The 1,068,996-nt window shown below is 40.8% G+C and overlaps 3 protein-coding genes, 1 long non-coding RNA gene and 1 other non-coding gene across 10 annotated transcripts in view; 2 read left to right on the top strand and 3 right to left on the bottom strand.

The window, feature by feature from the left end:
• Positions 1 to 7,519, top strand: part of CD180 (CD180 molecule) — a 14,202-nt gene extending 6,683 nt beyond the window's left edge. The window contains exons 2-3 of one of the 2 annotated variants that reach the window (XM_043489223.1): positions 1,799 to 1,965; positions 5,747 to 7,519. In XM_043489223.1, coding sequence (XP_043345158.1) covers positions 1,799 to 1,965; positions 5,747 to 7,475 — 1,896 coding nt within the window. In that variant the 3' untranslated portion in view covers positions 7,476 to 7,519. The remainder of the gene's footprint in view (positions 1 to 1,798; positions 1,966 to 5,746) is intronic. The other variant, XM_043489224.1, reaches the window with a different exon arrangement.
• A 10,568-nt stretch (positions 7,520 to 18,087) lies between these two features.
• Positions 18,088 to 626,736, bottom strand: MAST4 (microtubule associated serine/threonine kinase family member 4). The gene is made up of 32 exons (XM_043488941.1): positions 626,107 to 626,736; positions 448,891 to 449,044; positions 423,220 to 423,344; positions 340,490 to 340,564; positions 309,630 to 309,661; positions 296,366 to 296,401; positions 137,810 to 137,898; positions 96,854 to 96,923; positions 91,452 to 91,530; positions 85,167 to 85,324; positions 82,927 to 83,002; positions 80,840 to 81,049; positions 78,739 to 78,840; positions 76,255 to 76,387; positions 72,457 to 72,524; positions 70,028 to 70,113; positions 62,574 to 62,782; positions 60,694 to 60,832; positions 59,258 to 59,390; positions 58,118 to 58,283; positions 56,176 to 56,277; positions 48,640 to 48,762; positions 48,323 to 48,435; positions 46,182 to 46,309; positions 45,301 to 45,536; positions 40,900 to 41,100; positions 38,709 to 38,938; positions 38,061 to 38,183; positions 29,435 to 29,571; positions 26,863 to 27,044; positions 22,824 to 26,531; positions 18,088 to 22,492 (listed from the first exon to the last, which is right to left on the bottom strand). Exons 1-32 carry the CDS (start codon positions 626,461 to 626,463, stop codon positions 20,628 to 20,630), a joined length of 9,645 nt encoding a protein of 3,214 aa, XP_043344876.1. The 5' UTR covers positions 626,464 to 626,736; the 3' UTR covers positions 18,088 to 20,627.
• On the top strand, positions 538,358 to 538,464 carry LOC122454685. Its single transcript, XR_006273491.1, has one exon. It is a non-coding gene; the product is annotated as a U6 spliceosomal RNA (small nuclear RNA).
• A 195,479-nt stretch (positions 626,737 to 822,215) lies between the features above and the next one.
• Positions 822,216 to 842,013, bottom strand: LOC122454637. Its single transcript, XR_006273458.1, has 4 exons — positions 842,002 to 842,013; positions 828,255 to 828,258; positions 822,945 to 822,951; positions 822,216 to 822,342 (listed from the first exon to the last, which is right to left on the bottom strand). It is a non-coding gene; the product is annotated as an uncharacterized LOC122454637 (long non-coding RNA).
• A 141,015-nt stretch (positions 842,014 to 983,028) lies between these two features.
• Positions 983,029 to 1,029,994, bottom strand: SREK1 (splicing regulatory glutamic acid and lysine rich protein 1). 5 transcript variants are annotated; one of them, XM_043488531.1, is made up of 12 exons: positions 1,029,675 to 1,029,994; positions 1,020,073 to 1,020,206; positions 1,014,334 to 1,014,449; positions 1,007,096 to 1,007,260; positions 1,006,769 to 1,006,947; positions 1,005,577 to 1,005,707; positions 1,004,587 to 1,004,701; positions 999,048 to 999,167; positions 998,296 to 998,682; positions 994,471 to 994,566; positions 988,899 to 989,040; positions 983,029 to 987,805 (listed from the first exon to the last, which is right to left on the bottom strand). In XM_043488531.1, the coding sequence occupies exons 1-12, from the start codon at positions 1,029,833 to 1,029,835 to the stop codon at positions 987,656 to 987,658; spliced, it is 1,896 nt and encodes a 631-aa protein (XP_043344466.1). In that variant the 5' UTR covers positions 1,029,836 to 1,029,994; the 3' UTR covers positions 983,029 to 987,655. The 5 variants fall into 5 exon arrangements, with proteins under 5 accessions (XP_043344466.1, XP_043344465.1, XP_043344467.1 ...); XM_043488530.1 differs by having other exon boundaries at positions 988,899 to 989,043; positions 1,029,675 to 1,029,992; XM_043488532.1 differs by lacking the exon at positions 1,029,675 to 1,029,994 and adding an exon at positions 1,014,731 to 1,017,581 and having other exon boundaries at positions 988,899 to 989,043.
• Positions 1,029,995 to 1,068,996: the final 39,002 nt, after the last annotated feature.

Raw genomic sequence — 1,068,996 nt, forward strand, 5'->3', positions numbered from 1 at the left:
TCTCACTGGGGCCTCTGGTGAGAACACCACGCGGCCAGGAGAAAGCAGGGCCTGAAAGGTGCGATGAGATCACGTGGAGCCTGCGATGATCTGAGAGCTGGTCCGTGGTTCTGGGACGTCTCTCTTCTCTGTGTCTCCAAGTTCTGCTTCTCTTGGAGAGCATGTCTTTCTTTCCCTGGAGCCTCCCCATGCAATATATATCCCACCAGACCTTCAGACCTGTCCGCCACCCTTTATCCTAAGGCATCAGCCAGATAAATTTATGAGCCCATAATTCTAAGGGCCTCTAACGAACCCCTTCACATTTTTACCTGCTTAGTTCAAGATCTGTAACTTGAGTTAGCACATTTAGCAAGCAGTAAGCAGCAGATGTGAAAACCCTTGACTCTCTCTGAGTCCCAGTGGGACCCAGCATAAGGAATCCTCTGAATTTACGTGCAGAGCTGTGCCCTCTGCTGGGTCTGGTATCAGCAGTCTGCAGTTCCAGAGATCCTAAACTGAGTCATACTTCAAGATTATAAGACCTTATGACCTAAGGTCTGTGCCATGCTGCTAGTTCTTTTCTTTTTTAAACATTAAGAAAATTTCTAAATATATACCAAAACGGTCAGTTATAAGGGAACCTTGTACGGATCACTCCACATTCAGCAACCACCAAGATTTTGGCTACTAACTTCCTCTATCCACTCTCTTCTTTTTTGCCAAAGTATTTCAAAGCAAATCTCCACCATCATGTCATTTTGCCTCTAAAACCTTCAAAAATAACTCAGAATATCTCTCCTACATAATTACAAGGTCATTATCATTCACAAAATTCACAGTTCTTTAATATTCTAAAATATCCTGTCCTCATTTGAAGTTCCCTGACAATGTTTTCTCAAATGCCTTATTTGAATCAGAATCTAAAGAAGTGAAGTGAAGAAAGTGTTAGTCACTCAATAGTGTCATTTCAGCTCCATAGACTGTAGCCTGCCAGGCTCCTCGGTCCATGGGATTCACCAGGCAAGAATACTGCAGTGGGTTGCCACGCTCTTTTCCAGGAGACCTTCCCCACCCAGGGACAGAACCCACATCTCCTTTGTCTCCTGCATTAGCAGGTGGGTTCTTTACCACTAGTGCCACCTGGAAAGCTCCATACTTCACAAAGTATGCAATATCTGATTGTCTTCTCTTGTTGATGCTAGAGTTGATTTGTTTGTTTCAAAGTGGAAAAAAAAACAAACATTTTTATGTATCCAAAAACAAACTCTAAAACAAATCATGTTCAGAAAAGGCTTGTTTTTATCACCACACCTTGATCTGCTTCCTTCCCTTCCCTTGAATATAGCCAGTTTAGGGTTCTCCCCACCCCACCCTAGTTTCTTTTTGTAAATGTAAGAAAATACACACATACTTTCCTTAGGTATCATACGGCATACTACATATTATATGCAACATATACTAATAGATGTCTACACCTTGATTTTTTCACCTTACAATTAACCTGCATATCACTCCATTATCAGTATATGGAGATTGTACTTAGTAGTTTTTTATCTACACAGGGTTCCATTTTGTGAATGTACATATTTTAACTGGCCTATATGGATAGATAATCTGGTTATTGCCAATCTTTTGCTATTGTAAAAAATACTACAATGAATAATGTTATGCATAGTCATTTTGTGCTTTTCCAAGTATTTTATTTGGTGAAGATTCCTAGAAGTGAGACCTCTGCCCAAAGGATAAAACATGTAATTTTACTAGAGAGCCAGTAAATATACTGTCTGATATTGGCTCACACTGTTTCTCTTATCAGAAAGAAGACAACAGGACTTACAACTGTGAAAATTTAGGTCTCAGAGAAATTCCTGACACTCTACCAAACACAACAGAAGTTTTGGAATTCAGCTTCAACTTCTTGCCTACAATTCAAAATACAACCTTCAGCAAGCTCATAAATCTTGTCTTTTTGGATTTGACCAGGTTTGTATCTGAGTTTTTTGTGTGTGCTTGATGTTTTACTTGGGTCAAAACATTCAAACTGTTTCCAGGACCTTCCTTTGGGGAGCAGGGACAGCCTGCTTATTCTGTGTGTTTACCCCTTCCCATGAAATATTTTTACACAGGTAAAATATAATTTAAATAAGCACCAATCAGTGGAGAGGGAAGTGGCTTATTCTCAAAATAAATTGTGTCTGCAGTCAAACTTAAGAAGTTCGAAGGAATATCAATAACACAACTGAAAATAATTTTGTACTAAATCAGATGTCACATCATACTATATTTTAGCAGAGTTGATTATGAGTGGGTGTGACATTTTAAGAAAAAAATTAGAGGAGACATACACACCATCTACTAACTTTTTTCCTGAAAATTGGTTTTAGAGGCAAGATGAAGATTCTAAATGCTGGCCCAGGGCTTCTGAGCCAGCGGGCAGAAGTGCCAGAAGAAAATAAAGGGATCGAGCAAGAGAGAAATGCAGCTGGTGTGTGTGTGTGTGTGTAAATTGGGGGAGGGCTCCATATGTGGATGGAGCCTGCTCCTCTTGCAGAAGTTCCATTTCTTCTACCTTGGTCCTTCAACCTAAGCTTCTACAGAGCAGGAGAGTATTCACATCCTTTGTTGTTGTTGTTTAGTCACTAAGTTATGTCCAACTCTTTGTGACCCCATGGACTGTAGCTCACCAGGCTCCTCTGTCCATGGGATTCTCCAGGCAAGAATACAGGAGTGGGTTGCCATTTCCTCCTCCAGGGGATCTTCCCCACCCAGGGATCGAACCCGTGTCTCCTGCCTCTTTTACATTGCAGGTGGATTCTTTAGCACTGATCCACCCAGAAAGTCCTTTCACATCCATAAGATTATACAGTCACATCTGCATGACCACCACTGGGAGGCAGGCATGGTAAATACTGCCATTCCACCTGTGTTAGATGGGAAAACAGAGGCTCAAGGAGATTTTGCAAGCTTCCTTAAATTCACACAGGAAGGAAACTGGGACTCTTGCTCTCCTGACTCCCAGCCCAGAATTTACTTTCTCTTTTAACATTTCTCATTCTCACATGAGAAGAGTTTGACTTTTTAAGAAGCATTAGGCCGGGAGAGCTTTCATAACTAGAGGACTCTCAGTTTCCTCTTCTGCTATTTTCAAAAAGCGATAAGAATGGGACCTCATGCTTTCTAAAGGCCTCCCCCCTCTGCCCCGCTCCCCACTCTGCATCTGGCTGCAATGAGGCACTGTTTTCCTGACCTTACACAGTTGCTGTTTCCTTAGCTTTACCAGTTTGCTTTGTTTGCCCTTGGCTCATTCTTCTGTCTTGCTTTTTAGAACTTCCTCTCTGCAATTCTTTTCCTTTTCAGACATTTAATTTCTTTGGTTACTGTCTGTTAGCAGTCAACTTCCTCAGTTTTTGATTTTCTGAAAATATTTTTATTTCACTCTGATTCTTGCAAGATAACATTTTCTGGCATATGTTATCATTTTCTGGCAACTGTCTAGGCTGACAGTAGTTTTTTTCTCAGCCCTTCAGGATTATCATTCCAGTCTCCCATTGTTGCTGTTGGGAGGTCATCTATCTGTCCAGTCATTGTTCATATATTGAATAGCTGTCTTTTCTTCTCTGGATATTTTCAATAGCTTCTCTTTGTCCTTGGAATTCTATAATATCACAGTGACACATTGTGTAGATTGTTAGGCTCCTTGAATCTGAGATTGGTGTCTTTCATCAGTTCTAAAATATTCTAGCCACTACCCATTTGAGCTCCAGTTTGCTCCCATTCACCCTTGTATCATCTTTGGATCTCTGATTAGACTTATATTGCATCATCTTAACTGTCCTTTATATATCTTAATATCTCTTTATTGTTTTCCAACTCATTTTTTTTAAATTTTGGCTACATTCTAGGTAATTTCCTCATATTTACTTCTAGTCCATTAATATCCTCTTCAGCTGTGTTTAATCTCTTGTATAAGCTATGCATTGGTTTTCTAATTTCAGTTATTAACTTTTCCCATTTTAATATAATTTATTTTTTATTTTACAAATATATAAGGTCAGTTTTAATATTTTTTCCTTCATCATACTTTTGGTTCTTACTATTTCCTTTAAGCATATCAAGCATATGTTTGACATAGTGTAATTATAATGATATGATAATACATATAAGCTTTATCATCTATTCTTTATACATATTATACATATATTGCATACACACACAATATGCGTATACTTTATCAGATATATCTGATAACTGTGGCATCTGCTGCCTTTTTAAATCTGATTCCGTAGAGCTTTTTTTTTTTTTGGCTGACTTTGGCTAATGTGTTTTCCTTATGTGTTTAGTTAATTCTTATTTTGAGAATTTATCATGTAGAACTTTGTATAAATCTTTGTTTAAAATGTTTCCTTGAATTAGATAATAACAATGAACTATTAATATTGGTATGTGTGACAATGGCATTATGGCTATAGAAAATAAGCCTGTTTTTTTTTTTCTTTTTTGAGATGCATACTGAAATATGTATAGGCACCTAGGATTTGACTTAATTTTAGAGAGAAAAGTAGGTATAGAAGAAGAAATAACTATGGCAAAATGGTGAGAACCGTTGCATCTGTGTGATATATACATGGAAATTCATTGTACTATTCTCTTGACTTTTATGTAAATTGGAATGGTTTTTATGTAAATCTTTTCACCTGCTAGTTACCTGAAATCACTACCATTCTAGAACTGTTTTAAGCTAAACTTTCCGTTTGGGTTTCTTTGGGGAAGTCCACAGAAGCAGTGTAAACTCAGGCTCCAGTTTTCATAGGTGGAAGCTGGTGGTGGTTAGAGACTCTCAGAGGATGTTTTTCTTGTTGTTCTTGTTTTTCTACCCAAAGGCAAGGTCAAGATAAACATATATCCTCAAAGTCTCTCTCGATGAGTTTTCTTTTTTTAAGTTCACCCACTGAAAGGATCCCTTGAGGGTCTTGGTAGTTTGCAGGTTTTTGAAAAGAGCTCCTATTCTATCCCCAAAGCTTTGTCTCCTGCCACTGGGCTATGTGGCTCATTAAAATCTGGACCCTAGGCCACCAAGGATCAGCAGATATCGACAGATATGACATAACTAGCTCCAGAATTTGGTCCTATGGTTTCAAGCTTCCTTTTGACATTACATCTCTAAACAATTCACTTACTGACCTCCAGGGGAGCTCTGTGTGTGGATGTATAGTGCAGTATTTTGAGGTATTATATCAGGATGAGTTTTCTCTGAACCTCTAGTTCCGTATGTCTATGGAGCATTTTCATATATATCATTTGAATCACAACCATTCTACAAAACAATCATTGTTTGCTATACTTTATAGAAGAGAAAAACAGAGGTTGAGAAAAGTTGTGACTTGCCCAGGATAGCATAGATAACATATTTTATATATCATGTTATACATTGTGTATTTTATGACCTATTTTATATTGCTTATAACAGTAAATAATAGTTTGATTTTGTCTACAAACTACTAATTTTTCCAAACACAAATCTCTGAGAGTTCAACTTAAAATATATAGAAAAAAATTCTAAGTCAGAGTGTTCAGATCTGAGGCTAGTCATTAACTCCAGAGGCTATCTGTGGGTAATGAAGAAAGTTTATTATCTTTTACTTTGAATAATAATGTACACTGTTTTTACTATGCACAAAAGATGGCCTTGCTATTATAAGTCACTGTGATAGAACTTTTTTCTTTTCCTTAATTAATTCTTCTTAAATACTATAATCTTTTTAAGGTGCCAGATTAACTGGGTACATGAAGACACTTTTCAAAGCCATCATCAACTGAACACCATTGTGTTGACTGGAAATCCCCTGATATTCATGGCAGAAACATCACTTAGTGGGCCCAAGTTGCTGAAGCATCTTTTCTTAACCCAAACAGGACTATCCAATCTCGAGTTTATCCCAGTGCACAACCTGGAAAATTTGGAAAGTTTGCATCTTGGAAGCAACCATATTTCCTCCATTAATTTCCCAGAAAACTTCCCAACACAGAATCTGAAAGTCCTGGATTTTCAGAATAATGCTATACACTACATCTCTAGAAAAGACACCCATGCTCTGGAACAGGCCACCAAACTTAGTCTTAATTTCAACGGCAATGACATTAAAGGCATTGAACCTGGGGCTTTCAATTCAAAGATCTTTCAAAGTTTGAAATTTGGAGGGTCTCTCAACTTATCTATTATACTTAAAGGTCTACAGAACTCTACTATTCAGTCTCTTTGGCTGGGGACTTTTGAGGACACTGATGACCAAGATCTCACTTCAGACACATTTGAGGGACTTTGTGACATGTCTGTTGAGAGCATCAACTTACAAAAGCACCGTTTCTATGACTTATCATCGTCCACATTTCGGTGCTTCACTCGACTCCAGGAGTTGGATCTGACAGCAGCTCACTTGAATGGACTGCCTTCTGGGATTGAGGGTATGAACTCTCTCAAGAAATTAGTTCTCAATGCAAATAGTTTTGATCAATTGTGTCAAATCAGTGCTGCCAGTTTCCCGTCCCTTAGGGACCTTTACATCAAAGGCAACATGAGGAAACTTGACCTCGGCACTCGGTGTTTAGAAAAACTAGAAAATCTTCAGAAACTTGATTTAAGCCACAGTGATATCGAGGCTTCTGACTGTTGCAACCTGCAACTCAAAAGCCTGCGCCGCCTGCAGTACTTAAACCTGAGCTACAACCAGCCCCTGGGTCTCGAGGATCAGGCGTTCAAAGAATGCCCCCAGCTAGAACGCCTGGATTTGGCATTTACCCACCTACTTGTTAAGGCTCCACACAGCCCTTTCCAAAACCTCCATCTCCTGCGGGTTCTGAATCTCTCTCACTGCCTCCTTGATGCCAGCAATCAGCGCCTTCTAGCAGGCCTGCGGGATCTCCGGCATCTGAATTTACAAGGGAATTCCTTTCAAGATGGGAGCATCTCAAAGACCAATCTACTTCAGACAGTAGGCAGCTTGGAGATTCTGATTTTATCCTCCTGTAATCTCCTCTCCATAGACCAGCAAGCATTCCACGGCCTTGGGAATGTGAACCACTTAGACTTGAGCCACAACAGCCTGACAGGAGACAGCATTGATGCTCTTAATCATCTTAAGGGGATCTACCTCAATCTGGCCTCCAATAACATTCGCATCATCCCACCCCATCTCCTCCCTGCCTTATCTCAGCAGAGCACCATTAATTTAAGTCACAATCCCCTGGACTGCACTTGCTCAAATATTAATTTCATAACATGGTACAAAGAAAATCTATATAAACTTGAGGACTTGGAGGAGACTATGTGTGCAAATCCCCCACCTTTAAGGGGAGTGAAACTGTCCGAGGTCAAACTGTACTGTGGGATTACGGGCGTGGGCATTTTCTTTATTGTAGTATTTGTATTCTTGCTCATCCTTCTGCTCATTTTTTCAGTTAAATTTATTCTTAGGTGGAAATACCAGCACATTTAGTGCTGAAGGTGTCTGGAGATGGAAAATAAATATGCTTAGCAAAATTGCCCTTGGTAAAGGAACTGTTGTCTGTTAGTGACCAGACTTTTCTGATTGGTTCCTGGAACTGGGTAGAGATTCACTGTACTTTTCTGAGTCCCAGAACTGATGAACCTTCCAGGAAGGTAAAGTGACTAGGGCCAGAGGGTCAGATGCAGCTATGAGAGACACAGAGCCTTTTCCTCATATGGAAGGCGGGTAGGAGTTGAGGGGGACCAGTGGTCGGGAAAGGCCAGGAGGCTATTAGGAGGTCATCACTTCCACTCAGGAGCATCCCTGGAGGCACCTCCTCTCTTGGCTCTCCCACATCTCTCTCCTGCAGCTCTGGTCGTGTGCTTGGGTCTGAGTTCTCAGCAATAGAGCCATTTGGGAAACAAGTTGGGGATAAAGTCTCAAAGTATATTTTAAAATGAAAAGAGAAAACACAATGAATTTAAAAGAAGAGGCTGAGAAATGAATCTTACCATCAAATTGACTTCATTAACCTCCTTATTCCTTAAATCTCCAAGGATTCTACAATGCCGCCATGGTACAAATAGCTCTAAGGGGGAAAAAAAAAAAAGACTCCCTCACCAAGATGCCCCTCCCCGAAGGTTGAGGTGTTTTGCACATTGACTACCCTCATTTCAGAACCAAGAAGGCTTTTTTTTTTTTTTAACCTATCTGGTGTTCTCACTCTTATTATGTTACAGATCCTAACTTAACAGGTGGGCTGTGTATTTTTCAAAAGAAAAATACTCTTTTCATTTGAATGTCTGGTCCTTGGAAGCTTCTTTCTCATAGGAACCATGAGATAAATGGTGGTTTGGTTCCCAAGCCAGCTCTCAAAAGCCTACTCACCTGGGACAGCAACTGAGACAGCACATTTACAATGAAAACCAGTGGAAGAAAGCAAGCATTCAGGCACCCTCACCACTGGGAACCCAACAAGCTGCCTCAGGGAGGACTAGTTTCTGTTGAGGCTGGAGGTATTACAAAGATGGTACCAGCAAGAGAGAGTGGACAGGGCCAGTAAATGCAGACAGAGGACTGGGAAGCCAGCAGTGTTGTACTCAGGTCTTCTTCCCAAGGCGCAAAGGGTGACACCCGTGCAGGGCTTGATCTTCTGAAGTCTGCACTGGCAGAGAAGACAGCTGAGCTCTTGTACTCACGTGTTGCATTTATAAGGCCTGGATTAAGTAGAATAATCAATTTTAGGTTAGAGATAGCAGAGTTATTAAATTTTGGTTGCATATCAAAGTAAAAATTAGTTAACATTCAATCAGAATTGATTAACCTTAGGTTGGGGGCATATTACTGGAACAGAGTAGAAACTTGGGGATCAGCTCTTCTTTACCTCTGTACCTCCAGAAAAGTAGGAAAAACAAGGGAATAGTGAAGGAAAGCCATAAACATGCATTGCAAATGCTTTACCAGTCTTAGGGTATTTGTGTGTGTGTGTGTGTGTGATACTACATAGGAGCTTAAGCCTTCCCAGAAGTTCTTGGTTAAGGACACAAGTCAGTGGCCAGGGAATGGAGGGGGTGGGGGCGGGGTGGGGAGTGAGGCATTTGCTTTGGGTGCATAATTTAAGGGGGAACCAAAAAACTCAGTAATCAAGGCAAAAAATATTCTTATTTTTAAAACTCTAAATTAACCACTACAATATTGTAAAGTAATTAGCCTCCAACTAATAAAAATAAATGTAAAAAAAAAAACCCAACTCTAAATTAATGCCAAAAATCCACAATAAGTATAAAAAAATTTTCAACATAGCCAGGATCCACACCAGTGCCATGCTGAAATGTATGAGAGCCTGAGGCAAAAGGGAAATTGTTAGTAGCCATGCTGCCTTTGTTTAAAACTTTGATATTTTGTTCATTGTTTTTTCATATTTTACATTAGTTTTGATTCTGTTAATGTTGCATAAAATACTATTTATCTTTGTTACTGAGTTTTTTGGTGCCCCCTTAAATTTGGCACCCGAGGCAGGTGCCTCACTCACCTTGCCCTGCCCCACCCTGAGGACTGGTCAGAAGTGGGGACTCCCATCTAACTCCCAGGCCACCGTCTACTGGAGGCCTATTAGCAGGCGCCGTATCTCAGTTTTCTTCCAAAATGTCCCATCTCCTTCCCCTTGGTTTCTGGGAACAGGGAGAAGTGTTCAAGATCTTATACCTTGTTCTTATCCTCAGCTGTCTCCCAGCTCTTGGGCGCAAAGATTTGCATCCTTCCTTCAAAACCAAGAGAAGTGGCAGAGCTGAATGGGTACCAAAACCCTCTGGTGAGAGAGGGCAAGCAGGGCACCGTCCTGCTAATGAAATGAAACCTCACACAATTCACTGCTTTGATTATCTGAAACACCAGCATTTGGGAAAACAGGTGCGTGGGAAAGGAATTTTCCTCGGCTTTCCTGAGGGAGTGTGGACAAGGAAGTCATTTAAGGATACATGTCAAAGGAGAAAGAAAGTGCCTGGAACTATGTGGGCCTGGGGACACCCCTCTTCAGCCGCCGTCATTTCTTCCCTGGGCCTACGATGGTGGGGCAGCCCCCCGAGAAGGCTGGCCTGGGCCCCTGCTGCGCTATCACTGTCCTGAGTCTGGCAGTGACCAGGGCCTTTTCCCCTTGAGTTTTGGGCTCAGAGGCGACCTAACGCAGAAGGGGGCATGACTGCTCCAGGCTGTGCTGAGCGGGTGCTCTTCCAGGAAGCCTCCTCGCTGTGGCCACAGGAAAGGCCCCTCATTCGAGGGACCTGAAGCCAGGCAAGCAGCCAACCCTCCAAGTCAGAGAGCACACCTCCCTCTGACCACCATCCACACAGTCCACTCTCATGGTGCAGGAAGCCTTCACTTCGGGGAACTGAGGCAGAGATATAGCTGGACACATAGTTATTTTGCCTTGTTGATTTTGTTCATGTGCTTGCAGCAAATTCGATGATCAGTTCTGGAAAGTCTGAGGGGCTTTCCTGGTGGTGACCTGAAGATGCGAAAACCACGCTCACTGCTCCTTCCCTCCCTTTCCTGTTTCTCTTTCTTTGTTGCTTCTTCCCCTCCTTCATCCATAACTCTTTCTCTCCCTCTGTACTTCCTTTCATTATTTATCTCCTGCTTTCCTTCCTCTCCTTCCCTTTTTCCTTCAATCCTACCAGGGAGGATGAAAGTCTACACTCTTCAGAATTCAGACTGATAGCACCAACCCACCAAGTTCCCTGTGTATCCTTGCAAACTCAAGCTCCTTCCTGCCTTAAGGATTTAAGCTGTGGATAGGGCCTCCCTGAAAGCTCAGTTGGTAGAGAATCCGCTTGCAATGCAGGAGACCCTGGTTCGATTCCTGGGTTGGGAAGATCTGCTGGAGAAGGGATAGGCTACCCACTCCAGGATTCTGGCCTGGAGAATTCCATGGACTGTATAGTCCAGGGGTCGCAAAGGGTCGGACATGACTGAGCAACTTTCGCTTTCAGGAAATACTAACTGCTGACCTAACCACTCCCTTGCCTTGGGAACTTGGAACGTGTAACTTGGAAAAACAAAAACATTCTGTAGAGCAGGGGGTCTCCAACTTCTGAGCTCTAATGCCTGATGATCTGAGGTGAAGATGATGTAATAATAATTACACATAATAATAAGAATTAAAGTGCACAATAAATGTAATGTGCTTGGATCATCCTCAAACCATTTCCCCCCTCCCCACCCCCAATCTGTGGAAAAACTTTTTCAGGAACCTGGTCCTTGGTGCCAAAAAGGTTGGGGACCACTGCTGCAAACTGCATCCCCGTGAAGACCTTAGGGACCCAAGCCCTAACAATCTGGAATGGCCCGGCTCCACTGTATCAGGCCCTTCTATGCGACGCCACAATCTGCTCCATAACTGGGCACTGACCTAGGGCTTTGTGACTGTTTTAAGCAATAGTAAATTCACCCTACAAAGTCAGAGAGGGAGCTTTTTGATGGCTGCTGTCAATTTTATTGCTTTATCCTAGTTACTAGGATAGACTCTGCAGCCGCAGTGTTTATTGGTTTTATGTATCGCATGTTGTTGCTGCTCTGACAAGCTACTCCTATAAAAATGTGTTATTATTGCACGTTGTAGCTCAGTGAGCTGACCGTGCATTTCAAAGTGTACTGAAGCAAATAGCGATGAAGTCCATAAAAACCGACTGGCCCCCATCACAGAGGATGCTCTGAGTGGACTGCAACTCCCACAGTCTGGAAGCAAATTATACCTTTCCCCTGTGCCAGCGGCCCTGACTGCTAATGGAACACAGCACAGACCCAAACACAGGCATTATCTATGTGTCCAAGTTAAATTTCAGGACAGGAAACTGTCATTTTACTTCTACTCATCTAATTCCCCAATAAGTGATGCTTGCAATTTTGAAGTTTATAAAAGTATGAAATAAATGGCTTTACAATACTTTCATATATTACTATAGGATGCATGAGGGGTGGCTGACATTGCTTTCCATCTGTTCTGAATGCCGAAAGGAAAATTAATTTGAATTACAGCAAGAGAGGAGGTGGTTAGTTCTAAGCAAGTCACGACTGAGGGGGGGTCCTGGGTGTCGAGCTAGAATCAATTGCCTGAGACATTAAGAATTAGGATGCCTAATACAATGGGAGTTAGTCTGGCTGCAGAGGAGTCAGCAGCCCAGTGTGACTCCCAGAGCTCCCAGACACTGGTTTATCACCAGAATCATTGGGGAAATTCTTTACAGAGCAGATTTCCATGCCCTACCCTGTATATATTGGGATTCTGTTAGACTAGGGTTGGCCTTGGACTTTTAGCCAAATTATTTCATGTAAAATCCTTCCTTTAACTTTATCAAACAGTAACAGAAATACATGTCAGACTCCATGAGCTAAAAAACTATGCCATACCCTATAAGAGGAAATGTCCCAACAAAATGGGAAGAAAAGGTTAAGGAGGCTTCCAGTCCAAGAGTGAGGCACCTGGGCAAGCAGCTCATTAGTCTCTTCTGCCATCACCACCAGGCCACAAGCCTCTGTTCCTCAACTACCCTGTTCTGCCACCTATCCATCCCCACTCCATCCCAGCTACTGACAACTGGAAATCACTTATTGAATACTGTAGGTCTTGAAAAAGGAATTTGGAATTTGGAAAACTCAGCAGTGGCCACAGGACTGGAAAAGGTCAGTTTTCATTCCAACCCCAAAGAAAGGTAATGCCAAAGAATGTTCAAACTACCACAAAATTGCACTCATTCCACACACTAGCAAAGTAATGCTCAAAATATTCCAAGGCAGACTTCAACAGTACGTGAACTGAGAACTTCTAGATTCACAAGTTGGATTTAGAAAAGGCAAAGGAACCAGAGATCAAATTGCCAACATCTGTTGGATCATAGAAAATGCAAGAGAATTTCAGAAAAACATCTACTTCTGCTTCATTGACTATGCTAAAGCCTTTGACTGTGTGGATCACAACAAACTGTGCAAAATTCTTAAAGAGATGGGAATACCAGACCACCGTATCCGCCACCTGAGAAACCTGTATGCAGATAATAAGCAACAGTTAGAACTGGACATAGAACACTGGACTGGTTCCAAATTGGGAAAGGGGTACATAAAAGCTGTATATTGTCACTCTGCTTACTTAACTTATATGCAGAGTACATCATGCAAAATGCCAGGCTGGATGAAGCTCAAGCTGGAATCAAGATTGCCAGGAGAAATATCAATAACCTTAGATACGCAGATGACACCACTCTTATGGCAGAAAGCGAAGAGGAGCTAAAGCGTCTCTTGATGAAAGTGAAAGAGATGAGTGAAAAAGCTGGCTTAAAACTCAACATTCAAAAAACTAAGATCATTTGCCATCACTTCATGGCAAATAGATGGGGAAACAATGGAAACAGTGACAGACTTTATTTTCTTGGGCTCCAAAATCACTGCAGATGGTGAGTGCAGTCATGAAATCAAAAGATGTTTGCTCCTTGGAAGAAAAGCTATGACCAACCTAGACAGCATATTGAAAAGCAGAGACATTACTTTGCCAACAAAGGTCTGTATAGTCAAAGCTATGGTTTTTCCAGTAGTCATGTATGGATGTGAAAGCTGGACAATAAAGAAAGCTGAGCACCAAAGAATTGATGCTTTTGAATTGTGGTGTTGGAGAAGACTCTTGAGAGTCCCTTGGATGGCAAGAAGATCAAACTAGTCAATCTTAAAGGAAATCAGTCCTTACTATCCAATGGAAGGACTGATGCTAAAGCCGAAACTCCAATACTTTGACCATCTGATGCAAAGAACTGACTCATTTGAAAGACCCTGATGCTGGGAAAGATTGAAGGCAGGAGGAGAAGGGGATGACAGAGGATGAGATGGTTGGATGGCATCACCGACTCGATGGACATGAGTTTGAATAAGCTCCGGGAGTTGGTGATGGACAGGGAAGCCTGGCATGCTGCTGTCCATGGGGTCACAAAGAGTTGGACACGACTGAGCAACTGCACTGAACTGAATCTACCATTTTCAAATTTGGTTTTAAAAAGCCATTATTGCTCATGAAAGATTAAACAGTGAACTACATTGAACATTGACCTCTCGCTGCCTACCTTTTCCTCCATTTTTACATAATATTCTCTAAACACTTGGCTGTTCGAGACATGATACTAGATCCTGCAAAGAGAAGCAGAGGACAGGGAACCACCTGAGCATTTCTCCATCTCCCCCTTCTCCATTCATGTCAGGTCATGGGCTTTCTAAATAGCTTGGGGCATTCTTTTTTCTCTTTCTACTCTTCTTGGAAAGGATCTAAATATCCAACAAGAGATAAAGGATTAAATAAGGTAAGGAAAGACTCTATGTTCTTGGGTGGGATAAGAGCATAAACATGCTGATACTACCAGGAAATAAAGAAACACAGATTAAAATAAGAAAAGGTTTATATCTAGTAGTCTGGCAAAAAAAAGGAGACTAGATACTAGTGTAGGTGGAAAGCGAGCTTATAGGAACTGCACACACTGCTTAGGGGTGTAGACTGGTGTAGCTATTGTAGAACCACGAGGCAAAAATTCATCAAATTAAATACATCACCCACCAATCCTGCGCTGGGTGTGTATGACAAGAAAATTTCACAATTCCACAATGGTATTCAGTGCACCATTGTTTCTTTATGGGTGAGTTCAAATCCATTTGAGGGGTCATCACTAGGGAAATGGGCATTTAAAACCTCTAAGATGCACATCATGAGGCATCATCCAGTAACTAGAAGTGGTGAGTTAGACATAGCTATAGCAATGTAGCTGAATCTTAAGCATACAGTGTGGGAGGAGGTCATGGAGAGGACATGATCACCAGTTGACCCGAAGTTGGACCCATCATTTGGAGTCTCCTCACCCCCTCCCCTGTCCTCGTAAAGTATGTGTGGTGTTCCCATAGGAGGAGTCGTTTTCAAGGACTTGGCCTTGAGAGAGCAAGGCCAATCATCTGCACGTTATACATGCCTGAATCCTGTTAAGGCCTCTATGTTAACCTTCAGGCACGTAATCTGTGGGTTTTATTTATTTTCCCTCCCAGTTAGGTTGCCCTCCGAGATTCGAAGACTTCCCCCAGACCCACCAGTGCGAGAGTTTCCTGGTGTTTGGAAACTTTCTCTATTAAGACTCCCTCCCCAGGACGGGTCTCCGTCCCTAGCTCTTTTGTCTCTCTTTTTATCTTTTATATTTTGTCCTACCTCCTTTTGAAGACAATGGGCTGCTTTTCTGGGCTCCTGATGTCCTCAGCTAGCGATCAGAAGTTGTTTTGTGAAGTTTGCCCTGCGTTCAATTGTTCTTTCGATGAATTTGTAGGGGAGAAAGTGGTCTCCCCGTCCTATTCCTCCGCCATCTTGGCTCCTCCGTCTATGTTAACCTTTAAAACCCTGGCAGGTGGGTGCGGAGATCCCCTTGTCCCGGGGCCACCGCAGAGAAGCCTCGTCGGTGAGTCCCCTGCTTATAAACCTGCCGCCTGCCAGCCTGGGGCTGCTGTCTCTTCAGTCTCCCCTTGTCTTCCATGCATGAGCCGGTTTGGGAACCAACATATAGACCTTAATGGAAAAAAACAAACACCCAAACGACTTATTAACATGATTTTCATAAATTAAAAATACATGTATACCGAACAATGATACTTACATTTTTTAAGAACACAAACAATTAACATAGTTGCCTATGGGGCAGGAGAGGAGGCTGGATGGGAGTGTAGGGGTAAGTTAAATGAATCCTGGCTCCAAGGTCGATGAGCCAAGACTTTAGAGCAGGAAGACCTCAAGCATCCAAGTCTGAGGTTCTCCACTTGTGCATATGTACAGGAGAGGAAATACTGCGTCACGTCTTTAACATGAAATGCCATGTGGTCATTACACAGTATTGCAGGATACTTAGAGACATTGAAATCTATTTTTGATTTAATACTAAGCAAAAGAAGTTACCCAACATCATGCCCACTATTATTTCTTTTTTTCTGTTAAAATAAAAATCCATATAAATTGAAGAATAAAAGTGTCTGGGGAAGGGCAGTGACTTAATCTTTTTATTGCTTTTCTGTATTTGTAATTTGCCTTCACTTGACCATGTATTGCACAATAAAGAAAAATAAGAATTTTTAAAGACTTTTTTGGTTTTCACAACAGCCCAAGAATAAAGAAATGGTGAGAATTTCCAGTACTGAAAAAGGAGGTGGAATTTTTCTAAAGCTTTGCAATTTCAAAGGCAAATGCTTAAGCCCAAGCTTCCCGGATTGCTCTTTGCTTTCCCTTGAGAACAGAAGGAGCCCTGGGTGTCCTAAGGATCCCTCTGGGAAGGGGCAGCAGCCAAGCGGCTGAGAGTCATCTTACCGGGCGGCCCTGAGCTGACAGACACGGGAGACCGTCCACAGGGACTGCCCTCAGTACCCCGCGAGAGTGAGTCTGCCTGCAGCCGCAGAAAGCCACTTCAGCACAACACTGTTTCACAGTGTCTGTATTCCAAAGAGACAGAACTTTCAGGCAAAGGGTATCTATTTAGACAGGCTACAGCTGGAGGAGATGGCGATGCCAGCTGACATGTGAAGGCTGGGTAGTGGCAACATGCTTGCTTTAGGCCTTGCAAACACCTCTTTCTTCACCTCTAGGTTCTGACAGCCGTCTCTTCAGTGCTTCAGGGAAGCAGCCAATGACTTTGGGAGATGCTTTCAGCTTTATAACATCAAGAGCCTTTTTGTAAAGCTCTGTGGGGCAGTTCTTAGAAACCGTCTGCAATGGATCTTCTTCCTTTCCCCCTACATCTGAACAGACTCGGTGGCATGTCAGAAAACATACAGGGAACTTTGGTCTTGGGAACAGAGCCCCTTTTGGGAGTGTTTGCCTGCATCCAAGTATTGGGACTGACAGCCCCATCGCAGCCTGTGATGTTACGAGGTGTCGATCTTGTCTTTCGGAATGCACGGTCCCAGCAATTCATGAGATGCTGGTGCTAAAGCCTCCAGTCCAGGGTCTACGGTGTCTGAACTGCCAGAGAACCTGAACCTGGGCCAAATGATTGACTTTCAGTATAAAGAATAGTAATGAAACCAAAGTTCAACAAAGCTGTGGTGATTTTCCAGCTTTCCTAGATATATGAGATGCATACAGTACTAACTGGGGTAGGAGGCAGAAAGAGAGGAATACACAAAATGATGACATTGAGGAAAGTGTTAAGAACATACTGGTAGGAAGGAAATTAAATTGAGTGAACTGCCCTACCATTGAGTTGCTTAATGTCCAGCCTATACTGAAGCAAGCAAATTTCCACAGTTAACAGAGCTACATTTTTTCATGTAACATTTGTGTTGTGAACCAAAAATCTAGAAGGGAAATTGCCTACTGATTAATTACAACTAATAAAGGACCCCTATTACAGAGAACGATTAGCTTCCTTGGCTCATGGCTTCCCACTGATCATCAAGTTTGTAATTTTGGATAATACGATTTTTCTGCATATAAACTTAAAAAGAGAAAATGAGGTGGCTTAGATCATTCAGAGGGGCCTGGATCTGAATTCAAGTGCAAGATACCTGGTAACGTTTAGAAAAGTCAAGAGCTTTAGAACCAGAAAAATCCACATCCTAAAGTAAGCTATCTTTATAGGGTGTGTGTTAAGCAAACCACACAGCCTGTCTGCTCAGTAAAATGGGGATGTCATCACCATCTGGTTTGAGGCTGGTTTTGGGGCTCAAATAAGATGGCAGATAAAATTCATGTTGCCCAGCACTAAGTGTACATGCAGAGTAGGCAGACACTAAATGTAAGGTGGCTTCCTTCCATCCTGATGTCTTATTGGTTTTTAATTATAAGGGAGGAGATCGGATGGAAGGAAAAGAAAGGAGAGAGAACACATGGTAACTGATGGAACAAAGCTTTGGGAGAAATGAACAGGAGTGGAGTCTACTTAAAGGCAGACAGTCTTGAAGAAAGGAACACTGTTTCAGTTTAAAAGAAATTAGCAAACCTTTCTGCCTTACACTCACCAAAAGGGTCTGCAGAAAGCCACCCTTTCCACAACAGAGTTCTATTCAGTCATGTTTTGGAGATGCTATGCATGTGTGTGGATGGGGGGGAAAAAAACCTTAATAGCCATTATCTTTTCATGCTAAATTTTTATTTCAATGTTATGCAACTGCATAAGTATAAATATTTGTTCAATATACAACAATTATGACATCCATAGGGAATTTCTTAGAGAAAATAAGACTGCACACACTTTATTGCACAGATCCTAACAAACTTGAAGCTGGTAAATCTACAGCTGGGAGTACTAGGGAGGAGCACACCGTACAATCACAGGAGACCGACCAAACAGAACACAGGAGGACTTCTACCATCTGACTGGAGAGGTTTACAACAACAAACAGTTACTACACGAATGCAATCTTAGGGACTCTGTAGCCATCCAAAATGCAAAAACATATTTGGCAAAAATGATAATACACTATACAAAATATACATTTTAAAATATCATTTGTAAACAAGCAGCTAGTTGTGCTTTAAAGAAAATTGGACAGTTAAAAAGCAAAGGCTGTAAACCATACATTACCTCCCCGACAGACCTGTCTAAATGTCTGAGTGCAGAAGGGTTAGGTTATGACAGCCGCCGAATGCAGGTATGAATTATAAATGTTGAGACCATTTTTGAAACCCATTTAAGTTCTTTCAAAATATTTGTTTCTTCTACAATTCACAACATAGTGATGGGAAACGGCTAAAATCTCATGGGAAAAAAATCAGGGGCAAGGAAGAGAGTTTTTCACCACTGTCAACTCATTTTACAATGAAGGACAACCAAGCAATTGGTTAAGTTATGCCTTTGTTTTTGGAGTGGAGTTTACAGCCTCACTAAATGATTTACAATCCACAGGGATGTAAGATGATGCTGTGCTTAGGTGAACAATTTTATAGCCTGAAGATACGAAGACATCCCTGCAGGGGAGGGGGATTGGGTGCTTGACTAGTATTTACTGGTGATTTTTTTCTCTTACAAAACAAAACAAAAATCCTGCTATGGATCCCAAGCATCTTATAAATACTTAGCTGTGTGTATTTTCTCTTAGTGCCTTAGTACTTATGTCAGCAAGTGCCGTCTCATAATACAAAACAAGCCACCAGGAAAACTGCAACAAAAAAACACGAAGACCCCCTCAGCACTAAAATGACTGGACAGATCCTACATATTCCATGGTATACAAAATTTAAATAAGGCTTAGCAAAAGTAAAAAGGACAGTCACATTCAAGCACCAAATAGCTCCAACAAGTCTTTTTGTTACAAAAATGCTGCTCTTTATTAATACAGTATATATATATTTTTTTGCATACAAATAAAGAGACCATGTTATGAAATGTATGGAGCTACTTGATGCACCAGAAATGAATGTGAAACCCAGGAACTTGCTAAAAACAGCAAGCTTCATCTACAACATAAGGCCCCAGCTATGTATTAAAATGTATCTGATGTCCTGATTATTCCTTAAAATATATGCTATGATGCCAAAATCCATACCCCCTCCACTTTTCCTCAAAAAAGCAAAGTGAAAACCTCTTCCAATGCCTAGTGCTTATTAATCAACCTAAATACGAGCAGATTTGTGTGCGGCCAGTTATTTTCTTTTTTGCTCAACAGCAGGGTGGGCGCAGAACTACTACAAAATGTGTGCTTCTCGGACTAGCGACTCATAGCATAAAGGCCTGAGTTTATTTAAGAGCATGGGAAGGAGGGAAACCAGAACAGAAATAAAAATCAACGTGTGTTTATAGCCCTCACTCTACCTATGGTGAAGAGTTGACACACACGCCCACAGACAAGGACAACTGGCCTCTGAGACAGCTGGGCCCAGGATCAAAATGGCCATTAGTGAAATGAAAATGGCTAGCTCCATCTGTTGTGACCATTCCTGATGGAGGAGCATTCCAGATGCAGTGATTCTAGTCATTCTTGCTTTAGATCTGGAAAGATAGGTAGCCAGATATAGTGCTATCAAAACTTCTGGTTAAAAATACACATACAAACTCACAATCTAGTGTATTTCAGGCTTGCTTTCACCATCAACTCGACTCAGAATGTTTTAGCTTAGAAAAAAATGTAGCCTTGCAAGAGTCTCTTCAACCACAGACCAAAACACGTGGGTGGATGTGTATATACACAAACAAGGGTGCATCTATATTTTAACAAGCACCCAGCTTTAGCCATTTCGCATCATGACTGCATCGTGATCAATGGTAGAGCAAACATTCTACTAAAAAAACCCCAAAAGTTGTAGTAAATGATGCCATCAGCAAGGTATCGACTCTACATCCCAAACCAAACACATTGCTAGATATTTACAGAGAAAGTCTTTTCCCTCAACAACCCTCAACCTCAACCAGAAAGAATTTTTTTTTGTTGTTTTATTTTGTACAAACACTATCTGGTAACAGTTTACCGGTTCCAATTTGGGAAGGCATTTGGAAGAAGGTCCCCTCTTTCTCTGTCTCTTGTCTCCTAGCTTCTTCAGTGAGGCTCCAGGCTCTGCCAATAGCAGGGGGGTGGGGGGGGGTGGTGTCCCACAATGCTGGTTTCCAAGGTAGTCAAGACGCAGTTACACACGCAGGGTGGGTTTCCCCAGTACCGCCCGAGCCTGCCCCATCACAAGGCCTTTTTGTGGGGGCTGCCGCGCAAACTCTCTTTCCCCCGCCTCTGTCGCAGCCCAGTGTCCTTCTCAGAAGGGAGAACGACGGGGCGCTCAGTGCTTGGAGCGGGGGACGGCTTGGCCGCCTCTCTGCCCACACTCTGGTTCCTGGTCTGAGCTGGCGGGGTGGGGGCTGGCTCTTTCCCTTTGGCTTCTCCCACGGCGGCGGTTACTGAGAGGGCCCAGTCCCGGTGGCTGGTGCCCGCCACCAGGCCAGGGTTGGGGTGCTGGGACTCCAGAGTGATGGCTGAGCTGCGGAAGGATGGCAAGGAGTCGCTCTTGGTCATTTGGGTTCTGCCACCCTCGCCAGGCAGGGCTTTCCGCTGGTCCCTGCTGCTCGAGGCTGGGGGTTCTGCTGCAGGCCCACCGGCCTTGGCAGAGGAGGTGTCGCTGGAGGTGGTAGAAGTCTCTGGAACTGCTGGTCTGGCCTCGGGAAAGCCACAGGAGTAGCTCAGAGACTTCTCTGGGAGGGTGGCACAGCGGAGCGAGCTCTGCACCGTGGCTGAGGGTGACCGCTTCATGCCGCTGGGCTTGCTCGCCTCGCTCAGTGGCCTCTGGGGACTGGGCCCTTGCCCCTTGGCCTCCGGCCAGCCCTTCCCAGTGGCTGCTGCCGGCTTCTCCGCACCCTTGGGCCCAGCCTCACTGTGCACCGAGGCCACGCTGGCGCCTGGCTTCTCACCACCCGCAGGGGTGTAAAGTGCTTCAGTGCGTTTCTTCCCTTCAGACTCGCCGGTGTTGGCGCTGGCGGCCAGCGGGCTCGGGCTCCTGTCTGTCTGTCTGCACAGAGGGGGACAATCTTTCACAGTGGATGGTGTGGGGGCCTTTGGAGACGGGTTTTGCCTTTCCCTGATGGTGGGAAGTTTCTGGTCCACTGACTCACTGGCCCCGAGGAGTCCTCGCATCTCCAGTGCCTCTGGGGGACACCCAGCGCTGGTGGGTCTCAGCTTTGTGTCTCGAGGACCCCCTTCCATGGGCAGGGGGACTGAGCGCCCACTGGCTCCCTGGCCAGTCACTTCACGGGCTGTATCCTGGGGACCTGGGAGGACAGGGAACTCCTCTGACGCACCCTTACTGCTCCCCACCCCCGCTCTGCCAAGGGTCTGAGCGCCAGGCTCTTTGCTCACTGCAGCCTCAGCGCCTGGCTTCTGGGAGGAGAGGGGCCGGTCTGGGAACTTAGACTTTGGAGGGCCCAGGCTGGGGTCAGACCTGGGCTTATGGCTGCTGCTGTCACCGTGCAGAGCAGCGGGCCTGAGAGCGTCCTGGAAGCTGGAGTCTGTAGCACAGGGCTTGCTCCCCGGCAGAGAGGCGGTGGGGTGGCTGGGCAGAATGTAGTGCTGACAAGCCGGGCCAGGGAGCTCTTTGGTGGGGGGTGGGGGCTGACAGCTACTGGTGAGGTGCTTTTGTGGGGGCTGTTCTTTCCTTTCCAGTTCCCTGGGACTCAGCTGAGAGCTACTGGTGACATGCTTTTGTGGAGGTTGTTCTTTCCTTTCCAGTTCCTGGGGACCCGGCTGAGAACAACTGGTGAGGTGCCTTTGCAGAGGCTGTTCTTTCGTTTCTGGTTCCTTGGGACCCACCTGAAAACTACTGGTGAGGTGCTTCTGCAAACACAGTTCTTTCCTTTCTGGTTCCTTGGGACCCACCTGAGAACTACTGGTGACATGCTTTTGCAGGGGCTGTTCTTTCCTTTCCAGTTCCTTGGGACCCACCTGAAAACTACTGGTGAGGTGCTTCTGCAAACACTGTTCTTTCCTTTCTGGTTCCTTGGGACCTGGCTGAGAACTACTGGTGAGGTGCTTCTGCGAACACTGTTCTTTCCTTTCTAGTTCCTTGGGACCCAGCTGAGAGTTACTGGTGAGGTGCTTTTGTGGGGGCTGTTCTTTCCTTTCTGGTTCCTTGGGACCCACCTGAAAACTACCGGTGAGGTGCTTTTGCAGAGGCTGTTCTTTCATTTCTGGTTCCCTGGGACTCAGCTGAGAGCTACTGGTGACATGCTTTTGTGGAGGTTGTTCTTTGCTTTCTGGTTCCTTGGGACCCAGCTGAGAACTACTGGTGAGGTGCTTCTGCAAACACTGTTCTTTCCTTTCCAGTTCCTTGGGACCCAGCTGAGAACTACTGGTGACGTGCTTTTGCAGAGGCTGTTCTTTTCCTTTCTGGTTCCTTGGGACCCAGCTGAGAGTTACTGGTGAGGTGCTTTTGTGGGGGCTGTTCTTTCCTTTCTGGTTCCTTGGGACCCACCTGAAAACTACCGGTGAGGTGCTTTTGCAGAGGCTGTTCTTTCATTTCTGGTTCCCTGGGACTCAGCTGAGAGCTACTGGTGACATGCTTTTGTGGAGGTTGTTCTTTGCTTTCTGGTTCCTTGGGACCCAGCTGAGAACTACTGGTGAGGTGCTTCTGCAAACACTGTTCTTTCCTTTCCAGTTCCTTGGGACCCAGCTGAGAACTACTGGTGACGTGCTTTTGCAGAGGCTGTTCTTTCCTTTCTGGTTCCTTGGGACCCAGCTGAGAACTACTGGTGAGGTGCTTCTGCGAACACTGTTCTTTCCTTTCTAGTTCCTTGGGACCCAGCTGAGAGTTACTGGTGAGGTGCTTTTGCAGAGGCTGTTCTTTGCTTTCCGGTTCCTTGGGACCCGGCTGAGAACTACTGGTGAGGTGCTTCTGCAAACACGGTTCTTTCCTTTCTGGTTCCTTGGGAACCGGCTGAGAACTACTGGTGACGTGCTTTTGCAGGGGCTGTTCTTTCCTTTCTGGTTCCTTGGGACCCGGCTGAGAACTACTGGTGAGGTGCTTCTGCAAACACGGTTCTTTCCTTTCTGGTTCCTTGGGAACCGGCTGAGAACTACTGGTGACGTGCTTTTGCAGGGGCTGTTCTTTCCTTTCTGGTTCCTTGGGACCCGGCTGAGAACTACTGGTGAGGTGCTTCTGCAAACACGGTTCTTTCCTTTCTGGTTCCTTGGGAACCGGCTGAGAACTACTGGTGACGTGCTTTTGCAGGGGCTGTTCTTTCCTTTCTGGTTCCTTGGGACCCGGCTGAGAACTACTGGTGAGGTGCTTCTGCAAACACGGTTCTTTCCTTTCTGGTTCCTTGGGAACCGGCTGAGAACTACTGGTGACGTGCTTTTGCAGGGGCTGTTCTTTCCTTTCTGGTTCCTTGGGACCCGGCTGAGAACTACTGGTGAGGTGCTTCTGCAAACACGGTTCTTTCCTTTCTGGTTCCTTGGGAACCGGCTGAGAACTACTGGTAAGGTGCTTTTGCAGGGGCTGTTCTTTCCTTTCCAGTTCCTTGGGACCCATCTGAGAACTACTGGTAAGGTGCTTTTGTGGGAGCTGTTCTTTCCTTTCTAGTTCTTTGGGACCTGGCTGAGAACTACTGGTGATGTGCTTTTGCAGGGGCTGTTCTTTCCTTTCTGGTTCCTTGGGACCCGGCTGAGAGTTACTGGTGAGGTGCTTTTGCGAGGGCTGTTCTTTCCTTTCTGGTTCCTTGGGACTGTCTTTCTGCACGGACTGGAAACCAGAAGGCCTTTCACTCTTCTCACTCTCTGGCCTGGGTGGCTCCAGAGACCACTTGGCAGAAGTGGGTTCCATCCTGGATTCCAGGCCACTCTCTGCACCCAGATCTCTCTCACAAGGAGCCCCCGCAGAGCGCAAAGAGTCCTCCTCTCTGGCCAGCAGCCTCACCTCCTCTCGGCCGTCTCTGGGGTTTGCTCTCCCGCAAGGCCCGCATGCTTTTTCCAAGGCCTGGGTCTGGGTGGAGATATCCGGGCGGGTCCTCCCCACCACAGGGAGGGTTTGGGAGCTGTCGCTGGGTTTAGCAGCTTCTGGGGAACACAGCTCCTTGGAGGACTCTTTGCGGATGTCGGGCCTCGCAGCTGACCGCTCGCTCCTGACTATGGAAGGGACCCTTTCGGACAACTCCCTCCCACTCGGCTTCTCCCTGGGGGGGACACTTTCAGGAGAGAGTGGGCTGCGGGATCGAGATGCGTTGGCACCTTGGAGGTTCTGCCCCGGGAAGGGAAGGAGCTTAACGTCGGGGCTGCGGTCTTGGTGCTGGCTGGGGTGGCCCTCTCCCCGCTGGGGATGGCTCTCCATGATGGTCGCTGGGGTGCGGGCTGCCTGGGAGACCTTCTTGTCCAGCTTCAGCTCTGGGTCAGGCGGGGCAGCCACCGGTGAACTCTGCAGACCCCGGCTGGATGGCGGGAACCGAGGCTCGAGCAGGTAGGCTTTGCTCACCTTGAAGCCAGCCGGGGAGGGCTCTTTCTGGCCCGCGGGGTCAGTCTTTCTCCCTGTGCTGCTGGGGACAGCCAGGGGCACGGGGGACCCCGCATCACTGCCCGGGCTGGGGCTCTGGGCAGGATCCGGGGAAGGCAGCTCTGTCTTGGAGGCCTGCGGTCCCGACAGGAGAGCGATGTCCAAGGTGCCTTCAATGGGCTTCAGGCATGACACAGACCTCCCTTCCAGCTTATACTCGGAGGGGCTTTTCCGGACAGGCGACTCTGGGGCAGCCAAGCCCGGCTTCTCCACTCCGCTGTCCACCCGGCCAGAAAGGGCCTTGAGAGGGACAAAGGCGACGGCGCTGAGCTGAGCCGCGTGGGCGCTGCCAATGAACGGCGTGCGGCCCTCGGGGGCTGGCGGGGCCTCCTGTTGCCCTCCCATGGCCCGGCCCAGGCTCCCGGGCAGGCCCTCCTGGACACCGGCCGCCACCTTGGGCTTGAGCACAGAGCAGGGGCTCTCGTCTTTGTCTTCGAGGGACATCTTCTTCCGGAGGTAATCGATGTTGGCCAACTTGCTGTCTAACTTCTCACACCGCACACCCTCCTTGGCCTGGGGGGCCTTCTCTGCGGTGTCCCCCTTCCCAGAGGTGGACCTGTGGGGGGCGTGGCAGAGGCCGTCCGGGAGGGTGCTGTGAGTCGAGGCTCGTTTGAGGTCACAGGTGCCCTGGCCGTGGTCCCCGGCTGCCGGCGCCCCCTCAGAGGCGACACCCTCGCTGGCCCGCACGCTGGCCTGCTTGTGGAGGGCGTCTTTCAAAAGGCTGCACAGGGGCTGCGCCTCCTGCCCGGCTGCTCTGCTCTCAAAATGACTTGACCTCTCTGAAGCTTTCGGATAGATTTTCTTCTCTCTCTCTTCGAGCCTAAAAGCGCAGAGGTTTTCCAAGTCACTGCCGAGTCCGTGGGGCTTCGGGCGGGATTCCTGTTTTTCCGAGAGCCCGTCAGGTTTCTTCACCACCACCTTGGCCTTCAGCTTCTCTCGGTCCAGCTCGTCCACAGACTCCTGGCGGCCCAGCTTCCGGGACACGGGGCGCTTCAGGCAGCCTTGCTCCACGGGCCTGGCCCGGCTGAGGGCAGGCGCATCGCACACGTTCTCCTCCAGGCTCTGCAAGGTCACCTCCCGCTGTTGCTGCTCCCGCGGCACCTCCTCCTGGGTGACCTCCAGGCTGTGCTTGCGGGAGCACAGGTGCTTCTTGTCGCCTCCATAGGAGGGAGAGAGCTTCTCCTCCGACTGCACGCGCTTGAGCAGCGGGGACCGAGGGGGTTCCGCACTCTTGGGCCTCACAACGTGCCTGACGATGGTGGGTGGGGAGTGCATTTTGCTGGGAAAGGCTTGGGCCATCTTGGAATTGCCAAGTGAGTGCCCCAGCAGAGGGGATGGGGACCGCTGCGGGGAGGTGGGCTGTGGGGTCGGAGAGGGTGTCCGGGCCAGCGGAGACAGGGGGATGCTGCCGGCTGACTTCCGCCTTCCTGACCGGTAGCGCTGCCCGCTGAGTTTGGGGGCCAGACCATGGAGCGTGCTGGGCCGGATGTGTCCGGACCCCGCCGGGGAGTTGGGGGCACTGGAGCTTGGGGAGCTGCTCTGGGAGGAGTTAGTACCTGTGGGTGGGAAACGGGACACTGTGAGCAAGAACCACCTTCCCCTTTCTTTCCAGGCTTTCAGACCCTGGATGTTTTAGATAAGGGCAGCCAATTGTCTCAGCATCTCAGTCTAGTGAACAAGGACTTTTCAGATAAACCTCCCCAAAGGTCAACCCAGTACTTCCTGTCTTTTCTAAGGGACCAAATTGCTATATCTTCTGACCTTCCTGTTAATCCTGTTCTCTGTCAATTACATCCCCACCTTCTTTCTTTAAGCTGGAATAAGCTTGTCTTCCAGGATCTCAGCTCGTGACCCCTCAACTCTTGCTAGGAGAGGAGGTTCACTCACCGGATGGGAAGTCGGGGGTGGAACGGTAGCTGGGTGTAGGGGATCGGGGAGACAAGCTGTGAGTGGGGGACCCTGGGAGGCTCTCCCCTGATGACAGGGATCGGTTCAAGCAGGAGAAACTTCGGCTGGTGTGGAGTAAAGGAGAAGGCTGCTTGGCTAGTTTTTTGAAAAGGGATCTCCTCCTAGAGTGAAAACAGAAGAAAACGGATCAGATTCTACATTCAAAACCACTCCCCCTTCCCCAAAGCACCAGTGTACTGATTCAGTATATCCAGAGATGGTGACATGATGGCAGGTCCTCTCAAAGAGAAGGATTCCACTTTTACCTTCAAAACTTTCCCATGACTTAGAAAGGACGAGGCTTGGAGAATACACAATGGAAACCCTCTTAATTTCAAGCACTTTAAGAAAAGTTGTGAAAAATAGGAAAAACATATCTGGTGACTCAGAATCCGCCCGCAATGCAGGAGACCCAGGGTCAGGAAGATCCCAAGAAGAAAATGGCAACCCACTCCAGTCTTCTTGCCTGGAAAATTTCAGGCACAGAGGAGCCTTGCAGGCTACAGTCCATGGGGTTGCAAAGAGCTGGACATGACTGAGTGACTAAGAATAAATGCATATTCATTTATTTGTATGTCAGGTTTTTGAGGATACTGTTTTTTGCCTGAAAGCTTCCAAGTATATAGCCCCCAACACACTGACACAATTAAATTAAGAGACAATACAAAGTAAATCCCTGGAAGAAAAACTGTCATTTGGAATATTGGATTCTTTAATGGTGATCTACTGGGTAGAGGCTTTCATCTCTGAGGGGCTGTTTGCTGTGCTTATTCCATCATGAATTCCTGAATATTCCTATGAACACTGGAGGCTGTACATTTACACAGAAAAACTGAGGGAGGTGAACTGAAGCTTTATCAAGTCAGCAGGGCAGCAGACATCATGCTTCAGCAGAGGGCAAATGTGTAGTGAGTGCCAACAAGCACGTCTTAAAGTTAAAAGCACAGCTTCAGGTGGCTTGAAAAGCAGGTGGCTGTATAGGGTTCCTTCACCTCCAGGGGCTGAGTCACACACTTTCTACTCTACTATCCCTTGAAGCAGTGTGTTCTATATGACCCAACACACACTCAAAATATAAAGCTCACATTAAAAAAAAAAAAAAGAAGGATATCAATGTATGTATGTATGTGTGTATGTGTACTTTTTATCACAGTAATAAATGTACTTGGGTCAAAAAGTTAAATAGTTTTATAAGCTTATAATGAAAAATAGCTCTATTCTGCCTTTTCCCCAACTCCGAGAAAAACTCTTTCTACTCTTTTAGCTGTATGCAAATTGCCAAGTAATGTGCTTACATTGTTTTTTCAGTTTTTCAATTCTAGAAATTATCTGTTGATTTCCCACCACAGAAGATGAAAATTTAGCCCCTATAGCAACACATTCCCCCTTCTAACCAAACACACTTCCTCCCAATTGAGCTAAACCAAATTTTTTGGTTAGGAAAAAAAGGTTGACACTTTATTTTACACAATAAATACTGTTCATAGTTTGGCCATGAAAAGCGTAATTCTATTTTCCTCTCTTGTACAAATTTGTCTTTCCTGGAGTTAATAATCATTGCTTTTTTCATTTGCGTATTTTTCTTTTCTAGCATTAAAATCCTTATAATGTGATCCAACACACCAAATTCAAGTAGGTAGAGTCAAGATGCGGTTGCATCATGCAGGGAGCATATCTAGACAATTGTTTGGAAGAAACATCCCCACCATACAGACACACACACAGACAGACACACACACACACCCCTCACCAGTGTCTGCACAGGGGACTAAGTGACACTAACGGTGCCTTTCACAGTGCAAATGTGTAATAGACTTTCAGGCAGTAAAACAAAGTCTTTTTATTTCTAGGCTTATTTGGATGCTTTGAAGATCTAGTTATCTTAGAATATCTGGCACTCAAAAATAGCAACTATATATTTTTGTATTATTTATTATTACTATTGTTTAGTTGCTAAGTCATGTCTCACTCTTTCCCGACTCCATGGACTGTAGCCTGCCAGGTTCCTCTGTCCATGGGATTCTCCAGGGAACCCAGCTGGAGTGGGTTGCCATGCCCTCCTCCAGGGGATCTTCCCAACCCAGGGATCAAACCCGCATCTCCTGCATTGCAGGTAGATTCTTTACCACTAAGCTACCAAGGCTTCCCTGGTGTTTTTAGATGGACATTATTAAATATAGATTTAATGCTAAAAGCTACTGAAGTTTTAGTTCCTCAAGTCCAACTGAAATGAAGTCTGAAAACTTAAGAAAAAGCAGAGCTTTTCATGGTTCTCACACATGAGAAAAAGTAATCTAAATTCTACAGTGTAACTATATAAATCTTTTCATTATGAAACATAATGCTGTTATGAATGAATACAAACTCTGGTGTATAAATACATTTGAACAGGGCAACATTTCTTGCAGAGACATAGATCTTCCTCACATGCAAGCATTTAAATTAAGTGAGGAGTAACTTTCCTTCAGTGTGGGAACACACCAAACCCACGAGGAGCACGGCTCTAACTCACCTTTCTAGACTTTCCTTCTTCTTAGATTTCTTGCTCCGCCTCACCATCCGGCTCTTATAGCTGTTTCTCCTGGCTGGTCCCGTTTTGATTGATGTGTTTTCAAATGGGGTGGTTGTGATTGACACCTTATTTCCACTCTATAAAAAAAATGAGGTGGTATTAAAGGGAAATGCTGTGATGAAACAAGACCAGAAAAGATATAGGAGATCCAAAGACAAATAAACATCCAAAAGGACGGACATGACCACGTGTCAATGACCCTTCAGGTAGTGAAGTCCTGATAAACTGGGTGGAAAAAAAAAAATGTGAGGTCTCCTTAAGGTGGTGGGATGTGGATTCCACGGTCACTGTTGTGCTCAGCTGCGTCCAACTCCTCGCATCCCATGAACTGCTGCCCTCCAGGTTCCTCTGTCCATGGAATTTTCCAGGCAAGAACACTGAAGTGGGTTGCAATTTCCCACTCCAGGGGATCTTCCTGACCCAGAGATTGAACCTGCATCTCTTGCGTTTCCTGCATTGACAGGTGGATTCTTTACCACTGAGCCAACTGGGAAGCCCAGCAGAGCTCAGTTTAAATCTGAGCCTGTGACCTGAGCACTTGTTTTCCTCTGAACCATCTTACAGCGGAATCACACCTGTCTCCTAGGGCTCATCTGAGGATTAAGGGGATAGAGTGTGTAAAGCCGTTAGCACCCAGAGTGGCACATGGAAAGGGCTCTATAAATAACACTTACGCTCATGCATATGTATTAAGTGTAAACGTGCCCAGAGACGCTTGCTCCTGGTTGATTTATTTTTCTTCTCTCTCCTTTCTGTGTTTTTCCTTTGACATAGAAATCATAAAGCAGCACAACTGAATCAGACTTTTATCTTTAATTATTTTTAAAGTTTTCTTTTCTATCACCAGAAAACCTGTCAGCCCAGCAGAGCTGGAAAGTTTATGCCAGCGGGTGTAAGACAGCCTCTGCTCCGTCAGGTCAGGAGTGGTAAGGTCATTCCTGGGGCTTTCTGAGCCCCTCGACTTGAACCTGGGACTGGGGCTTGCTGGACAGGCCCGAGGGATGGATTTGAGAGCAGGGTCAGAGGCCAGGGTGAGGGGTGCCCTGGACAGGCGGGCAGAACCCTACCCCTTCACTTTGGTCTCAATGATCTCTTCTTGAATTTCTTAAAAACCAAGGGAGAATCATATCCTTTCAAAGTCACAGATGGTCCTGATTACCTTAAAAAGACAAGAAGTATACACAGAAGGGCCTTTTAAAAGGCCTATGCCTGGAAGATGCCTAGCAACTCAGATCTAAGTGATGTTAAGAGACGGTGAGTTGAGTACAGTCAGGCAGGGGACTGAAAAAACAGACTGTTCAAATATCAACATCCACTTCTCCACCCAACTTGGGAAGTAATACATGCCATTATTAGAAGAAAACAATAATGTATATTTATATTTTAAAAAAATCATTGAGAAGCCTACCACTCAGCTAATGCTAGTAATATTTCTATATATTTCTTGCTGGTCTTCTATTAAACGTGTATAAATTATGCATATATATATAGACGTATTTTATAAGTAATTTTAATTAATCTAATAGTTTTTTTTTCACTTCGCATTTCATAACTTTGAAAAACTTGCACTTTATCATTGAATATTCCTTCACATAATTTTTACTGGCTATTTAAAAATATTCCATGAGATAGGTAAATCACAATTTAACTATTTCCTTATAGCTCTTATTTCTATACTCCAATTCTTGTAAAAGTTGAAATAAGTATCTTTATCTATAAATTAGTGTCCTAACCTCTGACATTTTCCTTAGATTATCTAACTAGACTCAATACACTGAACTGTAGGGTCTAGCTGAACTTTTTAAAGACTGTTGGTACACACTGATGCACTAATTTCCAGAAAGTTCATGTCAATTTAAACTCTTACCAGCAGCACATGAGTACCCATCTTAGCACACACCTGTCAGAACTGAATACTAATATTAAATAAATTACCAATTTTATAGGAAAAAGTTACATCAAGTTTTAATCTTTGTTCTTTGGGTATTAACAAAGCTGGATTTCGTTTCATTTATTTTTCATTGTTTTTATTTCTTTAGATAATGATTTGTTCATGTCTTACATCCAATTTTGTATCTAAAAATCAATAATCAACTGAAAATTAATGATTTTTGGGTTCTTTATATATTTAAGAACATATAATCCCATACTTAGTGCCATGACTGTAAAAAAAAAATATTTTAGGGAAATGGGATTTGAATTTGAACAAGGGAAAAAAAAAGTTTTTCATTCTGAAAAAATAAATTACTTGTCTTATATTTATATGCAGATGCCAAAACTTTCAAAGTAAACCTTTATCTGGTAGTGGAGACTGGCATTCAGTTTATTCTTTGAACTGAAAACTCCACTTTTAAGTATGAAAGGGCTACCAAAATTTGTTTGGAATGGGGTTTGTTCTTTACAATTTGACTGAGGCCAGCCTAAAGTTTTGGTTTTTCCTGTATGCCTTAGGGGAAGGAAAGCGGCAGCAAACATGATAGGGGTTCATCCGTCATTGGGATTCATTCCATCCTTTACTAAATCATATCGGAGAGGACAGAGTCACAGTGACCCCTGGGGCTGCTGGAGCCCATGAGCCGTCTAAGCCTGAACCACTGCTATCCCTTCTAATACAGGTCAATTTTAAAAATGGAAAAATATCGTATATGTTGCATGAGATGAATGTAATAAAATGCTTAACATTTTTCATTAGAAAAGTTACGGCTGGAGTGTCATTAAGCTTTGTACAAACGTCCCTTTCTGCAAGTAGCACTGACATATATAGACTTCCACGTGTAAAGCACTTAGGGGCAAGTTGCTAAAGACACAGGAGGCCCAGCCTGGCACTCTGATGTGATAACCTAAAGAGGTGAGGAGGGGAGGGAGGCTCCCGAGGGAACGCATACATATATAATTATTCACATTGTTGTACGGCAGAAACCAATACAAAATTGTAAAGCAATTTTCCACCAATTAAGATATAAATAAAATTTTTAAAAGTTAAAAGAAAAAACTCAAAAAAGACAAACAAACCTAGATTTTGTTTGTTTCTACAGAGGGCTATTTCAGGGGACAGTTCACTTGAGTTATGGAAATACACAAAGAGATAACCTCCCCAAGAGGAAATACAGACAGAAAAAAATGCAGAGTGCAAACATTTGGTTGAAAAAGTTAATGATGACAAAAATAGTAAGTAAATGACTGAAAAATAATTTTATGGGGAATAAGTGAGAACTGTGAAGCCTGCCACCTGGTGGATCCATCAGCTATAGCAAGTGCTGCCAGAACTGACAATTTGTTTTACTGGGTCCTTTGACCTCAACAAATTCTTTTGAAGAAGGAACAATCTCTTATTAGAGAGATTCTGTGGCACTATTTCAAAAAACAACAACAATAAAATGGGGCCAGAAGACTGTCAAATGTTCTATTAAGTTAAGCATTACTTTAAACTGCTTGTGTGATTAGTGCATGGTGGGGAGGAAATTATTTTAAGCTGGCTGAACTGAATACACAAGCAGAGGTCAGGCTACCCAGCCTGTGCTCAGTCTGACTCCGCATTAGTTTATCATGTGGCCGTGGGTATCTCCCTGAGCTACACTGCTTTCACATTTCTTCCTCTGCAAAATACCCAAGGGGAATGCATTCTTCCCATACCTGAGTCCTCGCCCCATTCACACTCTCCACCATCCAGCCATATCACCTTGCATACTGCATCCCAGACGCCATGAACTCAGGCTCCGGCCACACTGGTTTACTCAGGCACCTCAAGGACTTTGAGCTTCCTGTTCTTGTGGTTTAAAGCATCAATTTATTGTGTCTAGACCGTCCCACACTCCTTCCCTTACACTAACATCCACCCACCCTTCACAGCCCTACACAGAAAACCCCCAGCTCTCCGCCTGTCCACCGTAGTGGAAGGCTCTCTCTCCTTCAGCACTTGGGCCCTATTTACAGACTGTTCCTTTGGCTTGACACTCTGATTAGAGCCTAGCACCGCCACTGTTTCTCCTGCGAACACTGGGCTGTAAGTCTCTGGCAATCAGACCTCATGGCCGGAGCACGGGGGTATGCTACTTGAAAGCTCAGGCTCTGGAGCAGCACTGCCGGTATGCAAATCTGCTATGTCCTAGCACAGAACCTTGGCTGCTTTGCTAACTTCTCCTTGCTTTAATTTCTTCATCTGTAAAATGCGGACATTCCTATGCATAGCACCTGTGCACAGACTATGAGGATGACCTGAGTTTATTCATGTAAAGTGCTCTTGACTGCCTACTATTCATATGTGCCATCTGCTGTGTGACCCTTCCGTACCTCGCACAACTCTGCACATTCTGGGGACCCAGTTAATATGTAAGAATGGCAATAATGATGCTCTTTTAGCCCCCATTTTAGTACCCAGAGGTTCCCCAGAGTTTAGGGAAAGGAAATACTGAGGCAGTGGCTGGGGTTATTTTAGCACTTCTCCTATGACTGGGCATTTAAGCTAATGCTGTCCTAAGAAAGCAACCTGGCTGAACAGGGGGTTTCCTGCATTTGAGAGGCTCCACTAGGCAGGCAGTCATGTGAGCAGGGCGTACGACTGGGTCCACGTGGCCTCCACACTCCACCACAGCGGGGAGAGAGAGATTTCAGTGCTGTGGGAAAGGTCTTTTAGGAAGCTACTTGTCATCTGGATGGAGGTGATTAACTCCCCGTGGCAGGAGAGGTTTGAGGCAACACTGAGGAAGCACATTTTCAGGGGTTCAAAGCCGATGGGGAACTGAACCGAGTAATTATGACTTTGCTTCTCTGTGCACATAAGTTAGTGCTTTCACAGCAGGCTCACTTTGAAGTTGTGAGAGTAAGTGAGACCAAAAGTGAAGCCATGACACAGGGAATATGCTTAATGTGTTCACAATCCAAAGATAAATAAGTATTGCACACAATGTTAGTTGCTTAGTTGTGTGTCTTTGTGATCCCATGGACTACAGCCCACCAGGCTCCTCTGTCCATGGAATTCTCCAGGCAAGAATACTGGGGTCGGTTGCCCTTCCCTTCTCCAGGGGATCTTTGCCACCCAGGGATTGAACTGGGGTCTCCTGCCCTGCAGGCTGGATTCTTTACCATCCAAACCATCAGGGAAGCCCAGTATCGTACATGGATTTTTAAAAATACATACAGTGCTATGTGATGGCTCTTCCACCTTTTTCTAAGGATACCATGAGATTTTGTGAAGTAGTTTGCAAGTGTAAAACATCGTATAGACAGCATGTGAGAACACCAAAATACAGCTACTACCCTGACGGTCTGCCACTGATGGCACGTGGGCATCCAGGACTGGTACCAGTCACTTCATCCTCTGTCCAAGAATCACTGTTCACACTTAGGAGACAGACGCATGATAACGCAGTTCCTTGGGAAGATAATTAAATCCCCTGTATCCACTCTGTTTCCTGACATGGGTTGCTCTTTTGAGAGCTTCCTTTATGAGCCAGAGGCAGGATCCTCTGCTTAGATGTGAGACAGCACGCCATGGCCCAGGAGGATGCCAAAGCTCTCCATTACAGCATGTTCATGGCATTTCACGGACACAGGTCAACCAGATCCAGGAATGCAGGCACTCCGTAAGCAGATGAGGACAAAATGTTATAAATGGGATTGACTGAGTCTTTTCAGAGACCTTGCCAGAGACGATCAGGAGAAACATACATTCAAATTTCACAGAAGTAGGAAGAGACGTTTTAAAATCCAGAATCATTTGAAAATGTTTTATAAAATAAATAATGAAAGAGATCAAATATGTCTCAGCAAAATAAAAAGAAGGCATATTTCCTAAAGATATGTATATTTCAGCTTATTGTTTCTTCTTCTGATTTTATGAGCAAATGCAAGAAATATTATAAAGATATACTGTGCCAGGACCTAAGATGCATGTAGCATAATACTGCTACAAAAAACGGAAGAGGTCAAACCTACTACCATTTAAAATCCATTTGACCATCTTTGAACTGCTGATGCCAAAACTTGGAAAACTTCTAGTCAGGTGAGTGACAACGAAAAGAAACTCACATATAAAACATAATCTAAACAAAAGGGAGATCCTAGAAAAGCTCAAGGAGCACTTGAGAGAGAGAAGTACCTCTCTGCCCTACACCACTGGAAAGATATACAGGCTGGAATAGACAGAGCCTGGGCCCTTACCCACAAAGGGCCAATGTGAGCCAGCAATGGGGTATCCCTGGACCACTGGATCAGGTACTATGAGAAAAGAGACTGGTCAGACTCATAAATCTTTGATCTCTTCTTGAATTTTGTCTTGGGAAGTCTGAGGTCATTTCAGAGGACTCTCACAGGCAAGGACTCTCAAAGTCCACAATCCTGCTCTGCCTCCCATTTTGGGGGCACTTACTAGGAGACAATTGTTCCATGGCAGTTGGACAAGTAATATTATCAGAAACAGATGGTGAATGAAATGAAAAAACACTCAAGTCTTACCCATGTAGGTACCAGAAATGCTACCTGTTTTGAAATGGCAACCCGCTCCAGAATTCTTGCCTGAAAAACCCCATGGCTGGAGGAGCCTGGTGGGCTATAGTCCAAAGGGTTGCAAAGAGTCGGACACGACTGGGCGACTGAGCACACGTGCACCCCTCAGGAGGCGTACTGCAACGTGTAGAGACCCCACCATCTCAGGGATGGAACAGCGCGTACATGAAGGCGTAACACAGGCAGCGGTGTGGTGCCTGGCTCCTCCGTGGTGACTTCTGGACAGCAGGCGAGGGAGAACCCTGCTATTCACATTGTCTGAGTACCCGGCTGCAACACAGGCAGTGTGTGAACGCTGAGACAACGTGGAGCTTTAATAGCAGCTCCATGTCCCTCCTGCAGGGCTGTTGTCAGACCTGCCGTGTTTTCGGCACGGCCACGGCTGGCTTCCCATACTGCCTACGGCTCTGCAACGTCCTCTCAATATTCATCCTACTCCTCCAGTGAGCAGCACTATGCATTTGTGAGAAAGTTGACTAGAGTTAAGGGGACCACCCATAGATACAGAGGATAGCAAAGACAGTCACCTACTCCCATGGGGCCTGAAGTCAAGACCAAAATTTCATTAATGCTGTGGACTGATCAATGGCAATAACTTCCCTACAATCTGCTACTTCACAACGGACCTTTGAATGTACATACTATTACTACTCTTGGAATCTGTGCCAGACCCTGAATCTTTTGAAGAATACACTTGTGTTGGCTGGGGGATGACAAAAAGAAGGATAAAAGTCATTTATCAAAGGCTTACTTACTTATCAAAGGCTTTGTACACCCACCTACCTGCACTAATTCCAAATTCCCAAGTTTCTTTCAAGCTTCAGTTCAGTGTAACTTCTCTGTGATGACTCTCCCTATTCACAGAATATTCTCTGCAAAAGTATGGCATTCTTCCCCCTGCTATGGCCCTGGCTAATCAGGTTGAACTTCATCTGCCTGCATACATCTCCTATATCTCTCACAGTCGTCAAAGTAAGAACTGTACCTTAATTTCCAATGTCTACCGTATCTAGACATGTTACCAGTGTCTACCATGGTATCTGCCTAGCAAGTGCTCTAGAAACAATCTGAGTGGATGTTGTTTAAATGACACGCGTGTTTATGTTTTGTTTCTCAATAGGCTGCAGGCTATCTGAGGCGATGGCTCACACCTCTCTGAAAGCCCCTAGTAATCCCTCCCTGTGTTCACACACTGAGAGGTCATCTATAAATCTGCTGACATGTAAAATGACCCTACAATTAATGATTGTATTTTTTTTAATCATAGATACGATTTTTTCCTTGAAAAAACTTAAACTCAAGACTCAGATTCATCTTTGTTTTCACCAGATCCATATTTGGAGTTATAACTTTATATTCTTTAGTTAGCAGTGGCAAAGCAAACAGCCCAAAAGAAATGAGAGAATGAGTGTAGACCATTTCTCTTCATCACACTCATGCTCTTTGTGATCTTCCTACTCCATTGGCTTGAATCAGCTTAATTCTAAGTAGGGACTGATCTACATTCAGATTTATTTGTACAAGGAGGGAAAGGTCTAAAGATTGCTAGAATCCTTTCTTCCATTACCACCTACTTCTGTCATTTATAGTGTATATTATATATTTGCAGCTCTAGCTTCCAAAGAAACCCAACTCTCGAATCAAGCTTCAGGTCTGACCTCACAGTTTAATACCACTGTCTTCTGCCACAATAGAATAAAATGTACTGAAAGCTGCTAAAGAAAACCGCACTGAGGATGGATGATTTCCAAACAGATTTTACTAAGTGTGATACATGAAACAAAGAGAACGCTATTTGTAATTTAGGATAAGAAGCAAAATTAAATTAGGAAGTGACTGTGCAGATACATGGAAGTGGATTTCATGATACAAAACCAAAAAAATTCATGTTGTTCTTGCCTTTACCTTAAACAGACCACTGAACGTTTTCTCAGCAAAGAGAATGAGTGTGTATGGATAGCCCATATAGAAGAATACTAGGACTTGAGTAAAGAACTTTTGGTGCTAGTTCCTTCTGGCTACCTGTTTCATCTAGATGGCCCTGACATCAAAAAGACAGTACCTTTAGCAGGAGCTCTATAACTTCTGTGTGGACAAGTCCATGCACTGGTTCTCCATTGATGTGCGTGATCAGATCCCCAGCCTTCAGTCCTGCCTGGCAAGCCGGACTTCCTTCTTCTACATTCTAAAATTCAAGAGGAGAAGATATATTAGTGAGCAAACAAGTGACAATCCTGACACCTACTGTTCTTTTGCAGCACAATATTCTGAGTTCATCAACAAATGATCCTGCGATTCTAAGAGGAAACCAGTAAAATATGGTTCACTATTTTTGTTCTGCCATCCTCCTAAAATAGGGTAATTCCTATGGTTCCTTAAGCAATATTTCAGGTGACCTGAGAAAGTATTTTAGAAAAGAAGAAGGCCAGGTGGAAAAAACTAAGAAAAGAAGGATAAAAATAGGATTATTTTGTACTATTTCTACAAGCTTGGTATAAAGAGTGGATAATCAGATTTGAAGACTAACAAAATTATTAAAAAGAATTAACTTTTGCTAAATTCAGTCCTACCACACAGATAAAGGGCAAGAGTATGAAGCAGGCCCCAAATGCCAGCTTAACAGGAAACTCATTTGCTGTTAACTATGCCTCAGCTGATGTATTCATTCTCTAGTTTGCTGGGAATGAAAACTGGCCAGAAAGAGTCTCACCCAAACGATGTGATGCACTGTGTAAATGTCGCTGTCTCCCACGTACACCCGGATGGCTCGGATGGTGAAACCATAGTTCTTCCCCAAACTGTGGATCACAATGGGCTGGTGTGGACTGGCAGAAGCTCCTGAAGAATCTCGGCTGGGAGAGGAGTCCCTTGAGGAAGAAGGGTCCGAGGACAGGGAATGGGGAGACATTGGACTTCCCAGTGGAGAAACAGCAAACATATCTGCAACAAAGAAGCCAGTCATCAAAGCTTTACCAACTGAGCCACCTGGGAAGCCACATTATTGAAGGAGTACTGGCTGAATAATCTGAATTGGGAAAACACTGTCATGTTAACTTTCTGATAAAAGGATCATTCCTTATTACTGTGATTAGAACTGACTCTCTTCATGTATTACCTGCGGTTCTAGCAAGGTTTCTGAAAGGGTAATGCAGGTGGATAGAGAAATTTTAAGAAAAACTCACTTCATATTCTTCAACACCATTTCTATCTTGTTTTCCTTGTTTTATGAACAAACACACTTTTTATTTATAGTTCTTATCACTGTTTCATCTATGTGAATCTAAACAAATCCTAACTGGTCATATGAAATTGTGCACGCACGCCTGTCTGTGTGCTGTGCATGAAAAAGAATCATCTGCAAAACGATGCCATGGTTTAAATGTGAGCTGAGCAAGGGCCAGGCTACAAAAGGCCGGTGCTGTTGAAGACTCCCGGGGTGCAGTGAGTAACACTGTGGCCACAGCAAGCTGAAAGTATCCAGACTATCTTCTGTCGTAATTCTTGGGATGCGTGTGTGCTCAGTCGTGTCCGACTGGTTCCGACCCCATGAACTGCAGTCTGCCAGGCTCCTCTGTCCATGGGATTATCCAGGCAAGAATCTTACATCTGTCCAAAGGAGAACAATTACCTAAATGTATCACTGTCCAGGCTCCTTCACTGACTTCATGTGGCATCCTCACACTTTTGTCCTGGCTACCCTCTGTCTCATCCAAAGGCCAGGTGAACAGATCCACACTGATGGGTAGGGAACTTCAAAACATGCAAAGGTAGGAAGCAGACAGAGTGGACACACAGATCCAAACTGCTAAGAAAGCCATGCCCCTGACTCTTTTCCTCAATACAGCTTTCCTTATCTCCCCAAACAATAACTGACCCATGTTCACCACGATGTGGGCTTTCTCACCAGCTCTCAAAGTGGACTGGACCACATTCCACTTACCGACCACACTGGAACCACTGCCTTCTGGTTGTGAATAGTCATTCAGACTAGGGTGCTTGTTTTAAGGTGCTATAAGGACATCTCCCAGAAAACAGAACATGCTATAGTGAGCACTACCCCCTCAATGAACATTTCTTTCTGCACAAATTTGAAATTTCAAAAATGTAAACAATCCCTTTTATACATGGTCTGTATTCTTCCAACTGCAAGCCATCTGCAATATAATTTGACTGCCACTTCCATTCTTTTACTGTCAGCTGAGTGATAAGTCACAACCACCAGGGTGTGTATTTTCATCTCAGCCAGTGAAATTACACCAGATTTTGTGATTAGTAGAGGCAAAACTAGGTTGTGGAAAAATGCTGCAATTCAACAAAATCATAATTAAGCCAAGTTTTTTAAATATAGGGAAGAAAACGACTGGGCTACCAGTAGGAGGAAGCATAACCCAACAGACAAGGCTGGTAAGACCTGCAATTTCAGTGCTGTCTGTGATACTCTCTGCATCCCCAGAAATGAAAAACGTATGTTCTCTGTATTGATTTCCTCATTAATTAGATGAGAAAAACTATACTTAGCTTTCTGACACAGATGCTGTAAACAGCTCTGTAAAGGATATAAATGATGCATGGTCTAGGGAAGAAAAATTATTCAGAAGAGGGAAATTTATCACTTAACTTGGGGAGGGGAGAAAGGAAAAAGAAAGAAAACAAAAGAAATAAGCCTTTGTGGGAAGGGATCCTGCCTCATCTCCTGCTGCCGAAAGAAGTGTGAAGGAATAGGTCACGTTTGTCTTCTGGGAGCCCTGGAGGCCCTCCAGGGGGTCGCTCAGGAGGGCTGTGCCCGGGCACCACCCGTTACTGGGTCAAGCAGCCTTGCGTCTCAGCCAGCATGCCACACTGGGGGAAGGGGGGGCACATGCACAAGTCACACAATTTCATGCGAGTCGATGTCTCTCTACCTCCTGGGATCATGAGGGACAGAGCACTGGCAGAAAGGGACTTTGTGACTTTCCCCGAGATTTTCTTTTTCTCTGTGCTTTCTAATCGCTGCCGAGCCATGTGAGAAGCGGGTTCACTGGAGGGCTTTGAGGCATTATCTGTACTGTCCACACACTCGCTTCGTCCATTTATCTGATCCAAGTGCTCTGAAAAACTGCCAACTGTACAAAGAAGAAGGGATAAACATTTCAGGAGAATTTGGGATAGGAGAGCTGGGGAGGAGGGAGGAGAGAGAGGGAAGGATGAACACTGGGAAACAGAGGCCCACGTGGTGCATGAGTCCATGTGGTGTCAGGCAAACATGGGAATCACGCGACTGGTTCGAGAAAGGTGAGTTGGAGGAGGGAGAATGAAAGAGCTGTCCATCCAGATTTCATTCTCCTTGTACACAGGTCCACTAATTCTGAGTTGACTCCATTTAACTAGAAGAACAATTGCGCTTTAGAATCATTTACAACTCTCATAGAGACAATTCTTCCTCCTGACCCCACTGTGAAAGGCCATGAACCAAACATCACCTTACGAGCCCCATGACCACCCACAGCATACTACGATCAGCCTATGATACCAGTGATCAGCATTAGCAAGGCAGTTAATACTGGTTTTTGCTAAGTGGACATTATTTAGTCACTTCACAGAGACTTATGCCCCTGTCATCTCCTACCATCTTTCCAAGACATACCTCACACTAGGCTCAGGATGTAACTTCCATAAAAGCGTCTAAAGTGTCACCTTTGACCTCCCACACCTCCTTTCACTCTAAGCTCCTCGTAAATTTCACAAGCCAAGACAGAGTTTCTTTCACTACATGCTGCATTACCCAATGGCTTGCTACATCTTCTTGGCTTTAGTCTTGACACAGCCATATGCTGACCTGTCCTGAAATTCCTGGACCAGTGAGAAGATCTGTCCCCCTCTAAGCCAGCCAAATCTTCTTTATATTTATTACCTTGAATATAAACCAGAAGGGTTTTTTTTAAGTTAAAAAATTAGAACTTCCCTCAGCACAGTAATGTGAGAGAATATCTCACCATACAGAACAATGCAGAAATGAAATATCACTGATACCAGTCCGGTAAGTGCACACGCCCAGCGTAAAGACAGTTCTCTCTGTCAGAAGTGACATATTGAAAAAAAAGTCACATGACCATCTCTTTCCATTTCTCCTATTCTTTCTTTCACAGTCTATCAGTTTTTTGGTATTTTTTCCTTTCTTTTTTCTTATCAATGATACTACATATTTGTCTGTCCAGAAAAAGACAATGCTTATCTCTCTTGTCTTTCTACATGCTATATTAGAAGCCCCCTGTGCTTTAAAAATCATCAGCGCTATCATCACATGAAGATATGCAATCCACAGAGAGAATTTAATACCATTATAAATGATCCTTTGGAAGACCAGCCAGCACATTTTAAAGTGCTGACCATGACATTCTTTGCCTAGAAAAGAGGCTTAATTGGATTTAACTAACATTTCTGTTGCAGTGCTAGACTCACAACGGTACAGCTGAAGTTTGGTCCTAGTTCACAGAGGTGGCGCGACCCCATAGGCGTGGTCCACACTAAGGAAAGCCTAGGACCCGGGACAGTGGGGCTTGCGAACAGCACAGTTCACGGCCAGCCAGGTGCTGCAGGCACAGGAGAAGATTCGCAGTCCTCTGTGTGACCCCCATCTGACCTACCAAAGAAGATAATCTCAAGGCAAATAACAACCCTCTTTCCACTTGCATATGCTAAACTCAACCCCATTTAACAGTGTATCTATCCTATTCACTCTAAATATAAAGACATCAACTGCTGAGGGACTAGGCAAAAATTGCTTCACAAATCAAATCTCACCTCAAAAACCTTCAGCTTGCTCTGGGATAAGTTACACGCTCACTTCTTTCTCATTTGGTTTGTATGGGATCATTGACAAGTGTAAACTGGAAAGCTGAATCTCTTCACGATGAATAATTTGTTGGATGCGTTCGAGCACTACACCTAAGTTTTCAGGACTTTTGCTTCTCACTGATTCAAATACATTGTAGTCGAGAAAAGGAAACATACAAAGCTGGACTTCCCTAAACGCTGGAGTGTGAATATACACCGTTCTCTTTTATCATCCCCCCTGCTTGCCTCTGCCATCTCGTTTCATAGCACTGTATATAAACGTGTGAGTCTTTCCTGCCAAGGGTGGATGTCACTTTAATGTTCTGTAAATGTCAAGGGTTCTTTCTTTTTGATGGTGGAGCAATATAAAAATCAACAAATTTAATTTTACTACAGTCACGGTTTTCAGATTTCCTAATTACCCTTGGCTATGAGCAAATCAGCTTGTCTCTCTATTCTGTACGGCCCCCAAGGTCTTTGATTATTTTTAGTGTGTGTCTGAGGGAGACAGGGAGAAAGGTGGTTTGAATCTATTAATCAAAATGCACGGCAGGACAGAGACAGATTTTTTTTTAATTATGAAAGTAATCAATCAAATGCTTAGACACCATTCCCTTCCCTCTACCTCGTAACTTTCTGATAGTCAGTAGGCAGAAGAGTCCAAGAGATCATAAACAATTCATCATATTAAGAATAACTGAAATAGAGGCAACTCTATTCAGAGTAAATAATAAACTAAGAAACACATGAGAACTTAGTAACCAGAAATATAAAGCACTTGACATATCCACATTTGATTCAATACCAAGATGAACAGGAATCTTAGGCTACTAGCTTGTTTTTACACACTTCTTCATTGCTATTATCTTGGCTCTACCAAGTTAGGACATGTGGAATTATCCCACATGGAAATAGAACTGAGAGGAAAAGAGAGAAGGGAAAAACCCAACATTATTTTTCCCCATGATCAACTATCAGCTCACATGAAGCTCCACAGAACCAGACTTTTTAATGAGGTGGAAATAAACCCTGTTTGTAAAATTTATTATTTTGAAATGATTCAAAACAAAACAAAATTATACACTGAATATTCAGTTAGTTAAAAAAAATGTTCATGATAATCATTCATGGTTATCAATATAGCATACTGGATATGGCTTAATGAAACCATTTATTATTGCAACCTTAAGCCATACCCATATTTTTATTTTTTGAAAGCATAAATGCACATTGCTCTGTGGAAGGATGTGCTATGCATAACATTTCTATAAACCAAATAATATCTGAAATGCACCTCAAGGGCTTGCTCTGAGGGAAGCGCGAGTCCAATCATTTAATGAGGACACCTCTGTGATTAAGGCCCCAAGTATCCACGATACACACTGCTGCTGCTGCTAAGGCGTTTCAGTCGTGTCCGACTCTGTGCAACCCCATAGATGGCAGCCCACCAGGCTCCCCTGTCCCTGGGATTCTCCAGGCAAGAACACTGGGGTGGGTTGCCATTTCCTTCTCCAATGCATGAAAGGGAAAAGTGAATGTGAAGTCGCTTAGTCGTGTCCGACTCTTAGCGACCCCATGGACTGCAGCCTCCCAGGCTCCTCCATCCATGGGATTTTCCAGGCAAGAGTACTGGAGAGGGGTGCCATTGCCTTCTCCGCCACGACACATTAGGCATTCTAAAAACCTGTGGAGACACTGCTCCTCTGGTCAGGAAGGTTTATTCACACACAAGTAACATTATGAAGAATTCTCCCAGGAAAGGCCTATGCCCCTGGACTGCTTCGCACACACCAGACTATGTCTCAGAAGTGTCTTTACCAGTTACCTAGAAGCTGGAAACCTGTGTGCAGTGGAGTGGTTTCATAGGCACACAAGGTATCAGTTTGAACTGTGTTTCTGACTCCCCTCTCCCCTCTTGGCATGAGAATTTTGCTGCATTGACGGAGGGTTTAGAGTGGAGACTATTTGGTGACTGGGTATAATGTGGCCCCACAACAAAAACCAGCTCCTTCAAGGAAACAACCACCCATTTGAACACCAGAGGGAAAACTGGCTTACACTATACAGATGGTGATGTAAGACGCTATTGAGGGTCCTGTTGACCATTTGACAGGGTTGCTTACTCATCACTTTGAGTTAGATGCAACTCCACAAGACATTTGCTGTGCCTTTGCCTCCACAATGAAGAACAAGCTCCCCTACTGCATTCTGAAGACCATCCAAGGGCGCCGCTGAAACCCATCAGAGGATGTGAAGGCTTCAGGTGAAGCAAGAAAGACTGGCTGTACAGCCCTGCGCTAAGGAGAGAGCTGAGATGTCTGATCTCAGCTCTGAGGAGTCCATCGCCTAAGGAGTGGGGCTGTAAGAGAGTCTAGCAACACAAAACGCCCATCATCACTGCCTGGTCCGAAGCCAGGCCTGGGACTCCGCGCGCCGCAGTCAACCTGGCGGGCGATGCTGGGATGGCAGGGGCCAGCCCATGGCCTCACCTGACAGAGTGGAGCTGCTGATGGTGCTGGCCGGGGTGGTGACCTCTGGCTCCTCCTGAGCACTCTCTGCAGGGGGGAGGGCTGGCTTTTCCGGCTCCTCGTGCAGCTCTCTGGGGTGGGGAGCAGCCCCATCATGTTCTGCCTCTGCTGAAACAGCCAGCTTGGGAAGCAGCCCAGAACCGAGTCTATGTCTGTTGCTTTCGGTATCCGAAGAGTTGGATGTGGATAACTGTTGCCTTAATTAAACACGAAAACAAAGTCATATATCTACAGACACTAGGAAATTGTGTGCAAGGTGAATTTTAGGGGGAAAAAAAAAGCAGGTAAAAATGGAACTGATGGCGCCTAACTGACACACTTTGAGGGCAGTGACTTCTAAACGGTGCCAGACCACAGGTATCCCCAGGAACTGATCAGAAATGCATACTCTTGGGGCCTCCCTTGTGGTTCAGCAGTAGGAATCCACCTGCCAGTGCAGGGGAAACGGGTTTGATCCCTGGGAAGGTCCGATATGCTGTGGAGCAACCAAGCCCATGTGCCACGAGTACTGAGCCCATGCAGAGCCCGCGAGTCGCAACTAGTGAGCCCCCGCACGGCGACCGGAGAGCAGCCGCCTCTCATGGCAACTGGGGAAAGCCGTGCAGCAGTGAAGACCGGCTCAGTTAAAAACAAGTAAATGAGAAAAATGCAAGAGGATGTAAAACTGTATTTTTACAAAAAAGGAAAAGAGAAATATACATCCTCAGCCCCCATCTCAGACCTCCTGGGTCAGCACTTTGCTTCCACAGGCCCTCCAGGAGATTCGGATGCACGGTCGCGTGTAAGAACCACTGCCCTAGTAGCTGCTGTTTACAGTGCTTCTCAACAAGCATTTCACATACATTTCAGAATACTCTGAACTCCAGCTTAACGTTTCCGTGGATGGCAAAGTTGTGCATTTAGTTTTGTCCCCAGGGTCTTCCTTTTCTTCTCCTGAATTCTGAGTACCTCGATCCATACTGCTGAAAACCTGCAAGGCAAAGAATCAGTGCTTATTAATATCTGCTGGAAAGGGCTTGTCAGAAGGAAAAAAAAAAAAGTCCTAGGAGAACAACCTGAGAGTATGACTAAGGTTTGAATTGGGGCCATGCTATTCAGAAGGTACTTTCCAAAGCTATTTACTTGAGTCCTGAGGTGAGTGGCCAACTGTACAATTTTATTTCCTTTTGGAGTGGGGAACTACGAATTCATCACATTCTCACCATATCTCACTATGGACTTTGTATCTGCAAACAAAATCCATACATGCATTGGGGTTTCCAGGCCTGGGATCACTGCATGCATTAGATTACATTTAACCATGAAGTCAATCAGAAAAAGAAAATCACAGAGAAAAAGATTTAATGGCCCCCAGTCAGGGGCAGGACGTAGAAAAATGAATTGGCATTGAGAGGGAAGAGAAGAATATATTACATGTTTCAAGACCCATTGGGGGGAGATGCAGTGTGTACTTGGTGAGGAGTCAGAGGTATTTGTTTGGCTTATAAATCACATATACCAACAGGCAGCCTCCTATATTGATACTGGGATTTCTGAAGGGGATAATAGCTTAAGCAAACTGAGGTCTCTGCTGTACCATGCGCAAGATGGAAGCGCAAACAGAGAGCTGAGAGTCCAACCCAGGAAGCACTTGCTACACCCAAGCCTGCCACCTGCTGCTCTCATGGGGATGGCCCTTATAGCTCCTATAATCTCCTGGGATTAGGAGGAAGGTAGCAAAAGAACAGGGGACAGCAGAGAGGGAGCAGTGTAGGGGATGGCTTTGATGGGCCAGAGAACAGGTACTGGGAAAGCCTGAACTCTGTCATCAGCTTCTTTCCTGGCTCTGGCCTAGACCTGGGCCTCCCCTCCAGGGAAATCCCTACCTCTCCGTGTCATTCCTATAACCGGGGAGGGCAGTGTCGGCCAATCTGCAGAGCAATCTGGGTAGTCACTTAGGAAAAGCTACGGAACACTTTCAAATCACTCATTGCTATAGAAAAGCTACACAATAATGATGCAAAATGCCATGGCAACAGAAAATACATCTTGAGTGAAAACAGCAAAAGGAAGGTAGGGTGCCCTCTAGGTTCATTTCTATCTTCCCAGGGCCCTGTTCATCTCAGGACTATCAGGTAAGTCTTTGGTTTGTTTGTCTTTTAAATCTTCCCACTATCAGTCAAAAAGCACCTTTCTCCAACACTGATTTTATCTTCTACTATTTCTAAAATTCTAACTTGTCTGGCCTGTTGCCCCTTTAATATATCTTACACTTTCTATCACTGATTAAGAGATTGTTTCATTTCACAATCAACTGTCTCCAGGTGTCTGGGCTTATATCAAGGACTAAGCCTTCTCCTTTGTATTGTATCCGTGGGATACTAGGAGAGGGCTCTGCACACAATGAGCTCAAAATTCTTCTTATAAAAGCAACGGGAGGATGCCTCCACAGCCCAGCAAAAGCTAGACCAGGGTCAACATGGAGATCGTATCAGACACTCCCCAAAGAAAAACCGTGAGTGCAAGTCTCTGCCTCCAAGAAAAAGGATATTAATCTCTGAAGCTGGAAACAGAGAAATATACCACTGCATAGGGGTAGGAGCGCTGGTTTATCAAAATGATGGGGTCACTCTTTTCTACCCCTAAGAGACTCCAAGCTCCGAAACACCACAGGTGGTTTCCACAATCTCGTAAAGGTATTTAAGGTACCAACTATCTGACCCATGGGCTTCCCTAGTGGCTCAATGGTAAAGAATCCTCCTGCCAGTGCAAGAGACGTGGGTTCGATCCCTGGGTTGGGAAGATCCCCTGGAGGAGGAAATAGCAACCCACTCCAGTATTCCTGTCTGGGAAATTCCATGGACAGAGGAGCCTGGTGGGCTACAGTTTACGAGGTCACAAAGAGTATGACACAATTTAGCAATTAAGCAACAACAACAACAAATCTGACCCGTAGGAAGTTCTCTAAGAGAGACCCTCTATGTTTATGCCATATTTCACTCACCTTAGAAAACCTATGTGAACATGAGGAAAACTGCCTTATTTCCACATTAAAGTCTTCATCATTCGTGTCATCTTCTTCCTCAGTCTCCATATGATGGTACTTCTCTGACCGAGCTGCAGGGAAAGGTTTGGAAAGCAGTTTCAATTATTCAGAATTTCAGCTTTTAACTTAGCTATTTTAATTATGAGTTTCTCTATCAAAGCAGCATTATGTTTCAGAACTCATGGGTTTAAGACTGGAAGGCACCTATCAAAAACAGAGCTGATTTTCCACAAAGAAAAGGCCAAATAATGTTTTATGTCAGATATTGCACATACTATCAAAATAACTTGTGTCGTCTTCAGATTCCAGTTGGGGAATGAATTCTGCCTTCTGTCTCAGCAAACTGTTCCAGTCTAAGCAACGGAAGAATCGATGCTGTTTGACTTCATAGGCACCACCTTAGGGTAGGGAGTGGAGGGAAAGAATAGACGAAAAGTGTTCAGTTATCCCCCCAACAAAGGTAAGAACCAGTTTTTAAGAGCAACAGAAAAAAAAAAAGTTATATTAAGAGAGAATTAAAGAAATCAGGGAAATCTTTTTCATGCTACAACCCAAAGCTCCAAAAATTTTCCCAAAATTTATCAGCAGGGGATTTGATTTTGCTAACAGCAGTTGCTATGGCACAGTTTTTCTTTGTTAATTTTTCCATGACTTCCTCCATTTTTCAAAGGTTAATGACACGGCCACTTAAAATCCCATTATGCTGAACCTGGGGATGTGGACACACACTGGCCCAAAGCAGACCTGCTGCTTGCAACCCCCCTAAAATTCTAAGAAGGTATAAAATGTGCTCATGGCAGTAATTCCTCTGGAGGTAAGTTTTATTTATTTATTTATTTTGGGGTACCTACCACAATCGATTTCTCTTTTTTTAAATTATATATACATATATACACATATATATACCTATACATATATAGGCTATGCTGGGTCTTTGCTGTTGCACACAGGCTTTCTCTAGTTGCAGAGAGTGGGGGTTACTCTCGAGTTGTGGCCTGTGGCTTCTAGGACATGCAGGGTCAGTCACTGACCCAGGCATGTGAAATATTCCCAGACCAGGAATCAAACCCATGTCCCCTGCATTGGCAGGCAGATTCTTAACCACTGCAACTCCAAATAACTCCATCCAAAAATTTTACTTTTAATTGGAGGATAGTTGCTTTACAATATTGTGTTGGTTTCTGCCATATAGCAAGATGAATCATCCATAGGTATATGTATGAAGGTAAGATTTTAATAAAGATGATAATATATAATGGTTATCTTTCAATTTTACTGGACTGTTCATTAACATTGGTAGGAATTAGATTCTATGGCTTACAGATTCTTAAATAAGAAATTGGCAAGCTTGTTTGATAGATTTATAATACATGTGATGAAACGCAACCACAATTCCTACGTTTTAGGTTTCTTTTTGCCAAGTGAGCCTGATAGGACAATTCAGTGAATCGAACTAATATTTGTAATTCAGTTTATGATTTTACAGAGAGATTTTGAAGGGCAGACCCCATCAAAGTATTACACGGTCCCCCTTGTAAAGGGGCTTCCCTTGTGGCTCAGCTGGTAAAGAATCCACCTGCAATGTGGGAGACCTGGGTTCGATCTCTGGGTTGGGAAGACCCCCTGGAGAAGGGAAAGGCTACCCATTCTAGCATTCTGGTCTGGAGAATTCCATGGACTGTATAGTATACTTTCTTCCCTGATAGCTGAGTTGGTAAAGAATTCGCCTGCAATGCAGGAGACCCCAGTTTGATTCCTGTGTTGGGAAGATCCTCTGGAGAAGGGATAGGCTACCTACTCCAGTAATCTTGGGCTTCCTTTGTGGTTCAGCTGGTAAAGAATCTGCCTGCAGTGTGGGAGACCTGGATTCGATCCTTGGGTTGGGAAGGTCCCCTGGAGAAGGGTAAGGCTACCCACTCCAGTATTCTGGCCTAGAGAATTCCATGGACTGTATAGTCCATGGTGTTGCAAAGAGTCGGACACGACTGAACGACTTTCACTTTCCCATGTAAAGAGAAGGTACACATGTTATAAAAATCTCACCACGAGAATCACACCCCCATCCTACCACCAACATGCACACTGTTGATGGGAGAGATAAGGAAAATTCAATCTTGAAACAATTTCAGGAAGAGATACTTCTCACAAGACTAGTACCAGGATCTAATCCATCTCCCAACCAGGAGATGTCCCTCGACATGGGTTTCAAATGCCTCTTTAGTGCAGTTGTTACCCATGCTTCTCATCCTGTCCTCGGTGGGGTACAAAAGGAATAGAATGAGAAATGCAAGCCGAATGAAAAATCTTGGGGCAGGGGAGGTATCTGTGAAGTTCAAAGTCATCTTTCTGTCCTCACTGGGCCTCCCTTCAGCACAAGGAGCAGGTTGTCTCGGGCTCCAAACCAGCCAAGGGAAACCAATGTTTTGAAAATGATGGAACGAAGAGAAAAATGCTAAGTGAAAAAATCACCCTCCAAAAGGGAGAATGGGTTCTTTACAAAGTATTTGACTAGAATCTTCATCTAGAATTCAGTAGGCTTTTTCCTTGTTTTTCAGCATGATACTCAAGTCTGATGTTGAGAGCAACAGCATCAGCAGCTGGGATTTGAGGGCCAACTTTGACAAGTATTACACTAGAGACAAGAGGCAACTTGCTTCTTTTAATTAAACCACTGAAAGTAATGCCTCATTGTAGGCACTGTCCACTCCATTTTTTGGATGGGTAAAGCAAATAATCAGTAAACCGTACTGGGTTAAGATCATCCAGTGAGCAAGGGTTGGAGGGGCTGAGCTGAGGTCTGTCTAAAAACCACCGGTCCATCCTCAGCGCCACAGCACCACATGCCATGTAAGGGGAGGCCTGGTTTAGTCTGGATCCTACCCTGCCCTCTCTCTCGCATCAAGTTTCAAACAGATTCACAACTGTGGATATTGGGAAAGGAGCCATACACCCAGCTCCCCAGCATGTCTGCCTAATCCAGCTTCAGTCCTCTGCATTCTGGTTCTCATCTACCCCAACAAACATCCCCATCCACAGGCTAGGGACAGTTTCTTCCGGTGATCTTTGCTTGGAGACGATCAAAGGGCTAAAATATGCGTCAATTCAATTCCCTCACTGTGCCAGTGACACAGGTCCAAAGAGTCAGGTCCTACCTAGTGGCCTACCAAGCACTATTCAGCAACGATATGACTTCAGCTGCCACTCTTGGGGCCTCATCAAATGACAACTCTGGAACATCCAGGTCACTCAACTTTAGCCAGCAAAGCATAGTTCTCTGGACCCAAAGGCTCAAAAGACACTTGCAGACCATATCCAGAGTGTTTGCTCCCTGACCCACACCTTGGCATGCGTATTGGTGAGAGCCTTCACTTGCTCTCTATAGAGAATGACAAATGGGCCCTCCCCGGGGAGCCCAGCCCACTGCCGACCCAGGGCCCAGGTCTCACCATTGGCCTCTGTGCCCCACTGAGAGCAGCTGCTTATCACTGAGCCCTGTTTTTCATGCACTTTTGGAGAGAGGGGGAGCAAAAGAATCAAAAGGACATACCAGAGAAAAATTAACCCTGGGCTAACAACCTCAATCCTGGGGCTTCCCGGGTAGCTCAGCTGGTAAAGAATCCACCTGCAATGCAGGAGACCCCAGTTCAATTTCTGAGTCGGGAAGTCATCCCTAGAGAGGGGATGGACTACCTACTCCAGTATTCGTGGGCTTCCCTGGTGGCTCAGACAAAGAATCCGCCTGCAATGTGGGAGACCTGAGTTTGATCCCTGGGCTGGGAAGATCCCCTGGAAGAGGACATGGCAACCCACTCCAATATTCTTGCTTGGAAAAATCCCCATGGACAGAGGAGTCTGGCAGGCTACAGTCCATGGGGTTGCAGAGTTCGACAAAACTGAACGACTAAGCACACACATGGCACAACCTCAAACCTAGAGAGTGTGTTGAAAAGCAGAGATGTTACTCTGCTGACGAAGGTCCGTGTAGTCAAGGCTGTGGTCTTCTCAGTGGTCACGTACAGTTGTGAGAGCTGGACCATAAAGGCGGCAGAGTGCCAAAGAATTGATGTCTTCGAACTGTAGTGCTGGAGAAGACTCCTGAAAGTCCCTTGGACAGCAAGGAGATCAAACCAGTCAATCTTAAGGGAAATCAACCCTGAATATTCACTGGAAGGACTGACACTGAAGCTCCAGTATTTTGGTTATCTGATGCGAAAAGATGATTCATTGGAAAAGTCCCTTATGCTGGGAAAGATTGAGGGCAGAAGGAAAAGAGGGCATCAGAGGATGAGATGGCTGGATGGCATCACTGATGCAATGAACATGAACTTGGGCAAACTCCAGGAGATGGTGAGGAACAGGGAGGCCTGGCGTACTGCAGTCCATGGGATCACAGAGAGACAGACGTGACTGGGCGACTGAACAACAACCTCTTGGAATAATATAGATGGTGGCTTTATGAGCCAAATACAAATCATCAGACACAGGAACTCACACAAATGTCACTCTCACCGTAAGAATTCACCAGAAAGGTAAAGGAAGGGAAAGTGGCCGTTTCTTGCGCTCCTGTTATGCACCAGATCAGTGTAACCACATACCTCCTCCAACGTGCCTGCACTCAGTCCTGCAATAATCCTGTGAGGTGTGTAACGTGCTTATTTCCACAGATTAGGACACTGAGACTCCAGGCAATGAAGAAATGACTTACGACCTCCCAGCTGGCTCATGGGTGGGAGTCAGTCACATCTGAGCAGGTCTCAAGGCCAATGAGCCCAGCTGCACTCAATCTTCTCCAAGTTCAAAAGTCAAGTTCAAATACGACAAGGTCCCAAATTGCAAGTTAGGGTTTGGCACTAGTGTTCTCCCTTGAGCTTTTCTCTCCTTTCACAGAATTTTCTTAAACATCCATTATGCTCTTCACACTCCTTTTCTCAGCCTCTCTAGTCTCTCGGGCAAACGTGCATTTGCACATTTTCGTGCATTATTTTGCCCTCTTAATATGCATCAAATCCAAAACACTGTCATTGGAAGCAGCATGGCAGACTTGCAGGATTCTCAGACTTGCTCTCTGGGCCCTACTGGGACTTAGCACATTGGACCTGCCTGTTTGGCAAGTTCTCCTCGACAATGCTAAGAGCTTGGGCAGGGTCTTTTAAAGTCTTTTGCAAGCTTCTGCTAGAAGATTTGTTTCTCAATCTGTCAAACCCCGAAAAGACTGAAACCAGCAGTCAAGGAGAAAATGTGCAAAGAAAACTTGCAGCGTATAATGTACAGACGTGGATGTTCTGACCACCATCCATAGCCCTGTCTTGCTAAGTAAAGACCAATCGAGAGCCCACACGTTCCTAGGAGAGGGAAATGGGCAGAGAAGATAGGAAAACTCTCCAAAGTGATGTGCGAACACTGAAGAGAGCTCTTTAGCAGAAGTGTTGATATGATTCCAATACATTTTTAGCTCTCCCTTAGAACAATACTTCCCTGGACAGTTGATTAGACTATACAAACAGGTATTTGTATTGTTGCAGGGCACTCTTAAAATGCCTCTGCTTCTCATATTTGACTCCAGTGAGTAAAACCACCTCTCAAATCTCTGCACCACACAGAGCCCTGACTCTCATTCTTGGACAGCTATGCTTATCTCTTGGACCATAAAGCAAATCCGACGGTAGATCACAGACAGAGGGAAATAACCAGTTTGCTAGTCACTTCAGACAAAAGGAAATCCAAATAGGGTGACAAGAAAGATAAAGAATTCTGTTCAAAGAGTTCAATCAGCTCAAAGGTGGGAGCACCATCAACCATTCCTAAATCTCATCTGCCAAAGGGGAAAGCATGGGCTTATACATGCAGAAAAATAAAAATTGACAACACCAGCAACAGGGTCACACCTGGTCCCAGTAGACAGAGTTGGCGATCTTCTATCCTCACAGTAATCCTGGGATGTAGACCTTTTATCAGCTCCATTTTACAGATGAGGCACAGAAAGGGAAACAACCTGCTCGTCATCACAGAGTTCGGATTTAAACCCAGGCAACGTGACTCCAGAGTTTATGCCTTTAGCTTCCGTTATATCACCTTTCCTAGTGAAAGGCCCACTTATCCATGGAAGAAAGCAAAAAGCACATGGCACTCTAGCATAAAGGCTTCCCAGGTGGCACCGGTGGTAAAGAATCGGCCTGTCAGTGCAGGAGATGGAAGAGACACAGTTCAATTCCTGGGTCGGGAAGGTCCCCTGGAGAAAGGCATGGCAACCCACTCCGGTCTTCTTGCCTGGAGAATCCCATGGACAGAGGAGCCTGGCAAGTTTTGGCCCATGTGGTCACAAAATCAGACACGACTGAAGTGACTTAGCATGCAGGCAGGCACTCTAGTACAAAACTCAACTCAAATTAGTTTTCCTATTGAGTTCTGATTTTAAAACGTCTTGGGAATTCCCTGGTGGTACGGTGGTTAGGACACTGGCTTTCACTGGCATTGACCTGGGTTCAATCCCTGGTCGGGGAACTGAGATCCCACAAGCCTCATAGTGTGCGCCCCCCAAAAAAGCCATGAAAGCTTCTTGGATTCTCTAGGGCACGGTCTTCAAGGTTTTTCTGCCAAGAGCCAGACAGTAAATGTTTTAGGCCTCGTGGGCCATGAGTTGGTCATGACTACTCAACTCGGCCAAGCAGCATGAAGACAGCCATAGATAATGTGCAAGTGACCAGCACTGCTGTGATTCAGTAAAACTTTATTTACAAAACAAAGATCGGATCCGGGGGTTTTAATGCATCGTCAGAAACTCTGGGTAGCACAGCATTCCATACTTAAGCAAGAAAAAGAGCTCTCCAACTGAGGAAGCTCTGAGCAAAAGTGGAGAACAATGTAAGATATTGTTTATTTGGAGTTTTTGCAAATGATTTCTGTCTAGAAAAAACTGGGTGAATGATCTCATCAGCATTTTCTTATCTTTCTAGTAAAATGGGGTAGGATGAAACAGCTCAGAATAAACAACCCAGCAAGGCAACAATTGTCATGGATGAAAATTTTTATCAATACAGTGTGTATGTGCGATGTGTGCTGTATGTGTGTGTGCATGTGTGTACATTATGTGTATTTAATATTTAGTCTCATCTCGGTAAATTCACATACTGGAGTTGGCTAGGACTGTATTGCAATCTCTAAGTCTGTCTATTAAGAATATAAGGAAGAAAAGGAAAAGGAGTTTGGAGAAACAAAAAACTGGTAGAACAGTCACAAAAAATAATCAGCAAGAAATAAATCTACTATCTCCTTTATCTTGAAAGTTAATGTTTTTTAACCCTCTTTCTTGGGCCACGGTACCGATCACCATGATAGAATAGTATGGTTCAACCCAAGGCACTTGTTTCTAGTAATTAGTTCAAGTACTGATAATCTGTTTCAAAACTTGCAGATAGCAACTGCTGGGTCAAATCCTTCTAGGGAAAAAAAACTCTCCAAGTTCCTAATCTTCTGTTTCAAATTTTTAAGATTCATGCTTTTCAAGACAGAAGAGTTACATGTGCCCTTTGCCCTTAAAGTTTTCTTCCAGATAAATTTTATTGACTGAAACAGAGTAAGAAAAATTCCTGCTTTCCAAAAAAGAACAACAACAAAACAACAGCCACCAACCCTCATAGTGTACACACTGCTCTGAATCATGTAAATATTGTTTACTGTATTGTAGTCATATTCTGAGTCAATCAACAGATGTTTCCCATGCAAAAAAACAAAACAAAAATACAAACCTCTGAGTGCTTCACGCTGACATTATTTCCTGCATATTAGCAAAATTAAAACACACGTGCTCTAACCTGTTCCCAGTCTCTCCAGGGGATTCTGCCTGAGGAGCAAGGTAATCAGATCCTGGGCATCAGGAGGTGGTGCCTCATCCTTTTCAGGCCAGTTGATCTCATCTAGAAAGAAGAAAAATAGGTGATAGATTGTATTGCTCAAATGGTGGTCCACATCCCAACAGTATGGATAGCATCCAGGAGTCAGAAATGCAGAACTTCAAGTTCCATTCCACCAGCTTAATCGGAATCCACAGCTGATTCCTTCAGTTGATTCCTAGGATCAGTCAAGTCTGAGAAGCACTCTTGCACAAGATATGTATAGTACTGCTTTCAACAAGCCAGCATGAGAACATTTCAAATGAGTATCTCTCATTTACCTTTTTGATTCATTTTTCTTTGGTAGAACTGACACTGCAAATTAGTTCTCTTGATGTTAAGAGGGTTCAATATAGTGGAAACTCTAAACTCCTATGGTTAAGGCAATCGCCCACCCAGGGATCATGGGGAGTCAGATTTTCTCTTCTGCTATCATACTTAACTGAGAATCTGGCCACAGCTCTAGAGTTCTTTTGCTTTGAGGAGTAAAAAATAATTTTGTGAAAATAACTATTTCCAGAGACAAAGGAAAGGTTAAAATGCTAAGATTGAAGAAGAAGAAAAGAACCCAAAGAAATTGTAGTAATGGAAGTATTTAAAATCTGCCATAAATATTAAAATAGGTTCTACTCTCAAGGAGTTCGCCTGAAGATAGGTGTGCATGCTTGTGTGTATGGAAATGCAATAAAAACATGAGTTATTTCTGTGTGTGCCTGCCTCTAGCTTCCTCCGCTGCAGTTTAAATCTGATTTGGAAAATAAAACATGAATATGCAGCTGAGCCGCAAGGCACTGAGAAAGCAAAGCCAGCATTGGCTGCTTGTGTTAATTAAACAGTTGATTCCTCTTGCCGCTCAGGCCTTGGTATATCAGCAGACAGTCTAGTTATAAATCCATAAAGAGCTCAGATATTGTATAAAAGGGTTATACACTGCAGGCAACTCGCAAATCTACTTTGTTTAAGTTTACAAAGATGCCTGGCTTTCAAAGTCAGTGACAGAAAATAATGCTGTGATTAAAAGGTTCCTTATACCAAAAGGAATTATCCCCCTATTTCCACCGTTGGGCCTTCTAAGTATAGTCCAGAAGGGACCAGAGGTGGGTGAAGATGTGAGTGATGACTAACAAACTTTGAGTAAGAGAGGCCTTTCTGATCTCTGCTTCAGGAAAATTTATAAAAACAGCAGGTAGGGTAGTAATAGGCCTATTTAATTATCATTTAGTTTTGCCACAAGCCACATAACAATAGTTAGGGTCAGCTTGCAGGTTAAGATCTAAAGGTTATTGAATTTAAATGAAAGATGAACAGCTGTTAAGAAATAACATTACACCATAACAACTACCAATGAAATCATTAACAATCTGTGGATTAAATTTGCTTCCTCCCCATTCTCATTATTTATTATTTGGTAGACATTTGTTTTAGGGTTTATTACATTTTTGCTAATTTCTTCACTGTGCCAATAGCCATTTTCCCCATTTATGCAAATGTTACCCACATTAACCTTTTCTTCCCTGGTGAAACTCTCCTATTATGGAAAGGAAGACTGGACAGCAGTGAAATCATTTGCAAATCCCACACTAATTTCTTTTGCAGATAAAGCACACCATAAAAATCAGTTACATCGCTAGTACATTTCTAAATTCCACGTTAACAAAACTTCAGATCAATTTCCAACACAAATGGCTCCGTTGAGATTGTGAAAGTCAGTTTCATGCTATGATGAGTGAGTTCTTTTAATCTGTTGGCTAAAGCATTTGATAAAGGTTAACATTTTAGTAATAAAAACAGTAATACTCCCCAGAATTACATTAAAAAGCTGCTTCCCAATGGTAGCCTAGAGATAACTCCTGACAATATTTACCACTGATGACTTGTCCAAATAGCTCTTCTGGAGTGTCCCCAAAGAACGGCACGCATCCAACCAGAAATTCATAGAGGATAATCCCCATGGCCCACCAGTCCACTGGCTTCCCGTAGCCCTGCCTCAGAATCACTTCTGGTGCAATGTATTCAGGTGTGCCACAGACCTAAAAGATAATTGCAATATTAGAATAATTGGAATATTAGACACAAATTAAAATGAGCAAGATGGCTCAATATCAATTATTTTGCCTAGAGTGCACCTGCTCAACCACATGGACAAAGAACTTAAGACCAGAGATTCTAAATCATTGTCTATCATACCAAAGGCAATGAATTACTTAAATACCAAAAAAAAAAAAAAGCAAAGCTTAAAATGCTGCTTTAACAGAAAACTGTGTGTAATATCTAATTTCAAATTTGAGTACCTTTTTATTTACTTTGCAAAAACATTTGTAATCCCTGAAATTTAAAATAATACTGTATTTTTTTCATCTGTCACTCTCAGAGAGTTTTAGTATTTATACGACCGAAATACATTCACATCCTGGTTACTTCATAAAAGCCTGATGGTTGAGACATGTTCACCTTAAGTAACTGTACAATGAACAGATTGTGGGCACATGGTAATGAGGCGTGCTTAAAGAGAAATGGTCCATGGCTCGGAGTTTAGCACCCGTGATTGTACGACGCATCATGAATTTCATGAGGACTCTACTGAGACTCCAAAATTCCTTACAAAAACAGTTTTCCATTTGTCTCTCTCACACTCTCACTTGTGAGCAATTAGATCATTCATCTTACTAACAGACCATAATGCTGGGGGAGGGATGTGGAGGGACCTATAGTTCAAAGAGGTCCTGAGAGAAAAATGGGAGCAATTTGCACTTTATTAAATGTAAGGCCTACCAAGACATCTAAAGCCCCAGCGCTAAAATGAAGACAGCCTAGGCAAGTTTTGGTTCTGAATCTCATTGGCAATGCTGTACTTTGTATCAGAAATGATAACCCACTTCAGTATTCCTGCCTGGAGAATCCCATGGACAGAGAAGCCTGGTGGGCTCCGGTCCATGGGGTCACAAAGAGTCAGACCCGACCACAGGACTAACACTTACTAGAACTGAGCAACATGCAACCTTACCTGCTTGTCCAGGAACTCTCGGGCATCCTTCTCAATATGACCCTCATAAAGATTGGTAGTCATGCTCATGAGTCCCACCTTGGATAATCCAAAATCTGTCAGCTTTATGTGCCCCATGGAGGTGACCAACAAACTGTGAAGCAGAAGGACATATATGACAATACTCCTTTGAAGCTCATTTTTTTGTTTTTACTTTTCTCCCTTCCACTGACAGTTTTTAAGACTATGTAGTATATAGGTATCAGTCTTATTACAAAATCCAGCCTGCAAAGAGATGAAGTCACACAAAGATGTTAAATATATTAATATGTATCTGGCAGCTGAGTGTAATCCACAACGGAGGGCTAGAGATTGGGACCCGCTCGTCTTCCCTGGAGCATCTACATACAGGATCACTTACAAATTGCAACTCAGAAAAATTCAAGTATGGAACTCTGACATCTTTGCATTTTCAGAATAAAAAAATAACTGAGAAAGGGCTACTGATAATCCTGTGTTACACATCAACAACTAAGATAAGCTACCAATCTGTGATTCAAGTAAGATAAAGAACTTGGAAGAAAAACGTAGTGTTGTTTCAGATTTTAACTTCTGACTCAAACTTAAATTTCTATTCACTAAAGACAAGACCTACATCTCTTATACATGCAAAGAATGCACATTTGAAAGCTTTATGAATTTAGAGTTTAAATTTGTTTTCATTTTAAGTGGCATAGGAAATTTTAATAATTTAAAAAATTAAAGGAGGAGTCTAAAAAATAAAGCTATCGGAAGGATATATGCTGAAATTCTATAGTTGTGTTTGGTAATTTTGTGATTTTTTTTTTTTTTTTGTACTTCCCAAATCTTCTGGAATGAGCATGAGTTAATTTTATCATAAAGTTTTCAGCACACTGAAAAAATACTTCTAGAGGCATCTCAAATTAGTGGAGAAAGCATGAAACATTTAATAAACGGTGTCAAGAAGACTACCTAGACTTTGGTGGGAAAACAGTGTATCTGTATCTCAAATCAGACACCAAAATGAGCTCCACATAGATTAAAAATTAAATAATAAATTATGAATAAAATAGAATGGATTCTATAAGAATATCATCTTGGAGGAGAAAAGAATTATCTAAATATGATTCTAAATGCATAAACTACCCAGAAAACAACTCATGGCATTCTATGTACCTATTATTTACATAATAAAAACCTTAAAAAAATAAATTAACCCTGGTTTTATACTCTTTTGTTTGTTTCTTATAAGCTATCATTATAAACATCATAACCTTTAAAAAGATTATACAAAAATTATAAATGTTGCTAAAAATAACTTTGGGGAACATTATGGGAGAATTTTTAAACATGCAAAGCAGCATTAAAAGAAAACATTTTTTAAAGACAAAAATTTGTATTATGTGAAAAACAGACATATTGCATCAGTGACATACTTGTCTGGTTTCAAATCCCTATGTACAATTCCATAATTATGTAGATATTCCAAGGCCAGGACCGTCTCAGCAAAGTACATCCTGGCCATGTCAACAGGGAGAGGACCCATGTTCTTCATTAAGGTAGCACAGTCACCCCCTATAAAACAGAACAAAAAAGACTTAGCAAGTACTGTATCAGCTGGGATTAAAGACCACCAGTTTAGATTGCAGAATTTCAAAACAGAATGGCCTCTAACCACAAAGTCCATCATGCTCTTAAGTGGAGACTGTTAGGTAATCATGTTTCTACTTAAATGTGCTGTGAAGAAAATACAGACGTCTATTTAAGAAGCACTGCTCATGAGGGAGCAGATTTGACCTGAAGTGAAACAAAAAGTTGAAGAACTAATGACGTGTTTTAGGAACAGTGTGACCATTTAAAATATAATAAAACCCATGGCTGATTCATGTCAATGTATGGCAAAAACCACTACAATATTGTAAAGTAATTAGCCTCCAATTAAAATAAATTAATTAATTTAAAAATATATAATAAAGCATTTTGAAACATGGATTCTGGAATCAGGCTGCCTGAGTTCAAATTCCAGCTTTGATTCTTACAGGTGGGGACGTCTTAGGTAAACTGGTCTTGGTCCCTTTGTCTGTTATGCCAGGATATGAATAACGTCATCCCTTTTATTGTGAGGATTAAATGAAGTAATCTATGTAAAGAATTTAGGATGCTGTCAACACATATTAAACATGTGGAAAACATTAATGATTGTTGTTAAAATAACCACAGCAAAAGTTAATAAAGTATTGGTGTGGTGAAAAGAACATTGGGTGGAAATCATGCAAATTATGTTTTTGTCTTGTATCTACCACTAAATATCTAGTGAAACGTGGGTTTCAGTTCATTCACCTGCAAAATGAAAATGCTATTTAATGTTCCTTCAAATTGTAAAGTTTTGGGATTCTGTTCAAATAATTACAAGGGCTTAAAGCAGATACTTTGAAAAAACTGTTTTGGCCCTTGCTTACCTATTCATTTTATAGTTTTATTTATGTTAATAAGGCATGGCTACTGAAATACTCAAACATTTCATGTAAAATTGATGGAAATAACATTACTTGGAGCATTTAAAAGACAGACCATGAACTTCCAAAAGAAAAACAAGCTTTTTAAAATTAAACTGTAGTTGATTTATAATGTTAGTTTCAGGTATACAGCTTCTGATTCTTTCCATTGATAGGTTATTAAAAGATACTGAATACAGTTCCATGTGCTATACACTAAATCCTTGTTATCTATTTTATATATAGTGGTGTATATCTGTTAACCCCATAGTCCTAATTTATTCCCCCTCCTCTTTCCCCTTTGAAAGCCAGAAATTTGTTTTCTATGTCTGTGAGTATATTTTGCTTTTGTAAATAAGTTGATTTGTACTTTTTTTAGAAGCTAGATTTTCTTGAATGTGTCTTCCTTCTAACTCACTTTTAATTTAATACCATAGACTGAAAAGGACATATTTTTAATACATTCCTTAAGAGGATCCACTGTAATGAATGCTTTTATGATACGTGATAAAAATAAGTAGGAAAAATCCCATCACCTATATTCTAACTTTAATGACCAATTGAGAGGAGGTACTCAGGATGAAAGGCTATTTAAAAAGGAAAACAACCTTTTTTTTCACGTAGCACTAATTTTCCCTTTGTTATAACAGAGCTGGCACTTTACAGGCAATTATCAGAAGATAATGACTGGGAATACTGCCATCTCATTGCCCAGCCTCGGTTCCTCTGCGGGTGCAACCACCGTGAAGCACGGGTCAGTCACACACAGACAGCGGCCTTGGGTATCAGCGCTATGTTCTCTGCGTCAGAGACTGACTCACCTTCCACGTATTCCATGACCATGCACAAGTGGCGCCTGGTCTCAAAGGAGCAATACATGCTGACCACAAAAGGGTTTTCTGCAAAAGTCAGGATATCCCGTTCCACAAAGGCCTGCTGGATCTGGTTTCGGAGGATGAGGTTCTGTTTATTAATCTTCTTCATGGCAAACCTCTGCCGGGATTCCTTATGCCGAACGAAATAGACTGCCCTGGAAAGGAGCACGAGGAGTTGGGGTTCAAAGGAAGAGGGGATGTTTCTGGGTACAGTAAGCCAGGGAGGTGGATGTGATCACCCACTTTTTTTTTAAGTTCACATAACAGCTGGGATTCAGCCCACATAAACTATGCTGGCAACTATCAACATTCAATTTCAGGTCAAAGTCCTTTGGCTAGGTTGATTTTTTTTTTTTCATCCTTTCAATAAAGGTTACAGGTCACACATAAGACATCAAATTCATTTCAACTGCTGAAGGATATGGACAGTCTCCAGAGTGAGCTATTTTCCAATAGCTGGCTGTTGTTTTCAGTTTTTTCATAAACAGAACAAAATCCAATATATAAGTTAGAACAGGAAAACAATGAAAAAAGTACAAACATATTCTGAGCTAAAGCCTTTCTAGCATTAGATATATATTAGGCATTTTTTCACAACTGACTAAAGCAATAATTTTCTATATGATACACATGAGATCTACAAAAAGAGACCATAGATTATAGTTTCTTAAAGCAGCTGACTTCCAACTTGAGAGTAATTTACTTCCCATTAACTTTCATAGGGCTTCTCAGGTGGCGCTAGTGGTAAAGAACCCGCCTGCCAATGCAGGAGACAGAAGAGATGCCGGTTCAATCTCTGAGCTGGGAAGATCCCTTGGAGGAGGGCATGGCAACCCACTCCAGTATTCTTGCCTGGAGAATCCCATGGATAGAGGAGCCTGGCGGACTATAGTCCATAGGGTTGCAAAGAATTGGACATGACTGAAGTAACTTAGCATGCACACATAAACTTTCTAGATAAATATGAAGTATGTCTAGACAAACATGAAGGTCATAGGGGGCTGCCCACCCTGCTACAAAGAGAAGCATATTTCTTCACTACAGACCTCGGCATGAGTTACACCTAAGTCTGTTTGAACAGGAAATGCATTTCTCAACTGAAAAGGGGTCCAGAGTATACAGACATTTCTGGTGCATCTGACCCACAGGTGAGGTGCCCAGCAACTTTACCCTAATATGAGCAGGTTGTATGGAATTTCTGCCAGAAGCCTCACCCAAATACTCTACAGAACCAGTTCTGTCTGGGAAAAGACAATGGACTCCTTGGAGCTTCAAATGCTGTACAGAAAAGAAGTAATCAGGAGGAAGATCTTCCAAACCCCACCTGGAAATGATGAGCAACAAGGAAAATGTCTTGGACAGTCTCCTTTTCTCGTAAGTTACTCGTCACTTATCTCATTATTGAGGGAGAACAGGTCTGAACTCAGGTGAGGCAATGTGCAAATACTTAATAATTTATCTAAAGAGCCATCATCATTAGAAGTGTGTAATAGGTTATATGAGGCTGTTCTGAAACAAACGCAATGATAAACTAAGGAATAATTTACCTAAAGAGCTACCAGTCACAGTAAACTCTACCCAGTAGGATGCTTCCTAAACAAAGGGTTATCTGAGATTCATTTCCCACTAGTGATTTTCACTGTCCCTGAAAAAATGAACACAAAGGGGACTAGGACACCCTATATGTCTGCTGAACCAAAATGTCAGAGTGATCCACTGATGTAAATCTTAAGTATATTCAATCTCAGTTTAATCAATGTTCACATCTTTCTCTTAAGTGCTCGACTAGGAATTCATCTTTCTATCAAATGTGTACCTCTTTATCTTTGTCTTCTCATTATACCCACATTTTCCCTTGACTCACAAAATCACACAAGCTGTCTGAACCACACTCCACACAGCCAGCTGGAGGAATAACCTGGTGTTCCTACGTCCACTTTACAATAAGCTGGTGTGGGGGCTGGCCAGCTAGGTGCTCACCACTTTCCATGTGGGCTTGCTGTCCTCTTTAGGATGCCCAGACACTTGGGCTTCCACCAGCTGGGTTTAGTTCTACACCTGTGCTCCTCACTAGGCTTGATACCATAACTGACTAATTTAAACAAATATTTAAACTGATGGAAAGTGAGTGTGAAAAGAGAAAACATCCTTGTTTATAAGAAAAGTGAATGGAATACTTGGGAAAGTACTGATAAATGTGAGTTACTAATTAAAATTCCTATCGATTCAGTAAAGTGAAAAGATTCTAAATGTTAAGAAAATAATAAAAATCTAGACACAGATTGATTTCAGTTTTTGCTTCACCTATAAAGAAGCTAAAAATGGGAAACAAACAACATAGTACAGTCAGCCTTATGTGTCCCTGTCTTCTGTATATCCTTAGATTCAACCAACTGAGGACTGAAAACATTAAAAAAAATCCCAGGAACTCCATAAAGCAAGACGTGAATTTACCACACTGACAACTATTTACAAAGCATTTACATTGTATTGGACTTCCCTGGTGGTTCAGCTGGTAAAGAATCTGCCTGCAATGCCGGAGACTTGGGTTGGGATCCCTGGGTTGGGAAGATCCCCTGGAGAAGGGAATGGCTACCCACTCCAATATTCTGGCCTGGAGAATTCCATGGACTGTTGCATAGGGTTGCAAAGAGACACAACCGAGCGACTTTCACTACATTGTATTAGGTATTATAAGCAGTCTACAGATGATTTAAACTATTGGAGAGGATGCCATTTTATGTAACAGACTTGAGCATTTGTGGATTTTAGTATCCAATGGAGGTAATACCAAAGAATGACTATGTAACTATGGTTTATATTAGCTGTCTTATAAAGGTCTTACATCAAAAGGCTGGTCAATTTACATAAATTTAAGTTAAATTAAAATGTTTAAAGTACATATCATTTTTTGGCGATTTCCTGCTTTGACTAACTTTTTCATTAACCAACTTAACTCATTCTTTCTGAATCAAACACTTTGACAATTTCCCCCCTTTTTCCAATTACTAATTCGATAGAGCAGAACAAAAGATTCAAAAACACTCGAGCTTCTCCTAATCAGAAGCTGATAGCAGAACAGACATACTCAAAGGGAGCACAGAAAAGAACTTGGCCTCGGCTTAGATATGAGACAAGCATTGGCAGATATTGTCATGAAGAGGGATTTCTGAAATACAAAATCTGCTTTTTAAAATAAGTCTCAGAACTGAAAATGTTAAAAAGTCAGTATCTTTATATAAGCACTTACCTATTCTTGAGAGTCAACTGGAGTACAGTTCAGTTACTATCTCTTCTTTCAATGTTTAATATTAAGTAGGTTTAGTGCTAGGATTTCCAGACATATGATATTGAGAATTTCACTTTTAGACTATCAGTAAGTTGCCTTTTTTTTTCCCCCTGTTGTATCTTTCTTTTCTTTTTTGGCCATGCCACAAGGCATGTAGGATCTTAGTTCCCTGACCAGGGACTGAACTCATACCCCCTGCTGTGGAAGCACAGACCTCTAACCACTGGACTGCCAGGGAATTCCCTAGGGTGCCACTTTGATTTTCAACCACGCACCACTATTTCTTACATAAATAACTGCAAAAAAACTCAATATGTAACAGGAAGTGAAGGAAAAAAGAATAGGATTGCACATGACTTCATGAAAGAACAAAAGAGAAAGAAGCCCCAGGCTCAATTTGACCAGCACTTACACCAGGTACAGTGTTAATAAAGGCCTTCAATCTTTATCCTCAGATTTTCAGTTCATAAAATTTGATTTGACTTTCTGCTTCCCCTTGCTATTTTATTTAAAACAATCAGGTAATCCTTAGGAATTAACTGAAATTAATTTCAGTTGAAATTAATCCTATAGGTAGCTTGAGATACCATTTCCTCAGGACAAACATATCTTGTTCAAGTTGCAAAAGTCAACTTAGACTTAATTAGAATCCCCTGCAGCTGGGTTTGTTTTGTTTATGTTCTAACATTTTGGTACTGCTTTGGGAATATTATTTCTAATGCTGAAATTGGTTCATTTAGTAATAAGTATTCTCTCACATACTCCTTTCCTCCCTTCCTATAAGTCAGTGTTCAAAATCTACTCAAGTCAGCAGAGAGAGAGGAGAGAGAGAGAGGGAGGGAGAGGCTGAAAAAGAGAGAGAAATAGAGACAAACAGCAGTGGGACAGACAGACACCTAACACTGCGAGGCAGAGCTGCAAACTGCCCAAGTCTAGTTATAAAACTAGGCTGAACTGATTGGGCTCCCATTTCTCTGCTTTCTGTCCCCAAGGGTTGCTTTCTTTGAAAAGGCTTCTGTGTCTCTTTTCCTATACTGACCCCTCTGTGCAACAGGAAGACTCAACGATGGGAGGTGATGCGTTGGGAGGGGCAACCCGCTGAGCCAAGCATCACTCCACTCAAGCAGAACTGAGGTGGGGGCGGGGAGAAGCAGAATGGGAAGCAGGCAGGATCTAGAGCAGAATGAATCAGTCCTATGGGGAGGGTGAATGTCTCATGCATATACAATTACGCATGGATCTGAGAGCCTGATACACGAATCCCTGTGGGCAGAACCTCACGTGGGAAGGAGAGTGCATGTGTTGTCGAGACGCTGAGAGGAAAGGCTATCAAGAGGGGGCATCTGTCAGCTTGCACACCTGGTCTCTCAGGTAAATGACTCTGTCCTTTGAGGGTGAAAAAAAGAAAGGGCGGCAAGAAAGGCTAGAAAGGAATGTGAAGTGGAGAAGAGCTGTGCCTCTCAGATCCGGTTTACTTACTTTAAAAAATTTTAGATTAGTTTTATTCTTTCACTTTGAAAACATTCAAAATTGTTATCTAAAAATCTAGGTGGAGGGAAGTTCCCGGCCATCCAGTGACTCCATGCTCTTACTGCCAAGGGCCCGGGTTTGATTCCTGGTCGAGGAACTAGGCTCTCACAAGCCTTGTGACCAAAAATATTTAAAAATAAATAAATAAAAACAAAATCTAGGTGGATGTACTCAATGGAAGAAGGATTTCTATACCCCAATTGAGATGACTAAAAGTTATAAACAAAATATAAAGGGAGACAAGAACTCTGCTTACAGTCAGCATATGTATGATCAGGCCTGGAAGCCTCTTTCCCCACATCAACACCTCAAAGGGTCTTGTGAGGAGATGACATATATAAAGAGACTAGTCCAGTGCCTGGCACACAGTAGGTGTTCACTTCCTACAAAGGGCTAAGTTTGGCTTGAAGGAAGTTTCAGCTTCCAGGCAGGGATCTGAAACCTACTAACCAGAGAAGGAAATTCAGTGCTTATCAAGTTGGTAAAATGGCTTCATGCCATGCGAATGTGAAAGTGTTAGTCATTCAGTCTTGTCTGACTCTTTCCGACCCCATAGACCATAGCCCGCCAGGCTCCTCTGTCCATCGGATTCTCCAGGCAGAAATACTGGAATGGGTAGCCACTCTCTTCTCCAGGGGATCTTCCTGACCTAGGGATCGAACCCGGGGTCTCCTGCATTGCAGGCAGATTCTTTACCATCTGAGCCACCAGGGAAGCCCCTTCATGCCATGAACTGTCACTAAGCAGGGATGTTGAGAAAATCCTGACCTGTTACAGCTCTTTCTAAGAAAAGGGTTAGTTTCCAGTATAACCAGTTTTTGAAAAGTCAAAGAACAGGTCACTGATGTGAGCAGGGGATTCAGCTACAGGGATGCCCAAGAGAGCCTTGAACAGCTTCAATTCATGGCCCACAAGGGATCCACCTGTTCAGCCAGTTCACAGAACCCCGCCATAGCATCTTGATCGGGTGGGTCAATGGGTGTGGCTCGATTCAAACTTTAAGTTCAAAATAATTAAATCTTAGAGGAAATCTGTCAGAAACATAGTGAGAGATTAACTTGAAGTGTAAAAAAAGAAAAAAAAAAAAAGTTTTGGCTGATCAGCACAGGCTCCCGCAGGCAGCTTCTAAGCCCATTAATGACTTGGCCTGCGTCCTGGGTGTTTACGGATTCACAGCTTGTTTAACTTCTTGTATATTCCCAACCATTCCCCAAAGTGTGATATACCTCATCTACTATACAGTGGTTTAATTGCACTACAAATGAGTTTACTCAACCAATTAGAACTCCATATACAGCTAAGATATTTGCTCAAATTTTATAAAAGTGGTGCTTCACCGACAATCCTGTGCCAGAATTTCACTTCCAATAAAATCAAGCAGTGCTTATACCCACAGATTCCTTAAATCAAAGTTCAGTCTTCTTTCTAATCAAAGAAGAAATCCTCAGAGGATCCCCAGGATGAAAAAGGACTAAAAGCCAACAATATATAAACAAAATCCACAAACAACCACATGCTAAAATGATCTTCTTAGGCAGAAGAGTTTCAGTGAGGTCCTTGAAAAAAAATAAAACATTGCAAAAAAAAAAAATCAGAAAGCATTTATAAGCCACATCAGGAAATATGCCATTTGACATAATCCTGAAAACAAATCAGTGAGGCATAGAAAGGACTCACAAATGTTTAAGTTCTTCACTAAGTTAATGGTGTGGAAAATATTAGAGGTGAAAAAAATCATAAGAAGAAACATCCCTTGTGGCATAACAAAAATCGTTTCTATCTCATCTGCTCATGTGTGTGATAAATGGCAATAAATGTCTACGGGATGGTTTATTGCCCTCCACCTACAGATGGAATTGCGATTAATACTTAATTAAACTAGAGTTCTGGGCTGTCTAAAGTGGATCAGGACACAGTTTGTGCATGAATTATCCTTCCAAATTATTAGTAACTCAAGAAGGATCTTGTCAGTATTGACCTTAAGCCATGAGAAAGAAACTCTGTGTCTATAAAACTGAGTCAAGGAAGGGGCACCACTAATATAATCAGACTATAGCATAGAGGCCAATTGAAAAAAAAAAAATTCTGGTGTAACTGAAAGACAAAGAATTGTATTACTTTATATTTTCAATCAGCCTTCTTATTTAAGTTCTTCTCTTCCAAGGCTGACTGCTGGTCAGGCAGGAAATGCTGGCTAATCCTCAAGAAGAAATGCTATAAATGGAATTTATATATATTCAAATATATTTATACATAAATATACAGCCAGATGTGTATATGTATCTATATGTCTACATAGAAACAGGCATATGCAAAAATGTTCCCTTATTTTAGAAATTTTTGTTTTCTAAAGTCTTTCTCTCCAACCCTCTACAATAACTCCCACCCATGTCACTTGAAATACTTTCTGTTGAGGTATTCAATGAAAAATGATTTGGGCTTCACCTTCTACCCATTAAATGAAGGAGCAGTTATCTGAAAACTAAAGTCCCCAACAATATCTATTTGGCATTAAGATCAATGTGAAGAATATATTTCTTAGGTGTGTTAAAACACAATAGAGTTTTCTTGGATTACTCACCCATAGGCTCCATTGCTGATCAATTTAATTGTTTCAAAATCACTTTCCCGAGGTTTCCTTCGAAGTTTCAGGGAAGCATTAGAGCTCTTGGAGACGAAACACGGATGTTTTTTAAAAAAAAAAAAAAGCACAGAATTTAAGAAAATTATTTTAGCAGCAAAATAATTAATATCTGAATTACATGCTCTCTTGTTTAAAATGTTAAAGTGCAATATTACAGCCAAAGGAACCTGGGGGACAACTTTAAAGATCAATTTTCCAAAGCAGCGCTGATAAACTATTCCTCACGACAGTGGCTCAGATTCACTGAACTGAACCTAATTTCCGGGAGATAGAGGCACCAAGGTTTTGAAAATTCCTGATTTTAATTTACCTCTGTAAAGTATTTGGGTGAACCTCATCCTAGTCTTCTAAAGTTTTTTAAGTCTTTAAAGTCATCTTAAAGTTTTAAGTCCAAAATGCCAAAGCTTAATTCTGCTTTTAGTCAGTTAGAATAGAATGGGCTAGAGTGGCTCTATGCAGGCTAGTGGACCATGTGACTTGTCTGCCCGACCCAGAGCGTCTCTATTTCACTCCTATGGCAACCTTTCCCATCTGGAGAAGGTAGCTGACAATGAATGGGATGGCCAAGCAGAGCATGCCTGTCTTTCTTTACTTCCATTCATTGTAAGTCTTACCATGGTTTAGATACCAATTTTCAAAAAGACAGCCCTTTTAAAAGTTCAGCTCACAGAATAAACAGTGTTTTGTTTTTCTACAAAATTGCCGTATCTTAGCACTGAAAAGGAGTTAACAGTCATTTTGCTTCCTCTACAGAGACCAGAATCCCCTCCTCATAATTTTGGAAGAACCTCCATGACTCTGAGGAATCCTCCCCGGCTCAGACATGGCGCCCGCTGACCTGCTGCCCACCATCCTTGGAAGACTTAGACTGACCTTCACACCTTCCTGGGTGACTTCAGTATCTACACAGAGAGCTCACCAAACAACCTGGTCCGGGTCTACCTTGCCTCCTCAACTCAAACAGCTCCCTTCTCTACTTCTCCCTGGCCTCTGGCCACAGGACCTGGGTCTAGTCGTCCCCTGCGAGCACTCTACCTCAGGAAACATAATCCAAGCCTGGGACCACTTACTTGTTCAGCCACCCCAGTCTGACTGCTCTCCACAGCTCGGGCTGCAAAGACCCTGAACCAGTCTCTGTCTCCTTAATTCTTCCTCACCTGCTCCCGTGAATGCCTCCTAAGCCACCTAGACCGTCCACCAGAAACTCTCCCTCTGGGGGCTGGAAGGTCCCGCACCTTACACACGCTGCCTGCTTGATGGCTCTCCTTGGATGTCTCAACGAACTTCAGCTTTAGCGCACTCAACATTCTGGCAGTTATAATGAAACTGATTAAAAAGTTGCCTTTATTTAGCGTTTACTACGTGAGGCTGTCCTAACCATTTCACACAGACTACCTCCGTTAATTTTTCATATATATTTTATAGATGAGGAAACTGAGGTATAGAGAGACTCCGACAGCTAGTGAGAAGTGAAGCCAGGCTTGAAACCTGGCAATCTGGCTCCAGAGTCTGGGCATTTCATCCCCCAGGCTAGACAGCCGCCCCTCTCTCCTCACCCCCTGACGCTTGGGGGTGGCCCGTCCTGGTTCCTCTTCCTCTGATCACAAACAGGAAGGACGGCATCAGCACGAGGCCCTCTCAGCTGCGCTGCAGCCTTTCAGACGGCTTCCCCAGGGTCCCCCCTGCCCGCTCCCCTCACCCATCTTCTTCCTGCGCTGCGATCAGAGTGACTTTCTTCCCGCTGTACCTCTATTACGGTCATCTCCTTATCTACTCCTCCCCACCCCACCCCACGACACACACACCTTTCCTCCACAGCACCACAGCTTCCCACTGTTCTTCAAAAGAAACGATTTGACACAGATGAACAGCAAGGACGTCTGTGTGCAGTTTTAACCAGAGCTGGAGGGTTTTAACATGAAGCTGAAGGCTACACGGTCACTGTCACTCTAGAGCCCTCAGAAGCACTCTCCTATCACGTGTCTCCTGATGTTTCCTTGGCCTGGAAAGTTCCCTCTGCCCCTTCTCATCCTAGTAACCCCTCACATGTCAAGCATCCCTTCCTTAGGAGATCTTTCTGGACTGGCAAGATGAAGCTAAGTCTCTTTATGTTATGTTCCAGGAACACCTGGCCCTTTTTCTTCATCAATCTCCTTCAAGTTTCTCATTTTGATTTTTTGTGCATGATTTCCTTATATTAATTTGTTTCTCTTTGAAGAGAGGGGCTAAAGTTGTACACCTAGTGCCTCGCCTATAGAAGCACAATAAATATGTGTTGAACAAATAAAGTAATTAACACAGCCAAAATCTCCAGATGCTCATAAACAGAAAAACCAACATCATATTTCATCAAGAAAGATACTTACACTCACTGATTCATCTGTTTCTGGTGTTTCTGCTGTCCCACTATCATAGTTTCCCAGCTGAGCCATTTCTAAATTGAAAAAAAAAAAAAAAAGGCAAGATTTAAGAGAAATAGGACTATTGCAATTGGACAGCAGTACTATGCTATTAATAAAACTAAAGAAAAACTATTTTCTTCAATATTAAAAAAAAGAAAAATTTACTCTATACTCCAAGGTACACATGGGGAAATCTTAAATCCAAAATGGCAAGAACCAACAACTGATATTTTGAAACTGTTCATTACATGCCCTTTTCCCGAGAACCGCATTCCCTATGAATACTTAGACATAGTCCCACTCGGAGGTGGGCATCTGCGCACGCTAGCAGGACCCCCTGGTTGACACGATCACCGCAGCGTGGAAGGGGTTTGGAGGGCTCAACGACTATGCCTGTAAACAGATACTCAGGAGAGGCAAGTTTCCTAGGCTCTGATGCATCAGAGAGGCACTGCCTGTAGCTCAGAGCTTGAGTCTCAGGTTGTGATGAGCCACCCTTTGCTCTATCCCGTCACATGCAGCGAGAGCAAGCATTCCTAGTCCATGAGAATTCGCAATTTGTCAGAAAGGAAGCAACAGTAACTGTTAAGAAGAGTTTGGAGTTGAGATGACTTGAGCTACCCCCACGAAGAGCACTTAACTAGTGAGTTCTTAACCTTGGGCTCTTTCTCTGTAGGATGGAAACAGTACTGTTTATCTCAGTTTTTTATGAGTATGACAAGGGATATGCATATAAAGCTCTTAGCATGTTAACTAACAAAAATTAAGTGCTTATTGAATGTTGATTGTTGTTTATTACTATTAATTATACCATGTAAAGGAGTCAGTTCTGGGCTGGATGCCACATGTTGACACCAGTCTAAATTCTACCCTACTGGTCTCGTTATGAGACAAAGCATTTAATTGCTCAACCAATACTGGAATGCATCCTTGAGTCTATATAAGTAAATGAGAAAACCGAACTCATTTTCTGGTTTGTTTTGATTTTTATACTTAACAGAAAAAAACAAAACATGTTTAATTTAAAAAAAGAACCTGAAAGAATTTTCTCCAAAACTTTGATAGGGGGTTATCTCTAAGTGGCAGGATCACAAATAATTTGAATTTTCTAATTTTTAAAAATCAAACAAGTATAATAAAGAGTTACAGTATTTAGTTACGTATTTTTGTGTGTATCTAATATTACTTCCTATGTGCTCAGAATTTCATGGATTCATATTCTTATAAATATAATCATCCTTTCTTGGGAGAGATTACACAAAAAAGATATGAAGCAAAGCAACACTACAGTGTTGCCTTTAGAGAAAAATTAACTACAGAAATTAAAATAACTGGAGATTGACACTATACCAGGTTACTTACAGAGGAAATCCAGGAATTAAAAATGAGCTCAGTAAAACCTGTGTGCTTTCTTTGTGTCATTTAAATGAGTCAACATCCTCTGTGGCTAGCACTGTGAAGTCATGGACTAGGAGGTAAATTATAATGTATTCAGTTGGAGGGGCTCAAAGTATTTGTGTGTCATGTCTGACTCTTTGCAATCCTATGGACTGTATGCTGCCAGGCTCCTCTGTTTGTGGGATTCTCCAGGCAAGAATACTGGAGTGGGTGGCCATTCCCTTCTCCAGGGCATCTTCCCAACCCAGGGATCAAACCTGGGTCTCCTGCACTGCAGGCAGATTCTTTACCACCTGAGTCACCAGGGAAGCCCCAAAACAGCAACAGTAACTAACACTTATTAAGCATTATTATACATCTTGGGTGCAGACGTGAACTCATATAATCCTAAAACAACCATATGAAGAGATGCCATTATTCAGTTTTTGGGGAAAGCACTGAGGCACAGGAAGCTCATCAGTCTGATCAGGGTGACCCACCTACAGTGCTGACACTCTGGGCAGTCCCATGCCAAACCCTGACTCCGAACCCTCAAAAGTCAAGTTTTAGGTCTGCCAATGCCCATGATGACAAGAAGGCAAATACACATAGATCAGAGTTTGCAATAATCATGTTTTAAGTGATTATAGCAAACAGATTAAAAATTATCCTTGGATCTGAATTCAGAAAATTAAAAAGTTAAAAACACAACTCTTAGTGATAAATTTGTATAACTAAAACATGAAACTTGTCAAAAATCAGTGTTAAACATTTTTTAAGACTATAAAGGTATATAAATGGGCCTCAGATTATTCCCCTACCAAAGGTTCAGTCTACAGCGATATTTCCTGCCAGGTAAGAAAACTGTGAAGAGCTCACTCAGTCTACAATTCAAGGGCTGACACAACCTTAACTCTACCAGCGTGAAGAGTCACTATAATACACTTTGACAGCCTCCCCCACTCCAATTATTTTCATAAAAAAACAAATTAAAAGATGGTTCTGTTTTAAATAGAGTTGCTGCTAAATAACTATTATCTGAGAAATACATATTATTTGTAAGCAGTGGGTAGTAATGGAATGGAACCAAGAGTCAGCTTTTGAAGCAGGAAGCTAAGGCATCATTTTGTAATGCCTGAAGAGATTTTTAAAACTCATCTAAATACCATTAAACATCTGCCCTTTTTATTTCATTGATTTAAACCATTTCTGAAGACTCATGATTCAAAAAGGTAAAGATGGTAATTTAAAAGCCATGGGGAAAAATCTCTCCCCAGGGAACTTTTCAGAAAAGCAGCCACCAGTCTCCGATAAGTGATGAATCTGTTGTGGTATTGCTTTCAGTACAGTATAAATTTATCTGGCATTATCTCCCCGTAATGCATGCATCATTTCACTGGAAGCAAAGACTTGATGGCCATAAGAGCAGACAAAGCGGGGGAAATAGGAGAACAGTCAGAGAGCAGCAGGTTCCCTGGCTGTAGATGGGAACATATCTGTGCCAACAGTTAGCATCATCACAGACAATTTAGCAAGATAAACACTGTTTGCAAATTCAATTTAATGAACCAGGAAGACAATTTTGAATAAAGGAGTCTATGATTGTTTTTGAGTCTTTTCAGGCAGTATATAACCTAAGTGTTTCAAATGACAATCCCAAACAATAATGAACAGGAAAAGGTGGTGACAGGGGTGGTTTGCCAATATCAGATTTGGAAAAAAAAAAAAAAAAAAACAAAAACCAACCCACTAACAGGGTGCTTCCCCTTCTCTGCATTTAATAGCAGTGGACTTTTTTTTTATTCAAGCAGAAATCCTTGCCTAAGTTCTAGAAAGCCTTCTCTCTCCAACTGGCTCCCCAGTATATATATATATATATATATATATATATATATATATATATATATATATTACTATTTTTCATACTTTTCTGAGATAAGTAAGTAAAAATAGATTTACGAAGACTGCACCTGACTTAATCACCAGTGATCAGTTACCTTACTCCTCAGTTACATTGAAATGTCACTTTTAAATTAAATGTAGTTAATTTCTTTACCAACATTTAAAAAATGTGCACCCCTGAGAAGAATCAAGTAGCGCTTCCCAGGAGAAACAACACCCCGAGAAGGTGGAAATCTAAACCTTCCTGGAAATAAGTTTCAGGCTGAGAAGCCTTCAGGATTTCAAGGTCTCCTCCCCACGCTAGGTAAACACAAAATTCAATTTAGAGCTCTTTCCTTTGGGTCACAATTGGCCCCCAGATTTGGCCTTTTCACCAGATAGTGGTCAAAACAAGAAGAAAAAGGAAAGATTTGCCACTAAGTTCTTCAATGAGGCCATGATGAATAAGCAGGTAAAAGGTCAACCCAACCAGGTACTACTCACCTTCCAGAGGATCTTTATTGAGGCCAAGCTGGCTAATGATGTACCTGGGAATGTCAGTTTTAATACCCTGTCCTTCTTTGGCATGGCCTTCTGCTGCTTCTAATAGGTAGTAAAATTCTTCGGGATCAAATTCCTAACAGAAGACAAACACAGATGTATACTTCTTTGAGCCAAAATTGTCTAACGTTTTATTACATAAACCCTATTCACAGTGAAATTGCTGGATACATATGGTTGTAAGTTATTTATACTGAAAGAAGGCAAAAGGATTACTTCATTTAAAAAGCATATAATTTTCAGGTCATATTCAAAGCCTAATCATATTCTAAGACATTAAATCCTTGGTAACGTAAAGATAATTTCCATTTCCAATTTCCTTGTAATGTGACTTTGAAGGTACCAGGCTCCACTTAAGCTATCTATCCTACTGAAAATGAACAGGTCTGAATTTTTAACTGTGCCATTTTAGAAAAGTTTTAAAAATCCATGAATCTCTTCCAAAGAGATTCAGTTTCTCTCTCTGCCCAAAGAACCTAAGAAGAAGTAATATGAGAATGCATTTTTCTGAAAAGTTTTGAAGGAAACTCCTTTAGTGTAGAGGTGTCCAAAAATATTAGAAAGAAAAATCTCAAAATTACCACTTTTATCATTGAACTCTAAAATTATGCCACAAAATTAGTACTTCCAGTCACCTCTTTGTAAAAATTTGGTAACATTCTCTTAAGCAGTTTACCTTTGGCTGACTGTTGCTTCTAAATGAAAAAGCATGCTACAAATGGAGTAAAGCCAAACCAACGTCCACACTCAGTACCCTTTACAGAAACCTAAAAGCAGAGGCAAGGCAAGATTGGAACTACAGGCCTAAGATGAATGGTTGGGAGAAATATTCCCTAAAATTCTCAAACTCCAGTTTCATCTGAGCTTTAAACAGCTCAAAAAGCAGCACTTGTTTCTATCTTTGATAGGCTACATGGACCTTTACTGCTTCTCTTCTGATTAAGACTGATTACTGTAAAAAAGTCATTTCCTCTTTGAAGGCAACATCTCTCTTAGCATGTCTGCTGCTGTCCAGAGAAGCAAATTTCAATGCTAAATGGTATTTCCCCCCAAACTGAACAACTGCAGGAAGTACAAGCCTGTGGTGCATAATTCAAAAGGTACAACACAGAGAGCAGGGAACAAACCAGTCTTCCCTCTGCCTGTATCTGGTAGTCACATGGTTCTCCGCCCCAGAGGCATCCGGAGTATTTTGCTTTCCCTTTATTCTTCCAGAGACACTCAAATGCTGAATGGTGCTTTTGAGTCTAGGAGTCTCAGAGTCCCTGCATTGATGGAAAGACTTCCTCCACCATACGCCTACCTTTCTTCTCTAGACTTAACCTCTACCACATCTCACTATGCACTAGTATAAGTTTATGAGGCTGTAAACATTTCACTGTTATTAAAAAACCACAAATCTTAATTACAATAAGAATAAAACCAAAATAATATCACCAAGTATGTATATGTGTGTGTACATGTAAAGTTCTGAAAAGCTGTATTGTACGCAGTATTATAAATATCAATACTCTAATGGCTTGTGAACTTAAAAGTGAGTTTTGATACTACTTGAAGCCCCATGAAACTATTTTTTTGTTTGAACCCTCACCTTTGTTCACAGTGTTGACTAACATTTCAATCAAAACAACATAAAATGAAGCAAAGATTTTCAAACAGGAAAATGGTCACTGACTAAACAAAGTATAATCGATAAACTAATCGTGGAAAGTCTCATTCCCTGAGGTCTGGATAAGGCCCTACTGTATTCTCCAAATGGGCTGCTGACACGCCCTTATTTCGAACATGCCACATTTCAAAAGTAAGAGTTATAACCACAGGTTACCATTTATCCTAGCTCTGATTTCCCTTTCTCTGCATCTTGGCATCTCCAGAAAAGTGAGGCACAGTGAGTGTCTTGAACGAGCCCGAACAAAGAAATTATGCTGAGATAAAGTCAAGTGCATTATTTCATAATCAATTTTTTAGGTTTGACCAGAATGTGATAACAACCACCTCAATACAACACAAGTCCTAGAATTTTACTGAAAACCAGAGAAGGAAAGCACAGATGTTGTCATCAACATTCATGAGTTGCTGTTCCTCTTGGCTCTTTCTTGGGCTTCCCTGGTGGCTCAGACCATACAGAGTGTGCCTGCAATGCGGGAGACCTGGGTTTGATCCCTGGGTTTGGAAGATCCACTGGAGAAGGAAGTGGCAACCCACTCCAGTATTCTTGCCTGGAAAATCCACGGAAGGAGGAGCCTGGCAGGCTACAGTCCATGGGGTCTCAAAGAGTCAGACACGACTGAGCGACTTCACTTTCTCTTTCTTGACTCTTTCCTTTTAGCTCTGTCTCTGAAGCCAAATGTAACTGGGGCTTTCGGGTGGTCCCTGCTTTCCCACAGTTAACAATAAATAACAAAGTCACTTCAAGGGACAACTCACCAGGCACTCTAATAAACGAGCAGGGCGGGCGATAACAATCAGGATCTTTCGAACTAGTTGTTTAATAAATGCCAGCTCTCCACTTTCTGAACGATTGTGAGCCTATGAGGAAGCAATGAAAAGAATGATGAGAGAGTTGCTCCATTAAATGGGAAAGAAAATCAGCAAAGCATGCTAATTAGATAACTGAAAATATTCAAAAACTAAGTGACTTAGAAAATACTTTTAAAAGATTGATAAGCAGACATTATCTCTACATAAACGGACACTACTAAACGTCTAGATCTACCAAATGGCTCCATTAGCTACATTTTAATTGCAAAACGTTGATTTATTCTCTGTGTTAAAAATCAAACATTAGGGCTCTTAATGTGAGCCATGAATGAAGGAGACATTAAAGGTTTATGACACATCAAGTACATGATACAAGCAGAGTGGATAGTTGATGAGGAACCTTGATTTTCCAGATATAACTGGAGAAGCTGTATGCTGCTTATATCAAATGTTAGGTGAATAATTAAATCAAATGCAACTTTCCAAAATGTAGGTAGAGAAACTATATACAAGCAAAAACAAAACAGTTAACATTTAAAAGAAAAAATAGAGAAAATGACCATTGGGGAATGATTATAAAATAAAATGTGTTTAAAGACAACCAACTGGCAACTATAACTATAGACCCTGATGGTGCTCTTAATGTTACACATATATATATTCCCCTGCCCAAGAGAAAAATTTCCCTAAAAGTCAACAGTTAATCTATTATATGGTGCATTCACATGATTTTTTGAAACCCTAAGATTTTTTTCTAATTGCCATGAAACAGCTTGCCAAGTCTATCATATAGAAACAAAATTAAGTGGGGTATTTCAATGCAAATAGCTTCAGTTATGGATTCAAGCCTTTACAGGGAAAGCCTGTGAAGGAATGAACCACAGAACTTAACTGGTAATTATAACAATATCCTGATACAGAACTGAGAAATTAAGGAAAAAATATCTCAGAGATGTAAATACATTTTTATCGTAATTTATGGTAGCATTGGTCTATAACACATTGGAAACTGACAATAAAACCCCAGAATACAGTGTTCACACAAAGATAGTCTAAGAAAAACTGCCTCTGTGGGCTACAAAAGGTTGAAATGTGAGAAATGGGGACAGAGCACAGAACTCTGTTGGGAGGTTTAGATGGGAAAGGGAAGAAAAATAGTGGCTGCTTGTCAGAGAGGACTGTCTCATCTTGCCACAACTAAATTCAGTATGAGCAAGGACAGATGGATTCCTAGAAAACTAGGATGCCAATATTTTCATTCAGTTCCATGCAATTATTTACATAATCATCCTTAGAGAAAACCACCTACGGTTTTATTTACATGGGCATAATGTATGCCGATGGGATACAAAAATACAATCTATCCAAATATACAGGCTAAATAGGTTTTACTTGTAGGCTGTGGATGATCAATTTCAATCAGGACAGCAATATTATGCACTAATTCCATCCCAACATGCACACTCCCTTCCTGTCTTGGGTGTTATCAGGAGCTAGGCATGCAAGTGTTAGGCCTGGAAGGGGCCTGTGTTTATCTGTCATTTTAGAAATTGAATATTTTGTTAGAAGAAATATTGACACCAATGAAAATGTAAGTTGCCATTTACTACCCAGTACCACATGCAGGTTAATTAACAGGACACATGGCCTGAAAGAAGCCAGCAATTTTCCATTTAGCTTTTCCAGATATTAGAACTAGATAGCATCATCAAATAATGCACGTACATTCAGGCAATTTTTAACTTTATGGTTAAGGAGGGGGGAAAAAATCACTGCTTCAGAATCTTTCACAATCCACTTATCCAACAGCCATAGATTGCTGGGTCCCAAGGTTCCTGTAAAGGTTATTACATTAACTTTCTATTACTCTAAATGTTGACCTGAAACAATTTATAGCAAGTAGCAATCAATTTTTTTCTTCTTCTTTGCTTCTGTGTAATACGAACTCTATCTCATAGTTGAAACTTGTTAGGCAAATGCACTCATAAAATTTGTCTTTTTTCAGGGTAAAAGCAAAACAAATCAAAAAACTTTATAAGGTCCATACCTCCTGTAGCAACTTATCTAATTTGTGCTGTAATTCGAGGAAGTATCGTGAGGTGATGAGACCCTGGTGGGATTTATCCAAACAATCGCGAGCCAGTTCAATAATCTGATGGTGAGTGAAGCTGAGCACACCATCTGCAAGCGGGAGGACGTGGTCTGGAGAGTAGCTGGTGATGATATCTTTTAGGCGCTCTTCCATCTGAGCTGTAGCCTGTTCACAGAAGACATGCACACACAGACGTTATACAAGGAAACACAAATAGGTAAACAGTACAATCATCACATTTATTTAGTATTTTTGGAGACCTCTACAAGTTATCAAATAGAATTCTAGAAATTAAATTTAAAAGAAGCCTCACTTCTGTATGATACTATAAAATGCTAAATACATATATGTCATTATACATGTGTCAAAACCCACAGAATATACAATACAGGAGTGAACCCTAATGTAACCTATGGACTTGGGGTGATTACAATGTGTCAGTGTTGGTTTGCCAATGATAACAAATGGACCACTCTGGGACCAGAGGTGTGTGTAGGGGGATGTTGATAAGAGGGGATTGTGTATGTATGGGGTCAGGGAGCATTTGGAAACTCTCTGTACTTTCTGTTCAACTTTGCCATGAATCTAAAACTGCCTTATAAATATAAAGTCTATTTGAAAAAAAGAAGAAGAAGAAGAAGAAGCCTCACCAAGTGGAAAAAGAGGTATATACGAGAAACTGAATCTCCCAGGGTGATAATTACTTATTTTCTATGCCCTATCAAATGTAAAACGGTCCATGTAAGCTTCTCCAAATAACTCAGTATCTGTGAATTGCTGTGCTGTCATTTCAAATCTTGGGCTCTTTCAGATAGTTTGCCGAAAATATCAAATACTTGCAGCTCTGTTTTTACCTATTCAAAAATCAGAACTGAAGTTAGAGTTCCTTAGGGTGGGCCAACAGTTTGCTCTCTTGGCTGTATTTTAATGTACCAGGAACAAGCATCTTATACCATCAATACTCTTTCCTCAAAAAGCTACATCTTGGGCAAAAGGTCAAAGGAATTCCCTTGACAACGTAAGTCTAAAATTTCCTTCCCAATTTTTATTTCATTCTCTAGGATCCCCGATTGCCTAATCAATATTCCTTGCTTGAATTTATTGTATATGCTGGGAGATTCTCTCTGCCTCCTGTTCCTTTCTAAAATCCTAACCAGTATTAACTAGTAAAGTCAGGATCTGTTTCCCTGGTGAACAAGTGGCATGTGATAAATGGCTAAAACGACCGTAATCAATGACATCAATGTTGGGTTCATTACAAATAATAAGTACTCTACTCCTGATTTATGAAGCCGAGGATTTCCTTTTGCTCTCCTGCCTAGGGTTACAAAGGTGATAAGGGGAGGAACGGGGACAGAATGGAGCGACTGTTTCTCCCAAATGTGTAGAAACACGCTGGTGGAAAAGCCATGGAGACTAGGGCATGGGGACTGGCAGACAGCAACTCTTTGCAGCCGGGGCAAGTGGCATCAACCCGTCTCCAAAGGCTCTCTGGTTCAGTCCAAATTCTACTGGCCCGTCCAATGGGGAACACTGCAACTGGACTTTCCTTCTGAATAAAGAGGATTAGACTTATAATTGCTAAAGAGACTGGAAGCCACAGAAAAGAAAAATTAGGTGAGAAAAGTAAAAGACTTTTGTGACATAAACCCATTTACAGGCTTCTGAGGAAGCTGAACAGTCTCTGCTGGACCAAGCAGCAGGCCCAGAATGGGCAGAAGGAGCCCCAGAATCCAGCAGCCTTTCAAAGCAGATGCTCACGGAACATCTCCCAGCACCCCCACATCCAACTCGTCACAGTGGGCAGGTGAACCAATGGGATTTACTTTACAGCCATTTCAGTCCACAGAATGTGTGGCTGATTCTCAGCAGCTTTTAAAAGGGCTTAGTGATTTTATCTTTCTAAAGAAGGCTACAGTGCTATTTTATGCGAGTCATGACTGGACTGGACCATTACTTCCCTCGAAAAAACCACCTTACAGACGCTAAACCTATGTTGCCTGTTGGTTTAGGTGCTAGACATCTTCAATTCAATTCATTACCTTTGGGAATCTTTCTTTGTAGACATGGTTCATCATAATTATTTCATGGTCACAGCAGGCGGGAGAACGTCCAGGGCTGCAAGCAAAGCAAATTACCCTTTTAAACTTGCTACAGCATGAAATGAAAATAAGATTTTTATTTATAAACAATGGGTTGCAACAAAAGTACTATGCAGCCTTTGTAAGAAAAGTATATTAGGTAATAAACTACAAAATCAGTCATTAGTGCATGCGCACACACACACATACTCACAGAGAAACCCTGAATATGATTCAAAAAGAAAGCTCCAGAAGTAGAATGCTGAAAATTAACTATAGGTACAATATAAAAGTTCATAAAACATTCTTAAATTGCAGTTACATTTTGTATGTAGCATGTACTTGTGTGGTTCCAGAAACCAGTGAATGAACTGGGACATAAAAGAGTACAAACAGCAATGTCCAGGGCACGCTGCAGTGTCAATTTCACACTTTTATCATACATCTGCTCTCTGCCACGTGCCACTGAAGAGATTTAAGAGTTTCCCACAGCACAGGTGTCACCACCGAAATCCATTTTCTAGCTGGGACTGGGATGCTGGGGTAGGCACCGTGTGCAGTATGAAACAGAGGCACACAACTCTGAGGTTTTTTTTTTATTTCAATTGTAGACTCCTGCTCCTTCCTAGTGGTAACACAGTTGGGCAACTGCAGCGTGACTTTATGTATTTCTGAGACGATATAGCTGCTTGCGCTAGCTATCCTGTGAACTCCTTTCGTAATACAAAAAATGGCACCCATGTGGTAAAATACAATGGCTCTAAATGAATTCATAACATTTTATTCCATATCTCAAAATAATCTAACATGATTACACCACATGGCTATATTTACTATATGGCACTAGGAAGGTACAAAGGAAAAAAGAAAAAAAAAAAAAAAACCCTTCTCAGCAAACTCTGATGTTCAACTGAACACCTGACAAACTATGTTTTAAAATAAACCTTCCTATCAAAGCAGGCCAGTTCTATATGCCATGGAGATCTCCTATTCTGGAGGACCCAGGATGGACTCCCTGCCCCCCCTGCAGAGAAGGACCTGTTGTCCCAGCTGCTGGGGCTGGAGCAGCCTTCAGCAGTCAGGCCCCTTGGATATGGCCTCAGATGCAGAGTCCCCTCAGGCTTCCCCGGTGGCTCCGTGGTAAAGAATCCACCTGCAAGGCAGGAGCCGCGGCAGACAGGTTCGATCCCTGGGTTGGGAAGGTCCCCAAAAGAAGGGAATGACTACCCACTCCAGTATTCTTACCTGGAGAATTCCATGGACAGAGAAGCCTAGTGGGCTACAGTCCATGGGGCTGCAAAGAGTCAGACACTGCTGAAGCAACTTGGCATGCACGCAGAGCCCCCTCACCCAAGGCCAAGTCCTTCCCAGAGTACCACATCCCAGGACTGAGTGGAGATGAAAAGGAAGGGCCATTTGGTTCAGAGGGACAGCTCTGATGGGTCATTTCCTCCCCAGAACTCCCTATGGGGTTGGTTGTGGCTGCCGGGCCTACACAGAGGCAGGACTCCTCTTCTGCTCAATCCCACTACCCACTCCTTCACCCAGACAGGTGTAATTCCCAAGCACTCCTTAATAAACATCGTCATCTCTCTGTTAGAGTCACTCTCAGAGGAACCAAACAGTGACATCTATTTTTTTGTGAGACAAGGTCAAAATAAAACCAGCCCTACTCAACGTCAAATGGACTACATTTGGCTTTGACAAAATACAAGGGACACAAGCTCCTAATGGCTCGCTCATAATCCTGGAGAAATTAAGACTTGTGATGAGAAGGAAAAATTCAAGACCTGGGTGGATTTTCATAAAAAGGAATCTGAATTCCAAATGTGAACCTCAACACGCTGCCCTTCCCTTTTAGCCAAGCTTCTTTGCCAAATATTAATTGATGTAGCACCATAATTTGATGATCTTGAAATTTCCAACTAGAAGTTTCTCGGGTGGTCCTTGTCGTTCACTATGGTTTCTTTTACCACAGCAATTATCAACTTGTAAAAATTTAAAAGAAAAATAGTAAGAGGCCTTTCAATGGTAATTTACTATATCATGTGTAGATGCAAAAAAAAAAAAAATCACACTACATTTATAGTAGTTCATAAACCAATTAACACATACATGAATTAGAGGACCCAAAGTCTTTCCCTGAAATGGCTGCAAAGAGGTTATCCAACTAATAAAACATTTCACTCAGGTCTACATACCTCAGACTTCGGGAGCGGGGGCGCATGGGTGTGTTCCTGCATCTGTTCTCTGTGGTGATGCTTTCGGTGGTACAGAAATGTTTTGATAAGAAGTGTAATTCATCAGGTGTCGGTTGATATGGTAACTGATGCAACTTCTCCTGGGAGGAACAGGATGACTACAACAAACCAAAGTGAGGTTTAATGACTATCTCAAAAAGAAATGCTTTAAATGAATATTAGGTCACAGTACTAAATTTTGTTATATCACCATGTTATACTGCATCTTTTCCATGTTATAATTACATTAGCTAGCGCCTAACTGTATACCTTGATGTGGTCTCTAGAGGTCTAGATGGCTACCATATTTTATCTCATTTGTCTACAATTTCCCCAAAAATAGTTTACTCTCTGAAGAAAAACCAGGGTCTGAAAACGGATGGGACCCAGTCAAAGCCAGAGCAAGAAAGTGACAACTGTAGTGAGAATTTGGGAGCAAGAAATGACATATTAGTTCTCAGCGGAATGTGACATCCTCACTTCTAACACTTGCTATTCGGTAAGTAACATAAAATTAATTCTATGATGTATAATCATAAATGAACTCTATGATGTATAATCAAAAATAAAGTAATAAGGTAATGAGATCTGTCTTTACAAAGCATGCTGTCCTTTGATGTGATTATCATCAATATGAGTCCTGGGTAAAAAGGGGATGGGAAAAGAAAATACTTGTCTCACTTATGCCATTGTTTTAAAAACTGGGAATTGGAAATTTTTTCTGTGTTCTCAGGCTTAATGCTATTTTTTTTGAGACAGCTTCAGTGGTGTTGCGTTTTTTTAATCCCTTGAATCTAGATGTGCTCTTTGAAAATCACTCAGCACTTAGAACAAAGTAAGGTAGAAAAGGTGAATGGCTAAACAACACTGCTTTTAATCAATCTGAGAAATATAACTATTAAACAATGTGATTGCTTTTTTGTTTGTTTTTATCGAGAGGTAAACTCTTTAAGTGATTCTAACAAAAGAAATGAGAAATGTTTGAGTAATGGAAACACAGGTAGAATAAGCATATTTTGAAAGATACCACTCATTTGAATATTCCATTCGAGCAGGTGTTTTTTTTTATTTAAAAAAAACTGCCACATCAACAGCATACTTCATAAACACAGAAACACTACACTGCAGTAGTTAGAAATTAATAGACTAAAGCTTTAAAATATCCTTGTACCTTGAAATTATAAAATACTTTCTAAGTACATACAAAGATAATGAGGACTTTTTACAATGTAATGAGGTTATTTTATAAACTATAAAAATGAGAACACTACTAGAAAGACTTCTGAGGTAAACCAAAGCTCTAGTCATAAAACACAAGTAGTTTTAAATACTGTCACGATGAAAAAAGAAACAAAACCCCCAAAGTCAACTCAAGAAATCAGTAAAAGAATAATAAAAGTCAATGCCAGCAGGAGAGAAGTCGCAGCCATAAAAGCAAAGATGACGAAATCAGCAAACAGAAACCCCGAGTTAAGACTTTGTATATATGTCTCAAAGGTAAATCAACGTACACAGTCCTGTAGCCAAAATCCAAAAACCCAGATGTCTATTCATAAATTCCCAGTAATAACTTTTTGGTGGCAAGCCATCAGCTGAACTGATGGAAAGCCATTTAAAATACGCATTTAATCCACTTGATGTGAATGCTAATTCAGCTTTGCCATAGAAATATTAATGTATCTGATTCTGAGTTGCTGGGCTGTTGTGTACAGTACAGGGAGGATCATGTTAACTTTGTAAAATGTGAAAATTAATTCCAGAGCCACACCAGACTTAAGAGTTTCACATAAGGCATTATGAACCAGCGTTTGCATGAGGACACAAGTGACTTTAGGGAGTGATTCCCTCTGAGGAGAGGGGAAGAGAAAAGGACTGTGCGGGAAGGGCTTTATTTCTACTTTAATATTTTATTTATTAATCAAAATAAAAGTTCATGTCAAAATAGCTGCAGCAAATGTAAGAAAATGGTCACAGGTGCTAACTCCAACAGGAAAATTTTGTGGTTATACCATAAACATAACCATGTGACTGAACTCCACAGCAATGTGTCCAGGGCTTCCTGATGGGGATGTGTTAGAATGAAGGATGAGGTGGGAAAAGTATTAGAGAAGTGAGAGCAAAGGGCTTCTCTGGGGAGACAGCGTCTCTCCTCTCAGTTGGGACAGACGAGGTGTCAACGGGAAAAGGGTGACACTACCCCAGGGACACCGGATGAGTTTATGGAACAGGAAGCAACTGGAGGCTCTCCAAACAGCCTGGAAACTCAAAAGTATCAAACAGGGCCCCCCACAGTGAGTCACTAATGGACAGCAGAGGGTCAGTCCAGGAGTCTGTTCCAGCAAAGATCAGGGACTCAGAGAACTTGTGACAGGCTGCAGGCGCTGTCCCTAGGACCTCACAAGCTCACTGAAAAGATACCTCTGCTGGTCAGTACATCCTTGGAACAGCACTTTTATTAGAGTTTCAAGAATTAGTTTGGAATTCCTCAATAAATTAAGACCCATGACTTTATGTTTCTAGCATGCTCTCTAAACGTGGTGCCAGTAAGTCTCATCACCCAACTAGTTTGCATATATAACTTCTGACTACATCATAAATCAAATCCACTTTCAAAGAGTGAAGGTTTACAAAAAGAACTGTGCTTCTAGTTCTAAGGCACTTAGAAGAGTTTCCCCAAAATGTTGTGAGTAATGGTATCATTCAAATAAACTAGTTTCCCAAGATAAGCATTTTGTAAAGGACAGTATTCATATGTATGTGCAGTTTTCCACTTAAAGTAATGTTATTTTATAGTCAGACCTCATATTTATAAGTATTTATATTCTTATTTTTACTCTTTCCCCCAGAAAATAATTTATCTGTAAGAAATATATGGGAGATATCTTCTGACTGCTATAATTCCATATTACTTATCTTAAAATTAAAAATTATAATCTGAATATTACCTTGGAAAAGTTTCTCAAATTAATTTTAACTACAAAACTTGAAATTAAGAGAAGCAGCAATACTAAATATTCTGAGGAAGAACTTATTAACTTCATATGACCAAATCTTTTCAATTTCAGAATGAAGCATTTTAACCCTTGGGAATTTTGCAGTTTCTATAATACCCAAAGGATGTGGTATTTACATTTCAGCATTAGCAACTCTAACTCAGCTAACAACAAATGTCTGTAAAACTTAAGCTGTATTTTCAAAGTGTTTGTGATTTTATCTGTATATATTCTGTATTTTTATTTAAAAAATAACCAAAATCATTTCTAATTAACTTAATCACAACCAGTTAACCCAGACAATGAGACTGTAAAAGTGATTCAGGTTAGACTTAGAAAAGAAAAAAATGCAACTCCTGAGCAGCTTTGCACAATTTTTTGTCCTAACATTTAAAGGGCAAGAAGATAAAGAAGCTGAGGAAAATGAGAAGCAGCATTTCAAATTTTCAATTATCATTTTTATCAATAGCCAACAAGGAGAAAAAAATAACTGAACTTGTTAGAGCACCTACATTCCAAAAATCTAACAGTGCCTTATGTCTTTTGGTAAAGACAGTCATTTTGAAAGTTACAATTTGATTTTGAAGGGGAAAAGAGGAATATGAGATCCACAATTATATGAAACCACCTTCTCCAATAAAATAAACACCTAAGAGAAAAGCTGCTTTACCTCTGGGTGGAAGCTGTTAGAAACACAAAACACCTGTGTGTGACTAAAATTGTCTCAGAAAGCTTCCTCTTCAGGCATATACATAAGTCAGGGACAGCAGTGACATCATGACAGATGGTCAGGTCAGATTTATTAATTATCAAGTGTGGTTTAAGCAATACCTTGTGAATTCCTTTTTTAAAAAGTCAAGTGCCCAGGGTTGAGAAACTTACTGTATTCTTATTGCTACACACAGGGGTTAGTAAACAGCCCCTCAGTTCATTCTCTGTGCCTCAGAGCTTTGAGCCATAAAATGACGAAAACAATGGCAACTACATTATAAAGCATGTTTTTACAAATAAATGAGACAATTAAACAAGTCAATTAAATTTTACAATTTATATTTTTTTTTCATTTTTTTTCAAATTTTTCATTTACAATAAGCCAATGCATTGTAAGTAGTGAGACTAGTACCTAGCACATAAAATGTGTTTATAAAAATATTTCTAAAATACTTTGTACCAAATGGGGTCCACTTCTACATAGCTCACCCTTGCTTTTTAGATTCACTTTTAAAAATGACATATGATCTCCTAGCTAGAGACAGAAAGAACAAAGATCCTGCATCCTCCCCTGTTTTTCTTGCCAAAGAGAAACTTCTATATCCAAACTATAACAAGACTTGACTGCAGGACAAAGCAAGGTGATATAGTTAAAATTAAAAGGATTTGAAGTCAAGAAAGAAGATACAAATTTGGGGCACGGGGAGGATTCAATGAGAGTATGTATGAGAATGGGACAAGTAGTCTGTTTACTGGTGGTTGGATTCTAACTGGAGATGCTCACAAGTCTAGGGAAGAATTCCACTTAAAATCCTTATTCTTTTTTGCTTTCTGGTCAATCAGTTTCAGCAGTCATTTTCACACTGTGGTAGCCAATGCTTTCAAGATCTAAAACATGGGCTAATAATAAACAATGATGCTTACTGACAAAAAACAAGGGTGACTTTGTTTACCATTCTTTAGTGACAACTCTATCCACTGAAGCCATTCAAGAGTTTTGAATATCCTTTCCTGGATGTGAGACTAAAGTGCCACTGAAACTATTCAGGACTGTCAGGATGTTTCACAAAAATGATCTAAATGGACAATAAACTCACATACCACAACCCAATGGAATAGTGGACAAGAAAATAAATTATTGCTCCTCAATAAAATGTTATAAGAAGGTAAAAATAATCCAACAGATTTTAACAGGCCAGTGTTTTGCTCTAGGAAACCCATGTTACACTGCATCTGGAACTCTGGAAATATAAAATATAAGGCACTGGTGATATCAATTAAAGTTTATACATTTAACACAGTTTCTTTTCAATTCACCGATATTAAGTGTGAACCTATATGCTTAGCACAGTGCTGGGGTTTATGGGGGGTGGGGGAGATAGATATCCCTTTGCGATAAACCACAGATTTTGACAAAATGGAGACAGGAATGACTCAGAAGCGGCTCTAAAACCAAGTTCACATTCCTGGCTGGTACAAGAGCTTTCAGACTTCTCCATTAGGTATTTATTGATTGACCTACACCATATCCTAGGTCCTTCTAAATGACCACCAGCTTCTAAATCTCTGTAGAAGCTCTGTAGAAGGAGAGGGAGGTAGGGGAGGGATGGATAGGGAGTCTGGGGTTTAGCAGATGCAAACTATTATATAAAGAATGGATAAACAACAAGGTCCTACTGTATAGCACAGGGAACTATATTCAGTATCCTGGAATAAATTATAATGGAAAAGAATATAATAAAGAATGCATATATGTGTATGTGTATAACTGAATCACTTTGCTACACAGAAGAAAACACAATATTGTAAATTAACTGTACTTCAATAAAAAAAGTAAAGTAAAAAAATAAAGCTCTGTAGAGACAAATATCCCACAATATCACGAATTTAAATGGAGAAGGCATGTATCTAAGCCACTGAATCACTTTCAGTAATTGATAGGGCTCTTGTTGAAATGTTGTAGTTTGCGGCAATAGTATTCTTCTTCCTCTATCCTATTTCCATGGCTTCATCTTGTCTCTGTATTGATCTTAACTTACTTCTAAGTTCTTTTAATCTCTCCTTAAAAGAAAGTTTTTATCCAGAAGGTACAAATTTAAGGCTTGCCATTCTTTTTCTTTGAAAGATAAAAACTAAAAAACAAAACAAAACAGAACTCTACATCTAAGCCATACAAGAAAAAAAAATGCCATCAAAGTTTGATGGCATTTTCAGTACTAATATCACTGGCATGGAACCAAAGCAATAAAACCAGATTGTGTTCCCTCCCCTACCCCCAAACACCAAATGGTATTAAAACAAAAGCTCCCAGTCTCCTCCCAACTTGTGATCTGGGGACTCGCTCAATTTGTGCACCATAATTTAAAAGCTTGCAGCAAAGAGTATGTCTTTTTTGTGTCTGTCAGCTCATCATTTGATGTGAAGCCTACTCGGAGGGACAGACATACAGAATTCATCCTCTCCTCCCTATCAGGGAACACCCAGAGAAAGTGCTGCCCATGCAAGAGCTCTGGGGTGTATAAGAGAAAAACTGGGCACTTACAGAGACCGTAGAGCTGGGAGTGTTTGTCCCATAGCCAGAGGAGGGGAGGGAAGCCAAGGACCAGCGGCGTCCATCAGTCCTGGGGAGAAAGTGCGATTAGCTTAGGCCCACACTGGAGGAGGGTTACGTGGGAACCCCAGGGAAACCGAGTATTCTTCGTCGAACAAATGACACAAACACAGTCAGTGAGGGTGTGGAAATGTTCAGCAAGGGCCAGAGTAAACAAACATTATACAGCAGGTTGACTTTTATTTAAACTGAATCAATACACCCAAACAAGTAGAAAGTGAATGGGTTGATCCATATTATTGATCTCTCACTAATACACTTTGACAAAATGAATACCAGGGATAATTACATTGGTCAGACTCAGCAGATTCAGATGAATAAAAATAGAAAGGCAAGAGGAAAACCACTCCTATGTGGAAACTGAACACTGGGGCCACGATCTTTGGAAGGGCCTGAATTCCAGCATGGTACGAGAGCCTCTGGGGACTTCCACCACATCCTAAAGACTTTCAGCTTATTACTTTCAAGAGAACAATCCTACTCATCACACCAAAGGAAGGGAGGATCAGGGGGCTCGTGGCCGGCTCAAGCCTTAAGTGGCAAATAACTTTAGCACTAAGAAAGTGACTGCCCTTGTGTTCAGAATCTCTTAAGAGTTATTACCTTCTGACATGACCTGGCTTTATAGAGTGTTCCAGCAAATGCCTCTTTCTGAGTTTATGAGTGTGCGGCCCAGCTCTGGCCAGTGACAGGGAGCAAAGAAAGAATATTCTCCACTAGTGATAGAAGCTAATGCAGAGTAGAATGACCTGCACTAGTCACAGAGGTGAAGCTGTCAGGAGTCTTAATAGAATATGGTTTTTATCTCCAAATGGCAACAGGATGGATAGCTTCTGGGTTGAACTCTATAGTTATTAATTGGGGTCATTACAAGGGTCTCAGATGAGTTGTCAAAGCGGTGAAGACAATCCTGTTGCTAAAGTAGGATTATTTTATTAACAATAATAAAATAACTATTTTATTAGCAATTTTGAATAGGACTATGCCTTCAAAATCACATAACACGGTGAAGACAAATATACACACATTTGCCATGGGGAGAAAAGGAAAAACACACTTTTCTAAGGAGTTATACTGCATTCTTTGACCATATGTAGCCTTTTTGTAACTCATGATTTATATTAATTTACCAAGTGAGAGGTAAGAGTAGACCAAATTGACCACAGACACATTCACTATAAGGGGACATCAGGGAATTCCTCAGAATTTGACTTGAATTTGAGAAATGTCACAATCGCATGTTTATGTAGAAAAATGACATCTTAGCCTAAATTATAATCAAGGGAGAATATAATCATAGGCCACCATGGATGTTATTTTTACCTCCAATAAATGCAAATGGTCCACAAAGACAAAATGAGAAATTCAAGTGGACAAATCACAGAAGTAGTACAATGTTAAGATTTTAGTAAAATTTACCTGTCAATTCTGTGACCATGATTGGAGTACAATTGAATCAAGTATTTTTTTTTAAAAAAAAAGAAGCAAATTAAGATGCTTGTAAATGTATCAGATAAAAGGAATGAAAAGAAATGCCACAAGTTCTCTAGAAATAATTTTATACAATTTAAAATGTTAAAAGATTTAAGATGAAACTAATTCTAATAACATGTTTCCAAAGACAACTGACCATCAATTAAATGGACACAGGTTGGCCCTGGATTATTTGGCTAATTATTACAGACTTAAGAACCCATGCCTGGACTCTATTTTAAACACTTCCAGTTTTTAAAAGAATATGGTTTTCAAAGAATTATTCAGTCCATTTAATAGCAATTATCAGAAACTAGTCTTTGGAAAGAGTGAGGGACACAATTTCCCCCACCATGACTCTGCTTTGTGATTCATTAACTCTCCTTTCCCTCAGGTATCAATGAACATATTTCAGATGAATGAACAACTCCAAGAGGAGACATGTTCTTATTAGTTCTGAAGCATAAATTAACATTTGCTTACTTTGGAAAACACATGACTAGAAAGATGTTTAAACAAGAATATGCTTAGTACTTTGTACAACCATGGACCAGAAGTAATTTATGTCTCATAAAGTTCCCTAAGTTGTCTGTGTCTATTTATTCAAATGGAATACAAAGGACCACTGCATTTTCATTACCATGACAACTGCATATGAGAACTTCCTATATATGCTATATACGTGCTCTAAGAGATAGCATGCCCTTTTTTGAAGAAAGCTATCACACAAGTACAATTTGGATCCTACTAATAATGTTCTCTTTTCTTTGTAGCAGCTACCAGTAAAATGTTACCTGAAAACAAAACTACATTCTTGCCAAAGCCACAAGGCTTTTTTTGAAAAGAGTGTTTCCTTTGTGGGTGGAAATTTCAATGTTATACTAAATGAAAAAGTAACACGAGAAAAACATCTGATGGGAACACAGGCTACAAAGCAACTAGCAAAAACAACAACAAAAGCAAACAAACAAAAACAACCTGCTGAAAACCCGCCCCTCTCCCCAAACCTCCATCATTTCAATACTAGCCACAAAAAGTTAGATTACGATGGTGTATGACAAAGGAAGAAAGAAAAGTTCCAGTATCAACCTGGCTACTGTGACTGTATAAAGAGGAAGCAGATTTCATGATTTGTTTGTTGTACTCATCTGGCATGATACATTTTATGGTCTAGTTGATACTGGAACAAGATGAACTATGCCAATATAATGTAACCAGAGTAACTTCAGCCCACCTGTGCTCAGTAAGCGTCTCATGACTTGACCTCAGTAGGCAAATCTGTTCCAGTAATTTGGCTATGTAAATACATTCTGATATTTCACCTGATAAATAACAACTAGGCAGCCAGGAGACATCCCCAGCATCTATTCAGGGCTCTCTTAATATTTCTGATGAAAGTGAAAGCAATGTATGATATGTAAACCTCTACACAACTTCTAGGGAAGGCAAACCAATGTCATCACCTCCATTTTACCACCAAGGAAGACAACATTAAATAACTCCACAAGCAGGTGGATTGTAAATCAGTATCCCAGTTACTGGTTTGGTGTGCTGCAGTCAATGGGGTCGCAAAGAGTCTCACATGACAGCAACTGAAAAACAACAATCACAGCTACTAGCAAAATACAAATACGCTTCCTTGTTCCAGACAAAATCTACTACACTATGACACGCATTTTCATCCTAGTATTTTAATCCAATACTAAAAAAATTTACTTGATAATTTCACTCTCAGACACATATTAGATAGTACGGAAAGCAAGTGTGTGTTGTCTTACTTCCCAGACTTAACTGCAACTAGTTCATTACCAGCAGATGAATACTGAGGGGAAATTCTCACATGTTATAAGTAGGGTCAGAAAAGATTAATAAGTCCAACCTTTATCCCTTTATGCAAGAATAATTTTTAAAACGGGGCAATCTCTTCCATCTGTTGGACTAAATATACAAAATAATAAAATTTGGGACTCCCAAAATGGCATTACTTCCTAAGGTCTCAGAAATGCATACCAAATGGTAGGGAATGGAGACCCATGAGTGGAATTTCCATGTTTCTGGAATGAAAAATCAACTTTAAAATGGAAGAGATAGATGCCAGATGTTAAAAATAGGCCAATTTGAGTTTTCATAGCAAACACAGGTTCTGTTTACTTGCATAAAAGTTTAAAAAGATGATCACTCATGTCCTAACCTAAATTAACACTTTTTGAAGACTGTGCAGTGAGTTCCATCTGGAAATTCCTGCAAAATGAACCAGAGGTCTCCTGTGATAATTTTCTGTTACGGTTTACGGCTTATTTGTCAAAAATTAACATGCCTGGGGGTTTGTGAATTTTTTTTTTCTATATAGCACAGAAACCAGAGTCATCTGTCCTCTAGTCAGCCACTTAATTATTAGGTTCTCTTCATTTTTATAAATCTGGCAGGATTAAAAGACTGATTTTGGTCACATTTAAAAACAGGCTATGAGATGTGCATTTTCTTTTTACTTGAAGTAATTAAATGCATTCTACCACCACTTCCCCCCCCTTTTTTTTTTCAAAGAAACATATTTTAAGGACTATGCTGTGTTCTTTTTTAAACCAATTTTTATAGGATTTCCCTTTTCATTTAGAATAGTAGCACCATCGTGAATTAATATTCAGTGGACAAACACACACAGGCTTTGTGGAACCAATTAATTGTCACTTTTTCTTTACAGTGCTTACAGGCTGTAAGAGGACTAAAAGAATCAAAGTTAGTTTTCATTGGGGAAAACTAGGGTGTGGGTCTCAGAAAGTTCCTTGGAGATCACATCTCAATTACTTTTTGTCCTCCCTATGGGGAAGGCCTGGTACACATAGGCATTTACCATACGGTGGGGAATGTGTGATTTGACAAGAGAATCTTAATGATCAGGAATTGAGAATATACTGCAAGCAGATCCTTTCCTCTGGACCTAGTAACAGAAAACACATTTCACGATGACAAATGGCAGTGATGACACTGCAGGTTTGCACGTAATGTGTTAAATCTACTTTTTTAACCTACCTGTATGTCTTAATTAAATGTTACTTTAATTCATTTCAAGGTATGATTAGCTCTCTGAAGAAAATTTAATAAATAAGCAGGACATTCGGACCATAAAAGCAATTCATTCCGAATATTCAGAAACCTGGCTAAAGGGGCAATTTTGTCTTCTGTGTGTTTTCCCTGGCTGGAAGAGGAATGGAGGAAAGTGAAGATTTGAATGTGACAGGGGAAGCCCACTAATTTCACACACAGAAGAGGAGGCTGTGCAGACATCTCTGACTGGGAGAGATCACAGTAGGTGATCCCAAAATAAAAGCTTTGGTAACAGATCGTATGCCCACTATCCTCTGAGCAACCGTACTTTCTCGTGACTCACTGACCCAGATATGAGACATATAGTCTTGATACTTGATGTCCAATTCTAACTAAGAAAGGAAGAGAAAACACTCAGGGAGGTCACTAAATTGCTGGCTTGGTGCTCTCAAGGAAAGAGGCATCTTAAGGGTTTATACCTTGTGATCCCAGGGAAGGTCATTTTTATTTATTTATTTTTGAGTATTTCAGTAACAACGACAACCGCACCGGGACACATGGATGAATCAAGTCCTTATAATATAAGCTCAGAAAAGTCAGTAAAAATCTGCTGAGCATCAAAAGCAGGTATGAGACACTACACTAGGGATGGGAGAAAAGGTGAAAATGTTTTTTTCTGCCCTTAGTGGGAGCCCACCATCTGGGGGAGGACCAAAGGAGGCATCTATAACTCTAGCGGGTAGTGGAGGAACTGGGGCAGGGGGGAGGGTTTCTCCACATAACACTTTATCATTCTACACACAAAAAGTTCTTACCTCCGTGCAAATGAAAAATGGGCAGAGGCACTGGGGGAGAAATTTCTTGGACTATCTTGAGGGCTATTTCCTGTAGAGAGAAAGAAGGAAAAAAAATGACATTAAGATTTTATTCTTGTATCATTAGCTACATCCAGAACGCTCTTCTCTTTAGTAGTAAGCTTCTGTACACCTTTGTAAAATGTCCATCTCCTCAAAAAATGCTTTAGTTTTATTTGGAGCAGAGGAAGGGATTGGCTTGAGTTCCAGCACAACTTTCCAAGGGTGTAATATATGAATAAACAAACCCATGTCACCAACCAGCAGACTTTCATATATTTCATAATGTATTTCAGTCCCACAGAATAATGAATACATACATATGTCTTGGTTCCTGCTTTTCCAGATGTTAACATTTCCACAGTAGGATAGAGAAGATAAGCTTCAATTGGGAGCGTGAGGCTTTCCATTTTAGGAAGGCAGCCTCAGTATTTTTATTTACCGAAACAGAATAAAAGTCTGAGTTCTCAATAAATCCTCATTCTTCAAAGCACACATTTTAAAGGCAGAAATGTCAGAACAGGGCATAAAATACTAGGTAGAACCCCAGCAGTTCAGACCTCAAATGACCCAGCCTAGAGGCCCAGAAGTATCTTCTTCAATAGTCCCTCTGCTCCTAGGCAGCTGAGGGGGTGACTAGCCAGGCTGCCTGAAAAGCCACAGCCACACAGCAGCTCACAGAAGGCATCTTCCCCAAGTTCTTACATGGTGGGTGGAACACGGATGCTTCTGTACGGTGACAGCTCGTCTGGAGGCTTGCTACTTTCCCCATCAGAACATGCAACCTGTTGCTGATCATGGGGTAAGCTTGGCAGGCAGAGGGTGAGGGGAGGCCCCAGGCAGGCCAGACCACCCCGCTTCCCTCTGCAGGGTTCATTAGGTTGGCAGAATGGTCTGAGGACCGGATGGGACTGTAGCCGGTTTAAACAAGGAGGTTAGGAAAGGCTGCAAACAAATGCTGCATGTTCTTGAAACACAGAAAATAATTCAAGAAGACACGTTTAATCTTAACAAGAAGCCAGTGCGCCACGTTGCTGATCTCACACCGGAAGCGACAATTTGTAATTAGGTAGAAGGAACACAGAATGGCACCTGGCCACAAAGGTAAACAATTTACTACCTGTGTGCAAAAAGAACTGACTGACACATCGAAGGGGATCATTTCAGTGTTACCTTTACTTCTGGACTGGCTGTGCCTCTATTGAAATTTTTCAGTTAACTTAAAGTTGCAGATTTTGCAGTGATGGCATCAACAGATGCCATTAAGTTTATGACAGACAGCACAATTAAAGCCATTTAACTGGGAAGCGCTGAAAAGCCCCTTTCTTTATGGATAGAGAATCAAGAAGCATTTTCCCCCTGCTGCAATGAAATTTATCATGCCTTTGCATCTGTTGTTTCTTGGGCCTCTAGAGAAACGGATTGTGCTTTTGCCATCCGGTAATCCAGGACCCTTTCTGTCCTTTATCTACACAGCTAAATTAAATTCTTTGAACTTCTCCCAACAGCCTTCATTCCCCCACTCCCTCCCCTGTTAGTTTGTGCACTGCTTTTCATATTTCTTAAAAGGTCTTGATTTCAAGATGGCTAGAAATCTTGTTTCTGAAGGGAAACAGGTGAAATGCCAGAAATCTCTGGGTTGATTTTAATTTTATTTGGAAAAAAAAAAAAAACATTTGGTTTGCTCACACCCCCCACAGAGCAAACTATCAGTAACTTATGAGAAACAAAACAGTTGATTGAAGCCAAGGTATTTTGAGAACAATCCCTACTACTCTAACCACTGAGAATAAATAATAAGGCCAATAAAACTTGGCACCAAATTCTTAGCCCTGTGTTCTTTGTAAAGAGAACATTATATCTGGAGATTATATGAGATCAACCAGAACAAGTAGAGGGAGTTTATTAAATATTTTGAAGAATCTGAAGGAGGCAGAAACAGGAATTATCTTAAGAACCTTTTCACTTTTAGAGATTTTAACAAGTGGCCCCCCAGGAAACAATGTAACATCTTATAATACATGGCGGCCCATCACACTGAGGATGAATGGGCAGAGACAGAGATATAGAGGTAGGTTAATTTAACTCTGCTCTTTAAAAAAACAAGACAAAAAATCAGCACTACTCTTAACCATTTCTTATATTGGGTTTTGCCTTCTCATTCTGTGTGGTCTTTCCAGGTCCATACACTGAAAAGATTCCTCAACTCTAAGTTACATACCCATTTGTATTATCCTACTAATCACAGATCTTTCTTTTTGTTTCTGGTCACATTGAGGAGCTAGTTGAGATAGAAATACACACATCCCACATCATCACAAAGGCCCTTAAGTACAGTGGGCTATTGGAGAAAACAAAGGCAGTATGAACTAGAATACTTGGTAATTCCTTAAGGCCAAGAGACTGCAGCTTAATTTGAGGGCAGTTCAGCAAGCTCAGGATAGGAGAAGGAATGGAAGGACCTCAGGAAGGGGACAGAATCAATCCAAACACAGTTAGGTGATGCAGTAGAGAGACAGACTCTCTAGTACCAGGGAATTCAGACTGGTCAAGTCAATGAGTTGTGAACAACATGGTTTGGTACTACCTAGTGGAAGGCTTAAGAGAAATTTGAACGCAAGAGAGGCACTCGATATTTTAACCTGGGGTGAGTATGTTGAGTGGACAGGGGAGTCGCCAAGGAGAAGGAGCTGGACTAGGATGCGGAAAGCCAACAGAACGCATGTTGTGGTGAGCAAACCAAGTGTAACTGGTGATGGATCAAAAATAAGTGACGAAAAAGATTACAGACTAACTGGTACTTCCAAGGTTAGCAGACTGGGAGGATGACTGCTCCACTAACAGGGAACTTTCAGAGAGAACTGGGGTGGTAGTAATAGTAGAGGAAAAGGATAGAGTATTCTAGAGCTTTTTGTGTCATTTGTTACAGAAAATTCCTCAATTTTCCTCACGGAGAAATTACAAGATGAGTAGATTGCTACTGCTAAGTCACTTCAGTCGTGTCCGACTCTGTGCGACCCCGTCCCTGGGATTCTCCAGGCAAGAACACTGGAGTGGGTTGCCATTTCTTTCTCCAATGCATAAAAGTGAAAAGTGAAAGTGAAGTCGCTCAGTCATGACTGACTCTTCGAGACCCCATGGACTGCAGCCTACTAGGCTCCTCCGTCCATGGGATTCTCCAGGCAAGAGTAGTGGAGTGGGGTGCCATTGCCTTCTCCGATGAGTAGATTAGATAGGCACAAATCAATCTTTGAGGCCTTTGTTCTTCTTTGAGACAAACACTGATTTGTGTGTTATGTTTGAAGACTTAGGGACACTGTTCTGTGATACACAACAACGCTAATTTAGGACAGATTGAAATATAAAGCACACTTTATACATTCTTCACTTGGAGGTGAGGACCAGACTGCTGTGGGCACTCGGAGCACTTTCCCAGGACAAGAAAACAAGATGGAGTGAAACCAGAGTCCTACACTTGACCTTCACCAGGCACAGTCCTGCGCTCTGAAATCATCCACCCATCTGCAAAGCAATACCTGAGAGGCTCTCGAATGAAAACCAGTGCCAGTTAATTCTCTGCCCATATGTGCAGCACTTGCTTATAACTCAAACCCTGCTGTTCGAAGGGATTTGCTGGCTCTTGGATGTCTGAGTGCCAGGACACTTTATAGACTGCTGCTTCTGACCTGGTAAAGGAAACCTTAGTGGTGGGTGGGCAGGCGCTGGAGAGGTAATTAACTCCGTGATTCCCAGGGGGAACTGGCGTGGTGAACACACAGGCAGTACATCAAAACAGTAGTTACCTAACGGAGCTACACAGGGTGCCTCATTTTGGAGGCAGTTATTGTTAAGAAAGTGATTTCGAGATTAATTAAATTGTTTGATTGCTTTGTAATTAGGTTGGAGAAGTCCTCCATCTTCACCGCAGAGAAACAAGCTGCAAATCTTTTTAAAAGGCATATGCTATACCCACTATAGATTATTAATGTGCTTTTAATAGCTGTCTGTTTACAAAATGATAGTTTCTGGTTGCCTTGATTTTCTATCAGGACTGAGGGAATCCAAGAATTAATGATAATTGCCATTTGAAACTCCTGGTGGATCAAAGAGTAAGCCCCCACTTTAATCCTTGTTGTCATTACTTGATGATCGGCTTAAATGAGTTGTGCCTTTTTTATACCCTAACAAACAGCACTGTGTTCCTCATCGCTCTGCAGGAGATTCTCAGCAATAAATTGACAGTGCTGAAAAACCTGAAGTCCAGACTTCACAGGACCAAACCTAGGACTCCCTTGCAAAATGTGATGGCAGCAGATGAAGGGACAATTGAACAGTTATGCAGGGACCGCAGGCTGAGTGGACTTTGAAAAATAACAGTTCAAATTCACCCGAGAAGTTGACATCTATGCTATCAGATCCAGCTGACGCAAGAGGGGAGTTAAAAATCCTCCTCTCACTTAGCCATTTCAGAAACTGGCTACTCTCCAGATATAATTGTGGGATATTAATTAAACCTGGGCAGCTGTTTAGACTCTAAGTGGACAGAGAAAAACCTTGATTGGCCTTCAGCAGCACTCTCTTAGGGCAAGCTGTTAAGTGTTCACAGCAGGCCGATATAACAAAGTATAGTGTGTGCATGCTCGGTCATGTTCAACTCTTTGCGACCCCATGGACTGTAGCCTGCCAGGGTCCTTTGCCCATGGAATTTTCCGGGTAAGAATACTGGAGTGGGTTGCCTTTTCCTTCTGCAGAGGATCTTCCCAACCCAGGGACTGGACTCATGTCTTTTTGCGTCTCCAGCTTGGCAGGCAGGTTCTTTACCACCTAAACCACCAGGCATGCCTGTACAGCAGGACGATAAATAGACTTTTATGCCTGGGTTTTCAAGTAAAGAAATAATTATGGACAATAAATCAGGGCTTTCTTAAAATCTGGCTTCTCTGAACCTCCTTTGGTTTTTTCATCCTTGTCACATTGACTCTCCTTACCCAGTACCACTTCTCACTGTCATCTGATTAATTCAACAAATACTTATCAATCCTTTCCTAACAGAGAAGAGTGGTATGATTTGACTTACATTTTAGAAAGAGCCCCCATGCTGTTCCATGTCCAATGGGCTCTAAGCAGGCAATGAACAGAAGCAGGGAGATCAGAAAGGAGGCTGTCGTGTAGACAAGGTAAGAGGAGACGGTGGTTTGGAGACGCTGGAAGTAGAGCTCAGGTGTGTTCTGAGGGTAGACCCAAAAGGGTTTACTGGGAAACTAGACCAAGTGGGATAACGGGGGAAAGGGAGGAAGCAAGGAGGACTCCTAGGGAGTTCCCTGGTGGCCCAGAGCTTTCACTGCCAGAGCCTGGATTTGATCCTTGGTCAGGGGACCTTTAAGATCCCACAAGCCACAAAGTGGAAAAAAAAAAAAGATATATATATATGTGTGTGTGTGTGTGTGTGTGTATACACATATATATATGTATGTGTGTGTGTGTATGTATATATATATATGATGACTCCTAGCTCTTAGGATTGAGCGAGATAGGCAGATGGTGACTTTAACTGAGATGTAGAAGACTGAAGGAAGACTGGGTTTGGGAATGTGAGGAGGACAGATTAACAATAACCAAGACATGGAAGCAACCCAAGTGCCTATCAACAGATGACTGGCTTAAGGAATGTGGTACATTTATACAACGGAATATCGCCTAGCCATAAAGAACCAAACACTGCCATCTGTAACAACATGGACGGACCGGAGGGCCTTATGTACAGTGAACTAAGTCAGACAGAGAAAGACAAGTACCATATGGAGTCACTTATACATGGAATCTATAAAGTAATACAAACGAATTTATATAAGAAATGAAACAGACTCACAGATTTAGAAAATAAGCTTATAGTTACCGAAGGGGAGAGGAAGGGGAGGAGGGCCTAATTTGGGGAACTGGATTAAATAGATACAAACTAGGTACTATGTGTAAAATAGAAAAGCAAGAAAGGATTTACTGTGTAACACAAAGAAGTATACCCAGTACCTTGTGATAACCGAAAATGGAAATAATCTGTAAAAACAAGCAAGCAAACAAAAAACAAATCACTATGCTATATACCTGAAACACAATCTTGTAAATCAATTATACTGAGTTTAAAAAATGCAAAATAAAACCTTTGAAAATTTGAGTGGGATCTATGCTCTTTTATTTATGGAGGCACCACCTCAAATAATTTTAAATATATTAGAATGTACTTTCCAGGGGGCGCCCGTAGTAAAGAATCTACCTGCCAATGCAGGAGGTGCTAGAGGTGCAGGTTCGATCTCTGGGGTCAGGAAGGTCTCCTGGAGAAGGAAATTGCACCCCACTCCAGTATTCTTGCCTGAAATATCCCACGGGCAGAGGAGCCTGGCGGCCTACAGGTCATGGGGCCACAGAGTTGGATACAACTGAGCAACTGAATGCACACACACACAATGTACTTATGTTCCATACTGTATGCAATTAACAATGCTACACTTCTTATATGTAGCATTTATACCACTCAATTAAACATTTAAAAATCCTATTACAGTTTTTTTTATTGTACCTGAGAGCAAATAACATTTTTCCAGCTCACATTATTTAGTGCCTAATAGATTTGATAGCTTTGGTCTGTTTAATATGGCCAAACTAGACAACAGTGCTAGTTAAAGGTTGGCAGAGAAAGATAATTTTACAGGCTAACCACTGAAGTCTGAATATTGAGAATTTCAATCATTCTATGTCCTGTCACCATAGGTAAAATGGAATGGAATATAATGATGTGTACTATATTTTACTTTTCTCTACTTCTCACTAAATTATTCTAAATGCTGGTGAAGGATAAACTCTGGTTATATATACGTATAGATACACAGAAAGCATATTTTGAATTTTCAGTGCCTAACGTAGTCTGTTATACAGTAAATGAGAATTGTACTGAATTTTTTCTAATTCAACAATTATGTATTAAGTTCTTATTATATACAGCACTTTGAGCTACCTGCTAAGCAGATTAAACAGGTAAAGAAGACCCAAAGGACTAAAAATCTACTGATAGAAGATCTGTACATTACTAACTTTAGACACATCTTGTGAAATCAATTCTGGATCCTTATTCATGTGGAAAAGAAACTTTCTTAGACCAAAGCCCTTAAATGTATCAAAACTACTCATTAAAAACCGTCAATGATGAAACCACATGGAGGATGTAGTATGTCACAACAGATACTTAACAAATGGACACGCCCTGCTTTTTAAGGAATGACTGATGAGTTTATAGGGTGAAAAACATGTAGGATGTGAAAGAGAGATCCAATAACAGGTCAATTGCTATGTCATAAGACTCTCACAGATGCCTGTTGTCTCCATTTCATGAAGCCATTCCTCTGAAATTTGTGTAGTGTATTTGAAATGCTGTGGCATTGACACAAATCCCTTGGAGATGTGTTATAATGGGTTTTCAAGAATGTTTTAGCTTTTCATTGACCCTTCCTTATTACTCTGAATTGATGTCACATCTCAAGGTGATCTCGAGTAAAGACTAGTGAATGTCAAGAGTGATGAAGAAAGTTGATTTTAGTTGTATGTTTTCCTCCCATCTACAGTAATTCATCTTCCCAGCAATAGAGAAGAGATTACTTTTAGCCTTTGTGTATAAAGTTACTGAGGAGTGTCTGTAAGGTGAAGAAAGGGGAGATAAGAACATAGCTACCATAACAGACACTCCAAAGTTTCATGCAGCTTTATGAAATGTGATGTAGTCTATCAATTTTAGATAATTAATTAGTCTCTGAATGTAGATAAAAGACCAAGTCAAAGAATGTAACCTAAGGTGTGCATATTTTTTTTCTATCTTACATGAAGGGATTTTAATTCTTTAACATAATTAGATACAAAGAATTTGCATTTTTACCCAGAAAAGGGGTGGATGATATCAAGAAACTGGTTCCTCTCAGATTGTTTCCTTCAATTGCTGAATAATTTCTAGTCAAAGAGGAAGTATTTAAATGAAATGTTGCATGTCCTTATAACTTGCTAAATGTAATCTAGATGTATTCTCTATTATAAATCACCTCCTTTCAGCTCCCCTTAAAAATATAAATACTAAATTTAAGGTGGTTTAATTTAACAAATGGAAAATGTTCTTTTGGCTTCTGATAAAAAGGCATTCCATCTGAAGGAAACAAAATATGTGTTATGTATTTTTTAAATAGTTACTTAATTATGTTCAGTTTCTAACTCCAGAAATATCTCGAGATTTAAAAGAATCTAATACATTTAATTCTACTGTTTCATAATAAAATAATATGTAATGCACCAAGAATCTAATAAATCAGAATTCTGGCTTTCAGATTCCATAAACCATACTACACAAGATCTTGGAAATACTTTGGCCCTGAGACTCTCCTCTAGAATCTTTTTTTACCCCTCACTTTCTGCTTCCATGCCCTTGGATCAATAAACAGTTCTCAAGCTCAGATGCACAGGAGAATTACTTGGGAGGCTTTAGAAATGCTGATACCCAGACCCTAGTCTACCTTTTTTAAATGAAGTGGCTCTAGTAAACTGCGAGAGCTGAGAACTTTAGAATTTCCGTGTACTCTGTTAAATCAAGCTCAAGACTTCACTAGCCATTTAGATCCCTCAAGTCCTGAAGTTTTTACACTGCCCGCTTTCTATAACTTAACTTCCCTGCCTCTTATTTCAGCTATACTAATTCAATGCCCCTTTTATATATTCACTTCACTCTGACCTCCAAGTAGTCTCAGAACAGGACTAAGGCTGGAAATTTCTTCCCCATCAGCTTAAACAAACAGCATCCCACCATGTCAACACTCTAGAAATCCCACCTGTCCACAGGTGTTGTCACAGGTCAATCAAGTAAGTTATTACGCTTCTTCTACTGGCGTCCTGTTACTCTCCTCTAAACTCAATTATTTCCACAATTTCTCCTCTCTTCTAAAGAGGAACACCCCCACCCCAAATTAAGCTGTGTATCACTCCTCTGTTCCTGGGTTAAGGTTAAAAGTCTGTATAAGGAAGTCGTAGGGAAGAATACACTCATTAACCACAACTGTGTTTATACTTTTACTATCAACTCTAATTGTTTGACTGCTTAAAGCTGAAATGCCAGCTATCTTTATAATCCGTATCTAACAGTATATGAATAAGATATTAGCCTTAAAACTATACATCTTATTCTTTCATTTTTTAAACAAGCAGAATGCCTAATATATGGCCTTGGTAACATCAGAACATGTAAAATTATTAGAAAGGTTAAAACCAAGGCATGTGGCAGGGGGGACTCAATTGAACCAGTGATTATCAGAAGCAAGACTAAAATCATTCTAATTATTCTAATCATTCCTTCTTGCAGAAAACATGATTCACCCTTATCCATAATAGGGATGTGTCCATTCAGGGCCTTACTCTATTTATGATCTATGCATGTATCCATATTTTTAGCATACAATCCCAAGTAACTGATGGACAGGGTGAGGGGCACTTGTTTGCAACCCTGAGATTCTGAATGCACAGATATCAATCTTCAGTGAACCACTACCATAAGGAGCCACAGATATGAATTCTAATGTGTTGAACTTTTCAGGCATATTGGGGTGTGTTGAGGCAGGGGAAAAAGTTGTGATTATTCTTTTAAAAAGCACAACAGAGTCTTTAAGGACCTCTGAAAGAAAAATTAGTTACATACTTTGGCATAATGAATCATTTAACAAATACTTATCTTACTAAATGCAAGAGCTGATACAATAAAACTAGTAGAAAGAAACAGAGAAAAAACTAAACATTGGTTTTGGTAACAATTTTTAAAAAAAATTTTATTGGAGTATAGTTGATTTACAGTGATGCATTAGTTTCAGGTATAAGTGAATCAGTTACACATATATATAAATCCACTCTTTAAAATTCTTATCCCATGCATGAGACAAGTGCTCGGGCCTGGTGCACTGGGAAGACCCAGAGGAATCGGGTGGAGAGGGAGGTGGGAGGGGGGATCGGGATGGGGAATACGTGTAAATCTATTGCTGATTCATGTCAATGTATGATAAAACCCACTGAAAAAATAAATAAATAAATAAATTTAAAAATAAATAAATAAATAAATAAAATTCTTACCCCATGTGGGCCATTACAGAGTACTGAGAAGAGTTCCCTGTGGTGTGCAGTAGGTCTTCATTAGTTATATCTGTTCTATAAATAACAGTGTGGATGTGTCAATCCTAACCTTCCAATTTACCCCTCCTCCCTATTTACACCCTGGTAACCATAAGTTTAACCATAAGGGCTTTTCTGGTGGCCCAGACGGTAAAGCGTTTGCCTACAATGCAGGAGACGATCCCTGGGTCGGGAAGATCCTCTGGAGAAGGAAATGGCAACCCACTCCAGTACTCTTGCCTGGAAAATCCCATGAATGGAGGAGCATAGTAGGTTACAGTCCATGGGGTTGCAAAGAGTCGGACATGACTGAGCGACTTCACTTTTACTTTCAAACATAAGTTTGTTTTCTATATCTGTAACTCTGTTTTTCTTGTGTAGATAAGTTCATCTGTACCCCTTTTTAAGATGCCGCATATAAGTGATAACATATGATATTTGTCTTTCTCTGACTTATTTCACTCAGTATGACAGTGTCTAGGTCCATGCATATTGCTGCAAATGACATTATTTCATTCTTTTTATGGCTGAGTAGTGTTCCACTGTATACACAAACCACATCTTCTTTATCCATTTCTCTACTGATGGACATTTAGGTTGCTTCTATGTCCTGGTTATAGCAAGAAAACAGTGCTGCAATGAACACTGGGGTGCATGTATCTTTTCTAATTATGATTTTCTCCAGATATACGTCCAGGATTGGTATTGCTGGATCATATGATAGCTCTATTTTTCATTTGTTAAGGAACCTCCATACTGTCCTCTATAATAGCTGTACCAATTTATAGTCCCTCTGACAGCAGTGGACCATTCCCTTTTCTCCACACCCTCTCCAGTATCTATTATTTATAGATGTTTTTACATTCTGACCGGTGTGAGGCAATACCTTACCTCATTATAGTTCTGATTTGCATTTCTCTAATCATTAGTGATGTTGACATCTTTTCATGTGCTTTTTATTGGCAATAATTTTTTGACTATGACACCAAAAGAGCAAGCAACAAAAGTAAAAATAAATGAGACTAAATCAAACTAAAAAGCTTCACAACAGAAGAAACAATCAGCAAAAGGAAAAGACAATTTACTGAGTGAGATAAAATATATGCAAATGATAAGGGGTTAATATTAAAAAATAATACAATAGCAAAAAATCAATCTGATTACAAAAGGGGAAATAACTTGAATAGATATTTTCCCAAAGAAGACAATCAAATGGCCAACAGGCATATGAAAAGGTGCTCACCATCACTAAGCATCAAGGAAATGCAAACCAAAACCACAGGGAGATCTCATATCAGGACTGTCAGAAAGGTTATCTTGTTATCTCTTATCAAAAAGACAGATAACAAGTGTTGGCAATGATATGAAGAAAAGAGAATCTTTTTTTTTTTCTGTTAAACACAATTTGTTGTTTTGATTAAGACTACATTTTACTTTAAATGTTAGCATTAGTATCTCAATGTGTTGGTACAAAATACACACTAGATCTCAAAGACATGGTGAAAAAATTGATGAGTGATCTCATCAGTTTTTAAACATTGATTTAATGTTAAAATGATCATTTCTAGTAATTTTCTTAAATATACTATTTTTAAAATTATTTCACCTGTTTTGTTTTTAATGGTCTTAATATGGCTACTTGGAACTATGAAATTACATATGTGATTCTCTTGGTAGTTTTGCCTTAAACAATATGATTTTTCATCTCTCTGATAAATATATATATATAAAATTTAGAATTTCCATTAGTGAAGATTTTTAGGTAATAAACTCTCTTTTGTCTAAAATGCTTTAATTTCATTTATATTTTTCAAAGGTAGCTTTTGTGGGTATAGAATGCTATATTAATTTTTTTTCAGTATGTTGAAGATATCATTCTACTGTCTTTTGGCTCCTATCGTTACTTTCAGCAGGTAAACATTCAGCCTAATTGCCATTTCTATATTAGCTATCACTCATTAGCCTCTGAATGATTTTAAGATCTCCTTGATGTTCTCCTCTTTCACTGTTGTGGTCTCTATAGGTATGGAATTTTTTTTTTCTTTTTGTCTTGCTTGGAGTAGGTTGAATTTCTTTGATCTGGATTTTAGTGTCCTTCAGTAATTCTGGAAAATTCAAAGAAATTATCCCTCTAAAGAGATCTCTTCTCCATTCTTCCTATTATCACCTTTCAGAACTCTAATGGTCTAATCAAACCCAACAGACCATTCATTCATTGTTGGTGAGAATGTAAACTGATGCAGACACTGTGGCAAACAACGTGGAGACTCCTCAAAAAATTAACAACAGAAATGTCATATGTTCCAGCAATTCCACTTCTGGGTGTTAATCGGAAGAAAATGACATCACTATCTCAAAAAGACATCTGTACTTCCATGTTCACTGCAGCATTATTTACAATAACCAAGACACAGTTGGTGATGGACAGGGAAGGAAGCCTGGTGTGCTGCAGTCCATAGGCACGCAAAGACTTGGACACGGCTGAGCTGAACTGAAGACACATTAACAACCTAAGGGTCCCCTGATGGATGAATGGACACACTCACACACACACAATGGGATGGTATTTGGTCATAAAAAAAAGATTCTGCCTACTGTAACAACATGGGCTGGACCTTGATGACATTACAATAAGCAAAATAAGACAGAGAAAGACAAATATTGTATATTCTTTCTTATATGTGGAGTCTAAAAAACTCAGAAATAGAGAGTTTTGGTTTCCAGTTGCTAGGGGTGGAGGAAATGGGGAGATGTTTAAAAGATACAAATTTCTAGTTATAAGATAAATAAATTTGGGGATTTAATGTACAGTATGGTGACTATAATTAACAATACTGTACTATATATTTAAAAATTGTTAAGAGAGTAAAGCTTTAAGGTTATCACCATACAAATAAAAACTGTAACTATGTAAGGGGATATAGGAGTTAACTAACCTAATTGTGGTAATAATTTCACAATACATACACGTACCAAATCATCATGTCATATACCTTAAACTTGTATATGTTATATGTTATTAATGTCTCAATAAAGCTTGAGAGAGAAAAAGAGTCAATATCTGCTGGATACCCTTCTAGATCTAGTAAGCAACTGATACTGGGAGAGTCCTTCAAGTGATGTTGGTAGAGATGCCGGATGAAATGGAATGCTGGTATTCTGGAGACTGTTTAAGCTAGAGTTCTGTATCCTGGGAATACTCAAAGGGTCAAAAATGGACAATCACTTTCGGTGTCAGGTCAGCGTGAACGTAACACGGACCGGCACTTAGCAGTTGGACGGGAAGCACTGCCCTATGCTCCTCCTGTTGGCTACCATATGGTAGAGCCCAGCAGCCTTTGGAGGAAGCTCGATGAATCGCGCCATCCCGGATAATGCTCCCACCCACCAGGCAGGAAAGAAAGAGAGAACATGAGGCAGGACGGGACACTGCACTTGTGGTGATAGGTATTCAGTATACATAAAATGAGGAAGCCACAGGTTCAGAAGAGAGAAGAATGGATGGCCGCAAAGGGGCAACCTTTCATCTGACTCAGAGGAAAACTGTAGGAGAAAGGAAGTGATCCTTCTGAAGCAGAGGAAACTGAGGGAACAGAAGGACAGCATCTCAAAAGTGAAGAGCACCTTTTTACACATCTTCATTGTATTATAAAAACAATTATATACATTGAAAAAAAGTTCAAAGAGTTAAACGTGGTATTAAACAAAAGGTGGCAGAGAAAACAGGTAAAGGTGGTATGTAAAATTCTTTTCCAGCCTCTGATTCTCATTCATTGATTCAATCAAACACTTACTATGAACTCATTATGGGCCAGGTACTGCAACAAGCTATGGGCTCTATGTCACCTCCCCAGCCCCAGCTCCACTCTTCAGATGTATGGATTTATCCAGGAATACATATAGATATATAAGAATATACAATGTATATTTTTTAAAATTTCCCAAATAATGCTGTGCCGTATACGATTTCCCTTGAGCAAGCAACACAGATTTCAAGTGTGCAGGCTCACTTACATGTGGATTTTTTTCTATAGTAAATACTCTACCACCACACGTGTTCAGCAGTTGGGTTGACTCTGGATAAGGATCGCCAATCAGAAGAAATCGCCAATCAGAAGAACCTCAGATATAGAGGGCCAAGTCTAAGTTATACTTGGATTTTCAGTTGCACAGAGGGTAGGCACCTCTGTTGTGTTATTCAAGGGTCAACTGTTTATATATATATATACACATATATATGTTCTAAGCTCAGCTGGTAAAGAATCCACCTGCAATGCAGGAGATCCCCGTTCGATTCCTGGGTCAGGAAGATCTCCTAGAGAAGGGTTAGACTATGCACTCCAGTATTCTTGGGCCTCCTTGCTGGCTCAAATGGTAAAGAATACAGAAGACCTGGGTTCGAACCCTGGGTTGGGAAGGTCCCCTGGAGGAGGGCGTGGCAACCCACTTCAGTATTCTTGCCTGGAGAATCCCCGTGGATAAGAGGAGCCTGGGAGACTAGAGTCCACGGGGTTGCAAAGAGTCAGACACGACTAAGCACAGCACATTCTATAACTGATGCTTTTTTGTTAATAATCTAGCTACAACTTTCTATATCAGTTCATCTAAATCTGTCATCTCTAGTATCAAATAAAATTTCAGTATGTCACATACCATAATTTACTCAGTCTTCTATTAACAGATATTTAGACTGATTTCAGTGCTTTGCTTATTCAATGAATATCTTCTGCAAACTCAGGTGATTATACCCAGGAACTAAACTCCTAGAAGCAGGATTACATTGGCCCCCAAAGTCGGTTCACTTTTTACTTTGGTGCATATAGCTAAACTGCTCTCCAAAGACCCTGCCCTAATTTACACTCTCACTAGTGGCATCGGGAACACCGTCTCCCCTCAATCTTGTCAACACTGCATTTTTTTCGGATTTTGGTGGTATCATATTGTTTTGATATGAATTTGTTTAGGATGAGTGAAACTGAACATTTTCTAAAATGCTACCTGACCATTTGTTCCTTTTTGTCCAAATTACCTGCTTCACACTTGACTGCTCTGAGGTATTATGTCAGTCTTTTTTTGACATTAATTTGTAGTTTTTGTTTTTGTACACTGAGGAAATTCTTTGAACACACTAAACACATTTCTTCCATTTGTGCTTATCTTTTAATATTGCTAATATTAACTCTTCTGCAGAGAAATTTTTATTTAATCAGATTTAACAATCATTTTTCTTTATGGCTTATAAAGTTTTGTACCTTGTTCAAAAAGGTCTTCCTACCCTCCCAAATTATTTTCTAAATGAAACCATATTTTCTTCTAGTACTTAATTTTTTTGATACCCTCTGTATTTTATGGGATCTTAGTTCATCCATTAGCAAGCGAACCCATGAGTCCTGCAGTGGAAGCATGCAGTCCTAACAGATGGACAACCAGGGAATTCCCTATGGTTGTTCTTTTTTCTTTTTCTGTATCTACATGGGATTTATTTAAGGAGTAAGCTATAGCAATCGAGGTAACTTCTTTTCCAAATAGCTAATCAACTGATTCAAAACCACTGACTTTAGTAATCTACATTTTCCTCAATGACTTAAGTAAGGTATATTTAAGGTATGCCAAGTAACATGATGCCGTCGAGGCGGTGGTTGTAGGAAGTTACGACAGGGCAGTAAATGATGCAGAGCTTAGAAACTGCATCAAGATAAAACTAGAGAAATCTGCAGGCCAGCTGGAAAAACCTTTTAGTGCAATATTCCAGGTGATTCTTGACCTGAACAGGACCATGGGCGTCTCTGCTTTTATTAAGTCCTCCAGGTGATACTTAGGCACACTAGAGTTTCAGCATGGCTTTAGAACATTCATTCTTAATATTGGTTTTACATTCAAATAGCCTAGGGAACTTAAAAAAAAATCCAATGACCAAGTCACACTTCAGTCCAATTAAATCAGAATGGGAATTGAGGTGAGGGAAGCATCAGTCATTTTTAAAGCTTCCCAGGTGATTCCACTGTGCACTCAAGTTGGAGAAGCACTGCTTTAGATTCTGCTAAAGAAAGTGAATTGTATAGATTAAGCTGTTCTCTAACCTTTCGACGTATCTAATTCCCCTGGTGAGCCCTTAAAAAGATACATACTGATGCCAGGTCAGACAGATGAAGTTTCTGATTTAATTGGTCTGGGACCTGGGTATTTCTTTCTTTCTTTTTTTTTTTTTTAAGCTCCACAGGTTATTATAATACGCAGCAAGGACCGGCAATGCAGTCATTCTCAAACTGCAGAGTGCATCAGGATTACTTTGAGGATTTACTGGACCACATACTACTGGGCACTATCCCCGTGGTTACTCAGTGAGGATGGGTGGGAGCCTCAGAGTTTGTATTTCTAACTAGTCTTCTGGTGCCGCTGATCTGCAGATCACCTGTGGCTCATATGGTAAAAAATCCATGCAGTGCAGGAGACCTGAGTTCGATCCTTGGATTGGGAAGATCCTCTGGAGGAGGGAATGGCTACCCACTCCAGTATTCTTGTCTGGAGAATCCCCATGGACAGAGGAGCCTGGCCGGCTACAGTCCATGGGGTCGCAAAGAGTGAGAGATGACTGAGTGGCTAACATTTTTTTAAATTTCACACTCGTGTGTGTCAGGACAAACCATGGGATGTTTTTCTTTAGTTAAAAGACATAATTAAGTTCATGTCTTAAAAAATAACAGCTTCAATTAGAAGAGAGATTTGAGAGGCAATAAGAACATGCAAAAGATGGAGCCCAGTTCTCAATTCACTGCAAAAGCCCTGAGCAACTGGGTGGGGAGAGAAGCCAGGTTTAAAACATATTTCAGGGAAAACTCAGCAGGGAGGGGTTTAACAAAAGATGATGTTGAAGCTGCTAGCTTGGGTGGACCACATGGATGATGTTGCCAATATCTGAGAATAAACAGAATTGGTGATAAGAGACTTGGTATTGAATAACAGTTGGATTTAAGGTGCTGGTGGGACATATTCATAAGGAGAGAGTACTAGTAAGTACAAACAGGCATCTGTGCTCAGAGGAAAGGCCGAGATAAAAACTGCAAGAAAACTCATCACACACATGAATCAAAAGACAGTGGGCAAGAAGCGACTGTCACAAGTAGAAGGGTGACAAAGGATGCCACCCAAGGGAGCCTAAGAGTTTTTTAAAAATGAATTGAAAACTAAAAGCAGCCAACAGAAAGACAGAAATATAGAAGGAAGTATCATAGGAATCAAGGGAAGAGACATAGTCAAGAGTTAGAAAGTGCTTCCTAATATCGAAACCTGCAAGGGTGCTCACACTGAGTAATATTATTTTAAAAAGATATTGCATTCTACAAGTAGGAGGTCATGATTTTAGCAGAGCAGTAGGACAGGAGTGGTGTCATGCCTGGGTACATCCTCGGTGAATCCTGGTCAATGCTGGACCTGAACTAGCTTTCCAAGGGTACTGGAATAGGAATATTTGGCTTGTTTTATTGTGACATTAAACAAATATAACATCTACATTTGATTATTAATTTAATCAAGTTATAATTTTTTAAGACACTTCAAATGTTATAGCTCATAATTTCACAGAATGCTTTAAAACCTAATATTAAAAATGTGCTATCAGGTAGAAAATCAAATTAGGGGTTGGCTTTCACATTTTCTGATAGGAAGCTATAGCAAACCAAAATGTTTCCTCTACAGGCTAGAATATCTAATTGCTGAACCTTAGCACAGGACAATTTTACTCAGGGTATCTTTAATTAACCACAGCTCTTTCACTAGAAAATATATGAAAAAGTTCTGCTAAATAGTTTTGCGATGTCTTCCAACAGCAATTAACTCAGACCAAAGGGAAAAAAAAGAAAAGACATTTTTATTCAGCAATGTATGTCTTAAAAAACCACTCCAGTCTTCACCCAGATCAAACACTACCCTCCAGCAGCAGCAAGCTTTTCTAGGTGACGTCAGGGTAGAAAACAGGAGCATATAGCAGCATATGCCCATCACCGCCGTGGGGCTGATTAAGGATAAACTAGACTGAGGGGATAACTTCAGTAGTACTACTGACACGGGGAAGTGCTGAACATAAAACTGTTTAACTGCTTTAAACTGGAGGCAGATGGTGAGGGTGGAAGCAATATGCACATAGGATCTTGCTGGTGGAACATTTAAAATCCATAGAAAAGGAACTGCTCACTTTTAAAATAAATTACAAAAACCCAATTCTAAAACTAACACACACTCATTGTTGAGGACTTGAAAATACCTAAAATTACAAGAATGAAATTAGTAATTCTAAAAACGTAATGTGAGGTTTTTCTTTGGCCTATTTTACTATAGAATATAGTATGGAGGAAGCTCACCTCACATATTTTCATATAGATCAGTTCAGTTCAGTCACTCGGTCATGTCCGACTTTTTGTGACCCCATGAACTGCAGCACACCAGGCCACCCTGTCCATCACCAACTCCTGGAGTCCACCCAAGCTCATGTCCATAGAGTCAGTGATGCCATCCAGCCATCTCATCTTCTTTCGTCCCCTTCTCCTCCTGCCCCCAAACCCTCCCAGCATCAGGGTCTTTTCCAATGAGTCAACTCTTTGCATGAGGTGGCCAAAGTATTGGAGTTTCAGCTTCAGCATCAGTCCTTCCAATGAACACCTAGGACTGATGTCCTTGCAGTCCAAGGGACTCTCAAGAGTCTTCTCCAACACCACAGTTCAAAAGCATCAATTCTTCTGTGCTCAGCTTTCTTCACATCCAACTCTCACATCCAGACATGACCACTGGAAAAACCATAGCCTTGACTAGACGGACCTTTGTTGGCAAAGTAATGTCTCTGCTTTTTAGTATGCTATCTGGGTTGGTCATAACTTTCCTTCCAGGGAGTAAGCGTCTTTTAATTTCATGGCTGCAATCACCATCTGCAGTGATTTTGGATTCCCCCAAAATAAAGTCTGCCACTCTTTCCACTATTTCCCCATCTATTTCCCATGAAGTGATGGGACCAGATGCCATGATCTTAGTTTTCTGAATGTTGAGCTTTAAGCCAATTTTTTCACTCTCCTCCTTCACTTTCATCAAGAAGCTTTTAGTTCTTCTTCACTTTCTGCCATAAGGGTGGTGTCATCTGCATATCTGAGGTTATTGATATTTCTCCCAGCAATCTTGATTCCAACTTGTGCTTCCTCCAGCCCAGCGTTTCTCATGATGTACTCTGCATATAAGTTAAATAAGCAGGGTGACAATATATAGCCTTGATAGCCAATTTCAAATCAATTGCCAATTGAACTTTTTCTTTCTCAGTGGTGTGTGATGCTTCCCTCATCATATTATCTTCAAGCTCTGTCAATTTTTATTTCATGAGTGAACGACTGCTCGCACTGTTATTACTTTATGATGTGTATTAATCTCAGGTAGTCAGGTCTGACTCACTGAATGTACTTGGCCAACCGTATTGACTCAGTCTTCCAAATGTACTCTAGAACCATCATGCCAAGTACCACAGTGAGCATTTGTCATGTTTATAGTCACCCAGTATCTTCTGAATGGCCTCCTTACATAAGAAAAATTTCCTATATCATGAGACCTGTCTCCCCAAAGTTGGTGCCACCACCCACTTTTCCAACTTTCCTTGTATCTAGAGCACAAGTGAAGTTTAAACTCAATTTTAGCTCAAAAGAAGGCAGTATGAGGACGGAGGTGCTGGAGGAATCCATTTTGGTGGCAAAGTTGTCCCTCTTTGGGGGCGACTGTGTCAGAGTTTCTGGAATCCTAGACCAGGGGCAGCAGCAGCCATGACCAGCACGGGCACAGTGCCAGGATATGGTTGGGGGCTGCGGCCTTCAGTGCTCACTCTCCGGCCTTGCTGACAATTCTGTGAGCTACATAATGCACCTTAAGATATTTCTCTGCTTAAACCAGATAAGAGTGTATGTGGTGCCTGCAACAAAGGAAACAGTTACATACACACACATACACACACATGAAGATTTTGCTGGGAATTGCCTAAGAACTGTAATATAATTTGGGGAAATAATTTTTAGCCTTTTCTACAACAAATATGACATGTCTTTTCATTATGCAAAAATAGTTCACATTTCTAACAAAGTTTTGTTGTTTCTTCATAGAAATCTCTTTCTAGTTATTCAAAGGCATGATATTTTATGACTTTTTTGTGGGGAAAAGGGAGTATGAGAAAAGAGAGTGGAATGCTATCATGAATTGATGCCTTTCTTTCAATATCCTTTCTAACTGGTTACAACTGGCAATATACAGTAAGATTAATTTCTGTATATTCATCATGTATACAATCTATGTAATGAATGGTTTCATTAATTTTAACACATACCTAATCCTGTTGGATAGTCTAGGTTATTTATATCATCTGAATTTAACAAATTTTACCATCTTTGAGTTACAGATTTTGCTTCAGTTTTATGTTTCTGCTTGTCTGCAAAGAACCTCTAGAATAAAGTTAAATATTATTGGGGAGCGATTTTCACCGATTGCCTCTAGTATTTTCTAAAGTAAGATTAAGTTAGGTATGTCTTACTACATTACAAAATTCTTTGTTGATTCTTATTCTCTAAAGAATTTTTAGCTGAAATGGATGTTTAATTTTATAGAGTGTTCTTTCACCATCTATTCTGATGAACAGCTGACCCACTATTAAGATGTATTAGTTGTGTTCATACTATTAAAACAATCAGCATTCTTGGGATAAACCTCAGGAGTTTATAGTAAATAATTCTTACAGTGTTCTATTAAATTTTAACATTTACATTTCAAAAATGAATTGGGTTGGTGGTTTTCTTATTTTGTGCTGTATGAGTATTTTCTTAATGTACCAGGAAATCATTGTTTTTCACGCTATTAAAGATAAAGTTATCTTTAAGTGTTTAAGATAAACACCTGAATGCATATTTTAGTGATTAATAAATTCAAAAGGGATGCAGTATAACTTTTGTTTCCTAACCTACTTTCCAAAATCAATCAAGGAGCTCAGCATATATATACTTTCGCCACACCTTCATCTCTCATTTTAGTTATTAATTAGTTCCAATCTATATTGCTATTGGTGAGTTATTATTTATGCTACTACATTTTTAAAAAACCTCTTCAAACTTTTTTCTATTAATGCTCACCATTGTACACTTTTACTCCAGCCTTCCAATTCTTTAGTTCTTCATTCTAAATTAACTCTCAGTCATTTTCTACTTATCTTTAAGTAAGTTTCTCAGGAAAGTTATGGAAAGTATATTTTATGTGACCTCAAACATATGATAATGCATGAATACAAATATGTTTATATACATGAGTATATATGTGTATAATATCTGAGCAAATAGAAGTCTTTGACAACAACACCATCACAAAGCAATCTGTGGAAAGTCGGAGGACAGTATCAATTGTATTCCTTTGTAAGCAATTAGTCTTCCCCCCACCCCCACCCCCGTTCAGATGTTTTCCCTTCATTACTCAAAAATTTAAATCTTGGGACTATATTTAAGGCACAGTTTTATTTCTCTGTTTCTTTTTGTTGTGTTTTCACTCAATTTTTCTTTCAACTTGGAAAGTTTTCTTTAATAGTATCTTTCATGATTGCTTTTGTGCCATTTTATCTGGTCTCCCATCAAGAGGAGATACTGCTATAAATTAATTAATGAATCCCCAATTTATCTGGCATGGATGTTAATCCATGAAAGTACAATTAATACTTTCATGGATTAACTGTACTTTCATGGATTAACACAGAAAACAGGGAAGGACAAATGATATGATATCATTCATACGTAGAATTCATACGTAGAATCTAAGTTTTAAAAAAAGATACAAATGAACTTATTTACAAAACAGAAATACACAAATATTGAACAAACTTATGTTTACCAAAAGGAAAACATGGGTGAGGGAGGGGTAAATCAGGAGTTTGGGATTAACACACACTCCTATATATAAGATCAATAATCAACAGGGACCTAGTATATAGCACAGGAAACTCTACTCAATATGCTGTGGTAACCTGTATGGGTTAAAGAATCTGAAAAGGAATTAATACAGGTATAACTGAATCACTTTGCTATATACCTGAAACTAGCACAAACTTTTAAATCAACTATACTCCAATAAAGTTTTTTTTTTTTAACTTTTTTAATTAAAAAAAGAAAAAATTCTGAGATAGAAATATGAGGCTGTTGGGGCAAAGTAGGCAGTAGATGTCTCTGGTCAGCTCAAAAAGCAGCTTTCCTATTGTGGGAAGTGTCTGCCAGATACTTTGGTTGTTGGCCCAGGAATGAAGACTCTGCTGTAGGGGTTATAAGTAACGTAGGAGGCTGAAACTTACCTTTGTTTCTGCCTATTGAGTTATACTGTTTCTGAGATCTAGCCATGAACTGACTATTTTTGAATCATGTTGTGTTTTCCCTAAAGATGTAACCAATCATTGATATATTCTTAATCTCCAGTATTACTGCAGTTTCAGAAATTGGGGTTGGTGGACTGTTATAAATAGTCCAATGAAAAGCATGAAGAACCACCAAACACCAAATGGGTTGACCTATATGTCAACCAATCACTCTGAGGTACGTTCAAGTCAGTGACTAAAATCAGGTTTTGTAACTTCTATTTTGCTAGTTCAAATAATAACTTTTATCTTGCTATTTCAGGAAACAGAATGGTAAGTAGAAGCAGGTTACACAGAACATATTCATGACAGAAGTGGTTAAAACCTCACATCACCAGAAGAAATAAGTATCCATCATTTGTATCAACAGTAAGAATAGGAGGGATGAAATAAAAAGTTTCACAGAACTACTGACAAAGCAGACTGCTTCTGGTTATGTGAAATTCGTTGTCAGGGGAGGTGTGTACATTTCTTGATGTTAAAAGTCTGCTGGGTCTCCAGAGGAGGGAGAAGAATTTGCATTGGTCTTTTTCTTTTGAAATCAAAACTGTCAAATGAAATGACTAGTGACAAGCTTAAAAGACATTTCCTAAATTCCACTGAAATAATGGCACAAAAGAAAGAAATGTGAACTAAGTCACATATTTTTTTTTTTTCAATTTCAAGAATGCTAGAGTATGTTCATTCCTGAGCCAAGTTACTAATTCCACAAGGCAGCAGGCTATTTTTTTTTTTAACCAATTAAGGAACTTCATTTCCTGCTTTTGGCCTATTTAATATGATTTGCATCTCTTAACATTGAAATGGGGCATGTTCTTTGCCTGAAGATCTCATACACACACACACTTACTCACACTTCCCTCCCCAACCCCCCACTCCCCACCTCTCCCTCTTTCAAAACCTCCAAAACTAAATTCATTCCTTTAAATGACTGGTTGGTCACTCTGGTAACTATTGTAGAGTTCCAGAATATTCCCACATGTGCAAAAGGAGGTTTTCAAGCCTAAAAGTTCCAGTTTATAGATATATTTACCACTAACTGGGATGTAACACTATACTAATTAACCAACAGAAAAGACTTCAAGGTGGCCTGGGATGCCTAGGCAACAGGACAACCAGTTTTCCCATCCAAAGTCCAAATGGAGCATCCTTTCTCAGATGATGAAAAAAAGTGACCATATCTAGAAAACGCTTGTGGGGAGTTCAGTCATGTCCCCCTGCCTCCATTTAGATCTGCAGAGGCCAACCTACCATCCCAACCAACATTTTTCTTAATATTTTAGATGCTGAGAGAACATTTTCCTTCAGACCCTAAAGCATGACCCCAATAAAGAACATAAGACCAATATGAATCAACACCAAAAACACAGGGTGAAAACCACCCCTTTAAAACAAACAAATGAATAAAAATTTAGGAATATGGAACTAAAACCTTAAAAGAAATACTTTAAAAGATTATTAGGAAAAAAAAAAACAAACCATGTAATTCAGTCTCCTCCTTCAGGAGAAATTAAAGCCAAAAAAAAAGAGACTTAACTGACAGCAGACTACCATAAAACTTTAAGAAAATTAACCTGAAATATCACTTCTTTTTATCTAAGGAAAAAGTATGAACATAGTGCTTCTTTATCAAAGGGAAAAATAGTGCATATAATCAAATGCTGGTTTTTAGTTTACCGACATCTGATACCTTAACAGATGAACCACTCTGGAACGCTTATGCTTTAGGGGAACTCCTTTAGTATACCCGTATCAGAGACTCTCCACGAATGAGCAGGATGTTAGCATGAGGCTCAGCAGCAGTGTAATTAGGGGGTGTACAGTTTTCATTACAATGGTAGGGATTTTCTCTCTCTCAGCCCACTTGTTTACTTGGTAGGTACCATTTCCAGCTGACCATCCGGGATGATTTAGTCACGTGGAAGGTTGTTATTACACCATTATCCTGCTCATCTCCTGACTACCAGTTACTTTTTTCATGTATCAGAGCAATAGTTCATTCCTAAAGTCATCTGGCATTTTTCTCTATCCTTAAAACACAGCATGAATAACTATAACAACAAAATGCCTGTAAACCTATGTGTTTCTTTCTTTCTTTTTTTTTTTTTAAAGTGAGCTCCCCTCCTATGCTTCAGGTGTGGGTCCAGGCTCTTTGAGAGAGTAGGAGAATCAGAAATGAAGCATTGATCTACACACTGTGTCTGGCCCTAGAAAAGAGTGAATCAAAGCTTACTCTGGAAGGCAGCTATGCTCACCACCACTTGGGATTAACATACACATACCGCTGTATATCAAACAGTTAATCTACACAGACAAACTGCACAGCACAGAGAACTCACTCTATAATAACCTATATAGGAAAAGAATCTGAGAAGAATAGCTATCTGTAAAACCAAATCACTTTGCTGTACATCTGAAACTTAATTCAACATTATAAATCAAATATACTCCAATAAAGAAACAACAACAAAATGAAACGTAGGATTTAAGGTTAAAAAATATTGGGTTAGCCAAAAAGTTTATTTGGGCACCCAATAATAAAGGAATGAACCAAGGAATGAAATGAATAAATAAATAAATCTGAAACTGGGGGTGGGAGAAAAAGCTCACAATGGGGATGTCCCAGGTCTTCCCTAATCCCTCCAGAAGGTATTATATGTTGGGGGCCAGCTTCCACAGTCTCACTGGGAGGAGTCCAAGAGGCAGAGATGGTAGGCAGGGATCCAGACCTGGCTCTGACACCAACAAGCCGTGTGATTCTCGACCCTTGGCTGCCCTGCGTCTCAATGCCTGTAGAAAGTTTTCAAACCTGAATGCATGTGTAAACACGTGTACATGCTAAATCTTTCACTCAAGCAAAAGACTACTTTCTAGCCCAAAATGTGACAGAGTTTGATCTTCTCTGGCTGAAGCAAAGGTGAAGTGGGGGCCTGCAAACCCCATTCCAAATATCCCTTCCCACTCCCTAACCCCAAGGCATCTCCACAGTAACTGCTGTGGTTCTGAGCCACTGGAACTGGCTTTAAAAAAAAAAAAAAAAATTGCTGTTCATTTCCCAAGTCAGCTGTAAACCAGAGTACAGTACACAGGGGAGGGATCTTCAAAGGCTGGTATGCCAAAATGAAAATATCACAGACTACTACAACCGTGCTCCAACAGAGATTGTTACCAGGGGGCCACGTTCCACTGCCAGCAATCCACCTGGAGACTGCAACAAGCCTGTGTTCTAATTTGATGTGTCTTTACAAACTATATTATCTTAGCATTTTAACCACACAATGAATTCAAACTGGTTATAATATACTTTGATAGCTTCCTAAAACTCCACAGTGTTTGGCTCTTTATAATATCACAATACTGTCACATTTAAGCAGTCACATGAGGCTGCAAGAGGAAAGTTCTACTCTTTCCATTTTATAGATAAGGACATTCAGATTTAGAGAGTGCTTTGCCCAAATCAACACTGCTGATACACGGCAGAGCTGAGATCCAGTGTTTATTACATATACCATTTAGTACTTCTATTAATAGTTTGAGATCTCAAATTAAAAGGGTTCAGGGAGCAGGATTACTGAGTTACATAGTAGCCGGAGGTTTCTACACTAGTCTAGTCGTCAACCTCCAGGACATCAGGAACACAGTGTGAAATGGGAACAACTCTCAGCTTTGTGTAAGAGTTCCTTTTCCATTTACCCCACTAACATTACCATGTCACCGTGATGTCAGTGGGTACAAAGTTCCTGGAAGTTTATAGAGCTAGCTATTGTTCCACCTAGAGAGAACACTCTTGAGATGTACTTGGATACATGTAAGATTATTTTGGTGCCTACACAACACATTCTTGATGCTTATTAAATGTCATCTGCAGCTAGCATTAAATAGCATTTCCTGTGGATCTAATCTGTAATTCTTAAGGACTCAAAAATCTCAGACAACAATGGATGGCCCAACAACTCAAATACAAGACAATAGAAGCCAGCACTTTAATGAATACCTTCCCAGATTAGGCTGAGAAACTAATCAAAGTTGATCACAAAGATTCATGTTACAATATTGTTCACCACAATATTACTCATAAGAAAAAAAACTGGAGACAGCCAAAATACTCATTATGGGGAGATAACTATGGCACATTCAAGAAATGGAATATTTTTTACTCCTGAAAACCAAATATTTGAAACAAAGAAAAGTATTTAATGTATGTAAAAATCTCAATACCAGAAGAAAATAGACACAAGCTTATATCTGATCCCATACTTACATATATACATATATATATACACACAAACACACACACATATACACAAAGGTATGTGTGCATATGCAAAGTTAAGTTTATATGTGAAGTGAAAGTCACTCAGTCATGTCCGACTCTTTGCGACCCCATGGACTATGTAGTCCATGAATTCTCCAGGCCAGAATCCTGGAGTGGGTAGCTGTTCCCTTCTCCAGGGAATCTTCCCAACCCAGGGATAGAATTCAGGTCTCCCACATTGCAGGTGGATTCTTTACCAGCTGAGCCACCAGGGAAGCCCATGTTTGTATGTACACATTTACACATACATAAGTGTTATACACATTGTAATAGATATAGATGTGTAAAATCTACATATTTAGATAAATATCGAATTAAGTGGTTAATTTTGAGTGGTGAATAAGACTATAAATGATGATTATATTCTTCTTTATACTTTCCTATATTTTCCAAATTTTCCATAATAAACATGTACAGCTTTTGTGAAAAGGAAAAAAAGTTTTTAAAGACCTTTTTTAAAAACCTAAAATTCCATTTTTTAAGCAAAACTGATCTCCTCTTCCTAAAACTCTGTGACCCTTCTTGTATGCATGCTTTCCTAAATTATCTCCACCTCTCCCTTCCCTAGTCTACAGAAACCAAATCTGCCATCAACTCTACCATCAGAGTGTGGATGGACCCGGTTCCAACAGCTGAACCTTCCAAACTTGTGATGATTACCCATGTATGTACACCTTAACATCTATGACAAGCTCTGCAATTACCCACTGTGACTCCTAATATCGAAGCTTAGAACTTAAAAAGCCTGCAATTTGCATGGCTGTGTGGAGAAGTACTCATACATTACTGCAGTAAATACAAAAATCTGCATTAAGGCGTCATTAGGGTGGAAATTGTAATTATGCCAGACTAAGTTCAAAGACAGAGATGGCGCTGCTATACGTGATATTTAGGGAAATGTTCCTTAGTATAGGTACTTGAATTAAAAACGCAGACTTTAAGTCCCCTTTACAGGTTGCCTGAGAGGGAGCCCATAGCCTTCCACCAAGGGCCTGGGCATGTAATGAAGACAGCTGGCTGATCCCCAGGCCAACAGGACCCCCGCCTCAAGTTCTTTTTACCTCTGGGGAAGAATTAGTTTTCCTGTGATATGAATCCACATACTCTCACCAGCTAAGAGGCTGAAGAAGACCGTCTGTATTTACATATAGCTGAGAATTTCTCTCTCAAGTTCAGAGATAATTTGGGAGGAAGCTAGTGAGGATGATGCCAGAAGCATCACAGTGCCAGAAAGCTGAAGTCACTGTGATGGTCGCCAAAGCAGACTGTCCTGTCTGAGACCATCAGGCTGGGAGAGCCTCAAGGGTGAGGACAGAAGTGATTCTGCAAGAATTTTAAATGCACCTTTTCACTTTCTAGGTCATCATTTACTAATCACATATCTCAGAATAAAAGCAACCCTAGCAGGGAAGGGATAGTTAGGGAGACTGGGATGGACGTGTACACACTGCTGCATTGAAAATGGATAACGAACAAGGACCTATTATGTAGCACAGGGAACTCTGCTCAATGTTATGTGGCAGTGTGGATAATGGAGCAGCTGAAGGGAGAATGGATACATACGTATATATATGTATGGCTGAGTTGCTTTGCTATGTACCTGAAGCCATCACAACACTGTTAATCAGTTATATGCCAATACAAAATTAAAAGTGTTCTTTAAAAAGGCAACCATAAATAGAAGGCAATCCAATATTTTTTAACTAGCAGATAAAAAAGGTTACTTGGGTGGCCAATCTGAATACATAACAGAGACTTAGAAGACATAATAATACATATCATTTATATATTTTAAAACAGTGAAATACATAATCATCATACTTATGAAATTTAAATCTGAAAATGTCTAAACTCAGAGTAGACAAAGTTGATAAGGTAATCACTCTAATCTCCATAATTTGAAATTAAAAGAAGATTCTACATCTCACTAACTTTCGAGAAATTGGGCTATTTGAGACCCGAGTTTCTTAAATATTCTTACCCATCTAAAACTTATAAGAATCTCTATTCTCATAAAAAAAAAAATAGTAACTTCAAGAATTCCCAATGTCTATTCTCTATCAGAAAGAGGATAGTTTAGATCTCCTTAATTTCAGTGAAATTCTGGCTTGTTTGACTGCTCTGTGGACTTGGGAAGGGGTAAAGCACCTTAGCATCAAAACTAATGAAGAGGAAAAAAAGGCAATAGCACCCTCTCAGCTTTCAGCAATGGTGGAAACAGATTATATTATGGACAAGGTAAATGTAAGCTAAAATGACTTTTAAATATGGTTATTAAAATAATGTACTATAATGTGTAAGGCTTTGCAAGTACTCAGATTGATATTTAAGAGGATTGTCTCTTTGGGTGGGAAACAAACTTTGCCTTTGATCAGAAGTTTGGTGCATTTTTGGTCAACAAAGGAAAAAGGATCTCTGTGTATTTCTTTATAAACAGTTCATTTATATTTCAACAAACACTTGTTATGTGCCTGATAGCGATTACTGACCTCATGCTAAAACCCACCTGTCCCCCTCTGGGAGCCCTGTCTCCCTCGGCATCTGGGACACTGTCTCCTCCTTTTTCCCTCCTGTCTCTCAGGTTTCTGCTTCTCAGTTTCCTGCTGGTTTCTTGTCCTCTCAGAACATCTAAATGTTGGCCTTATAGACTCAGTTCACTGTTTCATCTTAAGAACTTCTAAAACTCTTTCCCTCAATGATTTTATCCCATCCCCAGGTTTTTAATACCATCTATAAACGCACAGTCCAAACTGTTCTCACCAGCACAGATTCTTGAGCTTCAGGCCCCATGTGACAACTGTTAATTTACATCACTTAGATGTTTCATGGGCATCTTAAATCAAATAAGCAGCAAAGTGAATTCTTAAGCGCTACCTCAAACCTATTCTTGTCTCCTGAATCTTGGGAAGCCTCCCTTTCATTGATCCATATTCTCAGCAAGGTATCTGGAAGCCACCTTTGATTAATTGCGTCTTACCCCACAAATCCATCAGTTTGTCAATGATGGATATTGTCAATTCTAACTTGAAAAATATGTAATTAAGATCCAATTGGTACTTCAGAAACCAAGCAGAAGAAAATCCACAGTAGATGCATAAACACAAAAAATATTTGGATTAAAAAAAAAAAAAAAGGAAGAGCCTTTCCCAAAGGATGGAGGAGTAAAATCTTCCTAAGTGCTGCCCAAGAGACCTATGTTCACAAACAAAGACAAAACAAGGCCACATTCATTGACACAGGGGTGTATTAAATTTAGCAGTAAGCTTCCAAAAGCTTCAATGTGTAATAAAGGAGAAACCAAAAAGCTAAATCAATGACCATTTGGGTTAAATTCTACATTTAGATTTAGGAGACTATCTAGAGATTGGGGAAAGATTGGATTGGATTGAACTGTTGTCACTCAATCATGTCTGATTCTTTGCGACGCCATGGACTGTACAGGCTTCTCTGTACATGAGATTCTCCAGGCAAGAATATCGGAGTGGGTTGCCATTTCCTTCTCCAGGGGATTTTCTTGACCCAGGGGTTGAATCTTCATCTCCTGCATTGGCAGCCTAATTCTTTACCATTGAGCCATGAGGGAAGCCCATGCCAGTCATTAAATTATTATTAAAAAAATAATATATAAACATTATACTCTTCTCAAAGAAACAAAACAATAAATGCAGGTCACAGAGCAGATGGAGCTGCATGAAGGAATTAACAAATACTAATGATGTTGGTATATACCCCTGATTAGTGACTCAACACAAAGCCATACCCCAAACTAGGAAAACACAATGACGTCAGTTCATCTGATTTTATCATCCTTTTCCTTAAGCAGGAAGGGCAAGATGGGTCATTACTCAAGCCAACAATTGGTATTTACACAAAGGCTAAGGTTTAAACAAAAAAGAAAAAAACAAAACTGTGGGTACAGTATGGAATAAAAAAGATGTATTCTCTATAATTCAGAGAAACTGATTTATGAAGTACTTGAAGTCACAGAACAAATGTACCATGAAATAGTACACTGTGGACATTCACACTAGATGAAGAAATCTGGTCTTGAGCCCATTTAAGATTTTAATAAAAGCAGACAAGCAGATGATTCCAAGGTAATGTCTACCCAAGGATTTAGCAGTATGATTTGCCAATTTGACCTAAATAAAATAAAATTGTGAGGAGGACACTACAGCACTCTCAACTGAACACAATGTTCCACAAGTTTAAGTTGATTTTGTTAAGATCTGCTTATAATTAGGAAAAAAAAAAAAATGGGTGGCCATATCAGCGATTGCTCTTGAGTAAAACAAGAAAGTTTCTATCACTTCAAAGAGAGTGGTTATATGGGGCATCAGCAAGCTTAATTTCCATTAACGCTGGCCATCAATTTGCCATGACTCTGAAGCACACAATCTTGCTTTGTCCTATTCTTCAAATATAGAGATGCAAAGGAGCCATTTGTCCACACCATCACTTCTGTGTCACCAAAGGAGGTCACTGCCCTGCTGATCAAGCACTTTTATTAAAGATCTACAAAGCATATTTAAACAACTTGGCAAATAATATTTCAAGCACAGAAAACCTGCTCAAAGCGTGAAACTCAACAAAACAAAAAAAGATTAAATAAAGGCACTCTTACGCTCAGGGCGATGTCTCTAGTCTAACCTAATCTAAAGAGAAATCTTTCACTGATACCTAAAGATCCTTCATCTCTATTGACGGGGTTGTTCCCACCAGCGAAGTAAAATTCATAGTAATAACTTTCCCTCTGTGTGCTGCATGCAAACTTGATGGGGCCACAAATACCTGAGCAGAAACATATAAGTGTACAGTCTCCTTAAGTTGACAGAAACTGACTTAACGCCTTTTTTTTTTTTTTAACTGCTATCTCCTCCCTTCATAGGCTAGCCTATAAAGTTTAGGAAGAATTCAGGAAAACTCTTGCTGCTCAAAAATTCACTCAGTGCTTGGGAAAACCCCCACCCTAAATGTCAGGCTAAGGAACACAAGGACGTGAAGAAGCACTTCACTGATAGGAAGCTTGTCAAACAAGAAAAGGCAGGGGAAACAGAGAGGTCAGAACAGCCCTGTCAGGTTCTTAGAGGAAGACCAGTTTGGTTTAAAAAAAAGAAAAGAAAAGAAACTACAACAACTAGATAAAACCAAAAAATGGAAGAAATCAGAAAGAAAAAGACAAATTAGATGACAAAATTAAAAATAAGAAAAAACTTACATTAATCAAAAAGCAACATTAGAACCAACAGCGAATCAGAAAAGAAATTCAGTGAAATGACAAAAGATTAAGAAAACATGCACACATTAAAATGACTAAGATATTCAGTTCACACGTGCTAGCTATTATCAAAGCTATTGATACTAGAATATCAAAACTATTGGTCAAAGAATAGCTATTATCAAAGATAAGAGATAACAGGCATTGGTGAAGATGTGGAGAAAAGGGAACCCTTGCGCACTATTGATGGGAATGTAAATTGGAGTAGCCACTGTGGAAAATACTATGGAGGTTCCTTAAAAAATGGAACTACCATATGATCTAGCAATTCCAGTTTAGGGTACATACTGGAAGGAAACACAATCAGTATCTTCAAAAGACATCTGCACTCCCATGATTTACAATAGCCAAGATACGGAAACAACATAAGTTATCTGTCACCAGACGGATGTATAAAGAAAACGGGGTATGTATCTACAACAGAATATTCTCCAGCCATAAAAAAAGAAATTCTGCCATTTGCAACAATGTGGATGAATCTTGAGGGCATTATGCTAAATGAAAAAAGTCAAAGAAACATAAATATTGTATGATCTCAGGAATATATAGAATCTAAAAACAAACAAAAAAAACCCAAAACAAAAAACAAACTCAGAACAACAAAATGGAAGAAATGAAAAGCCACAAGACCGGTGGTTGCCAGAAGTGGGGGGTGGGTGAAATGGGTGAAGGTGATCAAAAAGGGGATGATAGAGGATGAGATGGTTGGATGGCATCACCGACTCAATGGACATGAGTTTGGGTAAACTCCGCAAGCCGGTGATGGACAGGGAGGCCTGGTGTGCTGCATGGGGTCGCAAAGAATCAGACACGACTGAGCAACTGAACTGAACTGAGCTGATCAAAAAGCACAAGCTTCTAGTTATATGATAAATAAATAAGTTCTGGGGATGTAATGTATAACATGGTGACTATAGTTAGCAATACTGTATTGAATATCTGAAAGTTGCTGAAAGAGTAAATCTTAAAGGCTCTCCTCACAAGAAAAAAAATGTGTAACTATGAGGTGATGGATAGACTTATTGTGGCAGTCATTAAAAAAAAAGATATATAATCACTGTGTTGTATATCTTAAATACAAGCTTATATGTCAATTATACATTAATAAAACTGGTACTATGGTATTATGTTTGGCCTGTATCAATAGAACCTGAAAAACTGTAACTTAAGTGTGGGCAAGGGTGGAGTAAATAAATAGTTTCAACATAGGCGTCTCAGTCACATGGACAGATATACAGAGACACATACACACAATACATATAGGAAAAAAAAGACAAGAGATACAGTAAAATGTTAGCAGGGTTATTCTTGGATAGTGGGTTTAAGGGGGATTTATATTTCCACATAAATTTCTCATATTTTCTACCAACTATCTGCTTTGCTGTCACAATCAGAGTATCACTTTTTATATTTTAACCATATCAGCCTTGAAGATCACAGTCATGGGAACAGAGGCTGAAAATTTTCTTATGAGATTTTATCATACCTTAAAAATGGCACAGGGTCATATGGATGTTGGTAAGTGATTTAAGGACTTGGTTGGCACACAGGGCCAACATTTCAGGTTTTACTAAACCCCTTACCCCCCAGTTACATATCTTCAGAGCTTATAGTTCACATTCTCAGGGCAGCAGGTTACTATAAAGTTCCTTGCCGATATCAGGGATGTGAGATGCTCTCACGTACATCTCTGGTACCCTGGATGTTGACGAATCTTGTTCTAGCCCAGATGCTCTTCTTTGAATTTATTATTCTGCTTTGTGTGTCTTTCACTATCTCCATTTCCCTGCTAGTCTAATGACGTTCAAATCCTTGTATCAGCATGCCTGTCTGCAAAACCTGTGCCTGTTAACCCCATCCTATTCAGCGTCACATCTGGTGAATGAGTATAATTGATACGGCAGAAATACAAGGAGAGCAAGTTTTAAAGTGGCAAGACCAATGTGTGGCTCAAAAAGAGACTCCAGCACAAGTTCAAAAAAGGAAGGTCCTCGTAGTTTTCTGAAACAATACAAACTTTATTGAAAAAATGTACACAATGTCTCATAGTTTCTACTTGGAAACCACATTATACTCTGGGTTATGTTTGTTAAGCCAATGATCGAAGGGTAGAGGTGAGGAGAAGGGAAAATAAAGAAGAAACGCACATCAAGATGTTCACAGGGTGTTTTGAACAGTGAGATTTGGGGTGTTTCATTGCCTAACCTCATATGCCTACCCTAGTACTTTTCTGAGTTTTGCAAGTTTCTACTTGTAGTTGTATTGTCCACACAATCTCTCCAGTTCTCTGGTTATTTTCACCTGTATGGGGCCTCCTTTAGCTGAGTTATATCTTTGAAGAGAGGCCTGGTGAGCAGAACAGAAAATAGTGTAGGGACTAATCCTTCAGAAACGAGGTTCATATGTACAATAGAGAGACAGACAGTAATTTATGAAAGTTTTTTCCCAAGTAGATACTAACTTAATAGGTTATGAACACATAGAAGATTAAGAATATTTCTTGTCTTTAATAATTCTAGAGTAGCAATAGAAAAGTGAGACTTTTTTTTCCTATTTTTCCTTCAAAAAACACTCATATAAATGAATCTAAGTAGCCAGCTGCAAATTCCCAGTAAAATAATCTTTGAAGACACAAAAGGTTAGATATTTTGACCAATGGGGCAACATTTGATCTTGGGACTCTAAAAGTCTAATAGGTCTCATTTATTTATCTACATCTAGTCTGTGGTTCATCCTCTGTAAGTATCACTCTTAGAGATTATACTTAGCCTTTCGAATCAAAATAAAGTATTGAAGTGATACTGTGGTAGGCAGAATTCTAAAAATGATCTTTTCAAGACACCTGTCTCCCAGTTATTCAAGCAAACACTCCTCTAGGTACTACTATGATGGGATTTTGCAGATGTAAAGCTCCGTATCAGTTGACTTTAATATACAGAGATTATTTGACTTGGCCTGATCCTATCAGATATTGGAGAAGGAAATGGCAACCCACTCCAGTGTTCTTGCCTGGAGAATCCCAGGGGCGGGGGAGCCTGGTGGGCTGCCGTCTATGGGGTTGCACAGAGTCGGACACGACTGAAGCGACTTAGCAGCAGCAGCAGCAGCAGCAGACCCTATCAGATAAGCCCTTTAAAATAATTTTCTTCAATTGATAGCAGAGTAAGTTACAGATGTGAACCATGAGAATGACTGGATTGCCAATGCAAGCTTGAAGACAGAGGAGGACAGCCTCCGGCCAACAGTCAGGATAAAATGGGGATATTAATTCTCCAACCACAAGGATCTGAATCTGTTCACAACCTATATGAGCTTGAGTAGATTCCTTCTCAATCTACAGATAAGAGACCAGCCCAGTCTGACAATAAACGAAGCCTTGTTTTAAATGGAATGGGGAAGTCCTAAAGGGGGAGCTCTCACACACTACCCCTCAGACCCCAGCAGAGGGAGGTAAGAATTTCTCAGCCCAGCAACAGCTCAGCCACCAAGACTCTGGACTCTCCTCCCAACTTCTTCTCTTCCTCTGTAAAGGCAAAAGCCTCTCTCTTCTGTTTTTTGGATTTACCTTTTAAGGTAAGTTTGCTTGTGCCAAATTACAACTTTCTGCCATCCCAAAATAAACTCATTTTGCTGGTAAAATAAGTTTCTAATTTTTTTTAAGGTCAACAACCAACTGACTCTGGCTGAATAAAACTCTGAACAGAAAAAAAAAAAAAAGGTGAGGGTTCCTACAGAACTAGGAACTTATCTTTTCTATCTTTCTTTGATTTTGCCCTTGAGATACCCTGAGAGCCTGCCTGAGGTCAAACAAGTCTATACCTAGACTTGTATAGAACTATAAGGTCAATAGATGGATACTGTCTTAAGCCTCTAAATTTTTGGTAATTTGCTATATAGTAATAGAGAACTAGATCAGGCATTATTTTGTTTCATTTACCAGTTGTATTTACAGAAACTTACTTTATTATAAAAGCACCACCCACTAATTTCCCTACTTTCCTATTCTCCAAAGATTAAAAACTGTTAAATTTATCTTTCCAAAAATCCCTTATGAATATGCAAGTATGTTTATATGTGTATATGCACTCAAACACACACACACATATATAAAATTACACAATGTATTTTTTCACTGAATAGTCTATCTTGGACAGCGTTCATATATCAGAATATAAAAGCCCCCACCTCATTCTTTGTAACAAACATGAAGCCTTGGGTTATATACCTGTATTATTTCCTACTAAACCAGATGCTTAATAAATAAAAGGTTCACTAAATAAATAAAGGGTATACTTAATAAATAAAGGGTATACTAAATAAAGGGTACAATAAAATATAAAGTGGTAACAATTAATTTTCCATTTGCTAGTTATAAGCAATGCTCAGTGAAGTTGCTCAGTCATATCTGACTCTTTGCGACCCCATGGACTGCAGCCTACCAGGCTCCTCTGTCCATGGGATTTTCCAGGCAAGAGTATTAGAGTGGGTTGCTATTTCCTTCTCCAGGTGATCTTCCCGATCCAGGGATCGAACCCAGGTCTCCTGCACCGTAGGCAGACACTTTACCATCTGAGCCACCAGGGAAGCCATATAAGCAATGCTAGACTTACCCTTTTCTGTTACTGTGTGAGATATCAATAAGATAAATTCCTAGAGATGGATTTGCCAAAGGGTAAATGTAGTTGAAAGTTTAACCAATATCACAAACTAACTAAAAGTGTTGTGCCAATTCACATCAACACCTAAGTGATCTGAGAGGGGCTGTTTCTCCACAACCTTGCTATCATCAAATTCTATCAGTGTTAGGAAAGTTTTGACAGTATGCTAGGTGAACAACACCGTCTCATTATTCTGGTTCATATTTCTCTTATAATAGAAATGAATCATCATTTCACACATTTTTGTTGGCCAATTTAATTTTCTTCCTGTGACGTACCTTTTTACATCTTTTGATCATTTTCCTCCTGGTGCATTCACCACTTCCATATCAATTTACACAAGCTCTTCATATATTAAGGCAATCAGATGTCTCTCAGTTATAGGTTTAAAAATATTTTTCACACTTTGTTTTCCTTTGATTTCATTTGTTACACAAAACTTTTCAATTCAGGAGAGACATACTAGTCTTTTCCTTTGAGGCTTCTACATTAAATTTCACACTTAGCATTAGAAACTTGTGATATTTACCTCTCTTTTTTCTTTTAATGGGACTGTCCTGATCACAGTTCTTTAAGGAATCCCTGTCTGTCAACAAAGACTATTCTGTCTGCAGAGATAAGCTCCAAAACACGATGCCAGTATCTCTTCTTCCTCAGGGCATTACTGATACATCTACACAAATAAATTAATGTTTTCATTTCTACCGACTCACTTGATGGCATAAATTCGTGTGTCAGTGATGAGTGTCCTGACACATAATCCTTACCTAAGAAATATAGAAAGTGTATCTGCTGGGCGACTAGGCACTGAGAGGTGGCACTTATTTTTTCCTCGTTTTTCACGGGGACGCCCAGGAACCGGCCCCTGGTGTCTGCGGACCATACATAGCAGGGAATGCAGCAACAGGAAGAGGTGAGCAGGCATTTCACACTGTCAAGGTGTGAGGTTGGGTCCTTTACTTAACCTTTCCTTCTTTCTTTAAAGAAATAGGAACCGACCAGACTGTGATAAATGCCACTTCTCACAAAAAGTCTAACAGATTTCTCTACAGTTTCTGAGTGAATAACAACCTGTTGGCTCTGTAACATAAAGAAAAAGTCTCTTGGAACCTGAAAAACAGGATTTTCTTTGCCCATTATTCCTCTGATTAAATACAAAACTATGCTTTGAAGGGGAAAGAATTCTCCATAGAGAAAAGAAAAATAATTAAAAGGATCATTAAAGTCTTACCGCATATTCTTTAATCTCAATATCAGAACTGAAGAGAATCATGACAATAAAAGCCTAATCAACGGGCACAACAGTATCATGCAATCAATACAGAACACTATAAAGACGAGTAGGACTAAATGCTTTAAATCACAGCTGAACTATATAAAAGAAATAAAATTTATCATATACTTAGAACCTGGTATATACTGGTGGCAGTCTGACAGAGGGATGAAAAAGATAAAACAAAGGGATAATTCCAGCCCCTAAGCAAAGTATTTGATCTTGCTTGACCCTCTGGTCAGCTTTCACTAAAATGACAATACAATATCAATCTCCAAAGTATAAAAGTAACAATATAAATAGTTGTGTACTCACCATTCAGCTTTAGAAACATATTAGCAACTGCTTACTCCTCTCCACAATTATACCTCCTCACACATTCTCAGACATAACTGCTACCATGAGCTGGGTCTTTCAAATGGCCGTATTTTCCTTTAGACTCTTACTACAAATGTGTATTTGTTGCTATTGCTATTTAGTCGCTAAGTCACGTCCAACTCTTTATGACCACATGGACTGTAGCCCGCCAGGCTCCTCTGTCCATGGGATTTCCCAGGCAAGAATGCTGTAGTGGGTTGCCATTTTCTTCTCCAGGGGATCTTCCTGACCCAGGGATTGAACCCAGGTCTCCTGCACTGGCAGTCAGACTCTTTACCACTGAGCCACCTGGGAAGCCGACAAATTTATATACACATATACATATATATGTGTGTGTGTGTGTGTGTGCATGTGTACCCCTAAAGAAAACGTTGCATGTAGCATCATGGTAACCTTATAGGTATGGTTTAAGCACGATTCTTTTGCAACTAGCTTTTATGCCCAACACCATCTTTGAGTGCTAGTTCATTTGTTTACTAAGTACACAATGCTTTGTGGATAACTATGCCTCAATTCATTTATCCATTTTCTAACTGACAGACATTTGGGTTACATTCCTTTAAACGTTTAGATACAACAAGTAACATTTCTATGAGTAGTCTAGAACATGTCTTCTTGCATATACATGTAGGAGAATCTATAAAGTTTTGTCTAGGAGTAGTATTTCTGGACTTGAGTAGTTTTACTGCATACAGTATCATAATTTTATGAACTTATCTTTTGCTTTTTTAACTTTACCATCTTTTATTTATGAGGAAAATAAAACTTCATTCCAAAGGGGCATCTACCTCCCTCTTTCTCTCTCCTGTTTCATCCCCAAACATGTTTAGATAACTTCCACTCTCAACTGGAGATCCCCACTGAGCAGAAGGACTGCTTTCTAGGAGACAGTCATACCCTAGTTTAAATATAAAATCAACACTATCTGAACACCTATATGTGAGAGTTTCCACAAGAGTATATCAGAGGTAGGGCTTAATCACTTATCCTTTAAACCCAACATCCTCCATAATCTCGAGCACATCTTCCTACAGATCCTCCACAAAATCTCTGAAAGGCACTCAAAGTCAAAATTCATTCTCCTTTTTGATTCTCATATCTCTTTTCACCTTTATATTCCCATACAATCAAGCACACACATCCCACACTCTAGCCACACAGTAGGAATTCCCCTATCTCTCATCCCATTTCTACCTACCAAAGTCTTGCGCACCTTTCAACATCATGTGCAAGTGGCTCCTTCAACAGCTCCCAAACTCTCCCGCTTGGCATTAACCCTTTTGTACCACCTTGGACAGAATTTTTTAAAAAATAAAAAGCAGTCTTCATTTTATAGTTTTTTGTAATGTGGCTCTACCATCCTTCTAATCAGCTCTTGAGGCCAAAAGCCTCATCTTTTGAATCTTCTTTGTGCCGGCAATGGGTCTAGATGTAAAGGTAAGTTATATATATATACCACTGGCAGGTAAGACTTTAAACTCCTGCCCACATATAAGAGGAGACATGTTCTAGACTGCTCAGAGCGTCATTGTTTGTGATAGTTAATGTATATAACAAGTAAGTTCAACTTTAGGGAGAAAAATGCTGAATAGTTCTGACACACTTTGGGACTTGAGACCCCAAAATACGTTAACACTGGCACATTGAATATTTTAAGGTGAAGGGATATGAGGAGCAACGCATGAAGGAAGGGCTTTCTGTCTTGCCCATAAGCGGGTCATAAAACCTTCATGTGAGAGGCACACTCTCTATACCTGAAGGAAAGGAGCTTTCTTATCTCTGAAGACAAGGGACATAGAAGAATCTGAACAAACATGTCTTGCTGAGTTTTCCCCAGCTTACTAAGATTAGCCCACCTTTGTCCTAAACATCTTTGCACGACTCCCCACTCTTGATCAAAACTGTAAAAACTAATTTAACTGTTTCTTTGGATTTCCATTTCCTTATGAATGCTCCATAAAATGTATATTAAATAAATGTGCATGCTTTTCTTTTGTAATTTGTCTCTGGTTACCGAGGTTCTCAGTGGAGAAGTTAGGAGGGGAAAGAGAAAGACGTTTTTCTTTCCCTACAGTTCTTAACACTAATCCACTGCATGTGAATTATCACGGCTATATGTCCAAAAGGAAATCCTAACATTGGGAGCATGACTTGCATCATCCACAAATTTAGACACAAAAAAAAAAAAAAAAAACTGAAATAAGACCTCGTGAGGAATAAAAAGGAATTCTCACTTTCAGAGTTCACGTGCTCAAAGAGAGGATGGGCTGACTTCTCAAAAAGAACAACTTAGTGATAAAGCAATAGAGAAACCAAGATAACAAGGTGTGGAGACACATCCAAAATTCAAAATGCCCAGCTTTTAAAAACTAGCAAGAAAAAACAAACAAAACTACAAGAATAAGTAAAACAGAACTCAAAGTAATTCATTACCTGCATGAGCAGAAAGAGGTGAGTGGGGCCGAGGCAATGCTGGGGACTGTCCATTGCCTATCAAGCTTTTCCGGTTGCTGGTTCGGCAACTGTCAAAAGGAAAGGAAAAACAGTTTAAAAAACAAGAGAACCTAGCATCCATAATGTTCAAGTATGTTCAGAGTAGACATAGCTTAGACTGAACAATCTATCTGCTCATGTTACTTCTAAAATTTTTGCAATATGCAGTCACTAATATTTGAAAGGTGGTTGTTTCCTGAATAGTAGAAAACATAATATATTCATATCATATAGAACACAATCAATATTCTTCACCACCAGTGAAGTTATAATCAAATGCCTTCTTTCGGCTCTTGACTGCAAATATGTAACATGCCATACACACAAGTGATAAGGATTCAAATCAGCAAACCACAGGTAGCAGCTTTGTTGACATGAAATTTCTAATACAAAATTACATGCAATGAAGCGCAATGACATTAATCTTACAATGATGCACTAATTAAAAATCTAATTATTTAGACAAATTTCATACTTGTGCCTTTTGTCAATAAAACAGCTGATGCCTAAGATACATGTACAATATTTCACTACTCATTCATTTTTCATCTTCATACCATACTCAAAATTCCTTATTAAAATAAGTATTTTGGGAATCATAAAAACAGATTCCAGTTTGCATTAAAATAACAATGAAGGCCTTTTCTCAGAGGCACATTACCTACTGTTTTTTATCCTGGTACCCAGTGAGTAGAAATAAATTGCTACATATAGGCACAGGGCAACAACTACAGGTCCACTATTTTTTTCCTGTTTCTGATACTAGAAAGTTATAAAATGGTTAATCTGACTCCAAAGTAACGTTCCCAAGCCTTAGAGCATAACACAATAGTTGATGATGAAGTGGATATTATCTTACTTTCCTTTGCTTTTCTGCAGCACAGACTGCTACATCATAGCCATGGTTAGAAAAGGATAATAAAAACCAGCAGGTTACCTCATTGAATTCACTTATAAGGTTCACTGTAATTCCATCCTCCTACACTAGAGCTGCCCTTAACCACCATTACAGATTTACTGTAATTTCTTCTTAATTCAGAATATCTCTCTGTTACAGTACTCTTTAAACAGGAATTTTCACCTACTTCTAAATAACATATGGCGGACATATTTGAGAGTTTGTATAAAATATATGAAAGAAACTTTTCTCAATACTTCTGAATAACACATTTCAAAACCAAACCAAATTTCTTTCCACAATATTGACTTGGGGAACCAATCCTCTCTTTTAGATGTTTGCTACCTATTATCATTCGTCAACATTCTCATATTTATAATTTCTTAAGGTCAGGCTACATCATTTTACTTTCCTTACTGGAGCAATCAACAGCCCTCAGCATTATCTATGTGTTTAATTAAGATCATGTTTACTCAGCCTTAAAGAAGTTGTTGCATAAGAATAGACCCTTGATACTTAATTATGAAGGTGGAATGTGGTACTATCAACTCATCTATCAAGAATCATTATCTGACCTATTAACAAATTCATAATCAAGTCAGATCATGTGCTTGTTTTTTAAAGAAATATTTTTTACACTGTATTTTATGTCAATTCAAATTAACATCTTTCATTTTAAAATAGGGATATTAAATATATCAACTTGCTAAAGCTAATAAGAAATTATAAATGAAAGATCTATATCCTGGAACTCTCACAAAAGTTATTTGCTAATTTGAGCAAACTGGGAAAAACACAGGCTAACTTACATAAAAATGGATATGTGTTATTTTTTACATTTAGTATTTTATCTAAATCATTTATGTAAATTTTCTATTGACATTCAATTATTAATTTATACACATATAAATTAAATGAAGAAGAAATACCTATCAATTGATATCTACTGATATCAATATATCAATAGAAACAGTAATCTAATGAATATTTACATAGGGATATTAGTGAAGTATGCTGACTTAAAATTTAGAAAATGATATTTCTTAAAAACATTTAAATTAAATTTTCCTAAGACACAGAATATAACTAGTCCAGTACCACAGCAAGAAAGTAGCCAACAATTTGTATCTAAAACAAAGAAAAACACAAACAAAAATTCTCACAATTGTATCATTTACTGAAAGTCTACCAGAATAAATGGATATTGAAAAAGTACTGATTTCAAAAATGTGATTTAAAAAAAAAAGTCTCAAAAAGAAATGTCTGACTAAAATGATGCCATCTACTTGTTTCTCCTCAAACCAGTCAATACTAAGCGAAATCAACCCTGAATATTCATTGGAAGGACTGATGTTGAAGCTGAAGCTCCAGTACTTTGGTCACCTGATGCGAAGAGCTGACTCATTGGAAAAGACCCTGATGCTGGGAAAGACTGAAGGCAAATGAGAAGGGGGCAGCAGAGGATGAGATGGTTAGATAGCGTCACTGACTCAATGTATATGAATTTGAGCAAACTCTCGGAGACAGTGGAGGGCAGAGGAGCCTGGCTGGTGTGCTACATACACTCCTTGGGGTTGCAAAGAGTCAGACACGATTTAACGAGTGAACCATCCACTTGTGTGGTCAATATAAAATACAAAAATAAGAACAAAGTTTATATTACATTCATCCCATGTTTGCCCATTGTCTAAAAAGATTTGTAATCTTTACAAATCTATGATTGTGAATGTAATTAAGGATGAAGAAAAATAGGATTCTTTACCTAATAACACAAGAGCAAGTTAGAGGAAGTTAAAAACAAGCTGCCTCAGAATTTGAACAGTTCACCATGAAGACACTGGTATTGTGTTACACAAATCCTTAAATAGTTGAGGCATGTCTTATTGACAGATGTGATGAACAATCAAAACTGAAGTTGTCTTCTCTATCCTCTGTATTGATCTTTAGCATGAAGCTAGAGAGAGAAGTAAAATTTTTGAATCTCTCAAAATCAAACATGAAGCTTTTAAACATGAAAAGTTCCTCAGCAATGCAAAACTAGACTTTACAAAACATAGCTCAAGGCAGAAATTTAGATACGTACACAAATCTCTACACTCACAAAATAGGGTCTTGGCCTCTCAAATGAACTTATTTGTTGCTAATATTTTTAAGGGTAATGAGGCATATTTTACACTATATTTAACCTTAAAGCACCTAGATCTTGTATATGTATGTATATATGGATATATGTATGTATATATGTGTATATATATACACATATATATATGAAAGTATTAGTCGCTCAGTCATGTCTGACTCTTTGAGATCCCATGGACTGTAGCCCACCAGGTTTCTCTGCCCATGGAATTTTCCAGGCAAGGACACTGGAGTGGGTTGCCATTCCCTTCTCCAGATCTTCCTGACCCAGGAATCTAACCCATGTCTCCTGCACTGCAGGCAGATTATGTTCTAAGCCACTAGGGAAACCCATATATCTCAAGTATATGTATATATTAAGTGTACGTGAGTGGGGTGGTGGTTTAGTCATGTCCAACTCTTGCGACCCCACAGACTACAGCCTGCCAGGCTCCTCTGTCCATGGGATTCTCCAGGCAAGAATACTGGAGTGGGTTGCCATTTCCTTCTCCATATATTAAGTATATGTGTGTGTGTATATATACTTTAAAAATACTGAACCCTATTGAGATATTCTGTACCTAACTTTTCAAAGTTGGAGAGGAGGGTGGTCATCCAATCTCATTGCCACCTACTTCTGGTATCTCTGAGAGTCACTTATTATTCTAAGTACCTGATTCCCAATAAATGAATTAAAATCTGCCTTTAACCCCAAAACAACAGCACTCCTAGTAGACAGGACCTGAATATTTACCACCTAGACTGCCACAGCACCTGGCACTCCCTGCATTAATAATGACACTGGTGCAAAACGCTGAACTGACCTCTGTTGTCATTATTTATTTATCCAGGCATCACACTCTTTTCCTGATGAAAGGGAGGAGCTCATGGCTAGCAAGTGTGAGGCAGGCTCCCCTGGAGCTGGTGACCACATCATTCTCATTTAACCCATAAAGTGGTGAAGCAGTGGAGACATCACCACTTGAGCAAAATCAAGGTCCCTTTTCTCTCACCAGCACAACTAAGTTGAACCACGCTTGCTTTTTCTCAAGTCCTGTCAAAGGGGAAAAAGAGGTGCCATCCTACCAGGTAAAATACAAACATCATTCCTACTGTAGCAGGAATATCTTAGCTGAAAATTTACCCTCTTCTAACTGTTTGAACTTGTAAAGAGTTATCTCCAGTTCAGCCTTAGGAATCTTAAAGGTATTTGATTGCAAAAGTGAAACTAAAGAACCATTATGGGTAATGATAACCCTATATGCAAAACAGAAAAAGAGACACAGATGTACAGACTTTTGGACTCTGTGGGAGAAGGCGAGGGTGGGATGTTTCAAGAGAACAGCATCGAAACATGTATATTATCTATAGTGAAACAGATCACCAGCCCAGGTTGGATGCATGAGACAAGTGCTCGGGCCTGGTGCACTGGGAAGACTCAGAGGGATTGGGTAGAGAGGGAGGTGGGAGGGGGGATCGGGATGGGGAATACATGTAAATCCATGGCTTATTCATGTCAATGTATGACAAAACACACTACAATACTGTAAAGTAATTAGCCTCCAACTAATAAAAATAAATGAAAAAAAAAGAAAGAAAAAAAAAAAAAGAACCATTATGAATTCAAGTTCTAGCTATCCATTCCCAAAATACAATCTCTTTATTTCATTCTTTAAGAAGAAATGGAAATCATCCACCCTGACGGTACTTGGTTCTTAAAGCCAAAGCCAAGAATAGCCACTGCCCACAAAGTACCTGCCTCTCCTCACGACACCCAGCTGAAAAAACCGCATGGGGCACTGCCTATGGACAGCACGCTCAGTTTTTCCTCTCATCTGGCAAGGTGACACAATGGCACAGATTCTTGCAAAATCTGAATTTAGCCCAAGAAGACAACTGGAGACAACAGCAAAGGTAAACAGTGGACTAGAACAGGGGCTGACGGTGCCAAGTGAGCCTTCCTTATTACCTCACTCCTCTGGTTCCTCCCTGCAAAGACCCACCTACTGACAGACAACACACACAGACACACACACGCCCAAGGGACGATCACTGTTGACCATGACCCTGGGATCTGAGAAGAATGGAAGGTGGGAAGGTGGTGCCAGTCCTTCCAAGTGAGCAGGCCTGCCGAGCCCCCGCGGGCCGGGAGGCAAGGCGGGTGGGGACACCACCTCTGCGGGAAGACGGCCACAGCCGGACGGGCACCCTGGAGCGTGACGGGAGGCCACCGCCGGGAAGCGTTTCCTTGTCAGCGTGGTGTTTTGGCTCAGGCTGGTGACCTGAGGATCACACAGGCTGCCACCTGCCCCCTGAGCTCACCAGGGCAGTTTCACAAGGAGCTCCTCAACCTTCCCGCGCCTGCCAACAGCGCCTTCGTTCATCAGGAGCAGAGAGAGACACACCACGCGTTCCACCGTGGACGTCAGGCCTCGGCCAGAGTGAGGGACAAAGGGCCACGAGGGGAGGGAAGGCGCTGTAGGGACCTTCGGTCCCCAGGACCCATATTCTGTCTCTGCCCAGACTGTCCTTCTGCTCAGAGCTCCCCGTGAAGGGTTTGGAGGGACCCGTACACGTCTCACACCTGGATCTGTCGCATCTCTCCTGGCAGAGGAACCAGTTAATTATCCTCTGACAGGGCTATAAAAGCTGTGAGGCCCACCAGGCGGTGGCCTTCTGCAACAGCTCTGAGTGGCTGAAATGATGCTTAATTTTAAATTACAATCATCCGGGGACATGAATACTGATCGGGTCTAATGGCGGCGAGACAAGCCGAGAAAGCGAAGCCCCAACAGGCAGTCATTTCTAACGGTCGCCGCTGACGGGAAAGGTCAACACTCAGTAAGACAGAGGACTGACCACGGCTGCGGGGCAGGGGACCGCCTGGGAAGAGCCCCGGGAATTCCGAACAGCTAGGCTATAATTTATTAATTCATCTTGATGAAAAATTTGATAAATTTGCACAGGAGGCCAATTACAGACCAAAGCTGTACTGAATGTGAACATCTGTTAACTATACTCTGATACCCTAATAGAATCTGACACTGAATATTCCTTAAACAAAGAGGAAGGCAGAAGTAGAGGAAACTGGGTATGACCAGAAGGCAGAAATTATCCACTTAATGTGGTATTACTGAGAACATGTTATAAAACAGGCAAGCTTCTGTTTCCTTATCTTTACAATGAAGGGGCTGCACCAGATCAGAGGAGTCATTACCTATTTTTGTTTGGTTTATGAAATTTGAAAAATATCGAAAATACAAAAAAAAAAAAAACAAAACCAAACACTTCCTACCGCCTAGAATAACAATGCTATCATTTTGTGATATTTATTCCTAGTATTTAGTAAATATTACACATATATACTAAAGATACAGAAGGAAATGTACATTTTTGCCATCCAAAACATCCACATGAATTTTTCACTCCCCAACCAGGCAGTTCTAAAAGAATTGTGGCTGGTAGCTTTACCATCCATTCTTGATACTTTTATATACATATACAAATACCTATACCTAACAACATTTGTGTATGCATCTGTATTTTCACTACTGGTGCCATGTATCAGGAAAAACTGACAAAGACTTGGAATTGTGCAAAAGACATGAATGGCTTTCCTTTCAGTAGCTGGGAAGGCTTAGTGCAATGAACCCCCAAGAGATTATCTGGTTCTATCAGGTGGACACCTTTCACTGTCTTTCTCGTGACTAGGCTACCTTAAAACTCTGTAGGGGTTGGAGTTCAGTCGGAGAAAATCAGCAGTAACACAAGTGATTCTTGTCCACATTACTAGACCATAAAATGTCTAGTAAATTCATTTACTACACATAAATGAACTTTGTCTAGTACAAATACAGTTAATAACCACCCATAAAAAGTGACCTCAAACATTTAATATCATTGTCTTACAGGATATTGACTAGTTTTGTATCTGCTGTCAAATTTTATTTCATTATTTTTATTAAAATATATATATAATGTCATATATATTTTAACATACTTATTCACATATATATATATGGTTTTCAAAATCTCTTATTGTTGTCCTTATTAATAAGCAAATTAAATCTTTGACACATTTACTTTATATTTGTATGACCGTCATGTTTTTGACTTTTTGGATAAACTGTACTTTAGCACAAACTATATCTTAAAGATATTCTATAACTTAATTTTTTCACTCAACATTATATTTTTGAGATTTACCCATGGCAACATAAAGATGGGTTTAATTCATGCTTTTTTCAGATTATTCATTTGAAGCAGATTTTAGGATTCTTAAGTTCACTAAAATTATATATATCATGGACATTTCTTTTTTTCTTTGTGCAACCTGAAGTATCTAGGCCTCTATGTATTTGCAAATCTGATTGCAAAAAAGTCTTGAAAAGTATCTTTGAGACTAAATTTGAAAGAAAAATTATACATGCAACAGAAAGTAAATCTTCCTACAATTTTCTCTGGACACTTCTCCCTCATATCCTTAATTCCTTCAGATGCTGCCACACCCTTCTCTCCATGTCTGCCTTCATACTATTGCCTTCACCGGAAATAACTTTTTGTCTCTCATATGTAAATCAATCTGCCCTTCCCCTGGGCTACTTCAAGTCTACAGCTCTACCCCTTTTCCTGGACAGCACAACAAGGCCATAGCTGGTAGCCAGCTGGATAAGCTCTAGTCCCCCCGAGAAGGCAACAGGGAGCAAAGCATTAATATTCCTGACTCTGTGATAGACTCTTATTTAGGTAAAGTTAAGTGAAAGTCACTCAGACGTGTCTGACTCTTTGTGACCCCATGGACTGTAGCCGGCCAGGGTCCTCTGTCCATGGAATTCTCCAGGAAAGAATACTGGAGTGGGTAGCCATTCCCTTCTCCAGGGGATCTTCCCAATCCAGGGACTGAACCTGGGTTTCCTGCATTGCAGGTGGAATCTTTACAATCTGAGCCACCAAGGAAGCCCCAGAATACTGGAGTGGGTAGCCTATCCCTCCTCCAGGGGATCTTCCCAACCCAGGGATCGAACCAAGGTCTCCTGCATTGCAGGCTGATTCTTTCACAGCTAAGGTACCAGGGAAGCCCGAGGTAAAGTTAAGACACTGTTAAAATCTTCCCTATGCCCTGTGAAATTAAGGCTCCAACCAAGCTTCCATGAAGTCATCCAACAAATTACTTTCTGAGTCCCTAATACATGCTAGATACTATTCTTAACTATTTTGGGCTCCAAAATCACTGCAGATAGTGACTGCAACCACAAAATTAAAAGACGCTTGCTCCTTGAAAGAAAAGCTATGACAAACCTAGACAGCATATTAAAAAACAGACATACTTTTCCAACAAAGGTCTATCTAGTCAAAGCTATGGTTTTTATCCAGTAGTCATGTGTGGATGTGAGAGCTGGACCGTGAAGAAGGCTGAGTGGCAAAGAATTGATGCTTTTGAACTGTGGTGTTGGAGAAGACTCTTGAGAGTCTCTTGGACAGTGAGGAGATCAAACCAGTCAATCCTAAAGGAAACCAGTCCTGAATATTCACTGGAAGCACTGATGCTCAAGCTAAAGCTCCAATACTCTGGCCACCTGATACAAAGGGCCAATTCACTGGAAAAGACCCTGATGCTGGGAAAGATTGAGGCCAGGAAAAGAAGCGGGTGACGAGAGGATGATATGGTTGGATGGCATCACCGACTCAAGGAACATGAGTTTTAGGCAAATTCTGGGAGACGTGAAGCACAGGGAAGCCTGGCGTGCTGCAGTTCATGGGGTCACAAAGAGACGACAAGACTTAGCGACTGAGCAACATCTATTCTAAACAAACAAATATCACTCTGTCCTCTAGAGGGGAAGAAGATAATAAGCACCATAAATTAGCAAACTAGGACTGGAGACAGTGATGACACTTGTAGTATGCGAGATGGCGGTAGAGAAAAATGACGCAGACAGTAGGGCATGGAGAGTGGAGATGGGAAATCACAGTGTTAAACAGGTGGTTAGGAAAAGCTGCACTGGGAAGGTGGTATTCGAGGAAGACCAGAAGGATGAGGGAGTGAGCCTTTGGTGAGAGCAAAGGCCCTGAGGCAGCAGGGCTCCAGGACCAGCTAGCAGGCCAGAGTGAGGAGCACAGCTGGTCAGAGACGAGCAGCAAAAAGGTCAATGGACCGAGGATGGGGCCCACTGTGGCAGCTCGCAGGCCACAGGACTGAGATGGGTTTTACTCTGGGTGAAAAGGGAAGCTATTGGAAGGTTTTGAACATGACTTGATCTTTGTTTTCAGAGAATCAATCTAACCAGAGGAGGAGGGAGGGAAACCAGGGAGAAAGCAGGTGGGCACGGGTAGTAGTACATTCTCATCTCCATGACTCGACTCTAACATACAGCATTTCATTTTAAAAAGCCATGCCAAAAATCACCTCCAAGATTCAATGCAAGTATGAGAGAGGGCCATGCTCTTTCATACAGCCTCCGAAAGGCTGGAGAAAGAACAGGTAGCCAGCACTGTGTTGAGGGCAGAGCAGATAGTGTCAGGCCTCTGCATACTGGCATCAGTGCAATAACCTAGCTTATCATTTTCTGGGCTATATTATTATGAACACTTAGTACTGATGTTATCAGCTTGATACTTGAACTTAACTTTTCCATTAGTAGAAAAAGTCCTCTTTAAAGACATTAATTATCAGGGAAAGGAATGACTGCTCATACAGTTTTCAGGTAGGAGCAAAAAATTTGGGCTAATTACATACCCAGAGGAAGGTATAGGTCTTGATGCTTTCAAACATTCTTAGGAAAATCAAGAGGAATATGTATGCGTGTGTGTGTGTATTACTATATACAGTACTTCTTAGAAATATATCTCATCCATTAAGATAAGCCCTTGGTGAGATCTAGCCCAACTCTCTGTCTTTGCAGGGGAAGAGAGATGGCTGAATATACAGATATTGGCAAGATGCTATTCAATGCAACAAACATTTATGGAATGTCTATTGCTATGTACCAAGTACTATGGGAAGTAAGAAAATGAAGAAAACACTCTCAAAGTGTTTCAAGTGTAAAAGAAGAGCTAAGACTGATTCACAGATAACTGTATTCTTAGGCAGAATCTGGCAGAGATGTACAAACAAAAATATGCTGCTATCTAAAGTGTGAGAAAACCTCAATCAGCTCAGGATTTTAGAGTGTACACTCAACAGGGCAAATTGTCCCTCCATTTCATAGGTCTTCCCTAAACAACCCCTTAAACTCAGTGATCTGCCTGATACAAACTTTTTAAACCATTTTGGCCCTAATTATTCCATTTTGCGACTACAGCAAAGCAAGATCCATGAACCCAGCTAACCCTATGTGGCCGACACGGTGAGCTCTGACGTCCTATGTGAGCATGTGACAGATGGGTGGGGCTGACATGCACCATGTTGCACCAGTGACCCTGGCAAGCAGAGCATCCACTCTGTGGTCACTCATTCATTCAGTAAACATAACAGGGATTCCACCTGGAGCTTACAGTCCAGGAGATGGGGGACAAGCTCCTTGAGGTCAAAGATTGAATTTCATACATAGTAAATCTCTTTGGATACCCAGAAAAACATAGAAAATAAAAATGATTTGAATACAGATTCAGTAAATATTTTTGAATAACTAAATATAGTTCCTGCCTTTAAGAAGTTTCTAATTTAACTTGGAGGACACACATAGTCTAATCTATAAGACTAAACTGATCCAAGATGATATTACAGCTAATTCTACTAGTTTGATCAAGGCCATGTATAACCGAGAAAACACAAAGAACTGACAGGTTTATATGATGTGAAACATCTTACTGAGAAAATCTACACACATGTCACTCTGAATAAAACAAAATGGGATAATCGGTGGAGTTAAGAGAGGGGCATAATACGATGGTCAAAGTCAAGCAGGAGCTGGTAATAATGTGGGATTTATGGTAGTCATGTTAAGTCCAACTGCTAAAAATATTAGAAGTAAAAAATAATTAAAGTGAGAAGGCTCTCAATACCTGTTAGTTTTTGCAGTGCAATTTATCTGCAGCATGTGTTACAGGACATACCTAGACTCAGGTCCCCCAGGAATCCTCAGACAACAGGGCAGGTCATCTATTTGAACAATGACACTTAAAGGCTGGAACAGGCAATGGAGAGATGAATTCTGGACTTTTGAGTAGTCACACAGAGTGTAATAGCTTAAACCTCATGAAAGACACACACTGAAGACTGTACTTGAGATGAGGGTGTGGAGAAAATGCTGCATAGGTTAAGGTCGAGAGTTGAACAGCATGTGCTGTATCTTGGCAGACTGCTCCAAAGGTTGATCTGGCCAAATATTGTCTGGAGTCATTGAAAATTATGGTCTAATCTGTGCTTCTATCACCTGGCTGGGCTGACCTCTGACTGGGCTATCAAAGAAGCAACGAGAGTCAGCGAGGGGAGGGACAGAGGTGGTGGCCCCGATTTTATAACTGGGTAAAGGGTCATAGAAACAAACAGCTATAAGACTGAAACATAAGCCTCTGGCTGCTCTCAGGACAGCTTTGGCCACGGACCAAAGATAAGTCTACAGACATGTTTGAGAGTTAAGGAAAAATAAGCAAAATACAAACTAATGTTCTTTTAAACTTCTTGTGTTGTGGGGGTGGGGGATGTACATGACACATTTTTTTTTAAAGTTTCCATGTTTCATATTCAGTACGGATAAAAGTCACAACTTGATACACACTCTATTTACTAAGCAGCAGAGAGCCAAGTAGAAAAATTACTTTTAATGAATTTAATAGTATTGGATTTTTCTCAGTTGGCCAGTGTTATGCAAAGATATTAAAACAAAAAAAAAAAAAAAAAAAAAAAAAAAAAACCCACACTAAAAAAGTGGTGGCAACACCAAACCAGAGAAAATACAACAGCTTAAATCTAATGTTCCATTCTCCTTTCTGGAAATACTATAATAAAATTTTACTATTAACTTCTTTCCTCTGTACCTAGTACCTCCTGCTTCATGACTTTAAAGAAATGGTCACCAGTTCTATAAATCTGGATTGAAAGATTTTCTTATATTCAAATCTTATTTGAACATACATGTAGCAGCTGAACTGATACAACATTATTTTACCCACTCCAGGTTCTCCATATATAAATTTAATCTGTTTAACTCACTACATCTAGAAACACTGAATTTGGTGGATATGTTTCACTGTGAAAGTGTTGGTCACTCAGCATCCAACTCTTTTCCTATCCCATGGACTGGGGGGCCTGCCAGACTTCTCTGTCCATGGAATCCTCCAGACAAGCATACTGGAGTGGGTAGCTATCCCCTCCCCAGATCTTCCTGACCCAGGGATCAAATCCAGGTCTCCTGCATTGCCAGCAGATTCTTTACCATCTGAGCCATCAGGGAAGCCCATGCTTCACTCTCGTGGGGTAATTTAGCCACAAAGCTAAACATGACCTATACAATCAGTTCCCTCTTTTTGGTTCAGAGGATTCTGAGGCCACTCCAATCTGACTCACACAAAGGGAGGAGGAGTTGACTTCTGTAACCACTGGATTTCCTTTTATGACACTTGACAGAAATTTATGTCAAGCCCAGAATGAACAGCATGACTGCATAACGCCCTTCCAACTGGAAAGCATTTTGCATTTACAGCAATTTGGCACAATGCATTGCTCACAAGTGAACCTTCTCCGATTCCTGCGCCTCCACAGTCAGAACACAGACAGACACACATGGAAAGCCCGCATCTGAGCTCCACTTGTGCTCTTCTGCGGGGAAACGTCAAGTGGCAAAGAGCCAGCCTCTTTCTGTTCAGTGTGTTTTGTTGCTGGCTGTGCCCAACTCAGAATCTTGCAAAATGACATTCTGCTAATGACAGGAATGTCAAAGCTGTGATAATGGGCACAAGTGGAAGAAAATGTTTCCTAAATGGAAAAACAACAGGAAAACTGCCAAATGGATATTAAAATAAGTCGCGCGTTCCTTCCATCCTCAAGTGTTGAGTGCCCTACTATTCATGGCCAGCGTGAAAGGAAGAGCAGATCTCTAAGGAGGAAAGAAGAGCCCAACTTGATGAAAAGCACAGAAAAAAAACCAAGAGGTCAAGGGAATGTTTTCCCTTAATTAACTTGACAGATGTCTTTTCTTTTCCTCATTTGCATCCACTGATGTTTTCTTAGTCTCTCAACTTGCAAAGATGAAATTGGCCACAAGGAACCAATTCTGTATCTAAAGACAGGAGGGCTGGGGCGATACCAGAAGATGCTGGTCTTTAAATTGCTCAGTACTCAGTTTGGGTAATGAATGAAGTCTCCTTGCTCTTGCCATTTGTGGGCTGAGCCACAGAATTTTACCTCTGGAAGATGATGTAATGACTTCCAAGGCAGCACCACCAATTTGTGGCAAATAAGGCTTAGGAAAGGAGGTCATGTGGGCTCCCACAACCAGGGCACATTCAAAGTTAGAAATATCTACATTAGACACAGAAATACATTTAACTATGTCTTATGTGTTACACATTCCACAAAGGAAAAGGTAGTTTGGTTTAAGATTTCACTGATTGTCTATTTCTTAGGAGAGTACGGTTATAAAATACAAGGACTTACCATTGATTGGTAGAGCTGGTTTTAAATTGAGGTCATTTACTGATCTGTAGATTAGGGGTAAAAATTTGAACTACCTCTGAGGGTTAAGTAGAAACGAAATGAGACAACGCATGTGAAGAAAGTATCACACTGTTTGGCAAAATGAGTACTTCATAAATATTAGCTGTCAAAAGAAAGCATTGTGTGACATTTAAAATGGATAACCAACAAGGTCCTACTGTATAACACAGGGAACTCTGCTCAATGCTATGTGACAGCCTGAATGCGAGGGGAGTTTGGGAGGGAATGGTTACAAGTGCAGCTATGGCTGAGGCCCATCGCTGCCCACCTGCAACTATCACAACATTGGTGCTTGGCTACACTCCAATGTAAAATACAAAGTTTTAAAAGAAAAAAGAAAACATTTTGGTCTTTCTTTCTTCAATACATCCTCTCATGCATACATGCTTTCCTATATAGAATGTTACACTAAGGCTTCTCCCCCAAGGATTGGGGAACAAGATGCACAAGATTGCCCATAGAATTAACTTCTAAAATCAATACAATGAATTATGCAAGAGCTAAAGAGGCTGGTTCCAAGGCAGCAGACTTGACAATAAATGTAAATATTAACACAGTTATAGAAAGAATGTAACAATAAGAAGGGTGATTGATTAGCTTTAGAAATATAGAAAAACAAAAACTGCAGAACCACAAGTCAACTGTGCCTCCAGGGGCTTCAAATCAGCACCCTTCAGGCGAAGGGCATGCAAGGGACTGAACCCAACACATACTTCATTTCAGATCAACTCTCAAAATCACGCACATCCATCCACCTCTGCCCGACGCCAAGGGTCTTGTGAGCCAGCTAACGTGCCTTGCTCGGCTACCATATCCCCCAAGCCACCTTCTGACTACTTCAGGGAGAGGTCTGCCCAAAAGTGAATAACAAGAACAATAATGACAACTGCTAACTTAGACTAAATGTCTTTTAATACACCCCAAGCAACAGCTTAATCTGCATGAGAATCCTGAGGTAAGACTTACATTTCTCCACATCTTACAGACTTGAAAGCTGAAGAACTGAGAAGTTTAGAAACTTGCCAAAGATCACACAGCTAGTAAGTGGTAGGACAGGTATTCAAACCCAGGCAGTATGCCTTCACAGCCTGTGCTTTTAGCCATTTTGTAGAAATGTCTATAAAGCAAAGAATAAGAACTTTGAAGAGCCTAAACTCCATACCAGTTATCTGTCCTCCCTGTAAATGAATGTCTCAGCATTTCTGGTCCTATACATAAATCAGTGGGCTTACTAACCATAGACCCATGCCTACCACAGACCCAGTAACCATGGGGCTACTCTTGGGATACCAACAAACCAGGTTTTTGAGCCTGTAGCCTGGCAGTCAGATAGACGAGGTAGATCAAGTTAATAAGCTTCATACTCAGGTTGTGAAGTTTTTCTAGGAGCAGAAAGCCTGACCCAGGTGGACAGACACCCCAGTGTCACCAAGCGGGGCATGCATGTTATCCTGTGATATATTTGTACACAGGGGTTTCCCAGGTGGCTCAGTGGTAAAGGATCTGCCTGCAATTCAGGAGACACGGGTTTGATTCTTGCGTCAAGAAGATCCTCTGGAGAAGGAAATGGCAACCCACTCCAGTATTCTTGCCTGGAAAACCCCATGGACGGAGGAGCCTGGCAGCCTACAGCCCATGGGGTCACAAAGAATTGGACATGACTGAGCACACACACACACACACACATATTTGTATACACAGTTATCAGGCTTACAGAAGACAGATAAGTAAGATGTCATGATTTGGGCATTCCTTCCTCCGCAGTGTATTCTTGAGGGTCCAAATGCAGATGAATGAACTGGCACATAGATTATCCATTTCAAGCAGGCACTTCCTCCTTATCCCTTCTCAAACCAGCTGGTTTAGTCAGACACAGTTAGGGAAGAGACTTGTGTTTAAGCATGTGTGATTCATACTCTTTTGTTAAATTGTTTCTTAGTTAAGATTTTAAAATTAAATCCAAGTTTCTGGATCATATCCTCGTTAACATGGCTTGGCTTTTTATCTTTTTTTCTACGTCTAGATATCTGACTCTTTAAGGATTTTACGCTTTACCAGGGAAGCCCCTTTAAGGATTAGAGAATACAGAAATCAAGACTTTGTGGTGTGAAGCCTCTTTGTATGTACTGGTTTTAGAGGAAAGGAGGATATTATAATATACATTAGGAAGTGAATTTAGCCAACAGAAGATCTAAAACATATATATATTGACCATATTGAGATAAGCTTTTTTAAAAAAGAAGGATTTATAAATGATGTATCTCAAAATACAACAAACTCAACATTATAAAATGTACATATTTATGACTTCTATAAACCTGTGATTCCCCAATCTTAGATTCTTATATTGCACTATTCTTTCAGGATGTCTATCCTTTGGTCCAGCATCTTCCCTAATTTTTTAAAATTAAAATATAGTTGATTTATAATATTGTGTTAACTTCAGGTGTACAACAAAGTGATTCAACCCCATAACATCTTGTGGAAAAACCCAAATGAACTCTTTGGCCAACTTTATACATATATATTTTTTCAGATTCTTTGTCCTAATAGGTTATTACAAGATATTGACTACCGGTACCTGTGCTATACAGTAGGTCCTTGCTGTTTATCCATTTTACAGATAGCAGTGTGTATCTGTTAGTCCCTAATTCCTAATTGCATCTTCCTCCATGCTTGCTTCCCAAAGGCCTCCCAGACTCTGAGAGAGCATGTATGAGAATGTGACTGTGGAAAGAGGTTTCACTGAATTGTGTGAATTACATTAAAACTATGGCAGGAGTTCAGACAAGGCAGAGTGCCAGGAAAGCGTCATTTCCTAAGGAAAAGTTTACTGCTGGCTTCATCTACCTTCAAATCACCATCCTGCCTCTTATGGGCATGGCCACCTATTTCTCACAGGGCCAGCCTTGTGTTCAAAGAGGTGACCTCATCGTCCCAGCCTGGAATTTGGTCCTTATTAGTAAGTACCCTGAGCTCCAGAACAACACAGGCACTCCGCCTCTTCACCACATTCACCAGCCATCCCACTTCAACTCATTCTGCATTCCCTGCATGCAGTGACTCAGAGAATCTCTCTTCATTGTGTTCCTGGACTCCTGTTTATTAAAGTTATGGAATCCCTGACCTTCACAGGAAAACATTTCAAAGTAGAAATTCAAAGTAGAGAGAGATGGCACCCAACTATGTAACGTTTCCATATTGAAAAGGATCCAGTGTAACCTGCCCACCTGAAATTAAATCGCATATCATGAGTAGAATTAAGACACTTCAACTTACTGAAAACAAACCATTGACACTAAGAAAGAAATGAATGTGAACTCTCCCCCTGGTTACTTTTGCTTATCTTTTTTCTAAACAGACCTTCAATCCTATTGAAAGGGCAACATACATATGAAAACAACAAGCTAAACCATCCCGAAAATAAAATCTGTCTATAGCTACCAAGTGAGTCACTCCTTTGGCTTTGTGGCCACCTCATATTTCCATTTACATTATAATCATAAAATTGTAGGGTTCACTTATATAACAAAGAGTGTTTTCTGCTTGGCTGTCAGATAGTAGCTACACTGTTTAGTCCCAGAGTTTATGAACTCACCCAGTGATATGTGTGCATGTAAGTCACTTCAGGTGAGTCTGACTCTCTGCGATCCTATGGACTGTAGCCCACCAGGCTCCCCGGTCCTTTGGATTCTCCAGGCATGAATACTGGAGTGAGTTGCCGTGCCTTTCTCCAGGGGATCTTCCCGACCCAGGGATTGAACCCTAGTCTCCTAAGTTGCATTGGCAGGAGAGTTCTTTACCACTAGTGCCATTGGGAAGCCCCCACACAATTATACAGTAAGGAGCAAAAACACTGCGCTATTAGCCAATCAGCCTCAAGGACAGTACCTCAAAGCTGTATGTTTGGCAGAAATCAACACAATTCTGTAAAGCAATTATCCTTCAATTAAAAAATAAATAAAAACTGTGATGTTCTTCAAATGTCAAAAACCGCGTCTCATTTTACTTAAAAAAAAAATCACACATTCAGTTATGCCTTTTGCATCCGAAAGCATCAATACTGTAAAATAATATTTAAACGGCAGATGAGCGGTAAGCAATAGGTCCTATCACCTTTCTACAAACTGGGGACTAGCACCTGGGGATCACCAGTTTCATAAGACAAAGTTACCTCCTTCCCCTCCTCCAACAATACCGCCATCCACTTCATTTTCTTGTTTTAACTCAACTTGTTTTTCTGACGTGCAGTTTGATCACATCACCAAAACCCCCAAGAGTTTTTAGAGTTTCTGACCCAGGCCAAGGGAGGACAGTTACCAGGACCCCAAAGAAGATGTGCTTATGAGTTTGCAATCAGGAAATCTGGGGAGGGAGACATTTCCCTGAGTTTTTAAATAGCTCCATTGTTTAGCAAGGAGACATTGTGTATTTGAAAGAACCAAGAAAAAAAAAAAAAAAGACCTACCCAAGGTTTGACAGAAACTAGGCAGTCACGTTTAAAAACAAAAAGACTAAAGACCAAAATGAAATAAACATACAATCACCTAAATTAGAAACACAACTGTTAAAGAAAGCTTTCAGTTATCCAGGTAGGCAAATTATTACTTAGTTTAAGGCATTTTCTCAAGTAAGTAGAGACAGTAAAGACTATTAACACGGCCAAAATTTATCACTGAGAAATATGAAATAGGAAATGAGTGGGTAGGGGAGGTCCCAGAAAGATTATGTAATGTGTCCATAATACACTGTTAAACCAAAGCATAATTCCATTTAAAAAATCTTAATTGTTTTATTGCAGTAAAGACCTGTAGAACCAATAATTAATATTTGCGTTCTAGCTGAAAAAAATATACTGGCAATGAGTCTGGCCCCAAAGTTAGGAAGAATTACTGGTATATTAATTATAAATAACTCTATCCCCCTAATCCTCATTGTTACCACCTCGCTTCAGAGATTAGTCATTTTTCAACTGCTAAAACTTCCTTTCAGAAAAAGAACTTTGATTAGTTTTCTACCTCTTCATGTAACATATGATTTTAGCCCAACAAGATTAATCTCTAACTCAACTATGTGAAGGAGTTAATCAATTTGTAGAGAAATGAAGAAAACTACTTCCCTAACCTTTTAAAAATGTTTTTTAAAAATTGATAAGACTCAGAAATAGAAATAGGGTTGGCCGCTTTTCTTAGGACAGCTCATTTTTGGGTCATTCCATCCTCCAAACACTTTTTATGTACTAAATGAAACATGTATTTTAAAGAATCTCCCTCACAATAAGGACCTACTTCTGCCCTAGTCACAGTAGCCTGACATCGATAGACAACAAGTCCAGAATTGAGGGAAGACAAGGTGTCTCCAGGAGGTCCAATGACTGAGGCTGACAGATGCCTGGGACCTGCAACAAAGGCTGTCTGCTCACCCACTCGCTTCTCTCTTAAGATCACTAACAATCACCTAGAATTAACTGCCTCCTCTCTATGAAAGTTCCTGTTTCTAACCAAGCTAAGACACCACCTCCCCTCTCCCATCCCAGACACATATATCTTTTTAGACCTTTTCCTGAGATGGCAGAGAACAAAGGATGATGTAGAATAAGTGATCGGTCTTATTCTCCTAAAAACCCTGAATGAAGTAGCTATTAAGCTCTGCTACAACCACAAGGTGGGATATTTTTCCCAAAATGCTTGCTTACAATGGTGAAAAGTGGAGGGTCCAAAGCTTGACACCAAATATGTTTAAAATACACAGAAAGCAAAGAAAATGGACTGGAAGGAAATGTACACAAATAATAATGGTGAGTACTTCTCAGGGGTGGGAATAAGGGAAAACGTGTGTGTTCTTGCACTTTCGTTCACAAAAAAATTAACTATGAACCCTGCAACCTCTTAATCTGGAAAAAATATGTATGTGTTATAAACAACAACACAGCCTTTAAACGTACTGCTCGCCACCGTTTCCAGGAGGAATGGAGAGAGGCAGAGGGTGACGACAAAGTACCCCATAACAGGGTCATTTACTGAGATATTAATTCATGGTATTCTTTCTCCTAGAGGGGGATGAAAGGTATGCTCTCCTCATTCCAAGAAGTCTTTGTGTTCACAGTGTGGGCTCCTATGCCTTAGAAGGTCTTTACTAGGTTTTGGATTCAGTGGCGGTAGAAGTTAGGAAGAGCCAGAAGGCAGGTTTCCCCCAGGTGGCCGCTCCCTAAGGATGCGAGAGGCTGAGAGTGATGCTCCTACAGGGAGAAGGCAGGGAGGAGCTGCCCAGGCCCAGAAGACAGGGGTGGGCTTCCCTGAGACCAAGGCCAGAATGCAAGGAGGCACATGCGTCTGGGGGTGAATCTGGCCGTGTGAGTGGCCAGCACCTGCGTCCGCTCCTTTTCACAGCAGGGCTTCAAGAGGCACCTGTGATAGAGTTAGGAGCCGGAGCCACGGTAGCTTTGCCAGTGCCAGCGAGAGACGCTCTCACCCAGCACTGGCATCTCGTGCACCCATATCCCAGCTCAGACCAGGCCGCCCCACTTCGTGTGGGCTTCAACTAGAAGTGACACAGGTGCGCAGGACGTCCCTGCTGGTTTCCACTTACCATTTCAGAAAGGCCAAGAAGCTATGCTATGGCATTGAAGAAAGAAGTGAAAGTGTCAGTCACTCGGTCGTGTCCAACTTTTTGCGACTCCCATAGACTGTATAGCCCCCCAGGCTCCTCTGTCCATGAAATTCTCCAGGCAATAATACTGGAGTGGGTTGCCATGCCCTCCTCCAGGGGATCTTCCTGACCCAAGATCGAATCCAGGTCTCCTGCATTGCAGGCAGATTCCTTATCATCTAAGCCACCAGGGAAGCCCCAGCAGAAAGAATACCACAAATTAGTGTCTCAGTGAATGACACAGTCATAGGTACTTTGTCATCAACTCTCTACCACTCTCCATTAATCATGGTGAGCAGTATTTTTCAAAATCATCTGTTTTTCTTTATAACACACACATATTTTTTCCAGATTAGAGGTTGCAGGATTCATAGTTCATTTTTTTGTGGTGATGGTTTCATGGGTGCATATTTGCTGCAAACCCAGCAAACTGTATACATCAAATACGCAGTTTCTTGTATGTCAACTCCACCTCAAAAAAGTGATATAAAAAAAGAAAAGAAACAACTCAACAGTTATAGTAGAAAAAACAGCACACCAAATCCCCTTGGTTGGGAAGTACTAGCCAGTCCTAACTCATAGCAACCCAAAATATCAGTAAGGTCTCTCTTAGGAAACCATTCAGTAAATGACATTTTATTATTTTAGCAAAGGCTCAGCCCTCCTCAAAATGTGATTTAAAACATGAAGACAGAAACAAAGCACAGAATGTTGACCGTCCAGTTTCCTAAGGACAGGAACTGTTTATGCCCCTTTAATTACAATCCAATGGCTGCTGGTTGCATAGTCACAGTGGTACTAATCAAAGCTGGGCTGGACCCAACTCTAATAGTTATTAATGATGTGGGGAGGACACAGCTAAGACTTTGGCAGGCTTCGTCGGCTCAACAAATGGCAAAGCCAGAAGGAATAAGGTCTCCTTGACTTAAAATGCCAATAATAGCCCCACATATAACCCAGGAGTTGCAGAGGTTTGAAAGTGAATGCAGGTCATCACAAGGGTTCCCTCAAAATCAGCAGACCTTCTGAGGAATCTTTCTTTTGCTTATAAATTCACCCCCCTGGCATTAGAGGAATACACTCATTAATGAAGATTATTCTTTTAGATTATCCACAGTGTACACGATTTCTATAGTGGTAGACATACCCAGCTACCCTAAAACAACAAAGAACTCTATAGACATCATCTTTCCCCAGCATTTATCATTAAATCTATTCACTCCTCTTAGAGATTTCATTATTGAATTTATATTCGAGTGGAATCATTACACATTGCATTTGAATATTAAGTGTCTTATATTCAATCTGCAGAAAACCTGCAAAGCTGAAGCTGCAGTGCTGAACTAACTAGAATCATACTGTCTCATGGTAAGAAAGCATAAAGTGTAAAGCTTCTAGGAGTGGTGTTAGTGATGTGGGACATTTCGCGCGTTATTACACAGCCTGAGATCTTAGGAAGGTCACAGAACCAATGGAAGGAAAACCTAAAGTAGGAATCCAGCACCACGGGGAGGGTGGAGGGACCTGTGGTTTTGCAATCACTGTTTTGTAACCCTCGAGCCCCACCCAAATGCCCACAAGTGTCACTGGGCACTGACCACATTCACTTCCCTCCTGAGTCTCCTCCAGAGACTGCAGAAATGCCATGCTTCTGTGGTGACAGGGACCATTTTAATCAGGTTAGGAGTTCAGGGCCCAGACAGGATAATTAGATTTTCAACATCTTACACAAAAAGCAGCTTAAAGGAAAACATCTGAATAAGCTCCAAGGAATAATGCCAAATTCTCAGGTGTGGCTTCTGATGACACCACAACAAAAGATATAAGCCTTTCAGGTAAGTGGTTTTAAATGAAGAGATTGCACAAAGCCAGATAAGACATTGTATACTTAAGTCCCTGGCCAACTGAGGCTTATCTTCTAATCTCCATTGGAAACGTGTTCTGGTGTGAAGAATAAAATACCATGAAGGGTCTCCTTCATTGAGAACCAAAGAAATAAAGAGGGTACACCTATAAAGAATGGCAATAGTGTGTAAAACCCTGTTCTTAGACATCATTGTTTATGTGCATCTCCCGATGAATCTGTATGTAGATGAGGATCCACCATGTCATATTATTTGACAACAAACTGACATTTTCCTTTGAAACAAACTTGTTTTGCTTATCATAGAAAATGGCTGCAAAAGCAAAGATAAAGGTGACCGCTGTAAGGAGAAAATGAAAACAAGCAAACTGTCTTTCCACAGTAGAGTCAAAGTCAATCAATTTATCCATAGAGCAAAATCTAGACCATTCTACTGTGACAAAACTCACAGGGCACCTCACATCTTTGCTGCGGCACTAGAACACTGCTTAACCATCACTCAGTTACTGGAGAACCGACTGCCTCACTCACAACTTTGCCCAGATGCTTCTATCTCTTGGTGAAAAAGCACAGAACATTTTCTAGAATGTAACACCATGTCTAGGCTGCAATGTATCACAGCAAACTAGCTCAGCCTGATCTTGAGTTTCTTCTCTACGAGTTTTCCCCAAAAAGGAGTGGTATCTACAACAATCTGAAAAAAGCACAGAGAAATTAAGATCCAAATAAAGCAGTGCTCACAACTCCAACAGTGAGCAGAGAACAAAACTCTACTTTATTATTTTAATGTTAATAGCTGCCACTTTTTAAAAAGTGCTATCAAGTCAGCGTGAATTTCTTTTTTTAAGGGTGAGTTGTTCACAGTAAAAACTAAATAACTGCCAAGAACAAGATAGGTTTCAAAAATACTACTCTACTCGTCAAATGCTGGTTTCCATTCACTTCTCCATATTTTAACTTTAAGTAAGACTGTTCAGTCCTAACCTGAGAATATGGTTAGACTCAGGCAAAAAATATTTATATACTAAGACATACAATGATTATCTTAGATAATGCTGGACTGAAAATATATCATGTTGAAATTGTACATATGGTCTATTACTTTTAATACTTTGAAGTCTGTGCAACAGTGGACATGAAGTCAATAGCAATGAATCTGAGCTACTATATGTTGTTTGTAGTAGCTACACATATGTGTGTTTCTGTATCTGTGCTTAATAAAATATATAAGACACACTGCCTTCTTTTTCTGGAGCTTAGAATCGTATTATTCTCAATAAATTCTTTCACCATTTCCATGAAATTCGATGGTAAATACCCTATTTCACATACTAATATATGTGACTGCATAGAGTGACAGCAGTAAGACTAATGCTGAAAGCAACAAAGTCAGGTAAGAAGTAATCCTAATCTGGGTGTTGGCATGGAATATTCTGCTTCCCTGGTGGCTCAGCTGGTAAAAAATCCACCTGCAATGTGGGAGACCTGGGTTCAATCCCTGGGTTGGGAAGATCCCCTGGAAAAGGGAATGGCTACCCACTCCAGTATTCTGGCCTGGAGAATTCCATAGACTGTGTAGTTCTACATACAGTGAATGTTCAACACTTCCCCACAGTTAAAACAATGTTTAAACTGGTTTACTCTAAAATGACTACACGGAGTTCTTTTACTAGGGATTGTAAGCTTCCTGCAGGCAATCATCTTACTGTTTTTGTGACCCTAGTACAATACCTGACAGAAAAGCTGATTAAACCTTGTTGGATAAATGAGTAATCTCTAAGAATATGCTAATAAAACTGACAAAAGGAAAGTTTTGCTGAAAATGGGTGAGAAGCTTGATCCCAGCAAGCCCTGGCATAATAAACCTTCCTTTCTTAAATTAGTAAAAGTTAACCTTTTTACAGTTTCTCCTCAAAAGCCAAAAATCTTCATTAGAAAGCAGAGATCGTGGGTCAGGATGTACTGAGAGCTATACAAAGTCAGATCCTATCCCTGGCTTCTAGGGCTGAATCTAAAGCAGACTGCATATACAACAGAATAATTAACATATTTAGGTAACTGTAAATATTATGAAAGAATCTATAGGCTAAGGGGTTAAAGTTGCAATGAAGCAAGGGTTTCTGGAAGGGGTACAGATGGCTTTTGACAAATTAGCACACCTTCAACGCAAGAGACAGAAGTAGGTCACAATGAGTAAGTGAATTTTCCACTGACTCATTTCCACATGTATCATGCGCAGCAAAGGGTACCAGTGATCTGAGTCTCTACCTGGAAGAGCCGAACAAATCAGAACTCTAAGCAAAGAAGCTAGAATTAACACTGACCCTGCGGGGAGAACCGCCATCCTGACCTAGAAGCAGGTCAGTAGGCAGGAAGGCCAACAGGCCTGACGAATAATATGCACTTAATAAAAGTCCTCATGCATTCAAAAAAGCTAACAACTTAAGACTGTACGCCCAGCACAGTGACGGGATTCCTGTTCTTTCTCAAGCTAAAGATCGATTCAATCAGGTTGAATGGGATTCCACCAATGGACATATTCAGCAAATCTTCACTAAATCTGCATGCACTTTTTCAGGTTTTAACTTTGAACACAAATAACCTCTATTTTAGGTTTGATGGGAAACCAGATTGGCCAATTATTTTTAAATACAAATTCATTTATTTTAGTGCAAATGGAGCATACCACTGTAAATGTCAAATAGTCACCATCCATTATGATAATAGGGTCCAGTCAATCTTACCAACTTATTCAAAGTTCACTGCATGAATGATCAGAGCTCTCAATCCCCAGACAGACCTTAAAATATGTCCTTATTAAAAATTTTGAAAGCAATAAATCAGGTTAAAGAGGTGACAAGAGATGACCCTCATCAGCCATCTATTCCAGGAAATGCCCAGTGTCTTCTGCTGGAGCAGCCAGAAGCTGACAGCTTCCCTGGCCACGAAGAGGACGCCAGGATGGGATACAAGCACCAGGAGACTTGTGTCTCCATCCACTAGGATCTTACATCGAAATAAGTTTGTGGAAATAATGCATAGATTTTGCTCTAGTGTGAGGTTACCCACAGATGAAAGGAAATGCTTTTCTTCACGCAGGGAAAAAAAACTATCCTGGGACATTTGGAAAAATTCCACCCAACAGACATCAGTTTTATTTTTCTCCAATACAGTTAATGAGTTAGATAGCCTCATCTACACTTGAACAAAAGTAGTCAAAGATTATCAGCCAATTCTGAAACACCAGTTGCAGCTACAGGAAAATTAATCTTCACTGTAAAAGCTGACTGGCATGGAATCAACACTTATGACTGTGGCCTCTTTAGCACAATACTCTACTGAAACAAGATACTAAATTAGAATAGAGCTATTGAGACATCCAAGGTTCTACAAAATGAGACACTGTGAGCGAGTGACACAAACACCAAAGACAGGAAAACACTTAGACATTCGGTCTCCAAATACATAGAGACCATGCGGCTTTACTGTTTACAGACGAAGGCCACCTAAACTGTAAGACAGAACGGAGGAATTTAAAACTACAATCTCATCACTGTACACACAGCAGGTCTTACTCCAAGTACTATCCTGGGACTCTTATAAGATGACTCTGGAATGCAGATTTATAGAAAACATCACGTGTATTTTTTGAAGTAAAATGTCACTCAAATGATGTGCTTCTGCTCCCAGGGCTATGATTACCTCATCAAGAAGCAAATGGACAAACACGGCATTTTATAACCGCCATCCATAACCAGGTGGTCATCTCAGGGCTTTCAATCAGTACGAGCCTGGGTCAAGCCAAGATTCAAAAGGAAAAAATCTAAACCATCAGATACTGCCTCTAAGTTAATTGAGCTTTAATACTGAACTGCACTGGAAAATGCAGTTTTTATTTATGAAATGAAGAACTGTAAGTAAGTGAATGATCTTTACCCACATGTATACAAAACATTTAGATAAAAATACACAGTTGACCCTTGAACATCATAGGTTTGAAATGCATGAGTCCACTCACATGTGGATTTTACGAAATACTACAGTACCACATGATTCCGGTTGGCTGAATCCAGAGATGCAAAATCTTGGATACAAATGGTTGCCTCTAAGTTACAGGTAGATTTTTGACTACTCTGAAGGGCAGCACCCCTACCCCCTACCCTTGCATGGTTCAAGGGTCAGCTATACACTTAATTTGAAATTTGGATTTACAATGCTATACTATTCCTAAACATACACAGCATTTCACGATGAACTGTGAAACTTCATAAATTCCACTTTAAAGGTGTCTACATTAAAAAAAAACTAAATGCAATATGTAATTTTAAAATCTCAAAATGTATAAAAATAATGTATGTCTTATTTTCAGATTGCTGCTGCTACTAAGTCACTTCAGTCATGTCCAGCTCTTTGCAACCCTATGGATGATAGCTCGCCAGGCTCCTCTGTCCATGGATTCTCCAGGCAAGAATACTGGAGTGGGTTGCCATGCCCTTCTCCAGGGGATCTTCCTGGATTAATTTTCACATTAACTAGGAACTCTGTACAGACCCATACACAACACAAAGTGTAAGGCCATTTCAATGATGTGGTCAACATCAGATTTCAAACTTAACAAGAATAAACATGTTTTTCTTACTCCTACCCTTTTCCCCATAGGAGGAAACATGCTTTCCTTCTAAAATTTCTACCATTCTGTCCACCTCATTCTTCCTCTATGTGGACCCAGAAATCATGCTGCCAACAGAGCACTTTTCAATGAAAAATGCTTTTTGTTTCTGTCAAGAAAAATACAATGAAATAGCAAAGAAAAACTGAACAATCAAAAATCATTATCACTATGCCACAGAATTTTGCAACTTCAATTTCCTACTCAACTCCTATTATCTCTTTCCATACATTTCTTTTTCTTTAGAGGCATAATATACAGGATGGTGAGATTCCTCAAAGTAGTTTTTTCATCCAGTTTTATTGAGATATAATTTACACAAAGCTCTGTTTAAGTGTGACATGTATAGCATCATGTTTTGACTTAGACACATCATGAAGTGAGTATCACAATAAGCTTCAGTGAACATGTGAATGTCCATCATCTCATACAGATACAAATTAAAGAAATAGAAAAAAGAATATTTTTCTTGTGAGGGGAATTTTTTAGGATTTACTCTCTTAACAGTTTTCATATATAATAAACAGCAGAGTTAATTACATGTATCATGTTGTATGTTAAGTCCCTCCCTAGCACTTGTTTACCTTATATAACAGAAGGATACACATTTTGACTGCCTTCATCCAAATCACCCTCCCCCTACTCTGCACCTCTGGTAACCACAAATCTCATCTCATTTTCTGAGTTTGCTTTTGAAGTATAATTGACCTACAATACTATGTTAGTTTCTGTTATACAACATAGTGATTAGATATTTCTATATATTTCAAACTGATCACCATAATAATTTTACTTACCAGATACTTTATACCCATGACTCATTTATTTTGTAACGGGAAGTTTCTATATCTTAACCTCCCTCACCTCTTTCTTTCCTCCTGCTAGCACCCTCCTCTCCGGCAACCACCTGTTTCTTCCCTGTATCCACAACTGTTTCTTTTTTGTTCATTTCTTTTGTATTTTAGATTCAACATGTAAGTGAAATCATACACTATTTGTCTTTTTGTCTTTATCTGTCTGCCTTATTTCACTTAGCATAGGAAACTATCAAAAAAAAAAAAAGCCACCTACTGAATAGGAGAAGATATTTGCAAATGATACATCCGATAAGGGGTTTATATCCAACATACACAAATAACTCACACATCTCAACATCAAAAAGAAAAAAGCTTGATTGAAAAGTGGGCAGAGGATCTGGAGAGATATTTTTACAAGAAAGACATACAGATGGTCAACAGGCAAATGAAAAGGTGTTCAACGTCACCAATCACGAGGGAAATGCAAATCAAAACCACAATGAGACACCACCTTACCCTGTCAGAGGTAGCTATTATCAAAAAAAATCAGTAAATACTGGTGAGGATGTGGAGAAAAAGGGAAACTTCATGCACTGTTGGTAGAAAGGTAAATTGGTGCAACTGCCATGGAAAACAGTATGGAAATTCTTCAAAAAATTTTAAAAAGAACTATCATACGATCCAGCAATTCAACTCCTGGATGTTTATCCAAAGAAAACAAAAGCATTAATTTGAAAAAAATACATGCATCTCTATGTTCATTGCAGCATTATTTACAACAGTCAAGCTATGGACTGCATAGCACAGGAACTATTCCCTAGAAGGGAAAAGAATCTGAAAAAGAACATATGTATATTTGAATCACTGTACTGAACACCCATAGAAGTAACATAACATTGTAAATCAACTATACCTCAATGAAAGAAAAATATGTAGAGGCAATCTTAGTGCCCATCAATAGATGATAAAGAAGACATGATCATAAACACACACACACACACACACACACACACACACACACACGTACATATATGGAGCTTCCCAGGTAGTGCGAGTGGTAAAGAACCGGCCTACCAATGCAGAAAAACGTAAAGAGACGTGGGCTCGATCCCTGGGTTGAGAAGATCCCCTGGAGAAGGGCACAGGAATCCACTCCAGTATTCTTGCCTGGAGAATCCCACGGGCAGAGGAGCCTGGTGGGCTACAGCCCATGTGGTCACAAAGGGTTAGACATGACTGAAGTGACTTAGCATGCACACACATACATATATACACCATATTCTATATACCATAAAGAAGAATGAAATCTTGCCATCTGAGACAACAGAAATTGTTCCCAACATACTTTTTAACTATATGGAAAATTCCAGAATTACCATGAAACTTCAGTAGCTATGGCTTTTCCATGACCAGAGATACCTAGGTTGCAAACACTATTTCAAAGTGAAAGAAAACACGCATCTATGCACAGGATAAGTATACGTTTCTGCGGCTTGTCCTGCAGAGAAAACACTACCTAAACCATGTACAAAGTGTCTCCGTTCCACTTGTGAAAAGAGAAGGTCCAAAAGATTAGATTCAGTCCCTGGGTCTAGGCAGTCCTAAATACTTGAGACTCTTGGAAGAAAAATACTCAACACTAAGTAACTTGAGAGCTTGTCATTAATACTGGAGCTTCCCTGGTGGCTCAGTCGGTGAAGAATCTGCCTGCAAGGCAGGAGACTGCCTGCAAAGCAGGAAACCCAGGTTTGATCCCTGGGTCAGGAAGATGCCCTGGAGAAGGAAATAGCAACCCACTCCAGTATTCTTGCCTGGAGAATCTCATGGACAAAGGAGCCTGGCAGGCTGCAGTCCATGGGGTCACAAGAGTCAGAAATGATTTGGCAACTAAACCACCACCATTAGTCTTTGGGTGGATGACTCTTAACCCCCAACCAGGAACTCCTCCCAGGTTCCAAATGCTTGTTTCCAACAGTCAGCAGCACATCTCCATGAGGGTGTCTAAGGAAGCACCAATTCAGTGACTCTCCAACTGAAATGATCATCTTTACCCAAGATGCCCTGCTTCCTGAGTCTCCAGTTTCAGGGACTGGTACCATTACCCAACAGCCTAAAGCACTATAATCACCAGTTGGTCATCTGGTCCTATGGATCTCATCTCCCTTCACCCTCACAGCCCCTAACCTGGTTGTGGTATCATCACCACCAGCTCTGTCCTGGAAGCCTGCTGAAGCATGCTCTAACTGGAATCCTGGCCACCCCCCTGACCAGTGTCAACTCATCCTCCACTACCAGAAATCTTCCAAATGGGCAAACATGATCTTACTACTACCCTGTACAAAATCGTTCACTGGTTCCTCCCACTCGCAGAGTAAATTTCAGGTTTCTGATGATCACTCTCATCGTATTTTTCAACTCTTGCTCCAGGTCTCTTTACAGGAACCTGTCTCTTTGCCTGGAACATTCTCTTCCATCTTAAACTGAAAAGCCAACCTGCTTAAATTTTCTGAAAGCCCACTTTCTGTTATAAATCCCTGGGATGCTCTCAAAACATTTTATGTTCCCCCCACCACAACATGGCTAACAGTGGGTAAGCACAGACATATAATCACACACAGGGTTGTAAATTCTTGTTAATTCTTTGTGTCTTCCTCTCCCCCTGTCTCCCACCACTGCACTCCCCATGAAACCACAGGCTTTCAGGAGGGCTGGAACCACCTGTCTCCTTCACCACTGCCTCCTCAGCACAATCCCTGACATAAAGAAGGTGCTCAACTAATTTCGACTGAATTCATGAACCAAGAGATGCAGAGGATGGGGAGCAGACTGCCCCCACCACCACCGTCCAAGCCTCATCTCCCAAGTGAGATCTCCCTTGCTTTCAAGCACATTTTAAACTCAGAAGTGGCCATGACAACAGATCAATGCTAAGGAATGGCTTCCATGAAGTAAGGATGTATCTGAACTGTTTAAAACAAACTGGGAGTCAAACAACTCCTTCATCCAACTCTTCTCGGTGACAATCCACAAACCTTCTTTAGCCTGAAAACTCTCAAGCAGAAAAGGCTTATCCTTCTTTGGGAGGATATAGCTTCTATTTTCCATTTCGACAAGCCAAGTTTTTATTTGGAATGATCCAAAGAAAACTAGAAAAAGGTTCCCCATCTTTTATATGCAGGTCCATAAGTAGAGGCAACTCTGCATCCAGGCACCATATCTGAGGCCTCTATTACTGAACAGGGTTTCCTTTTGGAGTTGTATCCTCAGCCCAGCCAGACTGTGTTATGTACACAATACATCTGCATTCACCTGTGGGTAGGCACAGGGATATGGTTACCACTAAAGTTGACTTTGCTTCCACGGCATAGTTGGAACTCTGATGAGACTAAAGCATACATGACACGTATGAGTTATAGGTCAAGACAGATATATTTTACATTGCTTTTGTCATAACTACATATTTTAATGAGTTCAATACTACAAATAAATGTAAACAGTACAAGCTATCTATCTTAGTACAACATTAAAGTAAAAAAATTGCTGTCTTCTGCACTAATTATCTGAATTGTATCATTAAATATGTAGATAAATATCCTTATACATCTTCAGGCAATAACTCTGATAATTTACAATAATTACATAAACATGCCATCCTGATGAAGATAACTTTTAATAATCTTATGTACAAACATTAAAATAGGATATATTATAGTTATTCTGCCTTCCATATTTAACATGATGTATTTGCATTTTCACAAATAAAGGTAACTGGCTAATTTAAACCTGATTTCTTTTCACAGCGAGTTTCATTTGCACTGGCATTCAGAATTAAAATATAAAGTGAAGTCCAAATATAAGGACGGAAGGAGTCCTTACCATCCACATCTGCATCAACTTCATGAGTCACTGAAAAATGATGGATTGTTTTTCTCATCTCTTTTGAACATAATTCTGCGGTCTCAAGTATTACAGGAGAGAAAAATGTGCCTAAGGGGCTATGATTTACAATTATTCTGTTTCATGCTGATTAGCATAAATGACTATGATAGAAAATTGCATGAAAACCCTAGAAGAGTCAATAACAGATATTGATCCACAGCAGCACCTTCGGGAGGAAAAATTGCTTGCTGCCTATGCTTCAAGCTTCCAGTCTAATTTGGCGGAGGATCTTTTAACCTGAAAATGAGTCCACGTTTACAAAGCATTCTTATGGTTACATGAACTACCTTTCACAAGCAAATGGACAAATCAAATCTCACCACTCCACTCCCAGATTTATCAGACTAAGAATTTGTACCCAGATTAACATGGAGGCATTTATAATGCAACTGCAAAGCTAAAAGGAATCTTGCTTTCTATTTGCAATGAATATTGTGAAGTGATGCTGAATTAGGCAAGTGGTGTGACACTTAAAAGTATTTACAGTTCTCTTCAAGAAAAAAAATTTCTTTCTCTCCAAAATGCAAAGTTGAAGGGGGTAGGGAGGTAATGAGAAGAAATGGCTTCCATTTTCCGAAAGAATTAGGATAAATTTAGCTTGCCACTCCTCTCACATAGAACATACTTAGATCTCCATAATTAAAACACTCATAATGTATAGGAGAGAAAACAACTTTAAGTAAATGAGAAGTGCTTTATCACTAATATTCCTTAACTTCTTTTTATTTCAAAGATCTTACTTTCCAGTGAGGCAATACAATTCTAGTCTGGTAAGTAGGTGGGTGCAGCACACGATCTCTGTGTAAAAGATGTGGTTATGACAAAGACGCGGTGATGCTCTGACGGCAAGATGCCGAAAGATACAGGCTCCTCTAATGCAAGCAAAGGACATGGCTTAATACGCATAGAACAGGGACACAGTCACATTCCCCTTAGCTCTGATTTTTGGGTCCCTCCAAAGGGAAATGACCAGGGTTACAATTGTTCCTACCGTGTTACTATTTCCTGAGCTTCCTATGTGTGTGTTAAGTTGTTTCAGTCATGTCTGACTCTTCGAGACCCACGGACCGTAGCCCTCCAGGCTCCTCTGTCCATGGGATTCTCCAGGCAAAAATACTGGAGTGGGTTGCCATTTCCTCCTCCAGGGACTCTTCCTGATCCAGGGATCAAAACCACATCCCCATGTCTCTTGCATCGGCAAACAGGTTCTTTACCACCGGTGCCACCTATGAAGCCCTGCTGCTGCCAAGTCACTTCAGTCGTGTCCGACCCTGTGCGACCCCATAGACAGCAGCCCACCAGGCTCCTCTGTCCCTGGGATTCCCCAGGCAAGCCCTAGTTACATGCTAAATAAAAGCAACAGATGAAACCCAGGGAATTTCTCACTACTAACTGCCCAGGTAACTTCCCAGGTGAATCAAATGTTACTTTCCTGGCAAAACAGTCCCTTAATTATTCCAGTGCCCCAAATCAGTGTTTTGATAAACTCAAGAGGCCATCTGGGTCAGCCTTTCTCTATACTACTAGAATCTGAGCTGCCAGGGATCGCAGTGAACTTCTGGATCCAGCTATTCCTGACTTCCATAGAGTCCAGAGACATGTGAGGAGTCTATGACTAGAATTTAATGAGTCTACAAGCTGGACTCTTTTGTGGTTTTCACTAACCAATAACTGAACAATATCATTTCCTCTGTGCGCACACATAGCATTAGCATTCCCTGTGATTTTGTCACCAATAGAAATCACATACATTTTCATATCATGGTATAGTTGCTGCATTAAAAAGTCACATACCCATAATCACTTCCAAATTATGGAATTAATAGTTAACTAGACACACCTCTAACTCCTGCTATCTTGTGTACTAGCAAAGAATCACAAAAATCATCACTTTTTAATGTTTTATGATTTCAATATAACTGGCTTTCTTTATAATTCTATATATTTATTTCATTTACACTAAAAGATACTATTCTGAAAAGTGGTTCATAGGTTTCACCATACTGTCAATAGAATCCAGGATTTTAAAAACTGGTTAGCAGTAGAGAGCCTAGGAAATCTTGCTAATGTCACACAGCTTGTTAGTGGCAGAAACGTGACTAAAAACAAGATCATCTGACTTTATTGCTCATAGAGTCCTTAACAGTTGCAGTTTGGAATGACCCAAGTGTGGTCACATGCTACCATGTAATTACTGGCTTCTCAGAGATCCTCCTACATATGTCTAACTAGATCAAGGCCCAGAGGCTCTAGTTTGCTGGGAAAGATGAGGGATATTCCCTGAAAGTCAGATCCAGCATACGGGAAGTTTTTCTAACTCCTTCATCTCATTCTCAGAGATTGAAGTCACAGGTCTGAGTATGAACGGATTGATGCTGAGCTGGAAGAGAATATATGCACAATGGAATATTGAACACAGAATATTCACAAACTCTTTAAAATATCTGTTAAACCATTGTACTCATGAGAATCCTCAATCTAAACACAGGATATTTCTAATTGAACGATGCCCTTGGTATATTCAGGACTTCCCTGGTATCTCAGCTAGTAAAGAATCCACCAGCAATGCAGGAAACCCTGGTTCAACTCCTGGGTCAGGAAGATCCCCTGGAGAAGGGAATGGCTACCCACTCCAGCATTCTTGGACTTCCCATGAGGCACAGCTGGTAAAGAATCCACCTGCAATGCAGGGGACTTGGGTTCAATCCCAGGGTTGGGAAGATCCCCTGGAGAAGGAAACGGCTACCCACTTCAGTATTCTGGCCTGGAGAATTTCATGGACTGTATAGTTCACGGGGTCACAAAGAGTCAGACACAACTGAGCGACTTTCACTTCACACTTGCTGTATTCAGCTTATCCCCCATAAACTTCGTATGCCATCTATGAAGTGGCATTTACGTGACTCCAGGTGTGAACCAATAGCATACTTGTACCAAAAGGTAGAATGGTTATTTATCAGTGCTCATTTATGAGCCTGCCAAGTACTAGACGAGGAAGGGGAAATTCAAACTCAAAAAAGGCTAGCACTGCCCAAGGTCACAGCGTGGAGACTCAATCTTATTTCACACACACAAATCAGATCAATTGAAGATGGAAATGCATAATACATTAGACAAACAATTTCAAACCTTGATAAAAGCAGATCTTGGAATGTGCATTAATAGCACTTTGCATTTAGTAATGTTTCACTTTTGAACATTAAATGTGCTGAGGGTGAAGAACAAATAAAAGAAATAGCCAATTGCTTTCATGAAATATTGATGACAGTACAGTAAAAGTTCAGAGCAGCAGTAAAACTCCAGGAGTTATTTGCTCCCATAACAGTGTCCTTAACCCCACATCTTGCCCCTGCTGCTTGCCTCCCTCTATTTCCCACGTTCCACAAGAGGAATTTTCATTCTTTTAGAAGCTTTTCATCCTAAAGCATATGCAATGTTCCTTCCAGACTTGAATCTGGCAATGAGGTACCCTCCTGTCATTTTTTTTTTTTTTTTTTGCTAGAGAAAATATGGAACCACCAGGCTGCCAATCTAGCAATAACATAACATGTGATATAAGAGTCACAAACTTGGAAGGAACCTCAAGTAGACACAAAAGCTACCCGGCACGATGTATCAAAATTCATAAACATGTTCATGTCACTTTGGCCTAGAAATCTCTATACTGGGAATTTATCCTAACAAAATAGCTCCAAAAGACAGGAAAAGCTATATGCACAGATACGCTCACTGTGGAGTACTTTCATTCAATAAACCTTTATTAAGTGCCTATTATGTGCCAGGCACTACGCTGGCACAAAGTCTCCACTTCAAGGCAGTCACAATCAGCTGGGAATTCAGAGAAGTATATACAGAATCACAGCATGTTGGGATAAATGCTAACAAGCCTGTGCAGAATCACCAGAAACACTAAAATGTGCTGGAACAGAAAGGCAGAGAGTCAAGGAGGACCTTACAAAATTTTAGGTAATGCTTTTAATAATTTCGTCCCAGTTTTATTTTTAAAGACACAATGTAATGCTGAAATGTTTAAAAAAAAAAAAAAACAACTTTATTACTCTGAAAAAAATTCCTCAATACATTCTTTAAAATAAAAAATAGCAAGCAAATCTAAATAGCCCTTAAGAGCTCTTAAAGGCCCTCCATCTCTCTCTCCACCACGTGTGGGAGGTGGGGTGTAGTCATGTATCACGCCGGCAGTCTATATTCCCTGTCTTAGTTTTCTACTACACACCAGGGTGTCCCTCATCAAAACCGTGAAAGAACTCTGAGTTCATTTTGCTTAAAACCCAAAACAAAATAAACAAACCAAAAAATGTTATTGCTCCTTTGAGAACTTTCTCTTTCAAATGGCCCACAACTGCTGCAGAAAAATCCTGCTGTAAGATTTCAGAAGGTCCTTTACTAAAGACAGTATTTATTATGTGTTATGATTTTTGAGTGTAGAAATGAAAAACATTCCACAGTTTGAGGAGTTGTGTTGGGAAGCTTTTGAAGAAGTATAGGTTGGACCCACCTACTAATTCACTGTTAGAAAAAGTACGAACTAAATTGGACATGCTACAAAACAGCACTGCCTTTATTTACACTCGGATTGGAGCAAACTCTATTCCTGTCACGTGGATGACACCCAGCGCAAGTTCAGACACGCTCCATCCACATCAGGCGGTGGGAGCCACGGAGACACCTCTCTCAGCGCGTTCCGGCCTGCGTCATGGCTCAAGGCTTTGGTCATACCCCAGAAGTGGGCAGGGGCTTTAGAAGAATCACTAGAGAAGGCCGTCCCGCAGCATCTTTTTTTTTAAGAGTGCCTACAGGGAAAGACTGTGCTTGAAATAATCTATGGGAAGAAAGTAAAAGTAATATTTACTGAGCATCTATATTTGTGAGGCATTGCCCTAGCTCCTGGTTTGGCAAATATTTTCTGTAGAAGACCAGAGAGTACATGTTTTTGACTTTGCAAACCAGAGTCTCATGTTACAACTACAGTAAGGACCCTACACGAGAACATTCAAGTAGGAAACTTTCAAAGCTCTGAACGTGCCCTGTAGGCCAGCTGTTGTACTGTACTGTAAGATTTAAAATGTTTTATCTTTTGTGTCTATTTTTAAAGCAGTATTTGTGTGAAAAGTATTATAAACCTATTACAGTATAGTACCACATAGCTGATCACATTAGTTGGGTATCTAGACTAACTTTGTTGGACATACAAACAAACTGGACTTTTGAACATAGTCTTGGAACAAGACTAGTTCACATGTGGATTTCTGCACTGGATTATGCTACTGTAATACCAGAAGCCATAGATAATATCTAATTGAATGGTGTGGCTGAGTTCTAATAAAGCTTTATGTATAAAAACAGGGAATAGAGTGGATTTGGTCTAGACTGTATCTTGTCTGCCCCTGATCTAAATGTTTCACAATTTATCTTATTTAAGGCACAAAAAAAAGATTTTTTGGCTATTCTTCCTATGTAAGATGAGGAAACCAAACATCAGAGGTAAGGTCACCTGCCAAAATCACACATCTAGGTTGTCACTGAGTCAGGATTCCAGCCAAGGTCTCCCTGACCCAAAGTCTGAACTTTTCCTACTATATGAACAGAGTCTATTAGGTTAAATGCAGATAAGGAAGGAGAGCTACCTTGAAAGAAAGAAAATGAAAGGCAAGTCTAAATCTTTTCTTTCATTCACTATTACCCAATCTATGCCCAACTATGACAGCAAAAGTGCCTGCAAACAGAGTTATAAGTAAAACATTCCTCCCAAGAGAAGCTTCTGGAATACCCAATACTGAACACCTTCATAACCACAAGGGAAAAAGAACCAAACTCTGTATTAGAACGTGCCAGATTATGGCAAAGCTCTAGGATGGTCACACTCCTAGAATTCCAACACGCCCTGAAAGGATTTTGTAAAATAACCCTACTGATATTCACATACTCGGTAATTCATTCATTCCATGCCCGGATAGCACACTTTATAAGTGCTTTAAAAAAAAAACAGACATGGTACTCAGTCCTTCAGGAACTTTAACAGAGTTGGAGGGAACACACAGACACTAAATAGTTAATTACTGGTTGATATCAATTGCCACTTGTGTATGAAAAGAAACTATAAGGGTGATGCACATAGCTCAGTGTCTAAAACTCAAGAAAAATTAGGCAATAAATATGAATTTGCTTCTTCTCCTGGTTGAATCTTATTCAAGGTTCTCTCTCCTTTTATTCCCCTTGAGAAATGAAAGATTTTGTTTTCAACATCATTGTCCTAATTTGGAATCTGGAGACTAGCTTGAAACTTTGGTACCTAAGCATCAACTTCCTCATCTTACAATGAGGGGGTTTGACTAGATGTTCCAAAGCTGTTTCCAAGTTAAGGCTTCTATAAATTAGCTTTTAAATATACGATTCTGTAATGTCCAACTTATAAAAAGAAAGTATCCTGGATGAAACTTAAATGTCCAGATATTTTAATCCATGACATAGGGTTGTTACATCCTTACAGTAAGAAAAAGTTTCAATTCTTAAAACCATCTCCCTTAAAAAGCAGAAAGCATCACTTAGAGAGTTGCACAATTTATTTCTGAAAATTAAATGATGATTTCCCCCAAAGGACAGAGGGGAAAGGAAGATGTGGAGCAGATGGATTCATTGTTCCCCTATGGAGAAAAAACATTTCTACACCTTGCAAAAATATATTAATTGGCCTGCCATCTGGCAAGCCTGCTCACACACATAAGGGATAAAGTTTAGATCTTGAGGTTTAACATTTAAGCCTGTGGGGAGATGGTAATTGGAATCTTTCTGAGTTAGCAGGAGGATTTTTAAAGGGAACATTTCAAAAGAGATCTGAATACAGGTGGAGAAAAACAGAAACTAAACTGTGAGACCATCCAAGGTGACATCATGGGCATCCATGGCCTCGCCCCAACTCTGCAGACCAGTGAGATGCGTGGACACTCCCATGTCAGGTGACACTGTTCATTAGCAGGGCAGCTCTCACAGCATGAGTTTGAATGTTTCCCCTCAATTTTACAGATAACCTCCTGCCCATGCTTTCTTGCACATTTTTGGAAATCTTACCATTGTAAAGGTGGGTGTTTAAAGGAACCTCTTTAAAAGGTCGGGAAGTACTTCATCAAACAGGAAGCTAAATAAAATATAAGTTTTGTGATATGTATGTGCTCTTGTGCACACACATGCCCAGAACAAATACATGGAAGGATAACACCATATTTTTCACAGTGGTTATATTTGAGCACTAGAATTTGGGGTGATTTTAACAGTTGTTCATATTTTCTCCATTTTCTGTCTTAGGCATAAGTTTACATTTTCTTCTCAAAGTTACATACATTCCACTGAAATTAAAATATAATAAAAATCATGAAGAGACACGGTATATTATTTTACAAAGCAAATAAAGTATCTTGACTTTATCTTTCTCAAGATGTATGTTTTGGTCTGTCTTTACTGGCATGGAAAAACTCCGTGCTTCCTTCTGGGTCTCTGTATTTTCTAACGCCATAATCTATGTCTTAAATTACACACCTTCCAGTCTTCCACCTCACGGCTTTGTCTCCTTCCCCAGTAAACACCACCAAATTATCTACAACCATTTTCTGCTAGTAGAATTTGTTTATCTGGTTTCTTAAAACTTCCTCACCTATGTAGCACCAAAGCATCATTATACACTAATAATGGACCACACAATTTAGGTAGTTTAAGCTTCTCTTTCGAGTATCTCATTCTGATGCATTTTCCTGGGACCTACTTGACATTACCAACCATGTAATCAATGTTTAAGTACTGTTAACCATCTTCATCAAAATGGTTGTTTAAAAGGATGACAATGTAACACGGTATCCCAGCTAGGACTCTGGAATAGAAAAAGGACACTGGGGCATAGCTAGGCAAGACATAATAAAATATGGAGCTAATTTTTTAAAGGGGGTTGGGAAGGAAGAGCAAAGCCTGCTATTCTAAACCTTTATTAGCACCACCAAACAACTAAAAAGTACCTACAACTTTTTGGAGTGATGGAAATATTCTCTATCTTCATTGTGATAATTACATGAATGTATTTGTCAAAATTCAAAGAGCCGCATACCTAAAAAGGATAGTTGCACTACATGTAAATTATATCTCAGTAAACAGTGTTACCTGGCTGCCTGGACATTCTTTTTCTAGAGTGAGTAAATGAGAGTCGTAAACCCTGTGTCAGCAGGGATCTGGATTGGTGGCAGTGAAAAACACCTTCTTTAACATTAAAAAAAAAAAAAAAAATGACTTCTTTCCCCTCCATCCTTGGTAAGGGACAGCTATTTCTCAAAAGCCGTTCACACACTGCACCACTGAGAACGAAGACACGGCCACTGAAGGATTTTTGTGGTTCAGAGAACTCTGGACACAATATTTGTGCCTTTTGTATGTCGCAGATCATTCATACTTTATTCTTACACAATTGCTTTAAGCATAGCAAAGCAGTTACACCCTAGTTCTCTAAATACAATGATTTTCTCAAAGGGAAAAATATGCATTTAAGTGTCATCAATTTATCTCCTTAGGAGTTAGCATTAGCATACTTAAGAGAAATTACTATGTTTTTAAAAAGTGAAGAAGAAGCCTGTAAGCAATTCATCTCTAAAACCCTAACAGATCTTTCCTGGCATTCACAACATATTGCCATGTAAGAGGTTAGAATTTTCATTCCTTCTATGAAATGAACTACACGCTCTATTATCAGACTGGCAAAGATTTTGAGGTAAGTCCATAATATATACACTCATGTTAATGCACAGGATTTTATAATACCTAGAAATCTCAGCAAAACAAGCAGGGGTGTCGTAGAGTGTTATTCATTCAAAAGGCCTGTAAGACAGCAGCTGTTCAGAGCTTCACTATAAAGTAAAACCTCAATTTCAAAAGCACAAGCCCACTCAAATACCATTATAAACTGTGATACTTACGATGGGGAAATTACAGGAGAATACATATACAATTTTCATTAACGGGAAAGAGAATCAGCAGGTGGCATTTTAAAACAAAGTAAAACCTACTTCTATTTTTTATTCTCTTCCCTTAGACAGCAGGTGGCATTTCTATAGCAAAGATCAAAATTTTCAGCACTCAGTATTCCACAAATATCTTTGAATTACCAGGAGGCTGCTGTACAGTAAAAATTAAGTGACTAAAATCTTTCTTTACAAATACTATTTTCAATAATTAGAACATTGTTGGATCTGTATTTCCTTTGGAGCCAGTATAGCCACTTATGTTTTTATCTGGATTTACCCTGTACTATTAATAACTTAGGGACAATTAATTAACTTCTATAAGCCTCAGTTTTTTCATCTGTATAAGAGATATTATAGGTGGACTTAAAGGAGACAACATACATCAACAGATACTCTTCCTCTCCCTCCTCCCGAGCTGATGTTGGTGGCTTTCCTACTGGCTATTATAGGTTACCGTAGTTATCTATCCACATCACTTTTTAACCCCACTAGATTGAGCTACTTGAACAAAAGGACCATGCCATGCCACCTTTGTTTCCCAGGTGATAAGCATAGTCCTGGTCATATGAAAGATATTCAATAAACATTTGGTACACAAATGAATAAATAAGACAATGCGATAAATCCCCAGACTTGCCCACAGAAGTCAGACAGAGTCAAACTAGGTTACTAGGGTATCAGCTTTCAGAAGGTGATTCAGCCTCATCCATGAGCCCCAAAGCAGAAAAAAGGATCATACCGAGATACATAACTCATAAATAAGTTCCTCCAAGTATCTTTAAATGTAATTAACTTACCATCTTTCAGAGGTTAATCACCTTTGGCTTCTGGTTTCTCTATTTTTTTGGCCCAGTTTACAAACACGTGAGTTTTCTTTAGTGCTTTTAAGGCAGCCAAAGACAAGAAATTGACAGAGGAGCTACATGGCCATAAGGACGGGGGGCTGCCTTCTCCCAATCAAATCCCTAAGACTTCCTTATGACTAGAAGGCAAACACCAAACCAAACCAAGCAAGCCAAAATCATTTCAGTCTCACATGCGTTAACATAGAGTTTAAGATATATACACACCTGGAACTTCCCAACAGAATCCATAATTGTTGGGCCATGAATCCCCTCCAAACATGTTAGTTTCTTATTAAATAGATTTGAAATCAAACCTGTTAAGAGGCTGAAGGAGCAGCTACAAGCCACTGCCTGTAGGACACGCCTAAAAGAATGGAAGGTTTGAAAAGCGAAGCTTGTTTTCTCGGCTGGGCATTTCATTTACATGGGAACTAGAAAACTGGCTTAAAGTGAGAACTATAATCTTTCTGGAACAATAGGTCATGACGAGCTTCCTTAATGCCAAAATAAGTGTTCAGAAGCGACTTCTGCTAACCAAAAGAAAGTGTAAAGGGCATATATGTTTACTCTGGCTTGAATACAACACTTCTGAATATGTCTATCTGTGCCAAAAGTCAGAACCCTATTCTTCATGGATTTCAAACCTGGGATCCATGAAATGAAAAGTTTGTATGCCATCAAAAAGTTGCAGTATATCTAGCCAGTTCAAGTAACTTGTATCTTTTGATCCTAATATTACCCTAGGTCTGATGTGAGAAGGTAGAATAATTATAACATTAAATCTCGAAAGGTAAATAAACTACAATTTCTTCTGTGTGAGAAGGTTTTTTTTTTCTCTTTTTTTTAAAGAAGCCATCAAATGATCAGTAATCAATAACAATTTTAGAGAAAAACTTAAGTCAACCTATCAGGAGGGTATCTTGGCCAGAGTAATGCTGGTAAAAAATAACATCCAAAAATCACTAAGATCTAAGGACTACATTGAAGCAAGCAGAGGTCTGATCTTGAGTTTGGATTACCATGTTAAGGAGGTTTATAAAAACCACTATTGACTTTTTACCTTAAAAATCCTATATTTCCAAGGTTAGTTTTTTTTTTTTTAATTGACATGAGAAAAGTCATCTATTGAGGAAAAACGCTACATACAAAGTTTACAGGTCATATAATAAAAATGGCGCAACTTTTATTCCTTACTAGCTCTGTGGTCCAAACATCTAACCCTAAACATCAAATCCTAAAGCACACAGGAAATTATAATTCATAAACATATTAGCTCATTTTGCAGAATCCTCACCAACAACTATGACCTTAAGCACCCCTGAACTATCCTATATGCTACCTGTCCCACCATGACCATTTGAATCATAAATTAAAATTTTCCTTTACTTAGGGACCTATCTTTTATGGGCGCTTCCCTTCTGACTTAGCTGGTAAAGAATCCGCCTGCAATGCAGGAGACCTGGGTTCAATCCCTGGGTTGGGAAGATCCCCTGGAGAAGGGAAAGGCTACCCACTCCAGTATTCTGGCCTGGAGAATTCCATGGACTGTAGTGTCCATGGGGTCGCAAAGAGTCAGACACGACTGAGCAACTTTCACTTCACTATGTTTTATGGAAAATGCAAATTCATAGTCATTCATTCAACCTGCCAAGTCAGGTGAGTGGGCCTATCAGTTGTCCTGCCACCTGTTTGCCCTTTGGAGCAGTTAAGCAAGAGTAGGCTAATTTTACAGTGAACTCTTTTTTGGATTAGCAAATAATTTGTGTTTATCTAGATGGGTCTAGAATGGAGAATATGTAAGCCTGTGCATATGCTCAGTCATGTCCCACTTTTTGCAGCCCCATTGACTAAAGCCCACCAAACTCCCGTATCCATGGGATTATTCCAGCCAGGGATCAAACCCGCATCTCCTGAGGGTCCTACATGGGCAGGCGGACTCTTTACCACTGAACCACAAGGGATGCCTGGAATGGAGAGTACAAAGACGATAAAACTAACCTTCACTTAGAAAAGTAATGCATTCGACATGGATTCTGTACCTTCATGCTCAGTGTCTGACGTAGACAACCTACAGGGAAAAGTCTTCAATTTTGCTTCAAAAATCTTGAGATTAGCCAAGTGAAAGTAATATTTGTACAGGAACTCTATCCCAAGTTCCAAAGGCAACAAGCCATTCCAGATCAGACTTAAGAAATAACATTACATAATAGTCACTTAATGGCCATTGTTTTATAGTAACAAAGGTTTCATTTACCGTATTTCCTAGAGTGTTTTATTCAGCTAGCAGTTTTTCCCATGACAAACATACTTTTTTCCCCTTAACCCCTTCATCTATCTGTAAAAGTAAAACATTCAATAATTGTAGCTTCTAATTAAAAGATATCCATCATATTGCACTTTAAAAGATAGGTATATTAAAGGGACATAGGTGATTTTTATGCCAGCCACAGGTTCAGATTCTTCAGATCTAGTGGCTAAGAAATCTGACAGTGGCTAGATGATATAATAGTTACTCTCAAGAGAAATGTTGTAAGGTCAAAGTCAGGGTCCTGAGACATCAACACACACTGTAATGTTTAAAATTAGACAGAATAAAGCACAGCAAAGACAGCTTCAGCAAACACTCATATGGCAAAATGAGCCTAGTGGATCCAGCAGTGTTCCTCCCTCTCTGATTCTATGACCCAAGTTTCACTAGTTCCTTCTTCCCTCGAGCCAAGTGATTCACTCTGAAACTAATACATTATCTGAAAAAGCTATTTCCTATATGAATGTCCACATTAGATTAGAAAGTTTCCAGAGATATGTAGCTCCTTCTTTCCTGTGAAAAGATAAAAGTGTATTTGAGAAGTACTCAGAAAAACATCTACTACTACTTCATTGACTACGCTAAAGCCTTTTACTGTGTGGATCACAACAAACTGTGGAAAATTCTTAAAGAGATGGGAATACCAGACCACCTTATCTGCCTCCTGATAAATCTGTATACAGGTCAAGAAGCAACAGTTAGAACCAGACATGGAAAGACAGGCTGGTTCAAAATTGGGAAAGGAGTACGTCAAGGCTGTATATCGTCACCCTGCTTATTTAACTTATATGCAGAGTACATCATGTGAAATGCCAGGGTGGATGAAGCACAAGCTGAAATCAAGATTGAAAATCAAGATTGAAATCAAGAAATATCATAACCTCAGATATGAAGATTACACCACCCTTATGGCAGGAAGCGAAGAGGAACTACAGAGCCTCTTGATGAAGGTGAAAGAGGACAGTGAAAAAGTTGGCTTAAAACTCAACTTTCAAAAAATGAAGATCATGGCATCTGGTCCCATCACTTTATGGCAAATAGATGAGGAAACAATGGAAACAGTGACAGACTTTATTTCGGGGGGCTCTAAAATCACCACAGATGGTGACTGCAGTCATGAAATTAAAAGACGCTTGCTCCTTGGAAGAAAAGCTATGACAAACATAGACAGTGTACTAAAAAGCAGAGACATTACTTTGACCACAAAGGTACAAATAGTCAAAGCTATGGTTTTTCCAGTAGTCATGTAAGAATGTGAGAGGTGGACCATAAAGAAGGCTGAATGCCAATGAATTAATGCTTTTGAACTGTGGTCTTAGAGAAGACTCTTGGGGAGTCCCTTGGACTGCAAAGAGATCAAACCAGTCAATCCTAAAGGAAATCATCCTGAATATTCATTAGAAGGACTGATGCTGAAGCTCCAATACTTGGGCCACCTGATGCGAAGAGCCGACTCATTAGAAAAGACCCCGATGCTGGGAAAGATCGAAGGCAGGAGGAGCAGGGGACGACAGAGGACAAGGTGGCTGGATGGCATCACCGACTCAATGGACATGAGTCTGAGCAAGCTCCAGGAGATGGTGAAGGACAGGGAGGCCTGGCGTTCTGTAGTCCATGGGGTCGCAAAGAGTCAGACACAACTAAGCGGCTGAACAATAACAAAATATTTGGGCTCCTCGGGTGGCTCAGACAGTAAAGAATCTGCCTGCAATGCAGGAGACCTGGGTTCGCTCCCCGGGAGGGGAAGATCCCCTAGCAGAGGGGATGGCAACCCACTCTAGTATTCTTGCCTGGAGAATCCCCATGGACAGAGGAGCCTGGTGGGCTACAATCCATAGGGTCACACAGAGGAGGACATGACTGAGCAACTAAGCATACACACACACACAAACACACATATACATGTGTGTGTGAATTTTGCCTGCAATTAGTTTCCCAAAACACTCTGAACTCTAACAAAATAGAAATCACTGATAAATGTAAATTCCAAAGTCAGCAGAATGTATAAAGTCCTAAAACGGGCAATGAAGATGCTTAGGATAAAATAAACATTGACTGTCTATTCTTTTCACCAATCTATTTTACCTTCAAATGCTAATCAAAGCCTAAATGCTCTGCTTGAGCCTTTTTTCTTTAAAACAAAACAACAAGATGTTTCAGTTTGATATTGCTATAATTACCTCCCTAACAAGCATATCCAATAACCATTAGTGTAGCTAAAACTCCCACTGGTCTTCTCATGCTATTAATAAGATTTAAGGTCAATATTTTCAGAATTTATAACCAAATTCACAAGGGAACTTTCCTAATTACCAAGATAGAGGAAAGAAAATAAAGTATCAGAACAAGTACTAATAACCACATGAACTTTTACTTAGAGATAGTCCTCTAGTTACAAAATGTGCCATGGGTCACAAAAACCCAGCGTGTTGCTAGATATCCAAGGCTTCTACATAGAGCTTGGGCCTGCTTTTAATAAATGGTTTTACACACACACCCTGTACCTACTTTCATCCAAGTAGCCCCAGGACCATTCTACTATCTTGGATCTCTGATAAACTTTCAAAGGGATTACTCAGTTACCATGATGTCACTCCCAAATGACTAGGTTACATGTAGTGAAGACAGCTCCGATTAAAAATAGCTTTGTGCGTGCTTACTCACACTGAGAGATGGGAGTGCTGGGGAGGTGAGCTGGGGGTTCAGAGCCTCAAGTCCTGAGATCCCTGAGAAACCAGCCTATTTCCATTGAACCAATACAAGGAGGACTCTCCCAAATTATTCAGAATAAAGCCCTACCCCAAGCCTTCTCCTCTATGAGTCACCTTCACACTATTGTGAGAAGGGACAATCTCTCAACCCCAACATTTGTCAGTTTTTAGCCCACAAGGCAGATGGTCTCTTACTTGAGGCTTATGAGCCCCCTGTTTTAAAGATATCATTTGGGCTTCTGATAACAGGATCTATACATAAGGAGAAGCAAACAGAGTCATAAAAGCATGTAACATTCTCTCTCCTCACTGTGAACTTACCAGCACAAGTATACCCCTTCCAGAGTCGACTCATTACAGCAACCAACAGTCCACACCTCCCCCGGGAACATATGCTCCATATTCTAAAGCTTTGTTTTTAATGAACTTCTGAAATCTACTTTTTGCCTGTCTCACACACTGCTCCCGCTCATTCCTCTCCTCCTCCCTCTTACTCCTTCCCTCTCCCCTCACAAAAGACCTACACATTCAAGGGGGAAAACAAATGATCGGTCATCTCCTGTTGTAAACTTCCCACTGGAAGTTTAGAGCAATATTTCTGAGATGTGTATATTCTGGCCCACATCCCTTGTGTCTGGTCAGCTTGAAGACCAGAGAACACGCTGCTCTAGTATGGGGCAGCCGGACGCTTCACCCAAGTCACTTCGAGGAGCTCCTGGCCTGGGCTCCCCATGGTCCCCGCTTCCCCAGGGGTCCCCCCAATCAGACTGGGGGAGGGGTGCAGGCGTGACTGCCTCACAGACCAGCGTCCGTGTCAGAACTCACTAGAGGCAAGATGAGAGGACAGAAGGGCAAGCCCTGCAGTGAGGGGCAGGCCTGTCCTGCCGGCGGAAAATGCAGTCAGGAGCATGAAGAAAGAAGGATGAAAGGAAGCAGTTATGAAACAGGCCTGGGCAAAGCCAGGAGTGGGAGGGAATGGGTGCAGAGACGCAGGGAGGGGCAGGCAGGTGAGGCTGGAGAGGACAAGAGCAGGGACGTGCGCACCAGGTTTCAGCCGTCCGGAGCAGGCTGGGGGCTGGGGAGGAGGCCGCACACCCTCCCTCTGCACCCTCAGCTCAGGGGCAGGCTCTGGCACAATCAGTGAGGGGGCCGAGCGGAGCTAGAGACACTCGGAACAGCTCCAACTGAAAACACGTCAGAAAGGAGACAACTCAGGAGGCTGGGGAGAGAACTTGAGCTTCCAGAGGAGAGGGGAGAGGAAGCTGTCATTGCCTATTTGGGTGATGAAGCAGACAGTAAAGTGAGCAACAGTGAGTAAGGGGATATGATTCAGGGAAGAGGACTGACAGGCCAGCTGTGAGCACGCAGAGGCTGGGACGCGGGGACGTGCCGCTGCTGGACTTGGCTTCCCACAGAGAGTGGTTGCCACCCACAGTCGCCGACGCCTCACTTCACTTCCATTTCCCAACCCCCACCCCACCCCTCTGTGGCCGGGGTTCAGGGTGAAGTCACCCAGGCCTCCCCAGTCTTCAGACACACGCACACCTCGGGTCATCTCTGTGGAGCAGCGGCTGGCCACTCCCTTGGGATCTCTGTGAGAACACTCTGCTGGCTCCCTTCCCTCTCCTCCGCATCTCCTTTCCATTTCCTATCTCCATCTCTGCCCTTTCCTTCAATGGGACATCTTCAGCTTTCCCACAGATTCATCTAGCACATTTTGCATGGTCCTAATGAGGACTTCCAAGCCTATTATTTTTGGTCCAGCCTCCCCAACAGCCCCGGACCTACAACCCAACTTGGCCTGCCTAGGGCTCTGTCTTTTCAGCCGCCAAGCCTTGACTGTTCCCACAGGCCTACTCCCGAAGTCTTCCCGCCCACATCTCTTTCTCATCCTTTAGATCTTCTCTTAAACATTATCTCTTCAAAGACCTGCCCTGACCACATTATCTACAGTAGCCTCCTCACCGTCACTCTCTCTTCTCAGCTCTTGCTTACGGCCTCCAGGACACGGTGACCACCGTGTGGCACTTGACTTACGTAGATGCTGGTCTATTTCTGAGGCCCAAGCCCTCTGTCTGGTTCACGCTCCATCCCTGGCCCAACACAGACCACTGGTTCTGTCTGAATGACCGAATGGCTGCCCCACAGTACATCACGGGAAAGGTGCTCACTCAATGTGGATGAACGGTCCCCTCTGGGGACCCCAGGGGACACTGCGAGTCCCAGCTCTTGTGTCTTCTATGTACAAGTGAGTCTCCATTTCCCTAGTTCCCCAAGTTAAAACCCCCAGGGCCATTGTGGTACCCTTCTTCATTCCTCAGAGCCAACAACTCATCAGCTTCTCCCAACTTTATACCCTCAATAGCTCTCAAGGTCTAATCTCACCACATTCTTTGCTCAGACCTGCAAAACCCTTTAGAAAGGCTACTGCCATAACTCATCCATTGGTTTTGAGGTCTCACTCTCCTTTCTCAGACCTAAAACTGCCCAGCATTGCTAGATGTGCCTCTCTCCCCAGGCTCCCACAAATACCTAGAGCCTCAACTCTCTCCTCAGTCATCACCCACTATTCATCCCCTCGTTGTGATGACAGTAACCATAACAAGAGTTAGGGCTTATTGAAAGTTTTCATATGTGAGTCACTGCAGTCAGCATTTTACACATATGGATATATTTTAATCTTACAACAATCCTATGAAATAAGTAATGTACTTATCCCTATCTTGTAGATAGAGCAACAGAATTCCAAATAAGTTAACTAATTCAATAGACAATATCACAGAATTAAGATTCAAACTCAGGTAAACTGGCTTCAGATCAACCCTCTTAACCATTGGGCTCTATTATATAGCCTCTTTAAACTTCATGCTTCAGCAGTACCAAGTTATGCTTCTGGTTCTTTATGCTCCAGCAATACTAAGCTATGTATAATCCCTCGAACTCTGTGTTGCTGAGGCTACCACGCCTTCATACACACCATTTCTCTTGCTCCTTGGGAAGGCCTTGTCTTTCTGTCTGATAAATGCCAACCTACCCTTTAAAACCTCCCCACGATTTTCTGTATGGTACATCTCTCAGCTCCTATGTACCTGGTAAATACTTCTTGATCGCCCTGATTTGCAATGATTCACCTGCACCCCTTCACTGAAGGCATGCCTGTGACTTTCAGCTTTGAGTCATGGTGCCCAGGCACACAATAGATGCACAATAAATGTGGATTAAACCGGGCTTTCTGAAAAAGGGGTAAGCACGGGATAACCAATACCTGACATGCCAGGGCAGGAAGGAAGCATATTCTATCCTGCTAAAAGACATATATTCATGCTCAAAACAAAAGAAAAACTCACCAAACACCCCATATGTTTCTGGAGAGGAGACACAGAGTGCATAAAAGTTCAATGCATTCTGACAACTACAGCAGTTAGTTTAAGATCCCTGAATGTACCTGCTGCTCATTGCAACTGCTGAGTAATGTGAATTCAGCAAAAATAAAGCAAAACTGAAATAACCTTTTATCCCAAGGGTTCTCAGAAAAATACATTTGGAGCCTCTGTCAAAATGATGAACTGAGTCACAAACTACCCAATGGCCTGCGTAGGATTATACTGACTGAGGTGTCACTGAGGTTTGGAGATTATCATTTAAGCCCAAAGAAAACATGACAGATTTCTTACCATTAAGGTTAAAATTCAAGCATCGTCTAGAGTCACTACACTTCAACAAAACTAAGGGTGCACTGTAAAACCAAGCAGCAACATTTATAAATAGATGGTGTGTGTTTTTTTACAGTGACATATAGAAGATAGAAGTCAAAGAGACGCTTGATCTCGCCTCCCTCAAAATTTTTAATTCAACCAGAAAGGAAAATATGTCACAAAGAAATAGTAACACAAAGCAGGCAAACTAATTCCCATTCTAAGTTGTAAGGGGATCCTCCAGTGAATGGAGAATCCAAAGATCTATGAAATTCACAGCCTCTAAAAAGTGCAATTCTTACTTCAGTTTAAAACAACACATTTTGGTTGAAATACCCTGTTTATTCAGCCTAGATTTCTGTCCCTCAAAGCAGCAGGTGAATGGCTGTATTAAGACCACCTTGAGGAAATGAGGAGGGGGAGGACAGGTAGGCAAAGCCAGTCATAAAAAAAGGAACCATTACCAATGGAAATGTGAGGTTTACAGCAAAACAGCAAACAAAATCAGCTTGCATCCAGACAACTCAGTGTCTGCCACATGCCAGTTCAAAAGGAATGAAGAGAACAAAATATCATCATTGGGACATAGCACAGGGAAGTTAGGCTTTCAGTGCATCAGGACCCGTTCAAGAGTTCAGGCCTGAGGGTCAGTTTGTAAGCGCCTTTCCCCAAGAATTCAGGAGTTACGAGCCAGGCAGAGCTTTGAGCTGGAAGAGAAACCTTAAAAGCATCCCCATGACAGCACAAACCAACAAAGCAGAGCCATGCCGAACAGCAAAGCAGACGCGATCCGGCAAAAACCCTAAGGCCTCCATGATGACAGTTTCTACCACGATGTACACTGAGATGAGTCGGAAACCATTCAGCTTCTCTTTCTTTTGTCTAAGTGGTCAACATTCTATCCTGAGGTGCTCCAAGACACTCATTCACAAGTTCAAAGCTGGATTTTATCCTTTGATAGATGTAAGAGGCTGATACTGAAGAAAAGGTTATCATCAAGTCCTCTGGATTACAACATAATCAGAAGAAACAGTGGAAATAAAATATGCAAGCAAATGTACAGAGAAGCAGCCAGGCTTGGGCAGGAGAGCTGTCCCAAGGGCTCAGGCACATCCAGCTGAGGATGAAGGTAAGGCATCACCACCCGGACACGGGGCACACCCTCAGCGAGGCTGGCGAAAGGGGCAGGCAACCTGGGAACGGACAGGTCGTTTTCAAAGGGCAGACTTAGGGAAGCCGATCACTGCGATAAGAAGGACTGACGTGGCACATAGAGGAGTAGGACTGGGAGCCGATAAGGGTGGTCACAGAAGGGGAAGAGTCATCCTACAAGCAGAGGTTTCGTGTCCTTACGAAAGCAAAAAGAACACAGAGCTAGAGTTGATCGCCGTATAATAAGAGAAGGCAACAGCCACATACACTGACCCGGAGAGCGGGACACCTGCCCTTCATCTTCCCGAATCTACATGATAAACAGAAAGCAGCTGGGGCCCCGGGAAACCTGTAAGTAGGTGTATCTAGAGCTGGTCTCCAGGATACAAGTTCCCAAACTCTGTGAATCCTGGAAATCCCCAGTTAACAAACAGGCTGTGACAACCTGTATTCTGAGAAGGGAGGGAAGAAATTCCACCTCTCTCTCTGTACCACGAAACTGAAGGGACGGGCCCATGACTTGGGGAATGGACACAGCCCTCCCACACTCTCATCTGGCTGGGAAGAACCCAAGTTTCTTTAGAACCGAGGCTCTCTGCCAGGGCGAGCTGTCTCAAATGGAGTGTTCCAGGCTGAGTAGGAACTGCCCTAAGGCCGTGGTCGGACCAGCCTGAGAGTCCTTGATGTGTCTGCCTCAAGAACACCATCAAACATGTAAGTACGGGAAGGAAACACTCCGGTTACTCCTCAGTTTCAGACACACAGGCATGATGCCAGGGCAGACTCCTCTCGCCCAGAAGTGGCTCCAGGTGAGAGGAGCAGCTATATCACAGCCCAGGCTACATCACTCAGACACGGTTAAGACTCCTGACACACACGTCAGAGAATTCACTGCCATGAGGAGCACAGGCCCGGTTCCGGTACAGTAGGTATCTCTTCAACTGATCCACTGTTTGGGGGCGTCTGGTGTGTGGATGACACAGCCTGTACACAAATGACCAACACCGCTAGAGTCTCTTTCTCTCTGAACACTGTAGCAGAATGTGAAAAGCACAGCCATCCTATTTAAAAGGGACAGCTTTAGATCATCACATGGTTTAGTGGTACCAGCATCGTTCAAGTTACATGAAAAGCTATGATTTACAAATTGATGCAATCCCTTTCTCTCGCACACATACACACACACACATATTTTTCTATATGTATATATGCATGTATATATAAACAGCATATGCCAGTGTATTCCAGGACACTTCTGAAATTTAAGAAATACCATGAGAGAGGTCAAAAGGAAAAACTACTAAGTTTTCCAAAGCATCACATATCTGCACTAACGCTGCAAAAAGTTACTGGTACAACCAAACAGAATGAACCACTTTCCTGTGTTCTTTAAACACTGGAGGACAGAGATTATGAATCTCCAATCTGATAGCCAAGCATCCTGTTTGTTTGACTGTACCGCGGCCTCGTGTGTGTTCACGTGTATGTTCAAGGCAAGTTCTGAAGAAAAACAAAGAATCTGTACTTACACAACTCAGAGGGTGTGCCCTCTAAAACCACAATCATGCCACCTGCCTGTGCTGGACACAAATGCAGAGAGAGGAGGCACACCTCCTTTAAAATCATTTTCTTTCACCCAACTGTCAGCAACTAACTCTCAACTGCCTTTCACTTGTGGCTTGAGCTTCTCCTTGATTCAAAAAATCTTTTTTCTTTTCACCTACTCTAACAGATATATGTTACAAAATGAAAAGGCCAGTCCTGTACTAGAAATACATGTCAGCAAATCAATTTAAAAAATAAAATGCAAAGTTATGCAGACTTATCTCTTTAAGCAGACAATTTGAAACAGGCAAACTTGAGCTATCTTTGCGCTGGACATGTCCATTGTATAAAGGTTAAATATTTAATAGAGCAGAGAGAGCATCTGAAAGGCTCTACTCAGAGAAGCAGACGCTCCCATCATGGAGTGAATGAAATGGACAAGCGATCAGATCAAAAAGAGTGAGCAAGGATCTCTTCCCGCTTCCCTGCTCTTCCCACCACTCACAACTCCAGGTCCCGATTCTCCACATTTCAGAAAGAGAATTCCGAAAAACCACATTTATCAGGATGAGCCAGGAAATCCGCGAGGAGGAGGGAACACCTGAGCCAGGGCGCCCCTGGCAGAGCATAAACTTCTCAAACTGTTACCCAATCAACAACACCCCAGTTGCTAGGGGGGGCCCAGGCCGTAGGGCAGCCTCTGAAGCCAAAGCGTTCATTCCCTCTCCAAGGCAAAAAGGAACCCCCGCGTTTTTACCTTTGTGTTCGCCGAAGCCTGTTCCCACTCCTCAAATGAGGCAAAGTAAAGTTTGAGAGCACAGTCCAAAAATTGGGGTCAGACATATCCATTTCTTTCTCGCTTCAATTCACCGCGGGTTCGAGGCCATAAGACCAAAACGGAGAGGAGGAGAGAAAAAGGAGAGCGGGGAAAAAAAAAGACAAAAAGATCCCAATTATCTACTCACTCCCTCCAGAGGAACCGTGCTGCGAACTGTGATCTCAAGAACAACTTGGTGCGTGAGTGAGAAGTACCCGTCCTAGCCTTTAATTAACACACAGCCATTTCTCCAAGGTTCAAGAAACTTATTTCCTCTTGGGTTTGCCCTCTCCTGGTCAGCCTCGGCCAGCTATAAACAGTAATTACACGAGTTTGGCCGAGCGTCCGGCTCAAAACGCTGTCTGTGTGTGATTCAGTCCAAGGTACTCTGTCATCTGTTTGGCAGATACCATTTGCAGCTCCTGCGGGGGGGTGGGGACGGGAGGGGTGACGACTATTTTAAGTCTTTGGTTCCGGGAGGGCTGGTTGCTTATCAGCAAAACCATTCAACATCCGAACATGCCCAGTGCTGAGTTTCCTCTCGGTATCTACATACAAGGAAAGGAATGTAAATGGAAAAAGCTCCTCTTCTTCGCCCCTCCTCAAAAAAAAAAAAAAAAAGGAAACTTAAAAGCACTTTGAGAAAGCTGGCCTGTTGGCGGACGGCAGCCGGACACCTTTGTGCAGCCTCCGCGGGAAGGGGCCGGGCGGCGGGGACCGGTCCGGGCGCAGACACTCCCCTGCGGAGCGGGGCCTCATGGGAAAGGCGGCGGGCGAGCCGGTGCGTGAGCCCCGCAGACCGCGACCCCCCAGCATCTCCCGCGGCCCCCGCAGCCCCAGCGCCGAGCCCCTGGCGGGTCCTCCCCTCGGCATGAATAAACCAGCGCAATCCGGAACCGGGTGGAGAATGCCGCGCACACCTGGAGGCTGGTCCGTGATTCACTGCAGACTGGATCGTCAGGAAAACGCTCCGAGGAAGTCAGTAATGACTCTTTGCCAAGAGACGCTGTTGGTTGCGTAGAAAAAGCACGCCAAGGGGATGCCACACTCACCTAAAACCTCAGTAAACTGAATTTACGAGTTTACATCCATTTGATGAATTGCCACAGCGCGCATATGTGTGGCTTCACCCAGTCTCGGGACTGGTCAACCACTACCTGTGAAGACACTGCCTGGCTTTCAGTAAACCAATGCTAGAATCATTTTCCTGCCAGGAGTGTTAAGAGTTTGAAAGGAAGGAATGAAGGGGAGGTTGGATCAGTGTTGTCATTCACTTCCAAGAAAGCCACAGTATTCAAATTACTCCCCAAACCCACCAATGGTTATGATTTTCTTATATAAAGAAAACATTAGAGTTTAAATTAGCTGCCTCAAATCTGGTGTAATATGGCAAGAAATACCAATTTTTTTTAATGTCTAAGCAAAAATAACACTTAAAAAGATGGTTTACGTCATCCAGTAAATATTGAAACAAACTTGCTTACAGAAATATATGTTGTTGTTCAGTCCAGTCGCTAAATCTTGTCCAACTCTTAGAAAGGTGAAGAAAAAGGCAATGGGAGTGGTCAGCTGACAAGGGAGCCGGGTAAACAAAACAGGAATCTGGTTTAGGATGTACTCTTTATCTGATTCTGGTTACCCACAGATATATTATCACCCCAAGAACTCTAAGAATTTCTGATAATTCTCGTCCAGGGCTATCTTATGCATTATCTCCCCAAACTCTTAGGGCCTCCTCAGATCCTTGAAATCTATACAAGTAGACAAAGATGACAATATTTTCTCAATTTTATGTGGCAAAATACACTTCATCAGATGCTTAGGAACTTGGTCCAATATTTATTGCCCCATACTAAGTCATATCTTCTTTAAAAAAAAATGGTTTTAAATATTCAAAAAAGTATCTTTTAAAGGCTTAGACAGAGATGGTACCATACTCCAAAGCAGTTTCCCAACCTCAGCACTACTGATATTTTAGGCTAGTTTTTTGGTCTGGGACGGCGGGGGGGGGGGGGGGGGGGGGGGGGGGGGGGGGGGGCGCTGTCTTGTGCATTGGAGGACATTTAGCAGCCTCCTTGTTTGCTACCCACTAGATAGCAGCTATGATGTTCAATGATATCTGCAGACATTGCCTTAAGTTCCTTGGAGGACAAAATGGCTCCTGGTTGAGAACCACCACTCTAGATAAAAGCTTTCTCTAATAAAGTAGTATAGAATATTGGTTAAGAGCAAAATTCCTGGGCTTGAGTTCTGGATCCAACACTTACTATGACCCTAAGCAAGTCAGTTAATGTCTGCCCACTTTCCCTATTTGTATGGGGTCCATGACAGGACCAACCTCTAACAGGTTCACACATATAAATGAGAAGACATACATAAAGCCCTTCATGCAGTGTCTAGAACACAATGCACAGAAATGTTGGCAATATGCAGGCGCTAAAAGAATACCATGCTGGACAGATGCAAGTCTGGAGCAGAGGGCATACCACAGCATCCTCTCTGCTTTCACGGTGCTCTGAACATGCTTCGACGGGGGTGCTGGTCACACTGTATTACAATTGACTGTTTACTGCTGTCTTTCCTATTAGTCTGTGAGCTTCCTCAAGGCTAAAGTCATGTTTTATTGATCTCTGTATTTCTACAGTCTGACAGTTCCTGATTTATATAAGCATTCAAGACATGCTTTTTGAATGGGGATACTTCAGATGTTCAGGTATCTATTCTTTCTCTTAAGATGCCCTGAAATTTATCAGTTTTAGCAGGTCTATTGATTTACTCAAAGAATCTTGAATTTTAAAGAAGCCCATGAGGATATTTTTAAATTCTAAAGACTTTCTCTTATTGACTCATTTTTATCTATATTCTGTAACTGGAAACAGTAGTTAGGGTAACATTCTTCGGGTCTTAACATGGCTCTAAGAAATGTCGCAATCAAATCCAGGATTAACTCTCTTTGAATCCTACCCCCCACCCATCCCCAAAGATAAGCCCCCAAAATGTTTTGTGCTCACTTTTTAGGTATCTGGATAATTACATATCAGAGGCTGCCCAGGGAAGAATAATGAAGCTGGTGAAGGGACTTGAAACTGTGCTATATAAATTACGGGGTTGAAGGACCCTGATGAAGGTGGAAAAGACTTAAGAAACTAGCAACAGCTGTCCTTGAACACTGAAATAATTACCGTTTGGAAGGATCTTCAAGTGCAAAGATGAAAAAGGCTGAAACAACAAGGCCTTGCTATGTGGGTGTTAGACGGGAGGTAAATTGAAGGAGATGCAGTGGGTGAGATTCAAAATCTGAATGACTTAACGCTGGGGCAACTCTGTACCACCAACTCTCAGATCCTCCGTGGTCCTTCTAGAAAAGTCTGCACATATGGGCAACACCACAAAGATGACAGCAATAAGTTGGATAAATCAGTGATATAAAACATTAATTCCTTCCTTTGACTGACTGACACACATTCTGGTCTGTGGGCAGCAGCAGATGTCGTAACTATCTCCACCTTGTACATTTTGGGGACTCCACCATGCAGATTCTCAAAGGAATAGGTAAAGATCTGAATATTTTTAATGTTTACTTTAAATGTTTAAAGTATACTTTAATGTTTTTTGCACTTCAAAGTCTTTAAGAATTGGGGTTGTATCCAAGATGGAAAGTTAAAATTGGTAAAGTGTGTGAAGAGCCGGAAATGAACTAGTTAGTACAGTGAAAGTGGCTAATATATTCCCACACTCCTTTAAGAGTAGGAGTAGGTGTGACACTGAAGTGTAGCTTGTCTCCTAACCTGTTTGACTTGATTTGGGAACCTATGATTCAGAAGGTAATGCAGTCAGTAAATACAAGAATTAAAATTGTCAGAACTACTGACATTTTTATTCAGACAAAATAACTACATGTGTAGAAACTAAAGTATATTTTAGTTCCAAAGGCAGTCAAACTCTGGCTACAGAACTAAGAGGAAACTGAGATTATTGGAAATTCTTAAGACTACAGCTGGTCTATGGTCACTACACAAATATTCAGTAAGATTTTCTACTTATTGCACAATAACTAAGCCTATATGGCAGTGGACAAGCTTTGTGATTCAGAATACTCATTCATTTAATCAGGTTGATATTATCAGTCATTGTTTTTATGAGAAAGGTGAATGAAACTGAAAAATAAGCTTGTCACGCTCCTGAAATGTTAGTTTAAGATGAAATAAGTATTTAAAGAAGGGTCAAATTCTTCACTATTCACCATCTCCTAATATAAAAAATTCCAGATCCTTTTTGCAGACTTAATTCTTCTGTCTAAACCCCACCCTCTGATCCATGTTTGTTCAGTAGGGTTTCCACCACTTTACATAGAACAGCATTAAGGATAATATCCCTGGGACTTCGCCTTGAACTTAGACCCTGCAGGAGGTTGAGTTTTCTAGTGTAGGTGTGAGGCGAGGAAGCTGTTAGCTCCCTGCACGGTCACCCTTGCGACAGGCCATGTCCAGTGAAAAGACGCTAAGGCAAGTGGAGTCCCTGATGAGTTTCCAAATGTATTCTGATCTTGGCCTGGTCTGGGAATTCTGCTACACATTAACTTTGATCTCTGTCCAACATTATCAGAGTACACAGAAGTGACTGCATCCCCAAGGCTGTCCATACCTACAGGTGTACTTTGGTCATCTTCTAAATGCTGTCTTGAAGAGTTTGAGTCTAGGAGTATGAAGAGCAAATTGCCCATCCTGAACGAACCATCCTTGTGATCACTGTACCTCTTAAGAAAAAAATTAAAAACTGGGCCAGAAATGTGAAGAAAGTTGAATCAATGGGAACGAGTTGTAAGAAAGCTCTTCTAGAACTACTAAGCAAAGGTTTTTGCTTCCATTGCTAAAATATGAAGGAAGATAAAAGGATCAATGAAAACTAACCTGTAAGGATAGATCTGAATGCTGCAAAGCCACAAGATGAATAATAATCAGGGTTACAGAGTGCCATGAATATTAAAAAAAAAAAAAACATGTTTAAACAATATCACAAGGTAAGAGAGATTCAGATTTCTAAAAGGAATAGATGAAACAATAGATAAACCAAATAAAACTGATTTCTCTTTCCTGATAGGTTAAGTAGAGAACTACATAATCCCCAAGGGCAGGTCAAAGGACAAGGTCCAGGAGGGGAAAGACAGAAAGAAAGATAGGCAGACTGGGAAGAGAATGTGATATTTTCCTCAGGTATTCCCTGGAATCCAGAAGAATTAAAGGCTCAGAAAATGTGGCAAATAACCAATACCTTCACAAAGTCAAAGCGGAGAGAACAAATAGACATGGGAAACGCACTTTTCTCCCAAATTAGTGACTCCTTGATTTGTGTGAAAGATAAGGAGATTAGAACATGCAGGACCAAAATCACTGATTCTAAGCATGTTACTCCAGCACTGTCTACCCTGTCATCGACTCTCAAGCCAGGGAAGGTTCTGGGTTCTGGGAGAAGGCCCATAGCTTAATGTGCCTCTGGGAGAGGAGTTAGGCTGCTAGAAAATGTGTCATCTTTACAGAGCTGGAGGGGTTCATCCTGTAGGAGGGAGACTACTGGGAGAAAACCAGAAAAGAGTGTGTCTCTCCACTCAAAATCACTGGCCTCTAACAGAGCTAAGCAATCCAATTTTGGAACCAAGAGTAGTGCTTAGAGACCAAGGCCATCATCTGACAAATAGGAAGGCTAACTCCTTGACCGCTTTATGACCAATCTTCCTTGCCACTTACTCCAGACAACCTTCCTGTAAGCCTCCTTACCCATACTGGGTTAGGTATCCCTCTACGGGGCTCTGCTCCTGAGAGCTCGTGCAGAAAATGTGTTCCCCCACCACATCAGTATCTGCACGTTTGCAGATGGGTTCCCTTAGAGTAAGAACTCCATGAGGGCAGAGGCTGTATTGCTATCTTTTAATCCTGGATACAACCATTAGAATGAATGTTAAGGGAGGAAGGGGAGAAGGATTTGCTCAGGGTAAGAAAGATACTTGATAGCAAAGTTAGGTCTAGAATCCTGATATTTTGAAGACTGACCGCATCTATGGTGGCTCAGAGGTTAAAGCGTCTGCCTGCAATGCGGGAGACCTGGGTTCGATCCCTGGGTCGGGAAGATCCCCTGGAGAAGGAAATGGCAACCCACTCCAGTATTCTTGCCTGGAGAATCCCATGGACAGAAGAGCCTGGGGGGCTACAGTCCACTGGGTCGCAAAGAGTCGGACATGACTGAGCGACTTCACTTCACTTTACTTCATGTTTTAAAAAACATTTTTTGTCTACTATTCTTTGAATTTCATGAGCCCATAATATTATCCACATATGCTGTACCTGTTAAGAAGGTCTACTGTCTCAGATTTCAAAATCTCTGAAAAGAGACCATGCATATGTGGTTGTGAGTTTCCCTGGTAGCTCAGATGGTAAAAATTTGCCTGCGATGCAGGAAACCTGGGTTTGATCCCTGGGTCCAGAAGATCCTCTGGAGAAGGGAATGGCTACCCACTCCAGTATTCTTGCCTAGAGAATTCCATGGACAGAGAAGCCTGGCTGGCTACACTCCATGGGGTCACAAAGAGCTGAACACAACTAAGTGACTAACATATATGTAGTTGTATATATGTGGACACATGTAAATATGTGTGTAACTAGTTTGTATGAAATGCAAAATGCTTTTTGAGTAACAGTGAACCTTAGATACTAATCATTGCATTAGACTCTCGATCTGGAGTTAACTTCAAGGACACAGTGTTTCTTGATCCAGAAGCTTGGTCTAAGGTACATCATTTCTCATCCAGCTCCTAAGCATGAATTACAGTGCAATTATAAGAAGTGTCAATTAAGTGGGTCACTGTGGTTATATTTAGCCCTTTAGTAGCTGACACTAAGACCTTTCTGTAATATAAGATTAAGGTTAATTTATCAGGCCTTCTTTTCTTGAACATTTTTCCAGGTCAGACATCTAAAGTTATGGAAAATTATCCCATTAAAATCAGAGATACGAATTTCCCATTCAAGTACCATATAGGGAGCATATACAGACAGAGGTAGAAACCATGAACTTCTGCAGCAATCAGAATTTTGTTCCATTGTTAAAGCTGACTCAAATTATTCCACAAATGAGAGGATAGTATGTTAGTGAAGATACAGAATTTTAAAGAAATATTAATTCATCAGAGAATAAATATGGGGTTAAGCATAAAAAGTAGTAACCTCTTCACTTTTCATAAATCATAGAAATGCAATTAAAACATCAATCAGATACTTTTCACCTGCTTATAACAGGAAAAGACTAAAAAAAGATAATAATAGTGAATGCTGGTGAAAGCACAAGGAGATAAATATGCTTTACCAACTTTCTGGAAAGTAATCTGGAGAATGAAAACACACACACTACACATATGAACGTGCATTTATATATGTGCACATATACACAGATACATATAAATGTATATATATGTACACATAGACACATAAATGATATACACACATATATTTGAACTAATTCCACATCTAGAAATTATACAATAAAATTGAACACACAAAAATCTATGCATATGAAAATTAATCTTAGAATCCCTCATAATAGTATAACACCGGAAAAAACCCAAAGGTACAAGACAAGGGCAACTATTAATAAATATTGAAACAGTCATAAGATGAAATGCTATAAAGCCAATAAAGACCACTATGGTAGAAAGAGTAATGCCTTCCAAAGATAGAAGGTTCTAATTCCTTAATCTGTGAATATGTTACCTTAATAGAAATTTTGCAGATGTGATTAAATTAAGGATATTGCAACAAGGAGATTATCCTGTATTATCCAGGTAGGCCCTAAATGTAATCACAAATGTCTTATAAAAGAGAGGCAGGAGATTTGATTACAGAAGAATGTAATATGACACTGAAGCTAGATGCTACGCTGATAGTTTTGAAGACAGAGGAAGGAGCAAAGAAAACAAGGAATTCAGTTCTAGTAACTGGAAAAGGCACAGGAACAAATTGACCTCCTTGTTTCTAGTGGGATATCAGCCCTGCTAACACCTTGATTTCAGCCTAGTGAAAGTGATTTTAGACTTACGATCTACAGAATTCTAAGAGAATAAATATATGTTGTCCTAAGCCACTTTGTTGGAATTTGTCACAATGGCCATAGGAAGCTAAAACAATGCTTTTAAAAAATATGTAACAAATGGGAAATGCTCTTGAAACAGGTCTATTTTAAAAAAAGGAAAAAAAAAGAGTTCTATGAGCTAAGTTATTTACAACATAGTAAATATGAATGTACATGAAGAGATGGAAATAAAGCATTTTTAGTGGACACTTATGAGTATGGGATTATGGTTGATTTTATTCCTCTTTATACTTTTTAGTAAAAAGTATATATTATTTTTTTAATTGCCATTTTTAATAGGAACTGAAAGTTCAAGTTACTGAGAATTTACAAATATTTTGAGGTTTTACAAATTTAAGAAACACACACTTTCACTCTGAAATTTCATAAAATTTGATTGCTATTTTTGACAAACAAAATTAATGCATTATGTAAAAGCTCTACAAGCCTTATAAATAAATACCAAAATTGCTCTTAAAAAAAAAGTCTACTCTCAGGAATTTTATAAATAAAAATGAAAAATATCTCTTTTCCAGATATAAATCCTTACCTGTCTATGGCAACTGGGCAAATGGGTATTTGCAAAGCTGACTGGGTTATAAATCCATACAGAGCTTTGTTTTGGGTTGAATATATATGTTATTACTTGCAGATTCATTAGGCTGTGCATTTTATGTGAACAGTTTTGAATTCCAGAGCTGCTTCACTCCACTGGGCTGTAGATAAAACCTTTCTTCTTTCATGGCTCAGAAAAATCATATACTCTTGAAAGCAAGCTCAGTTTTAATATTAGCCAAATATGTGTACCATAAAAAATGATGTTCATAATTTTGAAGAATTATATTAGCTATAATTTGGGATCACCTCTCACCAACACATACAAACATTATTTTTAATGAGGCTTAGATAATTCAGATTTTACTGTCTTTACTTAGCTAGAGTCTAAAGACTGAAAGGCTACGACCAGGTTTCTGATGCCAACCATGGAAATATTCTTTGAACCAATGTATTGTCATACATGTCATAGAAGACAACCATATTAATGTTCATAGGGATCAACAAACTTTCAAAAATAAGTTATTCCGCTTAATAAGAGCTATAACAAAAACCCATCATGTCATCCATTATAGTGATAGATGAGAGATGGATGAACATCTATCAACATGAAACAAGAATTATCTCTACCAGTGACTCTTAGAACACAGACTTCTAAAGAATGTTAATATATCAAGGTTAAAGGGGGAAAAAAGGCCAGATGACATGTACATGGCAGGAATAGAAAATTAAAGAGAAAAGAGCAAGTCCTACTTAAAATGGCAGAAATATAGACTAGTTTGGAAAATTAGAAAATGGGGGAAAAGTATGCATACATATAACTGATTCACGTCATTGCGCAGCAGAAACACAGCGTTGTAAAGGAAATGCGCATATGTGTGCTCAGTCACTCAGTCGTGTCTGACTCTTTGCGACCCCATGGACTGTAGCCCACCAGGCTCCTCTGTCCATGGGCTTCTCCAGGCAAGAATACTGGAGTAAGTTGCCATGCCCATCTCCAGGGGATCTTCCCAACTCAGGGATTGAACCTGTGTTTCTTGCCTCTCCTGCATTGCAGGTGGATTCTTTACCCACTGACCCACCTGGGAACCTGTAAAGCAATTATACTCCAACCAACAAACTAACTAATTAAAAAAAAGGGAAATGGGAGAAAAATAAATTGGGAAGGTTTTACTATATACAAAGTGATGAAGAATAATGGATGTTCCTGTTTTCTCCCTACTGGTCACACCCTGGTCGTGCCCTTTGTTACTTCCTGCTTGGATTAATACCCTTCTCTTCCTGCTCCCCCTCCAAATTATTCTTCCAAAGCTGCCCAGCTCCAGTGGATGCACACAATCATTTCACTCCCTGTGCAACAAGGTTCAATGGCTCCTCACTCACATAGCAACATTTCTTCAAGTCTGGTTCCTGTGCTACCTACCATCCTTGAATTACCTCGAGAGCTTGTTAGAAATTCACATTCATGAGGCATCTTCAAACCCACTGACTCAAGATTTCAGAGCATGAAGCCCAGGAATGTGCATCCTATCAAAGTGCCCAGGGGATTCTCACATACACTGAGGTTTTAGAGGTTTTTCCTAAGAAAATCAAAACCTCTTTAAATGAAAGACTTTATGGTGCAGTCCCTTGTCATCTCTTCTGCCTCATCCTTTGATGTGTGCCTCTTCGTGGTTTATGCTCCAATAAGACTAAAATATGTACCTGTCAGAAATATTGAATTACTTTAAGCTCCCCAGACACAGTAGCTCTGCCATACCTCATTGCCTTGGCACATCCTGTTCCCTGTTTCTAGAATTTCCACCTCCTCTGCCTGGAAAACTTGTGCTCATCTTTCAAGTGTGAGCTATAAGGTCACCTCTCCAGCATAGCCTGCCTAACTTTCTCCCGCAGGCCTAAGTGTTTTTCCTCCTGAATCGCCAATGAATTTTATGCATATACATGCCTCTTTTACAGCATTCATTCTACTGCGCACCATTGTCTGTATATAGGTCCAGCTCTCCACTAGGCTTTAAGCTCTCCAAGTACAAGGTCAGTTTCTATTCATCTGTGTATAACTCCAAGTACACAGTAGATATTCAGCAGAACGAATGAATGCATATATATTATTTTCTAAAGTTAGCTTAAAAAAAAAAAAACTAGACTGATTATTTTTCTTTTTCCCTAATAGAAAGAGCTCATCGGCTTCTACCCACAAGCCCTAGGGGGATGCTTCTAAAACCATCTTGACTTTTGTCAACTGGTTGGATGCTTTTTTCTTTTAAGTCACTGCCATTATTGACAGCCTTCATGATGATTAATGAAAAGAACAATAGAAATTTAAATCTCTGATTTTTAGGCATATTTTAATAACTCATTAAGAAATGAATCAAAAAACACTAGTTGCTTTTTTAGTTCAGTTCAGTTGCTCAGTTGTGTCTGACTCTTTGTGACCCCATGAACCACAGCATGCCAGGCCTCCCTGTCCATCACCAACTCCCGGAGTTTACTCACACTCATGTCCATTGAGTCGGTGATGCCATCCAACCATCTCATCCTCTGTCGTCCCCTTCTCCTGCCTGCCTTCAATCTTTCCCAGCATCAAAGTCTTTTCCAATGAGTCAGTTCTTTGCATCAGGTGGCCAATGTATTGGAGTTTCAGCTTCAACATCAGTCCTTTCAAAGAATATTCAGTACTGATTTCCTTTAGGATGGACTGGTTGGATCTCCTTGCAGTCCAAGGGACTCTCAAGAGTCTTCTCCAACATCATAGTTCAAAAGCATCAGTTCTTCAGTGCTCAGCTTTCTTTATAGTCCAACTCTCACATCCATACATGACCACTGCAAAAACCATAGCTTTGACTAGACGGACCTTTGTTGGCAAAGTGGTGTCTCTACTTTTTAATATGCTGTCTAGGTTGGTCATAACTTTCCTTCCAAGGAGTAAGTGTCTTAATTTCATGGCTGCAGTCACCATCTGCAGTGATTTTGGAGTCCCCCAAAATAAAGTCTGTCCAACAAGTAAAAAGTAGGTTTTTACTTCACAACAAATATGCCTGAAATAAAGAGTTACTTTGTCTTTCTTGAAAAAAGTGATTAAAAACTGGAACTTGGGCAGGGTGACCTTTACCTGAGGGTGGAAATTCAGTCTTACTGGGGACATGATCAGCATAAACAACCCGCTGCTGTGATCAGAGAACTGAAAGTGCCAGAGCAGTCGTGCTCACGATGAGCAGCCTGCCGATGACCACTGCACAGCCTGGGGCTCCCAGCTCAGCTACGTCTACTTCCACAGCCAAATCTTCCATCCTGTTTAGGAGGAGCTGGAAGGGTGAACGGACACATCTGTGCAACATTTGACCATCAGCCTCCTCTGTCCATCTCCCGTCCTTGCACCTCTCTTCCTCTTTGGCAAATGGCCATCCCTACATCTCAGTCCTGCTCTTCTTCCACAGTCAACCAATCCCTTCCGAGGGTTTAGCTAAGAAGAAATGTTTCAGTTGATGTTTTAGTGCTGAAGATGTGACTATTTAGTTGGGTTTATAAGCATTGGTGATTTATAATATTTTAGGTGTAGAGCAAAGTGAATCAGTTATACAGACATGTGTATATATAAATATTCTTTTTCAGGTTCTTTTCCATTACAGGTTATTACAAGATATTCAGTGTGGTTCCCTGAGCTATACAGTAGGTCCTTGCTGTTTATCTAGTTTATATATCATAGTATATATCTGTTAATTCCAAATTCTTAATTTATCCCTACCCCCGCCCTTATGGTTACAGTTTTTTTCCTATGTCTGTGGGTCGATTTCTGTTTTTCATTTGTATCATTTTTTTAGATTTCACATATAAGTGATATCATATGATATTTGTCTTTCTCTGACTTACCTCACTTAGTATGATAATCTCTAGGTCCATCCATATTCCTACAAATGGCATTATTTCATTGTTTTTAATGACTAATATTCTATTGTGTGTATATATACATATATATGTGTCTGTGTGTATCCATATGTGTACATATAAATATGGATCTCACATATTCTTTATCCATTCATCTACTGATGAACATTTAAGTTGCTTCCATGTCTCTGGCTAGTGCTTCTATGGACACTGGGGTGCATATATCTTTTTGAATTAGCATCTTCATTTTTTCTGTATGCATGCCCAGGAGTGGCGCTGCTGGACCATATAGAAAGTCTACTTTTAGTTTTTTAAGGAATCACTATAGTGTTTTTCCATAGTGACTATACCAGTTTACAATCCTATCAACAGTGTAGCAGGGCTCTCTTTTCTCCATAGAGCTGGGTTTACATTTTAAAGAGGATTCAAATTTTTAGAGTAAGGAACAAGGAGTAGGGGTGGGGCAGAGTCTACCCCTGAGACTGCAGGGGTCTGAGTTCAGTGGATTATGCTACCAGTCAGAACCCAGAGACAAGGATCCTAAAGAGCGGCAGCCATCATCGCATCTCCCCACTGCCTTTCATTGGAGAAAACCAGACATGAGGATGCAAAACCTTGCCCTGAAAGGGTTAGCAATCTCTGATGTAGATTCTACTCTCTTAGTTTCCACACAAGCATCAGGGGTAGAAGACTTAAGTGTAATAATTATGCCACCACCAAAAATGGTCATTATAGATTATAGAAAAGCATGGCTATATGTAACTTGAAAAAGACAAGAGAAGAAGTTTAACTATGATTATAATCATATAAAATCATATATGTATATAGAAAAAAGATTTATAGGCATCATAGAAAACTGAACATAGTTCATCCTAAGCAACTTATCTTAGTTTTTTATTTCTGCTGTTGTGGTTTTAATACATATGAAAGCACAGTGTAAATTTTAACAGTTATTTCCTGGTCTTTAGTAACTTGCTCCATGATTGTATCAACTCTGCCTTGCTGCCAACTCATCTTCCCCAAAGCAACACCAACCACCTTTAAATAACACTGCCAGAGACAAAACACAAGAAAAAGCAGGAGCACTTGGGCAGTCTCCGATGGGGGATCAGGGAGGGACAACCTGTTCTTCACAGACACTAAACAAAGCTAAAACTGAACTAAAACTAAACATCTAAAACTGACATCTAAAACTGGACATCTCAACATCTTGAGTGACATCTGACATTATCAAAGTCCTTCCTCTCCTCTTCAAAATAATCGTTTCCTCTAACAGGATAAATAGCTTTATCCACAGCTTTAAAAACATCACTGCAGAATTCAAAGATCCATCCATTGACTCTGTCCCAGAAATGGGATCAGATACAGCTAGCCCTCCGTAACCACTGGCTCCCCATCCACTGATACAGAGGGCCCACTGTCCTATGCCATTTAATACGAGGAACATGAGTGTCTAGATTGTGGTACCCACGGGGGATCCTGGACCCAATGCCCTGTGGATACTGAGGAATGACTATATGTAACTCAGTGAGTGACCAGGTATCTGTGGAGTATCAAGCATGAGGTATTGTTTGTCACTTTCAGCTTTTCTGGGAAGCAAAGCCTGCTGCATGTAATTTTCATAAATGGAAAGCTCTGGCCCAGCCCTGCAAATCACAAAGGGCTTTTGTGTTTTGAAAGTACAAGTCAAGGAACGGAAGTTCTGGATGGATCAAATACCCACCAAACAGGTGATTCATGGGTTGAGCCCACTGGTTAACATAAGTATCCAAACAAGGACAATTTTGGAAAGGAAGAGAGAAAGAAGACTTTGTGAGGTCTCATAAGTGAGTGCCATGCCATAGGCTGCTGAATTTTTCAGTGTGTTCCTTCCAAAGGAAGCAAATGAAAGAACAAGTGGGAAACAATGAACAGATCCGAGTATGCAAACCAGACAGCCAGATTTTAGAAACGCATGCTAAGTCCCACAAGAATGTGTCATGCTTGCAGTCTGTAACGTCCCTCTCCTGTGCCACTGGCTACCTCAGAGGATATTAGCGTATAACTGCTTTTTTGAGTGAAGCAGGAATTTAAGGTCCTATATTTTAGAGTCACTGTGCCTCAAGAAGCTTTCACTGCAACAATTCTGAATCTTGTTTATTTTTACTTTTCATTCAAAGACTCAGCATTTCTGAAGGGAATAACTAAAATCATAACATGTTATTTTCCTACAAATAGCCCAGTAAATAAAACAATGACACCTTCTTTCCCAGTGAAATCACATCTAATCTACCTGTCAGATTCCTGGAACTTCTAGAATAGATTCGTATCTCGAAGTTTCCAAGAGTAGTTAAGTAACTTAAAAAAAAAAAAAATCTCATAGAGAAATATGACCAAATAAATATACCATCACCTGAGAGATAAAAGAATATAGCATAGTTCTGGTCATATGGTTCTTTAAAGTTGAGGATGAAAACTGAATTCATAAATATAATACACTTCTAATTAAAGTTTATTATAATCTCAAAACAAAACTAATAGTGTTTCCAAGGTGATATAAAGCTTTATTTTTCTTTGTTTGATTAAACAGAATAAGCAAAACATGAAAGACAGAAACTCACTAATGATCCATAAATTTCACCTTATGAAATTATTTTAATTTCTTGCCACAATGGACCTTCCAAAATGGCAACCCACTACAGTATTCTTGCCTGGAGAATCACATGGACAGAGGAGCCTGGCGGGCTACAGTCCATGGGGTCACAAGAGTCGGACATGACTTAGCAACTAAACCACCACCACGGAGTGGTCAGCAACTGGCAAACTAATAAAATTATTTTAACTTCTTGCCACAGTGGACCTTCCATAGAGTGGTCAGCAACTAGCAAGCTCTAAGTCTGAACTTCACTTCTTCTACTTCTCCCTATGAAACCTATGTAGGCTTGCCAGAGAACAGAGAAATACCCTAAGGTAGAGATCTAGAAAAAAACAGTGAAAGCAAAATTCTCAGCTACTTTGTCTGTGTGTGTGTGTGTGTGTGTGTGTGTGAGACAGAGAGAGAGAGAGAGGGAGGGAGAGAGAGAGTCGGTGTGACTATTCTGGCACTGACTACAGATTAAAAAAAATTAATGAAAAGGAGACATGGAATACAATCATCATTTAAAACAGATTTAAGGTAAATGGTATAAAAGCTATTTTATGGTTTAAGCAAAAAATATTGATCATATTTTACTTATTCTAGAAAAACACTTTTTTCTTTCTTGGTTGAAAAAACTTCTACTTAGGGTGAATGTGTATGTAATTGCACACACACTCTTGGGAACTCCCTTAAAAAATTTATCTGAAACTGTATTTTTTCCTTAAAGAAGCTGGTTTCAATATGTCAGTGGGGGAAAACAAGTAACACTTCACCACATAGTACAGCATTTTCACAGGGATGTGCTTGTGTACCAATGAGTTTTAACCAAACCCACACACCTGCACTGCTATCATGGACCCATTCCGAAATATCAAAGACTCTGCCCAGTCTACTTGAATAATTCTGGGCTGACACATACTTCAGCGGGGTGGTGAGACCCTCAAGTGATCAATGACGGCACAGTCCCTCTGAAGACAAACAGTTTCCCCAGACACTCTATACTGTTACTGTCGTTGAAGCCTAGATGAGCTGGCTGCCTAAAGCAAAAATAAGTAGACTTCACCAGATTGTGTACAAATAAGGGTGGAGAGAAAGACGTGGTTAAAAGGTGCTTCTGAGAATCTAAGAAGAGGTCAAATTCAGGGCCATTTAAAATACGTCAAGGTTCTAACAACTCTCACCCTTGGAAGCTCCATCTGACATACTATCAAACATATTAAAATACACCCAAATCATGAATCGAATCTTTATTTTCTCCCCTGTGAGATATGTTTTAACTATTTCACATTTTTGCTTTATAAGCTAAACAATCATCACACAGTTGAGAATTCATGAAGTGCGAAGATCTAAAATAGAAATTGCTTTCAAAAATTATATTTTTATGACCTGTTAAATTTAACAATTAATAAAGTCGATATGCTATGTTACAAGTATTCCTCTAATAAAGCTGTAAGCGCAAGTTGACTTCAGATGTTAAAATGTGAAAAAAAAATCTATGTTTTCATAGATAAAATATGGTATAAATTTTTATTCTTCACTTTTCTTTTTGTGCCCTTTGAACAACACTTTCCCCTTCGCAACAAACTTGACCTAATTCTACAAATGTCTGTGCTCGGCAAACTGGGCATGTATGGAGAGGCGATCTCCCATAAAGGTGGAGAATGCAGATTCTTGAGCCACTGTCTGGGTTTCTAATTACAGCATCAATACTTACTAGCTCTGTGATGTTGGGTAAGCGCCTTGGTTTTCTATTCTATAATGAGAATAAGAGTACTTACCTTCCAGGATTGTTGCCAGGATTATGTTAGTATTTTTTGAGCATTGAGAACAGTGCCTGATATTCTAGAAGTATTAGTCATGTTACTATTATTTCGAACCTAATGCATGAAATGGTTCTGAAAGAATCATTCACTTTCCCCCAACAAAGCTGCTCATCTATGGGAACTATGTTGAAGGAAGTGGATAGACCACAAACTTCAGGCAGATATATATCCATATGCCAGGTCTTAGACCAATGTCTTCACCTTCCTTTTCCTTCCCAGAGATTCTTCGCTGGGCTAGGAACTGGGGTGATCCCAAGTTATGATAAGGATAATTATAGGATAATTATGATAAGGATAATTCTTTCCAGGTTAAAGGTCAAGACACAGGCTCAGGATCAGAGAAGTTAAACACCTTGTCTCTCCAGAATAAATACTAGAGTCAGCTCCCTCTAGCGGCTGAGATATTCAATTACAACTCCCTCCAGCCAGGTGTAATTCTAGGTCTGCTGTCAAGAAAATAATCGAGAAGATGGTAAACCTAAGTGAGGAGCTTCCCTAGTGGCTTAGGGCATAAAGAATCCACCTGCACTGCAGGAGACCCAGGTTCTGTCCCTGGGTCAGGGAGATCCCCTGGAGAAGGGAATGGCAACCCCCTCCAGTATTCTTGCCTGGAAAGTCCCATGGACAGAGGAGCCTGGCGAGTCACTGAACAAGCATGCACGCAAACTTAACTGAAAAGTTCATTCTAAGCCATTAAAGAGCAAGGTGCAAAATAATAAAGCAAGTTCATGCAGAACTATTGAACATTTGTACAATGTCATAACTATTAACCTTAGCATCATGAAAAGAGCAACTTTAATTAAATGTAACCCCATTGTAGGTATTTAACACCTACTTCAGGGTCCTCTAAGTATAGTCAGCATAAGCTACATGATAAATAGCTTTTTCTTTCCTAAGTTTTTTTTAATGGACGGGGCTCATTAGTTTACATAATCACCCCTAAAACTAGGACAGTGCCCCCCCTGTTGCTCTGTAGTAAAATATTAATCCTACCAAACCAAATATTTGACATGATCTGTTGGGCTTGGAGTGTTTTCCTTAAACCATTAACTTCTCAGGGGTATGAGGAGGCAGGGAAAAAAAGAAAAATACCACATCTTTCACTACAGCTGTGTTACATAAGGACTATATAGCAAAAAGATCCAGATTTTCTTTACAAGTACTGAAATTCTTTTTTAGCAATTTATGTCCTAAACCATATCAGCCACTCAAACCAGCTCTTCTGAAAGGGTCTGATTTTAAAAACACATTGCCCATGGTTCGTCAGCATATGCTATGTGCTATATGCCGATGAAGGAAGGTTATAGCAAATAAAATGTAAAAGTGTGACTACTTTTTCATTTATAAATTCACTTAAGAAGGCTAAAAACTGTCAACCCACCAGAAAAAGATCTTTCTAAATCAAAGCTCTCCTGTTTTTTCATATAAACTTTATACAGACATTTGATTTTTAAAAACCTTATATAAAATACACCCAGTTAAAGAGAGTATTTTATTTATTTTTGTTTCCTTCCAACTCCAAAAAGTATATTTTTTCTTTCATGCTATTAAATACACCAACATCAAGGAATATTTTTTAGTATGTACAGTACCATGTAAATCTACATAATTTCATACTCCCCTAAGATAATGAGAAGTGTGTAAGAATACATATATGTGCATGCATACCTGTGTGAAGCAAAATACTGCGTTAGAGAAAGAAGTTACGATTTTTAGACATTTTTATTTGCTATGTTGGCAATTCGTCTAAGTAGCAATATTCTCTCAGCATTTGGACCCACAGGGCTAGAAATGAGCCGTGGAAAAGAAAAATTGATATGCACATTTATGTATTGTCCTTCTTTCTATAATAAAGATCAATTATCTCTCTGTTTAAAAACCAGTGATCCAGAATTTTTAGGACAATGAAAATATCATACTCTGTATGATACCATAATGATGGATACATGTTATTATACATTTGTTCAAATCCATAGACTCTACAACACCAAGAGTCAATCATAATGTAAACTGAGGACTATAAGTGATAATGATGTATCCACAGAAGTTCATCTGTGGTAACAAATTCATCACTTTGGTGATGTAATTCCTAAAAGATGATGCTGTGAAAAAGTGCTGCATTCAACATGCCAGCAAATTTGGAAAACTCAGCAGTGGCCACAGGACTGGAAAATGTCAATGTTCATTCCAATCCCAAAGAATGTTCAAACTATCATACACTTGTGCTCATTTCACATGTTAGTAAGGTTATACTCAAAATCCTTCAAGCTAGGCTTCAGTAGTGTGTGAACCAAGAACTTCCAGATGTACAAGTTGGGTTTAGAAAAGGCAGAGGAACTAGAGATCAAATTGCTAACATTCGTTGGATCACAGAGAAAGACAGGGAATTCCAGAAAAACATCTACTTCTACACTAAAGCCTTTGACTGTGTGGATTACAACAAACTGTTTAAAATTCTTAAAGAGATAGAAATACCAGACCATCCTACCTGTCTTCAGAGAAATCTGTATGCAGGTCAAGAAGCAACAGTTAGAACAGGACATGGAAGAATTGACTGGTTCAAAATTGGGAAAGGAGTATGTCAGTGCTATATATTGTCACCTTGTTTAACTTTTATACAGAGTTCAGGTCTGTTCAGTTGCTCAGTCGTGTCTGACTCTTTGCGACCCCATGGACTGTAGCATGCCAGGCTTCCCTGTCCATCACCAACTCCCAGAGCTTGCTCAAACTCATGTCCATCAAGCCGGTGATGCCATCCAACCATCTCATCCTCTGTTGTCCCCTTCTCCTCCTGCCCCCAATCTTTCCCAGCATCAGGGTCTTTTCAAATGAGTCAGTTCTTCACATCAGGTGGCCAAAGTATTTATTGGAATTTCAGCTTCAGCATCAGTCCTTCCAATGGATATTCAGGACTGATCTCCTTTAGGATGGACTGGCTGGATCTCCTTGCAGTCCAAGGGACTCTCAAGAGTCTTCTCCAACACCACAGCTCAAAAGCATCAGTTCTTCAGTGCTCAGCTTTTTTTATAGTCCAATCCTCATACTGGAAAAACCATAGTCTTGACTAGACAGACCTTTGCTGGCAAAGTAATGTCTCTGCTTTCTAATATGCTATCTAGGTTGGTCATAGCTTTTCTTCCAAGGAGAAATCATCTCTTAATTTCACGGCTGCAGTCACCATCTGCAGTGATTTTGGAGCCCCCCAAAATAAAGTCTCATTGTTTCCCCAACTATTTGCCATGAAGTGATGGGACTGAATGCCATGATCTTAGTTTTCTGAATGTTGCATTTTAAGCCAACTTTTTCATTCTCCTCTTTTACTTTCATCAAGAAGCTCTTTAGTTCTTCTTCACTTTCTGCCATAAGGGTGGTATCACCTGCATATCTGAGGTTATCAATATTTCTCCCAGCAATCTTGATTCCAGCTTGTGCTTCATGCAGCCCAGCATTTCACATGATGTACTCTGTATATAAGTTAAATAAGCAGGGTGACAATATACAACCTTGACATACTCCTTTTCCAATTTGGAATCAGTCCATTGTTCCATGTGCAGTTCTAACTGTTGCTTCTTGACCTGCATACAGATTTCTCAGGAGGCAGGTCAGGTGGTCTGGTATTCCCATTTCTTTAAGAATTTTCCACATGGATGTGAGAGTTGAACCATAAAGAAGGCTGAATACTAAAGAATTGATGCTTTTGAACTGTGGTGTTGGAGAGGACTTCTGAGAATCCCTTGGACAGCAAGGAATTCAAACCAGTCGATCCTAAAAGAAATCAACCCTGAATATTCACTGGAAGGACTGACGCTGAAGCGCCAATACTTTGGCCACCTGATGCTATGAGCCAACTTGTTGGGAAAGACCCTGATGAAAGATTAAAGGCGATGGAAGAAGGGAGCAGCAGAGGATGAGATGGTTGGACAGCATCACGGACTCAATGGACATGAAATCGAAGCAAACTGCCGGAGAAGACACGGAAGGACAGAGAAACCTGGTATGCTGCAGTCCATGGGGTCGAAAGAGTCAGACACCACTGAGCAACTGAACAACAACAATAATTCATGTATAGCAAGGGGCATGTGGTATATGGGAAATGTCTGTACTGTCTTAATTTTGCTGTGAGCCTAAAACTGTTCTGTTTTTTTTTTTAAGTCAAAAATTAAAAAAAAAAAATCTTGCCCTCTATTTTAGGCCAAAGAACTAAAATAAAACCCCCCAAAAAACACCCTATAATCCCTATCTACCCTTATCTTATCCCTACAGCCCAGAAAAATAAAGCCCAGCCTGGTCCAGGCTCTCTCTCCAGGCTCAGCACTTAACACATCTTCTGTCTTCGCTTCTGTCTTGTTCCCCACACTGCGCTCACCAGGAACCACGCTCCCGGCGTTGTAACCACAACACAGGCTCTCATCCCACTCCATCTGCCCCTGCCGTGCCCTCTGCCCAGGTGGGCCCCCCCTGCCAACTCCTCTTCTCTTCCTGATTGATATCTTTTCATCCTTCTACAGCCAAAGAGCATCTCCTCCGGGAGCTCCCCTGCTGAAATCAAGTCAGACAGAATTAATCCTCTCTCCCCTTGTCTGTTACTATTTGACAGTCAACGGTTTTCATGTTGGTCTTCCCTGAGGGAAGGTCATGGGTCACCCATCCTGGAAGCCCAGCCTCTGTTGTGGGGTTATTCCTGGCAATCAATACGTGTTTGCCGGGTGAATGACAGGTTCTACAGTGTATGTCTACACGTCGGTGGCTTCAAATCTCTTTGAGCAGTAGGAGGTACACAAGCAAAAAGCGAGGCTCACGCCCCCCTTTCTGCTGCACTCCTTCCTGGAGTTTTCATTACCCTGTTGATACAGTGCTGAGTTTGTTTCCTACCTGGATTGTTTCTACTCCCCTCCCCATCTGCCATACCCTTATTCCATCTACCCAAATCTTGTCCTTCCTCCAAGACTGGCCTCCTATCTCACTCACCCTGAAGGCCTTTCTCAGTTACACAGACATGCCCAGACAGGCTCCAGGCTGAAGGAAAAGAAATAGTTTACGTTGTAAAATCACTCCAGGCCCTACCGCTCACGTAAGCCTGGCCCTAAAGAAGCCTGATTTGGTTAACAGGGAAGGGAAAGGTCTCAAAACTGTGCATAGGATCTCGCCTTGACCAAGAGCCTGATCTTCCCAAGAGCAGACTCTCGTGCCCCTTGTCAACTACAAATTGGCTCTTGCCAAGAGCATTGCCAACAACTGAACAAGGGCATTTGCCATCTGCCTCTGCAGAGACCGAACCCTGTGCTATTGCAGCTGCTCACCTTCAACACCCCCTGAGGGGGTTCAGCATGAAGTGAGGCGCTCTGTGCTCCAGGGAATCTGGTGGGACAGGTCTTTAGGAGCAGATTTTATGATTTCAATCCTTGCATCTCCTCATATCTAGAAAAGCACTAAATCTCTTCATAGTGACATCAGATCCTCCTGACTAGCAAAAGAAACCTTTTGTAAAATGAATGCCTAATAGTATTGAACTCCACCTTCCCCCAAACCTTATATATTGACCTTCCTCCCATTGCCTCTTTGGAGCAGTCTCTCTGAGCTATCTGAGGTGCTGCCTCCCTGGCTGCAGTCCTCATTTTGGCCCAAATAAAACTTAACTCGCAAGTCTCAAGTTGTGCATCTTTTTTTAGCCGACACCCTCAAGCTGATGGAATCACAAAGGCCTTTGTCATTTGTCAAGCATTTCTTCTGGCCCCTGTCTTCCACTTCCCATCCACGTGCCCTCACCCCAAACCCCTTAATTCCATGGTCTCTGCCCAGATCAGTGTGGACCCACCAGCTTGACTACACAGGGGACCGGCCACTCTGCTACTTGAAACTGTCTCGCTTTGCTGCTGTGAAACTGCTCACCTGGTTTCCCTCCTAACCCCTGGGCACATCCCCTCTAGCTCCTCTGCTTTGATCTCAGGATCTGCAGCCTCACAGGGTCTGTCCTGGAGTCTGTCTGACCTCATCACCTCCCATGGCCTTATGTAACGCCCCCTGGCCTGGAAGTCCCCAACCAGCTTCTCCAACAGAACCGAACCTTTCTTCAGAATTCAGACCCCACATGGGTATCACACAGACTTCTCAAATTTCACATAAAATCAAACTCTTGTTTTGCCATAAGCTGCTCCTCCTCAAGCCTTCCTTCCCTTAGTAACCAGAACCACCTTTCACTCTCTTAGTCCGGCCAACAGTCCAGAAGCTGTCCTTGACTTTCCCTTGACCTGCCTCTTCCAACTCATCTGCCAGCAAGTCCTACACACCGTCCTGCAGAACTAGGCCTGACTTCAGTCACTTTTCTCCAACCTCACCACTCACCCTCTGGGCCAGCCACCATCATCTGCCCCCCATACCTCCCCTCAACCCTCCTCCCCCACCCTCCCCCCTACCTTCCCCTACGTCCTCTTTCCCTCACACACTCCCCTCCTCACCCATGTGGCTCTTCCTTAGGTTGCTCTTGCCCTAGCTGGAGGAGGTTCTCTCTACTTGGAATTCTGGTCATTCTAGTCCAACCAGCATGTTACACCCACAGAGAAAAAGAAGCCATCAGATCACCCTATTTAATTTCTTGGCAAATCACTTGTTATTCTCCAATGGTTTCTTGGCTTGTATGTTTATGCTCAGTGTTCTTCCCTGCCCCCCACCACCCCATCCCCATGTGCATGCATGCTCAGTTGCTTAGTCGTGTCTGATTCTATGTGACTCCACAGACTGTAGCCTGCTAGAAAACAAAACAAAACAAAAAATCCCATGGAATTTTCTAGGCAAGAATGCTGGAGTGGGTTGCCAGTTCCTGCTCCAGGGGCTCTTCCTGACCCAGAGATCAGCACTGAGTCTCTCACGTCTCCTGCACTGGCAGGCGGATTCCTTACCACTGCGCCACCCGGGGAACCCTGGCCCCATTGTTAGCTCTGTGTGAGCAGAAACCTTCTCCACGCTGTTCCATGATGTGTTTGTTCTCAGAGCTAGAACACAGCCAGGTCAGTAACTGATGCTCAGACTGCAGGAGCGCTGTATGAATGAAGGTCAGTCCGTGCCAGCACTCATGTCTCCCACGTCACCTCTCAATACTTTCGGCCAAAAGACTTTGGGATGCATAGTCCAAGATGCCTCTGTCTTCTCTCCATTTACATTTGATGATAATCTATACTCCTTAATATATAATATATACTCCATATACTCTATGTTCCATAATCTGATGCCATGAGTTAATTTTTGTACTTCTCCAGAATTTCTATCTTTAATAAGATTTTGCGGAAGGTATGCCACTGGAATAGACCATCCGTCAATAAGTTGCCAGTTACATTAAAAAAATTACTCTAAGCCAGCCTTCCCCTCATCAGCTTGGTAACTATTACTTGCTAATCATCTTCTCTGTGCCTGGTACTTAATCATCCCCATCATTGAAAGATAAGCATTGACTTCTGTATTACACAGATGAAGAACCTGGGCTCAGAAATACTATATAAGTAGAACTGAGTCCTTTAAAGCAAATGACAGAGCTGCATGAGCCTTGAAAATGGTAGGTTAAAACATCTCAGAGGGAGGTCTAGATACATCAAACAATGTATGTGTGTGTGTTAGTCACTTAGTTGTGTCACTCTTTGCGACCCCGTGAACTGTAGCCCACCAGGCTCCTCTGTCCTTGGGATTTTCCAGGCAAGCGTACAAGAGTGGGTTGCCATTTCTTCCTCCAGGCGGGGGTCTTCCTGTTCCAGGGATCAAACCCAGGTCTCTTGCATTGCAGGCAGATTTCTTACCATCTGAGCCACCGTATTAAACAAAATAACTACCTATGCACCTTTAAATCAGCAGCCCAAATCCCAGCTTCTGTCATAATCATGAGAAGGATCAGATCCAGAGTCACACATTCAGATTTCTGGAACAAAGCTAAGCGGGGCCATCTGTGATCAAGAAGAGGCAGCACCACAGAAAACAAGGAACATTAACTCGCGTCTCCGGAGCTAAACCCACACACTGGCTTCACCTCGGGTCTCACCCACCAACGCTGCAGTTTGTGACAGCCCTGGGGATGTTTCAGATCCTCCTAATGAAGAAGCTGCACACAGCTGTCGGGAACGCGGGCAGCAAAAGGTTAGAACTTTAAACTGTGTCTCTACCCCTCCTCTGAAATGAAGTCAGCCACATGGCCACAGCAATGCACACCACTGAACTCCCTACGTAAAAATGCTAAGTCAGAGCCCTAACTCGTTGATGAATGGGGGAGCATTCCTTGATACACATTCCCGTGTCCTGCAGATTGACTGTAAAACTAAATCTAACTAGACAATGAACCCTGTGTCGCTGGGGAAATTAATCACCAGCAAAAGGGCACTGCAGCCCAACAGTGGTCGTAGGCTGGCAACCTCCTTCCAGCAAACTGCACATAGGCGCTTTAATGAGGGAGAAAATATGAGCTAAGAGAACTGTAGTCAAATCATTTCCTACAGAAGGGGAAGCACATGAACTGACGTGGTGATATCTGGCGCCAAAAGATGAGCTAGGGAGAATAAAAGGCTGTCAAAGTCAGGTGTCATCACTAAAGCTGAGACAGCCCAGGGCGTGGGCTCAAGCTGCAATATGACATTCTCAAAGGGAGCACGAGTTTTGTTCCTAATGTCAGCCCTTTTAGTGATTTTTATTGATGTCATTTTTCTTCAGGACTCGCTGGTTCTCCCAGACCAGCAACAGGAGATTCCAACAGAATGTCATGATGTCATCAGAAACACACACTTTGATAAATAATAAAAATTTCCTGTCATCCTTAAATGCTCTTTTTTTGGACATGATTTTCCTACCTATGCAGGTAATGATGTCCAGCACATTCATATCACTCTACGGCCTCTCTAATTGACCCTCACACCAAACCCTGGTTAGAATCAACTTCAAGCCTCCTTAAGACACATGGAAATCCTTAAGGTAAGTACACATGGGGACATGCACACACAGACACATACACAGTGACATCCTGGTACAGAATGGGGTAAAGAAGATGTCGTGAAGGGAAGAAGAACATTTCACCTACAGAAAGGTGAGATGTACTAGGCCATCACAGAAAGAGAAATAGGTCCCACTGCCATCTTTTCAGATTCAGACACTCTGGATGGTAACTTCAATCCTATAAAGTTAGGGATGATCTCCTCACCTATGAAGTGGGCACACCACCACCAAAGAATTCCACCTACTCTGCCTATTTCCCACAAAGTTGCAGCCTCAAACATTACAAAGAACTACATGATGGGATAAAGTTCAGACAAATAAACAGTAAGAGTGACCTCACTGGGCTTTTATGAGGAACCAATTAGAATTTGTATGTGAGAAGTGTCCTTAAATTGGAGAGCTCTGTACAATTACTGAGCCAAATTGATCTTGGCAGAGACACAGAGTTTTGAATGCTTCTCCAGAAGCAATATCGCTCTACAACCCTCAGACCCAAAGTGGGTCAGAGAGTCCCTTGAAAAATGGAATTCCAAAATTAACTGGGGCAAAAAATAAGGCTGCCCTAGCCTCCATTATCCTTCAACAACCCAAATCAATTCAGAGGGTGATGGAATGCACGTTCCCCTAAATACAAGTTAGGAGTGTTGTTTTTGTTTTGTTTTTAAGAAGCATCTAAGGCTTCTGGCCAATTTCTATCAAAATAAATCCAATGCAACTATGACAATTTCACAACACAATTCCCATTGGCCGGTGCTGCTGCCGCAGTTGCTCCTACCATTTGACTGATTCCTTAGTGTTTAGCCACTAGGATCGCAACTGATCCTCAGAATCCATCTTAACATGGAGTTGTGAGTGCCTCTTACACAAGAGTAGTGAAAAGTGTTTACTATTAGCCATCTCTAGAAGAGCGAAATGAGCAAATGACTGACAGTCAAATGGCTTTGCAAAATGAAATTTGCTACTTTGGGCTGATAATTTCCAACAAATAAAAGTATTAATACCAAATAATAATTTCATTCATCTAAACCATCTGGTCAGCTATTCTGGGTAACATTTTGCAAACCCCTCACACTGGAAGGCTGAAAATGCACAGTGCTCCTTGAGTCACACATTGTGTTATTGTATTATGTGAAAAAGGCAGCAGGTTACAAAATTCTCCCTTTAAAGTTTCTGTGCCTAAATGACATCTCCCCTACTGAACTGTACAGAACTTCACAGTCCAACACTCATTTTTATTTAGTATAGTTCTTGTTCTTTCTTGAGAAAAGAACAGCTAACAGCCACTCCTACAGTCCAACTCCTTAAGTAAGACAGAAAGAGAGAAAGAGACTTCTGTCACTGCTAGAATTTCTCAGGTCTTCACTGAATCACAAAAGGAGCTTTTCCGCCTGGCTTCTGGGGGCATCTCTAGGGGACATAGAGGCTAATGACCCAAATTCAGGCTATTCAGGTGTTTCTCCATTCAGAGCATTAGGCTCATGATCCAGTTAGATGGACTCAAGAAATCTCAGCTGCAGGCTGCAGCTGAACACACTTCTCAAGGTCAGCGCCTGTACTCTGAGGTACGCACAAGTCACTGTATTTCTCTCATTAAGACCCAAACCACAGGAGCACAAGCCAAGGCGGATTCTGCAGAGCATCTGCCTCCCACCCGCAGCCTAACAGAGAGGCCTCAGCGTCTCTGCTGCTCCTGCCTCCCTCATCTCCACCCCATCACATCAAAGCCCTGGAAACAACGCTGAGCTCCGGGACGCTGCACCTCCAGCAACAGGTGGGATGTCCCACTTGGCCGTGATGCCCTCATTTTCAGATCTGACATCACTAAACACAATTAAAAGTGATATTATTATCTCCCCAGCTGATTTCTCTCCTAATTCCCTATTTCCTTCTGAGCTATGACAGTGCCGCTGGTCTGCATCCTGCCTCCCATCTTTCACCTTGTCCTGTTGACTCTTCTTCCATAGCACCTGCCGCATGCTTCCTTTCCCTTCTCAATCTCATCTTTCTAGATCTATGGTTTTTCTTCCTTTTCTATACTTTGCGTTCTCCATTCTATTCATACCATGTTTCTCCAGTGCAGAAATCTTACTGAAGATTTTCCTGGTTAAAAACCTCAGACACGCCCCACTCTGAGGAGATAAAACCCAAATCTCATAGACTGGCATGTGACAGACACTACAGTCTGTGCCCGACCACTCTTTCCATGAAGTGCCCTCTGCCCACACTCGAGGTTACTCAAGCTCTCAGACAAGCTGGCTCATTTCCATTTCTGATCACATTTTCATCATCCCTTCCACCCCTACTCACCCCTGGTGACCTTCTATTCACTTACTTCCCCCCAATCGGCCTTCAGGGTCCAGTTCAAGTCATGCTCCTACATTTCTAAATCCTCTGGCTGTGCTACTAATGTGGCCTCTGTAACATAACCCATTCCATTTTATTTTTTCAGGTGTCCAGGCTTACCTAAATTGTTACTCAAAACAAAAATAAGTTCAAGGAAAATCAGAACTCCTCTTCTTGATATGTCTTATAGTGAGTAAAGTGAAATCGCCCAGTCGTGTCCGACTCTTTGTGACCCCATGGACTGTAGCCCACCAGGCTCCTCCATCCATGGAGTTTTCTAGGCAAGAGTACTGGAGTGGGTTGCCATTTCCTTCTCCAGGGGATCTTACCAACCCGGGGATGGAAGCCGGGTCTCCCACATTGCAGGCAGATGCTTTACCGTCTGAGACACCAGGGAGCCTGACGTCTTATAGTATCAGCAGAGCAAACCAACCAAAGTTGGTTCTATTTGCTTATTCACTGATATGCTACAACTTACAAATAGTGAGATGACTTCCTAAGGACTGATTTTAGAACACAGAAAAACTAGAATGGGTGCATTTTAGGTTTTGCCTTCCTTTAATAAATTTTATTCTCATTACCACAACTCACCCAATGGCTATCCAACCTTGGAAGCTCTTAAGAAACTTCCATTTGGGGAGGGAAGAGGAAAATAGATAAGTTTATTTTCTATAAAAACAAAAGGAAAAATTATACCTGGTTTTAATAATGTGTTAAATTGATGACAGCAATTTCAAAGTATATCCTCTCTCATGTTCATTCATAACCACACTAACAAACTTGTACATATCATACAATAACACAGTGTCTCAGAATAAGCAAACAATAAAAATATGGGTATGCTTTTCAGCCACCTATATAGTGGACTCCAGAGTGAAAAATAAAATCACCTGGAAGCTCCAAAGAAGCAGGGAATAGAAGTGAAAATGTCTTTGGAGACGGGACAACCACAGAGTTCAAAGTGCAGAGCTCCAATCCACTGCAGCCACTGCTGCTTCACTGGAACACACACAGTTAAGCAAAAATTGACCAAATGATTACACCACCCAAAGCAATCTACAGATTCAATGCAAGCCCTATCAAACTACCAATGGCATTTTTCACAAAACTGGGAAAAAATCACAATTTGTACGAAAACACAAAGAACCTCAAATAGCCAAAGCAATCTTGAGAAAGAAAAACAGAGATGGGGGAATCAACCTTCCTGACTTCAGACTATACTACAAAGCTACAGTCATCAAGACAGTATGGACAAAACAATAAAATACATTTTTTGTCAAATTCTTTCAGTTCTGTTTTCACAAAAAATATAACATCAAATGGACTCTTACTTATTCAATAGCTGTAATAATTTATTATTACATTACATATTACATATTAATAATTTATTACAGCTATATAATAATACTTATTATCTTTCTTCCTTTAGGAAAGAGACAATGGCCATTGTAAGCTTGCGGTATAACCTGATTGGTCATTAAGGTGGAGGCCAATGACTCATGACTGTGAAGCTATTATGAGACCTGTGAGTCCAAATACTGCCAACAACCTGAAAAAACAAAGCCACGCACAGAGGCCCTAGTATTTTTCCCCCACATGTCTTTAGCTATTGTTGTGATCAATAAATTAGAAAATATTAAATGTACTGATTTCACAGTCACTTTCTGCTTTCTGCCTTTCTGCTTAATCAAGAGATAATGTTCAATCAGGGGATTGTACGGGATGTTCTACACAAAGCCTGACATTAAAAAGGATTCCCAGAATGACAAAGGTGAGACCAGCTATCCCAGATCCCTGATGCTGACCCCATATGTCACCCAATGTCACACAGATCTGGGGCTTTTCAAGCTCTCCAGCTACTGCTGGGCTCCACACAATGACTATTAAGTTCAGCTTCTTTTATAACTCCCATCACTGATAGAAGGCAATAAACGAAAATGAGTGGAGGATGGTGGTCAATGGATGCTAAAAGGATAAATAAGTCACTAATGCATCCATACGCTATCTCACACTGAGCTAAACCAAAAGCCCATACATTCAAGGTTTCAAGACCATGCTCTAAGTTATAGAAAGGAAACAATGAATGGATAAACCAAAGCACATTATAAATCATCACACACAAAATATCTGGATCTACATTGTGGGGCTATGAACCATCCAGATGCCCACGCTGGATCCCCCTGGACTCAGGAGTGAGCCCACAGAGCCCCCTTTATTAAACACACGGCACACTTGCCTGGGAGGGGAGTGGGAGGAGCAGCGTGGGATTTTCATCACCCCATCAGTGTCATCACACTTCAGTCAAACTGTTTCCTTGCTTGTTTCCTACACGGCTGGGAGCTCCCTGAGGGGAGGGATGGAGTCCCATTCATTGTCTTCTCCTCCAGACTACGCCTGGCTCTCAGAAGCAAAATGACTGGGGAGTGAAGTGGGGCACACGGAGCCCCATCAGCGGGGCAAGTGGCAGGAACAGCAGTGCACGCCAAGAGGCCTAGAGCACAGTCCACAGCAGGGCCTCCGACAAGGGAACTGTAAAAGCTGCCAGGGAGCCAAAGCAAGCACTCTGCAGTGGGCTGTAACTGCAAGTCATTCTGTGGCTTTTACCTGGAGCCTTGCTCAAGCTTGCCCAGATCCCACTGCCTGTAACGTGTCAGGAAGCCATCACATACATGAAAACTGGAGGCAAAGATTCCATGAGGTGGGGCTGAAACGTACCATCAACCAGACAGCAAGGGGTTCTCTCCTCCAAGCAGATACAGACAGATGGACACACACACTCAAAGGCATCCAGAGTCTGGAAGGTTAAATCAGCACTTGATGAGGGAGTAAGTCCCCTGGGCCACGGGAAAGAGGCTGGGCAACTTCCAACTCTCGAGTATCTTTACCCTTAAGGATGCCCTTGGGCTTGTACCTCTCTCCCTGTCTCCCTATCTGGCCCTGACAGCTCCAGCCACACTGGTCTGTCTCTTTCATGAACTATCTTGACTAGTGGTCCGTGCTGTTCCCTGGCTTTCGTTCCTGGGAGGAGTCAGGGTGCCGGAGTGAATGGAGCACTGGATTAAGAATCAGAAAAGCTGGTTCGAGTCATATGACTCCTTCAGCCCTTGGTCCTCCTTCTGTGACACAGAGGTAAAGGGGCCCACATAGAGGGTCAAGTGAGGATCACAATAAAAGTGGGAGAATATAGTTCACCATTCTATTTGGCTTCGATGGTTGCTGTACTGTTAACACAGACTTGGTAGTTTTAAACAGTGGAAATGGATTCTCTCAAATTCGGTAGTCAGAAATCCAAAATCAGTATCAATTGGCCCCAATCAAGGGATCGGCAGACCATGCTCCCTCGGGAGGCACCGGGGAGAACCTGTTCCTTGCCTCTTCCAGTTTCTCTGTCAAACCTCCCTCTTAGTACATTTGTTGATAGGATTTATGACCCACAGGATAATCTAGCATGATCTCTTCATCTCAAAATCATTAAAATGAACCACAACTGCCAAGGCTCTTTTTCCAATTAGATAACATTTGTTGGTTCCAGAGATTAGGATCTGATATCTTTAGGGCCACCATTCAGGCCTCTCCACCCATCAACTACATTCAGTGTTAAAGTACAATTCTTGCCACACATTCTTTCATTTATTTATTTAAAATTAATTAATTTTAATTGGAGGATAATTGCAATATTGTGGTGGCTTTTGGCATACATCAATATGAATTGGTCACAGGTACACATGTGCCCCCCTTCCTGAGTCCCCCTCCCACCTCCCTCCCCACCCCATCCCTCTGGGTTGTCCCAGAGCATCGGCTTTGGGTGCTCTGCTTCATGCATCAAACTTGCACTGGTCATCTATTTTACATATGGTAACGTACATGTTTCAATGCTATTCTCTCAATTCACCCCACTCTCAGCTTCTCCCATTGAGTCCAAAAGTCTGTTCTTTACATCTGTAAAGATGCCCTGCACATAGGATCGCTGGTACTGTCTTTCTAAATTCCATGTACATGTGTAATATACAGTATTTGTCTTTCTCTTTCTGACTTACTTCACTCTGTATAATAGGCTCCAGGTTCATCTTACTCATCAGAACGGATTCAAGTGCATTCTTTTTCTTTTATAGCTGAGTAATATTCCATTATGGATATGTACCACAACTTCTTTATCCATTCATCTGCTGATGGACACCTAGGTTGCTTCCATGTCCTGGCTATTATAAACAGTGCTGCAATGAACACTGGGGTACACGTGTCTCTTTCAATTCTGGTTTCCTCAGGGTATATGCCAGCAGTAGGATTGCCTTAGACACCCCTGGGACAATGTTAAACACCCCACCATTCAAATCATAGGCATCCCAGAAGGAGAAGACAAAAGGAGAGGGCATGAGAAAATACTTGAGGAGATAATAGTTGAAAACTTCCATACTCTGTTCTTAATTCTCATCATCACAACTAGGACTGAGATCCTTTGAGGCTAAGAACAGCTCTTAGACTTTGCAAGTCCCATGATGGTTTTTAAGGTGTTATTTGTTCATATAGAAAATAAAGCCCTATTCCACTTAATTTTTAGTTCCCAGCATTGGATCCCATGTAAAAATTCTAACTTAGTGTCAAGTGTTTCATTTTTTATTTCTAAAATACCCAGACTTTCTGTTGAGAGAATCTAGGGAAGGAGGAACTGCATGGTAGATGCCTCCACTGTTACAGCCAATTGCCTTGCACTGAGGGTCATGCCATGCATTGTCAGTGAAAACTGTTCCAAACTATCACCTGAATACACACAGGCAGGAGAACTACGAGAAGTAAAATTGCCATATACGCCAGACAAGAGAGTGTGAACTCCATGCAGCCTGAGTCATCTCAAAGCAAAGGAAAGAAAAGCAGCAGCTAATTGGGAAGAGCTTGATGAAGCCTTAAGATGGGGTGGTAAATCCATTCACGCATTTTTTTCCTGCAACTATTTGCTGAGGACACACTATGGGCCAGATACTAGGGACCCAGTCGTGAGCAAAATAGGCGAACTATTGTCAATTTTAAAATTTCATGCTAGTTGGGAAAATAAACTACAAGTAAACAAACAAATATTGAATGGGGATATGCTTCTCCGGTGGCTCAGACCATGAAGAATCTGCCTGCCACGCGGGAGCCCTTGGTTCGATCCCTGGGTTGGGAAGATCCCCTGGAGAAGGAAATGGCAACCCACTCCAGTATTCTTGCCTGGAGAATCCCATGGACAGAGGAGCCTGGCAGACTACAGTCCACGGTATCACGAAGAGTCGGACAGGACTGAGCGACTAACTAACATAGGGTTTCCCTGGTGGCTCAGACAGTAAAGCGACTGCCTCCAAGGCGGGAGACCTGGGTTCAATCCCTGGGTTGGGAAGATCCCCTGGAGAAGGAAACGGCAACCCACCCTAGTACTCTTGCTTGGGAAATTCCATGGATGGAGGAGACTGGTAAACTCTGGTCCATGGGGTCACAAAGAGCTGGACACGACTGAGCAACTTCTCTTCTCTGAGAAACTAACATTCACCAAAGGAAACATCATGAAGCAGGTCTGGATGGGGGGGAGGTTGGGGACACACTTCTCCTAGAGGGGCAGGGAAGGCCTGCCCCAGTGACAGGAGCAGCAGACAATGTCTGCTGCAGTGACATTTAGTTCAGACGTTGAGTGAAAGAGATCAGGTGATTGAGGAACAGGAAGGAGAGTCTCCTCTAGCTGTCCTGATCAGCTAGAATAAGTTGATGTGCCAGAAAATGCAGTGCTCAGTAAGATGATGTTAAAAGGACCTAGGAGTCAGCTAGAAAGACCGCCCACTGATGGATTTTGGGACAACGTGACCAACAAAAAGAGGAATACTGGTCATGGATCCTTATGCACCAAATATAGGTTATCTATTTTATTCTTTAAAAATATGCATGAATCAATAATAACATTCCTAAAAATGGGGAGAGAGAAAGGAGGAAAACTTCCTCTGTAACAGAAAAACACTGGAGAAGGCAGTAGCACCCCACTCCAGTACTCTTGCCTGGAAAATCCCATGGACAGAGGAGCCTGGTAGGCTGCAGTCCATGCGGTCGCTGAGAGTCGGAAATGACTGAGTGACTTCACTTTCACTTTTCAGTTTCATGCATTGGAGAAGGAAATGGCAAGCCACTCCAGTGTTCTTGCCTGGAGAATCCCAGGGATGGGGGAGCCTGGTGGGCTGCCGTCTATGGAGTTGCACAGAGTCAGACAGGAAGGGACTTAGCAGCAGCAGCAGTAACAGAATTAGAAAACTGCCACTTGAAAAATAGCAACAAAATAACTGATTCAAGCCAGGTCATCAAAGAATGCAAAAACCACTGGGTAAAATTTTATTGAGAAAAGGATATTCATATGATCTCAAAACAGTACTCTGGAGATTACTTAATAAAGCAAAAAGCATAAAACTGCATGGGAAAACTTTGGCAGGCACCAGATTTGGGGCTTTGCAGTATGATGCTATGAGTAAGACATTTTCATCTGTTCTTCTCAAGTATGTTTAACCCGAATCTAATGATCAAGAAACCATCAGATAAATTGAGATTGTGGGATAGTCAACAAAACAGTTTTCCTATATTCCTGAAAAATGTCAGTGTTATGAAAAGATGGAAGAAAAATCTAAAACTGTTCTAAAGGAGACTAAAGAGACACGGCAACTAAAGGAAACATGTACTTTTAAACTAGATTCTGGAGTTTAAAAATGCAACTCTAAAGAACTTTGGAGGGGATAATTGGAGAAATTTGAGATGGACTGCATATGAGATATTACTATAATCAGGTTCAACTTGGGAGTATAATGATGTTACGATTATGAAAGAGAAAGCACATGTCCTCAGGAGATAAATGTTGGAGTATTTTGGGGTGAAATGTCTGAATGTTTGCAAATTACTCTCAAATGGTTCAACAAACAAACAAAAGCAGTCATTTAATATTTATACGGGCTAAAAAGGAAGGAGGCAGGAAGACAAAGCAAATGTGAAAAGTGTTAATCGGTGAATCAAGGTGAACATGGGTGTTGGCCGTACTATTCTTTCAACTTTTTTTGTAGATGTGGATTTTTTTTTTTTTTTGTTAAGGTGAAAGGGTAGGCGAGAATATTTCAGGTACAGGAGACAAAAAGGTTGCGACACAAACATTCTTCGAGTGGTCAAGAAAAATCAGAATCCAATGGGACCAGAAGGAAAGGAGTGAGAGACAGCAGGAACGGGTCGTGGAACATGGGAGGCAGCCCCTGGCAGGCTCTGAGCAGAGGAAGGACGGACACAGCAAAGACCACTCTGAGAGCCCAGACTGGGCGCAGGAGGGCAGGGGTTGAATGGAAGTGAGGAGGGGAGGTAAGTGAGGAGGCTTAGAAATCCAGGGATATGACTTCTGACTCTGAACTTAAGATAGAGCCAAGTTGATATTTTATATAAAGAGGAGAAGAAAAACAATTCCAATACCACTGCAGGAAAATAAATGTTCTCTCACTTTGGAGTATCCCCATACTGTTTTATTAAATGGATCCAGTAATAGTTCACCTGAGCATACTGTCATGGAAAGAGTGGTAGAAAAGCATACGAGTCCATGAAATTTAGCTCATTTCCTCTTCACCTGAGATCATGAGTACAGCTGTCCCGTTTTCATAATGTCTCATCATCGTCACGTTCCATTAGCATATGCAACATCCTCGATAACAAAGGTCGGGTTTTGAAGTTCATTTTGAATGCTGGGTTTCTAAGAACAGTACAAAGCTAATAATAATAATAAAACAGAATGCCCAGGTTGGAACTCTTCACAAATGATATCTAATTAATTCTTATAACACCTCCAAGAGGTATTATTAGCCCCATGTTACTGCTGGAGAAACTTGATAGCTTTTTTTTTTTTTTTAATTCTGCATTTGTATCACTCTTCTTGCTGAGACACCTCTAAGCTTTACATTGTCATTGCCATCTTTTGCTTTCAAAGAATATCACAACTTAATTCTCTTTTCAATAGGGTGGGTGTTAATGGCCGTAGCCACATTTTAAGTGTAGGAAATAAGTTTTTTAAGTGATGTGAGATGTTTTTTTCCTAGTCTTGAAGTGATGCAGTAACAAAATGGAATATATGGTAGAACTCTATGCCGCCCTATCCCACCTACACACAGTAAAGTATTTTTTTTTTCATTTGCCCCAAGATGATCTAATAACTGGGAGACAACTGCTAAAAGTGACACAGAATAATTTTAAGATGTTCCAGAACCAAAAATCAAAATTTGGTTAAGTGAAGAAGTCATAATATTTGATACAGAAAAACTGTGTAACAATAAATACTCCTGATTGATGAAAGCCAAATGAGTCTCTCAGTGTGGGTGGTACGAAGGAAGTTTCCAGGCTCCTTGGACTTTGGGTGGAGCTCCTACTTCAGGTCTGAGGAGGCAGGTCTTCTAATAGGCTCAAAAAGTGTGAGACCATCACAGCAGTGTTGAGACACTCTCACCCCAGGGCTGCAGCAAGCCAGCCCTGGCCGAGGGAACGATGCAGACTGCTGAGGATAGGGCAGCAGGAGCTATCAGTGCCTTGGGGGCCTATGGCCTGATTTCCAAATGAAATCAATTTAACCTTCATTGTGTCACTTGGGCTCTGTCTAAAATAAAACTTTTTTAAAAAGAGAAATATAGGGCACCACAATTCGAAACTCGTTCCCCAGCCCCATAACCACACTCTCAACAGAGGACTAAAGAATTCACTTGTATGGTGACCCAAAACACCAGGGAAGCCCACGTTAGTTGCTCAGTCTTGACTCTTTGCAACCCTACAGACTTTAGGCCAGCCAGGCTCCTCTATCCATGGCATTCTCCAGGCAAGAATACTGGAGTGGGTAGCCATTCCCTTTTCCAGGGGATCTTCCCTACCCAGGGATCAAACCCAGGTCTCCTGCATTGCAGGCAGATTTTTTTTTTTTTTTTTTTTTTACCATCTGAGCCACCAGGGAAGCCCTGAAGTCCAGACAGAGTAACAAAATCACCTCCCTGTAAACATCATATTCTGTTCAGAATGCAAAATTTGAAATGACTAAGAACTGAAGTGTGTTCAAGTGTAGACACTTCACTTTATGCCACAGAATAAGAGGGCGGGCTCTTCCCCCAGAGGCCTGAGTTTTAATGGGATCAAGCCACTTTCCAGACATTGTGGGTATAATTTACTGTTCAAACTTGGGGGGTGTTAAAGTGAAAGGGGGGCGCTTTTAAGAATGACAATGGGACAGCAGGCATCAACCGAACGGCACATAGGCAGACCGACGTGTGTGGTCACTATAGATAGGTAAGTTTGTTTCTCTGAGTCTGTTTTCACTTCTGTCAAACTGTCTTCCTGGCCTCACAGGCCTGGTGTGAGGACTACAGGAGTTAATGCATGGGGAGCACTAAGAATATTCACATATGGGGCAGGTAGCAAGCTCTCAGTGAAACTAAGCCACCCCACATGCAGATACCTAAGTGATTTTAGTCTCCTGCTCAAAACCATAAGCCAAAGAGAAAAGTTAGCATGAACAAGTGAACGCATAATGAAAAAAGAAGAATCATTATGTCAGAAACCAAGGCCCCTGAGAGGCTCTCAGGGCCTGGCCACAGGGGCTCCTAAGCCTGCAGGGGCAAAGGCTTTGAGAGGGTGACATGTTCCAGGGACCCAGAGGGATGTGAAAGCTCTGCTTGCCATCTGACCTCATAAAACCTCATTCCCTGGGCTCGGTAGCTGCAATAAGTTTATTCCATTCTCCCGTCCCCATTACGGTCTACTCTCTGCCCCCTCACCCACCCCTCACCTGGAGTACCACACACACATCCTCTCATTCTCCCTTCTTACAGGAAACAGAAGCCGCCGGCTGGCAGCACCTGCAGAAACCACAGTAGCCGAGTGAAGCACTAACTGGCCTGTCCACGCCTCACCCGCCACCGTTCCAGTGACACCCGAGACCCCAACCTTCCCACTTCTGCCTGGACCACACCCACAGGGCCAGCCAAGTGTTCACAGTCATGCTCATCTCTGCTTCGCAGAGCCATTCCGTATGGTGCTGGTACTAAACAGACCTGGGCCTACACAGCAATTCAGAAATAAAACTCAGGGATGCATAAGGTGGTTCATTAAACCATCACATTCACAAAAGTACTGGAAGTGGTGTCTGCAGACTATGAAAAAATTGCCATCTGGTACCAGCTTCTTCAGATTTTTTTTTCAATATTCTTCAGAAAGTGAAGTGGCGGGGCGGCCGGGGGGGGGGGGGCAGGCACAGAAGAAACAATGGAAAAGACAAATGGTCCTACTCATCCTACAAAGTCAGTGAAACTAAATGGGTATATCAGTCAGGTGACTTTCCCACACTTACAGGTGTCCCATGAAAAGGAGACACAAATAAGTTTGTTTGTATCCTATTTTAGATTCTACATATTAGTGATATCATATGATGCTTGTCTTTCTCTGTTTGGTTTACTTCATTTAGTATGAAAATCTCTAGGTCTATCCATGTTGCTGCAAATGGTATTGATTCATTATTTTTATAGCTGAGTAATATTCCATCCCATATATGTACCACATCTTCTTTATCCATTCATCTATTGATGGACACTTAGGTTGCTTCCATACTTTGGCTATTGTAAATAGTGCTGCTATGAACACTGGGGCGCATGTATCTTTTCAAGTTATGTTTTTCTCCAGATATATGTCCAGGAGTGGGATTGCTAGATCATATGGTAGTTCTATTTTTAATTTTTTAAAGAACCTCCATACTGTTCTCCAGGCTTCTCAGGTGGCACTAGTGATAAAGAATCTGCCTGTCACTGCAGGAGATACAAGAGACACGGGTTAGATCACTGGGTCGGGAAGATCCTCTGGAGAGGAAATGGTACCCGTCTCCAGTATTCCTGTGAGGAAAATTCCACAGGCATAAGAGCCTGGTGGGCTACAGTCCATGGAGCTGCAAAGAGCTGGACATGACTGAGCGACTGAGTACACACATGCACACACATACTGTTCTCCAGAGCAGCTACACTAATTTATATTCCCAGCAACACTGTAGGCAGGATTCCTTTTCTTTACAGACATAGAAAACAAAGGGGAGCAGGGGAGAGGGATAACTTAGATGTTTGGGATTAAAATGTATAGACTACTATATATAAAATAGATAATCAACGAGGACCTACAGTATAGCACAGGATAGAGTATAGCACTATACTCAATACGTTGTAATAACCTATAATGGTAGAGAATGTAAAAATATATATATATATATCCTAAGCATTTTAGTACATATCTGAAACTAACACATTGTAAATCAACTATATTTCAATAAAAATTCAAAAAGAAGACATTAAAAAAAGGAGGCATATTCACAGCATACTACCATGTATTTAGTGAATGCTTATTATGCCTGCCCCTCACCATGGCAACAAGTGGAGTGATGGGGGATTCAGGGAGCTGTGGACACCTGGTCACCTTTCTAGCAGCAGCAGGACGAATGGACAAGCTCTTGCACGGGAAGAGGGCAGCAGGGGCCCAGCTTGAGGCTAGACCAGACTCACGCCACAAGGGAACACTAACTCACTGGCGGGCTTTTGTTTTTAAAAAGCTGCCCCCAAAGTCCCCTGTTAGAACTCTTTTGCTGCTTCAAAGTACCTTCCACGACAAAAGCCAATTGATTTTAGGGCTTCCCTGGTGGTTCAGACGATAAAGAATCTGCCTGCAACACAGGAGAATCAGGTTCGATCCCTGGGTCAGGAAGATACCCCGGAGAAGGGCATGGCAACCCACTCTAGTGTTCTTGCCTACAGAATCCCATGGACAGGGGAGCCTGGGCGGCTACAGTCCACGGGGTCACAAGAGCCAGACACAACTGAGCGACTAATGCTTTCACACTAACACTCACACAGATTGACTTTATGAAGTATCTGCCCTATAATAAGTGCTCTTACAGGTGCCAGGGAGATGGCAGGAGCAAATCAGACAGGCCTCCATTCCATGGAGCTTACACTGAACTCCCTTTCATCAAACTGACTTAGCCTCTTCACTATGTCATCTGTTGTGACCTCTAGACCATTTTCTCTGCCCTTCACCATAGCCAGGCACTGTCACTAATATACGCTGATGTTAACTTTCCTGTAATAAGCCCTTTCTACTCCCGCCTTGAACCTTACTTTATGTATCATTAATACCTGGTCAGTTTTTAAATTTTGAAGGTTATAATTTAATATTTATGGAATCATCAAAATGCATGCCCTACCTCTCAAAGTGTCAGTACCAATTGCAAAGCACACACAAGAGTGCGCCCTGCTGTGAGCACAGGTAAAAACATCGGAGCAGGCTGGATTCCCCGGGAGTCACATCCACTCCATCCATACATATTTATGGAGCCTCTACTATATACGTCAGGTGCTATTTTAGGTTCCCTGGATACATCTGTGGGGGAAAAACATTCCTCGTCCTCATGAAGTTGAGGCACACTGGCAATAGTTTTCTCTGAAACTAGCACTGAATCCTACCAGCCATGGGGCATGTGTGGCTTCAGTCCCAGCTGAAACAGGGAGAGAGATTTGGGAGAGATGAGAAGAACTGGAACAGCCACACCATCGCCATCTCCAGCTGAGCTGTGTGTCCACCACCACCATGAGACTCCAGGAACCAAATGGGGAGGTGAACAGAAGGATGGAAGAAGTGAAATAGGAGGGATGTAGGAAGTGCAAGAGATGCCCTAAGGGCTGCCATCCACTCAGAAGTTGGACCACGCGATTAAAATGCAAAACAATATTTTCCTATCAATAGCAATGTGGTCCCTGAGTTACAGTAGCCAGCCTCCAGCTATTTACTAGTCACTATTGAGGGTGAGGCCTACCAGGAGCCATGAAAGATCCTGAAAAGGTAAAATGAGGAAACCCTGGAATCTTGCTATCTAATAATCAGGGTCCAGATTATGAGCTGGCCTAGGTCACATTCACATTACTCATGAGGCACTGGTGTCCTCATTATATGAACTGCCACTAAATTAACGTAAGTGTGCTAAGTCTTGGGGATTGCAGAAATTCTGAGCAGCTATAGTTGCCACAGAAGAGGGAAGTAAAGGCATAAATAAATTCCACTTTAGATTTTTTAAATGTTTTCTATCAATTGGTATAGATAAACAGATATTTGGGCCATTTTTTTTTTTTAAAGCTTGTGGACAAATTGTGTCGTTTGCCTATTTCTCTCCAGCCCTGTTGTAAGACAATAAGAGCACCAGAATTTCAAGATGAAAGGGCCTTTGGGAATAATGTGCTTGAATTCTCTGTTCTACATCTTTCCAAGTAAGTGGGAACTTGGCCTTCTGGGAGATTTCCAACAGCGTGAAACTGATGGTGTGATGAGAAGATCCATTCTACACTCTGAAGCTTTCTTGGAAAATTCTTCCCCTCATAGAGAGCCAAAGTGTGCCATGTTATAGCCTCCTGCAGCAATGTGAGGTTACATCCCCAAGACGTACTCAGCTAAACTTACATTTCATTTAGCAGCTCAGCTGCCCCGGAAGCTGCAGTTCTCTCATTTCCGGGCAACTCTCAAGAAGCCCATGGAGACTAAGGCTAATTCCCCTCCCAACATAGCCTGCCTCCGGGGCTCCACCATGAAAGAAACAGCATCTTCCACCACAGCATTTAGAAACTGTGTGTGTCAGCACCTCCAAAGGGCACAGAAACAGACAGTGCTCATCACCACTGCTCTCCCTGGACCTTTGATGCCCACTCATTAAAAAGGAACAAAGAAGAAATCTGATCCATCACAACCAACGGAAGAAAAAACAATTCTATGCACAGATACAATAAATGCTTTTCTGTGGTAATAGCATGAATCTATTTGGAATCCCAGAGATTTCAGTTCCGTTCAGTCACTCTGTCATGTCCAATTCTTTGAGACCCCATGGACTGCAGCACGCCAGGCCTCCCTGTCCATCACCAACTCCTGGAGCTCGCTCAAACTCATGTCCATTGAGTTGGTGATGCCATCCAACCATCTCATCCTCTGTTGTCCCCTTCTCCTCCTGCCTTCAATCTTTCCCAGTATTAGGGTTTTTTCCAATGAGTCAGTTCTTCACATCAGGTGGCCAAAGTATTGGAGCTTCAGCTTTAGCATCAGTCCCTCCAATGAATATTCAGGACTGATTTCCTTTAGGATGGGCTGGTTGGATCTCCTTGCAGTCCAAGGGACTCTCAAGAGTCTTCTCTAACACCACAGTTCAAAAGCATCAACTCTTTGGCACTCAGCTTTCTTTATGGTCCATCTCTCACATCCATACATGACTACTGGAAAGATCACAGCTTTGACTAGACAGACTCTGTGATTTACATTAGACCATAATCTGGGGGCACATTATTAGGGACAGTCAACTCCAAGCAATCAACCAGAAATCTCTACTTAAGAGATGACTCAGTGTGTTCAGGACCAAACTCAATCCTGACTAATTTTCCTCCAACTCTGCTCTCTTAGGTTCTGCTCAATTAATGCTAAAAATCTCCGTGTAAATTCATTCAAAACTATCTATTGAACACCTATTGTGGGCACCTTTCCTTCATTACCTTCTGCGGCCAAGATTGCTATTTCCCAAACTCATTTCCTGTTTCCTGGATGCAAGGAAGCTGTATTTTCCAGTCATCCTTGTCATTAGGCGTAGTAGAACTCCAAATTCTAGGCATGGAATGGGAGTGAGAGCAATGCCTGCCACTCTCAGGTCTGGCATCGCACCATCTCCTGGGATCTTTTCATTTTCCATCACCTGGAATGATACCCAGAGCAACTCTAAAGGCCATGTGTTGAAGAACCCTCTGGATTACTAAATGACTGTGTAGAGTGGGTCCTCTCCACACTCTTGGTCTGTGAGTGAAAAATACAATTCCATTTTATCTAAACCAATTGTCTGGTGGTTGATTTGTGAGCAGTACCATAACCAATACATCTTCTATTTCCAGTTCACTCATTCATTCTTTAATAAACATTTTGCAAATGCTTACTACATTCCATGAATTGAGAAAGGCACTGGGGAAATAAAAATCACTAAAGGAGGTCACAAAGTCCACATAAACGGATAATTAAAACCCCATATAAATGAGCCCATGGCAATGTGTATGTCTTAAGTTAGTCACAGTGGAAAGATTTGAGACTTCATTTTGAATCCAAGGCTAGTTAAGCCACTTAAATATCTAAATGTGTTAACATCTTCATCTGCAAACAGAAGCAAAATTCCTTTCTGCCTAGTGTCAGGTGGGTTAAATTGAAAGAGATAGAAAGCATTCTGTCAAGTATCAAGTACTCTGCAAATTTTAATTCAATTCACTGCAATTGTCCTAATCCAGGACCTATTATCATACCAGCACCCTCACTGGAGCTACTAACTAAAGTCCTATCTATTCTTAAAGAATAGATTGGTAAACAGATTGGGAGATGGGTAAATGTAAATTTTCTCAGTCATTTTTTTATTCAGAAAAAATCTTCTAATACCCTGAAATAATTGCAAAATGAAAGTCAAACATTTCAGCTGAGTATTTAAGATCTTACATAGCATAGTCCCAAATTAATGTTTAAGTCCATATCAATCTCTGTATAAGTCCATGCTTTTTTTTCTACTTCATCCACCCTATCTTCTAGTCATAAACCCATTTCTACAATGTGCCACACTCTCTTACCTCCTTACTGTTTTATTCTCTGTTTAGTTTTGACCTTCACTGCTAACTCTACTCATTGAAACCTTCCAGTTTTTCATGGTCCAGCTCAAATATCAACAGTTCCAAAGACATCTCTACATCTCTCTCCAAAAACAGTTTTCAGAACCTCATCTTCCTCTGTACTACCACGGTGTTTTATTAGGAGTTTCTCTTCTCCACTATTGATAGCAACTTTATTTCAAGTAGCCTATTGTTTATAGGAAGGAAAAGGACATGTGGGTATTTAATAAAGGCGTGTTACATTGAGGGAAAAAAGTTCAGAAGACAGACCAGTTACTTGTGGTTAGATCATCAAAATAGACAAATTACAAGAGCAATGGAATTCTTTGGATTGTGAGAAAATCATTCCTATGCTTTAGGACCTACTATATTCAGGGGATACTTTATAAAAGTTATTACATGAAACTTTCATGTTGAAAGTCACTTTGACAATAATAAATATAATCCCATCAGCAGAAGAGTAGAGCCAAAGTTCAAAGTCTTTCACTCATTTCTGCAGTCAATTCTTCAAATTTTGGTTCAGTCTTATTTTAGAAAAATGAGAGAAACACATTAAATTGTCCCACTAATGGGTCTTCCCTGGAGGCTCAGAAGGTAAAGAATCTGCCCGCAATGCAGGAGACCCGGGTTTGATTCCTGGGTCAGGAAGATCCCTTGGAGAAGGGAATGGCTACCCCCTCCAGTATTCTTGCCTGGAGAATCCCATGGAGGAGCCTGGCAGGCTACAGTCCATGGGGTAACAAAAAGTAGTATTTTTAAGGAAATGGCAATGCATGGCAAATTTTTCATTCATTTGCATATAAGAAATAAAAAGTACTCATTAATAGAAAATAATTTAAGTCACTCTTTGCATCAACTGAGAATGTGCTTCTACCTTCTACTTTAGGATTAAAAAAATGGGTGCGAGGGTTGAGGGGCGACTTCTCTGGTGATCCAGTGGTTAAGACTTCATGATCCCAACAAAGCAGGCACAGGTTCAATACCCAGTCAGAGAACTAAGATCCCACATGCTGCATGGAAAGAAAATTATTAAAAAAAAAAAAAATGGATAAGGGGAAGTTGGGTTGTGATTAGATCCAGCGAGACAAATTCTATTCACAGACACTGAATACTCGGAAATCCTAATAGATTGTATGTACTATACATACAATACTAACAACATTTTCTATTATGTACTCTCATGATAAGATGGGCTAAAATGCAAGTAGAGTTCCTTGAAGATGTTTCTCTCTAGAGAAGAGAAGAATGAATTTATATCAGCCTATGAGTGAGAGGGTGGGGTATATAAGTGGGGATTCTAAAAATTCAAAAATACTAATGGTTTTAGACAAGTCAAGTACTTTGTCCTGGAAATAACATGACATAATTTAGAGCATACATAAAATAATTTCTAATGTGAATTAGAAAGTATTTCCTAGAAACTGTAATAAATAGCATTATTATAAAAGATGAATCAAAATTCATGACTTTCAGTGCAGACCATTCTCTAAGGAAAGCCACATGTAACATACACACAGGAGTCAAACAAACTACTAATCGCTGGACACTAAGGGAAACATGAGTAAGATATGCTCAGTGGAATAAGCAAGGTACATTTTCTCAGTGCTCCTGTAAAGTCATCAGGTAAATAACTCAACCAGTTTCCTCATTTCATATGTTAACATGAAGACAATAGTTAAGGGGAAAAAAAAAACCCAAAACTTTATTTTTATGCAATAAAATTATTGCATATTGTGGCCCACAGTGTTCAGATACTCATGGTGGGATACGGGGGATGGGAAGGCAAGACAAGGCAGCCCCGGGTAGGCACCGGAGCGCGCTTACCTCCAGAAGTGAAAAGCGAAGAGAGGACTACAGGGACTGCCTGGGCTGGATGGGGTTGGACTCAGGCTCCTTGGAGTGAGACTGAAAGTTAAAATAATGTCATTCCAAGTGGGAGAAATGGTGGCAGAAAAAATAGCACAGCTCAGTGAAGGGACTTTGTTCCCTTTAGGCCAGAATCATCACGGCACGCCTATCAGTACCACTAGGTAATCATCTAATCACGTGTCCCTTCTCAGCTCTAAATCAGAGAACAAGCACAATGCTGCCTGCTGCAATTTACATTCTCAAAACTACTGCTGCCATTTTTATTTGTGCCTTTTGTCACACAGCAACTTGGCAGATATGTTCGACATGTGATTTTTTTGCAAAGAAAAGTCGGTGATTTTTTTATATTGTGTGTATTCTACTTCCAAGTCAGAATTAATGGTAAATCTGTATCAAAACCATCTAGAAGTAGTCATCAGAATAGAAATGAGAATTCAGGTTAAATATTGTCATTTTTAAAAAAACAAAGTAACAAATATTTCCATATAGGAAGTTATATTTTTAAGCACTTTTTAGTGAAAAATACTCAGCAATATGTTGTCTAAGTCTCATGGTAAAAAGTGTTCTTATGCTTATGTTCATAATAAGGAACTTCAAATTTTCTCATATATGGTTATAAAGTATTTTATTCTCCAAGAGGTTTTTTTTTTTTTTTCTTCAAATTCATCTATCAATGGACCATTGTAACTCCTACTCCCATCAACCCATCCAAGCCCCCAAGCACATTCAGCAGCCAATTCTCAAATATTTAGCATGGGGTCCCAAGCTTAGAGTCCCTTTTCCTTTTTTTTTTCTTTTAGCCTCATGGCTCTTCTCTTTTAGAGAGGAAAAGGAACAAATTAGTCATTTTGTTTACTTGCAACAATTCTGCCAAGAGATCTATCAAGATATGAAGTAAATACCAGTCGATTTCCAATTACTTTCACATGGCAAAATCAAAATAAGAACTAGCTAAATATTCTAGCACCAACTCTTAAGCTGAAGTGAGCCCTGAAAACTTCTGCTACAAGTTTCTTCAAGAACATTCTTCTGCCTGTCCTTTGGTCCACGACTCTACACTGTACATGTTCTTACCTCAGGCAAAGAGTTCTTGGAGCTGAGCTGCATACTGGCTAATTCAAGCTGGCTGTACTCTTCACTGAACAGAGAAGGGGCAGCCGTGGCTAGCATCAGACTCAGGCGTACCAAATTCTTAACGCCATCCTTGTTCCCCATTATGTGGATAATTGAGACTTGGCTGTATTTGATTCAAACCAAAATGTGAGTTGTTGCTCACAATACTCCAATTTGTTTAATGAAATGCTTCAAAGGAGTAATTTTTTATATCTTCTAAAACCACCCTTGGGCTTGGTGTCAGTACTCCGTAAACTAAGGAATCGATTTCCCTATACATTCAGAGGACATTCAGAATCTGCTGCTTCAACATACTGTACTCAAACTTAGCAGCTCATTGGAAAGCTCTCATGAGTGCCCACTGATAGAGCCGTCCTCTAGTCTAAGTACAGTCTTATCTTTTCCTTCTGGTCCTAAAATAGGCATGAAAAGACAGTGAAGCCACTCAGTGCCTCCAAGCAGAGACATGTTATCATACGTGCTATAAAGTGTCTATGAACCTAATTCTACAGTAAAATTGGGGGGAAAAAAAAAGGAATGAAAAAAACCACTCAATTTCTCAGAAATCAGAAAGCCATGCATAGGCTCTCGACATATGAGAAATTTCTGAATAAATTAATAACCATTAATTTCTGAAATATTACTATATTTGCTGTCTCACATCCAGGATTTCAATTTCTGGAACAGGAATCAGAAACGCCTCATGTTATTGATAAATCAGATGGGAAATTTTTGAATTGCCTCTACAGTGTGTAAAATATTCTAAAAAATATTCTAGTGTAAGAGTCCATGCTGCAGTATCTATGGGATAAACTTTCCTGAAGAAAACAGAAATGTCTCATGAGAGAACATTCAAAAGCTGTTCTGCACAGTTTGTCTTATAAGGTCCCCAAATAAATAAAATTATATACATTAAATGTGCCCTTAATAAAATCAATGATAAGACTTTTCATTATAACCATTCTCTGGAGTGGTAAGAAACTGAATTTACTCAAAGACTGCAGAACTAGCTTTCTCCATGAATGAATATGAAATCAGCTCTGTCTACCTAAGAGTAGTTTTACATTTCAAGGTAAACAAAATGTTCAAAGTGAATTTCTATTGTCATTGTCAATGACATTGAAGAGTGATCCTCTTTTCCACTGCCTCAAGCTCCTCAGGTAAAAAATAAGCTATTTCAGATCCACAGTGTCATGTACCAGGGTGGAGGCTAGACTGAGGGGTTATGGCCCTGGGATCAAAACAAAATGCAGGGAACCCCTGTGTTGAGCTGATCTGTAGGTCACCATCATCACTGGCAATGTCCTAAAATTGGTGGCACAGCTCAGCCTTTCAAATTATAGACGGAACAGTAGATACAACTGAGTTTGTACTTTAGAAAGTAACTTTGAAGTATCTCCTGTTAATGTGGATGAGATATCAAAAATGGAAGAAAGAAAAACTGTAATGTGAAACCATACGTGTCAAAGCCGAAAGAGACAACAAGGAAGCAGCGCAACCAGAAGGAAAGGTGAAGAAAAGTTGGGGGTTAAAACTAAGTTTCTGGGCCTGGAGCACACAGCCACAGGCATCTGAGCTGTGCAGTTCCAGAATGCTAGAGGGAGGAGGATTAAGGAGAAAAACGTGTGGATGCCACTAAAATATTCCACACAGATGAGGGGGGCTGAATGCCAGGGTGGAGATGGGGACAAATCAGTAGCATTGGGCAAATACTCTTTGTATCTCTGTTGTATAAAAAGCCTTGTCTAGCAAGAAGGTTGTAGCAGCCCTCTAAGTTTTCTAAGTGAGCACTTGTTAGTTAAAAAATCAGTGTAATTTTAGAGCAAGAACTGATGGAGAAAGTACTCAAATCGCTTCAGAAATGTCATGTTTTCACTCATTTATCAACTGAGGGAACAGTTCCCCTTGTGTGACGCACCGACAGGATTCAAGGGGAAGAGTGACTCCTCAGAACTAGGCACAGGTCTCCCCTGCAGTCTCATCCTGGAAGGAGTCCAGCATGAATGAGATGATCAAGGTTGTGCAGATTTCAATGAAAGTGCAATTTTATATCTGTATGGCAAGTGAGACAACATATTTATATTTTTCTACCAGAAATCTATTGTGCTATTTATTATTTTAAGTGCCAGCACAGACTAACTCACAGCTTCTGCATCTTTGACAAACAGATTTAAAATAAAAATTTGCTGACACTTCCTGCATCACAGATGTTTAACTTCTGCGCCACAAATTAGATGTGGGCATTTTACGTGGCTGCATCAAATCAGAAGGCAAGTCAGATGTGTTAATGGGTTAAAAAAAAAAAAAAGGTAAGCAAACACAGAGCTCAACTAGGTAAACACACCGCGTGAGGCGGCCGGAGACTCTGCAGAAGGACGCAAAATGTACTACAGTTCATTAATATTCTGCTGCACAGATAAAGCATGGATCACATCTAATGAGTGTGACAAATAACCCTTCTCCTGCACTCTTATCCATTGTAATGTCTTCTGGTATCCAAGCCAAACAGAGGCCCTTCTTTAGAACAAGGCAGCATGGGGATAAACAAACAGTAAGAGAGAAGAAAAAAAAAAAAAAGACACACCACGGCCTGCTGATACATTCTTTCACAATGAGCTGTTAAGATGTTTCCAGCACTGAGGTTTAGTAACTTTAAATATGCAGCAGCGTTTTTCCTCTGACTGCAATGCAAAATGCTGGGTCGGGGCTTCCACATAGGCTGAAATCAAATGCCATACATTTAAGACAGGTTCCTTCCAGCTCACACTGCAGTGCTCTGAGGCTGTCAGTACAAACAAATGCTAAAGAGCTATTGGTCGCAGGAAAGCGAGTGCCATGCAGAAAGCATTAAAATATTAAAGAGAGACAATACTTACTCCAAGGTCAGCCCCGGAATCTGTAGCCTTTCCCGCTGGGCTTTCATGGTTGTTATATGTTACCACACTCTATTGTAACCATGACACACATTCCCTGCCAGCGTCCCGGCGATGACAGAGAGCCGAAATGAACCTCTAGAAAGGGCTGGACTAACCTTCTCTCGAGGGGGAGGGGGATCCTGCAAGTTTCGGTCCTTCCACCTCCAGCGGTAATCAAGAGATGTCAGCCGCTTTCCTCAGGTTAACGACAGTGCGCACTGCACTGATTTCGTTAAGGGAATGAGGCTTTTGGCTCTGCATATCAAGTAATTGGTTTCTGATTTTTTTTTTTTTTCAAAGAAAGTCGCTCCTCTCACAGACCCAGTTTTCACCTCAGTGAAATGAAAAGTCCTCTTCACCATGCAGACTGGAAAAAATAATAACAAAGCAACAGCATCATGCTTATAAAAGAGTTTATTTCAGCAAACCTCAACTATTCCCTGCCTCCTGGGGATGCTCCTGAATAGAATTTGGCCACCCGCAGGAAGTTCTGCTTATTCTTCCCCTGGTGGAGTTAACAAAATCAGTCATGTTCCACAAGAAAGACACGGGGAATGGTTGCCCAATGAAAATAATTAGATTTTTTTCTATATATGGCAATCATCAGAAAGAGGAATAAACTAACTGCCTTAATTTGGGGGAAGTTGAACTCTGCTGTGAGGCAAAGACTTGTGCGAACAGGCAAACCCTACAACTGGGAAAATACCAACTGGAGACAGAAGAGATGGGAGCCTGGATTTTCATTTTGGAAAGCTGATTTTTAAGAACAGCGCAGTGCTAAGTACGTTAACAAGAGCAATCAAATACGAATAAGGAAAGAAACAACATATATTCTGGAAACCTGGAAGTTTCATCCTGTATTTATTCAAGGAGCAGAATTTTTCACAGTATTCATAACTTAGGACTAAGTGTACCTCCATTGCTGTGGATGAAGAACATCTCACTCACTTTCTCTAATACAAATTTTAAAATGTTTTACAAACTGGCAACCATTGGTTTGTTGAGTAGAAATACTAGGACAAATCAGGATTTTACTTTAGCAAGTCTGGGTATTTTACTTTAGCAAGTCATGGCTGTTTCACCACTGTGGGAAAACAACTGTGCTCAAGTGGTTACATTTTAAAGGCCATGAAGTCAAGCTCCATCTTTTAACAGATGAGGAAGCTGAGGGCTCACAGTTGGTGGTGGAACTGGGATGAGATTCCAGTGTGTTTATTCCTGTCCCAGGGGCCTTCAGAGTAGGGGTGTCATGTGCAGCTGTTCTGGTTGTGCCCTGCACAAGGGTGCTGGGCAGGAAGGGAAGTCAAGGCTGAAATCCAGCCTGCTTCTCACTTTGCCACTCTCAGGCTCTGGGCTGCTTCCCACCTCTTTTTTCCCCTCACTTTTACAATGTTACACCCGGCTATGCACCATCTAGAGGATCATCTGTTTACAAGCCTACTAAAGTGCACGTGGACTAGAGAAAAGTCCACATAATCTTCCCCAAACCTTTCTCTACATCCTAATCTGCCAACTTGCTCTGGGGGCATTTGTTAATGTTACTTCTCCTTTGTGAGCTCACAGAACTAACCAAGCCTCCGCCCTGTTAGAGGCAACATATCCACACAGAGAATACTCACTGGTTAGTACTGCAAGGAGGCACATAAAAGTGTAAACTAATAACCATAAGTAGCATAAAAGCATAAAGCAACAAGAAATAATGAAAATACAATGGAATACAAAAGAGGAAGGATCAACTTTGCTCCCCATTCTATCCTCAGGATACTTTTTTGCAATGTAAAATATCCAGAATCTCACCATTCTTTCCACCCAAAACACCTTGATTCAAGATATACTGTGTCCAGGTTGGATGCATGAGACAAGTGCTCGGGGCTGGTGCACTGGGATGACCCAGAGGGATGGGATGGGGAGGGAGGTGGGAGGGGGGTTCAGGATGGGGAACACATGTAAATCCATGGCTGATTCATGTCAATGTATGGCAAAACCCACTACAATATTGTAAAGTAATTAGCCTCCAACTAATAAAAATAAACGGGGAAGAAAAAAAAGATATACTGTGTCCTGACTAGGTCACTGTCATTTCCTTCTAACTGAATTCTCTACTTTCTCCCTGCCACCCTCCTACACTTCATTGGCCACACAGACTCCAAGATGCTCATTTTCAGAATGCATCATTCCTCTGCTCAAAATTCTTCACTAGTTTCCTTCTTATTCCAAGTAAAAGCCCCAAACCTGGCAAACTTGGCAAAAGAATGGGACAACTGAGCATCAGGAGGAGTGACAATAGCAATATGTTAAAATGTATCCAAAGCTTGAAACTATGAGTTCAAGGAGATAGAAGAGGAAGGAAGAAAGGAAGGAAGCCAGCCAGCCAGGGTCATCTTTGGAAGATGTTAGAACACTATCCCATTACTTTTAAAAACTGATAAAGGGGAAAAATCAAGCACTTATCCTGCTTTCCTTATGAATAGAACCTCACAGATGCAAAATGATTCTCTACATAGACATATTCCAAGTGGTAAATACGGAATGAATGGCAACATGAGATTACTGCCATTTTTCAAACCCCAACAAATCAACAGATCTAGGTCATAATCAATGATAACTGCTGACATCACTAAGAGATAGCTGGATACTACGTGCTGCTTGATATAACACATCTGAAGTCTTCTCATCAAACAAAGCCACGTCACTCCTGGATACAACCGAGCCTCTACATCAAAATGCCATTTTACAGGAAACATAGTGACAAAGGAACATAATAATATCACAGAAATATGATCAGCATAAGCTAAACTGTGAAAGCTAGAACAAATGATCTGATCCCTTAAACATTTTCAAAGCAATAGTGGGAAAAAAAAAAAAATGGAAAAAGAATCTCAACCTTAAAAAAGACTTGAGACATATTGACTAATTGCAACATATAAACACTTTGGGGTCCTAATATCAAACATATAATCAAATATTTAGAAAATAATTACTGTAACAGACTCCCCCCCACAAATATGTACACACATAGTGGGTATTTGTTAATACTAATAATTTGTCTTTAAATATAATATTGGAATCAATCATTTTTTCATTTCTCACCTTCTAGAGATATACCCCCAAATATTCATAGATAAAATGTCTAGGCTTTGCTTCAGGTTAACCTAGAGAGAGAGTAAAATATATGAGAGAAAAGTAGGAACTTCCCTGGTGGTCTAATGGTTAAGGACCTGCCTTCCAACACAGAGGATGTGGGCTCAATTCCTGGTCAGGAAACTAAGATCCTACATGCTATGGGGCAACTAACCCCACATGCTACAACCAAGAACTGACACAGCCAAATAAATAAAGAAAAAAGTGTTTTTAAAAAAAGAAGAAAAAAAGAAAAGTGACCCTGAGTAAATATTTGATAGGCCTGGGTGATAGGTAGATAGGGGCTTCATTATACTCTTCTGTTTAGCATATGCCTGAAATTTTCTGTAACAAAAATTGAAGAAGAGTTTGTATGAGGACTGCAAAGATCCATGTGACATGTACAGGCCCATCTCCCTGGCCTCCTCTCCTACCACTCCCATGCTCATTCCTGGCTGCTCTTCACATGCACCAGGAACACTCCTACCCCAAGACCTTTGCACTATTTCCACTGCCTGAACTCTTTCCTCTGAGATGTCCAGATATCCTGCCTATTTGAAACAAGATGCCTTCCCCGCACCTAGTGCTTCCTTATCATCCTGATGTCTTTTTCTCCTCTGCACTTACCATCATTTGATGTTATTGGTACTTATTGACTGACTGACTGTCTTCCCCCATGCAGGGAGGCGCCAAGAAGGTAAGTAGGTTGTGTGTATCTCCAGCGCCAAGAACATCTCACACAGGTTTCCAATACCTATCTCCTGAAGGCTGAATAAATGTCCCTCCCTATACAGCTGCAACCACCAACCAAAGAGACTTGGCCTCTTCTTTCTCATAATTATAGATTTCTACAACATTAATTGTTGGAACTTACATGTCAGAATGAAGACCTCAGAGAGTTGTCTTTAAGAGACTAGAGAACTGGAACATGTTCATTTATCACATGAAGACCCAGAAAAGCCCCTACTGACCGGAAGGCACACATCAAAGACCAGCTGCTCACACGCGGGTGTGGAGAAAACCAAGGTCACACGAGACTAGTGTGCTGCGTTTTGACGGGAGGTGCATAGGTGGGGAAACACTGGTTTAAACTACTTCGGGATCACTGGGAAGACATGCACAGAGGCTGGAGTTAAGCGCCCTCCTTTTCTGATGAGACAAAATCACTGTGCAGTCACATTAATGGTGGCAATACGGATTTGAACAAACCCAGTGGCATGGCTTAAGTCAGGGTTCTTCTATGTATTCTCTAGAGTAATAGTTCTCAACCAGGGCCAGCAAAGTCTGGAGACATTTTCAGTTGTCATACCTGGGCAGAGATCAGGGATATTGCTGAGCACCCCACAATGCACTAGACAGCCCCCACAACAAAGAACTACCCACCCCAAATCAACAATGCTACTCTAGGAACCCAGCTGTAAAATCAAGTGTCAGTTTTTGCAGGACCCTCAGCATCCTTAACCAGTTTCAAATATTTTGCTTCTGATTTCATTGCACTAAGCTTGGGGGTGTGGGGGGAAGAGAGGAGTCTTATTGTTTCATTTCTCAGTCAATATTTCCTCTCTCAGCAATAATACTAACCTAAGCGTATGTAATTCTCCCATCCTGCTTACCGGAGCAGTAACCTAGACACCAAAATCTGCAAACAAGACAACCCAAACAACAGGCAAATGAGCTCTATGGGGGCACCGGGGCCATGAGTGAAGGGGAGCACACGCACCCAGCCAGGCACGTTGACCTGAGGCACACAGGCAGACAGGATTGACACAGAAGGGTTTGACTTCGTAGACGAAATTCAAGGTGCAGATCTCCCCAATCCAATATTTTCTCATTTTTTGTCTCTCTAGACTCAAGGCTTCCACAAGAAAGATACAAAACCCCAAGGCAAGAGTGAAAATCAGCATCACTCTTCCTGAATGTTCAATTATTTATATATTCTTAAAAGGTGGGCATGGTTGAGGGAAATGTTCCAAAAAGGGGTGCGTGTGTGTATGTGTGTGTGTCTGATCTCTTCTTTTGGAACCCATAATCCAAAAATAGTTAGACCACACTACTAACATTTTCACCCTCTCATTAGCTGATATCATTTATAATCACTTTACTGTGCACCTGAAACATTGTAAATCAACTACATTTCAATAAAAAATAAAAATTAAAAACCTTAAAATTTCTTTTCAGCCGTCCTTGTTCTAGGTATGAGAGATGTAGGAGTGGATGAGACAGAAAGATCCGCCTATGGAGTCCATTTAAGTTGGGGAAACTGAATAAGGATATAACTAAGATCATTTCCGATAAGGACGGGTACTGTGTAGGGGCCCTCACAGGTAACACGATGATCAGGGACTCGGGGAGCAGACACTGCTTTCAGACTGGGACCAGGAAGACTCAGTGATGTACAAGCTTCATTTGCAGGAGGACAAGGAACGAGCTCTTGAGGAGTCAGGAAAAGAGTACCACAGGCAGAGAGAATAGCAATCGCAAAGTCTCTGAAGCTGGGACAGGCTGGCTCATTTAATAGCCTTAAAGAGGGCCATGTGCCTGATTGTAGTAACACCATAAACATTCGTTGAGCATTTATATAAAACATGGCACTGTGTGGGATGTAAGGATGAATCATATACAAGCTTGATTCTTAAGGATTTTATCATTTAGCAAAACAGGATGAAGGATAGAATATAAATTAAAGGAGGAATCTTTAGATAGATGGATGGAATGGAATGCTATTCAGTCTTAAATTCAGTTTTATGTTGTATACACCATGAAGATGAAGAACCGGGTTTTAATTTTAGTGATATCTTTAATGATGAGTATTGGCTTTTCAAGCAGGCCTTTTTGAGAAGTCAGTAAATGATTTCAAAGCGATTCTCCATCACTTCATAAACCAGGTAACACGGAACTGCCACGCATCCATTCCCTGAAGGACATATATCATGTGCGTCCTATGGGCAAGACTCTCAAGAAGTAAGGTGGCTGAGATAGGACCCCTCCTAGGGGCACAAGATGAGGAAAGATCAAACAGAAGCATCTTCCCCTCTTCCTCCCTTCCCCTTCTCGTGCCCTCTCCTGTTCCTCTTCCTTCCCCAAATAAAATGAAACCCTTTCTTAATAGAGAAGGCTTAGAACCAACACCTACATAGTTTGCTAAAGATATCTTAAGACATTTAAGGTATCAAATTAACCACCAGTACACCTTTTCTCAAGAAACTACTAGGGGATATGCTCCACCTAAATAATGAAGTAAGCCACTTACGAGAAATGCATGAGACCAAGGAAAGTACAGCACATGGAAAGAAGTAAAGTGAATTACCAGGAGGAGGGTAATGACGATAAGGGGGAACCCCAAGAAAATAGTCTTGCAGCAGACCTACAGAGCATACAGACCAGTCTGCGGCAGAAAGATGGAGGTGTCCATTAATGGACGAACAGATAAGCCAAATACGATAGATGGATGGAATGGAATACTACTGAGTCTTAAAAGAGAAGGATATTTTGATATATGCTATAACATGGATAAACCCTGAAGATACGATGCCAAGTGACATAAGACAGTCACAAACGGACAAAAAAGTTGCATCTCCTGTTAAAACAAAAATCTTTCTCAGTTTTCTCACACACTTCTCTTTTGGGCTTCCCTAGTAGCTTAGTCGGTAAAGAATCTGCTTGCAGTGCGGGAGACCTGGGTTTGATCCCTGGGTCAGGAAGATCCCCTGGAGAAGAAAATGGCAATCCAATCCAGTATTCTCGCCTGGAAAATCCTATGGACAGGGGAGCCTGGCCGGCTACAGCCCATGGGGTCGCAAGAGACAGACACAACTTATCAACTAAACCACCACCACCACACACTTCTTTAACACACTCCCTCTTTTCCAAAAAGTTATTCATACTCTTCATCATTCCATGCAGGATTGGGGGCAATATATAAGAATATACTACTCACTATTTAGTAAATTACAAATGAAGCAAAGTAAAAAAGTGTACACACACAAGTAAAAGTACATTAAGTCAGAACCAAAGAAAATAGAAAACAGAATAAAAGGACAAATCCATGGGAAAATATGAAACCAAATACTCAGAAAATACAGAATGATAAAGTAAAGGGGGCAAATTTGATGGCATTATCTGGAACCAAATTAATTAATTACTCACCCAACATTATATAGTTAGTAAGTGACTGAGTCAGGATTCTAAATTGGATTTTTCTGACTCCAACCACTGTGTTCTTTTTTACTAAAGTACACAACACTTTTCCAGATCATAAAGTATAAATATTGAGTCACTTGACAAAATAATTCCAGACATGTTTCTACGTAAGATATTCAACATATTTAATTCACATAAAAAATTGATTTTCAACAGAATTTTGAAAAATATATTGCATAAAATCAGATATACTCTGGATAGGTAACCCAAAAGGCAAGCTAATAAACTCTACTTTTGGACAGATAAACTGTCAAAAATGATCAGCAAACAAAAATATTAAATGACACAGGGTTTGGGGAAAAGAGTCACAAAGTACTTTCTGGAGGTGATAACTGAGAAAAGACCTCTTCGGTCTCCACACTCAGCAATGCCATGGTTATCTCCTGTTGGGCTAGATTATCAGGGATATGGAGTAGACAGCACTATTCTTACTATTTTCTATTTTTGTGAACTGCTTAATCACTTGTGGCCTGACCCATTAATAGCCACACCAACATTTTTCAAGAGCTCATCTCACATTAGCAGAGTTCCTCATTAGAGAAAGGCCTTCTTCAATAGCTTACCCTAATGGTGTCTAATTTTTAATATTAAAAAAAAAAATTCACACTGTGAATTACGCAACTGATTTTCCACAGCTGGAGCTTTGTGAAAACTTTTATAAATAATAGATGCAAAATCTAGAGAGACCTAAAACAGGTAACATGAAGACTGACAAATCAAAGAAAAATCTTACTTTTTAAATAAAAGAGGGGGAATGGTAAATTCAAAACCATTTAAAAGAAAGAAGTGAAAATTCAGATGTTCATCAGTAAATTTTAAAGACAATGGGCCATATATAATAGTTAAGCTCTTTTAGGGGAATGTTATCATTTACATTTATGGACACCAGGTTCTGAAACCTGGGGAACACAATGTATAAAGAAGAGACACAAATATTTGCATTGTCACTGAAGATGTACAGTCTTCTTTAAAAATGCTCCTCTCTCTGAAATTTTTGCTCCCAACATATCTTGCATAATTCCAAGTCAAGCATATCCTTTAGTTATTATGAAATGTTATGATGATCTGACAATGCGTAACAGATGACCCAAATGCATGTGTTGCTCTGCAGTTTGAAGTCATGGTAACAAAAACACCAAAATTACATGTCTCCATCACAGTGCACACAATGGAGACAAGTAGAGCAATGGAAAAACAAATGCCATTTCTTTATATTGCATGTTTGACGGCTATCATTCCTTTGACAAACATATACTGAATACCTATTATATGTGCAATACTGGAAACAATAAAGAAAATTAGTAGTTCATAGTTTTATTATAAAGTGTATACTTGGTTTAAAAATAGAATTTTATGGAAAAGGTTCTGTTGGCTACATTTTAGGGGAAGAAGGGAATGAAAACGGAAGCGGGGAAGGTAGGACAAGCTGGCTCAAACTTGCTTGCCCTAACAACAGCGGTTATACTGATTGTCATTCTGATATTCCAAGTTCTACTAAATAATACAAGAGGTGAAATTAAAGCCTGGAAAGACTAATGTTGGCTTTGTGGTCACAATATCTGCTTGGACTTCAAGCATCTTATTTGAGCAAGATAGACAATATCTGTTTCAATTGGGCAAGCAACATAAAGAGAATTATATGTTGTTAATGTGATATTTTCCATTCTCAATCGATGTGTATTTTACAAAGTTTTTAAAAGAGTATATCCTATCTTATCTCCTTTACAGTCAGTTTTTCTTTTCTTCTTTTAGCTTGTAAGAGCTGTCCACAGGGACAAATAAGCTGGGTCTGCATGGTATCATGAATCCAAAGAAGAAAACCAAACAGAGAATACAGGCTGAAACACAAATATCACCTTTTTTTAATCTGAAAATCCTTCTTCAATTCCCATTTCTTCCATTGAAAATTATAATCTTTCAATGCAAATATGGCACCTGCTTTAGAACACTAGGAATTGTTGAAATATGCATCTTATAAAAGCAAAGATTAATGTATTTTGCAAGAATATATTGCTGAGGTATAGACATGAAGATGAGTTACCCAAAAACACAAAATACATTCTATAGAAATATGGAGAGAAACATTTCAAACTATTGATTTTCTCTTGAGCAGAACTTGAATTTTTAAATTTGCAATATTTTGGTTGATCATTACTATTATCCTCTAAAGAATTTCTAATTGTACTTTTTATGTTTTTCTTTTAGTCAAATTTTATTTGTTGTTGTTCAGTCGCTAAGTCACGTCCAACTCTGCAATGTGGACTGCAGCACACCAGGCTTCCCTGTCCTTCACTATCTCCCTGAGTTTGCTCAAACTCATATCCATTAAATCGGTGATGCTGTCCAGCCATCTCATTCTCTGTCATCCGCTTCTCCTCCTGCCCTCAATCTTGCCCAGAATCAGGGTGTTTCCCATTGGCTCTTTCCCTCAGGCGGCCAAAATACTGGAGCTTCAGTTTCAGCATCAGTCCTTCCAAAGAATATTGAGGGTTAATTTCCTTTAGGATTGAATGGTTTGATCACCTTGCCGTCCAAAGGACTCTCAAAAGTCTTCTCCAGCACCATAATTCAAAAGCATCAATTCTTTCAGTACTGAGCCTTCTTTATGCTCCAACACCATACATGACTACTGGAAAGACAGTAGCTTTGACTATATGAGCGTTATCAGCAAAGTGATATCTTTTCTTTTTAACATGCTGTCAAGGTCTGTCATAGCTTTCTTTCCAAGATGCAAGTGTCTTCTAATTTCATGGCTCCAGTCACCATCTACAGTGATTTTAGAGCCCAAGAAGAGGAAATATGTCACTGTTTCCACCTTTTCCCCTTTTATTTGCCATGAAGTGATAGGACCAAATGCCATGATTTTACTTTTTTGAATGCTAGGTTTTAAGCTAGCTTTTCCACTCTCCTCTTTAACTCTCATCTAGAGGCTCTTTAGTTCCTCTTAGCTTTCTGCCATTACAGTGGTATCATCTGCATATCTGAAGTTATTGATATTTCTCCTTGCCATCTTAATTCTAGCTTGTGCTTCATCTAGCCTGGCATTTTGCATGATGTACTCTGTATATGCATTAAATAGCAAGGTGACAACATACAGCCTTGACGTACTCTTTCCCCAATTTTGAACCAATTTGTTGTTCTAACTGTTGCTTCTTGACCTGTATACAGGTTTCTTAGGAGGCAGGTAAAGTGGTCTGCTATTTCCAACTCTTTAAGAATTTTCCGCAGTTCTTGAGGTGCTAGCCTACTGTGTTCTCGCTTTGCTTGGCAAAGCAAGAAAGCTGCTCTTTCCTTCTCCAAGTTTTATTTTGGAGAACATTATTCTCAAAATCTTCAAAAAATGTTGTGAATTTCTAATATTATACTACAAAGTTATCTAACATGTAGTGCTCATGTCAATTTCATAAACTTGAACCTATAGGCATTCTTACCCCCATTTTATGAATGAAGAAAGGAGGCCAAGAAGTAATAATTAACTTGTCCAAGGTCACCCAGCTAGGAAGAAAAGGACCTTTAACAGTCCGCTTTGCATAATTTATTGAGATTGCTTTCTGTAGCCTAATGAAGGATCGATTTGATGAATGTTCCTTAAGTATTGCAGAGTGCAGTGGGAAGACAGAGTCTACATTTATAGCATATAACATTTAACAGAGATCCATTCAAATCCCAACTAACTTCTTATTTTCTTGACCTAATATTAACAATATTGTGTTAAAACATCTGCTCCCTCTCCAAAAGCAAGTGCCTCTTAGACCAGTGTATTGAACGTTTTTGGTTTTTAGGATTACTTTAGGACATTGTTTCTGAACTAAATGATTTATTTGTGCAGTTTGACAAAGTATCTTGTCTCCCAGCACACATTCTGACACATCATAGTTACTGAAATTTGTTGTCTGAACTCAGACCTTTCCTATTTCCAAAATAAGTAATTATCTCCAGTCCCAACCCTCATTATTTCCACGTTTAACTATTTTATCACAGTATTTATTGTTTGTCCCCAATATTCTTTCCCTTCATTGGATTATTATTTATAAACATTTTATACATTTTGAATTATCTTATTCATTTTTTGGTGACATCGTAAGTGTATTACTTGGTTAGTACTGTAAGATTAAATATATATGAAGGATCTATGATTTCAACTGCTTTAAGAACCCTATGGTAAGAGAAAATTGGTTACAATGAAACTGTTTTTCTCTTAGAAATGGTAAAGCTGGTTCTTAAGAGAAAATTGGTTACAAAGAACCCTATGGTAAAAAAAAAAAAGAAAAAACAACTCAAATTTATTGTAGAAAAAAATGCCTTTCTGCTAATGTGCTAAGTTAAAATAGTCACCTCAACTTAAGTTAAACTACTTGATCAAAAAGGTCTCCCCTGCCCTTTTGATCTAAATTAGATCCACAAATATCTTCACCTAGGTCATTCTGTTCTTTTCCTTCTGAACACTTATTACAGAGTAAAATTTAAATAATAAATATTAATGTAAACCCCATAAGGGCAGGGGTCATGCCTTTTCTGTCCACTATTTCATACTAAGTATTTATTTAGCACAGTGTTCACATATAGAAGGCACTCAATAAATATTTGACAAAGCATAGTTAACAAAGATAACTGAAAGTATAGTCACAGGCATTAAAACATCAAATTCAACCAGGAGATTATTTCTAGAAGGCTTAGCTATCATTCTTGACTAGAAATATCAGAATCACTCTGGGGCTATTTTGAGAAATCTAGCATGCCAACTTGAACTAACCATTCAAGTTCATTCAAGCCAGTGATACAGATGGCATCAACTACAAACAGCAATAATAGTCATATAACCTGGAATCTGCACTGGAGCCTGAGGTGGCTAGCCCGGACAGGCAGCAGTGATGGATGGAGGGAACAAAAAGGACCTGGGTATCAGAAGGTGAGAAAGTGAAAGTGAAAGCCACTCAGTCATGTCCAACTCTTTGTGACCTCATGGACTATACAGTCCATGGAATTCTCCAGGCCAGAATACTGGAGTGGGTAGCCTTTCTCTTCTCCAGGAGATCTTCCCAGCCTAGGAATTGAACCCAAGTCTCCCACATTGCAGGCAGAGTCTTTACCAGCTGAGCCATCAGGGAAGCCCAAGAATACTGGAGTGGGTAAGGAAAAGTATAAAGCCACAAATTTTTAATAATTCTGTAATACCAAAGGAAATCAGCAGAGGAATCTCTGCTTATGTGACAGAATTTTTATGTGACTATCACTAATGCCTTACCCCTTTCCAGGTAACCCCAAACTTGGAATCAGATTACATACCTCTCTTATGCTCACATTCTAACAGAGCTCAGTCTTTGGTTCTGAGACAAATAATCCAAATCAGACACTGACATGGGTTTTCATCTTTACCTTTCCTTTTCTATCTGCTCAGCCAACTTGGGAACTCAGTCTCTGAGCAGGTTTAAGTCCTACAAGCCAACAGACCCCTTCATCACCCCAACCCCTTCTTTACAAATGAGGTGCTCAGAACGGATGACACCTGTGACACCTGCCTTGTGGGTGAGAGGGACAGTCACTTCATGTGAGAAGTCTGTCATCTAGATGCTCTATTTTCCTACATATCTTGCATGGGAGAAAAAAATTTTAAGTCCCCAAATAGCACAACACGGACTTACCAGGTGGCACTAGCTGTAAAGAATCTGCCTGCCAATGCAGGAGATGCAAAAGACGTGGGTTCGATCCCTGGGTCAGGAAGATCCCCTGGAGGAGGAATTGGCCCCCCCACTCCAGTGTTCTTGACTGGAAAACTGCATGGGCAGAGGAGTCTAGCGGGCTACAGTCCATGGGGCCGCAGAGTGGGACATGAGTGAGCACACATCGAGCACAACATAATGAAATAAATGTTAATGTATCTTTGCCAATTTCAGTCCGAGCTGCCTCCTCACATCACAGGCTGTTGCCTCTAAAAGAGCTGAATTCTTGAGAACCAATACAAAGACACAAAATGTACCCATGAGAGACTTCCCGGGTGGTTCAGTGGCTAAGACTCTGTACTCCCAATGCAGGGGGCCTGGGTTTGATCCCTGGTCAGGGCACTAGACCCTATATGCCACAACTAAGAGTTCACATGCCACAACTAAAGACTCTGCATGTGACAAATAAGCCCTGGCACAGCCAAATAAAGAAATAAATATTTTGTTATAAACGTACCCATCATCTCAAATCCAAATTAAAATTCAATTTTCCTTTCCTGTGGGGTATGAGCCTGGTTGGTACAATCTTTATGGGTTATTCTCTTTCCTGACAGAGAAAACGCTGTGCAGAATGGACAAGCATTACAGGAGGGAAGAGACGGTCCCATTCTTCTAGAAAGAAAAGACTGCAGTGAAAATGATCCTGAGAGTAAAGTGAGATGGAGGTTTGCTTCTAGTAATCTAGATGGCAAAGGAGAAAACTTAAAATACGTGAAATCTCTAAGTAAACAGAGAATAGTGTTAGCCCATTCCTTTGTGATTTCCATGAACGTATAGACTGAAGTTTTATGTGTTAAAAGGCAGAAAAAAGAATTGCTCGTGCATTTTCCCCCCCTCATGTGGAGACGGAATATGGTACAGGAATTAAAAAGAAAAGCTGTGTTCCCTTATTTTAATGTTCCTTTGACAGATCAGGATCAGGCTGAAACTCAGGTCTGGTTCAAGCCCTACAGGGACCATAATAAAAGTCATCAAGAAAAAAAAAATATGTCCATTTTCCAGGGTCCTACTTCTTCTAAAGCAGAAACAACAATAAAGAAATCAGAGGTGAAAAGAATTAGTACATCGTAAAAAACAGGAAGGAAAAATACTCTCATGTTGACTGTCCCTGAGAGAATTTACTCACATACTTAAATTTATGCAGCAAGTTACTATACCAGGAGCCTCATAAATACTGGCCCCATAATCAAGCTGCAATCATTCATTTTATTTACATTTCATTAGGGGCACTAAGGTAATGATCTGCGGAAGGTTTCACTACAGCCAACGCCAAAGCAAATGGACATCTTAAAGGGAGAGAGCATAAAAAGGGACTGTCATTTGTCCCAACGGCATGGAATTATTAAAGAAACAATCTGCTTAAAAAGTTACTGTGTGCTTTTATGTGTTTCCTACTTGTAACTGCATTCTAAATTATTTTTACTCCACACATTACATGTGAGACAAGACCTGAATCTAACTAAAGAATGTAGACTGAACTTTGCATATTACATGGAAAACAAACAAACTTCCATGAAAGCGATGCTGCAACCATAATTTCCAATACACCTAGAACATTGGCCATATATGTTATAACTTGTTATTTACCGCTGGCAAAATCCATGACAACCTTTCAGGCACTTCCTTAGCAATTTGAATAGCTGCACCAAAGGGCAGAGCGGCAATACACTGAATAAAACATCCAATGCCTGCATTATTCCTTTGAAGGCTGTCAGCCATACATTTTGAATAACCTGAAATGAAGATCAAAAGGGAATAGAATTCATTTATTTATTTATTTTACCTGAGGCAGTGAATGAAAAGAAAGCAAAATTTAGGATAAAAAAAAAAGTTTAAATGTAGGCAAATATCAACACTTTGTTCTGAAGATCCATAAAGCCCAATAATTTCCTCTAAGTCACAAAACATGACATTGAGCCATAAAACTAAAGGCAAGGCAACAAAAAGAGCTATAGAAAAATAAAACCAGATATTCCTTCCTCTCACTCCACTTTTGAGTCACCTTTGAGCTGACCTTCACTCACACAGTTCCTCCTGTATTCTGGTCATGGGCCTCACTTCAGTTCTCTTCAATAATTTCAGCCTGAGAATGGTTCCTCCTTCCTGTGGGGATTCCCTGGGAATCATTCATGTTTCTCTCTCTTTCCTCAAATATGTTTTAAAGACAGGAAGAACGTGATAGAACTCAAGATGGGAAGGAGAAAGAGAGGGTGCATTATTTTGAAATGATTCTAACATGCAAATATCAGTTTAGTATCAGTATCCTAAGCCATCTTTCTATATAGATCCAAAACAAGACGGCTAATGAAAAACAAACGGTAGAAATGACTGTCAAGCAGTTTCACACATAAGCTATTGCACAAGTTTAATGGCCCCATTTAAAACCCTGACATCACTCAGTAACTGATTCTATGCAAAAGATAATTCAACTAACAAGATTCTATGTAGAGTATAACATAATTGTGTGTGTGCAGTTGTGTCTGACTCTTTGCAAACCCACGGACTGTAGCCTGCTAGGCTCCTCTGTCCACGGAATTTTCCAGGCAATAATACTGGAGTGGGTTGCCATTTCCTACACTAGGGGATCTTCCTCACCCAAGGATCAAACTCGCATTTCTTTTGTCTCCTGCATGGCAGGCAGATTCTTTACCTCTGAGCCACCTGGGAAGCAAAACATAATTACCAAATTGAAAAGCTAAATATGGCTCCAATACTCAATACTGGAGGCTTTTCCTATGACAACAGAAGCAGCTATTACTGCTGTCCCCACCTACCTGCCAGTAGACACAGAGAGAGCTGATGGGCAGCATTTTCTCCTGCCCTACCCTGGGGGCTCAGGCCTTGGGGACCCTCATCACATAAGGCAGGGACACCAGCTGCACTGTGCCAGGACCTTGGGGCCCCACGGGACTTGGTGGCCTCCATGGGGCTCAAGGATTAGGATCCGAGGGGTTCTGGACTACTAAGACAATTTGCCTGAGTGTATGAGCTGGGTCAGACTGTGTGGAACAGCCTAAGAACTCACCCACCATTTCTGGCATAGCTTCCCTGGGGAAGTTTGTTCAGAGGTCTCAAATGAGTGATCTCAATGTGAACTGTTAAAAAAGAGCTCACTTGAAAACTTGTGGCTGTTGAAGAAAAAGCAACTTAAAATGGAGATTCTGACTCTAAGGGTTTTTATTTGGGCCTTTAAGTCAGTGAGTTTTTCTTGAGTCCAAGTTTTACTTGTTCATAAAACGGAAGTCATAACACTGCCTCAATACCAGGAAGTAGTCATGTTCATGTATTTCTTTCTTCAGAGAAAAGTTTTAAAATCCAAGGATATGGCAGCAGAACTCTCAGAAGCCAGTAACTTACACTCATGTATACTATTCCTCCCTCCCCTGTTCACTGCGGCCAGACCTGTCAAGATGATGGAATATCATCCCCATGATCTGATTACCCATCGGCTGGCTCTGAGTTCATCAAAACGAAATGATCATGTGTGGGCCTGACCTAATCAGGTATATCCTTCAAAAGAAAGTAAAGCAGCAGAGAGTGGCTTCACTGGCCCAGCCCAGAGAAGACGGAAAACAGGGCGAGCTTGACAGTTGTAAGGAGCTGAATTCTGCTGACAACATGAGCTGGGAGAACAGAGCTGAGCCCTTCCCACACTTCTGATGTCCAGAACTAGGAGATAATAAACAAGTGTTGTCTTAAGTCACTAAGTTTATGGTAATTTATTACACAGCAATAGAAAACTGGCACAGAGCAGATCTGTAAATTCATGGTTTTTTTTCCATAACTACTGGGAAAAGAGGCATCAGAACTAACACAGTACACACGCAATACACACAATGAAAAAGGGAGAGAGCGGGGAGAGATTTGAGATGTCTTGGGCCAGACATTCTGGTAGCTGCTTAACAAATGTCTCTTGTAAAGAAACAGTTTTATTTAGAAAGAAGTTATAGTGTCTTCTATTACTCTAAAATAAAGTTTCAAATTAAAGCCAAATTACTACCAACTTAACACAAGTTTTAACCTTCTTATCATGATACAGATCTTGTAACTAGCCAAAGGATATAATCCAAAGTTGGCTTTGAACATTTTTATTTTAAAGACTCTCAGAGCAACCAATGGGTAGGTGATTGCAACCTTGAAAACAACTATATAAAATAAAGTTATGCTTATCATATTGGTCATTCAGAAATAATTTTCTCTCTTAATGGGCAAACTAATCCATTATTTTAGAAACAGATGCAACATAACATACACAGCAATACAAAAAAAACAATTACACCAAAGCTATTCAGAATAAAGTATGAATTGTGACCTTTTTTAAACAGAAAAATCAGAAAATACCTCACAATGTTTTGAAAATAGGAATCATGCACAACCACAGAGCAGAAAGTAGAAAGAGGGCTATCTGTACCTTAAAAAAATCTCAACATCTATGCAAGATCTGTAAAGTTAACACCACCAGAACCCTTCAGGCTCCTCGAAAACTGAAACTGACTTATCAGACAAGACTGGTGAATGCAAAGCATACCTTTGCTGCTTTAGAATCATTTTGACATTTCTACCATTCATCATGCTCTAACTTTAATTCTTTAAAAAGAAAAAAAAGGTGTTTCCCTCATGGTCCAGTGGTGAAGACTCAGTGCTCCCAATGCAGGGGGCTCAGGTTCGATCCCTGGTCAGGGAACTAGATCCCACACGCCCCAATTAAGAATGTGCGTGCCTCAACTAAAGATCCTGAATGCCTCACTGATGTGGCCAAATAAATAAATAAATATTAAAAAGAGAAAAAGAAGAAAAACATAAGAACTAAGCGTAGCCTCAAAATATTTCAGAATGCAACCACAGGGAAAAGACAGCACTGTTCTTCAGTAAGGACACTGTTCTCTGTATTTCAATTGTTCCGGAAGAAAGAATGGAAATATTCAAACAAGTACTAAAAAGTTTTAAGTACTATTAGTAGTAATTTTTGCTTAAAGACAGAACTTGACAAAGTGAATTCACCATGCCATCCTATTAAGCCAATATGCTTCTCGGAATTCGTTACTATCTTAATTTTCAGTTCAGTTCAGTTGCTCATTTGTGTCCGACTCTTTGTGACCCCAAAGACTGCAGCACGCCAGGCCTTCCTGTCCATCACCAACTCCCGGAGTTTACTCAAACTCATGTCCCTTGAGTCAGTGATGCCATCCAACCATATCATCTTCTGTCATCCCCTTAATTTTATATAAAATTTATATAAAATTTCTTAATTTTATAGAAATATATTTTAGCTGTTGTTTTACAGCTTGCAAGAGATAATGACACCAAGAACTATTTGGACATGTGGAACTTCCCTGCAGTCACTACTCATTTTTTAGAAGTGGTAACAACTTTAGAACATAAGGAAGAATCTTTAAACATTCTTTAATCTCAGAGAGTGATTTTTATATCTCAACCAAAAAGTGAACAGGCAGGTTTTACCAGAAATGCTAACTACAGTTTCCATTCATAAGTGCTTGCTCTGGGTAAGTTCTTGACATGCATTGTGTGTGTTAGTCGCTTAGTTGTGTCCAACTCTTCAAGCCCATGGACTTGTAGCCTGCTAGGCTCCTCTGTCCACTGAATTCTCCAGGTATCTCTGGAGTGAGGTGCCATTTTCTTCTCTAGGGGAATCTTCCCAACCCAGCGATCAAACCTGAGTCTCCTGCATTGAAAACAGATTAAGTTCTGAGCCACCAGGGAAGCCTCTGCCATGCATCATCACATTTAATTCCATGGGGTGATACTTTCATCAACCTTATTTCATTGGTAATGAAATTAAAACCTGGAAAGGTTACTTAACTTATTTAAAGTTAAGTGGAGTGGTAAGTGGTAGAACTAGGATGGCCAGTCTGCACAGCCAAAATAAGCAAGCAATCCCCAGATGAACCATCTTTGATGACACGGTTCCCCTCAATGAAACAATAGAGGTGTGACACCTATTGCAGCTCCTCTACCAAAACAGGAGAAATCGATGGAAAATTTTTCTATAATCCAACAATGTGAGATCTATATGAGAAAAACAACACACTTACGCTCCCCCTACTCTCACACAGACACACTTTCACGCCGGAATCAATAACTGAGTGTCATCTCAAATTGCATGAAAGTTACTAGCTATTTAATTACACCTAAATAAATGTGTAATGTGCAAATTAGACAGATTGCATTCATTTCTAAACAAAGAGTAAGCTGATATAATTAATCCAAGACCAAAAAGAAAATCATTAAGAAACTTAACTGAGAATACAAAGTTATCTCCAACAGCTTTTATCACACAAGCTAAATTACAAGGGCAGTTATAAAGTACGTGCACACACAAACTTGTATATATGACAGTCTGGAATTTAGAAAATAACGACTCTGTACTTAAGAATGTAGTATAGAATCATGTTGTGAAAGCTATTTTCTTAGTAAAGGTACAGCTGATTTACAATGTTGTGTTAGCTTCCATTGTACAGCACAGTGATTCAGATATTCACATATATAGTATTCTCCTTCAGACTCTTTTCTGTTATAACTTATTACAATATATTGAGCATAGTTCCCTGTGCTATACAGTAGCTCCTCGTTGTTTACCTGTTTTACATATAGTAGTGTGTATATGTTAATCCCAAACTCCTGATTAATCCCCAACCCCTCTACTATCCCCTTTGGTAACTATAAGATTGTTTTCTATGTCTGTGAAGCTATTTCTATTTTGTAAATAAGTTCATTTGTAAGTTCACTTGCCTCTAAAGCATTCAATTTTTTAAGATTCTACATATATGTGATATCATGATATTTGTCTTTCTCTGAAGACTGAAAAAGAAAATTTTTATCATGTTATATACTCTTTTAATATAATTGTCAGTATTCGAATCCAGAAGTTTTGCTGTAAATTAAAATACCATATTAATCACAAGTATTTTATATACATAAAAAATATGTTTGTAATGGAGACACTGAAAAGTTATCTCTCCTATACAAGAAAATACACAAATTGATAAGATTAGTATACACTCTCAGAGACATATAACAAATATATGAATAGATATTTCTCAGAAAATAACACATAAGGAGGAAAATAAAATTAAGCATAAAATGTTTTGATAGTAAATTAAATGCAAATTAAAGTAACAATAAAATATCACTTTACACACAAAATGGCAAAATATAAGCAGTGTTAAAACACCTATTCCTATAGAACTGCCATATGACCCAGCAATCCCACTTCTGGGCATACACACCGAGGAAACCAGAACTGAAAGAGACATGTGTACCCCAATGTTCATCGCAGCACTGTTTATAATAGCCAGGACATGGAAGCAACCTAGATGTCCATAGCAGACAAATGGATAAGAAAGCTATGGTATATATACACAATGGAATACTACTCAGCCATTAAAAAAGAATACATTTGAATCAGTTCTAATGAGATGGATAAAACTGGAGCCCATTAGACAGAGTGAAGTAAGCCAGAAAGAAAAACACCAATACAGTATACTAATGCATATATATGGAATTTAGAAAGATGGTAACGATAACCCTATATGCAAGACAGAAAAAGAGACACAGATGTATAGAACAGACTTTTGGACTCTATGGGAGAAGACAAGGGTGAAATGATCTGAGAGAACAGCATCAAAACATGTATATTATCAAGTGTGAAACAGATCGCCAGTCCAGGTTGGATGCATGAGACAAGTGCTTGGGGCTGGTGCACTGGGATGACTCAGAGGGATCGGATGGGGAGGGAGGGGGGTTCAGGATGGGGAACACATGTAAATCCATGGCTGATTCATGTCAATGTATGGCAAAAACCACTACAATATTGTAAAGCAATTAGCCTCCAACTAATAAAAATAAATGAAAAAAAAAATAATAATAAAACACCTATTTCTGATTGGGATAAAGAAAAAGATGGTTCTCATCAAATCACTAGCTAGTAGAAATACATATACATATTATTTCTCCTCTTTAGTTCAGTATGGATATTTTCCATTAACCTGTTTTCTAGTTCATGAATACTGTCTTCTACTGTATCTAATCTGGTTTCAAACCTATTTACATAGTTCCTAATTTGGTTACTGTATTTTTCAGTCATAACATTTTCTAATTGCCTTTATTGCCACAAATTTCAATTCCCTAGTGAAACTTTCCAATTTTTCTTTTCTTTAAAAAAAAAAAAAATTAGTCATGTTATTTTAAGTCCCTACATTGTAACCTCAATCTCTGGGGCAAAATTCCAAAATTATGTTCTCTTTATTTTCTCTTCTATTTTGGTCATATGGTTTTGTCTCTTAGTATACCTATAACTTTTAATTATTAGGTTTTGTGTGAAAAAAAATGAAGAATCTAAGTCAGTGTTTCCCTCACCCCACCCAGGGTATTATAATGACACAGATAAACTGTCTATCATTTTTATATGTTGTAACCTTTAAATCCACAAACAACTGCAATAGGCAATACTTTTTTACCACTTAAAAACCAAGGTTTAACCCCTCGGGAGAGAGATTACCTACCTCAAGAACACATACTCTAAATAATGTTATCTTTTACCAAAAAAGGTTATTCTTCCTCTTCTAGAGAAAGGATGAATCACAGCCTGAGCTAATTCCAAGTTGTTGCACTTTTCATATGACTTAGCCTACTTCTGACTTGCCTCTGTTTCTACAGAGCAGGCCCTCTAGGGTATTCAACTGATAGTATGGTGGATTTTAACCCAACTCCTCTCTAAACTCATGACTAGAACACAGAAGTGAGCATCCTGACTGTAGAACCAAATAAGAAAAAATTCTTCTGATTAAAAGGGATCAGTCTGCTAAATTCAGGCAACTTACTCATTTCATGAAGCTCTTTTTCTTCCTGGATCACAAGCAATTCTTAACTATATATGAATAGAACACATAGAAAATTTCTATGCAACTTAAGAAGAACATTCAGTTTTATATCCCTTTTAATTGTAGTGTTTCTTACACTAGAGAGTATATTTCACACTAACAGTCTTTCACTTTACAAGGCACTAGACGCATTCCAGGAGCAAGCCATCTACCATGATTGCTATGTAATGCTTATTTGAGAATAGGGTTCATAGTGATATGACAGTTAAAAAAGAGGTAAAGATACTGAAGAATAAAAATTATTATTTGTACATGATATAATGTTATGTCAAAAAAGCCAAACAGAATCAATTGAAAAACTATCAGTTAATGAAAGAGTTAAGTAACTTGGACAGATCCCATATAAATATACAAAATCCAACACTTTTGCTACCAATAACAGAGAGAAAATGTGATTTCAAAAATTCTATATAAACATAAAAATAGTTTAAAATACTTCAAGGTATCTTATAGAGAAAACTATGATCTACAAGAAAAAGGAAAAAAAACACTTTACAAAGAGAAACTATTATTATTATTGTTAAATTGAAAATAATAAATGCTACTAGAATGAAAAAAAGATACCATAAGATGACAATTCCTTCTAAATGAAATATTTTTAATATTCCACTTAGGGAAAACTGACATGGTGACTGAACCACAAACAGAATTCTAACATTTACCTAGAAAAAAAGATGAATGAATGAAAAATGAATAGATTAAAAAAAAAATAAGAGATGGGCCTATCACATAAAAACCTGAAGAAAAATAAACATGAAAATACTTGTCTACAGTTTTTAAAAACAGTGTGTTACTGGTTAAAGAGCACAGAAACAAGCAAGAAATTACAGGCATATATTAAATATGATGAAGTATAACAAATCAGCAGGGAGAGAGTTATTTACTAGTGGGAGAAGGGAACAACTGCTTAGCAAAATGGGAGGAAAATGTCATCCTACTATGTACAGAACAGATTACAAATCCATTTAGAGAAGCATTTTGTGACTGTTGGTATGAGACACGACGGTATTAGAGATTAAAAAATGAAGACAGTCTAGGAGTACAATAAACAAAGGAGCACACACAAAAGTGCACTGTCCCTAACCCCTTCTAGTGGGAAATATTATGCTAACTTGAATAAGGTCTGATAAACCTTGGCAGGTGCTAAGTGAGACATTCACTGCATGTCTCAATGCCTTCTCACCCAAACATCCAGTCCTGACATACAGTAGATGCTCAAGTGTTTATGGAATAACAAACTACAGTAAGTATTTTAAAATAATGTGAGTACTCTCCTATGTGTGGTGCTCATAGAAGAACCTGGGCTCTCCTCATCCTTCTACTTCCAAAGAGGGAAAGTTCATTGCAATTTGTCCCTGGTAGAATGATTAGAGGGAAAGAGAGCAAGGGGGAAGAGTTTATTAAAGAAAGACATTTTTTAAGTTTTTCACTTTATGCCAGGCACTGTACTCAGGAGAGAGAGATTCCAAGCAAAAGGATAAAATAAAAAATGGAAGAAAGTATCTCTGAGTATCAAAGAAGATATTGCTAAAGATCACAAGCATAAGACCAAAGACCCAACACCAGTTTTATGACTTTCTAAAAGCAAAGACAGGTAGCTTAAGAACTCAGAGATGAAGATTACATGAGAAAAAGACATTTCTATGAAAAGAAAAAACCTTTATCATTAGCTTATATTATGAAGTCATTTTATTTTATTTGTTTAACACATTTACACCACATTTCATATATACCAGAAACTCTTCTAGGCGTTTACAAATTTTATTTCATTTCATATTTCACTATAAGGCACTGATAAAAGACAACGAAAATACCAACAACTGGAAAGATATACTGTGCTCACAGACTGGAAGAATTAATATTGTTAAAATGATCATCCCACTTAAGACAATCAATAAAATACCTATCAAAAAAAGGCCAGTGACATTTTTCACAGAACTAGGACAAATAATTCTATTTTTTTTATGGAAACATGGAAGACCTTTAATAGCCAAAACAACCTGGAGAAAGAAGAACAAAGCTAGAGGTATCATGAGCCCTGGTTTCAAACTATACTACAAAGCTACAATAATCAAAACAGCATGGTACTGGCACACACACACACACACACACACACACACACACACACACACACACAAAGACACATAGATCAATAGAATAGAAAGACGAAGAGACCAGAAATGAACACACTTATATCGTCAATTAATCTACAACAAAGGAGACAAGAAAATACAATGGAAAAAAGACAGCCTCTTTAATAAATGATGCTGGGAAAACAGGATAGCTATATGCAAAAGAATAAAAACAGACTAGTTTTTCACACCACATACAAAAGTAAACTCAAAATTCATTAAAGACTTAAATGCAAGACTTGAAACCAAAAGACTTCTAAAAAAAAAACAAAACATAAGCAATATGCTTTCTGACATAGGTCTTAGCAATTTTTTTTTAAATGTATCTCCTTAGGCAAAGGAATCAAAAGCAAAAATAAACAAATGGGACTACTCACACTAAAAAGCTTTTGCACAGCAAAGAAAACCATCAACAAAATGAAAAACTATGACATCTGCAAGCAATATATTGAATAAGGGGTTACTATACAAAAATATCAAGTGGGCCTTAGAAAGCATCACTACGAACAAAGTTAGTGGATGTGATAGAATTCCAGTTGAGCTATTTAAAATCCTGAAAGATGATGCTGTGAAAGTGCTGCACTCAATATGCCAGCAAATTTGGAAAACTCAGCAGTGGCCACAGGACTGGAAAAGGTCAGTTTTCATTCCAGTCTCTAAGAAAGGCAATCCCAAAGGATGCTCAAACTACCGCACAATTGCACTCATCTCACACGTTAGTAAAGTAATTCTCAAAATTCTCCAAGCCAGGCTTCAGCCAATACGTGAACCATGAACTTCCAGATGTTCAAGCTGGTTTTAGAAAGGGCAGAGGAACCAGAGATCAAATTGCCAACATCTGCTGGATCATCGAAAAAGCAAGAGAGTTCCAGAAAAACATCTGTTTCTGCTTTATTGACTACGCCAAAGCCTTCGACTGTGTGGATCACAATAAACTGTGGAAAATTCTGAAAGTGATGGGAATACCAGACCACCTGACCTGCCTCCTGAGAAACCTGTATGCAGGTCAGGAAGCAACAGTTAGAACTGGACATGGAACAACAGACTGGTTCCAAATAGGAAAAGGAGTACATCAAGGCTGTATATTGTCACCCTGCTTATTTAACTTATATGCAGAGTACATCATGAGAAACGCTGGGCTGGAAGAAGCACAAGCTGGAATCAAGATTGCCGGGAGAAATATCAGTAACCTCAGATATGCAGACGATACCACCCTTACGGCAGAAAAGTGAAGAAGGAACTAAAAAGCCTCTTGATGAAAGTGAAGAGGAGAGTGAAAAAGTTGGCTTAAAGCTCAACATTCAGAAAACTAAGATCATGCATCCTGGTCCCATCACTTCATGGCAGATAGATGGGAAACAGTGGAAACAGTGGCTGACTTTATTTTTTGGGCTCCAAAATCACTGCAGATGGTGATTGCAGCCATGAAATTAAAAGACTTTACTCCTTGGAAGGAAAGTTATGACCAACCTAGATAGCATATTAAAAAGCAGAGACATTACTTTGCCAACAAAGGTCTGTCTGGTCAAGGCTATGGTTTTTCCAGTGGTCATGTATGGATGTGAGAGTTGGACTGTGAAGAAAGCTGAGCGCCACAAAATTGATGTTTTTGAATTGTGGTGTTGTAGAAGATTCTTTCTTGAGAGTCCCTTGGACTGCAAGGAGATCCAACCAGTCCATCCTAAAGGAGATCAGTCCTGGGTGTTCACTGGAAGGACTGATGCTGAAGCTGAAACTCCAATACTTTGGCCACCTCATGTGAAGAGTTGACTCATTGGAAAAGACCCGGATGCTGGGAGGGATTGGGGGCAGGAGGAGAAGGGGACGACAGAGGATGAGATGGCTGGATGGCATCACTGACTCAATGGGCATGAGTTTAAGTAAACTCCGGGAGTTTGTGATGGACAGGGAGGCCTGGCGTGCTGCGATTCATGCGGTCGCAGAGTCGGACGCAACTGAGCAACTGAACTCAACTGAAATGAACTGATACAAAAATATATAAAGAATTCATAAAACTCAACATGAAAATAACCCAATCAATCAAATTAAAAACTGGGCAGAAGACTTGAATCAACATTTTCCAAATAAGACATACAGATGGTTAACAGGCACATGAAAATATGATCAACATCACTAATAATCATGGGAATGCAGACCAAATACAATGAGATATTACCTCACACCTGTCAGAGTGGGTATTATCAAAAAAACAAAAAATAATTTGTTGGCAAGCATGTGGAGAAATGGGAACCCTTACGCATGTTTGCTGGGAATGTAAACTGATACAGCTGCTGTGGAAAACAATATGGAGATTCCTCAAAAAATTAAAAACAAAACCATCATATGGTTCAGCAAATCCACTCTTGGGTTGTTCCAAAGGGAAAAACACACACGCACCCACGCTAATTTGAAGAAAAGAAAGTATGCCCTGTATGTTCCTTGCAGCATTATTTACAATAGCTAAGATATGAAAGTAACCTAAGCTTCCATTGGCAGATGAATGGGTAAAGAAATGTGGTTTGTATACACAATGGAATACTATTTAGCAGTAAAATAAAGAATGAAATCTTGCCATTGATGACAACATGGACAGACCTAGAAAGTCTTACACTAAGTTAAACAAATCAGAAAAAGAGAAATACTCTATGAGTTCACTTATATGTGGAATCTAAAAACTAAATGAACAGACATCACAAAACAGAAACACAGTTGTCAGTACGAAGAAAATAACACGTGGTTGCTGTGGTGGGAGGCAAGGAGTAAGGAGAAGTAAGTGAGGAAGATTAAATGGTGCAAACTTCTAGTTACAGAATAAATGAGTCACGGGTATAAAATGTACAGTGTGGGGAATATAATTGATAATAATGTCATGTGTTTATATGGTGACAGATGGCAACTAAACCTACTGTGGTGATCATTTTGAAATGTATTGAAATGTACAGAAATACTGAATCACTATGTTGTACACCAGGAACTAACATATTGCTATAGGTCAATTATACTTCAAAAACAAGCAAACAACTCATCAAAATAAAGATTAGATATGTGGTTACCAGAGGTGAGAGGGTGGGGAGAAAGGGACTAGGATGAAAGTAGCCAAGAGGCACAAACTTTCAGTTATAAAGTAATGACTATTCACTAAACTTATCTTGGTAATCATTTCCTGATGTATATGATGCAAATCACCATGCTATACACCTTAAATTTATATAATGCTGTATGTCAATTAAATCTTAATGAAACTGGAAGGAAAAAATAAAACATCTCTCATAAAGAAAAAAAAGAACTTCTGGAGGATAAATACAGTAAAAAGTTTCACAAAAATGTAAGCTCATAAGATGTATTTAATTGAAGGACAGGACAATGTAATAATATAAAAACAAATTTCATTTATACAACACACAAAAAAATCACTACATATTATATATTTTAATCTTTACAGTAACTCATGATTTGGATGCCATTATGACCATGTCTGCTCAACCAAGACTATGGACCTACTAAGTGGTAAAAACAGGATTTGAATTCAGGCTACTATTAATAATTTCCCACTGATAAAGTTTATCTGAAATGCATGATCCTCAGACGAACACTTTCTCTTTTTAAGATGAGAATAACAGAAAAACAAGAAATAAAGGGAGCAGTCAAAGGACAGATGAAGACCAATATTTCAATCCTCTTTCTATCAGTGACCAGATACGAGACCGGGGGCAAGTAAAAGAAACTTTTTGGGTCTTGGTTTTCACACCAATTAAATGGAGATGATACAATTTAGCTTCAGAATGAGGGATTGAGGGGAAAAAAAATGTCTATGGAGAAGCACCTGGCAACCAAGGAGCACAAAGTTGGCACAAGGGCGGCAAACACAGCTAAGGTTGCATCAGTATTGAGCATCATGCTAAGTAGGGACGGGGCAGGGCATGCTGGGGCGGGGGTCCCCCAGGACAGAGCTGGGAAGAGAGGACAGAACTGACAGAACTGACAGAGGAGAACTTAAAGCAGTTGAGGGATAACTAGGTTGGAAAAGGGCAAAAGGGCAGATTCAATGGGCAGTAAAATGGTTACAAGGTTACAATATAATTGGCTCCATAGGCACCTTGGAAGATGGCACTTGCCCTCCTAAAAGAAATAAGAGTACACCAACTTTGACTCCAAAAACACTGCAGAGTATTGAAATCTAAGGAGTAAGTTGAAAAATGGAGAAGCCTTTTCTGACATTTACTTGTGTAAAATGAGTCAGAAATTAGCTAGTTTGAATACTTCCTTCTCATACTCGTCTCCTATTAGGTGTCAACAAACATTCACTGCTGCCTTGCACAAGCCACACTCTATGCAGAGGAGTTCTGATGCACTATCTCACGGAATCCTCATTTCCATCATTCCCACTGTAACAGAGGCAAAGTCACAGAGCTGTGAGATGCCAGAACTATACTGGAAGACACACCTATGTCCTGAAAAAAGCATATGATCTTAAATATAGCAGTTATTGCTTTCAAATGCAGACTTTGGGGGGTAAATCTCTAGAGAAAACAGGAAATTGCCAAGTCAAGCATGCCTTGTTTCCACTCACTACAGATGGCCACTTCCTTTTAACTCATTAACTCCTGGTTTGCAGATATTTTTCCCTTCTCCACCATTGGGACCCCTCCTGAGCTGTCAAGTTAGTTTAACTATAGTACCTGAGACAACTCAAAGCAAGGCTGGATTTTGAATAAGAGATGACCGAAGCCAAATACAAAATACAACATCAGCAACCACAAAGCTTAGGTTCAAATAATTATTTCAGTAAAGTGCATAAAGACAAGGGTTAATTAAATGTGGGGTCACCCATTTTAATTAGAAATATTCAATTAGACTACTAAATCAAGTTATATCCATTAATGTACTAAAAGTATTTTGCACCAATTCTGGCCCTACATATATTGCATGCCAGTGTTCCTCAAAGCACAGTTTAAAAGTGATTCTTAGGGAAATATGAATACACACTACAGTAAAAACTTTATTGACATTTCATTGATGCTATATAATGACTATCTTTTAATTTTAGACTGCTCAAAATTAATTAAATATGGTTTCAGTGCCATATTTCCATTTGTGTTAAGGATCAAGTTGGCCAAATATTACTATTTCAGTTGCCCTGAGCTAATGAGAAAATAACAGAGGCCCAAGTACACAAGTGAAATGAGGGCCAAATAATATCATGGAGTGACACGGACCCATCACTAAAGGATTTTTATCAGAAGAGTCACAGAACTGAGCTTTACACTACATATGACAAACATGTCAACTCAAAACACAAACGAAGGAAGCAGGTGCCATAGTAGTCAATAGCATATTGGTATTACTAAGAATGATCTAGTTTTGACAAATCATTATACCTTTCTATCCTATATATTATATATCATGTAAATCATTAATATACAGCATTGATACAGTTATGTTAAATGGTGCTCTGCAGTTTAGTCATATTTGTTTTAATATGTTCTAGTTGTGGTAAAAACCATTAGATACAAGTTTATACCTGACTTCTGTCTTTGTTCACAATTATCATTAAAATAAACATACTGAAGTCGATATTGCAGGTATGAAATGTTTCCCTTTTAAAAGAAGTTCTGGCATCATTCAATTTAGAGGAACCCATCTAAATGCATGATCACAAATTACATTGGTCTGGGAAGCACTGAAGTAGTCAACATTCTCCACAAGCTGCCACTCTGCTGTCTGGCTCCTCACAGAACAAGTGAGAGAACAAGTATAAATGCCTTCCCACTGGAAGCTTAAAATTTAGGTGGAGAAAAAAGGTCTCTTTGAAGAAAAAAAATAAACTAAACTTTCTTCTTTTCTTTTTTTGACCATGCTGCATAGCATGTAGGATCTTAGTTCCCTGACATGAAAGCACAGAGTCCTAACCATTGAATCACCAGAGAATTTCCAAAATAAGCCTTCTTAAGGCGGTTTCTGAGACTCGGATGAAAGCTTTAGAAAACACATACATGCACACACGTTTATGGCAGTTGATACATTACACAATGCTGTTCACAGCCCCCCAAGATGAGAATATTTAAATAATCAGAGGATAAGAATAATTTATAAAAGCCAAATTATTCCATTTAATAAGTGGAAAAGAGATGATGACATGCAACCAGAAAAGAAAATAAGTGTGGGCCAAAAAAGTTGAAAATAATTTGCTAGATCATGAAACAATTAGGAAAAACTGTTAGTAGGTTTGGTGGGGGAAATTCTGCTCAAACATAAGTATATACAATTCCAAATCACATGATCTCACTTTCAAGGAGTCAAAATCTCATCATCACTGAAATACTTTATCAGAAGTTTTGCTACATAAGAGGGGCATATAAGTACTATATAGGTAGAAGGAGTTACCAGAAATATAAGTACTTTGTTTACTCTAATTAAAGAACTATGGAAAGAATCTATGGATGGTTAAATGTAGTAATTGTTGTTTAGTTGTTAAGTTGTGTCTGACTCTTTGCAACCCCCATTGACTGTAGCCCTTCAGGCTCCTCTGTTCAAGAGATTATCCATTATACTGTAGTAGGGTGCCATTTCCTTCTCCAAAATGTAGTACTATATGATAATAAATTTGAGATATGCAAAGGATTGGTCATATTAAGCTCTGAAAGGCCAAAGAAATCTCTGGCTTCCCAATTTAAATGATTCCTGTTTAGATGAGAATTAAAGAATGAAACTATCAGATTAGAAATGATTATGAAAAGATACACTTTCTGGTTGGAAAAGAACCACAAAGTAACATTTTGAAAACCCCAACACAATGCTTTGTGGAAATTTATTTTAACTAAGTGCTGACTTTGAATAAATAAAAGGATTTAATTACTAAATTTCATGGTTTGTCATAGAGAAAACATCAAATTTCACTCCATCAAAGATTAACAGAAAAATCGTAATAAAAACTGTGCAAATTATTTACATAGCTTAAGTAGATATCAAAGATTGCAGACATGCTCTGAGGAACAGAACTAATTGTCAACCCATGACCTGCACATAGCTAATTATCAGCCCCAAAACAGAGAAAGCCTTCGTTGCCTATTCAGTTTGTACTACCACTTTCAGATCAAGGTTTCATCATTTCTGGTCATAAATAAAAACCAGCCATGCAGAGAATTTAATTCAAAGTGCAAGCACAATTTCAACACAAGTTTATTTCATCTCTTTTTTTCTTCCACATTTTCATTTTTATTTTTATGAGAAAACAAACTATTATTTCCTGAAATACACAACCTGCAGGGTGGCCTAGAGTTCTCGGTCACCTCCACTTTTGAAATCATACTATTCAACTACCAGAAGATAATAAAGTCTATGAAAATGCATCTTATGAAATTAATGAGTGAGCAAACTAGAGGTTAAAACAAGGCATTCATTTCCAGACCTGCATTCCTCTCTCAAGCCCAAGAATTCCCAGTGAAAAGGCCAATCTCTTATAAAACTGATGGTTTCATCATCTTTCCCAGTGAAGGTGACAGAGCTTCTCCTAATGAAGACTTCTTACTTACTCATCTCCAGAAACCTCTCAGATAATTCACATTGAAGTGTGACACAAGACCATCTATAAAAAAAACCCTCATTGATTAAGATTTTATGTACAGCAATTCAGAAGTGATTGTTAATCCACAGCCGTCAGTATGTTCTATTTCTCACCATATAGGTTATTATTTGAAGATAGCATTCATACCATCACCACCACTGAGAAAAGAATGCTGGATACTAATCTCATTTGATAGTGCTTTCATAGTTTTCTGAAGATACCATGGATTCATGGGCTCCCTCCAAGATGTCCTTTAAATACCAGTAATACCATCTAGCAGGGTCACCAGGTGTCAGAATTCCCATACTGGCTGGATTTCAGTGGGAAGTCACTAGAGTCCTGCATATGAGAAACTGGATGAGTCCCTTTTTAACAGTATCTGCATATATGCATGCCTTCTCAGCAGCAACACTGCCTTCAATATGATCTGAATATTTTTGGTGATGGAGGCCAAGGAAAATATGAATATATAAAACACAAATAATTTTCAAACTTTCTAGATTGCTTCAGATTGACAGCCAGAAGTTAATAAACGACATCCAGCATAATGTCATGCCCAATCCTATTTTATTTACAAGTGATAACTATCACTTCATTGGGAATGTGTTAGAGAAAACTGTGTCGGAGTTAGTGGGGTTCCTTTCATGAACTTCATCATTTCCCCATCTTCACTAGCTAGCTAAAGAAATAAAAAAATAATAATACTTATTCAAAAACAATGCTGAAATTCATCTCTCACCTCAAGAATTAGGGTCCTGATAAACACCAAGAAAGGTGAACCCACAAGTGATAAAATCAATAGTTTGGGGAGAAATATTGCAATGGGAATTGAGGTTAGGAGTGAACCTTTAAAAGCCTTGGTAAATTTTTGAAACCCCATAAAAATAAAATAAGGAAAAACATACTCCGTGAGAAAATACATTTTATACATTTAAAATAAGCCATAAATGGATGGCTTTAACTGCTTTCTAAGTTCCTCAAGCAGCAGATACTTTTTAGAATCTCACACCACTGTGACATTACATGAGACACTTAGAAAACGATGTCCCCTTGCCACAGATAAAGTAAGTCCTAAGAAACTATGATTCCCCTAAGTCTGGACCTCCATGAAAATCTTTATCTCTAGAGGGTAGCTGTGAATTTGGAAATGCAGAGACTCAAAATAATTCAAGATGGATAAAGAAACCTTTGGGCTGACTTTTCTTTATCCTACACAGCTGTGTGGAGTGGGCTCCCTGCTCAACATAAAATATATAGGCTCAGTCCAGCCCCAGCAGTTTTATAAATCTCAGCTTCTCCTTCCTTCAGGTCCACAAGTACAGTTCCAAAGCAAGCCCACTCATCCCCCTTTCCTCCCAATTCCCTGCATCATATCAGAGAATCAATGCTGAACAGATAGTGGATCCAGGTAGAAAGGCAATTTTCTTTCCTGCCTCATGCTGCTGCTGCTGCTGCTAAGTCATTTCAGTCATGTCCAACTCTGTGCGACCCCACAGACAGCAGCTCACCAGGCTCCGCCGTCCTTGGGATTCTCCAGGCAAGAATACTGGAGTGGGTTGCCATTTCCTTCTCCAACGCATGAAAGTGAAAAATTCAATTGAAGTCGCTCAGTCATGTCCGACTCAGCAAATCCATGGACTGCAGCCTACCAGACTCCTCCGTCCATGGGATTTTCCAGGCAAGAGTACTGGAGTGGGGTGCCACTGCCTTCTCCTTCCTGCCTCATACATTCCTGAAAACATGCTACAGAGCCAAATATATAATCAGCATTTTTTAATCTAAATTTCTTAATGATTCTTCATCAATACATGTTAAAGCTGTCCACATTCTTTAATTTTGTTCTTTTCACTCACAAATACATATACCATTGACCAAAGAACAATGGGTGTCTGATGGAAGCTAAGTATTAGTCTTTTTGGGAAAGAAATAATTTCCTTCTGGTGTCAGCTGCATTAAATCTATGAGCGCTATACATCTTATCACTGATATCAGCATGTTCCTTGCTCTATTTTCTAGTCAACTTTCTGAAACAATGGTAAAAAGCAATGAAGCACTCAAAATAGGGTCCTGCTACCATGATGGTGATGCTGCTGAAACTATAAGCTAGTTGGTAGAAAATGGTAATGACTGACACTATCTGTGGAATTAGGAAAGAGAGCTGTGAAGGAATAAGGGAGCAGTTAGAAGGGGCATAGTTTCAGAGTCTTCTCCAGTTCACATAAAAAATACTTTGAGGAAAAGATGTCATGGGGCCTAGCAGGCTAGTTCTTCTTAAAGTCTGAGGGGGAAATTCTCCTGTCTTTATTCTCCTTGGACCAACCTTTCCTCTCTGATACACTCTAAACAGCAGTGATGGGTGTTCCTGGGAGAGGATTTCTGTCTCACTTAGGATTAGGGGTCATAGCCTCAGCTGCACCCAAACATGTGGTTTAAGCAAAAGAGCTTATAGCTTTCTCACGTGAAAAAGGTTCAGAAGCAGGAAATCCACGGCTGATATGATGGCTACCAAATCATCTGATTAAAGTACTTCTACCTTTCAGTTCTATCATCCTTCTGGTAATCTACCCTCATGTTCTACCTCAGGGACCAGTGTGGCTGCCTGATCTCTGGCCAACATAAATACATTACATACAGAAAGACAAAAACAGAAAAAAAGGAAAAGGATCCTCACCAGCTGTCTATTCCCCAAGAAACTTCTGCTTAGATCTCACTGGCCAAAACACAATACCATAACTACATCTAGCTGTGAGGGCAAGCAGCTCTTAGGCATAGTCTTTTAATTGAGCACATTACCAACCCCTGACAAAAATAGTTATATCCATAAAGCAGAAGGGGACCATGGATATTGGGGATACAGCTGAATGTCTCTGCAGGTGCCCCAGTGGTGTTAGTTCTGGGCATGAGCCCAGCTCCCAGGGGAAATCCTTGAGGCACATGAAGGTCAGCCTTGTTGACCAAAGGGACACCAAGTAGGTGCTCATCTTCCAGCAGGGAGGAGCAATATTGCTCAGAGTGCCCTTCTGCATCCCCTAAGCACCCTGATGTGGGAGGGAGAAAACTGCCATGATGTCTCAATCTGGGCAGCCCTATTTCCCCAGCTCATTTCAACAACATGCTGGACTGTGCTCAGTAGGTGCATCTGCCAGGCTAAGGCATCAGACTGCATTCTCAGAAAAACAACATTATAAACAGTGGGGGAGGTTTCCAGGTTTAGCCACAAAGGCCTATTTCACAGGTAACGTAGTAGAAACATATTCATTGGCCATCATCTAAAGTGGAATTGATTGGATTTTGATAGATTAGTCTTTGCTCTAATGAGGTGTGCAGAAGAGTCTGGATAGAAGGAAAAAGGAAACGGTAGCAAGGAGTAATTCATATTTCTTCCTTGCGTTGTTCTCTTGCAAATGCTCCTCTCAACTGCTCTCTCCCTAACAGGTATCTTGTCTTATCTCTGTGTTTTCCCCACAGTTCTTTCTCTCTCTGTCAGTAGGACGATGGAGCCCATTCAGAGGAATTCTTGAGAAAACAAGAAGACATTTCATAGACCAGTACAAGCTTAAGCTGACAGGTAAAATTTCCCTTTCAGATATAAGCAGTGAGGATGAGAAATGGAGGGGGTGTTACAGAGTAAACTGTGTCCTTCAAAAGATGCTGAGGTCCACACACCCAGCCCCTGTGAATGCGATCTGGGAACAGAATCTTTGCCGATGATCATGTTAAAATGAGGTCATTGTGGGGTCCTATTCTGTGCAACTGTGTCCACACAGAAGGGAGAAATTTGGATGCAGGAGGAGGCATGCACACAGGAGAATATGAGGATGCAGGTAGATATGGGAGCCACATGTGTGCAAGCCAAGTTAGGCGACTGGGTCAGCAAATCACAGAAGCTAGGACAGAAGACTGGGACAGATCTTCCCTCACAGCTCTCATGAGAAGCCAAACCTGTCAACACCTTGATCTTGGACTCCTAGCTTTCAAACCTAGAAGTTCCTGCTGTTTAAACCACCCAGAGCTTGTGGCACTTTGTTACAACAGCCTTGGCAGGCTAATTTTGTGGGGTGAGTGGAGCCTCTTCACCCACCTTGCCAGGCTGCACACGATGCTCTTTTTCTCTCAAGTGTCCACCTCCTTTGTGGGCTTTGAGTGGCCTCTTGAGGCTCTTAGTTTCTCAGCCACCATCATTACATACTTGGGGCTCCAGCCATGTGGGTTCCAGGAACACTCACTAATGGCCGGGGTGAGGGTGAGTGCTTCCCTCTAACAAGACCTCCCCCATTAACAAGGATTATCCATCACTATGTAAGATAAGGAGAAATCAGGCCCTGTCAAATGGGGTACCTACATTTCAGAATCTGTACACAGGACCGAACTGCATGCATATGCAGCTGCCCCAGGCTTATGTAGAAACAACTGAATAAAAGCAGAGAAGAGTAAAGGGTTGTGCAGAAAGAGGCAATGTAATCACTCATTTCTCTCACACACATTTCCCTGTGTCCACAACATCTTCCCATTTTTTCCCTCTCCTGGCCTTTTTAGCCACAGGATCTGTCTGAAAGACGCTGAGAATGGCAAAGGCTGAAAAAGCTGTTAAAGAAAGCTAAATCTTTCAAAGATACAAGCGGTCTGGGGGAAATCTCCCTTTCATGCACAGCCACTCTCCATCTTTTATTGTTTTTAATAAAAAATCTAGGAAAGAAATAATGGAATGATCATCTATCTATACCTGAATATCAGTTACTCACCCTGATAAATCACACACCATTGAAACCTGCAGCAACCATCCTGATCTTAGCTCCCCTCTGTCCTCCCAGAGGTAATCACCAACATGAATTTGGTGTTTCTTACTCTCATTCAAACATTTTTAAAAAATCTTTCTTAGAAAAGTACAACCTTTCAAAATTGAACCAGGAAGAAATAGAAAATCTTAGACCCATCACAAGCACAGAAATTGAAACTAATCAGAAATCTTCCAACAAACAAAAGCCCAGGACCAAACAGCTTCACAGCTGAATTTTAACAAAAATTTGGAGAAGAACTAATACCTATCTTACTCAAACTCTTCCAGAAAATTGCAGAAGAAGGTAAACTTCCAAACTCATTCTATGAGGCCACCATCACCCTAATACCAAAACCTGACAAAGACGCCACAAAAAAAGAAAACTACAGGCCAATATCACTGGTGAACATAGATGCAAAAATCCTTAACAAAATTCTAGCAAACAGAATCCAACAACATATTAAAAAGATCATACATCATGATCAAGTGGGCTTTATCCCAGGGATGCAAGGATTCTTCAATATCCACAAATCAATCAACGTAATACACCACATTAACACATTGAAAAATAAAAACCATATGATTATCTCAATAGATGCAGAGAAAGCCTTTGACAAAATTCAACATTCATTTATGATAAAAACCCTCCAGAAAGCAGGACTAGAAGGAACATACCTCAACATAATAAAAGCTATATATGACAAACCCTCAGCAAACATTATCCTCAATGGTGAAACAAACCCTCAGCAAACATTATCCTCAATGGTGAAAAATTGAAAGCATTTCCCCTAAAGTCAGGAACAAGACAAGGGTGCCCACTCTCACCACTACTATTCAACATAGTGTTGGAAGTTTTGGCCACAGCAACCAGAGCAGAAAAAGAAATAAAAGGAATCCAAACTGGAAAAGAAGAAGTAAAACTCTCACTGTTTGCAGATGACATGATCCTCTACATAGAAAACCCTAAAGACTCTACCAGAAAATTACTAGAGCTAATCAATGAATATAGTAAAGTTGCAGGATAGAAAATTAATACACAGAAATCCCTTGCATTCCTATACACTAACAATGAGAAAACAGAAAGAGAACTTAAGGAAACAATACCATTCACCATTGCAACGAAAAGAATATAATATTTAGGAATAAATTTACCTAAAGAAACAAAAGACCTATATATAGAAAACTATAAACCACTGATGAAAGAAATCAAAGATGACACAGATAGATGAAGAAATATACCATGTTCACAGATAGGAAGAATCAATACAGTGAAAATGAGTATACCATCCAAAGCAATCTATAGATTCAATGCAATCCTTATAAGCTACCAACGGTATTTTTCACAGGACTAGAACAAATAATTTCACAATTTGTATGGAAACACAAAAAAACTCACATAGCCAAAGCAATCTTAAGAAACAAGAATGGAACTGGAGGAATCAACCTGCCTGACTTCAGTCTCTATTACAAAGCCACAGTCATCAAGACAGTATGGTACTGGCACAAAGACAGAAATATAGATCAATGGAACAAAATAGAAAGCCCAGAGATAAATCCACACACCTATGGACATCTTATCTTTGACAAAGGAGGCAAGAATATACAATGGAGAAAAGACAATCTCTTTAACAAGTGGTGCTGGGAAAACTGGTCAACCACTTGTAAAACAATGAAACTAGAACACTTTCTAACACCATATACAAAAACAAACTCAAAATGGATTAAAGATCTAAATGTAAGACCAGAAACTATTAAACTCCTAAAGGAAAACATAGGCAAAACACTCTCGGACATAAACCATAGCAGGATCCTCGATGACCCACCTCCCAGAATATTGGAAATAAAAGCAAAAATAAACAAAATGTACCTAATTAAAATTAAAAGCTTCTGCACAACAAAGGAAACAATAAGCAAGGTGAAAAGACAGCCTTCAGAATGGGAGAAAATAATAGCAAATGAAGCAATGGACAAAGAATTAATCTCAAAAATATACAAGCAACTCCTGCAGCCCAAGTCCAGAAAAATAAAAGACCCATTTAAAAAGTGGGCCAAAGAACTAAACAGACATTTCTCCAAAGAAGACATATAGATGGCTAAAAAACACATGAAAAGATGCTCAACATCACTCATTATCAGAGAAATGCAAATCAAAACCACAATGAGGTACCACTTCACGCCAGTCAGAATGGCTGCTATCCAAAAGTCTACAAGCAATAAATGCTGGAGAAGGTGTGGAGAAAAGGGAACCCTCTTACACTGTTGGTGGGAATGTAAACTAGTACAGCCACTGTGGAGAACAGTGTGGAGATTCCTTAAAAAACTGGAAATAGAACTGCCATATGACCCAGCAATCCCACTTCTGGGCATACACACTGAGGAAACCAGAATTGAAAGAGACACATGTACCCCAATGTTCATCACAGCACTGTTTATAATAGCCAGGACATGGAAGCAACCTAGACGTCCATCAGCAGACAAATGGATAAGAAAGCTGTGGTACATATACACCATGGAATATTACTCAGCCATTAAAAAGAATACATTTGAATCAGTTCTAATGAGGTGGATGAAACTGGAGCCTATTATACAGAGTGAAATAAGCCAGAAAGAAAAACACCAATACAGTATACTAATGCATATATATGGAATTTAGAAAGATTGTAATGATAACCCTGTATGCGAGAAAGCAAAAGAGACACAGATGTATTGAACAGTCTTTTGGACTCTGCGGGAGAGGGTGAGGGTGGGATGATATGGGAGAATGGCATTGAACCATGTAAATTATCATATGTGAAACGAATCGCCAATCCAGGTTCAATGCATGATACAGGGTGCTTGGGGCTGGTGCACTGGGATGACCCAGAGGGATGGGATGGGGAGGGAGGTGGGAGGGGTTTCAGGATGGGGAACACATGTACACCCGTGGAGGATTCAAGTCAGTGTATGGCAAAACCAATACAATATTGTAAAGTAAAATTAATCAATTAAAAAAATGAATAAATAAAATAAACAAATATTCTTTGTGTAAAAAAATAAAATAAAATAAAATAAAATAATCTTTATTTATTTGTCTGGGTCGAGTCTTAGTTGTGGTACATGGGATCTTTAGTTGTAGCATGTGGGATCTTAGTTCCCTGACCAGGGATGAAACCTGTGTCCCCTGCATTGGGAGTACAGTCTCATCCACTGGACCACCAGGAAAGTCCCCTTCATGCAAGTCATATACCTTGATTAAAAAAAAACAACAACAACGCACCTAAAGTCAGAGTGCTCCTTGGTCACAGTCCCACTGATAACTTTTTTTTTTTTAACCTCTTTTCCTTTTTTTCCCTCATCTAGCAAAAGAATAATTATCAGATAAATGTATTCAAACCATGGGAATTGTAACTGCAAAAAGCTTCATCTGATTCCAATCAACTAATATCCATTTTATGTACTGCATTACCTGCTCCCTACCCTCCATGAAACTGTGATGTAGGAAATTCAAGCCAGACCAAGAGGAAATATGCTTTGAATAGTTATCTATGTCTGGCACTCTTCAATGCCTATTGGTAAATGAAAGCCTCTGTCACCTACGCTTAAAATTCTCTGACAATAAACCAAAACAAATAAATTAGAATTTAGGATAAGGTTAAATTTAAATTACACTTCTTTATACAGAGGACTGGAAAAACATAAAAACATTAACCAGTAACAAATCCATCACTGTTTCCTGTTTTCATAAAAGATGTAAATGCAAACAACAAGATAAAATCGCACTAGACTCAAATACATCAAGGGGAGGGCCCAACATCTACATTCATATTTGAAGCACAGCATATTCCTACTGGAAGTTAGAATAACTTAACAGAGGAATACAATAACTTCTCAGTCAACTTAACTAATGTGTTAGTCCATGAGAGGACATATGTATACTTATGGCTGATTCATGTTGATATTTGACAGAAACCAACAAAATTCTATAAAGCAATTACCCTTCAATTAAAAAACAAACAAATTTTTAAAAAACAGTAAGGGAGATACATGATTTTAAAACACACATAGACCATATTTATAGAACAACTGTTATATGATTCTAGACAGAGGGGACACAGCAGGGACCGAAACTCCCTGGCTCAAGGGAACCTCTACTCCAGCATGTGCAAAGTTATACTAATGACACATCCTGAGGAATTCTGGGAAACCCTCCCTGATCGATAAATCACTCTGCAAATCACAACTTGGCTAAGAATGGCCGCAGTGCTGGTTTCTGGGGAAATCTTACAAAGCCCCAAGTGTTAAAGCCAAACAAAGGAAAATCTGTTCTATTCCCTAAATGAAAATAGCATCTCTCTGCTGACCAGTGGAACCTATTAAAATGTGTTGTTCAGAGTGATTTCCCACACATAAAAAGTAACAGCCTTTCTGAACCTAAACAAATATTGCCAACAGCTGTAGAAAAAAAAAAAGTTATCATTTGGAACTTTATAAAATGAGTTACTGAAAATAAGGAAATGGGTCAGGAACCTAAATGATGATATGTGACCATTAGAAACAGCCCAGAACTCTGCTCTCCTGGTTGTTTCTGTTGGAAGACACAGAAAATTCTATGGGCAAGTAGGTCACTCAGCTCATATATGAATGGTGGGCTTCAGAAAATACTTCCCAACTGGAAAGAAAATGGACTCCAAGAATCAATAAGCATCAAAGAATGAGGATTTAGAAGAAAACCTGAAAAGTAATACACTAAAATGCTAGTGGGGACTGTCTCTACAAGGTGGGATTATGGATGAAAACATTTCTTTATACTTCTCCATTTTTCTACAATGGAAGTAATTGTGAAAAATGATCAACACTTTATGATCTAAGAATTTTCACAGCAAAATAAAATGCTACCCGATTTCTTAAAAGCTATATGACTACAACACCAAAAATAACCAAAGGAGAAATTATCTAATGCATCAAAAGACACAAGGAAAAAGTAAATGCTCTGCTTTTTAAATTATCTTTTCTTTAAGTGGTAAGATATAGGGAAATTTTGAATGCATTTTTCCTATTTCCTAGTTCTGTAATGACCCCTGTGTGACTGTTAGAAGTATTGTTTAAATTATTATTTTCTACAAAGACCAATTAGCCTTAACCTACTAAGATGCTATAAATTCTACATTATTACTAAAAAAACAGACCACAATAAGAAACCACATATCAATTCATTCTCTAATAACAAGTCTTGGAAATGCCTCTAGGATTGAATTATTTTCCTCTTTGAAAGGAGTCTTATAAATTCAGAGAGACAGAAAGTATAAACTTTTTGGAAGTGAGCTATTTCAATGGGACACAGGTCCCTGGTTCTCCACTGCTGCTACTCTGTGAGCAAACCAGCACTACATCTGATGAGTCGGTAAGAGGACACGGCCACAGGGAGAAAAGCAGGAGTGAGGTGGTTTGGTTTCCAAACACTGCCTATGACTAACACTACAGGACTAAAATATTTCCTGATGACAGGAACAGAACTGAACCCAGGCCAGCTACCTCTTTTACAACAGGGTTTTAAAGCTTGTCTTAAGATGAGTTTTTCCTTTCTCTGCCCCAAACGCCATTTCCCAATGATCAAATAGTAGGTTACAGAGCCAGAGAACAATTTGTTACATCTATGAATTCCTCTACCTGAAGGCCAGATTTCATCAGTGCCCCTTCCTTTCCCCTCTGCCCTAAACAACTTGAAATATATGACTGTATTCTTACATTAAGGTCAGTGCTCTGGGTTACAAACACGGGCTGAACGATTTTTATACGGGCAACAACAAAAGCAAGAGCTTGACTATCCTCAAAAGAGTCATTTACACTCTACAGAGAAGATGAATGAGTGAGGGTCGCCCCTAGGTATGAGGCGTTGGAAGTTTTGGGGTGCTCAGGAGGATGCAGATGTAGGACCACAACCAAAAGAAGCCAAGAATGAGAGGATAACTTGAAACATGTGAGTCATAACTTCAGGAAGTACTTACAACCCTCAAAGCACTTATTCCCCTCAGTTGGTGTTGTTCAGTCACTCAGTCATGTTTGCATGCCAAGCATCCCTGTCCTTCACTATCTCCCAGAGTATGCTAAAATTCATGTTCATTGAGTCAGTGATACCATCTGATTATCTCATCCTCTGTCACCCCCTTCTCTTCCTACGCTCAATCTTTCCCAGCATCAAGGTATTTTCCAATGAGTCAGCTCTCCACATCAGGTGGCCAAAGTATTGGAGCTTCAGCATCAGTCCTTCCAATGAATGTTCAGGGTTGATTTCCTTTTACGATTGACTGGTTTGATTATCTTGCTATCCAAGGGACCCTCAAGAGTCTTCTCTAGCACCACAATTTGAAAGCATCAATTCTTCAGCACTTAGCCTTCTTTATGGTCCAACTCTCATATCCATACATGACTATTGGGAAAGCCACAGCTTTGATTAGATGGGCCTTTGTTGGCAAAGTGATGTCTCTGCTTTTTAATATACTGTCTAGGTTTGTCATAGCTTTTTTTTTCCCAAGAAGCAAGTGTTTTTTAATTTCATGGCTGCAGTCACCATCCATCGTGATTTTGGGGGCCAAGAAAATAAAATCTGCCACTCCCATCAGTGGCCAGCTTCATTTCTTTTCGAGGAAGTTCTCCTGGTGGCTGACTAGAGAGACTTTTTCAGCCTTCATTTGGGAGGCTTCTGCTGCCAACACCTGCCTCAGTTGTCACTGGCTGACCCCTAAAGATGGAGAGTGCGATTCCCCAATATTAATGGACCCCAAGAGAACAATTCTATCTGCGAGGCTCACAATGGATAGGAAAGCCTTCAACTACATGGCATTTCTTTTAATCAGTTATACTGCTTGGGGCTCATTTTACAAAGCCATCTGGCTTTGCAGACATCAATGCAAGGATCATGAAAAACCCCACTTTTTACTATGGTCCCACAAAGCGGGGAAATTTACTTCAAAGTGTGTTATGCTCCCAGGGTTCTGGTGTAGAAATTTCTTGCTCCGATTCTTCATTGTTCAGACATCCAAGGATCCTAGCCATCTAGGACATAAAAGGATTCTTCTGAAAGCACCATGTAAAAGAAAGTGTTTGTTCAGTCCCAGTGTCCCTACAAATGTGATCTCATGCTACATGGTGGGGTGTCTAAGAAGATGAAAATGAAGGGGCCTCAACAGAGCAGTTGGGAATCTGGTCAGATAAATGGGAGGTTGGGGGTCATGAGCCGTGCTAAATTGGAGAACGCCGAGATGCCCTCCTTCCTGTGAATATTCTACTCATTCTCACAAAATGTTCCATGCCTCAGTGTGGCATTAAGAAGAAATGCTTTGACTCTTTTTCTCTCACTACTGAATAAAACTGCAATTATATTTAAAATATTTTTCCTTTGTATTGCTTTGACAGGTTCTCTTTTGAAGTTTTCTATTCATACATTTCAATAATCCTATCCCTCGCTAAGAGACAGTGAGCTGGCTTTTAACAAATTCAGTATTAGCAGAAGGGACCAATGGTATTTTTTCTTTTTTTGCAAAGAGCTCTTTCATTCATCAGAATCTGAATGTTAGAAGATATTACAAAACTCAAGAAGACTGACAGATCGACATTTAGGTGTAGAAAAATACTATAGGGATTAATAACTGGTCCCCACATTTAATGTACCATTTTAAAAAGCCATCTTCTGACATTAACTAACCTGGAAATTAAATGCAGCTGGAGGCTCATATGACCAGCTCACAATAGGTTTCTCAAAAGAGTGGTTATTCTTCTTTAAGGCACCCAGTATAAGGATCATTGACTACCGACCCAGTGGCTTCGTGCAAACAAATGGAGCAGTCTCAACACATTTCTTAATGGGCAGAAGACCTGGCAGCAGAAAGGACAAGTGCTTAGGTCACAATTACAGTTGATTCATAATTTCTGCAAGGAGCCCAGGGACAGGGTTGGACCGTCACTCCAAAGGAACCTTATCTTCCCTGGTGATAACACACTTGAACTTCTGATGCATGCTCAGTCACTTCAGTCATGTTCAACACTTTGCAACGCTATGGACTGTCCATGGGATTCTCTAGGCAAGAATACTGGAGTGGGTTGCCATTTCCTCCTCCAGGGGATCTTCCCAACCCATGGTGGAACCAGCATCGCTAATGTCTCCTGCATAGGCAGGCGAGTTCTTTACCACTAGTGTCACCAGGTCTCTATGTGAAGCAATATGGAAGCCTCATCCTTGCCTTGGATCTACTGCATCAGTATTTTGTACTCTCTCCTATGTGTATGAGGCTTAACATTTCTAACGTGGATTAAGGCAAAATAAAGATGGGAAGCTGGTGATATTTTACAGATGACCATTATATCTACTACTGAGGGCAAGAATCCCCTAGAAGAAATGCAGTAGCTGTCATAGTCAACAAAAGAGTCCAAAATGCAGTACTTGGATGCAATCTCAAAAATGACAGAATGATCTCTGTTCGTTTCCAAAGCAAACCACTCAATATAACAGTAATTCAAGTCTGTGCCCCAACCAGTAATGCTGAAGAAGCTGAAGTTCAATGGTTCTATGAAGACCTACAAGAAATTCTAGAACTACCACTCAAAAGAGATGTCCTCTTCATTATAGGGGACTGGAAAGCCAAAGTAGGAAGTCAAGAGCTACCTGGAGTAACAAGCAAATTTGGCCTTGCAGAACAAAATGAAGCAGTTCAAAGGCTAATAGAGTTTTGCCAAGAGAACACACTGGTCATAGCAAACACCCTCTTCCAACAATATAAGAGAAGACCCTACACATGGACATCACCAGATGGCCAATACTGAAAGCAGATTGATTATATTATTTACAGCCAAAGATGGAGAAGCTCTATACATGACTGGGAGCTGACTGTGGCTCAGATCATGAACTCCTTATTGCCAAATTCAGACTTAAATTGAAGAAAGTAGGGAAAACCACTAGACCATTCAGGTATGACCTAAATCAAATCCCTTATGATTATATAGTGGAAGTAACAAATAGATTCAAGGGATTAGATCTGATAGAGTGTCTGAATAACTATGGAAGGAGGTTTGTGACATTGCATAGGAGGCAGTGATCAAGACCATCCCCAAGAAAAAGAAAGGCAAAATGGTTGTCTGAGGAGGCCTTACAAATATCTGAGAAGAGAAGAGAAGCTAAAGGCAAAGGAAAAAAGGAAAGATATACCCATTTGAATGCAGAGTTCCAAAGAATAGCAAGGAGAGAAAAGAAACCCTTCTTCAGTGATCAATGCAAAGATATAGAGGAAAACAATAGAATGGGAAAGACTAGAGATCTCTTCAAGAAAATTAGAGGTACCAAGGGAACATTTCATGCAAAGATGAGCATAATAAAGGAGAGAAATGGTATGGACCTAACAGAAGCAGAAGATATTAAAAAGAGGTGGCAAGAATACACAGAAAAACTACACAAAAAAGATATTCATGACCCAGATAACCACAATGGTATGATCACTCACCTAGAACCAGACATCCTGGAATGTAAAGTCAAGTGGGCCTTAGGAAGCATCGCTACAAACAAATATAGTGGAGGTGATGGAATTCCAGTTGAGCTATTTCAAATCCTGAAAGATGATGCTGTGAAAGTACTGCACTCAATATGCCAGCAAATTTGGAAAACTCAGCATTGCCCACAGGACTGGAAAAAGTCAGTTTTCATTCCAATACCAAAGAAAGGCAATGCCAAAGAATGCTCTAACTACAGCACAATTACACTCATCTCACACACTAGCAAAGTAAAGCTCAAAATTCTCCAAGCTAGGCTTCAACAGTATGTGAACTGTGAACTTCCAGATGTTCAAGCTGGATTTAGAAAAGGCAGAGGAACCAGAGAACAAATTGCCAACATCCATTGGATCATCAAAAAGCAAGAGAGTTTAAAAAAAAATGTACTTTATTGACTATGCCAAAGACTTTGACTATGTGGATCACAATAAACTGTGGAAAATTCTGAAGGAGATGGGAATATCAGACCACCTGATCTGCCTCCTGAGAAATCTGTATGCAGGTCAAGAAGCAACAACAGGACATGGAACAACAAACTGGTTCCAAATTGGGAAAGGAGTACATAAAGGCTGTATATTGTCATCCTGCTTATTTAACTTCTATGCAGAGTACATCACGCGAAATGCCAGGCTGGATGAGGCACAAGCTGGAATCAAGATTTCCAGGAGAAATATCAATAACCTCAGATATGCAGATGACACCATCCTTCTGGCAGAAAGTGAAGAAGAACTAAAGAGCCTCTTGATGAAAGTGAAAGAGGAGAGTGGAAAAAGTTGGCTTAAAACTCAGCATTCAGAAAACTAAGATCATGGAATTCAGTCCCATCACTTTATGGCAAATAGATGGGGAAACAATGGAAACAGTGACAGACTTTATTTTCTTGGGCTCGAAAATCACTGCAGATGGTGACTGCAGCCATGAAATTAAAAGATGCTTGCTCCTTGGAAGAAAAGCTATGACCAACACAAACAACATATTAAAAAACAGACATTACTTTGCCAAAAAAGGTCCATCTAGTCAAAGCTATGGTTTTTCCAGTAGTCATGTATGGATATGAGAGTTGGACTATAAAGAAAGCTGAGCACTGAAGAATTGACGCTTTTGAACTGTGGTGTTGGACAAAACTCTTCAAAGTCCCTTGGACTACAAGGAGATCCAACCTGTCAATCCTAAAGGAAATCAATCCTGAATATTCATTGGAAGGATTGTTGCTGAAGCTGAAATTCCAATACTTTGGCCACCTGATGCAAAGAATAGACTCCTTGGAAAAGACCCTAATGCTGGGAAAGATTGAAGGCAGGAGGAGAAGGGGATGACAGAGGATGAGATGGTTGGATGGCATCACCGACACAATGGACATGAGTTGAGTAGGCTCCAGGAGTTGGTGATGGACAGGGAAGCCTGGCCTGCTCAAGTCCATGGAGTCTCAAAGAGTCAGACATGACTGAGTGACTGAACCTAACTGAAGACAGTACCAAACACATGAAGGTAGTATTTAATGAAGGTAATTTAAACAAGAAAAAGAGAGTAGTATTGCATTAGAACAGTGTTACTGCCCTAATTTACTGTGATCATTTGTAGGCAACCCTTACAAGTCTTAAATTGATAACTAATGTGAGCAAAATATTTACCTTGATTCAGTTTTAATTTTGAGTTGTAAGTTGTAAGATTTTTTTCATCTTTTAAAAGTACAATGCCACATAACTTGTTGTTGTTGTTGTTTTTACTTCAGTTTGATCTAGATTAAGAACACCTATGAATTAAGGAGGGTTCTGGCCCTAAGGAACATTGCTTTGAACATAATACCTGAAATATTTTTGGAGGTACATTATTGTTTTTTGGTCAACACCATAATATCACCTGCTTTGTATCTTCATGTAAGGCAGAGATGCTGAATATAACCTGAACTGATTAATTTAAATCAATATATGTGACTATTTGTACCCAAGGTTGCAGTTTTGGGGGCATTTCTTTCCTTACTCTTTAGGTTCTCTGAGCACTATTTTAATTATTCTACTGCTTATATCTTTCTAGTCTATCATTTCACATCCTCTAAATCAATGTTTTGGGGTTTTTTGGGGGTGCTATGATGGCACATTGCAGCAGCTAGAGTTCTCCTAGCTTCAAACATAAACAACTCTGTTTCTTGCCCATGGACTCTACTACAATCATTCCAACACCCAGTCACAAATGATTATGTATATTGGTTCTACAAAGAAAGATAGGTTCTCCATCCTAATTTAAGAATTCTATCTTTCAGAGTCTAAGCTTAGGTAGCCCTGAAGCAAATTAAAGTCTTAAATACTTGGTATATTATAAAAGAAACATTCCTTTATTATTAATCTTATGATATGCTTATTCATTGCTTATTTACTGTGATTTTAAGATCCTGTGATAGTCTACATACACTTAAAAATAAGTTTATAATTAACAGTATTTACACACATGCATAATTATATTTAAAATTTATTCTTTTCTAAAAACTTGAAGTATAGTTTATTTATCAATTTTGTTTATCTTCTCAAAGAACCAGCTTTTTTTTTTAAATCTTTACTATTGTTTCTTTCATTTCTTTTTCATTTATTTCTGCTTAGATCTTTATGATTTGTTTCCTTCTACTCATTTTGGGGTTTTTTTTTTGTTCTTCTTTTTCCATTTTAGGTGTAAAGTTAGGTTGTCTATTCAATGCTTTTCTTGTTTCTTGAGGTAGGATTGTATTGCTATAAACTTCCCTCTTAGAACTGCTTTTGCTGTATTCCACAGGTTTTGAGTTGTGTTTTCATTGTCATTTATATCTAGAAATTTTTTTATTTCTTCAGTAACCTATTGTTTACTTAGAAACTTGTTGTGTTTGTGTTTCTTACAGTTTTTTTCTGGTAATTGATATCTAGTCTCATAGCCTTGTGGTCGGAGAAGATTCTTGATATGATTTCAATTTTCTTAAATTTTCTGAGGTTTGATTTGTGATCCAAGATGTGGTCTATCCTGGAGAATGTTCTATGCGTACTTGAGAAGAAGGTGTATTCTTCTGCATTTGGATAGAATGTACTGAAGATATCAATGAGATCCATCTCATCTAATGTATCATTTAAGACTTGTGTTTCCTTATTAATTTTCTGTTCTGATGATTTGTCCATTGGTGTGAGTGGGGTGTTAAAGTCTTCTATTATTTGTTACTGCCAATTTCTCCTTTTATGTGTGTTAGTGTTTGTCTTATGTATTGAGGTACTTCTATGTTGCATGCATAGATATTTACAATTGCTATGTCTTCCTCTTGGATTGATCCCTTGATCATTATGTAGTGTCCTTCCTTATCTCTTGTAATCTTCTTTATTTTAAGGTCTATTTTGTCTAATATGAGGATTGCTACTCTGGCTTCCTTTTGCTTCCCATCTGCATGGAATATATTTTTCCATCCTCTCAGTTTCAGTCTATACGTGTCTTTAGGTCTGATGTGGGTTTCTTTTAGACAGTATATATATGGGTCTTGTTTTTGTATCCTTTCAGCCAATCTGTGTCTTTTGGTTGGAGCATTTAATCCATTTACATTTAAAGTAATTATTGATATATATGTTCCTATTGCCATTTTCTTAATTGTTTGGGGTTGATTTTGTAGATCTTTTCTCTTCTCTTGTATTCCTTGACCACATAAGTTCCTTTAGCATTTGTTGTAAAGCTGGTTTGGTAGTACTGAATTCTCTTAACTTTTGCTTTCCTGACAAGCCTTTTATTTCTCCATCAATTTTGAATGAGATTCTTGCCGAGTACAGTAATCTTGGTTGTAGAATTTTCCCTTTCAGCACTTTAAATATATCCTCCATCCCCTTCTGGCCTGCAGAGTTTCTGCTGAAAGATCAGCTGTTAAGCCTATGGGGTTTCCCTTGTATGTTACTTGTTGCTTCTCTCTTGCTGCTTTTAATATTCTTTCTTTGTGCTTAGTCTTTGTTAGTTTGATTAGTATGTGCCTTGGCGTGTTTCTCCTTGGGTTTATCCTGTATGGGACTGTTTGTGCCTCTTGGACTTGTTTGACTATTTCCTTTTCCATGTTGGGGAAATTTTCAACTATAATCTCTTCAAAAATTTTCTCATACCCTTTCTTTTTCTCTTCTTCTGTGACCCCAATAATTCGAATGTTGGTGCATTTGATATTGTCCCAGAGGTCTCTGAGACTATGCTCAGTTCTTTTCATTCTTTTTACTTTATTCTGCTCTTCAGAAGTGGTTTCCACCATTTTACCTTCCAACTTACTGATTCATTCTTTTGCTTCAGATATTCTGCTATTGATTTCTTCTAGAGTATTTTTAATTTCAGTAATTGTGTTGTCTCTGTGTGTTTATTCATTAATTTTTCTAGGTCTTTGTTAATTAATTGATTCTTGCATTTTCTCCATTTTGTTTTCAAGGTTTTTGATCATCTTTACTATCATTATTCTGAATTCTTTTTCAGGTAGTTTGCCTATATCCTCTTCATTTATTTGGACTTCTGTATTTCTAGTCTGTTCCTTCATCTGTGCAGTATTTCTCTGCCTTTTCATTATTTTATTAACTTATTGTGTTTGAGGTCTTCTTTTCCCAGACTTCAAGGTTGAATTCTTTCTTCCTTTTGGTTTCTGCCCTCCTAAGGTTGGTCCAGTGGTCTGTGTAAGCTTCATATAGGGTGAGATTTGTGTGGAGTTTTTGTTTGCTTGTTTGTTTTTCCTCTGATGGGCAAGGCTGAGTGAGGTGGTAATCCTGTCTGCTGATGACTGGGTTTGTATTTTTGTTTTATTTGTTGTTTAGATGAGGTATCCTGCACAGGGTGCTACTGGTGGTTGGGTGATGCCAGGTCTTGTATTCGAGTTGTTTCCTTGGTGTGAGTTCTCACTATTTGATACTCCCTACAGTTAGTTCTCTGGGTCTAGGGTCTTGGAGTCAGTGCTCCTACTCCAAAGGCTCAAGGCTTGATCTCTGGTCTCTCAGTCACCTTCCTGGATGAACGCACCATGTCACTACTGGACTGTTAACTTGTAAGACATGATATGGAACATACAAGCCACATCGACACCCTGGAAGTCGTTCTCTACATCAGAGAGACAGCGGATGTCTCCTGGTATAAACCGGATGCCTTCTGGAATGGTCTGAGCCGGGTGGCTGATGTCAAACAGAATCACAAGGACTCCCTTCTGGTCCAGAGCACAGCCAAGGCTCCTCCCATAATGAGGACTGATTCCTTCGGAGATTCGTGGGAATCCATATGTGGTAGTCAAAGATAACTGGACAGTGGCAGAGGATGATGACGCCGGGACTGCTCAAGGTGGGGCGACCCAGGCCCCTCCTGTGAAGTGAGGTTTATTTATGATACACTGTTAGTTTCAGGTGTATAGTAGTACAGTGATTCAGTATCACACATATATGTGTATATGTGTATTATAAATATGTAAATTCTTTTTCAGATTCTTTTCCATTATAGGTTACTATAAGATATCAAATATAGTTCCCTGTGCTATACAGTAAATCTTTGTTAATTTATATATTGTAGTGTATCTCTGTTAATCTCATACTCCTACTTTATCCCTCCCCTTTGGTAATCATAATTTTGTTTTCTATGTCTGTGAGTCTATTTCTCTTTTTTAAATAAGCTCATTTGTATTATTGTTCAGATTCCACATAAAAGTGATATTATATTTGATAACACAAATATCTTTTTATATTTATGTTTATCATCTTTGTCTGTTTTGATGATGATTAAAACTTAAGTGCTATAAAGAAGGCTCAAAGTGAAAGGGAAAGTCGCTCAGTCCTGTCCGACTCTTTGTGACTAGGCCAGAATATTGGAGTGGGTAGCCTTTCCCTTTTCCAGGTGATCTTCCTAACCCAGGGATCGAACCCAGGTCTCTTGCATTGCCAGCTGATTCTTTACCAGCTGAGCCACAAGGGAAGCCCAAGAATATTGGAGTGGGTAGCCTATCCCTTCTCCAGCAGATCTTCCCGACACAGGAATTGAACCAGGGTCTCCTGCATTGCAGGTAGTAAAGAAGGCTGAGCACTGAAGAACTGATGCTCTCAAATCGTGGTGCTGAAGAAGACTCTTGAGAGTCCCTTGGATGGCAAGGAGATCAAAACATTCAATCCTAAAGGAAATCAACCCTGAATATTCATTGGAAGGACTGGTGCAAAGGACTGGCCACCTGATGCAAAGAACTGACTCATTGGAAAAGATCCTGATGCTGGAAAAGATTGAGCACAGGAGGAGAAGGGGATGACAGAGGATGAGATGGTTGAATGGCATTACTGATTCAATGGACATGAGTCTGAGCAATCTCTGGGAGATAGTGAAGGACAGGGAAGTGTGGCTTGCTGCAGTCCATGGGGTCACAGAGAGTCAGACATGACTTAGCAATTAAACAACAAGAACAACAAAACCCAAGTGCAGGAAACACAGTTTGAGCTGGTTAAAATACAGCTTATTAGGAAATATGAGAAATGTGATATACCTTTAATACAGTACAGTTTATATCATTTGTCAACCTTTGATAAAACATGATTGCTCTCAGCTCTCAGTAGGCTCAGCTTGTTCAATGGCTTAAAATTACCATTTGCTCTGTCACCTAAATTTCCACTGTTGGCCAGCATAAGTTACTTCAGTTGGGCTAATCTCTGTATAGCTCCACACACTACTGAAAGCATTCCTGCTCTTTGGTTAAAAAAAAAAAAACAACTGTTCTGAAAGCAACAAAGTGTTCCCTTATCCCAGCTGTAGCAACCACATATGTTTCAGAATCTTAGAATAGTGGAAAGTAGTTTTAGTGATAAAACTGGGGTCCGTGGGGTGCCTACTAGCTGATTTCATATGAGTAGTGGGTGGAAGCCAGGCAGTGATTATTAATTACCTAGTTTAGAACACAGCAGTAAAATTATATTTGATTTTGACCTAATAAAATTATAAATTCATATAGAAAGTTCAAAGTGAACTCTTAATTTTACTAAGTCCTTTTGTGGTTTTCATGTAAATAATTTAAATTAGTTTCTACCTCTAAATTATCATCTTTAATATTTATACACATGTAAAAAATTGCCATACCTATCTATTTATTTGAACTATATTTTCAGTGAAAGTACTAAAACTATCATTTTTAAAAACACAATTATAATTTGTCAAGTATTTATATCACTCAATAATAATCACAATGTGTTACTTCACCATTTCCTTTTATGGCTATAGAAGAAACTAATGGTTTTTTCCTAATTAACCAAATAAAAATGGGCAGGGACAAACATTAGGACTTTTATTCACTTTCATAAGCAAAATACAGATCTCATGTGTATCTGCATATGTGTTCAATTTGTAAGAAAATGTAACCATTATTTTAAATCACAGGCAGCTTTAGAATTTCAGATGCCTTCAGAGAAATGCAGAAGTATTTATTACCTTAATACTATAACTAAAGTTTCCAAAAAATCTATCAAGAATTTCAGTGAACAAAATTAATATCACATTAGTAAAAACTTAATGTAAGAATTGTCAAAAACATAAAATATTAAAAACAACTTTACCTCAAACTTCAAATGTGATAACTTCTTAAGTCAACATTGTTTAACTTTTAGAAAAACCAAAGCAAAAGGACTGAAAACCCATAGTTTATCATAAACTTCAGCTATAGGTCTTTGTCATATTATCAAATTTACACACCCCTCAACCAATCCAGGTACAGGTATAACTTCTAGTTCGTTATATAAATAGAAATACAAATTATTTACAAGGTCACTTTAGCTTTATTATAATCTGATAATCTGATTTTTAGACAGATTAAAACATATCATGCCTGCATCCCCATTTTTGCATCTTAGGATAATTATACAATTATCACAGGAACAAAGTCACATTTAGAGAAATGAAATTCACAGAAAATCCTTTAAGTTATCAGTAAATATTTTCCAATTAGTAACATCAAGTAAAGAGATTCCCAAACTGCAAAGTAATTTTGCAGTTTTATTTATCATATATTATTATATTAAATTTTAAAACTTAAAGGTTGGGAATTTTATCTTAAATGTTTTAAATATAAAACTCCCCACCTTTAAGTTTTAAAATTTAATATAGCTAGATCAATATGAAACAAAAAATAAATGGCTAAAAGCAACCATGAAAAGTATGAAAACAGACCAGTGATGGAGGACTTACCAGACAGCACAACTCACTAGAAAGCCACTGTATTGAAAACAAAATGGTGTTGGCACAGAAGCAGACAGACAGGGATCAGAATGAAGAGGCCAGAGACTGATACAAAGGTATGTGGCATCTTTATATGTGACAAGGGTAACATTTCCATCCCATGAAAAATAAAGTTTCTTATAGTAACGATATTGGGGAGAAAAAAGAAAGATAGCATCCTACTTCATATCATGTACAAAACGTAAAACTGGAGTAAGATTTGAATGTTTTTAAAGAAAGAATAGGGAAGAAAAGGGAAGAATATTTATAAGGATGTTTGTATGACCATGGGATGGACAATGCCATCCTGAGTAAAACAGATAACTCAGAAGCAATAAAGAAAATGATAGATACGTCGGATTAAATAATAACTAATAATTTTCTTTTAGTAAAAGACATCATACACATAGGCAAGAATCAAAAAGCTATATTTGCACATATATAACACTGGTATAACACTGGATTAACATTTCTAAAACAATACATAGCTCCCAGAAATTGTGACAGAAAAACACTAGAAAAATGGGTAGTGGAAATGAATAGGAAATGAAGAAAAGAAATTCAAATGGATAATAAACATATGAAAATATATTCTACATCAGTGACAGTCAGTGAAGAAATGTAAATTAATGCTCAGAGGTTTAAGACTGGCAAGAATGAAAAGAAAGAGTGGCATCCAATGCTGGTGAAATGTAGAAAATGGGCATTCTTATGTGCAAATGTGATTTGCTATTTCTTTGGGGAAAGAATCTAGAAATATCTATTAAAATTAAAAATACACATACCGTTTGACCAAGCAATTCCACTTCTGGGAATCTATCCTATAGGGAAAAAAAAAGGACCAGTACGTAAGGATACAGGTACAATGATATTTATTGCAGCATTGTTTGTTGTGGGGCGCAGGAAGATGGAGGAGTGGAAATAACATTAATGTCCATTAGTGAGGAAATGGTTAATGAAATGTGGAATATCCATAATATAGAATATTATATATTATTCAAAACAATAGGATAAAGCTGTAGAGTGTGACTTGGTAAGGTGAGAAAAACAAATTGAAAAGCTATAATTCCACTATGACAGTAGCAACAAACACAGCAAAACAATGGCCATGCAGGCACCCCCGTGTACATGGAACAAGGACTGAGGAACACAGACCAGATGGACAAGGGCCACCCCGGGTTAGGAGTGGAAACAAGGACTGAGAGGAATGGGGATTATTTCCTTCCTCCTAGTGTATCTCTCTGCTGCTTCACTGGTTACTATGAGCCATATGTTTGCTCTAGAACTTTCAAAAATATATTTAAGAAAAAATATTAACTTTTTAGTGGTAGTAGAGCAGAAGCATTTCCAGACATTCACCTGCAGTAAAATAGCAGCAATTCAACAAATATTCCCTTTTATGCATATGCCAGTCACAGCAGTGTTCATTTCTGATTGCTTGCCCAATATCCATTCCATCTCTCTCCCCTAAGTGTATCTGCCATGTGATTTGGATGGAGTTGACTCCACTCTACTTGAAGGGACTCCTGAGTGGTCTTAGCCAGTTTGGCCTGCCAAAAATACAGTTTGGAGCCACTAATACAATTTTAAATTTTCTAGTAGTCACATTAAAAGCAAATGTAAAAGAAACAAGTGAAGGCAATTTTAATAATGGTTTTGTATTCTAACCCAACATACCCCAAAATATTACCCTTTCACCATGCAATTAGTACACAAATTATTAAATATTTCACATTTTTTTTCACGTCTCAATTTGGACTAGTTACATTTCAAGAGCTCAACAGCCACATGTGGCCAGTGGTTACCATACTGAACAGTCTAAGTTAATGAGGGCAATGCTATAAATATTGTCATATTCAAGGATGGATACATAATTTAAGATGGCCCAATCAAAGAGAAACCCATAATGGCAGGAGAAGAAAAATCCACTCCTGGTGAGGACAGATAAGAAAAAACAAACCATGAAAACTGTTGGCAGTCATCTACGAGCTAGGAAGGAAGCATGCCCTGGAATGAAGGAGAAACTGGGTCCCTGGGTCAACACTGAAACTCTTGATTAACTCTTGCCAGAAGCCAGGACTTTTTAGTTACATTAGCTGGGAAATTTTTTTTTTTCAGCCATTTTCAGTTAGGTTTTCTCCTATTACTTGCAATCAAAAATATCCCAATTGATAAACTCATCTGTGGACAATGCCATGTCTAAACAAATACTTTCTTCTCAAGTCAATTAACTCAAATGTTCAACATTTCTTCCCTTGTAGTTAAGGCGTGCTTTGTTAAACTATTCTTATTTGATAACACTTTCAGACATCTTCCAAAAATACTCACAAAAAAGATTTCCAGAGACTAATTTCTGAGCAAGCACGGTCACCACACGAGAGTATTTTCCTCAAGACAGTATAGACAGTAGGCATCAGAGCAGTCAATCCCTTCATTCTCACTTCACCCTCTTTTCTGGCCCTTCCTCTCTAGACCAGTGGTCCCCACCTCCAGCACTAGGAACATGCTGGGTTGACAAGTCTTTGTTGAGGCAGGTGTTTTCCCATACACTGCAGAATGTTTAGCAACAACTCTGTCCTCTCTATAGCCACTAAAGGAGAGGAGACATCCACCTCCCAGCAATTGTGACAATCAAAAATCTCTCCAGACACTGTCACATGTCCCCGAGGGGACAATATCACCTCTGGTTGAGAACCACTGTTCTAGACCAATAGCTAGTCCTAATGTACAGCTGACCTGCATTGTTCTATGACAAACGCCTCCCCTCTCTAAGCGTTTTCTGGATCACACTCTTTCCAGGCCTTGTGGCCCTCTCCCAGACCAGACATGGACATGTGAACGCTGTCTGGTCATGCCCTCCCTCCCCCATTCCCTGCCTATGCTGGGCCTGAGCTCTCCGCTGCACCTCTTCTTTCCAGAAGAAAGGCACCTAGTCCTCTCTGACCTCAGCTTGAAATCATTACTTGAGCTGCTCTCTGAACCACCCACCCAACCATTTCTCTTGAGCTTCTCTGAGGGGATGTTTGCTTATCTGTGGTCACTTATTCCACAACTCAGCCTCCCACAGCTGGGTTACCCATCTCCTCCATCAGTATATCATTGGTGACAGTTCCATCACAGTCTCTCCACATTGCATCGACTAACACACTGCTCTCCCTAATCTATCCTTAAGACTTATAACGACTGGAAATTTTTTCATAGCTTCTCAAATTGCTCTAAAGATTTAATGTATTCCAATAAAAATCTCACCTGGATTTTGGGGGCAGAAAAATGATAAGCTGATTCCAAACCTAAAGAATTTAGAATGGTCCAAACAATTTTGAAAATAAAAAATATAGCTGGATGACTAACACTATCCGATATCTGAACTTACTATACAGCTACAACAATTCAATCAGTGCAGACACTGATATAAGACAAACAAGACATGAAACAGAATAGAAAGTCTGTAGACAGACACCCATATATGGACAACCAATTTTCAACCAAACTGCAAAGAAATTCAGTGGAGAGGGGACAGAGAATGGTCTGTTTAACAAATGGTGCTAGAACAGTTAGATACCTGTATGCAAGAACTTAAAACTTCAATCCAGACTTCACCCACACACAAAAATTATCTCAAAATGGATCATAGACATAAACATCTAAAATTTTAAATCTAAAATTATAAATTTTATGGAAAAAGAGGAGAAAACTTTTGTGACCCTGAAACAGTCAAAGATGACTTAGATGCAACACCAAAACCATAACCACTTAAAGAACAAACTGATAAATTTGACTTCATGAAAACTAAAATATTTTGCTCTTTAATAGATGCTGTAAAGCAACTGAAACCAGGAGAAAATCTACCAATCATGTATAGCAGCTTTATTTATAGTGGCCCAAAACTATATGTGACCCAAATGTCTATCAGCAAGTGGATGGATAATCAAACTATGCTGTACCCACCAATAGGATATTACTTAGAAATAAAAAGCAATGGACTATTAACATACACTGCAAAAGAACTGAATCGCAAGATAATTACATGGAGTGAAAGAAACCAGACAAAAAAAGAGTAAAAGCAGTTTTGTTCCATTTATTTAAAAGTTTAGGAAATGCAAACGAATCTTTAGGAATGGAAAATATTAGTAACTGTCTGATTAGGCATGTTGGCGGGGGGGGGGGAGGGGGGAGCAATTACAAACCTGTAAGAGGAAACTTCTGGAGGAGATGGATATTTCATTACCTTGACTGTGGAGCTGGTTTCACAGGAGTGTCTGTATATATGTGTGCATGTCAATTTATGAGATTGTGTACTTTAAGTATAATTTATGATATGTCAATTATGGGTCAATGAAGCTTTGTTTTTAAGGGGAAGGGGAAGCACTGTTAGCTGTTAGGGAAATATTAACCCACAATTATGGGTCAATGAAGTTTTGTTTTTTTTTTTTTTAAGGGGAGGGGGAAGCATGCTACGTACTGTGAGCATGTAGGGTTATGCTGCTCTTGCTGCTTAGTCACTAAGTCATGTCTGAATCTCTTGTAACCTCGTGGACTGTAGTCCGCCGGGCTCATTCTGCCCATGGAATTTCCCAGGCAGGTATACTGGAGTGGGTTGCCATTGCCTTCTCCAGGGGGTCATCATGATCCAGGGATCAAACCCATGTCTCTTCCTTGGCCATGGATTCTTCACCACTGAGCCACCAGGGAAGCCAGGGAAGCCTAAATTGGCTCATGCTACAAGGGATTTCATGACAGGATGTGGTTCTGTCTCATTGTGTTGTTTTAAATTCTGCTGTGGTTTAATACAATTATAATTTACAATTCCTGGTACTTAACATAAAACAGCCGAGGTGATGTTAAACAGTAAATAAAAGGTCCATGGATGAAAAGAAACTACACAGAGCCTTGAGGAGTAACAATCTAAACTATGTTTGCTTTAATTCCCCTTTTAAGTATTTTCCCAGATCACCACCATCATCACCACCCTCTGCTGTGGTCTTAAGGATGTGGTCTAACCAACACCTTCCAGCCAAAAAAGAAAAAAAGTGGGATAGAGCTAAGTGACTTGAATTCTCAAAGATAAAAATTAAGTAACATGCTTTTTGATGACAGTATTTTTCCCTGTGATTCTACCAGAATCAACTTCATTTACATACAAATTGGTAATACCTTAGAATCTCACTAAAAAAACCACCAATGTTCCCCTAAGACTTAAAACCATATACTGATCTATTAATTTCATTTCAGTATATGATGTCAAGTGTATTTTCAAAATATACTCCAGGGCTTCCAAAGGCTTCTTTAATCCACTAGGACTGGTTTAAGCGTTTAATTTATCCTACACTTAAAAAAACTTCTGCTTATTCTCCAAGATAATTGATTCTTGATTTGTTAAGATACTAAACACTATGCCTTACAACCTGAAATATCAAACCCCTGGTGAACTCACTCATGTGCCATGCACAGAGCAAATCCTCTCAGCAAGAGGCCAAGGGGAGCCCAGGAGAGCAGACCGTGCCCTCCCCTAGAGCTGATGTCAGCCCAGGGGGACGGTCCACACTGACTCTGCAGTGAACAACATTTGTCCCACAGCAGTGACACAAGGATGCAGAGGGTGCCATGAAAACGCTCTCCTCAGTTTTTGAAAAACACCAGTAAATGCAAAAGACCTCTTCCTAAGTAAAAGCACATACACCACCACCAATAACAGTAGAGTCAGCATTGGAAAAATCAGGGTTTAGTAAGAGTTAAGCAATCAGAGCTAATGTCACCCCAAGGTTAATCTCACTGATCTGTAGGACACAGCAGAAATTAAAAATAATTTCTTCCCACACAATAAAAAGCATAATGCCTAGGCCAAATTAATACGTTCTAATAGAGGAAGAACATTTTCACCTAAGCATCTACAAAATAGGCAAATATTTCTTAAAAGATTATAGTTCTAGGAAAGAAGCATTTAAAAATCCTTTCCTTCAATATATTAGGCCTATTTAAATTTATTATCATTAGAATTTTTATGCTTTAAAAAAAACATCAAAATTTACCCTTCCAGACTAGGCACCCATTTCCACATGCCAATAAAATTTACAGAATAAATCTTTCCTCTCATGCAATTGCATTTGTGGAACTCTATGCATACAATTTCCTTATGGAAGGAATCAAAAGCTACCTGGGTGATGTCAGAGGTAAAGCAGAGCCCAGAAGGCCACTGGAAAGACAGGTGTACAGGTTCTGGGATGTTCTGTGGGCATGTCTTAGGTTCCAACACAGAAGCATGGAAAAGTCCTCATCCTTATCCCAGAAGAGATGGCTTTATATAAAAGCATGTTCAAAGACAAGGCCTGTGTATTCAGATGAAAGAAATGACCCCCAGAAGCTCAGAGGTTGAGGCCTTTACTGCAGAAAAGCAGAGAGGGAAATCCTAAGCTATTTCTCACCCAGCCGCTTACGTCTGACAGTCATTTGCCACAAAGAGTCAAAGAGCAGGAAGTCTAATTCCCACGAGTCAGAATGGCAGAGGAAAATGCAGTGATTCTAAAGAGAAATGCTATACGCGCAAATGGATACGACCAATAGTTCCCCACAGAGGGCCTGACTTACTACAGCAACGGGGTCAGGAGAACAATACGGAATTCAGCTGCCCCATTCACACAACTCCTTGGATGATGGACATTTGGGAACTGCCACACCCCACCAGTGTAGCATCACTAGTCTGAGTTAACTCCGTATCCTGGTAGTGCTGGTATGTGACTTAACATTTTCCTTTCCGTTGCAGTTTTAGGTGTAAACTCTCTTCTTTTTAATGGAGTATAACTGCTTCACCACTTTGTGTTAGGGTCTGCTTTACAACAGAGCGAATCAGCTATATGTGCACATATTTAAGAACAGTTTGAGGCTACACGCTCCACAATGTTCAAAGAAACCATGACAAGCACAGTGAAGTCAAGTGTACTCTGTCAAAAATCTGCCTTTGATGTGACCCGCACTGTGGATGAAGACTGTAATTCACATCTTCACAGAACAGAGTGCATCCACACCCTTGCTCATCATCTCTTTTTAACTCAAATGTATTTCCCTAAAGAAGGAAAGGTTGCTTTCCAGTCCGGGGTGGGTGGGAACCCTAAATTCTGGCCATGGTCAAGAAGCAACCTCAACACGCAAATCTCATGTCCTCTGAGTTGCTGGTCCCTCACTTATCAAACAATGGTATTTAAAAGCAGTTTTCTGTTAAGGTGTCTTCCAGCTCCGAAATCCTATGATTAAACTTTTCTGCATGTACATCTACAATATCCCACTTCATTTTCCTCAATATCTGTCTCAAAACACAGTTAGGAGAAGTAACCTGAATACCACGCTGAGAAGGATGGGCAGGTGTCAAGTGATGGATTATTCCGGAACACAGGCCACCCCCTGAGCACAGGGAGTTCCCTCACAGCTTGATGCTACAGAGCCAGAACATGTGTGGGGACTGTCTCCTTCACACAACTAGAAATCTCCTGATATGAGGGGTAGACCATGGAGGGAAACAAGGGAAAAATCTACCCAAGAGTACATGGCCGGCTGCCCTCTCTAATACCCTCTGTTGACAGAAGTGTTGGTATACACTGTCACCCTCTAGAAAGTGCTACTCAAATGATCTGGCTTCAAGGGAACTTCTTCAGTTTACTTGGCAGTCCTTTGTTTAACTCAACAGGACAGAAAGAAGTGATGGGAGGGCTGGGGTAGAAGGTTTCATTCCCTTTATGTTTAACGAAACACACAGAGCTTACTGCGTGTCAGGTACTGTTACGAACATTTTACAAATGTTTATTAATTTAATCCTCAAAACGTTCCAGGATACTTGGATACAGGATACATGCTTTTACAAATGAGGAAATAAAGACACACAGAGATGAAATAACCTTCTGCAGGTCATAGGCTGGTTAAATGGCAGAGGTAGGATTGAATCCAGGCAGTGTGGCTCTGAAATGCCTACTGAATAAAAGACCCAAAAAGGTGGCTTTTAGGAAGGGACCACAGCCACGCATCCACCAATGGGCCACCTTCTTCAGTAAGGCTTGCTAAAAAGTAAAGCGAAGTGAAAGTTGCGCAGTCGTATCCCACTCTTTACAACCCCATGGACTATGTATATATATAGTCCATGGACTTCTCCAGGCCAGAATACTGCAGTGGATAGTCTTTCCCTTCTCCAGGGGATCTTCCCAACCCAGGGATCAAACCTAGGTCTCCTGTATTGCAGGAGGATTCTTTACCAGCTGAGCCACAAGGGAAGCCCACGCTGAAAAGAAATGTTCACCAAAAAGTCTCCAAATTCCTGTCTGATTCAGGCTTGCTAAAAAATCATCCTAGTAAATTTGAAAGAGAACTCACCTTCATGCCTTTGGACATCCAGAAGCTCACTCTGCATGCCGCGTACCCTGCAGCTCCCCTAAGAACAGCAGTTCTTAGCCAAGGGTGGCATTTTAGATTGACCCAGAGAATGGGCTGAAAGGTCACAAGTCCCCCACTCTCCCTTTCTCAGCACCCAACACACATACACACAGGTTTCAATTTGCACCCCCAAGTGTGTTTGGAAATGTGCACATGTATTTTGATAAACCTCCCTAGATGACCCAACTCTCCCTCTCCTGGAGCAAAGCTAAGGTTTTCCTAATAATTTTGCAAAGGTGGGAAAATCAATCCTGCATTGTTTCTATCTCCCAAGTCTCGTCCCCCAACCCCCTCACAGAAGATAAATGCAGGCGTGATAAGGGATGCTGCAAATACATACCAAATACCAAAACTGGCTATTCGATGAATACATAAATGCAATTGACATTCTTTCACAGTCTGAAATCCTCTCTTTACTCTCAGGATATATTACACCATTCTCTTTTTATATAAACATGCCACTTTAAATGCTAATTCAGATGCAACACTCAATTTTTTCTTCATTTTGTTTCTGGGTTTCTAACATTCAAAATGACTCTGGACTTCCAATCGGCTTCAACAATAGTTATTTTGAATTTTTGCTTCCATATTTGTGGGGGTGGGAGGGAAGAAAGTACTAAGAGGAAAACTAAATTCATTTTAAAACTTATCCAAATACTGTTTACATGCCCTTCATTTTGCTTGAATTAAGCCCTTTTCCTCTCAGAAAATCTTGCCTTCACCTTGTTGAAAATCTCATAAATCTAATTCAACTCAGTTGTAGAATCAGGGTGATTCCCTCTCCTTGCATTCTAGAAATAACCTCATTTTACTCAAACTACTTTTCCTAACAGCTCGTCAGGGCAGTATGTTCTGGCTGAAATACAACTGGCCTGAATATAAGTCTTCTTTTTAAAAAATACACAGACCTACATATGCCAATGACATCAACCTGAGTCTATCCAATTATATAGAAGGGCACTTCAAAATAAGGAATTTCAATCTAAGAAATAAAGCAAGTGCCCTAAACATGAACCTTTAATTTGTGAACTTTCAAAAATGTGAAAGTGCCCCTGTGTGTCAGCTGTTGTACTTTTCAAGGTAGTATACTGTAAAATTAAAAATGTATTCTTTATTTTTGTGTGTTTGTTTTTTCATGTATTATTTGTGTGAAAACTATTATAAACCTATTCCAGTGTGGTACTATATGGCCAAATGTGTTAGTTGGGTACCTAGGCTAATTTTGTTGGACTTAGGAACAAACAAACTTACGAACATGCTCTCAGACTAGAATTCATTCATATGTAGGGGACTTACTGTGTCCTAATCCAGTGCACCCAGTTCAACCTATCTACTGTGGGACAAGCTGTCTTCTAAGTCCAATAGGCCCAGCTCCATCCAGAAGCTTCCAATAACTTTCAGGGTCTTTTGCCTCTGTTGTCCTAACCTCTCTAATAACACTCTCTCTCTCTGCTGCTCACTCTGGTCTTCTATCTCTAAACATCCTTTCCTGCCCCTGCCCAAGAGATACAACATGGGAAAAACGTGAAATAAGCTTATCACCTTTTTCACGTACTTTTTAACATGTTGCAAAATGGTTCTTGACAGTACCTCCCCTATCTAGTTTTGTCCCTCATCAGGCCACCAGAAGCATCCCATTAATGACTCATCTTCTGCTGTGCTAAACGCAGCTCAGAGACACCCTGCCCAAAGGAATGTTCATTTCAGTGAGACCCCTCCAGAGAGAAAACACCTTTAAGATCCAACTGAATGAATTTCAGTTTTTTCAGATCCAACTGGATGGATGTCTGGCACTATGATAAGTGTGTTTAAGACGCCTGTCTTCTTTGTGGACAGGAAAATGAATTTCCTAGCAGACCTGAAATGATATTATGCCAACAGCACCTTGCCCTATTTATTCCACGACCAATCCTACTAGACTTCAGCCATCTCAGAATAACAATGAAAGGAGAGGAGGAATGGAGAAGGGACAAAACTCTATGGAGAGAATAGTGTCGTTGCTAGATCAAGAAATTAAAACTAAGCCAAGAAGACACTTCAGTTGCTTTCAGTAATTTCAATCCTCCCAGCAATTCCTCAGCATGCAGGAAACATACTATTCCAGGTCTTGTGTGCACAGGAGGAGCTGCTTTCTGCTTTGAGTTTCTACTGCTAGATGTGTGGGGCCAAAAGAACATAAAGCCAAGAAACTAACTCACCAAGTGTCAGTTGCTGTTTCAACAAAAATAAAGTGGTAACTGCAGAGAGCCTGCTCCTCTCTCCAGGGAATTCCATGAAAAAAAGAAGCCCTTTATCCTGTAGGGCTATTTATTTGATCAATTAACAAAATATGATGGGTCCTTTACAATTAAAGGGGACCGTGATTTTGCCCTGAACTACCCATCAGCTCACACCTTGGACTTTTACCCTTTTCCCACTTTCCTTGTCTGAAAACAAACACCACACAGGGAGTTTTATCACTCAGCATTGTCGTTTTAGGACTCACATTCAAAAGACTAGTTAAGGGACCCACCAGACTATTAACCTTTTAATAAATATGGACAGTTTAGATTCGCTGTTTTTGGAAATTTTACAACTTAAATGCTGTTAACATCTTGAATCTGGAATTTGCTCTAGTTTAGTCATCCTGTTGGGTGTATAGTATTTCATTGCATGACTATCTCATGATAGGATATATAGCTTTTGATAAATAGCTAAGAGGAAAGGGAGCAGAGAGTATGGCAACTTCTGTTCCAAGGACAAAGAGAAGGAACGATCTAGAAGAATCTGGGGAAATGGCTACTCCTTGTAAGAAGAAGACAACTAGCTAAAGTCTACCCTACAGGGAGCCAGAATAGAGAGGGGATTTGGGGTCTTGAAGTCAGTAAAGGGCTGGAAGAACTTCTGGAAAACTGGTCTGGGCTCACTTGGCTATTAAGTAACATCAGGTCTAGAAATAATTTCCCTTAACCTCTCTTTCTGATGACATTTGCACTGTTAAAAACAGAAAAGTCCCAATCATTGTCTTCACAATCTTTTAAAACACATGAGAAACACAGACTTCAAGTTAGTCCTGGAGAAAATGTGAATTACACATTATTGGCAATCTGTATTCCTTTTTTTCTAGACAATATAGTTTGCTTTTTTGTCCTTTTCAATTAGTAATAAAAAGAAAAGCCTACTTTCTATGTTCTTTTATTTGTAAAAGCTTTAGCTTTTATATTATATATACATATATATGCTTTATATCACACATATGTTTTGATCACTTGATTCCAGACAAGCAATATCTATAAGCTTACTTAAAACAATACTAAACTTTTAAAAATCTGATAAATCTATGTGTCTGAATGATGGAAATGCATTTTAAAAATATTATCCTTCCATGCACACAAATTAGAAGTTGCAGATGTAACAAAACCAAGTGCCTTCTTTCAAAAGACAGCTTTTCTGAAGGTACATGCCCTCTGAAAAGTTCAATCACATGCTCAGGGACCACAGACAACATGGAATACATCCCATTGCATAGTTGCTCGCTGTTGACACAGAAAGACAACTCAACAGAAGAGCAGGATGAAATCCTCAATCTTTCTGGGAGAAGTAATAAAAGACTTGAAAGCATTTGTGCAGTAAATTGTACAGTAAATAAACTGAGGAAATGTTAACAGGTTTAATGATCAAGTACCATGATGTGGGCTAGCACCAATACCTAAGAAAAACACACATGTACTTGTCTTCATTAGATTTGTATTGAAAACTCAGAGTGGCATTATATCCCAGAACATCTATGTCATAAGTCATTAATTTTTGAGGAACACTTGTATTTAATAGAAAATAAAAAAATAGAATGTTTATTTCTTATTTGCTTTACTTGCAAGTGTTAATTTTTTCAAAGTTCACTAAAAAAAAACGGTAGATTTATGTTGATATACATACGATGCTTTATTCACATAATTTGATCAATAGACCAGCTGATTTTTATTAGGAGGGGATTTTTAATTGACTTATATATAATTTTATCTTTCTCTTACTAAGTATTCAAAGCATGTAATCCAAACAAACTAATGTCATCATTCTTTTTTTTTTTTTCTGTTAAAGATTCCGTTCTCTTAAGCAAAGAAATTTAAATATTTTCCTATGTATTTCTCCCACCATCTGATGGCTATCAGCTAATATAATCAGATTTGAGATTTATACAAGTGCTAAAGGAGATATGGCCTTTCAATAAGCATGAAGAATCTACTTTGTTAATTAACATTATCATCATAATAATTTATAGGAAACGTACTAACAGAAAAAAAAAGTACCACCTTTATAAAGGCTAAAAGGAAGATTTGACTAGATTTCTAAAGTTTTTAAATAAAGTATAAAAGACAAGCCTAAGATACTTTAAGGGTTAAAAAAATTATGACAGAAAGAGATTTTTATCTATAAATATATTTTATGTAGATATTTCTGTTTTTCTAGTTCTTTATTTCTCATTATGATGGAAAATATCAAAAAGTTTGAACTTCTACCAGTCTAGGCAGAAGAGTCCTAATCATTATGCAGAAGAATGGAGATTTTTGATTCTAAGGACATTTCTTATGATAAACTATTAGGCCATCAACCTGTAGCATCCAGAGATATAAGCTGGGAGCCAGTGAAAATTTATTCAGGCATATTCTCCAAGAATAATGATCCAGTATCCTCCTGGCAACTAAAAAAGTAGAGATCAAAATGGATAGTATTGAAAAGTTCTCAATTGATGAAGTTTTGGTTCCTAGATGCAAAGACTGAAATTTTCAAAACTTAGTCAAAAGAATGAACTCTTTTAACAGTCACTACATACATTTCTAATTCTCCAAGTTGGGATTTGCATAAATTTATCTTAAATGTTATACTTATTTTTTTTTTAAAGGACACTGCCCCATCCACTAAATTCAACATAAATCAGACACCAAATCCAAATACTTCTAGACCAGCCCTTACACAGTACTAGTTGAGAGTAAATCAACCTTAGTGCATTATTAAAGGCAATTAATTTTATTCCACAACTCGTTAATGAAAAAAACTATGATTTGTACAAATATACAATTAGCCTTAAAAAGAAAAGGCTGAAATACATAATAAAGAAATCAAGTCAATGTTTTTGCAAATTTGCTATTTTAATATAAGAGCATTACAGGAATCAACTCAGTTAAGCTCTAGATCTAGTAGAAAGGTTAGCGAATGCAAAGTCTTCATCAATTCAAAGGCAAAAGTATATCATTTACTCTGCAAAAAGTCATAGTATAAAGAACAATCATGGAATTCTAGATCATGTAGAAAAGCACTAATTCTTTAGTCAGATCAATTTAAACTATCTGCAGGCCAAATAATGTTTTTGCTTGATTACATAATAGAATTTTTAATTCAAGATTATCCCAGAAATAATGCATTTTGGCTGACAGTATGCGTGAGGAACAAACCCTGGAAATTTTCTTCAAGTTATTTTGAAATCATTAATTCTGACATTTGTAAATAAGTGCAAAGTTTTATCTTTTCCTAATTCAGTTGATTATCACTAATCTTTTGATTGCCATTGAAAATCTAACAAGTCAGAGAATAATGACATTACACACTGTATCCCAAAATACCAATGAATCAATAAGGAAACTAAATTATTCTACTTACAGACTTCCTCTTCTGGGGAGACTCAGCTCCTTCTGCAAAAGAAAAAACAAAACATGTATATGAGATGCTGCCTTAACCTTAGACTATTAGGACACCAAACAGGTAACATAAAATATATCTTCCTTGTTATGCTTGATTTTGCATTTTCTATACTGAAGAGATTTTAGTGCAATTATTTTATACTGAATCCCTTCTTACATTATTCCTTTTACACACTGTGTTTAAGGTTCAAACACAGATTACCTAAATTCCAGAGTAGAAAAGACATCAATCCTTCCAAAGCAATGACAGTCAAATACTGAGTTGAGCTACGTGACACTATAATTGAGGGTAAGGGAAATCTGAGAAAACAAAGAACTTAACCAAAGAGGAAATAGAAGGAGGAGGGGAAATTCTGCAGGATTATAATTAAGTGAAAGGTGAAATGAAAAGGGAGGTAAATCAGACTATTTGCCCCCAACAGAAATAAACTCAGGCAAAACATTGTGTCTACCAAAGATCATAATTTTAAAAAGAAACACAGCAAAAGGCTTCCTGCTGGTGTTATTTCTTAAAGCAAATGTGACTTATGATTTAGGGTATTTTTTAAAGTAAGTTAATGAACCTCTAAAAAGGTAACCAGACAGTAACAACAATTAATAGATTGCTTTATAGTTTCAAAGGATGCTCTCACACTTATCTCAAATTAAGATCATTATCTACATTTCTATGGAGTGTCTATGGGAAAACAAAACAAAACAACCCAGCAAACAAGCCAAACAAACCAATAAAAAGGGATACAGAAATACTTCCACCCACTAATGGAGCTTTCAGAGGCCTGGGCATTCGAGAGTGATTATTTGATGACGATAACTAAAGAATAGGAAGCAATGAGTCATCTGGCTATTTTAACTCAAAATTTGAAAGGCTTGCCTAAATTTGGGCCTCCATTCCCATAATTATCATTTATTTTTTTGCCCACCTGGAGTTCAAACATCATTTTCTGAAAGGTGCTTCCCCTTCAGCTTCAAACTCACCTTTCCTGCTCCCTGTTTTTATTGGATCCTTAAATGTTTGTCATGGCCTGTGGCCTCCCATCTTACTTCTAAACCATGCAATTTACTTCAACACAGCTTACCAAAAAAAAAAAAACAGACTTGAGAGTAGCAGCCCAGAGGAGGATCCTGCCTTAAAAAGAACTTAATCAAAGTTATTACTTTACTCTCTTATTAACAGGGAAATATATTTTGATATAGAGTTATAATAATCAGATGATTAATTGCAAGAAAAAAAAACTTCTTAGGGACAGAGTATTTTCTCCCTTTTCCCAATAGCTAACCATTTTCTTTTCGAGCGCTGCAGGGTTCAGCGGTGGAATGCTTTTTGTTGCTTTGAGTTTTTCTTTAATCCTTCATTAGCCCCAAGAAATTACAGTGTTTGCTGAACTTAGCCCCCTGATTCCAAAATATAAATGCACCTTTATTTACTAAAGCCTCTAATGAGGAGAGAAACATCTCTGACCAAGACAGTTTTCTTTGGAACCTGAAATGTAAATAGAACAACCAATGAATAATTTTCTATACATGTGTCGGGTTATGACAAGCACTGAGAAATCTGTTCTGTATTTAGGTTAAAAAGAGAAAGAAAAAAGAACTCCCTGGAAGTAATCATTCACCAGAGAGTTTCTTTTAAAAAGAAATTACTGATCTGAAAAGGAATACATATACATAACTGAATCACTGTGCAGTACACCTAAAGTCGACACACTATGGCAAAGCAACTATGCTTCCATAAATAAAGAGAAAGAAATCCCTGAGACCTACTTACAGCAAAAGGCCTAGAGCTTAATTAAACAAATAAATACTTCTGTTTAGTAAGCTCATCTGACAGCAGCTTTAAAAGAAAAGGAGGGGTACCTGAGGTGTTATCATTAATAACAGAAAAGAAGTCAGATGTTGTTTCAAGTCTGTAGGTAAACAGATCACTCAGAAGATAAGAGGGGAAGGGCCAAATAAATGATCCCCAAATAGTTCAATCAATCATATTCCACCAAATGACCCAACCGAAAGCTGGCTGCTTTGCTCTGAGGAAAAAAAAAAAACTGCTGAAATCGCAAGATAAGGGATACAAAGCCAATTCTGCTTTTAATCAGAAAGTCTTTCCAACAGCTCTAGAATTATGAGTTCTAAACAAGAAGAAAGGTCACAGTGGGAAGCCCCGCACTGCCGCTCCCGGGACGGCAGCCGAGGTTGCAGGCAGAGGGGCAGGGGACATTTAATAGGCCACTGTCCACTGACCCTCAGGGTCCACGCTAACCAAGCTGAGGAGCTAATCCACCTGACGACTTGAATGTCAGGCACGGAACTGGAAACTCAATTTGGTAGCAAATTGGAATCAGATGTGACAGTAATAAAGTGAGAGAAATGAATGTGCTGTGGCCAAGGCCTTGTGAACAATGGCTGCAAAAGCTGCAAATACCAGGAAGACTGAGATATTGCAGATGGAGTCAGGAGGGGCTGTGGCCCTGCCTCGCGGGACCATACGCTGATGAACCTGAACTGGTTGGATGCAAATGAGCAACAATAGGCACTTACTGCTCCAACCCCCGTGAGACTGCGTGTGTGTCCTCATCTTATTCTCCTAGTGTCAGGACAAGGTCACTAACACACACTTTTTATAATTAAGGTAATTATAGGTAAGACATATGGTATTGGGCTTCCCCGGTGGCTCAGACAGTAAAGAATCTGCCTGCAATGCAGGAGACCCAGGTTGATCCCTGGGTTGGGAAGACCCCCTGGAGAAGGAAATGGCAACCCACTCCAGTATCCTTGCCTGGAGAAGGACAGTATTAGTGCAATGCACATGTGTGTGTGTGCTCAGTCTTTTCTGACTCTTGGTGACTCAGTGGACTGTAGCCCACCAGGCTCGTCTGTCCATGGAATTTTTCAGGCATGAATACTGGAGTGAGTAACCATTTCCTACTCCAGGGGATCTTCTAATTCTAGAGATGGAAACTGCATCTCTTGCAGTGGCAGGCAGATTCTTTACCATTATGCTATCTTTTAGTACCAGCCATAAACCAAAGCTTGTGCTGAGTATATGGGGAACCTGTGTTAAAAATTTAGCATAAGAACAGAGAAGGGAGGAGGGCAGAGAGAGAAAAGAGGGCAAGAAACATCCATCTGAACTAAAAAGTGTGATTATTAATCATCATAGGTTAAAGAAATGCATATGAGTATACTTAAGAATATTAGAATTTTAAAATTATTTTCATCAATGTTGATTTTTCAGTGACTTCTAATATTTTTTAGAATAACTTTATATCATTATTTGCTTAATATTATGATCTTCTTTGCCTCCTTTTCTATAAATTTTAACTGGCAAAAATATTTTCAGTGTACATACACTAAAAATAAAGATGAAGAAAAGTTAATCGGCCTAAGTGCTTTGTTGTTCATTTTGTGATCTCTTGATAAGACTGAGGACACACAGGTTCCTCAGGTTCATGAAAAGAATTTCTGTGAGTCCAGAAAGAAGAGAAAGCATAATAGGTGATTCTTTTTTTTTTTTTAATTTTTATTTTTAAAATTTATTTATTTATTTTTTTTCAGTGGGTTTTGTCATACATTGATATGAATCAGCCATAGATTTATACGTATTCCCCATCCTGATCCCCCCTCCCACCTCCCTCTCCACCCAATTCCTCTGGGTCTTCCCAGTGCACCAGGCCCGAGCACTTGTCTCATGCATCCCACCTGGGCTGGTGATCTGTTTCACCATAGATAATATACATGCTGTTCTTTCGAAACATCCCACCCTCACCTTCTCCCACAGAGTTCAAAAGTCTGTTCTGTACTTCTGTGTCTCTTTTTCTGTTTTGCATATAGGGTTATCATTACCATCTTTCTAAATTCCATATATATGTGTTAGTATGCTGTAATGTTCTTTATCTTTCTGGCTTACTTCACTCTGTATAATGGGCTCCAGTTTTATCCATCTCATTAGAACTGGTTCAAATGAATTCTTTTTAACAGCTGAGTAATATTCCATGGTGTATATGTACCACAGCTTTCTTATCCATTTGTCTGCTGATGGACGTCTAGGTTGCTTCCATGTCCTGGCTATTATAAACAGTGCTGTGATGAACATTGGGGTACATGTGTCTCTTTCAATTCTGGTTTCCTCAGTGTGTATGCCCAGAAGTGGGATTGCTGGGTCATATGGGAGTTCTATTTCCAGTTTTTTAAGAAATCTCCACACTGTTTTCCATAGCAGCTGTACTAGTTTGCATTCCCACCAACAGTGTAAGAGGGTTCCCTTTTCTCCACACCCTCTCCAGCATTTATTGCTTGCAGACTTTTGGATAGGTGATTCTTTTCCTTTCCTTTTCCTTTCGGCCAACCTTGGCCTCAAACAGAGAAAACAACTTGTCTTATTCATAAAGACAACTGAGAAATAGCTGCAATGTTTAATATGTATGCAATATCCACAATGGCAACTTTAAAAATATGTACTATTTCTGAAGTGTTTAATAGCTCTTCATACACAAATAAAATAACATGGTTATATCTGCCATGAAATCTTTGAACTATTCTTTTTAACTGATAGGCCAGCTATGATTTTAAAAAGAAAGGAGATGTCTATAGATAGTGTTACAAATAAGATATCCCCTCCTTCAAGAGGTGGGGCTTCATTCTCTTCCCCTGGAAAGGGGCTGTACTTAGCGCATGCCTGCTAAGTCACTCAGTCGAGTCTGACTCTTTGGGACCCCATGGACTGTAGCCCACCAGGCTCCTCTGTCCATGGGGATTCTCCAGGCAAGAATACTGGAGTGGGTTGCCATGCCCTCCTCCAGGGGATCTTCCTGACCCAGGGATCAAACTAGTGTTAGTGTCTCTGACATCTCCTGCACTGGCAGGTGGGTTCTTTGACCACCACTAGCACCACCTGGGAAGCCCTGGACTTGGTGATTCCCTTCCAAGCAGAAAGGAGGGAAAGGGAAAAGCAGCAACTCCTCAGTGGAGAAACCTGGCAAACACCATCTGAACCAACCAACGGTAATGATACCAACGACAAGCATGGATATCATGTGCCCCTGCTATGATGTGATGGGAAGGACTTCACCTCTGTGGCATTCTCGCCCAAAATTCTGAGTTACAGTTTTCATTCTGGGAAAAAAAAAAGCACCAGGGAAACCCAAACTTAGGGTCATCTATAGACACCTTCAAAACTGTCAGGGTTGTGAAAAATAAGGAACTGGGAAACTGTCACAGATCAGAGAAGACGCAGGAGAAACAATGACTAAATGCAATGTTGGATCCTAGACTGGATTTTGACTCATTAAAAAGAACACTAGTGGAAAACCTGGTGATAGTCAAATAAAGTGTGTAGTTTAGTTAATAGTAATGTATAAATGTCAATTTCATAATTTTGACAAGTGCATTATGGTTATATGTTAACACTAGTGGAAACTGGGGGAAGGGTATCCCAAAATTCAACCTTCTTGCAACTTTTCTACAAATCTCAAATAATTTAAAAAAAATTTTTAAAGTTCTCTAAAAGAAGGAGAGAGAAGTAGAGAGAAAGAAAAACTGTATGTGTGTATGTGTGTATTTTAGAGCAGTGGTCCCTACCCTTTTTGGCACCAGCAACTGATTTTGTGGAAGATAATTTTTCCATGGACTGGGTGTCAGAGGGGATGGTTTTGGATGATTCAAGTGCATTACATTTACTGTGCACTTTATTTCTAACCTAATGCTGCAGCTGATTTAACAGGAGGTACCAGTCTCTGGAAGTTAGGGACATCTAAGTTAGAGCATGGAAGGTATGAATTAATAAATACCAAAATAGTCTAAGCTTACTATAAGGTCATATTTAATCCAGTACTTTAGAAGGTTATAGAATAGTCTAAATGAGAGAAGATTGTGACTTGGACCATCAGTGAAGATGGTCAGAGCCAGGTTTGAGATATGTTTTTATAGACGTTACGAAAGAACTGGCCTGTGGAAGATGGAAGAGAAGGCCAGAAAAGGTCAAAGTTCTTGGCCTGATCAAGTAGAGTTTGAGGGAGGAATACTTCAGTCTGGATATGTCACATTCAAGATGTCTGTGAGAACAACAAGGAGAAACTTCCAAACAGGTGGTTGGACAAATGAACCTGGGGTTCAGGAAAGAGATCAGGGCTGGAAATAGACTTTGAATTGATTAATGTATAAGATGGTATGTAAAACCATGGCCCGGAGGAGATAGGAGCAGAGAGGACAGACAGAAAAAGAAGTGGCACATACACAAATAAGTATTCATACAGGGCTACTTCAAATCTACAAGTGGGGAGAAGTTTGCTCCAGTGGTACATGCTGTGAAATGATGTGCTAACCTATGCAAACCCTCAAACCACACAAACTGAAAGAAGCTAGCAAGCAAAAACACTACTGGGTAGATACCAGGTCTCACACAAGACGGCTTCACAGACAAGGTCCGAAAATGGGCAGGAACTAGGAAATGAACCCCCAGAGAACATGACAACCTCTGGGGAACAGCCCCCTTAGGACACCTCCGCTGCTCAAAGCTCAGCTCAGCTTCCCTCTGGGAAGGATTCGACAGGTCCCAGCACCTTCCCCTCAGCACTGGGGCAGGCACTCCCCATGAGTGTCCCATTCTTGGTGGGTATCAGCGTGATACACCTGGAGCCCTGCCCTAACTGCCCAGGGGGCAGGAACAAGGAAACACCTGCTCCCTTCCTGAGCACAGTAGGAGGTGGGGCCAGCTCCACCAGGCTTCACACCCCAGGAGGTCCTCCAAAAGAAAGGGAAGAGGATTTGGAATTCGGTAACCCACCCTCCCCCCCCCCCACCCCTAACAGAAAAGCAAAATCCTGCAGACAAATAGAACCCTGATAGCCAGCAGGCACGACTTCCTCACTATTTTCCAGAAACCATTAGATTTAAAGCTCCCATACTCCTCCATATCATCTTCCCTTAATTAGTCATCAGTGGCCTCACCCTGCCATCAAGGGTGACTTCCACTACTCAGCACTGACAGACAAACCATTAATTTAGGGAGAGAGTTTAAAGAGCCAAGATGTGCAAGGCAGTGTATCAGGCGCTGTTAGGGACACCTACGGAGAAAACAAAACAGATTCAAAAGCTACTTGGGGAAACACACAGAGACAGGACAAAAGAGATATCACTAGGTGCAAGAGCATGCAGTATAATTTGAATGAGTAAATGGTAACAGGGGGAGAGAAAATAAAAGGGGATGAGATAACTCAGCTCAAGCAGTGGTTCTGAATGCAGCCTGGCTACCCATCAGTGTCACCCAGGGAGTTCTGACAAATATCGATGTCTGAACACCACCCTGCAGATGGAGAGAGAGTTGTTTGTATATGTTGTTTCATGCGGTTGGCACTTCTAAGTACCCTTAAGGGCACATTAGTTGGATTTTTTTTTTTAATGGAATACTACTTTTCTAGCTGTCATTATAGTAGGGAAGTTTGAGGGGTTTATTGTTATTTCCCTTCCAAGTGGGAAGCAAGAGTTGGGCAAGGAAGGTGCCCCAAGTGGAACTTTTCCTACTCAATGGGGTGTAAATTTAACTAGGGGTATAGGCTCAGCCAGGGATTGGCTCTTTTAAAGGAAGGTTTTCAGCCCCATTTTTCTGACGTCCATTTCTGAGAATTACTTGTGAAGGCAGAAGCAGGGGACAGAAGAATACACACCACACCACAGAACCAGATCTTACATGAAAGGCTTGGTTCTGAAACTGAGCTCTATTCAGAAGTGGCTCACGTTCAAACCACCCTTGAAAAATCCAGTGAATTGCTCATAAAGTACACAGCTCTCTGCAAACAAACTGTAGAATAAAGCTGGAAAAGCAGCAGGTAGAAATCTACAGAGATGCCTGGACTTTTAAACCATCCAACCTGTAAAATACCACTGAAATCTCTCTCACAGTGAGAATGGGAGTTGGGTGGAGAATCTTCAAGGATTTCGCTTTCTTGCAGGTTTTACTTCATTCTATTTCTGTATCTATAACCATAGTGCACTTTAACATATTTATTTGTGGCAGTAAAGTTCAACAAAATAAACCATAAAAGGCACACTAAAATGCTTGCTTGGTTTTCGTGTAAATTTTACTTGATCACAACCACATGCTCACTTTCTCTGACAAAACACATGTAGCTATTGCCTTCCTTTCTGAGTTAGCTTTTTCTGCCTTGAACTGAAATCAACATGGTCCTCAAGACTTGGCATTCACCTCCTACACCTTTCCATATACAAGTTCCTCAGTCACAATATGGGTGTCTGGCTCTTTGGGTTTTGTAAGATACTATAAAAAATGGAGTCTACAAATTTCCTAACAAATTCACTTGGCTGCTTGATGCAACACTCCAGCCTTCCCATGAAGTGTCCAGAGATGAGTGATTGCCCAGGACTGCAAAGCCAGGAGATGGTGGACACAAAATCTGAACCTGCATTATTAGCCACAGTTTTCTCCTACATTCCAAGGGGAAAGTGCCAGAAAGCAGGTCAAAGTGGTAATGTGAGCAATGGGGGGGGGGGGGGGGTTTGAATGAGTACATAAACAGAGAGGGTTGGCTTTAATAAAAAATAAATAAATAAAATGTTTTTTAAAAAGAGGGCAGTTTTTCCTTTTAAAAGGAAGAAAAGTATAGGTAAGAACAGATACCTTTTAAACAACAAAGGAAAACTGAAGCAATTTACTTAGAGTTCTGTAATTTCGGAAACAGAAGGCAAAATCTTCTGCCAAAGGTGAAAACAAGGGACACATGTGGGGATTAAAGCAAGCAAAATATTTTTTGGTTTTTCTTTTATCCATTGAACACTTTTTAGTAAAGGCTGATGAGGCAAGTGCGGGGGTTAAAGGACTTGGCTTGCTTTAGAATATAGTGTGGAAAAACCTGGAACAGAGTTTTTTTTTTCCAAATATGCAGTAGTACCAAGGGAGGGGGGTGATCAGTTTTCTTTAAGGAGATTCAAGATGGTTTCTTGCCCAGTAATGTTTCCCATCATTAATAAAAACAAAATCTGGTAGAACTGACACTATTCTCGACCGCCAGGCTTAGCTCAGGTTAGGTTAAACTGATGGCAAAGTTCAGCATTTGGGCCAAAGTAATTGGTTCAAAGATAGCATCTGATTCAATCTGGGAAAATAAGATGCCAAATAATGTGTGCTCTGGGCTCCTGGGAAAGAACTCCTTCCCTTTTCCAAGAGAGCTAGCAAGAAAGGAGGAGCGCTAATCCCAAGACTCTAATGGCAGCTGCAGGGTAGAAGTGACAGAGAAGAAAGACAGGTAGAAACTGGGTCTTGGGTGATTTCTTTGAATTAATGCATCCAGTCTTGCCTCTACCTGAATTTCTCAGTTACGGGAGCCAGTCAAGTCCCTTCATTGTTTAAACCAGTTTAACTTGCTGTTTCTGCTCCTTGCGAATCAAATATTCCCAAGTGATGCAATACTTAAGCCTGGCCTTTCTTCAGAGGCATCTGGGAGTTGGCTAGGCAGCCTCAGGAGTGGGCGAGGAAAGGGGCATTCCAGAAGAGCGAATGAATGGATGCAGCAAAGCAGGGTGGAGTGAAACAGCATATAGCTCTCAGTAAACTTGGAAAGGCCAGAACAGAAGGTAGAAAGAAAAAAATAACAGGACACGCGTATGGAGGCAGGCACAGGGAAAACCATGGGATTTTAGGAGAGTCTGTCTTTACCCTATAGGCAACGGGGAATTCACAGAACATTTTAAGTAGAATAAGATGGTTAAATTTACATGTCTAAAAGGATGGCTCTGGTAACAGGGGGTAAATGAGTTACACAGGAAAGTAACTCAGAGGCTTATTCATTTATCCAGGAAGCAAAGCTCAGTGTCAGGACCAAGAAAGAGACAGTGGGGAAAGAGAGGAGGGGCAGATTCAAGAGAGAAATGTGTGTCTAGGATCTATGGGAGCTGAAAAGAAGTGCTTAACTTCTGGGAAGGTTTAGAACATTTAGGAGCTAAGTGAGTTAGAGAATCCATCTTCAGTGTAGGAGACGCAGGAGATGCGGGTTCGATCTGTGGATAGAAAAGATACCTTGGAGTAGGAAATGACAACACACTCCAGTATTCCTGCCTGGGAAATCCCATGCACAGAGAAGCCTGATGGGCTACAGTCCATGGGGCCTCAAAGAGTCAGATAGGTCTGGGCAACTAAACCACTACCAAGGGCAGGGCACCATCCAGAGGTGAAAGAAGAGGGCCATTCAAAAGTTAAATCATGAAATCTGAATGTGGATAAGGGGATGCAAAACCATTTTATTTAGACCAGAGGGTCCCTGATGGGAGAGAATGTGAGAGAGATTTGCAAGTAAAATTAGAGCAAAGGTCAGGTCTTCAAAAAAAAATTTTTTTTAACGTGGACCATTTTTTAAGTCTTTATTGAATTAGTTACAATATAGCTTCTGTATTATGCTTTGACCTTTTGGCCACGAGGCATATGGGATCTTAGTTTGAACCCTCACCCCCTGCATTGGAAGAAAAGTTTTAACCACTGGACTACAAAGGAAGTCCCCTCAAGTTTTTCTTGCATGAAAGTTAAATATCATTAATCACAACCCCCTTTTCCACTTTAAATTTTTTACACAATTGGTGGGAATTGTATTTCTTTACTAAGCCCATCTTTATCCATCTAATCACAGTTCCTAATGTTGACTGCATGGTGACATACATTATCTTCTTTAATTTTCACTATTATTTTCATTTTGCAGAACTAAGGCACGGACCAATAAGTAGTGACACAGGTCAGAGAGCTGGTAAATGGCTTAGCTTGTCTTTGAATCCACATCAGTCTGAGTCCAGAACAGTTTTAATTACTTTTCATCACCAAGTAAGATTTGGTCTATTTGTATTAGGGACACACCTGTCCGCCGCCCCCCACCAAGCAGGCTATACTGAGTTGCATTCAGAGTTGATAACACAGTGGCAATTACTCTTAGAAAGGAGTATTACAACACAGCTTTGCAGCTCTTTCTAAGCAAACTTCACACTTAAAGTATTTTTATAGACTCTGGTTTTATTTGAAGCAAAGCTTTGCAAACGTTACTTTTAACACAGACCTTTTAAAATAGAAAAGCATAACAAGTCAAATTATTGGTTAACCCCAAGTAAACGAGCAAATGAAACAACCTTCCTTTCCAGCCAATTACTAGGGTTTTGATGCTTCCTAACATGTTACACCCTTGCTATCAAAAAATCAAGCTTGAGAATCTCCCATTTATATACATACCTCCTTCCAATTCAGTATGATATAAGGGAAATCTGCCTCTTGAGTTTCCACATTTCTGCAAAGTTTCCTGAGTAGCAGGGATCAAACCCTAGGAGTAGCTCGTATTAATGATATCTCCAGTTGATTGAGTGCTTACTATACACTAAGTGAGGTGAGTTTATTTCCTCAAGGTTAGGAGCTTCCAGCCCACAGTCATACAGTATTTTCTGTGCTCATTTTCTTAAGGAACAAAATACTGTCTCTTTCAAGCAATAGTGTGCCATCTTTGAAATGAAAGAAATTTGTTTTGATCAAATTAGAGGAGCCACAGCCCTTTGCAACAAAAGAAGTAAAACAAGAAAACGGATATTAGATCAACCAAACTTTGTGTTAAACAGAAATTCTTATTTAAGCTCATTGTATACTTCATAGTGATTAAATGAACAGGACTGAGATTCAGATATATCTAATAAAAGTCAATGCTGGAAAACATCCTTGAAAAATCTCTTTAACATCTCTAAGACTCAGTCTTCTAAGTTATAAAATGAGGCTATTATAACTTATGTCATGGGTGTGGAGAAGGCTGAGAACACACGTGAAGCCCGTAGCACAGTTCTGAATACACCAACATCCCAGATGTCAGCCACGACTAGTGGCTGAAGTGTGACACTCACATCAGATGTGCCACCTGGGGCACAAGTGAGAAACGGGTAAGACCAAGGAGCAAGTGCTCAGGATGCCGCTCTCCTCCGCTCTGACTGTAGAACCTGGGCACAGTTCTGTCAAACAGTTGGAAGATTCCAGGCAAAGCAGGCTTCAGTGAAAACACACACCCTGTTACTAATCAGGACAAAAAATTCCTTTAGCAGAAGGAGATCATATACAAATGTTGGATATTTAACATTTGAATTGCCTTTAAGACAGTACACTTTAGAGGTCCTTCAGGACTAGAAAATTAAGGTCACTGTGGACAAGTTTTGTGATTCTCCCTTTTCCTTCCAAAGAGACTGATGAAGGCTTGTGATAAATATATGCGTCGGCCCTGCCACTTAACTATGTTTCTTGTTACTTGGGAAAGCCTGTGACCTACAGTGAGCTTGGATAAAAAGGCCACACTGCACAGCTGTGCCCTGCAAGGCTCCACAATTTTTTCAGGTCTTCCATCCATTACCAGAAAATTACAGTAAATTCAAAATATTGATCTGCACACCCCTATATGGGAAGAAAGTTACCATCGACTTTTATTGCTTATTGTTGGGTACAATTCCCTGGAATCAATAAAAGCTACAATGTTCATAAGCTTCTAAAAGGCTAGTTAATATAGTGGATATGAGACACCTCTTAGGATCACTATAAATCTATAGGATTCTTCAAGAGAACAGTGCAAACATCTTCACTGTTCAAAAGCCTTATTTGACTTTAGAATCTTCTCATTACCCAGGAAAACACCCTGGGAAAGAAATGAATATCAATGGCAGGCAATAAAAATTAAGCAACTAGGAAGGACTGTGCTTAACAGTTTTTCTCTTTTACCTGTTGGTTCCCCCTGTATTTCCAAAGCAATGTTACTGTCCAATCCAGAGACAGTCTCTAAGAGTTGTGACTTTTTTTTAAAGGGTGTCTTAACACAGATTTAAGATGAGTTTTCTTGACCGAGGGTTCTAGGTTTCGGCAAAGGAGACTGCTTGCCCATAAACAACATTTCAACCACTCCTACTTTAAAGAATCAATATCCTTTTATGAACCAATTTTTAAAAATCAGATAATAACTCAAAGGCTCCATTAAAATTACAGACAATTTTAACACAAAAAGAAAAAGGCTTTTTATAGAACGAAGAAACGGAATTGGATGACACTATTTGGCCAGTGATAGTGAATTTATTCAGCTGAGATTAATCATTTTTATTTACTAAAGACACTCTGTAGTTTATCTAACAGTCACTATTCTGAAAGCCCATTTTAGTGTAGAAATTTACAGGCAAATCAGCTCAAGGGAGCTCTTGAAGTGCTATATGAAGCTAATACCCCCAAGTCTGCTTTCTTCTGAACCACTCTTCTCCATCTAAATGCAAAAGACGACACTTAAAATGTACATATAAAATGTATGAGAGCAAAGGAAGATTAATGACACACATATTAAAATAATCAATAATGTGTCTTAAGCCTTTAATGGTATTGAAATTTACTGTAAAGAGGTCACAGAATAAAATAAACAATTGCCTTATAAAGGATATATTTTACTTAGTAAGTAATAGATTCTATTTGTTAAAGGGATACTGGATCTTTTTTGAAGTTAATTTGTCCAACGTGTTATTTCAAATAACATCAGTTGAAAGAATGCTGGAATAGGGAACCCTAAGATGGAACATAGAGGAAGGTAGGATCCCCTATTTCGTGCTTAACACCTTCCCCTCCATCACACTATGAAAGCTAGTGCTGTGGGGCTGAAGCTCTGGTACAAGTAATCAAGTGGGCTCCAGACTCTGTGCTACACATATTTTCCTACAGTATTTCATTTGAGCCTTACCCTACCCTGCAATTACAGGAAGGGTGACCACCATTTTTTTCTGATGGGGAAATTGAACCCTGGAAAAGTAACCCTGTGATTTTGCCAAGGTCAGATGTCTCATGTTAAGGATAGCAGAACAAAGACAATGCAGCCTTGATGACCCTTTCCCATACCACACCAGCCCTGGACACCCTACCAACCAACATTTTTATATGAGAAATAATAAATCCTTATTTATTTAAGCTGCAATTTGCTGTGTTTTTGGTCGTTGGCAGCTAAACATGTTCCTGATATGCTCCAAAAGTAGTAGTGAACTTTGCAAGTCAGCTTTGGAGCAGTGTATCCAAAAGCATACCTGGCGTCAAGACAACCCTGACACCATCTCTGAGCATCAGAAGGGCCGGTGCTCGGCACCCAGAGGAAATGACCAAATGTTGCTTAAATTGGGAGTAAGTTATGTGCTGTGCTGTGCTTAGTCGCTCAGTCATGTCCGACTCTTTGGGACCCCAAGGACTGTAGCCCACCAGGCTCCTCTGTCCATGAGGATTCTCCAGGCCAGAACACTGGAATGGGTTGCCATCCCTCCTCCAGGGGATCTTCCCAACCTAGGGATCGAACTCAGGTCTCCCGCATTGCAGGCGGATTCTTTACCAGCTGAGCCATCAAGGAAGCCCCATATTAGGATCAGGTTCTATGAGAAGCAAAATCCTTGGAAACACTGATTACAGGCCTGTCAATGAGGTTCCCTTTTCCAAAACCAATTTGGGAGGTCCACACAGTGTGTGTTAATAACTTTGGAGTTAACCGCAGTGACTTTAAACTTAATGGTATCACATTTGTGACAGTTAATTAGCAGAAAATATTATAGTGTAGCCATTTTTGCCTTTTTTTAAGCATCAAAAGCAATGAAAGGCTTGGGGTTTTGATTGTTTCTTCCCTAAGACTGAATTCTATTCTCATTGCAAAGATAGAATCCTTTCTCTTCAAGTCAGGATGACCTCTTGTGTGGTTTTCGGATCACAAGGACTACAATATGGGTGGACATTTAAACTGAAGACCTAAGAAAGTTCTCATAAAGTGGTATCTTATTTTTATTAACTGAAAAAATTAAGTAATTTCCAAGCAAGAAGGTTTCCCCCTTATCACATGTGAATGCTGCCATTTGTAATTCAGGACCAAGCTTAGGTGGTTTCAACTTTGGTTTCTATTTACACTAATTAAGTTCTTTCTTTTAAAAATAAAAAGCATACTAGACTTACCGTACTGACATGATTACTATATTACACAGATGCTATGTGTTCACATACTGAATTACGCAGTTATTACCTTGGAAACCTAAAACTGATAGTTAAATCTGGACTCACAGTCTGTAAGATTAAAAAAAAAAAAAAAACCAGTATAAACTACCTATACCATAACATAGTTTAACAAAGGAGGGAAATAATCAACCCTAGCACACTGAAGAACACAAAATTATAAGCAGCCTAAACTATCTTTTAAAGTCACACAATTTAGACAAGTTGCTGAATTTGCACTAACACTTTTAAATGATTCTGTCACTTTAAATGGTAGTAAAAAAAAAAAAAGAGAGAGGAAACTAAACAACAGAATTATATACCAATCAGGGAAAAAGTATTAATAGTTAAGTAAAATAGATTGTCAAAGAACTACATGTCTCTTTTTCTTCAGATATAATTGACATAACATTATATAAGTTCAAGGTATACAACATTGATTTGACACATTTGTATTGCAATATAATTGTCATTGTAGCGTCAGCCAACAGCTCTATCACCTCATATAAATATCATTTCCTCTAGTGATGGAAAAAATTAACATCTAGTCTCTTAGCAAGCTTAATGCTTACAATATAGTTTGTGGTCTATAATCACTGTACTGTGTATTAGGTCTCCAGGACTTACATGTGCTAGTGGCACATGCATGCACGTGTGCTAAGTCACTTCAGTCATGCCGCCTCTTTTTGACCCTATGGACCGTAACCTGCCAGGCTCCTCTCTCCATGGTGTTCTCCAGGCAAGAATACTGGAGTGGGTTGGCGTGCCTTCCTCCAAGGATCTTCCCGACCCAGGGATCGAACCTGCATCTCTTACCTCTCCTGCATCGGCAGGCACATTCTATGCACCCTTAAACTTCTCTCCCATTTCTCTACCCGGAGCCCCTGGTAACAGATGGCCCTGGAGAAATGACATGCCCTCACTGGAAGCGATCAGTCATAAGAGCTCACAGTGTCACTGTGCGGATTAAATGAAAGAATACACATGAAGTATCCAGAAAACTGACTGGCACACACTGAGCACACTAGTCTTAGGTTATTATTCTATCTTAAATATTCATTCACAAATCTGACATAGCAACCCTAAGGTTTTGCAATTTGAAAGTATAAAGTGTTCATCTACATAATAGGTAGTTATGCTGACGTATCTTCTGTGCACCAAAGCACAGATGAATGAAAACTAGTAATATATTTAAATATTCTACTTGATTGAAAACTTACAGAATCTGTCCTTGAATTTCTTATTGATTCTCTCAGATGCTTTCCAAATGAGTTCTGCTGCATTAAAACTAAGCCAAAATAGATTACCTGGGCCTTTTAACTACGCTTTGTCAAGCACAAAGTCCATCTCAATGAAAAACAAAGCTTCTTAAAAAGCCAGATTGCATTTTACCCACACACACGCTAAACAAGTTGGCATATATTCCAAGTATTCCATAGTGTATCTTTTAAGCAGACCCTTTTTATCTCATATAGCTTTCATTAAATTACAAGAGAAAAAGTATTTCCTGCTATGACCAGGAATAATGCTAGATTTGTCATCCACTCCACTTTCATTCTGTATTTCTCTCAGTCTACCTTTCATCAATAAACAACAGTGTTGCTTTAACTAAAAAGTGTGGAAAATTCTGATTGAATTTTCCACTTCAGAGTACACAAAATCATTCCATCTAACATGCCGTGTTAGAAAATCTATGCCCCATTCTGACCTCCTGTTGCAGCCTATTTCAAGTATCAGTGATGCACCGTACCACACTGCATGGCTGGTGAAGGAGAGTAAACTTATTGACTGAGAAATGTTTTGAAAAAACCTTATTACACCTAGATCCTGGGTACTGTCAAAAATCACAAACATGCTTGCATTCTGTCTGTGCAAGAGCATGACAGGGTTCTTGGAGAAATTCCCACAGTACGTGACACCAGCTACTTGCCTAACTCGCCATCTAAGCAGGACCATGCAGGGCGGGGCTGGGGGAAGGGAGAGTAAGAGCCAGCCCAAATAATATACTCAGAGGTGTAGGAGAGAAGATGTTATTAACTGGGCCCTTCCTTTCACCTATTTGCAAGGTTAAAATAAAATTTAGCAGAAGAGATTACCACCTCGAGTGAGAAGGCACAACTCAGCCAGCAGGCAAGGAACACATGGAAGAAAAGGTAATATATTGATTGACCTTTCCTTCCAATTGCAGTCCAGGCAGCTAGCTGTCTTTTTTCATTTAGGGGGATATGACAGCTGACCTAGCTTATTTTCTTGAACTAGCAAACTAGCAGAGTCCTTGGGCCAGTGAGGTAGTGGAGGCCAGTATACATCTACAAAGGCAGAACTCAACAACATTACCACTGTCCTAAGTAGGAGACCCTAAGTATAATCCTGTAACCTGACAGGCTGCAGGATTAGAGCTCCTCCTCCTTCCAAAAGTGCTAGTTATCTTACCAGAAAACATTGGGGAAGAATGTTTTCCAGGTATAGACAGTGTCAGCCAAAATGAATTATTCACGTTCCTTGAAATAAAGAGGAACAAGTCCCATTTAACTCAACATTACCCAATGAACTTTGCTAATGGGCACTGACAACAAAAACTTAAAAGTTTCTTGGTAAAAGTTCCTGTACTCAAATAAGTTTGAGAAATAAATACAGCTCAGAAAATTTACTTACTGCCAGATTTCCCCAAGACTTTTTAAAATTACTAACATTTTATTTAACAAGATCAAAGGGTATGATCTGCAGTGTTCCTCAAATTAATGGGACCATGAAACACTTTGGCAGAACCATCCCTGAGGCATGTACACAGAGTATGGCTTTGAGAAATGCACATTTCACAGAGCCTTTACTTTGGTACAATGATAGGATGGCCATAAGAAAAGCAGACACTAAATTACTGCCATGTGATACACCAGCAACTGCATTTAGTAACTGAATTTCACAGTCTGGTATTGCACTCTGATGAAAAAGGTAGGTGCCCTACACTGTAATTCAATCAAGTGTCCTCTAGTACACCTTGGAAGACTGCATGACAGATCCAAGAGGAGCTGGAAAACAACAGCTACATAAACAAAGCCCTTGTGCCCAACAGGGACCAAATCATTAAAGAAATGAACCCAAAGTATAAGAAAACATGACCAGCATGCCACAGGTCTATAGTTTATGTGAAAGATACACCCAGGATCTAAGACTATTACCATGGCCATGTGTTTCTAACAGTGACATAATGACACAACTAAGCCCGGATTTATGAATGGCTAGGCTTATTGTTATGGTTTCCTGGGTGGCTCAGATGTAAAGTGTCTGCCTGCGATGTGGAGACTCAGGTTCGATCCCTGGGTTGGGAAGATTCCCTGGAGAAGGAAAAGGCAACCCATTCCAGTACTCTTGCCTGGGAAATCCCATGGATGGAGGAGCCTGGTAGGCTATAGTCCATGGGGTCACAAAGAGTCGGACACGAATGAGCAACTTCAGTTTCAGTTTAAAGGCTTATCTTTATTCTCTTTTCCCTGTTCACAAATTCCCTGATCTCCTTGGACAAATCTCCTATTTCTGAGACTTTCTCTTCCATTCAAGAAACAGACATTCACAAGAGACCATTACTTTTAATAACAGGAGTGAAGATGTGAAGAAAAACTAGGAATGAAAAGTATGTTTTCACTTGGTCTGATTCCTCTGTTACTGATCTATGGCAGATTTCTCCTCCTGCTGTCATTTCACCATGATAACCATGGGCCTTTCCCTTCATGAATTTATCACTCAGAAATTCACTTTATTAAGGCTTACTTGTGCATGCATGCGAGGTCACTACAGTTGTGCCCGATTCTTTGTGACCCCCATCAACTGTGGGGCACAAAGCTCCTCTGTCCCTGGGATTCTCCAGGCAAGAATCCTGGAGTGGATTGCCATTTCCTTCTCCACAGGATCTTCCTGACCCAGGGATTGAACATGCATCTCTTGCATCTCCTGCATTGGCAGGTGGGTTCTTTATCACTAGCACCACCTGGGAAGCCCCAGGTTTACTTCTGCTCTTAGCTTTTTAAGTTATTTTTTAAAGTATGGTTTTGTAGCTTACATACCTCGTTTTGATTGTGAAGGTAACAACAATGGTCTCTTGTAATTGTCTACATTCTAAGTGGAAAACCAAGCCTGAGAAATAGATGTTGCTTTATTGTGTGTTAATATAAAAATTTTAAATGAGAGAACAGTAGAAATTGAGGTAAATAATATTTAGCTCCAGAAAAAGATGTGTCTCTTCTATGTCATACCACTTCAGTCAGAGTACTGAGTCATTCTGCTGTCTACTTGAACTGTGCGGGGTACTGTTGGGATCCATACTCAATAAAAGAAATAGGCAATACAAACAGATGCAGAGATAACCAAGATTTTGATATTGTCAGACAAAGACTCAAAAATAACTATGGAAAGGGATACAGTGGCAAAGATATCTGACATGAACAAATACATGGAAAATTTCACTAGAGAGATAGAAACTATAATAATAATAAAGAACAACAGGAAAAGCTGGAATGAAAGATATCAGAATGAAAAAGACTTACCAGCTGACTGAGCAAAGCAGAAGAAGGAATAAGTAGAGTTTAAATCAGAATGATAGAAATTATCCAAAATGAATCACCAGGAGAATAAAGCAAAAACAAAAAAACAGTGTCTAAGATCTGTGCAACAATAGTCAACCGCCTAATACAGGTACAAATAGAGTACCACAAGGAGGGGAGAGAAAATGAGGTAGAAGATATATTTGAATAGATAATGCCTAAGGGCCTTCCAAAAAATTGATAAAAGGCATACTCAAGATGCTCAGTGAACTCCAAGCATAATGAATACAAGGAAAATTGTACTTGGGCATATCATAGTCAAATCTCTCTTTCAGGAAAGAAGCAGAAAATTGTGTGTGAGATAAAGGGAAAGGAGAACTTATCCTACCGCACCTTGAGGAAAAAAGAAACATCAAGTTATAAAAATATTAAAGGAGGCAATGAAGTTAAAGATAATCAGGTCAGTTACAAAAAGATATCATGATCTCCAAGCACTGGCCAGCAAGCGTGTCTGAGGTGCTCAGCCTGCTCTTCTCAACTACTGCCAGCAAGAGGCTCCTTCCAAAACCTATCAGACTCCTCAGAACACCCTGGGCTAGATAAGGATTGCCTGGCTAAATGTTTAATCTTTCAGAGTTGCTGGCTATGTTTTGATTTGTTTTTCTTTTTGCCTTAGGGCAGAGGATTATAAGGGGTAAACAGGATACAGGGCTCCTTGAAGGCAAAGAAATGATTTCAGTAAGTCTTCATAAATAAATCCAAAGCTAAACTGGATAACCTGTACTTGTCCATTGTTGCTGTTTAGTCTCTAAGTTGTGTCTGACTTTTTGGGATCCTCAGGTGCTATTTAACCATCTTATCCTCTGCCGCTTCCTTCTCCTTTTGCCTTCAATCTTTCCCATCATCAGAGTCCTAACCCAACTGATGATCTTTTAACCTCTAAATTAAAAACATTTCCTACACCCTTCCTCCAAATAAAATACTAGTCTCATCTTGGCCAACTGCCTGTTACTCAAGTCTTTGGTAAGCATTACCCTGAGGACTATGAGAAAAGTCAACAAAAGTAATTCACCAGTTCTTTAAACTCCTTGGGAAAAAAAATCCACCCAAGGATAAGATAGGTTAGGCTGTAACAATTTAGCTATGCCTACTTAACCGCTGTCAGTTAAAACAAACAAAAAAACAAAGAAAGAACAGAAAAAGATAACTACTACAAAAAAAAAGTCTGTGTTAGGAAAGACAAACAGGTCAAACAGTTCTTCCCCCTCAATGTTTTCAGTCACAACATTTAAATGGGCTTAAAATAGAAATTCCATGTGAAGTAATTAGCCTCCAACTAATAAAAAAATAAAAAAAAAATAAAAGATAACTGAACAAAATAAAAAAAAAAAAAAAAAAGAAATTCCAGCAACTAAAATATTAAGTCAAAATGGTTTTCACACATTCTTTACTTCCATTTTGAAACCCAGTCCCATTCTTTTCTTAAAGACAAACATCATTTTACTAGACAATCAATTGGGATATTGACAAGCATCAGGAAAGAAATGGAACTCTGAAAACAAAAATGGAAATTTAAAACATTCTGAAAACTGCTACAAGGGTAGGACAAGGGGTCTGCTAGGGTGCCGGTAATGGACTGTATTTTAAACCTTGGAATTGTTACCTAGGCATAGTCAGTGTGTGAAAGCTCATTGAAATCTGCAGTTTTTGGATATGTTACTATTACGGAAAAAAAAAAAAAAAATCAGTTACTAAGATCTTTGGGACAATAGCAAGCTTAAGATATCCGTACTTTTCTGTATATATGTTATACCTCAATGAAAAGATTATTTTGTTGAAGATTAGGGAGTGATTCTTCAAAAGCAGCAGGCTATACTCACCTTCAAGTCTACAAAATAAATCCTGTAATGCTCGGTCACAAGACCCAAATCATTCAGTATGAACTACAGGAGCTGAATTCCAAAAGCATGTTGCAGCCCTGTAATTTTGAATGCTTCAATACTGTGTTTATGTCATACATTATAGACAGAATCATGGAAAATAAATAATTGGAACCCACTTTCTGTAGAATTTCTTGTATGTGTCTGGGTAGAGAGATGTTAGGCTGAAAAAACTGGGGTGCCCTTTGCCCATTTTTTCAGCTGAATTGTTAGGGCTCTAGAATTCTGTTAATGCTAACAGAGAAATAAATCCAGTAAACTGGGATAGTCACACACAGGAAGGGTAAGGAAAATGAAAGCTTTTCAGATAGTTTTGCACATTATGTAGGTCAATAGTACTGTGGAGTCAGGTGGCAGGGGAGCAGGCTATGGGTCAAAGGAGGAACCTGGCTCTGGAGGCAGAAAACACATCTCCGTGGGAACTGTGGTTGCCTTCCTTTTGAAGCTTGAGAAATGCCACTCGGGACAGGGTGTCCCCTAGGAAAGAGAGGCGCCCCTCCAAGATGGCGCACCAAGGGCATGGCGTGGGGGCTACAGACAGGGACTGAGTGGGCTTCACCTGTACTAGCTCTAGGCCTCCTGCAAGGAATTTCACTTCTCTGTGCTGTCTGCCAAAGGCAGCAAAAATGCACACGGAGTATCAGGGGGACAGATCACATTGTGAATGTAACCACAAAACACAACCTCAGACTCAGTCTGAACCTAAGCCAACTGTCTGGATTTGGGGAAAGCGTTGGCCTTAGAGCGCGATGCTGACAAATGCAGCCCATAGGAACCGAGGCTGAACATCAAAGACAGGTGCCGGGAAGTTAAAGAACCACCAGGGGAGACGTGAAAATTCACTTACCTGTGTATAAGATCAAAGCTATCTTATGATCCACACCATGCAGGTGTTTATCTGTTTATTTCTGTCTAAGGCCTGCAGCTCAATCTGTTTTATCCTTTGATAATGTGAGGCGACCTTAAACTCATTGGAAAACCTTCCACTTTCCTTCAGGAATGGTCTGTGTCCTCCACTATTTGTAACAGAAGCAACTGTGGTAAAAATCGAGAAAAGGTGGAAGGTTTTTCCTACACCTTCAGTTCAGTCGCTCAGTCATGTCCGACTCTTTGCGACCCCATGAATGGCAGCATGCCAGGCCTCCCTGTCCATCACCAGCTCCTGGAGTTTACTCAAACTCATGTCCATCGAGTTGGTGATGCCATCTCATCTTCTGTAGTCCCCTTCTCCTCCTGCCCCCAATCCCTCCCAGCATCAGGGTCTTTTCCAATGAGTCAACTCTTCGCATGAGGTGGCCAAAGTATTGGAGTTTCAGCTTCAGCATCAGTCCTTCCAATGAACACCCAGGACTGATCTCCTTTAGGATGGACTGCTTGGATCTCCTTGCAGTCCAAGGGACTCTCAAGAGTCTTCTCCAACACCATAGTTCAAATGCATCAATTTTTTGGCACTCGGCTTTCTTCACAGTCCAACTCTCACATCCATACATGACCACTGGAAAAACCATAGCCTTGACCAGACAGACCTTTGTTGGCAAAGTAATGTCTCTGCTTTTTAATATGCTGTCTAGGTTGGTCATAACTTTCCTTCCAAGGAGTAAGCGTCTTTTAATTTCATGGCTGCAGTCACCATCTGCAGTTGTTTTGGAGCTCCCAAAAATAAAGTCTGACACTGTTTCCACTGTCTCCCCATCTATTTCCCTTGAGGTGATGGGACCAGATGCCATGATCTTAGTTTTCTGAATGTTAAGCTTTAAGCCAACTTTTTCACTCTCCTCTTTCACTTTCATCAAGAGGCTTTTTAGTTCCTCTTCACTTTCTGCCATAAGTGTGGTGTCGTCTGCATATCTGAGGTTATTGATATTTCTCCCAGCAATCTTGATTCCAGCTTGTGCTTCTTCCAGTCCAGTGTTTCTCATGATGTACTCTGCATATAAGTTAAATAAGCAGGGTGACAATATACAGCCTTGACGTACTCCTTTTCCTATTTGGAACCAGTCTGTTGTTTCATGTCCAATTCTAACTGTTGCTTCCTGACCTGCATACAGGTTTCTCAAGAGGCAGGTCAGGTGGTCTGGTATTCCCATCTCCTTCAGAATTTTCCACAGTTTATTGTGATCCACACAGTTGAAGGCTTTGGCGTAGTCAGTAAAGCAGAAACAGATGTTTTTCTGGAACTCTCTTGCTTTTTCGATGATCCAGCGGATATTGGCAATTTGATCTCTGGTTCCTCTGCCTTTTCTGAAACCAGCTTGAACATCTGGAAGTTCTCGGTTCATGAAACACCCAAAACCTGCAGCCATTTCCAGGATCTTTGATATTTCTCTCGTTGTTTGCTTTTAAAGGCTTAGGTTTTTCACGATGTTGCTTTCTAGCAATTGTAACTTCACGCCCAGTAAAAGTGACAGAAGTTTTGGTTTTCCAGGGTTGCCCAACATCTTCTGTTCTGGGTGCTGGTCCCATGGGATTGTCCAGTTTGTGTAAATTCATAAAGCTGTATACTTGTGAATGTGTATAAAAAGTTGTATACACATGCATACACATACAAGTACACACACAATTGGCAGTTTCCACAAAAAGAAGGTAGTCGCAACTGCTAGGCATGGTCCAGGGACACCATGGGAGAAAAGGGTCTGGTTCTCCCTCACCACTTCAGTTACAGCCATTGTACACAGGACGGTTAAGAAGAGGGATCCCAAGAGCCCAAGAACTGTCCAGGTTCGAATCCCAGCTCCCATTTTAGTAGCTGTGTGATCTCATGCAAGCTTCTGTGGCTTCATCTGCCAAAGGAGAAGGCAATGGCAACCCACTCCAGTGTTCTTGCCTGGAGAATCCCAGGGACGGAGGAGCCTGGTGGGCTGCTGTCTATGGGGTCGCACAGAGTCGGACACGACTGAAGCGACTTAGCAGCAGCAGCAGCAGCATCTGCCAAAATGATCAACAGTACCACCCTCCTGGGGATGCTGTGAGGACTCAAGTTGTTAGTCCCAGGTGTACACAGCCTAGAAGCAGGCGGATACGCTTCGGGGCTGCCTAAGTGTCAGCTGCTCCACGATGCGTAGGAGCATTGCTTTCACCTCGGAGACTTCTTTAAGTCTCCCTTACATCTTATTTCTTGGCCTATCTACTTTCTCATGGGGAAATCCAAGGGTACAGGAGAGGGTAAGCATACGCCTCAGACAGAGAATATCATTCCCACCCATCAGTTTATTTGGACAGGACCTTCCCACACCTCTTATTTGCCTCCAGCCTACCCTTGCAATGTGCCCAATGGACAATCATCTATTTGTATGAGCTCCTGGAAACTGTAAGTTGTATGATGTATGTGCATTTTTAATCGACATTACAAGCATGGTAGTAAAGAACTGAATTTTCTTAAGCTTGGTTTCACAGAGTAACACGTTTTCAGTTCCATCCACATTGCTGCATGTCCTTTCAAGGCTGCTGCTTCTAACTGCTGGGGATTGTGGGATGCCCTCTGATTTCCCAATCACTCCTGCAGGGCACTCACAATATCCCCAAATGTTCTGGTGGAACAACAAGGCTGCAAGAAGCATCTGTGTCCTTGGACAGAGGCCACTTCTTTTCTATTGGGATTGCTGGGTCATAGGGCAGACTGTCTAATTTAGCTAAAAACTGTCATTTTTGTCCCTAAAATAGCACAATCACTCTATGGAATGGTGACACCAGACCATTTCATTGTAACAACATTCTCAATGAGGTAGATATTGTTCTTCCTGAGCTGTAGGGATGAGGAAACAAAAGACTTTTCCTCGGCAACACAACTAGTACACAGAACTTGAGAACAACCCGCCGGAGGCAAAGCCCGCCTGCATCCCCCCCAGGAGCAGCCATTCAGGAACGTGTCACCTCGTTCACTCCATTCAAGTCTGGCCCAACACATCACCTCATGCATTCTCGTAATGTTCATGCCCACTCATAAGGTTTAAAAAGTCCTTTGCTTCTTTCAGGACCCAGATGAAAACCTACAAGCTTCAGGAAGACTTTTCTGACTGTGGCCACAGAGGGCCTCTGGTTTGAAATTAATGCAGCTCGGGTATGTTGACCAAACAATTGATTATGGTCTCTGCATTATTTCTTTGCCAATTACATTATATTCTTAAAGGTAAGATCTAAATACTACAAGCTATAGTCCTCTATGCCTACCACATAGCTGAGTACACACCAGACATTCAAACATAAGGAGAACTCTACATACTTTTAACAATGCAGACATTCTTCCTCAACCCCTTATTTTACATGAGGGAAAAAAAATCTTAGAGAAGTTAGATAATGATTACCTGATATCCATAATAAGAATAATCATAATTTAAAGGATAGCTACAATTTTTTGGTTCTCATTAAGTGCCTTGGAGCTTCCCTGATAGCTCAGTTGGTAAAGAATCCGCCTGCAATGCAGGAGACCTGGGTTCAATCCCTGGGTTGTGAAGATTCCCTGGAGAAGGGAAAGGCTACCCACTCTAGTATTCTGGCCTGGAGAATTCCATGGACTGTATAGTTCAAGGGGTCGCAAAGAGCTGGACACGACAGAGTGACTTTCACTTAAGTCCCTACCTGTGCAGTAAAAACTTTTTATACATTCTCCCATTTAATCCTCAAAACAATCCCATGAGATGGATATTATTTTGTTCTCAGATAAAGAAACTGAGGCTTTCTTAGGGTAATTAAGTAACTGCCCCAATGTCACAGCTATTAAGTTTCAGATATGAGATCAACACCCATTTTAGCCAGGACCAAAAGCAATTCGTAGACAGCTGATGTACAAACAAAAACTATAAACTGCCTCAAAATTTTCTATCAGCAATGTACTACCCCTAAAATCTTTTGTAAAAACCAATAAAAAGTTTACATTGTAACAGCATTTTATATAACTAAAATATTCCCAGAATAATTATGGCAACCAATCTTCCCAGCCCCTTCCCCATCTTTCTATTAATATCTCCTTAAATATAGTAACAAGTATCACATCCTCCAAAAAAGCAGATATAATCCTTTAACACTTGAAACTCTTGGGACTAGGAAGGTGTTAATTACCATCCAAAAATTCGATCCATAATAAGGCTCTAAAATGTAGATATTCAATATTTTAAAACCTATCCCCTTAGTGCTTAAAAAAAAAATCAACCTATTTCTTTTGTCATTAAAGAAAGAAACACATTGATTTCCATGGTTTTATTCTACATCATGTTTGCAACTATGACCCCTGGTCAATGCAGCCTTTTGCCTCCTCCAAACAATGGGTTTCTAAGGTCCCAGAGACATTTACTCTTCAGAGAGATAAAATGAAAAAAAGGATCAATCCTAAAAGGTTTATATTAGTGAGAAAAGAAGACGGTCTGCCCTGAGATAGCTCAGGGCTGATTTTCCCAGCAGGAGAGCCCAGGTTTTATAAACCTTATTCTCATTAGAAAAAGGCAGAGAACTCGTTGAGAATTAGTATAAAGGATTTTCAAGCCCTATGGCATACTGAAATGATGTATCTTAGAATCATACGCAGGGTTTTGGTTAGCTGGAATATCTGTCCATTTAGGGAGGCTTTTTTTTTTTTTTAAGAGGATAGAATATTACAACACTTTATGGTTTTGAAACTTATTAGATGCTATGCCCAGCACTACTTATTGTTACATGCTCAAACTTTCAATACGATCTCTATGAACCTATTTATTCTGGACCAGCAAAGCTTTCAATGAAAAATGACAGCTCATCTAGAATAAATCTTCATCATTCTTTTGTGCTCAAATGCCAGGAGATTTGAAAACTAATCCTCTGTACACTCTTGTGTTCTTTTCTGTCCACCTCCTGCCTCCCCAGATCATGTCCCTGATGCTCCCATATCAAACTGATTTTTATTTAACAGAATTCTTTACCAGCTCCACAAATAACTGTTCGGTGGTCTTTGAACTATTATTCCTGCTGCCTGTTTTCTTCTTTGTTCATTTACTGTGTGAAGGGTTCATACTGGGGGATAGACAGGTGAGCATATTCTCCAAATGAAATATATTTTAGAAATTCCCAGTGGACAAGTTTAGCCAATCAGAGCTACATTACTTACCTTTGATTTCTCCTTCACTCTAACTCTTATTCAAATAAAACAGATTCAAGAGCTTGTTTTCCTATACTCAAACCACTTTCAAAAGCTTTCGAAGACTAAGATTTAAAAATTCAGGCTTAAAAAAAAAAGCCAACTCCCTGAGTAGAAAATGAGCCTCTTGTTTCTGGTCCATATTTTCCCCCACAACTTTAAAGCAATTCTGTTTAAAAAACTAGCATACATTGAAGACACTGATACAAGACTGCCCACAAATAATGCTTTGGAATTCATGAGGAAAAACGCTGTTTCTAAAGGATTTTTAGGACTGAGAAACGTCATTCAAAAATCTCAGATTAAATGGCAAAGTATCTAGCTATGAAAAGCCTTGATGAAAAAGAAACATAATTCCATAATTTGGTTAAGAGAGTATTTAATAAACTCTCATTTAATAGAGGGCTTCCCTTGTGGCTCATCTGGTGAAGAATTCGCCTGCAATGTGGAAGACCTGGGTTGAAAAGATCCCCTGGGGAAGGGAAAGGCTACCCACTCCAGTATTCTGTCATGGAGAATTCCATGGACTATACAGCCTATGGCGTCACAAAGAGTCAGACACGACTGAGTGACTTTCACTTTATGGGCTTCCCAAGTGGCGCTAGTGGTAAAGAACCTGCCTGCCAGTGCAGGAGATATAAAAGATGCAGGTTCGATCCCTGGGTTGGGAAGATCCCCTGGAAAAGGAAATGGCAACCCACTCTAGTATTCCTGCCTGGAGAATCCCGTGGACCGAGAAGCCTGGCAGGCTACAGTCCATAGGGGCGCAAAGAGTCAGACACGACTAAAGCGACTTAGCACACACACACACTTCATAGAGGAGAGAGCCTTGAGCCACGGGGGCTCGATGTTACGTGGCGGCCCACAGTCACGGAGCTGGTTTATGACAAAGCCTAATGCACATCGCAGTCCTTCCTCACCACTCCATGCTGCTAATGGGAAGCCAAGTGCCTCTGCTTGATCACACTTCTCCCCAGATTGCGATGCTGACTCAACAGAATCCACATTCTCAGAAACTTTAGTAGCTGGTTTACTGTAAGTTATTACTGACCCCAGAATCTGCCAGGGTTCTTTATAGCAACTCAGGTTACTGAGCTGAAGGTAATGCGGTGTAGAGTCTAAGCACCAATGTGCTTATAACGAAAGGTCACTGGCCACACTAATGCACTTTTCCACTTTATATTCATTACCCAAGTAACCAATCCACACGGCAAATGTGTTTCCCCTCATCAGTTCCTAAGGTTAGAAAAAAATTTTAGGCCTTTCTTAAATTTCTAGTATTTGGGGGAAGAAAGGATTTGACCTTTAAAGCCTATTTGTGAATATTGGCTGAACCTATTCACACAGCACGTTAAGGCACCAGACATCATCTTTTTAGCAGTTTAATGAGCTCTTCTTAGAGCGTGTCTAGAAAAAGAAGCCACGATTTTCACTCAAGACAAAACGGAACAACAAAGACTCAATAGAAGAAACCTGTCTAATTTATAGTATAACAGACAACACTTTGCATGGTGAGGCACAGTAGTATTTCTGAAAATGCCAAGGCAGAATGAAACAAACATAGGAAAAAAGAAAGAGGAGGAGCAAAAGCATGTGCCAAGTTGAGTCCTTAACACACCACTGACCAAGAAGAACACGCTGGGTATAACAGGGGATACACTTAATCACAGGATGTTTTACTGCCTCATTGATGAAAACTCTTAGGCTGGGTCTGAGAAGGACCTGGTCTCTGAGCTAGGTAAGATTCACCTGAGCAATCTGAGCTAGGCAATTCACCTTAGCAAGATTCACCTCTTACATGATGGAACCATCCAACTTATTCAGAGCTAGTTTATTTTTTCTCCTCACAAACTTTCATGACTTCATCATAAGGATCCTGAGTCAAACTGAGTTGTTTAGAACTTGGGAGGGTGGAGGAGACACCCCAGGTACTAGCTAAATGTCACAAAGTGCTATGACATTTGGGGGCCACTTCCAAATACTTCCACATAGGCAATGTAATATTATATATTGATTAAAAATTATATCCTAATCACTGGCTCCCCAGGGGGGTCAACTAGCATTACATCAGAGGTATCTGTGTCGCAGTCACACCAGTGTGCGCGTGTGCTCATACTGAAATGGGTTTTCATTGCTGAAATCAAAATCAGTGGTCTCCTGGTCAATAAAATGGATGTTAGAAACAGGCTTTCATTGTTGACACTAGTGGTATTTAAGGTAAGGGAACTGGCAAAGTCAGTGTACAGATATTTTCTACCCTTGCATGAACAGAGCCTAAGAATCTACAAAGGTCTGTAAATCGGACCCTGAGGTCTGACACCCCGCTGTGCCATGGCCTTATGTTCAGCAGCTGGGGCAGATGGGCTCCAGTGAATGATGCCCACCATAGAAACAAGAGCATCCTGTCTCCAGAGTGTTGTCAGGTCCTCCACCCTAAGTGGAACCTTCCAAGGAGATCTGGCTGGAGCACCTAAAAGGCTTGAGCGCAGAGCCCTCCACTGAGTTTACAGGACAGGCTGCAGAAATATTCTGTGCCTGTTTGCCAGCAAATGTCTCTTTAATAAAAGTCTGTGTGCAGCAGAACAGACTTGCAACTTACTCAAGCTGTGTAGGAAGAGCAAATCCTTGCTCAAAACCTCAGCCACTTTCCTGTAGACCATAAGAGCTGAACATGATGAAAGTGGCTTGAGACTATTCTCAACAAATATATCACATGTGGAACTGCTCTACTAGAGTCCACATACACCAACTTGGTAAAATTTTCAGTAATTTTACAAGCTGGTTGTTAAAAACAGTCATTACTGTTGATTAAAACTATCTAAACCTTCCAATGAAATACATTATATTGAAAATAAAGATAAGAGATACCCAAAACAGTTCACTTCCTAATTATTTTGCTATATTTTAACGTGGAAGTGTGTCAATTGTGTCTGGATATAACAGAGCTCTATGGGCACCTCTGCCCAGCCCTGAGGCCACCTTTGTCACACGCTGCTTGAAACTGGCCGTGGGGGGAGTATTTACAATCACAGAAACCAGCGGGGGCCGCTCATCAGGGTTTTGCTGGTTTCCAGGACTGGCGGCTCCACACCACCGCTCCTCTGATGTGGACGGTCCCCAATCAGTAGAGAAGACCTTGCCTCCTCTAAGGCCATCAAAGGCACCAGCATAAACAAAGGCCCACAGCCCCCTCTTCCTCACAGGGACCACACCGCCACGCGCCATGCGCCAGGGCACACTCACTTTTGAAGCAGCGGGGTCCACTAGTCTCTGGCGATGTCGGGCTGAGTTGAAATGACTCTTCGGAGGCTGCCCTTCCTGACAGGGAATGGAAGATGGGGATGAACGAGGTGGGAGAGGAGAAGGCGGGGCGTGGGATGATGGGGAAATGGTCAGAAAAGGGAGAAGGACAGCGTTTAACAGCACTGTACTTGTCTGTTTCAGCTAAAATCCAGCAATAAAAACACACGACACGACTCCCCCTCACCCCACACACACACAGATAGGTGCATGCCATGTGCAAGTCATTTTATTAAAAATGGCCTTGCATATGTATGTGTGTGATAGTCACAAACACAGGCCAGTATCACATTTCCCATCGAGTCTGCATTTTCCTGTTACCTGATATTGTCTCTAACTGTATCAAGGATATTAAGGAAAACTGAAGCATGATTTTGTTGAACATGAAGTCATTCTTCCTAGAGTAGCAGAATACATTCTTAAACCTGCCACTCATGTGGTTCACACCAAAAAGATACAGAAATTACAATCTTTCCCCAAATCATGAAAACTCTCTTGGCTTAGAAGCTCCTCTCTTCATCATCCTGGCAGAATTCCTGGTATCTGGCAGCCTCCACAAGCTCTATCCCTGCAATTAAGTTTTATTGGCTCAGAGATTGAGAATTAAGTTTATAACCTAACCTGTGTAGAAGGGCGGTCTTTTCCTTAGATCAACCCTTGTAAACACACACACACATACACACACACACATGACAAATGGACCACAGAGAAAGACTTAACACCTCCCACTGTTCATTCCATGTCAAACACACACACCAAAGGAAACCCAAGCAACTGTATTTTAAAGGAAAAGTTTGGAATAGGGGCCCCCATGAATGGAATAGAGTTTCACTTCTCCTTTTTTCAAAGTTGGGCAACAGTAAACAAGAATTTAAGAAGCAAGCACAATCCACTGTGGGCAGTGACTTCAGGGACAGGGAGATGAAAGCAACAGAGAGACGGGCTCAGTAAACCCCTGGAAGTAAAGCCCTTGGCCCAAGTGAGCATCTAGACAGGGAGTGAAATATCTGTCAGATGAGTGTTAGCATCTGCTCACAAAAGAGAGAGAAAAGACTCTCCATTAGTAAAAACGCAGGGTCTGTATTACCATACTTGAGAGTTCTTTCCTTTTTTTCTTCTAAGAATAACAGTGCTATTACTTTAAAGACATGGATCAATCACACCCACTTGAATTGCCAACCATCACTGCTTCAGCATCCAAAGCGTAACGCTTACCTTTCAAAAAGGAAATGTCATAAGTAGCAGATTGCAAGTCAGGAGTACGTTTTTCCTACTAACTGTCCTGCCAACATGCATTCTTTCCCTACCCTCTTCCGGAAAAAAAAAATGCAAGGCAATATTTTTAAATCTTAGTTGACCTAGAAAAGATACTGAAAGCTTTGACAGCAGAAATTGTTCTCATTAAGTCACTGAATATTTGGAAAAACAAACAAACAAAAATTGAGTATGACTTTCTATTCAATAGAATCAATAGATTTTTACATGAGAAATAGTTTTTTTTTTAAATCACAGATTATTTATTTAACCTGAAGTCTCCTTTAAATTTAATGGTTTATCAGAAAGTGATTTTAAGGTTTTTTCTCCTTAAAAAAGTTACCAGATGTAAATAAATAATTATCCTCATTAATATATCTATAGAATTATCTGCCCTTATCAAGCTCCCTATGGAATGATTATAACTGATTCAAGAGTTCCAGTGTGCAGTGCCAGGCTCCCACTCATCAGGAAAAAAAAAGTTAATAATCTTGGAGTTAAATACACAATTACAGTCAATGTGCAAATTAACTAAATCCTAAGTCTGTGGTTTATTGCTCTTCTTCTGACTTCAAGGTGAAAAATCTTATTTTTTTTTTTTAATTAGCTAATTGCACCATGAACTCAGCAGGGGGCAGATGTTGATATTAAACTGAGAACCTCAATCTTAAACTCCCAGTTAGTGAAAGGCTGGTTTAAAGAGCACAAGCACATCCTTTAAGGGGGATGGAGGGGGCCAGTGGGTTTTTAAAACCTGGTCTCCATTTTGTCTCATTTATTATCAGGTACACCGACTCTGTTACAATAGTCTGCTTGTGGTGAACAAATAGGCCTATGAGATAATCAATATATTTACACAGATTCCAGTAATACATCTTTTTCTCTTTTTCAGTAATACATCTTAATAGAAACCAAAGAACAGCCTGGAGTATTAATGTCATTTTAATGAATTGCATATGGAATATAAATAAGGGAATTCTGAACAGCTCACAGTGAGTTTTTCTCCATATGACTCATGTTTTAACCTAATCTTAATTTTCAAAAACAGTCACACTGTATTCTATTGTTGACAAAAAAGTTGGTCATGGTCAGTGGCTCATGTATTGAGTTACTAGGGCCTTGTAGAAAGGTGGCCATAGCTATGCCCTAGATAGGAACCTTTGAGAAGAACTCAATTCATTACAGACTGAACATGCTGCTTTCTTCACTTTAGGGAGACCTTAATTTAAAAGTTTTCCTTTCTTATTTTAAGCCAGATTCCCACATTCAAGACAGGTACATTCATGTCAATGTATGGCAAAAACCACTACAATATTGTAAAGTAATTAGCCTCCAACTAATAAAAATAAATGAAAAAAAAAAAGAAGGTACAAACAACACATATCTGAGAAAAGTCAACTTCATGAGTTCAATTATGAAATATTTTACATTCTTTAAATAGGAAACAGGGCTCTCAAAAATAGGATGTCATGAAACCAACATCCTTATACAGCATATTCATTTTTATAGCTGGCCACGTTCAAGAGAAACATTAAATTCTATCACTCAGGCCAACATTCAAGACAAAATTTATTTCTTTATTTTCTTTTCCTAAATTCTTAGTCCCAAGAATCCACTTCTCCTCTTAAAAGAGAGCCTTTGGTCTCTGGTATCGGTCATTCCAGGCTGAGACTTCAGTCTCTTGGTACCCTTTAGTGAAGTGAAGTCGCTCAGTGGTGTCCGACTCTGCGACCCCGTGGACTGCAGGCTACCAGGCTCTTCCGTCAATAGGATTCTCCAGGCAAGAATACTGGAGTGGGTTGCCATTTCTGCTAATGTCATCAACATCAGCAAAATAACAGATTGGACCTTGGATCCAAAGGGACTCTCAACTGAATGACTTATTTACATATGTAAAAAGGGGCTCTTAACTGCCAAGGTAGCGGGCCAAGGAGGAGGGTTCTAGAAGCAGAAGCATCTTCTATCACGTAGGTCAACTTACCAAATCATTTTGCTGTGATAACCATCACTAATAAAAGTAGCAGCCCTCAGTTATGTAAATAAACTACTGAAAGATGACTAAAGAAGGGTTGACATGTGCATAATCTGGAAACTTAATGAGACATCTATCAGCTCCACGCTAAATACTTTTATCAAGGCTTCTCCTGTTAAGTAAGTCATTTTAGAAATACAAATATCCCTGAGCACTGCAAACCATACTTTTAGAGAAATTATTGTTCCCTAAACATTGCAGATCTGATAGGGTAGTACTTTAGCCTAATTTGCATCACATAAACAAATTTACAAGAATGCCCTGAGGAAAACAGTATATCAGGTGTGAATTAATGGGTGCCCAATGAATTCAGTGGCTGACATCAGATTATTTAAACGCCTAAGTCTTTAAATCAGGTATAAGCTACTCTATCTCAAAATTAGAGCCACAGGGAAAATTTAAAACTAAGTGTATGTACAATTTTGGCATTATTTTTTAAAGAAATATATCATTAGACATCTCCAGCCTAGATATTTTATCATAAGGAAAAAAAAAAGAAATATCACACAGTTGCTGCAAGGGCTCCTAGAGGACTTCTTAAAAACCCATTCAAAGGAGTTTTAATCCTGAAAAGAATCACATGCACTCTTGTATAAGAATACGCATTTTCACACAACCCTAAGACATCCTTTCGTTTGAATAAATATATTTCACTTCCAATCAAAGTTCTTACTCAACATTTTACTTAAGTATGTACAACAAAGCTATTGCAAACAGGTCCTGGTAAAGGCACATCAATAAAGCAATCTAGGACCACGAAGTCAAAAAACACTATGCAAATAAATCGATTGGAAGAATTCACAAGCTGAGGAGCTCTAGCAATTACCAGGTGTATCAAAAGAGGGATCAGAAACCCAAATGAACATGGAAGAAACGGGCTATATAATACATTTTCAATAATGATATCATAGGCTTCTAAAACCCATGGAACTAATCTCACAGTAATTTATGAAAACCTCCTATGAAATAGTTATGAAAACTATTCATGACCTTGTAAAGATGAAAGTACATCATTTTTTCTTGTCTCCTTACAAACCCAAGTTTTCCAAGTTGGCTCAAGAGGAGAGTTAGCAAAACAGGACAGGGGAAGTGATACTTGCAACTATGAAAGCAAACCCAGAGACTTTCTAACTTCTCACTGCGATGTTCGTTGAGAAAGATATTTTGCATCATGAAATTATGCCTCCAAATACCACCAGCAGTATGCTCTACTTTCTGATCTAGTTTAACTCTTTTTTAAACAAATGCTGGTCTCTACTACTAAGTCTATTGATTTGACCTGCAGTCAAAACAAAATAAAAAACAAAACAGAACAAAGCAGTTAAGACCCTGCTCTTCCACTGCAGGGGCTCAGGTTTGATCCCTGGTCTAGGAACTAAGATCCCTGCATGGTATGTGGCCAAAAAACAAACAAAAACTGTCATGAGATAGGAATCATGACAGGAACTCCTTACAAATGCTTTAGACTGGGTCCCAAACTTTAGTCGTTTATCTTTTTCCCCCATACCCAGATATAATGTATACTATTACACCTGCTACATATGTAATACTACTCATTTCTTAATTATTTTCTTTAAAAAGATGACTCTGGTTATTAAAAACTTATATATTCAAATTTTAATGATGGCCTAAGTAATAACATCTTGAAATCATGGCTTGGTTGTGCTAGTTACATTTTTTTTCTAGCATATATTAAGAAAATAAGGACTTCCCGGGTGATGCAGTGGTAAAGAATCCACCTGGCAATGCAGGAGACACAGGAAACGTGGGTTTAATCCCTGGTTCAGGAAGATCTCCTGGAGGAGGAAAAGGCACCTCACTCCAGTATTCTTGCCTGGGAAATCCCATGGACAGAGGAGCCTGGTGGGCTACAGTTCATGGGGTCACAAAGAGTTGGACATGACTGGGCATACAAACATTAAGAAAAATACATTAAACATCATATAAAGCATCTGTGTGCTGACAGAATCATCTCTGGGCACCCGCGGAGTCCACGGCACCGGGAGTCGCAGCTCACGGGCGTGAACAGGCCAGGCCCTGCAGTGTTTGTGGGGGGCGGGAGTGGTCACCATTCATGACTCTGCTATGACATCTCCCCCACTCTATAACTGCACACTCTGGGATGTCAGGCAGGGACTGCAAACTCACAAGTCCCTGACCCAATTCTGGACTTCTGTCATCCTCAGTGTTCCTAATCTCCAGGAAAGGGCACCACCACTCACCCAATGAACTAGGGGTCACTGGCCATCCCACCCTTAAACTCAGTTCCCACGGGCCCAACACCAACCCCACAACTCCTCTTCAATCCAGCCAATCCTCCTGGTGTTAACTTCAGAGTGTATCTCACATTCCACCCTTCTGACCATTATCAATCTCTTCCAAGTCATTTCTCTGTATTTGGTTCCTAGGGCTGCTATGACAAAATTCCACAAATGGGGTGGCTTAAACAACAGGATTCTACCATCTCACAGTTCTAGAGGCTAGAAATCTAAAATCAAGGTGTCAGCAAGGCTGGCTTCTCCTGAGGGCGGTGAGGGGAGACTGTTCCAGCCTCTCTCCTTGGCCTCTAGACGGCCATCTTTGTCCCATGTCTCTTAACCTTTCCTTTCTGCGCATCTGTCGCTACATCCAAACATCTCCTTAACTGTAAGGACATTAGTTATACTAGATTAGAGATCACGCAAAAAATTCTTACTGACTTGATCACTGACTGTTAAGGCCCTATGTCCAAATAAGGACAAATTCTCAAGAAGAAGGAGTATGACTTCAACATATCTGGAGGGAGATGCAATTGTACCCGATAATACCACCCAGCTCATCCAGATGCCAGCAATAGGCTCCTATCTGTGTTCTGCTACTTTGGGCCTCTGAAGAGTTTGTCCTCCCAATAGCAGACAAAGTCACCCTAATAAAATATATAAATAACATCACTATTCTCCAGATTCTCCATACCTTTCCTTTCCAGTCGCCCCAAGTCCTTCTGGATCGTATAAGGCATCAGGCAACCCACCCTGCATGTTTTCTGAGTTCCAGGGGCTCCCCCTCACTCACTCCAGTCACACTGGTCTTTGTGCTATTCCTAGAGCCCTCTAAGCACCTTCCCAGCTCAGGGTCCTAGAGATGCCCCTTACTGAGAAAAAGCTCCTTTTTTTTTTTTTTTTTTTTTTTAAATTTTTGCAAATTACCGCCTATTCACTCCATTCTGGAAACTTTTCCTATCCCCTCTTCTAAGGGGATAGGAAACTACACCTTGGCACTTGCCATCTACCTCTACAAGGGATTAAATCATGTGCTGCTACAGCTGCTGATTTTCAACACCCCAGGAAAGGAGCTCAGAGTGGAGATCAGAAATGAGGTACTCTACGCTCAGGGAGGGCTTCCTTGGTGACTCGGGTGGTAAAGAATCCACCTGCAATGAAGGAGACCTGGGTTCGATCCCTGGGTTGGGAAGAAGATCCTCTGGAGGAGGGCATGGCAACCCACTCCAGTATTCTTACCTGAAGATTCCCCACGGACAAAGGAGCCTGGTGGGCTACAGTCCATGGGGTCGCAAAGAGTCAGACAGGACTGAGCAACTAAGCATGCAAGCAGGTGCTGAGGGAAAAACTGTCAGGACAGGTCTTCAGCCAGTTAGATACTTCAAGGAGCCAATTATGAGCCCGTTTCTTGTATCTCCTTATATCTGGAAAAGCACTAAAATCCTTCATGGTGATGACTGCTGTTTGTGACTAGCAGAAACCTGAAAAAAATATGTGCTTGATTGCATGTATTCCCCCTTCACCAAAATCACTTATATGCTGATCTCCCACCCCGCCTCTTTGGAGCAGGTTCTCAGAGCTACCTGAGGTGCCGACTCCCAGGTTGCAGTCCTCATTCTGCCTCAAATAAAACTTAACTCGCAACTCTCACGTTGTGTATTTTTTTAAGTCGACAACTCCCTTTCCCCTGTCCTCCTTTACTTCCTAACAGTTATTACTGATTGATGGTAACTTGTACGTGTTTGTCTTTTTTTCTGTAAGCTCTGTGATGCCAGGAACTTTGTCTTAATAGTTCTGCCCCTTGGTAGATGCTGGATAAGTAATTTTAAACAATTATCAAAATGATAAATGAAGCACATGTATTTAAATGAAGCATCAGCTCACCCATACCCCGCGTTTCAGTCAGTTTCTGCAGGAAATAGAGGGCACCCTTAGGAGGTGGTCTGAGAAAATCAGATACAGGAATTACTTAGCAGGAGGGTTCCTTCACCTCCCCTAGGTCAGAAGACAAAAGGGAGAGATCTGCTTCCAAGACCTGAAAAGGAGAGCTAGGTTTGGAAGGTCATCTTAAGAAGAGAATCCCTCCAGAGAACAGTGACTTCCATCACCTTTTCTATTTCTGCCTCCTTTCCTCCAATCACCGCTCCTCCACTGGGCCAAACCCAACTAGACACCCCAAAGACAAAAGGGAGAGGCAGGTGTCCCCTTAAGTAGGGGGATAGAGGTAGAGAGGAAGGGAGCAAGGAGGAAGGTGGATGGAGACGAGGAGAGGGGACACGAGAGGAAGAGGAAGTGGGGGAAAGGAGAGGGAGAGAGTGGTGGGAAAGGATGGGAGAGAGTCAGGGGAGGGGGAAAAGGGGAGGGGATGGGGGGAGAGAGAGAGAGGTGCAAACTGATTGGCGGCCAAGGAAAAGACAAAAGGGGCAGCTTCCCCTCCGCTCCTCTCCCAGGTCCCAGTTTACTCCCCAGCATGTGTTGTTCCACCTTCAAACTGGCCCTGGCTGCACCGAACCTGGGCTGTGCATTAGCACTGTGCACGGTGGACACGCCCCTCTGAAGTCACGTGGCACCTTTCTTCTCTGGGTTTCGATTCGCAGAAATGCTGAAAGGGTGAACTAGATACTATCTGTGAAGCACCACGTATCTAATGACGGGGATTTTTCTTTTGTCAAGGTTTCACATTAAGGTAATTTTGGTAGGTCTGCAGTGTCAAATCAAAAGAAAACCCTGGGATTGGATTTCTGATGAAACTCTTGCTTTGAATTCAAATTTACTTCCCAACCCTGGCACATTTCCATTTGCCTTTTAAAGTTATTTCACATTAGGAAAGTAGAAAAGCTAGTCTGCATCTAATGCGCTAAGATTCCAAGGAGAAGGGCATTCTGGCACTCTCTGAGGGGCAGTGGGAAAAGACAAGCTGGGGGCTGATCTCCTCCCAGTCAGTCACTCAGCCTCCCTGGACCAGCATCCCCATCTGTCAGGAGGCATGATGCATCTGAACGCTTGAAATTCCAAGACCTTCTCTGAAAGTTAGCTCTATGTTGTAAAGATCAAAAATATCCAGGACATCCTGTTTTAAAAACAAGTGAATTCAATTACTGGCATCATGTCATAGTTCAGATTTCTTTCAGACTTCATAATGTGTGTGTTTTGGGAATCACACTACTGACCTGCTATTTAGAGAATGTTTACATTTACCGCCATTCACAGAGAAATGTTTGGGTCTGAGACCGTATTATATCTGTCAACGACCCTTTGTTAGAGCATTTCAGAACATTACATATTGATTCAAATTAATGAATTTTGTGTCGAAGACCAGTTAACATATTCTACCAGTGACAATAAGTTTATGGCTGTAATTACTGACTTGAGCTCCAAAAACACAGCACAATTATGCTGCGGCACATATGTCAACCCACTTAAGTCACTTCAATTTAGAAAAAAAAAATTTAATGATATCACATGCCATACTTTTTTTAATGAGAAAAATTACAAGATACCTAAATTAAGAGGACCAATTTTCCGCAGGGAAATCTGGGGGGTGAAATTTAAAAGTAAACCAATTTTCTGAAGGCAAAATAAAATTTTCAACTCAGCTCTGAGTTGTACCCAAAGCGAATTATTGCCGGCAAGTAATATGGTTCTGATAATTAGGCTTGATTGGGGTTTAAATTAAGCAGAGGGAAGCACCAGACTCCTCAAAGGCATTTTGATTTGTTTCATCTGTTCTAGCAGCCATGGGGAGAATGGTCAGGGGCCCGGGAAGGAGGAAGCAGCAACCTGGCTTTGTAGATGAAGGTAGGAGAGAGTTTAACTGCTCTCTCCCCTTCATCTTGTTGCTTATCGCAGATTCCTGTGTGAAAGAGATTAAATGCCTACATAGACAGCTGATCATAATGACAACACCGAACACCTGATATAACACTGCTAACACAATGACAAGCCTGTGTTTTTGTTTTTTTTTAAACCATAAGATGAATCACTATAAATTCTTGGGGGACAGTATATGGATGAAAGTTTATCTTGTCACTCATTAATAAGGTCCTGGATGCTTAGAACACATGAACTTTTAAAACAAAAACAAAAAAAGCAAGATCCTCATGTTCAGGTCACATTGCTGTAATTCCATTTATTGAACTCTTGAACCAAAACCCACTTTTATCTGGAGAATGTAAAATATCGAATTTTGGTTTCTCCACTAGAGTTTCCACATATTAGGCTTTGCTCTTTCAGGGCATATAGCAAGTGTGGAAGGCACCCAATCATAGTGGAAAGAGTCCCCCAAGACCCGCAGATGTTTGCATTTATAAAATGGGCGTAACAGCTGCCTCCACAAGACTGAAGTCTTTAGACCATGCAACAATTTTCCAAAGGGTATCTTTATCTTACCATCTATTTTTATCAAATTCAAAGATAATTGAAAAGTAGTGCTACTTCAGTTCAGTTCAGTTTCTCACTTGTGTCCGACTCTTTGTGATCGCATGAACCGCAGCACGCCAGGACTCCCTGTCCATCACCAACTCCCAGAATCCACCCAAACCCATGTTCATCGAGTCAGTGATGCCATCCAACCAACTCATCCTCTGTGGTCCCCTTCTCCTCCTGCCCTCAATCTTTCCCAGCATCAGGGTGTTTTCAAATGAGTCAGCCTTCGCATCAGGTGGCCAAAGTATTGGAGTTTCAGCTTCAACATCAGTCCTTCCAACGAATATTCAGGATTGATTTCCTTTAGGATGGACTGGTTTGGTTGAGTGAATTAAATGTAGCCACTGGTTTTGGGGAAGTCGGGTGAAAGCTTGTCACTGACTGAAATATCACATGAAATGAATGATGTAAGTGCAAGTGGAAGAACATCTAATGGGGACAGGATGGTCCTTGAGCTTCTCGAAGGCTGCCCTGCTGTGTAAGGGCTCTTTCTCCTGGAAGCCAGGACATGACTGAGACTGTAGGTCACATGTTTATAGCTCTCTTAGACTTGTACTAATACAGGATAAGGTTTTGGTTTTAGTATTTACACATCCTTTATGGAATATCTCAGCATACCTGAGGTCACAGAACTTAAAAAGCCAAACTGATAAATCAGTGCTACCTTCAGTACATGGTTCAATATATTTTACTGATGGATTACAACCAGTGAGAGATCCTTTGGCGGTAGTGGATAAAAGGAAACTGTGACCAATCTGCTCGGATCTGAATTTCAACTTCACGTCTTACCAGCTCTGTGATGTCAGCCACATTTCAAACCTCTGTATACCTTTATTTTCTCATCTGTAAAATAGGGATAGTAAAAATGCCCACTTCATAAAGCTGTTAAGAGGCTGAAAGTAGTTAATTTATGTAATATGCAAGAGAATTAGGTCACAGGAAGCGCCCCATATAACTGTTAACTATTTAAAAATGTGTATTCACAAAAATACTTCCTCTCCTCTAAGGACCTTGCAATTTGATATAGACAGTAAAATATGTTACCCTGGTTTTCTGTTGTTGCACAAGAAGACAGATTCACACTTAAAGAAGTGCTGTTCTTAATGGAAATCACAGAGGACCCCTGATTCCTCTAGGAGTGCCTTAGATCACATATTTTTTTCAAGATTAAGTATTAAGGCCTGCGAGGTCAGTGGCCCAGTCGTGTCTGACTCTGTGTCCCCATGGACTGTAGCCTGCTAGGCTCCTCTGTCCATGGGATTCTTCAGGCAAGAATACTGGAGTGGGTTGCCATTTCCTCCTCCAGGAGATCTTCCCAACCCAAGGATCAAACCAGTGTCTCCTGTGTCTGCTGCATTGGCAGGCGGATTTTTTTTTTTTTAACCACTGAGCCACCTGGGAAGCCCTAAGTATTAAGGAGTTAAAGACAAAAGTCTTACAATGTTTCTTTAAATATCTGTTTCAGCTGCATAAGATTAGCACATTTTCCTTGGCAAGGAGCACCTCTTCCTTCTTCTGCTGGAGTATTTTTTCGTCAGCAGCCTTTCTTGTTTTTCTTCCCCAAAGCTTCCTCTGCTGCTGTCTTTCTGTCGTCTGCAGGCATTCTCCCCCCGCTTCAGCACTTCCCTCCTACCACTTCCCATCCTCTCACTTAAAAAAAAAAACAACTTTGTTCATTGATTGTTTAGCATGTTTCCTTCCTATTTTGCATTCCCCTGGGCGACTAGGACAATCAGGCTGGAAGTACCCTGACAGCATGGGAAAGTCGCTGTGTCACCAGGGGTGGACAGGGCTGTGTATAACACAGTCAGGACACACGGTGTAACAGGCAGCAAGACACGGGGCCAGGTCTGCTCAGGTCAGCCATGAGGCCTTCTGCTTCTGGGGCGCAGTCACTGCTCCGTTACTTCCGGAGGTCAGCCTAGGATTCGCCTTGGACTGCAGTAACTGCTAGCACCTATTGTGCGCGTCTGTTAAAGGTGGTTTCTTTCTGTGCAGACAGAGGATCTGAGTCATTGCTGATCCCACAAAGCCTGGAACTCTGGGGTCTAGGCTCTAGGGCTGTGTTCATTCACAAACGCTCACAATTCTCACACAATCAACTACATGGAGTTTAAAGCCGGAAGCGAAGTGGGTGGACGTTAGATATGCAATAAACAAGCAATTCCTGAGAGACAGCTTGATACCATTAATAACTAATACCTATTGTTTTCCCATTCCAGGCATATGCTGAATTTGGGGAGGAATTTCTGGACCTTCATGTTCATTTCAGCATCATTTACAATTGCTGACATGGAAGAAATCCAAGTGTCTACCAATGGATAAATGGATAAAGAAAATGTGGTATATATCTACAATGGAATAGTATTCAGCCATAAAAAGAATATCTTACCATCTATAATAACACAGATGGACCTGGAGGCATTATTCTACCTGAAATAAGACAGAGGAAGACAAATACTGTATAATCTCACTTCCATGTGGAATCTAAAAAAATGGGACCCATAGAAACAGAACAGCTTGGTGGTTGCCAGTGGCAGAGCATGAAGGGGTGGGTAAAATGGGTGAAAGTGGTCAGATGTGCTAATTTCTAGCTGTAAATCAGTCCTGGAGATATAATGCACAGCATGGTGACCACAGTTAATAACACTGTATTGAATATTTGCAAGTGGCTAAGAGATTAAATCTTAAAAGTTCTCAGCACAGGGGAAAGAAATGTGTAACTGTGTGAGGTGACAAATGTTAACTAAATTTTTGGTGGCAATTATTTCACAACATACACATATATCAAATTATTATGCTGTACTACTTAAACTAATGCAATGTATATGCTAATTAAAAAGAGAATAAATGTGCAAAAAACACAGTGGGAAAAAAAAGGATGAATGAGATCTGTACAGTGAAAATTGTAAAATACTTTAATGGGCACAAGTGAATATCAGAATTATAGGAGACATATACCATACACAGATGGGAAGACTCAAATGCTTCCCAAATTTATCTGAAGAGCCATCAGAATTCTAATAGAAATTCTAAGTATATTTGGTCTGGGGGACTTACACAAATTATTTCTAAAAGCCATTCAGAAGTCTAAATAGTCAAAAATACGCATATCAACTCCGAATAAAAGAAGAACAGGAAGAGGGGACTTGCCCTCCAGAAGTCAAGATTTATCATAAAATTGTAGTAATTAAATCATGTGGTATTCACTGGAGAATAAACACACTGGGGTAGCTAGAGAACCCCAAACAGACTCTTAACACAGATGGGAAGGGAGCAAAAAAACAACACGAGGAAAAGATACATTAACCCAGTATGGTGAAAAATCACTTTCCACCTGGAAAAATTAATTTAATTCATGCTACACACCACACTAAGAAATAAATAAGAAGGATGAGAAACAATGTCAAAACAGAACTTTAAAAATTTTAGAAGAAAAAATGAAGTATGAGATATTTTTATAACCTGTTTTTAGCAACCTATTTCCTACATAGGTACGAAAAGCAAAACTCTCACAAAAAGATTGATAAACTAGACTGTATCAGAACTTAAGCCTTCTGAATGATGTCATAAATTTTCAAGGAAGGGCTAGACTGAAATTGGGCTTCCCCGGTGGCTCATGTGGTAAAGAATCTGCCGGCAATGCAGGAGACCCACCCTGAATCAGGAATATCTCCTAGAGAAGGGAATGGCTACTCACTCCAGTATTCTTGCCTGGAGAATTCCATGGACAGAGGGGTCTGGGGTGCTACAAACCATGGGGCCGCAAAGAGTTACACACAACTGACCAACTTTAACTTTCAGACTGAAATTAGATATTCCTAACATGTAAAATATATAAATAGAAAAAAGGAAATAAAAACAATGGGCATAAGGTAAGACCCAACAGATTAGAGAAGATGAGACCTAATGGCCACTAGACATAAAAAGATACACAACCTCTTTAGTATAGTTCAAAATAAAAGAGCACAATAGTCACTTTACACCAATCAGAACAGCAAAAATTTTTCAAGTTTCAAAATACCAGGTACTGGTGGGTGTGAAGGAGAACAGCAATCTGTTGTAGAAGTGTACATTGATTAAAACACTTTAGCAAAAATGTTAGCAATATCTATTAGGTTTAAAACGTGTATACCATATAACCCAGCAATTTTGCTTCTTGGCATATATCCTAAACTTCTTATACACAGGCAGCAAGAAATCCATACATGAATATCCACTGAAGTATTCTTTTTTTTTTTTTTTGAAGCATTCTTATACTAATAAAAGCAAACGAAAAACCAGCAACAGCTAACATCTATGAAGGGAAAGAATAAAGGAAACTGTGGTACATCCATAAGATGAAATACTAGTCAGGATTTTAAATGAATGAATTAAATCTACTTGAATCAAGATAAATATAAATTAAAAAAAATAATTCTGGGGGTGGGGGAGCCACACAATATTTATGACAACAAAAACAAACGGGAAACATACACACTAAAATGATGATGGGAGTTGCTTCTGGGAAGTGGGATAAGGGAACAGAGCCTGGAGAGGAGTTTTCAGTCATGCTTCTTTTATATTCTAAGTTTTTTGCTTGTTAAAATGTTCGATTGCTTTCATTAAAAACACTAAAGGAAAATGACAAAAGGAAAACATTTTTTAATTCTAGATGTCAGGTATAGAGGTATTTGCTATGTCAGTCTCTATCCTTTTAGGTATTTTATGAACATTTCAGATTTTTTTAAAAGATCACATTTAACAGCTGGCCATGTAACCGTGTAACCACAACTCTTGTCTAGGTGAATGCTTCAAACAAAGACATTTCAATTTCATAAAAAGCACAATCAAAAGATCTCGCTACAGCAATGTGGGCAGAAGGGCTCTCCTTGTGCAAACACACAGTGCTGGATACAAAATTAGATAAAAAGTAAATCAGATTTAAAATCAGGAAGACAATCAGGCAGTATGTGTCTTCCTGATAAAGACAACACACAGGAACTTCTAATCTCTTCCTCCGGACAGCACTGACATTGACTGGCATATGTGAGGGCAATTAATAACTCTTCAAAACTTAGATCAACATCTCAGTTGTCCTTTTGTTCAAGCGGAAACAGTAAAGTAACATAGCATAAATCTTCCAGAAGCCCCTGTACAAAGAGATTTATCCATTTATATCCCAGGTAGGGGCCAAAGAGGTCTTTGAGCTCCCTCCTTTTCCCACTGTGACCATCAAGGTCTATAGTCCCCATGTGTGATCAGGCCTCTGACCAGTGTAACGGACCCAGTCGCCCTCTGCCATTGTAAGGGGCCCCAAGGGTGACCTGTAACTCCTTCCTCAGGGCCCACTCTGATCCCCTCCAGCATCAGCTTCAGCTGCAGTGGGGACCCAGAGAAAACTCAAACCTGCTGCTAATAAGGTCGTCCCATCTCAAACACATCCATTAGGCATTTTTCCATTTCTGTCCCAGGCATTCTCCAAGACCAGGGGAGCCTGGGAGGCCCAGAGTAAGGAGGAATTAATTCTTCTGAGACACAACTTTCAACAGAGGCAGGGGACAGAAGCCAGCGATGGATACCTCCAGCTTCCAGTAGGAGTCCTTCCAACGGAGGACTCTGGGGGGCACTCTTTCCATGTGTGTCTCAGGAGGTCCTATTGTAGGGATCAGGCTTTCCTTCCACATCCTGAGATCACCTCTCAAACAACCTGCCTTTAACTTTCCACATTTCCAGCTCCGCTTTCCTGTGCTAGGTGCTCAGTCACGTCCTACTCTTTGAGACCCCATGGACTGTAGCCCGCCAGGATCCTCTGTCCATGGGGTTTCCCAGGCAAGAATCCTGGAGTGGGTTGCCATTTCCTTCTCCAGGGGATCTTCCTGACCCAGGGATCAAACCCACGTCTCTTAACGTCTGCTGCACTGGCAGGCGGATTCTTTACCACTAGTCCCACCAGTGAACCCAAATTAAGAGAACAAATACCACCTAGTCCAGCTCTGAAGACAAGTGTTCTAATTCATGGGTTCCATTATTCTTTAAATATTTAAGGGTCAAACAGCTTGTGTACTACAGTCACAAAATTAAACAGGACAAGGCCCCTGTCATTAAGGAACTCAGTCTCATAAGGGAGAATTCACACAGACACACTTGGAAGAAGTGTGACATGAGCTGATATCAGATGTGTAAAAGGTAACCATGTTGTGAAGTATAGGGGCTCCTGCTTCCGCCTGTGGAGGTGTTCCCAGCACACCACCCGTTCCCTCTTCTGACTGCAGACAGCATCTAAAATGACCTACAGTGATCCTCAGCTCCTGGCATTCATTCTTTTTGTAATCTCCTCCCCTTCAGAGTGGGGGGCAGTGATTTAATGTGAATGACTAGAATATGACCAAAGTAAAGAGGCGTCACTTCCGAGACTGGGTCTCAGAAGGCTGCTGTTTCCGACTGGCTCTCACTTGCTCCTTCTGATGGAGGCGAGTTGCCATTGTGAGCTGACCTACAGTGAGGCCAGCGTACCAAGGAACAGAAGAGGGGCTCCAGACAGCACTCAGTGAGGAACAGAGGCCCTTGTTCCAATGACCTGCAAGGAGCTGACTCTTACCAACAACCACTTGAGTGACCTTGGAAGCAGTCCCTCTCCCAATCCAGCCTTGAGATGATGGCTCCAGCTGATACCTTAATAGCCTGACTTTAGCCTTGGCAGAGATCAAGAGCTAGATCACCCTGCCAAGCTGCTCGTGGACTCCTGACCCATGAAAACTGACATAATAAATGTTTGTTGTTCGAAACAGCTATATTTGGGACTGTTTCACAGCCATGCTAACATACCAGTGCACACACTAACCATGATTAAAAATTACCATTGAGATGGATATAGTCTCAACACACATCTGATGCCTAATTGTTGTTCTTTCTCATACTCATTCAATAAGCATGTACTATGTCCTGGGCAGTGCAGACACAAAAGTTAACTTAAAAAAAAAGACACTGTCAATGCATTCTTGGAAAAGGCAAGCTTGCAAGATTTGTGGCAAACCTCTTTATGCAACTTCACTAACTTGCTAAACTATGACTTTTCACAAACATTTCACTTCTGCTGACTATAATTTACTAAATATACAATTAAATGTCTTTTTTGTGTTAATGCACTTTGTGTTTGACGCAAGATACCCAAAGGTATGTCACATCTGCTCAGAACATAAGCTATATATTTAGAAAAGACTTCTGATTTTCTTCTGCACAAAAGTCCTTAACAGGAATTAGGCCTTTTCCTTCCATTCATTCAAAAACACTATTCCCACAGGCAGAAAACCCACAAAGCAGTGTGCTGGGAAGCTTTGTATCCAAACATTCTGTAATGTTTTCCAAATCAGCTACTTGGAGGCCTACATTCTGTGACTCTCTGATGAGGCTCGGTAGCCACTGAGCAAACGCAGTGAAACACTTAAACATTACTGAACAATATTACTTCTCTGAGACTTCCATCTTTCCTAACAGAACTTTTCCTTCACACGTGATACTAACTAGGAAAAAACAAACTGATTAAAAAAAAGAAAAAAACAGGAATGTTCTCTCTCTCTCATTCATAAAATATTTCTTTAGTCCTGTTTGTTTATTTTCTACAAAAATACCATTGGCTTTCCCACAGCATCACAAACAGCTCTGGGAATCAGCAGAAAACGATAAGGGGAAGTGACTTTTCAGTGAAGAATTTAAACACACATAGACACACTTGGACCCATCAAACACATACAACTGAATAATTCCAGGTAGATCTTTTAGAGAGCTAACTAATGATCACACAGGTTGTGCAGCCTTTTCCAACATGCTCTATTTCTCTTCCCATTCCTACAATCCTCTTTAGCCAGCCATGGCCTGAGCAAGTTTTAACTTTCATTAGAAGCAGTTCGTTGACTCTCCACCAACGGGATAAGGCCATAAACCAAGGAATTTAAAAATAGAAAACAGCAAGGGGAGGAAGGTCACAAAAGGACTCAAGATTTACTAACCACCCTCTCTTAGACTAGCTTAGGGCTTCAACCAGAGGCTGCCCCCACTATGACAGTCTTAAGGAGAGTATGTCATCCAATTTCATTTCCCAGTTTCAGAAGATACTGTAATCTTTCTTTTCATCTTATCATGTTTTCCACACACCTCTTTGCTTACTCATCAAAAGGAATACAATAGGAAGTCTATTTACACAGGGAAAATAGTTTACACTTTGTTGGGGTATCTTGTGAAAAGAATAGTCAACCTGTATCTCCGCAACTTTTGTAAATTTGCCACACATAATTGAGTGCTATGAATCTTCACTGCAATATTTTCCATATAAAAGAAAATTCCTGTGTTTCTGATGTTGGAGGAAAAAAAGAGAGTACAAATTAATGTATTTCAGCTATGCAAAATATCTTGCAGACCAGCCCCTCTCCCCAAATCACTTTGAAGTAAAAAATAAAAGACCAGACCATGGTTTAGGGGATAAGTATAAATTATGAAGCCAAAGAAATACAGGTTTGTACCCACAAAAACAAGCCTGATTATGTCAGCACAATGTATTGAACATCTGAACCTCACTTTCCTCTTCTAGAAAATAAGGTCAATAATGCCTCAACAGGTCCTCTCAAGGATCATAGCCAATACACATGAAATGTCCAGCACGGCAGCTAGTACTGAGTAGCATTCACTATACAATGGAAGGTTATTATTGTGTATTTTCAAAATATTTCACATTGAGGATATTGCTTGAAATGTTAATGGAAATTATCATTATTATTATTGGTTAAAAAACAGGAGACGTGTAGTTCAAGTCAGATCACCTCACTGGGCTACCCAGGAATCAGAATAGGTGGTCCTCCAGGACCTCTCCAGCCCTAAAATAAACAATGCAATGAAATCAGGTACCACTTAGCAAGTTTGAAAATAGTCAAAGGAAAGTAGAGATATGAACTGTTCTTAAAAAGAATTATTTCTTTTTAAGTTATTAATGCCGACCTTCAGAAGGAAATCTGCACCAAAGTAAGACGGATGCAAAGAGATGCTCAACAGAGAAAGGGTGGACACATTATAATAATCCAGTGATATGTGAAGCTAATAAAAACAAAAAGGGTTTTAGATATGTAGCCCCGGTTTCTAAAACATTAAGAAAATGGTGACTCTAAAGAGTCATTTCCCCAGGAATGAAGGAGACAGCAAGCTGGAACAGTATCTTACACAAATTAAACTGTCCTTTAAGAGCAATGGCCAGCACAAAAAAGAATGCATCTGAAGCTACTTGCAGCCTCCTTATGGCCCGGCCATGGGGTGTTAAATTTTGCGTAACAAAAATTTGTAACTAACGGGTTGGTTCAAATTGCCTGGCAGCCTCATCAATTAGACTGCCGCCCCTGCCCCCTCTCCTATTAAACCCTAGTTAAGGAGATGCTTTACTGGGTTCTTTTTCTCTCCTCCAAGCCTTTCTGCCAAGTCTTTATGTAGATACATATAAATAGATAGATAAATAAATAGACAGACAAGATTATGGTTCTTACACAAAAAAAAGTGGGGCCAAGATGGAATACTGAGCTAAAATCCCATTTGTTTTTAGAATGATTCTACATCATTCTAAATTACAAAAGACTGAGGTTACCATCTACGGGGAAATGTTCAGCATGCGCTGAGTATAAATACTGCCTAAGCAGCCTCTACTGGCAAGAGAAACTCTTTCCCCATTCCAAAAGAAGATTCTTCCCACTGGACGCAATTCTGTGATGTGTTTAAGAGAGACAAAATAAAAACGCTTATATTAGGTTCTTTGTAAAAAAATTTTTGAGGCCTTAGATTTGATAGAAACCACAAACAAAAGATTCTAAGGTTAGTTCTGGTCTACAGATATGCTCTATTTAGGGTTTTTAAATAACAATGGAATCTGAACGCCTTTCAGTAAGGAATAAGCTCTGCATGTTGACCACAGGCCCCATCACTCCCCAGTGGCCTTTACATATGGATCTTCTGTGTCTAGTGCCTAAGGGCATTTTAGTTTGCCTTTATTCTCCTAAAATATAAACAGCTAAGAAATCATACATATTTGAAGTCTAGTAAATGAGGGGTGGCAACAACTTGGGACAGATTTTCGTTATTAAGTTAAATCAGAAACCTCACTCAAGGATATTAATAAACTTTCTGAAATGGAATCATTTCTGTTAGGCAAGGACTAGTTTTTTATTTAAAATGTTATTATCTAGTCCATCACCAGAGGAAAGGATAAAGAAGAAGTGGTATAAACATACAATGGAATATTGGTGGTGGTGGTGGTTTAGTTGCTCAGTCGTGTCCGAGTCTTGCAACCCCATGGACTGTAGCCCGCCAGGCTCCTCTGTCCACGGGATTCTCCAGGCAAGAATCCTGGAGTGGGTCGCCATTTCCTTCTTAGCCATTAAAAAGAATGGAATAATGCCATCTTCAGCAATATGGATGAATCTAGAGATTATCATGTTGAGTGAAGTCAGACAGAGAAAGACAAATATCATATGATATTGCTTATGTGTGGAATCTAAAAAGATGATACAAAATGAACTTATTTACAAAAGAAAAATATATCCATAGACATAGAAAAGAAACTTATGGTTACCAAAGGGGAAAGTAGGGGATAAATTAGGAATTTGGGATTAATATATACACACCATATACTATGTATATAATAGATACCCAACAAGGACCCACCCACTGTATAGCACTGGGAACTACATTCAATATTCATAATAAACTACAAGGGAAAAGAATCTGAAAAGGAATATATCACTTTGCTGAACACCTGAAGCTAACACAACACTGTAAATAAACTATTCTTCCAACAAAAAAGATATTATTTAAAAGTCCAAGGAGACCACACAAAAGAACTCAAGCATCTGCTATGCACAGCATACTAGAATGAAGACTATACATGAAAACACCTTGATTCTGATATTCACTATTTTGGTAACTTCAGTTCAGTCACTTTACTTCTTTGAAAGTCAATATTACTAGCCAGAAGATGAAGAAATTAAGCTAGACTAAATCTAAGCTTTCTCTCTTGGACTTGAAATTCTATGATCCTCTAATTCAAAGCACCTCATGCATTATCTGTTGAACAAAAAGAAACATTTTTTTTTTTTTTAACAGAAAAGCTCTAAACCTGGACCCTGGTAAAGTGTCAGAGGCAGTGAAAGGCAAATCAGGCAAATTATTTACTTGGAATCCTGCAGTGAGAACAGAGACAGAAATCTAGAATTTATCATTTTTACTCAGGCTGATGTAACCACTATAAATAATTGCCTCATGCCTGTGAGGTAATATGCTTTCTGCCAAGGACCCCATTAACATCAGAACAGACCTTGAAAGATTCTCCTTTATTTCACACATAACTTTTATCAAATTATATTTCTTTTTTTAAACTTCCCATTCTGATGGTAAACATGGATCAAATAGGTTCACAAAAGAATGACACAAAAACACGAAGAGTTAAAATCATGTGCAACCCTTGGAGATAACAGACGCGATTGATCATTTACCACAGTCTGACCACGTCCTGGGCATCTAAGAGGACCAAGACAATTCTCTTAATCTCAAGAAGTTTAGGGCTTCCCTGGTGGCTCAGTGGTAGAGAATCTGCCTGCCAGTGCAAGAGACACAGGTTCGATCCCTGGTCAGGAAAGATCCCACAGGCCACAAAGCCATGGGACATAACTATTGAGCCTGTGCTCTGGAGCCCAGGAGCTGCAACTCCTGAGCCCACACGCTGCAACTCCTGAAGCCTGCGCACCCCAGAGCCTGTGCTCCGAAACAAGAGGAGCCACTGCGATGAGGAGCCCACGTGCTACAGAGAAGGGATCCCCTCCTTGCCCCCAGAGAGAAGCCTGCACGGCAACAAAGACCCAGCAAAGCCAACAAACAAATACAAATTAATATGTATATATATTTTAAAAAAGAAGTTTACAGACACTTGGGAGGGAGAGAGACAATAAGGGTCGGAAGTATGTTGAGGTCCGACAAGAGCAGATGGAGGTGATAGGGACTTGCAGAGCCACAGGTACCATGGGCTTGGGCATTTAGAAAGGAAAGTTGCTGCTGTGGGGGGAAAAAACTGAGTAAGTCTGAGTAAACTAGAAAAACAAAGAGGTAGATTAAATGAGAAAGAGTGAAGGGAGGTAGGGCAGGGAGGAGGGAGGAGAGGAACTGAGAAGAGAGGGAGGTGCAGGAAAGGGAAGGTGGGGGAAGCAGGATGCTGGAGGAGAGAGAGGCAATCAAGGCAGGGGGAGGCTGGCTGCTCCAGGCAGAGGGCAGAGGGCAGAGGGCAGAGGGGATTCCCTGCTGAAGCTCTGATAAAAGATCTGGGCTTCTGCTGCTCCCTAAGCCTCCCCCTGCAGGCTAGGAAGCAGAATGGAGTAAACTGCGCAAAGTTAAACAGAACCCTCAAGATCTCCATCACCTCTGCTTTCGGGTCAAGCTGTAGGCCACAGAGGCCCTGTCTGGCTACATCACAAGTCAAAGCTGCCCAAAAGAACCAAATGGGAACCCGGAACAGAAACACTCCTATCTACCCCAATGACTTTCCCTCAGTCACAGAGGTTTCTTAGTTTGCTGGGGCTCTTGACCCTCCTCCAAATCTCACCACATCAAGTCATGATGTGAAAAGACCACAAAGCTGGGGTGGGCAGAATGAACCTCAACCGCCTCTCCTCTGCATGTCTGATGCAGCTTTCTGCTAGGAACGTGCCAACCACCCCAGCGGCCTGCACTGTGTGTATAAAGGCTGCAGCCACAGACATATACGTGGCTTGGCAAGAGCATCTGTGGAGTTGGATCTTCCATCATGAGCACAAATCTGAGAATATTTCATTAAGTCTGTGCACTAACGAAAAGAGGAAAACTGGGAAGAAATGATGGAAAAGAAATGGAGAATAAAAAACCATCATTAGGCAGGATTTCCTGTTCCACACATCCTAATCCCCTCATAACTGCATCTAATAGCCAACAGATGTGAACAATTATTTAGAGCAGAAATGATAAAAGGCAACAAACCTTTATGCTGACGTGCCACATCAGCTATCTATCATTGTCAAATCATTTAGGGTAAAAATTAAAATAACTTTTAGGTTAACTGATCATTGGTGAAGTCATGCCTAATAATTCTTTACTTGTTAAACAACTACAAATACCTGCCTACTTTTAAGAGGTTATCACAGTAAGAACACAAACATACTAATCCTTCAAAGAAGAAAGTATTTCATTTTCACGGCAAAAGTCACTGAAATACATTTTCATTTCTTAAGTATCATCTCTCGTGCATTTTCAAATATCTTCATAAAGAAATTATGTACTAAACCACATATACATTGTAAAATAACAGAAGTAAGATATCTTTGCAGAAGAAAGCAAGCAAGATATTTCAGGGGAGAAACAATAAATTTACTTTGGCATCAAAATAAAAGTTTCAAAATATTGACAAGGAAAAACTGCTATCTAAAGCAAATGGCAACTAAAACTCACCAAGTAATGATGATGCTTTTAATTCCAAGTAACAAACTACTCAATTCAAAGCAGCGAAAGTAATATAAAAGGGCTACCCACTGGTGTGACTGAAAAGTCCAGTGAGAGATTTTGCTTCAGACCATGTTTGATTCAGCAGCCTGACTCAAACTGTTAAGGTCCTGGTTTCTTTGCATCTTTTGGTCCTACTTGGAACGGTACAGCTGATTTCCTAAAGCATGCTTTGTACACCCCAAATAGTTTTAAGCTACTCCTCTGGCTATGAGTTTCCTAATTAATGCCCACAAGAAGGAGCATCTTTGCCTCACCATTAACCAATAAACGAAGAGAAGTTCACTCTGCTGGACTCAGTTTAGGTCTCATGTCATTGCTGAATACACTATGGTCCATGCAACAGAATATGCTGATGGGCCCAATCCACATGACATGCTTTCCTAGGCAGGGACCCATGTCAGCTATTCCAAACCAACTGCAAATCAGGGGATGCTAAGAAGAAGCAAGTGAGGAACGAATGTCAGAGAGGTATTCAGTATCAGGGTTCTTCTAACTCAAGAAGACCTCAATTTGGTTAAGTCATACAAAGCTATAGGTTCCAGCTCAAAAGTATTTCTGTAATAATATTAATAACTGTTCTTAAATACCCTTTTACCTCCATGAGCTCATTGGATGTCTTTCATACTATCTTCCAAGAACTAAAATGACCTCACATAGCAACTAAAATTTTAACCCATCATTTTGCCTTATCCACCTCTCCCTATTTACAAACAGATTTTTCATACATCAACTAGTTTAAGAAATCTTTCTAGGATTCCAAAGAATGTTCTGGGGGTTTTAAACCAACGTATACCTTTCTGATACAATCATACAGTTTGTAATTATGGATTACCTCTATTTTAAGACCCAATTCACTAATCCCTAGCAACAATTTCATGGACCAAGATAGCCTGCCTCTTAGAACAATGGACATTATTTCACCCAGCCTCTCATGAATAAAATGCCCAGAACTGCTATCTAAGCCTAGAGTTACAAAAATACAACATAGTGTTAGCCGCTCACAGTCACTGGAGAGTATGGATGAATGGAACTTATTACTATGTCTATCCAGCAAAGCACCTTAACATGGACACCCGTCTCTGGGCTTCCATATTATCATGTTATTCAGTACAATTTCTACTGAACTTGTCACAGTAGATGATAATTATACTGGGCTATCTTGCCCACCTCAGAGAAGCAAAAAAAAAAAAAAAAGTCATAATCCATTAAGAGTGTGGTTGAACCACCTAGATTGAATCTAGACATTTAGATTTGAAGCCAGGTTCTGCAACTTAGTAACTTTTAGAGCCAGAAAGGTTAGTTAACCAACCAGTGCTCCCCTCTGAGAATGGAGGATAACAGTACCTTTCTCAAGAGGGCGAAGTAGAGGTGAAATGAATCGACACATACAAAGCACTTAGAAGCTAGTAAACGTGTATAACAGTTATCATAACTCTTTTGCAGCTGTGCCATGCACAGTCACGTCTGACTCTGTGACCCCATGGACTGTAGCCCACAGGCTTCTCTGTGCATGGGATTTTCCTGGCAAGAATACTGGAGTGGGTTGCCCTAGCTTTGCTCAAATTAAAAGTACATAGTAAATATCTTTGGAGAAAGAAATCTAAAGAAACTTTCTCAAATTAAATCAGTATTCTTATACTATATCCAAAGCGATGCTGTTTTTAAGGAAACAGGAAAGAAGACTGAGTGTGTGCCTGAAGGTTTAAAAGGTCATAGTCCCTAACTGGGAAAACCTAGGGAGGAAACTGCAAAAAGCAGAAACCAACAACCCATCACCAACACACACACACACACACACACACACACACACACACAGAGGACTGACTGAGACCGGTTGTTAGAGATGAATGTCAGACTTCACACCAGTTTTCAGTTTAGAACAACTTAAGGAAAGCATCTGACAATGACGGGAAGGACTATTATAATGAAAGACACTCCGCTGGTGCGGAGGCAGGAAATGACGCAGCCCCTGTTCACCATCAGCTCTGCTCACCCCAGCATATCCACTGAAACGGATCTGAGGGCCTGGGGGAAAGGGCTGAAAACTGAGATAACCCATCAAAGAAATAGAGTATCCAATCACAGTAATGTGTGCCACACTTTTCTGGGCTAAGTGTGGACACTGACAGACCCTGGCTGGATTTTGTGTCAAAATTCTCGTGAACATTTGCTGTTTTCCCAGAACTGACCCTCCTTGCTTGGAAATTACAGAACCTCCAAGGGTGCTAAGAGAACAAATAAAGAACTACTAAAGTCCATTTTCCTATGGCTCCCAAAAAGTGGTAGCTTAATTCTAACCACCACCAATATTCCTCCACAAGGACACGGGCTTAATGAGGATTGCAAGTAAGCCTATGAGCTTTCTTCCAAACACAGTGCGAGGTAGTCAGCCTTTCACACACTGATATCAGAAAAAGTTGGAGCCAGCATCCAAAGGCAGCAGGCAGGAAGCTGGGTAGGAGGGCTGTGGATCTGCCCACAAAAATCATTCTCTCCAGTGTCATCGGTGAAGTGACCACACCTTAGGGGGAAAATAAAGGACTACTGAAAGTATTAACTGTTCCAGGAAGGCTAAGATGCAGAGCAGATCAAATGACAGAGTAACTGCCTTGCTGACACATTATATTCTTTCAAAGTACCAGACAAATGGAAAGTAGTGGATGACTGCTTTGAAAATACAGGTGAACGGACAGCACAGAAAAGAGTCTCGTTTTCAGGACCACCAGTGTGACAACTATCAAACAAAGAAAAAATGCTTTGACATCAGTGCTGTATCTCAGGGAAGCTTTGTAGGCAGCAAATACTAAAGATTCAGGCTTCTGGGGGCCAAAACACCAGAAGGAGCTTGTGAGTTCTTAACCCATTTACACAGAGTAGATTTGAATAAAAACAGCTGTAGATAAGGCAATGACATAGGTGTATATATATAAATGCATATACACAGACACACACAAGAACTCATTTTAAGTGTTGCATTTCGAATTATTTTGATTGGGTAAAGTTGTCCAGGCTAGTGTGGCACTGGAGATGTAAAGTTTCATTCATGAAATTTTAAATAATGGTGATAAGATTTATCTAGGCCCACCAGCAGAACCTAAATATATAGCACATGAATAATAGAATGTGCATGAATTTTGAATGCTTATTTTTCAGAAGAAAACAAAGAACTGCATGTGTGAATTCTTAGAGCCTCTAAGTTTAGCCTGTATTTGCATTTCAATAGCTTGCAAGGTAAGCTCTGTGAAATTGGTCAAATGTATAGACTCTCATCTCGCCTCCACCCCAAATCAGTCAATTAGCTTCTAGAGAAAGAAGCACACAGAAGCTAATACCCAGCAGCTCAAAACCTATTCCAGCTGATACAGATCAAAATAGATTCAAAGCGAGTATGTCGAGGACACAGGCTTTCTATGGAACAAATTCTGGGTAAGAAGCATACAGTGCCAGGAGCTAAGAGCCGCTGTGGTCCGAGCACACACACAGAAATGAAACAGACAAGGCAGCATGCAGCAAGCGGGGAAACAGGCACATCTTAGACGATTTACAACCGACACGCCAGAACGTTTTCCAGAAGGCAAAAAAGTTAAGTTTAGCAAATTTTGTCCATTTAAAACAAAGGCATTTTTGAAGCCAGCTCTGCTACACTGATTAATACAGACATGCTGTAAATGAGCCGCCCCTGTCATTCCACATTCCACCCCAATCCATGCAGTCTAATCCTCCCAGCCAAAGTCTTCACTGACTCCACATTAGCTACTCCTTCACCTTTATAAATTTTCTTAAAGGAGCTATTTTTATTAATGCCCACAAGAACAAAAGTATAAAACACAGATATTATATACGTGAATGATGTTATCAATATAAGTCTTTTGAATTGCAGCACTTTGGTTCCTTCATTTTCTGAAAAGCTACTTGTACTAAGTCCCGATTCGCCAAGCCATGATTGGTGCCATGGACTGTGTGTCCCCAACCCCCACCCCGCACAAACTCATATGTTGAATGTTGAAGCCCTAAAGTGACTGTATTTGGAGGTGGAGCATTTAGGAGGTAATTAGGGTGAGACGGGGTCACGATGGTGGGGTCCTCAAGACGGGATTATTATCCTTATAAAAAGAGGAAGAGACATGAGATCTCTACACCAGGATGAGGGCTCTCATCAGATATGGAACTCATGACACTTTGACCTTGGACTGCCCCCCTCCAGAGCCAGAAGAAACACACGTCCACTGTCTCAGTCACCCCGTCTATCACTTTGTTGGAGCGGCCTCAACTGACAGAGGATTGCCTCACTTTGCTGCAGTCCTTGTAATAATTCCACCAGGTAGGTGTCAATATCTGCATGTAGTAGGAAAGGAAACTAAGCCTCAGAAAAAATTTAACCTGCTCCGGAGTCACATGGGCTTCCCAGGTGGTGTTAGTGGTAAAGAACCCACCTGGCAATGCAGGAGACATAAGAGATGCAAGGTCAGTCCTTGGGTCGGGAAGATCCCCTGGAGGAGGGCATGGAGACCCACTCCAGTATTCTTGCCTGGAGAATCCCCTGGAGAGAGAATCTGGTGGGCTACAGTCCATGGCGTCACAAAGAGTCGGACAAGACTGAAGTGACTTAGTACACAGAGGATCGAACCCAGGTCTTCCGCATTGCAGGCAGACACGTTAACCTCTGGGCCACCAGGGAAGCCCGAGTCCATAGCTAGGATGTGGTAAAGTCACATGGAGCAAGGCAGACAGAGGAGGAGGAACGCTCACCTATCTAGAAACACAGTAACTACTACCTGCTTGAAGCCACTCAAAGTAACTGACATGCGTACATCTTATTTTTATAATATTCCTGGGAGTTAAGTGATACTCTCATTTTACTGAGACAAACCTAAAATTTAGAAGTGAGAAGCATGCCCAGGAGAGTCAAGCCAGCAGGTGGTGGGTCAACATTCACACAGCACTCTAAAATGCCTCCACTTTTCACCCCACAACACAAGCCTGTCCCCTGTAAGAGTCGTCATTGCCACACGTGCTCGGAACAAGTCCCCACACACCTAGCGACGAGCAACAGTGACCAGCTGCAGGTCTGCAGGTAGACTCTGGGGCTGCTGCACTTGGCTTCTGGCTGCAGGTTTATGTAGGTCAACTCTACCAGAGTGCATTCGGGGACCCAGGCTAAGTGGGCAGTGGCTACCCAGGGCAAGGCCTCTCCTGATAGATCACCAAACAACAGTATGTTTCAACCTCTGCTTGGGACACATTCCTGAAGCTCAGTAAGCCACAGAGCTGAGCCCAAAGTTAAAAGAGAGAAAGCATCTCTGCGGGCCATGAGGCCATGAGACTGGGGAAAGGGAGTTAATGTATCCTTCTGTTCCAGAGGAGTGAAAAGTTAAGAGCTTAATTGAATCTATCACACTATCCCAATTCAATTTGTATTTATCATAAAGCCTTTTGGTTTGGATTGCTAAACAGTTAATGGAAAACGAACCTATGAGCATAAAAATTTATATTTCAAATAAAGTTTTAATGAAAAAGTGTAAATAGCCAAATCAATATTATTATTCCATCTTTACCTTTATGACAATGCTAAAATTGAGAGAAGAGGCAATTAGAAAATAAAAAGCTATCAATATCTCATAACGAAAAAATCACTAAGATGAAAATCCTATAAAATGAAATATTTCTAGACCAAGCTGTTATCTCACTAACTTTGAGCAATAAGCTAAAACAAATCCATTAAAAAATACCTAACATCTTCTACAGGGGAAGGAAATGGCAACCCACTCCAGTACTCTTGCCAAGAAAACCCCATGAACAGAGGGAGCCTGGTGGGCTACAATCCATGGGGTCACAAAGAGTCAGACACAACTTAGCGACTAAACAGCAGCAGCAGAAAGACTATAATGGGCCCTACTCCCCTTACCCAAGCAAGTATGAGGATCTGGTCTGCCCAGCCCACGCCTTTGAAGCAGCACTTGCCCTTCAGACATTCGCTTGACCCTGTGTTCTTTCTCATCCCTCTGGCCTGTTTCTTTACCCAACCAGTAAGTTGGCTAATTCTGCTTTAAAAAATACTGTTCCTCCTTAGAATGAACCTCTCAAGCAAAGAGCTAGCTGGAATGCCTAAAGACTGCGAGGGACTTTTCCCCCACTCACAAGAAACCACTGTGTGATCATTTTTATACCTGCTTGTTAATAAACAGACACCCTTAGCAGAAAAAAAAAAAAAAAAAATACCTAACATCTTCTACAATCATTTTGAGCTCATCATAATACATTCTACTCTAACTCTAACTCCCCACCACTTTGCTGAGAGTTTCCATGTCCTCAGTATACTAAATCACCAGGCAGGAACTCATAAAGTGCTGCAGTTAATAAAGTTAAGCTTGGATTTTCATTTGTCGCCAAAATGAAAAAAACAAAAGTTCAGTTTTTAATCAATGTGATTTAATTTGTTTGTGTATACATACACAAACTGAAAACAGTGTGGCAGAAAATTGATAAAATTGTACATTTGCCATGTGTCTTTCTTGGTTGAACCCTCATCTTCAATTACAGATATTTCATTCAAATGGAACAAAAATCTTGCTTGGATTTGATGTAATCTCACTCAGGTTTTAAATTCACTCGCCGTTTCAAGCAATATGGCACCAACCTCATCATCTTCATTTAAGAATGAATTGCGTTTTCCATTACAGCCTCCAGTTTGAGATATTTCATTTTGCCTTTTCAAAATTGTATTGGAATGAGACTGGTAGGCAAGTTGTCAAAGTTGAAAGCAATTTGAAAAAAAAAACATACAAAAAAAGCACACACATCTTCAAAATTGGATACATTATTTTCAAGGCCTGACACTAAACCATAAAACTACTTTGCTCTCTATGTAATTTTAACCGGTCCTGCAAAATAAGTGTTAAAATACACATTATGGTAATTCTTGAAAACTAGTCTAACAGAAACCCATGACTCTGAGAGAAACTGGCTTCTCTCTTTATTCACAGCCTAGTTCAATTAATTATTTAAAGGGGATGAATTTAGAATCTATATCTAGACCTGACCTCTCCAGAAGTTTCAGCCCATACATCCATCTGCTTTCTGAGCCTCTCTACCTAAAAGCTTCCACAGATGCTGCAAACTCAAGATGCACAGAACCAGCTAACCACCTTCTCACCATCCACATCATTTGCTTCTAGTTATGCCTGAAACCTGGGAGCCACCTCCAGCTCCTTGCATTTTTTTCCTCAACCAGGTCATCAAGTCCTGTTAATGATACCTTCAGTTGCCTTGTCTCTACATCCACTGCCAACATCTCAGCCCAGCAGCAGCATCGCTCACCTCCCATTTTTAACTTCCTAACTGTTCTTGGCTTCTTTCCAAGCATTCTTCATTAATGCTTACAGTTGGTAAAATACTTCTGTGCCCTACTTGAAATCTCTTAGTGGCTTCCTACTGTTAGGCTAAAGTCCAAATCCTTCAATATGGCATCATTTTGGGGACTCTGCTCACCACTTTCTGCTTCTCACATGCACTATTTGCAGCACCTTGAAAAGGATGCACCCTGTATGACCACCACACCTTTGCACACGCTGCCGTTTACCCTGCTTGGAATGCCCTTCTTGCCCAGTTGGTACCTGCTCACCCTACATCATCTGGCAGAAACAGCCCCATAGACATATAGCCTTCACAGCTTCCTGCAGCAGTGGGGGCACCAGCTACCTCCAGTGTCCATGCACTGCAACCGACACTGGTTACGGTACTTGCTGTTACAGAAATTGCTCTCTCTCTCCCACCACACTATACACCCCTCACAGGTCAGTAGCATACTCCACTCACTTCTGGACTGGTAGAGCCTGGTGATAAAGGTGCAACTGTGTACATTTAAGACACAGCACTCAGTTCTCTGACACAAACCTGTTCAATATATGCTGCAGCTGCTGTTATGATAAATACTGTCATACATTAATTTAAAGGAAGGCAGAAAATGGAGTTTTTCTTGACTGCTCAAAACAAAAGCATTCACATTCACAATCTAAGTAAAATAGCAAATATTTTGAGAACTCAAGCATGTACCTTAAGGAAGAGTATCTACGATAAGGCCTATGATAAATCACAAGTGCTTGCTATCTCTACATTAGAACACTTCAAGGGGCAATGCAACTGTCTTACCATGCCCTGGAGGTAGTTTCCTATTGCAAAACCATGGAGCATGTGCCAGCAATCTAAAAAAAAAAAGTCAAACTGCACCTGGATACCACGAGTGCCCTGGATCCTTTAGGGGTAATGATCTGGGGCTGCCTCCAGCCACACCACTGTAAGAATTGTCCCCCAAGGTGGGTTAGTTAATAATTTGGGCTCTCACATGACTACCTTTGCCGTTATTTGAGAAGTCAAGAGACAAATACAATGAGTGCACACCCGCTTTATGCACCTCTCCATAAAAATAAAACCCAGCCTCACTGGAAGAAAGAAGGCAAGGCCCCGACATCTTGAAGGTTGTCAAACCTTACATTTGGGGATACAGAAGTGGTATATGCCATGACTTAGAAGTTCCTTGAACACACGACCCCTTAGGAGCAGTGAGTCTCAAGCCTGGCTGCACACCTTCAAGAGATGCTCATTCAACTGATGTAGATTGCGCCGAGATCCCAGGCTTCAGAAAGTTCTCCGGGTGATTCAAAAGTACAGCCTCATTGAACCATGGTCCTAAGTTTTGGAGCAAAGGAACACACAGAACTGATATACTTTTCTCAATTTCAAAAGGATGCACAAGATACAAAACAGCCTTTAAGAGCTTTTCATTGATGGTACTGAGTGGAATAAAGTTTTTTTCTTAGACAATAAAGCAAGAAAATTAAAGTGACCCCTAAATCCACTTTTTAAACTGATTATAAAAGCAATACATGCTTACTACAGAAGAGTTAAAGGTAAAAAAATTCTTACGGTGTCACCATCAATATATAATGAGCTGACATTTTAGTATACTTTCTTACTACTATTTTAGGTGATGACAATGAGGAAAAAATAGGTTCTTAATAAATGTGAGATATTATAGACATATTTTAGCCTTTTCATACCTCATTTTAATTCACTCTCAACAATTCCACAAATAAGTGTATTTTACTGGTAAAGAATTAACTAGCCTGGCTCATACAGTGAAGTGGCAAAGATGGTCTTAAATACTCCAAAACCCACACATGTGCTTTCCTTCCATCCCATAGGGCTATCCTACACACACACACACAGACATGTTTATAGAATTGTACATACACTATCTGCTTTGGCCCAGAGGATAATGTATGTCAATACTCATCCCAATCCCCAAGAAGGGTAGTACCAAAGAATGTGCTAACCATCGGACAATTGCACTCATCTTCCATGCTAATAAGGTCATGCTTAAAATCTTGCATGCTAGGCTTCAGCATTATGCGAACCAAGAACTTCCAGATGTTCGAGCTGAGTTTAGAAAAGGAAGAGGAATTACAAATCAAATTACCAACATTCGCTGGATTATAGAGAAAGGAAGGGAATTTCAGAAAAACATCCATCTCTGTTTCATCAACTAAGCTCTTACAGCAATGGGAATACCAGACCATCTTACCGGTCTCCTGAGAACCCTCTATGCGGGTCAAGAAGCAACAGTTAAAACCCTGTATGGAACAACTGATTGGTTCAAGATCGAGAAAGGAGTACAACAGGGCTGTCTGCTGTCACCCTGTTTGTTTAACCTATATGTGGAGCACATACGTGGGCTGGATGAGTTACAAGCTGGGAATCAAGATAGGTGGGAAAAATAACAACCTCAGATATGAGGATGATACCACTCTAATGGTAGAAAGCAAAGAGGAATTAAAGAGACTCTTGATGAGGGTGAAGTAGGAGAATGAAAGAGTCAGCTTATGATTAAATATAAAAAACTAAGATCATGGCATCCGGCCTCATTGTTCTTGTACTTAGTCCCCATTACTTCATGGCATATACAGGGGACAAAGGTGGAAGTAGTGACAGATCTCTTCCTTGGCTCCAAAATCACTGCAGACGGTGACTGCAGCCATGTAATCAGAAGACGACTGCTTCTTGACAGGAAAGTGATGACAAACCAAGACAGTGTGTTGAAAAGCAGAGACATTTACTCTGTCAACAAAGGTCCATATAGTCAAAGCCATGGCTATAGTCAAGACCACAAAGCTTCCCAGTGGTCACGTACGGTTGTGAGAGTCGGACTGTAGAATGCCAAAGAATGATGCCTTCAAACTATGGGGCTGGAGAAGACGCCTGAAAGTCCCTTGGACAGCAGGGAGATCAACCCTAAAGGAAATCCTAAAGGAAGTCAATCCTGAATATTCACTGGAAGGACTGATGCTGAAGCTGAAGCTCCAGTATTTTGGTCATCTGATGTGAACAGATGACTCACTGGCAAACTCCCTGATGCTGGGAAAGATTGAGGGCAGAAGGAGAAGCAAGTGTCAGAGGATGAGATGGCTGGCCAGCATCACCAATGCAGTGAACATGGACTTGGGCAAACTCCAGGAGACGGTGAAGGAAAGGGAAGACTGGTGTGCTGCAGCCCATGGGGTCGCAAAGAGCTGGACACGATTGGGCGGGCGACTGAACAATAAGAACAACATACATTATGTATGTTACAATACATAGTATAGTAACCAGTTCTTTTCCTTGACATTATTGTTAACCTTTTGCCCATATTATTAAATATTTGTCAAAAGCATGATTTTAATGGCAAAGTTGTCTTCTAACCTGTGTATTTCACAAATTAGATGCCAATCTCCATGCTTTCGGTTGCTTTCAAGGCAAATGTATGATTACCAAGACACTTTAAAAATCTATCATTACACATAATTTATTTCAAATGTAAGCTTCAAGTAAATTCCAACACCATATTTGACTCTGGTACCAACAATAAAATGATCTCTACTTGCATACTGATATTTGTAAGTTTGTGTAATTCTCAATTTTAGTATTTTATCTAGCTTATTGATAATTTGGTCTTTTAGTCTTTTTTGTCTTCTAAAATTATTCATTATTCATTGTGTTTTACATGCAATGTTATTATACTTTGTGAAATCTTTTCAGGCAACTTAATATTTTCAAAAGATATGATAAATAAAACCACATAATTCTTGAAAAGAAGGAACTAAGATCTAGACAGTGAAGAAGTGGTGGTTCATGAGTATCTACAAAACTATTGCAACTGAGTATGAAACCCTGTCCTGACCAGCTAAGACAAAAATGAAGACCAAGCCAGTTATTATTGATTAAAAGAAGCTAACTGGTCTACCTAGAGAGGAAGAAACTTTCTGACTATTGAACTCGAAGACAGTGGATCATGTGGGCCTCATATAACAGACAACACATAACATAATCGGTGAGGCTTCAAGGGGAATTTTTTTTTTTTTTAAGTACAAAGATGTTCTCTCACAATCATTTCTTTCAGCAACCCTCCATAAAAGTCAAGGACAAAACGTGAAGCTGTATTTCTGTAAAGGGATTTGGAGAGGAGCAGAGATGGACAGTCTACGTGTGCTAGGGTCTGCCAGAGGGCAGAGCTCAGGGAATCCAAGAGATGAATGGTAAGAAGTCTCTGGGGCTACTGTTCTCCCCCATCACTTCTCAGCCAGGTACTGCAGAGGAGAGCGATTCAAAATTGAGACAGCAGGACCTGAAGTGCAGGCACACTGCGTGACTGATTCCAAGGAAACCCGTGTGTATCCGACACTAAAGTGGAGAGGGGAGGACTAACATTTTCCCAGGAGGATTGGAGCCTGATAGGAAAGACATCACTGTTCAAAAGTGGGAAACAGTTGGGGGCCATGACTTTTTGCAGAAAAAAAGCAGCTCTGAATCTGTTCAAATGCTTGAACTCAGCTCAGGCTCCAGGGACCTGTGGCTGTGAAACTTGAACATTGCCTTTGACGGGCAAGTGCTAAGAGCAAGGGGCAGTGGAACATGGGCTCACTGGAAGGACGCTGCATGTACTTCGATTGTCAACTCAGACCATCTACCCTATACTGGGCTGTGGGGTTAGATACATGGACCACAGCCAGGGGCTCCTGTGCCCTTCTGGTTTGTCTTGGGTTTTGCTAATAAGGAGCATCAGAAAACATTCAGAAGGATGGAGGCAAATAAGGTTGAGATGTCTACCTCCCTGCAGAGTCACCATGGGCTGTGTCCCTTCACCCAAGGTACCTGTCACATTCCTTCTCTCTCTCTCTCCAGGTTCTATAACTGCTCCCTCCCTCATTCCTTCAGATCTAGTGAAGCTAGTGGCTTCCTATTGCTCCCAGTCCCTTAAACTTTCTTTATACCCCACCCACACCTTTTATATTAATAACTAATATGATCATATTATAAGCATCCCTTTTTATAAACTCTCCTCAAATTATCTAATTCATGCTCCCGATCTTTTTATTGCCTAAGCCCCACCTGATACTCCCATAGTTAATTATTTAAAATTACACTATGCCAGGCTCTGTGCCAACCCAGAGGGCAGTGAACTAAGGTGAAGTGAGTAAGTGCTACAAGTCAGATGCTGTGCTAGAGATTTACAACCATCTTCCATCTTTAAGCATGTATTATCTCCATCTTACAGATGGGGACACAGAGGGGTGGAGAAGCTGGTCCAAAGTTACAGAGCTACTCATGGTCACTGGATACTAGTCCTCGCTGGGTTTGCAGTTTTGATGTAAGATACAGATAATCTTAAAATAATGCAACAGAATCAGGTGTGCAAATAAATAAAACAATGACAATGATAAGATTCAGAATGGAACACAGTAATTATGGAAAATTTCACGCCAGAATTATAATTCACTTTGGCCCCTAATGAGCTGGGAGAGTTGGAGGACAGGATATTGTAGGTAAAGGAGATACATCAAGTCTGGACAGTGGGTGATGGGACAGGACTTTGAAGGCAAAGAGTTAAGAAAACAATTCTTAGGGTACAAAATAGAACTTTGAGTGGACATAAGATTTTCAGGGCACTCCATCCTTACTCCCTGTGAATCAGGAAACCAAAACTGTAGTGTTCTACCTCTATTTCAGAGGGAGAACTTCAGCTGCTTCAGTGGATAAGAAACACCATTCAGACATGCCACAACTGGTCTCACTGATTAGGGACCCATCCCTACCAAAAGTTCATTTATAGTTTTGATTCTTTCTGTCTCAAAGTCATCTCTGTGCCTTACTGGAACTTATGGATATCAAAAGTACCTTATCCCAAAGTGTAACTATCATAGGTATTTCTATTATAATCCTCTAACTAGACTTCTTTCCTGTAACCACCTAGAGTCTTCAGATGAATAAGGACAGAGCAGCACTCCCACGTAACGATCCTCTGTTAAAGTTCGGGTAGAGTGTAAACACATCCGCAACCACATTAACGCTGACACAGACGAGACACTCAGACACTCTGACTTGAACAACCTATATTCTAGCAACAGGGGGAGTTGGATACCCAGTCAGAATGTGAGCCCACTTGCTTCTAATGTTGAATTCCGGACAAAGGCCAGGGGAAAATCAGAACCGAGGCCAAGGTAAGAATATTAGGTTTTTGTTGTTTCAAATAAGGCTGAGGGATGGGGCAAGGCATAGGGAAAAGAAAAGCAAACAAAACAAAAACCTCAACACAAATCTGGATGTCTATAAACATTTAGTTGGTGACCACACCATATTTGAAAGAAAAATTTTAATATTCCAGCTACGTGTGACAGTGGATGGAAGTGGTCAGATTTAATTGGGGATGGGGTAAATCAACAAGACGTTACCAAGCAAAGCAAAGCACAAGAGAATGGAAGGAATGGGCTCCCAGGAAGCCTTTCTGCGATACTCCTCCCCCAGAGTGCCTCCTTCCTGCTTTAATGATGCTCGTTGTTCATTTTCCTCCAGCCTTGGGATCTATCACATTAGGGATAGGGACACTTTCATTAAAACAAATAAAAGGGAAACACATAACAGAAATCACTGAAACAATTAATTTCCCTGACAGTTAAAAAATATGACCCATGTTTGAGGGATATTAGGACCGAAAGGAGCCAGTTATCTTTTGACGAATTAGACCTGTCTAGAAATTCAAACTGCCCCAAGTCCAAGGTCTGCCCAAGCCCATCCATCCATCAGAATTTCCCATGTTTGGAGATGCAATCTGAAAAGTTTCCCAGATTCTAACCAGGGAAACCACTGGGGCCTCTCTCTCTCATTCTCATTTCAAAGGCAGTGATTGAAGTGCTATCAACAGTACTGGAAATATTAATACAGTCCACAGAAAAGATGGGAATGTGCAGTCACTAAAGATGAACAACTAAGTTTTGTTACCATTTTATGAAGTAGTCATGCCTTGAGAAATTATATGTTCTGACTAAAAATAATTTTTCAGAGTCCAAATTTTATAAACACCTTAGTAGGCCTGTGTTTTAAGAGCTAGAGGTACTGAACTTCTAAAAACAGGTTCTAAACATATACTATATTATTCTATACTAAACACATTCTACATTTTTGCAAAATCAAATTTTAGAAAATTAGAATATTCGTATACTCCAGATTTCTGACACTAGACTTTAAGTTATTTAAAGAATGAATCTTCCAATTCTAAGTATCTAACACTAAGCATCTATTCATCTCTTATTATTAGATAATATATTCTGTCATATGATCCCTATAAATAGTAATAACTATTACAGGTAATTCTTCTAAATCAAAAATAGATTCAAACAACAAATTATGGAATAAAAATATAATTGTTTCATCTCACTAGTAATGATGTGGAATGTTACAAAGAATGGAATTCATCTTTGCTTTCAACAGCATAATACTTATTCAGGACCTACTATATGATAGTATATTTATTACACAGCCTCTGACTTAAAAAAATTCAGTTATGCTTATCTCCTGTCTAGTACACTCAAAATTCATGTTATAGCATGCCTGTTACAGAAGAATAAGCAGACACCAAGAGGGTTTGTGACTTGCTCAAGATCACCTAGCAACACAGTCAGAATCAAGCATACTAAAGAGTAGGTTTCAGACTAGCTTCACTACAGGTGTACCTCATTTGTGTGTTGAAATGTTTCATATAGTGTGTATTTGAAAATTAACTTAATTCCTAAATTCACTAGGTGGCGTTGCTCATAAGAACTCTACAGTGACATCTTTTGTAATACAAATGTATACTTACATCTGATATTCTGTAAGAAGTTTCCTAATATTGGAATTTCTTAAAACAGCTACCCTATATGTGCTATGTCTTTCAAAATAAATACTGAGTATAATGGGAGTAAAAGATTAACAGTCTTTCTTTTAAACCAAAATAAAGTTGTAACTACGAGATGGCAGAACTTTTAAGTACTTTTATATTACTATTTCTCACAATGTGGAGAAAGCAGACATTCTTTAACTATTATATAGTAGAGTATGGCAGGCATAGTAAAAGAATGTTAAGTACCATGAAGATCTAACAGTCTAAGTACTATATTAACAAGCAAGGTTTCCTTTATTTTGTTGCAAATCTTAGGTAGAAAATAGCTTGGTTATTTTAAAGAGACACAAAAATGTCTGAAATGAAAAGTTCTACAAAGTCTATACCCTTAAAAGCACCATATATCTCAATATCATCCTCTGAAATTGTGATAATCCATGTTACAGAAATTAATCACAAAAAGGAGTTTCCTATCAAAAACACACTTTGAATGATCTAAAATGAATTAAAGGAGGGAGAAAACTCTCAGGAGAATTGCCATCAACATACTAATAATCTGACCATTAGGAGTTTGATAGAGTTTACCACCTTCTTAAGAAAGAGCCTTTCCATATTTAACTAGCAACTCCAAAAAGGCCATGGCCCCACACAAACAGCTGTGCATTACCAGAACTTTATAGATGTGATGCAGACAAAGAAAAGGAAATCCACAGCAGGGACTAACCACACTGTACATTCAAAACAATGACCACACTGAAAATCATTAGAGGCAGTCTGTTTACTTAGGTCTGGAACAATAGATGACATTTAACCCCAACTTTTTTAATCCCTCTTTTGTTTACCTACAAATAATCCTTTAGTTTATCTATAATATTATTATGGTATTAGAGTAATATGAATAATATTAGTATTAGCAATTGACATTTAAGACAAAAAGCAGACAGCTACACCGGCCATGAGTCAAAGACCATTAAGGAATATTGAAAGGCATTTCTACATGTAAGGTATAGTGGGTTTTCCCAAGCACTTTTTGTTTTAGCTTCAAAAATAATGAATGAGAGTTTATCAATGGCTAATGATTAGATTCTTTCACAGAGAAAACTACCCCTTCTATACAGGGGAGAAAAAAAGAGTTAACAAGGAGTTAAACAAACTAATTTTGAACGTACTCATATTTTGGCTTCCTGAAACTTACAAACTGCCAAGCAGATGTTTTTTCCAAGTTTTCTGATCTGCCAAGTTTAAACTTGGAATACATTTGTATACTAAAGTCAAAGTAATTTAATTAGAGCAACTTGGGCACAAAGAATCAAGGCGATAGGATACATATCTTTCCTCATCTCAACATAAACAAATTACAGGGAACTCTGATTGAACTGCTAGTAGAAACTTTCATCTCACTGACAGGAGAAACCTCTCAACAGATGCACACATCTGCAAGGCAATCAGACAGATGCTGCTGCCGCAAGGGCTGAGTCTGACACAAACCTGAGTCCTGTGTTCCCAGAACTGAACAGAGTTGCTACCCTCAACAGACTTCCCAGACTCTTGACAGAAAGCCCAACCGGCTCATCAGCTGTCACTGCCAGCCACAATTTAACTATTCTTGAACAACCAGCAGGGAAAAAAAAAAAACAACAACAACAACACAACAAACAAGCAACAAAGTCTCAAACTAAAAGTCCGATCTATTGTCTCTGACAATAGAGCCTTTCTCATTGAACCCTGCGATGGGTCACTGAGTTCTGTAAAGAGAGACTTAGCGTATCACGTTGCCAAGTGGATACTAAGAACTGTGCACATATTTGTGCCCAGAAAAAGAATGAAAAGGGAACTTTGAAATCCTCCGCGGCTGGCCACCGGCAAGGCTACATTTCAAGAACGGAAGGATCTCCTACCTGGAGCCCTCTTCGTCTTAGAATGCTGGACTCATCCATCTCCCCCTCCGCTTTCTCTGAGCCTCTCACAACAGTCTAGCCATGCTGTACTACTGCTACTTCGGCACGCTAATTCAGAGCCCGGCAGCTGCTAAACACTTACATCACGCTCTAGCTGATTGGAGCCCTGAGTCAGCTGGTCCCGCTTAGCTATTCACTCCAGCAACTTCGGGGATCACGGATGCTTGCAGTTCGGTGGGAAAGCGCAGCAAGTGGGCTTAGACACCTAAAGCATCCACCCAGGCAGAGGAGGCTCTTGCTAGTAGATAAGAAACCGTGGGAGCCCGGCTTTCGCTACTCCTTCAGAATACTGGCCCTGGCATTCCAGACGACCAGAAAATAGCTTTTGGCAGTGGTCGCGGGTGAAGTCCCTTCGGAAGCAACTATAAGGTCAAAGTAGCTAAGTCAATCAGCGGTGACAGACACCTCTGCAAACAGCAGCTGCTGATTGGGACGGTGAGAAACTAGGGCACAGCTGGCCAGCCAAGCAGCACCACCTTCCTGCCGCTCATCTTTTCTGATGGCATCAAAGGAGAAAAAAAAAAATGTAATAGAACACACAGGCAGCCGGAAAACCTGAAAACAGAGGGCTCAGGGCGGCGGCTCTCCAGTTACAGGGGGGAGGAACCCTTACCCCTCCCAGCGCCAAAGCCAATTTATTTACATAAATACCTCACCGCCCATTCCTAGCCCAAAGATACAGTTCAGATTTTAATCTCCCTCATGATAACAACTTTCTCTGTTCATACCGACCCAAACGTAAAAAGGGAGAAGAAATTTTAAGACCCATCATTAGTTGGAATATTAACCTATTTCTAGTCCATAAACAACTAAAAAGAAAAAGATACCCATCACGTGCAATTTCACAGTCTGTTTCAGCTTGTTTACTCCGCTCATCCTCATCTTATTTCAATTCAAAGCAACCAAGAGATGCATATTAAGTTTTCATTACTGGCCTAGCACAGGAGTAACAATATCTGATATTACCAATTTATAATAAATTATTCCCCCTTGATTTCTTTTCTAAAGACTTTTAAACTGGGAGCACAGTATAGTCCTGAAAAGCAAATACTAGGGCTATATTGTAGTTTGTAGTTTGTCTCAGCACTACCTCCTTCTCCACTTTATCCATTAGATAGTCTTTTTTTCTTGAAAGAAAGATAGTCAAGAAGGCAGGCATAATGCATAATTTATTTTCAAAAAATCAGTAATTTCTGGTTTTTACCTAATGCAGGTATCTAGCAATTTCTAAGCATGGGGGTGGGGAAGAAATGACAAGTGGTTCCTACCCAGACACCTGCTATTACACTAGCTTTCTGTCTCTTTCTGGTTGTCAACACACTGGTAGGCTTGCTATCAATTGATTAGATTATGTCATTAAAAATAGCTCAGGGATTTATGAATCTAACCACTGAAGAAAATTGATTGCATTTTATGTTCCCAAACCATCTTTGCAGACATCTCTAGACATACAAACAGAAACTCTGTCAAGAAACGCTGGCCTCCCACCCACCCACCCCTCACAGAAGCATCCACGGAGAAAGGTGTCAGGGTGTTTTACCACTGAGGCATGTTCAGTGGAGACCACTTAAAGGAATCAAACCCCAGAGACTTTTTAGCTCTTGCTCTTGGGTGGAGTAAGGCCATCTCTAAAAGAAAAGGCACCAACCTGGTCATTGCTCAAACCAAAATATACCCCCAACCTTCTAGCACAATTTTTTTTTTATAGATTTTTAAAAATACTATGCATTTTTGTTTAAACTGAAGGACAAAAAAAAGGCAGAGAAGAAATGAAAAAGTCTAGGGTCTGGAATGGAGGAATCGGTGAGCTGTCTGTGGGAGAAATCTGCAAAGGGGTTGGAAACAGATTCCCATCCTTGACAGGCCCACCTGTACTTTAATCTTTTCCTGCAAAAGGAAGACCTTTCTGCTCAATGAAAACAAAAGGAATGACAGTTGTTGCCCTTTCTCCCTCAACTCACCCTCCTGAGAGAAGAGCTTAAGCAGCTCCCTGAATTTAAGTGCCGACTTCGACAAAGTACCTTGGCAGCAGGTCAGAATATATTTACCAACTCTGATGTCATTTTTATCTGCCCACAGAGGCATAAGAAAGTCCTAACTGAATTTAAAAGAAAAAAAAAATCATGACCCAAGAAGCTGAACTTGGAAGAGCAAAAGCCGAGCATGGTGTCCTTATATGTGCTTGTGATCTGAGAGCTGTGATCTTCATTGTGCTGGTCCTTCTAGAGAAAGTGGGGTCTGATAGAGGACATCAAGTTCCCACTAAAGAAAAGGAAGGGAAAAGACTTTTCCCCTTCAAGCAGAGATCATAGGATGTCGGGAGGGGAAAAAAAATTATATATAAACCCCAGAAGTATCTTTTCTGTGACCAATCGAGTAAGATGGTTGGAAGTGCTATCAGAAGACATTTCGAGGACATACTGACAGAAAGTCAGGTATGTGTATCTCAGATAAGTGGGCTCTGGGCATCGCAGGCACTCAGCAGCTAGACCTGTTTGGTGGCTGGGGTTGATAAAAAGGGATCTTGGCTAAAGGTGAGAAGTATGTTTCTTAACAAAGGAATATTCTGAGATAAAAATCTAGGATAGTATTCAACCATTAACTAAGTCTACGATGAAGATTATGACCATTGCACCATCAAATCTAGTATGAAAAAATATCGATTACCTGTCAAAATGTATCACTTTGAGAAGTGATACACGTACATTTTAAAGAAATAAAACAAGCCAGAGGCAAAAACATTTAGGACAAAAATGAAAGGCTGCTGAAAAATAACATCAAGCAATAATGGCTTAGCAGAGGGAATAGTAAAAGGAAAATTGCTACATTTACCCTTTGCTATATATTTTCTCATCAAGATAAGCCATGTGTTAAAATGCAATAAAAACTTCAAATGATGACACTATTCACAGGTAATAATTAGGAGCGAGCCTAATTTCCATTAATAAACTCATTTTTCCTGTGATTTTATACCTTCGTGGAATCTGTTCATATTATTATGAGTCAGTTCACAGAGTACCAAACTCAATGTGTAGAGCTTTTACATGTGTATTCAAATAAAATTTGGCAGGCTCAGTCATTAATTATCATCTGAAGCCAGAGGCTTTGTGGTGCTTGATTTTTAAAAAAAATTATTTGTATGTGTACACCTCATGTACACATAGGCATAATTTACTTCATAGAATACTCAAAATCTGTGGATACTGTAATAAGGACCAAATCTAAATTTTATTTATTGTTATAATAAATGGCTCACAGAAAGAAAAACAAGACCAAATCCCAGTGGAGAAAAATCAGGGGGAGGGGTGGGAAGAGTTTGGTTGTACAAATTTTCAGAAAGAGTGAGATTTTGTGATCAATGACACCCATAGCGATGTCACCTGGTGCTAGGACACAGATGTGTCGCGTGATTTACAGTCACATATTTCTCACAAATTTAAAACCAAGGTACAGCTCTCTCCTCCTGACACATTGGTTTCTCTAGAGTAAATGCAGCTTCTGACTTTACCCACTCTTCAGCAACTGACCTTGCACCCAGAAACCTTGGTGAAGAACACTGTGAGCAATTTTTTAAAAACCAAAGCTGGGGGATATTTCCAAACCTAACTTGACCCACTCTACTCCACCAGCTAAATCCACTCTCTGCCAGCAGCTCTCAGCCTCTGACTCCTGGACCACTTACCCAAAAGCCAAGGAGGTGATGAGGGAGGGGAGTAGAGGATCTCTTCCTGGTGGAGTAGGAGGCTTCTCCCTCCAGACCAGCCTGAGGGAGCAGAGTACCCCTTCCTCATCTCACCAGAGTTCCCGGTGTGCTCAGGATGTGATTTCTAGTACCATCGCCACAATCTGCTGTGAGATTTGTCCTTAATGTTTGCTTTTGTGTGTGTTTGTAGCCATTACTACTTCTTAGCAAGGTAGACAAACACCCCACAAAATGCATTAGCCACAACATCTTGTTACTTTGAGACAACCTACCAAGGGTTTGTAGCCTCTGCTCACTCATGAGGAAATCCAATATAGCCAGGGGATAAATTCCTTCATTCATTCATTGATTATTTTTTCTACTCGTAGATAAATGCCAGTGGCCAATGCGTATGTCATATTTTAAAAAGGTAACATAAAGGTCATAAAAAGTTGCAAATAAGAAACAGGTCATTCATGACAATGCATATAAAATATCTATTATTGTGATGATTATTATTCCTCTGGCAGGTTAAGTGGTAAAGAGAACCCTGAACACCAGTAAGGAATGCAGCTGTGAGATTTACTCAAAACATACATTTCAGTGTTGACATTTATAATCCTTCTTAATTTTAGCACTTTATTTTCCTCCATGTTTTATTTCTAATAACAGCCAACAAATACTGATCACACAGTATGTGACAATCACTGCTCGAAGTACTTTATACAAGTCATCTGATCTAATTCTTTCAACAGCCCTATGAATTAGGTATATTATCATCCCCATTATACAGATAAGGGAACTGACCAGAGAGGTTAAGTAACTTTCCAAAGATTACACAGTCAAGGAAGGGCAGAACTAGGGTACCAATCCTGACAGGCTGACTCTGGAATTTGGGTTCCTAACAACCCTACTACCTCTTAATGTTTAAACATAGAAGAAAAACCTGTTTTCAAGGTGAAAAGAACGCATGAGGGGTGTCAAATTTTTTAGCTTCAAGGTGAAAATGACCACATTCTAAGCTATTCATGGTCAGCACACACCAGAAAGAGCTTGTGGAATCCCAGATTCATGGCCACAGGTCTCTAAAACTCAAAAGGAGGAGGTGCGAAGAGCCAACTCATTAGAAAAGACCCTGACGCTGGTAAAGACTAAAGGCAAAAGGAGAAGGGGACAACAGAGGAGGAGATGATTGGATGGCATCACTGACTCAATGGACATGAGCTTGAGCAAGCTCCAGGAGTTGGTGACAGACAGGCAGGCCTGGCGTGCTGCAGTCCATGGGATTGCAAAAAGCTGGACACGACTGAGCGACTTAACAACACCTCAGCTACTTTAGGGCTGAAGAGAGAGTGATGCCCCTCGGCAAGAGCTGGGTGGAGGAAGAAAGCAGCCAGGGGATAGTGCTGGGGTGTGGCCTCTGTTTCTCCTCAATGCACCTGGGCCTTCAAAGGTCCCACTCTTACAACTCTTCACCCTTCTGGCTCCCAAAGTATACAGCTCTAAATATAGCATATATTTGTTTACAAAGAGTCAATTCTACAGAACCAAGGCTCCCTTTGCAGTTGTAGAGTGCCAGCGTGCTACACATTCCCATGAACTTGGGGGCTTTTCAAAGCTCTTCAGTCTGCAGACTGACACACTTCCATTTTCTGGAATCTGCCATCGAAGGCACTTGATAAATCAGTCTTTCCTTTCAGGTGAAATGACTCAGGGCAAGGCTGTCCTGAGCAATGATGAGAAGCTGAAAGGGAGGGGAAATTCCAACCCTGGCTTTTCCTTCCATTTTCCGGGAGGCATGACTTCCCAGCATCCTTGGAAGAAAGTGCCCTGCCTGAGAGCCAGTGGTCCAGGGCACGTTCCCCAACAAGACAGCCTGGAAGCCAGGGAAGGTCCCTCCACTTCTTGAACTTCAGTTTGTGAAATTAAGATGTTACCACAGGCTTAGCAGTGGGAACTGCAAAGAGGAGGAGGCCACCTGCTGGGAAGCTGGGAAACTGCTGGGGAACTGGGTCCCAGTGCCCCCCCAGCAGGAGCAGTCCATGCCCCTTACACTGGGCACCTGGTCCCTCCTCTGTTGACTCCACAACCATGACTCCAAACTCCCCCTTCCTCCTCCAGGCTATGAGCATCTCATCAAGCATCTGCTTCACATGCCACTCAGCTACCTGCCTGGTTTCAGGCTCCTTCGATTGGCCAAGTATGCACAAGAGGTTGAGGGGGGAACTCAGCTTCCCAGCAGTGCCTCCTCCTCAGGACTCTCCCAAGTGAGAAAGCAGTGCTCTGACACCAGGGATGTGCTGAAGCGTGGGGGCTGAAAAGCATGCTGCGGACTTCCTGTTAACTGTTAAATGCTTGGCTACAGTTGACACTCATCTTCACCCATGTCCAATACTGGAATATTACAGCATTAGTCTAATCTTCAGAAACATGAAAGTAACATACAAGTGATACAGATCACCAGTGTCATCAATGCCCAAAAGATACCCAGAAATAGGTTCCCTTCTACAAAGTCCCAGGAGCTATTATGCTCAGGAATAAACACTGAAACTACAAATTACCTTGCTCTGTATTTTAAATTGGTCATGTAAAACTGGAAAATAAAGTTTTCATCTCAAAAGTTGAAAAAATGCTGTTCATACTGTATGTCTTTTTCTCCCCAAAGGGGAAAAAAAAAAAAGTAAACCTGTCAAGGAGACTGAAACAAAAGGGCTTGATGCCTTCTAGGGGGAGGAGGAATTTTCTCACTTTCAAACGAAAGAGAGGATCCACATCTTCCCACTGATAATACACAAAAGTCTGAATTTATCCAAAGAGTGGCATTTTCCAAAACACATGTTTCATTTAGCGAAAATTGCAGGTAGGGTCAGTAGCAAGCATATGCCTCTGAAATATGCTGCATCCCACGCTTCCTGCATATAGCTCCATCTTCCATCCTGCCTGTAACCCTGAAGACTGTTACAATGTATGCAATCAGTGACTTCCACAATGTAACAGGCATGAAGAAAAGCTATATCGTCTTGACGTCCGCATCACCTTTTAAAATCTAATTATTTCTGGCATATTAGCCATCAAATCACCACTGACAATATGACGGGAATCATGGTATTGAAAAAATTACATCCTAGGAGGGAATAATAAAATATAAATCACATACGTAATTTTCTTTTGAACATTTTAACAATGACACCCTCATATACATATGAAATATAGCAGACTATCCTCATAAATGACCCAACATCAATCACGGCAGGACAATATTCTCTACTTTGCGAACACACGGATCCAACAAAATATAGCATTTCTAATAAAGTTGGGTAATACAACTTCATTTTTTTTATCGAGGGGCATTTATGAAGATCTGACAATGGGAAATGGCTCCAATTTTTTTTTTCCAACTATGTCCCTTCATCTCTAAATGACACACAGCTAACACTGGGACCATAAACTAATATTTAGCAAACTCCTATATGTCACATTAATATATAGATGGAGACGGGAGTAGATGAGGGAGTGATCCTGGCTGTATTGCCACCACAGGCTACCTACCCACCGTATGAGCTTCAGACATGTGTGCGTCAATGTGTTTATATGCATGATAATATTCCTGGCATCAACTAAGTATTTTATGAGCTTCTGAAACAGAGATTTCTAAAATTATTCCTAAAGTGATGAGATCTACCTAGAGATAAAAGATGAAGATTATTTTCAAATTTTGAGCTCTATTCTCGGTTTAATGGAATCAGAGATTATATATACTGAATCAGAGATTATAAATGCACTTTTAGGCTACACATGCATTGAAATTTTCTTTTTTAGTCCTACAATGACAAGAAGCTAAGTTCTAGGTTAAATGTACTGTTACCTATCTAAACTACTCCAAAAAAGTAAATACAAGCGAAGGACAGTTACGGAGAATCTTCTAAGAAGAAAAACTAAGCCTAGTCATCTCGGAATTCAAAAGCTGATTGACCAAAGACAGCATGCTAAACAAAATTAGGGTGGGAATTCATGCATGAAGTAACCAGTCTTTCTTCGTCTCTGTGTTTGTATCCACATGAATTACGATATAGATCTGAAGAGCCTCGAGCAAACTGTTTTAAATCCAGTGATCACGTCTGGAACCTTATTCTACCTTGAGGCTCCAGGTTCGATTAATTTCTGAGGTTTTGCTGGGAACCTCATTCTGACCTTTTTTGGATTATGTTCATAGAGTCAAACAATTTTGGTGGCTCTTCTGCAAAATGCTGAGGAGAGGTACAGATAGCAATGATTAACAAACAAGTTGCTTTCCTTCAGGCAAGCAGGTGGCAGTCAGACATCTGTCCTGAATCCTGTTTGTCATTCCACTGCTCCTCAAATTGGTTTGCCTTTCCTTCCATCATCCTCTACTAACATGGCATCCGATTTAGAAGTGAGCCGAAATGGAGCTGTGCCCACAACCCATCTTCAGTTGACAGACAGTAAGCACTCCTTGGGACTCTGTCATCTAACACAGTAAGCAATGTGAGTTCCACTTCTCTACGATATTGACTCTGTCTTCCAGCTTCCCTGAAATGTACTCTTCGGAGAAACACAAAATGTGCTCCAGATTCTACCTCATTAATCCTCATCAGCTTCTTTCAAAGGAGAAAAGGAAGAGACTGGCCCAATTTACCCATGAGGAAAGCGAGGCAATGAGCTTAAAAGAAGAGCTCAAGGTCAAGGAAACAGCAAAAAGGCAGAGCCAACGAAAGCACTCCGGCTTCTCAGGCTGCATCCCGGTGCCCATGCAGCAGCCGCTTTCCCAAAATACCTTTCCTCCCTGCCTCACTTTTCTAGTCCACTTCTGCGGTCCCAAATTGCTTCAATTGCAATTCAAGGGCAAGGGCTGCCCTGCAAAACTTTAAAATAGACAGACAAATGAAGAAAAAGAAAGAAAGAAAACCAAACGAACACAAGCAGAGAGGGAGAAACAGCAGCATTAGCTGAAGGTCAGACCAAGGAGACGAACTTACACGTTAAGCTTCACCTGATGACACAGTACCTCTCTGTATCTGGTTCAGTAAGAGGATTCTGCAAACACAGGGCTTAAATTACAAGTACATGGGCCACAGATACATTGGGGTTATGTTTTTGTCTTGCAGTGGCAGAGTTGCTCTCTACCCTACAAGAACAGAGAGTCACGCAACAGCACTCAAAATACCATGATTCTTGGGGTCACGTTATTATACATTTAGTCCTTGACTCTCATCTAAAACTTTGACGGGTAGTCTCTCCCAGTTTTTCCTTTCTTCATCTGTTTGCTCAAGAAAAATGCTTAACTTGTCTGGGTTTCTTAATAATATTTTAAATATAAATGCAATAGATGTCTATTGGGGAACATCTGGAATAGACACCACCACACTGTCATCTCTAATTTAATGAACAATGATTTATTACCCTGATTTTCTTAAACACCAGTGTGTGTGTGTATATATGTACACACACACACAGGACATATAAGTTTCTAAAAAATGGTCTTGAAAATAATTCTTAAAGTAAAATTAAGAGGTAGCTTTCCCGGACTGAAATCAGTATACAACAGTCTTCCTATAAAATATTTTAAAATTTTGATTTGCCTGGGTAGCTGATTTAATTTCTCTCTAGTCTATATGAAAATGCAGCAGGGGCTCTGGCATATTCTCCTCAAAAAATCAAGGAAACCTATCTCAAGTTTTACAGACTGATAGAAAGTCACTCAGTTCTATTTGAAACCCCTAGTTCATTCATTTATATTCATTAATCTTAATGACATCATTAATGCACAATGTGTTTCACAGAAACTAATTGTATTTTGCCAGAATCAAACATTAACAATTATGCTTCCCATTATCACCTAATAAAATAAAATAAAATGTTAAAAGTCTCAGGCACATCACTGAATATTTTGGCATGGTAACTGATTTTCATTTTTAATGCTGCAATAAATTGACCAGATTATCATCAATTAGATAAATTAATATTCTTTAAGTAAGGAAGGCAGCAGGAAATTCTCCTGCTAGAAGCTGACAACACTCTACACTTACTTCCTTGAGTTTCATTGAACACTGGCTTAGCCTTCTTTTGTCCCCTTATCTAAAGCTGGATTTTGTGACACAAGCTAATACCACACAAGAGAACATATTCCTTTTTAATTTTATGTACTTATCATTGCTTTAAGAAAAGATAGATTAGGAAATCTCGACTCTTCAAGTAAAGGAGAAGTATCTACCTGAGCAGTAAAAATGCCCTGAGTCAGAGGTACATGAATCAACTTGTTTAAATTGTTGTATTACTATATATACATACATACACACACATACAATTTTATGCACTTGATTCAAAAACCAATCTCTAAACAGCTGCTAGGGATTAGGCATTAAGATGGATGTCGAGAATAGAAAGAGGGAAGAGACTCTGTTCCACTGGAACATGGTCATGGTATCTCACACCTGAAAACAAAACAAAACAACAAAGGGATTGGTGGAATCTCAAGGACAAATATTTACTCAAGGTGCTGGTGCTGCAAGCACAGAAGGGTGGGCAGAGAATGAGGGAGGTTTGGGAAGAGGATGTAAATGATGGTTCTCAAATTGATCTCCACATCGGATTCCCTGGAAGAGCCCTCATAATTTCCAAACACTAAAGCTACGCCCAGACCAATTAAATCCCAATCTTAGGCGGAGGTGGGGGCGGGAGGCAAATATGAGTAATTTCTGAATCTCCCCAGGCAATCCACTGTGCAGACAAGCTTTGGTGACCACTGGTCTGAAAGAAGTGAAACTACTGAGTGGGGTAGATGGGGAAGATAACAGGAGCCCAGTGGTCAGAAGGTCTCCACTACTTACCACTAATTCCCCGTTGTCTACTTGGTAAGTGATTATTCAGCTTGAGAAAAGGGCGAGGCGACAGAGGTGATGGGAAATAGTAAGGAAAGGAAGGGCTGATTCCCATAGCTGTGAAAGAACATGCCTTTTAGTCTCTTCATCAAAGATGAGTATTTCCATGGAAAGACAATGCATTTTTGTACAATCTTTCTCTAAAATTGAAGCTCAGTGAACTGAGTAAGTCCTATCTGTCTTGGTCTTACTAAACACATTACAATGACTCAATTATGAAAAGCAAATAGGATCCTTCATCGTGTCCTTCTGCAGGTTTCCCCAGTGCCGCCCGAGCTCGGGTGACGGTTTTATACCTCACCTGCCAACCCTGAGTGGCTGCCACCAGTCTCCTCTGAGACAGATGGGAAAGGACATTTGTGAGGCGCCTATTAATTGTGTTCTTTAACTGTCCTCTGAAGAAAGCTAAACACAATAGGACTTGTGTACCCTGGCCACTTTATCTACAGAAAATATAAATAGATTAGCTCTGATTTCATTTTGTAAAACATTACACAGAGATTCCTTACGTCATCAGGAAAGATATAGACTTCCTTAGGGAAAAATATACAATGCAATTCTAACACTTGACTGGAAAGCAGGATTTTAAAAAAACTTCTTACTTGCCTTCTGAAGTGCATGTTTTAGAAATAAGTTACTAATTTCACTACTCAGTTTTCAGAGGGGACACTTGTATTTATGGAGTGAAAATGCTGCTTCCTTTGCATGTTTCTGAAGAAGCATCTTTCTTTGCGTTATAAAGTTGTGTTTCTTTATGTATTAAAAACCATCACAGATTCTTAACATGAGGCTGCTGATTTGGTGTGGTGTTTAACTGCACATGCATTAAAAGTTTCTAACAATGCATTCTAGAAACATGAAATCTATTCTTTCAAGAATTACACCTAACATGATGCACTAAAATGTCCTTTAAAATATTAGTGGAAGGAATTTCTCCAGCTCAAGTATTCAATATTTTCTCAACATAATTCAAATATACAAACCTGATACCAAAACAGTGATCATATATTATTCTCTAAAGCTCAAAAGGCTATCAAGATTAACAGCACTGTCTAATAGCAGTAATCTGCAGCCCAAATGTTGTGAAAAATCTCCATGTGATGTGACAAAGTATTTTAATTTCAAACAGACACTAGCTTTTTATAAGCTCTTCCTGACAGTTTTCTTACAGTGAGAGAGTTATTTTTACAAAGTCCAACTGGTTTTTTTTTCCCCCAGTTGACTTCATGAACCCCCCTGTGCCCAGGGCATACCTTCCACTCACATGCAATATGAATGTGTCTTTAAAAAATCCTCTCAACATGTTTACTTCTATCAGCTACAAATGAGATTTGCTGAGGTGCCACCTACTGGACACAACACCATTAGCATCAGTGCACTTCACTTGATTTCCTTTTTTCAGCTTTTAAAACTCTTGATTCTGAGTTAATGCAGATGAAGTGAATGTATGCTTCAAATGAAGGTGATCTAACAGAAATCACAGAGTCTGTCCCATCAAGGGTGCCCCTAGGTGATGATGTCTTGAATGCTCCGATGGAAGTACTGGCTTCTTACCTATCATCACGGCTGCTCATCATGCTCGATCAGGCACAAGGGAGGCAACCAAAGGTCATGACAGACCTGTGAGAGACGATGCTTTCTTGAGACCAGGATGAGACTGACTGCCTCCCACCCAAGCTGATGATCCACCCAGAGCTCCTAGCACCGACTACACAGAATACTGATGCTCAGCTTTTTACAAATGCTATCATGTCAGCGAGGTGTGCACCCAGCAGACACAGATATTCTGATTTCACAGTTTGTTACTAAGGGCTTCCCAGGTGGCGCAGTGATAAAAGACCCTCCTGCCAAGGTGGGAGAAGCAAAAGACGTGGGTTCAATCCCTGGGTCAGGAAGAGCCCCTGGAGAAAGAAATGGCAAACTGCTTCGGTTTTCTTGCCTGGAAAATTCCATGGACAGAGGAGCCCGGGCTACAGTCCACGGGGCTGCAAAGAGTCGGACATGACTGAGCAATTAAGCACATGCTATACATGAGATGGGGGAAAGTGCCAGGCAAATGCCACTTTCTGTTCAGGTAAAGCTGTCCCTGGAGACTCACCTCTCCTTCCTCTTAAGCCATGTGAGCCTGGGGTGTGTTCAACATTTCTCTCCTGAATTGCCCTAAGCTAAAGAAAGAGGGCAAGGATCTTCTCAGACTCCACTGGTCACAATGCACTTCCAAGGAAAACAGTGAAGAAATATACTGTGCGGTTTTGACTTTGTCTCCCCTCCTATCAGATATGCACCTAACATCCCTTCCTTCACTACCAAGTACTGCTGCCCATGGAATTCTTTTCTGTTTAAAGCTGTCAGTAATGAAAATCCCAGGCTCAGAATTACAGCCACCCATTTCTTCTCAATGGGTGAACTTATTTATCTAATGCCATTCATTGAGCACTTTTATAGAGCTGACAGGTCCTTATCGCCTGCTTTGCCCATTTGGGTAATTTGTACACAGAAATACAAATGCTGCTAGACTCAGAGACATTTCCTTCAGAAGCAGTAGCCTGGAGGAAATTCCTTCCTATACCTGTCTTTCCCTTAGGGAGGAGCTAGGGCCCAGGAAGCACTAGAATGGCAGCTGAGCCACTGAAACCCATTCCAGGTCCTCCCACTTAACCCTTGATTGCCCCTGGGAAAGTCATTTAATAAATTGCTTTATTTGATTTGTCTCAGTTGCCCATTTTTACCCTCCAATATTTCATTCTGAAAGTTTTCAAGCCTACACAAAAGTTGAAAGAATACAACATTCCTCATAGTCTCCAATTTGATTCACCAATTGTAAACAGTTCCCCTAATGTTTCTTGCTATCCATATTTGTGAAAATACAATGCTGTCAAAAACTGTTCTTATTCTCAACTTAATAAGAAAATCGAAAGATGAAAAACCCCACAAGAATGTGGTAAGTGGTCCTTAACTATATACTGAGCAAGACTTCCCAAGAACAATTTTATCAGGAATTAGACTTCTTGAAAAACTTAGGACTACAAAAGAGTTGTCATTAACATTTTTCAGGAAATGCTTCAATAAGGATGGTCAGCCTAAGGTGAAGCCCAGAATCATCCCACCCCAAAGCAGGAAGCCACCTTTTAGAGACATTAAACCATTCCTTTTAGAGACATGAAAACTGAGACCTAGGGAGACTGCTTCTTATCACCTACCACCCCCTATACATTATAAATAATAGACTCACAAGAGAAGTGGGAATGTGAGAAGGAAGATGAGAGAAGCAGGGAGACGGGATGGAGGGAGTAAGAGGAGGAAGCCAGGTGTGGTCAAGGCCAGCAGCTCCCCCAAACCACTGTTATTCATCTGCAGCAGCACCGCCCTCCCAGGGTGCTGGAGGGGGAGCTTCTATTCCCAAACGCCCAGAATTCCCCTTTCCTCTTCAGCCTCACACCCCCTCCTTCAAAGGTCTGACCCTGCATCACACATTCCAGGCATTTCTATTTTTCCTCTTAGTTTCACCATGCTGTTACTGTCTCTCTTAACAACATCACTAAATATAGGTACTCTGGGAGCTTCCCTGGGGACTTCCCTGGTGGCTCAGATGGTAAAGAATCTGCCTGCAATGCAGGAGACCAGGGTTCAACCCCTAAGTCAGGAAGATCCCCTGGAGAAGGGAATGGCAACCCACTCCAGTATTCTTCCCTGGAGAATTCCATGAATAGAAGAGCCTGGAGGGCTACAGTTCATGACAGCTGGACATAATTGAACAACAAACAAAAGACAAATGGGAACAAAGATTCAACCAGTGCCAATGAAGCTTCAAAGATGTTTCACAGGCCAACCACCTCTCTAAGCCAACACAGGCAGGGGCCTCCGGAGGATGAACAGGGAAAGTTTTATGTTTGCTGAATCAGGTTTCTGGGTTCGGTGTCAGAGGTGGAATTTCCTTGTTATTCTGGCCTTCTCGAAAAGTTCATATGCTTTTGTTTCTTAAAATTATCTGTGGCTACTTTCAGAATCCCTGAATCAATAAGATTCAGTAGTAGAATATTAATTTTCAGAAATACATCTTCTATTGATTGTTTCTTGGCATCCTTCCTGGTCCAGTGTGGCTCCACGGTCAGCTCAGTACCACTGGCTATGCCATAAAGATGCTTATTGATGGTGCACTAACGCAGAAGTTCATACCATTACCCCGCTGACCCTCTCTGATCTTTTATTCTGCTGTTTGCACTTCTCTGACTCCAGACTCAAAACAGACCTAGACTTGGAAATGTTTACGGTCGTCCATGAATTGCTTCATTTGTAAAATTAGAGCACTCCTGAACGCCTTCATAAAATACTTTGAGCAGCTTTGATAAATTACAGCTCATGTACACAATTACAGTATCGATCTCTAAAGTCACCAGGTTTTCTGTCAGTCCCTGTTGCATTCACAGCTATCTTTTTAATATCTGTTCTCCTTTCTTAGAAAAATGTCCGAAAACCTGACAGGTATCATCATTTAAGCAGTATGCAATGCCGTCATCAGTCGAGAGGAACAAAACAGGTCTTTCTATTCCTTTTAGCATAACCTTTTGCCTCCTTTACAAACTACTGTGCTAGGACCAAAGCGAAAGTGGTTCAGTCATGCCGGACCCTTCGCAACCCCATGGACTGTAGTCTGCCAGGCTTCTCTGTCCAGTGGAACTCTCCAGGCAAGAATACTGGAGTGGGTTGTCATTTCCTTCTCCAGGGAATCTTCCCAACCCAGGAAATCTTCCCAACACAGGAATCAAACAGGTCTCCTGCCTTGCAGGCAGATTCTTTACCATCTGAGTCACCAGGGAAGCTAGGGTCACTAGGACTAAATACGAAACTAAATCAAGATGCTGACCAGATTATCCTTTCCTGACATGACTGACTAGTAAGATGCTTAAGGTAACAGATGTTAACTGACTCAGAAAGTCCTGTATGTTCTATGAAGACACCAGAAATATGCTGAGGCTTTTTCCAAGCTCTGACATGCATCCAACTTACTTGAATGAACACCAGAAAAAATGACAAAAGAGAGGGGTACAGAAGGACAAAGCACCAGTTTTGAACATTTTCTGAAACAAAGTTTCTTCAGTTAAAGTTCAAACATGTTTAGATGAGTCTGTGATTTGAGTCTTCATTTTTTTACTTTGAAAACAGGACCCACATACCAATGGGTCATGTTTTTTTAAATTTTTCACTCTCATCCTAAAATGATATCATTAAAAAGAAAAAATAAGTGTTGATACAGAGAAATTTATGATTAAGCTGTGTGCGGCCATAAACCACTGACTCCGATGCAGCTGAGCTGGGAACCCTCAGCAGCAGAGGCAAGGGACAGCAGAGCATCCCTGCCCCCTCTCTCCGAGCATTCAGGGACCATCTGGCAAGGAGCCCGGGGTAGGGAAGAGAGAAACCAACGTGAGCCACCTCTGCCCAAGTCCTGCACCCTCACGCATGCGTGCTCAGTCACTTCCGCCGTGTCCGACTCACTGCGACCCCGCGGACTGTAGCCTGCTGGGCTGCTCTGTCCATGGGATTCTGCAGGCAAGAATACTGGAGAGCGCTGCCATGCTCTCCTCCAGAGGATCTTCCCAACCCATGGATAGAACCCGAGTTTCCTGCGGCTCTTGCATTGCAGGCGGATTCTTTGCTGCTGAGCCACCAGAGAAGCCCTGCCTGGTCCTCCTCTATTCCAGAAAATCATCACTGAAGAAGCTCCCAGTGACGTTTATCAGGAAAAGACACTCAAAGTTCCGAGGGAATGGACACAAGGCTGTTCTGCGGAGTAACAGCAGCATCCCCATAACTTCCGCTTTCACAGCAACGTCTTTCCGGGGACTCAGTGAAAACCTTCGCATCCCATTTTGCATCTTCTCTTCAAGTTCAGTTACACATCTGAAAATTAAGATCTTGGCACACAGCCAGAAATACTACATTCATGGTCATCAAAGAACTGTGTAGGTCTTGAGGGTGAATGTCAGAAAGCATTACAGAGCAGAGGAGAAAGTACCTCTTCTGAATTCACTGGCCAGTAGACACAATACTTGGAGGAGGGCATGAAAACCCACTCTAGTAATCTCATGGGCAGAGGAGCCTGGAGGGCTCCAGTCCATAGGGTCGCACAGAGTCAGACATGACTGAAGCCACTCAGCTCACAAGAAGACTCAATACCAGGAACTTCAAGGGAGAAGATAGGTAGCCAGACACACCATTTGTGGTGACAACTGATGCTTAGGTATATCATCCCATTCACAAGGTTTTGGCCATGTTAACTGGCTATTTACTTGTTCAAACTATTTCCTTTTGTTCCTGGGTACAAAGCTACAATATATCTCCCAGCCTCTCATGCACTTGGGTGTGGCCATAAGACCAAGTTCCAGACAATGGGTGAAGGTGTAGATGTGCGCCGTTCTTTCAGATTTGTCCACGAAGGGACGTCCCTGGTGGTCCAGTGGTTAAGAATCTACCTTGCAATGCAGGGGATGCAGGTTTGATTCCCGGTTGGGGAACTAAGATCCCATAGGTACTGCAACTTCTGAGCCCACGTACCACAGCCAGAGAGTCCACATGCCACGACAAAAGATCCTGCATGGTGCAATGAAGACTGCATGACACAACTAAGACCCAACGCAGCTAAATAAATACTTGTTTTTAAAAAAGAGTTGTCCATGAACACTTCCCATACAAGTCCTGCCCTTATATGATTTACAATCTGGGTGTCAACAGGCTTCCCTGGTGGCTCAGATGGTAAGGAATCTGCCTGCAATGAGGGAAAGCTGGCTTTGATCCCTGGGTCAGAAGATCCTCTGGAGGAGGGCATGGCAACCCACTCCAGTATTCCTGCCTGGAGAATCCCAGTCCGCGGGGTCGCAATGGGTCGGACACCACTGAGTGACTAAGGACATCTGGGTGTCAACACCCAAGGTGATCTTGGAAAGGACATAAAGGTGGCAGGACGTCTGTCAGCCTGAATGATCTCGCGGAGCAGAGCGTATCTCTGCCAAATGGCCTGCAGGCAAGGAAGAAAAACTACTGTTTGTAGAAATGAACAATAATAATAGTAAATAAACTTCCAAGTCATTTCTTCTATACGACGTGATACATCCCATGCCACTCTGATTAAACGCCGGGAGAAAACTTACCTCACCAACAACTACAAATCATCCTACAACTAAAAAGAATTGTGGGCAAGCATTCACACAGCAGGTGTCACATAGGTCAAAGCTGGAGGGCTTTTCAACTTGTTTGAGAGTTGACCAAGGGACTGCTCGGGTAATTTATACGATGATGTAGCCGTGTGATGAAATGCCATGCCACCATTAAAAGGGACACAGTAGAGATGTATGCGCTAATATGAGAGATCTTCATATTATTAATAAATCAAAAAGCAAGTCTCCAACAGTATGTACAGTGTTTTAATTGCTTTATTTATAGAGATATACACAAAAAATTTTTTTTTCTGCAACAAGTAACAAGAAACAATTACCAATGGGTTATTTTTGGGGAAAAGGACAAGAAGGAGAAGTGAATTTATATCATTTTAAGATTGTGTCTGTATTAGTTTTATAAAAATGTCAGCAGGGATAGCAACACACTGGGTTACTTTTCTTTTTCATGCATTCTTGTATTAACAAAAGGTTACCATTAAAATGTCAATCAGGGCATTGAAGGAAGGATTTTATCAATAAAATGGAATGAGCTCTCTTCCTTCCTGCAAGGCAGATTATCCCCCAAATGAGGACACTGAGAGGAGGCTGCTGATCAATAGCCCAGCAAAACCACACAGCTGTGAATTTGCACTGATGCCATGAATGACCGTAAGGCTTTCCTATTTGTTTATTTGGGACTTAGGGCTCCCTATTTGTTTACTAGGAAAGTGACATGTGCAACGGCATTTCCGATTAGTGATCACTAGGAAAGGCCTCAAGAGCCAGCCCCATGTAAATTCTCTCCCAAATGCGTTCATACGCTTTTCCTCTGAGTCTAGTGATATTCGTCCAAATGGCACATTCTGTGGGGCAGGAAAAGCACTCAAACTCTGGAGAAATGCGCCAGGAGAGAAAAACACAGGATGAAGGGGGCATTAGCTGGTGCACAAGCAGTGTCTGGTGGGTCTGGAGTTAGGAATGTTCTCTCCTAGCCCTGGGGAAATTCTGGGTGTTTTTAAAAAATTTCTTCAGAAGAGGAGGCTATCTTCAACCCATACATTTCCCAATAAAGTACAAAAATGCAGCTTTATGACCCTGGGCTCGTCTCTTTTGCCTGGGTTGGATTTTTGTAGCAGCAGAGAAAAGGCTGACCCAGGACACAGGTTCCACATCTAACATAAAGTAGGTGATCGCTGAGCTGTTTGATATTTCGTTTACATCAACTGAATGCAGTTCCACCGGAACAGAGAAGCTCTGGCAGAGAGAATGCATGGTTAAATATTCTGAGATAAATGGGTTATGCTATGGTCTCAGGTACCACGACCAAATGTAGGGCAGAGACAATGCTATTAGTCTAAGTGAGGATCCCAGAGCAACTTGTGTGTGCTAGCCCTGACCTAGGACAATGAGGGAACACAAAGACACAGGCTTCCGAGAGTCCAAAGTTCATAGGGGAGACGGGTGAGTGAAAAAAATTACAACCAGCCAAACATTCCTACACAATACATATTTTTAAAAATATCTGAACACTCCTGAATTTGATTTCAACTCTGCATTATCTTCCTCTTTATAGTATTCTGTACCAGGAAACATAATTAATTTGATTTGGGGCTGTATATTCAACATTACGTCAAACTGAGTTGCTCAAAAACAAACTGAGCTTCGCAAGCCAGAGGGTCTGCCAAGAACTAGGAGAACAGGGCCCAGCATCTAGCGTTTCAGTTCCTGCGTCATGCCAGCAGCACTTCCCACCAGCTCTTCTGAGCCCTCCTTGGAAAAATTACTAACAGAAAACCCCAGGCTACATTTCGAAGCAATGCTCCTCAACAACAAAATTACTGGACAAAACACGGCTGAGTAATTGGATTCCTGTCTCTGGCTTAGCAAGGTGGAGACAGTTGATGAGCCTAGTGTAAGGATGTATCTGATATTCCCACTTCATGACTGTCTGCAGTTGAAAAAGGACTTGACACAGAAGAAAGGGCAAGGGGAGGCAGGGCTGAAAAGACCAGGGTGATGCACTAAACATCACCCTTGGGGCTCCAGTCAACTGTTCTGTTCTAGTCTAGCCTCAAGGCAGAGGGCGGGACATGCTGCCATCTAGAGGCAGTTAGGGGTATTGGCTTTGGTAGCCACGCAGCCAATACAAAAGCGTGGAGGATGCTGGAAGTGGAGGACCTCACAGTCTTAAGGAAGCAGCTGCCCGAGGGATGTACTTGTCCAGGGACAGCTCCTCTGCTTGTGTGAGGAGGGGGTGTACAAGGAGGAAATGCCCAGCCAGACAGAGCCGCTTCAGCTCCACAATTCTCTAGAGAGTAAGAACGGAAACTCCTGTGACAGGGAAAGTGGGCACAAGGGGTTAGAAGAATTAGAGAGAAGGGATCACCTGCATAAAAGATGCATCAGACATGGCACCTGGGACAAAGGGCTGGCACCTCCTGAGACACAGAAACATTTAGAGTTCCAGTGCCAGGGCTAAGATCTACAGGTAAGGGGAAAGAGCAGAAAGAAAGCCAGAGGGAGACCTTAAAATCCAGCAGGTAATCAGCTCAAGACTGGCTTCTTGGAAAGAAACAAGATGTGAGCGATGAGAAACACACGTGTGCTGTCATAAATTACTGGGATGCACAGAAAAAAAAAAATCTACACTTAGAGAAACGATGTTAAGATTGGTTGTATGTTATACATGATTTCTGTCCCAACCTTCTAAGAACATTTTCTAAAATTCCTATGGGAACCTACCAGCTTACGATGGAAATATAAATTTACTTTTTAAAATGTAATAAAACAGAATTTATCAAATCCCGAATTTCCTAAATGATTGGCTGGATCCAAGATTCCTGAGATAGAAAGCTAAATAAAGTTCTACGTGGTCAAAGATGTGGTTGTGCCTGTCCTGGTGGCAGGTTCCCAATCTCTCCCTCTTAATGAAGAGCTTTCTGTGCTGACAGGTTCAGGGCATGGTTACACTTCAGATGAGAGTTTGACGCATCCTTCAGCCATGTGGGACAGGTTATAAGCTTAGGACTTCAGTGAGAACTGTTGCCACCAACAACTTCAGTGGCATCTAGTTAATTTCACACCAAATTCAGATTTGCTTCAAACGCCAGACGAGTGGGGACCATTCAGTCCTGTTCAAGCTTCTCCCTGCTCTGACAGGACAAGGAATCCAAGGGTTGTCAGGCTTGATGGATGAAGAAAATCATTCCTGTGCACTGTCAGTGCCCATCTCCTTGTGAGCACATGCTATTCATCAGCACAGGAGGTGGAGGATGTTCTGAATAACGTGCCAGCAAACTGTTAGGGTCGTTAACACTTCACTTCTTTCTGGGCTCCCGTGACACTGCCATAAAAAAAAATTTCTACAGCAGAGGATATCTCAAGAGCTAGTGTGGCGGCTGGTGCAGCTTTCACATCTGCAAGTGATAAGCAAGCCTGGTCACTCCTCTCATGAACAAAGAAGGAGCCCCTGAGACTGACTAAGGAGGCTAATCTCCACGTGGAGAGGGGGTCCTGGATCTGATGCTGCCAATTCCCCATCTCTGAAAACATCCCCAGCCCTTGGAGACCCACTATCAGCAAGGTCCAGGTTCTCAGGCTAGTACGGGCAGGAAGCAGTGAGTCCGCTCCAGGGGGCAGAGAGGTCCAGGGTTAAGTGTTACACAACTCCAGGAGAACAACCCACATTAAAGCCGGGGTGAGCGGTGCCTTGACATTGAGCAGTGCACAGCCCAGGAGGCTGAACACAGAACCCTGACAAAAGAAGAAATGACAATCCGAAGCGCCTGTGATTTTATAAAAGTCGCAGATGTTTAATAACTTCAAAAGGGATGACTTTTTCCCTTCCCCTCACTAGTTCTCAAAGAAAGTGAGGAAGTTATTTCTCACTGATAGAAAAATGTGAAAGTGAGAGGCAGTCTTTTAAATGTAACTGAAGATACATTTAACTTCAAAAGTTATGAGGTTCCCCTACCAGCCCCACTGGATATTAAAAACAGCATGAAATTATAGAAATTAGATTATACATACTATAAATACAGAAAGACAAATCAAAGGAACAAAATAGAGTCAAGGAATAGACCCAAAATACACTTGGGAATTTAGTATATGCTAAAAGTGGTATTAGACATTGCAGGAAGGAGAAGCTGTTTGGTAATAGTGTTGGAATAACAGTCTAGCCACTTAGGAAAAAGAATAATAAACTGAACTGTTCTTTTACTACTTAACAAAAATAAGCTCCAAGTAGACTAGAGGTTTAAATATTAAAAACTAACCCATAAAGAGAGAAGAAAATATGAAATAATATTGCTAGAATCTGAGAAGAAGAAAAATCTTTCTAAGCATGACACAAAATCCAGGAGCCACTCAAAATTAATAGGCAAGCATCTGTCAAAATTAAGCAAGAAAATGAAGGATAAGGAGGAGAAGACACAACTAATAAACAATATTAAGAACAGGAAAGGAGTCAAAGCTGCAGATGCCACACAGAATGAACATAATTTTCAAATTTAGATTAGTAAACAAGGTCATGCAAAATTACAAAATACCAAACTGCCTCAAGAAGAAATAAATAATCTGAATATTCTGGTAAACATTAAACAATTAGGTCAAGAATATCACCACAAAGAAATTATCAGATGCAGATGACTTTATAGGCAAAACTCAGAAGAGCCAAGAAGGAGATCCATCCATTCCTATAGATACTCTTTCAGAGATGAGAAAAGGAAGGAACTTTCCCTGTGGTGGTAAAATCATTGTTTAGCAAATACTCCTTCCTTCACACTCCCTACCTCCCTGATGCTGGATTTAACCATCCAGTTTTCACCAGTGGTCAGAAGTGATGCTGGCTCAGTTCCAAGCCTGACCCTTAAGAAATAGTCAGTGTTCCTGCTTTCCCTTATAGGATTTCCCAATCTCCACCATCGGACAACCACACCCCAGGTAAGTGCTGCTCTTCACCCTGGGCCCCAGCGTAAGATACAGAGAGTAGAGAACTCAGACCTCCAGTCTGGATGGAAGCCAAGCCAATTCACAGATCCATGCCCCAGGGCAGCCACCCCAAGCCAACCCGCAGATACACAGCAAGAGACAAATACTACTGAAGACTGCGGTGGGGAACTCTGCTTTAACATGCAGCATTAAGGGATGACTGAAACATTCCTATTCATTTTGTTGAACCACCATAACTTAACAAAGGCCATACAGAAGAGAGAAGCTATGAGCTACTACCATTTATAAACACAGAAGGTAAAATTCTAACAAAAATGCTAGTAAGCTGGATGCAAGAATGTACTTTTTTTTCATGTTATTTGCTGTGACAATGTATTTTTTTTTTTAATGTAACATCAAAAAGCACCACCAAAAAGCTGGGAAAACTGGACAGATACATGTCAAAGAATGAACACTCCCTAATACCATGCACAAAAATAAACTCAAAATGAATTAAAGACCTAAATATAAGGCCAGCCACTATAAAATTCTTAGAGGAAAACACAGGCAGGACATTCTTTGACATAAATTACAGCAAGATCTTTTTTGATCCACCTCCTAGAGTAATGAAAACAAAAAACAAACAAACAAACAAAAACAAATGGGATCAAATTAAACTGAAAAGCTTTTGCACCACAAAGGAGCCCCTAAGCAAAACAAAAAGGCAACCCTCAGAATGGAAAAAAACACTTGCAGAATGAAGCAACTGGCAAGGGATTAATCTCCAAAATACACAAACAGCTCATGCAGCTCAATATTAAAAAAAAAACAAAAAAAAACCCCAATCCAAAAAAAAAGGGGGGGGGGTGGAATATCTAAAGAAGACATACAGATGGCCAAAAAGCACATGAGAAGATGCTCAACATCACTAATTATAAAAGAAATGAAAACAAAAACTATAAAAAGGTATCACCTCACACTGGTCAGTATGTCCACCATCAAAAAGTCTACAAACCAAAAATGCTGAAGAGGGTGTGGAGAAAAGGGAACCCTCCGACAGTCAGTGGGAATGTAACTTGGTATAGCCATTACAGAGAAGAGTGTGGAAACTCCTTAAAAAGCTAAAAACAGAACTACCATATGACCTAACAATCTACGCTTGGGTATATACCCAGAGAAAACCATAATTCAAAAGATACATGCACCCAGGGTTCACTACTGCACTGTTTACAACAGCCAAGTCAAGGAAGCAACCTAAATGTCCTTCCGCAGAGGACTAGATAAGGAAGATGTGCTACATGTGTACAATGGAACCTGACTCAGCCTAAGAAAGAAAAAAATAATGTCATTTGCAGCAACATGGGATGCACCTAGAGACTGTCCTTCTAAGTAAGTCAAACACAGAAAGAGAAATACCATATGACATTGCCTACATGTGACTAAAACAAGGGTGCGATCAAACTTTCAAAACAGAAGTATAGTCATGGATATATAGAAAACAAACTTAGGGTTTCCAGGGGATAAGAGGGGGAGGGATAAACTTGGAGACTGGGATTGACATATATACACAATTACATATAAAATAGATAACTAGTAAGGACCTACTGCCCTAGAGAAGGAAATGGCAACCCACTCCAGTGTTCTCGCCTGGGAAATCCCATGGACAGAGGAGCCTAGAGGGCTACAGTCTATAGGGTCGCAAAGAGTGGGACACGACTAAGCAGCTGAACAAGGACCTACCGCATAGCATAGGGAACTCTACTCATTACTCTGCAATGAGCTGCGTGGGAAAAGAATTAAAAAACAATAGTGGGGATGTATATAAATACAAAACGGATATACTTTGCTGTACACCTGAAACTAACACAACATTGTAAATCAACTATACTCAAGACCCAGAGGAATCGGGTGGAGAGGGAGGTGGGAGGGGGGATCGGGATGGGGAATACGTGTAAATCTATTGCTGATTCATGTCAATGTATGACAAAACCCACTGAAAAAAAAAATTTATAAATAATAAAACAAAACACCAACACCAAATATAGAAAAAGGATTTTTCTATAAAAATGCAAAAAGAAATTTTTCACCACCTGATGTAGAGCTCCCCCTTCAAAAAAAAAACAAACAGTATTCATTATATTTAACATGAAATGTTCAAAATTTTCTCTCTGTGCTTAAGGACAATATGAATGCATGGTATCATAATTTCTATTCAACATAATCCTAGAAGCCATGGTAAATAAAGAAAGGTTTTTTTAAAAGTAAAGTTAAAAAGATTGGAAAAGGAAGAAATAAAGCTGCATTTATTTCAAGATCATCACTGTCTATATTTTCTACAAAAAATTCCCATCCCTCAAATCTAAAGAAGAGAAAGAATCAGTAAGAATTAACTAGGCTGATGAATTTAAAAATATACAAAACCTAATTCAATTTCCAGACATTAGCAAATAGGTACACATGTTTACTTTATTAAGAATAAATCTAAAAAGGATATACAAATTGTTTCAGGAAAAAAATAATAAAGTTATTTAAAAACGTTAAGAAGTCCTAAGTAAATGGAGCAATATACTATGGTCTAGAATAGTAAAACCCCATAAAAATGTCAATTTCCCAAACTCATATCTAGATTTAACATAATTCTGGTTAAAATCTCAATCAGCTTTCAGAATGTCACAAGTGATTTTACAGAAAAGATAAACAAGCCTGAAATAGCCAACAATCAAAGAACAAGAATGGCATATGGGAGCTCTCTTGTCCACTTATTAATAAGACATCTTGTGAAGTTACAGTAATTAATAAAGTATGATACTGGCACGGGAATAGCGAAATTGGTCAATTCCAGGATTGAGAGCCCAGAAAGAGAGAAACACACAAAGAATGCCTAATACTCAGCCTCTGATATGTGTTATGTTCTTTAACCTAATGACAATGATGTCAGCATTAACCATTCCCATTCTACAACCTCAACAAGGTTCAAAACTCCTTAGCCAAGAAATGTCAGTACTAAAATAATTCAGTCCTAAGTTTCCCAAACCCAAACGTGCCAGTCCTTTTCATCATCTGCTATGTTTAGAAAAACAGTTTGCAAATAAAGCAAGACAAAGGGCCCATGTGCTAAGGATGATGGGAGCCCCACAAATACTGAACAAAATTCTTGGCAGAAAAATGGGCAGCACACAGCAGCTGCCAGCAGAATTAGGCCGTGATCGTGGGAAGAGGGGTTAAGAAAAAACGCTCTGCCCTTCCGAGCACATCACACTGGAGCCAGACCGTGAGTCCACTTAATTGAGAAAGGTATATTGCAAGTCCTAGAGAATTAAGGCCATGGCACTGAAAGACCTGGGCTGATTTATGTGGGTCACAATTGGGGGAAAAAGAGACACACACACACTCAAATGAAAAGACAGCACTCACTCTCAACTGGGAAAAAAAACAACTCAAAACTCTACAAGAAACTACAGAGAGCAAAACTCTGTCTTTAGGTAGTTATGGCCCCTAAATCATCAGGCAGAGGCATATATTTAGCACTCTACATATATAAGAAGTGGTTAGGATTTAAAATTAATTAACAGAAATGCTATTTTTAAAGAACTATAACAGAGGGTAAATTAGGAACACCATGTCCCATAAAGTTTGTTTGTGATGAGCCATAATTCTCTGGTTGGGCTCTCAAAAACTTATTTGGTTACTCCTACTGAAATTCCTATTAAAATGTTTTATGCTCTCAGCTCACTTAAAAGCTTGATATTTCTAGGAGTTTGTTTATGCCTAACTTCCATGAATACAGAGGGAATCATGCTTTAAATAAAAATGAAACACACAAAAAAAATGGCATTTTAAAGGATGAAAATCAAATTAAAATCTAAATTGCAAATCATCTAACATGTATAAGAAAGCTAAATTAGAACTCCAAGAAGTACTGAAAGCAAATATATTTTTAAGGATCATAAACAAAACTATAATATTAATTGCAATAAGAAGGCTTATTTAAAGGAAAAGCCCCCAAAGTAAGGATTTCATAAGCAATGTTTCTAATTTATATGATTCACATGCTAACATTTGTTTCTGTCTTTTACACAGCTAACCAATTAAAGCATATTTCTTAAGAATTAATTTTATTTGCCAGCAATTATTTGTTATCTTAGCTATAATTCTGCAGCTTTTCAAGTAACAAATAAATGAATGTCTTACATCTGGAGGAGAAAACACAAAAAGTGATGGTATAATATTTGAATACATACAATTACTGGTATGTAACATTCTAATTAACATAATTAGCTTTGAAGCAGTTCACACAATAACTGTCAACATTTGTGTCAATTTAGTAGCAGTTAATGACATGTGTCACAAAGAACTGCTACTCCTTTCATTTATAAGTGAAATGTAAAAAACCTTTCCAAAAAAGAAAAGGCAACCTCAATGAATACTCAAAACTCTTTAATCAATAAAGCGCCACCCTGGCAGGCTTAGAGGGCAGACCTTGTAGTTTATTCCAAGAATCTACAAACTGGAATATGGGTACTTCAGGGGGAACACAATATAATCAAATGGGGTTTAGGAAAAAAATTAGAGTACCCGTTTCTGTTTTCTATGTCTCTTCTTTTTTGTTGGTTTTAGTCCATAAGTTGGCAATCAGGCTGACACTCAGCTGATATGCACCAGTGCTGGTGGCTAAAATACTTCCTTGAAAGTGTAAGTGTTAGATGCTCAGTGGTGACCAATTCTTTGCGACCCCATGGACTGTAGCCCATCAGGCTCCTCTGTGCATGGGATTCTCCAAGCAAAAATACTGGAGTGGGTAGCCATTCCCTCCTCCAGGGGATTTTCCTAACCCAAGGATCAAACCCAGGTCTCCTGCACTGCAGGCAGATTATTTACTATATGAGCCACCAAGCAAGCCCCAAAATACTTCCTTACAGGATGCCAAATAGCCATTGCCTCAAGCACTCCAAGTACATCCCACCTCTCCCATCACCTACCCCAAGACTCCCTGGACCTCTCCATGATGTGGCAGCTACATGATTAACACCTGAGAAAGGGAGCTGCCTCCAGGCCCCTGCTGAAACCTACAGTAAATGTTCTAATGATTTCCCAGTGAAGACTCACAGGTCTGGTAAATTATTTTTTAGTACCTCTTCTACCTACATGTAATTCATTTTAAAACATAGTCACACATTAGGGGATGCATACTCAAAATGTTTTATTGATGGTGTGAGCCAGCAAAAATATTAGAGGCCCAGCAGGCATCCTCTGACTTTGTTACATGTGGACAAACAATAGCAAAATTTGGCAATGGCAAATAAATTATTGCAACATTAGTCATATTTTCTGTAAAGCAGTTAGTACCCTAAAGGTCCAAACATACAGGCACATTGCTACACGGGACATAAAATGTCAACCCAAAAGGATGCAAACTGTATACCTGATATAAAAAGATGACTCATGAATTTTTTGTATAATCCAATGAGAAAAATGAAAGGGAAGTTTCTTTTACTGGATGCTTTCTTTTTTATTATTTAGTGACATCATTCCTAAAAGAATACTTCACGTTGAAAACACACTATCCTTTCCCTACAACTTTACATTTCAAACAAGCTTCGTGCCTTTCAAATTATCCTGCATAAAACATAGTAGACCTGCAGTTATCTGAAAACAATCAGAGAAACTTATCTTTATGAGTCCAGCTTCATCAACTCCTTCAACCATAAACTGCAGATATGTATTCAATAAAACTCAAATTTCCTGGTTTAGTAAATACATCAGTTTTCTACTCTTGGACAAGATGGCAACATTGTTGTTCAGTTGGCAACTGAAAACAGTTAACACTGTTTTTCTATTCCTGTGTGTTCCAAGGACCTTAACATGTACCATCTCACTTGATTCTAGCAACAACCACATCTTAAGATAGGTATCACTAATATTCCTTTTTTTCAGAGGCACAGAAAAGTTGCGTTCCATGGTCAAGATGGTACAGTCCAGATGCCAGCCCAGGCAGCCTGGCTTCTGAAGTCCACGCTCTTAAACATGACTCTAAACTGCCTACAGTAATTAAGTTCTAAATCAAGTGCATGTAAAAACTGATCACAATTTAGATAAAGGCCACCGAAGTGCACAGTCTCTTTGGGCAAGGGGAAAGGGCTGACCCAAGGTCTATTGCATCCATAAAATTCTCCAGTTTCAGGATTTATTTTCAGAAGCAAGGCTCTCAAAGGTCAATTAAAATGTAGAGTGGTCCTTTGGGCAAAACCTAATATAAATACATGATATTTTACCTAGTGTCATTTTTAATAGCCCATCGAATGAAATATTTTAGGCTTACATCTTTATCAGCTATAGATCATTTTCCTGGGCTCTTTAGGCAATCAGACCATTTGGAGATGAGGAGGGAAGTGGGAGAAGGCAAGCAGAGAGACCCCTACAGTTTCAAGTGATAAATGCTTTGGTTTGGACATCCACAATTCAAAGGGGAATTAATGTGAGGATGTGGAGAGACATCAGGGAAGGCTCCCTGGAAGAGGAAGTGCATATGGTAAGGTACAGACAGGTATTGGCCTGGCAGAAAGAAGGGAGGTGCATAGAGAGGTGTTTTCTTTATAGAGTAAGGAAGGGCATGAGATGAGGAATCTAATACCTTTGGGGAATGAGTGATAGGTAGTTGACGGCTGCCCTAGTTATCTTGCCAAACTTTAGAAGCACTTGAAGATGAGAAATCCCCTGACCCTCCATCAAGTGAATCTCTCAAGGGGATGGATGTTCCAGCAAATGGGGAAAGTGTAGAAGTTTCTTAATGGTTTTTTGATCAGAGCTATGTACAAAGGGAGAAAAAATGATATGATTGGTTCATATTATTTACAGACTAAAACATCACTGCTTGTGTATAGGAACAAAAAAGAAAATAAAAAGCAAATGAATTACACTTAAACTAAGAAAGAAACATACTTAACTGAGCACCTATATGTGTTAAGCAGGAGGTATAGATAATAAAAGAAAAGCAAATAGATGTAATGAAGAGATTTCACAGGAGTTCTAGAAGCATATATATGTACCAAAAATTTCCTATACACACTAAATTTTTATACACATACTAAAAATTTCCTATTAAAGAAATATTTTGTTAATATATTAAAGAGGAAAGAACACAGGTAAAAGAAAGAAGAAACAGAAGTTAGGGATCTAAGGAAGCCAAATTGCAGAAGCACTAGGGCTTAGAATGACAATCAGTCCTACTATGAGGTCAGGATTACCAAAACTGAAGCTAGAGCTTTTTTGTCTTTTCAGAGGTTTGTAGAAATGCTCTCTGCTACCCAGAATCCATTCTTTCTTCAGTTGAAGTATAGGCTGATTGCAATGTTGTATCAATCTCCGCTGTGCAGCAAAATGACTCAGTTATATACACACACACATTCTTTTTTATATTCGTTTCCATTATGATCTATCATGGGGTATTGAATACAGTTCCCTGTGCTAGCCACAGTAGGACCTGGTTGTTTATCCATTCTAAATGTAATAGCTTGCATCTATCAACACCAAACTCCCAGTTTATTCCTCTCCCAGCCTCCTTAGCAACTATAGGTCTGTCCTCTGTGTCTATGAATCTGTTTCTGTTTTGTAGATAGGTTCACTTGAGCCATATTTTAGATTACACATGCAGGTGACATCATATGGCATTTGTCTTTCTCTGTCTGACTTACTTCACTTAGTATGATGATCTCTGCTGTTGTTGTTCAGTCACTAAGTCATGTCCGACTCTTTGCAACCCCACGGACTGCAACATGCCAGGCTTCCCTGTCCTTTACTGTTCCCCAGAGTTTGCTCAAATTCATGTTCAATGAATAGTCAAGTTCAATGCCATCCAACCATCTCATCCTCTGTCCCTCTCTTCTCCTCCAGTCCTCAATCCTCCCCAGCATCAGGGTCTTTTCGAATGAGTCAGCTCTTCATATCAGGTGGCCAAAGCGTTGGGGTTTCATCTTCAGCCTCAGTCCTTCCAGTGAATATTCAGGACTGATTTCCTTTAGGATGGACTGGTTTTGATCTTGTTGCAGTGTAAGCTTGATTAGGTAACATTAGCTTAGTTTTGTTTTTATTTCTATTGCCTTGGGAGGCCGACCTAAGAAAACACTGGTATATTTTATATTAGAGAATGTTTTGCCTATGCACTCTTCTAGGTTTTTATGGTGTCATGTCTTATGCTTACAGTTTTAAGCCATTTTGAGTTTATTTTTGTGCATGGTGTGAAGTGTGTTCTAACTGCACTGATTTAATGTGATTGTCCAACTTCCCCATCATCATTTGTTGAAGAGACCATCTTTTTCTCACTGTATATTATTGCCTCCATTGTCATAGATAAATTGACCATGGACAGAGGAGCCTGGCAGGCCACAGTCCATGGGGTCGCAAAGAGTCACACACGACTGAGCGACTAACACTACTAATCGACCATAGGTGTGTGGGTTTCTTTCTGGGCTGTCTACTCTGTTCCATTGATTCATATGCCTGATTTTGTACCAGTACCACACTGTTTTGATAACTGTAGCTTTGTAGTATTGTTTGATGTCTTGGAGAGTTTTATCTCCTGTTTCCCCTCACCCCCCAGATTGCTCTGGCAAATATGGATCTCTTTTTTTTAAATTAATTTCTTTTAATTGGAGGCTAATTACTTTACAATATGATAGTGGTTTTTGCCATACACTGACATGAATCAGTCATGGGTGTACATGTGTTCCCCATCCTGAACCCCCCCCTCACTTCCCTCCCCATCCCATCCATCCCTCAAGGTCATCCCAGTGCACCAGCCCTGAGCACCCTATCTCACACATTGAACCTGGACTGGCGATCTATTTCACATATGGTAACGTACATGTTTCAATGCTATTCTCTCAGATCATCTCACCCTTGCAAATATGGATCTCTTAGGGCTCCATGTAAATTTTTGGATTATTTGTTCTAGTTCTGTGAAAAATGTCATGGGTAATTTGATTGGGATCACATTAAATCTATGGGTTGCTTTGGGTAGTACTGCTATTTTAACAACATTTATTCTTCCAACCCAAGAGCATGGGATATCTTTCCATTTCATTGAATCCTGTTTTATTTCCTTTATTAATGTTTTATAGTTCTCAGTATGTCAGTATTTCAGTTTCTTGGTCAGGTTTGTTCCTAGTTTGTTTTTTTTTTTTCAGCTCAATTTATTGGCACCTGTTCTTTAGGTGTTTTCTTTAAATGGAGGTTGATCTGCCCTGAACAATAAAATAATGTATTTATTATATCATAAATAGCTAAGCTGGACCTGTCATGTGGCTCTACTCTTAAAAATGAAATCCCCAATAGTATGTCAAATCACAAAGAAAAAAATCTCATAATCCCTTAAGCTATTATTAACATCCAGTCAATGAATCTACCAAATACAAAGACTACTTCCTTAGGACTAAAGTGCTTGAAGGTAACAGCTTTTCCACCCAAGAAACTTCCTAAGGAAAAAGGCATCACTTGATGGGATCTTTGAAGGCTCCCCAGCTACTTCATGCAGACATTTTTCTCACTAAAAGATGGTGCAAATCCTGGTGATCTCCTACAGTTCAGATTAAATTAGAAATCCTTCTATCACAGATATCCATGAGTTTCCAGGTTTTCATGTGGTCCTTTGCCTCCCTACCCATGCTAGAAACATCACATTAAGAAGAAACTGCCCATGTTAAAAATCACTGTCCATGTCACATTGTTCACTCTATCTACACTCCTCACCCCATTCTACTATGTACATAGTTCCACTATGCCTTGAAGCTTGCCCAACCAAAACCTTCCAGAACCTGCAGCCTATATTATTCCTAAAAGCCTAGGAATACACTGCAAACTCTCCAGCCTGTAATCATCTTCTACTTTGTTCTCTAATTTCTCAGAAGCCTCATTTCAACTATATTAGAAGCTGCTTAAAACTCAAGACCATGTGTGACATCTTTCTACATGGGTTTTAATACCAGCTGTATACTCAAGACTCCACTAATAATCAATTAACTGATTAATGAGCATAATAAAGAATACACCGATTCAGAATCCAGTACCACAGATTGATACTGTGGGTGCTAATAATCTAGGAATAAGTATAATTACCAATACTGCTAATTCTTAACTAACCAGCCAAGTATTACAGAAAAATAAAGAAGGAAAGATACTGAAGTATGTTAGATTTTCCAAAGCCACAATAACCAGGACCTTCCTAAGAAGTCCATGAATTAAAATAATAATTTTTCACTTCTCCCAAGAAAGGAAATGTTACATCCCAATACCGTCCCTCCCCCAAAGCACTGTCTAATTACTATGAGTTTCTTGGTTTCTAATGGTAGAATTCATTCAACACACTAAGATAGCAAAAAGTTAACTGCTGTAATTTTACCACAGGGGCAAAAGGACAGCAGAAAAGTCAAGGCAAGGGGTCCACCAGAGAGGTACCTGTCCACCAGTGTACCAAGGGACACTTCTAAGATGGCAGCTATGAATACTTCACCACCTTTACCTTCACCATCATCTCCCCAGACACACAACCCAATCAAATTCTTGACAGCCCAACCATTCAACTAGTCTGGGCTTCAAGAAGCAGAACAGGAGCATCAGTTCAGTTCAGTCCAGTCACTCAGTCATGTCCAACTCTTCATGACCCCATTGACTGCAGCACGCCAGGCCTCCCTGTCCATCACCAATTCCCGGAGTCTACCCAAACTCATGTCCATTGAGTCGGTGATGCCATCCAACCATCTCCTCCTCTCATCCCCTTCTCCTCCTGCCTTCAATCTTTCCCAGCATCAGAAACTATCAAAAGTTGAATTAAGAACTCCTTATGGGAGCTTCCTGGTCGCTCAATGGTTAGGATTCTGGGCTTTCACTGCCATGGCCTGGGTTCATTTCTGGTCAGGGAACTAAGATCCTGCAAGCCATGTGGTGCATCCAAAAAAAAAAAAAAAAAACAGAGAGAAGACCTCCTCAACATTTCTTAAAAAACTACCATTATCTAAGTACTAAACAGTACATACCAGGAACTACCCTTGGTGCTAAAGATACGTAAGGATAAGAAAGCTGGGCTGCCAGCACTCTCCATTCTCTGGATCATCTCATCATGCGTAATAGGCAGGTTGGTCAAGTACTGAAATAGGTATAGCAGTTGGGAAAGTGGGCAGTAAGCAAAGCCTGTGATCTCTCTCTCTCCCTCTTTCACACACACAAGGTATTGCTGTTATCAATCTGCTTTGCTCCCCTCTATGATGGTCAGCAATTAATATATTGAGACCATGCATTTCCATGCTGTAAATCCCATAGAATATTTATTGGTGCCATCCATCTCACGGACTCTCAAACACCTTTGATAAGAAGCCCACACTTGACCAGTCTGTTCAGGCACACCCAAGCAGAAAGCCGCTCCAACAGGCATTCTGTCCTTCCCAGGAAGTAATACATAAAGGAATGAAGTTTTTTTTAACCTCTGCAAAATGTAAAGAAGAGCAAACTGGGGCTGAAAGTTTTAAGTGACTACTTCTGACTGTAATTCAATTTCAGAAAAAACTCTTCCCCCACCAAATAATTAGTAGCTCTTCATTCATTCATTCACTGAATCACAATACACTTCACCTGTTTCCTGCTAATTACTCTCATGGCACCCAGGCATGTTTAGAGTAAGGATGCACATTTAGAGTATCTTTTCACAGAAGCAAGAGTTGGATTACAGCAAGGATTTTACAGTTCATTTTTAAGCCGATCTTTGATTAACAGACTCCTGATAAACCAGTTACTCTGTGGATAGGCCCAGGTGAGCCCACAATGAGATTTATCTTCATGGATTAGGCCTGACCTATAAGAACCTGCTCAGGGGTCCCTACTGCTATTTCAGCCCCAAGTTACAAAAATTCATCCCTTTACTATCAATAGAGCCTAGCTCAGAGGGCAATAACTAGGAGATGTATTACTCCCGGAATACAAGCACTCCTGAGACTTTGATTACAATGTCCACAGCTGAAGGCACTATTTCACAATTGAGATTACTATTTTCCAGATGAAAAAAACTCTGAGCTGTGGAATAATGCCTTCAGCTACGTACATTGTAATCACACTCAGCAGTTCTTGTATCCCAAGAGCAATACAGGTTACCAGTAGTTAGGCTGGTGAGCTGATTTAGGGAATGGAAGGAAGAAGTTGGAGGAGAAAACATAGATAACCCTAATTTCATATTTGCTTTATCTGGGGGACTTTGGCGTAAGAGTTCATCATGTACAAAAACTATATCAACTTCACTAAAAAGAAAAAAATACATTTAAAAAAGTAATTATTTTTCACCTAACAAACCAGCAAACTTGGTTTTTTGGGAAGTTCAGAGTGGGTTTTTTTTTGGGAAATATTGACTGCTGGCCAGAATATAAAGAGATGTAATGTCTCAGTCAGTTGCTATAATGTCTATGCTCAGTCGTGTCCGACTTTGCAACCCCATGGACTGTAGCCCACCATGCTCCTTTGTCCATGAGATTTTTCAGGCAAAAAACTGTAGTGGGTTGCCATTTCCTCTTCCAGGGGATCTTTCCGACCCAGGGATCGAACCCACATCACCTGCTTGGCAGGTGTATTCCTTACCACTGAGCCCCCTGGGAAGCCGTATATCGATTTCTCAATATACGGAAGCACAAAGTTGTACGGTATTCCTAGGAACAATTTAGCAAGAGTATGGAAAACCTATATCATGTTCATATCCTCTGCCACATTAATCCCCTCCAAGAATCTACCCTGACAAAACAACCAGAGGTGAACAAAGACTTATTAAAAGCCTGCTTATTACCATTATTTTCAATGGGTAAAACTTGGAAATAACCTAAAGGGGGAAATAGTATAATAAATTGTGAGAAATCCATACACTGGAATATTATGCAGCCTTTAAATTGAGTCATAATGGCTAAGGAGAAATGCTAATTCACGTTGTATTCTACACCTTTTGTTAAGCAATTTATCCAAGGGCATTCAAATAGTTCCTACATCAATATTTAACAGACACTCTCTCAGAGTTAACTAATTGGACTTCAGCTCAGGTTTTTGTTTTTGAGTTATAAGGCCAATGAAGTATTGATATAATATTAAATGACTGCAAATAAAGTCTGTACCCTAAATAAATGCTGACATTATGTCGGTACATTCTGCATGAATTTAAAAGGAAAAATGCACTTTTGCATACGTTTAGTGAATTTTCCCTGACTCTTCATAATGCACTTTTGCAAATGGAAAAGATGAATATTCATTAAGGCTTTCTGAATATATTACAGTTTAAATAGTTTGGTTTTAATATTTATAATACATCATGAAACATAATTTTTCCATTACAAGAAATGGATATAGTGTCAAAAGAGGGCCACTGAAGAAACATAAAATTATACTACTTAACCTAATATTAAAAATTGAAAAACAATATTTGAAAGTACTTCCACCCCTCAAAACAGTTAACTGTTCTTCAAAAAAAGAAAAAAAACTTTCAGTTTGTGGGGTTGGTGAATTTAGAGTGAAAATGAGGAAGAAAGAAACTACAAGCTGGTCTGTAGTGTCCTGTGCTAACTTGCTTCAGTCATGTCCAACTCTTTGAAACCCAATGGCTGTTGCCTGCCCATCTCCTCTGTTCATGGGATTCTCCAGGCAAGAATACTGGAGCAGGTTGCCGTGTCTTTTTCCAGGGGATCTCCCTAACCCAGGGATCGAACCCACATCTCTTCTGTCTCTTGCACTGGCGGGTGGGTTCTTAACCACTAGCATCCACAGGCATGCAAAAAGCTAAGGACCAAAAGGTGAAACTCCTATTCAAAGTAAAGGATCTGATTTCCTCCCTTCTGAGAATGCCACTTCAGCTAAGTCCAACTGACAACCCCCAAGAAATATTTTTTTCTACCAACCCCAGGAATGCTGGCATTAGCACTTCTTGAGTCACAGATGCTGTGCATAGCAGCACACAAGAATTTGCTCATTTATTTCTCATTATAAACTTATGAGGCAACTAGATCCACTAACCCTACCTCACAGATGAAGACACTGAGGCTCATACAGCCAATAAGTGGTAGAAACTGGAGTTGATCTCTAAAACACTCCGCTTCCCCCCCCTCATTCTCATTGCCCAACTGAATAATTATAGTTTAATTCCTGAACAGAGTTTCCAAAATTAACTACTCTCTGGCTTGAGGAATATCTTCTTGATTAGGTTAAACAATATAAACCTAAAAGGTAAAATACAGATTAAAAACAAAAAATAAACAAGAGTCTGTTCTAGGGCACTTAAAAGGTAAAGAAAGGAAATATATTTACTTTTACATTCAACAAGCCTTCACTGAGCACCTATTATGTGCCAAGGACTGTTCTAGGCCCCAGGGAAACACTAGGTAAAACAGAAAAAAGTAGCTGTCCTCAAGAATTTTTCATCAGAATAATAGGAGATATATAATAAGCAAATTATGTGGTGTATTGGAAGGAGATAAAGCTATTGAGAAAAGTGGGGTGTGTGGCATGCAGTGAGGAAAAGATTTTCAAACAGAATGGTCAAGGAAGCACTCAATAAGAAAAAATATGACAGGGATGCTCACAAAAATCAAAACAGATGAGCCACATGATTCAAATCCAAAAGAAAACTGTTGAAAATACTGGAAACTAATCTTCACTGTGTTTCTGCCATCCATCTACCACTCCAAACAACAAAAGAAGTGATTATTTCTTATGATGGTTACATATACCATTTCTAAACTTTAATCACCAAGGCTTACAACCTTATTTTCCTATGGACAAAATTACCCCGGGTCCTGCTTTGCCTCCTGAAATTTCCATCTTTCTTACCAGAAAGCAGCATCAGTACAAATCCCCTGCTTTTGACGACTATGACTTCTTTGATAAACTACCCATGTGTGTGGGGACGGACAGAAAGATGGAGGAAGCAAATGGGGAAATGAGTTTTCCCCTCTTCAGATTAATGTATACGAGGTATACATCTGACACTTCATCAGCGCTCCCGGCTGGTGCCCCAGCAGGCGGACACTGGCTGAGCGTGTATTCTGCCAGCTACCAGGCTGCCTAGGATGAATTGGCAATGTGCCATTTATCAGAAATGCCCAAAGTGTCTGGGAGAAGGAACACAACTACATTTAGCATTGCCAAGGAAAACTAGATACTTCCGGCTAGGAATTAATCTCCTCCTTGAGAAGGTAGTTAGCATTACCTTGAAGCTTGCCTATGGCATTTAAATCACACTAGGTCATGCATTTACTGAAACTCCTACCGCCCCAACCACGGCCTTCATTTATATCTTACTAACACATGACTGCCTCTCAGACTGAGGGTCTAACTTTCTCCACATGTTCTATTGTTGTGTTGAACATAAAACTGTGATATCAAGTGTAATCCTGTCATTTAGACATAAACCACATTGATTCTGATTTTACCAACTTTTCCACACTTGAACATATGTGTCGCCTCAACTTTCCTCTTCAAAGAATCAACAAAATACTTAAACCAATGTGACTGCATGACTACTCACAAGCAAGTTAAGGGAACTTCCTTGAATATGGACTGTGATAATTTCTTCATTTTGTCACCGTATTTTGTCAGCAGCTGATATGGAACTTTCAATAGCGCACCTGTATACTTCAGTTGTGTCTGACCCTCTACAACTCTATGGACTGCAGCCCTCCGGGCTCCTCTGTCCGTGGAATTCTCCAGGCAAGAACACTGGAGTGGGTTGCCATGCCCTACTCCAGGGGATCTTCCCAACCCAGGGATTGAACGCATGTCCCTTATGTCTCCTACATTGGCAGGCGTGTTCTTTACAACTGAATGGGATTTGGTCCATTACATAGACTTTGAGGCTAATCACAATTATAAGATGCACTAGACAGCAAAACCAAAAATACTTCAGATAGATGGTCTTAATTAGACACCCATTATAGCATACAGGATCACATCATCACTCTAGCCTTGCAACTAAAGGAATCTGTCACTTCCCACCAATGATTATCCCTTCCATCAATATTATTTACTGAATGTCTCCTATATGCAAGGTGTTGTGCTAGGAACAGTGAGGAGCAGAATGTCAGATCAGACAGGAATTCTGCCCTCAAGGAACGTGCAATCTAGCAGGGGGATATCAGGCATAAACACAAAGAACTAAAACAAAGGTGGGCCTTGATAAACGCTAAGAGTCAGAAGGAAGGTCAACTTACAGGTCTAAGATGGGGGCAAAGGGGCTTATCGCGGCCAGGAGAGAGGATGAGAATGAAGCATGTTCTACTGGTGACTCAGACAGTAAAAACGCCTCTTGCAATGCAGGAGACTTGGTTTCAACCCCAGGGAATGGCTACCCAGGCCAGAATTCTTGCCTGGAGAATTCTAAGGACAGAGGAGCCTGGCGGGCTACATACAGTCCGTGGGGTTGCAAAGAGTCGGACACGAATGAGCAACTAACAACTCTCATATTCTACTGTGCAATGCACTTCCAGTAACATAAGGCTTATTTTTTTTTTTTTTTCATAAGGCTTATTTTGAAGACAAGAAAAAGGGAGCTAGAAAGGAAAAAGAAAAAGGTCCAATAGATATACATTAATACTCCTTCAGCATCATTCTCTACCAAGTCTGTTAGGTATAATCGGCATAATTTAGATATAATCCAATCCAAGAAACATAGACTAACCTGAATGACTTTGCAACGGGCACAAAAAGACAGGCAAAGTCATGAAAGCATACTGAGTCACATACTGAAATAAGTGACACGGCAGAGAGACCTGAGCATGCTGCTGGACAACAAGGAAATCAAGGCGGGGCTCTGCCGGGCAGCTCTCCTCCGGCTGCTCCTGCTCATGATGCGCCAGAAGGTGGGGGACAGAGGACATGGGCAAACAGCCTGCAAGTGGTTTTCCTTAGACAACAATCAGGAAGCAAGGAAACCTCTGAAGAAAAGATATGATGAGGTTGACATTTTAAACCTTCACTGTCCAGTAGTAAATGGTTAGTCACCATCTGGCTTTGGTGCCACACATGATTTTTACTCTGGCTAATATTTGAGGCTTGCTTGGTGCCAGGTACTATTTTAAGTTTGCTTTTTATGGTATTTTAGCGTTTTTCTCTAGTCTTGCTCCTAAGCCCTATAAATACTTGCAGGGTAAATAAGCTGATAAGGGACTCTCTGATAAGAATGCTATTCTCCTTGGTTTTGTATCTTATTTCCAAATATCTTAGGTCACCTGACATGTGTTTTATCAATGAATCAATCAGTTTCTATCCTGAGTACATAACTACCAGTATTAGACACATTACTTTGTGGCAGTGTTGTTTTAATTAGGACGATTACTTGGCAATAAACATACATATCTATTTACATGTAAGAATAATATTGTAGTGGCCCCCAAAGCACTTCTGTTTAAAAAAAAATAAAATCACTGATTGTGAGGAATTTTCTTCTTTCCTTAAAAAGTAAATGCTTACAGTAAAATAAGCTTTTAATAAAATTTCTCAAGAAGGAAAAGTAACTTTGAACTTGGGGATGGGATGGGAAAAATGCTAAAATGCATCATTTAACTGAACTTTATTTAAAAATAAGTCCCCAAATTTTCCTGAGAAGATACATTTTGATTTAAAGATCATAGTCAATTTTGAAGTCATAAAATATCCTCAAAGAAACTTTTCAGGGATAATTATCCAGTATGTTCTGAATCTTTGTGATTCTGAAACTAGAAACAGTGAATTTCAATGCTGAATTCCAGAGACTGTTTAATAGGTTGTTTCGTCTTGCAGTTTGCCAATGAGCTAATAAAATCTAAGAAACTTAGCAACATGCTTAAATGTATATAGCTACCTAACGACAAAAGCAGGATTAGAGGTTAGACCTAAATCAGATCTCTCTACATTACTGAATGATTTCCAAATATCTCACATAATTTATTATCAATGTATAAAATTATAAGGCACTGACATATCATTTGCATCACCATCAGTAAAAGATATTTCAAAATCTATTCCTATACCATAAAACCCCAGCACTAATGCAAAAGCAACCTGTATAGACCTCTAGGCTGTGCTAAAGGTTAAAGTTGAAAAGTAATGGTACCACTGGAAAACAAAATTCTAGTAAGCATCATGGTTAAAAATAAAAGTCTATATTACTTTTTTTTTAAAAGGAGTGTAGGAGCCCATGCTGCTAACAAATGCATAAATATTTATGCCATGTGCTAACCTGTAGGTGTAGAGAATGTGCTGGAGCTGAAAATAATAACCATTTTCAATGATTCTAGAAGAGAAGGATCCAGGCAAGAATCACCAACGAATATGGAATCCAAAGGAAATTTTCGATGAGAAGAAACATGCTTGGATGGCCTCAAAGTGTCCCCCTGCCAAAGGCTTATTAACTGTAAGAGAAAAGTTCTAACTATGTGGAGAAACTGGCCAATGCCTTGTCTGGGTGAAAAAAACTAACATCATAATGATGGGCAGATGGACATACCATCACCTGCCCATGGCATGACCTGAAAGGATACAACATCACCAATGTCACATTCTGGGCTGGAATGCAAAACCCAAAGCTCACTGTAAGGAAATATCAGACACACCAGACATTGTAATATGAGGAATATTCCTTTAAGAAATGGGGTGGGGATGTCACATAGTCTTCAAAACTGTCAGTGTCATAAAAGGCAGACAAACACTGGGGAGAGTTTCCAGATTAAAGGATAATTCAGTACAGTACATGACCCCAGACTGGATCCTCTACTGAAGGAGGGAAAATACTGTATAGGGACAATTGATAAAAATGAAATACAGATGGCAGAGCAGATAAAAGACTTCTTTCATGCATAAAGTTAATGAAGTTACCTGTGATAACAAAAGGCCATGATATATATAACCTACTCTCAAAGAGTTCAAAACAGTTTATGTGAGTGTGTATACATATTCACGGGGAGAGAAAACAAACAGTAGAGCAAATAGGCAAGAGTTAATACTTAAACCCAAGCAAAGGATCGGCTGGCACTGTATTTGTCTTATTCTTGCAACTTTCCTGTAAGTTTGAAATTATTTTCAAATAAGTTTTTTTTTTTTTTTTTTAAAAAGCTTAGAACCATTTTCATTTCTTTCAAGGGAAAAGTTCAGACAGAGTTAAGTTTACAAAATATTCCAACTTAGGTTGAGGGGGAGGATCTGGTAAAAACCAGCACGCCGGAAATCAAAAATTTCAGTGTTAAATCTGTGCTTAATATTAAATATAGGTTTAAGTTCATATCTAGAACAATAAACTCAATAAATTTAGACGTCCCTACTTTGGTGGTGAGACGGAGCAAACCTAACCAACCGCAGACAGAGCCCGGGGACACTCACCAGGCTGGCGGTGAGCGAGGGCGCCGACTGGCCCAGGGCCTGGCTGCGCATGCGCACGAGGTTGGACGTCTCCGCAGAGGTTGCCCAGGCTTGCCCCGCAGCCGGGTTTGGAAGGAGATACCTGCCTGTCAGGGATAAAAAGAAGGCAGTATGAGAAGTGGGCAGAAAGGCAGTGCTTCTGTAGAAATCCTTATATACCATTTCAGCCGTACATTACAATTATACTGCACAGCAGCCGGAAGCAGATTGTTTCAAGTCGGGAGATCCAGTTTTAAGTTTAGACCCGAAGTCACCACATAAACCCAGGTAAGTCTCTTCATCTCCGCAATTTGTAGGGCAAGACGAAGGGTCTTGTTACTATGTGGAGGAGTTGAGAATATATATATATAAACACACACATACAAAGCCTCAGCATTGTAGAAATAAACATGTGCATTGAGAAATGTACTTTTAAAACATCTAATATGGAAAGTGAGATAGGAGTGCACTAGAAAAGTGTCTACGAAGATCATGACGGACAGAAGGAGGAGCTGGGAGCCTTTCAAGGTGAAATGGGGCTGGTGCCCTTTTCTCCCAGCTTCTCTGTCTCTGAAGCTACTGGTGCTCATCCAGCTGTGTCCACAGGACAGATGATGGTACCTATTTGCATAAAGCAGGCCATTAATGTCATTGTAGGCTCACTGAGCAATCTACATCAGCCTTAAACTCGCATATATATGTGTATGTCTTTAAAAGTGAAACAGCTAAACCAACTCACATTGTATTACTTCTTCAGTACACAGATTAGACAAGTTATCAACACATAAGATATACACCTTCATGTTAGGATGGGCATGAATATTCATATAGTAATGAAGCTCAGTAGAAATAGAGACCCTGTTTGATATTTTGCTGTAGCACAGTAATTGGTCATAGCAGGTACTCATTAAATATTTGTTGAATGATGAAAGAACAAGTGGGCACTTCTTTCCCAAAAACACATGAAGACAATGAAAAGACAGTAACCAATCCATAGATTTTCCTCTACAGGCCGCATGTGTGGGGCCTCCAGCTTCATCCCTCCCAGATTCGTGAGGACTGTGGCCTGTGTGCCTGGTGACCCTGCAGCAGAAGGGACATTGTGCCCAGTTTCTCCCCAGCAGGTGTGTTCCTTATAAAAGAAACCCCATATCTTTCCTTAGGCACGCACTTCACAAGCACCCACTGGTTAATAACTATTGATATATAATAACAATTGAAATATGTATTAATATATTGAAATATATTAACTATTGAAATAAATTGAAATATATTAACATATTAAATGGGCTTCTCAGGTGGTACAGTGGTGAAGAATCCACCTGCCAACGCAGGAGACACAGGAGACGCAGGTTTGATCCCTGGGTCAGGAAGATCCTCTACAGGAGGAAATGGCAACCCACTCCAGTATTCTTTCCTGAAAAATTCCAGGGACAGAGGATCTTGGTGGGCTTCAACCCATGGGGTCGCAAAGAGTAGGTCACAACTGAGCATGCATGCACATACCATATTAAATGTGAAAATTCATATTTTATGGCAAGACGATAGTCTTTTACATACAAAAATGCTGACTGCCCATTCTGACCCCCCAGACTAATTCCATCACTTATTCATGACCTTCTCCAAGCCTCAGGTTCCTCAGCTGTAAAACAGGGGTAAACAGGGTGGTGCTAAAATCAAAAAAAGAAAATACATCATATAATGAACATTCAATAAATATAAACTTAAAAAAATAAACACAAAGAGCTATGCAACACATGAGCGATGGCAAGGTGAGCAAGAAATAAAATTTTGTTAAGCCACTGGAACAAATAATTAAATTAGGAAGCATTTACATAATGTTTATTATCCTGTCATAGGTTAGATTTTAGATGTTGTTATTCCTAGTCTCATCCTAGGAATCATATGAATGTTACAAATTGGAGGGTCTGATAGCACAACACATGGGATATTTTATTCCTGCCTGGACCCCCATTAGTGTTAATAGGGAAAAGAGGACAACAGATGGATTTAAGGCAGTCATTAGAAGGCATCAACATTGTGCCATAGTTGGTAGTGATTACATCAAACTTTATACAAATTTTCTTTCTGATGACTACCAAGAGCCTCTGAAAAGTGTGTTGCTGCTGTATTCATGCATCATTTGCTGCCTACGATTTAAGAAAATTAGCATCTGTCAATGCATTATTCAGCTGCACAGGGTGGAAAATTAATGGATAATACCATTCCCACTCTGTTGTAGGAGAGGTGAGCTTGCCTAGCAATCTGGCTGCTCTGTTTGAATGCTGCATCAAGCTTGTTGTTACAACTGGAACTTTGATCAGCTTTATGTTTTTTGTAAACACACTGCTAAAATTCCAATATGCTTACTAAAACCTTTATTAGGTACTGTCTACTGACATAACTAGAAATTTAGAGGCAATAAAGAGAGGTCCATTTTAAAGCTGAAATCTGTTGGCCAGACTGAAACAAGAATTTGTCAAGCTTCAACCACAGAGGTGTGGGTTATTGGAATGGACTTTTTATACTGGTTATTGTCACTGTTTTGGTCACAGGGTCTTTACTCAACAGAGAGTAGAAAGATGTGCGACCTTTTAAGGTTATGTACAAAAATAAGTACATTACTAAGACTCAGATTGTACCTTGGTTCCATCTAGGTTACATATGGTCTTTTTCTTGGCATGAGTTTTCCTTTGTTTTCATCCTGAATTTCAAAAAAAAAAAAAAAAAACAAGAAGCAAGACCTCCATAAACACATGTCCTCAAACATGAGATGTATGCTTTCAAAGATGAATGCTTGAAGTATCCCTCTGAAGTAGGAAAATATCAGGTCAGCAACAAATTCAGCAGAATGTCTATATAAAGAATTAAATATAGCCTCTGGAGACCTACTTTGGCATCAGAGAATAATGGTACCTGCCTAGATTTAAAAGCTTCCAGTAAGTTCCGTATCACCTGAAATGCAATACAGATTTAGCAGTCAGGCCATGGTCTTACATTTTGGGTTACTTCTCTTGACTACAAATAGGACAGTAAAGGGAAAATAGACCTAGGAACTCTATATAACAAAGCAGTCTTGAGAAATGGCTTCTGGTGCTCAGTTATACATAAGAATGCTGGCAAAGTTTGTTGATAATTTCTAAGGTTATAACCTGTAAGGTAGCCACCAGGAAGAAAGGGAAGATCAGGTGGCCCAGGTGTTGCTCTCGAGGGTTTTGGTGAGGGGCAGGGGAGCCATAGAAGGGAGGAAAGGAGGATGCGGTGAGCATTACAGAGGCAAGAGCTGGGACCAAAAGAACAGTGGGGAGCTGGCGCTGTGCTGGTGCCACAGGCAGGCAGATGGGGCCACAGGCTCACATCTCTCATCCGTCAGCTTTCGTCTGGGGCTGTCACCAGGCTGCTGCTGACCTGAGCATCTACTGAAGCTCCACAGTAGCCCCCAGAAAGTTCACATCTACCACTTCACCCTCCCGCTGCCTACTAAAACCGCCCTTGGTAATTCCACTTTTGGGTATATACACACAAAAAGTGAAAGCCAGGACCCAAAACAGATGTTTGTAGCCCATGTTCAAAGCAGCATTATTCACAGTAGCTCAAAGGTGAAAACAACCCTAGTGTCTATGGATGGATGAATGGAAGGATAGGAACCAAATGTGGCATATACAAACAATGGATTATGACTTAGCCTTTGAAAGGAGAGAAACTGACACATTCTCCAACATGGAGGAAACTTAAGGCATGCTAAGTAAAATAGGCCAGATACAAAAGAACACGTATTGTAACATATCATATGATTCCACTTATTGGAGGTCCCTGGAATAGTCAAATTCATTGAGATACAAAGTTTAACACTGGTTACTGGAGGGCTGGAGGGGGCGGTGCAGCGGAGGGGAATGAGACAGTATTGTTTAATGAGTACAGAGCTTCAATTTGATGAAAAACTTCTGGAGATGGATAGTGGTGATGGTTGCACAACAATACGAAAGTACTTAATAATGCCACTGAACTGTATACTTAATATACTATAAAGTCTAAAAGGTTAAAATAACAAATTTTGTTATGTATATTTTCATACACATACACACCCTCCCTTGCCTAGCTAAAGCTATCATACCGTATATAGGAAGACATGAGGGAGTCCTTGTGTTGTCCAAAAGAAGGTATCTACAGTGAACTCCATCAGCACCTGCTTTCACAAATTATACTGTTTTTCAAGACCTCTCCAAACTTTCAAAATGGAGAGAGCTTAAAGACTGTGCTAAGACACTGACAGTACCTGGACAGAGTCCATGAGTCAGCAGCCATCGCCCTACAGTGCACTCCATCATCATCATCAAGATATTCCTCTTTTATGCCCCATTGCTCAGCCCTAAACATCGGTTCCCGCATTATAGTGACTGCCGTTCTCACAGGCAATTACAGGCTCCCTTTATTCATCTTCAGCTGGGCTGCTGCAACACAGAGACACGGTCTCTTTCATCTTCTCTCTCACATGGGTGACTGACTTCCAATTTCTTGTCCCCACTGCAAAAGAATAACTATACCTAGACAGCATTGACAATGCTGCTAAATCATTCTTCTTAATGGCATAAATAAATATAATTTGAGAAACCAACAGACTTGTGACCAGGGAGGGCTGAAGTTCACTGACTCCTATATTGAGCTGCTATTCTAGCCTTAAAAAGAAAAAAAAAAGTGTGTGTTGATTCACACAAGAAAAGTCCAAAGCATAGGCATGACCCCAAGTCCTTGAAGACCTTACTGCCTACTAGCCAGGGATCTCCATTGACAGGAACTGAAAGCTGAATGAAGAGAGAACACACACTTTTGGGAAGGTTGGTTGTCACAGCACCATGATGCCAATGGAGTATCAAGGTCTGCTTCATATTGATCTCCCAATGCAGCAGTCAACTCCTGTTTTGCTACTAAGACTCAACCCCACCAGAGATGCCCAGTTTCACTTCTTAGAATATTATCAGAAGCATTCTATATTAAACTCAGAATGGCAAGGCAACATTACTAACCACACGGACCTGATGAGGTGACAAGGTGCATGCACGCCAAGTTGCTTCACTCACGTCTGACTCTTTGGGATGCTATGGACTGTAGCCCGCCAGGCTCCTCTGTCCATGGGATTCTCCAGGCAAGAATACTGGAGTAGATTAGCCATGCCCTCCTCCAGGGGATCTTCCCGACCCAGGGCTAGAACCTGCGTCCTTTATGTCTCCTGCATCAGCAGGCGGGTTCTTTACCACTAGCGCCACCTGGGAAACCCGACAAAGTTAGGGGGACACTTCAAAAGGAAGCTTGTAGCAAGCAGAGCAAGTAGCAGATACTAACTGATACAGCAAGCCCAGACTGAATAGGTCCATGACAAATATGTCAAGGAGTCTCTAAAGCCTATTTCCATACCATGAGAGAGCCAGGGACTGCAGAAAAATACCAGAACAATACACATCTACAGAAATCAAAGCCCCTGGACAAACCACAAGGCTATGCAGCAGCAACTCAAGCTGCCACTGCCGACTGCAGTTTTTAATCAAAAGTAACTTTGGAAAATGTGTCAAGATGACTCAACAGTACAGTAGTCTTTTCACCCCCAGTCACAAAGAGACACCCTGTTACCCTCACCGTTGAATGACAAAAGGGCAAAAATGCCAACACAGGGTCTATTTTTAAATGGAAACAATTCAGATCTACATTTAAAGAGAAATACACTTGGCCTCTTTTCTTTTCCCTTAACTTGTTCTGAAAGGAGAAATATTTCTTCTCATCTCCTGAGACTACCAAATTCTAATAAGGGAAGATATTAGGATCATATGAGTTAATACACAAAAAAGAGCTTAGTAAGCTTCGGGGTTCCTCTTGTCTTTAGTACTTGACTGCTGCCTCTTGATGGACCAACACCCAGCAAATTCTCCCATCCTGCAGTGACAGCCAGCCCTTGCCAGCGACTCCCGCTTGCACCTTTCACGGGGTGGTTGTCTGGATATAAAACTCCTATCAAAAAATACATAATGGTTTGACTGTAAGCTCTAGCTGTACAGACCAAAGGCTAACATGACAACTTCAAATTGATTTTTAAGGAAGTATTAAGTAGAGCTACCCTGATGAGAACATGGTAATAAGAATCTGACAGCAAGCAGCATGGCCTGCAGTGTCGGTGTGAGTGAGGGCACCCGGGAGCCGGGAGGGCATGGTGTCTGAGTGACTCCAGGCACGGGTCAGAGTGAACATCTGCAGTCTCGCCTCCCTCCATCCTCGTATTGAAATATAATTCAGCAGAATGAATTGCTAGACATGTCTAAACCCCCTGGGAAATGACAGATATTGATGAATGCTGTTGGGAAGATATATGGAAGGAAACGGCAAATAAATAGAACCATTTTTTCTCAGAGTCATTTTGCGGATATGTGGAGCAGCTGTTAAAACTACTTGTCAGCTCCCCGTGCTCTCTTCGTCTTTCTCCTTCCTCACCCTCCTCTGCATTCTCTCCACCTTTCTAAACCCCCCCTGGAGGACCAGCATCCTGCTCTTTTTAAAATAATAATCACATTCATAAGAGCCATCTCCTTCTCCCCTATCATACTCTGGCTTCTCAACCAGCTAGTCCAACCCTTTCCAAAATTTCACTCCATTCGAACATGTTGGCTGCCCGCTCTGGTTCCTGGAAAGACAGCTGATTCTTGAACAACACAGGCTGGAATGGCACAGTTCCACTTCCTTGTGGATTTTTTTTCAATGATCAACATTACAGTTCTGCCCAAACTCTGAAGGGTTCAATCTGCAGATATGGAACCATGGCTGGAGGGAACCATGGTTACAGAGGGTTGGCTTTAAGTTGCATGAGGATTTTTGACTTTGCAGAAGGTTGGCATCCTCAACCACTTCATTGTTTGAGGGTCAACTGTACTTTTAATTTTTAAACTCATGAAATGAAATGGCTGAATTCAAATCCACTAGCCTTTGGCTCCAGTCATAAAGCTCAAATCTAAAATTCAAAGCCTAATTACTACCATGCAGTAGATGCATGACCTTGTTAACTTTGTAAGCCTCAATTTCCCATAAATGCTCTGTAAAATGGACATGACTGACCAACATCTTGGGGTGACTGTGAGGACATAGAATGTAAATTGAGAGCCTGTTAGACCATCTGGCAAACAGAAGGCCCACAATAAACAATGGCTTATTACCCTCTCTACTTTCCATTGCTAAACAACTCTTCCTGCAAAGGGCACTCCTCCTCAGTGTCATCCTCAAACTGGATCAGATTTTCTGCAGCTCAGGGCCCTTTGGGGTATCTGGCTCTTATTTCATTCACCAAGTGAGCTCAAGAGCACAGAGTGGGAAACCAATCAGGCAGGGATTTGCACCCGGGTTTCACCATTTATTCACTGGAAACCCTTGATAAATGACTCCCTCTCTGAGCTTCCATGCCCAGCCCTCAGGTGGGGATGCTTGTAGGTAACACATGTCAAGTGCCCAGTGTGGTGTTGAAGACACACACTATGTGTTCAGTGCTGGCTCAGGTCCCCTCCAAGATGCTTTACCCATTTTGGTATCGTTGGCATTGAATCCATAGCCAGGGCACTTCTAGCCTTACCTTCCCCCATCAACCACCTGCTTCTATGGTCTGCCTGTGTATAGAGTGCCATTTATTTCTGTACACAGTGTGCTTTCCTGCACTGGAAACTCAGTCAGCTGGAACCGTATCTCATCTGTCTTTGTAGTCCCACATTGCACCTAGTACACAGAACCTACTGAAGTTTTTACAGGATCACATACTTATGTCTGTGCATATTAACTCTCCATTCTGTCTCTCATTTATATTTCTCCCAAGGATCAGATTTTTCCATCTTTGTTTAAATCCCTGTTGCCTCAAATAGGAAAAGACCCTGATGCTGGGAAAGACAGAAGGCAGGAAGAGAAGGGGACGATAAAGGATGGCATCACTAATTCAATGGATGCGAGTTTGGGCAAACTCCAGGAGATGGTGAAGGATAGGGAAGCCTGGTGTGCTGCAGTCCATGGGGTTGCAAAGAATCAGATGCAACTGAACAACATTACCTCACATATTCAAATGGGGTTCAGCTGTTTGTTTTGTAACCATAACAATAGTGAAAAGGCTCAGCAGCATTAAAACGATACAAAAACATCATGTCACTTCTCCTGGCTTTGATTTTCTCTTCTAAAACCCTTCTCCAAAAGGATCTGACACCACTACAAAATACTGTCTGTTTCCAAAGCAAACTGATGAACGTGAGTACACATGAGAACAATTTGTACTCAGTAACTTACTTTTTGGAGAAATTAAGAATCCTACTCAGTAACATTCCTTTGCATGCTAAGATGCTTTGATTGACACACCCAAATGTCACTGGCATCCTGAGATGGTAAACATTCTGACAACTGCCCTATATCTAAACAGTTATGAGAGAGGCCAAGGAGGAATTGGGGATCGAGAGCTTTCCAAGAGAAACAAAAAGAACAAAGGCAGCCACAGAGACAAAATAAACTCCATATGACAATCTAAGCAAAAACTTCCAGACAAGTCCAAATTTCCTAACAAGTTTTATATTTTTACAAGGAAACATTTATATTCAATCTAATTCACTTACCAGTGTATTTCCAAATATATTTCTTTGGAACAGTTTCTAGTTTTATGTTGGTTTTTGTTCCAAACAGAATTCAAATTCTTCCTCCTGAATGTCTATGCATGCTTCCTAAAGAATATACTATTCTTGTCTTAAAAAATCTTTGTTGATACTAGTTAATGAATAAACAGAAAATCTAAGACACAACTGTAAAATTTCCCTCCAAATACTGCATAGTAGATCTCCTCCAGCACTTTCAAATGACAGTTTATTAAAATGCCCTATTTCTGGGATGGGAGATCTCAATCAAGGACTAATCAGTCTTCCCCAAACTTTTTGGCACCAGGGACTGGTCTCGAGGATGACAACTTTCCCATAGACTGGTGTGAGGTAGGGGGAGATGATTTCGAGATGATTCAAGTGCATTATATTTACTGTGTACTTCATTTCTGTTATTATCACATTAGCTCCACCTCAGATCATCAGGCATTAGATCCTGGAGGTTGGGGACCCCTGGACTCTATAACCCTTACTGGGAAAGTTGATGTCTATTCTAGCTGGTTTAAAAGCAATAGGATTTAGGAAACACTGTCATCCAAACTATAGCCCTACACCCCAAATTAAATTCTAACAAGTCACTTAGTGCCTTGCGAAACATAGCATTGCCCTTGTTTTTAAGAAGAGAGAAATTTAAGCCAGGATTAGCCTCATGAATGCTTCAAGCACTGCTTGGAAATTAATGACCAGTGTAGGGTTGGAATTCAGCCTTTCTATTTCTAGTCAATTATTTAGCCCCTGACTTCTTCTGAAAGTTCAGGTGACATTACGTAGCCCTGAATTCCCGGGTCAGTGCTTCATGTCTTAAAGTAACAGTATCACTAGCCTATTTAACATTCCTTTTTAGGGAATTCAGTCATGCATGCTTATGAGGAAATCTGTGCTCTGGGGCTCAGGTTGGGGGCAGGTAGCCATTTGGTTGTTCCAATCATCCTCCAAACTGTCATCTCTCAAGACTGAGAGCCTGATCGTTTCCTTCCAGTCATTCATTAAATGCATTTAATTTCCTACTGTTTGAGTTCACAGAGAACAGTGTGACTGCTGAAAGATCGGCAGTGGGCATATACACACAGACTTTCACACACTGATACATCAGATCCACTTATGGTTGTCTACAAAGATGGTCCTGTCTGCAAGTGACCTGTCTCCAAATAAAGGAAGGGAAGTGGGACATGAGAAAGGATAGTGTACTAATGTCCATGTGTAAGGCCTCAGCCTCTTGCCTCTTCTACCATGCATGTACCTATGAGACAACATCTCTCATAAAAGCCTCAGGACAGACCCTTGCTGTAGTTACTGATAGAGTTACCAGATTTTAGAAAAATATAGGATGCCCAAGTAAACTGAAATGCAAATAAATCTGAATATACATACTCCAAACGTTACACCGGCCACCTCTGTGCTAAAAATATTATTCCTTATCTCTCTGAAATTAAAATTTAACTTAATGTCATGTATTTTATCTGGTGACCCTATTTCCTGAACACTTAGGATTAGCAATGCAGGAGGATTTTTATGAGGGTACAGAAAAAGGAAATCTATTAAGTAGTAAAAGGGACGATAGGTACACCAATAATAGAAAATTAAAAGTAATCCACCCTGGAAGAAAAGAACAATGTTAGATGGTAACAGGAAAGATAGAGTGAAAGTGTGGCTGTGAAACTGATGGTTCGAAATGGAATGTGAATGCAACAAAGAATTGTGAACTTCATCTCCCTGTTTTGTACACTGGAGATGGGGGACTCATTGCTCCGAGTCTGTGCAAGTATCACCTACCATTATTTTTCTATTATTTCTACATACCAGTGCAGACAAAAGCTAGCAAAGTGGTGTGAAAACAAAACAATAAAAATACTTTGCACTGAGATTCCTGGCAACCAAAACAAAGACAGAAGCACAGTAAGAAACCCAACTCTCACTACTCAGCAAAAGAAATAATTCAAATTTATCAGACCAAGTTAACCCCCCTTTCCTTGTTCTGAGCTTAGAGCAATTTGTTTCTGAGGTTTTCATAAAAAGGCAATGACATACGTAATGCTCACTGTTGTCTAGAGTACTTTAGGGCAAAAATGCAGGTGCATCTTACATTATGCAACACTAAATAAAAACTAAGGATGCAATGTTGTGTGTACACGTGTGCATGTGAGTGCATAAGTCTCCTTCACAGGGACTTGTAAACTGGGAGGCCTGGTGCGCTGCGATTCACGGGGTTGCAAAGAGTTGGACACAACTGAGCGACTGAACTGAACTGAACTGAAGGTACCTTAAACGAATTCTTCAAAAAATTCTTCTTCAAGCCTAAATTGGTGCAGTGATAATGATTTACACAGTGGTCATGACTCCACCTGTGTTCTTATTCAGAAAAAGAGAAACAGACTTTTAAATGGTACTGTTTTTCTCTTTTCAAAAGTTTTACCCCCCAGGGATCAGGTCAGCAAGGAGTTAAAAAACAAGGAAGAGGCTTACTTTCAGCTCTCCCTTCAGGCCTGAATGGGATGCAGGGGCCTGAGACAGTACTGTCAAAAAACAGAGAAATGATCTGGCTAGGCAGACACAAGAAAATAAATTTAGCCCTGACAATATGCATTGATTAAGTACTTGAATGACAACACAACATGACAATGACAAATGCAGGCTACCACCACCAGGGTCATTAACACATCAGAAACACTAATTTTTATCAATCTTTAAACATCCCGGTTGGTGGCATTTGCATTTCTTTGCCTACTCTTGTTCCTGTGGAGATGACAAAAAGTCAGCTTCATTTTCAGTTTCCATCCAGGAAGTTAAAAATAAGTCTACATTCCTGATCTTTGATTAGCCGGTGAAAATGAGTTTTAAACAGGAGATGGATGGCCTCGTGTGCTCAGTCTCAGAGGACTGAATGACTGCCACCAGGGAAGGAGGTGGGCTTCCCCACTCAACAGTGGGGCCAGGATCTAAGTGTGACGTGAGAAAATGAAGCAAACCAGTGTCTGCAAAGACTCCCACTATTCCTCCTCTTGGGAGCTAAAAGCATTTACTACTTAAACTCCAAGGGACCTTGAAAGTGTCTGGTTCAATGCACTTATTTTACAAAGGAGAAGACTGAGAACCAGAAATGAAGGCACAGCTATGAGCAATTGATGTGGGACCAGAATCTAAGCCTCAGATCCCCATTGCAGGCCCTTCTCGTCACACCCTGAAAAATCAGTGCAGATGCTGAGACACTCTCCCCAGCCAGACAAGTCCCTTGCTTCCCCATCTTTACACCCCATCAGTGTGAGTCATTCCATTCTCCTTCATATCTGTGTTTCCCCTGTCACTATGTATTACAGCCAACTGCCATGTCTGTGTCTTCCAGAGGACTGATGTGTGGCCTGACTTACTGATTCCAGCACATGTGCGGTTAGCGCCCACACGCACCTTCCTGCAGTGGCACTGCAGTTAGATTGTGTACAAGAAGTTAGTTAGTTAGTGCCACTGTATAAGAAGTTAGTTAGTTAGTGCCACTGTATAAGAAGACATCACCGCAAGAGCTGGCTACCTATGTCCAACTTCACACCTGGGTACCAGTGTGGTGGGAAATGGCAGCCCCCACCATTTTCATTGCCTTCCCCAACCTTACCTTCCCCTGACTAATAACTCAAAGAGTGCTATATGTGGGATTTAATAATCAATACTAATTTTCCATTGTTTAAATTCGTAACTTCATATTCTCAACTGTGATACAATTCATTCAACTTCTGTGACTTTCTCATATATGCTAAAGAGTCACAGGGGTCTAAAATTGCTTCACCTCCTAAAAACAACATACATACAAAACAAAACTGTATATATATCCAAGTTATGTGTGTGTGTGTTTATATATATATATATATTCCAACTGCATATATTCAAAACTTGGAATCAGCATGCTTCTCAGAACCTACAAGTACGCAAAGCATGAAGGAGAGGAAAACCATGTCCAGCCATGCTCAGGCCTCAGTCTGCCCTATCAGTTAAACAGATTCTCAGGGATGTACTGAAAAAAAAGGAAAAAAAAAAAAAAAAAAAACTGGAGAGAAAACAGAGAATATGATTATGCCCCTTCAAAAAATTCAATCCCTCAATAAAAAACCTGAAATCAATTTTCTATTCTAAAAATATTTTTAGGAAAAAGCAACTTAAGTTTTTTATATATGGATTCAATAAATTCATTTTTTTCAATTGGGAATAACCCAAAGTCCATCATTTACAGAATCACACTTGACTATAAGAAATAAGGGGGAAAGACCGAGAAAACTGGGAGAGGAATCGGGAGAGAGATAAACAGCTTGGGGACCTAGTTCATGCATCTGTGGTTAGTTCTGTTAAGCTTCTTCATTAGTCTAATTGGTACAGAGAACTTCCTAATATAAATACATTTGGACACACACAACCTTTAAAATAATGCCAGCAAAAACTTTAAAGGACCACTAGGCACTCTCTTCTTTGGGGTTACTTTGAAGAATTTCAGTCACTGTTTTTGATCACATCCGACATACCCAGTAAGGTCCAGAATGACATTTTGCAGGTGATCACAATTTAGCTCTATCTCAGTATGCAACTGATGTTCCTACGCTAGCAGTCTTGGAATTCTATGTCACAATGATTTAAGGCCCAAGCTACTTTTTGCCTCACAGAAGGCACTCCAAGAAACTTAAGAGAAATCAGATCTTCTGGCAACAATCTGTTCTTAACACTTGGGACTAATTTTAAGTCCTTCAAACTCTATCTGGTACAGAACTGGACAAAGGACTGCTGAAGAGCTGGATTTGCTGATGGAGCAGAGCTGCCAGTCCTCTCTGGAGTTCCTGCACACAAAAAAAAGCAAATAGCTCAGCCTCTCATCTGACTCTTGGTATACAAGCAACACATTCGAGTCCTCAAGTCCTCACGCAGGCTCTTCCTTTGGTTCTCCTCTCATCCCTGACATCACTTCCTCTGATGCCATCAGTGGTGCAAAATGTCTGAAGGAGAGAACTGAGCCTCAAATAGGACTCTGCAGCCTGGCTCTGAACAAGGAGGCCGCTTGGCAATCCCCAAGTAGCAGGAATAACCAAAGTCCATTGTTTATAGAATCACACTTGAACACAAGAAGGAATGGGGAGAGAGAGGGAGAAAAAGAAACAGATAACTGGGAGAGAGACTGGAAGAGAGAGAAATTGCTATGGGGACCCTAGCAGGACTTGGGACCCGCCATGTGATGCTTCCCCCCACCCCCGTCACTAGGAGCCATGGCTCATGGGTAGGCCATCTGCATGGATGATGAGCTGCAGCAGAAGGCCCCTGACAGCCAGCCACGGGGAGGCAGCATCTGCCAAAGGAGTGGGCTAACAGCTGTGAGCCCCATTAAGTAGGAGTCTCAGGAGAGCTTCCTACTCCGATATGGAGAGACTGCAAACACAGCATACACCGAAATCACCATCTTCCATTTAGAACACCTAGATAGAAAATAAAATATCCAGACAAACTGACAATGGGCAGTGAAGACAGCAAGTGATTTGGGGTTTGTTTGTTTTTTAAAAAGAGTATAGTTGCTTTACAATGCTGTGTTAATTTCTGCTATACAACACAGTGAATCAGCTACATGTACACAGCTGTATGTAATCAACTATGTGTATACACACCCCCTCTGTCTTAGACCTCCCCCCTCCTACCCACCCCCCATCCCACTATACAGGACAGAATGAAGGTTCCTTCAGAAACCAAAAATAGAACTACCAGCAAGTGATTTTTTTTTTAATTTTTATTTATTTATTTTTTTTCCAGCAAGTGATTTTTAAAGGCTACTGAAAATCACGCACCCTCACCAAAAAGAAGATGCTAATGGATTTGCCTTTTGATTGTTCAGTGACTCAGAAAAATAGTTAGAGATACTCTCCAGCCTCATAAACCATTGTTGATGAAGTACACAACGTTACAATCTCTAAAACAGAACACTAAAGCAACTGAAAAGAATTCCAGCCCCCAGTTATATGCCCTCTAAGTAGAAAATTTGTAAGTATTGAGAAGTAGTAAAACAAATAGAAGCAGGATGCTTTTAAGCCACTATAAGCTTAAGTATGAATGATCTAGGTTCCTTTTCCTGTTGGCCAACGGCCAAGAGCGCAAATCAAGAGCATCATGAGAACATCATTCACAACAACTGTAAAGACTTTTGCCCTTTGAACATTTTAAACTGGCCAGATTTCATCATGTTAACGTACAAGTCATCCTTCACAGGCTGGCTAAGTTGAACAGCCTACCCACTGCTCAGGCTACAACACCATCACACTTCCAAGCTCCCATGGGCTTTGGCTCTACCCCTGGGAAATCCCACGCTGGGCAGCAAAACTCCCCTCCCCGACTTTTACACAGCTCAGCTCCCTCCCCTCTCCCCATGGCTCTCCTGGGTGACCACGCCCCAGGCCTCTCTGCTATGTTCTGTGGGACTATGTTCCCAGTTCAAAAATTTCCCTGGTGCCTTAAACTTTCCCTCAAACACGTACACAGACTTCACTTTCATGATTGAAGACCTTATATGGGCTGCCAGTGCTTCCAAGAAATCCTACTTCATTTATAGCTCCCCTTCCTATTCTCTAAGACCATTTCAGACTTGCTTCTCTTGTCAGTTCCCATATAACCCTCCCCAAACCCACCCAGATATCTCATCAGGCACTGAGAAGTGAAGGCGCTAAATCAACTAAACTACCTGCTTTTTATGAAAAGAAAATTTATTAAAATCACTTATCTGAAAAGGACATATTTTAAAATTAAACCTATTTTGAAGTAACTGTAGGTTCACATGCAATTGTGAGAAATAATGCAGAGAGACGCCAGATAGTCTTTACCCAGTTTCCCTCAGTAGTAACATCTCTATGCCTGCCCTGCAAATATGTGAAATAGATAGTAGTAAGAAGTTACTGTAATCCCAGAGAGCTCAGCTCCATGCTCTGGGATGACCTAAAGGGCTGGGAGGGAGGTCCAGTGAGGGATATATGTATACACATAGCTGATTCACTTCCTTGTACAGCAGAAATTAACACATTGTATGTAAAGCAACTATACCCCAATTTAAAAAATGATAACATCTTAAAAAACTGTAGTGTACAATCACAGCCAGGATAATGACATTGATACAGTCAAGATCTAGAACATCTTCACCACTGCAGAATTCCTCATGTTGCCAGTTCATAGCCACACCTACTTCCCTCCCATGACCTCCTCAAGTCTCAGCAACCTCTAATTGGTAATTGGTCCTCTACTTCTACAATTTTGCAATTTCAAGAATATTGTATAGAAATGAAATTACATAGCATGTAACCTCTTTTTTTTTTTTTTTAGTTCTACCAACCCTTCTTCCCCCACCCCTCTCACTCGTGTGTGCTCAGTCATGTGACCCCATGGGCTGCAGAACCTCCAGGCTCTTCTGTTCATGGTATCTTCCAGGCAAGAATACTAGAGTGGACTGCCATTTCCTTCTTCTATTTCTTTCTTTCTTTCTTTTTTTTTTTTATTTTAACTCAGCATGACTCTCTGGAGATTCACCCAGGTTGTCACATGCATGATGTGGATGAAGAATGTCACCTTCCATATCAGTAAACGAAGGATGTTACAGACATCGAGCCAGCTGCCACGGCAGCTGCCGCCCAACTGTGCTCCCTGAGGGAATTCAGGGTGGAGAAGAGGACACTGGCCCTAGAGAGTTAAGGTGCATATCAAAGGAATAATTTCAATGAGCCCAGAATCTTGCATCTTCCCACAGACAAGTGCCAAATGCATTAACTTGAGATGCGTGTTTTTCTGGAATTAACACTAATCGTTTGATGTCCCTGCTACCAGTTTTTGTTGTTGTTTCCAAAAACTCCTCAATATCCTGGCTTCTTCCTTACCTCTTCCGAGCAGTCTGAGAGGCTGGTTTAAGTCCTCAGCAAGTCCACTGAATAAAATATCATTCTCAACTTTCAGGTTGTGTGTTTTTTCCAGTAAACAATTGGTAGTTTGTTCCTTTTTATTACTGAGTAGTATTTCATGGTGCGTGTGCTGTGCTTAGTCGTTCAGTCGCATAGGATTCTTTTTGACCCCATGGACTGTAGCCTGCTAGGCTCTTCCGTCCATGGGGATTCTCTAGGCAAGAATACTGGAGTGGGTCACCATGCCCTCCTCCAGGGGATCTTCCCAACCCAGGGATTGAACCCACGTCTCTTATATTGCAGTCAGACTCTTTACCATCTGAGCCATCAGGGAGGCCCATTTCATGGTATGGCTGTCCCTAAACTACCTGCTTTTGCATCCATTTTCTCCTCCTTCCTCCTATGATGACGAAGGAAGCACCTCTCTCTCTACAAAGGCCAACCGTTTTACATGTGCTCTGGACACCCTGCCGGGTGCTTTCAAATCACTTCACCTCTCTGGCTGTCATCTCTTCTGAACCATTCTCAACACCTTACAAACATACTTGCCTGGTTCCCACATCAAGATGGCCCCCTCTGTCCCCTCATATCCTTCCAGGTCATACCCATTCTCTCTAGTCTCTTACACTGCACAACTTCTCAAAAGAGCTATCTGCACTCTCATCAACACGTTGGTTACCCCGAGGTCCTTCATTGCCATTTGCTCCTAAGCTCGTTCGCTCTAAGTTTTATCCACACTTCATCAAAATATGACTCTCCACTTCTGTTACTGCACAGTCCTCTCCAGACATTCCAATTTAACGTGCCTCATAGGCATTTCAGAACTAATGTACTGAAAACTAAGTTAATCACACTCAATTTCTTTATTAAAATCCATTTCTCAGTCTCTCCTGCCTCTTGTTTAGCTGGCCTCAGAGACAACAATTCCAGCAGGGTCCACATAGCACTCCCCCAATTCCGGTACTAGCCTTAAATAGCCCAGGCTTCCCTGGTGGTTCAGACCATAAAGAATCTGTCTGCAATGCAGGAGACCGGGGTTCAATCCCTGGGTGGGGAAGATCCCCTTGAGGAGGGAATGACAACCCACTCCAGAATTCTTACCTGGAGAATTCCATGAGCAAGGAGCCTGGCAGGCTACAGTCCATGGAGTCACACAGAGTCAGATATGAATCAGTGACTAACACTTAACCTGGAGAAGGAAATGGCAACCCACTCCAGTATTCTTGCCTGGAAAATCCCATGGACGGAGGAGCCTGGTAGGGCTACAGTCCATGGGGTTGCAAAGAGTTGGACATGACTGAGCAACTTCACTTTTCTTTTCCTATGCAAGGGGAAAGTGAAAGTCGCTCAGTTGTGTCCGACTCTTTGTGACCCCATGAACTCTACAGTCCATGGAATTCTCCAGACCAGGATACTGGAGTGGGTAGCCTTTCCCTTCTCCAGGGGATCTTCCCAACCCAGGGATTGAACCCAGGTCTCCCACATTGCAAGTGGATTCTTTACCATGCCTCTTGAGAAACTTATATGCAGGTCAGGAAGCAACAGTTAGAACTGGACATGGACCAACAGACTGGTTCCAAATAGGAAAAGGAGTATATCAAGGCTGTATATTGTCACTCTGCTTATTTAACTTATATACAGAGTACATCATGAGAAACGTTGAGCTGGAAGAAGCACAAGCTGGAATCAAGATTGCCAGGAGAAATATCAATAACCTCAGATATGCAGACGACACCACCCTTATGACAGAAAGTGGAGAGGAACTAAAAAGCCTTTTGATGAAAGTGAAAGAGGAGAGTGAAAGAGTTGGCTTAAAGCTCAACATTCAGAAAACTAAGATCATGACATCTGGTCCCATCACTTCATAGGAAATAGATGGAGAAACAGTGGAAACCATGTCAGACTTTATTTTTCTGGGCTCCAAAATCACTGCAGATGGTGATTGCAGCCATGAAATTAAAAGACGCTTGCTCCTTGGAAGGAAAGTTATGACCAACCTAGATAACATATTAAAAAGCAGAGACATTACGTTGCCAGCAAATGTCCATCTGGTCAAGGCTATGGTTTTTCCAGTGGTCATGTATGGATGTGAGAGTAGGACTATAAAGAAAGCTGAGTGTCAAAAAATTGATGCTTCTGAACTGTGGTGTTGGAGAAGACTCTTGAGAGTCCCTTGGACTGCAAGGGGATCCAACCAGTCCATCCTGAAGTCCTGGGTGTTCATTGGAAGGACTGATGCTGAAGTTGAAACTCCAGTACTTTGGCCACCTCATGCAAAGAGTTGATTCATTGGAAAAGACCCTGATGCTGGGAGGGATTGGGGACAGGAGGTGAAGGGGATGACAGAGGATGTGATGGCTGAATGGCATCACCGACTTGATGGACATGAGTTTGAGTGGACGCCGGGAGTTGGTGATGGACAGGGAGGCCTGGCGTGCTTCAATTCATGGGGTAGCAAAGAGTCAGACACGACTGAGCAACCGAACTGAACTGAACTGAGTGCAAGGGGATCTTGTTAAATGAATGGGAATAGAAATACAGCGTGTCTCTTCCAGGATGGGACTTCTAGCAAGAAAGGTTTTTCTTCTCCCTCATTCCACTTCCACCAGCTAGAAACAGAGTATCTCAAGGCCATAAAAGAAGAAACAAAGCAGAAGGTGGAAGGCATGTGGGACCCTGACTCTTCAGGTGCTTCCCAGGTGGCACCGTGGTAAAGAATCCACTTGCCAATGCAGGAGATGCAAAAGACATGGGTTCAATCCCCGGGTCAGGAAGATGCCCTGGAAGAGGAAATAGCAACCCACTCTAGTATTCTTGCCTAGAAAATCCCAAGGTCAGAGGAGCTTGGCGGGCTACAATCCAGAGGGGTTGTACAGAGTCAGACACAACTGAGCATGAACTTATCAAGAGGAGAGAGCAGCCTGATAACCCAAAAAACTTATATGAGCTAGAAATATGTGACTACTGTGTTAAGCCCCAGAAATACCTTGGTTTGCTTGCTGTAGCATGTGGTATTATCCTAATATACACCATTTGTACATAGGGATTCTTTTGATGGCATTACAAATATGAAGAAATTCAGAGCACATAGGAGAGTATTCAGATGCAATACTTACTGAATACCAAGGCTACCTGGGCTTCCTTGATGGCTGAGAAGTAATGAATTGGCTGCCAATGCAGGAGATGTAGTTTCGATCCCTGGGTCAGGAAGATCCCCTGGAGAAGGAAATGGCAACCCACTCCAGTATTCTTGCCTGGGAAAATCCCACAGAGGAATCTGGTACAGTCCATGGGGCCGGAAGAGTTGGACTGGACTTAGTGACTGAACAACAACTGCAAGGCTACATACAACATAGCTATATTGTATGTAAATGTGCTTTTATCTAAATTTTTTCAGACTTGCCCACTAAGCTCAGGAGGCCTTTAGGATGAGAAACCCGTTAAACTCTGCTGCTGCTAAGTCGCTTCAGTCGTGTCCGACTCTGTGCGACCCCATAGACAGCAGCCCACCAGGCTCCACCATCCCTGGGATTCTCCAGGCAAGAACACTGGGGTGGATTGCCTATGCAGCACTTAAAAGAGAATATCCTTCAAGTTAATTTTACAGGAAAGAATGTTTTCTGGGATTGTATGATTTGTTTCTCCCTTCCCTCTTAAAGTAAAACTCATTCTGAAGTGGCTTTTTAAAAAAATTTTTAGATGTTACCTTCAACTGATTTCCACAGTCCACGCAGGAAAAATCTCTCAGTTTTCCCCTCAGATAGAATACAATGATGCTAACAGTTTTAGAAGTTCTCATTTATACTGTCTACAAAGTTGATCTTATTATAACATGCACATGATGCACATGCACAGATTCCTCTTGGTTTTCTATTCCAAACAACCCAAGTTATGTTTTGAAAAACACAACTCTGCATAAGAGAGAGAAATCTTTCCTCCTTTTCTGACTGTTAAGGCTGTAACACACAGACATCTCACGTATGGAATGCAGGACTAGGACTCAGGGCAATTATTTGCATAGCAAAAAGCCAGGAGTCAAGATTCTGAGGTTCTGCCCTTCACTCTGCGGCTTCCTTGCTGTGAACTGTCAGGCACATTACCACTTAGTCATGCTCAGATTTAAGAACCTGTATAACGATTTGAATAATGCTTCTTTTCCTCATCAGGGGGCTCCAAAGCTCAGTCAATGTTTACACGATGCTTCTGGGTGCCTAGTTAGCAAGCTGTGGGCCATGAAGATATAAAACATCAGCAGACTCAAAAAAAAAAAAAAAAGCAGGCAGTGATGGGCATGGTAAACTCTAGGTCTGTTGTTGAAATGCCAGCCCTGCATAAAAGGTACTGGTTGTTTTTTCTTCTGATCTACTACTCAAGCCATTCAAAGCTTTAGCTGGGGCAGAAAATGTCAAAAGTTCAATCAAGGGTGTCTGCATGGTAGCATTATGGTCTTACAGTTTTTCCCTTTATGTTGCTCTGTATTTTCTAAACTGTCCACAATGAACACGGATACTTTCTTAACTGAAAAATAGGTAAATGTAAACATTCTAAAAGATGGTGTTTAAAAAGAGAGGAAGGCTAATATGTCAGACTGAATTACTGGTGCCGATTCTTCATTTCTCCCCAACTGTGTTATATATCTACATCTTTGCGAGGTGTCATGGTGGGGAGGGCATGCTTGTGACCCGTGATCCAGGGCTTGATCATGTGACTTGCTTTGGCCAATACAAAGTTAGCAGACATGGCGCCAGAAGAGACTTGAAATCTGCCTGTGCAGGTGGATATACATGTCCTTGCTCTCATCTTTTAGAAGGGGAACATAGTATTTTGGGTAGCTGCCGGTTCAAGGAAGAGGTGAGACACGTGGAGCAGATTTTGACCTAGGCTAGACCCAGGAAGCCATCACAGCAGAGACCAGGCTAAATCACCCCAAACTCAGCTGACCTGCAGTCAGGGGAGAAAGGAAGGAATGTGTACTGTTGTTTTACAGTGAAATTTTGTGGTTATGTAGCATGATCGTTGTCTACCAGTATACCACCTGATGCCACAGAAAACCTCAGGGGCAAAAGTAAGTCATGGATTGAACTTCAGTTTGAGAAAACTTTTTAGAAGATAGGAATTATTTTCCTCCCTCTCATTAAAAATATAATTATTTAATTACAATTATAGTAAGCCCTATGAAAAGTTAATGAGTCCATTCAATATGGAGATTTCACATGAAAAATATATTGAGTCTTTTTCAATGTTAATATTTTTTGCAACATGATTTAATGTTTATGGCTGTTTTCCACTTTATGTGTATACCATATTATGTTTCACCAACATTCTTTTGCCAGATATCTAGATTTTAGATAGTTTGCCATCTTTATTATTATTAATGGTGCTCTCTAAACATAACTAAGGCGAATTCTCTACACATATTCATGACTATTTCCTTGTGATGAAATCTGAGGAACAGAATGGCTGGGCTAAGGAATATGTAAATTTTAAAGCTTTAATATGGGTGTTAATTGCCTACTTTTAATTTCCTTTTGTAATTAATAAACCAGGATCTGTACAATTGAGTCAGCTCCGGATATAAACTGAGCAAAAATTGTCCAATTAATTGGAAAAAATTACTCCAATCAATCCTGCTGGAACATATTAAAGACCTATTGGGTACCAGCTATGCGAGGCCCAGAGTAGTGGCCACAAGCATGGACTGTGAGCCACAAAACCTGGGTTCACATCTTGGCATCATCCAGTTCATGATCTTGTGCAATTTACTCAGCTTGTCTGTGCCTCAGTGTTCTCACCTGTAAAGTGGAGATAAGAGTGCCTCCCTCATAAGAGCACAGAGATGTAAGTCAATAAATGTAATTCCCTAAACACTGTGCCTGCCACATAGTAAATCCTTCATGTTAGCTGTCATTAGGGATGAACAGATGAGGGAGATCACAGATCTTCTTCTCAACAACCTAAGAGTTTAGTGAAACTCATAAAGGATAATTGGGTAGCAAATTTTCAACCTAAATTTTCAGACTCAGTGAAAGTTAGCTTTTCATAAAGTCTTTGCTTCAAAGAAAGCAGTAGAAAACTCATAAAAGAAAACAAACCTTGGAATAAAACAAAGGTAAACAATAAGGTAAACAAAATAAAGGTAAACAATAGGAAGGTGACTGGTCTTTAAGCTACAGAAACTGATAGTGCAAATATCTAATACCACAAATTTATGATGGCAAAACTGGTTTGACTAATTTAAGTTTACCAACAAGATCTATCCTAAGGGGAGATCGTATGTGACTATTTACAGTTGCCTAAAACTAGTGGAAACCACTTTTCTTAGTGATCAGAGATGATCTTTCTTCTCTCCTCTCTACTACCTGACACTGGAAAGTGCCTGACACAAAGTAGAAACTCAGGTGATGAAGGTTTCAAACTGATGTTCAAAGCCCAAGTTACCCATCAACTGCAAAAATTCTAAATTCAGTACATTCTGCACACAACACTAATAGCCACCATCCCTAGGCTACGTGCTCTGCATATGTTATTTCATTAAATCCTCAACGAAGCTATCTAAAAGACCAAGTAAGAGTGTTTTCTCTTCATATTCTGAAATAATTTCCAAGTGACTGTTTTTTTAAAATGGGCTGATGTTCAAGAGATTTTTTTTTTTCAAAGCTCTCCCAAGGATCACTAAACATTTTTTTTCCCACTAAACATTTTTGAAAATTATCTTACCAAAGATTTAATTACCTAAAATAATTTTATACCAAGCAAAATTACATAAGAAGGCTAGAATTGTTGGAGCTTTTGAGGTTTGTTATTTTAAAATTGGAATCAAGTTCAGTATTTTTTTGAAGCCCAAAGGCCAAATTTCATGTTTCAGGTCATGTATTTATAATACTTTTGCATTATTTGAAAGTTTTAAGCAAACTGCTTTGGCAAAAATTGGAGAGAACCCTTACTCCTTCCCTCCTGTTGGTCAAAAGTAGTTTAACTAAAGTTAAGTAAATTTTCTAAGTGAAATTAGTAAGCAAGGGGTGAGTCTTTTAAGCTCTAAGATTCCATATCCTCCCCTAAGAAACTAAGAGTTATACTTAAACCTTTAGGATATCCTACTTTTAAAAAAATCTGCATTTATAGAAATGAAAGTCAAGAAAAATGTCCTAATATGCATTAGAAGAACATCAGTAAAACTCCAGTGTGAACATTTTCTTAATGTTAGTGAGGTACAGCAATTTTTTGAATTTTTTCCCCTTGGTCTGAGGTCAGTTTCACCCTCGATCCCAGCAGTGTGCCCATACTATGTCACATGTTCTAGACTGATCATGGTATAGAAGCATTTTTGTTTCCAGAAATTTCATCTCCAAAACTCAAAATCCATAATGTTACAAAAAAACAACTCAACTTATTTTTGAGGTCACTTATGAACCGGCAAGCAAGACTGTCACTCATAGAGAAAACTTTGTGTGAGGGTTTCAAAAACAATAAAGTTTCCCCCAAAATATTTATATTTAGGAGGAAAAGCACTCAGAATGAATAGAAATCTAACCTTCAGTGATTTAAAATTAAGTTTAATAACATGAATATTTATATGGCAAGTTATTTTTTAAAAACATAAAGTTATTTTAATTTTTAAAATTTTAATTTATCTTTCAAGTTAATAAAAGTTATTTATAGATTTAGGGATTTTTAGCTTTTCAATTAATTTAACAACACAAGTTAAAAACAGGGGAAAGAAAAAAATGGGTGAAAGATCTGAACAGGCACTTCACCAAAGGAAAAATACAAATGTCCAATCAGCACATGAAAAGATGTTTGACATCATTTAGTCATCAAGAAAATATAAGTTAAAACCAGAATGTGATAGAACTACTTTCCCACTAAAATGGCTAAAACTAAAAAGCCTAGCAATACCACAGGTGGTTAAGAATGCAGAGTAATTAGCTCACCTATTGGTGGTGGGAAAGTAAAAATAAATCATTTTGGAAACAGTTTGGCAGTTTCTTATAAAATTCAACATATGCTACAGATACAGCTAATAACATGTACGTGAGTGCATCCTCAGTCATTTCAGTCATGTCTGACTCTTTGCAACTCTATGGACTATAGCCTGCCAGGATCCTCTGTCCATGGGATTCTCCAAGCAAGAAGACTGGAAAGGGTTGCCATTTCTTTTTCCACTAACAACGTGGATGAATGTTAAAAACCCACTGAACAAAAGCAGGCACAAAAAAACATGTACCACATGATTCCATTAATATGGACAAAAGCAGAGAGTTGCCTGGGCGCAGGGAAGGGATGCAGGGAACGTTTTATATCTTGATTTTGGTTGTAGTTCCAAAATCAAGATATTTTGGTAAATAACTTTGCTAAACCCAACCACATGTGCACTTAGAATGAATATATCTAATATGTAAATTACACTTCAGTCAAGATTACTAATCTAATCCTCAATTTAACTGCTCTCCGAATTGGATTAGATTTTACCACATGGTCTGTGGAGGGGCAGGCACCCCCTCAAGGGACTGATGCTCACACATGGAACTCTGCTGTCATCAGGGACCCTCTACACTCGTCTCTACCTCTCCACGGGGACTGGTTCCAGGGCTCCCACAGATACCCAATCCACAGATGCTCAAGTCCCTTATATAAAATGGTATAGTATTTGTTTATCAACTATGCACATCCTACTGGATAATGTAAGCCACATATTACTCATAATACCTGATACAATGTAAATATAATGTAAATAGTCGTCAGCAGACAGCAAGCTCAAGTTTTGCTTTAGGGAACTTTCTAGAATTTAAAATATATATATTTTTCATCTGCAGGTGGTTGAATCTGTGGGTTCAGAACCCAACGATATGGAGGGTTGACTGTACTAGAAAGTTGTTTAGTTGTTCGGTCGTGTCCGACTCTCCGCCAGGCTGCTCTATCCATGGGATTCTCCAGGCAAGAATACTGGAGTGGGTTGCCATTCCCTTTTCCAAGGAGTCTTCCTGACCCAGGGATCAAACCCAGGTCTGCCACATTTCAGGCAGATTCTTTACCATAAGGGCCACCAGCGAAGCCCGTACTGTCTAAACACAATTTCATCTCTTAAGCAGGTCACTCACGCAACTCACCAGTCAGAGCACCTCCCAGACTCCCCCGTCGCAGCTGCCTTCCATCCTCACTCAGCTGTCTTTTAAACTTCAGCGACTTCCCAGGGCCAGGAGCCACGTCTGGGTTGCTGCATTTCCGAAATGGCATGGGCGGAGGGGATAATATGTGATCAAGCTGCAGAGGAGAGGACAGTGGCATCACTTGCTGGGAATGAATGAAAGACCCCTGCCGCCAGCACACTTCCTTCTTTGCCTTCTCTAAATCCCTCTCCCCCAGCCCTGGTTTAGAGACTCCGGGGCTCCACTGTTGAGTCTTCCCTCTGAAAGAGTATCTGGTTGGCTGCAAAATCTCCACCACAGTGTTTTTCAAGCTGCGGGCCATGGTATATTAGTGGGTTATGAAATTAAGTTAGTAGGTTGTGACTAGTATTTTTTAGTGCAACAGAACAGAAATGATCAGAGTCCAAGGAAGGAAGGAAAAGAATTGTTACATGAAATGTATACATTATACATGGGTGTGTGTGTATCCAGAGTCGTTATGTAAAATATGTCCTTTCATGTGCCAAGGACTGCATGCTGAAGCTCCAATACTTTGGCCACCTGATGTGAAGAACCAACTCACAGGAAAAGACTGTGATGCTAGGAAAGATTGAAGGCAGGAGGAGAAGGGGATGAAAGAGGATGAGATGGTTGAATGGCATCACTGACTCAAGGGACATGAGTTTGAGCAAACTCCAGGAGATAGGGAAGGACAGGGAAGTCTGGCATGCTGCAGTCCAGGGGGTCACAAAGAGTTGGACATGACTTAGTGATTGAACATCAACAACATGGGCCATGATCCCCTGTAAAAAATGAAGAATATTGCTCTATAGATTCTAGGGAGAATCCACAGGTCACTTCTCTGGTTGTTCACAAAAAAATTCACAGGCTTTTGGTGCCCACAAATGTATGTAGGGAAGGGAAATTTCTAAGCACCACAGCCCTTAGCGGAAATCAATACATCCCTAGATCACTTTATAGTTTCTTAAAAGAAAATCTGTCACAAGAGTCAGAGAAACCAAAGTTACTTCAAAAGACAGTTTTCTACAAAAGAATCCCTTGTGTCACAACACTTATTTCAAGATCTGTCCTGCTTTCACAAAAAAACCTTTCATACTTGAATAGTGCCCTATGTTTTTAAATGGTTTCCTCCAAGTAAGTACATATGCATATATGTGTGTCTGGATAGTTATTAAAAATATTCCTGAGCCCTAAATATTCCCGAGTCCCATAGACTCAGAGAGTTATTAAGAATGAAAATGAATTAAAAAGATATTCATGGATATTCCAACTACCACAGAAAAGAGTCAACTTCATAGAAATTTAAAAACAAGAAGAGTTGGGTAGCATTGCTCAAAGCCAGGCATTTTAAGGGCCTCTTCACTAAGATGGATAAGGATAAGAGGCTTATGAAAGCTTCCTGAGAAGACTGACAGAGGGGGAAACTGGGTCTTGTTCTGATGGGCGGGGCCATGCTCAGTAAATCTTTAATCCCATTTTCTGTTGATGGGCAGGGCTGTGTTTCCTCCCTGTTGTTTGGCCCGAGGCCAAACTTTGGTGGAGGTGATGAAGATGATGGTGACCTCCTTCAAAAGGGCACACACCACATTCAGTGCCTTGGACCCTGCAGCAGGCCACTGCCAACCCACGAGTCTGCTGGAGACTCCTGGACACTCACGGGCAAGTCTGGGTCAGTCTCTTGTGGGGCCACAATTATGAAATTAAAAGATGCTTGTTCCTTGGAGGGAAAGCTATAATCAACCTAGACAGCATATGAAAAAGCAGAGACATTACTTTGCCAACAAAGGTCCATCTAGTCAAAGCTATGGTTTTTCCAGTGGTCATGTACGGATGTGAGAGCTGGACTATAAAGAAAGCTGAGCGCCAAAGAACTGATGCTTTTTAACTATGGTGTTGGAGAAGACTCTTGAGAGTCCCTTGGACTGCAAGGAGATCCAACCAGTCCATCCTAAAGGAAATCAGTCCTGAATATTCATTGGAAGGACTGATGCTGAAGCTGAAACTCCAATACACTGGCCACCTGACGCGAAGAAATGACTCACTAGAAAAGACCCTGATGCTGGGAAAGAATGAAGGCAGGAGAAGAAGGGGCCAACAGACGATAAGATGATTGGATGGCATCACTGACTTGATGGACATGAGTTTGAGCAAGCTCCGGGAGTTGGTGATGGACAGGGAAGCCTGGTGTGCTGTAGTCCATGGGATCACAAAGAGTTAGACACGAATAAGCAACTGAACTGAACTGAACTGAACTAAGATATGTCTTGTTTTCTTGGGTAGAAAGAAGGTCATCTGCTTATACCTGTCAGAGATTTTCAGATTAAGACTCTCATGGATGTATTCATAGGAAAAATAAATCAGGGATGAAGTCATTTATGTGTCTGACTACACAATGCAGCATATTCAAAACCATGGCAAAAACAAAAACTGACCTTGCCTATGAGTTACTCCTCTCAAGCTGGTTAAGATGAAGTAGATTCAATTCAGTTCAGTTGCTCAGTCGTGTCCAACCCTTTGCGACCCCATGGACTGTAGCATGCCAGGCCTCCCTGTCCATCGCCAACTCCCGAAATTTACTCAAACTCATGTCGATTGAGTCGGTGATGCCATCGAACCATAGATTACGCTCACTCAACTATTATATGATGTCAACTCTCCCCCAAGCTCGGCTGTACTCATTGATAACACAGAACAACTGGATTTCAAGCACTTGCCAATAAGTACCATCTGAAATTCACTGCCAATCAGTATTTTAGTACATTTCATTGCTACCTAGTAATTCAGTGAGAGGTCCTCAAACTAGTGGTGCATCCACTCCAGGATCTGCCCTGAGCAGCAGGGAAAAGGAACTACAGATTATATTTCTGGGAATATTTGTTCCTGTGCTGTTCATTTCATTGGTGTCCTACTTAGGAGGGCCTCCAAGGATACTCCAATTTCTGTCTAGTCTTAGACACTTTGCCCTTAAACCTTATGGACAATGAAATGTAGCAAGGGCACCTTAGACAGTGAGACATCAGCTACTAGAAAATGCAGAATGCAGTCTGGGTTCCAAATGCAGTCAGTCCATTACACAATGCAGAGGTTGATTCTGCCTCCTTCTTAGCTCCATCTATAGCCTTATCCCAGTTGTTTTTTCTTTTTTTCTGTCAATAGTTTGGGGAAATTTAAGCAAATCTACAACAGAAAAGTTTAATACAATGAACACCATATTCCCTTGACGAGTGGTGAATTGCTAACCTTGTTCTCCCTCTCTCTCCCTTTCTCTTTCATGCACCAATCCCACAGTAGAGTTAGTTGCAGACATTGTGAATTTCTACCCCTCAATACTTCAGCCTGCCTCTTCTAAGAACAGAAGAGGCCATTCTCTTAAATTCTCTTGCCTTGTATTGTATGTATTCGTATGTCATGAGTCTTTCCTTTTCTAAGGGAAGTTTAAATACTAGGAATAAGACAAAATATCATGCAGACTTAATATTAAGAAATCTGCTTTTACACTGAAAGCAAAGCTTGCAGCCACAAGGTGGCAATGTGTCATAGACATTCAACAAAATGCTCCATAATCCCTACTATCTGTATAAATGCCCCAGTAACCCCTCAGAATAAGTTAGGGTTCCTCCCATTTTGTCATTTTCTCTTAATTACTAGTGGTAGCTGCATAAAATACACATATTTATTGTTTAAGGTTCATCAACTTCTGCTACTTATTTTTCACCTGAAGTTAAATTTTTCAGCTTGTGGAATTATAATTAATTTCTCTGGGGAAGACTGTTATATCGCCAATTAACAGAGGGTGAAAAAATAGCAGAAGAAAGAAGATAATTCCTAAGGAGGAATTATGTGATTTCCTTACATGTTTCCAACAAAGCCATAAAAGACACGAAAAAATGAAGAAGAAAGAGAAGGAAATCAAGGTGAAAGTGTAGGTAAATAAAATCCATTTCATCACATATAGAATCATAAGCTATTAGTCCATAAGCCCGAGTTTTTCATCAGAATCACAACCCCAAGAGGAGGGTATTATTTTTTAAATCTGGCAAAATCGAGGCGGTGAACAGTGAGAACTGCAAATGTTTCCAACACAGTAAAAGCAGAAAAACCTATAAGCATTGTGCCATATTCCAGGATCCCATTTCCTTCCTCACCTCAAATCACACTCCCAAGAGGGCTCTCTCTAAATACATCATTTTTCCAAACTTGCTGTGCTGTTAGTGGCTCTAGTTTTCTTTCTACAATTAGTCAAAGCTTCTCAAAATGGTCCACTACAGCCTTGCAATATATTTTTCATTTTCGTCCTGTTTCAAACACTCATGATCCCTTTAAAAACAATTCATCAGACCCTGGAGCTTACGGCAGACATTCAACATATCACTTCGGACATTGCCCTCTGAATGATTTCAGTTTAATGTTTTCCAAAGTCTCCATACTATAAGGAATTCAACTGAAAACAGAGGGTGTCTTTTCAACTTTCACTCATGTTCAAGGACATCTAAGCCTGCACTTGTCACACTTGCTCCAAACATTGCTAATTTCCCTCTCCAAGTAGTCAGTGGACTCCTAGAAAGCCAGCCCCTTCTTTCTTGTCACATACTCACCTAACACGCTGCTAGCCACAAAGTATCCCGGATTTTTGAAGTGCATTCTCCAGGAACAGGTTCCATTCATCTGTCAAGGGACACTTAGGTTGCTTCCATGTTTTGGCTATTGTAAGTAGTGCTGCCATGAATGTTGGGGTGCATGTATCTTTTCAACGTAAGAGTATTTTTCTTTTCTGTATATAGGCCAAGGAGTAGGACAGCTGGATCATATGATAAATATTTTGTTTCTTTAAGGAACCTCTGTACTGTTTCCCATGGTGGCTGCACTAATTTACATTCCACCGGCAGTGCAGGAATCTTTTTTTCCCACACCTTCTCCAGTATTTATATTATTTGTAGTCTTTTTGATGATGGCCATTCTGACTGGTGTGAGGTGATAGATACCTCATTGTAGTTTTGATTTGCATATCATTAATAATTTTGCTAATAGTCTATCATGGGACACATGTGTTTTAGAGAACAAATACACAACTACTGCAAGTCTGATACAGACTTGGGGGAAAGTTTCCAAAATTACCAGTCCTACAGAAGCACTAATCACCAAAAATCTACATCAATTTTCTATATTGATCATCTCCACCCATTGCTTGCGGTTTTACAAGTATTAGGCTGAGTAAAACAGAAGAGTCCACCACAATTACACTATGGCTTCTGCCATCAGCAAAGATGAATTAAAGGCCAATTATTTACAAGATTCCGTCTTACCACTTTATTTAGTGTCTCTGCCATCACCATCACCACCATCTCCAAACACAAACCATGGATTTATTCTTCTATGGCTATATACTATAGTTTTTCATCCATTTCTTTCTCAAAAGGCATGTTACAATTTTTGATGAACATTGAATTTGCAGCCTTCTTAACTGACAGTTTTCTCCAAACTCATCTCCAGACACTTTCCTGCCCAAACATACAGGTTCTCTCATTTACACATGTTCACATAGCCATCATTATTTAGAAAGTAAAGATTTTTCCAACTTTAGTAAATGGCAACTCCTTTTGTCTAGCTTCTTAAGTCACAAACCTTACACTTGCTCTAAACTTCTCTTTCTTACTCCATAGCCAATGAGCAAATCCCCTAACTCAACCTCTGAGATATATCCAGAACCCAATCACATCACCATTTCTACTGCTGCCACTCCTATCTCTGCCTTCCAGATCTCTCTTGTGATAGCCTCCCAATAAATCTGCTTCCATCCTACTTTCGGCACAGCCGCCAGTGACCCTTGTAAAACGTAAGCCAGATGTTCCAGATCCTCTTTTTGGAGTCCTTTCCTGACGTCCCCTCTACCCAAAACGAAATCCTAAGTCTTGACAATGCCCTCCAAGGTCCTGCCACCTCTACCCTCATCTCTCTGATCCCAGCTCCTACTCCTCCACTCACTCCACTTCCGTTTGTTGCTGGACCTGAAAAGCCCCAGGCATCTTTCCATTCATGACCTTTACACCCATCACTTCCAATATCTGGGATGCACTGCAGATACTAGCCACCATGCACCCCCAATCCTCCAGGTCTCTATTCAAAGGTTACTCTTTTTTTGGAGGGGGGAAGGCTTTCTAATTGCCCTATGTAAATGTGTTACTGAATGCAAGTTTGAGTGCCCCACGTATGGTGAAGTCAAACAAATGGAAACATCAGAGTTTGGAGCAGAGAGAGGTTTGTTGTGGGGCCAAACTAGGAGAATGGGTGGCCTGCGTTCAAAAAACCCGAACTCACTGAAGGGTTTCAGCAAAGCATTTTTAAAGAGAAGGTGAGGGCGGGGCATCCCAGGGTTTATCATCTGCCCATGCACAAGTGTCTGACTGGTCGATGATGATCAATCCTTAGGCAGCAGAAGGTTGGGGGCTAGGTGCTCGTGATCATTAAGCAAGACTTTCTTCCCTTTCCTGCAGAAAAAGTCAGGAATATACATCGGATACTACTATCTAGGTGGGGCTTCCCTGGTGGCTCAGTGGTAAAGAATCCACCTGCAATACAGGAGATGTGAGTTCAACCCTTGGGTCAGGAAGATCCCCTGGAGAAGGAAATGGCAACCCATTCCAGTATTCTTGCCTGGAAAACCTCCTGGACAGAGGAACCGGCAGGCTACAGTCCACAGGGTCACAAAAGAGCCGAACACGACTAAAGCAACTGAGCATACTATATAGGTACTTCAGAGGGGAGCTAAAGCAGAGAATATGGGGGAGATGTCTGTCCCAGGAAGGCCCCATAGGGTTCTGTCCCAGGAAAGTCCCACAGGATCTTGCTTGGTTACAAAAGGGCAGGCCCACCACTTTTTGCCCTTTTCAATTTTTCCTCCATAGCATCTATTGCCACGTGGCATGTTAGACCTCTCATATTTATTCTTCTTCTCCCACTCGGAAGTAAGTTACATCAAATTATATACTACTCTTTTGTCCTCTCTTTGTCCACTGTTCTACATAAAAGGCATCTTGTAAAAATGGTTGAAGGAACAAATTGCAAATCTCTGGTATTTGGTTTAAACAACAACAACAACAAAAAAAAACATACACAATAAAGGGTTTCAATTACTGGGATAAAAACTGGATCAGCTTCAAATATTAAATGTTACTCTGTGAAAATACTAAAGGGAGTCTTTAACATTTTGACAAAGTTGACCACTATATGCATGAAGACCCTCAGGCTTGAGCAAATGGCATCTTTTCAAAGAATCTTTTCTATATACAAACTAATATGCTAATTTTTGAGCTCTGCTACCTCCGGTGGCTCAGACGGTAAAAGCGTCTGTCTGCAACGCTGGAGACCCGGGTTAGATCCCTGGGTCGGGAAGATCCCCTGGAGAAGGAAATGGCAACCCACTCTAGTACTCTTGCCTGGAAAATTCCATGGACAGAGGAGCCTGGTAGGCTATAGTCCATGGGGTCACAAAGAGTCGGATACGACTGAGCGACTTTACTTTACTTGACTTTACCTCTGAAGGTAATTCCTAATAATGAATTAGTAGACCTGTTAACTCTATCCTAACTAGCATATCACTTGTTTCTATCAGGTCCTCCTTTTGGTAATTCTTCACTGATTCTCAAGATGTGGCACCTGCATTTTAAAGACCCATCCAGAATGCATGTGTCCCAAGGCCAAAGTTCATTAGTTCAAAGGGATCACCAATGTCACTGCATACATAATGGATGGGATCTCATAGTAAAGAGTGACTAGTAACATAGAGTTATGAAGACACTGTTCATTTACTCTGTTTCTAGATTTTAAATATTCTAAGAATCCATAGATATGAAAATAAATGAATAATTGTACCACTGCATAGACTATACTTGTAACCTTAATTAACTGCTCTGTTGCTTCCATCCAGAAAGGAATCAAAGGAGAAACCTGAAATGACTTTATTGCAAAATTGGGTTTTATTTACATTTAAACCAAAGCCTACAAACAACATTTTAAAATTTGATAAGGTTCTATAGTTAAGACAGTCATTGTTGTTTTCATACTAATTCTTTGGTGTCTAGGAATGCTAATATTTACTATCCTATTTAGGACATTTAGCTGTTACTACACTTGTTTCCTCATCTACAAAATGTTAATAAGAATACTACCTATCTCCTGAGGTGGTTATGAAGTTTAAAAGAATTCTTAAAAAAATAAAAATAAAAGAACCATATATGCACTTAAAACAATTTAGCTGTGGTGGTTATTAACATGCCCATGTAGCAAGTCACTTCATTCGGAAACATCTCTGCATGTATGCTTCAGCATAAATGGTTTGCGAGGAAATTAAACCAATTACAGTTTTACTGAATTGTCTTTTCTTTTTCTTTATGACTCAGAGAGAACTTGGTTTGAATGAACCACTTTAAAATTATTTCAGGCCAAAAAAGAAATAGCTAAATAAATAAATAAAAATCATTTCAAGCTGTAGTTTTCATGCTGGGCCCCAGAGCACAACTCCCGGGTCTTGATCATGAGGTTCTCAGCATGTGTGAGGCAAGGAACCTACTCCAAATTTGAATTCTCAGGCACAGAATCCCACTGGCATGCTACTTAACTCCTCTCTGAAGAGTGGACCTCGTGAACCTCAGAGGTAGTTAGGATGCAGAGGGAGGATGGATGCAAAGGACTTGACACAGTGCTTGGCACATGTAAGCGTTAAGTAGTAATATACAACCTCGCTTCCCCCAGCATCCTAAATTCTCACTACAGACTGAGTTAGACACTGAGAGAGGTATACTCTTGGATCACATTTTTCTGGGGCCCATTGAACTGAATTTGATGGCATTCATTTTGGATTGTGCCACCCAGAATGAATGCTTCCATTTAATAATATTGTAAGAAACAGCCCTCTGTAAATCCTGCCACTTTGTTCTATAAACATAACAGCCTATATTGAACAGTATCCTCCTTGTCAAGATGCATCTCTATGAAAATATTAAGCAGCTGTGAACCAGATATTCCTCTGAGCACAAGAGTAGACAGAAAAATTCCTGCCCACTAGGAGCTTCATTCCAGTTGGAGAGACAGAACCCAGGAGAAAATGTTGTCAATTCTCTGCCCTAGAAACCATTCTGCTTCTGCTGGGCTATAGTCTTATTTTATCCTAGGAAGCCCATGAACCAGAAAATGAATCATATTCCTCTAAGTCAGCCACTAGAAATCACAGGGTAAAGCTGGCAGTCCATCATCAGCAGGGGTGGCTGTCCAGTTTCTATCAAGACATCATGGATTTGGCTGCTGCATAACCATACTGGATTTCACCTTACCCTCTGCTGGACTGAATGCTTGTGTCCCCATTGCAAATTCATATGTTGACCCCTAACCCCTCAAAGTGATTGTATTTGGAGGTAGGACCTCTGGGATGTGATTAGCTCATGAGGGCAGAGTTGTCACAAACGAGAAATCCCATAGAGTTCCCTTGCGCCTTCTACCATGTGACAACATAGCTAGAAGACGTGTGACTATGAATTAGGAAACAGGCTCTCATCAGACTGTGACTGTGATCTCATCTGCCAGTGGCTCCATCTTGGACTTCTCACCCTCCAGAACTATAAGAAATAAACTGTGCTTTCAAGGTACCCAGTCTATGGTATTTTGTTACAGTGGCTCAAACTAAGACACTCTCTACACCAGTGGTCTCAAGTCATGGTAATCTTGAGATTACCGTAATGCCGCGGTAATGCCGCGTGGGGGACATTTGGCAATGTCTGTCTGGAACCATTTTTGGTTTGTCCAACATGAGGGTGTAGGGCATGTGCTGGGATCTACTGGCGAGGGACCAGGGATGCTGCTAAACACTCTGGGATGCACAGGACAACCCCCAACAACAGAGTTATTTCAGCATAAAACATCCGTAATACCACTGGTAAGACACTGCTCTACACTCACCTTTGTCTGTCTCCACTTATTTTTAAGTTATTCATCTGGCTGAGTTATGTGTTACTGTAGGTCATCTTGAAACCTTCTGAGAACAAGAATGCAGTGGGCAAAAAACAGACAGCAGAGACAGAATCTTACCAAGAATTGTTCATGTCAACAAAATTTGTTAGGCAAACCATTTTGTGAGCTACACGAATTTAACCAACCTATTTAGCTGTTTATTGCATTTCACTTTCTCAATGAACATTCATGTTTTGAAAGCTACTTCAATAGAACATATTTAAACTGAAAGATGTACTAGATACCAATATCATTTTCCATCTTCAGTTTTGTAATTAATTCTTTGAATCACAAACTTCAATTAGCAATATAAAAGTGTTTCAGAAACATCCTAACATACATTAGTAGATCAAACTACAATGGCATTCACCTAAACAGAGCTGCACCACTAGTTCCATCTCTCAAGAGAATTGATTTTCTTTCTTCCCTCCCGAGAGAAATATGTAAATTAGCACTTTGATACCACAATCTCGCTGTTGTCTGTCAACTCAACCTCAAGAAAGTTAATTCCTTTGCTTATGAACATCCCCCCGCCCCCTAAACACACACACACACACACACCCCGCCAGCAATATCATCAGTCCCAAGGACAAAGCACCACACAGCAGGCACTTAATTGTGATCTGAACATGAAGCAATAAATTCAACTGTCTACAGATGAAAAAACAGAGCTAATATTATATTACAGTTTTTTGAAACATAGCACTTTTCTAAGTTTAGTTTAGAAACGACAACACTAGAGAAGTACAAGGAATATACTGATTTGACTTTGCATACACACCACCTATTTTCCTGTCTCTTTAATATTCAGGGTGTGTCCTTGACCTTTAGTTAGGGATCTGATCCATGCCTGAAGTTGTTTACATATCTGAAGACATTAAATTCCCCCAGGACCATCATGTCCCCATTGGCAACATAACTCAAGATTCTGACCGCAGTTAACAAAGCAGGCAGAGAATATGCTCCTCACCAGTCATTGTCTCTGCATTTAAAGTCAGAGGGGAAAATCCCCACAATGCCACAAAACTTGACATTCTGTGCCTGCTTCCCCTCTGGTAAAGATAGTAGACCCCCAGGCAGGTAGTAGTATTATTCCCACTTTACCAATAGGCAAACACTTTGGGAAAGAGTAACCCCTGCAAAGTTATCAGCTCAGGAGGTACAAAAGGAATCAAGCTCAAGATTCCTAACTCCAAAGCCCATGTTGCTTCCACTGTTTCAAACAGCCTCCTTAAGAGGGGTCACTGCCATGGAGCACATGGAGCCCCAGAAAGTAGACTTTCATTTCCTCTTCCATCCCTGGTCTGGGCAAGCTCCCCAGAGAAAATGGAGTCTTACACCCTGGTGTCAGTCAGTGTGAATGACCTAGTTCAGTCCTAACTGGCCATCTACAGAAGCAGTTTTTAGGGGTTCTTAGCCGAAATCCTCAAGTCAGAATTACAGAATTACAAAATAAAACCACCTGTAGTCTAATTCTTAGCTTTTCAGAAGACAGAGGCCCAGCTAAGTCAACCACCAAGCTTTGCAGAGATAGCTGGTGCATGAATCCAGCCCAGAACCCAGATTTCTAGACCTACCATCTATTTATTACCTTTCACACCTTTCTCCCTTACCTACTCCTGCAATCCCACTGGTATCCATCACTCCGTTATAATTGGCTTGTGTGATTTTCTGTGGGTTTTGTTCATACATCCTTTATCAGCCAATGGTTATTTTAACAACTTGACATTGTGCTATGGGCTGAGGATGGAAAACAGAAGGAACATAGGCATCTTCCTCAGGGCATTCTACCACAGTGCAGGAGACAGACACAAAAGCAGAGTCATGAGATGACAAGGCAAAGGTAACAACAGAGTTAGGTATGAGGGACTACAATCACCTTAAGCAGAGTAGTGGTCCAGCATCTAATTAATTTCCAGTCCTCACTGTTTTGCCTGAGCCATGCTGACATCACTTAATGCCTAAAATGCAGGAAGGGGTTGACTAGCCTCTACTCACAGAGATCAGGGTCTTTTCAGGGACCCTGAAGCCAGCGCAGAAAGCAGCTCAGTGTGGTATGTTCAATGCAGTTGCTAGTTGTGTCTGACTCTTTGCGACCCCATGGACTGCAGCACGCCAGGCTTCCCTGTCCATCACCAACTCCCGGAGCTTACTCAAACTCATGTCCATCAAGCTGGTGGGTGATGCCATCCAGCCATCTCATCCTCTGTCGTCCCCTTCTCCTCCCACCTTCAATCTTTCCCAGCATCAGGGTCTTTTCCAATGAGTTGGCTCTTTGCCTCAGGTGGCCAAAGTATTGGAGTTTCAGCTTCAGCATCAGTCCTTCCAATGAATATTCAGGACTGATTTCCTTTAGGATTGACAACATTGGTAATTTTCCTTCTACCTTGGGCTTTTCAAACTTGTCTTTAATGGAGTACAGAAAACAAAATCTGTTTTCTAAGCAAGGTGGTCTAAGGACTTAGGGAAATCTCTTTGTTGAGAAGCTGCTGTGATAAACATTATATGGGGGAAATACCTGAGTCTACAGGGTTTAAGACTGAGCAGGACTATTTTGTGCTATGGCAGGAGGAAGGATTTGCTTGCTGCTCCAGAGATGGAAAGAGAAAGAACATAAAAATGTGAGGATGGGGGGAAAGGGTGGTTAGGGAGTTTGGGATGGTCATGTACACACTGCTATAGTTAAAATGGATAACCAATAAGGAACTACTGTATGGCTCATGGAACTCTCCTCAATGTTATGTGGCAGCCTGGATAGGAGGGGAGTTTGGGGAGAATGGATACGTGTATATGCATGGCTGAGTCCTTTCACTGTCCACCTGAACCTATCACAACATTGTTATAATTGGCTAGACCCCAACATACAATAAAACGTTTTTTAAAATACAAAATAAGCACTGAAAGACAAGGTGTTTTTTCAACTAAATGAAAACCAATGGAGGAGAAAAACTGGCAGCTAAACCATCACTATGCCGACAAAGGTCTGTATAGTCAAAGCTATGGTTTTTCCAGTAGCCATGTATGAAGGTGAGAGTTGGACCATAAAGAAGGCTGAGTACCAACGAATTGATGCTTTTGAACTGTGGAGTTGGAGAAGACTCTTGGGAGTCCCTTGGACTGCAAGGAGATCAAACCAGTCAATCCTAAAGGAAATCAACCCTGGATATTCATTGGAAGGACTGATGCTGAAGCTGAAGCTCCAGTACTTTGGCCACCTGATGTTAAGAGCTGACTCACTGGAAAAGACCCTGGTGCTGGGAAAGAGTGAGGGCAAGAGAAGGGGGTGACAGAGGATGAGATGGTTGGATGGCATCATCAACATAATGGACATGAGTTTGAGCAAACTCCAGGAGATAATGAAGTAAAGTGAAGCCTGGCTTGCAAAGACTCAGACTCTACTTAGTGTCTTAGTGACAGGAAAACAACAAACCTCTGAAATGAGGTATGAGAAGTAAGATCAGGATTTCTCACACCATTGGCACTGTCACACAGCCTGGCAGATGCCCTGGGGTCAGTGTAAGCATCACACCTGATTTCCCAAGGGGAGATGCCCTGGGATCAGTGTGAGCATCACACCTCATTTCCTGAGGGGAGCAGTGGGCAGAGGTCTGAGGCAAGCCTACAGCTGGGATAGCATTCAGACACTTAAAGGGGGCAAATCATAATTTCACCTATAAAACAGGGGTAATTACATCCTCCTTACAGGATTCTTGGATTAAGTTAACTGGTCAATATCAAGTTCCTAGCAAGAGATAGCACTCATCTGTTTCTTCTCTTCCCCCTTCCATTTCCTCTTAGCCTGGTTCATTTGGACAGAACCATAAAAGAAAATAATCAATTACAGGCTTACATCAAGAAACAAGAAAAAAACCAAATAAATAACCTAACTCTACACCTAAAGCAACTAGAGAAGGAAGAAATGAAGAACCCCAGGGTTAGCAGAAGGAAAGAAATCTTAAAAATCAGGGCAGAAATAAATGCAAAAGAAACTAAAGAGACCATGGCAAAAATCAACAAAGCTAAAAGCTGGTTTTTTGAAAAAATAAACAAAATTGACAAGCCATTAGCAAGACTCATTAAGAAACAAAGAGAGAAGAACCAAATTAACAAAATTAGAAATGAAAATGGAGAGATCACAACAGACAACACTGAAATACAAAGGATCATAAGAGACTACTACCAGCAGCTCTATGCCAATAAAATGGACAACTTGGATGAAATGGACAAATTCTTAGAAAAGTATAACTTTTCAAAACTGAACCAGGAAGAAATAAAAGATCTTAATAGACCCATCACAAGCAAGGAAATCGGAACTGTAATCAGAAATCTTCCAGCAAACAAAAGCCCAGGACCAGATGGCTTCACAGCCTGAATTCTACCAAAATTTTAGAGAAGAGCTAACACCTATCTTACTCAAACTCTTCCAGAAAATTGCAGAGGAAGGTAAGCTTCCAAACTCATTCTATGAGGCCACCATCACCCTAATTCCAAAACCAGACAAAGATGCCACAAAAAAAGAAAACTACAGGCCAATATCACTGATGAACATAGATGCAAAAATCCTTAACAAAATTCTAGCAAACAGAATCCAACAACATATTAAAAAAATCATACACCATGACCAAGTGGGCTTTATCCCAGGAATGCAAGGATTCTTTAATATCCACAAATCAATCAATGTAATACACCACATTAACAAATTGAAAGATAAAAACCATATGATTATCTCAATAGATGCAGAGAAAGCCTTTGACAAAATTCAACACTCATTTATGATTAAAACTCTCCAAAAAGCAGGAATAGAAGGAACATACCTCAACATAATAAAAGCTATATATGACAAACCCACAGCAAGCATCACCCTCAATGGTGAAAAATTGAAAGCATTTCCCCTGAAATCAGGAACAAGACAAGGGTGCCCACTCTCACCACTACTATTCAACATAGTGTTGGAAGTTTTGGCCACAGCAATCAGAGCAGAAAAAGAAGTAAAAGGAATCCAGATAGGAAAAGAAGAAGTGAAACTCTCACTGTTTGCAGATGACATGATCCTCTACATAGAAAACCCTAAAGACTCTACCAGAAAATTACTAGAGCTAATCAATGAATATAGTAAAGTTGCAGGATATAAAATTAACACACAGAAATCCCTTGCATTCCTATACACTAACAATGAGAAAACAGAAAGAAAATTAAGGAAACAATACCATTCACCATTGCAACAAAAAGAATAAAATACTTAGGAGTATATCTACCTAAAGAAACAAAGGACCTATACATAGAAAACTATAAAACACTGATGAAAGAAATCAAAGAGGACACAAACAGATGGAGAACATACCGTGTTCATGGATTGGAAGAATCAATATTGTCAAAATGGCTATTCTACCCAAAGCAATCTATAGATTCAATGCAATCCCTATCAAGCTACCAACGGTATTTTTCACAGAACTAGAACAAATAATTTCACAATTTGTATGGAAATACAAAAAACCTCGAATAGCCAAAGTAATCTTGAGAAAGAAGAATGGAACTGGAGGAATCAACCTGCCTGACTTCAGACTCTACTACAAAGCCACAGTCATCAAGACAGTATGGTACTGGCACAAAGACAGAAATATAGATCAATGGAACAGAATAGAAAGCCCAGAGATAAATCCACGAACCTATGGACACCTTATCTTTGACAAAGGAGGCAAGGATATACAATGGAAAAAAGACAACCTCTTTAACAAGTGGTGCTGGGAAAACTGGTCAACCACTTGTAAAAGAATGAAACTAGAACACTTTCTAACACCATACACAAAAATAAACTCAAAATGGATTAAAGATCTAAATGTAAGACCAGAAACTATAAAACTCCTAGAGGAGAACATAGGCAAAACACTCTCCGACATAAATCACAGCAAGATCCTCTATGACCCACCTCCCAGAATATTGGAAATAAAAGCAAAACTAAACAAATGGGACCTAATGAAACTTAAAAGCTTTTGCACTACAAAGGAAACTATAAGTAAGGTGAAAAGACAGCCCTCAGATTGGGAGAAAATAATAGCAAATGAAGAAACAGACAAAGGATTAATCTCAAAAATATACAAGCAACTCCTGAAGCTCAATTCCAGAAAAATAAATGACCCAATCAAAAAATGGGCCAAAGAACTAAACAGACATTTCTCCAAAGAAGACATACAGATGGCTAACAAACACATGAAAAGATGCTCAACATCACTCATTATCAGAGAAATGCAAATCAAAACCACAATGAGGTACCATTACACGCCAGTCAGGATGGCTGCTATCCAAAAGTCTACAAGCAATAAATGCTGGAGAGGGTGTGGAGAAAAGGAACCCTCTTACACTGTTGGTGGGAATGCAAACTAGTACAGCCGCTATGGAAAACAGTGTGGAGATTTCTTAAAAAACTGGAAATAGAACTGCCATATGACCCAGCAATCCCACTTCTGGGCATACACACTGAGGAAACCAGATCTGAAAGAGACACGTGCACCCCAATGTTCATCGCAGCACTGTTTATAATAGCCAGGACATGGAAGCAACCTAGATGCCCATCAGCAGATGAATGGATAAGGAAGCTGTGGTACATATACACCATGGAATATTACTCAGCCATTAAAAAGAATTCATTTGAATCAGTCCTAATGAGATGGATGAAACTGGAGCCCCTTATACAGAGTGAAGTAAGCCAGAAAGATAAAGAACATTACAGCATACTAAACATATATATGGAATTTAGAAGATGGTAACGATAACCCTATATGCAAAACAGAAAAAGAGACACAGAAATACAGAACAGACTTTTGAACTCTGTGGGAGAATGTGAGGGTGGGATGTTTCAAAAGAACAGCATGTATACTATCTATGGTGAAACAGATCACCAGCCAGGTGGGATGCATGAGACAAGTGCTCGGGCCTGGTGCACTGGGAAGACCCAGAGGAATCGGGTGGAGAGGGAGGTGGGAGGGGGGATCAGGATGGGGAATACGTGTAAATCTATGGCTGATTCATATCAATGTATGACCAAAAAAAATAAATTAAAAAAAAAAATAGAGATAATAACGCCTCTAAGGCCCACATCATGGAGCCAATATGAGGGTTCAGTTCAAGAAGAGGATATAAAAATGTTCTTTTTAAAAAGGATGAAATAATCTCAGTATAAGTATAAAAAATATTAAATAATGTTTTGGTGTGTAAAAAAAAAAAAAGAAAATAATCAAGCACTAGAACTTCTGATCAGTAACATCTCTTGAACCTAAAAATAAACTTTCCACAAGTGTCTAGGAAAAAAACTGAAATCTGCCCTTCTTGTAAAAATAATGCGTAAGCTCTTTAACTGGAAAAACATATAAATTAATATTCATTTCGTGATTTTACATTAAGAGGGAAAAAGGGCTGTTGAGCAAGTCCGCTGTGGGCCACGATAGCAAACTGAACCCTGACCCCAGGGGTAAACACACTGTTCGGAAAAGCATTCCTGAGAAGCATGAGTCACGCGTTCTCAGCAGCTGAGGGGCCTCACCTGGTTAAAATGGAAATATTTCAGAAGGACAGGAAAAACAGTCACTGAGAAGTTGGCAAACAGCAAGAGAACTCAAAGGCGTGCTCTGGGGGTCAGAGGTAGTGCCAGCCCATGCAAACTATTTTCATCAGCTTCATTTCTTCTTTAAGAGGGAAAACATAACAGAATGTGAAGGGAATGGAGAAGAAAGAGAAGAAAATTACTGAGGGAGAAAGGGGAGGAAGATGGGAAGAGGAGGACAGTCTAACAAGAGCTGTTCAGGACATAAATGCCCTGTGGCCACCCCCCTTCCCCAGCTCCTGCTCTACCCACCTCCTCTGACGTGACCTCACACTTTCACTCTGGTTGTGTCCACCCCTACCACAGAGCCTAAAAACCTTCTCTCTCAGCAAAACTGAAAAGTATGACAGTGCTAGCTGCTCAGTCGTGTCTGACTCTTTGTGACCCCATGAACTATGTGTAGCCCGCCAGGCTCCTCTGTCCATGGGATTCTCCAGACAAGAATTCTGAAGTGGGTTGCCACGCCCTCCTCCAGGGGATCTTCCCGACCCAGGGATCGAACGTTGCATTGCAGGCAGGTTGTTTACCGTCTGAGCCACCAGGGACGCCTTCGCAAAATTAACACATAATAAAGAAACAAATATATTAAATCTATTAAATATTTATAAATGAATACAGTCCATAATTCTAAATAAATAATGAGATCTTCAATCAGTATTTCCGTTGCTCAGCACCACATCTTTCTTACCACTTTGTCTCTCTCTGACCAGAATCTGCCCAGCTGTCTCCCCTGTATCCGCGGGCTGAGTCTCTGCTCCTTAGTTACTAGAATCCCTGGCCTGGGCCCCCAGAACTCAAGGTCAGGCCTTGTGTCCAGGGTCTGGCACCAACTGACTCTTGCCTCTGAAAGGCAGCCTGCTGAGGACTAGATCCGTACATGGTGTGGGGCTTCTGTGCCTGTCTGCCCACTGCCACACATCTGCCCCACCTCTACTAGGAGCCGCACCCACGTTTTAAGGCTTGCTTTGGGCTTTCCTGGTGGCTCAGACAGTAAAGAATCTGCCTGCAATACAGGAGACGTGGGTTTGATTCTTGGGTTGGGAAGATCCTCCATAGAAGGGAATGGCTACCCACTCCAGTATTCTTGCCCAGAGAATTCCATGGACAGAGGACCTTGGAGGGCTACAGTCCAAAGGGTTGCAAAGAGTCGGACATGACTGAGCAACCTACACCTAGAACTTTAGGTTATAGTGCTAACATCCCAGCTTTCCTTTGTTCGGTCACAACACCCCAAGGCAGCTTCCCAAGCCATCTTCCACCCACATGGACTCCCAGTCCTCAAGAGTCAGGTGAGTCCTAACCTATGAGCCCCCAGTGAAATATGAACCAGAGAAAAATGGGAAGGAGAAAATGGCTCAGAAAGACTTAAGAGGAGGAAGGGAGAGGGTGGGAAATGCATTGAGAAAAACAAGAAAAAGGAGAAAGACAGGCAATGAATAGCTTGATAAGACTCTCAGAAAATGAATCCACCTTAACTTTTCTTCATAGTCTAATTTTCATTTGGGTCATGAGTGCATGAGTAACTTGATCCCTCTGATCTTCTGATTACCAATTATACTGTTCTTGAAAAGTCTGATTGGATGGCCAACCATTACTGGGAGCTCATATATTTTTATGTATTCTCCACAAAAGGGTCTGGCCCCCAAACAGGAGCCCTCTGTTCTGAACCCCCGTCCCCACCAGTCCACACCTTCCAGGAAGAAAACTCTTCTCAAAGTTTCAGGAGTGAAGGATAAGTCAAGATGTTCCCAGCAACCATCTGAAATCAGGCCAGGAAAAGACTTTGCCTTTGGGTATAGGTTCATAATTCTGCTAAAATAAGCATTCACCAGAAGCCACAGAGTAGTAAAAACAGACAGAAGATAATTCACTGTCAAGAATCCCTTGAGTTCTCAAAGCAGCCCCCAAGGACTGAGTAGAGTTGCATAAATAAGACCAACACAGCAACAAAAAGAGTTGAAGAGGATTGAGTTTGATCCTATTCTTTTCTAACCGTTATCTATAAACAAGAACTCTAAAACTACTATTAAAGATATACTCACTTTAGCCAAGAAGAAATAACAACTCTGTTTCCTTTCCATGAAAGAGCAAAACCAACCCAATACACAGGAATGCCAAGGAAACTCTTGACAAGGTATGGAGCCAGCCAGTCCTTACCTCAGAAAGCGTGAACACACTGACATCTGCCAACATCTGAAAGAGATGACCCACACCTGCGGACGTTTCAACAGTCAGCATTTGATCCAGCTCTGGCTCCCATGCTCAGGTCTTTATTTTTCATTTTTTGCCTGAGACTTGCTGCTGGAAGAGGCTCTGTGTTGGATACGTGTGAGTGCCAAGCTGCTTTAGTTGTGTCCGATGCTTTGTGATCCTGTGGCCCGTAGCCTGCCAGGCTCCACTGTCCATGGGATTCTCCAGGGAAGAATACTGGAGTGGGTTGCCATGCCCTCCTCCAGGGGATCTTCCCAACCCAGGGATCAAACCTTCATCTCTTATATCTCCTGCATTATCAGGTGGGTTCTTCACCACTACTGCCAGACTGGAATCAAGAAACACACTAAATTAGGGAAAGCTCCAAATCTGAGCTTGACGTAGGCTGAGAACAGAACACTCCACTCTACATGTATAGTCTTCCTTTCACTAAATCTAGGGTTCACATATATAAAACTTAAAAGTAGGATGAATTAGATGTCTTCTCCTTTGTGGGGATTTTAAACAATGAATTTCTCTGCCATTTAAATGTTTATTTAAGGTTTAAGAAAAGCCCATTCACCAAATGTGAGAGCAGAGCTCCCATCTCCAAGGCTGCGCCTGCAGGACTGGTCTGGCTGGCGAAGTACACGATCCCCGTCCATTTATAGCATCACAGCGACCAGAAACCAGGCCGCCTCCCCATCAGGGCTATGGGTTTTCTTTGTCCCCCAACTGCTGCCATGGTTATAGTCACCCCCTACTGCTGAGATACCCCATTCCCATAAGCTCAAACCACCACAGCCACTAAATGTTCATTCCTGACCTTCACCATTCATTGCCATTGCCAAGACCAGTCAGCTGCAGCCCACACACCAAATAAGAATGTACTGGACCACAGCCATACTCGTTTGTTCACACACCTTCCACTCTGCCCATGTGGGCAGGGCTGAGCAGTTGTCCCAGAGACGGTATGGCTTGTGAAGCCCAAAATATTTACTATCTGGCCCCCTTGCCTGAACTGATTTCTTCTGTAAATTTACTGAACATCACCTACGTGCCAAGTGCTGTCTGGGCTCTGTGGAGGAAGCCACAGGCAAAACCCAGCCCCTTTCTTTGGGTGCTAATCAGGGCTATGAAGCAGGAGCAGGATGTGGGTGGTTAAAGATCATTTCTCCGACAGGGAGCCATTTGAGCAGAGACCTGGAGGGAGGAGGAGTGAAGGACGAAGAGCCTTCCAAGCCAAGAGAAAGGCAAGTTTGAGGGCCTGAAAGTGAGAGTGAGCGAAACAGCATCACATGAGAAACAGCATCCTGGTGTCTGGGCCACACCTGCTTTCCCTGGTCTCAGCCCACCCATCCTTCCCTCTCTCACTAGGTGCAGCCTCACTGCGTGCCAAGCACCATCCAAAGTGCTTTAGGCAAGTGATCTCATTTAATCTTTAAAACAACTCTCTGACATGGTATTATTGTCATCCCCGTTTTAAAGATAAGGAAAGTGAGGTCTAGGGTGTTCAAGAGACTTGCCCCTGGCATCAGAACTAGTGACCAACAAAGACTGAGCCCACGGCTAGTTGTCAGGCTCATCCTCTTCCTCTATGCCATCTCTGTGCGGGCAGCACCAGCCCTGCCCCCCAGCTATGGACCTGCAGCTTTTTGTGACTGGTGTACCTGGGGTAACTGGTGGAAGGTGTGGGCAACCTGGACTGATGGAAGAGGCTTCCCTGAGCCTGCTTCCTTCTCCACTCTCTGTTTTTGGACCAGATTCTCACTGATCACTCCTTCCTCCATCCCCGATTCACATAGGTCTCCTCAGATTACTTCCAAAACAAAATCACCAAGCTAGGGAAGCCTCACCGACATATGGAAATGACTTGCAAAAGAAGCAAAGAGGAAGGGAACTAATATTTACAGAAGGCCCTCTGTGGGCCAGGCACTGATATAAACTTTGTGGACTTTATTTCTGGGAGATGATGCTTGGTGAGAAAATCGAAGTAGAAAAACACAACATCTTCCATTTAGATTTCTGCATTCCACAGTGCAGGAGTCACCAGCGCGGGATCCAGCACAGACACACTGTGACTTTTAGGGACCTCAAGGACTACTACGCTATGCTCCTCATGGCCGCTCATTGTCCAGTGTCCTGAGACAAGACATACAGCAACATCCTATCCTTTCTTATCTCAGCCCATGTTCTCTGATGCCCTACTCTGTCTCCCCCCTCTCCTTTAAGAGCTTATGTCAGCCTTTATGCTTTGCTCACAAGTGTGATGATGGTGTCCTGGGCACAACTGATTAGTCCTAAAGCAACCATTTATGCATATACACATTTACCTCTTCCTAGAGGCGCAGGAGCCCATGGACAGTTAGGACATTTGGTGATTTACCATGATTTCCCAAGCATTCCCAAGACAGGTATGTAGACTAACGCCCCAGGGCAGCCTTCAGTTTATGCTACTACTAGGAAACCAAGAATCACTGATGATAGTGTTCCAAGACAAATTGTACTAGGAGAGCAAGGAACACACCTCAATAAATGCTACTTATAGAAAATGGAACAGGGCAGGGAGGCTTCCCTGATGGCTCAATGGTAAAGAATCTGCCTGTCAATGTAGGAGAATCGTATTCAATTTCTGATCTGGGAAGATCCACATGACGCAGAGCAACTAAGCCCATGCACCATAACTACTGAGCCAGCACTCTAAGGCCCAGGAGCTGCGACTACTGACCCCACATGTCGCAACTGATGAAGCCTAAGCACCCGAGAACCCATGCTCCGCAGCAGGAGAGGCCACCACAATGAGAAGCCTGCCCACCACAACGAAGGAACGGCCCCGCGCGTCACAGCTAGAGAAAACCAGTGCAGCAATGAAGACTGGGTACAGCCAAAACTACACAGATAAAACACGGAATGGGTAGTGCCAATGATGAAAAATGACTTTCCCTGCTCGGTAGAAAAAAACTAGAAAAATGCTTTGTCAGTTCCTCCACTTTAGCCTAATATGCAGGAAAACACAATCTTCTTGGTTAGTATGTCTGCGGCCCCCTATGAATCCTAATCGCTTATCTGTGCCTCCCACAACCTAGCAAAAGGCCTGAATAGTCAACATTTAGCACATGCATTGTATGAATAAACGTCTACTTTGGACCTGAGAGCATTATTAGATGACAACTACCCGGAGGAGTTAAAAGATGCACCATTGAGAAGGAATGAAAAGAAGACTGAAATAAGGTTAAAAAGTCTCCGTATGTGTAAAAGCAGAGGGGGATTCGCTACCCACACACACAGTTTCCACAGGTGGGTTAGGAAGGGGCCCAGTCACTCCTTACACCTGACTGCTACTCTTCTCTGATTGAGGCAAACCAGTCTTACCCGTATCCTCTTTTTTCTCCCCAGAATTCCTGCCACGGGGGTTAGCAAGGTCAAGGAAAATAAATAAGATGACCTCTCCTCCAACAACCGGGGAAAGGTGTGGCTAAACAGGCAAGTGTCTTCTGTCTGGGGAGGAAGCCAGTAACAGCAGGATTATCTGCAAGTGTAAATTTATTTTACATTTTATGTTCCACAAATAAATACTAAAAATGTGGAACTATGCAATATTTCCATACTTCCCAAATGAATATGAACAAAGGAAAAAGCTGGAAAGTCAACTCTGAGAATTATTTTTGAAAACTTAGAAACGACTTTACACAAATCACATAATCAAGGACGATTTTTACTTAATAAATCACTCTTCACACCACAGTTAAAAATCAAGAAAAAGAAAATCTACAGGAAAATGACAATAGAGGTATCAATAACCCAAGACTTTAATAACTGATCTAAAAGAGAGAAATGATCTACCTAAAATCTTTAAAGAATTCTTGCATTTCAGAATCTTACACAGTCACAATATCTTACTAGAAGAACTTATTCATTAATAATTGTCATAATCAAGATGAAATAAAAGCGCAAAGGGGCTATTTGAAAGGATGAAATATAGCCCCTCCAGGGCTGACTTTAGACTTGAGAAGAGTCTAGAAGTAGAAGCAGGTCTAAGAAATCAAAGTGTAGGAATGAGTACTAAGCCAGGAAGGACTCTCAGTTGCTCAGATGTGGTGGTTTTATTCCATGCCCAGGAATTCTTTGGTACTCCTTTAAGAGGTAGACCTTGGTCAAGCTCCCTGCTTCAGAGCAGACTGTACTTAATGACCCTTTTCTAACTAAGACAACAGGACAGAAATGATGGTGTCTATCTTCTAAAACTTGGCCATAAAAGGCATTGTGAGTTTCTCCTTGTTCTCCCATTCTCCGCCCATCCCCACCCCCAACCCCAGCCCCTGTCCATCCAACTGCTTTTCTCCTTCCATACATCAACTATTTCATGTGGGAGAAGCCAGCTGTCCACGTCATGGGGACATTCAAGCATCACCATGGAGAAATCTGTGTGGTAAGGAACTGAGGCGTTCTGACAACAGCCAGCAACAATGGGCCAGCAGTGTGAGGGAAACATCTTGAAAGTGGGTCTCCTTGCCACAGTCAAGTCTTCAGCTGACTATAGTCCTGGATGCAACCTCATGAATGTGCCCAGATGAGCTGCTCCTGAATTACTAACTAAAAAACTTTGGTGTATTAACTCACTGAGTTTGGTTTTGTGTTGTTTTGTTTTTAAAGTGCTAAACTTGGGGGATAATTTCTTTTTATAAGTATAGCTGATTTACAATGCTGTGTTAGTTCCTGGTGGATGGCAAAGTGATTCTCTTATACATATATGTGTATATTCTTTTTCAGATTCTCTTCCATTAGAGGTTATTACAAGATATTGACTATAGTTTCCTGTGCTATACAGTAGGATCTTGTTTATCTATTTGATATTTAGTGCTGTTTATCTTGGCGCAAAGAGTCGGACACGACTGAGCGACTGAACTGACTGACTGACTGACTGATCTTGGGGCTTCCCTGGTGGCTTAACTGGTAAAGAACCTGCCTGCTAATGCAGGAGATGTACGAGTCATGGGTTTGATCCCTGGGTTGGAAAGAGCCCCTGGAGAAGGAAATGGCAACCCACTCCAGTATTCTTGCCTGGAAAATTCCATGGATAGAAGGGCCCGGCCAGCTACAGTCCACGGGGTCACAAAAAGTTGGACACGACTGAGTGTGCACGCACACCTACACACTGTATATCTATTAATCCCAAGCTCCTAATTTCTTCTCCTCCCTTTCCACTTTGGTAAACATAAGTTTGTTTCCTATGGTGTGAGTCTGTTTCTGTTTTGTAAACAATTTCCTTGAACTGATAACTTTTTTAGATTCCACATACAACTAGTATCATAGGATATTCGTCTTTCTCTGAATTACTTCACTTAATATGAAGTCAATCCATGTTACTGTAAATGGCATTATTTCATTCTTTTTTATGGCCAAGCAATAGTCCATCCACATCTTTATTTATTCATCTGTCGGTGGACACTTAGGTAGGTTTCATATCTTGGCTATCATAAATAGTGCTCCTATGAACACTGGAACACATGTATCTTTTCGAATTAGTTTTTGTCTTTTCAGGATATATGCCCAGGAGTAGGATTGCTGTTTCATATGGTAACTCTATTTTTGGCTTTTTAAGGAACCTCCATACTGTTTCTCATAGTGGCTTTACCAATTTACATTTCCACAGGCATTGTAGGAATTCCTTTTTCCATACCCTCTCCACCACTTATTATTGATGATAGCCATTCTGACTGGTGTGAGGTAATACTTCACTATAATGTTGATATGCATTTCTCTGATAATTAGTAATATTGAACATCTTTTCATGTGCCTGTTGGTCATTTGTCTTCTTTGGAAAAATGTCTAAGTCTTCTGTCCATTTTTTGATATGGAGTTGTATGAGGCTGTTGATACATTTTGGAAATTTATCCCATGTCGGTAACATTGCTGGCAAATTTTTTTTCCCATTCTGTAGGTTTTCTTTTCATCTTGTTTATGGTTTCTTTTGCTGTGCCTAAGCTTCCAAGTTTGATTAGGTCCCACTGGCTTATTTTTGCTTTCATTTCTTCTGTCTTGGGAGACAGACCTAAGAAAACATTGCTGCAATTTATGTCAGAGAGTATTTTGCCTATATTCTCTTAGGAGTTTTATGGTGCCATGTCTTATATTTAAGTCTTTAAGCCATTGTAAATTTATTTTTTGTGTATGAAGTGAGGAAGTGTTCTAACTTAATTGATTTATATGCACTGTCCAGCTCTCCAAGCACCACTTGCTGAAGAAATTTTCTTTTCTCCTTTATATATTCTTGCCTCCTTTATTGAAAAGTAATTGTCTATAGGTTTATTTTTGGGCTCTCTATTTTGCACCATTTTGCCAATACTGTGCTGTTTCGATTACAGTAGCTTCATAGTATTATCTGTAGTCTGGGGAGGGTTATGCCTCCAGCTTTGTTCTTTTTCCTCAGAATTGCTTGGGGTCTTTTGTTCCAAATAAATTTTAGGATTATTTGCTCTAGTTCTGTGAAAAATATTACAGGTAATTTGATAGGGATTGCATTAAATCTATAGATTGATTTGGGTAGTATGGCCATTTTAACAATATTAATTCTGCCAATCTAACAGCATGGGGTATCTTTCCATTTCTTTGAATTATCTTCCATTTCTTTTATCAATATTATATATTAATAGTTCTCAGGGTATAAGTCTTCCACCTCCTTGATCAGATTTATTCCAAAGTATTTTATTTTTAAGGTAATTTTAAAAGAAATTTTTTGTTTTGCTTTTTCTTTCTGATATCTCATTTTACTATAAAGAAATGCAACAGATTTCTGTATGGTTAAGCTTGTATTCTGCTGCCCTGCTGAATTCATTTAACTGTTTTAATAGTTTTTGTATGGAGTCTTTAGGGTTTCAATATAGAATATCTTGTCATCTGCATATAATTATAATTTTGCCTCTTTCCTTCCAATTTGGATACCTTTTATTTCTTTTTCTTATGTGATTGCTGTGGCTAGTACTTTTAGTACCACACTGAATAGGCTGTACGGCAGGAACACAATACTGTAAACCACCTATATGTCAAGAGAAAAAAAAAAAAACTACTGTGCTGAATTGGTGAGAGTGAGCATCCTTGTACTCTTCCAGATTTTAGCAGCAAGGCTTTCAGCTTTTCACCATTGAGTATTATGTTAGATGTGGGTTTTGTCGTAAAGAGCTTTTATTATGCTGACATATGCTTCCTTGATACCCATTTTGGTAAGAGGTTATTTTTTTTTTTATCACTAATAGGTGTTGAATTCATTCAAATGCCTTTTCTGAATCTATTGATATGATCATGTAGTTTTCATCTTTTCTTTTGTCTTTGTGATGTACCACATTAATTAATTTGCATATAATGAAGCATCCTTATGACCCTGGGATGAATCATGGTGTATAAGTCTTTTTATGCATTGTTAGATTCAGTTTGCAGGGGATAGTATCTTACACAGCAAAAGTAAGTAATATATCAAGTGTCCTCTGGCTTTGATGTGAGCTTGTGTGTTTATTTTGTATGAATGACATGTTCACAGTGATTTTATAGAATAGAAAACACACTGACCCCAATAGCCCAGATATAGCTGAGAGGATGCAAACATGTTCTATCAAGGATAGTTCTCCCTGTGGTCCCTAATCCTAATCCTTTGTCATATTCAAGCACAGAATAGTACTTTCCTTCATTGATATCAAGATCTTCTCTGTGTGTGTATATATATATCACGCCATCTATCATCATGACGGACCTGTCACTTCACCATGACTCAAAAACTACTGAAGAACAGAGGGGAAAAAAAGGAATGGGCCACTGCTGACAGTATGTGAATGTAAGACCATGAAACCAATTACTCATATCTTTTTTCCTATTCTAACTTTTTCCCAAGAAGTCAAATAATTTGACAGAATAACTCCAGTAGGAGTCTCTTCCTTTGACACTAACCAAGTGCCATCTTCTGTTATCTAATAGTTGTTACAGCCTTCCTACCTCTGCTTGGAACTTATATTTGATTCTCCAGTTTACTTACCATCATATTAAACAGTACTTCGGTGAGTGGTACAGAGTAAAAATATGGCTCAAATCACGTGTGTGTCAGCAGGTTGGGAAGCACACATAAGCCAAGGCACACACACATTGAAGAACAGAAAGAAACAACATATGGTACTGAAGTATCTTCCATCTTCTGGCATTTTGCATCTTGTGCCTCTGTCCTAATTGCAGATATAAGTAATAGCAGTGCATGCGTAGTTGCTCAGTTGTGTCCAACTCTTTGTGACCCCATGGGCTGTAGCCCTCCAGGCTCCTCTGTGCATGGGATTTCCCAGGCAAGAATACTGTACTGGGTAGCAATTCCCTTCTCCAGGGGAACTTCCTGACCCAGCAATCGAACTCAGGTCTCCTGCATTGCTCGCAGATTCTTTACCCTCTGAGCCACCTGGCAAGCCCAGAGAGATGCTCATTAAACAGTCTGAGGTTTAGTTTCTGAAAAAAATAGTTAACTGAGTGAGTAGCCCACCCTGGATGAAGACAGGAAAGAGACACGGGTATGAGGGTCAGGTAGGGTTAAAACAGGATGGTGCTAAGGTTTGCAGTGAAACCAGTCAGTCTCCACAGAAAGAAGTGGTGGGAAACGGGGACGTTAACTTCTCCTGATCCCCCAAATGCCAGAGCTATTTCCTCTAGGATTAACTGTTCCACATCACCATATGAGGGAGAACAGTAGAAACCTTACACCAGAAGCAAAGAAAAAATAAAAGTTATTATGGATTCATTTTAACACTTGGATAAAAAGAAAGGCAATGCATCAGCTTTGAAAGAAATGGTTTCCAATTACATTCCAAAAGTGTTGATTGAATGTTAGGGTACTATAATGGAAATGGGAGGATAAACTGGTAAGTAAACATAGCCCCTGCAATCAGGAATATCTCAATCTAATAAGTGACTTGACCTTTGAAGTTCTCAGATTCTATAAAACTTATAACTCTTTTCCCCAAATAAACACAGAGGCAGAACAAATACAACATTGCTAACAGTCTCAGGCTATCTGTAAATCCTCAAGGTCCATGGATCCTATAGTAAGTACTTCTTCATCTACTGGGAGGAAAAATCATGCAGAATTTAATAAATGTATTACATAATATATAACATTAGATATTAATCTAGCCTCTCTTCCAAGCAGCTGACAATACCACCCTCATTCTTATCAAACACCAGATAAGACAAGGACAAATACATGTATTCATATAAAGGACAAATACATGTATTCATATAAAAGTAACATTTACTACCATGTCTGGCATCACTTTTTGCAGGTAATAGTAACTAAAATGAAATTAAATTTGTGTGAAACCTAAATCATTTTGAACTGCATCCTTACACTCGGTGTAATTATTCTATACAATTAATCCTGAATACAAACATTTCCTTTAGCTCCAAAATAGCAAGCTGAGCACTTCAATTGTTTCAATGGCTTAAATAATTTTTTGCTGTACTTTTGGTACAAAAATTCACTTGTATATTTGAATTCTTAGCAAAGCTCCATTTCTCTATATCACTTGTATTTATACAAGGCACAAGAGATTTTTTGAAAATCTTTTCTCATCATTTCTGCAGTGTCTCCTAAGAAACATGTTCTCAGACACAATGCTAACAGGTTGTTCAGATGGAAGGAATAAGGAGTAAGTAGAACTAAGAGAAAAAATAAAGGACAACTGGAAAACAGGAAAGACACGTGAACTGAGTTGTTTTCAAGCTTCTAGGACTGTGCTGTCTAATATGGTAGCCACCAACCACACATGGCTATTTAAGTTCAATTTAAATGAAAAATTTAGTTCCACAGTCAATTCAGCCTCATTTCAAGAGCTTAAAAGCTATGCACAGCTAATGGCTACCATATTGGACACTGCAGAGTCTGGAACATTTCCATCATCTCAGAAAGGTCTGCTGGACAGCACCATTCCATTCTGGAAAGTAAAACTCCAGAAAACATTAAGAATCTAATTAGTCTTGAACATAAAGTATATAGACTCAGAGACAAACTGTTTTCAGCTAAGTTCTATTTTAAAAGGAACAAAGGAGGTAGAAAACTGTTCAGATAGAGAATTTTGAGAGCAATGGAAAATGGTCCTACATTACACAGTACAGCACAAAGTACCTTGGACTCCATCTAAGATCCAAGTGTCTCTGGAGCTGCCAGCCAGTGGAAGATCTGTGGATTATTCCTCTTTACCAGCTAATAACAACATTTCCTGAGTTCCTAATATCTATACATGCTCTGCAGAGAAAGCAAGTGCTAAAACAATAAGACGTCTTAGCATTCAGGAATTTAGCAGGGAGGGACAGAAAAAGTTATTTATACATAAGACTTATTTATTTCAACATATTTTAGAAATGAATACATATAACCTAGACCCAATAGTAAGAAAAATGAAAGCTGTTAAAGGAAGAGAAATTGATAGAATGCCATCTCACTGGACGCTCTTGAACCAGGAATCAAGTAAACTCCCAGGAAAGGTGATGTAATTAAACTATCACGACATATTAACTGGAACAACTTGTTCCATATGCAAACGTCTGACAGATACACCCCAGTGGCTCTGCAGATAACAGCTGTTCTGATCTTTGGATATTGCTAAACTGTGCCCAATGCTGCTTTATCATAAAGCATGTCATGATGAAACTGAAGTGTTATGCACTCATGCATCTCTTTGGGAGCTCCAAAATGCCTCTAAACAACCACTTTTCGCCTGGGGGCACATCCAAGATATTTTTCCATAAATGAAAACATAACCACTCCAATAATTTTCAGAGGTGGACTAATGTCTGTTTTAAGGAGTATGTGTAATTAGGTCACACTGCTCAAGACACACTTGATTAAAGTTCCAGATCTATTTAGGTTAGAATTTGATGTGTTTCTACTGCCAATATCTTGAAAATCTTGAAAGTCAATATTCCCATTCTAGCCCCAGTTTTCATTTCCTAAAATGTGTTTTAAAGTATTTTTTTCCTTCCTGAGAATGAATTAATATACCAGTACATAAAGTAAAACAGCAAGTTGTTAACCCAGATCTTCTTTCATGAGAATTTGATTAAGTTAGGGAGAAATACAGCAGATAAGCATAAGATGTGCATATGTTCAACTGATAACCAGCTTCTAAAATCTACCTTTCACTTAGAGACTTTGACAGATCTCTGTAATTTAGGCTATCCTGATCCTAACTGATTAATGCAAGAAAAATGTTCTACCTTAACCACTGCTCAGAATCCCTTTAAATTACCACTGACCGGCAATCCGTCATCAGCAAATATGCTTATGTCAAATGTCCTTATAATGAGCCATCACACTTTCCAATATTTTCCGCCATTACCTAACCAGGAGATTAACACAATGCATACAACCTATGAAGAGGAGAGGAAATGAAATACTGGCTCTTGGTTTAAATGAGCACCACCCCCCCGCAGTACCCCCCAGTGTCCTGAACAGTAGGGGGTTGGGGGGAGGAGTGTGTAAATTGAGAAAAGAATTACCTATTCATCTTCATCAATAGTTGACACCACCATCATTTGGCCTCTAGAAAAAAAGGATGTTTTAATTTGCTGGGAAGAATACATCTCTTCAGGGAGGAGATTTGGGGATCTGACCATGAATAATAATGAAGCAAGCAGAGTTTTATTCCTGCATAAAACCTAGCTCTAGTCTTTCAATCCAAATGAGATTCTAGAAGTTGCAGGTGGAGTGCAAGGAATTTGACTTATTTATTCCAGTCCATGCAGGTATACTTCATCCATACCAACTAGATCTACATTTCTTCTCACTCAAATTAACATTAAGACAAAAGAAAAATAATAAAATATTCCCATTTGTAATGGGCAGCTTGTAGCAACAACCTGAGTTTCCGAGAACCATCACTGTTCATAAGGCTGCTCACAATGGCCCTGCCTGGAATGGTCCTCTGGTAAGGAAACAAGGAACCACTGACAGAGGCTTCTCGTTATCACCCGACTCCTTCAGGATGTGCAAAACATCCTCTTGGCATCAGCAGCTTGCAATAAATCACTCAGGTTCATGCCAAAGCTGGAAACTCAGCATTTATTCATTTTCAGTAAGTTCTGATAACCCACTATCAATTATGGACAATGACAACACTTTTCTAAGCCTATCATTGGTTCTCTGCACCTCAGAAAGCTGAAAGAGAGCGACAATACGGTTGACCTTTTGTGGCTTCCTAATCATGACTGCTTTCCACGGGAAAAAAATTTAACAGGGTCGCAAAGCATTATGCAAGTCAGGTAGAGAGAATGAGAATCCAAGTAAAGCAGAACAAGAGGCCCTCAATACGCAGCATTGAAGTGATGTATAAATCAATAGAGCATGATTAAAACACTGCTCTATGAAGGGTCTGCATAGTTAATGTACATTTCATTATGAAAAAGAATGCTATCTTCAGACCAAATGCTTGGGCATGCTGTAGACAAGCAAAGTGTGTACCACACTGCTTAAATACATTGAATTCCAGGGAATAGAGCTAATCAACACCATCATCTCTGTCATTTCTTTTAAACAAAGCCCCTTGAAATATTTCACTTGTAATTTAAATGTCCCCATTAACATATACACACACTCCAAAGACCTATTTCCTAATATACTTTGTCATTTACTAGACACACTGCCTTCAAAATCCGGCAATAAAAACCATACTATTCTTACCCAGACTGCATCCCAAAATCCATAACTAAATACCACCCCTAATTGCATGATCATTGTATTCACTCAAGTAAAACACACATTTACCTTATCTGTCCTATTAAATGGGTCAATTAAGTGCTGCTCCAACTCTTTCCTTTTTCCAAAAAGCAAATCTAACAGCTAAATATGTTTTTGCTTCAATTAACTTCATGGAAAATGTAGTATTGTGTTTATAAAACAAAGCAAAAGCTACCAAAAAGAAAACAGTACTCAAAGATGAGGTGGTTGGATAGCATCACTGACTCAGTGGATATGAATTTGAGCAAACTCTGGGAGATAACGAAGGACAGGGAAGCCTGGCATGCTGTGGTCCATGGAGCTGCAAAGAGTCAGATACAATTTGTTGACTGAACAACAACTACTCAAGGAAAGCAAGGAAACACAGAGTACTCAGTAATCCCCTCTCCTTCCCCCCCTCTTAGCTTACCCCACCAGTACCTCCAGTGGAGCCAAATATTGGGGACCAACCCCTGGGTGTTATTCCCCTAAAAAGTTACATTTAGTACCTACTGGTATAAAGACAGCCATTATGACTTTTAAGGAGCATTTTGCCAACCTCTTCCAAAAGAAAGGGTTCCTTCGGGTCTCAGTAAAATTCTTCTGATGGAGGTGTCCTCTGTTGCCTATTTCCACAGATTCTCCTTGCAGTAACATCTTTGAGCTAAACTTGTCTACTGTTCAACAGAAATCAAACCTTTTACAGCCATGACTTTTTCATCATTCAAAGAAATCTCATATTCAAGAAACTAAGCTTAGCTATCTGAAATGCACTGGAGACCTACCATGCAAAGAGTAAGAACAAGAATATTAAAATATTCAAGATCATATATATTTATATGTAATTTATGGGGCATAAAAAAGCTTTGTTTACTCCAGGGTGTGCTATCACAAAGAGCCAAGACCCTTCAGAAGCCACCTATAGAACTATCTCAACTTAGATACACTTTAATATCTTTCCTATCTGAATTCAAATGCATTTTTTATGGAGATTTATACTCTTAAAAATTTCAGCACACACCAGCATAAGAATTTTGATTTTAACTTATTCTATATATGAAACTCAGAAAGGTCCCATATCTTTCCTAGTGCTAATTAAAATGGTCAAAATGGTCTAATGCCAATAATACTTTAGTTGCATGAAGAAAGTAACAGTGGTCATTTATTCAATATGCTTCCTATACTTCACTGTACTTTCTACATGTTATCTCACTTAATCTTCACAAAACAAACCAACCAGGTAGGTGGTAATATCTCCAATTTTGTAGCTGAAAACCTGAGCTATTTGGTTGGAGAAAACCAACAATGGTTTCCAACATGGGTCCAACTTAGAGTCCCACAGAAAAAAGTGCAGCACCCCAAATTTTGCCATTCTGTATCTAATGAGGACAGGCAATTTTAGCAGCAAAGAGAATAGAGAAAGCCTTTCTCTCTCCCCCTCTCCACTCCCTCCACCAAATAAAAACCTGCATAAAAGATGTTTCCAGCACAACTAACCACCTTCTCTGCAGTGATGCATTACCTAGGTAACTGGCAGGGACATGTTGTGTATGGCTCTTCACCTGTCCTGCTGAGACATCAGCAGTTGCCTTAGCATGTTATTTCCTCAAAGGAAATGCTTCCACAGCATAGTGCACTTGGAAATAATACCATTTACTGCCTTCTCCCTCTCCCCACTCTGCTGGGTGAAGGTGTCTGGAGACTGGAGACCACAAAGAACTCAGAGGGGGATATCCTGTCTATTAGAAGATAACATGAAGAAACCTGAGCAGGTGTTTTCCACTCTGAGGGTCATGATCCAACAGCAGAATCTATTTAACAAGTCAAAGTCAACATTTTAAAGAAATAAAAATTGAGTGAATTAGAAAATATCAGAATATTGTCACAGACAATTGGGTAAAGGACTGTTCTAAGTAACTCTGCTTCAGCAACATATTCCATAATCAGTTAGTTGCATATTTATAAGCATGTGTACTGAATTGAGATATAAAATGTATTTCTTATTGTAGGTTAGAAAGATTACTTGACTTCTCTCACCTTACCCCCCGGGGCAGCTACCAAGCTCTGCTGAGACTGTTGTTGTTCAGTCACCAAGTTGTGTCCGACTCTTTGTGACCCCATGGACTGCATCATGCCAGGCCTCCCTGTTCCTCACCATCTCCCAGAGTTTGCCAAAGTTTATGTCCATTGAATTAGTGATGCCATCGACCCATTTCATCCTCTTCTGAGATTACTTCCTAAGTATATACTGACCACATTGTCTCAAGCCCCAACTGCCTGCACACCACTTCCTGGGTTAAGTCACCATCTCTCACCAGAACCACTAGAATACCCTCCAAACCAATCTGTTACACTGTCAACATCCACTGTTGTTGACATCTGTTAAATCAACATCCACTCCTTTGCCAGAATGACCTATTCAAAATGAAGATCTGACCCCATCAATCTCTTACTTATGGAAGGATTGACACATATACAGTATTGATACTCTGCATAAAACAGAAAACTAATGTGAACATACTGCATAGCACAGAGAACTCTGCTTAATGCACTGATGTGACCTGAGTGTGAAGAAGTCCAAAAGGGAGGGAACATACTGTTGATTCACTTTGCTGCACGGTATAAACGAATACAACATCACAAAGCAACAATACTCCAATAAAGACAAAAAAGCAAACAAACAAAAAAGTTCCTATGTGTTTATCTCTTCCACTAGGCAAGGTTTTTACCTACTATCTCCAGGTCTTTATTGAAATGTTATCTCCTTATTAAGACCTTCCTTGACCATCTTATACAAATTTTGAACCTATGACTGCCTTCCCATCTGCATCTTGGCTCCCTCCACTGGCTTCTTTGCTCTCTTTATCACTTACCACTAACTTGAGTGCACACATGCATGTTAGGTATATGTATACAAGCTAAATGTAAGGACATACATATACAATGTACATATTTTTAACTTAAGACCTTGTTTACTATCTGTTTCCCCAATTAGGAATGCCAACTTCACTTTTATCTGTTTTAATATAGCTATATTCCAATGCCTGACACATAATATGTTTTCAATAAATTCTTGTTTAATGAATAAATGAATGAATACCATCAAGATCAGGTATCACAACAGAGTCAACTTTGAGCCTCCAGCCGCCTACTGCAGAGCTGATACATAATAAATGCTTGCATTTTAAAAAGTACAAGCTTTTTTTTTTTTGCTTCAGACTCATATCCTTTTAGACAAGGCTAGACAGAAGACCAAAAGGGAAGCAGAAATTTTGAAATACCATCATACCTGGATAATGGGTAAGCAAGCTATCTAAGAAATGTTGAGGGATCTTGTAAGCCAACTATAAGAAGAGACATTTACTAATTTGGCATATATACATAAAGGTTAAAAGCTTTTAATATCCATATTTTCAGCATTCTTATTTGTTGATATTAAAATCATTAAAGCTCTGAAGGCATTTGAAGCAAATGAATCACCAGGCATCTTATTCTTTGGGGGGAAGGAGGATCTTACTTGGTAATAAGTCATGGGCACATCCAATATTTATAATCATTTTGAAAATCAGATTAAGAATGTAAGGAGAATGATAAAATATGCATATGTTCTTGGAGCTTAAAACTAAGTCTCACACATGTACTATAATGATTTCTGTTAAAGCACAAATTCATGAACAATACTTAAAACTAAAAAATATGAAGCCATTTTTAAAGCATCCCTTCAGATCAAATAAAAGATTAATATAGATGTTCTAGTAAGAAAAGTATATTACTTCATCCCTAAGACATAAACACAACTGGCAGAAATTTAAAAAGAAAAGGTGAAATCATAAAACCAGAAAAATAGTGGCATTTCTTAAAAATGACATAATCGTTCATTAAGAGCAAGGCAGATGTAGGTGGTAAATAAGGAAAGAACCACTTTTGAGTTTTTTTTTTTAAATGGGACATTTAAAGAGAGAAAGAAAAAAAAAAAAGAATGGTTACAGCCTATAGAAGAAGCATTTAACTTAATATTACTTGAAAAGGTTTGACATTTCATAATGTACAAAAATAATCACTAGTTACTAAGTTATGGCAAGAATGACCCCAAATCAAATCTCTAACTCATCACTAGAAGTCAGATTTCCACCTGGTTGGGGAGTTTACTGTATATGAGTTTTAAACTTGCTCTGACCGTGAAATATGCTTGGTTAACTAGGGAGACAGTTTAATACACAAAACCCTGCCCTGTGCTTCTGTGCTCCATGCCTTCTAAGTGTATTTAAAAGCAACAACTAAAATCTCAAGAATAATGATAGAACTGTAGCTAAAGGAAAGAAAAAGGAATCAACAAGAACTCTTTCCTTGGCCTAGAGGAAAAGTAATACCTTGCTTAATAAGGTGGGCCAATATGCAATCATCATATTTGCTTGGAAATAAAATGAGAGTAATTCCACTAACAGTGACAATCTCATACTTTATATCCTTGATTCAAACCTCCAAAATATGTTCCTTGTTTCCCTTCAGCTTGCCATCCCCAGAAATATCCTGGCCACGTATTGGCAAAGAGAGATGTGGGAGGTGTTCCTGAGGCTGATTTGGGAGAAAGTGCCTGGTTTAAGTTTCACCATCACAAAATGTTCTGCCTAAAGTATTAAAAAAAAAAAAATAGACAAACTAAGAGAAGTCAGTTTCGTAAAGCATCAGGTTTTAATAAAAATTTGACTTAGTTCTAAGTAATTTGGTCTCTCCTCTTAAATGACCTAGTTAAGTGACAAAAATGTATTATGCAATAATCTAACTAAAAAGGAAAAAAGAACCAATTTGAGATCATTCCTGAGAAAAACACTTGAGCACTATCTCTGAAGATTCCCCTTTTCCTAGACAGTCACAAAGAAAGCTCAAGTTTTTATAAATGAATAAGCAATTTCTAAGCAATTTCTCTTAATGTATCAAATTCTTTATACCTCTATGTGATATGAAAAATGAAAAATAATTAGCAACTTTATCACTAAGGTTTATGTCATTCTCAAGATTTCTAGAAGGACATCCTCTGAAAGGGCACATTCAGCAATGCAATAGCTAAAGCTCTTTTTAGCAATGTTAATCCACAGCAGTGCTATATAGCAGGGAAACAAACTTGGCTCTGGGCTATGTCTCAGGCCACTTAATAAACTAGGCTTAATAGGAGAGCTAGAGTCAAGAACTCTAAAATAGACTTCATTGTGTTTATAAAGGTTCATTTCAATAACCAATGGAAAGAACCATCTTTCAGGAATTGGAAATGGTCAACCAATATTCTAAACAAAGATCTCTAAAGACACATCTTAAAAGAAGAGACTTCTTATTAAAAGCGGTGTCCATCTAAGTTCCTGGTGCTGCCTCTCCTAACTTCTCAGCAAAATGTCACTGAAGACTTAAAGAGGAGTGAATATTCATAGTGCCTCCAAACATCAAGCTTGCTGAAAACACTAAGGACTGCCAGAATCTGGCGAGTAACCGCTGTAATCATAAGACAGAAATACCCCCATGCTTCTGCTCACAGCACATCCTCATTTCACTTCATTACTAGGTTCTATTTTTAAATGTGGGAATTGGCATTATAACCTTTCTACCACTTTGGGGCTTCCCTGGTGTTTCAGAGGTAAAGAATCTGCCTGCCAATACAGGAGATGTGGGTTTGAACCCTGGGTCGGGAAGAATCCCTGGAGAAGGGAATGGCAACCCACTCCGGGATTCTTGCCTAGAGAATCCCATGAACAGAGAAGCCTGGCAGGCTACAGTCCATGGGACTGCAAAGAGTTGGACACGACTGAGCGCCTAAGCAGAGCGCAGCACCACGTTGTTGACTCAAGCACATGCCTCTTCAGTGAAAATGACAGCAGGAGCTTCATTCTCCACTTCAGTGATCTGGGAATTAAGGAGAGCACTGCTTCCTGAACACATCTCCCTTGCTACTGCCCCTATGACTGCCTCCCACAGCAGTCATCTCTCTCCACTCAGAAAGAGACACAAATCCCAGAGAGCTGTTTAGAAACTAAGGACAATGAGTATGTTGAGCATCAGAGTATATGAGCTGTTGCCAATATTTCTCACAGTCAAACTGTAGACTTCACTCACATGCATCTGACACTCAATGAGATCCCTCTATTTGCCAAGCACCATTCCATGTGCTTTGGACACATTTGTGTGGAAAAAAACAAAGACAAAGATCCCTGCCCTCATAGAATTTACATTCTAATGAGGGAGGCAGATAATAAACAGATATAGAAAGTTATATAATCTCGTAGAAAATTTAAAGCACAATGTAAACCAACCAACTAAACAAACAAACAAATTAGACATCGTCAATGGAGTTGGAAGTGGATGGGAGGGGCTTCAATTTTAAATAGGGTGGCCAGTGTGAGTCTCAAGGAGAAGATGACATTTGGTAAAGACTCAAAGGAATTGAGGGAAATCACCTATTGGATATCCAGGGGAAGAATTTCTAGACAGAACCTTGAAACAGCCACGGCAGGGACCTGGAGGCAACAGCATGCCTGGCACATCCAAACAACAGCAAGGAAGCCACATGTTGGACAACAGCAAGGGAGGGGAAAACTAGCAGGTTGGCCAAGAAGTTAATTCTGATTCTTCTGTAAGTTGTTTTGGAAAAATCCAAATGAATTTTGGCCAACCCAACAGGAATTGGGAAGGTCTGAGAAGTAAATGGTAGGGACTTAACAGAAGCAGAAGATATTAAGAAGAGGTGGCAAGAATACACAGAACTGTACAAAAAAGCTCTTCACGACCCAGATAATCACAATGGTGTGATCAGTCACCTAGAGTCAGACATCCTGGGATGTGAATTCAAGTGGACCTTAGGAAGCATCATTACAAACAAAGCTAGTGGAGGTGATGGAATTCCAGTTGAGCTATTTCAAATCCTGAAAGATGATGCTGTGAAAGTGCTGCACTCAATATGCCAGCAAATTTGGAAAACAGCAGTGGCCACAGGACTGGAAAAGGTCAGTTTTCATTCCAATCCCAAAGAATGCTCAAACTACCACACAATTGCACTCATCTCACACACTAGTAAAGTAATGCTTAAAATTCTCCAAGCCAGGCTTCTGCAATACATGAACCGTGAACTTCCAGATGTTCAAGCTGGTTTTAGAAAAGGCAGAGGAACCAGAGATCAAATTGCCAATACCCGCTGGATCATCGAAAAAGCAAGACAGTTTCAGAAAAACATCTATTTCTGCTTTACTGACTATGCCAAAGCCTTTGACTGTGTGGATCACAATAAACTGTGGAAAATTCTGAAAGCGATGGGAATACCAGACCACCTGAGCTGCCTCTTGAGAAACCTGTATGCAGGTCAGGAAGCAACAGTTAGAACTGGACATGGAACAACAGACTGGTTCCAAATAGGAAAAGGAGTACATCAAGACTGTATATTGTCACCCTGCTTATTTAACTTCTATGCAGAGTACATCATGAGAAACGCTGGGCTGGAGGAAGCACAAGCTGGAATCAAGATTTCCAGGAGAAATATCAATAACCTCAGATATGCAGATGACACCACCCTTATGGCAGAAAGTGAAGAGGAACTAAAAAGCCTCTTGATGAAAGTGAAAGAGGAGAGTGAAAAAGTTGGCTTAAAGCTCAACATTCAGAAAACGGAGATCATGGCATCTGGTCCCCTCACTTCATGGGAAATAGATGGGGAAACAGTGGAAACAGTGTCAGACTTTATTTTTCTGGGCTCCAAAATCACTGCAGATGATGATTGCAGCCATGAAATTAAAAGATGCTTGCTCCTTGGAAGGGAAGTTATGATCAACCTAGATAGCATATTAAAAAGCAGAGGCATTACTTTGCCAGCAAAGGTCCGTCTAGTCAAGGCTATGGTTTTTCCAGTAGTCATGTATGGATGTGAGAGTTGGACTATAAAGAAGGCTGAGTGCCGAAGAATTGATGCTTTTGAACTGTGGTGATGGAGAAGACTCTTGAGAGTCCCTTGGACTGCAAGGAGATCCAACCAGTCCATCCTAAAGTAGATAAGTCCTGGGTGTTCACTGGAAGGACTGATGTTGAAGCTGAAACTCCAATAGTTTGACCACCTGATGCAAAGAGCTGACTCATTTGAAAAGACCCTGATGCTGGGAAAGATCGAGGGAAGGAGGAGAAGGGGATGACAGAGGATGAGATGGTTGGATGGCATCACTGACTTGATGGACATGGGTTTGTGTGGACTCCGGGAGTTGGTGATATACAGGGAGGCCTGGTTTGCTGTGGTTCATGGGGTTGCAAAGAGTCGGACACGACTGAGTGACTGAACTGAACTGAGAAGTAATGGCCCAAGTCATGTTTAAGGTCTTTGGCTTTAATCCTCTGTACTCTGGAGTAACTGCAGAGTTTTGAGCAGGCAAGCGGGTTGATACAACTCACATTTTGAAAGGATCACTTTGGCTGCTCTTTTGGATGTAGGTGGGCAGTGATGGAAGCAGGGACATGATTTAGGAGACCACAGAAGTACCAACAATGAGAAGACATAGTGACTCAGGCCAGGGTAGTAGCAAAAAGAAGACGAGAATTGACCAGATCCTGGATATGTATGAAAATAAGGCCAAGAGAACTGTTGTGGATATGGCATGAGAGAGGATCAAAAGTTAAGGATGCTTTCAACATAGCCTGAGCAAGTGGAAAGATGAAGAAGTCATTTACTAAGATGGGAAAGACTTGTCAAACAGGACTGGGAAGCAGATGAAAAGCTCAATGTGATACACATTAAGTTCGAGACACCTATATGTCATTCAATAGAGTTACACATCAGGTAGGCAGTTGGATATGCTCATCTAGAGTCTGGGAGAAAATTCAGGGCTAGAGACTTAAAGTCGGAGGCCATACATATACAGATGTGGTAGCCATCATACCAGGTAAGATCATGAAGGATAGAGTAAAAATAGACAAGAGAGGAAGACTAAGAATATACTCTGGGCCAGGGGAAAAAGGAGGAACCAGCAAAGGAGAGTGATAAGGAGCAACTAGTGATGTAGAAAGATGACTAAGATTCTGAGTTGCCCTGGAGGTCAAATAAGAACTACATATAACAAAAGAGGAAGGACTAACCATAATACAGGAGGTCTGAGAACTGACCACTGTAGTTCAGTCACCAGTGAAGGCCATCAATAACCCAGATAAAAGTAGTCTCTATGGAGTGAGGGGATGAAAGTCTATACTGACCTTAAGAGAGACTAGAGAAAGGTCAGTTTGAGACAGTGTGTATAAATAACTCTTTGCAGAAGTTTGTCCAATAGAACAATGAAATTGCAGGCATCTGGTGGGAAAGCAAGAGCAAGAGAAATTTCTTGAAAGATGGAGCTATAACAAGCAGGGTTCAGGGAAGGAAGTATCTCAGATATAAGAGAGAAGGGAGAAGTGCTAGGGTGGTTTCTTTCATTCTTGAGATATAATTGACATGTAACTTTGTGTGCATTTAAGGTATATATGGAAGGACTGATGCTGAGGCTGAAACTCCAATACTCTGGCCACCTCATGCAAAGAGTTGACTCATTGGAAAAGACCCGGATGCTAGGAGGGATTGGGGGCGGGAGGAGAAGGGGACGACAGAGGATGAGATGGCTGGATGGTGTCACCGACTCGATGGACATGAGTTTGAGTAAACTCCGGGAGTTGGTGATGGACAGGGAGGCCTGGCGTGCTTCGATTCATGGGGTCTCAAAGAGTTGGACATGACTGAGCGACTGACCTGAAGGTATATATTGCATTCATTTAATACATTTATATATTGCAGCATGATTATCATAGTAGCAAGACAGAACATCTCTATCATGCACATAATTATCATTTCCTTTTTAGACAGACAAGATTCAATCATTTAGCAACTTTGAAGATTATAATATTGCTGATTACATTCACTGTGCTGTGCACTAGACCTCTAGAACTTATTTATCCATGAGTTAAAAGTTTGTACCCTCAGACAACACTTCCCCAATCTCCCCATCCTCCTTAGGATAGTTTCATTTGCCCAGGCAAGAGGAGATAGGATGGGGGCATCGAAGAGAAATTTCCTTTACACAGGACCTTGAACAATTAATAGGACTAAAGTGAAAGTCACTCAGTCCAGTTTGACTCTTTGCAACCCTGTCGACTATACCCTGCCAGGCTCCTCTGTCGATGGAATTTTTCAGGCAAGAAATACTGGAGTGGGTTGCCATTTCCTCCTCCAGGGGATCTTCCCAACCCAGGGATTGAAACAGGGTCTCCTGCATTGCAGGTAGATTCTTTACCATCTGAGCCACCGGGGAAGCCCTATTCAGCAAGCAGGAAGGGAGTCTAGCAGAGAGGATGCTGGGTGGGGGAGGGTAAGGGAACGTCTGGAACATCTCTTCTGTCGCAATTCTCTCCAATGTAGAAATCATCAGCCTCTAGTGAAGATGGAAGGAGAGATATTTAAGGTTTGAAGAGAAACAAGGTCAGGAAATAACACACACACACACACAAAAGGCACTGTCATTTTCAAATAAGAAAAAAATTTTAATTAAATTATTCAACTCAAGCTTTGAAAAAAATCAAATAAACCTAAGGGAACCAAAAGAATCACTAAAAAGATAAAAGCAGAAATTAAGGGATTAGAATATAAACAGCAGAACAGCTGGTTCTTTGAAAAGATGAATAAAATATATAAAACTCTCGCAAAGCTCATCAAGGAAGAGAAAAAAAATACAATCACACAACCTTGGAAATAAGAAAATGGATATAGCCAAAGAGACAAAGGAGATTTAATACAAGTAAAATGGAATACATACAATTCTATGCTGAAAATTTGAAACATCAGATGAAGAAGATGATTCCTAAGGAAACATAAATTATCAAAACTGACTCAAGAAGTAGACTCTGAACAATTCAATAACTATACAGAAATAAACAATGTTGACAATGATTTAACAGGGGAGCAATACCAAACTTTTAAGACAGAATTTTTATGCTATTTAAAACATTGCATGATACAGAAGAAAGAAATCAAATTTCACACTTCACTTTCTTAAACCCAGCATAACCTTGGCATCAAAACTTCAAAAAACTCTATAAGAAACATCTAATTTATAACACATATAATATTTAAGTATATCAAAAATTCTAAAATAATTACAAGTCACATATATATATGTGATTGTGTTGTTAGATGCCAAAACTGCACTTGAAAAAAATCCAAAAAAAACTCCTAACAAAAAATTTTTAGTAAACTCACATTATCTATCACTAACCAACCTTTGAGATCCTATTTCACAATGAACTACCAAAGGCCTTCTCATAAACTGCAGAAATACATGATAAGGGCTCAATTAACATTAGCTGCTATAGTACTAGAAGCAGAAGCAGTAGATTAAAACAAGAATGTCAGTTCCTACTACTGATATTTAACATCTTATACAAGGCAACTCTTCCCAGTCCTCAATGAAGGTAATGGCCCAATGATGGCAGCCAAAGCTTAAAAACACTTGAGTATAAAATCACACGACCAAGAAGGGCTTAATTTCCAAAACATACAAACAGCTCATACAACTCAAGGACATAAATGAAACAACCCAAACAAAAAATGGGTAGAAGACCTAAGTAGACATTTCTCCAAAGAACACATATGGATGGCCAATAGACACATGAAAAGATGCTCAATATTGCTAATTATTAGAGAAATAGAAATCAAAACTACAGTGAGGTAACAGCTCACACTTGTCAGAATGGCCACCATTAAAAAGCCTACAAACAACAATGCTGGCAAAGACGTGGGAAAAAAGGAATCTTCCAACACTTCCTACACTGTTGGTAGGAATGTAAATTTGTGCAGCCACTACGGAAAACAGTAGTGAGGTTCCTCAAAAAACTAAAACTAGAGTTGTCATCGATAATGCAGTCCTACTCCTTGGCAAATGTCCAAACAAAACTCTAATTCGAAAAGACACGTGCACTCAATGTTCATAAAAGCACTATTTAAAATAAACAAGACGTGGAAACAATCTAAATGTCCATTAACAGAGTAATGGACAAAGAAGATATGGTATATATATACCATGAAATACCACTCAACCATAAAAAAGGATGAAAGCTACCATTTGCAGGAACATGAGTGGACCTAGAGATTATTACACTAAGTACAGTAAGTCAGACAGAGCAAGACAAATACCATATGGTGTCATTTAGATGCAGGGTTTCCCTGGTGGCTCACAGTGAAGAATCTGCCTGAAATGGGGGAGACCCAGGTTCGATCCCTGGGTTGGGAAGATTCCCTGGAGAAGGGAATGGCTACCCATTCCAGAATTCTTGCCCAGAGAATTCCATGGACAGAGGAACATGGCAGGGTGAGATGCATGGTGGGCTATAGTATATGGGGTTGCAAACAGTTGGACAGAACTGAGCAACTAACACATTGCTTGAATGTGGAATATAAAATATTACACAAATGAATTTATGTAAGTAGCAGACACATAGACATAGAGAACAGGCTTGTGGTTGCCAAGGTGGAAGGTGGGAGGTGGGATGGATTGAGAGTTTGGGATTAGCAGATGCAAACTAGTATACATAGAATGGATAAACAACAAGGTCCTGCTGTATATCGCAGGAAACTATATTCAATATCCTGTAATAAACCATACCTGAAAAGAATATGAAGAAAAGCCTATGTATATACACGTAAGGAAATCACTCTGCTATACAGTAGAAATTAATACAACATTGTAAATCAACTATACTTCAATATTTTTTTTAAAAAACCTGAGCATAAATCAGACAAGCTGATCACAAACCTTTCTGAAATAAAACACAAAGCACAAATACGTCAAGAAAAAAAGCCTGTTTTAATTGCATTTTGTTTTAACGTCATAGATCTTGATGTTTGCCCAAATTTCAATGAATTAAGAAAAGCAAATCTGTGAAACACTGAACAGTGAAGCAAGAATATTTTATTTCATCTCACTTTGTAAATAATTCATGATAATGTATAACCCACTAAACATTTGGTCATAATGTTTATTCAGCTGACAGTTTACAAACAGGACATTCTCGGCTTAAGGAGGAAAAGACTTTAAAAACACTTGCTTTTCCTTTCCAACTTTAATTCACTGTGATTTCCCACTGGGAAGAAGGCTTATTAGGAATTGAATTAGTTTATATTTCCTCCAAAAAGGATTAGTTACATCCTCATTTGCAACTCTTGAGGTCTGAGAAACCTTTTTAAATCATCAAGCAAAAGGAAGTAAGCAAGATGGTGCCTTCATCTTTTTAAATTTGTTTATTTTTAATTGAAGGGAAATTGCTTTACAATATTGGTTTGGTTTCTGCCACACATCAAAGTGAATTAGCCCTAGGTATATATATGTCCCCTCCCGCTAAAAGTCTCCCTCCCGCCTCCCATCCTTTCCCACCCCTCTGGGTTGTTACAGAGCCCCAGTTAGAGTTCCCTGAGTCACACAACAAATTTCTGTTGGTTATCTATTTTACATATGGTAGTGTATATGCTTCCATGCTACTTTCTGCATGCCTCTCATCCTCTCCTTCCCCTCCCCAGCTTGTGTCCATGAGTCTGTTCTCTGCGTCTGCGTCTCCATCACTTCCCTACAAATAGGTTCATCAGTAAATATGGTGTCTTCTTGCTAGTAGTCCACCTGACTGCAAAGCAACTCCATGCCATCCATTGCAATTGGATACTTTGCTTCCTAAAAGAAAATAACTTCCAAACACGTGCACTTGACTTCTGTTAACTCACTCCAACCCCTCTGTATTTGAAAGATCTACTGCTTCTCCTCCGGATGATTCAGGAAATTCAGTGTTTCTTGGAAAATGCCACACTATAATTGCACTTAACTGTTAAAGACCAAAAGAAGAAGGACTTCACAGCCAGATAGTTAAACACGTGAACATACAAAGATATAACTAAGAATAGTACAAGGTCACTCTTGCAAAATGCAAAGCTTTATTGGAGAACTCAACTGGACGCATCCAAGTAAGAGGCAAAGAAGAGAAACAAAATCACATAGAGAGTAACCAAGAGGGAAAAAGGCCTCAAATGCAGGATACATTTGCAGAAGGAAGAAGAAAAGAGTAAAAAGTATTGCACCCACAGGGCACAATCCAAGTAAATTTGAGAAGATTAGGAATTAGTGAAAAGCTCAAAACTGGTATTTCTTGATGCAGTTAAAACTGAAGCATTTTCAAACACACACAAAAACCTTGTAATTGATATCTTCAAGGTTAACCAGCAACCCCATAGCCTCCTCCTCTTGTAACAGCCCCCTGGGGGATGTGGCAGCCATGATTGTACCACGTGATCTTGCTGGAGCCTGAGGCCTGAGGCAGGTGCATGCGCAGGTGAGACCATCAGGCGTATTCTGACCAGCCTCTGCCTGGCACTTCAAGCGGATCCAGACCCTCATTGGCCCCTCAGGTTTAGTAGATATCCAAAAAACCATCACTAGGAAAAGTGTCTATAAACTAACAAAATACTAGCAGGAAAAAGAGGCCAGGTGTCTGATTTAATGAGTAAGAAGATATTATATTTTAATAACCTTACTTAAGGGCAAGCTTTAAGGCTGCTTTAAAAAAAAATACTTTCAAATATGGCCTCTTTCATTTTGCTTATGCTTTGTTTCCTTAGCAAAGCTAACAAAATAATGGTTCCAAATCGTGTGTGTGTGTGTGTGTGTGTGTGTGTGTGTATGTGTGTGACACCGTATAAACCCTCTCGATACTGGAAAGAGTCTTTGAAAAGAGGACGTTTTCTTCTGAGCACACAGGATGTAAGCTACTGTGCAGCGCCAAGAGCAACAAGGCACTGTCAGAGCTGAAGTGGAGTCCCTCATGTCCCAGGGAGAGCTTAGGGGTGGAAGAAGGCCGGCAGCTGTGCAGAGGTGGTGGGAACTGGCCTGGACTCAGTTCTCACGTGGCCTGCCCCCTTTGTTCACTCCGTTAATTGGGCTTTACTAACTGGAAATGACTATGACACCGAATACCTGAGGAGTGTCTGGAGGACAACAGGTTAAGAGATAACCTTCAAGAGAGATTCTATAAATATGAACATAAAGGCAATTGGATGCAGCCTCTACAGCATAAAACTGAGGCCAAGGGGAGAAAAAAAATCACCTAAGACTGAAATGCTAGGAAGAATTTTCTGAACATGGAGATCTATTAAATGCCTAGCAACCTCCCCAGGGAAATTGTAGCAAAGTCACTCAGAGTGGAGCGAGAAATTCATTTCTGAAAGTCTCTTTTCCAACTTGGGAAATTTAACTCTATGCCTTTGTAATCCCCAGAGACAGCTTGGCTGAGGCTGCACTGGGTGTAACCATATGTCAAAACTAATACATTGGATATGGTACTTACTCACGATTTGCAAGGAAATAGTCAAAACTCAACATGCCAAAGGAATCTTTCCTTTTCAGATAGGAGCATAAGCTATGATTCTGTACTATTAAAAATATTTTGTCCTTTGCCCAGATCATTATTTAAAGAGAAAATGTTTAAAAGAACATAGAAAAAAAATCATGGCGGGAGGAGGTGAAGAGCAGGAATGTTGGCCTTCTTTCTATCTTAATAGCAGTGTTTTTACTGGAAGTAAATCCTTCCTTTCTACCTTCCTCACCTGATGAAACAGTCCTGATCCAATCCTGGGTCTTCATCCTCCAGGACTCAACCTAGGTGGAAGTCCTAGCTCTGCTAGAAAAGCCTCCTATTAAAGACCAAAGCACCATGGAAAACTCTTGCTTCACTTTAGCTTACTGCTCCTCACCTTTATCAAATGGCCAGTCTCTCTCTACAGACCCCAGCTCCTTGACGGGGTACTCTGTCCCCTCCAGCTGTGAGACAGAGTGGGAGGCATGTGATTAATGAGTGACTGTTGACTTACCCAGGGTGGAGTCAAAACAGAAGAAAAGAACAATTGATAAAGGCAATATCAGTTCTGGTCATGGGACTCCACTAAGGTGATTAATGTGACCAAGGTGATGGGCCAGAAAAATAGAACAAGGAGGTCAAGAGCCTTACTGGCCCAAGTCAAATTCCTTGGAGAAGTGGTTTGCAAATATTTTGGTCTTCCAAACTCATCCAAGGAAATGTGAAAAGTGATATAGGTCCTAACTCAATTAAAGTTGACATCTAAGCTTGTTCAACCAAGGTTTAAATAGTGGCACAGAATCTAATTTCTAGCATTTCGTAAATATTGACATTTTTAAATGAAACTGCTTTTCTTCAAGCTTTTCAATGTGTCTATTGTTATCTAAATACCACAGGGATTTGATACCCAAGATCCATATTAAAAATACATGAACGACCTTTCTTTTGCTTCCCTCTATTTTTATAGTTTTTTTTTCCCCCTTAAACTTGTATTTCCATTTCATTTCTCCCACATAATATAATACTTCTATGGAGCTTTTTATTGATCACACTATCAATATTTCTCTGCAACAAAAACTTATTAAAATTAAATTTTTTATTTCCTGTGACCAAATGGCTCTAATTTTTAAAAACTTCATCTGGATTCAATTATTAATATTAACAGAATGCAATTTACCAAAACAAATGTCCAAATGTAATAGCTAAAAATTAAAGCACACATAAGTCATTTTTTATTGAAAATGCATTTCTTAATGAGATGAATAGTGATAGTTTATTTTTTCAAAGTAGTTCATTTATCCAGGAAAAAATATTCTTTATTACCAGAATAAAGAGAGTTTCAACAGCAATTCTATTCCCATTTTTTTGTGTTAGAAATACAAAGTAAAAAACCTTGTTCATATAAATTATTTTAGAGAATGAAAGTTTTACTATACCAGTGGTACTTAATTCTTTGAGTTCCTTCTGAGATTTATGTCTCCCAAACCATAGATAATTCAATATAATTTTATGATAATCAGTATTCCTTGACAAACTATTTTGAGCCATCCTCAATTTTGTTTAAAAAAAAAAAAATAGAAGCCACTTGATTTGCAAAAGGATTAATTTCCAAGTCAGATTCATTTGTTTTCCTCAGTAATGTCTCTTTGATACCCCGGACAAAGTAGAGGAGGTGATATCCTGTGACAATACATCATGATGCGATTTGGGAGAGGTAAAGTCAGGCAACCCATTAGTACCGGTACGGTGGGGCTTCCCAGGTGGTGGGAGTGGTAAAGAGCCTACCCGCCAATGCAGGAGACATAAGACATGCAGGTTCGATCCCTGGGTTGGGAAGATCCCCTGAAGAGGGGCATGGTAACCCACTCCAGTATTCCTTCCTGGAGAATCCCATGGACAGAGGGGCCTGGCAGGCTACAGTCCATGGGGTCACAAAGAGTTGGTCACGACTGAAGCAACTTAGCACACACACATGCACACAGGAAGGTTAAGGTCTGAATAGTTTCCTCACAACTGTGGATGGGCCCAGTGCCTCCTACAGTCTTCATGTACCCCTAGAAGTGACACGCCCGAGTCTGTTGACTCCATGGGCCAGAATGCCAGCAGTCTATCCCTAGGTAGAGAAAATAGATACAAATACCACGGGTCGGGAAGATCCCGTGGAGCAGGAAAAGGCAACCCACTCCAGTATTCTTGCCTGAAAAATTCCATGGACAGCAGAACCTGGCGGGCTACAGTCCATAGGGCTGCAAAGAGTCAGACATGGCTGAGCAACTGAGCACAAAAACCAGCAGAAGAAAGAGAGAATATGGAATAGAGAAGTCAGCTCTTTAGCGGAGCAGAAGACAAAACAAGCCCAGCAGAGACACAGGTGGGACACCCCCTCCACCGCAAAGTACAGCAAGCAAACCCCAGTGCTTCTCCTCGGGCCACACCTGAGCAGGGGCCCCCACTCAATATGTAGAAAAGGAAAAATATGCCACCTAAAAGGTTAAATTTAAAGAAGGTGGTTGGGGTGGTGGCTGTGGGCAAAGAGCAGTAAAAACATAAACACAAGAAGCAAAGGCAAAAAGCTTAGGACATTATATTTAGATACAGGGTTTAAGAAAATGCAGAGGGAAAGGAAGAAGTCATTTTCATTGGAGAAATACGATTTACCAGCAAAAGACAATGCTCTGCATGCCAAGGACAAGAAAGAACCAAGAAAACTTGGACTGGTTAGTTGTGCAGTCAGAGAGGCCATCTACTAGAAGGATTAAGAACATGGACTCTGGGGCTGGAGTTCCTGAATGTGAATCCTGGCCCCTCTACTTACCAGCTTGCTGAGTAATCTTAAGGCTCTGTGCCTTAATTTTCTGTTTGTAAAATGGGGGTATCAAAAATACGTTCCTCATGAGGTTATCATGAGGATCAGTGAATATATACTCACTCACTCATATAGGTATATGTGTGTGTGTGTGTGTGTGTGTGTGTGTGCGCGCTCAGTCATGTCCAACTCTTTGTGGCCCTTTGACTGTAGTCCACCAGGCTCCTCTGTCCATGGGATTCTCCAGGCAAGAATACTGGAGTGGCTTGAAGAAGAATACTGAAGATCCTCCTTCAGGGGATCTTCCTGACCCAGGGATTGAACCTGCACCTCCCAAGTATTTTACACTGGCAGGCAGATTCTTCACCATTGAGCCACCTAGGAAGCTTGTACACACACACATACACATACATATACACACATATATATTTATAATATATATGGCATTAGTAGTAACAGATATATGGCAATAAGTTCTACTTATCATGATTACCATCATTTCCAAGAGAGAACTAAGCCACATCAGAAAGTGACTTAAATCATTAAACTGTACACCCTAAACTTATATAGTAATGCATATCAATTATATCTCAATAAAACTGGGGAAAGAATTTCAAGATCTGCAAAAATAATAATAAGAGGCCATGTGGTCCAGGCCCCATTTCTAAGTATTCAAATCTAAAACTGAGATGACCAACCTCTAATGAGAACCTCAGTTCAAATTTTCTACTGGCCTCACCAGCCTCTGTGGGGAAAAGTAAATACAACTAAGCCACTAATAAAAGCACAACATTCCCTCAAAGGGCTATTCCTCTCATAACTGTTAGTTGCAATAAGAAATACAAAACTAAAACATAAAAAATTCTATTGAAGATCTTGATCCAAGTGAATAAGAAATGCAAAAAAAGAGGATAAGCAATTAACCCCAAACTTAATAGTCTAAATTATTATCATTCGATCAATGTACTCTGTATCATGTCTACGTTGGTAATTAGTATTTCCCAAGGCAGGAGGATGAAGGAATTATGGAGAGAATGTTCAACAAACACTGATTATTTTAAATTCCAAACTAAACTCTACCCACTATAAGTGGTTTCTTCTACTCATTTTCCATGGCCATATCAGTCTCTGTGTTTCCTCCTCCACCAGACCAATACCAGCAGGAGATTAATACCTAAGCAGTAAAAGAAAGGGGCTGTTTGAGGGAGGAGAGTTAAGTAGCTTCTAGGTGCCAAGAGCAGGAGGGAGTCTTTGTGATGATATAAAGAAGGTCACCAGGAGATGCAAACAAGGAAAAAAACCTAGAGCCAGACCAAGAGATAACTTGGATTGATAAGCTGGATTTCATTAAAATGTAAAACTTGTTTGCAAAAGATAACGTCAAGAGAATGAGAAAATCCACATAGGGAGTAAATATTTGCAAAAGGTAACAAATACTGTTCTGATAAATGTTACCCAAAATATACAGGGAATTATTAAGCTCAACAATAACAACACAACCCAATTTTAAAAACTGGGGTCCAAGACATGAGCCAGGGAAGATACATAAGTTGTACATAAGCATATGCAAGGATGCTCCACGACATATGTCATCAGGAAAATGCAAATCAAAACAAGAATGAGATGCCAGGAGAAGGGAATGGCAACCCACTCTAGTACTCTTGCTGGAGAATTCCATGGACAGCAGAGCCTGACAGGTTACAGTCCATGGGGTAACAAAGAGTCGGACACGACAGTGACCTTCACTTTCATACACCTTTTAGAATGCTAACACGGATATGGAGCCACAGGAACTCTCATTTACTGTAAGGAGGGATGCAGAATGGTACAGCCACTGTAGAAAACAATTTGGAAGTTTCTGACAAAACTAAACAACTCTTAACCATATGATCCAGCAATCAAGCTCCCTGGTATAAATATAACAAAAGAAGCTGAAAACGTACATCCACACAAAGACCCATACACAAGTATTTATAGCAGTCTTATTCATCATTGCCAGACTTGGAAACACCCTGTCCCTTAGGAGGTAAATGCATAAATAAACTGTGGTACATCCAGATAATGGAGTATTTTTCACTGCTAAAAGGAAATGTGCTATCAGGTCATGAAGACACACGGGGGAACCTGAAATGCCTATTATCAAATAAAAGAAGTCAATCACTGTGTGATTCCAACTATCTGATATTTGAGAAAAGGCAAAACTATGGAGACAGTAAAAAGATTCATGGTTGCCACAGGTTAGGAGGGAATAATGAATAGACAGAGCACCAAGGGTTTCTAGGGCAATGAAAATGCTCCATATGATACTATAATGATGAATACATGTCATTACGGGCACACCTTGCAGGTTTGGTTTCAGGCCACCGCCATAAAGAAATATTGCAATAGAATGAGTCACATGATTTCTTTGGTTTCACAGTGCATATAAAAGTTATGTCTAAACTTTAGTCTATCAAGTGTGCCATAGAAGTATGTCTAAAAAACAATGTACATACCTTAATTTAAAAAATACTTTACTGCTAAAAATGCAAACCATCATCTGAGCCTTTGGTGAGTTTTACACTTTTTGCTAGTGGAGGGTCTTGCCTCAGTGTTGATAGCTGCTGACTGATGAGGTCGGTAGTTGCTGAAGGTTGGGGTGGCTGTGGCAATTCCTTAAGATAAAACAACAATAAAGTTTGCCACATTGATGGATGCTTCCTTTCAGGAAGGATTTCTCTACAGCATGCAATGCTATTTGATAGCATTTTACCCATATTGGAAGTTCCTTCAAAACTGGAGTTAATCCTCTCAAACACTTCCACTGTTTTATTAACTAAGTTTACCTAATATTATAAAGAAATTGCCTTTTTTAGCAATAAAATAGGTCTTAGTACCACAACTCTTTAATTTGTTTAAAGAAAAAGAAGAACAAAGTGCCCGTGAAGCACTATAAGACAAGGCACGCCTGCATACCTCTGTCTAAACCCACAGAATAAACAGGCCAACAGTGAAGCCTAAGGGAAACTATGGGTTTTGAGCAACTATGATGTGTCAGAGCAGGTTCACCAGTTGTGACAAATGTACCTCCTAGTGGGCAGTGTTGACGGGTGGGGGTGAGGGTGGGGTGCTATGCATGTGTAGGGGCAGGGAGCACAGAGGAAACCTCTATCTTCCTCTCGGTTTCTCTGTGAGCCTAAAAAATATCCGTAAAGACAAATAAAATCCTCTCTTTTAAAAAGAAACCATGGTTTATTGCTGAATTTTCAAAGGGTGTTCCTTGGAACTCTTTTTCTTTGAGATCTCAATAGAAGGAAACTGAGTCGAAGTTAGACCCACTTGGAAGACTTAATTCAAACAAAGGTAAGACTAAACAGGCTTAGGACATTTCACATGTTCATCGGCAAAGTCAGTCTCCAAGTAGATTCCACTATTTCACCAATTCATTTGATAAGAGAAACATTTCTCCTACAAGGGTATCTCTCAGGGTTCTTCACATCAACACACTTGGAGAATCCTGGATTATAAATAAAAGGTCTAAAATGTAGGTCTACAACAATCCCACTACTGGGCATATATCCTGGAGAAACAATAATTTTAAAAGACACCCCAGCATTCATTGCAGCATTATTTACAGGGCTTCCCTGGTGGCTCAGAGGGTAAAGAATCTGCCTGCAAAGCAGGAGACCCAGGTTTGATCCCTGGGTTGGGAAGATCCCCTGGAGAAGGGAATGGCTACCCACTACAGTATTATTGCCTAGGGAAATCCATGGACAGAGAGAGGAGCCTGGTGGGCTACAGTCTATGGGGTGGCAAAGAGTCAGACACAATTGAGCAACTAATATGTTCACTTTCACTTTTCAGGACATGGAAACAACGTAGATATCCATCAACAGATGAATAGATAGATGTCCATCAACAGATGAATAGATAAAGAAGTTGTGGTAAACAGATACAATGGAATATTACTTAGTCATGAAAAGAAACACATTTGAGTTGGTTCTAATGAGGTAGATGAACCTAGAGCCTATTATACAGAATGAATTAAATCAAGAAAGAGAAGAAAAAATATCTTATATTAATGCATATATACAGAATCTAGAAAGATGGTACTGATGAGTCTATTTTCAGGGCAACAGTGGAGAAGCAGACATAGAGAACAGCCTTGTGGACACAGTGGGGAAAGGAAAGAGTGGAACAAACTGAGACAGTAGCATTGAAATACATACATTACCATGTGTAAAATTAGGTAGCCAGTGGGAATTTGCTGTATGATGCAGGAAGCTCAAATCCGGTGCTCTGTGACAACTTAGAGGAGTGGGATGGGGTGGGATGTGGGAGAAGGTTCAAGAGGGGGGAAACATATTTATACCTTTGGCTGATTCATGTTGATGTATAAAAGAAACCAACAAAATAAATAATTAAAAATAAATAAATTAAAAAAATAAAATGCAGGTCTATCAATAAGTTAAATTCTGAAGCACAATAGTCAGGTTCAAACTATGTTCTATTCTTTATGAAAGATATGTGGCATGCTATTACACTTTTGGATGGGTCTAAGTTGGTGCAGCCACTTTGGAAAACTGGCATTAACTTGAAGGGTTGAACTTAAACTTACCGAAGAACTGATTATTAGATACATATGCAAGGGAAATGTACTTGTGTTGTGTGTGTATTTGTGTGTGCATGTGTGCAAGGAAGAGAGAGATTTGATGATAGAAGAGGTGAGGTGGCGAGGAGGCAGATACTGCAGTGATGCACGTTGAAGGTGGAGGAGGCAGTGACAAGCCAAGGGATGCACAGGGTCACTGGAGCCGGGAAAGAGAGCGAAATGGATCCACAGAAACAAGCAGCCCTGTCAACACCTTGACAAGAGCCCTGCAAAAATGACGTCACACTCTCACTAGCAGATCTCTGAAAGACTTAAGGCGTGTTGCTTTAAGGTACTAGCTTTGTGATAATTTGTCACAAGAGCAACAGGAAACTAATGCAATACTCTATACAGAAATGAGAAAGAGTAAACTGCTACACACAATAAGAAACACCATTCTCACAGACAAAGTGTTTGGTAAGTGATACAAGATGCAATGGGACAGGACTTCCCTGGTGGTAGAGTGGAGAAGAATCCATCTGCCAATGCAGGGGACATGGGTTCAATTCCTGGTCCAGGAAGAGTCCACATGCCACTGCAGAGTAACTAAGCCTGTGAACCACAACGGCTGAGCCCACGTTCTGTAACTACTGAAGCCCATGTGCCTAGAGCCCACGCTCTGCAACTAGAGACACCACCGCACTGAGAAACCCTTGCACCGCAGGAAGAAGAGCCCCTGCTCACCGCAGGGGCGGAGTGCAAGGCTGAGAGAGGGTGCTCAGGCTGAGAGAAAGCCTGAGTGCAGCAACAAAGCTCCAGCGCAACCCCAAATAAATAAATAAAGAAAAAAGACCCAATGGGACTCACTGCACAAGAGCATTCACAGAAAGTTCAAAAAGCCCTAATTAATGCACAGGCTTAGAGGTCAGGATAGCAGTGATTGATGGAAGTAACACTGACTTGAAGGCAATTGAAGGGGCATCTGAAGTAAGAGTCTCTTTCCATGGGTGCTGGTTATACTGGCATAGGTACTCCTGGAAAGTTCAGTGTATACATATAATGTGCATGCTAAGTTGCTTCAGTTGTATCCAGCTCTTTGTGACCCTATGGACTGTAGCCTGCCAGGCTCCTCTGTCCATGGGACTCTCCAGGCAAGAATACTGGAGTGGGTAGCCATGCCCTCCTTCAGGGGATCTTCCTGACCCAGGGATCAAACCCAGATCTCCTGCACTGCAGGCAGATTCTTAACCCACTGAACCAGCTGGGAAGCCCCATATACATAAACAAAAGGGGATTTTTCCTTTAAAAAAAAAAAAAAAACAAAGTTTTCAAAAAATCATTAGGTACCAATGACTTACAAAATAAGTGCCTCTTGGGGAAGCACTGGCTGGGAGCGATCTGAGAGCTCAGCCGTTCTCACACAGCGAGGGAAAGGAACCAAGATAAGGAGGCCACAGACTAGGCTCAAACAGTCGATATGGGAACCGGAAGAACGAGGTCTCTGGCAAACAAAAATAAACCAAAGTTTCTAGCAGAAGGAAGATGATATGTTTTTGTAACTAAAAAGACTCCATACCTAAAATTCCTTTTTTCCCAAAACTTGGTCTATTACTTTATATTAAGCACAGCAGAGTAAGAATTTAGTAGAGACATTCCAGTGGATCCACCAGACTCAGGAAGATACAGAAGAATCTGTAGGCTCATGTCTAGGGAAGAAAGATGAAGAGGAATGAAAATGATCAGTGATAAAAGCCCTGTCCATCTAACAAGGTCAAGATGCTGCTACAAGGTCCCCTTCTCTTTGGTTCTTACCAAGTGAAAGAAAAATAAAGGTAGTAATATGTTGACCTTGATATGATATATATTATAAAATATAACAACACTCTATACCACAACAGAGTTTAAAACAAACTTCTTTCTGTTAAAAAAAAACCCAAAAAGACTATCATTGCTTCCTCTGGCAAATCAGATCGGAATGAGTCAGAATGGAAAGCAGCATCGTTTCCATAACTAAAATTAATAAATCTAGAGGGAGGTAGAAGAAACTAAACCAGAAGCTCTATCAGCAGGGGCAAAGCAGAGATGAATCACATCCACTCGAGGAGGCGTGACAGAAAAGGAAGGAGAGGGGCAGCAGGAAACTAGCCCGTTCTCCTTCCATTACATTCCAGGAGCCAAGGGGATCAAGTTATGTGCTGGGCGACTATTAGCAGAAAAACCAATCTTGAAAAGCTCATCAGTCACAAGGCTGAAATAGTTCACAGTCCACATACCTATACGGCACCAACTTTGGTGAAATGCTTCATTTTCTAAAGCTTAAAATCACTTTACTGCAACACCCACAGGAGCAGAAGGAGGCTCCAAGAGGTTGGGAATCACAAAGCTAGCTAGTCACCAAGTGGGGATTTTTAAACACTCTGGTGGTGGTTCTTTTCCACATTCAGCCTCCGGTGAAGCAGTGCCAGCATTAATATGTTGATGTGAGGCTAGTTTTAATATTACACTAAACTATCACACTCAGATATAATATCAACACCGTGCTGAATTCATCTGAATTTCATTGAATTTTCATTGAATTCATATAATCAAACATAAGTTTGATCATTACATCTAAATGAGAAATAAAGAGATAAAGAGCCAAAAATGTCATTTTAGCTTTAAAAATGAATTTTGAAACTTCAGTATCTCTGAAGGCAATACAGTCAAGCCCAAAACACACATTCTCTGGTTTATAAGGTAGCACAGTGAAAGATTTTTAAGCTTCAGAAAACTGAGATTTTTTTTTTTTTAATCTGAAACAAATCAAGATGTCAAAAACAGCTAAATCTGGGTAGTGTCTGTGACATTTTTGGTGCTTTTCTGGAAGTGTGGAATGTTTCACAATTTTAACAGAAAAAAGGATAAAAAGAATTTTATAGAAATTTTCTATAAACCAGCCACCTGCAAAAATGTTTTAGGTGCCTTTGGATAAAGTAACAGATATAAAAGAAGGGGAACACTAAGTTTGAAAGTCAATCAAAGCCCAAATAAGGAAAATAATATGCTTTCCATGTGCACGGCCCATAATTACCTCTCAATATAAATTCTTACTAATATCTACTCATTTTTCTCATTATTTTTAAATGTCAGCATGTTTTAATGTTGTGTTTCCCCTGACCATTTATATTTTCTGAAACACTGCCACCACCCCAGGAAATAAATTCACTTTTGGACAAAGGGAACACATGGAAACTGAAAGAACTTTTGGGGATGTTATTGCTGTTTTAAATGATTAATTGCTAATAAATGGGTTTGCAACAAACAGCCTAACTAAAACTTTAATGACAGCCAAATGTGCAGCTCACTATCACCAAGGGAAAAATGAGTGTTTCCCACTCACCAACAGAAGGCCAAGTTTACACAAAGCAGAAAGCCAACAGCAAACAGGATCCTGATAAGGAATTTGAAACACTCAACAATGGTTACCACTTGCCAGCCACTACTTCTTTTTCCTTTTTACAGAAAAGAAACTAAAGTTCAGAGTTCAAGTGGCTTCCCAGAGTCAGTTAGGTAAGATGGGTTCCAATACTATATTCTTTGTGCATTTATGCAATTCTGCCCTTACCAACAAAAATTCAACATGACCAAGAGCTTATTGAGATTGTGAGAGGTCTATTCACACTCTTCATTTCACCCTCTCAGCCATCTGGTGATAGAGATATTAACCCCCACACCACTTCACCTATCAGGAAACTGAAGGTCAAACAGAGCATGCGTGACCCAAGCTGCTCAGATTTCGGTGGTTGAGCCAAGACTCCAATTGTCTTCCATCTTCTGTACTCTTTTTACAAATAATAAAAGCAAGCAGGCTGCAAAGGCCAGGCAGTGTGATAAAATTAGGACAGGCTTTACAGAACTGGGTTTGAATCCCACTTAGTAGTTGCATGACCACAGAAGTCACTTAAATATGTATACATGTAGCTGATTCACTACGCCATACAGTGGAAACTACAGTGTTACTACAACACTGTAAAGCAACTTGACTCCAAGAAAAAAAATTTTTTTAAAGAAAAGTTGCTTCATTTCTTTGCATTTCAGTCTTCTCACCTTTAAAATAGATCTACCAGCACCACTCCCTTCCCTGGAAGAAGGGGAATCAATGTGTAAAGGGTTTGGAACCTACAGGTACTCAAATGGTAGCTGTTGATATTGTCAATAACACAGGTCCTATCCTCATAGTAAGTCTTCCATAAAGCACGCTACAAGGAATCATTTTTATGAAATCAACACAAAAGGATTCCACTGACTAAAAGAGTTTGAAAGGCCCTGTTCTTTATCATAGCACATGCCCTTGGTCTCCATTACTCCAGGATTTAAGAGCTTTCCCACTGTTGGGGACTGATTCATATCCCCCACAAATTCATTATGTTTAAGTCGTAACTCCCACTATCTCAGAATGTGACCATATTTGGAGACAGGGTCTTTAAAAAGCGAATGAAAAGCTAAATCCAATATGACTGGTGTCCTTAAAAGAAAGAGAGTTTAAAACATAGGCACAGAGCAAAGACCACGTGAAGACAATTGAAGAGGGTGCTGAGAGGTCTCAGAAAAGACCAAACCTGCTGAAACCTTGATCTTGGACTTGCAGCCTCTGAAAATGTGATAAAATTAATGTCAGCTCTGTAAGTCACCCACTCCCTGATACTCTGTTAAGGCAGCCCCAGCAGACCAACACACCCACCCAGTGCCATCCTCTCCCTGTATGCAGCTCAGCTCAAGATGAGAAATACCCAGCTGTGATTCCACTGTTACTACACAAGCTGCCAGAAAATCAGTCGGCTCACTGATGAGTGGCAACCTATTATGGAGCCATCCTGGCATTTACAGCCCACAAAGTGACCAACCTTTTTCAGCATTAGTGGCTAGTTCACAGGACTTCATGAGGAGGGACTGGAATCCAGGAACAGGAGAGCCCTGGTCTCCTCCTGGTAACTTCTTAAGAGAGATGAGGTCTACCTGAAGGGAGACAGGGGTTTCCCTGATGGTTCAGACAGTAAAGAATTTGCCTGTAATAAGGGAGACCTGGATTTGATCCCTGGGTTGGGAAGATCCCCTGAAGATGGAAGGCACAAAAAATGGAGCCTCAATGTCTGAACAACCAGGAGCACCATAAAGTTTCAAAGCAATGGTGGGTATGATCACAAGGAAAATTCACAGTAGCTTTGAAGGGCTAGCATTGCATTGGTTGTTTCTTGACTTTTATCTGATTATGATGAAATTTTATTGTTGTTATTATGATTATTAGACATTCAAATGAGGCCTTAGAGCAAAGTTTTTTGTGGCCAAAACATTTATTAGACAAGGAGTAATTCAGCTATGGCTCTTCATAAATCTAAGTCAAACTCTGCTGTCTCATCCCCAGAGAACTAAATCCCCTTTTCACATAATGGCAATTATTCAAAATGTCTGGTTTGAAGAACGAAATGGACTACCCAAAGATGAAGAATGTTTATGAATCATTAGTTTGAGAGCTTTATCTGATCATTTTAAAGAACAAAAAATTACTATTTATTTCTTCCATCATTACTCGCATATAACACACATTTCCCTGGAAAATTCTACATCTTTTCAGAGTATCATTCAGTGAAAGAAGCTATGAAGAACATTCATTATGACAAGTCATAAACATTCCTTAAAAGAACATACGGGATAACATGTCTTATTAAGCTCAAATGCCACCTCCTTTTACAATGAGTTTCAGTTAAATTTTGAGTTATAAATTGCCTTCCTATTTCACAGAGCATGGTGAATAAGAGGTAAATTTGGAGCTTGGCTTTTTCCTCCAACTCACCTTACAATGGGGAGTCCTTTGCCCTAGGCATAGAGTATAGTCACGATCACAGAGATCAGATCATGAAGGTCTCTGCATTCCCCTAATATCCTTTGTGTTGGTGAAGATGGAAAGGACTCTGGGGACAGTAGGGCAGTATTTCTGAGAGAAGTCCCTGGATCACAGCAGGAGGCTTGCTGAAAATGCAGATCCCTGGGCTACACCTAGATTTAATTTATTAATTTTAGGACCGCACCCAGGAATCTTCATATTAATCAAGCTCAATTGATTCCTATATAGAGTACAGTTTAAGATCCAAAGCAGCAGAGAGTTAACTGCTGAGACCACGGGGCTGTGGAATCAGACACAGTCACTTACAGCATGTGTGACTGTGGATAAGTTACTTCACCTTCCTCACCCTTGGTCCCTTGTCTATAACTGAGATACCCACAACAACATTATCTGCTTTGGAGAAGTGTTGGAGGATAACAGCAAACAATCTACAGAAAGCTTGCCGCACACTTCCCAACCCACTGAAATACTCAAAAATGCTAAAAATTATTATTATGGTATGCAAAAGGACTTTAAATTGATTAATTTGGGTTGGGTGATGCCTTAACCCTTCATTACAGCAAAGTGAATATTCTAAAGGAACCATGGAAACATGTCTTCTGATTAAAAATCCAAAAGCTTGGAGCACTCAGTTTAACTAATATTTAATGGTAAATGCCAGGCATATGGCTGTAAGAACACATTCTGAAAATGCAGTTCTGTCATCAGCTAGGTTCTCATCTCACAGCATCTCAAATGGAGGTGTCACAGCAGACTCGAGGGAACCTGAAACTGTTTCTGTGAAACATTATTTGACTTTGCTGTCCAATATCACACCACCACATTCGACTATATAATTATGTATTTGGCTCAGATTTTTTTTTATCATTTCTATCTTTTGTTTTTATCTTTTAAAAAAATCCCTATATACTAGTAAAGCAGAGATTAGAAACCCACCGGGGACTTCTGCAGAACTGAAGAAGCACATGTATTTAATTACGGTGAGGCTTCTGGCATTATCATTCTAAACATGCTCATGCTATCCCCATTAAGAACAGAAAAAAAGGATGCTACAGGGAAATGCAGACAGCACACAGTAAGTTTAATCTTCAGATGATCTCAAATGAATTTGTGCAAGCAGAATTCCAAATTACTGCATGTAAATAAAAAGTAGGAAATCTGCTCCTCCAATATGCACTCTCCAGAGTTAGCTTCGGGAGCATTTTTGGAATAGGTCCCCATCCAAAAACTAGGGCCCCAGAAGAACTGTAAAGATGATGGCAGGGCAGTGTCTGTGCCTAGGTGGGCACCAAACATTCACGGCGTATCCTACACCAGAACACTCCAGAGCCCTTGAGCTGGGCTGAGTGACACCCCTCCTCCAGGGTACCCAGCACCCTGAAACACATGAAACTTCCATTTCTCTGGAAGATGGGAGATTCTGAAGCATAGAAAGACAAGCCAGGAAAGGAGAAAGCAGAGGAGCAGGAGGTACACACAGGAGAGCCTTGTGGTTTAAGGCTGGATGTAACACTGCAGATGGGAGTAATGATTATTAATGACAACCTATTGCTGAAACTAGGTAGCTTGGCTGAGAAGGAGTCCACCTGCAATGCAGGAGACCCCGGTTTGATTCCTAGGTCAGGAAGATCCCCCGGAGAAGGGAGAGGCTATCCACTCCAATACTCATGGGCTTCCCTGATAGCTCAGATGGTAAACAATCTGCCTGCAATGCGAGAGACTTGGGTTGGATTCCTGGCTTGGGAAGATCCCCTGGAGGAGGGCATGGCAACCCACTCTGATACTGTTGCCTGGAGAATCATCATGGACAGAGCCTGGTGGGCTACAGTCCATGGGGTCATAAAGAGTCAGACATGACTGAGCAACTAAGCACATTGCTGAAAAGTTATTTCTTTCCTGCCATATGCGTTGCTTACACTACTTGTTAATGAATCTGTCTGCAATGCAGGAGACTGGGGTTCAATCCCTGGGTTGGGAACATCCCCTGGAGAAGGGAATGGCAATCCACTCTAGTATTCTTGCCTGGAGAATCCCATGTACAGAGGAGCCTGGCGGGCTACAGTCCACGGAGTTGCAAAGAGTAAGACATGGCTGAGCAACTAACACACACACACTTAGTAAGTCTTTTTAACAACCCTTGAGGTAGTTGTTAAGAGCCCCCTTTCACAGGTGGAATACACATGGCACTTAATAAGCACACAGTACACTGACAAAGTTGATCTAACCAAGTATACTTTCAGTAGGATAAATTTGGCACTCTAAACAGACATGGCATAATAAAATGAGATATAAATGGTTACAGGAAAAAAAAATCAGGTTTTCAAAAAGTATGTGTCTTAGTCATAAACTCTAGAACACAAACCATAATGTTGATGAAAATTAGGGTTAAGTCCATTTGAGCCTTCTGGCCTCTTCTACCATAATTCGTCACTAAAACACACCAACCAACCTCATCCACCTACAGTATTCTTGCCCTCTCTATAAAATATGGACAAGCTGACAGTGTTTGCATGTGTCCATGCTTCAGGTTCCTATAAAAGTTTGTGACTCAAAATATCATTATCTCTGTGTTTTAAGACAGCTTGTATTTTCTGTTTGCCTAAGGAGTTCAAACTAGAGTACAAACACAATTTTTCTTCATTTGATCTTTTATATACAAAATGAAAGGCCATTTCTGAACTCTGGACTTTCCTAAGAGTAACAAAACCATTCCTTTGGATGCATGGGACAGGGAAAGATTGCAAATGGTCATAAAGGATCTTTGAGAAATGATCTAAAATTAGATTATGGTGATGGCTACACAGCTCTTTAAATTTATTAAAAACCACTGAATTGTACACTAAAAATGGGTAAATTTTATGTTATATGAATTATACCCTCAATGAGACAACAATTCTCCTTTGCTACATGCCTGTAGAATTTACCCTGAGAATTACTCACTGGAAAAAAAAAAAAGTTCTGTTTCCCTACCACACTTCCCCACTCCCTCCAGGGAATCAATGTATAAAACCCACATATTACTCAAAATGTAAGGGGATTTTTTTTTTTTTATGAGAATGATTATACTTCTTTCAGAGGCTATGTAATACCTTCCAGATGAAAATGATTATGCTATGTAATACCTTCAAGATTATCCTAACTTTTTAATAACATTTTTAAGAGGTATCATTTTTAAGGTTGCTTATGCCACACATGCTGTGCAAAATGAGCTTAATATTAAGAACATCTGTCACATCAGTGCCATCTTTTTCCTGAAGATGTTTGCTGGGAATTGAACCTTCCTCAAGTCACCAAAAGAATTCTTGAAAGGCTAGGAACTTAGCCTTCACTCCCTCATGACCACCTATGAGAAGACACTCCTGAAGAGTGTGAGAAATGAGGTGATAAGTGCAATGTGACTACCCTGGGGCAGCCACAAAGCTGTGCATCTAACTCATACTGATTTCTGGCAGATCCAACCTCTGTCGAGATGCCGGTCACACGTCACTACTTCTTGGTTGAAGCCATGGCTCCTTCCCCTCTCAACTGTTGCCACAGCCTCTTTACCAACCTCTCTGCTTCCATCCATCTTCCCTCTTGTCTACTCTCAACACAGGGGCCAGGGAGAGCCTCCAAAACTTTATGCCGCACCACGCTACTCCTCTGATCAAAATCCTCCAGCTGCTTCCCATCTATTCAGAATCAGAGCCCAAATCCTGACAATAGCCTCAAAGCTATACCTCATTCAGTCCCTGACACTTCTGACTTCCTTTCCTAACATTCTGTGCCTCAGTCTATTCAGTTACCATCAACGTCTTTCCTCGCACACACACACACAGTCCCACCTTAGGGCCTTTGTACCCGCCATTCCTTTTCCTGGAGGATTCTTGCCACAGATAGCCTAGAAACCGGCCTGTTCACTTCATTCTGCCCTCCTAGACATGTCACCCTACCTGAAAGGCCTTCCCTGACCAACATACCAAATAAACAACCCCCTCCACCACACATACACACACCACCACACACACACACACACCCTTCCACCCTGCCTTATCTTAGCGCTCATCACCATCTGACCACATGTATTGCTCACGCCTTACATTCTCTACATCTGACTGTCAGTCCATGAGAAGAAAGACCATCTTCAGTTCTTCATAAATTCTTGGTGGTAGTGAGTGAATTTTTAAAAGAGTGAAACTTATGTCAGAAAGGTGATAGTCCACTTGGGATTAAGACGTTTGCTTTATACAAGCGTAGTTACAAATTCCCAGCAGCTAAACACTCCCATCTCCTATGGAAGGAGAGAGGTAGAGGGCCAAGAAGAAATTCAACATTAGGGACTTTTTTGATCATGGAAATTCTAAGTCTGCTCCTGGAAGTGGTACTCACTCAGGACCCACAGTTATCTGGGCAAAAACCATCACCCTTCAAAAAGCTTCCAGGAAAGAAATATTTTTCAGTGAGAGAAAAATAGATAAAATAAAAATACATATAAAAGTGAATGAAAATAAAATAAAAACGAATACAACAGTCTTGTATATTCTGAACTGTATGTGAATTTAATATTTTTTACATGTTTTTAACTTGAAAAGTCCATGTTTTTGGTACAGCAAAGTCCTCTGAGAGGTGAAAACTAATATCTATAAGGCATTTTTCACTTTTTGCCCCCAACAACAACCCTATGAGGTAGGTATGATCACCAATTTCCCTTTGGTAAAAGAGTGAACAGAAAGGTTAGGAAAGGTTAAGCAACTTGCTCAAGGCCATGAAATTCTAGCATCAGGACTTGACTTAGTTCTTCCATTTCATATTCACTCCCCGCCCCCATTATTTATATGTTGTTTTTATTGAAAACGGAGTTCTAAAAAAGGAAAAATGATCTTTGAAGTGAAAACCTAACTGAAGAAACATCTAAATTCAAATAGCGACCAGATCAGAAAATCAAGGTCTAACGTGCTTCAAGACACTGGAGAGGTAATGACACGGTGACTTCTCTAGCATAAGATACAGGTGCAGGAGAATCATTAAATGAAACAGAAGATTAGATCTAAGAGGTACAGACCTCTGTAAGGAGACACATAGTAACACCCCTTGCTAATTATAAAATGGAACAGAGGCAGAACAACACATAAGAAAACACACCCAGGCACCAGCAGACATCAGACAACAATGTCATCATCTTCCAAAATGCATTTAAGATACATTTAGAGAAAAGCAAGTTGTAGAATTAATCTCAAAGGCCATGTGAAGTATTGCATGCATATCAAACCAATGCAGAAATACCCAAGTTTTAGTCACTAAAATTCAAATTTAAATTAACCACCATTTGTTGAAATGTTTAAAATATGCACTAGAAGTAACTTCAATAGAATAATCATTAGTGATAATCAATAATCCTTTTAACAATTAATTACATTAATGACTATGTAATTATGATTATGATATATATGATTATGATTAATAATAATATATGATTAATAATACATTAATGATTAATAACAAACTATGATTAATAATAAATGTACACTATAGTATCAATATAAATAGCAATGAAAATAGCATTTACAATGCAATCCCCAAAATTTAAACTATATTTCCTAATCAATCTTAAATCATTCCCAAGTTCTATTTGTAAACTGTAAAGACCTAAAAGGCCATAAATTAGCCAATCCGCTTTAGAAACTAAAAATATTTGAACTTGCTATCTAGAAATTCTATACAGTGTTGCATGTATATATATGGGTATGTATATATATGTGTGTGTGTATATTGGATTGATTTTTCTGTAACATCTTACAGAAAAATACACACATATATGTGAATGTGTGTGTGAATACATTTTTTTCCCCACAGCCTTATTTTCATACAGGGAAAACACTTGCTCACAGTTTTGCTTCACATCACAACAGATGAATGCTCAAAAGCAAAAGGCCCCATGGAGAAGATACACTTTGAAGCAGGAGAATCTTTAATCCAGGACAAATCGACTAGAAAGTACACTTCTCAATGATCTAAATTGCTAAATAGTCTATACAAGAAATGCACTGAGAATTTTAAGAAGAAAAGAAATATCTTAACTATTGGCAAAGTTTTCCAATAAGCAATATTTTTTCTGCTTGTGTGCCTTTTTTGGCTTATAAAATTCCAATAGGTTGCCCAATTTTAACAAGTTCTAACAAGATTAACACAAGTCATTTATGTGTATCATATCACAATCTAAGGCTTAGAGGATTTTACGAAGATTAAAGACAATCTGAACACTAAAGAAGAGACAGAACAAAAATGTGTATGGGATTAGAATGGAGAGTGATAAACCATCAGAATTTCCCATTTTGAAACAGCAACAGACAAATTTCTATCAAATATCTAGGTGCTAAGAAACACAAAGGTAATATAATTCTGCTTTTAAACTACGATTTATATTCTCTCTACTCCCAATAAAGCAAGCACACAGAAGTATCAGTTTTCATTCAACATTCTAATACTACCTGGAAAAAAGGGAGGGAAATAGCTGTAAGGCCAACAAGTTTAAAATGAAACAAGGCTACCAGTAACACCAAAAATGACTGCAAACAGCATCCAGGCAGCATCTGTCACACTCCCATTTCACAATCACAGCTGCACGGCTAATTGATTTATTCATACAATAATATGTGTTGAACTCCTATCAGAAGATGAGCACTATGGACGGAGTGGTGATCAAGACAAAGTGCCTTCAGAACTCCTGCTCAAATAGCAACGGATGACTATCAGCAGCGGACCTGGGTCCTCCGAAGACAAGAATAGGATAACATGCTCAGGAATGCCAGGGCTTGGGGTGGGGGATGGATGTCCTGGTTCAGCTAGGGCAATCAGAACATTTTCCTATGAAAGCAAATATTTGAGAATTAAATGAGGAGAAGACACAACCACAACATCTAAGGCAGACGGCACTTAAGAGAAGAAACAGGAGTAATTTCAGAGACTGAGATGAGAACTCAGTATTAATGAGAGAAGAGTAACAGCCATTGTGGTTGAAGAGACCTTGCTGGGTTGGGGCAGGGGGTGGGGGTGGGGGCAGAGGGAGAGAAGGGGCCGGATCACACAGGGCTGCCTGGAGGTGGGAAAAAGAAATTGGGCTTTATCCTGAGGGCACTGAGAGGTCACTGCAGCAGATTTTAAGCAGAGGAGTGATGTGACTCATGTTTTGAACAAGATACGTTTTGAACAAGATACAAGCTAATAAATGGAGGATGGACTGCAGGAAGGAAGAAGCTAAAGCTGGAACATTTGTAATGTACAAGAATTCAAGTGAGGAAAAGGTGGTGTCCTGGAGATCAAGGCGGATAACAGTGGAGGAGGTGACAAGGAGGCGGGTTAAAGGTAGAGACCACAGAATGTGCAGAGCTTGGGTGCAGGCTTAAAGAACATGGGGAAATGAAGAGCCATTCACATTTTGGGGGTGGGGGCTGAAGGTACACGGTGGTGCCACTTTTGAGATGAGAAACCAAGAACTCTATCTTGTGCTTATTAATTATTAAATTTCCAAGTGGAGACAGCAGGAACATGGTTGAATTATGAATCTGGAGCTCACGAGAGACATCAGGACAGGAAACACCAACTCACAGGTGTGTTCACAATCAAGGAATTAGCTAGATCACTTAAAGTAAATATCCAGATGGAGAAGAGAGTCAAGGACAAAGCTCTGAACTATTTCAACCCTTGCAGATGGACCAAAAGAGGAGGTCCCTGTAAAACAGAGAAGAAAAACCAAGAGGACGTGGGGTTCCAATAGACAGACGAAGAGGGGTGGGTGGAAGGGATAGACGATGCAATGGAGAGTGAAAAGTTAGAGGAAAGAGAAGGGAAAGTGATGTGACATGGTCATCTCAGGGAACGGGAAGGGCAGCGAGAGCCCGAGCAGGGCCAAGGTCAGCCGGTGAGCTCGGTTGTGTGACTGTCTCCGGAACACTCAGCTGCAGGTGCTGAGGGAGCAGATGCTTGGATTCTGCAAAGTCAGAGCTGCGTTAAGGCCAGTTCACTGGGGAAGACAGAGAGAGGGGCAAGAGACTGGCGGAGAGCCCAGACCATCCCCTCTGCTCAGAAGGAAGCCAGGCCATGACAGGGCCGATGGGTTGCAAAGCAGAAAGAGAGGCAGTGAACTGGAGACTCCCAAGCAAAAATGAGGGTGTACCTATGCTAAAGGATAGGAAGTGGTGGTTTTCAGATAATGAAATATTTGAAATTCAGATTTTGGAGGTGGTATATTATTGGTTGTGGACTTGGCCTAGGATAGCAGTTCTTAAACACTTTGGTTTCAGGCTCCCTTTGTACTCTTGAAAGTTACTAAGTATCATATCTATTACAAACTATTGTGGTTCTACCTGTCATTAGTTACCGTATTAGAAATTAAACCGGACATTTAAAAACACTAATCCATGGGAATTCCCTGACAGTCCAGTGTTAAAGACTCAGTGCTTCCACTGCCAGCTGTTGGGTTCAATCCCTCTTTGGAGAACTAAGATCCCGCAAGGCACAGGGTATGGCCAAAAGAGAAAAAATAAAAATTAAATTAAAAAATACTAATTCAGTTTAAACTAAATCCACTACATGTAAACATAAATACTATTCCTATAAACAAATAACTGTATTTTCAAAAGACAATGGAAGAGTAGCATTCTTTTTACCTATTTGCAAATCTCTGATATAAAAAAAAGAAAGTTGCATTCCCATATCTGATTCTTCATTCAGTCTACTGCAATATATTATCTTGGTTGAAGTATATAAAGAAAATTTGACCTTGTACAGATATACATAGTTGAAAAAGGGAGAAATATTATAATAGCTTTTCAAATAATTGTGGATGTTATTCCTTAATATTACACACTAAGCCTCAACAAGTGTTAATCTCTTAAAGGTTAGTTATGATAGTAATATGAAACCATATTAATTAACAGTTCAGACTCTGTAACATTGCACACATTGGTCTAGCATGTACTTTGGTCCAAACTGCACTTCGAATGGATAGATCTTACGGATCTTTTGTCCATGCAGAATTTTGTTAAGTCATGTTTTAGTCACTTGGGAAGTACAGCTTCCCTACATTACATAGATATTTTTTTTAAAAAATGACACATCAGAAAAGTCTTTAAAGTATCCAAGAAGTCATCAATCTCAGGATGGTAGATGTTAAGTTTTCCAATATTCTAATTTTCACTTGAAGACTTAAATTTATCACTGGTAACAAATATAATCAGTTATTTTCCTGAAGAGGCAAGCTGACTTCTGTCAGGAAAAAGTCTGCCAAAGAACCAAGTCATGCTTTCAAACAAAAATGGTGTACCATGGAGAAAAAAAAATGACTAGTTCACCCCACAATTCAATCACTTAAGTACCTTTCCTTGAGACAGCCACCATATTTCACTCTGGAGAGATGTTTCACGCATACTTCCAATTTCAGCACACAGAGTAATAAAAAGAAGTGCTCTAAAGGGCGGAGATATAATAAAATTAATAGTATTTTACTGTTCCATCAATAACATTCCTAAGTGCAACTGGCATTATTTACTGCAAGTAATAGTGAAGAAAAAAGTAACAGCTTGTACCATTTGGTGTGAAGGTGCTAGAATTTTCACTCACCATTGCTTTTGCCCACAGATGATGCAGACATCAACACAGTAAAAGTAATATCTTAGTATTATTATGAAAACCGTGACCGTGCAGACCTTTGAAAATGTCCAGTGGACCCCAAGAAGTCCACAGACCATGGGTGAAGAACTATCATGCCAGGGTATGGCCAAGGACATGTGTGCATGGCTGAACTCGGACGGAGAAGAAGGTGTTGGACTGAGAAAGCCAAAGGCCTGAGAGACCCAAATGCCGACTTGACCATCATATGGGTGCCGATGTTACTGAGAAAGACAGGAACACTAAGGGAAAGGGGGTGGGGGGGAAATGAGGAGATGACACTAATGAATGAACAGGTGAGTCTAGGAAGACACAAAAGCCTGTAGGGGCTGCTAAAGCCTGATGACAGATGCTTCAAACAAGTGCAGATTTTCTAAGGAGAAAGAAGGAACAATAGCTTGGAAGTGGCATCAGCCACAGTGAGAGTACTTCCCCAGCTTCCAAGTTCTGACCAGGTAAGGGAAAAGGACCACTGGCTGCCATAAACCAGTGAGAGGGTAGGCCCTTGGCACACCTTCACCAGCCTCTCTTACCTATGCCATGGGTTTCAGTTCCAAACCTTACAGTCACCTGGGGAGCTTTTTAAAAACAACCAAGCTTAGGGCTCCACACCAAGAAATTCAAATACAAGAAGTCTGGGGTGGACTCTGGGCAACTTATTCTTTCAGTGATGCCCCTGATGATTCTGATGCTTAGTCCGTGTTGAAAGCCATTGGCAGGTGGTAGAAATGCCATTTGAACTTACTCTCGCCTCTAAAAAGCCTCTATTACAGCCAACTTAAAGAACTTAAGCTTTCCCCCAAGTACGTGCACACATCATCTCCTTTACCTAAAATATTCTATCCCTACCTATGTAAGCCTTATGTATACCTTCAGAGTTGGAGCAAAACCATTCCCTTGTCTATAGCTTTTTTGTAATCATCACAATCTTGGTGAAGCCCTCCTACCCTCCACTGTACTTGCTAGCTTGTTTCTCTTTCCATAGTTACACACCCATGTGTTACTGTGCTATCTCTAAATATGCCATGGCCCCATCTGGAGTGAAGGCTCCTGGTGAGTTGGGGCTGTATCTTAGGAGATTTCATAGCTTCTAGCACTGTGTTTTACAATCATGGACATATAAAATACATGATCTAAAAATCACATTTTGCTCATACTGTGACTGTGGCAAGTGCATTTCTTTCATAATCTTGTGGCAAAGTGAAAATAAAACACACATCTGGTAGTTCAGATATTTCCCTGAAATATCTGAAACCCTCAAAGGGTTTCCCTGAAATTAGGGTGTTCCTCAAAGGGTTTCACTTATTAAAACAATGTGAAACCCAATGTTCATTGCAGCACTGTTTATAATAGCCAGGACATGGAAGCAACCTAGATGCCCATCAGCAGATGAATGGATAAGGAAGCTGGGTACATATACACCATGGAATATTACTCAGCTGTCAAAAAGAATTCATTTGAATCAGTCCTAATGAGATGGATGAAACTGGAGCCCATTATACAGAGTGAAGTAAGCCAGAAAGATAAAGAACATTACAGCATACTAACACATATATATGGAATTTAGAAAGATGGTAATGATAACCCTATATGCAAAACAGAAAAAGAGACACAGAAATACAGAACAGACTTTTGAACTCTGTGGGAGAATGTGAGGATGGGATGTTTCAAAAGAACAGCATGTATACTATCTATGGTGAAACAGATCACCAGCCCAGGTGGGATGCATGAGACAAGTGCTCGGGCCTGGTGCACTGGGAAGACCCAGAGGAGTCGGGTGAAGAGGGAGGTGGGAGGGGGGATCGGGATGGGGAATAAGTGTAAATCTATGGCTGATTCATATCAATGTATGACAAAACCCACTGAAATGTTGTGAAGTAATTAGCCTCCAACTAATAAAAAAATTAAAAAAAAAAAAAAAAAAGAAATTAAAAAAAAAAAAAAAAACAATGTGAAAATGAATAATAAAGTCTTTATAACCTTCATTTCCCTGTAAAATATTCACACATTTTTAAATATTTTAATCTTGGATTGCTTTAAAATGTATTACAATTGCAAAATTACATTACAGGCATCAACATTTGTAAAACTCTTATACTTCACATGATTGCAATATTGATCTTTAAAGACTATTGAAAGCCATGCAAAGCACAGGACGTGAAATATCAGTAAGGAGGTACCATGGGAGGCTAGCTGCTACCTCCTAACAGAGGACCTTCCAACTTTCAGTTCCAAGAACATGTTCAATGGAGCAAGAGACCTACTAGTCCCCAGGGAAAAAATCTTGTGAAATCTTGTAGCCTTTACACTGTTGTGGCTTGTTTATTTGGGAGTTTTCTTAATCCAATGAAAAACAGTACAGTCAAGCTTTACAATTAAAAAAAAAATTCTGTATTCATGTGAGCTAAAGATTTTCATTTTTCAGTTTTTATACAAGACTGTCTAACCCCACCCCTTCCGTTTTTCTTCTTACCTGCCAGACATTGACCTATTTCGAAGCATATTGAGAAACTTACTGCAGAATAGTTGGGGAATCAAAAAATGAAGATTGAAATGCAAATGAGTTGATTAATTATCTTCTAGCAAAATAGTTTAATGAGCCCACTACCTGGAAGCAGTCAGTAAAAGACCCACTTGAATGTTCTGGTGGTGAACAGCTATTGCCTCTAATATACCAAAAAAGAAAAACACCTTCAGGGATGGAAGATGAACATGAGCTGTTATGCAAGCTGGATCTAGCTCATGTGATTTAAGGACAGCTCTAAAGTAAAGCCAGGAGCTTCCCTGGTGTCTCAGGGGTAAAGAATCCGCCTGCCAATGCAGGAGACATGAGTTTGATCCCTGAGTCAGGAAGATCCTCTGGCGAAGGAAATGGCAACCCACTACAATATTCTTGCCCAGAAATTCCATGGACAGAGGAGACTGGCAGGCCCTAGTCCATAGTGTCACAAAGAGTCGGACACGACTTAGTGCTAAACGACAACAAAATAAGACCAAGCAAGACACAAAGAGAGGTAGACTTGATCAAAGAATGAATATAAGCACAAAAGCATTTATATAGGAAAAAGAGGATGTGAAAAAGTTATAAGAGGAAGAAGTGTGCCTGAATCTCTGATCCAATCACAGTTAAGTTAGAATTAAGGTTGAATTTTCTTTTAATTCCTTGCAAAATTTTTTTTTTTAAATGGTGGAATTGAACTCTTAAGAATGAGACAAGGAAAAGCACCTTTTGTATATCTTATCAGAGGTTGTAGTCTAACAAGCAATTATCTTTCAAGGCTACACAAAAATAAATCAGACTCTCACTAGGGATATCCTATGTATGTCCTTGGACTCCTATCATAATTTACACACACACACACACACACACACACATAGTTTCTCCCTCAATGTAGTCAAAATAAAATTGGGTACCACTAATTAATTGTACATTATTAATAAAGCCATAATCTTGTACAAGAACGATCGTTACCATAAACAACTAAAAGATGGACATTATCTAGATCATTTTCTATGTAGTCTTTTGTTATTGTCACCCGTCTACTCTAAAAAAGGTTTTACTCAATTTAATGTTCACACATTAAAAATGGCCTTAATATTTTATGAGATATTTCTGTGGCTTTGGCAAGAAGCCTAGGGAAATTAAGCCACTTGGAAAAACCAGTAATTTAGAATTACTAAACCATCATAACCAACAGTACAAAAAGGTAATGATTTCTCAAAAAAGAATTCTCCAGCAAAGGAATCTGCAATTCCCTATTTTTGTCCCAAGGAAATTTATCTTCTTGAGTCAACATTTCTTAGTATATATGTGGGAAGAGGAAATCAATTCTATTTTAATGCTTGACAACAGTAATAATTGCAGTCCCCCCCCTTTACCAGGTTTTGGCACCTTAGGCAAGTTGCTAACCTAAATTACTATGTTACTGTGTGGAGAATAAAATAAAATTAGGCAATACTATATGTCACTTAACAAAATGGGCTCAGTAACAGTCACACAATAAGTATGTTGAAATGAAAGTGCCCGTTTCTTATTTACCAACCTAAATTGAAAGCGGCTATCAATATTCAAGTTCAAGATGTCCCCCAGGCTTCATAATGCTGGAGAGAGTAACCATCCTTCATAAAGGCATCATCTGCAAAATCACCAGTGGGCACAGTCACACTTCCAGAACTACAAGAATAAGGTTATTAGAGGCAGCAGCTTCACCAGCAGTTCTACGGCATTGGTGCTCTTCAAATTCACCTCTTCAAATTGTCAACAGTGCTAGGTGAAAAGTTCTTTAACTCTTTCGTCTCTGAAAATTCACTCAAGTACACAAAGAAGGCTCATAAAGGGTCAGCTGCTTGAATGAAGTGATCATAATTGAGGTAAGAGAAGGGAACAACCAGGTGTCTTTCCGAACATTCTAGTATTTCAAGGAAAGGGAGTTTGAAAATTTTCTGCAAATCAACAGCTAATGGCCTATGAAGTTTTAGTTCAGGACTGGAAAGCAATAAGTAGAAGAAAACTAAAGCAAAAACTAAAGCAAATACTAACCCCAGACCATGAAAGCAAACACACAATTCCTCAAGTGGTTACCGAAATATGAAAACCTTCTTCCCATACATACTTATGAAATAGCAGCCCTAAGTATATTACACTGCGAAAATATTCCACAGCTTTTCAAAGGCTCCTTCATTCATTACTTAACACTGAGATTAGCAATCCTGTGAAGTACTCAAGGTGGGTATCATGGCTCTCTAAAAATGAAGAAACTGAGAAATTAAAAGCTAAATGGTTTGTCCAAGGCCATAAGTCTAGTTAGTGAGGGAACAGGAATTGAGTTTCCCTAAATCAGAGCTATTCCTTCGCCCCACATAGATTAATTATTGCTGATGAGACTAATGTGACTGCAAGGACTAAAAAGTTTTCACATCACATGCCTATAATACACTTAAAACTTTGCAACAGAGGACGCCTCTGGAAGACCAGGTGTACCCAAGTCACATGAGAAAACTAAAACCCAAATGATCTACATTACTACTCAGTAGAATGTAGAAAATGTGAGATTCTATTGCCCTCTTGTAACACTTATGCTTTCCAGAGGGGCAGTACTACACAATGCATGATGCTACCAGGTACTGTCCATTTTAATGATTATTAGGATAGAAAGTAAACTAATCAGAACACAGAGCTAAGGCTACCTAGTCACCGGAGATGTTATTCATCAACTTGAGGGACTAACAACAAAGCTAAGCAGCACACACTGACAAGGCTTAGAATTTACAACAATTTGGAAGCCATTGGATTTTAAGATAAGGTAGACCAAATAAACAATAAGTGGGCTACCCAGGTGGTGCTAATGGTAAAGAATCCATCTGCCAATGCAGGAGACATAAAGAGATGTGGGTTCAATCCCTGGGTGGGGGAGATCCCCTGAAGGAGGGCATGGCAACCCACTCCAGTATTCTTGCCTGGAGAATCCCCATGGATAGAGGAGTCTCGTGGGCTACAGTCTATAGGGTCACAAAGAGTCGGACATGGCTGAAGTAACTTAGCATGCACTGGGCTAAACTTTCTCAGGAAGGATGGGGCAGAGGTAGGTTTAGAAAGGAAAGCAGAGAGAAAGAGTTGCCTCTGAGAAGGGAAAGTCAATTAACAGGAGAAAAGTCAGTATCCAGGAAGCAGAAGGGTAGACAGCCTGGAAGCTCAGAGTGGTCACTGGGGGTTCAGTAGACGTGAGTACTCCAAGAAGACCCATTGCCTCCTCCTTGGGACTGAAGAAACCCTGATTAGGGTACAATACAGACCAAATCTGGCCCCGGAATCTCTTCTAAGTGCTCACTAGCTGTTTCAGGGAAGACCTAAGATAAAATGATAACGCAGCATGGGATCAGATAGCCTGAAGAAAAGAATACTAAGTAGCAATTAATGGTCTCCATGAATATGAAGAATTTTTACAAAGATCAAAGTAACCAACTGTTTTCATTTTCACTAAAGCTTAAATTGTAAAGAGAGAAAGTGTTTAAGCAGAGCAGTTACTGACTCTTAAGACACTGTTACTAGGAGACCCTCAAATCCTTCTTTAACATTTTTTTTTCCTCCAAGGATAGAATAAAATGCCTGAAATAAAGTGCCTGAAATGCCTGGAAGAAGTCCTTTCGTGGTTCTGTTCTGATGAGGAGAGCATCATTTTACAGGCATAAATTCACATGTAAGCAATTTAAACCACATTTTCCCCAAATGCTCCTGGTATATCCCTGATCCCCACATACCAGAAGGGCTGCCTGGCCTTACTGGTCAGTCTTGGTCTAAGAAAGGTCCTTCCCCATCTCTCCCCACCTGTCCCCTATCCTAGCTAAAAGTTCAGAACATCACACTCATTCCCATTCTGTGAAACCACTGAACACTGAATGGGAATAATTTTTCTGTAAGTTAACTTTATACAATATAGCAGCCATGCTTCTTCTTTGTCTCATTCCAGAAGTACTAGAAAAGATACCATTCTATTTAATACCCATCTAAGAGAGTCTGTGGGAAGGCTGGTTCTTTTCTTGCCCAAGGAAACAGACTAAGGTAGGTATTAAAAGTCAGCCCCTTTTCATTCTTACCTCCCCAGAGCACAGGTCACCCCTGTAGATTCAACCTCTGTGGAATGCAGCTCTACTAAAGGGCAGCTGTGGGAGCCAGCCTGGCCAGAAAGGCTCGGCACATCCAAACCTGGTCTGTAACCATGAACAGAACTGCTTCCAGCTGGTGCTTCAAGAGGTGTGATTTCCAGAACATTCCTAAGGTTACTTCTTACCTATTTGAGTGGGCACGTCAAAGCTGCAGGCACCCTTACCAATCTGCCCTGGCACACTTATGTTGGAGCGTATAGATCACTCACCCTGATCTATTTGGCATGGATGTGAAGGTAGAAGCACCTGAGTCTAGTGGAAACTGTGCTAAGAGGACAAATCTGAAGCTACCATGACCTTACATTGAGACTGAATCATGCTGTATGGATGTCCAAACATCTGGTAAACCAAAGGCTTGCTGGACAGTGGCAAAGTTTGACAATTGTCATGGATCTAAGTTTTGGATATAAGGACAGTTCAACTATTTATGCAGCATTATCACAAGCTAATGTTCTGTACCACATGTATGCACCTGGAGAATGACTGCATCATGTTCAAATACAACAGAAAATAACTGAATTTAGGACCAATGTCTTCTTAAAAATCAATTTTCTCCTTTAAAAAAAAAAAAAGAAATCAGCTGCTGGAAAACAAAGTTGTGAAATCAAACAGTTTCAGGTAGGCAACTGAAGTTAGGATTTCCACCCAATCCACTAAAAAAGAAAAAAAAAAGTTTTGTTTTTTTTTATAAAGGAAGAACATTCTTTGCACACTTGACTTGCAGCCTTCCAAACAACAGCCAATACAAAATTCCTTGAAATAAAGTCTACTTAAGTAAGGCTCAAATATTGATATAATGGCTATGCTTTTACAATGTAAATTTTGTATAAATTTCCATGCATAACGTACCAAATTAAGTATTTGACAGTACCTAAAGTGTATGTGCTAGAAGTCCTGCCCACAGATGTCACACACTCTTACAAAGGGGTGAGGGGGTGGGGAGTGGGAAGGAAAGGGGAGAAGTTGGAGAAATGAAGTGAGGAGAAATTGGAACCCAGAAAGTAATTTTTCAAGAGCATAAAAATGTAAGGGTGAGAACAGGGAAGCAGCACAGGGAAAGAGCTGATTATGGGCTAAGGAGGAAGTAATCCAACTCGAAGCATACAATTGGAATTTTGATATTGTGAAATATGCTGCTTTTAAATTTCATTCTGGCAGAGGAGCTAATGAAGGAAAACTTTGTCCTAGTAGGGGACAGCTGAGAAAGACAAAGAGGAGCCCTTCTTTTAAATCTGATTTAAATCTAACTTCCAAGACAGATTTTTTATCTAACTTTCTCTTATCTATTATTTTTTTAATCTAATTTTCAAATCTCCAAAATAGAAGTTCAAATCTTCAGACTGCTTACTTAGAACAAGACATTTCTATAAAACCACCATATACAGCTATAATAAAAACATAATAACAGTAGGAATAGTAATAACCACTAATGGCTGTCATTTGTTGAATGCAGATTATTAGGCCAGATACTGTTTAAGTACTGAAATATATTAACTCAGTTAATCCTATAAGCACAGTCTGAGGTTAAGGAATGTTATTATCCCCATTTTACTGATAAAGAAACTAAGGCATAGAGAGGTTACTTCCACCCTAAATCACGAAACTACTGTCAGGGTTGAGACTTTAACCTAGATGGTCTGACGCTAGTGCCCACATTTCTAACCCCCATGCTCTGATGGAATTCATTGCCACACTTTCCCCTAAAGCAAACTCCAGTAGGAAATACATCCTCTTTCTGTAGTCATGCACACAGAGAGAAGATCTCTCTCCTACACATGGTTCCTGAAACAAAGGACAAAATTATGGTGAATCTACTTGTTTCCATGAAATACACAGTTAACTCAATGACTACCATTCTGAGGAGACTTATCCTTCCATATATACTCTCTTATTAATGATTTCTTTTAGAAAAAAAAATTCTCTAGAGAGGAAGAAAAGCAAAATGATCAACTACGTTTGCCTCTATTGAAACAACCTTTGCTGACAAAGGTCTGTATAGTCAAAACTATGGTTTTTCCAGTAGTCATGTATGGTTGTGAGCTTAGGATCATAAAGAAAGCTGAGTACCAAAGGTTGATGCTTTTGAACTGTGGTGTTGGGGAAGACTCTTGAGAGTCCCTTGGACTGCAAGGGGATCAAACCAGTCCATCCTAAAGGAAATCAGTCCTGAATATTCATTGGAAGGACTGATGCTGAAGCTGAAACTCCAAAACGTTGGCTACCTGATGCAAAGAACCAACTCATTGGGAAAGACCTGATGCTGAGAAAGATTGAAGGCAGGAGCAGAAGGGGATGACAGAGGATGAGATGGTTGGATGGGATCACTGACTCGATGGACATGAGGTTGAGTAAGCTCTGGGAGTTGGTGATGGGCAGCAAAGCCTGTTGTACTGAAGTCCATGGGGCTGCAGAGTTGGATACAACTGAGTGACTGAACTGAACTGATTAAAACAACTATACAAAAAAAAAAAAAAGAAAGAAACAACTATACAAATGCTTTATTTTTTAATTCTGTTGAAATAACTATGCTAATATGTTATGTCCTAATCCCTAATTCCTAGGAAATGTTTTATTTCCTAACTCCTGAAATAATTATTTCTTAATTCCTAATAACATTCCTAATTTCTAGTTTTATTTCTCTGATCCTTAAGAACTTACCAGATTACCTCTGCAGAACTCCTTTGACCATGTGTGTAGCTGTTATTTTGCTAAGTACCAAGCCCAAGCCTTTGCCCATCTGTTCCTGTCCTTACACTCTAAGAACCACTAGAAGCCTAGAGGCCAGCAGCAGGCCCTCCATCTCCCACGAGTGTGCAGAGGTGCTGACTTAGCACCAGCAAATTCTGGCTCCCTGCAGCATTTCTCAACTGTCAAGGTGACCCCTTTCCATAACCCGCCTCTCACCTACTATAAGCCCTCAAAAATGAGAGTCTTTACTCCTTCCAGGAAGTGGGATAACAATGAAAATCTCCGTGCTAATAACTGACAAAGCAACTGTTACACCATCTCGGCCTAACCACAAAGAAGGCTGAGTGCCAAAGAACTGATGATATCGAACTGTGGTGTTGGAGAATGCTCTTGAGAGTCCCTTCCAAACCAGTCAATACTAAAGAAATCAACCCTGAATATTCATTGGAAGGAATGATGTTGAAGCTCCGATACTCTGGCCAGCTGATGCGAAGAGCCAACTTATTGGAAAAGCCTCTAATGCTGGGAAAGGTTGAAAGCAAAAGGAGAAGGGGGGTGGCAGAGGATGAGATGGTTGGATGGCATTACCAACTCCATGGACATGAATTTAAGCAAAATCTGGGAGATAGTAGAGGACAGGGAAGCCTGGCATTCTGCAGTCCATGGGGTCACAAAGAGTTGGACAAGACTTAGTGACTGAACAGTAACAAGAACTAGGCCTGACTAACTAATTAGACATGTGACTGGCAACTAGCCCTTCAGGCAATTTTTTATCACGAACTTTTAGCCAAATGTATGTATAAAAAGACACATGCACCTATACCCACACTCACATTCACAGATTACACCTGAATATATATGAATATTTATATATACATACATATAAAACAAATTCCTTCCAGAACAATTTATGCACCCGATTTCCAAACACACTTAATTGGACCTATGGTCGCTTCAAATGAAATTTCTACTTAATTGGTAACTGTGTGTGAATTATTAACTAGTGCTCTTGGAGAACAGAACAGAAAAAAGAAGAGAGGAAAAGAGCTTCTAGTACAGCTGGAAGATTCAAGAAATGACTACATGTTTCCTCGATGGTTATACAATAGACTTCTTCCCATTTCCCCAGGTTCGCTGTCAGCTTCAAGTGCTGTGGGCAGGCTGGCCTGAATGGCCAGGCAGGAAAAGGGTCACTCAAATGTGTGGCCTCTTTGGAAGGCAAGATGTTGAAACGGGTTCTTCAGATCAAGCACTGCCTCAGCTTTCATCTTAAGTGTGGAATGGAACCCACAGATCTCTTTAAACATCCACTTGCCCTACTGTGCCGTTTAAATTAAGCTCCCATATTAGTACCTAAAACAGTAAAGCCTTTTCTCCAAAATCTAAGAGATTAGGCTGAAAAACACATAAGACTTGTATGCCGATACTGCAATTCCTAAGGTATAGTACCTGTCTTCCCAACTCAAGCCCCCACACTCCACTGTCTCTCAGCATGCTTGGATTCTAGGTCCACATGAACACCAGTTTCTACATCTTATGTCCGCCCCCCTCCCATTGCCAAGGGGAACACTAATATTTAACCTTGACCCACTGGTTATCTCAAAGCTATAAAGGGGAGCTGGATGACATGTCCCAGGGCTCTAGTTTATCTGGGGCAAACCAAATCTCAGTCTTAGGTCATCTTCTGAGGAGACACAACATTTAATGACTCCCCAAAGTAGTCATTTATGGATGTGAGAGTTGGACTATAAAGAAACCTGAGTGTCAAAGTATTGATGCTTTTGAAATTCTCTCAAAGGAAGACTCTTGAGAGTCCCTTGGACTGCAAGGAGATCCAACCAGTCCATCCTAAAGGAAATCAGTCCTGAATATTCATTGGAGGGATTAATGCTGAAGCTGAAACTCCAATACTTTGGCTACCTGATGCGAAGAAGTGACTCAATGGAAAAGACCCTGATGCTGGAAAAGAGTGAAGGCAGGAGGAGAAGGGGACAACAGAGGATGAGATGGTTGGATGGCATCACTGACTTGATGGACCTGAGTTTGAGTAAGCTCTGGGAGTTGGTGATGGACTGGGAAGCCTGGCATGCTGCAGTCCATGGGGTCGCAAAGAGTCAGACATGACTGAGCGACTGAATTGAACTGAAACAGGCCTTGGAACATTAATGTTACATATTCACAGATGACCAGGGAAATCTGCTCCAGAGGTGCTGGAGTGCCAGGTAAGCCAGCTTTGGGACATTCTTTCATTACTCTAAGTGATCCTTCAGCCCTGATCCTAACTGGTAGACTTGAAGACTGGTCAACTTAGAGAACAGGCTACTATATGTAAGAACAGCAGTTTGAAGACAGATGTCTATTCCATCAGGTCAGACACTAGATCTCGGTTACTGTGGGAAACACTATTACATGCACTTTTTATATGCAGGTGGTCAGCAGCCAACAGAAATCATTTAAAGGTCCAAAGAAACAAAATAACTGCAGGACAGGGGCATCCAATGTTAGTTCTTATCTTGATGAGGGTACCCTTGCTTCAATGTACATGATGCCAAAGGGCTAATATCCATAGCTAGAGCTGAGGCTGAATTAAGGTGTTTAATCTTTTAAGTGGCAGCCAAAATGATGTTGACAAGGCCCCAGAGAAAAAGGAGCTTGTGATATATAGGGCAGTGAGGGAGCTGCTCTTCCATCAGAAGGAAGTGAATACCCATTTCTAAAACTTGGGGTCTTACTTTCTAACGGAGGTGAGCCCTGGGGGCTGGGCCTCCTCTAGGGGGTACTTCTTTCTTCCAAAGACCCCACCATTCCTTTCCCATCTTTCATTCCATCTGTAGCTCCTTAATACTACCAGCCAAGGGAACAGCCAAAAAACAATGCAGAATACAACAACATAAAAACAAAGGTCAACTTTTGTGGAAGAAAACCTCAGATGGTTTTCTAGCTTACATACACAATGATCTGTCCTGCACCCCCTTCCCCTCTTCAGATAAGTAGGTTTTTACCAGTGGTACTCTCCCTCTCAGGCAGTAAGAACAATACATAACATTTACTCCCTCAGTCCTGCGCCAGGCACTGTACTGAATGCTATCATGTATTATCTAATTTAACAGTCTCAAGAGACAGGCCCCACAATTGTCCTCTTTGCCCAGATGTAATGCTGTCAAACAATACATCTAGAATTCAAACCAGTCATGACTCTAAAGCCCTAACTAAATGGAACCTGCTTTTATTTTTAGCTTATCTCTTGGTACAATTCCCTGCTCTCAGCGTCAGCAATGGCACAGCATCTTTCCGATGTGAAAACTTTTAGTGTCTAGGTGGTTCCTCACAGTGCCCTTTGGGGACTCACAAGCACATGAAGGCACTTAAGGAACGATAACTGAGATTTCTGACAATGCTGATGAAATTAACCTCCACGCCCCCGGAATTTAGGCATCAAACACGTAAGGCCAGGTGTGCCTGACACATTCTAATCCATTTCTGGGCTGTGGGTCTATCCATGACTGGTTCTTGGCTCTGCTTCAAAGGGAGGCCTTGCTACTTCTGTCCACAGGAAGTGATCGCAGACCCATCCAACCAGATGACTTCATGTAGGTCAGGGAAAGAGTGTGTTTATGATCTAAAATAAAGTCTGGATGTCTGTCTACACATTAAAGCAGTTAAAATACACACAAACACTAGACTGTCCAGCCGTCCTCTTCTCTTGTCTACTCCCAAGTTACCCGTCACCTTAACCAATGATCCATCATCTTTATCCAACCCCCAGAATGAGCCTACATTGAGGAGCTTATGATGGTGAAGCTATTTGGCGGTGTGGGGACCTGAGGAGAATGCTAGTTAAGAGAAGAGGTGCGCGGGAAAGCAGCGACAGTGGAAGGTAAGTCTGTTGTGGCTTCATGAATTGGGCAATTCAAGAGAAGACGAAGGATGACAGACAGACAAAAAGGTGGGCCAGCATTCAGTGGCCACACGGTCGCCACCACCGATGGCCCCCAGATACCCAGACCTTCCCAGAAATCTCCTCTTGCCAGCCAAGCCGTGCCCTTTAGCATCAGAAGAAGAAATATAAAGCAATTAGGGCTAAGGAAGCACATTCAGAATTAAGTCTGTGGTTGAACAAGGGAAGGATGGGGCCAAAGCTAAACCAGTACGGTCTCCTCCAGCAGTTTTCACACAACCGGGTGGTGAGTCGCCCAGGAAGTCTGTTCCAAATGCAGGTAGCTGAGACCCACCCCTCCTGGATGCTAATACAGTCCTGGAGCAGGGCCCCGGAATCTGCCTTCTCGATGGGCCCCAGCGGACCTGAGGCAGGTGCTTGGGCCACACTGGGTCAAATGCTGACTTGGCCATCCCCGCCCGGCACCTGGAAGAGTGCTTCTGGATAAAGAGCTGGAGGCCTGGGCTCAATTCCCACCTCTTGTTGCTCAGGAGTGTCAGGACCCAGGCAAAGGTGTCTGATGTCTCTGGATGTCTTTTTCTGTCAAATAAGGAGAATGGAAATGATCTCTCATGCTCCCTTCTAGCTCTGAAATACCATGACTGTGAAAAGTCATGACAGGAAGCCTGGTAGCCTGACACGTTTTGCTTCATGGACTCTCCAAGTTAACACCTTCGGTACGCACAGGGATGGGCCTGGGCGTGAGGGGTGATACCAGACTGGATTTAAAACCGTGTAGAATTGAACACGTCCTCTGCCACAGTCTCTCTTGTGACCAAAGGCACATGTCCTGTGACTGGGAGGTCAGAGGTGCAGGTGATGCAGAAGGGTGTCAACAGCAGACCAGCTGTGAGGGAGGCCTGCCCAGCCCCTCGGGCTCTTCAGATGGAGCATTTTGCTCCCACGTGTGTGTGCGCTCCAAGTCAAGGGACTGCTGCTCTCAAGAAGGTTAATCCCGTATCTGCCCAGGGAGAAGACCATCACTGCAGTCTTGATTCTTGCCTACTTTAGATCTGCCTTCTACGGGGAGACGAGGGGGAAGAATGGCACCCCAAGGGATGGAGGGAGGCCTCGGGGTCACGTCAGCAGGAGCACACCTGCACCAAGGGCTTTTCTCCGCCGAGAAGAATAGCACTCGTTCACTCTTCTCTGTGAAATCACAGCTTGTCTGCTCAGTAAATAAAGCATCTGAATTAATAGGGGATCTAAAGAAGCTGGAGGGGAAAGGCCTTGCCCTAAAATAAGCTCTGTGGGCCGTGCAGACACCGCGCAAGCAGCTGGGCTGGCACTCCCGTCCCTCTCTAATTACTAAGGGAGGGGGCCCAGCAGCAGGGACGGAGGGGACTGTCAGCGAGGACAGGAGGGACCCCGACGGGCAGTGAATGACAGCACAGGCAGGCCTCGTAACCGCTGCCTGGCTCTTCCCTATTTCCTTCTCAGACAACCAAATAAATTAGATTACCAGCCAGTGAATCCTATAAAGAAAAAAAGTCCAGGGAACTCTCCCTTGATCTGGTGTCTCTTTCCAGTATGAAAGGAGCCAGGAACTAAAAAATTGAAAGAGACTCAGGTTCACAAAGTGTATTTCCAGCCATCCCCAGCTCAACCTTCAATCTAGGAGCATTTCAAGTGGAGGCCACAGACCGGATGTAGACAATCAAGCCAGGCTCTGCTGTGGATGTCACATTCTCCTCCATTCCTCAGGGTGAACAAGCTCAGCCTTTATCCAAAGGGGAAAGCAGGAGCTAGTTACACCCAAGGAGTTTGTAAATTCAGGTGTTAAGGAACAATATTTGAGTAATAGCAACTGTAACGTGAAGAAAAAAGTCTACCCTGAGCTTCAGTTCAGTTGCTCAGTCATGTCCGACTCTTTGCGACCCCATGGACTGCAGCACGTCGGGCTTCCCCATCCATCACCAACTCTCAGTGATTCAGAATATGGGCTTTGGAGGATGACATATTCCACCATCGGCCCAAGGGCCTTGGTCAAGTGAAAGCCACGTGACAGTTCTGCACAGAGCACAGTGGAGAGTGTATATGCTCAAAAGTGCAGAGGCTCAAAAGTGCCTCTGCAACATAGGGGAAAGCTTGCAACCCCACTGAGAAGCCCACAGCTTTCATCTCATTGTTTTTCAGTCACTCAGTCACGTCTGACTCTTTGTGACCCCACGGACTGCAGCATGCCAGGCTTCCCTGTCCTCCACTAACTCCCGGACTTTGCTCTAACTCATGTCCCTTGAGCAAGTGATGCCATCCAACCATCTCCTCCTCTGTCGCCCCCTTCTCCTCCTGTCCTCAATCTTTCCCAGCATCAGGGTCTTTTCCAATGCGTTGGCTCCTCACATCAGGTGGCCAAAGTATTGGAGCTTCAGCATCAGTCCTTCCAATGAATCTTCAGGGTTGATTTCCTTCAGTGTTGACGGGTTTGATCTCCTTGCGGTCCAGGAGACTCTTCAGAACTGCTGTAATGGTGTAGCTCTGGGTGCTTTGCACACAGCTCAGTTGCTCTAGGAGTACCAAGTTTATCAAGCTTAAGCAGAAAGCAAGGAAGAGGGCTAGAAGGTTATGGCAGCTGGGAAGAAAAAAATTTCACCAGGCTCCCTCTTATGTGGGGTCTACACACAGGGCTTCTAAGTGGCTTCTCTCCTCTGTTAGGGAACCAGAGACAGCAAACACCACACAGAAAAGGGGCTTGGGGCCCATGCCGGCCACCAGCATAGCTGCCACCATGGTGCCTCTGAAACAGCTTTCCAGAGTGCCCTTGAGTTCTGCCAGAAAGGGAGGGCTTGTCCACTCAGCCACATCCAGTCATCACCACATCTGGTCAATTCTATCTCGTAAATACAACTTGGATCTGCCACCTCCTGACCAACCCCCGTGACAGCTTTAATCCCTGCCCTTCTCTCTCCTCTGAACTATCACCATATCCCATCTACTGAGTCTCACATCACTGTCATCTGTTGCCACTGTCACAGGAATCTTTCTAAAATCTAAGCAGATAAAGCACTCGCCAGCTCTCTAGTTTTCAAATGCTCTCAATTTTCACAACAGAGGGTTCTCAGACTCTATGGGACTTCACATTTGGATAAATCTGGCCCCACCTTGAGAGAATCCTAGCTGATGGGGTAGGTGGAGGGGTTGGGTCCAGGAATGTACCTTTTCAACATGTTCACCAGGTGATGGAGAGCTGGCCATGTTTACCTTCAGAGGGGCTTTCATTACCCCAGAACAATACATGAAGAGAGAGGTTAGAGATTGGGAAGAGAGATGCCTGAGGAGTGAGCCCAGGAATGAGCGCAGGCTTTTACAGCGTAGTTTCTCGTGACTGTACATTTCCATCTGGGGGATCCTTTCCAAGGCTGTAATTTTCAGATCGTGCTGCAGGCTAACTGCTTTTATGCTAATCTCTCAATAAATACCACTGCTGAAGACGCAAACACTGGCTGGTACCATAAAGGCCAAAAAACTGGAAAACATCATTTTTTCAACTTTTAACTTCCACTCTGGGGCCAGGCCCTAGGACTTGCCTCAGTTGCAATAATGAATGCAAGAGGTACTCAATAAATGTCCACTGAGGCCATGGCAATCGATGCAGCCTACACTTTGCACAAAGCCCGAAAAGCTGCTCCTCCACTAAATGACCTTCCAAAAGGAGATGTTCCAGGAACAAACTCTTTAGCCCAATTCCCAATACTGGATGATGAATCAATACGTAATTTTCTTGACAGAATCATTATTTTGCAACTTGTTTATATTTTTTAAAGTATGAAAGAGACTTCTTGAAGTCTCTGGCAAGTTAAACTCCCATAACAATTACCTTTAGAATTTACTTCATCAGCCAGGCAATTCTAACATACTGACATCTGAAGGATGAAAATAAGTTTAAAGGAAAACACCTTTAATGGGAAACCATGAGCCCCCTAAAGGGTGGCCACTTGGGTTATGGCAGCCTGATGCCAATTAAGAAAAACTTCCTTCTCAGCAAGTGCTCAGCTGATTGGTTTATGAGCACATCTTCTCAAATCAAATATTGATCATCTCACGTAGCTCCCTTTTATAAGACCTTCCCTTCCAGCTTTATGATAAATTAATATTCCCAGGTCTGAAAGTTACTCTGAGTCTTTTGCTAACCTCGTACAGATATTAAAAATGTTCAATAGCCTTCTGAGGAAAGCTTTAGGGGAAAGGAAAGCTTTCAACCATCAGGCAACTTTAAAACCTGTGACAGCAGTTTGCAAATATGCTAGTGAAATGCTTGAAATGGACCCATGACCTAGCTGGTCACAATGAGTGGTCACAAGAAACGGGCAACTTATGACACTTCCCTTCAAGGTGGACTCACCTAGCTCTTGGTGTTAGAACCCACCCCCCCACTTTTTTTTGTTTTTGTACTGGGTCTTGGTTGCTGTGTGCGGAGGCTTCCTTTAGTTACAGTAAGCAGGAGCTACTCTCTGCTTCAGTGCACGGGCTCTTAGGAGCATGGGCTTCAATAGTTGCTCCTCAGCATGTGAGATCTTTCTGGACCATGGACTGAACCCGTGACCCCTACACTGGCAGGCGGATACTTAACCACTGGACCCCCAGTGAAGTCCCTAGAAATCCCCGTCTTCAAGACTGAGATCCACTGGCTTCAGCTGCACCTCTATAGTCACACCACCTACCCCTGCTCCCGGATGCCTGCCTGTGTGTGCAGACAGCAGCCACATTCCCCAGGTCTGCAGGGGGACAACTCACCCCTTTAACTGCCCCTCACACCCATGATTTTATATCCCTTTGCATTCTTGTCAGTCTCTGGCCCCCCAAAAGCATTCTTAATTGTGGCCAGAATCAATGAATACTTCATATGTCACAGGATCCCTGGAAAGTAAAGGGGAAATCCCTCCCTTGTGATGGACATTTTATTTCCACAAACACTGTAAGATCACCTTAGGAGTTTTGTCTGTTTTTTTTTTAAAAAGACCTGAAACTATTGACTCACACAGTGCTTCCATTCAACTGGAATGTTCAAGGCACTTCCACTTGTGATGCTGTAAAGTGCTAACTTCTTTATTCATCACGTAAACACTGCTGGTTTTCCAAATATCAGAATAAGACACAGTGTTTATTCCCTATGAAACTTCATCCCGTTAGAATCAGCTCTTTGTTCCAATGTACTCACTATATCCATTCCTGCTTAACTTCAAAAGCAGGTTTGATGAGCACCCCCTAACGTTTTCAGCCAAGTCGTTAAGGAGCCCAAACTCCCCCTCCAGAGATGCCTCAAGGCATCACTCACATTACCCAACAATCTCTGAGGTCAGATGTTCCATCAGTTATGACTTGTACATGAGATGCTGGGCTGGTGCTCGCTTCGGCAGCACATATACTAAAATTGGAACGATACAGAGAAGATTAGCATGGCCCCTGCGCAAGGATGACACGCAAATTCGTGAAGCGTTCCATATTTAAAAAAAAAAAAAAAAGAAAGAGATGCTGGGCTGGTGGGGGAGTTTAGCACAGATCTTTCTAAAATTCAGACTAACCATGTTTGTGCCACTGTAACTGAAGAATCCCAACAAAAAGGATGAGTTTTATGTGTTCTGAATGGCCCATAGTTAACCCTGCTGGTTCCCAAAGGCAATCTCTTTTCCATGACTACTGTAGTGACCGCACACCATCCCTGAATGCTCTCCAATTTTTGGACACTCTTCTTACATGCGAGGGTTCTGTTAGTGAGGGAGACTTGGTGGGGATGAGGGAGCCTCACTTTCTTCTAAAGAAAGTATAAAGGAAGCTAAATGCATGCATCGCTTGCCAGGACACAGGCAGTTTGAGTATGGACAATTTACCTAAGCTCAGCAGACTGCTGTGCCTGCCTGGGACTCTGAGTTTGCAGGGAATGGCTCAAAAAAGCCAGGGCAATTCACAACGCATACTGGTGGCAGAGTCAAGAGCCCAGCAGGCAAGGCCAGTGAGAGTTTTCTAACAACTTTCCCTCAGCGTAAGCCGACTGCCTTAACTCTCTGGCCTCCTTAGTGTCTGCTATTTCCTGAGACTCGTTGTCTTGTATTTCCATCAAGATATCCAGTATCCCTCTAATAAGACCCATCTCTTTTTAAGTTAATCAGAGTTAGACTCTGCTGTTCACAGCCAAGGACTGTTAACAGTATCACAATCAATCAGCCTAGAACGCTGCCCAATGTCTACACCAACATGCAATCCACCTCTTATCTCCTTTAGAAAGCAGACAACACCATCTCCACTTCCGGTGCCGTTCTCACCCTAGGAGTTCTGACGGCTGGGTCAGCTGTAAGTTCAGCAATTTCATCCATACACTGTTCTCAGTGCACTGGGATGCAACTCGTCCAAAACAAAGACTCTGAACTCATTTAGACTGAAAGGTGCTTTGTGTCCAATCTTTTCACTCATCTTAGGTTTCTAAGATGAGTGAAAACCCTCTTCCCAAGGTTTGTTCTTATCATTCTCAATCAGCTTAACATTCTCTTTAAGGAGGAAGCCAAACAGAACCTTAGTATTTTTTAACTTCTCTGTCATTATCCAGAACTCCCAGAAATACTCTCATTATCTCTGACTTTCTTTGAATAGCTAAGTGGGCATTGTCCATGAGGTCTAGAAACTCTCTGATAGCAAAGCAAGCAGGGGGTTAACCTATGGGTGTAGTATTCAAAAGGAAGCCAGGTACTCTCCCCAAACCTATTACCTATTACCTTTCTCCTTCCCACAAAAAGTTAGTCATTATACTTTGTCCCCAGCACAAATCAATAAAAGAAATTTATTTCCAAGTCACACTTCCCAAGGTTAGACTATAAAAATTCTCACATCATATATTCATTCTTATTTTTAAGGGAATATCAGATGCTATGATTCAATGGCTAGGCACATTATTGTGAAACTTTAATTTCACATTATAGATCTAAGTTCTTTTCTGGGGAAACAAAGCTGAGATTAGTAGATTTTCCCTAACATGACGTTTCAGATTTTGTGAAATCTAGAAAGCCTTATACTACATAATGCTGTTTTTAAATTTTTACCTAAACATAAAAATGCAAAGTACAATTTCATGTAGATGATTAGTATGCTATGTTAATGAAAGATAAAGGCTCAAAAGCCATTAAAGAAGATAAATCTTCCAACTATTTCAGTGAAGTTGAAACTGGTCTGTCAACAGAGTAGTTAAAAAGTCTAGACTATTAAGAGTTCAAATAGATAAAAACAGCAATTTATGTTTCGGAAAGGCACAGCGATCTCATAGGATGCTAAGTAAAAATGATGTTCCCTCAAAATTAAGACACAATAACTACTTTCAGAAAAATATAACACCAAGAAATGAGTCAGGGTTAGTGGCCTAGAAATCTATAAATACAAACAACAGAAACACTGACTACAATATCATCAAAATTTAGAATTTCTGTATAGAGAATACATGAACAAAGTCAATAAATAGCTGAGGATTGTAGGGAGATACAATTTTACACGTTTACAGCTGTACAGATAATTCATTTCTACAATCAGGTATATAAAAAACTCGACAAATCGACTAAAGAAAGATAACTTCATTAGAAAAAACAAGGGTGTGAGCAAGCAATCTGCTGAAAAGAAAACTACACACTAAAAAATATGTAGTTGATGGCATGCTCAAACACACTGGTAATCAGAGAAAAACTATGAGAGCAAGGAGTTACTACTTGACACCATTCAGGTTGGCAAATATCAGCAACATGCATAAGTGCTAAGACACTTCAGTCACATCTGACTCTGTGCAACCCTATGGATGGTAGCCCACCAGGCTCCTCTGTCCATGGGATTCTCCAGGTGAGAACACTGGAGTGGATTACTGTGCCCTCCTACAAGGGATCTTCCCAACACAGGGATGGAACCCGCGTTTCTGACGTCTCCGGCACTGGCAGGCATGTTCTTTATCGCTAGTACCGCCAGTGGAAAATTCCTAGTGCAGGCAGGGATGTGGGGAAAGGGGAAACCTCACAGAAATGTACCTGGTGTGACCACCAGAGGGCGCACTCAGGCCCTGGGGGCATCAAACAATGTATCTGAGTACCCTGTGACCCAACAGCTCTGCTCCTGAGTGAAGGTCCACCGAAGTGCTCTCACAGAACCAGAAAGTGAAAGTCGCTCAGTTCAGTTCAGTCGCTCAGTCGTGTCCAACTCTTTGTGACCCCATGAATCGCAGCACGCCAGGCCTCCCTGTCCATCACCAACTCCCGGAGTTTACTCAAACTTATGTCCATCGAGTCGGTGATGCATCCAGCCATCACATCCTCTGTCGTCCCCTTCTCCTCCTGCCCCCAATCCCTCCCAGCATCAGGGTATCCTCCAATGAGTCAACTCTTCACATGAGGTGGCCAAAGTACTGGAGTTTCAGCTTCAGCATCAGTCCTTCCAATGAACACCCAGGACTGATCTCCTTTAGGATGGTGTCCAACTCTTTGTGACCCTATGGACTATGGGAATTCTCTAGGCCAGGATACTAGAATGGGTAGTCTTTCCCTTCTCCAGGGGATCTTCCCAACCCAGGGATCGAACCCAGGTCTCCCGCATTGCAGGTGGATTCTTTACCAGCTGAGCCACAAAGGGAGCCCAAGAATACTGGAGTGGGTAGCCTATCCCTTCTCCAGTGAATCTTCCCGACCCAGGAATCGAACTGGGGTCTCCTGCATTGCAGATGAATTCTTTACCAACTGAGCTACCAGGGAAGCCCTACAGAACCAGAGGCAGCATCGACAGGAATGCTCACTGGAGCGTCCCTTGTGTCATCCCCTCTCCCTGGGGCCTGGGAGAGGTTGCACTCTGATAAAAGTGGCCCCTTACCCTGACAGGGCTTACATTGCTGATGAGTGAACCTCTCTCATCAGGGTAAAATGAGCGAACAGGTAACTAGGTGTGAAGGTATGTCCATGAAGTGAGACCTGGGAAATGACCGCCCCCATGCCACTGTGGGGTTACAACCTAGGTGCCAACCAGTGACAAAGTGGAGAACTAAACGGGGGAGGCAGGCCCGGTGACAGCTGGATACAAGGGTTTCATGTCTGCAGAGCAACACAGAACTGATCTGAGAATCACTCTGTGGAGCAGACAAAAGCAGAAAGGCTTTACAATACTTGCTCTTAAGATACTAGGTATCCTTTCTCTTTCTTCTACCATCCCTGGGAATATAAACAATATAAAGAGAAGCAACATAAAATATACTATAGCAAAATATAAATGCATTCAAATAATACTTTGCAATAGCTCAAGTAAAAAGATGCACTTAAATTGACTGCCTATAAGGGATGGGAGGAAAGGAGAATTGACTATGGGATAAAAGGAGGAAGAAGAAAAAAGGAAGGAATGAGACTCAACTGACAAAAAAAATATTTCCCAGGTGTCAATGATGATGGGTAATTTTTCACTGGGGCCAGGAAAGGAAGCTAGGGAAGCCTAGGTCAGTATGCATAACTGGGTAAGCCCAGTTAAAGCCTATATATACATAGGTATAATTCAGTTACATTTTGTTACTTGTAACCAACACTTACATAACATGGTTTGTATTCATAGCAGCACCAGACATCATAAAACACATGGGATATTTAATTTAAACAAAATTAAGGCACTTACACAGATTTGAAGGAATTAGAATATTCATGCACATCTTTGGTAAGTTTCTAGCTCAGCTAAAAATGGGGAAAATTAACATTGGTTTGCCAACATAATACTTGACACTATAAGATGCTTTTAAAAATTACACAGCACTTTTTTCCCAAAATTTTAATGACACTTAGTACCTTGCAGACATGGTCATGCTTAACACAATCTAAACTAATGAAACACTCGATGCAGTTGGTGAATCAGTTAGATTTTTCAGAATTAAATTAGGGAAAAAATTAAGTTGGACATTGTGTAAGACCTCACTTGAAGGAGCTCAATTTGACCTCTTATAATCCTTGCTCAGTCATGATGTTATAGGGGTTTGTGGTGGTGCATGGCTAACTCTTAAAGGGAATTATCCCCAAAATCATCACTTCTACAAACAAAAGAATATCTTATAGCTGTGGCAGATGCCGTGGATTGGCTACCACTCACAGATGGTTCTTCCTAGTCCTCCTCTAACAAAGAACTTGAAAATTTCACTTGCAGCTGAGGAAGCATGGGGCCCACTTTCAACCAACATGACATTCACAGAAATTGCTAGATCCATCTTAGGGAAAAATTTCTATCAAGGGGTAGACTAAGCTGGCAAGGCCTCTTTTGCTCTTAGCCCCACCCTCCCTACCACCAACGCCTCTGCCCCCACTAAATATAAAAACAATGCCAAGAGTGAGGCAGGGGATAAAAGTCATGCCCCCAAGATGGTGAAATGGAAAGTCAGGGTCTCCATTCTTAACAACATCCTTGAGCAGCCCTAGACAACCTATTTTCAGACTGTTTGTTAAGTTAAGCAAAATCCACATTGGGAAGCCACTATTAGTTGAGTTTCAGCTAAATGCATTCCTAACTGATATAGCAGCAATGAAAAAAATACAGAAACTGTGCAACAATGCAATACATGAGTAATGTTTTTAGTTTGTTCAAAAATGTTCACCTTTATCTCACCTTTTTGATTACAAAAGAGCAAAAAAATTCATGTTTACTTCTCTAATGGACTTCCTAAACATAGCCTTTTATCTTCTTTGGAATGGACTCTGTGCTTGTTCTCATAAAGAAGTCAGCACAAAACAGTTGTGCTGTTGTATGCACACTTCCTACAATCCTCAGTGAAAAGAAAATCTTAAAAGTTATTTTTCTCAGAATTTCTCCAGGCAAAACCTCCTGGAAAATTAGCATATTTTATCCAAAATACAACTCACATTCATAAGATAACATAATTAAGTGGCTTCCAGAATCCTGATTTGTAACAAACTCTGCAAAGACTGGGCTTCCCAGGTGGCACTAGTGGTAAAGAACCCATTGGCCAATGCAGGAGACGTAAGAGACGCTGGTTCGATCCCTGGGTTGGGAAGATCCCCTGGAGGAGGGCCTGGCAACCCACTCCAGTATTCTTGCCTGGAGAATCCCATGGATGGAGGAGCCTGGTGGCCTACAGTCCATAGGGTCACACAGAGTTGGACACGACTGAAGCGACTTAGCCCACACACACTGGAAAAATAGATCAACCCAGAAACAAAGTAAATAAAAGATTAGGTAGTGGAAAATTATTTCAAATGAGTATTTTGAAAGTTAAAATATTTTAGTTACATGTTTCCTAATACTGAGACCCACAAACAACCAAGCAGACACATTGGAGCAGAATCTGCAGAGCTATGACTAATCCCAAGTAACAGTAATTCCAAGAGGCATTTATATTTGACCTTGGAGCATTTGTTCTTATACTTCCTTTTGAATAAGATCAGGACACACACGACTGTCAGCGTCTGTAACAGTCTCACAGAAATTATAACCACATAGTGCTCAAGGTTAATTGCCACACCTTCACTGGGAATTACCCCAATTCTGTGGGGTAAACCATCAAACCCTAACAGGGCTTTACAAAACCCCGCACGTCCCAGCAGTAACCTGACTTCCCAGGCTCATGTCCTGTCACTTTCCCCTACTCGCTGGACGCTGGGCAGATGTTCACACTTGGGAGATAAGCTTTGTCCTCTGACTCTGCCTCTGTCCCCTTTTCTCCTGGCAAACATCTATTTTTCATTCAAGATGCAACTCAAATGTCACTCTCTTTTCAAATGCTGACGCCAAGTGACCCAGGCCAAAAGTATAATTCCTTCCTCTACGCTCCCTGCTGAACTAGCTCACTCATTCCAGAAACAATTCCCCTAGGCTGGCAGAGCTCCCCAGGCCCTCAAGGATTTCCTCTTCTTCATTCTGGGTGCTGTGGATAATCGCTTCAAACACCCTCTGCAGCTCACAGGGTCTGGTGCACACTCTCCTTGACTGTCCGTCTTCTAAGCCCAGTGCGCTGCCAATCCTGGCTCTGTTCTGCTTTCCTGACCTCTGCTCCTTACCCGGCCCCACCACTGCTGAGTTCAGGGGAAAAAAATCTCCCAAGGGCTGCAACAGTCTACAATCCTGTGTTTGTAGGATCCTCACCAGCTCCCACCCAGAGCCCTCATTCCCCACGTCCATCTCACCCCAAACAACCCCAGACAGCTTTAGTCCTGCAAGTCTCCCAAAGAAACCGAGCTCTCTTAAGTCAGAGACCCATCACTACACCCATCACCTCTGCTCATTTTCACTAAAGAAGAAATGGTACCCCAGCCTCTACCCATCAGTGGCATCTTTTCTATAGAAACGGAGCACATTTCTAGGTGGCCAGGATGCAGGAAACATCCTAGCTCCAGAGCATCCTGAGCTAGGGATTATTTGAAAACATCTCCCTTGTATCTCTCTACAGCTAGCTTCTCTGAGACCTAAGCCTGGGATGTAATAGATGCTGGATGAAAGGCAAATTCTCTCATGTTGATTCTACAGTTATCCTTGAATTAAATTCTTACGCAGGCACTAGACTGAGATTTTAAAAAAGGAACTTGTATCATAGATGGCTCGTTCTCGCGATAGCAACTAAGGTCTTATTTTTAGAACTTTGGGCACTTCCCGACTTTTCCCATCAAGGGTAGCTTTCAGATTTCTCCTGCACAGGATTCGTCCTCTGCCTGCAACAACAGTTAATTCCCACCGTGCCTGGTCTCCAAGCAACCAGCAGCTGGAGATCAAATTCAGCCAAGGCCAGGTTTCCTCCCACCCACCAGCTTCTCTTTTCTAGGACCTCTGGTTATTAAGCAAATCATATCTTGCAAATGTGGACAGTTTTCTTGAGACATTAAGTCTGATGTCCTGAAGATTCTCTGAGACAAAATTATACAAAACCAGTAACAGTGCTGCACTTCTATGTGCCAGGCACACGGAGAACCACTTTACTTGAATTCACATTTAGATCTCACAGTCACCTTGTGGGGTGTGTACGACTGCTGTCCCATTTAACAGAGAAGGAAACTGACCCTCTTTGGGGACCTCACTAGGATGGAAGAGTAAAGCTGCTCAGCTACTCCTAAGATTACCCCCTCACCTTCAGGACCACCCCCCCCCCAAATCAGCTCAAGTCCTTTCTTAAATAGGTACAAATTACCATCCTAAGTCAAAAAAGCCATCTTTCAAACCCTTTCTAAAATGGTGAGAGCAAAGCTTGGAGACTGGATTTCAAACATCTCACACACTTGCTACAAGCAAAAAAACTAAAATGTCAAAGCAAGTAATTAAGTAGAGGTGAAGCTAATACTCAGAAGGGCTGTAATGGACACTCTGTGAGGATGAAAACTGTATATAAAATCAACTTAAAATTAGATTTAACTACTTAAGCTTTCTGACCATGGGTATTGATATACAATTACAGAATATAAAGCTAAAGATAAAAATTATAACTCTAGTTCTTCCTTTGCATCTGAAATTGTGATCATTACAAAATCAAATTGTTCCAAATTCACCCAACTTTGATTGCACTCTGGCACTCTGGCAGTAGTCTGGCAATCACTGCAAAGCCATGGGCTAACTCATTAACCCCATAGAACTATTTTCTCCTTGTTGGAATTCAAGTGGATGATTTTCCTTAATATAGAGCGAATAGGAAGTGACTCAATAAATTAATCAATCTAAAGTTCAATGCATGAGGAAAAAATTAAGTCATCAACTATTACGACAAACTCTAAAATGCAGTCCTTTTAAAAGTCAGTCTTACTACTGATAGATAGTGAAGCTGGTCCTTAACACTTTCAAATCATGATAAATAGATGAAAACAAATTGCATTTTGACAATGTGAATACCAAATTCAATTCCCATTTGCTGGAGAACAAAAACTCAATCATTTCTTGGAGATGCTATTAGCAGCAGCAGTCCCATTCCAGAGACCAAAAGCATCAGGCAAACAGTGTTACCAAGATTTCAGTTTGTGGGCAGCAAAATGAAGAACAGAACAAAATTCATTTATAGTGATAAATGGTGGAGCGGGGAGTCAACATCAACAAAGACTAACTAGGGGACAACTTGAAATAAACCATGAATTGAGGGATGGTAACTAGGGGGCTGGGCTTCCAGGGGCTCAGTGGTGAAGAATCCACCTGCCAAGCAGGAGACACAGGTTCGATCCTTGGGTTGGGAAGACCCCCTGGAGAAGGCAATGGCTGCCCACTCCTGTATTCTTACCTGGGAAATTCCATGGACAGAGGAACCTGGAGGGCTACAGCCCATGGGGGTTGCAAAGAGTCAGACACAACTTAGCAACTCAACAGCGAGAACAGCAGCCACTGGGGGTTCACTGAACCGGATAAGGCTGCCAAAAGCATTTGGCAGTCTAGTCCAGGCCACAGATGATTGTTAAAACTGAAAAGAAGAAGGTGGTACAAGGGCCAACAAAAACATGGTAAGATTACCATATATCCTAATATGGGAATGGACTTCATGAAAAAGAACGAAAGAAAATATAAAACAAGAAATCCCAACCCCCCCCACACACATCCTGAGGAATAAGACATTGGTGATAATATTACAGTATTATTTAGGACAATCCTCTATTTTACCAGGACTGATTATCTAGGTATGAACAATAAGCCATTTGAAAGGAGAGAATTTAATGAGTTAAATGCCTTTACATTTTCTTGTATCATTTCTTGGTATAAACCTTAACCATGGGTAGAGGAACTATATACATAACATTGTCCAAATCAATTCATTTTTGTGAGTACAACGGATGTTATTATTATACCTCTAATTAATAAGCATAAATATCCCATGATATTTACCATTCAGTAACCCCCACCCCCTCCTCTTCACATTTGCTCTTCCTACTCAGCCTCCCGCTTTCCGTGTAGACACGGCCTTTGTCCCTGGGTTGTTTCCCTCTACCCTTCAAGACGCTGGTGAATTGCCCTCCTAAGTGCCTGCTTGCACCCCAGCACCTGTTCTTACCCCAGCATTTGCTACATCTTATTATAAATGTCTGTTTACTCATCTGGCCACTTTACTAGCTATGCCCCAAAATTTATTCCTAAATTTCATTTGCATGCTGTGATTTTAAAATGGCCTCACATTTCTCAATTTTATTAATTTATGGAGAAATAAAATTTTAAATTATAAAGTCACAGCCACATGAGTTGTTGGGGCTTCTGTATCAATCTGCGGGCTTGTAACTTTTATGGAAAAACAGCAGTCCTTGAAAAGAAGAGACACTAAAGTGGTTTCATGTTTATTTCTATTAGGGGAGACACTGCAGCCAATTTCACCACTAAATTAGCTTTCTTTGCCATAATGGAATCAATGTGACAACAACTGTCCCAAAGGCTGTACATTCTAAGTCACATAAAAGGCAAACGCACAGGAATGAATACTCTATTTTATTTTTGGCATGCCGCACAATTCATTTGGTGTGATTTGTGCAATTTCTCCAAGACTATAAAGTTCCACATAAGGGAAGCATACAGCAGAACACAGATTAGCAGATGTGACATGGGGAACAAGAAGGATACATACTTTTTCCAGCTGGTTAGGGGTTTGTAGAGATAACACATCATTATCCTCAGAGACATTTCAAAGTCTCCCAGAACAAAAAATATAAGTCAAATTTTAAAGGCTCAACCCAAAGCACATTTGTAAACATGGTCTTGGCAAACTGAGGCTAGTACAAAGTTCCTTGAGGGCAGGGGATGCTGAATGACGGGATCAAAAACCTAGGGCAAGCACAGCCCTGGCTACAAATTGGAGTAATTGAACTATTTTTGTCTTTAAACAAAGTACTAATGATCTACAAAGTACTAATGGTCTAGGGACTTGACCCTAGGCCAATTAAATTAGAACTTCAAGGGATAAAGCCCAGCTATGGGTATTTTTTTAAGAGACCCTATAAACCTTTTCCAACCAGTGAGAACTATTCTTCTTCTAACAGGTTTCCCCTGAATCAAAGATGATAGCAAGAAACATTTACTATTTCCTATGTGATAGACACTATTCTAAGGAGGTGTACTAACTCATTCAACACTCACAATAATCATCCCACCACATTTTACCCACAAGGAAACTGAGGCTCCAACAGGTTAAATAACTTGCCCAATTTTCCCGTCTAATAAGTGAAGAAAATAGAACTCAGACCTCAGTTGTCTGCCACCCAAGTCAGCCCTCATAAGAACTCTGAAGTAGAAATATTCCCACTAAAGAACAACCCCAAAGGTCCCAAGAAGAGGCCTCCATATCTCATATGATTTGGGGAGTGGGGGCTTAGGTGGATCGCAGAGTGAGACAAGAGAAGGATTTTGTTTAAATATCTTATTAATACTAAACAAGTCAGTGATACTGAGAATTATACAATTTAAAATACTTTTTTTGCTTTCTAAGAAATATTGCAATAGCAGATCTACTTTCCTATCTACATCATTTAAAGCCAAATAGGGAGGCAGCTATGCAGACATGCTGGTAATTCTCTTGCCACTGGACCCTAGTCAGTGTTACCTACTGAAGGATGTAGTACAAGCAGTGGTCCCCACTCTTCTCTACCCACTGTCTCCCGGATCATTCCTACCAACATATAAACATGCTACAATATCTAAAATGAAACCAAAAAACCCTCGCTTTTCCCCACACCCCATTAGCCATCACCTAGTTTCCCTGTTCCCCTTGACACAAAACTCTTCAAAAGAATTCTCTACATTTATCCTATAAATGCTTCTCCCATTCTGCTTTTATCAGTTTTGAAAAATTTTCAGCCACGCTCTCTTCAAATATTGCTGTGTTCTGTTCTCCACTTTTTTTTTTTTTTTTTGGACCCCAGTGACTTGTACGTTAAACCTTTCTACCAGACCTCATGTAGCTCTTCAGTTCTTTTCTCTGCTGCAGTCTGAAGATTTTTATATGATTTATCTTTCAGTTAACTTCTTTAAAATTCTGCATAAGGCTGGCCCTACCCTTGCATTTTAGAGCAGTTGTAGGTTTCCAGGAAAATTGAGAGGAAGGTACAGAGACTCCCACGTAACCCTGCCCCTGCTCATGGACAGCCTCCCCCATTATCAGCATCCCTCACTGAAGTGGTGCATTTGTTACCATCAATGACCCTACACTGATCACATCACAACCGCCGGAGCCATAGTTCATGTTGTGCTTCAGTTTTGGTGTTATACCTTCTATGTGTGCTGTGCTTAGTCGCTTCAGCCGTGTCCGACTCTGCAACCCCATGGACTATAGCCTGCCAGGCTCCTCTGTCCATTGGATTCTCCAGGCAAGAATACTGGAGTGGGTTGCCAATTCCTCCTCCAGGGGATCTTCCTGACCCACGGATCAAACCCGCATCTTCTGTAGCTCTTGCACTGCAGGCGGAGTCTTTACCACTGAGCCACCGAGGAAGCCCTCTATGGGTTTAGACAAATGTATATTTAATGACATGTCTCTACCTTTATGGGCTTCTCCAGTGACTCAGCAGTAAAGAATCTGCCTGCCAATGCAGGAAATGTGGGTTCACTCCCTGGGTCAGGAAGATCCCCTGCAGAAGGAAATGGCAAACCACTCAAATATTCTTGCCTGGGAAATCCCATGCACAGAGGAGCCAGTACAGTCCGGGGAGTCACAAAACAGTCAGACATGACTTAGCGACTAAACAACGACATCATCCATCACTGGTATCATACAGAGTGTTTTCACTGCCCTAAAAATCCTATGCTTCACCTATTCATCTCTCCTTCCACTGTCTTTTTACTGACTCCAAACTTCTGTCCTAGCTGGAATCATACAGAACGTAACATTTTAAGATTGACTTCTTTCAGTTAGTAATGTGCATTAAAGCTTCTCCGTGTCATTTCACAGATTGATAGCTCATTTCTTTTTAATGCTGAATAATATTCCACATTCTGGATATACCACAGCTTATCTATCCATTATATACGAAAAGGCACTTTGCTTGCTTCCAAGTTTGGTAAATTACAAACAAAGCTGCTATAAGTATCTGTATACAGCTCTTTGTGTAGATGTAAGTTTTTAACTCCTTTCTATAAATACCAAGGAGTATAACTGCTTGATCACATGGTAAGAATATACTTGGTTAACTAACTTTTCAGTGGAGTTTAATCTTCCATTAAACCCATTCATTAAGTTCATTATTTTGACTATTTTCTGGTTATGCTATTTCCACTTGCTTTCCTAATTTCTAGTTCTGACAAAATTCTTCATCTCATCTTTTAATTCCTATTTTCTCCATTTCCCATGAGTCAGTTTCTATTTTTTTCTTGGACAGGTCTTAACTTTTCCTTCTTCTCTCCTCTTCTACACTGATCTCCTTCATGACCTCATCCAGCCTCTGTGTTTAAATACCTCCATTATGGTGATTACTCCAAATTGGTGTTTTTAGCCATAATCTCTCCCCTTAAATTCAAATTCTTATCTCTATTGCCTGCTGAATATCTATACTTGACAATCTCATAAACATATCATCAAAGTTAACATGTCCAAAACCTAACTTTATTTTTATCACCTCTTCTAGCAATCTTCCAGCTCTTTGGACATGGCAATTCTACTTTTTGTTCCTCGGATCAGGAACTATGGAGTCACCATTATCTCCTGTCTTCCTTACACCCCACATCCAAGCCAATTAGTCAATCCTTGGGTCTACCTTCAAGACCTAGGATGCAGCCACTTCTCAAAGCTTTGCTTCTGCCAACACCAGCAGCCTGGCCCACACACCACCCCGCACATTACTGCCTCGGCTTCCCAGATGGGTACTTCCTGCTCCTCCTCGGTTTCCCACAATCTATCAACACAAGAGCTAGCATGATCTTGGCTTGAAGACTTACGAAGTATCATTCACCCCTTTGTTCAAAGCCTTCCACTGGCCTCTCTTCTCAAGCAGTGTAAGCAGCAGAGCTCTCCAAACGGTGCTTAAGCTTCTCTGCGTTCTTCCCTGCCATCTCTCTGAGCACACCTGCTTCCTGTCACTTGCTCGCTCCACTTCAACCACAGCGGCTCCTTAATGTGCTCTGAACAGGTCAGAAGGCAGACGCCCTCTCTCTCAGGGCCTGGTGCTTCGGTTCCCTCTGTCTTCAACATTCTGGCCCCTGACAGCCATGGAAGAAGTAACTCCCTCACTTCCCTTAAGTCTTTATTCAAATAAATCACCTTCTCAAGGAGCTGTCACACAATTAACTGATTAAATAAACACATAAATAACCCCTCCCATCACTTCTTCCGTTTACCCTAACTTTATTTTTCGCCACAGAAATTTTCACTATTTAGCATTAATTGTGTGTTTTATTCCCACGGACTTCCCAGGTGGTACACGGTAAGAATCAGCCTGTCAATGCAGGAGATGCAGCTTCAAACCCTGGGTTGGAGAGATCCCCTGGAGAAGGAAATGGTATCCCACTCCAGTATTCTTGCCTAGAGAAGTCCATGGACAGAGGAGCCTAGCAGACTACAGAACAGTCCATGGGGTCGCAAAGAGTTGGACATGACTGAGCAACTAACCACGAGCATGCATGTGTTTTATTAGTTTTTTTTTAAATTTATTTATTTTAATTGGAGGCTAATTACTTTAAATATTGTAGTGGTTTTTGCCATACATTGACATGAATCAGCCATGGGTGTACATGTCCATCCTGAACCCTGTTTTATTAGTTTTAATTGCCTCTCTTCTAGATTTCAAGCTCTACGAGAGCAGGAATTTCATCTGTTTCATTCACTGCTGTGAAATCAGGGCCTTGCAGGTGGTAGGTACTCAACCAATGACAATAATGAAGAACCAAGTTAACGGATTGCTTTGTACCTGTCAGACTGCTATGAACAGATGAAGACCATTCCTAAACAGGGTATCTTTTTAAGGATTTATAACTTACTATGTACAATACTAAAAAATGCACAACAACCAAAGTAGCAAACAACACAAGTACCAATACTGAGTTCAGCAATGGAATATCAAAATTATTAAAGAATTTGTAACTGCATAAATATCTTAGAGAGACCAAATATTTCCCTTTTAAAAGCACATTCTGCAGCTAACAATCTTTAGTTTCCTAGAAGATTTTTTTCCCAGTTTCTTTTCATTATCTTTAAACAGATGGAAGCAATAAAAGGCATCCAGCAAGCTCAGTGCACTAATTACTTGACTATAGCTCTCTTAAAATGCCACTATCCCTTTAATTTTAAAATAAACTGTTTAAAATATTCTGCCCAAAGTTCAGAATATTAGGTGCTCTTGAACACATTAAGAAGTACCTAAAGAACAAAAATCCTTGACTATATTACAATATTTAATTAGGAAAAGAATTCTGTAATTAAGGTACTTTACATGATGGAAATGTGAAATGAAGAGCTTAAAATGAAATGATATGACAGACTCCAAAGAAATTTTTCTGCTCATGACTTTTGATGGTTTGTGTACTGTCTCTCTGAAATGGAAGACTATGGCTTAATTAATCAACCATCACATTTCAGTCAATAAAAGTTTCAAAAATAGAAAAACAAAATGAAAGGGCAATAATAGTCCAAACAGTGTTTTTCTTTCAGTTCAGTTCAAACCCCAATTATTAAATTATGAAGAGCTCACTCAATATGCTAGATTGTAAGTTCCATGAGGGTAAAGGTTTTCTCCTCTGTTCTTCACGGTTATATCCCAGGAGCCTAGAACACGGTCTGATCCATGTCAGGTGCTCATAAAACAAGCAAGCAAACAAAAAACTCTGGAAGAGTTATGTAGTACCCTGAGTACTGGACACAGTATAAGGCAAACCAACTTGTTTTGATTACTACCACTATCAATAAAATACCACCTCTCTTGCATGGCTCCCTTTTGGTTTGGTTAGCATCTGAAAAGCATTATTTTAGAGGGGGGGGCAGCAAGCTTATAAAATAGATTAATATTACATTCTGCTGGTTCTTTCAAAATAAAAACTTCAGTTCAGTTCAGTTCAGTCTCTCAGTCGTATCTGACTCTTTGCAACCCCATGAACTGCAGCATGCCAGGCCTCCCTGTCCATCACCAACTCCCGGAGTTTACTCAAACTCATGTCCATCAAGTCGGTGATGCCATCCAACCATCTCATCCTCTGTCATCCCCTCCTCCTCCTGCCCCCAATCCCTCCTACCATCAGGGTCTTTTCCAATGAGTCAACTCTTCACATGAGGTGGCCAAAGTACTGAAGTTTCAGCTTCAGCATCAGTCCTTCCAATGAACACCCAGAACTGATCTCCTTTAGGATGGACTGGTTGGATCTCCTTGTAGTCCAAGGGACTCTCAAGAGTCTTCTCCAACACCATACTTCAAAAGCATCAATTTTTTGGCGCTCAGCTTTCTTCAAAGTCCAACTCTCACATCCATACATGACTACTGGAAAAACCATAGCCTTGACTAGATGGACCTTTGCTGGCAAAGTAATGTCTCTGCTTTTTAATATGCTGTCTAGGTTGGTCATAACTTTCCTTCCAAGGAGTAAGTGTCTTTTAATTTCATGGCTGCAATCACCATCTGCAGTGATTTTGGAGCCCACAAAAATAAAGTCTGACACTGCTTCCACTGTTTCCCCATCTAGTTCCCATGAAATGATGGGACCAGATGCCATGATCTTAGTTTTCTGAATGTTGAGCTTTAAAGTCAACTTTTTCACTCTCCTCTTTCACTTTCATCAAGAGGCTTTTTAGTTCCTCTTCACTTTCTGCCATAAGGGTAGTGTCATCTGCATATCTGAGGTTATTGATATTTCTCCTGGCAATCTTGACTCCAGCTTGTGCTTCTTCAAGCCCAGCGTTTCTCATGATGTACTCTGCATAGAAGTTAAATAAGCAGGGTGACAATATACAGCCTTGACGTACTCCTTTTCCTATTTGGAACCAGTCTGTTTTTCCATGTCCGGTTCTAACTGTTGCTTCCTGACCTGCATATAGGTTTCTCAAGAGGCAGGTCAGGTGGTCTGGTATGCCCATCCCTTTCAGAATTTTCCACAGTTTATTGTGATCCACACAGTCAAAGGCTTTGGCATAGTCAATAAAGCAGAAATAGATGTTTTTCTGGAACTCTCTTGCTTTTTCGATGATCCAGCAGATATTGGCAATTTGATCTCTGGTTCCTCTGCTTTTTCTGAAACCAGCTTGAACATCTGGAAGTTCTCGGTTCACATATTGCTGAAGCCTGGCTTGGAGAATTTTGAGCATTACTTTACTAGCGTGTGAGATGAGTGCAATTGTGTGGTAGTTTGAGCATTCTTTGAGATTGCCTTTCTTTGGGATTGGAATGAAAACTGACTTTTTCCAGTCCTGTGGCCACGGCTGAGTTTTCCAAATTTGCTGACATATTGAGTGCAGCACTTTCACAGCATCATCTTTTAGGATTTGAAATAGCTCAACTGGAATTCCATCACCTCCACTAGCCTTGTTCGTAGTGATGCTTTCTAAGGCCCACCTGACTTCACATTCCAGGATGTCTGGCTCTAGGTGAGTGATCACACCATTGTGATTATCTGGGTCATGAAGATCTTTTTTGTACAGTTCTTCTGTGTATTCTTGCCACCTCTTCTTAATATCTTCTGCTTCTGTTAGGTCCATACCATTTTTGTCCTTTATCGAACCCATCTTTGCATGAAATGTTCCCTTGGTATCTCTACTTTTCTTGAAGAGATCTCTAGTCTTTCCCATTCTGTTGTTTTCCTCTATTTCTTTGCACTGATCGCTGAGGAAGCCTTTCTTATCTCTCCTTGCTTAGGTGGACCTAAAATTGACCCTTGGAACTCCCTCTTGCTCAATATTTGAGAATACACCCTCCAGTTAAAAATATTAAGAAATTCTTTGTGTAGCCTATTTCTCAATTTATTAGTGGCCAATACAGGTATCTACTTTGGCTCTTTTTCTTTTTCTTTTCAGTTCATCCCTAGCTGGAGTGAATATTAATTCCATCTTCAAAGTGATGGGGCAAATGCATGAGGAACCCAAGCTCTAACCAGGCATACTGAAGATCCTTACATTGGATGTGGCTTAATTACTCCGTCATTTCCAACTCTGTGACCCCATGGACTGTAGCCTGCCAGGCTCCTCTGTCCATGGGATTTTTCAGGCAAGAATACTGAAGTGGGTTGTCATTCACTTCTCCAAGAGATCTTCCTGATCCAGGAATCAAACCTGGTTCTCCTGCATTGCGTGGGGATTCGTTACCCTCTGAGCCACCAGGAAAGCTCATACACAATAGTTGTCTATCAAGTATCCTTTTCTCGTTCTTTCTCACTTGCAGAGTCCAGGTTGGTTTCCAAATAGCAATATGCCTACCTCAAATTAGAAAGTGGTTAGAGGAGAGGCAGACAGCAGGAACATGCATTTTACCTATTCCTTTCATCCTGCTGGAATGTAGATACAATACCAGAAGCACAGAAGCCATCTTAAGACCATGAGGGGACATGTACACAGCAAGGCCAGCTTACACAATAGGGAAAGAAAGGTCTAGATCCCCGAGGGAGCAGAGGAGCTACCACACCACCTATGTACTGCCTACCAGACTTTTTCCTTCACTGAAAATAGAACTTCTCACTAGGTCAAAGCCACTGTTTTCAGGTTGTATTTTGTGAGGCAGATTTGAATCCTCACTGATACAGATATTAATGGGGACTAGAAGATGGGAGGAAATGAAATGATAGCTTTTGGTACTACTTTGCCTAAACTTAACTTGACACATGTATAAAACTGAAAACAAACTACATACTAATATCTGATTTTCCACATTTTAAGCAAGGCAATGGCATTGAGAGACTAATTGTTGTCTGTTGCTAACAGAAATTAAACTTTAAGAAGGCACATTCCTTTATTAAATAAAATTAATTTAAAAAAATTCGCATAGGGGTTGGGAAATTTAAGCACCACTAATGAATGTCTGAATTATACAATTTAATTTTTTCTTTTACCTTGATAATTAAGATAATTATTTGTATATAAAGAATATTTCAAAAATATTTGCTACCATCAAAAAAACAGTTGAATCTCAAACACTAAAATCCCTCATAGCAAGCCCCAAACCATTGACTTGCAACATGAGAACAACGTTTCGTACACCACAGTCAGCAAGTCAGACCAGCCTTACTGTATTTATCACGAATTTTGAATTATGCAGACAATATATTTTGTGTTGTGCAGACAAAACAATGACATTTTACTAAACGCTCACTGATGTTCTTTAAATAAGTCTTGGCCATTGGAGGCTGGAGATGATGGAAGCCTATACAAACTCATAGCCTCTGGTTTTGGAGAAGAGAGGCTACTGACATAAACATCATGTTTCACAGTGACTCCTGAACCCTGGGCAATGCACAGTGGTGAACCCCATCCCTGTCCTCACTAATACTCCGCCATATGCCAGGAAGTCGTTTCACCACCTTCTCAGCCAGCAAACTTCTCCTCACCCTTAAAGACTCAGAACCATCCGCTCTGCGATGGTTATTCCCTCAGTCCTTTACATTCCCATCTGTACATCAGCATGTTCTCCACAGCATTATGACTGGCTCTTTGTATATCTGATGTTTCTTATTTGGCTATAAACTGCTCACCAAGACTCCACTCTCTTCCTCTTTGCATCCCTAGGAGCCATAAAACCCATGTACAAACAATCAAAGTTTGCTGAATGACAGACTGAATGATTCAATGAGTACATGATGGCATTTATACTGCCAATATCATGGGACAATGCATCAAAATTTAAGTTGTGACTTACACAGGATGTACATGGGGCTAAGCTGACTTTAGATGGAAGTTTTAAAGGAAAAGAGTTGTTCACCTTTTGGCCTAGGTATCTTTTAAACCTGGACATCAAAGGCCATCTTACATTTGAAAAGCGCTTGAGTGTTTGTTTGCCCAGAGACTGTCTGATGAAGCGACAGCACCCAAATGAGGTGGAGACTGTGGCGATGTTGTGTATCAGAGATAACACTGGAAATACGATGACTCAAGTCCAAGTCCCAGCCCAGCTACTTCCAGACAGTAACTGCTCTTCCCACCAACCCTGCAGGCTGCTGTGGGGATAAAATTTTTTCTTTGTTGCTGCTCTCCTGCCAAGCCAGAGCATGCTGTCTGGCTCCTAAGGAGCACGCACATGTCACCGAATCACTGACCCAGAGAAGACACGTGTCTGGCCTCAAAGACCACACTGTGTAGGCTCACAACGCTTCCTTACAAAAATCCCACTCCACTTCCTCTACGAGTTCACACTATGGGTTACTGGTTCTCTTCTTCGTGTTTCCTTTTCTTAAAACTTTATTTAGTTATTTACTTTCGGTTGTGCTGGGTCTTGGTTGCCGCGCGGGCTTTTCTCTGACTCCGGGGAGCCGGGGTTCCTCTCCAGCCGCGGTGCACGGGCGTCCCCCCTGTGATGGCTCTCCCGCAGCCCACGGGCTCGCGCACGGGCTTCAGCAGCTGGGGCACGTGGGCTCAGCAGTCGCGGCTCCTGGGCTCAGAACCCAGGCTCAATCGTCGTGGCGCATGGGCTCAGCTGCTCTGCGGCACGTGGGATCCTCCCAGACCAGGGAGCGAACCCGTGTCTCCTACACCGGCAGGTGGACTCTACCACTGAGCCCCCGGGGAAGCCCCTCAGTGCTTTCTTGAAAGCCTATATGCCATGTTGCCTTGACAATCCCACATGCCTGGGTTTAATTTGATATTGATCTAAAAGGAAAGAGGGCGGGGGTGGGGTGGAGGTGGGGGTAGGTACCCATAACCATTCTACAATTAACAGTTAAGCTTACATACAACTTGGTTGGAAACAGTCCTTTCTGTGACATTTTGTTTTCTCTACAACGGAAATGCATTCCTTTTCAGGCTAGACAGGCCAACCTCAATGTTCAGCTGGAGAATCAAGGGCATGTTCACAACTATGCCTAAAAACCAACTTAATCTATGTGTTTCATGATGCAAATTGAAAACGTGGAATAATGTAGCCTGTGTTCATCTATTCCTAGACTCTCTTTATATACCATACACATTCCAATTAGTGCTTCTCTTCAGAGGGGATCTGCTGTTCTGAAGCAGCAAGTAGCAGTTTACACTGGAAAAGGCAAATTGACAGTCCAAAGCTTACTAGTATCCAGAAAATAAATGTTTACCTGTGGACACTAAATTTGTATACAGTCCTTCTTTGGTCGATTCAACACACACATATTCCTCCACATAGGAGCACTAGAGAGGATTTTTAGAAAGCAAGCTTTACTTTTTACCTCCCTCCTTTATTTTCAGCTCTGCCATCTCCTGCATAGGCAGGTTTCATTGAACTGTTTTTAGTGTTTACCACATTTTACCAGAGTTAAATATCCCCACATACCCATCAGTAACCAAAGCACATTTTCCAGTCATCTTCATGGTTAACAAGGAAAATGACAAGCAGCAAAGTAGGAAGAGAGAACATACAGAAATAAGCAGAACTCAAACTGAATGGAAATTAAACTTCCCTTGCTGATAGGATTCACACACACATCTTTCAATCGGGACGATACATTTACAAAAGCACAATTCGATTAACTGGAAATGTATAGGGGGAATTATATTACAGATACCAATTTCACTTTGTTATAAGATGCTGAAGAACTAGTGCTACTGAATTGGGGGGAGATGCGGGGATGGAATATCAGTACATTAACAGAGAATACGCAATTTCTTCTCCAGCAATATTAGGGTAGTGTCCTTTCATGAGGACACAATCGGAGTTTTAAAGGGTCTCTGGTGTTGTCCAACTGTCATCAGATTGCAGATTGCTTAACTACTAGAAACTCTGAAGATATTCTCCTTGGCAATAAGGCAGTGTCTTCTGTTAAAACAATGATAATTTTTATCTGCACTTGTCACCCAGTAAACTAGATAGACTATTGATTCAGTCTGGACATCCAAATACCTGAACAACAATGAACAGTGAATAAATTCAGTCATTAAGAGAAGGAAAAGACAGATCAGTTTTATGTAGTTGATCAGCAATCAGTCTAGAAAGCAGAAATAATTTTAAAAACCTCTGTAATGAACATTTTCAGGTAAGTTTCTTCCTTCTACTGAATCTTCCCAGAAATATGGTGAACAACATCTACTCTACAACTGTAAAAGAAAATGAATATAAGAAAGAAAGATATTGGATACTACTGGGCAAAGTAAGATATATGGGCTCTCAAAACTCAATTTTGCTTGAGAAAAATGAAACCGATATAACCAATATTTGAACTTACCAGCATTATATACCTAAGAATTATGTCTTACAGGTATAAAAAGGCATTTTGCCTTTCCAAGGCACTAGAGAAGGAAAACATTTCATTTAACAATTTATAAAACATATGTGAACCTAACACTTCAGAGTACTTTAAAACGGAGAGGCATTTTTTTTCCCCATAAAGTCAAATCACAGAAGCAAAAAGATGCGCTTGCAATGCAAAAAGCATTCTTCTGGCCAATAAAGCAAGCTATCTTAGATTGTCTCTCCATTACATGGAAAACCCAGTGAACCTAATCAAGTGAGGTTATCAGAGTTTCTTTAATCGAATAGAAAGTCCCACCCACACTGTCTTCTCATCAATATTCCTCACGGCTTCCTCTTCCCCAATTACAAAAGACCAGATAACCCTGTGACTGATAGGAGATACGCACAAGCTTATTTTCCACTGTTAAACAGAGTTAACATACCCAGGGAAGCCATTTCAATTACTGAATAAATGGAAAAGGGTTAAATGTGGAATTTAATGGAATAGGATTTAACAACGTTCCCAACCTCATCAGCGAGCAAACAGGCAATTTCTGAGGAAAATATGCTAGAGAAGATAAATCTCATGAAAGATAATGGAGAGACAGACTTCACATTTCAAGGTTATTTCCAAACAACAACAACAACCTGAGCAGTATTTGATATGCAGTGGCCCATTAAGACAGACCAGAAAGTTCCTGGCTCTCACAGAGTCCCCCCTGCGGAGTTCCCACCTCCCCCAAACCCGCCTTTCCCACCTCCTCTGCCCTGTCTTAGGAGCCCCTTTCTTCATCACCAGGCTCTTGGTTCAACTCCTTCACGATGCCATCCCCAACTATCATATGCCACCCTTCAACTTTTAAAGCTATCAAGTTACTAAGGAGTTTAATTTTCGAAAATATTTTCCAAATTCAAAAGAAGGACTAAGGGTTTGTGCATTAAAACAAACACACACACACACACACACACAGTAAAAGTTCTGAATCATGCCACTCATTTGCACTCAGGACAAGGACTACCATGCTTCAGCTGGGTTGGCCTGTATATTAATGAGCCCATTTCCACCGTGCAAATGATAACACACAGGCACTGCACACTGCATTTCGACACATGAGTAAGTGCAGCACCACAGCAAAGTGATGCATCTTGTTTCCCAAGCTGGGCTGTAAACTGCTTGAGAGCAAAACTTCTCAGGGTGCTTTCTGTACGTTTTCTCAGAGCTCCTAGGTTAGAGCATTTGCTGCAGAGCAGGCTGGACCCACCTAGATTGGTTTCCTGAAGAAGAAACTTGGGACAAAGGCTACCCCACATCGTTGGGATTATCAGTCTTCAGCCAATTCGCCCTTAAAATTGACACCTCTTCACATCCGGATAACTGTTCTTTCCATTCAAGTCCTCCTTCTAAAATGGGCTCTTTGTCTTCTTATACGACTGAGTGGGAGCCAAATACCTGGGTTTTCACTCCAGCTCTGCCACCATCCAGCTGTGTAACTGGAATAAATCACTTCTACTTCTCTCCCTCAGCTTCAGAATGCTGAAGCCTAATTCCTCCATGAAAGTTCCATGATTCTACACTTTAAATGGTTTTTCAAAGCACAGCAATCTTCTAACAAAAGCATTAATATTGTAATACTCAAGTGGGTTTCAAAGCATTTAGCACCAAAGTTCTAGACTCCAGTCACAACACAACACGTCTGAGCTGATTCCATGGGCTAAAAGCAGCGTCTGCCTCACAGTGCTGCTGTTTGTAGTAAAGGTTCAGTTGAGTAATGAACATAAGTTTGCTCAATGCCTGGTGCTCAGTAAAGCACTCAACAAATGTCAGCTATCAATATCAAAACAAATACAACTGGAACTAGTTCTATAGTTTCATCAAAACTCATAATCTCAGTGTAAGTAAGTTGGCAGAACTGAGTCTGTTTAGACACTCCTTTAAAAAAAGGGGGAGGGGGTCATAATGTATTCACTTGGCCACTACACATCATATAATTAAGAGAAAGCACATCCCAGCAATGCAGAATTTCTGTGTTTTGTGTGATCTTCTCATCCTGCACATGAACCTTGTTTCATGCTAAAAAATCATCTGAACATAATTCTGAAGAAACCCATTTTATTCTATCAAACAGGTATATATATATATACCTTTTTAATATATCCAGAAAAGATAAAAACTCTAATTAGAAAAGATACATGCACTCCAAGTTCACAGCACTATTCACAAGAGCCAAGACATGGAAGCAACCTAAGTGTTCATCAAGAGATGAATGCATAAAGACGTGAGATACACACACATGCACGCACGCACACACACATGCACACATGCATGGCGCACACACACACACATGCACACACACAGAGGAATACTATGCAGCAGTAAAAAAGAAAGAAAGAACACCATTTGGAGCAACATGTGTGAACCTAGAGATTATCATGCTGAATGAAGGAAGTCAGACAAAGACAAATATCATATGGTATCACTTACATGTGGAATCTAAAACATGATACAAATGAACTTACAAAACAGAAACAAGACTCAGACATAGCAACTAAAGGGAAAAGGGAAGTGAATGATAAATTAGGAGTTGGGATTAACAGATATGCGCTACTACTTATAAAATAGATAAACAACAAGGACCTACTGTATAGCACAGGGAACTACACTCAATACCTTATAATAACCTATAATGGAAAAGAATCTGAAGAAGAATATATATGTGTAACTGAATCACTTTGCTACATACTTTAAACTAATGTAAAACACAGAAAATCAACTATATCAAAAAAGGGAAAGAAGGTATATTGACACAGTGATTATTCTTTCCTTTAAACCTCCCTTCCACCTTTGCTACATAATTTGTACTAAAAAAGGCTTTGACAACAGTTAAATGTTTTTTTTCTATCTACCCTTTTCATCTGAACTTTTCCCTCACCACTCCATCTCTTCTCTGAATCAGTCATCACAAGGCCCCAACACGCACAGCATTCTCTCTGTTCTCAAGTTCCCTTCCAGCATCTTCTCTGACTGCCCATCACCGTCTCTGGGTCCCCAGTTCTTGCATGAAGCTCCTAGAGAGACTTACCTACTTCACAGCAGGTAAGACTAAGCTATTCCACAGCAACTCCGTCAGAACCTAACCACCTGTTTGCTAACTGGTAACACTTAAGACGAGCTAAGCAAGGCTGATTCCATTCTGATTCCAAGAATCAGAATGAACCTCTGAAAATCTGTCATGGACCCAGCACAGCTCTGCCCCTGGGAACCACCACAGACTCCTAGGTGAACTGCATCCAGAATACATACAAAACAGCAGAGCCACGTGGTTGGCCTCTCCGGAAACCAGGATGCATGTTAACAAGGCAGAGTTCAAAACCACACTAATTCAAATGTTCAAGGCGGGCACTTAGAGAAGCAGACAAAGGAGGATTTGCCTCAAGTAGAACAGATACTTTGTTTTCCTTAAGTAAAACTAAAGAGAAGTTAAAAGTAATGTTATTCTATGCCCAAATCCACACATGTTTCTAAGACTCTTAAGACCTAGTAGGTTGGCCAAAAAGTTCCTTCGGTTTTTCCATTAGCTGTTAACAGAAAAACCCAAATGAACTTTTTGGCCAACTCAACACTACAACCAAAGAACTGTCCAAAAAAAGAAAAAGTAGGAAAAATATATTATTATCTCTCAGCTTGCATTTGAGATTGAATTCTGTTTCTTAGGCAACATGGGTATTTGGGGGACATCAATGGCTACTGGTACATAGTTATCATATTGTTCTCTATATCTCATTCTGAAATAAAGCCAAAATGTAACTGTAACTGCTTTGTTGATAAATTAGCTATATTATTTTAGTGGACAGCAAAGATCTTTAAACAGGTTGGAGCAGCATGAATACTCCAAGCTGAAGGATTAGCTTTTTCAAGCTTGAAAAGTATTTAAATGTGTTTTCTATATGGTATGGTATTTTTGTCTACAGTTAAGGAAATAAACACAAAGAAAACCAGAGCAATAGGAACAGCTAAGAAAGTCACACTATCATGACCGTTTCATCATTCATCCCTACACATGTGTATGGAATATTGACTACATTTCTAGCACATTGAGGGTAATACGGTACAACAAGCACCTCCTTCCTCAAGTTTATGTTCGAGCATTTGCTTTGGCCTCAGCGTTTCAAACGGTCTTCTGGGATGGAGAAGATTCCCATCTGAGGAACTAGTTACATTATATACCAGCATCTGAGCATTGGAAACAGGTAATTTAACCTCTCCAACCTCTCACTTCCGAATCTGAAAAACAGGAATTTTATAGGGCGCCAAACACAGCAGTGTAACTGTGGGAGGCAGCCACTAGACAAGACCCAACGATTGCCGCTTCCTCACCATCACGCCCTTGCATCATCCCTCCCTTTAAACATGGGCTGGACCTAGTGACTTGCTTCTCTACCACATGATGGAAAGACTGTCACTTTGGTTTTGCTCAGCCTATGGAGAAATCCAAGGTAGCAAGGAACTCTGGGAGTTCTCTGGCCAATAGCTAGTGCAAAACTGAGACCTTCAGCCCAGCGGCCATCAGGAAATGAACCCTGCCAAGTCCATGTGTGACTAGAAAATGGCCTGTTTCCCAGATGAGGACTCAGACGTGACCTCAGATCTGGATGACACATTCACTGTAGTCATATGATACTTTAACTGTAGTCTTATGACAGACCTTGAGGCCAAGGTAGGCAGTCAAGCCATATCTAGACTCCTGATCACCAGAAGCTACGAGATAATAAATAGCTGCTAATTTTGGAGGAATCTGTCCACAGCAATAGATAATAATATAAGCACAATTCATAAAATAAAGTACATTATATAAAGTTTTTTAAAAAATTATACCTGGGACAATAGCAAACACAATTTTAAAGTCCTCTTAAAATCATCCTAGTCTTGAATAAAAGCAATCTATTTTTTATTCACTATTATATAAGATGATGCTGTGAAAGTGCTACACTCAACATGCCAGCAAATTTGGAAAACTCAGCAGTGGCCACAGGACTGGAAAAAGGTCAGTTTTCACTCCAATCCCAAAGAAGGGCAATGCCAAAGAATGTCTGAACTACCACACAATTGCACTCATTTCACATGCCAGCAAGGTCATGCTCAAAATCGTTCAAACTAGTCTTCAGCAGTACGTGAAGTGAGAACTTCCAGGTGCACAAGCTGGATACAGAAAAGGCAGAGAAACGAGAGATCAAATTGCCAACATCCACTGGATCACAGAAAAAGCAAGAGAATTCCAGAAAAACATCTGCTTCCTTGACTGTATTAAAGCCTTTGATTGTGTGGATCACAACAAACTGTAGAAAATTCTTAAAGAGCTGGGAATACCAGACCACCTCATCTGCCTCCTAAGAAACCTGTATGCAGTTCAAGAAGTAACAGTAAGAACCGGTCAGGGAAGAATGGACTGGTTCCAAACTGGGAAAGGAGTACGTCAGCCTATATATTGTCACTCTGTTTATTTAACTTATATGCAGAGTACATCATGCAAAATGCTGGGCTGGATGAAGCTCAGGTTAGAATCAAGATTGCTGGGAGAAATATCAATAACCTTAGATATGCAGGAGACACCACTCTAATGGCATAAAGCGAAGGACTAAAGAGCCTCTTGATGAAAGTGAAAGAGGAGAATGAAAAAGCTGGCTTAAAAGTCAACATACAAAGAACTAAGATCATGGCATCTGGTCCCATCACTTCATGGCAAATAGATGGGGAAAAAAATGGAAAGAGTGACAGACTTTATTTTCTTGGGCTCCAAAATCACTGTGGAGGGTGCTGCACCCATGAAATTAAAAGATGTTTGGTCCTTAGAAGAAAAGCTATGACAAACCTAGACAGCGTATTCAAAAGCAGAGACATTACACTGCCGACAAAGATCCATACAGTCAAAGCTATGGTTTTTCTAGTAGTCATGTATGGATGTGAGAGTTGGACAATAAAGAAGGCCGAATGCCAAAGAACTGATGCTTTTCAATTGTGGTGCTGGTCCCTTGGACAGCAAAGATATCAAACCAGTCAATCCTAAAGGAAATCAACCCCGAATATTCATTGGAAGGACAGATTCTGCAGCTGAAGCTCCAATACTTGGCTACCTGATGCGAAGGAATGACTCATTGGAAAAGACCCTAATGCAGGAGGAGAAGGGGATGACAGAGGATGAGATGGTTGGATGATATCACCGACTCAATGGACACGAGTTTGAGCAAACTCTGGGAGACGGTGAAGGACAGGGAAGCCTGGCATGTTGCAAAGAGTCAGATAGGACTGAGTAACTGAACAATATAACATATATGAAATCTAATTAATTCATTAATGGTACTATCTCAAATTAGAGGTGAATCAGCCATCAAAATTCTATGAAAATAGCTGTGCTACTTGGGACTGCTGCTGCTAAGTCACTTCAGTCGTGTCCGACTCTGTGTGACCCCGTCCCTGGGATTCTCCAGGCAAGAACACTGGAGTGGGTTGCCATTTCCTTCTCCAATGCATAAAAGTGAAAAGTGAAAGTGAAGTCGCTCAGTCATGTCTGACTCTTCGCGACCCCATGGACTGCAGCACACGGAGCCAAAACATAAATGGAGAGTAAGAATGAACATTACTATCAGGCAAAAGTCTTTAGAGGGAAAAAAATAGCATCAAAGAATATACTAAATGACATAGGAACAGCCTACTTTACAAAAACAAAAAAACCCCTCAGCTATGGTTGCCTGTCACTGCCTCACAATATACAGAGCAGAATTTCAGACTTCATTTTTTTTTTTACCCCTAAATCTTTCCTGAATAACAGCTGTTACACTGTATGAGACATACTTTAAAAAAGAAAAGGATTACTATCTTAAGCAAATCTGCTAACTTAGAATTTATATCCAAGGCTACTTCCATAAGAAATATGATTTAAGCATTTCAGAGACAGGATTAAATGAAATTAACATAATACAGATATATTTTTTTCAGTGGTCCTGGGCATGGAGATACACTGTCTGGTATGGAATGTGTGATACACTGAATCACTGGCCATACCCTTTGCCAGCTGACCCTGCAACTCCTCCCTCTAAAGTACTCTCCCCCATCCATTCCCTTTGATCTCTGCCACAATATTTGCTTCGATCAATGGGATGTGAACAAAAGTGACAATGTGGTGGTTTTGAGCCTAGGATTTCCTGCATATCATGTATCTGTGTATCTGGGTTCACCCAGTGATGTACTTACTGCAGCCAGCTTGTACCAGGTCAGGAAAACCCCTTGTTAAAGTTACAGCAATTTACAGGCCAGTTGTTAAACACAACAAACCATTAATGAAAATTAAATTACATAAATTGAAAGATAAATATTTTAAAAGTTACTCAAAATTCACAAATGCCTGATTATTTTACTACATTTTACTATTGCAAGTGCTACTGCATGTGCTTTTGAAGTAAAATGTACACATCCATTACTCACACTTATGAAGATACATCCAAACTACCCAGCTAAAATAAGACATTTTCAATAGAAAAATAAAATGTAAAGGTATCCTGAAATTTAATTTTATAATTCAAATAGTTTCAATTAATACTAGATGATCGTGATTTCAAACCATGAAATGAAGGTTTTTACTTTTGCTTTTTACTTTAAATGAAGGTCTTACTTTAAGATTTTTACTTTAAGAATTAATTCTGCAAGCACAACCATTGTGCAAATAATGTAAAAACCATTTTAGCCACGCTGGTAAATCAAGCATACAAAAGCCATTTCACTAGATGACAATTCAAATATAGGAACACAGAAGGAAAATAAAATATTTGACAAGGCTCTCATTTAGAAAAATCTCAGGGTACAGTTCAATCGACTACCAATCTCTTCTGAAATTGTTAGCCTGCAATCAAATATTAAAATTAATAAGGACATTTTCTTCAGAGATTTGGATAAAAACACAGTAGGGATGCCACAGACAAGGATAGATTCATTTAAGAAAAAAGTTAAGGCAAATTACCAGTTCATTACTGTCTTTCTCTGCTACTACTTAAATATACACTCAAGGAATTTCCGCCATAAAAACCAAAATGTAAACTGTGGAAGAGACAGTCACCCTGATTTATTTTCCTGCTTCTGCTGGACTTTACTCCTGAGCATCCTGTACATTCTTTATTCACCAAGTATTTTTTTCTGCTCAGCTTGAATCTCTGCCATACCAAGTTAAACTTTCCCAAATCTTCTTGTTCTAATCATAGCACAGTGAACTCTGGTAAAAATAACTAAGTAAAGCTTCCTTAAAATGACTAGGATCTATAACAAAAAGCTGCTTCAGAATTAAGGTTTTTTTAAATATTATGGTCAGAGTTACCACATTGCCACAAAGTCTGAAAGAGCGTGTAAATACTAAATGCAGTTCATACACACACACGGGCTACATTAACCACTTAAGAATTTCCTTCAAACTGTATACACACAATATAAAAGTAACTCATCAGGTAAAATTAAAGTGCAGATTATTAGACTTAGGTCTCATTCCTGCCTTGACCCCTGTATTTCTAAAGTTCATTTCAAAAACTTGGTCTTTTCCCCTTTATGTTTCAGGCAGCAAAGCTCAAGGCACGAAAACTGAATGGTCCAGTCAATTCTCAAGAAGCGACTATGGCCCACCAGTGACAAAAGACACAGGCATTCAACCTGTGTGGGTATATAATGGGCCTTTACTTCCTGCACGGCACTGCAGGAGCCCAAAACCCATCACCCCGTGTCTGGTTATGTAGACACTAAGGCTTCAATCAAACTACAAAGCACTTAAACCAGAGTTAGATTAGATTTAGGACACTTTAACTTCTCATGTTTTTCCTCCTTAATAAAACAACGCAAATAATTCTAGGTACTGTTTTTCTTAAGAACTGGTTGATCTATGCAAAACATTAGATAACTTCCAGCCTTCAGGATACAGTTAACACATTACAGGCAAAAACAATAATTTTTTTACTCAATATCTAAGTCATTTGGCGGGGGGGAGTCTATTAGATATTTTGAAATGAATTATTTAGCTGTTGGAATCAAGGGTAAAAGGGTAGTCACTCAGGAGCAGGAGCAAAGAGTGACTGAAGAGGTTTAAATAATTAGTTTTGAAGAGGGCTCTTCCAACTCACCCTTTCTTTAAAGATTTAAAGTGTTGTTCCAGATATACAAAATATTTAAATGATGCCCCAGTCAATGATTCTGGAGCTAAACTTTTGAAAACTGTCACTTTTCAGAGGAGGATGGGGATACAGGTTAGGAGCCGGCAGCTTACTTGGCCAGGGATTCAGCATATGAAGGTCATTTAGAAGTCTGTATAAGAAGCACTGACATTCATAATCACAAGTCTCAGTTCTGCAATGGCAGGGACGTGCCCTGTGGAAACCAACCCATGCTCTGTTACATTTAGAGGCAGAGGGCAAATCTCCAATTGTGAAATTAACAGAAATGACTTAAACAAATATCTGAGTTGGACCACCTAATTTAAAGGTTATTTTAAAAGTCATTTAAAAGTTCAATCACATTGATAACAATGACTGTAGGAGTTGCAGGCTTTAAGCTGAGGCATTACAAAGAAACATGACATCAATCTCAAGTCTGACATTGGTTTCTATCAGCCAGGGTAGCTGCTTGGGGCTATAGCAGTCTTGAGTTATCTGGCCTATTCTTTGGTTGCGATTAATGGTTTCATAAAGTCCTCACAGCACATCATCCACTGAAGCTGAGAAATAAGTGAAACCTGACTTAGAATTAAATGGAAAATAAAGGGCACAATGATTTTCTAATACTTAGTGTTAAAACAGATTAATAAAGAAATTAATAATATCTGTATGAACTTAGATAATAACTGTTGCATTCTTCCCAAAAATAATCCTATCTTTCTGGAAAAAAGCTGTGCAAGATTTACATTTTATCACCATGTTTTTGTTATTCCTACATAAGCTAAAACGACAAGTTAAGTAGCAAGGGACTGTTACTTTCTCAAAGGTAGCAATTGAAGAGAATTTTTAGCACTTAGAGAAGCTCAAGGCTTCAGCAAGAAGTAAAGGATTAAAATCAGAGTCTCTAATTGAGATTTAAAATACGTCACTGTCACAATTCAATTTCTGATGTCTGCCTATAACCCACACCATACCGTATAAATCTGGGGCTCTAAAAGCAGTCAAAATGATTTATAACAAAACATTTTCTGTAAGTATATCCTTTATCAGTGATTAATGACCAGAAAGTTCTCTCATCCAGCTATCTGACTGAATGGCAAAATGAGGAGTTTATGACGTTTACCCATTGCATGCTGTCGAGGGAAATAATATGAAGCAATGGTGGGCGGAGGCAGAGGGTGGTGCAGGGATTGAAAGGTACAAAAAAAGGCACATGGTCTCAGTTGTTATCAAATGCCTTACAACTTCTCATGGTACCAATCTCAATTCCAGAACATGTTAACCTGTTACAGTAAAATCAGAGTCACTAGCATTACATGGAACAGAAGATACAACTATCTCACGTCTTACGTGAATAAAGAAGATACTTCTCTGCAAAATGTTTTAAAACTAAAAGCAGGGGTGGGGTGGGGGTGGGATTCAAATCTGGGAAGAATGCCCTACCAGGAGAAGGAGGAAAAGGGAGGAGAGGCGGACTGCACTGCAATTTGAAGGACAAAATAAGAAGGCTAACATAGAACGTTAAAATTCAAAGTAAAATCGCAAAGGCTGCTAGAGAATTCCAAGCAGTTTAAAGTGGTTTATTATTATAAAAGCACATAACTTTACAGCCAATATTCCTCTTTTTTAATAATAAAGGGGCAGCCAAGTAAATACTCTAAGAGTACTTTAAAGACATTTAATTACTTGGGAGAAAAAAACTCCGTCCAAGTCTCCCTTTACATGTAGACAATAAGTCAGTTAAAGCAAAAAATCAGCTTGCCTAACCATCTTCCACTGGCTGGGGATGATGGACATGTGTAGTTGAAAATCATAAAGCTGAAATAAACATTCTTTAACCCCAGACTGCCCAATACCACTCCCAGCTCCCAGAAGCCCTGGCTCTGTTGTTACATTCTCAAAATAGAATTGCCCTGGACATGGTCTTTGCCCCTCATCTTGAGAAACTAACTGATCTGTAGTTCCTTAGTACATAAAGAATCTAAGAGCTACTGATATTGTTCACACATGTATCTAATGGAATCTTAACATTTCCTTTCAAATTTGAAAAAAAGGAAAAAGTAACTCAAACTGAAGTTTTCCTCAACAGTTTATTAACCATCAAAATTTTATAGGTACCAAGAAATCAAAGGGCATAGTTCAAAACTTTAAAAAAGATTTGTAAATGAACACTTATTTATATATGATTCTATAAAACAAAACACAAACTCATACTGCAAACACTATTAAAACCCTTTGTCAAATTCATTTTCTACTTCTGAAAGCTATTTGGGTCACTTGAATATGATAAAAATCAAGTCATGCTCTTCTTTCCCTCCCAATAAATCCCTTAGAAACATCAGCAACAATTTAGGAATGTAAATGGATTTTCCGTTTGCATTTATACTTAATGATGACTTAACCAGAAGGAATATAGCTTTATTTTTTGGAGGGAGATTGAACCCAGAGGAATATGTTGTTTTGGGGGGAAAAAAAAACTAATTTAGACTAGGCAAAATAAAAAGAATGTCAAAAGAAAAAGCCTGATATTAAAAAGAAGCAGCTGAAGCCAAAAATAAATTTGAAAAAAACAGCACTCCGATGCCTGGTCTGATGGTGATGGAATATGGAGTCCCATCTTCTGCACAACATTAAGTACTGAAGAACACCTCACATTAAAAGCCTACACACACCCATCTGAATTCATTTGTTTTACATTCTTACCCCTTTTATTTCCTTTTGCTACCATGGACTTTACATGCAACTGTAACTAATGCTGAAAATCAAATTTTGATTTTAGAAGATATGTGTGGCTATTGTAATATGAGACACCATATGACACAGTGCATATCAATAGCTTCAAAAGATAATACCTCAATAATAAGGGAATTTCCACACAGACTTCCTTAAGTCAGCACTCCTGGAAGGCCCTTTCTAACGGCCCCACCTTCTGAAAAACTACACTTCCCCTGACATTTCACAGGAACCGAAAACGTATCAAGTGGATTTTGCCTAAGTCTATCCTGCAAGTACTTCTCATATTTAATTCTATAAATGTCAGATAAATGACTCAACCAAAAAACATTCCTCTCCTAAAAAAATACATCTGAGCATTAGCCTATGTCGGCTTATTAATATATATATTAACAATCACTAAGTCCATTGAAAGAGAAATTAAATGATACATGTTCAATAATTCACATTTATGGGAGAGTTTATGTTCAAAAGCTACAGATTTAATTTTAGATTAAGAACACAAGTAATAACATAAAATTCAGAGCAAATCATAATCTAAGGTATTATTAGTGCCATGTCCATCCCAGAAGAAACATTAGACAGTGTATTAGACAGTACAATACAATTAAGAACCAGTATTTGACAAAGTGTTCAGCTACTGAATTTCAGTACTCCCAGAATTGAGTATCTCAGCATGTCTAATTATGGGTAATAACACCATAATTATATCTAGTGATTCTTGATGGGTATAAGATTAAGAGACATTTTAAAAAGAAACATTTCAACTTAGACAAAAGGAGAGTAAAATGATCCAGCCCTCATCAAGTCATGGTCATTCTTGTTTCCTCTGTCCCTACCCACTTCCCCACCCTCCCAGGCATCATTTCATTGCACCCATTAAAACTTCTACCTGTATATTTAAAGGATAACTCTTTTAATCATCACCACAAAAACCACATCTAAAAAAGCCAAACAGTTAATTCCTTACTAACAAATATCTGGTCATTGCTCAGTTTCCCCAGTTGTCTCAAAATGTTTTTAGTTTGATTGAACTGATATGCATGTGGCATTCATACATTGCCATTAATATCTTTTTAAAGTATTTTTTAATCTTTAGGTTCCTACTCTGTTCTTATCCAATTCACCCCACTTGGCAAAGCCATATGGTTTGTTCTGTATATTGTTTTCTATGGTTCAGAGTTTGTTGATTGTATCCCCTGGTCTCATTTAACTGGTCTCTCTCTTCCCTGTATGTCTTGTAAGTAAGCTGACAGGTCCAGAGACTTGAACAAAAAACTTGGTTTTTTGGGGTTTTTTTTGCTAAAATATATCCTCCGTAGTGTTATCTACTTCCATTCGAAGGTACATAATATTAAGTTATCTCTGTGTGATGTTAGTGGTTATTAATGATCGTTACCTAAATCCATTATCATTGACCCTTGAACAATAGAGGGTCATGCTGCTGAAAATCTGCATATAACTTTGCAACTGGCCCTCCATAACTACAGTTCCACATCCACAAGTAGAATCAACCACAGAATTTATAGGACCATAGTATTTACTGAAAAATATCCACATATAAGTGGACCCATGCAGGTCAACCCTGGCTTGTTCAAGGGCTGCTGCTGCTGCTGCTAAGTCGCTTCAGTCGTGTCTGACTCTGTGCGACCCCATAGACGGCAGCCCACCAGGTTCCGCCGTCCCTGGGATTCTCCAGGCAAGAACACTGGAGTGGGTTGCCATTTCCTTCTCCAACGCATGAAAGTGAAAAGTCAAAGTGAAGTCCCTCAGTCATGTCCAACTCTTAGCGACCTCATGGACTGCAGCCTACCAGGCTCCTCTGTTGATTTTCCAGGCAAGAGTACTGGAGTGGGTTGCCATTGTTCAAGGGTTAACTGTATTTTATTAGTGCTTGCAAAACATCATATTCTAGATCAATTTTTCTTCATTTATTAGCAAAAAAAAAACTTCTGTAAAGAGAAACATCAATTATTTGGTTATCTTGAGGAATAATTCTAATTGGAGAGCCAGGATAAATGGGGTTTTTTTTTTTTCCTTTTTTTTCAGGATTTTTGTTGTTTACTGTAGTAAGAACATTTAACATGAGATTTATTCTTAACAAAGCTTTAAATGCATAATACATAATTATTAACTTTCTAGGCCCAATTTTTAACTTTGTTTGCTTTTTAATTATGTAAGACATTTACTTTTCCTTTTTTCCTTTTCGGTTCTTCTCTTCCACTTTTTAATGTAAGCGGCCTCTCAGCAGCAACCAGCACGCTGACCACTCTCCCCCTCTTGGTTTCTTCATCATACTCTGCAGATTGCCCTTGTCTCTCTGGTTTTCCCTTCTCAGTCTCCTATTGTTCCTTCCCTCGAACCTATCAATATACTTAATGGAGCTCCTCGGGGTTCAACCAGAATCTTTTCTCCTCTCTACACCTTCCCCCCAGCAAGTTATCTGTTCCTACGCCATTAAATATCATCTATATGCTAATGGCTGCAAATTTCTATCTCCAACCTGAAGCTCTCCTGTGAGCTCCAGACTCAGGTACCCAACCATCTATAAAACTTTGATGCTTGGGTGTCTAATAAACACCTCAAGTGCATACAAAGCAGAACCCTAAATCACTACCGTTTCCGCAACCATGGTCCTCCTGCCCCCTCAGCTCAGTAAAAGGCACCCAGTTTACTCAAACTGAAAACTCAAGCATCATCCTTGATTGCTGCCTCTGCTTCATGCTTCTTACCCAATCGTGATGTAAAGCTCTCGGTCTTCTACTTCCTGTCCCCTCTTCTCCGTCTCCCACCACGTCCCCCCACCCAGCCCCCTTCTCCCCTCAGGAACCTCTGCATTCTCCTCACAGGCCTCCAGGCTTCATGCCTCCCTCCACATGAGGCAGCATCACCCAGCATCCAGAGTGGTCCTTCTCCAGACTAACTTGAACCTACCACCTGGAAGTGTAAAATGGACCAATGCCCTTCCTTCATACTTGAATTCTAACATCTTTCTCAAAGCCTACTAGGTCCTGCATGATCGACTCTGCTTTCCTTTCCACTGCCTTTTGTTACATTCTCCTGCCCTCTGCTTGCCCCCAGGGGCCTCCTCTCAATCCTCAAGTGAAATCCTCCTCTCAATCCAGACTCTTCTCTCCGCCTCACAATCTCTGCATAGGTGGTCCGATCAGCTCGCAAGCTCTTCACTGCACTCTTCTTCCATCTTGACATGGCTGGCTCCACCTCATTCTTCTGACTCTGCTTAAATGTCACCTCCTCTAAGGAGCCCTCCCTGACAAGCCCTACGCCTATCACTTCAGCTTACGTTTAATTATGTATCACCACTCTATTAATTCTCATGGAGGAAGGGTCTGCATACCACCCCCTGCACTGGCTGATGTAATGCACTATATGTATATGTATATGTATATGTATATGTATATGTACTACTTATTGAGCATCAGCAGATTTAATCCCCAAGTATTCCTTCTCTATTTCTGGCTCACTTGGTAATGGAGTCCTTCTGCTTCTTCCTCTACTCAAGAATTACAGAACATCCAGCCCATATATTAGTTTTATCTCATTGGACTATGTGGCAGATACACAGGCCTTAAAATGAAGCCTACAGTGACTATTCTATTTATTCTGTCTTTGGTACACAGACTCCCAGTGAATCCAAAGATAGATTTCAGAGGGCCACGAACTGGGGTGAGAAAACAACTCCATGTTCTTGTTCAAAACCTTAAATTTAGCATTCCCACTCACTATGAAGGTTGACTACAAACTAGTTGCAATACCTGTAACTTTGTCACCAATGGAAACCTTCAGATGTTTTCATATCTCATAATTTAAACACTGTGAAATATTTATCATCACTACCTTGAAATTACAATTATTAAACATACTGCTAGATCTTGTCAGTCAGTGCTTTAATAAGGGAGCAAATACTTTTATGTATTATACATTTTTAATATTTTGATAACTATTTCAATATAACTGGTTTCCTTTGTAACCCTTGTGTTTTATGCATTTAAGGTTTTGCTTGGGTCCACATACTAGCGATATAATGAAGCACTAAGAGGTAAAAGAAATCCATCCTGGTGGGGACAAGTATTCATTTATTGACTTGCTCAGAACTGCCAGTGCACAATGACAATGAAAAGGAGGCTGGCTCTTTTGTCCGTTTTAGTATTGTTTTTAAGTTCTCTCCAGGCCATGCATCCCCATTTTACCCACTCCCAGAATGGATCACTCCCATCACCCTTCCCTTGGAACACAGTTGCCTAGACTACCACAGACCTCCCCAGATATCCAACAGGCTCATGACACATAGAAGGTTAAAGAATTGCTGAACTGGAACTTCCATATAGTGTAATAAGGAACACTTGACAATTAATAAAGGTGACTAGGTAGTTAATTTTTAAATCTTCAATACAGAAATGAAGTCAATGAAAATTTAACCAAGAAAACAGAAGATATGGCCAAAAAAACAAGATAAATTTTTAAGCCACAAAAAAATGGATAATTTAACCCATTCATATACCACTAAAACTGACAGGAAGGAGCCAGTACCCTGTGATTATAGAGAACTCTTACAAATCAGCAAGAAAAAGATCCAACAAAAAACGTCAAAGGACACAAATTAGTAAATTAGAGAAAAACTAAACTGTCCACAAAATATGATAATTTTCTACTTCAGTAATCAAAGAACTACAAACTGAAATAGGATATTTTCATCTATCAGACTAACAAATCTTAAAGAAAAATAATGATTAGATGACATTACCGACTTAATATACATGAATTTGAGTAAACTCCAGGAGACAACGGAGGACAGAGGAGCCTGGCGAGCTGCAGTCCATGAGGTTACAAAAAGTTGGACATGACATAAGAGACTGAACAACAACACTACTTAATATAAGCAAAAAGTTAAGATAAATATTTGTATACATTATATTGTTTATCCAAATCACAACATGGCATACACATGCAACATTTTAAAAATGTATCAACTCTTTCTTCAAGCAATTCAACTTCTAGGAATTTATCCTAAGAGGAAGATCACACAACTGTGTAAAGATTCATGTGAAAGTGTGTGATCAAAGCATGGTGTACAACTTTTTTAATGAATGAGGATAAAACACATGTGCAAAAAAAGTGAAAGTGAAACTGTCAGTCGCTCCGTCATGTCCAACTCTTTGTGACCCCATGGATGGTAGCCCGCCAGGCTTCTGAGTCCATGGCATTCTCCAGGCAACAATACTGGAGTGGGTTGCCAGTCCCTTCTCCAGGGGATCTTCCCAACCTAGGGATAGAACCCAGGTCTCCTGCATTGCAGGCAGATTCTTTACCAACTGAGCCACTAGGGAAGAAATTATGGGACATTCATACAATGTCCAATCATTTAAAACAAAAGTCTAGTTTTTCTGATATGGAAAAATATTTAACATGTATTAAGTGGAAGAGCTAGATTATGAATTTATATGTCTCTTATGAGCCACATCTTGGTTTTATTTTAATGTACATAAAACCCTGAAGGCTATCAACATTTCCAGAGTAGTGTCACCTCTAGGTTATATACAAGTGGCTTTTTATAATTTGATTTTCTGGTATTTAACAAAATAGCATATTACTTTTTTAATAAAAAAGTATCCTTTAAAAATGAAATTACCATGTTTAAAATATTCTGAGTTATAGAGTAAGATGAAAAGCAAATATCCTCTTAAACAAGAGGACTTCTAAAGACAATCGTGGTACCTTCCCCATACTTTCAAGTATCTTCAAGTCAAAGTGGATGCCCTTCTGTTTACTTCATATCCGGGCCACATATGCCTTCCTAAATATTCAACACAGGAAAGCAATACCCCAGGTACAATTAGTAATTACTCTCTTATGTCAGTACCACCAAATACTTATCAAAAGCTGGTTGAAGGGAGACAAGTTTGAGGAACCATGACCTGATGGATATGAAATCCATCTTTCTTTCCTATTCTGCATCTAGAGTGAGCCAAAATCAGCAAAGAAGCAGTTTTGACCTCATTTGTTCCAACCACCACCTCTGGGTATTAAACCTACGACTCCCAGTCTGTTATAGATTTGCTTCTACTGACCAAGTATCTATGGAATTCTATCAGTCTATATCATGGAGTGTGGTACCAAACATGCCTATGAAATTCATCATTGTGGCTATTGTAAGTGAGGGGAGAATCTGTCCCCGCTAGGAGGAATTCCTGCCTGGGATTAGCATCACAAGTCTGTAGTGTTTCTTCTGACTAAATGGTCTCTGTCTCACGGCAGCAGTTTTTAACCTTAAGTGGGGCGGGGGTATGGTCACATGTGCTCCTGAGAATCTGATGAAAGCTGTGACTCCTCTCCATATGCACACCCTACAGTTTGCAATTTCAAGGAGTGCAGAGACATCTCCCTGTCTCCAGGTTAAGAATTCACATCTTATGGGTCAAGCTTCCCTCCCACAAGCTCTCTTTTCACATGGGCTGCTAGAAAGTTTCATTTAATGCCCACCTTCAGCAAATACACAGTTTATCTTGGGATGCATTTGCAGTAGTTGCATAGCTGGTTCCAGCCCCCATCCCTGTACTAACCAACTTACTGTAAATTGGTACTAACCAATTTACTATTCTGCTGAAGTTTACCTATTCTAGAAAACTGATTTGGAGGGAACAGAGATAGGGAAAGGACGATCAACAACAACATCACGCTAATTCCAAAACCTTGTCTGAGAATCATTAGTGTGATGGCCTTGTATTTCTAGTCCTCTCCTTTTCCAAACACATAACAGCACTGTCCTTCCTAGTTGCAGACCATGTAACAAGTTCTAGCAAATAAGCTGTGAACAGAACCAACACATGTCATTTCCAGACCAGCACATTTAACTGCTGATGGAAACCCCTCAGGGCTCTTTTCCTCTGGCACTGTTCCCAGGAAGCTTAGAAACAGAGGCCGTTCAGTGACTCTGCGTCCCCAAGTGATCATGATACACCTCCACAGGTGTAGGAGAGCCTGATGCTCTCCTAGGCTAGAGAGATTTGGTGGTGTTTTTATCTGCCTATGTGAATGAATGTACCTGATGTACAAAAACAAGAAGGTATAGACCTCTCTCATTTGGGAACTTAGACCCTAAGATTTTCAGTGGAAACACAAGGAGGGAAGGGCTCACACCCAGGAGGCGGGCTCAGGTTTTCAGCAGGTCCGGTCACGTTTAGAGCACTGATGGGGCAGGACCAGCGGGGAGACAGGGAGCACTATCCTAGGACAGGGAGCAGAGGGGTCTAGGGTTTCAGCAGAGTGGGCCAGGCTGGCTTGATTGGGGTCACTGGGCAGAGCTTGGGTCCATCATTGGGCCACCCCTGGGACCTATGCCAGGGCACTCACACCCACGGTACAGTGGCTATTAACAGAGCAATGGGGCTAACACCTTCCCTCGAGCTCCGCTGACCTTTGCCAAGACTACAGTGAACGTGCTTCCACAGTCACTGGGGGTCACTTAGGGTTCTTTTGTCCCTGTCTGTGTTCAAAATTTACTAAAAGCAGTTCATCATATGTGTGAATATTTCTACAAAGGAAGAAATAAGAGTTCAAGGGGGAAAAGGTAAGATTTTTTTTGGGGGGGGGAACAGATGAGTTTAACTTTTAAAAATCAAATGAAAGCAGAAGAAGATTTCCAGCTCTGAGTACTATAACTAGGGCACAAATTAGACTTTTTATCATGTTCATCATCAGCATGAGAAAGAAACAGAATCAGTTACATGAAAAACAAGGTCCCTAAAAAAAAAAAAAGAAAAGAAAAACAAGGTCCCTAAGAACAAACAAACTAGTTACTCGGGAGCAGCACAATTCTCAGGACCAAGGTCAGGGAGAAATTTGTCCCCTGTGGCCTCATAATGAGGTGACTGTGTAATAGGATCCTTAAGGTAAATAAGGGTTTCAGGGGATTTTTCTCAGGAGTGTGCCTCAGTGTAAGCTGACAGCCTCCAACCAAGCACTATTCAAGGGATGCTGAAGAGCCAATTCCAAGGGTCTGATGCTAGGCTTTTAGGAACTCAGCTGTCTGGTGAGCTGAAGTAATGCAGCAACAAACTTTAGACTATCTAGAAGAATTCAATGCTATGTATGTATTTTAAAAATTGAAGAACACAAGCAGGCACCCTGGTTGAGGAAAAAAAAAAAAAAACACTTTAACACTTCTGAATTCTCTGAAACTGTATTTTAAAGATCTTAATTACTGAAATTTCAATCTTTTCAGCTTCAGAATGCAATAGGATGCCACAGTGATCTTGGGAACTTCTGAGACTGTTATGCAACTGGGTATGTGATACTTTGGACCAGATGATAGGCAAGTAAGGAATGGTCATAATAAAATATCTTAATTAGAGGAACACAGGATTGACAGCATATCCTCAAGGCAATTCTTCGTAACTATTATGCTCCCAACCTAGCATTAGATAATTGAAGGGCAATAGATTCTTGTTTGGACTCCTCACAAAGAACCTGGAGAAGAACAGACACTCTCACTGCCCTCCAGTGCAAATTCCAGGATGTTATGTTAACCAAGATGGTGGTGCTGGCCCAGAAGAAACTATCCCTGAGCAGAAGGCATTCCCACCTTTGCAGAGAAGTCAGCTGAGGAAACAGCAATAGGCATGGCCAGATGTCCCTCAAAAAATAACTTAAAGGCCTTCTTCCACACAAGAACTGTGGGTATCCGAGGCTCCAGAATCAGGCTTCTCAAACTATAACACCTGTACTCCAAAGTGTATGTGATATGTGATGGGCACATGGAAACCACAGAATGGACATGGGACATCTGTCTAATGCATCCCTTTTTTGGTGTTAAGTAGTCATTTTAAAGAAATTAACATGTTACATTTGTGGCAGAATGCAAAACGTACATGATTCTTAAAGTAAAAAGAGAAGAGAAGATCTGAAAGAAGAGTCTGCTGTGATGGCCAATGGGCACATGAATAGACGCTTGACGTTACTAACCATTAGAGAAAGGCAAATCAAAACCACAGTGAGGTATCACTTCACACCAGTCAGAATGGCCATCATCAAAAAGTCTACAAATAACCATTGCCGGAGAGAGTGTGGAGAAAAGGGAACCCTCAATACACTGTTCGAGGTAATGCAAATTGGTGCAGCCAATATAAAAAAAACAGTATAGAGATTCCCCAAACATCTATAAGTAGAGTTGCCACATGACCCAGTAATCCCACTTCTGGGCACATACTCAGACAAAACTATAATTCAAAAAGATATATGCACCTCTATGTTTACAACAGCACTATTTACAATAGCCAAGACATGGAAACAATCTAAATGTCCACCAACAGACAAATGGATGAAGATGTGGTATATACACACAATGGGATATTACTTAGCCATAAAAATGAAATAATGCCATTTGTAGCAACAGTAGTGAACAAATATCATATAATATCATTTATATATGGAATTTAAAATAAAATACAAGTAAATATATATACAAACCAAAACAGATAAACAGGTGTAGAGAACAGGCTTGTGGTTCACAGGAGAGAGGCGGGTAGCACAGGCAAAGACTGGGAGTTTGGGATTAGCAAATGCAAACTATTACACATAGAATGGAAAAACATTAAGGTCCTACTGTATAGTAAAGGGAATTATATCCAATATTCTGTGACAAAGCATAATGGAAAAGAATATAAAAAAGAATATATATAATTGGGTCACTTTACTGTACAGAAGAAACTAACACAATATTATAAACCATCTATACTTCAATAAAATGTTTAAAAAGTCTGCTGCTATGAAGTATACTGCCAAATACATAGGAACTAGCATTTACCACTAATTCAGGAAGTCTAAAGACACACAAAGAAAATTAGGTCAATAGAAAAAAATTCAAACTCATCTATACTAAGATATATAGTTATAAAGAAGTTTATTATTTATACAGAACATATATAACATTTATGTATATATATTATGTGTATATATATGTATATACACATATTTATATATATACATAATATAATATTATGTATATATATTTAGTACAGTTGATTTTTCACTTACCAATAATACCTGAATTATATAAGATACTCTTCTACGTCTCAAGGCCAGAATAATTTTTAGCCTAGAAAATATTTTATACTGACTATGATCAAGCACCTCTCTCAGCCATTAACACTTCACCAAGGTAAATTAGGGTAAAGAACTTTATAACAAACTCCCTGAAAAAACTTTTTAGAAAAGAGGGCTGGGCTGCAGACAATGTGCATAGGGATGGGAGGTAAATTCCAGACAGATGCAAGGGAGGGTAATAGCTAGTAACCTCTCTCTACCAAATACACACATACAAGAGAGGCCTCCCGTCCCCACTTCACGGCTCGGGATATGAGCACAGGTCTGCTGGTCCCCGACCCTCCTTGGCCACCGTGCTGCCCACCAATTATACTACCGGTATGTATTCACGATAATGGTGTCGTTAGGATTGCTCTTTAAAACTACTCCTGAGATCTCTTCCACCCCAGCAGAGCTACTTTACAGAAGAATAAATTAAAAACACAAAGGAAATAAATCTACATTCCTTCCAACAGCCTTCCTCAGAAGGCAACCAGCACACAGCTATCAATAGCAGCAGAGCTGTGCCTCAGAGCCGCCTGCAGTTTACCGTGAGCCCAGGAAGCCAGAGTTTACAACTTAAAAATACGGCAACTGTCACACACTTCCAATGGCAAAGCAAGAAAACTCTAACCGTGAGGGAGCAGGGCAGTAAATCTCCCCAGGGCAGAGGAGAGCAATGGATGGCTGTCACGTTTGACTGTCTATGTGGGTTCTAGGTGAGGAATGCAGGATAAAAATTAAAAATCAAACTAAGACACACATCCATTCAAAGCATGACGCCTTTCTAGATGGCATTTAACTGTTTCAGAAGTCATGCACACCCTCCCCCCTCCCCCGCTCAGAGACTGAGGTTGTGGATGTTTATTTTGAAGATGTTCTCCAGGTGTGCTCCACCTCTGCAAAAACAGTGTGTTGTCCACTGGAGATTCAAGACCAGCAAGTTGCCCCCAAGGCTGTTTTGCCAAGCTCCTTTCCTACTTGTTTTCTGATTTACATAATGCAACTGACCTGCTTGACCTCCAGCACTACAGTGATGGTACTAGAGATTTTAACTTCTTACGTATGGAATTCCTCATATAAAACAACCAGAAGTTATGTGTGCTCTCTGGATAAAAATTATAATTATCATCTTGGGGGAAGGAATTCTATAGATCTTCCAAGTCAAATTCTCAATTTTGCAAGATAATCATCAAGCTATTAGAATATAAATAATTTACTAGGCTACCAAGAAAGTTAATATAAATTGTTGATCAGCAAATAATTGCTGGTAAGTTTCTGTAAAAGAGTTATGCTCAAAGTTTGTAGGATGTATTGATACATCCCTTTTAGTATTTTGGTATTAGCAAAATTAGTTTGGAGCCCTAAGAATGCATCCCAATGAAAGACAAGTCTGTCAATACGGTGAGTCCTGACTCAAAACTCTCCAGAGACCAGGCTGAATTAAGGGACAGGTTCTGGAGGCTACAGAGGGACGTAGATACTATCAATCCTTCAGGCAGCCTTTTATTATGCCATTTCTCTATTTTCATCAGGGTTCATTTGACTATAAGAACTGAAACTCATAGGAATTTAATAAATGCAAATAGTGGTATCGCCCAAGTCTACATGCAATAAGGACAACTGGGCATCAAAAAAATTCAACCCCCAAACTGTAGAGCATCAGGAATCAGACAGCAGCTCTAGAATTCTCTTGCACTCTGGAGCCAAGGGTCTCTATGCTTGTCCCACTTCTGCTTCCTTCTCCTCAGTCACTGAGGCGAGCTTTCTCTGTCCACTCACTTGCTTACAACTCTTCCAAGACTGCTTCTGAATGTCCACATGACCTTGACTTTTTAATTTCTTGTGCAAGTATGGTTGATTTAAAATGTTGTGTTAACACAGAAATCCCTTGCATTCCTATATACTAACAATGAAAAAACAGAAAGAGAAATTAAGGAAACAATACCATTCACCATTGCAACAAAAAGAATAAAATACTTAGGAGTATATCTACCTAAAGAAACAAAAGACCTATACATAGAAAACTATAAAACACTGATGAAAGAAATCAAAGAGGACACAAACAGATGGAGAAACATACCGTGTTCATGGATTGGAAGAATCAATATTGTCAAAATGGCTATTCTACCCAAAGCAATCTATAGATTCAATGCAATCCCTATCAAGCTACCAACGGTATTTTTCACAGAACTAGACCAAAGAATTTCACAATTTGTATGGAAATACAAAAAACCTTGAATAGCCAAAGTAATCTTGAAAAAGAAGAATGGAACTGGAGGAATCAACCTGCCTGACTTCAGACTCTACTACAAAGCCACAGTCATCAAGACAGTGTGGTACTGGCACAAAGACAGAAATATAGACCAATGGAACAGAATAGAAAGCCCAGAGATAAATCCACGAACCTATGGACACCTTATCTTTGACAAAGGAGGCAAGGATATACAATGGAAAAAAGACAACCTCTTTAACAAGTGGTGCTGGGAAAACTGGTCAACCACTTGCAAAAGAATGAAACTAGAACACTTTCTAACACCATACACAAAAATAAACTCAAAATGGATTAAAGATCTAAATGTAAGACCAGAAACTATAAAACTCCTAGAGGAGAACATAGGCAAAACACTCTCCGACATAAATCACAGCAAGATCCTCTATGACCCACCTCCCAGAATATTGGAAATAAAAGCAAAACTAAACAAATGGGACTAATGAAACTTAAAAGCTTTTGCACTACAAAGGAAACTATAAGTAAGGTGAAAAGACAGCCCTCAGATTGGGAGAAAATAATAGCAAATGAAGAAACAGACAAAGGATTAATCTCAAAAATATACAAGCAACTCCTGCAGCTCAATTCCAGAAAAATAAATGACCCAATCAAAAAATGGGCCAAAGAACTAAACAGACATTTCTCCAAAGAAGACATACAGATGGCTAACAAACACATGAAAAGATGCTCAACATCACTCATTATCAGAGAAATGCAAATCAAAACCACAATGAGGTACCATTACACGCCAGTCAGGATGGCTGCTATCCAAAAGTCTACAAGCAATAAATGCTGGAGAGGGTGTGGAGAAAAGGGAACCCTCTTACACTGTTGGTGGGAATGCAAACTAGTACAGCCGCTATGGAAAACAGTGTGGAGATTTCTTAAAAAACTGGAAATAGAACTGCCATATGACCCAGCAATCCCACTTCTGGGCATACACACTGAGGAAACCAGATCTGAAAGAGACACGTGCACCCCAATGTTCATCGCAGCACTGTTTATAATAGCCAGGACATGGAAGCAACCTAGATGCCCATCAGCAGATGAATGGATAAGGAAGCTGTGGTACATATACACCATGGAATATTACTCAGCCTTTAAAAGAGAATTCATTTGACCCAGTCTAATGAGATGGATGAAACTGGCCCATTACAGAGTGAAGTAAGCCAAAAGAAAAACATTACAGCATACTAACACATATATATATGGAATTTAGAAAGGTGATAATGATAACCCTATATGCAAAACAGAAAAAGAGACACAGAAATACAGAACAGACTTTTGAACTCTGTGGGAGAAGAGGGGGATATTTCAAAAGAACAGCATGTATACTATCTATGGTGAAACAGATCACCAGCCCAGGTGGGATGCATGAGACAAGTGCTCCGGCCTGGTGCACTGGGAAGACCCAGAGGAATCGGGTGGAGAGGGAGGTGGGAGGGGGGATCGGGGTTGGGAATACATGTAAATCCATGGCTGATTCATATCAATGTATGACAAACCCACTGGAAAAAAAAATAATAATAAAAAAAAAATAAATAAAATCTAAAAAAAAAAAAAATGTTGTGTTAATTACTGATATACAGCAAAGTGACTCAGTAACACATCTATATACTCTCACGACTTTTACACTCAGCTCCCTAACAACGCTCTGTATCTCAATTCCTGATCATCTGAAGAGCAAATCCAATTGTTCTTCCCAGGGTCAGGTACCCAGCTTGGTCCAATCAGCTGTGGAGCAAGATCACATGTAAAGAAAGCAATGCACAGCAGACTGGGTAGGGACAGTTATCTAGAAAAGAAAGAAGCCAGGAAGAAATAACAGACATCTATGCTATCATTTCTCAGACTTTCAGAGAGTTATTGAATAGCAGTGAGTTTAAGATTACTCTCTGACCTAGGAGAACTTTTTTCCAGCAATCTATGTTAGTCTCCTGTGGTTGATGCAACAACGCTCAGACAATGAAAACGTATCATCTCACAGGTATGGAGGCTAGAAGTCTAAGGCCAAGGTGTCAGCAGAGCCATGCTCCCCTTGAAGGCACCAGGGATGGATCTATTCCAAGCCCCTTTCCCAGCTACTAGGAACTCCTTGCCTTGCAGCAGCATAACTCCAATCTTCACAAGGTATCCTTCCTGTGTGCATGTCTGTATCCAAATTTCCCCTGTTAATAAGGATGCCAGTCATACTGGATAAGGGGCCCACCCTACCTCAGTATGACCTCACCTTAACTAGTTACATCAGCTGTGACTATTTCCAAATAAGGTCACACTCTGAGGCATGAGGGAGGTAGGACTTCAACATCTGGGTTTTAAGCAGATATAATTCAACCCATAGCACCTAGGATTAAGCTTATGGGACTTTTACCCCTAGGAAGTTAACTCAAAGATGAGAATTTTATGTATGGAAGTACTCAGTACTCGTTGTTTGTGACAAAAATCAGAACTGAATATCAAACAGAAAGGACACCCCACTTCCCAGGTGGTGCTAGTGGTAAAGAACCCTCCTACAGGAGGGCCTCTCACAGGAAATGTAAGAGACGCAAATTCCATCTGTGGGTCAGGAAGATTCCCTGGAGGAGGGCATGGCAACCCACCCCAGTATTCTTGCCAGGAGAACCCCATGGACAGAGAAGCCTGGCGGGCTACATGCATAGGGTCACAAAGAGTTGGTCAGGACTGAAGTGACTAAGCATGCCTGCCAGCATCAGTAGAGCATAGCTTGTTAGGGCGTGGAGTCACGAGTCAGACCGCGGAGGTTCAACTCAAATCCAGACCCTGCCAATGACTACTAACTGAGCCACTCTGGGAGAGTTATCTACATTCTCTTTGCTTCAGCTTCCTCATCTATAAAATGGAGATGGTGGTAATACCTCACCAGATATTTCAAGAATTAATGCAACAAAATAACTGCTGGATACAAAATATTAAATCATACAAAATACAACATCTAGTCACTGTGAGGTTATGTATAAGGCAAGCTTTTGCCATTATCCTGGCTCCATAAATGTCCAACAGTCCCTGATAGCTTTATCTCCAAAATTACATTTTTTTAGAGCATATTGAGGGGTCTATTATACATGTAAAGCACTTACAGCACTGCCTACCGCACAAACGGCATTAAATAAATCCTCTCCCAACTCTGGTCTCCCACAGCTCACTGCGACACGTGTTCTTATTGCAGCTTCTTTCCTTCATGTGTATCTCATCTTACCAAGATCACACATTGAAATACAGGACTCAGACTTAGAGGTGAATGCATACATGAAACATGGAAACTTCCCTCACGGCTCAGTTGGTAAAGACTCCATCTGCAATGCAGGAGACTCCGGATTGATTCCTGGGTGGGGAAGATCCCCTGGAGAAGGGATAGGCTACCCACTCCAGTATTCTTGGGCTCCCCTTGTGGCTCAGGTGGTAAAGAATCCGCCCGCAATGCGGGAGACCTGGGTTTGATCCCTGGATTGGGAAGATCCTCTGGAGAAGGGAAAGGCTACCCACTCCAGTATTCTGGCCTGGAGAATTCCATGGACTGTATAGTGCATGGGGTCGCAAAAAGTCGGACACGAATGAGCGACTTTCACTTCCACTTTTCATTGCTTCTTTTCATAAAGTATCTCCATGCTTCCATTTAGAAGTTACTCATCCAGCTCACCTTTCTAGAAAGAGAAAGAAAGGTGAATGTGAAAGTCACTCTGTCATGTCTATTTGTGATCCCATGGACTGTAGCCTGCCAGGCTCCTCTGTTCATGGGATTCTCCAGGCAAGAATACTGGAGTGGGTAGCCATTCCCTTCTCCAGGGATCAAACCTCGGTCTCTTGCACTGCAGGCAGATTCTTTACCATCTGAGCCACCAGGGAAGCCTTTCTAGAGCATAGCTAAAGAACAGAAGTAAACCCCTAAAAGGTTTATCCACTGCAATGTACAGATTTTATTTCTTAAAAAGGTCCTTAGATCTTTACTGACAGCCTATTGATTCTTCATTTGCCCCACAATTCTAACCAATTTGATCACATGGTTTCTAAGTCTATGGCAGAAAAACAACAAATTAAAAGGGAAAAAAGTGGGAACTAGCATAGAAAACTATTGGAATAAGACAGAATACAAAGTGCAGCAGTCTCGGGGCACTCAGTTAGAAAACAAATAGCCTTATACACCTTCCCAGTTGCTTCTAAATCCAGCACCTCTATGACCCAGCATGGTTACCATGCGTGTAAGGCTACTTCTGAGTCAGCATGAAATAGTTTAATTCTTCCTCAGGAACTTAAGTAATAGTGAGGTTCCATCCCAGAAAGTCAGATTGGCCAGGGATTGTTTTTCCCCTTCAAACTCAAATGACAACCAGGATGAGAACCACTGCCCTACAATGCCCCTCTCTCATCAATAAAGATAAAATGTAATGAGCTAAAAATTGTGTTCAATCCTGCACTTTATTCTGAAAGAGCCCCTTATTCCATCTTCATTTGCAAATCAACTGTTTTAACCCAAATATTTCAAAGTTTCAAAACAAACACAAAAATTTCTACCCAAATGTGCATATTAACAACTCATAGACATCTTTCAGATTTGGCAGATGGCGCTAGTGGTAAAAAACCCGCCTGCCAAAGCAGGAGACATAAGAGATGCGGTTTCAATCCCTGGATTGGGAGGTTGCCCTGGAGAAGTGTATGGCAACCCACTCCAGTACTCTTGCCTGGAGAATCCCATGAACAGAGGAGTCTGGCAGGATAGAGTTCATGGGGTTACAAAGAGTTGGACACGGCTGAAGCAACTTAGCAACAACAACAGATATCCTTTACCATTGACTACACTTAGTAAGCACTGGCTTTGAGGTAGGTTGTTTTACTGTTAGCTTGCACATTCTCAGTCATTCCTGCACCAGCATCCAAAGCAAATGAGCAGACAATTAGTGGTCTGACAATATCTCAGAGTGTTCCACTAAATACTGAGTTACACCAAAGAAAGCCAATGAGAGACAGGGAGACAGTAGCTGCTACAAATGCTGGAAAGCACTGAAGCTTTACTTGAAAATCTTTTAGGGAGACAAATGGAGACATATATGGGCCTAGGCAGAAATGATTCATGATGTATAATATGAAATGTTCTAAAGTAATCTGCTAACACCTGAACAGTGTAAGACAGCTGGGAGGGTAAAGAAAAAGACTTTCAAAGGGAAAGGCCAGTCCACAAGTGAATCGGAGCTTGGCCAAGCTAATCCCACAGCTGGACTCACAGGTATCAGACGCAGGACCTCTCCGGAAATGTGTTTATAGCAAACCTCTTTACCTTTTCCAGTTTTCACTAAAGCCATCGGCACCAAAACCAGAATTCACACTGGACCATCTAATGGAATCTGAGGGCAGGAAAGGCATATCTTTAATTGCCAAGTATGTTTTTCGTTATCTAAAGGGATTGCAGCAAGAAAGAGGTACAGCCCTCCCTTGCCTCCTCTCCCCAGGGATGGTCAACCATGCAAGCAAACAGCCCAAAGAGGCTTAATAACCAAAGTCAGTCCCTGGCTTGCACTTCATTCTCTCAACTGTTAAAAACATGGAGATGATTTAAACTGACAACATCAATTATCAGTACAGCAAGTTTCCCTAAGAAACAATAGCATTCTGTGAAAAATGGCATTGGTAAACTGATAGAGATTACACTAAATTTGTAGACTGCCTTGGGCAGTATAGTCATTTTGACAATATTGAGTCTTCCAGTCCAAGAACATGGTATATCTTTCCATATGTCTGTGTCATCTTTGATTACTTTCATCAGCATTCTACCGTTTTCAGAGTACAGGTTTTTTGCCTCCTTAGAATAAAATACCTATGGATAAACCCACCTTTCTATGTGAGGATAAATGAGATTGTTTCTTTAATTTTTGTTTCTCCTCTTTCATTGTTACTGTATAGAAATGCATGAGATTTTTGTGCATTAATTTTGTATCCTGCAACTTTACTGAACTCATTAATGGAGATGCAGAAAACCTCAAATAGCCAAAGCAGTCTTCACAAAGAGAAACAGAGCTGGAGGAACCACTTTCCTTGATTTCACACTATACTATAAAGCTACAGTAATCAAAATAGTATGGTACTGGCACTGGCACAAAAACAGACACATAGATCAACAGAACAGAAGAGAAAGCCCAGAGATAAACCCATGCACCTATGGTCAATTAATCTATGACAAAGGAGACAATACTATACAACGGGGAAAAGACCGTCTCTAAATAAATGGTGCTGGAAAAACTGGATAGTTACATGTAAAAGAATTACAACATTATTTAATACCATACACAAAAATAAACTCCAAATGGATTAAAGATCTAAATGTAAGACCAGATCCTATAAAACTCTTAGAGGAAAAGATAGGCAGAACATGCTTTGACATAAATCACAGCAATATCTTTGTCTATCCATCTCCCAGAGGAATGGAAATAAAAGCAAAAATAAACAATTGGAACATAATGAAACTCAAAACCTTTTACACAGCAAACCATAAACAAAACAAAAAGACAGCCTGCAGAATGGGAGAAAACATTTGCAAACAATGGGACTGACATGGGATTAGTCTCCAAAATCTACAAACAACTCATGCAATTTAACATCATAAAAACAAAGCAACCCAATCAAAAAATGGGCAGAAGACCTAAAGAGACATTTCTCCAAAGAAGACATACAGATGGCCAAGAGGCATATGAAAAGATACTCAGCATTGTTAATTATCATTGTTGTTGAGTCACTAAGTTGTGCCCAACTCTTCCGCAACCCCGAGGACTGTAGACCACCAGGCTCCTCTGTCCATGGGATCTTCCAGGCAAGAATACTGGAGTGGGTTGCCATTTCCTTCTCCAAGGGATCTTCCCAACCCAGGGATCAAACCCACATCTTCTGCATTGGCAAATGGATTCTCTACCACTAAGCCACCAGGGGAGCCTCATTAATTATTAGAGAAATGCAAATCAAAATTACCTGACCATCTCACACCAGTCAGAATGGTCATCATCAAAAAAAATCTGCAAACAATAAATTTTGGAGAGCAAGTGGAGAAAAAAGAAGCCTCTTACATTGTTGGTGGGAATGTAGTTTGATGCAGCCACTATGGTGAAGAGTATGGAGGTTCCTTAAAAAACTAAAAATGGAACTACCATATGATCTTGCAATCTCATTCCTAGGCAATATATCTGGAGAAAAACACAGTTCAAAATGATATATGTGCTACAATGTTCACTGCAGCACTGTCTACAATAGCCAAGACACAGAAGCAACCGAAGTGTTTGCTCATAGAGGAATGTATAAAGAAGATATGGTACATATAGACAATGGAATATCACTTAGCCATACAAAAGAATGAAAAATTCCTTTTGCAGCCACATGGATGGACATGGAGATTCACATACTAAGTGAAGTAAGTCAGAGAGACAAATACCATATGATATTTCACATATATGGAATCTAAAAACACTGATGCAAATGAAATTATTTACAAAACAAAAACAGACTTGACTTAGAGAACCAAAACAAACTTATGTTGCCAGTGGGGAACGGTGGAAAGGGGATAAATGAGGATGGCAGGATGGACATATGCACACTACTATATTTAAAATAACCAACAAGGACCTACTGTATAGCACAGGAAACTCTGCTCAATATTCTGTAATAACCCAAATGGGAAAATAATTTTAAAAAATAGATATATGTTTATGTATAACAGTCACTTTGCAGTATACCTGAAATTAACACATTGTAAACTGACTATAATCCAATATAAAATAAAAATTTTTAAAAAGCAGAATCTTTGGATCCTTAACATAAGTATGCTTTTAGCATTATCCCTCAATGTAAGATGCAATTCTAGGTAACTTTGGAATACCTACTATGGGGACATTGAGGACACTGTATTCTCATCATTCACCATTCCCTATGCTGTGGGAAAATTTCTCAGGCCTCAAGACGGAGAAAAGCTCTCCTTCACCTGAGTAACCAGTTTGGTTTTGCCTTCTTTCACACTAAACCACATAACAATAATGTTTCTTTCTTGCCCTAAACTGCTATAATTCTATGAAAATCAGACTCAAATTTTGGCCCTTTTCCAGCAACTACATAGGATCTACTCTCATACATTCTTGTGCGCTAAACCTCTCCATGACTTTTTTCCCTCTACCCTTAATTTTCCCTTCGCTCCAATGTTCTAATCTATTAATCTTATCCTCTAAGCACAGGAAAAAGTTTCCTCTATGATTTACAAGAAGAAATTCAACCTGACCATGTTAGATGAAGCAATTATACATAATCAACATGTGATTTTGGCAAAATAGGCTACAACTTCCCTTATACCTCTGATCTGACAAGATTACTCCCTGCCCCTTGTTTCATAGTACCGTGACCTAAATTTTTTTTTAAAAAAGGAAGCACTGATAGCATTGTGCCTAAGAGGAGCTAAAGTGTATTTAATAAATACATACAAACTTTTAGAGAATCTGAAAGAAAAGGATGTGAAACTGTACTGACAACAAGCAAGATTCCAAAATCACATAGCTTAACTGAGAAAAACCAAAGAAGGTTTTGTAAAAGAATTTTGTTATAGACTTGGTTTTTCTATACCTAGTACTACCAAAATATTAATGACGATGATTGGTAAGTGGTTAGAAGAAAACTGGCAATGATTAAGAGAGGCCACAACTGCCCAAACTGTATACATACTGAGTTCATTTGCATTATTGACCTAAATGTTCCATCATAAACACACTACACTATCTATCACTGCTCTAAAGTTGCCGATGTCTTGTACCCTGGTAAAGGCTCACTTCTCAGTCCAACAGTCCTTGACCTTCCAACAGTATTCAACATAGCTAATCGCATTCTCCTCAAAACATCATCTTGACTTGACTTCCAGGACACCACTGGTCTTCCTGTTACCTCTCCCTTTTGGCCTTTCCTCCTAGTCTCCTTGCTTGTTGCTCCGAGGAATTTGGTTCTCGTCTATCTATGTCAACTCCCCCAGTGATCCCATTGGTCCCACAGCTTTGTTTACCATGAAAGACTCCCCAGATCTCTCTCTAGCCTGGTCTTTCCTCACCCCCAGACTCATTTATACTACCTTCTTCACATCTCCACCTGGATGTTCCATAGAAATCTCAACCCCCCCACCACTTAATAGGATTTACTATCTTCTTTGCATTGAATCTTAAACACTGACATACAACTCCCTAATAAGATAAAGGTAAGGCCAAAGCACCTATCTCCTTAGAAACAAGAACCACCACTTGGAGTCTTCAAATCATTATTATACTTTCACTGTCTTATATTTGGCAATGCATTTGAAAAACAGTCTGCAGATGTTTTAGCAGACAATTTATAGAATCCTCTAAACAGACATGACTTCCTGAATTGCTTTTTGGCACTGAATTCTACATGTTATTTATATGCACAGCAACCTCGGAGTGGGAGAGTATCACACCTTCTCCAAGAAGCACAGAGAACCATCAGTATTGTGTAGAATCGACAACTCATTTAAGACCCCGGCTCTTGCAGCTGTCAGATGTCAGCCTACATATCTCCCTGCGTTTGAGGGCCTACGTGGTGATACACTGGGTACCAGGATTTCTTTCAGTAACTTAATGAATTAAAATGGGAATTAAAATGGGTTCACTCAAAGAATTTGTGTGTGGAAACATCACCTGCCCCCAAAATCTCAGGAACTTCCACCAGCACAAGATACGAACCACAGCAAGAGGCTAAGACAAACCTCAGCACGGACACAAGACCTCAGCCTAGGGACACTTGGAGCCATCGTGGCACACACACATCCAGGCTTGCCTTGAGTGTCAGGCTGTGTGCTTAACCAGGGCTCTGTGCAGCGAGACTGCCGGCGGTCCTGCCCCCGTCCCCACTGGGGGAACAGCACCCTGCCCTCCCAGTTTACTTTGGAGTCATCTTGGACTCCTCCAAGAAGTAAGATAGAGTTCAGGAGGAGAAGGGGATGACAGAGGATAAGATGGTCGGATGGCATCACCGTCTCAATGGACATGGGTTTGGGTGGACTCCAGGAGTTGGTGATGGACAGAGGCCTGGTGTGCTGCAGTCCATGGGGTCACAAAGAGTCGGATACGACTGAGCAACTGAACTGAACTGAACTGGACTGGACTCCTCCAGTCCTCATACCCCATACATCCATGGTGAGCAATTCCTGTTGAGACTATGGCCAATGCACATCGTGGAGGGGCTGTTTCTCACCATGTCCGCCACCACAAGCCTATCCAAGCACCATCATCTCTAACCTGCTTACCTGAATACCTCTTGGTTCTCTGGGTTTCCACCCCAGCCCCCCTACAGTCTGTTATCCACACAGAAACCAGGGATCCTATTAAAAGTTACATTTTATCACCCTTCTACTCAAAATCCCCCAATGAGTACCCAACTGACTTGCAAAGCAAAAAAAAAAGGCTTACAAGGTGCCATGATGTGACCTCATCCTTCACCTTCAGGCTGTGCCTCTGACCTCACCTTCTACCACTCTCCCATCACTCATTCTGCTCCCAACACCCTGACCTTTTTCCCACTCTCTGAATTCCCCACTTATGTTTGACCTCAGGACCCTTGCACGTGCTGTTCCCTCCGTATGGATCATTCTTTTCCCCACATATACACAGAGCTGAACCCAATTTACCCAAATTTTTACATAAGTCACCTGCTCAGTGAGGCCTTTCCTGATCACTGTGTCAAAAACTGCAACATACCTTGTCCCACACCCCAATACTCCACATTCCCTTTCTATTTTCTCCTTAGGACATACTACCAGCTAACACAGGAGTCTGCAAACTACAGGCTGCAGGGCAAATCTAGCCCACCACCTGATTCTATAAGTAACATTCTGTTGGCACAGAGTTGTACCCACGCATGTACATAATGTCTATAGCTGCTTTCTCACTCCAAAGACAGAAGCCCCCTGGCCCACAAAACCTAGACTGTTTACTATCTGGCCCCTTATAGAAAAAGGCTGCTAACACCCCGCTCTAACATGTGGCTTAAAGTAGTGTCTGTCCTTCTCTAAAATAATGAGATCGGGGACTTTTACTTGTTTTTATTCATTACTGTATCCCCAGAGCCAGGACAGACCCTGGTGCATAGTAGGTGCTCAACAAATGTATGCTGAGTAGATGGAGGAGTGAATAATGAATTTCATATGGCTGAGGTGGAAAATATAAAAGACATGCTGATAACTTTTCCATAAGCCCTTTTTATTTTTAAATGAAGAGACAAATACCTAAAAGTATAGTGTAATAAATTATTAACACTTGCGTAACCACCACCCAAGGAGGGAAATATGGCTAATGCATTTTCAGTCAAAACATTGTGTTTCCCTAAAATCCACAGCTAAGAAAAATGCAAAGCGGAATTATACCTGACATGAAATCTCTGTTCACAGCACAGCAGAGCCCTGGTCCACTCTGCATGCCCTGGTTCTTAGACACTACTCCAGTGTTTGCTGGCTCCTTCTCAGACAATACACACTGCAAGACAGAGGAAGGACAGGAAAAATTCTGGACCCTCACTATAAAGCCACTCTGTTAAGGCTCATGTTAAGTTGCCTCCCAGTAGGGCTTATGGCATTTTAATACAACCATCCCCTCTTATCTGGGGTCCCCAAATTCAATTCTTCTCTCATATAAGCACATATCACTGAGGCTCCCAAGTATTTATGTGAGCCTCCAACTTCATTTTCCTTAAGCATTTGTGATCCCTCAGAACAAAGAATTAAGACAGTCACCCTCAACTTCTCTCCCTCTATATTTCTCTTCCATTTATTAACGAGACACTGCTGCTGGTGCCCAGAGAATTCAGGGGAAAAAAAAACAATCTATTTAGAAACAATTCTGGCTTAACCACTGTGTCAATTCCTATCCACATCTCCCTTCCCCGGAATTAGGGGGGACATTTGCATTAAAACAGTATCTCTCTTACTTCGAATGCACCTGCTCAGGCTGATGAAGCCCCAACTGGAGTCATAATCCTCCACTTTTGAGATCACTACCATTCTAGCAAAGTGAATTAACACTTCTGGTGAGATATAAGGGAAAAAAATTGGGCTCTGTAAAACCAGAATCGTCTTGAAGTGAGGTAGGAGAAAAGGATGAACAGAGTGGCAGGAGGAAAAGGAGTATTCAGTTCAGTTCAGTCGCTCAGTCACATCCGACTCTTTGTGACCCCATGAATCGCAGCACGCCAGGCCTCCCTGTCCATCACCAACTCCCGGGGTTTACTCAAACGCCCATCGAGTCGGTGATGCCATCCAGCCATCTCATCCTCTGTCGCCCCCTTCTCCTCCTGCCCCCAACCCCTCCCAGCATTAGCAGGGGGCAAAAAAAAAAGCATTTTATGTTCTCTTAAAAAACTCATCAGAATGTTCAGTCACAATTTATACATAGTTAATATTCCATAAATGAGACTACAGTCCACAGAGCTCAATTCTTCTCTACAACCAGGAATGCTACATATTGCTTTGTTTTTACAAAATAAAACATGTTTTATTTTTTCTAAAGTCCATGAAGGTTGCCTGCCCTAACAGTATCATGGATGATCTGCCCATTCTAATTTCACATGGTAACTTCTTCATTTATAATAAATGTTTTTTAAATAAAAAACACCACACCCACATGTGGTGTGCTCAGTCATTCAGTCATGTCTGACTCTTCGTGACCCCATAAATTGTAGCCTGCCATGAGATTTTTCAGTCAAGAATACTGGAGTGGGTAGCCATTTGATTCTCCAGGGGATCTTCCCGATGCAGGGATCAAACCCCTGTCTCCTGCATTGGCAGGCAGATTCTTTACCACTGTGCCACCTGGGAAGCCCATGTCCCATATAACATGCAAAATTCAAAATTGTACTGAGCCTTTGAAACAGTTGCAGGTATAATTGTATATGGTTCTGAGGTGGAAAATGATAGTCCTGTAGTTCCATATATCCGCCCACTCAGAGATACACATTCACACCATACAGTATCATCACCTCCTAATAAAAGTGCTGGCGAAAAAGGACAAGCTATGCCTTTTACTCTGTATCAAGGTTTCATCTTACAGAGCTAAGCATAATGAAGTATGACTTTCCCTAGAGAATATTTTGGAAATGATGCACTATCATTCCTGGGTAACTGTTATTTTTAAATACTAACACAAAAAGTGACCTCACTAAAAATGTTCATCATAAAAAAAAAATTAAATCCACTAATTTTATTTCTTTCTAGATACACAAGAAAGCAAAGCATCATTGTGATAATAAAATAAATAGATATGCTGAAAAGGTATCTGGAAAAATGTAGGCAAGGTTAATGAAATTTAAAATAGTCGTTGGAATGGAGTCTTTTGAGAATACGCATAAATATATCTTAGTCACATTGAACCAGTGGGGGGAAATTAGCTGATTTCCCTCAGCAAAGCCACTGTGGCATATACAGGAGCTCCTGCACAGATTCACAAGCACACATCTGTACCTGTGTGCATGAGGAGAGAGATGTATCTATTAGGAGAAAAGAGGATAAGCAGCTCAACAAAATTCTACAGGATCCTGTGGGCACTGAAATCGTAACATGAATTTTTATGAGTTTTCAGGGAGATAAAAAATATTTCTTACAAAAGGTTGGTAAGACCTGACAGCTTTGAGTAAGTGAAGTACATACCCCCACGTGTTCCCACTTGCCAAGTCGCTGCTTTGCAAGTGGCATGGTAGTTAACTCAGCACCCAGGGAGCCCCCACTGTGCTCAGGGATCCAAGGTTTAGGACAGGAACCACATCAAGACCCAAGGGTAAAATCCTCTACTCTAGAGACTCCAGTAGAAGTAACCAAATGAGGGCCAAAATCTATTAGACGAGCAAGTCGGGACTTACCTGGTGGCTCCCAGTAAAGAATCCTCCTGCAATGCAGGAGACGCAGGTTTGATCCCTGTGTTGGGAAGATCCCCTGGAGAAGGAAATGGCAACCCACTCCAGTATTCTTGTGTGGGAAATCCCACGGACAGAGGAGCCTGTGGGCTACAGTCCATGGGGTTGCAAGAGTCAGACACGACTTAGTGACTAAACCACCACCAGTCTCCTCTCTGCCACTGTTTTTACCATCCACATCACCCTCCACATGGGTTACAGGCCTGCCCTGGGGCAACAGGTTGGCACACAGAATGTTGCATGAAGACAATACTATATTCATAAATGGTGTTTCAGTTGGAACCTCCTTTTGCTGGCTTAACAACCAAATATAGACACTGGCACCCTAGAAAGGGAGAGAGATAGGCATATTTTTCCATTTCTTCTCTCTCACATTCCAAAATATCCAACAGTTCAGCAAAATTAAGTCAGGAAAAAAAAAAAACTTTCTCTTTTTGTAGAAATGTGTACTAGCAATCCTCAGACTACTAAAGGAAATGAAAAGCATGATACTCCTAATAGGAATGACACTTCCTAATAGCTGCCTTGCTATTTGAGGATCACCCAAAGATAATCAGGATAAACATCTGAAGTTGCATCTGCATCTGCAGTTAATCTGAGGCCTTTAAAGCTACCATGTTTATTGTTCCTCAATGAAAAGAAAAGTTCCTCATTAGCTCTGTAATGAGAAATTAACATTTGTCCAAAAGTTAGGTTGTAGTGAGGATATAAATTTACAAGGAGCTATGCTTTCAAACATACACACACATACCTACATACACACCCTCTTCGAGTCTTCTAAAAGTTACAAAATATTCATCAACAATGCAGTAAGTAGTGCCAAGTATGCAAAATCCTTTGCTAATCTGAGAACACAGGTTAGCGTCCTTTACATAAATCCCTCAAGTCAAAACTGGAAGTCAGGAAGGATCTCCCTGGTGGTCCAATGGTTAGAATGCCATGTTTCCACTACAGGGAGCACAAGTTCAATTCCTGGTCTAGGAACTAAGATCCTGCATGCTGCATGGTACAGCCAGAAAAAAAAAAAAAAGAAGAAGAAGAAAGGAAAAGAAAATGAAGATCAGGAGAAAATCAAGTGTAAAAATTTAGACAGCTGAAAAACAAACAGATGAGTTCCAATCATATCCCTATTACCAACTAGAAGACTGGGCAGCAATGACAGTTCTCAGACACACCTGTCCCCTCACCTATCACCTGAGGATTCTCCCCTCAGCCTAGCAGGCCTGCAGTGAGGATTGGAGAGTAACCAGCATGGCTCCTGTTCATGAAGGCCCTGGTAAATACACCTGCAGTAAACGTGACCTTTCTCCGTATGCCACTGGGAGCCAGGCCAACATTTCTACCATCCCTGGCCACTCACAGAACCACCTGGCAGCCTTTACCAGACAGGCAGGCAGAGTCACAGTCTCCCAGTTGGAATCTGGTGTGTCAAAGCTCCAAAGGGAATTTGAATACAGTCAAAGCTGAAACCAAAAACACTGTCATACCACCTATTTCTCTATTCCACCCCGGCTTCTGGAAACACAGGCTAAAATTGTAATTATGCTCCTAGTTTCCCAGGCACTATCTTTCCCCCTTTAATAGTCTGATTTGGTGAATTTTTTTTTTTTTTTTTTTTTGGTGGGGAGTGGGCACACCATGAAGCATTGCGGGATCTTTTAGTTTCCTGACCAGGGATCAAACCCAGGTCCCCTGCATTGGAAGCACAGGGTCTTAACCACTGGACCACCAGGGAAGTCCCTGGTGATTTATTTCCTTAACTGTCATTGGCCTTTCCACATTTGTGCTCCTACAATAAGCTGCTTCAAGGTGCTACTGTAAGAGAGATGGCTTATGACAGCAGAGTAAGCCTCTTCAGCCAGAGAAACCAAGAACCAAGACATGGGAGATGCTTATCTGGCATGTGGTACCTTCTATCCTGAAACTTAGAGGCTTAAACAACTGTTTCATCTTACTTCACAATTTTATGAGCCAAGAATTCAGACAGGGTTCAGCAATTCTGCTCCAAATTTTTTTACATATATATTTTTAAAAGCAACTGTTACAAAAGGTTGGTCAATCTGTTCATGAACAACTTTTTAAAAAAAATCAGCTCCTCTCTGCTTCTACTGACCAATTGTGAGAGAAGCATTGGTTTTTACACCAAATTCATGAGCTTCATTTTTCTTAACTGAGAGATGGAGATCTTCCCATCTTCCCTGTGAGATCACAAGCAGGATTAAAAAAATATATAACGTAATTCCCTGGAGGTCCTGCGGTTTAGGACTTCACCTTCCAATGCAGGGGGGTTGGGTTCAATCCCTAGTCTGAGAGCTATGATCCCATATGCCTGTCCGCCAAAAAACCACAACATAAAATAGAAGCAACATTGTAACGAATTCAAAATAGATTTTTTTAAATGGTCCACATCAAAATTCTTTAAAAAAATTTATGTACGTAAGCACAAGTGCCTAGCACATAGCAGGCTTCTAAAAAGGCCTGTGTAGAAATGCTTTAACATTTTCAAAAGCTAGGGAGCCACAGTCAATTCTAAAACACTGCATCACAAAACCCAAATATATTAATGAGATATTGCTTCCGCTTGTATCTGAAGGTAACTTAAGTGCCTCATCCTCAAATTAAGTGTTTTCTTTTACATTTTAAAAGAAATTCAGTCCATCAAATCGTTACTGACAGATCCTGTGGTTTCTTTTCAGCCCAGATGTGAACATACAAGGTGTCTATTCCCAAGGCTCAGCCTCTTCGGTTGCAATCATTTTTTTTCCTGGCTTTATATATTTTTATAGCATGTTATTACACAGATAATTGAGCTTTGCAATTCAGCAACTGATTGTGGCGAAGAGCTACCAGCAAGGCTGTCAGGGAAATTAATTAGCAAAAGGAAAAAAAAAAAGGAGCAGGACTTACCAAGTATCTGCATGAGGAAGTCCTGGACTTCTCTCTAGAATTTGCTTTTGCAAACATTTTTAAATGTTTGCCTGTTCAGAGGATGGAGCACCCACACCCACTCACACAGATGCCCCTGCCAGCTGCTTACCCTCGGGGCTTGAGAAAGCAAAACCCTGGTTTCCCCAGGGCCACACAGAACTTGTCAATTCAGAACAGAAGCCCTTCACCTACAAGGGGGCCGGCCTTGGGCTTCACCAGCTCTCAGCAGTCATGGGAAGAAGACCAGGAGCCCTGAGCTGTCCACTCGGATGTCCAGGCAGGTCTGCCTGACTGCTGACAGCTGGCCAGCCAGCACTGCCAGCCTTCTAGAAACTGATTCTTACATATAACTTCAACACGTACTCCTAAAAAAAATTTTAAAGCCTTAAGATCTTCACAGATGCAGAGAACGGACTTGCAGACACAGTGGGGGAAATAGAGAGTGGGACGAACAGAGAAAGCATCATCGACATATACACACGCTCGTGAGTAAAACAGACAGCTGGGGGGAACCTGCTACATAACACAGGGAGCCCAGCCTGGTACCCTGTGATGACCCAGAGGGGAGGGGTGCAGCAAGAGGAGGGAGGCTCAGGGGGGAGACGGTGTGTGTAGAACTAGGGCTGATTCTCACTGTTGCACAGCGGAAACCAACACAACATTATAATGGGAAAAAAAATGTTTAATAAAAAAAACTTATCTGCTTTGAGCCCCATTCTGAATCGCTCCCCTTTGACAAGAGGACATGGAATGAATGTGAAAACCTTATGCTCTGTACCCACCTACAGTCATCCAGCTAAAGTGAGGGGGTTCTATCCTGGAGTTCTTTTTGGATTAATCTTTCAGGGCCAGCACCCATTTCAGAGCTTCCCTTAAGCTGCAAAGTTTTCTCCATGTGTTTATTTATTCAAAGACTTATTGCACACGGGAGGCAGCTGCGGCGGCTGTGAGGATGAATAAGGCAGGGTCTCTGCTCTCCTGGAACTCAAAGTGTGAGTGACACCCAGAGCCAGAAGCCACGCACGTGCCAAGAGGGCAAAGGGGATGCACGAAGGGAGCTCTCAGGGCCCTATCTGATCTGTCTGCACAAATCTCACACTTTTGTAGTAAAATCATACAGAAGGGCAGGACCAAGAAGCACCTGGGGTAGCAGCTTCCCGGTGGCTCATCAGGCTCCGCGGTGGTTCAGGGGTAAAGAATTTGCCTGCAATGCAGGAGGCACGGGAGAGGGAGGTTCATTCACTGGGTTGGGAAGATCCCCTGGAGGAGGGCATGGCAACCCACTCCAGTATTCTTGCCTGGAGAATCCCATGGACAGAGGAGCCTGGTGGGCTACAGTCCATAGGGTCGCAAAGGGTCGGACACGACTGAATCAGCTTAGCACACATGCAGCATTTCATCCAGGGACCTAACGTTTGGATCACGGGTACAGGGGGTCTGAGACCTCAATTTACAAAGTTAAACGTGCCAAAACAAGCAAACAAAGCCACCACTCTTTTCTTTTCTTTTTTTTTTTTTAAATTTTTTTTATTAGTTGGAGGCTAATTACTTCACAACATTTCAGTGGGTTTTGTCATACATTGATATGAATCAGCCATAGATTTACACTTATTCCCCATCCCGATCCCCCCTCCCATCTCCCTCTCCACCCGATTCCTCTGGGTCTTCCCAGTGCACCAGGCCGAGCACTTGTCTCATGCATCCCACCTGGGCTGGTGATCTGTTTCACCATAGATAGTATGCTGTTCTTTTGAAACATCCCACCCTCACCTTCTCCCACAGAGTTCAAAAGTCTGTTCTGTATTTCTGTGTCTCTTTTTCTGTTTTGCATATAGGGTTATCGTTACCATCTTTCTAAATTCCATATATATGTGTTAGTATGCTGTAATGTTCTTTATCTTTCTGACTTACTTCACTCTGTATAAGGGGCTCCAGTTTCATCCATCTCATTAGGACTGGTTCAAATGAATTCTTTTGACGGCTAAGTAATATTCCATGGTGTATATGTACCACAGCTTCCTTATCCATTCATTCTTGCTGATGGCATCTAGGTTGCTTCCATGTCCTGGCTATTATAACAGTGCTGCGATGAACATTGGGTGCATGTGTCTCTTTCAGATCTGGTTTCCTCAGTGTGTATGCCCAGAAGTGGTATTGCTGGGTCATATGGCAGTTCTATTTCCAGTTTTTTAAGGAATCTCCACGCTGTTCTCCATAGTGGCTGTACTAGTTTGCATTCCCACCAACAGTGTAAGAGGGTTCCCTTTTCTCCACACCCTCTCCAGCATTTATTGCTTGTAGACTTTTGGATAGCAGCCATCCTGACTGGCGTGTAATGGTACCTCATTGTGGTTTTGATTTGCATTTCTCTGATAATGAGTGATGTTGAGCATCTTTTCATGTGTTTGTTAGCCATCTGTATGTCTTCTTTGGAGAAATGTCTGTTTAGTTCTTTGGCCCATTTTTTGATTGGGTCATTTATTTTTCTGGAATTGAGCTGCAGGAGTTGCTTGTATATTTTTGAGATTAATCCTTTGTCTGTTTCTTCATTTGCTATTATTTTCTCCCAATCTGAGGGCTGTCTTTTCACCTTACTTATAGTTTCTTTTGTAGTGCAAAAGCTTTTAAGTTTCATTAGGTCCCATTTGTTTATTTTTGCTTTTATTTCCAATATTCTGGGAGGTGGGTCATAGAGGATCTTGCTGTGATTTATGTCGGAGAGTGTTTTGCCTATGTTCTCCTCTAGGAGTTTTATAGTTTCTGGTCTTACATTTAGATCTTTAATCCATTTTTGAGTTTATTTTTGTGTATGGTGTTAGAAAGTGTTCTAGTTTCATTCTTTTACAAGTGGTTGACCAGTTTTCCCAGCACCACTTGTTAAAGAGGTTGTCTTTTTTCCATTGTATATCCTTGCCTCCTTTGTCAAAGATAAGGTGTCCATAGGTTCGTGGATTTATCTCTGGGCTTTCTATTCTGTTCCATTGATCTATATTTCTGTCTTTGTGCCAGTACCACACTGTCTTGATGATGTGGCTTTGTAGTAGAGTCTGAAGTCAGGCAGGTTGATTCCTCCAGTTCCATTCTTCTTTCTCAAGATTACTTTGGCTATTCGAGGTTTTTGTATTTCCATACAAATCGTGAATTCTTTGGTCTAGTTCTGTGAAAATACCGTTGGTAGCTTGATAGGGATTGCATTGAATCTATAGATTGCTTTGGGTAGAATAGCCATTTTGACAATATTGATTCTTCCAATCCATGAACACGGTATGTTTCTCCATCTGTTTGTGTCCTCTTTGATTTCTTCATCAGTGTTTTAATAGTTTTCTATGTATAGGTCTTTTGTTTCTTTAGGTAGATATACTCCTAAGTATTTTATTCTTTTTGTTGCAATGGTGAATGGTATTGTTTCCTTAATTTCTCTTTCTGTTTTCTCATTGTTAGTGTATAGGAATGCAAGGGATTTCTGTGTGTTAATTTTATATCCTGCAACTTTACTATATTCATTGATTAGCTCTAGTAATTTTCTGGTAGAGTCTTTAGGGTTTTCTATGTAGAGGATCATGTCATCTGCAAACAGTGAGAGTTTCACTTCTTCTTTTCCTATCTGGATTCCTTTTACTTCTTTTTCTGCTCTGATTGCTGTGGCCAAAACTTCCAACACTATGTTGAACAGTAGTGGTGAGAGTGGGCACCCTTGTCTTGTTCCTGATTTCAGGGGAAATGCTTTCAATTTTTCACCATTGAGGGTGATGCTTGCTGTGGGTTTGTCATATATAGCTTTTATTATGTTGAGGTATGTTCCTCCTATTCCTGCTTTTTGGAGAGTTTTAATCATAAATGAGTGTTGAATTTTGTCAAAGGCTTTCTCTGCATCTATTGAGATAATCATATGGTTTTTATCTTTCAATTTGTTAATGTGGAACCACTCTTTTCTTAAAGTCAAATTAATTCCGATTCCAAAGCTCATGGTAAAGAAACTGACCCTTCAGAGCGGTTCCTGCAACGTGGCACCATGGGGAGCCTGCCACGCTCAGTGCTGGTGCCCGGCCAACACCCAAGGGCCCTGGAAATCCAGCCTGCCCATATTGCCATGCCCACAGGTGCCCCAGGATCTTTGCCAAAGCAGGAAGCTCAGGCGTCTAAGTTGTAGAGCTCCCAGGCCCCACCTAAGGGCCAGGGGGTCAGGCCGCCACCAAAGATCATGAACCCCAACCCTGGCACCCCACCCACCCTGACCCCTTTTCCCAGTTCAGGCAATCTGCTTCCTGTCTCCCTGTCCTCGCCGGAAAACCATCCTCCAGGCCAGGACACACAGTGTTCTCTATTTCTTGGGCACAGACTGAGAAGAACCTGTTCTTCCAACTGTTTCAGTTTTCTATCCCCAAGGCAATGAATTACCACTGTCCCAGTTTCCACTTAAAACATCAGAGAAGAAGAAAAGCAAAGAGCAAAACAGAGGTTTAAAAGCTTAAAAAAAAAAAAAAAGATTTCCCTGTCATAGGTGACCCCCTCTAACAGAGCATCACAAAGGATGACTTGTCTTCAGCTGTATAGATGCACCTCCCACAAGACAGGTCCCCACGCCTCTTTCTACCTGTGGATCATGAGAGGTTCCTCTCTCCCCAGATCACCGTTCCAGCAGCCCCTTCCTGCTTGGAGGTATGCGAAGTACCATGTCTTTTCAGCACAAAAGAAGTCTGCCAGCTCAAAGAACAGGAGGAACTGCCTCTAAGAATAAGAAAGTTGGGGTCCCTTGCATGGTCTTCCTTCTGCAGCACAGAAACCCTCCAACAAGGTTTGCTTCATAGCTTAATTCAAGATTGGGATCTCACTGCCCTCCTCAAGAGTCAAAGAAATCTAGACACCCAGACACCTTTCCATTAGGGCAAACCAATTCCTTGATTTCACCGGCCAGACGACGCAAGGTTTACAGGAATAGCTGCTACCCTCTCAATCATCTCATGCATCACCCAGGCTGTCTGCAAGCTCCGGGTGAAGAGTGAATATTTAGTTTTCAGAGTTAAGATTAATAGCATAGTTGTAACTATAAATTTCAGAAGTCCAGAGCACACACACGCTGTGGTCAGAATAAAAATAACTGGGACAGAGAATCTTTGAAGAAGTCGTGGAACTGGCCAGACAGGCACCCGGGCTCACAGGCTGCTTTCTTCGTTATTTTTCCTGAGGGAAAAGTGAAGGGGAAGATGTTGCTGGGCCAGCAAAGAGGGTGTAGGGCTAAAAGCTGCTTCATCTGGGAGCTTCAAGTTAGTTATAAAGGCAGAACTCCCCCTCCCCCTTTTGCTCGGCCATACGTAACACCACCTGTAAGTTCTCCCCACTAATGCCATAAACTCATTTTCCCCAGCTCCCCGGCTGTGCAATTTTGCAGCTTTTGCCAGCAGCCCCCATGTCACACACAGCCCCCACACTGGTAGACCATGACTAGCACCCATTAACTCGCAGGTGAAGGAATTTTCCCCTATGCCTGCAGATTCCTGAAGGAGACAGATAAAGTCCCAAGGGACTTTGCAACAAAGTCTCTTTTAACCTTGGTAGGTTCACTTCCCTGCTGCTGCTGCTAAGTCGCTTCAGTCGTGTTGGACTCTGTGCGACCCCACAGACGGCAGCCCACCAGGCTCCCCCGTCCCTGGATTCTCCAGGCAAGAACACTGGGGTGGGTTGCCATCTCCTTCTCCAATGCATGCATGCCTGCGAAGTTGCTTCAGTCGTGTCTAACTCTGTGTGAGCCCATGACAGCAGCCCACCAGGCTCCTCTGTCCACGGGATTCTTCAGGCAAGAATACTGGAGTGGGTTGCCATTTCCTTCTCCATTCACTTCCCTCCGCACCTGCAAACAGGGGGAACTAGTTACCCTGGCAGCACCCAAGGGCCCTGGAGACCCAGCATGTCTGTGTTGTCATGCCCACAGGTGCGTGAGGCGTGGAGACACCACCTTTTATAAAAATCACAGGCTCTGCCTCATAAGACCAGTTGGTCTGTGGATACCTGAGGATCTCAAGCAAGTCCACATGGCTCCAAGGATTCAGGAAGCCGCCAGGGCACAGGCTGCCATGGCCGTCAGGCAAGTCCTCCGCTGTGCAGGGGGCTCTGGTCCAATTAAGGCCACGATTCCTGCCAAAGACCCAGAGGCTGAGAGCTTATCCTTCAAGATTTTCAAGTGTACTTTGAAGAAAAGGAGAAGAAAGAATATTGAAGGAGTGTTTGAAATTCCAGCTGGGCTCAAAACACCATTGCTCTCAAAACTTGGTAAATTTCAACTACAGAGTAACCAAAAGATATCCAAGCAAAGAAGGTGCTGTTTTCAAGAGACAGCACCAAAAATGGCTTACCTGGTAAATTCGCACCCAACATGCCTTCTCCCTAAACTGCCTTCACAACAAACAAGTTTGTTAAAACAGTTATTAAAAAAGTATTAGTTGGAAATATTGCTTAGTTATCTAGGGAAATATTAAGCTTAAAGAAGTACTCATTTTTTTTTTTAGCACTCTTGATTAGAAAGTTATGAAGCCATAAATAAGCTGATATTAGAGAAAAATACTACAACCCCAGTAGTATATGTTCACCAGTAATTTTAAATTACAGCAAGAGTAAACCATAAACAAACGGGAAAAAAAATCAACTGCCAATTACCACTGCTTCTAAATATTACCATTTTTAAAGAGACAAGACTTTCCTAAGACTACAACTGTATCGAATGAACATACTGAACAGGGCAAATCATTTAATTTGACACAAGCACTTTTTCTTTCCGACGTTTACATCTTCAAGGGCACCAGGAAAAACCGCTCCCAGATACATCCCATCACGTTGCTGATTCTGTGCTGGGTGCCCTTCCCACTCCCACCGTCAGCCCGCACACATTTTCACTTGTTGAAATGTGCACCGTGCACATTCAGGCAACTCACCCTGCATGCGCTTGGCCTCCTAACCCGACTGCCTGCGGCTTCAGGCACCGACCAGATTTCTTAGAGCTTCCAGAACAGCAGGGCTCCCTAAAACCTCTGGATTCGGCCAAGGAAAACCTGCATTTTCACACCAGCTCTACCCCACAGCAGGGAGGGTTTAGCCGCAGCCTGGATACCAGGAAGGAGTCCTCACCATCAACAAGAGCATCTTCACCAGCACCTGCTGTTGCCACATCATGCTAACATAGCACCCTTACTTCTTCTAGGACTTGCGTCCACCCACCCGATACTTTAACAAGTCCTCTTTCCCTGCTTCTCACACGTGCAGGCCAACATGCAAGGGAAAGAAAGAAACACTGCCAAAAAAAAAAAAAGCGCAAGAGAGAGAGAGCCAAGAAGAAGTGGTCTTGGCTCAGACCCCTTGCCACTCTGGACTTTAATAACACCAGATCTATAGCTCCACTGCAGGTTTGGATTAAAAGGAGACCCACACAGAAAACATACCGTATTCAAGCTCTACTCTTCTAGAATATCCTAAGTGAGCAGCTGTTTGAACCACATCAAACTGAAAGCTGCCCCCCTCCAAGTCAAATGAGTGTGATTGCCCAAGAAGGCCCTGTTAATGCTTTGAAAGTCATCCATCCATATTGCAAGTTTAGAAAATTTTAAGCCCCCATGAAACTAAAAGAAAAAAACAACTACATCTTAGTGGCAATTTCAGTATATAATCTGCCACTTTTCATTCAAGCCCACAGAGAAAGCAGCAGCAGCAGTAATTAAATTTACATCCTTAGATGTCCTTAAGTGTCAAAATAAATTTCTACAAACTGCAGGTAACGGTATGTGAACAATTTCACAACAGTGCCCATCTGATTATAGGTTTCTCGGGAGTATAAAGTGAGTACCCAGGACGCTTCTCAGCAGGGCTTCCATCTAGCATCATGAAATCACCTGGTAAACCTGTATTTATCATTTTTCAAAAATCTGTGTTTCACTTTCCTTTTAATTACCACAAACGATCTCTAAAGGGACATTTAGAGAGGCTCTGTTGACATCATCTTCATTGCTGGAACCTGGCTATAAATTATTTGGAGGGGGCCTTCACCCCCACTTTTTTAAAAATTGCACTAATTCTATAACTCAGCCTTAACCTTCACGTGAAGGGAGGGGAGAAAAACAGGGGAGAGAAAAGCAAAGAAAAACAGCAGCTTGTGGCACAATGAAGAAAACCATCATACAGGTGCCATGAAACAGCCATCACTCCTCAGCTCTGGATTCGAGTTCTGGGTAAAACAGCCTTAAAATACACATTCAAGTGTAAAGCCCCAATGGAACAAGGATACGTGGCAATTATTTAGAGCCTCATCTACAGGATGTGTCAATCCTATCATCTGAGTTAAACTAAAAGAACATGCATGGGAGAATGCCCACACTTGTCTTTTTGATAACAGCCATCCTAACAGGCCTAAGATGATATCTACCACCTTCAGCCTTAAATTCTGAGACTTCACAGGCTTTCTCCATTAGAATTGAGCTGAAAAGTGGCAGGAGATAATGCTTTGGGTTAAAAGAATCTGCCCCAATATGGGAAGGAGTCTTGGGCATCCATATGGGTGTCCTAAAGACAAAGAGAAGTCATCACCATACCTTCAGGACGACAGCCAGAGCCGCCACGTGGCTGCAGTGGAGGCTGAGACCATGGACACTCCTTCCCCCAGCTCACCTTTCAGGGACACAGAAGGGAGTCAGTGAGGGCAGGGCAGGGCCCCCATCCAGGCAATCAGATGTTGAGAACTAACGTTCACTCACTAAGTCATGTCTGACTCTGTGACCCCATGGACTGTAGCCCACCAGGCTCCTCTGTCCATGGAATTCTCCAGGCTAGAATACTGGAGTGGGTTGCCATTCCCTTCTCCAGGGGATCTTCCCAACCCAGGGATCAAACCTGCGTCTCCTGCATTGCAGGCAGACTCTTTACCGCCTAAGTCACTAGGGAAGCCCTGGAAACCAAATCACCATTTAAAACATCTCTATGGGACTTTACACTCCAAGCTCCAACTAATCCCAAAAGCTCAGGCTAACAGCTTAGATTAGAAGTGCCAGCCTCTGGTTTGGGAAAAAAAAAAAAACACTGGTAAATGTAATTTTTCTTGATAGATTCTAACTTACCTTTGCAAACAAACTTTAGTCCACTACACGGGGTGGGTGGCTAAGATCCAGAACAGTACAGGAGGGCCCTGGCTGGCCTGGGGGAGCTGTGCTTAGCTGCTCAGTCGAGTCTGACTCCTTGTGACCCCATGGTCTCCTCTGTCCATGGGTATTCTCCAGGCAAGAATATTGGAGTGGATTGCCATGCCCTCCTCCAGGGGATCTTCCCAACCCAGGGACTGAACACAAGTCTCCTGCATTGCAGGCAGATTCTTCACCATCTGAGCCACCAGGGAAGCCCCAAAACACTGGAGTGGGTAGCCTATCTGTTCTCCAGGGAATCTTCCTGACCCAGGAATTGAACCAGGGTGTCCTGCGTTGCAGGTAAATTCTTTACCAGCTGAGCTACCAGGGAAGCCCAATGGTGAAGCTAAGACCATATAAATCTTTTAAATTTAAGAAGTATTGTTTTAAAAACCAAAGATTTCTGGTCTAGATAGGCTTGTGACAGGATGTATGGCCTAGAGGAATTCCAGACAGGAAACCCAAGTCTTTTCTGTTTGGAGCCTATTGTAATAAGCAGATTCTGCCACTGAACTAAGAATCTGCAGATGCTCTTCTGCAATCAGCCTCTGAAAGTCAGCACTAAAAACCATCATTTCACCTACAACAGTAATTCCTGGTGCACACAACAGTATGCTACTTAGTGCATCAAGAAAAATACAAGACTGGCCCTGTTATCCAGAGTCCAATTCCTCTGCAGGGCTTGGGAGGTAAGAGCACCCTCAACATGTATCTGACCAACAAAAACATACCAAATAATTTTAAAAGATGGGCAAAAGCAGATTTGTCAAAAGACAAATGTGAATGAACAGTTCTGTAACAAATTATATACTGATGACAACTTTAAAATGTTAAATCAAAGTTTCTGTAGTAAGAGGAAACAACAACAACAAAAAAATCAGAGCTGGAAAGGACCACCGTTCATTCCATGTGAACTCCACGGGGTTAATACCTTGCCCAGCCAGGAGCAGAGACACAGTTCAGAACGCCTAACTTCTCCACCAACACTCATTCAGTCCTGACAAAGTTGCCAGAATTTCTGACATTTCTACTGACAGCCGTTTATCCTGAGCACCAATGAGTACAGCCCAGTATCACTGTTAAAATTTTAAGGCTAGTTGTCAAAATGTCAACAGCAATTAAAATAATTCCTTGAAACATCTGGCCAAAAATGGCTCAGAGTTACAAGTGTGGTTGTAATGAACAACTTGGCAGAATACAGTTTCCCAATGCTAACAGTAAAATAAGAATTGGTTTAATCTCAAAAACTTTTCATTTGTTGAAACCCACTCAGCAAATTAAACCTATGATCTTGGGTTTTAGGCCACCAGTTAAACCTTCACATAGCATGGCTCATAGTTTCATTGAGTTAGACAAGGCTGTGGTCCATGTGATCAGATTGGTTAGTTTTTTGTGATTGTGGTTTTCATTTTGTCTGCCCTCTGATGGAGAAGGATAAGAGGCTTAAACTGGAAGCTTCCAGATGGGAGAGACTGACTGAGGGGGAAAATCGGTCTTGTTCTGATGGGTAGGGCCATGCTCAGTAAACCTTTAATCCAGTTTTCTGCTGAAGGGCAGGGCTGTGTTCCCTCCCTTTTGTTTGACCTGGGGCCACACTATGGTGGAGGTAATGAAGACAATGGTGACCTTCTGAAGGTCCCACGCATGCACTGCTGTGCTCAGTGCCCCCAACCTTGCAGCAGGCCACTGCCAACCCACACCTCTGCCAGGGACTCCTGGACACTCACGGCCAAGTCTGGGTCAGTCTCTTGTGGGATCACAGATCCTTTCTCCTGGGTCCTGGTGCATACAAGGTTTTGTTTGTGCCCTCCAAGAGTCTGTTTCCCCAGTCCTGTGTAGGTTCTGGTGGCTCTATGGTGAGGTTAATGGCGACCCCCTCAAAGAGGGCTTATGCCACACCCAGGTCTACTGCACCCAGAGCACCTGCCCCTGCAGCAGTCCCCCGCTGACCCGTACCTCCACAAGAGACACTCAAACACAGTTCTGGCTCAGGCTCTGGGTCCTGGTGAGCACAGAGTTTGTTTGAGTCCTCCAAGCATCTCTGGCAGGTATGGGGTTTGATTCTAAACACAATTTCACCCCTCCTACCATCTTGCTGGGGCTTCTCCTTTGCCCTTGGATGTGAAGTATCTTTTTTTGGTGGGATCAAACATTCTCCTATTGATGGTTGTTCAGCAGCAAGTTGTAATTTTGGAGTCATTTCAGGAGAGGATGAACACATGTTCTTCTACTCCGCCATCTTTACCCTTTGCCTAACTCAATGAAACTGTAAGCCACACTGTGCATGGTCACCCAAGACGGACGGGTCATGATGGAGAGTTCTGACAAAATGTGGTCCACTGGAGAAGGGAATGGCAAACCACTTCACTATTCTTGCCTTGAGAACCTCATGAACAGCATGAAAAGGCAAAAAGATAGGACACTGAAAGATGAACTTGCCAGGTTGGTAGGTGCCTGATATGCTACTGGAGATCAGTGGAGAAATAACTCCAGAAAAAATGAAGAGATGGACCAAGAGCAAAAACACCACCCAGTTGTGGATGTGACTAGTAATGGAAGTAAAGTCTGATGCTGTAAAGAACAATATTGCATAGGAACCTGGAATGTTAGATCCACAAATCAAGGCAAATTGGAAGTGGTCAAACAGGAGATGGCAAGAGTGAACATCGCATCTTAAGAATCAGTAAACTAAAACGAACTGGAATGGGTGAATTTAACTCAAATGACCATTATATCTACTACTGTGGGAAAGAATCCCTTAGAGAAATGGGGTAGCTATCACGGTCAACAAAAGAATCCAAAATGCGGTACTTGGATGCAATCTCAAAAACGACAGAAAGATCTCTGTTCATTTCCAAGGCAAACCATTCAATATCACAGTAATCCAAGTCTATGCCCCAACCAGTAATGCCGAAGAAGCTGAGGTTGAATGGTTCTATGAAGACCTACAAGACCTTCTAGAACTAACACCAATAAAGGATGTCCTTTGCATTACAGGGGACTGGAATACAAAAGTAGGAAGTGAAGAGATACCTGGAATAACAGGCAAATTTGGCATTGGAGTACAAAATGAAACAGGGCAAAGGCTAACAGAATTTTGCCAAGAGAACGCACTGGTCATAGCAAACACCCTCTTCCAACAACACAAGAGAATACTCTACACATGGACATCACCAGATGGTCAACACTGAAATCATATTGATTTTATATTCTTTGCAGCCAAAGATGGAGAAGCTCTATATAGTCAACAAAAACAAAACTGGGAGCTGACTGTGGCTCAGATCATGAATGCCTTATTGCCAAATTCAGACTCAAATTGAAAAGAAGGGAAAACCACTAGACCATTCAGGTATGACCTAAATCAAATCCCTTATGATTATACAGTGGAAGTGACAAGCACATTCAAGGGATTAGATCTGATAGACAGAGTGCCTGAAGAACTATGGATGGAGGTTCATGACATTGTACAGGAGGCAGTGATCAAAACCATCCCAAGGGGGGAAAATTGCAAAAAGGCAAAATGGTTGTCTGAGGAGGCCTTACAAATAGCTGAGAAAAGAACAGACGTGAAAGGCAAAGGAAAAAAGGAAAGATATTCCCATTTGAATGCAGAGTTCCAAAGAATAGCCAGGGGAGATAAAAAAAGCCTTTTTCAGTGATCTGTGCAAAAAATTGAGGAAAATAACAGAATGGGAAAGACTAGGGATCTCTTCAAGAAAAGTAGAGATACCAAGGGAACATTTCATGCAAAGATGAGCACAATAAAGCACAGAAATGGTAGGGACCTAACAAAACCATAAGTTACTAAGAACAGGTGGCAAGAATACACAGAAGAACTATACAAAAAAGATCTTCATGATCCAGATAACCACAATAGTGTGATCACTCACCTAGAGCCAGACATCCTGGAATGCAAAGTCAAGTGGGCCTCAGGAAGCATCACTATGAACAAAGCTAATGGAGGTGATGGAATTCCAGTTGAGCTATTTCAAATCCTAAAAGATGATGCTGTGAAAGTGCTGCACTCAACATGCCATCAAATTTGGAAAACTCAGCAGTGGCCACAGGTCTGGAAAAGGCCTGTTTTCATTTCAAGCCCAAAGAAAGGCAATGCCAAAGAATGCTCAAACTACTGCACAATTGCACTCATCTTACACACTATTAAAGTAACGCTCAAAATTCTCCAAGTCTGTCTTCAACAGTATATGAACCTTGAAATTCCAGATGTTCAAGCTGGATTTAGAAAAGGCAGAGGAACCAGAAATCAAATTGCCAACATCCGTTGGATCATCAAAAAAGCAAGGGAGTTCCAGAAAAAAACATCTATTTCTGCTTTACTGACTATGCCAAAGCGTTTGACTGTGTGGATCACAACAAACTGTGGAAAATTCTTCAAGAGATGGGAATACCAGACCATCTGACCTGCCTCCTGAGAAATCTGTTTGCAGGTTAAGAAGCAACAGTTAGAACTGGACATGGAACAACAGACTAGTGCCAAATCAGAAAAGAAGTTCGTCAAGGCTATATACTGTCACCCTGCTTATTTAACTTATATGCAGAATACGTCATGCTAAATGCTGGGCTGGATGAAGCACAAGCTGGCATCAAGATTGCCGGGAGAAATATCAATAACCTCAGATATGCAACTGACACTACTCTTGTGGCAGAAAGTGAAGAACTAAAGAGCCTCTTAATGAAAGTGAAAGAGGAGAGTGAAAAAGTTGGCTTAAAACTCAACATTCAGAAAACTAAGATCATGGCATCTGGTCCCATCACTTCACGGCAAATAGATGGGGAAGCAAAGGAAACAGTGAGACTTTATTTGGGGGGGGGGGCCTCCAAAATCACTGCAGATGGTGATTGCAGCCATGAAATTAAAAGATGCTTGCTCCTTACAAGAAAACCTCTGACCAACCTAGATAGCATATTAATAAGCAGAGACATCACTTTGCCAACAAAGGCTCATCTAGTCAAAGATATGGTTTTTCCAGTAGTCATGTATAGATGTGAGAGTTGGACTATAAAGAAAGCTGAGCACCAAAGAACTGATGCTTTTGAATTGTGGTGTTGGAAAAGACCCTTGAGAGTCCCTTGGACTGCAAGGGGATCAAACCAGTCAATCCTAAAGGAAATTAGTCCTGAAATGAATATTAATTGGAAGGACTGATGCTGAAGCTGAAACTCCAATATTTTGGCCACCTAATGCAAAGAACTGACTCATTGGAAAAGATCCTGATGCTGGGAAAGCTGAAGGCAGGAGGAGAAGGGGACGACAGAGGAGGAGATGGTTGGATGGCATCACTCACTCTATGAACATGAGTTTGAGTAAGCTCTGGGAGTTGGTGATGGACAGGGAAGCCTGGCATGCTGTAGTCCATTGGGTCGCAAAGAGTTGGACATGACTGAGTGACTGAACTGAACTATATCTTCACCCTGATCTTTAAAGTTCTTCAGACACTTAAACTCGTAATGCCAAATGCATAGGACATATAGTGGGTAATAATAAAGCACTGCTCCCAAATTTCCACTGAGGCATTTTGTGTGTCAAGACATCATTCTGAGTGTTTTACATGCATTTACTCAATGTTTGCAAAAGTCTTTTAAAGCTTAATTGGCAATTCAATTGGCCCACACTACCACACTTTGGCTAAGTGACACTCTCAACATCATAGAGTCTAGTGGGATAGAGACAGAGAAACTATTAACTACACGACAAGAAGATGTGTGTGCAAAATGAGAATGAGAGAACAGTTGAAATAGTATCAGGAAAGGCAGTGAAAACTGCTAAGTTCTGTACAAATATTAACAATATATACATGATCTGGCATAACCCAGGAGCAAAGATAATGAGGCAAAGTTCTCAGAAAAAAAGGTACTTTGCTAACTCCAATTTCTAAAGTTAAAGAAATCAAGATCATCTACTTTTGTTAATAGCATACTCAATTTTATACTTTCTACTTCTTCTTATGCACTTTTCCCATCTTCAGTAGGCTTTGAAGATGACTGATAGCCAAAGTGAGATCCCTCAAGCATTATAATATGTCTAATCACTAAAAAGAAAAGCTAGCTTGTTCATCACAAAATAAGGCAGAAAATCCACATCTAGGAATTATAAGACAAAAGGTAAACAGCAAAGTGAGAACAGAAGAGCTTTTCAGTTAATTATTAGTGAATCATAAGATTGAGTAACCAAAAAAAGTCTCTCCCCCAAATATTCTGTTTAAACAAAGGTTTTACTACAGTCTTCCAGCCAAAGTGATTTGTGCTGTTCTTTTTAAAATTCTGATGACTAAGCTATAGGTAGGAAGGGGCTGAAAGAAACAGGGATGAATTAGAACACAGAATGACAGGTAACCTAACACACAGAAAGTGATGACTCAAATACTTTTAAAGGAATTTAAAACAGCACGATAGTAGCAGGTTACACAACTGTCACATTGTCACTCTGCTAATCTAACTCTTCCCAACAGGACTTGTTCCATAACGTTAAAACTATTGCCGTCAGCTTTCTCCAGGTAGAAATGTTTTAATTTAAAAAATGGAATTCTTGAAAAGTCAAAGTGACACTGACATTATAATAAAGAAAAGTAGGAGAGTTCACAGTTAGAATCTCCATGTTTTCTTTTGTCCTAATAGAGACTCTGCATCAGGGCTGGGACCCACTATCACCAGGGATTAAAGTGAGTCCTAAAAGGTCTCAAGAGGCCATTTTGAACCAGACTCCTCTTCCCAGCCAACAATGAACTGGGGTAGCTTACAGGCAAACAGTGTTTGTAGAACAACAAAAACAACAACAACAAAAAAACATTTCCAAAGTGGTACATGAAATAAAATATAGAGAAGTAAAATTTCAACAATACATAAAGGGCCAAAGCGTAGCAGGGAAAGAAGAGAAGTATTTCCTTACTTGACCAGCAGTTTCTCTCTCGTTGTCCTTCACTCTCTCATACTCACACACGCTCACTGAGTCTTTAAGGCCACGCTGGCTTAACCTAGCAATCTGACTTACGCGTCTCATAAGAGCCAGAAGAATAGGAAGGTGGGCATCTTCTTCGGTCTTCCTGATTTGTACTCTACTGATTTGAGATGAGTCAGAAGTTCTCCTTAAGTAAAACTTCTCAGTGGTCCTTTCCCTCCAAACAAACGTTTGGCATTGCCCTTTTTTCTAGAGCTGCTCTCCCTAACTCTTCCTGGCTGCATCTAGGTGAGGAGCCTGGGAGCTGCCCTTTTAAACAGAGAAGCCTGGGCTGATGACGACTTTAGTTACGACTCAGGTGCTTTCAATTAAGTGCTCTCGCTCCATTCTAGCTACATTTTTTTAAATTAAAAAATTAAAACTAGGCAAATAAAACTAAAGGAGTGGCAAAGCAAATTCTGTGAGTTTGAGTGTCCAGTAGCTGGACACGTTCCTATGGAGCCAATTTTTTCATCAAGAACCTCTTTGTGAAATTAATCATTTAACCTTCATACCTAAAATGAATTTCATCACAACTGCATTCCATTTCAATATCTTAATGCAGTTTACCTAGCAATGATTGCCCTAAGAAGCAATTGTGATTTTGTAATTTCTGAGAATATAAGTCTCAAGGGCAGTGTACAGCAGCATAGGATTTTAACCACCGACTTTAACCCGATTTTACTTTATTTCCCTATCACTGGTGAGGCACTGGGACCCATCCTGCATTTTGAAGGTACACCCATCTGTGCATAAAGAAATGCCTGAAAAAAACAAATTTTAACACTGGAACCCCAAGATATGATGATCTTGTTATTTTTTGTTTGTTTTTAAAACAAACTTGGAAAGGCATAAAATCATCTACCAGGAGCTAGCTACCTACCTAACTTTTCGGCTTATTAAAAAAGTAGCTGAGCAAGTCTTAAGGCAGAGGCCAAAATACCCACACCTGAGATGAGTGTCAAATGTATATTCTGCTACCCACACTAAAGTGGGCATGCCTGTGAGTCGCTGGCCACTGAAAACACCTCCCAGATACAAAGTCAAGAACATTATAATTAAGTTTTCATTTTCCACACCATAGCCTATGAAATTAGTTAAGAAAAGAAAGCCAATTTGTCAGTATCCCCAGCCTCCCCTCTACCAACCCCTGCCCCCAATATCAGTACAAAGCATTAGGGCTGAAATGTTCAGTGGAAGTAGTATCATAATCAAAAGTATATGGCCTGTGTCCAACAGGAAAATTGATGGGCCAGCAAAAGAGTGCAGGCATAGGGTACAAATTTATCAGCTGTTTCAGAGACACATGTACCTGGTTATGAATTAAAATCATTAAATAAGGAGTGAACTTTTTCATTAAAAGAAGTTGGAGAAGCAACCAGAAATTTCACACAAGTTCTATACACTTAAATGTATGTGTATGTGTACCGCTGACCACGGTCCTGAACTGACGTTTCACATTTAAGGAAGGGTGTTCTTTCCTAGGGGCTTCCTCAGAGGCTCAGCAGTAAAGAAGCCAGTCTGCAACACAAGAGACCCAGGTTCGATCCTTGGGTTGGAAAGATCCCCTGGAGAAGGGAACAGCTACCCACACTAGTATTCTTGCCTGGAGAATCCCATGGACAGAGGAGCCTGGCAGGCTGCAGCCCACAGGCTGTTGGACGCGACTAAAGCAAACTGTGCATGCATTTCTCTCCTAAACCTGACTTGGGAGAGGAATGCATTGACACGTGACTACTGTCCAATCCTTTCCAGGAATCCTGAAGGGGTGAGAGAAGGACAAAAGGGGGGAAAGAAAGAAGTGTCCACAAGCTGCTGGAGAAAGAGATTTCTGCTTGACTGTATCTGATCTTATGCTCTACCCCAAAATAATAGGACCCAATAAGAAATATCTGATTAATACCAGACTAAATAGAGGCACAAAGGGCACAGACAGCCTTGGACTGAGGGATGGAAGGCTGTGTGAATGTCAACCTAAACGGGACACGGGGCAGAGCACCAGGCTGGCGGAAGGGAAGCCACCTGCAGTCACTGCACCGGTATTTATCTGAGTTATAGCAGAAGTGGATCCGAGGCTTTCGCAATTTTGCCTTAAAAAATTGAACTGTTTATACGACCCCCAAAGGGATAAAAGAGACTTTTTGCTGGGCAATTCACATACATGAGTTCTTGCATTTTTAAAAGTTCTATCTCATTTCCAACAGATTCCCCTCTGTGAAGCTGGGGGTGGGGGTAGCTCCTGGACCACCACCCAATTCCTTTATGAACCAAAGTTGGTTTCCAGAAGATCATTTCATTTCCTTGTCACTCTCTTCTCAGCCTCCAATCATCACGAAGCACTGGGTCATGTCACCAGCCTCACCACATGTCTGACATGGTGCCTTCTGACTAACTTCCTGGGCTCAGTTAGTAATCTGCATGTTCACAGAGTCTTTGAGGACATCATTTAATAAGTGATCACTCACAGCAGATTCCAGGAGCAAAAGAGAGATCGTGTCTTACAGAAGAGTTAACGAACCATAGTCCATAAAGCTTTGCTATTAGTATACTGTAAGAAATGCTGTGTCCATGAAATTAAAAATGATCACTCTGTTACACATCTACCTGCTCATGAATGAAAGGGCCTCCCAGAACCATCAGCAGACTATGCTGGTAGCATAATCCATCAGGGAAGGGACGTCCAGGTGCTGATTATTCCTGGCTATGGCGCTGATATTCTGCATAAACCAGCTTTTCCGCACTCAGTCATACTAGCAAACACCATCACGGAAGGCATGTGTATGCCAGGAATCATGCTGGGACCTCTATATAAAACTCTCATAACAACCCTCTGCAGTAAATGCTAGCCTGTCCATTTTACAGAGAAGGACACAGTCTCGGTATTAATAACTGTTCCAAAGGCACACAGCCTAGAAGTGGCTGAACCGGGGTCATTAGTCTATACTCTTAGGCCCTACAGACCCTGACCCCAGGGCAGGGAACACTGGCTGCTGGTCTGAAGTGATGGTGAAGAGGAGCACAAGGCCTTCCCGGGCATCACCATAAAATGTGTGACCTTGCTCATAAATGACCCGGGGTATCTTTCATCTCAAAAGGACAATTATTTCTTCTTAGATATACAAGGGCATGTACACCAACACACACACAAACGCGTGCATGTGTGCGCGCACACACACACACAACCTCATTCAGTTTTCTCTAACACCAAGCCACCTGGTTATGGATCCTTCTCATTGTGAGAACTTTTCTCCCAGGATTCTCCCCGTAGTTTACCATCTTCACAGCCTGCACTCCAATGTACATTCACACCCTTCTTCCCAGGGGCAAAAACACAAACAGCTGGGCTTAAACACTGTATCCAGTCAGTGTCAGGAGACAGATAGTCAGCCTTTGTCACTGGCTCCAAAACACTGGTGGACTGACATTTCCTAGAACACCCCAGACCCGGGGTGGAAACGGTAGAAGCCTTGTTTCCTTGACGCTGACCATTCCTTCTCTAGGAACACGCAGGCGAACAAGCCAGACTCTCAGAACGTGTGTTATTAGCTCACAGACCCCGCACGTCCCAAGGCCAGAGAATCACGCCACCTCTGGGCAATCACCCCTTATTCTCACCCCAGGTTGATGGCCCCTGCAACCGACTGTGGAAACGAGCGTTTGCACGTCCCTCTTCTCAGTCTCCATTCATCACTGAAGGTTTTCCTTCAAGAAAATCCTAGTCTTAAGGCAACACTGCAGTGAGAAGCAGCATCAACAGTCACACGAAGGTGTTCTCTCGAATAGACCTACACTCATTTCCCGATCCATTTCCTGTGTGTTTACATGGATTCCTAAGCTCCACTTTCCAGCAACATGCCGTTTACTGAGGTGCCATCTTCTTGGGTCATCAGCTCCCAGCTAACCTGGGACATTCCAACCAGCTACACTGCAGCATCAACAGGCGGGCTCCACACCACCTGGCCTCCGGGAACACCAGTCTGACAGAGTCATTTCCTTGCTTCAAACCCTCCAGTGCGCTCCCAGGGCCTCAGAATAAAGTCCAAAGGCCATGCATGACCCAACCACTGATTCCCTCTCCCACATCCCCCGACGCCAGGCCCTCCTCTGCTTCATGCACACAACGCAGATGTCTCTTAGCCCCTAGACCCACAAACTCTCTCTGCTACCCACATCGCTCTATCCCTTCCCTTCTCCAAAAACTCCCCAGGAAGGCAGTTCCCACCTCCCACGTGAGAAGAGGTATATACTCCCTCACTGCCTGTTCCCCATCTACCACCTCAGAAATCAATTAGTGAAGAGTCATGTGTTTCGGGAGTATCTCCCCGCTACACTAGAAGCTTCGAGAGGTCAAGACTATCTCTGTCTTGCCCACCTTCATGATCTCAGCACCCAGGGTGCTGCTTCTCAGGCATCAGACTCAACATACATTGACTGTCTGCTGTCTGACATTGTGAACCTGTGACTCTTATTGAATCAGGGAGTCAAAGACAAAACTCAATGATACATGTGCCAAGATTTACGTGCTACTTTTTTTTTTAAATTATGTAGCTGCTGTGATTCATAAAATATCAATTCACGGAAAAGCTTCACTCTATTCATGGCTGCTATTTTGCTAGTTATTCTCTTCACCGGTGAAGTCTAGACATTCATCTATGCATGATATTAAAATCAGTCTTCAAGCTCACATCATTAATAGAACACTTAAAAGACAACCCTAATTGTGCCTATTGTTAATAAGGGCAATTGTTTTCCCCCTCCTGCCAGTAAAGTAAATCCTTTAGGGTAGCAAAGTATGAATGAAACGCTTTATATTGAGTTGAAAATCCTTTTAGCTACTAAGCCTTTATTCTACCATGCCTTTCTACAATCCCTGAAAGTTTCAAGTTCTAACACACAGAGTGAAAAGCAGAGTTAATGCACAAGTCCTTGCACAGGCATTGTGACTGGATCCTCACTGATTTGACTTTCTTAAAAATTTACCTGGAAAACTGCTTATAATATTTTCACTGGGATCCATGAGGCTTTTTTTTTTTTTTTTGGATAAGAGATCTAGAGGCTTAAGCATAATTCACAACAAAAGAAGACTCATATGGTCACTCTTCAGTCAAATGTGCAACTGTTTTCAAAGACATATTTTCCTCTTTCATTCAAAATATATGTACTGAGCTTCCACTAATGTATGAGAAACACTGGGTCAACACACAAAGACAAAATTCCTGCCCTCAGGAGTTGATCGACAGACAACAGACAGCACTGAGTTCTTTATGAGGGTCAGCACAGGTGCTCTGAGAAGGGACGGGGCCGAGATGTGCCTGGGAGCAAATCTCAGAAACACTGTTAGAGGGACACTCCAATTTAGTTTATCATGACTATTCTAAACACAGCCTGTTACCCTCAACTTGCAGAGACCCCAACGTCCACAGGTTTGGGGAATCAGGGGGAAAGTCAAATGCACTTTATTCAAACAAAAAACCAAACACCATCTCTCTCATGTGTCTGATTATTAAGTACATGAAAATAACAACCATTGTCATGTTAAACTATTGTTTTTTAGACACCAAAAGCTTAAAGGGTTGATGTAAGTCTATGAGACTGTAAGTTTACACAAATACTGACAATAAGATAAAATATGAAGTAGGTCAAACACTGTTGATATTACTAGTGTTTGCTGCTGCTGCTAAGTCGCTTCAGTCGCGTCTGACTCTTGGCGACCCCATGGACTGCAGCCCACCAGGCTCCTCCGTCCATGGGATTTTCCAGGCAAGAGTACTGGAGTGGGTTGCCAGTGCCTTCTCTGCTAGTGTATGCAAGCAGCTTTAATAAAGGTGCATCAAAAATTAGCACTGCAATCATACACTAGGAAGTTGAGTTTTGCTGCTTTTTAAAAATTGATGCAATAAGTAACTGAAAAAAAATTTTGGAAAACAGTGATTATCCCAAGCTAGACACACAATTTTTAAATCTAAATGAATCTTTTTCCATTTTATGGGTTTCACTTAAGGCTTTTAAAGGCTTTGTACTCGGTATCTTGCTATTGCATAACTAACACTACACTAACAGTGCTTTGCCATAATACATCTGATACAAATAAAAACTGTTTTCCAGCTTGTACTAATACAATGGTAATAAACAGAATAGCCACAGCCTTCAGTTCTCTGAAAGTAGGGAGCAGATTAATTTTGCATAAATAAAATAAGCCAGCCCAAACTTGTACCTCCTTTCACAACATTTTTAATCACAAATGAATCTGAAAAATTGATATTCAATTCTAGATACTATACTAGGATTAAATTAGGTGGCATGTATAAAATGCCTAATGATTCTATTATTATTATTCCCATTTAAGAGGGGAAAAATCAGGCCTTACATCAATGGAGTAGTCCACAACCCACATACAGCTAAGGTGGCAGAGCTGGACATCAAACCCACATCTTTCCACCAAACTGAGACTGTGTGACCCAGTATTCCTCACTCAACCCGCTAAAATGGTATTTATAATGATACCTATTTTCTGAGGAGAGGATGGAGAGCTTTCATTAGGTTCTCAGAGAGACCCACTGCACCCCCCTCGAAGGTTAGGAACCCCTCCCTGCACCAGTGTAAGAGCCAGAAAATGTGCACTGGAATTCAACCCCTGCCACAAAGACTATCATTCTCTACTCCACAGTTTCAGTCTTGCTTTAAAATTCTCAGAGCAAGTCAAGATTTCCACTCCTGGACAATTTCCAGCATCCCCTGCCACAGGTTAAGTTACACAATAAACTGCAATACTGTATCACTTTACATCCAATTCTGAGATTTCACAAATACTGACCAATGTTATTTAGTCATTCCACTTTTCAAAATGTGTTTCAATCAACCAATCCTCACTGCAGTGCCTGTGAAATAAGCTATCATTATATCCACTTCCAAGAAAATAAAACACTGTCACCCTGAGGCCAAGCAATAAACCAGCTACAGGATCCTGAACAAAAGTGAGAAGTTCCTGTCTTCCTCGGCCTGGGATCTGCAAGACCATGTTATGTATCATGAAGCATACGCCCAGCTTCCCAGAAAACACAGGGCAACTAACTGTACCACCTTCTGTACCAATGGCAGCACTATATTGGAATCTAATAGTATTAATAAATCATTAAGTTGGGTCATATCCCCAGGTAGCTCTGTGATAAGTGTGGTGCTCAGCTTAACTCTTGGTACTCTGTTCCTAGGATCAATCTGAAGTTTGGATTCATCCTAAATTCCTGATAAAAAAAAGGAGTGTTCGTGGGACAATAAACTTTACCTTGAAGTTCACTGGTCATACCCCTCACTTCACAGATTATTAAACTGACCTCAGAGGAATCAACTCATTTGAGGTCTCCCAGTTCAGGAGCACAGGCAGTTCTGGAAAGCAGATCTCCAGACACCTGTCCAGGATGCCCACCCTCCACCAGGCATTGGGGAATGGGTCCTGATTACTGCCAGAGGGTTCACCAACCACTAGGGTTTACTCCATCTCTGCCAGCCTAGGAGTTGACTCTCCTCATTCTGTACCAGATCCAGTCTTTACCTGCAGGCTGGGGTCCCCAGGGGGCTACTGTCAGAACACTGGCCTCAGCCTGCAACTTCTGAGGGGCAAAGACAATTACTTACTAAAGCTAACCCCATCAGAGAGGAGGAAAATACAACTCTGGCACTGAGGAACTAACTTCACAAGGAGGCGGTTCTGTTAGGGTAATTTATTTATGGCCCTGCGTGATCAAGATGACCTCCCAAGAAACGTCCAAAGCAAACAATCAAAGACACCAAGAACCTTAAGCTTCTTTAACTGTCCTCCAAAGACAGGAAAAAGCCAGAGAAAACAGACGGGAGGACACCAAGTCACAGTCTCGATGTATCAGGACGCGACCCACAAGTTTCACACAAATATTCTTCCAAGAAACCAAGGTGGACGAATAAACCAGGATGGACACAGTCTCCCAAAGGAGGAGCTACATTCCCTGTTCAGTCTGGCGACCGGAACGCATCTGGACACCCTGGAACGAGTCCAAATGGGAGATGCAGAAGCTCAGTTCAGCGCTGCCAGCCGAGCTAGGAGTCCTCCTCTCTCGAAGAACCGACGCCGGGGGAACAGCCAAAACCACCCTCCCGCGATCCTGGGGCGGATGCTACGGAAACCCGCCGCGCAACTTCGCGGGTACTGCCGCCAACTGCCCCCCACCCCCTCACACCCATCCCTTCACCCCATCCCCCTGTGCACAGGCGCCACGGCGCGAAGCAACGCCCACTTCGGAGAAGGAAGTCTTAGTTGTGGGGACAAACCAGGTGGTCAGTGTCACATCCATTCACACACCCAGCGGAGCAAATCCAGACCTGGAGGAGTTTGCGGCTTTGATACTGTATAAGCCCACTGTCAGGCAGCACATGTACACGAACACGAACACACACACACACGTGACAATCACGGGGAAACCAACGACCCACAGCGAGGCTCCTAACTGTCATTACCCGGGGCACGGCGCACAGCACCTGGGGTCCCTTCCCCGCTCCATGCCCCAGTGCGCACTGCCCACCACTCGCGTGCTGGGTAGAGAGCTGGGGTCGCCTGGCAGCCCGGACCAGAGGGGTCGAGGTGGGGAAGGCGGGGCCCACCTCCTCGTCCTGCTCCTCCTGGGACGCGCTGCTGCCCCGGGGCGCGGGTGGCGCGGCTCCTCCCGGGCGCGGCGGCGGCGGCGGCGCTGAGACTCCACGCTCCGGCACCAAGAGCGCGGGAGCCCACGCAGCGGCCGGCCGAGCTCCACCCGGCGGCGGCGGCGGCGGCGGCGGCGGCTGCTCGCGGGAGAAGCCAGGCTCCCCTTCCTCCGACAGAGTTTCCGAGCCCGAGGAGGACTCCGCCGAGGAAGCGCCGGGCGAGGACTCGGCATTCACCGCAGGGGCGGGAGTCGAAGCACTGTGACTGCTGCAGCCGCGGGGCACCGGCTCAGGCGACTCCGAAACTTTCTCCCCCATTTCCCTCTAGGACCCAAAGTGCGGCCCGAGGGGCGGCGGGGGCGAGGCGCGCACTCAGCGCCTCCCGGGGAAGCCGCGAGCTGCTGGGCTCCGGCTCGCTCTCGCTGCTGCTCCCGGGCTGCGGGGAGCCCCGCCGGCGACTACATGGCCGCGGCCGGACCGCCGGAGCCTGCAGCCAAGTTAGCAGCCGCCCGGGCCTGGCGGCTGACGGGAGCTCCCTGGCGAGGAGGCATGCCAGTGCCGGTCGGCGCTCCGCTCCACAGTCCTCCGGCTCTGCGCCCGAGCCGCCGGGACTGCGGCTTCTCCGGCAAAACCTGCCTCTGGGACCGAACGGGGCCGGCGAAAGAGACGGGCAGCAGGGGGAGCCAATGGCAGGGCAGGCGCGCCGGTGGGCGGAGGCTACGGCGCCCCAGGCGCACCGGCGTCAGGTAGGGGAGGCGGGGCCGAGGCGCGGGCTGCGGGGTCCCGCCTGAGATCCCCGGGCCCAGGGGACGCGAGGGAGCCACCCGGCCCTGGAGGGTCGGAGTGGAGCCCGGAATCCGAGCCGAAGGCTGGGACTCTGAATTTAGCCAAGGAGTGGCTGGCGGTCCTGGGAACCCCAGGAGGAGAGGAGATGGCCGAGGCGGGCAGTGCAACCCTGGAGAACTGGACTTCGTTTCGAAAAAGTGGAATCCAGGAAACTGACCAGAGGAGAAGTAGCGGGGCTATAAGGGTAAAAGGAAACACAAACAGTCAGGCACACGCACGCACCCACCTGCGTGCTGGAGGAGAAAGGGGGAAACTTCGTGGTATGGTGAGTGCGTCCAAACCCAGCTGATCTCCGATCCCGGATTCCCCACTTGAGCTTCATGGGCTTCAGGATCCTCAGCTGGAAGTGAAGACGTTCACACCTGTCTTGTCTCCCTATGAGCAGAGTTAGAGCAAAAATATACACAGCTCCAGCAGACTGCCTGGCTTAGACACATGGAGAGTTTTCAAAAGACTATTTTCTCTCTTTATTTCTGTTTGTCAATTGAATAAAGATGTGTGTACATTTTAAAGGGGAGGGAAATGACAAATTATGCCGCTATGGCGCCTCAGTGGTAAAGAATCCACCTGCAATGCAGGAGGCCAGGGTTCCTGGGTCGGAAAGAGCCCCTGGAGAGGAAATGGCAACCCACTCCAGTATTCGTGCCTGGAAAAGTCCATGGACAGAGGAGCCTTGTGGGCTACAGTCCCTGGGGTCGCAAAAGAGTCCGACACGAATGAGCAACTAAACAACAATTTAATTAGGGACAAGAATATGCCCAGCTCTGTACCAGATACTAGACAAAGCTAAATTAGAGAGGAGTACTGGCCCACCATTGCCTGTCTTTCCACATCAGCCAAGCAGAGGATGAAGAGAGATCACATTTCCACTTTAAGCTCTCCTAGCTCTGGCTTGCAAACCAACAAAATGCAGGACTAGTTGCTTCATTTTCTTTACCTCTAAGAACCAGGAGAAAGAACTTCCACGAAGGATACCAATAGAATCACCTTAACAGCCTCCCCCTGGGTGGCCTTCAGCGTGATGGGGTGACTTGAATTTCTCAGAAGCCAGCAGGCAGCTCAGCAGTGGGAAAAAAATGATTCCTCACTCGCCTTTAGCTCCATTCCTATTCTGAGCTCTAGCACTGCAACCTGGGAGATAAATTCAACCAGATTCAATTCCACAGATGTTGATTGAGATGTGTGCCCAGTGCTTGCAGGGGATACAAAGATGGATAAGGCAGGTCCCCTGCCCTTGAGGAGCTTACGGTCAAGCAAGAGATTGATGCTGCATAATGTAGCTCCGATATTAATTTTCCAAAGCTATGGTAGTGCTGCAGGAACAATGTGCCATGGAAGAAGAGGGGAGAGTGACAGAAAAACAGTTTAGGTCCTCAAGCTCGGGAGTCCTCAAGCATCTTAGATTTCTCTTTGTCAGGACAGCCTTGCCAAAGGTCCTTAAGAACTGGAGGAGTCAAGCTGAAAGCCCCTTCAGCTAATGAGCCCTTTTATGCTATCATCGTATTTAGAAGTGATACATCATACAAAGTGCTTCATCACGTTGGACAGCAAGCTTTGTCTGAATCAGTTTCCTCCCCCAAGATGAAGGGGCAGGAAATATGATGTGACCCCACCGCCACAGACAGCCATACTGAAAAACACCTCGGGCTGTCAGGCTTCCACTGTGACCCTTCAGAATTATCTGAGGGGCTGTGAAGACCCGCTGAGGCAAAAGAACAGTTCTAGGGCCTTGACTAGCTGTGAGAGCAAGGCTAAAGAGAGAGCACAGTGGGGCAATCTGAATCCGACCCCGGGCCTCACAATTGCTTTTCTCCTCAGGAGGATTGGTCTTTATCTGAGCCCCTATGTGGTTGATTCACCACAGCTGAAGTAAAATGATGACTTAAGCAAGCCATTCACATGAAAGAGGAGGAGGGCTACTCTTCAGTGCATCAGAATAGAGGCAAAGACATGACCTGAATCGTCAATGGGAAGGATGCTAATAGCTATTATCGCGCCTTCCCAAGCATCCGTGGATAGTCTCGAGCAATCCTGGCAACAACCTTATGAGACAGTCTGTTAACCCCACTTTATAGATTAAGAAACTGAGGATCTGCAAGGTCAAATAACTTACCAAAGGTTCCACAGCAAGTCAGTAGCAGAACAGTGATTTGACAACAGCAATCTGGTCCAAGGTCCGTTCTTAAATATTCCAACATATTGCACTCAGAAGGGGACTTGTTCAAGTACACATATATATTAAACTACAAATATCCATAGGGCAGGGACTCTACTGTCTTGATTTAAAACATAAAAGGTTATAAAAGGATACTTGCAGATTTTTCCTCCACAACCCTCCTATATAAGGCGCTTAGCATGTGCCAGGCAAGGTTTCAAGCACTTGACAAGTATTAATTTTCTTAATCCCCATATCAACCCTATAAGGTAGCCACTATTATTCTCATATTTCATATGTGATATATGTGAAAACTATGGCACAGAGAAGTCAGGTTATTTTCCTAAAGCCACACAGCTAGAAAGTAATGGAGCCAGGGTTCATGCTAGAGAAATTGGACCCCAGCATTCATGTTCTTAACCCTTACAGATCAAAATCAAGTACCAGATCAATATTTCCTAAACTTTTTAAGCTCAAATAAGAAATATACTTTATATTGCAACTCATGATACATGTACATGCATACAAATAAAAATAAAATTTCATGAAACAATACTTACCCTTCCTATGGGCACTGTAATTTTTTTATTATATTTTATTGAAAATAAAAATGCTAGTTGTGATCAGCAAAATGGATTCCACTTTGACACATGCAGTTGCAGGCCGTGTACTTAATCATCTCCACAGCTGACCTATAAGGGAAATACGACTCAGATGCAGGCAGAGAGTTTCCACACCAGAACCATGCAAACTCAAAGGATGACTCTATAAATAGAAGATGATCAGAAGGTCAGGATAGTTCCCCAAAGTCAACCCAATTGACCTATAGACAAATGTTAGGGTACAACGAAACCACTTGACCAGTTCTGATTTAAATCCTACAGCTCACCTTTCTTATTAATTAAATTAGAAACACCTTCCTCCGTGGCCAGGAAAGCACCTCTCCAAGAGAACATCTCATAAAATGTCCCTAACGTTGGCAACTTTAGGACCAGAGATAGTTATAAAAGCGTGGCTTTTTTTCTGCTGTGTCACCGTCAGCAAGGGCAAGAAAGATAAAAACAACTTAGTCATTACTCCTGAGAAGCCGATAGTGTAGCTTGAAAGGCAGAGCCAGATTAGCCTATTGAGTGGGAAGGACAGGGTCAGGCTACTCCAAGGTAATCAGGATTCGCACGTTCTACTGGACATGTTCCCAAGTGTCTGGACCTGGAACAAGTACCCCGGGCACTGAGTGTTCATTTTGCTTTGTGACTGGACACCGGCGTCAGTTTTCTGTGTTGTCCTCCCAGGTTATGGGAGATATTGCCTCTGAGAGCCTCTGTTGTCTGCCAATCTCTGCAGTGTTGGTGGGGCCAAGTGTGACTGTCAGTGTCAAGTCCTATCTGTAAGAGATGGAGGATTTTTGAGGACAAGACATCACACACTTAGTCTATTCTGTGTCATGACTTTTCCCCCACATTGAGGGCTTGATAAACTTGAAGTCAGTTGTTCCTTTTCCTTACATACATAAAATGAGAACATTATGAATTCAGAACAGATATTTTTGCAAAGTTACATACTCATATTCAATACTCCCCAAATCTTAAATACCATATGATCTTTGGATTATAAACATGAAATATCATCTTTACCTTTGGTAGGTTTTTAAGATTTCACCTTTGGTAGGTAGGTTTTTCGGAGAAGGCAATGGCACCCCACTCCAGTACTCTTGCCTGGAAAATCCCAAGGATGGAGGAGCCTGGTAGGCTGCAGTCCATGGGGTCGCTAAGAGTCAGACACGGCTGAGCGACTTCACTTTCACTTTTCACTTTCATGCATTGGAGAAGGAAATGGCAACCCACTCCAGTGTTCTTGCCTGGAGAATCCCAGAGATGGGGGAGCCTGGTGGGCTGCCATCTATGGCGTCGCACAAAGTCGGACACGACTGAAGCAACTTAGCAGCAGCAGCAGCAGGTAGGTTTTTAAGTTTTAATTATTAATAATAGATTTGCCTGCTGCCCTGTGACCAATAAAGTACAATTTTGTGACAAAGTAAACATCTATAAAAATGTGGCCACTGAGGTGGCCTCGACTGGGGTTTTTGATTTATACCAGAGGGTGTATCATGATATGGACCATGATGGTTTCTGACCAAACAGCTGGAATAAAAAGCTCTCATAGCATCTCAACTTTCTATTTGTGTTTGAGAAGCTAGGAAAGGAAAGGTTATAGTATACAGGTTTCAGAAGAGGAGTAGAGAATTTCTTAAGTGATAGTTGAAAAGGACAGGGGAGGACCAGTAATATCATGATTTGCTCTGTTGGAGTCTCTGACCTAGAGATCGAGAAGGGTGGGAAGCTGTTATATTAGCAAATTAAAATAAGCCTGTGTGTGTGCTATTCTCAGTCATGTCCGACTCTTTTGTGAGCCCATGGACTGTAGCCTCTGTCCACGTAATTTTCCAGGCAAGAATACTGGAGTGGGTTGCCATTCCCTTTGCTAGGAGATCTTCCCAACCCAGGGATCAAACCTGGGTCTCCCACATTGTAGGCAGATTCTTTACCATCTGAGACACCAATGGACCAAACAAGAGAATGCTGCAATCTGTTCTCTTAGGTCAATGCTTCTCCATATGCTGTATGTGGAGTACTTGCTTCGTATGGCCAGGATACAGACAGGAGAACAAGGTGTTTGTTTCATGACTCCAGCCAAAGGTTTGGGGATCTGCATTTTTAAGGAACGTCCCAAGCATGTGTCAAGAGTATTGAAGCTTGAGGATTACTGATGATGATCCTAATTTGAAGGTCAGAGAGCTGCTTTGTCGCACACGTGTGCACGGCTCTGTAGAAAGTGACTAGAACGAGCTTGACGGATTGCAGTCTGTGTCTCTCTGGACCTTTTTGTTCTTGGAGGACAACTACCTTGGGGAGACAAAGGCAGCTTAGCAGCTGGACAGGAATATGCATATTCTGAAAACAGCTGGGAAAACTGAGCTAATACAGAAAGAGAACCCTTGAGAATTCTGTTTAAATAAAATTCAAAATGGTGACCTATTTCTCACAGAAGACTCCAGTCTTTGGCATCTGTCTTTCCAAGATAGATAAGATGGATATTCATATCTGGGATTTTTTTGTTGTTGTTGTTATGCTTTCAGCATGAAGTGTTCTTTTATTATCATTCTTCATTTTTCAAAAAGATTTATTCAGGACTCTTCGCCTGTTTAAGAAATAGAAGAAAAGCGAACACATTTACTCATTTTTATTCATTGTAGTGGTTTACTTTCAGAATCAAAAACTTCCATTTTCAATTCATACAGCAACCTCCTTGATCCTGTCTACACTGCATGGCAAGTAGTTCCTTCTACCACTCACCCCAACTGATTAGAAGATAAAACAATGCTGAATAGTAACCTACCAAGTAACAACTTTCCTCAATCATAAGCCAGCTTGCAGCCCTAGAGGTAATGTTTGAGGGTTTTTGTACTTGAAGAAAAAAGCCTTCCAGTCCCTTTCCCCTCAAAGTGTGGTTTGCCACTAAACCAACCCAAGAACTTGTTAGAAATGCAGACTTATAGTCCCTGCCTCAGACCCACTCTATCAGAATCTTAACAAGATTCCTAAGGACTTCATATCCACATGACAGAAAATCATCACTTTAGTTTGGTTCTCACATGTGGTTGTATGTTAGAACCACCTGTGGAACTTTAGAAATGACTGACCCTTTGGTCCCACCCCTCAAGATCTTCTGATTTAACTGGTCTGGGTTGTTGTCTGGACACCAGGATTTAACAGGGTCACCAGGTGGGAAGTAGTTTATCTTAGGGCCAAAGTGGCGAAATACAAGATAAGCCTACAACAATTCATGGTACTGCAAACTAAGAAATTGCTCAAAAAAAAAAGATAAGACCTTGTCAGCAGAACACAGGTAGCAGCCTAAAGGAGTTCTCAATAGCCAAAGCCAGTATTCTGAGCAACAAAATAAATCATGATGATGTGGGTTTTAAACCATAGAATAAAATCAGTATTTGTGAATCCAAACTCATATAAATAATGAAATAAGAAGGTAAATGGGTGAGCAGAGATAATTCTTCCTCACAATAGAATTCCAGTTAACAGATGTAGAAAGAAAGAGGTTGAAATAAGAATCACCCTTAGGCAAACACCACTATTTATTGTGCATAAGAATAAATGTAGCAGCTTCTGCTGCTGCTGCTTAGCTACTTAGTCATGTCTGTTTTACAAGACCATGGACTGTAGTCGGCCAGGCTTCTCTTTCCATGGGATTTTCCAGGCAAGATTACTAGAGTGGGTTGCCATTTCCTTCTCCAGGGAATCTTCCTGACCCAGGGATCAAACCCACGTCTCCTGCTTGGCAAGAGGATTCCTCACCACTGAGCCACTGGGAAAGCCTCAAATGCAACAGACAAGATCCCAAAATATGTGCTCAAATTAGCAAGGCAAAAGTTTGAGAAAAAGGTTTTGTGTAGACTTGAAGTACTTCCCCCACAATACTTACAAATATGAAATCTACCACCACGAAGCTAAAGCCACTTTACAGTACAGAAACACAACAAACACCAACCTAACCATACAAATATCACTGGTAATAGGAAATGTCAGCATCCTGAACCCCCTGAGATGAGGTACATCATTAATTTTCTGGCATTCTTGACCAAAAAATGTATGACTCACTCCAGTCATAAGAAAACATGACAAATCCAAATGGAGAGACATTGTTCAGTTAGTGACTAGGACTCTTCAAACATATCAAGGTCATGAAAGACAAGGAAAGTGCGAGGAACCATTAAGAGAAACTACACAGTAATAACTAAATAAAATGTGGGCTCTTGGGTAGAATTCTGGAACCACAGAAAGGATACTAGAGGGGAAAATGGTGAAATTTGAGTCTGCAGTTTGGTTAATAATATTTTATCAATATTAATGCCTTGACAATTATACTATGGTTATGTCATATCAGAGGAATCAGAGTAAGCGGTATTAGGGAACTCTCAGTACTATTTTGCAACTTTTCTGTAAATCTTAAATTAGTTCAAAATAAAAAGTTAAAAAGCAAAAGTCCCTAGGTGAATATAATAATAGCCAAAGTTGAGAATTCCACCTTCAATGGCTCAAGTCCTCCCTCCCTGCTTTCTCCTTACAGAAGAAAAATAATTTTTTCCTATCTTGCCCTCATCAAGTAGACTAGCCCGGGATGGTTGCGGCAGGGGGCAACACTGTCAGTAACAGCATCAATACTATACCCAGAGACACACTTGCGGCATAAACATAATGACAGACACACATGGTACCTGGCGGCCCTGTACCTGTTCTGTCTCCTTCTGATAAGAGCACTCCAGTTCATTTTTAAGGTATTGCCTATTTCCCTTTGATGGTCTTGTTCTTTCAGGAGTAGGCCATCCTTGGATTCTGAATCTTGAGAAGAGTAATACAAGGACACTGATATCTAGACAAAGCTATCAATTAACTCCTGTTAACAATATCTAGAGCTGCTGTGATTCCAGTACTTTTTCAGTCTTAGTCTCTGACTTTTCCTTCCATTCAATGAGTTACCAATAGCACTTCCTTCTGGTTGAATTATCTAAAATCAGCTATTGCTTCAGACCAGGAAACTAAGAAATACAGGTCTGTTGACCTAAATCTTCTCGTTACCCAATCCAGATGGGAAGCAGACATCTGAATGCCATCCGAAAGCTCCTACTGGTCCTAAATTTAGAGATGTACTCCTGACCGCAATAAGGGTCAAATTTAAAGAAATTGTTAATGTTTCAGGTAGAAGAAAGGATCTGTCTTACTGGAGATTCAAATACTTGTGAAAAAAGAATGCACTTACAGATAAAAAGACATTTCAAGTTATGGCAGAAATAGATCTTAGCACATACTGTGGCAGAATTGTCTGTCTTTCTACTAGGTTATGAGAAGTCTTGGGGGCAAAAGCAAACCAAATATTATTTATTTAGCACCTAGCACAATGTCTGACACAAAATAGCTCATAATAAATAACTATTGAATGAATGGATAAAGTGATTGCTACCACATGACTTTAAATCAACTTTATTAAAACTACATTAATCTAAATTTTGCTCAGGCTAAGACTTATATAGGTCAATTAGAAGACCCCCCAAAATTGTATAGGATGAAAAAATCTGTTAATGAATTTTAGCCTCATTCCCAAACAGTTCCTTACTTTAGTAAAAATAATAATTACATGAAAAGCTTCAGCTCAAACTACCACTGTTACTGTCTTGCTCACCAAAGTTCCGTCCCAACTATTTGCCTTCCTAAAACAGCCAAACTAATAAGAACTGCCTGCGTGTGAAGCGAATAAGGTAGAAGGAACACTTGAGAAGCATTTAACCTATTGGCAAGACAGCTTCCTGCCAGCAGCCCAAGGGCACCACTCAGGATGGGAATTCAGGGTGGGAACAGTCTGTGCCCTTACTTACAGAAAGCCTCATTTGTACAGAAACTCCATTCTTAGAATATTAAGACCCGTTATTACACTTCGCCAATGTTTCACAGGGGCTTCCCTGGTGGCTCAGTTGCTAAAGAATCTGCAATGCAGAGGACCCAGATTCTATCCCTGGATTGGGAAGATGCCCTGGAGAAGGAAATGGCAACCCACTCCAGTATTCTTACCTGGGAAATCCCATGGACAGAGGAGCCTGACAGGCTACAGTTCATGGGGTCACAAGAGTCTGACATGGCTTAGTGACTATATCAGTGTTGCATAATTAAAGCAAGGAAATGGTGGTGGCAGGGAGGAAGATGAAATGAAATAATGGGATGTTTCAGCGTTGTACAACTCAAGAGTTCTTGGTTGCCAACCACAGAATCTACTCTAAAGTGGTTAAAATAGAAAGTGATTTATGAAAAAATATTAGAATCCTCACAAAGTTTTTGGCAGAAATAAAGAAATAGTCTGTGGAGTGAGCTTCCAGAAACAGTCCCCAGAACCCCAGAGCAGAACTGGCTGAGGAAGGAATTGCTGGTCCTGATGATTCTAGAACCACATTGCCTCTCCCACCATCTGTGCCTGCAAAATAGATGCCCTGCCCCCCACCTGCTTCCTCACATAAATCACTTCTGTATCCACATCTCTGTATGTGCATCTCATTAGCAGGATCTCAGTCACATGATGCTCCCTGGAGGCAAAGGAAACTCAGAAATGTGGGGGCTTTGCTTTCTATACTGGGAAGGTTGGAATTCACACCATAGGGAACCATCATAATGTAGGAGTGTCAAAAGATTTGGCTAACAGGGTAAACTAGAATGATTTAGAATTTAAAAGGCTCCAGTTCTTGATTAATTGTACTGATCTGCCCCCTGGCGTAATGTTTTCAGCCATCAGCTTGAGGTGGGCCTGAATATCAGCTTCAAGATGCTTGCTCGAAACGCCAGTCATTTCCCTGCTAAATATCTCAACAGGGGAAAGAACTGACATATACTGGACATAGTCTATGTGACAGAAAGCGAAGTTGCTCAGTCGTGTCCGACTCTTTGTGACCCCATGAACTGTAGCATGCCAGTCTCCTCTCTGTCCATGGAATTCTCCAGGCAAGAATCCTGGAGTGGGTTGCCATTTCCTTCTCCCGGGGATCTTCCCAACCCAGGGATTGAACCCAGGTCTCCCGCACTGCAGGCAGACGCTTTACCATCTGAGCCACGAGGTGTGTGACTCTGTGCCAAATGCTTTATATGCATTGTGTATTTAATCTCCTCCATAACCCAGTCCAATAGTACGGTCCTCATTTTATAGATTAAAAATTTGGTGTTGAGAAAGTAAATAGTTTTTCTCAAAGTCCCTCAGTAACGTAGGGCTAGGATTTAATCTAAGGTCTCTCTCTCTCAAGTTATATTCTTTGTAATACAGATGGTCGTCTGCTTACAATGGTTTGACTTACAATTTTTCAATTTCATGATGGTGCAAAAGCCGTACATGCTCAGTAGAAACCATACTTCAATTTTTGATCTTTTCCCACGCTATACTCTCTGATGAGCCTGGGTGCCTCGCTCCCAATCAGCCACACCATCACCAGTGGAAACCACTGATGTATTCACAACCATTCTGATCTCATACAACATTGCTGTTTTTTACTTTCAGAACAATATTCAATAAACTGCTTAAGATATTTAACACTTTATTATAAGATAGGTTTCCTGTTAGATGATTTTGCCCAACTACTAATATAAGTGTTCTGAGCATGTCTAAGGTGGGCTAGGCTAAGCTCTGATGTTCAGTAGGTTAAGTGTATGAAATGCACTTTCCACTTAGGATGGGTTTATCAGGACACAACCCCCCTGTAGTTCAAGGAAGATCTGTATGTTGGACTCTTACGTAGGCCATTCATGAACCCAGTGAAGGAGGTAGTGGGTTCAGAAGCCCTTATAACTTTCTTTCTTGCATCTTTCTGGGGGGAGGCATCTTTAGCTTTTATCAGATTCCCCAAGGGGCACATGACCTTCAAACAGTAATGAACCACTGTACTACCCAAAGATATAGTTCATCTGTTTGTGATCATGAAGCTCTGTTGGGGGCGGGGGTACATCCAGCTAATTTTTTGATCTTATCATTTATTGACTAGGATATCATTTTGTAATATGAGATCAAAATTTTAAGTTTTAATCAAGAGCCTTATTTCTTGGGGGAGGTGAGGAGGAATACATATCTATGTAGGAATGAGCAAGGGTTAAAACTGAAAAGTTCTTTGTGCAAGATGAGAAAGGGCTGAGCAAAACAGAAACATATTTTTCATTTAACTACTGAAGTCCTAGCTGTACATCAGAAGGCCTAGCATCTATTTGTGACTTTGTCACCAACTCCATTTATCATGGCCTCCATCTCCTGTATGAAGAGGGTAATATAAAACCTGCCATCATTTCCCCCATCACAATGTTATGAGATTGTTTTGAAAGTACTTTCATTTCCCCAACAGGAAGGCATTATAGATCTCTATATATACCTGTTATGACTTCTTTGGGGGTGGGGAGAAAAGCACCTTGGAGAAGGTTTGGCTTACAACTTCTAGGACTGAATGATTTCTGAGCCTCACAGGCATACATTGCAGGAAGTTCTTTGTGAAGAACGACTTGTTTACTTCTTAGTTTTTCATTTCTAGGGGGTTGCCTCTTCTCCTCTTTCCATTTGTTGTGTTTAAAAAAATTCCAATATAAATAAGCCTCTCAAGTTGTGTTAGCTAGCTAGAATGTTGCTTTAGATGGTTCATTATTTATGTCTTGCTGTCAATATGTGTATTATTTTTACAGAACCCAAAAGCTTTATTCCAGAAATAACATAACAATTGTTTTAAAGCAGAAAGATGCAAAGGAGCCCAGGAGATTTAGCCTGGCCCACTTGTAGAAGTAGCAATAAACCCTATAAATATAGAAGACTGTCTAAATGTGGTATTTTATGAACAGGGTCAACCATCTGGGTGTGAAATGGCCCCTTCTTTGCCATCTAGTCCCCAAGCAATCCGTTTTTTAAATGGCATTTTAGAAAGGTAATGAATATCTACTAACACCAGATGTAAACTTAATTTCAAGGCTGTGGAATAGGCCATAAATAAAAAACAATGAGTGATTTCCATAGCTCAGCCTGTTCATACTCATGGAAATATGGATGATCCCATGGAAAGTCAAGAGCGCGTCTCAAACAGGGTAAAATGGCAGGTAGTAGGAAGTTCCATTGGTGGTTCTGGCTGTTCTTGCTGTTATTGTCCTGTTGGCTTTTTTTTTCCTTGAGTAGCTTTCATAAAGACAAAATATAAATAAATTAAGTTATTTGTGGTATCTAATGTAAGGATTCAGCATATGACATTCATGAAGCAGGTGGCAGGGAAAAGAGACAAAGGGTAAATTTTGAAAACAGAGTACTTTTGATGTTTTCTTTCAACTACGCTATGGTAGGCTATGGTAAGTTGCTTCAGTTGTGCCCGACTCTGAGATTCCATGGACTGTAGCCCGCCAGGCTCCTGTGTCCATGGGATTCTCCAGACAAGAATACTTGAGTGGGTTGCCATGCCCTTCTCCAGGGGATCTTCCTGACCCAGGGATCGAACCCTCGTCTCTTATGTCTCCTGCAATGGTAAGCGGGTTCTTTACCACTAGTGCCACCTGGGAAGCCCTTTCTTCCAACTATTGTGGCTCATAACTTCAAACCACACTATTACACACTATATCACTTGGATGAAGCTTAATTGTACTTATTCATCTAGTTGCCCAGTGCAGGAGCGGGAGGCAAGGAATTCTTCAGATCCCCACTGGCACAGGAAGGCTGAGCCACATTGTTTTGCCTTGGTAGGAAACGGATAATGCCCCAGTTCTCAGGATTCCCTCCACAGCCAATTGATTATCAGGTCTTGTTGATTTTTTCCTTCATATAAATTTCTCATTCAGGGCCTCTTTTCCATGTTAAATTCAGCTTCCCTGCCACAGGTTTCTGTCACCGGTAAGATTACAGCCCGAGCCCTCTGAATGATTTTCTAGCTTAGAGTAGTCCAGCTCTTCCAATTTATCTTATATCCCCATGCCAGGTTAGTCTTCCAGAAATACTGCTTTGATCATGCCACTCTCTTACAAATCAGCAAGATGAAGGCCAGCATTCTTAGCCTAGCATGCAAGACCCCATATCTTTCCAGGTTCACCTTCCAAGTTCCACTCCACAGACCTTACACTCATGCCAAACTGGATAATTCATCATTTGTGACTCAGACTCTGCTCCAATCTTCTCCCCCATAAGTTTCAGTGCACCTAGAAGCCTATTTAGCCCTTTTTGCCACCCAATCACTTTCACTTTTCACTTTCATGCATTGGAGAAGGAAATGGCAACCCACTCCAGTGTTCTTGCCTGGAGAATCCCAAGGATGGAGGAGCCTGGTAGGCTGCCCCAATCCATGGGGTCGCACAGAGTCGGACACGGCTGAAGTGACTTAGCAGCAGCAGCAGCCACCCAGTCAAATCCAGCAACTACTTAAATTCTATTTTTCTGCCAAAACTCAACTAAAATCCAGTTCCATTGGTGGCAGTTTTAAAACATGTCCTCCAATTCTTTGACACTTCTCCCACTGAGAAGTAGAGTCTAGGTCCCCTTCTTTAAGTGTGGGTTGATCTTTAGGGATTCTCTTTTATAGAAAGCAGCAGAAGGGAGGCTGCATAATTTTCAAGGCTCCATCAGAAATGTCCACGTGCCTGATGCCTGCTTGTCTTGGAATGCCTGCTCTAGGGACAATCAGGAACCATGATGGAAGGACCTGATCTAAATACTCTGATAACAGCCTGACTGAGCTCTAGCATAAGTGCTCATCAAGGAAGGAGACATCTTTGATGTCCAGCTCACAAAGCCTTCAGGTGACTCACTGTCAACATCCCAGCAATGAATTGCTCCACCAAGCCTTAGCCAAATTCCTGACCCCCAAATCAAATTTTAAAAAAATGGTTGTTTTAAGCCACTAAGTTTGGAGGGTAATTTGCTATGCAACAATGGTAATCAGAACATTCCTATGAATCCTCTCCCTTGCCTCCCAATTCTAGAGTCATCTCTCTTTTAAATTCCATAGCAATTATTCTCTATTCTCATTCATTCTGGAAATATTAATTAAAGCATCTACTAAGTCATATAGACCCACGTGCTGGATACTGGGCAAGCAATAGATTTTGAGGAAGACACTAATTCCTGCTCACAGATATTTAGAGTCTGATGGAGAAAGATGAGAAAACAGGCAGTAATACATTATGCCTATGATAAATATCTGAGCATCTATTTTGTGCAGAGCAGTGTGCCACAAAGAGATGAGTTTGAAAATGCTAATTTTTATAGGCTATGAGACATTGATGCAGGATTATCCTGGAAATAACTGAGTATGTGAATCTGAGGTTCTTCAGAGAGAAGTGGGCTAGAGAGTTAGATTTGGGAGTCACCAGCACTTGATGATAGTGAAAGCATAAGCGTGGATGAGATTCCCCAGAAAATGGGGTGGGAAGCCCCACTGAGGCAAGAACTTTAATGCAAAGGAAGAGTGTCCTTCAAAGGAAAAGAAGGATCAGAGAAAAGGCAAGGGAACTGAAGTCTGTGGGTCCCTCAGATCAAGGTCAATGGGTATTTCAAGGATCGGCGTGGAAGGGGAGGGTGGTCAACTATACGAAATGCTGTGAGGACCAGATAAATCAGGCCCGAAAAGCGTAATGTTGATGTAGACAATCAGAAGGTCTCTAACATTCATTTAATTGTGGTCTAGGATAATTACATGAAAACCCTTTCAGGTATTATGGTCTCTCTTTTGGACTGTGAAGAAAGCTGAGTGTCAAAAAATTGATGCTTTTGAGTTGTGGTGTTGGAGAAGACTCTTGAGAGTCCCTTGGACTGCAAGGAGATCCCACCAGTCCATCCTAAAGGAGATCAGTCCTGGGTGTTCATTGGAAGGACTGATGCTGAAGCTGAAACTCCAATACTTTGGCCACCTCATGCAAAGAGTTGACTCATTGAAAAAGACCCTGATGCTGGGAGGGATTGGGGGCAGGAGGAGAAGGGGACGACAGAGGATGAGATGGCTGGATGGCATCACTGACTCGATGGACATGAGTTTGAGTAAACTCCAGGAGTTGGTGATGGACAGGGAGGCCTGGCGTGCTGCGATTCATGGGGTCATAGAGAGTCGGACACGACTGAGTGACTGAACTGAACTGAACTGAAAGCTTCATGGTCTCTGCGGACAAGTAGTGGGTTTTTTTTGCAAATTTCACATGGTTACAAGACTCAGATGTATAAAATGAAAACAATTTTTTTGTTAACCGAAAGGAACTATCTGGTTCCCTTTCCCGCTGATGGCAGATTTAATCTTGCCATCATTCATGCAATGTATTTATTTCTATTTTGAAACACATTCCTTTTTCTTAGTGCATGTTCAAATCCAAGATTATCTGGGTTCCCAGGGGTACTAATGTTTGGTCCTGGCAGAGAGCCCATTTCCCATTAGCATCCACTGCATGCGCCGGCCTCTGCTTGGGTGGCACTCCTTCGCTCAGATTTTGAACATCAACCTATATCTTCATTTGGGGCTTTCCTGAGGCTCAGTGGTCGAGAATCTGCCTGCCAGTGCAGGAGATATGGGTTCAGTCCCTGGTCCGAGAAGTTCCCACACGCTGTGGAACAACTAAGCCTGTGTGCCACAGCTACTGAGCCTGTGTTCTGGAGCCCCGGAGCCACAGCTACTGAGCCATGGCTCTGCAGCCGCTGAAGACTGCAAACCCTACAGCCCGTGCTCCACAACAAGAGAAGCCACTTCAATGAGAAGCCCTTGCACCGCATCTAGAGAGTAGCCCCTGCTTGCTGCAACTACATAAAAAGCCCACTCAGAAACAAAGACCCAGCAGAGCCAAAAATAAAAATAAAAAACATTATTAAAAAAAAAAAACATGTCTTCACTGTATCCACTGCTAACGTCTGAGGCCCCATCACAGCCTACTTCTGTTGATCTAGGCAACTTGAATCAGCTCTGTTCTCTCTCAAGTCTGCTGCTTACCAACTACCTTATCCTCCACTACAGTGACCCCAGTCCTGGGAGCCCTGGATATCGCCCTCAGTCATTCCTCCTCTACCTCCTGAGAACCCATGAACATGGAGCTTCCTGAGAGTTCATGGTAGACATCCTTTAAAATTTACACCTATAAAAAAAAAAACCCACTTCTCTTATATATTTCTAATTAATATTATGTCACAATATCAATTTAGGGCATAGAATTTCATATATGAAGCCAAGTTTTCAAAATATCTCTCAAAACCTATTCTCTCTTAAGATCCTGAAGAGCTCTTGAAAATCAAAACTGTTTTGGCTATCAGATGACTTTCTCTGCTTTGGATTTTAATACCCTTTTTGAAAGTCAGCATTGCTTTATTCTAGACTGTATTATTCTCCATTTCTTGACTGATAAATGTCATTGATACAATAGAGAGAATAAATAGGACAACTAAGATTCTTCCAGGAACAAAAAAATACATCATATATTTTTTTCAAGTATTATCCAATTCTATTGATTATGCAAATAGTAAGTGACTAAATTATGTAATTTAAAATATTTGTTGATGGTTATTTGTCATAAGAAAGGCAACTGAATTGGCCTAACATTTGCTGTCTTTATAAATTTGGTATTTCATGGTCAATCTCTAAAGGATCCTATTCCATTACTAGGACTTAAATGATAAACATTTAATATATAAATAGTATCAACTATCATAGTGTTGCTGGTGGCTATGTCTTTGCTGTCCCCAAAAATGATGTCCCATAGGCATTATTAAATAAGAAATAAAGATTAGTGTGTTTTCCCCTGTAACCCTGTAATTATCCTTCTTTGCATGAAAGTACAACTCTTTATTAAAACAGACAAACACAAATACTTATTAATATTCCTACATAATTGCTCTGCTTAAATGGGACATATAATTAGGAGGTAATTTAAATAAATATAAGACTAAATAAATATAAAACTACATCCTCCTTTCTCATAATCTCTGTTGTTAATCATTGCTTAATTTAATCCTGGATTTATCCTGAATTTAAAGAGAAATAACACACCCTTCATCATCCCCCAAATCAAACTTCAATTTTCTGGACGACTCTCCCCAACTGACACCCCTTTGACTATTTTTGATTAACGAGTGTTTCTGTAACTGTTTGTTTTTCCAGGGTACTATTCAAGCAGTTTCCCATAAATTCTAATTCTCTTCTTTTAAGAGCATATCCTCATCCTTTTTCTCTTTTTTTCTGGAATCTTAACAGAAATTGAGAGAGAGAAATGTGTATAGAGACATGTAGTACCTGAGGAAACCTAACTGTTTCATCTAGTAATCAATCCTGAATCATGACTTCATATGTAAAACTACTTTCAAAATAGGCTAGGTTTACAAAGCAAAGCTTATCAAAAGTTACTTTTTCTAGTTAGAGTCTTGGATTTTTAAAAAAGAGATAAAAAATAATGTTACCCTAGTTGGGCTAACTTTCCACTAGCAAAAAAGCAAGGCAATAATTTTAGGGGTGAATACACGCCCTTGACAGTGTTTTTGTTTTTGCTTAACACAAGGAAGAGAAGATAAAGAGGTGAATTAGGAGGTAAGAGTCAATCAAATCTTAGGTGGTGACCTGTAAATATAGCAAAGTTGGGGAAATAAAGTTATTGAAAATAAAACAATGGTGGGAGAAAATAATAAGAAAACAAAATGTTGTTAAAGAAAAAAGAGAAGAAAAAAAGGCTGAATCAGATTGCTTTAAGGAGAGGTTGAAATGTTAATGTCATTAAAGGGGTTGGAGGGAAGGGATAAATTGAGAGATTGGGACTGACATATACATGCTACTATATATAACACAGATAACTAATTAGGACCTACTGTATAGCACAGGGAACTCTACTCCATACTCTGTAATGACCTATGGGGAAAAGAACCTAAAAGTAAGTGGATATATTTATTTGTATAACAGATTCACTTTGCTGTACACTTGAAACTAATGCAATATTGCAAATCAACTATGTTTCAATAAAATTTATTTTAAAAATCTGGTCACACTACTGAGCCCACGTGCCACAGCTGTTGAAGCCTCAGCACCTAAAGCCCATGCTCCGCAACAAGAAAAGCCATCACAGTGAGAAGCCCACACTCTGCAACCAGAGAGCAGCCCTTCCTTGCTGCAACTACAGAAAGCCCGTACAAAGCAATGAAGGCCCAGTTCAGTTCAGTCACTCATTCGTGTCCTACTCTTTGCGACCCCATGGACTGCAGCACGCCCGGCTTCCCTGTCCATCACCAACTCCCGGAGCCTACTTAAACTCATGTCCATTGCATCAGTGATGCCATCCAACCGTCTGATCCTCTGTCGTCCCCTTCTCCTCCCGCCTTCAGTCTTTACCACCATCAGGGTCTTTTTGAACAAGTCGGTTCTTCGCATCAGGTGGCCAAATTATTGGAATTTCAGCTTCAACATCAGTCCTTCCAATGAAAATTCATGACTTATTTCCTTTAAGGATGGACTGGTTAGATCTCCTTGCAGTCCAAAGGACTCTCAAGTGTCTTCTCCAACACCACAGTTCAAAAGCATCAATTCTTCGGTGCTTAGCTTTCTTTCTAACCCAACTCTCACATCCATACATGACTACTGGAAAAACCGTAGCTTTGACTAGACAGACCTGTGTTGCTAAAGTAATGTCTCTGCTTAGGGCAACCAAAAAAAAATGTTTTAATAAATGAATAAAATTAATTTTTTAAAAATCTGGGAACATAAATCCTAATAAAATTCTTAACTATCTCCTCAAAAAAATAAAGTCAATCAGCGAAAAGGAGGAAACATACGGATGATTTCCAAAGCAGAATGAAGGAAATATTGGTCCTATGGTTGGGAAAAAAAATATTTTTGTTGTAGTATTTACAGTGAGTAAAGCAATTTAAAAGTAGTGCCTAATACCTCATTTGGTCCCCTTCAAGTTGTTTGTACATACTTGCTTGACACAAGCTAGGGTAAGAGGTTCATGGAGGAAGCTGGGGTGTGTGAGTGAGAAAGTGGCTGACAATTTTCTGTGCAGAGAAAATTCAGCTGGATTGCAAAACGGGGAACATCTGCTGCTGGTACCTGATCTATGATGTACTTAAATATTTTAGTGATGTGTTTATCACTGTGGCCTCCTTCCCATGGCTCACAGTGGGTGGGTAAGTAGTGCACCACACTCTAAAAAGCCCCTTCACTGACTTCAGAAGGACCACACTGAACAATCTATCCCTCATATGAACCATCACCTGTTTGCTTTCTAGCTTCAGTGCTAAAGGCACAAATAAAGTTACAGAAAATTGTATATGATTTATAAAGTAAACATGTCTCCTAGTTATTTTCAACGTTTTCTGTCTTTACCATTTGTGGAGACTAGAGGTGACATTTGTTTATCCAGGAAGGGTGGCACCTACTTCCTCTATTTCAGAGAGTCTTTGGCCAGAGAGTACCAGTGATGACTACTTGTTCTCAGACAGCCAGGCATAACCTAAGCTTTTCTTAATTTTAACTAATTTATTTAATGTTACTAATGAAAAATGATGTGTTTGAGAACCACATTTTCAACACTGTTCTTTTCTATTTCTTATGAATCTTTGAATATTTTTTCTAATAAATTACTAAGCTAAAAATGTCAGATATGTCCAACAAAAAAACCATGAAACAATATCTGCCTCACAATGGTCATTTTCTTATGTCTTATGAGACAAAAAATGTTCTGGGCTATTTGCTTCAAAATAATCCTCTGGGGAATGGAGATTTTGAGGTTATAAGCAAAACAAGATTGGCATCTGTTGATAATTGTTGACATAGGATAATAGGATGAGGAAGTTCATTATTCTATTCTGGTTTTGTAATTAAATGTGTACATAAAGATGTTCATGGTAACAATATTTATAACACCAAAAAGGTAGAAATAACTGGATTATTTAAGAGAATGACTAAAAAATGATAGATGATAATATATTTTTGTAAAAATTAAATTATCATAAAATTAACATATAGCCACTAAAGAAAAATCATGTTTTCAATGAATATTTAATGACAGGGAATAATGCTTACAATCTGCTAAGTGAAAAATCTGAGTGGAAATCCATATGTACAGTATGATATCCATTTTTTAACATATAAATGCTTGGGATGAAATTCCCCAGGCTGACCCAATTCTAACTTTCATCTTAAAAAGGTAATAAGAAATTCATTAAAAAAAAGCTGTGCATATCGGTGCTCATTATAGAGTTTATTATAATTTTTAAAATAATAGATAATTTAGAAACTGGTCAATTTAATGTTATATGCCTGTTTCAAACATTAGCTTCCCTGGTGACTCAGTGGTAAAGAATCTGCCTGCCAATACAGGAGACATGGGTTTGATCCCTGGGTTGGGAAGATCCCCTGGAGAAGAAAACGCAACCCATTCCAGTATTCTTTCCTGGGAAATTCCATGGACAGAAGAGCCTGGTAGGCTACAATTCATGGGGTCGAAAAAGAGTCAGACATGACTCAGCGACTAAACAACAACAATGTACAGTCATTAAATGACGTTTTTGAAGATATTTAATGAAACTGGAAAATGATGTCAAGTTAAATAGCACAATACCAAACTCTATGTAGATAGCATTATTCACATTTATTGAAAAAGAAGTAAAATCAATTTATAGCTTGCTAATAAGGAATTTTAAATATTTGAGTATAGGACCAACAATTGAAGCAAAAGGTAATTTTCTGGGTTAGACTTAGCCCTAGGTTAGAACTAAGTCACAGATAAAAACAGCACTCCTACAGATTTCCAAGTTCTTTTCTAAAACACATGAGACCAATCAAATTAGACTGTCTGGTACAGGTTTTACAGCAAACTCTCTCTTGGGCAATAAGGTAGATGAAGCATTTCTGATAAAAGCTCTTTTGTCCCTAAAAGCTTTCAAGCCTAGGCTGAAGCTTCATGTCTTGTGATAGATATTTTGATGACCAATGAAACATCCACTTCTTTCTTGAGCCCCACAGCAACTCCTCCCAGGTAAGGTACTTTCCCAACCTTCATCTCTAGGGTTGATACGAGAGACCTACAGATGTGGCCCTGGGTCTTAACTCCCACACCTCTCCTCCACTGGAGAGGGGAGCTACTCTCAGCGGGCATTTCCTTTTCCTGGCTTTGTGTAGTTAGGAAATAGACCTAAACGAGTCAGTACATCAAGAGTTACTTCATCTTAAATCCCCATCTGCCTTCATATTTGTCCAGCACAAGACTTTTGACATTCTTTTTAGAGTGCTTCCCATGCTCATTCATTTGGAACAGGAGAACCTAGAGCAAGATTATGCCCTGAATGCTTGCCCTTTTATCAACATTGCTCAGCATCTATGCTCACTCAGTAACCTTCCATTCTTGTTCATAGCAAGGAATGGTGACAGGAAACAAATTCAAGTTATGTGATACTTCTAGAGGGAAAATCATTCCTAAAACCACCCTTCTAAACACACACACACACACACACACACACAAACATACACACCCCTCAAATAAGCCCTAATATAAAAATAGCTCTTAAAAATCATTTCACAAAAAGTCCATTAACTTCCAAAAGAAAATTGGGTAAGGGGCATAAAGCGGTAACTTGGATGTAGCCCACTAGGCTCCTCTGCTATGAAATTTTCCAGGCAAGAATACTGGAGTGAACTGCCATTTCCTTTTCCAGGGGATCTTTCCAACTCAGGGATTGAACCTGGGTCTCCTGCATTGCAGGCAGATTCTTTACCATCTGAGCCACCAGGGAAGCCCTTAATTATACTAAAGAAGAACCCCAAAGACCAATACATGCAAAAAAGAATATTCAGTCTCTCTGGTAATTAAATACAGATCAATTAAACCACAGTTAAATATATTGCTTTCTTGTAATTTTGGTATCTTTTATTAAATGATAATATTTAATAGCAAGAGAGTAGCATTATGGGTACCATCATGTTCTCTGGTATTGGTTTAAAGTTGATGTAACTGGAAAGTAATTCAGCAATATGTATCAAGAAATATCGAGGTTTTTTTTTCTTTCACCTAGTGGTTTATCAATAATTTCTAGGAATCTGATACAAGTATCAGCAATGTTGACAAAGATTTTGGTATAATTTTGTTAATTACAATAGTATTTATAGTGGTAAGGAATCAGAGACACTCTTCCTGCTCAATAATGAGACTAGTTAAATAGGGCACACTTATATTATAAAATATTATATAGCCATAAAAACAATCATATTTTTAGGCTAGCCTCTACTACTAATCTTTTGACTATATGCGCACTTCTAGAAAATCCCTTCAGATAGGTGCTACTCTCTCATTTTCTATTCCATGTTATACTACTTACCTCATTTCATTGTAGTTGCTTTTTAATTGCATGTCTTCCTAATCAACTACAGACTCCAAGAGGACACGGGCCATGTCTGGTTTTTAATTAAATATATCCCAAGTGCCTGGAAAAATACCTGACACATTGTAAGCACTAAAACAAATAGTTGCTAAGTAAATATTAACAATTTGAGGAAATTGTCATGATAAAACTTCTGCTACAGGAAACAAAATACAAAAATATGTAGAAAATCTGGTCCAGACTCAGAAGAAGATAAAGAAGAGATATTATGTGTGTGTATATAATCATATGAAAGGCTTCCCAGGTGGCTCAGTGGTAAAGAATCTGCCTGCCAATGCAAGAGACCTGGCTTTGATCCCTGGGTCAGAAAGAGCCCCTAGAGAAGGAAATGGCAGCCCACTCCAGTATTCTTGCCTGGGAAGGCTCATGGACAGAGGAGCCTGGAGACTTAGTGGCTAAACAGCAACAATATAATCATATATATATATATATACATATATATATATATATATATGTATATATATGTATATACACACATACATACATATGTATATATACTGAAGAAGAAACAAAACTGCTTAAATCTGAGTGCTATCTGGATGGTAAGAATTTAAGTCAATGTTATTCCCCTTTATAAACTTTCATATATACATTTTCTTCAATGGGCATATATATATCACTTTTGTAAACAAAGAAAAAAATTACAAATTCCCTATACAAAACTGAGTGAAAAATTTCCAGAACTTAGTTTTAGTACACTTCTAATTTCCCCATCATTTGTAGTTTTTTTTTTCCTACCCTTAAATTCTGTAACTCTTCTTTTTGAATAAAAAGAAAAAAAAATTTCTATTAACATCATCTTAGAAAACAAATTACATGTGAAAATTGTACTTTTTACTAGTCTCCTGGAAGATATATGTGTGTGTGCATACATGTATGTGTTTGCCAACAGGATTTTCTAGGTCTGAAACTAAACTGTTATTACTGATAATGACTGTTCATGGCACCTACTCAGACTGGGTGTGTTTGGAAACTTGCCCTGCAAATCGGATAAGCTAACAGTTTCCCATCATGTTTTCTCATTCACTGTGCATTCCTACATGCAGAGGTAGTTGTCCTAGTTACTCTGGTTACCAGTTTTTAAAATGCAACAACAAAACCTTTTATGAGAAGAATTAAACCTTTGAAGATGGAATCACAAAATATTCATGCTATTATTTGAAAATTAAATAGAGACATCTTCTCTAAAATGCTTATTTTCCTCCAAAATGATTCTGTGATGTTTAGTTTCCTACTTTTTATAGATACTGTTACTTATGATATAGGATACTATTAACTGTGACTTATTTGTTCCAGGATCTGGTGGGCTACAGTCCATGGGGTCACAAAGAGTTGGACACGACTTAGCGACTGAACAACAATGACAATTTATACACAGCACCAAATACTTGTTCAAGTGCCACAGATGACAAAGGAAACATTCTGAAGGTAGAAAAGTACTTCAAGGATAAAGAAAGCAATGGAATGGGATGAGAGAGGAGCCTTGGGGGTGGATAGAGCAAGCGCATTTAGGTATAAGAGGAAGTCAGTAACTGAAAACTCATCACATTCACTCTCAGCAACACCCCACCTTGCCCCTCCTCTGGAGAACTGCAGCGTCCTCCTCCAGACTTCACCAGCCCTCTAGCCCCCAGTCTCCCAAGCTCTGCAGACCTGCAGGTAACCTCAGAGATGAACCAGTATAAGGGAACCGAGGGCCTGCAAAATCTGTCCACACACGCCCAGCGTGTCCTGGGAAGTCCAGGGAAGAGCGCGTGGTGCCTCCCAAGAGCTGACTGTCAAGGCCGCTGGAGCCGTGGGGCATTTTGTCTGTCGAATAAAGAAAACCCCTGTGAGCGTATCTGGCCTCACTGCACAGGCCCGAGTGCCAACTTCTGAATTCGATGATGCAGTTTTGAATTGTAATGGTCTCCATAGTCAAGATATATAATATTATGAGTTAAGAAAAGACAGTATGTGGGTGGAAAATAGTTCAGGCTCTTCACTCAGAGTAGTGATCCTAACAATTTATGGAGCTTTCTGTGTCACTCTCTTTAAAATTTAGTGCATATATTGTCAATACCTTTTGGAAGACATTATCAAAACTCTTGAAATGAAAATGAAGATTTAGAAATTTGACTCAGCATTTATTCTAGAAAATTACTCTAAGGAAATAATCAGTTCTCTAATACTTACACACAAGGTTATTCATCAAAGTGTTATTATAATACCAAACTATGAGAAACAATCTATGAAGCTTGATTAAATAAATGATGGTATATACACACACACACACACACACAATAAAATATTATTGATCTGTTAGATACTATAATGTAGTCATCTTTATTATTAACTTAGAAAGAGGTCTATACTTCATCAAATGAAAAGTTTAGGCTAAAAATGGTATGCATGGTATGATCCTGTTAAACTTAAACATATACATAGAAAACAGTCTAGAGGGTTCTAAACCAAAATATTCACAATATTTATCTCAGAAGTATTGTCAGTAAATATCAGTCTCTTGTTTCTATACTCTTTCTATGCTTACTGAATGTAAAATAAAGCAAGTAAAAAAAATAATCCACCCCTACTTTCTGGGACACAGAAAGATTTTTATTAGAATGATCATTTGAATAGCTTAATATCCCATTTTTCTGTGTAACATCAATGTTTGTGTCTGTATGAGGATGCATTGTGATCCTGGCTTGAGTTTGAACCAAGCAGTAGGTATACAGATATGACATATTTTACCCTTCAACTTAAAAGCGTTGGGGTGTCAGGAAATCATCCTGACTATAAGTTGAACAAAATTAGTAAAACAGCATTAGCATCTTATCTCCATGCTGTCAGAAGATGCCCATAATCTTCCAACTGCAATCTGGCAACCTCATGGATGAATAGTTCTATTCATCAGAAGATTCTTATTCGGGTATTAAAAATACATGGCATGGCTACCACCACCACCATACCCTCTCACAACCTTGGCAGACATCATTAATCACACTTTGTCCTGTGAACCCAGATGTGGCCTCAAAATCCTTTCCAACACAGCTGTGCTCCAGGCAGACCCTATCAATCATTTATTTCAACTCAAGTTGAAACCTATTAGCCATATCTGCTCTGATTACTCTGGCTGAAACATTATTATTCCTTTGACTGGTTCCCAGACTACAGAGTTGAGAAGCATGACCACTTTCTTTCTCTAATGATCTTTCTTCCCTTCAAATGTCTAGAACTTATAAAGGGGTTACTGACATAAGGTTAATTCACCAAGCAGCATGTTTTAAAAAGCCCTCTACCTCCAGCCCTGAACCACATAAAAGAACTATCTCTTCTAAAGAATTACAGGACAAAAGTTTCCTTTCTTCCCTGTGATGACTACATTTATATTCCATATAGAATAATACAGTATTAAGAACAATCACAAATATTAACAGAAAGTAGAATATAATAAGTTAGAATGGACAAGGTTGACTTATATGGAATGAGAGCAATAATGGAATAATTTTTGTTTTTCACATCCACAATTCAGACTTAAATTGAAGAAAGTAGAGAAAACCACTAGACCATTCAGGTATGACCTAAATCAAACCCCTTATGATTATACAGTAGAAGTGACAGATAGATTCAAGGGATTAGATCCGATAGACATGATGCCTAAAAAACTATGGATGGAGGTTCGTGACATTGTACAGGAGGCGGCAATCAAAACCATCCTCAAGAAAAAGAAATGCAAACAGGCAAAATGGCTGTCTGAGGAGGCCTTACAAATAGCTGAGAAAAGAAGAGAAGCAAAAGGCAAAGGAGATAAGGAAAGATACACCCATCTGAATGCAGAGTTCCAAACAATAGCCAGGAGAGATAAGAAAGCCTTCCTCAATGATCAATGCAAAGAAATAGAGGAAAACAATAGAATGGGAAAGACTAGAGATCTCATAAAAAAAAAATTAGAGATACTAGGAGAATATTTCATGCAAAGATGGGCACAATAAAGGACAGAAACAGTATGGATCTAACAGAAGCAGAAGATATGAAGAAGAGATGGCAAGAATACACAGAACTATAAAAAAAAAGATCTTCATGACCCAGATCACTCACCTAGAGCCAGACATCTTGGAGTGCAAAGTCAAGTGGGCTTTAAGAAGCATCACTATGAGCAAAGCTAATGGAGGTGATGGAATTCCAGCTAAGCTATTTCAAATCCTAAATGATGGTGCTGTGAAAGTGCTGCACTCAATATGCCAGCAAATTTGGAAAACTCAGCAGTGGCCACAGGACTGGAAAAGATCAGTTTCAATTCCAATCCCAAAGAAGGGCAATGCAAAGAATGTTCAAGCATACATGAACCAAAAACTTCCAGATGTTCAAGCTGGATTTAGAAAAGGCAGAGGAACCAGAGATCAAATGGCCAAACCATAGAAATTCAACATCCTAGAATTCAGCATCATAGACAAATCAAGAGAATTCCAGAAAAAACATCTATTTCTGCTTTATTGACTGTGCTAAAGCCTTTGACCATGTGGATCACAACAAACTGGAAAATTCTTAAAGAGATGGGAATACCAGACCACCTTACCTGCCTCCTGAGAAACCTGTGTGCAGGTCAAGAAGCAACAGTTAGAACTGGACATGCAACAACAGATTGGTTCCAACTTGGGAAAGGAGTATATCAAGGCTGTATACTGTCACTCTGCTTATTTAACTTATATGAAGAATACATCATGCGAAATGCCAGGCTGGCCAGAGCACAAGCTGGAATCAAGATTGCCAGGAGAAATATCAGTAACCTCAGATATGCAGATGACACCACCCTTATGGCAGAAAGTGAAGAGGAACTAAAGAGTCTTTTGATGAAGGTGAAAGGGAAAGTGGAAAAAGCTGGCTTATAACTCAACATTCAAAAAACTAAGATCATGGCATCCACTCCCATCACTTCACGGCAAACAGATGAGTAAAAAATGGAAACAGTGACAGACTTTATGTTTTTGGGCTCCAAAATCATTGCAAATGGTGACTGCAGTCACGAAATTAAAAGACGTTTTCTCCTTGGAAGAAAAGCTATGACAAATATAGACGGCATATTAAAAAGCAGAGACATTACTTTGCTGACAAAGGTCCGTATTGTCAAAGCTATGGTTTTTCCAGTAGTCATGTATGGATGTGAGAATTGGACCATAAAGAAGGCTGAGCACTGAAGAATTGATGCTTTTGAACTGTGGTGTTGGAGAAGACTCTTGAGAGTCCCTTGCACTTCAAGGACATCAACCAGTCAATCCTAGAGGAAATCAATCCTGAATATTCATTAGAAGGACTGATTATGAAACTGAAGCTCCAATACTTTGGCCACCTGATGTGAAAAGCCGATGCATTGGAAAAGACCCTAATTCTGGGAAAGAGTGAAGGCAGAAGGGGAAAGGGACAACAGAGGATGAGATGGTTGGATGGCATAATTAACTCATTGGACATGAGTTTGAGCCAGCTCTGGGAGATGGTGAAGGACAGAAAAGCCTGGCGTGCTGCAGTCCATGGGGTTGCAAATAGTCAGACATAACTGAATGACTGGACAACAACAACATCCACAAAAAACATTTTTCTTCCAAAAGTTTGTCTGAGGAAGGCATTATGAAATCCCAGACTAGGAACCTCTACATGTAATATAAGCAGGATCCAGTCTCATAGAAATGATCATGTGATAGCCTGGATCAATATGGTAAATTCATAACAGATTTTTAACTCCAAGCCTCAGACCCCAAGAAAACAAACTAACACACATAAAATGTTAGCCCTAGAAAAGTAGAATTGCATGTTACCATCAATCCAGGAATTTTGAAGAAATCCTAAAAAATTAAGGATAATATAATCATACTGGGTACAGGAAACCATGACCAAATCATGTAGAAAAATAACTAAGGGAGTGGGAATAGTTTAATAGGAACTTCAGAATGGAAGAATACTAAAACTCACAGAATAAGAAAAAAATCAAAGAAATTTCCCCAAACTCAACAGTGACACTAGTTTTTAGATTTAAAGCTGCCATAGAATGCTAAGTGGATTTAAATAGACACATTTTGATGAAATTTCCTAATACCAGGAGAAAGAGAAAGTTCCCAAAGAGAGAGACAGAAAGAAAAGATTACTTGGAACAAGAATCAAAATGGTATCACACTTCTCAGGAGAAACACTGGTTGCTAACTGACATTAGGAAATCTACTCAAATTTTTTAGAGAAACGTATTCTAACAGAATATTTTATCCTGGAAAAACTAACATTCAGATTAAAGAGCAACAACAACAAAAAATGACAACTTTAAGTATGAGAAACGTTGCAATAAAGAATTTATAAGGGGATTAAAGTTTTAAAATGATAAGGCAGTGGGGAAATTGTATTTCTTTTTTTGAGAGGAAGCAGGATTTTGATAGCTTTTAAAATAACTCCCAAGAATATCCAGCAAAAGTTGTAAAGATGTACACTGAAAGAAGGAAAAGAATGAAGCGAAGGTAGTCTTCTCAGCAAATGGTGTGAGTACAACCGGACATCTGCATGCAAGAAAATGAATCTGAAAGAGAAGAAAAGTTTTCAAAAAAGAAAGTGAATCTACCCATAGACCTTATTCCCTTCACAAAAATGAACTCAAAATGGATCACAGACCTAAATGTAAAATCTAAAATTGAAACACAGGAAAAAACCTAGATGACCTTGGATATGGTGATGATTTTTAAGGTACATCAAAGACATGATTCATGAAAGAAAATTAATAGGCTCAACCTCGTTAAAATTAAATTTATTGCTCCTCAAAATATGGTATCGAGAAATTAGAAGATAGGCCACAAACTGGGGGGAAAGAGACACAAGTAATAAAGGACTATTACCCACAACATACAAATAACTCAACACTCAACAACAAGAAAAAAACAACCGAAACAAAAACTGGGCCAAAGATGCCTCACTAATGAAGACACACAGATGCAAATAAGCATTTGAAAAGATGCTACATCTCATATGTCATCAGGGAAACACAAATAAAAATAACAATAAGGCACCACTACACACATACTAAGCATGTATTAGAATGGCCAAAATCTGGAGCACCAACACCACCAATTGCTGGTGGGAATGTGGAGGCACAGGAATGCTTCTTCATTGCCAGGAGGAGTGCACAATGGTATGGCCAACTTGCAAGACAGTCTGGCAATTTCTTACAAAATTAAGCATACTCCTACCATATGACCCAGTCCTCATGCTCTTTGATATTCATCCAAAGGAGCTGAAAACTTATGTCCAGATAAAAACCTACATAAATGTGTATAAAAGTTTTATTCATAATTGCCAATACCTGGAAACAACCAACACTTCCTTCAGTATCCTGATGAATGGGTAAATAAACCTTGGTACATTCAGACAATGGAGTATTATTCACTGCTAAAAAGAAAGACCTATCAACCATGAAGAGACATGGAAGAACCTTAAATACATATGACTAAGAAGCCAATCTGAAAAGACTACATATATCATGGTTCCAGCTATATGACACTCTGGAAAAGGCAAATCTATGGAGACAGTGAAAAGATCAGGATCAGAGGGGATGAATAGGCAGAGCATAGAGGATTTTTAGGGAAGTGAAAATGCTCGGTATGATACTATAAAGATGTTACACGTCAGTATACATTTGTCCAAACCTATAGAATGTACACCAAGAGTAATGTAAACTGTGGACTTTGGATGATAATGATGTGCTAATGTAGCTTCATCAGTTGTAACAAAAAATAGCACTGGGTAGGAGGAGGGGGGAGGCTATGCATGAGTGGGAACAGTGAGGGGAGTATATGAGAACTCTCTGAAAGTGAAAGTCACTCAGTCATGTCCGACTCTTGGTGATCCCATGGACTATACAGTCCATGGAATTCTGTAGGCCAGAATACTGGAGTGGGTAGCTTTTCCCTTCTCCAGGGGATCTTCCCTACCCAGGGATCGAACCCAGGTCTCCCACATTGCAGGAAGAATCTTTACCAGCTGAGCTACAAGGGAAGCCCAAGAATATTGGAGTGTGCAGCCTATCCCTTCTCCAGAGGATCTTCCCGACCCAGGAATCAAACTGGGGTCTCCTGCATTGCAGGCAGATTCTTTATCAACTGAGAACTCTCTGAACCTTCTTTTTAATCTTGTTGTCAACCTAAAACTACTCTTTAAAAAATCAAGTGTTAAAAGAAAGATTACTGCAAATGAAAGGAAGAAAGGGGGGAGAGAGGCAAAAGAAAGAGGACAGGAGGGAAGGAGGGAAGAAAGACGGGGAAGGCTGGAAACAACTTTCTTCAGCAGTTTAGATAAACAGCCATGAAAAGTCATTACCCTCCAACATCCATTTAGTGACTCATGTGAAATGAGCTTGTTCTGAAGTTCAATTTCCTATATTTGGAATTTGGGGTTTTACACTCTCAGCAGACATGCCAAGTGCTCTCTTCTTGTCCCCTTTCCATGGCAAGGAAAAGGGCACAAAGATCTACTTCCATATAGATTCCTCATCGTCACGGAAAGAATAGTTGGCTTCCTACAAGGCTGCATGAGATCCTCTTTTACTTGTGGAATTAGGTGCCCGGAAAGAGCATTGCTTGCCCTGCATAGCAGTAGAGCAGTTTCCTCAAATAACCACATAGATAGACTGGCTGTTTATAAAATGTCTCCCTTAGCCTGGTGTATGTAAGGTGTCATTCGCTTACAGCATTTTCCTGACCCCAAAATACATAAACAGGAGGGTGGTCCAAGGGAATCACGAGGTAAACCTCTCGTAAAACAATAAGAGCTAGGTTTGTGTCCAAAGGGCTCTTGCATAATCCTGCTTCAACCCTCACAAAGAGCCCTGTAAGGTGGGAAGGACAGATACAATTAATATCTGTTGTTTTAGAGAAGGATAATTTTCAGCCCAGAGCATTTAATGAAACGTCAAAGAGCATTCAGTAAGTCAGTCAGGCTGGCTTCATAAGTACCTCCTATGTGTTGGCAATTACTGTTCTGAACATGGGCCAAAAGCTGGAAAGTCTTTCAACAGGGAACCTGGGGGCTAGCAGGGGGAGGCAGGTAGCAAACTTGTGTCTTTTTAAAGTATAGCAGTGTGTACATGCCCATCTCAAATTCCCTGGCTATCCCTTCCCCTCTTCCTTCCCCCACTACCCACCCCCGGCAATCATAGGTTTGTTCTAAGTCTGTGAGTCTCTATTTTGTAAGTTCCTTTGTATCATGTCTTTTTAGGTTCCGCATATAGCTTATGGATTTCTGTTCAATGTGATGCAGCAGCCAGGATTGGAGAGGAGTTTGGGGGAGAATGGATACATGTATATGTATGGCTGAGTTCCTTTGTTGTTCACCTGAAGCTATCACAACATTGTTAATGGGCTATATCTCAATACAAGATAAAGATACATAAGTAAAAAACAAACACTTGTCCTAAGTGCTGTGTCTTAGTCCTTCTGGGCTTCTATAATGAAATACCACAGACAGAGTGGCTTACAAACCACAGAGATGGATTTCTCACAGTTCTGGGGGCTGGAAGTTTGAGGTCAGGGTACCAGCATGGTTGGGTAAGGGAACCTCCTCCAGGTCGCTGATTCCTCTCTGAATCTTCTCATAGTGGAAGGGGTGAGGGATCTCTCTGCAGCCTCTTTTGTAAAGACACTAGTAACTTTCACCTCCCAAAGTTACCATTTCTTCATACCATCACCTTTAGGGGTCAGGATTTTAACATATACATTTGGGAAACGGGCACAAACGTTCAGACCACAGTGCATATAATTTCAAGGTGCTGGTAATTGCCACAAGGATGATAAACTAGTTGCAAAAGATGACGTGGGCTATGACAGGTAGGGGATCTCTGCTTTTGCTCTGATGGAGTTGGGGAAGTTCTCTGGACTGAATTTCCAAAGTTGAGAAGGAGACAGGTATGTAAGGATCTGAGAAAACAGTATCCCTAGCAGAGGAACAAACATCTTAAGACAGTAATGAACTTGGCAAGTTAGAGGGATAAAGCCAGGACCAATGGGGTTGAGATACTGTGAGCCAAGAGGGGACCAGTAAGAGACAAGGTCTGAAAGGTAGGTAGTGGTGTAGAGCTTTGTGTACTATGGGAAGGAGTTTGGGTTTTATTCCAACTTCAATAGGAAGCTATTTTTAAAACATTGTTATTAAGCTACATTTTATATATTGTAGAATTCACCTATTTCAGGTGTGCAATTCAATTTTTTTTAAGTAGTTCAACTAAAGGGTGCAACCATTACCATCAATCAGTTTTAGGTTACTTTTATCCTCTCAGTGAAACCTCTCATGCCCACTTACAGTTATCACCTGTTCCCACTTAGCCCCATGCAGCTGCTCATCTAATATCTGCTTTTTGAAATGTGCCTTTTCTAGCATTTCATGTAAATGGAATCATATATTACATAGTATATTCTTGTGTCCAGCTTCTTTCACTTGGCATGATGTTTGTAAGTTTCCATGTCATATGTCAATAGTTAATGCCTTTTGATTGCTGAACATGTTCCACTGTTTGGATACACCAGGGTTTGTTTATCCACTTACCTGCTGATGAACACGCGGGTTGTTCCAGTTTGGGGCTGATATGAATGATGTTGCTATAAATAGTTGCATGCAAGTCTTTGTGTGGACAGATGTTTTCATTCCACTTGCATAGATACCTAAAAGCGGAATTGCTGGTTTGTAGGATGGTTTTATAGTTAACATTTTGAGAAACTGCCAAATTGGTTTCCAAAGTGGCTGCACCATCTTACATTCCCACCAGCAATGTACGAGGTTCCCATTTCTCAGCATATTCACCAACATTTGTTGTTGTATGTCTTCTTTATGACAGTCATTCTAAGTGAAAATGAAATGATATCTCACTGGGGACTTAATTTGCATTTCCTTAATGACTAATGAATCTGAGAATTTTTTCTGTCCTTATTACCAATGGACAGGTTGTAAGCAAGAAGGAGATATGATGTAGTTTATGCATTACAGCTCAATCTGATCACTAAACGGCAGTTCAGCTATAGATAGGAGACTAGTTAGGGGACAGCAGCAGTGATCCAGAGGTGGATGACTGGACTCAGCTTATAATAGTCAAAGTAAAGAGGAGCTAGAATACAGATACATTATGGAGGCAGAGACAACAGAGTTGGCTGTCAGATTGGATGTAGGTTGTAAGTGTGTGGGAAAGAGAAGAATTTAGCTGAACCCCTGTATAGGCAGTGGTACCATTTATTGCCTTGAGAAAGGTTTATGGGAGAACAAATATGGTGATTATACTGGGGGTTGGTAATCAGTACTTATTTTGGTCATGTTATATTTTCTGTGTTAATTATACATCCTAGAGGAAATGTTGAATATATAGTTGGATATGACTGTCTGCAGCTCAGAGGAGAGGTCTGGGCTGGAGACAAATTTGAGAGTCATCAGCATAAGGCTGGTATTTAAAGTCACAGGGCCTAAGGAGAAAAAGGGGAAAAAAGGAGAATAGATTGGAGAATGAAATCCCAGGGGCATTTCAGAGTTGCTTATAGAGATCAGAGAGTAAGCCTAACAATTTGAAAATTGGGATTAGGGGGAAGGCAGGCTAAGGGAAGCATCTGGAAGTATATTCAGTGGATTAGTGAGTCTATACCTACCTGTCCTGTCCTACACTGTCGTCACCTAACACCTGTGGCTGGTGGAGCACTTGAAATTTGGCTTATCAAATTGAGATATATATAAGTATAAAAGGCACAGCGGATTTCAAAAAATTAATACAAGGAAGAATGTAAATTCTCATAATTTTTATATGATCACATATTAAAAATATTTGGATATACTGGGTTAAATAAAACTATTATTAAAATTAATTTCATCTGTTTCTTTGTACTTTTTAAATGGTGTCTAGAAAATTTCAAATTGCATATGTGGTTCATATTCCATTTCTATTTCTATTGGGCTGGTTTTTTATATTCTGCCCACAGTCTCATCCTGATTTTCCTTAAATACCATTGTAGCATATATATGTACCTATGAATTTATATGAGAATTCCATACTTATTTGCTACAAGTCTTTCTAAAGGCATAGACCATGGCCACAACTTAAAAGTGCCAATCAATGTCTTGGGTATTTTGGATACATGCTTACATTGTGCAATAGACCTACATCTTCGTTAAGACAATGCCATGTGGGTCATCTGATCCTTGTTGAACTGTGGAAGTGTTAAAATTCAGGTATTCTACCCTAGATGATTATAAGACTTAAGATGTTCTTGCTGACTATGAAAAAAATTTCATCAAATAAATCCCTTCTTCCATCTGGTGAAAGGCAACTTGATTAAATGAAGAGAAACTTAATTATTTAAGTAAGGTCACAGTATGAGTTAGAAACTACTTGATTTTTTCTTTATCATCTCTGAGATTCTAACATACCACAAAAATCAGTTATATCAAATTCTGTTCCCATTGGTATTTTGATAAGAGTTTCTCTTTCAGAATAGAAAAAATTCCCTTTGATTTGAGATCATAAACTGTGTGGATGCAATTTGGTGTAATTTCCCCACATTCTTCCCTGCCCCCAATGAATAAGATCTTTTGAACAAGGTAATACCCCCACAGGGGTAGAGCTACACAGCTTTTTTACATTTTATAAGGCAGATACTGAGCAGATTTTTATACAGAATTCTGTAAGAACTTCTGTAATCTCAATATAGAGTTCTCCCTAATGCTTATTATTAAAATAGCCAACCCTATAGTAATAGATTATTCATCTAGGTCATTGAAGCGCTGGTTGGCTGTTTCACAGAGATGAATTTTCTTAGTGGCTAAGCTTTGCATGGGCTTCCCTGGTGGCTCAGTGGTGAAGAACTTGCCTGCCAATGCAGGAGATGCAAGTTCGATCCTTGGGTCGGGAAGATCCCCTGGAGAAATAAAAAGCAACCCACTCCAGTATTCTTGCCTGGGAAATCTCATGACAGAGGAGCCTGGCAGGCTGCAGTTCATGGGATCTCAAAAGAGTCATACAGACTTAGCGACTAAACAACAGTAACAGGTTTGCACATGTTACTTCTCATAGCACTAAATTTTCCTCCCCAGGCACACCACCCATTGCTGGCCTGGCTACAGTGGCAGGACATGCTAAATACACTTTTCATCCTCACTGCATACCTCAGAGAAACTACTTGTTGTATAAAGACTACTGAAATTGCCTAGAGTCTAGGGAGTCTGGTCCTGATATGCCGTTAGCTTCTCATGTGATTTAGGGAGTGAAACCCAACCTCTGGGCTTCAGCATCCTCACCTGCAGAATGAAGACATCATTCTAAATCAGTAGTTCTTAAGTAAAATTCAGCATGCATCAGAGGACTTGTTAAAACACGAATTGCCCAGCGTAACCCCCAGAGATTCGGATGCAGTAGGACTAAGTGGGCCCTGAGAATGTGCACTTCTGATCATCTCCAATGGGATGCTGACACTGCTGGTTTGCGGACCACTCTGAGAACTGCTGATCATCTCTGCTGTGCCCCTCATAGCTCAGCCTTCTATAATTTTGTACATGTTAAGTGGAAGTTTGTTTGTTGGTTGTCTCACTTGACACCAAAATTCCCTAAAGATCTCAGACAGTGTGATAACTCTAAAATAGGTTTTCATACAAAAAACCAGTCATCAGAAATGTCAACATCTCTAATTTTGATAAATGGAAACTAGATTCTTTTATTAGCATTCTGAGGTGGTATATAAAAAATACACTTTGCAGTTTGGAAAAAGATAAGTCAGTATTAATTTCTTTTCTCAATGTACCAATTACTGCTTCTCCACCTAACCATTACATTTCAGCTGAAATATAAATCTGGGAAAACATGCAGCAGACAACCTAATCACTCCCTACACAACATCCTCTGGCGTGACAGCTTTTCTCCTTGGGCCACTTCCATGAAACAATCATATTTTATCTTTTTATTTCTATTGCAATAAAGCTGAGAATCAAAAAGATTATTTAAAATAGTGTTCAATGAAACTATCCTTATTAATTTAAATCTTTGCAGTAGGAATTAGCCAGTGCTTTAGTGTTTAAACACTAAATCAAAGATCATTCCTTTCCTATATCTGACACACAATCTAGTTTTTGTTCCAATAACTACAAGACTTTGAAATGTCTTAAATCATGAAAACTTTAGGAATATAAATACTAATTGTGACTCAGCTAAAGACTTGCCAGCTATAGTTGGAGATGTCATTTGCTTTCCTATTATTTCTGCTTCTTTATTTGTGAAACAAGAATGACAGTTTCCTTTGTACACAGTGTTTACTGAGTACATGTTTCATTTTAAGTAAGATATTCCCCCAAGTCATTGACTGAAAAATGCTGGATTCCCTATTAGAACAGGTTTCCCCTTTCCCATGAGTGCAGCTTCTGAAGGTACAAACGTCCATGGAGCAGGAGGGAGGAAGGTGTCTCCAGCCCAACCAACCAGTCGGACATGTGTGTTGCAGCCTGCTCAGCTCACATCCAAATCTCAAGCAATAATGATCACCAGCATTAGAAAAGGTCGAGAAATGCCTCACTGAAAGGACTGAAAACACAGTATTCACTGCAGGCAAAGGCCCGGTGTTAGTAGGAAAGAAAGTTGATACATCATTTCTGGAAAGCAGTTTGGCAGGAATCACCATGATCTGTAGAAATTTATTTCCTTTAACTCAGTAACCCTCTTTCTAGGAATCCATTCCCAAGAAATGTCAGAGAGATACCGACAAAGATTTACATGCACAGTTACTGCAGTGCTGTTTGTAATATAGAGAAACATAAAACATTCTAAGTTACCAATAACACAGGGACAGTGAAATAAATAATGGTTTATCAGAATTTCTTACAAATTAGTTTAAGAGGAGTGTTCAGTGATATCGGACAATGCTCTTGCTATGTTAAGTGGGAGGAGGGGGGAAGCCAGACAAAAACCTATAAACTCTATGATCCTGGGTTGGAATATGCTGTGTGGACTTAGTTAAGCTGGGAACCACGGGTCCTTGAACTCTGAATTCTGTTCCCTACATGAGTCAGAGCTGGCCCAGAGAGAAACTCATGTGAGATTTAGAAGGCAAAAGTGACAAAGCCACAATTGCTTTCCGAAGGCATTTGTGGCCAGATGGAGTGAAGGATAGACCAAGAGGTGACCAGGATGGTTCCAGCTCTTCTCTGCTCTGTGTCCAGTATGTCTTGCTTCTGATCTTGCTGACCAACCAACAGTGGTCTCAGGCCCAGCACTGGATGCATCTGCGGGTCCATAGAAGACACAGCTACGCAGAGCCAACAGCTTTGAACAGCTTTCTTTAGACCCATTCCCTTAGTGATCTCACTTTATGACTGAATGTGTGCATTTGTGTCCTCTTGCTCCTGTAATGAACCACAAACTTAGGGGCTTAAGACAACACAACTTTACTTTCTCGCAATTCTGGAAGCCAGATGTCCAAAATCTGTTTCACTCAACTGAAGCCACAGTGTCAGCAGGACTGGTTCCTTCCGGAAGCTCAAGGGGAGAATCTGTTTCCTTGCCTTCTCTAGCTTCTGGAGGCCACCTGCTTTCCTTGGCTCAGGACCCTTCCTCACACGGCTCCAACTGTCATCACATTTCCGATTGCTGTGGTTAAATCTCATACTTCCCCTTTTATAAGGACACATGATATTGGGCCCACCTGGATAGTAAGGATAATGTGTTTGGCTTCTTCGTCTTCTGGTTAACAACTCTGCTGCCTCTCCAACATCCCCATCATGGACTTTTACTTCTTTCCTCCTTACAACTGTGGAAGGTCCAACTCATATAATAAATCCCATAGCATGGTGATTGTGCTCCCCTGTTTGAACTGTAACAGAGAAAAATCCCAATGATGTATAAAATGTATGCTTATATATGTATAAAGAGACTAAAAGGAAATATAGCAATATGTTAACAGTGTAATTTCTGGGTGGTAGGAATATACTGGGTTCGCCAAAAGGTTCATTCCATGGCTCCAGTAGCATTTAGTTTCCTTAAACTTCATTAAAAGCAATTTTGTTGGATTGTAACTGTGACAGCTCTCATAAAAAAAAAGTATCAAAATTGGTGAATTTTTGTGTAGCCATTTTAATATTGGAGATAGAAGAAAAAAGCAACATTTGGGGCATATTATGCTTTAGTATTTCAAGAAAGGTAAAAATGTAACTGAAATGCTAGAAAAGATTAATGCAGTATATGGGAAGGTGCTGTGACCAGTCAAACATGTCAAAAGTAGTTTGCAAAGTTTTGTGCAGGATATTTCTCACTGGACAATGCTCAATAGTTGGGTAGACCAGTTGAAGTTGATAGTGATCAAATTGAGACATTAACTAGAACAATCAGTATTATACCACACAGGAAATAGCCAACATACCCCAAATACCCAGTCAAGCTTTGAAAATCATTTGCACCAGCTTGGTTATGTTAATTGCTTTTATGTTTGGGTTCTATATAATTTAAGTGAAAATAAAACCTTGACCATATTTCCGCATGTGATTCTCTACATAAATGCAATGAAACCATTCTGTTTTTAAAACAAATTGTGACTGGCAATGGAAAGTGGATGCTGTACAATAATGTGGAACAGAAGGGATCGTGGAACAAGTGAAATGAACCACCAGCAACCACACCAAAGGCCAGTCTTCATCCAAAGAAGGTAATACTGTATATATGGTAGATTGGAAGGGAGTCCTCTATTATGAGCTCCTTCTGGAAAACCAGATTATTAATTCCAACACGTACTGCTCCCAAACAGACCAACTGAAAGACATACTTGATGAAAAGCATCCAGAATTAGTCAATAGAGAACAAATGCATACCCTTTCATCAGGATAATGAAAGACTACAAGTCTCTTTGCTGACCAGACAAAAACTTACAGCTTGGCTAGGAAGTTCTGATTCATCCACTGTCTTCACCAGACATTGTACCTTCAGATTTCCATTTATTTCTGTCTTTCCAAGATTCTCTTAATGGAAAATTTTCAATTCCCTGAAAGACTGTAAAATACACCTGAAATAGTTCTTTGCTCAAAAAGATTAAAACTTTTGGGAAGACGGAATTATGAAGTTGCCTGAAAAATGGCAGAAGGTAGTGGAACAAAACAGTGAATATGTTGTTCAATAAAGTTCTCAGTGAAAGTGAAAAATGTATTTTATTTTACTTAAAAACAAAAGGAATGTTTTGGCCAACCCAATAATGGCAGAGAGGAAGGGGTTGAGAAGAGATGGAGGAGATGAGGGAAGCATTGAGGAATGAGAGGCAGAGCATCTGGGAAGGTCCTGGCTTAGCTAGGAGAGACAACGCAATAGAAGGAAGCGGATGTGGAAAGAGGTGCATCTGTAGGTTTGGTGGTGGGTTTCTCATGGCTTCTACTTTATCTGTGAATTGGAAAGTCAGTTCATAAGTTAAGATGTGGGGGAAGAGGCTGGGTCTGAAGTTTGAGGAAAGAGAAGAACGTTTGGGACTGTCCTTGTGCAGAATGAGACAGTGAGCTGTCTGGAGAGGCACGGTGGGATTTGCAGGGTTGAGAGCTTGGTTGAGCAGGGTTGATTGGCCTAAGTCCCTGGTTTTCCCTAGTCACACTCAACAGCCAGAATGCAGGGAAGAGGAGCCAGATAGTAGCGCCATCTGGAGTTGGAGTTTTCCAGCCAGGCAAGAAGGAAAGACAAGGGGACAAGTGAGTTTACGTTAAGTAGGCTTCCTTGGTGGCTCAGATGGTAAAGAACCCACCTGCAATGTGGGAGACCTGGGTTCAATTCCTAGGTTGGGAAGATCCTTTGGAGAAGGGCATGGCAATCCATTCCAGTATTCTTGCCTGGAGAATCCCCATGGACAGAGGACCCTGGAGGGCTACAGTTCATGGGGTCGCAGAGAGGAGGACGCAGCTGAGTGACTAAGCACACAGAATTCTCTCTGCTCTCACGGGCTTTAGAGAAGGAAACAGAAGCACTGACAGTTAGAGCGGCTTATTTGAAGCCGGGCCAGGGACTGCTGCGGGAGGGTGGGCAGAGCTGAAACTAACACCACCCCCTTCCCTGGCAGCCCTCCCCTGAGATGAGTAGCACAGGGCTGTTCAAAGAGTCATCTCCTCACCAAGTCAGATTCACCTAGGGTGGGAGATGGAGCCTGCTGGTTAAAATGCAGATTCCCAAGTTCAGAAACACAGGACAAGTGACCCGGGATTTTAACAAATACCCCCAGAGATTCTGAAGCACAGCAGGGTTTAAGAACTGTAGGGACAGGGCAGAGTCTGTCTCTTGCAGAATTATGGCGGGGAGAAAAAGGGAGGGAGGAACAGTCTCAGTCCAAAGTTGAGAGACCAGATACAGGAACATCTGGGGAAGGCAGTTTGGGCATAATGAAGGTTGATGGATACCAGATGCTGGCTGGGTGTGTAGGAGTGGGCGGGCTTACGTTACAAACGGAGGAAAAGCCAAGACAACCCCACCCTTTTACCATAACATTTTCTTTTTTTTCTCTTGCTGAAGGCTTAAGGGTATTCAAGATCTAAGCAGTATCTCTGCCTCACAGTAAGACTTGGAGAAATTCAATATCATCTCAACTTCCTTACTGACAAAATCTTAAACGCAAATGGAACTACAACAGACTCAATGGGCTCTACCTGCAGACCCAGAGTTAGCATAGGGAGGACTCCCTGACTCCCAGAGTGCCAGAAATGAAATATCATGTGCTCCCAGGTGGCAGGGGGGCTGTAAATGTTTCACAAGTTGCCAATGTCCAAAGCCCACACCCCTGGATAGGAAGAATAGATGTGCCTCCATGGGGAGTAAGCCTCTTGGAATTTGTATTGTCAGCTCTAAGCTAGAAGCTGGTTTCTTGCAGCAGAGATTTAAAGGGAAAAGCTGTCTTGTTTCTACTGCAAATTTACCTGAAACAAGTACAATTGGACACATTTATCTAAAACTCAGTTCTACCTTTAAAACAGCCCAGATCCAAGAAAGACTTGTTTGTTTGTTCTGATCAACACCTGATTTTAAAAGTACGAGCATAGACAGTCTTGCGATATTAAACACGTAATAAATTTATCTCCTCTTGCTTGCCCATGACCTGCTAGCATCAAGGATCAGTCATCTCTTAGGAAGATGGGTGATTTAAGAAATATGAGGAGAAAAATTATAAGATGATCACTTAAATTTCCTATTTATTGTTACTAACAAATAGAGGCTCAGTGACTCAAAGCCTTACTTTTGTGGCGCTCTGGAAGTTATCTTCTCAGGTAGCACAAAAATATCAGCATATCACAGCTGCTACTTTAAAGGTTAACACAACTGAATAATAATAGGGTGATACCATGCCAAATCAGATCATATTTTAATATGTAAACCCAAAGTATCTTCAGGAAAATTTCCTGAGTAGAGTGATCAATTTTTAAAACATACTGCTATGTATCAAACTTATAAATATTTTTCCTTTTGATATGTCAAAAATATTTTGACAGATACACATGCCCACATACAAAATGATGAAAATATAAGATGCCTATCTGAAGCATTTTTAAAATAATACCAACAAACTGGAAAGAATCTAAGTGAGGAACCAGTTTAATAAACTCCAGTATATCCACACCATGGAATATTATGCAGCTGTAAGCAAAACAAAAGGAAGCCACTCTCTATAAATAATGCAAAGAAACAGAGGAAAACAATAGAATGGGAAAGACTAGCGATCTCTTCAAGAAAATTAGAGATACCAAGGGAATATTTCATGCAAAGATGGGCACAATAAAGGACAGAAATGTTATGGACCTAAGAGAATCAGAAGATATTAAGAAGAGGTGGCAAGAATACACAGAAGAACTATACAAAAAAGATCTTCATGACCCAGATAACCATGATGGTGTGATCACTCACCTAGAGCCAGACATCTGGAATGTTAAGTCAAGTGGGCCTTATGAAGCATCACTATGAACAAAGCTAGTGGAGGTGACGGAATTCCAGCTGAGCTATTTCAAATCCTAAAAGATGATGCTGTGAAAGTGCTGCACTCAATATGCCAGCAAATTTGGAAAACTCAGCAGTGGCCACAGGACTGGAAAAGGTCAGTTTTCATTCCAATCCCAAGGAAAGGCAATCCCAAAGAATGCTCAAACTACCACACAATTGCACTCATCTCACACACTACCAAAGTAATGCTCAAAATTCCCCAAGCCAGGCTCCAATAGTACATGAACTGTGAACTTCCAAATATTCAAGCTGGATTTAGAAAAGGCAGAGGAACAAGAGATCAAATTGCCAAAATCCACTGGAACATCGAAAAAGCAAGAGAGTTCCAGAAAAATATCTACTTCTGCTTTATTGACTATGCCAAAGCCTTTGATTGTGTGGATCGCAACGAACTGTGGGAAATTCTGAAAGAGATGGGAATACCAGACCACCTTACCTGCCTCCTGAGAAATCTGTATGCAGGTCAAGAAGCAACAGTTAGAACCAGACATGGAACAACAGACTGGTTCCAAATTGGGAAAGGAGTATGTCAAGGCTGTATATTGTCACCCTGTTTATTTAACTTCTATGCAGAGATTATCATGCAAAATGTCAGGCTGGATGAAGCACAAGATGAAATCAAGATTGCCAGGAGAAATATCAATAACCTCAGATATGCAGATGACACCACCCTTATGGTAGAAAGCGAAGAGGAACTGAAGAGCCTCTTGATGAAAGTGAAAGAGGAGAGTGAAAAAGTTGGCTTAAAACTCAACTCAAAAAACTAAGATCATGGTATCTGGTCCCATTATCTCGTGGCAAATAGATGGGGAAACAATAAAAACAGTGAGAGACTTAATTTTTTGGAGGGATCCAAAATCACTGCAGATGGTGACTGCAGCCATGAAATTAAAAGACACTTGCTCGTTGGAAGAAAAGCTATGACCAACCTAGAGAGCATGTTAAAAAGCAGAGACATTACTTTGCCAACAAAGGTCTGTTTAGTCAAAGCTATGGTTTTTCCAGTATTCATGTATGGATGTGAGAGTTGGACTATAAAGAAAGCTGAGGGCTGATGAATTGATTAATTTGAACTGTGGTGTTGGAGAAGATTCTTGAGAATACTTTGGACTGTAAGGAGAACAAACCAGTCAATCCTAAGGAAATCAGTCCTGAATATTCACTGGAAGGACTGATGCTGAAGGTGAAACTCCAATACTTTGGCCACCTGATGCAAAGAACTGACTCATTGGGAAAGACGCAGATGCTGAGAAAGATTGAGGGCAGGAGGAGAAGGGGACGACAGAGGATGAGATGGTTGGATGGCATCACTGACTCAATGTACATGAGTTTGAGCAAGGTTCAGGAGCTGATGATGGACAGGGAAGCTTGGCACGCTGCAGTCCATGGGGTCGCAAAGAGTCAGACATGACTGAGCAACTGAACTGAACTGATATTGATATGGAAAGTTATGCAGGATTAACTATTAGGTTGAAAAAACAAAATAAAGCAAAACAAAACAAAAGACCAAGGTAAAGGTCACAGTATCAAGTAGGCTCCTGCCTTTTGCGGAAGAAAGGTATAATAGGTATCTGTATTTGCTGGTATCTGCACAAAGACCCCCGCAAGGAAACATAAGAAATAAGTAGATGAGAGGGAAAGAGACTGTTTGATGTTTACTTTGTTAAGATGTTTTTGAATTTTGAAACATATGAATGTATTTCTTATTCAAAACAAATAGTAAAAATTAGAAGACAGAAAATAACATAAAAATACTTAAAATATGGTGTTGATGATAAAGGAAGGGAATAATCTATTTATTTGGTTTGTTATAGTTTCTTTCCCTTCACTGAACACTTACTATTGGTTGAGACAGATTCGGTACCCACTGGCTGATGCCCAGGCTGAATAGGGTTCCCCCATCCCTGCAATTATCCCTTCCTCACCAAATCCGGTCCAAGTAATAACCTATCTAATCCATTGTTTCTTTCTATCCTCCAGTCTTCCTTGCCTAAGTTCAGGCTACCAGCTTACCTTCCCTAATTTATTGCCTCAGCCTTTCCCGGGTCTTCTGTGTCTCCAGCCTCATCCCTCCAGTTCATGATCCAAGTACAGCCATAGTGTTCTATTTAAAATACAAATCTGATTTTGTCCCATTCCTGTTCAAAGGCTTTAGTTATCTCCCTTTCATCCACTGCCTTCCTTCAAGATAAGCTTTAACTTACTCATTATTCAGCACCTAAGGTTCTCCATGATCATACCCCTGCTGACACTTTCAGCATCATTCCTTTGTGGTCCTAGGCACCCCTCCCCACTGCCATGTCACCCTGTTTATTTAACTTCTATGCAGAGATTATCATGCAAAATGTCAGGCTGGATGAAGCACAAGATGAAATCAAGATTGCCAGGAGAAATATCAATAACCTCAGATATGCAGATGACACCACCCTAGCTCTCCTAACCCACTGCCTTTTGTTGTCAGACCTTTCTGAGCACTATTTCCTCTGCAAAGAAGACTGTTCCCCTTCTTGATTTTCTCTGACTTACTGTCATTTGACTTTAAACCCTAGCTCTGGTAGCATCTTTGTGGAAAATCTACCCTGACCACTCCTTAATACATCTCACAATTTAAGAGTTGATAAAATTGAACAGCAACAGAACCTTGACAAACATTGTACAGGATTTACCAGTTTATATTTTCACATAGAAGTACAAAAGTCTTGGAAAAAGTTCCCAGGTTGTTTTGGAGTGATCAATATTCTAAAAATTGTGATACTTAGCAAAGTTGTAAATGCCTTTACACTTTCTGGGTTAAGTCACCTTTCTGGATAATCCTACATCACGTTGCCCTCTGCCCACCCCGCCCCACACACCTACACTCTTCTATCATGGCACTGATGACACCATTTTACAATTGTGTGAGTCCCTCACCAGACTCTGAGCTCCGTGGGGACAGGGCCACTGCTCTTCAATTGTTGCATCTCCTGTGCCAAGCAGTGTTGACTGTAACCTACACGTTACAGCAATAAGAGATTTAAGGGAAACACCCCTAAGCTACTCCTTACCTACTTCTACCAGGGAGGGTGTCAAATGGAGTTGCACAGCAATTGGTCACGATTCCCTAATTCTGAGCTATGACAAAGTTCTTTACAGTTAGACCTCCAAGCAGGAAATGACTCTTTTTGCTTCCAAGCGTCTTTTAAAGGCCCTACCCAAAGCCATAGGGCTGAGAAACAAAATCCCACAGAGAGAACACTTGGAGAGCTCTTGTAAACAGACCTAGAGTAGTCCTTGCCAATGTTAAGCAACAAAGTCTAATTAATCACTCTCTAGGGCTAGGAATGAGAGACCTGTGGCAAGGAAGGTATCTCTAAACTCATCACAGGAGGACATCACACAGATACACAGCTACACTGGAAGAAAACAACCCAGCTCGGGACCAGAACTTTTCTCTTTGTTGTGATAGTTTAAAAAGGATTACCAATCTTTCTGGTGAAGAAAAATTAGAGGCTTGTATCAGACTCACTGTTGGAACATTTATTGCCTGTATACTACACGGTGAATTAGTAAAGATATAGTTCTCATATCTAGATTCACTGATCCTTAACAAAGCTTTGTCTTAAACAATCTCTAGTTATCAATTTTATAGACACCTAGATCCAGGAGCTCTTGCCAACTAATCAGAATTAAAATTCTGGTCTTCAGAATGGACAAAACCAGGAAAGTAACTCCCCCTTCTCCTGCCCCCGGGCACCCTTCCTGTCCAGCATCCCTTTCAGATTAGGTCTAATGAAGGCTTATTTTTTTAGCTCAGTGAATGGAATGCACACATAACTGATGCTTAAGATTTGTTGAATGAATAAGTGAATGAATGGATAAAATATACATGCCACCTGCCAATATTTCAGGTTCTACATCTTAACATTTTATACCTTATACCACTTTCTCCATCACAAGCATAAATCTAATAAATGGGTTTCATGTACTTCTGCTATGTTATATTAACAGCTAGATGTAGCTCTAATGCCAAAGACCATATTTCCTTCTACCATTAATCTTTCTCCAGCTTGAGAGCTCGAAAAGTCATAATGATGAGAGTTGTCATAATGAACCCAAACAGTAATTGTAATAAGAAAACGGAGGAAGAAAATTGAAAAAGAAAATGTCTCTCCCACAGCACCACAGATAAATGACCCTATTCTCTCCTGATTCCAAATCCACACGGTTGTATTTGTTCTTGTCAAGATCATTAGGTACCAAAAGTCCATTTGACATTAGTGGAATGATATTTTTAATAGGAGTAATATATCGATGGAAAAAAAGAGCATACCTCTTATTTCTGCAGGTTCTTGTCTAATTTGCAAAACTTTAAAAGTTAAAATGTATTAAAAATATTTAATATAAAGTTTGTATGAATGAGACATGAAAACGAGTAACCTGCCCTAGCCAATCCTCTTAAACCAAAGTAAGCAATTACTTCTAATAAAGCAATCAAGGACTTGAATGAGAACAGGTTTCATTCTAACTTAAATATTAACTTGGGGGTTTAAAAGATTCTTTCCATAACTCTCTTCTCTTTAAAAAAAAAAAGATGTTTTTAAAATCATTTTGATAAGTTACATCTTCCTGTCATTCCAAAGCATGTAACATACAATGAGAACCACAAAAGAATATAAAGAAATTTATAAGACTGCTAAATCATTCTGACACCCTCTGGGCCCTGATGGATTTAATAATGAGTTTCACAATAAGATCCCAGACAAATTAAGTAATGAATTGCTTGATCCTGGGGAAAAAGTGTGGTTTATTCCAAAGTGCCAAGAACTTAGTTTGGAATGATGGCTGGAAGAACTCAGGTCATTCAGCAGTGAGGCCATAAGAAGGAGGGCTTCCTAGGTGGTGCTAGTAGTAAAGAAATTGCCTGCCAAAGCAGGAAATGTAAAAGACATGAAATCAATCCCTGGGTTGGGAAGATCCTCTAGAGGAGGTCATGGCAACCCACTCCCATATTCTTGCCTGGAGAATCCCCATGGACCTGGCAGGCTGCAGTGCGTAGCGTCACAAAGAGTCAGGCACGACTGAAGTGACCTAGCACACACACACACACGCCATAGGAAGATGCTACTTATGTTAAACCAATATTAATTCCATGTTGTCTCCTTTCACACTGCCCATGGTCTTGCCCTGATGCTGACCTCCTTCCAGGTCAGTTAAGGTCAGAGAACAATAATCCTGTCCCAGTATTTATGCATTATTTCAGGAGACTGGGCATCCCTGGAGGCTCAGACAGTAAAGAATCTGCCTGCTATGTGGGAGACCCAGGTTTGATCCCTGGGTTGGGAAGATTCCCCTGGAGAAGGGAATGACTATCCACTCCAATATTCTTGCCTGGAGAATTCTATGGACAGAGGAGCCTGGTGTCACAAAGAGTTGGACACCACTGAATGGCTAGCACTTTCTTTGGAGAGTGGGACATTCTTAAAATAGAGAAATTACTTCTCTAATCTCTTTTTCTCCAGCTTCCTTAAAATGACTACTTTCCATTCAACTCAACTCTTAGACAAAAATAAGAAACCAGAGAAGGACTGGGTTAAATCCAGATTTTTAATCCTGGCTGCACATTGGAAACACAAGGGAGCTCTTAAAATAGTCTCATGCCCAGTCGCCACCCCAGGCCAATTATGTCAGAAGATCTGGGGCTGTCTATGGGACTGGATCCAGAGATCTGTTTCTAAAGATCTCCAGGAGATTCCAGTGTGTTGCCACTGTTGAAAATCTTTAGGAGAGTTGAGTCAAATTGATGAGGTGTGCCTCAAATCATCAAAAAGGCAGTCAGTTTAGTACTCTGCTGACATGTAACATTGGGCCTGGAAATGTTCTAGCAACCAATGGCATAAAATAACCTGAAGGATGATTTATATCTAGGAAACTATCTATGAAAAGACTTTTACTTGGCTTAATTTAAAAGACTTCAAATTCATGCATTATGCTAATATAGGAACCTTTAGCAACCTACCATAAAAGGAGGCAAAAGCATTGCTATGTACTTAAGTTTCCCAACACCAACTTTTTTAAGTTAGCTTCTCTTTGCAGAGAGATCTGTAAAGACCTTACTGACTTCTAAAGATAGTCAGTGCAAGAACACAAGAACTTCCTGGGAAAATTAAGCCAATGTCTTCTTTGAAAGGAAAAAAAGGGAAAAGAAATTGTACCCAATTTGAAGGAGATGATATTTCACTGTTATTTCACCCAAGGCTGTAGCTCCCACCCAGGGTGACCTCCTGGCATCTTAATATTTTAGGGTTAGAGGTCTAGTGGCAGATGACCAGGAGCAAGACAGCGCTTTCAGGTATCTGGAACTGATTTCATGGATCGATTTCTAGATTACTTTTTCAAGATTTCTCCCTTACACTGATGACCATTAAACACATAATCCCAGTGCCCAGGGGGCCAAATATATGATCATGGTGGCAGACAAAGCTACACTGTGTGGTTGGGTTGAATCTTCTTTTACAGCAATGCCTGTGGAAGTGCCCACAGTATTAAGGCCAGTTTAACTCTTGTGGCTTCCTACTATTGAGGTCGCTTTGACTCTTGTGTCTTCCTACTTCAAGAGTATTTGCTTTCTTAGTCCTATTCTAAGCTCACTTTATAGGCATGAACAAGAGTTTCTCCACATTTATTTATCTCTCTCTGTTTTATTTTTACTGTAAAATATAAGCTTTTTGAGGATAGGGTCTTTGCTTTGAAATTCTCTGCAAGTATTAAAGAATAGAATTCTTTGGGTGGGGGGGTGGGAGATCTTGTCTCTTTTTCTCTATTAAGTTAATAGGATCTGGTATAGGTTCTAAATTTTATAGTTTTGCTATTAACCAACACACTTGGCCAGGATTTTACTTTTAATGAAAATACTCAGGGTTAGCCGGTTAATTTGTACAGACTTTCTGAAAGACAACTTTTGCAACATTGATTAAAAAAAAAAAACAGACTCTTAAAATAGGCATACCCTTTGACCCAGATTTTCTATTTCTAAAAAAAAGTATCCAAGGAAATAAATAAATATATAAATAAGCATATGTACCAAGATGAACTATAAAGATGTTCACTGCAGTACTGCTTATAGTAGGAAGCCTTTGGAAATAACCTAAATGAAGAGAGATTGGCTAAATACATTATGACATATTTCTAATGACTCCTGGGTCCACGGATGCCTTGCTCATGCCTTAGGGTCCACAGGATGGAGGGTAGGTATGGAAGGAAGGAAGCCAGTGGGAGCCTGAGTGAGTGGGGCCCTGGATCGCCCATTCCTGTCTTGCCCTCAAAAGCCTGAATTTTATGTTCCATGTAGGGTGGCGCCTTCTGCAAAATTAGTTCTGCTGCCAAAAATAGTTGAATATGATGATCTGAATATGACTGAAATACAAAGATATCTATAATATTTCAGAAACTGAAATATACTGTAAAACTTGTTTCATCTCATTTTTATTACTATGCATGTATAAGATATATATATGAGAATATATAAAAATGTGTGTATATATATACATATACATGTATATACATACATATATATGTGTATACACACATACATGTATATACATACATATATATGTGTATACACACATACACACGTATACACATACACATGTATATATGTATATACATATGCATATTGTGTATATACATGTATATGTATACATATATGCAATCACACACACATACACATGCATGTATACATGTGTGTATACATATATGTGTATACATGTGTGTATATGTGTGTACATATATGTATATGTGTCTTCCTTCTTGGCTTAGACGATAAAGTGTCTGCCTACAATGCGGGAGGACCGCGTTTGTTCCCTGGGTCAGGAAGATCCCCTGGAGAAGGAAATGGCAAGCCACTCTAGCACTCTTGCCTGGAAAATCCCACGGACAGGGGAGCCTGGTAGGCTACAGTCCATAGGGTTGCAAAGAGTCAGACATGACTGAGAGACTTCACATATGTATATACAATTGTATGTATATGTATGTGTATACATGTGTGTATATGTATACATATGTACACATGTATACATAGATAGACATATGTGTATACATACGTATGTATATGTGTGTCTACAGAGACATGTACATATACACATATACATGTGCGTATACATACATACATATACACATACATATATATACATACATACACCCCCTGGAGAAGGGAAAGGCTACCCATTCCAATATTCTGGCCTAGAGAATTCCATGGACTGTATAGTCCATGGAGTCGCAAAGAGTCAGACATGACTGAGCGACTTTCACTTCACTTCACTTCATATATATATATATGTATATATATATACATACACACATCTTTTATATATATACTAGATAGGCCTTCCTTGGTGGCTCAGATGGTAAACAATCGGCAGATTGCAGGCAGCAATGCAGGAGAGCTGGGTTCGATCCCTGGGCCAGGAAGATCCCTTGGAGAAGAGAATGGTACCCATGCCAGTATTCTTAAGAATGGAACTGGAAGAATCAACCTGCCTGACTTCAGTCTCTACTACAAAGCTACAGTCATCAAGACAGTATGGTACTGGCACAAAGACAGAAATATAGATCAATGGAACAAAACATAAAGCCCAGAGACAAATCCACGCACCTATGGACACCTTATCTTTGACAAAGGAGGCAAGAATATACAATGGAAAAAAGACAATCTCTAACAAGTGGTGCTGGGAAAACTGGTCAACCACTTGTAAAAGAATGAAACTAGAACACTTTCTAACACCATACACAAAAATAAACTCAAAATGGATTAAAGATCTAAATGTAAGACCAGAAACTATAAAACTCCTAGAGGAAAACATAGGCAAAACACTCTCCAACATAATTCACAGCAGGAACCTCTATGACCTGCCTCCCAGAGTAATGGAAATAAAAGCAAAAATAAACAAATGGAACCTAACTAAGCTTAAAAGCTTTTGCACAACAAAGGAAACTGTAAGCAAGGTGAAAAGACAGCCTTCAGAATGGGAGAAAATAATAGCAAATGAAGCAACTGACAAAGAATTAATCTCAAAACTATACAAGCAACTCCTGCAGCTCAATTTCAGAAAAATAAATAACCCAATCAAAATATGGGCCAAAGAACTAAACAGACATTTCTCCAAGGAAGACATACAGATGGCTAACAAACACATGAAAAGTTGCTCAACATCACTCATTATCAGAGAAATGAAAATCAAAACCACAAGGAGGTACCATCTCACGCTGGTCAGAATGACTGCTATTCAAAAGTCTACAAGCAATAAATGCTGGAGAGGGTATGGAGAAAAGGGAACCCTCTTACACTGTTGGTGGGAATGCAAACTAGTACAGCCGCTATGGAGAACAGTGTGAAGATTCCTTAAAAAACTGGAAATAGAACTGCCATATGACCCAGCAATCCCACTCCTGGGCATACACACCAAGGAAACCAGAACTGAAAGAGACATGTGTACCCCAATGTTCATCACTGCACTATTTTTATAATAGCCAGGACATGGAAGCAACCTAGATGTCCATCATCAGATGAATGGATAAGAAAGCTGTGGCACATATACACAATGGAATATCACTCAGCCATTAAAAAGAATACATTTGAATCAGTTCTAATGAGATGGATGAAACTGGAGCCTATTATACAGAGTGAAGTAAGTCAGAAAGAAAAACACCAATACAGTATACTAATGCATATATATGAAATTTAGAAAGACAGTAACAATAACCCTATATGAAGGACAGCGAAGGAGACACAGATATATAGAACAGTCTATTGGCCTCTGTGGGAGAGGGCAAGGGTGGGATGATCTGAGAGAATAGCATTGAAACATGTATATTATCATATGTGAAATAGATCGCCAGTCCAGGTTCGATACATGAGACAGGGTGCTCAGGGCTGGTGCACTGGGATGACCCTGAGGGGTGGGATGGGGAGGGAGGTGGGAGGGGGGTTCAGGATGGGGGACACATGTACACCCATAGCTGATTCATGTCAATGTATGGCAAAACCCACTACAATATTGTAAAGTAATTAGCCTCCAATTAAAATAAATAAATTTTAAAAAAAAAGAACACACCAGGAATTTATACAGCAATGAACATGTTACTCTTTCTGGTAATAGAGAAGAAATTATTTTTAACTTTAAAAGTATGCTTGCTAGCCATCTGTATGTCTTCTTTGGAGAAATGTCTGTTTAGTTCTTTGGCCCATTTTTTGATTGGGTCATTGATTTTTCTGGAATTGAGCTGCAGGAGTTGCTTGTATATTTTTGAGATTAATCCTTTGTCTGTTTCTTCATTTGCTATTATTTTCTCCCAATCTGAAGGCTGTCTTTTCACCTTACTTATAGTTTCCTTTGTAGTGCAAAAGCTTTTAAGTTTCATTAGGCCCCATTTGTTTATTTTTGCTTTTATTTCCAATATTCTGGGAGGTGGGTCATAGAGGATCTTGCTGTGATTTATGTCGGAGAGTGTTTTGCCTATGTTCTCCTCTAGGAGTTTTATAGTTTCTGGTCTTACATTTGATCTTTAATCATTTTGAGTTTTATTTTTTGTGTATGGTGTTAGAAGTGTTCTAGTTCATGAAAGATGCTCAACATCACTCATTATCAGAGAAATGCAAATCAAAACCACAATGAGGTACCATTACACGCCAGTCAGGATGGCTGCTATCCAAAAGTCTACAAGCAATAAATGCTGGAGAGGGTGTGGAGAAAAGGGAACCCTCTTACACTGTTGGTGGGAATGCAAACTAGTACAGCCACTATGGAGAACAGTGTGGAGATTTCTTAAAAACTGGAAATAGAACTGCCATATGACCCAGCAATCCCACTCCTGGGCATACACACCGAGGAAACCAGATCTGAAAGAGACACGTGCACCCCAATGTTCATCGCAGTGCTGTTTATAATAGCCAGGACATGGAAGCAACCTAGATGCCCATCAGCAGACGAATGGATAAGGGCCGTGGTACATATACACCATGAATATTACTTCAGCCATTAAAACGAATTATTTGATATCAGTCTTATGAGTGGATGAAACTGGAGCCCATATACAAGAGTGAAGTAAGCCAGAAAGATAAAGAACATTACAGCATACTAACACATATATATGGAATTTTAAGAAAGATGGTAAGTGATAAACCCTATATGCAAAACAGAAAAAGAGACACAGAAGTAAGAACAGACTTTTGAACTCTGTGGGAGAAGGTGAGGGTGGGATGTTTTGAAAGAACAGCATGTATATTATCTATAGTGAAACAGATCACCAGCCCAGGTGGGATGCATGAGACAAGTGCTCGGGCCTGGTGCACTGGGAAGACACAGAGGAATTGGGTGGAGAGGGAGGCGGGAGGGGGGATCGGGATGGGGAATACATGTAACTCTATGGCTGATTCATATCAGTGTATGACAAAACCCACTGAAATGTTGTGAAGTAATTACCCTCCAACTAATAAAAAAAAAAATATATCAAAAAAATAAATAAATAAAAATAAAAGTATGCTTGCTACATGATTCTCAACATTTTAAAATTTTCAACCATTATGATGCCTAAATCAAGTTAACTACCAATCCTTCATCTTAAGACTAAACTTTAATAAGAATCTCAAAACTAGCTGTTAGCTATCCCTTCAGAGGTAGAGAAACTGAGGGATGAAATGATACTGTGAATTACTGGAAAATTGAGAAACTACTACCGATGCTTTAAACAGTTTCCTTTTCAAATTATGTTTCAAATGTTACCGCAGAGCCCTTTAGTTTTTCAAAGCTGGGTAAATGAGTTGGTAGCCAGAGGAAAAACATGTGTGTAGATGTGAAAACAAAATTTTTTTACATGTTTTGTACTCATTGAAATTATAACAGCAAAGAGATGTTAATAAAAGGTAATATAGGGGACTTCTCTGGGGATCCACTGGTTAAGATGTCATGCTTCCACTGCAAGGGGTGCAGGTTCAATTCCTGATTCCATAGGGAACTAAGATTCCACATAAAATTAATATAACCAGAGGCAGATGGCAAGGCAAGAAGATAAGGTGTAGTCATTGTGGATGTGCCAGCTGAGGATGACAGAGAGCAGCCAGGATCATAACTTCTTCAGGCACCATGGGCACTGGAGGCACTTAATTCAACTCTAAATTGATGGTGATGCTAACACTAACATTTACTGAGAGATTACAACGTACCGAGGACTGTTTCAAGCACTTTATGTGTATTGGCTCTTAATCCTCACCACACCTTTAAGGGGTAGAAACTATTAACCTTCCCATTTTTCTGAAGAGGAGACTGAGGAACAGAAAGAATACACAATGAGTGTGGATGCCATTTGAAGTGCTTCATTCATTTTATTATCAGCACTCTAAATCTAGAAATACAAAGGAGATTGTTGTCAGCGGTTTTGTTTCCAAACACACATAATGGTCAGTCAGTTAGTTCAGTCGCTCAGTCGTGTCCAACTCTTTGCAACCCCATGAACCACAGCATACCAGGCCTCCCTGTCCATCACCAACTCCCAGAGTCCACCCAAACCCATGTCCATTTAGTCAGTGTTGCCATCTAACCATCTCATCCTCTGTCGTCCCCTTCTTCTCCTGCCCTCAATCTTTCCCAGCGTCAGGGTCTTTTCCAATGAGTCAGCTCTTTGCATCAGGTGGCCAAAATATTGGAGTTTCAGCTTCAGCATCAGTCCTTCCAATGAATATTTAGGACTGATCTCCTTTAGGATGGACTGGTTGGATCTCCTTGCAGTCCAAGGGACTCTCAAGAGTCTTTTCCAACACGACAGTTTAAAAGCATCAATTCTTCTGTGCTCAGTTTTCTTTATAGTCCAACTCTCACATCCATACATGACTACTGGAAAAATCATAGCCTTGACTAGATGGACCTTTGTTGGCAAAGTAATGTCTCTGATTTTTAATATGCTGTCTAGATTGGTCATAACTTTCCTTCCAAGGAGTAAGCGTCTTTTAATTTCATGGCTGCAATCACCATCTGCAGCGATTTTGGAGCCCCCAAAAATAAAGTCTGACACTGTTTCCACTGTTTCCCCATCTATTTGCCATAAATAATGGTAAATAATGATAATAATGACAAGCAACTTTTGATGCCAACAGACCTACATTCAAGTTCTGGCTTTGATTTTCCTCTCAGAGCCTCCATTTTCTCATCTGTCAAGAGAACTAATGCTACTCACTGTGTCAAGGGGCTGAGGATAAGATTTCACATATAAAACTTTGGCCCAGAATGTGCCACAAGTGGGTACAGAATAAATGGAAGCTAATAATGTTATTTAGGCAAGAAAATGAAGCAAGTAAAGGGACTTAACTGGATAATGTTATAAGCTACTTTACTACTTTCAAAAGTAAATGAATACATGAATCCAGGAATAAATTTGCTTTTATGGTGACTATATAATTCATTATCTAAATTAGGAGACTTTCGAGAGGAAAGGGGTTCTATTAGCAATTATTCTGAAATAACATGTATAAGCAGACTCTGTCCTGGGAAAACCAGGATGAGGGCTCATATGTTGGTGAACTGGGTTCTGAATCCACAGCTGGAGGACCTTTCCTGGTTCTGCACCTGGCCCGCCAGCCCCTACTTCAGGATGGTCACAAGGACGAGGAGGGAGGAGCTCCAAAGAGGAGAGTCTTTAGCCCGTACATTAGCCAGTGAAGGAGACTGTGTGTTTATACTGCCTTCTGTTTAGATGAACTCTGTTCTTAAGGATTATCTTATTTATTAGCTATTGGGAAAACCAACCCTAGAACTCAGTCTCCAGTACCACCTCTCCTCTTATGATCACCCACCCCTCTGTGGTCTTTGAAAGGAAAGACTATACATACAAGCTCGTAGGTAGAAATGTAAAAACAAAACCTCACACATGCGCCCTCCTTCAAGAGGTTCTGCTACCAACAGCTGTGATTTCACTGCAACTGCAATGTTCTTTCTGAACGTACATAGCTCTTGAAATGACACAGTACTCAGCTTGCGAATAGCATTTCTCATCCACAGGGTCACAGAATAGCAGAGCTTGCAGGGATTCTTTAGTCTAATCCCTTCATTTCAGGCCCTGAGATCTCAAGTGACTTAACTTAGTCAAACCACACGCCTAGCTAGAAGAAGAACCCAAGCCCAGGATGGGGCTCAGAGCACGGTGTTCTTTCCATCGCCTTACAGCTGCTTCCCTGAAAAATAGCCCTAACAGCTCAGAGAGCAATATAGGAATTCCAAAAATAACACATGATTTCAGATGTGTCAAGGTTATCAGTAGGAACTGAATATTCTCTCATTGTAGTATGTAGCATTCTTATAATTAGACATATTTTTCAGTTCTTATTGGGAGAAAATTAAAATTAGATTTATGTTTAAATTCTCTGCATTGGCCAGGTAATCAGGAGGCTAAATAGCACATGTTCAGCAAAGGCCAGATAATACACATAGTCTCTAAGTTGGGATGTTTATTCCCCAACACCGACATAGATGGGAATATTAAAAAAAAAAAAAAAATCAGATATCCCAAGCCAGGGTAAGGAAGCCAGGAAAGGAAAACTGATAGTCACTAATCTGGTTATTTGAGGGTGCCTGTCCAGGTATATAAATGAAAAGTAAACTTTGTTTCTATTGTTTAAAGTTTACATTTCCCAACCTTTGTATCCAGTATGGTGGTAAAAGATAATACAGAAGGTTGGGGTGAAAGAGAACTAGATGAATGCTATTTTCTGGAACACTGGAGAATATCAAAGGACACAGTTTTATAAAGGAAAAAAAACATACTCTGCTTCAAATACATATTCTTTTCTAAATAGGGGATCAGAGAAGAATCTCTCTAGATGGCTTAATTGGGAATGAGGAAAAAAGAAAACCAACAAATGGATTTATTTGCAAGATACTGGATTCCTAGATACGCTTGGGCCTAGCCCTTCTGAACTTTTTCTCTTCTGACAAAAGAAATTCTAAAATCTCCTACTCAACTCAAATTGGATTTAAAATACAAAATGAGTCAGGGCAATCCAGCAATAAAAAGAAATAAAAGACATCCATCCAGATTGGAAAGGAAGAAGTATATCTATTTCTCTTGGCAGATAACATGATCTTATCTATGGACAATCCTGAAGAATCCACTAAAAACATGATTAGAACTTATAAACAAGTTCAACAAGGTTGTAATGTTAAATATTGATATTCAAAAGTCAATTGTATTTATATATATTAGCAGTGAACTATCCAGAAATGAAATTAAGATCACAACTGTAGCTATAATAGCATCAAAATGAATTAATATACTTAGAAATAAACTTAACAAACAGGCTTCCCTGGTGCCTCAGATGGTAAAGAATCTACCTGCAATGCAGGAGACCCAATTTCAATCCCTGGGTCAGGAAGATCCTTGGAGAAGAGACTAGCTACCCACTCCAGTATTCTTGCCTGGAGAATTCCAAGGACAGGGGAGCCTAGAGGGCTTCAGTTCATGGAGTCGCAAAGAGTCAGACATGATTGAGCAACCAACACACACACACAAACTTGACAAAAGAAAATGTATAAAACGATGCTGAAAAAGTTAAAGAAGACCTCAATAAACAGAAAGGTACTGTATTTATAAATCTAAAGACTTAATGTTATTAAGGAAGTCAATACCATCTAAACTGATTTACAGATTCAATGCAATCCTTGTCAAAAATCTCAACAGACTTTTTGCAGAAATTGGCATGCTATGATAAAATTAATGGGAAATGCAAGGAACCCAGAAGGACCAAAGCAATCTTTAAAAAACGGACACGGTTGGAAGACTCATGCTTCCCAATTTCAAAACTTACTGGAGCTGCAGTAATTAAGACAATGTAGTACTGGCATAAGGACAGATATATAGATCAATGGAATAGATGTAAATGTTCATCTATGGTCAACTAAGTTTTTATAATGTGCCAGACAACTCCGTGGGGGAAAAGAGTCTTTTCAACAAATGATGCTGGGACAGCAGGACATTCACCAGGAAGAATGAAGATAGATCCCTATTTTACACCATATAGAAAAAAGTAACAGAAAATCAGAGACTAAATGTAAGAACTAAAACTATACAATAATGAGAAGAAAATATAGAGGCAAATCTTTGTGATCTTGGATTAGGCAATGGTTTTTTAGATATAACATCAAAAACACAAACAACAAAAGAAAAAGTAGGTAAATGAGACAATCAAAATTTTAAACTTCTGTGCTTTCTTCAAGAAAGCAAAAGACATTCCACAGAATCAGAGAAAATATTTGCAAGTTATACATCTAATAGTGGACTTGTATCCAGGAAATACAAATAGCTTTATAACTCAATGATAAAAAGACAATCCAATTTAAAAACAGGCAAAGGATTTGAACAGAAGGTTTCAAAGGCTTTCAAAGAAGACATACACATGGCCAAAAAGCATATGAAAAGATGCTCAGCCATTAGAAAAACATTAGCCATCAGAAAACCACAAATCCAAACCACAATTAAGAAAGAGAAGGGGAGTCGTGAGTTATTGTTTAATAGGGAGTTTGGGATGATGAAAAACTTCTGGAAGTGGATGGTGATGATGATTGCCCAATATGCAAATATCCTTAATGTCACTGAATTATACGCTTAAGGTGGTTAAAATGGTAAATGTCATCTTATTTATATTTTACATGATAAAATTAGAAACTATACAGAAGTGCTATTTTATGCCCACTGGATAGCTTGGATACCTATAGTCAACATGACAAATAATAACAAGTGTTGGGAAGGACTTGGAAGAATCAGAACCCTCCTATACTGTTGGTAGAAGTGTAAAACTGTGCAGCCACTTTGGAAAACAGGCTAGTAATTTCTCAAACAGCCAAACATAGAGTTACCACATAATCCAAAAGTTTAAACCCAGGAGAATTTACAACCCATTTCCACACAAAAATCTGTATGTGAATGTTCAATGAACCATGATTCATAATAGCCGAAAAGTGGAAACAATTCAAATGTACACCAACTGATGAACTGATAAACAAAATGTTGTAAATTCATGTGATGGAATATTATTCAGCCATGAAAAGTAATGCATACTACATTGGTACGTACTACAGAATGGACAAACTTTGAAAATGTTGTGCTAAGTAAAAGAAGCCAGACACAGAGAGTCACACACTGTATGATTCTGTTTGTATGGAATGTCCAGATCAGGCAAATCCATAGAGACAAAAAGTGGATTAGCATTTCCCAGGGGCTAGGGGAGGGAGGAATAGGAAACAAAAGCAAATAGGTGCACAGTCTCTCATCAGGTATGAAAGTGTTCTGAAATTAGATATTGGTGATGATGGTAGCATGCTTTGTACATGCACAAACTGCATTTCAATAAAGCTGCTTTTTTTTTTTAATGATCAAATATACTGCTGCGTAGGCACAGTACTTTGAAGAGTTTAACATCCTATAATTATAACCCTGCTAAGTGCATTGGAAGCAAATATTTTAGGGTTGGCAAAACCACATACCTGACATACACTTTTCTCTGCCTGAGGCCATTGTTCATCATTTCCAGTGATTCATATCCCTTTGCTCTGATCTCTGTCTCTACATAAGAAGAATCAGCTGAAAGAATGAAAACATACAAGTGTCTGTAGGTTCCCTTGTAAAATACTGAGAATACAGTGATGATCGTGCGTGTGACCTACTGCTTCACTCATCTTTGGTTTGGCGAGGACAGAGAGCTACATTCTTGGGGAAATGAAGCCAAGCAAGACATAGTTATAGGTGAGTCCACTTTGGCCAGAGAGAAGCAGTTCACTCTCATACTTTGAACAGAGCATTCGTGCTCAGCATCCCCAGAACCAACTACAGAGAACTCAGTGAAATGAATCCTTCCAAAAGAAACGTCAACAGTTCTAGAGAGACTTCAGGTGGAAGTAACACGGCGCTCGAGAAAGCCTCCACTACACACCAAGATGTAACTGTGGTCTGCTGTGTGTACAAAAGACTCAAACCTTAGCTTATTACACTAAGCAAAACTTTGTGCAATATGAAGTAAAAAGAAGAGATGAAGACGCTCTGCCACTTTGGTAGAAATTGTGATATTCTTAACGTTAAATACAATGTGGGGCATATTTTCTTAATAATATCTTAAACAGAATCCAAAACTGATTTTAGGTTATTGGAGAGAGGTAATATAATGTACTAGTCAAGTTCAAGAAATGTTTTTTTTTGTTTTTTTTTAACTCTAGCACCTCTTTTTCCTAGTTATAAGTTTGAGAAAATTACTTAAACCCTTTAAGCATTGATTTCCTTATTTATAATATGAGGATAAAATAGCATTGACATCACAGAGTTGCTGAGAAAATTAAAGAAGGTGCAGTGTAGCTAAAATGCTTCACATGGAGCCTGACAAACAGTAAGAGCTCTATAGATGAGCGCTCCCCAAAAACCCCATCTATAGAGCTATGTCTTTATAGAGTCACTGCTTCATCCCACCATAACCCCTGATAGCCGGACTGACATTTTCTGCTTAACTGGGAAGCCAGCTCTTTGGGGTGACAGTTCTCCTGTGGTGGAATAGGGAATATGAAGGTCTGGGGATTGCCTCCGCCCAATACTTCCTATGTACCAGGAAGTCCGGTCTTCCTCCCATGCTTCCTCCATCTCCTCGGGGGTACCTTGTGCTTACTGGGAATTTCCTTTCATTCTTCCCACAATCATCTTCCCCTTCCAGTCTCACCATTTCTCTCAGCCTCATTGTTCCTCTGTCAGATTTGAAATCCTGAAATTATCTTCGACTCTCTCCACTCCCTGTATCCAAAAAAATATTATATCTCTTGTCAACTCTTCCTTCAATCTGTCTTGGCTCTCTGACTTTCACTGTATGTATTACTATTGCCATCCCTGTATCAATAATTTACACCCACTCTTATCCTTGATTGATCTCCTAACCTGCCTGTCATTGTAAGGCAACACACTGTTATGCATTGAATCAAAGCTAAATACCAATCCTAATTTAAGGCCTAATATTTTGCCAGTTCACTTTTATCTGCCATCATTTCCCAATAAGAATTATTTGCTCTATTTTATTTTAAAAATTATATTAATATTATGCAAGTAAAAGGTTTAATCCTTTATTTTCATCAAATTAATTTTTTATAGTCTGTCACAAATACCAAACAATTTGTCTGGCCCTAGTTTTTCTTTTACAGAAATTTTATTTTTTAAAATACAGTAAAATTTACATTTTTCTTTTCATGTGTAGTTGTACAATCCATGTCAATACATGTATAGATTCATGCAACCACCACCATAATCAAAATATAGAACAATCAAAAATAAAATATGGATGAAAAAGACAGATGAAATTGAGGAGCCTCAAGGCTCAGACTCAGAGTTACGGTCCCATTGCTACTGATACAAAAGAAGATATAGAACAATTCCACTTTCCCCAAAAGCTCCACTACAGAGCTCTGGCTTTAGTCACCCCTTCATCCCACCATAACCCCTGACAGACGTTTTCTGCTGATTTCACTACCTTGAGTGTCCCCCACTCCTCTGCTCTTTCAAGAAAACTACAAAACTCATCTGTCAAGATATCATGCAAACTCCATGCCTCTGTCCAGATATTCGCCCATTTATTTCTTCATACTTGTAGTTAAGAAACGTTATGAAGCAGCGGTTATATGACAGAAACAATATGAGGTGCAGGGAATATAAAGATGGATCAGAACAGCCTCCTGACCTGAGGACACCCACAGAGGGAAGTAATAGTGAGTTCTGATCACTGTGCGATGGGCAACAGGAAAGGCACCTGCAGGAAGCTCAGTGACAGTCCAGGAGAGGGGATGTCAGTTCTGTCCCAGGGGACACCATTTACATTGTGTTGTCAGAGGAAATGAACATCCAGTGAGGAGGGAGCCTTGTGTGCTGTGGGGAAAGATTCATTTTATGGGGCCTGGAGCAAATGCCACTGGGGGCTTTTGCCCTAGATGGGGTAGGAGGAGATGGGAGGGGATTTCAAGAGGGAGGGGACATATGTATACCTGTGGCTAATTCATGTTGATGTATGGCAGAAGCCAACACAATATTAAAAAGCAATTATCCTCCAATTAAAAAAAATTTAAAAAAAAGGATTTAAAAAAGCATACCATTTTAGGACTTCCACAGTGCTCCAGTGGTTAAGACTCCATGCTTCTACTGAAGGGGGTGCAGGTTCAATCCCTGGTTGGAGTACTAAGATATCACGTACTGAGTGGCACAGCACCCCCCCAAAAAACTACAGTGCAATGATAAAAGTATGTCAGGTGAAATTACAGATTTTCTAAAGTTTATAAACACAAGGTTCACAAATTCCACAAGAACAACACATTCTTGTTATTTTTGTTAGTTAATTAACTGCTCAAAATATTTCCATGATATTTTCCCCCTATACTTCAGCCTCCTCCCGGGATTGATTTTTTATTATCTTTTTCAACAGAAAAACCGGGAAGACAATTCAATCTCTCCAGTGGCAAGGCATGGAGAAATCAGGTTCTTGTTGCCGATGGTTTTAGAAATTTCTCCTGGCTTTATCACTGTGTTATCAGCCATGCCTCATCTGTTACTTCCTCTGCAGTATCTTTCTGGGGGCAGAGGAAAGCCTCCAAGGTTCTCCATCCCTGAGATGGAGGTGGAAGTGTGAGATGGTTCTGGAGCCTGAGGCATGTTGGCCCCCAAGCAGGAGCAGAACGGCTTCCAGTTCAGATGTCTTTGACCCTTGGAGGTCAAAGACAGGCAAATGCTCTGTGAGGTGGCCAGGGGCAGGCTGTCATTGAAATCTGGGCAGCTGGGGAGAAATGCAAGCAGTCCATTAGGCCCACCCATCACCCCAGGACTACCCCCCAGGATGTGGCTGTGCTCCTTGGCTCAGGACCCCACCCCAGGCTGCTGCTTTCTCCTTGAGTCCTGAGAACATGCCAAGCCTTGGAAAGTACAGGTACAAATGATGGGCCCTGAGCATAACGTTCATGAGCATTATCGTTCATCTACATCTGTGCAAAACAAGGATCTTTAAAACAGGTGGGCATATTCAGGGGGACTGACCATTGTCTAGTATCACTAGGGGATTGTTAGGAAGTTTGAACTTGATTCATGAGCTAAAGGGAAGCCAGAGACGGTTTCAAGGCATCTAAAGGAAGTGGTGAGCATTGTCCTGTAAGAAAGGCAATCAGGTGAACGTTGTAGGATGGATGGGGGGTGAAAGTATTGAGAAAGTGATTATAATAGTCCAGGAAAGGAATAACAAGGACTGGAATGAAAGCAGGAGGTGTAGCATTGGATATGTAATGGTGTTAGTGATATTAGGAACATCAATTGAAACTAACATTTACTAATCACAGTGCCGAGTGCTTGTAAGTATCTTAACTTACTTAATCTTCAGAGAACCTCAGAAAAAAGATGAGGAAACTGAGACTTTCAGAGGTTAAGTGATTTGTATAAGGTCAGTAGGTGATGTGGTATGCCCATGTGCGTTAGTCACTCAGTCATGTCCAACTCTTTGCAATCCCATGGACTATAGCCCACCAGGCTCCTTTGTCCATGGAATTCTCTAGCCAAGAATACTGGAGTGGGTTGCCATGCCCTTCTCCAGGGGATCTTCCCAACCCAGGGATCAAACCTGTGTCTCCTGCACTGCAGGTCAATTCTTTACCTTCTGAGCCACCAGGGAAGCCCAGGTGATGTGGATCAGGACCCCATGCATCTGTTTCCAGAGCCATGGAAAAAGATGTCAGATTACATTTAGGGGTAGAGGGAGACAGAAATGTTGGAAAGGAGAGAATTTAAGGTGAATTAGATATTGTAAACTGAATTAGGAAATACTTTTACCTGCTCCTGTTTCATATAGCAAATAATTTATATTATTGCCTAGATGTTTCACAGGTGAGTATACTATTTCTACAACCAAACCACAAACTACCTGAATATAGCATTACTTATGCTATGCGTCATATACCCAGTCAACAACGATTAGGCCTCCCCGTTGGAGCCAGAGCCTGGGCTGCTGCTGCTGCTGCTGCTAAGTTGCTTCAGTCGTGTCCATCTCTGTGCGATCCCATAGATGGCTAGTCACCTGGAATGCAAAGACCGAAGAAGACAAATTGCCTTCCCTGAATTTCTAAGATTTATAGGCCAGCATGAGAGATAGACAAAATATTTTGATGCAATATTACAGGGCAACCCTAGAGTTATGAACACTGTGATCTAAGACTGCAAGGATGCGAGCTCACTTAGACCCACCTGAGCAGGTCACGAAAGCATTCAATTGCAATAATATTTAAGCTTGGGATCAGCATATATGGAGGAGTTCATTAGATAAATAAATTAATAATATGTTAATAAATATATTAATAATATATTAACAAATATACTGTAGGTGGGCCCTCTAGCCTGACGCAACTACACATATAGAGGCTAGAGATGTGAGGTATGTTTGGTAAGAGACAGAGTAACTTAAGTGAAATAAAAACCTAAAGGTGACTGGCTGGTAGTAAGACTGATAGTAAGTAATTTTGAAAATTACTATCGGCAACCAGTCTTGATTTACTTGACTGCCTGGAATAACTGATGCATGGGATGATTTAACCAGGGTGTTGACAGCAGGAGAAGAAAGATGTGGCTGCCTATGATAGACTGCCATTCCTTACATCCACACCCTTTTCAATGTGACTTCACTACTCTTCCCATCAAGAGATGGGTCTATTTCTTCATTCCTTGAATTTGGGCATGGCCAGGTAACTCATTCTGACAAATGGGTCATCAACAACCATGACACAAGCAGAAGCTTGAGAAGTGCTTACACAGTGACCAGCTCCTGCTGTGCTCTGGGAATTCTTTCACTGTCATGTGAACAAGCCCAGGCGAGCCTCCTGGAGGATGAGAGGCCTAATGGACAGAGGCTCTGTTCCTGCCTTTCCTACATCACGTATACATGTGAGTGACACCAACCTAAATAATCACTCCTCAGCTAAGTTGGCCTAAAGAAGAAGTGCCCAGATGCAGGAATAGAGATGCAGATGTAGAGAATGGACATGTGGACACGGGTGGGGGAAGGGGAGGGTGGGACAACCTGGGTGAGTAGCACTGCCGTTTATACACCCCTGTGTGTAAAACAGATACTAGTGGGAACCTCCTGCAGCACACAGGGAGTTCAGTTCTGTGCTCTGTGACAACCTTGAGGGATGGGACGTGAGGGAAGGAGCGAGGCTCAAGGAGGAGGGGGTATATGTATGCATACATCTGATTCACACTGTTGTACAGCAGAAACTAACACTAACATTGTAAAGCAATTATACTCCAATAAAAAATAAAAACAAAAACCCCCAAAGAATAAGCAGAAAGTATAAGCATTTATTGCTTTAAAGCCATGGGCTTCCCTAGTGGCTTAAATGGTAAAGAATCTGCCTGCAATGCAGGAGACCTGGGTTCAATCTCTAGGTGTCTTGGAGTAAGAAATGGCAACACACTCCAGTATTCTTGCCTGCAGAATTCCTAGGACAGAGGAGCCTGGTGGGCTACAGTCCATGGGGTCACAAACAGTCGGACACAACTGAGTGACTAACACTTTCATTACACTAGGTTTTAGAGCCGTGTGTTACACAGCAAAAGTAACTGACACTATGGCAGTGTGCCATACTCTCACACTTGATCACATCTTGTGTGATCACTCCTTAACTTACTCTCATCTTGATCACAATCAGGATTATGGACCCCAAACGGCAGTTATACACTTGGGTTCTTTCCTTAGATTTTTGAAGGTAAATCACTGAGTCCTCGTGACTAGAAGAAAATATATCTTCCACTGGATGCTATTACTACTTGATTCTAGGATCCTAATGCTCTTATAATCTGTGAACTTGTACAAGGACTTTGCTGAACTACTTACCAGCAACATCATCTCCCTAACCACACCTTTTCCGGAGATGCTAAGTTGGGTTTAGGTTCGGGGTAATAACAGCTAAAGGTCTTTATGTTCCATGGGGAAGATTGAGTCGTGCTCATCCCTTGAGCTTTGTTGAAAAATTGTGGAGAGCGAGTAAGTGGCTGATTTTTCCACCTCAAGGGGAAAAACATTGGGTTATTGTCATTTCATAAGCCTGCACTGCACTAGCTGTTCTACAAAAGAAACAGTCTCTTACTTATGATCCCGGTGGAGTAAAGCTTAAAAATTTCTGCTTTGTTTTCTACATAGTTAAATTCATTGGTTACTTTCATTAGTTAATCTGAAATATTTTGGAAGATTGCTGAAAAGGGTTTTACAGCAACAAATAAGTCTCCTAGAGGGAAATGTCAGGAACTCAGTCACAGATAAAAAAAATTATGGAATATGCCATGTCTATCTACTCCACCCCTCATTCCATCCTCTGAGAAATGAGCAGAGATAAAAATGAAAGATAGTCATTTTTGATATCTGAACCTTCCCTATAGTAAAACTAACTTGAGGCTAAAAATAAAAAGATATTTCTTAAATACATTTGCTTAAACACAGAGGGTGAAGATTGCCAGAGCTGCAGAAGAAGGAACCTAATCTACATACCCATCTCAGGGTTCTGAGACTTTAGGGCAGAACACCAGGAGTCCAATTTGCATGAGAGCAAAGACACCAACACTAAGACTCTTAAGAAAAGAGAGGAAGCATAGTTAATATTCCAGGATTCATTCTCTCAGAAAGCAGTTCTCCAATTTATCCACTGGAGAGGCCATTCATATCTCCAAATATTCTTTGGTACAGACTAATGAATTTGTTCCAAGTTCCTTAGTAATTGGGATAAAAAGAAAGCACTCAATAACCTAAGTCCTTGCTATCCAAAGCATGGTCCACAAGCCAGCAGCATCAGCATGATCTGAAAGCTTGTTGCAAATGCAGAATCCCAGGTCCACTCTAGAACTGCTGAATCAGAACCTTGATTCTAACAAGATCCTTCAGTGATTCACACGTGCATTAATGACTGAAGTGAAAGTGAAAGTAGCTCAGTTGTGTCCGACTATTTGTGACCCCATGGACTATACAGGCCATGGAATTCTCCAGGCCAGAATATTGGAGTGGGTAGGATCTTCCCAACCCAGGGATCAAACCCAGGTCTTCCACATTGCAGGCGGATTCTTCACCAGCTGAACCACAAGGGAAGACCAAGAATACTGGAGTGGGTAACCTATCCCTTCTCCAGGGGATCTTCCCAACCCCGGAATTAAACCAGAATCTCCTGCATTAATGGCTGAGAATCACTGATCTAAGATAATGGTTTTCATAGTTACCTGTATATTGGAATTACCTGGAAAGTCTTACAAAACACTGATATCTGGGTCTCACCTCCATAAGCTGTAATTTGAATGGTCTGGGACTTCTTTCTCATCAAGCTTGAGTCACAGAGATCTAATTCATCCTTCCTGCCTTAAACAACGGAACAAAAATAGCAGACTATGATCTTCAGACTTTATTCACTATCTATTGCTGAGTAACAAGTTTCCCCCAAATTTAGCAGCTTAAAAAAACACACTCTTATTTTCTCACAGTTTTTGTGGTTCAGGAAGCCAGGCATGCTTTAAGTAGTATGAAATTGTCACAAATTTTCAAGAATGATGTTTTAGCTCAGAGTCTCTCCCAAGGCTGCCGCTGAAGTGTTGGCCAGTGCCACGGTCTCACGTTTATGCTAGACTGAAAAGGAATCCACTTCTAAGCTCACTCATGCAGTCTTTGGCAAGACTCAGGTGCCCTTGGTGGTTGGACTGAGGGCCTCCATTACTCTCTGGCTGTTGACCAGACGCTACTCTTAGTTCCTTGGCATGTAGGCCTCCCTAACGTGATAGCATGCCTCATCAAAGCAAGCAAGAGAGAGAGTCTGCCAGCAAGATGGAAGTCAGAGTATTCTGTAACCTTCTGTAATCCCAGAAGTGACATCTACTACACTTGCTATGTATCTGTTACTTATTGGATCCTATCTTCACTCAAAGTATGAATACCAGAAGGTGGGTATCATTGGGGGCCACTTTAGAAGCTGCCTACCACAGATATTAAACAACAGATATCAAGGGTCTGTGATTTCTAACAGAAGAGTAACAGTCAAAGCCAGTGGAACAACCATACCAGCTTACTGTCAGAAGGCAGTTCTGAGCTGTGGTGCATGAAAGGGGAAATCAGAGTTCTCTGTCTACGAAGTGAAGATACAGAGAGGCCAAGGCAGTAAGAATTTATGAGTCAGAGTGCTCTCTGCAGAGAGTGACCTCAGGAAGTCTACTGAGGGGTCCCCTTGAGTCTCTGGTTGGGTGCTAATCTGTATATGTCTGAGAAAAAACTACCTGAATACAGTGAAATAACCATCAGGAATGAGTAAACAGAACAATTTCCAGAGTTCACACAGGGCAAGAATGGAAGTGATCATAATCCACAAGACATGGAGTGGAATCCTCTGATATTCTTCAGCCTGTACTAAAGGTTGCTCTGGACTTGTCCTAACAAAATTTAAGAGGAAGCTTATAAAGTTTCAACTGATTCCAAGTAAATTAATTGTGTACCAGAGCAAAATCCAACACTAGTTGAAAATATACCACAAAATCCAACAAACAATAATGCAAAATTCACAATGTCTAACTTTCATTAAGAAATTAGTAGGCAGGCAAAGTAGCAGCAAATAAGGGCCAAAACCAATCAATATAACTCAATCAATAGAAACAGATCCAAAAGATGGAGAGAATGGAACTAGTACCTAAGAATCCAAAAAAAAAAAAAAAAAAAAAAAGTTAGAACAGCTATTGTAAAAGTTCTTAAAGTGCTAAAGAAATAAAGAAAAACATGACCATAATGTAGAGAAAAGTAAAGATATAAAAATTACCCAAATGAATGACCAAAAAAAAAAAAATTCAACATGTGAAATGAACAATGCACTGGGATTAAGAGAAGACTAAATGTTAAAAAATTCAATGACTTTGAAGGCATAATAATAAAAATATTCAAAATGAAACTGGAAAACAACTGAAAAGATAAGAGACAAGCCATGACCTGTGGGGTACCATCAGGTGGGTTAATAAATGTGCAACTGAAGTTTCAGGAAAACAGGGGTAAAGGTAATAAAAAATATTTAAGGAAATGATGGTTAAATTTTTTCAAATTTGATGAAATCCATAAACTCACAGATTTGAGAAGCTCAATAAATTTGAGCAGAAAAAGCAAAAATTAAAAAGTCACTTTATAATTAAATGACTAAAGCCAATGATAAAGAGAAAAAAAATGTAAAGTGGTCAGAAGAAAAAGATATTATATACACAGAGGAAGAATGACAAGAATTATAGTAAGTGCCTTATCAGAAACTATGCAAGTCAGAATATGATGAATGATAAATATGATACTTTAAAGTCATCTTTAACGCATGAAAAGAATAAAATAGAAATTTAAAATTCTTTTCCCATAAAAAAAGAACTTTCATACTTAAAGGCAAACTAAAGGTATTTCAGGCAAAGCAAATACATTGCCAGCTTACATGAATTATAAGCAACGTTAAAGAAAGTTCATTAGGCAGAAGGAAAAGGAAATCTTCAGGTAGATGGAAATGCATAAAGGAATAGAGCCAGAAATGGTAAATACATGAATAAATAGAAAAGATTTTTTCTCTTTTAAAAAATCTTTTTTAAAGTAATTTCTAAAAAATAAGAATAATGAAAATGCATTCTGAAAATGCAATATATAGCATATGGAGAAGTAAAATTTATAACAATATCACAAAAGATGAGCAGGCAGAAATGGAAATACCAGTTGTAAGATTCACAGGCTGCATGCTGATCTAAGTGTAATTTGCAAGGAGAGATCTCTTCTTCATCCTGTCCTACCATAACTAGAATAACAAAAAGATAGTAATGCTATCAAAGGTTTGAGCCACATAGAACCCACTGGAAGAAAAGAACTGGAAAGCCCTCAGGTCACAAAATGTAACAGGGTTGTGGAGGATTAGGACAAAGAACGCTGCAATTATTGTCTATAACTTGATTTTCCCCTGGCGAGAGCCTAGAGTAACAGGTTTCTCACAACTTAAAAAATTAGGTATTTTTATCACATACCCATGAGAGTTATCTTAACTTTTATTTCTGTAAAAAAAAATTTTTTTTAATTCTGCCTTAAGAGTGAACTCCAAATAAATATGAACTCAATGGTTTGCATTCACTTATTTAACCCAATGTCAATTTCACTTTACTGTGAACTGAGTCAATTTATATAAATCTAATGGCTTCTTTGAATTCATATGTTAAAAAAATAATTATTAGACACAAAATTCTGCAACATTACCATATTCTTCAAACTTGATGAGACTGGCTGTGAGACTTTCCCACTTCACAGGATGGAGGCATGGCAAAACAAGGCTGGGGAATCCAGGGATCACAGGCTTAGGAGCTTGCATTGCTCAGGGCCCAGGTGATAAGGGTACACCCCTTAGGAGCAGGGAGTCACAGTTTTGGTCTGGGCTTTAAAAGAAGAGCCCAGGGCTTCCCTGGTGGCTCAGTGGTAAAGAGTCCCCCTGCCAATGCAGGGGACACAGGTTCGACACCTGGTCTGGGAAGATGCCACATACCACCATGTGGCATCTCCACAAGAGGTTTCTCTCCAACAAGAGAAACCACTGCAATGAGAAGCCTTTGCTCTGCAAATAAAGAGTAGTCCCTACTCACCACAACTAGAGAAAAGCTCACACAGCAACAAAGACCCAGCGCAGCCAAAAATAAATAATAAATAAAATTATTTTTTAAAAACTAAATAAAAATAAAAGAAGGGCCTGTAAAAAACTGGGTCGATAAGGACAGTTATGAACAAATTAAAGAGACTTAAATTAGGATCTATGAAGGAAGCTTTAAAAAGGGTTGGAGGTAATTTTGCATGAAAAAGAAAAAGATAAAGAGTGACTAGCTACCTTCAAATAAATTAAGAGTAATTACCAATAGATAATTAACAGTATTGCTCATTCCTACTACCCAAGATAGAAACAAGAAGAAATGAGTCTAAATTTCAACAATGAAATGTGGTCACTGAAGGTAGAATTTTTTAACCAGGAGGGTGATTAAGCACAGAGAAAAATCTAGGTTCTCCCAACATTTCAAGTGAAGCTATGTTTTCATGACAGCAAAACATCTGGTGATATTAAAAATCTCATCCAGCTGACCTTTCAGAGTTATGTAGATAAAACATCTGTAAGGTAACTGGATTTTTTAATGGATTGATTGAACTGAGTAAATGTTTTGAGGCTTTGGGGAAATTTCACCCAAATAATAAAAAGCAAAGGAGTCATATTCTGTCTGACCTTTTGGAGGGAATAATTTATATTATATAATTAGAATAACAATCTCCATCTGGCAGTGGACCCGTTCCTCTGGGCTCATACGTACAGCAGACAGAGCTCCACCTAATTAGTCAAGTGTTTTCAGTGAGATTACAGTGAGATTTACTAAAATTACTCAGTGTCCTGACTCTCCAGTGATTCACTGCTCTCTGCCACCTATAAACCAAGCTGTTCAAAAGCTTATAAAAACCCTAAACAAACTGATAATTTTTTTAATAGAAAAATGAAGGTATAGAGAATTCTCATCATGTTCCAAAATTATCTTCTTGGATTCAGGCAGGAAAGGTCTTTATTGACGAAAGTTTTAGAGCAAGTAAAAACTAAGATGAAGTTGGAGGACTGTCATGCATCCATGAGCTCTTTTTCCAGAAAGCTAGTCACCAGATGATCAAAGCAGTGATTCTCCAAGTGTGTCTTTAGATCAGCACCAGCATCCTCTGGGAACTCTTCAGAAGTGCAGATCCTTGGGTCCCACCCAAGACCTACTGAATCAGAAACATTGTAGGTGGAGCCCAGCAATCTATGTTTTAATAAACCCTCCAGGTTATTCTGATATACACTGAGGACTAACAACCTCCAGGTTCAGGAGTGACTACTCCCAACTGAGCCAAAGCTAGGTTTCAGAATCTGGCTACTTGTGTAACCAGTGATCCTCATAGGTCTCTTGCCATGAACTGAGATGCACAGGAGTTTCAGGTTTCCTGGATGAAGGAAAGGGACATGGAAGGTGGGAGTCCAGCAAGATGTCTGGATATTAAAGATGATGGTGTATATTAAGTATCTAGTTGTGGCTCAGCAGTAAAGAATCCACCTGCAAAGCAGGAGATGCGGGAGACACAGGTTCAATCCCTGCGTGGGGAAGATCCCCTGGAGGAGGACATGGCAACACACTCCGGTATTCTTGCCAAGAAAATCCTATGGACAGAGGAGCCTAGCAGGCTACAGTCCATGGGGTTGCAAAGAGTCAAACATGACTGAGCCCACACACATTCATTTTGAAAAATAAAATCTTTACACATAATAGAATCCATAATTATTTGTTGATTATCTAATTCAGCTTAATCCTTCTGCCTAGTGAACTAAGTTTGATCCCCAAAGGAATGGGGAGAGACAGAAGCTGAAAGATTAGTGTTCTTTGAAACAAAGCAGAACCTATAATGGGACTCAGAGCATAAGAGACTTGATTCAGGGCCCAGGAAGAAAAGAGGTCAACCCTAGAACCCTAGAAGCCTGCGCCCTTGAGGGGTTTGGAGTAGCCCCAAGGAAAAGCCAGCTGTGCCTAGTGCATGTTCTCTTACAAGACAGTAGCAGTAGAAACAGCAGTAAAAACGCCGAAGAAACCTAGAGAGGGCCTAAAGTACTATAGCTGTTGTAATCTGAATATTAGCATGACCATATTTCTTTATCCACAGGTTGGTAAGGCCTGGCACAGTCAAGTTACAAATATAATATAAAACAATGCTCAATTCAACTGGGAGAATGAAAAAGCATGTTACCTAAGTTCCCTTTGGAATGTTACAGAGATGGTTAAGTTGAAGCTCTGGCAAATTTGGCCTAGGTGCTTTCAGATTCAGAGCCGTACAGTGACGGTCCAGCTCAATAGCCAGCTGTCAGTTGATGTCAATGGTTTTGGAATTATGCACCCCTAGAAAATCAATTCCTATAAAGTTTTTTATATGGAGTAAGCTGCAGTAGTGTCTATATATGATCTACAGAACAAAAATATTGAAGTTATGGAGGCTTCAGGTCTATCTTGAACCAGTGATCAACTCACATTTATTGCTTTTATAATGTATGTCATTCATTTACTCTAGAAATATTTATTGAGTGCCTCTTATGCGTCAGGAATGGTGCTGGACTCTGTGAGGCACTGGAATCAGACAGACAGTGGTCAGGTGCTCCACACAGTGGTCAATATAGCAGCCATTAGTCACAGGTGACTATTGCAATTCAATTCCTTTGTCACATTTGCCACATTTCACGTATGTAACAGCCACATGTGGCTAGTGGCCACAAGACAAGACAGATGGTAGGTAACAGCAGAGTTTCCCATTGTCTGTCCTCCCAGATCTTAACACTCAGTTTTTCCTTGCCCACTTCCATCTCCTCCAGGTGATCAAAGCCCTCCTCATTTTTTCCAGGTTGATGCTGCCATGACCATCCTGGACCAGGACATTGGCAGAATGTGTTTATGGGGAATATTTGGATTAAGTCTCAGAAAAATCTTGAGGCAGATGCAGGCCTCCATCAGCTGAGTGGACCATGGCCAGTATGCCACATTCTCTTTCCAATTGCATGGCTATGGCATAAACCTTGGGGATGTTGCAAAGTCTTCAGACTTCCCTTCTTAAATTTCCAAAAACTCTGTTTCGAAAGTTAAGGAAAAAGGAAATCTGGAACATTAACAGTTTCCTGCTTTTTTCTCTTATTCCTGTTTTTCTCCCCAAGGCAGTATAGAGGCCTCTGCCTAAGAGGGGGAAAGTCACTTGCAAGGACAAGAGGGAAACAAAAGCACAAAGATTAATATTTCAAGATGTTATCTTGTGACATCAAAATAGTAAAAAACAGGATTCTTGCCTCCAAGCTGCCTATATAACTGAGGAAACATGAAAAATGGGGAAATAGATGAAACATTAATAACCATAAAGAGTAAAGTAACAATATTAAACAGAGGAGATGTCACCCAGATCTACATGATTCATCACTGGGGACTGGTACAGACCCTAAGTGTGGCTGTTCACTGAAAGGTGAGATCTGAGCTACACAACTTCTGATGGATAGAGGTGAGAAGAGGCAGAATTTCAGGCGGGGACACACAGTAAACAGACTTGTGAATGTTGAGTGCAAGTGTCGTTTAATGTACAAGAAGGTAAAGTTTGTCATGCAGAGTAAAGGGAACTGAGACTGCAAGAGAAGGCTGAGGAAATACCATGGAAGACTTTACCCATCAGGCTGAAGGATTTAGTCCTTATCCCACAATGAGATGGGGATGTCATTGATGATTTGAATATAGAAGTGATGTAGCAAAAGCAGCATTGTGACGATGAATCTGACATTGAACTCTTGCAGTAATATTTGAATATACTGAAGCAGAGACAGGATGGAGCACAGAGGGTGGTTAGGAGGCTATTGTAGAGGGCTTTCCTGGTAGCTCAGATGGTAAAAGAATTCGCTTTCAATACAGGAAGCCCAGTTCAATCCCTGGTTTGGGAAGATTTCCTGGAGAAGGGAATGACTGCCCACTCCACTATTTGCCTGGAGAATCCCATAGACAGAGGAGCCTTGTGGGTTGTACTCCATGGGGTCCCAAAGAGGCAGACACGACTGAGTAACTAACACTTTTCGCACTTTCAGGCATGAAATGCTACAGGCCTAGAACAGGATAGGTAGCAATAGAATGACAAGAATGCAAGGAGTGAGTAGCATGTTGAAGGAAAATCAACAAGGCTTTGATTTTCAGAGCTGAGGGAGAGAAAGAAGTCAAATATACTATTAACTTAGGCAAATTACTTAGCATCTATAAAATAGTGATAATGGCTATGTTTTACAGGCTTGCCATGTGAATTAATAAAAAGACCTTTCTAAAATGTAAGACATCTCTGGCATACAAATGCAACTGAAATCCACCATTTCGAACTCAGATAGCCTGGAGCCGCACCCCCTAACCTTCTCCCATCCCAGCAGCAGGACCTCAGACAAGTAGATCCAGCATCAAGGGCAAGACCAGCGGACTCTCTTTTCTCACGGCTTAGAAGTCATCGAGCTTGCCCACAGACCCACAATTCTGAACACTTCTTCCTTGTATAGGGTTTACATCCTCTTAGAACAACCCTCAGTGACCATCTCAGGCCAGAATCCACTGGAATATAATGGGCTTCCCTGGTGGCTCAGATGGTAAAGAACCTGCCTGCAATGTAGGAGACCTTCGTTCAACCCCTGGGTCGGGAAGATCTCCTCCAGTGTTCTTGCCTGGGAAATCCCATGGACGGAGGAGCCTGGCATGTCCGTGGGGTGGCTCAGAGTCAGACATGACTGAGTGACTAACACCTTCACTATTTTTTTTTTTTGCCAGAACACACTGGATCCTTCTGCTCTATTTTCAATCACATACCAGGTTTCCCATTTCTCTTAAAGATTTCTGAGTCTCCTCCCCTAACAAATAAAAGTTGCAGCTCAAAAGCCTGATGTGCTTTTGTGTTTTATTGTCTCAAACATGTAGTCTCCTTCCATAAACCGCCTCACCACCTGCTTTCCCTCGGTTTCTAGTCATTCCTAGTAAATAGTGCTTATATTTCCACATAGTCCACAAAACCCTCTTCAACACACAATATTGTTGCATATGCCTTAGATTTACAATGAAAACTAGAAAAGGGTGCTATTATGTTAGCTATAATTTTTTTTTAAGTAAAAGAAAAAAAATGGTAGGAAATTATTTTCTTCTATTTGTGCTGAATACTAGTACTTAAGGAAAGCTGTTTAAATTAGTGGACCGTAGAGGGGCAGACAGAGATTTTGGTAAAAATTTTAAAGGAAATCTTCTGAGCACTTTCAAATTATCTAGAAGTTGAAGGTAAGGGTCCTGAGTCTGTATTATGTTTAATGTAAAATCTCTGTCCTTTTTACTTCAAATAGGTATATATCAGCAAACTATTAAGATATAGATGAAGGGTGTGTGTGTGTGTACATGTCCAAAGGTGTACACACACATATATATTAATATATGAATGTATATATCCATACAAGGGACACAGGAAGGACAAGAAAGGATAAAATGTCAGAAGAAAGATTTTCCTGAGGTACTTCTAAATAAGGGGAAAGAGGGAAGGAAGTTTAAAGAAAAGAGCACGTGCATATAGAAAAAGGAATGATCTATGAAAAGCAAAGCAGAAGGAAAAAAGAAGATAGACATAAGTCTGGTACCAGGAGCTGTTTGGGGGAGGTCTAATGAATGAGACCCAAATGCAGAGGCCGCGCATCTGTGCAGCGACAAGAGGAAAATCAGTGTCTGGTGAGTCACATGGGTGTTCAAGGTCTGAGGTGGTAGCATGGAGAGTGTCTACTCTGGAAAGTAAGTGAAGGCACAAATCAAAAGTTGGATTATAAATAATTGGTACTTTCTTCCAATGGACATAGAGCCTCTTACTGCTCTGGTTAGACAGGAAGTGCCACCAAGGTGCTCACTAGAGCACCACGCCTAGATTTCTTTATTGCCCTGGCCCTGCTGAAACATTCCAATCTGCTGTCCTCTAAAACGCTATTCTAAGTTATGGTGTGTTAAACTTACCCATACATAACTGAATGGGAATGCTAATTAATCTGCAGGGGCACTTATGATTTTCTAGATGATTCTAGATTTTCTAGATGGTTCTAGATGATTTTCTAAAAATATCCAGTTAGGTTGCAAAGCTGTCTTGGTCAGTTGACAGGTCTGTAGGGAAGCCCAGTTTGGATAGTGGAGTTACGACGGGCATAGCTTCTTAGGTCACATTGTGTAGAACAGTGTCTCTCCTCCCCAGCCCCTCTCCCCAGACATTTGTTGATTTGTAGCAGCAGCAAAGGCAAGTTCTGCTGCCTTGTAGCATCAGTGCAAATTAAGAGGGCAAGTCTGAGGGATTGGCATTCCAGTGGTTAGGACCCCACGCTTTCACTGCCACAGGTGTGGTTGGGTTCAATCCCTGGTCAGGGAACTAAGATTGGGGTGTCCCTCCCCAAAAAAGGCCAAGACTGAAATTATAGAAGGTCACAAAGCATCCCATACAATAGTCTGAGTTTATAAAGCCTAAGACTGGCCCCTGGAAAAAGTATAATATTCCTATTTTGGGTGTCTCAAGTCCATTACCATCTTCTCTCAGACAGGACTGGAGTGCATCATGCCCTTTCTTCCTCGTAGTAAAACCTGTGCCCAGGGAACTATCTAATACCAGCAATTTACTTGTTAGTGTGAATGAAGTGGTATCTCCCCCAGGCTGAATTAAATTGTTAAGTCCTATCTTTAATTATATTCTTTCATTCCTTCTCCTAAGAAGTATTCACTGAGAGCCTTCCATGACTAAGTTGGAATATGATAAGAGAAAGCAAAGCAGAGCTGCCCCCAAGGAACTGAGAAACTTTGGCCTCCGTTAATTACAGGCATCAGCTCACCAGCAAGAAAGGAGTAGTCTGGGGCGGGGCTGCATTTCCTAACTGCCCCAAACAGGAACTCTCAGGCTGGCACGGAGAGAGGTTGTTCTGCCAGGGCGAGAGGGTTACAAACTCGCTGGAGGTATTAATATGGATATTAAAGCTTAAAGTCTCACAATCTTATTTTTCTATTATGTGTATTCAGAATTGAAAGATGATGTGAAGAGCAGAAGGGAGGAAGATAGGGGAAGTGGCCCCACAAAAGTCTAGACACGGATGACAACAAAAATGGAGAAAATTTTAAATAAAGAAACATAAAATCTTCATTGTGGCCCAAAACATAATTTGATTTCAGGACTACATTAAAATCACCCCCAAAGCAACCGATTTCTGTACAATGATAGAACCACCTCAACGTCTGAGACAGAGAGTAGATAAGTAAATATAGTACATCTTACTATGGAATTAATGTAGCTATATTAAAGTATAATTGTAAAAAATAATACAGTAGCTTGGGAAAATGTTGTTTTGTTAGCCCTCAAAGTCAGAATATGAAAAATTATCTCGGCTATGCTGAAATGTATGTAAAATTTATGCAAGCTTATGAGCAAGGGCTAGAAAAAAACTTGGACAGTTGAAAATTGCCAAAGTGGGCCTAATGAGATTCTAGGTCATTTATTTCATTTTTATATATCTTTTCATGATATTGTTTGTACAATGAAAGTTATCATGAATCAGCTGGACAAATAAGAACAAGGGGAAGACAAAAGCTTGTTTGCAAAGCACCTGGTGATTTGATTGACTGCCAGCTCAGAATAAGCCAAATGACAGTGTTATGAGGCTACTTTTTAAAAAAACTGATGAAATCAGACTTCATTGATGAAAATATAATCCAGACTCAACAGAAAATATAAGCTCCAGCATATGTACACTAATCTGACCATATCTGGGATAATTCTCTTCAGCGTTGGGTGACTCATTCTACAGGAGGCATTGATAAACTGGAGCACAGTGAGAAAAGACAACCAGAAGATTTGGCAAGACTCAAAAAGAAAAGCAAGTGATAAACGGTTTTAGAAGAAACTTTGGAATTCTAACTTGGAAAAGAAAAGACTCAGAGCGGGTGCCTCTGTAGGATTGTTATGGTAAAAATTGTATCAGGTTTTTTTAAGTTTAGAGGGCACAATTAGAATCAAAAGATGGAACATTTAGGGAAGCAGTTTCCTGGCTAAAAATAAGGAATAACTTTCTAATAAAAGCTAGACAAAAATGCAATGACCTATTTCAAAAAGTAGGGACCCTCCACCATTACACACCAGTCAGGATGGCTGCTATCCAAAAGTCTACAAGCAATAAATGCTGGAGAGGCTGTGGAGAAAAGGGAACCCTCTAGTACAGCCACTATGGAGAACAGTGTGGAGATTCCTTAAAAAACTGGAAATAGAACTGCCATATGACCCAGCAATACCACTTCTGGGCATACACACTGAGGAAACCAGATCTGAAAGAGACACGTGCACCCCAATGTTCATCGCAGCACTGTTTATAATAGCCAGGACATGGAAGCAACCTAGATGCCCATCAGCAGATGAATGGATAAGGAAGCTGTGGTACATATACACCATGGAATATTACTCAGCCATTAAAAAGAATTCATTTGAACCAGTTCTAATGAGATGGATGAAACTGGAGCCCATTATACAGAGTGAAGTAAGCCAGAAAGATAAAGAACATTACAGCATACTAACACATATATATGGAATTTAGAAAGATGGTAACATAACCCTATATGCAAAACAGAAAAAGAGACACAGAAATACAGAACAGACTTTTGAACTCTGTGGGAGAAGGTGAGGGTGGGATGTTTCAAAAGAACAGCATGTATACTATCTATGGTGAAACAGATCACCAGCCCAGGTGGGATGCATGAGACAAGTGCTTGGGCCTGGTGCACTGGGAAGACCCAGAGGAATCGGGTGGAGAGGGAGATGGGAGGGGGGATCGGGATGGGGAATAAGTGTAAATCTATGGCTGATTCATATCAATGTATGACAAAACCCACTGAAATGTTGTGAAGTAATTAGCCTCCAACTAATAAAAAAATTAAAAAAAAAAAAAAAAAAGTAGGGACCCTCCCATTGTGGTAAGTGTTTAAGACAAGGTGCTGACATCTGTTAGGAGGCTGTCCTAGATGGTACCTAAAGATCCACTGAATCCTCATGGTATGTTTCTGTCAAATTTAGGAATGAGAGAAATTCTGTTATTTTTCTCAATTCCTTAGATATAGATGTGAGACAGGTCAAGTCTTCCCTTCCACATCTTCCTTCAATTTAGAAGACATAAAATGTAATTAGACTGAAGCCAGATTAGAAGAAACAGTTCTGTCAGTTCCCATTGGATTGTGTGGGTGTATCCTCTGATTTTAAAATTCCATTGCTCAACATCCATTTGATTACTCTCAGCCTAATTACTTTTGGCCACATTATAATTACATTCTTGACCTTTTATCTAATCACAGAGGAAAGAGTTAAAAGCAATAACTTTAATGAAGCATCCTCTATATGTCAGGAACCATACTAGGTATATTATATACATAATTTAATTTAGTCCTCCAATCTCATAAGGAAAGAATTATCATTCCTATTTTACAGTTAAGCAAATGCATCCAAGATCTCACAGCAAATGCCAGAGCTGGACTTCAAACCCTGAGTCCAGTTTGTTTCAAAGATCTCCTTGCCCATGGACTTACCTGGTGGTTTAGTGGTTAAGACTCTGTGCAGCCAAAAATAATGATATCAATAAATGATTATCCTAGTAGACCCAACATAATCACACCCTTATAAGAAGAGGGTCAGAGAAGGACAAGTGATGGTAGGAGCAGAGGAGGGGGGCATTTGAAGATGCTATGCTACTGGCCTTGAGGATAAATGAAAGGACCATGACCAATAAATGCTGGTGGCCTCTAGAAGCTGGAAAAGGCAAAGTTACAGATTCTCCAGGACAACTCAGTTCTGCAGACACCTTGAATTTTTAGGACTGCTTTATTTCCAGAAATAAGATAGTAAATTTGTGTTGTTTTAAACCACTGGGTTTGTGGTCATTTGTTACAACAGCAAAGGAAGCCACAGCCTTAAATATTCCATTTAAATAAAGAGAAATTACCATATTTAAGAACATCCTAGGGCTTCTTTGTGGCTCAGCTGGTAAAGAATCTGCCTGCAATGTGGGAGTCCTGGGTTCAATCCCTGCATTGGGAAGATCCCCTGGAGAAGGGAAAGGCTACCCACTCCAGTATTCTGGCCTGGAGTATTCCATGGATTGTATAGTCCATGGGGTCGAAAAAAGTCGGACACAACTGAGCGACTTTCGCTTTCACTTTCAAGAACATCTTGACAATTGTGGAGAGGCTGGGAACTTCTTTCTGTCTCTTTTCAGTCCTGTCTGCTGATGAGAGAATGAAGATGACTGTAGAGTCCCTGGCAGGCTAAAGACCTGGGCAGGAGAGAAGAGAAAAGGAGAGAGGAAGAGAGAGGAGGAGGAGGAGGCCAGGAGGAAGGTGGGATCAACAGGAAAGGATGGATAAAAGAGTGAGGGTAGAGAAGAGAGAAACAGCGACATAAAGGCAACAACACGCTATGTCTCACCACTTTGTGCACTTTTTTAAAATTAGAGGATAATTACTTTACAATATTGTGATGGTTTCCACCATACATGAACATGAATCAGCCATAGGTATATAAATGTTCCATCCCTTTTTTTTTTTTTAATTCATTCATTTATTTTAGTTGGAGGTTAATTACTTTATAATATTGTAGTGGGTTTTGCCATACATTGACATGAATCAGCCATGGGTGTACATGTGTTCCCCATCCTGAAACCCTGTCCCACCTCCCTCCCCATCCCATCCCTCAGGGTCATCCCAGTGCCCCAGCCCTGAGCACCCTGTCTCATGTTCCATCCCTCTTGAAACCCCTCCTATCCCTCCCCATCCCACCCCTCTATGCTGCCACAGAGCATCAGCTTTCAGTTCCCTATGTACCATTAACTTTTGTTCCACTAAGAACAATATATTTCTAAGCAGTCTATTCCTGAGTGAACTTACAATATCAAAGTTAGTATTACCATAATACAGGTACTGTGTTAATACAGAGAGCATCAACTTGCTTCAAATTGTTGCAATGGTTTTAATTTGTCTCTAAACCTCTTGGAATCACTCCAGCATTATTCTCTGTCCACAAGCACAGCCAAAGAGGAGAGGCAGTCAGAAAGCTATGCTATGGGCAAGGATCGCCAGGAGCACTGAGTTGAGAAGTATTACCCCTCTTTCAGGGCCTACTCCAGTGAAGTGCACTGCAATTCTGCCCTGCTCCGGATCAAAAAGCAGCACTCGAGACTTCCCTGGTGGCCCAGTGGTTTAGACTTCATCTTCCAATGCAGGCGGTACAGGTTCAATCCCTGCTGGAGAGCTAAGAGTCCACACGCCTTGTGGCCAAAAAACCAAAGCAGAAAACAGAACCAGTATCATAAAACTTCAATTAAAAACTTTGAAAATGGTCCACATTAAAAAAACAAAATCTTAAAAAGCAGCACTCAAGCTGTCAGCCGGGTAGCAAGTCCCTGAGTCTAACTCTGCTCAGCTTTTCAAAAGACAGCCACCAAGTGTGGGTACTCAAGAGCCTTCCTTCCGCTCCCCACCCCTACACCAAGGGTGATGACTTGCAAACTCACAAGGCAGTAGGCAACTCTAATTCTCCTGAAGCAGACGGATTAGGAACTCTTGTCTTCCTGTAAGGTTTGTCTCACTTATCTCAACCAAGCCATTAGCTGATTTGAGCTGATATAACCACAATCTGTACAAAAGGCTGCATTTGATTCCACATGATCACTGATTGTAAAACTAGCTAAGTAACTTTTGGGATTTCCAGAAACCTTGGAAGCTTACTCTGCATTCAAATGGGAACATCTTTCCTTTTCTCCTTTGCTTTTCGCTTCTCTTCTTCTCACAGCTATTTGTAAGGCCACCTCAGACAACCATTTTGGCTTTTTGCATTTCTTTTCCATGGGGATGGTCTTGATCCCTCTCTTCTGTACAATGTCATGAACCTCCATCCAAGGTTCATCAGGCTCTCTGTCTATCAGATCTAGTCCCTTAAATCTATTTCTCACTTCCACTGTATAGTCATAAGGGATTTGATTTAGATCATACCTGAATGGTCTAGTGGTTTTCCCTACTTTCTTCAGTTTAAGTCTGAATTTGGCAATAAGGAGTTCATGATCTGAGCCACAGTCAGCTCCTGGTCTTGTTTTTGCTGACTGTATAGAGCTTCTCCATCTTTGGCTGAAAAGAATATAATCAATCTGATTTTGGTGTTGACCATCTGGTGATGTCCATGTGTAGTCTTCTCTTGTGTTGTTGGAAGAGGGTGTTTTGCTAAATGAACAGTGCGTTCTCTTGCAAAACTCTAATTAGCCTTTTGCCCTGCTTCATTCTGGTACTCCAAGGCCGAAATTTGCCTGTAATTGCCAAGAGAGGATAAGAAGTCTTTTTTCCTTAGTGATCAGCAAAGAAAATAGAGGAAACACAGAATGGGAAAGACTAGAAGATTCTCTTAAGAAAAATTAGAGATACTAAAGGGAACATTTCAGGCAAAAGATGGGTTCCGATAAAAGGACAGAAAGGGTATGGACCTAACAGAAGCAGAGGATATTAAGAAGAGGTGGCAAAAATACACAGAAGAACTGTACAAAAAAGATTTTCATGACCCAGATAATCACGATGGTGTGATCACTCACCTAGAGCCAGACATCCTGGAATGTGAAGTCAAGTGGGGCTTAGAAAGCATCACTACGATCAAAGCTAGTGGAGGTGATGGAATTCCAGTTGAGCTATTCAAATCCTGAAAGATGATGCTGTGAAAGTGCTGCACTCAATATGCCAGCAAAATTGGAGAACCAGCAGTGGCCACAGGAACCTGAAAAAGTCAGTTTTTTCATTCCAATCCCTAAGAAAGGCAATCCCAAAGAGTGCTCAAACTACTGCACAATTGCACCCATCTCACACGCTAGTAAAGTAATGCTCAAAATTCTCCAAGCCAGGCTTCAGCAATATGTGAACCGAGAACTTCCAGATGTTCAAGCTGGTTTTAGAAAAGGCAGAGGAACCAGAGATCAAATTGCCAACATCCGCTGGATCATCGAAAAAGCAAAGAGAGTTCCAGAAAAACATCTATTTCTGCTTTATTGACTACGTCAAAGCCTGTGTGGATCACAATAAACTGTGGAAAATTTGGAAGGAGATGGGAATGCCAGACCACCTGACCTGCCTCTTGAGAAACCGGTATGCAGGTCAGGAAGCAACAGTTAGAACTGGACATGGAACAACAGACTGGTTCCAAATAGGAAAAGGAGTATGTCAAGGCTGCATATTGTCACCCTGCTTATTTAACTTATATGCAGAGTACATCATGAGAAACGCTGGGCTGGAAGAAGCACAAGCTGGAATCAAAGTTGCCGGGAGAAATATCAATAACCTTCAAGATTACTGCAGATGGACACCACCTTAAAGTGGAGAGTGAAGAGGAACTAAGAAAGCCTCTTGATGAAATTTTAAAGAGGAAGTGAAAGTTTTTGGGCTTAAAGCTCAATTTTCAGAAAAACTAAAGAATCATGCATCTGGTCCATCACCTCATGGGAAATAGATTGGGAGACAGTGGAAACAGTGTCAGACTTTATTTTTCGGGCTCCAAAATTCACTGCAAGAGCAGATGGTGATTGCAGCCATGAAATTAAAAGACGCTTACTCCTTGGAAGGAAAGTTATGTCCAACCTAGACAGCATATTAAAAAGCAGAGACATTAGTTTGTCAACAAAGGTCCGTCTAGTCAAGGCTATGGTTTTTCCAGTGGTCATGTATGGATGTGAGAGTTGGACGGTGAAGAAAGCTGAGCGCCGATAAATTGATGCTTTTGAGCTGTGGTGTTGGAGAAGACTCTTGAGAGTCCCTTGGACTGCAAGGAGATCCAACCAATCCATCCTAAAGGAGATCAGTCCTGGGTGTTCATTGGAAGGACTGATGTTGAAGCTGAAACTCCAATACTTTGGCCACCTCATGCGAAGAGTGGACTCATTGGAAAAGACCCTGATGCTGGGAGGGGTTGGGGGCAGGAGCAGGAGGGGACGACAGAGGATAAGATGGCTGGATGGCATCACCGACTCGATGGGCATGAGTTTGAGTCAACTCTGGGAGTTGGTAATGGACAGGGAGGCCTGACGTGCTGCAATTCATGGGGTCGCAAAGAGTCGGACATGAATGAGCGGCTGAACTGAACTGAACTGACTGGAAGCTTACTAGTAGTGAAGTCCCAGTAGATGTATGTTTAAGTAAATACTTCTTAAATAGCATTTAGCATATTGCATTGACAAAAGTCAGCTCTGATATTATTTTGCTGTGCTACTTGGGAGTAAATTACTTCATCTCTCTGCACCTCTGTTTCCTCACCTAGGGTTCAGCTTGTGTTGGAATTCTGTGAGTCTAAGAAAAGGCACCAGGAGCTTCCCTGGTAGTTTAGCTGGTAAAGAATACACCTGCAATGCAGGAGACCCCGGTTCAATTCCTGGGTTGGGAACATCCCCTGGAGAAGGGCAGAGCAACCCACTCCAGTATTCTTGCCTGGAGAATCCCCATGGACAGAGGAGCCTGGTGGGCTACAGTCCATGGGGTCACAAAGAGTTAGACACGACTGAGCGACTAAGTACACAGCACACAAGGAAAGGTAAAGTGCTATATTCCTATTTGCATCTCGGTGACACTCTCCCTGGCCCCTCAATTAGATGGTGCATTTTTTTTCTAAGTCATTCGCTATGAAATGCTCTCTTCAATGCCAGGAAATATATCTTCTCTAAATATGAAATTCAGCTGTTTCTCTGCTCTCCTTCATCTATTCTCCATTTAAAATGGGCTCATCATCTGTGTAAACTTAAAAGTCATCAATTGTGATATTTTGGTTGGTCACTTTGAATGCAGAAAAAAAGAAAAAGATTTTCCAAGCAGAACAACTGAAGTACCAGCCTCCAATAATTAATAACAAAAATATATAACCTTACTGAGCTCCTCCTATAAATATTAGTTCTTTCATTCAATGAATACTTATTGAGGGCCTCCAGTGTGCCAGGTTACTTGGGAGGCAGCAATGAACAACATAGAAAAAGTTTCTGCCTTTAAGGAAGTTACATTCTAGTGGGAGAAAACACACACTAAACAGTAAGCACAAATCACAAAAATAATGCCTGGTGAAGGGGTAGAAAGGGGTGAGGTAGGCGGAGGTGGGTAAGGCATTGCATTGGGCTAGGAAGGAGCTGTGAGTAATGGCAGAAATCATAAAATATCACCCCTGTGATAAAAAGTTGACAGTCTGGATAAAGAGATCAAACACCACAGCTTGACCTTTAGGGGACCAAACAAGAAAGTTTGTGTATTGATATTTTGAGCTAAATTCAAAACAGGCTTTTGGATATGCCGAAGAATTAAACAAATTGGGAGGGAAGAGAATGCCAACAAATAGAACTCCCCCCAGAAGGCCCCCTGGATCTACTGTGTGGAGTAGAAACAGGGGGTACGCTGAGTTAGAGGAACATCTCTCCTGCTGGTTTCCCAGCTACAGAAGCCCCATCATGGGCTCAGGAGCCCCTGTCCGTTTTGGAACCAGGACCCACACCTCTGAGCTGAGCTCCTAAGAGACAAGTCTGATTTCTGCTTTCTCTTCCCCAGCACGTGTGACCCATCTCTCCCAAAGGACCACGGGGAGGACTGATGAGGTAATGTCTCCACAGGGGTGGGTGAGTGCTCTGCTGACTCTTTCACTAAAACTCAAATTATAACCAGGTGAAGTCACTCAGTCTAGAATGGAAATCCTGGAGTTCCAATATTCTAAACATAACACTGAATAATCTCTCCCTAATCAGACAGTTGAGAGTACATATGATGTGGCAGTTTTCCTGTCTTTCCTTACCAATTAGAACAATCTAAACTTTGGCCGGTAGCATGTGGGTTTGGGATGCAATATGGAAAAAGTACAACTGACTTTTTATGAGCTGTGGAAGAACGTTCCAAAGTAAATCAGGACACACATATATCAGGCATGTTCATTTCCTTGGCTCTGTGTTTGGCCAGATGATGTCAATACTTAGTTCGCTAACTCTAGTTCCAGCTGGCAAGCCATGCTTGCGAGTTATAGGATTTTGAGGACTGAAGGCAGCAGCATAACCCAGAAGATGAAGCACAGGATGGTAAAACAGAAAAACGTCACTTTCAGAGACACCACAAATCAGCATATCCTAAAACTTCAATTCACCGTCTAAGTGAATGCCTCTTACAGAGCTATGAAGAGTCTGATCAGTAGCTACTTTCAAAATACATCTCAGATATGAACTCCACGGCTTTACTGAAGGATAATAAAATTATATCCTTTAGCTCTCCTATTTGAAGATGTTGCCTCAAGAATCTAAAGTGCTGTTGAAAGTGATAGGCTTATACATGGAAAAGTGACCAAAATGTGTTGTTGTTTTCTAATAACATATTTTCATTTTTTTAAATTTAGGGTATATAAAAATACATATAAAAGCAAATTAGTATCATCCATAATTCCGCTGCTCTGAGATAATTGTAGAAATAATTTGGAAAATAATTTCCCATATTTTTGAAGGTACATGTTTTTAGTAAACTTAGGATCATATCTTCAATGTTTTGCAACTGGATTTTTAAAAATAATTTTGAATCAGAATAGAAATTATGTCATGTGACTGGTTCCTTGAAAAGCCAAAGTTCGACCTTCTCAAATATGTTTTCCAACGTTCTTTTAATGAATGCCAAGGAGAAGCAATGGAAGTCCCAAGATAGCCACAGAACTATAATATAGAACTTTCTTCTGTATAATACAGGACTGTGTGTGCTTAGTCACTCAGTCATGTCCGACTCTCTGTGACCCCATGGACTGTAGCCCACCAGGCTCCCCAGTCCATGGGATTCTCCAGGCAAGAATACTAGAGTGGGTACGAATGAAGAAAATGTGTTTTTGGAGTGACAAACATCACCGTGTCTTTCTGCCCTTTCCTGTGATGGTTCAGTGAGGTTTGCCATGGCCTGCTTCCTCCATATACTTACCAGACTTCCTAATTGGGTTGTGGGGAGTTGAATTAACCCTAAGAATACATAGGTCTCCCACTGCAGATAACAATACTCACTGGAAAAGACCCTGACGCTGGTAAAGATTGGAGGCAAAAAAGGAAGGGGGCGGAAGAGGATGAGATGGTTAGATAGCATCATCAGCTCAATGGACATGAATTGAGCAAACTCCAGAGATAGTGAAAGACAGGGAACCCTAGCATGCTGCAGTCTGTGGGTTCACAAAGAGTGGAACACGGTTTAGTGACTGAACAGCAACATAGGCATTTCTTTTTCAATCAGAGTAGTTCACAGGTATTTACTAACCTGTATTTCAATCTAATTTATTATCATAAAATGCTGTGGAACTTGTGAGGTGAGGTGGATGAAAGCTATTTTAACTCTTATTTTACAAGTTATCAAAGTGTGGGGGAAAATATATAGAACTTGTCTAAAGCCACTGGATAAGCTGATTCAGTTCAGCTCAATTCAGTTGCTCAGTCGTGTCTGACTCTTTGCAACCCCGTGAACTGCAGCACGCCAGGCCTCCCTGTCCATCACCAACTCCCGGAGTCCACCCAAACCCACATCCATCAAGTCAGTAATGCCATCCAACCATCTCATCCTCTGTCGTCCCCTCCTCCTCCTGCCTTCAATCTTTCCCAACATCAGGGTCTTTTCAAATGAGTCAGCTCTTCACATCAGGTGGCCAAAGTATTGGAGTTTCAGCTTCAGTATCAGTCCTTCCAATGAACACCCAGGACTGATCTCCTTTAGGATGGGCTGGTTGGATCTCCTTGCAGTCCAAGGGACTCTCAAGAGTCTTCTCCAACACCACAGTTCAAAAGCATCACTTCTTCGGTGCTCAGCTTTCTTTTCTTTGTAGTGCAACTCTCACATCCATACATGACCACTGGAAAAACCATAGCCTTGACTAGATGGCAGATAAGCTGATTAGTAGTATTTTAATAGGAACTCAACTCCCCAATTAATGCACTGATTCCTCTGTGCTCCTAGCAAACACTAAAGATTCACTAATTCTTTAAGGAAATTATTCTTGTTCTAAATAATTTATTTTCTCTATTTTTTCCTTCCCTGAATTTAATTTCTATGAATACTTAAAATAATGTATTTGTTTTCAAGAGTTCATCAGCTTCTGCTACAGACACCTCACTGCAGCCATAGATCTATCGTTGTTGGCCTATGTATGATTAGAATGAGGACCACGGATAGAGAAGAAACTGGACTTTATTTTAAAGCCCTATTTCCTGTTTTCTTATGTAATTTCTTCGTTTTCTCTGCCATATGCTTTTATTTTTTAATTTATTTTTAATTGAAGGATAAATGCTTTACAGTATTGTGTTGGTTTCTGCCAAACGTCAACATGAATCAGCCACAGGTATACATGTGTCCCCTCCTCTTCAACCTCCCTTCCATCTCCTACTCCATTCCACCCCTGTAGGATGTTACAGAGCCTGGTTTGAGTTCCCTAAGTCATATAACAAATTGCCATTGGCTATCGACTTTACATATGGTAATTGCCATGCCCTTTTAGATGGGCCAGTCGCTATGAGATGCCTCTGGAAATGACTCCTATCCCAGCCAGAAACCATGGCAGAAACTTCTTGTTCCCACCCCTGGGTCACACAAGGGGATCTGTGTGGTCTCCTCACTGAACACTATGGTCAGAGTGGTGTACCAGTAAACTGGCTCTTTGTGGGAAAAAGCCTTGAATTGCAGCATTTGCCCATTTCTGTGGTGTCAATACCTTGAAATCAAAGGTGATTTCAAGCTACCATTATGTCACTAAGCATGGAGTTGAGATGAGACACATGCACACAGCTCAAGCATAAGTCGGAGTTGGTACATCATTGCACAAAGCTCTGTGGGGAATGTGTTTGCCTTTCTCTAGGGTGGCTTTGGGGGAGCAAGCCCTTGTATTGTCTCACAGTGCAGTCCTCCTAAATACCCATCACCAGCAATCTTTTGCTGAATGTACATAAATTCAGGGATTGTTCTGGACCTACAGTGAGCTTTCAGAGATCCTAAAATAGCCCCTTCCACAAGGTGATCCTGGTGAGGCTTATACCCAGAGTGTGGTCTGAGGACCCCAAATTTTGGCCACACACCAGAGCTTGTCAGAAATGCAGAATCTTAGGTCCTCCTAGACCTACTGAATCTGAATCCACATTTTAACAAGATTTCCAATTGAAGAGGCCTTCACCTAGAAATTTCATCCAATCTCAAAGCTATGAAGCAGGTGAAGACCCAGGAACAATACTAGATATCCCATAGGTCATTCCCCCAAGGTTAGCATTTAGAATCAATGACAGACAAGAGACTGCAGATGAAACGATCCTCTGAAATGTACGTTAAGTATATTAGTAAACTTATTAGGGCAGGTGGATTTTAGGATCCCAAAATTGCCAAGGGGAGAAAGCCTTTATTAGAGTTTGAGGATCTTTTATTAACCAAGAGCCACAGACTCATAGGAAATAGATAATTGACAGTTACTTATCTCATTTTGCTTATCTGTTTTTAGGTTAGTTTTGAAATACTCCATTGCTTAATTTTGGGCTTCCCTACTGGCTCAGATGGTAAAAAATCTGCCTGCAATGTGGGAGATCCAGGTACAATCCCTGGGCCAGGAAGATACCCTGGAGAAGGGAATGCTACCCACTCCAGTATTCTTGCCCAGAGAATCCATCCCATGGACAGAGGAGCCTGGCAGGCTACAGTCCATGGGGGTGCAAAGAGTCGGACATAACTGAGCAGCTAACACTTTCACTTTTTTTGTTGCTTTATTTCAACGAGTTAAAAAGGAACTAAAAGCTCTGCATGCTGCTGCACATAAATTTAGTTTATTTCATATGACTGCCACATAATATTCCTTTGTAAGCATATAACATTATAGTGCTCAAGGTCTTTGGTAAAGGACATGCAGAGTGCTTCCTGCTCTGCTACTATGAAAAAAATTCTTCTGTGGACAACTGCATACATTTCTCTTTTGGGATCAATGTGAGAGTTATTCTAGGTAGACACATAGAAATGGGATCATTGGAGTTGCAGAATATATACACACTTAATTCTATTGACTTCTTTCAGATGGCTCTCCAGGATGGCTGCGTCAATTTACACTCCCACCAGCAGTGCTTGGGGGTTTCCACTGCTCTACTTTCTTTTTATCATCTGACTTTTGAACTTTTGCCAATTTGATGGACATAGAACATTATATCATACTTCTTTTTATTTGCATTTTTCTGATATGAGATTAACCATCTTTTCATATATTACTGGCCATTAAGACTTTCCTTCTGGTAATTGCCTACTCATCTCTTTTCTATGGGATTCTGCTCTTTTTCATGTCTATTTGCAGGAATCTGTTCACTGATTTACTTAGATCTTTACTGAGCATCTACTGCATGTCAGGGGTTGCAAACAGGGTAGGGCTGAGTGAACAGAGTAGAAAAAGTTCTGACATGACTGAGCTTAGAATTTATAGGGGAAAAAAAAACAATGAATGAATGGGTTTTGATAGGTGTTATGAAGAAAAATAAAGTTACGGGGATTAAAGTAAGAAAGCGGCTTCCCTGGTGCTCCAGTTGTTGAGAATCCACCTTGCAATGCTGGGGGCACAGGTTCAATCCCTGGTCCAGGAAGATCCCACATGCTGTGGTCCAACTAAGCCTAAGAGCCACAGCTACTGAAGCTTGCTGGACTCTAGAACCCATGTTCAGCAACAAGAGAGGCCACCGCAACGTGAAGCCCGCACACCACAATAAACTGTAGCCTGACTTGCCGTAACTAGAGAAAGCCCAAGCACAGCAACAAAGACCCAGCACAGCCAAAAAATAATTTTAAAATAAATAAATAACTTTTTTTAAAAAAAGTAAGGAGGGAGTAGTATTTTGGATAGAAAGTCAAGGAAGTCCTTTCTGAGACTGTAAAGTCTGACCAGAGATCTGAAGGAGGAATTTCTTATGTATGGTATATACTACTTCCATTGGGATCATCTGTCCATTTTTAAATGCTCTGTTTATCTTTTCCCAGAAGGATACTCATATGTTAACTTTATCCATGGTTCCCTTTGTTACTCAGAAATCTTTAACATTGATTCAGTCAAACTCATCATTTTTTCCTTTTATGGTTTGTGCTTTTTTTTGAGTCTTGTTTAAGAGACTGTTACTCAAAGTCACAAGAATATTCTCCTCTACTTTCTGCCAGTAGCTTTATAATTTTACCTTTTACACATAGGTATTTATTTCACTTGATAGGGAGGATCAGTTTTATTTTCTCAGACAGAAAGCCGTTTGTCCCAGGATGATTTATTAACTAGCCTCTTATTTCAACATTGATTTGGTTTGCCATCTCATTATATTCACCAAGTCTTCAGGTACTTGTGAGTCTTTTAATGAGATTTCTTGTTTGTTTCACTGGGGCATCATCTGCCTGCTTCTGACGAGCACCACACTTTTGTCTTATTGAACTATGGCTTTGTAATGTGTATCTTGATATTAGATGGCAATCTGTTCTTAATAATAGATAACTGAAAATTTCTGGAAAAAAAAAAAGAAAAGTTATCAAAAGTTCTGTTCTCAGTAGAACATAGCATTCTGTCTTATTACCAGGTATTGCTTAAATATTATTTTTAAATTACATAGAGATAAACTTGTTCTTCAGGTGTTGCTATTCACTTGGGCTTTGAACATCATAAACAGTTATCAACTACTGTCCTATCCATTTGTGGCACTAAATTTATTTACTTTTTCTGGATTGATAAATTGATTTTCTGCTTCTATCTTAGCATAAAAGTATATCTAGAATAACAGGCTTATTTAATGATGTAAGTCAGAAGACTTCACATGGGTGAGTGACAATGGTATAGGAACTTAAAATGAATATGTCCATTTATGATTTAATAGCTTTTGCTTACCATGAATTTGTGAAAAATTAAGACCCACATATTCTATCATATTTAAAAAGTAACATGAAACTGGCATATATTTCATTATTCTTAGCATTTTTTTCTGAATCAGTTCTAACTCTAGTGAGGATAAGATAAAATTCAGTTTCTTTTATAAATATTAAATTAAGTACTTTGAGAATAGGACTCCTGCTTCAATTAATATTAGATTGGGTAATGCAGAACAGCCCCCCTTTTGAGAAATATTGAGACCATAGGAGAACTACTAAGATAGTGAAGAATTGTGAGGCAAAGATACAAGAAAAGAAAGAAATACCAGAGAGTTATGCTCAGCATTTAAATCAGATTTCCTCATAGGAGCATCTGGCAATTAAAAGAGTCATCCAAGAGATTAAGTTAAACACTAATCTTTGTCAGCGTCACCAGGGGAATGAAAGTGAGAGTCCAGGACCCACCAGGGAAGAGGAGACATCCCATGCTTTTGGTTAGAATTCCTAAGGGTGGCACCTTAAGGGAAAAAAAGTGAACTAGAGTAGCCTGCCCCTCACTTAGACTGAAGCCTATCTTAAAATAACCCCAATCCCTATCTTAGGATTATCTGGGTCCTTGCTGTCTACTAAAAACAAATATAAATCCTCTTATGCTTCAAATTATTTTCACATTTTAAAAAAGATTATGTCCAGTAAATAATAAAAATTTATCAGGCACATGAACAGACAAGATGATGTAATTTAAAAACAAGATAAACAACAAACATTATAAGTAAGTCCATTTGGAATTTGTACACTATACTTTAAAAGAACAAGAAAATTCTAGAACTGAAAAAATATAATAATTGAAATGAAGAACTCATTGTGGGTTTAATTGCATATTCACTTCAGTCCAGTTCGGTCGCTCAGTCGTGTCTGACTCTGTGACCCCATGAATCACAGCACACCAGGCCTCCCTGTCCATCACCAACTCCCAGAGTTTACTCAAACTCATGTCCATCGAGTTGGTGATGCCATCCAGCCATCTCATCCTCTGTCATCCCCTTCTCCTCCTGCCCCCAATCCCTCCCACCATCAGGGTCTTTTCCAATGAGTCAACTCTTTGCATGAGGTAGCCAAAGTATTGGAGTTTCAGCTTCAGCATCAGTCCTTCCAAAGGACTGATCTCCTTTAGGATGGACTGGTTGGATCTCCTTGCAGTCTAAGGGTCTCTCAAGAGTCTTCTCCAACACCACAGTTCAACAACAAACATAAGTAAGTCCATTTGGAATTTGTACACTATACTTTAAAAGAACAAAAAAATTCTAGAACTGAAAAAATATAGTAATTAAAATGAAGAACTCATTGCAGGTTTAATTGCATATTAGATACACCTAAAGAAATAATTTATGAACTAGAAGGGAAAATACCCAAAATAAAATACAAAAACAAAAAAAGAATGGAAAAAAAAATAGGAATGAGTATAAGAGACACGGGGCTTCCCTGATAGCTCAGTTGGTAAAGAATCTGCCTGCAATGCAGGAGACCCTGGTCCACCTCCTGGGTTGGGAAGATCCGCTGGAGAAGAGATAGGCTACCCACTCTAGTATTCTTGAGCTTCCCTTGTGGCTCAGCTGGTAAAGAATCTGCCTGCAATGCAAGAGACCTGGGATTGATTCCTGGGTTGGAAAGATAGATCCCTTGGGGAAGGGGAAGGCTACCCACTCTGGTATTCTGGCCAAGAGAATTGCATAGACTGTATAGTCCATGGGGTTGCAAAGAGTCAAAAATGACTGAGCGATCTTCACGATAAGATACAAAGAGGTTTAGTGAAAAAGGTCTAATATGCATGTAATGGAAGTACTAAAAGGTAAAATAGAAATAAAGGCATAGCAGTATTTAGAGAGATAAGGATTGAGAATTTTCTCCCCAAATAACGAAATAATGAAAATCACTGAGACTCATTCTCAAGGAGCTCTACAAATGTCAAGCATTATAATTCTGTATAAAATCACAGAGTATATCATAATGAAACTGCTGAAAGCAAGCAAATATCCATAAAACAGAAATGAAGATCTTGAAAGCAACCAAAAGAATAATATGAACTTTAAAGAAGCAATAATTAGATTGACATCACACTTCATTCCAGAAACAATGAAAGTTAAGACAGGATAGACTGACATCCTCAAAGAAAATACCTGAAAACTAAAATTCTATATATGGGGAAAAACACCCTTCAAGAATAAAAGTGGAATATAGATAATTTAGAGCTTCCCTGATGGCTCAGAAGGAAACAGCAACCCACTCCAGTATTCTTATCTGGAAAATCCCATGGACAGAGGAGCCTGGCAGGCTACAGTTCATGGGGTTGCAAAGAGTTGGATACGACTGAGCACACATGCAACGATGACTCAGACAGTAAAGAATCTGCCTGCAATGCAGGAGACCCAAGTTCGATCCTTGGGTGGGGAAGATCCCCTGGAGAAGGGGATGGAAACCTACTCTGGTATTCTTGCTTGGAGAATTCCATGGACAGAGGGGCTGGGAGGCTACAGTCTGTAGGGTTGCAAAGAGTCTGACACAACTGAGCAGCTTTCACTCACTCACTCTCATAGATAATTTGATCGGGATGAGGAGTACATGTAAATCCATGGCTGATTCATGTCAATGTATGACAAAAACCACTACAATATAAATGGAATCAAAATGCAAAAATAAAGAAATAATTTTTTAAAAAATCTACTGCAAAATAAAAAATAAATAAATAAAAAATAAAAAGATAGATTGGGAGTAGGGGGAATTTGTTGCTGGCAGACACATATTATAAGGCATACAATGAAAGTGATCCTAGCTAGAAGCCCAAGGATACAGGGAAGAGTAACAAGCAACCAAGGGGTAAACATGGCAAAATATCAATGAATACTATTTAAAATGGTAATAATAATTTCTTATGTGATTTAAACTAGATATAGAATTAAAATACATGACAACAATAGCATATATGTAAGAAGGGAGGTATTTAAAGTGTTCACCGAGTTATCACCTCATACCTGTTAGAATGGCTATTATTAAAACAAGAAGACAAGAAATAACAAGTGTTGGTGAGGATGTGGAGAACAGGGAACCACCCTACACTGTTGGTGGGAATGCAAATTGGTGCAACCACTGTGGAAAACAGTATGGAGCTTCCTTAAAAAATTAAAAACAGATACCACAGCAAAGGAAACAATAAACAAAATGAAAAGACAGCCCACACATTTGGAGAAAATATTTGCAAATGATGTGACCGATAAGCGATTAATCTCCAAAATTTATAAACAGCCCATGACGCTTCAGTCAGTTCAGTTGCTTAATGATGTCCAACTCTTTGTAACCCCATGGGATGCAGCACACCAGTCTTCCCTGTCCATTACCAACTCCCGGAGGTTGCTCAAACTCATGTCCATCAAGTCAGTGATGCCATCCAACCATCTCATCCTCTGTCGTCCCCTTCTCCTCCTGCCCCCAACCCCTCCCAGCATCAGAGTCTTTTCCAATGAGTCAGCTCTTTGCATCAGGTGGCAAAAGTATTGGAGTTTCAGCTTCAGCATCAGTCCTTCCAATGAACACCCAGGATGATCTCCTTTAGGATGGATTGATTGGATCTCCTTGCAGTCCAAGGGACTCTCAAGAGTCTTCTCCAACACCACAGTTCAAAAGCATCAATTTATCGGCGCTCAGCTTTCTTTATAGTCCAACTCTCACATCCATACATGACCACTGGAAAAACCATAGCCTTGACTAGATGGACCTTTGTTGACAAACTAATGTCTCTGCTTTTTAATATGCTGTCTAGGTTGGACATAACTTTCCTTCCAAGGAGTAAGCGTCTTTTAATTTCATGGCTGCAGTCACCATCTGCAGTGGTTTTGGAGCCCAGAAAAGTAAAGTCAGCCACCATTTCCACTGTTTCTCCATCTATTTGCCATGAAGTGATGGGACAGGATACCATGATCTTAGTTTTCTGAATGTTGAGCTTTAAGCCAACTTTTTCACTCTCCTCCTTCACTTTCATCAAGAGGCTTTTTAGTTCCTCTTCACTTTCTGCCATAAGGGTGGTATCATCTGCATATCTGAGGTTATTGATATTTCTCCCGGTAATCTTGATTCCAGCCTGTGCTTCTTCAAGCCCAGCATTTCTCATGATGTACTCTGCATATAAGTTAAATAAGCAGGGTGACAATATACAGCCTTGACATACTCCTTTTCCTATTTGGAACCAGTCTGTTGTTCCATGCCCAGTTCTAACTGTTGCTTCCTGACCTGCATACAGGTTTCTCAAGAGGCAGGTCAGGTGGTCTGGTATGCCCATCTCTTTTAGAATTTTCCACAGTTTATTGTGATCCACACAGTCAAGGGCTTTGGCATAGTCAAAAAAGCAGAAATAGATGTTTTTCTGGAACTCTCTTGCTTTTTCAATGATCCAGCAGATGTTGGCAATTTGATCTCTGGTTCCTCTGCCTTTTCTAAGACCAGCAAAGTAGAGAGACTCTACAAAATGGCACGTTTGGAAAGAGAGAGAAAAAAGAGAAAGAGAGGCCAAGGAGCACCATACATCAGACGTGAAAGTAAAGAAGCCATCCAAGAAGTTAATCCTGCAGCTGTGCCATGTGAGTCAGAAATGAGCTACTCAAATAAGTCCTTCCTGAGTCTCTGACTTACAAAATCATGATAAAACTAAAGTGATTATTATAAGCTCTTAAATTTTAAGGTGGTTTTTTATGCAACAATAGATAACCAGAACAGCTACCAAGCTAGGAAGTAGGATGAGGAATGAAATAATAACTACTTGTATGAAGCTAAAGAGCATATTGATGAGGGTTAAAGAGGAGAGTTAAAAAGCTGGTTTAAAACTCAACATTCAAAAAATGAAGATCATGGCATCTGGCCCCATCACTTCGTGGCAAATAGGTGGGGAAAAAGTAGGAATAGTCACAGGTTTTTTTTCTTGGTTTCCAAAATCACTGTGGACAGTGACTGCAGCCATGAAATTAAAAGACACTTGCTCCTTGGAAGAAAAGCTATGACAAACCTAGACAGCATATTACAAAACAGAGACATCACTTTGCTGACACGTCTGTCTAGTCAAAGCTATGGTTTTTCCAGTAGTCATGTACAGATTTGAGAGTTGGACCATAAAGAAGCCTGAGCACTGAAGAATTGATGTTTTTGAACAGTCATGCTGGAGAAGACTTTTGAGAGTCCCTTGGACAGCAAGGAGATCACACTTGCTAATAATCCTAATCCTAAAGGATTATTAGCAATAATCAATCCTAAAGGGAATCAATCCTGAATATTCATTGGAAGGACTGATGCTGAAGCTGAAACTCCAATATTTTGGCCACCTGATGCAAAGAACTGACTTATTGGAGGGGACCCTGATGCTGGAAAGACTGAAAGCAGAGAATAAGAGGGCAACAGAGGATAAGATGGTTTGATGGCATCACTGACTCAATGGACATGACTTTGAGCAAACTCTGGGAGATAGTGAAGGACAGGGAAACCTGGCATGCTGCAGTTCATGCGGTCACAAAGAGCTGGACATAACTTAGCGACTGAACAGCAACAAATCAACCTGAAGAGTGATAAGAAAGATGGAAACAGAAACAGTAAAGTAAGAGGGTAGATTTAAATCTATTGAGATTTAAATCATGAGATACATGAAGTGAACCAAATGTCCCAGTTAAAAGACAAAAAAAAGGTAACCAGCCAATATTTACAAAAAACAAAAATATGATGCTTAAAAGAGATAATATAAAAAATAAGCATATATTAAGATTGAAAGCAAAACAATGGAAAAATATATAGCATCCAAACACTAACAAAATTAAAATACTGTGACTATTTTAATATCTGAGAAAGTAAAACTTAAGACAAAAAGCATTATTAGACTAAAGAGGAATAGTTTATAATGATAAAATATTCATCATAAAGAAAAATTATTTTATAGTTTTAAGCATATAATAATATAGTATTTAACTATATAAAGCAAAAATTTAAAGCACTTTAAAGAACAATGGATGAATCCACAATCCGATTGAGAGGTTTGAAAATACTTTGAGAATAAATTAGCTAACTCATTTGTTCATTTAATCTCTCTTTTGGATCCTCATTCACAAGTGAGAACTGTTTTAGATGGTTGCTGTGGGTGTTATATATTTTCTACTGAAGAAATTATTCTAAGTGATGATTCACCATCCTCTCTTTATTCCAGCCAAAGAAACTAAGATAAAGCCCAAGTTTCATCTGAAATCTTAAGGTTTCTGCTTAGGCTTCATTAACTGACAGATTTTTGGAAGGCCTGAGAAAGGACTAGCTGTCTAGAGTCTCAAGGAGATAATTTTCCACATCAACTTTTTATGGACTGATAGGACTATCTCAGTAAAAAAAAAAAAAAAAAAGTCCTAATATGTATTTTTTAAATTTTATTGGAGTACAGTTGTTTTACAATTTGTTGGTTTCAGATGCACAGCAAGTTGATTCCATTATACCTTAATATGTATCTAGCAGGAGTCAGGTACTATGTTATAATGAGCTAACCAACAGATCAGAAACTGAATGATCATTCAAAATACATCTACCCATTCTGTAGAGCAGATGGGCTAATCTTACTCCTCTGTGGGTTAGTTTTCTCCATTACCCTATGGTGATAATAATTTACTTCCCAATAATGATCATTACAGAGCTTATACAGATATTCAATTAATAGCCAAACTATCCCATTTTCCTCTATTTGCTTGTTGATAATCAAGATATAACAGTTCTATTGCATTTGAGTCATCTGTTTAATCACACTTGTTCACAATGCTTTAGCTCTGTTTACACCACTCTGTTCCTTAGGAATCACAGATTATTTTACTACTGACTGTGCACCATCAGGAATATGGTCCCTTGTCTTATCTTGATAAGAGAGCACTGTTTCTTATCTTAAGCAAAAAGATAAACATTCAGAAGACTTCAATGTTACAGTCCTACTTGGTACAATTTTTGCTTATCTAGGTATGCATATCACTTGCACTGCATGAACAGTATGGTTCATTTTGAGCCTTGTTTTCAATGTTTCAGTATTGAGATGAATATAGGGTTCTGGCAGCTAGAAAGTACTGGCAGTCTATCACCCTCCATCTCATGCAGGTCTCTAAATAGAGTCTGGACAAATCTGTGCGGTTGCTCCTGCCAAGTCTTTCTACCATGACTGTTACCGTCACTCCATGGTCCTGATTCTCAGCCAACAATACATTTATTTAAGTCTGCTCAATTAAAATGGAGGAACAGGTTTTTGCTTATCTGCCAGAGAAGCACTAAGGGTTACTCACGGAAGCAGTCAGAAGGAATCTTCCTGCAAAATACCTGTCAATGAGATCTAGATTCTGTTTAGGCAGAACAGTTCCTTTAATAAAGATGATGAACTCTAGCCTCTAAAATCTCTAGGGTCTAAACTCTCTAGAACATCTTTTACAGGGCTAATATGCTTTTTCCTCAGTTTCTAATCCCAATCTATGAGTAAATGTATCTGTTTTGCTCAGTTTGGTTATCTTTACTCAAAAGTCAGCTTGATCCCAGTAGAGAAGAAAAGTGTCTATTTCACTCTAGTAAGTAGGATGTGTCTCCCCTGATGATAGTTAATACTCTTCATTAGGCTGGGTCTTGCCTTTGATCTGCTGACACAATTGATCTTGAATTTCTATTGGTTCTGATGCATCTTGTTTTGCGATTTCTCTCTCTAGGCTTTGTTTAATTCTCTCTTGCTTGTAGTTTTATGTCTGAACTTTGAACCCCCTGGGGGGCTAGATTTCCACTCCCCATCTCTTTTTCTCTTTTTTCTTATTTTTTAAGCTGATTTAGCAAGATCGTCATGTAGTGTTTTAGAAATAATATGTGTGATGGGGGTGGGGCGTGGCAGGAGAGAGGCATTGGGATCTTGGCAGTGATGTGTTCACAACTAGGTTACATTTTTTAATGCCTATCATATCCTCAGGGAATCTTTGGAGGGCTTCTGCTTAGGGCAATTGTATATTTTCCACGTCTTAAGAGCAAGCTAAATAAACAGTCGTTTAATATTGTGGCTTAGTTTTGCTGTCTTTATTGTAGTTTCCTAAGATCCAAAGACATTTGTAGTCCACACATGGTGCTACCAAAATTTTAGTTCTATGGAGTAAAACAATGCCTTAACTTTATATACCACTTTAAAACCAAAAATCTACATTAACACTCAAATGATTTTCAGTGCACCCTTGTATATTGGCAGAACAGGAATAGACATAGAAACACTGATAAACCAGAGGGGTCCACAGGAATCTCTTGATCAGGCTAAGCCCTCCTCCTTTTCTCTCCTCCCCAGAGAAATGGATAATAAACTGGATTCTTTGCCTAAAAGGATCTAAGACCAACTGAAATGCAGAATCCAAAATGAAAAAATGCCTGCTGGAGCATCATACACACAATCTTCAGTTTACAAACTACCCTTCCTTAATGGGGAGCAGAAAGGTGAGCTGCCTCCTTTGCTTCAGTAAACAAATAATGAGGAGGAAGCTGTGGTTAGATGCACATTTCCAGGGCCTTGATGGATAATTATCCAAGTGACTAATCATTAAGGTTAATGGACTTCCCTTGGTTAAATTCCATTCCATTGTATACTATTGGAAATAGATCCTTTGGGTCATTGAAGCTCTTTTAGGGTCTCTGCTCTTTGCCAAAAGGTACAATCTCAGAACCCATCTCTGGTTTGGCTGAACTGATGAATTAACAACAGCTTCTAAATTACTCAGGGAGAGTCTGTTCGCTGGACCAGACTGTGGAAATGAAGCACCAAGGAGAGTTCATCACAAGCTAAGTAGATAGCCTGCCCCCGTGGTGGTGCACAGACGAACACAGCTTCTGGGAACAGCAGGTAAGAAAACGGAGCCAGCCATGGAGGGGGAAACAACTCGCGAAGGTGCCATGAAAAATCACCTGTCTACTAAAATTACAGCAAAACAGCATGCTAGGGAATTTAAGAAAGATTTTTATGCAGATGGGGATTTACTCTTTTTTTTTTGTTGCACCTGCTGTCAGTAAGCATTAGACCATAAACATCAGCAAACATTGATTAAGCATATTGCCTTGATGAAACTTCAAGTGAAAGAAGAAAGTGGTTCAGCAGCTCCAAAGCCCAGAAGACAAATCACTCTTGGTATAGCAATTAGAATGGGGAAAACTACTGTACCGTTTTGAAAAAGCACTCTGAACTTGATTCCGTAGACAATCTAATACTAGCTGATATGACTTTAGAGAAAGTACTAGCACTCCTACTATGGATTGTAATTTTTGAAACGTATTTCAGCTTTATAAAATTCCACATGACCAAAACTATAAAGGTCAGTCTATTTCTAAGATATACCTCAGGCTGGATGTTTTAAACTAGCTTGCTTCAAGAAATATGGGGTATATTAAGTGAAATGTGAAAGACTTTAGGGACCCAGAATTCCTGGACTTCCTGGAGTTATGTCCATTTTGAGCTGAGTTTTCTGTCAATTTCCATCCAGCAGGTCGATAACATGAATGTTTCACAAGCAACTTTAAAATGCATTAGTCATTTTGGGATTCATTTCTTCAGTGTTCTCGCTACTTCTTTTGATCATGCAAGCTGCAGTTGGGCTGTGAGCACAAAATAATAACATTCTCAACTGAGAGGACCTACGTATGCAGTGAACATAAGTAAATTCTAGTTTACTTCTAATTGGAACACACCAAGTCAAATATGAGTGTAAACAAAAGTAAGGCTGTATAAGTTTGTGTGTTTGTGTGTATGTGTTGTGCACTTCGCCAAAAACTGGACACATTTATTCTTAAGTCCATACCGCTTCTTTCGTTGAAGTGGAAGGAAAATAAAATTCATGTTTATTGTGCATTTATTATGTGTCAGGCTTTGTGCTGGTCCTAATCAGAGCAGCCTAGAGCTTAGGCACGTGGTCTATGAAGTCAGGCTGCCTAGGTTGAAAGCCCAACTCTGCCATTACTGGCCATGAAACATCAAAGAGGTACTTAACCTCTCTAAGCTTCTTTTTTTTTAATCACTTGAGAAACATGGAAATTAATAGAACTTATATCATAGGATTATTGAGGTGATTCAATGAGTTAAGTTACGTGAAGTGTTTAGCACAGGGTCTGACACATGTCAATGCTCAATAAATGATACTACAATGTCTCATTAAGAATGACAGTAATCCTATGAAGTATATATCATTAGTCCCATTTTATAGATGTGACAACTGAGACTAAGGAAAATAAATTGATATATCCACAATTTCAAAACAAGCAATGATCTCATCTATGAAAAAAATTAAATGAATTTTCAAATGAATGAATGACTATATTCTTTAGGAGAATGCTAGCTGCTATAACAAATAAACCTCGAGTTTTTGAAAGCTCAAATACAAAAGATATATATTACTTCCAGGTAACTTTTACAATGGTTGTTCCTAGTTGCAAATGATCCTCCTCCTCACCATAATTCAGACATGCACATTTCTCCCATCTGGGAGTTCTACCAGCCCCAGGATCTAGTCATTTATATCCACCTGGCACAAGGGGAGAGAGACAGCATAGAAAAGGCCTAATGACTTCTGAAAAGCCTTGGCTCATCAGACATCACCTTCTACTTTCCCGCTGGTAAGAACTAGCCACATGGCCACACCTAGTTGTAGAAGATGCTGGGAAACAAAAGCCCTGGCCAGTCAGCTGCTTTCCAATGACAACTCCATTCTATCTATATAAGGGGAATATAATATCACTGTTACACAGCATTTAGTCCATGCTGTCAGTGGGTCAAATGATAGCATCTTTAAATATGATGGGCATTATTTATTTTTCTCTTAGTGCATAAAATTTCTCCAAATTAAAATTTAATTCCTCTTCTATTTATCATTTTATTTACTTCTTCCCAAAGGAATTTCAGACCAATGTATTTCAGGTCTTGAGCAACTATCTTCATGAGTCAAGGTAATTGTGCTACACTAAGTCTGATGGAGGAAAGAGCAGGAAGAATCTTGTCAATTAAATTTATAGCCCGAAGCTTGTGAGTTTGTTATGTGTGTGTTTTTCTGGGCTTCAAATATTGATAAGGGCCATCATGTGAGTCCATCTTTAAAAAACAAAGTCAAAGCCTTGTCCTGATGGTGAACTAGAGGGATTCGGCATTGAATAGTTAATATAACCCATAGAAAAACATACTAAATGCCTGGAAGTAAAGTTCACCTAAATGAATAATTAAACAGGACCACACATATAATCAATGATCCCTGTTTTCAGTTATCTATTGCTGTGTAAGAAACCACTTCCAAACCGTGACTTTAAACAAAAACCATGCATTACTCTTATAATTAAGCACATTGATTGGGCTCATCTGGGAAGTTCTTCTCTACATGATATCAGCTGAGGCTGTGGTCCTCTGCAGACTTAACTGAACTGGAACATCCATGGTGGCTGTCTCCTGTGACTGATGCCTTGGTGGAGACAACTGGAAGCTTGGGTACAGCTGGGACATAGGACAGTTGGGACTCCCTGTCTCCCAATGTAATTTCCAGGCTTCCCCATCTCCATATGGCCTCTCTAGCAAATATCTCCATGTAATTTCTCCAGCAAAGTAGCTGCACTTCCAATATGGCAGCTCAGGATGCCCCAAAGCACATAAGTGAAATCTGCCAAGTCTTCCCAAGACTTAGGACCAACATAAGGTCATTTCTCCCAAATGCTATTGGTTAAACAGAGGTGTAGGTGTAGCCTAGGTTCAATATTCTGGAAATATAAAAGAATATAGGAAGCTATATTCACCATCTAGGAAGCTATTACTACAACCTGAGCTCAACAATGAGAATAAGCACCATGTTATAATCAAAGTCCAGAGCAGATAACAAAGTTGATATACTTGGCCTCTCATTTTTTCCCTTCAGTTTACTCTTTCCTAAGAGTCAATTTTACAAAGGAGCATTCTTGATCTCAGAGTGAGAAAATGCAGACAGTGGTAATCTAAACTGTCATGATACAACTTAATTCCGTTTATCTAGAGATGGTTCTCTCATTGTTCTACCTTTAGATGGATGAAAAGATGAGATTAACAAAGCTGAAGAAAGTAGAATTAGAAAATAAGAAGAGGCAGTCAAATAATCCCATAAAAAATGGGATGGCAACTCTAACGAGGGCCATGGAGTGGTGTCAGAGCTGTGAGAATAGTTAGGGAGCACCTGGGTAATTTAGACAAGAAATGATGAATTTTGAATTTGCTGTAAGGATCTGCTGAAAGCCCTGTGGAGGGCTTTCAGAAAATGAGATGCACTGCAGAGAGAAGATGGCAGAGGAGTAGGTGAACGTGGAGCACATTTCTCTCCTTGAATGCCTCAGTAATATACCTTCAGATGCAGAAGATCTCATAGAATACCAGCTAAGATTGGGCAGGAGTCCCTGACCTCTGGAAAGGAATATACAGATGCACACAAATCTTGGTAGGATGAAGGAAGGGGAAAAGGAGAGTGACTAGGACTGGACCTGAACCCAGGGGGTGGGGGAACTGAAGCAAGGGTCAGACCCCTACATCACAGCAACTGCTTGGGACAAAGGGGAAGAGTGTGGGGCTGTTATAGAGTGCAGCAGCTGATCTGTGACAGTTTGAATGGAGTAAGAACCACAAAGACAATCCTTGCTGCAGCCCCACATAGCCCAGACAGGGCGCAAGTTCCCTGGAACATATGGCGTCTGGGAGCTGGCGCTTAGGGATTGGAGAGCAATTCCAGGGTGAGGCCTGTTGTTGACTGTGGGGAGATGGCTGCAAGGGATGTGAGAGAGAAGACTGCGGTGCCGAATGCCTTTGGAAGAAAGCTGGGCCGCCATGGAAGCAAGGCAGTACTGCTGAGTCATGCGTAGGGGTGGAGCCATCACTGTAGGCTCTCCCTCGCCACATGCCAGCACCAGCAGCTGAACAATAAAGACCCCAGAGAGGGTGGCCCTTTAAGTGTCTGACGTGCCGAGCATTAGAAAAGGACCCCAGCCAGGGAGGCCCTTTGGACTCCAGCTGCCAGAGGCTAGAAGAAGCCCACCAGCGCCCTGGCTCCTGCACCTGAGGCTGCTGCCATCTTGCACACTTGGGACCACCAAGGTCCCCATGATCCAAGCAGCTGCCCCACCTCCTTGCTCAATCTTCACTGGACCAGAGCTGCCAGTGGCTAGGGAAAAGCACCCTAATAGCCCCATGGCTCCTGCTCCCACGGCCACCAGCTCCCCCGTGTACCCGGCACTACCAGGGTCCCTGCAATCCAAGCCGCTGCACCGTGTCCACACATGGCCCTCGCTGGGGCAGACCCAAGTCTCCAGGGCAGCCTCAGGAGGAAACACCCGTGGATGACCCACGTGCAGAAGTGGAGATAAAACCACAGTTGAACTCCAGGGGCAGTGTGGGTAAGGAAGAAGATCAAAAACCTGTCCACCAGTTGTATGAGCTACAGTTTAAATCCACACAACCAACTAGGCAGACTGTGTCTACAGAATATATAAATAGGATGATGCGCGTTCCCACAAAAGAAAATGCACTAGATCTGGTGGTTGTGGACACTGAAGGCAAGGACACGCTGTAGCAGGGCCACATTAGAGTCTGAGCTGTCCCCACAGCAGGCCCAGAGACCAGCCCAGTGTTGGAGGATATCCTAGGAGGCAGAGGTAGACTGTGGCTTACAGCTAGGGAAAGAATGCTGACAACTGAGATCTGAGAGAAACATTTATTATTATTCTTACATTTTGACTTGTTGGTTCTGGATTATTTTTTCTTTTCTCTGTTGTTGTAGTTGTTGAATTTATTTTTACTGTTAACTCTATTTAAACTTTTGAGAACATTTTTTTTTAATCACACTTTTAATTTCCTTTATATACTTCTATCTCTGCTGGCTTTTTGTGGTTCTGTGGAATTTTTCTTTTTTAAATTTTGTTTTTGTTCAATTTATTTATTTGCTTTTCTTGTGGTTCTTTTCCTGCTGTAGTTATCCTTCAATAGACATAAATCTTTTTTTATATACTTCTATTTAACTTTACTTTTCTATTTCTTTTTTCTTTTCTTCCTTTTCTTTCTTTACTTCTCCACATTTTGTTTTCCTCCTTTGCTTTATTCTTCACTTGGGACTCTGCTTTCGTTTTGTTTTAGGTTTGTGTTTTAGTTTTGGTTTTAATTGGTTGATATCATTTTGGTTTCCTTTGCTTGTTGGGTCACTCTGTTGTACTTTCTTTTCCTTGGACTGTTTGGTTGTTTGTGTGTATGTGCATGTGTGTGTGTGTGTTCCTTTGTCTTTATTTGTCTGATTTTGTATTTACCATTTGTCGGGGTTTGCCTTGCTTCTCGTTTTGTTTTGTTTTGTTTTTGAGTGTTTGTTTTAATCCTCTTTAATGCCATTAACACGTGGATTGTGGAATCTTGGTTACCTGGCTTGAGATCTGGCCTGAGCCTTTCAAGTGGAAGCTCTGAGTCCAGGACACGAGACTGCCAGAGAACTCCTGACTCCAAAGAGTATTAATCAGTGAGAACTCCCCTGAGGACCTCCGCCTGTAAGACCCAGCCTCACCCTACTCCCAGCAGCACCCAGTGCAGGATGCCTCACCCAAATAACAAGCAAGGCCAAACACAATCCCAATCACCAGCAGACAGGCTTCCCACAGACGCTCCAAAACATACCATCTCACACAACCCTGCTGATCAGAGGGAAAAAAAACAAAACACCTCGTCCCACCAGAACACAGGCACAAGTCCCTCCCAATACAAAGCTTACTCAAACCACTGGCAACCTCACCCACCAAGGGCAGAAACCAAAAGGAAGAAGGAATACAACCCTAAAGCTGGGGGAAAGGAAACCTCAAACACAGTAAGTTAGGAAAAAATGTAAAGACAGAAATATTGTGCAAATGAATAAGGGAAAACCCACAAGACCAAATAAATGAAGAGGAAATAAGCAAACTACCTAAAAAAGAATTTAGAATAATGATGGTAAAGATGATCTAAAACCTCAAAAATAGAATGGAGAAAATGCAAGAATCAATGAAAACATTTAACAAGGACCTAGAAGAAATAAAGACTAGATAGAGATGAGCAACACAATTACTGAAATTAAAAATACTCTAGTAATGCACAACTGCTAAAGTTAAAAAATAGCAGAATAACTAAGGCAGAAGAATGGATAAGTGAGCTGGAAGATAGAATGGTGGAAATAACTGCTAAAGAGCAGAATAAAGGAAAAAGAATGAAAAAAGTTGAGGATAGTCTCAGAGACCTTTGGGACAATATTAAACATACCAACATTCAAATTATAGGGGTCCCAGAAGAAGAAGTGAAAAAGAAAGGGTCTGAGAAAATTTGTGAAGAGGCTATCAAACATCTCCCAAAAAACAAAAGCCCAGGGCCAGATGGCTTCATAGGTGAATTCTATCAAACATTTAGAAAAGAGCTAATGCCTATTCTTCTGAAACTCTTCCAAAAAAATTGCAGAGGAAAGAACATTTCTAAATTCAATCTACGAGGCCACCATTACCTTGATACCAAAACCAGATAAAGACAGCACAAAAAAAGAAAGTTATAGGCCCTTATCATTAATGAACATAAACACACAAATCCTCAATAAATTCTAGCAAACAATTTAACAACACATTAAAAAGATCATACACTATGATCAAGTCAGGTTTATCTCAGGAATGCAAGGATTCTTCAATAAATGCAAATCAATCAATGTGATTAAAAACTGTATGATAATCTCAATAGATGCAGAAAAATCTTTTGACAAAATTCAGCACCCATTTATGGAAAAAAAAAAAAAAAGCTCTTCAAAAATGGGCTTAGAAGGAACCTACCTCAACATAAAAAGGCCTTATATGATAAACCCACAGCAAACATTATTCTCAATGGTGAAAATCTGAAAACATTTCCTCTAATATCAGGAATAAGACATGGGTATCCACTGTCTTCACTATTATTCAAAATAGTTTTGGAAGTCCTAGCTATGGTAATCAGAGAAGAAAATGAAATAAAAGGAATCTAAATGGGAAAAGAAGAAGTAAAACTATCATGTTTGCAGATGACAATGATACTATACATAGAAAACCCTAAAGATACTTTCAGAAAATTACTAGAGCTAATCAATGAATTTAGTAAAGTCATAGGATACAAAATTAATACACAGAAACCACTTGCATTCCTATACACTAACAATGAAATATCAGAAGGAGAAATTAAGGAATCAATCTCATTTACCATTGTAACAAAAAGAATAAAATACCTAGGAATAAAGGAGACAGGAGAGCTGCCTAAGGATAAAAGAACTGTATACAGAAGACAATAGGACACTGATGAAAGAAGTCAAAGACAGCATAGACAGATGGAAAGATACTCCATGTTCCTGGGTTGAAAGAATCAATATTGTGGAAGTGACTATTCTACCAAATGCAATATACAGATCCAATGTGATCCCTATCAAATTACCAATGCTATTTTTCACAGAATTCGAACAAAAAATTTCATAATTCATACAGAAACACAAAAGACCCCAATTAGCCAAAGCAATCATGAGAAAGAAGAATGGAGCTGGAGGAATCACCCTCAGACTGTACTACAAAGCTAGAGTCATCAAGCCACTAACTCACTGGCACAAAAACAGAAATATAGACTAATGGAGCAAGATGGAAAGCCCAGAGACAAACCCACACACCTATGGGTACCTTATCTTTGACAAAGGAGGCAAGAATATACAATGGAGAAAAGATAGTCTCTTCAATAAGTGGTGCTTGGAAAACTAGACAGCTGCAGCTAAAAGAAAGAAACTAGAACATTTCCTAACACCATACATAAAGATAAACTCAAAATGGATTAAAGACCTGAATGTAAGACCAGAAACTATAAAAACTCTTAAAGAAAAACATATGCAGAACACTGTTTGACATAAATCACACAAGGTCTTCTATGACCCACTTTCTAGAGTAATGGAAATAAAAACAAAACTAAGGGGGCCTTAATTAAACCTAAAAGCTTTTGCACAGCAAAGGAAACTATAAACAAGGTTAAAAAACAACCCTCAGAATGGGAGAAAATAATAGCAAATGAAATAACTGACAAAGGATTAATCTCCCAAACATACAAGCAGCTCATGTAACTCAATACCAGAAAAAACAAAAAAACCCAATCAAAAAGTGGACAGAGTAACCTAAACAGCCATTTCTTCAAGGTGAACATACAGATGGCTAATAAATACTTGAAAAGATGCTCAACATTGCTCATTATTAGAGAAATGCAAATCAAAACTACAATGAGATATCATTTCACACTGGGCAGAAAGAATCTACAAACAATAAATGCTGGAGAAGGTGTAGAGAAAATGGAACCCTCTTGCACTGTTGGTGGGAATGTAAATTGATGCTGCCACTATGAAAACAGTTATGGAGAGTCCTTAAAAAACTAGGAATAAAATTATCATATGACTCAATAATCCCCCTACTGGACATACACCCTGATGAAACCATAATTGAAAAAGACACGCATCCCAATGTTCATTGCAGCACTATTAACAATAGCTGGGACAGGGAAGCAACCTAGATGTCCATCAACAGATGAATGGATAAAGAAGCTATGGTACATATATACAATGGAATATTACTTGGCCATAAAAAGGAATGCACTTAAGTCAGTTCTAATGAGGTGGATGAACCTAGAGGCTATTATACAGAATGAAGAAAGACAGAAAGAGAAAAATAAATATCATATACTAACACATGTATATGGACTCTAGAAAGATGGTACTGATGAACCGCTTTTCAGGGCAGCAATGGAGACACAGACATAGAGAACAGAGCTGTAGACACAGTGGTGGCAGGGAGGAGAGGGTGGGATGAATGGAGAGAGTAGCATGGGAATACATAAACTACCACATGTAAAATAGAGAGTCAGGGGGAATTTGCCGTATGACTCAAGGAGCTCAAACCAGGGCTCTGTGACAACCTAGAGGAGTGAGATGTGGTGGGAGGTAAGAGGGAAGGGACATATGCATGCTGAGGTATGTCAGAAACCAACACAACATTGTAAAGCAATTATCCTTCAATCAAAAATAAAATTTTTAAATAAAATTAAATTAAAAGGAGATGCATTAAGAAACATTTATAACGCATAATCCATAGGATTTGATGACCAGTGACTTTAAGGAGGGAGGGAGAGTAACTCTGGCTTCCCTTTCTCCCAGTCCATTTTCTGAGTCTTGTTATTCAGTTTTCCAACAATTCTGAGAGCTATTAATATACAATATTTCTTTGATATTAATAATTCACATTTCTGCTCAAACCAGCCTCTGTGGATTACAACTGGGATCCCTGAGCAGCCCAAATTCAGAAACCTGGAGGACGAACTGGGGGTTCATCAGAGAAAACAGAGATGTGGAATCCAGAGGTGTGAATGAGGCTGTCCAGGGAGTGTACGGAGGGTGAGAATGAAGTGAGATGAGGACAGGAGTCTGAGGAAAAGCCACAGGTAAAGGCGGAGCAGAGCCGAGCAGAACGCTAACACTGGGCCCCTGAGAACAGTCACTTAAAAGAGTTTCTTCCTTTGCCACTTATCGCAGTGCAGTAACCCAGGATATAGTGGATTCAGGTGTCAGTGGTGTTTAGAACTCAGAGTCCCAGCAACACAAAAGACCTGTTGGTATCTCGGGACAGAGGCAGTACGGAGTCCATCAAGGGGAGGAGACAGAATTGGAAGCAGGAGGCCAGCCTCCTCCACGTGGAGGAGAGGAGAGGCAGAACGGACGAGGCTCGGTCGAAAGGTGTAGGCACGGGGACGTCTGAGTCCAGAGCTGGGGAACAGCACCATAAAGGGGGCCCACCAAGTTTAGTGCTGCACCCAGAATGAGCCACCCTGTCCCATCACACTTCACATGACCAGGAGGCGCCTGGTCAGGGCCCTATAGGTGTGCGCTTAGACCAGAGAAAGAAGCCTGCACAGGCATGGAATTTATAATTGAAGCAGGACAGGTGTGCTAGGCTTCCTTGGAAGGTCTTATTCCAGGCAACATAAACAACTGAGTGGTTGGAATAATAAAAAGATTTCATCCAAATTGGAACCAAGTAATATATAATAGTTCCAGATGTGAGTTCATCCCTGATGTCCATAGCTAATATTAATTGTTGGCACTGCATGGATAATTCTTGTAAAACCCACTGTCTTGGGCTCTAATTGTAGTATGTCTAGGTTTTTTCACCTTGGCAGAAGCATCTCATAGCATTTAATATCTCTTTTGTCCTTCCCCAGAGTAGCTGGCAAAGCGCTAGCATGTGTAAGTATTCAGCAGGTACTTGACCTAGCTGGCTTATATATATAGAACAAGTTTTTATGCCAAAACTTCAGATCAATTCTTACCACAGGTCATGGCATATTTTTCTTACTATAGCTTTTCCTTTTATTTGCTTTAATACTTCTCAGAAAAAAAAAAACAGGACTCTGAAACATGAGGACTTAATGAAGCTTGGAGACTTCAGTTATCTGATGTCTATGAAGCCTGACCAGGCTCCTTCTAGTCAGTAAGATCATATGGGAGCTTCCGTGACAAGCTTCTACTTTGCTAATGATTTTACAATCCTGTTACCCACTGTAATTGCTTAAATGGCGCTCTAATTAGCTGCCTTAAATGACTTTCCTTTTTTCCTAAAAGTAGTATGCGTTTTAGTTTAAAATATGAGCCACTGGTGTTTCCTTTTCCAAGATGCTTGTTTAGTACAAGAGGAAAGTGAAAGTGTTAGTCACGCAGTTTTGCCCAATTTTTTCTGACCCCGTGGACTATATAGCCTGCCAGGCTTCTCTGTCCATGGGATTTTCCAGGACAAGAATACTGGAGTGGGTTGCCATTCCCTTCTCCAGGGATCTTCCCAATCCAGGGATCGAATCCCAGTCTCCTGCACTGCAGGCAGATTCTTTACCATCTGAGGCACCAGGGAAGCCCCTGAGTATATATTTGCAGAGGTCTTACTCAAGCATTTCTATAGCCCAGGTTGATTTATGGCATATAAATGCTTCAGTACTTTTGTGGGTTCAGTGATGTTATATAAAGATCTCTTACATTTTTCCTGGTTTTTAAATACTGTTAATTCATTCATGAGCTTCCCACAGTTCCAGTTTATTTCTGGTACCTGCAACAAGTCAGTCAGCTATGTTTATGATTATACACAATTTTAGAAAGGAGAAGTGACAGGAGAGCATGTGCCAGGGGAAAAAAAGTTGAGACACTTATTATGGATACAGATTTGTCTTCCCTGCATTCATTGTTTCCTTTGAAACTACCATCCATGGACTCATCTATTGTTATGGTACTGGTAAATGACTCCATAGCAGATAAAGTACAGCAATGGACCTATACTCATGGACTTCACTGGTCTTAATATGGTCCCCACCAGCCTGAAGCAACTGGCTTGATAAAACAATGGGACCACCTTTTGAAGACTCGATAACAGCCCCATTTAGATGGCAGTATCTCAAACTGGAACAGGTTCTCTAGGAGGCTGTCTATGCTTTGCATCTGTCTCCAATATATGGTGCTTTCTCTCCTACAGCCAGGATTTGTGGGTCAGGGGATCAAGGGGTAGAAACAAGAAGGACACTTCTATTACCCCCTAGTGACTGAATAGTAAATTATTTGCTTCCTCTCTCTGCAACCTTATGATCTAATGCCCTAGAGTTTTTAGTTCCTCAATGAGGAATGCTTCTACCAGGAGACACAATAGTGATTCCACTGAGCTAGAAGTTAGGGCTGCCACCCGGTCACTTTGGGCTCCTTATGTCTCTAAATCAACAGTTCAGAAAGGGAGTCCCTGAGCTGGCTGGGGAGAGTGATGCTGACTACCTAGGAGAAATCGGACTGCTGCGCAACGGTGGAGGTAAGGAAGGGTGTCTGGAATGCAGGAGATCCCTTAGGACATCTCTTAGGATTGCCATGTCCTGTGATTAAAATCAACAGAAGACTATATCAGCCCAATCCAAAAAGGACTACTAGTGACTGAGACCCTTCAGGAATGAAGCTTTGGGTCACCCCACCAGACTAAGAACCATGAGCAGATGAGGTGCTTGCTGAGAGCAAAAGGAATACAGAACGAGTTTTGGAAGACATTAGTTATAAACACCAGTTACAACCACAACACCAGTCACAGAAACAAGGACTGTAATTGTCATGAATATGTCTTCTTTATTTTGTTTTGAATATCAGTCAGTTCAGTCACTCAGTCATGTCCGACTCTTTGTGAACCCATGGACTGCAGCATGCCAGGCTTCCCTGTCCATCACCAACTTCCAGAGCTTGCTCAAACTCATGTCCATCGAGTCAGTGATGCCAGTCAACCATCTCATCCTCTGTCATCCCCACCTCCTCCTGCCTTCAATCTTTCCCAGCACCAGGGTCTTTTCCAATCAGTCAGTTCTTCACATCAGTGGCCAAAGTATTGGAGTTTCAGCTTCCACATCAGTCCTTCCAATGAATATATTTATGAATATATCTGTGTGTATATGTATATATAGCAAATCTCTTTGTCTTTCCCCCCTCTTTTACCCCCTTATCATATAACATAAAATGTATTTACTTTATATCATAGTATTTAAGTATTTTTAACTTCACATCATAGTATTTCAGTTACAGGATATCAAGGAGAAAAGTAAAAATTACCAAGGATTTGACATCCTTTTCTGAGAGGAGAGTTAGTGTATTTTCAATTGGATATAGGATAGTTGTATAATTGTTAGGCATAAGTATGACCTTACAGCTATCTTTATTTAGAGATTAAGCATGGTTTAAGATGAAAGTGGGTGCCAAGTTGCCAGGGGGTGGATTTGTGATGGTTAAGATTGTGTCACCTTGGTTGGACCACAGTGCCCAGATTTTTGTCAATTATTATTCTGGTTGATTCTGTGGGTATGGTTTTGGATGAGATTAACTCTAAACTGGCGGACTTTGAGTAAGGCAAATTGCAAACTATAATAGGGGTAGGTCTCATCCAATGAGTTAAAGGACTGAATAGAGCGAAAGATGCCTGCACAAGAGTGAATTCTCCAGCAGACGGCCTTTGCACTTGAACTGCAACACTGCCTCTTCCTGAAGTCTCCACTTCTGGCCCACCCTGCAGATTCTGGATTTGCCAACCTGCATAATTCTGTTAGTCAATTCCTTAGACTAAATCTCTTTCTATATATATATATTCTCTTTCTCTGATTTCTATTTATATGCAGAAACCTGATACACAAGATGATAGCTGTCATGAGTGTTTTGGTTAGGATGATGTATTAAAAGCTAGACAAATTTCTGGTTTCAAAAATATGCCAGACTGACTAACCAGTTTTTACATAGAAGTGATATACAAAATTAAGCAGAAAATTGCCAAACTAAAAAAATTTAAATTACCCAGAATGCAGCAAAAAATAAAATTATTCCAACCTGAGATTATTATTAATATAATAAATTCAAGATGTCCACTTATGTCTAATAGTTCTAGAATTAAGGTGAAGAGCAGAGATTGACAATTTTTTTTTTTCTGTAGAGAATCAAACAATAAATTGTTTAGGCCTCATGGGCCATATAATTCCTTTTACAACTACCCTACTTTGAAGTTGTAATGAAAAAGCAGTCATAGACAAATATGTAAACAAATGGGCATGGCTGTGTTCCAATAAAATTTTATAAAAACAGGCAATGGCAAGATTTTGCCCCAGGTCATAGTTTACTGACCTTTGGCCAGAGATAAGAGATGAAAGTCAATATTTGATCAAAGAGTAGAGAATTTTCCTGAATTTTTAAATGCTTGACCTTTAGGTTGAGGAAGCATACAATGTCCAAAGTGAAATAAATAAAAATAAAGCACACTCAGTCACACTGTAATGAAGCTCCTGAATAAAAGCATCAAGAGAAAAATTTTATCCACAGCCAGAAAAAAAACTAGAGTATCTATAAAGGACTGGCTGTTAGCATATTTCTCATCAGTAAGAAATAAAATCCAAAACAAAGGGATCAAATCTTCACAGAATTGGGGAAAATAGTAGTCAATCTATAATTATATACCATGAAAAACTACCATTAAAGAATGAGGGCAAAATAAAGACATTTTGAAACAAATTCTGAAACAGTTTACAAGTCACACACCCTTACTGAAAGGACTAGTAGAAGACACACTTCAAATGGAAGGAAACTGACCCAAAAGGAAGGAATTGAGAGCCGTGCTGAGAAGAGACTCATTTTCTGTGGGTAATTTAAATATGCTTTAATGATAATAAGTGATGTCCAAGATCTTAAAAATAAGACAGAACCATAATACTAGGCAACAATAATTTAGATTTTAAGTCAAGTGGTACAAGTTAAAGGAAGAAACAAACAAAAAAAAAGGAATGCTTAACTTCCAAAACCAATAAAAGGATTAAAACTTAATTTTAAAAAAGATTAAATCCAATAGGAGTTGGAAAAGGAAAAGAAAGAGAGATTCATAGGAAAACACAAAATAATAGGCAGAAATCAATTCAGATACACCAGAAACTGCATCAAGTGGGTTTAAAACACAGAAGTTCTCAGGTTATTTTTTTAAATATAACAACAAAATCAAATTAGGAACTATTTAAGGGTCACACATAGAACTTAACACAATAAGTTTAAAAGATGGAAATAACAGACTAAGGAAATACTAATAAAATAGATTTGTGACAATATTATTTTTAGACAAACTTTAAGACAATAATATTAGAAATAAAAGAGATCATTATGCTTTGATAAAAGGAAAAAACTTAAATGTTTTTAAAAATTTTTGAATAGGCATCTAACAATATAGTCTTAATATGTACAAAGCAAATTTAGGCAGAATTACCAGGAGCTGGTGCTGTGAATGGAATGTTGTGTTCCCTCCTTCCCTAAAGTCATCTGTTGAAACTTAGCCCTTGATGGTCATTAGGTCAGGATGAGGTCATGAGTCCTGAATATTCATTGGAAGGACTGATGCTAAAGCTGAAGCTCCAATACTTCAGCCACCTGATGTGAAGAACTGAATCATTGGAGAAGACCCTGATACTGGGAAAGACTGAAGGCAGGAGGAGAAGGGGATGACAGAGGATGAGATGGTTGGATGGCATCACTGACTCGATGGATATGAGTTGAGCAAGCTCTGGTAGTTGGTGATAGACAGGGAAGCCTGGCATGCTGCAGTCCATGGGGTCGCAAAGAGATGGACATGACTGAGCTGAACTGAACTGAGGTCATGAGGGTGGAGTCTTAATGATATGATCAATGCCCTTACAGGGAGAGACCAGAGTACCATCTAACCTCCCTCCCCTCTCCACCAGGTGACATCATAACAAAAGGCAGCCATCTGCAAACCAGGAAAAGGGCCGTCACCAGCCCCTGAAGCTTATGGCATCTCTTTTAGCCTCCAGAGTTGTGAGAAATAAGTATATGTTGCTTAAACCATCCAGTCTATGGTATTTTATAATAGCAGCCTGAACTAAGACAGATGGGAAGAGCTAATTATTTCAAAAATATTTCACCAGTTGGTAGGATCTTTGTGGAATCACTGTTTGCCAAGAGTTTAATTTTCTTCAGTTCAAGAAACATGCTAGGAAACTGATTAACTAATAATGTACAAGCAACAAAAAATGCATTGCTATTCTGTGATTTGTATAGGTGTATTTGCTTTCATACAATCACCATCTGATTACCCTATATTTGGTTTTTATTTATATGCAAAGGGAAACTGGATAACAAAAATGGAAAAGGCCTAGATTCATGAGTAAGGAATTGATTAAAGAAGAAAATGCCACGAGGAGTCAAGGACGGAAAATGTCTCAGGCATCAAGGTTAGTCTTGAACGGGTAATGGGACAGCTTCTCCATTAACATGTGGAAAAAGGTGTATGTGGATACAGAGGAGTGTATTTATGGAATGGGTTGGGGCAATTAAGTGAGTGTTTTCCCCATGCCAACCTGCATTTGCATGTAAGTTATTCAGAGGATATAAACTCTAAAAAGGCGAATATTTGCCTATCTTGTTGCCATTAATCTTCATATGTAAGACAGGCTACATGTACACGTAAATGTACAAATATATTTGCTAATGTACTAATGAGTTGTTCAATGCTGTGCTGTGAAGGGGGTTAGGAGAGATTAGAGCAGAGAGCTTGGGGAAGTAAGCCAGTTAGCCCTCGGAGGATAATAAAAGTCAAAGTCAAGTCGCTCAGTCGTGTCCAACTCTTTGCGACCCCACAGACTGTAGCCTACCAGTGTCCTCTGTCCATGAGATTTTCCAGGCAAGAGTACTGGAGTAGGTTGCCATTTCCTTCTCCAGGGGATCTTCCTGACCCAGGGATTGAACCCGGGTCTCCAGCATTGCAGACAGACGCTTTACCGTCTGAGCCACCAGGGATAATAGGGCTTTGCAAATGTGTCTGGGACTGAATGCATCTGTCACATTAAAATTTTGTGTCAGGGTTGGAAGGAGGGTTTGATCCCTGTGTACAATAGGAATCACAATCTTTGAGACAAGAAGTGCTAGAAGGCACTTTCAAGGATCACTTCAGAAGTGTCATCTCAGAAAAAAAAAGGGGGAAGTAATAACTCTTTACCTGAAAGTGGAACCACCTCAAACACCAGTTAATACAATTAGCTTATAAAGCCAAAGAAACATGAAGTAGCAGCTTAGTGGATCCTGAGGAGGTCTAAAGAGGTGTATTAAGCCAGTCATGGGAACCTGGGATTTTAGGCTTAGGTAGTATCTTCATTGCAGGTACAAGTCTGGATTAGTACTCAACAACCTTCTTTTCGAAATATTCTGTATTGAATTGTTAAGACTTGTCTTTATACCTCCCTGTTTGGAAGATTATAGAGTATCTATAGACTACAGTAGTTGTGTTTAAGTCGACGGCTTCCTTGTAAGGTCATCGCCTAAACCCTCAGAAAGAGGGTTAGCCCTCTTAGCTGTAGCCCTAACGGATCATTTCCTAGGTGGGCTGCTGCTGAGATGATTTTCCCAGGTGTTTGTCGGTACCTATCTTCAATGAGTAATTTCAGACAGTGACATTCTTATAACTTATTAAAAAGACATATGCTGTTTGGGACTGCAGTTTAAGATCTAAAGCATCTTCACTTTCCCTTTTTCTCAGACTCTGAAAAATCCGGTTCAGTGTTGCTCTACACTGATTATATTTTAATTATTTTCCTTTAACTCAGCTCACCTTGTTACAAAATTTAGGTATTTCCCAGACAGAACACCCTAATTATATGTCAGAATAAGTTATTATGGAATGTAGACAAATCTAAAGGAAGTTGCCATTTTGGACTCACATACAAGATAATAATTGGTTTCCTGTTAAGAAAATTTGAATAACCAGTATTAGGCCATCCCTATTAGAAACAGATGTTCTTATCTTTCAAAATATCACATTAGTTTTTGATTAGCAGCTGAAAACTTCCCAGAGGCACTATCAGTTTTACCACTAGGATAAATGTGGGCAACCGGTATTATATTAGTCAAAATACACAGACAGTCAATAGTACAGATCCAAATCAAAATAGCTCAAGAAAACAAAAAAGGATGTTTCCCTTATGTTAACGTGTCCTCAAATGATACCATCACAATGACTTCAGCCTCAAACAGACTCCAAATGGCGGAAAACATGCCCCAATTAGCTCCAGGTTTATACCATCTTTTGGCTTCCAACCCCAGCTAGAAGAAAGAGAACCCCTCTTGCCAGCATCTGTATCAATCTATGAAAATACCCTGGCCCCCTTGGTTCAGATGCTCTCCCACATAATTCACTAAGCCCAGGGATACCGAGCAATCTGATTGGCCAGCCCTGCTACTCCCTCTCATCATCCACGTCATGGGGAAGGGAAAGCTACATGATTGACAGACCATTTCCAGACGCCAAAGATGCTGAGCAGACAGAAGAAAAGTAGTCAATCTTCATCTCATTCTTTCCAGGGACATCTCAGTGTAAGGGATCTGTACTCAGACATACCTACACCATTCACTTGCTAAAGCAAGTTACCTAACTCCCTCTTTTGAAGTCATCTATGTCAAGCACTGTTCAGATACTTCCATTCCTCCCTTAGGTTCATCCCTGTTCTTGGCTGATAACTGTGTCCTCAGCCTGTAGAGAGGAGACGGAGCTCATCTGCTCCACCCACCCCCTACAAGCCCAGCTCCCAGAGTGTCCCTGGCTGCAATTCTCCCCAAATGTGTGCTCACAACTTTCTCTGACCCTCATTAAATTTCTGGCTATAAAGAGTGATCGGCTACATAGAATGACCCATTCCAAAAGGGTACTAGAAAGCTAAGACTTTACTCTTCCACAAATTGCATGCAAGAGATCACCATGAAAACTATTCAAAAGTGAACTTTCTTTTATAAATATAGCTAACACTTGCTGGTTAACTCTTGATAGTTAATTGCCTTCAAACTGTGAAAGCACTTTCTCGGTGTCTTCTCCCTCTGCCAAGTAGCATTCCAGTTTCAGTTGACCTTGGCTAGGACATTGAACAGTTTTCATTTGTAAAAGCCCTGTTGACCTGAGCATCTGATCCTCTATTTGTTATTCACACCATATCCTCCCTGCCTTTGTGTGAAGAGTTAATATACATACGAGGACAGCAAGGTCCAAACCTCACTCATTACAATGAGCAAGCCAGAATTACTACAGGGACCAGTACCAAAAGCATCACATGCACAAAAATAGTCCCTAGTCACTTTCTCTTGTTTATATTTAAGAGAGTTTGACAGCCTTTTTCATGGGAAAGTGTTGTTCAAGAAATGCAGCTTCCACCGGTGCCAGGGGAAGGGCAGGCGGAGAAGCCAAGTGCTTGGCTAATAAGGACAGAGACATCTGCATTAGCTGTTTGAAGAAGACATAGGGGATTGGGAACATATTTGTTTAGCCATATTCCTTATTGCTTTATTATTATTCCAGCTTAAAGTCTGCCTGTACTTGTGTACGTTCAGCTCTGGAATCCACAGTTTGAGATGTTTAACTCCTTACTCCAAAACAAACATGTGCAACTGAGGAACTGGGGGATGTGATCTGAAACTCAACATCCAACCTGTACAATGCAGAGATTATTGATAAGAGAGAAAGGCATGGGGTTTTTATGCACTTTTTTTCTGCCCTAGAACCATATTGATCCTCACCTTAAAATGCAGACTGAAGAATTAATTAATACACTTTAAGCCAAGCAATCTAAACTTAAGCTACCCAAGCAAGTGGTGGCAGTTTAGTCGCTCAGTTGTATCCAACTCTTGTGACCCCATGGACTGTAGCCCACCAGGCCCCTCTGTCCATGGGATTTCCCAGGTAAGAATATTGGAGTGGGTTGCCATTTCCTTCTCCAAAAGGATAATTCTTCCATGGGATCTTCCCAACCCAGGGTTCGGACCCAGGTCTCCCACATTGTGGGCAGATTCTTTTACCAACTGAGACAACCAGGGATGCCCAAGAATACTGGAGTGAGTAGTCTATCCCTTCTCCACGGAACCTTCATGACCCAAGAATCAAACTGGGGTCTCCTGCATTGCAGGCAGATTCTTTACCAGCTGAACTACCAGTGAAGCCCCTACCCAAAAGTAGGATGCAAAGACCTGAGTCCTTCTGGTCAGGGGAACCTGTGGTCATGGGTGTTGTATTCATTGGTTTTTTTATATAAGCTGCTGCTGTAGGAAAGGCAACTTGTGGAAGCTAGTGGTTCACAAATTAGAGCACATTGTGCCTTCAGCTCCCAAGCTCTGAACAGCCAGGGTGACACCAAGCTGATCTTTGCCATCGTCAGCGTGTTTGGGCTTCCCTGTCATCAACACTCCAGTTCACCTCACTTGGGATGGTGCTGGGGTGGATGTCGGCAAGATCTCTTCTACACATAATATCCAGCTCTGCATGAAAGTCAGTTCACTCTTGGAAAAGTGTCACTCGTTCCTTTATTTTTAAAACTTTCCTTCAGAAATTCAGACAATTTCACCAAACAAATGTACAGCTTAAGAAAATGATTAGGGCAAGCTAACGATTAGGGCAAACTTTTCTAACTACGATTCAAGTCAATAAATAGAACATTGCCCCATCATGTGCCCCCATCATAATCATACTTCCTCCTGAAGTAATTACCACTCTGATTTTTATTGTTGCCTTTCTGATGCTCTGGTGTAGTTTTTCACTCAAGTGGTTAAGATGTACTTTAAGTCTCCTTGAACCTCCCCCCGCCCAAATTCTTCTCTTTTCCTTATAACTTACCTGTTGAAGACTTCAGGCGGTTGGATGGGTAGATTCTGCCATTGTCTGGACATTGTCAATGGCGCACTGAACTAGAAGATGGAGTCATTACGTTGCTTGGCTTTAACAAGCCTGGTGACCAAAATTTCCTCTTCTCCCTGTTGCCCCCATCTCCCCTGATAAAGGAAGGGGACTTTCCTCCTCAGTGCAGATGCAGCCTCTTTGGACACATTGCGCTGTCATGCTTTCTGCCCAGCTTCTCCCACGATCTGAAGTGCCCTCCCTGCTTTTCTACCTGAAAATCAATGACTCAGTTTTCAGGGCCTGAGTCAATGTTGCTCAAAACTCTGTAACATCTTCACACATTCCCTCAGCAGAATATATCACTGGGAAACTTCCCTGGAAGTCCAGTGGCTAAGACTCTGTGCTCCCAATGCAGAGGGTCCAGGTTCAATCCCTGGTCAGGGAACTAGATCCCACATGCAGCAGCTAAAGATGCCACATGCTACAACAAAGGTCTAAGATCCCATCTGTCATAGCTGAGACCCAGCACAACCAAGTAAATAAAAATAAATGTTTTTTTTAAAAATATATTGCTTCGTTCCTACTGCATTCTCACTCCCCTCAATCATAGTATTTGCCCACCCTGAACTCATCACTTTTCCAACCCCCTGTCTCCACCCCTTTCCCATCCTTGACAGAGGTGACCATCTTATCTGAGTAGAAGCAGATATTTAGCCACACCCTTCCACCAAACCTCTAGGAAACATCTAGATACCTATCAAGCCCTCACCAACCGCCCCCAGGGGTCCATCGAGGACCACTCTCCTCCAAGGGCCCTCCTTCCTTTCCCTGTGACTCCAAGGTGCCTCTGCTCTTAAGCTACTCTTTTGTTTCAAAAAGCACAGCATGCTTTCCTGTCCTCAATTGCCTCTTGTTTTCTTAAGAAGGATCTGTACCCTCATTTGATCTGAAGTTGGCTTGAAACCTGGCACTCAAAGAGAGGGATCATAGAATAGTGCCCCATGCCTGTTCTGTAGCTTAGCACAACAGCAGTGTCATGAGGCCTGGCTTCATTCATACCATTAACCAGTGCAGCAATGAAAGACAAGCCCCAAATTATAACCATCCGCAAAGGGAGCTGGTCAAGCAAAAAGGGAGGTATTTTCTCATACCATTCCATTAAAGTCTCTCTTACCTTTCAAATCTGGCTTCAAAATCACTTCCTAAGAACTTTTCCTGATTAACTTGACCTAATTCTCGTACTCAATGAGCCTTCATTAATTATGTACCTAGAGATTTTCCACTATTCATATGCTCTATGTATTAGTCTATGAATATGCTTTTCATATGCAGTTTCTCACATGCAGAGAGGAAAATCTGATCTTGCAATTCTTTTGAATCTCCCCCATGCCGTCAGTTCACATTTGGCATAGAGTACAAACCCAATTAATGTCACTGACGAACAAACATATATGAATATTCGTATTCCTGGACACTTGGAAATTTCTGGTACGAGAACTGAAAGAGCTAGAAAAGAAAAGATGATAGCATTTCTAGCCCCTCTGAAGAACATTTTATCCAAAATGTCTTTTTCTTTTTCCTGAATGATTCTTTTTTTTTTCCCTCACTAATCTGCTGAAATTTGCTTAAGTGCCAATCTTTTGAGCTCTTGAAATAAAGACTTGTTGAACAGATTTTTTACTTTTGAGAGAAGGGTTTCAGATCCGATTTAAAGTCCTCAATATATTAAAGCATATTACTCTGAGTATTGCTATAGCTATTTGTGTTAGTTGTAAATAAATAGCATTGAGTTTTTTTTTTTTTTTTCATCAACCTTTATACAGCATCTTCACACAGTTCCCTATAATAGTCAACAATTTTTCTGAGGCAATGAACCCTGGTAAGAGTATTCTGAGTCAAATCTAAGTTATTTAAATTTTTTATTACTTATTACTTTCCAAAGAGTATTTTTCTGGTCCTCCAGATCCACAATAGTTTGGAGTAAATGTTGACATTTCCCTGAAGACAGAAGACATTTGGCCAAATATGGACTGGAGAAACTTGACACTTCTTCTGAGAGAAAGTAAAGCCTCAGAAGACTGGTTATCTATTCATTTATCCACAGGTTTATGAAAAATTAAGGAGACATGTATGTGTTGTGCGTATGCATGAAAAAGAGACATGTGCAAGTTCTATAATGCAGGTCAGGGCCCTACTGCCAAGTTGAGGGAAGGAAATCATACATTCTAGAGCAGTGACAGGAAATTCCTTTGGATCTCTGCTCATGTTTTTTCAGTCAATAAATTAGGGAAACACCTAGATCATTTATAGAAAAGATGTAAGATAAGATTTTCAGTATATGTGCACACATGTACCATCGTGCACTTTCTGGTGTTCAAATTGTTAGTGAATGTTCACATTAGACTTCATCTATTAATTTTTTAAAAAATCACTGCCTTGATTATGCTAACCAAAGTGAAACACATTTTGCTTATTCATGGTAATTTCAAGTATTTAAATTGGAAGATATTATTTAAAAGAAATGAGCAGTTAATTTTGAAAAATGAATGAAAGAAGTGAGTTCACGCTATTTGCAGTGTGATCTCCCAGGCTGGGCTCCCCTAGCAACAGGCCGGCTGAGCCCCCAGACTCAGTCATTCATCCCTGACAGGATTTCTAAACTTCTTTCCTTCCTCCTGCTCTTCATCTTCTACCAAAACTAGTCGATATCAATACTTATGCCTTTCTTATTTTTAGCTGCTCCCACAGTCTTCCCTTGAGGTTATTTCATTCCCTAAGGCTCTATTTTCCCTCTTTCCCTTCTCCCTGAAATAATTAATCTAATCCTTGTAGTTCTAGGTTATTATTTGTCCCTAAAGGAGAGGAAATAATGGGTTCAGAAAACCCTAAGAAGTTGTAAACATAACTTACTGAAACAGAAACACTGACAACTTCTTTCTAGACCTGCATTGTTCAATATGGTAGCCACTAGCCAAGAATGGCTATTTAAATATAAATTTAAGTGAACTAAAGCTAAATGAAATGAAAATTCCAGTTCCTTGTTCTCATTCACTATCAAGTACTTAATAGCCACAGCTAAGTTATTAGATGACCCAGAATATTTTCACCATAACAGAAAGTTCTATGGGACAAAGCACTATGCTAGATTCCCTTCTCTGAAAGGAGAGGCCTAATGTTGTTTGTTTTTTTTTTTCTAATGTTTTATTCTATAATCTTTTCCTTTCAGCAAATGTTCTACATTCTTCTTAAGGAGGTCATTCACCTTCAGGCCTAACCAGACCTCCCAGTGGTGTGTGGAAGCAGGACAGCCATCCAATTTCTGAATTAAGTGGTTCACTTATGCCTCAGTGCAGGGGTCCATCTTGAGGGCTCCACATGAATCAATCTTAGAAGGACTGATACCCAGAGAGCCCCAACGAAATCAGCAAGCCCTATGGAACTTAGTGTTCTGCCAGAACATAAGCATAGAGCAGAGAAGGGACAGTGAAGTATATTTAAGGTTCAAAGACACAGGATTCTCTCTCTCACAGGATAGGAAATTTAGGATTCCAGTGATACCTCTCTTTATGCATCACTTAATGGTATGTAAACAAATAAGGAAAGAATGCAGAAGTAAAGTGAAAGTTGCTTAGTCATGTCCAACTCTTTGGGACCCCATGGACTATACAGTCCATGGAATTCTCCAGGCTAGAATACTGGAGTGGGTAGTCTTTCCTTCCAGGGGATCTTCCCAACCCAGGTATCAAACCCAGGTCTCCCATATTGCAGGCAGATTCTTTACCAGCTGAGCCACTTGGGAAGCCCAAGAATAATGGAGTAGGTAGCCTATCCCTTCTCCAGCAGATCTTCTTGACCCAGGACTCGAACCAAGGTCTCCCACATTGCAGATGAATTCTTTACTAGCTGAGCTACCTGGGAAGACTGAGCTCACAATAAAAACAAAACTGCAGTGAAAACATCACAAATTTAAGTAATCCTTTTCAAGTGTAAATTGTTGTCCATTTAAAGGGATAGTCTTTCACAAAGGAATAGGGTACATCTGTACCAAGGACTCAGGGAACCTGCCCCCAGGGCCCCAGGCTGCCAGGTCAGTTTTCTTGGGGCTTCTCTTTTCAAGGCCCTTCTGGGACCTGTTAACTGGACTCTTGTCCTTTCCTGTCTAGATCTACTGTCTTGTTTTGCTAGAGAACATCTTCTAGTTGTTTCTTGGGACAGTGCTTGGAAAGAATGTAAGTATCTGAAAATATCATTATTCAACCCTCATATTTGATGGATCATTTGACTGGGTTAAGAAGTCATTTTTACTCAGATTTTGAAGGTCTTGTTCCATTGTCGTCAAGCTTTCTGTGGTGCCAGCAAGAAGCCTGCTATCATTCTGATTCCTGGTCTGTAGTGTTTGACCTGAGATAAAGTTAACTTGCATGTCAGAAACCACAAAATGGAGGACTCCACAGTGGTCTGGCCCAAGTCATAAATCTAAACATAAGACATCCTACACTTATAGGAAATGCCTGACAAGAAAACCAAATGCCAATCCGAATCCTCCACCTCAGCTGGCTCATCTTATCCTAGAAAATAAGACCTGCTGGCTTAGAACTAGTCAATCATGCTCTACTTCCTCAGTGTGTGTGTGTGTGTGTGTGTGTGTGTGTGTGTGTGTGTGTGTGTGTGTGTGTGTGTGTGTGTGTGTGTGTGTGTGTGTGTGTGTGTGTGTGTGTGTGTGTGTGTGTGTGTGTGTGTGTGTGTGTGTGTGTGTGTGTGTGTGTGTGTGTGTGTGTGTGTAGCTCAGTTGTGTTTGACCCTTCATGACCCCATGGCCTGTAGCCCACCAGGCTCCTCTGCAGAATTTTCCAAGCAGGAATACTGGAGTGGGTTGCCATTTCCTACTCCAGGGAAACTACCCGACCCAGGGATTGAACCCCAACTCCTGCACTGGCAGGCGGATTCTTTACCACTGTGCCACCTGGGAAGCCCTAAAGGATATCACACATGTGATTAAATTGTTTTAGCTTTGTCATTTGACACTAGCTTTTTTCCCCTCTTTAATGTGCATTCATGTGGATTTCTAAAAATTATTATTATTCTTTGGGCAGGAAATTTGATGTAGTCTTTATGAGTGGAGATGCTAATCCTTCATTCCTAAGAATTACTGCATATTTTTGACAATAATTTTCTCTCCATTTTATTTGTTTTAATTTTCTAAGATTCTTCTTACCTAGGTGTAAGATCTCTTTAATTGAAATGTGTAGATATTTGAGCACTGTATTTTCACATGTACTACCTTTTTGCCTCTATTCAGAGTAATTTTGTTTTATAACTAACTTTACAGGATAAAACTTGCCAAATACTCAGTCTCTGTTGATCTTTAAATGCTGTTTTCTGAATAAAATGCAACCAAAACTTAAAGAACTCATTTACAAAATAATATAATACCATTGTAGATCACTTTGGTGGATTTATGGTTCTTCAAAGATTCAAAATTTTCTGAATTCCATTTGATAATGAACAATGAGGGGAGAAAACAATTGTGGCTAGGATGAAATAACTTTATGAATTCAGCATCAGCTTTGTCACCAAAATTTTTATGATTCAGTTACTCTATGCAGATACAAAAATATTTGTAAATCTTAACAACTACAATTTTTATTTTTATTGGTAGGATACTACAGCTTGCTTGAACACACAATTGTGAATTATACATGCATACAACCAGTTCCAAATACATTTCTGCTCCATAGTTTCCTAATTTAGTAAGAACATAGTTATTACTATGGTTCTGTGCCTTCCCAAAATTTGTTTGTATTATGACTACAAAAACAAATTATTTTATCTTCAATGTTAAACTTTTGAACTGTATTCACACTGAAATTCACTATAATGTCAAATATTTCAAATTCAATACAATGAGCTTTCAAAAGATACTCTGACTCTATCAATTCGATTTTTAAAAATGAATCATTATTGATATTAACCCAACTGATTTCTGTCTGAAGCATTTGATGTCACAGATATGAAACAGGCATCAGTTGTTTACAAATTCTTTCTTTACCAATGGAGGCAACATACTGACAGCTTTCACTTCATTTTTTCTGGTACATGTGCAAGAAAATTTAGAATTAAAAATGAGACAAATGAATTTAGAACAAGAGTCAACCTTCAAAAAAAGTGATTTCACAGAGTGATGCATAAACACACTTTCTGCAGCTGTACTTGTTATTATCTTAAACATGGTATTCTTAGAATAAATACCAATGTTTCAAGTAAATGAGGATAGTTCTTCAGCAAATGTCTACCCCCTGTTTTCAGCGGTCAGAGCTATCATTGCTGACTCAATGGTGAATGTAAAATGGAAGTGATTTTGCTCAGATTTCATAATTACCATTGACTTTCTTGAGAAGTCAAAATTCAGTTCTTAACTTTTCAAAATAGGGGAATAAGGAATGCTGAAATCTTGCCCCTCCATAAGAGCAATGAAAAAACTGATTAAAAAAAAAATCAACAACTTTTTGAACTTTGGAAACTAACTATAAGTATGCAGCAACCCAGGGAGAACTTATTCAAGAAAAATGACTGAATCTCAGTAAGAACAATGAGCGCTGTGGCATCTTACTTTAATTTATTCCAGTCCCCAAGCTCTACAGTAGCCTTGAAAATAGCAGCCTGCATTCCTGCTACTGGTAGAGGAGAGAAAACAGATGACCTTTGAAAATTGTGCTTAGTTGTTCTGTCTGGCTTTCTGGAGGAGCTTCTCAAAAGGCTGTCTTTTATACACATGGCCAACAGACACATGAAAAGATGTTCAACACAACTAATTATTAGAGAAATGCAAATCAAAGCCACAATGAGATACCACCTCACACCAGTCAGAATGGCCATCAATAAAAAGCTCACAAATAACAAATGCTGAAGAGAATGTGGAGAGAAAGGAACCCTCCTACACTGTTTGTGGGAATGTAAATTGGTGTAGCCACTATGGAAAACCATATGGAGTTTCCTCAAAAAAACTACAAATAGAGTTGCCTTATGATCCAACAATCCCACTCCTGGGCATACATCTGGAGAAAACAATAGTTCAAGAAGATACATACACCCCGGTGTTCACTGCAGCACTATTTACAATAGCCAAGACATGGAAACGATGTAAAAGTCCATTGACAAATTAATGGATAAAGAAGATGTGGTATATATACACAATGGAATACTACTTAGCCATAAAAAAGAAGGAAACATCCATTTGCAGCAATATGGATGGACCTGGAGATTATCATACTAAATGAAGTAAGTCAGAAAAAGAAAGACAAATACCATGATGTTACTTATATGTGGAATCTAAACTATGACACAAATGAGCTTATCTACAAACTAGAAACAGATTCACAGACAGAGATCAGATTTGTAGTTGCCAAGGGGCAGGAGGACAGATGAATTGGGAGCTGGGGATTAGCAGATGCAAACTATTACATATAAAATGGGTAAACAACAGGGTCTCACTGTATCACACAGGGAACTAACTGTATGTGATAAACCATAATGGTTTAAGTTCATAGTTAAGCTCAAGCTCATATTTAGCTGTCTTCATGCTCATAAAAGACCTGAGAAGGCCCTACACCTACCTCAACCTCTGGCTGACTTTGAGACTCTGAAGAAGCAGAAAGTGAAGGTGAAGGCAGGGTTGTCAGTCTCCTGGCTGAGGGTTGAAGGCATGTCCCAGTACACACATAAAAATCCCTCTGTAATGGTTCTAGGCATTTCCTATTCAGTCATTAGCTGAACACTAAGCCAGGCTATTCAGGAAACTTGAACAACTAAAACAATCATGAAAAGAAGAGCAAAGTTGGAGGACACACACTTTCTGATTTCAAAACTTACTACAAAGCTACAGCAATCAAAATAGTGTGGTACTGGCGTAAGGACAGATATACAGAACAATGGAATACAACTAAGAGTCCAGAATAAACTCATATAACTGTGGTCAACTGCTTTTCAAAAAGGATGCCAAGACCATTCACTGGGAAAGAATATTTTCAACAAATAGTGCTGAGACAACTGGAAAGCCACGTGCAAAAGAATGAAGATGGATCCTTACCACATACCATATATAAAAATGAAGTCAAACTGGATAAAAAGGTCTAAATGTAAAACTGAAAATGCTTAGAAGTAAATATAAGGTTAAGTCTTCACAACCTTAAAATAGGCAGTGATTTCTTTAATAAGACTCCAAAGTCACAAGCAGCAAAAGAAAACAGATAAAATTAGACATCACCCAAATTAAAAGCATTTGTACATCAAAGGACACTACCAAGTGAGTGCAAAGACAGCCAACACCATGGCAGAAAATATTTGTCAATCATGTATCTGTTGCTGGGCTTGTATCCAGACATATAATGAACACTTACAACTCAATAATAAAAAGACACACAACTGAAAAATGTGCAAGGAATTTGAATACACATTTCTCCAAAGAAGATTTGTAAATGGCCACTATAAACAAGAGAAGTTGCTCAACATCATCCATCATTAGGCAAATGTAAATTAGAGCCAGAATAAGATAACAACTCACATGCAGTAGGATGGCTCTAATCAAATAACAGATAGTAACCAGTGTTGGTTAGGAAGTAGAGAAGTTGGAACTCTCATGCTTTCCTGGTGGGAATGTAAAATGATATAGCTACTTTGGAAAACAGTTTGGTAGTCTTTCAAAAAATTACCATATGATCCAACAATTCCAGTCTCAGGTATATAATCCAAGAAAATGGAAAACTTATGTCCACAGATATTCATAGCTACATTATTCATAGTAGCCAAAACCTGGAAACAACACAAATGTCCATTAAATGAATGGAAAACAAAATGTGGTATATTTATTTACACAACAGAATATAATTCAAAAATAAAAAGGAATGAATTACTGATATACGTTACAATGTGGATGAACCTAAGTAAAAGAATCCAGATACAAAAGCCTTCATATTCTGTGGCTCTATTTAAAATATCCAGAATAGGCAAAACCCTGGAGACCCAACAAAGCAGACTGACAGTTGCCAGAAGAGAAGGAGAGGGAAGTTGGGAGTGGCTCCAAACAGGTACAGATTGGGGGCGGGGGATTCTGGAAATGTTCTAGAATTTGATAGTGGTTATGATTGCACAACACTGTGAACATACTAAAAGCCACTGAATTAGACACTTTTTACTGGTTGAAATGGTGAATTTTATGCTATGTGGATTTAATCTCATCCATAATAATATAGCTCATGCTGACGACAGGAATATTTTTTGTAAAATAAAAAGTGCTGCCAAGCAATAAAATGAATCAGTGTTGGTTTGCACCATATGATAAATGAGAGAGCTGTTGCAACAAAAGCATTTCAACAGTCTTCTCTGTACACACTATGGCAGAACTGTTCAGCCTCTGTTTACTGGACATATTCCATGATACAACCTGTAATTTCCCCAGTTTCCCACTGATCCTCATGCCAAGTGGCCTGGAGACCTTGCTTCATGCTCCTAGAGGTCCTGGCACAACTAGCTAGATGATCAGTATCCAGCTGGAGTGACAGAGTCAGTCACTTCCCCTGCCACTGTGGGCTGGCATGAGCGAGCTGTCCTTTACTGCTTCTGTTTCCAGCACTTGTTTTTATCAGTGAGTGTCCTGCTTGCTGTCCTTGAGATGGAAATATTAGCTGACACTGTATCTTTAAAAGGTCAGGAAAAGAGACAGGTTACTGCTGGTCATCTTTAATTTATGTGTTAAAGTGAGAACTTTGCTCAGTGTACATGTGCCTTGCACACTCCTAGATGCAACATTGGAAGAAGAAAGAAGTGCACAATGGAGGTCCATCCAGCCCATCCTGGTTATTACAACGTCATTGTTAATAATAAGACTTTGCTTAAAACCAAACCCCAAAATCTGAGGCAAACACTACATAAGAAAGGATGCTAGGAAAGAGGTTAATCTGGACTTCGTGGTCAAATCAGGACATGTTGTGCTAACTCTACTGCAAGCCATTGAAAGATAAGTGTCAAATGCCTGGCACAGAAATTAAGTCTACAGAGATCAGAGGTAGAAATCATGTCTGGCCCCTTCAAGGCTTGTGTTTTGTGCTGTAATAACATCATGTAATATTAACAGGTAAAGACAAGGCGGGGGTGGAGGGGGAAGGACAATCTAGGAGGAATGGAAAAGGGGCAGAAGGTCAAAAGTTTCATTTAGAAGGGAACAGAGATGTTTCCCATGGGTTCATCTGTTACTGAGTATTGACAGAAGTCATGTTTTAATTTGATTACCTATATTTTCCAGCTGTCTGTATACAAACTATGCCTAATGCTGCTCACATTATCTAACTTCTGGTTCAATGCCTCTTATTCAAAATAGCAAGGAGGAAAACAGGAAAAACAATGAATCAGCTTGCAAAATCAGGGGTGTTTTCTCTATCTCCTAGTAAACATGTAAAGTCCTCAAAATACTACATGAATGAATAACCACCATTGGTATGGATAACCCTTACAATTACTCTTAAAACATTTGAGTTTTATTTCTACAAGACTTCCTTCCATTAGGTTTAAAAACTCAGCACCCACCAAGGTGAAACACAATAATGCAAGAGGCTCAGACTGAGCATATGTCATGCACTTTCCACTCTGCCCAAGCTGCCAGCTGCTTCTGGCTTTCTAAGCCCCTGCGCAGAGCCATGACTTCTTCCCGGAAAGCACTAAGTGCCCAGAGCCTTTCGTCTCCAATCCCACAGATTGTTCCAGAGCCTTTGCTGCCACAGACACCATATGTAGCTTGCTATTTACCAGTACACTTGACACTCTTTTCGGTCTACAGTGTGGGAGTTCTTGCTGCTGTAATTTGGTGTTTCCAAAGTTTTCTAGACATTTGCGCCAACAGCTACTTTTTGTAATTTAGGTAAATATACTACAGTTTCCTGGGTAAGACTAATCACACAAAAGAGTTTTCCAGTAGACATTCAATTGACCTTTTGTCCTCTAAATCATCTCCCATCCTTCTCACCCTATTAGGTGTAGATTTTTGAGAAAGGCACTTTCCTGGAGATATCAAAGTGTTTCAGCAACCACCAGACTTACAGGAAAAAGTTAATTGGGTACAAAGGTGTTGTTTGTTTGTATTTCAATTTGTTGTTTGTATTCCCTGGAGCAGGGAACTATTATGAGTCCAAAATGTATTTTCATCTACTATTCAGTTGGATTTTCATGGGGCTTCCCAGGTGGCATTAGTGGTTAAAAAAAAAAAAATCCCCCTGCCAATGCAGGAGATCCAAGAGATGCGATTTCGATCCCCGGGTCAGAAAGATTTCCTGGAGTAGGAAATGGTACCCAACTCCAGTATTCTTGCCTGGAAAATTCCAAGGGCAGAGGAACCTGGTGGGCTACAGTCCATGGGGGTGCAAAGAGCATGGCTGATCTACTGAGCACATTATAAATCTTTGGAAGATAAATTTAGAATATAGCCTGGGTTTCATAATTAGAAAATCTGAGCTGAAATCTTTAAAATTTATTAGGCATCAAAATGAGGTTTTTCAAGTATGAAAAAAGTAGAACTATATGCTTTATCTACACAATCTTGAAACACCCATTTAAGCCATTTCTGAGGAAAAATATTTTTTAAAATTTTTTTTATATTCGGCCACATAGCATAGCAGGATCTTAGTTTCCCCAACCAGAGATCAAATCGATGCCCAATGCAGTGGAAGTACCAAGTCTTGACCACTGGACCATCAGGGAAGTCTCAAAAATTCTATTAAATCAACTGCTGAGGTGCCTTAGATCAGAACATGAGAGATTCTTGTCCCAGAGTGATAAGACTTGAAGTTCTGTTGTCAGAAAAATTCAGATGTGTCAACAATTAAATAAATGAAAAGTCAGATATCCATTTTAAAAGTTTAGATTTAGTAAAACTTCCTGTCTAGCTTTAGCCACTTAGGACATCATGTGAGGCCTTTGCCCCATGGAGAGGCAGGCAGCTGGCTAAAGGGAAGTAGGAAACCAGTCAGCTCACAGAGCAAGAACTTTTCCATTGTTTTAAGAAAAATCGAATTTAAAAATTAGATTTATGAGAAATAGTTGTGAAAAGTTGAACAGTTTCTTCCAAAAAGAGACAAAACAGCTGTTATAAGAATAGGACTTGGTATTCTCAAGGACGGTAACCTGAAATTATGCTCAAGGTCACGGCCACAGCTGGCTGTGGGCTGAGTAACTGAGCTGTCTTGAGTCAGGGTCAGGCTGAGCAGAAGCACTCGGGATCACGGCAGGAGTTAGAGCCCTTCATCTAACTGAGAGAAAGCAGATTGAAAAGTAGCAAGGTCCAGGGGGAGGGACATTTTTCCCAAGCGTTAAGTCCAAAGGAAATATTACCCTTTATTATCTGAGGTATATTGGATATCAATAGGCCTCTCTGCTAGCGTACTTTTGGTTTTCTATTCTGTGAGCTCTTAGGAGCAGAGTGATGAGGTCCAACACCTGGTGCTTACAGGGCTGCGCTGGGATTAAAGATGCCTAGGGACGAGTGTGGGCTTCCCTGGTGGTTCAGTGGTAAAAAATCTGCCTGCCATGCAGAAGACCTGGGTTCGATCCCTGGGTCAGGAAGATTCCCTGGGGGAGGGAATGGCAACCCACTCTAGCACTCTTGCCTAGAGAATCCCATGGACAGAGGAGCCTACTGAATCAGACATGACTGAAGTAACAAAGCAAGACCAGGGACCAAGGTACTACCAAAGTGTAAGGGAGAAGAGATGCTGCTGGCCCTCTTCTTCACCACTGAAAGGAAGGTTCATTTGATGCCACCAACTTTGAGAGAGATGTTTAGTGCTCTATGGCTTCCTTAAAGCCAAATAGAGCAAACTTCCTTTGGGTATGGAGACACAGGCCTAAAAAATTCTATCCGTTTGTGCTTTGCCAAAGTTAGGTTTTTGGTTTTGCATTAGAAATGAGGAGAAGTTAAGCCTCAGTTAAACCTTTGAAGTGCTCTGCCTTCAACGTCTTGAGTGGGATTTCTAACCAAGGCCCTTAGACTTAATGCCATCCCATTTTGGGGTTTGCAGCTATGACTATGGATGAATTAGAGCCAGAAACACTCACTTGCCTCAAGTCCCTGTATTAATACTGAACACCCGTTCTTACAGAAAAGGCCAGGAAGAAAATGATTCTCACTCTTGCTCTCCTGTTCTCCACTGGTACCCAGAACAGCCCATCCTGAGACGGGCACGCCCATTTGGAGAGGTGAGATTACACAGGCATAATCACAAATTAGTGCCGTATGTTGAGGAGCCTTTGTTATTTATGCCTGAACCAGATGCTTCTCTCCCCTACATTACATTTGCAATCAACCATTTTTAGCTCGTTTTCCTGATGCAATGTCAATTTAATAAAAGAATGGTGCTTCCTTTTTCCTTCATGACTATGAATACTCTCATGACCAAATAACCTCACTATTTCATCTCAGAAAGGGTCCCCTTGGAATTAATTACTTTGAAATCAAAGTATCTACAGCTCCTTTTAAAGACATCATTGGCACTTCTCCCCAACAGATTATCCACCATAATTGAATCAAATTTTCACCATGATGTCACAGAGAATTAGAATGATAAAAATACATGGTGAACCATTACAATTAACCCAACTACTCCATGGCAGTTTTCAAATGATATTACTTTATATTGTAAAATGGATTTTTAAATGTCCTGCTATTGAATTAAGCTTGAAATTTAAATATAGACACATGGGATCCATGAAATTCTGCCTTGAGTGCAACATATATCATCAGCATTGTGCCAATGTTTTACTAGTTTCTTAAAAGTACTAATTGAATTATATACTTATATAGCTCTTTTCAAAGTTTACAGAAAGTTGACTTTTAAATGAGGTGACTCTCAAATATTGATTCCCATTCCCCAAGCTACCCAAGAACAATTTTCCTATTATTTTGTTTTCTGTTTCTTAGTTCTTCCTTTCTCCACACAATATCCCAGTACCTGCCTCTTTCACTATTTCCTGATGAAAACCTGTATCAATTTTCTTGATGCTGTGCTAATTCAGACTGACAACCCACTCAGCTCAGGTTTTTTCCCCTATAGACCCACTATTCATTTCATTCTCATCTGTTACTGAAAAATGGATATGGGGCTACAAGAGATGGGGATACAAGGCTGGATTCAGGTACAATTAGATTCAGAGATCAAATAACTCACTGTGACTATTTTTCACCATCCTATGGCACAGTCTCCTGCTATACTAGTTTAATGCTTAGACTCCATGATGAACTCCTGACAGCTTGAGCTCTCTCTTTGTGGTAGTTAAAACCAGCCACATAGTGGCTAAAACCTCTCAAGTGGGCAAAATAGCAAATGTTTTCGTAAAGTTCTCTTACAAGTCTGAGGCTCACTCTGATTGGACTAGGTTAAGTCACATGCGTCTCTTGAATCAGTCATTGTGGTCATGAAAATACGATCCAGTAGTTGGCTTAAACCACGATGATATGTTGCCTCTGAATTTTGGAGGTAAATTCCCCCAGACTACATCGATCCAGCATGGAGGGTTGATTCCTCATTCCCAAAGTCAGAGACCATAAGCAGAAAAAGAATTGAGTTGGGGAGGGAAATGAGGAGTACAGTCTTTCTACCTAGTCTCTATAGCCTGAGCACCTAGCACAATGCCTGGCACAGTGTAGACTGTTCACGGAAAGAGTAAATGTCTAGTACATGTATGTTACTGTACCCTCCAGATTTTTTTCCCTTGCTCCAGTCTAACAACTTTTCTGGCTCAGAAAAGCATCTGGTGAATTCTTAGCTGACATTCACTGAGAAGTCCTTTAACTACACGTCTTTCCTTTTTTATACAGCTGAGCTCTGCCCAAGAAGGTGAGAATCATTTGAATTACTCTGGAGCAATTCAATCGTTTCTGAAGAAATCGGATGCAATTGAGTTGCTTGTTGATACATCTTCAGGAGCAACTGAACAGTGTCTGATAGAGTTGGGAGCAATTCAATTGCATCTGAAAACTTCTCACTATTCAATTGGGTTTAAAAATTATTTTGACATAACTCTATGACATGCAACATGCGACAGTTGTTCCAGGACATGTAACAATTGTTCTCTGCATGAAAGCCACCCTAGGAGTAAACCTTTTAAACAATTTTTGACCCGTAATATTAATCTAATTTTAGTCATCAAAAAATAAGTCTGAATGTTCTTCTAATGGTTATAAAGAAAGCTAGAGAGAGCTTTTCTAAACAAATAGCTATTTTAATAAGTGGCAGTAGTGGCCAAAAACATAAATCCAGTAGAAGGTACAAATCGCAATTCTAACATTAGAGAAAGATGCCTTCTAGAAGAGAAATGAGGACCTTACAGACGGCTTGCTCCAAGAGGCTTTTTCCCAAGGATTTAATTAGGAATAAGGAATGTGCTGTTCAAGACCTCTCCTCAAATACAGTTTAATGCAGAGAATTTTACTTTGATTTATTATGAGGTTGAGAATGAATGTGATATAACCAACTAGGGTAATTCACATAAGTGGATTTTTAATCCTTTGGGCTCACCTACTTTAACTTTGAAGCCCTCCTGAGTTTCATCCCAACTTTTGTATTTTCAACAAATAATTGAATAAAAGGAATAGAACACTGAGGGAAAGAGACTCTTTTTACCCTATTTAGTTACATAGGAGCCTGTCCTTCGAGCAACTATCAAGCAGACAGTTTGCCTTTGGGAGTCAAGGTCAGTAGCCCCAGCCATGTCTCTCAGAACTCTCCACCCCTTGGTGGAAACAATTTTTAATCTCTCAATTCCCCAGTGGCCCTGCCTTTCCTCCCCACATTTACCAAACTGTGTTATTAAATCATTCACACACACTTAGTAATACCTGACAATAACCTAAAATGCTGCACCACTGTGGATATTTGAGTTTTGAGACATATTAGAGCTTTAAAGTCATTAAATATCAACAGGGGAATTTCAGACCCCGTCATGGAGGAGATAAGACTCCAAGTGACACTGTACTTCTTGACCTGAGTGTGGGTCACATGGGTGTGGTCCGTTGTACACTAGGATGGGTGTACTCTTCTGTATGCATATTATACTTCAACTCAGAATTTTAAAATATCCAGGAGAGAGATAAGGAAGCCTGAATTAAAGTAAGAGTGGAGAGAAGTAGTCACAATTGAGATACTTCAGCGGTAAAATCAATAGGGTTTGACAATTAATAGAATGTGAGGAAGGGAGCCGGAGTCATAGTGTTTGGGATGCCAGGTTGACAACATTGGCGTTAACAAAGATGGGGATGATGGATGAAGAATATAGGAGAAGAGTAGGTTGTTGGGGAAGATAAGAGATTTTATTTTTGGATATGTTGAGCTTGAGCCACTGAGGCTTTGAAATAAAGGTCAGTATCTTGGGAGAGAAGAGGAGCCCAGAAATAGATGTAGATCATTGATGTGTCAGTGGTAAATGAAGCAACTGTCGGTTAAAAGTTAACCAGGAGAATGTATTTGAATGTATTCTTTGGGAAGTAGATTGAACTTGGACCCCTGGAGAGCACCAATATATTATACATTCTCTCTCTCAGTAGATTGATAGGTAGAGATATAGGCATATATATTACATGTGTGTACATGTGTGTATCTAGATAGAGAAAGAAAGGAAATGAGGCCACACAGAAGACCAGGGAGGGGAGATCAGTAAGACCAGGTAGAATCAACTATTTTGGCATTATCGCTTTGGCAGATGCTTTGATGGAAGATGCTTTGGATACCATGTGTGAAAAATTTCTCTCCTCCTCATATAGAGAATGAAGGAAATGTATTAAAACCATCAGAGAGTCAAAATTTTTAACAATCAATATAGTATGGGCACCCACCAATCAGAATGAACCTTCAACCAATCAGGAGGGATGCTGGCACATAAACCAAGTAGGTCTCACCTATGCCTGTGGCTGAGTGTGCACCTCCCAAGACGCTCACTGATTACTACTGAGGCACAGTGTAAGGTGGAAGTTAAGAGAGTGGGCTTCAGATTCAGACTCTCTGGCTTTTATTTCTGGTTTGGCCACCTGGCATGTAGAAAGCACTAGAAAAATGTTAGTTGTTAGTATCGTTTCTGAAGAATAACCTAGACCTTGGGGGAAATCTGCCTTCCTAAACCCACAGAGCTGAGCCTTGCTCTTTCAGATGTGTTGAATCCATATGGGCAATGATGCATTTGTACAGCCATGATCTCCTTTTGGACAAACTCTTAAATTCAATTAGCATCTTCAGTTCAACTAAACAAAATGTGGGAAAAAATCCCAACTGCTTCAGATACTTCAGTTAGATGAAATCAGTAAGGGAGAAAAAAACATTTGAAATGAAACCAAAAACTCACTACAGACATTTCATGGTTGGAACTCCAAGAATTTAAAAGGCATTTGCTTTTTTGGAGCAAGGTTTGGGACTTTTGACTAAAATGCTATTTAAGAAGTGGAATTTGGAAGGAAGAGACACTCTGTGGTACAACTGTTTCATGTCTATATCCTGAAATGGACTTTCGCCAGAGTTCTTGCTTAAGTTCTGTTTACAGTGGCCATTATTTTGTGGGAAAATAAAAAGAACTCTTAAATCACAAATCAAAGAAAAAAATTGAAAAAGACGTGTTTGTGGCTTTTGGAAAAATCTGCTCATCGGTACCATCTCCTACAATTTGTAAAAACCTGCAAAATCAAAAGCTCTGAGAAACCACAGTGGTGGGCCAGTTTAGGAGTAGTTTCTTGCAAACTGTAGGGAAATTGATTAAAAATGAAAATTTTCAGGCTTCCTCCCAAAACAGTGGGAAAAGCCTGAGAGAAGGGAGAGCATGGTGGGTTCACCACAGATAAAGGAGGTGACTCAGATGCCACCTGTGCAGGCTGGCTCACCCAAATCATTCAGTCACATGATCCCCTTTGCTGTTCTCCGATCTCTCGCTTTCATTTTCTTTAGAGCACTTCCGTTAAGTCAGTTGCTTAAGTAGATTGCACGCTTTCTTGTTTATTGTCTATTTCGCTTCTAGACTGTTCTGTCCCTCATTGTATTTCCAGTTACCAGAACTCTGAGAACACAGAAGGATGCTCAGGCATTTGTGCTGAATGAATGAGTAAATGAATGAGTGAATGCAGTTGCTGTAGAGACCATTTTGGATAAGCAGCTGTATAAACTCTGTGCCAGATATGGTATCAGTCCCACTGACACCTGATCAATTTGATAGGGATTTTGACTAAATTAAACCAGTTTTAAAAAAATGATTAGCCCCAGAATTTCATTCAGAGCCTTAATCTAGACCCATTCTGACTGCAACTCTAATTAGGACAGAGGTTGAAAATTGTCCTCCTGGTATACCTCTTTCATAATTTTCCTTTCTACTTGGTTGTTTCACAGCCATAATAATAACGAATAATAGAAAACAAATAATACAGTACATTGCAGAAGAGTTAGGCTGTTGAGGCAAAATGATCAATCTAGGCAAGTCAAATCAAACCAGGGGTTTAATGATTAAGGGCAATTGACCTGCACGTAGTCAGTATACTGACAACTGCTGCTGCTGCTAAGTCGCTTCAGGCGTGTCCGACTCTGTGTGACCCCATAGACAGCAGTCCACCAGGCTCCCCCATCCCTGGGATTCTCCAGGCAAGAGTACTGGAGTGGGTGGCCATTTCCTTCTCCAATGTATGAAAGTGAAAAGCGAAAGTGAAGTCACTCAGTCGTGTCTGACTCCTAGCAACCCCATGGACTGTAGCCCACCAGGCTCCTCCATCCATGGGATTTTCCAGGCAAGAGCACTGGAGTGGGGTGCCATTGCCTTCTCCACTACTGACAACTGAATCACCTGATTTAGAGCCTGGTGGCTCAGACCGTAAAGAATCTGCCCACAGTGTTAGAGACCTGGGTTCAATCCCTGGGTTGGGAAGATGCAACCCACTCCAGTATTCTTGCCTGGAGAATCCCCACGGACAGAGGAGCCTGGCAGGCTACAGGCCATGGGGTGGTGAAGAGTCGGACACAACTAAGCAACTAAGCACACAGCATAGACCACGCTCACTGCATCCTTACTTTAAATAACTAAAAAGAACTTTCTAGTGCCTAATAGGATCTGAATCTTACTATTATCCTTGAAAAGCATATAGATGTCATTCATTTGTTTGGGAAAAGAAGTCTTAGGAAAAGAGATAAAAAGGAGGAAAGGAGGGAGGGATACTAGCAGGCAGTAACACACACACACGCCTCTAAGATAAATTCAAACAAAACTCAATTCCTTAAAATCCAAAGCACTTAAAATGAAAGTGAAATGGTGCCCCTTAAGCATATTACCAGAAGGAACATGTAAATGAGGGATCCGCATGGTGTCCTGGATGTTTTTACTGGGAAGAAATATAAAATATCTAGTAGCTGGCTCCACTACTGGAAAAATTGTCTCAAAAATATATTTTATCAAAGGCACTGAATTGTAAGTGAGTGAAGGTCACTTTATATGAAGAAAATGTGAACTATTTTGTTTGCTTGATATCAATGCTTTGTGACTGTAAGTGTAAAAATAGAGCATTCTAAAACCACATAGAAAAAAAAAAACACCACATAGATAAAGAAAGCCCTCTCCAAAATCCATAAAGGAGCTTTTGTTTACATAATAATGATAACTATTATGGTTCTTCACTGGGAGAAAAAAATTCCGCTGAGGAAAAAGGTATTTTCTTCTAGGGGTTAAGTTGTATAGAATGGATTCCATCTCTATCCAGGCTGGGCCATGTCAGTATTCAGGGCCAAAAATAAAGGTTGAGAAAAGGAGAACTGATTTGGAAATTGACAGGGTTCAAAGAGTTCAGTATAAAGTGATGAAGAACGGTGCAGGGAAGACAAAGTTCTTAAGAAGTACTTTCGCATTATAAATGGAAAGACTTTCCACGTTTTGTAGGTATTTGATGACTGCAGGAATTAACTATCATTTTCATAATATATGCCAGGCCCCATACTAAGTGTTTTACTTAAGTTTTTTGTTTGTTTTAGCCTCATAATCATCCCATGTGCTACATACTATCATTCCTGTTTTACAGGTGGGGATACAAAGCTCAAGATCAAACAGCTGTTGGGAAGTAGAACCAGCTAGTGGTGAAACCCATGCTCCCATGTGGCAGCCAAACAGCCTGAGAATACTTCACCAAGAGCTCAGTTCTGGCCTACCATCAAGACTGGGCTATCCTGGCTTCTCTAGTGGTCCATTGGTTTAAGACTCTATGCTTCCATTGTGTGAGTGTGGGTTTAATCCCTGGTCAGAGCAGTTCCACATGCCATGAGGTGTGGCCAAAGGAAAACAAAAAAACAAAAAAAGATTGGGCTATTCTGCATACGTTGTAACATGGAAGTATGTAGAGATTATTATACTAAGTGAAGTAAGCCAGACAGAGAAAGACAAATATCACATCACTTATATGTGGAATCTCAAAAAAAATACAAATGAACTTATTTACAAGACAGAAACAGACCCACAGACACAGAAAACAAATATAGTTACCAAAAGGGAAAGGGGGAGGGATAAATTAGGAGTTTGGGATTAACGTATATACACATTACTATATATAAAATAAACAGCAACAATCTACTGCTTAGCACAGGGAACTACACTCAGTATACTCAATAGCCTTTAATAGAGAATATAAAGAACATATATATACTTACATACATATATACATGTACGGGTTTTCCAGGTGGTACTAGTGGTAAAGAATCCACCTGACAGTGCAGGAGATACGAGAGACTCAGCTTTGACCCCTGGGTCAGAAAGATTACCCTGGAGGAGGAAATGGCAACCCATTCCAGTATTCTTGCCTGGAAAATTCCATGGACAGAGGAATCTGGCAGGCTACAGCCCACGGGGCCGCAGAGAGTTGGACACGACTGAGTGAGCGTGCGCGCACACACACACATATATATATGTACGACTGAATCCCTTTGTTGTACACCTGAAACTAACACAACATTGTAAATCAACTATATTTCAACATGAAAATTTTAAATTAAAAAGATAGAAAATCATAGATCTAAATAAAAAGCCCTCAGTGTTCCATTAAAAGAGAGAATGGGCTATCCTGAAATTTGGGATAATCCATTTCCCCCTAGAACCTAAATTATTTCACTCCCATTGCCATGGTCTGTCAGGCAGAACCAGAAAACACCCTGAGTACAGATGATACTTGGGCAGCGGGTGAGGGCTGGGGTGTTGTTCCCATAGCATCTGAGGGAGATTTTCATACTTCTGCCACTATGATGGATTCAAACCTACCCAGAAAGGTGATAGTCAATTCTGACATTTAAAGATATAATTGAAAACTAGAGAGGAGAGGGGAATTGAGGGGGTCATGCTGCGATTATAGAATGGATTACATCTAGGTTTGCTTGGGGAGCTTTATTAGAGGAAAACAATTTGGAAACCAGAGTCTTACATAAGGCGGCAAGGAAAATAGGACATGGTCCCAGAGACAGAGTAAAGACTTGCAAGAAGAAGAAAAAGAGGAAAGTGGGGAGAAGGGAAGCCAAGGAGACCTAGAGGAAGGGAGCATAATTTGAACTACCAATGAGGGAGGTGGACCAGAGCAACCAGCCTTGGGAGACAGTCTGTGAGAGGTGCGAAGAATTAGAATGAGGGGCACTTGGAGAACTGTGGACTCCATTTGCCATTTCATCTCTTTACATGAAAATGAAAGATAATTTATTTGGCAGGAAATAAACAAAAACAAACCCTCTGGGTCTCTGAGTGCACTTGGATTTGTGCGGCCCTGTCCCAGCTGCTTAGAAATAATTTCTGAGTCCGCAGTCTTGTCACCAGCAATGAGAACCCCTAGCCTCCTAATGCATGCAGTGGAAGAACAAATGAAAATCAAATGGAAAAAGGCAGGAGAACTCCACCCTGCTTGTCAAGAGACGGGGGAAGCAGAAACATAACCTTGTAATGAAGTGATTGAGAGATTGTTAAGACATCCCAGGTACAAGATAAATCATCATCTCAATGACGTGATTGCCTGATTCCCTGGCAGACAATACACCAGGTGAACTTCCCCCTTTCCGAATAAAGCAATCTCGCCCTGAGACAAGAACAATTTCCCTGCATATTGCAGAGGAAGTGCGAAGTGGCACTTTGGATAAGGGATTGAAAGTGCCTGTCAGACGCATTCTCAGAGCCTGCCATCCATCCCAAGCTCTGGACACCCGCCGAGAGAATTCTCTCTTGCTGTTCCAACTAATCCAGCCCCTCGCCCACCCCACCCCCCAAACTGGTAATGGGAATATGAACTTGTCGAATTCATCAATGGACTGACTGTTCTTAAGGAAGCAAAGCAACGGTTTGGGCTGCACTGTAGCCCATCTGCATGTCTGTATCAAGTATGTTCTATGGAGCTACCTCACTTTTTTACTGTTTGTGTACAGAAGCCCAGCCATGCATGGCTCCAGCCTAGGTCAGAAATAAGGAATTCACTCTCTAGTAATGCAGTGTCTTGGCACTTCAATGGGGTTTGACTGATGGTGAAATTGAATGTGAATTTCAAGCAGGCCATTTCCTTTGACTACTTCAGGGAAAGGTTGTCATGAAGAGAGGTTTTTAAAACCGAAGAGGAGAGCTGGTCATTAAGCCTCGGGAGTGGCTGAATGCCAGAGAAGGCATTCACAGACTTTGGCCATAATGATATTATTATTTATACATTTCCATAATAAGCACTTAGTTCCGAGGGAGCTCAAATAGTTTTTACACACACAAGTTTCTTAATCTTTGGAGTATTCCTCAACTACAGAATGAGGATTAGTTTTATTAACTCCGTTTACAGATAGAGAAAAGGACAGCTTAGAAAGGTTAAGTTTCTAGCTTCCGGTCACTGAGCAGATCAAGATGTAAGCCGTGGATGGAACTCCTGTTCCTGCCTTCCAGTCCAGGGCTGTTTTCCATCCCACTAGATACACACAAGAGATGCGCACAAGGCTTTCTTGCTCAGAATACAAGAATGGGGCCGAGGGTAGGGGTGACAGAGGGGAAGCCACAGCTCCGAACAGCACGGCTCGTGTTCTCGCTGCTGCACACCCTGCCCCCGGGAGCCCTGCAAACAGGAGGGAGGAGGGTGCAGGGGTGGGGGTTCACAGGCCTTCTCAGCAGCCTAGGGATGAGCATAACAGTGGAAATCCCAGAAATCACTTCCCCATCTCCCTCCTGGATTAATAAGGAGAGGATGGTGGCCAGGGCAGGTGCACCATGGGAAGCGTGTTGTCTGGAGATGGGAGACCCGGCCCTGGGCTCCTAGTCAAATCATTTGCTTCCTGCCTGGAGGTGGCCATAAGCCCGGAACAGCTCACCAGTGGCAGCAGCAACTGGGAGCCTGTGAAAAACACAGACTTCCAGGTCTCACCTCAGACCAATGAAATCAGTTCCTGCTCCTCACAAGATCTCTCCATGATTCATAGGTTCATTAAACTTTGAGACTCATTTTTCCAGTGATTCAGCATAGACACCAGATTTATAGCATCTGAATTAGCACCCCTGATTCTCCACTCAAACCATCCGTGTGACCCCAGACATGTTCCTTAACCCTCATTCACTCATCTGTGAAATTAGGGACAATAAGACTGTCTACATCAGAGGTTATTATGAGGATTAAATGAAAGAATCCACTGCATTAAGGTCGATGAGAGACAATTCATACCACATATTATGAACAATGCCCACCACATCGCAAGGACTCCCAATACATGTTACCTTCAGTCTGTCTCTTCTAATTCATTTCAGTGTGACTACACATGGTAAGATATTTGGAGGGGAACACATCGATTTGTTCTGGGGCCCCCATTTTAAAAACAGCTCTGTTTTATAACCCATATATCCTGCTGGATCTTTCCTCCAACCAATTTCCTGTCAATCCCCGCCCCCCCTCAAATTTTTGTTTCCATGTCAAGGATGCCTGTCGGGGCACAAGACCCCCCATGAGCTTGAATTAGTCCCTGCCCCACGATTGAGCTACAATCTCATCCATACCAGATCCCACAAGGATCCTGAATGCTATTCAGAACAATGAGCGTAAACAGAGCAGCCAGACAGCCCTCTCACCCACAGCCACCTGCAAAGCCTTGCATTGTCAGGAAGGTTTGGAGGCTAAACTGGTTTGTGACATGGGAAGGAAATAATGGGATGAAGCAGGCTGCCTACTGTTCCCTTGACCTTTATTTAGCACACATAGCTTTGTATAAAAATATGCGTGCTTTCAGAATGAATTCTGCCAACCAAGTAAAGGCTAACCCAGGTTGGTCTATTCACACAAGATCACCATTTCTTTAACTACTAGAGAGAGGTTTATAAGGAGATGCCCACTGCTGTCCATGAACCCAGAATAACTTTATACAGGCCTTAATGAAGCAGTGGGACCAGGGCCAGTTCCTCATTTGGCCCCCAGCACCCACAGCCAGGAAAATAGAGTGGGGACGCACAAGGGAGCCTCCCTGACTGCTTGCTGGCCAGAGGGAACCATGTCTCACATTTTAAAAGTTAATTTTCCAATGAGGACGTCTTCAGGAACTAGTGATCAGAATTTCTGATCATAATACCTAAATATTTTACCCTTCCCTTCCCTCTTTCCTTCCTTCAGACCACAAGGAAAAGAGCCAAGATCTCAGGGTTAAGGGCTGAAATCGGTTGGCATCAATGAAAAGAGAAACAGACTTCATTAAGCAGTTAACCATCTGTTCACCAGAGCACCACCTGGAAATCTGAACCTTCAGAGCTGACAGATATTATGTTTTTTAAGCAGGTAAGACCCAGAAGTGTTAGTGATATGTTCCCAAACCATCCACTCAATTACGAGGTGTTGTTGCTACACAGGACTGCTGATGCGAATTCAGATCTTTCTCCTCTCCCACTCTTTCCTCCCAGCAGTTTATTTACCCTGTTTATCAACCCCATAAACACACTATGAGTTTAAATAAAGAGTGGGTGGGATCAAGTCCTGCCATGGAAGGTCCACTGGGGTTTTTCATTCAGGCCTCCCGAACCCTGGGGGCTCTTCCTGGAATGCGGACAACCTCTTAGCTTCCAGGTGTGGATGCTGCAAATGTTGCTTGCCATGAGTGGGCACAAACATTTACAGCAGGGTAGGATGTAACAGGAAGACACAGGCTTCCTGCTGTTCTCCTGACATGGATTCACTTGGAGTGGGGTGCATGTTTATATCAATCTAAAACAGCTCTCACATAAACACAGCCTGCCCTAAAGAAGCAAAACAAGAACCAAGTGACTAAGCAGGGGAGAGAAATAACTGGATTGAAGTATTTACTGGGTGAACAACACACACATACACAAACAAAGAATTTGTTACTTTAGTTATTAAACATTTAATTTGGTAAAGGTCTCGTCCTAAAAGATGAATCCTATACATGGTTGGGCTTTGGCTTTCTCAAGTAAAACTGGAGCTGGCGAAAGTGCTGTGTTGACAGCCTCGCAGGTAGAAATGTGCAGAAAGCAGCTGGTTTGGGGGTCTCGGCACGATTTGTGCAAACAGCCTCCCTGTTCATGGGTGTGCTGACATCTCTATTTTTCATTTATGAAAAATCCGGGTGCCACTTAAACCTTGGCAAGGCCTCAGAAAGCCAAACAGAAAGCGTCTCAAGCGTTTTCTACTTACTGCTCTGTCTTCCAAGAAATCCCAGCATAACCTGTAGATTCTGGATGCAGAGATGACATGGGTCAGTGTTGGCTTCCATGAGCTCTCTCCTCTGCAGGGGAGAAGGAGGCTGGGAAGTCAAGGCTGGACTTTGAACCAACCATTAACCCCAAGCCACTCTTCCCGCTCCTAAATATCTTCTCTCGGTCCTCAGTCTCCAGCACCCTCAGTATCACCAGCAGGGCTTGTTAAAACACTAATTGCTAAGACCCCGCCTACCCTCAGGGTTTCCCAGGTGGGTAAAGAATCTGCCTGCAAAGCAGCAGACACAGGTGACGCAGGTTCAATCCCTGGGTCGGGAAGATCCCCTGGAGGAGGAAATGGCAACCTACTCTAGTATTCTTGCCTGGAGAATCCCATGAACAGAGGAGCCTGGTGGGCTACAGTCTACAGGGTCACAGAGTCAGACATGGCTGAAGCATCTGAGCATGCACACATGCTCCCACCCCCAGAGTTTGGAAATCTGCATTTCTAACAAGTTCCAGCTGGTAGATCTAGTAAGTACTACCAAGGGATGCAGATGCTGCTGGTCCAGAGATTGCACTCTGAGAACTCCTATGTTAGGAAAACTTGGGGGACTGAGGCATTCCCTGAAAGACCTGTTCTGTCTTCAGGATTCAAATCTATTGATATCCTGGGGAAAGGTGAGAGTGGTTATCTCTGAAACAATGCTCTCAGGCCTAGAGCTGACAGAAATAGGACTATTCCTTGAAAAGGAAGGCATGGACATCTTTGACTCGGTGGCTATACTGGGGGACTGTATTTGGTCTTCCATCAGCCTGGAACATCTGAGTCACATAGAGCCAGGCCCTCCCCCAGCCCGCCTGGAAGTCACAGGACAGACAATGTGCAATTCCTTGCCTGAATAATAAGATTCATTATGGATCCTCTCTCTGTCTCCTTCCTCATGACCAAAGTCGTTCAAGTGATTTAGAGCAAAAGATCAAGGGAGACTGTGGAATATAATGGAATGAATACAGAATACCCTTGTTCTTCTTGAACATTTTCCCAACACTTCTGTGGCACATTGCCAAAATCGTGGAACATTCTGTGAAACAATTCACCATCTCTGATCTGCGTCACCTCCCAACTTCACATGCCAGGACACTCAAGTTTATCTGAAATTTCACTTCTGATAGGAACCTTCACTTTCTAGGTTATCTCTGTATTTTTGCTCATTACTTTTTTTTTTTTTTGCTCATTTGCCCATTAACTACTTTCCATCATGAGAAAGAAGTTGTAATATATCACCAGAATGACTGTGTCCTCTACAAGCAGAGAACTTCAAAGTCTGTTGGAGATGTGAGTATTTGCTTGCGAGCTCAGGGACTCACTCCCACATGCTAGCCTTGGAGCATGTGTTTCATCAAAATTATAAATTACGACAACCATAGAGCTTTGAGGCTGAAAGAACAAAGTTAAATCATTGCATGCCAAGGGTTGACTGGCTTGGGCTGACTTGAATTCTGGGTGCCAAGCCAGACCCCCTACACTAACCGGCACTTTTATCCAGGTCATTTCATCTTTCTGGGCCCCATCTTCCTTATCTTTGCTTTGGCCGTTCCCTTGACTGGCCGGAAGATCACTGTTTTGCAAGGCAGTACATTCCATTGCTGGGCAGCTCATTCCAAAGTCAAGAATTCGTCTGTAATTCATGCCCAAGTCTGACACCCTTTATCATCGACTCATGTTCCCTACTTGTGCCCTCTGGAAAAACACAGATAAGCCTCCTCCCTCGTCATACCCTTGAAAATAGCTGTCATGGTCCCTTTAAATCTTCTCTTTTGGTGGTACAGCCGAAGTTCCCTCAGCTGTTTCTCAGAGCAGAAAATCCCAAAATGTACTGTTGGTGAATTAAATCAAACAAATAAGTGAAAAGATAGATTAATGCAGGGGTGGACACAGAGGTTAACCTTCCCATGCTCTCAAGTCAGTGAACAAATCCTCTCTAAGTAAGGTTCCTAGACCTGGACTCAGTACAGTTGACTTTTCACAATAACCAAGATAACCTATATTAGTGCTATTTGGCTATGGCAAAAAAGAAATCCAAATTGATGCCACCAGGTTGATGTGATAGTTAAGTCATTTAGCTAGTGAGGGTACATAGCTGATGCTTCAACATCTAAATCCCAATTTGACTTTTATTATGCATGTGTTTTATAGTACAAATGATATTCTATTGTGATATCAGAAATTCTGGGAGTTTGCAAGATTCTGAGATCAGATTCCTCTCAAATTATAAAGGTGAAATACTTTCCAAATGGACTAAAGGGATCCAGTGGGTTGACGATTACCTGGTCCCCCTGATAATCATGGAAGCTGAGTTTTCATCAGCCTTCTTCTCTTAGCTGGGTCAGCATCAGATCACACAGGGCTTTTTCACAGGGACTACTCTGCAGTAAGCTCTCCCTTATGCTTTGTTTGTGCTTATCACGAATGAAAAGAGGACACAAAAGAGATTGGCTGGCTACTCCACTGGCTTCAGAAGATGGGATGCTACTCCTCTGTTTTTTGTGCCAAGAGACTCATCATACCACAGTAGTCATTGCTATTCAGGCTTTTGGACCTGAGTCATGCAAATCTAACTCCAAAAAGACTGATATATAAACTAAAGTGCCCTTTCAAAATTTCTAATGGGGGCTGTGGTTTTACAGCGACTGCAATATATGTGTTTAATATGAAAGGGATTGCTTGTAAAAACTTAGGGAAGCCCAATTAGTAATCGCTGAATTGAGTACAGAATCTAAACCAAGAGAACTGAATGCTCTTGTGTTACATAAAATATTCCCTCCTAATAGGAAAGTACTCATCATGTCTGCTAACCACTGCCTTTCTTCCTTGGTTTGGGTAAATAATGACAAATCCATCCTATCTAATTTCTCCTTTTCTAGACTCTAAACAGACCACTCACCTCTTGTAAATCTATTCTTTCTCTAAACAGGAGAAAATACAATGGTTTAGGTAATAGTCTTCTTAAGTTATGTTCCAAGCATGAAGGCATTGCAGTTATCATGATTGCAGTAAAAGGTTTACCAGTTCACTATCAGCTACACATTTAGAAACTCTCTCTTCACATGGATGACCTTTCATCTATTTTAGCTTCCCAATTACTGACATTTTTGAATATGTAATGCATGCACATGGTGTAAGAAATTTCTTTCAAAAGATATCCAAAAAAAGATATATAGTGAAAAAGTTCTCACCCACTCCTGATCCCCAATCTCCTCCCCAATCTGTTATCAGTCTCTGTGCATTCATCCAAAGATAATCTATACATATTATTTTTTTTTTGCATTACATAAATCATAGTATATTATCCACATTATTTTGTTACTTGTTCACAGAATGATATTATTTGTTAACAACTGTATAGAATTCCACTGTGTAGGTGTATCATATTTAATTAACTAGTACTGACATTTAACTTATATACAGAGTACAACATATGAAATGCCAGACTGGCTGAAGCACAAGCTGGAATCAAGATTGCCAGGAGAAATAGCAATAATCTCAGATATGCAGATGACACCACTCTTATGGTAGAAAGTGAAGAGGGACTAAAGAGCCTCTTGATGGTGAAAGAGGAAGAGTGAAAAAGCTGGCTTAAAACTCAACATGCCAAAAATGAAGATCATGCCATCTAGTCACATCATTTCATGGCAAATAGATGGGGAGGAAAATGGAAACAGTGACAGACTTTATTTTCTTGGGCTCCAAAATCACTACAGACAATGACTACAGCCAGGAAATTAAAAGACACTTGCTCCTTGGAAGAAAAGCTATGACAAACCTAGACAGCATATTAAAAAGCAGAGACATCACTTTGCCAACAAAGGTCCATATAGTCAAAGCTATGGTTTTTCAAGTAGTCACATATGAATGTGAGAATTGGACCATAAAGAAGGCTGAGAGCCGAAGAATTGATGCTTTTGAACTGTGGTGCTGGAGAAGACTCTTGAGAGTCCCTTGGACTGCAAGGAGATCCAAACAGTCAATCCTAAAGGAAATCAGTCCTGAATATTCATTGAAAGGACTGATGCTGAAGCTGAAGCTCCAACACTTTGGCCACCTGATGTGAAGAGACACACTGGAAAAGACCCTAATGCTGGGAAAGACTGAGGGCAGGAGAAGAAGGGGGTGCCTAGAGGATGAGCTGGTTGGATGGCATCATTGACTCAATCAATGGACATGAGCTTGAGCAAACTCTGGGAGATAGTGAAGGACAGGGAAGCCTGGCATGCTGCAGTCCATGGGGTCATAAAAAGTCAGACACAACTGAGCAACTGAACAACAATAACAATACACATTTAGATTGTTGCCAGTCTGCTAGTGCAAACAATACTGCAATAAACAGGGTTGTTTAATTAACATTTCACAATGTGCAAGTATATCTTTGGAAGTATTTATAGATGTGGAATTACATTTTTACTGTAATAGATATCACCTAACATGTCTCCATGGCACTGATCCAATGTATACCCTACCAGCAATTTTTGAGGGTGCCTCTTCCCACATACCTACCACAGAGCAAGTTCATTAGTTATCTATTCCTGTGTAACAAATAACCACAACACTAAATAGCCAAAGACAACATGCATTATCTCACAGTTTCTGCAAGACAGGAATTTAAGAGGAGCATAGCTAGACAGCCCTGCTTCAGTGTCTCTGTTGGTTAACCAATGCAGCAGTCATCCACAGGCTTACCCGGGGCTGGGTGATCCACTTCCAAAATGTCGCACTCACAGGACTAGTAGCAGAAGATCTCAGCTCCTTGCCGACTGTTGGCAGGATGGCTCAGTTTCTCTCAGCACATGGAGTTCTCCTCAGGGCTCCCTGAGGATATTCATGACATAGGAATTGGCTTTCCCCGGAGCAAGGGATCCAAAAGAGAGCAAGTAGGAAACAGCAGGGCTTCCCTGGTGGCTCAGCTGGAAAAAAATCTGCTTGCAATGCAGGAGACCTGGGTTTGATCCCTACGTTGAAAAGACCCCCTGGAGAGGGAATGGCTACCCACTCCAGTATTCTGGCCTGGATAGTTCCATGGACTGTATAGTCCATGGGGTTACTAAGAGTTGGACACAACTGAGTGATTTTCACCTCATTTCACTTCAGGAAACAGCAGTGCTTGTCATGATCATTCCTGACCTAGTCTCAGAAGTCACACACCATCACATCTACTATATTTTATTCACTAAAAGTGAGCCTCGAAGTCCAGTCCACACTCAGAGAAAAGTTATTTTCTCTCTTAAAGAGGTAAAGTGTCAAAGAATTTGTGGATTTTTTTTTTTTTTACCAGTCTGGTAAGTAGAAATGGTATCTATTGTGAATTTTTATGAATATATTATAATTTATTTGTGCATTCTATTATTGATATCTATCCTTTTTATAACTGAAGTATTACTGATTTACAATATTGTGTTAGTTCCAGTGTACAGCAAAGTGACTGAGTTACAGACAGGTAAGTAGGTAGATAGGGTTTTCATGTGCATTTCCTTATGATGAGTGAGACTGAGTATTTGTAACAGCTTCACGGTATATTAAGTATGTGCACAAAGACTGCACATACTTAATATACACAATTTGATCAGTTTGGACAAAGTGTAAAACACTCATGACACCATCACCACAATCAAGATAACAGACATATCCAACACTTCCAAAATAAACAAGATTGACAAAACTTTAGCTAGAATAACTAAGAAAAAAGAAAATTAACAAAACTAGAAATGAAAGAGAAGACATTAGAACTAATACCAGAGAAATAAAAAGGATCATAGGAGACTAAACAATTACATGCCAAGAAATTGGATAACATGGAAGAAAGAAAGAAATTCCTAGGTACATACAACTTACTAAAACTGAATCATGAAATGGAAAATCTCAACAGACTGACAAGTATGGAGATTCAATCAGTAATCAGAACCTCCCAGCAAAGAAAAATCCATGACCTGATGGTTTCACTAATGAATTCTGAGTATATTTTTTAAAAGAATCATTTATATATTCTTTCTGTCTGGGATCTTTGTTGATTTTTCTGTTGGGGTTTTGGATGGACATTGTAAATATTTTTCCTGTTGATTTTATACATGCTGGATTTTTTGTTGTTATGCCAACATTTTTATGGGATTAAATTCTTCTAATGTTTCTTATCTGGAACATCTCTGAGATTTTTTTCTTAATCCACCATGTTTTCTTCAGTATTTTTATGGTTTATTTCTCTTACATTCAAATCTTTGAGTCATATGAAATGTATTTTGGTATAAAGTGTAAGGGAGAGAACCAAACCTTATTTCCACTCCCCCACATGCTGAATTACCTAGTTTCACCAATTAGCATTTATTGAATAATTGTTATTTTCTCCTTATATTAGTTAGTGTCCTGTCAGGAAATGTGAAAACACTCTAAATATTTCAAGAGAGGGCAATTCAATGATCTGAATTAGCGACAAAGACATTGAACCAAAGTAACAGGGGAAAGGGATATTATTCAGTGATCGGGAAGCCCCTAGTACCCCCAACTGGCAACCACCAGATGGTGCCCACTGGTGAGCTGCTAGCAGGATGGCCATTGGTTTTCTTTCTTTCTTTCTTTCTTTTTTTTGGGGGGGGCGGGTCTCACTGTAAACACTGACAGACATTTAGGAACTTAAGCTTTAATGATGCTGGGCTTCCCTGACAACTCAGCTGGTGAAGAATCCGCCTGCAATGCAGGAGACCCCAGTTGGATTAGGATAGGTTAGGATACACATCCTGGGTTAGGATGATCCACTGGAGAAGGGATAGGCTACCCACTCCAGTATCCTGGCCTGGAGAATTCCATGGACTGTACATGGGGTCACAAAGAGTCGGGCACGACTGAGCGACATTCATTTTCAAAACCTCCACCTTTCTCACTAATGCTAGTGGAGCCCAAATTAGCAGCCATTACTATTACTACTGCAAGAAGAGGCACAAAAATGGCTCTTTCTTACTTCTTACTCCTCAACCCCAACCAATGCCTTCCATTCAAAAGAGTTAGTTGCTCATTCAGTCGTGTCCAACTCTTTGTGACCCCATGGACAGTAGCCCACCAGGCTCCTCTGTCCATGGGATTCTCCAGGAAAGAATACTGGAGTGGGTAACCATTCTCTTCTCCAAGGGATCTTCTCAACCCAGGGATTGAACCCAGGTGTCCTGCACTGCAGGCAGATTCTTTAACCATTTGAGCTACCAGGGAAGCCCAACCCTAACAAAACCTTCCCATTCACAGAACCTAATCAGAGCAAGCTGATAAGGGAATCTAGAAATATAGCATACTGGCTTTCAGCCAGCACCTTTGTAACACATGCGAGCACAGAAGTTTAAGATCAGAGCTGAGTGCTAACAAAAAAATTAGCTCACCTGCTGATTTGAAAAGCCATGTTTACCACACAATAAATTTCCCCATGTGTGAGGGTCTGCTTCCAGACAATTTTTTTTCTCATTAGTCTATTTAAGTTTTAGGGTTAACATTGTTTTGAATATTATGTTTTTGTATCTAGTAAAGACAATCTCTTCTCATTTTATTCTCTTAGAAATTTCCTAGGTTTCCTGGATTATTTTTCCAAATAAATTTCAGAATTAGCTTGCATACTTCCAAAAAACTTCAGTCTGCAGTTTATTGAAAGTGTATTATAATTTTAGTATATCTTAGGGAGAAGTATTATAATATCTTGATGAAAATAAAATTACCTGTCTATGAATTCAGTATACATTTGTTCATTTCCCTTTGTGATCCTCGCTAGTATTTATTTATTTATTTTTATTTTTTTTGTTTCCTCGCTAGTATTTAAAATGTTCTTTCTATAGACTTTGCACATTTCCTGTTAAGTTTACTTATAACTATTCCATGCATTTTGTATTTATTCTGGGGGTCTCTTGCTCTGATTGATTATAGCTTGCATATATGAAAGATATTGATTTCCATATATGAATTTAATGAATTCCCTGACTATAACAGTACTTCAATTTACTCTCCTTTTCATTTTTGAGGCAAAAAGTTATATTATCTGATAATAATTAGAATTTTATGTCCTCTACTTCAGCTTTTAAACCATTATTTTCTTTCTCTTCTCTAATTGTACTAAAGAACACCACCAGACCATGACAATTAGTAGTAATAGTGTGTCCATTCCTTGTTCTGATTTAAATAGGAATGCTCCTACTCTTTCCCTATTTTATATAATGCTGGGCTTGGCACAAAAGAATAATATCTGATTTCCATTCTGTTAAAACTTCTCAAAAAATAAAGAATAGGCATTGAATTTTCTCAAAAACCTTTACAACATTCATAGAAATGATCACATGATTTTTCTATTTACATCTATTAATGGGAACCACATTAATAAATATACAAATACTGAAACACCCTTGCATTTATGGAATAAATTCCTTTGGTCATGTAATATTAATCTTTTAATATGCTATCTGTTTGCATATATTTTCTTTAGGATTTCTGCATTGATTATCATGAGTGAAATTGGTCTGTAGGCTAATGCATGTACGTGGGTACTCTTTGTCCACATTCATTTTAAATCCATTTTTACCAGCTTCACTCTCGATAGTGACCTTGCTACCAGTTTCCTCAGGGTTCCTTACAATGACCTCCTATATGCGGATTACAGTGAAACTGATCTTTTAAACATAAACATTAGGTTTGATATTTATTCCTGATAATTTCATCTCCTGTTTTTATTTTATTGCAGCAATCTATCAATATCTTTTTGGTTACTTACTTCCCTTCATATATGCTATTCTGTGATGAAAAGAAACAGTTGGCAGATGGGTCAAAATCCAGTAGTTAGACTGGCCTATAACCTCTCACTTAACTTGTGAGGAAATATAGAAAGAATGAGAATCAGGTAATGCCTCTCCACGCAGTAAAGAAAGGAAACTAGAAGCACTCCTAGTGGCCGGTCAGACGAAGAGCCGCCCACCGGGGCTTCCTGCAGCCGGTAAGAAGCAGGCAGTGGAGACCCGGAGCTCAGAGAGTTTCTAAGGCCATTGCTTTGGTTTCTAGATGTGTGCTTTTCATTAAATTGAAAAGCAGCATGCTGCAAACTGGGATGGAGGGCAATAAGTGTGGGGTCATTTATGATTGCTCACTCCAGGCTTGAGTTATAGCTTCCAACACTCATACCTTTTAGGGTCAGAAATCAGGAGTCAGCCTGTCAGAAGGCATTTGCCACATTTGCTCAGGATTCCTACCCTTTATGATGGCAGAAGAATACACACTTCCAAGGGATGTTTCCTTGACTGAGAAACAACTAAGAATTCATTTTAGAAACTACTGCAGGAAACAATAAATGTGACTTTATATTTCTGATATATACTAAACTCATTTTTTAGGCTCTCCCAAGGCTGTTCCCCACCCCATCCCCCCAAAAAACTAAACAACTCACTATTTTGTCAAACTGCCACAAATCCTGAATACACAATTAGAATTATTACATCTTCTTGGTGAATTGATAATTTTATCATTGTATACTTGCCTCTTTACTGCTGGTAACAGTCCTTGTTCTCAAGTCTGCTTTGTCTGATATTAACATAGTCACTCCAGCTCTCTTCTGATTTTTGTTTGCATGACATATCTTTCTCTATACTTTTATCTACATCTTTATATTTAAAGCAGCCTTCTTCATGTGTCTAGATAACTTACACTTTATCTAATTATTGACATGGCTGGATTTAGAGCTATTATTTTCTTATTTGTTCTCTTGAATTGTTTCAATATTTTTGTATTCCATTTTAATTTACGTATTGGCTATTTGGACATCATGTTTTTTTAATGTTTATAGTTTACATTTACATCCATGAACCATTTTGAGTTAAGCTTTATATTAAGATGTGAGATTTGGGTCTTCTTTCCTCCTCCCTTCTTCCCTCTATTTCTTCCTTTTTTTTTTTTTTTTTGGCCTGTCAATGTCCAACTTCCAGTGCCATTTGTTGGGAAGGTTATATTGTTCTCTATTATGTTCCACTGATTTATGGGTCTGTCCTCCCCGAAAGCCACACAAATATAGTTATATAAATAGTGAAACCATGAAGACAGATTCCTCCCGCTTTATTCTTTCCCAGAATTGTTTTAGCTAGTCCAGTCTCCTTTCCGTTCCACATAAATTTTAGAATAATCTTATCTATATCTGTAAAACAAATTTCTGAGATTTTAATGGGAATTGTGTAAAACCTGTCAATCATTTTAAGGAGAACTGACATCTTTATTGTGTTGTTTCTTCCAATCCACAAACATTTTATGTTTCTCCATCCATTTAGAATCACAATGTTATGTATATGCTCAGTTTTAGTAGAAACTGCCTGTTTTCAGTGGTGAGTATACCAATTTACCCTTGAAGAAAGGAATGGCTACCTACTCCAGTATTCTTGCCTGGAGAATTCCACGGACAGAGGAGCCTGGAAGGCTACAGTCCATGGAGTCACAAAGAGTCAGACATAACTGAGCAACTAACACACACACACACACACACACACACACACACACCAATTTATGCTCCCATCAGTAACATATGAGAGTCCCAGTTCCTCCACATCCTTATCAACACTTTTTCATTCTGGTTATTCTGGTGGGTGTGTAGTGGTGGTGTTGCATTTTGGTTTTGCATTTCCTTGATGACTGTCCTTAGTCACTCAGTTGTGTCTGACTCTTTGTGAGCCCATGGGCTGTAGCCCAAGACTCCTCTGTCCATGGGGACTCTCCAGGCAAGAATAGTGGAGTGGGTTGCCACACCCTTTTCCAGGGGATATTCCCAAATACAAGGATCCCAGGTCTCCCACATTGCAGGTGGATTCTTTACTGTCTGAGCCATCAGGGAAGCCCTACTTGATGACTAATTACACATTATGTTTCATGTATACTGTTATATTTTATGGTTATTTTTATTATTTTCTTTCTTCTAATTTTATTGAAATTGAAATAAATTTTATTTTTAATAAAATACATTATTTTATTAATTTATAAATAAGTTTTATTAATTTTAAATAAAATTTGAAAATTATATGATGTTTTATAATTTTAATGTATATAAATGTGATGATTTGATATATGTGTGTATACTGTGAAATGATTACTCAATAAGTGTAGTTGACATCCATCACCTCACAGTTACAATTTTTTTTTTCTTGAAATGAGCACTTTTACATGGAACGTTCTTCAGAATAGATCATATCCTAGGCCATAAATCTAGCCTTGGTAAATTCAAAAAAATTGAAATCATTCCAGTCATCTTTTCTGACCACAATGCAGGAAGATTAGATCTCAACTACAGGAAAAAAAACTATTAAAAACTCCAACATATGGAGGCTAAATAACACGCTTCTGAATAACGAACAAATCATAGAAAAAATCAAAAAAGAAATCAAAATATGCATAGAAACGAATGAAAATGAAAACACAACAATCCAAAACCTATGGGACACTGTAAAAGCAGTGCTGAGGGGAAGGTTCATAGCATTACAGGCTTACATCAAGAAACAAGAAAAAAGTCAAATAAATAACCTAACTCTACACCTAAAGCAACTAGAGAAGGAAGAAATGAAGAACCCCAGGGTTAGTAGAAGGAAAGAAATCCTAAAAATTAGGGCAGAAATAAATGCAAAAGAAACAAAAGAGACCATAGCAAAAATCAACAAAGCTAAAAGTTGGTTTTTTGAAAAGGTAAATAAAATTGACAAGCCGTTAGCCAGACTCACCAAGAAACAAAGGGAGAAGAACCAAATCAACAAAATTAGAAATGAAAATGGAGAGATCACAACAGACAACTCTGAAATACAAAGGATCATAAGAGACTACTACCAGCAGCTCTATGCCAATAAAATGGACAACTTGGAAGAAATGGACAAATTCTTAGAAAAGTATAACTTTCCAACACTGAACCAGGAAGAAATAGGAGATCTTAACAGACCCATCACAAGCACGGAAATCGAAACTGTAATCAGAAATCTTCCAGCAAACAAAAGCCCAGGACCAGATGGCTTCACAGCTGAATTCTACCAAAAATTTAGAGAAGAGCTAACACCTATTTTACTCAAACTCTTCTAGAAAATTGCAGAAGAAGGCAAACTTCCAAACTCATCTTATGAGGCCACCATTACCTTAATACCAAATCCAGACAAGGATGCCACAAAAAAAGAAAACTACAGGCCAATATCACTGATGAACATAGATGCAAAAACCCTTAACAAAATACTAGCAAACAGAATCCAACAACATATTAAAAAGATCATACATCATGACCAAGTGGGCTTTATCCCAGGAATGCAAGGATTCTTTAATATCTGCAAATCAATCAATGTACTACACCACATTAACAAATTGAAAGATAAAAACCATATGATTATCTCAATAGATGCAGAAAAAGCCTTTGACAAAATTCAACATCCATTTATGATAAAAAAAAAAAAAAAACTCTCCAGAAAGCAGGCATAGAAGGAACATACCTCAACATAGTAAAAGGTAGATATGACAAACCCACAGCAAACATTATCCTCAATGGTGAAAAATTGAAAGCATTTCCCTTAAAGTCAGGAACAAGACAAGAGTGTCCACTCTCACCACTACTATTCAACATAGCTTTGGAAGTGTTGGCCACAGCAATCAGAGCAGAAAAAGAAGTAAAAGGAATTCAGATAGGAAAAGAAGAAGTAAAACTCTCACTGTTTGCAGATGACATGATCCTCTACATAGAAAACCCTAAAGACTCTACCAGAAAATTACTACAGCTAATCAATGAATACAGTAATGTTGCAGGATATAAAATTAACACACAGAAATCCCTTGCATTCCTATATGCTAACAATGAGAAAACAGAAAGAAAAATTAAGGAAACAATACCATTCTCCATTGCAACAAAAAGAATAAAATACTTAGGAGTATATCTACCTAAAGAAATGAAAGACCTATACATAGAAAACTATAAAACACTGATGAAAGAAATCAAAGAGGACACAAACAGATGGAGAAACATACCGTGTTCATGGATTGGAAGAATCAATATTGTCAAAATGGCTATTCTACCCAAAGCAATCTATAGATTCAATGCAATCCCTATCAAGCTACCAATGGTATTCTTCACAGAACTAGAACAAATAATTTCACAATTTGTATGGAAATACAAAAAACCTCGAATAGCCAAAGCAATCTTGAGAAAGAAGAATGGAACTGGAGGAATCAACCTGCTTGACTTCAGGCTCTACTACAAAGCCACAGTCATCAAGACAGTATGGTACTGGCACAAAGACAGAAATATAGATCAATGGAACAGAATAGAAAGCCCAGAGATAAATCCACACACCTATGGACACCTTATCTTCAACAAAGGAGGCAAGGATATACAATGGAAAAAAGACAACCTCTTTAACAAGTGGTGCTGGGAAAACTGGTCAACCACTTGTAAAAGAATGAAACTAGAACACCTTCTAACACCATACACAAAAATAAACTCAAAATGGATTAAAGATCTAAATGTAAGACCAGAAACTATAAAACTCCTAGAGGAGAACATAGGCAAAATACTCTCCGACATAAATCACAGCAGGATCCTCTATGACCCACCACCCAGAATATTGGAAATAAAAGCAAAAATAAACAAATGGGACCTAATGAAACTTAAAAGCTTTTGCACAACAAAGGAAACTATAAGCAAGGTGAAAAGACAGCCCTCAGAATGGGAGAAAATAATAGCAAATGAAGAAACAGACAAAGGATTAATCTCAAAAATATACAAGCAGCTCCTGCAGCCTAATTCCAGAAAAATAAATGACCCAATCAAAAAATGGGCCAAAGAATTAAACAGACATTTCTCCAAAGAAGACATACAGATGGCTAACAAACACATGAAAAGATGCTCCACACCACTCATTATCAGAGAAATGCAAATCAAAACCACAATGAGGTACCATCACACGCCAGTCAGGATGGCTGCTATCCAAAAGTCTACAAGAAATAAATGCTGGAGAGGAGGTGGAGAAAAAGGAACCCTCTTACACTGTTGGTGGGAATGCAAACTAGTACAGCCACTATGGAGAACAGTGTGGAGATTCCTTAAAAAACTGGAAATAGAACTGCCATATGACCCAGCAATACCACTCCTGGGCATACACACCGAGGAAACCAGATCTGAAAGAGACACGTGCACCCCAATGTTCATTGCAAGACTGTTTATAATTTCCAGGACATGGAAGCAACCTAGATGCCCATCAGCAGACAAATGGATAAGGAAGCTATGGTACATATACACAATGGAATATTACTCAGCCATTAAAAAAAATTCATTTGAATCAGTCCTAATGAGATGGATGAAACTGCAGCCCATTATACAGAGGTAAGCCAGAAAGATAAAGACCAATACAGTAAACTAACGCATATGGAATTTAGAAAGATGGTAACGATAACCCTATATGCAAAACAGAAAAAGAGACACAGAAATACAGAACAGACTTTTGGACTCTGTGGGAGAAGGCGAGGGTGGGATGTTTCAAGAGAACAGCATCAAAACATGTATGTTATCTAGGGTGAAACAGACCACCAGCCCAGGTTGGATGCATGAGACAAGTGCTCAGGGCTGGTGCACTGGGAAGACCCAGAGGGATGGAATGGGGAACACATGTATATCCATGGCTGATTCATGTCAATGTGTGGCAAAAACCACCACAATACTGTAAAGTAATTAGCCTCCAACTAATAAAAATAAATGAACAACAAAAAAAGGAATGAGCACTTTTAAGATCTACTCTCTTAGCAACTTTTAAATATATAATACAGTTTGGTTAACTGTATATAGTATATAGTTATGTACATCATCAGGATTTCCCTGTAGCTCCAATGATAAAGAATCTGCCTACAGTGCAGGAGACCTGGGTTCGATCCTTGGGTTGGGAAGATCCTCTGGAGAAGGGAGTGGCAATCCACTCCAGTATTCTTGCCTGGAGAATCCCATGGACAGAGGAACCTGGCAGGCTATAATCCATGGGGTTGCAAAGAGTCAGAGACAACTGAGCAGCTAACACTATTACTATCATGTACATCACATTCCAGAACTTATTTATGTTATTAATGGAAGTTTATACCTTTTTATCACCTTCTAATTCCTCCAGCCCCAATCCCACAAATCTGATCTCTTTCTATGAATTTTTTTAGATTCTACATATAAGTGAAATCAGAGTATTGTCTTCCTCTGACTTATTTAACTTAGCATAACACTCTCAAGCTCCATCCATTTTGTCACAAATGGTCAGATTTCCTTTTTTTTTTAATGGATGAATACTGTTCCACTGTATACATAAATACTACATTTTCTTTATCCATTCACCCTTTGATAGACACTAAGTTTGTTTCCATATCTTGACCATTGTTGATAATGCTGCAAGGAACATGGAAGTACAGATATCTCTTTGAGAGAGTGATTTCATTTCCTTTGGAAAAATACCCAGAAGTAGAATTGCTGGATCATAAGGTAGTTTTATTTTTAATTTTTTGAAGAATCTCCATACTGTTTTCTGTAGTAACTGTACCAATTTACATTCCCACCAACAGTGGAAAAGGGTTCCCTTTTCTGCACCTCCTTGCTGTACTTGTCATTTCTTGTCTTTTTGATAATAGCCATTCTAATAAGTGTGAGATAACACCTCATTATGGTTTTGCTAAGTGATGTTTGTCCAGGGATTTTTGTTGTAATCATGTGAGAGAAAAGGGAAAAGTATGTCCATTCTATCTCCTTGAAAGTAGAAGTTCTTGTTTGGGTATTTTTAGTTTGTTTTAGGCTTTGCACAGTTATATTCATGTTTCTGCCACTGAGCAGAGAAAGCATTAATGAAACTTTCTGGTGATAATTTATATAAACTGGCAATAGTTTTGAAAACATTAGCATCAATGATTCTTTTCCACATTTATTCTGACTTTATCAGAGAACAAAAATGCATTCATACATTTCTCAATTGCTTACTGAATGTTTACTATGTACCAGCCACTGTGTTTTACTCTGGATGTAGAATAAAGCATTATCCTTGCTCTCAAGAAGTTTATGGTCTAAAAGGAGAAACAGAGAAGTGGCATTTTAATACTCTGTACAGTAGTAACTACCATTAATAAGAATATACCCATTGGATACATGTATATGTGTGGCTGATTCACTTTGCTGTCCTACAGAAACTGACACAGCAGTGTAAACAACTGCACTATAAAAGAAGAAACAAAATAAAAGAATATTGAGTATAGCATTCATGGTTTCAGATATCTGCAAATCAATAAAAAGCAGCTAAGGGAAACCTTAAAATATAAATCTAGAAGCCTCAGATGGGCTGAGACTCATGCTTGAGAATAGCAAAGGAAAAGTGAGTTTGAGGGAAAAAACATGAAAAAGAATGAATATAGGTATATGTATAAATGAATCACTTTGCTATACACCTGAAACTGACACAGTATTGTAAATCAACTATACTCCAAAAATGTAATAAAATTAATTAAAAATTTAAAAAAATAACTTGCTTTAACTAGGCAAACTTTAACTTAGATCACATTAAATTAATTTAATTAATTTAATTAAAGCATCTAACCTAACTTGTTTTAGGTTCAATGATAACACATAGGAGGGCTAGGGAGCGATGGAATACTTTGTATATGAAAAAAGAGTAGAAACCAACTCTTTCTAACTCAAAGATAAAGAAATTTAGGGATTTCCCTGGTGGTCCAGTGCTCAGGAGTGGAGGGGATGCAGGTGCTATCCCAGGCTGGGGAAATAAGATCCCACATGTGGTGGGGCAGCTGAGTCAGCATACCACAACTAAGGGACCCAAGTGCCTCAACAAAAGATCCTGTGCACTGCAACTAAGACCTGATGCGGTCAGGAAGAAATAAAGAAAGTTGTGAAAGGATATTGGTCCAAGTAGAATCAACAGAACAGATGGAGAAGTAGGCTTATAAAAAGACAGAAATCATGGCGGATTTGAAAGGTTGCAAAATAGGAACCCAGGCAGGGTCTCTGAGCCAGAACAGTCCAGTCAGAACCCTGCCCCTGGCAAGGAGGAATCCCAATTTCTCTCCTCCTGGCACTGTTTATTCAAGATTCAAGTTTTAGAAAAAGGCCTCTGATTGATCAGTTTAGATCACAGTTCATCTACCCAATTGTACCAAGGCCAGGAGAGAAAGGAACTAACTCGCTTTAGGTTCAGTGATGACAGACAAGACACTTGAGTTTACCATCTAGCCAAGGATACACAAAAAAAGGGTTCATTCTCCAGAAGACATTCAAGATGCTAAAGGAAGGGTGAACACAGCTCAAAAAATGACCCAAGTCCGTGACAACAGCTAAGCAGAGACTGAGGCCTGGGGAAGACTTAGCTAATCTCAGGTGAGAAACATGTATGTTGAGGAAGAGCATGAGCAAAAGCCTGGGACAAGAGGAGGTGTGGTGAATTTAGATGACTAAAGTAATTCATAATGGATGGGGCCCAGGGTTGGGTTGGGGGAGGCAGGGGATAAAGAGGCGGAGCATGGGAGGAGATGATGTCAGACAGGAAAACAGGAACAAAGTGGCACTGCTTCTAGAAGACAAGTGAAAAGCTTAGAGTTTATTCCTGAGGAGGAGGGAGATGACAAAGTGTTTTATGTAGTTATGACATTTTTATTTTTATGAAGTGGCTTTGGCCAATCACAATAATTCAGGGAGAGATAAAAGTAGCCTGAACCAGGATGGTATTGAATAGATAAAGAGACATGATTAGTTACACCTAGGAGAGGAGGAGGTGAGCGAGCAGGAGGAGACAGGATGAGTCCCAGGTTTCTGACTTCAGTTACGGCATGGACATACAGAGGAAGAGGATTAAGGTGGGGAAATGAACTTAAAGTGGCTGGACATGTTGAGTTTGAAGTAGATTGTTGAATGCATGGTTTTGAAAGTTAGGGAAGATAATTGAGGTTAGGTATCCATCACCATATAGAAGCCAAAGTGATAGATGAGACATCCCAAGAATACCACACAGGCAAGAAGAGATCAGACCCTAGGATCAAACCCTCACAGCACTGACACTCAAGAATGAGCTGAAGAAAAGCAGTAGCCGAGAGAATCACAAAGATAATCAGGAGGTAGGAGGGAAAACAGATGAGTGGTATCTGGGAAGCCAAAGAAAGGAGCTGCTTCAGCATGAGGAAATGGCCCAGTGGCATCAAACATGGAGCAACGTAAGTAGGGCGTAGTGTCCACTCAATTTGTCAACAAGAGGTGGCTGGTGTGTAAGAAGAGTCCAGATATTACTGGAATAGGGGCCAGATTGCAGTGGACCAAGGGGGCAAGTAGGTGTGAGGAAATGGACACGGCACAGCCCATGGGCACTCAAACCTGCTGTACAAAATCACCTGCAGAGCCGTCTCTCCAAAGGCAAGTTTACACGATGTGTTTGCTCCCTCTTGCTGCTGGAACAAATGGCCACAAACTTAGTGGCTTAAAGCAATACAAATATCTCACAGTGCTGTAGGTCGGACATCCTCCAGGGTCTCACTGGACCAAACCAAAGGCGTCAAAAGAGCTCCGTTTCTTCTAGAGACTCCGGGGAAAATCTGTTTTCTTACCTTTTGCAGTTTTTAAAGGCCCCCTTCATCCACCTTCAAAGCCAGCAATGCTGCTTCTCTCTGTTTCTTCCAGAGTAACATCTCCTTTTTACCCTCTTCTTCTGAGACCTTTTCCCACTTTTAAAGACCCCTGTCATTACCTGGATAATTCAGGACAACTCCATACCATGAGATCTTAACTTAATCACAGGGAAGGTAACGGGTCCTAGGGATTTGGACATGGACATCCCTGGAAGGTGGTTATTCTGATGTCACATATGGGTCAAATTAAACCCCCGGTGATTCTTCTGAGCAGCCAGGATTAAGCAACCCTAGATAGAGGAAGAGGATGATAACGGAATTGATAGAGTTTTTATCTTTGTTTTGCCTTTTAAAATGAGGTGTGCTTAGCAGAAATAAAAAAGACAATCATTTCAACTCCTCGCTTTGTTTTTTTCCAATGGGGTCTTAATAGTGAAATCATGTTAGAGAAGAATAGTTTTTACCTGACACTTTTTAAAGTCTGCCCAGAGCTCTTTGCTCCTTCTCCCCTTACTCAAAAACATGACATATTGTGTGAAGATTCCAAACCCATAGTTATAATTAAAAAGATGAGCAAAAGATATGCAGTTGCACACTCAAGGTGAGCCTGCAGATACCCAAACCTAAACTTACAGAAAAGGAGCTTTTCAGAGACAGAAACTGAAGAGGCTAATCTGAAATGAAACTCAATTTTCTCCAAGTCAGCGGCCTGAGGTTACTTGAGACCCGCCTTTTGTCAGCACTGGGGACTCAGAAATGAAAGTGTGCGGAGATGATCAAATGCCAAGATTGCCATATTGCACAGGGAACGCGACCATGTGTTTTGGTTGGAAGGGGGAAGAGTGTTCAATTAATCCTGAAATGTTTGCAAAAACAAATGATGGGCAAAAAGGAAACTCAACTTGAAAGGGGTGTGATTCTTTATGAAAGCGCCATCTCCGCCAGTCTGGAAGCCGCAAAATAAACACGTCGGCCAGCCAGGCCGGAGCAGATAATTAGGAATGAGCTGCAGCGCATGGACAGTTTTCATTAAAACCAAGGCGGGGTGGCAGATGGGCAGGCCTCAGTGGCCAGCCTCGGTAGCCTAGCACCGTGGGCTTGGAGGAGGCTGGACCATGACTCCCCTGTTCTTCCCGGGGCCTGAGGACCAGCCACTCCTCCTCTAAACCTGAGGCTGGCACGGGAAGGCACACCTCCTGCCCGTGCAAGCGTCTGCACTCACCTCAGCTCCTGGCCAGCAACAGGGGAGAACTGGGCCAGAATACTAATAACGAAGCCCCTGGAGCGATCCCACAGGCCTGTCAGAGTGAAGGGACTCCTTCCTGCTCTTCAGACCCTGCCCTGTCGTGGGCACTCCCAGGATTGCAAAGTACTTGAAGGTTGCCTTGCCCTTGACCCCTTACAGGCAGCAGACAAAGAGCCACCAAAAAACTATGTATTCTGTTTAAGCAATTGCCTCATCGTTATATAAAAACATGAATATTTACGTAATTCAGTGAAGGCAGAGTGCTGATCCATGCAGAACGAAGGCTGGCGATTACAAGGGCACAGTTGCCACTGTCCTCATAGTCGAGTCTGGGTCACGAAATAACTGAGCCTTTGTGGCCAGCCTTGTGCCTACTTGACAGCGAAGCACCAGTTTGACAACAGTGATGCCCCCAGTTCTCCGAGCAGGGCCCCTTCATGACTGCTCTGCATCGACCCAATAGAATATTTGATTCGTGTTACTGGAAAAAGCACTGTTGACTGCCAGATTGAGGTGAACGTGTTGGAACTGACAGAGTCAAATATAAAGGGAGCCAAAATATTCTGAGGCTTCCAGACTCCCACCCCGCCTCCCCGCTGTCTGGCTCCTCCTGAGGATTTGACACAGTAACAGGGGCAGGTCTGTATTCAGCCGACTCACTCCCCGCCCCTTCCAGCCTGTGCTCCCAAAAAAAACCCACTCACCATTCAGCACAGCCGCCTTCCCCTTCTGCTTCGGGCTTTGCCAGCATGGCCCCTGCTCCTCCTGACTGAAAGACAGCATCAGGAGGATCACAGAAGACAGTGTCACGACCATTTGCCTGGAGGGACCAGACCCTCTCATGGTTTGCTGTGGGCTGACTGCATCTCTCTGCTCAGAGCTGCCTCTGCTCCTGGCCCACAGCGCGGCCTCTCCTCAAAGGCAGGAGGTGCTCCAGGCGAGAGGCTGTCTGGAAGTGGCTGCACCCTCCTGAGAGATGCAGTCTGCTTTGTTATTGGACTCTACATTTCCAGATTTCTCTTTCCTTTATACATATCTGCAAAGAGACCTGTGTGCAGGTCAGCTGCCTATTTGTCTTCCTCTGCTCTGCTCCTGTATCTGTGGTCAGCTCTGCCAGTGAAGGTCCTGGTGGAAGGCTGGAGGGGAGGAGGCAGGAGTAAGCTTTCCTCAGCTTCCTATGGCATCTCCTCCATAGGGGACCAGGCCCCCCAGGTTCAGCTCTGGAGTGTGACCCTGACTCTGGAGGCCTGTCCAGCTGTCTTCTCCCCTTGTTCCTCTAGCAGAGGGATGGTGGCAGCTTCCTGCTCTTGCTCATCCCTGGATGATCTCAAGATCTTCTATTGGCTTCTCCATTCTTCCCTCTCCTGAAACCAATTCGCTGTACCAGATTCACTCATAACATCATCTTAACCATTTCTGAGTGTGCAGTTCAATAACATTAAGCATATTCACCATACTATAGATTCAGTCTATTTTAAGTTCTAGAGAAGTTTCTCATTCTCCTGGTTGGTATAGCTCTTGGATTGGTTTTTAAAAAAAAACAAAACAAAACAGGTTTTCAAAGTAGAATTCTGGTTTGGATTGTTCACCTGTTATAGCATTAATATAATGATAATCTCCTGGCAAATGGAAGTCATATCTGGCATGCAGTGGCAATATCTTCACTTAAATTATCAGCTGAAGATTGCCTGGGGTCATGTGCCAGTTAAGACAAGGCTTTGGGAAATCAAATGACTCCTGCACTCAACTGGTGTAAGCTGTTAGGTGGCCAGCTGCTTCTAAAGGTGCGGAGAGCTTTCAGAAAGGAAACTATAAGGTCAGGCACAGAACCACTGAGATGCTCTGATGTCTTTAGAAATGTCTCTTATTTCTAGTAGTCACTGGGTTCAGTTCAGTTCAGTCGCTCAGTCATATCCCATTCTTTGCGACCCCATGGACTGCAGCAAACCAGGCCTCACTGTCCATCACCAACTCCCAGAGTTTACTCAAACTCATGTCCATTGAGTCGGTGATGCCATCCAACCATCTCATTCACTGTTGACCCCTTCTCCTCCCACCTTCAATCTTTCCCAGCATCAGGGTCTTTTCCAATGTGTCAGCTCTTCACATCAGGTGCCCAAAGTACTGGAGTTTCAGCTTCAGCATCAGTCCTTCCAATGAATATTCAGGACTGATTTCCTTTAGAATGGACTGGTTGGATCTCCTTGCAGTTCAAGGGACTCTCAAGAGTCTTCTCCAACACCACAGTTCAAAAGCATCAATTCTTCAGTGCTCAGCTTTCTTTATAGTCCAACTCTCACATCCGTACATGACTACTGGAATAACCATAGCTTTGACTAGACAGACCTTTCTTGGCAAAGAAATGTCTCTGCTTTTTAATACACTGTCTAGGTTGGTCATAGCTTTTCTTCCAAGGAGCAAGTGTCTTTTAATTTCATGGCTACAGTCACCATCTACAGTGATTTTGGAGCCAAAAAAAAATAAAGTCTGCCACTATTTCCACTGTTTCCCCATCTATTTGCCATGAAGAGATGGGACTAGACGCCATGATCTTAGTTTTCTGGATACTGAGCTTTAAGCCAACTTTTTCACTCTTCACTTTCACTTTCATCAAGAGGCTCTTAAGTTCTTCTTCACTTTCTGTCATAAGGGTGGTGTCATCTGCATATCTAAGGTTATTGATATTTCTCCCGGCAAACTTGATTCCAGCTTGTGCTTCATCCAGCCCAGTGTTTCTCATGGTGTACTCTGCATATAAGTTAAATAAGCAGTGTGACAATATACAGCCTTGACGTACTCCTTTCCTGATTTGAAACCAGTCTGTTGTTCCATGTCCAGTTCTAACTGTTGCTTCCTGACCTGCATACAGATTTCTCAAGAGGCAGATCAGGTGGTCTGGTATTCCCATCTCTTGAAGAATTTTCCATAGTTTATTGTGATCCACACAGTCAAAGACTTTGGCATAGTCAATAAAGCAGAAGTAGATGTTTTTCTGGAACTCTCTTGCTTTTTTGATGATCCAGTAGATGTTGGCAATTTGATCTCTGGTTCCTCTGCCTTTTCTAAAACCAGCTTGAACGTCTGGAAGTTCATGGTTCATGTATTGTTGAAGCTGGCTTGGAGAATTTTGAGCATTACTTTACTAGCATGTGAAATGCGTGCAATTGTGCAGTAGTTTGAGCATTCCTTGGCATTGCCTTTCTTCACTGGGTAGATTTGTCTGAAAATTTGGTCCCAAAACACATAGTACATGTCACAAAATAACACTGTAAGCTCAGAATGGCTGCTATCCAAAAGTCTACAAGCAATAAATGCTGGAGAGGGTGTGGAGAAAAGGGAACACTCTTACACTGTTGGTGGGAATGCAAACTAGTACAGCCGCTATGGAGAACAATGTGGAAATTCCTTAAAAAACTGGAAATGGAACTGCCATATGACCCAGCAATCCCACTCCTGGGCATACACACCAAGGAAACCAGAACTGAAAGAGACACATGTACCCCAATGTTCATCGCAGCACTGTTTATAATAGCCAGGACATGGAAGCAACCTAGATGCCCATCAGCAGACAATAAGAAAGCTATGGTACATATACACAGTGGAATATTACTCAGCCATTAAAAAGAACACATTTGAATCAGTTCTAATGAGATGGATGAAACTGCAGCCCATTATACAGAGTGAAGTAATCCAGAAAGATAAACACCAATACAGTATACTAATGCATATATATGGAATTTAGAAACAGGATAATGATAACCCTATATGCAAGACAGAGAAAGAGACACAGATATATAGAACAGACTTTTGGACTCTATGGGAGAAGGTGAGGGTGGGATGATTTGAGAGAATAGCATTGAAACATATATATTATCAAGTGTGAAACAGATCGCCAGTCCAGGTTGGATGCATGAGACAAGTGCTCAGGGCTGGTACAATAGGATGACCCAGAGGGATGGGATGGGGAGGGATGTGGGAGGAGGTTCAGGATGGGGAACACATGTAAATCCATGGCTGATTCATGTCAATGTATGGCAAAAACCACTACAATATTGTAAAGTAATTAGCCTCCAACTAATAAAAATAAATGAAAAAAACAAAACAAAACATAGCCATGTCTCATACATTAATGTCAGAACATTAATTGTAAAGGAGTAAGTAGTATCCTGAGCCTTGAGAGGAGGACATTTGAATATTAAATAGTTTGACAATGGTTAGAACCTTGCAGGCAGTCCATCTTCCCTTATCTCTAGAAACTATCCTTCCCTTGCTTAAAGTCACCGTAATGTAAAATATTGATCTTACCTTAAGCAACTTTTGCAATGGAATACTATTCTCAAGACCCATTCCTACTAGTTCTTACTGCCTCTGGACCCAAAAGGAGAATCTGATCCCATTGTAAGGGGTGAACTGCAAGGTGTGCTCTGGGAAAGGCATCCTATACACCAAGGGAATTATTAGTTATTAATCTTGCTAATTCTTAAGAGCAGAAACCTGGAGAACAACTGTGCAGTCAGATTCTAAGGCTAACAGCCTAAGAATAGAAAATAAAATTATATGAGGCCAAATTTGTCAATAAGGATACCCTTACTCAAGATTCCAGATAATGTTCTAGCTCCTGCAGCTAGAAACAGCTCCAACAGTGTCCTTGATTGGTTGACTGAACCTTGGATTCAACTGCTTACATTCAATTACATCAAGATACTAAAACTTCCCTAGTATAATGAGCTTTGCATGTTTCTGTCAGTACCACAGTCCATGGATTTAGGGAATGCCTCATTTATCATAAGGGTATCTCACTCGACATTCTGAACAAGGAATACATTTTATAGTGAAGGGGGTGCAGCAGTGGCTTCACACACATGGAATTCACTGGCCTTGACACATCTCTCAAATGCCCTGAAGGAGCTGGCCTGATAGAATGGGTTGTTACAGACTCAGTCACAGGGTCAGGTAGGAGACCATACCCTATGAGGTGGGATACTGTCCCAGAGGATGCAATATATGCTTTAAATGGAAATAAATGGTCATTGCTCTTTCTTCTATAATCAGAACCTACAGACCTGAGAAGCAAGAGATGAGGACTGGCTCCATTCACTAGTATACCCATTCTCAGAGATTTGCTTACTGTCTCTGCCATCTTGCATCTTGGAGGTGTTCCAAGGAGTAACTGCTTCCACAAGGAAGATGAGGAGACTGCCAGCTAGCTAGTAGGATTTTTGCATGTTTCTGGATCAATGGAAAATGGGGTTGATTTCAATTATCAGGGGGATATTGGGTTGCTTCCACACAGTGAAGGCAAAGAGGCCATCACAGAAGCCCAGGGATAATCTTAGATGCTGCTTATTACTTCCAAATAGAAGAATAGAGCAATCCACGAAAGGCACAGTCACTAAAGACTCAGAACCTCCAAGAGTTGTGATTTTAGTCAGCCCAGCAGGTCAAGAACCCCAACCAAGTGGAGTGCTGATTAACAGCAAGGTAAAAGGGAATGGGTGGAAGAAAGAGGAAGATATAAACACCAACTATGCTCCCATGACCAGTCACAGAGATGATGGCTTTGTGAAATGAAATGAAAGTCACTCAGTTGTGTCCAACTCTTCACGACCCCTTAGACTATATTCTCCAGGCCAGAATACTGGAGTGTGTAGCCTTTCCCTGCTCTGGGGGATCTTCCCAACCCAGGGATTGAACCCAGGTCTCCTGCCTTGCAGGCAGATTCTTTATCAGCTGAGCCACAAAGGAAACCCAAGAATAGTGGCAGCCTGTCCCTTCCTCAGTGGATCTTCCTGGCCCAGGTATCAAATTGGGGTCTCCTGCATTGCAGGTGGATTCCTTACCATCTGAGCTTCCAGGGAAGCCCAATGATGGCTTTAGCAGCTATGAATATTTTATTCATATTTCTATGAATTACATTTCTATCTAGTTACATTTCTATCATTCAATTCTTTTTTTTTTTTTCTGTTCTCTTATTTTTACACCAAGTGTCAGAGATTTTTACTTTACAGTCAGCAGACCACCAGACTATGAGAACCCACACCCAGACCTTTGGGAAGGATGCTATCAACCGGAAGCTATGCGCTTGAAGCAGGTGATGACAGTGAAGTGACTTTGGGTCTCCCCTTGTTGAGAGGGTGAGAACATTCTGGCTTATACGACACGTCTCAAGTCAGGCAGGTGAGAATGGACACCAGATTGCAAAAGAGATACAGTGTGGAGGTCCACGGCCTGGTTGCTTTCATAGGCACTCCTCATTCCTCTTCTGCTCTATTCTGTACTTCAGGGAACTGCATTTCTCAGGCTCTCTTTCCCCCGGCTTCTGAGTAGATGTGACCACTAGGCTATGATAGGGGAAGACTGGACAGTAGGAGGAGGGGAGAAGAAAAGGGTATTTCTCCCCCTCATCCTGCTTCCTGTGGCTTCTCTATAGCGGCTGCAACTCCTCATGGGTTCAGCGCCCATGAGACAGGCCCGCCATGTACATGAGTAACTCTGGCAAGAATACAGTCTCCTCACTCTGCCTCTCCAGTGTCAGGATGTTTTTCACCTTTGTAATCAATTCCCTGTGCAAAATTTTCTTGCTTTTAAATATTTATAGGACTTTTTATTTTTCCGGTTGGACCCAAACTGGTAAAAGTGTGTTTTGTTGTAGTAAAAATAAGCTATAAAGATCCACAGACATAGAAAACAAACTAATGGAGAAATGGGGACTAGGGGAGGGATAAATTAGGAGTTTGAGATTAACACATACACACTACCGTATATAAAATAGATAATAACAAGGACCTACTGTATAGCACAGGGAACTATACTCAATATTTTTTAATAACCTATAAGGGAAAAGAGTCTAGAAAAGAATATACAGAGAGATATATCTGAAGCATTTCCCTGTATACCTGAAACTAATACAACATTGTAAACCAACTATATTGCAGTAAAAAAATAACCTATATATTGTTTAACACCTTGTTCCTGAAACCTACAATGTATCAGGGACACCGCTTTATTTCAGACAAACAGAATTTCTCTCTTTTTTGTTTTTGAGATACAGTTCACATACCATAAAATTCACCCTTTTAAAGTTTATAACTCAGTGGTTTTAGTATATATTGTTCACAAAGTTGTGTTACCATCACCACTATCTAATCCTAGAATATTTTCATCACTGCCCTAAGAAACCCTATCTGTATTCATTAGCAGTCACCTGCTATTACTTCCCTCTCCCCAGTCCCTGGAAGCTATCAACATATTTTTCATCTCTATGAACTTGCCTCTTTTTTGACATTTGATAGGAATAGAATCATATAATCAATCCATGAACTTGTATGTCCGGCTTCTTATACTTAGCATAATGTTTCCAAAGCTCAACCACATTATAGCAAGAATCAGTACATCATTTCTGTTTACACCTATTTACACCATCCATTGTGTGGATATACCACCTTTTGCTTACCCATTCATTAGCTGATGGACATTTGAGTTGTTTCCACTTGTGCATGCTCAGGTGCTTCTGTCATGTCCAACTCTTTATGACCCTATGGACCATAGCCCGCAGGCTCCTTTGTCCGTGGGATTCTCCAGGCAAGAATACCAGAGTGGGTTGTCATGCCTTCTTCCAGGGGATTTTCCCAACCCAGGGATCGAACCCGTGTTTCCTACAGAGTCTTTACCCACTGAGCCACCTGGGAAGCCCAGTTTCACCTTGTTGGCTATTATGAATAATGCTGCCACAAACATTTGTGTACAAGTTTCGTGTGGACATAGGCTTTCAGTATTATTGGTTATGTCCTGCTGGGTCATATGATAATTCTTTAACTTTTTGAGGAATTGCCAAGTGCTTCCCAAAACAGCTGTATCATTTTACATTTCTAATTCATTCTTTTTAAAAGCTATGCAAAATTCCACAAAATAGCAACATAGATTTTCCATAATTAATTCAACATTTCCTCTATTGAAATACATTCATGTTTTCTCCACTTTTCTTTTATAATCACAATTAATCACAATCATTCATGAACATCTAATTTTGTGCACCTCCATAAATATAGGGATTCTTGCCCTTGAAATTACTGTGTCCCTTTAAGTTTTGCTTTTAATATTTTGCTATTTTTTTTGCCTTTTACATTGCTTTTTAATTTTTTTATTATTTCAAGTTTTGCTTTGAAATGTGTTAGAGTGCCCCCCAAAAGTTGTTATCAATCCATACTCATCCAACAGTGTAGGAGAGAGACAATTTGTCCACCTTTCTGGTAACACTGGGTATGGTTCTGTTTTTGCCAACCTGACAGAGGAAAACTTTGTTTTCTTACTTTAATTGCACTGCTCTGCTCACTAGTGGGAGTAAGTATCTTTTCAAGTACTCAAATATTTATTACCCAAACATAAATAGCTAGATTGGGTGATTTCTAAAAGCCTTTGAAGCTCTAAAATCTGACTTGTGTGATTCATGCTCTAGCAAGAGGAGATGGTTACATCAATGCTGGCTGAAGCCAGGACTGGCTTTATGGAGCACGGGATTGTTTGATCGTGTTTCACAGGTGCTGCCACAGGCGCTCATGCTCACCAATTGTCTCCCACAGGGTGTCTCTGGTAGAGCCACATCTCTTTCTGTTTAGCCTAGAAAAAGATGCCAGTACCTCCAGGACAGGCACAAGTCAGCACAACCAAGGAGATCAGAGCAAGTCTGATTGAAGTTAGGAACCAAGAGGGCAAAAGTTCTTAGAAAAATGAACCTGGAAGACTGAAGGACAGAACTGACCTTCTCTTTACCTAAAGCCCGCTGTTGCCCAGAGGCGAGACGGCATTGTAATGCATTGGGCCTTGAATCTAGAGTCAGAGGATTAAGGGTCTATTCCTGGCTTATTCACGAGAGAGCTTGGGGCATTTCCATGACTCAGTTTTCCAGCCTGTTAAGTGATAATATTCTCTATTATACCAAATTATTCTAAGATCAAATAAGGGAACAAGTGAAAATCCAACAACAACAAGAAAGAAGCATTCTACCTAAAGCCAGTGCTGTGAGTTCTCGCCCACGTCCAGTAGTTGGGGAAGCAGCATAAACTGGCCAGCAGTCCAGATGGAAGGGACTGGCCAGAATCCCAAAGCGACTCTTAGAAGCACACAGATTATGTAACATCCTAAATGGGAACAGAACCTGAAAAAGAACACACGCATGAACAACTGTATCATTTTGCAGTACACCTGAAATTAACACAGCGTTGCTAGTCAGCTCTACTCCACATAAAATAAAAACGTTACAAATTTTAAATAAAACAAAACACAAAGATTTAAAGACATATTCACATAGTCAAAATAAAAAAAAGTTGCCCTGCACCCACGCTTCCCCTTTCCAGAAGCCAGCATACCTGAATTCCAGCATCTGTGCCAGTCTCTCTCCGTCTCCTAAAAAGATGAAGACAGTGGTTTAGGGACCCAGATGGGCTTTGTTTCCATTTCGCTTATTTCTCGGGTTATCTTATTCCACCGTTTTCCTCTATTGTTCCAATTATTTCTCAAGCTCTTCCACATTTCCTTGTAAATGTCAAATTAAGTGGTGGCTAAACTTGGAAGGCAGCTGGCGGGCTGACCCAGCTGTGTGCCAGAAACAATCAACCATCCAAGAAGGGTTCACACTCTCCAATCCATAATTTCACAAAGGGATGACATTCTCCTGGCCCCTTGACATCTAGATGTGACCACATGACCAGTTTTCATCCATGGGCTTCAAGTTAGAATCATGAATCTCATTTTCTATGAGAGTTTTTTAAAAGTGGGAGTACCTGCTTCACATTCCCTTTCATCTTCTGCCAGTTGGGTGCAGATGACAACAGGTCTTAGAGAATGGCTGAGCCATATGACGAAAGGAGCCTGGATACCTGTGTTAAGGAAAGCTGACTTTCCTTGACTATTATATAAGTGGGAAATCAAATCCTATTATTTAATTTTGAAGTCTACTTACTTTAGCAGCTACCATTACTTTAACATCTTGCCTGAAAACATTTCAACAACATGACCATTATAATAAACCAGGTAACAGCAAACCTCATGTAATTCCCAATAGACACCTTCCTTAGAGCCTAGAAGTTTCATCAAACAGAAAGCTCATTAAATTATCCTCATGTCATAGGACAGCTCAATTCCATCATATCTTGCAATTCTTGGCTTGTACTTTGAAAAGCTCTGAAGCATGAGAAACAGATGTCTTACAACAAAAAATTACAACATATTGATTGTGTGTTACTGAAAATTATCAGGAAGTATGAAAGATTAAAAAAAATATTGTAAGAATAAGATTAGTCTTATCCAGTAGCTTAGAATTTAAATGGGAAGAAAAGATGCTCACAGAAATGACTTTAGGATTGTATGTCTGGTTAGTACCAGGAATAGGTGGTCTAGGGCTTTTCAAGAGGGTGAGATCACTTTTATTGGGGTGAGGGACAATAAGGTAAAGCTTCATGGAAGATGAAATTTGAGGTGCGGCTGACAAATTGAGTGGAATTAAGTTGTGGAATCATACACAACGGCCAATAGAAATTAAACAAATAAGTTAAATTACTGTTAGATGCTAGAAATCTAGAGGGTTTTGAATGCCAGGCCAAGGAATTTGGACATCATTATAAAGGCAGCAAGGAGCTGATAATTTTAGGTCCCCCTTAATTTCTAGAATTTTCTAGCTAAATATATGACTTCCCACAGCAAAAGCCATGACACCTCTCTATTCTTTTCAGATATATTCCAAGTCTCCTTGATTTTCCTATGGCCTATTTTCCTGACCCCTAAATTTTAGTTATTGCCACCTCCACATTTTTATTCCATCCCTATGTACCACTTGTATATTTCTTATTTAAATTTTTCCTAAGTCTACTTTTAACTGACTCCTAAGCAAAAATTATGAAATTACAGGGTAGACATTGATGTTGGGTAAATTTTTTTCTACTACATAGTCAAATTAACACCTACCCATTAAAATTTTTAAAGTTTGCCATCTACATATGCTCAGTTACCATTAATGGTTTACAGATAACACTTGGAAAAACATGGTTCCTCTCTGAACCCTCACACATCTTCTCTCCTGGTTTCCAACGTATCACTTATCTTTCCATATTCACGTCCCCCAAAGCAGATTTTTTTGTCCATTTTGGATTTAATAACTGATAAGTAATGTTGCCATAGACAACCCTAAAATCATAGTGGTTCAGCAAAATGAGAGTTTATTCCTTGCTCAGAACACATATGGGACAGCCCTCCTCCACCTTGTAGCTAAGTCATCTGGGAAAATGGACTGCAGGGTCACCATGGGCAGGAAAAGAGAAAGAGATCAGATGGATTCATTGAAGGACCAGGCCTGGAAGTAGCCTATATCACTTTTGTCTACATCCCACTGGCCATGTAGCCCCGACCCAACTTCAAGGGAGACTGAGAAAAACAGTCAATCTCACAGATTATTGGGGAGCACTGAGGTTCTCCACCACCTAGTCTCCAAACTAGGTGTTCAGTTCAGTTCCTCAGTCATGCCCGACTCTTTGCAACCCTATGGACTGCAGCATGCCAGGCCTCGCTGTCCATCACCAACTCCCAGAGTTTACTCAGACTCATGTCCATTGAGTTGGTGATGCTGTCTAACCATCTCATTCACTGTTGACCCCTTCTCCTCCCACCTTCAATCTTTCCCAGCATCAGGGTCTTTTCAAATGAGTCAGCTCTTCACATCAGGTGGCCAAAGGATTGGAGTTTCAGCTTCAGCATCAGTCCTTCCAATGAATATTCAGGACTGATTTCCTTTAGAATGGACTGGTTGGATCTCCTTGAAGTCCAAGGGACTCTCAAGAGTCTTCTCCAACACCACAGTTCAAAAGTATCAATTCTTCAGTGCTCAGCTTTCTTTGTAGTGCAACTCTCATATCCAGACATGACTACTGGAAAATCCACAGCCTTGAATAGAGGGACATTCGCTGGCAAAGTAATGTCTCTGCTTTTTAATACATTGTCTAGGTTGGTCATAACTTTTCTTCCAAGGAGTAGGCGTCTTTTAATTTTATGGCTACAGTCACCATCTACAGTGATTTTGGAGCCCAAAATAATAAAGTCTGCCACTGTTACCACTCTTTACCCATCTATTTGCCATGAAGAGATGGGATCAGATGCCATGATCTTAGTTTTCTGAATGCTGAGCTTTAAGCCAACTTTTTCACTCTCCTCTTTCACTTTCATCAAGAGGCTCTTAAGTTCTTCACTTTCTGCCAAAAGGGTGGTGTCATCTGCATTTCTCCCAGCAATCTTGATTCCAGCTTGTGCTTCATCCAGCCCAGTGTTTCTCATGATGTACTCTGCATATAAGTTAAATAAGCAGGGTGATGATATACAGCCATGACATATTCCTTTTCCTATTTGGAACCAGTCTGTTTTTCCATGTCCAGTTCTAACTGTTGCTTCCTGACCTGCACACAGATTTCTTAAGAGGCAGGTCAGGTGGTCTGGTATCCCCATCTCTTTCAGAATTTTCCACAGTTAACTGTGACCCACACAGTCAAAGTTTTTGGCATAGGTGTATTAACCTAGAAAACCCCTGGATCACTGCTCCAAAACTGTCCCCAGGACAGGCCAGAGTATCTCAGAATTAAAAGATCAAATGCATTTGCTTAACTGGGCAGATATTTTTTCATCAAAATAGTCACTGAGGAATTCAAGGAACCAAGCCTAGCATTCATTCTCTCTGTCCTTCCCTCATTATGATGAAGGGCAAATAGACGACCACAGCATTTCTCCATTTTGACTAGACTTGCCTTTCATTCTTCTTATTGGAGTTTGAAAATAGAGGCTGTATTGGTTTTCTTTTGCTGCTGTAACAAATTACAAGTTTGGTGGTTTAAAGAACACAGACTTATCACCTTACACTTCTGTAGCTGAGGTTACATCTCACATCTCACATCTAACATGGGTTAGATATGCTAAAATCAAGGTTTTATTGAATCATGGGTTTTAATAAATCATGGGTTTATTGGACTAAAATCAAGGATCAGCAGAACTGATTCCCTTTCCATAAGGTCTACAGGAGGATCTGTTTCCTTGACCTTTCCACCTTCCAGCAGCCACCACACTCCTTGGCTCGTGGTCTCCTTCCAACTTCAAAGCAGCAACACTGCACTGACTCATTCTCATATCTTATCACTCTGACATGGACTCTTTAGCCTCCTCTGTCCACTTTTAAGGACAATTGTGATTGTGTTGAGAACATGAGGATAATTCAAGCTAATCTCCCCATTTTAAAGTCAGCTGATTTGCAGTTTAATTCCATCTGTATCTCCTTTGTGGTGGTGCTCAGTTGTGTCCAATTCTTTGTGGCCCCACAGACTATAGCCCATCAGGCTCATCTGCCCATGGAATTTTCCAAGCAAGAATATCGGAGTGGAGTACCGTTTCCTGTTCCAGGTTATCTTCCCAACCCAGGGATTGAACCTGAGTCTCTTGCGTCTCCTGCATTGACAGGCAGATTTTTTACTACTAGCACCACCTGGGAAGCCCATTTGCCATGTAACAAAGCACATTCAGAGGTCCTGGGAATTAAGACTCAGACATCTTTGTTGAGGGGATTATTCTACTTACCAGAGAGACTCACAAGCCATGGGTTTTATCAGTCTACTGTTTTCCTTTTTTTTTTCTCTTTAAAAAAATGTTTTTAGAAATTTAGGTTAAATATTTTAAGTTGAGAGGTTTTGTGTATTTTTAACCTATCCACATCTAGAAACCTCAGGGGCTTTCCAGGTGGAGCTAGTGGTCAAGAACCCACCTGCCAATGCAGGAGACACAAGAGATGTGGGTTTGATCCCTGGATTGAGAAGATCTCCTAAAGGAGGGAATGGCAACCCGCTCTAGTATTCTTGCCTGGAGAATCCCTGGAGAGGAGCCTGGCTCCTGGATTCTTGCCTGGAGAATCCCTGGCTACAGTCCATGGGGTCACAAAGAGTGGGACATGACAGAAGCGACTCAGCAGGCATATGTGCAGAGACTTCAGCCATCTAGAAACAAGAACCTGGATTTCCTCATCAAAACAAAGGCTGGTGCCCAGAGTGGCTTCCCCTATAAATGGGACACGAAGCTCCCAGGCTGCCGTCATTGCCACCTCTTCCCAGCGCCACCTACTCCTGGCCCACTTCAGGCGATGTGACTAGCCTCCCACCTTAAATTTGCAAATTCTGACCAGTGGATCACAGACTATCATTTTACCCTCTGTTCTGGACTTCAGGGACCCTCATCAGCTGTTGGCAGCAGGTTCTCCCATTCAGAATTCTTCCATCTGCACAAAGGTGTCATGGCAGCCCTCTCTTCTGACTCCAGAAAGTAAAAAGGCCTGTGGCATGGGAGGGGGTGTGGTATGGCTGGATGATCACAGGCATTTGAAAGCCCCTCTCGTGGGCTACTACATCATAAATCCCCTCAAGAAGCAGGGACCGAAGTGCATATTGGAGCAAGGGACAAAGTTTTAATTCGCTGTCACTCCATCAACACCCACCCCCTCTTCCTTTTTCTCTTCAGTCCTTGCTACAAGCTCTCCTCTAATGAATTTCTTTACTCTGACTGCAGGCCGGCTTCTGGCTCCCAGCCAAGCGGCACACTGGCTTTCATTGTCCTCGTGGGCTTAAGTGAAGGGCATCTCACTCAGTTTCACTTGCAGATGCTCATGGATGCGGTGCTGGCGTTAATAACACTGCCGGGCCGACCATTCCATCTTCATCAGTGGCCAAGCATCAGGCACAGATGATAAGCTGCCTGGGCTGCTGGGGAGATGAACTCTATTACCCGGGTCAGGCTGCAGGGCCTCTGCACCAAATACCTGAAAATCACGTTAGCCCAGCAAAATCTCTTGCGTCACACCAACAGTGGGTAGAAGAAAGAGACCTTAAAGATCTAAATTGTGTTGAAATTCTTACAGCGGTCTTGACAACAAGAGACAAAGGCAGTAACTTTGTCACTGAGTCCAGTCAGTGTTTTCCCAATCTGTCATCTGAGCTCCTCTTTTGCAGTTTTTGCCATTGCTGCATAATACCCGTAATTTTATTCATTTAATATTTCCCTTAAATCAACTCTATTGATTTGTTTTTCTTTAGCCCTATCCTAAGTAATAGGATAAAATTAGAGCTTAGATGTGCTGGTTTTACCTCTCTAAAATACACATTAATGTTGGACTGTTTATTTAATTCATTAAAATTAGGATATTAATATTAAAATAAGAAATGTTGACCCACATATCATCTAAAGTTATCTTACATGCTCTTGTCTGGATGCAAACCATACCATGTTTCAGGAACCACAAATCTAATTCATCCTTCTAGCTCAGAACAGAATCTCACCTGAGTTAAATGATCAGGTTACCCCTGTACTATTCTCTAGGTTCTCCAGGTAAAGTTCCCAAAATCCTGACAGTACTGATGCCTGAAGGTACCAATATCACTGGGAAGTTCTTTCTTACATCTCACCTAAGTATTTCCATCTGCAGTTGATAGTGGCAGAACCTGGAAATCTAGTGAAACTTAGTCGCTCAGTGGCGTCCAACTCTTTGCAACCCCATGAACCATAGCCCGCCAGGCTCCTCTGTCCATGGAATTCTCCAGGCAAGAATACTGGAGTGGGTTGCCATTCCCTTCTCCAGGGGACCTTCCCCACCCAGGGATCAAACCTCGTCTCCTGCACTGAAGGCAGATTCTTTACAGTCTGAGCCACCAGGGAAGCACCAAATCTAGACCACTCAGCAAATGGCTCTAGAACAGTCCATCTCCTTAAATGAAGCAATTCCTAGATGGCATGGCAGGAAACCAGCTTGGAGCTAAAGCCTCCAAGTTCAGAGATGGACATGGCCCACATTTTAGAGGTGGACAATTAAGAAAAGAAGCAAATTAAGAAAAGTGGTGTGAGTAGGTGAGGTGGACTGAACAACTATATCCTAGAGCAGAGGTCAGCAAACATTTTCCTGAAAAAGTTAGAAATCAAGTATTTTGCACTTTGCAGGACAGATGGTCTCTGCCATAACCGGCTCACCTCCATCAATGTAGTGTGAAGGCAGCTATGGACAGTATATAAACAAGTGGGTGTGGCTGTGTTCCAGTAAAACTTTATTTACAAAAACAGACAGGGGCCATAGTTTACTGACTCTAATTTTAGTGGATTGATTGATGAGATTCATGCAACACAGATGGAAACTTCTCCTGGAGTATTAATCAAGTTTTTTCAGAGTAACCAATAGTGCACATGTTTTTTTATACTTACTTTATTATAAATTTCATAGGTATAATTATAAATCTAATTATATATATATACATACATATTATTTATATATGTATGCAAATATGTATAATTATAAATCTAATTATATATATATACATACATATTATTTATATATGTATGCAAATATGTATAATTTGGGCTTCCCTGGTGGCTCAGATGGTAAAGAATTCACCTGCAATGTGGGAGACCTGGGTTCGATCCCTGGGTTGGGAAAATCCCTTGAGGAGGGCATAGCAACCCACTCCAGTATTCTTGCCTGGAGAATCCCCATGGACAGAGGAGCCTGGCAGGCTACAGTCCATGGGGTGGCAAAGAGTTGGACATGAATTTATATATAATATATATATAATCATATATATATGATTTAGATGTATAAAAATGTATAATTTATGCATATAGAAAAATAAAATGTATATATGTATAAGCCATAGAAAGTGAAAGAAAGAAAATGAAGTTGCTTAGTTGTGTCCGACTCTTTGCGACCTCATGGACTGTAGCCTACCAGGTTCCTCCATCCATGGGATTTTCCAGACAAGAATACTGGAGTGGATTGCCATTTCCTTCTCCAGATCTTTCCGATCCAGGGACTGAACCCAGGTCTCCCGCATTGTAGGTAGATGCTTACCATCTGAGCCACTATGTATGTATAAATTAGAGAGAGAATTATTATAAGGAATTAACCCACATGATTATGGAAACAAGTCCCAAGATCTGCAAAGTGTCAGCAAGCTGGTGACCTAGGAGAACTGTCAGTTTAGTTCTATCAGGGTCTGAAGGCCTAAGAACCAGAAGAGCCAATGGTTTTCAGCCTAAAAACTGGCAGATGGAGACCCAGGAAGAACTAATGCTCCAATTTTAGTCCAAAGACTGGGGGTGGGGGGGCAGTGAATTTCCAATATCTGAGCCCAAAGACAATTAGGCAAGAGGAATTCTTTGTTATTCAGAGGAGGTCAGCCTTTTTTTTTAAAATTCAGACCTTGAACTAATTGGATAATGTTCACTTACATTGGTTAGGACAATCTGCTTTACTTAGTCTGCAGATTTTAATGTTAGTCTCATCCAAAACCACCCTGACAATCACACCCAGAATAACATTTGACCAAATATCTGGGTACCCACCATCCAATCAAGTTGACATATAAAATTAACTATCACCCTGGCAAGGTTCTGTCCTTGGCCCTAGGGCTGAAAGTTGTCAGACAAGGATGAAGGCCCAGATTTGCAGCGAAAGCAGAGCTGAGAAACAAGTTAGATGTGAGATATTTGTCAAACTACTGAAAGAGTCTAAGGAGGGACACAACTTATGAAATACAAGGCTGTCAGAGTTGGACAAAACCTTCAAGATCACAAAGCCCAAATCCTTCAGTTTTCAGATAAGAAAGCTATGCTTTAGACAGGTCTAAAACAAAATGACATACAGGTTGAATAAGAAATTATACACCACAAGTTTTTTAATTAATTGCAGAAGTAGAGAACAGAAGAGATTTGACTAAACTATATGTGGTTCACAAGCAATAATAAAACCAGGAGTTTAGTTACAACAGCCCAGTGACAGTTAACAGAATGATGCAAGTCCCAACAATGATTTTGCAGCTTCAACATGGTTCAGTGGAAGAAAGATGCTCCGATTAAGGGAAACAATGCTTCTGAATTGCTTTGCCCTGGCAAACTGCTTCTGAAGTGTTGCTTCCAACTGGGGACCACACACTTTACCTTTCACAGGATTACTACTAGGGAGGATCAAGACCCTCACTCATTGAGCATCCTCCATGGCCAAGCCCAGACGAGAGCCGGGCATTTCTGGTTGTTGTCGTTGTTTAGTCACTAAATTGTGCTCAATTCTTTGCAACCCCATGGACTGTAGCCCACCAGGCTCCTCTGTCTATGGGATTTCCAAGGCAAGAATATCAGAGTACATTGCTGTTTCCTTCTCCAGGGGATATTCCCAACCCAGGGATCGAACCTACATGTCCTGCATTGGCAGGTGGATTCTTTTCCGCTGAGCCACCAGGGAAGCCCAGGCATTTCTAGTACCCTCATAATAATAACCTGCTAAGACTATTTTAATATAGAAATACAGCCATTTTGTTTTTCTTCCTTTTCTTCATTGAACCAGGTAGTACAAGTTTAAGCCCCGCTTCACGTCACTCTTTGAGAAAAGGTGAGCTAGTTCCATTGACTGGAGCTCTTGTACCCAGGAGTCTGGGAGCAAATTGAAGAGAAGTTGTGCAAGAAGACAGAGGGGTCTCTACCCAGCAATCACAGGTGGACAGGGCACCATGAGTGGGTACTACTTGAGGATCCACGTGGGAGCCTCCATTCAAGTGAGCAGCATCCATCACCATCCTCAGAGACTATGTTGACCAGTCCCCGAGAAAGAGTCAAAGGGAACTTCACTTCACTGAAGACCACCCAGCATGTGGTCAAGATTTTTCTTGGTTTTCTTCTGATTTTCACCAGCCATCATAGGACTGGGGTAGGGCCCACACATGCCTGCACCCATGGGGAACAATCTGAACCAGTGGAGAATGCCCAAGCTTGCCCAATAATAACTCCCCCATTATAGCACTTTATCCCCATTTTCAGATGATGATGCTGATCCAAAGTTAATGTGCCAGTAGATTAGAACCCTCATTTGACTCAAAGCCTATGCTTTGTCCACTATATGATACTCTCTTGATAGATGGAGTAAGTCCACACAAAAGCATCTAAGACACATTTGAAAATGCAGAGCCTTGAGGAGACTTCAGGGTAGAGGCAGACACGGAAGAAACTGGTATCTCCCTGAATATTTAAAGTGTTACTATCGGAAAAATAAACTGTTCTCTGTTATTCCATGAGTGGACCTTGAACCAGCCGGAAGTCACAAGGAGATAAAGTTCAGCTGATGGCAGTAGAGGGACCCAATAGGCAATAGACTTCCTCCCGGAGCAGACAGACATCTGTCACTGGATATATACAAGCAGGTGCGGAGTGAGCAGGTCAGGGATGTAGAACATTGAGTAGGAGATTGGGTCTTGCTCTCTGTAGTCTTGCCTTACGGTAAGATTCTACGAAGCCAAGAAGGCAAGAATTTGGCAGAAACTCTGAACTGTGACCTTATTCCTGGCTCATGGTCCATGCTTCTGCTCACCCAAAGCCGCCATAGTTCCTCATCACCCAGCTATCCTTGGGAGACGCCGCCTGTCTTCACTCTCTGGATTAGTGCATCAGCCCCAATCCCCACTGCTCCAAGAGCTCATAAGAATGTGTCTAACCCAGGCTTCCACTTGAAACTTCTGCTGCCTGACCCACATACTTCAGGTGGCCCTTCAATACCAGAGCCTGAGGGAAAGCAGATGTCATGGGGTAGAAGGTCAAGGCATATCCAGCAGGAAATTTCTGGCCCCAGAAGGTCAGGCTAATGGTATTGATTCTTCATCAGACCTCATTGTCCTTTTCAAGTATGACTTGTGTGTTCCTTGAAGCAAGTCAGGGAGCGAGGACACACACATGAAATCTACCCGCCTGTTGAGTCCGAGCGTGGAGAGCGGCTCGGGAGTGGTGGAGGCTGGAGGGGATGGTCGGAGGGGCTGTGGGGAGAGGGAGGTTCCACCTCAGGGGGGTGAGGCATGTGGGGGCAAGAGTGGAGGAGGGTGTTAGTGGCTGCAGGCTCTGGGAAATGACCACCCTGGGGTCAGAGGGTGACGGAATGTCCACAACATCAACGTGTGGAGAGACTTAAGCTCCTTGGGCCTGACACTTCCAGGGCTCTAAAGTCACTTCAGAATGGGAGAAACTGCAAAGGAGGGCCTCTCCCCTTTCCCTGGAAAAGCAGCCTCCCACACACCACATCACTGCGTCCATGTAATACTGGAATCAAGAGAAACGGCTGCGGGGATAGCTGTGGGGGATGGGACGCCCAGCTGTGCCACCTCGGAAGGCACTTTACAGCTCTGGAGCTCGGGCCCAAACGTGCAGGGGGTGGGGCTGGGCCTCCGTGGTCCATCACAGCGTGACAAGCTGATTCTGAGATCCTAGCCCTCCTTGGATCTAGGATCCCGAGGCCCACGGTACCTAACACACATCAGCCTTCCTGAGGGTTGGTGAGAATGTCTGAACAGGAAACACAGATCAATATTTTCACTTGAGGATTTTACTTTTTAAAACAAAATTAGAAAGGAAAGAAGATTCAGGAATGGGCCAGGCTAAGGCAGAGGTGGCTAGGCATTCCTCTAGCTGTGTTAGGGCCATATCCCCCCAGTACCTGTTCTCCGGGAACGGAAAACTGCTTCCCAGTGGTGAAGGACCACGCAGGATGGAGTGAGTTCCTGAAGGTGCAAGATGAGGAGAGGAAGACAGCAGGGTTCGTGGTGGTTTCATCCCCAGGAGAGGGGAGACCAAAGACCTGATTGTGCAGTCACTGCAACTCTGGGAACCACATGGAACCGAACACTGGATCGTGTGGGTTTTTACAATTTGTTCCTGGAAAGGGACCACCAACATCCCAGATGCTGTTTCAAAAGGTGCCATTTAATGACCATAAATGAAACTGTTCCAAACAGCCCATCTGTCACCCAGTTTTTACAAATATCTAATTCTGTTCACAAGCTATTCCCAAGGGGAATGGTGACACAGAGCTGTTTGCCCACCACGAATCTGTCCATTTGAATGATTAATGAATTTCTCACGTCAAGTACATAGAGATGGCTGGGATCATGGAGATCCCTGGGAGATCTGCCTTCAGAGAAGCTGCCTAGTTCTCTCCTTCCCCTCTTCCTTCAGCAAATCCTCTCCAATGTGGGTGATAGAGCAGAACTTCTCCATGGGGAGTTTTCCCCACGGACAGACGACAAGGAAGTTAGAAAGAAAGGCTGCTCCCCACCTACCCTCCAGAGCACAGAATCTCTGTCTCCTGGCCTTCCACTGCCCCTCCCTGCTCCCTGTCCCCTTCCTCACTTTGGTTTCCAAATTTTAACCTCCCTCTGCTTTCCCCAGACCTCTTCCTGCCTCATCTGAGGAACAGCAAAGGCAACATATGGCAGCCACCCCATCGCCTCTCTGACTGCTGATCTAAGGTCCTGCTTAGCTCAGCCATGTCATGAGCATAAAACCTTTCAGCCAAACATAAATATCTATATTATTAAAAAAAACCAGCTGTCTCTTAGACTCACACTCAGGGCATACTACACAATTTCAGGCTTTCTCACTTAGCACATGCTTTTCAGTAATTATGAGGATGAAATGTTTTCTTCCACTTTTGGTTTCCTGTGTAATTTTTTCCACCCACTGGGCCACTACTGAAATAGTACCATTGAATTCATACTTCTGTTCCTTGAATTTTCTTACTTAACGATATATGCTAGAATTGTTCCCTGTAAGATCAATAGAAGTAGATCAACAGTTCTGGCCCATCTTGTTCCTAGCTGCAGAGTATTCCACTTTATACTAGAATTTATTCCATCAGTTTCATATACCTGTCTATTTAGGTTGTTTCCAGGTTTTTGTTATTTGACACAGTGCTACTCTTAATATGTATATATATTTCAGCATGTGTTCAAGTATATCCATAAGGATACATTCCTAGAAGTGGAATTGCTCCATCAAAGGCATGTTCATCTAACATTTGTATACATGCAATTCAGGAGAGCCAGATTTGATTCCTGGGTCAAGAAGATCCCCTGGAGAAGGGAATGGCTACCTTTTCTAGTATTCTTGCCTGGAGAATCCCGTGGACAGAGGAGCCTGGCAGGGCTACAGTCCATGGGGTCATAAAGAGTCAGACAGAACTGAGCAAACTAACCCTTTCTTTCATAGGTAGAGTACATCATAAATATAAATCTCATTCAATAGCTTACAGAACTAAACTTTAGACGTTAACAAGTAAAAAGTATCATTCCTTTGGGAGGAGCTGCATATACACTCTACACATCTTTTTACCTACCCCAGACATTTTAGTTAAAAGGTGTTTGTGTTACAGAATGGCAGCTGAAGCTCCAGCCATTTTGTCCAGCTTGAAAGCAATAGCAAGAAGGATAGGGAGTGTTTCTCTGATGGGTCAGCTTCCTTTAAGGAGCCACTCCAGTTCTATTCAAATTTTTGCTTACATTTCATTGTCCATAATTTAGTTCTACAGTCATATCTAGCTATAATGTAGTCTTTCAACTGGGTGAGTTTCTGTCCCCAAAATAGGTTTCTCTTATGTTAGAAGACAAATGAGTGAAAATTTGGGAAATAGCCAGCCATCACTGCTGACCTATAGGAACTTGTGCATCTATTTCATCCCATTCAGGTTCTAGAGTCCTTGCCCAGGCTTTCTTACTGCCTCATAGCCTGACAGCCCCAGATTGTGGTTCATTCTGCAAGATAGCTTCACCGTGAGTCCCAAGATCTCTTCTACTCTGAACTTGTACCTCCACCTAACAGTGCTCCCTCTCCCATAAACACACATTTTCACATCTCCCTGGACTCCAGCCAGAGCAAGCAAGGCCAGGCTCCACATGCTGCCAGCACACCTTCCCCGTGTTTCATCCCCTTCTTCTTCCCACAACCCCAGGAGCAGGATTTCCACTTCCTCTCCCCTTCCATCCTTGACCTTCCCATATACCCACAGTGCACATCCCACAGCACTGCTTCCCTTTCCCAGATCCTACAGGGGAGGCAGCGGCCACCAGGCACTAGGCAGGTGAAAATGTAAATGTACCGCCTCAATATTTTAAAAATAGTATCCCTGTGTGCTCAGGCGCTCAGTTGTGTCTGACTCATCTGAAACTCCATGGATTATAGTCCTCCAGGCCCCTCTGTCTTTGGGATTATCCTGGCAAAAATACTGGAGTGGGTTGCCATTTCCTTCTCCAAATATTATCCCCACCACACCTATATTCTTTTTTAATTTATTGAGCACATGGTAAGCATATAGGCCTTTTGATGAAGAATAGCACTGTCATGGGACTCAAAATGAGATAAAATAGAGAAATCTTGCCATGATGCATAGCATATTGTATACGCTTAGTAAATGGTAGCCATTATTGTTATTAGTATTATTTAAATAATACAACACACTCTGCCTTTGTCTTCTCTCTCCCAAACAAACATGCTACCATGCACGGCTCCAGTTCACAGAGACACTGTTAGGCTCAATCATGGCATTTTCTGTTTTGCTTGGTTTCAAACTCCATTTTCTGGTAACAGGAGGAATTTTTTCCCAGGGAAAGGCGATACTACTTAGAGACCTAACTCTTAATTAACTTTGTTACTGGATGCCCTGTAACTGTGAGCATGTCACTTTCTTTAGGGAAGGGGGCTAATTGGAAGAGGGAAGATTGATGAAGGTCAGTGTGGATGGCGATGCGAAGTTATGGCTGGAGGCTGGGTCAGCTGAAGTCAGGCCTTTCCAAACTGCACCCTGTCGGGGACTCTAAATTATTTCTAACCCCCCTGACCTCCCCCACTTTGTGTTTGTGTAACAGCAGCTTGAGAGCGCCTATGAGTTAAACAAGGCAAGATGAGAATTGATCTATCAACGGTCAATCAGGGGGTTGGCTCAAGGAGACTGGGAGGGAGTTGCCAGAGGCTCTGGACTGGAATTGCATTTAAATAGATTTGAAACGGGGCTGGGAGGAAAACAAGGATGTACACTCAGTTGTGTTTGGGCCTCAGAGTCCACCAGGCATATCGGATTTCCTAAGGTGGAGCAGGAAATCCCCAGAGATTTACTACTGTAACTAGGAGGCTGTTTTAATGTACGGAAAATATGAATGAGCGAATTTGTAAAGAGTTATAGTTCAGTCATGTCCAAGGACTGCATATAGACATCCAACAAAAATGTCAACAAATGCTTTAACTAACCTCAGAACATGTCATCACCAGGGCCCAGTCCTGACACAGCAGGGACTCCTCAAACCCACAAAATTTCTAGGTTGTAGAGGATGAGCAGGACAGTTGAGGTTGGAGGTGATGGGCAGAGTTTGGGAGGACAGGAAAGAGACTTTTAGGGGTTCAGCTTAGGAATGGGTTCGCTGAAGAGTCTTGATTCATCTAGTCTCCTATACAAACAAGCTGAATTAAGTGTTGTTATCCAAATCTGGAAATACTTATGTTGATTTTACGTTACACAGGAGGGCAGTGCTCCGGGTGGGAAAGGACTTTCATAGTAATATCTGAAATTCACCTACCATTGAGGGAAAGCAGAGGAGGGCATGAAGGTTGATGGATCTGAAACCAGCCCTCAGGACAGGTCAGGAAATGTATTGGGGAAATGTCAGATGAAGGCTTGGGTTTCCTAGCTGACACTAATGTATATTTATTATTAGCTGACATAGAATGACCCCTTACACACATCACCTCATTTAATTCACATAGCAAAAAAGAGGAAACAGGTAATATTATTATTTCCATTTTATAGGTAAAGAACTTGAGGCACAGAAATGTCAAGGAGTTTACCTAAAATTACAGGTTTTTGCAGATGGTGAAGTTAAGAGCTGAATGCACGGAGTCTGACTCCAGAGACCTGTGTTATCACAGGAATATGTGATAAAACCAATATTTGCTAAACCAAAAATCCCAACAGTAAAATTTATAAATTAAGGGAACTGATCCTTTTAACATTAGCGGTAAAGTACTAGATTAGCATAAATTTCCGTAAGGTAATTTTCAGTTAATTACTTCACAGAATTTTTACTTCCACTCAGAGCTGTCCTTCAATAAGTGAGTTCGTTTTTTCCTGCATTTTAAAATAATTGCCTCTGATTTGTATCTTTAGCTAAGATCTATCTTTTCATTTAAAGAGCCAGTGTCCAGGAAATAAATTCAGACCAACCAAAGGGTGACGAGTTACCCTAAAGTTGCATTTTGAGCTCCAACTGTGTTTTGAGATTTCCCTTTGACAGCCTGGCCTGAGGCCCCATATAGGCCCAAGCATGGAGCCTGGCACCTTCCCAGTAACTGAGAACTAAAAGACAGAAGAGAATCTGAGGGAATTTCAGACTCGTATTTTCATTCATTGATTCTGAGAACTACCTTCTAGTACCTGTCACTTTCTTCAAGATATTTTAACTTTATTGTCAGAAATAAAAATTGCCTAAGCTGTTTTGTGTTCATATTTTACAGCTCATTTTGAGAATTAATATTTTATCAGAAAATTATTTTGATTCAAACAGTGACTTTTAAAAGGTTTATGATATTCTTAAGTGTAACTTTTATTATGCCTTGGGGCCAATAGCTTTTCTAGAGAAACACAGTGTAGTTATTGATGTATGGAACCCCTTGTGAATTTCCCTTCATGTTCTGAGACTGAAACAGGAGAAATTATTTTCTGTACATAATTTACTACCTTCTTTCCACCTCTACCCCTCCTTTTCCCTGGCTGCCTCTTTTTCTCTCCTTTCAGTGCAAAATAAATTTAAAAAACCATTATTACCCATGAAAGGGGGAAAAAAGCTTAACAGTCATATTTGAACCAAGCCAAGCCAAAGTTAAATTAAAATAACTGGAAGATACTCATTAAGACCTGGGAAGGTAGATGTGAAAAACCATACTCTGAGTTCTTCCCCAGTCTAATAACCTTCCCTGTTGACCATTATCTCCCTTCTCTTTTCTCTGGTTTATGTTGAAATGATTGATCTCCTTTTCCATCTTCCCATAACAGACAAGCAGGAATCAACCTTCAGCTTAATCCTCTAGCATTCTAGAGGATCTAGAATGCTAAAGCTCTGAAACTAAAACTGGAGATGCTCAAATCCTTGGATCAGTTAGTCAGTGATGTGTAAGAAACCATCCTTAAATATGGTGGCTCTTAAAAAGAAAATCTATTTATTTCTCATGGTCGATGGATTGGGTTGGTCGACTGGCTAACCTGAGCCAGGTTTGGCTGATCTTAGCTGGCTGGTCTCTCTCATGCATCTGTGGTCAACTAATGGCTAGCTGGTCTAAATGGCCTTGTATGAGACAATTCTCTGCTCTCTTCCATGTATCTCCCACTCCCTTCTTGTCAGCTATGTTCTCATGGTGGTGGCAGGGGTCCAAATGGAAAGGAGGAAATGCACAGGTACTTCTAAAGCTTTTACCTGCACCAGATTTGTTAACATTCCATTGGCCAAGCCAAGTCACATGCCCAAGTCTGGATTTAATGTAGGAGGGGACCAAGAGTTACAAGACAGACAGCCTGATACTGGGAGACCAATATGGTGGCCATAAATGCAATTAATCTCTCATAGTTCCCAAATTAAAACCTGAAAAGGAGCAACAAAGGACATTTTGAAAGCAAAATACAGTAGTCCCTCATTATCTGAAGATTCCGTATATGAGAATTTGCTTCCTTGCTAAAATGTGTTTGTAACCTCACCCTCATTAGTTGGGGACACTTTGACAATCATTGCTATATGTGCACAGAGCAGTGGAAATTTACAGGTGCTCTGGACTGAGGTTGAACAAGGAGATGCTCTGCTCTTTTGTTTCAGCTCTCATACTACAAGCAAGTGTTCTTTTAACAGTATGCATAATACCAACATTTTTGCATTTTTTGCCCTTTTTACTGGTGATTTCACTGTTTAAAATGGCCCCCAAGTGCAGTGCTGAAGTGCTATCTGGTATTCCCAAGCACAAGAAGGCTGAGATGTGCCTTAAGGAAAAAAAACAAAACAAAAACGTGGTATATAAGCTTTCTTCAAGGCATGAGTTACAGTACTGTTGACCATGAGTTCAATGTTAATGAGTCAACAATATATATTTTAAAAGGTGTTTTTAAGCAGACAGGCACATAAAACAAAGTTATATATTGATAAGCTGAAATATTTTGACCAGAAGTTCACTCCTGCAAACCTAACCTTGCATTTCCCCTATGAGCAATGGGTCAATACTCACTCATTCAGTGTTTGTAATATATTCTGGAGGAGGGGATGGCAAACCACCCCTGTATACTTGCTGTGAGAACCTCATGAACTATATAAAATGACAAAAAGATTTGACACTGAAAGATGAGTCCCCCAGATCTGAAGATGTCCGATATGCTACTGGGGAAGAGCAGAGGACAACTATTAATAGCCCCAGAAAGAATGAAGTGGCTGGGCCAAAATGGAAATGATGCTCAATTATGGATGTGTCTGGTGATGAAAGTAAAATCCGATGCTTCAAAGAACAGTATTGCATAGGAACCTGGAATGTTAGGTTCATGAATCAAGGTAAACTGGATGTGGTCAAGCAGGAGATGGCAAGAAGAAACACTGACACCTTAGGAATCAGTGAACTAAAATGAACAGGAATGGGCAGATTTAATTCAGATGATCATTATATCTACTACTTTGGGCAAGAATCCCTTAGAAGAAATGGAGTAGCCCTCATAGTCAACAAAAGAGTACGAAATGCAGTACTTGGGTGCAATCTCAAAAATGACACAATGATCTCAGTTGGTTTCCAAGGCCAGCCATTTAACATCACAGTAATTCAAGTCTATGCCTCTACGGCTGACACCAAAGAGACTGAAGTTGATCATTTCTACGAAGACCTAGAAGACCTCCTAGAACTAACACCAAAAAAAGATGTTCTATTCATCATTGGGGATTAGAATGCAAAAGTAGGAAGTCAAGAGATACCTAGAGTAAAAGGCAAGTTTGTCCTTGGCAAACAAAATGAAGCAGGGCAAAGGCTAACTGATTCTGTCAAGAAAATGAATTGGTCATAGCATATATCCTTTTTCAACAAGACAAGAAATGACTTTACACATGGTCATCACCAAATGGCCAATACCAAAATCAAACATTACATTCTTTGTAGCCAAATATGGAGAAGATGTATACAGTCAGCAAAAACAAAACCTGGAGCTGACTGTGGCTCAGATCATCAGCTTCTCATAGCAAAATTCAGGCCTAAACTAAAGAAAGTGGGGAAAACCACTAGGTCGGGTATGATTTAAATCAAATCACCTAAGAATATGCAGTGGAAGTAACAAATAGATTCAAGGGGTTAGAACTTGTAAACAGTGTGCCTGAAGAACTATGGACTGAGGTTATAATATTGTACAGGAGGAAGCAAGCAAAGCCATCCCAAAGAGGGAAAAAAGCAAGAAGGCAAAGTGGTTATCTGAGGAGGCCTTACAAATAGCTAAAGATAGAAGAGAAGTGAAAAGCAATGGAAAAAGGGAAAGGTATATCCAACTAAATGCATATTACCAAAGAATAAAAAGGAGAGACAAGAAGACCTTCTTCAATGAACAGTGTATAAAAATAGAGGAAAATGACAGAAGGGGAAAGACTAGAGCTCTCTTCAGGAAAACTGGAGATATCGAGGGAACATTTTGCCCAAAGATGATGGGCACAGTAAAGGACATAAATGGTAGAGATCTAGTAGACGCTGAAGAGATGAAGAAGAAATGGAAAGAATACACAGAAGAACTGTATAAAAAAGATCCAAATGAAAAAAAAAAAAAAAAGATCCAAATGAACTGGATGACTACAATGGTGTGGTCAGCCACCTAGAGTCAGACATTCTAAAGAGCAAAGTCAAGTGGGTCTTAGGAAGCACTGCTGTTAATAAAGCTAGTGGATGCAACAGAATTCCAATAGGAATTATTCAAAATCCTAAAAGATGATGCCATCAAGGTGTTACCTTCAATATGTTAGCAAATCTGGAAGACCCAGAAGCGGCCACAGGACTGGAAAAAGTCAATCCTCCTCCCCATTTCCAAGAAGAGTAATACGAAAGAATGTGCTAACCATCAGACAATTGCTTTCATCTCCCATACTAGCAAGGTCATGCTTAAAATCTTGCATGCTAGATTCATGCTAGATTGCATTCTAGGCTTCAGCATTATGTGAACCAAGAACTTCCAGATAACCAAGAGGGATTTATAAAAGGAAGAGGAACCAGAGATCAAATTGTCAACATTCTCTGGATCATAGGGAAAACTAGGGAATTCCAGAAAAACATCTACTTCTGTTTCATCGACTATGCAAAAGCTTTTGACGATGGTGTTGTTGTGTAGTCCTGTCTAACTCTTTGTGACCCCATGAACTGCAGCATGCCAGGCTTCCCTGTCCTTCACCATCTCCCAGAGCTTGCTCAGACTCACGTCCATTGAATCAGCGATGCCATCCAACCATCCTCTTCTGCCGTCCCCTTCTCCTGCCTTCAATCTTTCCTAGAATCAGGGTCTTTTCTAATGAGTCAGCTCTTTGCATCAGGTGGCCAAAGTATTAGAGTTTCAGCTTCAGCATCAGTCCTTCCAATGAATATTCAGGATTGATTTCCTTTAGGATGGACTGGTTGGATCTCCTTGCAGTTCAAGGGACTCTCAAGAGTCTTCTCCAACACCACAGTTCAAAAGCATCAATTCTTTGGCACTCAGCGTTCTTTATAGTCCAACTCACACATCCATACATGACTACTGGAAAAACCATAGCTTTGGCTAGATGGATCTCTGTTGGTAAAGTAATGTCTCTGCTTTTTAATATGCAGTCTAGGTTGCTCATAACTTTTCTTCCAAGGAGTAAGCATCCTTTAATTTCATGGTTGCAGTCACCATCTGCAGTGATTTTGGAGCCCAAAAAAACTAAATCTGTCACTGTTTCCACTGTTTCCCCATCTATTTGCCATGAAGTGATGGGACAAGATGCCATGATCTTCGTGTTTTAAATGTTGAGTTTTAAGCCAGAATTTTTACTCTCCTCTTTCACCTTCATCAAGAGGCTCTTTAGTTCCTCTTCACTTTCTGCCATAAGGGTGGTGTCATCTGTATATCTGAGGTTATTGATATTTCTCCAGGCAATCTTGATTTCAGCTTGTGTTTTATCCATCCTGGCATTTCACATGATGTACTCTGCATATACAGTAAACAAACTGTGTGGACCATAATAAACTATGGAAAGCTTTTAAAGAGATGGGAATACCAGACCATCTTACCTGTCTCCTGAGAAACCCATATGCTCATCAAGAAGCGACAGTCATAACCCTATATGGAACATGTAACAACTGATTGGCTCAAGATTAAGAAAGGAGTATGACAGGGTGGTCTGCTGTCACCCTGTTTGTTTAATCTATACACTGAGCACATCATGAAAAATGCTGGGCTGGATGAGCTATAAGCTGGAATCAAGATTGCCAGGATCAGGAAACATAAACAGCCTCAGATATGTGGATGATACCACTCTAATGGCAGAAAGAAAAGAGGAAATAAAGAGCCCCTTGATGAGGGTGAAGGAGGAGAGTGAAAAAGTTGGCTTAAAACTAAATATTAAAAAAAACTAAGATCATGGCATCCAGCCCCATTACTTCATGCCAAATACAGGGGAAAAGGTGGAAGTAGTGACAGATTTCCTCTTCTTGGGCTCTAAAATCACTGCAGATGGCGACTGCAGTCATGAAATTTGAAGATGTTTGCTTCTTGGCAGGAAAGCTATGACAAACCTATACAGTGTGTTGAAAAGCAGAGACATTACTCTGCCAACAAAGGTCCGTATATTCAAGGCTATGGTTTTCCCTGTGGTCACGTACGGTTGTGAGAGCTGGACCGTAAAGAAGGCAGAACACCAAAGAATTGATACCTCCAAATTGTAGTACTGGATAAGACTCCTGAGAGTCCCTTAGACAGCAGGGAGATTAAACCAGTCAATCCTAGGGGAAATCAACCCTGAATACTCACTGGAAGGACTGATGCTGAAGCTGAAACTCTAATATTTTGGTCATCTGATATGAACAGCTGATTCATTGGAAAAAGTTCCTGAGGCTGGGAAAGATTGAAGGCAGAAGTAGAAGCAGGTGTCAGAGGATGAGATAGCTGGATGACATCACCAATGCAATGGACATGAACTTGGGCAAACTCTGGGAGATGGTGAGGGACAGGGAGACCTGATGTGCTGCAGTTCATGGGGTTGCAAAGAGTCAGACACAACTGGGCAAGTGAGCAGCAACAACTAAAAAATATTCATAGAATATATTGAGTAGTCCAAAAAGTTCATTCATAGACTATATTGAGTTGTCAAAAAGTTCATTCGGGTTTTCTAAACGAGGTTTAAGCCAACCCAATAATTACCACAAATAATAAGAAACAACAGCACTTCCATTTGTTTTTAAGCTTCTAAAAAAAGATTTTATCTTCTAAAGAAGATTTTTAAATAACAAAACCTATATTTTTATCTCCACATATAATGTCACACTTCTGAAAAGCATAACAAAAATAACTTTCACATATGAATACCTACCTGGACTTACACAAAACAATCTTTTGTTCTAAGCAGAATATTTTAGGAATGCACTCACTCATTGATGAAGGGACATATTAGTGAGATTCCTAATGGCATTCAACAAAGGGTTATTGAGCTAGTCCTATGAATAACTCTTACTGGAGCTTCATTTTTTAGTAAACGGATGAAAACTCAAAAAAAAATAAAATAAAGATTCCAGAGAGTAAACTAGGATTCAGATGTGTTTATGCGTCTCTGAGTGAAAATATTGAGCAAGAAAGGCACAATCATAAAATTATTCATGTAATGAAAGCCAAAGAAAAACAGGATTCAACACGAATATAATTTTTCAGAACACACCTATTATATATGGAAGTTCAAAGGCATTTTGTCTTGTTAGAGTACCTGACATCCCCAAAGAGCTCTGAGCCCCACATCTGAGCTTCAGGGTTGGGTGTGATGAATAGACCAGAGAGCTTCACGTTTAAAATCCGAGTCTCTACAATGGGACAGACCCAGGTCTGGATCTTGGCTCCATGTTATTGGCTGGGTGACAAGGCAAAAACACTCCCTCTGTGGACCCCAGTTTCTTCATTTGTAAAATGCGAGTACTGAGAGTAATTGTACGGATATAATCAGACATTCAGTGAATGCTGACCAGGTCCCTGGCACCCTGCTTGGACCTGTCCTTGCATTATACCTCATTTAATTCATTTTATGAAAAATGGGGAGACAGAGGAGTTAAATGATCTCACCAAGAATTAGAACTGGCAGAGTTAGAATTTGATCCTAGGAAGATGACTCCACCTTCATGATGCTGTTTGTGAAAATTAAATGAGATAATGCCCATAAAATGCTCCGTATGGTGCCAGGCACGTAATAAGCACATATAATAAATTTTTCAAGAATCTTTTTAACTAAAAATGCCCTGCCCTTTCTCCAGTCTCACTGCAACCAATAGATATGAAGGGTTGTACAGAGGGTTTATGTGGGGACTCTGTTTATGCTGAATTCTCCTCTGGTTGAAAGAACCACAGGAAAGAGTCTTACCTCACCAGGCAAAGCACTCCAAATAACCCCCTGGAGAAATTCCTATTTGTCTTAGTGGAGGATAATAAATACAAGTTTGGAGATCAGATCCAAGATTCGTGTTTGAACAATCTCTCTCACTGAGGTTAAAACTTCCAGCGGTTTATCTCAACCTTTCTTGAATCTGTTTGTTTAATCTATCTGATATTGTTAACTTATTTTTTGTCCCTATCTCAGATATAACTATATTGTTTTTAGGGAAAACATTTAAAGTATAGAGTGAAGTCAGCTGTGCAAGCCAAACTTCTGACTGGCCAAAACTAAACACACTTTGTATCTTCTGGGTTTTCATTCCTTGCAGAAAGGGGAGCTAGAGAGAAAATGAAGATTCTTTCAAATACCATGTTCACTTACATAACTTTCTTTCTTATTTTAATGTCTGTATAACCAAGTTGCCACCATCCTGTTTCCCCTAGTCCTGTACTTTAAGGTTGGGCAGATGTAGGTATAAGCAGAAATTAATGATCGTCCTTTCATCTCCAACAAGATCCCTCCTGGCTCTGTCCCCTGTCCTAAGTAGGCCTTCAGGGGATCCTGACAACTCAGGCAACCCGTGAGGTGACAGAACCCATGGAAGAAACAAAGAGGAAGGAAAATACTCCCTCATCATTATCAGAAATTATGTGCTGGCTGAGAAAGCCTGAATTATTCAGTATGCCCTGAGTGTGAGTTTGAAAGAACACTCTGCAGTTATTAACAAGACTGAAGTTGAAAGATATCTGCTAATATGGAACAACTGCCAGCATTTATTATTAAGTAAGAAAATTCAAGCCTTGTGTATACCATTTTACCAAGTTGTGTACACACAGGCTCTCGGTCCAGAAGACATAGAAAACCAGTAAGAGTGGTTATCTCAGAGGAAAGGGTTAAGTGTGGGGTAGACTTGTTTTTCAACCTACATCTTGTTGTGCTGTTTGAATTCTTTATAAAGAATGTTTGAACACTCAAATCATGAGCTGGAGGCTCTACGTGGAGCCACAGTGACCTCCTGTTCAGGTGATCTACTCTCCCCAGATGGAGAAGAACAAGAAACTGAGGCAAGATGGGCCCTCAAGGCAGAAGAAGAGACATCTGGAAAGAGTTCTGTGAAGATGTTACCCAGATTGACATTCGTGACTTTCCCTATTACTCTCCTCCTGTGTAGACTTGTCTCCTTTACATATTACCACAAAGAAAGCAAAGGGGGACCCATGTAAAGATAGTGCCTAACACGTAAGACATGAATGACAGCAGGTTTTTAAAAAAACTTTTCAGAAAGAGAATTACTTCAGAAAAGAGGAGACATTTTCATATACTTGTCTCTACTTTGGAGGCTTCCCAAGTGGCACTAGTGGTATAAAGAATCTGCCTGCCAATGCAGGAGCTCCAAGAGATGCAAGTTCAATCCCTGGGTTGGGAAGATCTCCTGGAAAAGGAAATGGCAACCCACTCCAGTATTCTTGCCTGGAGAATCCCATGGAGAGAGGAGCCTGGCAGACTACAGTCCATGGGATCACAAAGAGTCAGATATAACTGAGCACACACAAACATCTCTCTTTTTAAAGAAAGAGAACTTAGGCTCTTTAGGGAGAGATAGGAAAGAAATCAGACAATCAAAGATTAGAGTATGAAATATCAAAAGGAAATAAAATATAACCTGAAGTAGCATTTGAAAAAAGTTTAAGATAATAAAAGCATAAGAATGAAAGTCATATCAGAAGCAGCAAGAATAGATAACACAGCTAGGTATATGGACGTAGTGAAAGTGAAGCGAAAGTCGCTCAGTCATGTCTGACTCTGCAACCCCATGGACTACACAGTCCATGGAATTCTCCAGGCCAGAATACTGGAGTCAGTAGCCTTTCTCTTCTCCAGGGGATCTTCCCAACCCAGGGATCGAACCCAGGTCTCCCGCATTGCAGGCGGATTCTTTACCAGCTGAGCCACTAGGCAAGCCATATGGAGGTAGCTGCTGCTGCTGCTAAGTCGCTTCAGTCGTGTCCGACTCTGTGCGACCCTATAGACGGCAGCCCACCAGGCTCCCCCGTCCCTGGGATTCTCCAGGCAAGAACACTGGAGTGGATTGCCATTTCCTTCTCCAATGCATGAAAGTGAAAGTGAAAGTGAAGTCGCTCAGTCATGTCCGACTCTTATCGACCTCATGGACTGCAGCCTACCAGGCTCCTCTGTCCATGGGATTTTCCAGGCAAGAGTACTGGAGTGAGGTGCCATTGCCTTCTCCGATATGGAGGTAGAGGTATACCTTAAGAAATTTGTATAACAAAAAATGAAAAAGAATTCTAAAAAATAAAAGAGAGTATAGAGAAGATGACAGATGGGTGAAGAGGCTCATTGTATGTGTAGCTAATATTCCTAAAGTGGAAAACAGAACAAATATTCAATATAATAAGGAAGAAATGTTTTCTTAAATAACAAAAAAAATATGAATCCACTGATTAAAATCTACAGAAAATAGACTTTTTGATCAAGGAAAAATACAGTCTCAAATTTGAACCATATCTTAGTGGAAACCATGAAGTTTGAGAATTAAAAAAGATTCCTAAGGACATTCAGAAATTAAATAAAGCATGTTTCCCAAAGAGAGAAAATGGCTGACCTCAGCCTTCTCCATATCAACATCCAATGCCAGCAGTAGGTGAACAATATCTACAGAATTCTGATGGAGAAAAACGCGTGACCTGAGAATTATATGTTTTATGTCTAAAGACAGTTTTAATAATGCAAAGAATCTGATAACATAGCATTTATGAGCCCTTCTTTAAAAAAAAAACGACACAACAAATTCAGCCAACCCAAAGATAAGTAAAAAAATGTTTGAAGTCATGTCATGATCAGGAAAGCCATGGATGAAAGGACTATTGGTGACCACTGAGTGTGTAATTACATTCTCAGAGCTCAGTTCTATGTAAGTTGTAAATCTTGGTAATACAAAAAATAATAATAATAAAAAGTGAGATGAGTGAAAGAAGCTGAGAGGAAGTGTAAAATATAAATCTTCCTCTTCTTTCATCCTGAGTTATAAATCTGCCCAACATTGATAAAACAAGAAAGAGAGGTTTAACTATCAAAGTTTCAAATATTATTATGAGAAACGGGAAGACAAAGCAAAGCAAAGAAGTCACAGGCAGAACAAAATAACCAAAATAAATTTTGTGACAACAATATAAACAGAAAATATAGATATACTATCACCAAACAAATATTGTAATAAAATTAAGTGTAATAAATACATGTTATAAAAAAATAAATGTAAACGAGGCAGCTGTACATAACAAAAGAAAAAGACTATCAGTCTGGATTAGTAAAACTCATCTACTTACCATGCTAATAGCAAAACAATGAAGGCTTGGATAAAAAATTTATGATACGTTCATATCACAGAAAATTTGGCAATCATTCAGAAGGAACTGGGCTTCCCTGGTAGCTCAGTTGGTAAAGAATCTGCCTGCAAATGCAGGAGACCCCAGTTGAATTCCTGGGTTGGGAAGATCCCCTGGAGAAGGGAACAGCAATGCAGTCCAGTATCCTTGCCTGGAGAATCCCCATGGACAGAGGAGCCTGGCGGACCACAGTCCATGGGGTCGCAAAGAGTCAGACATGACCGAGTGACTAAGAACAGCACAGGAGAAAGAACTGGATGTGTAAGAAATGATGTAGAAAGAAGTCCAAAATAAATTAATAGAAAAATATTATAAGAATAATGCCTGTTAACCCATTTGTATTTTACAAAAGATATATGTTGTACAAGTACATATTTGTACACCTGTCTGCATATATAGGTGTATCCATATGCAATTGCTATGTGCGTATGTATGTCCAGAGTTACAGTCCTGGAGAAGGTGAACTGATGAAAGCAGTCCACCCATAAGGAGTATTTTATCCCTGACATTGTTTAGAATTGCTGGTATATGGTGCTAATAAAAAACAGACTGACTTTTAGGAGTCTTCATTATTTTTTACAGTTCTTTCCTAACAATACACCTCTGTCTGCACTTGGGGTGGATCATTCCAATCTCCTTGCTCTTGCTCAGTGTGTGTGTGTGTGTGTGTGTGTGTGCGCTCACATGCATGCTTTGTAGCCAGATGGTAACAACACATAGGTAATAGTGGTCACACCTAGGAGTGGAATTGGAGGATGTTTGAAGAACAGATATGAAGAGCAGACAACTTATGAACTTCTCTGTCTTATAAAAAAATTTTAAAGGAGAATATATCTCTTTATAATACAGCTTTAATTAATAATAAAAATGAGAAGAATATAAAAGAGTTCTACTTGGAAAGAAGGAGTCAATGTATTTGAAAACTCAGTTGAGTTTGGTGCTCCTGCCAGATCTAGAAAAACTGCGTACACCTTGGGTGACTTAGTGCTTATATCAAATATAAGAAAACATCCTGGTTCATCTATGTTCCGATACCTACCCCAGTGCCTGGCACAAAACAGACATTCCATAAAGATTTGTTGGGAGAATTAATAAATTAATCTGGTCAAAAAAGCTTTTTCCTAGCAATGAATTTCAGGAAATGTTGCGTGAATTGTGTAATGAATGACACTTTCAGAAAGAGATGTACAAAAGATACAAAAACACTTGCAAAAAGGATCCTTTGCTGTACTAACTCTCAGGACTTACAAAGACATAACTAACACTCAGCCATCTCTCCTGCTAGACCTTTCTTTAAGGGACTCAAAAGCATTTGTGTGCTGTTTCCTGGAAACCTGAACTAATATACAGATGGTGCTTAGAGGATGGAGTGAAGGTGACATGGAGCAAGTCCCTTAGACGGTCTCTTTCAAGTGACAGATGTTTCAAGTGGCCTCATCAATTGCTAGGTTGCAGATACCTTCCAGTGGAGTCTCTCTCAAGGGTATGAAGTGCCATGTGTTGCTGCTGTTGCCTAAAGAGTCATCCACTCTCTTTAGACACCTGGTGATCTAAATTCTGGTGGCAGAATCGATGTTGCATTCAGCTGCTAAAAACTAATTTGCTCATTTCTGTGGTAGAAATAAAGCAGGTTCTTTTTCTTCTATGCTGTATTAGCAGTTTGCACAGACAGCCAGACCCACAGAATGGCTAAGACCCAAGATGGCTTTCCTTCTGCCTCCCATTCACCCCAGATCCAGTGAGGAAGAAAAGGAATGGTCCCTGAATAAAGTGGAGAGCTCAGGGTTATAATTTCTCACCCCTCTAGGCAGAATTATGCTCATCCTGATGGTCAGAAGGGGCACTGGTGCCATCTCGACATGTTATAGCATCCCAGTGGGAGGAAGAGCAGTGGCGGGCACCCAGGGCAGCTCCTGTTCCTTCAGCTGACCCCATGGAGGGGCATGGGGCTTCTTCTCAAACGTGACCAGTTTGGTCCTGCCTCTTGTGGAGGGCTGCTTTCAAACATGGGCCTTACAAAAACAGGTACACGACTAAAAGACAATCACACAGCAAAATGTCCATCATTGCCCTGACACTTCTATTCTAAATGCAGTATCCCAACCCATGTGCAACAGCAAGGCACGTACCTAAGGCTATATGCTTTTCCTACTCTCTAGGACAAGCTGGCAACCACAAAAAGCTTCTTTCATAAAGGGGCATTTTCTTGGAGAGACCTAGGACCTCAGGGAGGTTCCAGGGATTCCTATCATAATAATTTCCTATCATGGATAATTACAGATTTAATTCATATTTGGATACAGAATGGAGGTTGGCCATGGAGGTGATGGCAGAAAGAACCAACATTTCTGTCTCCAAATGGAACTTTAAATCTACAAACGCACTTGAAGACACTCTTACTCTTGGGAGATCTATCTTGATGCCATGGGTCCCCCTTCCTGTTCCCCATGCAGGGATCACAGAGGGCCCTGACCTGGAGATTCCAGGATGTGACTAGATAGTGTTTACAAAGGATGAGGTTGCAGTGTGGTCAGAGTTCCTAGTCATGGATGGTTTTCTCTCCACACGGCAGGTCCAAAAGTGCACAAAGAAGTCTGGCCGCCCAGCTCTCTCTCGTTTCTCCTTCCCCAAGCTCTCTCATCGGCTCCGTTTTCTGTCCCCTGATGTGACTGATGAGTGATCAAATGGTCTGGGTTTCAGAGGAGGGAGAGTTTCCTTTCAGGCCTCCAGCCCCAGCCACAGACTTCCTCACTGGGGTTTCTGGCACATTATGTCATAGCCCACGGAACTTTGCATGCCTTTGCCATCATCCTCTGAAACTTCACAGGGAAGGGGAGCTGCGAAATGCAGGGCCAGGAGTGCCCCACCCACAGTGCCTCACAGGCACTGCTGCTGCTGCTGCTAAGTCACTTCAGTCGTGTCCGACTCTGTGCGACCCCATAGACGGCAGCCCACCAGGCTCCCCCGTCCCTGGGATTCTCCAGGCAAGAACACTGGAGTGGGTTGCCATTTCCTTCTCCAATGCATGAAAGTGAAAAGTGAAAGTGAAGTCGCTCAGTCGTGTCCGACTCTTCGCGACCCCATGGACTGCAGCCTACCAGCCTTCTCCGTCCATGGGGTTTTTCAGGCAAGAGTACTGGAGTGGGGTGCCATTGCCTTCTCTGTCACAGGCACTAGGCAGGCTCAAATATTTGTTGAATTAAGAGAGCTTAGAATCTTAGTCACTGTGAAAAATTAAAGTTCCTGGTGAAAGTGACCTTGATCTCCACGATAATAAAGCATCCGGAATAGCTGCATCAAGGAGAATCCTCTGGAAATCCTATCTTGAGAGAAGGTGGATGAATTAGATAGAATGGATTCTCCCAGTGTAAAGGATCTAGTCACTTAAAGCTCCTTCTATCCTTTACAAAGTGTGATACAGGGGTCCATGCAGGTGTATAAAAGGATTTCATTTGTATGCAAGCAAATATTTTATAATAATTATTCTGAATTTGCTTATATGTTAATTAGGAAAATATAAGTAGTAAACCAAAAATATGATTTCACGGATACTTGTTTAGGACAAGATTAAGATATTTATGTTTAATTGTTTGAGCTGATTTACAGAAAGAATTAAATAAATAATAGTTTAAGTAACAAAGTCAAAATGATGAAGATGAGTATATGAAAGATTAAAATTAGAGAAACACTGACTACACCCAAATGCATATATATATATACATATATATATATATGCTCCCTGGCAGATCTGGCAAGAGCAGAAAGCGAGAGACCTATTAAGGTCAATAAATACGCTAACACATACCCTGAAAGGGGCTGCCCAGGTGGGGCTAGTGGTAAAGAACCTACCTGCCAATGCCAGAGATGTAAGAGATGTGGGTTTGATCCCTGGGTCAGGAAGATCCCCTGGAGGAGGGCATGGCAACCCACTGCAGTATTCTTTCCTGGAGAATCCCAAGGACAAAGGAGCCTGGTGGACTACAGTCCATGGGGCAACAAGGAGTTGGACATGGCTGAAGCGACTTGCACAACACAGAAGCACATACCCTGAATGATCTCATAAACATCACCAATATCTAATAGCTCTACTGGGCTATTTTGAGGCTGAATTTATAGTCCCCTAGATGGAATCCTCCTTCTTCCACTCTGTAGAGTGTCCAAAGGAACATCACTGCATGTGGGGCAATTGTGGACCTTCTCCGGAAGGCCAGCTTTGCAACCTCGGAGGCTTTCCAGGCATCATCTGGGAGATGCTCCAGGGCATCAGAACGCTTATGGAGTTGGACTGCCTTGTTTGAACCTGGTCTGGACCCCTAACCCAGAGCTTCTTGTCCTCCATTTTAAAAAAGAAGAACTGGTGATAAGACACAAAAGAAACACTTTTTAAAGCAATATAATTACAGCTATAACAAGTAGAGCAATAGGAATAAAAGGAAGTCTGCTGAGGCAAAAGAAAGAACTAAACAGCCAGTCAGTGCCCTGGACACCCAAGCAGGCAGAGCTGAGCTCAGGCACCTACAGACCACAAGTCTTTGCAGCAGGGTGGTCACTCCACAAACCCAGAAAATTAGCCCTCATGGTCCATCCTAAGGCATGACAGTGTTGTTTTATTTTTTATTATTTTTTTAATTAGAGGAAAATTACAATGTTGTGTTGGTTTCTGCTTACAACCACACAAATCAGCCATAATTGTACATATATTGCTCCCTCTTGAGCCTCCAACAACATTGTTTTAAAGCAGTAATAGTTTGAGATGGTAAAATGCTGTGATGTCACCGTGAGGGGTGGGATCAGAATTGGGAGCACCAGGTAGATTCTTGTAGGAACCCTAGTGCCAGGCTAGACCCTGGAGCTAAGATCAGAATGCTTGGGAGCTTAGGTCTAAGTGCATGGTCAGGAATGGAAACTCACCCCCTTGCCCGCCAGTCGGTGGAGACCTATGTCTCTGTCATGCCCAGGTAAAGCAGACACCGAGTGGCTCCTGGCACACACACTGTCATATCTGTGTCAAGAACAGGACCTGCCCCCCAAAATGCCAACTAAACCCAAAATTGGGGAAGAAGTGTCTTGAAGAGGCTTAAATGCAAGGGGGGATGCAGGGGGGAAGAAGCAGCAGGCGAGATCATCAGCAGGAGGGGCAGTAGACAACCCAGAGACGGCAGAGGCTGAACGTCCTGCACAACAGGGTCGCTTGAACTGGGAGACTCTGTCATAGCCCGTGATAGATGGAGGCCTATCCCAGAACCATGGTCTAGAGCCTCTGGAGGCCTGGCTGCACACCTGATGAGATATATTCGCCTTCTATTTCCAGTGACCTTCACAAGTCATCCCCACTCTGGAGCATGCATTCATCCTCACACCTGGGGAAGCCTGACTGCTTACACTGGGACCCAGGACAGCAAGGCTGGGGAGCGAACCAGATAACCAGGGTCAGCTGCCACAGCTGGACCACCATGGGTGAGGAAGTGGGTAGGAGCCAAAGAGACTGTGCATACGGAGGGTAGTGCCAATGGACAGGGAAGGCTGGGGTCAAAAGTGAAGGGCTAGAAGGGAAGTTTCCAAGAAGAGAGTGAAATAAAAAGAACAGACTTGAAGCATTAACTCCAAGGAAGACATTGACAGCCACAAGCAAATAATTAACTCATTCCAGACAGTATGGTCTCTCTGGTGACCTTCCTCCAGGCTGGGGTACATGACCCTTTGGTGTGTCCCATTCTGAATCCTCTCTTACCACACTGCACTGTCCTGCCGACTTACTCCTCTCTCTCTTATAAGGACAAAGGCTATCTCTTTTTCATCTGAGTACTTTTTTTTTTTAAGATTTTTTTTGATGGGGACCATTTTAAAGCCTTTATTGAATCTGTTACAATATTGTTTCTGCTTTATGTTTTGGGTTTTTGGCCATGAGGCGCGTGGGATCTCAGCTCCCAGACCAATACACCACCTGCCTTGGAAGGCAAAGTCTTAACCACCTGACCTCCAAGGAAGTCCTCATCTGAGTATTACTAATACCTAGTAGAGGGGAAAAGACAGAGATGGGGCAGGGGGCGGGGGCAGTTGGGGAGGGAGGGAGAGGTGGGTCGGGAAGAAGGGAGAAGAGAGGGAGAAGGAAAGAGAGCAAGACAGACAGATGAAGTGAATTTGAACTGAGCTGGCAAAGCTCCACCACAGCCAAATCACTTGGAGCTCCTGAGGGTGCATTATCACAGGGTTTCAGCTACATTTCAAAAGTCAGCTCAGGCTTGCTGATGCTTGAGAGTAACTCATGGTGCAAGCAGGGTGCCTTTGCCAAATCCAGTTGCACCCCCTCAACAGCATCAGCCTGCCACTTTTTCCTCTTTCTGTGCAGCCCCACCCACCCTCTTCTTTGGAACCATTGACTGCTTGACACGAAAAATGTCCTGTAGAAAATGCAACCACTAATTATACCAATGAAAGAAATCCTTGTCTCAGATACGGAAAGATGAACCACAGAAAAACAATTCTTCAATAATAATTTTCCAGTCCTTTATTTTCAGCTAGAGTTGATTTTCTGCCTGTGCACTGGGTTTCCCCAGAGTTCCTGAATACTTTCACCCACCATAAATTCACAGGGAAAAAAAAAAAAAAAAACCTCTCGCAAAGTTGGCATTCTGTATTAGAAAAAGTATGAATTGCCCCTCACCTAACTGAATTGCTTGCCTTGGTTTCTCTTCCAAGGAAGTACATAACTTCAAAGACCATTTGCTTTAAGCTCCTGAGTTTTCTTGATTTCTAAACTCTCCCTAGATTTTCCTCACACCCCATCCTTGAATTCTCTTATCTCTGTGCTTCTACTTCCCCAGCCACCGGCAGACATCTGCTCACCTGCATGTCAGTCATGAGTCAGGGCTCATCACCTCTCCATCCCCCAGACAGGTAGGGGACCCCTGCCAGGAGCCCTGCCCTGTGCTTAGGCTGGGAGGCGGGCAAAGACCAATTAGGTGTAGCTCATCAAGCCTCTCGGTCTCTACCGGGCAAATGCCCTTCCATTTCAAGTCCCAGCTCCAAAGTCATCTCCTCGGTGAAGGTGTTCCTGTTCAGACCTGCCTCTTGGGCCTCACAGTCCCCTCTTCATATTTCTGTGATCATGCTTATCCTGTGTTAGGACTTAAGAAAAACAACAAATTATACCCCTGCCCTCTGGTTTTAGAATCGATTGAGAAATATACACGAGTCAAAGAGATGCAGCTCATGATATCAGCTACTTCACATGTTGGGAGGAAGCTGGTAGGAGACAGCAAAGAGCCTACAGCCAAAGGAGATCCTAATATACCACACACCCTATACACACACCCGCTAGCAAGCCTGACCATTTACTTGGCCAGACTGAGCCGCCGGAGAACTTTGGACCTGCTGCCACAGAGCATAAATTTGAACCTCAGCTCTGACACGTATGAGCTACACGTTATGGACACTTGACTTAACTTTTTACCTCTTTACCCCCTGAGCTACAAGGCGGAGCTGCAGCGGCACCTGACTTCTGCCTTGTGGGAAGCAATGTATGAGGGAAGGTTTGTGTAGCCCCTGGCACAGTGCTTGGCACAGACGCGGGGATCAGTAACCACAAACATGCCCATTCCTTTCATGCTGCCCTGCGCAGCCACTGGGTTGTAACTGAGAACTTCTGGTCTGTAACAGCGCAGGCCCTGCGGCCGGAGCCCGAGTTCAATCCCAGGTTCAGCCCTAGCTCTGCGGCTCAGGGCCCATCACTTAACCTCTCTGTGAAAAGTAAAAGTATTAGTCACTCAGTCACGTCTGACTCTTTGTGATCCCATGGACTGTAACCCTCCAGGCTCCTCTGTCTATCGAATTCCCCAGGCAGGAATACTGGAGTGGCTTGCCATTCTTTTCTCCAGGGGATCTTCCCAACCCGGGTCTCCCCACTGCAGGCAGATTCTGTACTATCTGAGCTACCAGGGAAGCCCCAACCTCTGTGATATAGTTTTATTATCAGTAAAAAGTGTTATTCTCAGCCTCCCTGGTCTGTTGGGGCCTGGTGTTCAGTAACGCAGGCAAAGCACTCGGAACAGCTTTGACGCAGAGTTTGCAGGTTGGGCTAAATGTGTTAGGGTATAAATAAATATTTGTCTACACCCTGTTTAAGAAGAGAGGGAAAGAGATGTGTGTGGAAGGCCTTCATCAAATGGCTAACATTAGATTTAGACCCTTACAGTGTACACATCCCTTATCAAAAAATGCACTTTTCTACCATCACTTCATTTTGTTCCTAGCAAAGGACCACCTTGCACTGCTCACTAGCAGCCTGTGAAGGGCTTCAAGTTCAAGGTCAGAAGACAGCATGGATAGGACCAGGCAGACCTGGTCAGACCTCTTGGGCCCCATCCTGGTCCTGCCCTTGGCTGCACAAACTTGGGCAAATTTTGGAACTTCTCTTTGCCTTGGTTTCCTACATCACACTAAAAAAAATGACATCAATTCTTACCATGGGCGCTTAATAGTAATCTAGGCTTCCCTGCTGGTTCAGCTGGTAAAGAATCTGCCTGCAATGCAGGAGACCCAAGTTCAATCCCTGGGTGGGGAAGATCTCCTGGAGAAGGGAATGGCAACCCACTCCAGTATTCTTGCTGGAGAATTCCATGGACAAAGAAGCCTGGCAGGCTATAGTCCATGGGGTTGCAAAGAGTCAGACATGACTTCCCTTGGCCTCGGTTTCCTCCATCTATAACAGCACCCAGCACATCATGCTGAAAAATGCCATCAGTTCTTACTAGCAGGAGCTTAGTTAACTGCCAGTGATTTCATTGGGTTTGCTATTGTTGTCCCTATTTTACAAACAAGTGAACCAAGGCAGCCAGTTGTTGCTGGAGCCACCTCTGGAACTCAGCCTTCTGTTTCATTGCTTATTCCATTAAATTCCACTCTGAACGTTAGAATGATTTTTGGTGTGTAGGTACTACTTGTGTGTTGTTTTATTTTCCCCTGGTGCATTTTAGAAACAAGGAGGCCAGTATTTCTGGCCAACTCACCTACATTTCAGACTCGCTAGACTTCGTTCGGTTTCCCCCGTAAAAATAAAAGCGCAGGGCTCAAAATATTTAGAACGGCACATTGGAAAATTTCCGCAACAAAGAGGGACCTCATTGTGGAAAACAGGAGCAGGCCTTCAAGTTGGCACCTACTCAGACCTAGAGACAGAAACCAGTGATGTCACCACTTCCCTACCTCTCTAACACAACTAGTGAAATAAAGAACAGACAGACGAGAAGGCAGCAAGATCCCGCTGTTTCATGACTATAACGAGAGCACATGACCAATGTTCGTGGAGCAGCTTTCACCAAATCCCAAAGGGAACTCTGGCCAGGAAAATACATCCCTTTCTTGCCCCAAGTCTAGAATTTCCTGATCCATCTCTGCTTCTGGAACTTGAAGTTCAACTCCATTATCTGGTCCCTTCTAAGGAAAAAGAAGTGGTTTTCATGTTTCAACCACAGTAAATTTCATCCCTCTATCTAAGCATATCAACAGCTGCCACTGTCATGCAACCTTCCAGCTGACACTCGCGAGTCAAACCCAGGATGATCATAGCTCTGAGTGAGAGTCGGAAGTGGAGGCTTCAGTCCTGATTGCTCTCACATCCTCCTTTCCAGAGCTTTGAAAACTCAACCCACCCTCAGCCAAGTAAAGATCTGAGGCTAAGCAGGATGGGTCCCTCCTTCAAAGCTCACAGAAAGCACTCTAACTGCAAGTTTTGAGGGGCTCACAGGAGCTAAAGAAAGCACAGTGATAATAAAAAGCCATTCATGGTGCACTTACTTAAGCAGCAGGAGGTAGGCTAAGTGCTTTAATATACATTATCTAATTTATACCCAATCTCAACCTGTGAAGTAGTTTCCCACCTATGTCTGAGAAAGCTCAGACTTATAGAGAAAAAGTCACTTGCCCAAGGTGGCCTAAGCAGCAAGGAGCATGGCTGGGATCTGAAGGGGGGTCTGCTCTGCCTCCAAAGCCCACCCTTTTCCCATTGCATTGGAAGTCCTAAGGTGTGTCAGCCACCAGAGGTGCCAGACAGCTGGAGAATCATTTACCCAGCAGACACTCTACTGAGCATCTACACCATGTTAGACACTGTGCTAACTCCAAGGGATACAAAGGTGACAGGAGGCTTCTATTCTACTAAAGACACACAAGGAAATCAGACTCCAATGATTGCGCATTCCTTGAAAACAATGGAACCCTCAAACAGGTTTCGGGAAATCCAGGAATAAGAGAGGCTGGTGCTGACTTGCTACCTGAAGTTCTAGAACCCTGGAAAACCATGCAGATGAATCCATGGATGACCAATCACTGTGCAAGATGTCTAGACCACTGGTCCTGGGGTCAGCCTTCTGGAGTTCCGTAGATCCCAGCAGCTACAGGGACAGCAGACAAATCCTTCCAGGTTCCAGGGGAGGAGCCTGATGAGAACCACGGTCAGGAAGATGAGATGCAGCTAGAGACGGCAGCATGGCCCTGAGACATGAGCCCAGGCTGCTGCAGCACATCCCGGGTCAGGTCTTCACTAAGAGCCAACAGTCAAGACCAGACAGCGCTGTGGAATGCAGATGCCAGCTCAGAGTGACCACAAATCCTGCCCCATTAATGCCACATCACTATGATGTCCCCCCAACAGGAACAGTCTTGCCTTGCCAAGGAGAGGGAGGGAGAGAGAAATACTTGATCTGATTGAGCATAAACTCAAGAAAACTGAGAAATCACTGAAGTTCCCTGAGTTGACCTGGGCGTAACTAGACAGAGCTTGTGCATCAGTCACTATGGTGACTGGAGGTAGAAACTCAGTAAAACTAAAGGAAAACACATCTCTGCACATGTAAGTGTGACTCCAACTCCCTGGGCTAGAGCAGGAGTCTGAGTGAGTGTTGGTGGCAGCCTGGATTAAAGAGCAGAAGAAGAGCTGGAGAGAAGTGGGTGGCTTGAAGTCATACTTCACAAGCAGTACTCTGGGGACACCATGATGTGTTGAATTTCAAAAAGATGGGTGTTATGAGTTGAACTGTGACCCCCAAAAGTTCATATGCTCAAGTCCTAACCCCCAGTACTTTAGAATGGGACTTGACTTGGAAATAGGATTACAGCAGATGTATTTAGTAAGATGAAGTCATACTGGTATAGGGTGACCCCTTACCCAGTATGACTAGTATCTTTAAAAGAAAACAACTTTGTGTAGACAGACACAGGAAGAGCACATTGAACATGAAGGCAGAGATCTGGGTGACGTACCTACACGTCAATGAACAGCAAACATTGCTGGCAAATCTCCACGAGTTACGAGAAGTGTGCACGACAGATTCTCCCTCACAGTCCTCATAGGGAGCCAACCCAATGGACATCTTGATCTCGGACTTCTAGCCTCCAGAACTATGAGACACCATGTTGTTATTTAAGCCACCCAGTGCTCAGCAGTAAAGAATCCACCTGCAATGCAGGAGACACAGGTTCGATCCTGAGGTCAGGAAGACCCCCTGGAGAAGGAAATGGCAACCCACTCCAGTATTCTCGCCTGGGAAATCCCACGGACAGAGGAGCCTGCTGCGCTATAGTCCATGGGTCACAAAAGAGTCAGACACAACTTAGCAACTAAATAGCAACAGCAAAGTCACCCAGAATGGCAGTCCTATCAAACCAAAACAACACAGAATCACATTTGTATTTATTCATTACATGTTTTCTAGGTACCTAGTATTGACTGGATAAAGCAGAAGGTACTCTGAGGGATTCAAAGTTTGACACTGCCTGTGATCGTTGTCCTTATTCTGGGGGCCACAGTCTCATAAATGTTCCTTTAGTCACAAGAAGCTGCTGGTAGGAATCCCTGGTTCTCTGACCAGGGCTCCATCAGGAAACCTGAGTCCTTCTTCCTTCCAGCTCCTGAAGATGGAAGCCTCATGGCCACACAAACCCACTGAGCCTCACAGTTCTGTAGCCTGGTCCTTACCCAAGATGCAAGTGATTAGCTGATTATCTTATCTACCACCTTTAGGCCTCATTTCTCCTAACCTTATCTCCTTTCACAGGACTGACACCCAAGTTTTCCTAGAACACACATAACACACATTCTGTGAAAAACAAATTCCCCAAGCCTCACCCTTTTCACTAAATGGTTGCTCTGCCTCTTGAATTAACTGAAACCTCACTCTGGCCTCTTCCATTTTACCCTGGATTGTGTCCTTGCCCCCCACCCTGGTACTTCAGGGTGTAAGGCTACACAAAGAGAATCATTTCCTGTGATGGAAAACTAGGCTTTATTCATTAACTCTGTCTCTCACTTTCTTCTGGAAGCTAATGACACCATATTCTGTAGTGGACACCAGTCCATTCTTCACTTCTGCTCTTCTAACGTGGGAAACATCTCTGGGAACAGAGAGAGCTCGTTGACCCACCTTCTTTGCCCCTTGGTTAGTCCAGGATCTTAGCTCATAAGTGTTCAAAACATCTTTTTCTCTCTAGATATTGACACTGTCTTGATAAGCAGGATCTTTTTTTGGTACTCCACGGTGGAAGCTAGGCAACTTCTTTCTCTTTGCACTCCTAGTATAATGTCCTTATCACCTTGATGCAATGGAAACCACTGAGGCACATTTTCCTGAAAAGAACAGATCCACAAAAAGAATATCTTCTCTAGTGTTCTGCCCCAGCTCCCTGCTACAGACAATGAGGTGGGGGGAGGTGACTGCAAAAGGGCGTAAGAAGCTATTCAAAGCTTTACTAGATGAAAAAGGAAAGAGAGAAAATTTGGATCTATCAGCCTGCTTTTTCTTACTGCATCTGTGCCACGCCTCTCTTTGTCCTCCAAACCCGGTACCCAGAGAACCAAGAGCACTCACTCACTGCTCTGACCAGGGGACATTCACACCAGTGAAAGGAGAGGGTAGAATTCAACTGAGGTTTCTAAGCAGATATTTTTTTATTTCATGAGAGAGTTGGTAGTCTCAATAGCCAAGATGTTTTTGATTGGCAAGAACCTGACAAGAGTGGGAAAAGATGGTAAAAGTCCAAGAGGGGCTAGTCATCTCAAGAGAGCCACTGGGTACAGAGGATGATGAGACCCATGGAGCAGAATCCAATCGGTCAGGGACAGGACAGCATGGAAATTGACCCTAGAATTGACCCCCGGGGGAAAAAGGAGGAAAAAAAGGAGGGGCAGAATCCTAAAATGACAAAGGAAACATTGAAGTGACTGTGTTTATCTTGAATTGTCTAGACAAAACTAGACTCTAGGCAAAAGTTTCCGCTACCTAGAAGAATGGAAATTTGAAAGCTGAACTGTATAGAAAAAAAAAGATTTTAAGCTGCATTTCTGCAATAGCATGTTTGAGGTTTCAGCCATACCCACTATACTAGTAATGGGCATAGTGTCTCCCTATTCCATGCTTGAGACTCTATTCATAGCATATTCCAGGCACACTGCCTCCCCTGCCCTTCTATGACCTTTTTTTAAAAAATTGAAGTATAGTTGATTTACAATGTTGTGTTAGTTTTGGGTGTACAGCTTCAGTGACCTTTTATTGCAGTTAAAACAAAATCCTAGTTCCTTACCACGACTTCAGGAGGGCAGCCAGGCCATGGTCCCAGCCTTCCTGCATCGTCCAGGCTCTGCCTCCCGCTCCATCTGTGCCTTGCCCCTTCCTTCCTGGGCTAACACTCTCCAGCCGCAACAGCATCCTTTCAATTCTCATGCTTGCAGACCCCTTCCCACACAGTGCTTTCCGACACTCTGCTCTGTGGGGGCTCACACGCTCTCCCTAAGGCTTCTTATGGATAAGACAGGCTGCCGTCTGTCCCAGAGAAAGCTCCTTGACTCTTATGAGTTTCCTTACCATCTCCTGGGCTTCCCTGGACGCTCAGATGGTAAAGAATCTGCCTGCAAAGCAGGAGACCAGGTTTGATCCCTGGGTCGGGAAGATCCCCTGGAGAAGGGAATGGCAAGCCACTCCAGTATTCTTTCCTGGAGAATTCCTTGGACAGAGGAGCCTGGCGAGCTACAGTCCATGGAGTCGCAAAGAGTTGGACATGACTGAGCAACTAACACACACACACACACACACACACACCTTCTATCCCCCAGCTCCCTGCCTCCACGCTGAGAACTCCTAGCCTGGACTCATCCTACCTGTAGTGGTTCCATTTGCTGGTGGTTATTGTTGTCTTTCACTCCAGTTAGTATGTAAACTCCATGAAGGTAAATCCTTCATTGCTCGTGTTTTATCTTTCATTTCCAAATACTAGCCAAGTATCCAGCACTCAATAAGTATTTGTTAAATGAAGGAATATTGTCCAGCTTATTGCCCATGTAACTTCTTTGATGGAGCAAAAAGAAGAGTGAAGCTTCCTCTGTTGATGTGGGTAATGCCTCCACAACATCTGTTTAGAGTACCCTAGGGAGCATTTTGCTTTAACAAGCCTAAGAATTTACATTGGCAAAAAACACATGTGGTTACTAGTGACATTAAACCAGTGGTGAGCAACCTTTTCTGCTTGAGAGCCAACTTAGGAAAAATACAAATGTTTATGATCAGCATTTAAAAATTTAATATGAAAATAACTTTACTGACTCCTATGGGGAGGAAGAAATGGTGCGTATTTTTACCACTGCAATGATGTACTTGATCAGACATATATCAGTGGGCAATAGGCATTACTTTTGAACCACTAAAATGCTAATAGGAACAGTGATTCATAGATGTCTGTGACATAATAAGAAATACGTATTTGGTCTTTGCCCCTGGTTCCTGACAGAGTTTCTAAAACCCTCAGAATTTCCTGAGGGGTAGAGGTAATAGGAGTGTCTTTTGTTATTCATAACAAGCCGTTTTCAGCCTTACCAGAGTTTTACGATAATGAGGTGACTCTTGATGGGCCCCTAGATAGCTTCAGGATGGGGCTGGTTGCCAAAAGAACCAGCCGTGTGATCAGAGGGTTGGAACTTTGGATTGCTGTGCATGCCCCATTCCCACCACCTCTGGAGATGGAAAGTGGCTGGAGACTGAATTTAATAACCAGTGGCCAGTGATACAATAAATCATGCCTATGTAAAGAAACCTCCATTAAAAACCCCTATACAATGGACTTTGGAGATTTTCCAGGTTGGTGAACACGTCAAGGTGCTAGGAAGTTGTCATGCCTGAAGACAGCATGGGGGTTCTGTGCCCCTTCCCCCATACCTCGACCTCTGCAGCTCCTCCATTTGGCTATTCTTGAATTATCCTTTATAATCAACTAGTAACAGTTAAGTGGGCTTCCCTAGAGGCTCATACAGTAAAGAATCTGCCTGCAATGCAGGAGACACGGGTTCAATCCCTGGGTCGGGAAGATCCCCTGGAGAAGGGAATGGCAACCCATTCCAGTATGCTTGCCTGGAGACTTCCATGAACAAAGGAGCCTGGTGGGTTACAGTCCATGGGGTGGCAGAGAGTCAGACCCAACTGAGCAACTAACACAGACACACACAGTAATAGCAAATAAAGCACTTGCCTGAGTTCTGTGAGTCATTTCAACAAATCATCAAACCTAAGGAGGGGGTTGTAAGAACACTTGAATTTATAGCTGATTGGTCAGAAGCGACGGTCTGGGATTTGTGACTGGTATCTAAAGTGGGGGCTGGCTTGTGGGACTAAGCCCTTAACTCCTAGGATCTAACACCAATTCCAAGTAGATAGTTTCAAAATGTAATGGAATTGTGGGATACCCAGCTGGTGTCAGTGGGTTGAAGCAGTGTTGAAAAAGATCCCATGCATTTAATGTCAGAAGTGTTGTGAATAAGAGCAGTTCAGGAGCTATCTCTTCCTCCTTAAGGAGATATATATATATCAGATTTTAAAGTCATGCCATCCAAAGAAGATAAACACACCCCAAGGTTTCATAAGATTATTCATTAGGTTACAGGAAGAATATATTAGAAAATCTGTTTATTTTTTGTTTCACCCATTAAAAACACATACTATGTAAATATGTAGCAGAACATGTGTGTCATTTATATGTATTTATAAAATCTAACAGGATGCATATTTAAAACTTCCTATGAATATGAGGTCATGCTGAAAAAACATTGGAGGCTACTGATGTCGCAGGCCCAAATGCATTACATTACTTTTTCCTTGAAACAACAAAATGAAAATACTATGATCCACATTGAACAGATGGGAAAATTGAGGCTCAGAGGTGAACCTACTAATTCAATGTCACATAGGGTGTGAGGGACACAGATTGGGCTGGTATGTGTCCATGCCACTCCATAGCATCTCCTGACTGATAACCTGTTTATGGCAGGCTCCGCGGCAGATGTTGGGGATAAGAAGACAAACAAGTTGTGTTCCCCCGCAACACATGCTCACACTCTTCATAGCTGGGCCAAGCACTCCCACTGGGATAGAATCTTCTCTCCAGTCAGGGTGTGGGACCTAGAGCAACACTGGCTCCTGCTAGTTTCCTGGGACTTTCCTCTCTGCTTCTCTCCTGCCTTCCTATCCCTCCATCTTCGTAGAACATAAGGATCTGGGCATCGGTGGTTCTGCCTGCAGTGACTCTAAGGACATCCTAGATGGTGGCTGGGTCCCTCCAGGGCTCAGCAGCATGTGAAAGCAGGCACTTGCATGGGGAAGAGTGAGTGGACTCAGAGACGACACGAGTGGGGTAGGGCGGCTCACTGCCAGGCCCCAGCAATAAGGATGAGGGCAGGGCATCAGGGAGATGGGGTTCAGGCTGCACAGAGAAGTCCGTAGGTTGAGGGCAGAACTGCCTCTTGGGCATGTGGTGAGGGCGGCAGGGAAACAGTCAAGGACCAAGGCTCATTGCAGGGTATGTGTTCTCTGGCGCTGGGGCAGGGATCTGTTTATTGGAGCTGAAATCAAAAGCAGAAGCTTATCAACTAGGAATGAAATAAGAACCAGTTACTAGAACTGAAAACATGGTCACAGTGGGCTTGTCAACAATGCTGGCTTATTAAATCACCAATTGCCCATCTAAATTCCCTCATCTTAAAACAGGACTCTCCTAAAAGCCAAGGGAAGACAGAAACTAGAAAAGAAATATAAGTATGGAACTATTGGGTTTGTAAAAATGTTCATCTGTGTTCTTCCATAAGTGCTTATGGAAAAATCTTCACGAATGTTTTGGGTAACCTAATATATCACCTTTCTTCTTTCCTTAGATCAATACTGATTGAGGGCATACTATGTGCTGGTCAGGAGACTAGACGCCAGGTGCAACAGTGAGGCAGCTAACCTGGCTCCTGCAGGGCTTTCTAGGCAGAGGGAGACAAACGACTGAGAACTGGCAGGACATCCTGAGCGCTGAGAGGGGATATGGCAGTGGGCAAAGGGGCTTTTGTGCTTCTTCAATCAAAATGCAAAGGTGCAAGCATATCCACGCAAACTCAAGAATTCAAGCCTAACCACTAATGGAAAGGAGCCTAGAAGAGGCAGAGGTAGAAGATGTAGGGGAGTGGAGGGTAACTAGTGGTTTGAGGACCTCAGGGATTCAGGAAGGGAGCAAGATCTAGAGCCTTCTAACTCCGTTTGGTATCCTGTTTACCAGTAGGTATAATAGCCATGTCTCCAGAGCTGAGATAGCAGGAATAATCGATGATTAAGAGCTGATGTCTTCATATGGAATGATATATTTCTAGAGATGTTGTGAACTGGCTGTACCACACCGTCTAATGGAAAACCTTGGCATTTGGAATTGGATGAACCATTTTTGAGTTCTAGTTATACCACTTTTCTAGCCAAGTGAGCTTGGGCAAATCATTTAACTTCTTTTAGCACTGGGTTGGTTGGTTTGTTTTTCCCTAGGACCTCCAACAGACAGAATTCAGTTCATCACAATCCTTGGTTCATGACACCTTCTCATCATTAATCCATCATATTGCAATGATTCATTCACATTGTTGCATATAGGTGGCATATTTTAAACTGCCATGTGACACCTCATTATGGGAATGCCTATGTGGATCACCCATATATGTCAGATTTAGTAACGCATATCAGTGGGGAAAAGAGAAACTCAGCTACACAGAGATAGAAAAGAAAATAATTTTCCACAGGGACTAAGATAAAACAGACTCCTTAAATGATCCCACATGTAAAAATCAACTCCAGATAGTCTTACATGTCAAAAACAAAACTTTAAAACTTATAGAAGAAAATTTAGATGAATACATTTTAGGCCTTCTAATAGGGAAAGATTTCTTAAAGAAGACACATTGTTTATAAATAAAAGATTAATTAATTTAAATATTTTAAAGTTAGGAATATTTTCATTAGAATATAAGAACAGTTACAGTTTCAATTTTCTCACTGATAAAATGAGGATAATAATACATTATAGAACTCTAGCAAGATGAAATGAAATAACATGTGTAACACTTAACACAGATCCTAGCACTTAGCAAACAATAAATGGTAACAATTAGTAATCTTCTCAAACAATGATATTATTTATCAAATAATACTAAGTAACATGATAAGACATATTTAAGCCATATGAGAATAAGTGCTTAATTTCATGGTGATAGTTTCAAGAAAGAAATGGTAATGTAATCTACATTAGTAGTCAACAAATACTTACTGAACCTATAGGGAGACAGTGGACAAATATTTATTGAGCTTTCATGCCAGGCACCAGGCCAGGGGCTGGTTAATTTATGTCAGCCACCATGACTTTTATGCCACAGTCTAACACACACACTACTTTCATACATTTGTCTGTGACCAGAGCAGAGAAAGGACCTCCACACACTTTGACAACTTGTACATAGCACTGTGGAACTTTGGCCCTGTCCAAACCAGAAATCCTAGAACCGGCCAACTCTCAGTTATTTGTACTAACAGGAGAGTAAAGAAAAACAGACAATCCGAAACCATAGATAAGTTTTCTCTCATTCGTTCTGAGTTTTATGCAAATAATCAAAAGCCTCAAATCAATCCGACCCAACAATAAGGACCAGAAGTAAGGCAGTTTTCGGGAACTGTTTGATCAGCAGCTCAATAATGACACAAAGATGCTCTCCATTTCTCTGCGCTGTGGCTCTGGATACAGAAGTACATGCCCAGATACTTCACTGCGGCTGATGGCTGCTCTGGAATGTATGGAGCCTCATACACAGGAAATGAAACTGGGCTGTGGAATCCTGGTTTGGAAAGTGCTGAAAAGCAGCTCAGGGTCTGCCCTGCTGCTGCTGTTTTCTAGGATTCTACCCCCCTGAGGGCTTTGTACATTCATGTAACATAGCTTCCTTTTGGGTGTCTCCTACCAGGAACAGCCAACATAAGCTTTTAAAAATAATAAATTGTGCCTAAATATATTTTATCACATAATTTGCCAAATGAGAATTCAATAAACATTTATTGAGCTTTGGGGATGTCAACAATTATTCAGCTCTCACAAGTAACATTTGCTTAAAAATCTACCTGAGAACAGGATAACAACCTTCTCAAAATAAGAATTCATGTCTAGCTAACCCAAAAGAAACCTAATCTAAACATCTTTTAGAGAACAAACAGTTCTCCTGAAAATCACCCTGGTATGATTTATGGGACTGACATAGATTTGGACACTGACTTTTAAGAGAAAAAAGAAAGCTACTCCCTATCACAATATATTCTTTTTCCCACAACCTAGTGAGTTTCCTCCATTCCTGGAACCAATCCAATCATCTTCAGAATACTTCCTTTTTCTGGGAATGTGCTTCAAGTGGGAGTGATGCACCCAGTGTGGGTGTAGGAAGTAGGAGGGGAACGGACCAGGAAATAAAGCCCGATTCTGGTCTATCGCTTACTAGCTGTGCAAGTCTGGACTTAATATCACCAAGCTGTTGTTCTGTCATTCTTCACATCAGATCATCACCCCCCTTCCCTACTTCACAGGTATTGTAGGATAATGTTTTCAGAAGCATGTTAAAGATAATAGCATACTCTATACTTATCTTCTACTAGATCATGATTTCCTTAAGGGCAGGAAGCATGTATTTTTTTATTATTCCTTTCATTTATTTATCTTTTGGCCATGCTACACAGCTTGTGGAATCTTAGTTCTCCAACCAGGGATTGAACCCATGCCTCCTGCAGTGGAAGCTCAGAGTCCTAACCACTGGATAGCCAGAGAATTCCCAGGAAGCATGTTTTAATTATATTTGTATATTCCATCTCTCAATAAATATTGATAATAAATGACAGCTGTCATGAAATAAGAGGAAAACAAAAGTCAACAGTAAAATTTCAAATAAATAAATATTAGGGCTTTAATCTGATGACTCGGATGGTAAAGAATCTGCCGGCAATGAAAGAGACCTGGCTTTGATCCCTGGGTAAGGAAAATCCCCTGGTGAAGTGCATGGCAACCCGCTCCAGTATTCTTGCCTGGAGAATTCCATGGACAGAGGAGCTTGGTGGGCTATAATCCACGGAGTCCCAAAGAGTCGGACACAACTGAGTGACTAGCATTTTCAAGGATATAATGTACAACATGATAAATATAACTAACAGCACTGTATGGTATATGTGAAAGTTATTAATAAAGTAAATCCTAAGAGTTCTCATCACAAGGAAATTTTTTTCTATTTTTTTTGATTTAAATTTTTTTTAATTTTATCCCATATAGATAATATGGGATGATAAATATTCACTAATCTCATTATGATGATCATTTCATGATATAAGACAAATCATTATGCAGTATACCTTAAACTTATATAGTGCTATATATCAACTATATATCTTAATACAACTAGAAGAAAAGATAATTATAGGAAGCAGGAAAAAATTAAAAAACCCATAAATGTTCAAGATGTCTTCTGGTCAGCACATGATACATTGAATCTAAAGAAGGATGGTGGCAGTTAAACAGCAGAAAGAAGACATGCTGAAGCTTTCTAAGCAGTGAAGCACTGAAAACCACAGGCTCTTTGGCCATTGTTTTATGTTCAGAGACGAAAGTTAGTCAGGCCAGGCTGAGAACAGACAATGAGAAACTAACAAGTTTCAACAGGCTGAGGATCACTTCCAAGATGAGATTGTATCCTGGGCTCTTCCCACCTGGGTTCTAAGCCCTCCTCTTGGGAGTTTCTCTTCCCCAATGCATCCCACGATTGAAAAGTTTCAGGAGAATAACTGGGGTAACTCAGCTCAGTGTCTCCTCTTCTTTTTCTCGGGCATGGGTTTCCAAAGGTGATCTGCTAGGGAAGGTGATCTACTAGGTTTCCAATGGTAAAGCAAATGGGAAGAGGGAAAAGAGAGAGAGATCAGGAAGGAAAAAGAATGAGGAAGACCAAAGAAGACCACACTAACAAGCACAGCCAGTGAGTCTGAGGATGTTCCAACAGCAGGGGTGTCTACTATCCCATTTTTCCTTTTGATTTTGTGAAAATCGTCTGTTAAGTGTTACAGCAATGTAACCAGCTTCAGTACCTACGGTCTTTCAATAAAGTCATGGCCTTATGTGCACGGTTGCCCTGGAGAATTGAAAGAAAGGGGGCAGTGTCCATGTGGGGGAAATGATGTGCAGAAAGGATAGTGTGTACAGGAGGAAAGACGAGAAGAGATCAAGAAAGAATTCACCGGAAACAAGAACTTGGAGCTAGAGACGAAACAAGGACTGTCTACAATTCCTGGAGATACAGGGAAACACTGGGCTTCCCAAGTAGAAAGAGGCGCAAATCATTTTTATGGGGCCACCAACTGGAGGCGTGGCCCCAAAACACCGAATAATAACAGACAGATAGCATCTGGGTTATAGGTCTCTAAAGTCTTATTGTTCTCAGCTGAGAGTACGAACAACACTGGGGAAGAGGGGAAAGGGAAGGAAAGAGGAGTGAGGCAGGCGCAGAAAAGAGGTTCCTTCTTTTCTTCTCCTATTTCAGGGTCAGAAGGTAAAGCCAGAGAGCTGGCTATTTCTGCTCACTGGAGATGATACAGCCCATAACAGACTGAGGAGCCAACAGTCAAACCATTCCTCCTTCAAATTAAAGCAGAGAATGAGGCAATTTCCCAGAAATTTGGATTTTTTTAAAAATCACCTTGGACTAAATTAATTGTCCCACCTCTCTGATTCACCTGGGGATTCATGCTGCAGAATAATTCCCAAGTCCAGTTCCAAGATGCTTACCTAATGTGGGTCAGGGAATATTTGATAAGTAATAGCATCTTTAATTTGTGTGAAAAATATCTCCATGGCTTGAAAATCTTAACATCTTAAACACCAGTGAGGCAGGCCTTGTCTAGCACAATCCCATGACTCCTGTTGCTAACCTGAGCCTTCCAGGGCCACCCTTCCACCTGCAGGAAGGAAAAGCTGACCTGGGCAGCTCTGCTTTCTCCAAGGTCCAAGTAGAGGAGATGGTCAGGTGAGAACCTCACCTGCTATAGCCGCCAGGTCCACAGGGGCTTGAGAGAGAGTGAAGCTGCCCGTCCCAGCCTGAGTCTCAGCCTGGCCACCCCGTCTGACAGGTGGTGTAGACTGCCAGCTACCACGGCACCTTTACTCTCCCTTGACATGAGGACGGCCTGAGAATCACAAGTGGCTTCTTACTCAGATTCCCTGAGCTGCTTTTTCTGGCCTATCTCATCTTCTTCTGCTGGTTTTGTTCAATTTTCTGCAAGCTTTTCTATCTGGCTCACTTGCTTCCCTTCGTCCCTCACAGTCATCTCCCATCACTCCACTGACCGGAGAGGACAGGTTTCCCCCAGAAAGCAGAGCTGAGCCCCCCAGCCCCCCTGCAGCCTGCAGTCTCCCTGACCTCGGGGGACCCACTGCCTGGCTTTTGAGGTCAGTAGGGACTTTCCCAGATGGTACTTCATTCTCCTTTAGCTTTTTCATTTCTGGCTGTCAGGCTTCCTCTTCTTAATCACGTGTGGGACCACATTTCACACAACAAAGCCAACCTAGGCCTTGGGTGAACGGCGGTTATAGAGGGGAATCCCATCATTTCCATTCCCTCATCAAAGCAGAGCTAAACAGAACCCACTGCAAACACAAGAATGAGAAGGGCTGATGAGTGCGGTGCTGGGAAAGGTGCTCAACCAGGCACCTGGGGCTCCGACACAGGGCCAGACCCCACTGTTTATTCCACCCCATGATCAAGTCACCTAACCGCCTAGACGTCAGAAGATCATGCTCTGAGCCCTTCTCATGATGGATGTGGCTAATACATGCATCGCTTTAACATACCTGAGAAATGTAAAGCAATGTATTGAAGACCCCCATCAAGGGCAGTGAATGAATACATCAAAGCCTTCAGAGTGAAGGCCGGGTGGCTCTCTCACTATTTACTCCCAATGCTCAGGACAGGGAAGGGAGGAGGGGTGGGAGGAAGGAGACCACGCACCCAAGAGGTATGAGATTTTAGGTCCTCCCCATGTCTGTGATACCTGTTACCTGCTGGCAAGAGGAAGAACACCTGAACCACCACCCAGGCCTCTCCTGAACTTGCATCTCTGAATTAAGTCCCGTCTGTGTGAAAAGTGAGAAAGTCTAGCACTAAACCAGAGATGCTTTTGTTTGAAGGTCAACAGTCAAAGTCCTGAGCCGGCACAACCTCAGGGAGAATGTTCATATAGGGAAGCCAGGGTTACAACAGCAATATCTACATGTTTACAGTGCTTTATAGTTTATTAAGCATTTTCCAGGACCTGACCTTGTTCTGATCTTCAAAATACCATGCAGACAGAGAGGAGAGCTTAGGCCTATTTTCCAGATGAGGAGACTGCGACTCACAGGAATGCAGAAACTCACAGCAAATCACAAGGCCAGTAAATGGCAGAGCTGGGATTTGGACACTGTTTCCTGACCCTCTGGACCTGTCAGTCACTGGTGAGGATATTCATGAGGGTGGATCAGTAGTAAGCTGACTGCCTCTGTAGCAACCAAAACTAATATGATTTCCTCTTTATTTCAACAGAATGACTTTTATTCTGAATCTCTGGACAGAATTTAGAGAGGAAATCCCATCCTGCTAAAATAAGGAAAAAACCTCCTTTCAAGCAACACATGCAATTAGTAAATAAGCAATTGTAAATAGTTGACCTCTGTAGTAGTCAGCTGATTGCCAGCAACAACAGTGGTGCACCATTCCCCTCATTAGAAACAGTAGAATTGAAGTTGATAAGGACGCAGTAAAACTGGTGTTTATGCTCCACACTGGTGGCCCCGTCTGCTGCTACCACCATTTACAAGCTGTGGACCCACAGATATCAGTAGCCATGAAATTGTTCACACTCCCTGAATCAGTAATTTTACATCTGGGAATTTATCCTAAGGAAATAATACGAAATACAGAGAGAAAAAAATACCTCTCCTGACCTCTGGTTGTTGAATTCTCCCTTGTGTAGCAATGAGATAGCATGATATCTTTTCAATATATTTCCTTTGTTTAATTTATTTCACATTAGGTCCTGTTACCTGGCTCTGGAACCATCATTATTATGAACACATACAAAGATAGCCAATATAAATATTATTATCCTCCCCTTCTTTCCTTCATAGTTGATCCCAATTAACCTTTTCAAGTGCATTGCCTGTTACCCCATCTCTCCATCCCACGCCCCCATCAAACTCAGAGCTCTGATCAAGTACATCTTTTCAGAGTGGATCAGAGGGACCATGAATATATACCATTCTTAACTTCCACAAGCAACAGAATCACCTGGAAAGAAGGTTACAACACATCCTGACACACGCACTCTCCTGCCACTCTGACTCAGCAGGTCCTGTGGGAGGCCCAGGAAGGCGCATTTCCAACAAGCTCTAGGTGATGCTGCTGCTGCTGGTAGGGGTTACAGTTCAAGAACCACTGGGGTAAACAACTGTCTGCCTCAGAGGACTTCCTTCTCCCGGCAAAATCTCTCCAGTCCTTCCAGCCCCAGCTCCTCCCTTCTTTTTTTGCAGCCATCTCCAATCCCACCAAGCTGAACTAATTACTTGTCCCTTGTGCTTCTTTGGGGAGAGAAGAGCGCCTATTCCACTGTATAATTAGAGTGAGTTGTATAATCGGTGTCAGCTCCCTGCTAACTGGGAGCGTCTGGAGGGCTGGCCCACAGCCTCCCCATCCCTGAACCCCCAGAGCAAGCACAATGCCTGGCACACAGCGGCCATACACACACATACGGCTGTGCCCTTCCTCACTGCCTCCCTCAACAGGAAGGGATGGTCAACTCCTGTTCCCACAGGACCCATTCTCACATTGAATGGCTGTTCAAAAAAAAAAAAAACCACCACCACCACAATTAGCTATGACAGCAAAAGAAGAAACATGAGCAGAGTTTATTAGTTTGCCAGGCTAATAAATATCATCTTGCTTTGCTCTCTAAACTCCCTAATGAAGATAGCAGCTCTCAGCCAAATAAATAAAACATTAGGTTGACAACACACAGCACATCACAAGCATAGTTCACTAATTCGCTCATTGCCGAAGAACATCAGCCACCTTTGGGATAATCTCCATAAACACACTGCCCAGACTCCCTTTCTACTAGATAAACAGTGTCACGCTAAGGCTTTAACATTTTTCAATGTCTTATATGTATTTTATTTCAATAACTATCTGTTAATAGCAAGATACCTGTCTGAATCAAATGAAAGCTATTTTTCAGTAATTGTCCTAAAAGCCAATTCCTTTTCTGGAAAAACATCCTTTTTGAATCACAAGTGGTTGGGCTAAACTGTGTTCTCAGAATATTAATGTGAGCTTAAGCTATTAAAATGTCATGGTTAACCTTTTTAAAACCTAATTAAATTAAAATAATAATATGTGGAACAGTTTTACTGGAGGAAAAGGCTCTTTTTCAAAGAACCTGTTCCAAGTCTCAGGACTAACACCTTGACGCCATGGTGGGAAAGAGGTTTCGCATGCAGACAAAAGAGAGCCCAGCTTGGCACGTGCTGTGATTACCTTTTGGTTATTAGTGTTAGAGTTAATTATTGCAGCATGCTGGAGGGCAGGGACAATTTACTTGCCTGATCACACCTAATAAGATATGTTTGCAGATGCCAGCATCTCCTGGACTTAATCAACAAACTATCGAGATAATCAATGCTGTTGGGCCCCATGTCCTTGTGATATTTTTTCCAAACAAAAAGATAAAAATCCAAGGACAGAGGGCTAAGGATATAGGCAAGTTGTTCAGAAGACATGAGGCTTATCTCCCTCCTGTTTGGCTGAAGCCACTGTGCGGAAGGACTGGTTCACCCCAAGGCCTGATTCTATCAAAAGCAAAGTTCAAGCCAGCCAACACGAGGAAACTAACATCTGAAAACGCCCACACTTCTTGGTAACTGGTTCTGGAAATCTCTTCTACTGACTTTATCCTGTGTGGGAAAAGGCACTGGCTCAGATCAAGTCTTTTTCATACAGAGTATGAATTTGAGGAGAAAATTATATTTACATTCCCAAAGCTCAGTGCATCATTTTCCACAAAACAATGTGTGGTGAAAGACTTGAGTAACATTCCCAATTCAACTGGTAAGATTTCATATTCAGTATGAGCCATTCTCTGCCTGTTGTATTCTTGCCCGGAACATATTTCTGCAAGCCTTGGGTAATCTGCCCTGGTTTTTGCTTAGTGTTATACAACAAGTCTCCTCAAATCTGAGAAAGTATTAAAGAAAAACTTGGAGACGAGAGGAAAGCCATGACATTGGAAGAGGAAATCTTACTGCACACAGAGAAGTTACTTGTCAACAACCACACTAATAGCCTGGGATTAGGAAGGAATGTTTTAAGCATCTTACATCCTAATAGGAGAGTCTTTTAGTTCCATGTAGGTGTTATACTAGGGACTTCCCAGGTGGCGCTAGTGGTGTCTGACAGTGCAGGAGATATAAGAGATGTGGGTTCAATTCCTGGGTTGGGAAGATCCCCTGGAGGAAGGCATGGCAACCCACTCCAGTATTCTTGCCTGGAGAATTCCATGGACAGATGAGCCTGGCAGGCTACAGTCCATAGGGTCACACAGAGTTGGATGTGACTGAAGCGACTTAGCATGCATGCATGTTTTATGCTTCTGTTATGTTTTAGGAAATTGTGTGGAAACTTAGAATTGATGTGTAACAGTGTAATTTTTACCACTTCAAATAATAAGAAATAGGCTCTGGCTGGCATTTTTCATGTAGACCATCTGACTCTTAGAAGCAGATTACTGGTGTTATGTGGGAGGAGACGGTATTTTAGAAACTGGATAGGAAGTGATGCCCTGTGCCTCTGTATTACTCCCCACCCATTCAGGAACACTGAGTACTATAAGCCCAGTACTGTGTCGTGGGCTGTGGACACAACAGTGAAGGAGCCAGCATCTGCGTCTTGAAGAGCCCTGGGATGGGGTCAGAGGGCCAGCAGAGGAAGTGGGGTGTAGGCGGAGGAGCAGGTGGTGGGACCCTCATCCAGCTCCCAGAGCCAAGGAGGCATGAGCAGAGGAGGAGAGGGGATGAAGAGGCCATGCTAAAGCCCAGAGCGGAGCAAAAGGCAGCTGAGCCTGGGTGCATCACTGGGCCCAAAAGGGCAGGTCCTCCCACACTGCAGCACCCTCGCTGCATCCCAGGAAGGAAGAGTTCCAGCTCCTCTCAGTGGCTCTGCCCACAGGCTTCTGCACCATCTTCCGGGTAAGTTACTTCAGGGACAAACTGTGAATGGGCTCTAAGACTTCGTTTCCTCATCTAAATATGGGATAAATCTCTTCCTTCTAGAGTTATTGTGATAATTGAATGAGTTAATATATGAAAAGTTCTTAGACCAGTGCCTAGCAATATGTCAGTGATTATTTTATTTACCTATTTTTCAGTGCAATATATTAGCTATTATTATTAGCTTGCTGTTGTTGTTCAGTTGATCAGTTGTGTCCAATTCTGAGACCCCATGAGCTACAGCACACCAGGCCTCCCTGTCCATCACCACCTCCTAGAGCTTGCTCAAACTCATGTCCATCGAGTCAGTGATGCCATCCAACCATCTCGTTCTCTGTTGCCCCCTTTTCCTCCTGCTGTCAATCTTTCCCAGCATCAGGGTCTTTTCTAATGAGTCAGCTCTTCCAATCAGGTGGCCAAAGTATTAGAACTTCAGTTTCAGCATCAGTCCTTCCAATGAATATTCAGGGTTGATTTCCTTTAGGATTGACTGGTTTGATCTCCTTGCAGTCCAAGGGACTCGAGAGCTAGAGGCCCTATAAACGTGTCACCGAGAAACCTAAGGGTCCCTGAGCTCAGGCTGGGGCTTTTAACACCTGCGTTCCCAATCTTTCTCTCTCTCTTCTTTTCACTTGCCTTCTCTTTTCTTCCACACAGGCAAATGCATATTTTTGGACCACTCGTTGCTGCCATGAACCTGCATATGACATGGATTTAACTTAAGAAAATCCAAGAATGCCCACCTGGCTGGATGAGGTAGGGGAGAACAATTTCAATATTGCAAGCCCTCCTTGCCTTCTATTGGGGAGTGCAAGGTGAGCTCCAGAAGAGGGGGTGACATGAGCCTGTCCCACCAACAGGGCCACTTTCCCAGCCTCAACTGTCCTGAACATCTTGCCACATACATGCAGGCGAGTTAGGGGAACTTCAGGCATAAATCTGACTATACGCAATTTTCACCCTCCATACTGCCTTTGGTAGCCAAACTTCTCTTAAAAAAGAGATACCCCAGCACCTCTGTCTGTCAAGCACTGAGTAAATTCTAATTGAATCAAAAATGTTGAAGGCTTTCTGAGAGCTGTTTTTTACTTTGGAAGGTTTACATCCTCCCCCAAGGGTAGCCTGAACAATGGAACAAATGCCTCCCAGATGTGAAAACAAAAGAAGGGGCTGGGGTCTACTACCTGAGTCACCAGGCCGTCCCCTCCCCCATACAACCTGAGCCACCACGCCTTCCCCTCCCCCACATGCTCCCATGGTAAAATCAGCATCCTCTCCACCTAAAGTAGGGCTAAAAATTGAAATTTGTCACATAGCAGCTACAGCAGGGCAGACACAGAGCTCCAGAGCTTGAAAAATAGATGGTCTCAGCTCACATGCCCACAAGCCCCATGCTGCTCCCGACCTTAGGCAGGTATGTTCTCCCCGCTGGGTTTTGAAGGAGGAAACAGACAGAACAGGCTCCATCTTGAAAGCAGGACTCCATCTTGGGCCGGACCGTGGACTTTGAGCTCTATGCCCAGGATCTATGGAAACGACACACCAACTGGAAAACCAGGCCCCCTGGATGGAAGAGCCCTGGGGCTCGTACCTAGACTCTCTGTCACCTAAAAGAATACCGTAATTATCTGTGTAACCAAATAGAATCATAAATTCTATTATGCTTATTGGTGTATGACCACAGGCCTATTGATTATTGTCCACTGTTAACTACCTAGGCTTAAGGCATATGAATCACAAGTTAACTTTGATTGTATCTTTCTTTTCCTTTGTTCAGACTAGTTTCAGGGAATTTGGGGAGGTGGGTTTGGGCATGTATACTTAGGGTACATAAGGTTTTCAGGAAAACTGGTCAGGGTCCCTGGCTAGGAGGAGACTCTGCCTTGGGCCCGCCGGTGTAATGAGCTGCACTCCACTGTCTGCATTGTCCTTGTGAGTGAGTTTGTTTCCCGGAACACGTGGCTACGTTTAGTGCATTGACTGGGAAACTCCTCACTTTGAGGAGACAAGTCCCATTTGGGACTACTCCGAGGCCTTGTGGCTCAAATCTTCTAGAGGGGGGAAGGTGTCTTGCCCTTCTGGAAGGATTCTGCTTCTCAATGCCTGGACCTTTCAGGTTAGCAGGTGGTGGACGGCAGCAGGGGAACTGAGCGCTCAGGTGAGGAGGAACCCGCCTGGCAGGGTGGAAGAGGGGGCCTGATCACCCCCCGGGAGGGATTAGAAGGCGCACAGACCACAGGAGCCTGGACTAGGCAGGTGGCAACGATTGCTTGGTACACAGGTTGACGAGCGTGTTAGGGCTTAGGAAGGAAATTTGTGAAGGTCATTTAGGAGGTGGTGTCCATGCCGTCTTGGGGAAAATTATTACCAAGCAATTGCCAGGGGATTTTTAGGAGAAGAAACTTGGTTTTTGTGTGCTCATATTCTGCCCTCCCCAAGGAGGTGTCCCATCTACTATGAAATTCTTGACCCCCTCGGAATTGTCAGGCTAGAAGGAGGGGGATACATAAGTGAGTACAAATTGGCTTCTCCAGAGACAGCCTGGGATGTGGGATATTTAACCCATCTGTATTTTCATCCGCACCTGATCAAGCCCACCAAGGCAGAATGGACTTTAAAAGTTAAGGGAAAAACAGTCTTGGACTACATGGTGTTCTGTTTCGCCTGTGCTGACCGGCAGGTGAAGACATGCCGATCCCCCTTCTCCCTCTAGGATCTGGCAGGTAAGGCTCTTCTCACCCCAATTAGGAAGGAGGCAGAATGGCAATTTAAGTGTCATTGAGTGGAAATACCAGAAGTACATAGAGTACTGAGAACTTCACAGACAGAACGAAAAGGAAAAGTAGAAGAAGGTCCGAGAAGGTAAGCAAGATGCGGGGAAGTGAATCTAAGGCAACTGTATTGGAGTGCATGATTAAAAATTTAAAGAAGGGATTTGTAGGAGACTATGGGGTGGACATGACTGAAGCGACTTAGCAGCAGCGGCATGGGGTGAAGATGAAGCCTAACCGCCTCCACATACTCTGTGAGGTCAAATGGCCCCCATGGAAGTAGGATGGCCACCAGAGAACACCATGAACTTAAAAATAGTGGAAGCAGTCTATACAGTAGTCAGAGGAGAGCCAGGACACGTGGATCAACATCCATATATTGACTCATGGCTAGGGTTAGCTCAAGACCCTCCTACTTGAACAAGGTTCTGTATCCAGAAGGGAAAGGGAAAAATATTAATGGCACAAAAATTGACTGATGATAAAAAAGGAAATTCTACAGGATTCGGACGGGGATGACCTGATCCCTCCCCCATACTGGATAATGACTCGCCCGCTGCCCTGTGTTCCACCAGGACCAGAGGCCACCTTAATGCCCAATCCGGGGCCAGGTGAAGTTCCTGCAGCAGCCGCTGCTCTTCCACCAGCTCTCCCGGAGTTTGTAGAGCCGCCGTTTCACCAGGCTCCAATCCCAGCAATGGAGACCTCTGGTCAACGTCCCCAGAATTCCACCTCAGCTGGACCTCTAGATTGTATCCACCTCTCCCGGTGAGTACTGATGGGAAGGGGGGAGAAAATACAGCAATTAGACAGAGGCTGCACTCCGCCAGGGAACAGGGGGAAAGAACCCCACTACAGATGCCCCTCAGAGAGCTACAGCAGCCTCCGGGTCAGGACACATGCGGGTACTACCATCAGGCCCCCTGTAGCCTATTATTACCAGCCATTTTCCTCTACGGATGTATTAAACTGGCAGAGACACGCTCCACGGTACTCGGGGGAGCCACAAGCCATGATTAGGCTAATGGAGACTATTTTTCGGACCCACTGCCTTACATAGCATGACATAATCCAACTGCTAGTCTCCCTTTTCAGCACTGAGGAAGGACACAGGATCCTAATCGAGGCCAGAAAATTGTTCAGAGAAATGGCCCCTGAGGGTACTGCAAACCCGCAGTGGTGGGAGAACCAGCCACCCCCGATGAGGGGCCCTATTGGGACTGTGACCCAGAGGGAGGGAGGGCTCACCTGGAGATATCGGGTGACTATTTTACGAGGTCTCAAGAGGGGGGCCCAAAAAGCTATGGGTATCGCAAAACCCTCCGAAGTGATTCAAAGGGAAAGCGAATCACCCTCTGAATTCTGCGAAAGACTGTGCGAGGCCTAGAGGGTTTATACGCCAATAGGCCCAGCCAGAGGCTGCTGGGTCTCAGATGGTGATAAATGCAGCCTTTGTGTCTCTAGCCTACCCTGAAAATGTCAGATGGGGGGACACCAAGTGACTCATGAATTTTTATACATCCCTGAATGCCCAGTACCTTTGTTAGGAAGAGACTTGCTGTCTAAATTGGGGGCACAAGTGACCTTTCCCCCCACGAAAGACCCACTGTTCGAGTGGGCTCAACCACCTATTTACTCTTCCTCTCAGTAGCCCTTCAAGATGAATGGAGGTTGTGCAATCTCCCGGCAAGGAAACCTGACAGGCTAAACAGTCAAGAGAGAGAGAGTTAACTCAACAATTTCCTGAGGTCTGGGCAGAAGACAACATCCCCAAGGCTTGCAAAACAAGCCCCACTGGTAATAGAACTCAAACCCAGTACAATTACGTCAGCACCCGCCTTGGGCCTGCCAGACCTTGCTAAGCCGTTTACTCTTTAGGACAAGGTGGCTATGAGAGTGCTGTCCCAGATTATGGGGACATGGGACAGACCAGGGACTTATCTCTCGAATCAGATGGACAATGTTGCCACTGGGTGGCTGGGATGCTTACGGGCAGTTGCTGCAGTTGCCTTACTGGTCCGGGAGGCAATCAAGCTGACTTTGGGCCAAGATTTGTTCGTAAAAGTCCCGCATGAGGTCAGCACTCTCCTGTGAGGGGACCCCCATAAATGGCTGTCAACATCCCGGATTACTCAGTACCAGGGACTGTTATGTGAGAACCCCCATGTTGCTACTGAGCCTTGTCAGGCCCTGAATCTGGCCACTCTCTTTCTTGTGGGAGAAAGTGGACCCTCACATGATTGCAAGAAAATATGCAGCAGACCTGACTTGAGAGACCAGCCAGTCCTGGACCCAGATTTGGTCCTGTACACCAGTGGCACCAGCCTGGTGAAACAAGGACAATGACTGTCGGGATACACAGTAGTCATGGGAGAAACCATCGTTGAGGCTAGCTCTCTGCCATCACACTGGTCCGCTCAACAGGCCGAACTATACGCTCTGATCCAGGCCCTCCAGCTGTCAAAAGGTAAGAAGACAAACATTTACACAGACTCCACGTATGCTTTTGCCACACTACAGGGCTCTGTATAAGGAGAGAGGCCTTTGACAACTAGTGAAAAAGATACTAAAAATAAGAAAGAAATCAAGACCCTATTAGATGCTGCCTGGGAACCAGAAAGGGTCGCAGTCATACACTGCTGAGGACGTCAAAAACAGGATACCCGCCCTGGGCTCAGGGAACAGACTGGCAGATAAGACCGCTAAACAAGCAGTCGAGGGCTTGGGGGTGACAAATGAAGCCCCTATTGGTGGAGCTGCCTGAGCTAACACTAGACTCTCCAAAATACACTGAAGCCCAAAACCAACTAGCCAAAGTGGAAGGGGCCATCAAGACTGAAAAGGGATGGTGGGAACTGCCCAGTGGCAAATTATTGGTACCGGAGGAGCTGGCACCCACTCTGGTAAGCCAAACACACCAAGCGACCCGTCTAGGCCATGATAAACTGGAAGAGCTAATTTGAAAATATTTCTTGGTTCCCCACCTCTCTTCCCTATGCAGGACAAAATCTCAGAACTGCACTGCCTGCTCATGGATCAATGCTGCCCCTCGGCACAGACAGAAATCTCCGGGGATTCAGCTAAAAGGCACGCTGCCCTTTGAGCACCTGGAAGTGGACTTCACTGAAATGAAACCTCACCGACACTACCATTACCTGCTGGTCATAGTATGTACATTCTTGGGATTGGTAGAAGCTTTTCCTACCCAGACTAAAAGAGCCTCAAAAGTAGCCGGTTCAAAAAAAAAAAAAAAAAAGTAGCCGGTTCCTACTTAGGGAGATAGTTCCCAGATTTGGATTTCCTACCAGCATTGGATCGGACAATGGCCTGGCTTTCGTAGCTGATTTAGTATAACAAGTAAGCAAAACTTTAAACATCAAGTGGAAATTACATACAGCATATAGGCCCCAGAGTTCTGGGATGGTGGAAGGAACCAACCGGACACTTAAAGAGACACTCTCCAAGTGGATCTTAGAGACTGACTGCTCCTGGGGGGACTTGTCTGACGGCTCTGCTCAGACTCAGGATGACCCCACGGTCCCACGGCTCTTCATACAAAACTGTGTATGGGAGGCCCCCTCCCATAATAAAACAGGTGCCAACAAATTTGCCTCAGGTAAGGGGAGATGAGATTTCACAGCAGATGAAACAACTGGGTAAGGTAATGGATCAGGTAACTAAGTTGGTACAAGAAAGGGTGCCGTTCCCCCTTGGGGAACAGATTCACGAATCTGTGCCGGGGATCAGGTGTGGTCAAGGACTGGAAACACAACTCCTTGGCCCCACATTGGAAGGGTCCGTACACTGTCGTTCTAACCAGCCCTACTGCAGTTAAATTTGCAGGTGTCACCCCTGGATCCACCACAGGAAGGTGGAGAGAGCATAGCACGCAGACCTGGAGGACGCCAAGTGGACTACACAAAAGGACCCCACTGATCCCCGGGAAACCAAGATCATCTTACAGAAGAAAAAGAGAGGAAGCTCTACAGTCAACTGCTGCTACAAGGACTTGCTGGTATCATCCTGAGACTAACCATAGTTTCAGAACAAAGAGGGACCTGTGCTCTAATTAAAGTTGAATGTTGTGTATATATTCCTGATTTATCTGGCTATATATCAGCCACCCTAAATGACATGAGAAGTCAGGTAAAAGTTATGTCTGATGATAATCTTCCTTTTTGGACTTCAGTCCTATCTTGGGTGAAGAGTGACTGGAGGAAAACTATATTTACCATTGTTATAGTTGCCTTGATAGTTCTGCTTTGTGGACCCTTTATTTTACAATGTATTATGAACTTTGTAACCCAAAGGTTGATGTCGTTCTCCCAAATTGGAGGTCTGAGAGTCAGGGTGCAATATTTCCCTATGAATGATGCTCATACTATGAGTTAAGAGCATCAAGAGGAGGGAATGAAGGAGGAAACAGACAGAGCAGGCTCCATCTTGAAAGCAGGACTCCATCTTGGGCCGGACCGTGGACTTTGAGCTAGACACCCAGGATCTATGGAAACGACATGCGAACTGGAAAACCAGGCCCCCTGGATGGAAGAGCCCCAGGGTTCATACCTAGACTCTCTGTCACCTAAAAGAATACCCTAATTATCTGTGTAACTGAATAGAATCATAAATTCTTTTATGCTTATTGGTGTATGACCACAGGCCTATTGATTATTGTCCACTGTTAACTACCTAGGCTTAAGGCATATGAATCACGAGTTAACTTTAATTGTATCTTTCTTTTCCTTTGTTCAGACTAGTTTCAGGGAATTTGGGGAGGTGGGTTTGGACACATACACTTAGGGTATATAAGGTTTTCAGAAAAACTGGTCAGGGTCCCTGGCTAGGAGGAGACTCTGCCTTGGGCCCGCCGGTGTAATGAGCTGCACTCCACTGTCTGCACCGTCCTTCTGAGTGAGTTTGTTTCCCAGAATGCGTGGCTACAACAGTTTAATTTCAAAATCCAGTGCAGTCACTGAAAAAAAAAAGAGTAACTCGCTCTTTCCGATATGCACAATTTTCATCAGCATTAGTCTCTGGTGGCTAGAGTCTCGTGCAGTCTCTTACCACCTCTCCTCGTCTTCCCTATTCTAGGAAAATGGTTTTTCTAAGTGTCTGTGGATGCCTGCCTGGATTTTGAGGCACGGTCCACACCCCAAGTCAGGAGACAGAATCCTCTCCCCCCAGTCTGACATTTATAGAGTGCTGTGATCTCAGATTCCAACTTCCTTCTCCCGCCTGAAATCTAATCATGCCTTTTGTCTTTCAACCACAATTATACATCAAAAGAGAAACATGATGATGCAACAGTTTGCCCGGACCTGTGTAACTGATTCACAGAGGTAAACAGAAGGTGTAATTACAGCTGAAAGGCGGCACCTTCTGCAAGGAGAAGAAAAAAAGGAAAATGTTCTTTATAAAATACTCTTGCTTTTATTTTAAGCTTGGTGCTCACATCTAATTCTCTAACACACAGAAGCAAGTGAATAACCATGTCCACATAAAAACACTCCCATTCACCCCATACAACTAGTAATATTTGAGAGACCCTTTCAGCAAATGGACAATTCATCTCAATAGTCAAATAAACATTAGAAGAGGTTTTAGTCTTCCTCCACTGCTACAAAATCTGAACAGAGATGAGCGAAACAGCATGAAAGCCAAACCAGCTCACACGGAAGACTCCAGAGATCAAGATCTTCCAAATGGAAACTCCAGTTAGCTCAGCTTCTCAGAATCTCATCGCTTAAACTGTGATTTCAAAGAGGAAATCCCTGAGGGCCCAGCAGGTACATATCATCAATTGTCCACATTAGTTATGTAAAAACCCATCCTGCTGAATATTCTAGACCGAGAAGTGACAGCTTCCAAATGAGATCTGCCAGCACAAGCCCCTTTCCCCAAACAGCAAGAATCAGCAGAACACACCTAGGAGTCCTCTCAATTTATTCTTCATTGTAAGCCAGAGGGAAAGGAAGTGAGATCGGCTAAGTGAGATCCCAAGCCACACAAAGTGAAGTTGCTCAGTCATGTCTGACTCTTTGCGACCCCATGGACTGTAGCCTACCAGGCTCCTCCATCCATGGGATTTTCCAAAGCAAGAGTACTGAAGTGGGTTGCCATTTCCTTCTCCAGGGGATCTTCCCGACCCAGGGATTGAACCCAGGTCTCCCACATTGTAGGCAGATGCTTTACCGTCTGAGCCACTATTCACAAGCCGCACAAAGGCACTAACCTAATCCCATCCAGAGGAAAACAAGACGAAGACTCTTAGTGGGCAAACTCAGAGACTCAGAGGAACCTAGTGAGGCAGGACACCAAATAGATCTAAGTCACAAAGAGCTGGGCTAACGAGGCTTCAGGCTATGAGGCCTGCCGGGGGAGACAACAGTGTCCCGGAGCAAAAGCCACACCACCTGTCCACAGTGGGTCTGTGTGTCAAGTCCTGTCATGGGTGCATATGAGTCTTGCTTTTGAAAGCAGGAGGGCAACAAGGCTTTATTGTACATGAGCCGTATGCTGCTGCTGCTGCTGCTAAGTCACCTCAGTCGTGTCTGACTCTGTGATCCCATAGACGGCAGCCCACCAGGCTCCCCTGTCCCTGGGATTCTCCAGGCGAGGACACTGGAGTGGGTTGCCATTTCCATCTCCAGTGTGTGAAAGTGAAAAGTGAAAGTGAAGTCGCTCAGTCATGTCTGACTCTTAGCGACCCCATGGACTGCAGCCTTCCAGGCTCCTCCATCCATGGGATTTTCCAGGCAAGAGTACTGGAGTGGGGTGCCATTGCCTTCTCCACATGAGTCGTATAGTGTTGGCCAAAGGCGCCCTTCCAATTGAAAGGGCTGTCTAAACATAAGATGAGGCCTCAGCCACACACAACGGCCTTGTCTGGAATGTTACTCACCTCCTATGCCCCTCCTGCCTGAGGTGAGAAGCGGAATCACAGTAAAAACCTCTTTGCTCACATGTTCATTCGCTCTTTCCTCTCTTTCCTGAAAAAAATTATTGTGACTGGGCGTGTCCTCTGCTCGGAAAGGCTTCTGTTTGGAGGGCCTTCTGGAAGGTGGAGTGGAGTCAGAGTGAAGCCCAGGGGAAGAGAGCAAAAAGTAGCTGTTCCAATCCCACGCTGGCCGAGTCTTTGGGAAATGAGGGGAATTGCTTAACTTCCACATTATCAGCCCACGTCCCTGCTGGAGAAGAGATAAGGTGTAGGCAGATGACCCAGGAGAAAGATGCACTCGGCTAGAATAGACTCAGTGCCTGTGAGAGGCAGAAAGACGTGCAAGTCAGGGAAGCCCTAACGTCAATGGAGTCCAGAATCCAGAAGGCCCCCGTGTACCACAGCAACTTCCACTGCCCGGGTCTCTTCTGCCATGCTCAGACCAGGACAGGAGGGCACGGAGGTGTGGGAAGCAGAGAACTGCCTGGAGTTGAGACCCCTAATTCACCCTAGTTCCACATGTGACTGCTTCTCCTACCACACCACATACCCTGGCACTCAAAAAACAAAGCAAAAAATTGAGGGCCTGCAATCTACAAGGCCCTGTTGTCGCTGTTTAGTTGCTCAGTCATGACTGACTCTTTTGCGACCTCGTAGACTGTAGCCCACCATGCTCCTCTGTCCATGGGATTTCCCAGGCAAGATTACCGGAGTGGGTTGTCATTTGCTTCTCCAGGGGATCTTCCTAACCCAGGGAGAGAACCCATGTCGCTTTCATTGGCAGCCAGATTCTTTACCGCTGAGCCACCGGGGAACCACAAGGCCCCAAAGATGAACAAAATTAACAAGAGACAACTGTGCCAAGACCAAGTGGTGAAAGGAAAGAGCCTGGGTTTCTAAGCCATCCTGGTCTCGGTTCGGTCTTTTGTAAATTGTGTGGCCTTGGCCAAGTCACTCTGTGTCTCTGTTAAGGGGGATAAAACTGCTTACCACCAAGTCTTTCTGAATAGATTAAGATAAGGTATACAAAGCACTCCTGCCAGAGGCATGGTGACCTTACGAAATGGCAACAGCATTACTAGCTGTGGAGAACCTCAGACTTGTAAGCAGCTAAAAACAAGATGGAACAAATACAGTGGATCCAGAACAAGAGCAAAGTGGACTTGATGGGACTGGGTCCAGGAGAGAGGGAAAAGGGATGCCTTGCAGAGGAGCTGACTCAGCTGCTTCTGAAACAACGAGAAGCGATGCCTCCCAGCCCCGGAGGCCTCACGGTGCCCACACAGGGCTCTGCACTTAGAAGAGCCTGTGCTTAGTTTAGTGCCCCGCTGTCGTCATCTTGAAATTCTAAATAATTTTTGAACAGAGACTTTGCCTTTGTAGAAGGCCCTGCAAACTGCATGGCCAGCCCTGTTCCTATTGCTTGATGGAGTTTTAACTGACCATCTCTGAGGCAGGCCACCTCCTTCTCAGGGCCTCCAGAGCTGGACAAACATTACTGCCCCTCTGATTCCCAGTGTGTGGGCACACCAAGGCCGCTAGGTTCTCCTTCTCAGCTCCAGACTTCCAAATCCATATAACCCACCCCAGTTTCTCTGCAGGTAACAGAGTGGGTAAAGATCTGTACCAGGTCCAGGTCATCACTTTCAAAATACAAGGAAACATTCCCCTCCATGAAAACCCTTTCCAGAATTCAAGACTTCAACCTGGCAGAAACCATCCCTTGTCCAGCCCCATCAGCCTTCCATTCAACCAACCTCTCTTGAGTGCCTACCACAGGCTTCCTGGTGGCTCAGATGGTAAAGAATCCACCTGCAATGCGGAAGGTCTGGGTTCAATCCCTGGGTTGGGAAGATCCCCTAGAGGAGGGCATGGCAACCCACTCCAGTGTTCTTGCCTGGAGAATCCCCATGGACAGAGGAGCTGGGCAGGCTGCAGTCCATGGGGTCACAAAGAGCTGGACAGGACTGAGCGGCTAAGCGTGGCACACACCAGGGCCCAGGCACACACCAGCTGGGCCCCACTGAACCCTGTCTTCCTGGCCACATGCACATCCCACCTACAGCGGACAGGTGCTTAGCTAAGGGAACAACGTTCTGCAGAACCTGGAGTAAGATATGGCTTTGGGCAATGTGACCCAGAGGCTGTCGCCAGGGAGAAAGTGTACGTTTTGGAATGGGGATGAGAACCCAGAAGCAGGGCTATGTTTGCTCCAACTCCAGCAGCCGGGAGAGGCGTTTGGATGAGATGCTGTAAACCCTGTCATATTCCCCTACCTGCTGTTAAGAGGTGTCCTGCCTAATTCAGTATCTTACAATAACCTAAAATGGAAAAAAATCTGAGAAAGTATGTATATATGTATATATACATATACATAAACTGAATCACTTTGCTTTACACCTGAAACTAACACAGCATTGTAGATCAACTATTCTTCAATTTAAAAAAAAAAAAATTGAGGTGTCCTGCCCTCTATGAATTGCATTATTGTCTGGTGTTCTGCATCCCTAGATGTGATTCTCTGGGATCTCAGATTGGTGGGAAAGTAATCTGTCACCTTTGACCTAGACTAGCTTCCCCAGTGGGAAAGTGTTGGGGTGGCCAGAGATCCCCGGCTACAGAGGCAGCAAGATTTTGGGATATCCTGGAGAAAGTGGTCTGCAAAGCAGCCAGATAGTGGATAGAGGGCACAGAGGCAAGATGCAGGCTCCTGATGACTAACCTCTCTTCTCTTTCTCTGTGAGAGTCTCTCCTCTGAGCAGCCAGAGACCCGAAGGAGAGAAGATCCGAGAAGTTGATCTATAGGATGTGCCAAGAAAAGATTCCCCATTCATCACAACCAGTGAACTGTAAGCCACAAGCAGTGAGAGTAAAAATAGCTATATCCATCTCAGGAGAAAGGGAGAAAACAGAATAACAGAAGAGCCCACCCTTCTAAATCTGAGACAGGAGCTCTTGGCATGATCTAAACTCCAGGCCCCATTGTATTAAATATGAAAACCTCTCACCCTCTTTCACAGTTGTATAAATTTCAAGTAAATTAGTATATTGACTTCAATTAAGTGAAAGGCATACTGGTGATATAAGCATATGCTTTCTGAACTAAGTTTGCTACTTCTCTCTCTTGCCAATTTCCCTACCCCCATTCCCACCCCCACTGCCTGGTATTCTAATACACCCTTAATTGAGAAACATTTTTTGTCCCCCATTTGGAAATACTCAATTTAAAGTTATTTGAGATTGTGACCCTTTTGAGGCACTGTGTTAATCTGCTTGAATTGTCTTAAATCTTTTTTGGATCTCTGGCTGCTCAGAGAAGTGGGGTTCAAGAAGACGAAAAAGATTAGTTGGCAGAAACCCACATCTCACAGGTGCTATCACCAAGCCTAGTAAATGGCCTGAAATAGTGCAAGGTATATACTGACAAAAGATTACATATGTGAGCGGATGGGAGGATGGAGGTAAGGGATGTCAGATCATTATCCATTCTTTAGGGCCAAAGTTAATTTTGTGCTGTAACCTTTGGCTTTAGGAGACCATAGTCTGGGGGGAAATGAGGAAAAATCTGGGGCATGTGCAGATCCTCAAAGAGAACAGGCAAGTCTTTATCAACCTACTTTTCCCATGCTTGTTGGGAACATCCAGTTTCCCAGCTCTCAATATTCCCACATGAGCAAAACCGCTTGCCTTTGGGCTGCCATACATGGTCAGTAGGCACAGAGCAAGCCAAACTACACCAGAAAATCTCTTGGAGAGGCTCAAAAGACCCCCAGACTCCACACACAAGAAAGCCTGGGGTTATGATCCTCCTGGATTGCAGAGAGAAGAAAGGAGGTAGGTCATAGTTCACACTGACAAACCAGAGGACACTAGGTGAAACGGGAAGGGGTCTAGAGTTGTGTCCTTTATGATCAACAATTGAATGAACTGAAGATCGTCAGCCACTTGGTTGTCATTGTTTAGTCACCAAGTTGTACCTGACTCTCTTGTGACCCCATGGACTGTAACCCAACAAAGTTCCATCTAGTCAAAGCTATGGTTTTTCCAGTAGTCGTGTATAGATGTGAGAGTTGGACTATAAAGAAAGCTGAGCACAGAAGAGTTGATGCTTTTGAACTATGGTGTTGGAGAAGACTCTTGAGAATCCCTTGGATAGCAAGGAGATCCAACCAGTCCATCCTAAAGGAGATCAGTCCTAAATATTCATTGGAAGGACTAATGCTGAAGCTGAAACTCCAATACTTTGGCCACCTGATGTGAAGAACTGACTCATTTGAAAACACCCAGATGCTGGGAAAGATTGAAGGCAGGAGGAGAAGGGGATGACAGAGGATGAGATGGTTGGATGACATCACCGACTCAATGGACAAGGGTTTGGGTGGACTCTGGGAGTTGGTGATGGACAAGGAGGCCTGGCGTGCTGAAGTCCATGGGGTCTCAAAGAGTTGGACACGACTGAGCAACTGAACTGAACTGAACTGGACTGTAGACCTGTCAGGCTCCTCTGGGTGGGATTTTCTAGGCAAGAATACTGGAGTGGGTTGCTATATATCATTCTCTAGGAGATCATCCCAGCCCAGGGATTGAACCCATGTCTCCTGCGTTGGCAGGCAGATTCTTTACTCTGGAAGCACCAGGGAAGCCCCAGCCATTCGGTGAGGGAAGAATAAAGGTGGCTGCAGAGAGCTAAAACCCGCCCTTCAGGGATTTCAACGAAAATACTTTGAAAGTCAATATACTTGAATATTTAGATCTAGAGGACAAAACTATGACCAAGGGGAGGCTTAATTAATTTCATACAAGGAAGCAGCTTTTAATAATTAAGCCTGTCCCACCATGGAATATTCAAGTCTATCATTGGTAAGAGATATGATGAGTAAGTTTCCTTTCAGTGGAAGAACTGAAACAGAAGTTGTATGCTCATCTGACTGAGCTGTCATGTGAGGGATTTCTGTGGTGGAAGCGAGGCAGGGCTGGATGATTTAAGCTCTTTTCCATGATTCATTTGTTCAGGTGAGACACCCAAGCCATTCTCAATCCTCACCCCACCCATTCCCACTCAGACTGTGATATCAAGTTTTATTTCAAGGGTTTGACTAAGAATTCACTTCCCCACTTAGAATTTAGGAGGTTCCTAGGTTTATTGGTGGAAAACTCTGTATTTCCCCAGACATGTGCTAGCCTACTTCCCTCTTAAAGGAGTATCCCTTAAGAGAGTTGGTATGTCCCCCATACCAACAAAGGGATGGTGGAAAGCTTCACTTAGAAATGTCTCCTCAAACTTGGTCTCTGGGTTTTGGCTTCTCTATTTTTCTCTCCCTCTCTCCCCACACACCCACACCCAAAAGGGATTCCCACCAAGTGCTTTGGAAATCATCTCCCTCGGGTCCCTGTACTGTAACTCCATCCTGGTAAGCCAGCTAAGTATTCTTTCAGCTCATCTCTGGAAGACAGTTCACATCAGTGTCCCTGCCTAGAGGCCACCAGACTCTTTTAAGGAAGTGGTCCACAGCCCTTTAAAGTGAATGACACCAGGAGGCACGCTAAGGATCGAATATCCTCCTATCACCAAGCTGGTGTCACACTCCCCATCCCCCTCCATCTCCACCACACTGTGATCTGAGCAGGGCATCTGTGTCCCCTGCCACCCCCTCCCCACTGAGCAGTGCAGTCTTGAACCCCTTACCCTGTCCTCTGATATACAAGAAACTTGGAACTCTAAAAAAATTTTAATTCCCCTTTACACCTCCACTCCACCTACACAGGACACAAGGAATGCATGCAAAGTAGGTGCCAGAAACTGTCCAAAGTCGACCTTTAAACTAAACCCTGAAACTGGCTCTGGGTTGCCAACATGGTCAAAGCTGAGGATGGGTAGTCTGGCCAGGGCCACCAAGCCTGGAAGGTGCTCAGGATGCCGTCATGGGGACTCTGGCTCAGGAAGTGATCACGGGGATGCTGGCTGCACTGCTGAGGGACTCTGGGCACAGATCTGGGAGTTGGGAGAAGTGGCCGGGCTCTGTTTCTTCATCCATCAGTAAGGAAATTGGTCTTGTGTTTTAGAGCTTCCCTGGTGGCTCAGTTGGAAAAGAATCTGCCTGCAGCACACGAGACGTGGGTTTGATCCCTGGGTTGGGAAGATCCCCTGGAGAAGGGACTGGATACCCACTCCAGTATTCTTGCCTGGAGAATTCCATGAACAGAGGAGCTTGGTGGGCTACAGTTCATGGGGTTACAAAGAGTCAGACACAACTGAGCGACTAACACTTTCTAGAGCTAGAACTTGTCTAAAAGGACACAATTTGCTGATTGAACGGGACATTTTCCATCCATCTCTTCTGTTTCAGATAAGGAAATCTATGTCCTGGGATGCACACTGACTTGGCCAAGCTCACACTGGTCTTTAGAGCCTGGTCTTCTGCCTCAGAGCCCAGCTCCACTGAACCCTTCCAGACTACCTGTCCTGGACCCTAGGAGACTGAAGCCTCTGGGAATGAGGGAAAGGAATGCAGAGAGCACACAGCAAGGGGTGAAAGGAGGCTGCAGTCTTCTCCTTGGCTCCCTTTGGCAAAAGGCAATGCTATTAGCATAAGGCCCTTAAGAAAATATTAATTTTTCACAATCCTTCCTCTTCCACCCCATCCCCCATGAAGAGTTCAAAGTACAGATCAAAGCAAAACAATCTCCTGAGGAGGTCTCTGCCCCAGACTGTACTCAGATCTAGCAACAAGCTCCAGAGGACCACTTACTTCTGAATTCATTGTTCCTATAACCTCAGGTAAGCATGTGTGTTTCAGGGGACACTGTGGGCTGGCTTAGAGCCCTACTGGAGGTGTGGCAAGTGCCTTCTAAGTGTTTCCTAAGCAGCTCTCATAGAAACTTTTGGGAATAATTATTATCTTCCATTGATAACTCAGACTGTACAGCCACGTGAGTGCTGAGTCCCCTGTTATGCTAACAAGGTGAAGTCAGTAGACAAGAGAGCAGTCAGGTCTTTAGTTTCAGGCCAAAACCCACATGTCCAATAGATAAGTTTAATGAGGTTTCCTAAATGAAAGCAACTCATGGCTACTTGACAACAGTCGCGTGATACAGTTCTGGCAGACGTTGGTAACTTGTATGTGCATAAGAGCAAGACACTGTATGGTTAGAACAGCAATACAGGAGCTGTAAGAATTTTAATTTGGGGGAAGATACTTTCTTTTGCAGGGTTGTTTGTGCTATTAACTCGGATGATCTAATTCACCTTCAGTTTTTCCATGACCCAAGCCAAGACTGACAACAGTCGATAACATCATTGTGTACAACTAACATTTTCTAGATACAAATAATTTGGAACACAGCCTGCCTGTTTCTCTCAGTGCTCTACATATTACTCACTGGAGACAGCATGGTACTTTAAAATGTCTGCATGGCTGTCACCAGGCACCAAGTTGGGCTGGTATCAGTGACTGCCCGGGTCTACATTCCAGGAACCTGGGACCCTGAAATGTCCGCATGGCTCAGCAACTCAAGAACTGCATGTGAAAATAGCATCCAAGCTGATGAAAACACTCCATGGTGGTCACCCCCGGATCTTCTCCAGATCCTGTTGCCAGAGGCCCAAAGTAAGTGCTGCGATCTAATTGGCTAAGACATCCCTTAGGCTAAGTCAATTATCTTACAAGCTACACAGAAACACAACCATTCCAGTTTTATCAATCACTTCAGTTCAGTTCAGTCACTCAATCGTGTCCTACTCTTTGCAACCCAATGGACTGCAGCACGCCAGGCATCCCTATCCATCACCAACTCCCGGAGCTGGCTCAGACTCATGCCCATTGAGTCAGTGATGCCATCCAACCATCTCACCCTCTGTCATCCCTTTCTCCTCACACCTTCAATCTTTCCCAGCATAAGGGCGTTTTCAAATGAGTCAGTTCTTTACATCAGGTGGCCAAAATATTGGAGTTTCAGCTTGAGTCATTCCAATGAATATCTAGGGCTTATTTCCTTTAGGATGGACTGGTTGGATCTCCTTGCAGTTCAAGGGATTCTCAAGAGTCTTCTCCAAACCACAGTTCAAAAGCATCATTTCTTCAGAGTTCAGTTTTCTTTATTGTCCAACTATCACTTTCATACATGACTGCTGGAAAAACCATAGCTTTGACTAGATGGACCTTTGTCGGCAAAGTAATATCTCTGCTTTTTAATATGCTGTCTAGGTTGGTTATAGATTTTCTTTCAAGGAGCAAGCATCTTTTAATCTCATGGCTGCAATCACCATCTGCAGTGATTTTGGAGCCCCCAAAAATAAACTCTTTCACCGTGTCCATTGTTTCCCCACCTATTTGCCATGAAGTAATTGGGACCAGGTGCCATTATCTTTGTTTTCTGAATGCTGAAATTTAAGACAAATATTTCACTCTCCTCTTTCACTGTCATCAAGAGGCTCTTTAGCTCTTCTTCACTTTATGCCCTAAGAGGTTGTAATCTGCATATCTGAGGTTATTGATATTTCTCCCAGAAGTCTTAATTCCAGCTTGTGCTTCATCCAGTCCAGCATTTCTCATGATGTACTCTGCATATAAGTTAAATAAGCAGGGTGACAATATACAGCCTTGACATACTCCTTTCCTGATTTGGAACCAGTCTGTTGTTCCATGTCCAGTTCTAACTGTTGCTTCTTGATCTGCATACAGATTTCTCAGGAGGCAGGTCAGGTAGTCTGATATTCCCATCTCTTGAAGAATTTTCCACAGTTTATTGTGATCCACACAGTCAAAGGCTTTGGCATAGTCAATAAAGCAGAAGTAGTTGTTTTTCTGGAACTCTCTTGCTTTTTCAATGACCCAACAGATGTTGGCAATTTGATCTGTGGTTCCTCTGCCTTTTCTAAACCCAGCTTGAACATCTGGAACCTCACAGTTCATGTACTGTTGAACCTGGCTTGGAGAATTTTGAGCATTACTTTACTAGCGTGTGAGACGTGTACAATTGTGAGGTAGTTTGAACATTCTTTGTCATTGTCTTTCTTTGGAATTGGAATGAAAACTGACCTTTTCCAGTCTTGTGGCCACTGCTGAGTTTTCCAAATTTGCTGGCATATCAAGTGTAGCATTTTCACAACATCATCTTTTAGGATTTGAAATAGCTCAGCTGGAATTCCATCATCTCTACTAGCTTTGTTCGTAGTGATACTTCCTAAGGCCCACTTGACTTCGAATTCCAGGATGTCTGGCTCTAGGTGAGTGATCACAACATTGTGATTATCTGGGTCATGAAGATCTTTTTTGCATAGTACTTTACACCTTTTCTTAATATCTTCTGATTCTGTTAGGTCCATACCATTTCTGTCCTTTACTGTGCCCATCTTTGCATGAAATGTTCCGTTAGTATCTCTAATTTTCTTGAAGAGATCTCTAGTCTTTCCCATTATATTGTGTTCCTCCATTTCTTTGCATTGATCACTGAGGAAGGCTTTCTTATCTCTCCTTGCTATTTTTTGGAACTCTGCATTCAAATGGGTATATCTTTCCTTTTCTCCTTTGCCTTTAGCTTCCTTCTTTTCTCAGGTATTTTTAAGGCCTCATCAGACAACCATTTTGCCTTTTTGCATTTCTTTTTCTTGGGGATGGTCTTGATCACTGCCTCCTGTACAGTGTTACGAACCTCCATCCATAGTTCTTCAGCCACGCTGTCTATCAGATCTAATTCCTTGAATCTATCTGTCCCTTCCACTGTAAAATGGTAAGGGATTTGATTTAGGTCATACCTGAATGGTCTAGTGGTTTTCCCTACTTTCTTCAATTTAAGTCTGAATTTGGCAGTAAGGAGCTCATGATCTGAGCCACAGTCAGCTCCCAGTCTTGTTTTTGCTGACTGTATAGAGTTTCCCCATCTTTGGCTGCAAAGAATACAATCAATCTGATTTCAGTATTGATCATCTGCTGATGTCCATGTGTAGAGTCTTCTCTTGTGTTGTTGGAAGAGGGTGTTTACTATGACCAGTGTGTTCTCTTGGCAAAACTCTATTAGCTTTTGCCCTGCTTCATTTTGTATTCCAAGGCCAAATTTGCCTGTTACTCCAGATATCTCTTGACTTCCTACTTTTGCATTCCAGTCACCTATGATGAAAAATACATCTTTTTGGGTATTGGTTCTAGAAGGTCTTGTAGGTCTTCATAAAACCATTCAACTTCAGCTTCTTTAGCATTACTGGTTGGGGCATAGCCTTGGATTATTGTGATATTGAATGGTTTGCCTTGGAAACAAACAGAGATCATTCTCTCATTTTTGAGATTGCATCCAAGTACCACATTTCAGACTCTTTTGTTGACTATGAGGGCTATTCAATTTCTTCTAAGGGGTTCCTGCCCACAGTAGTAGATATAATGGTCATTTGAGTTAAATTCACCCATTCCAGTCCATTTTAGTTCACTGATTCCTAAAATGTCGATGTTCACTCTTCCCATGTGCTGTTTGACCACTAGTTTTCTTCTAAGCCTTGTCTTTTTGGGAGATAGAAGTGAGACAATGCACAGGAAAAGCACCAAGGGTTATCAGAGCAGGAAGAGACTTCAGAGCTCATTAGCCCAGCTTCCTACTTCACTTTGCAGAGAAGTAAACTGAGTTCCTGCCTAAAGCATGTTCCCTAAAAGCAGAGCTTGAAACAAGGATTCCAGCACACATGGTTTACTGAGGGAGTGTTCTTCAGGAAAAACCTATGAGGGAGCAAGTGAAGAAAAGTACAGAAAAGAGGAAAGTGCTGAGAAAAGTTGTGACCTCAGAAAAAGTCTAGTCTTGACCTGGAGAGCTGGCTACACGTCTCCCCTGGGATGGTAGGGTCTGCCTTCCTATCTGTAGTCGAGAGATAACGCTCCAGGGAAAGGAGCAGCTGGGAGCTTTAGCAGGCAATGCTCAAGGCAGCTGGGGGACGGGCCCACCGGCCCAGCAATGGGGATCTGGGCAGGGCGCAGTGGTAGTGCCCACTACAGCACCAGAGAAATGTCTGCATTGAACATCTGTATGAATATTTTTATTTCTATAAATACATAAATAAATGTCTACATATGTCTCTCTAAAGATATACAGAGGTGGAGAGACAGATACACAGAGACAGAAAGAGAGACACAGAGAGGGAGAGGGGAGACACACAGGCTAAGTGGGCCCTGCAGAAGCAGAAGTTCTAAGGGCGTATATACTGCGAGGAATGGAGACACTTGGTAGAGAATGCATATTAAGTGGTGGATGAGAAGTCTAATCCACGAGAGATTGGAGCAGATGTTCCGAGAGGGTGTGTCTGTGTTGTGTTAATGGCAACGCTCTAAAAGGAAAAGCCAGGAATTCCCTGACTAGGGTAGAGTTTTACAGGTGAGACTAGGGGTTGGTAACCTGGGGAGCACAGCCATCCAGGAGGCTAGGTCAGATACTGAGGCCTGGGCACAGCTCAGGCTGTCGGAGGACACCCAGCAGTCACCAGATGGTGTGCGCAGAAACTGGGGACTGACATGGGGCTGACCCCAGAACTACAGCCCAGGGTCGTGAGTGGGATCCTGCCCAGCGGCAGGGCTCTTGTCAGGGGATGGGACCAGTTTATACGGGGGCTTGGAGACAGCCTTAAGGAAGTCGGAGGCAGGGGTCATGATGTGGGCACAACGCAAATCCCACAGAGACTTGGTGAATGCACAGCCCTGAGCTGACGGCAGGGGGCCCGAGGGGAGGTGTGATGGCCGAGGGAAGGCCAGGACCAGGCAGAAGCACTGGTTCCCAGTGGGACCAGCAGCTGATCACATCTCGGGAGAGTTTCTTTAATTTCTCCTCATTCATCCCCTGGGCTTCCCCAGTGACTCAGATGGTAAAGAGCTTGCTTGCAATGCAGGAGACCCAGGTTCAATCCCTGGGTTGGGAAAATCCCCTGGAGGAGGACATGGCAACCCACTCCAGTATCCTCGCCTGAAAAATTCCACGGACAGAGAAGCCTGATGGGCTACAGTCCATTGGGTCACAAAGAGTCGGACACAACTGAATGACTAACACCTTCATTCTCTCATTGGTCCCAGAATGAAGGGCACCCTGCGCCTGCAGACATCTGGGTGGAGTGGGAGAACTGGGGAATTGGGAGGGGTGGTGGGCAGTTAACTACCCACTGAAGATAGAGGCAAGATCTCAGCAGTGGTCTGGGGCAAGAAACCTATTTAGGAAACCAAGCTCTGCAGGCAGCAGAAATCTCTGGATAGGAATTTGTACCTGAATCTCTAGGGGTCAAGGCAGCCACTCTCGTTATCCAAGCCTGTGTTTGCTGAATGTGCAAACATTCCTGAGTACGGATCTTAAAAAATGATTAAAAAGAGTTTCCCCCATAGGGAAAATACACTATTAATCTTGAAAGTTCCTTTCCTTTTTTTTTTTTTCCCCACTGCTGCTCTTCTCCAATAAAACATCACATCACGGTTTTGTTTATTTTAGCATATTACAGTTTTGATAAAGCCACAAATCCTTACATCAAATATATTCTTCAGTGTCAAAAGGGCACGCAAAGAAATGTTTCCTAATGAAAGATTTATCTTCTATCTGACAGTGATGATTTAGCTGGTACTGATCTCTTCATCCTCTTTTCCATTTAAAAAAAAAAAAAGTTGAACAAAATTACCTTTCTTCGAATAACAGCTCCTTTTAAAACCTGACTGCTTTGTCATTACCTTTGTAATCTCCCTTGGAGATCATGGGCTATTCATTTTCTCCCTGACTCCAATTTGCCTTTTGATATTTTTCTTTGGTCTGTTCAAACGGTCCTCCAATCGCCCAGCTCATCAGAGCAAGGCCTTGCACAAGCAAGAGCCCACTGCCATGGCGCGTCACCCAGGGCGCGTCACCCAGCTCTCCACCAGCTCTGGGGCCTCTCTGTGTACCATGGTGGTGCTTTGAAAATGGCTGAAGCTCCTCTCATTAAAGCTTTCTCTAGCTCTTACCCCTGTGACATCTTTTATCTATATATCATGTCAGAGGCCGCAGCCTCACAGTCCTAAAAAAATAAAGTAGCTCCTGAATCTTTTTCTTTTTTTTTTAAAGAAAAATCTTACAAAAGGAAAGTCTGGAAATATGACATGATTACCTGTAGGCCCTCAGGGCCCCGTGCACAGCTACAAGGGGGGTCCCCTGTACAAGGGGGCCTGGATGAGAGGTGAGTGGACCTGAAATTCAGCCCATGTAGAGCTGTGTGTGCCTAGAGGGGGTCCCTTTCACACTTGGCACCAAGAGCCGTCTGAATTGGCAGCTTCTCTGGGTTCCTAGTGGGCAGCCTCTTCTACATGATGAATTGAGCCAAAGGGCACATTAGGTTGCTGTTTCATCTCATCATGTTGAATTGTTGCTCTTTTCTTCTTTGGTTATTTGTTTTCCAGATCTTTCTTTTTTAATTTTTCTTTTTAAAAATTTTATTTTATATTGGAATATAGTTGATTGATAAAGTCATGTTAGTTTCAGGAGTACAGCAAAGTGATTCAGTTGTACACACACATGCATCGATCCTTTTTTAAAATTCTTTTCCCATTTAGGGTATTACAGAGTATTGAGTAGAGTTGCCTGTGCTATATGTTGATTATCCATTTTAAATATAGCCAGGTGTACATGTCAGTACCAAACTCCCAATCTATCCCTCCCCCCCAACTTTCCCCCCCGGTATTTGGTTATTTTTTTTCTTTAATTTCATCTATGTGATTTGACCTCTGCTGTCCCCTGTGGAAAGCTGAGCAGCTCCTAGCATAGCCATGGTTCAGAGGAAGCATTGCACACACAAGAAGCCTCTGCCTCTCTTCTTACACGTCCCCTTGAAAAGAAATTTCTTTTCACCTATGTTTAATCAGCATTGTGGATCCAAGTGCACTGGCTTCGTCCTTACTAGATTTGGAATGCACAATCACATCCCAACTCATTAGTGACAAGATAGCTGAGCTGTCAAGCATGGCTTCCTAAACGCTAGGAAAGGGGTCTGAATTAGAGCAAGGTCCAGGATCCAGACACAAGCTGAGCTGGCTTTTTTCTTCTCTTTTAAGCTTTATTGATCTCAGGAAGAACTGAAGGCCTGTTGAAAAAAGGTGGCAATCAGCTCAACATACTAATTTATGTATTATTTATGGACTTAAAGAAGCCTAGACTCAGAACAATAAAGAAAAATGAAATCATGTGATAGAACTGCCATTGTATTCAATTCTAAAATTAGGGGTATACTCACAAGGACTGAGAGAGACTGCATGGGGCAGGGAATGGGGGAGTGGAAGCAATGTGGAATTTTAGATCAGACAGCGGCACCGCCCCGTGAGACCTGGAGCAAGCTCCAACATCTCCCTAGGATTCTGTTTTCTCGTCGGTAAAACGGACAGAAATATCGATGCTCAGGGTTGTTGTGATAACTGTGTGGCAGAAGTCGTGGATGAAACTCAAAGTGGGTACAAATTCCTGCTGTGGGTATCCTGTGTGAGGAGAGGCACGGGTCCAGCTTGTAGCCTCTTGTCTCAGAGTAGTCACCTTTCCTGACCTAAGCCCATGGAAAAAGTCAACTCTGGCAGTAGTAAAGGACTCCCCCACTTTTCCTCCAAAAAGACAGAAAAGGAAAGACCTGCCCCACTGATTCAGGAAACAGCTCCCCGCCCCCCACTGCCGGCCCTCCTTCTTTCCCTCTCTCCCTCCCTTTCTCTCCCTTGCTCTCTCTCTCCTCCCTCCCTCAATCTCTTTTCTGAAATAAATCCTGAACTGGCTCCATCACCCACCCGCCACACAGCACTATGTCCAGTATTTGTTCTCACTATGCCCTCCAAGCCAAGGCCAGCCTGCCTTCCACACTGACCATGGAGAACCCCAGTCTCTGGTGGGCCCTTCCACCAGGCTTCTTGCTGCCACCAGAGAGGCTGTTGAAATCTGATTGTCCATCCACCGTGTGCTGATCCAGTACCCTTGGTCCTCCCAGAGGGGACAGTGGCCTTCAACATCAAGTTCAGCAAAGGATGCCCCCCCTAACGTGGGCTCCCAGGACAGCAGTTCTTAGCTGATGTTCCCCACTCCCTCCCGACCTGTTCTCCAGATGTCAGAGTTCTCAGGAGCTCTCTATCAGAACTCACTCCTGTGGCTAGAGCCCGCTATCCCTTTCAGTTCCCTGCATCTAGACCTCTGATGGCAAGCTGCGCTTTCCTTTCAGCTTTGAAATTCAGTAGATCTCAAAACAATCAAGGAGGGCCGTCCTAACTGTCTTCAGCCCTCCCCTACTCTGCCAGCTCCCTTTCCCTCTCCTCTGTTCCCTCACCTTCCCCACCCCTTCCTCTTCCCGGTGCCAACTCCATCTTCTTTCCTCCCTGCCCATCCTCACCCACAAAAGAACAAAGCTACCCCCTGAGTTTCACCCCAGGAATTTCACCTCTCACAGAGAACACAAGCTAAAACTTTGACTGAGACATTTTACTACCAACATAACATGCGCTGAAAGATTACTATGCGTGATAAACACTGCTGATATTTTACATCCTTTATCTCCTTTCATTCTCACCACCACCTGGTACAGGTGTTATATTCTCCAAGATACATACAAGAAACCTAAACTTTAAGAGGCTGAACAACTCCTCCAGGGACACAGAGCCTGTAGATGGCAGAGTTCACTCTGAACCCCTTCTCTGTGATTCCCCCGCTCCTCAGAGCCCCACCTTCCCGCATTCCATATAGTTGACAGGTATACACCGTGCCAGGAATTCTTAGTACTTCTTAGCCATCATCGTAAAATAACTCATTTTCTTCTCACAGAAATTCTGTGAGGCAGCATTGTTATCCCCATTTCACAGACGTGGAAACTGAGACAGCGTGAGCTTAACTAACCTGCCTGCGATCCTGAGCTGGTGATGAGCAGGACAGGGACGCAAACCCAAGTAGTCTAAGGCCCTTCAGGCTGTATGGCTCCTACCCAGCCTAGGTCCTCCCAGAAGCCTCCTCCCAACAGGAATGACAAGTGTCGATGGGACAGGCGAGGGGCCAGTGGGGACCCTTGCGCCTACATTGTCTGAGAACAGACTTTCCTTAATTGTCCTGAATACACTTGAAGGCCCAACATTGTGGGATGAGCTAAAAGTTCTAGTCACTGTGGGGTGTGCTGGGGCAGGGACCCCAGGAAGGGCAGACAAAGATAGGGTACAGCAGAGAGTGACAAGAGCAACGCTGGACCTTATGAGAAAGTGATTCAAGGGGGTTGAAGTTCCCAGAAATCAAATATGTCTGCATTTAGAGACAAACCTGTACCTATAAGCATTAATTGAGCATCTGTTATGAGCTTGATACAATGATTAAAACACTTGGTCCTAGCTCCTGAAGTGCTCAGCCTATGTGCCTTGCACCCAAGTCTTTGTCTCCCAGCAGCTACACTTAAATTGATCCAAAGCTGCAACATGCATTTTCTTGTTTTAAGACTTAGTTTTTTAAACAACACCAAAAAAGTCTGTATTCCCACCATGCAGAATTAATTATTTTGTTTGCTATCTCTTTTGTCACAAGCCTCATCCCCCCATCTTTACTCTCCTGCCAGCCTTCATCCCCAGAAAATCATTACCAGGAAGTTTAGCAGATATCTTTCCATCCATTTTTTCCTACAATTTTACATTCATAAACCTTTATTTTTCATTCCTGATCTCACTTTCCAGTTCTATTTTTCAATGGTCACCCTTAAGATTTTAAAATACATACCTATCTTCCTATTTTTGCAGCTAAATCTAGAGTTTTTGATACCTGCATTCCACCTTCCAAATTTTTGCTTGCTTTAACTTCCCTCCCAAACTAACCCAGTGTCAAACCTTTGTTGTTTTATAACCAAGAGTTTTAGTTATATTTTGCTTTTAAACAAGTACATAAATCGCTTTGCCTTTGCATCCCATACCTTCCTTCCAGGTTTATTTACATTCATGCTTTTTTTTTTCAGATGTATTTGTTTAGGTGGGTCTTCATTGCTGCACACAGGCTTTCTCTAATTGCAGTGAGCAGCTTAGGGGAAATGGCTACTCTTTGTTGCGAGGTGTGGGCGCTAGCGTCTCAGGCTTCAGTATTTGCAGCACATGGGCTCACTAGTTGCAGCACACAGGCTTAGTTGCTCTGTGGCATGTGGGATCTTCCTGGACCTGAGGCTGAACCAGTGTCCCTTGCATTGCAAAGTGAATTCTTCACCACTGGAGCACCAGAGAAGCCCCTAGGACATTCTTTATGAGTTCTCTCTATCTGTAAGTAGTAAACTATTCTAGTTCTTTTATGTTTAAAAATTTTGCCCTCACTCCTAGAAATATTATTTGGCTGATATTATATAGCCTATCATTTACTTTTAAATATTTCAGCAGAGATAGCATGACATACATCTACGAAAATGTATGCTAGTTTTAATCTACAGTCGTGGTTGGTTAAGACTGGGAGTACCCTAATTAATAATAAACACTCTAAGTGTGGTTAGTTACAATTTGAATTTAAAAGATTCCATTCAAGACTCCCCAGAGGCAACTTCTGCAAGCCTCGTAAAGACTGCTATCCAAAACCACAGAGAGAGCATGTTAATTATCACAGTTTTATAGAAATATTTCTCATTGTTGAAATAATTGGTGGTCAGGCTACATGGATTGGTTAGAAATATTCAGTATACACCTTCTCTGCTCCTGTAGAAATAGGGTACAGAACTAGGTCAGCTCAACCACTTACCTCCCTGCAGAGCAGGAAGCTCCCTTTTGACCAGCATTCCACCATTTAAAGAAGGACTCCGTCATTTGATCCAGCAAGAATATCCTTCTTTTAGAATAATGTCACATCTGCCTCTATGAAATATTTTATGCAAGGCATTGGCAGAAATGCCTAAATGATGCCAAACTGGTATTTCCTTGACCTTATAAGGACAGGAATGATTGTTATTTGTGCCTGCTTACCAAAAATATTTGGGAGTGGGGCAGAATTCTATATAAGACTTGTTTTCATTATAACATTCTACCTGGTGGCAAAATTGTGCAGAAGGGGACTTCACTCACTCCCAATTACTGGAAGCCACCAAAATTTATCAAAAGAATAAAGCAGCGATTGAATAGACTTAGTTGAGTTCTCAACAGCTGGATAGTGTTCCAGAATAAAAGCTATTGTCTTCTGGCATCTACTGATAAGAAGTCTTCCGTCAGTCTGATGGCCACCGCCTTGTAGGTGGTTCTGGTGGATATTATAATTTTGTATTCTGCCATTCTACTACAATTGGAACCTACAGAAGGATTTTTTTTTTCTTTTTTAATCCTTCTTGGCATTCTGACTTTTTCTTTCTAAAATGTTATCTCTTCATATTCAGAAAATATGCGGCCATTGCTTCTGTGAATCTTGGCTTTCCATCATTGTCATATTCTTTTTTTATGGAGTTCCTATTCAATATAAGTTGGCGGTTCTCATCATACCCTTAATTTCTCAATTTCTGTCAATCACTCTCTGCTACATAGGGAAAACTATGTCAGTTCTGTCTTCCAAATACTAATTCTCTCTTTACCTGTGTCTAAACTATCCTATAATTCATCTACTGAGCTTTTTAGGTCAATGACTCTGTTTCTCATTTTCAAGATTTCTTCTTGGCTTCTTTTGACTTTGAATAATTTTTTCTGGCCATTTCTATATGTTTGATGTGCGAATAGGGCCCTTAGCATGTGTTCAGTTTGACTCTTTGATTCAGACTTCATCACATTAATTCTTCAGTGTAACTGAGAATAAGATACAAGGCAGCTTGGTTTTAGAAAAGTGTGAGAGTATGAGTAAGGCACCCCCCTAGTATCTGTTTGCCATTGGAAAGACCAGAACCAGGAGCGGGACCACAGCGAAGCAGGGATGCGAAAGATTTCATCTGCATGGAAAATCCTCCTTACAGCCACTTCACAATTATATTGTGTTCTCTAAAATTGATTTGCAACATCATGGATAGAACTTGGCTTTATTTAAGTCCAAACTCTTGAGAGAAAACCATGCCAAAATGCAGAAGTATTCAGTCCTGTGAGACACAGTTATTAGGGGACTATGTGATGCAAACAAATCAACAAACACCAAGCAGTGGATATCTGACACCAGGGCAAGCCGGGAAAGACTTAGCAGCCGGCCAGCAGGGAGACTGCTAATTGGAAATAGACAGTCATGGGGTATTTAAGCACACCAGTGACATCACGTTGCTACTTCATTTTTTCTTCCTTTTTTGTAACAGAATTGAGGAAAGATACAAGGGATCTTGTAGCTGATCAGGAATGCCAGAAAGGTTAAATCAGGCAATCCCTGTCATCAGCAAACAGCCTACACAGATAAATACTTAATGGTTCTGACAGAGACGTGATGAAGGGCTACAGGGCTAGAAGCCTTGCCATTTCAGAAACAAAACAAAATAAAACACTATAAGTACTAAGACTTACTAATGCCCTCAGGACAAACAGTGTTAATATTCATTAAAACCTGTTAAGTATTGCTGCAGTCTCTCACCAAGAACCCCTGAACGGCTGCCACGATGCAGATTCTTGGGCTTCCACCCAGAGTGCTCCATTCCGTAGGTCTGGAATGGAGCCCAGAAACCTGCATGCTAACAAATACCCTATATTCTGACAGAGCTTCCCAGGCAACTCAGTGGTGACTCAGAATCCGCCTGCTAGTGCAGGAGACAGGTTCAATCCCTGGGTAGGGGAGATCCCCTGCAGAAGGAAATGGCTACCTACTGCAGTATTTTTGCCTGGAGAATCCGCATGGACAGAGGAGCTTGGTGAGCCCCAGTCCTTGGAGGTCACAAAAAATCAAGATATGACTGAGCACACACACACGCGCGCATATTGTAATGTGAGTGATCCAAAAAAAAGTTTGAAAAACACTAGATTATATTGTAGAACAAATTCTAACTAGGAGCTGATATATATATTTCAATTCAGCACTTAAATGTGATTGAACTTTTAAATAAATAAAGTAATTACTGATTAGTATACAAAGTTTCTTTCACTCAAACAAACAAAAAGAATTGGAGAGCTATGCTAACCAGAATTCTCAGTTACCTACCACGAGACAAGTGTCCTATATGCTCTAACACAGTGCTTCTCATCCCCGACTGCAGAGTACAATCATTTGGGGCACTTATTAAAAATACCAGCACCTGGACTCAACCTCAACCAATTAAATCTGAACATCTAGGCATGGAGCCCAGGCATCAGCAATTTTTAAAAGCTCACCAAGCAATGTTCATGGGCAGCCAAGGTCAAGAACCACCAGTTCTAATGAGAACTGAGGGGCTAGTCTTGCAAAACCAACCTTGGAAAGTGAAAGCAAACACTGCTGCCTTCAAAGAGCACTCAGGCTGGACCTTAGAAATAACTAGGCATCTGGTGGGAAGGCCAGTATTTCAGAATGTAACCTGAAAGCAAGCTGCTTTGGAATTCACAAATGGATTTTGCAGGTAGGACCTCTCTCTGAAATAATACCAGGTAGGTGCCTTTTGCTCCAGCATCCTATGGCTTTATTATAAGTAGGACATTACAGCTGCACTCTTTAGTCAATTATCAGCTGCATTTGAAAATTAGCCCAGTCGTCATCATTGATTAAACAGTATATTTCAAAGTCTCTATTCATCAGGAGAGGGATCCCACCATTCAACAGATTGACAGATTATTTTAGTGATTTAGTTCAGTCAGTTCAGTCGTTTAGTCATATCTGACTCTTTGTGACCCCATGGACTTCAGCACGCCAGGCTTCCCTGTCCATCACCAACTCCTAGAGCCTACTCAAACTCATGTCCATTGCATCAGTGATGCCATCCAACCACCTCATCCTCTGTCGTCCCCTTCTCCTCCCACCTTCAATCTTTCCCAGCATCAAAGTCTTTTCAAATGAGTCAGTTCGAATCAGGTGGCCAAAGTATTGGAGTTTCAACTTCACCATCAGTACTTTCCAATGAATATTCAGAACTGATCTCCTTTAGGATTGACTGGTTGGATCTCCTTGCAGTCCAAGGGATTCTCAAGAGTCTTCTCCCATACCACAGTTCAAAAGCATCAGTTCCTCGGTACTCAGCTTTCTTTACGGTCCAACTCTCACATCCATACATGACTACTGGAAAAACCATGGCTTTGACTAGACAGATCTCTGTTGGTAAAGTAATGTCTCTGCTTCTTAATATGCTGTCTAGGTTGGTCATAGCTTTTCTTGCAGGGAGCAAGCGTCTTTTAATTTCATGGCTGCAATCACCATCTGCAGTGATATGGAGCCTAAAAAAATACAGTCTGCCACTGTTTCCATTGTTTCCCCATCTATTTGCCATGAAATGATGGGACCAGGTGTCATGATCTTAGTTTTCTGAATGCTGAGTTTTAAGACAATTTTTTCACTCTCTTCTTTCAGTTTCATCAAGAGGCTCTTTAGTTCTTCTTTGCTTTCTGCCATAAGGATGGTGTCATCTGCATATCTGAGGTTGTTGATATTTCTCCCAGAAATCTTGATTTCTAGCTTGTGCTTCATCCAGTCCAGCATTTCTCATGATGTACTCTGTATGTAAGTTAAATAAGCAGGGTGACAATATACAGCCTTAACACACTCCTTTCCTGATTTGGAACCAGTCTGTTGTTCCATGTCCAGTTCTAACTGTTGCTTCTTGACCTGCATACAGATTTCTCAGGAGGCAGGTCAGGTGGTCTGATATTCCCATCTCTTGAAGAATTTTCCACAGTTTGTCGTGATCCACACAGTCACACCACACTACTTTGGCGTAGTCAATAAAGCAAAAAGTAGATGTTTTTCTGGAACTCCCTTGCTTTTTCAATGATCCAACGGATATTAGCAACTTGATCTCTGGTTCCTCTGCCTTTTCTAAACCCAGCTTGAACATCTGGAACCTCACAGTTCATGTACTATTGAAGCCTGGCTTGGAGAATTTTGAGCATTACTTTGCTAGTGTGTGAGATGAGTGCAATTGTGTGGTAGTTTGAACATTCTTTGGCATTGCCTTTCTTTGGGATTGGAATGAAAACTGACCTTTTCCAGTCCTGTGGCCACTGCTGAGTTTTCCAAATTTGCTGGCGTATCAAGTGTAGCACTTTCACAGCATCATCTTTCAGGATTTGTAATAGCTCAACTGGAGCTCCATGACCTCCACTAGCTTTGTTCATAGTGATGCTTCCTAAGGCCCACTTGGCTTCACTTTCCAGGATGTCTGGCTCTAGGTGAGTGATCATACCTTCATGATTATCTGGGTTGTGAAGATATTTTTTGTACAGTTCTTCTGTGTATTCTTGCTACCTCTTCTTAATATGTTATGCTTCTGTTAGGTCCATACAATTTCTGTCCTTTCTGAGCCCATCTTTGCATGAAATTTTCCCTTGGTATGTCTAATTTTCTTGAAGAGATCTCTAGTCTTTCCCATTCTATTGTGTTCCTCTATTTCTTTGCATTGATTACTGAGGAAGGTTTTCTTATTTCTCCTTGCTATTCTTTGGAACTCTGCATTCACATGGGTATATCTTTCCTTTTCTCCTTTGCCTTTAGCTTCTCTTCTTTTCTCAGCTAGCTAGTATTTTTCATTGGGCTAGCAAAATGCTTATAGATAAATTTTGGTCAAGCAGTAGCCCCTGCAGCCTGGATAGGAAGGGAGTTTGGGAGAGAATGGATACAGGTGTACGTATGGCTTAGTCCCTTTGCTGTCCATCTAAAACTATCTCAACACGTTAATTGGCTATACTCCAATATAAAATTTTACAAGTTTTTAGAAAAGTTAAAATTGTATAATTGTAAAAAAATTTTTAAATGCAGTACTGCTTTTTCCCAGTTCAATCCCTGGGTCAGGAAGATTCCCTGGAGAAGGGAATGGCTACCCACTCCAGTATCCTTGCCTAGAGAATTCCATGGACAGAGGAGCCTGGCGGGTTACCGTCCACAGGGTCAAAAAGAGTCAGATGCAACTGAGCAACTAACACAGCCCCTGATACTGACAAAAAAGTTTACCAAAGCCTCCCTAAACCCACTCCTGACCCTCTGGGTCCGGGAAAGCTGGAAACTCATCCCACAGGCCCTGGTATCATTTCCATCACCTCCACCTACTGCACCCTTTCTACTTCCTCTTACACTGCAAGGAGAAGATAAGTTTGGGGTTTTGACCTGAAAACAATGTTCAACTTCTCTTTTCAATTTTGCTTTTCTAAATGAAATAAGCTCCATATCTTGAACCCTTTTTTCCCCAAAGTACCCTGCAGTCATGAAAGTATTTTTAATAGCTTCTTGTGTGCTCTCCATCTTTTTCACATCTCTTAAATAGCAGCGTCATCAAGCAGCACCAGCCATGAGTTCGGCCAGATGATGGTGTGCCTTCGATAGGTGCCCTGGGAAGGGGGCAGTTGGCAGCAGAAGGATGAGGACTACTCTGCCCTTGCCCTGAAGTCTCCAGCCCCTGATTTTTGATTCTCTGCCAGCTTTGTGGAAGCAGCCTGGCTAGAACTGCATTCTCTTGTTGCCCCTAACAATTCCACTGCAGGGAACAGCTTGGTGTGAGGGGGTGGGGGAGGAGGTGGAAATGCAAGTGAGTGTTACAACTCTGCCTTATATCTGGACGACCTTAGGCAAGCCATTTAACCTCTCTGAGTTTCTGCTTCCTTTTCTGTGAAACAGAAATAAAAACACCCATCCTGCCTTGCTTAGCAGATGGTTGTGAGAATAAAGTGAGATGATAGATGTGAAAGTGCTCCGGAAATTGTAAAGCCTGATATAGCTCCAAAGTTTTATCATTAGACAGTGTGATCCATGTACCCCTGATTCCATTCTTCATGACAAAGAGAGCTGTCAACATCAAATGCACAACTGAAGCGTCCCCTGGGGACACGCACAAGTTCTCCTTCCTTCTGTCTGAATTACTGATGGGGATAGATATTCCCAAGGCATAGAAAATTCTGCTGGCCTTGGTCCCCTGAGAGCTGTCACAGAAAATATGACAAGGAAGCCTAGAGAGAGATAAAGGGATTAAGGGGCATCAAAGGAAGGGGTTTTGTTTTAGCAGAGACCTTTTCTATAGAGTCTTTAAGGCAGAACTGACTCTTCACTCTCCACAGATGGTTTCCACGGGGGCCCTGTCGGAAGGCCACAGATGGACACCGTGATATCTATGAGAGCCTCACACTTCCCGAGCAGTCTAAATTACACGCAAGCAATCAAGCTTCCGGTTTTTTCACACTGTGCTTGAGCAGCCAAAACGCATCAGAGAACAAGTACTCTGCCGATGTCAAAAACAGAGCCATGCACATTTTACCATAATGTTTTAATAACAAGTGAAACCTGAATCCACTTGCCCACACGGAGGATGGGCTGGAGGAGTTAACTCCATCTGAAGAATAAGCTGGCTTACTGTCAAATAGGATGAAATTGTGTTCCTAGGAATGCATGTCACATTAAACGTAAAAGATGCAGAAAGAAATAATGATGTGGAAAATGTATACAGTACAAATAGAGTTTTAAAATATTAATAGAACTCAGCGAGCGACGGTTGGGAAATCCTCCAGCTCAACTGTTCTGAGAAGCTTAATATTTAGCGACACCTAGTGGTGTCTGATATGAAAACCTTTATGGGGGTTCTTTTGAGGATGGTAAAACAATGAATTCACCAAACTTGCCTACTGGCTGGCACATAGAGCTTGGGGGTTGGTTTTTTTTAAGTGAACTCTCATTCACTTGCCCAATCCCCATGGACCAGGATCTGAAGAATCACATGCGATGGCAGAATATGGTAACAAGAGTCACGGAGAACAGACTGCCTTCAGGCCTGTTGTATTTTTCATTTTTATTTAAATTGGTGCTAACATAAGCCTGCTTTCTTAAAACACAGTAAATGGCTGCAGCAGCAAAAACACGGCATTTGCACGCCAACAATCTAAGACGCCGCCTGGTATAGGCCGGATGTTAAAGAGACAGTGGCACCAAAGAATAACCTCATTCAAAGAATGAAAAGCATATTCCATTTTAAAATAATGACTTTTAAAAGATGCTTTTATCCCAAACTAGTAGCCTTTCTCCCTTTTATCCAAGGACTGACTGTGCTTTTATATTATATCATCCAAACCTGGCTGGCGAAAACTCTTACAGTGAAGTAGCAAGACAATACCTTTCCAATGTGCCTTCGAAAGCTCCAGGAGTCCATATGACCACACACTTCAGTTTCTGAGACACTCTTTCTGAGGAGGCTTTTATTATTAAAGAGGCAGTAAAGATCTCTGAGTAAACTGTTAGTAAAGGAACGAAGGTCATGGAGTAGACAGAGAATAACACTCAGATGGGACTTGCTTCAAGTGCAAGAAAATAGCAATTTCTTACTTCCTATCTTTACCTCCATTTGAAATTTCCCTGGAATTTTGCCTAAGTATTCATTCTTTTTCACTCAGCAAATAATTCAAGACCAAGATCAGTAAAGTAGAGAAATGAGACCTTTATGAGACTTTGTTTTAATCATTGAAATTATTGGATGAGGTGTCTTTTGATCCTAAATTAAAATTATAACTTGAGCTTGAATAAGCGGATAATGCTGCAGTCCCTTCCTTGCATCACACCCAATTCGATGTGGACACCTCAGAAGATGCCTTGTCCTAGATGTCATCCAGGTTGATTCAGGTTCTCAAGAGAGTCCCCTGGTGTTCAGAAGCGGTATCTGCATCAAGTGGAGCTCCCTGCTGATAGATGCAGACTACAGCCAAGCTCTAAGAAAGACCTGGAAGATTCCGTGCCAGGAGCATGAGTGGAAGGGAAGAGAAGTCATGGCAGGAGGCACACTCAGATGGGGGCCAGTCTCCAGCACACTCCCCACCAGGGCCAGCAGCCTCACCAGAACTCACGGATGGATAGATTGCTACCCACAGAGTTCGGGAGGACAAACGAAATTATGTCTTTACCTGTCAGTGAGCATCTTCCTCCCAAACTGGGCTCCATGGCTCTTATAGCTATTAGGAAAAGCAGCCTAAGAAATGGCCAGCTATTGTATGAAATATTTACATGCCTTGCTCCATGAGTCCATTCATGTATGGGCTTGAATGCTTCCTCCTCAAAATGGCCTTTCCTGACTATCTATCTCAAATACACCACCCTGTTCTGCTTATTGCTGGAGCCCTCTCCCACTCATATTCCTGGCTGCCACTGGACTTCCCACTCCCTCTCCTTCCATCCCCTCTGCATCCAAGCCATCAGCAGGACCTGACGATTCTTCCTTCTGAATCTCCCTCCGCTGTGTCCTCTCTGCTACGGACCCTCCATCCACTCCTTAGTTCAGGCTCACATTGCCTTTTATTCCCCACTTGGCTACTGAGAGAACCTCCCTTTTATGGCTAAGTACTATTTCATTTTATAAAGGTATCACATCTTCTTTATCCACTCCTCTATCAATGGACATTTAGGTTGTTTTTATGCCCTGACTGTTATAAACCGTGCTGCAGTGGACATACATGTATCTTTCTGAATTGTGGTTTTCTCAGGGTACACGGACAGAGGAGCCTGGCGGGCTACAGTCCACGGAGTCACCAAGCGTTAGACATAACTTAGCAACTAAACAACAACAAATACCCTGTAGTGGGATTGCTGGGTCATATGGTAGTTTAAGGAACCTCCACACTGTTCTCCATAGCGACTTATCAATGTATATTCCTCCCAACAGTGTAGATGTTGTTGTTGTGACTAAACAACAAGATGGGTGGGGCGGGGGTGGGGTGGGAGAGAGGTCCAAGATGGAAGGGATGTACGTGTACACTCAGCTGGTTCACTTTGTTGTACAACAGAAACTAACCGGCACTCTAAAGCAGTTATACGCCAGTGTTTAAAAATTAAACAGACAAACGAACCTCCCTGCCTTCAAGGTCGCCTCCTCCAGTTTGTCCTCCATACCAAGTCAGAAGAGACTTTCTACTCCTCCCCCCGTGGCCCGCCTACCTACTTCACTTCCTAAGTCCTGACATGGACAGGAAGACGTCCAAATTCCCCTAGGACCTGAATCCTTGGCCCTCATCCCTTGCCATCCCCCAAATGTACGCCATTTCATGCACACACAGGTCGTGGAACGTTCCACCACCTTCCATGGCTCTGTACCATTTCCCATGCTGCTCCTTCTACTAGGACGCCCCATCTTCCCAGATAGCGACCCTGCTCCTCAGCCTCCTTCCCTACAGATTTAGTTGTTCCCTCCTTTGAGTCATCATAGAACTTTGCTTCATCTCTTCAATAACTCACTCGTATGTTTCTCACAACAGTTTTGTTCACCTATAGGTCTCCTCCAGTAGACTGTGAGATCCTCAAGAGATAGGGCACTATTTGTATTATTCTTTGTATCTCCAGCATTTAGCATAGTGCCAGACACAGATTTGATGGTCAAAAAGTGTTGGTTGAATGGATAAAAATTGTAAGGTATCAATTAAATCAACAATATGGAGAGATTTTTTTCAGCACCAGAGCATCTAAGAACTGTCTCTCCTCTTTGCTGCCCCACAGTCTTCACTATTTGCTGCAGTTCGTCGGGTCAGAAAGAGTCAGACATGACCTAGTGGCTGAACAACAACAAGTCTTCACTGTTCAAGTGTCTCTTCCCTATTTGCCTTTCTCCCTCAGAGAATTCTGATTTCCCTCAAGGAAATACTTTCTCCTCCAGATAGCCCATAAGGGAAATTTGATCTCATTCCCAGGTTCACAATGTCCCAAAGGTAATCTCATTTCCATCCTTTTCCGGTGATTGGTTCCACAAGAGCATATCACCAAATTCAGACCTAGGAAACATAAGAAAAGACTTGCGGGGGCTGGGTGCAGCTTCTCAAGCTTCCAGAAGCAGCTATTGCTATCTTTCTCTAGACATAGATGAGTGCTACATGCCCAAGAAGAAGACTACCCACAGAGGCCAGCAAAGCCAAGAGTATCTCAGGAAATGGGGCAAGAGCCCCTAGATTAAGCCAGCACTGAAGCCTGCTCTATCTCTGGACTTCCAGTCATGTAGTCCAATAAACATAAACATCCATTTGACCACAGTGTGGTAGAAAGGATTTTCCAGGGAAATAGAACCCATTGGAGATGTGTGAGTGTTTAGATATACTGGTTTATAGATAGATAATTAGGTAGGTAGATAGATGGATAGATTAATTTTAAGGAATTGGCTCACACAATTATGGAGATTCAAATCCAAAATCTACAGGGTAGATTAGCAGGCTGGAGACCCAGGAAAGAGTTGATGTTGCAGCTCAGATCCAAAGGCAGCCTGGAGCACAATTCTTTCTTCCTCTGGGAACAGTGCATGTGTACATGCCCATTAGTGAGAAAATGAGAAAATACATTAGTGAAGTCACTCAGTCGTGTCCGACTCTTTGCGACCCCATGGACTGTAGCCCACCAGACTCCTTGGTCCATGGGATTTTCCAGGCATGAATACTGGAGTGGGTTGCCATGCCCTTCTCCAGGGGATCTTCCCAACCCAGGGATCGAACCTGGGTCTCCCGCATTGTAGACAGATGCTTTACTGTCTGAGCTACCAGGGAAGCCCCAGTGGTGTCCAAATTTTTGCGACCTTATGTAATGTAGCCCACCAGGCTCCTCTGTCAATGGGATTCTCCAGGTGAGAATATTGTAGATGTTTGCCAAGCCCTCCTCTGGGGGTTTTCTCAACCCAAGGATTGAACCAGAGTCTCTTATGTCCCCTGCATTGGCAGATGAATTCTTTACCACTAGCACCACCTGGGAAGTCCCTGGGAAGAGCAGTCTTTTCCTTAAGTTGTTTAACTGATAGGATGAGGCCCACCCACATTATGGAGGGTAATCTGCTTTACTCAAAGTGTACTGATTTAAATGTCTGTCTCATCCAGGAAATACCTTCACAGCAACATCCACATATGTTTGACCAAACCTCTGGGTACCAAGACCTAGACAAGTTGACACATAAAATTAACCATCACACAGTCTCTGTCCTGTGTATTATAAGTCTGACGATGGCTTCCCTGGTGGGTCAGATGGTAAAGAATCTACTTGCAATGCAGGAGAAGTAGGTTCAATCCCTGTGTTGGGAAGATCCCCTGGAGAAGGTAATGGCTACCCACTCCAGTATTGCTGCCTGGAAAATTCCCTGGACAGCAGAGCCTGGCAGGCTACAGTCCACAAGGTCACAAAGAGTTGGACACAAATGAGCAACTAACACTTTCACTTGTCCTTAATTTATTTATTTTCTGCAGTGGTGCTATGCCTATGTTGTTATTCAGTCGCTCAGTCATGTCTGACTCTTTGCAGGCCTGTGGAATGCACATGCCAGGTTTTCCTGTTGTTCACTATCTCCCAGAGTTTGCTCAGATTCGTGTTCACTGAGTCAGTGATGCTATCTAACCAACTCTTCCTCTGCCACCCTCATATCTCACAGATTACCTAACAATGTGTCTGTATGTCACAGTGTGTGAATTCTCACTTGGAGGAAGCAGAAACGAGGTTGGAGTGAGAACTCCAGAGGGAGAGCGATCATGAGCCATTGACCATGACTGGTGGCGTGAATGCATTGACTGAGTAGAAACTCTCCACACTTCATCCTGGAGATCAGCTTCTCACAACCCACAAAGTAATAATGATGAAGCTCTGTCTCCTTGGGAAACTCGGACACCTGAACATATATTTTCAGCTCTTTATCATTTTATATCCTTTCCAAAGTGAAAAAGGAATAAAAACATAAATGGAGTAAGAGAAAATATGGAGAGTCAAAATCATGAGAGTTAATAACTTGCTTTCCTGATGCATTTGGAAATACCATTATCTTTAAAGCTTTTATAAATTTTTCATCTAATTCAAAATTAGCCTCCACACTGAAGTTCTCCAAGCAGGAACGCCTTAATTTAAATGGTCACCCATGTAGTAGAACAGACACCTTACCCATTACCACCCCATCCCCATGCTGGATCTGAAGCGTGCTCATTACTCAAGCACGCTTTTGGCCAACATTACTCGAGTTTCATTTGGAAGCTGGCAGAATGCTAGAGCTGCCTAGTATATGGAGAGTTCAGAACAAGGGGCTTTCTAATTTCAAAATGCTTCTCATTTAATTTCAAAGCACCATCCACATACTTGTCATCACTAATTTTATGTGACTTGGCTAGGCCACAGTGTCCATCTATTTGGTCAACCACTATGCTGGCTGTTTCTATGAGGGTATTTGAATGGGGAGGGGATGATTTTAACGTTTAAACAGGTAGACATTGAGTAAAGCAGGTTGCTCTCCCTGGTGTGGGTGGGCCTTATCTGTTCCATTGAAGGCTTGAATAAAACAAAAGGACTGACCTCTTCCCAACAAGAGGGAATTCTGCCAGCAGTCAGCCTTTGGACTTTATCAGCAACTTGGCCTTTCCTCCTGGTCTCCAGCCCTCTGGCCCATGCTACAGATTCTGGGCTTGCCAGCCTTCTTAATTGTGGAATACAGACACACACCTTATTGGTTCTATTTCTATAGAGTTTTACTACAACACTCAAGGTGATTCTTGAAGCATAAAATGTCACAGGTCTCATTAAAAATAACATGAGGCACAGAAGAAGAGGCTGGCAGATAGAACGGAAGAGGGTTTTCAGAAATCATGGATCAGAGCTCAGCCTCAGATAAGAGAGAGAATTGAAAGAGGCCAAGAAAAAGAGAAACGGCATGGGGAAAAGAGAAGAGGCACTCAAAAATAGTCAACAACAGCTTCTAGATACCGAGCTCTGCCTCTCTACCAGACTCGGCCTGTTTCAGCCTCTTTGCTGCTCTCAACCACACCCTATCCTGGTCTGCGGAGGAGAGAACAGAAGGACCCTGAGCCCCAGCAGAACATGCCCCCCACTTGCTCCCTCACTTCCGGGCCCCTGTGGAATGCTCTCCACCCCGCTCACGTCCTCCCACTCAGACCCTTGTCCAGCAGCTTCAGCTCCTTCAGGTCTCAACCTGCATGTCATGAACCCCCTCGTTTGTAACCATCTGCTTATTTCTGTCTCTGCTGGCCATGCTGGGTGGGGGGCACATAGCGCCCAGCACCAGATGTTTGCTGAATGAATGAATGGGAAAGACCCAAGGGAGGAAGTAGTCCTGGGAGGGGAAGCAAAGGGGCACAGAGCGCAAGCTGGCCGGTCCAGCCCCTGCACGCGGCAGGTGAGCACACTTACAGAGGCAGCCTCGTCACCCTCGCCCCTTCCCACTGCCCCCAGGGATGCGAGAATCTCGACATCTGCAGACAGGCACCAGCCCTTTGGCAAATTATACCAAAGCCAGGCCTCTGTGCTTTTGCTGAGTCGTGCTCACACCAAAACCAGAAAATATCCTTGCCTCGTCAGGCACGGATACACCCAGGGGCTGTCAAGGCACCTGAGTGCCTGAGACGGCTGGCTCTGTCCTGGAGGGTGGGGGGGAGAGGGGCAAGCAAGCGAAGCAAGCGGCTGCCCTTGCCCCTCACCTACAGGGGTCATCCATGTACGACTGCCTTGGATCCTATCAACTCCTCCCCAACCTTCGAACACAGACCTCTTCATTCACTATCCATGGTTTTGCATGTTTCTAGAGCAAAGAAGTGGAGAAGGCAATGGCAACCCACTCCAGTACTCTTGCCTGGAAAAATCCTATGGATGAAGGAGCCTGGTAGGCTGCAGTCCATGGGGTCGCTAGGAGTCAGACACGGCTGAGCGACTTCACTTTCACTTTTCACTTTCATGCACTGGAGAAGGAAATGGCAACCCACTCCAGTGTTCTTGCCTGGAGAATCCCAGCGGCAGCGGAGCCTGATGGGCTGCCGTCTATGGGGTAGCGCAGAGTCGGACACGGCTGAAGTGACTTAGCAGCAGCAGCAGAGCAAAGAAGAGGTTATATAAATCCAAAATCCTTCACACCATAAACTAACAAGCATTGACTAGGTAGCACCTACAGAGTCTGCAGAAACATGGGGACCGTACAGCACAAAAAAATGATCCAGGGCCATCTCTCAGTGTGTATACTCACTCCAGCAAAGGCCCATTTCTTGCCTTGATTTTCTTATGGTTCATCTGTCACTTAATTCTGATGCCCACCCAGGCATTAAATGGATTTTAGGCGTTTTAACCTAAATCCCTCTGCCATCTCATTCATTAGACCCAGAAACCAGAAGCAGAGTGGGGCTTGGTAAATATTTTCCACAAAGGGCATGGGCTGCCACCTGCATACCTGTGGGGGATGCTGAGGCCCGCCTGGTCTGCAGGAGGTGGGAACCTTGGCCCTCCTGCTGGGCATCCCCATGACTCCTCGCCTTTCCAAGGTGAAAAAAGCTGAGCGTGGGCTTTTTAGCAATTAGGGTTTGCTGCCCTTCTTGTTGGAGAGTGCCATGTTTGAACTGACTGCCTGGCACATGTAGGAGTGGACAAGGAGAGGAAGGTGGAGCCTTGCTCCTCTCACTTCTGCGTGAACCTGACGGCGGCCCTGGGCGGGCTGGGTGCTCAAGCCAACGTGGGGAGGCCTCCTGCACATCATCCTAACGATCAATATCTCCAGGATTTCAGCTCACCTATTGATGAAATGGATTTTTTTCACTTTAAAAAAAAAAAAGCCAGGCTTGACTTAGAAGCATGAATCATTTTCTTTCCAAAGAGCTCAAAGAAGATGGGTGTTAACTCTTACTGAGTCATCACTATTAGCATCTGGGGTTGTAACAGACACTTTGGTGCATGTTTGCCTCCTTCAGCTTTCACAGTAACTTTACAAGGTAGACCATAGGTGTGAGGCAGAAAACGGGACTCAAGGTAGGTAACTAACTCATTCAAGGATCCACAGGAGGGCGGCCTGGATATGCCCCAGCAAGCCCAGCAAAGAACCAGTTTGGAACCTTGAAATACGAACCTTCTAAAGAGGTGTGTGTGTGTGTGTGTGTGTGTGTGTGTGTGTGTGTACACATGTACACATACACATACATAGTATGTATATACATATACACATATCTACATATATAAACACATGGATACACATATCTACATATATAAACACATACAGACTTATAGACAGTCAGCCCTCCATATCCTGGAGGATTGACATCCACAAATTCAAACAACCTCAGTGAAAAATATTCAGGGGAGGGGGAGGAAGTCCAGAAAATTCCAAAAACTAAACTTGAGGGCAGCTATTTACACAATATTTTCATCATATTTACAACTATTTACATAACATTTGGACAAACGTGGACAAAATGTGGTCCACTGGACAAGGGAACAACAAACCACTTCAGTATTCTTGCCTTCAGAACCCCATGAACAGTATGAAAAAGCAAAAAGATAGGATACTGAAAGAGGAACTCCCCAGGTTGGTTGGTGCCCAATATGCTACTGGAGATCAGTGGAGATATAACTCCAGAAAGAAAGAAGGGACGGAGCCAAAGCAAAAACAACACCCAGATGTGGACATGACTGGTGATGGAAGCAAGGTCCGATGCTGTAAAGAGCAATATTGCATAGGAACCTGGAATGTTAGGTCCATGAATCATGGCAATTTGGAAGTGGTCAAACAGGAGATCGCGAGAGTGAATGTCGACATTCTAGGAATCAGTGAATGAGAATGGACTGGAATGAGTGAATTTAACTCAGATGACCATTATATCTACTACTGTGGGCAGGAACCCCTTAGAAGAAATGGAGTAGCCATCATAGTCAACAAAAGAGTCCGAAATGCAGTACTTGGATGCAATCTCAAAAAGGACAGAATGATCTCTGTTTGTTTCCAAGGCAAACCATTCAATATCACAGTAATCCAAATCTATGCCCCAACCAGTAATGCTGAAAAAGCTGAAGTTGAATGGTTCTATGAAGACCTACAAGACCTTTCAGAACCAACACCCAAAACAGATGTCCCTTTCATTATAGGGGACTGGAATGCAAAAGTAGGAAATCAAGAAACACCTGGAGTAACAGGCAAAGTTGGTCTTGGAGTATGGAATGAAGCAGGGCAAAGACTAATAGAGTTTTGCCAAGAGAATGCACTGGTCATAGCAAACACCCTCTTCCAACAACACAAGAGAAGACTCTACACATGGACATCACCAGATGGCCAATACCGAAATCAGATTGATTTATTCTTTGCAGCCAAAGATAGGAAAGCTCTATACAGTCAGCAAAAACAAGACCAGGAGCTGACTGTGGCTCAGATCATGAACTCCTTATTGCCAAATTCAGACTTAAATTGAAGAAAGTGGAAAAACTGGTCATACCATTCAGGTATGACCTAAATCAAATTCCTTATGATTATACGATTATAGTGGAAGTGAGAAATAGATTTAAGGGACTAGATCTGATAGACAGAGTGCCTGATGAACTATGGACAGAGGTTCATGACATTGTACAGGAGACAGGAATCAAGACCACCCCCAAGAAAAAGAAATGCAAAAACGCAACATGGCTGTCTGAGGAGGCCTTACAAATAGCTGTGAAAAGAAGAGAAGCTTAAGTCAAAGGAGAAAAGGAAAGATATACCCATTTGAATGCAGAGTTCCAAAGAATAGCAAGGAGAGATAAGAAAGCCATCCTCAGTAATCAATGCAAAGAAACAGAGGAAAACAATAGAATGGGAAAAACTAGAGATCTCTTCAAGAAAATTAGACATACCAAGGGAAAATTTCATGCAAAGATGGGCTCAGAAAGGACAGAAATGGTATGGACCTAACAGAATCAGAAGATATTAAGAGGTGGCTAGAATACACAGAAGAACTGTACAAAAAATATCTTCATGACCCAGATAATCACAATGGTGTGATCACTCACCTAGAGCCAGACATCCTGGAATGTGAAGTCAAGTGGGCCTTAGGAAGCATCACTATGAACAAAGCTAGTGGAGGTGATGGAATTCCCGTTGAGCTATGTCAAATCCTAAAAGATGATGCTGTGAAAGTGCTGCACTCAATATGCCAGCAAATTAGGAAAACTCAGCAGTGGCCACAGGACTGGAAAAGGTCAGTTTTCACTCCAATCCCAAAGAAAGGTAATGCCAAAGAATGCTCAAACTACCACACAATTGCACTCATCTCACATGCTAGTAAAGTAATGCTCAAAATTCTCCAAGCCAGGCTTCAACAGTACATGAACCGTGAACTTCCAAATGTTCAAGCTGGATTTAGAAAAGGCAGAGGAACCAGAGATCAAATTGCCAACATCTGCTGGATCATTGAAAAAGCAAGTGAGTTCCAGAAAAACATCTATTTCTGCTTTATTGACTATGCCAAACCCTTTGACTGTGTGGACCACAGCAAACTCTGGAAAATTCTTAATGAGATGGAAATACCAGACCACCTGACCTGCCTCTTGAGAAATCTGTATGCAGGTCAAGAAGCAACAGTTAGAGAAACACTGGGCTAGATGAAGCACAAGCTGGAATCAAGATTGCCGGGAGAAATATCAATAACCTCAGACATGCAGATGACATCACTCTTACGGCAGAAAGTGAAGAAGAACTAAAGAGCCTCTTGATGAAAGTGAAAGAGGAATTTAGAAAAGTTGGCTTAAAGCTCAACATTCAGAAAACTAAGATCATGGCATCTGGTCCCATCACTTCATGGGAAATAAATGGGGAAACAGTGGAAACAGTGGCTGACTTTACTTTTCGGGGCTCCAGAATCACTGCAGGTGGTGACTACAGCTATGAAATTAAAAGACGCTTACTCCTTGGAAGGAAAGTTATGACCAAACTAGACAGCATGTTAAAAATCAGAGACATTACTTTGCTAACCAAGGTCCATCTATTCAAGGCTATAGTTTTTCCAGTAGTCATGTATGGATGTGAGAGTTGGACTTTGAAGAGAGCTGAGCACCAAAGAATTGATGCTTTTGAACTGTGGTGTTGAAGAAGACTCTTGAGAGTCCCTTGGACTGCAAGGAGATCCAACCACTCCATCCTAAAGGAGATCAGTCCTGAATATTCATTGGAAGGACTGATGCTGAAGCTGAAACTCCAGTACTTTGGCCACCTCATGCGAAGAGTTGACTCTTTGGAAAAGACCCTGATGCTGGGAGGGATTGGGGGCAGGAGGAGAAGGGGACGACAGAGGATGAGATGGCTGGATGGCATCACTGACTTGATGGACATAAGTTTGAGTAAACTCTGGGAGTTGGTAATGGACAGGGAGGTCTGGTGTGCCGCGATTCATGGGGTCACAAAGAGTCAGACACGACTGAGCGACTGAACTGAATTGAACTGATACCCCAAAGTCAGTCCTTTGTGGTCCTTTTTGAATTTGTCAAAATCAGTCCCCTGCAAGCTACAGAGCGGCTGCTTTTTATGCACTTTTCTTTCTCAAAAGATAAGGAAGGAAACAGGAAAGCCTGTAGAACAAGAGATTGTGGCCCCGTCTATCTCTTTTCTCCGATGCGTCATCCTCCTCATACCACTTCTGTCTGAAGATTTCCAAAGCTCTTTGGAACAATTTGTGTAGGGCTCAGAGGTCGAAATCCCTCCTCACCTGTGGCCAGCATGACAAATCCACTGCTGACAAGGATGAACGCCAGCACAGCCGTGCCCTGCCTGCTCGCCTTCGTGCTAAAGTCAGTCTGGTCCTCACACTCTGAGTCTGGAGAACAGCAAACAATTTCACACTTCCTTGCAACACTGGCTGGAATGATGCCAAACATAAGATCCCTGAGTGCTCCAATGTGGCTTCTATTTTAGAAATAGAAATTTAGACCCAAGAGGATCCCTTTTATCACCTGACAGTAACGGGACAACTCAGGAGAAGAATATTGAATAGATAGCAAAGGAACAAACCTCCCTTCGTCTTGTACAGCCGGTGGATGCAACGTCTTGAGTCCAATCCTAAAACTTTCTGTCTTCTCCTTGTGGCACAAGTGCCCCTCCTCACCGTCCCACCCTATCATGGACATGCCACTGCCCACAGGAATAGGCAGGCACTCCACCAAGAAGAAGAGGGCTTTTTAGTGCCTGAAAGTTGAGTAATGGACTGTAATGGACTTTCCTGAGAAGGAAGACACCATTAGGAGCTTAACACCTTCCTAAGAAAGTCGCATAGACAGGTTCCTAGAACTTCCACACCACGTGCCTATGTTAACCTACCTTCCCAGAGTCTGCTTCCTAACTTTTGAAAAAAACAAGATGCCTAAGAGTGAAGAAGTTTTCAGTCTGCAGGCTTCCCCTTCCTCTCATAGAAAGAAAGGACAAAGGAAGGTGATGTGTGCCTACCACAAGGGAAGGTAAAAATTCCAGTTTGGCAGAGAAGAACTGATGAGAAGGTCCATGGAATTGGCTTGAGGTCTAATTACAAGTGGACTGAATGCATACAGATGACAAATGACAAGTATGCACCATTTTAGGGGAAAACCCATCCAATAAATATTTTATTATGAGTCTAAATATATCACATTAGGATGGTTTCTGCCATTAGGGTGATATCATCTGCACATCCGAGGTTGTTGATATTTCTCCCAGCAATCTTGATTCCAGCTTGTGATTCATCCATCCCACCATTTCGAATGATGCACTCTGCATATAAGTCAGAAAATCTGGGAGATTATATACAGCCTTGATGTACTCCTTTCCCAATTTGGGACCAGTCCATTGTTCCATGTCCAGTTCTAACTGTTGTTTCTTGACCTGTATACAGGTTTCTCAGGAGGCAAGTAAGGTGGTTGGGTATTCCTATCTCTTTAAGAATTTTCCACAGTTTGTTGTGATCCACACAGTCAAAGACTTTAATATAGTCAATGAAGCAGATGTTTTCCTGGCATTCCTTTGCTTTTTCTATGATCCAACAGATGTTGACAAATTGATCTCTGGTTCGTCTGCCCTTTATAAATCCAGCTTGTACATCTGGAACTAGGACTAGGCTGGTGGTAATAGCTGATCAATGGTTTGAAGAGAAAGGCAGCTTACCTAGGCAGTTTATCTAAGCAAGTCACAGGCTGAGTCCCATAGAAATCCAACTTATTGTTTTATAGACATATTGCACTTATTTTACACTGAAAATAAAATTTTATTACAAATGAAGTGTTGATAATATTTTCCAATTTATAGGCTCTGATATGCAATTTTGAAACATGACTTAAAATAAATACAAACACCTATTTTAAATAGATATATACACTGTTTGTATTTAAAATAAATGATAGAATTGTCCATCATGGCAAGAAGGAGTATTTTATCACTGATATTGTTTAGGATACTGGTGTAAATATAATAAAAACCAGACTGGCTTTTAGCCAGTTTTACTATTGATCTCAATGCTATGGTTTTTCCAGTAGTCATGTATGGATGTGAGAATTGGACTATAAAGAAAGCTGAGTGCCGAAAAATTGATGCTTTTGAACTGTGGTGTTGGAGAAGACTCTTGAGAGTCCCTTGGACTGCAAGGAGATCCAAGCAGTCCATCCTAAAGGAGATCAGTCCTGGGTGTTCATTGGAGGGACTGATCTTGAAGGTGAAACTCCAATACTTTGGCCACCTAATAAGGAGTCCTGACTCATTTGAAAAGACCCTGATGTCGGGAAAGATTGAGGGCAGGAGGAGAAGGGGACGACAGAGGATGGGATGGTTGGATGGCATCACCGACTCGATGGTCATGGGTTTGGGTGGACTCCGGGAGTTGGTGATGGACAGGGAGGCCTGGCGTGCTGCGGTTCATGGGGTCGCAGAGTCGGACATGACTGAGCGACTGAACTGAACTGACTACTGATCTCAAGCCTCTCTTCTGCTTGTCTCTGGAGCAGAGAGTTTCCCACCCTTGGGGTATCACAGTCTTAGTAACTGCCTCAAGTCCTTTTCAGAATGAAGCAAGGATGAATACTAATATACCTAGGAACTAAATATACCTAGAAGATATATTTAGAAATTTCAGAATACCATTGCCTTTAGAAAATCCCATTAAAACCATGTAACAACTGTTACAATCACTGCTTGATCATCTTTCCATTTCTTAATTTGCTTTAGGAAGATGTAGTTAACTCGCCTCTAACTCAAGATCAAACATCTAAGCTTTCTTAGAAATCTGACAGAGCCCCCCTGCAGCCTTTCACTTTACACTTTGGGAGATTGCCCCATCCCAGCCCCCAACAGATTCTGTGAGTATAAAGACCTGTGTAATAGATTTTAACCCCAACAAAGATAGTAAGAACCTCTCACTAATCTTTAGGCCCTTATCAAAGGCTGCAAATTCAAATGTACAGGGCCAGACAAGTAACGCAAATAAGTAAAACAATCAGGGACTGCTGGGACCACATAAACTGGAGACCTGGAGAAGGTATGCAATTCAAAACGTTCTGCACCAGGCCAGATCACAAGCACATTGGGGGGGGGGGGGGCGATGGTGTTTTGGAGTTTCTTTTTGGAAACTTTATTTACTTTTAAGATTTATTTTAGGTCATTTTAATAATATTTCCATGGAGGCTGGAAAAAAGATACATAGATATAGATTAGATATAGATATCAGAGTAACCTTTATTACTGATGTTGTTCAGATTCTCTTTCTACTTCAGACATTATTTGCTTTGTATATTTTGAAACAATGTTATTTGGTTCATAAGAGTTTATAATGATTATATAGTTTTGAAAATTATTCATTTTACCAACATAAAGGTCCCATAATCTTACTTAATGTGTTCCTTATTCTACCTTTTCATATTTACATTATCCCTTTTTATTCATTTTCTAATATACTGACACCTTTTACTTTAAACATTTGCTTCACTTTGTTTTGGGTCTACTCCTTTTCAACAACATAAAATTGGATTCTGTTTCTTGACTCCATGTGAGACTCTACTTCTTTTAATAAGGATGATATTTTATCCCTTTTTATATTTATTGCAACTGATCTGGTTGTTTGTAGTTTTATCACAGCATTCTATGCTTTCTTGATGCTAATTTAGTTTTATGTTTTTTACTATGTGGATTCTTTTTGTTTTATGTTTGTTTAGGTGATTTTGATTTATTTTCTTTAGGGTTCTTGAAATTCATTTGCTTTTTATTATGCTAAATAATTCTTCTGTATATAATACTTTAGCTTCTATTTCCCTGTCAGAACCAAGAAAATATTATAGTTCTTAGTCGCCCCATTTGACGTAAGAAATTAAACACATTTCTTCTTCTTCTCTGTTCACTCTCAGGTTTTTTGTTCATAAAATTCAGATTACTATTAATTTCATATTACATATTCTCTTTAAGGAGGACCATGGGGCATTTGCACTCAGCTTTTTTCACATCAGTTCTGCTTTTCCTGGCTTCAATGTAGTAATTGTTAATTCCACAATTGTGTTCTTGCTGTGAGCAATCCTCTCTCAATTCATTTAACTTCCTTTTTATCTTAACCAACTGCCTTTTCAGTTCAGCTCTTTTTTACTTCTGGCTTTCTCTCCTGATAGAGGTCATGTCTTCTTGAATGTCAAAAAGTCCTGTGAAATTTTCTTCTGGGTTCTGTGGGAGATGATATTTAAAGGTATGCTTTTCCCTCTCAGTTGCCCAGATCCTTTCCTTCCCTTTGCTCTGCACAATCTTTTCACATGCCCCATGTTACTGTTTTCTCTTCTTTGAATGAAGCATCCAGCTAGCCTCAGAGTTTGTCAACAAAGAGTGTGATATGCAGTCTCCCGGGGTAATACATTCCCTGTTTTGTGTGGGTTTCCATAATGATCTTTGATTTGCTGCAGAGGTATCTACTTCCTATCTCTTTTTTCTTTTTCTCTCTCCCTTGAACCAAGGGAATACAAGAGAGACTGGAATTCCTAGCATGTGCTGCTGCTAAACTAGTGCTTTATTCATGAAACTACATCTCCCAAAATATATAGTGCTATTGCACACAAGTGTGTGCATGCACACACACACACACACACACACACACACACACACACGCACCTCATGCCCAGTTCACTTCTGAGATTTTAAGTTTCTTCCTAGATGGAGAAAATTGGAAAAACAATACACTCTTCTGGCCTCCAAGAGGGGGACCCAAGAAGTACAACTGATTATTTTCAAATTATAAGTTCTTGTATTAAGAGGACAAATGTGGTGGGATATGCAATATCTCTTGACTTTTTTCAGGAAGTCTGCTTTGAAAATAAATCTGAAGCTTGACTAGTTCTCCTAGTTCAACTCCATCTGCTTCATAATTATTGTCAGTCCATCCCAGATTGTCATTGGGATGGTGATATGACTGGTCATCTCATACTGGATCTTTGTGGATATTTTAGTAAGGAATAAACCAGAATTCTAACTATTTATACACCTCCTGCCAGCCTCTGCTCCTGAAAGGTAGGGGGGCTGTCTTCCTTTCAATATCAAGAGCCAAGGCTTTTCACACACACACTCATACAAGCACACACATACATGCATACACACACAAAAAAACATACCATGGCTGCCAAACTGTTTAAGATTCTCTTCCATCTAATTTTGATGTCAATGATGCAAAAAATCTCTGGAAATCCATCAAAGATGCTCCTGCCAAAAAAAGAAACAAGCAAACTCTGGAAATCACTAAAGCAGTATCTGCCATCCGGTGCTTAAATTTACTCTTATATCAGTTAATTGATAAAAGAAAAAAGGATGATTCAATGTCTATTTTGCTTCCATCCTTTGCATAAAAGAAATCACCTTCATGTTGGAAAGGAGAGGAAAGCGTGATTACCAACCTGAATTTTAATAGACATAAACACTTAAGACAGTGCCTGCAACATAATAAATACTCAACACATGTCAAAATTTCCCCTTTTTTGAAATAGAAATTTTAAAAGGTGCTGGATGACTGAAATGGGAAAATCACCAATTTTCAAAAAAGGGAATAAGATGTAGTATGAAAAAGAATACTTCAATGGATGTGACATCAATTCCTGGTCAAATACAGGAACAAAATATTTAGAGATTGATTGTGAGTGGTTTGGAAAGGAAGATGAAATTATTGAAAATAATGAGTTCCAAATGATGAAGTCTGGCTAAACTTACCTGATTTCCTTTGTTTTAGTCACTGAATGGTTTTTGTTATAGGAATACAGTTGATGGAAAATATCCATATTTTGGTAAAACATTGGAAAAATAGAAAAAAAACTTCTATATCACAGCTGCCATCCATATGTTGGGAAGTTCACAGAGCAATGCCTAATTTAGAGTTCAGTCTACAGGGCAAGGAAATACAGCCGCTGAAACTTGCATTCCGTGTACTATTCTGCTCCTTCTGTCGGCACAGGATATGGATGTTGGCAGATGGTCTTTCCCACAGGCCAAGTCATGGTCTTGGTATATTAAAAACTCATCCCTACACCTCCCTTGAGGATGGTAGACTGCCATCAAATGTTGTGTGCTCCAGAACACGAGATCATATGGTTACCACCATAGCCAGATGCTTAGTAAGTGGTGCTAAAATGCAGACAGTTGAAAGAGATGCCTCGCTTGCTGCTGAGGGCTTCATCTTGCCAAAAATCACTGCTTGCCCTAGAAAGCCCAGAGAAAGATGGCAAAGCCAGGGCAGGGACTAACACTGATAGCAGAGGGAAGGGGTGAGCTGAGAAGCCATCAGAGTCAAACTCAGCTGAGCCATCAGCCGTGGAGATCCAAATTACCCTGAGGTCCATGTGTGTTCAGTGACTCATTGTGGGGAGGGGAAAGCAACAGGAAAAATCTAATTAAAAGCCCCAGAGCCTGCCTAACCTCGACATCCTCCCAGGAACCACTGAAGGTCTCACGAGCCCTTCTCTCAGGGCTGTGGGTTCCGTGGCCCAGACAGGAGCAGCGCACCCCCTGCAGCTCTTGTCTTGTTCCTCAGGCCCCTGCCTCCTCCTCAAGCAGCAGCAGTGACACGCCCTGGCCTGGTGGTTCGTCCAGCCTCTGTCACAGATGGCTAATTCTGTCATCCTTCCTTCCCTCCCTCCTTCCTCCCTTCTTTTCCTTTATTTTACTCAATTTTAGGGGTAGAGAAGGGAAACAGATGCCCAGCCATTTGGCCAACTGAACAATCTAAGTTGTGGCATATCTTTAAGTACTGCTAATAAAAAAGAATCCAAAGAATTACAGCCTCCTTTATGACAGGTATGATTAAACTGCCTGGGCATGATTTGTCTCTATTATATAACAGCATGAGGAGGGGGAAAAAAAAAAGATTAAACCATCATTATTACTTTTGGGTGAAAAAAAAAAAAAAAACCTTTCCTTGCATACTGAAGACTGCACCTTTGCTCAGAAAAAAATTTGAAATCCATTCATTGTTATGAACAATCAAGGAGCTGGCCACAAAAAGACCATTTAAAAAAGAGTTAATAATTGTGTCTGAAAAAAAGATGATCACTTGCCCTAATGTAGCCTAGGAATCTCTACCACCTGTCAAAACAGCTAAAATGAAACATGGAACTGAGATAAAAGGTCCTTCTGAGGACAGGAAGCCCACAGCAGGGCTCACGGGTTGAGTCAGTGCTGAGTGTCACATGGGAAGGGATACGAGCAGGGCTGTGCAAACACTGTCTTGTTCCAGTTTAGTGTATGTAGCAGGTTGATGCCTGCAGGCTTTATGAAAGCGCGCTCTAGGGCATGGTGCTTCTTGCAATGGAGTCCAGCATGCTATGGCTTCACACTCAGTTCTTGGGGGTGTTGAAATTCTCCCTACCAGTATGCTTTCTTCAGTTAGGAAGAAGGCAGCAGCAGAGCTAATATTCAAGAAGTTTCAAATACTCTGGGTTCTCCGAGGGAGGATGCCCCCATCATCCATTACAAGTGAAGGAGGAGGCATGACTTGCTCATTGAGAAGTTCTCACAGTTCTTTCCCTCCCTCACTCCCCTGAAATACATGACGTATCCTCTCCCCACGTCCTCTCACTCTCTCTGCCTCCCTCCCTCTTTTACTTTGCCTTCAGGTATATATGATATCAGACGTACTCCTAGTGTGTGACATTTCATATGAAAGAAACTAGAGCACTTGGAATTCAGAGAGTATTTTGGTTTGGGCTGGCTGATAAGTTGTTTTAATCAATCTGATTTTATTAGTAATTTATTTCTAATTTCTTATCCATCTATGGAATACAGGTTTAAGAAGACATAACACTACATCATCAACTCCATAAAAATTGAAACTAAGCCCGCTTTCTTAGTGTTCCAGGAAAAGCCTGTACTAGAAGCCTGAGACCTAGTTTCTACTCCTGGTTCTGTAGCTACACAGTTTTGTGAGCCTGGATGAGTTATTTTGACATCCTGGCCATTGTTTTTCTCATCAGTGATACTTGTTTAACCTTTGGGGTCAGGGACCCCCTGAGAATTTGATGAAGATATAGACCCTCTTCCCAGGTACACATGAACACAGAGCTTTGCACAGAATTTCAAGGTTTTGGGGCTCCCCACAATAGCCCAGCTAGGACTTTACCTGTGCAAGTGAACCTAAGGTCAGAAACTCATGGACAGGAGGATCACTATAGCATCTTTCAGCTCTAATGGGCTCAGCTTTGTGAATCTGCAAGCAAGAGACAGTGCTGAGGAATTTATTTGAGAAGAAAGAGGGAAAAGAAAAAAGAGGAGAAAAGGCAAAGGAAAAAAGAAAAAAGAGGAAAAAAGAGAGGCTCTAGTTCTAGTAACTCAAAAAATACTTAAAAATCCAGTTGTCGGATGAACACTTACATGAATTAAATGCAATATAATTAAATTTTATGTTATAAAGGAAACTGTAATGTAACATGTCAACTCATTTTAAAGTTATACCCTCTTGGGAACAATAAAATAACTCATAGTGAATAAAACAAAGAAAGGGAAATGAAAGAAAAGAAGCATTTGCCGTAACTAAACAATTATCTCAAAATGTGATTAAATACTTAAAATTCTGTGATAATTGAATAAATCTTTACATTTTTTAATCATCTGGTTTCTGTAACTTGACTCTTAAATCTTTTGGGAAAATAAACCTACACTGCAGATTTTTAGTTCTGTAAGAACACATCACTACCCCCATTTTTTAAAAATGCAATTTAAGCAACTCAGCAGAGATATTCAGTCTAAGAGATTTAATTAACTTTAGATGAATGTCCTGAGCCAGTCCCCAAGGAGAATACGATCTCTTACAAACATGTCAACACCAAGTTAGAGAAGCCATGGGCTCAAGAGAGGTGGTACTGGATTCCAGTACTGGACATGGGGCACTAGGAAAGTCCCTCGCTCTATCTGGGACTCAGCTGTTTCCTCTACAAAGTACAGGTACTGGGGCTGATTATCTCTAGAATCCTCTCCTGAGCTACTTTTACAATGAGTCTCTCTTCATCATACTCCCCAAAGCATTATCATAAATCAACCAAAGGGGCTAAAACCAGTTTTCTCTCCAATACAGGTCCTTGTGCGTTTGTGGCTCTAAATATATAAAAGTCCAAATTGAGCAGGGAAAGTAACGGTAATGTCAAATCTAACCTTATGAACATTCCCAAACATGCTTTCTAACTGCTATAGGTTTTCCCAGAAAGTAGAGAGGCAAGGAGAGGAAAGAGGGTCTATGTTTGTATTCTTGAATATTATCAACTAGTAATTCTGAATTACTAATTTGCCCTGAACAAATTACAAGGGAAAAGTTAACTAGTTGCCTGACTCTAAGAACTTGTAACCTAGAGAGAACAACAACAAATGAAGCAAACACAAATGTACTTATTTTACCAAGATTTATAGCCGAGACTACACAACTAGAGGGAACAGGCTAGTGATGTAGAAATGTAAAGCAAGTTGTGTCTGATGCAATAGGGAGCAGTGGGGACTGTGGAAAATGAAATATTGTGTTAGCCAAAATCAACATGTCAGCAGGTAAAACTGATGCACTGATCAGATCTAGTTTGAAATCTGGATTTAAGGCTCAAGAGAAGTGAGACTTGAGGTTATCCAGCTAGTTAAAGGCAGAACAAGAATTCCAATGTAGGCCTTTTCATTCTTAGAACAGTGTTTTCTCCACTTATACCAGAGCTTCCTTTTGTCAAAAGTCAGAGCAAATTCCCGTCACAATGGATGCTGGTATCATTCTCTCCCATAGCTCCCATTGCTATACCTCAGACCATGCTCCACACTCACCATCATCAGACTCGCCCTCTAAAATACCACTGTTATAATGTCTCTTCCCTGCTCAAGAAGCCACCAGGCCCCACCTGTCTCTTCATGCCCCTGGGGACCTCTCTAATCAGGCCCTGCTTAACCCAAATCAAGGTGACTTATGCCAGGATAGGTAGAGTCTTGGTGCTCACTTAGCCTCATCATTTATTCACTACATTTCCCCCTCCTGGAAAGTTTTCCACACTCATTTGTCAAATCTTTTGGAAAAAAAAAAAAGAATCAGTATCAGTCTCAGTTCTTTAAGATGTGTGGGTACTAAGTCGCTCAGTCATGTCCACTTCTTTGTGACCACATGGAGAGTAGTCCACCAGGCTCCTCTGCCCACGGGCTTCTCCAGGCAAGAATACTGGAGTGGGTTGCCATGTCTGTCTCCAGGGGGTCTTCCCAACCCAGGTATCGAACCCGCATCTCTTACATCTCCTGAGCCAGCAGGCAAGTTCTTTACCACTAGCATCATCTGGGAAGCCCATTCTTTAAGATGAGGGACACACAAAGGGGCTTCCTCAAATTCCTCCCACCTTCTCATCTTGACCTAAGATGATGCTAACCTTAAGGAGGGTCTTCCTTTAGTGACAGAATAACCAGGGAATCCATGAGAGGAGCAGGTGCTCAACTGCAGAGACATGTTATTCACAAACAGGGAGCAGTTGATCCTATTGAGCATATACTCATTTTTCTGACTCATATCAATGTTCTCTCGAGGACAGTGATGCCAGCCACAGATATGGGAATGTCCAGAAAGAGAAAAAGCAAGTAATGTAGTTGATAGATAGAGCATCCTCCCATCGTCTGAATCTAGCACCTTTTTGTGGGTGCAGAGAGAAGGTTCTGGGAAGAAAACCCAAAGATGTTGAAAGAGAAGTGCTGCTGGGGTCATCGTTTTTGACTCCACTGAAGCAAGCAGGACATGCTCCATGCTTTAACATCCAAAATGTCACACTGCTGTTAACCCTCAAGGCTTATTCTCCTTTTTAATACTTCTATTTTATGATATTTCATTTCTCTAATTTTCAGGCTGGCTCACGTGCAATAAATGAGATTCTAGGTCAGGGATAATTTTTATACATGATTAACAAGCTAAAAGAACAGTGCCTTTCCAAAAAAATGAATTGTTCACCTGAGGTAATTAGCCAGTGGTTCCTAGTTTCTAAATATCCTCATTATAACCCATCTCTTCCTGCCAAAATAGGACTCACTGTGGAATCTGGACCTTCACGTGGGCACTATTCCCATTTGTGGGTTTTGGAATGAGCAGAGGTGCTGCTGCCTTTCATCTGCCGTGAATGAGACTCAGTCGTTGGACTGAGGCTTTCATCAGCCAGCCCTGCTGGAAACCTTTCTGTGTGAGCAGGAGCCTGCCAGACATTCATATCAAAAATCCACAGGCTTTATTTAACTCTCCCTGGAAGGAGGTATAAAGGTTACAAAATAATGAGGAAGAGCTCTGTTGAGCAGGAACCCAAGAGTCACAACCTTTTTGTTAAAACTGACAAAAGAGGTGGGAGATAAACTCTATGAGGGACAGAATCTGGGCTATTTAACCTGCCGTAGGGGATGCTGGAAGGGAACAAAATCACAGGATTCATACATATGAAAGGATATTATAATAGGGGATACTGAGCAGCTGTTCCTGATTCCTCTGAGCACAGGTAGGAAATGGGCTTTAATAGCAGCAAAAGCCTTTGCAAGTATTTCAGTATGTTGGAAAGAATATATATGAAGACAGAAAATCTGAGTTCTAAACCTTTTCTCCCTTAGCTGGTTAACTAGCCTCGGTATTTCTGCTTTCTGGGAAATTAGAACAGGATAGCCACCTGCCCACCTAATAATAATTGATGGCACTAGCAGTAAAGAATCCACCTGCCAATGCAGGAGACGTAAGAGATGCAGGTTCAATCCTTGGATTCAGAAGATCCCCTGGAGGAGGGTATGGCAATCCACTCCAGTATTCTTGTCTGGAGAATCCCACAGACAGAGAAGCCTGGTGTGCTAGAGTCCATAGGGTCACAAAGAGTTGGACACAACTGAAATAACTTAGCATGCACACAAAAAAGCAATGAGGGGCATTTAAATGCACAAAATTACACATTAAATGTGAAGCGTGTACATGTGGCTGATTCATGTTGATATATGGCAAAAAACATCACAATGTTGTAGTTATCCTCCAACTGGGCTTCCCTTGTGGCTCAGCTGGTAAGGAATCTGCCTGCAATGCGGGAGACCTGGGTTTGATCCCTGGGTTGGGAAGATTCCCTGGAGAAGGGAAAGGTTACCCAATCCAGTATCATGGCCTGAAAAATTCCACGGACTGTTCAGTCCATGGGGTTGCAAAGAGTCGGACACAACTGAGTGACTTTCATTTCACTTCATTTATCCTCCAATTAAAATAAATTAATTAATTTTTAAAAAGTAAAGCTAAGGAATTACCTCAGCTTTAATAAAAAATAGATGAGGGGTCTGATGTTCTTTTCACCAGTCCTGCACTAACTTACCTGGTGACCTTATCAGGTAGAATCTAGTCAGCCCTGTAAATATGTCTATTTCTCAAGAACAAAAGAGGTGGAGTATTTATGTGTATGAGTGTATACATAGCGAGTTTGTAGACACAAAGGGTCTTGCTAATGTCACTTTTTTTCTTTTTAATTTATTTTTTTATTGAAGGATAATTGCTTTACAGAATTTTGTTGTTTTGTGTCAAACCTCAACATGAATCAGCCATAGGTATACATATACCCCCTCCCTTATGAACCTCCCTCCCATCTCCCTCCCATCCCACCCCTCTAGGTTGATACACAGCCCCTGTTTGAGTTTCCTGAGCCATACAGCAAGTTCCCGTTGGCTATCTATTTTACATATGGTAATGTAAGTTTCCATGTTACTCTTCCCATACATCTCACCCTCTCCTCCCCTCTCCCCATATCCATAAGTCTATTCTCCATGTCTGTTTCTCCATTGCTGCCCTGTAAATAAATTCTTCAGTACCATTCTTCTAGGTTCCGCATATATGTGTTAGAATATGATATTTATCTTTCTCTTTCTGATTCACTTCACTCTGTATAATAGGTTCTAGGTTCATCCACCTCATCAGAACTGACTCAAATGTGTTCCTTTTCTAATGCTGAGTAATATTCCATTGTGTATGTACCACAACTTCTTTATCCATTCATCTGTCAATGGACATCTATATTGTTTCCACATTCTAGCCACTGTAAATAGTGCTGCAATGTACAATGGGATGTATGTGTCTTTTTCAATTTTGGTATCCTCAGGGTATATGCCTAGGAGTGGGATTGCTGGGTCATATGGTGGTTTTATTCCTAGTTTTTTAAGGAATCTCCATACCATCTTCCATAGTGGCTGTATCAATTTATATTCCCACCAACAGTGCAAGAACGTTCCCTTTTCTCCACACCCTCTCCAGCATTTATCGTTTGTAGACTTTTTGATGATGGCCATTCTGACTGGTGTGAGGTGATATCTCATTGTAGTTTTGATTTGCATTTCTCTAATAATGAACAATGTTGAGCATCTTTTCATGTGCTTATTAGCCATCTGTATGTCTTCTTTGGAGAAATGTCTGTTTAGGTCTTTTTCCCACTTTTTGATTGGGTTGTTTGTTTTTCTGGCATTGAGTTGTATGAGTTGCTTGTATATTTTGGAGATTAATCCTTTGTCAGTTGTTTCATTTTCTGTTATTTTCTTCCATTCTGAGGGTTGTCTTTTCACCTTGCTTATAGGTTCCCTTGCTGTGCAAAAACTTTTAAGTTTATTCAGGCCTCACTTGTTTACTTTGTTTTTATTTCCATTACTCTAGGAGGTGGGTCATAGAGGATCTTGCTTTGATTTATGGCATTGAGTGTTGTGCCTATGTTTTCCTCTAAGAGTTTTATAGTTTCTGTTCTTGCATTTAGGTCTTTAATCCATTTTGAGTTTATCTTTTGTATGGTCAAGAAGTGTTCTAATTTCATTCTTTTACATGTAGCTGTCCACTTTTCCCAGCACCATTTATTGAAGAGGCTGTCTTTGTCCCACTGTATATTATTGACTCCTTTGTCAAAAATAAGGTACCCATAGGTGCATGGGTTTATTCCTGGACTTTCTATCTTGTTCCATTGATCTATATTTCTGTTTTTGCACCAGTACCATACTGCCTTGATGATTGTAGCTTTGTAGTATAACCTGAAGTCAGGAAGGTTGATTCCTCCAGCTCCATTCTTCTTTCTCAAGGCTGCTTTGGCTATTCAAGGTCTTTTATGTTTCCATATGAATTGTGAAATTTTTTGTTCTAGTTCTGTGAAAAATGCCATTGGTAATTTGATAGGGATCACACTGAATCTGTAGATTGCATTTCATAGTATAGCCATTTTCACAATGTTGATTCTTCCTATCCAGGAACATGGGATATCTCTCCATCTGTTTATGTCATCTTTATGACACTTCATCAGTGTCATAATTCTGTGCACAGTTCTTTGTCTCCTTCAGTTCAGTTCATTCGCTCAGTCGTGTTCGACTCTGCGACCCCATGGATTTCAGCACACCAGGCCTCCCTGTCCATCACCAACTTCCGGAGTTTACTCAAAATCATGTCCATTGAGTCAATGATGCCATCCAACCATCTCATCCTCTATCATCCTCTTCTCCTGCCTTCAATCTTTCCCAGCATCAGGGTCTTTTCTAATGAGTCAGTTCTTCACATCAGGTGGCCAAAGTATTGGAGTTTCAGCTTCAGCATCAGTCCTTCCAATGAATATTCAGGACTGATTTCCTTTAGGATGGACTGGTTGGATCTCCTTCCAGTCCAAGGGACTCTCAAGAGTCTTCGCCAACACCACAGTTCAAAAGCATCAATTCTTCAGCGCTCAGCTTTCTTTGTAGTCCATTCTTACATCCATACATGACTACTGGAGAAACCATAGCTTTGACTAGATGGACCTTTGTTGGCAAAGTAATGTCTCTGCTTTTTAATAAGCTGTCTAGGTTTGTCATAACTTTTCTTCCAAGGAGTAAGCATCTTTAATTTCATGGCTGCAGTCACCATCTGCAGTGATTTTGGACCCCCAAAAAATAAAGTCTGTCACTGTTTCACCATCTAAGTTTCCCCATCTAAGTCCCCATGAAGTGATGGGACCAGATGCCATGATCTTAGTTTTCTGAATGTTGAATTTTAAGCCAACTTTTTCACTCTCCTCTTTTACTTTCATCAAGAAGCTCTTTAGTTCTTCTTTGCTTTCTGCCATAAGGGTGGTGTCATCTGTATATCTGAGGTTATTGATATCTTTCCTGGTGATCTTGATTCAAGCTTGTGCTTCATCCAGTCCAGCATTTCTCATGATGTACTCTGCATATAAGTTAAATAACCAGGGTGACAATATACAGCCTTAACACACTCCTTTCCTGATTTGGAACCAGTCTGTTGTTCCATGTCCAGTTCTAACTGTTGCTTCTTGACCTGCATACAGATTCTCAAGAGGCAGGTCAGGTGGTCTGGTACTCCCATCTCCTGAAGAATTTTCCACAGTTTGTTGTGATCCACACAGTCAAAGACTTTGGCATAGTCAATAAAGCAGAAATAGATGTTTTTCTGGAACTCTCTTGCTTTTTAAATGATCCAGTAGATGTTGGCAATTTGATCTCTGGTTCCTCTGCCTTTTCTAAAACCAGCTTGAACATCTGGAAGTTCATGGTTCACATATTGCTGAAGCCTGGCTTGGAGACTTTTGAGCATTACTTTACTAGTGTGTGAGATGAGTGCAATTGTGTGGTAGTTTGAGCATTCTTTGGCATTACCTTGCTTTGGGATTGGAATGAAAACTGACATTTTCCAGTTCTGTGGCCACTGATGAGTTTTCCAAATTTGCTGGCATATTGACTGCAGCACTTTCACAGCATCATCTGTCAGGATTTGAAATAGTTCAATGGGAATTCCATCACCTCCACTAGCTTTGTTCATAGTGATGCTCCCTAATGCCCACTTGACTTCACATTCCAGGATGTCTGGCTCTAGTGAGTGATCACACCATTGTGATTATCTGGGTCATGAAGATCTTTTTTGTATAGTTCTTCTGTGTATTCTTGCCACCTCTTCTTACTATCCTCTGCTTCTGTTAGGTCCATACCATTTGAGCCCATTTTTGCATGAAATGTTCCCTTGGTATCTCTAATATTCTTGAAGAGATCTCTAGTTTTTCCCATTCTATTGTTTTCCTCTATTTCTTTGCATTGATCACTGAGGAAGGCTTTCTTATCTCTCCTTATGTAAGTTTATTCCTAGATATTTAATTCTTTTTGTTGCAATGGTGAAGGGGATTGATTCCTTAATTTCTCTTTCTGACTTCGTTGTTAGTATATAGAAATGCAAATGACTTCTGTGTATTGATTTTGTATCCTGCAACTTTGCTAAATTCACTGATTAACTCTATTAATTTTCAGATACTATCTTTAGGGTTTTCTATGTACAGCATCACGTCATCTGCAAATAGTAAGAGCTTTACTTCTTCTTTTCTGATCTGGATTCCTTTTATTTCTTTTTCTTCTCTGATTGCTGTAGCTAGGACTTCCAAACTATGTTGAATAATAGGGGTGAAAGTGGACACCCTTGTCTTGTTCCTGATCTTAGGGGAAATCTTTCAGTTTTTCACCATTGAGAATAATGTTTGCTGTAGGCTTATCATTAATGTCACCTTTTAAATTCTCTTTTAGAGGCTGATTTAGGCCTAAAACCAAAGTAACATCATAAGAAATGCTGAGGTATATAACAGAATAACTTGGCTTTGGGGTCGATTGCTTATTATGTGGTTTCACAGTTTTTCCAAAAACCACCAAAATAAAATATTCCAGAAGCTGACATTACTTTTGAAAACTCACAAGAGCCCATGGGAAAACTACTACAGATAAGAATAAAACAATATATTATACAACTAATGTATAGCTGTAGGTTTTATATATACAAACAAAAACCAATTGGAATGGAAGAGAATGCCCCATCTGTGGTATCAAAATATGAAATAAAATTCTTAGGAACAAACTTAAAAAGATATGCCCAAAAGCTATATGAGGAAACCTATAAAGCATACTTTTAAGTCTCAAAAGTAGACGTGAAAGAAAAAAGAGATATATCATGTTTTGGCATATCAGTTATCATGAAGGTAATATATAAATTAAACACAATCCCAATTAAAATTTTATCAAATTTTTTTCTGGCATATAGCAATTTACAACAAGTTTCATTTGGAAGGACAAATAAACAGTAATAGCCATGAAAGTATCTTTTAAAAAGAAAAACAATAGAGGAATATAGGGAACTAGCTTATATAAAATAAAATAGCTATAATTAAAAATACTGTGGCATTGGCACATGACTAGAGAAGCAGTGGAACAGAATAGAAAATTCAGGCATAGACCCAATTGCACACAGAAATTTAGTATACAGTAAAGAAGGTTTCTCAAGTTGGTGAGAAAAGATTGTAAATGCTGAAAGTATAAACGGCTAGCTATATGAAAAAAATTAAATTGAATCCATTTCTCACACCATATACTATATAAAATCCAGATGGGTTAGTGATTTAAACTTAGTGCTTTTAAATGTAATAAATAAATAAATATTCTCCAACTACCAAAAACAGTAAAACATAAAGCTCTACAAATACCATATGAAAATACAGGTAAATTGCTCTAGAATTAGAATGAGGGAAATTTTTTTGTCACTATGGCTCAATATCCAGAAGTAAGAGAAAAGATTAATAAATCTGATACCAATCAAAAATATTTGAATAAGTCACAGCACCATGAACAAAGTAACATACCAAATGATGAACTAGGGCAAAACAGTTTGCAACTAATCACAAAGTGTTAATATCTCTAACAAATAAAAAACTTCTAAGAATACAAGAACAAGGCCCAAGATTCCTGTGAGAAAAAATAGGCAAGATGATATCAATATAATGGTCAGAGTAAGAAACTGCAAAAGGCCTCCCCTCTATAGAAACAACTAAAACTCTGGCAAAAACTGTCAGAATCAAACTTTTTTTTGGAACACTGGAGACAAACCAAAAGCTTGTTGCAATTTTGGAAGCACTAAATCAGCAAAAAGGGCTGAATCTCTGTAAGAACACTGACCTTTGTGGCATTTTAGTCCCATCACCTGTTACTCAGCTTAACAGTAGCCTTGAAAGAAACAGCTCCCTTTCCCAGTAACAGAGCTGATACCAGAGGGAGCAGAACAGAACGCATTTGGACAGAGTTATGCTTGGTTGATCTGCCCAGTGACTCCATGGAAGACAAGCTCAAAAGGCATGTTTTTTCTCACCTGGAACTCAGCCAGAACTATGACCACTACCCAGGGGTGTTTGTCAAAAACATTTACAGGCAACTATTTTAATAGGTACTGTATGCAGCAATGGGTAATGGTTATTTAAAAAAACAATAGATTAACTAAAAAACTTGGAGGAAAGGCTGAGAAATGGTACACAATGGGGACTAAGGACTTTGAAAGGCTCCAACATATTCCTGACCATCTAGAAGGTCTTACACATAAACAGGATGGTGCACATGCTCAGGATTCACCTTCGAAGGCTTTACACTCCCAGTTCTGGCTGACCTTGACTCTGCACAAACAGGAAATGAACAGTAAGGCAGAGCTGTGACCTGCCTGGCTGAGTACTGGGAGTGTGCCCCAACACAGAGAGCCCAAGTGCAAAAAACAGGGAGCTACTTTGTCCCTAAACATTGAAGGAAATCCACATCCAAGCATTAATGGACCACTGCACCAACAGAACAGAAACTTCAGCGGTCACAAATGACCAAAAGATGTGCTTTTTAAAACCGGTTCAGAAAAGTCCTTAGGAAATCAACAACTAAAACAAGTAGAAACAACAAATCTGAAGGAAGATAGGGAATCTTATTTCTACAGTCACTACATTCTAGTATTCAAAATGCTGTTTTCGTTTAAAAATTATGAGGCAAGGAAAGAAACAGGAAAAGGTGGTCCATACACAGCAGGAAAGAAACAATCAATAGAAAATGTCCCTGAGGTAACCCAGACATTGAGATACTAGAAAAACAGTTTGAATCAGCTGTTTTAAATATGTTCTAATTTCTAAAGGAAAGAACAATGTCTTACCAAGAGAATATCAAAAAAGATAGAAACTGTTAAAAGGAACCAAAAAGAAATTCTGGAGTTGAAATGTACAATGAATGAAATTAGAATTTTACTACAGGAGCTCAGCAACAAATTATTGCAGACAAAAAAAGAACCAGCAACCCTGAAGATAGGTCAGCTGAGATTATCTAATGAGAGAAACAGAAAAGAAAAAAGAATGAAGGAAAATGAAAGAATCTAAGGAACCTATTGAATTCCATCAATCATCCCAACATACATATAATGGGAGTCACAAAAGGAAGAAGAAACAGAAAGGAAAAGAAAGAATATTCAAAGAAATAATGGCAAAAATAATTGGTAAATCTCTCCAAAATCTCTTAGTATCAAGCAAAATATTTACATTTAATGCCTTTTGTTACTTAAAAAGATTTGGTCTGTTAGTTGCTCAGTCTTGTCCGACTCTGCAACCCCATAGACTGTAGCCCGCCAGGCTCCTCTGTCCATGGGATTTTCCAGGCAAGAATACTGGAGTGGGTTGTTATTTCCTTCTCCATGGGATCTTCCCAACCCAGGGATCAAACCCAGAACTTCCACATCACAGGCAGATTCTTTACTGTCTGAACCACCAGGGAAAGTGAAAGTGAAAGTCACTCAGTTGCATCCGACTCTTTGCGATCCCATGGACTATAGTCCATGGAATTCTCCGAGCCAGAATACTGGAGTGGGTAGCCTTTCCCTTCGCCAGGGAATCTTCCCAGCCCAGGGATCAAACCCAGGTCTCCCACATTGCAGGTAGATTCTTCATCAGCTAAGCCACAAGGGAAGCCCAATTAAAAAGATTAATTGTGACTATTTCTTCACAATTAGGAAGGTATGTTTAGGAAGAAGTCAGCAAAGAATTATTCCTTTGCAAAAACCACGTTGGAACCTGAGCCTTTTCTTCTAGAGATAAGTGTAGAATCACTGCCAATAGCTCATTAAGCTGCTTCCTTTTGGCATCATCTTCTGTCCTTGCTGACAAAAAAAAAAAAAAAAAACTCCTGCCATGCTTCAGACTGGTGTGGAAAAATGCCACCAGAAGAATTCAGCTCTCAGAGTGAATGGTTTAGCTGATCACCAAAGCATAATATCAACAAAGACAGAAAACAAACCAGGGGCTGTTTCTACATGACATTAAAACAAATGGCTGGGTACATCAGTCTAAGGCCTTCTCTCAGTCTCATGAAACCTGTGGGGTTTTCACTGTACTGATTTCTTCTCTGAACTGATAGAGCTGATAAGGGACTTTGTATCATGTACAGCTGATAGAGCTGTAGCCAGAATGCACATTTATTAAGAATTTCAAACTGTTGGTCATATGATTCAGGTTCCTATGCTTTCTCTCAGTTCTTAAAAAATCAGCTCAAGGAGACCTGGCATCAAATTGCATCCAAAGAACTGCCAGAGCTAGCACAATGGTAGGAGGTGAAATTGAGCAGATACCACAGTGTGAAGAACAGCTTTGCTGGTTCCAGTCTCTTCTTTCTGTGTCTGCAGAAGTCCTACTTCCAGACATGAGGAATCATGCTCCAGATGCCTTGTCTTTTCTATTTTGAATAGGTCTCCTGAGCATTCTTTTGCAATCACAAATCCTTCTAACCCATTCTAATTCATCACTAGACCATTTCTCCAGGAATAGGGTTGAGTTTTGTGGGAAAGACTGGAGACATAAATTTAAAAATCACACAAACCCTAATGCTGAACTTTTTTTTTCCATTTTAGATGAATAACTTCTTTGTTGTATTGCTACTGTGTTCCTGTTAGTTGGAGTAGCCCTCATAGTCAACAGAATCTGAAATGCAGTACTTGGGTGCACTCTCAAAAATGACAGAATGATCACAGTTCATTTCCAAGGCAAACCATTCAACATCACAGTAATCCAAGTTCCTGTTAGTTTCTCTTAAAAACCCTTTTTAAAATTTTATGATGCCTGGAAAATCCTAGAATTAGGCAGGGGCACTAGTATGCAACCAAGGTAGGTTTGAATCCCACCTGACTCCTTAGCGTACCCCCGAACAGGGGGCTCCCCCGCATCACTGGGTTACTCCATGATACAGTAATTGTCTATTCACCTGTCTAACCATGTGAAAATGAGCAACCAAACCTCACTGTGTCTTTATTTTCTGACCTGTAAAGTAAGGAATAATAAAAAATATTTACCTCATGATATTGAGGAATGGTACATACTAAGCATTCTATATTTTCTGCTATTATTATTATTATTATTTTACTATTATTACCATTATTATTAGGCTGTGAGCATCTTGAATAGGAGCCTTTGGTCTAATTCTCCATGTCGTGGTACCTGGCACATACTAGCTGCTCAATAAATATTGGGTGAGTGACTGAATGAATGGAGAGACAACTGTTTAAATGAGCAAGCAGCTGTGAGAACAAGAATGCAATGCACAGTCCCGCTGAATTTGGGGTTGGGACTTGCTAGATCTTTCTGACAAGAGATTCACTGGTGTTTCTATGTCCAATGCAAAAGGAGTGGGTGTGAATAGGAACTGGGCTGATGGTGGGACTCCATGTTTTATCTGTTGATGTAGTTTATTAAAAGAATGTATTCATCTGTATATTTGATACTGAAAGAGTGATGATGGCTGCCCAGCCACCGAGAGACTTAGCACCTGGAGACACAGGAGAGATCCCAGGCACCCAAAGAAGGTTCTGGAAGCAATAGTTACTGTAACTGAAGCCACAGCTACTGATCATGTTGCCACGAAGGGTTTCCTCAGAAAGATGTCAGAAACCACTGGGGACCAGGGAAGAAACTGCTGGGACACACTTTCATCGGGAGAGCTGAGGGCCACCCGAGGCTCCACACTGGAGTCACACAAGCAGAGACAGGTAGGAAGACCCCTGTGCTTCTGACTCCAGGCCTCTGTGCCTCGTAACCATTGACTTTTTGGTAGTGGGTAGAGATTATGAGGGTTTTGGTGTCTTCTTCTGAGGAGAGAAAATGGTGGGGATCTGGGCCAGCCCACTCACAGAGAGTCAGAGCCTTGGTGAAGGATATGGGTCCCTGCCTCTCTCCTTTTTCACTCCATTGTAGGTGAGGGAAATTTCCCAATTACCAACCACTACTTAATTCATTCCTTGCTTGCTTTTTTTCCCCCTTAGGGATTAAAATGATGGTAATACTTTAAAGCATAAATCATGAAAGTTCATCATAAGATATTTATTCATTTTTTGCTAGAAGCTTACTCAGTAAGCCTGGGCAAGTTATTGAACTTGGTCTTCGTCTAATGTGGTTTTCCCATCTGTGAACTCAGGCTCCCTTCTCATTAAATATGGATAGTGTTGATCTCTACCTGCTGACTCTCCCCTTTGTGCTGGTGTTTTATATTCATGGAAGCTCAGCAAGGAACAAAATATAGAATTCAGTACAGAGCTTCTGTCCATTGGGTTTTCATTCAAAATTCAACAGGTAGACAGAACTCCCTGCATAAGAAAAGGACGAGGTGACTAAGAGAAGACAAGTAATGATGCTTGGAAGTGGGCTGCCAGAGCTCTGAGGGCTAAAGGAGGATCTTTTCAAAGAAAGTGAGTCTGGAGATGTGAACAGTGTATGTCAAGGTCATACTGAGTGAGTTTTGCAACCCCCAACGTCAGTGGAGTCTGAGCTATGCAAACACAACAAACTCCCATTTGCCTGGAATCAGACTTGCATCTCTATGCTCATCTTTATGAGATGGGGACAACTGTGTATTATACAAATGTAATGTTAATTTATCCAAAGAAGCAAGAAACTCAACAGCATAATATCTAGTACCTCATGTGTGAAGATGATGCTGATACTGTCAGAAAGTACAAAGATGACTATGCAAGCTCTGTGCCCTCACAGATTTGACCATATCATTGACGAAACAGATCAGCTAAAAACAGAAGATAAACCTGAGCAGTAGTATAAGATAGATTTTAAAGACTAGATCAACTGAAAGGATTGAAGGAATTAAGGAAAGTAAGATGTGATTTGGAGAAGGAAATGGCAACCCACTCCAGTAATCTTGCCTGGAGAATTGCATGAACAGAGGAGCCTGGCATGACTGAGCAACTAGCACTCACAAGATGTGATAGGTACTTGGAAGGTTTTGCAGCAAGTTGGAGTTTTGACTGAACCTTGAAGCTTGGATTGAATTTGAGTCAGTGGAGAGGAAAAGGAGAACGAATGGCCTACAGGAGCAAGTACCCACTGTCTCGTGAGAAGTGGCTCTTATATTTTTCAGGAATAATATTTACCAGTTGCCAAAGCAGCTTGCCTGGAGAATCCTAGGGACAGAGGAGCCTGGTGGGCTGCTGCCTTCGGGGTCGCACAGAGTCGGACACGACTGAAGCGACTTAGCAGCAGCAGCAAAGCAGCCATTATTAAAAATTAAATTATACAAGCTTACAACTAACTAAATTATATTGTATTTATAAATAAATTTATATGTATAATATATGAGTACATGCTAACTCGTTTCAGTCATGTCCAACTCTTTGCAACCCTATGGACTGTAGCCCACCAGGCTCCTCTGTCCATGGGATTCTCCAGGCAAGAATACTGGAGTGGGTTGCCATTTCCTGCTCCAGGGGATTGTCCTGACTGAGGGATTGAATCTGCCTCTCTGATGTCTCCTGCATTGGCAGCCAGGTTCTTTACCACTAGCGCCACCTGCGAAGCCCTGTATAATTTAGCATTATACAGTATTATCTAAATAAATACTCAGAACTCATCACTTCCTAATTATTTTACTGCATTTTACTATTATTTATGCTCTTGAGGTTATTTACATCTATCGCATCTGTAAAGTAGCAATGCTGTGTAATAACGTGCTCCTGAGCACCTCTTCCCAACTCCTTGCTGGGAGCACTTACAAAACAGAAGTCTGCAACTGCTATAAATCAGGGCTTGATCTATTGTTCTGTTGGTTGTTTATACTTCAGTAATATAAAAATATTAATAATGCAGATTAAAATGTAAAATATATCATGTTGGCAGTTGTCACAGTGTGAATGACACCAAAAATATTGAAGGAATCTTGAACAAGGAAGATTCTTTCTCATAACTGGGAAGACACCAATCCTGCCCATACCTCAGTCTTGGACTTCCAGCCTCTAGAGTTCTGAATCAATAAAATTCTGTTGTCCAAGCCACCTTGGTTTGTGGAGTTTTATTACGGCAGCCCTAGCAAACTAATACACCTCCCAAGTCAGCTTCTTGATCTGACTCCTGCCTGTCTCTCTAGCCACATGCTACCTTCCACTCCCCCGACTTTACAATCCCACCATATCCATCTGCTTCAAATCCCCCAAATGTGCTATGTTCGTTCATGCCTCTGGGCTTGTGCCCTGATTGCTCTGTCTACATGAAATATCCACTCCCCTGCCCGCTTCCACCTGGGGGGACCCATGAACCCTAGAAGATTCGGCTCAATCCCCCTGCTTCTGTTTCCCTAGTCACTGCACCCTGCTGCCTCCCAGCCAGACTTCCACAGAACCCACCCTTCCGCCGTAGATGTTCCTCATCTGTTGTGTCAGTCTGGTCTCTCACTCCAGCCACTGCCCCCAGCAGAGCCCCAGGCCCACTTCAACCAGCGTCACATTCGTGTGACGTGACGGCACCTCTCCTCAGCCTACCGGCTTGCCTCCCACCTCCTGGCCCAGGCCTTCTCTGATGCCGAGACTGGAACATCCACAGAAACCCACTGGTCACAGCCATGGGCCAATCGATGACACGCGGGGGAAGTGACCCCTCAGAGACTGCTCACAGATGAAGTTTCCGCTTTGTCCCTGTGCAGGCAGTTCTGACTCACATTTCACAAAGCTCCTCAGAAGTTCCAGCAGATTGACCACCAGCGGAAGGGACAGGGGCCAACTCCAAAGGCATCCCATGTATTCATCTTTCCTCCTTCCCTGTTTTACTCCCATGGTCGCTCCCCTACTTCTGATCCCTGGAATCAGTAAGACACTGTGTTTATTTTGTATTGGGTTGGACTAAACCATATGAAATTGCCAATACTGATCATTCTTGGCCTACAAAAACGCCAGTTACATACGATCTAATGATTATTTGTTTGCACTTTTCCAACAGAACGTAAACTTCTTTTTCTTCCATTTATTTATTTTTTTTCCATTTATTTATTTTAATTGAAGTATAGTTGATAGAATGTAAGCTTCCTGGGGCTTCCCAGGTGGCATGAGTGGTAAAAAATGTAGGAGATTAAGAGATTCGGGTTCAATTCCTGGGTCGGGAAGATCCCCTGGAGGAGTGCATGGCAACCCATTCCAGTGTTCTTGCCTGGAGAATCCCATGGACAGAAGAGCCTGGTGGGCTACAGTCCACAGGGTCACAAAGAGTCAGACACAACTAAAGCAACTTAGCAGGCATCATGCAGGCAAGCTTCTTGAGGTCAGGAGCAGCATCATTCATTTCTCATTCCTGGCATCAGCAAGGCTGGTACTTAGCAGTCCCTCAACAAACAGTGGATGAGTATAGAATGATTTTCTCAGGACAGGTAAGGAAAAGATAAGGGAAGAATTCTTCTGTAAATATTAGGACAATAAAATGAGATCCTTACCTCACATTCTACCCAAAAAGTCAACATGAATTAGAGATTTAAATATGGAAAAGAAATCATTTTTTAAATACAAAGAAAATAGTTTATAGCCCACTGGTGGAAGCAGTTCTACAAACCAAATCTCCAGTGCTGAGTGGGAAGGGCTCCCCCAGCAGAAGCATGGATGTGCAAGCAGCATGTAAGGCAAACCTGGGGGCTCCTGGGGGAGTGACATCAAGCTACGTTCTGAGAGACAAATAGAAGTTAGGCAGGAGAGGGGCTAGGGAGGAGTGTTCCAGGCAGAGGGAAGAGCCTATTCAAAGGGATGGAGTGAGAGAATCAACTGGAGGCAACAAAAGCAATTGTCTTAAAGCTCTCCGTGGAGGCACTACCCAACCCTTGGCTTTGGAGAAGGCATGCCAAGTCTCAAACAATGGTAGCTGTGTTTCTTGGGGCAGAAGCTCAGAGTTAGACTTGGAGTCAATGCTGTCTTCTTGAGGTGAACTGGGATCTCCGTGTTGGCCCAGTGGTTGCTGAGTCCTAGGGGTAAGTACAGCCTTAGTCTGTACACTGGCACCAGCTTTGACAGGTAAAGATGAAACCTGGCCTGGTCCTCTCACGATGGGGCATCCTGAACCCAGGATTGGATCATGGACCAAATATACATTGATAAACACGGTCCATTCTTGAATATGACTTGACCTTTAAAAGGAACAAAAATGAATCATCTGTAGAGATGTGAATGGACCTTGAGACTGCTTTACAGAGTGAAGTAAGTCAGAAAGAGAAAAACAAATATTGTATATTAACACACATATGTGGAATCTAGAAATATGGTACAGATGAAACTATTCAAAGTAGAAATAAAGATACAGTCATAGAGAACAGACTTGTGGACGCAGCAGGGGAAGGGGAAGGTGGGACAAATTCGGAGAGTAGCACTGACGTATACACACTGCCACATGTGAAACAGATCTTAGTGGGAGGCTGCTGAGTAGCATGGGGAACTCAGCTCGGTGCTCTGTGATGACCTAGAGAGGGGGGATGGAGGATGCAGGTGGAAGGGGGCCCAAGAGGAAGGGGACATATGTATACTGAGAGCTAATTCACATTGTTGTACAGCAGAAACTAACACATTATAAAGCAATCATACTCCAATTAAAACAATAATAAGACTGTCCATCCTCTTTTAACAGCTTGTGAAAAAGCTGCTTAGTAAGTCACCCCACTATGGCCCTGGAGTGTTTGAATTGCCATGGCTCAGCGTGACCGAGAACCAGGATCCAACACAGGACCAGAAAACAGGGAATAAAGCAGGCTGGCTCTTTATTTTTCAGCCTAGAGTTAACTGGAGACTGTGGATGCTATATTCTATGGTCTGTAACAATCAAAATCTTTCCCCCTACACAAAGTTCAATACATATATCATGTTTCCCCCAGTGAATTGCTCTACGTAATAAAAAGATGGTTCTTTGCAATTCAAATTGATAATTTAAGATAACGTTATAAATTTTCCTGTTCCAAGAACTGGGCAAACTGAATCAACATACTTCATTTTACAATAACAACCATGCGATATTTCACCAAGTGTCTTTAAAATCTGCTTAAAGTAATAAAGTACGTGTTCTGCCATGAAATCCTTTAAAACAAGAGAGAGTGAAGTAACAAAACACCATGATATTCTAAAGAGGATGAACCAGTATATTCCATGCCCCTTCAAGAGCAGTGGTGATGGAACATGGGTCCTGATAAGAGCTTTTATGGTAGGTTCATCATTTATCATTTTTAATAATGAAGAAAAGTAACCTGGCTTCAGAAACTTGGTCTGTCAGTAGAGGATAGGCATAAAAATTCTAATATTTTTAAATCATCTGTTTTAAAACACCTGTCTTCAGTCGCTTATCTACTTTATTCAGACATCTGATAGGATAAATTGGAAGAAACTGATCAAAAGTATCATCGGTAACATATGCAAAGAGTTTCTATAGTCATATATTTCCCAAGTTACAACTGTGTGTTATTTATGACTCATGTCAAAAATGCCCTGGGGCTTTTGTTTCTCAATTCCATAACAGTTTATTTTCCCTAAACTGTGCCCATGTTTTACAGCAAGGTCCACAGCAATAAAGCAAGAAATCAGAAAAATCAGCATTTGATATCCACAGTTTAGCATTTTCTGCTACCTGGGACAATCCAGAGATCATAGAAGGGGTCTTGGTGACCTTGCAGCAGCTGCAAATCACTGTGACCTGAATTATAATAGGCTCCTCTTCAATAATACATTACTGACTCAGTACACTTAGGTGTCCTTGGGGCTTCTCAGTAGGAACCAAAATGATTCCAGCACACACCACATTTTTCTTATCACACAGCTTCCATCAATACATTTATGATCTCTTTAAGACACACAATAGAGGGCACATCTATGCATCGTGCCCACGTTTATCCACAAGTGCTCAGATAGACACATAAGTCAATACATTCTAAATGAAAGGACTAACTAAAAATTCTTATCCAAGGGGCGAATGCATGGCTGCTCACCTTCAAGGTCTGTCCTAATAGAAACTGACTTAGAAACCAGACCAAAGCAAGCCAGTAGAGGTCAGCTGTGAAGGTCAAGGAGATGCAGGAGCTGCCGCAGCAGGCAGAGAAGGAGGCCCACCGAGACCCTTGGCATTAGCTGAGAATGAGTCCTCAGACAGTCAGGAGTCCCTGTATGCAAGCAAGCCTCTCTAAGATAGGATTCCACAAAAAAAAGCAATAAAATACAAATAGAAATGCAATGTCCCTTCAGACCCAAGTAAAGGACAACAAAGCCTCACTGAAATGTCAATGCCCATTGCTGGTCCCGGGGGGGGGCCAACCAGACCCCAGTGTCCCCCTGCTGTCCAGCACACACATGCCCCCTCCCCAGCTTCCTCATGAACCCAGTGGTTCACACTCAGCAGGAACAAATCAAATGCGTCCCTCTGTATGATGACAAATTACTAGATGCCATGATTATAAAAATAAAATTTGATATGTAGGGGGTACCAACTGGGTAAGATATACTGTGCTAAAAGTTGTCTATCTATGACCTCATTAAATCTTCACCTCAACTGAATGTGGTAAATATTATTAAATGACTCCTCATTTAATGCATGAGAATCTTCAGTTTAGTGAATTAGACATCTCAGCTTGGGTCTGTCCAGTTTAAAATCATTTTCCCATCTCTTTAATTTCCCCTCTCTTCATCCCACAATCCAGAGAGGTGGCCTCCCAGGAAACATGTTTGTACCACCTCTTTCTGCCAGTTGAGCCGTTCAAAAGCTCAAGTCTCAGTGAAGAGCAAGAGAGATGAAAGCCGGTTGATGAGTCTTAACAGCAAAGACTGAAAAGGGGAGCCACGAACTTGAGCTGCTCATTTCCAGGCAGCCCTTGGAGCCCATGCGAGACCTTCCAGCAAGCACTCTTTTTCCTAAGCTGGATTGAGTTCTTTCTGTTCCTTGCTGTGGCCACCATGCCCTTGACGACAGGAGACAAGAGGGAGCTCCCTGCCCCACTGCAGGAACTGAGAGGGAGCTCCACACCCCAGGAAGACCTTATCTCCCCCAGCTTCTGCACTTCCACTAGCAGGAATCAAGACGAAGCCCCAGAACCGCCTGTCCTGGCAAGACCCCACGCCCTCCCTCCCCCACTCCCTCCACTACTCACATCTTAGCCACCACCCTCCTCCTCATGACCACCGGATTTTTCATTCCTGTTAATCCGCTACCAAAAAAATTCCAGGGCCCCAAACCATGTGGACATCTCCTTTTCCGACCCTTGTCCTCTGCCAACATCCACTCCTAGCTTCTGAGATCCACTACTATACCTGTCAGAGCACACACCCAATCCTCAGCAAAATCTCTGCTATGCTCAGCCTCCTCGGAATGATGCCCTTCGCCTGTCACTGTAACTAAATCTGAGGACGCCACTTTGGCATCCCCTTTAAATGGTGGCCGTTTTGCCCCCTCATGCCCCTTAAACAGTCAGACTGGAGATGGGATAATGCTCCTCACTACCTTTTCAGACCTTTCTTCTTCCCAGATCCGCACCCCAGAGCTTTGTATCTTACATCATCACACTGCTCCCCTCAGCCCTCTTTGTCGCGGTCATCCCCACTGAGCCCCCGTCCTCACATTTCTACCCTCATTCTTCTAAGACTTCTGCTCTTGGCTCACTGCCACTCTAGCAGCACCCTTATCAAAATTCTTGGTACTTTTAATATCCACATGGATGATCCTGCCAATATTCTGTCTTTTCAGGTCCTTAAGATCTTGTCCTCTGTGCATCTCAGCCACCCACTCCCACAGTCGCACCCTGGACTTTGTCATTTATCAAAATGGCAACTTTCAGGTTCACTCCTTTATCCAACTGCCTATTTAATATCCCCATTGTCCTGTGGCTATCTCAAACTTAGTCCATCCAAAACCAAACTCAATCCTCCGCTCAGACCTACTCCAACTGCTATTTTCCTGTCTCAGTTAAGACTCTTAACTGAACCCCATCCTTTCAGGCCCGTGGACCAAAGTCTTTACTTTTCCTCAAAGCCTATATCCACGGCTTCCCTGGTGGCTCAGTGGTAAAGATTCCACCTTGCCAGTGCAGGAGACATGGATATGATCCCTGATCCAGGAAGATGCTACATGCCACAGAGCAACTAAGCCCACCCATACACCGCAACAAGTGAACTTGGGCTCTAGAGCCCAGCAACCGCAACTATCGAGGCTGCATTGTGCAACTACTGAAACAGGCGTGCCCTAGAGACCATGGTCCGCAATAAGAGAGGCCACCGCAATGGGAAGCCTGCACACTGCAACAAAGAGGAGCCCCCGCCTGCTGCAACTAGAGAAAAGTAGCAGTGAAGACCCAGCACAGCCAAAAATAAACGAACAATTTTTTATTTTTTTTTATTTTTTTTTATTTTTTTATTAGTTGGAGGCTAATTACTTCACAACATTTCAGTGGGTTTTGTCATACACTGATATGAATCAGCCATAGATTTACACGTATTCCCCATCCCGATCCCCCCCGCCCCACCTCCCTCTCCACCCGATTCCTCTGAGTCTTCCCAGTGCACCAGGCCCGAGCACTTGTCTCATGCATCCCACCTGGGCTGGTGATCTGTTTCACCATAGATAGTATACATGCTGTTCTTTTGAAATATCCCACCCTCACCTTCTCCCACAGAGTTCAAAAGTCTGTTCTGTATTTCTGTGTCTCTTTTTCTGTTTTGCATATAGGGTTATCATTACCATAAAAGCCTACATCCAGTCTGTCAAGATCCAAGATTTAGATCTACCTTCAAAATACCTCCAGAATCCAACCACATCTCACCAGCTCACTACAGCCACCCTGATCTGAGCCAGCATCATCTCTTACTCAGATTACTGCAGTCGTCTTCTTTAACTGATCCCACTGCTCCTACCCTTGGCCACTCTTCCCAACCCAGTAACCAAAGTGGACCATCTAAGGCATAAATCAAGTTACGTCCATCAGTGTTCAAAAGCTCCCCATTGGCCTTCCATCACATCCAAAGTAAAAACCAAACTGCTTATGATAACTTACAAGACATTAGATGTGCAAGTCCCAAGCGCCACCTGGACCTCCTTTCCTGCTACATCACTGTCCATTCTGTTTCAGGCCCTCTGGCCACCCTGCCATTTCTTTTTTTTTTTTTCCTGCCATTTCTTTAATAGGCTCAACATGCTTCTGCCTCAGGGCCTTTCACTCTCTTACCTCAACCCGGAACATTCTTTTCTGCAGACTTTTACTACCTTACTCTCTTCTCTCCTTCTGGTCTTTACTCAGATATCACCTTCCCACTGAGAGCGTCCCTGACCACCCAACTTAAAACTGCAGCCCTCTGGGTGGATGAACTAGAGATCTGGACTGATGTATACACACTACTGATACTCTGCATAAAATGGACAACAAGTGAGAATCTACCATATAGCTCAAGGAACCTACTCGGTGCTCTATGGTGACCTAAGTGGGGAAGAAATCAAAAGAGAGGGGCTATATGTACGCATATAGCTGATTCACTTTGCTGTAGTAAAAGCAGCAACATTGTAAAGCAGCTATAGTCCAATAAAATAGTTTCTTAAAAAACTGCAGTCCCTCTGCATCCTCTCTTCTTCCTACCCTGAAACTATCTGTTCCCCCTTTCTTTATTTTTCTTCATGACACTTAATTGTCATCTTCACGCTATAAACATTTTCTGTTTAGTGTCTGCCTCTACCTGGTGGAATGCCAACTCCACCAAAGCAGGGATTTTTCTGCTTTGTTCACAGCTATATCCTCAACACAGCATTGCCTGGTACATAGTAGGCACTCAATAAATACTTTTGAATGAGTAAATGAGAATGAACAGAGTTAAGTAGATTAATCAATTTCTCAAAGGCCACAGAGCAAGTAAGGTCCAGAAACAGGCCTCCAGCTCACATTTATCTGAGGCTGCACTGTGCTTTCCGCTCACAAATTCCCTGTGTCACGTGACTGTATATCCTTGGGACAGCTCACAAAAAGACACAACCAGAAATGTTAACTTCTCAAGTGATGAGTTTCTTATGCTCATATTTGAAAGATGAAGGATAAAAAGGAATCTGCCTGGAATTATTCAAATCAGGGAAAACTCTGTAAACGGCCAATTGGCAAATATTTTATGCTTTACAGGCTATTTGGCCTCTGTCTTAACTACTCAACTCTGTTATTATAGCATAAGAGCAGCCACAGATAATAGGGAAACAAACAGACATGGCTGTACTCCAGTAAAGCTATATGTACAACGAGATGATGGACTAGATTCCACCCACGGGCCATAATTTACTAACCCCTGGTTTAAATCTGTAAAATTGCAATTAGGATGACTGTGTTCTTATATTTCAAATCTTGGGCAATTATAGGAAGCAGTAGGATAAAACGCAAAGAGTATCAACTTTGATTGTAGCCAGTTCTGTATTCAAGTTCCAGCCTTGCCATGGGCTAGCTATGACATTATGTAGGAAAATTACACAGTCCTCTGAAATAGTTTGCTCACCCAACAAAAGGGATGAAAAAAGAAAGTGAAAGTGAAAGTCACTCAGTCATGTCCAACTCTTTGAGACCCCATGGGCTATACAGTCCATGGAATTCTCCAGGCCAGAATACTGGAATGGGTAGCCTTTCCCTTCTCCAGGGAATCTTCCTGACCAAGGGATCAAACCCAGGTCTCCCGCATTGGGGGCAGATTCTTTACCAGCTGAGCCACAAGAGAAGCCCAAGAATACTGGAGTGGGGTAGCCTATCCCTTCTCCAGGGGATCTTCCTGACCCAGGAACTGAACTGGGGTCTCCTGCATTGCAGGCAGATTCTTTGCCAACTGAGTTATTCGGGAAAGCCCTGATAAACAAAAGGGATAAACAACCCTTATCAGGCAGGGCTGTTCTGAGGCACAAATGAGACAGTGTATGTACGCAACCACTGAACTATACATAATAATTACTCTATAATGATGATTTTGGTAGTGATAATAGCATTATTAGGTGGCTCTGATGAGACCCCCGTGAACTTCAAATTCCTTGGAATCCAGGTCTCTCTCTTTTTTCATTTTGAGGTCCCCTTAGCACATTGTCCTGGGCTGGAGATTTTGGTACCAAGCATCTTACAAAAGACAAGGGAAAGGACACATCACTGTATATAATGCCTGCTAAACTACTGAATGCAAGGTATAACGTAGACTTTTTTTTTTAAATGAGCTCTGGAAGAGTTTATGCCCATGCAGATTATGGACTTAGTAGCTGTGAATTATGATCCCAGCATTGAGGGAAATAAACCAACACATTTTCACTCACGTGTTATCTAGTCCTCCGCTGTCCTGTGGTTGACGTTTGTTCTCAGATTGTCTCAGGCTTTTCCATTCCACCCCCTCCCTAGTAGCCTTGCTGCACACACTAGGGGCAGGAAAACAAGACTGTGCTTCCCTGATGTGCTTAGATCTCAGGCTCCTCTGACATCAAGCAGACAGCCCACAAGAGATCTGCAAATCCTCAGCGAGGTGACTTCTTCGCTGGTGGAACACAGGGCACGTATTTTGCTGGTGTGGATGCTGGCTGAGGCTGTAGTAGGCCTGCTGTGGGTACAGAGGTTTCCTTTCCTGATTTCCCGACAGAGGCAGCAGCACCCTTCGGGGCTAATTCTGCAGTGTTGTTCTGGGAGTCACTTCCAGAAGCTAAGTCTGGAGCCGTCTCCTCTGGCCTTTGAACACAATGTATTCAATCTGTCTGTGTTAAAAACAATTAAGGGCTTCCCTGGTGGCTCTGTGGTAAATAATTCACCTGCCAAGGCAGGAGACGCAGGGTTCGAACCCTGATCGGCAGAGATCCCACGGACTCTAGAGCAACTAAGCCTGTGAGCCACAACTACTGAGCCTGTGCTCTAGAGCCCAGAAGCCACAAATACTGAACCCACGTGCCGCGACTACTGAAGCCCATGCGCCTAGAGCTTGTGCTCCAGAACAAGAGAAGCCACAGCAATGAGAAGTCCGCACACGGCAACTAGAGAATAGACCCCACTCACCACAACTAGAGAAAGCCTGCACACAGCAATGGAGACCCAGGGCAGCCAAAAATAAATAAATAATTTTTTAAAATCTAACAAGTAATTGCTGCCAGCTGGAGCTCAACCCAGACTGATACTGCTCCTTTATTAAGAGCTCAGCTCCACTCCAAATCACCAAGTCTCTTTCAGAATACAAAAAACACTGAAGATATGACCCCAGACTGGTGCCTGAAACACGAAGGAGGGACCAGCCTGCCCCTTCCAACCAAGTTGGGTGTGGGAAGAAGGACAGGGAGAAGGACAAAAGAAGGGAGAAGAAGCAGGCGTTGAGGCACACGCATCTAACCTGCCTTCTCTGCAGTAACACCCATGGGAGAAGGTGTATTAGAGAGCAGCCAGCCAAAGCAGTGGGGAGCTCCCGGCCCTGCTTCCTCCTGGGAGCTCCCTGTGGGCAAAGCCTTGGCGCGGTACCCCCACATCAGCACGGGGTGATCACAGAGCTGGGCCCACTATGGCCCTGAGGTTCCAGAAACTTCTACATACCTGTGGAAGAAGGTGAGGTGCAGTGAACAAATTAGAAACAATACACAAGACATTATAATTTTTGTACTTAAAAACGAGCTGTCTATGGTGTATTTGTGTACAAGCCTTTTGCAAAAAAAGAAATCTAATGTCAAATATCAAATTGTGGGCAGTGGTTACTTCCCACACAAAATGGGAAAGAATCATGGGAAGAGGGGAACACCCACTTTTTCAGTTATAATGTTCAATATTGTGTGAATTTTTTTAAGTTAACATGGACTTCCTTTGAGGTTAAAATTTTTTCTCTTTTTGCCTCTTCCTTCTTCACAGCTGTTAGCCAAATGGAAGCAGCCAGGTGTGGACAGCTAATGTCAAGAGTTGTTAAACATGATCTGCTCAAGGGAATTTCTATTCAAACTTGGCTGTTACACAGACACCTTAATGTTCTAAGAGTTTTCCTTCTTCTATTTTGGTAAAAAATGTAAATTGGTGATATCGAAATGGTCAAGTTTGTCTGTATCCTTGACCAGTGGTTCTCAAACTTGAACAAACATCAGAATCACCTCGCAGACTTGTTAAGACACAGATTTCAACACATCCACAGGCTCTGTCTCAGTATATCTGGGTCAAGCCCAAGAACACGCATTTCTAGCCGGTCCCCAGGGGTGCTAATGCTACTGATGGGCAGACCACCCTCCGAGACCCTCTGATCTAGACCCTCACTACTGGAACTGTAGTCCCAGACCGGCCACCGCATCATCTGAGAGCTTATTAGAAATACAGAATGCTGGGTCTGAGCCCAGGCCTCCTGAGGCAGAAGCTGCGCTGTAATAAGACCCCCATGTGGGGGTTCACACGGACACAACAGCCAGAGAATCTGCTCTAGACGTTCAGAGCCTTTGGCCCCGTGGTCCGAGATACTCTCACTAAACACTAAGCCATCCCTGAGCGCTCCCTCCACTGCTGAGACGGGATAGTGCCCTCTCGGTGACCTCGGGGACAGAGGCTAGGAGCAAAGAAGAGCCCATCCATAACAGAAGAGGCCTCGAGCAGAGCCTCCCAGGGACACAGAGAAGGGACACTCTTTCTCTCCTTGGGCACATTCCCACAGCCCCCGTGGAGCTGTCTTCTCAACGCTGTTGCTGGGTTACATCCTCCTGGGCTCACAGAGAGCTAGCGGCTGGACCCTGGCAGAGCCTCCCCACAGCACAGCTGGAGACCACCCAAGGTGCTTCTCCCACCCTGGTCAGGCCCTCTCATGTTCCATCTGTAAAGCCAGCACTCAAGCAGAATACAACCCAGCCAAACAGAAGGCCCTCTGGACATTTCAGAGACAAAGCAAGCATGATTTTCACCACTTAATTCATCCCGGAGCCTCCCCCATCGAGAGAGATTATGCAGGCCACATGCCAAACCCAGTTTCACCGCCTTATGGTGGTCAAGCTGGCTATGTCTAGATATTTAAGACCATCCGATTAGGCCCACCAGCCTCCTGACAAACACACTTGGTTCCTACAGCCCAGGGAGCCTCCGAGGGGAGGACCTGCTGCCCTCCCACCCCTGCCCAGGCTCTGAGCCCTTCCTGCTTCAGGGAGCACCACGCAGAGGACCCCCCCACGACCCACAGGACGCGGTCACATCACGTCTGAGTTCTCTCCCCGGAAGCCACACCAGGACAGGAACATAGAAACTGTGAACAAATAAGCAAAAAGGTTTTCAGCTGATTGCACAGGCTGTTTTTCTCTATTAATCTACAAATATGTGTTTACATAACCCATTGGAAAGTCTCAACCTCTCCCACAGAGTAACAGAGTGGCGCTGATTGGTCTCCAAACCACAGTGTCAAAAACTGGATGGTGTACTGAATAGCTGAATAAAAAAGTCATCTTTAAAACTGGAGGGGTTAAGTGAAACAATAATTTTCACGTAAATAAATAAGCAGGTATTGTTTTAATTGTGGTTAAAAAACAATCCGAACCTTCTCAACACTACCACTTGTTGAGGTTTATTGAAGGTTGGTCCCATGCTAGACCTTTCAGGATTACCTTATTTATTTTCATAACAATCCTCTGTGATGGTAGGAGCTATTTAGATTCACAGCACCTCAGACACCAAATGGGTGGGCTTTTTTCACACCAACAACCAGTCCTCCAAGCCTCCAACATCACCTGGGTGTCTCACAATTGAATTTGCTTCTGAAACTAAAGACATGGGGTTAGCATCAGACCACACGGGTTAAAGGACTGGGTCCCACAAGGCTGCCCTCACCAGAAACCAGTTGCAAGTCCTGGGTGCCCAGGGGACCCACACTTCTGTCTGACTTGGCTGCAAAATCAAGGATTCCCACAGCCACCCCCACTCAGGTTCGATCATTTACGAAGGGGTTCACAGAACTCAAGAGTATACTCACTTAGCATTACAAATTTATTCTGGAGGATGTAAGTGAACAGCCAGATGGCGAGGTGTACCGGGAAAGGTCCAGAAGTATCCCAAGCACGGAGCTCCCGTCCCTACAGCACCATCCTGACACAGATGTGTTCACCAACTCCAAAGCTCTCTGAACCCCTCTGTTTAGAGACTGAACGGAGGTCTGAATACATAGGCAGGATTAAATCACTGGCCATTGATGACTGAACTCAACCGGCAGCCCCTCTCCTCTTCCTAGAGGCTGAGTGGTGGGCATGAAATTTCCAAGCCTCTAATCAAGCCTTCTTCTTTCCTGGCCCCCATCCTGAGCTATCCACAGACCCATTTGTGGAATCCTGCTCCAAGGCCACAGGTGCAAGGCCTTGCACCAAGGCTACAGAATCAGAGCCCAGATCCAAGGTCGCCTGTGAAACTGACTGAGCCCCTTTGTAGCCATTGCCAAAAGCCCCCTTGACCATCACCAGCAGGTTTCCTGACCCCAAATTAGACAAAAAATTGCCACCCTGGCAGTCACCCTGTAGCGCCCTACTGTTAGTCACTCAGTCGTGTCTGACTGTTTGCAACATCATGGACTGTAACCCACCAGGCTCCTCTGTCTGCAGTTCTCCAGGCAAGAATACTGGAGTGGGTAGCTATTCCCTTCTACAGAGGATCTTCCCAACCCAGGATCAAACTTGGATCTCCTGCTTTGCAGGAAGATTCCTTACCATCTGAGCCACCAGGGAAGACAATAGTGCCCTAACCAAATCACCTAATGCCAACCTTCCTGCAATAATTTTGAGACTATAAAAATTGTCTACTAACCCATGAAAAGCGTTGACTTTCCCTGGTCTGCCAGGAGGTCGGCCTGCTGCACTCACAGTTCCCACATTCTCCCTGTTCTTTGTTCTTAATAAACTCACTCCTTTCTGCAATACTCTGTCTGGAAATTCTTTTCCAACCTGCATTTGAACTGCCACGACACCACTAAGAATTTGCTTCAGTGGAATAAAAGACACTCCAGTATCTTTATCCCTTAGGAAATTGAAAGGGTTTTAAGAGCTCTGTCCTTCCTTCCTATGCCAGGAACCTGAGTCAAAGATCAAAGAGCTTCCTATGATAGCCACGTGGGTACTATTCACTCTTCTGTACAGACGGGAACACTGAAATTTAAAGAGGTTAATTAACTTGTATGAGATCATACAGCAAGGAACTTGAGTAGACCAATTTGAGCCTCTATGCTTAATCATTATTCTTTACAGCCTTCCAGTTTTCTAGTCTTAAGGGTCACCCCCCCATGAAAACAAATAGTAATAATGAACATCCAAATGCTTTGGGAAATATTGGAGGGGTCAACTTGACTTTGTATCAAGGTAACCTCCAAGTAATATCATTACATATGTCTATGGTGTGTTGTGTTTGAGGGTGTGTTCAGAAGGCCCAGATGGCTCCCGTATTGTTTTGATAAATGGAGAGCAGTCACTCCCATCATTGGCAGGGAAAGCAAAATTATGTCTCACCTCCAGACCAACTCATCACAGCACCAGCTGAAGAAACACTTTATTTGGTCATGACCCAAGCATGAGTGCTGACTGCTTTGAGGCGTAAAGAGGCCCCAGGTCATCAGCCCAGATTGACGGCACAAGGAGACTGCCTGCTTCTCCGTCCTCCTGTCTCCGAGCCTCATTCCTCTTTGCCAGGATGACAGATTGTCTAGTGTCATGCTAGGGAATGGACACACACAAGCACACACACAAACAGGTGATGCCTGAAAGGAGCTCAGCTTCACTTGGTAAGCATGAGGTAACAGAAATTAAAAGAACTCTGCTTATGTTAGTTGCAAATGGGAATGGGCAGTTGGTTTTTATTATTAAATCAAAGGGTGATTTAACATGCACTGGAGAGCTGGCTACTTGCTCACAGATGGAATCATCTTTTTGTAAATGCTAACCCTCAAAATTTTGTCAGATCTAATTCATGGGGGGTCAGGGGGTCAACGCCACTCTTGTGTAAAGTGCATCAAACACCCAAACTCAGAAGCATGTAAGAGAAATAGAAGGGCAGAGGAAAGGCAAATGGGAGTGTTATGGAAAGAAAAGCCAGGTCTGTGTTTGAACCCTGCTGCCCAGTAAATAATATATAGCACAGTCAATCCCAAATTGACTTAAATGTCTTGTTGAGACAAAATAGAGCTAAGGAAATGAAAATTATGAGTTGACTTATGAGTGGTCATAATAATAAACAGCAGTTATTGAGGATCTTCTATGTATCAAACAACACAGATATTATTCCCATTTTATATATGGGAAAACTGAGGCTTAAAGGGGCTAAATAACCTAACCTACAGGAGATGCCACAAGTGATAAAGAGCAGAGCCTGGATCCAAATTGAGGTTGAGTTGAATCCAAAGCCCCAGTTTTTTTTAGAATACATGGTAAATGACTATGATTTTTTGGAAATTGGAAAATGGCATACAATTGGAGGTGTGCCTAGAAGGGCCTGGGGCGACCATCACTGATGACCTGTTCAACATCCTTTCCCCCTTTCATCTTTATTGTTCAAACCTCAGTTATGCTGTGTAATTGTCCAATTTATAATTCCCAAAGAGAATCCCAACTGAACTAACAGAACCCTTGATTGGCCTTCTCCTAGTCACTGTTACTGATCTAGTGGTAGGCACATGACCTTAGATGGCAGTTATACTAAAGACAGAAACATGTGTTCCAATCTTGAGAGATACTCTTGTCTTTTCTCTGAATAGAACAAGGAAATGTATCACCCTTTGGATAACTGGCAGACATACTGTGATCATGAGGAGAACCACATGAAGACAAAGGCAACACCCAACAGTGCAAAGCAATGCGAAGATGCAAAAAGCACAAGTCTATAAGAAAAAAACCCACTGAGCTGATGACTTAGCCAGTTATTGAAACTATCGTACCTCTGAATTTCTCATAATATAAAATGTATATTTTTAACTAGTTTGAGGCAGTTTTTCACTGATATACAAAAGCATCCTAATGTAATTTGTTCCCTGCCCAAATAATCTCCTTTAATAAGCAAGTCCCCATGTTCCACAATTAGAGATTTATTCCTTTGAATATTTGTGTTCTTTAAAAGGTAATAGGTAAATAACTATATAACCTTAGAGAATGGATGTTTTCTTCGTATTGCAAAAAGGAAATGGTTTATAAAGGAAAATATTAATGCATTTAACTACATAAAGTTAAAATTTTAATGTAGAAATAACTTATTAAACTCTAAAGGGAAACAGTAAACTGGAGAACAATTTTTCTGCATATAATACTGAGAGTTAATATTGTTTCTATATAAAAAGCTCTGAAAATAGGTGAATACCTCAAGAAAAAAATATGCAAAGAATACAAACAAGCAATGGCCATTAAATGTATTTTTAATATTTAATTTTACTACTAATAAAGAAGTACAAGTTAAAATACCATGTTCATCTACCAAATTTGGCTATTTTGTCCTTTAGGGAATAAAGACTGCCTTATCAGGAAAGAACTGACTTGGTTAACCTGGCTACCAGCTGAGGTTGCTCAGCCCTCCTCAGTCTTCATCAGACCAGCCTGGCTTTGTTACTACGGCAGACTCAGGGGTAAAGCAAGACAGAGGGAGCAAACACACAGGCCTCTGGAGGCCTGGGCTCAGAACTGGTAAACCATCACTCTTACCGCATTTTATTAGCCAAAGCAAGTCACCAGCCCAGCATAGGTTTGGGGGAAGATGGACTCTGCTTTTTGATGGGAGGATTTGTAAACTCATATTGCAAAGTTTCTGAATATAGGAAGAGGAAGAGAATCGGGTCCATTTTCAATCAGTCACAAGCATGTACTGCATTGTTCCAATTATGCTTTAAAAATTGTGTGTATCTATCTAAAATATATATACATAAATATATGTCATATGTAGATACATAGACCAGCCATAAAAATATACTCTCAACTTAAAAAATACCACACAAAAGAGAATACCCAGATGACCAATGAGTCTATGAAAAGATCCTCAGTAGCACTAGTCACCATGGAAATTAAATGCAAATTAAAGCTACAAAGAGACACCATTATCTACTCACAAGTGAAGTGAAGTGAAGTCACTCAGTCGTGTCCGACTCTTCACGACCCCGTGGACTGTAGCCCACCAGGCTCCTCCGTCCATGGGATTCTCCAGGCAAGAATACTGGAGTGGGTTGCCATTTCCTTCTCCAGGGGATCTTCCCGACCCAGGGATCAAACCCAGGTCTCCCGCATTGTGGGCAGACGCTTTAACCTCTGAGCCACCAAGGAAGCCCACTCACAAGAATGGCTAAAATTAAAACAAACAAATTCTTTAAAAAAAACTGACAATACCACATATTGGTGAGATAGGGAATTACTGGGACTCAGATATTCCTGGTAGGAATGCAAATTGGTAGAACTTGATGAAACTTGTCCATATCTACTCAACTGAACATATGTATACTCTATCACCCAACAATTTTACTCCTAGGTATATACCCAAAATAAATGCACATATATACATAAAAAGACATGATTAAGAATATTCATAGATGTGTATTTATGATAGCCAAAATCAACCAAAACACTGGAATGGATAAAACATTCCATCAACATTGGAATGGATAAAATGTGAGATTTTTCACAAAGTGGAATACCACATAGCAAGGAAAAAGGACAAATACTTTTACTAGCAACAAAGTTGGTAACTCTAACAGACACAATGTTGAGGAAACACACCCAGAGCCCAAAAAGGTACACACCACACAGTGTAATTGCACGTGTGTAAAGCTAACCTGTGATCATAGAAATCGGAATGGCAGTTACCTTTGACGACACGGTGATCCAGGTATGGCCCGAGGTGCTGCTGACTTACTGGTCTTGATCTAGGTTTCAACTACACTGTACCGGTTCAAGATGTGTCCCTAAAACTTCCACACTTTGCTGTCTGTGTGTTTCACTTCAGTAACAATATTTACAAAATAATACAAAGAATTTGATTTCTTTTAAAGTTTTCTCAATTAAAAGGCAAATATCTCTTGGGTAGAGTCTTCATTTGAACCCAACATGGAGCTCCCAGGACTGGCTGGGGCCAGCTGAAGGCCAGGAAAGAGCCAGTAGGAGTGTCAGGTGTGAGAGGCCCAGCCTTGTGGGGGCGGGTTCCAGAGGCACTCAGCAGACTGCAATAATCACCACAACTTGACTGCACCCCCAGTGAATATGTGTGCAAACAGCAGGCCCTGAAGAGGTCTTATGTCTTCAGTTGTGTCTGACTCTGCAACCTATGGACTATAGCCCACCAGCCTACTCTGTCCATGGAAATTTCCAGGCAAGAATACTGGAGTGGGTTGCCATTTCCTCCTCCAGGGGATCTTCCCCACCCAGGGATCAAACCTGCGTCTTCTGGGTCTCCTGCATTGCGGGCAGATTCTTTACCGCTGAGCCACCGGAGAACACCACAGCAGGGCGTGTTTTACAGTAAAACCAGCCTCAGTGGCCGTGGCTCTGCCGGCTCTTCGTTACCCAGCTCCTTCCTGCCCTGCTTCCCCCACTGCACCCCCTGTGTCTGAGCACATGGTTCTGCTCTATTTTATGCTCTTCCTGGCCCTTTAAATCACCAGCACGCCGCACAGCAGAATCCACAATGCTTATTTTAGTGAGTGGCTGCGAAAAGGTCAGGAGAAGTGACAGCGAGTTTGGAGAGACCCAGATGTCCCCAGCTGAAAGGGCTCTTTCTCGCGGCTCATTTCCACTTCCCTCTCCCTCTTCAACTTCAATTTTCTCCATCTAATCCCTCACCACCAACACATTTAGGATTTTCTTTCTGATAAAAATGAGATCCGTGTTCCCGAGGCTTGGGGCCCGCTAACGGATGTTCAGGACAGGCTGCCTGTATATAAGGAAGGATGTGAGTGAGAGGACAGAGCTCACTCAGTAGGACGCTGCAGACAGATGACCATCTCAGGAGAGAAACATGCAAAGAACAGGAACGGGCAATGGCCAGTAAGTATATTTTTAATGCTCAGTTTTAATAGTCATCAATGAAATCCAAGTTAAAATATACTATGTTCATCTACCAGATTTGGTTATTTTTTTCCTTTGTGGAATAAAGACTACATTATTAAGGAAAGAACTGCTCTATTAACTCACTACCAGCTGAGGTTCCTCAGCCCTCCTCAGTCATCAGAACATCCGGGCTTGTTATCATGGCAGGGGTGGGGGTAGGGGTGAGGCACGCAGGCCTCCTCCTGAGGCCTGGGTTAAGATCTGACAAACCATCACTTCCACTGCACTCTATTAGCCAAAACAAGTCACAAGGCCAGCATACATGGGGGTAACGAACTCTGCTTCTTGGTGGGAAGGTTTGCAAACTCATACTGTAAAGATTCTAAATAGAGAGAAGTGGAGAACTGGGGCCCTTTTCTAAGCAATCTGTGACAAGTATATATACTACATTGTCCCAATTATATTTTTTTTAAATTATGTGTATCTATCTAAAATACAGGCCTCCCTGATGGTTCACCTCGTAAAGAACTCAGCTGCCGATGCAGGAGATGCAAGAGACATGGATTTGATCCTTGGGTTGGGAAGAGCCTCTGGAGAGGGAAATGGCAACCCACTCCAGTATTCCTGCCTTGAAAATTCCTTGGACTACAGTCCATGGGGTTGCAAAGAGTCAGACATGATTGAGTGCACATGCACGCACACATCTAAACTATATAACATACATAAATATAAAAATACAGTTTATATAGAACAATATATTTTTATAGATGTGGATAGCCAAAACAGATAGCTGGATTGAGCAGATTATTAACACAAATCACTGCATTTCCATAACAGTGAGGGATATCTGTCATCCAATTTATTCAGGCTTTGTTCAAGAATTTTACAATGTGCACAGTTTGCCCCCATAGGGGTTTCAAAATGCATGATTTTAATCAGCGTAATGTTTGAGTGTGTCTGGCCTGTACCAAGATAGGTCAATAACAAATTTGACTTACTAACTACAGCAAAGTAGGACACACTGTTGTCTGCAAAAATCACAGTAATCAAATGAACACAGAGAGAAAATGTTGGGAAACAGTCATTTTCAAGATGGAAAATCAAACACTGTACCTTTTCTGGGCAGATACAATCCACCACAGAAGCACAACACTGATCTGCTCTTCAGCCGTGGGGACCCATTCTTCTTAGAGCCATACATAATGAAGCCCTAGGATAAAGTAAATAAAAGCAGAAACCTTTTGAAAGTAGAATCTTGAGAGGTGATTCTGACCTCATTGCATGTTGGGCCATGTAAGCCAAGCAATGCCCCAGCGAAGCCCTAACCCAAGTACACAGGGATTGCACAAATTTTTAAAAGCCCAAGTCACAGGAACTTCCAAGTACCCTGATGGCTGGCCTACCTGCCTCCTGATCAATGCCATGACCACACATAGCAAAGGAAGGAGCATTGTTAGGAGGTCCTGCTACCCTCACCTGTCATCCTCCTGATAGATCCAATGTCCCAGACAGACAGCAGGTTCAATCTCTTTAGCAGCCAGCTAATCTCAAAGATATAACTCTAGCTGTTATATACCAATTAAAGGAAAACAGTGATTCTTCTGTCCAACTACAGCTATGTTTACCAAGGGCTGTAATTGGGCCCAAATCTAAAGGGACTGGGTTTATTTAATGGAGATATTTTAATACAATAGCTGGACACTGAAAGAAAACAGGAATGAGACAGAAAACCAGAGTGCAGATGTCTGAGGAATCCAATCCTATTTTAATTTTTCTAAGACTGGGACTTCCCTGGTGGCCCAGTGGCTAAGAGTCCACACTCCCAATGCAGGGGGTCCAGGTTTGACCCCTGGTCAGGGAACTAGCTCTCATATGTTGCAACTAAGAGTTCGCACACTGCAACTGAGTTCATATGCAGAAATTAAAGATCCCTTGTGCTACCGCTAAGACCCTGCACAGTCAAATAAATAATTTTCTTTAATTTTTCCTATGATTATTAACTCCCAGTAGCACATAGCAGTTACAAACTCTACTTCCTGAATCTTCATTATTTACCCAATGTATCAATGTGCTCTGACCATCAGTTATGAAACTGTGCTGGGGGCTCGGGGTTTAAGGCAGGATGGGGGAAGGAAGATGAATTATTTATAAAATATAATCCATGGCCTTGAGAAGCTCAGTTTAGAGGAAAGGCCTGAGCAAGTGTACAAGCGCTCCAAATGGGACTGAGCCCTGTGCTAGAACACACATTTCCCAGGGCCTCTAAAAATCATAGTAGGCTGGCTAAAGGCCACCTGAAGATGCCAGGTCCGAATCCCTGGTACCTGTTATCCTGTAACGAACAAGGATCCTTGCAGACATGATTAGGATCTTGACATGCGGAAATTGTCCTGGAGTACCCTGGTGGGCCTGGACAATCTGATCACAAGCCTCATCATAAGAGAAAGACAGAGAGAGATGTGACACACACACACGGAAGGGAACTTGCCGTGAAGACAGAGGCAGAGTCTGCAGTGATGCAGCCACAAGCCAAAGAATGCCAGAAGCCACCAGAAGCTGGGGAAAGTCAAGGAAGGGATCCTCCCATAACCTCCGAAGGTCACACAGCCCCAGGGACACCTCGACTTGGACCCTGACCTCCACAGTTGTGAAAAAATAAGCTTCTGTTGTTTGGGGCCACCAGGTTTATGACAATATGGTGTTCAACAAGCATAGGAAACTATTGTATGATGAGCTGAGTGTAGAGAGGGTGTGGGGATGGAAACAACACATGAGCTGAGTGTAGAGAGGGTGTGGGGATGGAAGGTGAGATGTCAACAGCTTGATTATGGCTCACATGTAAAATGCAAAAGGGTAAGCAATGAAACTAGCCATGGAGAGCCCAGTATGTTTTTGTTAAAGTTGTATTTCACTTAATATTTATTCATGCTGACTGAGGGGGAGCTATCGCAGGGTTTAAGTCATTTATATCTTAGAAAGTCCTCTATTCACAATGTGGAGCCTTTCTCTCAACACTCACCCCCATATCCAGTCTATCAGGAAATCCTATGGACTCAATATTCCAAATGTCTCTAAGTTGTTACTCCCAGGAATACACTGAAGGTCCAGTGGATAGGACCCCTCGTTTTCACTGCTGTGGCCAAGATTCAATGCCTGATCAGGGAACTAAGATCCTGCAGGCTGCATGGCACGGCCAAAAAAAAAAATCTTATGTCCCTTCTTCCAATCACTGCAACCATTCTGATTCAAGCCAATGTCATCTTGATTTGAAGTGTCCACACGGTGGTCAGTGTGGTCCTTATAAATGTTCAGTCAGATCATGACTCCTCTTCTTCCCCATTTAACTCGTGTTCTTCACCGTAGTCTTGCTTTACACTCCCACCTACCCTGCTGCAGCCACTGTGGGCTCCTTGCCTTCAACACACTAACACATCAACCTTCAACACAACACAACCTTCAACAATCTTCAACACACCCTTCAACATACCAATATACCAACCTAAACACAACATGACTTTCAACAACTTTCAACACACAAACACACCAACCTTCAACACAACACAACCTTCAACACACTAACACACCAACCTTCAACACAACACAACCTTCAACAACCTTCAACACACCAACACAGCAACCTTTAACACAACCTTCAACATACCAACATACCAACCTTCAACACAACACAACTTTCAACAATCTTCAACACACAAACACACCAACCCTCAACACAATGCAAACTTCAACACAACCTTCAACAGCCTAACACACCAGCCTTCAACACAACACAACCTGTAACCTTCAACACACCAACACACCAACCTTCAACACAACCTTCAGTTGCCTTCGTCACACCAACACAGCCCTGCCTCGAGGCTCCTCACAGCCATTCCCTCTTCTGCAACAATCCATCCCCAGACATCCTTACCTCCTTCAAGTCTTTGCCTGATTGTCATGCTCTCCAGGAGGCCTACCCTGACCACTGTATTCTTCTTACCTCCCAGGGTACTTCATATTCCTCTTCCACTTCTTTTCTCTTTTTTCCATATCTTTTAACATAGCTATAATTTACTTATTGTGTTTATTGTTTAATATCGATCCCCTCCACTAAAATAAGATCCATGGGGAAAAGAATCTCTGGTTTATCCTCTGCCATAACCCAAACACTAGCACATAGTAGGTACTGACACATAGGAGGTGCTGGATAAATATCTGCTGAACGATTAAATGAACAAATGAATGGGGACTGGATTGGAGCAGACGTCAGCCTGAGGTTGAGAATCCAGATGAACTCAGAACAGCAGACTAGTCTTGACTCTGAAATGATGTATCATAAAATTATGGGATCAATGACAAGCCCTTGAACAATGATTTGGAAGGACCCAGAAAAGAAATCTCTGGTTCTGAAGGTAAACTGACCCGAGGAAGATTTGTTTACACAGAACCAAGTTGTGTCAAAGTTCAAATCAATTTTGGTAAATATTCTGAGCATTGGGATTAGAAGTCATTAAATATTTATCAAGTTGTTGTGGTGCTCAAGGACAGTCAAACATTAAATCTCAAACCTTTATAGTTTGATAAAGGAAATAAGATACCTAACAGGCTGTAACAGCCTAGAGGGTTTTTTTAAGTAGGCTGTTCCAAGAATACCCATAAGACTACAGTAACTATAAACAAACAATGCAAAGAAAATCATTCTCATATATTGCTTGCTTGAGTACAAAGCAAGATTATTGACAGGCATCTTGGTAATTCATACCAGTTGCCTTAAAAAATATTCATTCCCTGATCTAAAAAGAAAAAAATGCATAGATTTTTTAAAAACCTGAGAAAAAATACACCAAAATGTTAACCATGATTGTTTCTGAAGAATAAATTACGAAATTTCAGTGTCTTAACCTAACAGTACATCCTACCCATGTAAGAGTATAACCCAGCATTCCTAATGGACAGGTGGCTATCCTCCATGCAATGATTAAGGGATGCAGATGGGGAAAAGATTATGGAGAAAGCACACCTGATTCTTCAGTCATGGCCCAAAAGTCATATATATGCAAAAGGAAAAGAGTTAATAATCTTTGACCCAGTGACCCCATCCTACAAATCTACAGTAAAGAAATAGTTGCAGGAAAAGTTATGTCAGACAAATGATTGATAGACAGTTACATGGATACATAGATACCCACAGAGATATATAACAGTAGACAAAGATAGACTGGCAGAATTAAGAAAAAAAAGCACAAAAAAAATTCCACCAATAAAGGAGTGTTCCATATACATTGTGAAGTATTATTTAATCATAAAATATTTTCAATAATATACACAAAAGAGTAATTACATGAAATTTTTACTGACCTATGTAAGTCTATCCAATTAGAATATATATTATCAATAAAGATACCTAATTTGGGTTAAGGGATATGTTAACAATCTAAATAGGTAAAATCTTTTTCAAAGGCAACAAGTATAAAGTTGAAATAAGTATAAAATGTCTTTGTTCCAGCAATTGTATGCTAGCATTTATCATAAGAATAAAAGTAGAGATGTACCAAAAGTGCCACTCTTCTATGAATGCTAAAAATGTTGATTAGATTTTCCCTTGCAAAAAGAAAGATTATGAGCAACTTAAATTTACAACAATTTCTGATTTTTTTAAAATACATTTTGATATATCCTAGTACATTCATATGATGGATTAAAATGTAGCCTTTTAACAAGTGGTGCTGGGAAAATTGGTCAACTACCTGTAAAAGAATGAAACTAGAACACTTTCTAAGACCATACACAAAAATAAACTCAAAATGGATTAAAGATCTAAATGTAAGACCAGAAACTATAAACTCCTAGAAGAAAACATAGGCAGAACACTCTCTGACATAAATCACAGCAGGATCCTCTATGACCCACCTCCCAGAATATTGGAAATAAAAGCAAAAATAAACAAATGGGACCTAATGAAACTTAAAAGCTTTCGCACAACAAAGGAAACTGTAAGCAAGGTGAAAAGACAGCCCTCAGATTGGGAGAAAATAATAGCAAATGAAGCAATAGACAAAGGATTAATCTCAAAAATATACAAGCAACTCCTGCAGCTCAATTCCAGAAAAATAAATGACCCAATCAAAAAATGGGCCAAAGAACTAAACAGACATTTCTCCAAAGAAGACATACAGATGGTTAACAAACACATGAAAAGATGCTCAACATCACTCATTATCAGAGAAATGCAAATCAAAACATCAATTAGGTACTATTACACGCCAGTCAGGATGGCTGCTATCCAAAAGTCTACAAGAAATAAATGCTGGAGAGGGCGTGGAGAAAAGGGAACACTCTTACACTCTTGGTGGGAATGCAAACTAGTACAGCCGCTATGGAGAACAGTGTGGAGATTCCTTAAAAAACTGGAAATAGAACTGCCATATGACCCAGCAATCCCACTTCTGGGCATACACACTGAGGAAACCAGATCTGAAAGAGACACGTGCACCCCAATGTTCATCACAGCACTGTTCATCACAGCCAGGACACGGAAGCAACCTAGATGCCCATCAGCAGATGAATGGATAAGGAAGCTGTGGTACATATACACCATGGAATATTACTCAGCCATTAAAAAGAATTCATTTGAATCAGTTCCAATGAGATGGGTGAACCTGGAGCCCATTATACAAAGTGAAGTAAGCCAGAAAGATAAAGACCAATACAGTATACTAACGCAATATATATGGAATTTAGAAAGATGGTAACAATAACCCTATATGCAAAACAGAAAAAGAGACACAGATGTACAGAACAGACTTTTGGACTCTGTGGGAGAAGACAAGGGTGGGATGTTTCCAAGAGAACAGCATCGAAACATGTATATTATCTAGGGTGAAACAGATCACCAGCCCAGGTTGTCTCACCAGCATGAGACAAGTGCTCGGGGCTGGTGCACTGGGAAGACCCAGAGGGATGGGGTGGAGAGGGAGGTGGGAGGGGGGATCAGGATGGGGAACACATGTACACCCATGGCTGATTCATGTCAATGTACAGCAAAAACCACTACAATATTGTAAAGTAATTAGCCTGCAATTAAAATAAATAAATTTTTAAATATAAATAAAATGTGCTCTGGAAGATTATTAAATAGTTTGGAAAATATTCTCATTGTATCAAGTTGTTAAAAAAAACAAACTTCAAAGTAGTATGCACAGTAATTTATATGCATAAATATTCAGAAAACTGGAAATGTATACATCAAAATTTTGAGTTATTTCTGAGAGGTATAACTACACATCTTTTTTGTTTTATTGTTTGTGAGGTTTTTCCTTTTACAACGTTTCAGTAATAAATATATAATACTTTAAAATCAGGTTTTAAATATTTTACTCATATTCTAATAGTATTGGGGAAAATTCTCATAATAATACTGAAAAAAGTAAACTGCCAATCTGTGGACATGGTATGATTCCAGTTTTTTGTATATGTTCACAAAAATGTATATATTGGAAGAAAAGATATCAAAATGTTAACAATGTTTATTTCTTAGTTGTAGGGTTCCAGTCCAAGTAAAAGTGGAGTAAGCAGGTCCACCCATGTCTCCTCCAACTAAATGCAATTATAAAATCTGGGCTGAATGCAAGGAGCAGTGATTTAAGCATTCTAAACATAAAGTAGAAGGTGGTTTGGGGGATCAGCATTTGAAGTACCCATGAGCCAGTGGAGAGTATACCATTTTTTAAACTCCAGTGTTTAAATGGAGTGTTTAAAGTGCTTCTTGATGAGAGTGAAGGAGGAGAGTGGAAAGCTGGCTTAAAACTCAACATTTAAAAAAACTAAGATCATGGCATCCAATCCCATCATTTCATGGTAGATATATGGGGGAAAAGTGGAAATAGTGGCAGGTTTTACTTTCTTGGGCTCCAAAATCGCTGCAGACGGTGACTGCAGCCATGGAATTAAAAGACGCTTGCCCCTTGGAAGAAAAACTATGACTAACCTAGACAGCATATTGAAAAGCGGAAACATCACTTTGCCCAAAAGGTCCATATAATCAAAGCTGTGTCTTTTCCAATAGTCATGTATGGATGAGAAAGAAGGCTGGGCACTGAAGAATTGATGTTTTCAAACTGTGGTGCTGGAGAAGACTCTTGAGAGCCCCTTGGACTGCAAAGAGATCAAACCAGTCAATTCTAAAGGAAATCAACCCTGAATATTCATTAGAAGGACTGATGTTGAAGCTGAAGCTCCAATACTTTGGCTACCTGATGCTGGGAAAGATTGAGGGCAGGAGGAAAAGCGGCCAACAGAGGATGAGATGGTTAGATAGCATCACTGACACAATGGACATGAATTTGGGCAAACTCCGGAAGATAGTGAAAGACAGGGAAGCCTGTCATACTGAAGTTCATCGGGTTGCAAAAGTCAGACACAACTTAGCGGCTGAACAACAACCCTTGACTGTGCTTGGGTTTTTGCAGGGGAGTAGGTAGGGAGGAACCACAAGTAGGCTTCCATGCAGACAGAAAGCTCTGGGAGAAACCCTCCAGCTCTGAGGCCAGGGGCAGTAAACAGGTCTCTGGTAGTGACAGTAAGGGGCCTACAATGCCTGAAACACTGAGGGAGGGGAACTTTCTTCTCTGATCAGAGGAGCTACATTCCCAAAAGAAAGAGGCAAAACCCATTGCTCTTTTCTCTCTGCATCCTCCCAGAACTTGGTCCTGAAGCAAACACAGATGTTGGGGGGGTGGGCGGTGCAAAGCAGAGCAGGGTAAATCAAGTCACAGCTTTCTGGGGTAAGAACCAAAAAGAAGAGTCCCCAGGGACCTGAACATATAAAGAAATCACAGAGAGAAAGGAACTTGGAAAATCAGTCCCATAAAGTTGTTGATAAACCCCTGGGCTCACTGCCAAGCTACACATGAACAGGCATAATCCTAACCAGCATAACAGCTCAGAGTTCAACTAAGAGATAAACCATCTCCCAAGCATCAGCCTGATGGCACACACATGGGACAGGGCTGAGTAGCTCTGTGAGGGCTTTGGAAAAGAACTGACATTGAAACCAGAGCCCACAAAATGCTGGTTAAGAACCTGTGACCTGAACCCAAGTGGACCGATTCTCTTCTAAAAGAAAGTACCAAACAATAATAATAATAATAATAAATAAACAAAAGTACCAACAGACTCCACAGAACTTAGACAACACCCAAAGTCACGTAACATAAAAGTCAAAATGTCTAACATGCAGCCCAAAATCACTTGGAAGATAAACAACTAGGAAAGTCTCATTTTCCACAGGAAAAGATAAGGAACAGATGTTCACAGAGATGACACAGATGTTGGAATTATCTGATTAGGACTTTATGGCAGCAGTTGGATCCTTATGTTCACAGCAGCATTATTTACAATTGCCAAAATACAGAAACAACCTAAGTGTCCATCAACAGATGAAAGGACAAAAATGATGTGGCACGTATATAATGGAATACTGCTCAGCCATTGTTTTACAAATGAAATGTTGCCATTTACAGCAACTTGGATAGACTTGTAGGGTATTAGGCTGAGTGAAATAAGTCAGACCGAGAAAGACAAATATTGTATGATATCGCTTGGATGTGGAATCTTAAAAAGATAAGACAAACTAGTGAATATAACAAGAAAAAAAACAGACTTACAGAGAACAAACTCGTGGTTACCAGTGGGGAGGGGGAAGAGGGATGAAGAGGGAACTAAGAGGTACCAACAATCGTGTGTAAAATAAATAAGCTACAAGTATATATTGTACAGCACAGGGAAATATAGCCAATATTGTATAATTGTATAACCTTTAAAATCATGAATCACTATGTTGTACATCTGAAACATATAATATACATAAACTATACCTCAATTATGAAAAAAAGACTTCAAAGCAGCTATTATAAACTTTCTCCATCAAGTAAGGGTGAACATTCAAGAAATGAACAGAAAGTTAGAAAGTGTCAGCAAAGGATATAAGATAGAATAATATAAGATAGAAAGCAGAACCAAGTGGGAAATTTCAAACCAAAAAATAATAAAAATAATAACCTCATTGAAGCAGCTGAATGGTAGTATGGAGATAACAGAGGAGTAAGTGAACGTAAAGATACACCAATGAAAGGCAATTTTAGCAACACAAAGAATAAATGTAGGCACTAATTCAGGCTTCCCTGGTGGCTCAGGGGTAAGGAATCTGCCTGCCAATGCAGGTGATTTGGGTTCGAGTCCAGTACCCGTCAGGCTGAGAGGAAAGAATTATGACAATTCTACATTCAGGATAATATCCCTCGAGATGAAAGACATTCTCAGATGAAGAGCAACTACGAGAATTCACTTAGACCTGCTCTACAGAAGTGCTAAAGGATGTTCCTCAGGGAGCAGAGAAATAACATGAGAAGGAAACTTGCATCTTCAGGAACCAAGGAAAAGAAACAGAATGGCAAATATCTGGTAAGTATAATAGACTATTATTCCCCTCTTGTGTTCTTGAAAATACACACGGCGATTGAAAATAAAAATGACAGCACTGTCTGACAGGGTTCCCTTGGTGTGTAGACATTGTGAGGTCACTAAAACATAAACGGAAGAGGGTGAAGGGACCTCTGTGCTGGTGATGTTAGCATAAGACCTTGATTAATGGAAAAGACATCCATGCTCTGGAATGAACAGGGAGCAGGGAAAAGGTTCTCCAGACCAGAGCATGTCCTGTGACCACAAGGTCTGTCTCCACTTCCACCTACCACACCCAACTTACCCATCTTTCCTTCCTTCTAAATACATGAGGTCTTCATGAATTCTTTCTCACTTCCTTCTAAGACAGGGGTCCACAGTCCCCAGGCCACAAATTGGTACTGGTCTGTGGCCAGTCAGGAATTGGGCCTCACAGCAGGAGGTGAGTCGGGGTGAGCAAGAGAAGCTTCATCTGTATTTACAGCTGCTCCCCATCACTCCCGTCCTGTCAGATTAGCAGCAGTATTAGATTCTCATAGGAGCACAAACCCTTCTGTGAACTGCACATACAAGAGATCTAGGTTGCATGTTCCTTTTAAGAATCTAATGCCTGATGATCTGATTCGGCATTGTGATTAGTTGTATAATTATTTCATTATCTATCACAATGTACTAATAATAGAAATAAAGTGCTCAATAAATGTAATGCACTTGAATCATCCCTAAACCATCCCCTGACCTCAGTCTATGGAAAAAATTGTCTTCCACAAGACCAGTCCATCGTGCCAAAATGTTTGGGGACCGCTGCTCTATGGCACCCCCTTAGCATATGGTTTATAACTAGTTGAAGTGAAGTGAAGTGGAAGTTGCTCAGTTGTGTCTGACTCTTTGTGACCCCATGGACTATACAGTCCATGGAATTCTCCAGGCCAGAATACTGGAGGGGGCAGCCATTCCCTTCTCCAGGAGATCTTACCAACCCAGGGATCAAACCCAGGTCTCCCACATTGCAGGCAGATTCTTTATCGGCTGAGCCACCAGGGAAGAATAACTACCTGAGGATTCTTCTAATAAACGATAACTTGTAGTGCTAATAATAACAGCCACAACCATCTATTATGTGCCTCCTGTCTACCAGTTATAGCACTAAGTACTATACAAGTTATGTTTAAGTCTTACCCCAGACCCTGTGAGGTAGACAATATCACACCCTACTTGACAAAAGAGGAAACAGCCTCAATGTGTCACTGTGATTTTCACGCCTGCTTCATCTACAGTGGTTACACTTACCAGGTGTGGCTAAGTCATATCAATCCTGGAGCATCCTGGGTTCACAGACTCCAAGCTGGAATGACCTTAGTAATGTGCTCCTACTTTCATCCTCCAATTCTACAGCTGATAAAACTGGGCTGGTTTGGTTCAGCTTGAAATTGAGTTCAACCCATTAAATCCCAAAGAGGGACAGGCCAATGAAAGGTCAGTGAACTGGTAGATTTCCACTATGGCTCTTCAGCCTCCCCCCAAATAACACGCAAGACAAGGCTGAGATAGTTGGAGGGAGTTTCTTGCAAACTGCAGAGCCATTCTTGATCCTTGCTGAGATCAGAATGAAACAATTTATGTTTCTGAGCATCAATACCTTCGACTGACCTTGGTGCTGAATGCTTATTGTGATTTTTGTGCTGCAGCACATTCCAAGTTCAAAGTAAGATGGATATATCTTAGTAATACATGCTGGAGAAAAATCAATTTCTATGATAAATGATGTGATGCTTGTCTTGACTCGGGGCTGTGTGGGCAGCCTCCTGAAAGGCCACAGCTCCCCCCTGAGCACTACAAAGTGCTTGTTACCTTAGACTGTTTGGGACTGAGCTGCAGTGTGCAGGGAAGGAAATAGCATCTAACCATTCAATTGTAATGTCTGCCATGGTCTGCATGTGTCCCTCCAAAATTCACATATTGAAATCCTACCCCGTCCCAAGATGATGGTTTTAGGAAGTAGGGCCTTTGGGGATTGCTTAAGTCATGAGGGTGGAGTGCTCCTGAATGGGATTAGTGCCCTTATAAAAGAGGCCCCAGAGAGCTCCCTCACCCTTTCCACCGTGTGAGGACACAGTGAAATGGTATCATTGTGAACCAGGGATAAGGCTCTCATCCAACTATGCTGGCACCTTGACATTGGACTTCCAGAACTCCAGGATTATGAGCAATAAATGTCTGTTGTTAATAAGCTATCCAGTCTGTAGCATTTTGTTATAGCAGTCCATATAGACTAAGATAATATCAGAGTGGCACTTCCCTGGTGGTCCAGTGGCTAAGACCCTATGCTCCCAGTGCAGGGGGCCTGGGTTCAATCCCAGGTCGGGGAACTAGATCTCACGTGGTACAACTAAGACCTGGCGCAGCCAAATAAATAAATACATTTAAAAAAAAGATAATATCAGAGGGAAATTTGCAGAGACAAATTTTAAAAGTCTTTATTGAATTTGTTACAATATTGCTTCTGTTTTGTGTTTTGGTGTTTTAGCCACAAGACATATGTGATCTTAGCTCCCCAACTAGGGATCAAACCTGTACTCCCTGTATTGGAAAGTGAAGTCTTAATGACTGGACCACCGGGGAAGTCCCTCAGAGGGAACTTTTTATAGAGGAGGCCCATTGTGTTGAGCACTGGGGAGAAGTAGAATTTGGACTTGTAGAAATGAGACTGGAGAGGATGGTATTCCAAGCTGAAAAGGCAAGGGCAGGAAAGGGGGCCAGCTAGTGAGGAGCAGAGTTTGCCTGGAGCACAGAATATATTTTCAAAGGAGGAAAAAAAAACAGAGGTAAGAAAGATGGATGGGGCCTATGTTAGGGAGGGTTCTTCCAATGGAAGTAATTGAAACCCAATTCAAATTAGCTGAGTCAAAAAAAGAAAAGGGAATTAATTGATTGTCATAACTGGCACATCTAGAGATGGTGACTGCCTCAGGCATGACTGGATCCAAGCACTAAAAAATGTCCTCCATTTCTCTCTCTCTCCCCGTCCTTCTGCTGCTCACAAATGGGTATTGGCCTCACTTACTCCCTCTGCAGGCCCACTTCCTCCAGGTAGTCTTGGAAAACAATGATTAGCAGGTCAATCTATGGCCCTGTCTAAAGCACATGCCTCTCACTGAGCCCTCTCACTGGGCCCTGGTAAATGGACTGCAATGGTTGGCCGGGCCTGGCTTACATGCCCACCCTCTTGCCATAGACTAGGGTGCAAAATCACGAGAAAGGGGATGGGAAAGCAGAATATAAAATGCACAGTTAACACAATCCATCACAGGGCCACAAAGAGAACCAGGCTGGGACTGTATTTTTCAGACAGTGGCAGGGACAGCGGATGCTTATAAGGTGAAAAGCATAATCAGAGATGGGAGTCAGAAAGGGGAGTCTAGAGGCAGGGTGTAGGGTGAACTGCAGCGGTCAGGGGGCAGGTCCATCCAGCTATAAGGGCCCAGGTCTGAGTCTGTACTGGTGGAGGTACAGAGGACTGGTCCTTGCCATGGACGAACAGGGGAGAGCAGGGCACTGGGAGGGAGCCATTCTCACCTCTTCACCCCAGAACCAACACCAGCAAAAGGGAACAGGAGCCCTAGTAAAACAACCAGGGTTCAGTGGTTTCTTTGCAAGCCTGTGACCCCATCAGACTCACAAGACTTAACACTGGGGAAAGGGTGGGACGTGAAATGAGCTTTTCCCAATCCAACAGATGGGGGCTCTGGAGGATAATTACATGACCTTTGCAGGTGTGTGAAATAAGATCCAGAAGCATGCATCCAAAAGTCAACAGTGGTTTACAAGAGGAGAGAGGGTCTTTCTCTTTGCATCTTGAACACTTTGATGTTGTATAGAACAGTTTTTCCTTCGTAATGAAAATATACACTGCGTATGCATTGCAGAAATATATATGACAAAGGGAAGGAGTTGCAACTTTTGTTCCTTGATCTGGTCGCTTGGGGCACAGCAAGTTCAATAGGATAGGGGGATAAGCTGGAGGGGAGTGCAGAACAGGGAATTAGCTAGTTCTCCCTGGGGCCTCAAAAACATTTCATTAAGATGTTGCTCAGGCTGAGACTTGAAAGAAGAACTTTGGTCAGAGTGTTGGTCAGACCCATAAGGCAGAGAAGAAAGAGACGTAAGATGGAAATATGAGGCCAGTGGCAGTAGGGGGTGGGGTGGGGTGGGGAAGGGGCTGTCTGATGGCCCAGCGCACTGCGTGCTCCATACGCCCCTACCTCCCCACCGCCACCCCAGCCAGCTCCTGTTTTGTCTGCCACGCCCCAGGTTTGCCCAGAGGGCAATAGGAGGCCACTGGAAGATCTGATGCCAGGAAGTAGCAAGAGCAATTTTGAGTTCGGAAGTTCACCATAGGCAAAGGTTAGTGGGAGGGGATGGATGGGAGGCTCCTGGAATGACCTGAACAAGACCTGCTGGAGGCCTGAACCACTGCCCTCAGGACCGAGAAGCTTCTCACCCTGGTGAGGAACCTTCACGAGCAGAGCAAGGGCACTGGTTGTAGTGGGTCAGGGCTACTGGTCTGAGCTGCCCCCGGATGGTGGGCTGGAGGGGAGGCGAGCTTCCTTAAGGTCGGCACTGACTCCTCCCCCTTCTGTTAAGTTAGTTACCTCCGCTTTGTGGCTGCCACCCATCCAGTGATTCTGTCGTCCCAGTGGTGGCAGCACATCATCCCATCAACCACAGCTTCTCGAAAAACGCCCGCCCCCTGCTGGCTAATGCTCCCCTGGGCCTGGGTGAAGCGAGGTGCCCGCCTGCTGGTGCACAGCCAGGAGGTAGGTCCTCCCGCCTCACTGGGTAAACCCATGCTAACATACCTGGTCCCTGAGCTCCCAGCCCAGCACTCTGCCAGGAGGCGTTTGGCCACCACCCTCCCTTCCTGTCTCAGGGAGCAAATCAGTCGCCTGTCAAGACCCACGCAGATATCTCTGCCAGGATGACTCCCATATCAACAAATTCCCTGCTTCCCATCCCTACCTGCTCCCAGCCCCAAACCCTCACCATTGATCCACACGCGGCCCCCACGTCCTGCGGTCACCTGTGCCTTCTTGAGACTCGCTCAGCATATGCTCTGACTCTGCTTCTGCTCTGGAGGCAAAGATCTTGGGGAAGACAAATCCTCCGGCAAGGCCAGGGCCCCCTAAGAGCCTGGTGGGTTCCTGCAGACACCAGGGCCACCGTCCAGAGCAAGGGAGGCATCCATCACCAACAGGCCTTTGCTCAGCAATTTCAGACTCAAGGACAAGCTGAAGGTTACTCAAGAGCGCTTTAGGACACAGCCACGATGCACGGGTCTTCCCAGGTGGCTTGGTGGTAAAGAATCCACCTGCAACGCAGGAGATGCAAGAAACACAGGGTCCATCCCTGAGTTAGAAAGATCTACTGGAGAAGGAAATGCAACCCACTCCAGAATTCTTGCCTGGAAAAATTTCATGGACAGAGGAGCCCGCTGGCTGCAGTCCATGGGGTTGCAAGGAGTCAGTCTCAATGAGCTACTGAGCTCGCAAGGCCACGCTGGATGCGTGAGCACTCCCCAGGCCTCTGATCACCTCTCCCCTCCCCCTGCTCACCCTCCTTCCCGAGCTGAGGCTCCCTCTGCCTGCTCTGTGCCTCTGGATCTGAAAACTCTGCTTAGAACACGAACTGGGGGAGGCAGGATCCACAGAGCCTGACAACACACTGAGTCATTTTAAGAGCTGGTTATTTTTGAGGCCCCAAGCTCAAGAAAGGAATTCGGAGAGAAAATTTAAAAAAAATAACAAGACTGATAGCAGGAGTGCAGCCTCCACTAACATGGGCCGTCAGCTGAAACCAATTTGCACGGCTCAGCACAGTCTCAGCTCATGAACTGCACTTCACCTTAGAAAAGCCCTTCAGCACACGGACACACACACACACAGACATACACACTCACGCAGACAGAAGGCAGGCTGAGTTTCAGAGCTATATAGCATGAAAGGATCCTTTTACTTTAGCAATAATCCCTGTGGTTTTGACCTCACCAGCTCCATGTCTTCTGAAGAGGTCTTAGGGACCAGCTGCCCAGTCATCCCAGGCCTGCAAGTTGGATTTTTAGGAGCTACTTTTGGCTAGAGAACCTCAGAAGCAGAAAATCCCAGAAGGCAGCTCATGCTGCCCCACTTTACACTAGCCACTTATCCCTGAAATATCCCATCTCTCCACCCACCTTTATTTTTCAACCTCAGAAATGAATCTGAAGTTCTAAAATATGTTAAGTCCCCCATCCCACAGCTCACCAGAGAATGCCTGAATCTGAATCTCTGAAAAGTGGTTGGTCTTCTCCTTGGGAAAATCAAAGATCTTCCCTTCCACCTGGTCTCCATTACCTAGGGGCCAGGAGGAAGACAATAGAAGGCTTGATCTCTCCCCAGTTCCTTTAAGACCCCACCCAGCCAAGCTCCACCTTCTCCGTGGAACTTTCTGAAAACCAAGTCAGTCTTCTTGGATTTTAGAATCCCAAGTGAGGGCACAGCCCCACTCTCCCAGCCACTCCCACTGTCTACCCTGCAACTTGCATGATGTTTTTCTAGACGAGGAACCATTCCTTCACCTTCAGTCCATGACAGAAATGGGGTGGAGAAATGTTTTACTCCAATGTTAAGTGAAAAATACTAAGTTCAGAGCTCTGAGTATGGTAAGCTACTAATGGTATTCAAAGAAGAGAAAATGAATGTAAATTGATTTACTTGCATGTAAATAAAATATCTCTGGAAGGATACATAAGAAACTCATTACGCTGCTTGCCTCTGAGGAGGCATACAAAAGACTGTATGCTTTTGCCACCTTTGAATTTTGAAACACATGAATGTATTACTACTCAAAAGGAAGTAATGAAATCACAATTTAAAATACACATTTGTTTTTTAAACATTTTTATTAAGCAGAGCTTCAAGGTTGATTAAGTAAGGCAGGATTACTTGTGTGTAAGTGTACTTGTGGGGTAGAAAAGAAAAGAAAGTGAAGTCGCTCCGTCGTGTCTGACTATTTGCGGCCCCATGGACTGTAGCCTGCCAGGCTCCTCCATCCATGGGAATTTCCAGGCAAGAGTACTGAAGTGGGTTCCCATTTCCTTCCCCAGGGGATCTTCCAGACCCAGGGATCAAACCTGGGTCTCCCACACCGCAGGCAGATTCTTTGGAGTCCGAGCCACCAGGGAAGCCCATTTGTGGGGTTGAGTGGTGGTCTACACACTGCAGTGAAGGAAGCGAACAAGGTCAGGATGGTGGCCTTCTGGGCTACGGTGGAGCCAGAGGGGAGGCAAGACCAGTGTGGTCCTAAATGGATACGGTACTAGTATGATACTGAGTTTCCTAGGTGGCGCTAGTGGTGGAGAACCTGCCTGCCAATGTAGGAAACTCAGGGGGCACGGGTTCGATCCCTGGGTGGGGAAGATTCCCTGGCGGAGGGCATGGCAGCCCACTCCAGTATTCCTGCCTGGAGAATCCCCGTGGACAGAGGAGCCTGGCGGGCTACAGTCCATGGGGTCGCAGAGAGCCGGACAGGACTGAAGCAACTCAGCACGCACACACCAGTGTGGCGCTAGAACTCCTTAGACCCTTTTTTTTTTCCAGGCGTGCCATGTGGTTTGCAGAATCTTAGTTTCCCAACCAGGGATTGAACCCGGGCCCTGGCAGTGAAGCACTGAGTCCTAACTGCGGGACAACTCCTTAGACCGTCAACACCACCTCTAAAGTCACGAAATCATGAGTGTAACCGGACTTTCTTAAAATGGGGACAAGGACAAGGCTAGTGAACCGGCTAGTATGGGGCCAATACTGAGGCAGCACACTTAGGCAGAGAAGCTGATTACAGGCAACCTTGAGGAGGAAGGTCAGAGGTGCATGGAGGCCATAGGAAAGCAGGCGGGTACAAACAGGCTGGGGATTTGAGCCAAGTCCCCCAGAGAGCCTGCCAAACCTCAACACAGAAGTTTGTATGCGTTCCTGCTTCACTAAGACCAAGGTTACCCTTGAGGGGAAGTGGCTCTGACTCTGGAGGCAGGCCCACTGCCAGCCCATACGGACCCTTCACGAGGTCCAGAAGATGGCACTCCTTCCTCAAGCCCTTTCCTGACCTCTGCCAGAAAACTGTCACATCTACACGGACCGGCCTATGAGGGGCACCCCCTAGGGTCATGCAGTCCCCAACACGTTCTGCCACTGCCTCTGCAGGGGGCCACTCTGAAGAGGTGGGGGGGGGGGAGCCTGTGGGCCATGTCAGTGACTCATAGGGAGGCAGGACTTCCTGTCTTCTAGAAAACCTTAGAAAAACACACACACATACACATACACACTTCTGCCTTTACAAAACAAAAACCTTCATGGGTAATTCACACATTTCAAAAAATTACTTTGTGAAAAGACTGCTCTTAAAGAAGCTCTGTTTTTAGATCGAAAATGTGACTTGTTATTCCTATGTTTTATTTCTATATTTGATCATACCCTGAGATGTATTGGTACCAATTTCTCATGATCCAAAACATTTTAGAAACCTATGGTTGAAAGAGAACTCAGAGTTGAAAGCAGGAAGCAGCCTATCTCCTCATAAGATTTTCTTCACATAGAACATGCTCCACACAGCTAACTCACTTGGTGATAACAGGGGATTGAAAACGTTCTTGTGTTAGTGATCTAATATGAACAACTCTCTTTCCAGCACACAGACATGCTTCTCAAAGTCTAATGTACATAAGAATCACCAGGGAAGGTTGTTAAAATATCAGGTTCCCCCCTCCTTCCATTTCAACTACAGTTCTGCTTCTGGCTCAGGGCACCAGACCTGAGCAAGGACTCAGTTACTGTATGCACTTCCCTCTCTGATGTGAACTCAGTGGAGACCTGCCAAACAGAACAAAGACTGTGATCTATTTTATTACTGGTGGCTTTTAAATAAACATGCAAAAATCGTATGGCTCCATCAGGTACTTGAAGCAAACACACATTCCCTTGACAGAGGAGTTAAACAGGTATGAAATTAAATGCCTATACAATTTAATTTTTTATGGCTTTAAGCAAAGCACTAAATATGTTCAGGCAGTCCTGAAACATCTTTTTTCTTTTGTTCTCTCTTCTCTTCCCCAAGGTCCCAGGCCTGAAGCACACGCCCTGAAAAAAAAAGAACAGGAAACTGACACTTAATAAACCCCTATTGTGCCCATTTTGCTGATGCGGAAATAGAAGCTCAGAAAGATTCAATGTCTTGCTCAAGTGACACATGTAGGACAAATCATTTCACCTAGCACATCTGTGCTATGCACAGAAAAATAGTAACTAACACACACAAATGACCGCATGATTTGTTCTCACTTACTTAAGACTCCCTCCAATACTTTTCTTCAAATCTCATCTATTTCCATGGCTTTACATTCCATCTATCTATAGTCATCAACTTCCAAATTCATACTGTCAGCCCAGAGCTTGTCTCTGAGCTTTAGAGATACATCCACTTTTGACTTGCAGGTGTCTGAAACTGAAAATGTCAAATACTGACCTATTTATTGTCAGCCCCTCCTCCAGCAGAATCCATTTCTCACCTCAGTCTTCATCATTGCACTTTCTGGCACTACCTTCAACCCGAATGCTTGAGCCAAAATGCCAGGCAAGCATCCTGAGAGGGTGCCTCCAAACTGTAACTGAAACCTAACTACTACTGTCCACTCCCTTCTGTTTTCACCATGCAGGTATGTATATATTCATCTCCGAACCTGTTTTCCTTAGCTGTGGGGTTGCAGTCAAACATGTTTGCAAGCCACTTATTCCCCATCAGGTCAGGGCCCCTGCCACCTCTTTGATCTCATCTTCCATCACCTTCCCCTCTGTTTCCCTTAAGTGTTGAGATCTTTCCCACCTCGGGATATTTGCTGTTCCCTCCACCTGGAACATTCTTCTCCTTATCTTTCCCATGCCTGGCTCACTGTCATCTTTCAAATCTCTATAAATATCACATCCTCAAAAAGGCCTCCTCTGACTACACTTCATAAACCATGTTCTACACAGTCATTTTTTCTAACAAATACTTACCAGTTGACTTGCTTATCATCAGTTTTTCCACGAGACTATAAGCTTTGAAAGGACAAGAATGGTCAGTGTAAATGCTGATTCCCTGAACCCCACTTTCACCTAACTCAAAGAGCCCTCCCAAATGGTGGGGTAATGAATGACTGTCTGAAGGGTTTTGATATTCATAGTAGTAGCGTGAGAACTGTGTCCCCAGAAAGATATATCTGAGTCTTAACCCCTGGTACCTGTGAAAACGACCTCAGTTAGAATTAGGGTCATTGTAGATGTAATTAGTTAAGATGAGGTCATACTGGAGTAAGAAGGGGCCTTGATCCAATATAACTGATGTTCTCATGAGAATATGAGTTTCTATTGTTTTAAGTCCCCCAGTTTGTGGTATTTTGATACATACAGTAGTCCTGTTATCTGCACTTGAGTAACACGAGAAGATGATAATAAATAATTTCTAAAATGAAATTTAGCTCTAAAGTTGGTAGATTTTATGATAAGTAATTAATGACAGTGAAGTTAGGTACAACATACAATTTGGAGGACCCGGAGATGAGTTCTCGGGTAGGTTTTATTCCTTGAAGGTAAAATACCCTAACCAAAACTCTAATAGTTCCTCTGAATCAGTGTTACCCCAGCCCTTGGAGCCAAAAATGAGACAGATTTGATTCATCAAGCAATTAAATTGCTCATTAAACTTTTGCCATCTGACCTGGAAGAAAAGAAAATCATATTAATGTTGGAAGATGTGCTCATTGTTTGTTTTCCTAGATAAAATACTTTTTAAAGTCATGTACTGATAATGAAGTTACATCAGCCTTTTAGGACATCTTTGAACACAAATTACATTACCGCGGATGTCTCCGTTGGTTCATCAAGATTAATGAAATTATTACTGCCAGAAGCCATGATTCCATGGAAATTAAAATTGTATTTTTCAAGTGCTATAAATGATGATGCTTGGAAGTCTTGTAATTATTGAATAATAAAAGTCATCTTTTTATTTGTATTTTCAAGATGGGTTGTAAGCAGCACTTTAAGGGAAAAAAAACTATTCAAATTTTAATTTATAAAAACGGCAGTTAAATATTGAAAGAAAATTGCTCCTGGCCAGGCAGTGGGTCATGAAAGGAACACAACCTGGAATCACAGCGTTCAAGCCTTCTTCCGACTCTGCTCCTTAGTAGTGGTGAGATCTAGGGCTACTTACTTCACCTTTGAACCCTGTGAGCCCTCATCTGTTAAAGGGTAGGAAGGGAAGAACTAGATCATTTCCAAAATCCATCCAAGCTCTCAAATAGCCTTGTTCATGGACATTTTATTCTTATTCCCCTGCAACATGTTTACATGGGCTCAGGATTTCATGGTTAGCCTTCCACCCTTTTTTAAGCCAATAAATGTCTCACTCATCTCTCAGTCCCTCCACCGGCCAGACAGGCCAGCCAGAGGCCAGGGCTGCAGTCAGGAAATTGCTGAAGCCACCTCCTGCCACTGGTGCCCCCCAGACAACTGAGTAGTCTGTTTATTACCCAAGCATGCCCTAGTGCATGGCAGCCGTGAGGTGGCATCTGGAGACAGCACCTTTTCCTAACCCCAACGAAGGCCCCAAAGAGGCTCAAGGTTGCCGGGCTCCCACCTCCCTGGATTTCATACTTTCTTTGAAAGGCTGCAGATTCCTTCCTTATTTCAGAGAAAGCAGCTAAACAGTATACTCACTTTTTATTAGTTACTAATTTATTACTGTTTATCATCACTGTTCTTAAAAACTGATGAACAGCCTACATTCCTGTAGACCCAAGGAGCCATAGACCAGCTAAATAATTTCCAAATTCTACTTGCCCTTATAATACTCTAATCTACACATGACAACAATCTAAGTTGCTAGCTGTGATTCAGTTAAAATGTTTAAATTGTTATGTAACAAGCTAGAGGGGTGGGAAGGGGTGGGAAGTGGGAGGAAGTTTAAAGAGAGAGGGTACACATGTATACCTATAGCTGACTCATGCTGATATACGGCACAGGCCAACACAATATTGTGAAGCAATTTTCCTTCAATTAAAAATAAATAAATTTGGGAAAAAATGTTTAAATTGTTAGCTTTGTGATTTGTCCTAGAATCAGATTCTCCTGACTAGGGTGGATATTAGTTTAACCTCTAATCAAATATATGATATTAGCTTGCTCTCACATTGTGTAATTTGTAGAAGCCTGAAGTAAGGACAGCAAAGATAAGGGTATGCAATACAGATTTAACTCATGTCATACTGTAAAGTTCGATTTCTCTCATGAAGTGGACGACCTCTTGGATGGATGGCTCCTTGGAGGCAGAGGTGGATCCACTGGGTACAAGTTACTGGCTGAGCGGCTTCCCTGAATCTTTAAGAAAATGAGTTTTTATAACCTACCAAGAAATCAGCCCTTGTAAATATTACCTCCTTCACTGGTTGTCATTGGCCATATTGCACTTAGGAAGAGTCAGATCAGGCTGGACTGAAGCCTCCATCCTTCCAAAGCTTGTCCTTCTTTACCTAAGTAAGACCTAAGGAAGATAATGATGCTTAAGCTTCAATACCCATCACTTACCCCAGTCCTTTTCAAGAAATCTGGTCATTATGTGTATAGAATAACATAATATATATTATAGCAAAAACTATGTGGTCAAAAAATGTTGGTTGAAAACTAAAGATGTCCACTTTTGGCCAAGATGGAACCACAGAAACATGTTTACCATCTTACTTGAAGCACTGGAGAAATATACATAACAGTGATTTTCAGATATTGGACATCCAACAGTGAAGGACAGTGATCTCTGATCAATGAATGAGGTGAGCCCTATGACTGCCCCCATTTACAAGCTGAAGCAAAAGAAGGGGAAACCAGGGAGAATCCAGCAGTCTGAATTGAAATGTTGGGGGTGTGCTGAGGACAAGGTAGCCACGGATGACAGAGCAGAGGGCCGATTAGAGAGCCGCACGGAGGAAAAGCGCGGAAGATCTGCACCTTAAGCAGACAGAAACTGCTGGAATTCCCATGAGCCTGGGTGGGGATTGGAGGGGAGCGTAATTCACAGAGCATCAAGTACTCAAAAGAGCATCGCTTCTGTGGTAGGTAACACTGTGTGCTACGTGCTAAGTCACTCAGTCATGTCCAGCTTTTTGTGACCCCATGGACTGTAGCCCGCTAGGCTCCTCTGCCCATGGGATTCTCCAGGCAAGATTACTGGAGTGGGTTGCCCCTCCTCCAGGGGATCTTCCTGACTCGGGGGTCGAACTCACATCTCTCATGTCTTTTGCATTAGCAAGCAGGTTCTTTACCACTAGCACCACCTGGGAAGCCCTAAATGGCTAATCTGCTCCTTCTAACAGTTCCCAAGTAACTTAAGTGCATCTCAGAACAAAACTAAAGAATATCAATCAATAAGATGCAAAAATACTCAGAACCAAAAAAGGTAAAATCACAAGTTATTAATATATTTTATATGTAAAAATTACATTTTAATATGTAAAATAGAGACATGGAAGGTACAAAAATGACCAAAACTGAACTCAGAGTTGCAAAAAATAATATCTTAGATCTTTTTAAAAGATATACTGGATAAAGTGAACAGATTAGATTTTACAGAAGAAAATATTAACAAACTCAGATATAGCAAGAGAACCATCCAAAGTAAAACAAAGAAAAAAGTTGAAAAAAAAAGAACAGAGCATCAGTTAGTGAGCTGTGGGACTTCAGGTGGCAATATAAATGTAATTCAAGACTAGAAAAGTGTCAAAGAAAAAGAAAACATATTTGAAGAAATAATGGTTGCAATTTTCCAAATTTAATAGAAACTTGAAACATACAAGGCTCAAGGAAACACAAGCATATAAAACAAAAATAAAACAGCTCCAAAGCACATCATAATCAGATTGATTAACACTAGTGAATGAAGAGGAAACCTTAAAAGTGGCCACAAGAGAGGCCTCTACATTCTATGTAGAGGAACAATGATCAAAATGACTGCAGACATCTTTATGGAAACAAAGAAAACCAAAGGACAGGGGGGTCACATTTTTAAAGCACTGGGGTAAAAATAAGCCAAGGTAGAACTCTATATCCAGCAAAAATACCTTTAAAACATTAAGCTGAAATAAAATTCAGCATGCAAAAGGTGAAAGCATCCATCACTAACAGACCTGAACTATGAGAAATGTTAAAGGATGTCTTCCATCATAATGAACAGAGCACCAAGCAGAAATATGAATATACAAAAAGGAATGAAGAGCACCATGAATTGTAAATCTGTGGGGAAACTGAAGAGGCTTTTCTTCTTTTCTAAAATCTCTTTTAAACTGATTGTTTAAAGGAAAAAAGATTACACCATATTGTGGGGATTTTAATACATGTACTAAGTAAAACGTATGACAAAAGTAACACAAACCTGTCAGTGGGAAAAGAAAAGAATATCACTGCAAGGCTTTTATACCATTGTTTTTGTACTGTTTAGTCACTAAGCTGTGTCCAACTCTTTTGCAACCCTATGGACCATAGCCTGCCAGGCACCCATGTCCATGGGATTTCCCAGGCAAGAATACTGGAGTGGGGTGCCATTTCCTTCTCCAGGAGATCTTCCCAACCCAGGGATCAAACCCATGTTTCCTGCTTGGCAGATGGATTCTTTACCACTGAGCCACCAGGGAAACCCTTTTATACTAAACATGAAGTGATATATGTGAAGTGAAACTTACACATACACAGTGATGAATGAAAATATGCACGTACAATAAACCCTAAAATCATTTAAAAATTAAGGAATCCTGGCTAATAGGCCAACAAAGATGATGGAATGGAGTAAGTACTCAGTTCGAAAGAAGGCAGATCAAGAGGAAAACATGGACAAAAACAAAGGAGATAGAGAATAAATAGCAAGACAACAGATTTAAACCCAATGACGTCAATAACCACATTCAACGTAACTAGCTTAAACACTTCAACTAAGTAGGATTTTAAAAAAGCAAGACCAAACTATACAAGGCCCACAAGAAGTACTCTTTAAATATAACAACAGTGCAAGAATGAGGAAAGATAACCCCATGCTAAATTTTTTTTAATTTTAACTAGATTACTAACATAAATAAAAGAAAAATATTTCAAAGCAAAGAATGTTACCAGGAATAAAGAGTAATTTAATAATGATAGAAAGGTAAATATGCAAATTAACCCTATTTTTTAAGTTTTTAATTGGAGGATAACTGTCTTACAATATTGTGTTGGTCTCTGCCATACATCAACATGAGTCAGCCATAGGTATACATATGTCCCCTCCCTCTTGAACCTTCCACCCACCTCCCATCCCATCCCACCCCTCTAGGCTGTCACAGAACACCTGATTTAGGCTGCCTGCAACATACAACAAATTTCCACTAGCTCTATTTCCATGATCACTCAATTTGCCCCACTCCTCGCACTGTCCACACGTCTGTTCTCTACGTCCGCATATCCACTGCTCCCCTGCAAACAGGCTCATCAGCACCATCTTTCTAATTACCACCATGCTAGTCATTCAGTCACGTCTGACTTTTTGTGGCCCCATGAATCATACAGCCTGCCAGGCTCCTCTGTCCATGGAATTCTCCAGGCAAGAACGCTGGAGTGGGTAGCCATTCCCTTCTCCAGAGAATCTTCTCATCCCAGGGATTGAACCCAGGTCTCTCACGTTGCAGGTGGATTCTTGACTGTCCAAGCCACCAGGGAAGCCCCATACACACACACACACACACACACACACATATGTGTGTGTGTGTGTGTATATATATATATATATATATATATATATATATGATATTTTTCTTGTTCTGACTTACTTCATTCTGTATAACAGGTTCTAATTTCACCCACCTCATTAGGACTGATTCAAATGAGGTTTTTTATGGCTGAGCTATACTCCACTGTTTATACACATACCACAACATCCTTATCCATCATCTGTCATGATGGACATCAAGGTTGCTTCCATGTCCTAGCTATTGTAAATACTGCTGCAATGAACACTGGGGTACATGTGTCTCTTTCAATTACAGTTTTCTCAGGGTATATGCCCAATAGTGTGATTGTTGGGTCATGTTTTTGTCCAGTCGCTCAGTAGTGTCCAACTCTTTGCGAGCCCATGGACTGCAGCACGTCAGGCTTCCCTGTCCTTCACCATCTCCCAGAGTTTGCTCAAACTCATGTCCGTTGAGTCAATGATGCCATCCAACCATCTTGTCCTCTGACAGCCCCTCCTCCTCCTGCTTTCAATATTTCCCAGCATCAGGGTCTCTTCCAGTGAAGCTCTTCACATCAGGTGGCCAAAGTATTGGAGCTTCAGCCTCAGCATCAGTCCCTCCAATGAATATTCAGGACTGATTTCCTTTAGGATGGACTGGTTTGATCCCCTTACTATCCAAGGGACTCTCAAGCATCTCCTCCAACACCACAGTTCAAAAGCATCAGTTCTTTGGCACTCAGCCTTCTTTATAGTCCAATTCTCACATCCATACATGACTACCAGAAAAAACCCTAGCTTTGACTAGACAGACCTTTGTCAGCAAAGTGATGTCTCTGCTTTTTAATATTAATACACTGTCTAGGTTTGTCATAGTTTTTCTTTTTTTTTTAATTTATTTATTTTACTTTACAACATTGTATTGGTTGTGCCATACACTGACTTGAATCCACCATGGGTGTACATGTGTTCCCCATCCTGAACTCCCCTCCCTCCTCCCTCCCCATCCCATCCCTCTGGGTCATCCCAGTGCACCAGCCCCGAGCACCCTGTATCATGCATCGAACCTGGACTGGCAATTAGTTTCACATATGGTAATTTACATGTTTCAATGCCATTCTCCCATATCATCCCACCCTCACCCTCTCCCACGGAGTCCAAAAGACTGTTCAATACGTCTGTGTCTCTCTTGCTGTCTCACATACAGGGTTATCATTACCATCTTTCTAAATTCCATATATATGCGTTAGTATACTGTATTGGTGTTTTTCTTTCTGACTTCACTCTGTATAATAGGCTCCAGTTTCATCCACCTCATTAGAACTGATTCAAATGTATTCTTTTTAATAGCTGAGTAATAGTCCATCGTGTATATATACCACAACTTTCTCATCCATTCATCGGTTGTTTCCATGTCCTGGCTATTGTAAACAGTGCTACAATGAACATTAGGGTACATGTGTCTCTTTCAATTCTGGTTTCCTCAGTGTGTATGCCCAGCAGTGGGTCATATGGCAGTTCTATTTCCAGTTTTTTAAGGAATCTCCACACTGTTCTCCATAGTGGCTGTACTAGTTTGCATTCGCACCAACAGTGTAAGAGGGTTCCCTTTTCTCCACACCCTCTCCAGCATTTATTGTTTGCAGATTTTTGGATAGCAGCCATTCAAACTGGTGTGAGATGGTACCTCACTGTGGTTTTGATTTGCATTTCTCTGATAATGAGTGATGTTGAGCATCTTTCCATGCGTTTGTTAGCCATCTGTATGTCTTCTTTGGAGAAATGTCTGTTAAGTTCTTTGGCCCACTTTTTGATTGGGTCTTTTATTTTTCTGGAATTGAGCTGCAGGAGTTGCTTATATATTTTTGAGATTCTTTGTCCGTTGCTTCATCCAAGGAGCAAGTGTCTTAATTTCATGGCTGCAGTCACCATCTGCAGGTGTCACCATCTTGGAGTCCAAGAAAATAAAATCTGTCACTGTTTCCATTGCTTCCCCATCTATTTGTCATGAAGTGATGGGACCAGATGCCATGATCTTACTTTTTTTGAATGGTGAGTTTTAAGCCAGCTTTTTCACTCTCCTCTTTCACCCTCATCAAGAGGCTCTTTAGTTCCTCTTCACGTTCTGCCATTAGCATGATATTATCTGCATATCTGAGGTTATTGATGTTTCTCCTGGCAATCTTGATTCCAGCTTGTGCTTCATCCAGTCCAGCATTTCTCATGATGTATTCCGTATGTAAGTTAAATAAACAGAATGACAATAAAAAGCCTTGACGTACTCCTTTCCCAATTGTGAACCAGTCCAGTGTTCCATGTCAAGTTCTAACTGTTGCTTTTTGACCTGCATACAGGTTTCACAGGAGGCAGGTGAGGTGATCTGGTATTCCCATCTCTTTAAGAATTTTCCAGTTTGTTGTGATCCACACAGTCAAAGGCTTTAGTGTAGCCAATGAAGCAGAATTAGATGTTTTTCTGGAATTACTTTTTCTATGATTCAACAGATGTTGGCAATTTGATCTCTGGTTTTCTGCCTTTTCTAAATCCAGCTCGAACATGTGGAAGTTCTTGGCTGATGTACCATTGAAGCTTAGCTTGGAGAATTTTGAGCATTACTTTGCTAGTATGTGAGATGAGTTGCAATTGTGTGGTAGTGTGAACAGTCTTTGGCATTGCCCTTCTTTGAGATTGGAATGAAAACTGACCTTTTCAGTCCTGTGTCCACTGCTGAGTTTTCCAAATTTGCTGGCCTATTGAGTGCAACACTTTCACAGCATCTTTTAGGATCTGAAATAACTCAACTAGAATTCCATCACCTCCACCAGTCTTGTTTGTAGTGATGATTCCTAAGGCCCACTTAACTTTGCACTAATTCTCAGGTCCTTGAGAACGTCTCAGCTTTGCTAGGATCCCTGTCAAAATAATAAAAGAGGGAGAGGAGCTAAGATGGTGGAGGAATGGGACAGGGAGACCACTTTCTCCCCTACAAATTCATCGAAAGAACCTTTGAATGCTGAGCAAACTCCACAAAACAACTACTGATCGCTAGCAGAGGACATCAGGCGCCCAGAAAAGCAGCCCATCATCTTTGAAAGGAGGCAGGACAAAACATAAAAGATAAAAAGAGAGACAAAAGAGCTGGGGACGGAGACCCGTCCCGGGAAGGGAGTCATAATAGAGGAAGTTTCGAAACACCAGGAAACCCTCTCACTGGCGAGTCTTGGGGAAGTTTTCAAATCTCGGAAGGCAACCTACCTGGGAGAAAAAATAAATAAAACCCACAGATTACATGCCTAAAAGCAACTCCCAGCAGAAAAGTACCCCAGACGCCCGCATCCACCACCATCAAGTAGGGGCTGAACGGAGAGGAGCGGGCGGCATTGCTCAGTGTAAGGACCAGGCCCAAATGCCCTGAGGGCAACCAGAGGGAGCTAACATGAGATAGCAACTTAAACTGTGGGATAGCAAGAGAGAGAGAGAAAATTAACCTGCGAAAAGCCCTAACCAAAGACACTGCAGGCCTGTTCACAGAACAAAGGAAGAACTGAGTGATCCTAGAGAAGAGCTAGAAGGCGGCAGACCGGCCCATTCCCCGCCGGAGGCAGGAGGCAGGGGGCAGGGGAAAGGGGCAAACTCGGCCCCTACCAAACTGCAAACAGGTCTCCAGTTTCTAAACAAAGACTTCCTGAGATTCTGGATGGTTGACATCCACTGGGAGAGTCACAGCTAGAGACCAGCTCCCCAGAACAGACACAAGGCGCACCCGACCAGCTCCTGGCTGCCTGAGCTGCTCAGATGGGAAAGGCACAAAACGCAGGCCCAACCGAGTCTGGGCCTTTGTGGAGTACCGGAAAACCTGAACCTGAGTGGCTTAGGCCTGGGAAGTGCACGCAACTCAGGGCCCGCTCCCTGGAGAGCAGCCTGGAGCCTGAGCAGTGTAGACGGGGGAAGCACACGCTGTGAGCGGGGCAAACCCAGTGAGGCCGGAGCACTGAGCGCTCCCCACACAGGCCAGTGACATTTGTCTGCAGCGCCCCTCCCTCCCCGTAGCGGGACTGAACAAGCGAACCTAAACAAGAGACCACCTCCGCCTGCCTGTGTCAGGGCGAAAATTAGACACTGAAGAGACCTGCAAACAGAAGCCAAATAAACAAAGGGAACTGCTTCAGAAGTGACCGGTGCAACAGATTAAAATCCCTGTAGGTAACACCGACTACACCCAAAGGGGCCTATAGATATTGAGAAGTGTAAGCTGGAGCGAGGAGCTATCTGAAACTGAACTGAACCCACACTGCCCGCAACAGCTCCAGAGATTCCTAGATATATTTTTACTATTTTTCTTTAATTAAAAAAAAAATTTTTTTTTAAACTTTTAAAGTCCTCTATTACTCCTTAATTTTCATTTTCATAACCCACTATAACCTTGCAAAAAAATAATAATAAAAGAAAGCATGTAGTTCTAGTCCTAGTTTTCTAGGAATCTCCATACTGTTCTCCACAGTGGCTGTGTCATTTTAACACTAATAGTGCAAGAGGGTTTCCTTTTCTCCACACCCTCCAGCATTTAGTTTGTAGATTTTTTGATGATGACCATTTTGAGTAGTATGAGCTGATGCCTCATCATAGCTCTGATTTGCACTTCTCTAAGAGGCAACGTTGAGCATCTTTCCATGTGTTTATTAGCCAGATGTATGTCTTCTTTTGAGATACATGCCTAGTTCTTTTGCCCGTTTTTTGATTGTGCTGTTTGCTTTCCTGATGTTGAGTTGTATGAGCTGCTTATATATTCTGGAGATTAACCCTTTGTCAGTTGCTTTGTTTGTATTTATTTTCTCCCATTCTGAGGGCTGTCTTTTAATCTATTGTTTTCTTCGTTGATAACCCCATTTATGAAGTATCTTGAATGAAAATGAAGACACAACATATCAAAATTTGTGAGAATGCAGCTAAAGCAATACTTTATTGTATAATTTATAATTAGTATAATTTATAGTACTAAAATACTTCTGGGGCTTCTCTGGTGGTTCAGCCAGTAAAGAACCTGCCTGCAATGCAGGAGACCCGGGTTTGATCCCTAAGTCGGGAAGATCCCTGAGTTCGGAAGATCCCCTGAAGAAAAGAATGAAAAGAACAGAACCCACTCCAGTATTCTTGCCTGGAGAACTGCATGGACAGAGGAGCCTGGCAGGCTACAGTCTATCAGGCTACTTCTATTAGAAGAGAGGGACTCTCAATATCTTGTAGTAACTTATAATGGAGAAGAATCTAAAAAGGAGTACATATGTGTGTGTGTATATATTTATGTTTACATGTATAAAGAATCATCTTGCTGTACATGTGAAATACAACACTGTAAATTAACTTCAATTTTTTTTAATGACAGAAAACAAACAAAGGTCTGAGGTCAGTGATACCACCTCACACTTTAGGGGGGAAAAAAGAGCAAATAAGCTCAAAACAAGCAGAATAAGAAGAAATAATGAGTAGAAGTCAGTGAAATAAAAGGCAGAGAGAATATGATGAAAAAAATCTGACTGCTGGAAAAAATAAAATTGATAAATCACTAGCAAACTCAGGTAAAAAAGACATAAGCCAACTAGGAATGAGAGAGGCTTTCACTATAGATCTTACATATATACTAAGATACAAAGGTGACGTCATGAACACGTTTATGTTGACAAATTCAACAACTTAGATAAAATGGACAAATTCCTTAGACGACACACAGAACTAATGCTCACTCAAGATTAAATAACATGAATAGCCCTAATTCTATTTTTAATGTTGGATTTGTAGCATGAAAATTCCAGGCTCAAGTTGGTTTTATTGGGGAATTCTAATATTTATGGAAGAAATAGTGAACACGACACAAATTTCTTCAGAAAACTCCAAAGGGAACAACATCCAACTCATTCTATCAGGCCAGCATGACTCAGAATTTCACATAGACACACTATAATTAGAAAAGTTTTTTATAAAATTGCAGACCAATTTAAAGGAATTATAAATCCAGTAGCCAAGTTATGCTTAAAAGAATTTAGAAAAAGGCCTGAGGTTTGAAAACCAATTAGCAAGCTACAGAAACAGGCTCAAAGGAGAAGGGGCTTAATTCTAACACCATAATTACCTTTCTGCTAAAGTGGATTCTGTTTTGTGTGACTGGGAATCAAAACCGAGACAAGGGCACATTTAAAGTATTTCAGAGGAAAAGTAGGATTGAGAGGATTTAGCAAATACGATTGACAGTGAAGTCAAGACAGAAATGAACAGTGGCAATGCAGAACTAAAAAGATGTCAGTTCAGCTGAAACCAATGAACAGAGGCATAGACTTGATATTGGAAATGGAATGTTTTGTTTGGAACAGAATAAATTTACGGTGCTGGTAAGACATCCAGTATTCAGGAGTTAAGAATCAATAAGTTCTTTTGTGCCATGTGCTAATCAGAAGGCGGTTGGACTGGTGCTCAATATAAAGAAATACAGTACTAGACGTCATGTCTATATAATTGATTCCATTTACCACCTCTGATGGGGCTTCCCCCGTGGCTCAGTGGTAAAGAATTTGCCTACAATGCAGGAGCCGCAAGTTCAATCACTGTGTCAAGAAGATCCCCTGGAAAAGGGCATGGCAACTCACTCCAGTATTCTTGCCATGGACAGAGGAGTCTGGTGGGCTACCCTCTACAGGGCTACAGAATTGGACAAGACTGAAGCGACTTAGCATGCACCACCTCTGATATCATGCTGTAGCTATTACTACGTTAAGTGAGGAGCATACTTTCTAAGAGATTTTACTCTCTTGTCAGTGAATCTTAGGGTATTTTTCCCCAGGTAAGAAAATCAGCATTATAAAAACTAAATATACTCTCATTATACTCCTTAAGTAATTACTATTTAGAAATCCTTCATAATAAAAATAATACAAGAGACAGTTTGTCTGGAAGTCAAAAAGTTAAGGGTCAAATGCGTCATTCCTCTAGGAAGTCATGTGAACTTGGAAAAGTTCAAACTCACTACTGCCAAGGGTCTCTCCTCTCTCACCCCCAACCTGTCCTCACACATGTAGTTCAACATTTGGAAATCGAAGCAGCTCATGACCTTTAACCACAGAAGGACAGAAGACTTACACAGAGAAATTTGTGTGAAGAGCCTCACCACCTCTGGACCAGTTAAACCACCAGGTCATATAGGGTTGTAAATTTACATATTTGATAGCCAATTTATTTTTAAGAGACACCCCTAATAGTCTGTCTCACTTAAATGACCATCGCAAGTACACAGTTCATTCACCAAATGGAGAGTTAAACTTCTGACATATGGGAGAAGGCATTCCACTTGCTGTTACAATTAGTGGCAGTTTTCATTGTGCAAATACTAGTTCATCAACAGATGAATGGATAAAGAGAATGTGGTACATATATACGATGGAATATTACTCAGCCACAAAAAAAGCAATGAATTTGAGTCAGTTGTAGTGAGGTGGATGAACCTCTCAGAGCCTGTTATACAGAGTGAAGTAAATCAGAAAGAAATGCAAATAGAGGAAAACAACAGAAAGGGAAAGACAGAGATCTCAAGAAAGTTGGAAGTATCAAAGGAACATTTCATTCAAAGATGGGCACAATAAAGGACAGAAACAGTAAAGATCTAACAGAAGCAGAAGGATCAAGAAGAGATGGAAAGAATACACAGAAGAACTGCACAAAAAAAGATCTTAACGACCCAGATATCCACAATGGTGTGGTCACTCACCCAGAGCCAGACATTCTGAGAGCAAAGTCAAGTGGGCTTAGGAAGCACTGCTGTCAATAAAGCTAGTGGAGGCAACGGAATTCCAGTAGAACTATTTAACAATCTTAAAAGATGATGCCATCGAAGTGCTATACTCAGTATGTCAGCAAATTTGGAAAACCCAGCAGTGGCCACAGAACTGGAAAATGTCGATCCTCATCCCAATTCCCAAGAAGGCCAATACTGAAGAACATTCAAACCACCAGACAATTGCACTCATTTCCCATGCCAGTAAGGTTATACACAAAAATCTGCATGCTAGGCTTCAGGATTACGTGAACTGAGAACTTCCAGATGTCCAAGCGAGGTTCAGAAAAGGCAGAGAAACCAAATTGCAAACATTCACTGCATCAAAGAAAGCAAAGGAATTCCAGAAAAACATCCACCTCTGTTTCACTGACTATGCTAAAAGCCTTTGACTGTGTGGATCATAACACTGAAAAACTCTTAAAGAGATGGGGATACCAGACCATCTTACCTAGCTCCTGAAAAACCTATATGCTAGTCAAGAAGCAACAGTTAGAATAGAAAACAACTGACTGATTCAGGCTTGAGAAAGGAGTCTGACGAGGCTGTTTATCGTCACTCTGTTTACTTAACTTAGATGCAGAGCACATCATGCGAAATGCCGGGCTGGATGAGTTACAACCTGGAATCAAGATTCCTGGGAGAAATATCAACCACCTCAGATACGCGGCTGATACCAGTGTAATGGCAGAAAGCAAAGAGGAACTAAAGAACCTCTTGATGAGGGTGAAGGAGTAAAGTGAAAGAGCCAACTGAAAACTAAATATTAACAAAACTAAGATCATGGCATCCGGCCCCATCACTTCACAGGAAACAGAAGGGGAAAGGTGAAAATAGTGACAGATATCCTCTTCCTAGGCTCTAAAATCACTGTGGATGGTGACTGCAGCCATGCAATTAGAAGACGAATGCTTTTTGTCAGGAAAGTTATAACAATCCTAGACAGTGTATTAAAAAGCAAAGACATCACTTTGCTGACAAAAGTCTGTTTAGTCAAGGCTATGGTCTTTCCAGCAGTCACATATGGTTGTGATACCTGGACCATAAAGAGCACCAAAGAATTAACTGATGCTTTTGAACTGTGGTGAGGGAGAAGACTCTTTAGACTCCTTTGGACGGCAAGGAGATCAAACTAGCCAATCTTAAAGGAAATCAATCTTGAATACTCACTGGAGGGACTGATGCTGAAGCTTAAAGCTCCAATACTCTGGCCACCTGATGCAAAGAGCCAACTCACTGGAAAAGACCCTGATGCTGGGAAAGACTGAAGGCAGAAGAAGAGGGCGACAGAGGATGAGATGGTTGGATGGCATCACTGATGCAATGGACATGAACTTGAGCAAACTCCTGGAGATGGTGAGGGACAGGTAAGTCCAGCGTGCTGCAGTCCATGGGGTCACAAAGAGTCGGACACGACTTGGCAACTGAACAACAACAAATCAGAAAAACAAACATCGTATATAAGGCACATATATGGAATCTAGAAAAATAGTACTAATCAACCTATTTACAGGGAAGAAAGGGAGATGAAGACGTGGGAAGCATACTTGTGGACACAACAGGGGAAGGAGAGGGTAGGATGAACTGAGAAAGTAGCACCGACATATACACACCATCATGTGTAGAGCAGGTAACTAGTGGGAAGCTGCTGTGTAAACAGGGAGCCCGCCCTCGCACTCACTGACCTAGGGGGTGGGACGGGAGAGGGCAGGGAGGCTTATGAGCGAGGCGATGTATAGATATGACTGATCACCACTGTTATACAGCAGAAACCAACACAACACTGCAAAGCAATTATCCTCCAATAAATAGAGGTGGTTCTGAAAATAAAAGGGAGATTCAAAGAGCTGCTGTCACTTACTGGAACACTGCAAAACATTAGAGATGCAAAGCTTTGACTTGAGACCACCACACAACATGAAGAATACCCAATGATCGAAAACCTCTACCCTGAAGAGGCCATTGCCAACCTTTCAGTTATAAAAGTACACTGTAAATATGTAATTAAATGTCTTAGATGAAATTACTACTCAACAGTGGAGACTTTAAGATTTTCATTTTATTAAAAATAGAGCAACACAACAGCAGCAGCATCTGATAAATCTTCACTAGTACCATTTGGCAGTAGTCCTACTCACATAAATATACACCACCTATGCAGTACCCATTTTTTACATTTTAAACCCTTCCCTTGATAATCCATATAGCATTTTGTAAAAAATAGCACTACTGTATTAAACCTAGTTAAGATGGAGAAAAGTAATATCTAACTGCTAAACTGGCCTACCTATATAACTACACAGTACACCCAAATATAACCTTCTGTGGAAATTAAGAGAATTCTGTAGTTTCCCAACAGTTTTTTGCCTACCAGTAACCTTAAATGGTAGAACAATCTCCTCAACTCTAATTCTTTCAGCATGAATTTCATGAATTTGAACTTACAGATATAGTTAAGAAATTATCTACCTAGCAAATAGAAGTTAATCAAGAATGAAGGCAACTATTATTCTATTCCAATCCTCAGAAAGGAAATCTTACCAGTAAAATTTGTGAAGTTTTATAAAAGTTGGCAAGTCTCAAAATTAAAATGTTACAAAGTAAATTTAAAACTCAGACAACAGACTAAAAATCTAAGAACAGTATGTTAAGAAATGTTGCATTATATATAAACTAACAATTGTAATAAATTGATTGCTAGAAACTATAAAAGTACCTTAAAATGAAATAGAAAGAAATCTAGTTATTAGTTTCTAAATCCCACCTAGTAATAATAGCTTTAGCTTTTATTTTAAAAATTATGTACCAATCTTTGGCAGAATCACCAATAAAAGTGTGTTTAAGAAAAACAAATTCACCCACAAACCCAAGATTAAGTAGGGAAGTGAATTTTATTTTTAAAAGATTACTTTATTACATTTATACTTGACTCCTGCTTCCAGAAATATCACTTAGCCCTTCTGAGAGCACTAACCTCTGAAACTTAAAAATCAACAATTTAATTTTAAGTGACTGTTACATTACTGAATAAACATGAGAAAATACTAAGTATATATGTAGTAAAAGTTCCTTTAAAATCTTTAAAACACCCTAAGGAATGTAATTACTTTGTGGAAATGGCTCTACTTCATAAGTGACCCAATTAAAACCAGATACTCCTTTCAATAAAAATATAAGAAATATCTCATTGAAATGTTATTCAATACAACGCTCAAAAAGAATTCATTTTAACTGCTAATTCAACTACTAAAGAAAGATTTAAATCAAATCATACTAAAAGACCCTGATGCTGAGAACGACTGAAGACAAAAGGAGGAGGAGGTGGCAGAGAATGAGATGGTTAGCCAGCATAACTGACTTAACGCACATGAATCTGAGCAAACTTTGGGAGACAGTGAAGGGCAGAGCCTGGCGTGCTGCAGTCCATGGGGCTTAGTGACTGAACAACAATTGTTCCAAATTTTTAAACTTTTAAAAGTCTATTATTACATACTATATTCCTTAAATTTGAATGATAGCTTCAGTTGGGATCAAATTTGCCTCCAGATTCATTTTAAACACAGAAACCCATATAACGTATAAGAATGAATGAGGATACTGAGGATGACTAATATCACAAAAGAAATTATTTTCTTGACCAAAAAAAAAAAAAATTGGTTCTAAATGCCAGTGTTTACTTTTCAATGTCAAAATTTAACTCTCGGATACTTCTCAAGATCAATGTAGCAAATACTGAATACCTTGGAAAATAATTCTAAACAGAAAAGCACAAGCTGACTAGTGTATTTGTAACTACGTATTAATTAGACTCAATGGAAAATAATGAGACAGCTGCAGAAGTTAAGGGTTTATACTTGATTCCTCACATGAAACTGGCTAGCTTATAAAGGAACATCTTTTATTACCAGTTAAGTGTACACTGCTGAAGAACAAAAACAGAAGGACCAACAGAATTTGTCTAGAATGATGAAGAGCAACTACAATTTAAGGGACAGAACATACTCGCCATGTAATCAAGCTGAAACAGATAACTTACAGCTGGCATCAAGTATAAAATGCTGTCTTCTTGGCCTTACCTCAAGTTTTCCTGACATCTACCTGGGGTGAAAAAGACAGCTTTAAAAAAACAATGAAGTACCTTAAAAGAAAATAATAAACAAATGAAAACACATCAGCCCTTATAAGTGAACAAAGAGAAAATCTTTTTCACTCACACACACACTCTCTCTCTCTCTCTCCCCGTCACCCTCCCTTCCTTACCTCTAGACCCCTAGAAAGTTTTGCTTCCCTAGGCCTGTTTAAGAAAATGACTTCACGTTCTCTGGGCCTCTGGTATTCCTACTCATGCCCAATTTTTATAAATCAGTGTCTTTTAAGATTAGTATGGTTATCTTAAAGCTGAATAAATATCATCAGGAAGAAAAATAATTGGCATCAGGAACCAAATTACATATGTTAATTACCAACTAACCAAACATTGTACAGAGTACAGAGTACAAGAAAATACTCAAAACTTTAAATGACTGCTTTATAGACACCACACAAACATGCATACCAAAACAATCTCCATAGCTATGCCAACTAAAACAAGAACAGGAGAAACCTAAGATGCTGTTTTGAAATGCATAAACAAATATTTTCCTCTAAAATACTTAGCTTTATTAGAGAAATGGTACTAAAAATAACAAAGATTCAAACAACATTTGTTCTATTCTACTTACATATCATAAATAAGAAGCTTTGATGCAAGACACACACTCCTTCCATCTTTCCATATGCACCCAAGCATTCCTGTATCAAAATAAGCTGTTTACCAGCCAACCGTATGTGGCTGAATGATTAAAATGACCATCTATACTTTACATAGTAAAGCATTTTCAAAAATTTTAATGTACATAGTGACAAAGAGGAAAAAAAAAAACACAGTAATTGTGAACACATGAAGAGTAGTTAAGCAGCTTCATAATCAAACCAGGCTTCATTATTTGCAATAAGGGCAATTCCTTCCATTCTCCGCCAAATACTTAAGTTTCAATAGTATTAACATTAAAAGAAAACTCAAGTTGAAACCAAGTAACTGATGTGCTACTCAGCTCTTTAAATCCATAAGTAACTCTTCCCATGAGGTAAGGCAACTGAGTAATTTGATTGTATTAGACTGCATTAAAATAATTATACTTGATTTTTTTAAATAACATGCTAATTAAAAGGCATAACTTTTGGAAATATAACAATGAAAAGAGTTCTGAAATATAAGTTGTGGTTTGGGGGAAAGTATTAGCAATGTTGTCATTTCACTACTTGCATACTTTCTGCAAAAAGTGTGTCTAACAATGTAGGATGACCTATATTTTAAGCTTAAGTAAACATACTTAACACATAAAACAAATAACCGCATGTACTCTCCTTTAAGCACAATTTCAGCACATCATTTATGAGAAGATGATTGAGAGGTAATAATTAAGGCCATCCAATGTAGACAACTAAAGGGTCTTGCTTTAAGTAAAATAAGAACATGCTGCTTCATTTTCAATTATCACAGTATAAAACTGATGGTCCCGAAACTGCACTGTTGTTTTAAGCGCTGAAGTCATTCTTAAAAACAGACTTCCCTCTCATATTAGGTTAAGTAAGAAGCTCTTCTGACGTATTACTTTCACACTTTTCTATGGGAGGGAATGGAATACCCATCTAAATTCCATATGAATTGAGAATGACTTGCTCATATAAAATTCTAGAAAACAGTATACCACATTGTAGAAGGCACTAAAGCTTCAGCTTGTGCTCCCATAGCCCATTTTGAAAACCCAGCTTTCTTTTTATAAATGGCACCTTTACCACCTACAGCTGACAACACACACTGCAATATTGTTCATAATAAGCTCGGAAATGTCAAGAAAGTTCAAAAAGAAATGCTTACTATGTGGGGAGACCCAATGATTCTAAATACTGAATACTAATATGTCATTAGTATTCAACACAGTTGTTCTTCCTTTAAAAAGAGAACAGTAGCATGCATTGTCAGTTGGTTTGTAATCCACTTATTTAAGCAACTTTAATCTGTAGAATTATTTTAAAGAAAAACCACTGTCCTAAACTGTGAGCAAAAGAAAACACAATAGTGAGAATTTAACACAATCACTATAAATCCTGTGAAGTAAATGTTAAAACTTCTTACAAACTCTGCACTTACAAGGGTGTGTACATATTTGCACCGATTTCAAGCACATTATCAATCTGTATATATTGAAATTAAAAAAAAAAGTAAAATAATACAAAATCAGTTTCTAGCATTTCTTAAAAGAGCCTCCAAAGCTTATCTCCAGTCTTTATGGATAGTATAACAAATTTAGATCTTTAATGTCCCATTTATTTGTAATGGTTCTTGGCAAACACTAACAAACCACATGACACCTGTGTCAGCCACCATGGAGATGCACAGATTTTAGAAGATGAGGAGTTTGGGTCACACCTGTTATTTTCATGATGTCCATGCTTTGTTTTCTTACTCAGTAACAAGATGGCCACAAAGTCACCTAACAACTAGAAAAGCCGTTAGCTCGTATCTTTATGCTCTACCGGATGTCTTCAGTCTAACATCTTGTTGAGAGAACGAAAAGCTCTGGATTCTATCCCGGCGTGTGTTCAGGTGCGTCTGCCGGGCCTATACCGCTTCTGCCTTGGCAGAGAGGTTCTCCTCATTGGGCTGACAACTCCCATTCTGCTGCACTTTGCTCTCCTCAGTCCTTGGTGCATCCTTGTCTTCTGCTTCCTTGCCCACGCTTGAATCTGGTTCTTTATTGTGCTCCTTCTCCTACAATGAGTATTTAGGTAAACATTTAATATTTTTCTCAAGAGCTGCCAGCTGTTACGTTTAGTTCTGGCTAAAATATGTAACTTTACCTTTTGTGAATTAGTCAAACTGGGTATTTTCCCCATTTACCTTTTCAAATAAATAGTACATGCAAACATGTATTGATATGTCCTTTGTACTTCTAAAATGGGACAATCCATGGAATAAATCCATGGAATAAATCCATGGAATAAGATGGAATAAAATAGGTACACAGAAATTCTACAGAAGAACTCAACGAACATTGCTGCCTGACTTGAAAAAGTGGAAGAGATCTGCTGAAGGTAAAATAATTCCCATAGAGGCCAGGACAGACTTGTAATCTGGATACCAAATAAGCAAAAACAAGGGAATATAGAAAAGGAAGTCACTGTTCTCCCTACCGAAGACTGTTCAAGAACAGTCCAGATTCAGTCCTCAACCGAGAATTAAAGAGGACATGTGGAACGGTGTCTGGAATGTATCAAGTGTTCAGGAGATGTTATCACTGTTACTGACAATGATGATAAACTTCTAGCGTATGGGAATAAATAACACTGGAAGAGGAAAGCTCCAGAACTCACAAAACACAAATATTACTTACCAGCGTAAGGAAAATAACCTAATTCACAAGTATCTACAATATTTATCCCTCTCTCCCCCCAAAAATCCTTACTTGATGGAATTTGGTTTCCATTAATTATTCTAACTCAACAAACCTAACAATTGGTATATTATCACAAAACCAATGATAACATCATCTGTCAAATTTGCTAAAACAAACGCAGTGAGGAAAATGGCAACAAATAGAAATATTCCTGTACACTGTTAAAATTTTTATTGTATGCCATTCTGTGAATAAGATAAGGAATGCAATTGTTTACACTAGTAAACATTAATTAGTTCTTATCTTCAAAACCTAGGTGAAACAACTACTGATATAACAAATGTTAAACAAGTAGTACCAAAAACACTGTTGCCCTCAAGGAGCTTTGTCTAAAGTTACTATCTCTATGAAATAAAGAACAATCTCATATTAATTATTTAAACCCTAAACATGCAAAGACTTGCTTACTTTAAGTGAAGTATTGTTCTTCTCCACCTTGTCCTTCCCTTCTCTGTCATTAGAGCTCTTTCTTGTAGAAGCTGAGCGTTCTCTCTCTCTTCTTTCACTGATGTGGTCCCTTTCTTTTTCTCTCTTTTTATCCTTCTTATTTCTGCTATAAGAGTATTAATAATGTCAGTTAACATCTCAAAAAGTAAACACCCAGTATATTGTTAACTAAATACTCTCTAATAATAACGCATTGTAAACAAGCATATCAGTAACCTGGTAGACCAAGTAACATAAACGAGTCCTGAAACTCACCAACTCAATCCCATATCCAGTTAACTTTTTAAAGACCCACAATCATTTCTGCAGAGGCACAATTTTGTATTACCAATTTCTTAGTTTTTAAACATTCAAGGTTTATTTATCTACTGTAATTAGGATAAAACAAAATCAAATACATAATACTTTTACCCATTTTTTTCAAAGCAAAAAATGAATAACCAGAAAATAATAAAAAAGATAAAATAATCAGATAAGGCTGAATGACTTCTCAGGCAAGACTATGACTTACAAAAACCTGGAACTTCAAATAATCAATGACACCATGTGCCTTTTTCTCATTCACAAAGTCCCACCCACCAATTCAAGAGCAAAAGTTAAGCAGAAGATGGACTGAACACGTTCCATTTGCAAAAACAACATATCCTTAAAACCAGAGGGGAAAAAATGATGCACTTCATATCAGAAGCATAACAAGACATTTTCAACTCAAAATAATTAACCCTAATATAGAATTCTTTGTCTTAATTATGAATAGCTTAAAAATAAATACAAAGACCAGGTAAATGAACAAAAACACTTAAGAAACAGACCCAAGTACATATAAAAATTGAATAAAGCATCTCAATCATAGGGAAAAAGATGGTCTTTTACAAATAAAAGACCTGGGTACAATTGGATTATTATTCAGAAAGTGATAAAAGTGGGTCCATGTCTCATTCACATATATAAATCCAAATGGATTAGAGACCTAAATTTTTTAAATGAAATAATACAAGTACCACAAGAAAACATAAGTGAATTTCTAATTTAAATGAAAGGGAAGATTTTTTTAACCATAACTAAAATTCCAAGTACAATAGAAGATTCATACATATGCCTACATAAACTTTTGCAAAGCAAAGCAAAAAAACACTGCTAGCATATTCAAAAGAAAAATGACAAACCAAAAAAAAATAGATTCACAACATATTTATGTATATATGTTTATCTTTACATATAGCTCTTAAAAGTCAAGGAAACAACTGCAAAAAGAACGAGATTCCTTAGCAATATATTTAACCAAAAGGGCAAAAAACTTGCCAAAAGAAATAAATGCATAAATAAAATGGAAACACAACCCATGTTCTTGAATCAGAAGACTTAAATAGAGTTAAGGTAACAATAGTATTCAACGTGATCTACAAATTTATTGCAATCCCCATCTAAATCACATCGGCATTGTTAGCAGAAATAGAAAAAGCCCATCCTAAAAACCATATAGAATCTCCAGGGACATCAAATAGCCAAAACCATCTTTAACAACAAAATTGGAAGACAGTTCCTGATGTTAAAACTTCTTACAAAACTACAGTAAGCAGAACTTTTCTTGGTGGTACAGTGGGTAAGAATTTGCCTGCCAATGCAGGGGACATGGATTTGATCCCTCGTCCAGGAAGATCCTACAGCACTGTGAAGCACCTAAGCCCACGTGCCAGCACTGCTGAGACTGCACGCTGCAGTTACTGAAGCTGCAGACCGAGAGCTGCGCCCCGCTACGAGACGCCGCCACCACGAGAAGCCCACGCCCCGCCACTGGAGGGCAGCTGCCGCTCCCCCAGCGAGGAAGCCCAAGCAAAGCGACGAAGACCCAGAGCAGCCATCAATAAATAAACACCTGTACACAACTGTTCATAGCAGCATTATTTACAATAGCAAAAAAACGGAAATAATACTAAATGTCCATCAACTAATGAATGGTTAAATAACAAAACCTGGTTTTATCCATTCATTGGAATATTACTCATCCATTAAAAAGGAATGAAGTACTAATCATGCTATAATATGTATGAACCTTGAAAACATTACATTCAATCAAAGAAGTCAGATACAAAACCACACATTATGTGAGTCTATATGAAACGGCCATAATAGGCAATCCAGAGACAAGAAGCAGATTAGTGGCTGTCTGGAGCCATGGAGAGTAACTGCTAATGGGTACAGGCTTTCTTCTGAAGTGAAAAAGATGTTCTGGAACTAGCAGTGATGGCTACACAAAATTGTGAACTCTTGAGAAAAATGCAACAAAAATTACTAAACATCACAGAAATGCACATTTAAAAGGGTGAATTTTATGTTATGTAAATTATTTCTTAATTTAAGAAATTTTAAGTCAAAATGGAACTGAGGTTGGGTAGAGTCACTGACCACACACACACACACACACACACAGTATATATAGTGAACGCTATCTTTTGGAAGACAAGGGAAAATTCAAATACATGTATCTGCTTAATTTTGCAAAAAAGAAACACAAAGAAGGATAAAATAATTTATCACTTACAGAAAGTGGATGTTAAAGTAGAAGAAATCCTGAAGGAAGTGAAATGTTCTAAATATATCTTTTTGTCTAATTAGAGTTTACAGTTGATAAAAGTTTTTACTTTCATGAGCAAAGTATTTTTTTTTCCATTTATTTTTATTATAGCAAAGTATTTTTTAAAAATTTGCCCCACCTCCTCAATATCCTACACCTTCCTTTTATTCTCATCTAAAAATAATAACCCACAAACAAATAAACAAAAGATCTCTGCTGGGGAACATGTTCCTTCTACTCTGGGCAAAACTTTTTTTTTTTTTTGGGCAAAACTTTTTATAAATTTCTCTTTTATCTACCTGGAAAACCAACTGAAAAACTATGACCCATTAGGAAGATAGTGGGATGAAAAAATATATATACAGAAATAACTAACCTTCCTATGTATAAACCTAATCTCCAATTATATGATATAATGAAAGACTTCACTTACAAGAACAAAAAAGCAACATATATCTAAAATTAGACCTTGAAAATGCATAAAATCTGTTTGAAATAAACATTGAAACATTCATGAAAACACTAAGGATGGCCTAAATAAGCCATGTTCCTGGAGAGAAAGACTCACCTTCATAAAGTTTTATTTATTAATAAATCTATTCACCAATTTCCCCATTAATAAATTTAATCATACTGTAACACAAATTATCGGTAGGTTTTACTTCTAGAACACAGTCAAACTAACTCTTAAGCTCAAACAGAAAAATAAACACATAAGAATGATCAAGAAAGCTCAAAAAAAAGAGAAATGAGAGGTATGGAAAAGTGTGTGTGTGTGTGTGTATGCGTGCGCACACACGCGCGCTCAGTCATGCCCGAATCTTTGTGACCCCACAGACTGTAGCCCGCCAGGTTTCTCTGTCCATGGGATTCTCCAGGCAAGAATATTGGAGTGGGTTGCCATTTCCTACTCAAAGGAATTTTCCCAACCCAGGGATGGAACCCACGTCTCTTATGTCTCCTGCACTGACAGGCGGATTCTTTACCAACTGTACCACCTGGGGAAATAAAGACCTTACTAAATATTTTAAAATACTACACAATACGTATAATTAAAAGCATGAGGCACTACTGGTACGCAATCATCAGTCAATCCAATACCACATAAGGCCCAGAAACAGATGCCAACACAAGCAGGAAAGTTTAGTATATGACAAAGGAAACATGGAATAAGTGTCAAGAAAATTGGGTTTTTAATGATATTGGAAAACAAAGAAGCATTTGGAAAAATAAAATCGTATCCATGTGCCATATTGCAAACAAGGATAAACTCCTAATGGATCAAAGATGTAAATGCAAAAATTAAAAGTATAAAAGTACAAAAAAGCAATGAAGGAATTTTACTATAATCTTGGAATAGGAAAGACTTTTCTACCTGTAAGACTCAAAATGGAAAAGTCACAAAAGAAAAAAACTTGAGGAATTAAAACTATATAAATCAAAAATCTCTATAAAATTAAGTCTCATAAACAATTTCTAAGAAATGACAAACTAGGAATAATACTTGAAACCAAGTCACTGAAGAATCACCTCTGCAATACAGAATAAATTCCTGAAAACAGAAAAAATAAAAACAGACCCCATAAAAAATGGGTAATGTATACAATTCACAGAAAAGGAAATACAAATGGCCTTCAAATATATGAAGAGATGGTCACTTCACTCTTAAGAAAAATGCAATGAAAATTACTTTATACTGGTACCATTTCTCATCTATAGATGGACCAAAATCCACAGCTTTGGAAACAATCTGCAGGAGCTATAGGGAAACAAGCAACTCAAACTGCAGCTGGTTAAAGTGCAAGCTGCCACTAACCTTTATAAAGGACAATACGGAAGGATCTCAAAACTACAAAAACACTCACCCTCTGGCCCACCAATACCATTTACAGAAACTGTCTCTGCATACTGGTGTCATCCACAAATTGGCACTTGCCATGGGTGCTTGCCATCTACCTCTACAAGGATTAAATCATGTTCTGCTGCAGCTGCTGACCTCCAACACCCTCTGAGGAAGCCCAGGGTGGAGAGCAGAAATGAGGCACTCTGTGCTCTGGGAAAACTGACATGACAGATCTTCATAGAGTAAGATATTTTCAGGAGCTGATTTTATGAGCCCAGTTCTACTCATATAGCCCAATATCTACTCATATCTAGAAAAGCACTGAAGCCCTTCATGGTGACGACTGTCTCTTGTGACTAGCAGAAGTTTCACAAGACCAGCAGAAACTTTCTAAAAAAGTAAAAATAAACATGCTTGACTGCATGCATTCTCCCTTTACCAAAATCACATATATCCTGTCCTCCTCCCCGCCTCTTTGGGGCAGTCTCTCAGCGCCATCCGAGGTGCTGTCTGCCAGGCTGCGGTCCTCATGTTGCCCCAAACAAAACTTAACTCACAGCTCTCACATTGTGCATTTTTTCAAGTTGACACTGGCACACTACAAAATTATGTAAATACAAAGCTATTCATTACAGACTTACATAATTTATAAAAAGAAAATTAAGAGAACCCATTCTACTGTAGGCTGGTTTCATAACAGGCAACAGAAGACCATGCAGTTGTAAAAAGGGATGAGCAGTACTCTGATGAATACAGAAAGTTCTTCTGGTAGTTAAATGACAAAAGCAACTGTACAACAGTGTACATTTGGCACTACCTTTTGTAGAAGATGAAAAAAAACATTATATATTCTCAAAAAAAAAATTATATATTCTCATCTGCTCCTATATACAAAACTGGAAGGATATACCAAAAAAACTAATACACTGTGGACAGGATAGATGGACACATCATGGAAGTTAAGATCTATTTATAACTTTTGTATTCTCCAGATTTCTAAACCAAACTAATATATTGTTACTCATTCAAAATATAAAGTTATAAAAATAACAGACTGAAGAGAGAAAATTTTCCCCCTGCTTCCTCCTCAGTTCTAGAACACGCTTTCAACCTACCTCCTGGGGGATGGAGACCTAGAAGATTTCCTTTTTATGGTTTTTGATGTTCTTGGTGATCTGGAAGAACTCCTGCTCCTCCTCCTACGCCTTTCCCTAAAAGTAAAAAATATGCCATTTTAAAAACCAGTAATTCCAGTAATATTAATTCAAACACACAAAAGCAAAAGGGTCTGGAATGCTCTCAAGTGAAGCGTATTCTGTAAAGGTCAGTTTAAACTAATGTCTTTCATGAAAATATTCTATCACGTAATTTTAGTACAGGTCAAATGATGAACCATAAATTCAACAGACCAGTGAAAATATCTCTAAGATTTCATATCAGAAAGATGATCTCCTTTACACGTGATTTACTTGGACAGCAATTTCTAGAGCAGAGAAAATATTAATGGATGTTTCATATTCTCTCTTACGTTAAACATATTTTCTTCCTCAACACCTAAAGCACGCTGCTTTCCAGATCCCGCCATGCATCTAGCTCCTTGCTGCCCCACTGTGGATTATTTTTTTTAACAAGTTAATAGGCCCTTTTTAAGAAGTGAAAGATAAATAGGCTTGCAACATACAGACTTTCTAAACCCAAGTACGCAGAATGCCTCTTTAAGGAGTATTTACATTAGTTCACTTCACAGAGAAACTGCTTTTAACCCCTCAACCACCTATCGCTTCATTATTGTTGTTCTAGTCATTTAAAATTAAGCATACAAGTTACTTAGATATAAGGAAATTACTTAAAAACTGGGATTTAAATATGACGAAGTAAAAAATAATTATTAAATAGATTAACAAGATTAAAAACTTTATTAAAAACTGTTTTGCTTCACATATTACTGAATGACACATACTTTTAATAATAATTTTATGTGTGTTCAGTCACTAAGTCGTGTCTAATACTTCGCAACCCCACGGACTGTAGTACACCAGGCTTCCCTATCCTTCAGTATCTCCTGGAGTTTGCTCAAATTCATGTCCACTGAGTCAGTGCTACTATCTAACAAATTACTTCATTTCTAAGAGTGGTCAACTTAGAAACAATGAACTGCAAGATGTCTATTATTCGGGTGATGAGGTATGAGGATTTATTTCTTTTCTTTTTTTTTTTGAGGATTTATTTCTTAAATGACTAATGTAGCCAATGATCTATCCACAAGAAGCTTTGATGATAAGTGGCCACAGAACTGAAACAACCAAATCCTCTAGACTTCAAGTTCTCCTTATATGTCAGTAAGTTGATTCTAGGCTAATAAAATAGGCTAGTAAAATATTTTGTGTACATTTTTCATCTATAAAATAAAAAACCAGACAATGCTTATATGTGGCATACACGGTAGATGTGAAGACTGAAAGAGTTCAAGAACTTGAGTACACAAATTTCTGCTCTACCTAAGGTTCTTGCTTCCATTACCTAATTTTATCTCCAAGTCACCTAAAATTATACTTCCTACTGTGGAAATTAGATGACATTATTCCATTCAATCAATACCATTCTGTAGCAGCACCCCTCCCCCTACCTCACACACTAGGAGTAACTTTTTTCATAGCATAAGAATGTCAGTGTATCCCATTTTATATAAAATGGCTCCATCTTCATCAGTGTCTCTTTACTTGTATTTCAGGAACACTATGTATGGGTGGACTTCTAATAACTACTGGTTAGTGGTGATGAGAGACAGGCTTGATAGACAGCCATCCAGAATGTCAGTTAGTTGAAAAAGAAGCTATCAGCGCTAGTATGCAGAATTGGAGTTAAATAGGCTGACGTTTAAATTTCAGTTTCACACTTAACCAGCTGCATGACTGGGGTCATATTACTTAATCTGAGTCTTAGTTTTTCCAATGGATGAATGGAGATAATAACTCAAGTCTCACTGTGTTGTTATGAGGATTAGGATAATATCTGTAAAGTACCAAGCCTAATGTCTGATACACAGGAGGTGCTCAACAAATTTTTTCTCTTTCCCTTTGTTGGTCTAATCCTTATTGATTATAATTTCAAGCATTATTCTTAAATATCAAAATTTTTTCTTTAAAAAACATAGCTCAGAAGACAATGTTGGAAATAAAAACACCAAGTAGACTATTTTTCTGAGCAGTTAACAGGTTTCCTATTCACTAAACAAATCAGAGCAGCTGAAAGGAAGAAAAATGCTAAAAGAAATTTTAAAACTCTTCACTAAGCTCTTCTGAAAGCATGAATCATTTCAAACCACTGAACCTTTAGGAACCAACATCAGTCAGCATTTATTCTCCAGGCCCCCAGAGGTTATCTAAGAACTGAATGTGACTATCTAGACTTTCTTAAACATCAAGCATGAAAAAATTAAACATTTTGAAGTCATCAGAAAAAGTAAATTCAAATGAATTTGAAAAGAATCAGGACACTATTTGGTGTTGTGAAAGGCATAAACATAAACATCATGGAATGTGTGAAACACAACCAATAAAATAACTGCAGTGAAGACACCATAATTGATACCCACAGCAAATGAGTGAAATTATTTAGGTTTTGTTTCAATGTGCTGAATATAGCAAAGATCTACTAATTTGAAGTTCCATTTTAACATATACTGCTGCCTTCAACTTTATACTTCTGAGGCATTTTTTAAAAAGCCAGTACCAAGTACTAGTTAGAGTCTTCATTTAAACAATCACAGAAGAGAAAGAGCTACTGTACTACTATGCTTCTAACTAAAGTGCAGAGCAGATGGAAAATTTCCTCTGAGCTTTGGTTTCTTCATGTTTGAAAACCATAACAGTCTTCTCACAGGCTTACTGTGAGGATTAAATAAGATTAGTCATGAAAAACTCCGCTGAAGACACAAAATCTGGCATATGGTAAAGCACTCAATAAATGCTAGAAAATTATCTTCAATTAAGTAACCAAAGACTAGCATTAAGAATAAGCTACTAAAAAAAAAAAAAAAAAAAAAAAGAATAAGCTACTAAAACAGAAAGCAAAAACATTAGGAAATGCACATGCCAGTCTCAAATTATTCTCTATGAAAAACCTTTTAAAAATATCTTTAAAATTTGCTAAAATATGTTTTTAAGTATTTTTAAGATACAGTTTTTAACACAACTTAGGAACTTTCATTTGTTTATAGTGACAATATCATCTGGAGCAAGGGATACAGGTTGAGATGATCTTGAACTAAGGAAGGTCCTCATTTGCTGCTGTTATTATGGCAACCTGCTGCCACCTGGTGGCAGTGTGCGTGTGTGTTAGGTTGCTTCAGTCACATCTGACTCTTTGCAACCCTCTGGACAGCAGCCCACCAAGCTCCTCCGTCCATGGGATTACCCAGGCAAGAATACTGGAGTAGGCTGCCATGCTCTCCTCCAGGGGATGTTCCCAACCCAGGGATCAAACCCGTGTCTCTTATGTCGTCTGCATTGGCAGGTGGGTTCTTTACCATTAGTGCCAGCGGGGAAGCCCTGATGGCAGTGCTCCTAGAGTTAAATTTACTGCTCATTCCAAAGAAATATAGAAGCCTAATAAGCAGTCAACTTGTCCACATAAAACCAAATCCAAAATAAAGAGCTTGCCCCTGCCATCCCACCCTCCACGGAAACAACAAGCAACAGCAACAACAGTCACCGGCGCCCTGCCAGGTTACAGCAGTGGATTACAAGGGACAGTTAACCTTTCAAACAACTGTGCCCAACACCACCCCTTCCTCCTCACTGATTCAATGCTGCAGCAATCCCTCTGCTAGAGAAATGTTCTACCATTACTCTACTGGTTCCATGTATGACAACATTCTCCCTCTCCCTTATAACTGTCATCAGTGAGCCTCTTGGTAGAAAGCTGAAGCATCATCAAACCTGCTGGAACTACGAGATCTTCTTGACGCATTGTAACTTCTGGGTGGTGTTCTGGACTTTTTATCCTTCTTTCTTTTCTCATCTATCTCTTTGGATCTGTCCTTTTCTCGTTCCTTTTCTTTGTCTTGTTCCTTCTCCTTTTCTTTGTCTCGTTCCTTCTCATGGTCTTTGTCCCGCTCTCTCTCTTTGTCCTTCTCTTTTTCCTTGTCTTTATCTCGGTCCTTTTCCCGTTCTTTATCTCGGTCTTTATCTTTGTTTTTACCCCGTTCCTTTTCTTTTTCACGTTCCTTTTCCCTGTCTCTTTCTTTTTCCCTTTCCTTTTCTCTATCTTTTTCTTTCACTCTTTCCTTTTCCTTGATTTTTTCTCGGGTATCTTTTCTTTTGTCCCTTTAAAAATAAAAATAAATAAATAAATTCACAACTAAAATAATTCTACTCCCCAAAAAGGACCTCACTGTTTCCTCAACAATTGTCAATACAAAACAACTGATAACAGCTATAAGACATTACATACAAATGTCTACATAATTTCTATGTACATGAAGCTAAATGAAACAATTACCAGGCTGAATTAAGTAGTCTGGAAATCTCATGAGTCATACTAACCATCATATTCAAATCAATGACAATCGACATTAAATTATTAAACAATCAGAAAAAAAGTTTAATTTCTTTCATTAAAATTTTAAACCACAACAGATTTTTAACAAATGAGGTCATGAGAATACTACCCTTAAATTCAAAAAACTCACCGTGAACGTGAGCGACTCCTTGACTTTCGCCTCTCCCTTGATTTAGAGCGTTTTTTATGAGGGCTTTTAGATCTACGTCTATCTTTTTGTCTTGAACGTGATCTATTGTGGGATCTACTCCTAAAGAAAGACAAATTGGTAGAGTATCAAAACTTAGTCTCAGAATTTCAACTTCTAAATATTTAAGATCTTTCAAATGGGAGAATTTTAACACCAAACTTGACAGTATTTATCAGTATTTTAAAACTCTCTTTACATAACACTTCCGATAGCTTATATAATTTATTGGAAACTTTACCAGTTTATTGCCCAGAATACAAAGACAGAAATAGAGAAGGAATTTAAGTTATTTCCTACGTCAGATTTAAATTGATAGTTTCAGGTGTGACCTTCCTTTGCTAAGTATTACGTGCTTCAATTAGTACAGACGATTTCTCTCAGTCCATATTTTCATATCATAAATTGTCTTTAACTCTTTTTTTTTAATAGATTTTATTTTGACATGGACTATTTTTAAAAACTTTATTGAATTTGTTAACAATATTGCTTCTATTTTATGTTTTGGTTTTTCAGCCATGAGACATGATATTTTAGCTCCCTGACCAGGGATCAAACCCTCAGACCCTGCATTGGAAGGTGAAGTCTTAACCACTGGACCACCAGGGAAATCCCTGTCTTTAACTCTTGACTTGCATGTAATATGACTGCTTGTGGTTATAACTTATCTTGACAGGGAGTGGTGGTTATATGGTTCAATGGTTTCTATAAACAGCCGTGTGCTGTTTGTCATAACACATATTAAGAACAATGTGTAAGAAAGCACAGTACTAATGATGGTGCTAGCTAGTGTGACAGGAGACCAAACATCTTACTCATGAGTGAAAGCTAAATATAATCAAATACTGAATTTGCAAAGGCCTTGATTTTATAATTACATATACAGACCTATTAAAAGAAACCATTATTCCTAGAATTCTTGGAGGAAAAATGACTGTTCTTCCAATTTTAAAATTCTCTAGGCTCTTCTCCCAACTAAATAGCATATATAACGTGACATTTTTCATATTGAGGCATCCTAGAACTATTCATTAAAATATGACAATATTGAATGCATACAACAAGTGATGAGACTCACTGGCTTTAGAGACAAACAAACTGGCTCTGACACTCAGTTCTGCCACACAACCACAGACAGAACTCTGGTTAATCACTTAACCTCGCTAAGCCTGAGTTTCTTCATCTAAAAACTGGAGTAAAAAACATACCTACACCTCTTATGACCCTCATGATTAAAACAGATGATGTATGGAAAAATGACTAACAGTTTCTGGTGCAGAATAAATGCTTAAAACTCCTACTCTCAATATCTACATCACCAACAATTAATCTAAGTGAAAAATTATTCCAAGAAGGTAAAATGAACTTCTATAAGTGTGCCTTACATAATTAAAACTCATCTTGATAGTAATATTTTCATGAATTAGGTTAAAACAAGTTTATAAAAGAAATACATATAGTTAAATGCTGGTAGTATGTTATGAAACCAAAAAAATCTCCAAACAATCCTCAATTAATAATGAAATCTTGTTCATAAAACACTTTTCAGTTAGTTAAAATTTGTTCTCCAACAGTTAATTTTCAACTAAATCTACTACATGGCTTTAAAAATTAAACTTTTATCTTTATGCTGTTCAGTCCCTAAGTCGTGTCCAACTCCTCGTGACACAGGGAAGCACGCTGGACTTCCCTGTCCTTCACTATCTCCTGAAGTTTGCTCAAATTCATGTCAGTTGAGTCAGTGATGCTTTCTAACCAACTCGTTTCTCTTCATACCACAATCTAATCTAAGAAAATAATTATTAGTTTGTTGAAATCTTTATCACTAATAACCTATGAGACACTAGGGTCAAGTAGTAGCTACTAGGGGAAAACTGCAAAACTTACAACATTTTTAAGTCCATTTACAGACATCCACATAAGGGTAATGTTTTAAAGGGCCTCTGTGTCTATGTACTTAATAGTCCTGTTAACTTTGCTAAAAAAAAAAAAACACAATAATTTTGTTTTCCTCAAATAGTGCTTTCCAGTCTTAATTAAGAAACTTTTAATAAAAATTAACCATAGTCCTAACAAATAAAAGTTAATAATAAAAAAGCACTCACCAAAAAAACAAACAAAGAAACAAAAACAAAACACAAAACAGCGACGACCACGTGGCTCTCACTTCACACTGTGGGTGCTCAGAGTCTGAAACTCACTGCTCAAGAGTGATTACTGCATTTTAATTTTGACAATAAATATTTCATGTCTGTGTCACCCACTAGTTGCCTTTAAGTATCCCAATTAGGAAAGCTAAAAGCTTTAAGTCAAGAGCAAAACGAATCCAATCAAAGATAAAGATGTGAGCCATCATTAGCAGCTCTCATTTTAGCATAAATGTACAAAATTGCACTTACAGGTTAAATTGTAAATAAAGGGCAACTTACCATTATGTTGCATCAAAGTTCATTTGTAAGTCAGTTGCTTCCCATTAAAATATTATAAAATGTCTTACAGTTCCTATGCTGGTCTGTAAAAGTTACTTAACTTTACAATAGAGTACTATACCCACCTTTTCTAACCCTGCCCCTATGAAAAAAACACAATAAAAATTTGGACAGAGTGGAAACACATCTTCCCAGTTCTAGCCAAGATAATAACAAATAACTCCTTCCTCCCTCCTACAGAGAGAAGGGAGGGAACAGGAAAAAGATCAGGGGAAGGTTCTAGAAGTATCAGAACACTAACAAGGTAGAAAAAGATGGGCCTTTGAGAAAGGGGATCCTGCAACCTCCACTCCTGGCTAGGTCTAGTGGGTCAGAGAAAGAGCTGACGGTCTCCAAGCCCACTAGGGGTGGGGGTGGCGGGGAGCACGAAATGTCTGGCATTTCCTACAGTGGAGAGGGGGAGGGAGTTCCTTAAGTCAAATGTTCTTGGTTGAGGAACTTTTTTTCAACAAAATTCATCCTCTTTTGCATTTCTTTATGATTTTAGTAAAAGCTTCTTGTATAAGAACAGTATATGCTGATAAAAAAGGTATACAGGCATACCTCAAGAGAGATTGTGGGTCAGGTTCCAGACCACAGCAACAAAAGGAACATCACAACAAAGCAAGCCCAAGGAACTTTTTGGCTTCCCAGTGCATATACATGTTATATTTACTCTACAGTGTAGTGTATTAAGAGTGCAGCAGCACTGTGTTACAAAAAAAAAGTACATAACTCAATTTAAAATGGGTTGGCCAAAAAGTTCATTCAGGCCTTTCCCTAACATCTTACAGAAAAACCTGAATGAACTTTTTGGCCAACAACACTTAATTGCTAAAAATTGCTGATCATCATCTGACAATGCAGGACTGCCACAAACTTTCTATTTGTTAAAATCAACAATATCTGTGAAAGCACAACAAAGCTAAGTATAACAAAATGAGGTATGCCTGACTATGAGCCAGCCAAGAACAATTAATTTCTCACTCTATATCATTACACAGACCTCCATGAAACCACTCCCATGGATTATACAAATTTCTAACCCTCCACTAATCCTTGGAAGGGGAAAATATCCAAATACACTTAAAATGATAAGAGTAAAAACCTTAAAATAGATAAATTATATGTCCCAACAGAGAAAGCTTCACAGAAATTATCAAGAAAATAATGATATTAATCATTAAGTTCTGCTTTTTTCCAGTTACAGAATACCACTAACATATTAGATTTGGAGTATGGCTCTATTAACACAAACTAAGAGTCAAGTCATTGGTCTTTTCTTCCTCAGAAAGTTGTAACTCTTTCACTCACTTCTATACTTTCCTTTTACCACTCTGTTGACCTATAGAAATATCCATAACCTAGTACCACTGAGTCTATACACTTCTTCCTCTAATTCCGGTTTCTGCTACACTGCCTTCTTCCTCGTACATGAGACAATTTCCTTCTTGTAGACATGAATTTGCCTTACTGTCCAGCCTTGGATGGAGAGTAAAATCATATTCCAAAAGGAGTTTTGCAATCTAATAATAGGGAAGTATACCCCAGTACAGCTAAAAGTATAGTTTACTAGTCTAATTAAGAATATCTGCAATCAGAGATCACCATACTAAGTGAGATAAGTCAGAAAGAGAAAAACAAATACCGTAAGATAACACTTACATGTGGAATCTAAAATATGATAAAAACGAACCTATCTATGAAAAACGGAAACAAAATCAGGGCCACAGAGAACAGTATGGTGGTTGCCAAGGGGAAGGGGGTGGGAGAGGGCAGGAGCGGTAGTTTGGGATTAGCAGATGCAAACTGGTATGTCTACAACGGATAAACAGATCCTACCGTATAGCATAGGAAACTACATTCAACATCCTGTGACAAACCATATGAAAAAGAATGTATACATAACTGAGTCACTTCAGCTGTACAGAAGTAATTAACACATTGTAATTCAAAACACTTCAATAAAAAACAAATTTTAAAAAAGAATATCATATTTTCCTATCTCATTGCCTCAATCTCCTTGATTAGCACAGGAAATTAAGACTGAACTGAGCTTGTTGGTAAAGTTCAACAAAGAACATACTGGTCCTTTTTGCCCTCCCCTGAAATCCTCCTTCTCTAACCCTCCCAACAAACATGCACACACACTTTTCTCTATCTCTTCTCTTCAGAGAGTATGAATATGTATGTACATATAACATGCAATTAGGATCTACTGTATCCATTTTCACATTTCAGTAACAGCTCCCTCCTCATCTTAAAGAGGACAATAAAACTTATCTTGTTAGACCTGATTCTTAGGTTACTTTCAATCAAGATGGTGTTCCAAGTTTATATTTTGAGATCCCCTTTGCACCACAAACAACGTATTTTTAAAAGAACATTAAAATGACAGAGCCATGCTCAAAAATAAGATAAACAGAATAGAAATAAAGTTTCAGCACAATACAATAGTTGCCATTAAAACTGCAAGTTACTCCTACATTTCAGGTCCCAAAGTGGGTGGAGGCAGCTCTTATCATCAAGAGTACAAAGACTTAAAGTACTTCATTTGATGCAGAGTACTGGAGAAAAGCAACTCTACTTGAAACCTAGATCTGGGGTAGTACTTCCCAGACCTTGAGGGGAACAGTGGAGGAAAAAAAAACAAAAATGCAACTTTACCAGTACTTTCAGCACCATATGTTCCCTTTTCCCAATGTGAAGAAAGAAAAATTTCTGCCAATTCTTTATAACGAGTTAATTCTTAGAAATATCAAGAACAGAACACCTTAAGATAAAAAACCAACTTCTAAAACTAAAAATTAGTTGAAAATATGTATTTACTAGATACAACTTCATTCTTAAGTATAGTGCTATAATTAAAGCAATATCTAAGAGTAACCATACTTTCTGGTGAACACCAGTGAAATTTCTAAACTCTGAAACTTAAGACAAAAACTCAAGAAAATCTTAGTCACGGTAAATACAAAAACAAAAAACATTCAAAATATGACAGCAGGAATTCTCACCTGTGTTTTGACTGTGACCTTTTCCTTCGAGAACGGGATTTTGAGCTAGACCTGGATTTTGAACGAGTGTGGGAACGAGATCGACCGCCTTTTCTTTCATTGCTCTTTCCAGACTCTGGGAGGAAAAAACCACTTTGCAGTGTAAGCTCAGAACAATTAAAGATCCCAGTTAATAATCAGGCACAAGTGGAATGTACCACATATAGTGCAAGGGGCCTACTCTCTGTACATCCTCCTCCTGTGCAATTATCCTTCAGAAACATCCAAGAAAGTCATTGCATAAACTCGTTGAGTGCAGCCACCCTGCAGCAGTACATATAAACCAGATGATTATAAACAGCTGTTCGTAGTATTTTGTTGCTGCCATAATGTACGATTATAACATGTCTGTAATTCCTATGACAGTGATTTTAATTCCTTTTTCCATTTATTTTCCTAGAATTGAAGCTTAAGTTCTGAATGCTAATTTAGAAAATTTGCTCAAACATAAACCATCTATACATTTTTAGGTTGGATTTTTATAGTTAGCAACACAAAAGATTGAAAAGATGTTCCTTTACCTTGCTAAAATAGTCTCTATTTTTCCTAAATTGTGGTCTCTGTTGTCTATTTTTAAAATTAAAACTTTGAAGGAAAAATGAAATCTGCTTAATCATAACATTTAAAATATATTTATTCTTGTCTTTAGTCTCACAAATAGTATTTATACTTTGCTTTAAGCAAATCAGTTCTGTACACTGATTTTGCCATTAAAATATAAAGAACTGATTTAACTCAAGCTAATATACCTCAATTCAGTATCATGGAAAAAGACATTTGTGCTAAATACTTCTTCAACCTTTGATGCTAGTTAAGTCACTTACACTTTCTTGAGTTTCAGTCTTCTTATTGTAAAATGAAGGGACTTAACAGATAATTTCTAAAATTCCTTCCAGTTCTAAGAGTCTATGATCATCAACTAAGACCTATGTAACAACGCTGTGGCCTTACCTGGTTCGATAGCTGCTGAGATAAAGGACTGAGCCTCTCGTACTCGCTTCATTACTTCTTCTAACTCCTTAGCTGCAGCCTGAGGTGTCATCTCAGGGGGTTTTACTATTGCATTGTTGGAGTGATTTATTCTAAATTAAAAATATTAGCATATCACAAATACACACCATATTTTACAAAACCTGAAACAATTAACTGCTTATAAGGTACACATATTTACAAATCTGAGGACATCTCAAAAGCACATGAAGAATAATATAGCTAAATACAGAATAACCAAAACCAACCTCAAAACCATGATTCATCTCATTTCCATCTGCCATCATCTCTTGCTAACAAAGGCAAAAGCAAGGGGAAAAATAAAAAGAAAAACTGAACCCTAGCTAACCTCTTTAACAACCTGAACAGACCAGGACAACAGCTTTACCACACAGCTTAGAATTAAAATAAATTAAAATGGTAACACCAGTATTAAAATGAGTCATTTCTATTCTTAGATTATAAAAAACTCTCCCTTCATGGCTAAGAGTGGTTTCTCTGAGGCACATAAATGAATTTGGTGTGTCTCACTTTAGCATGGTGAAAAGACAAGCATTCACTAAGAACATCATTTCTTATCCTCTAATAGCAGACTCCTGACCAAACTGCATAGTTAAGATCATTATCTACAGAATTCAAATAAAACTGTCACCTCAATAATCTATATGAAATAGAATTTCTGGTCTTGAGTATCTAAAAGGCTTTATCAATTTTTCACTTTGCAAACAAGAATGCAAGCAAACCTTAAAATGTATTATTTTTAAACATTTCCGAGATTTTGGATTTACCAAAATTCTATTTCTATATTACTGTAAAGTCAATCCATATGTTAGACTACCTAAGTCTAGCATAATAATGCAAAACTAACCTGACCTGTTAAAGCCTACGGAAAAAGAGCTACAGTCAACATGTACAGTATAAATATGCTAATATTAACCTAGACGTTATGAACTAGAAAGTAACATGTCTTCAAATGCAACTTTAATTTAAAAGCTAAAATGGTAAATATCTCATGTTTCATTTATACTTAACACAGTCTTCCTTTCCACAAATTGCCAATTACTATTAAAAAGAAAAAAAAAAACTTAATTACATAAAAAACACTTAAAAATTTTCCAGCATCATTAAAATTTCTTTGTTTAGTGTTTCTTACTTCAGTGGCCTGTCTCCAAACATAACTCCATTAAAAGCAAGGGCCCTTGGTACAGAATTTTGGTCTGCAAATTCCACAAAAGCAAACCGAGTTGGCTGAGTCTCATCACCTGCCATCCGAACAAACTTCACTTCTCCAACTTGTTTAAAAAATTCAAGTAGCTGGTCAGCTGTGGTTGTCTGAAGAAACAAAGTAACAGTTTTAATAAAGTATATTCTTCTTAAAAAAAAAAAATCTTGTAAATATTACTTTACCAATTGATACGATTTTTAAGAAAGGGAAAAAGATAAAAGGCCCCAACACTCAATTTCTTCTTATATTAGTTACCTGGGAATTCAAATTGCCAACATAGACTGTTCTCCTAATTTCATCAATTTTAGAAGGATCCACATTCCCCATAAGTGGTGGCTGTGGTATCTCTCCAAGGGTTGCAATGTTGGGGTCGAGTGCTGCTGCTGGTATAGCTCCCAAACTGCTAAGGGAAACGCCCAGCTATAAAAAAATAAACACAGCATGCATTTTCTGTTAGTGTCAAAAATTACCATTCTCAAGAAATCCAAAGAGGGGATATAGGTATACATATAGCTGATTTATTTTACTGTTCAGTAGAAACACATTATAAAGAAACTACACTCCAATAAAAGTTAATTACAAAAACAAAACAAGCAAACAAACAAACAAACATTACCAGTCTCTCATCTTGAACAATACTGATCAATTCAGTAAGACTGGGAAGAGACTAGGGACTCCTAATTTAAGCCAGGTATACATCTGAACTATTCAGAGTAAGGTCACGCTGGTTTTCAATGTAACAAGAAGTACAATGTATTTCTTAACTATCTGGGTATTTTAATTCTAAACTTAACATTAAAAACAAACAGTGAATTCTTACTATTTTTTTTCCTATTAAATGGTAGTTTTAGTGATAGAGAATTCTATTCTTTTCTGTTGACCAATCAAGATACAGTGGTATTAACTGAATAACAGTTACATAGTCACAATAGTAAAAGATCTGTTTTCACAATCAATAGCCAGACAAAAAATAAAAGATAATTACAACTGCCAGCCATAATAGAAGCATGATTAACCTAACAATATAAAATAATTACATACAACTTGGGGGATTAAGGAGAGTGATGTGCTAAGTGGAAGTGCGTACATGCACATGTTCTCATCTGTCCAGCCAGTCTCTTTTGGTTGGTGCATTTAATCCATTTACATGTAAGGTAATTATCACTATGTATGATCCTATTTGGCCTTTTATAGTTTATGACATTTTCGTGGCAAGTATACTGGGTGGCTTGTCATTCCCTCCTCCATGCTGAAGCTAAAGCTACAGCACTTTGGTCATCTGACACACAGACGACCCGCTGGAAAAGTCCCTGACGCTGGGAAAGATCAAGGGCAGAAGAGGGCATCAGAGGATGAGACGGCGGGATGGCATCACTGATGCAATGAACATGAACTCGGGCAAACTCTGGGAGACGGTGAGGGACAGGGAGGCCAGGAGTGCTAAAGTCCACGGGGTCACAAAGAGTCAGACAGGACTGGGCTAGTGAACAACAACAATGATCCTATTACCATTTTTTTTTTAGCATTTTCTTAACTGTTTTGAATTTATTCTAGTAGGTTCTCTTGTGTTTCCTGCCTAGAGAATTTCCTTTAGTATTTGTTGTAAAGCTGGTTTGGTGGTGCTGAAGTCTCTTTTAACTTTTGCTTGTCTGGAAAGCTTCTCACTTCTCCATCAAATCTGAACAACAGTTTTGCTAAGTAAACTATTCTTGGTTATAGGTTCTTCCCTTTCATCACTTTCAATGTACACACCATTCCCTTCTGGCTTGAAGAGGTTTCTGTTGAGAAATTAGCTGATAACTTTACGGGAGTTCCGTTTTATCTTATTTGTCATTTTTCCTTTCTTTTATTATTTTACCTTTGTCTTTAATTTTCATCATTTTGATTACTATGTGTTTCAGTGTGTTCCTCCTTGGGTTTATCCTGCCTGAGACTCTCTGTGCTGCCTGGACTTGGTTGACTACTTCCTTTCCCATCTTAGAGAACTTTTCAGCTATTATTTCTTCAAATATTTTCTCAGGTCCTTTCTTTCTTCTTCTGGGACCCCTATAATGAGAATGTTGGTGCACTGAATGTTGTCCCAGAGGTCTCCTAGGTTGTCTTCATTTATTTTCATTTGTTTTTCTATATCCTGTTCTGTAGCAGTGATTTCCACCATTCTGTCTTTCAGGTCACTTATCCATTCTTCTGTATCAGTTATCCTAGTTCTTCTAGTTCCTTGGGAAACATTTCTTGCATCTTCTCAATCTTTTCCTCCACTCTTATCCAAGATCCTGGATCATCTTCACTCTCATTATTCTAAATTCTTTTTCTGGAAGCCTGTTTATCTCCACTTCATTTGCTTGTTTTTCTGGAGTTTTACACTGTCCATTCACGTGAGGCCAAACCCTCTGCTTTTTCATCTGGGTTAACTTTCCATGGTGTGGTTTTGGTTCTAGCCACTGACGTATTCTGTTCTTGCTTCATCTGTCTGCCCTCAAGTGGATGAGGCTAAGAGGCTTGTAGAAGCTTCCTGATGGGAAGGACTGGTGGCGGGAAAAACGGGGACTTGCTCTGGTGGGCAGAGTCATCCTCAGTAAAATTTTAATCCAATTATCTGCCGATGGGGGTGTCTGCACCCCTTCTCTGTTTGTTGTTTGGCCTGAGATGACCCAGCCAAACACAGGCTCTGTGGTTGGGTTAATCGTGACGTCCGAGAGGACTTACACCAAAGGGCCCTTTCCAGGACCGCTGCTGTCTGTCTCCCCATCCCCACGGCAAGCCACTGCCAGCCCACACCACCACGGCAGACCCTCCAACACTAGCAGGCAGATCTGGTTCAGTCTCCTGTGGGGTCACTGCTCTGTCCCACTGGGTCTTGGCATACACAGGATTTTGTTTCTGCTCAAGAGTGGAGTCTCTGTTTCCCCCAGTCCTGTGAAGGCCCGTAATCAAATCCCGCTGGCCTTCAAAGTCAGATTCCCTGGGGACTCCTAGTCCGTTTGTTGGATCCCCTAGCTGGGAAGCCTGATGTGGGACTCAGAAACTTCGCAACAGTGGGAAAACTTCTTTGCTATTAGTGTGCTCCAGTTTGTGGGATGCCCACTTGGTGGGTATGGGATTTGATTTTATCGTCATTGTGCCCCTCCTACCGTCTCATTGTGGCTTCCTGTCTTTGGACGTGGAGGATCTTTTTTTGGTGGGTTCCAGGATATGCAGGTCAGGAAGCAACAGTTAGAACTGGACATGGACCAACATGGTTCCCAATAGGAAAAGTGAGTACGTCAAGGCTGTGTATTGTCACCCTGCTTATTTAACTTATACGCAGAGTACATCATGAGAAACGCTGGGCTGGAAGAAGCACAAGCTGGAATCAAGATTGCCGGGAGAAATATCAATAACCTCAGATATGCAGATGACACCACCTTTATGGCAGAGAGTGAAGAGGAACTACAAAGCCTCTTGATGAAAGTGAAAGAGGAAAAAGTGAAAGTGAAAGAGGAAAGTGAAAGAGTGAAAAAGTTGGCTTAAAGCTCAACATTCAGAAAACTAAGATCATGGCATCTGGTCCCATCACCTCATGGGAAATAGATGGGGAGACAGTGGAAGCAGTGTCAGACTTTATTTTTTTGGGCTCCAAAATCACTGCAAATGGTGATCACAGCCATGAAATTAAAAGACTACTTACTCCTCGGAAGGAAAGTTATGACCAACCTAGACAGCATATTAAAAAGCAGAGACATTACTTTGCCAACAAAGGTCCGTCTGGTCAAGGCCATGGTCTTTTTAGCAGTCATGTATGGATGTGAGAGTTGGACTGTGAAGAGAGCTGAGCACCAAAGAATTGATGCTTTTGAACTGTGGTGTTGGAGAAGACTCTTGAGAGTCCCCTGGACTGCAAGGAGATCCAACCAGTCCATCCGAAAGGACATCAGTCCTGGGTGTTCATTGGAAGGACTGATGCTGAGGCTGAAACTCCAATACTTTGGCCACCTCATGCGAAGAGCTGACTCATCGGAAAAGACCCGGATGCTGGGAGGGACTGGGGGCAGGAGGAGAAGGGGACGACAGAGGATGAGATGGCTGGAAGGCATCACCGACTCGATGGACATGAGTTTGAGTAAACTCCAGGAGTTGGTGATGGACAGGGAAGCCTGGCGTGCTGCGATTCATGGGGTCGCAAAGAGTCAGACACGACTGAGCGACTGAACTCAACTGAACTGAACTGAACTGAACTGAGGATCCTCCAGTGGATGGCTGTCCAATAGCTAGCTGTGATTTTGGTGCTTTTGCAGGAGATGAGTGTACGTTCTTTAACTCTGCCATCTTGAACTGGAAACCCTGTCAATTCTTACTATTTGCAGTAGTTTTTAGTTCAAACGTTAAGAAACATGCTTTAGTGTGAATTTAAACTTGAAAAGATAGACCTGAGAATTTGAAAATGAAACATTCTGCAGATTCAAGAAAAGACTTTTTAAGAAACAAAAACACTGCTACTTTCATTTTCACCTGGGCAATTTAAGCCAATTAAGTTAACCAACTACATATTGTTATACTGTTGCCAATCTACTAAAATTTTAACAATACTTTCTAAAGGCAAAACTACTAGTTTATGAAATCAGTATCACTTACACTTACTTGTCATAGCAACCCATGTGTGATCTTTTTAAAACATCACATCAAGTTTTATCTCTGCTTAAAACCCTTTAGAATAAAATTCAAACTTCTTTCTGTGGCCTAAAAACCTTACATAATCAGTGCCCTACCTGCCCCTCTAATCTCAAAACAACTTCTACCCTACCTCCCTAAACCCCTACCCTGAAACCAAGCCATTCTGTACCTTGAACACACACGTTTTTCTCACTTAGGGCTTTTTACCTGGCATTCCATCTACCCTGAAAAGCTCTTACCCGAGCTTCTGCTGGCTGAATTCTTCAACCATCCGGTCAGTCAACCTCTCCAAGTTCTCCCTGACCTTATGGAGAGCCACATTTCCTCTCTACTGCATCACTGTTTTTTCCTTCATAGTTTTTATGAACATAATCTGTGGTATCTTGCTGCTAACAGACTTTAGCTTTGTTGCTATCATCAAGTTATCATAACATTGTAGAAAATATCTTTAGTTCAAAACACATGAATGATCTAGCCTTTTTCCATATGTTGCCTCTAATGACACTCCTTTTTCTATCTCACCTCTGACAGTCTAACATTCAAATGATTGAGGGTCACACCTTCAAGTTTTTTCCTACTGTACAAGAGAATTATTATATACAACTAAGCTAAATTACAATTATGAGTCTTGTTAGTTCTGCCTGGATTTAAAACAGACTTTTCCAGTTATTCCTAGCTGTCCACCCTTTGACTTAGAAATTTCTCTACTGGGACATATAATTATATATCTGGAATGGGCTTTTCCAAATCATCTAACCCAACCCCTTTGTTTCCAAAATGTAAAGATGATTCAGTCTTTTTTCTTTAGAAACTTTGTCTCTCTCTTCTTTGCCCTATACCATTCTTCAACACTTGTGCCATTTGACATGGTAACCACCAATCACATAGGGCTATCTAAATTTTAATTAAAATTCAATGCCTCAGTCACACCAGTCAAATTTCAAGTGCTCAATAGCCACATGCTGCTAATGGTTCCTATACTACATAGTATAGATTCAGACATCTCCATCATAGCAGAAAGATCTAATGGATATGGCTTCTCTGTAACAATACAACTACCCTTCTTTAGATTAGTCTCTATTCCGGCCCTGGTCCAAACCACCTAAATACTGAGTTAGCCAAAAAGTTCGTTCAGGTTTTTCCTTAAGATGTTATGAAAAACCCACACAAACTATTTGGTCAACACAATACTCAGGAGTGCCCTTTCGGTCTTTGAGGGGATAAAGATGATCTGGACTCCCAATATAAAACTTTTGCCTTCTGACATAGAAACCTCAGCCTCCCTGAAGATTTTATAGACTTAATCTTAATCTCCCTATTAAGTAGAAACCTTATAAAAGGTTTCATTCAAGAAAAAAAAAAGGTTTCATTCACTCATATCAAAAAGTGAATCTTTTTAATGTCCAGAAAAGAAATGTTCTAGGCAGAGACTAAATAAATATTCCAAGGCAGAAATATATTTGGCATATCCAAAAAAACAAGGCCAGTATGACTGAAGTAGAGGGGAACAAGCAGGGAAAAAAGGTCAGAGAAGCAGCCAGGAGCCGGATCACAATGGGCCACCTTCCCCGTGTTTTATAACTTCATGAATTAAGTTATATAACAATAGACATCTACAGCTGAATTAAAAGGAATCATTTCCCGTCAAAGCAACAAATTAAATAATAAAGACGTTATACTGTTGACAAATAAACCTAATAATGCTCATAATAGCAAGACAATATTTTCTGAGGAGAGGGGAAAAAAAGATGGTGATTCAGGAATTAATCTTCAAATATGCCAAAACATACCCAAACTCAAATTTCTAAAAAGCGCAATTCAAATGATCAGATGTTAAAGTAAAAAGCACTTTCCCCCCATGGATCATAACATAGGTCTTCAGTAGAACAATGTCATGTAAAAATCCTAAAATCTAGCACTTCCCAAGTTTCAAAAATCACTTCTAAAACTTGGATAAATTAAGTAACTAAAATCATAAAGTTTACTGGTTCACTCCTTAATAACCTGGTATCACAAAGCTAAATACAACTTTCAATTAAAGTTAGTTTTGCATTTTGTCTTGGGTTTATTTTTACAGAAAAATGACTCTTTTAAAATAAACGACCAAATAAGTAAATAAATAAATAAATGACCAGATTCTTTTATATAAACCAAGAACTCAGTAACAGCACGTCTTTTTTAACACCATTTGGAAATCACAAAGGAGGCATTAAATTACGCTTAGTTAACAAGAAACTATTTTTACCATGTTACATTTTCTCAGTATCAGAAAAAAGCTTCTCTGAGATGTTTTTTCCCCATTATCAAGACAGTAAATTATTTCATATTTTTCAAATGGATTTAGTCCCCCTGAACTGGGAAATACAGGTACCTAGACTCTCCGAATTCCTCATGCTATCTACAGTGCTGGGTTCCAGTAACTGATTTACTAATGAATAATATACTTCAGTTCTCAAATTTAAATGAATCCCCAACTACTTCATAAGCAATTCCAAACGGCATTTCAGGTCAGTGACAACATGAGGAAAAAATTAGGCAGACATTTCAATCAAATCCTCTCCATTAAAAAAACTGTATTTAAAATAGAAATAACGACTTGCCTGGTGGTCCAGTGGTTAAGACTCTACACTCCCAATGCAGGGAGTGCAGGTTCAGCCCCTGGTTGGAGAACTAAGACGCCACATGCTGGGTGACGCAACCCAAAAATAAATTAATAGAAGTAAAATAGAAATAGTTTTATAAGCTCTTTACAAAAAAAAAAAAATTTCTAAGCTCTTTACTTAGCCGATGACACAGTTTAATGTTCACCCCTCTTGGAAGAGGGCGTATCGTCTCACACTTACTGTAGTTAAGGGGTTTGGAGTCGGTATGGGAAGCAAGCCTGCACCAGGCATCAGACTTGTCATGGTTGGAGCAGGAGCCAATAAAGAGAGGGCTTTGGCTTCCTCTGGGATTTTACCTGCAGAGGCAAGTTCCAAACATTACAGAAAGCAGAAACACCACACAACTTTACACTATGATTTTACAATTACCCTTGCACTTAAAAAATAATAATAATAAATGAATCTATCAGATCCATATAAAGAAATAAATAAGAACTTAAGTCTTTCCTTTTACCCTGCTCTACTAGGAAAAATAAAAGTGAGCAAAATTTCAAAGACTAACAATCTCATTAATGGAATATTATTTTAAAAATTGAATAATGTAGACAATTATTTAACACTTTGAGCTATGGGTCACCTGTACTGGAAACTTAATGTTCATGAACCAAACGATATCAAGCATGGACGCTTTTCCAGGACGGTGTTTTCGCGGTGATCGAAAGTTGTGTTACACATGACAACCGTTCGTGTTGGCTGCATCACTAATAGCACACAGAACATCAGATACAGAAAAGAAGAACATTTTTTAAAGTTTAATCCCCAGAAATGGCAAATAACCAAATTAGTCAAAAAAAAGAAAAAGAAAAAAACAAATATGTGCGAATTGAAATTTATTCCCGAGTGTCCCTATCCTGTTAATTTAAACTACCTACTTGTGATGCAAACAATTTTGATAATCTTCTAATAGATTCCATTTAATTTCAAGTAGACAGAAAAAAACAAAAGCTACTGCATGTAACCAGCTTCAGTTGAAAAGGAAGCCTACACCCATTCAGTTAACGAGGCATCTCACCAACAATGTCAGAGATGACCAAAAGAATCCAGTTCCAAAGAATATATATACCTTGGGAAACTATCATTTTTGAAAATAAAAAAACTTTCCTGAGTCTCAGGAAACTTCTTAAATTACTGACTTTTAGAACCAATTTACGTATACTTATCTGAAGAGGGGTGGGTTAATGCCTAAATGTCTTCCTTATAATAAGCAGCGTAAGTGCCTAATAATAATAACAATAACATTAAAATAATCCTAGACACTAAGAAGAAATCCCTACAAGTAAAAAAATGAAAATTTACTCTGAATTAAGTCCATCAATTTGCCACATTTAATTACTGAATTCTAATCAATCAGTTTTGATAAGGACTATGACTTTCACACACTTTTTTCTGCTTTCTCTTAACCCTTTGAAAAATAAAATATCTAAGAAAAACTGACTATACACAGCAATTTCAGAAGAACTACTGATACATAATTATGTGTTATTTGACCAAACATTTCTATTATGAATTCTTCAAAGTAATTTAAAACACTGTACAAAGTCACACCAAATTGCAACTAGCATATGGAGTAAATTTTCAAGAAAGCGTAACACTGGGTTTCAGCGGTAAAATTCTACTTAATACAACCAGATGTGCAGGGATAAATCTCAAAAAAAAATTATTGGATGCACTTCTAAATGTGGATTGAATTCAAGATGAATTTTAAAATTTGCTTTAAATAGTGGTTATACCTTATTCATAGGAATAGAAAAATAACACTTTCTTAGCTTTAGCAAATGTCTATTTATTCTAAGTCTATATAAGCTTAATTTACTAATTTCAAAAACAAAGTCATTTTATTATTTCAGTAAATTCTGCGTAAGCACAGATTTTAACATGCATAAAGATTATTAAAAGGTGGGAGGATCTTACTTGAAAACATCGAATTATTTTGTATTTATTAGTTACTAGCATTAAGACATCTATCTGTATACTCACATATATACTATACTATTTACATTGCTATCAAACCTGTTTTATCTGTTAAAAGTAAGTATTCTTTTTTAAATATTTGTAAAACCTGAACACGTTAATAAATCAACTGAGGTCCTAAGGTACAAATCCTATGCTTTACTACCCTAATTCATGCACCTAAAAAACAAAGAATTCCAATTTAGTAATGTCCCAATTTAAGATTAATTGTTGATTAAATAAGCAAAACTATACACACAAAACAGTGCAGAAAGACTATACCAACAAAAAAGTGTATTTAACCTAGGCCAAAAGTTGATTACTTAAAGTCATTCACTCTTGGCTTAAAAACAGTTGTCAGTAAGATATCTGACTCTCACCGCCTCTCACAACATAATGAACTATTGTAAGTATTAAGTCTAACTAAAAGCACAATATTTATTATTATTACCATTAAAGGTAATCTAAAAGTCCCACTGCTTAATTTCCAAGATAAAATTCTACCAAATTTATCCTCCAAATACTATCAGAATGTATAAAAGCATAAAGCAAATTAAGTACTTGGCATTTATCCCAAACTGTACTCATCAAAGACAACTGAGAGGAAAACAATTCTCTCATGCATCCTAATCTCAGAATCTATTTAGAAACAAGTAATCTCTGAACATTTTTCAATCAAAAATTCAAGCAAAGAAATACACACGCAAGTAAATATTAAACAGTTTCTCAAGTATCCATTCCCCACATAGGCAACTAAAAGTGTTGTTTTTAAATCAATGTTATTTTCTATAATAACTAACTATCATAAAAGTGAAAAGTCTCTTCTTGTTCTCTACCCCCAGAATGTTATAAGAAATTTACTTATTTTCCTTGATGATTGTGTATGCCTAAAATTCTAAGGGACAAGGATGAAAATTAGAAGTTATCAGTTGGTCTTTATGAGAGTTGCAGACTTGGGAGAAAACTGCAAAAAAGTTACACTGAGATCAAAAACGTGCTCCTAAATAAGAATCTCACCACTGTTTTAGTGTTTCGGGAACAAAATGTACCCAATCAGTTTATAAACACCAATTGAAACTAGCACTGAGCTTCATGAAACTGTGTACAAATTTACTGTGAAAACTTATGTTAAGGATGAGTTCTACTAATCATCTCCCAATATAATTTGCAACGCAATGTTATGAACTCTTAATGGAATACCATTTACAAAGAACTGGAAAACCAGCTCACGAGTTAAAGTGAAAGAGATTTAACAAAACAAAACAAAACAAAACCAAAAAAAAAGGGACAAAATAAAGAAAAAGAAATGAAATTAAAGTAAAACAATAAAAAACAGAGACAGGGCGTCCATCTTCTGCGGTTCAGACTCCGATCTCATTTCCCCAATGAAGGTTTCACTTGACGGCAGGTTTAGTGGCATGGCAAACAATGCCTAACTCAGGCAAGTGTAACAGGTCTGCCTTGGCCAGTCTAGTCATCTAATAATGCACAAATATCACATAGAGAAAACATACAAAACCAAATTAATAGTCAAAATCCATCTACCAGAAAATGTGGACATAAACTTATGACTGATGATTAGGTTGACACCCTATCTTTGACCTTATCTTTTTCTAAGTGTTAACATTTATAAAAAGAAATCTGAGATGCACGCAACAACAAAAAGAGGTCATAGCTGGACGAATATAATGAAAGTATAACATTTTATTTTGAAGTGGCATGTTTTAATAACAATAGCTAATGCTTAATACGTATGAAACTATTACACATCCAACATTATTTAAACAGCTTAGGATCTTCTCACGATACTACCGTCTGAATTAAAAACAAACAAAAAAACCCAGCAAATTGAAAGAAACTGAAAAAAAAGTCTTACAACTTTTTTCTATGGTTCTTTCACTTCTTTCATTATGCCGTTTCTGTAGTATCAAGGAAAGAATACAATCAGTGAAGTAAATAGAAGACTGCTTACAGCAACGCAGTACATCTCCTCTTACAGAACTTACTCCACTGGAACTCTTTCCTTTGATTTACTTCAAATTTACTTCCCTATCTTTTTTAATACAATACATTATTACTTTGCTTGCAGTGCATAATCAGATCTTTTAAAAGCTCACTGTGACATTCTTCAGGTTCTATGAATTCATCTCTGTTGTACTAGTTCAATGAAAAATGTGTATCTGAATGTTTTTCCAATACCAATTATTTTATAGGTTCATGTTCTAAACTAGAATAAAAATATGAATTTTCATGTTCAAAAATAGCGAAATTTTGTCTCAAAATGTTAATACTAAAAATATTCAAGTCATTACAATAAATATGGAGTTAATTCTATCAAGTAAAACAGACAAAAAAAGGAACCTCTATATGCCCATAATCTTGAACATTTATAACAAACAATGGTCATTTTTCAAATATTTGAAAAATTCTATGGGAATATAGCAAGGTTCCAGCAGAGCCACACTAACAAAATTCTTCCTTCCAGTTCAATAATAAGCTAAAATCACACAAGATCTGTGCTACTGGTGGCATAATTTTTTGATACAATTAATACTCCCATTAATAAACCTTCTACTTATTTTCTTCCCATGCAGTTTACTCGGTATAAAATTGGTATGAACTTCGTATGCAAACTAAACCATTACCAGCTCTTTTCTCACCTTGTTCTCCAATTTTAGGGTCGTTGTACGCTTACAGATTAGTAGATAAGAATAGATTTAAGCAAATGATTAACTTCAGTTCATTTTCATTCTCCCTACCCCACTATAATCCCCAGGCATGGGAAAAACACTTTCAAATTTATCTGAAAATCTCCAGAAGGTCCTATTCTGGGACTTCAAAAATAACATCACTGTATCTGACTGTAATGTTTTTGACATCCCAGAACAGGCATTCTGAAATATGCAAAAAAACTTGAAAGTGCAGCAAACTGTTTACTACACACTATTTTAATGTTAGCCTGGTTTCTAAAAATGGTTTTAAAACATTACATACGAAAACTCATTAGACTGTTTCAGGTAAAAATTTTATGTTGTAAAACCGTTACAAGCCACCAGTGAAAATATATTTTAAAGACATTTAAATTGTAATAACCAATTATAAAATCCATGTACATATGCTACAATCAGTGCTCTGAATAAAAGTTAATTACACACCAGAACTTTCAAATTCAGCTCAGCCTATTATATGTTAGTGGCTCTGTAAACATAAATTACTAAAAAAAAAATAAGCATTAATAATAATTAGCTCTTAAAGCAGGTTAAGTCATAAATTAATGAATTACTATAAGGCCTTTGGCCTTGTTACCCCCTCAAACAACTATTTCCTTGATGGACGCTTTGGAAAATTGTTTTCCATTGTTTTTCTTTAATTGCCATCACCACCCCCAACCCTAGCTCCACCCCCAACCCACCAGCAAAAGAAGTCAGTAAAATAAATTTCAGTTGCACAGCAAACAATTACAGTGAATAAGAAATAATGGTTTCATTAAAAAGGTAAATTACCTTAAGAAGATACTATAAACCTTAAAATATGAATATTTTTCTTTAACATAATTACCACCTAACCCCCCACTTAGCAAAATGTACACTGTTTTTATTTATAAAATTTCATTAATATTGTATACACAAGGGCAAAGGATCACTTATTTACACATTTTAAATAATATCCGCTACCAACTTAATTTCAGAAAGCTTGCTTTAAACTTGCAAATTAAATACAATAAAGCAAAGTAAACCAAAGAAGGCAAGCAATTAAAAAAAATTTTAATGTCTAACTATAATATCTCAAATATACATAATAAAGTAACCATTTTAATATATTTTATTATTAGGTAAAATTCTTTCCATCTCCAAATTTCATTCTTACACACAACATACCATATCTACTTGCCAATTTCTAGGAAAGCCAATGGTAGTAATGGACAGGACAGAGATTAAAATAACTTAAAAAATCATATGAGATACCAACCTTCCGCACAAGGAACAACTATCAGAGCTCTGTCAATAAAAACCGTGTTAGTTAGATGCTGGGCCACACCAACACTTGATGGATCACGAAACTTAACATAACATACTTTGGAAGAAAAAGCAAGAGGTGCGTTGCTGCAAGATAAAAAGAAAAACAATTGGACTAATAAACATTAGGTTGGTTTTGTCATTTTCACTTACCATTTCTTTTTTAGATCTTTACATAATCTTACATAATCAAGACAGGAATTTTTGTTGCTAAGACATGAAATACCAGAACTTAGTCTTTTGATGGTGATTTGCTGAAAAGACTAAAGAGAAATCTAGACAGGCCTATAGCCCTGCTTGTTAAAAATCTGAAACTTTACACATTCTTAATTTCAGTGAAATGAGAAAATAGCTGACTTAACCCAAGGATGTTTAATTGGTACATCCACATCAATCGGCAAAATCTCTTTCATAAAAATAGCCCCAACTCTCAAGACTTCAAATTTTTAACTATTTCCAATCCTCCTTAATGTGATTCCTGACATTTAAATTATTAAAAACTTCACAAACATCTAAAAACAATCAGGTAACCTGGAACTAAAATTAAATTCTTCTACATATACTAGACCACTTCAGACTAGGCAGCATTGTGGTTTTCCAGACAAACAATTTTACAAACAAAATTTATATATTTTATAGGCAAAAGAGAAAAGATTCTTACAAGTCCTACTAGATTTAATCTAGGCAAGACTACATTAAAAAGAAGCCAGACACAGCACAGATGAAAGCAATTTTTCCATAATGTGAATCCATCATGTTAGAGTTCAAAATACACTATATCCTCATAAAGAATCATTTTCTCAATCTACCCATAACTGTGTTCAATTAAAATCTGTAATTGTCTTTAGCAAGTAAAAAAAGGCACAACCTAGATACACAGCTAATGTTTAACATAAATGTACAATCCTTGACAACATTCAATCTGTCACACTAAAAGAGTAAGATCATTTGAAAAATACCAAATATGACTTGGGCAATAACAGTAATTTACTTTAGTTGACAAAACAGGTCAAGGAAGTTGACCACAATCTAGACCTAGTAAAAGGCAAAGATGAGATTTAAAGTCTAATTATCTAATTCTAAATTTCATGTAACCTTAATCATTCAGTTAATCAAGACTTTTAAAGCCACTTTAATGTACTATCTAATTTGTAATTCCATAAATATCCATCACTTCTTAAAATTAAAAACTTAAATACAGCAAAAAATCCACCTTGATAATGGCTAAATGTAGTTACAATATTAACCAAACACTGAGATAAAATATATCTACACTTAGAACTTGAAACTGTATGTTGATATATTATTATTAATGTAACTTAATCAGGCTAATTAAAGCAGCTAAAATGAAAATAAAACTCTACCTCTTTTTCACCCAACTGAATTCAATACTTTCCGGCCTAAGGTCATCCAATCAAGCTTCAAGCCAGTCCTTTTCAGCCTCCCCCTACTGAACATGTAAGGGAAGCACTGTATGCATCTGTCATGAGATACACACACCTGCGGGCCTCCCTGGTGGTGCAGTGGTAAAAACCTGCCTGCAGATGTGGGTTGTGCCCCTGGGCTGGGAAGATCCCTGGAGAAGGAAACGACAACCTACTCCAGTATTTCTGCCTGGGAAATCCACGGGCAGAGGAACACACTGGGCTACAGTCCATGAGGTCACAGAAGAGTCAGACGTGACTTAGCGACTAAACCGCAACAACAAATACATCTGCATCCAGACTTAACTCAGCTTTCTATTATCAAATCACCAATTTAGGCCTTTCTAAGAGCTCTAAATTCCTGTATCTAAGTGCCTGCTGGAATACTTCATGGTGATGGTCACAGGGCCCACCACTGAATTTATTCTTAAATTCATCATCTTCCTTCTATACCAATCCAGCACTTTGTCCTAATTTCATATCTCAGTTAAGGATACTACCAAATCACCTGAGTCAGAAATCTGGGAGTCACTAATGTGACCATCATTACTACTGTTCACCAAATATTTCCAAATTTCCTTCTGGCTACATAATAAAATTCTATTTCTTTTTTTCCTTGAAGTTAGATATGGCTGTGCAGTTTGGTCAAGCAAATATGAGCAGAACTGAAATGTATTCCTATTCAGGAGCTTTAAGGGTCATTGCTCCCTTCTGTCCCTCTGCCACAGTGACCAGCAACATCAAAGAGATGGGTGGCTGATACATCAGCTTCATCACCAACCCCATCAATTTAGTGTAAGAAATAATCTTCTGTTTTTATTAAACTACTGAGATTTGTGGGTTGTTTCCATCCTTGATCCTTCTTCCTTCTTTTTCATCCAATTGGTCTTTATATCCTATGAAAATGGCCTCCCAAGTATTTGTCACATTAAAACTCAACATTCCAAAAACTAAGACCATGGTTTCCAGTCCCATCACTTTCTGGCAAATAGATACGGAAACAATGTAAACAGTGACAGACTATTTTCTTGGACTCCAGAATCACTCTGGACAGTGACTGCAGCCATGAAATTAAAAGACACTTGCTTCCTGGAAGAAAAGCTATGACAAATCTAGACAGCATATCAAAAAGCAGAGACATCACTTTGCTGACAAACATTCGTCTAGTCAAAACTATGGTTTTTTCCAGTAGTCGTGTACGGATGTGAGAGTTGGATCATAAAGAAGGCTGAGTGCTGAAGAACTGATGCTTTCGAACTGTGGTGCTGGAGAAGATGCTTGAGAGTCCCCTGGACAGCAAGGAGATCAAACCAGTCAATCCTAAAGGAAATTAACTCTGAACATTCTTTGGAAGGACTGATGCTGAAGTTCCAATACTTTGGCCACCTGATGCGAAGAGCCGACTCATTGGAAAAGACCCTGATGCTGGGAAAGATTGAGGGCAGGAGACAAAGGGGGGCGACAAAGGATGAGATGGTTAGATGGCATCACAGACTTAACAGACATGAATTTGAGCAAACTCCGGGAGATAGTGAAGGACAGGGAAGCCTGTTGGGCTGCAGTCCCTGGGATTGCCAAAAGTCAGACACGTCTGAGGGACAAAACAACAAATTCTTTCAGTACTCTCATTATCAAGGCCTTCATTCAAGTCCTTATCATTTCTCACTGGAATTACTGTAATGGCTCCTAACCAATCACACTGCCTCCAATCTCAACTCTTTATTTAACAATCTTCCACAAAAGCTGTTAGGATAATCTTTCTAAACCCTAAATTTCTTCATGTCATGCTTAAATTTCCTCAAAGACATCCTTCTCTTCTTGCCTCATCATTTAAAAAATCCAGGCATTAAAAATACTTGCTGTTCCCAGGACACATTCTGAACCAACAGAGCCATCTTTGTACATGTTGTTTCATTTGGCTATGATGTGCTCTTACTCCCCTTCCACTTTTCTTCAAGGCTCAAGTTTCAAAGTCTTCTGGGAAGTCATTTCAAAATATCAATGTAACTAAGTACCCTCTTACATGTGCTACCAAGACATCCTATCTACTTTCAGCAGTTCCCTCTGTGAAGCCCCGAACAGACCTAGCAAGCTTTAAGCCACAATTGATCAATCACACGGCACGGGGCCCATTCCACCGGCGAACCCAAACCTGTAACTTGGGAGGCTGACCAAAAGGACCTCAACAACCACCCTCTCCCGGGCTGGAAGGGCACTTAGAGTGAGGGTGTGGGCCAGATGCCAGATGAGTGAGCACAGAATAGGTCTGCAGAGAAACTGAGCCGATAAACAGAAACAAACCAAACTGACAATAAATCCTGACGGGAAGAAGCAGATCGCCACCTTGGATGCTGATACCTTTCTGGTTCCCAGTCCCGGTTTCCATGAGGCCTAGCCTATATTTTACTACTTAGGGAAATCTTCATCTTCTTAACAATGTCTCTTCCTGAGCTAGATTAGTAACACCTTCTGTCCTTGGCACCCCCACCCCCACAAAAAATCTATGACAAGGAGCTAAGAAGGCCCTAGCAATTGCAACAAGTATAATCTCTTTTAGCACTTGAAGAAACTTAACAAGTTACCACTGAAACTACACTTCCTAAATTGACAGATCCTTCTGTAAAAGAATGGAAACCCAAATCATCACTGTTGTAAACTACAAACATTTCCAAATACCCCTACTTGAAACTCACACCATTTCAAATTTAAAACACCCACAGGAATAAGAAATGTGGGACTGGTTAGTAAACCATATGCTATGGAGGTTTCAGAAGCCCAAACCTGGTTACAAGAGGCCAGTCTGTTCCGAGCAGCATTACCATCAAAGAATGGACCCTTGCGCTAAAAGCAATTTTCTTCACAATCTCCAACTACCTCCCTTAAATGGAGAGTAAGATCAACACAGTATCTACTTTATAAAAATGTAAACACACAAGCTTTTCAGGAGTAGTAGCAGCACTACTTTATTTTGAATATTATAAGCTAAAAAGATACAGTGTGTGTACATGCTCAATAGTTTGGAGTCATGCCTGACTCTGTGACCCTATGGACCATAGCTCACCAGGCTCCTCCGTCCATGGGATTCTCCAAGCAAGAATACTGGAGTGGGTTAACATGCACTCCTCCACGGATCTTCCCAACCCCAGGGAACGAACCTGAGTCCTCTTTGTCACCTGCATTGCAGGCAGATTTTTAACCGACCGAGCCACCTGGGAAGCCAAAAAATGATACAGTGGCAAGCCTAAATACAGATATCTCAGCAAACAACTTTGTATTTATATTTATAAATGAATATATTTCCAAACAGAGAAGGCAATGGCACCCCACTCCAGTACTCTTGCCTAGAAAATCCCATGGACGGAGGAGCCTGGTAGACTGCAGTCCATGGGGTCGCCCGAAGAGTCGGACACGACTGAGCGACTTCACTCTCACTTTTCACTTTCACGCATTGGAGAAGGCAATGGCAACCCACTCCAGTGTTCTTGCCTGGAGAATCCCAGGGACGGTGGAGCCTGGTGGGCTGCCGTCTATGGGATCGCACAGAGTCAGACACGACTGAAGTGACTTAGCAGCAGCAGCATATTTCCAAATCTCATTTAGATCTTCCTCTCTAGTATATCTATGCTGTTAAGTAAGGTTTACTTTGTAAAAAATCAAATACGATTATCATTACAAATGTAATTCTGACCTACAGTTTTAATTTTGAAAAGGGGTTACATATGATACTGGTTTAATATTTCTCTAAAGATATTTCTCTAAAGAAAGTAACAGTACTCAAATATAGTAGATTTTATATTGACCTCATTTGTTAAATCAAGTTTTGTTTTTTTAAAAAAGTTCTACAATTACTTTTCAAAAAATAATCAGAATTTTTCACTGAGAGTTTAATGCAAAAATCACAGAACCAACTTTTTGAGCATCAGTTAAATTTCTTGGACCTTAACTGGTTATCTGGGCTTCCCAGGTGGCGCAGTGGTAAAAAATCTGCTTGCCAATGCAGGAGCCACAGGAGACTCAGGTTCAATCCCTAGGTCAAGAATATCCCCTAGAGTAGGAAATGGCAACACACTCCAGTATCCTTGCCTGGAAAATTTCATGGACAGAGGTGGGGTAACAGTCCATGGGATGGACATGACTAAGCATGCACACACATAACTGGTTATCTAATTTTTCATTAAACATGGTGATAGCACTGTACAATCTTGAAAAAAAAACTCAATGTGGTAACACTATGATTTTCCAACACTTTATTATATTTCTAGACATCCTCTGAGAATCTATCAAAAAAGATATAATGCAAAGCATGGACAAAGTATGTAGTTTTATGTACGAAAATATTAACTGATACATAATAATTTCTCAACAGGTCTCCAGTGATACTTTGGATGGCACAATTCTGCTTTCTATAAGACTTCCTTATGATTTACTGACACCCACTAAATGCCAGAGGCCCTCCAATCACTGTGGACAATCAAAAATACACATTTTCAAATACTTCTAGCTAAAATCCAATGACAATTTCAAACACACACATATACACTTGAGACTTTAAATATTACAACAAATAAAACACAGCAATATGAAAAATGCGTACTATGGGCTGAGTAAAAAAAGTTGACAGTAACAGCGTATATATTCTTCTGACTATACTAGATTAAGATAAGGGCTTCCCCGATAGCTCAGTTGGTAAAGAATCCGCCTGCAATGCAAGAGACCCCGATTCAATTCCTGGGTCAGGAAGATCCGCTGAAGAAGGCATAGGCTACCCACTCCAGTGTTCCTGGGCTTCCCTTGTGGCTCAGCTGGTAAAGAATCCACCTGCAATGCGGGAGACCTGGGTTCAATCCCTGGGTTGTGAAGATCCCCTGGAGAAGGGAAAGGCTACCCACTCCAGTATTCCGGCCTGGAGAATTCCATGGACTGGGACTGTATAGTCCATGGGGTCACAAAGAGTCGGACAAGACTGAGTGACTTTCACTCAACTCATTCATATTAAGATAAATGCATATAAAAAGGACTGAAGGGAAACACATGGAAATGGAAAAAGGCTTTGATAGGGCCCTAGGGTCACTGGCAGTGTTTCATTGTCTCTATTTTTCATAATGTGACTATACAGGTTATACTTTTAGCTAACTGACAGCTTTTACCTTATCAGTGCTTTTTAAGACCAGAGATGTAAAGAAAACCCGCAAGCCAAAAAAAAATCAACACGGGGTTGATGGTAGAAATGAGGCTAGGATTACCCTACATGCATTATGCACTTGAGGGGGCACAGGAGAACTTCTAGGGCGCAGAGAATCCTATCCACATGCGGGATGTGTTCCCTTTGTGAACATTCATCAAGCTTTATACCCGTATCCATGCACTTTTCTACACATTATACCTCTATAAAGAGCTTACTGAAAAAAAGACAAAAATTTATTACCACTGTAAATAGGTTTTCAAGATGTGTGAGATTCATTTAGTACTAAACAGTACTAAACTGTACTAAAATAGAAAGTCTGGATATTTGTCATCTAGCAGCACAAATAAGAATTTTTAATATTTACAATGAATGTCTATTCCAATTCTTAAATGTTTAAATAGAAATTGAATTATGGCCCCATGCCAAAAAAAAATTAATTTAAAATCTGAATTTTCATATTAGCAATTGCATCCTTAAAATGTAAATGAGAAACTATTCTCACAATCTATTAAAGAAATTAGTTCCAAATTTAAAACAAATCAATTTCTACTCAGCTTCCAAAGATTAATCATAAAATACTGTTTCCACAACACTGAAAAAAGAATTCTGTCTTCAAAACACCTACTACTATTGCATACTTACACATTTCAGCCCAAATTTGCAAACAGAATGTAAGGACCATAGATTATGACAACTTAACTACAGAGCAAACAGAAAACACACCACTAGAAAAGCATGTTAATACTTGTGATAAACAGGAATAGGAACTGCAAATATAGAATAACTGGTCAAAGATTTTGCCTGGCCTAGATGTATTACATTTATGCTACAATTTTGCAAAATGCGTTACAGTTGGTGACACAGTAACTCTGTATCAATGCACTGTTTAAGTAACCAGTTTTTTTATTCCCTTACACTTTTAAACTCCAAGCAACTAACATCTGATTTCAAAAAATAGCCCATTTTACTAAATGTCAGTTAACTGGCAGCATACTGCCACCCAAACGCATTTTTCAACCATGTGAGTGGTGTTATGTTCGCAATGAAGAATATTCTGTGATATATTTCTTCTGCCCATAAGACACATTACCACAACCCTGAAAGCAAGGTTAGTTTACCAAGGTTTATGTACAAAATATTTTACTATTTGATTTCAATTCATTCAGAATACAGCAACCCTCCAAACAGTTCTCAATTTTTCAGAAATGTCTTGAGTGTCTAAATGAAGAGAAAGCTTAAAGCACTTTCAAAAGTTATATAAGATGGCCAAAGCTATATATGTGATGACGAATCAATAAAGATGCATGTGCACCCACTTATGAACTATTTTTGGCAAAACTGTATTACTGAATCTATTCAGGTGGAAACAATTTATATAGCCAAGATGAGTCATTTTACAACACAAACTACAAGACAAAATATCAATTTCACGAAAAACTTTTAAAAAGATGACTGGGGGAGAAAAAGGGGTGTGAGGGGACAGAGGGGGAGTAGTCCTAGATTAAAGAAAACAATCAAACCTACTGAGTGATCTCTGATTATTTCTAGATCAGAAAAAGGAAATGGAGAAAAGGCGTTGGTTGACAGACTAACTGAAAAAATTTAGATGTTATATATTGTCAATGTCAAATTTCTTGGCTGCATTAACAGTACTGTGGTAAAGCAGGAGATATACATAAGAGATTCACATTTAAGTGTTGAGGAGTGAAATAGTCAAGGGATGTGGGTGGATGGGTGTGTGTGTATAGAGGTGGGGAGAGGGAGACAGAAATCTGTGGCTAACTATAAATACAGATTAAGGAAACATGGGAGTTTTTCTTTCAGCATTTCTGTATGCATGAAACACTCTGAAACAAAAATGAGAAGAAAAACTTAAGTAAAATTTAAAAATCCAAACACCAACTTTTATCACTGTCTGTGCAGTAGCAATGCGGTACAGTTAGAAAACTAAAGAAAAATAGATCTACATGCATCACTATGAAATACCCCAAAAAATCAAACACAATTTTTTTAAAAAGAGAAATCTTAGGCAACTACTAACCCTTTCTTCAAAAGATTTTGACAAAATGAACAAACACTGAGAAATTTTCATATTCTGGACACTAGTTTTTAAAAGTTTATGCCCGTAAGAAAATAAACAACCCAGAAACCTCTTACAAATTTTGTGAGCTGATACTACCGTACAAGGGAAATCTTACTTCAAAGTACAGCACCTGGGAACTGTCTGAGAACAGGGAATGCCATCCCAAATCTGGACTTCTAGAAGTATACAGCAGGAATAATCCTGCACAGATTACTGTTTTTTCTGAAAGGTTTAGGGCAGTGTGACCTTCTAGGAGGAAATTTTAATCCGATGCCAAATGGGTGAACAGACATGAATCTTTAACAACATGGATGGGCTCGGTTAGATTAACCTCTGAAGATGCTATATTTGTGAACACAGGCCTAGGGACCCTAATTCTATTTGTCATCAGCCGCAGGCTTCCCTGTCGGCAACAACGGCCCGACACTGAGGCCCTAAGAATCGGACAGTTTCTCAGGCGCAGTCTCCGCGATTTTCCATTGCAAAAACCCCATCAGGCGCTTGCCATGAGGACTATTCCGGGCCCACCTGCGGCCATCTTAAGTTAGGGAAAAAAACGGGGGGAGCCGGGCACTGAATTCGAGGACTCGGCGACGACCACTGGCCGGGAAGCACGAGAAGGTAACCCCTCTAAGTCCTTTGTAAGGATTCTGTGCAAAGAATCCCCCCGAAATGTCGACTAACAAGGAAAACAGAAGCCGGGGGCTGGGGCCGCGGTGCCCCAATCAAACATGGGCACCAAGGTAAACCCGGTGGTCACGTGACCGGGGCAGCGCGCCCCCGTCCGCGCTCTCCCCCACGCCTGGGTTCCCGAGGTCTCGCTCGGGCCCGCACCCCTCCCCCAGTCGAGCTCGAGCACTTACTCGGGCGGGTAGAGCCGCAGCTCCTCGATTTCTCCTAGGAAGGAAAAAAGCGTCCGCATCTGCTCGCTTGTCACTGCAGAGGACAGATTTGTCACCTGAATCACGGCCGTAGGGGTGAGGCCGAAGCCTAAGCCCAAGCCGAAGCCGCCGGCGCTGTTCATCCTGATCCGCGCTGCCTCCCTCCCCAACGTCTACAACGCGTCAGCGACGGAGCCGGGAAAGCGGAGATCGCGCGGCCGCAAGCGCGCTCCCGCTGGCGAATTCACAGCAACGGGCAGGTCTAGCCGCCCATTTCACAACTCCCCTGCTCTCCGGGCTGCGCGCGCCAGCCGGAAGCGTCGCCCTGGCAACCCGGCAGATCTCGCGAGGCTGCAGCCTGGCGCTCCCGGCTGTGTAAGGCTGTTGGTCCTGCTGCACTTCTCCCCGCCAAGATTTTGATTGAAGGTTTCCCTGGCTACGACTCCATCAAATTCTTGTGCTCCTGTAAATACAAGAGACCCACCTCTATCCAGTCTTTATAGTGGCTAAGACTGGGAAGTCAAAAGACCTGCTGGTGCAAAGCTGTTAAGAAGGAATGACTCGAGCAGCGCAGATAAATACTTGGCTGAACTATAACGTATCAGTATCATATTCACGCAGCTCCTCCTCCCCACCTATATAAAAAAACAAGTTCACCGGCGTCCTATTCATGAAAAAACTTAGAAAATTTTACGAAACATGTAAATTTAGGCGGAATTAAGGAAGAAGGCAGTATGATGAAGGCTATGCGGTTGTTCGTAACATTTTTTAGCTCATTCCGCAGGTATTAATATTTGAGTGTTATGTACCGGACAGACACGAACACATTAAGGACAGTTACAGAAGATCCACCCAGACTTTGCAACCTAACGAGGCACAAGTAACAGTAGTATGTGAAAACAGGGCAGCTGTTCGCAAAATGCCATCCGCAAAACCTGGAAGGTCCTCAGGGGCCTTTTCAGTGAATTTGTAAGGTCAAAACCATTTTCACAATATGAAGACTTGATTTTCTTCACTTTGTTGAGGATTGCACTGTTGGTGTGAAGCCAACACCTTAGCAGAAATCAAGGCAGTGGTGTCAAACTGCACAACTACAGTGAGTCCGTCTATATATGAGCTTTTGAGTTACAAACTGAAAGATGCCAAGTGTCCGTGAATGCCAGCGATACTGGCAGTACTACTACACTTTAGAAGGTACTGAACTGTAAGATTTGAAATGTTTATTTTTTTTATTAGTTTTTTATGTATTATTTGCGCATAAAGTATTATAAACCTCTTACAGTACAGTGCTATATAGTCAATTGCATTAGCTGGGTACCTAGGCTAACTTTGCTGGACGTATAAACAAATTGGACTTAAACGCTGTTAGAACAGAACTTGTTCTTAATTGGGGGACTTACTGTAGTGGTATTTTGTATTCACCTCCTTGCACTCTTAGCATACACAATATATGATTTTTTTTTTAAAATAAGCTAGTTTAATTTAAGGATGTCCTTGACAGACCTCCTGGTGGTCCAGTGGTTAAGAATCCGCCTACCAATGCAGGGAACATGGGTCCCTGGTGGGGAAGAGTCCACATGCTGTGGGGCAATAAAGCATTAACGCCAAAACTGCTGAGCCTGCGCACCCTAGAGCTCACGCTCTGCAACAAGAAAAGCTGCGGCAGTGTGAAACTCGTGCACCCAAACTGCAGAATAGCCCGTTTTCCGCAGCCAGAGAAAGCCTACGCACAGCAATGAAGACTCAGTGCAGGCAAAAATAAATAAATAATTGTCCTTGACAAAGGAGTAAAAATTATTAATATTACTAAATCTTCACCCTAGCATACACCTATTTTCTTTTTATAAAACCCTTTTTTTTTAATTTAGTTTTTTTTTGGGGGGGTGGCCTCACTGCACAGCATGTAGGATCTTAGTTCCTCAACCAGGAATCAGATCCACCTACCCCCATCACTGGAAGCTCTGAGTCTTAACCACTGGGCCGACAGGGAAGTCCCCCATCTCTTTTTAATATGTGAAGAATTGGGAAGTACTTCTGCTGCATGCCCAAGTAGGATGGACATCTCCAGAAAATGCTCTTGTGTGATTGTTGGAGTTTTCACTCAAAAATGCAAATTTTTAAAAATTTGTATCCACCATCTGGAGCTTGACAGCTTTCCAGTATTTAAACTTTTCTGCTAAAAACACCAGTGATATTAACAAATGTGTTTTTTCACATTATATAGTGATTATAATTGACCATTTGAAAATCTCTATAGCCCAATGAAGCAGTTTTCAGCAGAACCAATACATGCTATTACAAAATTAAAAAGAGTTATCAAAGTGGAAGATGGACCCATGGATTTTACTGTAGCAGAATACAGAAAGTTAATTGATATGGTTTCGGATTCAATCCACATTGTAATTGCACTCTAGGAAACAATCACATGTCCAGTTTGGGATAGTTATCAAACAAGATATCTCGTATCATCTAGAAAGACAATGAAAATAGTTCCCCCTTTCCCAATTACTTATCTGTGTGAGACCAGATTTTCTTCTTATGTTTCAACCAAAACATATCACACAGATTGAATGCACAAACAGATAGGGAAATCCAGCTGTCTTCTATTAAGCCAGAGAGATCAAAGAGCTTTGAAAAATGTAAAGCAATGCCACTCTTCCCAAAATTCTTTTTGGAAAATATCACTTTACCATAAAAATGCATAATTTAGCCCCACAGCCATTTGGGAGCAGGCTAAAAAATTTATCATTTATGTAAGTACATAATGGGTTTATAATTATTTTTAAATGGGGTTTTAAATATTAAATTTTACAGATTTAATTTCTAATATAAATATGTACAGATACACCATAAATCTTTTAGGGTCTTCAATAATTTTTAAGAGTATAAAGGGGTCCTAACACCAAAATGTTTGAGACCTACTACCAGAGGGATAAACACAGGGAGAGATGGGCGCATACACTAACGCAGCTTAAACCCAGTGCCAATGGAAGGCTCCCCGGAAGAGATGCTGCTTGCACTTAATCTTAAACAAATAGGAATTAGCCAGCCAAGGAGGGAGGGAGGAGCAGTGATGGACTTTCTAAACTGAGGTGAAGAATATGCAAAAATAGAAAGATATGAGAGTCAGGTTAGGTCCACAATATTCAAGGTTTAGTATTGCTGTCCAAAGGCTGAAGAATGACTAGAGATACACATGAAAGAACAAGCCTTCAGGAAACATGCTGTTTGTCATGCCGAGAGGGTCCTTTATCACTAGTTGTTGGGAGCCACTGAAGACGTTTGAACAAAAGTGTGAATATATCAGATTCCTAGAGTGATTGCCATCACTTCGAAATGGAGATATGTTGAAAAAGATGGAAACTAGAGATAAAAGGGACTGGTTCAAAGGGCAATAAAAGCCATTGATTCAGAAAAATATATATGTACATATACTTGGTTTTAGATACCATTACAAGTGCTTTTTGATCTTCCTTAAACCCCACAATGGATCCCAGGATTAACTACCACTTGTTAAGAACACTGGTCCTCAGACTTTCATGTGCATCAAAATCACCTGAAGAGCATGTTAAAACAGACTAATAGGGACTCCCCCTGGTGGTCCAGTGGCTAACACTCCGAGCTCTTAATGCTGGGGCCCTGAGTTTGATTCCTGGTTGGGGAACAAGATCCCAATGCCACAACTAAGACCCTGTGCAGTCAAATAAATAAATAAAAATAAATATTTAAAAAAAACCAGACTGATGGCTCCATCCCCAGATATTCTGATTCAGTACATCTGGGGATGGGGGGGGGGGGGGGGGGGGGGGGTGGTGCTGAAAATTTTAATTTCAACAAGTTCCCTGGTGATGGGGCTGCCAGTGATCCAAGAACCCCATTTTGAGCACTACTGGTTTAGAAGGTTATAAAACATTATTTAGTAGATTTAGTAATCTACCATTGATGTAAAGCAGAGGGAGGAATTTGTTTCTGGCCTGAGGGACTGTGTAATAGTGCCATAGTTTAGGACAAGAAATAAAAAGGAAGAGCAGATTTGTAGAGAAGAAGGAAAAAAATACTGAAATCCATCATGGACAAGTTCCTGAAATGAAATTTAAGAAAAATGTCTAGAACAAAGATAAAGTGAAAAAGTGAAAGTGAAGTCAGTCGTGTCCGGTGGTTTGTGACCCCATGAACTGTAGACCACCAGGTTTCTCTGTCCATGGGATTTTCCAGGCAAGAATACTGGAATGGCTTGCCATTTCCTTCTCCAGGGGATCTTCCTGACCCAGGGATCAAACTCGGGTCTCCTGCATTGCAGGCAGACTCTACTGTCTGAGCTACCAAGTATGTGATTTAAAGTTGAAAGTAGATACAGTTAGCCAGGCAAGAGAAATGCATTGAGTAACATTAAGAGGACAAATACAACAAACAACCAAAATCAAGCCAGGAGGAAAATTAGACGGGAGGATAGTCACAAATGTTAAAGGAGGAAAAAGTTTTAATGGGAAAAAATGAAGAGAAGGGAGGAAAGAATGATTAAAAAGAGTCAAATTCTGCAGGGATGACAAAATCAGGAATAAAATGTGCCTATGTGTAGATATAATGTGACTACTAAGACAGAAACTGCATGAACCAGTTTAGAGAAGCAAAGGTCACAGTGTCACTATTACTTCCTCTGATTCATCTATGAATCTCTCAGAAGGGTATATAGTTAACAGCTACTTAAGTAGGTATTCAAAAAGAGAAGATACAGTGTAAGTCTTTCCCAATCCCTGTTTCTCAGCCACCTAGTTTCCCTTTCAAGGGAGAATAAGTTACATTGTTTATTTAACATTCCTCTTGGTCAGATACGTGGCTAGGTGACTAATTGTTGTTGTTTAGTTGCCAAGTTGTGTCCAACTCTTTTGCAACTATGGATGCAGCCCTCCAGGCTCCTCTGTTCATGGGATTTCCCAAGTCAGAATTCTGGAGTGGGTTGCCGGTTCCTCCTACAGTGATCAAACCCGCATCTCCTGCATTGACAGGCAGATTCTTCACATCTGAGTCACCAGGGAAGCCCTTAAGTTGCCTAACAGGTCCTAACAAAAGAATTTCAAAGTAACTACATAAAGGCTATGGCTTTTTCCAGTAGTCATGTATCGATGTGAGAGTTGAACTATAACTGAGCGCCGAAGAATTGATGCTTTTGACCTGTGGTGTTGGAGAGGACTCTTGAGAGTCCCTTGGACTGCAAGGAGATCCAACCAGTCCATCCTAAAGGAAACCAGTCTTGAATATTCATTGGAAGGACTGATGCTGAAGCTGAAACTCCAGTACTTTGGCCACCTGATGTGAAGAGCTGACTCATTAGAAAAGACCCTGATGCTGGGAAAGATTGAAGACAGGAGGAGAAGGGGACGACAGAGGATGAGATGGTTGGATGGCATCACCAACTCAATGGACACGAGTTTTGGTAGACTCCAGGAGTTGGTGATGGACAGGGAGGCCTGGCGTGCTGCAGTCCATGGGGTCACAAAGAGTAAGATACGACTGAGCGACTGAACTGAACTGACATATACACAGAACAGTGTTAAAACCAACATAAAGAGAGGGTTTTTTTTTTTGTTTTGTTTTGTTTTAATTAAAACAATATGTTTATTTCTCAATCATGCTATCTATCCTATGTTCCAGGAAATTCTGCTCACTGTAGTTCCCATTGTATATTAATAAAATCTGACATGCAAGACAGTTTCTTAGCCTTTAGTATAGAATGTGGTCTTCTAATGAACCAAATTAAAGAAAAATTTTTTCCTGATCTATTTCAATAAGTTTTGAGGAAACATCAAAGAAACATTTATTCAAACTTTTAAGGAATAAACATTCTTATAGAATTTATTCCCACAGGGATTCCTAGGAATATTTGCAAGTTTTAAGAGCAGTCATGTTATAGTCTTACCCAGGTTGACTATTTAGACCTAGCTGTCCTTCTTAAAATCTTAACTGAATAAAAAGAATCGAAGTAGAATCTTCCACTATGAAACGCCCAAGGCTCTTCACTCTTGCTGTCAGTAGTGTTGCTAGAAATGGATTCCGTACAAGGAATGCAACATGCTAATCATTCTTTGGGGATTTTATGGAGGCTTTGGGGGTTTATGGAGGCTTCATTACATAGTCATGATTGATTGAATTACTGGTCCAGCCCCTGTCTCCTCCCCAGAGGTGAGTGAAGGGGTTGGGCGCGGGCACTGACAGTTCCAATCCTCTAATCTTAAAGTTGAGTTGCCTGGCAACCAGCCCACCCCCCACCCCTCCCCAGTCTTTAGGTTACCTAGATGCTTTCCTCAAAGTCACCACAGTAACATAAAAAAAGACACTTTTATGTCTCTCATCACTTAAGAGATTCCAATGGTTTTGGAGCTCTGTGCCAGAAAACAAATGTTTCTCATTATAAATCACACTATCACACCTACCCTAACTGCCTTCTGGTCATCTCCCCTTGAATGTCCGAAAAACTGTTCAAACTCAAAATGTCTGAAAGTGATCCATTTTTATTTACTGTTGCCTATATCAAACCTGCTGTAATTTTGTACTTTTCAATCTCTTTACTTGTATATGCATGAGTTAGTTGCTCAGGCATGTCCGACTCTTTTTGACAACCCATGGACTTTAGGTTCCCCCCCACCCCCGCCCCCCAAGGCTCCTCTGTCCATGGAACTCTCCAGGCAAGAATACTGGTGTGGGTAGCCATTCCCTTCTCCAGGGTATCTTCCCGACCCAGGGACTGAGCCCCGGTCTCCCACACTGTGGGCATATTCCTTACTGTCTGAGTCACCTGGGAAGGCCCTTGACTTGTACACAGTCCTTCAAACCCTCACCTGTCTTGCACGTTATGCTTTAGCCTTGTTAGGCTACATCTGTTTCCTCCAAGGTACCCTACTGTTATTCACACTTGTTGCAGAATGACAACTGCACCACATGCATGACTTAATGTAATTCACAGGTCATTGTCCCAGACATTCTGGTGAGTCAATGAATGCTTGGCAGTTACTGCTGCATGAACACAAAGGAAAAGACTGATGTCCTAAACACTCAGTCACCCGTTCTCTCACTGCTGAATCCTGGCTAGAGGACTGTGTTCTGACAACTCTTCCTTCAAAAGGGATGCGCTTCCAGGAGTTAAAATGTTACTTGAGCCTTCTGGACTCTGGTCTCTCAGATCCTAATCTCCCTCATCCCAGTGATAACAGGAAGAGTGAAATTGGATCTTAGGGCACCATCCAGCCAAGATTATTATAGTTCTGACTGCAGCCACCCAGCTCCTGCTCATGAACTCTCTTCCCAAAGCTGATACATCAAAAATAGAAAATGTTGCTTTCTTGTATTTTTTTATATGATCTACACAGGAAATTGGGGGGTGGGGGAGGGGTCTCATTAGCAATGGTATAACTACTTTATGTAGGGAGACAATTTTTAATAAACAAAAACTTTCTTCTGACTTATGAGGGCCAGTAAACATTTTCTGATTCATGATACGTTTTAGCAGAAATATACTCCCAGTTTTGCCCCAAACATTATTACATTCTTAGCTTTTGTTTTTCCAAGAGAAGGAAAACGTTTATAAAAGAAATAGTCATACTCAGGCTGATGCTTGCTTGCTTATTTTCCTTCTAAAATGCTGAGTTAGGTAACCAAACAACAGAACTTTAAAAAATATCTTCCACAGCCTATTTGCTTTGCTTTCACAATACTGCTTCCTCAATCAGGAATGCCATAACAGTTTGATGGGCCTGCTACAGCAAAGCACAGTGGTTTCCCCATTATCTGTGGTTTCAGTTATCCACAGTCGATTGCATTCTGAAATTATTTCATGGAAAATTCCAGGAACAAACAATTCATAAATTTTAAATTGCACATCATTTGGAGTAACATGATGGTGTCTCACACCATCCTGCTCCATCCCACCCAGAACCTGAATCATTTCTTTGTCCAGCATACCTCACTCAATTAGTCACTTAGTAACAGTGACTGACTATTGACTAACAGATTGACTAACAGATCAACGATTATGGAAATACAGTGCTTGTATTCAAGTAACATTTATTTTCTTTAATAATGGCCCCAAAGTGCAAGATTAGTGATGCTGGATATTTGGATAATCTCTTATGATGCTTAATTATAAACCAAACTTTAAAATTGGTGTGTATGTATAAGAAAAAACACAGTACATATAGGGTTCAGCATTGTCCTCAGTTTTAGGCATCTGCTGCAGATAGACTGTATCCCCCATGGATAACGGGGGACAACCATATTATAAACTGTGAATAAGTGGCTTTAACAATAGTAATGTATCATCTCACAGTTCTAGGCGCTAGAATTCTGAGATTAACATGTCAGGCAGCCTAAGCTCCCTCTGTAGGCACTAGGGAGGACCTATTTCAAGCATCACCTGTAGACTCTGGTAGTTCCTTGACTTTTGGCAGTCCAAAATCTTCATGGTATTCTCCTTGTGTGTGTCTGTGTGTCCAAGTTTTTCCTTTTTATACAAATACCAGTCAGGACTTCCCTGGTGATCCAGTGGCTAAGACCCCATGTTCTCAAAGCAGGGGCCCCAGTTTCCATCCCTGGTCAGGGAACTAGATCCCACATGCCACAACTAAAGATCCCACACAGCTAACACTCAGCACAGCCAAATAAATCAATTAATTAAAATAAATATTTTTAAAAACTTAAAAATTTTTTACAGAATTAAAAAAATATATTAAAGAAAAAGAATACCAGTCATATTGGATTAGGGGTTCGTCCTCTAGTGTAACTTCATTTTAATTACATCAACAGTGACCCTGTTTGCAAATAAGGTCACACCTGAGGTACTAGGGATGAGGATTTCAACCTATGAATTCAGCAGGTACATGGTTCAAGCCATAACAAATGCCTTCCCTCATTTGTTCACCTGGAAAGTTCTGCTCATTTTTCATGGCTCACAACATCCTCTGTGAAGCCTTTCCTATCTTCTCTGGGGACTTTCAACAATCCCTTCCTTTGTGGCCACACTGGGCCCTGTGCTACCTCTGTCACATTTGATGTATTTTCTTTCTTCCCCTGTTAGACCATAAGTTGCTTGTGGGCAGGAACCTGTCTTGCTCATTTTTCACCCCTTAGCATCTAGCAGAGTGCATAGCACATAATTAATGTTAAGTAAATATTTGCTCTTTGAATGGATGAATTGAGTATGAAAGTGAAAAAAGTGAGTCAGTCCTTCAGTTGTGTCTGACTCTTTGTGACCCCATGGACTGCAGCCTGCCAGGCTCCTCTGTCTATGAGATTCTCCAGGCAAGAATACTGTAGTGGGTTGTCATTTCCTTCTCCAGGGGATCTTCCCAACCCAGGGATTGAACCCAGCTCTCCCACACTGCAGGCAGACTGTTTCCCATCTAAGCCACCAGGGGAGCCTCGGCCAATTTAAACAGAGGCTTGCTTGTGCTTAGTCACTCAGCTGTGTCCGACTCTTTGGGACCTCATGGACTGTAGCCCGTGGGATGTCCTATGTCCATGGGATTTTTTCCAGGCAAGAATACTAGAATGGGTTGCCATTTCCTACTCCAGGAGATCTTCCTAACTCAGGGATCAAATCTGAGCCTTCTGCGTCTCCCAGCATTGCAGGCAGATTCTTTACTGCTGAGCCATCGGGGAAACCCAAATAGGAGAGGAAAACAAGCTAAATCCTCAGCATCTGTTTCAAAAAACAGAGAAGTGAACACAGGGAACTTGCCCAATTGTGCTCAGCGTTTGAAACAACCCCATGCTGTTCCTCAACACAAATAAACTCCCATTGATCTAGACTGATCCAATATCATTACTGCTATTTAAATGTAAATAAATTAAAATTAAATACATATAAGAGATTCAGCTCACCAGTCACACTAGCCATATTTTAATGTTCAATAGCCACTTTGTGGCTACCATGCTGCAGACCACAGATATAAAATATGTGCATAATTTCAGTAAGTCCTGTAGGACAGTCTTGGTCAATAAGCTAATCTCAAGGAGATAGTCTTTTCTCAAAGACACAATTTAATTTAATAGTATTAATTTATCTGTTTATATGACAGTACTATGTTTGTTGTTAGCAAAAAAACAAAAAATGAGTATGATTACTGTGATCCTCATTTCAGTGAATTTTTAAAAAATGTTTTGCTAAGGAGAATTTTGTTACAAATTTGAAAAATCATCTAAAGCAAGCAAAAATTAGGAGAGCTCAGGAAATGTTTTACCAATGAAATGCTTTTCCACTATTAGTTTATTAAATTGACAACTTAGGTATCTGTGAAAGTTTGGTTATCATGCACACATGCTCAACACTGTGTCAAAGGTGGAATAGATCCCCAGTTTGCTTAAAAAACATGTGTCCAAACTGAGATCTCTTAATTCAGTGTTTAAGACGAGTTTAAAAACACATTTAGGGAATTTCCTGGCAGTTCAGTGCTCAAGACTCTGTGCTTTCACTGCAGCCATGGGACGCAGCCAAAAAAAGAAAAATACCCATTTAGTATTTAGCTGTGTTCTAGAATCTTATGAAGCACAATTAAGTTAAGATAAATTACATTTTTTAAAGTTTAGAAACAACCTCAGGAAAACTTTTACTACAAACAATCGGGTCAGATAGGATCTGGGATCTAGTGGAAGTCTAGGGGAAAACAATTTCCCAACAACATATGGCAGAGCCCCCTCGGGCTTATAATTAGACCACAATAAAACCGAAGGTCACCTTATCCATCACAAAGGGTGCTTGTGTAAACATTCAAGATGATCACACTGAATTTCAAAATGGATCTATGTATTAACTTACAGACAGAGAACATTGGAGAAATTAAGAGGAATCATTGCATATGGAAAATAACTTTCTTATATAGCAAATTCAAAACCATAATTATGTTAATATTTCAATCCTTTTCAAAAGAACTGCCTTAAATATCATATTTGGTTTTGAATTATACGCAATGCCTGCTTTCATTTTTCCCAGCTTTACTGAGTTACAATTGACATAAAACATTGTATACATTTAAAGTGTTCAAAGCATTGATTTGATGCAAATATATTGTGTAATTTCTCTCCCATAGCATTAGCTCTAGCCTCCATAGTATCACCTAATTATTTTTTTCTATTTGTGGTAAGAACATTTAAGATTGACCCTCTTTATTATATTTTTTCCTTTTTTTTGTTTTCTTTAAATAACCACATGTCCTAAATGTACATTTTTTGTCAAGCTTTGCAAGTTATTTCATATAGATATTTAATACTTAAGTTATTGTGTGTTTTCCTGGTAAGTATACAGATTTTCAAGGATTACTTTTTTGTATTACCAAAAAACACATTTGAACTTAGCATTAAAAAAAAAAATTAGCAACTTTCAAGTATGCAAAACAGTTTTATTAATTAGAATCACCATACCGTACACTGGCGTACATCACTTTGCCAACAAAGGTCCATGTAGTCAAAGCTATGGTTTTTCCAGTAGTCATGTGTGGATGTGAAAGGTGAACCATAAAGAAGGCTGAGTGCTGAAGAACTGAAGCTGTCGAACTGTGGTGCTGGAGAAGACCCTTGAGAGGCCCTTGGACAGCAAGGAGATCAAACCAGTCAATCCTAAAGGAAATCAACCCTGAATATTCAGTGGAAGGACTGATGCTGAAGCTGAAACTCCAGTGTTTTGGCCACTTGGGGAGGGTGAACAGCTGACACACTGGAGAAGACCCTGATTCTGGGAAAGACTGAGGGCAGGATGGGATGGTTGGATGGCATCACCATCTCAATGGACATGAACTTGAGCAAACTCTGAGAGATAGTGAAGGACAGGGAAGCCTGACGTGCTGCAGTCTATGGGATTGCAAAGAGTTGGATATGACTTAGCAACTGAACAACAACAGCAAAATTGGTGGTGATGGTGTAGTTGCTAAGTCGTGTCCAACTCTTTGCAACCCCATGGCTGTAGCCTCCTCTGTCCATGAGATTTGCCAGTCAAGAATAAAGGAATGAATTGCCATTTCCTTCTCCATGAGATCTTCCTGACCCAGGGATCAAACCTGCATCTTCTGTGTCTCCTGCTTGGCAGGCAGATTCTTTACCACTGAGCCACCTGGGAAGCCCATCCCACAACTTATTTATCTTATAACTAGAAGTCTCTACCTTTTTACCAGCATCTCCCCATTTCCAGGGAAACTGCCTGGTGGCTCAGCCAGGAAAGGATCCACTTGAAATGTGGAAGACCTACGTTCAATCCCTGGGTCAGGAAGATCCCCTGGAGAAGGAAATGGCAACCCGCTCCAGTGTTCTTGGAAAATCCCATGGACAGAGAAGCCTGGCAGGCTATAGCCCATGGGGTCACAAAGAGTCAGACACAACTGAGTGACTTTCACCCCATTTCCTCCACCCCTTCAGCCCCTGGTAATCACCATTCTACTGTTTCTGCATGTTCAGCTTTTTAGATTACAAATACAAGTGATATCATACAGTACACACACATTATCTCACACCCTTATCCATTCATCCATTGACAGACACTTAGGTTATTTCCATATCTTGGTTGTTGTGAATAATGCTTCTATGAACATGGCAATGCAGACATTTTCAAGATCCCGATTTCATTTCTCTTGGGTATATACCCAGAAAAGGGATGGCTGGATCATTTCTAATTTCTTAAGGAATGCCCAAACTGTTTTCCATAGTGGTTATGCCAATTCACATTTCCACCAACAGCACACAAGGATTCCCTTTTCTTCACATCCTCACCAACACTAATTATCTCTTATCTTTCTGGTGTAAGGTCATATCCTCTTGTGATTTTGATTTGCATTTCCCTGATGATTACTAATGTTAAGCATCTTTTTATGTACCTGTTGGTTATTTGTATGTCTTGTTGGGAAAAAATGTCTATTTTGTTCCTCTGTTCATTTTTAATCATATATATATATTTATTATATATATATTTATTATATATATATATATATATAGTAATTAGGTTGTATGAATTCCTTATATAGTTTACATTTTAACCCCTATCAGATACATGATTTGAAAAGATTTTTTCCCATTCTGTATGTTGTCTTTTCACTTTGTTGATCATTTCTTTTTCTATGCAAAAACTTTTTAGTTTGATGGTCTCATATATTTACTTTTATTTGGTTGCTTATGATCTAGGTTTCATATTTTAAAAATCACTGCCATGGCCCATATAAAAAGGTTTTTCCTATATTTTCTTCTTGCAGTTTTATTATTTCAGGTTTTATGTTTAAGTCTTTAATCTACTTCGAGTTAATTTTTGAGTGGTGTAAGATAAGGGTCCAGTTTCATTCTTCTGCATGAGAGTATCCACTTTTCCCAAAACTATTTATCGAGAGATCTTCCTTTCCCTATTGCGTATTCTTGGCTCCCTTGTCAAATATTAACTGATTGAGTATGTGAGGATTTGTTTCTGGGCTCCTGATACTGTTCCATTGGTCTAGGTGTCTATTATTTTTAATATTTATTTATGTATTTCGCTGTGTCAGGTCTTAGTTGTGTGGAGGTTCAGTAATTGTGACACACAGGCCCAGCTGCCCCAAGGCATGAAGGATCTGTTCCCCAACCAGGGATCAAACCCATGGCCCCTGCATTGCAGGGCAGATTCCCAACCACTGGACCACGGGGGAAGCGCCCTCGGTGTCTATTTTTGTACCAACATCATACTTTTTATTATAACAGCTCTGAGTATAGTTTGAAATTAGGAAGTGTGATGGCTCCAACTTTGTTCTTCTTTTTCAGGATTACTTTGGCTATTTGGAATCTTTTGTGATTCAATTCAAATTTTTAGGATTATCCTATTTCTGTGAAAAAATTTCATTAAAATTTTTATAGGGTTTACATTAAATCAATAGATGACTTTGGATTAACATTTTACCAATATTAATTTTTCTAATATTTAGTATTAGAATATTTTCAGACCTGTTCAGTTGCTCAGTCATATCCGCCTCTTTGTGACCCCATGCATCACAGCACACCAGGCCTCCCTGTCCATCACCAACTCCTGGAGTTTACTCAAACTCATGTCCATTGAGTCAGAGATGCCATCCAACCATCTCATCCTCTGTCGTCCCCTTCTCCTCCTGCCCCCAATCCCTCCCAGCATCAGGGTCTTTTCCAGTGAGACAATGCTTCGCATGAGGTGGCCAAAGTATTGGAGTTTCAGCTTCAGCATCAGTTCTTCCAGTGAACACCCAGGACTGATCTCCTTTAGGATGGACTGGTTGAATATTTTAGATATTATCTTAAATATTTATTTAACATAAAATAATTTCTCTAATATTTGAAAAAATCTTTCCATTTTTTGTGTGTCTTCCTTTTGTTCATTAAAGTATTTTATTTTTCAGTGTATAGATCTCTCATCTTGGTTAAAATTATCCCGAAGTATTAATATTTTATTGCTTTTGATGATATTGTGAGCTTGGTCTCTTTATTTTATTTTTTTTTTTAATTTCTTTTTAAGATGTATGGCTGTTGGTGGACAGAAATGTAACTCGTTTCTGTATGTTGGTTTTTTATGCTGCAACTATACTAATTAGTTCATTAATTAGTTCCAACAGTTTTTTTGGTGGAATCTTTAGAATTTTCCATATTTAAGGTTATACCATCTGCAAACAAAAATAATTTCACTTCTCCCTTTCTGGTGTGAATACCTTCTATTTCTTTTTCTTGCCTGATTGTACTAGTTAGAACTTCTAGTCCTGTGCTGAATAGGTGTCATGAGTTTGGGTACTCATGTCTTGTCTTAGAGGAAAAGCTTTCAACCTTTCATAATTGAGTATAATGTTGGCTGTGGGTTTGTCATGCATGATCTTATGTTAAGATACATTTTTCTATAGCCAATTTATTGAGTGTTTTTATCATAAAAGGATGTTCCATTTTGTCTCATGCTATTTCTACATCAAGATAGTTATATGATTTTTATCTTTCATCCTGTAATGTGGTGGGTTTGATTTATGTTTGTTGAACCATCCTTGCATACCAGGAATAATCCCGTAGCATAAGAGACTCAATGTGTTGAATTTGGACTGAATTTGGCTTACTGATGTTTGGTTGAGAATTTTTGCATCTATGCTCATCAGGGATATTGGTCTGTAATTTTCTTTTCTTGTAGTGTCCTTGTCTGTCTCTGGTATCAGCATATTGCTGGCCTTACAAAATGAATTTAGGAGTGTCTCCACCTCTTCAGTTTTTTGGAAGAGATTGAGAAGGACTGATGTTAATTAGTCTGTAAATGTTTGGTAGTACTCTCCAGTGAAACCATCTGGTCTGGGCTTTATGTATTGGGAGGCTTTGAATTACTAAGTCAATCACCTTACTAGTTGTAGATCTGTTCAGATTTTCTGTTTCTTCATAATTGTCATGATAGTATCTATGTTGCTAGAAGTTTATCTATTTATTCTAGGTTACCCAATTTGTCGGCATATGATTATTCTTCTCTTTCCCAAGTCAGTTCATAGAGTCTGGAAGAGGGAACTGCAGTGTCCAGAAAGTCTGGGGGAGCAGGGGGCTCACCCTGTTCTTTTTTTCCTGGCCTGTTGAGAGGAACTCTTTCTAGCTGGCCAGTTCCCTCTTGGTGGTCAGCTGTGCTGGCTTAATGGAGGGAATGATGCAGGCAAAATTAAGCTGTCTCTCCTCCCCCTTATGGGGTTATTCTCAGGGCTTTTGTTCCACTGTGTTGCTAAAATTTCTGAAGTGAAGTCCAGGGCTCTCCTTGTTCATGCAGTCTCTTTCTGGGGGTTTGGCTGGGGGAGGCAGGGAGCCTGTGGATGGAGTCTCCTACATCACCATTTGGGCCTATAATTCCTGCTCTCAACTCCTCTGCTAATTACTGGTGCTCAAATATTTGCTATCATGTTTGATAATGACTGACTCGAGACTTTGTCCCTGGAACATTTAGAAAAACAACAATTACCAAAAGTTATGATAGTAGGGGAAAGACTTTCTACAAAGCCACATTCTGACCTTTATATAACGTTTCTGTAGTGGGCAATCATGGGATATATATAATTTTATAAATTGTCTTTCCTACTTAACATGATGCTTATCTATGTTGCCTTCCTATTTTTCTATGCTATTTTCTTATCTTCCTGATTACCATTTTAATGATTTATGCAATAGACCAAGTACTTGGTTTATTTAATTATTCTCATATTATGGCCCACTTGGGCTGCTACAGTATTTTGCTTTACATATAGTACTGCCGTGAACACCAAAAGAATTTCGTAAGGTTCAGTGACATCATGGTTCTCACTTTCATCTGACAACAACCAGTTAAAAAGCCAAAATGCTAATTTGTAACCTGTCTCTTTTACATTCAGCAGAATTTAAAGCAAATTAGGCAATAAAGGTTTTTGAAAATTGTCTAGAAATAAATAATATCTAGATTATTTCTTTTTGTTACAGAATGCTTCTTTTTCTGGATTTTCAGAATGATGGAAGAATTTAGAATTTTGTTGTTGTTACTGACCAAAATAAAAGATGCCCAGGGAATTTATTAAATACAAGTAAACAAACATTTTATTTTTCTAATGTACTAATCCAGTGGAATCTTTCCCTCTTTTAAAATGTTTCAATATACATTGTGTGTTAGTCGCTTGGATGTGTCCAACTCTGCAATCCCATGGACTGTAGCCCGCCAGGCTCCTCTGTCCATGGAATTCTCCAGGCAAGAATATTGGAGTGGGTTTCCATTTCCTCCTCCAGGGGATCTTCCTGATCCAGGGTTGTATTTTATAATAAATGCTTGATAAATGAAATTCTTAGCTGCTTAGTAGTATCTTCAAAGTGGTAGCAGAAATAATGATACTTAAAAATGGAAGATTACGTACTTCTTTATAACATTCTCAACACAGTAGCAAGAAAGTTTTCAAAACTATTGAGGGGGATTTCCTGGTGGTCCAATAACGGTTGAGAGATTGCCTTGCAATGCAGGACACCAGTTGGACCTCTGGTCCAGGAAGATCACACATGTCTTGGGGCAACTGAGTCTCTTGACCACGACTACTGAGCCTGTGCTTTAGAGCCCAGGAACCCCAGCCACTGAGCCCATGAGTTGCAGCTACTGAAGTCTGCGCACCCTAGAGCCCATGCTCCACCACGAGAGGGAACCCGGCACAAGGAGAAGCCTGCATACTGCACCTAGAGTAGCTCCCGCCCACAACGAGAGAAAGCCTGCTCACAGCAACAAAGACCTGGTGCACACACACACACACACACACACACACACACACACACACACACACACACACACACCCTTACTGAGGGAGAAAAGCTGATATTCTGTACCCTAGCATCTGTATCAGTAAGTAATACTTGAAAAATGTAATCAGTTAAATCCAATCCATTTTTAAACCATGAATATAGTAGTTAAAGTAGAGAGTCTTTGCCTTTGTTCCTAAAGAAAATGAAACACGCTATTGGGTTGTAAAGAAACTGAGGATAGAGAACAGATGGGATTTTTGGCACAGGGCAGGCAAGTCTGACTGTCGGCAGCAGGAGCTGGCTAATGCTCTAGCATACGGTGCTGATAATACCTCCATCAGTTAAAGAAGTGCCATCCAGGATTTGCCTGTCAGAAGACATCTTAACTACTTTTTCTTAAAGCCAAGAGCAGATTCATTATAACCCTCTCTGGGGCTCAGCAGCCAATTTTGGATTCACTTTTGACAGTCGGCTGATGTCAGTTTTTCCATGAATATATTCTCATGCTTGGAAATGTTGCTAATGTGAAATATTGCAACTTGTATGATACCAAGTCACCATCTGAACAGCACCCGCATAATTTACTCATCATCTACAAATATTTATTGAACTGAAACATGGAGTGCTTTAATATGTACATAACAAAATTTTTGTTTTCAAAGCAAGACTGATCATGCTGCAAGTCAACTTAGGGCTTCCAGTGAATGCCCATAGCTCTTTCTCTTACATCTCTTTCCATGGCATTTATCACTTTCTTTTCATACTGTCTCCCTCAGTAAAAACCAAACTCATCTTTACAATGGTCTAATAGGCCCTACACAAACATCCCATATATATCTGATCTCTTGACCTCTTTTCTCTCTCTTTCTCTCTGACTCTTCTCTTGCATGGATAAAGTGTAAAATCCACTGTGGATCGACAACAGTCTCTTCTACTGTGTAGAAGTAGAAACACAGTATCTGCTGCAATACCAGTATACCAGAGTGGATAGAAAAGATTCTTCCATCAAGGAGTTTCCAATAGTTTTGGAAACAAGACTAAATAATACACATGATAATATGAGAATAAATAAGTTGCTACTAAGTTATGTGATATAAATTTTAAATATGAAATTCTTGGAAAGGTCAGAGTTCAGATAAGGCATGATGGGGACTGTTTTCCTTGTGTCCAGACACCATGACGACAATAACAAACTGGAGGCCTCTAACACACACTCTCTCTCTCCTACTACTTTTCCTGAGTACCAGGTGGCATTTCTAAATGCTCCAAACTAAGCAAGTGCAAGACAATCTCATTCCTGGTTTCAGTTAGTGGCTTTACCACCTACCCTCCAACTGCAGTCAGAACTTGGAAGTCACCCTTAATTTTGCCTTCTAACTGCCTCATCTCCCCATCCACATTTTAACCTGGCCTTGCCTAAGTATGTTGTGTACAGAGACCCCCCTCCTCTAACTTCCATTTCCAGTACCTTGGCTGGTGCCAATGTCACCTCTGTTTTGGGTTTTACAACAACCACCTATCCATGTCACTAACTCTAAGCTGCTGTGGCATATGCTAAGTCGCTTCAGTCATGTCCAACTCTCTGTGACCCCATGGACTGTAGCCCGCCAGGCTCTTCTGTCCATGGGATTCTCCAGACAAGAATACTGGAGTGTTCCTTCTTCCATTTCCTTCCTGCTGCCATTTCCTTCTTCAGTGGATCTTCCCAACCCAGGGATTAAACCTGTGTCTCTTATATCTCTTCCATTGATAGGTGGGTTCTTTACCACTGCTAATACATCCATTTTATATACAGCAAAGTAAACTTTCTAAAGTTCAAATCAAATTCTTTATGTCACTCACTATTGTTCTCAGAATAAAATCCTTTGCATAGCATCAGTGGTCCTGCTTGTTATATATGTCTTTCCCAGGTGATATTCTGGATGCTCTCATGTCTGATGGAAGGGTGCTTTCCCTATCAACACACCTAACAAGGCCTGCCAGGGCTAGTATCAATCAAGAGGGTCTGATTCAAGCGAATGGAGTGGGGAGGGGTGGGGGGTGACTTTGGAAATGTGGTTCTAGGCACAAAGATAAGGCTAGGGCTCAGGCTCTCAAACAGGCTCCTCTCCAGCCTACTGGGTAGAGGTAGAGGGGTCTTGAAAAGAAGACATAGAAACTGAACCAAGGCTAGATGTATTAGGTTTCTACTGCTGTGACTACAAACTTAGCAGTCTAAAACACCACACACGTACTATCTCACAGTTCCTATGGGTCAGGAGGCCCACCGGTTGCAGTCAATGCAGCTGGGCTGTCCTCTCATCTGAAGTTTGGTGTCCTCTTCAAGCTCACTAAGGTTCCCAGCAGAATGCAGTTCTTCACAATTGTCGAACTAAGGCATCCGCTCCTAGAGGCTGCCCCTCTCCATAGGCAGTTCACAATGTGGCCACTTCTAGGTCAACAGGAGAGCATCTCTCTTGCTTCATGTCTCTTTTTCAAAGAAGGCCTGGTGTCCACCTGCCTGTCACTCTAGCTGTCTGTCTGTCTGTAACAAATCTCTTCAATTCTGTAACTCTTCTATTTTATTATCTCTTTGTCTTTTATACTAGCTATAAAAATACATTATGAAAAGAGAATTTTTCTTTCCTTTCTTTCTTGGTAACATTACTGACTGAATAACATGTCATCCATTAACTACTACTATTCCTATTTCACAGGCTGGGAAATGAGGTACAGAAATGTTAAAGAACTTCCCTAGGTTCACACAGCAAGTGCTGGCTAAACGGTAGCTCTAGAATTCAGGAGAGCTGGAGAGGGAACAGTGGGTAATCTATGTCCTACTCACAGTGACTCTGCAAGAATGCTCGGGAAGAAGTAGCTGGAGACAGAACTTGACTTTCTCCATAGAGGGATACGTGGGTGTCAGGAGAGAGGACACTGACAGTAATAACATCAGCCTGGGGTTTCCTTTGAAATGTGACTAACTGTTACTGGTGCTTGCCATTCAGACAGGATCTACATGACAGAGACATTGAGTTCACATCTAATGTGAGGCTCTTGTTCAATGAAGGATCTAGAAGCCCACCTTTTGGAATGAAAGAGGGACTATGAAGCACAAAACTGCATTTTTAAAGAGATTTATTTATTTATGGCTGTGCTGGGTCTTTGTTGCTGCCTGTGGGCCTTCTCTTGTTGCAGAGCACGGGCTCTAAGCATGCAGGCTTAATTGCCTCATGGCGTCTGGGATCTTCCTAGACCAGTGATTGAACCCATGTCCCCTGCATTGGCAGATCAATTCTTAACCACTGGACCACCAGGGAAGCCCAAAACTGCATTTTTCAGATTACCCAGGGAGGGAAAAAAGGCATGTACATCATCCTTGTGGAGTGCATTGTGAGCAGGCATTGCAGCCAAGTGATCTTCACAGGAAAGGAATCCCTGCAGGAGCTGCTCTTTTTGTCTTTTCACTAAACTTTAAACCAGGTACCCTCATGCTCTACTCATCTCCACCCCTAGCACATCTTTCAGATCTTTTGATCACATAATACTTGTCTAACTTGGTTTTTTCTATAGATGAAAGAAGTAGAAATGAAAAATAAGTAACTAACAGATGATCAGAACGCTTTCCTAGCTTCCCCTTCAGTAATCTTGTGAACAAACAGTGTAAAACAAGATAGTATACAAAGAAAAATCGCAAGTTGACGAAACTGCACCCAGTCGGGATGGAGATCACTCTGAGACTGCTTCTCTTATTTCCTTTAAAAGCTTTCATGCATTCTGATTAAAAGCAACTTTCCTTTCTCCTGGTGGCTCAGGAGAGCCAGATGGTAAAGCAACTGCCTGCAATGCAGGACACCCATGTTTGATCCCTGAATTGAGAAGATCGCCTGGAGAAGGAAATGGCAACCCACTCCAGTACTCTTCTTGGAAAATCCCATGGACAGAGGAGGCTGGTAGGCTACAGTCCATGGAATCACAAAGAGTCGGATACGACTGAGCAACTTCACATTCACTTTTCCTTTCTCTTAACATTTTTCTCTCTCTTGGGTATTGATTTTCAAGCAACAAGCGCAGCGAGTTGCTGGACCTGATTTGGTTAAAATAGTAACTTCATTGGCTTTCAGAAGGAGGATTCAGAAAGATCTCAATAGGTACAAGTGATAAACCTCAGCTTACAAAGAGAAATTTAAGAGTAATAAATATAAGGTTCTACCTTGGGACTTGACCTCTTTTTTTAATTGTTCAGTTCAGTTCAGTAGCTCAGTTGTGTCCGACTCTTTGTGACTCCACGGACTGCAGCATGCCAGGCTTCCTTGTCCATCACCAACTCCCGGAGATTACTCAAACTCATGTCCATTGAGTCAGTGATGCCTCCCAACCATCTCATCCACTGTCATCCCCTTCTCCTCCTGCCTCCAATCTTTCCCAGCATCAGGGTCTTTTCAAATGAGTCAGTTCTTCCCATCAGGTGGCCAAAGTATTGGAGTTTCAGCTTCAGCACCAGTCCTTCCAAAGAATATTCAAGACTGATTTCCTTTAGGATGGACTGGTTGGATCTCCTTGCAGTCCAAGGGACTCTCAAGAGTCTTCTCCAACACCACAGGTCAAATGCATAAATTCTTCAGCACTCAGCTTTCTCACATCCATACATGACTATTGGAAAAACCATAGCTTTGACTAGACAGACCTTTATTGGCAAAATAAAATCTCTGCTTTTTAGTATGCTGTCTAGGTTGTTCATAACTTTTCTTCCAAGGAGTAAGCGTCTTCTAGTTTCATGGCTGCAGTCACCATCTACAGTGATTTTGGAGCCCCCAAAAGTAGTCTCTCACTGTTTCCATTGTTTCCCCATCTATTTGCCATGAAGTAATGGGACCAGATGCCATGATCTTAGTTTTCTGAATGTTGAAGTTTTAAGCCAACTTTTTCATTCTCCTCTTTCACTTTCATCAAGAGGCTCTTTAGTTCTTCTTCGCTTTCTGCCATGAGGGTGGTGTCATCTGCATATCTGATGTTATTGATGTTTCTCCTGGCAATCTTGATTCCAGCTTGTGCTTCTTCCAGTCCAGCATTTCTCATGATGTACTCTGCATATAAGTTAAATAAGCAAGGTGACAATATACAACCTTGACATACTCCTTTCCCAATTTGGAATCAGTGTATTGTTCCATGTCCAGTTCTAACTGTTGCTTCCTGACCTGCATACAGGTTTCTCAAGAGGCAGGTTAGGTGGTCTGGTATTCCCATCTGTTTCAGAATTTTCCACAGTTTGTTGTGAGCCACACAGTCAAAGACTTTGGCATAGTCAATAAAGCAGAAATAGACATTTTTCTGTAACTCTCTTGCTTTTTTGATGATCCAACGGATGTTGGCAATTTGATCTCTGGTTCCTCTGCCTTTTCTAAAACCAGCTTGAACATCTGGAAGTTCACGGTTCACGTACTGTTGAAGCCTGACTTGGAGAATTTTGAGCATTACTTTGCTAGTGTGTGAGATGAGTGCAATTGTGAGGTAGTTTGAGCATTATTTGGCATTACCTTTCTTTGGGATTGGAATGAAAACTGACCTCTTCCAGTCCTGTGGCCACTGCTGAGTTTTCCAAATTTGCTAGCATATTAAGTGCAGCACTTTCACAGCATCATCTTTTAGGATTTGAAATAGCTCACCTGGAAATCCATCACCTCCACTAGCTCTGTCCATAGTGATGTTTCCTAAGGCCCACTTGACTTCTCATTCCAGGAAGTCTGGCTCTAGGTGAGTGATAACACCATTATGGTTATCTGGGTCATAAAGATCTTTTTTGTACAGTTCTTCTGTGTATTCTTGCCACCTTTTCTTAATATCTTCTGCTTCTGTTAAGTCCATACCATTTCTGTCCTTTGTTGTACTGATCTTTACATGAAATGTTCCCATGGTATCTCTAGTTTTCCTGAAGAGATCTCTAGTCTTTCCCATTTTATTGTTTCTTTGCGTTGATTACTGAGGAAGGCTTTCTTATCTCTCCTTGCTATTCTTTGGAACTCTGCATTCAACTGGGATATGGAAAGATTAAATTAAATCATATAACCCTTTTTAAGTGTACAGTTAAGTAGTGTTTACTTACATGGTTGCACAACAGGTTTCTAGAAATTTTACTCATAACACTGAAATGTTATACTCACTCAGCACTAAATTAGCTCTCCTCCCTTCCTGTGGCCCTTGGTAACTTTTAATGTATTTTCTGTTTCTATGACTTGAATGATTTGACCACTTTAGATACTTCATATGAGTGGGATTATACAGTATTAGTCCTTTTGTGACTGGTTTATTCCTCTCAGCTTAATGGCCTCAAAATTAATCCATGGTATTACAGGGTTTCTTTCCTTTTAAAGGCGGCATCATATTCCATTGCTTGTATATGCCACATTTCTTATCCATTCGTTTGTCTGTAGAGATTTTGGTTGCTTCCACATTTTGGTTACAGTGAATAATGCTGTGATGAACATGGGTGTGCAAATATTTCTTGGAAGTCCTGCTTTGAATTCCTTAGGATATATATCCAGGGACATACACACACACACACACACACTCATATATATATATATATATATCTCCCCCAGATTGCAGGATCATATGGTAATTCTTAGTTTTTTAGACACTTCCATACTCTTTTCCATAATGGCCCTTCAATTTTACATTACCACCAACAGATCAACAGAATTCCAACTTCTCCACATCCTCTTCAACACTTGTTATTTTTTGTTCTTTTGACAGTGATCACTTGATGGACATTAGGTGGTATTTGATTTGTGGTTTTGTTTTGTATTTCCATAATGATTAGTAACATTGAACATCTTTTCATGTTCTCATTGGCCGTTGTTACAACTTTGTTTAATCAACATTTTTAAAGTGGATCACAGAATGCTGAGCCAAGGTTCAGCAAGAGAAATTGAAACAGAAAAGTCTATTACAGATTTTGGGGGAAGTATACTGCATGCCCCCAGAGGTCACAGAGGGAGGTCACGGCCGTGTGCAGGGAGGCAGAACTTGGAGCACCTGCCTTTATTAAGAACTGGGTAAAGTGCTTTGGGTTTCTCGGGCTAAGGATGGATTGATTAATTCAAACTAAAGGAGTGTGGTTCTTATAAGCCTCTCAGGGGTTGTATGTAAGGGGCACATAAAGCATATAGACGCTGGGGCGCAGAGCAGACCTAATTATAGGCTATTGGGAAAATCATATTAGGACTTGTATTAGCTTGTGAGTTTGTGGTCACAACCTAGGGCATGGGCTTGCATTCATAGGCAAGCAGAATTTATGGTCTCTGAAGGTCACATGACTAAACAAAATGTATGCTGAGGCAGCAATACCATGGAGTAGCTCAGCTAAGCACTCAGCATCCATCTGCATATCTTCTTTGGAGAATGTTTGTTCAAGCCCTTTGTCCATTTTTTCATTGGGTTATTTTCTGTTGTTGTTGCTGTTGAGTTTGTAGAAGTTCCTTATATGTTTTGGATATTAACCTCTTGTCAGATTCATGATTTGCAATTTTCTTCCCTTCCATATGATGCCGCTTCATTCTGCTGATTGTTTCCTCTAATGTAAAGAAGTTTTTAAGTTTGATGAGGTCCTATTTGTCAATTTTTTATTTTGTTGACTGTACTTCTGGAGTCATATCAAAGAAATCATTGCCAAATCTAATACCCTGAAGCTGTCCCTTATTTTCTTCTAGCAGTTTTATAGTTTTAGGTGTTATATTTGGGTCTTTACTTCAAGTTAATTTTTATATGGTATAAGGTAAACCATCTAACTTCATCTCTTTTGCATGTCAATATCCACTTTTTCCTTAGCTGTTTGTTGTCCTTTCCACGTGTGTAGTCTTTGTATCTTTGTCAAATATTATTTAGCCATATATGCAATATATTTTTTCTGGGCTTTCTGCTCTCCTCCATTGGTTTTTATATCTATCTTTATGTTGGTCCACAGTCTTTTAATTACTAATGCTTTGTAATATGTTTTGAAATCAGAATGTCTGAGATCTCCAACTTTTTTCTTCTTTTCTAAGATTGTTTTGACTATTCAGGTCTCTTGAGGTTACATATGAATTTCAGGATGGTTTTTCCTATTTTTGTGAAAAATTCTATTGGGATTTTGATAAGGACTGCACTGAGTCTGTAGATTTTTGGGGGGTAGTATGAATATTTTAACAATATTATACTTTAAAAGATGCTTACTCCCTGGAAGAAAAGCTATGACAAACCTAGACAGCACATTAAAAGGCAGAGAAATCACTTTGCTGACAAAGGTCCAAATAGTCAAAGCTATGGTTTTTCCAGGAGTTGGTGATGGACCGGGAGGTCTGGCATGGTGCAGTCCACAGGGTCACAGAGTCAGACACGACTGAGCGACTGAACTGAATGGTTTTTCCAGTAGTCATGTATGGATGTGAGAGTTGGACCATAAAGCAAGCATAGCACCAAAAGAAATCAGCATATTTTATACTTTTCAGAGTATGAGTCTTTCACTTCCTTAGGTAAAATTTATTCCTATTTTATCCTTTGATACTGTAGTAAATGTGACTGACTTTTGGATTCTGCAACTTTACTGAAATTGGTAGTTGTGATTGTGTGTGTGTGTGTGTGTGTGATTTTTAGATTTTGATATGTAAAATTATGCCATCTGCAAATGGAGGTAATTCTCTTTTATAATTTGGATAACTTTTATATATTTTTATTGTCTAATTTCTCTGGCTAGAACTTCTAGTGCTATGTTGATTAGTCGTAGTGAGAATGGGCATCCTTGTCTTACTCCTCATCTTAGATGAAAAGCTTTGAGTCACTGAGTATGATGTTAGCTGTGGGCTTTTCATATATGGCTTTTATTACATTGAGGTAGTTTCCTTTATTTGTAGTTTGTTGAATTTTTTTTTAATTACAAAAGAGTATTGAGTTTTGTTAAATATTCTTTTGCATTTATGATGATGATCAAATGGTTCTGGTCTGTTTTATAAAATTACCTGTGTATTACAATGATTATTTTCATATGTTCAGACATCCTTCATTCCAGGTATAAATCCCACTTAGTCATGGTATATAAACCTTATATATGTTGTTGAATTTTGTTTGCTACTATTTTGTTAAGATTTTTTGCGTCAATATTCACAGGGAGATTGGTCTATAGTTTTCTTTTCTTCTGATATCTTTGATTTTGATATAAGGATAATTCTGGCCTCATAGAATGAGTTTGGGTGTGTGCTCTCCTCTTCAATTCTTTGGGAGTGTTTGAGAAGAATTGGTGTTAATTTTTCTTCGAATGTTTGTTAGAATTCTCCAGTAAAACCATCTGGTCCTGGGCTTTACTTTACTGGGAGGTTTTTATTACTAATTCAATCTCAATCTCTGTTTATAATCTCAATTACTGTTTATAGCTCTGTTCAGATTTTGCTTCTTCATGATTCAGTCTTGATACATTGTATATTTTTAGGAATGTATCTATTTCTTCTAGGTTATTGAATTTGTTGGTATATAATTGTTCATACTTATCTTATGTGTGTGCATACTCAGTCAAGGCCAACTCTTTCCGACCCCATAGACTGCAGCCCACCAGGATCCTCTGTCCATGAAATTTTCCAGGCAAGAATACTGGAGTGGGTTGCCATTTCCTCCTCCAGGGGATCTTCCTGACCCAGGGATAGAACCTGCATCCCCCTGCATTGGCCAGCAGATTCTTCATCATTGCACCACCTGGGAAGCCCCGATAAGATATCTTATGATCCTTTTTATTTCATGGCTTTAGTTGTAATGTCTCCTCTTACATGTCTAATTTAAGTCACTTGAATCTTCTTTTTCTTTTCCCTTAGTCAAGGTTTGCTCTTTCATTGATGTTTAAAAAAAAAACAAAACATCTCATGGTTTCATTGACTTTTTCCTTAATTCCTTTTTTCTATTCTCTATTTCATTTGTCTCTGCTCTAATCTTTAGCTCTAATTTGCTTCCTTCTGCTAACTTTGAGTTTGTTCTTTTTCTAGACCCTTGAAGTGTAAGATTAGGGTTGATTGGAGAGTTTTATTCTTTTTTAATGTAAGCATTAACTGTTATAAACTTCCCTTTTAGTACTGATTTTACTGTATCTGTAAGTTTTCATATGTTGTTTTTGTTTTCATTTGACTTCAGATATTTTCTAAATTTTTTTCATGCTTTCTTCTTTGACTCATTGGTTTTTTAAATGTGTGTTGTTTAATTTCCACATTTTTGTGGATTTCCCTGTTTTTCTTCTGCTGTTGATTTCTAGCTTGATTCCATTGGGGTCAGGGAAGGTACTTTTCTGATTTCTGAACATTTCTTCTCAGATTTAAGATTTATTTTATCATTTAACTTGTGTTCTATTTTGAAGAACGTACACGCACTTGAGAAGAATGTATTCTGTTGTTGTTAAGTGCATTTTTCAGTGTATGCCTGTTTAGGTCCGATTGTTCCATAGTGATGGTTTTCAACTCTTCTGTTTCCTTATTGATCTTGTTCTATCTATAAATGAAAGTAGGGTATTGAGGTCTTCTCCTATTATTGTTTTTCTATTTCTCCTTTCAATGTCTGGGAGCTTGAAGAACAGAGGCATATCTATTTATAATTGTTATAGCTTCCTAGTGAATTGACCCTCTTATGGTTATATAAAGTTCTTCCTTGTCCCTCATGATTTTTTTTGTCATAAAGTCTATTTTGTCTGATAAAGGTATTGCCACTCCTAGTTTTTTTGGGTTTTTTTTGGGCCTTTTCATACTGAAAAAAAAAAAAAAGCTCATGCTTTCTTTCTTCTTTGACACCAGTCAATCCTAAAGGAAATCAGTCCTGAATATTCATTGGAAGGACTGATGCTGAAGCTGAAACTCCAATAGTTTAGCCAGCTGATTCTACCTGATGTGAAGAACTGACTCATTGGAAAAGACACTGATGCTGGGAAAAATTGAAGGCAGAAGGAGAAAGGGATGACAGAGGATGAGATGGTTGGATGGCATCACCAACTTGATGGACATGAGTTTGAGGAAGCTCTGGGAGTTGGTGATGGACAGGGAAGCCTGGAGTGCCTGAGTCCATGGGGTCACAAAGAGTTGGACACAACTGAGTGACTGAACTGAACTAACTCCTGTTCTGAGGTTCCCATTTGCATGGAATATCTTTTACTTCCAGCCTGTGTGTGTCGCCCTTAGATCTAAAGTGTAAACAGCATGTAGTTGTATCTTTTTTATCCATTAAGCCCATCTATGTATTTTAACTGGTGCATGTATTGCTGAAAGTTTTACTTTTGTTTTATGTTTGAAGGATTCATCAACAAGATAAACCACTTGTTACACACATAGACAAATTCAATTTTTATAGAAGGTTATTTGGCTTAATCTGGAGTCCCAGTTGAGAGAGTCCTAGGCGGTGTATCCACCTCAAGGGTGAGACTTCAAAATTGCAGTCTTGGGGGCTCCTGCTTAAAATCCCAGGTTGTAGAATAATATTACCAGCTTGCAAGCAAAAGTGCAGCTCTGGTTTTACATTAACCTTTTTTACAATGCTGTTTCTTTCACCTTGCGAGTCATAGGATTTTGTTAGACCCCAGGGAGTTGACCAGACCTCTAAGGGCTCAAGAATTCCAAGAACCACTTCCTTTCTTATTTAAAGTGTTAATTGACTTACTGTGCGTGCAGGCAGGCATGGAATACGGACAGTGTCTGTGCAGGTGAGCAGGTCAGAGGCCCACTCTCCTGCTTCTGAAGCCTGAAAAAGACCTTCTCCTTTTCAATTTCCCTAACAGTGCATTTTATCCATTTACATTCAAAGTAACTACTAGCAGAAGACTTACTACTGCCATTTTGTTAATGGTTTCCCATTTACCCTATAGCTTCTTTATCCCTTTCTCTCCTTGCTACCTTTTCTATTTCATTGATTTCAATTTTTCACAGTGATTTTAATTTTTTATGTTTTGAACCCCTTCTCATTTCTCTGATATTTTTTTGTGATCACATTGTAATAAAATAAAACATAAAAGTCTTAACAATGAATTTTAAACTGATAATACCTTTTTAAAATTTTCTTAATTCATTTATTTATTATTTGGCTGTGTTCAGTCTTAGTTGCAGCATGTGGGTTCTTTCGTTGCGACGCATGGGGTTCTCTTTAGTTGTGGCATATGGGCTTAGTTCCCCAAGGCATGTGAGATCTTAATTCTCTAACCAGGCATCTAACCCATGTCCCTTGCATTAGAAGGCAGATTCTTAACAACTGGGCCGCCAGGGAAGTCCCTAAACTGATAACACCTTTACTTGCATATAAAAGCTTGGGCTTCCCAAGTGGCACAGTGATAAAGAATCCACCTGCCAATGCAGGAGATGCAAGAGACATGGGTTTGATTCCCGGGTCGGGAAGATCCCCAGGAGTAGGAAATGGCAACCCGTTCCAGTATTCTTGCCTGAAAAATTCCATAGACAGAGGAGCCTGGTAGGCTACATCCATGGGGGTCACAGAGTCATATACCACTGAGCGCACACACACAGAGTCCTGTATATTTCTGTCACCGTTCTTAATATTACTGATGACAAAATAAGCTTCTTTAAAATACTGTGCATCCATTAACAGGGATTTATAATGACTATTTTTTAAAAAATATTGACCAGATAGTACAGTTATTCACATGCCCACATTAAATATTACAAGATTCTGTATTTGTCTGTGTGTTTCCTTTACCAGGAGTTTTATATTATCATATGGTCTTGTGGTGTTGCTTATCATTCTTTCACTTCAACTTAAAGGACTCATTTAAGCATTTTCTGGGCTTCCCTGGTGGCTCAGTTAGTAAAGAATCCTCCTGCAATGTGGGGGACCTAGGTTTGATCGCTGGATTAGGTAGATCCCCTGGAGAAGGGAACGGCTACCACTCCAGAATTCTGGCCTGGAGAATCCCATGGACAGAGGAGCCTGGTGGGCTACAGTCCATGGGGTCACAAAGAGTTGGAAACAACTGTGTGACTTGCACTTCACTTTAAGCATTTTCTATAAGGCCAGTCTTAATAGCCATGAACTCACTCAGCTTTTGGTTATCTGGGAAAGTCTTAATTTCTCTATTGGTTTTAAAGGACAGTACTTGGTTGCAGACTTTTTTCTTTCAGTACTTTTGAATATATTATCCCACACCCTTCTAGCCTGCAAATTTTCTGTTAGGGAATCTGCTTATAATCTAAAGGAACTGTATGTGATGAGTCATATTTTTGTGCTGCTTTCAAGATTCTTTGTCAGTGTCCTATGACAGTTTATGATGTGTCTTGGTAAGTTTTCAGATTTATCCTAGTTGGAGTTCTTTGAGCTTCTTGACTCTGTATATCTGTATATCCATTCCTATTTGGGAATTTAGGAGCCACTATTTCTTAAAATAGATTCTCTGCTCCTCCTCCTCTTTCTTCTCCTTCTGGCACTCCAATAATGCATATGTTTTTCTGCTTGCTGGTATTTCATAAGTCCCCCAGGCTCTTTTCATTTTTCTTCATTATCGTTTTTTTTTTTTTCTCCTCTGCCACAATAATTTCAATATCCTATCTATGAATTTGCTGATTCTTTCTTTTGCCTGGTCAAAGTTGCTCTTGAGTCCCTCTAGTGAATTTTCTAATTCAGTTATCATATGTTAGTTTCAGAATTTTTGTCTTCATTGTTTCTCTTTGTCAGTATTCTCATTTTGTTAATGAATCATTTTTCTTTTTTTAGTTGTTTACCTGTGTTCTCTTTTAACTCATTGAGCACCCCTATAATGATAGTTTTGAATTATTTGTCTGGTAATTCGTATATCTCCTGTTTCTTTTAGGTCACTTTGTGAAGACTTCACTTGTTCCATTAAATGTGCCATGTTTCTTTGCTTCTCTGCATGTTTCTTGTTGGGATTTTGGCATTTGACAAATCAGCAATCTCTGTTAGACTTGCAGTTTGGTTCTGTATAGAGAGGATTTTCTCCACTCAACCTGATTAGAGGTTCTGGAGACCTCTCAAACCTTTTCTGTGGATGCATTCTCTTTGGGCTTATCTATGTAATCTCCTAAATGAGGAGTTAGCTGGTTTCTACTCAGGAGTTTTCTCACGTTTGTCCGCACTAGGGACTCTCTAGGGCTATAGTAAGCAGTGATATCATTGCTTATTGCAGTTCCACATGTCTGTTCCACAGTACTGCACTCTGGTGTATACTGATTGTTCTCTAAGACTCACAAGCTTGCACCTTGTTCCTGCCTGTGCTTAGATTCAGGCAAGACAGTAATCAGTCCCTCACACAGCACCCACTAAAAGTCAGAATGTTAGGGACTTTCCTGGTGAGTCACTTGATCTTAGTCAAAAGGCCGAGAAGCGATTTTCCTGGTGATTCAATGGCTAAAACTCCATGCTCCCAATGCAGGGGGCCCAGGTTTGGTCCCTGGTCAGGGAACTATATCCCACATGCTGCAACTAAGATTTCACATGCCACAACTAAAGATCCCACATGCAGCAGCTAAGAACTAGCATAGCCAAGTAAATAAATATTTCAAAAAGTTAATAAAAGTCAGAATGTTAGACGTATGTTCTGTTCTTTTCTCTCCCCAGGCAGTAGATGGGATCTGAGGGTTTTCTCCAAATCACACTGCACAGCATAAAGGGCTCTGGCAAAATCAGTTGAGTTCAGTGCAGTCACTTAGTCGTGTCCAACTCTATGCAACCCCATGGACTGCAGCATTCCAGGCTTCCCTGTCCATCACCAACTCCTGGAGCTTGCTCAAACTCAGGTCCATCGAGTCAGTGATGACATCTAACCACCTCATCCTCTGTTGTCCCTTTCTCCTCCTGACTTCGATCTTTCCCAGCATCAGGGTCTTTTCAAATGAGTCAGTTCTTCATATCAGGTGGCCAAAGTATTGTAGTTTCAGTTTCACCATCAGTCCTTCCAATGAATATGCAGGACTGATTTCCTTTAGGACTGACTGGATCTCCTTGCAGTCCAAGGGACTCTCAAGAGTCTTCTCTAACACCACAGGTCAAAAGCATCAATTCTTCGGCGCTCAGCTTTCTTTATAGTCCAACTCTCACATCCATACATGACTACTGGAAAAACCATAGCTTTGACTAGATGTACCTTTATTGGCCAAGTAATGTCTCTGCTTTTTAATGTGCTGTCTAGGTTGGTCATAGACAACACTTTTGAGGAGTAAGCATCTTTTAATTTCATGGCTGCAGTCACCATCTGCAGTGATTTTGGAGCCCAAGAAAATAAAGTCTCTTTTTCCATTATTTCCCCACCTATTTGTCATGCAGTGATGGGACCAGATGCCATGATCTTAATTTTTGAATGCTGAGTGTTAAGCCAACTTTTTCACTCTCCTCTTTCACTTTCATCAAGAGGCTCTTTAGTTCTTTGATTTCTGCTCTAAGTGTCCCAGATTTTCGTACCAGGGTTTGACATGGTTATTTTTGCACCTTGCCTGGGGTGCAGGAGCCTTTTAACTTGTTTTCTGCTCTCTCATGTAAGTATTTGGTCTATGTATTGTTGTGCCTCCACAAAAGGATGAGAGTCTAGGGTCTCCTATTCTACCACTTTACTGATATTTTTCTGGTTTTGTATGTGTGCATGCTCACTCACTCATGTCTGACTCTGTGCGACCCCACCAGGCTCCTCTGTCCATGGGATTTTCCAGGCAAGAATACTGGAGTGGGTTGCCGCTTCCTCCTTCAGGGGATCATCCTGACCTAGGGATCGAAGCCATGTCTCTGGCATTTCCTGCATTGGCAGGCAGATTCTTTACCACTGGGTCACCTGGGAAACCCATTACTTCTGAGCTTGACCCTCTTTTAAAGTTCTCACCTGATTAGGCTGGGTCCATAAAGGATAATCTCCCTTTTGATTCTTAAAGGAACTTAAAGGAACCTGATTAGGTATCTTAATTTCATCCACAAAACCTTTACAATTTGCTATATTCGATTAATTAGAAGCCAAATAACAGGTTCTATCCATATTCAACGGGAAGGAATTATACAAAGATACATGTATCAGGGATCAGAATCATGGATGCTTTGTGAGAATTCTGCCTACCACACTAGTCACATCTTAGTTGGTGATATGGGTACTTACAGAGATGCTAGAGTCTAACCTGAAGTGCTTCCAGGACCTATATTAAATCTTGGCATAGAAGTGTTCTCTGACCCTCTTAAAGATAAAAATGGAACTCTTGTTCTAACGCCAGTCTCTTCTCTCATTAACCAAGGATGTGACAAAGGCTAAGAGTACATGAGGCAGGCTCTGACCAAAGATTTTATTTTCGAGTAAATGACTACATTTAGATTCCCTGGTGTTTCACTCCATTGTTCCCTGAATGCCCCACATCTCTCAGCCTTTGTTTGGAAAGTTTTATGTGTCACTGAGTTGTACAAAACAGAAACCCACTCAAGTGAGCTTCAGAAAACATTGAGAATTTTTAGTGTGGATCTAGAGGAAACTCCCAGAATCCAAGAATATTAATTGGGTTTTTATCAGGGACTGAAACTAATATATATAATTTTAGTTAATAAAGAAATGTAGTACATAAAATACATAAAAGCTAATCTAGAAAAATGTTAATGGAAAAATCTAGATGACGTATGTTCCTTAAAAGCTTTTACACTTACTGGAAAAAAGAAAAAGGTGTACGTATAAGAACAGAAAAACAGACCAAAATACTATAGAGAGCTTGGAAAGTCTGTGTATGAAGATATATCTGATATATAATAAAGACTGCAACACAGATCAATAGAAAGACACAAGTTTGTTTAGTAAATGATGTAAACAAGGAGGCTGATCCCAACATTAGATCATATACCATGATGGACTTCAAAGGATTAAAATCTGAATATTAATAATAAATAGCTAACTAGTGGACAGAGGAGCCTGGTGGGCTGCTGTCCATGGGGTCGCACAGAGTCGGACATGACTGCAGCGACTTAGCATGCATGCATTGGAGAAGGAAATCGCAACCCACTCCAGTATTCTTGCCTGGTGAATCCCAGGGATGGAGGAGCCTGGTGGGCTGCCGTCTATGGGGTCGCACAGAGTCAGACACGACTGAAGCGATGCAGCAGCAGCAGCAGTAGAAGTAAATGTGAGAAAATAGCTTTTTGATACAGCAACAGGGAAGACCTAAGAACAATAAAGCATGATAATTTGTCTTCATCTATGTTAAACTTTTTTTTTCTAAAACACATCATAAACAAAGTTAAACAAACTAGACTGGGAATGGATATTTGCAACGCCTAAAATGAAAGGAGAACATTTAGGACAGACAAGGAACTACTACAAATCAGTCTTGCAGACATCAGAAAAATGGGCAAAGGGAATAGATAATTATCATAATGGTAAACCTTAATGGCTAAGAAGTCTATGTACTTGTCAAACTCACAAGTAATTAAAGGAATGAAATTTAAACCAAGTCAAATAGAATGTTATATTCATCAAACATGCAAAAGTTAGAAAGTCACATAATACTATTTGCAAATATGTGGGGAAATGAGATCCATATTTAGCTAGTGAGAGTATCAACTGATGCAGACTTTATGGAATATAGTTTTAGCAATATTCTGTGAAATTAATAGTATCTATGACTAAGCAATTATACTCCTAGGTATATATTCTAGACAAATTTTCACAGTTTCAAAAGAATGAAATGAATGCAGATACTTACCATTGTGGTGTTTATGGCAGCAGGGAGGTGATGTGGAGGCATCAGAAGCGTCCTTCACTATAAAAATGGATAAGTCAAAGGTAGTGGAGTCAAACTGTATGTATACACATCATGTGTGACAGAAAAAATCAAGAGCCTGTGGCATTTACTTGTGTAAACAGAAAACACAAACACGCATAATACTAAATGTCTATTCTTTGTGTTATCACTATTCACCACATGAGTTCCAACTTAGAATCTTCTAATATTTCATATCCACATTATTATCAATACTAAGTACACTTATCTCTGCTCTACAAGTGGTTTTGGTTCCATTATTTCTTGGATCCCAATCTACTTTTGAGATTAAATTTTCATTTTATTCCAGTATATTCCCTAGTACATCTTTTTCATTTACATTTAAAAAATTCTTTTTGTCTGTACCACACAGCATGTGGGGTCTTAGTTCCCTGACCAGAGATCAAACCCATGCCCCCTGCAGAGGAAGCAGAGTCCTAACCACGAGACCACCAGGAGTCCAATCCTCTGGTACACCTTTTGGAAAGGTTATATGGGAGATAAATTTTGAAACCTTGGATTTCTGAAACTGTATTTTGTTCTCAGACTCAAACAACTTAAAAGTTTTGGATATACTGCTTTACTGTATCCTTGCATCCAACGATGCTGATGAAAAACTTTAAAGTCAATCTGATTTTGTTCAATTTGCAAGTAACTTCCTTCACATTTTGGAACTTTGCATGGTGTCCTTTATACCTGCTCTGAATGTTATGAAGATGTATTTAGAAGTGTGTGCAAGTTACAGCTTTTGTTGCGTTATGAATGGACCAAATTTTATCTGCGGACCTATGTTGTGCTTCAGAACTAGGAAACTTTTGAATTTTTTTCCTCATTCTGTATCTATCACCTCTCTTTTCCCTTTAAATTCCTATTGGATCCAAGTTGGAACATGAAGACTTCTCGTCTCACATCACACTATTTAATTATTTTGCCTTATATTCTATGGGATCCAAATCTAGACGGGGTGATTTTCTCTTTAGATGTATACTTCCTACTTCTCAGCACAACTGTTGAACTTGTGGCAAATTCTACTTTACACTATAAAGATATTTAAATGTTCCTAAGCTTGTTTTGTAAATTCAACATTCTCACTTATCAATCAGAAGACACTGCTTTCAAATATTGATTTCTTTGCTGAGTTTCTTCATGGTGTTGTTTTTCAGTTGTTTGCTAACTATTGTTGTCATCATAGTATCTGACTGCGATAAGTGAATAACCTTCTCAAAATACCCACACTGATGGTAGGTGAAGGGGACATTAAACTGGGTAGGCCATGCCACTTCAAAATGACCTCACTTGTTTTCTTTCTAATCTATGCATCCACACTCACTGCTGCTGTCCTGAGTCAGACCTCTCCTACACACTGCTTGGCATAAAAAAGGCCGTTATCCTAAAGAATCTCAGTCATTACAAGAACACTTTCTTCATTGTCCCTCTCTACTTTTGAGGTTTCCTTGATATCAAATTCACCTTCCATGGTAGTCTTCTGTCTCTATCTGCCCTAGATCTTCCAACTTACTCTTCAAAGTTTATCTGTCCACTGCACTCCTGTTTCCCCAAACTTTGGAAATTTAAATACTTTCACCTATTGGAGTATTAAATAATGTTTGTGACTTCTAGGGTTGTGGATGGGAGGGGAAGCAAGAAGCATGAGTGAATATGCAACCGTGAACAATTTTCTTTGGGAGATAAGCCTGAACATGGTTCTAGGGAAAACCAACGCTCTCTTGAAGGACAATCCTAATATGAAAGAAATGTTTTAATATCCATTCCAGGATGGCATTAGTTCTGAGCATTAGATTTTGCCCTTCATGAAGAAGGGGAGCCCTACAATCACCCATCCTAAAAATTCATGCTCCACATACTAATTTTTCTTCAAATTTAATTTTTATTTGATTTTTTCATTCTTACTTTTCCTTAGTGTTCTATCAAGGCAATTAGTTGGGAAGAACACATAAAAAAAGATCCTTCTAAAGCTCTACCTTGGAGGAACAAAATTTGTTTGATTAGATTTAAGGAAGGTAGTTAGGAAAACTATATGTCAGTAATGTTCTTCATAGAAAATAAAAACAGCTCTATTAACTCACAGGGTGGTGGGGAAGAGAACATAATTTTATAGCTTATACTATTTAATTCACCAGTGATACATGAGCTTCTTATACTTCATCCTGAAATTATACCGAGGACTGTTTTAGAAGTTATATTGGCCAGATGAAATCCCATGAGATATTGTAATTGTCCCTCCTTGTTATATTTGAAGTGGGAATGCTATCAGTTATATCATTTTGCAGGCTCTTTCTTAAGACTCCCACAGTAAGGTTCAGGAGTACCTTAATCTTTCTCTAAAATAAAACCTGAGTAGATTCTACTGAAGTATTTTTCCCAAATAAACTTTCACAGTTTAGAATTTTGCTTAAATTTTAGAACTGTACCTTCTGAAAGTGAAAGCATCAGTCACTCAGTCATGTCTGACTCTTTGTGACCCCATGGACTGTAGTATGCTAGGCTCCTCTGTCCATGGAATTCTCCAGGCAAGAATACTGGAGTGCATAGCCATTCCCTTCTCCAGGGGATCATCCCAACCCAGAGACCAAACGCAGGTCTCCCACACTGCAGGCAGTTTCTTTACCATCTGAGCCACCAGTGAACATTTTTGGGGAGTATAAATTTTAATTTTGCAAACTGCTTCACAAAGAGAACACAAAGTTCTAAAAAGAAGATAGCATTCTCTTACACATTTTCCAAAGCTATAAATGACTGTGCTTAAAAATTCTGCAGATGTAAAGAAACTATAGCTTTAGATGTTAAGATGGTCAACCTTGTCTAAATTCTCTTTTAGAAACAAAGTGATTACCTAAAGGTTTGAGTTGGCTGTTTATATAATCTAGAGTACCTTTTAAAAGTAGTTTCTTGTTCTCTGTACATCAACTATGTATATTTATTAATGCTTTTGACAAAACAAAATTAATTTTAACTTCACTCTCTTTCATAAGAAACCTATTTATTATACATTAGATAAGAAGGATAGCAAATAAGAACGTTAAATAATGAAAAAAAAATCTTTTCAAATAGATATGACTGATCACCAATCTTGAACTAAGTGAAAAAACATTTCCATCCCCATGGCTTCCTTCAGAAGTAAAAAAACAGTAGGGTAAACCTGTATTTCCTTCACACCCAGGAATACAAGGGACTAAATGGTTAAAGAAAATAGCCGTCTTTTTATCACAATTTTTCTCACCCTGAATTTCTAAATCACACTTTAAATAGCATTAATTGATTTAGTTTATTATAAACTAATTTATTTATTAAATTTATTTGTAATAATTTATAATTATTTATTATAGTTTATTATCTATTCATTGTGCTATTTCTAACAATCTAGATGTATAACAAAAATTTAGAATGTTTTACAAATGCTAATAGGATTTGCTTTTAAGCATAGCAATTATCTAAAACTTTACTTCTGTTCATGGCGATGTTTGTGTTTAAAGAATTTTTCAAGTATATATACAACTTTAAGTCCAAAGATCAGAGAAATATTTACAAAATAAGTATGTAGGGAATTTTAGAATTTCATGGGCTCAGAGGAAACAATGATTCTTTAATGAATCAGCATAAAACTGTAGTTTGTGTAAACAATTCTATATTGGACATATAATTTTTAATTGTTTAAAATTTTAGGGTGGTCAATTTTAAACACTGTTACTAAAAATAAGATAGTTTTGGTTTTAATGACTTGCTACATAATACTAATTAAAAAGAAGTATGTCAATTATGGGCATGGGCTTTAACTACAAATTACTCATCCTATTTCTTCAGAAGATTTAAATTATTACTTTTATTCAAATTTTGAAATTTTATCACTATCAAAACAAAAATTCTAATGAAGCGTTATTATTTAATTCTAATTTTCCAGGAGTTTAGAAGAAAACTTTGGCTATCCATTTAAGTACAAAACTACTTTTAGTTTTTTATATGTCATGTTACTTATCTTGGTAACAAACTTTCTTACTTGACTTTGTGTTATGAGAACATTAAAAAAAATTTTTAATTAACTAGAATAGAATACTAGTGCATATAGAATACTAGTGCATATAATACTTGTTGCACTTGTAATATTTCAATATAATATGCAGACAACTAACTTAAGTTTAATCACTGATAAATCAATTGTTCTTTGTGGGTTATTTCCCTTTCCAAAATCATAGTCTGTGTATCTGATTCAAGGTAAAGAAGTAAAAAATGTCATAATTATACTTATTTTTATGAAAAGCAAAAGTCGCTCAGTCGTGTCCAACTCTTTTGGCCCCATGGACCATACAGTCCATGGAATTCTCCAGGCCAGAATACTGGAGTGGGTAGCCAGTCCC

Source organism: Cervus canadensis, chromosome 16 (assembly GCF_019320065.1).
Source record: "Cervus canadensis isolate Bull #8, Minnesota chromosome 16, ASM1932006v1, whole genome shotgun sequence".
Classification (NCBI taxonomy): Eukaryota; Metazoa; Chordata; class Mammalia; order Artiodactyla; family Cervidae; genus Cervus; species Cervus canadensis.

Bases quoted from the DNA above. Each gene is read 5' to 3' on its own strand.
- MAST4 (XM_043488941.1), bottom strand. From the start codon at position 626,463: ATGGGGGAGAAAGTTTCGGAGTCGCCTGAGCCGGTGCCCCGCGGCTGC. The intron at 449,045-626,106 runs GTGGGCCCCGCC...TCTCCTCTGCAG, and splicing joins AGGAGGAGCAGGACGAGGAG to CTTGATCACATATTATCCCC. The intron at 70,114-72,456 runs GTAAGTATCTTT...TTCGTCTCCAAG, and splicing joins AAACAGATGAATCAGTGAGT to AGCTCTAATGCTTCCCTGAA.
- SREK1 (XM_043488530.1), bottom strand. From the start codon at position 1,029,835: ATGAACAGCGCCGGCGGCTTCGGCTTGGGCTTAGGCTTCGGCCTCACC. The intron at 1,006,948-1,007,095 runs GTAACTAATATA...TTGTTTCTTCAG, and splicing joins TTGGCAATTTGAATTCCCAG to ACAACCACAGCTGACCAGCT. The intron at 1,005,708-1,006,768 runs GTAAGAAACACT...TTTTTAATTTAG, and splicing joins TTTGGAGACAGGCCACTGAA to AATAAATCACTCCAACAATG.